The sequence below is a fragment of the Canis lupus genome, chromosome 26 (assembly GCF_048164855.1).
Source record: "Canis lupus baileyi chromosome 26, mCanLup2.hap1, whole genome shotgun sequence".
NCBI lineage: Eukaryota > Metazoa > Chordata > Mammalia > Carnivora > Canidae > Canis > Canis lupus.
In genome coordinates, this window is record NC_132863.1 from 4,816,439 (window position 1) to 5,733,866 (window position 917,428).

General features: G+C 41.7%; 7 protein-coding genes, 4 long non-coding RNA genes and 2 pseudogenes across 43 annotated transcripts; 5 read left to right on the forward strand and 8 right to left on the reverse strand.

Annotated features, from left to right (window-relative positions):
• Window positions 1-1,134: 1,134 nt before the first annotated feature.
• On the forward strand, window positions 1,135-328,153 carry RALGAPA2 (Ral GTPase activating protein catalytic subunit alpha 2). Of its 10 annotated transcripts, XR_012018150.1 has the most exons (43): window positions 11,785-11,953; window positions 35,509-35,619; window positions 41,111-41,163; window positions 68,856-68,982; window positions 73,886-73,943; window positions 84,138-84,181; window positions 86,756-86,933; window positions 87,767-87,882; window positions 91,096-91,234; window positions 92,961-93,160; window positions 99,595-99,822; window positions 110,036-110,203; window positions 110,973-111,110; window positions 112,812-112,960; window positions 117,201-117,312; window positions 123,207-123,444; window positions 126,069-126,233; window positions 129,392-129,532; window positions 140,085-140,219; window positions 141,694-141,791; window positions 146,553-146,643; window positions 148,018-148,194; window positions 161,608-161,801; window positions 162,610-162,708; window positions 162,942-163,097; window positions 187,587-187,715; window positions 191,968-192,096; window positions 192,973-193,031; window positions 198,954-199,062; window positions 205,399-205,509; window positions 207,188-207,256; window positions 207,540-207,677; window positions 209,714-209,897; window positions 214,866-215,637; window positions 216,462-216,533; window positions 221,381-221,504; window positions 223,641-223,796; window positions 229,457-229,615; window positions 244,832-244,959; window positions 305,858-305,979; window positions 309,626-309,749; window positions 321,702-321,741; window positions 324,831-328,153. XR_012018150.1 is itself a non-coding variant. In XM_072799834.1 (41 exons), the coding sequence occupies exons 1-40, from the start codon at window positions 11,848-11,850 to the stop codon at window positions 321,704-321,706; spliced, it is 5,760 nt and encodes a 1,919-aa protein (XP_072655935.1). In that variant the 5' UTR covers window positions 11,724-11,847; the 3' UTR covers window positions 321,707-321,741; window positions 324,831-328,153. The 10 variants fall into 10 exon arrangements, 2 of the variants coding, with proteins under 2 accessions (XP_072655936.1, XP_072655935.1); XR_012018147.1 differs by lacking the exons at window positions 11,785-11,953; window positions 68,856-68,982 and adding an exon at window positions 1,135-1,394; XR_012018146.1 differs by lacking the exon at window positions 68,856-68,982 and having other exon boundaries at window positions 11,723-11,953.
• On the reverse strand, window positions 176,269-181,788 carry LOC140617996 (uncharacterized). The gene is made up of 2 exons (XR_012018159.1): window positions 181,708-181,788; window positions 176,269-178,704 (listed from the first exon to the last, which is right to left on the reverse strand). It is a non-coding gene; the product is annotated as an uncharacterized lncRNA (long non-coding RNA).
• A 15,619-nt stretch (window positions 328,154-343,772) lies between the features above and the next one.
• Window positions 343,773-346,499, reverse strand: INSM1 (INSM transcriptional repressor 1). The gene has a single exon (XM_072799749.1). The coding sequence runs from the start codon at window positions 346,497-346,499 to the stop codon at window positions 344,865-344,867; it is 1,635 nt and encodes a 544-aa protein (XP_072655850.1). The 3' UTR covers window positions 343,773-344,864.
• Window positions 346,500-348,202: 1,703 nt separating this feature from the next.
• On the forward strand, window positions 348,203-378,066 carry LOC140617995 (uncharacterized). 2 transcript variants are annotated; one of them, XR_012018157.1, is made up of 4 exons: window positions 348,203-349,356; window positions 364,455-364,549; window positions 374,049-374,184; window positions 375,959-378,066. It is a non-coding gene; the product is annotated as an uncharacterized lncRNA (long non-coding RNA). The 2 variants fall into 2 exon arrangements; XR_012018158.1 differs by lacking the exon at window positions 374,049-374,184.
• CFAP61 (cilia and flagella associated protein 61) lies at window positions 353,954-629,803 on the reverse strand. 9 transcript variants are annotated; one of them, XM_072799837.1, is made up of 29 exons: window positions 629,650-629,803; window positions 622,578-622,728; window positions 613,133-613,301; window positions 610,836-610,912; window positions 609,929-609,996; window positions 609,575-609,701; window positions 594,418-594,550; window positions 575,563-575,722; window positions 551,612-551,703; window positions 545,205-545,279; window positions 541,306-541,484; window positions 539,473-539,512; window positions 536,457-536,596; window positions 514,645-514,771; window positions 508,180-508,257; window positions 502,672-502,878; window positions 499,469-499,603; window positions 468,612-468,739; window positions 464,109-464,198; window positions 461,944-462,063; window positions 453,425-453,523; window positions 447,709-447,877; window positions 438,324-438,498; window positions 425,631-425,923; window positions 416,921-417,248; window positions 415,419-415,510; window positions 407,904-408,109; window positions 362,470-362,560; window positions 353,954-354,405 (listed from the first exon to the last, which is right to left on the reverse strand). In XM_072799837.1, the coding sequence occupies exons 2-29, from the start codon at window positions 622,718-622,720 to the stop codon at window positions 354,205-354,207; spliced, it is 3,942 nt and encodes a 1,313-aa protein (XP_072655938.1). In that variant the 5' UTR covers window positions 622,721-622,728; window positions 629,650-629,803; the 3' UTR covers window positions 353,954-354,204. The 9 variants fall into 9 exon arrangements, 8 of the variants coding, with proteins under 8 accessions (XP_072655938.1, XP_072655940.1, XP_072655937.1 ...); XM_072799839.1 differs by having other exon boundaries at window positions 613,133-613,283; window positions 629,581-629,734; XM_072799836.1 differs by having other exon boundaries at window positions 629,581-629,734.
• Window positions 378,404-387,866, forward strand: LOC140617994 (uncharacterized). The gene is made up of 3 exons (XR_012018156.1): window positions 378,404-378,813; window positions 384,010-384,219; window positions 384,927-387,866. It is a non-coding gene; the product is annotated as an uncharacterized lncRNA (long non-coding RNA).
• Window positions 425,999-430,201, reverse strand: LOC140618840 (ubiquitin-conjugating enzyme E2 R2 pseudogene; annotated as a pseudogene).
• On the forward strand, window positions 621,994-622,482 carry LOC140617992 (small ribosomal subunit protein uS17-like; annotated as a pseudogene).
• Window positions 629,804-629,861: 58 nt separating the features above from the next.
• CRNKL1 (crooked neck pre-mRNA splicing factor 1) lies at window positions 629,862-645,841 on the forward strand. Its single transcript, XM_072799845.1, has 14 exons — window positions 629,862-629,927; window positions 631,525-631,677; window positions 633,188-633,279; window positions 634,055-634,213; window positions 635,072-635,238; window positions 637,068-637,246; window positions 638,356-638,526; window positions 639,479-639,670; window positions 640,376-640,435; window positions 641,156-641,236; window positions 642,296-642,535; window positions 643,735-643,836; window positions 644,279-644,527; window positions 645,618-645,841. Exons 1-14 carry the CDS (start codon window positions 629,877-629,879, stop codon window positions 645,783-645,785), a joined length of 2,064 nt encoding a protein of 687 aa, XP_072655946.1. The 5' UTR covers window positions 629,862-629,876; the 3' UTR covers window positions 645,786-645,841.
• LOC140617993 (uncharacterized) lies at window positions 635,048-639,145 on the reverse strand. The gene is made up of 3 exons (XR_012018155.1): window positions 639,090-639,145; window positions 638,293-638,814; window positions 635,048-635,335 (listed from the first exon to the last, which is right to left on the reverse strand). It is a non-coding gene; the product is annotated as an uncharacterized lncRNA (long non-coding RNA).
• A 2,326-nt stretch (window positions 645,842-648,167) lies between the features above and the next one.
• NAA20 (N-alpha-acetyltransferase 20, NatB catalytic subunit) lies at window positions 648,168-663,098 on the reverse strand. Of its 4 annotated transcripts, XM_072799846.1 has the most exons (7): window positions 662,942-663,088; window positions 658,422-658,446; window positions 657,994-658,083; window positions 655,613-655,679; window positions 654,637-654,772; window positions 649,144-649,289; window positions 648,168-648,689 (listed from the first exon to the last, which is right to left on the reverse strand). In XM_072799846.1, exons 1-7 carry the CDS (start codon window positions 662,992-662,994, stop codon window positions 648,604-648,606), a joined length of 603 nt encoding a protein of 200 aa, XP_072655947.1. In that variant the 5' UTR covers window positions 662,995-663,088; the 3' UTR covers window positions 648,168-648,603. The 4 variants fall into 4 exon arrangements, with proteins under 4 accessions (XP_072655947.1, XP_072655950.1, XP_072655949.1 ...); XM_072799849.1 differs by lacking the exon at window positions 649,144-649,289 and having other exon boundaries at window positions 662,942-663,098; XM_072799848.1 differs by lacking the exon at window positions 657,994-658,083 and having other exon boundaries at window positions 655,613-655,703; window positions 662,942-663,085.
• A 103-nt stretch (window positions 663,099-663,201) lies between these two features.
• LOC140617991 (proline-rich protein 3-like) lies at window positions 663,202-666,372 on the reverse strand. Its single transcript, XM_072799851.1, has one exon. It carries the CDS (start codon window positions 666,228-666,230, stop codon window positions 665,526-665,528), a length of 705 nt encoding a protein of 234 aa, XP_072655952.1. The 5' UTR covers window positions 666,231-666,372; the 3' UTR covers window positions 663,202-665,525.
• Window positions 666,373-680,398: 14,026 nt separating this feature from the next.
• Window positions 680,399-898,941, reverse strand: RIN2 (Ras and Rab interactor 2). 12 transcript variants are annotated; one of them, XM_072799854.1, is made up of 15 exons: window positions 898,853-898,907; window positions 871,251-871,333; window positions 851,660-851,785; window positions 803,079-803,164; window positions 787,192-787,289; window positions 745,270-745,370; window positions 723,269-723,461; window positions 719,989-720,100; window positions 716,526-716,598; window positions 710,654-710,745; window positions 706,239-707,411; window positions 693,025-693,330; window positions 691,069-691,200; window positions 685,495-685,658; window positions 680,399-682,228 (listed from the first exon to the last, which is right to left on the reverse strand). In XM_072799854.1, the coding sequence occupies exons 4-15, from the start codon at window positions 803,149-803,151 to the stop codon at window positions 681,905-681,907; spliced, it is 2,841 nt and encodes a 946-aa protein (XP_072655955.1). In that variant the 5' UTR covers window positions 803,152-803,164; window positions 851,660-851,785; window positions 871,251-871,333; window positions 898,853-898,907; the 3' UTR covers window positions 680,399-681,904. The 12 variants fall into 12 exon arrangements, with proteins under 12 accessions (XP_072655955.1, XP_072655954.1, XP_072655958.1 ...); XM_072799853.1 differs by lacking the exon at window positions 871,251-871,333 and having other exon boundaries at window positions 898,853-898,935; XM_072799857.1 differs by lacking the exons at window positions 803,079-803,164; window positions 871,251-871,333 and having other exon boundaries at window positions 898,853-898,941.
• Window positions 898,942-917,428: the final 18,487 nt, after the last annotated feature.

The window sequence follows — 917,428 nt, forward strand, 5'->3', positions numbered from 1 at the left end:
AATTGAGAATTGGCAGTTCTCGAATGATACGTCCCACCTTCCAGCAGTCTTCTTCTTGATAATCATGAGACTTAAGACGGGTGCTCTGTCCCCCCACCCCCACCTTGGGATTCCTAGATAAACATTGGCAATATCTTACTATCTATTTGCCTTTTATTTTTTTAAAAGATTTTATTTATTTATTCATGAGGGACACAGAGAGAGGCAGAGACACAGGCAGAGGGAGAAGCAGGCTCCCTCGAGGGAGCCTCATGTGGGACTCGATCCCAGGACCCCGGGATCATGACCTGAGCCAAAGGCAGATGCTCGACCACTCAGCCACCCAGGTGCCTCCTATTTTGCCTTTTAATCAATCATCCACATTCTTTTTACTTTGTAGTAGGGGAAGTGTAATATAACTGAGTTTATCACACTGTTCTCATTTCAGCAATTCTTTCCTAAGAATACACCTGGGTCTTGTAGCAGAGACTTGGAAAATCCACTAGTATCACCAACAGCTCGTTTATTCCCTAACCCTCAGGACAGCCTTCTTCCCCAGACTCCAAAGTCCAGTGGTTTCTATATGCCTTCAAAAAGGCAGGGGTTCTTGAAGGGTGGTCACCAAAGGATAGTTATGTGAATAACCAGGCAGAAAGATAAATCCTTTAAAGTTTGTAGATAGTAAGATGGAGTCACTTATGTCAAGCCATAATTTATGTCAGGCAGTGATGCCAGCAACCAAGGGCATTGCAGCTAAGACCAGATATTGTCAAAACCAGCAACAGCTGGCATCACCCAGAACTGATAACCAGAAGAGCCAGAGGACATCTCCAAAGGCCCAAGACTCATTAAATCCCTTTAGAAAGGGAAGATTTTTACAGCAAACTGACTATCTAGACACTGACCCTTTCATATCTATGACATCACAAAGGCAGCTGCTGCCAAATACTCTGCCCAATTGATCTCGGAATGTAACAGAGATCCTCTACTGCCAAAACATAATAGGCAGCACATGCCAAGAGCTGACCCAGACCAGACGGAGGACTTATTTCAGCTGCATGCTCACAGGCTGACTTTGCATTTGGTTTGTCCCTGTTCTATCTTGTTTGTTGTGTGACTTGTCTTATGCTTTGCTTTTTGTAACATGTAAGAAGCTAAGTTAACATAGGTGATGAAATGTCATCGAGTTTGGAATATTGAACCTACTTTATAATTATGTTAATCTTGCTTTATGACTGAATGAAGCTGACATTGGGGAAAGACACAGCTTGTGTGTGTGCCTTCATAGCACGCTCACAACAATGTCACAAAGGGACTGAGGATCATGAGGAGCAGCAGTCTCTCCTCATTGAAGAGGCAAGTTTCCTGTGCTTCAAGTCCCCACAGGCTAATAATGCTGCCTAATCAGACAGAAGGTACTGATAGCTCCTTCAAAAAAATTCCCTTTTCCACTGTCATGGTTGATTTTTACAAAATAACTTCCATGGTAGATTCATTAATGGTCATATTAGAGGCTTAAAACTGCTTGTGCAATTGGGTTGGGTTTGCTCGTTTCTGCCCTTTGTCATCACCAGAAGGACATGCCCAGGCTAGTCCACTGGTTTCAGGAGAAGGATGAGAAAAATATGGACCATGGTGGAGTTGCCTCAGTCATTCCATCAAAGGCCACACTAGGTCAGCTAATAGCTTCTGAACACTGAGATAAGTGATCTCAGCCAAGAGCAGCCAAGCCCAACCCAGACTGGGCGAACCCCACAGACCCAAGAGATGAATAAATGTGTACTGGTGTACAGCACTGAAGTTCTGTGGTTAGTTGCCATGTAACACCTTGGTGGTATAGATAATTGATCTGCCCTCTTCCTGACTTTTCTTGAGACTCCATCTATGTTCTTGCCTGCTCACCAGCTGCAAGTAACTACTTACAAGTTCAGTACATATTTAAGTGCTTCCTGTAATAATGAATCGAAAAGTTAATTTCTCAAGTCAATTTCTGGTGACCTGCCTATCTCAGGCTTGCTTGGTGCTTTTCCTATGGATATTCAGTTACCTAGTCTGTAAATACTTCCCAGTGTCCTTTATGGAGACAAACCAAGTTTTCTTTCCTTGTTGCCAGCACCCAAACTCTTGGAGCTACTTCTTCTGTCTGCCTCTACTTCTGGAAGACCCATTCTCCCTCCCTTCCTGTCACCTACATTTCTAATCCTTGGTGAGAAAAGCAATCCCTGTCAGGCCAGTCACCTTCTGGGGGCAAAAATCTCTTTATCATTTAGATATCAGGCTTATTTTGAGTCATAGGGATGAGCTACAGAGAATTTTAGAACCAGAAGGATGTCAGAGATAAGCCACTGGATGCAGTATGTATGGCTTTGTCTAGCTGAGGAGATAAGTTTTCAAGATTTGTTAGTTCCAGATCCTTGGGGCTACCAGCACACACTTCTCTCTTTTAGCTACTTATTGCTATGTAACAAATTATCTCCAAACTTATGGCTCATTACAACCTTTCTGTTTATCTGTTCACAATCCTATAATTTGGGTAAGGCTTGGCTGAGACAGTTCATCTCTGCTCTACATGGCTGGTAGGTTTGACTGGGGCCGAAGGGTACACTTGCAAGATGGTGCCACTCCCATGGCTGAGGAGTTGGTGTTAACTGTTGGCTCAAAGCTCAGCTGACGCTGTTAGCCAGAGGCCTCAGTTCCTTTCTATGTGGTCTCTCCACATGGCTAGATTAGACATCTCACAGGGTGGCAGTCTCCGAATAGTCAAACCTCTTACATGGTGACTGGCTTCTTCCAGTGTGCAAAAATGAAAGCTGCCAGGCCTTCTTAAGGCTTACAATGGAAACTGGCACCCTGTCATTTCCTCTATGTCCTATTGGTTAGGGAAGATTATAGGGATGCCTGGGTGGCTCAGTGGTTGAATGTCTGTCTTTGGCTCAGGGTGTAGTTCTGGATTCCCAGATCGAGTCCCACATCAGGTTCCTTGCATGGAGCCTGCTTCTCCTCCGTCTGCCTGTGTCTCTGCCTCTCTTTCTGTGTCTCTCATGAATAAATATATAAAATCTTTTTTTAAAAAAAGATCATAGAATCAGCTCAGATTCTAGGGGAAAAGAAAAATACAAGGGCATACAAACACTAAGAGTATGGTTCATTGAGAATAACCATTGTAAAAGATTAGCCCACCCTCCTACTCGTTTTTACTAAAGAATGAGCTTCCACTGACCTTTCTAGCCAGCAAATAATGTGGTTAAGGTGAGCATTGGCCTAGAAATCAAGAGACCTGAACTTCTTACATAGCTTGACTATTAATTAACTAGAGATTTGGAGAAGTCGCCTATCTTTGAAGTTTGTCCAGATAAATGTTAAAGGAACCTCTGGTTCTAAAGGCAGAGTATAAAGTCTTGGTAGGTTTCAGTTCCAGCAAGTCTTTATATTCTCCTTCATAAGTCTTTCCCATTCTTTTTGAACTGGTCTATCTTGATCTGCAGTTGCAGGAGACCAACTAAGTCATTTATTTACTTCCTATGCTTTGTTGATCTAAATTATTCTGATTTGTCCTTTTGACCTGCTTCCTGTGAGCTGGATGACCTTGGGCCAGCCACACAACTTCTCTTAGTTTAGACAAAATGAGGATAAAACCCCCAGCTTCATGGGCTGTGTGGCGAGGATTGAATGGGAGAAAGTGCACAAAATTGCTTTGCAAAATAGTACTCAGATGAGATGGCATTGTCCAGTCATCCTAGTGCCACAAGCACCATCATGTCAGATTTAGGTAAGTGTTTCCATCCCTAGTTCTGGTGACAACCAATCACTAGCCAACTTTGGTTCTTATTTCTCCTTTTTCTGATGAGGGAATACATCTGCCAGGCACATTTTACTCTCAAAATGTTCTATGATTCCAGGATTTCCTTGCTGATAACACTTGACAGTTAGGTGAAATTATTTAGCCTACATTTACAGTAGGCAATATCACAACCAGAGCTGAGGTGGAGTGGGGCAGAATTATACAAAGGCAAATTAAATGAGGGGCTTCTCTTAATACTTTCTGAAAGTTAAAAATAAACACAGCTTCATATTTATTTTGTAAGGGTCATCTTCAGTTAGTTTACCCAACCAGATAGTGAGCATCTCAGGAACAAGGGTCATGTCTTTTTTTTTTTTTTTTTAAATCTCTATCTATTCAGTGACTAAAATAAATGACCAGCAGAAAGAAACTCAGCAAATGCTTTTTGAATAGTTGAATGACACAGAAAGTCCTCAGATAATGAAGAGGCTCCAAAAAAAGAGGCTTATTATTTTGATTTTAAAAGTGAACATTTAAGTAATGGAGAAAAATCTCAATTCACATCTTTTGGATAGATTGTTTAAACCAAACCTTTCACACTGTGGGGTGTTACTTTTGTTGTTTTATGACTGTTAGAATGAAATTATGAATTCGATGTGCTATAATCTGATTTATGACTTTCGCTTTTGAAAGGACCCATAAACTATTCATGGGTTTGGTCTAACAGGAACCCGATGAAGTAAAATATGCCCTGGGACTACTGCTGAGTCACACCTGATGTACTTGACCAAGAAGGACATTAAAATGTGATAAAAGTGTGGCCCATGGAGAGGTACTTCAATTCAGAAAAAAGAAGGAAAATAAAAGGATAGAAAGGGAGATACTTAGTAATGTTTCCTGTGACATTTAAATTCTTTGGTGTTGGCTAAACAGAAACAACAATATGGTTCAATTCCTTCCAATTATTCAGTATGATGATTTTAATAATTGTATAATTTGCACATATCCTATGTCTAAGTGACATCAGGGGTTTCCCAGATAAAATTTGGGGAAGAAAACTGTCAGATGTAATTCTTCCTTTAAGATTTACTGAAAGCAGTAAACCGTGTCTTCCAATCATCTTACTGAAGTACTAGATCTTAATTATAAATCAGCTAAGTGGGGCAGCCTGGGTGGCTCAGTGATTTAGCGCCACCTTCGGTCCAGGGTGTGATCCTGGAGACCCGGGATCGAGTCCTACGTTGGGCTCCCTGCATGGAGTCGGCTTCTCCCTCTGCCTCTCTCTGTCTCTCTCCCCCTCCGTGTGTGTGTGTGTCTGTGTGTGTGTGTGTGTGTCTGAATAAATAAACAAATCTTAAAAAAAAATAAATCAGTTAAATGGATGGTCATTTTCATATTCCAGGACACCTGTTAATTTATGTCAAGTGAATCAGAAATGATGATGATTTGCTTTGTTACTGTTTTTGTTATTGTTTACTATTTATTGTTGTTATTTTAGCTACTCAGCATCCAACATCCCTTCCTCCAATAATATACTTCACTGTTTTGGGGGGGTATGTCCTATTCTGTATAGTCTTGGTAGGAGGTAGGTACCTCCTACTTTACAAAAAGGGCTAGCACCTCAGATTTCCTGATTCAGGGCAGCCAGGTGGGTGGACACATGAGGTAGGCATCCATCTAAGGCTTGGCCAATTGGATGTTCTTGGGACTTTGAACTTGGAGATGTTCAGGATGGTGGGAGGTCCTTCATTGTCAAGGAAGCCTTGGCATACTGACCCATGTGCTCGGCTCTATGACTTGTCTGGGCCTCCCAGACTGTTGGGGCCAGGCGGGAAGGGAAACTCCTCAAGATGGCGGATATGCCAAAATGGCTGAGGTTCCTGTCACCACCTCCACTTGGGACGCCAATGGACCAATGACCTGCTGACAGCTTGAGCAGACCCTTACACCTCTCCTTTGGACTTCCCCAACCGAACCCAACGCCCTTCAAACCCCAGAGGAGGAAGTCACCTTTGACTGGTCGAATTGCAATCCTTCCTTTGCATAGTGAGGGTCACTCTGGTTGGATTGCAATCCTTCCTTTGCATATGAGCCAACCAATAGGAAACCGTTCTGCCTTACAACGTTATGTAAACCCCCGGCCACCTTGTCTTGGCGCGACTGACTTCCTCGACTCACTCTCTTTCCCCGGGGAGTCGTGGAACCTCGCCCGAGGGTGCCTGCAATAAAATCTGTTCTTGGACCCTCGCTTGCCTTGGCGGTCTCATTTCCATCTAGTTACTAAAAAAACTTAACACAGACCTCCCTTGGTATCTATTTTTCTAGTTATTTTCCAAGTCCAACCTTCCATTGATTTGAGAGCCTGGCATTCTTTAAATGAATCATAATTACCTAAATAGCCAGTCAATTTCTATTGCTTAAACTGAGAATGCTGTCTGAAAAACCAAGTAAAATCAGTCTCAATTTAGGACATACATTTACATGTAGACTAGTAAAATAATTTGTATTCTTGCTTTGTGGTTGATAAGAATTGTTGTTCTCTAAGAATTATTTTGAAATTGATTTTTTTCTAGAAAATTACAGGAATTTATAAGTAAAACTGTGTGATGGATTTCCTCCATTTTGAACGAGCAGTTTTTGTTGAAATTCTATAATCTACATGCATTTTTAGAAAATCTAGCACCTTGTCCTAAATTAGGGAGTAAATCTTATCTAATATTAAACCTAATGGCATTTTGTGTATTGGAGGAAGAGGTGAGGTAATGAGCACATTTTCACAGGCTTCTCACCCATGAAATTTTATACCTCTCTAGCATTTGTGCATCATCCTTCTATTCAAGTTGATTTACTATTTAGATAGTTTCCATGATTCTTGATTTTTTCCAACATTATTCAAAGATACATTTTTTTTAATTTATAAAAGTTCTTATGATACTTACTTGTGGGCTTATATTTTTCTAATGTTGACATGTTTCCACAATTTACCACTGCAATGTTAATACTGTTGTGATGATAAAAAAAAAAAATATCCAAAGCAGATGACATTGTGGTTTAAACACACAACTGTGAAAACATCTGCTTGACTAAATTTAGAAACATGATGATGTTTTTTCCCTTTAAGGCATTGCTTTGTTATCAAGCGTCCATCAGACATATCAAAACAGCTAGTACTTTTTCAAAAACTTTTTCATGTCTGTCCTGAAGTGAAATTCTCATATAAAATGATTTATAGTCAAGTTTAAAGTTAAATATTAAATCTCCTCATTTGACAGATATTTTGAAAGAAACTATTAAGAGATATTTCTGGAGAAGAAAAAATATATTTTCAGTTTCTACAGTAATATATCATCTGGAAAACGAGGACATTGGGTTTCTTGTATCTCAAGCATTGAGTTTGGCATTTCATTCTTATGAAGGGCCACCCCTTATTTCTTAGGAATTTTAGATAGGTGTAGGTTTTCAGGGTCACAACATGCACATTGAATGAATAAGTCAATATTTCAGGGTAAAAGCCAATATAAGGAAAATTTGAATTTATTAGATTGTAGCTTTTTTTTTTTTTTTAAGAAAATAAGAATGCAAAACTCCAATGATCAAAATAGACTGTCATGGGGGGGGGGGGGGTTGGTCACAAGGGGTTGGCTCTCTGTGGCAACAGAATCTAAATGAAGTTCCGCAGTATGTCTGACATACTAAAAGATCTTACTCCTGAGTACAGGCACAATGAGCTTATCTGATAGGAAAATCTGCAGCTAAAAGTTGAATTTTTCCATATACTAAAATTAATATAATATTCATGACAACTAGGATTAATGTGCGGGCACAAGATATTTTAGTCAATCTGAAAAAAACCAAACCCAAATCCTTCCAAATTGAAAAACTCTGATAAGTGAAAACTAGAAAGTAAAATATATTAACATTTAGGTTATCTGGAAACTAAGAGCTGGCAGGTCTAAGCATATAGAATGATTCCATCTATGGAAGTTAAAAAGACAAATTGTTTCTGATAGCAATGACTGAATTTGGGGGAAAATTGAGGTCAAAATTGGGGGAGAAGATCTACTAGGCATTTCCTTTGTGTCTGCAGCAACACCAATTTAGGAGGCAATGAAGGGGATCACAGTGTGTGTGTGTGTGGGGGGGGGGACAAATATGTTTTCATAAACCATGAATAAGCTGTTTAAAGAAGACAGAGAAGTCTATTTATATTTTAGAAATATTTCTGAGGAAAGAAGGGTAGACTTTTAAAATTTGGATATATAACACATCAGTTAAATTGAAAACATTGCACTAAACAACATTTCCTAATAATCCTGACTGAGAAATTAATGAAGAAATGAATGAATGAGTTTATTTATTTAACAAATATTGACTGAATACTGACACCAGCCCTATGCTGGGCATAGGTCCAACAATGATGAATTATAGAACTGTTTGATAAGTGTTTAACATCAATGATGGTAGGAATTGCAGTTTTCACATGGTCCTTGAAAGATCAATTTTCAGCAAAATAGAAAAGGATGGGAAGTGCAAAACCAGTCATCACAATTTAGCTATATCTATTGTTCAGTAAATATGTGTTAGTTTGAATTTATGTAAATAGTTTACAAAAACAAAATTAAAATCTAAAATTCTATTACAGATAACATCAGGAATTGGCAAGTGTTTCTCTTTATTCTTTGGGAATAAAGAGCTCTTGGTCTCTCATTTCCATCACTCTGTCATGGTTACTTGGGCTCTGTCTTCCTGAACACCTGAATTCAATTTACTGTTATCAGGAAAACATGATGCTTTTCTGGTAAGTGATGTATGGAGGAAATTACAAAGCTCTACAGCCCTTCACTCTTCCCTGTTAGATTCTTGAAACACATGCCCAGTTCAGATCAGGTTCCGCATTTGTTACTGAGAAAGGGTCTTAGCCACCTGAGGGCTCTTACATTCTTTTCTTTTTTACGAAAAGTCCGCCTGGGGGCTCCTGGCTGGCTCAGTCAGTTAGGTGTGTGTCTTCAGCTCCAGTCCTGATCCCGGTGTCCCTGTTTGGAGCCCGCAGGCTCAGCAGGGAGTCTTCTCCTCCTCCTCCTTCTGCCCTTCCCAGTCCCCTGCCCCTCCCCTCCCCCTGCTCCTGCGTGCGCGCTCTCACTCTCTCTCTCTTTCAAATAAATAAACTCTTAAAAAAAAAAATAAGTGTGCCCCAGGGGATCCCTGGGTGGCTCAGTGGTTTAGCGCCTGCCTTTGGCCCAGGGCGTGATCCTGGAGTCCTGGTATCGAGTCCCGCGTCGGGCTCCGGGTGCATGGAGCATGGAGCTTCTTCCTCCTCCTGTGTCTCTGCCTCTCTCTCTCTCTCTATCATAAATAAATAAATCTTAAAAAAGAAAAAAAGTCTGCCCCAAGCAATGTCTTCTACCTGAAACACTCACCTAGGACATGGAAAAAATTCTTTTGAATATCATTATGGATTCCTGAATTTTATGTATTCAAAGTGTTATAATTAATATCATTCATTCTGATCTTGCTAGACAGTCACAGTGGGTTCTCTCCAGCATCTGGTGGCATTCATTTTCTACGACTGCTGCAACAAACTACCACAAACTAGGTGGCTTAAACTAACAGAAATTTATTTTCTCATAGTTCTTAAGTTCAGAAGTTTTAAACTTTATTATGTTTATCTATCATTTATTAATTATCTTCATTTATTGGTGAAAGTGGGACATTAATTCAACAGCATGTAAGTGTCTGAAAAATGCTTGGCACTCTGAACCTCCAGAAATAAAGAATTAATTACAAAGATGGTAAAGTCCTCAAGGAGTTCACAGTTCTGTAGGAATGATTTTTTGAAAGCAACAGAAAATGACAAGTATTTTTCTTTTATTTTTGTTTCATGTGGAATATTAAACATGGGTTTATAGGCATCGAAGTAATGATTTATATTTCTTGCTTTTTTAGAGAAATCCTGGAGTTCTACATTTTCATCAGTAAGCAAAGGTTAGGTATAATGGATGAGATGCATTCAAAGCATGAATGCCTGTTTTTGGTGTTACCAACTTTTCACAGTGTCACATGTTTACTTTATGTTGTCCCTTACCTCTTCATTTATTTAGTTGTTCTGTCCCTCAACTAGATTGAAAGCCTTGGAGGACAGGAGACTACATCTTATACATCTTTTTATCTCCAAGGTTTAGATTCATGCCTTGCACATAGGTCAGTAAATGTTTGATGACAATGACAGGTTGCTGTATGATAGACAATTTGAATTCCCTAAGACAGGTGCATCCTATTTTTTCAATTAAAGGTGTCTTCTTCTAAGGGAACAGGGCAGTGAATACTGTGACATACTATGCATAACCAGGTACAGGCTAAGTACTGTGATGATAGCACCCAAAATGGCTTAAAGGAAAAGGTTATTTCTCTCTTGCAATAGTCTTGGAGGGTTTGTGGCCCTTTTCAAGGGGTCATCTGGGGACCCAGGCTGGCATCATCTTGAGTAGGGCTTCCTATGCTAGATTCATCTAGATCTGAGATTCACCCATGTTACTGGGTTTATCAGTAGTCCATTCCTTTTTATAGCTAAATAATATTTCTTTGCATGAAGATGTCCTAGTGCTATCAAGGCTATTTTGACAACTCTAAAAATAGAGAGGCTCTAACAACTAGAAGATATGTTTTTGCATGCCTGGATGAGATAAATAGGACTATTTTAGCTTTTATTCCATTTTATTTAACAAACTTTTACTGAGTGCTTCTAGAGGTCAAATATTATGCCAGTTATGAGAATACAAAGCTATGTAAATCTCTGGCTTTCACCCCAAGTTACAGGTTTCCCTTGGAGGAGAAAAAGTTGTGTTGTTCCAATTGGAGAGGAAGCACATGATTTTAAAAAGCCAGCATAAGCACTTTCTCAAATATTGTCAAAATTTGGAGCATGGAAGGATCCAGATGCCAGTAAATTATCGTATAGATCTATTGTAAGAAACCTCCAGGCCATCTTCCAAAGAGTTTTGCTCGAGGTTACAGGCACCTAACCTTAAAAAGCATACCAACTTGAGAGTCAGGTCCCTCAGGTTCCATTTCTGGTTCTGCTCCTGGATTGCTATGTGGCTTTGCACAATACAGAGAACGTGCACTTCCTACAAAGAAAGAAACAAGATCCTGAGGAGCCCTCTGAGTAAGAGAACCTCATAACCCAAGTGAAGTTGGATCTCAGGGACCAAGGGGATTGGCTGGACTCCTTACCCAGAGTCTAGGGATGCCCTTCCTGCTGCCAAAGCCATTAATTTTAGTGTGAAGGTCCATTAATTTTAGTGGAGGTCCGATTTTAGCATGGTCAAAGGGAATTCAATTTCCTCCCTGGTGTGAGTTCAGAAGTCAAAACGAAAAATGGTTTGCACTTTAGGAGCCTTGAAACTTTTCTTACTGAGATGTTCTTGTGGTTCACATTGCACTAGAAGTAACTGGGTTGGTAATATACACCAAGGAGTGAAGGTTTGCGAGCTCAGGGCCTCTTGGGGAAGTAGGCGGATGGATGCTGTCCAGCAGCTTGGGGGACCCTCCGAAGTTGTCACGGCACCCGCCCCCCACTGGAGAACTACATTTCCCTGGAGGCCTTGCGGCCCACAGCCCGGTGAGGAAAAACGTGCTCAGACCCAGCCTATTGACTCTCATCGTGCCTAAGACGCGCCAGCCTGATTGGAGGGCTGTGTCGCAGTGCATCTTGGGACTTGTAGTACAGCGTGTTTATGGGTCAAGCTTCTCTGCGATTCGCGGCGGCGCTGCGGCGCTCCGGGCGCGCCCCCGAGAGGCGGGTCCAAACCGTGTGCGCGTGCGCCGCGCCCGCAGGGCTGGCCGGCACCTCCCGCGGGGCGGGGCCGCCGGTTCCGCGTCTACACCGCTTTCCTGCCCCGCCCTTCGCCGAGGCCGGCCCGCCCCTCCTTCCCGGAGCCACAGCTGAAGCGGCGGCGGCGGCGGCGGCGGCGGCCCGGCGGGGGGCGGCGGGGGCTCGCGCGACACGCGCCGAACCAGCCCGTATGCGGTGACTCGCGCGGCGCAGGCGCCTCCTGTGCTGCCGGCGGGCCCGGGTTTCCCGCGGCGGGATGTTCTCCCGAAGGAGCCACGGGGATGTGAAGAAGTCCGCGCAGAAGGTGCTGGACCCCAAGAAGGACGTGCTGACGCGCCTGAAGCACCTGCGGGCGCTGCTGGGTGAGGCGCGCCGCGGGGCGCGGGGCTGGGCTCGCGGGTGGTTCGCGGGGCGCGGGGCGCGGGGGGCGGGGGGCGGGGGCGGCGGCGGCGGCGGCGAGGACCTTCCTCCCCGGGGCCCAGCATTGTTCCCGCGGGCAGGTGTAGGCTGTCGCCGGGTTCGCGCGGGGCCACCCGAGGCCGGCGGCGCCGTGACCCCTGCCCAGCCCCTCCCCTCCGGGCGCCCTGCGCACACGCACAGCGGCCGCCTCCTCGCTCGTTTTGTGATTTCGGGGTTTGACGCCCCGGGTAGACTGAGTCTCCAGGTGTGCCCAGCATCTCCTGAATTGTCATCTCTTAAGCGGGCCCCCGCCCCTTACATTTTATTTTTACTTTTGGGTCGGAGTCTTCAAATAGACTGGGACTCGAAGTGCTCGCAAGATAAATTTGAGTTAGCTGTTCCCTCTCCCCATGCTCCTCCTTTTATTTTCATTTTTTATTTAGGGTCTGGCTGCTTGTGTTTCTTTGTGTGCTGGGGTGAAGAGGGCTCCTGCGGTGTGCTGGCAAGGAGGGGTGGCTCTCCTGGGGTCAAAGAGGCTGCCCGCGTGACGGCGATAGCCCTTCGCCTTCTCCCATTGTTAGGGACTGCTGGGGGGAGGTTCCGTGGAGCCTCGGGGCCTGCCGTTGACCTGTGATGAAGCTCATCCTGTGGCTGCGAAGTGTCCACAGGGCTTCCTGTCACCCGCTGCATGTGATCTCTAGCTGCTTTGCTAGGCTGTTTTGTTTTCTGTTTTCTTACCTACCTAGTCTGAAGTTTTGTTTAGGACCAAACACCTGTGCAGTCTCTAGTGGTTTTTTTTTGGGGGGGGAGGGGGGGCTAAGAAAAGGACACCTTGTTTCTTCTATATATATTTTTATTCTTAAAGTGAGCAGGAATCACATAGTCTTAATGTGTCTGTTCACTTGAGGAAATACGAAAAAAAGAATTCATTTTATACGAGAGAACTTTAAATGAAAATCTTGTTCGTGAGATTAAAAGTTGCTAATTATTTCTATTTATACTCTGTGAAGTACCTCTGAGGAAACACACATACACACCTACTCATCTACACACCTACCTGGTTCCCCAAGCAAATTTAGGGTCTCAGATTCCTTGAGATTTATACTGTTGTTCACTTTGGAATGAAATGTAAATTAATTACTTATTGCTACAGGGATTAGTTTTCAAGAGTTTTGGAAGTGAAGGGTAGTTGTCCTTGGTAAATTGAACTGTCTGCTACCTGTAGTAAAATCTCATGCACACACAGGTTGCATTGTGCAGAGTTCTTAGTAGTGACTGATTAACACCTACTGCAGGAACATTTTTGATAAAGGAGAGTTGAACAGTATTTTAAAGCATTTGAGACTCTGGGACTTTCTGTGGTAGAGAATTTGAACTTTTGTTCTGTCCAAGTCTGCAGGATTAAATTGGCTACATTTTGTAAAGGCAAAATCATTAAACCTAGATCAGTTTGGTTTCTTAGAGATGCACAGTACATTGTTACCATTCTGAGAAAGTAGTTTTCAAGGCTGTGTGTGGTTTCACTTTAGGGTGCATTGTCTTATATTGAGGAACTTTTTTTTTTTTTTTTCATGTCATTGAGCTCATTATGATCTCAGTTTTGTAGCTTAGATTCTTTGATATTAAGTTGTGGGGTTTTTTTGTGGACACATATGTTTGTGGAATGACCCAGGGTCCTTTATTGCTGTAATTTTTATCCATAGGGACTAGGTTTTTGTAAATGTGTCTGAAGAATTCTATTCATAATGCCTAACAAAGTTTCGCTAACCACGAAAGACTTTAAAAGAAAAACAGTACATTAATGTATCAGTTCCTAGCACATCATGTACCTTATTTGTTTGCTACTTAAGAAAAAGCCTACTTAGAAAAAAAGGCCTCTTGATCTGATAGGAATTAGCCAAGATCAAGAAAACTATTTGAAGGAAATGAATGGATATTATTGTATTTTTATTTGCATATTTATGTAATATTCTAGCTTTTCACATATTTTGTCCTCAAGCGATAATAAAGATGTTCTTTTTTTTTTTTTTTTTTTTTTTACATACAAAGATGATACCATTGACCTAGATTTGCTGCCTGTGGCTGCATCACTCTGGCTGGTTAATAGCCTGTCTTTGAACCTCAGTTTCTTTATTTTGTCAAAGGAGTATGGTAATGACTACCTTGTAAAGGTTATTGCGAGTATAACGTATAAACTACTTCAGCTTGTGGCAGGCATGTAACAGTTTCCTCTCCTATTACTTGCCTCCCATCCTTAATAGGATAGGTCAAGTATTTTGATAGGTAGTTTCCCACTCCTCCCCCCCCCCCTTTTTTTTTTAGATTTTATTTATTTATTCATGAGACACACACACACAGAGAGAGAGAGAGAGAGAGAGAGAGGCAGAGACACAGGCAGAGGGAGAAGCAGGCTCCATGCAGGGAACCTGATGTGGGACTCGATCCTGGGTCTCTGGAATCACGCCCTGGGCAAAGGCAGGCACTAAACCACTGAGCCACCCAGGGATTCCCCCCCCACACACACACACCCTTTATACCTGTTAATTTGTTCTCTCTTTATAAAAATTAGTCCGTATTTAAGACAACTGGCTGAGAAACACACAGTGAACCATGGAAAGTAGAGTATTTCAGGATCCCTGGGTGGCTTAGCGGTTTGGTGCCTGCCTTTGGCCTGGGGTGTGATCCTGGGGTCCCAGGATCAAGTCCCACGTTGGGCTCCCTGCATGGAGCCTGCTTCTCCCTCTGCCTATGTCTCTGCCTCTCTCTCTCTCTCTATGTCTCTCATGAATAAATAAATAAAATCTTAAAAAAAAAAAAAAGTAGAGTATTTCTCATTCATGGTAATGGCTCCAGTTAGAACTTGCTTAGTTACTTTCATCCTGCTTTGTATTGTAGATTGGCTTGATATTATTAACTTCATTTTTTTTTTTTAAGATTTTGTTTATTCATGAGAGATAGAAGGAGGCAGAGACATAGAGGGGGAAGCAGACTCCCCACAGGGAGCATGATGTGGGACTTTATCCTAGGACCCTGGGATCACAACTGGAGCCAAAGGTAGATGCTCAACCACTGAGCCACTCAAGTGCCCCAACTTTATTTTACAAAGTGGGAGACTGAGTCCCAGGCAGACATTACAAGGGCCAAGCCATGGACTAAATGGTCTGTATGTATTATGTTACTTACAGGTAGAGCAAAGATCTTTCAGGTCCCCTGACTTCCAGTTCTCCCTGCGTTGTTGAAATCATCAATGGGAGAGTAAATGAGTAAACAAAACAAAATAGAAATCCACCCAAAATCTGTGTATTGCTGTCTTGTTCTAGCAAAGATTCCATGTTTTTTTTTTTTTTTTTAGATTCCATGTTTAATTAAAAATTAAGTGCTTACTATGAGTCCCTAAATAGAAATGGTATTGATGTAGCAGGAAGAATTAATGTAATAGTAAGCATATAGTATGGTATGTAATTAGATAGTGGCTTATATTGTGGACTTCTTTATAGGATTTCAAAGGGTCAAAAAAGATCATTAAGCATGGTACAAACAGAAGAGCATCTTGAAGGAAGTTTTACTCATTCTGGTCCCTGAAGGATGGTTAGACTAGCTCTGTCCAGTAGAAATATAATCTGAGTTACAAGTTTAATGTAACTTAAAATTTTCTAGTAGTCACATTTAAAAAAGTAAAAAGAAACAGCTGACATTAATTTTAATAATGCATTTTATTTAATCCTGCAGATCTAATGTAAATTATACCAACAGGTAATCAATATAAAATAATAATATTTTTTACATTCTGTTTTTCATACCAAGTCTTTGAAATCCAGTGTGTATTGTATACTTCTAACACATCTCATTTCAAACTGCGTTTTAAGAGCTCGGTAGCCTCATGTGGCTAGTGGCTGCATACTGGACAGAGCAAGGTTAGGACAGGGGGAGGGCAGCTCTGAGCAAGGGGAGATGGGAGCTGATAGTGGAAATACACATAGCAATGATATAGAAAGGTGAGGAACACTAATCTGCATCTTCCTCCTGTCCAATGAGGGAGTCACGGGGTGATGTTAGTCATGAGGTGGAGTGCTAGAACTCTTGCCCTGTGGGTGTTCACAGTGTCAGATGTGTGACCAGAGTGCTGTGTAGGCCAGATGTAGGGGCAGGAGAATGAGTTGGACTGGGAGATCTTGGTGAGGGTAGAAGAGTGGTGGCCTGAGTGGCAGAAGCTGAGGCACTTTGGGGGTCAGATCAGAAAAGGTCTTGTTTGTCTGAATTGGAAGCTCATATCTTACCTTGCATGTGAGAGGGCCTGTTGGAAGAACTCTTAGTAGGTCAAATGATAAGATTTGAGAGCTGCCTCTCTGTCTGCAGAGCCAGGAAAATAGATTGAGGGGAGTGACACAGCTGACAGCAAAGGAACAGACAAATGACAAGAGTCTGAAATAAGATGCTCCATAAATGGAGAGGAGGGGTGGGATTTCAAAGGACAAATGCAGCAGGAACTAGTGATTGTCTCGGTGAAGTAATGAAACTGAGGTTCGCAGAAGCCAGACGAGGAGTGATCAATCTGAAGGAGAAGAGATCTGGGATAAGAGGCCATAGTCAAGTCAAATCATGTGACATCAGGGTTTGGGCCAAATATTTGGACCCAGAGTGGAGAGAACAGTCTCTCACAAATGCTCTGTATATACTGAGTCAAGTGGAACATTTTGGTATATTTCTTTTTAAGCATCTGTTACTTTAGGTAGGGACAAGTTCACTTACAATTTTAAATGTTGCCATTTAAACTCATTTTATTATTAGCATTTTCCTACCTTTTTTTTCCCCTCTCATTTTTATTAACTATAAACAGTTGTTGAAACTGTGTACTGTAAGTTAGCTTGCCATTTCCTGAATGGTTAAATTGTTTCCTTCCTTTCTCTCTTTCTTCTTTCTCTGATATAATACTGCTCTAAACATCTTGGGAAGCAGCTTTTTCTATATTTTGTGTTATTTCCTTAGAACAGATTCCACTGAAGTCAAACTGCTGAATTTGAACATGTTTATGACTTGATTCACTGTGCTCTTTCCTAAGTGTTGCTCCCAATGAGCCTGCTAGCAGCAAGAATTTCCACTCTAGTCTGGCTAGCAATAAACATATTTGTGTAATTTGATAATTGGAGGTAGGCATTTTTGAGGATGGAGGTGTCAGGGATAGGGCCAGAGGAGTTGGGAGGAGATCCTGGCCAATGATAGGGGAAGATGAGTTTGGTGTTAGGGGTGTTGAGTTTGAGAAAAGGGCAAGATTCAAGTGGGAGTGTCTAAGAGATTGTTGGACATGGGGTCTGGAGATTAATAAGAGGATAGAAAGCTATGGTATGGTTGTTTATTGGCATCTGGTTCCATCAGATCTCCCCACAACCTCTGATGCAGATAGTGTTCCTACCCTCAGCTTATATATAGATGAAGAAACTGAGGCTTAGTGAGCTTAAGCTCACAAGTAGTTAACTACTTGTCTGTCAGCACCCAGTTGATAAGTGGCAGAGCTGGGACTCCCGATTATAAAGCCCATGTTTTGCCTCTACTAGTTATCTGACTCAAAAGTATATTTATATATCAGAAAATATATTTACACACCACAGTGAATGTTAACATATAAACAAAAGCCCAGGGATTTTTGCATGTCTCCCAAAATGTTGCTGGGACTTGTGCTGCTCTCTTCCTGGTCTGTTTTACTAGATTCTTCTAGGGAGACTTGAGACAATATTTGATTGCAGCATGGCAGAAGATAAAAAGACTTCTTTTGTGTTCATTGGCCTCTCTCTGCCCTTGGTGGGCTTAGCAGGTGGTAAAATATTTGGATGGGCATTAGTGCCAACCAGAGCAAAGCCTGAGCTGTAATTTCAGGCTCTTCAGGTAGTCTTATATGTTCTTTATTTTTTAACCTGGTTTGAAGCAAAGTCATTTTGCCATAATGCTCCCTTTGCCAATTTTTCATCAGTTACTAACATTTTATATCTGTAACCTCTGGAATGTAAGATGAGCTTTGGACTCAAGTACGTGTAACACAAATACACCAATCCCTGCCTCTAGGGCTCAGGGATGTCTGGACTTCTGAGGCAAGAAGGGTGGACCTAGGATAAAAGTCCAGTCGAGCTCAGATGTTTTGTTTGGGACAACTGGAAAAGGCTAGCTTCCTCCTTTTATTCTGGGAAGAGAGAGAATTGATAGATCCAGAATAGTTTGATGTAAACTTTTGTAATTTGTACTTTTATTTTGTTTGTAAGTGCTTTACTTGCAACAGGGAATAAATACTTTTACTAGCTATTTAGAGTACTGATTTTTCCAGAGATAAAACTGTAGAGAATTGTTTATTTAAAAAAATTCACTTTCAAAATAGCAAATTGATTCAATTTAAATTTAAAAAATTTTTTAAAGGAGAGATATGTTATTGTACTATAAAATTAGGAATAATATATAAATGTGATAAACGACTATCCTGTCTTTGCGTTTTAAAAAATTTCAGTTCCACAGACATTTTTTTCAAGAGTGTATGGGTGAGTGCATATGTGTGTACGTCTGTGTGTGTGTGTGTGTGTGTGTGTGTGTATGTCTATCTGCTCAGGAGGGCTGTGGATTCAGATATTCTTAAGGCAGAAGCCCAGGACTTGTAGTTTAATAGGAGAGGTAGACACATAAATAACTGCATTTCCCATCTCAGTGGAGGGGATGAAACTGTAGAGGTGGCCACACATGGTGCAGAGGCCCAGCAGAGAGGCCTCTGGGAGAGGTCTCCAGTGCTTCATGAAGGGGGAGAAGGTCTGAGGTGGGTTTGGAATAACGAACACAGGATTTCCCAGGTGCACAAGTTGGGGATGATGGGACTGCAGAGAGAAACTTGCGTGAAGGTAATGGTGTGGACACCATGGAGTTAAATGTACAGTAGCCTTTATCCTGTGGTATAGGTAGATGTTTGGAATCAGAAAGACGTAAGTAGAGAATAGGAGCCAAATTCTATGTGTCACCTTGGTGAGTGGCTCAGATGCCCTGAGATTTAAAACACGGGTGCTGGGAGAGTAAGAGCTCCCATCCTTTTGGATTGCAAACCCTAAGGGTATAGCATGGGCTGCCAGTGTTTATCTTTCCCCAGCATGGAGGGAACCTGCCTCAAATTGAATTCATAATCAGGAGGGAATAGGACAGAGAGATGGAAGGTGAGCTGAAAGGGTCAGCCATGTCTGTGCCATCTCCACTCCTGAGCTTCTCGCTTAAGGTGCTGGTAACACCCTGTTTTTGCTTTAGCTAGCTTAAGTTATATTTCTGAGTCTTGAAATGGAAAGAGTACAGATTAATATGTCAGGAAGAGAGGGGGAAATCCCAGATCAGGGATGGGTGGGTAGGTGCACATGTGTAGATACTTTTTATATTTAAAAGCTGAGCAAATTTGAGTGTGTATATATATATGTATATGAAGGAAGTAATATATATGAAGGAACTAATACAAGAGCAAAACTGAAGGAGAGGGAATAAAAATGGAGAAAGGTGTGGTCTGCAGTCAGATCAAGAGTGTGGGGCAGGAGATCAGATGGCTTGACAAGAGGGACACCGCTTCTTGTAAGGCCACTTGGAGGAAGTAGGAATGGGGTGCTAAATGTGGAGGGAGCTCTAACACCATGGCTTCTGTTTTCCTGGCAAAGGTAAGAGGTAGGTAGAGCTGCTGAGCCAGTTTTCTTGCTGGTGTAGTGATAGGAACTGAGGATGTCTTGTTCCCTCTCCTGTGCCATGCATCCCTTTAAAATAAGAGAAATATTGTAATCTGTAAGATTTGTTGTTGTTATTGTTCTTTTGGGGAGCGATCTTATTAATGCAATTAACTTATATATTCAGTGCTTGGCCAGAAGGGGGGGTAATGTACATATGTAAAACAAGGACAGTTTAGGTAGTGCAGATATTATCTGGCCTTCCACTTGGTGACCATGTGTCCCAGATTGGCAGCAGATGGGACCAGGGAAATGCTGTGTTCTCAGTGGTCTTCTTTTTTTCTTCACACCTCTGGCTGTGGAACCATTTGACCTACTGGGTGTGGTTCTAGTGGTTAGGGGTAATTTTGCTCATCTCCATTTTTGCCTTTAATATGGCTTAACCTCAGATAAGATGTAACTTGACTGTACTGATTGCTCATATGCATGTGGCACCTTACACTTTTGCAAAATGTTTTCTCATATTCTCATTGGTTCAATGTGCTGCCTTATGCTACCAGTTCAGAAAGGACTTCACCTTCTAGATTCTTAAACCTTGTTTTTGAGTTAGTTCTGAATCCCCATTTCAAATCTTTAAGTGTGATTTTTACAAAAGAGATATTTCATCACCATTTTTATATCTTTTGTATTGTTTTGTTTATTTATTTATTTACTTTTAAAGATTTTATTTATTCACGAGACACACACACACACACACACACACAGAGGCAGAGACACAGGCAGAGGGAGAAGCAGGCTCCATGCAGGGAGCCCGACGTGGGACTCTATCCCAGGTCTCCAGGATCACACCCTGGGCCAAAGGTGCCACTAAACCACTGAGCCACCCCGCTGCCCCTTTTGTATTGTTTTAGAAACTGAAACCACATCTGAAAGATATTTTATTTTATTGGTTTTTTAAATTTTTTTTTGAAAGGTATTTTAAAAGTAGTTGTGATTTTTAACTGCAAATATGTAATTTTGCTATCACAACTGTGGTTTAGCTGATAAAGATAAGGAGCCCTTTGATATTTTCTTGTGCTTGATTTTAAGTGATGACACATATTCACTGAACTTCAACTGTGGTTTCAGGGACACATAGGTACTAGTGACATTGCTTGTGTCCCCCTGTGGGAGCCCCAAGAATGTGGCACTCAGATCTCTGTTGTGAGGGTCATGACTGACTGGTGGCTCCAGCTGCTGCCCTCATGTTCACCACCACTTCTTAGCCAAAGCTGAGCTTCTCTTGGACTACTTGGAGTTACTGAGTAAGCAGGAGTGCTATTGTGGTCCACTCATGCAAGATCCCGATGGCCCTGAAGAATGATTTTTTGCTTGAGGACTCCCCATGGGTATGGTAAGGACCTTTTCACCACCGAGTTGGAGTCTGAGACTCTTCCTCCCCAACCCTCCTTCCTTCCCCCTTTCCTTCACAGGGGTCAGATGTGCAATGTGGTTGAAGCCAACTCTCCCTGCCTTCTCAGGTCTCTCCCCTTTCCCCTTTACAGACAGTTGCACTGATAAATCTCCTGTATGTGAAATTCTGTCTTGGTGTCTACTTCTCAGGAAGCCCAAACTGACACACCACCCTTTTCCCCAGAAGGTGTAGCCATTCCTACCATCCAAAACCCTTCCAGGAGACAGCATGAGCACACTATGTCCTCCACGTAAACTTTCTTTGTCCCTTTGCCCTAAAATGATCGTTCCTCAGAATTCCCATAGCAGTTTGAACTTCTCATTTGACATTTATGGCCTTTGGCTTTGTGTCTGGTGAATCTCCCCTATTAAATGATAAATACGTTGAGAACATGAAGAGCTTCTTGTTCATCCTGATTCCTTTTGGTAATGTATTTCCATATTTGTAACCATAATAATTAGCATTGAATCAGCACTTTTCATGTGCCAAACTGCCAGAAATACTTTTACATGCATTAACTTATGTAATCCTCCCAAGTGGGATATTGTAATATTATTATCCTCATTGTACAGATGAGACAGAGAGGTTAAGAGTCTTGTCCAAGGGGATCCCTGGGTGGCACAGCGGTTTGGCGCCTGCCTTTGGCCCAGGGCGTGATCCTGGAGACCCAGGATCGAATCCCACATCGGGCTCCCGGTGCATGGAGCCTGCTTCTCCCTCTGCCTGTGTCTCTGCCTCTATCTCTCTGTATCTGTCATAAATAAATAAAATATTAAAAAAAAAAAAGAGTCTTGTCCAAGGTTACACAGCTGGTAAGGGACAGTCAGGATTTGAACCCAGGTAGCTGGCTCCAGAGCTCCCTTGTTCATTTAACAGTTATTTTTTATCCACACACGACACATGCCAGGTGCTATATACAGCATTGGGGATGCCAGAGCTTGCAATCCAAGTCTAGAATAAATAAGTATTAAAAAAAGCAAACAGACCTCAAAATGTGATTTCCAAATAGATGGATATAAGTCTGTGGGGGCGTAGCAGCCACCTGATGTTTTGAAAAATTTCTGAAAGCCTTTCGGCCCCAGAGATTGTTTTCACAAACCACATGTTCCCATGATTAAAGTAATGATTCAAGACTGTGAATTAAGGTCTCCTGAAAGAGCCCCCCAACCTTCTCCTTTGTGTATGTGCACTCATTATCAGACCCACCCCTCTCATCCCAAGGTGAACAGCTGTAAAAGGGGACTGTGCATGGACAAAAGGATTGAGAAGAGATTGGGAAAAGAGGTTTGGGGAGAGGGCAGCAGGACCAGAGGGCTGTTGGTAAGGATAGGCTTAAGTGAAGCTTAGGCAAGTATCCTAGATATTCTTTCATGGAAATAAAGTTGCAGAGACTTTATTGTAAAAATTTAAATACACAAAAACCAAAACAGTCACTGTCCCCAAAAAGGACCGATTATAACTAGCAAAAATTCTTTCAATGAAATCTTTGATAGTATTTTCAAGACTGCTTGGAGAAGGGGAACAGATGACATATATTGCTTCTTTACAACTTTTTAGAGGGATTAACATGTTTTATTTCTGGTCTTATTTCTGCCACAGATAATGTAGACCACTATTTTCCATGGATTTTATATATAATAAGATAAGGATGTCTTTGAGTTAATTAGGCTTGAGGTAGTAGAGCTTATGCTGAACTCCAGAGTAGAAGTAAAATATCACCTTGTCTTTCTGTGTGTGTGTGTGTGTGTGTGTGTGTGTGTGTGTGTGTATATCATATTGCAGCTGTTTATTTTGGAAAGAAAGGTTCCATTCCTCTCTTCCTGCTCCTCAAACAAATATGTACACAAACAGACACATCATTTTAACTGAAGTAAAAAGTAAATAATTAACTGGAAAGGTATTTGAAACTTAGAGGAGAGGATATAGTTATATCCTCAGTACATAGAGAGCTCCTACATTTTAAGGTGAAAAAGTATAACAGAAGTTTAAAATATATATATATGTGTAACACAAATGAAAAAATGACAAGAACCAATGTTTTAAATGTCACTTTTAAGTTGTCTAGGATATATAAACTTACAAATAAAAATGTATTTACTTATTATATTAGCAAAGTTGCTGTTGTGTGTTTTTCCCTTAATGATTCTTCCTGGTTATCTGTGTTTGCTTTTGAATATACCTTTGATAGGATTATAATTTCATATGATCTCTCTGGAAAGTAATTTATTGGTATCTGGTCTTAAAAATGTATGTATCATTTGACTTGATTCCCTTTTCTAGGAAATGGTGATAGGTATAGTTAAAGACTATTAAGAAATGCATTGCAGCATTGTTCTCACATTTAAAATTTTATTTGTTGAAATTCACATAATTTAAAACTAATCATTTTAAAGTGAACAGTTCAGTGGCATATAGTACATTTATAGTGCTGTGCAGTCACCACACCTCTATCTAGTTCCAGAACATTTTCATCACTCCAACAGAAAATCTAGTACCCATTGAGCCATCACTTATTCTCTCTTCCCTCCAGCCCCTGGCAACCACCTGTGTGTGTGTTTAACCAGCTGGGAGATTTTTTTTTTCTTTTTAAAATCATTCTTTTCCACCAGAGTGATAGTAGAATTGACCCTTGAATGATGGGTTTGAACTGTGGAGGTCCACTTATATGTATTTATTTACTTATTTTTGATAAAAACAGTACAGCACTGTAAATGTATTTTATCTTCCTTATGATTTTCTTTTTAAAAATTTTTTTTTAAATTTTTATTTATTTATGATAGTCACACAGAGAGAGAGAGAGGTAGAGACATAGGCAGAGGGAGAAGCAGGCTCCATGCACCGGGAGCCCGATGTGGGATTCGATCCCGGGTCTCCAGGATCGTGCCCTGGGCCAAAGGCAGGCGCCAAACCGCTGCGCCACCCAGGGATCCCCCCTTATGATTTTCTTAATTGCATTTTCTTTTTTCTAACTTGATTGTATTCTTACAATAAAGCAAGTTAGAAAAAAGAAAATGCAAAGTACGTTTTGTTTATGTTATTGGTAAGGCTTCTGGTCAACAATAGGCCGTTACTAGTTAAGTTTTTGGGGAGTCAGAAGATACAGGGAATAACACCCCCAATCCCTGCTTGTTCACAAGGTCAGCTGTATATGTTGAGCATATTTATACTAGTCAGGACTCTTGGTTACAAGTGGCAGAAACTCAAACTAACTTAAAAGGGGGATTTAATGATACACATAACTACTCTAGGGGAACATTTGGCTTTAGGTGTGTATGATTGCTGACAGAAATATAAGTGGAGTCCAGAGACACTCACCCATTCTCATGTCCACTTTCTTTTTGACCTCCCTCTTGTGAAAAATATTCCTTTCCACTCTTGGTTCTGTGTTTGTTTTCTGTGCTTCTTCCTCATCCTCAGGCTGACTCTGCCTGGTGCAGGAGAGATGGTCCCTGAAAGCTAGTGACCCTTGAGAAGAGTATGGTCTCCCTAGGACCCTGGGTCCTGAGAATACTCTGATTAGCTTTACGTAGGTCTTGTGCCCTTTTTTTTTTTTTTTTATGTGCCCATTCTTGTAAGAGATGGGGTACTCTGATTGGCCAGCCTGGATATCATTTGCCCTGTTCCTAGAAACTGAATCTCATTTTGGCTCATATATTTCTGAGAAAGTAGTTCTGGAAAGGTGTTCTGATACATTGCCACACAAAACAGTACTGCTTATATCTCGGCTCATGCCCATGTATGTCCCAAGGGTATTGACTTTTGTGTTGATAATCCTAGGTCATGGAGAAAGCTTTACATGACATTTTGTAAGTTTTACTTAAGACTGTGGGAGTTATATTTGAAGATTTATCTAAGTTGAGGGAAGTAAAGATTTTCCTTTTAATAAATGGCTTTACCACTCTTTGAGTTCTGTCTTAGACAATATACATTGTTTCTAAGTCATTCCACAGGGAGACACTGAGGGCTTGCTGTGTATCAAATGAAGCTCTGATTTCATGAGATTTGGATTCCTTTAGGGCAGATGGACAATAAATAACAAGTAAATGTAGAATATAATTTCAGGTAATGATTATAGTAATATGAGGCTTGATGGGGGTGTGTTTATGCTGGTCTAGGCAGCAGGATCAGGGAAGATCTCTCTGAGGGGGTTTAGAGTCAAGATCTGAGTTAAGCAGGCAACAGCTTGGTGATTACTTACGGGAGTCGTGTTCTCAACAGAGGGAAGTGCAAAGGCTCTGAGTCATAAACAGGCTTGAGAATCTAATGGAAGTCAGTAGAGGTGGAGGAGTTGTGGGCAAGAGAGGAAAGGGTAGGACCAGTGGGCCTTGTAGGTCTCAGTGAGGACTTCAGATTTTTCTCTAAGTAAGGTGACATGGGGAGTGACCCGAGCTGACCTTTAGGACCTTTGTGAGGAAAGCTTTCTTTTCTTTTGGCTTACTTTCTAGAAAGTCTGATCCTTTGCCCCAATACTGAGCAGTGGCTGGAGGCAGAAAGGGGAAGAGGTGAGAGAAAGGAGTGGTGCTAGAGAAGTGAGTAGCTGTGGAAGCCATGGCAGGTGCAGGTTTTGAGGAAGGTGGGAACATGTGGCCTGTGTCTGTCCTTATTGCATCAGTGAGTAGTTTTGAGAAGACAGGCAGGTAACACTGCAGCCCAGGGGACAGGAGAGCTAGACTGCAGTGGGGTCATGTGATGGGGTGCACACAGCAGCTCAGGCATGTAACAGGATGGAGGTGGGCTTGCTAGGTTACCCCAAATTCCAGTAAGAGGCAAGAAGCAGATACATTAGAGTATGCCCCTGGGGTACCTGGGTGGCTCAGTAGGTTAAGTGTCCAACTCTTGATTTCGGATCAGGTCATGATCTCAGGGTCCTGAGATAGAGCCCCAATTTGGGCTCTGTGCTGAGCATGGAGGCTGCTTAAGATTCTCTCTCTCTTTCTTTCTCTTTCTTTCTCTTTCTGTCTCTCTCCGTCTCTCTCTGTCTCGGCCTCTTAATATTAAAAAAGTACCCTTGATGTTGACAAAAAATGGAGATAAATCTACCAGCTGCTGAAAAAGAATGACCACAGGAAAATGTTCATTAGTCAGTGTAATATTAATTTATCTATATCAATGATTGCGAAGAGAAACCAATGGTTGGTTCTGTTTCAGGAACCTGTTAAATTAGAGCCCCATTTGTACTTTATATCATGTTTTTTAGTGGAAAGGCCTGGGGGAGTCTTATCTCTGGCTCAGTGTTAATTGATGAGATGTGCTTTTTATGAACTGATGTTGCTAGTTGAGTGTGCACTGATGGAGAATCTGTTCTAGCAGTTGCTTGTCAGTGCCAGCTTTACACAGAATGAAGAAATGTGACTTAATATATGCTAAGGCTACAAGGTAAATGAATCTTATCATGATTGGAAATGTCATCACTTTTTCCATTCCAGGGTGTCACACATGTGCTTGTCCCTACTCAGTGTAAGTTATTGAGTGGCTGGACAGAGATAATTTCTTCTTGTCTGGCTTTTTATTTTTCTGCATTTCTTGGTAAGTGACAATTAGAGAAACACCATTTTCCCTAAAGATAGCAAAGTCCCCTGTAACGAGGTCATTACAGGGCATCATGTGCAACATATGTGCTATATAGTATAAGTTTAATTATAGCATTGGACAGGAAATTTAAGTTATTTGCTGTTTTTAGGGCCTTTTGGTCTTGGTAAAGATAGTGTTTAATATATTGTATGGGTCTTGAATGTACTTCAAAGTTGGAGAGTAAGACAAGTTTAGAGAACATTATAGTCTGGTGTCATGTCTGCAGAGTTGTTCCTTTCTTTTTTATGGTAAATAGTCAGGCTTTGAAAAATACCTGAAAAAGATCTCTTTCCAAAACACTGTGGCAACTTCTTTTTTCCAAAATGAAAAATAGGTTTATAGTTTTTTGTTTTTTCCTTCCTCTAGTTTCCCTTCCTGCCTTACCTCCCCTCTCTGGTAATTGCAAGTCTGATTTCTTTTTCTATGAGTTCGGCTTTTTTTTTCCTTTTTTTTGATTTCATGTACAGGTGAGATCACTGAGTACATATTTATCTTTCTCTAATTTACTTCACTTAGCATAAGGCCTTTAAGGTCCATACATGTTGTTGTGCATAGTTCTTTTGGTTATGAAATTTAATGTACTCATTATAAACATTTGAATGGTAGAAATCAAAAAATAAAAAATAATTTAAGTGTAAGAAAGCTCTTCAAATTCTGCAGTCCCCTAATGAGCATCATTAGAATTTTGGTAAGAATGTTTTCTATGCTTGCTCTTGCTTACATGTATCCTCTTCTCTCTGTTTTTTTGTCTCTCACCCAATCTCTGTCTGTCTCTCTGCGTTATGGAACATGCATAAACATAGTTTTACATGAATAGTCCTTATGCATGGTCTAACCCTAGATTTTTTTTTAAAGATTTTATTTATTCATGAGAGACACACAGAGAGAGGGAGAGACACAGGCAGAGGGAGAAGCAGGCTCCCTGTGGGGGAGTCTGATGCGGGACTCGACCCCAGGATCACGACCTGAGCCAAAGGCAGATGCTCAACCACTGAGCCACCAGGTGCCCCTAACCCTAGATTTTTGACTTAACACTCCTTGGACATTTTTCCACACGAGTAAGTAAAGGCTTGTATAATACTTCAGTGGCCACCTTAGGTTCTATTGGGTCCATATAACAAATTATCTTGCCACCCATTCCTCAGATAGTTTCTGGTCTTCTCATGCTGCCATCACATTGAAGCCTGGGAGTGACAAGATGGCTGCCCGGTGACCAGAGGCCTTTGGTTTCTTGTGTGAGGGATACAGCAGACTAGTGTTCACGGCTGCTGAGAGGGTGAGGGACATTGTGATGGATTTCCGGAGGTAAAGAGAGGCCCTTGGGAAAGGCCATTTCAGCTTTTCCTGTGGTAACTTCATAGGAAGACCACCTTTTTAACCTGTGGAGGAGGAAGTCCTTTCACTTGCAGGCTAACTTTGGTGTCCTAAATAAACTAACTTCTGGCTCCAGTTTTAGGTTTAGTAACTCTTTTGTGACTTCTACCAGATCTGTGTGCTTAAAAAAAAGTACCGTGTTTCCAGGGGCACCTGGGGGGCTTGGTCAGCTAAGCATCAGACTTCAGCTCATGTCATGATCCCAGGGTCCTGGGATCAAGTCCCATGTCAGGCTCCTCTCTCAGCAGGGAGTCTTTTTCCCCTCTCCCTCTCCTGTCCCTCTGCCAACTCATCCTCTCTTTGTTTTTCAAATGAATCAATAAAATCTTTTTTAAAAAAGTCATGTTTCCCGCTATGCTTCTCTGTACCTCCTCTGTCGCACCTGTTAATACTGGATTTAGGGGAGCAGTGTGAGAGCCTGACTGCCTGGCTTTGAGTCAGGCAGTGACCTAATCTCTCTGACCTTCCACTGGCCATGAGGACAGTACCTGTTTCCTATGGCTACTAGAGGCTTAATTAAGTTAATATATTCAAAACTCTCTTGTAAGCTGTTGCTATAATTATTAATAATAATTATTTGATGTAAGTAAGATGGCTCTCTGCCTTCATCACCGCTTCTCTGCCTCCCTAGTTGTTGGCAATGGGGGTGGGTAGAGGTTACCAGCTAGCTACTATTTTATCTGTTTTATTTCTATCTCTGACTCCCTGGTGAGTGGTTTTGACTGTAATATAGGCTAGCCTCAATTCAGATCAAGAAAAGTAGCCATTTTGCATGGACTTAAAAAGTCCGATGAAACTTGAGTCTAGTATATTAAAATGTATGTAAAGCACATTTGATTTAAACATTGTATTTCATTGGTGTATATGCATGTTTTGCTATACTGGTACTTCATATTGGTTAAAAACAAAGTCTTAGAATCCTGTATTTGAGAAATGTATGTCAAAATGTTTAAATAAAGTAGCTCTGCTTTTTAAAACTTTAGCATTAAGTAATTGGAGTACATCTTTATACAGAATTACTCACATGTGGACTGTCAGTCCTGGGTAACTAAGTGTTAATATCTTCCTGACTTATAAGAATTTTACTTTCTACATCTAGTTTACCTTATAGGTATAGAGAAATGAAAATAATACATTTTAGTAGGATGGATATCTTCTACAACCTCTTCAGTCGTACTACTAATTGTTTCCTGTTCAGCTGTCAGATTTCATTTTGGTATTTACAAGGATGTTTTGGATGCAGGTAACAGAAAATACAAATATAAATATAAATAATAAGGAACTTTTTTTCCTCCTATAAAAGCAGCCCCAGGGCAGGTCAATCCAGAATCAGCTAATTCATTCAGCAGTTCTGTGATGTTGACAGTCCAGACTCTTTCTGCTTCCTTGCCTTGTCATCCCTAGTGTCCTCAGTGTGGCTGGCTTGTTCTTAAGGTGGCAAAAGGCCTGCAGCCGTTACAAGCATTGCACTCAGAACAACATCTAGAGGCAGGAAAAAAGGAAATACTTCTTTGTGTTTCTTTAAAACCAATTAACCTTTCCCAGACATCTCCATCAGAATTCTTCTCACTTCTTATTGACCAGTGTTGGGTCATAGACTTGAGCCTAAACATATCACTGGCAAGGGGCGTTTTGGCACTGTAATTGGCTCAGCAGCATCAAGTCTTACCTCCTGGGGCTGGGGATAGGTCAGCCTCATGAAGGACATGACTGTGGGGGAGGATGAGCCCTGAACAAGTAGGGGCTCTGTTTGGAAGAGGAAAAGGTCTGTCTGTGGGAGCGGATGAGGTGGGAGGCTGGAGGGAAACCAATAGTGTTTCTCTAGGCCACTCTTGCTTTTTAGTTTAAATGCTGTGGAGAGCATCTGTGAAAGTAAATCATCAGTCATGGTGAAATTTTGAATACCTGTGTGTAGTTTTAGGGAAGAATGGAAGAATTTAAAATTTTGCACTATAACTGGTATATACAACATGGCTGTAACAAAACTATCAACAAAGTTAAAGATGAGTTGGTCCACTTTCTGCAAATAGGAATGTAGTTTAGGCCCCAGTATGCTTCCAGAATCATTATACGTGGGTTCTAGGGGCCTTTTTCTTCTCTTGGGTCAGGCTGGTGGTGCTTGGGCATAGAGGCACATGTGTATCTGCTCTTGGCCCTGAAGAGGACTGAAAATTGGATTAACAGTGTGGATGAGGCTCACTTCAATGGTGGGGCAAAAGCCTAATTGGCTTGGATACTAGGTTAGATGGGTGGATTTAAACTGTTTAATTTTTTATTATATATCACAAGTTACATATTTATGAAACTTATTTCACATGTATTCAATATTTAAAACAATTTAAATCCTTTTTTATGTGTAGCACATGGCCTATGCACGCATAAATACATTCAATTGATTCAAAGTCAAAACTGAGACTGGGGTTCTCTTGAGTGAATATGGAAAGGGAAAAGGGAGGGCATTAGTCCCTGTGGCTTCTGGACTTTACTCAGGCAGTCTTCTCCAGAGGTTTTCACCCTCAGCCTTGCTGTTGCCTTTCAGCTAGATGGGGAGAAATGATTGCCTCTGGTTGGCAAACCAGAGGTTTTAGCTGGACAGAGGAGTGGGGGAGTGTAGCTTTTGGTGTGGCTTATAGATTATTTTTGAAATAAAATGGGCAAATACTAGAAACAGTTTATTGGCTCTTGGTTGGTGGTGAAGGAGAGTGAGAAATTAAAGATTTCTTTGAAAATTAAGGAATAACCCCAAGTTCCATAAAGCTATCTACTGGTTGCTTCTCTGTGGTTAGTTTGAATGTACTTCTCTGGGCTTTGTGATTATGTCAGGCAGTGTGCTGATGTCTGTTGCCAAACACACAGAAAATCCTCACCTCAAAGGCCTGGGCTCTGTAGTTCAGTATTTGTCCTCCCTTTCTTTACTGGCCACTGATAGTGCTGTGAAGGGGACTGGCATGAGCTCCTTCAATGGGGAAATCGGCAATTCCCATTTTCATGAAATGAGGGGCTTGAGTAGCATACCCCTCGTTTCTCATCTGTTTACTTATCTTCCTGTTCATTTTTTTATCTGGCTCTTCTTTACATCCCCAAGGTGATGATGATTTTTATATATTCCTGACCTGATTTCCGGTTTTGATTTATTCCTCCTTGTCTCTGAGGCCTTTGTGTGGTTCAGATTTGAGTTGGGACACCAGATAGGAATTCTGCCCAGATCTCTGACTGTGTCACCTTGGGCAGGTCACATAAGATCTAGAACCTGTGGTTTCTTTATTTTGATCATACCTGCCCATCTACCTTACAGGGTTATGGGTGAGGGTCAAATAAAAGAAATTCTTGAAAGTATCTTTAAAGCATAAATGTATAGCATTTTTAATATTCTCAACCTCCCCAAGTGGCTTTGTCTACTTCCTGCTTTGATGCTCTGCATAAGCTATGGTCATGGTGCCTTTTGTGTTACTTGTTTGTTTACCACTGAACCCTTGAAGACCCTGTGTCTTATTTTCTTTGAATTTGCTAGCACTTAGCTCAAGGCTAGTTGGCATGGGAACTTGCTCAGTAATGTTTGAATGAATGGGTAAAGAATGTCTATCTAGGGGCACCTGGGTGGCTCAGTGGTTGAGCGTTTGCCTTTGGCTCAGGTCATGATCCTGGGATCCTAGGATTGAGTCTGCATCTGGCTCCCTGCAGGGAGCCTGCTTCTCCCTCTGCCTATGTCTCTGCCTCTCTCTCTCTGTGTCTCTTAGGAATAAATTAAAAAAATCTTAAAAGAAAATGTCTATCTAAAGGATGTTTCTGGTCATAGTTACTTTGTTTTTGTTGTTCATTGTTTTTTCTGAACAAACCTTACTCCTTATCTCCATGCTTCTTGAAGTTAGCCTTGTTAAAAATCAGGCTATTTTCTTGTGTTCCCTTTTGCAGGATGTTAAATTCCAGGATCTGTGGTCTTCTCCAAGATTTGGGCTTACTTTATAAATATTCATCTGATGAATCTTGCTTTTAAAAAATAAGACAAATCAGTCCTTTCAGCTATTGAATTAGAGATATAAAATATGTAATATTTATTGTTTGTTTATTCATTTAACAAATATTCCTGAGTACCTTTAGGGTACCAAGCTCAGTTCCTGGGGCTAAGAATAGAACAGTGAACAAATCAGATGAGATTCCTGCCCTTATGCTGCTTCCATTCTAGTGGAGTGTCAGTCAGTGAAGAAGGAAATTAATAAATGAGATAATTTCAACTAATCTTAAGTGCTCTAGAAGGAATCATGTGAAGAGGACTCCTAGACCAGTGAGGAGAGTCCTCATGTTATAAATAAAACTGATTATGTTACCTATGTTATGCTCTTAGTTTTCAGGTTACCTGAAAAGTATCTAATGGTCTTGATGGTGAGTATTTGGAGCTCTGTCCCATCCATGCCTCATCCACAAGAAAGACAGAAAATGGTTGAGGAGGAAGGTGGCTATTACCTGGACTTCTGGTTTCACGAGAGCACCTCAGTCTGTATGAGTGCTTCTCAACCTTGACTAGAACCCTCTTTGTTCAGGTTGCTCTATTTAAGTATCTCTGATAGACCAAGGGGGGCCCAGGGAAGATGAGGGAGTCATCAATCATCCAATAACCTCACAGTGCCATCTTGCTGTGTCAGTACACTCACACCCTCAATGCCAGGGAAATTGCTTGCTTGCTTATGGCATTCTATGTCCAAGACCTGTTTACTGGTGAGCAGTCAGGCATCCATCCATTGCAGAGCCTATGAAGGAAGAAGGCAGAGTGATCAGATGACATATGAAGAGTGACACAGTGGCACTTTTAGATTTCTTTGAAGATGTAATGTGTGATCCCAGTTCTGAAGGATGAGAGGGAATGAGCTATATGGGGCTCTGGGGTTGGGGGCACCATACTAGAGGTAGCCCAAATGGAGAACACGTTTGAGAAATCTGGGGGATAGAAAGAAGCCCAGTGGCTGAAGTGTAGGGTGTGAAGGACAGAGTGCTATGAAATGAAGTTGGCATCGAATGGAGGAAATTCTGCAGGGCCTTGTAGGCCATGGTCAGGAGTTTGGATTTTAAGTACTACTGGAGGCCACTGGGAGGTTTTGAGTGAAGGAGTGACCTGGTTTGATATACAGTGTTGAGTTTTTCTGCTGACTGCATGGTGGAGGATGGACCGTGGAGGGGAGTAATGGAAACAGGAGCCCAGGCAGAGGGCATGGTTGCAGCCTGGGTGAGGATTCATGGTGACATATAGTAGGCAGGGCCATGGAGGACATGAAGGACCCAGGGCTGGAGCATGTTGCAGGTGGAACTGACACCTCGGAGATGGGCTGTGAAGGAGTGAGAAGAACCCAGGATGATGAGTAGCTGGGTGGGTGGCAGGGCCTAAGGCAAGAACAGAATTTGAGGAGAGAACAATACTTTCTTTGGACATGTTTGATTTGAGGAGCCTTGTAGACCCTCACGTGGAGAAATCCAGCTGGCGGTAGGTTTGTGGAGTGAAATCTGGAGTTTTTAGTAGGGGGTGAAATCTCTTTCTCGATAGTACGCAGGATTTGAAAGTGGGCTAGGCCATTTCTTTCCTATAGGCATATGATCTAATTAATGGTTTACATATGGTGGCCATTATCCTGTCATTGTTATATATATTAACACATATATACATATATATATACACACACACGTGTGTATATATATATGTTTTAGGACATTTCTTTTGTTCAACTCATTCAAGAAAATATTGAGCTAGATAAATACTGTGCTAGATGCAGGAGACATAATGATGCATGGGATGGACTAGAGGTTCTGTAGGGTTTGTATTATCTCTAACAGAGAAGACAGATCATTCCTTCAGAATTAAGTCAAGAATTCTCTCGAGAGGGATTCCATCAGGAATTAAGTAAAGCAATAGATATGTTTTTTGACCAGGGAGAACCAGCTGGTGGGGCACTAGCAGAGTCATTGACCTAGTCTTGGGGTAGGCTGGGGATGTTTCAGCTACCAGTAAGTGCGAACAGGAGTTAGCAGGTGAAGTATGTTTCAGGGGGAACAGTTAGTTGGGGGTGGACCAGTAGTTTGTGTTGGAGTGAAAATGAACAGAATCTTTTCTTGGAACCACACGTTCTGTGGAAGGCACTCAAGGATTCCTTGGCAGGATTATGTAGCTCATAAGAATGATAATACTAGTTTCACTGGTAAATTTGTTAGTTTAGTAACTAGTTTAGGAACTTCTAGGGCTTTGTGGTATTATTTGGGGGCAGAACAGAGTGTGAAATTGGCTGCTGATATGACTTTACAAACACATTATGTGCATCATTTCAAAGAATCAGGTCAGATTTTTCTTTTTTTTTTCCCATGAAAAGCCCCTATGGAGGAGGGAAAGGAGAAAAACAACTCCTTTGATTCACCAGCATTAGTGTCACGTTTATAGAACTTAAATATAGTAATGGATGTGTTCACATATAGACATAGTATTAGGACCCCAAAAGCAATTGGATCTACTTTATCATAGAGTGAATAGCAGTACATTTGTTTCTTGAGTAATCCTTGCAGAATTTAAAGAAGCTGTTTTTAATTTTCCTGAGATGTCTAGTGTATTCTTCTCAAGAGCTAACACCTTGGTCAGGCACAAACAACCTGTTTGTGTAAATGGTACAAATAACCTGTTTGCTAAGGAAAATGTACAAAGGCATGTTGATAGTGGATAAGTACTCTGACCAGAGTTGTGAGTGATAATTGGGTCCCTGGAAGAAGAGGCTCTGTTGCTGCTGGGCTCCAGCAGGTGGCTGAGCTAAGTTCCATGCATAACCTTTCTAGCCACAGTTCTTGGTTGAGCAGTCCTGGTCCAACAGGGAGAAACACTGCTCAGGGCAACTCTAGAAACACATGGTAGGCCTCTCTGTGTTCAAAGAGAGTGGAACAGCTCACCTAGGAGCTGGAGGGAAGGCTTTGACCAGTGGCCCAGGTGGAAGAGGGTGGGTGTGCTGGGGAGCGCCAGCCAGTTCTGTTGAGCTGGTCTCAGGTCAGCTGGGAGGGAGGAAAAACTGAGCCATGTAGGAATCCAGCAGCAAAATTGTTTTTTCAGATGTACAGACCCATTCCTCTTTATGGCCTATGTCAAAAGTCACCTCCTCTGTGAACCTCTATTCCCCACTCCCAACAGGAAGGCATCTTGTTCTTCCCAACCTGTACTTACCCCTGGACTTCTAGCTGTTCTGTGAGTGCTGTGCCCCTGTGGCTCTGATGCCCTGGAATCAGTCCCCTGCAGGGATCTGCCTGTGGGGGAGAGGCCCCAGGACAACTAAGATCTCTTAGTGGAGAACAAATGGTTGGGGATACTATTTTCATTGTTTGGTTTTATCTCATAGGGGGATAAAACTAGTTCTTACTTTCCTTTACTTCTGAAAAGGTTTGTGAATTCTGATAATTGTATAAGATTATTGTTATAATGGTAACTTTTTCTTTTCAGATAATGTGGATGCAAGTGATCTTAAGCAGTTTTTTGAGACCAACTATTCTCAGATATATTTTATCTTCTATGAAAATTTTATAACACTGGAAAATAGTTTGAAATTAAAAGGTAAGCACTTCTACAAAAGGAACTTTTTTATATGTAAATTTTTTTTTTTTAACATTCAGAAAGCTTTAAAGGTTGTATGTGTCATGAGCCCCAAGTTATATGCTATTAAGCTTTCTTTCTTGCCAGACTAATCTTAGCAAAGCTGGGAGATTGCAGTGGTTAGCATCTTTGTTTCCCTGGAACTTTCTCTTTACAGTGTTAATTGAACCACAAATGGCTACAGAGAAAATGGAAGAAGAAACCCAAAGGAGGCATGAGTTCCATAGGAATAGTTTACTTGAAAAGAAAGACATAAAAATAATATTTGCACACTATAAAAAAAATTCAAACTCCACCGAAGGGCTTGAAATGAAAATTGAACCTTATGTTTTGCTCAGACCCCCAATCCTACTCTGAACACAACCACTATTAAAAGTTTCATGTATTTTTTTCTGTATGTGTTATTAATGTATATTACACACACATATACTTATATAAAATATTCTTTGAAAAATCAAACCAATAAGGTCACACTGCACAATCTGCTCTGTATTTAGGTGACTGGATAGTGTAGCCTGGGGAGCCAGACTGGGTTTGGATCCTGCCCTCTCCTTCCAGCTGTTTCTCCTTGGGCGAATTACTTCACCTCTCTCTGACTCAGCTTCCTCCTGTCAGCATCAAACAGGTTAACATATATCCTAGGATTTCAGGCAGAGTATGGCACGTAGTATGTGCTTGGTAAATATTAGCTGCCATCATCACCTTCTTATTTACATGTAATCTATTTTGGAAATCCTTACATGTTAACACACTTATTTTTACCTCAGTTTTATTTATTTATTACAAAATATTTTTTACTTGAGTATAGTTGACACACAATATTACATTAGTTTCAGATGTACAAGTTTGTTTTTTTTTAAAGATTTTATTTATTTATTAGATACACAGAAGGGAAGAGAGAGAGAGAGAGAGAGAGAGAGAGAGAGAGATAGGCAGAGGGAGAAGCAGGCTCCACACAGGGAGCCCGATGTGGGACTTGATCCCGGGTCTCCAGGATCATGCCCTGGGCTGAAGGTGGCACTAAACCGCTAAGCCACTGGGGCTGCCCCAGATCTACAAGTTTGTATATTAAGTTATGCTCACTACAAATCTGGCTGCCATCTGTCACCATACAGTGCTATTATAGTACCACCGACTGTATTCAATATGCTGTGCCTTTCATCCCCATGACCTACTCATTCCATAACTGGAAACCTGCACCTCCCACTCCCCTTCACCCATTTTTTACATCCCTTTAACCTCTTCCTTCTTACAACCATCAATTTGTTCTCTGTATTTATAGGTTTGATTTTGCTTTTTGTTTGCTTGCTTTTTCATTTCTTTTTTTTTAGATTCTATATATGAGTGAAATCATATGATATTTGTCTTTCTCTGTCTGACTTACCTCACTTAGCATAATAACTTCTAGGTGCATCCATGTTCTTGCAAATAGCAAGATCTCATCATTTTTTTATGGCTAAGTAATATACCGTTCTATGTATATACCATTTCATCTTCTATTGATGGGCACTTGGGCTGCTTCCATATCTTGGCTATTGTCAGTAATGCTGCAGTAGGCATAGGGGTGCATTTGTGCTTTCAGAATGTTGAGTCTGGTTTGTAAACTGCCACAACAGCGATGGGAACCCTTGAGAGAAGCCAAGTTTAGAAGGTAGGATGATGAGTGCAGTTTTGGACAGTCTGGGTTAGGTGCCTGTGGGACACCCAGGTATAGGTTCTGGCTGGGCAGTAAAAATATAAGGATGGGAGCTTGGGAAAAGAGAGGTGCAATCATGCTATTGACAAGGGACTAGTTCTTTGTAGAAAGAGTGACAGTTAAGGATTTGGTGTAATGCCTTCATTTATTTGACAGATAAAGAGGAAAGATAGGGGAGTAGTGTGGAGCTGGGAAGGGGGTTTGGTGCCAGGAAGGCATTTTGTCACAGAAGTCCAGAGAAGAGAGAATTTCAAGGAATGAAATGTCAGCAATGTTTGATGATGCAAAAAATTGCGGAGCAGCAGGATTAGGAAGTGGTTGTGTATTGAGGAAGTTGTCACTGAGTACTGAAAGAAAAGTCTAGGTGAGTAGTGGGATCTTAAGCCAGCCAGAGAGATGGAGTGACTGGGGACTGGGGGTGAGACAGTGGAGGCTACACACAAGAATACCCTTTTGGACAGTTTGATGTTGAAGACAGAAGATTGTAGCTGAAGGCGTAAGCTTGGTCAAGGGAGGGTTCTAAAGGCTACATTTGCCTGTCTGCAGGCTAACTAAAGGGGTATTACTGATGGTGCAAGATGGTGGGGGAAGTGAGTTGAGATGGGGTCAGGTATACAGAAGAGGATACAGAGAGGAGTTATTGACTGCTTCTGCAGAACCTGAGGCAGATGTCAGGCTCCGAGGGGAAGGAATGTGGTGGTCTAGGACACATACCAGATGGTTCAGAGTCTTATAGCATCCTCATCTAGCATAGGTGCTAGATGTATTCATCAAATCAAATATGGGCATGTGCCCAAAGATGCCAACAAGGATTTTTATTTTTGTTTTTTGTTTTTCAGTGAATTGCTTGTTTTTTTTTTCCTTTTTGAATTATAGGTTGATGTAAATCTTGAGCCTAATTTTTTTCCAAATTGATATTTCTTTTTTTTTTTTAAAGATTTTATTTAGTTATTCATGAGACAGAGAGAGAGAGAGAGAGAGGTAGAGACACAGGCAGAGGGAGGAGGAGGCTCCATGCAGGGAGCCCCACGTGGTACTCAATTCCATGTCTGCAGAATCACACCCTGGACTGAAGGTGGCACGAAACTGCTAATCCACTGGGGCTGCCCAAAATTGATATTTCAGATATGAAACAATTTGATTTTTATCCTGTTTTCTAATTTTGCCCCACTTAACTTCTTATCACAGGTATGTGGAGGGAGAAGGTGTGATGTAATGGGTAATCAGAATAGAAAAGAAAGATACTAAAATCCCTTGTCTTAAAAAAAAAAGCCCTATAACCAAGGAACCCCTTTTAAAGGCTTCTCCACCCCTCCTCCCCACTTTTGCTCTCTCTGTCCTTTTAGAAAAATATAATTGTTCAAGAGTGTATCAGTTAGTTTGTGCTGCATAACAAATTGTATTACAAACCATCCCAAAACGGAGTGCCTTAATACAACAACCAATCATTTAGCATACAATTTTCTGGGTTATTGGGAAGTTCTAGTTTAGGCTTGTGCATGCCTCTCACATCAGCTGGTGGAAGATGGCTTCATTTACATGTCTTGTGGTGGGCAAGCTATTGACTGGGACACTCTATGTGTGCAGGCTATTTTGAACTCCTTTACATGCTGGCTGTAGGGTTCCAAGCTCAGCAAGTGCATAAGGCTTTTCAAACTTGTGCTTGCCTCACATTTGCTAATGTCACACTGGCTAGAGCAAGTTACATACATCTCAGATGCAAATAGAGAAATAGACATCTCTTGATAGGAGAGGGAAAACTCTGCATTCTTGCAGTCTACTACAAAGAATCATAATGAAGAACTAATAAAAATTGGGTGAGATTTCAAAGTTTCTTTCTTTTAACACAACCTGTGTTTCGATTGGAGTACCAGGAAGAAAGTGTACCAAAACAACAGATTAAAGGGACATGTTTGCTATGAATAATGAAATCATCTTGTGATAACTTCAACTTTCTGTCATTTAGGCCAAAACCTGAGTTTATTGACTCTACCTTCAAAATACATCCAGAATGGTCTCTTCCCACTGCCTGTGCTGGTAATGCTGGTGCTCCCATTATCCTCACCTGCATTTGTAGTAGCCTCAGATATGGTCTTCCCCTTTCCACACTTGTGCCCCCTCCTTCTGCCTCTGCCAGAGTTTCTTCAGAAGAGCAGCTGGAGTGATGCTTTAAACATATGTCACATCATGACTCAGCACTCTAAACCCCCAAATAGCTTCTCAATTCTGGAAGTCATTACAATGGCCTTAGACCCCACCTACCTGCCTGCCTTTAAGCTACCCACTTTCTAACTCCACCTGTGGCAATTCTCCCCCTTCTCTCTAGGCACAAGGGCCTTCTCATTGTTTCCTGATCATGATAGACTTGCTCAGCCATAAGGACTTCTCACTTTCCAGTTCCTCTGTCTGGAACAAATTTCTCCCAAATGTCCATATCGCTTGTTTCCTTACCCCCAAATGTCCATGTGTCTTCCTTCCCTTCCTTCTTTCAAATATTGACTCAGATGGCATCTTATCAGCAAGGGGGTCCCTGACTTCCCTGGTTAAAATTGAATTCCATCCCTTTGACATTCCCCCTTGGCTGGCTGGCTGGCTTCCTTCCTTCCTTCCTTCCTTCCTTCCTTCCTTCCTTCCTCTTCCTTTTTTTTTTTTTTTAAGGGTTATTTATTTATTTATGATAGACATAGACAGAGAGAGAGAGAGAGAGAGGCAGAGACACAGGAGGAGGGAGAAGCAGACTCCATGCCAGGAGCCCGATGCGGGACTTGATCCCGGGACTCCAGGATCGGGACTCCAGGATCGCGCCCCGGGCCAAAGGCAGGCGCTAAACTGCTGAGCCACCCAGGGATCCCCCTGTCTTGGTTTTTTCATTTACTGAATGCCTCCTCTTGCCAGAATATAAACTTCCTCAGCAAGGATTGTTGTGTTTTGTATCACTCCTGTATCCTCAGGGCCTGAAAGAATCCCTTGACCCAGAGACATTCTTTAGTACTTGTTCAATGAATGGGTGCTATCTTATCTTACTTGCTAGAGCTGTGGGGATTTTGTTAGAGCAGGAGTCCACAATTTAGAGCTGGCTGCTTGTTTTTATAAATAATTTGTTGGACACATAACATTTAAATGTTACCGACGGCTACTTTCGCAACATTATGACAGAGTTGAGTGGTTGTAAGAGGGGCCTGTAAAGCCTAAAATATTCACTGTCTGGCCCTTGACAGAAAAAGTTTGCTGCTTCCCAAGTTGCATGCTGAATGACAAGCACTTAGCACAGAGTCTACTGCATAGAGACCACACAATAAATGTAACTAGCTGCTATATAGTTTTCTAGTTTCTGTTATTGTAACTATCAAAAGGACAGTGTGAGTTGCCTAAAGACATGTATGGCTTTCATAGTTCTGTGCCTCTTCACATCAAAAAAACTACAACTTTTTCTTTGCTTCTTCTATGCGTTCCATCATAATTTGAGCTCATAAGTAAACTGAGAAACGAATAAATTGCCTTCCACGGATTGACAGTGACTTGGAAAATGTGGAAGCCGTGATTAAACAGCTAGTGAGGAGCAGTCCTGCTAGATGCGGACTCAGGCTGTGTGGCTTGGGTGTCTGTCTACATTCCTGACATGGGTTCAATGCTATCTCCTGGTATTTTTTTGAATAAATGAGTGTATGTTGAAGCTTAAATGTTTTTAAGATAATTTTTAATATTCTAAAATTTACACATTGCTGTGATAACACATTTTTTTTTCCTATATTCCAGGGAATAATAAATCACAAAGAGAGGAGCTGGACTCTATCCTCTTTCTTTTTGAAGTAAGTTTTTGTTAAATTTGTTTAACTTTTAAATTTTTGTTGAAAATGTGGTATTTTAGATCTTTAATTTCATTTGAAGATAAAAAATGATGAACATGTATTTTCTTCCTTCCACTTTAATAAATAGTACTGCAAAGAATAATCTTGTGATTTTTTTTTTATTTGCAAACATGTAGGAGAATTTTTCCTGTATGGTTACCTAGATGTGAAATTATTAGATGGAAATGTATCCACATTTAAAATACCGATATTGCCAAACTGTTCTGAAAAAGTCATATAAACTTATATGGAAACTTAAATGCAAGTAGTGTGTAAGTTGCCCTAACCAACACTGATGATTTTATGTATGTATATATATAAGTACATATACATATGCAAACTGACATGTTAAAAACTCAGTGTTTTTAATATATATTTTCCTGACTACTAGTGAGATTGCATGGACTTTTTTGGGTTTGTGGAATAAAACAGAAGTGAAGACCTCCCATCCAGTACTTGACTCATGGCTGGCACTCAGTGACTATGGTTCCCCTTTCTCTCCTTTAAGGGCTGTCCTACTTCCCCAGAGTAAGAGACTGATTCACTGTATATTTTATGGTGGTTTTTGTGTTTCCTATGGTAACCCTCCTGTGAATGAAATCTGTACAGAGGAGCTGTCTTTTTAACAGGAGCTTTGATTAAGCCTGTCACATAAATAGGTTCTCTAATGACCATCATTTGTTTGAACTATCCATTAATTTAAATGATTTATGTAGCACTTGATAAACTTACTAAAGAATCTATAACATATATGCAAGTTTTAAAGCATGGTGCTGAAGTCCATTCTCTTAACACCCTCTCCATCCCTCATTTTAAGAACTAGAAAGTACTTGGGTACTTATCCTTGTTCATGGTTCTTTTTCTCCTCTGGAGGCAGTCACTCCTCTGCATTATGCCATTACCCTTCTTTTTAAAAAATGGTTTTACCACAAGTATTTGTATTCCTAAACAATGCATTGTGCAGTTTTGTTTGGTTTTGAGTATAATAAAAATGGTCTCACATGGTACATAATTATCTGTGGCTTGCTGTTTACATTTATTTATTTATTTATTTATTTATTTATTTATTTATTTATTTATTTAAGATTTTATTTATTTATTCATGAGAAACACAGAGAGAGAGAGAGAGAGAGAGAGGCAGAAACACAGGGAGAGGGATAAGCAGGTTCCATGCAGGGAGCCCAACGTGGGACTCGATCCCGGGTCTCCAGGATCATACCCTGGGCTGAAGGCAGCACTAAACCGCTGAGCCACCCGGGCTGCCCACTGTTTACATTTAACATTATTTTTGAGATTTATCCATGATTTTGAATTTAGCTTAAGTTCTTTCATTCCATTCTTACTGCTGGAGCAAGTGAATATGTATGATTTATTTAATTGCAGCATTTTGTCTACTAATTTTTCTTTTTTCCTTGGTGGACAGATTGTGAATTATAACAGGCTCACCAATTAGTCTGTTTTCTTGTCTCACAGTTCTGGCCTGGCCCCCCAGTACATAGGCAAATAGACGTGGTAAAGATGGTCATCCCGCTTCTGATTTAAAGAGTTCTGCTAATGTTTCATCATTTGAGGCTCCCTCAGGCTCCCGATGTTTTCTTTCTTTTTTTTTTAAAAAGATTTATTTATTTATTTATGACAGACATAGAGAGAAAGAGAGAGGCAGAGACACAGAAGGAGGGAGAAGCAGGCTCCATTCTGGGAACCTGACGTGGGACTCGATCCTGGGACTCCAGAATCGCGCCCTGGGCCAAAGGCAGGCGCTAAACCGCTGAGCCACCCAGGGATTCCCTCCCGATGTTTTCTTTTTTTTTTTTTAATTTTTTATTGGTGTTCAATTTACTAACATACAGAATAACCCCCAGTGCCCGTCACCCATTCACTCCCACCCCCCGCCCTCCTCCCCTTCCACCACCCCTAGTTCGTTTCCCAGAGTTAGCAGTCTTTACGTTCTGTCCCCCTTTCTGATATTTCCCACACATTTCTTCTCCCTTCCCTTACATTCCCTTTCACTATTATTTATATTCCCAAATGAATGAGAACATATAATGTTTGTCCTTCTCCGACTGACTTACTTCACTCAGCATAATACCCTCCAGTTCCATCCACGTCGAAGCAAATGGTGGGATTTGTCATTTCTAATAGCTGAGTAATATTCCATTGTATACATAAACCACATCTTCTTTATCCATTCATCTTTCGTTGGACACCGAGGCTCCTTCCACAGTTTGGCTATCGTGGCCATTGCTGCTATAAACATCGGGGTGCAGGTGTCCCGGCGTTTCATTGCATTTGTATCTGTGGGGTAAATCCCCAACAGTGCAATTGCTGGGTCGTAGGGCAGGTCTATTTTTAACTCTTTGAGGAAACTCCACACAGTTTTCCAGAGTGGCTGCACCAGTTCACATTCCCACCAACAGTGTAAGAGGGTTCCCTTTTCTCCGCATCCCCTCCAACATTTGTTGTTTCCTGCCTTGTTAATTTGCCCCATTCTCACCGGTGTGAGGTGGTATCTCATTGTGGTTTTGATTTGTATTTCCCTGATGGCAAGTGATGCAGAGCATTTTCTCATATGCATGTTGGCCATGTCTATGTCTTCCTCTGCGAGATTTCTCTTCATGTCTTTTGCCCATTTCATGATTGGATTGTTTGTTTCTTTGGTGTTGAGTTTAATAAGTTCTTTATAGATCTTGGAAACTAGCCCTTTATCTGATATGTCATTTGCAAATATCTTCTCCCATTCTGTAGGTGGTCTTTTAGTTTTGTTGACTGTATCCTTTGCTGTGCAAAAGCTTCTTATCTTGATGAAGTCCCAATAGTTCATTTTTGCTTTTGTTTCTTTTGCCTTCGTGGATGTATCTTGCAAGAAGTTACTGTGGCCGAGTTCAAAAAGGGTGTTGCCTGTGTTCTTCTCTAGGATTTTGATGGAATCTTGTCTCACATTTAGATCTTTCATCCATTTTGAGTTTATCTTTGTGTATGGTGCAAGAGAGTGGTCTAGTTTCATTCTTCTGCATGTGGATGTCCAATTTTCCCAGCACCATTTATTGAAGAGACTGTCTTTCTTCCAATGGATAGTCTTTCCTCCTTTATCGAATATTAGTTGACCATAAAGTTCAGGGTCCACTTCTGGGTTCTCTATTCTGTTCCACTGATCTATGTGTCTGTTTTTGTGCCAGTACCACACTGTCTTGATGACCACAGCTTTGTAGTACAACCTGAAATCTGGCATTGTGATGCCCCCAGCTATGGTTTTCTTTTTTAAAATTCCCCTGGCTATTCGGGGTCTTTTCTGATTCCACACAAATCTTAAAATAATTTGTTCTAACTCTCTGAAGAAAGTCCATGGTATTTTGATAGGGATTGCATTAAACGTGTATATTGCCCTGGGTAACATTGACATTTTCACAATATTAATTCTGCCAATACATGAGCATGGAATATTTTTCCATCTCTTTGTGTCTTCCTCAATTTCTTTCAGAAGTGTTCTATAGTTTTGAGGGTATAGATCCTTTACATCTTTGGTGAGGTTTATTCCTAGGTATCTTATGCTTTTGGGTGCAATTGTAAATGGGATTGACTCCTTAATTTCTCTTTCTTCAGTCTCATTGTTAGTGTATAGAAATGCCACTGACTTCTGGGCATTGATTTTGTATCCTGCCACGCTACCGAATTGCTGTATGAGTTCTAGCAATCTTGGGGTGGAGACTTTTGGGTTTTCTATGTAGAGTATCATGTCATCGGCGAAGAGGGAGAGTTTGACTTCTTCTTTGCCAATTTGAATGCCTTTAATGTCTTTTTGTTGTCTGATTGCTGAGGCTAGGACTTCCAGTACTATGTTGAATAGCAGTGGTGAGAGTGGACATCCCTGTCTTGTTCCTGATTTTAGGGGAAAGGCTCCCAGTGCTTCCCCATTGAGAATGATATTTGCTGTGGGCTTTTCATAGATGGCTTTTAAGATGTCGAGGAATGTTCCCTCTATCCCTACACTCTGAAGAGTTTTGATCAGGAATGGATGCTGTATTTTGTCAAATGCTTTCTCTGCATCTAATGAGAGGATCATATGGTTCTTGGTTTTTCTCTTGCTGATATGATGAATCACATTGATTGTTTTACGGGTGTTGAACCAGCCTTGTGTCCCAGGGATAAATCCTACTTGGTCATGGTGAATAATTTTCTTAATGTATTGTTGGATCCTATTGGCCAGTAACTTGTTGAGAATTTTTGCATCCATGTTCATCAGGGATATTGGTCTGTAATTCTCCTTTTTGGTGGGGTCTTTGTCTGGTTTTGGAATTAAGGTGATGCTGGCCTCATAGAACGAATTTGGAAGTACTCCATCTCTTTCTATCTTTCCAAACAGCTTTAGGAGAATAGGTATGGTTTCTTCTTTAAACGTTTGATAAAATTCCCCTGGGAAGCCATCTGGCCCTGGACTCTTGTGTCTTGGGAGGTTTTTGATGACTGCTTCAATTTCCTCCCTGGTTATTGGCCTGTTCAGATTTTCTATTTCTTCCTGTTCCAGTTTTGGTAGTTTGTGGCTTTCCAGGAATGCGTCCATTTCTTCTAGATTGCCTAATTTATTGGCGTATAGCTGTTCATAATATGTTTTTAAAATCGTTTGTATTTCCTTGGTGTTGGTAGTGATCTCTCCTTTCTCATTCATGATTTTATTAATTTGAGTCTTCTCTCTCTTCTTTTTAATAAGGCTGGCTAATGGTTTATCTATCTTATTAATTCTTTCAAAGAACCAACTCCTGGTTCTGTTGATCTGTTCCACAGTTCTTCTGGTCTCGATTTCGTTGAGTTCTGCTCGAATCTTTATTAACTCCCTTCTTCTCTTGGGTGTAGGATCTATTTGCTGTTTTTTCTCTAGCTCCTTTATGTGTAAGGTTAGCTTTTGTATTTGAGCTCTTTCCAGTTTTTGAATGGATGCTTGTATTGCGATGTATTTCCCCCTTAGGACTGCTTTTGCTGCATCCCAAAGATTTTGAAGGGTTGTATCTTCATTCTCATTAGTTTCCATGAATCTTTTTAATTCTTCCTTAATTTCCTGTTGACCCTTTCATCTTTTAGCAGGATGGTCCTTAACCTCCGCGTGTTTGAGGTCCTTCCAAACTTCTTGTTGTGATTTAGTTCTAATTTCAAGGCATTATGGTCTGAGAATATGCAGGGGACAATCCCAATCTTTTGGTATCGGTTCAGACCCGATTTGTGACCCAATATGTGGTCTGTTCTGGAGAAAGTTCCATGTGCACTTGAGAAGAATGTGTATTCAGTTGAGTTTGGATGTAAAGTTCTGTAGATATCTGTGAAATCCATCTGGTCCAGTGTATCATTTAAAGCTCTCGTTTCTTTGGAGATGTGCTTAGAAGACCTATCGAGTATAGAAAGAGCTAGATTGAAGTCACCAAGTATAAGTGTATTATTATCTAAGTATTTCTTCACTTTGGTTAATAATTGATTTATATATTTGGCAGCTCCCACATTCGGGGCATATATATTGAGGATTGTTAAGTCCTCTTGTTGAATAGATCCTTTAAGTATGATATAGCGTCCCTCTTCATCTCTCACTACAGTCTTTGGGGTAAATTTTAGTTTATCTGATATAAGGATGGCTACCCCTGCTTTCTTTTGAGGACCATTCGAATGGTAAATGGTTCTCCAACCTTTTATTTTCAGGCTGTAGGTGTCCTTCTGTCTAAAATGAGTCTCTTGTAGACAGCAAATAGATGGGTCCTGCTTTTTTATCCAGTCTGAAACCCTGCGCCTTTTGATGGGGTCATTAAGCCCGTTCACATTCAGAGTTACTATTGAGAGATATGAGTTTAGTGTCATCATGATATCTATTCAGTCCTTGTTTTTGTGGAATGTTCCACTGAACTTCTTCTTAAAGGGGAATTTTAAGAGTCCCCCTTAAAATATCTTGCAGAGCTGGTTTGGAGGTCACATATTCTTTTAGTTGCTGCCTGTCTTGGAAGCTCTTTATCTCTCCTTCCATTTTGAATGAGAGCCTTGCTGGATAAAGTATTCTTGGTTGCATGTTCTTCTCATTTAGGACCCTGAATATATCCTGCCAGCCCTTTCTGGCCTGCCAGGTCTCTGTGGAGAGGTCTGCTGTTACCCTAATACTCCTCCCCATAAAAGTCAGGGATTTCTTGTCTCTTGCTGCTTTAAGGATCTTCTCCTTATCTTTGGAATTTGCCAGCTTCACTATTAAATGTCGAGGTGTTGAACGGTTTTTATTGATTTTAGGGGGGGATCTCTCTATTTCCTGGATCTGAATGCCTGTTTCCCTTCCCAGATTAGGAAAGTTTTCAGCTAGAATTTGTTCAAATACATATTCTGGCCCTCTGTCCCTTTCGGCACCCTCGGGAACACCAATTAAACGTAGGTTTTTCTTCCTCAGGCTGTCGTTTATTTCCCTTAATCTATCTTCATGGTCTTTTAATTGTTTGTCTCTTTTTTCCTCAGTTTCCCTCTTTGCTATCAACTTGTCTTCTAGGTCACTCACTCGTTCTTCCACCTCGTTAACCCTCGTCGTTAGGACTTCTAGTTTGGATTGCATCTCATTCAATTGATTTTTAATTTCTGCCTGATTAGCTCTAAATTCTGCAGTCATGAAGTCTCTTGAGTCCTTTATGCTTTTTTCTAGAGCCACCAGTAGCTGTATAATAGTGCTTCTGAATTGGCTTTCTGACATTGAATTGTAATCCAGATTTTGTAACTCTGTGGGAGAGAGGACTGTTTCTGATTCTTTCTTTTGAGGTGAGGTTTTCCTTCTAGTCATTTTGCTCAGTGCAGAGTGGCCAAAAGCAAGTTGTATTGGGAAAAGGAGAAAAAGAGAGGAGAGAAAGAAGGAAAGAAAAGAGAAAGAGAAAAAAAAGGAAGAAAAAAAACGAAAAAAAAAGAAGAAAAAGAGAAAAAGAAAGAAAGGAGAAAAAAGGGGGGTGGGGGAAGGAAACAAATCAAAAAGCAAAACAAAACAAAACAGAACAAAAAAAGAAAAGAAAAAAAAAAGAACCACGGGGGAGTATCTTCTGATTCTGTGTACTTTAAGTCCCTTGGCTTCCTCTGGAAGTTGTCAGTCAGTCTAGCTGGTCTTCTGGGGGAGGGGCCTGTTGTGCTGATTTTCAGGTGTTAGGAGTTGGGGGAGCTGCTGTGCCCCTGCCTGGTGCAGGGCTCGGTGGGGGTTGTTTACCCCGTGAGGCCGCAGGAGGAACAGCCCTAATGGCGGGGCCAGCTCTGGAAACCTGGATTCAGCCCCCGCAGGAACTCCGGAGCTCTCCGTCTGCAGGGCCTGGAGGCTCCGGGCGGGGCCGCTGACCTGCTCAGCTGGGGGCAGGAGCGTCCTCGCTGTCCTGGGCCCTCCCGGCCTCTGCCTGTCCCGGGGGAGGCCGGATCCTGGGCTGTGTCCCGGCGCCCTGTGCTCCGGAGCCTGCGCTGATGGATTCGCGCTCCCGGGCCGCGCACCCCCTCCGCGGAGCCTCTTCCTCTGCCCGAGCCCCTCCGAGCTGCTCCTGGAACCGCGCAGCCCCCTCCGCACGGAGCCTCTTCCTCTGCCCGAGCCCCCCGAGCTGCTCCGGGTCCCGCCGGGTCCCGCCGTGCGCGCTGCAGCCCTTAGGGAGCTCGGCGCACTCTCCTGGGCGCGCAGTTGCTGTTACTGTCCCCGGGAGCCCGAGGGCATCCTCGCCCTCCCGGGTCCTGCTCCACCTCCCTGGAGCCCCTTTACCCCGGGAAGGTCGGTGCAGCTCCTGCGTCTCCGGGACGGGGCTCTCCTGTCCTGGGGACACTAGCCCCGGCCTCAGCCCGGCTCCTCGCGGGGCCCCTCCCCCTCGGAGGCCTTTGTTTCTTTATTTCTTTTTCCCCGTCTTCCTACCTTGATAGATGCGCGAACTCTTCTCACTGTTGCATTCCAGGTGTTCTCTCTTTAATTCTCAGGCCGAATTCATAGATTTTCAGGATAATTTGAAGGTTTTCTAGGTAATTTGGTGGAGACAGGTGATTTGGGGACCCTGCTCTTCCGCCATCTTGCCCCTCCCCCCGATGTTTTCTTAATGAAGTTTTCTGTTTATCAGATTAGGTGCGCTTCTATTTCTAGTTTGGTAAGATTTATAAAAAGTCATAGATGGATTTTAAAGTTTCCAAATATATATATATGTTTTCTGCATTAGCTGAGATAACTAAGTGATGATTCTTCATGAATATAAATGTGGTGAATTGCAGTTCTGAATTTTAGAGTCTCATACTTTGCATTTTGGATCTATGTTCACAGCTGAGGTTGGCCTAAATTTCCTTTCCTTGTTTTCTGAATTTTCTGAAACTGATGTTTTTTGGTTTTATTTTTAATGGGAAGATTTTAATGACTTGTTCAATTTCTTTAGTCATTTTAGGATTATTCAGGTTTTCTTTTTTTCTTGATTCAGGTTTCGTAAAGTATATATTTTTCTAAGAATTTGAGGTATCTAAGAATTTCTTTTTTTTAATTTTTAATTTTTTATTATTTTTTATTTTATTTTTTAATTTTTATTTTTTAATAATAAATTTATTTTTTAATGGTGTTCAATTTACCAACATACAGAATAACACCCAGTGCTCATCCCGTCAAGTGCCCCCCTCAGTGCCCGTCACCCATTCACCCCCACCCACTGCCCTCCTCCCCTTCCATCACCCCTAGTTCATTTCCCAGAGTTAGGAGTCTTTGTTCTGTCTCCCTTTCTGATATTTCCCACACATTTCTTCTCCCTTCCCTTCTATTCCCTTTCACTATTATTTATATTCCCCAATGAATGAGAACATATAATGTTTGTCCTTCTCCGATTGACTTACTTCACTCAGCATAATACCCTCCAGTTCCATCCACATTGAAGCAAATGGTGGGTATTTGTCGTTTCTAATAGCTGAGTAATATTCCATTGTATACATAGACCACGTCTTCTTTATACATTCATCTTTTGATGGACACTGAGGCTCTTTCCACAGTTTGGCTATTGTGGACATTGCTGCTATAAACATTGGGGTGCAGGTGTCCCGGTGTTTCATTGCATCTGTATCTTTGGGGTAAATCCCCAACGGTGCAATTGCTGGGTCGTAGGGCAGGTCTATTTTGAACTCTTTGAGGAACCTCCACACAGTTTTCCAGAGTGGCTGCACCAGTTCACATTCCCACCAACAGTGTAAGAGGGTTCCCATTTCTCCGCATCCTCTCCAACATTTGTGGTTTCCTGCCTTGTTAATTTTCCCCATTCTCACTGGTGTGAGGTGGGATCTCATTGTGGTTTTGATTTGTATTTCCCTGATGGCAAGTGATGCAGAGCATTTTCTCATGTGCGTGTTGGCCATGTCCATGTCTTCCTCTGTGAGATTTCTCTTTATGTCTTTTGCCCATTTCATGATTGGATTGTTTGTTTCTTTGGTGTTGAGTTTAATAAATTCTTTATAGATCTTGGAAACTAGCCCTTTATCTGAGACGTCATTTGCAAATATCTTCTCCCATTCCATAGGTTGTCTTTTAGTTTTGCTGACTGTATCCTTTGCTGTGCAAAAGCTTCTTATCTTGATGAAGTTCCAATAGTTCATTTTTGCTTTTGTTTCTTTTGCCTTCGTGGATGTATCTTGCAAGAAGTTAATGTGGCTGAGTTCAAAAAGAGTGTTGCCTGTGTTCTCCTCTAGGATTTTGATGGAATCTTGTCTCACATTTAGAACTTTCATCCATTTTGAGTTTATCTTTGTGTATGGTGCAAGAGAGTGGTCTAGTTTCATTCTTCTGCATGTGGATGTCCAATTTTCCCAGCACCTTTTATTGAAGTGACTGTCTTTCTTCCAGTGGATAGTCTTTCCTCCTTTATCGAATATTAGTTGACCATAAAGTTGAGGGTCCACTTCTGGGTTCTCTATTCTGTTCCATTGATCTATGTGTCTGTTTTTGTGCCAGTACCACACTGTCTTGAGGACCACAGCTTTGTAGTACAACCTGAAATCTGGTATTGTGATGCCCCTAGATATGGTTTTCTTTTTTAAAATTCCCCTGGCTATTTGAGGTCTTTTCTGATTCCACACAAATCTTAAAATAATTTGTTCTAACTCTCTGAAGAAAGTCCATGGTATTTTGATAGGGATTGCATTAAACGTGTAAATTGCCCTGGGTAGCATTGACATTTTCACGATATTAATTCTGCCAATCCATGAGCATGGAATATTTTTCCATCTCTTTGTGTCTTCCTCAATTTCTTTCAGAAACGTTCTATAGTTTTTAGGGTATAGATCCTTTGCCTCTTTGGTTAGGTTTATTCCTAGGTATCTTATGCTTTTGGGTGCAATTGTAAATGGGATTGACTCCTTAATTTCTCTTTCCTCAGTGTCATTGTTAGTGTATAGAAATGCCACTGACTTCTGGTCATTGATTTTGTATCCTGCCACTCTGCCAAATTGCTGTATGAGTTCTAGCAATCTTGGGGTGGAGGCTTTTGGGTTTTCTATGTAGAGTATCATGTCATCGGCGAAGAGGGAGTATCTAAGAATTTCTGATCACCAGAGTTTTAAAATTTATTGGCATGACCCTTATTTTGAGGGTCATAATTTTTTCAGTTCTATTTGCTCCAGATTAAGCTTCATTGTCTTCAGTTGTTATGTATGTTAGACAAAGCATTACAGTAGTGGCAGTAGAAGTGTCTGTAGATACCATTTTACTAGCTTCTAGTTGCCATTGCAGCAGCTTTAAACTCTGCTCTCCATCTGATTGTTCCTTTAAATGCCTTTTCTCTCTGGCTTCTCTTAAAATCTTTTTTCCTAGTCTTTGGTGTTCTTCAGCTTCACTACAAAATGTCTAGTTGAAGATTTCTTGTCTTGCTTGGTGTCTGTGGGTTTCCTGTATTTCTAGACTCAGATCCTTTATCATTTCTGTAAAATGCTCAGCTGCTATCTTCTCAAATGTTGACTCTTTTCTGTCCTGGTATACTTTCTAGGATTCTTATCTAAACCTCCATCTATTCTCCACGTCTTTCAAGATTGCTTTCACCCTCTTCCCCCCCGGCACCCCCCCCCCCGCACCCCCCCCCTCGCCCCGCTGCCTTGTGCTGCATTCTAGGGAATGTTTTCACTTCTTCCAAGCAGTGTTTTGCCTCTCAGTGATTTTTGTTTCATGTTTTAACTTCCTTAAGTTCGGTGTTCATATTTGGCCTGTTGTTTTTGATAGGTGCTTGATCCTTCATTTTTAGATCTCTTTTGTTTTCTTAAACATTTGACACCTACTATTTCATATTCTGTATCTGATAATTCCAATATCTAAAGTCTTCGGTTGTCTAAATCTGCTGTCTCTCATAGTGGCTTCTTCTTTTGCATACTTTGTGATGGGATTTTGAGTTCAGGCTTAATTGAACATAGATTGAATCAGTTTCAGTCCTGTGTTTTTCTAGAGGGTTTGTCTTTCTTTTGCCAGGAGGCTGGGAGTGTTCTTGGTTGGGACCACGTTGGATTCATTTGAGGGTCCTGATTTATTAATGGAATCTCAGGTTCAGTTCCTTAAACTTACTGTGTGGTGGGAACTGGGGTCTGGAGGGCACAGACATCTAAAGATCCTGCAGTGAAATTGGCGTTAGTTCTCTGGCAGAGTTTTTTTTTTTTCACAATCCTGAATTGTTTCTCTTGAGCTTGTTGCTTACAAATCAGGGTTTGGCTTACTTTGTTCCTGCCACCTTCTTTCTTCTTACTTCCTTTTCCTACCATTTTTTCAGTCCTTTGTTAGTTTCCCAGTGTCATCTAAAGCCCAGAAATGTTTTGAGAATTACCCTTACTGTCACTAATTGCAAGTCTCATTGTCCTGCTGCAGGAAAGCCCATCAGAGACTGTAGTCCTCTCCCTCCCACAGAGGAGGTTTTAATACTCTCTTATGTCCAGAAATTCTAGATTAGGAAGGGTGTTATTACAGTTACATTACCATCTACAGAGGATTAGTTGCCTATATAATACAACAAATATATATTATTCAGAGCTTCATAAAACTTTCATTTTGCATAGTAAATATGAATGAATAATGAACCAGCATTACTTTTGTTTATGCTTATGTTCTCTTTCTGTCTCTGGCTTTAGAAGGTAGGTATTAATTTGTATGGTTCATTCTGAAAATTAAGTAACTTCATTGTTATTTCTACAAGTTAGAGCCATATAAAGAGATGGTTTATGAGGATTCAGAGGTAAATACTTATCAAGGTGTAAATAATTGGGGAAGGCTTCCTTTACAAGAGGTAGAATTATTGAGACATGTTAAATCACAGAGGGCTTATCATGTAAAGATAGCCTATGAATAAAAAATAGATTGGAAGAAAGCAGAGAAATGAGAGAGTTTGGAAGGTCTGGAAGGAGAGCGTGTAGGGAGACCTTCAGCCTATCTCTGTAAGTCAGGGGCAATCTGGAAGGGAACCTCTGTAAAAGGAAGCAGTAGTGTTTAGATGTAACGTTGTAGTGCTCTGATGAAGCAAGTGGTGTGCAATCAAGGCTGCCAGTCCAGTTGAAGTTGCAGTTTCAGGCAGTGGACAGACCTTTCCATCTGCCTTTATCTCCAGTGGGAGCCCTTATACTCCTTGAAGTTGACCTCTAGACACCTTTGCCTATGGCTGCAAATCTGTGCATCACTTAGAGTTTCAGTGGTTGCTGGTTCATGGGGATGTTTGTCTTTTTTTTTTTTTTTAGCTGAGATTCACTTGTTAATTTTACTTTTTTAAAAAACGTATTTCATCTGTCATTGCTGTGTGTTTCAAATGGCAGTGGGTGGATGATGGTGTGGAACCTCCTAAAATTAATTTACATTGCCATCTTGACCACAATATAAGTGTTTTAAATGGCCATCTTGTGTCATCCTTTCCTTCTGAAGTAGATTCTGTCTTCCTAGTTTTTATTGATGGAAGAGTGAGGTCTTTGTTGTTGTAGGTGACTTGCCCAAGATTGCACATCTATCAAATGGTTGATAGAAATTTAACCTCTTGTCTAATTGCAGAACCCATTTTCTTAACTCAGTGCCATGCCACCTACCATGTAGAAGTCTCAATATTCTGCTTTTGAAGCTGTATTCTACAGGCCATGTATGCCAATATGTATCTATTCTTGGATAGTTCATTCATTTATTACACACATTTACTGGGTGCCAGCTCTGTGTTTCAGGCACATTTCTAGGTGCTAGAGATATGGCAGTGCACAGGTTACACAGAACCCCATGCCCTCATTCAGCATATGTAACATTTCATGCTAACTGAAGTTACCACTGGTAACAATGAACTTATTCCAGAGCTCCAGGAATAACTCTCAGTCACAGAAAATTCTAAGTGTCCCTTTGTAGAAGTGATACTGTAGTGGCAGCCCTTGAGGTAGCTACTTGCATAGGGGAGAAGGAGGGCTGATGTAGAAATGTAAGGCATCTGGTGAATGGACTTCAAGGTCAAATAATTCACTTAACTCTGAGAACCGTCTGGATTCAGTAGTTGAGAAGTTGTTTTAGTGGTACATAGGATTTGTTTTAATCAGTTATGGTAAGATAGGCACAGTAGGCATGTCATGCAAGCAGGGCTATGGAGAAAAGCACCAGAGAGCACACAGAACTGAGAGTGGGATGTTTATTGTGATTTTTGAGGGAAGTAATGGGCAAGGCAAGGTAAGCAAGCTAAGCAGATTTAGGATTGGATAGTTTGAATAATTTTGGCAGGCTCTAGGCTGTAGAGGTGGCCCCTAGTTGTCTTGTACCTAGTCCCCAGGTGATTTGAGCAGGAGGATAGTGTCCCACGTATCAGAGTTTATCAAAGGAGGTGGTTGCCGGACTGAATTTTGGATTGGTTGATTTGCCTGTTAAAGGCATGTTGGGAGGTGCTGACTGTGTGTATGACTTAGCTAACCCTGGAAGGGATAGTCCCTCTGAGGTCAGCAAAGGCCTAGATGTCAGAGCATCAAAAATATAGACAATAAGAGCATATTAACAACAACAGAGATATTGTTTTGAGCTGTCTTCCATGTGATATGCCATTTCCTTTTAGTACAGAAATGCAGTAGTTTGGAGTTACTCATATATGGTTGAGAAAATTCTAGGATTTGATAGCAAGGCATTTCCTTCCCCTCCCCCCTTATTAAAATATGCATTGACAGAAGAGGTTTAATTTTCGAAGCTTACACATGTTGGCCTCTGAATGCTACTCATTTATATATTTTTCAAATATCACAGAGTTAGAAATCACAGATATACAGGACACTTGACTTCTAGATTCCTTAGTTTTAGATTTATCCAATATTACCCCACTAGATTAAATAAGCCCTGTTTTTTCCTTCCTAGAGACCTGAATAGGTTCTTTATAACCTGTAAAATGTGGCCCAAGCTGGGCTAACACTCTGAGTCACTCTGAGGTCCCCATATATTTTTCTTTCACGTGTTGTTGGGGATATTGTTCTGTGGAAGTGCTCTCTCACACACATACTGCTTTGCTTATTGCCCCTTTACCTCTTTTTGCATAGTTTTACATCTGCCTCTTGGTTTATGCAATTCTCTTTTCAGGGATTGCCCTTTGCTCTACTTGTCATCTGGCCCATACTTTCAGGCTCTGTTCAGATTCACTGATTCTTTTGGCAACTCCAGCTAGACGTGCCCACTTTTTTCTGTGAACTTGTATAATAGACTCCTGCTAGTTACCATTTCATTGTAGCTGGATGTTCTTAGTTTTCCCTGAAGGTGGCTGTGTCTTAGCTTCTTAGTAAGACTGTAAAGTTCCTGAGGCCAGCAACCATTAGGTATAATCCTTTGTAGCCCTTGCAGTGATTTGCACCTGTTTATATTTATTGTTGGATTAAAGGCTCTTAAATTCTCTTCCCCCATGGAGTTATTTGTTATTTTTATGTTAAAACATCTTTCTTTCTCACCTAAACCTCTCTGGATAAAAGAAATAGGAAGAAAGTAGCTTTAGATCAGACACTGATACTGCCAAGCTGTGTGGCCTTGAGGTTGGTACTGGCCCTTTCTTTTTTCCTTTTAATTTGTTTTTATTGAAATTTGATTTGCTAACATATAGTATTGCCCTTTCTTTACTTTGGCTTCCTTGTCTGTAATGTGGAGGAGTGGGACTGGATAGCCTTGAGGTTTCTTCCAGCTCTAACAATCCACAACACTACAAATCAGGAAATTCACAGGCAAGTCTTTTAGCATGAAATTTAATTTCACGCTTCCACTTAGTTTTAAATATTAAGTCGACTTAACTCTGACTAGCCTTTGCAGATCTTAACATCTCAGTTGCTTTTTCTCTAGGGCAACTCTGTTCAATAGAACTCTCTGAAATGATGGGAATGTTCTTTATCGATGCTATCCAATTAGGTAACCATTAGCCAAGTGGACTGTTCAGTGCTTGAAATGTAGCTGCTGTGACCAACTGAAGTTTTAATTTTAAGTAATTTCATTTGATTTAAAATTTAAAATTAAATAGCCTCATATGCCTAGTGGCCCCTGATTAGACAGAGAAGCTCAATAGTCTATCAACAGAGCTTTGTTGCCTCATTAGAAAGGCTTATTTTGCCTTGTTAAACACTTGGTGAAATCCTCAACACGTTGCACATTTGTGTCCTTGTAGGACAGGGGACTTAAGGTTTAGGTTTTTACTGAGATGGTTTCCTTGGGCTTCTCAAGCACTGTGACCAAAGTGCCCTTGGCTAGGTGGAATGTGCCTTTTCCTCCAGTTGGAGAAGCTTGGCTCCAGAGTGGCCGTACACAAACACAAACTTGAAAAGCCACACACAGATTCATTCTACTCTTTTCATCCTTGTTTTAGGATGAAAATAATACTTTAAATAATGGCCAAATTAAGTAGTACTTCATCTCCCCGTCACAGCTGCCACCTTCCCTGCACCCACACTCCTCACCCCAAGATAAAGAAAACACAGTGTCATCTCAGGATGTTGTATGCTGTTTCTGCTTCTCCCTTGCTTCAGTGGGAGGACATCCAGGTTGAAGAGGCATGGGCACTGGGGACAAACTGTAGCAGGGGAGCTACCCAGAGAGTGCCGATGAACTGTGGGCTTGCTTCTTCAGGGGCAGAGAAAGGGGAATAATATACTATGGTCACTGGTGTTTGTTTTTCCTTTACTATTAAAGATGAAGTTTGGTTGTTTGAAATTTACTATAGGCCTCTTGTCTTACCATCTCCCTTCCCTCTCTCTGGTGTGGAAGTAACGCTGGATTGGAGACAGGACTCATGCACATGGAGTCTTGCTGGAAGTAGTTAGTTTGGGAGTCACAGTTGACTGGCAGTGAAACCAGGGCTATAGTGGAAGTTGTCTTACTTTAATGGAATTCAGCACTGGGTCTCTTGTTCTTTATTGCTCCAAGTGAGATTATAAATAGATTGAGTCTCTAATTCTTTTCCTCAGAATAGGGGGAAAGGATTTTTGCTATCTTCTCTGATAATAATACCTCTACTGGATCTAGTGCAGTGCCCAGAGTCGTGCAAAAGAAGGTGAAACGAATGGCTCCTTTTCACTCTCTGTAGGATTGCTTTGTATTTGCTATTAATAATTTGAGTTTTGATTTTATTTCCAATATAGATGGAAATTATTTATAACTTCACACTTAATAGCATCATCCTACCTCAGATATTGAAAATGGAGGTAAATTTCCTGAAGAAAAACTAGAATTATGAATATCATAGGATTAAAAAAAAATGCTGAGGTGTTTGTTTCCATTTCTCCTTGCCCCTCCCCCCACCTCATTTTCCTTCCCCTGCTTTCTTTCTCCTTCTTTTGGTGGAACTGCGTATCTTTTGTAACTCTGCAGATGAAAATGAATCCAAAGCTCCCACAGAGGTTCAGTGGAAAAGCTTGGGCTGAATTATAGACAAATCCACATATTCAGGACAGGTATCCTGCAGTATTAAGTCACAATCCTTTTGTTTTCTTTATACAATGGCTAACGCCTTTTCTTACAAGCAAATACCACATAGCAAGGCAGCAGAATTGTAGTTTTGCAATTAACTAGTTTCCACAGCCCCTGCTCTCCTTTGCTTTATTTGTCATTATTTATTTTAGACTGTCCAGTGTGCAAAAATACTTCCACACTACTCCCTCCTTCTCATGCTGAGGTGAAGGACTTCCTTCCACAAACCTCTCATGTTGTTATTGCTTTTTATTCTTTTTCCCACAAGGACCACTTTACTGTTTTTGAGTGGAGGAGGGACAAGTACAAATAAAATGAACAAGAAAAACAGATTCTTCTTAAATCCTTGGAATTTAAGTTCTTATTGAGGATTTCAAATGGTTGGGTGCTTATCCATGGATTTTTTTTTTTTTTTTTTTTTTAAGAATGCTGCCAACTTTGAATGCAGCTCCTGGGTCACTGCAATAATTCTAAATGACTGATTACAATTGGAAAACAACAACAACAAAACAAACCTAGTGTTAGTTCACATTTCCTGGAGAACATTTTAAAAAGAACTGAGCCAGTAGAGACACCCATCTCCAACCCTCAAAGCTGTCCTGAATTCTAGCTGACAAGCATAGTCAGTACCACTGGTTACCTTGACCAGAATGTTAGGTCACTTTTTATGACATCAGGGGTATATTTTAATGTGTTTTATATATTTTAAATGATAATAGAGGTATGTATGTAAGTGTTCTGGCTTCATAACGTTAGTCATACTTGTTTTTATTAATGTTGAGCCCATGGTTGGGAACAGCTCCAGATGATGGCAGTGTTGTTATGGCACAGTGTGATCTGCTCCATGACAATCCTTAAGGCCCCTCTACAGGCACACAGTAGAGGCCCGTATGGCCCGCCATGCCCCTTCTCATTTGTCTCACGGGTTGCCAGTGGTGGTGAGTTAGCTCAGAAATCACTCCTCCGTTCTGTGCCCTATAATGGATACTGGGGGGATAATAAAACATAGGGCCCAGGCCTTTTGTTTCTATAGCCTGTGGTTATACTGGTGTCCGCTTTGAATCATGAAATGTTTATGATCTCTGCAGATGGGAAAGTGGAAACAAAATATAAACATCCAGTCTTTTCTGAGGATTCTTTGAATGCATTGCTTGTGGTTAAAATTTGATTACCTTATTATAGCATGTTAATAATTTGAATTAGACTACAAGTGTCTAAGTTGAAAATTTTCAATGGATGTTTTAACTTTTAAATTTAATATTTAAGACTACAGTTTTCCTTATGCCTTGAAACTTATAGGTAAGAAAGTTGGGATTGACCCAACAGGATATATTGAATTACCCAATTCACCTTGGGGGAAAGGAAACTGGAGACATGTTTGTGGAAGTCTGAAATTACATTCTGGTGATTATCTGTTGCAGCCCAGATGCCCTGAGCTTCCTGGCATGCCCGCCCCTCTCTCATGTAGTGTGCTACTTGACTCATTGGTAATTGATACCCTAGGGAACAGGGCCCCTGGAAGGCAGCACTAACAGATGATTCCAAGAATCCTTTTAAGGGCACATGGTAGAAATGGCATCAGGGCAAAATATATAGAAAATTCACAATAGCATGTTGTGTTTATTGTTAGAATAGCAGAAGATATGTAAGGAGCTTTTCCTCTCCCTTTAAATTGGTTTGAAATTAGTGTGTTAACACAGTTTGGATGAGTTGTTTTTTTTTTTTTTTAAATAAATTTAGGAGAGACTTGTACAAACATATGGTATAAATTTTCTATGGCTTATTTTGTTTGGATGTGTAGTGTGGTGTCTGGTACAGAGTGACATCTAGTGTTTGATGTGCTTGTGACACTGGCCTGGTTGGAAGGAGACTCTGGCTTATAAAGTCTGCGTGCAGTGCACCAACTGTTCTTGCAGACTTTGGGCATTTGCTGAGTGAACTTGGCGGAGTGGCCAGTCCTGAGCCAATTGCGTTGAGGCAAACGTTTAAATCCTCTAAGATTCCAGGATGGCAGAAACTATAAGGTGGCATCTAACTGACACTTTGTTAATTTCTACTCATTACTTACCTGGAAACTCTCTGGAAGTGATTTTTTTTGTTTTGTTTTGTGAAAAAAAATGGCACAGAAAAGATAACTAACTGGTTGTGCTGGTCCCAAAATTGAAGAGACCTGAAAAATACAGTTTTTAGCCAGAAAATAGAAGCTTGTATGAAATGAAGAAAAGTATAGCATGTTTGCTTGTGCCTGAGATTTACCATGTAAGATCCTTGTATGAAAAGAAGACCTCTCTTGAATCTGTTTTGATGAGTATTTTACTCAGAATGAAACCATATATCATGTGTAGAATTACATGTTACTAATTTGGAGATTTGTGAAGATCTCTGGATAGCTACTACTTAAAAGTAGAGTCTAGTGCAATTTGATTTTCTTTAAAAAGATACTAGACCTTTGCATGATCTCAAGCAAAGCAAAAAAACAACCGACCAAGTGCCTACATTTCTGTGTTTTGGAATATTGCATTTTTAGTATGATGAAAATAGTTTCCGATCTGTATCTATCAATTTTGATCAATATTGATAGTACTTTTATCCACTCCATGGTCTGTATGTCTTATGCTGGTGCTCTTGAATACCCTCTTTTCCCACTACTTCAGCCTTTGTGCAGAGCATCACTCTTCCTCCTACTTGAGTATCCTGCTAACTAACTAGTCTTTTGATCTGTGATCTTCTGCCCCCTTCTGTCTCCCTCACCTACTTGGAATTCTTGTGAAATGTAATTCTGATTCCCGTGGCCTTTAAGATGAAGACTGAACCCCCACCAAGATGTTCAAAGGCCCTCGATCTGGCGTCTGCCTGCCTCTCCATCTCTTGTCACGCACCTTACTTTTGCTCCTACTGGTCACAAAGCAGCAGGGTTTTTTTGTTTTTGTTTTTTTTTTTTTTTCCTAAAATGCCCCCTACTGCCTGGGTTACTCCAGTGTACCCTTGAGGATTCAGTTCAAAGGTGATCTCCCTTTGGAAGTGTGCCTTGTCTGTGCTCACTTCCTTGCACATGTACTGACAGCCCTGATATTCTTGTCTTTTCCCCTCAGGACTATCACTTAGAGCAGGAACAGTATCCTATGTCATTTTATCTCTGATCCCTTACATGGTATCTGGCACAAAAGGGACACTTAACAATACTTATTAATGAGTCTAATAAATGGTTGATTTAGAGAAAATTTTGTTTTAATTACCTATACTACTACAAATTCAGATCTCCATCTAATAGCTTAGTGATTTGCAGTACTTGGAGATGCTTTTGTTGTGAAATTTTCTTTTCTTTTTTATTTATTTCTTCCTTAAAAATCACCTTTTATTAACTTTTTGAGTTGAAAACTTATTTTTGTTTATTTCATTCTGGTATTATAGAAAATTAAACTCTACAGATTTGCCTCTTTCTCAGCTTTGACCAGTTTTTGTTCTATATAGCATTCACATTGTTGATGATCTTTTGTCTGTAATTACAGTCTTTTTTTTTTTTTTTAAACCTGAGTGTTGCTCACAAGAATGTTTTAAAATCCCTCAAGTGCTTGGAAATTTTTTTAGTTTAAACTCTCAAAGGTGGATGTGCAATACATGGAGTTTGCTTGTGACTTGTGCAACTCCTACTTTGAGGGTTTATTCACATGGCTTAGAAAAATAAATTTTGGTTAATTTGGTAAATTTTCATGAATGTTTCTGTCTGTGAAGTGAAATTTTATCTCTCTACATATATATATTTAACCACTCTCTTCACTATATTCAAAGATGTTGTATTACACTATATGGCCTGTTTTATCTGTCGAAGATAGAATACATTAAAATCTCCTAAATGTATTTCTCCTCAGTTACTGCATGTGTTCTATTTTTATGTACTTTTTTCATACTGTGTTATTGGTTATTGGTTGCCCAAAGGATTGTATTAGTATATTGTGAATTACATTTTTAATCTATTTGAAGTGATTCCTGTTGTCCTCCTTAAAGCCTTTTCACTTGATAGTGATACTACTTTGCTGTGTGTTTGTGCTCATGCACGCCTGATATGTTATTTTCTGTACTTCATTGTTAACCTTTCTGATTTTGAAAGCCAGTTCTGGCTAACTTGGTCTTTGGTAAAGGAATTTAATCTATTTGTATTTATGATTTTTGTATGTGATAATCAACATTTTTGGGGTATTTTCCTCTTTTGTTTTCTGGGGGAGGTCACTTTCACTTTATGGAATATACTTTATGATTTGGAAAATTTACTTTCTATTTTCTATCATTCCAATAATTATATTTAAATTAGCAAAATACTATTCAAAACTTTTTTCTTCTAATTACTTATATGAAAAAAAAGCGGTACTTGATGATAGCTCTATGCTTTTACTTTAACCCTGTGTATCTTTTGTACTTCTCGCTTCTCAGCTGTTTTAAATATTTTGTGTACAGATTGTTTTATTATAGTATTTTTAGAGGGGCATATGGGTGACTCAGTGGTTGAGCATCTGCCTTTGGCTCAGGTCATGATCCTGGGGCCCTGGGATCAAGTCCCACATCGGGCTCCCTGCAGGGAACCTGCTTCTCCCTCTGCCTATGTCTCTGCCTCTTTCTGTGCTCTCTGTGTGTCTCTCACGAATAAATAAATAAAATCTTTTAAAAAAATAAATAAAAATAGTATTTTTAGAATGTTATTTTTCTTAGGTTAATCATTTTGAAGATTTACTCTAGTTTTCATAACCACCTTAACTCCTATTATATAAATCTAGTTCACTGTCACAGTGTTTATACCCCTTACCTTTGTTTTTGGATTGTTTGATTATTCTCTGTATTTGCTGGAATATGAATTTGCTTAGTATGTCAAGAAAGGGAGATATGTGGCAGGTATACTTCCAGCTATAGAATATCTTTCTTTTAGCTTCAGACATATATAGCTGATTATATACTTTCTGAATAATAATCTTTTTTTCCTCAAAATTCTGAATTTTGTTTTCTTTTTAAAATAGTTATAGTTTACTCTAGCTATCCTTATCATGTGCTGGATTCTTATGTAAGTACCTGGTCTGCTTTGGGACTTCTGTATTGGTGGTATTCTGGTGCCCATTGGCTTGGCTTACAGTTAACATTGACTACTGTTTTCTGAAGCTTAATGTTGCAGAGGAAAAAAACTGAGATTAGTCTGATTTTTGTTCTTTCATACATATTCTGTTTTTGTAGGTTTCTTTTTTTTTTTAAAGATTTTATTTATTCATGAGAGACAGAGAGAGAGAGAGAGAGAGAGAGAGAGAGAGGGGGGCAGAGACACAGGCAGAGGGAGAAGCAGGTTTCATGCAGGAAGCCTGATGTGGGACTCGATCCTGGGTCTCTAGGATCATGCCCTGGGCTGAAGGTGGCACTAAACCAGTGAGCTACCCAGGCTGCCCGTTTTTGTAGGTTTCTGTAGGATTTTTAGTTATACTGAATTTACAACTTTAAACGTACTGTATCTTGGTATTTATCTCTGTTCAACCTGTTTAGTTCTAGGGAGGCCTTGTGATGCACAGCGTTACACTTGGGGGACCCTGTGGTAAACTGTAGATTCATTTTTTCTGTGTTTGCATCTCCATGTAATATTTTCTCATTTCAGCATGTTGCTTATTTGTGCATCATCATTTTCTTTATTTTCCAAGATTTTAAAAAAGATTCAGTGTCCTGGATCTTTTAAGAACGTGACTCAAATTCTAAAAAAATTTACCCTATTTCAGCAGATCTCTTGTTCAAAAGAAGGAATCTCCATTTCTCTCTAGGAGAGTCTCCTCCTTTACTACATATTCTGGCTATGTTCTACTTTCATGGGAGGGGCACCAACTCACCCTAATGACTGATGCCTAGCAATTTCATCTGTGCTTTAAGCAGTAATTTCTCTAAGTTTTGGTTATAGATTGGATCCTTTACCCTTTCTGGATTTTAATTGCTTAATGAGGTTTTCACCATTTTAATATTGGTTATTTTCTAAAATATAAGAGGGAGAAATTAAATATGCCTCCATTTTTATTACATTCCATATATCCTTTAAGTGTCTTTGTCCTGTATTTTAGTCTCTCTTTTGAAATATTTTCATTCATTTTTACCTTAGCTGAGAAAAGTATTGCCTCTCAAGTAATGATGTAATCAAGCATTAAGGTTTACTGTAATGTTTAGAAGCACAATTGCATGCTCAGTTATCTTTATCAAATGCCTATTTGCCAGTTTCTGGGTTTCTACCATGTTAGAGTATTACCTTCCTTAAACTGGAGAATTTCCTTGTGTCTGCCTGTACATGTGAACTAAAATCAGAATTCCCATTGTCTTCTGCTTTTTCATTTTTCACTCATTCGTCTCTTTGTGTATGCAGTGCTTATTAAGAAACATGATGAGCCAGGCACTGTTCTGGGTTGGGGATACAAGAGGGTCCCTTCTCTCAAGGAATCTAGCACCTAGCAATGGGGTAGGCCCTGTGTTCATCTAGCCGAGAGGCATGCTGGTGAGGGGTTAGGTGAGATGTATGGTTGAAGTGGGCCCTTCTGAAGAGGTAATGGTTCAGTTTGGTCTTAAAGACTGAAAAGAATATAATGAGATGGAGCTGTACTTTCCTTGCCCTGTAACAATGTGGCTAGCAATTAGATAGATAATGCACTGTTCTGCAAGAAATTGCCATATAAGAAAAAAAGCACTACCGTTTTGGCTAAAAATATAGCCATCTTATATTTAACATTATGCAGTTCTTATTTTTAACTCATTTCTCTTAAATTTTAGGTTATCAAACAAGTGTTGACACCCAGAGTTTAATACAGATATTTTGTTCACACTGGAAGATCAAGTCATTGTTAGTAAGAGATGTGTGTGTGGCTAGACCCATGATGGCTAAAGAACAAATTACCCTCCATGTAGGTCTATCCTGAAGCATCAGCACTGCCAGCCTCCACCTCCCATGAGTCTGTCTGAAACCAGACTGTCCTGGTGGCCTGGTGTCGTCTTGACCTAAGTGCCCAGTTGTCAGAAGTTTTCTGACCATTTATAACTCAAAAGATCAAGTAACTAAGACTTAATGTCCTTTTAAAACAAACTCCCTATTTTTTCCCCAGTCAGTACTTCCTTTACCTTGAACCCTTAGGTCATGTGGCTAGTTTCAGGGAGAGTTGCACCCTGTGCTCCCTATTTCTGGACACAACAAGTTTAGTTGGTCATTGTTTTGGTAGATTACCTTACATGAGTTAGGATATAATCTTGTCCTCATTCTTCATCGTCCTACCTTTCTAAGTGGAATCAAAATCAGTGTGAATCTACTGGGATATGTTGCAATCATCTGGTAATAATTTGGGGAAAAAATGTTTCCCACACAAATTAAACAAAGATCAGCAGTTTTAAAGTACACTATAGCATCTTGTATAAACTCCAGCTTACATTTCACATTATTCCTGGTCATGCAGTAGGTTCTGAAGCAAAAAGAACTATGGATAATCAGTTAAAAGAATGACAGATTCCCTGATGTGCCGATCAGTAGTAATACCTAATTTTGATTTCAAGTGTGCTATAATGGATTACCATATAGATGCAGCTGAGCACTGAGCATTAAACAGAGCCATGTGTTTTTCAGAAAAGTAATATTTATTCACACTGTGTGGCTTTCTTGAAATTTTTTTATTTTACTCTCTAGTGAAACTACAAACAAGATATCAATAGCTTATGTAGCATTCACAGTATTGTAACTTAGAATATCGGCTACAGTAGAAATGCCATAATGTATTTGTCTCAGTAAAGGTAGGCTTCATCTGGGACTATCTGTGGGACAGGCTTAGCATTTGGACACAGATTGGCATGTGGGGCTTTATTTTTATTGACTTCAGAGACTTTAATGCATAAAAAATGGTCCTTGGAATATTTGGGTACAAAAAAGAAGCATCAGTGTGTGGGTGGTGTTTCCACCTTTGAGTTATGTAAGATTCTGTCCATTTGGGAATGTTTTTAGTAGCTCAGACTTTGGGCATTTTGTTTCATATCCAAACCTTAGAGTTTATTTTCGAGTGTCTTTAAAGTACATCCACTTTATAAATCTGAAAACTTTTATCCAGAAGTGGTGATGATAATAGGCCTGACCTCAGAACAAGTTGCAGACTACTAGTGGTGAATGGCAATATCCAGGCATCTAGACACACATCATCTTGCTGTGTTTTTTAGGTTTCTTTATATTAAAAAGACATTTTTCTCTATTACTCATTAAGAAAAGAAACCCAAATCAAGGAGACAGATAAGCATTTTGGAAAGTTGAAAAGGATGATTCAGAGCCAAATTGGTTTCCTGACTAAAGTAAAGGTCTGAAGAACAGTGGGCATGCCAAGCATTCATCTAGTCCAGTAGATCTATTACTCTGTGGAGTAATTCTCTTAGCATCTTCTATATGATGTTTTAAAATTAAGTAGTAGGATGGGTTCAGAAGATGATGCTGGAATGCAGCTGGGGTGCCCCATGCCCTTGGTGCAGAATACATGAGAAAGTAGGACACTGAGTCACTGCTGTACCATTCACTCAGGAAGAGTGAAAAAGAAGGCAGAAAGAGAACTGGAAGAACTCAACAGGCTTAAGCTTCAGTAACATGAGGCAGCAGCCCGTTGACAAGAAACAATGCCAGCAGAGATGGTATCCCTGAGGTAGGGTGCACTGCTCTTAGTACTTCAGCCTCTTGATGTGATGAACATATTCTAATTAATAATTGGAAGATTATTGTGGTAGATAGAGAGAGTGCTGCTTACATTGCCCTTCAAGAAAGAATTTGCTACCCAGCTGCAAAGAGCAGGGTTAGGGCAGCCTGAGGCTATAAATGCCTTCAGCTCTCCAGCCGTAGTCCCCTCTCCTCACCTCTTCTCATCGCTAGCCAGCAACAAGGACCTAGCTATTTTCAGGAATGTCTGACGCCTGTAATGCGCCCTCTTTGCTCTGGAGCTTCTGCTAGGCTGGCAAAGACTTTCAGCTCTGCATGGTGGTCTGAGGCTCCCTGTCCTCTCCTACTTCCTTATTTCTCTTCCACAGATGTTAGTTTTTAGTAAACCAGGGTACTCCTAACTCCACCACAGTGTCCATCCCCAGAGAACCCAGCCTACAACGAGTGTTTTTCAATTTGTTATCAAACATACCGAATTAGCCTCTGCAATAAATTTTTTGTGAAGGAACAGTATGAGTTAGAACCATAAAACTTAGATGTAAGTGGAGGCCATTTTTCTCTCTTCAGTCTGTAGACATCCTAGCCCATCCCCAGGTCATGCTTTTTCTGGGTTCTAGAGTTGTTCATTTGGTTGGCAGCAGCTTTTTCTGGGCTCTAGAGTTGTTCATTTGGCTTACAGCAGCCAGCTGAGACCCTGGTCCTTATTCTCAAGTCCACAGTCAGATTTTCTCAGACAAACCTCTTTGCTTGTGATGTTTTCCCATAATCTGTGGACAGCTCTCTGGGTCTTAGACTCTTTTCTGTGTTCTTGTCTACAGCTCATGGGCATATTTATGTTTATATTCTTCCAGCAGGATAGTGCTTGCATGGGTTCATATTAAAATATTCCATAGGGAACTGACTTATTTTTACATCTTCTGATTCTCTTTTAGTATAATAGATCTTAAAAAATAACCTCGTTTTTACCCTTCCTTCCTTTTGTGTATTATTCATCCAAAACACACGTTGGTATATATTGCAAGGTAAAGACTTACTTTGATTTTTTCCCCCCTAAGGACCCATTTACTTGCCTCTGAACAATTTATAGATTGATTGATCCTGCCTGGTGTTTGATGTCTGGCTGACAAAGGTTATGGGTTCTTCCAGCAACAGATAATGTCGAGTTCACTTAATTTAATACTGAAGTCACTATTAGGTGGCATCATTTTTCTTATATTTTCCAGCATCTTTAACTTTTTCTAACTGGTTATACATAAATAGTTACAAGTATTTTTAATCTTTTTTTTAAAGGTTTTATTTATTCATGAGAGACAGAGAGAGAGAGAGAGAGAGTCAGAGACACAGGCAGAGGGAGAAGCAGGCTCCATGCAGGAAGCCTGATGTGGGACTCGATCCTGGGACTCCAGGATCACACCCTGGGCCAAAGGCAGGTGCTAAACTGCTGAGCCACCCAGGGATCCCCTATTTTTAATCTTTAAAACAAATAAATGTTCAGACACTTGGCACATCCAGAATTCTTCTTTGACCTGTATCCACTTGTCTCCAGTGTCTGCTCTTCCTTCTTCATCTTTATTGCCTTTGTAGAAAGAACTTCCATGCACCAGTGTCTCTAAGGTTTCATTTCATCTCATTTTAAGGTCTCTCAGAGGGATCTTATATACACATATCTTCAGCTGCTACCTATATCCTGTTAACCATCCAAATCCTTCTTCTGCCCTGCAGACCCATATATCTAATTGCTTAGAATATCTCTTCTAAGAAGTCCTTTGACACTTCCAGTTCCAGGATATCCAGAACCAAACTTGGCATGCTTCAGCTCTGGGATTCATTCTGGATTTGATATCTTAGATAAGAGTATTACCATCGACTGAGCCATTGGGGAGTCATTCTTAAGTCCTCCATTCACCACAACTGCTCTGTCTGACCATCATCTTGACAGTTTTACCTCTTAAATATCTCTATTATATGCTTACCCTCTTTATTTTGCTGACCTTGTTCAGGCTACTTCAATCCTCCTGTGAAAAGCTACCAATATCTCTTCATTGATTTCTCTGCCTCTCTTCTCAGCCATCTTAAATTCTCTTCCAGCTGGAACCTGTTCAGTGACTGCACAGTGCTCCATGAGGTCATGGAGGGACTGCCTCTCCAGTCCCTTCTCCCCTCCTCACCTACCTGCCAGCCAAGTGGGCCTTCTTGCTGCTGCCGTTACTTTCAGGTATCAACCTGTCTTTGCCTCTTGGCCTTCACACATGCTGTTGTTTCTGTTCCTGTTCTCTACTAGACTAATATAATTAATCCTATAAGCCTCCACTCAAGTGTCCTTTTCCCCGGAAAGAGAGAACCATTCCTTGAAGTTTCTACTGAGATGAGGTGCTTTCCCCCTCACCTCCATAGCTCCCTCAGACAAACTTCTGTCAGACCTTTTTTTTCTTCTCCTGAATGATACTTTATTTCTTGCCCACTAATCACATCATGCTTAGAAGAACAAGTATTTTATGAATATTTATTTTATTTCTACATTTCAAGCGCCAAGCTTGGTATCAAGTGTGTAAATATTTTTCACTAAATGAGGTTTGATAATGAATGTGTCCATTTTGTGTATAAGTGTGTTTGAGCATATGTCAGCATTAAAACATAGTAAAACAAGATGTAAGAAACTCTTTAGTGTATTGTGCTCATGAGATACCAAGCAAACATGTTCTAGAGGAAGTCAGAAGTGGAAAGGTAGGTGAGAACTCCTGTTAGTGATTGTCTGCATGAGATCAGCCACATACTGCTTTTAACCTATATAATCAGAAATAGTTTTCAATGTAGTTTGTATAGCATTTTCATCTGTATAGTTGGGTGGTGTGAAGAATTTATAAGAACTACTGTAACTAAATGCATTTATATTTTCTTACCTATGTCAGATCTTAAAAAATTAGTTCTTTTAAATTATACAGCTTTTATATTTTTGTTTGGGTTTTCTTTACTAAGTTCAGGGTTTAAAAAAATGCCCACACATTTTAATGTATTTTAATGTAAATATTGTCGTTAAGTCAATGACCTGTAAGGAAAGATGAGGTATATTTTATGCTAATGTGAACAAAAGACCATAGTAAAGATTAGGATACTTGTAAAACTCAAAACAGTTTTACAAGTAAAAAGCATGCATAATTCTTCAACTGAGTGTTTATTTAAGTACATGCTATGTGCCAGCCGTGCTCTAGGTACTGGGGATACTTCAGAGAAAAGACAGAAGTGTTCTTGTTCTCCTGGGCTTTACACCTTTGGGGAGGGATTACTGCCTTCAAATGAGTGAACTTGAAGATAACTTCAGCTAGCCGTGAGGGCTTAGAGATGACAGAACAGGCAGTAGAGAAAGCATCAGAGCAGTGGTGAGGTGGTGCCCAGGAAGGCCTCTGTGGGGAGGCGGCACCAGCAGTGAGAGCTGGATGGTGAAGTGGCACCGTCATACAAGACTGTGGGTGGATTCTGCCAATCCATTAGCATGGACTATTTTTCCATCTCTTTGTGTCTTCCTCAATTTCTTTCAGAAGTGTTCTATAGTTTTTAGGGTATAGATCCTTTACCTCTTTGGTTAGGTTTATTCCTAGGTATCTTATGCTTTTGGGTGCAATTGTAAATGGGATTGACTCCTTAATTTCTCATTCTTCAGTCTCATTTTTAGTGTATAGAAATGCCACTGACTTCTGGGCATTGATTTCGTATCCTGCCACACTGCCAAATTGCTGTATGAGTTCTAGCAATCTTGGGGTGGAGTCTTTTGGGTTTTCTATGTAGAGTATCATGTCATCGGTGAAGGGGGAGAGTTTGACTTCTTCTTTGCCAATTTGAATGCCTTTAATTTCTTTTTGTTGTCTGATTGCTGAGGCTAGGACTTCTAGTACTATGTTGAATAGCAGTGGTGAGAGTGGACATCCCTGTCTTGTTCCTGATCTTTAGGGAAAGGCTCCCAGTGTTTCCCTATTGAGAATGATATTTGCTGTGGGCTTTTCATAGATGGCTTTTAAGATGTTGAGGAATGTTCCCTCTATCCCTACACTCTGAAGAGTTGGATTGGCAGAATTAATATTGTGAAAATGTCAATGTTACCCAGGGCAATTTACACGTTTAATGCAATCCCTATCAAAATACCATGGACTTTCTTCAGAGAGTTAGAACAAATTATTTTAAGATTTCTGTGGAATCAGAAAAGACCTCAAATAGCCAGGGGACTTTTAAAAAAGAAAACCATAGCTGGGGGCATCACAATGCCAGATTTCAGGCTGTACTACAAAGCTGTGGTCATCAAGACAGTGTGGTACTGGCACAAGAACAGACACATAGATCAATGGAACAGAATAGAGAACCCAGAAGTGGTTTATGGTCAACTAATATTCGATAAAGGAAGAAAGACTATCCACTGGAAGAAAGACAGTCGCTTCAATAAAAGGTGCTGGGAAAATTGGACATCCACATGCAGAAGAATGAAACTAGACCACTCTCTTGCACCATACACAAAGATAAACTCAAAATGGATGAAAGATCTAAATGTGAGACAAGATTCCATCAAAATCCTAGAGGAGAACACAGGCAACACCCTTTTTTAACTCAGCCACATTAACTTCTTGCAAGATACATCCACGATGGCAAAAGAAACAAAAGCAAAAATGAACTATTGGGACTTCATCAAGATAAGAAGCTTTTGCACAGCAAAGGATACAGTCAACAAAACTAAAAGACAACCTACAGAATGGGAGAAGATATTTGCAAATGACGTATCAGATAAAGTGCTAATTTCCAAGATCTATAAAGAACTGGGATCCCTGGGTGGTGCAGCGGTTTAGCGCCTGCCTTTGGCCCAGGGCGCGATCCTGGAGACCCGGGATCGAATCCCACGTCGGGCTTCTGGTGCATGGAGCCTGCTTCTCCCTCTGCCTGTGTCTCTGCCTCTCTCTCTCTCTCTCTCTCTCTCTCTCTGTGACTATCATAAATAAAATAAAAAAATTAAAAAAAGAACTTATTAAACTCAACACCAAAGAAACAAACAATCCAATCATGAAATGGGCAAAAGACATGAAGAGAAATCTCACAGAGGAAGACATGGACATGGCCAACACGCACATGAGAAAATGCTCTGCATCACTTGCCATCAGGGAAATACAAATCAAAACCACAATGAGATCCCACCTCACACCAGTGAGAATGGGGAAAATTAATAAGGCAGGAAACCACAAATGTTGGAGAGGATGTGGAGAAAGGGGAACCCTCCTGCACTGTTGGTGGGAATGTGAACTGGTGCAGCCACTCTGGAAAACTGTGTGGAGGTTCCTCAAAGAGTTAAAAATAGACCTGCCCTACGACCCAGCAATTGCACTGCTGGGGATTTACCCCAAAGATACAGATGCAATGAAACGCCGGGACACCTGCGCCCCGATGTTTATAGCAGCAATGTCCACAATAGCCTAACTGTGGAAGGAGCCTTGGTGTCCATCGAAAGATGAATGGATAAAGAAGATGTGGTCTATGTATACAATGGAATATTCCTCAGCCATTAGAAACGACAAATACCCACCATTTGCTTCAACGTGGATGGAACTGGAGGGTATTATGCTGAGTGAAATAAGTCAGTCGGAGAAGGACAAACATTATATGGTCTCATTCATTTGGGAAATATAAATAATAGAGAAAGGGAATATAAGGGAAGGGAGAAGAAATGTGTGGGAAATATCAGAAAGGGAGACAGAACATAAAGACTCCTAACTGCGAAACGAACTAGGGGTGGTGGAAGGGGAGGAGGGCGGGGGATGGGGGTGAATGGGTGACAGACACTGAGGGGGGCACTTGACGGGATGAGTGCTGGGTGTTATTCTGTATGTTGGCAAATTGAACACCAATAAAAAATACATTTATTATTAAAAAAAAAAAGTCTGTGGGTGGAAAAACATCTAGACCCTTCAAGGAGTATGTGCCATTTAAAGTCACCCACATTTGACGAAGTTTACCTGTTGAGCCTTTTCTCAGTAGACGTTCTTACATGTTCATTATTATCAAATGAGAGCAAATGAAGTAATATATATGTTAACTGACCCAGTTGGGAGGTTAAGACAAGAAAATTCAGTGAAATAAAACAAAACCTCAGGCTGGCTCAGATGGAGGAGGCAGTTTATTAGCTACCTGGAAATATACTTATTCAGGGGCTCTGGATATAAATTTTTTACCTTCATCTTTCAAAATATTAGAATACTAGCCTAGATAAACCTAGGATGAGGATTTTTCATGGTAAAAGAGTGATGTGTTATCCAATACCAAGAAATATATTTTGATACTTTTTGGATTTCCGTATTTCTTAAAACGGTGGCTGCAGATAAAGTACAAAGAATCTTATGACCCAAGAGTAATGTGCCAAAACTTAGTTTAGAATGGGGAAAGAAAAGAAAAAGGTCATTAGGTTTTTTTTCTTTAAAGCTGCTTTAATAGCCAAATACTCTTGTATATCATAAATTCATTATTGTGTCTTTCACTGTGTGTGGGGAGAAGGGGGTGAATTCCTAACTGGGATCCTAAACTTATTTTTAGTTGTTAATTTCAAGAAATTCTTGGCAGTAATTTCATTTTATTATTTCACTGTATGTTCATGGTCTTATCCTCTTTGTTGTTCATCTTTTCCTCCTAACTCTGGCCTTTGTCCAGAGACTAATAATGATGATATTGGAGAGGGTAAGTGGAAGGTGGAAAAGCAGAAACCTGGGGAATCTGGCATTTGAGAAATTACTCTTTTAATATGAACTTAAGCAATGGCTATGATTTAATTAACGATAAAATGATCAGTTTAGGTTTTTTTTCTCCTCCTTTTTCTTGTTTTCCTTTAGGTGGAATTAAACTTAGGACAGTGATCCCTTTAAGGCACTCAGGGAAGGAAGGTTGCTTGGGGCAAGTAAAAGGCTGTCCCATGGGCTACAGGGTCAAGTGTGCTACTTATGTTATTACAAATAGTTTCTTTTCTTTTCTGAAATATATATATATACACACACACACACATATATGTATATATACACACACATATATAGTATTATTATGAAATGTGTAGATAATTTTCTCTTTATATCTTATCAATTTTTAAATTTGTTTTATAGAAAATACTGCAATTTCTACCTGAACGAATTTTCTTTCGATGGCATTACCAGAGTATAGGTAAGAACAATTTAAAGATTTCTAAAGTGATACAGATTTTTTCCAACTGAATTTTCAGTAAGGTTTAATATAATTAGCACCATTGAGGAATGGTAACAAGGATATGCTAGGTAAAAGTAAGACAAGTCCAACCTGGACTTTGGAGGAAAATATAATATCTATCCTTGCTGTACAAGTACTACTTACAGAGATTGGTTCATAGACCAGCAGCATCAGCTTCACCAGAGAGCTTATTAGAAGATGCAGAATGTGAGGCCCCAACCAGAACTACCAAATCACAGTCTGCATTTTTAACAAGGACTCCAGGGGATTCCTGTGCACAAAAATTGAGAAACACTTGATCTGGAGTATTTTTCTTAAGTAACTTCATTTTTTCTTACAAAAATATCTTGTTCTTCAAGACTTTATCACTGATTCAGTTATTCTGTTTGAGTGCATTAGGGTGTGGCAGCAGGAGGGAACTTGAGGCATAGTGAAGTTACCATGGCTGCCCTTTCTGTGCCACTCTTGACATTGAACAATGTTTCCTCTCAATTTATTTTTTTATTTTTATTTATTTATTTTATAGATTTTATTTATTTATTAGAGAGTGAGAGAGAGAGCGCACTCACAGAGGGAGAAGGTGAGGGAGAAGCAGACTTCCCACTGACCAGGAAGCCCCATGTGGGGCTCAATCCCAGAACTCTGAGATCATGACCTGAGCTTATAGCAGCAGATGCTTAACTGACTGAGCCATCCAGGTGCCCCTCCTCTCAATTTACTATTCATGGCACAACCAATGTAATTTGTGGTATCAACTGTGAATCCTTTCTGTTTAAAGCGTGTCTGATTTGGTCCTTCCACCTTAGATAACTGACAGTTCTCCCATTTTTCCTTCTTGCCAAATGATCATATTTGAGGAGAGCATAACTTCATAATGGAATTTTAACTCTCTGATCATTCATTCATTCAAATACTTATTGAGGGAGACACAAAGTTCTGGAGCAGAAACAAAGAATAACTCACCATTCTTGTATAAGCTGATTGCTGGGCTGGGGGATAGCTGAGAAAAATATAATTACACTATGAAAAGTGTAACAGTAGCAACAAATAAAAGCTGAATAATTCTATTGACAGGGCTTGACAAGATATCAAGACAGATAATCTCTACCTGAGCCTTGAAATACCAGTGTAGAAAGGGTTTTCTAGATGGGAGATCAGTATGTGAAAGACCTGGGACCTGAAAGAACATGACATATTTGATGGATATTTCAAAATTTAGAATCCCAAATTTAATTTAGTATTGTTTATATGAAAAATATAACTGAACCTTCTATAAACTGAACTTTAAGTAAGTATGTGTAATAAGTACATACATCTGCTGAACTGAATGATTAAATCATTACTTAAAGGTAGATGACCATGGGGTCTTTAAATCTTTCAAACACATAAAGAAGGTTTTCCTTTAAATTATAGAGTTAATGATAGCATTTCTGTTAATTGATACTTCGACCTTGTTAATTAACTTCTGTTAATTGATAGCATTTCTGTTAATTGATACTTCGACCATGTATTTAGAGTAAAAATTTAAAAATCAAATGATAAGTATAATCCGAAGAGGAATCGTAGGGATTTGTAATGCTTTATGGTATAGCAGAAATGGATGAAAATGATAAATAATTGCGTGTGGTATTTTTTATTTATGCTAGATATAATCCATTTTGTTTATGCCATATGTATGAAAACGATACTCCTTTTCTACAGAGAGTACTTTAAGATGTCTGAAGATTGGCACCCTCAGCTTGAATAAACTTACTAGAACTGGGCATAGAAATTTATTTGCCGTTTGTATTATGAAATTTGTGCATCTAGTGGGTGTATGGTATTACCTTAATTCTGGCTACTGTTACCACATGGATTGGTTAAGATTGCAGGTACAAGTAACTTTTTACCAAGTTTAATAGTGTCTGACCAAGAACAGTGACTCTTGGATTGGGGTTGCAGAGTACTAGTCCCCTGAGCCAGCATAAGAGCAGGTGCTGTTTATCTAGTGTGTAAAATAAGCTACTTTATCTAGTATATAGAATAAACTGACTCTATAACACAGAATGATTCATGTTTCATTTTGCTCCAGTATGAGCATTTGCATATAAAATCATCCTTATTATTGATGCTTATATACTTAATACTTGAATCAAACAGGCTGTTTTCAGATAAATGTATTTTTTCATGATATATCAAACTGGGTGGAAGTTGGTGGTTAGACAGATACACATCCCTTTATGATGATCTTCAGGCTAAATGTACTTTGGAATCAGAGTTTTTCAGATTTTATTTTTTATTTTATTTTATTTTTTAAAAGATTTTATTTATTTATGAGAGAGAGAGAGGCAGAGACACAGGCAGAGGGAGAAGCAGGCTCCATGCAGGGAGCCCAACGTGGGACTCAATCCCGGGTCTCCAGAATCACAGCCTGAGCTGAAGGCGGCACTAAACCGCTGAGCCACCCGGGCTGCCCTTTCAGATTTTAGAATGGCACTGTGGTGTGTTGATGTTCAGCAAACATTAATACAGTGTTGATGTCCATATATAACACCCAGGAGACTGGACAGTACCCTGTAACCAAGAGAATTCTTATATAAGAATTATATAAGAGATATATCTATGTATTATCTCTTAGGCTAAGATATGAATATTCATCATCAGTAGAATAACTAAATCCAACAGTCTCAGGTTAGTCGGGGCCTGCCACCACGTGAGTTCAGATTCAGATCAGGTCCTGTCCACTAGTAAATTAAGCACAATAAGCTTTAGTTTTCATAGCTTTTTGGATTTGGAAATTGCCAGTAGTGGATTATGGATTTGTAACTCTACACGTTTTCTTAACAGACCTCATTCTTAACAGACCTCATTATTCTCAGTTTATTGGATTTGTTAAAATGGTTACCATTTGTCACTCAAGGTCTTGACCAAGTTAGTTACAAAAACTAAGAAACTATAAGGAAACACCAGATTTAAAGGGAAAAGAATGTGCCTTAAATATTTCCATAGCATCAGTGTTGTCTTGATTTCTGCAAAACCCCTTGAGGCTAGGACAAGAAGCTTATCAATAGTTGGTGCCAGGCATTCTAGGTATCTAATATTCCTTATTTTAGCTGTTTTATAACCTGTATATATATTTCGTATCTAAAATGAAGAATACTACTGTATAAACTTCTTTTTTTTTTTTTTTTGTATAAACTTCTTAATAAAATGTTACTGTGGCTAGTAGTGGCCAAAGTACTGGGTCCGAGCCTTGAAGCTGGATTTACACAGCACTGATTGGGTATGCTTCCTGCCCCACACTACAAATAATGTCCCTCAGTGTATACAAACCTAAAATAAGAGCAACTCCTATATTCTGCAAGTCTTAAAAAAGTTCTCAACCATCTCTAGATGCCAGGTTTTATACAGAGAAAGAAGAAATTAATTTGAAATATCAACTGCCACAGTGTTTGAAGTCTGTATATTATCTGCCATCTTGTTTTGTCAGTAGCAAAGAGAGAGGTTCGGTTTCTCTCAAAGCTGGTTTTGGAGGGAGTTAATACTCTGTAAGTTTCTCTTTGCTTAAGGATTTTATGGCTGGTTCCTTGCTATATATAAGCCATTGAATGAGGAAGCCTATATGAACTCTACGTTTTGTAATGTGAAATGAACACCATCCAGTATTCCAGGCACCTAAAGATACTGCTTCAAGCAAGGGTTAGAGAGTAAAAAGATTAGGGAAGTGGCAACAAAATACTCACCAACTCACCAACTGTGATATATGCCAACCTGCTACTCAAATGTAAATTCCCATTATTAATTACAAATGGGAAGATTTTTCCTAAAGTCAGTTTTAGACCAATAAATCATGGTAGACAAGGGTGGCCACTTGAAGCTTTATTTCTGTAATGAGAGCTGACAGGATGCGAGGAGATGACAAAGAATGGCACATCAGTAAAGCAAGGATATTTGCTGCAGGGGCAGGCTGTGGCCCTCTTCCATGTGCCCATGCATTATCAGTACAGAACTCAAGTTATCTGTGTTCACTTTAAGAGGGTTTACTGCTCATGAGCTTCTAGAGAGCAGATTTCCTGTTCCATTCAGTGTATAGGGCTGTGCCTATATGCAATAAATGTTTGTTGAGTGAGTGGAAGGTTTTATTTTGTACTAGAGATGTTTTATATCAAAAGTGTTCAAAATAAATAGCCCTTGGGCTTAAAGGAGTGGGCTCAAGTGGTGGAAAATTCACACAGTACCATTAATTAATTATTAATCTAGTCATTATTAATCTAGTTTGCTCAACCAGCTTCTTACACATGATATAAGAAACAATGCCTTATTAAACTACAGATTGGTTTATGACTTTTTAAGAGTATTCCTTGCTTTATGCCTTGGGCTACCCTGTGTCCTGGCAGTGCTTGGGATGTGAACACAACCTCCAAGCAGCCTTATTTCTCAAAGTTTCTACAGCTCATTGAGCTCTAACTACTCCTTGGGACCCCGAGCCTGATAGCCTTCCCTGGGTCCCTCATAGTCAGGACACCACAGCTTTCTCTTCCCAAGGAAACAAGGTCTCCTGTGCACCTTACAGTAGGAGTCCCTCAGAGGTGCATTGCAGCCAGGCTAAGCTATAGGGACCCTGCATGCCTTCGTGTCCACCAGGGGATGGCTGAGCCTAATTCCCCTTTGGCCCATTTTGTGTCTTCCCAGGCTCCTCTCTGGGGTGCTTTCATCATCATTGCCCTGCATTTCTAGCCCTCCTTCCCACTTTGTACTCAGCCCTCTAGAAATCCTCTTATAGGTTAAGCCACAGCCCTAGAGCCTCAGCCTCTTGGTGTCACCTCCTTGGCTATCTGAAACCTGGCTTTTCTCTCAGGTTTCTTTGTCTCTCTCAAGGCTGTGGGAGTGAGATCATGGTCTTTCTTTTCTCCAAGGCTCATCCAAACCTCCTCCACACCCCCTCTGTGGAAACCTCTCCCTTGACTATGCCTTGTCCCTCCTTGTTGCCACCATGTCTTCTGATCTCCAGCTTACCTCCCCCCTCCCCGGCTTTTTTTTTTTTTTAATTTTTATTTATTTATGATAGTCACACACAGAGAGAGAGAGAGAGGCAGAGACATAGGCAGAGGGAGAAGCAGGCTCCATGCACCGGGAGCCCGACGTGGGATTCAATCCCGGGTCTCCAGGATCGCGCCCTGGGCCAAAGGCAGGTGCTAAACCACTGCGCCACCCAGGGATTCCCCCCCCCCCCGCTTTTTTTTAAAGCTATCTCCCAATTCTTTCCCTTCATGCCAAGTTACCCATTACCTCCTCGATCCCTCACCCTCTGTGGCTTCCTGACTCTGTACACTTGTCATCATGCAGACCTGAATCTGAGCACACCTCTGTCTTCCTGATCTTTCTTTCACTTAGTCACTTCAGGCCATATGCTCTGTTTCTTCTTTTTACAAAAGCAGCTCTTTGGGGGGATTATAATTGACATAGTTTCGATATAGGTAGTATACCTGTGAAATCATTACTACAATCAAGATAATGAACATAGCCATCATCCCCAAAGGTTTCCTCGTGCCCTTCTCCCACCCCTTTACCCAGTCCCCAGGTAACTGCTCATCTGCTTTTTGGTCATTATCGATTAATTTGATTTTCTAGAATCTTAAAGAAGTAGAATCATGCAGTGTGTACTCTTTGTTTGGCTTCTTTCGCTCAATACAATTATTTTGAGATTCTTCTGTGTTGATGCATATATTAATAGTTTATTTCTGAGTAGTATGATATTCCATTGTATAGATATATCATAGTTTGTGTATCCAATCACTTATTGATGGGCATTTGGGCTGTTTTTGGATTTGGATATAGTATCTGGATATAAATGAAGCTTCTTTAAACAAGCCTTTATGTGCACATGTGCTTTCCTGTCTCTTGAGAATGGAATGGCTAAATAATATAAAGTTATATGTTTAACTGCCAGACTACTTCCCATAGTGGTTGACATTCTTACCAGCAGTATGAGAGTTGTAGTCACTTTACATTCTCATTGACACTTAGTATGATCAGTCCTTTTATTTTAATGGTAGTGATATCTTATTGTGGTTTTAATTTGCATTTCTCTAATGACTAATGATCTCAAGCATCTTTCATGTGCTATTTGCCATCTGTATGTCTTTGGCAGTGTATATGTTTGAATCGATTGACCATTTTTTTTTGATTGAGTTGTCTTCTTAACATTGAATTTTAAAAGTTCTGTACATATTCCAGATTTAAGTGCCTTATCAGATATGTGACTTGGGAATATTTTCTCCCCATCTCTGACTTGTCTTTTTATTCCCTTAGTTATGTCCTTCAAAGAGTAAAAGTTTTTAATTTTGATGAAGTCCAGTTTATCAATTTTTCTCTTATGGATTGTTCTTTTGGTGTCCTAAGGAATCTTTGCCTAACCCAAGATCACAAAGATCTTCTATGTTTTCTTCTATAAATTCTGTAATTAATATGTTTCACATTTAGGTCCCTGATTCCTTTTGAGATTAATTTCAAATTCCTCCAGGAACTCCTTCTCCTGTGTTCTTATTGTAGACACTGTAGTGCCAGAAAGTTCTGTGTTCCTGCTCCACTGGCAGTTTTCAGTGCATCTTGCACATCAGCACCCCAAAGGGTATTTCTCTGTGTTCTTGTACCTTCCCTGGTGTGGTATCCTGCCTTTGCTTATTAATTGGTTTGACGCATGATATACAGAGACAGTTTTTAAAAAATTAAAACTAAGTAAGAATCCATTTTATAATAGATTAGAATTATCTTTGTGAACTAGTGGCTTTGAAAAGATATCTACAAGATTGTTATTTTGTCAGGAGAAATGGTCAAGCATTGCAGTTCTCACAATTGAAAAGGAGATAAGCAAAGAAGATTTTGAAAATCTTGCTGAATTTGTTCCATTAAAGCCAGGAAAGTGAAATTATAATATATTCTGTGTTATGAAACAAAATATTTAAACTAATGATGAGCTTTATACTTTTTGATTGTTCAGTATTGAGCTTTTTGTTTTTTGCAATAGTTTTTCAGTGCTTAAGTGTTCTGGAAAAAAATTAACCATTAAAAATACACAAAAGCATATCTAGAGTGGTATACATTTTTCCTTTTACCATAGGCTCCAGTACGCCTCAGCTGAACACTGGTACTTACTGACCAGTAATGTTCATCATGGATTTTTTGCATTAATTGCAATAATTGATTTTTAGAAATTATTGTATTAAAATATTATTTATTTTGATTACTCAGTTTTTGGTGCCCCCTTAAGTCTTGTCTAGACTCCTCCCTCCTTACCCTTCTCATCCTAAATCCAGCCTTCCTTAAAAGCAGTAAGACTCACATTCAAAGAATATTTGTATTCTAAGAATAACTTGTATTATAAAATACAAGTTAGCGAATAGAAGTTAGAAGTTCATAGAATCAGTCCAACTAATAGATTTTATTTACTCATTTATTCATCTTCTCCTCACATGAATCAATACAGTAGCAACCAGTAGGGTTGAAGAGGCACCTAAAAGAGATAAAGATGAGTATAATCATAGTGTGGGTGGTATTTAAAAGTCCAAGTAGGTATGATACATAGAAACTTTTTGAAATTAAAATGAAGAGGATTTCATTATGGTAGTTACAGTAGCAATATCTTTGTGAACTTAGGACCTTAAGAAATACCTAAAGTGGCCAGGCAATGCTCTCATGTATTTATTACCTATTTTCATATTGAAATACTATGCTATGTGCCCCTACTGTACAAATCTTCTTTATAATGTTGTTCATATTTAAAAAGAGTGACTTAATAGGCACCTCGGTGGAGTGGCTCAGTGAGTTAAGTGGGTCAGACTCTTGATCTTAGCTCAGGTCTTGATTTTAGGGTTGTGAGGTCAAGCCCCAAGTTTGGGCATGGAGCCTCTTTAAAATAAAATAAAGAATGAATTTAAAAAATTAAAAGAGTGCCTTAGAGAATAATTGATGCCTTATATTATAGGGAAAATATGCTTTTCATGTACCAGACACTGTTCTAAGCATTTGTATATATTAACTCATTTAAACTTTATCAATAATCCACTATGGTAGGCACTGTTAGTATCCCATTTAACAGATGAGAAAACTCAGGCATGGTGAGATTAAGTAACTGACTCAGGTTAAACAGTAAGTGCAGAGCCTAGATTTGAATCCTAGCAAGTCTGACTTCTGGCTTGCATCCGCCAAGCTGTACTGCTTCACATGTACAAGAGTTTCTGAATACAACAAGATGGGATAAATCAAATATATATGTACTAGTTTTCTATTGCTGTTCTCACAAGTTGCCAGGTTAATTTTAAAAAAATGTCAAGGGCTATTGGCAGAAATGGGTGAGACATTCTGTATGTCTTTTTGTAAAGGCTATCCTTTCTGTAAGTGTTTTTCTTCTCTCTGTGTAGAAATGAGTGGATATAGGCAGCTATGGGTAGATCAGATGTTAAAAGTAAAACTGTGGACCCATTCAAAGAAGAGAAAGGGCTGATAAGCCCCAGTGGTCACACGCAATGACCGGGAGAAAGTGTTTCCAAGAATGTGTTGCAAGATAAAGGATTTCCCAGATGTCTGGGAAGAGAGCTGTGTCTGCAGACTTGATCTCAAATTTCTTGGGAAGTGGAGTGTCTATTGACCCTGCCAACCACATGAGGTCCTCATGGGCAAATTAAGCCAATATTAAACTGAAGCACACCAGGGGTACCTGGGTGACTCCAGTGGTTGAGTGTCTGCCTTTGGCTCAGGTCGTGATCCTGGGGTCCTGGAATTGAGTCCTGCATCGGGCTTCCCACAGGGAACCTGCTTCTTCCTCTGCCTATGTCTCTGCCTTTCTGTGTCTTTCATGAATAAATAAAAAAATATTTTTTAAAAAATAAAAAAATAAAAGTAAACGGAGGCACACCAGACTTTGTCTAAGAATGGATAAACATGGAAGCAAGAGACAGGCCCCAGATTAAGGGGAGGTATGGGATAAAACACTCCCATGGGAACAGACGCTTGAACCGTGGCTGTGAGAGAGCTTAGCCCAGTATAGACTGATGATAGACTAAAAATTACTGGATATGGTTTGGTGACAGAAGTAGAGGGAAGAGGGTACTTTGACTTCCCTTACTTATTCACAATCTGTTGGTGATTTAATGCTGTAATGTAGTCATTTCCACTAAGCCCCAGTGTTGAGTGTTATAAATAGCACAGCAGTTAAAAAAATTGTATGCATTTAACTAACACACATCTATATCCACATAAATATGACCTGTGGAAATTTGTTGAGACTAGCCCTATTTCTTGGTGGAACATCTCTTTGAAATACAGTGGTAGAGTAAATGTTATTTGATGTCCAGGTTTTAATTATTGCATAAAACTTCGAATCAGATCTATATAATTTTTTTTCCCAGAAAAATTTGGGAGGAAAGGTTCTGTTGCCTAACTTCCAATATATTTTTATTTTTAAAGATTACTTCCTTCTTTGAGGTTAAGATCCCATTTAGAGCCTACATCTGATATTTAGGTGGGGTTGCCAAGCCATCTCCATACTAAGATATGAACACATTTATAGAATGTAGGTAATATATTTCCATCCTCATAAGAGAAACTTTTCTAATTGAAGTGGGCTGCAGCACCAAAGTTTTTGCAGTTGACTGGTGTAGTTCTGAGTAAACTTTGATTCCTTCTCCTTGACAATGACCAAAGTTTCTGCTAGAGGACTTCTTGATGGACTGAACCCCTAAATGTGATTGTCACTGAAAAGAAAGAAACACACTGTCTAGAATATTTGCAAAATATTCTTATAAAAATGTTTTGTGAGTAGTAGTTTTATTTTTACCTTTAGAAATTAGAAAAAATGATGTATATTATACATGATAAGATATTTACACATAATCCACTGTGGGCATATATGTTACTTTAATATCAGTTATTTTGACTCTTTTAAGAGTTTTGAAGAAGTTCATTCATATTTAAAGTACTTTCATCTTAAAGATATCTCTCCTGTGACATTGCTTTGTTTCTGAAGGTCAGTTTTATTTTTTAAAAATTGTATCTTTTGTCATCAGCAAATATTTCCTTTCCAACTAATCTTTTAAAATATACATTTTGAGGTTTTCTTGTGTGTGGGTGTAAATTTATATACTTTATTTCTAACTCAGTGTTTTAAACTTCCAGGCTCAACTTTAAAGAAGCTTCTACACACTGGAAATTCTATTAAGGTATTTATTTTAGGTGAATATGCAATGGCATCTTGCATTGTTCTTAAATTTATTAATGCCATAAAGTGACAAAATTAGGCTATTTTGGGGAAAAAATTTTAAAAACCACTCAACTTTTTATTTTTTATTTTTATTTTATTTATTTATTTTTTTAACTTTTTATTTTTAATTGAAAATTATATGGCGGGACGCCTGGGTGGCTCAGTGCTTGAGTGGCTGCCTTTGGCTCAAGGTGTGATCCTGGGATCTGGGATCAAGTCCTGCATCGGGCTCCGTACAGGGAGCCTGCTTTTCCCTCAGCCTATGTCTCTGCCTCTCTATGTGTGTCTCTCATGAATAAATAAAATCTTAAAAAAAATTATATGGCAAATATTGTTAGAATTTTTGTTCTTACATCATAACTTACTGTGATACACATTTTAGATACTATTCAGAGAAAGACCTTGCGATTCAGAGTTTGGAATTCAGAATTCTAATTTTGATTCTGCTGTGTAGTCAGGGAACCATTGCCAAGGCACTAACTGCTCTAGTTTTATCATCAGGAAAGGGAAGGGGTTGAACCAGTTCCTCTCCAAGCTTCAGAGTTAATGTGCTGAATTCTGTTCACCTCAGTAATCTTGTTAAAATTATAGTTGCATCTGAATTATTTTTGCTGGTTTTGAGAACCATTGTCGGGGGAAGAGCAGCAGAGCCTTACTCTTAATATTTTACTTATTTGTTTGCCGCAGATTGATCTTGTACTTCAGGTTACCTTTGGCTTATTTAAAAATGAACATACCTTTTATGATGATATATAACATTTGATGCTAGGTAAGATGACCCTAAAACATAAATAGCAAGAGAAGCCAGCCTGGAATATGTATTTTATGGAAGGTAATTCACTTGTAGCTAATCAAGTTATGTATGTGCTTTTAATAAGTTCCCCATATATTTTTTATTTTATAACAGTCTAAACACTCTTAGCCACTTAAATTTGCTGTTAAGTATCTCTTACATATTGAAAAAGGGAGGTGAGTTATTCATAGCTTCACAATAGATTCCATATTTTATCCTTCCTATTTTAATATTAATAATCTTACAGTTAAAACTTACCAGGTTGTGACCTCAGGTTTATTACTGGCCTTGTATATATATATTATTAACTTAAAGATAGTTAACATAAAAAGTTGGAGACATGATATAATTTTATAGAAACTTTCCTCCTGTTAAATTTAATATAATTTGGTTAGATATACATAGAGCCATGTCATTTTTTTTGTCTATTGTGTATTCAGCAGTGCCACCACTTATTTTGCCTGCTTGGGGAGAGGAGGACGGGTGTGAGTGGTCATGAAGGTTTGTGCACAGCAGTGGTGTGTCCATGGGCATGTCTGAGAGTGTGTCCTGGAATCCACTGTTGATAGAGTAGAACTATCTCCAGACAGGGTATATCTGTCTTGGTGTGTTTGGCTTCTTTGGGGAGTCAGCTAAGCTTGCTCTTTCCCTTCCTTCCCCTCCCTTCCCCTCCCTTCCCCTCCTTTCCCCTCCTTTCCCCTTCCTTATCCTTCTTTTCCCTCCTTCTCTCCCCCTCCTCCTCTACCTCCAACCCCCTCCTCTCCCTTCTTTTCTCCTCTTCCTTTCCCTTCCCTTCCCTTCTTTTGGCTTTTCTGCAGAGCCTCATGTTTGGCTTAAACCCTTAAGCTTAAGGAATCTGCACCACCTTGGTGTAGTTGAGAGATCAGGCAGTCTCTCAGTTACCTACATTTGGAGCTCACTGTATCTTTCAGCTTCATATGAGAGGTTTTTCATCTCTTTTCCTTAATTTTATTGGTGTTATCTTTCCAGCCATTTAGGAAGGTAGAAACAATTGCATACCTGTGTTTATGAATTCTAGGAATGGGATGGAGCTGAAAGTACGTGTAGAAGAGGACAAAGGGCCCGTCTGCCTGTATTGATGTATCCCACCAAGTAGTGCTGGTGGTTCAGAGCACAGGGAAGCTGTTGGAGAGAGCCGAGTAGGGACATAAGGCAGGGAAGCTGGAGAGCTACCCTGTCCCATTCAGCCAGGTCTTCAAAGTCTGATTTAGTTCTAAGATTTTTCAGGAACATTACATTCATTATACATGTGCATATTGTAGAGACATGACAAAAACTCTATTCAAAGCACAGTGTAAATCTGGAGAAAGATGATCTTTGTATTATTTTTGTGGATAATTGACTATTAATGTTATGGGTACTGTTGTAACTCATTTAACCCTGTACCAGTACCTTGTGGTACATTTTGTTATCATCCCTATTTTACAGAGGGGGAGACTAATGCATAGAGAAATTAAGTGGTTCTCCACTGGCCATAGCTAAGCCAGCAAGTAGTAGAACTTGCATTCTAATCCAGTCACTGAGGCTCCAGCCCCCAGCTCTTAACCTTTGTGCTTATTGCAGCATGCCTGCTTATTTGTCACTAAAGGAACCTGGTGTAGTAATTTAACAGTACCTTTAACTTCTAGTTTTACTTTCTCAGAACCGATTCTGCATTGCAGTACATCTCTGTGTAAACATGTCAGTGTTTAATTTTGTTGCCTTTAATTTTATTTTTAGATAAGATGTGAAGGAATCAGGCTGTTTCTTCTGTGGCTTCAAGCACTTCAGACAAACTGTGCAGAAGAGCAGGTGCTAATTTTTGCTTGCCTTGTGCCTGGTTTCCCAGCGATCATGTCATCCCGAGGTCCCTGTACGCTGGAGACACTCATCAATCCTAGCCCTAGTGTAGCGGATGGTGAGTAACATTAGCAGACCTTACAGGTTGAAATGATTCTTGAAGTTACATTGAGGAATTCCTTTGTTTGTCATTACCTTGAATAGAAATCTTTATTTCATAGATGGGTTTGTTTGGAGGAGGAATTACTACCTGTTCATATTCACAGTGAAGTCTTACAGACATTAGAATTGAAGTTATCAGAGCCTGTCTTATATGAAATGGTGACAGGAGAAATTTACTGAAGTAGTGGAAACAGGAATGGAAGGGAGCGGACAGATGTTGGCAATAGCAGGAAATAGAGACACATGGTGCGTCTGGAGTGTTTTAATGGCTCTTAATGACATTTAAATCTGCCATCCAGAACTACTGTTCATTGTCCTCATCATGATTGTTTCATGAGTGGACATTGGTCTGCTCACCCATGCTCTTTTTTGCCAGCTGTGTATTTTCATGCAGCATTCATGGAGGGACAGTAGTGGCCTCCTGGGAGTATTAATGGCAGCCAGTTATATCCTGTGAGTTTTCAAGAAACTTGCCGGTTAGGGCCATTGATTTATTAATGCATATCACTTTATTGCTCAGTGGCAGTCACTTGATCTTAGGCTGACCAAAGCAGAATTTGAAAGAGAAAAGAATGGTTCAGAGAGAGAGGTGGCTTCATGGACATTTACACAGTATTTCTAAACCCTTGATGCACACTGACCTGGAGTATAGTGTGAGCCAGTTCCAGTGGAGGGATAGATGTATTCTAATAGAGGCCATTAAAAAAAAAAAAAAAAAAAAAAAAAAAAAAAAAAAAAAAACCCCTTTTAACTGTGGTGAAAGAGCTCTTCTTGTTTTCCATTCTGCAGCAAAGATATATCCAGAAGAAATCACTCCACTACTGCCAGCCATATCAGGGGAAAAGATTGCTGAGGACCAAACATGCTTTTTTCTTCAAATACTGTTGAAGTATATGGTTATTCAGGTAAGAGCAAAATCGTGGATAGCTCAGTAAAGATCTTACTCTCAGTGGGAAAGAGAAAACATGGCTTCTTTTCTTCCTGCTCATCCATATTTTCTATCTTTGCTTTTTCTTTGAGGAGATGATACACCACTAGAAATAGATATGTGCCAGATGATATCAGTAAAGACCTGGCATACGTACTGTTTTGTTTGAGTGCGTATGTAAAGGAAAAAACTCAGTTCTCCATCTACTTTCATATTATTACCACATTCACACGGAACACTTCACTTCTGACACTAGTGGTTCCCGAGTGTATGGGTTTTTCCTGCCACCAGGTGACTCTGCAACACCAGCAGGGTGTCCTGTAGTTTAACTCAGCTTTGACACTGTCTGCCTGGAGATGGCATCAGATTCCACAGGTTAAGGGCTCAGTCCCATGAGACTGTTTCATCACATTCAGGTACCCATCACAAGTAGGAGGGCCCCAGGTTACCCATAGCTTCTGTACAACTTGGCTACAAATCAGAGGTTCCCACAACTCCTCCTCAGGTTCAACTGATTTGCTAGAGTGGCTCACAGAACACTGGGAAACGTTTGTTTTCATTTACCAGGTTATTAAAGGATATGATAAAGGATATAGATGGACAGACTAATGAAGAGACATAAAGGGCACAGTCTGGGAGGGCCCAAGCCCCTGAGTTGGGGTTCATCACCTTCCTGGCACACAGATATGTTTACTCACCTGGAAGCTCCCTGAAACCCCTGCTACTGGGATTTTTATGTAAGGCTGCCTCACATAGACATATACCGTCTCCAGCCCCTCTACCCTCTCTAGAGGAATGGAGGAGTTGGGGTGGAGGTGCTGAAAATTCCAAGTTCTAATCATGGCGTGGTCTTTCTGGTGACCAGCTTTTAGGAGTCCTCTGGGAGCCCACCCAGAGTTGTTTTATTAGAACAAAAGATGTTCCCAGTGCCCTTATCACTTAGGAAATTACAAGGGTTTTAGGGGCTCTATGCAAGGAAATGGGAGCAGAGACCATATGTATTTTCTGTTATCTCATAGTATATTAACCTATTTTTGCCTCTTTGCTCCTTCCTGACCCCTGGTTTCTGTGCTAGCAAGGCAGGATGGAGGAGGAGGTAGGCTCAGAGCTGTGCGGGCAGATGAGGAACAGGCAGAGCAGGCAGGAAGATGTGGACAGAAGCATACGGAGGTATCTCTTTGTGCTGTCAGCACAGGCCACCTTGATGTCACATGTCCTTCTCTCTGATGTTTACTAACTGAACACAGAGTTAATATCATTAGTTATGATTTCAGTAGGTGATCCCTGTCTCCTAGTCTACATTTCTGATATGGTTCAGAGAAAAAAAAAAAAACCACACCACTGAATTCTTTTCTCTCATGAACACTTTTCTTGTCCCTAGTCCTGAGTTCTTCCTGGGAACTCTCTGTCCAGTTTCTGTGTCCTCCTCAACCAAGTTTGTTGACATTCTAATCTCTGCTCGGTCCACTTCCTCATCCAACACTCACTGTTGCCTGCCTCTGCCCTGTTACTGCTAAGATGGAGGCCCAAGGCCATGAAGGAGGTTGAGTGGTCAAGTGCAGAGAAAGGACACTTTAGTTTTTGCCTTACTTAATCTTTCAAATGATCCAACAGTGACTATACTTTCTTCGTGATAGTCTCTCCCCCCATAGTGTTTTCTTCCTTCTCTCCTCCTCCCTTTCTCTTACCAGTTTTCTTTAGGGGACTGTTTTGTTTCTCTCTGCTGTTCTTCAAGATTCAGTACTTACCTCCCTTTCTGACTACTCTGTCCTATTGGGCGATCTTGTCTGCTCTCCTCTCCCATTTCCTTTAGCCTATACTAGAAACATAAGGACTCCAGAATCCTGAGAGCAGACTGTGGTATTGTGTTGTCTTCTGGAAGCTGCACGTTGTGGCCCTGTTGGGGCCACCTGCATCTCTAACTCCATCTGCTCAGAAGTGGTAGGGCATTCCATCTGTCCCTGGAGATCAGCATGAAATATTGAGAACTTTGATGTGTTGGGGCACTTCAGTCTCATTCTAGATGTGTCAGTAATGAGCCGTGCAACTTCAGATGTCACATAATTCTCAGAATCCCACTGGAGGAAGGATGCTGGTGATATAGGGTAGGGATTTTTATGGAGACCGTGAAACCCCTGAATCATGTGCAGAATTGTTTGTGCATGCTCATCCCCCTCTCCTTCCCTCCCTTCTCTCTACTGAGTCCTCAGAGCAAGTTTCTCCCTTAGCTCACCCCTGAGAACTTCTGACAGGTTACTGACACGGAGCCCCTCTGCCCCTAGGGCAGCCAAAGCCCCTCATCCCTTGAACTCAGATGCTGCACAGATGTTTCGATTTTCTAAGTGGGCTGTGTCATGAAGGAAGTTGGAAAGCTTTGCTTCAGAGTGCTGTGTTTTAACAAGTATCAAGAACCGGTGACAGGTGTAGCTGGACTGGTAGATCTGCTTATCTTAGCTCTTGGGTTGCTTTTTTTTTTTTTTTTTTTTAATTTTTATTTATTTATTTATGATAGTCACAGAGAGAGAGAGAGAGGCAGAGACATAGGCAGAGGGAGAAGCAGGCTCCATGCACCGGGAGCCCGACGTGGGATTCGATCCCGGGTCTCCAGGATCACGCCCTGGGCCAAAGGCAGGCGCCAAACCACTGCGCCACCCAGGGATCCCTTGGGTTGCTTTTAATAAGGACAGTACACTTTCCAAGTTTCTGTACCTTTGCCTTCTGATGATACTGATTTTTCATGTAGGTAACATTAGATGAAATCCTTGTAAGGGATTATTTCCTTAATTCCTGATTATTATAAATGGCCCTTTTCCAGTTTTTTTTTTTTTAAAGTACTACATTACATCTGACTTAATGTTTTAAGGGCAGAAGGAATGTTAAATCATTATAGAGAACATGTGGAAAAAACTATAGGAATGATGAGTAGAGCAAGGTTAGAAACATACCATTGGGTGACTTTTTAAAAGTAGTAAAAACGTCTTTAACATGGTTACCATTGTGTTTTGAAGTATTCATTTTTCTCATCATTTGATTTTTAAGACATGATTTCATTATGTGATTGTTAACTTGGTCAAGTTTTTTTTTTTTTAATTTAGGGTAGGAATTTTTATAAGATAACAGCATTTCAGTTTAGTGTACATTAAGTTGAAATGTAAATGTACATATGTTCTTTCCCACATATTATCCAAAGGCTGCAAGCTTGGAGTGGAAGAATAAGGAGAATCAAGATACTGGTTTTAAATTTCTTTTTACATTGTTTCGAAAGTATTATCTTCCTCATTTATTTCCATCATTTACTAAGTTAACAAACATCTACAAACCCATACTTGGTAAGTACTGATTGCACAATGTCTAGAGGATGTCCACAGGGAAGCTGTCCAGTCTCTTTCAAAGTGACCTTTGATTATTTTTAAGTAAAATAGTCATTTTATTCCTAAATTTAATGGTAACATTATTGTAGGAGGTTTAAGGTTTCCTAATAAATTATTTCCTAATAGATGACTTTACCTATTTGTACAGACTAAGGGGTACCTCAACTTATAGCGATAAAGGGGAACTGTGGCTTCTGTAATCAGAAAAAATTTGACATGTGTCATGATTTTTTGGTGTAGTAATATTTAAAATCTTTTAATGTTAAAATAAAACTTGCATTTCCTCTTATGAATGGTAGGGTGTGATGACTCCAGACCTTGCTCAGTGGCGAGGCAGGCCAGCCTAGGTCATATAGCTGCCCACAGTAGGCCCTTTCTTTTATACTGGATCTTTCATTCAACAGATGCTGATGTTTGGGCAACTGGGCAACCTATGGACAGTAAGCCTCAGAAAGGAAGGAAACATAATGGAATTTCTAATTTAGCTGCTAAAGTTTTTCTTGTATGATAAATGAAGGCTCACAGACAGAAGCACCCCTTAGATTGGTGGCAGAGGAGTGGGGGTGGCGAAGGCAAATTTTCCTCTCCTTATTATTTTAAAGTAGTGAAATTAGTTAAAATGAATAATCAGGAACAATTTTGGAGGGGAAGAGGTCACAACAGACATTAATCCATCTGGGGAATGTGGACTAATTCAATTGTCTTTGGGATTTATACACATACACACGCACACGCACACACGTGCATGTTTGGATAAAGGGGAAACAGCAGAAGCTTGGTGCATTTTGAAAGATGTAGAAATACTAACCTTTAGAGGTACTGGGATAGATATGTATTTTGTTAGCTATATATATGTAGATATTTTTTTCAGAATTTGTTTCTGATTTTATAGTCTATATTCACTGTGAAAAACACAATATACTTTAATATGCTGAAATTAAAAGTTATTTGTTGAGAACTTGTCTGCCTCATGTAAGTACCTCCAGGTATGTAAAAAGTAAGAGAGGTGAACATGCAGCAAGTAGTATCTCAAATCCAATACTGTGTAATTTTTTTGGTATTGATTATGGAATTTAAAGAATGAGAAAGGGACTTCTTATTAATTCTTTGAAAATGGTGGTATCTGATACCTCAAAGATGAATTCTTTCAGACATAAAGTAGATTATACTGATTCTATTCTTTGGATTCATCTAAAGGGAAGAGGATATAAAACTAAAGTCCCATGGATTTGATTAGTGAAGTATTGGATGTTAAAATACCTAAAATGATTAAAATAATAAAATAGCTTAAATGATGAAAAATGTCCAAAGATGCTTTTAGATTTGTTTCAGCCATAAAATAAGATTAATTTAATTATAATGTATGTGAAAAGATTTTTATTATGATCTCATATCATTTCTCAAATTTGTTAAAAAGAGTTATTATCTGAGTACTTCCATAGCTGTATGTCATAGTTACAACAAATAAACAGTAACAGTAGTCACTGTCCCATATTGGTCAGATTGCGAGGCAGAATCAGAAAGAAGCACGTCTACCAAAAGGTGTCATTTTAAATAATTTCTGGCTCTTTAATTTTGCTATTCAGACACCAATTATATATCTGCTTAGTTAGAAACTGAACCAGTTGTGCCATTTGTGGGGGTTACACTCACTATCCTAATCATATGTTCTCTTTTCTTCCAGACATCCCCCATTTGAGACCAAAGCCAGTGTATATTACTACAACTCGAGACAGTGAAAACATTTACAGTACAAAAATTCCATACATGGCAGCTCGTGTTGTTTTTATTAAATGGATTGTAACTTTCTTTTTGGAAAAAAAGTATCTAACTACAACACAAAACACTAAAAATGGAGTTGATGTACTACCCAAAATTATACAGGTATGTCATTCATCTTCTTATCTTTTACTTAGGTAAAAGTTCACTAACACATACCAAAGTAATTTTTAGGGTTTTTGGTTCTTAAAGGATGTTAGTTATAGGAATTGGTTTTATTGGTGGGCTCTGTCTGTATTGCTGAAGTATCAGAGAGAGCTCTGAGGTAGCACTTGCAGTGCTCTGTTGACATTGCCATGACAAGGCAATCTTGGGGGCTAAGGAGACATTCTGAGAAGATGGCTGTTGTGCACACACTCCTGGCTTCCTCTCATTTTCCCCCTTTTGCTCAAGTACCAGTGACCTCGGAGCATAAGACCAGGGACCTGTGTTGCCGTTACCAATCCCCAGCACTAAGAAGGCCCTCAGGAGACATGCAGGTGGGCCATGGGAAGGGCCTGTGAGACTGCTAAGTCCCCTCTTGGGATCTCAGGGGAAGGAGTAGAAGAGCATCTCAGGATTTTGGGGTGCCATGATGGGATCCCGAGAAAAGAAGGTTGTCTCTCTCTGAGGTCTTCAGTAAAGACCTCTTTCTGTGTGGGGCCCATGGTGTATCTTCCCTCTCTTGTGGGCCTTGGTCACAGACAAATGGAGCTTTCCCAACAGGCTGAGTTGCTTAGGGAGTTTGCACGCATAGAGCAGGAGCACTTGGGGAAGTTTGAGAGCAAGTGCTTCATGGCAAGGACATGGTTTTATGCAGAAAATGTGGTCCACTCACAGCAGGTTTGCTGATGGCCTGGAGTTCCTAGAGCATGACTAGGCCTGAGCTCAAGAGTACACACACCGGGGATCCCTGGGTGGCGCAGTGGTTTAGCGCCTGCCTTTGGCCAAGGGCGCGATCCTGGAGACCCGGGACCGAATCCCACGTCAGGCTCCTGGTGCATGGAGCCTGCTTCTCCCTCTGCCTGTGTCTCTGCCTCTCTCTCTCTCTCTCTTTGTGTGTGTGACTATCATAAATAATTAAAAAAAAACATTTAAAAAAAAAAGAGTACACACACTGGAGTGACAATTAGCCTGTTGATGGAGGAGCACCAAGCAGGTCCAGAGCACGTGGCCTCATTGATAAGAACTAACTAAAGAAACTTATTTTCAAAGAAATCTGAGGGGGATACAATTGTAGTAAGAGCAACAAAAGACTTACTGAAGGTTTTAAAAGAAAGCTTTGGGGTGCCTGGGTGGCTCAGTCGGTTAAGCGTCTGCCTTTGGCTCAGGTCATGATCCCAGGGCCCTGAGATTGAGCCCTGCATTGGGCTTCCTGCTCAGCAGGGAGCTTGTTTCTCCCTCTGTCTGCCACTCCCCCTGCTTGTGCTTGATCAAGGGTGTTCTTTCTTTCTGTCAAATAAATTTTAAAAATCTTTAAAAAAAAGAAAGCCTTAAAAAACCTTAAGTTCATTAGTTTAAGATTTTAATAGGTAAAATGGAGATGGTAAGAACAAAATTGATTTTCCAAAGGAATATCCCACAACACTGAGAAAAAATTCAAAGCACTAGAAATCGGAAATGAATAAATAAGCGCAGAGGTCAGGTCCAGATCCACCTTCCAAGTATCATGAGGGCAAAAGGAGAAAAAATCAGATGTGAAATTAAACATGCAAAATTTACTTTCTTTCAGCAAAAAAAGTCATGCCTTAGACTAAAAAGGCCTTCAAGTCCCAGGAAGAATTAGCTAAACAGACAAAAAACCTGAACAGACATAAACCTATTTGACTTTCAGGGATTAAGAAGAAATTATCAAAGTTCCAGACAGAAACTACAAGTTCCCTCTAGAAAATGGGACAGAGTAGCATTGAATATCAAATCTAATCTATAACCCTGAGAGCTAAAAGAATTGTTGATGGGTCTTTCTCTCTCTTTTTCAGAACCTTGCTTCATGCTACATATGGAAGCAGATGTCAGATTGATTTAACTTCTAAATTGATTTAAGGCCTAGATATAAAAACAAAATGATAAAGAATTTAGGAAATAATCTAGGGGAAGGTATAAGTTTGGGAAGTGGTAGGGATAAGACCCACAAGCCATAGAAGAAATGAGATTCCACTTCATTTTAAAATTTTGAAAAGATTTTTACGTAAAAAGATCGAGTAAAGCCACACGCAGGCAACAGACTGTGAAAAGCATCTATAACATCAAAGCTGTTAAAGGAGTTCATGCTTCTGGTATGTAGAGAGGGCCTACAAATTGATAAGACAAACAGTCCAATTGAAAAACAGACAAAAGGAGATGAAAGACAAGTTCACAGAAAGGGAAATAAAAATGACCCTGGATTTCACTATGAGCCAGGGAACACTGTTGATTCTGGGCCATATTGAGAGACCTTTATTCACCCATCAGATAAACAAAAACTAAAAATCATCAGGTAGACACAAATTTGTATGAAATCACATATAAGAAACTCAGTCACACTCTTTGATAAGTTTTACATTGTATCTTGTGTGAATGTTAAGACATTCAAAACAGTCTATTTAGAGGCTATGACTTCTTCCTACCTGGTTTCAAAATTTCAGAAAACTGTCACTATATTTATTGAAAGTAAGTTTCTCATTCTTGAAAAATACATTTGGATGATGAGAAGTGGTGAGAATAGCAAACTAACCACTGATTCAAGATTCTAGTTTTTTTCCTTAGTTGGTTATTCACGCTCATGAGTCCTCTACTTTTATTATCTGATTTTCTTAGTGTTATAAAAGTCTGACCTCCTGAATCAGTTCTGATGGTTGTATCATCCTAACAGAAAAAAACTCTGTAACTCAAACTGTCTTAAAGATAAAAAAAGAAGTATTTTAATCTCATAAAGAAGGAGCTCATGGCAGGGCTGGCAGCGCATATGGTTTATTCACACTCTCTCCATGATTTGCTACAGTTTTCCCTACTCTGCCCTTTCCCTCTGGCAAGTTTGTTTTTGGCTTCCCTGCCAAATATAACATGGCTGCCAACAGCTGGGGCACTGCCTTCCTTGTTCATGTTCAGAGACAACCCAGAGATACAAAGCCCTTCCCTTTTGTCTGGGACAATCTAGGTTACCTTCTGGAACAGTAATAAGGCACTGACTGACTTACAGCTGGCTATGACCCAGGAGGCACATAACTGGCTTCCAAGAAACAGAACACTTTGTTGGTACTGTGGATAGGGCCAGCTTCCTGTGAATCACCTGGGCTGCAGGGGAGGAGGTACAGGGAGCATTGGGGTTCCATTGGGGTGGGGGAATGGATGCTGGGCAGACAGCTGTCCAGGCCCAGGGCTACCACCCTGCAGATGGCCTTGCCTAAAAATGGTTGCTGCCATTGTTTAGACTCTCAGTATGCCTCACAGTGAGTTGTTATAGTAGTTTTATAGTGCCACTGTAGCAAATCACAAACTTTCAGTGGCTTGAAACAACAGAAGTTTATTATCTTGTAGTTCTGGAAGTCAGAAGTCCAAAATCAGTGTCAGTGTGATAAAATCAAGGTGTTGGCAGGTCTGTGTTCCTTTTGGAGGCTCTAGAGGAGAATCCATTCCCTGGCTTGTGGCTCTTCATCACGTCACCTTTCCTCCCTGTTTCCATCTACACATTGCCTTCTATGTCTGGTCCTCCTTTCTCCTTATGGATCCTTGTCATTACACTGGGACCACCCAGATAATCCAGGATTATCTTTCCCTCTCACACCTTAATTTAATCACACCTGCTAAATCCCATTTGCCAAGTAAGGTAAGATACTCAGAGGTTTTGGGGATTAAGGCATGGACATCTTTGGGGTGGGGGTCGTCGTTATTCAGCTGACCAGTTGCCTCCTGTGCTCCCTTCCATGCCTTATGGCTGTGTTTCCCACCTCATCTCACATGTGTCTGCTGCATTCCTCTCTTCATCTTCATTGTGCATGAGAAAAAGCAATTTAAACAATTGAATATTACATTTTGGAGACTGAGTTGCAGGAATAAAAGCACATATAATTTCATTTGTCTCCTGAAAGTTTTTTTTAAAAAAGATTTTATTTATTTATTCATAAAAGACAGAGAGAGAAAGGCAGAGACATAGGCAGAGCAGGCTCCAGGCAGCGAGCCTGTTGTGGGACTTGATCCTGAGACGGTGGGATTACACCCTGAGCCAGGGGCAGGTGCTCAACCGCTAAGCCACCCAGGCATCCCTGTCTCCTGAAAGTTTTTATTTGGAATCTCAAATTTAATATAATTTTGCCTATTTAAAGTGAATATTATAAGTCAATTGATTCGAAAATCTCTTTTCAAAGGATTTATTACTCTTGTAAAAGCCCTTCAAAACAATATTTTAAGTGCTATTTCCAAATAGAGTTTACACTTTTGCCAATATTATTTTAAAGATCATGTTTGAGGATTTTTTGGTGTGTTTTTTTCCAAAGTGAATTTGCCTCTGGATCTAAAACTAATTAATACCTTTAACAGTATTTTTCACCAGGGAGGAGAGGAATTAATATATCTTCTAGGCTAAAGTTTCTTACTACTTGGAGAATCTGGTATAACAGATATTCATGGGAGAACGAAAATACAGTTGCTCTTACATCCCATATACTGTGTTGACAACAGCATCAACCTGAGCAAAACTGTTCTTGGTGTATCATTTCAGCTGAAAATGTTTTCGTGAAGTATTATTTAGTCCTTAGTAGTTCATTTTTGTATGAAATAAAAGTACCTCAACCCACTTTAGAGAAACAGAGTGGTGATTTTAAAATTTCAACAGTGACCTTTTTTTTTTTTTTTTACCAGTTCTATAAACATTAATTGACATTAAAACCCATAAACATACCTCTTTACTTAACATTGTTTTAGCTACCTAATTGCTATGTTACCCAATTAGTTATCTAATGACTTCAAAACTTGGTGGCCTAAAACAACCCTTTTGTCATATTACACATTATACTCTTTGGATCAGAAATTTGGGCAAGATCTGGTTGGGCAGTTCTTGTGCTTCATAACGGCATTACCTGAGGTCAGGGGGTGGTGTTCTTTAGTTCAAGGCTAGTTGGTCTAGAGGGCTCTGGATGACTTTATTCAGATTCCTGTTACTTTGATGGGTGCTGCTGGGCCTCCCCTTCCATGCAGTCTCTGTAGCAGGGTTATTGGACTTCTTCCTTGGCTTCTCAGAGCTCCAATAGCAAAGGTTCCCAGAGATGGGAAGTAGTAACTGTCAGCCTCTTGGAGCTGGGCCTGGAGGTGGCACAGGTCTCTTCCACTGTATTCCGTGTGGGTCAAAGGGAAGAGGAGGGTCATAGAATTTGTGATCATTTTTGATTTGCTTAGTATGTACATGGTTTTTTTTTTTTCCTTTTTGGCTTGTGGGGAAGATGGGAGTTACTGATAAAAAAAAGTCATAGGTTATTGAGCCACAAGAGACATTAGACTTAATCTAACCTCTATGCTTTACATATTAAAATATATATATATCAGTAAAAATGAGTAAAATTTTATTTTTCTGTGGAAGATAGTTGATGCATCAAAAGGATGAAATAATTTCTATAGGACAACTCATCTCAAAATATGACAGTGCCTTTGATAAGCCACACAGACTTAATAGCTAAGGCATGAAGAGAAAAATTATTATAAATATAATCTTCCATTACTTTTCCCTAGAGATTGCTATTTGGGTATCTGCTTTCAAACTGTCCTTGGTAGTTATGAAATTACTATTTTGCACCTCTCATATCTTACCATTTTTTGTAAAAAATATTCACAGTGGGTAGAATTTTAATGGTATTTGGATTATACTTTTTTGACACTTAAATAATAGTGGCATTTGCAAAAACGAAGCAAAATTATACATGTATTATATTTGGAGGAAACCTTTAATTCTATGGGTAGATAGATGAGAGCAGAAATCCATATTAAAATTTGTGAGTCATCACATGAATTATTTTATTTCTTTGTGCTCTTAAAGTCTTCTAAATATTTAAAATTTGGTAAATATTTCAGTTAAGTTTGAGATTCTGAATATAAAATTCAGATCAAGATTCTTCTCACAAAATACCCTCTAAAGATCAAGACACTCTTTCATCAGGTGTCACTAAGTCTTGTGAATCAAATGATGCTTTCCAATATTGTGGCCACAAAAATTGCACTGAACTTTCAAATCTCTGTGACCATAGAGTAAGTGCTGAATTTAGAGCCCAAAGGTGATCATAGTATAAATTCATTAACACAATTTGTTCTATGATTTTGCAAATGTAAGTTAAAGTTTCTAGGTTGATAAAATTTCACAGCCTCCCTTCATGCAATAATTTAGTATTTTCCTGTTAAAGTAACTGAGCTGGTGAATTGGAAAACTGGTAAGTACAGGTTCTGGAGCCCCTTGTGCTTCAAGCAGGGCTGGTGTCTAGCTGGCCTTGAAGTTGATAGTAATCAGAGTTCTTTTACATAAAGCAAGCTTTCAGTTTCACTAGGCATTCTTGAGTGTCGAAGAGGCTCACTCAGAGGTGGTCATGACTTTCTTCCAGACTGTTGGTGGTGGTGTGGGTCAAGAGAGGGCGCCGGAGCTGGATGGTTGCGGGCCTGCAGAGCAGGACAAAAACCATTCCAACAGCAGCACCTTATCTGACCGAAGACTCAGCAACTCCAGCCTTTGTAGCATTGAGGAAGAGCACCGCACTGTGTATGAAATGGTACAGCGGATTCTCTTGTCAACGCGAGGTTATGTCAACTTTGTGAACGAAGTCTTTCGCCAGGTTAGTTTGTTTGTGTAAGTTCATGCAACTGAAGAGAACTTTGTTCTTGTTCTTTTGCTCATAGTCCTGCAAGAAATACTATTGATGAATTGGGCTACATTACAGGACTGAATTATCCCTCTAATCATGCTTTTATGTGGAGTGTTGCAATTTTTTTTCTTTTATGATTTTTAAAAATTTGGTTTTTGTAAAATTCCTACACATGGAGAAGAAATTTGTTACATGAGCAGATCATCCCACAAATACTGTCATGTTTCCATAAGAAACTTGAAACCCAGGAGTAGGTGGGAAGAAAGCCCTTAGAAAGCACTTGCTGAATACTTATCAACAGATGAATATTGCAAAGAGGAGCCCCAGACTAGTGGTGTTCCAAGGGCCTTATGCAGCTCTCTGGAGGTTTCTGCAAATGATTGTACTTTCCCTGCAAACACACATGGCATGCAAGTGAGATAGAAGTATTTATGACATAAGATTCAGCCATCAGAAAGGATGACTGCCTACTATTTACATTGATGGGCTGGAACTGGAGGGTATTATGCTGAGTGAAATAAGTCAATAGGAGAAAGACAATTACCATATGGTTTCACTTATACGTGGAATATAAGAAATAGTGAAAGGGACCATAAGGGAAAGGAAGGAAACTGAGTGGGGAAAAATTTGAGGAAGACAAACCATGAGAGACTCCTAACTCTGGGAAACAAAGCATTACAGAAGGGGAGGTGGGTGGGGGGATGGGGCAACTGGGTGAACGGGCACTAAGGAGGGTACTTGATGAGATGAGCACTGGGTGTTATACTATATGTTGGCAGTAATATATTGTATATTTACTGTATGTAAATATTTTTTAAAAAAGAAAGCAAGGGCTTAGGCCAAGATGCTGATATAGCAACCAATGATGGACACTGTGGTGGTGTAAAGAGAGGGGAGTGCAAACAAAGTAGGTGCAAGTGAGGAAGAAGACTGCAGAGATCAGAGGCCGGGCAATGATTAGAAGCTCTGAGTGACACCTGGGGCTGGCTCTGCCCCCCAGGGGACATTGGGCATTGTCTGAAGACATTTTTGGTTGTCACACCTGGGGAGAGGGCAGTGGTACTAACATCTAGTAGGTAGGAGCCTGATTATCCTATAGGCATAGGACAGAGCCTCTACTACCCCAAGACAAAGAACATCAGGCCCCAAATGTCAGTAGTACTGCTGTGAAGAAACTCTGATCGGGGAAGCAGAACTCAAAGTGCAGTGGAGAGAATAGTAGCTCTGTGGTGTGGGGTGGAGCCACTGGCCATCTGCATCTTGGTACCTGTGCCCTGGGAAGCAGAGCCTGGCTCCTTTGTGAGCATGTGCCTATTTGGGGGAAATAGCTTAGTCCACACGTGAGCACAGAGGTTGAGGCCCTTGACTAGCAGAAACCCGTGGTCTGAGAGGAGACAACAAGGAGTCCTGTACACAAATGAATGGTGTGTGTGCAAGACTTCTAGATGGTGATTAACTCTCTCATTTCTGAGACTTTCATTAAAGAAAAATCAACCAAGAATCAGAGTCCCAGCATAATCCATAGCAAACTGGAGGTTTTACCATATTTTAATGAGTAAAAGTGTGTTTGGCTTAAAATAATTAGTTTAAGCTTCAATGAAAATTCTCCTTATTTTTCTGGTTCTGTGTCTTAGCACTGCTTTAGTTCTTCTCAATCTCTGTGTCTTCTCTGTCTCATTAAAAAGAAAACATATTTATTTGAGAGAGAGAGCTGGAGAGGGAGAGAGAAAGGGAGAAGCAGACTCCCCACTGAGCAGGAGGCCTGATGCCAACATCATGGGACTCTATCCCAGGACCCTGGGATCATGACCTGAGGCAAAAGCAGGTGCTTAGCCAAATGAGCTACCGAGGCACCCCTCTGTCTCATTTCTTGGCCCCTTTTTTTTGTTTAACCCCAAATTCCAAGGGTTGACCAATATTCTGGACTTGAGCCTTTTCTGTAACTCCACACTTGCCTCCTTAGGGATATCAACTGCTTGTGCAGAGCCAGGAGTCACTGTGGCATAAGACTCCCACTCAAGCCTTTTGTACAGACCTTGCTTCCATACTTGCCTTTTAAAATGCCCACTTGATCTTATCTCACATTATAGTGGTAACCTAAGGGTAATGAGGCCAAAGTTTAGCTTATTTTCTTCTCTAACATCAGCTTCTTCTCCTGACTTGACCACTTCTTTAATGATACTCATGTTCTTATGTGCATATTAATTTTAGCCCTCCTGTGCTCCTCATCTCCTGTTCCTCCTATGAGCGGTCACTGAGCAAGTCATGTGGGGGTATTCTTACTCCCATTCCTTCCTTTTCCTTTGACCATGGTTAGCAGCATGCTCCCTGGAGCCCCACATCTGTGTCATCTCTTTATGAACTATACTGTATATGTCATGCTGCCAAACATTCGTTTATCAAGAGTCCATGATTTAAAAATCTACCCTATTCTCTCCATTAATGTTGCCCTATTGTGTTCCTGTTGTACACATGGAAGGTACTTGGTACTATTTAATTTGAGTTGAAATCATCAAGGTCTTAGGTCTTAGAGGGCATATAATAGAGAGTAGAGGCCATATATACTTAATAGAGTAAAGGACCAGATAATATTTCAGGCCTTGATCACGTGGGCTCTGTTGCAGTTACTCAGCTCTGCCTTCATAATGAGAAAGCAGCCATGGACAGTATGTAACAAAGAAACATGGCTGTGTTCCTAAAGAACTTTATTTTTGAAAATCACCTGGCAGGCTGGATTTGGATGATATGCCATAGTTTTCAGACCCTGATCTGTAGCAGTGTTTTATTTTTTTAATTTTTAAAGATGTTATTTATTTATTCATGAAGACACACACACACAGAGGCAGAGACGCAGGGAGCCTGGTATAGGACTCAATCCCGGGACTCCAGGACCATGCCCTGGGCAGAAGGCAGGCGCTAAACCACTGAGCCACCCAGGGATCCCCTGTAGTAGTGTTTTAAATTCTTTATGCCAGTGCCTACTACAAGACTAGATATGACTGACAAAGCTTATGAATTTTGCACAAGAGATACATGCTAGATTGATGTGGTTTTACCTTTATTGTGTAAATTGTTAATTTATCATACTAACAGTTCTGTCTGTATCCATTATTGCATTGCACACTTGCCAAGAGCATGCTCTATATTCTGCATTCCATTTAGTCCCAAATCCAATCTAAATTCTGTTCTGAAGTAGCTTGGGTCATGTAGGTAACTGCAGACTACTTATGATTGAACTTCTTAGACATCTTTGCACTGTGAAGCCAAAAAACATTTTACTTAAATTTTATATTTATTTTTCATCAAATCTAATTTGAAAGCATATATGTAATATTTAAAATATGAATGTTGGGTATGTTTTTTTGGGGGGGTATGTTAAAATACTAAGTAGAGATGCTTGAAGGGGCATGGATTTTAACATTGCGTTCTATTGCCCTCTTGTGGTCAATGAGGAATTTTTATTTTCTGGATGGCAAAAACGTAATTTCTAGTGATTTCTTTTTTGATTTTAAAGTATTCAGAGACTATTTATTATTTAGGCCTAAAGGCAATTAAAGTTTAAAATGTACATTGCATAAGTGCATATTCTCAGTGAAGAGGTAAGATGTGTGTGTATGCACCAGAGAGCGGTGTGTGATGGCAGAAGATGAGATGTCCATGTGTGTGATGTGGGAGTGAATGCTGATGAGGGGCCCCAGGGGCAGAGAGGCTCATGACAGGGGCTGACCGTGCAAGTCTCCTTGGACTGGTTGGCCCAGTCAGTTGCAGGCAGTGGAAATAACTGAGGGGATATGAGGTTCATTGGCACTCAGGGCAGCCTCAGCTTACTGCTGCCATCAGCACGCAGATTAGCAGTGAGTGCTAGAGGCTTCAGGTGGGGCAGTTTTGGTCTCGGGGTTGCCTTGCCCTGTTGGAAACTTGGCTTCTTACCAGTGTTTTTCCAACTACTTGTTGTAGGTCATGAAATCAACTTATCAAAAGCCAGTATTTTAAAAAAATAATTGAATAGAATAAAATAGAATAGACCAAAACATTTCAGAGTGCACTGTATGTTGTAAGGATTAGCATTTCTTTGTGAAACTTCTAAAACATTTATTTATGTATAATCTGTATACAGATGCATATATGCTTCTGTAAAATGTCTTACTTAGGTTATGAGTCTGAAACATTCAAAATACTGCTCTGAGCATTAGTTGTTGATTAGGTTGTTTTCTTTGTTGTTGGTTTTGTTTTAAAGAATAATGTTATATATATATTTTTAAAGTACTCATTAGGTAAACACAGTCTCAAGCAAATCACTCAAAATACTACTGTTACACAACCACTATCAATGTTAGGAGAATCTCATTCCAGGTATTTCTATGTATGTATATTTGGTGCTGGCCTGGCTAGCTAGATGAGCAGATAAGAGACTGGCAGAGTGGAGGTGGGTAAGGCAGGATATAAACAGGGAGCGGCCTGGCAGACAGTAGGGCTTACAGATGAGCTGATAGACAAAAACAAACTGGCAGGCAGGCATGGAACATCAGACAGGTGGGTGTAAACAGGCCAGCTGGCAGAGGTGGAAGTGAGTAGGGAGGTGTAGATGGACAGGTATGTAGGTGCAGACAGATAGGCAGACAGAGAATTTGGCCTACAGTTATAGGCGGACAGGCAGCCAGCCAGCCATGGATGGGTAGATGTAAAACCAGACAGGTTGACTGAGGTGAAGGCAGTGGCAAGGGGCGGGTATATGGAAGTGCTAGGGTAAGGATGAGGGACTGACAGTGGATTCTTTAATTCTTAAGATTCTTTACTGCATTTTTTTTCTTTAGTGCATTTTTAATGAAGAGCTCTGAATTTTATTTTATTTGAATTTAACAGAAGAAAAGAAAATAAAGTGAAACAGAATTCTCAAAATTCAAATAAACATTCCTTTATCACAGGAAATATTAACATCTAAAAGTTTTATCTATAATGAGAAGATTATAATCACATTAAGGTGATGGAAACACTTTTTAGCCCCATGGTATAATTTTAGATAGCACTTACTAATTTCTTAACAAATCTGAAGAAATTATCAGCCTTCTAAGCCTCCTCTCCCCATCCACTTATTTTATTCTATAGTAAATTTATAGCCTAAATTTACCATTATTTGCAGTCAGTTTTGAAATCCTAATGTGCAGAGTTGTTTAGTATTGGTTCTGAATGTAGAGAGATGCTTTCCTCACTGTCCTCAGTCCTAACATGCTTGCTTTAATGGACTTCTTGGATGGCCTTATTTTATCATTGAGTGGGTGTTTTCAAGTAGGTGTCCCTGAGTTCCTTTATGATGAGGAATATTTTCCTTTTGCCTTTCCACATGAACAGCAGTTTAGCTGGATATAATAATTTCAAGTCATTCTTTTTATCAATTAGGAATTTGCAAGTTAAAACTTCTAGAGCTTTCAGTATGGATACCTTCAACATGTTTAAAGTAATAAAAGACAAGCTTGAAAATGTTTCCAGGAAACCGGAAATTATAACACATGACTAAGCAGATGTAAACAATAAAAAAAAATAGAACTTCTAGAAATGAAAAAAATTTAATAATTGAAATAGTAAAGGAAAACCTCAGTGGTAACTTTAATAGCAGATTAGGTACAGCAGAGGACAGAATAAATGGGATGACAGATCTGAAGAAATTATCCTGAGGGTCCCTCAGAGAGACAAAGATGAAAAATATGAGAGATTGAGACATGGAGAGTAAATACAGTGAGAAGGTAGGAAGCATGTGTTCTATTCTCTATCATTATTTTTTGTCTGTTGTTCTGGAAGTTACTGAGACTATTCTGCTATGACTATGGATTGGTCTATTCTCTTTTTAAAGTCCATCAGTATTTGATATGTACACATACATAAACATAATATATATAAAAATATATATTTTATAATTTTTAGTTTCAGTACAGATTCACAAATGTTCTATGTCCTTTGAATTGAATCTTTTATCAGTTAGAATTTTTCCTCTTTATCTTTAGTATGGTGTTTTTTTCTTTTTGTTTGTTTGTTTGTTTTTTTTTTTTGCCTCAGTCTTCCCTATTCTTTTTTTTTTTTTTTTTAGTCTTCCCTATTCTTAATATAGCTCTACCAGTTTTCTTTTGGTTAGTGTTTGCATGGGATATATCACTTTCTAACTTTTTACTTTTAATCTTCCCATATCCATATGTTTTGGATGTTCTCTTATAAATGGCATACGGTCTTTTTAAGTCTTTAAAATCAAACCTTAAATTTTCTGTCTTTTGATTGGAGAATTATTCTCTTTACATTTGGCATAACAAGTACTGTAATTGTGTTTAAGTTTACTATCTTTCTAGTTATCTTGAATTCTCTCAAGCTGACTATTTTTAGCATCCCATTTTTCTCCTCTAGTTTAGTATTTTACACTCATCTGTCATATTTTAATTGTTAACATCCCTAACTTAAAATCTAGCATTAATTTCAACCTTCACCCTGTAAGTATGCACTCTAGTTCCATTTATTCCTTCTCCGTTCATATGCCCCTGCTATGTACAGATTTTCCTCAACTCATGATGCAGTTAACGTCCTGATAAACCCATCATAGGTTGAAAATATCATAAGTCAAAAATGCATTTAATACACCTACCAAACATAATGGCTTAACCTCACCTACCTTGAACATGCTCAGAACACTTACTTTTTAGCCTTCATTGGGCAAAGTCATCTGACATAAAGCCTGGCTTATAATAAAGTCTTAAATATCTCATGTAACTTATTGAATACCATAGTGGAAGTGAAAAACAGAGTGGTTATATGGGTATAAAATGGTTGTAAGTCTATCAGTTGTTTATCCTTGTGATCCCAGGGCTGACCGGGAGCTGTAGCCACTGCCACTGCCCCTCAACATGAGTGTCCTACTCTCATATTCCTAGCTCAGGGAAAGATCAAAATTCAAAATTGAAAGTACAGTTTCTACTGAATATGCATTACTTTCGTAATGTCGTAAGGTTAAAAAATTCTAAGTTGGACCATTAATATAGCTCTCCTAGTTGAGGACCGTCTATATTTAAAATCCATAGTATGAATATATGTATAATATGTATTATTTATATATATACATATATCATCTCTTTCAGAACTATTATTTTATCAAGTTTTATTCTTAGTATTCATATATATTCATATATACATTTTATTAATTTAGATTTATCCAAAAAATTACCCTTTTATTGTATTTTATTTCTTCCTGAATCTCTAATCCAGGATTATTTTCTTTCTGCCTAAAGAACAACTTTTAGTATTTCCCCTAGATCAGATCACCTGGTAAAAGATTTTCTCGTGGTTTTTCTTTTTTTATCTGAAAATTTCTCTATTTTGCTTTCGTTTTTCAAGTGCATTTGTCTGGATACTGAATTCTACATGGGCAGCTGTTTTCTCTCTGCACATTGAATATTTGTTCCATTGTTTCTTTGAGAAGTCATGTGAGGTCATTTCCTTTGGAGGAAATGTCTCTTTTTTCCTTTGGAAGCTTTTAAGATTTTCTGATTGTTCTTGGTTTTTAGCAGTTTTACTGTAATGTACTCTGTATTTACCCTGCTTGTGTTTGTGATTCTTGAACCTGTGGATTGATATCTTTTACCAATTTTGGCAAAATTCTCAGCTATTCTTTCCCCAAATACTATTTCTGCCCCCTTTTGCTAATCTTCTTTCCTTGTGCATCTGCAGCCATGCATAGAATAAGCTTTTCATTTTGTTCTATATCTTGCCTTCCCTTCTGAATTAACCATCCTTTCATCTCACTGTGCTTCAGTCTGGGTGTTTCCTTTTGATTTTTCATCCAGTTTTCAGCCATGTCCTTTCTGTTGTCAACCCATAAACACTGATTTTTAATTTTGGTTATTTTTCAATTCCATTTACATTTCTTTTTGAAATTTTCTTTATCCTGATCTATGTGTTTAAAGTATTGTCTGGTTTTTACTGTGATTTTGTTAATATTGACTCTTCTCATATTTCTGATTTTTATTTTTTTATTTCTGATTTTTAAATTAATATGCTACATATTAATCAGACAGTTCATACAAATAATTTGTGTTTTACTATTATTTTCCTACAGAGAAAAATTGTTTGCTTCCTGGGAGGAGGGTAACATGATATACCTTCATTTTGGATTTGGGTTACCTCATTGTCTATATTTGTCAAAACTCATCATGAGATGAGTCCACTTAAGATTTGTGCATTTCATTATTTATAAATTTTATGTTAAGTACCATAAAAAATTTTGAACTCTAGTCAGTGATATGCATTAGGTATGAAATAATTAGGTGTGAAATGTACTGATGTCTGCATCAAATTTCTTTGAAATGCATCAAAAATAAAATGGATTGAAACAAGGCTAAATAGGGGTGGATTGACAGATATATGGTAAAGCAAATCTAGCAAATGCTAATGGTAGAATCTAGGGGGTGGTATGTGAATATGCACTATAAAAGTATTTCTACTTTTTTGTATGTGTGAGAGTATTTGTAATAAAATTTGGAATAAAATCAGAGTGGGACACCACTGTACTTTGTCATACCCTTCTTGTCTTTGTTGATCTTCTTTGAGATACAAGTCAGAATATTTGTTACATTGATACATTGCAGTCTTGCTAGAACACAGACTCCTCTATTGTGGAATTCGATGTGACATGACCACCATCAATGGAAATTTGTATATTGTGTGAACCCTTGTTTTTTTTTTTTTTTTTTTTTTTTAAGATTTTATTTATTTATTCATGAGAGACACAGAGAGAAAGAGAGGCAGAGACACAGGCAGAGGGAGAAGCAGGCTCCATGCAGGGAGCTCGACATGGGACTCGATCCCGGGTCTCCAGGATCATACCTCAGGCTGCAGGCCGTGCTAAGCCCCTGAGCCACCGGGGCCACCCTGAACCCTTGTTATACTGAAATCTGCCTGTAATTGGATGCTGTGGTATGAACATTAAGGACAGTATTAAATCTCTGAACCTTGAGATCAAGACCTAGAATCATCACTTAACTAACTTTGGAACCTTGAAAAAGATCTCAAGTGTGCTAAGCCTCATCTTAATTCCTCATCTGTGGAATGACAGCATTTGCTATAGTATTGAGTTCCTCTCCTTTGTATTTACCCCTCAGACAGAAATATTCCTTAGAGCTGATACTCAAAAAGCAAATACATTTCTCCCTTACCTTTTTGTTTATATTTTTGGAATCTTATTAAATCAAAATTCTTACGTGCATGTGTGTAAAGACCTTCTTTAATGTTAAAAAGTTTATGAGGTGCCTTTGTGGCTCAGTTGGTTAAGGCTTGGGCTCTTGGTTTGGGCTCAAGTTGTGATCTCAGTATTGTTACATTGAGCCCCATATCAGGCTCTGTGCTCAGCGCTGAAGTCTACTTCTCCCTCTCCTTCGATCTCTGCCCCTTCCCCTGCTGTGCACATATTCTCTCTCTCTCTCTCTCTCTCTCTCTCTCTCTCTCCAATAAATTTTAAAAACCTTTAAAACAAAAGTTCATGTAAATATGTACAATGCTACAGCTGGCCAGGGGCTCTCTTTATTGTTGGTGTCTGTACTCACTTGTGTGCTGGTGAATGTTGGCTCTCCGAAAAGGAAGGTAAGGTGGAAGGGAGGGAGGGAAAAAAGAAGGAAGGAAGAGAAAAACAAAGGGAAAAATAAAACAAAGATAAAAAAGGCTCCAATTGGTAGCATTGCCAACTTCTGCGGTAAATCCTCCCTCTGTCACCTGCATGACATCCCTGAACATGGAGTTAGGAAGAGGCAGGACAGCTGGCTGCAGCTGGCTGCAGTAGTGTGTCTGTTGTCTTATGATCACTTTCTAATTCATTGAATTCATTCATGATCACGTCTAATTCATTCCTAGTTGTAAAACTATTATTGCTTATATAGCCAATTAAAGTATCTGTATAGGTACAGATACGGCTATTTTTGTGAAAAAAAAATCATTCAGAATGAAGAAGTTATTTTTAAATTGCATGACATTTCCTGGCCCAACTGAAAATGCCTTTTTTCCTCAGACAATTTGGTGTGCACAAAACCTGTCTGGCCCTGTATGTTTCAAAGGAAAGTCTGCAATTGGTGATGGTGATTGGAAATGTCTGTTATATGTCTGTTATAGTGACGTGAACAGGTGTGGAGTTCAAGGGAGCCTTCTCTTTTTATTTTAGGCATTTTTGTTGCCTTCCTGTGACATAGCTGTAACAAGGAAGGTAGTTCAAGTGTATAGAAAGTGGATCCTCCAGGACAAACCTGTGTTCATGGAAGAACCAGATAAAAAAGAAATTGAACAAGAAGATGCTGAAAAATTAGGATTTTCAGAAACTGACAACAAAGAGGTAGTGTGTTATCAATTGTTGTTTCTGTACACATATTTTAGCAAAGTATACAGTCAGTCAAGGGTGCCAATCAGTGGGACATGGGCAGGTGGGTCTCTTTTATCATGTGATGCTCTCAAGTTGCTGAGTTCTGTGAGGACCTGCTTCAGTGAAGCTGTTTCTGGGCTCTATTCAAGATCATTGGTTACCTCCTAAACCTCAGGGTAGGTACATATGTGCATTGCAGCTTCATTATTCACTGTTGCAGAAGAGTTGTTTTATAAACCATCGTATTTTACACGGCTCTGTATGAGACTGAAAATGTCACTATCTTAGGATTGACATGTTTAAGTAAATAGCATTTGAGAAACTAAATTTAGCATGTTTTGGCAGTCTATTCTTATGTAGTGGCCTATTCTAGAGCAGTTAGGATGTTACACACTTGCAAGGTCTACACCAATAACAAGTGCTATCTCCATTAATAAAGCCTCACTGCAGAGTGGGCAGTATCCTCAGAGTGAGTGCTGTTGGAATGGAACTTTCAGTCCTGGTGAGGTAAAGCTCACATTTTAAAGGTCTGTGTTACAGACTCATTCAGTCATTGGACCTTTGTTTATTCAGCACATACTAAACACTAGGCACTATTTTAGGTGCTGGAGATGGTGAACAAAATTGAAAAAAGACCCCCCCTCCTAAAACCTATATTCTTATGAATTTTGGTGAGTGTAAGGAATTATCTATGTAAACATGTACTTCCCCCCCTCCATTAACTGATTTTTATATTCTAAAGACTTCATCTGAAAGTTCTCGTCATAAGCGATCTTCCAGTTGGGGACGAACATACTCCTTCACGAGTGCAGTGAGCAGAGGATGTGTGACAGAAGAGGAAAATAAGAACGTGAAAGCTGGAGCCCAGGCTATGCTGCAGGTAGTGGCCAGCCAGAGACACAAAGACCTCCAATTGGAGTCAATTTGAACATTTTCTTTATTGTGATCATGTCATATAAAATACATTGATATTTTGATCTGTCAGTTCTCATTCTGAGTTTTCTTCCTGACTGCTCACCTTCAATTTATAAAGATTTTTTTTTTTCTAGTCAAAGGGGACCTATGAGATGGTTGCAGTTTTCTGAGAGGGATTATTATGCATCGAATGTGAAATTACTGAGATCCAAATCTTGAAAAGTATCTTCTGAACACATATGGGCATTTAGTCACCTGGACTCTAATTTGCAAGACAGGCATGATGATTATATGATCTTATAGGGAATATTCTTAAAAACTGCCTGTTTATGAATAATGATTACAAATGCTCTAATTTTAAAATATTTATCTGAGTGGGCATATAAAATAGAACCAGTGCCATTTGGGAACATTGGAAAGAACTTTTGGCTGATCACTTAATCTTCCCAGACCTCAGGATTTTATCTCAAAAATGGGGATTGGGAAATTGATAACCTATTGGTTCCCATCTAGGTTGAAGGTTATTAGGATTGTAAGTGCCTAAAACAGAGTGCCTCTTTCCCCTGCTCCCTGGCGCCCCACCCTCCACCTCATATCCACTTTTCTAGCCTCCCACACAGAAGCCAGTCCTGGATGGCTTGCCTGTTGCCCAGTTTTCAGTGACGTCATCGGTCTCTCGATAAGATTCTTTGTCATGGTATCCTTTTTGCATTCAGGTTCATTAGCAGTTTAATACTCTGTAACTATTGAGTTTTCTTGTTCAGTGAAAATCAGCAAATAATCTGAAATTAAAATCAAGATGATTTTACTTGACTAGTTTCAAAGAACTTTGGTGCCTGTTATTAGTAAAATCTATACCCTCACCAGAGAAGTGCATGCAGGAGTCCCTGCCCTGTGTCCCACTTGGAGCACAAGGACAGAACAGACTAGATTCGGGCTTCTCAGTTTTCTACTGAAATGCCCCTGCCAGTAGAGGACAGTGAACTTGTATCCTAAAGGTCTGAGGTAGAGTATAGAGCAGTCAGCTGACTATCAAAATTTTTAAAAATCTGTTTTTATCCCAAAAATTCACTTAGGTTTATATTCTATTGCATAATATAGTTCTCCTATTAAAAGTATATGCTCATGGAAGCTGTGCAGTGTTGATCATGTGGCATTGCCTGTTTCCAGGCTCCCTAGGAATCTACACCCCTGTTGGGTGTCAGTGGTGCTTTCTGTCAGCAAACTTCATATGCTGGGAGATTCAACAATAATCAGATGTTTTTTTCCATTCAGTGTAGACCACTGCTCTTCTTCTTCTCCCCTGTCCCCCACCCCAAAATTTCTCACCCAGAAGCAGTGAGCCTTTCACTGCTTTCCCCCTTTTCCTTTGAAGAATGTCAAAAAGAAATCTTCAAAAGCTTTCTGATTCATAAATTTTCTGAAGTTGCAATGTTAACATGTATCAATTTTTTTTCTAAGAAAGCTCTTTCAGGTATCTCAGGTAATTCTAAGAGAATCAATTAAAAAAAATCTTGAGTATGTGTTGGTACCACTTGCCTTACTTGAAATAACTCAAAGGTGATCCCTCAGTAGAAGGAAATTAATACCATTATCTTTAAGAAAAATTTGTTCAGATTTATATGTTTAATTTAAATTTTCTAATGTAAAATGTGTTGTTTTCAAGGTATTTTTGACAAACGCAGCAAACGTCTTTTTGCTGGAACCATGTCCTGAAGTTCCCATGCTCTTGAAAGAACAAGTCGATGCTTGTAAAGCTGTTTTGATTATTTTTAGGCGCATGATAATGGAGCTTACAATGAATAAAAAGACATGGTAAGTTTATTTCAAATTAATACTGTAAAACAGATGTTTCTGTTTTTCAACATAATAATTAAAATGTTAAAGCCTCCACTTACTGATGGCTTTATAAAGTTAACAATAAGATGATAATCAATCTTTTGTAACAGTTTCTGTGAATTCTGAAGAAGGTAAGTATCCAGTACTTTGATGGTTTATTTTTATTATAGGCTTTAAAAATGTTACTGAATTAAAAGTAGTCATATTACTTAATAGTAGATTTTTCCATTTTAAACTGTCATCAGACTGCTTTGTGGAAAAGTAATAAAAGTGGTGTTTTATAATATCGTTCTTCATAAGCCCAGGAGAAGTTGTTAATTGCTCTGAAATGCTGTTAACTGATTTTTATTGCTTCAAATTTGAAGTTTTAAATTCACTTTGGAAAAACAATTATTTTTTAAATGACATTGTCAGAATGGCTAAATAAATAGTACCGTCAAACATATAGTGGCGTCATGAAAATGTGCTTATGAGAAATGTTTTCTTTTTTATCCTTTGTTTTTGTTTGGTGTCTGTGTCTAGAATATCCCTGAAAGTAAACAGTGCAGTAGGTTTTTCCCATGCCCTGTCCCATAAGGAAGGCATCACTCCAGTTTAGGAGGTGTTTTTCAGACATTCTCAGTAACAGAGACCTCAGAGCCGCTCTGTACTCCTCTTTCTTCATGTCCCCCAGTTGTGGTTGTAAAATGCCTCTCCAGCCTGTCCTTTGCGTGTTTCTCCCAGCTGGCACGGCCTGTGAGCGGCCTGGCTGGGCTCAGCCCTGCTGTCAGGATGTGATTTTTGGCCTCTGTGCTCAGTGCACAGGGCTGCTGCAGACCAGCACTGGTGGCCCCTTCTCTCATGGAAATCCTCGGTGGGGCCCCGTTACCAAGCCTGGGTTCTGGATGTTTTTTCTGGATATCTTTGAGTCAGCACTGGGGGTGCTTTGGAAAGCTCTGTGTGTGCATCTGAAAGCGTGCAAATGAGATAGGACTGAGCTGGCCAGAGCCTCTGGGGCTGTGGAGTCCAGCCTGTTTCTTTCTCAGTTGAGGGGAGTGTGGGCCTCAAGAAATCCTGTCAGACAGCAGGTTCACTGGTACAGAAACCACAGGAATCAAATAATTATTTGAAGGTGTAAACTCTAGAGTCATCTTTTGCAGACTTTTAAACATAGGACTTCTTGCCAAGAAGCAGTTAAAGCTGGAAATATTACTGTGATGAACAATATGATTTAAACAGAGTTAAATGCTGTATCAGAACATTGAAAGTAATGAGAAATGCTGGTATGCTTACAACAGAAGCATCTGCTTCTTGATAGTATAGTTACAGTAATAGCATTTTTGATGTTTTTTTTTCTTTGAAAACTATGAATTCAGTTCACTTTTGTATCAGTAGTATTTTGATAGTTTTGATAATTTTTTGGTGAAAATCCTAAGACAAAATTAAGCAATTCGTCTCTGTTCTTTTACAATTCAGAAATTTCCAGGTAAAAGTATTAAAAAACCCACCCCAGTTTATAGAAATATTTGAAAATACCAAAAAATAGTAGCACATAGAAAGGGATGTAACCTGTTTCCCCAGCAGATTATTGTATGCATTTTTGTGCCAGGCAATCCCTGAATTCTCTTCCTCCCTTCTTTCATGCAGTACATGACTACTGAGCTCTTGCTGTGAGGATATAGGGTGAACTAGACAGACTGAGGAACAGAATGAACATAGAAGCAGTTTAAGTGAAGCTGGGGAAGAGTACAGAGTGGTGGCTTGAGGAAATATCGAGGTGTCCAGGAAGACCTTTGTCTTCCCTGGAGGGGTTGAATAGCACCCTGAGGGCAGGGAGGGAGGGGCCAGGGGGACATCTGAGCATAGAGCTTCTCATAGAAGGAACAGCAAGTAGCGGGGCTCCTGGGTGGCTTAGTGGTTGAACATCTGCCTTTGGCTCAGGACATGGTCCCAGAGTCCTGGGATCGAGTCCCACATCGAGCTCCCTTCAAGAAGCTTGCTTCTCCCTCTGCCTATGTCTCTGTCTCTCTCTGTATCTCTCATGAATAAATAAATAAAATCTTAAAAAAAAAAAAAAAGCAAGTAGCAAGTGTGATGTGTTCTAGGCCAGTTAGAGAAGGAGAGGGAGACTGGGAGGGGATGGAACTGGGGCCAACCAGAGCCAGCTTGTGTGGGGCCTTCCTCGCAGGCTGCAGGACGGACACCAGCTACTCTTCTGTGTGTGCACAGGAGTGTGACACAATCCAGTTTACGTTTCCAGAAGATTTCTCTGGCTTCCTCTGGAGGAGAGACGGTGCTGGGTGTGAGGGTTGGTGCACAAAATCCATAGCAATAGATGATGGCAACTTAGATTAAGACTGTAGCCAGGAAAGTGCTAAGAAGCAGTCCTGGAATAGTGAGCGGCAGCATTGTGTGAATGGTTACTGCCTGTGTGAAAAGAAGGGGACAAAGTCTGTAATAAAGAGTGCAGGAAATCCTGTTCCTTAGTGCAGGGATAGCACATATGCATAATTTCCTGTGTTCCTGTGGAAGTTTTATACTCTTGGAGCAGTTGTTCTTTGAGGAGAAGGGACCAAAAATCAATGTTTCACAAAATAAAAAGAAAGAAGCTGGAGTCAACACCTTTGGGAAAGATTTTTCCAAACTGGAGACGATTTTTTCAAATTCATTTTCTTCCAGAAGACTATGTGGCGATTTCATGGCTTGCTAAGCTTTCATAGGTTCAGAGATTAAATTAACCCTGTGTCTTTGTCGTTATTGCTTTGGTCAGGTTTGCATTTTTTTAGAAAGATTTATTTACCTATTTATTTGAGAGAACGTGTATGAGGGGTGGGAGGGGTGGAGGGAGGGGGAGAGAGAGAGAGAGAGAGAGAGAGAGAAAATCTCAAGCAGACTCCCTGCTGAGTGTGGAGCCTGATGCAGGGCACAATCCCACAACCCTGTGATCATGACCTGAGCCGAAACCAAGAGTCAGACGCTCAACCAGCTGAGCTACCCAGATGCCCCCAAGTTTGCGTTTTTTGATAGCAGTTCCCATGACTGAGGTTTTATGTGAAAATTATTACGTCTCTTGTTTTCATCATGTTCATAAGATGGGTATGTAACCATTCATGTGGAAAGGACTGTCCTTTGTTGTTTGAAGCACATGTAAATATGAGCAGGCAGTGCTGATGCCAAGGCCTAGATAAAGGTCTGGGTACCCTGAATGGGTGAGAGACATGCTGTCCCCAGCTCTGCACCATTTCTTCCCTCATTTTCCTCTAAGCTGTCTGCTCCATTCTTGTGTGCCTACATCTCCCATGACTTGACAGCTTTTCTTATTCCATGCTTCCAGAGCCCATCGACAGTGTACAGCACAAGCAAACAACTAGAACAAAGTTCCAAATGTATGCTAACAGATAACACTGGGAGGAAAATCAAATGGGGTCAGCTATAAATAGGGTAGGAAACCCTATTTGTAGACATCATTGTACCATGAGAAGCTTAACGAGATTCAATGTCATGTTAAGAGAAAATACTGTTTCAATATGTGGAAGTACGAGAAAAGTGTGAAGGAACTATGATTTTGGAGATCTCATGATCTGACCTGGACTGAATTACTTTGTCCAGTCCCCAGTCTTATCATTAACGAGCATGTAGGCCAAGGAGAAAGTTGCAAAGATGAATGAACAGTTAGTGTACAAGGCCTCGAAGGGGAAGTTACAGGGGGTGTTTTCCCTCAAAACAAACAGACCTCTCTTACATACAAAAGATATGTGTTCTTGGTTTGCATAGAATTCAAGAAAGGGAAAGATAAGCAAACACTCTGATGTGAAGAATGTAACTTAGCTGTGAGAAATAAAATTGCCCCTTCAGCTGTGCTGAAGAACTTACTACTATTAACATAATTAGCGGTGTTAATGTGTCTTCAGTGCCCTTGTGCAGATCAAGCATCTTCCAGGCACCAAACTTTGTGCCTCAGGATGACCAACAGTGACCTTTCCAAACCCCCTACCTGTTTTATCCTGTTTATTGATGTGAGTTTAAGTCACATGTTTTTTGAACTTCGGTGACATAAGGTAGTTTATTTTGATAAAATATGGCATTCATTATGTAATTGGCATTCAGATTATTAATACTTTTGAGTAATACATGATTATCATTGTTGCTGAATTCATAAGAGAATTTCTTGTATCTATAAATTAAAGTGAGTCGGAGACGTGATTAATAACGTGAGCTTTTATTTTGGGTGGCCCAGGGAACAGATGTTGCAAATACTACTCAGGATAACAGAAGCTGTCATGCAGAAGCCAAAGGATAAACAAATAAAGGATTTGTTTGCTCAGAGCTTGGCAGGGTTACTGTTTAGGGTAAGTCTATTTTATTAAAACACTGCAAATGCAAAAAATGAACCATATTTTATAGTAAAATAATTTTAATCATTGAGAATTTTAAGAGTAAAATTAAACTATAGATTTCTTGAAATTTCATTTAAAATTTCCTTTTTAGCTTTGTCTTAAAGGTTGTAATCTATTCTTTACTATTAGTGGTTAGTTATACTCTGGTTTCTCTTCAGATCAAATAAATCTTTCACTTTTTACTATTAGTGCTTGGCTTCTTTTAGGCCTTCCCACCTGTCTGCCATTTACTTCCTCGAGGTTGGTAGAAGTTAGGAAGACAATAAAAACTGATGTCCTTGGTGGAGGGCCAGGTGGATTTGAGGAAGTAAAAGGAAATGGAAACACAGGGATGGGGATAAGGTCACGGAGCGATTCAGGCTGGAAATAAAAGTGTAAGAGTCATTAGTATATTGGACTATGTGTTTGAAGCCACAGGACTGGATGGGATCACCATGGAGAGATTTTGTGTCCTAAAGAGGAGAAGGCCATTTCCATGGTTGGTGGAGGAGAGGAACCATCCAAAGATGGTGAGAAAGGTTGGCCAGGGAACTGGGGGGGGAAACTAGAGGAGCATGTGTCTGCACACTGGAGATAAGGATTGGGCAAGAGGAGAATGGCTGGTTGACACTGGCTTTGACAAGATGTTGATGGTTGAGAATATTCTAGGTGAATGAGGCTCCCTTGGAGTGGATGGAAGAGAAAATGAGAGCTGGGCAGTAGAAATAGCAAGTATAGTTAAGGCTTTATGGAGTGGGAGAGAGGAGGGGAAGGGGAGATAGTTGAGTGGGCAGCATGCATGGAAGCCAGAGTTTAGGTGAGTGGTTTTAAAGTCTGTTCGCTTGCAGTGAGAAGGGTCCAGTAAGGACAGCCTGGGGGAGAGAAAGGAGAACTACAGAAGTAAAGTCCTAGATAAGGTAAGTGGGACTGGGCTGGCCTCAGGTAGAAGCAGAGAGCCAAGGAGATGGCTGTTTCTCTTACATCTCACAGAGTGAGAAGGGTCAAGAACCCAAGTAGTCTGGCATCATCCCGAGGGGAAGAGAACAGGAGGCAGATGATGAACTAACTGCATAGGAAGTAGAAGTTTTAAAGGGTCCTGAGTGCAGTAGCCTCTTGCAGCATTGCTCTGGAAAGCACTAGCATTTATGGGATACACAGAATTAATAAAGCATTTCTGAAAGAGAGCAGTGTGAAAGGACTCTGGAAAAGTGTAACATTCTTTTTTTTTTTTTTTTTTTTTAGTGTAACATTCTATACAAATAGAGGCATAGTACAATAGATGGGCTGGCTTTGAGTAATTTGGTGGAAGATAGTATGGTGAATATGAGCTAGAAGTGACAGTTATAGGGAGGAGAAGTCAACTTCCCCCCTTCAGTTGACTTGAAGGTAGTTTTGGAGGATATATACTAAGAGCATATCTAGAATATAGGTAGAAAATGGAGGGTGACGCAAAGAGAAACTAGTTCTCTAAATAAGGTTGTATATTCCCACTGTAACACAAGAGAACCCAACTGTTCATATTAATTTTTAATAATTTAACATGATCAAATGATCTTGGCTTGAAAAATATATGAGAGGCTGCAGAAATAATTGGTATGTACTCACTTGCCTCCTGAGTAGTATTGAATCACTCTTAACTCTGATTGCCTTGCCTAGTTATTAGGTAAAGGAAGTAGTCTACACATCATTTTGTGTGTGTCCAGCCTTTCCTCAAGGGTGGTACTGACCACTTGCTTTGCTTCCCTCCTGGAGTATAGACACTCTGCTCACTTAGCTCTGACTCTCCTGGAAAGTTTCATGATCACCTTCTCATTTCTTCTATCCCTGCTGGGACTGGGGCTGCCAAGTGACATGGACTAAAGACAGGCTCTGGCTACTGGGTGCCTGGGCCTCATTCATCACCAGTTGTCTGGCCTTGCATCTATGGGTTGTGATGGAATTAGAGCAAGAACTTGTCACCAAATTAAGCAAGAATCTATTGTGGAGTTGTTATTTTTTGGTTTATTTGGTTAGTTTTGGTTTGGGAGAAAAATACCCTTATTAATGGAGAATCTTGTCAGATTTGAAAAATTAGTTTTAAGTCTATGAGTATTAATTATTTTGATGTCATCTTTCTTTTGGAATGGTTAGATGGATCAAAAATAATCTTTAAATTAAGAAGCAACCATAAAATAGTGGAGAGAGGATGACCTTTTTGGAAGTAGACAGATTCTGAGTTTTGATGCAGAATCCTCTGGTACATCCTGGCTGTGCAGCCTTGAGCAAGTCACTTCACCTTTCTAAGTCTCTTCCTAATCTATCACGATCAGGAGAGAAGTCCTTCTGACCTTTCAGAGTTGTCATAAGAATCAGAGCAGGTTCATCTGGGATTTATAATCATATGTTGAACTCCCCAAGCCCTTTTGTGAGATCCAAGAAAAGAGAAAGAATGTGAAAGGTCTGGATAGCTCTGCCAGGAAATCAAGTGGGCATCATCTGAATTTCATATAAAATTAAATGTGCCATTTAAATTATTATCTGTTCATGTAGAATGTCTACAATTGCCAGATGCTTGATTTTTAAAATTTTTGAATAAAGAATCTATTAAAGGGGACAGGAAGTTCTGAGCTGCCATTATCCTTTTATCTTTTTAAAAAATATCCTCTAGTATTTAGTTTCTTCTCTCAGTAGATAACTTGAATTGGCAAATCTTCAAATGATAGTTGGATTTTATTTAAATATCTGCCAGATGATGCTCTTTGCCATAAGCGATGTTTAAATCTGTTATCAGTGCTAAATAGGATCTTATGCTTGAAGCTCTGACAGTATATTAGGAAACCTGGACTATGGGTCCCTCTACTCGCAGTACTTAGAATTATATAGTCCCCTAGGTGTGGTGAAGAGAGGTAGCAAGTGGTTGATTAGGAAACATATGAAAAGAAAAGGAGTGCTTTCAGAACAGATATATTTGTTTATACAACTTATTTGCCAGGATATATTTGATAAAACATAAGTTTCAGTGCTGCAGGAACTTTGGAGATGCTCTTATTCAGCTTTTTGCTTTTAACCAAAAAATGACTCCAGAAAAGCCAAGTAAATAGCCCAGCTCATACATCAAATTAGTGACAGAACCCAAGGTCTGGAGCTCTCTCTTTCCCTCTTCCTAGATGAGAGGAGAAACCTCCTCTCATTTACTGAGAGAGCAGCCTGCCTTCATGGGCAAAAATGTATCACCCATCTGCCCCACACTAATTGTCAACAGTTTTACTCTAGGTTCAAGTGTTGTTAGCTGTGACTTATGGATGATGATAATGATTCGTCAGCTCTGTGTATGTTTGTGAGATTTGCTAAGATGAATTTAATAAGCTGCAAGAAGTCTGTTCTGTCCTTGTTTTATAATTAGTAAAGTGACACCAGTGCAAGATTCTCAGGACAGGGCATCTTCTACCACACAAAAACTCTGCTTTTAACCTGAGGCTAGTGCTGTAACCAGAAGTTAGGCTGACCGCTGGCAGCATTGCCGGTCTCTCCTTTCTCCTCTTAATCTGCTAAGATTCTCTTTTTGATCTACTCTTTATTTTATTGTGCCTATGTACTTTATGGTAATGCCTTTAAACTCATTTTGAAAACAGGAATGTAAAGTAGAATAAACAGGAGGTGGCATTTTAGTCATAATAAATATATATAAGGTCTTAGTAATAAGAAATGATAAAATCATTTTAGCTTTTTCTTTTGCATTGTTCTTTCGCATTAATCCATCTTAGAATTGTATTTTAAGTATGAATGTTTAAAACCTTGTTTTCAATATATTTAATGATTTTAGCTCAACTTTCACATTTTTACCCTCTCAAAAAGTGTGGTAAATGTGAATTGAAACATAGAAAACAGATATATTGCATAAGGGTCACTTTAAATATGATTTCTCAGTGGTCAGAATAGACCTATTTACAGACTGTTTTCTATTTCTCAAAGTTTTCCTATGTGTATGCTAAAGAAAAATTTCTCTTGTAATTAAAAAGCCAATTTGCCCCTATTCCATGCATAGGACAGCTCCCATCGACTGTGGGAGTCTATTTGCATCTAGGGTGGGTAGAAATATTTGCAGGTTGGCACTTTAAAGAGAACATTTAGTTCTGACAACAGATCAGGGAAGTTATATAGACTTTGGTTAACTCTGCCCTGTAGTAAGATTAGGAAAGCCCTTGGGGCTCACCTGAGATGGACTTGGCACTTCTTTCAAGGCAGATATATTTTTATTTGAATTTTAAAGGATGTGAAGTATTTTGGCAGAGGTAAGGAACTAGGCAGTTTCAAAAGTAAGGAAATACATAGAATATATGCATAATTGTCTGGTAGGGTTGCCCATGTGGCTACTCATAGTGCCATGGACCATAAGGCTAGAGGAAGGACATAGAGAAGTGAATGGACTCCTATGGAAAGTGCTCTGATAGGGAGATGGAGACAGTTGTGGGAATGGAGGTTACTTACTGGAAGCTGGGTGGGGTGGCAGTTAGGGATGCCTTGGAGGAAATAATGTCCACATTGTGACCTGAAGAATGGGAGTTAAAGAGGCAAAAAAGAAAGGGAAGCGAGGAATGAAGACTGCATGCAAAGTCCAGGAGCAGGAGAGACCAGGTCGAGAGACTGAAAGAATCTCAGTGGAAGAATTGAATTCTTTTTACTATTATGCTATGTAAACAAGTGCTTGCAGAACATGCAAGTAGAGCTGTCTAGCATGCAGATAGACAAGGTCAGGAAACTAAAGAGGTCTGGGCTGAACATGAGATTCAAAAGTCAACCATATATAGATGTTAACTGGAGCCATGAGAGTGGAGACCAGAACCCTGGCAGAGGTGGAGTGGCATAGGAAGGTAGAAAGCTAGAGCACTTGGCTGACTGGGAGATGAGGAGGTGCACACACAGTGAGCGTGGAACATTCTTTCAAGAAATTTGGCTTTAAAAGTTCTAGTTGGGGGCAGGTGGGGCAGATCTGGGCTCAAGGGAACTTTTTGGTTTGTTTTTAAGATGAGGTAGACTTGGAGCATGTTTAAATACCGATGGAGAGGAGCTGCAGAAGTAGAATAGACTGAAGGAAAAGGAGAGGCAGGGTTAATGGAAACAAAGGTCAAGGAGGAGGCTCAGAGCAGAGGTGAGAAACAAGCATAGAAGAGTGGGAGCCCCTCTCTACTTACAGCCTGCAAATGAAAGAGAAGCTGGGCAAACACCTGTGCCTTGTGAGTAAAAGTTGAGGGCATTCTTGTTTAATGGGTTCTGTTTTCTCTCAAGTCTGCAGTGAGTTCATCTGCTAAAAAACAGGGAGGATTTGGTGGGGCTGGAGTTTTACATATTGAAAAGGAGGCTAGAAGCAGCTATTGTAGAGAAAGAGAGCAAGAAATAGAATAGTTGGGATCCCTGGGTGGCTCAGCGGTTTAGCATCTGCCTTTGGCCCAGGGCGTGATCCTGGAGACCCAGGATGGAGTCCCACATCAGGCTCCCTGCATGGAGTCTGCTTCTCCCTCTGCCTGTATCTCTGCCTCTCTCTCTCTTTCTTTCTCTCTATCTCTCTCATGAATAAATAAATAAAATATTTTTAAAAAAAGAAATAGAATAGTTCTAAGAGCTTTGTCTTCGCCCCAGTTATGTCCAGGACTAGCCACAGGCACTAGAGGGATTTTTGAATCAGTAGCTTTGTTCATAATCATGACTGATTTCTCAGTAGCTCAGATTCTAGTGACAGTTGATCAAATGAATTGTGAGAAATAAAAAAAACAAGATCAAGTACTTTTTAAAGTTCATTTTAATGATAGTAATTTAAAATATTTTGTTGAAAGACCATTCTTCTTCCAAATGAGGGCAATTCAATTCTCTTGTTGGTTGGTTGGTTTTAGACACTTATGGTGGCATGGATCCGAGCAAACCTCTGTGTGTACATTTCTCGAGAGCTCTGGGATGACTTCCTTAGGGTGCTGTCCTCCCTCACGGAATGGGAAGAACTCATAAATGAGTGGGCCAACATCATGGACTCCTTGACAGCAGTGCTTGCGAGAACTGTTTACGGAGTTGAGATGACAAACCTACCTCTGGACAAATTAAGTGAACAGAAGGAAAAGAAGCAGCGAGGCAAAGGTACTTCTCTCTTGCAAGATAACACCAGATATCTGAGACTGAGGAGGAGTGTGTGTTTATACACATAGGCAATTATTGCATGGAATTTCATGGTAAAAAGAACCAGCCATACAGGTGGTATCTTTTTAATAGTGGCATTGAATTGTGTTTCATAGCACTCTGTCCTCTTAAAGAGAATGACGAATTTATGAAGAGGCTGTGGATGAAGAAGGAAGATGAAGGAGAGTAGCAGTAGTAGCAACAACAACAACAACAATAATAACATCTTATGCTTGAATATATTCTCTTTCTTTACCCTCATGGTAACTTCTGAGGTGGATACTACCATCCCAGTATCACAGACTGAGAAACTGAAGTATAGAGTCCATGGTGATGGACTCATTCGAGGTACATAGCTAAGAAGTGGGAAAGCCAGAAATAAAAGGTAGGCAAGTTCCAATTCAAGACAGCATCCTAGAAAAACGTATTCACTGCCTGCCTAGGAAAGGTGGAAACATTCTGAATGTTTCAAATGGGAGTCATTTTGGCTTTTTTGTGTTTCTGGGTAAAAATTGTTTTGAGACCGAGAGATCAAGGTGGAAAATGTCATTGGTGGTTTCTATTGGGGACAACAATTTGTCTTCAGTACTATTAAGGCTGTGACATAGTCCTTGGATTAATTCACTTGTACTCTTATCTATTATGTAAAGATTTTGAGGCAGTTCATAGAAGTTCCTGCAATACAATAGATAAAATGCATAAGAACACTGGGGCAAAATTAAAGGGGGTGGAATTGCGGGAGAGGTTATAATGCCAGAATGAATGCCGGAGAGCCTCATATATTTGCTGGGGAGGTGGGAGGTGGGGCAAGATTAGATTTGACTCTGATCTTCACAGAGCAGAGGATCACAAATTGCAAAAGGTGAAAATAATCCACAGTTTAGGTGGTACGTAGCTTTTCCTGGTCCTAAGACCTGAGAGGAATTTTTCCTCCAAAGATTCATAAAGTGAGGACGCCTGGGTGGCTCAGCGGTTGAGCGTCTGCCTTTGGCCCAGGGCATGATCCTGGAGACCCTGGATCGAGTCCCACATTGGGCTCCCTGCATGGAGCCTGCTTCTCCCTCCTCTGCCTCTCTCTCTCTCTGTGTCTCTCATGAATAAATAAATAAAATATTTAAAAAAAAAGATTCATAAAGTGTATGTTGCTTGCTGTGGTAGACTATAGCCCCAACAATAGCCTTATTATAGATTGTATCAGTTTTCCCTTTCCCTGTATGACAGATCACTCTAAAACATAGTGGCTTCAAGTAATAGCCAGTTGTTTAGATCATGATTTAATGAGTTGGCAATTTGGATTGGACTCAGTTGGGCAGTTCTTCTGCTGGATTCACTTCTGTGTTTGCAGTCAGTTAGGCTGTGAAATAATCAGTTAGGCAGCTCTGGCAGTGGAAGATGGAGGGGAGGACGTGGCTGTGTACCTTTCATCTCCCAGCAGGCTAGCTCAGGCTTTTTGTGTAAGGGGTTCTAGGAGCAGTAATAGGGCAAACCTAGATTTTCAAGTGCGTTTCAAATCTCTGCTTGCTTAGTTTTGCTACCAGAGTAAGTCATGTGATGAAGCCCAGGGTCATTGTGGGAGAGGACAACAGAGGATGTGAATGTGGGGAGATGTGAACCACTTATGATTACTTAACCATACAGACATGTGATTGACGTGACTGATTCTTATAGTATCTTTGTTGCAGTCTGTGAGAGGTTGTTTTTATTTATAGGGAGGTAAAAAATTTGAGAAACACTATTTACGGAACGATAACAGAATGGATTTAATTATTTAATGATTATGGCAGATATTTCTGATTTATCTATTATATTGAAAGGAATATAAAAAGTGATTTAATTATTTGTTATGGAAATACCTGTCCTCTACACACTGGACTTGGTGGAAACAAAATACACTCTCAGGAACCTGGGTGTGAAAATGAACCATAGATAATAGCCGCTGGCCACATCATACCTGTGCAGAAGTCTCTGCCTCATTCTCTTTTCCCGTGTATTTATTTTGGATCCTTAACTACTCACTTGAAATATTTGACCAGAGCTATATAAGAAGAAAGCAGAGAAGTTGTACCTATTTTTTTTTAATTTTTATTTATTTATGATAGTCACAGAGAGAGAGAGAGAGAGAGAGGCAGAGACACAGGCAGAGGGAGAAGCAGGCTCCATGCACCCGGAGCCCGATGTGGGATTCGATCCCGGGTCTCCAGGATCGTGCCCTGGGCCAAAGGCAGGCGCCAAACCGCTGCGCCACCCAGGGATCCCCCAGTTGTACCTAATTTTAAAAAAAGATTTCATTTGTTTATTCATGAGAGAGATAGAGAGAGGCAGACACAGGTAGAGGGAGAAGCAGGCTCCCTGTGGGGAACCCAATGTGGGACTCGATCCCAGGACCCCAGGATCATGACCTGAGCCAAAGGCAAACACTCAGCCACTGAGCCACCCAGATGCCCCAGTCGTACCTAATTTTGCAACAAGAAAATCTGCTAATTACATATAGTTGTATTTATGAAATTTGCTGAGCAACACAGGCTGTGTAATGAAAGATAACAAATCCAGCTTTTAGATTATTTTTCTTGTCTTATCCTTATCAGGCTGTGTTCTGGATTCTCAGAAAGGAACCACTGTGGGGAGGTCCTTTTCTCTCAGCTGGCGGAGCCACCCAGATGTGACTGAGCCGATGCGATCTAGGAGTGCCACCACATCTGGGGCACCAGGAGTTGAGAAAGCAAGAAATATCGTTCGCCAAAAAGCAACCGGTAAATGTTTACTTAAATATTTCTCTAAGGTCTAGTTGCTATCTAAAATGGATTTATAGGAATAAAATATTTAAAAAATTTTAAAATTCCACTCCCCTTCCCTCCAGTGAATTTGAGGTTATAATTACATTTAAAATAAATTTATCTGAGCTTCCCATAGTTTTTCACTTCAGTAATATCATGCTGTTATAATCAATATTCAGCATGTTGACTACAGAAAGTCACAATATCTTCTGGTCATAAACCAGAGTCATTTACACTCAACATAGTTTACAGTGCTCAGTAAAGGCTTCATACAGATGGCTTAGAATCCTGTTGGAGTTCTTATGAAAATATACTGTAACCCTATCTAATGTTGTCTGCCATAGCATTTGTTGGTAATAATCACTTTATTTACATTCACCTCCCATTCACCTCTTCTGCTTTCCTTCATCCTCTCCCCTGAGGAGAGACTCAGTTACTGATAATAGGCACCTTTAGGGAAGGCTTACTCAGTGATTTCTATTCTCATTCCAACTCTTTAAAAACCCCTTTCTTCCACCATTGGATCAGAGCAGAAGTTTGTGACAAAGTGGCATCCTGCCTGAGCTGCCCAGACTCTCTGATACCCCTTACAACCTTTGAATTGTAATGATAATAAAAGTGATCATTCAAAACACTGTATAGAACTTTCCTTTCACGTTTAATGAGCAGTAAACTGGGGTGCCTGGGTAGCTCAGTTGGTTGAGCATCTGCCTTTGGCTTGGGGTCTTGGTCCCAGGACCCTGGGATTGGGCCCCACCTTGGGCTCCCCACTTGGCAGGAAGCCTGATTCTCCCTCTGCCTCTGCCTGCCATCCCCCTGCTCGTGCTTTCTCTCTGTCAAATAAATAAATAAAAATCTAAAAAATAATAATGACAGCAAACCATTATATACTGTATGCTCCTTATTCCCTACTTGGCCAAAACACAGCCTTAGAAGAGATTGCATTTTAGTTATTCAACAGGTGTTTTAGAACAACAATATGGTAGTGGCACCCATAGTGCTCTCAGTAAGCCTTGATGTCTTTATGCCAGTGAGCTTCTGTGCTTAAGTGTTCTCAGGTGTCTGAAAAGCCATTGTATTGCATCATTAAGAACTTCTACAAAATTGTTTTAAAGGTGTCTTAGACTATGTCACTTAAAAGTCATAAATCTGGCCTTGTAGGATTAATTAAATTAAAAACACTTGGAACCATAACCTTTAAAAGATAACAAGAGCTATTGAGTTGGATGGATCTATCTAAGGTAATACTTCATGTATTTTGCACATACATAGTTCCTTTTTTTTCATAGTTCCTTTTTTTAAAAAAAGATTTTATTTCTTAGTAACCTCCATACCCATCATGGGGCTCAAACCCACAACCCCAAGATCAAGAATTGCATGCTCCACTCTGTAGTGTATTTCCTATTTTATTTTACATTTTTGTCTTTTTAGTTGCCTGTGAAAACAAGTCTCTGAAGATTTTACTATATCATGCTGTTTTATAAAATTAATTTATATAGACTATTAGTTTTACTCATTTCTCTTATTTTTACATTGTGTAATAATTCACCTTTCCATCTTTTAGAAAGGTTCAGAATACTTTGATGGTAGATTTTCATTTGTGTGAAGGCCACCTCTTAATGAGAGAACAGTAGCTCAGAAAGTTAGTTTTTGCCACTTTTAGCATTAAAGTATTTATTATGGAAGACCCATTGAAAGTGACTTTTTTTCCTAATCCCAGTATAAGAGTAATTTAAGATTATTATAATTTGCCTCACAGATTACATTTAGATTGAGAAAATTTCAGTGATGGTGGCAAGATGGAAATAATAAGATAAGCAGTTGCAGAGTAGGGAAATGATAATTTAACAGAATGAACTAGTTTGCAACTTAAAAAAAACTGATGAGAGTCTTCCAAAGAATTATAAAGGAAAACTCTGATTGTGAATGATGCTTAAATTTTAAATGTCTAAAATGAGTGATTAAAGCAAGTCAATTTCTACACACAAAAAAAATTTTTAAGTTTTATTATTTCTAAAATATTTAGTGATCAGTTTTGAAAAAATGCAATCATTTGATTTATAAAAGGAAAGCTCTTTCAAACACCTCTGACATTGAGAGATGAACACCTCTTTTAAGAAATTTGAAGTAAGTCAGTTTGACATTGACACAGAAGTCATTTTCCCTTAAATATTATCTTAGTCATTTGTGAAGTGTATTGTAATCACATTACAGATAGACCTTTAGACGTGGGAATTAGAACTGGGAATTTTGACAGCTAGAGAACGGGGCCAGAAGAGGCATAATAAAGAAGTAAAAGGTTTGTTTTGCCCTTTGCAAATGTGTCATTCTCGTTTGTATTTGTATTTCATTAATGCAAAATAAAATTATGTAAGAACAAACAAGTAAACTTTTATATTTTAAGGTGTAAAACTGATCTTACTGATGGTAGTTACATATATATGAGGTGTATTCTCTTCCTGCATTTATCCTTTTTCTCAAATGTTCATTTCATTAGCAGTCTTTTGAAAACTTAAGAACATCATAAAGTTCATACTAAGAAATTATAGATTCAATAAGCATGAAATGTATTATAAAAGGATGGGTTTCATGGAGATTTTTGCCTTTTTTTTCCTCAATATCAAATCTTTTAATGTTATCTTGACTTTAATGTTTTCCTGAGGTTTTAGGATATTTAATTTACCAAGTGATTTGCTTGAATACAGTCACCTCTCAGCAAACCAATTTTTGAATTATTTATTATTTATAGAACAATTTTAATCTTAGGCTAGATTTTTCACTCCCTCCCTATGGTCTTTTCATATGTGTGTCCTTTAGGAAGGGAAAATTGATTGTAGTGTCTGCCCAAATAAACAACCCAAATGTAAGGAAAAAAGGAAGGCTAAACATGTAAAGCATTCTAAAATAAGATTGATTATTTGTGAATTGTCCATTCTCCCATGGCATCAGAATGGTTGAAGGTAAGCTGTATTTAGAGACTACAGCTAAATACTCTGCTTTGTACTGATTTCTTTAAAGTATAAAATGACCTCCTTTAAATATTGAAAGGAAGCCCAGAAAAATGGTAATTAAAAAAAAAAGTGAAAGATCCTGATGTGCTTCTGACATAACTGTTACTTTATCTCTCTTGGAAGCTAAGCGAAGCCAGTCTATCAGCAACTGTGTCCACCTTTCTGAGGCTTTGCCTGCCACTAAAAGCGTCCCGCTCCTCCTTCACACCGTGAGCGCTCTCTTACCTGGTCTGTCTTACTCCTCTTGTTCTCACAGGCTGTCAGGTACTGTAATGCTATCTCTTGTCCATCAATGTCAATGTCCCTGGGCTTCTCCTGCTTGCCTCTGGGCCTTGCTTCCTTTGTCAATACCCTCCCCCCACCCCAACCATGCATGCATGCCTGGCCATTGCAGTTTGCGTTTATTTTCAATGAATATTAATAACTGTTTTTATGTAGTTAGATGTTTAGTAGCAATTAGACAGCCAAGAAAAACCTCTTCACACCACTGGTCTTTGCTTTCACAATTACAAAGGATATAGGATTTTGTGGCCCGTAGTTTTTAACAGTGATGTCAGCAGAACAAAGTTTTGAGAATATCAGCGTCAGAATGCTTGCTGTGCCTCCCCAAAATGAATATCAGGAAAAATCATGTAGATAAGAACTCCTTTGAATTAATAAATTATAATCCTGTATAAAGTAAAAATGTTTATGGAGATTCAAAACAACTATTAAGATTTGAGTTAAAAAAATGATGCTAAAAAGTGCTAATTTTCAAAGCAAGGAAACATTGGTCTTCTGCTCCAGCCAATTAAAACTGAGTTTAGCCACATGTGGTTTGCACATAGTGTATTTTCTGGATTATTAAGACATTATGGCACCAAAAGTAGTGTTATTTGGCACAAAGGGCCCTACGTTACAATGAATAGTTAAGCCCAAGTCTAGTTACTTTTCAGTGATTCTATAATGAATTGAATCTTCACGCTAAAGAGGGACATGTTTTCATATTCTTTCTATTTTCAGAAAGATGGTATTGTAGATTAGTAGTTATTTAGTATTATAGATAGTCTGCTGTGGCTTTCTGTAGCACTAAATCATATACTATGGTGTAGCAAAGTAGAATCAAATCTTAATTTCCCTGATGAATACGTAAGATATCATATTATTTAGTTAACAGAATATGAAGGAAGAAGTTCATTTTATTGAGACTAAGGATTATGTTTCTTAGAAAATACTTTTCTCTAGTAAATACCGAAGGTGAAATACAGTAAGAATGGTAAGATGGTCACCAGTTATTTAAATTACTCATGAGCATTAACTACTTGATAGTTTGGTTTTAAAAAAAAAAAAGTGCTACTGCCTAGAGGTGATTAATAAAGTATTGAAAATAGTTTGCTTTCTCTTTGGGTGATATATACCCAAAAGGAATTCTTTTCATGGTGAAAAGTTTTTGTTTTTGACAGTCCATTTTAACCCCATATTGTTCCCTTTCTTTTTTCTTTTTTTTATTGTTCTCTTTCATAAAGGTTTCTACTAGTTTGTCCAGAATATTTTCTCACAAGAAGCCTATTTCTGTTTGTAATCTCATTTGGAAACTTTTTTCTCATTCACTGTTACATTTTAGTTAACTCAGATTCTTGATTCCCATTTATACATACACAGTTCCAACAGAAGTTAAATATGATTTGGAACAGTGGTTCACAACTAGGGATGATTGTGCCCCCCAGGGAACATTTGGCAGTGTCTAGGACATCTTTGGTTGTCACAGATGGGGCAGTGCCACTGGCATCTAGTTAGTGGATGCTGCTAAACAACCTCTAGTGGCTGCACAGGACAGCTCCATCATGAAGAACTATCTGACCCAAAGTATTAATAGTGCTGAGGTTGGGAGACTTGATTTAGAGTGAAATGAAGCAGGAAATGCTGAGCCAGTATTTTCCTGCCTTTGCCATCCTTATTCCTGGTTTTAAAGCACAAAGGATAAAAGGGACTTAACAATGTAGTGACCTTGAGAACAATCTGCTATTCCATTTGTTCTTTACTATTAAGGTGATGGCATTTTCCTTTGGGACTGTCCTGCCAAGAGCAGTGCATATCAGTCCTGTCTTAGATTGCACATTCTCACTGGTTGGCATACTGGAACATGGAATTTGTGTTCTAATTTAAATCCTTGTGTGTTGGCATATCTTGCTTACCTGTTGCTAAGTGTAGATACTTATAATGTTGACTTTCTGGCCACAAGTTCTTTACTAGAAAAATGATTGCTCATTTGTTTTCATTTGTTAACATTTCTTGTTTTGTTTCTAGTCTATATGACTATACAACATGCCAAAATTGCTTTAATAATATAAGAAATAGAGAATTACTTACCTTCAGCCATTATTGTATTTATTCTGTTCCCGTAAAGACACTTGCTTTGTGGCATCAGAATTTTGGGAAAGTAATAACCACCTGTATTCCATTTATATGAATAGCTATATAAACAAACATGTGAGAGATAGAACTGACAGTTTCAGTGACTTTCCTACTTCTCCTTTGTGGGAATAATTCTTTCCAGCTGTTTTATTGCTTTTATGTTGGGATATTTATCAATCTGTAGTGCTTATAGGTTATGCAGACTATAGATTTTGTTTTAGGGCCATTGTGATAGTAGTAATTAGAGAATCAGTGATCTTCCCTCATTCTGAAAGCATCTCATTGGTACCTAAGTGAAAGCCTTATTTAGCTGCTTCTGCCTCTGGTTCTCAGGCTTTTAGGTATTACTGTCAGGGTTTGAACAGGTTCATCTTTAGACCTCATGAGAAACTTCGGATGTTGAGTTGGCTTCCATGTCTTCTGCTTTTTATAGGGTCAAGTCAGTATTGTGTACAATGCTTTAAAAGGAAATTACACTATTAATTTTGCCTTTGCAACCCTGTATAAGGGATAAATGGAATCCAGAATTTTGGTAATTGAAGAATGAGTCTCACTTCATTTAATAAGATTAAGGAAGCCTTAGATTAAAGAGTAGTTAAAGTACTTTGAAAAGTAGTCAAACGTGTGGATTACATGGAAGTTTCTAAAGACTTTGCACACTTAATTTAATCATGTGAATTTTTCTCTCAGTGGGGGAAAAAAGTGAAGTAATTCTACTTTGGTATTTTCCTGGTGTTTTGAATTGACTTTGGAAAGCAATGATTTAGTGGTCGTGTGGTATAACTTATAGTATCAAGAAGCTAGAAGGTTAGTGCTTTTAAACTTTGGGTTATTAGGTTAGCAATATTTGAGAGAAAGTGAATGATTTGATGAGTCTGAGAATTTGCTCTTTGAAGTAATTCAAGCAAATTGTGTGATACTCAAGAGAGAATTGATTAGACCTACCAGAATCTATAATGTAATTTTTATATAACTTAGATTGTTCATTTCTGTATGATTATAAGATAATCCTGTATCTTGATATTTGCATATCAGTGTTAAAATGTTTTAATTTGTTATAAAAAAGCAACTGCTCCAGTTGACACTGAAATGGGAGCAGCTTTAACAAGCAGCTCTTTCTTTTAAAAAAAAGTTTTCTATTGGAGTTCAATTTGCCAACATTTAGCATAACACCCAGTGCTCAACCTGCCAAGTGCCCCCCTTAGTGCCCATCACCCAGTCACCCCAACCCCCCCACCCACCTCCCTTTCCACTACCCCTTGTTCATTTCCCACAGTTAGGTGTCACTCATGTTTTGTCACCCTCGCTGATATTTTCACTCATTTTCTCTCCTTTCCCTTTATTCCCCTTCTCTAATTTTTATTTTCCCCAAATGAATGAGACCATATAATGTTTGTCCCTTTCCGATTGACTTATTTCACTCAGCATAATACCCTCCAGTTCCATCCACGTTGAAGCAAATGGTGAGTATTTGTCATTTCTAATGGCTGAGGAATATTCCATTGTATACATCTACCACATCTTCTTTATCCATTCATCTTTCGATGGACACCGAGGCTCCTTCCACAGCTTAGCTATTGTGGGCATTGCTGCTTTAAACATTGGGGTGCAGGTGTCCCGGCGTTTCACTGCATCTGTATCTTTGGGGTAAATCCCCAGCAGTGCAATTGCTGGGTCGTAGGGCAGATCTATTTTTAACTCTTTGAGGAACCTCCACACAATTTTCCAGAGTGGCTGCACCAGTTCACATTCCCACCAACAGTGCAGGAGGGTTCCCCTTTCTCCACATCCTCTCCAACATTTGTAGTTTCCTGTCTTGTTAATTTTCCCCATTCTCACTGGTGTGAGGTGGTATCTCATTGTGGTTTTGATTTGTATTTCCCTGATGGCAAGTGATGAGGAGCATCTTCTCATGTGCTTGTTGGCATGTCTGTGTCTTCCTCTGTGAAATTTCTGTTCATGTCTTTTGCCCATTTCATGAATGGATTGTTTCTTTGCTGTTGAGTTTAATAAGTTCTTTATAGATCTTGGATACTAGCCCTTTATCTGATATGTCATTTGCAAATATCTTCTCCCATTCTATAGGCTGTCTTTTAGTTTTGTTGACTATTTCTTTTGCTGTGCAGAAGCTTTTTATCTTGATGAAGTCCTAATAATTCATTTTTGCTTCTGTTTCCCTTGCCTTCATGGATGTATCTTGCAAGAAGTAGCATGGCCATGGCCAAGTTCAAAAAAGGTGTTGCCTGTGTTCTCCTCTAGGATTTTGATGAATTCTTGTGTCACATTTAGATCTTTCATCCATTTTGAGTTTATCTTTGTGTATGGTGTAAGAGAATGGTCTAGTTTCATTCTTCTGTACGTGGCTGTCCAATTTTCCCAGCACCATTTATTGAAGAGACTTTTTTCCAGTGGATAGTCTTTCCTACTTTGTCGAATATTAGTTGACCACAGAGTTGAGGGCCCATTTCTGGATTCTCTATTCTGTTCCATTGATCTATGTGTCTTTTTTTGTGCCAGTACCACACTGTCTTGATGATCACAGCTTTGTAGTATAATCTGAAATCTGGCATTTTCATGCCCCCAGCTATGGTTTTCTTTTTTAATATTCCCCTGGCTATATGGGGGTCTTTTCTGATTCCACACAAATCTTAAGATGATTTGTTCCAACTCTCTGAAGAAAGTCCATGGTATTTTGATAGAGACTGCATTAAATGTGTAAATTGCCCTGGGTGACATTGACATTTTCACAATATAAATTCTTCCAATCCATGAGCATGGAATATTTTTCCATCTCTTTGTGTCTTCCCCAATTTCTTTCAGAAGTATTCTGTAGTTTTTAGGGTATAGATCCTTTACCTCTTTGGTTAGGTTTATTCCTAGGTATCTTATGCTTTATCCAGCAAGGCTCTCATTCAGAATAGAAGGAGAGATAAAGAGCTTCTAAGATGGGCAGAAACTGAGAGAATATGTGACCACCAAACCAGCTCTGCAAGAAATATTAAGGGGGACTCTGTAAAATAAAGAGGAAGTCCAAGGAAATAATCCACAAAAACAGGGACCGAATAGGTATCATGATGACACGAAATTCATACTTTCAATAGTAACTTTGAATGTGAATGAGCTTAATGATCCCATCAAAAGCTGCAGGGTTTCAGACTGGATAAAAAAACAAGACCCATCTATTTGCTGTCTACAAGAGACTCATTTTAGATGTAAGGACACCTACAGCCTGAAAATAAAAGTTTGGAGAACCATTTACCGTTCAAATGGTCCTTGAAAGAAAGCAGGGGTAGCCAACCTCATATCAGATAAATTAAAGTTTATCCCAAAGACTATAGTAAGAGATGAAGAGGGACACTATATCATACTTAAAGGATCTATCCAGCAAGAGGACCTAATAATCATGAATATTTATGCCCTGAATGTGGGAGCTGCCAAGTATATCAATCAATTAATAACTGAAGTTAAGACATACTTAGATAATAATACACTAATACTTGGAGACTTGAATACGGTGCTTTCTACAATTGATAGATCTTCTAAACACAGCATCTCCAAAGAAACAGGAACATTAAATGATACACTGGACCAGATGGATTTCACAGTTATTAACAGAACTTTACATCCAAACGCAACTGAATACACACATTCTTCTCCAGTGCACATGGAACTTTCTCCAGAATAGACCACATACTAGGTCACAGATCAGGTCTTACCCAATACCAAAAGATTGGGATTGTCCCCTGCATATTTTCAGACCATAATGCTTTGAAACTAGAACTAAACCAAGAAGAAGTTTGGAAGGATTTCAAACACGTGGAGGTTAAAGACCATCCTGCTAAAAGATGAAAGGGTCAACCAGGAAATTAGAGAAGAATTAAAAGGATTAATGGAAACTAATAAGAATGAAGATACAACTGTTCAAAATCTTTGAGATACAGCAAAAGCAGTCCTGAGGGGGAAATACATTGCAGTACAAGCATCCATCCAAAACCTGAAAAGAACTCAAATACAAAAGCTAACCTTGCACCTAAAGGAGCTGGAGAAGGAACAGCAAATGAAACTCACCCAGCAGAAGAAGACAGTTTAATAAAGATTCGAGCAGAACTCAACGAAATAGAGACCAGAAGAACTGTGGAACAGATCAACAAAACCAGGAGTTGGTTCTTTGAAAGAATCAATAAGATAGATAAACCATTAGCCAGCCTTATTAAAAAGAAGAGAGAAAAGACTCAAATTAATAAAATCATTAATGAGAAAGGAGAGATCACCACCAATACCAAGGAAATACAAACAATTTTAAAAACTTATTATGAGCAGCTATACGCCAATAAATTAGGCAATCTAGAAGAAATGGACGCATTTCTGGAAAACCACAAACTACCAAAACTGGAACAGGAAGAAATAGAAAACCTGAACAGGCCAATAAGCAGGGAGGAAATTGAAGCAGTCATCAAAAACCTTCCAAGACACAGAAGTCCAGGGCCAGATGGCTTCCCAGGGGAATTCTATCAAACGGTTAAAGAAGAAACCATACCTATCCTACTAAAGCTGTTCGGAAAGATAGAAAGAGAGTACTTCCAGACTCGTTCTATGAGGCCAGTGTCATCTTAATTCCAAAACCAGACAAAGACCTCACCAAAAAGGAGAATTACAGACCAATATCCCTGATGAACATGGATGCAAAAATTCTCAACAAGATACTTATCAACAGGATCCAACACTACATTAAGAAGATTATTCACCATGACCAACTGGGATTTATCTCTGGGATGCAACGCTGGTTCAACACTCATAAAGCAATCACTGTGATTGATCATATCAACAAAAGAAAAAACAAGAACCATATGATCCTCTCAATAGATGCAGAGAAAGCATTTGACAAAATACAGCATCCATTCCATTTCGATCCAAGATTGAAACTCTTCAGAGTGTAGGGATAGAGGGAACATTCCTAAGCATCTTAAAAGCCATCTATGAAAAGCCCACAGCAAATACCATTCCCAATGGGGAAACACTGGGAGCCTTTCCCCTAAGAACAGGAACAAGACAGGGATGTCCACTCTCACCACTGTTATTTAACATACTACTAGAAGTCCTAGTCTCAGCAATCAGGCAACAAAAAGAAATAAAAGGCATTCAAAAAAAAAAAAAAAAAGGCATTCAAATTGGCAAAGAAGAAGTCAAATTCTCCCTCTTCGCAGATGACATGATACTGTACATAGAAAACCCAAAAGCCTCCACCCCAAGATTGCTAGAACTCATACAGCAATTCGACAGTGTGGCAGGATACAAAATCAATGCCCGGAAATCAGTGGTATTTCTATGCACTAACAATGAGACTGAAGAAGAGAAATTAAGGAGTCAATCCCATTTACAAGCAGCTCTTTCTTAACAAAGAAGAAGCCAGCAGAGGGAGCCCAAGAACTGTTTAAAATAGAAAAAAAAAGTATCAAAATATTTTTTGCATTCATTTGTTAATTATGCAAGACATATATTGATATACACTTAAAGTGTGAGTGTGCCAAAAAATGAACATTTGCACATCAGGTTGGGTTTTAATTGTGAAATAAGGAGAATTTATTTTTCCACACTCTATCACTTAATAGTCAACTATAGGGATAGCACAGGGCACCAGTAGCACACCAGCCCTGACAGCATGTTTGACATTGTGATTCTCCTCTTCCTTTCTACCCTCATCACAGATGCTCCCATCCTTACCACTTCCGGTGATTTCTGCAGTCTTGGACTTTCTCCATCTGAGAAGTCCCTACCAACAGTTTTACAAAAACAAAGCCTTACAGCTGCATTAGGCCAGTCTTTTGGGAAGGCATACCAGCTGGTGATGGCAGGCTCTTCATCTGTCTGTTGTGTTGAGGACCAGTGGGGACTCTTGAATTTGGAAGCTATGGTGCTGTGACTGTTCTGTATCCCACCAGATGGCAATGTTCTTTATCTTTAAAAAGATGCTGCCAGTGTTGGCCTTCCTCTTATTTGTTTCTGCTCCTAGCCCAGAAACCACCATCTACCAGTTTTTGGCATCAAGTTTAAGTGAATAAAACCCACTCTTCCCACTGTCCATAAAAACTGGCATTTTCCAATTATTTTTTAGAGAATTAGGAAACTCTTGGGCTCCCTCTACTGATATTAGATTAACAAGTAGGTTCATTAACAAATATAAACAGTACCCAGAAGGTTTCAGTGTCTTGCATAATTAGAATAAACAATGATTGAAGACAACCGGAAGGGACTGGTCCCACAGTATCCTCTGGCTTCTGTTGCCTAATGCTGAAGAGCCTAGAAGCAGACCTGTGAAAAGAGCCTAGTCTGTTCATGGGGATTTGTGGGGAGATCACAGATAAGTACATCTTGTGTCTCTGTGGGACAATGAACAGTTCTGGCTCATCAAGAGAAGAGAAGGGCAAAGACAAGCTGGAAAAGATGCACTTTAATGGGTCTGTGTATTCTTACTACTTTGGCCTTTGTTTGCTTGTGCCTCAAATTCAGCTTCCTACCATCAGTGTCTACATTTAGACTGTGGCCCAGTACTCTGAATTATAAGTGAAGCATCACACAAATTTCATAGTTTTGAAGTCTCATAACTTATATAAGTGTACTTTAAAATTGGAATTTCTAGCAGCAATGTCCACAATAGCCAAACTGTGGAAGGAGCCTCGGTGTCCATCGAAAGATGAATGGATAAAGAAGACGTGGTTTATGTATACAATGGAATATTACTCAGCCATTAGAAATGACAAATACCCACCATTTGCTTCAATGTGGATGGAACTGGAGGGTATTATGCTGAGTGAAATGAGTCAATCGGAGGACAAACATTATATGTTCTCATTCATTTGGGGAATATAAATAATAGTGAAAGGGAATATAAGGGAAGGGAGAAGAAATGTGTGGGAAATATCAGAAAGGGAGACAGAACATAAAGACTCCTAACTTTGGGAAACGAACTAGGGGTGGTGGAAGAGGAGGAGGGCGGGGGGTGGGGGTGAATGGGTGACGGGCACTGAGGGGGGCACTTGACGGGATGAGCACTGGGTGTTATTCTATATGTTGGCAAATTGAACACCAATAAAAAATAAATTTATTATTATTTTTAAAAATTGGAATTTTTATTTGGATAGTAAAAATAAAGCAGCAACCATTTTTTGAAGTCCAGTGTATTACATTTAGAATCTTCCTACATACAGCTTCTTGATTAGGAAGAGCCAGCACTTTGGCTTGTCTTCAGAGTAAAGAGTTACACTGAGGATGGCACATGGGCAGCGAGCTTCATTTCAGGTGAGGGAGTGGGTAACACTGCTAGGTAAGATAATACAAGCTGAATTTTGATCCATCTTATTTTAGAAGGAGTAAAGCTTCAGCTAATTAAAATTTTTGGAAAATATGTTACAGCTCTATAGATGTAAAGTTTCATGACTCTGTGCATGAGTGCTGAGGGATGCAGTGGCAGGTTTATATACAGGCAAGTCCTTTAGGAGGGGTGTCCAGGTAGCTCGGGAGGCAAGGAGGCAGGCAGGAACAGTTCTATTAGCATGGAGGAGTGAGCAGCCAAAAGGAGATAGTAACAGGTGCAGGTGGGCTAGGATTGCTTGAGACTAAAGTGAGTGAGAGCTCCTGTGGGGGGTCACATCTATGGGGTGAGGTCAGATGGAGTGGTTTATTTGCTGAAGAACACAGGCTTGACTGTACAGTGACAAAAAACCTTGGCAGGAGACAATTGGTGCAGGCAGATCTTTATTTCAGAGGGACTCTCTGGAGCCACATAGTAACGAACTCATTCTCTAGGAGAATATAGTTTGTAATAATGCTAGCTATTACTCCCCAATGGTCAGTACTCATCTATGGTTTTCTATTTTGTGACATTTATGTATTGGTTCTCTAAAAATACCAGTGGATCATTTTTGTACTTAGTGATTAATTCAACATTGCATTTGATGGCATAAGTTATTAAGTAATTAAAGTATTTTATTTAGTTGTGCATTTATCTGTTAAAAAGAGTAATAGAATTGAAATTCCCATTTCCTTTTATGTTCCTAGAGAGGGGTATGTGTGTGACTTTCTACTCTCAAATTTACCTATTCCATGTATCTCCTGGTTCTCTCGTTCCTTGGCATTACTGTCCGTTAAATTCCAGGTGACTTTTACAGGTCTCAACCATTTCTGCAGCTTTTTTTTCTTCACTTTGAAAAATAAAATGCTTTGCAGAACTTAAAATGTATTCTTGGAGTGGAATATTACTGTTAATAAGTATAGAAACTGTATGTTATAAATGCAGAATATAATATATAATTTTTGTGGGGAAAAAAAGTATCTAAAACTACATTTTTAGAATCTGTTCAAGTGGTGAAATTATTTTTAAAAATCTTGAAATACACCTCTGCATGTTTTGTGTTTGTGCCCACAGAAGTGGAAGAATGTCAGCAGTCAGAAAATGCACCTGCAGCTGAATCTGGCTGCCTGGTGGTGGAGCAGCAGCACATCACTCGGAGCAGCAGCACACCTGATGTCACTGAGCCACTGCACTCAGATTCTTCTCAGGGTACGAAGTAGCTGCAGTTACTAATACAGGACTGCATATCCTGGCTGAGAAGGAGCTGCATGCCATATTGCTTTCTACATTAATCCTAATCCTACTTAATTTATTGTAAGGGAACTTTCTTTTTAAGTTGATTGCAAGGATGTGACTTCTGGCAAGGAAATAGTGTCACTGTTTATTTGAATACATTTATCTAAATTACATATAGTTAGGTGCACCTCTTTAAGAATAGCCTGTTTGAGGACTGGAGAGAAGTCCAGAGGAGCTGGAACAGCGGGGAAGCAGAGAAGGCTGCAGTATAGAGTCAGGGAGGGCAGCAGAATGAGGCAGGAGGCAGGGGAGGGGTATATGGGAAAGGGCTGGGCTGTGTGAGGAGAACGCTAAAGGTTGGCCGTGAGCATGGAGGGCTAGCTGGAATTGTGAAAAAGTTTACTAGCAGCTTGTGGATGGTCTGAGGTTGAAACAATAACTTGTGATAGCATGCATCTACATGATTTCTCTGACACCTCTCAGCAACAACAGAGCATGGAAAGCCAAGAGGCAGATGACTAAACGTAAACAGTGAACAATGTGGTTTTCAGGGAAAGTGCATGTTTCAGTCGTGTCTGGTGCCAATGAGCATGCTTATCATTTAGTTCTAGTTTCATCAGTTAAGTGAGAAATAAACCAACTTCCTTATCAACAAGTTATAGCCTCATTGAAAGAGTAGGGAAGTGTTCCCTCTTAGAAATCTTCTTGAAATAAGAAAATACAATAAGAAATAACTTGAGATATGTATTACCTGAAAGATTTCCTATTCTCTGAAAGGTTCTGTGTAAGACTGTTGTTATTTTTCTTCCCCTTAAATATTTGGTAGAACCCATCAGTTGCCTGGAGTCTTAGGAAGATTTTAAAGTACCATTCAAATTAATAAGTCATTTTAAGACTATTAAGATTTTTCTTTTCCTTTTTGGATTCAGATTAAATTGTGTGTGTGTGTTTTTTTAGGAGTTTGTTCCATTCGAGTATTTTTTTTTAAAATTTATTGGCCCTTATTTGAATGTTTACAGGCTTTGTGGTGATATTCCCATTTTTATCACTGATTCTGGTTATTTGTGCTTTCTTTCATCAGTCCTTACTCTTGAGTAATACTGAGCCAGATTACTGCTCTATTTTCCTGTCAGCTCACCTGGCCTTGTGGCTTTCCTCTGAGATCCCTTTCTGAAGGCCCCTAAGGAGAGGTCTTGTTGCCCTCCCCTGTGCTAACATAATGTGCTATGCTACAGTGAGTAGCATTCAATTCACTCTCTTAAAAGCTCTCTGTGGGTCAAAGATTCTATAGAGTAGATTTAATCCGTAGGCTACCAGTTTGCCAGATCCATAACTCCTGTTTTTACGGATTGTAGGATATCTAAATTTGATTAGTTCTATGTAAAAATATTTTTTCAATTTTATCATCTGAAATTTTATTTTGTAAATTTCCCTCCCAAATCTTTAGGCCCAAAGGTAGAAAACTTACAGACTTTGAGTTCTTCAGAGTCCAGGCCTATTCAAGAAAATAAAGGACATGCGAAGAAAGAACATGAAGGAATAACAGTAAGATATTTTTAAACTGTATCACTTTGTTATTAAAAATAAGCATATAAATTATTGGCGAAATAAATGTATTAGTGGCAGCGATACTGCCTTTTAAAACATTTCTCCATTTAGATGGGTTATTGGCAATTGGTTATTGGTTATTGAAATCTCTTAAAGGCTTTCCTGCTTTCTGTGTAAAATTACAGTCACATTATAAAAGTAGAAAAAAGTTAGCATTAAAGTGGAATTTACCTTCTGGTCTGTATATGGTACTCTATATTTTTAAGCATGCATCCTTGCTTGTCATACATATATTCACATTCCCTGTTCCTAATACTGCTTTAGGTAGTATGCTCTACCTGACACAAGTTGCTAGATAAATGAATTTTTGCAAAGATCAGTTATAATTTCTTTTTTTAGAAAAATGCAAAATAGCATTTATCATTTTTTTAGATCAAATATGAAGTATAAAGATGAAAATTAAAAAATAACCCATATCTCATACATGCAGGTAACTCCTGTTTAGTCATTTAAAAAAATGTAGTATATATAATAAAAACTCAAACATTATTGAAAGGTGCAAAATAAACAGAAACCCTCTCCCTAGCCCTCCCTCCCCAGAAGATAACCATTGTGAAGTTTTTCTGTATTTTTTAAAAGGGCATATACCAGTTTATGTATGTATATTCTGTATATATGTGTAGGTATAGTTCAACAATATATACATATATTCCATACATATATGTATATTTCAACAATCAGATAAGCACCTACATGCCCACCACCCAGTTTAAGAACTAGACATTTTCCAGTGCTGTTGCTTTGGTCTGTAAGTTCTTTCCTTGTCCCTTCAGAAAGCAGCATTATGTTGACTTTGTGTTTATCACATCCTTGCTTTGCTCTGTAGTTTTGCTCTATATATATGTATTTCCAAACAATATTCCTTTTGTTTTCCTTATTTTTAAACTTTATTAAAGTGATAATACTGCTTTGTTCACTTAGTTACGTATTTATAAGATTTATCAACAATGGCATATAGCCTGTTTTCTCTGCTGTATGACAACCCACGATGAATATGCCACAATTTATTTTTTCATACTCATGTTAATGGATATTTAGAGTGTTTCAACTTTTTTAATGAAAAATATAACTATGTATATTCTTGTATATGTTTCAAGATCTACATGTTTGAGATTTTCATTACGGTGATTATCTAGGAGTGGAATTAATGAGATCTAAAGTAGAAGAATGTTTTTTACAAGAGAATGTGTGTTTTCTGAAGGGATTGCACCACTTATAATTCTGCCAGCAATGTGTTAAGAGTTCCCATTCATCCACATTCTTACCAACACTTGCTATTGTCAGATTTAAAAATTTTTGAGTCAGGTGGGTGAAAATGGGATCTCGTTTTATTTTGCATTTCTTCAATTACTAATAAAGTTTAAAATCTTTCCACATGTTGATTGACCATGTGTGTTTCTTGTTATGTCTTTGCCATGCCATTTCCTATTGATTTTTTTTTGTCTTTTCCTCTTTTATTTGTACTAATTCGTCATGTAGTCTGAAGACTGATCCTACTTTGGTTGCATTTCTGGCAAATACCTTCTTCCAACGTGTGGCTTATATTTTTACTCTTTTAAAGATGTCTGCTGATGAACAGAAGTTCTTAATTTTGGTATTTTTGTTCAACATTTTTATGGTTAGGTTTTATGAAAATCTTAAAATGCCAACTCTATAAGCATAAAAATATTTATAAGTGTTTCAGTTTTGCTGTACATATTTAGGTCTTTCATCCATCTGGAATTGATTCTTGCTTATGGAGTGAAGTAGGATCTAATTTTATTTTTTCCCACATGGATAACCCCATTTATCTAATTCATTTCTCCTTCATTGATTTTTCAGATGACACCTTTCTCTCTTATATACTTATCTTGACTCACTGGTTCCTTTGTCTCTCTGGACAATAAGTACAACATCTTAATTAATAGTTGCCCTACTTCTTTCTCCCTTCTTCCCACCTTCTATTGGAAGCTATTCTACTGTCTTGTCTTCCATTGCTGTTATTGAGAGTTCTTCTGTCCATTCTGTCCATTCTCTCCAGTTGTTGTTCTTTGCTGTTCTTTGTCCTCGTCCATCAGTCTTCTTGCATTATATTTAGGTGCATTTTCTTTTGACTTATACATTTGTCATTTTTGTATATGCTGTATGCCGTATACCATGCATCTGTGAATGCTTCTTCCTCCAGTGTTTCTGGAAAATTCTTGGTCATCATTTCTTCAAATACTACCTTTTTTGTTCTGTCAGTTCTTTTTTTCTGGAATTTGGGTAGAAATGCATTTAGACTTTCTCATTTTGTCTTCCATGTTTTTGTCACCTTTCATATTTTCCTCTCTTCTTGGCCGCCTTCTACATTCTGGGTAATTAATCAGATATGTTTTTGTTCAGTAGTTCTCTCTTTACTCTCTTATATAGAGTTGGCTGTTTAATACTTCCACTGAGTTTTATTAGTTCAATAATTTATAACTCTTGCTTCTAAAAGTTCAGGTTAATTCTTTTCAGGCATTTCTTATAATTTCTAATAATTTCTTGTTGCTTGCTCACTTTTGTGATTCCCATCTTTTATTCCTTTAAAATAATCACAAATTAGAATTCTAAATTCTTTTTCAGATTATCTGAAATCCTTGGGTGTGGCAATAGGGTCCAAATCTGGTATTTGTTGTTTTTGAGACTCTTATAACATGATGATTTATTTCCTTGGATGTTTGGTGATCTTTGATTGTGAGTTCCTAGCTGATGGGTCTTCATCTACAGAAAACCTGGATGTATGAGGTGATGGAGTTTCACCAGGACAACACGTACATTTGTTTCTTCCAGGAACCAAGAAGTGCTACTTTAGTCCTGGACTTTCAGTGTTTTTGCTCGTGGCAGTGGTAATACTAGATTTACCCTTATGACAGCCCTATTTCACTGCTCTGGTTTTTGCTTAGTTTGTGAGGGGAGTGTGGATCACTGGGAGGTTTATTCTACTTCCTGTGAGCTTGAAATTCTTATGTTAAATCTAGTTCTATAGCTGGAAGAAATTCAGTCTTGTATAGTCAGAAGCAGAAGTGCCCACATTCTGCTTTTTAGTTAAGGAAAGATCCTGGGCATGTTTCTATTATCACATTAAGTATATATATCATCCTTCTTTAAGGCTGGGTAATATTTTTTCATGTGCTATTAGTCTTCTGAATATTTCATATATGACCTACTTTTGTGTTTTAGCTTCATAATTATTCTTTTAATTATACATCTCAGCCCTTCCTTTTCATTCCTTTGCTTGTTTAGTATTCTTCCTTTTAGTTGACTCCTTGAACCCCAGGTTTTCTATACACTTTGCACTGGAGGACCTTAAATTTACATCTTCATTCCTGACTTTCTCCTCTATCTTGCTAGTCCTGGATTTTTGTTACCTGCTTACAGTACCTTTGCTTTGAGCATTTAGCTCAAAGATGAAAATTAAAATATCAGAAATCTTCTAAAGTTTCTTTGTTCTTATGCTTTCTTCTTTGCTTCTTTCCTTCCTCCCACCCTTCTTTCCTTCCTTTTCTCCTTCCTTCCTTTGTTATCATCGTTCTCATGGTCCCCTAGATTCATATCCTTTTGTGATTTAATTTTCCTTCACTCTCATATATAGCTCTCATATAAGCTCTTGTCTGTCCTTCTGCAGCATTCTCTTATTTGTCTCTTCTTCTCCTTTTCTACCATCTAAAGCTATATCCTTTCATTCCTTAATCACTACAATTCCATTGCAGTTTTCTTCTTAATTTTAATCTATCCCACAGATGACGACTAGACTTACCTTTCTAGTTATATTTTAATCACGGTAAACTATTGTCTGGGACACACAGTTGTTCATTTTGTCAATATTGGGTTGAAATTGTAGCCTGATGTTGAAGGCCCCCTGGCAGCTACCTCTTTTAGAAGGTGGTCTGCATTTTCTTCTTAACATTTTCCTTCTTCACCTGACTGCCTTGCATGGCCTGCTATATAATCAGCTTCTTTTCCTGCACATAGAACTTGCTGATTACCACTCAGTGCTTCCTGCCTTGAATCCCCTCCTGCCTTCTCTCTACCACTTCATGTCTGTTGCCTTCTTGAACAGCTCTCCTGTAACTGTGAGCCAATTAAGGTAACACTTTATTCTGCATACCTTTTAGAGAGCATATTTTGCTTATGTACACTGTAATCATTTTGTGTAATGTGTGTTTTGTCTCCAAGCAAGTTATACATTTTAGAGTATACAGATTGCCTCCAAATGTTTTAGTTCTCCGATGTTTTAGTGTGGAGTTGCCCCAGAAGGTCTGCTGCACATTTAACAAGGAGGCACAAAGTGACCTTTAGATGTCTGGGTAGAGTTTACGCCTTCCTTGCCGGCACCATTCCTGGGTAACCTAGCCTTCTGCAGAATTGGTTTCACTATGTATGTGTGCTGAAGGAGAGGTACAAATAAAACTTTAAATTACTTCCATAGAAATTGGCATCTCTTCTCAGTAGATCAACTTAATTGGATGCCACTTGACAAAGGAGAAGCCAAAAGTTTCAGACCTTGAGTAATTTATAATTCAATTACAATAATTTGTGAACACATATCCTTCAAATGGAAAACATCATTCAATTTTTTTGTTGCTATTATTATTGTTTGTTTCTTTTTCTTTAGAAATGGAGACTAGAAACTTAACAGTCTTATAAAAATCAGAACTTTCCTGTAACAAATGCATTATTTCTTTTTGTCTAAAGATCTTAGTTCGAAGAAGCAGCAGTCCTGCTGAATTGGATTTAAAAGATGATTTGCAGCAGACACAAGGAAAATGTAGGGAAAGACAGAAGAGTAAGTTCCAGGAAATGCGGTTTGTGTTTGTCTAACTTGAGTCAATCTATTTTATTCTCTTCTACTTTCTGACTTGTATGATATCCTCTGAAGAGACATGGTTGTGAAATGGGACATTTTTATTCCTGGAATCCCAGGATTGATGGATGGTTAGTTCACAGGTATAGTAAAACAGATCAGTCCATTCTGTGTGTCATAGAGGCCTGTCCTTCCACCCTGGGCCTTTCTCCAGCTGAGAGGCACAACCAAGGTCAATGGAAGGGTGAGCAAACAGACCCAGAAGGAAGAATGATCTTCCCAGAAAGTTCATACAGACTTGGAGCAAAATGCCTCAGAAAGACATTGAAGTCAATGGTATAAGTATTTAAAAAATGAAATTTGGTTCAAATCCTTAGACGTATTATATACCATAAACTATAGCCCTAATAATCTGCTTCTCTGAAGCCAGCTTCCTGGCTGCCCCCTTCTCAGAAGCACAGTAAACATCTCCTCCAGATCTAGGGTGGTTTTGGTGGAGGCAGAGGAGCTCTTCTTAGGCTTCACCTTCAGATTCTTTTGGCTTGGAGTTCTGCGGCAGATGAAGTTAGGGACCTAGCAGGTTGGTTACTGGGGCAACTGGCAGTTCTTGGCACGTGAATAGAGGACAGCAGATTAGAAGCAACAAGGCTGAGGGACTGTCAGCAGCAAATAAAAAGAGCAGACAGAAGAGTGAGCAGACAGGGGGCAACTTTGCACTGTTGGGAAGTAGAAAACTTGGAGGAGCAGACTGTCTAGGTTTGGTTTGTGTCAGACTAAATAGCTTTATAAGGCTTAATCGCCTTTGAAAGCATCATTGTATTATGACAAATTAGAACTTTTTAGTGTTTAAAGGGGAGAATTTCTTTTGGAGAAAATCTTTTGCAGTTGGACACCTCATCCCCCAGTGAGCCTGATAATTCACTCTGAATTTGGGTTTAAACATTGAACCACAAGGTAAAAAGCATCCTTAGGCTCTTGTAGGATAAATTTGCATTTGTGGTGAAAGACATTCCCACACCTTCCTCCACCCATGCCCATTTCATAGTGGAGTAAGTTGCAGTAGAAAGCTGAAGGACTTGATGTCATCTTTTGGGCATATGGGGTAGCTGAATTGAAAACTCCCTTGAAAAGAATGTCCCTTGGTGAGATGTAAGGGAGCTCCTAATGACGATTAATGGCCTGCACCTGGGAGCTTTATTTTGTTGACCAAGATTCCCACAGAGTCTGCTTTTGAGCCACTATCCCCTAAACTATTCCTGCTGTGTCAACTGTTCAGTCACTTGCATGTTGGTAATGGGGAGCATTCTGATTTCCAGCTATTTGTTATCTCATACTTCAGTTCTTCCATTGTACCAGGTGAAAGTATCAGCAGTGACACAGCTCTGGGCTATAGCAATGAGGCAGAGCTGTCCATGAGCCCATGGTCAACCTGTGAGGAAGACCCAGAACTGAACACTCCCACAGATGTTGTGACTGACTCCGATGCCCGCCATTGGTTACAACTGAGTCCCACCGATGCTTCCAACTTAACAGGTAACTGCATCTTTGAAAAAGAGGCATCAGTGTTACCAGTTGGGAATCCCAGAGTTAACCTGGCTGCAAGAATTCTAGGAATCCTTTGACACAATGATAATGTGGATGCTACCTCCAATGAAATTGATGTGGCAGTCCCAACCACCTGTTCATAATCAGTCATGAATTCTCAGACTCCTGTGTGGAGAAAATCCTAAAACAGTGGTCAGACATGGGAGGAAGCAAGCCATCCCAATGACCACTGACCACCATGGGAGGGAGTGATGATACTCATGCCAAGCCTCTGCCATCCCTGACCAAATTTGCTTGACTCTGGAAACAGAGAAAAATAATTTATCCAACCCACATGTATCACAAATCACAAAGAGTTTGAATATCTTATTGATTAATATTTTCTTTAATTTTTACAATAAAATGACACATACAAGGTAAATTGTGACCTACATGTAAATGATGGGGTGTAGTAATAAAATAATCACCAGTAAGCCTGCTACCCAACTTAAGAAATAGATGGATCCCACACAAGTGAAGTTCTCTCTAGGCCCTTTCCAATCCCTTTTATTCTCTCGTCCTCCTGTCACCATAGTCCCAATTTGTTCAATAACAATTTTCTTGATTTCTTTATAGTATTATTTCTTTATAATTTAGATTTTAGACTTCCAAAAAATGATATATTCTGTGTTTTTTGCTACTTTCCCCCTCTGAGTATTACATTCTTAGAATTCATGATAGGGATTCCATTAAACGTGTAAATTGCCCTGGGTAACATTGACATTTTCACAATATTAATTCTTCCAATCCATGAGCATGGAATATTTTTTCCATCTCTTTGTGTCTTCCTCAATTTCTTTCAGAAGTGTTCTGTAGTTTTTAGGGTATAGATCCTTTACCTCTTTGGTTAGATTTATTCCTAAGTGTCTTATGCTTTTGGGTGCAATTGTAAATGGGATTGACTCCTTAATTTCTCTTTCTTCAGTCTCACTGTTAGTGTAGAGAAATGCCACTGATTTCTGGGCATTGATTTTGTATCCTGCCACACTGCCAAATTGCTGTATGAGTTCTAGCAATCTTGGTGGGGGGTGGGGGGAGTCTTTTGGGTTTTCTATGTAGAGTACCATGTCATTGGTGAAGAGGGAGAGTTTGACTTCTTCTTTGCCAATTTGAATGTCTTTTTGTTGTCTGATTTTAATGTCTTTTTGTTGTCTGATTGCTGAGGCTAGGACTTCTAGTACTATGTTGAATAGCAGTGGTGAGAGTGGACATCCCTGTCTTGTTCCTGATCTTAGGGGAAAGGCTCCCAGTGTTTCCCCATTGAGAATGATATTTGCTGTGGGCTTTTCATATATGGCTTTTAAGATGCTGAGGAGTGTTCCCTCTATCCCTACACTCTGAAGAGTTTCGATCAGGAATGGATGCTGTATTTTGACAAATGCTTTTTCTGCATCTATTGAGAGGATCATACGGTTCTTGTTTTTTCTCTTGCTAATATGATGAATCACATTGATTGTTTTACGAGTGTTGAACCAGCCTTGCATCCCGGGGATGAATCCTACTTGGTCATGATGAATAATCTTCTTAATGTATTGTTGGATCCTGTTGATAAGTATCTTGTTGAGAATTTTTGCATCCATGTTCATCAGGGATATTGGTCTATAATTCTCCTTTTTGGTGGGGTCATTGTCTGGTTGTGGAATTAAGGTGATGCTGGCCTCATGGAACGAGTTTGGAAGTACTCCATCTCTTTCTATCTTTCTGAACAGCTTTAGTAGAAATAAGTCAATCGGAGAAGGACAAACATTATATGGACTCATTCATTTGGGGAATATAAAAAAAATAGTGAAAGGGAATAAAGGGGAAAGGAGAAAAAATGAGTGGGAAATATCAGAAAGGGAGACAGAACATGAGAGACTCCTAACTCTGGGAAATGAACTAGGGGTAGTAGAAGGGGAGGTGGGCAGGGGATGGGGGTGACTGGGTGATAGGCACTGAGGTGGGCACTTGATGGAATGAGCACTGGGTGTTATTCTATATGTTGGCAAATTGAACACCACTAAAAAATAAATTTATAAAAAAAAAGATAACTGAATAGATTACAAAGGCAAACTTTCTGGAGCTGCATCCAGGCTTTGCCAATGAATTTTGGGGTGGCCTTGGGCAAGTTAATCTCTCTATAATTTCTTTTTTGTAAAATGTGGGTAATAATAGTCCCTATTATAGGGCTGTTGGAGGAATAAATATGTAAACACGTAAGTCAGGTGACCAGTACAGTGCATGTGGAAGCATTGTGCAATTTTAGCTGTACACCTGCACGCACACACACACGCACACAAGTCCTTCCTGGCCTACCATATTCATGCTTATGTGCAGATCCCTTTTAAGAAAACAACAGCAAACTAGAAAGCACAAATTGCTAAAAATCATTTTAAAATTGTAAATAAAGGCTAAAATTTTGGCTTAGTTTTTTTTTCTTTTAACCAAGCAAAGTTTGGTTTTCATTAATATGAAATAATATTTAACCAATCTCTAATATTCTTGGAAATTGCTGATGGAGTAATATCAAAATTTAATAAAATGTACATAGAAAACTGGTGTAGATAAGACTAAGAAGTATGATCTTAATGTGTCTTTAATGTGTATTTTAATTTAGAATAAATTCATGAACAAAGAAAAACAAACCATTTAACTGTAAGTGAATAATGCATTGCCTTATGATACTGTAGTGCTGTCAAAAGACAGTGGACATCTTTGGCCTACGTTTTCAAAGCTGCCAATGGTAGAAGCCTTTCAGAGTCAGTGAGAAAATGATTGGCAAAATCATGTGCTTAGTTTTATAAATTGTTGGGTAGCAATTGGTGCTTCTCAAACTTTATTCTTTTAAAAATTATTTTAAATTCTTTACATATAATGATACATAGATATATATAATAACTTTAAATAATACTATGAATTTATAAGAGATATAACCATTTACAAAGACTTAAGGTATCTTCTCTGATTCTGTTTGGCAAGCAGGCCAAGTCTTATAAATGCTATTTTAGAAATGAGGAAACTGAGACCCAGAGAAATCATATTATCTAGCCAGAAAGTAATTGCCAGAGTTGGAACTGGCTTCCAAAGTGTTTTGACTCCAGTGCAGTGCTATGTCTACTCCTTTCTACTACATTGCTGTTCAAATTACTACTGCAAACCCCTTTAAAATTATTTGAGAATTATTTATACATTTATGGAATAAATGGCTTCTTTGGATCCAGTATACAGATTATCTAAGGGAAATCATCATTATAGTACTGTCAAGGGCAATCATGACTTTTCAATAAGTTGAATTTACTTAAGAACTAGCTTTAATTATTTTTATTGAAAAGAAAGAAAATTGGGTGCCTACTTCTTTTGTCTGTCCTTTGGAAAGATTAGTTTAGATCCCATTTCAGAGTATGCGTGGGACAGGTCAATTTAATAAACTTGTGTGAGGTAATCTTATATGATGCACTCTATGTTGTGATTAACTCCTCCAAATACTTAGTTCTTCTTTGAAATACTAATATAGAGAATCAGTACACTCAGTTCAATAGTTCATCTTGTAATCTGTGAAAAGGACAAACTGTAATATGATAAGGTTTAAGGATTATCACTGTTCTGAATTTAACTTTCTGTTCTTAAGAGAACGATTTCTTCATAAATATACAGAATAAAACTCATGTTAGCCTGATCTTTAGGACATGCAAAGAGAATGATCAAACAATTTGAGTGTATCTTTTTTTTCTCATTGAATAAGCAAGCCTACCAATTAGGATAATAAACTGCTTCTAAATTCTTGAATTCCTTCATCACTGGCAAACTAATAGTTTTGTATTTGTTTTCTCATTTACATTATTATGTGTTTGCTGAAAATAACAGCTAACTTTATTTTTCTTCTTTAAAAATAAGAATTTGTTTTAATCAAATATGGTAAGACATAAAGACATAGAAATAATTGCTATGAGGGTAAAATTTTATACTCACAGGTCCCTGGAAATAGGGCCATGGTGATCCATGCTGGGGCAAGAGGGAACACGTGGAGAAGCACAAGGAGTTGGGGGAGAGAGAGAAGAAAACATAGGCAACAGCCTTTATTGTCATTTCAAGGCAAGGCCGATGAAGCACATTTAAGATTAGCTAGTTTGAATAAATTCAACTGACTTTGGAGCATTGACCAGCTGCCTGGTACCTGCCCTGGAGTGGTTAGGCCTTGATGTGTAACAGCTGGATAAAGGAGATATTTGGGACATATGAGTGTTGGATTGGTGGGTTTGCATATAAAAGACACATGAACTGTTTGCTATCTCTAGGAGTTAGCTAATCCTCGGAGGAGTGGTCTCTTCCTGGTCAGGAAAACCCTAGATGGCAGAGCATCAAGAATACAGAAAATAATAAAACATAGCTAATACATAATTTTTTTTCTCTTAAGGTAATGATTTTAGAGGGGGGGTATTTATGACTTTATAGTGGGAAGCAGTATTGCTGTTGACCTCATCTCTTATTTAGTATATAAATTTACAATCTAGAAATACTGATATTGATGCTATAGGAAATAAAAAGATGAGTAAGTCATAGCCATGACTGACTTAGGAGCTTACCAAGAAGATAGAAGACATTTATCCTGATAGCCACAAACAGTGTGATAACTAGAGTTTCTTTTCTTTTCTTTTTTTTTTTAAAGATCTTATTTATTTATTCTTAAGAGACACACAGAGAGGCAGAGACATAGGCAAAGGGAGAAGCAGGCTCCATGCAGGGAGCCCGACATGGGACTCAATCCCGGGACTCCAGGATCATACCCTGGGCTGAAGGCGGTGCTAAACCGCTGAGCCACCTGGGCTGCCCGATTCTAGAGTTTCTTAAAGTTTTAATCACAAGGATAGACAGTATGACTAATGGAATGGAATATATAGAAAATATATATTGAATCCACACAGGCATGGAATTGTGATATATGAAAGACTTGGCATTCCAGATCTGACAAAGAATATATTGTTCAACAGATGCCTATGGACAGGTATTTAGCCATATGGAGAAAAATGAAATAGAATCTCTACATCACACCATGCTCACAGATGGATAAAATACTGAAATGCGAAATGATTTAAAAACTTCTGGAAGAAAACACTTCCTAAAAATGTAGCTAGGACCTTGAGTTAGGGAAGATTTTCTTAAACAAGATGGAGAAAAAAAAGCTTTCAATCAATAAGAAATATTGATTGAAATAATCAATAAGAAATATTGATTGAAATTAATATCAGGGATCCCTGGGTGGCGCAGTGGTTTAGCGCCTGCCTTTGGCCCAGGGCGCGATCCTGGAGACCTGGGATCGAATCCCACGTTGGGCTCCCAGTGCATGGGGCCTGCTTCTCCCTGTGCCTATGTCTCTGCCTCTCTCTCTCTCTCTCTCTCTCTCTCTGTGACTATCATAAATAAATAAAAATTTTAAAAAATTAATATCAATCATTAATTCAATTTTAGCATATTTTAAATTTTTTTCATTATCAGAAAAACTAAGAATTCTAAGGGTTTGCAGAATTCCAAAGGGTACAAGCCAGCTTTGATGCTCTTTCCTTTCCAGGTTCCTGTCAGGTCAGTGATACATTTTAAGATAAGGTTCAATAAGATATTGTATCAAACATCTTAGTTTATTTGGAGGAGACTTATTGGTATTCCCTCACTGGAATATGAGCTTTAGGAGAGGGATGTTGTCGGTTGTGGTCACAGCAGATTCTTGGCTCCTAGGATGGTGCATAGCAGGAGAGAATATTCAATAAATACTTAAATCAATAATTGAATAAGCATTAAGCTGCAGGCTACTGTTTTATTTAGTTAAAAATAGCAATTAAATTTTAACCTTTTTTAAAGAATGAAAAATATATAAGGTTCAGTTTCAAAATCTCTTTCATTTAGAGTATTCATCACAGTCCTGCCTCCAAATAGCTGTGTATGTGAATTTACATTCACTGTTAACCTGCCACCAAAACTGTTCTTGGCAGGAACAAGGTGTCCTCTGCCATTGTGCACATTTTCAGCATTTTCACTAGGCTTTAACCTACCTGGAAGACATGAAATATTTTTTAACAGTAATAGACTACTATGGGCTTGGTTGCTCACCTTCTAAAATCTTTAAAATGAATAGTGTATGTTTGGAAAGCAGATGAGGAAGAAAAGGAGTCAGGCTGTAATGGTGGTCAGTAGAAGGCCAACCAGCTACTTCTCCACTTTTGATATCAAAATCCAGGCCTGATTTTTCTGGTCCCAGAATGAAGGTGTTTCAGTCGAGCCTTTGGGTTTGTGCCTTTCATTTAGTTTTCAGACTGGAATGGTAACTCATTTCCAAAGTGCTAGCTATGTTTCTTCTTCTACGAAGTCTACATAAAATTGCAGCCATGTGAAATCTCCATTTGGTCTCTAAGGACCTTGTTTTACCAATTACCAAGACATTTCATGCTAAAATCCTTTGCATATTTGCAAAGTTCTATACTTTAGATTTCTCTGCTAAAATCATGTATGTTTGGAGAAGATGATATGATTTTATTTGTTTGTGAGACTTCCCACCTTAATAAATTTTTAAAAAAATTTTTAATAAAAAATTTAAAATGTCTGTAGCATTTAAAAATAATGAAACAGAAAGATACTAGGCTAGCATGCTAGCTTCCTCATAAAAAAAGAAAATAAACTAAATACTTGGTATTTTTAGGGTGAACACAAAATTTTCTGAAATCTCTCAAATCCCCATATTTAATTAAGTGCTGCTTCACTGAGGAACCATCTACATGTAAAATGTCAGCATCTGTTCTGTTACTTATGCCATGAGTGGAATAATTTTGGGCAAAAACATGTCAATTCATTTAAAAATTTTTCACAGTAATATTGGGCAGGCAGTCATTTCAAATACTTCTAAAGGACTCAACATATTTTGGTAATGTGGTGAAGGATGTTTCCTAGGATTTTATCATTGGGGTATAGATTTTTCTAAGAGAAAAGCAGTATTAAGAAAGACTTTTCTGGGATGCCTGGGTGGCTCAGAGGTTTGGCACCTGCCTTTGGCTGAGGGTGTGATCCTGGAGTCCCGGGATTGAGTCCCACATCAGGCTCCCTGCATGGAGCCTGCTTCTCTCTCTGCCTGTGTCTCTGCCTCTCTCTCTTTCTGTGTCTCTCATGAATAAATAAATAAAATCTAAAAACAAAACAAACAAAAAAACTCCAGACATTTCTACATGGGATATTTTCATAACTAAGACTCTATTAGTTGGCAGGTAGCAGGGATATATAGGTGGTGAGGTATGTGACCTACAGTTACTTGGAGTTGTTAGTCAGCCTGAGTTTCAGTGTGATTGGAATGCTGGGAGCTGATCTCTCTGGATGGCTGAATTTGGGTGGTGGTAGGGAATTAAACAAACCTATGAATCATCTAATCCCCTTACTTTTTTTTTTAACCCCTCAGAGGATTAAAGACATCAGAACATTGTTTATGAGAAAAATAAATACCATATTATGCTATTTGTTCAGTTGGGGGCTTATATTGATTTATAAGCATTCATTAAAGCTTCAGCATAACTTCTCAGACTGACAGATGCACTTATTATATTGATTAAACATTAGGAGAAGCTGTCTCTCTTCTGAGGCTTTACAAAAGTCATGAACCTAGAAGGCCCATAACTAGGCTTTTGCTGTCTCTACCTCCTGTCTTTCAGGCACAGTATGTAGGATTTTCAGCTTGGATTATATCTGCACATTGTAATGTGTCTCCTCAACTAATTATATGATACCACTGTGGGAAATACAGATGTGTTTTCCTCTAAGAACGAACAGTGCTGCTGTGTTTTGGAAGGCCTTTCCATAACACTATGCACCATCCTTATTAAATCCTTTGTTCAGTGTTTTGGGATCTTTCCATAAATAATATAATAAGCTATCAGCAGCTGCTGTGGGTGCAGTGTTGGAAGCATACAGAACTGTTTCTGAATCTGCCCTGGCTCCTTTTCAGGTTCACTCCTTGCTCCTTGTTGGCTCTTGTCATTTCTCTACTTGAGTTCCTCACATCCATAGATTGTGCTTCAATTTCTTTGATTAGGCTTTAAAAACACCAACAACTTATATACTCAAAATGTTGATGATAATTGATAATGGTGGTGATAAGTGCCTGAAAATTAGTCTGTCTTCATTTGTGTGGAGTGAGGAACAGAACTTTGGGAATGTTGTAAGACAATAGAGGAAGAAGATTAGTGGTGGAGATTTGACACAACTCTTAAACTCCTTCCAAAGATTCAAAAGAGAAGCAAAGCAGGGTGCCTAGCTGGCTCATTTGGAAGAGCATGCTGACTCTTGATCTAAGGTCCAGTCATGAGTTTGAACCCCACATTGGGTGTAGAGATTGCTTAAATAAATCAATCAACTTAAAAAGAGAGAAACAAAGCAAAAGTGACTTAAACAGGAAGCTGAAAGTAAGATGTTAGAAATAAAATTTAAAAAGTCAGCAACTACAATAAATACAAACCATGTAAACTTGCAGTTAAAGTCAGAAGCTCTTAAATTAGATTGAAGAAATAAAACCTGGGATGACTGGGTAGTTCAGTGGTTGAGTGTCTGCCTTTGGCTCAGGGCATGATCCTGGGATCTGGGATCGAGTTCCACATCAGGCTCCATGTGGGGAGCCTATTTCTCCCTCTGCCTGTGTCTCTGCCTTTCTCTCACTCTGTGTCTCTCATGAATAAATAAATAAATAATAAATAAATAATAAATTCATGAATAAATAAATCAAAAATAAATAATTTCATAAATAAATATTTTAAAAAAGAAATAAAACCTAGCCATATGATGTTTACAGGAGGTAACCCTAATACATAATGTATAGGAAGATCCTAAGTAAATAAATAAATACATGGGTAGCTAGGAAGAAAGACAGACTGCTGAGCTAACTATATGTGTCAGTCATGTAAACTTTAAAGCAGAAATGACTTATTAGTGAGAGCAATAATTCTGAATTTATATGAACTTCATAGCCTTCAGATGCATGAAGCAAAATTTGACAGAATAACAAGGAACTACTGATAAAACCGTATCATAGTAGAAAATTTTTAATGAGTTTTCATTAATTGATGAGTTAAGCAGAAAAAATATTGGAATAGAGAAGACACACATGATACAATTAATCCTAATTGAATGGATATATATAAAAAAAAAATGAATGGATATATATATAAAAACTTTGAAATTAAATTAAAAATATGTGATTTTTAAAAGCACGTGGAACATTTACAGAAATTAACCAATTAGATCATTAAGTCTTAACATGTCTATGCTTTGAAAACTTAACACCACATGCTTTGAAACTATACCACATCCTGTGAATATGATAAAATGAATTAAGGACAAAAAGATAAAAGAAAAATACATAAGAAATTAAAAACTACACTTCAAATAAATTAAACCCAAAAAGAAATTAAATTGTGAATTAGAAAATATTTCAAACAAATCTACAGTGAAGGCTACATACCAAAATCTCTAGTTTGTAGCTGAAGGCTTATATGGAGAAAAATATATGGCCTTAGGTGCGTATATGAAAAGAGAAAATTATTGATCTGTGTGTCCTATTCAAAAAATTAGGAAAAGAATGGCAGAGTAATGATATATAGAAGTTAATTAAAAAAGGAACTAATAGGGCAGCCCGGGTGGCTCAGCGGTTTAGCGCCACCTTCAGCCTAGGGTGTGATCCTGGAGACCCGGGATCAAGTCGGGTTCCCTACATGGAGCTTGCTTCTCCTTCTGCCTGCTTCTCCCTCTGCCTGTGTCTCTGGCGCTCTCTCTCTCTCTCTCTTTGTCTCTCATGAATAAATAAATAAAATCTTTTAAAAAAACACTTTTTAAAAGCATCAATAAGACAAGATTAATCAAGGAAAAAATAATGAGAGTAAAAAGGGAACAGAACTATAAAAACAATATAAGTGTTTTAAAATAATACAGTAGGTTAATTTGAATAGATTTATAAAAATAAAAGACAATTCCCTGTTTTACTGAAGCTTCAAATAAAAGAAAAACTATCATTTTCTATTCCAGAGATTAGAAAGGAAGCCCTCTAAATTCTGTTACTTACCTTGTGATACCTTGACAATAAAACCAGACAGGGTCAGTATTGAAAAAGGAAAAAGAGTCCATCTCACTTAAAAGCATATCAGCAAAAGTCCTAAATAAAGTATTAGCAAACGAAGTCCAAGAATATTGGGAAAAAAAATCATAAATACATCAGAACTAAGAGAAGTTCACTTCAAAGATGCAAAAGCAAATAATAGTGCAAAAAAAAAAAAAAAGAGAGAGAGAGAGCCTATTAGGAGAAAGACTGCAGATAAATCCCAATTGAAGAACATTCTACAAAAATACCTGATCAGTTCTCCTCAAAACAATTAAGGTCATCAAAAACAAGGACACAGCCAAGAGGAGATGAAGGAGACATGACAATTAAATGTGATGTGGTATCCTGGATGGAATCTTGGGACAGGAAAAAAGACATTGAGTTAAAAACTAAAGAGATCTGAATAAAGTATGGACTTTATATAAACAATGCCTCAATATTGGCTTATTAATTATAGCAGATGTACCATACTTGCATAAGGTGTTAGCAAATAGGGGATGTTAAATTAGACATTTGTCTAATATTAAGTTAGACACAAATCCACAAGGTCAAGGATACCAGAAAAAAAAGACAATAGTGACCAACATGACCAAGGCATTGGCAGACCTGAGAACTCCAAATCCTGTGTCAGCACTAGGGAAAGCCAAGAAGCAACCTGAATACAATAAAAATAAAAAAATAAAAAATAGGTTCCCTAAAAGTGTTAGAAAATTGTCTGTAAGAGGTAGCTATAGAAGTAGGAGGTAATGGTGGGGCTAAAAGCAGGAAGACTGTAAGTCCTTTTTTTTTTTTTTTTTTTTTTTGTAAGTCCTTTTAAGAGATGTTAGAACTTAATTCCAGAAAAAAGAGCAAATAAATTAGAAGATTTCGGGCCTGGAATCACCAATACTCAGCTAAGTTGTAGAGATGCTATCTTGAAAACAAAGGAACTAAAGAGGGATCCCTGGGTGGCGCAGCGGTTTAGCGCCTGCCTTTGGCCCAGGGCGTGCGCCTGCCTTTGGCCCAGGGCGTGATCCTGGAGACCCGGGATCGAATCCCACGTCGGGCTCCCGGTGCATGGAGCCTGCTTCTCCCTCTGCCTGTGTCTCTGCCTCTCTCTCTCTCTCTCTCTCTCTCTCACTATGTGCCTATCATAAATAAAAAATAAAAAAAAATTAAAAAAAAAAAAACAAAGGAACTAAAGAGTTTGCTTATTCTGAGCAATAGCGTGTCTTTTTCCTAGAATTTGAGTTCTAGAGAAAAAAAAAACCCAAACCCTAAAGATATGTATGTCTGAAGTTCTCTGAGAACATGGTAAGATTCAGTAAAGATCATACCTGTGCATTATACTTCCATTCAGCTCCTTCATATTTCTTAAATATGAACAGATAGCCAGGATCCCCAGGCATTTGAAGAGGATGTCTAATATGAAGCATATGAGACATATATAAGAATATGGGGTGAAGTAAGGTGGAGCAGATCTTAAAAGGAGTCTGAAAAAAAAAAAGTCTTTCACCCATTTCTCCACCAAAGGGATTAAGAGTGCACTTAATCTTGATGAGTACTGAATAATGTATAGAATTGTTGAATTGTTATATTGCACACCTGAAACTAATGTAACACTAAAATTTTTTAAATTTATAGTAAGCAAAAAAAGAATATTCTGGGTAAGAAAATTTTAAAAAGCTATTAATATCTTTAGAGAAATAAGAGTATATTGCATCCATGAAACAAAGATCAGAAGTATAAAAATGAACAGAAAACAAGAAAGAGCTTTTGAATATTAAAAATACAACAGTAGAAATAAAATCAAGTCAGTGGAAGTCAATATAACACCTGAGTATTGTGGTTGAAAGCGCCAATGACAATGAATTGGCAAATACAGTAGCTAGGGCACATGATGAGGATTCTGAACACTAGGTACAAGAAGAAGATCCTAAAATTTTGCAGGCTTAATAATTTTTCATGAAATAATTTCAATCACTAGAATGCTGTTGACTTTAAAATCACGAATGAAATGATAAGAAATTGGAGCAAAGCTTTTCCATCACAGAATTCTATACCAAACCAAACTGTGGACTACCAAGTCAGGGATCAGACACTTGAAGATATGTAGGGACAGGCCCCTCTTTCAGGCACCCTTAGAGGATATGGTTCGCTAACAGGAAGAAATATCAAAGAAATACTGTCATTTTGTGATTCCAGTCTTTAAAAAGAGAACTAAAAACATACATTCATACAAAAACCTGCACACATATGTTTATTATAGCCTTATTTGTAATCACTAAAACCAGGAAACATGGCCTTCAACATGTCCTTCAACAGGTGAATGGATAAACAAAGTAGGATACATCCATAAACTGGAATATTCATCTGCAATAAGAAGAAACCACCACATGGTGAATCTCCAACGCATTCAGCTCTGTGACAGCACTGAGACTAAAGATACATACTGTAGGATTCCATTTATATGATATTCTGGGAAGGGTGAACCTATGGGGATAGAGAACAACAGTGATTGCAAGGGGCAAAGAATAGGGGGAGGAAACTCACCATAAAAGGGCCTTTTTGAAGTGCTTATTCCTTGTATCAATTTTCATGGCAGTTTGTGGTAACAGTTACATGTTTGTATACACTTCTTAAAACTCTTTGAGTGTAAGAAAGATAAAATTTATCATGAGTAAATTATACCCCAATAAACCTGAGTTAATACCAGCCACTACAAATGTCACCCCAGCCATGAGGCCTTTCCTGGCTACTATTTTTCATAGCCCTCTTCCCCACTCATCTTGCTCAAGGTTCTCTCCTTCCCCTCCCCTGCCTTATAAAACCTTTCACAGGAGCTCCAGAAACTGTTTTATCATCTCTAGGTTGTTGTCCTTTTAGTTCAAAGAATCAAAGTCATTTGATCTTTCTTCAGTGATTCAGCTTTTCTGTCCTTTCAAATTGTCAGCCATTGCACACTTTTCATCATAATTATTTTACTCTGAATACTTACCTTGTCAAGCATCGGTAATTTGCATTAAAGAGAAAAGGCTGGGGATGCCTGGCTGGCTCAGTGGTTGAGCATCTGCCTTTGGCTCAGGTCGTGATCCTGGGGTCCTGGAATGGAATCCACATGGGGCTCCCTGCAGGGAGCCTGCTTCTCCCTCTGCCTCTGTCTCTGACTCTCTCTGTGTATCTCTCATGAATAAATAAATAAAATCTTTAAAAAAAAAAACATAGGAGAAAAAGTTGTAATGATGAAATCAAGATTGTGTTTACAGACATGTTTCTCTCCACAGATAGCAGTGAGTGCCTTGCAGATGACTGTAGTATAATTGCTGGAGGGAACCTCACTGGTTGGCACCCCGACTCTGCTGCTGTGTTATGGCGAAGAGTCTTGGGAATCCTCGGGGATGTGAATAATATCCAGTCACCCAAGATTCATGCCAAAGTATTTGGCTATCTCTATGAACTCTGGTACAAACTAGCAAAGGTACGTCCTGCTGTGTTACCTTTTATTCTGATGGAGGGGGGGGAGGGATTGATTTATCATTTAACATAAAAACTGTTGCAATTAACATGTTCTGAACACAGATTAGGTGTGTAGAGAAAGTATGTTTCATTGTCAAAAAATAAATATAAATAACATAGGTTGGTCATTTTATAAATGCACAAGAGTAATTTTGTTTGAGGCATATGTAGAATATTACTATAGGACACTAAAGGATAGGGTACTGAATAGTTTTATTTTCTTTATAAAAGTAATACTGGCTTTATTGTACAAAATTTGAAAAATATAAGAAAAAGTTAACATCATCATCCTACATAGATAACCAGTATAAATAATACAGTTTTATTTATGTGGGTAAACATATTTTACAAAAGTAGAATCTTAGAATACATATAATTTTCATTCTGGTTTTTGCTTACAATGTACGCTTTCCCTAGGCTATTAAGTTTTTTGTTTTTAATTTTGTTTTTCAAAAATTATTTATATTTATACAGTATAATTTGCTAAACCATTCCTTGCCATGTAAAGTTCAGGACCTCCCCAGGCAGATACTCAAGGGAAAACAATGCCCTAGTTTGGTATTAAATCTAAAACCATGTACAGTAAAGTCATAGAATTCAAAATGATGGTAGACCTCACAATAAAAGAAAAAATTGTAAATGTTATAGGTTTTCACTCAACATGTAGAAATTTAATGAGAAGCAGCTATTTGGCCACAGAACACAATATTGAAATATTGTTGGGATAAGCTAAGCATGGCCTTCCTAAAATTCTCCTCCTTGTGATTTAGATACGGGATAATCTGGCAATAAGCCTAGATAACCAGTCCTCTCCCTCTCCACCGGTCCTGATCCCACCACTCAGAATGTTTGCATCATGGCTATTTAAGGCAAGTGGATATGTGTTTATTCCTTCATTGCAATTTCCTCTTCCTTACTGAAATCGAGTTTAAAAAATGTAATTGCCCAAGACTGCACATTTTGAAGACAAGCTGAATCTTACTAAAGCCACTATAACCCTCACTCTATAAACAACTCTTATGGAATACTGAGAAGTAAATGAAATGTCGAAATGGTCCGCATCTGGAGTTAATTAAATCTTTAAACTTCATCTACTTGACAGGCAACAACGTTGCCAAATGAATATAAGGAAGGCAAGCTACAAGCCTACAGACTGATATGTGCCATGATGACCAGACGCCAGGACGTTCTACCAAACTCGGACTTCCTGGTGCATTTTTACCTTGTGATGCACCTGGGATTAACCAGCGAGGATCAGGTATTCTGTGACTCTCATATCATGGTATGGTATCCCAGAAGGTGGAAAGTGCATATCACTTTTTGCAGGTTAAATTGGGGTTCATGAAAATACATCAAACACATTAAAATTTTCAGTAGTTTCATCTCTTCTACATACAACAACCACATTGATCTTTCAAAAATGTAAATAGGATTTCATCACATGCCTACTTCTCTCTGCTGACCTTGCCTTGTGCCAACCAAATTTGAATTTATTCTGTGGCTTACATAGGGCTATATGATCAAACTTCAGCCTATCTTATCAAATTGAAAAATACTGTTTTAACCACTTTTTGTTGGAGTTCTGCTGTAGATATTATTTGAAGAAAATTATTCTGGTCATTTAAAAATGTTTGAAAACTGTTATTTTAGTAGTTAAGATGTTTTTGTACAAGACTTCACTTATAAATTAGGGGTCCTCATCTTAATTTCTTCCAAAGGAATATGATTGGTGGTTAAGTTGAAACAGAAAGGTTAAAGGAGCTGCTAGTGACAGCCCATCCCTGTAGATCCTGGATGTGGCCTGTCCCTGGTTTTCCTCCCTTGGGAAGACTCCTGCCAGTGGGCAGAGGACAAGGAGGGGAACAGGAACTCTGGGTACTGATTTGTTGTATAAATGTCAAGCAGGCAAGTGATAGGATTGGTTTGTACTTTACAGAGATTATTTTGGACTCAGTTTGGAGGATGGATTTGAAAATGTGGCAGTGGTAGCGTAGAGTGGGAGATTGAGCCTGGAGACAGATTAATTAGGAAGTGGTTAAGTGAATATAGAACTTAAAAATGATCAGAATTAAGATGGGAGCATTGGGAATAGGAAGAAGAAATAGGAAAGATTCAAGAAATTTAAAAAAAAAAGAAATTTCAAAACATTTCATGTTATTACTAGGTCTTCTTGACCATTTAGAGGTATGAAGAATGTTTCAGAATTTACCCTTGAAATTATACGTACTTATCAGTGACCTTGAGTCATTCAAAAACTAAGAAGTAGTTGTCCTTTCTATATTTGTTTTATTCTTTGAATGTATAATACAGACACACCTTTTTGATACCTCAGGGTACATGTAAGAGGTTAGCCAGTTATTCTCTGTTGCATCAGAATGTGCTTCTTGAAGCTACTTGACCCTTCAACCCTATTTAAAACTCTTGCAGGGGCACCTGGATGGCTCAGCTGGTAAGAGTCTGCCTTTGGCTCAGGTCATGATCCTGGGGTCCTGGGATCTAGTTCCACATCAGGCTCCCCATGGGGAACCAGCTTCTCCCTCTGCCTTTGTCTCTGCCTCTCTGTGTGTGTGTCTCAGGAATAAAAAGATAAAATCTCTAAAAAAAGAAAAAAACTCTTGCAGTACATCCCGTGATACACACTTGGAGCTTTCATCATTGAGCTTTTATCTGAACTAATAACCATACTGTCCTACTGAGTAGTCTTTGTCATATTTGCTCCAATGCTAGCAGTGCATAGAGGACATCTCTATATAACAGGTGGACTTGGACCAGTCTCATTTATTTCCTAAATAAATACAGAAATAGAGATGTGAAAGTAGAAATGTTTGTACTACATTCTCAGGTATTTGTAGCCATCATTACAGGGGAAAGCATCTTTCACAGAATGATGCAACTGAGGGTGTATCGAAGATTCAGGGATATAAATAGGGAAGGGACATTATCACAGATAATGAAATCCCTCAGTGATAGAGGAGACAAAGGGTTAGTTAATATTAAACACTATACTTTATAAAGAGATATTTTGCATGGAAAAAATTTACTTGGAAATAATAAACAATTGTAGACTTTTCTAATTTAATAAAAACAAATTAGAAGTTAGCAGCAAAAAGCATTCCTAGAATGAGTTTTCTAGAAAGTCACATAAATGGATGAGGCTTTAAAATCACCTTTCTATTTTAAAGGCTGTTGGAGTGGAGATGAAACAAAAAAAGGTGAAATAAGAGTTTAAGAACCCAAAACCTAGTCTCAAAAAATACGATTTTACAGGGTAGAAAAAGGAGTTTTCAGATTTTATACTTAAAATCATTTTCACTTTAAAAATCATTTTAATATATGTCATGTTTTTGGTAAGTTTGATCGTTTGTAGTTTGTTGTAAAATAGGTAAATCTTAATTGTTGGCCCATTGCTAGCAGTGATCCCAATATCCAGAACCCCAAGACAAAACAGGAATATTATAAATCTCTGTATTTTAATCAGCCTGTTTTCTAGCCTTTAGACGCTTGAATTTTTATGCATGGTTAATAGAATTGGCAGTTTTGCTGTAACCTTAACAATTGCTGGTATATATTTTAGAAGTCCTGACTGTCTGCCAAACAGAATTACTCTAAATAAACTTTATTTCTTTTCCAGAAGAATATTACATAGAAAACTTCCTAATGAAAGAAAGTTTTCTCATTTAAGTAAGAAATGTCTCTGATAATTAATTTAGCTTTTGGTCCACATGCCTAAATGGATCATGGTGGTTGTTCCAGAACTTTTATGTTCTTCTGGAAACAGATATTATATTAACCATAAAAAGACAAAGCACTTACTATAGAGAATACAGTTAAATTCAATTTTTTAATTGGTGAACTGTGCACCTGTGATTAGTACCATCTCAGAGCTTGTTTCCTTCTTGTGAGAGCTCTCAAAGAGTCACTAGTCTGCCACTAAAAGCCTTTGTTACTGCAGATGGAACTTTATAAAAAATTTCCATATTTCTTAGTAAGATAAGTAATAGCAAATAATTTAAAATGGTATAACATTTATTAGTTTTGTCTTACAAATACAATCCAGGGTTAAGTTCCTCCTTTCACCTGTAGGTGGCACACTTGTCTGCACAACTCTCACCTTGTGGCTCAACGGCCACTGTGGGCCTTAAAAACTGCCACAAGGCCCAGGGTCCTGTGAGCATGATGGTGTGGCATAGTCATTTTACACATGCTTTCCTAAATATGAGAATATCAAAATTATGTCAGTAGTGACTAATAAAGTGTTGAATCGGAAATAAGTTCTAAGATGTTAAAAGTTTTTTTTCCAGACATGAGGGTGCTTATAGTAATTGAAGACATTTTTAAAATTTTATTAAAAAAACCTATTGGTAAAATAGATGTCTCACAGACTGTTTTGTGATATGATCAGATAAAGCCATGGTTTCATTTAATATGGTAGCCAATTCATTATGTAAACAAATGTAGTCCTTTCTGTATTTAAAAAAATAATAATAATACATAGACTGAACAGCCAAAATGTAGCACTTCCCAAACCAACCTTTTTGTTTGGGTCAGGTTTAGCTATTCTAACAACTTAATAATTAAATAGCTAAAACAGTGACCTTATCAATTAGTATTTTCTCAAGTACATGTGCAGTTTGAGTTTATGGTTTATTAGTATGATTGAGAAAACGCTTTGAAAAAGCTGTAAACTTTCTTCCAGTCTGAATTTTTAAAAAAATCTATCCTGTTATTGGTTTAGAAAATAAGTAGGATCAAAATACCTCTACAGTATGGGGGAGAAATGAAACAATAAAATGAGGGGAAGTAAGAGTTTGAATACCCAAAACATAATTTTAAAAAAATACGATTTTACAGTGTATAAAGAGAGTTTTCAAATTTTATACTTCAAATCATTTTCATTTTAAAATCATTTTAACATATATCATGTTTGATTAAGTTTGATCTTTTGTAGTTCATTGTAAAATAGGTAAATCTTAATTGTTGGCCTGTTGCTAGCAGTGAACCCAATATCTAGAATCCTAAGACAAAACAGGGGTATCATAAATCTCTGTTTCAGAATAACTCTACATTTTGAATACAGTTTGGGGTGACTCGTGGGACTAATTGCCCAGGCTGCCTATGAAGAATCTTCCAGTTGCATTCCATCCGCCCAGTGTCTGGTGGGCTGGCAGGAGTCTTTGATTCCCCAGCACCCATAGTACCAGATTCTGTGCTGGCACCTGTGTGACATTGTCCTACCAGTTGTCTACAATTCAGTTAGATTAGTATCATGACCCATTGTATAGTAACAAAGGTTCAGAAAATATTGAGAAGTTTTGCCCAGGGTCACACGTTAAAAGGCTGTTAGAATTCATAGGCAAGCCTTGGCTTATTCCACAGGGTATGTATTCCTCCTTAATTCACAGCTAACAGGCCAGTCAGTCAGTCCTTGATTGTTTCTCCTTCCATCTTGCTTGACCTGGGCTTGGGCCTTGGTCCCCCTCCTCAGACCTTTTTTTTTTTTTAATTTTTATTTATTTATGATAGTCACACACACAGAGAGAGAGAGAGAGGCAGAGACATAGGCAGAGGGAGAAGCAGGCTCCATGCACCGGGAGCCCGACGTGAGATTCGATCCCAGATCTCCAGGATCGCGCCCTGGGCCAAAGGCAGGCGCCGAACCGCTGGGCCACCCAGGGATCCCCTCAGACTTGTCTTGATTGAAGCACCCCCGCCCTCCTCCAGCCCCATACAGCCTTCCACAGCTGCCTTCCCAGTTCCTCACCAGCTTTCAGCTGCCCTTCAAAAGCTGTTCCTGGTTGTTCTTAGTTCCTAATGCTTAAGCAGCTTTTTCACCTCGGTCTTCCCAAAATATTTGGACTTGAAAAGCACCATGATTTGGGTTTATTAAAAACAGTTCCTATTAATTTCATCATCATTTAAAACACATGGAAAAATCAATATGTGAGAAATGGAAAAGGACAGTTGAGGAAAGGAATTTTATTTTCATGTTCCTAAGAACCTATATCAAAGACTAGAACGTTTTATTTGCTTAAAATAAGTAAGCTATTTTTTAATAATGACTTACAGATTTAATGTCTTAATGCAGTTACACATTAAAGTCAAATTCTCAAAAAAAATATAAAGTCAAGTTCTCTTTTAAGTGAAAAGCTTACATTAATGTAAAATTATTGTTACATATTTGCATATAGAAATTTTGGGAGATGTAGGTCTTTGTCATTTTCATCTATAATTTTGTAATATGCCAGAAAAGCATGAGGCCTCTCTCAGGTAGAGAAATATGTATTGTTCAGCCTGGAGGTAACCATCAAGTGACAAATTTGAATCATAACAATATGAAGTCATGATTGAATGTAATATGGTGTGATATGGTGTAATAGTTAAGAGTGTAGGCTTCAAGACAGCCTGTCTGAGCTCCAGGCTTGGCTATTCCTCTTATTAGCCAAGTCATTTGACCTCAGTATGCCTTGCTCCCCTTACATGTAAAATGTAGGAAACTGTGGTGCTTACTTCCAAGGGTTGTTTGGAGACTTTGAGAAGATAAAATATGTAACGCACTGAACTCAGAGCCTGGACACAACAGCCCCTTAGTAAGCGTGAGCCCTTGTAATATTAGACTGAAGAGTATGAGGGAAAGGACAGCCGTTATTGAGTAACTGAGTGTATCTTATTTTCTGATATCTTAGGATGGTTAATGTTTTCCTTTCCCCATATATTTTCTTACTTTTGAAAATAATGGTTTGACTGAAAGATAAGAGTTGGGCATTGTGGAATTTCAGCACGGGTGGAGGAGTAACCACTCTCTATGCTGTGGGGCAAACCTAAGTAAAATGTTTATTTAACCCTCTTGTGATTCAAAAATATTTTTGTGTATCCCCCACCACTGGCTGTGCCTTCTCTATGATGCGAGCTAAAAAGATAAACTATACATGTCCCAAGTTCCTTGTAGCTGAGTCCACATCCACCCAGGTTTCCAGCAGAGGCACATACATGGCAGAGCTGGAAAGTGCACATAGGAAGTGGTAGGCAGCAGCTGTCGGGAGGTTCTGCTCAGGAACCTGCATCATGGTGATAAGGGCAGGCAGCAGCATGTCTGCTACAACCACTGTGGCACACAGCTAGACAAGATGCTTGCCACCTTGTTCCTGGCTGTGGAGGGTTCATGCTTGGTTCCCCGATACTTCTAGAAACTCTATAAACCATCTAATGCCCCGATATAAATCCCTTTCGTCTTCATCTCAGCAAAGTAGATTCTGTTGCTTGCAAGTAAGAACCTGGCTCAGACAGTAGTGGCTACTCTGCAAGGTACCAACCTGGGCGCTGATGATACATGATCAACATAGTTCATATTTCGTCACTAAAAGCACTTGTAGTGTTTCTTTTTTCCCCCTTTAGCCACTTGTTTTATTGCCAAGAATGTTTAACATGTTTTAGGAACCTTTTGCTTTCATTTAATTTCATATTATAGTGAGCCTTTTGCCATACCAATGTTAAAGAAAACATAAATTTTAAACATTATATATAGAGTAATGTTCTTAGAAGTCAAAATACCTCCTGATTTTCTTAACGGATGTTACAACCTCCTCTCATGAGGTATATGATGGAATAATATAATAATAAACAGTCGTTTGTAAAAAGATCCCAAGAGGCCTCTCAGTGAGCATAAGACTCCGCAGTGAGCTATGAAAGCAAGGTGCAGGGGTGATATTTGTAAATTGGCCATACCTGACTCTTTTAATAACCCCAGACAGCCTGTATCATGCAGTGATATGTAATAATTGCATCACCTTTTCGCAGACAAAGAATTGTTCTTTGCTGAAAATTTAGACTTATAACTAGAACCATGTGTTAGATACACATAAATTTATAAATATATTTAAGGCTAAACATAAATGAGTACTCAGTTTAAGGAAAAGTACAGTTAAGATGGCAAATTAGGAAACTTTTTAATCTCATATCCAAGGAAGTAATTCTAATATATCTCTAAAGTGCTTATTCTGTACAGCAAGTGATTGTTATCAAGGTTTAAATTCATGGGATTTTGATGTAGTACTACCAGGATAAAGTGCATATTTATAAATTTAAAGGTCTAACTGATGGTTAGAGGATTAAATAATAGCCTCGATGTGTATCAGTGGAGGAACTCTAGAAGGCCAGCTTAAGAGCATCATTTAAAACAGTTTTTTAAAACTATAGGGTTGTACAATGAGTAAAAACAGGACTAATCCTGGGCCTTATTCCTGAGGTTTTTAAGAATGAGGAAATGTATCTTCCAAGACATCAGGATATAAGATGGCTTCAAAGTATATTCAACATTTGGCTTTTATGGATGGCAGGCCACATATTAGGAGATGAGAGACCTGGGAGTGAGACTCACCATTGTCACCCACTGGCCATGGGGCCCTTCCTTGAGCAATGAGTGAGTTGGACCAGAGAACCTCTACAGCCCTCCCCTACTGAGCCTTCTTGGATCCTCTGATCCATTTTTAGACATTTTATTATTAGGGTCACATTGTTCTTTCCTAATATAGCAAAAGGTTCAATAATCTTTTCATGTTGAATATTTTCCCTCACCATTGTAACAACCTAGTCAGGTTCTGAGGGCATATATGGCATTAAGATAACACATGAGTATCTGTGGTACCCATCAGATTGTGCAAAGAACCAAGCAAGTGGTACACATGTTACTGGAATTGAACTGATTTGAATACCCTTCTAGCTAAGTTAATTTGAAAGCCGCTCACAGAGGAAGTAGAGTCAATTTGAGCAGAACTACCAAGGAAGGATGGGACTTAAATAGTAGGACAAGAAACAGGGAGGAATTTCACATGTCAGAGATACAGACCTTCTCAGGCCTAGGAAGAGTGACCAGAATGGTTTGTATTAGTGCCAAATGTGTGCCTGGAAATAATGTGCGGACATGAATCTAGACAGCACTGTAGGGAACCTTGATTCAGCATCATTTTCATCTCATGTCTAATGGGGAGCCATTGAACGTTTTGGAGCACAACATTCAGCATTGCCAAAAAGCATTTTAAGACACTTAAACCATAGTTATGTGGGATGGATTATAATCAGGAAGGAATGAGGGCAACAAGCACAGAGAGGGAATTGTTGTAAGAGCCCAGAGGCAAGCTAATGAGGGCCTAACAAGGATTAAAACACAGATGGAGTTTGTATGTATAAATGTATAATGTATAAATTCATTTATTTATATGTGCATATTTCTGTGCATGTGCATATATAGGTTTTATGTATTTTGTGCATTTCTTTGTGTATGAGAAATATTTTGGTAGATTGGATATAGTGGTGAGTGGTGAGTACCCTGAGAAGATAGAGCCTGTTTGCACTATTCCCACTGTCTCTCAAAGTAAAGGTCAACTCAGAAAGCACAATGATGAATTGAGAAAAGGTGGGCGGCAAGGTAGACTGGGACCTGTCTCTTCATCGTGGTCACTGTAGCACAGAGGCGGGCAAAGCAGATGTATAGAGGATACACTGAGGGCTGTCCCTAAAGAATTCTTACCTGGAAAGATTTCCAAGCACATTTCCTCTCCACTTAAGAGAACACATTGTCTAACCCTGTTGGAATTTGAACAGTTGACCTCCAAACTGTAAATTTATTTAGAATTTCTAAAGATCTCTATTATCTTATTTCTTTGTTAGCCGGTTTTGTTACTATTCATTTTTTAAAGTACTTTGACACTTAAAAAAAAGCCTCCCTTATTTTTCTAAAAATATTATTTATGAGTTTGAATTTACTTTTTTAAAAAATTAATGGAATTTTGTTGAATATAAGGGTTTACTACAGCAATACATAAAATAAAACTTTCAAGTTTGGCTTAGTTCTGATGGAAGAATAATATTTACAAAGATAGGTGATATATGTGAATCCTCTCCTAACATGTATTGATAAATTAATAGTAATTCTTATTTTATCACATTCAGGGTGACGCAATGTAGACTCTATCACATAGTTAGTGTTCTACCACTAGGTAGCATCCAGTGGTTTCTGAGTGTTTCCCATAAGGTTTCATGAGAATGTACAAACCACAGATTGGTCAAGTTTTACCAAAAAATTTTTTATTATGACTTTGCTTACCTTTCAGTGACCATGGAGACTTTAGACAGATGACTACACCAAAATAACAACCTGGAGGGTTTTTTTTGTTTGTTTGTTTGTTTGTTTGTTGTTGTTTTTTTGCAGCTGTGAAAGCAATAATTATTTTCATTAAGCTATAAACTGAACCCACTTACCCCTCATACACCTAAATAAGGAAAATAGAAACATGTAGAAGGTAACAGATGGTAGAGGCTTCAGTTAGGAGATTTAACATGTGTGCAGTGAACTTGTTTCACAGATTTAGAAAGGTAAGATGATAGCAGGGGAGGCTGACCTGGAGAGGGAAAGGTTTACCTGAGGCCAGAAACTTGAATTTTGTTTGATTTCCTTTTTGGAGTTAAAGGCATAAAGGCTTTCTTTCAAATGACATTATCAGTGAAGAATATGAATTATGAATTTATTTTTTTAAGATTTTATTTATTCATGAGAGACACAGAGAGGCAGAGACACAGGCAGAGGGAGAAGCAGGCTCCCTGTGAGAAGCCCAATGTGGGACTTGATCCCAAGACCCCAGGGTCATGACCCAAACCAAAGGCAGACGCTCAACCACTGAGCCACCCAGGTGCCCTGAATTTAAATATGAACATAGCCATACGTGTTTAATAAGCATATGCTACATGAAATAAAGCATAAGAATGCAATATAATAGCAACTCAATATATGTGGAAAATTGAAAGATTTTGTCTTTACTAAACTCTTACCATATGGTAAAGTGTATAAGCTGATCTACATCTTTCAGTAGAAAAAAATGTTCTTTTGTGCCAAGTCTCTTTGGAAGAAAACCCTACAGTGGCCTCTAACAAGGCCCAAGTAACCAGAATCTTCCTTATAGAATCCCTGGAGTGCATCCTGTCTTTTCCCAGACAGAATAGGCACTCAATAAATATGTCAATTGATCAAAACTAGCAGGAAAAAAAAAAAAAAGGTCAGCCTCCTCAAACCCATGTGGCATCATGGGGAAGAATAGATGACCAAGTAACTTAGCCAAACCATTCTGCTTGAGGCTTTGGCTCCAATGATCAATTTCAGAGCTGACATGAACTTTTGTCTTTCTATAGAGGTGATCTAGCCATCATTTGTTACCCTAGAACACTGATTCCCAGGCTGGCAGGGGTGTTTGGTGCCCCCTCCCCTCTGGGGACCCTGGGCAATGGCTGGAGATACTTTGGTTGTCACAAGAGGGGAGAGGGTGTGCTGGCATCTAGTGGGTAGAGGCCAGGAATGTTGTTATACATCCTGCAATGTATAGGACCACAGCAAAGATTTTACAGTCCAGTGTCAGTAGTGCTGTGGTTGAGGAACCCTGCCCTAGAATAGTACCTGGGCAGATGACACCAGACTAAATGACAAAACCCAGCAATCAAAACAAGTATGAAAGACTAGTTCTCTGAACCTAATCAAGGAAATTAAACCCTACAAAAATTTAGCTAGGGAGATGAAAGAGAGGCAAATTTTTAGGTTGAACATAATGAAAATTGCCAGTAGTGGACTGTTCTTAAAAGGGGGAGGGGGTTCAATTTCATATGGCCCAATTTATTTTTAAAAAGGAGAAGCAATTTAAGAACTCAAGCATGGAGTGATCACACTAATTCAGAGTTAACATGACAAATAGCTGAGGTGCATGTTGTCAGAAGCCAAATCTGTGGACAGAGCCTAAGGCACTGCAAGTGTGAGGGGAAGTGAAGAGGGGCTCAGGGTGGCTGTGCTCCGCCTGCACACTGCATGCATGCTGCCGAGTGGCTGAGAGGAAGAAGGATGGCAAGGGAACAGCTTGCATGGTGAGGAGTTGGCACACAGGCACAGATCATTGCTTCCTTCAAATGTCTGGAGTCCTGCCTGTGAGCAGAGACAGATCAGGCTGTCTTACCTCCAGAGTGGGGACTGATGGTAGACTCCAGCTCACCATCACAGGCACTTTCTAGCCAGTTGTTCTGTTCAGACATGGCCAGTGATTGATTGGGGGGTTTGTAAGCCTCTCAAGCTCTATCGTGTGTGTCTATGGCCGCTGGTCTGGCTGCCTCCTGGCAGCCTAGGCAAAAAGGCCATCCACTCCAGACTTTGAGCCCTGGCTTTGTGCTGAAGTTGCTGTTTGCTTGAGTCAGCAATTTTTGAAGCCACATAACCTCCCCTGGCCTGAGCTACTTGTTCTGTGAAATGGGGTTGTACTGGCTCTCTTTAGGGCCCTGGGAAAATGAGCAGTAGGCCTTCAGTAGGTACTAGTAGGGTCACTGCAGAAGGGATTCCCCTGTTGTTTGGAAAATCACTTTTTGACATGCAAGAAGAGCTTCTTTTCCCATTTAGAATTCTATGAAGATTTTAAGAAAATTCACATTTTTCTTCAGGTAGAGAAGAACTGAGAGACAGAGGTGACTTCTAGAAGCATTGCAAATTCTTTTACTTGAGGAGGGGTGTGCCTTAACTCCTGTGTGGAAAGGATTGATTTTTGAATATAAGAGATTTTAAATCATGACTGTGGTTTATAACCCATAAAGGATAGATTTGGATACAAGGAAATAACATCAAGAAAAGCATTCTAAATTGCAAGTTTTGTTTCTGTGAGAGAATGCTCTCCTTGTGGGGAATAATCTCTTTTTGTCTTTGATTCCTTTTTAATACATAACAATAAGTGGGAGTGTGGTAATTGCAGACTGTTCAGCTATTAATGCTATTTACTGGAACACATTTTAGAGAGAACATTGTTTTTTGAAGAAACAATAAACAACGGTTTTTCTTTTGTTCTTCCTTGGAAAAATATTCTTTGGTAGGTATTTGTGGGCTAGAGAAATTTTAGAAGAGAACCTTTTAGTAGTAAGACATTAAAATAAAATACCTACCTTACCCCTCCTCCCCTGACCGGAGTCTTGCCATGAATGTGTGCAGCATGGTCCTTCTTTCAAGATCAGGGCCTCTCTGCTTCCCTCCTGGGTTCTCATGAGTGCTGGGCTATGCCTCTCCAGGAGCTCTCTGCTCTTGGCCTGCCCTCACTCAAGGCTATGCAGAGCTGTCCTCTACGCCTGAGGGGTCTTTGCTGGAAGGTAGGGGCCATGCTTTATTCCACATCATTCCCCTTACAGCAATGACATGGTACCTGCAACCGAGTTAGCACTCAAGAACTTTGTCAACTTACTGTGGAATGTTTTTGTAGGGGATTATCAGAATGATGTGGCTTTCATTTTGGACTCTTTTTTAATGAGTGGATTTTTAAAGCAAAAGTACTTTCATTTATTTATTTATTTAGGAGAGAGTGTGAGCAGGGGAGGGGCAGAGGGAGAGGGAAAAAGAGACTCTTAAGCAGGTTCCATGTCCAGTCCAGCATGTAGCTTGACACAGGGCTTGATCTCACAACCTTGACATCATGAGTTGAGCTGAAATGAAGGGTTGGATGCTTAACTGATTGAGCCACCCAGGAACCCCTAATGAGCGGATTTGAAATCAGATCTGTTTCGAGTCTTCTTTTTCAGGTGACCCTAGAAAAATTCATATTTTAATAAGATTGTAATTAAAAATCCTGCTGTAACTTAATATAAACAATGATGTATGAGGCTTTGGAATTTACAAAATACTTTCCAGTCAGTCTCTGTCACCTTTTGTAAGAGCACTATGGAGTATGTTGCATTTTCTTTCCCATCTTACAGATGAAGAAATTGTTGCTCAGGAGACCATGTACCTACCAAGGTCAGAGAGCAAAGTAATGGTATCTTTTAGGAGTCTTATATCCAAATCCTTTCTCTTCCTTCTTCCTCCTCCTCTCTGACATCTGCCTGAAAGCAACTTTGTGTAAAGAAAGTGCTTTTTAAGCCCCATAGGTGAATTTTATTGTATGTAGATCAGAAACCAAAATGTTAAACAGATATTCCTAGAATTTGAAGCAGCAAGCCACTTGTTGACCTGTCAGAGCTCATTTAATTATTCTAGATGATCTAATTCCTTACCTTTACCTCTTTCGTCCTCCTGTGGTGGGATTCACATCCACTCAGTTCTCCATCACAGAAACAGGCAGGCTAGGGAATGCCTCAGACTTGCCAAAACTGTCACTTTCTTAGTGGTTCTAGCCTGAGGTTTCCTCAGAAGTGGGTTGACAGAGCTAGCTCCCTTTGGAATTGTCTCTTTGATTTAAGCTGTTCTTGGGAGCTCATTGTCCAGACACATATTACATTACAAAAAGAAGAACATGTAAGTCTTTTGCCCAAAATGAAACTAAAAATGTTGCCTGTTGGAACTGCTCTCCATATCATTCTAGATGGCCATCTAATGTTGGTAAGATGCGTTTGTAGAGTCTTAGAATCAAATGACCAGCACATAGCCCCTCTTTCTCTTCTTCTTCTTCTTTTTTTTTTTTTTTTTTTTTTTTACATAACATAAAATATGGAAAAATATGGAGCTTTGATTTTGCTCCCACATGCCAGTGGAGTAATTTTACTTACAAGGAAACAAAATAGAGAGCATGCATTTTATGTTATCCTAGAATGAAAAGAAAATATAATAATCATATTCCAAAGTATATTTCTTTTCCAGAAGACAGGCGAGGCTGCAACAGAAAGAGACTTTCCTCTTACCCTTTTCCTGGTTATGGCCTAGCAAAGAGTCTGAAGAACTCCATGCCACCAAGCAGCACACTTTCATCCATACCTGACAACCAGGCTTCTTGATTTCAGCAAAGGAGAAAGAAACACTTTTAAGTGCACCAGACACTTGTCTTTAACAGCATCCTAAGCTCTAAGTCTTTTAGCAGCATTAAATGAACACAGAATCCACAATGATGTGGGTTTTCTAGTATTCCTTTTGAGGGAAAAGTAGGAATCCTGGTTTCTTGTTGGAATTCTGGGAGATTTCTTGGTGTTTTTCCATAGAATTGTTCTAACTACCACCCCTAGGCATACAGTGCCTGTGCTTCATGCACATGCCCAAGTGTACACATATGTACACACACAACTTTAATTTTCATCTAGCAGTTTCCTAAGAATATTTTGGCAGGAGGCTCATTTCTATTTAGAAGATAGCCTTTTATGATCTAATGCCCTCATTTGTTAATATTCCTGTGAGACTGATATGTGTATATTTTGGAAGCACATTTTTAAGCCAGAGCATTTATTGACTTCACTTGAAAGTATAGCTCTATTTTTTTTTTTGAAAGTATAGCTCTAAATAGTGTTATTTGCATTTATAAATGATTATTCGGCAGAGTGAATGGGATGAAAGAATAAATTGTATTCAGACTTAAGTAACATCCTTAGAATAATGCTCTGGCTCTACATATGAGGCCTGTTACTCACAAATGTCAAATGGTGCTTCACTGACCCTGGATTAACATTTTCTCTTCCTAAGGAAGGGGAACATGCTTGGGTTTTGTGTCCAGACCTTTGGACAATTTCTGGCCTTCATTGATCTCCCACTCCATGTGTGTCAGTGAAAACACTGAATGATGCTCTCTTAGATCTTTCTTCTCTAGGTTTTCAAGATTCCAAGGGGATACACTAAATATCCTTGTTACCCAAATTCAGTACAGAGACATTTTCCCTACTTAATTTCTGTACTTTTTCTAAAGTAATACAGGTGTGCGGTCAGACCCTAACTTGGATTCCACCCCGAGAGTGACATGAGTGTTCTGCTTGGTGACATTGGCAATATTGACTGAACCTCACTGCACCTTGCAGCCATGGCATTAGGCAGCACCTGAGTGTATTAAACCTATGGTTTCATCCAAGAATTTCTTACTAATATTCTCAGGAAAATATATTTCTAGGTGATGCGTTCCTGAAACAGGATGAACAGTATGCTGCCTGTGGCTGTAGGACCTATATTAATTCTAGGAGGGCATGTTGCTATCATTGCGGTAATTCCTACATTAATGGTATTACTTGCATGATTATGCTCCATAAGTGCATTTCTAATCTGTAATCTGTGAAGGCAGTGACTCTTTGCCTTTGCTTCTGTGCCAGAACATCGTGAAAGCTATGGAAGAGTGGGGAGGAAGAGCTAGTGGAGAGACTTGAGCTGGCTGCCTCAGAATATCCTGAATATCCTCCTGTCTCACCTCATCCATCCCGCTCCTAGGCCCTTATAAATGCTTGGGGTGTATACAAATGCCTTTCTGCGTCTACTTGTCCCCCAGCATTGTCTACTAGCTTTGGTCCTATTTCAGAGTGCTGCACCTATCTCCAGCACTCTAAGCGTCCTTTGTGCACGCAGGAGTCTGCTGCAGCCTTGACACTTTCACTGTCATCACTCACCAGCAGCAACTTATTGAAGGCCTCATTTGCTGAAGTCCCATTGTCAGGAGTTAATAACTGCTCTGAGCATCTGCATCAACCTCATTAAACCAGCCTGTTGTACAAACTGTAATGTTGTAGATTGAAGGCTATCAGGGTCACAACTAACACAGTCATTACATAGTCAGGCCATGGTGTCTTCAAGGCATGATTGCTGCAGCTGCTAAGTCAAATCTCTTTACGACCCTCCAACAGTTTTTTTCATCTTACGGAATCATAAATGTGCTGGAATTTCCTGATGGGTTTGCCATCTCTGTGGTAGTCTCCCCTAGTGAGCTGTGAAATGCCCATTATAAGAAACACACATAAGGGACACCTGGGTGGCTCAGCGGTTTAGCACCTACCTTGGGCTCAGGGCGTGATCCTGGAGTTCTGGGATCGAGTCCCACATCGGGCTCCTTGCATGGAGCCTGCTTCTCCCTCTGCCTGTGTCTCTGCCTCTGTGTGTGTCTCTCATGAATAAATAAATATGTAATCTTTTAAAAAAAAAAAAAGAAACACACGTGACTGCAGCTCCTCCTGATCCATGGCCTGCAAGCAGGGTATTGTTGGTCAGAGTAAAAGGGGCTCTAATTTCGTTCATGTTGCTGAGGATTTAGAGGTGAGAGAATAACTCAATTCATATGACAGAGGGTAAGTTCTTTCTCAGAGCATCTGATCTCCGAATACCCTGAGCATCCTTATGCTAATTTGCTAAGCTCCAAAAATATTTTGAGAACAGGTTGAATGCCATGTCATAGGCTCTGGCTTTTTCCCCACCCCAGAAACAACAGGCCTTTCCATTTTAAACCTCCACATTCTCTCTAAGATGAAGAAACATGTTCACTCTCACAGCTTTATATTCAGTTGTGTCCTGGAGATTACAGCCAGGGCAGTTAGGTAAGAAAATGAGATAAACGGCATCCAAACTGGAAAGCAAGAAGGAAAGTTCTCTATAGTCACAGATAATATAATCTTGTATAGAAAACCCTAAGGAATTCCCACAATCACAAAAAAACTCCTGTTAGAATGAAAACATGAATTCGGCAAAGTTGCAGGATACCAAATCTATATACAAAATTAACTGTGTTTCTGTATACCACAATGGACAATATGAAAATAAAATTAAGACAGTTTAATTTACAGTAGTATCAGAGTGAACAAAATGTTTTAGTAATAAATTTAACTTAGGAAATGAAAGATATACTAAAAACTATAAAACATTGCTGTAAGAAATTAAAGAAGACTAAAATAAATGGGAAAATGTCCCATATCCCTGAATTGGAATACTTAATATTGTTAAGATAACAATATTCCCCAAACTGATTTGTAAATTCAATAGGATCCTTATGAAAATTCCAGTGGCCTTTCTTCCAGAAATGGAAAAGCTTATCCTAAAATTTTTAGGCAATTACAAGAAATCTCAAATAGCTAAGACAATCTTGAAAAAGAACAAAGCTAGAGGACTGACAGTTGCTTTTCAAAATTCACTACAAAGCTACTGTAATCAAAATGGTGTTGGTGCTAGTAAAAACTTGGATATATAGATGAATGGAATAGAATTGAGAGTCCAGAAATAAACTCCTATATCTCTGGTCAACAGATTTCTGACAAGGGGGCCAAGATGGTTAAGTGCGAGAATAATCTCTTCAACAAGCGGTACTCAGGCAACTGAATATCCTTGTGCAAAAGTATGCAGTTGGATTCCTCCCTCACACCATTAACACAAAAGACACTAACACAAAATGGATCAAATATATTAATGTAAAATGGACCAAAGACCTAAATATATGAACTAAAACTATAAAACTCTTAGAAGAAATTATTAGATTTGCCATCAAAGCACAAGCAACAAAAGAAAAAAATGCTAAAAGTACACTTCATGAAAATTAAAAATTTTTCTACACCAGAGGACACTATCAAACAAGTAAAAGACAACCCACAAAATAGTAGAATATATTTGCAAATCCTGTATCTGAGAAGAGTCTAGTGCCCAGAATACATGAAGTATTATAACTCAGTAGCCAAAAGACAATAGATGAAAGATTTAGACATTTCTCCAAAGAAGATATAATGACCATCAAGCATGGGAAAAGATGTTCAGCACCATTAGTCACCAGGGAAATAAAAAAAACAAAGCTATAGAGAGATACCACTTAACACTCACTAGAATGGCTATCATACTTTTTAAAACATACAAAAAATAAGTGTTGTCAAAGAAGTGGAGGAATTAGAACCCTTCATATGTTACTGGTAAGAATGTGAAGTGGTAAAGCTGCCACGGAAAACAGTTTGTTACTTCCTCCAAAGTTAAAACATAGAATCACCATATGAACCAGCAATTCCATTCCTAGGTATATACCCAGAAGTATTGACAGTAAGTATTCAAATGAAAATTGGTGCACAGATTTTCATAGTAGCACTATTCACAATCACCAAAAGTGAAAACAACCCAAATGTCCATCAGCAGATGAAAGGATAAACAAAATGTAGTGTATCAGCACAGTGGAATATTACTGAGCCATAAAAAGGAATAAAGTATTGCTACATGCTGCAACATGGATGAACTGTGAAAAACCTGCCAGGTGAGAGCCAGGTAAAAAAAATACCACATAGTGTATGAGTCTATATTCTGGAAAGCCCAGGGCAGGCATATCCACAGAGACAGAAAAGTAGGTGAGTGGCTGACTGGTGGGCAGAAATGGAGAATGACTGCTAATGGGTAGAGGGTTTTCGTTTTGGAGAGATGAAGGTAGTTTTAAATTAGTGGTGATAGTGCACAATTTTATGAATCTACTGAAAACGACTGAGTTGTACGCTTTAAAATGTTTTTTACTTGAGAGAGAAAGAGAAAAAGAAAGGAAGAAAGAAAGAAAAAAGAAAGAAGGAAACAGAGGACATGAGCAGAGGGAGAAGCAGGCTCCCGATATGGGACTTGAGCAGGGAGCCCAATATGGGACTTGATACCAGGATCCCGGAATCATGACCTGAGCCAAAGGCAGATGCTTAACCAACTAAGCCACCCAGGAGCCCCTGAGTTGTACCCTTTAAAGGGTGAATTTTATTACATGTAAATTATATCTCAATAAAGCTCTCCCTGGTGGTCTAGTGGTTAGTATTTAGCACTCTCAATAACACTCTTACAGATAAGAAAGAGAAGCAATCAAGACAACCTGGTCACATACCAACTTCAATATAAAATAAAATTCATATAATGTTTCTTAAAATCAATTAATCAACCAGTCAGTCCCCCATTTTTCCTGAAGCAGTCAGACAGTCTCTCCACTTGAAAGCTAGCAGAATATTTCCTCACAGATGCAGGATTAACTACAAGCAATCATAAAAGCATTCAAGGCTCTCTTCAGGGCTGAGGGTTGCAGTGACTTTCTCTGCCACCTGCCTGATGTTCGGTCACTCCTGAAATCCTGATTCCATGCAAATGGCCATAGCAGTTCCTGTGGCCATCAGAAGTTCATTTTAGGTTTCTCACTCCCTTTTACCTTTGCATCCTGCTGTCAGGGAAGCTCAGTGTCTTCTCCACAGCATATTTCATGATGAGAAGTACTAGGGGACTTTGTTTTTCTAGCTACAGAACCCAATTACTCTGACCCAATTACTCTGTCCTGTCATATTTCTTCTGGCCTTGGTAACATAGTTACACCCAGAGAGGTCACATTTGTCCAGCATTTACAAAAATCTCTGCTTTTTCTCCAAACAGATCATAACCATATTTGGCCCTTTTAATGGATAACATGTAGCATATTCTTTGACTCAGATCTTGAAAGGAATTTTTAGCTTTCTTCTGCTGTGTTTTTATTTTCAGTGACTTTTCCAGAAGCACAGTGCTCATGACATGATCTGCTGAGATTCTTTTAAAGGCCAGAATAATAATAACCACTTTATTTTTATACGTAAAAAGTCCTATCTGAACCAATGTAGAGAATGAAGAGGCCAGGTTGCAGCTATGGTATGTAAAGGGTGTCTTTTGCACAGAGCTGAAGGCACAGAGACCTACTAGCTGAAGAAAGGGGCCAAGGCCTTGGGACTTTGAGGGATCTGTTCTTCCAGTAACTAAAATTTTTTTTGTCACTCGGCATTTCTGAGCTGGCTAATAGATAATTGATACTTCAAATATGTCCTCAAGGTACTGCAGGTTTGTAGCTGCCTTTTTAATTGTCAAAGTTTAAATTATATCCAGGGTTAGTGTTAAAAGTATCCTTTTGCATTCAAATATTTTGATAATTAGAAATTCTATTTGGGTGTGAAATGAGTTGAACCTTTTCATTAACCAGATTAATGAGATAACTAGATCTGAACATTATGCCTGTTACCAAACAAAAGAGCTCCCTCTAGATTTTTCTAGATAAAAGGCAGGTATCTTTGAAAAATAGTGAAATTATTCATTATGTAGCATTTTATTTTTCTTAAAGTAAAAAATTAAGAAGGAGATTAGTGATTTTTTTCTATACATGAATTTTATTTCTTAACAATTCTCTTTGGCCTCCTGGAAGGTCTGTGTGACTTTAGGTGGAATAACCGGATCTGTTTGCTCCTGAGGAGCAGGCACGAGTCCGCTGAGGAAAGGCAGGGAGACAGATGGTCGGCTATTGTGTTACAACCATCATCTGCTGGGCCGTGAGCAAATATTAAGTGAATAATATATATGTAATTGGTGTGAAAGTACAGTTGCAACATTTCTAATTCCATTTGAATGATGGCTACTTCTTGAACATTTGTGTTTCATAGAATACTATATTGAAATGTTTTTGTTTACAGGGTTAATCCATTTTAAACTGCTTTAAAGTGAACATTTTCCCCCATTTTTGACACCACTGTGCAATATTTTGAATTGAAATGGCCTGTAATGGCCCTTTTTTTATTTTCCATAACAACACGAGCACTAAATTATAGCTGTGCAATTATGTAGACAATGGAAATGCTTCCAGAATGAATCCTTCCTTTTAAATTTTCATTTTGTGTAATTGTTGGAAGGTTTGGAGCCATAATAAACAAAATTATTTTACACATTTATCGTTCTAAAGGTCAATTATAAGAGAACTAAAGAAACAACACTATGCAAAATGAATAAACCAATTTCTATTGCCATCACCATATGTTTTTCTTATCACTTATGGTTTTTCCAGTTACTGTGTACATAGCATTCAATTAAAGCGATTCATTTACCAGGCTGAATGTGGTTTGTGTTTATAGAACGGTGCTTTGGAGGAGAGGAAACAACACGCCTCTATTTGAATTACCTGATTTTTTGTAAGATCAGTGATAAGAGGCAGATGTTCTCGCCAGTTACTTTCTCATAAGCCGGAATCTTTTGATAAGCTGCAAACTCACAATTATCATCTTACAATCCACTTTCGCACTCAATGTGTACAATGCATGTGGACCTTTAACCAAAAACAGGAGAGAATACTACTTTGGTGGTCTGTTTGCTATATTGCAGTATATTGCAGAATGAAGTTTATTTCCTTTGAGCAAAAACGTGTAAAAGAGTTTTGTCTGTGCTTCATACTGGTCAATTTTCAAGAATAAACTTGATTCCTGTTTTAGAGTCCATTTTTCATTGGACTTCTTGTTTTACTTAATTGTTTTTAGCCTGTTTAGAGTGTGGGAAAAGAAACTAATTTTTGCTACCAGATTCACTTGTTTTGGGTAAATTCTGTAACTCCTATAAATTCTAGAATGAAAGCTAGAAAATCTAAAAATATCATTTTCCTATTTTTATTTTATTATTTGCCGTGGAAATTCTATATACATTATAGCTAATTGCTAGAATGCTTTGCTAAGAATGTTATTTGAGAGTATTAATTTCTAGAGTTTTTTAATATCTGAATTAATGTAATCTGAGAGGCTTATTTATGCCACCTTTGAATCTTTTGCTCTTTCTGAATATCAACACTGAATTCTACGAAGTAAATCCACAAAGTAAATTCTAGAAAGTAAAATCCTTCAGAGTCCTTACCTTTTTGGGGAAAAAAAATTGTTACTGTATTTATTTGATGGCCCTTTTCAGTTTAGAAGGACATGTGTTCACATATATACTTCAGATATGAAGATATATGTGTCCATCTTTCATGGAAGAGAAGCATGAAGCATGAAGCCCTAAGCATGACATGATCAGCCCATAGTCAAATACACTAGGCCTTGAACCCAAGCCACAAGGCTCCAGTCCTAGATCTCTTTTCATCAAGCAGGGTTTGTGTGCAGGAGCATTTCCCACTTGTGGTCACAAAAATGGAGGTTTCACTAAATAGCATCCAGTCACCCAGTAAGAACGACAGCCTTTTTCTTCACCTTCACTGGTCCTTGAGACTCTTAGGTAGGCCAGCTGGAGCAGGGACAGAGCTTTTACACCACGCTGAGGATCAAGCTCCCCTTTATGACAAGGGGAGCCTCTGTCAGTGCTATTTAACAGAAATTTGGTAGCCTTGCTTTACCATAATTGTATTAGAAATACATAAAAAAAATAAAGCTTATTTTTTATTTGTGATGTAGGATACTAGTTTTCCAGAATAATCTTATTTAAGTTAAAAAAAAAGTGAGTTGCTTTCAAAAACAGACAAATAATGCTCACTTTGGACATGGATATGGCAAAAGGCACAACGTCGTACATGAATAATTAACATTTGGGAAGCAGCTTCCTGTCTTCTCTACATATGAAGCCCAGGAAAGTGTGTGGAAATTTTCACAGTTTCCAGATTTTTATTTTTCCAGAGATTCCAGCCATAGCTGTGATTTTACTGTATGGAAGGGAAGGTGAAAGAAAGATTCTACTAGAAATGAGTAGAGCCTTTGGTGGATGTGCCTTTATTGGGAACATGCAGCTGCTCTTTTGAGCACCACACAGTTATTCCTAATTTTAACATGTTACCACAAAGATAGAATCTTTGGGTTGTTCCATTTCAGTGTGGATAAGCAAAATAAGCAGGCATATGGCCATAATTTGGCTGACTGGCCATATAGTTCCCTCTTTGACTCCCACATTACCCCTACCCCAGTGCTGACTGTAACTGGCGACAACTACCCAGGCCCTGCTTCTCCTCAGGGCTCTGTCTTACGTGGGTGGCAGGGTTGGGTAGGCTAGCCATCTGTTACTTTGCCCTCTCTTTCCAATCTTCTTGCCCATAGAAACAGGTTCCGTTGAAGTGACTGGCCCAGATCCAGGGGGTGTGGAACTTTATCTCAGCTCCATGCATTTCTGCTGTCTTTAGCATCAATGGGAACTTAGTAATTTTTTGTGAATGCCCCATTTACAGAGCATTACCTTTATGCAGATAAATCTTGTGAAGCAAAATGGATTTCATGTACAAATTCGAGCCCTAGATTCTTAAAGAATTCAGTTCATAATTCCCACAAATTTGTCCCAGAAAAGCATTTTTTAAAAGTTAAACTCTAAATTCCAGTGGTGAAATTGGCTTATTTAAGTTATATGCCAAATATTTTTAAAAATCCACAGAGTTCAAAGCTCAGTTCCTCATCTCAACAGATGGAATTAGCACAAACATAACAAAGTTAACATCATGGTTGTTTGCATTATTAATCTTCAGATGCATGGCATTCTGCTACCTTGCTGGCCAGGTTTGCATGAATCCTTTCACTGCAGCATATGTCAACAGAAATGTGTTTCCATCTGCTGCCGGGTAGCTTGATGCCTGATATTCCGAGACAAGGCCCAGCACAATGCGTACCTCTGTGAGTAATTACAGGTGTGTGGTGAGGAGCCCAGGGCATTAATCAGAGGTTTAATTATGAAAAAGGTGGATCTTTTGTTCCACTCTTGGAACATGAGTTTACTACACACTTTCTAAACTACAGCATCCATCTGCTGAGCCCCTTAGAATGTTTGCCTTGGCTGATATGGACCCTAAAGTGTATCAAAGGACGTGATTAAAGTCAGGTTAAACATTAACCTGGGAGAAGTGTGGGTCAGGTTTTTCCCTTCCTTCCTTCCTTCCTTCCTTCCTTCCTTCCTTCCTTCCTTCCTTCCTCCCTCCCTCCCTCCCTCCCTCCCTCCCTCCCTCCCTCCCTCCCTTCCTTCCTTCCTCTGTCTGTTTATCTATTTTTGGTATAGGACAAATTCTGAAATGCTAAAACTTTAAATTAGTACTTGCTAAACTATTTACCATATCTGAGCTCTAAAAGAGTAAGCATTGTACAGTCATTTTAAGGATATAAACAACACAATTTGTAGAAACTAAATGAATCCACTATGTAAGGGAAAAAATAAATCTTGGGAAAAAATGTATTGAGAACACATAAAAATTCTCTTTCAAGATTACATGTTGTGAAATGAGGTTATTTTTGTTACAAAGGACTTAACATATTAGAATTTGGCATGTTGCTACTACTTTGCTCTAACTTAAGCAAATTAAATCAGGATTATTTTAAAGAGTTTCTTAAATAGCCACACTGAAATCTGAGAAAAGAAACTAGATTTTTTTTTTTTTGCATTATGCCTCTTGCTTGTTTTTTGAGACTAACTATAGGTTAAATAACTACAAGACATATAAAGTCTAGTACGTCAGTAGGTTTGATTAATGTGCATGGTCTAGAACTGCATAAAGAAGTTTGTGGTTTTCTGACTAATCCCCCATGTACACACACATTTGCACAGATGGTTACAGAGATGTGTCCTGGCCGTGGGTAGTAGGAATGCTGCCCAGTAGTGGAGTCCTGCTTTGCCACAGGCTGGAATGTGGTGGCTGCCTCACAACAGAGCTGGTGGGCAGGGGCTAGCCTCCCACCCACCAAGGACAAACAGGCCATTCCAGTCACAAGAACACCAGGTGTCTGGGCAGTTGATGGTATTCACACTGCACACCATGTAAAAGGCAACTGCTGTATTTGCACTTTTGCATCATGATCACACTTGTACCCAGAGCCATCCCAACTGCCTGAGCTTAGAATATTACTGCTCTCCATTCATTCCCATTGATTAACACAGAATTATCCAAAAAGTGAAAATTTCCATCTCTTAGCCTACTTGTGACTTTTTCACGTAACAATGTGCTTTAACTTTTGAAAGTTGAAGACTACTAGAAATGATAAATGTTTGCAGGTTTTATTTGTATACCTACCTCAGCACTCCTATAGGTTGTCCAAAGAGCTCACCTTTAGGTAAAAGAAGGAGTGTCTAGTCCCAACGCCATGATTTAGATTTGGGGCATGTCATCTTACAACTTAGTGTCCATTCTTTTATCTGTAAAATGGGTACAATAGCCCTTGAACTAACTCATCTCCCAGTTTGCCTTTTACTGAAAAATTTCTGTGACCTGTGTTCCCTCAGATTATCATACAGTGGCCATATGTATACTTGCTTTGTTATTGAAAATTACAGTTGTGTTTTTTTATCTTCCTTTTTAAGGATATCTTAAACACCATTATAAGGCACTGTCCACCCCGCTTCTTCTCCTTGGGTTTGCCTGGCTTCTCAATGCTGGTAGGGGACTTCATCACAGCTGCTGCCAGGGTCCTCAGTACAGACACGCCAGCGGTGAGTATGACAATGCTCAGCATCCAAACTCCCAGGAGGCTTCGCAATCACTAACAAGGTTCAGATTTCTCCACTCTTAACAGGTGTTGACTCATTAGTGCAATGTGAAACTGGGCTCTCGGGTAGATGCCCTGGCAGCTGATGTGTGAAATTGTAGGATAAGATGACACACTGGTATTGGGAAGGCGTTTCATCAAAAGGCCAGAGTGTGAAAAATCATATCCTCACTAATATTTCAGCACATTTACACAGTCACAAGCAGGACTTGTCTTAGAGTCTATTAGCATTTTCCAGTAAATGGTGGCACAGAGAGATGTCTGCAGTAAAGAGAGAAATTTATCCCTTATTTTATCAATAATTTTTAAAATAATTATCTTGCTTATTATAAGTCTAATAGAAAATATATTTTTAAAATGTTAGAAATATTAGAACACTTAAATTTTAAGCAGATAATAAATAGATATTTTTAATGTATAATAAAACTGGCAAAATTCTTGTACTAAAAAATTAGAATCAAATAGACTAAGTGAACATTCAGGGCTGCAAAAAGAAATTATTTGCAATTTCCACATTTACCTCCACTATTAGGGCAATGTGTTAATGCCTTTTGAGAGAATACTCTTATACATTTAAATTTAAAGGGCCTCTCAAAAAAAAACAAAAAAAATAAAAATAAAAAATAAAGGGCCTCTCATTTTTGTGCTCTATACAACTGTTATCTGTTCAGACTCAATTGTTTTTCTTTGCAAATGGCATAAGTGAAATAAGCTTTACTGTTTGCCAGGGACTTGTATTGAAATCAATATGAGTATCTAGGTATGCAAATTTTATTTGACATGTTTTTACTTTTTCACTCTACTTATTTCTCCTGTTCAGGGTAAATTCAAATCCAAACCTGGATTTTAAATTAAGTTGTTTTTTAATACTGTATATAGCTGGCATTTCACGCTGGTATTTTTATGTGCTAACTTCTTCTTATAAAGTAAAAAGCAAAAGGAAGGGAAAAGAGGAGAGACAGGGAAGGATGAAAGAAGAAAAGAAAGATAGAAAAAAAGAAAAATGTTGAGTTTATTCAACTTTTTTGGTAAAGAATATGACAAATTTTTATTCTTCTTTATTTCTGAAGAAAATTGTAGGATAATCATTCTCAAAGAACCTTCACATTTATTTTTAAGCATTTAGATCAACATTGAAGAAACTCACAGGATATAGTGTTAATATCTGTGCGTGAGTTTCTAGCAGCCACGATAGAATCACATGCAGACCCCAGAGGGACAGCAATAGAATAGTTCTGTGGTGAGAAGTGGAGGGGAAAACATGTACTAGAAAGATCTTCAAAAAAAAAAAAAAAAAAAAGAAAAATCTAGAAAGATCTTCATGGGAGAAATGATGCTAAAGCAGAGACCTGAAATATCATCAGTGAGTGTTCATCAGATAAATGGGGACAGCAGGAGGCACCCCTTATCCTGAGATACTTATTGAGCACCCACTGGGGTAGAGAAGTAGTGAAAACCATCTAGCCCCTGTCTTTGTTGGGGTTATAAACATGAAATGACTATATTACGTGTCAGAAAATGATGTATGCAAAGAAAAAAAACAAAGCAGGGGTGCTGGGGACCATGGTGGAATGACATAATGTCTTCAAGTCACTTTAAAGTATTGAAAGTGGAAACTTCTTAGTGAATTTTAAATATTGAAATGAAAAAAAAAAAAAAGAAAAGAAAAGGATACAGATGAGCCAAGAGTGGTAAAATCTTGAATCTTGGTATTGGGTATATAGTTGTAACACTCTCCTTTTATGTTTAAAGATCTTCTTAACTTAAAAATAAAGGAAAAGAAAAGGCAGCCAATGAGGGGACAGACTGATGGAGGTGTGGGGTAGTATCACAGAGAAGGACAGAACTCAGGTCAGATGGAGCTCATCAATGTGAGATGCCTCTCTACCCCTGAGGGGGTATGACATACAAACCTGGACTTCAGGAGGGAAGTCTGGTCTAGAGAGAAATGTCAGGGAGTCCAGCATACACGAAGCACTGAAATCATAGATCTGGAATATCCTTTGCGAGTAAGTACAGATCTGAAGGAGAAGGGGGCACAGGACTACACTCGGCATCACAGTTTGGATCCAGAGGAAATGAGGCATTCTGGCGCAGAGGCTGTCAGATCGCTGTAGGAACCAAGAAAGGTGTTCCAATTGGTGAAGTGTTTCCAGGCCCAAGGGAACTAGTACCTGCATCCAGGGGCCAGGTGAGGAAAGGCTTGGGTGGTGACCACAGAACTTTGTGTGGTACAGATCACATAACAAGCTGTACTCACTGACCAACTTTGGCAAGTCTTAGCATTTTCAGTTTGCTCTAGTGGTTTCAAATTTTTGTATTTAAAGAAAAAAATGAGATAAACCATTAATGATATAGCAACTTCATCCCTGATGCTATAGAGCTGCCCATCACTTTGGCCTGCACTTGGCTTCAGTAAGCATCTGATACTCTGATCTCCCTGAAAGCATCATCACCTCACACTCCTGCTCCGTACTGATAGCGCCACTGCTGGTGGAATGAGGTGGGCACTGTGCTATGTGGCTTGGGAGTCACTACCTGGGAGCTGCAGTGCTTTTCTCAGTCTCTGCCTACAGGAGCCCCCAGTTCCTGCAGCACATGCCCACATGGCCTCTGGGCTCTGTGCTCCTGGGCCTTTTACAGGTCCATGGGTGCCCCAGGTCTTCTGCCCTCTCCATTCCCACTGCCCACACAGGCCTCCTGCCCCTCACCTCACTGCCTCACTCTGCTGGCCTGGTTGGCTCCTCTGGCACCATGTGACTTTTAGCAGCAGGTTGTCTTAGTGTCTCTAACTGTCCTGAGCAGAGCCAATCATTACTTCATTTTGGTTCCCAGAGAGTATCTCTCTGCGTGTTTTACATTGTCTTTGGACCCATGTGCTGATGAGAACCAAGAGAGGTAAAAAATGTTCTGGGCTCCCACAATATCCCCAGTATATGGTTCTCATAGCCACATCACTGTGTTGTGTATCAGTGCTATTTGCCTTTTCTCCCACACCCCACATGCCACACTGCCATCTCTGCTTTACTTTCCTACCCTCAGATGCTTAACAAAATAGGCCCAGTGGGACTCTGGAGTTAGGTGGCCTCAGTGCAAATCAGGGTCTGTCACTTGAAAAGCCATTTAATTTCTCGGAGCCTCAGTTTTCACACTTGTAATGTGGAAATGATAATAGTATCTATTTCATTGGATTGTTGAGGGTATTCTTTTTTTTTTTAAAGATTTTATTTATTTATTCATGAGGGACACACAGAGAGAGGAAGAGACACAGGCAGAGAAAGAGGCAGGCTCCATGCAGGTAGCCCGATGCGGCACTGGATCCTGGGACTCCAGGATCACACCCTGGGCTGAAGGTTGGCGCTTAACCACTGAGCCACCCAGGCGTCCCTGTTGAGGGTATTCTAAGAGCGCTTATAAAGCATTTAGAACAGTGCCTACCACTATAAGTGTTAGCTGCTACTGTTACAATTATCAGATAATAGTAGAGAGACAGAAGGTAGATGGATGAATGGCATACCTTTGTTATCCTGGTGCCTGCCCCATTCTTGGCTAATCATAGCTGCCAGTAAGTGTTAGCTGGATTGAAATCTAGAAAAAAGTGTCTCCTTTAATATATACCTAATTCCAATAATGAACAAACAAGTAATTTTGTATCTCACTAGATATCAGACACTATGTGTTATTTTGCAAAGTAGTTCTTGATGAGACAGGAAATTTGGTAGGTGGTGTCTGCTCTCTTTCTCTGCTTTCTGAAATTGAGCCCAACCCCTCTTCCTTATGAATTTTTGTTAACTGTCTTAATAATATTAAGTTGATATCACTTACCTTGCTTTGTCAAGAACATTGACTAAAAAATAAATAAAAATAAAAGGTAAAAATCATGATTGAGTCATTTGCTCTTCTGACTCTGAATGTATCTGCAGACCAGTTTTCACAATGCGTTTTATATGAGTATAGTGATATTTTCCATTCCTTGGAACTTTTTTCATTTAGGCAAACCTCTCTTACTTAAATATTCACCTGGAGGAAAATAACCCGGCATAGTGTAATACCTCTTATCTAGGATAAAATAATTGTAAAGATTTTCTCCCAAAATCATGAAACAAAGCATGTTGCTTATGTAAAGTTTATGACTTAGAAAAAGAAAAAAATGAGTGTTTTCCCTTTTTTTTGTATGTGTGTGCGTGTGTGTGCAGACACCTCATTCAGAAGCTCTCACCATTCTCGGTTCTCTTGTCTGCTTTCCAAATACCTACCGGGACATCCCTTTACTACAGTCTGTGCCGGAAGTTAAGGAAGTTATCACAGGAACCGAAGATGTCAAGGTACCTCATGCATTTGAATGAATCTCAAGTTTAGTATTTTACAATTCTAGCTCTGTGGTTATCTCTTCCATTATCATACATTGATCTACTTATCTCTGAAAATTCTGCTTTATTGTTTAAATCTTTCAGTAGTTGTTGTTGTTTTCTGGAAGGCTGTTTTAGGGGGATATTAAATGTATTAGATTCAGAGCATATTGCAGTTAGAACTGATATGTTCCTTGGGTGTATTTTATTAGATCTGCTTATCATGCCTATGGATTGTAATTATGTAATGAATCATCGTTTGTAGTAAATTTAGGTCTAATTGTGCTGCATTAGTGCATCAAATGAGTTTATAAGAAATAATTGAAGTAAGCCAAATATTCAGTCCCATTGTTAGCCTGATTAAATACTACTAATAGTTTGAAATGTCAAGTTATTAATTCCTTAGAGAATAAAAGTAAAGTATTTTTTCTCTCCTTAACTGACTTTGGGGCAAACAAAAATGCTTTTCAAATCTCAGAATCAATCTATCTATTTACTTATGGTACATAATTAAAATATATTATTTAACGTACAATATATAATCTAATTGAAGTAAAAAAAAAAACTGAGCTTTTCCTATCTGAAGTCTCAATTGCTTTGCTAGGTTTTTATTGCATGGCCAGAAGCCCTCTTCTCCAGGCTGGTTTACTTGCCCAGGAGGCCCTGGCTAAGACCCTCACCAGGCTGCTCCCCTGAGCCCTGTGTTTCCTTCCTCTCAGGTTCTCCCTGATGGGAGCCTTTCCAGAGCATCCTGGTCCATCAGTAACTCCTGACTGCCTGGAACACAGTCAGAACATGTGGGAAACCAACTACTAAACAAAGTTTTTATTTAACTTAATTTTGTGTTTTTAGCATTACCTCATAAATATTTTACTGAAGAATGCCACAGAGGAACCAAATGAATGTGCAAGGTAAATGTTGACTAAAAGGTAAACTATTTTAGGATTTTAAGATACATACAAATTTATGTGTAAACAGTTAATGTTTAAAAAAAAACACTTCCACATTACTCATACACACATAAAAGGTATAGTAAGAATTATGTCAAGAAAATGCTTTATTTAATTTCTTTAAAGTGTGCCTTTATTAAGTGAAAACAGTAAGGTGCAGAAGATCATAGCATGCTACATTTTGTAGAATTAAAAAATAAGATTACAAATATATACATATATCCTCTGTTATTTTTTAATGAAGAAGAAAATGGAAGGATAAACTGAAAACTTATAAAAATGGTATAATGTATAGGGTAGTAATTCTCAACCAGAGGTGATTTTGTACCCAGGGAGACATTTAGCAATGCCTGGAAATATTTTGGTTGCTTCTGCCAGGTGTCTGAGGTTGCTAGCAGTCTGTTACCAATATAGAGGTTTTCTGGGCCACCTACATAATAAATAGTTGCAACCGCCCTTTTAGCCCAAGCTGGGAGCAGTGGGCTAAAGCAGTGGAGGGGAACATCAGTTTCTCATCCTCTGCCTCTAACCTCAAGGTTTCCAGAAGCCCAGCTCAGCCTACTGCCGCCTCCAAGGACTCAGCTCCTGCCCTGCTCTCTCTCTAGCAGCCTACCAACCATCATTGCTTTGTTAGCTCTTTTGATGATTTTAAGGCTTTCTGGATTGGAGTGGGGTGGATTCTTTGTTTTTTGTTTTGTTTTGTATTTTGACTAATTTCTTCAGTGGTCTTTGGTGGATAACTTAGTCTATATTTTCTAGTTTCCTGTTACCAGCAGCTATAAATTCATTATCAATTTGTTCATATTAGGGTACCTTGAATTTTGGTAATAAACTCTTGAATTTTGGAATAAACTCTAATTGCATTATACAGTACCGGATCTGACTTGACTAACATTCTGTTCAGGAAAGTTGCATTTATATTTATGGCCTGTAATTTTCCTTCCCCATCCTGTCCTTGTCAGGCTTGATTCCAGAGTTAGATATTCTCACAGAATGAGTGAAGTATTGTTTCATTCTCTGTAGTTAGCAAGAATTGTTGTAAAATTAGAGTTTGTACTCCTGTGTATTTAGACCTTGATGGTAAACTATTCAGGCCTGGTCATTTATTTATGAGAAGGTTAACCATTGACTTTCTTCCATGATTTTAGGAATAATAAGGTTTCTTTTTTTTTCTTTTTTTTTTACAGCTTAGATAAACTAGTCTAGAACTCTGTCCATTCCATCTAAGTTTTGAAATATGCTGGTATACATGATGCCTCCATTATCCTCTTGCTGTCTAGTATCTCTTTCATCCTGTAGCTATATACACTTTTTAATCCCTGACCTTATTATATATTCTCTGATTTTTCTCAAGAGTCTTGCTAAAGATTTGTCACTTTAGTTAGTCTTTTTAAAGAACATACTTTTGTTTTTGTTCAGCCTCTTTATTCTAATTTGTTTTTATTCTCTACTTTCTGCTCTTTTTTCTTTCTTCCTTCTACTGTCATTACATTCTGTCATTTCTTCTCTTTTTTTATCAGTATATTAATTCTGATATCTTAATATAATAGTATCCTAATTCAGCATATTAACTCAACCTTTCTTCATTACAAATGTCAGCATTTAAATTTGTTTATTTCTAGGTGCTCTGTTGTCTGAGTTCTGTATGTTTTGATATGTAATATTTTTCCACTACAGATTTCTTTCAGTTTCCATTATGATTCACTGAGTCATGATTTATTTAGAAATATATTAATTCCTAAGTATATAGTTATTTTTACTTATCTTTTTGTTACTGATGTCTTAAAGGCATCACAGATCAAATATGTTATCTGCCAAATGACAGTCTTTGAAATTATTGAGATTTGCTCCATGGTCCAATATATAGTCACATTTTGCAAATTCCCTGTGTAGGCTTGAAAAACATGTATAGGGTAGCCCCGGTGGCTCAGCGGTTTAGCGCTGCCTTCAGCCCAAGGTGTGATCCTGGAGACCTGGGATCGAGTTCCGCGTCGGGCTCCCTGCAGTGGAGCCTGTTTCTCCCTCTGCCTGTGTCTCTGCCTCTCTCTCTCTCTCTCTCTCTCTCTCTCTCTCTATCTCTCTCTCTGTCTCTCATGAATAAATAAATAAAAGTCTTTAAAAAAATGTATATACCATTGCTTCAGTTGTTGGGTGTACTGCTCTAGATATGTGCATTCAATTAATATTTTAATCGTGTGTTTCAAATATTTTACATCCTTTCTAATTTTTTTTCACCATATTAATCATTTACTGTGGAAGATGTATTAAAGTCTCCCACTATTATGGTGCATCTATTTTACCTTGTATTATCTGTCAGTCTTTGTTTTACATATTTTGAAGCTATATTAATAGCTGCATAGAAGTATAGAATTATCAAATCTCTATAGAGAATCATATCTCTTTTAATTTATGTACTGACCCTGTTTATTTCTAAGGATGATTTTTTTTCTCTTAAAGACCTCTTGTCTCATATCGATTCAGATATTTTAAAATAATATTTTCTATCCTTTTAAATTTAACCTTTCTATATTCTTCTCTTTAAATGCCTTTGCAAAGGGGTACCTGGGTGGCTCAGTGGTTGAGCATCTGCCTTTGGCTCAGGTCATGATCTTGGGGTCCTGGGATCAAGATCCACATTGGGGCTCCCTCTGCCTATGTCTCTGCCTCTGTGTGTCTCTCATGAATAAATAAGTAAAAAATCCTTAAAAATAAAAAGAATGCCTTAGCAAAAATTGCAATTCTTTATTTTATATATTTATCATGTCTGATCTTGATCTTTTAACTGAATCTTTAGTTCATTTACATTTACTGCAATTACTGACACATTTGGATGTGTTTCTTTTATCTGCCTTCATACTTTGTTATTGGTCCTTCTCAGTATTCTCTCATTTTGTCCCTTTTCTTGCCTTCATTTTCCCCCTCTCCTTTTCTTCCTTCATTTCTTTCAGATGATTTTCCCCCACATTCCATTTATTGTCTCTCTTGTTGTAGAAATCATAGACTCCATTTTTTTAGACATTACCTTAGGAATTTTAATATGCATACTTGTCTTCCTAATTCTGGAATTAGTCTGTCTTTCCTCTCTTCCTGAACAATGCAATTTCCTTAGAATATATTCTTCTGATTTTATTCCTATATCACTGCAGCTGCTCCTGTTCTGTCTCCCTCCTCCACCTAATGTCTGAATGTTAGACTGACTCAAGATTTAGGGCTGGTCCTCTTCTCCCTCTATGACTCTCCTAGATTCTCTTATTCATTGTAACCAGGCTTTAAATACCATTGAATTGTTGATACTGATGATACTGAATTTATTTGACTGGCCTCTTCTGTGAACCATTATATATATTCAGGCTTATGTATTAAGCTGTCTACTTGACATCTCAACTTGGATGTCTTAACACATGCAAAATTAACACAACCACTACTGAACCGTTTAGTCTCCTGGCTGTCCCTCCAACTCCATCTCAGTAAAGGGCACCATCTTCTACCCAGATTTTCGATCCAGAAACTTGGGAAAAATCCTTCAATTGTCCTTTTCATTTACCTATGACATTCAGACCTTTAACATGTCTTGGCAGTACCTTTCCCCCCATTATTTCTTTACCGTAGGAAGCCAAATTTCTCTGTAGTGAAAAATCGAATAGAAATGTGTATGATGGGACACCTGAGTGGCTCAGTGATTGAGCATCTACCTTTGGCTCAGGGCAAGGTCCCAGAGTCCTGGGATAGAGTCCTTCATCAGGCTGCCCACAGGGAGCCTGCTTCTCCCTCTGCCTATGTCTCTTCCTCTCTGTGTCTCCCATGAATAAATAAATAAGATCTTAAAAAAAAAAGAAATGTGTATGATATGTTCAGTCTTAATTAGCTGTGTATGAAACATGGAGTTAGTGAAATTTAGATCATGCAAGTGGATGTAAGGAGAAATATGATCAAGATTTCAAATAAATGGAGGCTAATTACAAGAGAAGATAGTTATAGTCATGAGTGATAATAATGTAGAAAAGTTAAGAAAAAAATACTAAGTTTCTGTTACATAAACCAGAATGGTGTGAGATGGCAAAGTAGCAAATGGTCTCCAGAGAGTGTGTTGGCATTTAAAGGAGAGTGAAGGTGGTACTGTCATTAGCTTAAAAGAAAAGTCTTGAGAAATAGAACTCTTTTGGGATCACAAAAGACATATTTGGAATACAGAGAACTTAACTCTGACAGAAACTGAAAGGCATAAGGAATAATTGAGAGTGTTAGAATAGTAAAGATGCTAAATGGGGAATGTAAATGATAAATTTCAAAGAGAAAATGGCATTGAAGAGCTGCTTATAAACTAGTGTGGCTGAAAAACTCAAGGCAGATGAGAGTAGTTCACATTATGAAACCATTTTATGGATCAAAAATGTTCTCCAGTGTGCAAAGCTAATAGTTACGGGGTAATGGAGATGTTCCTAAGAAATGAGAGATCTTTACTCTTAATGAATTATATTTAGCAGATAGGTTAATGGGTTGTAAAAAAAAATGTGTATTTATATACACACATACATGCAAGCTTGCAAAAGAAGAGAGGCTCTTAAAGTGGTAAAAATATGACTTAGCGTTTAATTCCATGTTGGATAGATTTTAGTGGGTTGAAAATCAGAGTCTGAGTTAAGCTGGGGGAAAATAAAGAGGCTGTTCTGTGTCATACAGAACATGTGACAAACAGGTACAAACTAAGAATATAAAGTGCTTTTGTAGACTGAGAATAAATGTTGGAATCAGGCAAGAGGTGACTGCTCAGTTGAGAGTTTGAACCGTGTCAAGCTCCTGTATCATACTGATGTCAGAGAATCAAAAAAGACCACGTATACTTGTAAACTGGGCCACGTGCTTTCCCTGAGTGCACTTTGGTAGGTGGCATAGTTTCCCAAGTGCTTTTAATAAACCTGTTGTGAAGCACTTATCCTATCCTAATTTAAAGAGGCAAGAATCCAGTGAAACATGGTGGTTTTAAAGCCTCAAAATATATTAATTTTAATTGCTGAATTATATTCAATGCAAAGAACTTTCATTGTGGAGAGCGGAGCAGTACGTTTAGTTTATTAGCTCTGGATATGACGTCTTCGTACAAAGAACAACATATACATATTATGGATAACATCTGGTTCTGAGTATAGGCTTGAAAACCCTCTTTTGTTCTGAAAGTGAACAGGTTTGGGAGCAAGTATTTTAATTTTATATGTGGGCATTCAGAAAAAATTAACAGGAATATGACTTTTTGATCATTGAGAAAGGTAGTAGAATATATCAATTTCACAGAGAATTACCTCTTAAAATTGATTTATAACTGAAAAAGGTAATTTTTAAAGGACTGTGCAACTTGAAGAAGGCTTTGTCTTAACATATTGCTTAAAAGCAATAGCAGGGCAGCTGATTCTGACAGTTGTATTCAGGTATTCTTTATAATGAAATATGTAGTAGATGTGCATTTTACTGTAAGGAAAACAATTAAAAACTCGGTTTCCAATCATTTTCTAAGATTCATGTTTTTGATTCTTCCTCAAAACTATCTTGAAGCAATACAATGTAATTAAAAATGTCAACAAAAATAATTGATATGTGCTCTGTGACTACTAACAGGAAATAGATCATTTATTTCATTAAATATTTAATTACTAACCAATATCAATATTTCTATGTGTCCTGAAAACTGGACTATTGAGGGCTTCCTTTTTTTTTTTTTTTTTTTCCTATTGAGGGCTTCTTATCTTTTTTCTCAGGAAGACACTCTGTTAACATGTCTGTAGTTTTGGCCATTTTGTAAAAAAGATTTAAAATACTTTGTCACTAGAAAATACCAAGAAAATATATTAAATTTTTTGAGTTTCCTTTCTTTTACTTCTTTTTCTAAAGATGCATTGCTATTTGCTCCCTCGGAGTCTGGATATGCGAAGAACTTGCACAGTGTACAAGCCATCCTCAGCTGAAAGAGGCTATCAACGTGATAGGTGTCACTTTGAAGGTATTACCAATTTGTGATATGTATTTGACAATAAGCTGTATCCCAGATATTCAACCCATTCTAGTTTGAATTAGCCCCATCGTTATTTTCCCCTACATGAGCGATTTTTAATCAAAAATTGTTTTTCTAAGAGCCATGTTGAACATTCTGTCAGGCTCCCAAGGGAGGCCACCAACAGCTGCTTCCCCATTGGTGGCTGCATCTTGGCCGACCATAGCCTGAGCATTTCTGGACCAAGCACCCTACAGCCATATGCGGTTCCTCTGATAGCTGGGCACTTTCTGTGGCAAGCAACACAACTGTCATCTGCTGGTAATAGTGACAAGAAAGTGGGATTTCATGTCCTGGCCTCCTCAGTAGGACCAGGAGAGACCTGATAGCTCCTAGTTAACAGCCCTAAATGCTCACTATCTGACTGGACCTTGTTACTTTTAGGATGGCTTTCTTCCTTTGCTTTCTTAAAGAAAAGAAGAGCTGCCATTCACTGGACAGTCATGCTGGGCCAGATTCATGATAAAGTTTCTATAATCTTCACAACAGCAGCTCTGCAAGGTAGATGGTACAGTTCCTATGTCACATCAGAGGAAAGCAAGGCCCAGAGAAATCAGGCCATGAGCCCACCGCCATGCAGGTATAAGTAATAGAATATGCACCAAGAACAGATCCGTGTAACATGAGAAACAAAACCTTTATACATACTGCCACTTCCTAGACCAGAGCTCAAATCCTGCCAGGTCCTTTTCTGGCTCCTGCTTAGAAATGGTGCTAATAATTAGCAGTGCTGTCATTATATCCCCTAATCCCTGCCAGGCACTGTGCTGGGGGTTTGTGGAAGTTCTTAGGTGTGAAGCAATTTCCCATTTTACAGTAGAGGAACTGAAGTGCAGGAGAGCTAAGGACCCTCTCATTCCAGGCTCTAGAGTCTGGCTGAGCCAAAGTTCAAACTTCGAACTGTTCACCCGATACCGGCATCCAGGCTCAGGCCTGCGCCTCTCTGCTGCCTGTCATGTGCTGCTGACCCCAGGACAGTCCTCACCAGGCTATTGACAAGCCCCTGTGCCACTCTTTGTGCTTCAGCCCACAAGATAAGCAGTCAGGGCCATCCGCAGCCCGTGGCTTGGCATCCAGCCCTCTGGTCGCGCCTCTGCCTGCCTTTGCAGCCTGATTTCACAGCAACCCTCCTCACCCACTCCCCTTCCTCATCAAGCTTGATGCCCTCTGACCGCCTGCCTCTGTTGCCCTGTCCTGTCGTTCTGTCCTCCACAACACCCGGAGGTGCCAGTTATATCATGAAAGTTAGAAAAGCACTTGCTGCTGATCCCTGTGGCGAGGAAGAGCAAATTGATTGAATCAAGATACTTAGGAGCAGGGCACTGACCTTTATTGTTGCTTTTAATCCTTAAAACTACCATATGAAATGAAGGGTTATTGCCATCTTCGCTTCACAGATGTGGAAAATAAGCTGATGGGGATGTAAAGAGTTGGCCAGAGTCAAACCCAAGATACCCTGGCTTGTCTGGCCTTTTGCACAATTGCAAAAGCTATAGGAAGATAGTCATATATAACTATTAAAGTGGGAAAAAAAAGTTGGATATCAATTATATATGCAGAGTGTAATTTTTTTAATATCCTATTTTCTCAATTCTAAGATCTATTTTTCAAGTCTTAGTTTTTTCTTAAATCTATTAATATATATTGAACGTGGTGTGTCTTTCCCACCTCTACCCCTTTCCTGGAAAAACTGTTAAGAATTCAGTGGTGTCTAAGAATGAAGGAGATATGTAGATATGTCTCTATAGCTATCCTTCTACCTATATGGCACTGTGTAGTATAGAAAGGAGATGGAAATTGATAACAAGAGTAGAAGGATATGAGGGCTTACATTTTCTCATTGTAGTTCTCCACATTTTCAAACATTTCTTTAGTTTTTCTCTAAATATAAGGAAAACCATAAGGCACCAGAAGAATGCATGAAGCCCATAGTCCATGGGGGCCTCCCAGCACAGGGCAGGACTGCCCCATTGAAGCCTGCACCCCTGTAGATACTCTTGCTTGCCCCATGTTGGAAACAAAGAAGGTCGATGAAATCACTCCAGCTTGAATTGCTAAGAAATCAGAGAGCTAAGATGAGCCAAATCAGCCTCCCTTTCCCCATTAGGAATAGCAGAGGGAAACTCATGGATGGGACAGCTCCCTGCCTGCCTCTCTCTGAGGCCTGTGTTCCTGTGCCAGTTGGTACTGTTACTGAAGGAGGTGACCTAGCAGGGAAGGCATGGCCACTAAGAACAATTCTAAGGGGATCCCTGGGTGGCGCAGCGGTTTAGTGCCTGCCTTTGGCCCAGGGCGCGATCCTGGAGACCCGGGATCGAGTCCCACGTCGGGCTCCCTGCATTGAGCCTGCTTCTCCCTCTGCCTGTGTCTCTGCCTCTCTCTCTCTGTGTGTGACTATCATTAATAAATAAATAAATAAATAAACAAACAAACAAACAAACAATTCTAAGGAGAGGGGCCTCGAGGCTCAGCTAGGAGGATGCCCAGCCCCAGCAGCACAGGGAGCCTGAGCCCTGGAAGGGCTTCCTGCCTTGTGGATTCCACATGGCTCTGGGCACCACTCTGCTGTGACCCTGCCTTCAGGAACACTTGTCAAGATTGACCTGAGTGTTCCCTCGGATGTGGGAAGGACATGGTCATAGAAGGCTGAAATGCTCCCCAGAGGGTATGAATGAAAACCAGCCTACAGCCTCAGCAATAAATGAGAGCAGTGCACTACACAGGCACCTGGAGAATTCCACCTAGCTAGTTGTATCTGGTGGGCAACAGGGGTGGCAGGGGAGCAGGGGAGTATTCTAAGTCTGAACTGTAGTTACAGACTTAGGTGTCCCATCCAGGATGTGGGCCAAAGGCATTAGAGTGCCAGCTTCAGCTCTGGCTCAGGTGAGCTGCCAACCCTGCCTTCCAGGCAGCCCAGCCTGAGCCCCCACCCTCAGCAACACCTGCTGCTCCTTTTCTTACCCCATCTTAGGAGACATCATGGACAGTCTCCCCTTCCTCACCCCACCACCATCTTTAACAATAGAGTTCTGCTGCCCTAGGGCCATCCCTCACTGGGGCTGACTCCCTCTGCCAATAACTGAGCTTCCTGGTGCTCTGCAACCCCATGGTTCTAGTCTGGCCCCCACAGATCTGTCCTCCATACTGCCACCAGAGGAATTTATCTGCACGAGGCCTGACCAAGTCACCACAGAGTTAGAGCATGGCATTCAGGGACATACACCAACAGGTCCCTGCCTGTTCCCAGGACTGTGTCAGTCTTTCAGAGTAGGGACTGTGTCTGCCCTGTTCATCTTGTGCCCTGTGGTTGTGGTTGTTGTTTGCTGTTGTTTTGGGGTTTGGGTTTGTTTGTTTTTTTGCCTTTTTCCCCTTTTATTTTTATTTTTATTTTTTTTTGGCTTACACAACATGGGAATGTATTAGTTCATATAGCTGGAAAATACATGGGTATGGAAGAATTTGAGGTTGGTTGATCCAGGAGATTAATAGTGTCAACACTGATCTAATTGGCTCTTCTGCTCCATAGTCCACAGTGCCTTCATCTTAGGGTGGGATGTCTGCAGGGTTGGAGGATGTCTGCCAGTAGGAGTCAGGGTCCTCTGTGTCCTTGCTTATGTTCAGCAGGACTTCCATCACAGCGTTCTGGTAAAGGGTACTAAGACACATTAGCCATGGCTTCTCGCTCATCCATGTACCAAAGACTGAGGCTGGGAATAAAATCTTCTGATTGCTTTCAGCCAGTTCAGGCACACTCCTGGAGCTGGGAGAGAGGACTTGCACAGGAGAGGGAAGGCACCTAGAAAAAAAAATCTACTATTAGTTAAGGAGAGAGAGGGGAATTGATACTGGCCAAGCAACTACATATGTACACTATAGAGAGCATCCAGGAGCAATCCCACTCTTCTAAGTGGGAAGAGGTGGTATATGAGTGGAGAAATTAATAATGAGAAGGAGCTAGGCAGTGTCTGGGGAAGGGGCACTCCAGGCAGAAGGAGCACCAAGTACAAAGGCCCTGAGGTAGAAATGAGTTGGTATATATTCAAAGATCAAGATGTTGGTGTATTGGAGTCCAGTGCAGTGTCAGGGCAGTATGGTGGCTGGTGCCTTGGTACTTGTCAGTTTAGCCAAATCCGGACATTTCCCAGAATTTTTTCCCCTGTATGTTTGTTTGTTTGTTTTTTGAGAGGATGAGGTTGATTACATTTTTTTTTTTTTTTGAGTATAGCTGACACAGTGTGATGTTAGTTTCAGGTGTACAACAGTGATGAAACAACCTATACCTTCTGCCATCCCTACCACAAGTATAGCTACCATCTGTCACCATCAGTGCTGACATGTGGTCATTACTCCATGAGTATGTGCTGAGTGAGTACATGAGTGATTTATTCCCCCCGCATCCCCCACAGCATTCAGGTGTGATTAATCCCACCCCACTTGCATCCCCTCCAGCCCAGCCTTGCCTGCCACAGTGCCCTGCTGCCTGCTGCCTGGAAAGAGACACTGTCCTTCTGCATTCTTCCAGACTAAGCTCAACTCTCCCTCCCACCACAATGTGGCCTTTCTGCTGTCTGCCCCACCCTCACACTTCACCCCTCTCTCCCTAGAGGCTTGTTGTCTGCTCTATCATAGCTCTCATTTTCTCCTAGTCCTCTTGTGTGCTTCTAGCTTCTAGATTTAATAGCCATGCCAGCCTTCTGGCTCTACCTCATGACTTGACCACTGTGATGCAGCAGAAACACATCCAGTACCTACTTGTGTTCTTAACTCCTTCAGTTCCATCTTCACCTCAAACTCACCATGTGTCACTCCTCAGAGGGCTATGCAACGCATTAGAAATATAATGGTGAACAAGATGTGGAAAAATTAAACACACGAAAGAATAGGCAGACAAGTACAAAAGATCAGCTTGATAGCTGTTAATGCCATAAGGAAACTATAAGAGGGAAAAAGGATGAAGCTGAAGAGCTGGCGGAGGTGGGCTGCCACTCCTCTGGATGGGCATGGGGGCCTCATTGAGGAGACATTTTAGTGCCATGGTCTGAAAGATGTGGCAGTGTCAGCTACATGCAGACCTGGGGAATGAATGTCCCAGGTAAAAAAGGGAGCAAGTACAGAGGCCCTGGGGCAGAAGCAAGCCAGAGTGCTTGAGGGATTGAAAGGAGCCATTGAGCATAAGGTCATCTGAAGCCTAGAGGCCCCCTCTGAAGAGTGCCTTGAGCACAGATATTCATGCCTCGCGTGTACTTTGCACCTATCAGGAAGGGACAGTCAGGAAGTGTTTATTCTATAGAATTCAAATTAATCCCCTTTGCCTCACCTTCTTTCTTGTTCTGTGCGTTTACTTTGAGATGCTAAATGTTGACTTTTCTGTGTCTCTGTGGTGCTGAGGTCAATTGGTATCTGTTTCATGTGACTTGGAGCTTCTGGTATGGAAATAACTAAGCTTCATATCAAGAGGTTTCCCTAAACAGGGACCCAAAATCAGTGACAAGCCTTTCTTCTCTAGATAATGAGGTATGGATAGCAGTGTAGCCCCAGGCTCTGGCCAGGGAGAGAGGCACAGGGTGTCTTCAACTATTTCATCCACCCCAGCCAGTGGACCTTGTAGGTACCATCCCTCCTCATTAACATGCCATCTAACAAGAAATGGGAGCATCCAGTGTGACCTTGGACACACACCAGACTCTGAAAACATATTCAAAGTAATTGAATACACCATAACATATGAATTATGTTCTCATAGTCCCCAAAGTTTCACATTTCTTAGTACATTACACATGTGGGTTCAGTTTAATTTTATAATATAGAAAATCACTTGATTAGTCTCCATTTATCCAAGTGTAAGATGAAGATCACATCTACCTGGCAGAGCTGTTAATGAAGATTTATCAATGCGAAAATGAGGAAAATTTTTGTAAAGGTCCAGCGCATAGGGAATACTTAGTAATGTACTACATTTTAATTTCTTCTAATTGTCAAAATTATGATTTATGTGATCTGCATGAGGCATTTGAAATCACTGTTTTAATTTTCATATAACTGAATGACAGCTACTTGTTTCTCTAGAATGTTAATACAACTAGTCTGGCTGGACAAGAGGCAGTTACAGGATGGTGATCATCTACAAACTACCTGGTACCAGGACACATTTTTCAAACAATTAATGCCAAACAAGGAAATGTATCCCTAAACATTGCTGGAAAGAAATACCTATTCTTTTCTTCCTAGGACAAGAATACATGTTAAGTTCAGTCCTTTAGTTGGGGGTTTTGTTTCCTTTTATAGTTTTCTAACAAAATCGTGGCTCAGGTGGCCTGTGATGTTCTTCAGTTGCTGGTTTCCTACTGGGAAAAGCTTCTGATGTTTGAAACCTCTCTGCCTCGGAAAATTGCTGAAGTAAGTCTTTTCCTGTAATGCTAAAACATAAGCATTTCCCTCTTATATTCGGTATTCGGTATTTAATTACAGATACTCAAATGATTGTTCAAGAACCGTCTGTTACGTTGCTATATGAGTCATTCATTTTAAGACTAAATCACACTGGCTCTTCTCAGCTGTGATTTCAGGCACTACGTAAAGAAGCCACCAGTGTTCCAGGGTACAGTCTTACACTTGGGAAGTTTGAAAGGCAGACATGACCACAACAAAGAGACCTTTTGTAGATTGAGCTTCATTCATTTAGAGTAATTTGGATGGTGCTAACAAGGAGAAGGCAGCTGGTTATGATGCCCTCTGAGCAGGGCGGGGGGCGGGGGGACCTTTTGTAGGAAACAGGAGTCTCTCCCAGACTGAAGCCCCGGATCACGCTTTTTGCCATTGCGTGACTACCCAGCTGGAATGAGATTACTACTGGAATACCCTCTGGGGGTGGTAATTGGTAGGAGACAGGGACAGAAGGAGCGGGAAGAATCGTCCCAGTGATAATATCCTGGAGGTCGGTTACATCTGAGGATGCTTGTTGTGCACAGGCATGTACCCTCCTCACCTCTGTAGGTGCCTGCATATAAGGCCCATCCATTCCTGTCAGTTTTTAAAGCTACACTTTTTAAAGCATGTCCTGTTCTTCATATATCCAGTGGTAACTCGTCAAGGAAATTTGATTTGTCTCTGTGTGCTGTTACAGGGAGAGAATAAGTGATTCTGATTTATTTTCTCTCAGGCCTAGACAGACTTCACCAGTGAGATCACTTTGTTCTCTCAGAGACCTTAGGTGACCTAGAGTGGAGCAGAGCCCTGGACACAGGAATATGTGATGCTGCAAGTTGTAAAGTTGTATTGTAGGGCAACTGTGTTTAGTTGGCCCTTGAACAACACAGGTTTGAATTGCAGAAGTCCATTTATATGTGGGTTGTTTTGGATAAATATAGTAGAGGACTGTAAATATATTTTATGATTTTCTTGACATTTTTGTTTCTCTAGCTTGCTTAATTCTAAAAACACAGCATAAAATACATATAACATACAAAATATGTGTTGATCCACTGTTTATGTTACTGACGAGGCTTCCAGCCACTAGTAGGCTATTAGTAGTTAAATTTGGCAGGAGTCAAAAGTTATACATGGATTTTTTTATTTTTTTTACTGTGCAGGTTCAGGGAGTTCAGCACCCCTAATCCCCAAATTGTTCAAAGGTCACTTAAAGTTTATCATCGAAAGAGGAATGCCTTTGAGAATACAAGAGATGCTTTTATACCAGGACAACAGATGGAGACCTAGATGGTTTATAAGAAAATCAAATGGAAACATTTTCATAGTTCTTTTTGAAAATATTTTTTTACTTTCATAGTATAAAGTGTGGATGATGAAGGGAATTGAGTGACCACACAGAGAGAAATGTCCCTTCATCAGGGGCTCCCAGTTTCAGCACCAGCAGAGTGGAATGGAGACTAGGCATGGCTCTATCACTTTTTCCGATTTTCAGGATCACAGGCAACTCAGCTTTTTATCACCTTCCCCTAGTGAGTTGACACTAAGCTGGGTTTAGTGCACGGCTATCTTGGGACTCTTATCATATGGTTTCCCAAACTATTGCTATGCTCTATTTCATTATGGATTTGATTTATCTTTTATACAGATCCTTGTGGCCACAATTGCTTTTCTTTTACCAAGTGCAGAGTACTCCTCGGTGGAAACAGATAAGAAGGTAGGTGGCACATCTGCTAAGTTTTTTCCAGAGTTTGTTTTATTTTTTAACATAAGGCAAAATGATAAATAATGTCATACGTAGAGATATCCTTTATGATATTCTTCTGTATTGGTCCTAATGGTCTTCCCTGTGAAAATTATATTTATTCATTTATTTCTTTTGCATTTTTGTACCTACCAAATAATTATTATTGTGCAGAGACAGTTCTGTTGTTTGCTATTACATGTAGTGAAGTTTGAAATTCTGCAATGTGCGGTACTGGGCCTGTTTCCTCTTCCAGTTTATTGTGTCCTTGCTACTCTGCCTTTTGGATTGGTGCATGGCATTGCCAGTGAACACCCTTCTCCACCCAGTGTCCACGGTGGCCCTGGAGGAGCAGCATGCATCCAGAGCTCCTTTGCTGGATTATATCTATAGGGTGAGTCTCCATTTGAGCTTCAAGGACATAGAGTATAGACTTAAGCATCACAGAATTGCCAAAATATGTTCTACATGTTTATTTATTTAACTATACCCTTTTGAAAAGCATATATGGGGGCTCAATCATTTTAAAAGAAATGAATAATTTAAGGAGTGAAAACAGAGCAGGTATTATTGTAGAGATACAATGGTTACCAAATAAAAGCCTACAATTTCACATGACTGCCATCTTTAAACAACTGTAGTTTGACCATCACCACCCCCCTCAGTTTTCATGTGATATGGTCTATCTGTACTTAATTTTAAAAAGAACTGTTTATATTATAGGAATATTTATAAGCCTTAGTTTGACAAAATCTGTTCATCAAAGGAAGAAAAAAGTATAAAGGTCTCAGTAATCTCTTTGCTTCAAAAGATCTTAAGAAATAAATTAAGGAAATATATCACATTACAATATTAGTGTCATCATTTTTATAGTATTTAAAATATTAGAATATCATCTCCTACTGATGCCTAGGTGTGATATTTGCTCTGGACCCTTTGTATTATCCCTTCCATATTGGCTTTATAGTCCCTCCTATGAAAGCCTTACTTATGAATTTAGCACTGTGTATCCATTGAATAATTACTAGAGACAGTCTTGTTTATTTTTTTTTAGTAACACACCTTTACTAATAACCTTTAAAAAATATTGCAACTCATTAATTTATTACTGTGTTGCCTTATTTTAAAATGTGTTAAATACAAGAAAAGATAATATGGTTGAAATTCAACTATAAAGTATTATTGTATTTTTAAATGGTTTCTTTAGTGATCAAAATTTTAATAACTCTGTTAGGATTAATTAGATACTCCTGTCATCTTTGTGGCTTATAAACCTATGTGAGCCCTGGCTCAGCCAAGTAAAGTAGCCACAGTCACTTAAATTTATCTCTTTTCTAGTATTTCTTTTCTTAATAGATTTCTCTTAAAATTGTTTTAGCAATAAAAAAGTTACCTCCTAGTTAACACAATTCACAAATTTATTGAATAACATTATTGTATTTTTATTTTATTTATTTATTTATTTATTTATTTATTTATTTATTTATTTATTTTTATTCATGAGAGACAGAGAGAGAGAGAGAGGCAGAGACACAGGCAGAGGAAGAAGCAGGCTCCATGCAGGGATCCCAATGTGGGACTCGATCCCGGGTCTCCAGGATCATGCCTGGGCCAAAGGCAGGCACTAAACCGCTGAGCCATCCAGGGATCCCCCATTATTGTATTTTTAAAAGAAGCTTTGTATTAAAGTATAATATGCATCCAGAAAACAGCATCAATCATAAGTGAGAGGTTGATGAATTTTTACAAAGTGAACACACCTGTGAAACCAGATCCCAGCTGCAGAAACTGAATGTTCTTGGTATCCCAGAAGCCCCCATCATGCCTCCCTACTAGTCACTATCTCCATTCACATACGTGGGGTAACCACCAATCTGTCTAACAGTATAGATCGTTTTTGTACTTCGTATAGCTGGAATTACACAGTGTATGCTTCTGTGTCTGACGTCCTTCATTCAACATTATTTCTGAAGGAGTCATTCATACTATTGTGAATAGCTGTAGATTTTTCACTCATTGCTATTTAGTATTACACAGTGAAAATAAGCCCATGATTTATATATCTATTCTATTGTTGATAGAAATTTGGGCGGTAGAGTTTGGGACCATAAAAAGAAGTTCTATGAATATTCTGATGGACCACAGCAGGACTTAGGTGTGTACAACCACCCAGAAGGGTGGCAAAATAAACACTTTTTAACCTTCACTTTCCTTTTGTCTTGAGCATATATTTATTGGCATTGATGTAGAAGGAGCAAAATAAATTTGCAGATAGCAAGATGTTTTAGAATGGAAGGGATTCTATGTCTTTTTAAGTATTACCAAGCCTATCAAGTATTACCTACCTTCTAAATGCTGTTGTAGTTTGGCAGATTGTCAGGGAACAGGTTAGTTGCATCCCTGGAACACATTCCCTTCTGTTTTTCACAGGTCCTGCACTGCTGTGTTTGTGGCTCAAGCACATACACCCAACAGAGTCACTATACACTGACCCTAGCCGACCTGTCATCCCCAGATTATGACCCCTTCTTACCACTGGCGAATGTGAAGAATTCAGAACCAGTCCAATATCATGCATCAGCAGATTTGGGCAACCTGCTCACAGTTGAAGAAGGTAAGATTCTTCAGAATATTAATTCTCATGGGTGAGAATAGGAAAGATTATAGCCTTTGGTCCATGCTTGCTGTGTTATTTTTAAAAATCTAGTTGTTTCTGGTTTCTAGACTCCTTTGTGATAGCAAATTCTGCCTTCCTAGTTTTTCTTTTTCTGTTTCTTCACCTTCTCTCTCTTTTCTCATCTTAGTTGAATTTTGTATTTAGGACTTATATGTCTCAGACCTATGAGACCCACAGAAAAAAAGCTCATTTTATATCTCAGGAATTTTACATGCAACTGGAGAGACAGAATTAATGTAGGTGTACTGTTTGTGGAACAGTAGCACCTAGGAGCTTCCCCTGGGGAAGGGCCTAAGTCAGACGATAGAAGGATGGGCAGACTTTGAAAGGATCTAGTCAAGGGTTACAGGCTAAGAGAGCATCGTAAAGAGAGAGGTGGGGATTTACATCCCTCAGTTTGAGGGTCATTCTGCTAATGGCATAGGTACCATTTTAGAATGTGCATATTGTCAGGATTAGGGACTACTATATGTCTTCCTCAACCACCCTTCTTCCTGAAATTATAAGAGCCTATCTCTGGGCCTTGAAATGTGAATCCAAAGGTAGGTATATCATCTGTATATGTGAAATGATGGCATAGAACCAAACACACATACACACACAGTGTATATAAAACTAGTAAACTCTGAATATTGATGAATCATATCAATGTTAAAATTTCCTGATTGTGATACTGTACTGTACTATGCTATGTAAGGTAGTACCAAGGAAGTGAAGGATATTTGCAAACTCTGTGTTATTTCTTATTAGTGCATGTGAATCTTCAGTTGTCTCTAAGTTAAAAGTAAAAAAAAAAAAAAAAAATGTGGGTGTGGAGTGTTAGATCCATAAAAATGTTACGGACTCTGCAAGTTAAAACCTAGGCACAAGGATGGAAACTTGGGGGTAAAGACCCTTTAAGAAAAAGGAATGAGGGAATGTCACCAGGAAAGAAAAGTCATGGAAAAAAACAAGAAAGAATCCATGCTGAGAAGTCAAGGTAAGAAAGGGGAAAAGGAACCATGGAAGGTCCTTGGTGGTGCTAGGTGCTTCAAAAACATCAGAGAGGGTGGGGCCAAAGCAGGAGCTGTTTTATTTCCCAACTAAGCATTTGGTGGCGAGTTTTGCTGAGTACTTTAGGTATGGGTCGTTAGTCTATAGCTAGATAGGCTGAGCATGTGATTTGGGGATCACTTTTTGGAACCCTGAGACCTTCTTCTTGTAGGGCCTTGGTGGACAAAGGAAGGATAGTAGCCAGGTGAGGGCACAGAGTCCAGGGTGATGCTTGCAAGACTGCAGAGTCTGGAGTATGGTTTAGGCCCAGAGGAAGGGGACAGGTGAGGTGATGATGAAGAGGACAGAAGTGGGGCACGAGTCAGGGGAAAAGGCTCTGGAATTGGCCAGTCCTGATTTTATAGGTTGAGCATCTGAGGTGAAGGGATTTTCCCAAGGGTACATAAATCAGAAGTAATAAAGGTGAAATTTGAATTGAAGATGTAATAACCTAGTTTCAGGAATATCATAGTATTTACTCTGAGATTTTTTCCACTGAGTAGACTATAGATTTAACTTTTAGTTGTGCTGGTGGACAGTACATGGCACACTTTCATACTGTCCTCCCAATTGACCTCCATTTGCTTAATCATTTAGTTGTCTTTCTGGACTTCCACTCTTTTAGATTGCAATATTTTCTTGATTCCCCCCCCCACCATGGTTATAAATTCAAACCATATCTTATCAAAATGACCCTTGATCAATTTCTTTTGTTGGTTCCTACCACCCAGTTTATGTCTTTGAAGGAAAGTAACTTACTTTTTCTGAAAGCCATTAATTTAGACTCATTGCACATGGCTATCCCTAAAATAAGTTCACCATACATTATGACTTGTCACCTGAAAATAGCAGAAAATTGAAAGGTTAGTGCAAAATGAAAAACCTAAAAATGCACATTTAAATTTTGGTACCACCTTGCTTTTGATGTACAACAGTCTTTGGCTATATTCTCCAGAAAACCTCAGGACCTTATGCAGGAACTATGTCCTAACATAGTTCTGTAGTACTAAAAATAACTTTGAACTTTGGTGGCAAAGGAGTTTTAAAATTCACTAACATTCTAATAAAAAAGCAAAGCAGTAAAAATACACTGGCATGCACAGACACTCTTGGTGAGTGGGTACACCCTTAAGAGTGAGAGGAAAATTAAAGATGATAGCTGAAGTCTTTTTTTTTTTTTCTCATTTAGTGTCATCATTCATCACCAAACTATTTTTTTCTCACGTTTCTGGGAAACAATATTATATTTTTATCTAATATTTTCAAGTGACTCTTTCATACGGTATTGCCTACTATTTGATATAAATACTTTCTTTCAAATAGTTACAGGGAATAGACACATTCAGTTACCTACAGCTGAGGTGGCTGCTGGCCCAGCTCAAGGAATAGCCACTGATTGTATGTACAGGTGCTCAGATTTCTCATTATTAATGCCTAATTGCTTTAAAAAGAAGGAAAGAGGATCATCTGGGTAGCTCAGTTGGTTAAGCGGCTGCCTTCAGCTTGGGTCATGATCCCAGGGTCCTAAGATGGAGCCCTACAGCCAGCTTCCTGCTCAGCAAGGAGCCTGCTTCTCCTTCCCCCTCTGTTGCTCCCTCTGCTTGTGTGTGCTCTTTGGTGCTCTCTGTCAAATAAATAAAATCTTAAAAAAAATAATAATAAGGAAAGAGGGGAGTTTTAAAAACTAAAGATTGAAAGACTAAAATTACAAAGACAAACTAAAATTACTGCTTTTCTATTTTAACGCTAAATTTAGCAAAATAGGATAAATATTTGGATTATATTTTTTCATAGTTTGTAGAAGTTATGAGATTGTTTTCTCATCAATGGAGTCTAGATTTTCTCTTTATTTTTTAAGGGAACCACAGGCAATTGATGCTGCTGAAGGCTGCCAGGGAAAAACAATTTTGACTTCACAAATATTCCCTTTCCTTATTCTTAATACCAAAGATATTTAGAATTTTTACTGGCTGTGTTCCGGTCTCTGACTTGATTAGTGTGACTCCAGTTAATTTCCCATTGTAGAATTCAAACACATTCATTAAAATACAAATCTTTATGTATCTCAAATTGAAAGCACAACCTACATAGGTAAAAGCAGAGGAAAGTTGGTTTTCTAGTAGTAATTGTGTGCTTTGGGCTTCACCAAATCGGACCTTTGTCATTAGTTCATAGCCTGCTCCATCATGTCATCACCCCACTGGGTCTTACACTATATTCCTCTGAACCCCCAGCTGGCCATGCTTTTGTTGTTTGGGGCATTAACATTTCTGACAGAGTGTATATTCGTATGGAATGATAAGCATGAATAAAAAGCATCTGTAACTTTTGAAAAAGTTAATATGGACACAAAAGCAAAGGCATTCATAACTGTGATTTCAGGGGAATTAGTTGAGGTATTTAAATTTCTCAGCTGTATGGAAATCATACGCTCTTGTATGAGGGTCAGAAAGGAGAATTTAATGTCAGAGATGGATGTACATGACCTCTGCCTATGAAAACTGAAGTATTCATGTGAAATTTTATTTTACATTATTGAATACAGCAATTTCTTATTCACAGAATAGTAAGAATTAAGAAGAAATTCAAGAAAAGTCAGGACAATCTGTTCATCAGTCATCACACCGAATTTTTTACATTCTAGGATTTGATAGTTTCTTGCTAGGTTTATACATTGTGGTATAATTGATGTTGTATAGGTAAATCCATTGAATTGTTAATGTCTGAGAGGGAAGGTGTTTAGCTCAGAAAGCATAATTTATAGTTATTTGTATTTAAATATCAGATTTTTCTGTTGTGAATTTAGAAATCAAGTATTTCCTAAATCTTTAAGCCCAAAGTGTAAATCTTACTGTATTTAAATATCTAGTGATATTTTTTATTGAAATTTAAAACTTTCGTTTTCACTTGTACTTGGATTAATACATAGTTCTTTTCTAACTTTGGCAGATTACAATTTCCCTGACCATGCTGAAGCTTAAGTGGTTGTTTCATTATATGCTTACAGATTATTTCTCTGCTTCTCCCTTATACCTCCAGCATTTCACCGAGCCCACCTTTACATGCTAGTGTCCGTCTTTCTACATATTTGAAGCCTTAAAAAAAATTTTTTTTTAAGATTTTATGTATTCATAAAGACACACAGAGAAAGGCAGAGACATAGGCAGAGGGAGAAGCAGGCTCCTCCCTGCAGGGAGCCTGATGTGGGACTTGATTCTGGACCCTGGGATCAGGCCCTGAGTCAAAGGCAGACACTTAACCACTGAGCCACCCAGGTGCCCCTGAAGCCTTAAAAATTGTGTAAGTCAGTTGCCCTTGGGCATTTTATCATCAACTGCAAATTCAGTTAAAGCCTATTTCCATGAGTTAATTAATATATCAGATTCTGTTAAATATTTAAAATTCCCAAACAACAAAACATACATTCTTGCAAAGATCTTGAAGCCAACTGCTTTGAATCCATCTACCAAGGCTTGATTGATTCCTATAGCAGAATCTGCCTTTACCCTGGTGAGGGGAGTGTAGGGTAACCCCTGGGGCCTGGACCCCCAGCCCACCACCATTCCCACCAGATCCTCTCCAGCTACAGGTTTCCAACTCCCAGAACTTCCTTAACCACCAGCCCTTCCGGGACAGGAAACTTTCTCTTGTTTACTGCTGTATCTCCAGGTTTTAAGTATCCCTTTCAGAATGAGATCTTTGTGAAAGTTGGTTCTTTTAGTAATCTATTTAAATTGTACTTTTATTCAGGTAGAATTAGTGTCAAAAAACAGATGGAAAAAGTGCCCAGACTAAAACAAATCCAACATTCCAAGTACAGATTTTAACCTTCCTTCTCCACTGTCTGGTCTGTTGCCTTACCCTGGCTCCCAGAGCGGAAGAGGAGGAGCTTGGAGCTGATCCCTCTGACCGCCCGCATGGTGATGGCCCACCTGGTGAATCACCTGGGCCACTTCCCGCTGCGTGGGGGCCCTGCCGTGCTGCACAGCCTAGTCAGTGAAAACCACGACAACGTACATGCGGAGGCTCCCGAGCTGTCCTCCGAGGTGTTCCGGAGCCCAAACCTACAGCTCTTTGTGCTTAACGACAGCACCCTCATCTCCTACCTTCAGACACCCTCCGAAGGGCCTGCGGGGGGCTCCCCAGGGGGCACCCTGTCAGACGTCCGAGTAATTGTGCGGGATATCTCAGGGAAGTACTCTTGGGATGGGAGGGTTTTGTATGGACCTTTGGAGGGCTGCTTAGCACCCAGCAGCACAAATCCAGCGTTTCTGATTTCGGGCTGGCAACCTCAAGCTTTGGGAGCTCAGAAAGATTTTTCTCAAACTGAGGAGGGAGATGATGTCCTTGACAAATTACTTGAAAACATTGGCCACACGAGTCCGGAATGCCTTTTACCATCACAGTTAAATCTAAATGAGCCCTCCCCACCCCCTCGGGGAATGAACCGTGACCAGGAGAAGGAAATCATCGAGGTCATTTTGCGCCAGAAGGCCCAAGAAGATGACTATATCCAGAGGTGTAACTCTGACTTGGCCATGAAAGTCTCCAGCCAGGAGCAGCCCTCCCCAGTGGAGCCACCAGGACCCTTTTATTTCTGCAGGTTGTTGCTTGATGACTTGGGGATGAATTCTTGGGACAGAAGGTAACAATCCTCTCTAGACTTTCACCTATTTTATCATTATTTTGGGGTGCTTGTTCTTGCTCTCAATTTGAAGTTTGGGAAGCAGAGAATACAAATGGAGATCTTTCTTTCTGCATTTACAGCTTATTTTGTGCTGCTAAGTTAAAGCTATAGGTGGAACTAATTGTGCCGTACTAAGGCAGAGATTGAATTTCAGACATCTCTTGTATATTTTAAAGGATATCAGACATTTTCTGTGTGCATGTGTGTTTTAATTACTGTTCTGTCCATTATTGCTTCTGTCATCACAAAAGATGCGGATAGACTACAAAGATGAATAAGCCACCATCTCATGTTAGATCTGGTGAAGGAGGTAGACTTGGCACAACTCTGATGAAAGATAGCATGACACAGGAGTCCAAGAGGAACAGTTAAACTGATACAAAATGTGGGATGGTGAGGAAACCTCTGTGGAAGGGTGGATTTGAGCTGGACCCTGACTGTGGAGTGGAGTTGCTAAGGACAGAAGTAGGGAAAAGGGATTCTCCTTTTGAGCTGATAGTGAAAACAGGCACAGGCTCATGTACATCAGTGACACACTCATTCACCTCAGAGCCATCAGTGCCAATGGATAGTCATGGGATGCTGTGGAATTTTGGTGCCTTTGAATGTCTTAAGGAGAATGGAGTTCATATTGTGGGCTCAGATCACAAATATTTCATGAATGAGGAGGGTTATGGATGGGTACATGGATGGATGAATCAGTAAGTTTGTTAATTGATTGATTGGAAAGGGCACTATTGGTCTGTGGTTATTCAGCTTTTCTTCCATCTCTTTTTTTATAGAAAGAATTTCCATCTTTTGAAGAAAAATTCAAAACTATTGAGAGAGCTAAAAAATCTGGACTCACGTCAGTGGTATGTGAAAGTATATTAGATCACTTCCTTCCTGTCTGTCATTGTGTGTTCTTGGATGACAGAGCTGCGGGAATGAGTCCACTTACAGAGTCACCCAAAGGTCATTCTGTAACTAGAATCTGGTGAGATCTGCACATGCCATACTTTTAGTATTTCTATCCTTGAAGATAACCATACATGCTTGCTATGCTAATAGAAGAGGTAATTGCCTCCACCTAATCTGTGTCTGTGGTTGAGGACCTTTTCATTTGGCAGCCAGTGGACATTCATTCTCATTTAATTTCTGCAGCCACCTCTTTCTCTAGGGAGGATTAGAGGCTTACCTAGCTCAAACAGCCTACCTGTGTTCACACGTAATCATGTTGTTCAAACCAAGTGAGTTTGACTTCATAGCCCGTGCTGTGTGCCCGTGCACTGGCTGTAGTCCCTGCTCTGCAACATTGGCAAGCTTAAAACCAGTGCGTTTCAGTTAGTAACTCCCTGGTAGTGAGCCTTATTCTCAAAGCTGGTAAAATCTCAGCTCTGCCCCTTTTCTGTACAGTCTTAGAAGCAATTCTAAAGATAAACTCATGACCAGTTTTTGATGTGGGGAAATGTGTGCTTCCAACACCATCTCAGGCAACAGTAAGTGTAGTGCTTGGTACAAAACAGGTGCTTAAAAGTCATGAATCAACTGCTTCTTTAATCTTAGTTTTTAAAAAGCTCATTTTCTAAAAAATAGCTTTTTGTCCTCCTTTAATTCTCTGCAGGAATATCATTAGATAGCTCATTACAGATGAAAAACCTGAAGCCATTATTCTTCACATCGCCCTTCACCATATTCAGTTTCCCAATTGTTATTATGCTGCTTTGTCTCTAGAGGAATAGAGACCAAATTCACTGTGGAGACTCTGCGAGGGGTTTCTTGTGAAGGACTCAGGGGTTTACTTCTCTCTCCCTCTTGTCCTCCAGTATTAAACAAGCAGTCACTTGGGTTCCAAACTTGGCTTTTCAAGCTTATGCTGAATTATTCCATGCTTCTTAGAATTAAGTGAATACATTGGTGTCTTGTAATTGTGGCCAATTTGTTGAGTGTTAATGCACTTTAGTTGCATGAGGTACAATTGAATGAGCTCCCTGGGGTGCTGTTGCTGTAAAATATGGCTTTGGAGAGCTGATCAGCCAATCTTCTGTCCCTTGATTAACCTTCGCTTAAAACCCCAACTCCTGGATATAGCATCTTCTTAATATCTTAAAAAAAATATCAAGGGATCCCTGGGTGGCACAGCGGTTTGGCGCCTGCCTTTGGCCCAGGGTGCGATCCTGGAGACCTGGGATCGAATCCCACATCGGGCTCCCGGTGCATGGAGCCTGCTTCTCCCTCTGCCTGTGTCTCTGCCTCTCTCTCTCTCTCTCTCTCTCTCTCTCTCTCTCTCTCGGTGACTATCATAAATAAATAAAAATTTAAAAAAAAATAAAAAATATATCAACTTACTTTATTATAAAGGTTGTTTTTGAGGTTCTTTTTGGGGAAAAAATGGAAATGGGTTGGGGACTCTAGGTATTGGACTGTCCCATGTATTGGTCACTGAACAGGTAGGAACATACTTTGTCCTCAACTTTTAGTTACAGTGGCTCTATTTATTTCTGATACCACTTTATCTCCCTGCTGTTAAGGTATAGTTCCTGCCTACCATGTTTTTAGGAAAAGTAGAGACTGTCTTGCAACTCTCATCTCTATACTGTGAAGATAGGGAAGATGTAAAAAGTATGATGAACATACATGCAAATCACAGTGGGCTCCTTTAAATATTAATACCTCTTGTCACCACATGGTAAGGTGAAAGTTAAAATCATGTTTTTTCTTTGTTTGGCTTTTTAATGTGACAGCACAAGGAAACTGAGCTATTCTAGTCTATTCCTTATAAGAAAGAAAAATGCATTCTAATGAGGAAGAGGAAATTGTTGATTTTATGCGCATGTGTTCCTGAGTTACCTGCTCCTTCATGCATTGGTGGTGCAGCTTATGGATATGAAGTGCTGTTGCTAATTATCATCTCAAAAGCCTGGCTCTAATAAGACCAGACACAGCGTCTGATCTTAGCAGGCTCTCTGTGGTGCTAACATTTTGGAGGATGTGAAATTTGATGAATGTTTACAGCTAAAGGTCACCTTTCCTCACACCTACATTAGTCAGGCAGTCACTGGGGCTTAGCTCTTATGCTCCCATGTTGAGTTAATGAGGACTCAAGGACCTGTGAGCAGCTAAAATATAAAAAGCTTGGACTTTGAGGAGAGTCAACAAAAATGTTTCAGATAGACCTGAGATGGTCTTGATATATTTATGAATGTGTGTAAAATAGAGAATAATCACATGCCGAGGACTTTTGAATATGCAGAAAGAGCTGCAGAAAGAAATTGAGTGACTATACTTTTCTTCCTTTTGTTGAAAGAGACAGTCTTTCAGGTCATAGGTTGCAGACACTGTCATCATCCTAGCCTCCAAATTAGAGGCTCTTAGAATAAACTATTCAGATTCTAGACTGCCAGTGTTTCCTGCCTGTCAGTCATTTATTCAGGGAATAAATGGTGTGGCAGTTTCAGGGCTCCATGCTGCATGAGGACAGGCTTTCTGAAAGTCTGAGAGCACAAGATCTCTACTCTAGAGCATCAGTCCCTGGAACCCATCACCACAAAACTTCCCTCTTCTCCCAGCAAACTGTTCCCCTTAAGAGAGGTACCCTCAACTGTGTGCTTATACCATACCAGTCAGGGCATTCAGGATGTCCACCTTCTCTAGAAGCAGCAGAATAGTACTTATCAAAACCCTTAAAAATGAGCAATGATTAACATTCTTTTCCTATGAATGTATTCTAAGGACATATCAAAGATAAAGCACACTGAATTTAAAACTGGAAGCAACTTAAATGTGTGATGATGAGGATTTGGAATAAGGTGTATTCATATACTAGAATGTTACACAACTATTAATAGCTTTGTCATACAAGTATATGACATAAAAATGATCCCACTCAAAAATGGTTTAAATGGTGACTTTTGTGTGATGCATTTTTACACAATAAAAATACACAATAAAAAAGTGTTCACAAATATTTTAAGTAAAAATGATCAATTGTAAAACAGGATATAGTAGCTTCTCACGATGGTATTTGAAAACGCATCCAAAAATGATAACAGTTGCAATTTCAACATAAAAGCAAGGAATGTAAGTTAATTTTTTATTCTTCTCTTTCTATATTTTCTAATTTTCCTCTTAAGTGCATTTCTCTTACGTAATCTATAGGGGGAATGAATAGGCTACGTAGGTAAATAGAAGGAGAGTACTCTCCTCCTTGATTAATTTTTATTACCTTTTTAGTTGAATTTCATTTCATTCTGCTTATTAAATAGAAACATAACTCCTGCAGAAGGAAATATTTACAAATATGTTAAAATAGAGCACCCCCGGTTTAGCGCACCTTCAGCCCAGGGCGTGATCCTGGAGATCCAGGATCGAGTCCCACATCAGGCTCCTTGCATGGAGTCTGCTTCTCCCTCTGCCTGTGTCTCTGCTTCTCTCTGTGTGTGTGTGTGTCTCTGATGAATAAATAAAATATTTAAAGAAAAAAAACACACAAAAAAAACAAATATGTTAAAATATGGAATCCATATTCCACCAGTAGATGTCTAATCAGATTATACTGTTGAGATGTTGAACAATTAAGACAATAGTAACATTTCTGTATTGTTTGAGCACTTGATTGTTTTTCCTATGAGGTTTTTCATAATGCAATGCAAAAATAATAATAAAGATGGAACTGCTATGAAGGTGGTAATCCGAAATTTTAGAAAATAGAGACCAGAGTAAAAACTCTTGGGTGATGGGGCCATGGAATGAGTAGTTCTTAATGGAAGCTCTGAATTAGCACAGTGTCTCCATCTCTAAACAATCACCAAACTTCTGGGTAAAAGTCTAGTGATTTTGACACTTTACACTGTAGGGTATAATTTTTAGAAATTGGTCATTAAAATATTTATATAATAGCATTGGGTCTCTGGTTAACAGAGATTTAACTGAGCAGCTGCTATATGTCAAGTACCTTTTGCCTTTTACAAAAGGCCAAAAGGCAGGACTCCTTTCCTCAAATTACACATCACAGTTACTTGATTTAATAGCAAAATGCCCAAAATCCATCATGGAGGAAGTGGGTGAAGTGTTTATATGGCCTAAGAGGTTTCCCTGGACATCTGTCCACCCTACTAAGTTACCTCAGATTAGTTGGAGCACAGAGTGGGTAGATTTCTCCACAAAGAAAGTACCTATGTGTGTTCTGCTGGGAAGAAGCTTCTGTTTCTTATAAAGTGTTGGCACATTCTACGGTTCTAGTCAGGGAGCTATCCAATATCCTTATCTCAAAGTGCGTTAAGTAAAATATAGGCAGTCACATAGATCTAGTCTCAGTTGTTATCTGTGTGAAGTGCTTTCACATACTTTTTTGCACCAAAAATGGAGAGTGTGTTCTAACATGCTGTTAAATATAGCACATGTCTGAAAGAGTGATCTCAAGAACCAGACTGCCCTGCTTCAATTTCTGGTCTCCTGCTTGCTATGGGTGCTTTTTGTTTAATTTTCCGTTCCTTATTTCAACCACCTCTATGAGGGAGGTGATGATAATTACTTGTCTCTTTAGAGTATTTGCAGGGAGTAAATAAGACTGTGAGTCAAACCTCCTCGGAACAGTGACCGACCCTTACCTAGTAAATTCTCCATAAATGTAAGCTCTGTATCAGGAGTCATGCTAGTGGTTGTAGTGAAATAAAATTTTAAATATTAGACTTCTAACTTCTTTAAATTTAAAAATTTATAGCCGTGAAACGCACAAAATTGCAGTGTTTTACATTGCTGAAGGTCAAGAAGACAAGTGTTCAATCCTTTCCAATGATAGAGGAAGCCAAGCATATGAAGACTTTGTTGCCGGACTTGGATGGGAGGTAATTAATTTCATTTAGGAGCTGTTTATTGACCAGCACTATTTAAGGATATATATGTAAACTGGACATCAATTATATAAGCTTTCACACTCAAATCTAGTATAGATAACATCCTGGAGTTAGTGAATGTATTAAGTTTGACATCTTCTATTAGTTGTTTTTCAGTACTTCATACATAAACTTTTGTTTCCTATAACTTTCCCTTTAGTATTATTTCATTTGCTTTTTATCTGTACCAAATAATCAGATTGGCTTATTCAGCCATAGACAGTTTGTGGTATGAGAAGATAAATATGGGCAGAGAGGCATTGGCTTTGGCTATCATATGGAGATTAGAAAATAAATCAGTGACATGGTGAGTGAAAACATGAAAAAAGAGCTGGATGAAGTCACAAATTGTCGTGAAAATAGAACAGAGTAGCCATGATGGTTTAGCAGCCAACCTGTTTCCCTAAGGGAGACCCCAGAGTGACTGATATTGAAAGAGTGTGCTTTTTCTCTACTAAATGATACTTTGACAGGTGGACATATACATTTATACACACACGTGCACACACGCACACCCATCTGTCTCTAAGAACATAAACCTAAAGGAAAATATATTTTCAGAATCTAAAAGAACTCAGAGTAGTTATAATGGAAATCAGCATATCTGAAGTCATTTTCTTACTTTTCCTTACTTTTGTTTTGGTTTCCTGGTTATCTGTGCTGTGGGAAACTCTCTGGGGGCATAAATAAGACTTCTCTCTGATAGTTAAATGTTAAGCAAGGAAACTAATATGGAGATAGGGACAGGAGAAGCCTATATCAAGGTCAAGACCATGTGCTTGGGATCCCTGGGTGGTGCAGCGGTTTAGCACCTGCCTTTGGCCCAGGGCACGATCCTGGAGACCCCGGATCGAATCCCACGTCGGGCTCCCGGTGCATGGAGCCTGCTTCTCCCTCTTCCTATGTCTCTGCCTCTCTCTCTCTCTCTGTGACTATCATAAATAAATTTAAAAAAAATCAAATATTTTAATAAAAAGAAAAGACCATGTACTTTATAAAATGTCAAGTAAATTATAGTCTAAAAGAGTTCCTGTACTCCAATAAATTATCCTTATTACTAATAAAGTGACTTATTATTTGCTGTAGAATATATTTAATCATTTAACTAATATTCTTTTTAAGCCACACATTCCTAACTAGAGTTTTAAGAAAAGACTCGAACATTAATTTAGTGTATATATTGATTGTATTTGGCACAAAAGAGATTCTTCACCATGCTACAACAGGTGCTTTTACTGAAAAAAAAATGAAAAATTAAATTAAAAAAAAAGGGTCCTTGGCACTAACAAGTGAGCATTCACACCATAGCTTGAAAAAGAGTAATTCCAACTTATATTAGTGGTGTAAATCAGAACAACTCCTTTGAATGATAGTTAGCAATGACCGTTAAATTTTAAACCATCGGGATCCCTGGGTGGCGCAGCGGTTTGGCGCCTGCCTTTGGCCCAGGGCGCGATCCTGGAGACCCAGGATCGAATCCCACATCGGGCTCCCAGTGCATGGAGCCTGCTTCTCCCTCTGCCTGTGTCTCTGCCTCTCTCTCTCTCTCTCTCTCTCTCTCTGTGACTATCATAAATAATAAATAAAAAATAAGTAAGTAAGTAAATAAATAAATAAATAAATAAATAAATTTTAAACCATCTGTACCCTTTAATACAACATCCTACCAAAACATTCCTTTGAATGCTCCTTATGGTTTGACCACATAGCAGTGTTTGGGAAAGCAGATAATCCCATAAATCTGTTAGTAGGGAAACTCTGTATGTGTGTACATAAATACACATAAATACACACATGTAAACATATAAACACATATATACATACATATAGGATGGAAAAAAACTGGAAAATAAGCAGTACATTTGTGATGGTGGTTTTCTTAAGTTGATAAGATTTTGGAGCACTTTCATGTTAATGTTTCTTTGATGTTTCAATTTTATCTAACTTAGTATTACATTTGTTTGTTATCAGAAAGCTATAAAGCTATAAAATGAAAATAGATTTTCTTAAAAAACAGACATTCCTGCTTGGTGAATGAGGACAATTCAGGCTTGACCCTCACTCGTTCCTCTTTGTTGCCTGCATCAGGTGGATCTCTCAACCCACTGCGGGTTCATGGGTGGACTTCAGCGCAACGGCAGCACAGGGCAGACTGCCCCTTACTATGCTACCTCGACTGTGGAAGTGATTTTCCATGTTTCAACTCGGATGCCATCAGACTCAGATGATTCACTCACCAAAAAGGTAAGCAGCCTCTCTGAGGACCATCCTAAGCTGCCATTGTTTGTAGGTGGGGCTCTCATAGTCCAGACCAAAGGCCTTGGCATAACATGCACCAAGACTGATTTCCTCTGGATGCAACTTCAGTGTAGTTCTTCTCAAGCTACAGTTGTAGTTAATCTGAAATATCTAGCTTGGCACAAACTAGACAAAGAAGGAAATGAAAAAGCAATCAGATCATTTAAGCCTTAAATCCTGAGATTAAGATTTAGGAAAAGGAAGGGTCTTCATAGTTATTAATTTTGGATCTTCCCTCACCTGACTGTTAACTGACAGAAAATAACATTGTTGACCTCTCAGTTGGCAAAGGTCGTAACATGCAAGGACCATGTACTGACAGAGAGCTGAGAAAGCAGGCATCTCTCAGGCTTGCTGGGGGCAGTTGGGCAATATCTATGAGAATGACAGGTGCAGGTGAGCTCCTGCCTAGGGGTCCCACATTTGGTACTAACCTTGTTTCTCTTCCAACTTGGGCCCTGGAGGCAATTTTCTCTAGAATCCAGAGGAAACCTCCTTCACCTCTGAGGACCTCCCCAGGGGAACATGGCCTTTAACCTCTAGCCTACAGGATGTTCACCTCAGGTGATCCTCTGTTAGAGGTGATGAGCACCTTAACAGAAGAAGAATTTTAGTCTGGGAAGGAAGCCTAGAAATCTGACTCCAGATGAAAGGAACAACTGCAACTAGCTTGGTGGTGGGTAGGCTGGAATCCCTACCTCACACCCACTCTCTTTCTATAAGGATGCAAGACAAGTGCAGACAGCACCTGAATGGGTGGGAAAATAGCTCATTTAGGAGCTAAGGCTGCCATTGAAGGATCCAGTATGGTGGTTATAGCCAAAGTCTGGAGACAGGCAGAACCTGGGCTCAACTGTATATCCAGTTACTGGCCCATGCCTCAACTTCCCCATCTACTAAATGAAATTAAAAATAGCCTATGTCCCAGGGTTGTTGTGAAGTAAATGGATAATGCCCGTGAAACTGCTTAGCATGGTGCCTGGTGTAAGATCGCTAATGTCAGCCCTTGTCATTGCCCACGGTCTAATTGAATCTTTTCTTACCTGCCCTATGAGAGGGTGACTGGTACTGGCCAGTAGACCCTGCTCTTACCACCTCATCTCTTTTCTCTGCAGTTTTGCTTTATCATCACTGCAGCCCCAGATGTCTAGACCACCTATATTGTAGGCAGTGGTGTCCATAAGATCTCAGAACTTGGGTCATGGCACAATCACAGACAGCTTTCACAGTGACTAAGTGTCTGGGTTGTGCAAAGCATGATGGCCATAGAGGAGCTGCCTCCATGTCTTAGATTTTGGTGGCCACCCTGGTGGCAACATTCTTACTGAAGGGGACCCTGCTCTCTTTCAGATTACCAAGACCTTAGGGAAGGCTTTGACATCCTCTTTATTTGTAGTACATCATAAATTGCTGCTAATCCACAAATGTGTTGCCATATTGTATGATTTTTTTTATGACCAAGAACTATTTTGTTAATAGGTTTATTTAAAATATTTTTTAAAAATTATTTCCTAGGTAGGATTCTTTTATTTTTTTCTCTTTCTCTTCTTTTTTTTCTTTTTTGAGAAAAGACATCATGTTTTCTTGTTAAAACGCCTTGCTATAAATAATGTTGCAAGGCTTCGCTTGGTTGAAAGATTCCCTACTGTAATAATCAAAATTCAGCTGATACCTTTTGAAGCTCTGAGATTTAGCATCATTAGTGACAAACTCTCTTTATCAGGATGTCTCACAGCCAGACTAAAAATCAGTCACAGTAACAGCAGCCCACAGTTCCTTGTCTTATTCTAACTAAATTGTCCCTAACAGCTTAAAAATGAGCTGCAAAATTCTAAAGTGATTCATGCTCTCTTCTGCCCCTGTCATGGGGGTACTTTTTCAATTCTGCAATCCGGTTGCAACCCCATACTGAACTCTTGATCCTTCACTGCAGAAATTTGTTAGCTCTAGCTAGATTAGATTTTTCACAGCTAATCTAACTGCTGTAGGGGTTTGCAGAGTGGGGACAGAGCTGTGCTATTGGATTTGTCCAATTCATTTGACTCCAGGACTATAATTGCACTTATGTCTTACAAGGCTTTTATAGCCTCAGGCTGGCCAGCCGCATAAAAAACAAATTGGCAGTGATACAGTACAAGTGAAAAGGGATGAAAGGCCCACATTATCAGTCTCCAGGCAGCACTGTTCTGGCAGGAAGTTTCTTGGTTAATTTACAAATAAAACTTAGATTTTAGGATGGGCACACTGTCAGCTGAACAATGGGGATGTCAGGCCTGACTGTTACTTAGTAAAAGTAGCAGCCGGGCCCACTGAGGAGCAGGAATTCTTCAATCAAACAGACGACTCCTTCTGGAGCCAGCTGGCGATGTAATGCAATTAGTCGAGAAAGGAGGTCAGCCTATTAGGTGTGTACCATGACCAGTGTCACCAGTGCATGCCGCCTGGCAGCAGCAGGCAGAATGGCCCGGGCGGAGGAACTTTAAAACTCTGTCAGGATGAGAAGTGGCAGGACATGGGGTTGATTTCTTAAGACTGAAGAACCAAGCATTTGTTCCGAGCCTGTTAGGCATCCGCACATTCTGGAGCCTGTTGTGCAACTGAAGCAATTGCTGGCATGAATGACAGCTCCATCCCAGGACGAGATTCATCAGTCTCTCCCACATTATACATGAGTCATACCAGCTTGACTTGTGCGCACACAACAAACTCACTGGTGGATTTCAATTTGGGAACCTCTATTCAGAATTCTCCAGAACTTACAAAATGACATCTTTGTAATGAAATCCCCTTTTAAACTGAGCAACACAGTGAAGTTTCCAGAGTATTCCTTCATGTTCTGACATGGTGGACATCTTGGCTGAGTTAGCTTTACTTGTTTCACTGGCTTGGGTTCTTGTCTGAGGTAGAAGAGGGCATGTTTCTGCTCTTTGCTCCAGATCTACCAGTCAGTGGGTCCCGTGGCCTTAGCTCTTAGTTTTGAGAGTTAGCTAATTAAACTGTGACTTGTCCAGAGATCTGGAGCACATGACATTGAAAGCAGCTTTGAGATGATGAATATTATATCATCACCACACAGAAATAGCTTTTCCTTAATTACAGAAATGCCACACTGGGGGGATGGGTCTGTCAGTGGGATACTGTTCTCCCTTGCTGCGGTTCTGAGAACACAGTCCAAACAGAATTAGAAGAAACTTATTTGGATTATATAATTGAGGAACCTAATTGAGAAAAGAGAGAGTGACTGCAAAATTTCAGTAATCACTGTATTACTTCAGAGCTAATGCCTTAAGCAACTTACACTTCTAGATTGAAAGGAGCCTCACAGGTTTTAAGGTGCTAGCATTAGGTGGGCTACCACATTTGTAGGGTGTTTAGTAGGTGTATTGTTCCCATTGCGACTTTTGTGCTGGCTTATCAAAGAGCACAACAAAACCACCTGGAAGTTTGCCCCTCTTTACAGGATGACAGTATCCCCACTGTCACAATTATCTTCTGTTGGCCTAAATTCCCCCCCAAAAGTTTAAATTTGATATAATTCCTGTTTCCCTTGAAAACCTGCCTTCATTGTGTTGCTGATAATGCTGACTACCATGTTTTTACTCCAAAACGATTGAATTTTAGGAGTGTGTTGAGAGAGCCTGGCATGTTTTATTAAAAAAGAAAAGAGAAAAGAAAGAGAGGTGGAAATAGAGAAATATAGAGACATTCATGCAGTATTGCTGTAAGAACTTGGTGTCTTTCCTTTAACTATTTATGGATAGTAGTGGCTTCTTGGCTATACCTTTTCCCTGCTACCCTTTTAGCCTTTTTATGTGACAGAGAAAAAAGAAGAAAAGAGATATACTGGGTAATTTTACATTGAGAATGTTGTAGACACCATTAAATTGTTCTGGATCATATGACTTGTGCTCAACACACAGAGTTGCCTTTATCCCAGAGCCCAAGTTCAGACATGGGTGAATTGTGTGCCTCCTACTGTAGGGGTTACCTGCAACTGCACATGCACTTCACTATAGTACAAGGGTACCAATATAAGCCATTTAAAAAAATAGACTTACACAGTCATTCCCAGAAGCATGAAAGAGTGAAGAATAGGAAAGCATTGCAGCAAACCAAATTCCTTTGTAACCTTGTAAATGGAAAGGAGGCCATGTTGGGGTCCCCTCAGATTTTTCTTTTGTGGTCAAATAGTCTGTAAAGAAAATTTTATTTATGCTAACATGTTTTAAATACATGATATTCAAAAAATCCTTTTTTTTGTATTTTAATATAAAACCACATTACCTTTGGTACAACATATTTTATTAACAGTGCATCTGAATTTAGTCATTTTTAGGGCTCATCTATTAAATAAGATGAGAAGTAAGAAATTATTTTTCATGGTGGCATTCTTCTCAAGCATGGGAGAGAACCAGACCTCAGATTTTCAGTAGGTGTTAAAGGGCCTTCTCCAGTCAGCTTTTATGGTTGTAGGACTTCAATTTTGGCCAACATTTTAATGTTTGTAACCTACTTTCTTTTAGCCACACTTTCAGGCTTACCAGACAATTTCATGTGTGGATTTCTATAGCTCAGGATGTTCAGTTGGTATGCAGGACCTTCAGCAAGAGTGTTCTTGCATCTGAAAAGCTCAGACCGGGAGGAAGTCTCAAAGAGTCTCTTCCTTGGAGGCATGCTAAGCCCTCCGCAGACCCGCTGAGGTCTCTGACTTGTTTTTGGACTTTATGGCCTCTTTATCAATAAAATGACCAAAACAATGGGCTACCCTATTTGAGCTGTGACAGTACAGTTGGCTTTTGGGGATGACTTAGATGGCCATGAGCAGGAGAAATGGCACAGAGTTAGAAGTCCCAGCCCAGATCTCCATACCCACTCTGCTACTCACTGATTTCACACCTTGGTCAGGTGGTGCCTTTGTCTTCCTGAGACCCATCTCCTCCCTGTCAGATAACACAAAGATGATGTCATCTGCCTAAGAGTTAGTGGAAAGATTAAAGGAAACGATCCATGTGAATATCCTTTATATTTAGTAAGGCACTCTCTGAATGCTAATCAAGTGTTCTTATTAAATTTATGTAATATTATTTCTTAGACAAAGGTAATTTAATACACACTTTTTCTTAAAGCTTTGTCACAAATCTAGTGTTTATACATTTGGTAAGTAACATTTGGTCTCATATTCATATTTTTTTCTTAATAACCATTGAATTAAAGAGTCTTATGAAGCCCTATTGTAATATGGAATAAAAGGCTAATGTCACTCGTTAATTGTTTGGAGACATGCTCAGCAATATAAAGCAAAAGGCTTTAATACAAGAGTAAAATTTAATTTAAAAAAATTCTTGAAAAGGTCTTGACCCCTTCCCGCCATAATGTACCTGCCATGTTTATATGCATCATCTCAGTGCCCGTGTATTTCATAGAAAGTGAGCAGTGTTTTCATGTGCTTGTGTCTTTTAAATCCTCATAGAAGACAGTGGTATCATACCTTTTTCTAGTAGTGAAATATTTTTGCCTCTGAGTATTATAATTCAATTTGTAAGCCACGACCCCTCATAAACTGCTGTTATCACTCTGATTAATAAAGAGCCAATTGGCCATTGCAGCTCCGTCACTTGGGGAACGACGAGGTCCACATCGTCTGGTCTGAACACTCCAGGGATTACCGCAGGGGCATTATCCCGACCGCCTTTGGAGACGTTTCAATCATTATTTACCCAGTGAAGAATCACATGTTCTTTATCGCAATCACAAAGAAACCTGAGGTACGTTTTCACCTGTTAGGTACACCCTGACATATAGCATTTGCCATATGATTAACTGTTTTTGAAAAACGATGTTATAAATATGTTAAAGGGGACTTTTTTCCAACTGGTGCATGTCTCACATGTATCTGAATTACACCTGCTATATGGAAATTCAGTATGAATTGGGATTTTCAGAGTATCTTTCCTCAAGAGTACAGAATTCTGTATTTGTATTACAAGACTCTTTGGAAATTATAGTGTGAAGACATTAATGGTATTATAAATGTTTTGAATTTAAATTTAATTTTTTAAAATGGTAATTTCAAATTTGGAACACATGGATTAATAATAATAAGAGTTGAATGAACCCTGTGTCACATCTAGCATTTTGTGGATGGCTGTGGGTATAGAATTTGACCTTGCGTGACAGACAGGCAGTGCTCACTGAGCCTCCGACTGCCGCTAATAGGGGTCAATCCTGAAGGATTGCGGGCATGGCCGTGAAGAAGGCTAGGCCTCTGCAGCACAGCCTGCCCATGTGGTGATTTTTAACAATTGAAGCACCTTGCCACAGAATCAGTGCAGCCACATCAGTTGGTATTGATCATGGAAATGGCTGGAACAATCCAGTGGTTCTGTGCCATGTACTACATTGGCTATGGCTACGGTTTTGATCCTTGCCATGTCTTTAGTGGTATTTCAGCAGTGCTTTATATAGTGACTTGTTTTTGTGTTGGAATTATTAATAGGAGGGTTTGTTTCTAAGTTTTTAATTAAATGTGTAGCATAGTTAAGTCACTCCTCAAGAAAATGACTTTGTGCTCTGGGTTGATATTAAGTGTAATTTTCATTTTCATTCCAAATTACTCTCTCAAAGGAGCTAAAAGTTACTATTCTAAATACTCTCTATTTTTGAGCTTTAAAATAATAATAATAATAATAATAGATAACCGAGATTTCCTGGGATTTATAACAAAATCTAAAGTGTTAAAGTCCTGCAGATTAAATGAGCTAAAAAGTGAAAGGCACTTTCAGCCAACAGTGGCTGGCTCAGAATAAAAGCCATTTAAGTGGTAATTGTTGTGTTGTTATATTACTCTTACTAGTACCTTTTTGGTTACAGTCACTACCATGCAAATAGAATAAATAATGAGCCATTTCTCAGACTAGGCATAGCGTGGGTCACCTCCTGAATTGAGAAAAGCCCCACTCTGGCTGGTGAGAAGCCTGACATAAAGGGAACCCTCTTTTCTTTTTAGGGAGTGGAGTGATGAAGCCACAAGTTCTTTATACTAAATATTTGCGTTATCTTTGATTCATGTCTTTGTGCATGTGTAAAGTTTTCACCCGTGTAAGAAAATGGCTTTGAGTGTTAATAACATTTGTGTTTGTCCAGGAAGAACACTAATTTTAAGAATTAAGCTGAAAATGTTGATGTTAGACAACCAACAGATTTAGTGCCCTATAGCTTCCAAATCTGCAAAATGTGGTTCTTTAATATTTAGTATGGATTAACTGGCTTTATTAGTTCATTTTCAACATGGCCCTCTAAAATGTCACTTACCATCCTAAAAATGTCACCTTTATTTTTTGTAATGAGTAAAGAACATGAAAGGTATTTTAGTTCACAGTGTGAAAAGTGACACTTCTAACTTTCTTAAAAAATGATTTTTTAAAAGATATTACACTTTTAACGCATTAAACAAGTATTAACATACCTTTTCAAAATTTCTTTAGAAAATGTATGTAAGTTTTATAAATTTGGTCATAAATTTTGATAGATGAATTGAGCAAATCGCTGTCTTAATATTTCAATTCAAAAAGCCTAAAGGGAAGAAGAGAATAATGGCCAACTGGAAATTTAGTGTTATCCCCACATTTAAAGTACAAACCATTACAATGTAATAAAATTAATCCAGACATTTCCAGGGCAAGTGTGGCTGACCTTTTGTTCACCAACCACTGACCCCAGGGTGAATGCAAGAGGCTTGTGGAGGGAAAGTCTGTTTGTTTGGCTTCAGTCCCTGGTATTTAAATTGCATTCCCTAATCAAATGAAAAGGCTGTCCTCTCTATCAGGTTACAGAATCCATGGCAACATTTGGCCTTTTATATCCATAATGTTAGCCTTTTTGTTTGCATCTAAGTAGAGACACCTGGAGCAATGTTAACATTAACCGATTTAGCATTAATAGCTTCATTATATAAGAATTTCTGATCAGATAGCTGTTACTTTTGTTATATTGCTTCAGCTTGTATTGTTGTCATTTTTTATCTCCCTGCTTGGCAACCAGGCAATGATTTGCAAATTTTTTTTGTCTTGATTAATTAAGCAATATAATTATCAGTAACCGTGATGCAGTCTTTGCTCAACAAAGCTTCTGAGAGAAAACAATGGTAAGTCTGTTAGTATGAATGCATTCCACGCGTCCCAGATGCATGAGGATATTATGGACAATGAGGGGAAAGGCCGCCTGTGAGCGAGGACAAAGGGTGCCACGCAGACTCGACACACTGCACATACCGCCAGGGACATGCTGCGGGCTCCCTGGGACACAGACGCCTCGTTAGATTACAGCTAGTCAGCAGAGATTAATTCTCAGCCATTTGGTCCAATAATTTACCCATTCCCCAGTCTTTTAACTAGTGCTCCTCACTGTGGAAGTAAAGGCTTTGCACTCAAAAGGTTTATTTAACCTTGCCTACTTTTAGGGATCTCCACTAAAATCATTATTTTTGCTTAGAAACTGTAGTGACACAGCTGCTTGAAGCTGGGGAATATTCTTTTGGAGGAGGAGAGGATTATGCACAAGTTTTGTGAATTATAGGTAGAGTCAAAAGCATTCTTTTAGCACCTGTATATTTCATCTGAATATAGTATGACTCTGGTCTAAGTACATTTATTTTACTGGTCTCTGGGCAGCCATACTTCTCTGAGAATAATTTTAATCCTTTTTTAGGAGGGGGGGGGGAAACCTCATCAGTACACAAAAGTCCTGCTCATTGGATAGAGTCATGCATATTCAAATTGTACTTTCATTCACTCCGCCTCATTAATAGCGTATGTAATAATGTAGGGCTATTTGTAATACAAGCTCCCAGGCAGCATTGCTTCCAAGTCCTTTGAAATTTAACATATTTCGCTTTCTCATTCCATACACCTCCCTTAAATATACAAATCATGTGCCTGGCAGAGTCCGCCTCCTCTTAATAATACACAGCATTTGCGAAATGGTATGTTGAAGAAATGTGGGTTTGCTGTGTGAGCACAGAAAACCCTCACGTCTGAGAGCATCTGCTCACTTCTTGAGGTTTTTATTGACCTTTGTATAAAATAAATATTAGTGTGTTCAGTGACATGATTTCATTGTGAAATTATTTTCAAAAGTAAGTTCGTCCCTGTAAATATTGACAGCCTTTGGTCATGGAAAAGAAATGTGCTATTGTCAGATTGCTAGGGATTTTTTATTTCTACTTTTATTACTAAGTCAGTAGTCAGGGAAGACTTGCATATAGAGTAGAACATGAGTGCTTGAAACGGTTTGTTTAAATGCCCAGTTCTGTAGAAAAGGGGTTCATAAAGCTTCCATATTGCCATGTTGCTTTTCTTTTTTCAGCAACTAAAAACAATCTGGGGGATTAGAATATTTGCTTTTATGAATTTGTGAAGGTAGGCTTTAGTGTTTCTGTCGTGTTTACCTGCAGGCACATTAGTGACCGACCGTCCAGCAGGGCAGATATGCTGAAGCAGCCTTGACTGGGTGCAGTAAAGACAAGAGAAGCTAAGAGTCCTCCTTGTCACCTCCACCAGAATGTCAGTTTTATAAGTGAAAGACATGTTAATATCCTCCAGACTCTCCTTACTTGGCCGTGGTAGATATGGGCTTGGGAGAAAAAATGGATGATTCAGTCATTTCTGAGAAGTGCAGGCAGGAAAGAATGCTAGGATAGAAGGCAGGACACCACTGTGCTGCCACAGTGGGTATGGGTGTCTCTTAATTTCTTTGGACTTTTATTTCCTCAGGTGTAGCATTCGGGTTGGGGCCTAAGTCCTCTGCTGTCCTTTTCAGGAATTCTAAGTGCCCCTTTAAGACAATGGCCTGTTTGACTCTCCTGTTCCTAGATGCCCCTCCTTTCCTCCCTAAGCCACCCCAACTCACCAGGCTGCTGTCAAGGTGGTATTTGTCTCCCTTGCAGCCTCAGCAACTACTGCAAGTGTGTCAGTGTGTGAGTGTGTGTGTATGTGTGTGTGTGTGTGTGCCCACTAGCCCAGGAGCTTCACCTGGAGCCAGTGCCCAGAAATGCTGGTTAAGGCTGATGTACCAGAAATCACAAAAGCATTTGCCCATGTAAGGCAAAGAGTAGCCAGTATTGGCAGCTGTGTTTGAAAGGAAATCTTCTACTAGTGTGGCTTCATTATATGTGGAGTATGTTTGACCTCAGTGTGGTTATGGAAATTTCTTTTTATTTCATATATGTTATTTTCTTACCTATTTATCTCGACCCCAACCAAATAACCTTTTTCAGATTAAGGCATATCCTTTAAAATATTCTGGGAAATTCTCAGGGAAAGTAAATTGTTAACTTTTGAATATGTGAAGAATCATTTATTCTAAAAGATAATCAAAAATACTGAATAACCAGAATTTACTAAAAGGCATTATTTTTTTTTAAGATTTTATTTTTTTAAGTAATCTCTACACCCTACATGGAGCTTGAACCTAAAACCCTGAGATCAGTCATCACATGCTTTACTGACTGGCCAGCCAGGTACCCAAAAAATATGTTATCAAAAATGTATTGCCGAGATATATTGTTTTGGGAATTTATTATTATTGTTATTGGAGGTTTTTTTTAGTAAAGGAATGACATTAAGAACTTTGTGAAAGGCAACTGTCATCTGCAGATGTTATATCAAAAACAAATTTCTTCTCTAATTCATTGCCACTCCTAATTAAAGGAATTCCCTGGATACAAGGGATTTATATTATTTCTTTTGTCCAGTTTTTGAAAGACTGAGTCACCTACAAGCAGTTGCCAAAGAATAATAAAGAACATTTATTTATAAGATAAGCTCCAATACAGATGGAAAAAAAAATCTATAGCCTATTATTAACTCCAAGCTCCCGTTTTATCCTTTACAACAATTTGGCTTTTGAGAATTCTTTCTCCATTGATTTGCCTCAAAAGTTGACATTGTTTTCCTTTTTTTTCAGTTGGCCTTTGATATATAGATCATTCTCTCTTTTTCGCCTTATCCTCCCTCCCTTGGCAGTCAGAGCCAGCCTGTGTAAATGTACACTGAGTGGCAAATGGTAGAGCTCGCTTTGTGTTAGAAATCAGGACCGTTCTCATCCTCTACCTCTGAGCTGCCTCAGTAGGAAGGGCCTTCTGGCCAAGAGACAGGGTGTGTTCTCCTGATTGTTCCATCAGGGTGTCAGAAGCACACAGAATTCCTCTGTGAGAAGGAAACAAGGCCCACTGTCCACCACTGAGAATTTCTCCTGAAAGGTATACTTTGTGTTACTTGAAATCCATTAGGTTGTTGTTTGTTGTTGTGGAGGTTTTGTTGTCTGATTTTCTTCATGTGTACTTAGAAGTAGCTCATCTCACTGATTATGGACTGCTTTTAGGGTAAGTCATAGGAAGAAATGCACTTACTATTTTAAGATAGGAAGAAGGGGTTATTCTTTCTTATTTGTTGGTTGTCATTGTTGCCTAGATTAGGCAACTCTGAATAACTTTAGACTATGAATAGCTCCTTGATATTCCTCTCTACCCCGACGCCAGGAGTACTGTCATAAGGGGGAGATGCTCATTATTTTTCATAATTAGTAAAAGTAACAGTTTCATCCTTCTTTGCTCCTTGTCTAACTATTCCTCTGTGTTCTAGGTGCTAATCTCAAAATAGGTTTAGTCAGTCTTTGCAGGTTTTATGTTTCTCTGTTTTAACTGTGGAACCTTTTTTCAAACACATCAAACGAATTAAAAGGTGTAGCACCAGAAGCCTGCTCAGGGCCCTAGGACCACACTGTTAACCCTTTCATCCTGGCCTTTCAGGCATCTCCATGAAGCGAAAAGACAGACCATCATGACAGGTTTTATTCTAGAAATGTGCAGGGGGACAACAGATTTGGTTAGTGTCCTGTGGTCAGAGCCTTGGGAGCCAGAGGCCTTCTCTCAGTCATTCAAGCAATGCATCTATTGAGGCTGCTTCATGCCAGATATTGTGGCAAAGACCTGTGGTCTCATACTCCTGGTTTTTACTAAGGGAGTTTTACTAAGGGAGACAGCCAACTAGTAAGTAAATAAATGGTTGAACTAGAGACTTTCAGATAGGAGCTTTGGTGTTATAAAGAAAATAAAACAGAGTGATAGGATGGACAAGAATGAAGCTGCTTTAATTCAGGTAAGGGGAATCCTTGTTTCCAGTACAGCATGTAGGGAGCTTAGAAGTCATCACCACCATCCTAATGACATGAAAAGCTGAACAAACTGAGAATCAGCAGCTCTTCTTTGAGCCATCAGAGACTTAAAGTTAAAAAGAAAATTGCCACCCCCCAAACAGAAGAGACAGACGGATAACAGAATCATAACTTGCCATAGTAGAAGCCCAGGAACAGAAACCCCTGGGAACCAATAACAAGGTAGGAAAATGTCAACAGTAGTTGATCAATTGCTGGAGGCTCCCTGTACACAAATCTGAGAGTTAGAGTCAAGAGGGGCCTGGTCTTTGGGAGACCCCCACACACACATACTTTTGTGTGTTTTCCCTCAAGGAGCCCTACCACTTTCTCACAAGCAGGATGGGGCAGGAGGAACCCTCGTGCTTCAGCAGAGGGTGGGGAAAGAAGCCATTTTGAGATAAACCTGGAGCATTCTGTTCTTAACCAGCCCTATCCTCAAGAGGAAGTGTTTTACCAGAGCTGTTACCTAGTGGAAGAGGAAGCACCCAACTTAAGCTCCCTCTAGCTTTGCTGTTCTCACCTAAAGGGAAAGTGGGAGGACACAGAAAAACAAAACTAAGAAGCACTTATGAAGGTCACAGCCTAGAGATCCAGGCTCACTGAAACACTGAGACCTGATCATAGATCAGATCATAGGTCTGTGGAATTTCTCTCCCATGCCATATCACTATATCAAAAGGACTTTTGTAAAGTAACAACTGAAAGAACTACATATCTAAGACCTTATTTAAGAGAGACAACAAGGTAGACAAAAACATGGGAATCAGAAAATAAGCACAGCCTAACTCCAAGAGAGACACACATAAAGCCTCACACTAAAGGCCTATTGACTTCAGTTCCTTTTATGTGGTATATTATGTTCAGCTTTCAACAAAAAACTACAAGGCATACTAAAGGTAAAAACAAACAAACAAACAAACAAAAAACAACCAGCTTGAAGAGACAGAACAAACATCAGAATCAGACCCAGATTTGGCAGAGATTTTGAAATTATCTTATTATATTATCAGGAATTTAAAATAACTATGATTAACATGTTAAGGGTTACAATAGAAAGAGTGTGGACAGCATGCAAGAAGAGATGACTAGTGTAGCAGAGAGATGCAAACTCCCAAGAAAGAATTAAAAGGATGGGACGCCTGGGTGGCTTGGCAGTTGAGCGTCTGCCTTCCACTCAGGGTGTGATCCTGGATCCGAGGATTGAGTCCCACATCGGGCTTCCTGCATGGAACCTACTCCCTCTGCCTATGTTTCTACCTCTCTCTCTGTGTCTCTCATGAATAAATGAATAAAATATTTTTTTAAAAAAAGAATTAAAAGGAAATGCTAGAAATAAAAAACACTAGAAATTTCAAACAGAAATGAAGCATACCTTTGATGAACTCATCAATCAGCTGGACAACTGGGGAAAGGAACTATGAGCTTGAAGATAAATCAGTAGAAACCTGATTTCTGTGATTTCTGAAGAGAAGTCAACGGTAATACCTATGAAATGCAAATGGAAAAAAGGATGAAAAACATGAACAAAACATTTAAGACCTATGGGACAGTTGTAAAAGGTATAATACACACCTAATGGCAATACTAAGAGGAAAAGAAAGGAATAAAAGAAATACTTGAAATTATAATTATGTTATGTATTTTTAATATGTAATTTTAATATACATGAGAATTTCTCAAATTAATGACAGATACCAAACTATAACTCCAGGAAGCATAGAAAATACCAAGTAGGATAAATTCTAAAATATCTATACCTAGATATATTACATTCAAACTATGTGTTATAAACTGAATGTTGGTGCCCCTGTCCCCAGAATTTATTTTTTGAAACATAACCCCAGTATGATGGTATTTGGAGATAGGGCCTTTGGGAGATGATTAGGTCATCAGGGTAAAGCCCTCAGAAATTAGTTATAAAAGAGAGCCCAGAGCACTCCCTTGACCACTTCCTCCAAGTGAGGGCACAGAAACAGCCATCTAGAACCAGGTAGCAAGCTCTCACAAGGTATCAGGTTTCCTGACATCTTAATCTTGGACTTCCCAGCCTCCAGAACTGTTAGAAATAAATTTCTGTTGTTATAAGCTACCCAATGTATGATACATTGTTATAGCAGCCCAAACAGATTAAGACACTACCAAAAATCAAAAACAAAGGGAAAAACCTTGAAAGAAACCAGAGTTTTATAGTAACTATAGAGGAGCAAGGATAGGTATTACCGTTGACTTCTCTTCAGAAATCATAGAAGCAAGAAGCAATTTGATTAAAGTGGTAAGAGAGAGAAACCAACATAGAATTCTGTATCCTTCAAAAGTGAAGGAAAAAAATATTTTTTCAGACAAATAAAACTTAGGAAATTTGTGGCCAGTAGAGCTGCCTTGCAAGAAATGTTAAAATAAATTCATCAAAAAGAAGGAAAATGATATAGATCAGAAACACAAATCTACTTTTAAAAGGAAAAGTTTTAGAGAAGAAATAAGGTAAATGGAATCTTTAATTTTTCTTATTCCTAATTGATCTAACAGATAACAGTTTGTTCCAAATAATAATAGCAACCATGTATTCAATGATTGGATAAATAATGAATGACAGCATGTTATGAGGATGGAATTAAAGAATTGACAATACCCTATTGTAAGGTACTTGTACTACCTGTGGAGTGGAATAGTGCTGTTTGAAAGAGGACTTGGATTAGTTACAAATGTATATGTCAAACTCAAGAACAGTCATTAAAAAAAGTAAAAAAATAAATTAAAAAATTAAAAGTTATGAATATGCTAAGAAAAGAGAAAAACTGGAATTATATAAATGCTCAATTAAAATTAGAAGGCACGGGGTGCCTGGGTGGCACAGTAAGTTAAGTTTCCCACTCTTGGTTTCAGCTCAGATCATGATCTTGTGTTTTGAGATTGCACTCCATGTCAGGCAGGAGGGAACCTGCTTAAGATTCTCTCTTTCTCTCCCTCCGTCCGCCTTCCTCACTTATGCATGCGCTCTCTCACACAAAAAAAAAGAAAATCAGAGAAAGCAGGAAAAGAATAGGAAGGGACAAGAGGAACAAGTGAAATCTACTAACAGACCTGATGGATCGTAATCTAACTATATCAGTCATTACATTACATGTCAACAGTCTAAATACACCAATTAAAAGAAAAAAGACTGTCAGTGGATTAAAAAATAAAAACAACCAACTGTATGTTGTCTGTGAGAAACCTACTTTATTTTTTTAAAGATATTATTTATTTATTCATGAGAGACACAGAAAAAGGCAGAGACACAGAGAGAGAACCAGGCTCCTCGAGGCAGCCCAATGTGGGACTCTATCCCAGGACCCCAGGTATGCCCTGAGCGGAAGGCAGCTAGCTGCTTAACCACTGAGCCACCCACACATCCTGAGAAACCAATACTTTAAATTATAAAAGCACAGATTAAAAGTAGAGGGATGGAGAAAGATATCCCACACTAACACAGATAAGTAGAAAGCTGGACTAACTGTATTAATACCAGACAAAGCTGACTTCAGAGCAAGGAAAATTACCAGGGATGAAGGGGGGTATTAGTGGGTACAGAAAGCTCTGGGGGGGGGGGTGATACTTACACGCCCCAGGAGGTGACCCGAAAGGAGCAGGAGACGAAGCCCCCAAAAAGCATCACACAAAGAGGACAGCAAGAGCAAAGTCCTTACAGAAAGCATGAGCTTACTAAGAATGAGGAAGGATACTTAATGCAGGCAGGGGAGGGGAAGAGGAAGGGGGAAAGGGGGCTAAGAGGAAGGCTGAGGTTGCTGAGAGCGTCCATGGCCCCAGGTGAGGACTCTGATCTTGATAAGCTTAGAAAGGCAGACAGTCTGACAACATTTTTCTCTGTAAAATAAAGATAAAGTGTCAGCCTCATGGAATTGTGGAAATTACATACTGGCCTGTGAGCGCTGAGCTCAGAACCTTGGCCCAGCATAGGGAGTTTATAGCAGTAGCCACAGCCGTTGGGCTCATCATCAAAAATCAAATATTCCTGGACTCCTTTACCCCTGTTCTATGAGTCTTTTGTTATTCTGTCTTAACGTAACCACTCTTTTAAAAAGATTTTATTTATTTATTCATGAGAGACACAGAAAGAGAGAAGCAGAGACACAGGCAGAAGGAGAAGCAGGCTCCACACAGGGAGCCGGATGTGGGACTCGATCCTGGGTCTCCAGGATCAGGCCCTGGGCCAAAGGCGGCGCTAAACCGCTGAGCCACCCAGGCTGCCCAAAATAACCTCTTTATTTCAAAATAGATCAATTAATTATGTATACTACTTTCATTCCAGTTACTAAGAATTACAGACTGTAAAGGCGTCACAGGAGAATCCCTTATAGGCCCAGTTACTTAATCCATTAACCTACTTTAAAAGACAGTCATGGAGATGCCATGATTGTTTCCTAAAGGGACTTTCTCTCTCTTTGGAAATTCTTTTCTGTGTCTACCCCAGGCTCTGCAAAATAGAGTTTAAGTCTATTCGCACTTATCTATCTTTCAAGAAACTAAGCCCGAGTCCAGTGAGCTGTTTTCCATCTGGCCCCCCTTCGGAGAGCATCGCCCTGCTAGTGACCTTGTGGCATTGTACATTACCAGAGAACACTGCCATGCCTTCCCCTTTCCACATCTGTGCATCAGTAAGGTCAAAACAGATGATCTTGAAGGGCTCTTCTACCTCTGCCATCTAGGATTCCAGGACCTGCTACAGTTTCCCTCTCCAGAAGTTCTCAATCCCACAGTATGAATTTACGAACTGAAAGAGTATATTTGGGCCCATAAAATTATGCTTGAGATGTCAAAATGAGTGACAGATAAATCAGTTCAAGAATTGCATTGAAGAACAATAAATTTCCCACTGGAAAAAAAAATAGCAATTATATTATTTGCCAGAAAGACTGAAGAGTCCATAACTGAAAATTTTATTAAAATTTTTATAAGGATAAAATATGTTAAATTCTAAGCACTCTCATGTGCTCTGTGGCTCCATAGATCTTATACGGATCAATTCTTGATGGAGAATTCCTTACTGAAGGCGATTCTGGCTTTGGAGTAACTAGAGTCAAGCTTCTCCGGAGGATTGTCCTTGGCCAGCTCTGGTCAGCTAGGTCCCCACGACTGTTCTTTAGTCTTTTCATTTATCTCTAAATGATAATGATTTTATCATTATTTCCCTAGATTTCCCTAGATACCTGTTGGAGAGCTTTCCAGTCCTCCCAAGTGTGCAGTCCAGCCTCATCTCCTGTGTTACTCCCTTTAGTGGCCCTGTCTCTGACTTCCCACTGTGATATAGGAAGTCCCTCAGCATTTGTGTGCAGCCCTTTGCCCTGTTCCAGCCACAGTCTTTCTCTTTATTCACCTGTGATGCATCTAACACATCTAACTAATGCTTGGCTAGATTAGTAGCTCATGGAATACACTTTGGGGACACCGCCTTAGCAAAGAGAGCCAGTGCCACCTCACTGTTTTGTTCTTGTTTTATACCACTCGCCTGGAGTGCTCCTCTCTTCCCACAGGTTTCCCACAGTCATGACCACCTCCAACACAAAGACTTCTGTGGCTGCTCTCAGCTAGAAGAAGATTCTCCACAGCTCCAGAACATTATATCTGTACCCAAACTAAAGCTTTTTTTCTTTTCATTTTTTCTTTTTTGCCTTCTTGAATACATATTTTAATCCCCCTGCACACTGTTTATGCCTAAGAGTTCTGACATATTTACCTCTGTATTCCTCTCTCGCCCTTACTGAGGTGTGGATCAAAGCAGGCAAATACATAACGATTAAACAGATAAAATCTAAAATCTCTTCCCTTTTTACCTAGAAAGATTCTATGTATTCTTCAGAATTTTCAAGCAAAATTTTAGAGTCCTTTAATTATCTATTTTTCCCCAAAATTATCTTCTGATATTTAGAGAATGTATCCATACAATATAAAGATTAAAATATGTGGAAATAAACATTCTCAGAAACATACCTTATACTTCTCTTAAAGTTTTTACCCTTGATCTCAATATTGTATGGTTTTTCTACCTTGTCTCTCATTAGGACACTACTATTTGCAACCCACCTTAGGGATGTATATTGCATCTGAATATTTTAGCCACTCTGCGAGGGAAGTAGGGCATATCACACCTCTCTTGGGCTCCAAATACATCCTTGAATGTAAGTGTAGTAAGTTACCACAGGACTTGGTTTCTTAGCAGCCAAACCAAGTCCAGAATTTGAATCCCAATAGTCTCAGCCTCTTTAGGAGTAGAAAAGTGTTTATTTTCACACTCGTATGTGGATGCTTATTATTGAAAGGCTGTTTGCATTTGTGTGGCTCTGTGCATACGTATTGTGTACACTTTACAGGCATACATATGGAGTCCAGCAGAAACTTGAACACTGGATCTCTGCATTGTCACCCACTTTTTGCATGATAAAGGTAGTGCTAAAAAACAGGGTGCAGAAATCCTAGCCATATCTCTGTTATGAACATGTGCCCCAGTTTTTATTTTTTATTTTATTTTTTTAAAGATTTTTATTTATTTATTCATGAGAGACACACACAGAGAGAGGCAGAGACACAGGCAGAGGGAGAAGCAGGCTCCCTGCAGGGAGCGGAACTTGATCCCATGACTCTAGGATCACAACCTGACCCAAAGGCAGATGCTCAACCACTGAGCCACCCAGGTGCCCTAGTTTGTAGATTTCTTATGTCAGTTGTTCCTCATGTCCACTCTTTTGGGCAGAGATAGTCTTCTTTTTACCATTGTATCCCTAGCCCCTCTCCCATTTCCAACCATGTGGAAAAGATAAAAAAGATAAAAAGATATTCCACAAATAGATGGCCTTTGACACAAGCAAAAAGACCCATGCTGGAGACCTGCATTTATTAAATTATTTAAATTATTTAAAATAACAATCAGTTTCAACCATTCAGGCATTATTTGCATTCCAACCTTGTGCCAAGTACCTGGAGGTTTCTCTCCATCATCTCCTCCTCAGTTTTCTTTGCTAATTCCTCCTCACGTCTCCAACCTGTAAATATTGGAGGGCCACAGGATTAGTCCTCGGACCTCTTTCCTTCTCATCTGATCATCCAATCTCATGGCTGAAACATCATCTATAAATAACTCTTATGAATTTCCAACTGGAAGTCCCTTGACTTCTTGCCTGGTATATCTGCTGCCACCCCCATACATCACTATAAATATCTAATAGGCATCTCAAACTTAGCAAGTTTAAAATTAAACTAGTGACCTTCCCTTTTGATCTTCTCCATTTTAGGAAAAGGTGGCTCCAGTCTTCCAGTTGTCCGGCATAAACCATGGCATTGCCCTTGATGCCTCTTTTTCTCTCCACTTCAATAGTAATCCTCAGCAAATCCTGTTTACCTTCAAACTATATCCAGAAACCTACCACTTCTCACCACTTTGGTCATCATTCTGATCCAAGCCATCATCATCTCTTGCCTTGATCATTCACTAGTTCCCTGTTTTCCATAATGCTTACTTTTTTGCAATTTTCCCAACACAACAGCCTGAACATACCTTTAAAATATAGGTGAGATCAGCTCTCCTACTTCCCTAAACCCTCCAGAAGGCTTTTATCTTGTTCAGAGCAGAAATCTAGAACCCTTTACAGCCTGTCTTAGGACAGGCCTAACTTTATTGCATTCTGCTCTCTTTCTTGCTCACTCAGCTCCATCCTCTGTGGCTTAGTTGCTGTTTCTTAACCATAGCAGTCCCACTCCCACCACAGGGCTGGCTATTTGGTGTTCCTCGGCCTAGAATGCTCTTCCATCAGATGTCCTCATATAACATGAGGTTCATTCCCTCACTTCTGTCAGGCTTATACTGAAATAACCATCTTCTCCTTAAAGCCCTCCCTGGCCATATGATCTAAAATTGGAGGACATCTCCCTTTAAAAAGAGTCCTATTACTCTTCCTTGCTTTATTTTCCGCCTTAGCGCTTTTAGTACCATATATATATATAATGTATTTATACTGTTCATTCTCTTAAGCCTCCAGTAAATTGTAAGCTCAGTGAAATAAGAAATTTTATTATTCACTGCTGTGTCCTCAGTGAATAGAACAATGTCTGTCACATAATAGAGAGAAATAGAGAAATAGAGAGAGAGAAAAGACATGCACTAGAACTTCATGGGTTGCCCAGGTATAAAAGTGGGTCCAGTGAAGGAAAGCCATGCCTCTAATAAGGAAGTAGATAGAAATGAGGATAACACAATTATCTTGGAAGCAGAGGGAAGAAGGTTCAAGAAGAACGAGGACTCTAAGTAGGACCTTGTAGCTGCTAACAGTGATAGTCATCATCTCCTTTAAGAGTCAGTACACATCAGGGTCCATGCAGAAACACTACCAATTCCAAACTGGTTTCAGAAAGTTGCAAGACTAGGAGGTGTACAATGAGACATGGCTGTGTATTGTGCATAATCCACATGATGCAGGCACTTAGAAAGAATAATGCTATTTCTGTAAATGACAACACAAGGAAAAAAAATAATAACCCAGTGAGAATTTGTCATGAGCAGTTTTGTTGATGAGTTCATAATGGAGGAGTATTGTAGAGCAGACCTGTGTTGCTTGATTTGAAAGCCCTCCATCATATCATGCTAAGGTTAGCATCTCTTCTGTGGGTGATGGTCTGCATGGTCATGACAGGTCTGAGACATCAACCAGCTATTCTCATGTCTAGTTTGATTTTTACTGGTTTTGAAAAGTAAGTGTTTTTCTGTTTTGAATCAACAGGTTCCGTTTTTTGGGCCTCTGTTTGACGGAGCCATAGTGAGTGGGAAGCTCCTGCCAAGCCTTATATGTGCCACGTGCATCAATGCCAGCAGGGCCGTGAAGTGCCTCATCCCACTCTACCAGAGCTTGTATCTTTTTGTTTTGAGTATGTACCTATTAACTATCCCCAAATCCTGATTCTCAGCAGTTTGCCATGAGAGGTAAGTATTCACTGGGTTGAAGAGGGAATAGAGAACGTTTTTCAGTATGTGTTGAAAATAACATTGTGTGATCTTCAAACCATCTATTAATTTATATTAAGTATAATAATACTGTGCTTCACCGAACCCCAGAAGAGTTTATGTTCATAATGTAGTCATGTAAGTCTGTGCCAAGAAGCTGTGACCATTAAGAGCGGTTCATCCTTTCCCGGTGCTTTGCCTGAGGTTGGGTTCCCTTCTGCCCATCCCTGTGAGTTGCAGTCTATTGTGTGTGGAAGGTGAGATGCTGAGGAAAATGTAGTGGGGTCACCCAGGGTACCTACCCGAAGCCAACAACAAATGAAATGAATCTAATCAATCAAAGAATGTGATGAGTGCCACTGGAAGTATGAATGGCCTTCTAGGAGGTCAGAGGAGAGGGCAATTGCATCTGGCTGGGGGACAGGGAAAGACATCCTCAGTGAAGTTGCTTTGGAACTCATCAGTGAGAATGGCTAAAAGTCCTTTTGTAATGTTTCCCAAATCTTCACCAACCCTTGATCTTCTCTCTAAAACCAGAAGAAATTTCACTTTTGTAATTTTTTTTTCTCAGAAAAAAAAAAATCAGTCAGCACACTTTATAAGTCTAGGCATAATGTCTGATTATAAGAAAAAGAAATTAAGGTGACATCATAAAATTGCTACAAAATGCATCTGACCTCCTAGTAAAACTTAAAATTTCTCTGTTTCTAACTGGTATTGATAATGAGTATAAACATGTTGTGTTTGACCTCTGTCTATACTTCTCCCACTCCAACCATAAGTGATATGTTGCTGAAGGGGTGGGGGTGAGAGTGGGTGAGAAATACCATGTGTGAATAGATACAGTTCATGAAAAATACCATTCATTAAAATCCTGGTCACTGTATTGACTGATATTCTGTCTTTAGATTTAAAAAAAAAAATACATATGCCATGTGGCAACTTGGAATTATCATAGAAATTAGTAGTAGAAAAGAGCTATTAGGTCCCATCTGGTCCCTCCCCGGGGGCCAGGGCAACATTATTCCCTTCTGCGTGCTCCCTCGCACTTTGTCCAGGCTGGTGGTGTGTGTTTGGAAGATGGCATTCTCTGAAGTGATATCCACAGCACTCTAGACTTAATCTTAGAGCTGGTGTCAATTCAGCCTTCAGCATGGGGGTTTTTATTTCACAAACAGCTTGAAAGAGGTTTTTGGCAGAAATGAGAAAGACCTATTCAGCGATTGGCTTGTCAGTTTGCATGTCAACTAGGATGAGCTGGACACTCATCAGTCAAGTATGTTGGACCAAGGCAGGGAAAAATCATTTGCAAACAAGAAAACTCTGCATCCTATAAGTCCATTGTGATTTTTGGCACGTCACCTTCCCCACTTATCAAATTTCTCATTACAAAGAACATGCTTTGTTATTTTGTTCAACACTGCCTTCTCAAATAAGAATGAATATAGCATCAGAATAATCAGGTTTAGGGAAAACAATATTGTTACAAGTTCAAAGAATAAGATTCAGTGTCACTTGAAAAACTTTTCGATGAATCACATTAGACTAATGTGGATGCCAGCCAGGGCTACTGATGCTAATGTGGGTTAGTAAATGCTATATTGTCCAGTGTCTCAGAAGATAACCACGTTGACATCTCAGAGTACAACTTGGTATAGAAATCAAGAAAGGGAAAGTAACAAAACCTATTATGTTGATCATTATAAAAATTTAAGTATTTTTCTTTTATATCCTGAGAAGATTCAGTTCATGCTGTTGAAATAAGTTATTTAAAACAAGAAATGAGAGGGATCCCTGGGTGGCTCAGTGGTTTAGCGCTGCCTTCAGCCCGGGGTGTGATCCTGGAGGCCCTGGATTGAGTCCCGCGTCGGGCTCCCTTCATTTAGCCTGCTCCTCCCTCTGCCTGTGTCTCTGCCTCTCTCTCTCTGTGTCTCTCATGAATAAATAAATAAAATCTTTTTAAAAAATTAAAAATGAATAAAATAAAATAAATGAAATTCTATATATAATTTTTATAAAGATGTAATCAATAGGGAAAGCTTTGTAATCACTTAACTACTCTATTGTTTAATTTCTGCCTACGCAAAGTGCTAATATAGGCCAGAAACCAAACGTATAATAAGAAACGTTGAGAAAAGTAGAAAAAAAGAAAAAAGGGTTTTTTTTCTGTACTTCTGCTTTTTAAAACATTACTAAATTACTAATTATTATACTTTTTAAATAATTATAGATGTCCGCCTAGGCTATTAATATTTAACTGCTCCCTTAACATTTTGTTAAAAGATCATGGTCCTCACATGCTTGGGCAAAAGTCTAAACTGGATTGTATAGCAGCTGATGTCTGGAATTTGCTGCTTTGTAGAGATAAGTCTTAGATTTGAATTTTGAAAAACACTGAATAACCTAACACATCCTAATCACAGATGTCTCCTTGCATTCTCATTTAGCAAACAAACAGTGTGGACTCGAAAACTGCTGAGCCCAGCAGCAGGAGCTTGCAATACACAGGGAGCAAGGTATAGGGTTTTTACCCCACACATCACAGAGAAGACACGAATGTGGTATAAAGCAACTCAATAGAGGATTGGTGAAACAGGACCAGGGAAAAATCTCTCTGCAGAGAAATCATGTAGGCTGAGGTTGGAGGGATGAGAGGGAAGCTGTCCCCAGGAAGGAGGGATGGCATTCCAGACAGGACACCATAGAAAGCCCAGGAGTCCGAGTGTTTTTGAGTGGTAAACTTGGGATTTTTAGCATTTAATGCATGGTCAGGCCCATCAGAGTACAGAGTACGTGTGATAGACACAAAACCAAGCTTCTAGGAAGCTGAGCTTTCCCAACCTTGTCACTTCATGGTCCACCTTGAAAGTTCTAATCTTAGCACAGAGTCGAGGCTGCCTGATTTCAGGGGCAACCATCTCAAGCCTCTGTAAGTTCCCCCAAGGACTGAGAAAATTAGTACTACTTTGGACATATCTAAAACCAGGGCTTGGGACCAAGAGGTCCTGGAAGAGAATGCAAATGTAGGGCCCCTCATTCAAAAAGCAAGGAAAGTGTCTTTATTTTTTCTTAAGATTTTATTTATTTATTCATGAGAGACACACAGAGAGAGGCAGAGACACAGGCAGAGGGAGAAGCAGGCTCCATGCAGGAAGCCCAATGTGGGACTCAATCCTGGGACCCCAGGATCACGCCCTGAGCCAAAGGCAGACGCTCAACCACTGAGCCACCCAGGTGTTTTGGAAAGTGTTTTTAAACATGCTACAATATAAAGTTTTTTCCGTTCTTTTTCTGCTTTTTCTCTCGACTTGTCATGGTGTATTTATTTGCTATCTAATGTCACTTTAAGTCAAGAAATATTAAAAATTTAGATTATTAGCATTAATTTTATCAGTTTTTATATTGTTTAATATACTAATGCTAAAGCATTTAACTTTATGGAATGCCTATGGAATTACCACAATGACATAGCTCATATTTTTGTGACTTGTACAGGGATATGTTCTGTTCTTAACAGTGAAAAGACTGCACAAAACTAACTTACCTATTTTTCTCTCATTCTTCATACGTACATACTATACCAACACTTCTTTCAGTTCATGGATGAGTAAGGAAGGGCTGATAGGAAAAGGAACTATGAGTCCCTCTGTTTTTCCTTTTCCTTCTCTGACATCATTTTCAGAGTAAATTATTGGCTAACACAGAGAAGTAACACAACTAAGGATATATATGATTTCTTGGTTATTGTTCTTAGAACAACACTGCTTTTTGTGCTCAAAGTAAGTTCTGGTTCAGGTGGAAAGTATGCCTCTCAGAATAGTCTGCTTTCCCACTTATTCAGTCTTGTGGTAACACTCCCCTGTGCTCCCTCTGAGTCTCTCTTACCTTCCAGGCACTATGGCTCCACCATAGTCCTGCTCCTGGGGCACTGCTAAGGTTTATGTGCAAGGAACCAGCAGAGCACATGTTGTGTGCATTTCCTTTGCCCACATGCATGCTCCATTCTCTCATCAGTCTTCAAGTGCAAAACACAAGATCAAAGATAAAATTATTAAGAACATCAAGAGAGCAACAGCAGAGTATTAAACCAAGCAGGGCCCATTGTAAGCACTGTGCAGCTGCTCAGGTCACATGCCCATGAAGCCCTCTCAGGAACCCATCCCAATCACCACCACTACCCACCCCCTGCCCCAGTAGGAGCTAGGGAATTCTCTTCCTGGGTATTTATTAGATTTTATTTCCTTCCTAAAGCCTGACAGTATATCCCCTGGCAACTTTTATTGGCATATGAACCAAGACCCGATAAGGAATATAGCAGCTTACATGTATGGCCCTAGAAGACACCAAATTTCTGAGAAAACATTGCTATTTCCGGTTGCCCTAAGATATTAGGTATAGTAGTGGGTGCTGACGAAGAATGGGAAATTTCTTTGTCAACACCAGCCATTGTATATGGGCAACTGTGTGTCCCCATTTTGTTTCTAATATTAAGGTTACAGCTGTTAAGTAGAACATCACCAAACTGTTCATTGCTTCCAAATGTCACTCAGGTATCAGAATGACTATTGTATGAACAAAGGACATGTTGTTTACTTCAGACTTTCTTTCAATCCTTTAGAGAGAAAGTACTAGTTTTGTTTTGTTTTTTGTTTTTCTTTTGTATTGACCACAGATAGCCAAGCATTGAGCTTGATGACAAATGAAGAAAAGAGCCAGTGGAGTTAGTTTGCATTTCTTGTGCCCTGCCCACCTAATGATTGACACTTCAGTGCCCTAAAATAGTGTCAGTTGTGATTCAGTGTTATACAGTATTTAACTAGAAGTAGAGATGTGAGCAGTAAACACATCAAGTTTGTTCAGTAATGTTTAAGAAAATACAACATTTCTTATGAAACAGAAAGGTGGGCATATTGTTAGAATGGATTTGCCTCTAGGGATCTTTTTGAGCAGTAAATCTAGCTTAGAATTAATATCAAAGGAGTTCTTGTTTGGGGTACCCTTGGCTAAATGATCAAACAGTTGGAACTGTGTGGTGAAGACTCACATGAGACTGAAGAATATACCATTGTCGTACATGATCAAAAAGTGAACACAGTAGGGATGTGTTTGGAAAGCACCCTCAGTAACAGTTCAGTCCAGCCCCTTTGTCCTTCCTGGGTTTTCTGGTAACTTCCTCAGCAGGCTAAATCTAATATGTCAAGTGGAGCCCTTGTCCCGTGGCCACTGCTTTTCTGAGTGACAAGGGCCAACTCACCTGCCATCTGCTTTTTCTATCCCTCATGGGCAATCAGGGGGCCTATTCCCATGCCTAGAGTGTTGTAAATGGGAAGTTTGCCACATGTTATGTTTACGGTTCCCAAGCCAACTAAAAATTCCAAAATCAAACCATGCTCGGCTGGTGGAAGTTCCCCAGATCGTCAGAGCCAGGGCTCTCTCATTCTCCTCCTCAGCTAACTTGTTTCAGGGAAAAGGTTGCCACATAACATGCAGCACTCCCATTAGGAGGAGCTCGCTCTGAATCAAACAGATGGTGGCTTTTTAAAATAAACGTCCACTTCAATAGAACAATAGCCACAATGGCATTCACCATCTCTCCTCTCTGGAACTATCAGCATTTGATGGAGAGAACTGGGCTGCCTAAGGAAAAGTAATTTTGTACCTCTTAAGTGAAATTTAGTTTCATTTTCAATTAATGGATATAGTGGATAATACTATGGATTCTCTCTTAGACTTATGACTTCCTAATATCATTGCTAAGTTTTGGTCTCAATTTATATACCTTCAAAAGTGGCCTCTCTTCCCTAAAGGTATAACAACCCCATTTCTAACTTCTCCAGTAGGATCTTGGTTCTTATTCCTGGGATGATCTTTAATTTCCTCCGTTTGTCTCTATATGCTTAAGAAAAGTGTATGAAAATGAGTCAGACAGTACTATGTAGTATATTTTGCCATGCAGAACCAGTTTGCATTTGTCAACATTCACTGCCGCCTTGCTAGGCACTTAGCCCCTGGAAGTAGAAATATGAATAAGATATTCCAAGTGGTGGACAGTGTTTGCTTAGCGACCAAGCTCTAAAAATGCACATGACATTTGAGAACTGCAAAAGCTTCCATACAGCAGAGCAGAAGTATACACATGCACACATGGTGAAGATGGAAGTGACAGGAGCATCCAGGGGGCAGTGGGAGGAGTTCTGAGAGAAGGTGAAGGCCTGATCTAAGGCAATGGCAGGGGAATGGATTGGATCCCTACATAAACCAGGTAGATTAATTCAGCGTGGGACCTGCTGGATCTGCTGCGCTATGCAAGGAAATGAGAAGATGGTCAGGAACAGACCTCTCCAGGGCATCATGTTTGAGAAGTAGCTTGGGAGGAGGAAGTAGAGAGGAAGGCAGAGTAAAGGGAGAAAATAGTGTCACAGAAAAGGAGGAGCAGAAAAATGAAGGGTTACTTTAGCAGTGGTCACAGGACATACTCTTCTGAGAAGTCTTGTCCGTAGCTGATTGTAGCAGTTTCATGTCTTCACCCAGAGCATTGGGTATGATAGGACCCAGGACTGAATTATTTAAAGGAAAGGCAAACACATCAGATAATAGCAGCACCAAAAAGAAAGAAGACACTCCTGGGTGGGATGGAAGTGCTTGAGAATGGGAAGTGCATGGAGGGACAGACCTTAGGGCAGCCACCAGAATGAAGCCCTGCTCCATTTGGGAAGGCGCACACAGTGCTTTCCCAGTCCACGCTTCTAAACAGGTGCAGAGGCAAAATGTCATTGTGACAGGGATTGGTGCCACTCAGTGTCAGCTCCACCCCGCATTCTACTAAAGGCAACAAGCATTTGATCAGTTTTTGACAGACAAACAATATCCTTTTCTCAGAAGACAGAGGAAGCAAATGAGGGGAACTATTATTTTGGATCTGTTCCTTAGCAATTTGAAAGGTTTGGATTTGTGACTGTGAATGTTGCAGAGGTAATAACTTTGTGCTAGCATTCATGTAAGAATGGGAGGAAAACGAGTAGACTTGTACCTTGACACTTGGGAAGTATGTTTCAAAAAGTAGAGTTCAGATCAAGAAATGGCATATTCCCATGGGTGGGTTGAAACTATAAAAGGGAATAAGAAATGAGAGATTTTTTTATTATAAAATTACAACTGTCTCTCAGAGAGAAGGAAAGACATGGAAGTGCAGCCAGTGTTGCTTGCCCAGGGTGGGGTCCGATGAGTGCACATTCAACACGGGTGCATCAAGACTGAAAGAGAGCTCCATGCCACCCTGACAGAAGGCTGTCACATTAACCTTTACTCCACTTGTCCTCCATATTCTTCATATAGGAAGGGACAGAAAACTGTGTGAAAGAGTTTGAATTAAAACTCAAATCATTGAGAACATTATAAGAAGAGGGGGGGAAGAAAGGAAAAAAGAACCAGCCCCTGAAATTAAGGTCTAGCCTTTAAGGCCATTATATGTCTAGTTGTAGAACAGATTTCCAACAGTGGTCTCAGATCCAGAAGAACTACCCCCTGCCCCAAAATCAAGTAAAATAAAGGATGCACCCAGAACTGAAAACAGGAAAATGTTTTCCTTGTTTTCAAATAGGATTATAAGGATGGATTTAGAATGTTGCATGGACCTCTTATAAAATTGTTATGCTAGATTATTAAATAGCTGTGAGCTTTCAGAAAATAATGACTGTACAAAGAAGAAAATATCCCAAACACATTAATTGTGTTTGATAAGATAACTATCTTCAGAGATTAGAGAAAGCTCAGAGATTAGAGAAAGCTTTTAAATTAGAATCTTAATTTTGGTAAACCGCAAGATAAAATATCACAGTCATCTGGCAAATAGGAGAGAGAAATAGGGACCCAGGGGAGTTGGGTGACTTCACTCTAGCCAGACGTACAATGCATTAATTCATGGACCACCAGTCCATTGGGCCTTTGTGTCTCTGGTACTGCATGTGCACCACAGCTTTGCTCAACCCTTCTACCACACAACAATGTTTTTATCAGCAACTTTCACAAAGGTCTAGAACATGTTTACCATTGGTCAGAAAGCTAAGAGGGTTAACTTAGTTGACATGAGGCAAAATCAAAAACTAGGATTACATCAACAGATGAGACTTTTAGGCGCAAACCCAACAAGGTGAGATTTAGCAGGGTAGACCCATGTGCCTGGGTTTACATGATCAGTGGTGTGTGGACAGGATGGGGATGATGGGATGTGACAGCAGGCCCTGGGAAACATCTGAGGATTTTGGTTAAGCATAGATTTGGGGTGAGAGACCAGAGGTGATGCAGGGACCTATCTGTTCTCTTAGACTACAGCCTGAGGCCCCTGAGGGCCGGGTCACAGAAGCGAAACAAAGGCATCAAGCCTCTGCTCCTGAAGCCTCAGGCCACACTGTGAAAGGGGCTCTGCTCAGGGCCCACACTGTAAGGAGAGACCTTGACCAACCCAGAACATGCCCAGATTAATAGTGACCGCTATACCTAGAGGTCTCAGGGAGCCATTAAAACCAAGAAGAAGTTGTTTCAGAAGCCTGGGGTTTTTTTTAAAGAAGGCAATAGAACTGGGACCAAAAAACAGAGGCAACCAAGGAGCAGTTTTTAGCTCAAAGTCAAGCCAATGTTCAAAAACCAGAGCTGACAAACCAGCTGCCTGCAGGCTGAATCTAGCCCCCAGATGGGTTTTGTTTGAAGTGCAGTTGGCCTCCAGTGTTACTTATAAAGATTGAGTGTGTCAGCCTCTTTGAAAAATCAGAAGATTTTGCATTTTCAGAAATCTAGGTTTCTGACTTCTCTCCAAGAATCAGAGCTTCTGACCCCACTGGGCCCCCTTTCTTGCTGGCAGCAGTCAGCTTCCTAACAGTCTGTGTGCTCTCCTGTCACCACAGCTCGCCCAGTCCATGTGCCTCCAGCGCTGAGGCCTGGTACTCAGCACCACCATCACAGCACCCACCCTACCTGAGCTGGCCTCCCTCTGCAGGTTAGTGAGATGGTTAGTGAGCCAAGCAGGTTAACACAATGCAGTCTTTGGTGAGGAGTCCGTGACACCCTGGTTATTTTTATCATCTCACCAGCTTGGAGTTTTAAACCTGTGTTCTCAAAATTGGAACCACTCACCTGTGGACTTAGGTCTGGGAAGTACTTCCTTTCTCCCATCTACAGGTATTAAAGGCTAGAGACTGTCTTCCCTCCATGATATGTGGCAGGCCCTCTCCGTGTGAAGGTGTGGCTCCCTGGGTTTGGGGCTGCCCTCCTCCGTTGGTGCCTGATGGAGCCTGGGAAGAGCACATGGTATGGGCAAAGTCTTCAAGGAGTGGGAGCAAGAAACCATTCTGTACTCCTTTGCTGTAAAGTGACTTCTTGCTATGAGACAAAAGACCATCCCCTCCAGAAAAGTTAGTGTAAATCTCACAATCTGTGCAGAAACCAGGCTGGTGGCTGCTGCTTAGGGAAATAGCAGCAACCCAGCTTTCTGCTCTGCCCCTCTCCTGTCCATGGCTCTGGGGTCACAATATCTCAGAGCCAGTTCTTCACAGGCCGGTGCTCCTTCCCACAGTGGGACCTTTGGGAACAGTGAGCTCTGCTGACCCCAGACACTCCCATTGGGTCTCTCCTGTGACACAGATTGCTCACCCTCCCACAGCCATCGAGCCCTGTGAGACTCTCGTAGCCAGACGGGGCCTCCCTCTATCCTCTTCTGTCTCCTGATTATACTACGAGCTGCTCCACAGGGGCCTTGTCTCCATTTGGTTGATACCCTGGTCTCGTGTACCTCGTAGTAAATTATGAATATGAGTATGTATAAAGAGAGAGAGGAAGGGACAGAGATTGATTTGGTTAAAAAAAAATTTTTTTTGGTAAACAGAGACAAAAGCAAATCGTATTTATAAAACTGAATTTTTTCAAAATTGAAAACCTCATTTATCCAAGAAATAATGGTTTTACAAATAGAGTACATATTTACATATGTATATATTGATATAGTCTCAAAATCCTTTTTATTCCACTTCATACCTGGATCCCCAACACTCAGAACAGCACCTGGCACATAGTGGGTACTCAGTAGTTTTTGAGTGAACTATACTGGCAAAAATACGTACATGATAGTATTCAAGAAAAACGAGGTGTTAGAATTTTTACTGAAAAATTATATTCCATGTGTATTTTTCTTTATACTGAATGATAGTGTTTTGTGCATATTACTTTTATATTCTATTGCATTCTAAATAATAATCCATTCATCACCACCCCAAAAAGTTACCGAACCACATTCGTGTAGAAATTCTGACAATGAGAATGGTGATTTTATATTTGGTCTTGAAATTAATTAAATCTTACTGACAGGCATGAAAAGTAAAGGCTATTCAGTTATCCCATTTTCCTAAAGTGATAAATTTGTTTATTTAGTTAGTTTTTGAGAGACAGATTGAATTCAAATAGTGTTAAAGTCAGAAAACTTACAGACAAGAAGGAAGTGAGAAGGAAACAATGTTGCCAGGAAAGCCATGCCTTCCCAGGAGAGGCGTGCCCCTCCAGTCTCAGGAAAAAAGAAGTGTCTGGATAGGCCTTAAATAACGTTTGGTGCCAGAGTCTGTTTCTAAATCCTAGGGTTGTACTTGTAGGTTTTTTTTTTTTTTAATTCTTAATTGTATGTAAATTTTATACACGTAAATAAAACGCCTGCAATGCCTAAGGGAAGCTCTCCACATGTCTGAGACATGGAGCAGGCTGGGCCTTGGCTGCACATGCAAATACTGACAGCTGAAGTCACTTGTTGGAAAGTCCACAAACTCTGGTTACAGCTGCATTTGTCAGTAGCTTTAAGGGAAGTGTAATCAGCCAGAGAGATCAATTTGCATCTCAATTAGAAAAGAGTCGGGAGGAAGCACTAGGGTCTGGTGCTGGAAGGTTGTGGAAGAAATCTCACCCAGCACAAAAGCCTCCCTCGCTCAGTCCTCCAGCTGAGTGGAGGACAATATCTGAGGTTTGGTTTCCATAGGGACCAGAAGCCTGCTGGGCCCCAGAAGAATCTCGGGTTTGCACCGTAATCATTTGGTCATGATGACACAAATTCCACTGTTGTTCCCAAATACATTTTGCTATTAGAAAGCTGTTAGAAAAGTGGAAATGGTCATCATGTCAAAAGCATGTGAGAGGGTATTTGCTGACCCTACTTACTTTTTTTCATAGTGCTGCTCCAGTTTCTAGGCATTTAACATTTGTTAATGTCTGACTATTCAAAGAGCAAAAGGTCATCTCATAAATGACAATATTTCTTTAGCATTCAGATGGTTACTTTGGGAATGGCACAGCTTCAAAGGGAGCCCATTATTCCTGATTCTCCCATACTCTTCAGTAGTAGGCAAACAAGATTATGGATTTAAATCCACAGGCAAGGAAGAGACATGGAATCTTTTGGCCGTGGAGCACAGAAAAAATTCTGGAAATTACAGCCCTTTTTATAATTCTGTGGAAACTAAAAGAGGTATCCCTAACCTGAACTTTAAAGAGCACATCACAGTATCAATTTAAATTTTTTCCTTCAAATGTTATCTAGTGGTTATTTTCACAGCCTTCGATATTACACCAAACAGGTCCTTTGTTTTCAGAGAAGTTCATCATATTTTCAGAATTTTGTACTTGAATCTAGTAAGAGCTGAGATTGTCTGAATCATTTATCTATGCCAGGTTACTCTGCCATAACCAGGAAGGGGTCACCCTTGGCATTTTTAGAGGAAGACTTTTATTTCTAGTTTATTTTATTCTCTCTCAAATAGTTATTAATTCATTGGCTCCAGCTTCAAAGTGAGAAAACAAAGAAGAGTGAGAAAAAACTGAATCCTAGATTACAAACTGTTGAATGAAACTGAATTCTTTTTTTTTTTTTTTTAAATCAGGATTTTAAATTAATCTTCCCACTTTGGAAAGGGGAAAGAAACAAGTTTCCTAAGGACAATCTCTTCCAGTGCCCACAGACTGAAATAACACATACCAGCGAGACATCAGAACCTCTTAATCCAACATTAATCAAATTTCAGTTTACTAATTATCAGTCCCATTTTGAAAGGAGCATAATGCCATAAACAGCATCCACAGAACATTTAGTAGACTCTGGGATTATAAGCAATATATTTGAAAGTGAGACTTTCTGTTATTCAAATCTCCAAAAAGGATAATACATGCCTTATTATAATAAGAGATTGTGCAAAGCCAAAGAAGGACAAAGCAGGCAAGTCCAAATGGTGATCCCTTCTGTGCCCGTCTGCCTTAGTGTATGCAGTAAGCTCCCCGCAGGTTTCTGAGCTACAGTAATTTGCAACACACTCAAGTAAATTTTTTAATCAAAGTAGAATACTTTTTTGGTAACCCGTGGGTGAGTACAACCCAAATGCCATCATTATTTAGCCTTAAAGGGGTGTTTTTTTCTAGTTTGCTACTGTGGAATTTTACCAAACTCTAAAATTGGTACTTTGAATGTTGTGCTTTAAATATGTTTCTCGGGTCCTGTGCTTTGAAAGCATTTGACTTTATTCTCTGAGACTTGATAGAGACCACTGGGGCCCGGGTAGGGGAAGGATGGGAGTTCAGAGGATCAGTGCTAATGCCCACCCCTTTTCTCCTCCTCTTCCCCTCCCACCCCTGTGATCAGGTGTCCAGTGTGCAAGCCACTAGAGAGTAAAGATTCATTTTAATGTTTACGTTGTATTTTGCACATGCCTTTAACATAGCCAACTTGAGAAGTACACAGCTGCTTTAGTTTCCAACAGTGGCATGTTTCCAAAATGCCAGTATCTTAAACAGACACTCCTAGGACACTGCTCGTTATTACTTACAGACCCACCTCCAATATTATGTATATCCACATCATCTTGTCACATTCATCAGAATCACAAAAATGAAACAATACAGTACTTAGAGGCTTATGATGTTTATCTTCAGCTGATTTCTTCTAACACTTCAGTCTTACTAATTTGGTCCTAGGACATACAAGAGTACAAAATTTGTGTCCTTCTGCTGTGCCCACTCACTTAGACTCTCTAGTACAAAGCTTCGGTCTTAATCCATGAATGATCAGTGAAGGGGCTGCCTTATAAAAACTCAGTGTCTGCTTGTCATGGGACAAGCCAGCCTGAAGATGCCAAGCCCCTTTGGTTTTCCCTTCATTTGCCTATGAAGTGGGATGTAAGTATATCAGTGCATCCTGGCTTTGAGGCAGATGTGTGCCTGGAAGTGCAAAGTCTCATACCTCCACAAAGGGTAGGCAGGCTCGCTAGCTGATGGGATTCTGAATTTATAAGCAGAGTTCCAGAATTCCCTCAGGGCCTACTTTTCAAAGGCAAATTAGTATGTTTGCAACTTGATCCCTGGGCAACTTTTGACAGTTGTTCTAAGAATAATAAAACAGATGGACAGAATAGATTTTGGGGTCTCCATCCAAACTGCCATCCTCAGTGGAATTTAAAGAAGGCGTGGAATTGATGGGGGAGCTGCTGCTACTTATCATTATGTTCTGCTTTTAACATCCCAGAACCATAACGTTCTCCCAGAAGATGAAATTGTCTTCACATTATATTTTCCTGGTGAGAGTTCAGTTTCACTGTGATAAACAAATAGGATATGTGTTTTCTTCATATATTCAGAATTAAATGAATTAAAATTAAATGAATTGAACTTAAATTTATACTACCAAGAAACCAATTTTAATATGAATATGAGAAGAAATGTAAATTAGTTTTAACTTTAAGTGGTATTTTCATAGGATTTTTGACTCCTTTGAATAAAGGAGAGCCTCTTTAGAATGTCTTAGAAATAGTTTCTACTCATTAATTTGGGGAAACAGAATTTAGGCATAACAGGATAAACATTCTCTGCATATAATAATATATATGCGCATCAGAGGTCTGTGTCAGAAACCAGCATTAAGTTATCTGAATGAAGATTATCTCTGTGCTTACGCACTATAATTTTGTCAAGCAAATGTCTGTAGAATTTCAGACTTCTCTAAGTGTTGGTTTTAGCTCACATCAGATCAGGATGAGACCTTCTTACCTTTTAATATATTGGCTTCCTCTGAGATAAATTTTCATAATCTTTTCATTGCTCCTTTTCTCCTTTCTCTGGATTCATTAGCCGCAGGTATCACATGTTAGGCCATAAAGATTAGATAAGGGAGCAGATCAGCTGTGCTTTTTGAGTTCTGGAGCTGCCCCAGTGCCATGCCCTGGCCCCCCTGATTTACTCAGGGGTTTGTCATATTGACCAGTCATTTAACTAAACTTCTACCAATGATAAAGGATATCAGACTTCCCTCTTTTATTTATGTTTTTTTAGAAGCCACATGAAAGCAGCTTAAACCCTTTTTCTAGAATTTACATGAGGCAGTTACCAGTGACACAGTAGCAGTGGACACTCCTGGTCAAGCTTCCATCTCACTGAGAAGCATCCAAGGACATTCTTTTCCCTCTTCAACAGCAATTTTTCTATAAGTGCCAGATAAACTGTAAGGTGTGTACTTCAGTTGTAGTGCTGAGATTAGCAGGTGATGCATGGTCGCTGGCCTCAGACAGACCTTAACTGATTTCAATTTTATTTTAAACAATAACTGATTCTTTGGCTTTGAACAAGTATCTTTACCTCTGGCAGTTTCCTTATCTGTAATATGAGGACCATAATCTCTCACAAATAGATTATTATTAGGATTTCTGGAATGAATATATATATATATATACACATATATATATAAAAAAAATTAATAGCTCACACAACAAAACAGAAGTGCAGCTGCTCCTTACCTCTCCATCACTCCCCCTCTGGTCCAGGCACCCCCTTCCTGAGCCAGTGTGGCAGTCTCCCTGCTTCTTCCAGCTCTACCTGGAATACTCCAGCAGCCAGAGCTTTCTTCCTGAAAGAGAAATCAGACCATGTGGGGCACTTCGGTGGCTCACTTGGTTGGGCATCTGCCTTCAGCTCAGGTCATGATCCCAGGGTCCTGGGACCAAGCCCTGCATAGGGCCTGCTGCTCGGTGAGGAACCTGCTCTCTCTCCCCATCCCCTACTCATGCTCTGTCTAAATGAATGAATGAATGATCAATCTTTAAAAAAGAAGGAAAGAGGGACGTGTGGGTAGCTCAGCGGTTGAGTGTCTGCCTTCGACTCAGGGCATGATCCTGGGGTCCCCGGATTGAGTCCCACATATGGCTCCCTACGTGGAGCCTGCTTCTCCCTCTGCCTGTGTTTCTGCCTCTCCCTCTCTGTTTCTCATGAATAAATAAATAAAGTATTTAAAGAAAAAAAAAAGAAAAATCAGAACATGCCAGAGCTTCACCCACAGAAAAACCCAGAATCCGTACAAGGATCCACAAACAGGTGCCAGCCTCAAGGAACTGCTTGCTGTGTGAGGAATTCCTCCTCTTCCCCCTAACATCTGCACAGCTCAGCCCTTCCCTTCCCTTAGGTCTTTGCTCAGCAGTCACTCATCAGGAAGTTTTCTGTTAGCAAGCTCTCCTGGAGGTCTCACTCATGTTCTCCTTAGCACTTACCATTTACTTAATGTCTCTTCCCCTCACTCGTATGTAAAAGGCACAAGAGCAGGATCTTTGTTTTGTTCCCTGCTGTCTCCTCCACCCCAGAGCCCAGGATGAGACCATGCAGGAGAAGTGCATCCACATTGCATGAGCAAACTGATAGCACATCTCTTGGTTTGAAAGGGAGGGCCGGCACCCTGCACCTTCTCTGTATCCAGAAGCAGCTGCGCCTCGTTCCCAGCACAGGAGGACAAGTCAGATCCCGGCCTGCTGCACACACCTGTTAACTCAGGGTGTTCGTTGTTCCTTGTTCCTCCCTCAGCCAGCATTGGTGGTGTGACTGTGGCAAGTCCTGTCCTGTGCAGAGATGAGCAGCCTTGCCCTTGAGGCTTCCCAGCCAGTATGGCCATAGTAACTGTGACAGAGGGTGGAACCTGACCCTTGCTGTAGGAGACACATGCAGTTAGTGCCCAGTGGGCATTTGTGGAGTCACAGAAATACAGAAGAAAAAATCAGAAGGTCATGGGAGAAGTTTATTTCTGGTTGCACCTTCAGATTGTTCACATATTTTTGTGTATCTCTTCATGTGTATGCCGTCTATACCTCAAGGCCAGAAATTGCACAGTTTTGTTCATGTTGTTTGTTTTACAGAAGGATAGCCATAAGCTAATTAGAATTGATTACATAAATGCCCGTAGACTATTTCAAGGTGCTGAGGCAGGTTTTCAGTGTGTGAGGTTCATTGTGAGCAGCCTTTCATTGTCAACACATGCATCTTACCACTCAGTCCATCCCAGCAGCAAGGGTGGAGGTCAACCCGAATAGTCCTAACTGGGTGGCTGGGGACACCCACCTCGAACCTACTTCCTACCCCCATCACCTCCAGCCTTTTTCTTACTATATACCCCATCAAAAGACAAAAAAAGAAACTTTTAAACATGCCATTCAAACATACATGTATTTATTTTAAAGTATACATAGGTTCTACTATCCCATTATTTTATGACGTTATAAAGTGTACTCAATGAAAATTTGAGAGGATGTACTAAAGATTAAATAAACAATTTGAAATATTTCATATTTAATAGTATAAAATTATTTTGCTTTTATTAAGATATAGTGTTTTAGTGAGAGCAATGGGATTAAATGTAATTTTTATAACTGATTTCATAATAGTTCTGTGATTTAGTGATTTTAAGGAGTCCTTCCAAACTCAGTTTATTTTAATACTTGGTTTTAGAGCTGAAAACAAAACCTTGCAAAGTTACATAGGCCTACGGGGGCAGAGGATCTTGGCCTACTGACACTCATGCTCATTCTTAGCCACCAGTTCTTTGAAGGTTCTTATTGGCATTTGGCAGGAGATTTCCATCTTCCGTGAGTTGTTGATTATATTTTTTTCAACAGAGATTGAAAATGTAGTAAGTTCTTCATTGGGAAAGTTAGAAACAGCTTACAAAATTGTGAAGGTTTGGTGGTATAGATAGGAGAGCTTTCTGGAAACATAGGCCATCTTCAACAGTAAACCAGGCTGCAGGCAGCATTTTCCAGCATTTCTTTGCAAGATCTTCTCTCCATGACATGTTTCCTTTATAAGCAATGACTCTCTCGATGTCCAAATGTCACTTTGAGGGAATGGTAATGTCATTTTTCATAGGATGATGGCTAAGGGTATACTGTTGACCAACCATAGCCTCCTGACTTTGTCTCCTGCTTCTGGCCCTGTTTCTGCTCAGGAGTACAGTCAGAACAGCAGCCAGAGCCAACCTGCTAAAACATGGGTCAGACCACATTGCTGCCCTGCCCACAACCTCCAGGGGCCCCCACCCCACTCAGAGTCAAGGCCAGAGTCCTGCAGTAAAGGCCCAAATGCTCTGTGTCCTCCGCCTGAAACACTGTTCCCCAGATGTCCACCAGGCTCCTTTCATCTCCTCTCCGGTGCCCTCAGCCTCCCTGGGGCACAATGGCCCCACGCCTGTACACACCTGCCCACTGCCTCCTGCAGCACACCTGCATCTTTTATTTTCTCCACAAGCCCTTATTGTCCACTAAGTTACTATATAATTCACTTACTCATTGTACTCCTGTTGTGCCCCCTGCATAAGGGCAGGGATTTCTGTCTGTTTTGTTCCCTGATGACTCCAAGGATGATAGTTGAAATATTTAACTTTGGGCACCACCAGGGCAGCAGCAGACACTGGCCAGGATGCTGCCCATGCTGGTGTTTTCCAGGTGAATACCAACCCTGAATGCACCCTCAGCACCTGCCGCAGAGTAAACATTTGTTCAATAAATACTTCTTAAATGAATGAATAAATTCAGCTTCTGTCATCACAGAAGGAGTCACCAAATTTAGAACATTTGTCTTTCTATGAAAAAAAAAAAAGATGAGTAATTCATCTTTATGTTGAAGAGCTTTTATAAGAACTCTCCTGTGAGATAAAGAGCAAATGTTTGTGTGGTACGAAACATTTTCATGGTCATGACCTGCTTCAGTACAATGTATTTGAAAGATGATCCCATTTATAGGATAATAAAACTCAGAACTTCAGTATGAAGGGTCATGTAAACCACGATACATCACAGAGTGGTAAGAGTGACTGAGGGAGCCCCCACCCCACCCCTGTCTCACTTAGGACTGACCCTGATCTGGGAGAGTCTGATAGATGACCGAGCAAGAACAAGAAGGGTGCCAGGCACCAAGCCTCAGTAAAGCCGAATTTTCTTCTTAATTTTAGATATAAAAAATACATAGGTATAGATACTCAAACATTGTCTTCTCATTTCCCAATTTGGAGATTTATAGGATAAAGTCTAAAACGACTTGTGCTGAGTTTTGTTTTGGTGGGGGGAGGGTTGTTTGTTTTTGTTTTTTGTTTTTTGTTTTTTTTAATTTTTATTTATTTATTTATGATAGTCACACACAGAGAGAGAGAGGCAGAGACACAGGCAGAGGGAGAAGCAGGCTCCATGCACCGGGAGCCCGACGTGGGATTCGATCCCGGGTCTCCAGGATCGCGCCCTGGGCCAAAGGCAGGCGCCAAACCGCTGCGCCACCCAGGGATCCCGGTTGTTTGTTTTTTTAGTTAATTTTCTTTAGAGAGCATAAGCATGCATGAGTCAGGGGAGGGGTTGAGGCAGAGAATCCCAAGCAGATTCCCTGCTGAGGGCAGACCCCCACTCAGGGCTCCATCCCGTGACCCAGGAGATCATGACCGGAGCCAAAACCAAGAGTCTGACACTCAACCAACTAACCACCCAAGCACCCCATATGCAGAGGTTTTTAAAGGAGAGGTGGTAGAGAGAGGACCTCCCATGGTACTGTGGGCTCAGCTGGGTGGTTCTCACCCAGGTCTCTCATATGTGTGGCACCTGCATGGGCATAGCTGGAGCAGCTGCAAGCTCCTGGACATCTCTTACTCCTCGGCAGCCTCTGCACTTGGCTAGCTTGGGTATTTTCACAGCAAAGTAACCCACAGCAATTGCACTTCATACATGGCTACTCTGGGCTCCAAGAGACCCAGGTGGAAGACACTAGGTTTCACAGTTTAACATCGGAAGTCCCAGAACTGTTGGCCAAGGCAGGTCCCAAGGCCAGCCCAGATTTGAGGGAGGAGAATCCACCTGCTGAGGGGAGCAGCAGCGACCTAGCTGTGCCGGGAAGGGAGGAGGCTGGTGGACCTCTCTCTGTCTTTCATAGTGGGTGTGGTGCTGACCACAACAGGGCAGGGCTCACTCTGATGCACTTGCCCTCTCTGCTGGATAGTGAGCTCCTTGAAGGCAAAGACTCACCTTACTTGCCTTTCAGTCCCCTACATCCAACATAGTAAGAACTCAGTAAGGGTTACTAGAATTAAAATCTGAAATGCAAACATTTTAAGGAATTTTTAATTAAGGGAAAATAGACTCTAGCATCATTTATTTAATTACACCATAAGATGTCTTTATGCCTGCATGAGAGAAACGACTTATAATGGATACCAAAAAGAGAGAACTGACTTAAATAATGACTTCTTAGACCTAAGAATTTAATCACAAAAGCAGTAAAGTTGAGTTCACTGTGCTTCCTGGTCCACAGAAACACACATTTAAAGGGTACATTTTGTTCTTAGCTTAATTTCTTTGGGTTCCTTATTTTCATTTTAATCTGCCCTCATTAATTATTTAATTTTACGTTGCCTTCAAGAATCACAACTGTGATGTACCTCATAATTTTACTTGACTCTCTAGATGAGTTTATGTTTTGTGCTGTGGAAGTTTGTCTCCATGAAAATCTTTTGAGAATCATTTATATAATTGAAACTTCCTTAAATAGAATGTCAGCTTGGGCCGTTTTTTTTTTTTTTTTTTTTAATATTCAAGCAATAAGTGGGGAAGAGCGGTCAACTTGTAGTGGGCAAAAGGTTTTTGTCTTTTATAATAAGAGCTGTCCTTCTGGCTTTAGTGAACCTCTCAAACACTAGAGGGACATTCTTGAAGCTGCATACACATTGCTTTGACAGTTTTTTGACGTGGCCTCTGGCAGTTCTCTGTGGCAGTGATCCGTCTGTCTTGGAAGAGTGCACCAGTGCTGATCCTAGGCTTCTGTTGCCATTATTTTTTTTTTAAAGCCTGAGATTTATGTGGCATCTTTGGCTTCTCTGAGAGGTATTGTGACTGGCTAACATGAGAGGAGGTGGCTTTGAGACTCCGGCATTTGGCCTGGTTCCCCCATCCCTCTGTGCCCGATGCACATCACAGTAACTCTCCTAGGTGGTGTGAAGGAGTGCTGACCTTCATTTGGAAGCGCAGCCCCCCTGCTGGAACCAATCAATACTAAAGCTGTCTGTCTCTGCCGCTTACCTTCCCTTTGCACAGCAAGACCCTTCTGCAGGGAGCGATCGATAGCTCTAATCTCTGGCAGCCTGCAGCAAGTCATGCAAGGCAGAGCGCTTAGGTGACATTACACGGGACTGTAGAGGCGGCAGCTTTATGACTCAGATTCATAGCACCCTTGCTAGGGGCACATTCCATCTGTAATGTGTGTGTCTTATCATCTCTTGCATGGATCACCATTCCTCTGAAACTTGATTCAGGGAAATAGACTGCTTGGGACATGTGTGTGTCAATTTCAGGCATATACGTCACTCACTTTTCAAACTACCAGCTTTGTTTTGTGCTGCTCCTGATCATAACTGTATACTGGGCAGTTTCATCTACTCTTGAGCCTTGTGCTGTAAGTATTTCTATTCCGAATATTTTTAACCATTACAGATTTTTTTTTTAAATCTTTGAAATCCTAGTGACTAAAGATCATTCTTATTCTAGCAACTACTTCCCCACAAAAAAAATCGGTGGAAGAAACTAAACATTGTGTGTCACTCTCCTCTTTGAATGGCTTTGACCATGTGAGAGACTCAGGGTTAAAGACCTGGCCCTTCAGGACCACTGAGGCCTGGAGTGCCTCTGCCTGAGGGTCTGCTGCATACTGCTTCTGTGCATCACCTGTAAGCAGGGTGGGAATCAGGAAAAGCCCCTTCCAGTTCTTCACCTTGCTTTCCCTTTTTTTTTTTTTTTCCACCTTGCTTTCCAATCCTTATTTAACATGTCTAGTAATCCTGATTTTGTCTGTGGAATTTTGGATGCAACAGAAAATTGAGAGCTGATTATAAAGAAAGCAAATATAGAGGAGACAACAAATTCAAGTCAGGGTCAGGACTGACCATTGTGCAAGCCCACCCTACCAGGAGCAGACAGCCAGGGAAACAGAGCCAGGGGTCTGCTGCATGTGAGAATCCCAGCAGCTGCTCGCCAGAGAACTTAAGATTTCCTCCAGAAACGGAGTTTTCCAAATTAAAATATGCTTGAATTCATCATGAATTCCACTGTATTTTACACAAAGTTCCTCAGGAGGTTTATCGTGGTACTTCTTTAAATTCAAGCTTTTCTCCCCTGGCATATGGTCTTTATGTCAGTCTTTGTCTTTTAAGCTCTGAGGCAGTGATTTCACTGCTCTGCACTCTGTAGGCAATGGCACACTTTCTATTTTTCAGAAAGTACCAATGTCACCTTCGGGTTGACATCCCCCAAGTTGAGCTTAGCTTGCAGGAAGACTTCAAGGAGACAGTTCTCCACTGTATTTACACACACCCAACCCCAGGAATAGAGATGGAAAGTGCATTCGCAGCTGGAGATGATCTTTCAGTAAAGCGTCTTTTCTTAGAGCTTTCAAGAAAATCTTGACAAAAAGTGATCAGCAGTTTCTGATCATCTCATTCACACTCCCAGACACCAGTTCTGAAAATGACAAATCTAATAGCCATTTTTTCAATAGTTTATTCACTCAACCAAATATCCATTGGGCATTTCCTGTATGCCGGGAACCATGCTGTTGCCGAGGGCGCACAAATGGAGGGGGCACGGTCCCCATCCTCAAAGGGCCCTTTGTTGAGTATGGAAAACATAAGGAAAAGAGAGGTCTATACAGTTTTGTAATGGCTGTGATGGAGAGCTCAGCCCAGGGCTAGAAAGAAGATACTCAACCCTGAGCAGGGGCCTTCCGCCTGGCATTTGGAGAGTCCGTAGGAGCTACAGGGACTTGGTCAAAGCAAGGAGTGTTCAGAGAAGTGAGCTCCCTTCAGCAGAACAAAACCCTCAGTAAACCTGGAACCTTCAAGGATCTCTGGTCTAGGGGCCCCAGCTGTGACTGCAGGTATCACACCTGGCATTCAAAGACCTCTGTACTCACTTCCCTCATCCCCACTGTCTGATCATACTGTATCTGCCAGTTGTCCTCCCTACCCCCACCTAGCGGGCCCTTCACTTTTAAGGAAATGTGCTGTATCTTATGTAGTGAGAGAAGCAAGGCTAGGAGGTTAAGGAACTTGCCCATTGCCTCGGTTTCAGGAAGAGTAATGGAGCTCAACTCTCTGGTCACCTGGAGAGCCAGTGGTTAGCTTAGCTTCAACAGCATTTGCTCTGTCCCAGGCCTGTGAGCCTCACACATGTTGTCACTCATCTGATCCTTACTGCAACACTGTGAGGAAGATACAGTTATTATCCTATTTCACTATGTGATGCAAATATAGTACAGTGTCTTATGTAACTTATTCTGTATTTTATTATATTTGAAAAATATAGTTGAGGGTACAGAGGCCCAGAAAGGTTAAATAACTTGCCTGAGGCCACACAGTCATGTTAGGGGTGAGCCAGGACCCAAATCCAATAGCAGCTGCTCCGGGTGAGCTATTACTCCACTGCCCCCAATTCCCTGCAATATGTAAAGATGCCTTTTGAAATTGTACATAAATTTCAATGCAACTTTTAAAGCATGGTAAATCTGTTGGGTGGATTTTAAAGTTGTGACTTACAACTGGTTTTGATAAACCAAATACCAGTATTGTGTTTTAATGAGACTAAAGGCATGAGCGAGCAGATTCTACTCTTGAGGCTGTTGTGGGGACATGCAGACGTTGCAGTCCTCCCTCTGAAGGCCGTCATTGTCGCCAGGCTCATTAGCATCCGCGCTCGGCTTGGCCGTTGCTGCTTGCTAGCTTACCAGCTGTTCCTGCTGCTCCGTACAATGTCGGATGTGTTCAGCTCACTGGGTTCCTGTCCTCGCCGCCGGGAGGAGACAGCCCTTCCACTGGGGATACCCACGTGGCTGCCTGTCAGCGGTGGCACCGAATAAAGTAATAGGCCTTCGCATGGCATATGGTGTCTGGATTCGTACAAGATGCAAAACTCTTCTGCTGCTAATGCATGATGACTCATAGCATTGCTAATTTTTCAAACAAAAGCTGACTTCCACACCCATACTTTTAACCCCTCCAGCTAAAAAGTCTTTAGTTGCAAGGCTCTAGAAAGGTGGCTTCTGGATCATTATATAAAATGTGTTACACTTATTGAAAGCATATGAAATGGCTTGCTTTACTTTGGGTTGAAGTTATTTTAAATTTCTGGATCATTTTTTTTCCTTCAGAGAAGGGGAATTTTTAAGTTTATGCTGCATCTCTTTCTCACAATGGGTGAGTTAAACGGTAGCTTTCTCTTTTAAAAGTTCCATAGAAACTACTGCCTGATCATATATCAACTCAATTTTAGAGCATTTCAAGCTCCTCACGTTAGAATATTTTAAAGCTATAAAAGAACGATGATTCTTTTGTGGAATATTAGATATTGCATAGTCTCTCCTAGTGTACTAAATGCATGGCTCATTTAAATAAATCTACCCAAACAAATCTAGACTATAAATTTACATTAGAATGAACATTTTCAAATTACGAAGTAAATGCATGGGGATCCTCTAAAAAAATGTTCCTACTAACTTATTTAGGATCAGTTGTGCTAATAGATGTCTAAATTCAATCTGAGATTTAGACAGTTATCTGCATTTGTACAATCAGGCTTCCCTTTGAATTTGTGATCAAAATATTGGTTCTTTTATAAATAATCCTTTATTGAACATTTTATTTAAGCATTTCAGAGTCAAGAATTGCCAACAAAATGATTAGACAGTTTCTAATTATGGACCTAATCACTAAGTGTTTTGTAGTCAGTCTGGCACATGAGAGCTTTTGCAATCAGAATTTGGTGAATACATAAATTTTTAAAGGAACTTCAACCTAGGAGGATAATACAGTTTTTTTTAACAGATTACTTTGTGTACCCTGGAAAGATTTATTTGGGGGAGGAGACTGGAGACTCATATCTTCAATATTGATATTTCATTTTAAATACATTTTCAAATCCAGAATTTTTGCTTCCTTATCAACAGATATGAATTCAAATGTACATTTTATCTCTTATAGAGGGTATTCTGTTTTCAGATAATGAAACAAAATATGTAAAATTCCTAAATGTGCCTCACTTAAAGATCCTCATGTTTGAAGCTCTTTTTTCCAGCGTGTTGCCCTTTGCCACTGGAAGTCAGCTAGTATACGTTCCGTGAGCCTAAAAATCCATTAGACACTTTTAATATTCACCATAACAGGTAAATTAAAATTAAACAGATACTGAAGTTTTAAAAATACTTTACTTGGGGAGCCCAGTGGCTCAGCGGTATGGAGCCGGCTTCTCCCTCTGCCTGTGTCTCTGCCCCTCTCTCTCTCTCTGTCTCTCTCTCTCATGAATAAATAAATAAAATCTTTATAAATAAATAAACAAATAAACTTTACTTGAATTTACCAAGTAAAGGATTTCCAGTGCTGCCACTGCCATGAGTTTGAGAACTGTGTGTGTTAGTAGTGTTCTATTCCCACTCCTTGTTATGAAATGTAGGTGAAAAGCAGTGGAATATCTGAATAGTTGCCTGAGGATAGAAGTGAGGAGACCACTGAGACTGAACTCTCCATCAGTAGTCAGTGTCTGCACATGACCCATAAAATGCTCTCTCATTAGCTGATAGACTGGAGGCCACACTCGGCACCCACAGGGCAGTTAGGGACAGCGGTGTGTAACATGCAGAGAAGCACAGGCCAAAGACACACAAAAGAGGAGGGCCATTGGTCCATTATTCCCACTCTTGGTGACAGCTCTGCAGTATATCACAGATGGAGAGAGTGAAGCTTGAAGAAACGGGGCTTGGCCACGGCCTCACAGCCTGGGCAGGGCCAGGATGAAGCCCCAGCCAACCACTGATTCTCATGGGTCCACACTTTTGACCTGGCCATCAAAATGACAGTTTTGAGAAAGTGAAGTGATTCCACTCCATTTTAGCCTAACTTGTGGTTATTCTTACCAAGAGAATCTTAGCCCCTTCAACCTCGATTTTATGAAATAAAGATGAAAACAAAACTATTGTAAATTGCAATGGAAAGGATGCCATTTTGAAACCACACGTCCATCACTTATACCTAAATACATGTGGCTTCCAAATTAAACAGCAATGAAAATAGTATAAATATTCTCAATGTCGTCATAGCTCACAACAAAGTCTTACTCAAAACAAGGACTTGACTGGTGTGACTCCTTGTGCTTTTGCCTTAATGAATATTTGAAAACACAGTTCCATCATGGTGATTTTTCTGTTCTTGCAAGCAAGATGCTGATTTGTATATGTTGAATCTATTTATATTCTACCTCTTTCAAAACTGGATTTGAAGAAACTTACGGTAAAGGACATGTGTACTGAGAAAATCAAACCCAATGAAATACAGATCAGGCAAACAACACGGGGCATCCCAGTGGGGGCCACAGGACAGAAGCAGAGGATCCCCTTTAGTATCAACCTCTGAGCTACTAATACATAGCTACCCTGTGTTCTCTGGATACCCTTGTTCCAAAGTTCTCAATTACTGTTAATGAGATTATATTATGTCTAAACTGGAAAAATAACAGATCATTCTAAAATATATTCTTCATTTCAAAATTTTAAGTTTTAGACAACAACAAATATTGATAGCAAATTTTTAATATCAAAATAACTTTCTCTTCTGAGTCTAAAAAATTTCTTTTGAGTGGGTATACAAGTCCATGTGCAGCAAAGGCTAATTAGGAGCTCCCCTTAAAAAAAAAAATTAAGGGTTTGACATAGCTGGAAAAGTAAAAAATTAATTAGTGATAAGAGAAAAAAATATCATTAAAAAATCATCTTAATGCCCAGGTCTTCTGGATAGCTGCTTCTGCTAAGCCTTTTAGTTTAAAAAGCCCAAGTACCTGACATTTTGCATCTCTGTTTTTCTGTAAAGATAAAAGGAATCTTGAGAGTCTCATTCTCAATAATACACTTAATATGTGACAAAAAGGTTTCTGTCTCATTCATTTCCATGGCCAGGCATTTTCATATTATTGCCCTGCTGTCATTTCATGCTTAACCCTTTTAGACTCATTCCACTTTCCTCGGCTCCTGGAATGGTCCTGAGATTGAATGACCTCAGAGGTGTTTTTGTGTATTGGATACTTCCACTCCTGTTGGTCTTCTTGTTACCATGTTGCAGGACTTGTTGCCCTGATAATCCAGCTCTCCTTACAGGCTTGTTTACTTGTGATCACTATGTAATCATTCATTTTATAGAGCCTCATTAAGGACTGCAAACCTCTGTCCCAATTTAGCGTCATTCGAGCGTAGGTAGCATCCATCTGCTCCACCCGCACTGTTTAATTAATGAACTTCGTAATGTGTTCTTTGCCTGTGAAAAGCGCTCCGTCTTCTCAGGTTGTTGAATGGGACTTGCATTCCAGGTTTTTCCTTGTTGAGATTCTAGAAAGCCCGCCCTGGTAGGTGCTAATTATGGACTCAACAAACTTCTGTTAAGTCTTAACTTGAAAGCAAATTTACTTTTTCCTTCATTATATATTCATAAACCCAAAGTCAGATCACTTCTTAAGTAAATGAATATTTCATTTTTATAATTTCTTTCTCTTCGGTGAGAGTAAAGATTCAAATTTTTTAAAAAGCTACATTTCCTTTCAATGCAGTGAAAATATACCTGTTAATTTGAGCTTTTCCCTTCTGAAGTTAAAGTTCTAAAAATGCTTGAATGTCAAAGATAAAATGTTATTACTGTTTTCCAGTATCTCCTTTATGGAATTGCCTAAGAAATTTTATAGCATAGATTTTATTAAAAGTAACAGAATAACAATTGAATTTGTTTCTTCTGGGAAAATAACACTCAAGAAAAATATTTTTTAAACTTCCATTATCTGATTTTTTTTTCATTATCTGATTTTTAGTGTTGTAAATTCTGTCTGAACTTAGAGGTGATTTGTAATAACAAATCTATTCAGAGGGCTGATAAATTTGATATTTTATGATACCTGGTGTAAATCTAGCCAAAAAATCTATTACAAACTAAGATCAGCTGTTTAATTCCAGTTTTCAAAAATACCTGTGGTTCATGTGTCCTTTCTTAAAGACTATTTTTTTAAAGATTTTATTTATTTATTTGAGAGAGGAAGAAAGAGAGCACATGAGAAGGGGCAGAAGGAGAGGGAGAAGCTGACTCCCTGCCAAGCAGGGAAGCCCAATGTAGGGCTTGATCCCAAGACTCCAGGATCATGATCTGAGCCTAAGGCAGACACTTAAACCACAAACCACTGAGCCACCCAGGCGTCCCTCTTAAAAACTATTTAATATTGAAGTTAAAATCCACTCTGCCATGTCGGGTGCTCCCAAATTGCAGAATATCTTTCTACACTAACACAGGATAGTCTCCCACATTCAGCTTTTATTTCTTCATCACAATATTAACTCTTATTCCTATAATGGTAAAATATGTCTGAATATTGCTTCCTTCAGAGACTGTTTCTACCTACCCCATCAGAATTAGTGTAAAGTATTGGGTGTGTTTGTGTTCCCATTTAACGATGATAAAGTTGATAAATTTGAAAATCAGTGTTATAGTTATTCCAAACTAAGTACCCCATGCACGGTAAGCATAAAAACAAACGGGATTAAGAGAAGAATAATTGTGGCAAAAGACAGCTAGAATGCTGCCATAGGGTGCCCACATGTGAATGTATGGGATTGAGACCTTTAGAAGACCACCACCCTTTTCTCTCCCTCCCCAAACCTTTGTTGAGCAGAATGTAGTCTGTAGACAAGGTCGGGGTACCCTTCTTGGAGAAACCATTGGTAAGAGCCAGGGATCCTCTGTTTCTGTTGATGAGGCCTGAATGAGAACTGTCCCACCTGATCCTGTCTAGGGGTACTCTGAAAACAGCTTGATGATGATGAAAAATAAGACACAATTATGGGATGAGCTCCCCCATTCCTTGCTTTAAATTGGCTTGAATTAAATGAAATTACTAATATTTGACTATTTGGGGCTCAATCAAAAAGGCATTTTCATGTAGTTAAACATAATTTTTTGGATCCTCAAAATGTGTATTACATATGAACATGAACTCCATTAACAGTGCAGAGAAATCTGCATGCGTGGCGGTGGGTGGGGTGGGCTGTGAGGAGGGTTTAACTGCCAAACAGGACATCTGCCAGAGCCCAGGGCTGCGTCTGGGAGGCTGCTCGTTCCATGGAAGCCCCAAGTGTCGACATTGCTGTATCTTGAACCATTTTGGTCTCTCTCTGAGACCATCATTTTCCTTTAGCCTTGTATTTGCATAGCTGGTTTCTCTGGGCATTGTGCCCAACAAGTGTTATTTTATTATTGTTATTATATGCAGTGTCTCCAACCCTGTTTTGTGATAAGGGCTTTAAAAATCAATTCCAGAAAAAGGTTTATAACCCGCCACCATATGTGGTTTAATGTAAAATTAGTTTAGAATTGTTTTTCATTTCTGTAAATGGTTCTCAGTTGTTTTTAAGTGAAACCCTCAAAATGGAGAAATTGAAAGGAAACAAAAATCTCAGATTTTGCTGTTTTGTAGCTCTCCATTTTTACCTGTGTTCCCCTCCTAACTAGAGACCTAACAGTCAGAGGAGTTCACAGGTTTGATTTCTATTATGAACTTGTTGTTAAATAAGAATGTAAAATTTTTACTGACCATAGCTCTTGTTGAAAGGAGGGGAAAAGTCCTTCAACAGAAGAAATACTTTTGGCTCTAAGAAGAAAATGGACTTCACTCGTAAATCCAGTCATTAAAAATCTTTTTTTTTTTTTTTTCAAAACATACATTGCTCAGGGCCAGTAGGCTCCATTAGTTTCAACTGTGTCATGATTTCAGCTATAAATTCAGCCTACAAATTCAGACCTTCTTAGAGTGTCTTTCAAAGCCATTGCTAGATTTTGCCAGTTTTTCTTTTCAAGAGTATACTGCTTATAGGCTAGTTCTAAGAATGGTACAGGCATTGAACAAACTAATAAAAGCTATTCATAACTAAAATCCCACTGAAGAGTGAATCTTAAACACCTGTTTGATAGTTCAAGTGATGGGAGTGTTTCAGTGCTGTGCCGGGGAGGCTCCTTTGAAAGGTTATTCTCATGTATCGGCTGTCACAGCCCTGGTGGAGAAGAGGGGTTGGTGGTTGGTCTTTTTGCTTTGGGTTTATTTTTGAAACAAGCTTTTTCAGAAGCAGCCCCTTCTGGGAGATGTGGACTAGTCAAGGCCACAAGCTGAGCCAGAGCCAGGATTAGGTTAAAGTCCCCCCTTCCAATTCTAGTAGCAAATGTCATGCAGTGGCCCTCCTACCCAGAGCGAACCTCTGACCGATGTTTGTCCTGTCATCTGCCCTTCCACCATCCTGACTTCAGTCCTTTGAATATAACGGACTTCTCTGTCTTCGTGAACCTCCTCTTAAAACTCAGACACTCCTGGGATAACCAGACATTATGTTAGAGCCTTTCAAATTGGGAAGCCAGGCGGTGAGCCAGTTATAGTTGGGTCCCATGAGAAGCTTAACACATCTTTGTAGGATCAGCAGCAGTACTTGGTGTTTAATCACTGACAACATTTTTTATTAACATAAATACACGCCAGGAATTTGAGTTGTTTTTAAGATATGAAATTGAACATATTTCTTGCTTGCCAGTCCCTCAGGCCCAACTTCCATACCCCTGAAGGTGCCCCCCTCCCATTCTGTGCCCCTGTGCAGGGAGGGGAGGCCTCCAGGGGAAATACTTGTGCTGCATGGGCATCAGCCCTGGTTCTCAACCCTAGCATCACATGGGGAACTGCAGGATAGCCCAGGACCCGCTCCATAGATTCTGGTGACTTGATTTGCAGCGGGGCTTAATCAATGCTGATTAACCACCAGAATATTCTCACATGTGGCCCAGAATGAGCAGTGCTGCCATAAGGCATTAGCAGGATAATGGTGGGAGATGGGGTCAGGAACCTCCATGGTTTCTTTCCAAGCCGAGAGTGGCAGGTAGTGGCAAACATCTATCTAGGGCTTAGCTTGTGCTGGGCACCCTACTAAGCGGTGTGTAGGATCACTGTTTTCACCCTTTACCCATGTGGAGGCTGAGGCTCAAAGAAGTGGAGTGACTTCCTCATGAGTGCACAACTGGATGGGTAGTGATGATGGGGTTGGATTGGAGCACCAGCAGTCTGACCACAGAGCCCAGACTCCACCCACAAGAATGTCGTGTGAGATGAGGAACAGCAGGAGGGGACTCTGGGATGCTGGCTGGAAACTATGAATGACAATCAGCACCAACTTCACAATTAGGGCACCTGTTAGGGGACACCGAAGGCAGAAGGAGAGGAAAGTGGAGATGGGGAAGCATCTGAAGACACCATTTCATAGTTCTTCCCCCCCCCCCCAAATAACTCAGGGTCGGAAGAGTCACTGCCTGGATTGTCTCCATTCCAAGGAATCTGTTCACCAGAGAACTATCTCCCCCATTTCTACCCCAAAATGTGCTGCTTCTGCATCCTTTCTGATCCAGGAAATGAATGTGACCCCCTTCAAATTACATCCGTGTGCCACTGTGTTTTTATAAATCCTGTGATATTACCTACCATCTTACCTTTCTGGACCTATGTGAATTGATCAAAGGGTTAAAAGTATAAAAACTATGCAGCTTTAGAGAAAGCTTAGATATTAATGCTATTCTTTAATCTATAATAATGAATGGTTTTAGTCAGAATGCTTTATTTTTTTAATTTTTTTTTCCTTTAGTCAAAATGCTTTAAATGCAGCTATTGTAAAATCTCTGCCCTGTATCAGTGGTTAAGTATCATGGCCCATTGATATAGCTTTAAAAAGTTCAAAGGCTATACTAGCATATCTTTGTCTCCTTGTCTTTTAACTGTAAAGAAAGAGATGTCCTTGTTATCAAGCCTCAGCATTTATGTGAAAAATGAAATTGGGTTCAGTTTGTGCATAGATTTTGAGAGAGATTAAAGTGGACATCACACAATTTTTCTCCATAAAAGACTGCCTTTGATGTGCTTTCTGTCTATTCATACAGAAGCGTCAGCCATTGTTTTTGAGCTGCAAAAGAGTGTCTGCTTGTCACCAGCACATTCTAATACCTTTGTGCTGGAGCCTTGTTCAAGGTGGATCTTATAATTCAGAGATAATGTTACTAGAACCGTACATTGTGACCAGACACCAGCCTGCCTCAGAAAGATAAATGCCAAGGCAAAGCCAAAGCGTTTATCAAAAATGATCAGGAAGCAAAACTAAAACATTTATTCTGAATGTCCGATTGTAATCTGTGCTCTTGATATTTCATCAGCAATATAACGGAAGGTTATTCTTTGGTGCTTGCGTTATTCTGGCACTGGGTTCTAATTTGCTTTTGCTTGGGAGGTTTGACTGCAAAGGAAATCAATGAAGTGGTTACATTACAGGGCAGTGAGTGCCTGCGTGCATGCCTCCAGCTTGAATCAGGCTAGAATGACAGAGGACGGAGTGGAGGCGCCTCAGCTAACTGGAAGTTGATGACGTTCTAATAAAATGTCTACTAGCCAGTCATCCTTATGTGAGCTCTGGGGGTATACGTGTAACGCAACAAACACTGCTTCATGTGCACTTAATTGTAACTAGGGAAGGGGGTTGTTGCCCCATTCTCCATAAGAGGAAAATGAGGCTCAGAAAGAAGTTCAGGGACTTGCCCTAGCATCTCAGCCAGTAAGTGGAGAGGTATTCACACCCAGGCCAGTGCTCTCCCCCTAAGCACTGTGTTTTCTGGTGCCTTCCACCTCCGACTGTGCTGTCACTAATTGCTACAGATATTCACACACAGTACTTGGAATATGCATACGAACTAAAATGTACACCTTTCTGCCTAAATTATTGTGATACTCTTCCTCGTCTCTTAAAAAAAAAAAAGTAGGTAGGGTTTTCCCCCGACCTTAAATGAAAGTGAAATTCAATAGAATTTTTTCTTTGCTTGGCTTATGTTCTTTTGGTACCTAATATGTACTTCAGGAGAATCTAACTTTTTTTGTTGTTGTTTCTGTTAATGCTTCCTCTGAATTAAAAAACAAACAAAAATCCTATTTAAATCCTATCCTATTTATCTCTCAAACAGCTAAGGCTAAATTCCTAGGAAAATATTATCTAAATGACTAATCTTTCTATGCCTTTGTTTTCCTTATATTTCTTCCACTTCAAGCTCTTAAAACACATTCAAACTGTGTAGCCGTGTATTCAAAGCTGCCGGCCAGGGTATCTAACCATCAGAAACCTTAAGCACCCCCCCAGAACAGCAAAGGGCTCCTCCAGGGGGAAAGCAAAGGAAGAAGAGGGCAGGGAGGCACCAGTTTGCTGCTCTTCTGCCCACCCGCCTCATGAGGCCTGCAGGAAGCAGCTCCGGTGGGTGGAAGGGCGGCACCCTAGCTGCCCATCTAACTCCACGATTGTGTGTGCAGTTCCACCCAGACTCACCTCCACCTGAGCCTCGGCCCCAGTTCCCGTACCTACAGCTCAGCGACCGTTCTCCCTCCCCACTCTTGTTTCCATCTCTTCCATTTTCTGTTACAAAAATGGTGATATGAAAGATTTTTTTAAAGCATATTATGTAAATTCATGCCAATATATTTGAAAGTCCTCCTGTGAAAGAAAGTTGGAATATGGATTCTGAGTTAAAATGAGACTTAACTCTTCTGGCCAGTTTTCAATTCACTTCTGCTTTTGTTTGTTTTTTTATTTGCGAGTAAGCATTAACCCATAGTAAAATGAAGGCAAAGCCACACTGTTCCATTCCGAAGAAACATTTGGCCACTAAATGAAAGAAGAGCCAGGATCCATGTATAAATTATTCAGAAATTTGGTAAATAAACGTGCAAACTTCTCGCTGGGGCTATCGCGACTGCATTATGCAGTCCAATAAAGAGAATTTAATTTAATGGATTTTCAGCAACATTGTTCAGTGATCAACAAAAGGCATACTGTCCTTTATGAAGAACTGATTTTCCCGGGGCATTCTGAAGAAAGTGGGTCCTCGTTAACCCTAGAATGGCTAGCTAATGTAATTGAAGCGTGACCACCTGGCAGCGAGGTTGCCCGTCAGCTGCCAAGGAAGGCCCGGCCGGGAGGACCAGGTGCTCCGCTCGCGCCGTCTGATTGTTACAGTGGAATAAACAGCGTGATTGCACAGTATGGCCAGGGGCGAGAATCCAAGACCGCTGCCAGCCAGAGAGCCTGCTTTCTTCCCTGGTCTTTGACGAGGCGGTCCAAGAGTGCTTCTATTCAGAGCAGGTAACGCTGACAAAGCTCTGATGCTGTCTGCTGCAATTAGGAGGGGAAAAAAATCAGACTGGCCTGAGAATGAAGTGAGCCTCAAGTACCTGTTTCTGCATCACATGAAGCCTCAGCGTTTTTAATACAGGCTGTGAAATTTCGGCATCAACGTAAAGGAAATCCGAGCAAAAGCACCTAAATCAGAGTAACCATTGTTGGTTAAAGCATGTTGGCTTTGTGGCTGCTCATTTAGAAGCATCACACCAACTTGTCCCCAAACGATAAACTTTATTTAGGCCTGAATTCCATAGAAACCCAAATTTTGAGGTTCTTTGGTTATATTTATTAAAATGCTGGGCCAGGCCTTTCCTCTTTCTGTCTTCCTTTATGAAGCCCTACAAGCATCGATCTTTAACTCACTGAAGTAGTCCTCACTCAATTCTGTTGTTTGTTCCAGTTAATTTTTTTTTATAAGGCACTGCTCCCCATGTGGAGATATAAAAGAAAATTAGCATTATTTGAATTAAAAAAAATTTAATTAGGAAATAGGCATTATGACCTTTCTAAGGGGTTTTGAATGTGAAATGGTTCATTAAGTTCATGTTAATAGAAAAGTAAAGAGCTCTTCCCCCCAAGCAGCAAGGGAAAAAAAAAATCGCTCTCTCTTAAACACATTGATTTATTTCATTTACTGAGCACAGGAACCATGAAATGTTTCATCCCCAGCAGCACATTAAATATGTGCAGAAGTAAAATTACAGCCGAACAGCACCTTGTACTTTGTCCTCGTGGTGTGTACATTTCAATAGGCTGGGAGGAAAAAAACAAACTGTAGAAAGATCCTTTTATGAAATTAAATTACCTGTTTTGTGTTGCTCTGAAGCTGTGCGTGTGGCTGTTGATTCGGAGGGGCTGTAACTGTTGCCTGGAGCTTTTCTATTGGTGAATCCCACCCCTGCCCCCAGGGCAGTAGCTATCATTAGAAAACCCAAAATGAAAGAAACAGTTCTAGCAGGGGACTGGGTCTGATTCATGGTAACTAATTGTAAAGAGTTACTAGGATTGCTTAGAAGAACAGGTGTTAGGGACACCCAGGTGGCTCAGTCAGTTAAGTGTCTGCCTTCGGCTCAGGTCATGATCTCAGGGTCCTGGGATTGAGCCTGCATTGAGCTCCCTGCTCAGCCGGGAGCCTGCTTCTCCCTCTCCATCTACCACTTTCCCCACTTGCGTTCCCTTTCTCTCCCTCACTCAAAGAAAGAAATAAAATCTTTAAAAAAGAAAAAAGGACACGTGTTAGGTCTTGGGTGTTTCTCATTATATTTATTATCAAATGGCAGTCAAGCCAGTTAGCTGTAAAATGGGAGAGCCACCTGAGCCAAGTCAGGCCATTATTCCAAGCCTCAGCTTCCACATCTGTGAAAGGGGATAACAAATACAATGGTACGTGAAAAGCTATTAGTGCAGCAGCAGAGTTTGTTTCATATGTGTAATCCCTTTCCTCCTTCCCACATATTGTGTCTTTTCCAATGGAAAATGACCCAGATCATGTCCCTTTTTCCTAAATGATTTTTTTTCAGGCTCCATTTTACATAAGTATTCTGCAAGAACAAAGTAAATATATTTAAATTTAGTTGTTGGACAAGAAGCATGTGTGTGTGTGTGCCACTCTAGCTTGGAAGTCCATTTTGTTTTGCTCAAACTGCAGAGACTTACTGGCAGCCCCTCTTAACACTGGCTCAGGATTCTAGAACTAGAAACCAGATCTGAATCCTGTTCCCAGTTGGACCTCAGCAATATCCCTTCTCTCTGGCTGGTTCCACATCTGTAAGATAAGCTGATGCTGGCCATGGATAGGGAGGTTGGGCAGATGCAACTGAACCATACTGTTAGTGGTTCCCAGGGGTGTCGCCCTTATACTCCTTCTGAGGACTTAATTTTGAGCACATACCCTAGAACTTAATGACTGGCTGTCCTACCAGCAGGTTCCTTCAAACTCCTTTGTGCAGTGGACGTCCTGCCCTTCTCAAAATGTTTATAAATGTAGAAAAGGCTTAGGATTACAAAGTAATTCAGGTATAGTGAAATGCTTTCCAAATCAAGCCCATTAGTGGTATATGGCCATTGTTATGCATGCATTAAATATTAAGCTCTAGCAGTGGGCATTGTAACTACTGTAATTTTGAAGCAATGATGAGTGAAACCAATATTTTGAGACATTGGCAGCACCATAATGTGATATGAAAACATCTGTAATTTCCATTGGTGACAGAGTCACAGGTAGTACCACTATAGTTCATTGTCCATATTTATAATGGAAAGAATTGCTTAATTTCACTTAGAGGAGTGAAAATAAGGATGTATTTTATACCATAGAAGTCCAAGGTCTCCTTGAATCCTGATCATCACCTGAAAGAGACCACTGGGGTCTGTCCATAGACATAGATTAAGAAACCCTCCTTCAAGGATTCACAGGGACCATGGAGGCAGACTCCTCATCCTATCCTCATCTGAGTGCTCTGAACCAGGGTAAAAAGCCAGCATCAATCACTGCCATGTTCCGCCAGCCGGCCAGCCAGCCAGCCACACAAGGAGTTGGTACTAACGCTTATAAGCAGGAGGCCTGGGATGAAACCCTGACCAAAACACCACAATGCCTGCCCTTCTGGAGCTTTCATTCAAGTAGGCAGTGGCACACAGCAAGAAGGACAAATCATGAAGATGCAGAGCCCAATAAGATATGAGGAGTATGGAGGAAAGAGAAGGGACTGGATTGGGGTGGCTCACAAGGAGGCGAGGGGGTTTCTGGGAAGAACATTCCAGGCAGAGGACACAGGTCAGATGTGATTGATGGCAGGGGCCCAGTAGGGTGGGATCTCACCAAATGCCATAAGGACTTTGCTTTTCTGTGAGATGGGAGCCATTAGAGGGACACCGTCCCATCATTACCCCCACTGCTGGGTGCAGAGAGGCTGGCAAAGCAGAGAGGGGACTGCAGCTGCAATCCAAGGACAAAGGCCCTGGGTTGGCCAGGGGTGGCATGTAGTGGTGACAAGTGGTCAGGTTCTAGACACATTTGAATTTGCTACCAGATGGGATATAGCGTGTGGGAGGGAGTGGAGTCGTGGGTATTCTAAGTCACCAGGTCTTTGAGACATTCAAAGCAGTTGGTGCTCACTAGTCTGACTTAATTTCCTTATTTGTAGAAGGTAAGCATCTATTTCATAACAATAACCAGCAGTTAGCTAATGTAACATTGTACATGTTATATATTACACATACATTAACAGCTGGTTTCTGTAATATACCCACTTTACAGAGGTGACCAGGGCCTCAGGGAGGGTAAGGACCTTGCCAAGGTCCTGCAGAGAGCATTCAGAATCCTGAGCCTCCAATGAGCTGTCCAGGACGTCTCCAACCGATGGCAACCCTGCCTGGCTCCTTGCTCACGCACAAATTCACAGGCTGCGTCTGGCATGGCCGTCATGACATGGGAAGGAACTGCTCCCACCCTTCCAGTGGTCCGGGGCACAGACTCACCTCCTTCCCTGGACCCAACAACCCTAACAAGGCCAGGGCTTTTTATTCCTTCTGCTCGGATGACTCTCCCACCTCCAGTTTTATGGTGACAGACTCAACAGGATCAATCAGTTGCAATCTTTGCAAGCCATACTGGTGTTTGCCTCCCTGGGGAGGATAGGCCATGCCCTCAGCTGCCGTGCAGCAGTTTCTGTACCTCTGTGCGCTGGGCAGGGATGTTTTGCCCCATTGCTCATTTTTTGTTGCAACACTTGAGTACACCTTCTCTGTCAGCCACCAGTTCATTCTGCCTTCATGTTAGGAACTGTGTCAGAAGAGGGAATAGGTAAATATCACCTCTGAGCTAGGAAAGATCTATCTTAATAAGTCATTTGACATAGTAGGGGTGGTATTTACGAACTGATGGAGGCCTCTTTAGAAAGAGATGAAGGTCTGGAATTGGTTCGGTAGGACATGGAAGCACTGGGGATTTTAGTAGTCCTGAGGCTCCATCATGGGGCAGTTTCAAGGATTCGGAAAGCACTGCATGCTGGGGGCCATCCAACTCCCTGGTGAGCCAGTGGCCTGTACCCACAATGGGGCTGTGGCCCAGGCCTACTCAGGGATTTTATGTGGCCTGTGTGCTTTCCAGAGTAATCAGTGACCACATGAAATTTCCACTTTTGTAGGCCAAAAATCTTGCAGCCATTTTGTATGATTTGACCTAATACATTAAGTCACCCTATTTTCAGACTTCAGGAGCTACAATACAGTTTTTGGGGGGATTGTTCACTTACACAGAATTTGAAGCAAGAAATCTCCAAAAGCTCCTACTAATCGTGCCCACAGACTTCATCTTGATTCTGGTCCGTGTGAGTTCAATCCAGAGCAGTCCCTGGAAAGGGACTACAATGTAGCCCCTGCCCATAGAGAGCTCTGCACACCTGTTCTAGCATTGGGGTCCCCTGTTCCCCTGAGCAAGACACCCCTGGTCTCACCACAGAGGACTCTGGCAGCCTCTCAACAGCTCCACCACCGGCCCATTTCCTTCTGTGCTAAAAATGGTACCATTCCACATCTCCTGCAGAGTTCCCCCTCCTCTCTGCCTTGGCAAAGGAGAGTGTGCTCAGCCCTCTGCCTCAACAGCCTTTAGAGCAGGGTGACCTCAGTTCCCTAGTCTTCTCCCTCAGATATCATTTAGTGAGCTTACATTTGATTAAAAGTTTATTCTTTACCATCTTTTCCCTTTTGCTCAGCATTAGGTCCTTGGTGTATATTTCTCTCCCTAAAAGATGGAGCCAGTGAAAGCAGGGGCTGTTGTCCACCCCTATTGTCATCCCTCCCAGCGGTGCCTGCTCAGGGATGACTGAACATGTGACACTTGCAGGTTGTACGTCTGCCTCTCCATCATGGAATTCAGTTTCATATTTTTGCACATTTCATCTCCCACTGCACCACTTCACAGGACTGTCTCCTTCAGCTTGGGGCTGAGCTGAGTGTCGGCAGCCTCCAACAGCAGTAAGAGCATCTGTCATTAAGGCACAGCACCCTGGCGTCAGCCTTCTTGCAAAGAAATGGGGCTGCAGTGTCCACTGCTCCCAGGTATTAGGTGCATCCCCTTGCACCTCAAGTGTTGGGACAGATAGAATTCTGGAAGTGTAACTGATGCCACCTGCAGAGCCATCTCTCTGTAATGTTTTTTTCTAATTTCTGGGCACAGGGTAAAAATAGCAGAAGAGTAACTTGTGGAATTATTTCTTGTGAGTTCACGTTGAATGGCTCTCTGTAGAAGGAATGTAAATATAGTACTCTAGCCTCATAAGATGGTATGAGATAAAAGATGACACGCTGCTTTAAAACAAGTGCACCCCATCTAGGAAATGGCCTTCCCCAGCTTTGTCTTCACTTCAGAGCGTCTAGCCTAAAACATCTCTGTGTCTTGTGTTAGGATGTCTGCAACTTGCTCTCAGTGATTTCGGGTACAACTGAAACAGCCCCGCAGAACTCAGAGGGGCTGAAAGCATCTCCACTTATGTGTACATGCTTTTACTCTTACCCATCTACTCTGGCTTTGAACCTTTTCATTTAAAAGCCAGGACCTGTTGCTGACTGTCCAACAGGAGAGTGAATCCTCAGGAGAGGCCTGTGCAGGGATGTAAGTGACTTTTGTCTGGGGGAGGCTAGCCACCTTATTAAAATTTGCCTTCCTTGTTGCTTTCATTTTGCATATAGCCACTTTATTTCTCACTGCCTGATCTCAATTACTAAAGCTTGGGTCTTCGGGAGTTTTTTCCAGACACCCTTCTCTCCACCTAGCACATCACCATTCTTTCCCTTCTCTTTCTTCTTCCCACAGCAGACACTCTCCAGCTGAAAGCTATGTCTGAGAAGCTGTTATTAAAACGGAGTACATTTTTTTGCTCAAAAACATAAAACTTTTATGTACATTTTTATTAGAGGTACTTTACTATAGAAAATGCACGTTATGGAATATTATATTTCTTATTTAATCTATTATCTATTCTGAAGTTTCAGAATTTTATCAGTGTTGACTGCATTTCTAAACTGTTTTTGCACTTACCCATTACACTTTGAAACAGAAATCCCTGTCCAATTTTGTTATGAACATTGTCTTTGTTCTCAAGCAAATATCCAGACCATGTAACTTCTCGGGTGACCTCGTCTCTGTAGCCCTTTGGGTGCATGATGCCAACTAGATTTAAGTGAGAACACATTAATTATAAAATTGATTAGTAAGAGCTTGCTTTAAATGGGCTGAGTGGGTTTGTTCATGAATATTTACAGTTGCCAGACCTCATCTAAGAAATATTTTAACCTTGTAAGGTAAGTCAAACCATGGGTGGTGCAACTTGTACAGAAATGTACAGATTGTTAAAATTGAATTTGCATTTATTGCTTACATCAAAGGGCTTATTCCTGATTTCACAGACTAACAGCCGCTGGAGGTGGTCTCCCATGTGCGCCTGGCTTCTCCCAGCCCCCCAGTTGGGTTTAAATATCTCTTCTAGTTCCTTCCACCTCTTTCAAATTATTCTGTGGGAAGAATGCAGTCTTACACTCCCTTACTTGTGTGCTTGTTCTCTCTTTCTCCCTCTCTCTCCCCCTCCCTCCCTCCCCTTCCCTCTGGCTCAGGACACATTATTAGGTTATACCATGAAGTTGCCAATGTTCGCCTAATCTTTAACTTCTCAGAACCTTGCTTCCTTCACCTTTGAAGTGAAAATAGCCAACATCTTCAGAGAATTTCCTGAGAATTTTTCCAAATAATTTCGGCACATGATTGACACAGAATAGGAGTAATAATTATGTTTGTGAATGGACAGATGGGTGGACGGACAGATGAATGGATGGATGGATAGGAATGTCTGTCTTCTTGGCATGAAGTGAAAATGGCCAAATGGGTTGTCACTAAATGTGAATGGTGTTTTCTTAAACTACAGGCTCTTTAGCACTAGCCGATGTTGGAGGCACAGCAGCGAGCCAGATGTGGGTCTCCAGAGAGCTGGAGCAGAGGTCCTGGCCATGCCCTACTGGAAAGGCCCTGGCAGAGAGCAGCTACTTTTCATATGGCAACTCCAAAAATGGGCAGTTTGAGGAATTTGTGCACTTTACAATGATAATGATCCTCCCTATCAGAAGCAGGAGGCCAGCTAACAACAACAAAACACAAAACACGCAGGGATGAGGCTATTTGGCGAGACATCAGAGGTTATTCTTTCAAAATAAGACATTCTAAGTAAGTAAAGAATTCTTTGGTTTCCCATATACGTGCAATGTGGTGGAGTCGATTTTCAAATGGTGAACTAGTCTGCTATTTCATTTCCTTTAACTCATTAACTCTACATAACTGTTTTCTAAGAAAATGCAGTGGCCTTTATTTTCAATTCTCTTCTAGTGAAGGGAATTTTATAGCATTACTAAGTGATAAAAAGTCCAAGTAGATGTGTTTAATTTGTCCTTCAAGAAGTCCAAAGGTAAAAGCTCTTTAGGTGGCTTATTGCTCACCTTTAATAATAAGATTAGCACTGTCACAAAACTCATGGGGAAAACTTTTGACCTTCCCCCAGTTTTTGTCTAATGGTATCTCCTGGCTTGTGACACTAGGCAGCTAATTATAATCACCTACATTTTTGGACCATCCCTATAGAAAATGACCCAGGCATCTTACTCTGTAGTGGTCAGATCATCTAGGGGGAAAAATGGCTTGCTCTCTTGGTGACTTCTGACAGTGACAAGTGATCCTGACCCTTTTGCAACAATGGCTGCTTCTTCCAAGCCCTTAGAATTCCGCTTAGCAAGTGCTTTTTCAAAAAGATATATGATTTTAGTGAGCTACATGTAATTTGTTATTAGTTAAAAGTTAATCCTTTTATCTCTTATTAAATCTGTATGAGCGACATTAGTAGCTACTTTACATTAAAGGTAGACTCCACTTGAACTGCACATGGAGGGAAGACCCAGGACACAGTCCTATATCAGGAACTGCTGCCCCACCCAGAGGTGCACATGTGCTTTCTATGTGACATTATGACCTGGCAACACCTCACTTTGAGTATCTCAGAAACAAAGATGCTTAAAATTGTTTTGCATATTTCTATCCCCTATCTCAAGAGTATTTTTAGAGTAATCTATTGCCAGTTTGCAGAATAGTCTTGCAAATTCAGTAAAACGTTTAAAAACTATAAAATGTGTTGTATGATTAAATTTGTTTTCTCTGTACCATCCGTTAAACCTGTCTGCTCTTTGGTTTGTTTTTTTTGTTGTTTGTTTGTTTTTAAGATTTATTTATTTTAGAAAGAGAAAGAGAGCTCAAGCAGGGGGAGAGGCAGAGGGAGCGAGAGAGAAGTAGACTTCCCACTGAGCTCAGATCTTGACTCTGGGCTACATCCTCCAACCCTGAGAGTATGACCTAAGGCAAAATCAAGAATGAGATGGTTAACCAACTGAGCCATCCAGGCGCCCCAAACATTTTATTTTTTTAAGTAGGCTCCACTGCCAATGTGGGGCTTAAACTCACAGCCCTGAGATCAAGAGTCAGATGCTCTACCAACTGAGCCTGCCAGGTACCCCTCAAGGCCTGTGTGCTCTTTGAATGCCCTCTACCTGTCTGGTTTCCTCTCCGAGGCCCTGCTATTTTTCTCACCCAGAGGCATCCTCAGGGCTGTGTCAGGGGCTTTCTTTGTCAGGCTCCTGTGCTGTGTCATCTCTCCTTCCCCTCAGCCAGACCCACCTTGTCGCAGCCTGTCGCAGTCAGGCTTCCCTCTTCAGGGGCCACCACACCTTCTGCTGCTCACATCTAGACTTCTCCCAGTCCTATTCCTAAGGAGCCCTGTTATCCATAGTTCTATAGATGGTCTTCTCTGCCCCGGCACTCCCCACCCCCTCCTCCATCATTCTTTGCCTGCATATACACACTCCACCCAAGTCTTGGAGCTGTGCTGCAGGAAGAAGCCACCCAACAGAGTATCCCAATCACCTCAAAGGGCCCAGCCAGGTCCCAATTCTCAGTCCCTGGAGCATTTATATGCACTACCTAGAAGCCCTGGGAAGCGTATCCTGTAGTCAGTCATGCCGCACCAGTGGTAAACTGGGGAACAGGCAGAGACCATGAGTTTGATGTCTTACAGTCTCCATGAACTTAAAAAAATAATTACTCCTGATTGAGGACATGTAGACTTTTTTTTTTTTTTAACACCCTCTCATTCATGCACTCTCCTTCACCCTTAGGGGCCAAGTCAAACACATACTGGGACAGGGGATCCCCGGGGCATGCATATGTGATGTCCCATGAAAGTAGTGGGACCCCATCTCTATGATCAGCATGTGAGTATGGAGAAGTCTGGAGGGTAAGAGCAGTAGAGAAATACCAAGGGAATTTCTAAAATGACGTTTCTAAGAAGTCAGGGGCCAGAATAGTCAGAATCATCAATTCACAAGTAAATCGCCCATTTAATTGATGAGATTCAGAATCCACTGTAGGCAGCACTCAAGTTTCCATCATCTAAAATGATGATTATCATAGTCCCTGGTCCTCCTGTTTCAGTTTTTAGTTGAGAAGAACATTTCCCCTGAAATGTTTCTCCATTGTTGGGGGAAGCAATTTTAGGCCATGGGACAAGGAGATGCCTTAACACTCATCAAGGCCCACCACTCTGGGCCAGATGTCTGGCCACTGTACAGGGTGCTGACCAGTCCTCAGCCCCAGTGCCATCCTTCCTTCCATCCTCTGCTCTGTGATGCCTAGCCTCCCCACCCCACAGTTATCCCTTACCAACAACTACTAATAGGGATACTGCTGCAGTCATGAGCAACATTCTACCTGGCCCCGGGGCTCAGCACCCATATGGCAACATGGCCTTACAGTTAAGCCCTGAACCCCTCTCTCAGATGAGGAACTGGGGTTCTGCAAGGCCAGCTACTTGCCTAGGGCCAAATGGGTCCCTTAAGGGTCAGCTTAGACCATGCTCTCTGCCACAAGTACATGGAATATCAGACTTGTGTCTCTCATCCCTCTTGCTCAAAGTCATTGCAAAGATGAGTGTAGCCCCTATAGTGGTTTTTAATGACACTAAATAGCACATAATTTAAAAATAAGGATTTGCCAGACCTTTATTGCCCAAGAAAGATAACAGTTGAAGAATAACAATCCCGTCTTCTTGCCTCTCAGTGTTTTGATTGTGACGCAAAAGCCGAATGGGCCTTGCAATGAAAAACTGCATTGTTCTCCAGTGTTGAAACTTCAAAATACATATATGATGATGCTAAATTATTTTTTCATTGAAAATGTCCATTCAAAATAATTAATAAAGCTAAACTTTAGAATGATATACCGACTGTCTTAAAGATGTGATGAGGAATAATCAAAGTAAGATTAATTTTGCATTAAATGGACTCATTTAAATTTCCCAATCCCTTCCTGATGCATAAATGAAACAATTGAATTAATACAGCTTATTACTCTGAATTCTGGCTTTTTACATCAATAATACAGATAATAATTCAGGTTGGTAGTCACCATTTATGTTAGTTTAGCTATAAAAATTGCCAATTTATTATGTGCTACTCTTGGTTCTGGAGGAAGAGAGAAGGATCTAATTTCTCTAATTTCACCCTCCCTGTCAGCAAGTAATAGTATTTGTGAATTGACTTTGCATGACTACTGCAGACTCTTAACTAAAATAATATTCAAATTAAACTAAAACAGCATAAGAGAGTAGAAGGGGCCAGCATTTGAAACAAATCGGCCTGGGCTTGAGTTTAAGCCCTGCTGAGTACTCGCTGGGTAGTCTCAGAAGGATCATTTCTGCTCCCTGTCTCTGCTTCAGCATCTATGGTTTGAGATTTCCAAGAGGACCCTGTGGGTTCGTAGCTACAAAAGGGCAGAGCGGTATGCCAGCAATGGGCAGGTTATTGTTTATTTCACAAGGATTGCCTTTTATTCTAAGTGTGGTATTGCCCTACTAGAACTCAGGCTAATTATAATGTAAACTCAGAGCAATAATGTGTTTTAGAATCCTCCCAAAATACTATAACACTGTGATGGTTGAGTATTATATATTCTAGAACTCAAGACTTACAAGAGAATTATGAAGCAAGAAAGTTTTTGGGTTTTTTTGTTTTGTTTTTTACATCCGAAGGAAGAAAAGTGGATTTATCATAGTAAGATTTAAATAAATATTAGCTGGCTGGCTGGATGGATGGGTGAATGACAGGCACAATAATCACAAGTAATAAGGAACTGAGGGAAGAGGAACCTGGGCTTTCTGGTAGAGTCTATTTCATTGGGATCCTATCTGTCTTCCTGATCTGGGAACATCTGATACAATTCTACTTCACATTTGAATTGTGAAGAACATCTCCAGCTCTCTTTAAATAAAATACAAAGTGGTTCCAAAGGACATTTTCCTAATCTGGGCCATGTCTCATGCCATTAATAATATAAAACTGGTGATTTAATGGAGCTGCTTTTGATCTCTCAAGAAAAGACACACCTAATTCAATTTGGTTATTTTTCCAAGAGTAAGTATCTTAATTTGCAAAAGAATGATTTGATTATAACTTTAAGTAATACTGTAGTTATATTTTTTGTCATGAAGATGATAGTGACTTTATGAGACCCAAATATGGAAAGTCCTAGAGAATTGTATGAGTTGGGAATTTGATCTTCAACAGCATTCATAACTGTTCCTGTTTGTAATGTGACAAATATATTTTAGTCAGAATGAACAGGATTTCTGCTAGGGAATTTTGCATATAAAATATAAAAGCAGGCAGTTTTCATTTAAAGTGCAAAGTGGAATAATATAATGACATCTAAAATCAAGATACAGACTCCTATCATTTTTTATCTGTATGTTTTTTTTTAATTTTTATTTATTTATGATAGTCAGAGAGAGGCAGAGACACAGGCAGAGGGAGAAGCAGGCTCCATGAACCGGGAGCCCGATGTGGGATTTGATCCCGGGTCTTCAGGATCGCGCCCTGGGCCAAAGGCAGGCGCCAAACCGCAGCGCCACCCAGGGATCCCTGTATGTTTTCTTTTTAAAGCATGAGCTATTATGAGAGAATTTCTAATTCTGATCTTTGTTCCCAGTGGATCAGTCTTGTTTATTTCCTTTTGCATTACTCTGAAAAATGGAAAATTCTAGATATTAGAAAGTACCTACTGAAATGTAGTATAGGTATTGAATCTGTTATCCAAATGTCAGACTCAAATGGGATTGAATATCCACTCTGCACCTGATGACATATATTGTCCAAGTACAAAAGAAAACACACAGACAAAAATCTTTCTTCCCACAGTTTACCCTGAGCCAGATTCAGCCATAGCTCGTGGAGAAAATTGCTTTCCTGTAACTGACAATTTGTGGGGTCATTGGTATGACACTGTCAGGTGCCAGGTAAAAGCCATGGAGGACACCACCACAGGTGAATAGGAACGTCACCAGAAGCACAGAGAATGCAGTGGTCACCCCATACTGTCCACCATCAGATACAGGGTGCCAGGCACTGGGGTATGAGGACGCCAGCCTATGGGCAAGCCTGCCAAAGGTGGGAGGTAGTTTTAATGAAGGAACGAGTGACAGAAGCAAGTGCAAGGGTGGCCTGACCTGGGGCCCTTGCAACAGAAGTCCCATGCTGCAGACAAGGAATTGCACACTAATAGGGGTTAGTGAAAAAGTCCCTCTGTCCCTGCCTGAACCCACAGGAATTTCTCTAACATGTTATGCCTGGAAATACTTACTTGATATCCAAGTGTTGAGATTTATTTAATTGGCAGTAGGAAACATCTTTGGAAATGCAACAAGTTTTCTTTCTCCTAAGGTGTTGGAGAATAGTCTCTGAACTGGGGGATATAGGAAAAGGGTTTCCGTTTCTTCCCTTAGGTTTCCATAAAAACATGGAATGTTCTTGGGCCTGGATCTGGGCCTTCTGTTAGTTGTGGCTACGCTGGACTTTTCTCCTCAGAGAATTCTGACCTCAAGAGGCAGAGCCACGACTGAGAGTGGGGGCTCCAAAGTCAGGCTGCTGGGGCTTGAGTCCAGGCCCTGGCATTTACCATCCGAGGGGCCTGGAGTTTGGCTCTCTGCACTTTAGTCTCCTTCCCTAAGGAAAAGAGTAATAGAAAAAAACATACAGGTAGTTGCCAGGAAGAGATGTTTTAACAGCCTATAAGACCCCTCGCACAGTGCATGGCCTATGGAAAGCACATGATCATTTTAGTTGGCATCACTCTCTAAATATCAACCTATAGTTGTTGCCACATCAGCAGAGGTGCCTTGGGGCTGGGGCTAACTTATACTCAGGATGCAGTTTGATTATTGGCCATAAACAGAAACACCTCACCCAGAGGGCTGTCACGAACAGGGACTTTTCACGTCGGAGTACTTTTGTAAAAGGGCATCGTGTACATTATGTGTTGCCAACTGTCTGTCTCCGAGACCATGTGGCCACCATGCCTAAACCTCATGTTGGACTTTTCTCTGAGATCTCTGCCACTTTCCTTATGGGCAGTTTCTGTTTCTCCCCAAGAACTAGGAGTGGCACAATCACCACCATGCAGGGTCCTGGGCCCAATGGAAAAGGTTGTTTCTCCACGCTGCTTTCATCAACACCCATGCAAAGACATCTGTTGGTGTCAAGCAACTAGACCTTCATCCAGACCAACAATTTTTAACACAAAATCAGTCATTCCATCAACCCCTGGGAATTTCTGTGACCAACCTTGAAAGCAAAACATAAAAATTTCCCACTACATTATTCAGCTTTTATATATTTTTCTGGCTTCTTAAACCTAACACTGACCCAGTTGCTGAAACAGTTGTAAAAGGAGTAGAAGGTGCTTTTTGCCTTCCAGCTGCACAAAACCCCTTCCACAGTCACAATATTAATGAAATTAGTTTTTCTCTGTACTCATCTGACCGCTTGAAGTTTAGACAGAGCCCATACCTGTCACCAGGCCTGGTTGTGCCTATGGTTGGAGCCATTCTACCGTACGCTGCATCCATGTATGCCCCCACCTAGTGCCGCTCAGTGTGACAGCTCGGCTCTTGTGTCCACTTGGTGTAGCTTCTGCCTAAGTGAACCATTTGCATTGTACACTGTCTTCAATTGCCAGAAACCAGTCACTTTAGTAGCAAGTGGCAAACATAGTTTTGCTACTTCTGATCATGGAAGAGCTTTGTAGTATTAGAATTTCCCCAAATTTCCAGTTAGGTTTGGATAATTGTGGCAGTCTTTTTTTGCTCCAACTGATAAGTCTGTGGGTATATTGAGTTTCGAGTGTCAGTCAGCAGTGATGGTTATCACTCAGGTGTGCTGTGATGCCCTATTTTACCCAGTAAAACAGAGTCTGCGTAGGCCAGAGGAGGCCCCTTGGCACCCTTCACATGAGCTGATCTTTAGTTTCTAGGTCGCTTACCTTTGGTAACCCCCTAACTTTTCTTGGAGTTTCTCCTTGTCATCTGATAATTGGTGCTAAGATGAATATCTTCCTGGAAAACTCAGATGCCATTAAGCCACTATAATTATTTTTTTAATAATTATTTTTATAGCAATATAGAAGTATTCTTTTGTTTTCAGATATATTTGTGTTTTTTAAATGCTAAAAAGAAAAAAACAAATATAGCTCAAACTTATAAACATCATAAAATGGAATATTTCATCCAAGTTGTTTACAGAAATGAAAAATCAAGAAAGTCTGTATAAAGCTTGGTACAAATACTTTGGGTGAGAAAATTTAATTCTGTCATGCCTGAGCCCTGTCCTAGTTCATTTGGGCCCAGTGGGTTGTTGATGGGCAACCACAGAGAATATTTCAAGAGAAAGATAACCAGAATATTTGCCGAAGAAGATTTTTTTCTATCCTTATTGACTTTATTCTTTTCTTGTCTGTCATATATCATCATGAGTCTGGTTTTTTTTTTAAGATTTTATTTATTTATTCATGAGAGACACGAGAGAGAGAGAGAGAGAGAGAGAGAGAGAGAGAGGCAGAGACACAGGCAGAGAGAGAAGCAGGCTCCCTGCAGGGAACCCGATGTGGGACCTGATCCCAGGACCCCAGGATCACACTCTGAGCTGAAGGCAGATGCTCAACCACTGAGCCACCCAGGCGTCCCCTGTTTTATTTTTAGAATCAGCCTAGGAATAAACTAATCTGTTAGGGCACATGGAATGTGCTTTCGCATCCAAAGCAAGAGTGCTTGAAGCATAAATATTGGATGATTCAGTTCAAATCACATTGCACTAAATAATAACCTTTAATGTATTCATAATAGCTTTCCTTTTACAGTCAGTGATGATAAAGTTAGAGCTTAAAAATCCATATTTACTGCTATTTCAATTGTCTGCCCTTTCTATACCTTGCAACAAAGAAGATTCCAGACTTTAAGAGCCGCTTCTGCATTTCTAATTGTTTTACATTTAGTTGTGACTTTTACATGGATGTTGAGTGCCAGCAGAATGTCAGAGGTAGCCATTTCTCCAGCTAAGGCCAACAGTACATTTTTAGCCGTTCACATGTCATATATTTAGGGTGAATGGAAATCTGTGAAAGAGAGTTCAGGTGACATTGACTCCCTTCCTCCCAGAAACCATGCTATTAGCATAAGCATGGCAGAGCCCTTGGGCTTCTCTGTTGTTTGTATTGATTCATCACTTCTTGGGTCGTTTTCATCAGCAAAGCAGTCTTCAGAATCCTTGCTCGCTCACTTGACAGCTTGTTCTCCAGATGTTAAGTAGGCCAAACGGCTGATTTTCTCGTCACTGATGTCTTTACCACCATGAGACTTGGAGTGGCAGTATCGTAGGGTCCTTTCTCTCTTGGTAATTTACCAAAGGTGGGGTGTACTCACAGCACCAGAGGAGATGGAAATGGGTGTGCTCCTTCACAAATCAGTCCCCTGAACAGAGCTGATTTGAATAGAGATCAAATCCATTGCACCCTTGAAGCATTTCAGATCCTGAGAGGGAGACCATCCGTTCAATGCACCGGAAAGATGTGGGAATATGGGAGCAGAACTCCAAAAGTCTGTAATCTAATAGCCTGAAGCAAACCTGTTTCTGTCCCATTTCCACTTACTCTTGTCATTTCCTCAGAATTATTCTTAAACCTGGTTACATGGGTATTTTCTTCTGTCTTAACAGAAGTGGACTGTTTTCCTCTCCAGGAGTGTATCATTAGTGTTTGAAACCTAATCTAATATCTTATACCTCCATGTGTTTAATTTCCTTTTTCCCGAACATCCATTTTATTTGGTTACATTGTTCAGTAAAGTCATCCTCTTCATCCCTTACCAGGCTGTGACATTTACTTTGAATGATTCATTTATTTGGGGTCTTACACAGTCTTAGAATTTAAATTTGCATTATACTGAAAGACAAACAGAATCCCTGTAAAAAATGATGTATGGCTCAAGGCTGTAACTGGCATCTGTTTCTGTCTTGATGATTATGGAATTTCATCCATTTATTTAGGACTATGAAATGCCAAGCCAGCCCACCTATGGAATATTCCTCTGGGTGGCAGATACCAGGGACGATAAGGATAGAGAAGTGCATTGGAGCAGAGACTCCTCCTTCCAGAAATGCCCTCCCAGGGTTCTGTGACATGGCTCCCTCCTCCATCTTCCTTCCCTGTGAATATACTCCCACCACCACCACCACCATCACTAGGAAGTTGGCTGGAAGGAGTTCCCAGCACTGCATGCTCCCCTTTTCTCCTTCAAAACTGTCTCCAAACCTGTGACTCATCACTCCTTATCTGCAGCCCAAGCCTCTCTGCTGGGACACAGTTGTCACCTGCCCAGTATTTCTCCCCTGGCATGCCTTTGGGCCGTTCAGACTCCTCTGATCATCTGAGCCCACCAGTTGTGAGCAACCCTACAATCTAATGCCTCCTCTCCCTTCCTTCCACCCCTGCTTTCTTGAGGCCCATATCACATCTCTCTCCCTGACTAGTTTCTCTTCCTCCAATCTCTGTCCCTTCTGGGCCCTTCCACACATGCCCTCCCTCACCATTATCTCTCAAGTAGCAGACATAGCTTGCTATTCATCTGTTTAAAAACCCCCAGTGATTCCCAGATGCTAGAGACTGTCATTCCTCCTGCCATGACAGGCCTTTTGCTGTCTGACCTAGACCACTCTCCATCCACAGGGATTCACACACAATCTGGGTCCATGCAATCCATGGGATACTTACCAGCTCACAGGTGATGGGTGTCTGTCTTCCCAGATAGGTCATGAATGCTGTAGTCTTTCTCATCTTGCTCCCCTCAAACTCCTGGAACAATCCCTGGCACATGATCTGCTCCCTTTCAGGTGTCTTTCATGAATAAATGATCCAGGAATAGTCCCTGGGGTACTTTGTTCTCTGCCAGGTCACTGTCCATCTATTCCAGAGTGTGGTCAGTGAGGACCTTTTTATTCAAAGACCCTCCCCACAATATGTATTGTGTGCTATATACCAATAGGCATTTGGGGGGACAGTTTTCCATTGAGATATAATTCACATGCCATAAAACTCACCCTTTTAAATTGTGTGATACAGTGTTTTTTAGTATATTCACCAGATTGTACAACCACTAGCTTCATCCAATTCCAGAATGTTCATATAACTCCCAGAAGAAACCCTGTATCCACTGATAGTCACTCGTCATTCCCCTTCTCCCCACACCCCCTGGCAATCACTTAATTTCTTTTCTGACTCTGTGGATTTTCTTATTCTGGACATTTATATAAATGGAGTCACACAATATGTGGCCTTTTGTATCTGCTGCCTTCCACTTAGCAGTGTTTTCAAGGGTCATCCATGTTGTAGCACATTCAATATCTCATTCCTTTTTATGGCTGAATAATATTCCATTGTGTGGAAACACCATATTTTGTTTATTCATCAGTTTATGGACATTTGAGTTGTTTTCACCTTTTGCCTGTTATGAATAATGCTGCTGTGATCATTTGTAGACAGATTTCTGTGTGAACATACATTTTCAGTTCTCTTGGGTATATACCTCAATGTAGATTTGCTGGATCATGTGTTTAACTCTTGAGGAACTACCAAACTATTTTCCTCAGCAGCTCCACCATTTTACATTTCCATGAGCAGGTATGAGAATTCCAGTTCCTCCCCATCTTTGCCAATACTTTCTGTTGTTCATTCTTTAAAATATATTTTTTTTTATTTATTCAGGAGAGATACAGAGAACAAGGCAGAGACATAGGCAGAGGGAAAAGCAGACTTCTTGCAGGGAGCCCGATGTGGGACTTGATCCCAGGACCCCAGGATCACACCCTGAGCTGAAGGCAGATGCTCAGCCACTGAGCCACCCAGGCTTCCCTCTGTTGTTCATTCTTGTGATCATAACCATCTTGGTGGGTTTTAATTTCTATTTCCTTAATAGCTAATGATGTTGAGCATCTTTTTATATGTTTGTTGGTCAAGTATCTATCTTCTTTGGAGAAATGTCTATTCAAATCATTTAATTGAGTTCTCATTTTATTATTGAATTACAAGAGTTTTATATATATATATATATATATATATATATATATATATATATATATATATATATATATATTCTGGATACAAGATCCTTATCAGATAAATTATTTGTAGATATTTACCACAGAACGACTTGTAAGTTGTCTCTTCACTTTTTTTTTTTCCAGTCCCCTCACTCTCTTGATAAATTTTCATATTTTTTCCCTTGGTTCCTTGTACTTTTGGTGTCATATCTGAGGCTAGTGAGCACTTAAAAGCTTTATTGTTTGATCACTGTTCAGAACACTGCCCAAGAAATGTAAATGTGTGATCATCATCCTCTGCATCTCCTGTTCTAAACCCTGGTAGTGGGACCAACAGAGAAAATCAGCTCATTAGTTTCCTGTCTTTAAATTATTCTTATTTGTCCCTTCTCTGAGCTCAGACATTCTCCAACTGTTAATGCATCTTTTTGCTAGGTTTAAAGTGTATCTATAGATATATATTAAGCATTTGATTCAAGGTAGCATTCCTCAATCCATAGCTGTCTTAAATCTCCTTTTTACCAGATTTCTATGAGCACAGCATCTGTCCTCATGTGAGGAATGTGCCTACTATCTTGTCTGCAACAGTTCTCTCTTTTTCCTGGGAGGGCTGCTTACAGCTCTGCCTGTGCTCCATTTCCTCTTCCCTCCAAGTCAGGCACATTACCCAACCAGACCCCTTCTCTGTCAAGACCATTCTCAGAGGTTATGGTCATTTCAAATCTGCAAGTAGTCCTCTTACCATTTCCACTTGCTCAAAATATATATGTCCTGGAAATAGGCAAAGAACAAGTATAAAGAATTGAGACATTTGTATAGCCCATAGATTGATCATGTAGACCAAGTCAACACTGATCTCTTCAAACTTGAGGGCACTCTAGACTCTCCTTAGTGATGGCAGATCTTCTCAGAGTGCTCTGGAAGCCTAAGTGAAGCCATATTGCCTCCTTGCCTCAAACAATTCTGTGACCCAGCTCCAGCCAGTCTTTTAACCACACCTCCTGCCCCCTCTTCCTACCCTGATGTTCCAGTCTCACTTCCTGAACCTCCTCAGGGCTCCTTCCAGCTAATGCCTCCCTGCACCTGAAATGCTCTTACCACTGCCTGCCCCCACCCTCTCTTGGTTAACCCCTTTCTGGCCACCTCTTCAGAGACTTACTGCCCTATTGGTTCCTGCTTTCTTACCTGGCACTGATGTAAGAACAATTCCCCTTATTCTGTGCTCTTGTCCCTGCTAAAATGTGGGCCTGACAAGAATAGGGGCAGAATCTGTCTCATTTCCCAGTTGTGTGCCCATTGCCAAGCACTGGTAGGCACTCAGCACATATTTTCTGAATGGATGAATGTTTGAGTGAAAACAGACTTGCTTTCTGAAAATGGCATTCACTTGAGGTCAAGTGTATTGAGTAGAGTAAGATGCGGTACAGAAACCGTGCACACAGGCCCATATATATATATATATATATCATGTTGATTATTCTTTAGTTCAGCCCATTTTGTCATTCTTAATGTACGAAAATTCCAGCAAGAGTATCTTTTTAGAAAAACCAATTTTTTTTGGAGCAATATGCTCTTTCTCATGAATGGCATTTGTATCCAAAGTTTTCCACAACTTTCTGAAAATTTTGAGCTCTCATTTTTTGGTCTGTTTCTGGAACTAAGGCCTTAAAAATAGCACTACCTCCTTTCTGCCTTTTCTGTGTCTGAATCAGACAGACCTGTCTGTCATTGTTATCTCTAACCAACTTTCACCTTTCATATCTGCCTTTGGCTTAAAGAAGCTTATTCTGTCATTGATTAGGTGAGGAAAGATCCCTTTGATTAGTACTATATTTGATTCTCACCAGATGGCTTATTTTCATTATGAAATATTTTATACATACTAGAAAACATCTAACATTTACATAAGTTCTTTTTTTTTTTAAGATTTTTAATTTATTTATTCATGAGAGACACACAGAGAGAGAGGCAGAGACACAGGCAGAGGGAGAAGCAGGCTGCATGCAGGAAGCCCGACACGGGACTCAATCTGGGGTCTCCAGGACCATGCTCTGAGCCGAAAGCAGTGCTAAACCTTTGAACCACCCGGGCTGCCCAGATTTACATAAGTTCTAAAGAACAATAGAACATGCCTCCATACTGGCCCCCCATGTGTACCGACCAATATATTTGTGACTTTTCCACACTACCACCTCCTCCATCCCAAAGATAATCTGGGTTATAGTTTCATTGCAGATGTGTGTATTCTAAAGCAATATGTTTCACTTTGCTTATTTTTTAAAAATGTATGTAGTTAGAATTGTGCTGTACATGATCTTCAGTGAATTCCTTTTTTCATTAACATTGTTTTAAGTCTCATCCATACTAATAACACATATCTACAGTTTATCACTAATGTGTAGTGTTCTACTATGTGATGACATCTATCAGTAGAAGTCTCTTTTGACGTTCCTGCTGTCTAAGAATACTATAACCACTCTTACATGTGGAATTGCTGCCTTTTCCTGGACAATGTTAAATTGCCTTCCCAAGAAGTTAGGCCAATTATCTCCTACCTGTAGGCTCTGCAAGTTCCTCTGCCCCACATCCTCTCTGACATTTGGCATTATTATATTTTTTTTGTTTTGCCAGTCTGGTATGTATGAAATGGTATCTCATTTTGTCTCTAAACACCTTAACAGCCATTCATAGTTTATGTTCTGGAATGTTTTTTGCCCATTTTTCTAATAGATTATTTGGTTCCTTTATTGATTTTTAGGAGTTCTTTATATATTCTGTGCACTTGCCCTTTGTCATTTATGTGTTGCAGAAGACTTCTCTCACCTGATGCCTTGTAGTTTCACTTTCTTTATGATATTCTAGTAGACAGTAGTTCTTAATTTGGATATGCCCAGATGTAACAGTCAACCCCCTTATGGTTCATGTTTTTTGTTTTGTGTTTAATAAAGTATTTCATATCCCAAGATTAAAGATTTTGCCCCATACTTCTAGAAGTTCTATATCACTTTTCTTTTATCTATGCAGAATTTTACTTCAAATTGAAAACTCTCTACTTTTTCCTTATAAACTGCTTTTGCTTGGGATATACCTAGCAGTGTCACAGCCCATAATAGTGGGCACAAATCCTAGGCAATCCTTTATCCATTCAATAAATATTGTGTAAAGCACATATAAGCTAGGTAGCAAGTAATGTAAGGATGACCCTGACTCATACTCAAGAAGTATAGTGGGCTATGTGCTGGTTCCTGAAAAGATAATGTCTAATCCCAGAACCTGTGAATGTTAACTTATTTCAATAAGTGTCTTGAGATGAGATCATTCTGAACTATTCAGATGGGCCCTAAATCCAATGGGAAGTGTCCTGGTAAGAGACCCACAGAGAAGAGGAGGAGGCAATGAGCCAAAGAGATGGGGATAAGAGTGATGCAGTCACCTAGAGCCTCTGCAGGGAGTAAGGCCCTGCTGACACCTTGATTTTGAACTTCTGGCCTCCCAGAACTGTGAGAGAATAAACTTCTATTGTTTTAATCCCCCCAGCTTGTGGTGGCTTTCAACAGCCACAGGAAGCTAATACAAGGATGTTTAGGATGAGACAGTCCTACGTGGTACTATAACCAGAGGTTCTCTTTTCTCCCCTGTCGTGGACCAAGTAATGGTGGCAAAATTTGCAAGTGCCACAGCTTATCAGAGGGGCCTGGGGTTGGCCAAAGCCTCCCAGGCAGTGCCGAATCTTGGCTGCCCTCCCTTTGTAGACCACCACCGTGTAAAGTAGTCTTCAGAGTCACAAGAGTGGTCAGCTCTGGACAGGCTTGTGTCAGCGATAAGGGGCTGCATGAGTTAAGAAAGAAGACCAGGGATAGGTATGGAAACCACTGCAGAATATACACACAGACCTCGGGAGGCAACCTCATCCAAGGCTACTTTGTCAGGCTGGGTCTGATATCCATTCCTCGGAAGTTTAGAGAAGGTCCCAGCAAGGAGGGTTTCAAGGGTTGTAAAAAGATACAACTTGCAATAGAGACTCTTTCAGACAATTCCCTTTTTTCTTTAAAAACAAAAAAACAGAAGGAGTTATTCCAAGAGAAGAAATTGAAAGCCCTAGACAGCAGTCAACAAACACGTAGCCTCAATAAGTAAAAAATTAAAATGAAGTAATTGTTATTTTTCTCAATTTATAAAGTCAGAATGGTCTATGGGTGTCAGCTTAAACCTATGGACTCAGGTTGAGTTTCATACCCACATATATTTAAGGGGGTTGATTTATCCTCACCACTAGTTTAGCTCCCAACCTTGCACAAAACCCTGAACTTAATCCCATGTACTCTAGGATCAAGATACATTAACGGAAAGCAGTAAAGGTTGGAAGACTTGGGTTCTACTCCCAGTTGCACCATCAAGTAACTATGACTCTGGAAAATCACTTGAACCCTTTCTGCTTCCACTTCCTGATCAGTAATATGGGGCCATGGCACTCCCCCAGCTCACAGGGATCTAGCAGAAAGGGTTCTTGCTTGTCCTAAAGCCTGACACAAAGGTTCCCCCTACTTTATCCTACTTTCTGGAAGACAAACCCAGAAGCCCACGTCAAGGGAGGAAGAGGAGCAGACAATCCTCATCAATTCTCTTGTGAGCTGAAACCTGGGTCAAGGCTTCATGATGTGATTCCATCTGATCCTCTGGGCAGCCCCCAAAGCAGATGTCAGCATCTCTGCTCTACACATGAGGCAACCGAGACTGGGGGCATTAGAGCAGCTTGCCCTGGGTCCCTGAGCCAGTGGGGGAGAGGACTGGAATTCACACATAGGCCTGTCTGCCTCCTAAGGCAAGCTCCTTCCTGTCAGGCTGCTGCTGTCACTTCTAAACGTAAAAACAAATAATCATCAGAATAAAGTTGGGGAATTGGGTTTGGATTCTTGGGCTTTTATGACCCAGCTGAATGTGTCTTGAGGGTCTCAGAAAGTTATCTTGGAAGTTTTTGATAACCTGTAAGCAGCGAAGACATGCAGCCTCTTTATTCAAGTAGAGGAACGTTGGTAATTCATAAACTTCTTCCATGAAAACATAGACACAGTGAGCCATTGAAGAAGCTCAAAATATCTAAAATCCAAGATGGATGTTCTCTGAATTGAGTAGTCAAGAGGTAATTTTTCTCTTTAAAAATTACTTTGTGTGTATGTTTTTAAGATTTTATTTATTTATTTGACAGAGAGAGAGCACAAGCCCAGGGAGTGGCAGGCAGAGGGAGAGAGGGAAGCAGGTTCCCCGCAAAGCAAAGAGCCCGATGCAGGACGCGATCCCAGGATCCCAGGATCATGACCTGAGCAGAAGGCGGATACTTAACCAGCTGAGCCACCAGGCACTCCTGTGTGTGGTTTTGAATGAGATAGTACTTCAGAACAGAATTTAAGTTTTATATTTGTGAGTGGAATTTTTAAGAGAACAATAAGGCAATGGCCAGTGTTAAAACAAGTATTGGATTTGTGAACAGGACCCTCTTTAGGTACCTGCTTTCAGCCAGAGGTGCTGACCATCCACTGCCTGGCATCATTACAGCATTCAGTTCATATCTTAATATGCCTTACACATGAGAAGGACCTTATGGTGTCTAAGTTAATAAATGCTTCTTTTTAATAGAAAGTAACCAACACTGAAGCCCTGGAGATGTTACATAAGAAAATGTCAGGTGATACTGCTCCTAATTACCCTTGCTAATAATTCTAATAAATTCTGTTAAATCCCAGAGCTACGTTTTTTAAAGCTACTAAAAGAAATGATTTTTGGCACCCTGAGCTCCTTGGCTGTTCTCAACGCTGCCAGGATTGGGGTGGTGTTTGTTTTCTTTATGTCATGGTGTTTACATGCCCTGGCGTGGGCCTCTAGTGAAAATGCTTTGGTGATCTCCTGGTCTCCCCACAGTCCCTAATGGATGTTTGTCTAAATGACAACACCCAGTTTAGCGCTGTTAACGCTCCGGTGACAGTATAGGACCAGTCTGGGGGTTGGGGAATATGTGCCACGTGTGATAGTGGGGAGGGGGGGGACGTGAATGTGAAATTGGGCATCTTCCATGAGGTAAACACTTTCTCCTCTAATATCCAGTTCTGGAAGCATCTTTTTGTGCTGTCTCCCATAGTGGCTTCTTTTAGGAGCCAGACCATAAATATTCATTGAGCCAGAGAATCTCAAAACTTGATTATCACTACCCTGTAACTCTAGGGCTGGACTTGCTCTTAGGAGCCCAGATTTCTTGAACTTGACAAGGACAAGCTTACGAATTGGCTATCTGGGATGAGGATGACAGGCTGCTGTCTGAGGTCAACTTACGTGCTATTATGCATAGCATCTCTTTGTAGGGCTGCCTGTGAGCTTGATTAACATAGCAGCCACTCTTCCAGATATGTGGCTTCCAGAGCATATTTAGCAAAATGCATCCGCACTTCTATTTTGTTCACCATTGTCCCAAGCACTGTATGTGGATGTGTTGGACGCAGTGGGGCCTTTCAGGAAACAGCAGGACCATTCTAGACAGAGCATGACAGGTCTTTAGAGGGCTGCGCCTGCTCTAACCCAGGCCCTCAAGCAGACTGCGGTCTGAAAGGGGTAGCCATGAATTGTGCGTTGACAGCGGGCCACGGCTGTCCTAAGGCTCAGGTGGTTGTCAGCCATAAGTTTAGCTCAGCTCTTTGAGTAATTTGTCACGCCTCGCTCGGCCCCTGCTGGGCCAGCACGTGCCAGCTTAGTGTCAGAGTGCCTGTTCGCCAGACGGCCACTCAGGCCTAACGTCCTGCTGTTCCCTGGACCCGTGGTTTGCTGGGGCCGCGCATGGAAGGCCGAGCCGCGCGACAGCCAAGTGCTGTGCAGAATAAGCGTGTTCATAATGAGACGTGAATGGCATTAGTGGATCCCTCTAGAATTGGGCCAGAGAGGACGCCTCTCACTGTGGAAGTTTGGCAGCCTGTTCCTTCATCAGGGTGAGTCACTGGGAGTTCAGCCTGCACTCGAGAAGCTGGTTCAAGCTCCCACTGCCCAGGCCTTAGGCTGTGGTGACCATCTATACAACACATTATGAATCCATCAGAGGGCCACTTTTGACATCTTCAAACTCATTTTGTTTTTTTTTTAAATTGCAGAGAGCAAGCCTAAAGAGAAATTCTGGAATAGAGCTGCCCAGTATCCCTTTCCAAGACAAAGGGCATGTTCTACATCCGTGCAATCCAGCACAGTAACCCCAGCCTCATGTGGCTGCTGGGTGCTTGAAATAAGCTAGTGGGACAGAGGAATGAAATTTCTGTTTTTTCATTGTAATTAATTTAAATTTAAATTTAGATAGCCACATGCGGCTCATGGCTGCTGCATTGGACAGCACAGCCTCAGGATGCCTCTGGTCTCGTGGTATAAAAAATCTGAGTATAATGAAAGGAGGAGGAAGAGGAAGGACCTTCCCTGGGAAATTCATGCATACTTTGATAAAGGAAAATAGAAAAATATTTCGATCACATGCATACTCCTGAAAGCTAATTAGAAAAGCATCATTTTCACCAACTTTTATTTATGAGGTTGGCCATTTTGGAAAGATAGTTTTAAAATATAGTGAGAAATGCTCAAATTACTTTTGCTCTTCCAGAGCAGCAAATAATGAACTGATTGATGATGATCCACGTTCCCTGTGTTCCTGGGGAATTAGCATGATTTTCAAAATGACTAAAACACGTCTTTTAACTTTTGCATTGATAACTAGGAAGGGGAAAATGAGACATCATGCAGACTTCCCCAAGTGTTAATTCATAAAGTCATACATGCAGTGCTTCCATCCGCTGTCGAATTGTTCTGACGTTATCCTGTTATTGGAAGTGCATGATTCACCTTCTGAGGAAACAGAAGCCATACACAAAAGGGGAAGATTTGCTTTCTGCCCTGTGAAAGGCTGCCACACACAGGGGTCCTATTAAGACAGCTGGAAAGTTGCTTCAGCGTGTTACGCTTGTAAGTTTTATTGGTGACTGGTTTTTGATTACACATTTGAATGCGTGTGTTCCAGACTGCAGTTTTAATTAAAAGGCAATAGTCTTTTCTTTTTTAAATTGCACTGTGCACTCTCCGCTAGAGTCTCTCACTTATTAGCTCCTGTTTTCTCATGCTCTAGCCTATCCTGGCTTGAGACTCTAGTACCCCTTCACAGCATACCTTTCTGCCTTCCCTCTTCCCAGGGACATGCGTCTTTTTTTTTTTTTTTTTTTTTTAAGTGTACCAGCAATTCTTGCTTCAAGTGTCAGTTAATTCTATAGGAGAGAGAAAAGAACATTCTATCCACTAACCTGGGAAGGGAAGATCCAGCACTGTCCCACAGCTGTCAGTGGAAAGAGATGTGTCCACAGTCATTGCCTCTGTTTTTGTTTGGATCAACCTTAACAATCTTTTGCTGGGACTCTGTAACTATTGATGTACATAATCTTTCAGGAATACTGGTGTTGGATGTAACTGAAGTCTAAGAGAATCTTAGGTCTCAATATCAGAATCTTCCTGTTAATTATGATTCATATTTAATTTCCTGGCAGGATGTTAACAGACTTTGTAGGGTACTTTTCTCCCCACTCATAAAAGTTATAGAAGTGTATTCAAACCAAAGTGAACTGTGTCATTGTTATGCATGTCATTCCACATGTGCACTTGCTTCCTTGACTGGTGACCGCAGCTATGAAGAGCGGGCTCTGTACCTTGAAGCAATAATTCAGAACCACCGAGAAATCATGACGTTTGAGGATTTCGCCGCCCAAGTCTTTTCTCCCTCGCCCAGCCCCTCCCTCAGCGGAATGGGTGAGTGTCTGCATTAGTCTGCCCTCCCGCGCTTAGGACGCACTCGAGCAGCAGATGTACACCTGTTTTTCACAGATAAATGCTTGCAAATTTAAGAAGAGCATTCTCCCTCTGAATCAACTAATGAATATCAAAAGAAATGATGACATTCATTTTAATTTGTTTTGTATCCGAGCTGTTCACTCAGTGCTTTTCTTCAGCTATCCTGTTAACCCCCGAATCTAGCAAGGTTAATGAACTTTTTCTCAGTAATGTGCTCTGGTTCATTCAGGAGTGTGGGTTTCTTGCTGAGCTGGGAATATGTTGTTTAAAAGCGATGCCCGAATCAGTGCTTACTTATCAAAAAAGTGTTCCTCACAGTCGAAGCCGTTGCTACTAATGCTAAATGGGGATTATGCTGCCGAGATACTCGGGTCAGGGATTAATGCAGGAGAAATGGAAGGACAGTGTCCCCTGGTCCGTCATTACAGCAGAATGGCATGCACGCTTTCTCTCTGGAGTGGTCTGTGTCACACGCACAAGCTGCCGACCAGAGCAGCACCTGGCATGGAACCTGTTTAGCAACTGGCTTTCAGTCATTTTCATTTATTACGCCAATGGAAAATTTCAAAAATTTCCATGAATGTCCCTGTTTTTTGGTTTTAGTCTTTTTATATTTCTGATTTTTTTAAAAAAATGGTTACTACCACTTAAACTGATTATATGATTACTGTGGGGTTTTTTTTCCCAAAGAATAGAATTACTTGTGAATTTCTTCATGTAATTACAGATTAATTGCCTTTCAGAAAGTAAATGGGATATTTAGTCAATGCATGTTGAAATTCTCAATGAGGGGCTTCCTTCTTCTTCCACCAGTGTAGACACAACTGTTAGCTTGCTTAATAGATTTCTAACCTGTGTCAGTTGTCTCTGAACACCGCCTTACTTCTCCAATTCTGACTGGTTAACAAATATCTTACACCCAAAGTAAAAAAAATTAAATTCAGTGAAATAAATCACTTACAAATAAAATCAACCATGCATCATTGTTTAACACCACTGGCTTCAATCCTTGCCTCTCCGAGCTTTGTTGGGAGATAAGAGAGAGAGGCTCGCACTTGCACAGGGAGCCAGGAGCAGCAGGCAGAAGGCCTGAGAGATAAGCGAGCTGGCTGAGGTGCCGGGAGCCCATGTGATTTACATAATCACGCCTCTGCTTCCTGGTGAGGCGTCAAGAAACACAGGGATGGCCTCTATTGATCTTTGTTGAACTGGAATACTAAACAACATGAGAAAGCTTATAACTTAAAGCTTTGATTAATGTTTCTTACATTAAAAAAAAGAACAGCTGTGAATTGAATTCTTTTATACACTCTGCCAACATTCTATCTAAAACCAAAAAAAAAAAAAAAAAATCGGTTGCAAGGGAAATGAAGATTTCACACCACTCTGGCTAGAGGTTTAAAATCATTTCTAGTGTGTAGGTGAAAGAATATGAAGGATCTGTAGCAAAGCTAATTTTTTAAAGATCTCATTCAGTTCTTTCTCATCTTCATGAGGTACTGGGACTTAATTTTTCTATGCAGGGTTTTGTGGGGTTTTCTTTAACTCTTGAGAAAGCTTTCGATTTCTTAAAATTAGAAGAAACTAATAACTAGATATTGACATTCCTTAGCTGTTATGCTCCTAAGGCTCCAGATTAAGATGTTCCTGAAACAAATATTGATGAACTTTGTTTTCTATGCATACTTTAGCATCTATATAAATTAATTTGATCTTTTCCAAAGATTTACTTAAATCAATTCAAATGAGGTAGTGTGTAGGTAACTTCTTAAGGGAGTCTCCAGAAGTGATTACGGTTTTCCAGGACCTGCTATTTGGAGGCAGTTGCTAACAGGCTTCTGTAAGAGCACCACATTTGCCAAAGTAACTTAGCAGTCACTGACAGCTCATGAGTGGGCGCTGGAACCCATACAAAGGGAACGTGAAACCAAAGATGAGCTATCAAGACAAATGCTGGTTCTTCCTCGTTATTAGCATCCGTATGACATTTCATAATGTTCAGGGCTTAGGACATTTGGTGTTGAGTGATAAAATTTTTGGTACACATATCACGCCAATCCATGAGTGTGATTTTAAGTCTGGGCACCATGTTCTCTATCACCACTTTGCCTGTATGCCCACAACTGAGATTAGGAAGGAACTAGATGTGACCTGAAATTTGGGGGCAGTGCAGTGGGGGCGGGGCATCTCCAGACCATACATAGACACGTTTCAGAAGCACATCTCCCCTCCTTCGCAGGCCAGTTTTGCTTGTGAGGAATCTCTGTCCCAGCTTGTCACCACATTTACAGATGAAAACAGTTTTCATTTATTCAGTGTTTTCAATTTTCTTGGGACAAGGACAGTCAGACCCAGATGAGCCAGCATACTGAAACTAAGAAACAGAGGTGGACTCTGCTCTTCCGAGCAGCAAGCCAACTGGAAAAATTGACCCTGAGCAGCTTAAGCCCCCACAGTGCACTCAGGACCCAATCAGACCCTCTCTGCCAGCAGTGCCATCAAAGCGGGTCCTTGGGCTCCTGCTCCCATGCATATGCACAATCTGAGGAATTAGGGGCTCCCCAGTTTTCTTTGTATCCTCTCTGCAAGGGGCTTTGTCGTTAATGCAGAGGGAGAATAACCTGAACCCTGTATTCCTTGCACACTGTATTTGTAGCTGCAAGCCACCCTCATTGCTAGAGGGAAGGCCTATAATATAAGCCTTGGAATCCTACACGTAAAAAAGAAATTTGTTCAGTGAGAGGGGCTTATGCCCAAAGATGCTTCTCCTCAGACTCCCCCTGTCCCAGTGCTGTTGATGTCACCCAAGGAATCCATAGAGGGGCACATTGGCCAAGTACATGTGTTTCTCTTCATGTTTCACTGTCAGCCACTGATGCAGATGGAGCATCTGCAGTGCGTAGGCTCATAGATGGGTACTCAGCTTTTTAAAAGAGATTTAAATATATATCTCTATATATTTTCCCAATCAGAAAATGTTATTTTAAAATGCCACCTACCTCATACCTATTCTATCCACTGCTTGTATTAGTAATACCCAGTGTATAATAGCTGTTTGAACTGCCTGCCTCTTTCTTAGCACTGTAATTGGTGTTCCTTTTCATCCCTTCCCTTTTGGCCAGCAACTTCTGAAAGGTAGCCAGTGTGAAAGTATTAGCTGTAGTTACACACACACGTGTGTGTAACATATGTGTGTTAACATATATATACACATATATACATATATATGTTTATGCATGTATATAAATGCATTTAACACACACATACACGTACACATGTTGGGGTGAGGGACTCAGTTTGCGTTTTCCTGCATGTTTCCAAGGAAGGGAGGCCAGCAGAGAGGACTTCAAAGGGTTAACTAGAGTGGGCACCCTCGACTGCTGGGCGGGACTGATGTAATCGCTGCAGCTCACAGCCAAGTGCATCTGTTCACCATGAGGTCATTCTTCTGCATGCTAATGATTTGGAAAATCAAGTCTAATCTTTGACATTATCAGAAAGGATATAAATAGTATAAATCTTTATTTTTGGGAAGCTGATCTTATAAACAAGAGGAGAAAAAGAGAAACTTTAGCTTGGACCTGAGATTTTTTTTTATCCCCAGAACTGCTTTAAAGGTTGTGTCTGGACCCTAAAACCTTGGAGGAATCCACTTGTGTCTGCTGATAAATGAATCCCCAAATCACTATTACAGTCACAGCTAGCAATTTGGTAGTAGAGGACTACAGGTATGTCCAATTTAATATCTAATTTAAAGAATTTCCAAGTGCCTTAGTCAGGACCTCATAAAGATTGATTTTTTTCAAAGAATATCCCAAATCAAATTAAATGAGTTATCAGTATATGCAAATCAACTGTGTTTGCTGAACATGCCAACACTCTTTTGGGTTCCTTTCTACTTTAATATTGCTGTAGGGAGCCAGCAGAGGGAGCACAAATCTTTATTTGTGAGTCCTATACAAACATTTGATTTCTCCAAGATATGGTCAGAAATACTTCCTCTTTCATAATAGGCTAGATTGTAAAGTTCAGGATTTTTAAAAAGTGGGAGGAAATTCCTCACTAGGCTCCACCAGATTCTGCCACTTTTAATGTAGGTCATATTTGGAGCTTAACCCATATTAGTCTGAGTTGGTCTGAGGTTGCTGCTGCCACCACGACTCTTGCACAAAACTGTAAGCTTTCATCAGTCACGTGCACAATGTGCACGGGTGTCCTCTTGGAAAGGATTATTATGCTCACCTACCCGATAGTAAAAGACTTTTGTTATTTTCTCCTACAACAAAATCGAATTAAGTTCATAGAAACTATCAGAAGACTTGCCTGGTGTCACTGGGTCATTCTTGTGACCCTCTTAGACTGTAGGTGTATTGATCCCAAAGTGAATCTGGCAAGTAGATGCCACACAGACTGCTTGTGTAACTCAGCAACCTTTGGCTAGAGGAGTAAAGCTACACCCAACTTCCACTTGCCGGACCCCAAACCACGCACACTGCTTACATGTGCCGGGATGTGGTAGGCTTGCCCTTCTGCACGCAGATCCCAGGGTGGCCAGTTTGCTGGTGGTCGGCAATCAGGTAATCCCTAGAAACTGCACCAGACAGACAGACTACGGTCCCCCAAAAGATGACATATTTTCCCCATTCACTGAGAGTGGTCATGTTACAGATTCATTTAGTCTCTTTCTTTGTCTCTCTCAGTCCCTCCATTCCTTCCTCCTTCCCTTCCTCCCTCCACATTAAAGTGCTCTTCATAAGGTTTTGATTGATAGCCCTTCTTATATATTCACCGTCCCCATAAATTTGCTGAAACCAGCAAAGAACATTGTAAGATGTTAGAGGAAACTTCAGGAGATATCAAGCTGATCCCTTTCACATTCATTTTGAGTTGGCTGAAGAGCCATAAAGGGACAACCAAAGGCCATGGGCAAGTTGGCAGTGGGGCCTTCACCCCTTGTTCCACGTTCTCTTTTCTTCCCAAAGTGGAGTCAGGTGGTAGTGACATCATCTAAGACTCAGATAATTACCACCATCCCCTACTTGGTAAGCTGTCACCAAAATTGGTGGTTAGTTACACTGGTCACAGAGTTCCTAACCAGCCACTTATAAGAGTTTTTCAATGTACAACACCCAATGTCACCTCTTTGAGAGGAGAGAAGCAATACTATATCAGTGTTTTTCAAACAAGGTAGAGACACAGCCAGAGGGAGAAGCAGGCTCCATGCAGGGAGCCCGACGTGGGACTCGATCCCGGGTGTCCAGGATCACACCCTGGGCTGAAGGTGGCGTTAAACCACTGAGCCACCCGGGCTGCCCCAAAAAGTCTTCTTAAGAGAAGAATGAAGTTTGGGAAAGTGATAGTGCTGAAAATATAAATCGCAGAAACTCAGATTACTGAACTATTAGTATATGATGCTGTGGTTATTGGTTAGTCAAGTGACCATTTATACCAGCACACTCGTGTCACTGTGCCAGTCTCTGGGGCAGCCTCATAGTTGTGGCTACAAAACCCTTCCAGGAGTTCTCTCATTCCCCCTTCTAACCAACCAAATGGAACAGATGAGGGAACTAAAGCCCAGAATTACTCTGATTTCATGTAATGAACAAACGTGCATCAGAGGCTTCCACGTACCCTGGCTAGGTCAGTCCCCAAGGGTTCAGGCAAGCCACCCCAAGACCTAGAGGAGCTTCTGATATTCTGGGGGTGCTAGGAACACAGCCAGGACCCAAGCCCAGAGTCCATGCACCCACACACTACTGCCAAACCCTGGAATAAAGGCAGATGGCAGGAGCCATAGCGAACTTTTGACCCTTCATACACCATTGCCAGCATTTGCAAATCTTCCTCCCTCAGTATTTAATATAGACCAGGCTTGCCTTCTTTTGCTCTTCTTCCTCACATATCTCAAATCCCACTGTCTTCCTATCCTTTTTGCTCAATGCTGGCCAGAACCTTCCACCTGGCACTAGCCTCCCCAGCTGCTTTGGGGGCTCCTTGCAGGGAGGATGGGTTCCCCTGAGAAGGTTGGGTTCTGCAGCCAGATAGCCAGTGTCTTCTGTGTTCCAGCATGTGGCCTCAGCCAAGTTACCTTTCACTCTGTGGCTCAGCCTGATTCTGTAAAATAGGTCTTATAAGAACTTTCCTTAAAAGATATTTGTAAGGATTTGGCAAGTTAGTATGTGTAAAGAGATGAGCACAGTGCCTGGCACATAGGGACCCCTCAGCCAGTGTTTGCTGGGCTGTCACACTCACTCACTGTGTCTGCCCATATTTTTCTACACTCCGTCCTCTGTAACCCTCTACCTCTTCCAGCCTGTCTTCGTCTTAGAACGTGTACCTGCCTATTCTTCCTTTCTTGTCCTGGAATATACCACTTGCCTGCCAATTGGCCTGTCTCCTAGAAGGGGATCATGGCTACTACTGAGCCACCCAGGTGCCCTGGTATTGTGGGTTTTATTTTATTTTATTTTATTTTTTTAAAGATTTTGTTTATTTATTCATGATAGACACAGAGACAGAAGCAGGCTCCATGCAGGGAGCCCGATGTGGGACTCGATCCCGGGACTCCAGGATCATGCCTGGACTGAAGGCAGGCGCGAAACCGCTGAGCCACCCAGGGATTCCCGTATTGTGGGTTTTAAAGAGAATTCTTCATTGCCCTGTTTAGTACCAGATTTTTCTTCACACTTATTCATCTCTTTTTTCCTCTTAAAATTCTTTTATTCTCTGTGTCCACTCTGGGAGGAGGAAGAAATATGAGACAGCATTTGTTCCAATAGGAAATGATGGTACTACCTGTCCCACATTGCCATCTCTGAATTGGCCCCACCTTCCCTCACCCCTAAGACTGTGCTAATAAGCACCTTAAGGCAACACAAAGGCTCTGGAAGCTTCATTTTCAATATCTTCCCCTGCCCTTCTGGAGCTTGCAGTCTTGTTGGGGAAGAGCAGGTATTCATGAACCACTAAAACATGGCTACTTATTTGTAAGCCCACATTAGTTATCTCCAAACCATTACCCTATATTAAAAAGACACAGTTCAAAGGAAGAAAGAAAGATGCAGTGAGCCAATGGTTTGGGTCAGTTGGATTGAGATTTCCCTGAGCTGTGCTATCCACCTTGTGAGCCTGGAAGAGAACGGAAACTTACCTAATATGTATTAGATACACTCTAAGTCTCCTGCCAGTCAGTTTTTAACTTTGCCACATTGGCTAAGAATTAAGATGTCTGAGAACTGGAAGGCCATGGACAAGAAGCATGAAATGAGGGACAGTCCACGTAGGAAGAGCACAGAGGAAGAAATGACTCCTTTCGGAGCCTGTGTGGGGACCCTCCTGCTCCTGGAGCTGGTGCACAGGTTAGGGGCGCTCACAGATTCCCAGAAAAAGAAGGGACCCAAGATTGTTCCTCCTAAAGTATTGACATCACATTTAAATTGTTCCTTTGGAAGAACTTGAAGATGCTGCCTTTTCTGTGAAATGCCACCTTCAGTTTACTTCTGATTTCTCAGTCCTGACAGGGTTTTAAATGCAAGTGGCATCTTCCTCCATGCCTAACTGCTAATTACAGTTCCCATGACACTTTTACAGTTGCCAAGAGATAGCCGGCAGGTACCAAGAATTTTTCTGAAACAATTTTTGGAAATGATTCTTAATTAAAGCTTATTTCAAATAACCTTGAGGATTTTTTTTTTCAGAAGAACCCGGAACTTCCAGAGCTTCCGACCCCCTATGTTATGTTTCTTGTGAACCATAGCTATGACCCTCATGTTCTCCTGATTCTAGCAGGTAGAACAGGTGCAAACCACAGCCAGGAGTGTGGGTTCCTGGAAAACTCCATGGTTTTGCTTGAATTTCTAATTAGCAACAACCAAACCAAAGCACAGGCCAAATGGAAGCTCTCTTATTAGCATTTAAGTCTGCTGGTGGAAAAAAGACAGAATATTTTATACTGTCCTTTTCCAGAAGGATGTATGATGGTAACCAGGAAGTAAACCTCTACATAGCATAATAAACAGAAAAGCGGGTTGCTTTTCTTCAATTAACCTTCAAAGGCCTTCAAAAGGCCAGTGTGGGGAAAAAAAATCCCTAAAACATGGGAAACATGCCAGGCAACATTGGTAAAATAAAATAAAATAAAATAAAATAAATAAAATGAAATGAAATGAAATATAAAATAAAATAAAATTTTAAAATAAAAAAATAAAATAAAATAATAAAATATAAAATAAAATAAAATATATTTACAGCATTGATGTGGCCAAAATTAATTTCTCAGCACTTAAGAAACCTCACAGCATCTCTGTAAAGAGTGCAAAGAGAGAAAGAAAAGGCAAAACTATTATTTGACCACTTCAGGAACACAAGACAATAAAATCTCAGATGCAAAGAGGACACATACACCTGCCTGTGTCCCCACGTCAGGCCCCCCAGCCTCTCCCCTCTCCCCTCCCCCCCACTCCAGTGCTCAGCCGTTACCTGTGGCAGGGTCCCTCGGCCTACACAGTCACCCAGCCTGTCTCTTCTCTCAAGCAGGGTCATCCAGTCTTGAGATTTCCGCTGCTGGTCTTCCAGGACTCACATGGCAGGGTCCTGTTCCCCTACCCTGATATCATGCAAAACCACAGAGTGCAGTTTCTCTTGCCGTTACTGCCGAGATATGTCCGGGCAGACCCTGCAGCTGGTTCGCGTCCCAGAGTCCATGTGTGGTAGTTAGGGAAACCCTGCGCTCTAGCTCTGTCCCCAGGGATCCAAGAAGCAGCTAGAGAAACAGCCTGACTCCAGTTAACAGCAGAGCCCTGTGTAATATCTGGGCATGCAGCTTTCTGAGTCCAGGCTCTTCTGACCAGGGATGTTGGCCAGCCCAGCAACGTGAGGGCAAGAGCCCCAGAGGAAATGGATAACCACAGAGAAGAAAGGAAAAAGCCATAAAGGGAACTCTGTAGGCCACTAGGCTGACTCTGCTCTTTACTGCAATTACCCAAAGCTGGTGACTTGCTAGAATCCATATTTAGATATTAAAACTCAGTCCATCTCAAGTCCTGCAAGGATACACACACCTTTGGTACAGCCGAAGAAGATGGAAACTGTGGCTTCTGTCCTTGGATCATCACATGAGCCCCACAAGGGTTGGGCTTTCATTTCATAAACATTTACTGTGCACTAATAGGGAAGGTGCAGAAATGGGCAAAACAGCAGCCCTACCCTCCTTGAGACTTATCTTTGAGATGGATGAGAAAGATGCTGGACTCCTGTCAGGAGCTGGGGGATGCCAAAAAGAAAAAGACGCAGGGAAGGAGGACCAGGAGTGTTACTGAGAAGCAACACTATAGTGAGGTGCCCTTTAAAATGGGTGTTGGGGGGATGCCTGGGTGGCTCAGCAGTTTAGCGCCTGCCTTCAGCTCAGGGTGTGATTCTGGAGTCCCAGGATTGAGTCCCACATCGGGCTCCCTGCATGGAGCCTGCTTCTCCCTCTGCCTGTGTCTCTGCCTCTCTCTGTGTCTCTCATGAATAAATAAATAAAATCTTAAAAAATAAAATAAAATGGGTGTTGGGGGAGCACCTGAGTGGCTCAGTCAATTAAGCATCTGCCTTCAGCTCAGGCCATGATCCCAGGGTCCTGGATGGAGCCCTGCATCAGGCTCCCAACTCAGCGGGGAGTCTGCTTCTCCCTCTGCCTCTGCCTCTGCCCCTCCCTGCACTCAGGCACATGCGTGCTTGTGCTCACTCTCAAATAAGTAAAATCTTTGAAAATTAAAATGGGGGATGAGGAAGGCCTCACTGAGAAGGTGACATTTGAAGAGAGGCTTGAAGGAGGTTAAAGGAGTGAGCTATTTAGAATCTGGGGGGAAAGCACTTCAGGCAGAGGGAACAACCGGTGCAAAAGCCCTGAGGCTGGTGCTTTTCTGGCACATTTGAGGAACAGTGGGAGGCACAGCATGGTTAAGGTAGAGGGAGTGAGGAGGACGAGGGAAATCAGAACAGCCTCACAGGCCTGGGGAAAGACCGTGGCTGTTCCTCTAGCGAGCTGGGCAGCTCCTGGAGGGTGTTCGTCAGTGGGGTCACATGATGAGACTCTTAGTTAAAAAGATCACTGTGTCTCGTGGGGAGGATATTCTAGGGGAAAGGCAGGAGAGAGACTAGATAATATTTTGTTCTCCATCTCTTCCCATCCCCTGCTACACAGCAGGCAGGGAATACATGTTGACTAATGAATGAGCGTTGTGATGACCCAAGAGAAGTTCCACCTGAACGTTCCCCATGTCCAGGGACTAGAGGGGCCTCCAGTGCCACAGAATGCAGCCCCTAATTGGGACTGTACCAGTTAGGCGAGCGTGGGGACACCCCGTCCTTGTAAGGGAAGGTTTGCATGGTGGGAGAAAGGAAGTGAAAGCAGGTGGGGCAGAAATCTGACCTGCAGCCACATGTCCTCCCCACCCCCCAGACTCCCCCCGCCAGACTCCCACCAGGGTCGCACAGGCAGGCACCCGTGGGCTAGCATGAAGAATCATGGTAGATGACCATCCCTAGTACACAGAACACTGTTTGAAGAGGCATGAAAGGACTCATGATCACAAGAGCTAGGATACAAGAGTAAGGTTCCTTGGCATTGTTTTGCCCGGAGGAAAAGTCTCTAGAGCAATCCATGAGTAGTAAAGCTTTTACCTATGTGTAGAAATCATGTTCCTGCACCCTCCCCACAGCCAGCCTTCCACAAAGCAAGATTCATCTCTTTGGCAGTTTGGGAACTGAGGAGGGTTGGTTTTCTCATTATCAGTTGAGACCAGGGCTCAGGTGCTTAGCCAGATGAGACTCACTGCCCATCCGGAGAGGCCCCCTGGTTCTCGGTGCCTGCTTGTGGCAGGGGGAGCCCTTCTTTTGTGGCAAAGGCAAAATGCTCCTCCCCAAAGGTGGAAAGGACTACTCTATGGGACTTATGACCTCTATAGTTTGTACAGTAGCAAATGCGCATCCACTTAGACACAGATCACCGAGAAATGTAACTGAAAGTTAACCAAAGTGTTGCCTACCTTGGAAGGCAAGTGAAGCACCACAGAAAGAATTCACTCATAGAAAACATCTTAATTATGGAATAAAACTGCTTCCTTCATGTCTTCAGACAACAGGACAGTGAAACAACCAGACAGTTCTATTGCTTCTCTGATGCTTCCTCAGACATATATCTTGAGCTCACTGTCTCCTCACAAGCCACCACAGACATAACTGCCACCTTTTCTTGAGCAGTTGATTAGAGAATGTAGTCCTGAGTGGCACACAAAATCCTAGTGTGTCCTGTGGAGAAGTACACTGTAATCTCACCTGGCCACCCAAAGCCACTCCTGGGTGCTTATAGGACAAATGAACTCGAGTTAGGTTAAACCCAAGAGAACCTCAAAGGAAAGAGTAGTGTGTGGCCCAAAAGGCAGCCCCATTTTCTTCACTCTGAGGATGGCTGGAAGTTTGTGGTGTGACATGGGGAGAGTTGCTGCTGGCATCTGCTAACTTCCTAAGTGCCCCTGTCCCTCTGCTCCCTGGGTGCCCACAGGGGATTTGATTTTCCCCAGAACTTGTAGCCACTTCTGTCATGTCCCTTTTGGAAAGGAAGTAACAGCAGTGCTGCCCAGTCCACCTTCTATCCTTTTTTGCCATTTTTTCCAAACAGCATTAATGAGATATAATTCTCATATCATATAGTTCATCCATTTAAGGTATATAATTTGACGTTTTTCATATTCACAGGCATTTGCTAGGCAGATGTACAACCATCATCAGTCTCATTTGAGAACTTTTTAATTCATCCTAAAACAAAGAAACAAAAACAAACCCATAAACACACAAGCAGTCAATTCCCACTCCCCACTCCCCACTCCCCCCACTTCCAGCCCCTGGCAACCATTAGTCTACTCTCCATCTATGTGGATCTACCTATTCTGGACATTTCATATAAGTGAGATCACACAGTATGTGGTCTTTGGTGACTGGCTTCTTTTGCTCTGCATGTCCTCAGGTTCATCCATGTCGTAGCTGATATCTCCAGATCTTCCAGTGTAAGGGGAGACACAACCGTATTCTGGTTGTCTGTTCATCAGTTGATGAACATTCAGGCTATTCTTACTCTTGGCTATTAGAAATATTGCTGCTATAAACATGTCTGTACTGTTTTTGCTGTTTTTTGAGATGTGAATTCAGTCCAGTACCACGAACAGCCCTGTCATGGCTAAGGGGTAACTGAGATCCTAGTGTTTGAGTTCTGTGAGTGAGATAGAAGGATGGTCTACAGACCTCTGTCTCCATGAGGGCCTGACCAGAAAAATTGAAACCAAGATATTAATCTTAAATGTATAACTTGATTCAGTTTCACCATAGAGCCATATAAATACATTATAGTTGCGGAAGGGAAAGAGAAGAATGCCAGAAAACTTCATGAGCCTTCCACCTGCTTGCTTAGCCCCCCACACAGGTGCATATGCACGTGCAGGCCCACAGTACATGCACTCTCTCTGCCTGACTGCCTTTCGGTCCAGCTGTCCCAGCTTTCTGATTCAGAACCAAAGCTGATGGGCAAACCAACGACCAGAAAGAGGAAGCCCAGAGCCAGGGCCAGGGCCAGGACACAGCCACTGCTGCTGAGTTGGAAATACTGGAAGCCATCCTTGGGCCATTTGGAAATGTTAATTAAGCTGGCTAATTCCCACTGGTCTTGAGTTGCCAGTGTTGAGTTGAGCATGTAGGCTTACCCCATCCCCGGCTGCACCTGTTCCCTTCCTCAGAGTCATTCCAAGGGGGCTGAATAGCTCAGACAGCGTTCTGATCTCCCGCTCTGTCCGCCTTCCTGCTGGGAGGATACTTAGTGCTCGCCTAAAGCTGGAACTGCAGTCCACTGTTTCTCTCTCTCAGCCATGCCAGCTCTCAAAATCATTCCCTTCCCTAATTATCTTGGACCAGTTAATCATTTTCCACACTGACTGTTCAGTAACAAGGACCCAGGGAGAAGCAGCCACTTTTCCTGTCTGACCCTGCCCAGTGTTATCCCAGGTGGCAGCCTTTCCTCAGAGATAAGAAGCTCCATTCAAACCCTTGCTCTTCTGCTCTCCCAGTGAGTCCTGCCAGAGCACACATGCCACAAAAAGACCTACTAGTTCTTGAACAGCCTCCACTAGGCAGACCTGTGTGGAACACAGTAGATATCCCATCAAGACTGTTGTTTCCAGGGTTTTGGTAAATTCTTGCTGACATCCGGAGCATTCAAGAAGCTGCACGAGACCCAAGAAGTAGGATGTCGTTTTCTAAACATGACTTCTGGATCCTCCGGGCTTCGGCTCTGTGTCTGAGCCACTGAGTGGCTGTGGCTCGGCCCCTTGGTGTCGGCCTGATACTGGAGGATTCTCACCAGAGGGGTCCCACTCTGCTGCTCTTAGACGTGAGCGGGGCTTATTCCCGCGTCCCAGCACCACTAACATGGAAGAAAAACTTTGAGTTTAATGGAAAGAAAGAAAAATTTTGAATTTAATGCACACATTAAACCCTACAACCCAATGTGGCTTGACCTCTTTTTCACTATCACCCACCCTGGAAGTCCCTAAGACATTTCACTTTCCTAATTTGTCATCTCCCGAAACACTCCAGAAATACTGTGTATCTGTTTATTTACCATACCTATATCTGGGCTTTCTATGTATAAAAAATATTTTTGTCTCCCAAGGGGTGATATCACTCTGATATCAGAATGCATGTTGTAACTCCTCTACCAAAGCGCCCCACAGGCAGGCGCTTCATCTGCTTTATTCACATCTGTAACCAAGAGCCTGGAACAGAACCTGGCACATCTCAGGTGCCCAGTTGATGAAAAGATGAAATAATTATGCTGTGTCTCTCCCCCACACCACTAAGCATCATGTGCCTCCTGTTCTCTCCCCCTGCCCCCATCTCCAAGCACCATGGTGCCTTCCAGCACTGCCCAGGCTAGTTGGTACCTCACCCCCAGGGATGTATCAGGAAGCTGACAGCCTACTCCTCTGTTCCAAGTGTGGGCCCCCACCCTTTGGTAGCACTGCCTGTGTGTCAAGGGCAAGTGACATTTGTGCCCCACGGAATAATTAAGGAAGCCCCCAACTGTCTCTGTCTTTGCATCTCCTTAACTCACCCATGGACTGGCAGTTACTGAGACGTTCTATTTGGTCCACCACACCACACCAGGCTGCATCTGGGGATGCACTAGGGAGAAGAGCAAACCAGTCCTCATCAGCAATTACAAACAAGTCCTCCATTGTTAGCTGCGCCATCTGCTTTCTTGGTACGTCCAGCATAACCAGGGCTGACGGGGCTGCAGGGAGGAGGCCAAGGAGCCCCTTCATGAAGAGGCCCTTTGCTCACACTGGAGAGGGTAGGTAGTATGGTGCCCTGAAAATCCAGGCCTCCCCAACTCAAGGAAGACAGACCCCCAGAGAGACGTTGTACGTCTGCCATCTTCTATAAGAGGAAATGGGACGCCACAGCCCAGGGCATTGGGAGAAAACAAGAAATCTAGACCATCGTATTATCCGGGATCCATGAAAAACATTCTAGTCTGTTACCAACAGTCAACACAGTCACAAGCACTTCCTGTGGTGTAGAGCAGTATTGACGTACGGACATGGAGCAGGTAACAGTGGTTGAAAATCAAGGAAGACTGATTATCCGCAGTTACTTATCCTGAATTCCTAATACCAAATAATTCTGCAGAGGGGTGAATTTTCAGTAGATTGTAGAAGTGCACATTTCTTCCGAAGAGCCCAACTAAAGAACATGTCAGAGGGTCAGCAGACAGTCCAGGCTGACAACTGTGGCCGTGCAGACAACGGTCCGTGTCATTGATGAATGTCCTTTGTCCGGATGTGATGGTCTAGTGACACTGAGTCCAGGAGTGCGGCAGGGGTTGGCATGAGGAGCTACGCCTAATGCAGAATGAGGCTGGGAATTTGCCAAGGGGAACCCACCTAGGAGATAGGCTGTCCCTGGAGGGGCGAGGGGTCGAGAAAACCTGTCACAAAGTACGGACAACTCAGAGCCTCTCCCGAGGTCAGCATGACTGCTGAGGTCCTTCTGCTCTGTGAGCGAGGGTGAGCCTGCAGTCCGATTTCACCACGACAGGGTTTGCTTCTGGGCCGCCGTCTACACAGCGTGCTACGTGCTCCTTCCCTGGGGACTGTCACATCACAGGTGACACTAGTACTGAATTAACATGCTGTGTACAACTCAGAAATCTACAAAACGAAGAGGCACATAAACTTGCACGCTTAGAGCCTGTCCAGTATTTTTTTCAGGTCATCCATTGAATTCCAAATAGACCAAATCAGCAAATATGGGAGAACAGGAAGAGGGTGTGGTAGTCAGAGCCGCCCGTGCCTATAGAGCTCCCAACAGCATCTGCACAGCACATCCTAGGAACGCTGCCGTCCCTCTCATTTCACGTGTATAAATGTGATGGCGGCTAGAATTCTCTCCTGCCAAGTAGAATTTTATTAGTATTTTTTTTCCAAGTAGAATTTTAAGTGAATTTTCGGTTCGTAGTGATCTGCAAAGCCCTGACAACACCCAGGCAGCCCAGGGATAAATGTATTGTTAGCACTGTGTTCATTATCAGGTTCAGCTGTGGGTGTGCTGGGCTTGTAGTCATTTGATTTTATGCTCTTTCCTTTCAGATTAAAATATGAGAAGTCCTCATTGCAATGTTGGAGCAAGGTAAGACTGATGTTTTGGATTTGCCCAGCCACCCTGCTCTTGGGGAGCTGGATGTAAATTCCCTAACCAGCCTCCATCCATGGTTAACGCCGTGCTGCAGTGTCCCCTCGAGTTCCTGCTGCCTCCCACCTTCTCTCCCGAGGGACCCTGCCCACACTCCTGCCCCTGCATGTCTGTGCTGCCCGGGGAAACCCAGCATCGCCTTTCTTCTGCCCGTGCACTCCGGGTGGAATCTGACACCAACACCTGCCATCCCGGAAAATGTCTTTGTCGCCCGCCCTTTTGTGTGCAGGGCCATGGGGCGCCAGTGGACCCAGGGCCGCCCCCTTTTTTGTTGCCCAAGCCAGGAGGAGCAGGATCTTGAGATGGGCCGATAAGATGTGGCACGTGCTGGGCCGGCCTTTGACCGCTCGCCTTAATGGGGGCCTCCAAGGCCTCAGTTCAGGGAGGGCAGGTTTTCTGGGGGGCCGCTGAATGGAACAGCTGGGGTAGGAAGAGCAGACAAAAGCTGGGGGAGTGCAGAGGGTAAAGAACCCAGGGATGGGCTACAGTTTAGGACTCAGAGGGCAGGTGTGACCTCCGTGGGCCTCTCCTTTCTGCCCTGGCTCTGGGGTCCAGGCCTGTCCCTATGCCACCTTGTGGCCCAGTGTGGCCCAGGCCGCACTGACCCGTGGGCTCACAGGTGGAAGGGAGACCAGATGGCGATGATGTTAACAATAATAATACTGCAGGACACTAGTAAGCTGTCATTTATTAAGCATGTCACCAAGAGGAACATGTGGTGCAGAGCCAGTCAGTTTCCAGTCTCAGGAAACATGCAGGTGGAATGGTAGTATATAGACTTTTGGGTTCATCCCAAACATCACCCTCCTCCACCTGAAGGGCAGACGAGCAGCCACTGCCACAGCAAGCCGCCCCTCCAGCCCAGCTGCCCTTTCTTCTCCCTTGGCCACAGCTTTGGCCCCGTCCCAGAATGGTTCCAAACCGGTTCCACTTGCCAGGGTCCCCCAGAGGTACCATGCCCCATCAGCCCGGGTGCTCATGTTGGGGGAAGTAGGGCGAGGCTGTACAGTCCTCTCCAGAGCAGGGGGCCTCCTGTAGGAGTCTTGGTCTGTGGGGACCCCGTATCCATGTGTCCCCTCCTGCTACAGAGTGGGAAGTGGGGCTTGAAGTGGGAAGACCGGCTTCCAGCAGGAGGAAAAGGCTGAATGAGTGGAGTGACTGCCGACAGCTTGCCAGTGGAATGATCTTCGTGGCCCGCCGGTCCATGCCCCAGCTGCCACCTCCCCATCCATCACAGTGCAGCGGGCACAGCAGGAGCCATCCCAGGCTGGGGATGTGCCGCAGGAAGTGGGGGACTGGAGGAACACAGAGGATGCTGCTGTGCAGGCTCCAGCCAAGGGGGGGGCCTTCCCTGTGCCCCCAGCAGTTGAGGTGGCTGCTTCGAGGTGCATGGGGCCACTTGGCTGCAGAGTTTTGTGCAGCTCCCCAGAGTCCACCACCTGCCTGCCTTCCCACTGTCCTCCCTCCAGCTGCCTGCCATCCTGCCCTGCTGCTGGAATGCAGTGTGCACCCCTCCTCTCCCTCCTTGCCTTCCCTGGCTGGGGGGGTTCAGTGTTTCCTTTCTAATCTAGAATTACTCTTTCACTTATGTTCTGTCTTTGAACATCATTTTATCTCTTTCATTTGCCTGCTTTTTATTTTTTTCCTTCCTCTCTCCCAATCGATCTGATCACAATACTGAGTGGAGTGGTTCCTAGTGAGTAATGTGAAGTCTTAGACAATTTGAAGTGTAGGTATTTCAAAACAGAGTATTATCCAGGATTGAATTAGGCTTGTTCACCCCCACATCCAGCTCTGAGGGGGCAGAGGGTGGGTGACCTTTTGCCAATGCCGTCTCTGCCATGGAGAATGGTCTAGCTGTGCTGCCTTCGTCAAAAGCAGCCAGTTTTTAAAGATAAGACTAGCAGGAGAGAGCCTGGGACATTTCCTGTCTGGCCAGCCTATGGGGACCAGCAGGGCAAAGACGGTAGGGCTCCAGCAGCAGGTACCTGAGGGTGCTGAGACTGGGGACACGCTGGGGCAGGCTGTCTTCTCAGGTCCAAGCATGTTTGTGAGTATTGATTTCAGAGGTTCTTCCTAGAAACAATAAGGTAAGGTCAGAAAATGAGAAAAGATGTTGTCTGTGAGTAAGATGACTTACATAAATTAATTTCAAATGCCAATAATAATAAAAATGTCAAAAGCCTTGGAAGTGAAGTATGCTGGAAGGAAGATAGAAACCCTGTTTCTGAGGTTTGTTCAGAACCTGGAAGCTTGGGGTATAACACAGCCAGCTGAAAAATAGCTTATGGGGGAGGAGGGGTGATGAAACAAGCCTCTCCCTCGCAGCCTGGTCCCAGGGGAGAGTAGACTGTAGCAGCAACAGGGGCTGGGTATTGCAACAGGCATTCCTGGGTTCCTCTGAGCACCTCGCAGCAGCCCTGGGGAGGGGAGAAGTGCAGACGTGCACACTTTGGCTTTACTCCCTTTCCGTCCAGTGCTAAATAGCGCTCTGCTCATCTGCACTCATTCAGGCAAGCAATTTAGTTCTGACCCCTTTCTCAGATCCTTGGGGGAAATAATCGAGTTGTAACTCATCAGGTGAAATATCAATATGTAAATACGTGTAAATAATAACACCGACAGGGATCCCCAAAGCTGTCCATCAAGTTTTATTTGCTGCTTCCTTGACTCTGAGCCATGCTGTTGCTTCATTCCCTTTACTTGCTCCTCTCCCCTTTACTGCAATCAGATGTCTTTTCTCTTTATTCTTTTACTTGCGGATTGGATGGTAAGGCCAAGTGAATTTTGAAAAGATTCATAGTTTTATGCTGCAGGAAGGTCCAGAGCAAAGACCTGGAGGAAAGGCATTCACATGTTGATTCATTCAGCAAACCTCTCTGCACTGTGACAAGGGGAGGTCATCAAAGCCTTTCTGGGGATGTGGTTCCCATCTCCTGCATGCCACAAGTCCTTCTCGGATCTGTCCAAGAAGACCGATGTGTCCCCTCGTGCCGTGACTCGGCCTTTCTCTGCTTCCTCTGCAGGGCCTTGGCTGCCAGCCTGAGTGGCTACCTCACAGCGCCTCTTGGAAGGAGGAGATGAATGAGACTCCCCTCTGTTCCCACCCTCAACCCCCAAACACAGAGACTCCGGGAACATCCCTGCTCTGCTAGTGCCCTCAACATAGCTTCCCAGTAACGGATTTCTGAAGTTAAAGGTGAACTCCACCAGAATGTCTTGGGTTGGACTTTCTCTCCAGGCCACGTCATCTGACCCTAGAATCTCACACAACTTGGGCTTCCAAAGAGGAAGAGGGGAAAGTCACCAACAACCAGTGACAAACCCACTCTCATGTTGATGAGAGTGTTGATGTGGCTGCTTCAGGCAGGGATGGCAGAAGAAGATTCTGGGCTTTTGGGAGGGGATGGAGGGCAGCTGGTTTCTGTACCCCGCGTTGTTTATAAACCTAAGCAAGATTCACAGAAGAACCGACAAAAACAGTTGTTAAACTGAGGAATTTTCTCTGCATTGATTTCTTTAGTTCTTATGTTAGGATTTATGGTTTACTCAAAAATTTCATCATCATGGAAATTGGCTTTCCCTAGAGTTGTTTGCCCAGGAGAAGTTTTATCTGAGTTGCTGAGTGTTTTCCACCTGGTGCCTGATGCCCACTAACTGGGGAGAGGTTTTCCTGGCCATCCTGGAAGCCCTAGATGCCTCTGGAAACAGGGTCCTGTCCCCGTGAAAGTCAGGAAGCTTCCAGGGCCCAGCTTAGCACAGCGCCATGTCAACACGGGAGGTGCACACCAGCACAGGCCCTAGGCTGGGACAGGCACCCCCGTGGTGTCCATCTGCCTCCAGAAGCTTCTCCCTGCTCAGGGAGGGCCACGGCACAAATGGGGGATTTCTAATTATTTGGCTCCAAAGAAGATATGTTGAGCCTGTTTAAAAAAAAAAAGAAGAAGAAGAAGATATGAAAAGCCCTACCTTCCATCTGTGCTTGCCCAGCATCCTTGCTGTGGCTCTGAGGGTGTCAGCAACAGAAAAATCATTTAGGAAGACCTGTTTGGCCCTCTGTGTCTCACCTCAGCCTGCAGCCTGTCTCTGGAGTAAGCCCGTATTTCAGAGCATGGGGCAACCGCTAAGGACCCCAGAAACATCAGTCCATGCAAGGGTGCCTGCCCTCTACTGTCTGCCTCTCTGCTCTGTGCCCACTTGTGTGTTACCCCCAGGGGCTTTGGTCACCTCTGGTGAGTCTCCTGAGCCCCCTCAGCGCATCAGAGTGGCTGTTTTCACTGACCAGCCAGTTCTTTCCATCATCCATTGGGTTGGTTTGGCTGGTACCTAACACTTGCAGGAGAAATGAACAGATCCAGGAAGGAGCCAGGCCTGCTTCTGGGAACAAGTGAAGAAGGACTGAGAAATTCCTATTGCAAGGATACACCTAAGTTAGAATTTGTTTCTCAGCTTTATAGAGGACTGCAGGTAGGGCCAGAGGCCCAGGCTCACAGGCAGAGCAGCTTGGGAGCCACCCAAACCTCAGAGAAACAGAAGTAAGCCTTAGTCGCTTTGGGCTGTTCTGTAAAGGGGCCCAGTTGGTTTGCTCACTGGGGGCTTAATGGCACTAATGGGTGACTGAATGTCACAGCATGTTCTGTTGTGTCAGCAAATGCTGCAATTCTCATCTTCCCCACCCCTACCCCACCCGCCCATCCCCACCTTTTTAATAATTTGGACTTTCTGGTCAGCACGGTTTGCCTCCTATCGCTCATACTCCAGGCTGGTGTTCAAGCTGCTTCACGGCATATTTACAAAGTGCCCAGACCTCATTCCTGTGGGGAGGGCATCACAGGTGCCTGGGCCCCAGAGTCCCAGGTAGGCTCTGACAGCAGATAGCTTCAGAATATTTCATTTCCAGGCTCTAGAAATCCCTGATGCAGAATTCTTGGATTTAGATGAAGTGTCAAGACTTAGAAGTTGTACTGAACTCCCCTGGACTTAATTGTTGTGCTCCAGGATTCCATTTTATCTCCCAGACCCAGTCCTTCTAACCTGCAAGTGGGAAGTTCAGTTGTAGGCAGCAAATACCTAGACCCTCCTGTAACCCTACAGATTTTAACATCTCTAGGACCCCAGACTCCAGCCAGTGGTTTGGGTGCTGGAGCTGCTTCAAGTCCACTGTCAGCAGTAGCATTGGTTTGGAATAGGGGAGCAGGGAATCTAGCAACCAGGTTTGCTTACAATCACATGGACCTGAATCGTTCTTGTTATTTGGGGTGGAAAATTGAAATGATCAAGTTCTTTTTTTTCCACTTAGAAAAGCAAATATTGTGCTTTTGCAATAAATGCCTTTCCAGCAAAATTATGGAGGGTCACTTATCCAGTGGGGACCCATCTGAGTCACAGTGCTGACTTGTCATATTAGTAGGTCAGCCATCTGGACTCAAAAGTGGCCCTGATCAGCCCCCAAAATGGGTAGGACTCGCCAGCTCCCAGGCAGGGCCAGGCCAGCATCCCCACTTCTCTGCACACCCATTTCCATCCAAAGCAAAGTTGATGTTCCATAATTTCACTGAGAAGGTTTTTGTACTTTTAAAAAAACAAAATGATGACTTTTTTAAAATAGTAGAATCTGAAGTAGACAGTAGTGAGGAAATTTAGCTTGGATCAGTGACTGTCGCAGTGTCTTCAAGCAGTCAAGGCTGCAGCCACTAAGAGCCACAGGGAGGAAGGAGATTTAAGCCTTGCCTTCACAAGAGGGGCTGACCAAACCCTCATCCTTACAAACAAGAGACCATGCAGATCCACAGACTGTGCAAATCACGTCTTCCTGACCTTCCTCCGGTGTGGCCACCTGCACTTCACTTCCTGTTGTGTTTGTATCATCTGGAGGCTTAAGGGATCCTTTAAAACTTCCTGTGACGTCTTATATGTAACCGTGTCATGACTATATCTACTGAGGGGAAATGTCCACACACAGAGGGAAGTGCAACATGAAACAACCACTGTTCTAGCTGCCCTCCGTATCTGTGTATGACATGCACAGTAAGTGAATGTTTTCTTATGGCTTCAGGTCTACAACATTTAGTACATGTAAATAAGGAAAAAGAATTGATACCTATGGTATATTAAGTTATAGTATGTCATATTTTTTTTTTGCTCTTATTTAATTTGCCTAATGCCTCACATCTGGGTTTAGGCCTCAGTGGGGTAAACCCCTCCATACAACCTACTTCTGCAGGTGTGTGTGCCACACCCGGAAAAGCACACAGCTACACTGCTGACTGCCGCTCGACTCTCCAGTTTACCCTCTTTTTCTCTTTCATTCTGATTTACTGTGATGACTTAATAAAGTAGAAAAACAGCACTTATGTTTCCTTTGTTTTCATGATAGTTTCTGGGAAAATAAAGTTTACCCTGGCATCTAACAAAAGATAGCTTGCTTTTTTATCAGAGTTGCTCAAAAGCATTTTTTTTAACCAAAGCCTAATTATGTATGCAAAATGGTAGCCAGTATGAATCCCGGGAAGTTTACAAATGTGTTGTTTATGTGAAACTGACCCCTCAGTGAAGCAGGAGTCCCTGGCCCTGATGAGCATGAGGCTGACTTGGAGGGTTTGTCTTCATGTATAAGTGGTACATAAAATGTAACACCCCCTTTGGCGTGGCCGAGGCTCCAACCATCCCCTTCCGACAGCCTGGCCAGGTGGTCTCAGAACCAGTGTCCTGAGCTACTCCCATGCTCTGGGCACCAGGGAACTTTGAATATATTGGACAGTTGAGCTGCCTACAGATCACCCATTGCTCCAGTTAGCAAATAGTTGTTGAGTACTTATTACTTAGAAGACCTATCAGTGACCTCAGAAAGGGTCCAGGAGCCAAGAAGAGCCTGAATTGATGTGGCTTTTTTAAGCTTTGGGCTGGAAGCAAGTGCTTTTACCATTTGGTTCCTCATAGAATGCAGCTTGATGCATTTTTAAAGCTTTGTTTCCTAGAAGCAGTGGTTCCCAGCCTTGTCATGTGTCACAATCATTCAGGAAGCTTTGTAGGTGCTTCCATCCCCCACCTAGATTCTGATCCACCACATGTGGATAGAACCTCAGCATCTAATTTTTAAAGTCTCCCATGGCCCCTTGAGGATCCCAACCTGCAGATAGATTTGGATTGAGACACTTGAACCAAACCCACTGTGATGCTTTGGGCAGCCCTTACTCCCCATCCCACACATGTGCCCTGGAGTGCAGGGAACTAGAGCTAAGATGCCCTTAGGAACTGCTTCGTGTAGTGTCCTGTCCTTTCTAATGATTCCGCTTTGGAGATGGCCCCAGGTTAATTTATGGATTCTTTTCAGATCTGGAAATAGTTATTTAAATTTCACAGGGTGTTGTTAAGTCTCATAAAGTAGTTTATTGTCTTATTTATAACAAAAATATAGGGAGGGGTTGGGGAGGGTGTTCCAGTCATCATGCTTCCAGTCATTTTCAAAAAATTCTCGTCAAATCGTAAGCCAAATCATGCAAGACCTTCAGAATTCCAAAAAGAATCAAACTTTCTATGGTTCCAAAAGGAACGTTGCTACAAGTAATGCTCTCCAACCTGTCTTGCCTTTAGCCAGGTGCCAGAGTGTAAAGAAAAAATATCCTTAAGGTACACCCTGGCCATAGGAAAATGCTCTGTTACTGGAAAAATGCCAGAGTTTTTTACGTTTGCTGCAGTACAGAGCACCTCTCAGCAGTAAGACTCAGACATTAATATTTGTTCACATTTGAGCTAGTGTTATTGTCCTCTGTGTGTGTGTGTGTGTGTGTGTGTGTGTGTGTGTGTGTGTATACTAAATTGAGGCCCCTTTGACTTATTAACCAGTTTATGTCAAGGGGAACTATTATCCTTTGTTCTTCCTTCTGTAAATAGAAATGGTTTTAATTGCATTTCATTTTTTAAATCAAAAAGATAAGGTTGTGGAGATAGAACACACCATCAACTTTATCCCTGTGCAGCTGGTCTGCCCAGGACTATTGGCCCAAAGATGATGCCCTGGGGTTCTCACAGCTGAGAGTGGAGCTCCAGACAGGAGCTAGGTTTCCTGGATCACACCTCTGATCAGCAGCAATCACAGTTCTTCATTAGTGTGTCGACTGTTAGTAGTTTCCATGATTCTTCTGGCCACTGTGAAAGTTTCACTGAGGCCAAGTCAGAGGCCCCCTGACCTTTCTCTCACTTGGAGCAGGCACAACAGAGACGAAGGGTTCCCAGCACTGGGGAGTTGTTTTACTGGGATACTCTTCCAAAGAGCAAAGAAGATGATGCTCTTACTGACCTTTCTCTATTACTCTGGAAACCTCTGGATAATACATCTCTGGAAAGAAAAATGGCTCATATCTTCAGATCTGAAAAACGGACTATGGCGAAAGAACAGATCATACGTGGTGGTACGTGCCACACTCCAGAGGTTCTCCCTGCACTCTGTACACACAGATCCACAGAGCGATTGCCGTAGTTGGGCCACAATATTTTGTTCGTGTTTCCTGAGACAAGTTTTATGTTTCAGGAGTTTAAGTAGAGACACAACAGTGTCCTGTGCCCCAAAGACTGCCCCTGAGTGAAACAAAAGGAGACTTGCTCCTGAAACTGAGGTCAGAGTCTCTGCCCACTGCCTACAGCAGCTTAAACCACCTCTTCACCCCCAAACAACGTAACAAACCCAGCTGACAGCCCCAAGAACCAGGGGCATTTTAAACAAGAGTAACATTCTCTCCCAAATATGCTTTTAAATGTGCCCCTAAAAGCAGACGACAGCAACCAAAACAGCAAGAACTCTGAAATGATTTTTGGGGTACTTTCTTTATTGGGATACTCTTTCTGGGTAATAGAAAAGAATTTTCTAGAATTGGAGATTGCTTCTTTTTTATTGTTGTCATTTGAAATTAAAGGTACGATGAATACTCAAGTCTTTACTATCCTAAATTAAATTGGATAAGATGAAGGAGGTGAGATTTTATAACAAGCTCTCATGTTAAGAAATATGTGTCTGAAAAAAAAAGAAAAAAAAAAAAAAGAAATATGTGTCTGGAAGATTCTGCCCCTTACAGAACAAAGAGAAATCAGGGAGGCCCAGTCAGCATCCTCCCTTTTGTCCCATGTCTGGCAAGAAAAACACTAACTAGACTTTTTTTTTTTTTACATTCACACCAAGATATTCCTGCCTCAGATATTAGAGGACATTGTGTCTGTAATCAAAAATTCTATTTAAAACATTATTTTGGGAAAGAAAGAATAAATGAGTAAATTCTCTCTGGGACAAGGGTTCCCTTCCCCCAGGTGTCCACGTGTAATTTTTAATCTCCCACTTGTATGTACCACCTGTCCCTCCAGCAAAATGTTTGTTGAGTTTGACAGAGAATATTTTACATAAAGAGGTCACATTTGTCAGCCTCCACCTTGACGTGGGGTCCTGGGGGTCTGAAAATTGGAGTGTGCCTCTCACCGAGGGTGTGAAGTGGGAAGGGGCTTGCTATTATAGCTCCTGAAAGGATCTTTTTGACTTCAGAAAATAGCCTGGTGAAGAAAAGCTTTTTTTTCCCATGAATACTCAGGGACTGCATTATGCTCCTGAGACGGTGGAGGTGAGTACTTTTGATCAATATTCCCTGAGAAATGGCCGCTGGGCTAAGTGCAGGCAGAGGGCCTCAATAACAGATCTCCCTCCCGCCAAGTCTGCAGAGCATTTGCTGCAAATCTGCCGTGAACGGTCTGAACCAGCCAGGGCGGCACATTAATGGCATCATCTTCTCCTCCCTTTAAAACATGTCACCCCATTTTGTCTTCCATGTTGATGGCTGATTATGAGCACTAGAAACAGCTATTTCTATGGCCTACCTTCAGGGAAATCTTGGCACCTTCATTCTAAGGCACCAGGAAAAGTGGCCCCCTGGAACTGTTTCATCCTGAAGAAGAGGGCAGAATGCCAGTGAGAAAACACAGGTCAGGAAGATTTATTCACTAATCACCACTGAGATGTTAATAGAACAGCCAAAGTATAGATTTGTACTTTACACCATGTATTCTGTATTTTTCCTTCTAAAACTGATGATCTATCCTCATTCTAACCCCCTCCATCCAATGGATAAGCAGATTCTGTCCAGGTGAATGTAAACACAAAGATACAGGGCTTTCTTTTTTGCAGAAGTAGCATCATACACTACACATCATTATAACTTCTTTTTTAAACTTTGCAATGTGTTATGGGCACCTGTTCTCCTAATTTATCCTTTTTAATAGCTGCATATTGTTCCTCAGAATAGATGGACCTTTGCTAACCCATCTGTGGGCATTCAGGTGGTTTCCAATGTTTGTTTAGAACAAATGTCCCCATAGCAAACACCATCATACCTATAGCCTGACATACCACTGCTTTTAATTCTAAAAGATACATTCCCAAAACTGAAATTACTGAGTCAGAAGTTTGTGTCATTTTAGCCTTGAGAGGCTCTATGATCATTTTAGAATTCTGTAAAGCCAATTTTGGAGTTGCATTTAAAAAAACGAAGCTAGGATTCACATCTTACCATGTTTGGGAATTCATTAAATTACCCATCAGCTTAAGAAAAGAAAAATATTTGTTAAGAGGGGCACCCAGATGGAAGGTAGAATTTCAGCCACACTAAGATGAGGCATTTGCTGGTGGGAGACAGTGAGGCTGCCTCCTCAGCTGGCCCAACCCACGTGTTCCATGTGTTTCCATGATAGCATTCAGAAGAATTCCCTGATTTTGAAGACATTTCTTAAAAATAAAATAAAATAAAATAAAATAAATGCATCAAAATACACTCTAAGTTCACCTTTCATTGTAGATGGAGAGGAACAAAGGCTCAGGAGGCAGGAGGGGTGGCTTCAAATCCCAGCCACACACTTGCAGTGTGGCCTGGAGCCCTGAGTGCTAACCATCCTGACTCTGGCCTGTGGATTAGGGTCAAAATACTGACTGTGGTGGCCAGCCTCAAAGGTGGCCCTTCTGACCAAGACCCCCTGGCATCCACAGCCTTGTGCAGTCCCAGCCACTCTGACTCAGGGATGATCTATGGGGGCAGGAAGTTACAGCTGAACTGATGGGGTGTGTCTCCTGATAGTAGGCCACAAAGGTAATGCAGCTCCCACCCCGGCCTTTTGAATTGCTTGCTCTGGAAAAAGTCAGGCACTGGGCAGTGAGGACACTCAAGCAGTGCTGTGGAGCTGACAGCCGTGGGAGGGAGCCGTTCTGGACATGCATCCTCCAGCCCCAGTCAAGCCTTTGTTGGACTGCAGGTCCAGCTAACAGGTCACCAGCCCCTCAGGAGGGAGCCCAAGCCAGAGCCACCAGCCGGCTGCTTCAGAATTCCTAACCCACAGAAAGCAAGTAATTTGGTAAATGACTACTGCCATTGTAAGCCACCCAGTTTGGGGGTGATTTGCCACTACATGGTTGTGATGATTGACCCAATGGCCATCTGAAGATGAAGTGAGGACAACATTGCAAGAGGCACACACAGCCACAGCACGTTCTAATGGCACTTTCAGTGGAGCAGTGATGAAGATGAGTGTAGACCCTAGTCCTTTGGACCCTGACCACGTCACTTTATAGAAAGAGTCGCAGAGGCCTGCGACCCGGTCTCCTCACACCTTAGATGAAGAGCCTTATGATGTAGGTCTTCCCATCCAAATTACTGCATTAGAAGACTTTCCACACAGGGTTGATATGAAGACCAAATAGAGAAATACTCTGAAAACCAGACAGCTATTGTTACATAACAAATCACCCCAAAATTTGGTGATTTAAAACAGGGACAGAGCACATACCACGGTGAGCACTGAGTAATGCAAAGAATTGATGAATCACTATAGTGTACACCTGACACTAATATCGCACCTTATGTTAACTACATTCTCTCCCCTGCTCTCCCCTGGGCTCTCACACACACGTTCTGAGGTGGTGGAGGGGGCAGGCGTCACCTCGGAGGCACGGAGGCTCACCTGCTTCACCTGGAGTCAGTCCTGGCCAGCCCCGGACATCATGCCTCAGGCCGTCGGCACAGCACCTGCACGGAGCCTCTGCACGCAGCTTGGGCTTCCCCACAGCATGGAGACAAGATCCCCAAGAAAGAACCAGGCAGAGACCACATGGCCTTTGCTAACCTGGTCTCGGAAGTCACACTGTGTCCCTTCCACTGCATTTTGTGTGAGGAGCAGTCACAAAGCTCATTCAGTTTCAAGGGAGGGACACAGACTCCTTCTCTCAATGGAAGGCACGTCAGAGTTTTCAAACCTGTGCCGTGTGGCATTGACATTATATGAAATTTAGAATCCGTATTCTCTCACGTCCTGTGGATGGATGTGATAGACACCAAGGAACTCACAATAATGAGTTCTCATGAGCGCTCAGCCTGAATATCTCAGTCCCAACAACAACCTCACGTGGTACTTAACTGTAGATGGCTAAATGCACTTTAGCCCACTGAAGTAGATAAAGAACTTATTAAATGCTCTTGGCTACCTCCCAGACCATCCAGAAGGGCCGCATAAAAGGCTTTGGGGCTGAAAGAATCAGGAACAATGCCCAGATCACCCTGCTGGACAAGTCCAACTGCAGCTCACACCATGGCGCTGAGAGGCAAACGCCCCACCATGCCCCTCACCCGTGCTGACTGCGCCCGGCACACCTCTGTCCCGTCTCTTATCCACATCGCACAGGAACATCTCATCAGAGGTTGAACACCTCTGCCCCAGGCTGTGAGGGTGACCTCACTGGAGGACACAGATCATTTCTCTTTTCTTCCAGAAAAAAAGAAAAGAAAAGCCTAGCTGCAAAGGAGGCTGGAAAAAGTAATTTCTGGGTCCTGCCTTGGGGAGCCAGGACTCATGGGATGGGAGATCATCTGAACATAGGAAGAGTGTTCAAAAAGTACAGGGTTTGCAGAAAGCGTAATAAGTGTCCAGTACAGGTAGGCACTATTCTTTCCTTGTTTTATCAATGAGAAAACAGGCAAAGAGAGATTAACTGGCCCAAGGCCATGTAGCTCTTAAATGGTAGAAATAAGATGATGAAAGCAGGCATCTGTGCTCTAAGCCCCTGGCACCTGCCAGCCCCAGCATGCTGGAGAAGAAACAAGGTCCCACTGCAGGTGAGCTTATGAAATCCCACCCTGGTGGGAGGATAAAAGGAGTGAGTGCCTACTAGTCTTATCAGGATCCATTACTTGGAAACTACATTTTTAATTGAGGCACAAAATTAGATTTTTTTAACTGAAAAGTTTTCTTCAAAGTGACTCAAGTGTGAGTCTCAGATTTGGGGTTTGGGACTGGCCCCTCTTTGCCTCAGCCTCGGCGTCCCTCTGCCTGCACTTGGTTGAAGCTGAGCAGGGAGTGCTTAACAATGTATGCTTAGGGATTTTTCCTTCCCTCACTCTTGCTGGTTGCCATGGTTCTGGGACGGCCTGTTAACTTGCTGGCTGGTGTAGAGATGTGATTTCCACACCCAAGTGCTTTCAGAACTGAAGTGGAAGGTAGAGAATGGTTAGAAGGCACATGGGTGTGCTAGCCCCAAGTGATGTCTTCACTGTGCTACTTCCTAAAATGAATTCAACCGACTCTCCCTCTTACAGTTCTCATCTTCAGTCTATTAAAGCAAAGCAAAAGTGGTTTGGAATCTGTGCATTTGGTCCTACAGACATGTGTGTGGGGGGCCTTAGGTACAATCATGGAGTGCTAAGTCACCTGGTTTCCCATGAGTACTGGTTATTTCTGTTTGCAGGTTGGGTTATGCAGAAATAAGACATTTCTCCAATGTACAAGAAAGGGATAACTTGAAATGATGACCTAGGTGCCTCCTCTCACGGAGGTGGAAACTCCAGGCTATTTCTTTGGAGTTAAACTGCCAAAACACGGGCACCTCTGGTAGCTCAGCGGCTTAGTGCCCAGGGTATGATCCTGGAGACTCCGGATCGAGTCCCACGTCAGGCTCCCTGCATGGAGCCTGCTTCTCCCTCTGCCTGTGTCTCTGCCCCTCTCTCTCTCTGTCTCTCATGAATAAATAAATAAAATTTTTTTAAAAATTGCCAAAACACAGACTCGGCATTTCCATGCTTTAGAGATTAGAACCCTATGTGTTCTTAGGCCACCAGGTCATGCTACATTCTTTGGTATCCCCAGGAAGATGGAGTCAAGACTCTTGTATTTCACTATCCATTTGAATTCTCTACACTGATGCATTCATCCCCTTCGAGGTTTATTTATCTCTGAGCCAGTTTCATTCTTGCTCTCAACTAAATATCCCCACTTACTGGTCATGTTACCTTACTTAGGGCCTTCCATTTCTCTGTGACATGGGAGTAATCAGTACAACCTCATAGAGTAGTTGTGAGAAATCAATGAGTAATTCATATTAAGGCATTAGAGCAGGTGAGTAAGAAGGGCTCAAAGAATTTTAGCTGTTATTACTGTTATAAATCCACCATTGATTGGGGGTTAGTGGCTTCCAGTTAGGACTTCAAGCCATCAACTCTTCCTGGACCAGACTTACTGCCAGTGACCAGCAACTGGGAACACTCCATACGACCAACACCCCACACTCTCTACCGCACAGATTAAACATCAACATGTGCACAGATCCACTGGGGATCTTATGAAAATGCACCTTATGATTTGGAGGGCTGGGAGTGGGGCCTGCAATTCTTCACTTCTAATTAGCTCTCAGGTGCACCGATGCTATAGCCTCTGAGTCTCCAGGCTCTGAAAAATACAAAGACTGTTCTGCACTGTTGCTGCCACAGTTGATACACCTGTGGGGCCGGGTCAGAAAACTGCTTTAGAAAACATTTCAAGTAGAAGTTGGGAACTGCTCATCAGAGCTGACTTCCTGCTATTGGACATTGATCTAAATCCCCAAATGCTCAAATATTTGCAAAATTAAATGAGGTCAGCAGTTGTCATGAAGGTGCTTACTATTTTTTAATTGCTATTATTTTAGAACAAATCAATGCTGAATTAAAGTTATCTTCTGGCTTTAACTCAAATTGTTAAACCAATGACTATCCAAATCCTTGAAATGGTAGGTTGAACCATACAAACTATTGATATTAAACTTCTTATTTTTACCAATAAAAACGTAAAATTTACCATTATTCCATCTAACAGTTGCCACTTCACTCGACAAATTCAGCCATTACTGCAGTGAGGAAAAAAACCATTCACACCAGAGGACACTGTTCCTCCTCCATTTAGATTTTTGTGGATAACAGATGAGAAGTTGTATGTATGGCCTGAGAGTCACTACCGTTGATGTGACAAACATGAACAGCATTACAAAAACTATCTTGAAGGCAGCATCCTACTTAATAACTTTCTCATTTAAACATTTGGGGTTCTAAAAGTGGTGCCTAGAGGCATCGGGCTGACTTAGTTGGTGAAGCACGGGACTCTTGATCTTGGAGTTCCAAAGCATGGAACTCTTGATCTTGGGGTTCTTGATCTTGATCGAGCTCCACGATGTGTGTAGAGATTACTCAAAACTAAAGTCTTTGAAAAAATGAAAGTAGTGCCTGAAGCAATGATACCTATAAAAATAGGCAGTGACCCCCTCAATGTTGCAATCTTTTGTTTTTTAAGATTTTTTTTATTTGAGAGACAGAGAGAGAGAGTGAGAGAGAGAGAGAGACCAGGAGCAGGGGGGGAAGGGCAGAGGGAGAAGCAGACTCCCTGTGGAGCAGGGAGCCTGATACAGGGCTTGATCCCAGGACCCGAAGACCATGACCTGAGCCGAAGGCAGACACTTAACTGACTGAGCCCCCAGGTGCCCTTTGCAATCTTTAAGACTATGTGTGCTAAGTGGTTGGATTTGTGGCAATCAAGGCACACCAAGGCAACCCCAAATCTCACAAGGACCACGTTTCCATCTCATCAAGGGCAGGCATGTAGGAGATCTGTATACATTACTGTACAACCCTATTGTCTAGTCTGGGAGTGAGCAAACTTTATCTAGTTTGTATTAGTAAGTATTTTAGGTTTTGGTCACCATTGAGTCTTTATCGAGATGCCAAGACTCTGCCACTGAGATATGAACACAGCCATAGACAATAGTAAGCGCATGGGTGTGACCACGTTCCAATAAAACTTTATTTACGAAAACAGGCTGCGGCCAGATTCTGTCAGCAGACCCCTGGGTTGGCCTCTTCTGTTATAATGGTAGAAATGGTGAAGTACCACAATAGAGGCAATAATTCTGGAATCTCAGTACAACCTTAGAAGGTCTAAGATCTCAGTCACTACAATAAACATGTCAAGGCAGCTATAATATGTGTTTAATTTGTTTTACATTCTCTTTAAGCTGAATTAACAAATTTTGAAAATTAAAAAGGGGAAATCATGATATTTCTATGTGGTTAATAAGGTAAAAAGCTTTCTGATACAAATCTGAAATCTTCAGTAAGCAAATGTTTCTCTGCACATGATTTAAAACTGTAATTGGTGTTTGATGAATTATCAAGATACTCATTTGAAATCCCTCAAGAAGATATCAGGCATAGTAATGCTGCTCAGAAGAAGCAATAAAGATCTTTTATTAAAGAGATGAGCGAAAAAGAGTGTGTTCCTTTGGGGTGTAATATATTTGATGAGATCTAACATGATTCTGTTTGGATCTGGACACCCAGGGATTGCAATTTGGTCCATCGTCTTGTGTCCATGACATTCATCTTTATGTACATTATTCCTATCGGTTTCTGCCCATCCTCTGATAATAACCTCTTTGTGGCTGCATCCTGGAATGATCAAGGTTCATTCTACATAAGACAGTAGAACACATAGCAGGAGAAAAGAACTGGAGTCCACTGGTGTGACAAGCTTTGAAACGGCAATATTGGACACGTGGGGCTCAGCCCAGGTTCCCCATCCTTTTCTGTTCTTTGTGCTTGGAAGAAATCGTAGCCTAATTTTTGTTCCCCTCCTGTAAAAAGAGCCTTCTCTGAAACCCTTCCATGCACTAACACCTCCTCTGCTTCCTATCAGATCTGACAAACAATGGCCTCTTGGCTCAGTCCATCCCTCCTGTTACCGTCAGGTGTGACACCTGGCTGTGGTGTCTGAGAAGGGGCATTGCATCAGGGCAATGTTGTCCTGCACAACGGAGATGAAGCAGATGTTGCATTCAAATAAAAGGGCCTTTTTTGAGGAGTGAAAAAGGAGAATAATGGATTCAGGTTGAAGTTTCTGCCGTCATTGTTTCCTGCTGCGTGATGCTTAGTCTACTGGCTCAAATCAAGTGGAAGGAACAGTGAACACTTGGGTTGTGGGGAGGGAAGCAGCATGGCAAACTAGGGACACAAACCATGTGGACAAGCTTCCTATATATGCTGGGAACGCTGCACGGTGTGAACCTGACATGCTCGAAACATGAGCTCCCGATCGTCATGCCTTTGACTGTGCTCTGACTGGTAGTAAATATTCTACAGGTTCCATTTCAATCCAGGAGATGATGTCCTGAGGATGGCCAATTGCAGTAGGGCAGGCTCATGCCATGAGCTAGGGAAAAAACAGCAGTGTGGATGCTTTGTGTGGAAATGCCACCAAGAAATCCACACAGCATAGAAATCTTCAAATAAGACAAATAGAAGCACGTTTACCCTGCAACCCATTTACTCGCCATACATACTGCCAGAGGGATCATCACATCTTGAACATTTCACTTTCCAGATGCAACAGACTGAGCCCACAATAAAAGTATGTGGTACACAAATGATGACAGCTGGGGCTTAGGAGATGAAGGGATGTGTGTTTGGGTTAGTGAAAATATGTTAACTGACTTCAAGTCATATGCTCAAATATGTTCTATGATTCTGAGAAGTATATTGGGCCTTAATGACAAGAAGAAGAAGAAGAAGGAGGAGGAGGAGGAGGAGGAGGAGGAGGAGGAGGAGGAGGAGGAAGAGGAAGAGAAGAAGAAGAAATGGTTGTAGATGGTAAATTTGTGAACCAAGTTGTTTATCTCACTCGCTGTAAAAAAATCAATTCTCTCTGCCACGAAGATCCGTCAGAGGTGCCTTGCTGGTGACACTTCTCACTGGTCACTTCCAGATCTAATCTGGCATGTAGTACTTTCCTCCTGCAGTTCCTCATAAGGAATGTCCAGAGAAATAGGATTCATTTGCCTGCAGAAAATCCTTTTGGGGAGAAATTGCCCTGGTGACCCCCAAACCTGTGGCTGGTTATTTTGCCTATCTTGTGATGTTGATGGAGCGGTTGAAAATTATTTATGTTTCCTTAGCAACCTCAGAAGGAAGCAAGAGTTCCCTAATTTTCCTGGTGAAAAGGAGATCTTCCTATTTATGGAAATCACTGGCCGGGCAGGCAGGTGCTGTCTTCTTCCACCCCTTCTTCCCGTGGACGACATACCTGGCCTCAGTCGCCTGACCAATGTTCCAGGGGGCAGGAGGAAGCTCCAGGACCTTGAGCAATCCCTCAGAGGATGGCCTTCCGACTCTGGGTGTTTGGGAGTAGTTCCCTTCCCTAGGGCATTGGGTGGGGGTAATCGCAGGCCCCCTCACCAGATCTCACATCTCAACCTTTCTTTGTGCAGCTGATACACATGCCTGGTAGGCATGGTCCCCGTGCTGAACCCAGGAGTGAGGAGTGGCCCAGACTTTCCCTGTGAGTATCGGTTGCTTGATGCTGCAGATCGGTAATAAAGAAGCAATAGGATTCTTTCAATATATAAGGTGTATAGAACTCAAAGATGCATTTGAAGGTTTTCTCAGCAGGGTGGGATCTTCGGGGAATGGGTATCAAGTTATATCGCCAAAACATTAATTAAATGTTTCCCTGATGTAGGGTTAGAATCCTAAGTGTCTTTAAAAAACGGCCACACTGCACTCCGTGCGCTGGTACGTCTTTGGCAATCAGGGGGACAGAGCCCCGGTGTGCTGTGCAGTTCGCTCTCCCCCACTGGTGTTCTTTGCCCCCGTGGCGGGGGGCGGCGGGGGAGGCTTCCTGCAACTCAGTTTCCCTCTTGACCTTCTCCAAACCTCACAGCTTGTACCTTCGACCACAGAACGATCCAGGCCTCTCTAGCTTAACCTGCTGCCATGAGAACCCTGCTGGCTGACACATCTCTGTATGTATATGTCATTCTGACTGACCCCACATACTAGGGGTGGGTTAGAAATTTTGTCCACAAGACCAAAATGTCCCTTCCTCGAGAAGATAGCACGTCTTGCTCAAAGCCTGCCTGCCACAGACCAGAGATTCATCACTGGTCCTAAACACCAAAGCACATGCTCTGCGTGAGGATGGCTCCCCCGCGACTAAGGATGCCTGCTCCCTTTGGGGTCTTTGCTGCCTTTCGTCTCACAGCCTCCTCGAAGGTCTCCTGGGCCTCGCGGAGCCCCAGTGTCTCTGGCTGAAGGATGAGGAGGCAGAGGCCGGCATTGAGCGAGGGACCAGGACAGCCGAGGACTTGCTTGAGGCGCATTTCAGACCCTTTCTCTTTTTGCAAAAGACGCTTGGTGGCTGAAGAGTGCTGCCGTAGCCTGCTCCCAAGGCCTGAGGAGGACTCTTGGCGGGCCTGCTGGGCGGCGGGGAAGCAGGTCCGGGGGCGGGACGGGGTGGCAGGTAGCAGGGGCAGAGGCTCCACTCGAGAGCCTGCAGCAGAGCGACGGGGGCAAACGGGAAGCGGTGGCCCCTCTCGGTCGGCGGCGCCTGGCACAGGGCGCCCCACATCCCCGCAGGGGCCAGCGGCCTGCCAGGCTCTGGGCTCAGTTCGAGCCCCTGGCTGGTCATCGGGCAGCTGTGGAGCCTCTGGCCTGGCCTCCAGTGCTCACAAGCCACCCCGGCATACCCGTGCGACCTGGGGCTCCCCGCCTGAACCAGCGGTGGGCCCTGGGACCCTCTGAAGGCAGGGGGAGCGCCCAGTCAAAGGTGCTATGCAGGAGCACTGGACCTCCACAGTGGAGGCCTCTGGGGAGGCGGCCCAGGCCTGGAGGTTCAGTCGGGGGAGGGGAGGGCCTGCTCTGACCCTGAGGGCTGGAGGAGCCCTGACTTCTCCAGGCCTCCAGGGAATCGCAAATCAAGAGGACACACTCAACTCTGGGGCAGGGGGCAAAGCTGCAGGCTCACCTCAGAACTGGGGAGCCCGGAGCAGACTTTTGCTTGGATTATACCACCTTCACGTGGGAATAGAAAAAGTGTGCAGACCACTGGCAAAGAGAAAATCCTCTCCTTTATTGGGCCCCCTCTTTGAGCTCCTCGCTCTGTGTCTCATCCCTTTCCCCAGCCCCCCCTTCTGGGCCTCAGTCCTCTGCTGGGGAACAGTGGAGGTGTGTGGCCGTCCCCAGGGGCCCCAAGGAAGGTTGTCCAAGCTTGGAGCAACCTCAGATCCACAGGATATCCACAGCATCTTTTGCATATTGATAAAGAAGGTGAGCACATTTCCACTTGGGTGTTCCAGAACAGAAGCCCCTGTGAACTTACTACCCAGGGAACGATGAAAAAGAGAGATCAGTGGACCAAACACAGATGACAAGAGACCATTCCTGTAGATGAGCCTCTATTTGTCATGTGTGGCCAACCATCAGGTCTTCCAGGAAAATTTGTTGGCAGAGAACATACCCTGACCTTCAGTATGAGGAACCTTTTAATGGACAATGTGACACAGAGGGGACATTTAAAAACTCTAGTGTTGGTGTCGCTCAGAGAGGACAGCCAACAGCCCGCAAATTTGAGTTTTGTTTCCTTCGAAGTTCCCAGGATGTTATACTCATTTGTCCTCCTACTTTCATACTGTGCAGACACTGAGATTCTGTCCTCCTGTATTTTCCCCAACTGACCATGTACATACCCAGTCATCACAATAAAGGGGAACAGGCGTCTGTCCCAGAAGCAACTCACCTGCAGTGGCTTCTCCTTCGTTGTCATTCCGAGACTGTCACAAGGCCCTCACAGGGAGGAATATTCAGTGCTCCTGACAGCTGAGTCCTTTTACTAAACCCTCTCTCGAAGGAGACTTGAGGCTCAGAAATCTGAAAAATGACCTCTTCCAATCCTTCCTTCCAAGTTTCTCAGGGACCCTCCTTCCCTCCCTCATCCTATCTAAACCCTTGAGACAGGCAGCCCTTTCCCAGACAGATTTCTGAAATCGTTTTGGTGGGCACAGCTTCAATTTAGTGGGGGGCTCAGGAAAAAAGTAGCAAAACACACCACAAAAGGAAATACACACTTGGGACATTGAGCACGGCTCCATGATGGACTGTTTCAAAGGGAGGAAAACAACTCGAAATATTAACTGGTGAGTATCAGAGCTGTTCTTGAAAGAGCAGAGTGACACATAACAGAAAACAACGTAATGAACGGTTATTAAATTTAATACCCCAAACAGATGGTGTTCCATTTTTTTCCCTCAAAAGCAGACTGCTCACCTGATTGAAAAATAATTTTAAGCCCTTGTCCCAAACCCAGTTGTTTAACTCCTGTTGTATCCACATGTGATCCGGTTTATTTCCCTTACTTTGGAAATCTGACCATGAAATCATTTCTACTTTTTCCTAGTTGATACTTGAGGACCCCCGACCACCTACCTTATTTATTTGAGGAATTGCAGTTACACTGAGCCCCAAATTGTCCAGAAATGAAGGGACCGCTAAGTTAAAGCAGTGTCTCTACATGCTCTGGTCAAAAGGAGAGATGCTTGTGGGCACTTAGGTAGATCTCCCCGAAAAAGACTCCACAGATTTTATTCTAAACCCATCTTCCCCTGCATTTCTGAGGGTGCCTGACACACCTTCAGCTCCAGTTGGCTATTTTTTGAGGCGACACCCTTGAACCACCAGAAGGGCAGAACCCAGAGGTTCAGGCTCAGCTCTAAAACCCATGATCCTGGTGAAGGTGGTGGGATTTTTTTTTTTAAATAAAAGTCAGACATTTAAGAAACCATTTTAAATCCTTACTGAAGCAAAATAAATCCATCTTACTTTGACTTTGAAAATACTTTTATTTGAATAGTAAATAGTTATACAGTTGAAACAGTTCTATTGAAGCTTTCTATAAATAGCTAACAATTAAGAAAATAATGTATGTAGAAAAGAGATTGCATTTAAAAGTAAGAGCTGTCGGTTGTACAAGGGCCTCAGGGGCCCTTCAAGCAGAATAAAATGGTAGGTTGTCTGTAATTTGCTCAGATAGGTATAAAAGTTAAAACTTTTAACAGATTCCTTTAGAAAAAGGCTGTCTTCTAAAATGCACAGTGAAATGTCAAGAGTGGCGGGGGGGGGGGAGCGTACAAAAAAAAAGATCTGCAATCAAATAATATCATAATCTTCATAATTAATATAAATAAATAAAGAATAAATAACAATTACTCATAAATCAACATATACATTTAGAACTCATATAATCCTACCTCAACAAAGATGATCAAACCAAAGTCTTATATGACATATTGAGGCAGTTTCTACAGCATTTTCTGAAAATTCCCTTCCCTCCCCCCAAAAACAATCCCAAACAGACAACAGTTCAAGGCATTTGTGGCTATGCTAAAGAAAACTCTTTTTTAAGCAATTTGATTTGTTCACATACAAAAAGGTAAAGCCAGACTCCAGCAGTTCACAAGCCATAATAAAGCTAATCGTGTGGGAAGTTCAATTTACAGCCTGTGAAATATAAAGGCATTTATTCCTCAAGATTCACCCAAAACAACCCGTACGCTACATACATAGAGAGCAGAGAGTGGTAGGCGAGAGCACACCGCATTTCTAGACCATGGACACAGCGAACACTAGCAAGCACGGCTCTCGGCTCCGGGGGGAAGCTTCCGAGCACGACACAAACGCGTACAGCTTTTCTCTCTTGTACAGAACGAGATCGGCTCCTGTTGCGCCAAGGAGGGAAAGGGGACACAACGCAAAACGGGCGGGGGGTCCAGGAGGAGTCACAACGAGAGGATCTCGGGGTGAAGCGGAGACAACACCCTCGCCGGGGGGTCGGGGCGCGCGGGGCGCTCTCTCCTCGTGGGTCTCCGAGAGAAGGCACAGTTCGGGGGCGGGGGGCGGGGTGGAGGGCGCGCTCTAGCAGGCCGGACGCACGGGCACCTGCAGGAGGATCACCTGTCTGTTCTCCGACGGGTGGCACTTGTTGATGTGTCGCGTGAGACCGGGCGAGCTGTAGAAGGTGGCCGGGCAGTACTTGCAGGGGAACACCTGGGCGGCGTGCAGCAGGCGCAGGTGGCGCTCCTGGGCGCCCTTGCTGGGGAACGTCTCCCCGCACACCGGGCACAGGTGGCACTCGGCGGGCGCACTCAGGCCCAGCACGCCGGCCGCCTCGCCGTCGCCCGCCGCCTCCTGGGGTGCCTTCTCCTCGGGCCCCGGGTACAAGGCCAGCAGGTCCTCGGCCGGAGGCGCGGGCGGCGCGCCCTTGGCCTGCAGCGCCTGGTGATGCGCCAGCAGGTGCTTGCGCAGATAGGCCTGGCGGCGGAACTTCTTGGCGCAGTGGTGGCACTCGTAGAGCCCGTCCTCGGAGCCCGACTCGGACACGCCGCCGGGGCTCGGCGTGTCGCGGTCGCTGCCGCCGCCGCCGCCGCCTGTCGCGTCCCGCGCCTCGGCCCTGGCGGCGGTGTCAGGCTCGGACGCGCGGGCGGCGGCGGGCGCAGGCCGCGGCTTGTGCCAGCGGCGGTGCGAGGCCAGGTTGGCCGGGCAGCTGAAGACCTTGGCGCACTCGGGGCAGCGGTACTCCACGCGCACGATGCGCGAGCACTTGTGCTGCGCCAGCGCGAACGGGTCGGCGTACTCCTCCTTGCAGAGCTGGCAGATGAACTCGCCCAGCGGCCGCGCGGCGCCCCCCGCCCGGCCCCGCGGCGCCTCCACCGGGCCCTCCTTGATCTTGAGCCCGAGCACAGGCGACGTGGTCACCTCGTCCTCGAAGTGCAGCTTGCGGATGGCCTTGGGCTTCTTGGCGCCCGGGGCCTTGGCCACCTTGGCGGGCGGCTCGGCGGCGGCGGCGGCGGCGGGGGGCGCGGGCCGCTTGCCCGGGGGCCGCAGGGAAGCGGCGGGGGGCAGCGGCGGGCCGGGCCCGGGGCCGCGGGCCGCTTCGGCGCCCGCGGAGAACGCGGTGCCCATCTTGAGCTCGGCGGGCGCGAAGAGCAGCGGGTCGCCGCCGCAGGTGCCGCCGCCGCAGGTGCCGCCGCCGCCCGGGCCGTTCGCGCCGCCGCCAACGCCGCCGCCTCCGAGCAGGGCGGCGGGCGTGGGGAAGGACTCGGCCGAGACCGGCGACCCGAGGTTGAAGCTGCGCTCGAAGTACTTGTGCTTCTCGTGCTCGCGGCTCACGGGCCGCGTGGGGCTGTAGAGCGGCGCCGGGTGCGCGGCCTCGGGGTTGCCGAAGTGCGCGGCCCGCGGGCCCGGCGGGGGCGGGGGCGGGGGCGGGGGCGGGGGCGGCGGGCCCGGCGCGCAGGCGAGCGCGGCAGCGAGCACCGCATGGGCGCGCTCGGCGGGCGGCGGCGGCGGCGGCGGCGGCGGAGGCGGCGGCAGCGGGCCCGGCCCCGGCCCCGGCCCCGGCCCCGGCCCCGGGCTCGGCGCGGGGGGCTCGGCGCGGGCGCCCCCGCAGCCCGGCGACAGCAGCGGCGCGCGGTCGCCGTCCTCGCCGCCGCGGACCCGGTAGGACACGGGCGTGGACTTCTTGCTGCGCTTCACCAGGAAGCCGCGGGGCATGTTGGCGCGGCGCGAGGGCGAGGCGCTGGCTCGGTCCCCCCTCGGCGCTCGGCCCCGGCGGCCCTCAGTGGCCCCGGCCCATGGCCCGGGCGCGGCGGCTGCGGGACTCGCGTGGCGGTGGCGGTGGCGGTGGCGCTGGCGCTGGCGCGGCTCGGCCCGGCTCTGCGCCCTGCACGCGCGTCCCAGTCCCCGGGCCCGGGCGCCGCTCCCTTTTAACGGGGGGAGGGGGCCATTGTTCTCGCCTCCCGCTTCCCCCGGAGCCAATCAGCGCGCCCGCAGCTCCTGCGCCCGGCCGGTGGGAGGGCGACGGGGCGGCGGCGAGGGGGCCGGGACTCGGGGGTCGCCCGGTAGGTGCGGCAGATGTACCTGAGGGCGCGGGGCCCCCGCGCGCGCCCCGCCGCCCCGCCCCGCCCCGCCCGGCGCCGCCGCCCCGCCCGGCGCGGCCCCGGCCCCGGCCCCGGCACACGCCCGGCCCCGCCTCCCTTCACGGTCTGCTGCTCCTCTATGCCGAGGCGCACGTGCCTGGGCTTTGTGTCTCTCCTCCGGGGGGCGCGGAGCCGCCAAATGGGCCCGTCCGTCAGCACGACAATGCACGCCCCCTCCCGCGCGGGGATTACCCGCGGGTCGCGAGCAAAATAGCAACAAAGGAGAAGAATGGCCCCAAATATGTCAGGAGGGTCCAGCCCTCGAGCCGGCGCGGAGGGGGAGGTTGTGCGCGCCGACCGGGCGGGGGCCGCGGGGGCAGCAGCCGGCGCGGGGCGGTCCGAGCGCGGCTCGGCGGGGCGGGGGCGGGGGGGGTCGGGGAGGCGCAGGGACTCCTCCTGGCGTCTGGGAAGTCATCGAAAACCGAAAATAGCGGCCGAGCGCAGGCGGCCGGCAGCCCGGGCCGGTGGGCCGCGGGACCCCGGGGTCCCAAACTTGGGTGGAGGATCGGCTTCCCGGCCGCCGCCCAGGGCGAGGCCCGTGGTGGCGGACGCGGTGCGCCGCGCAGTCCGGGAGGTTCTGTCTGGAGACGGTCGGCCCCGCGCCTGAATCGCCGGCGGACGCGGCGCCGGGGCGGGGCGCGGGGCAGGTTGGGCCGGGCCCCGACAGGAACTTGAATTTCTGAACTTTTTTTTTTTTAAGTTCTCCGAGGCTCGAGAATGGGCGACCGTAGCGGAGCCCGGCCGAGGCCGCGGTGGGCGTCCGCGGGGCGCGCGGCCGGGCTGCTTCGGGAGCCGCTGGCCGCAGGCCGGAGCGCTCGGCCGGCCGCGTGCGCCGCACCGAAGTCGGTCTCCGCTCGCCCTGCGCCGCCTCATGCATTTTCATTCGGAGCCGGGCTCGTTGTCTGCCGGCTGACCTCAGGCGCCGAATCAAGGGCCCCAATCAAGGCGCAGCGGAATAAAGGGGCCGCCGGTCTGGCGCACCCCCTCTCCCGGAGCCGTGCCCCCTTCACCTTTGTGAAGGAAATTAACCTCCCGCTATTGAGCGCCGGTCGCGGCCAATCTGGACGCAAAAGAGACGCGTGCTGCCGGCCGGGGGAGGCGGGGGCAATCTGTCCTCGGAGGCGGGCGGCGGCCTCCCCCTGGCCACCAGGAAAGGACGACAGCGCAGATCCGCGCACCCACAACCCCTGCCCACCCCCACCCCCGGCCGCCCCGTAGGACCCGGATCCGGCCCTAGCCCGCGTCCCTCCCCAGCCCAGCCCTGGGAAACACAAAAGGCAGAATGTCCGGGGGACCGGGGCGGAACCCCAAGAGTGCGTGGTGGGCCTGATCGCCCATCACTAGGGAACTAATAGTAAAGCTGCAGAAAATGTCATTATGTGGGGAGGAAAATGTCACTTTATTGAGAGAAAAGGAAACGGACATTTTCCTGGAAAGCTTGTGCTGGGTTTGCTTATGCTTAATGCCACTGAAGGTATTTAATTCTTTTTGTGTTTTCCATCCGAAAATATCCTGGCGGAGAAATTAAGCAGTTTTTTTTTTTTTTTTTTTAAGAATCTGTATGAGTAATAAGTTGTAATGAGGACATTTGTTAGGCTTAGTTAATCAAAGGGTTAATCAAGCTGGTTAATCGAAAGGAAAGCTGGTGATTTTATGCTTGTGATCTTTTTAAACTCAGACTAAAAGAAGAATACATATAATGGAATATATTTTGAAAGCTCTCACCCTCGTTTTAAAAATTCTAACTGTGGTGAATGCTAGTCCTCAAAAAAGTCAGAAATTCTAAAATGAGCTTATCTAAAATTCATAAATAGGTTTCAATCTAAAAGTAACTGATGTTATTTCCTTGCTCCTTTGAGCACTGATTAACACTGCTGATGAAATTAGAAGTAGTAGACAGATTCCGGGACAGCTTTGGCCAATTTTATTTTCTAATCACGAAACCCATCTGGATTGTGGAATAATAGGGCGGGGGCTCAGCCCGCCGTCCCCAACTGACTAAGGGGTATTTGGTCTTGCCTGTGTAACACTGCTTTCATTGAACAGATAACAGGGAGTTAGTCACCTTGTGAATCCTTTAAAAATAACAACACTCATAATTGTAAAGGAGGGGGTGTAGGGAAGCAAAAAAAACAAAAAACAAAAAACAAAAAACACACCCAAAGCAAAATCCTGCCTGAATGCAGTGAATTCAAACCGGTTCTGAATTAAGCCTAGAGAATCTATTGAACACTATTGAGATACTGAGATTCAGTGGATCTTTTGCTTAATTTGTGGTTTTTAGTCTTGCCAGCGAAGAGGAAATCTGACTTCAAGACGAGTGCGGTCAACATAAATGGAAACTTGAAAGGTGCCAGTGTCAGAAACTAATTTGAGGTCTCAGGACTGGGCAAGAATTAGGCTGAGGGCGCGCGCACACCAGCGACCTGCAAGTAAGTACAGCCTTGCACCTGGTCCTAAGTTTCCGTTGTCTTCTGAGTGATCTCATTTCTCAAAATCTGCGCGCCTGCAGGGATGGGGACTTGGGGTGGAAACATTTGTCTTCTGGGAAGGGCAAAGCACCAGCTCGTTGCGCCGGGGCGGCCGGCCTTGACGCGCTGCGATCCCGAGTGGGAGCCGCTTGGAGCCGGGTGGGGGAAACTACGCGCCCTCCTTTGCCGGCCTCCAGAGGAGCTTCGCGGGAGTCGGCGAGCACAGGGATGCCAGGCGCGAGAGCCAAGTGCCCTTCCCAGGCCGCGGGCGACTCCTCCCCTTCTGCGGGGTCGGTCCAGGCCGCGCTTCGCAGACCTTCGGCAGCCTCTCTGCTTCTCGTCGTTGCCGACCCCGACCGGCTGCGGGTTCTTCCTTGGACGGCTGCAGGGCTGGAGGCCGCGGGCGCTCCGATTTTTTTTTTTTTTTCTTTTGGTACTAGTGTCCCAGGTAGCCGTCGGGGAGCGCGCCGGGGCTCACTGGGAACCCGGCTCGGAGTCTAGCTCCGAGGAGTTTCTCGAAAGCGCAAACATAAAATAGGTGTCCAAGCGGGGACTTTGGGCCTAGGAATTGCCCCTGGGGTGTCGAGTTGTCCAGGCGGCCCTTGGGCCCCTGAGAGGCGAAGACGCGCGGGTCCGCAGTCCCGCTGCGCGGCGCGCTTAGTGACCCCCGGAGGGCCGAGAGGGGTGCGCGGCGCTCCCGGTCCCCGCTCTGCCGGGCACCCAGCTGCCGGGCTCACAGAAGCCCCCACCCCGGGCCCCCCGCGCCCACCCGGCCTGGGCCGCGCCGCAGCCGCGCCCGCCCGCCAGTCCCGGAGGGGCCCGCGCCCCAGTGCGCGGGGCGAGCGCGGGGCCCGAGCCTGGGAGAGGCTTTGTGTTCGCAGGAATGAGGGGTTGTTGTGAGTCCGTCCCAGGGGCACGCGAGAGACACGCGCAGCCCGCCCGCCCGCTGCCCCGCCCGGCCCGGTGCGGCCTCCAGGCACCTTCCGGGCCCCCGCCCGCGGGCCGTCGCCTTTGTTCGGCACATTAGCATAAAGCTGCCTTGGATCTCTCGTTTAAATAATTCCACACAAAAGGAGAGCGCATGAAAGAGAGCGAACAAGGGGGAATCCGCGAGGCTGCGCCTTCCGCGGGGCGCGGGGAGGGACCGCGCTCGAGTGTGTGCCTCCCTCGGAGTTTGGAGCGCCCCCGGCAATCTGCTGCGCACCCATTATTCGGCCGGGGGCGGGGGCGGGGGCGGGGGCCGGGGCGGGGCCGGGGCCGGGGGGTGGCGGGCCGCCTCTTTTATCCTCGCGGCTGTGCCGTCGGGGCCGCGGCGCGCGCCGTGAAGTGCCCTCGGGGCTGTTTGTTTCCGCCTCGGGTGGGTCCCCGGGACGGGAGGGGCCGGAGGCTGCCGGGCCCCGCGGCGGGAAGGCGCTGTCGGCCGGGGCCGGCGGAGGCCACGCCGGGAAACACTGAACAGCCGGAGGCGGAGACTCGTGCCCGAGAGCGCTGGGCTGGCCCCGAGCGCACCCGGATGACCTGGGACGTGGGGCGAACGGGGGACTGCGGGCGCCGGGGCAGCCCTCCCCGCGCCCCGCGCCCCGCGCCGCCGTCGCAGCAGACACTGGCCGGGAGGGCCGCGGGGCCTCGGTCCCCCTCCTGCCCCCGCCCGCCCCAGGGGGTCCCGCGGTGGCTGGGCCGGGGGGGGGGGGGAGAGGGGTGCATACAGCATCTGGGCCTCGGCGCCCCCTTTCCCGTAGCTGCTTTGGGGTCTGGGTGTGAGTGTGCGTTGGCCGTGCCCCCTGACCCTCTCCCACCCCATCTCTGGCCTCCCTCCTCCGTCCCACCCCGTCCCTTCCGTCCTCCCCTCCCCCCCCTTGTCTCTTCCCTACCCTCCCTCCAGTCTCTCACACCCCGACTCACCACACACACACGCACACGCACACACTCACACACCCCCGGCTGGCTCCCACCTTCAACTCCCTTCTTTCTCTCCGCCTCTCCCCCACGCAGCTCTTCCCCCTCCTCCCGCCTGTCTCTCCCTCCTCTCCCTCCGGTCGGCCCGGCCGCGCCTCCCCTGGCTCTCCTCTCCCCCTCTCTTCTCCCTCCCTTCTCCCCCCTCCCTCCGCCTCCCCCCCCCCGCCCCCCCTCTGGCTCTCCCCCCTCCCCGCAGGCCAACGTGTGTTATTTTATTTGTCTAGAGAGAGCCTATTTGTTCAGTGATGTGTGGCCTCCTGGCCGCCGGCCTTAATGGGGAATGCGGAGGCTCGGGCCTGCGAGCATTAGCATACAGCTGCCCGCCCGCGGCTCCGCAGCCCAGCCCCGCCGTCCCCTCGTCTCAGCCGGAGAACAATCGGCAGCTCCTCAGCCGCTCTCCCAGCTCCCGGCCTGCGCTCCTCACCCGGTGCCGGCGCGCTGTCTCGCTCCCCCTCTCACACTCTCTTCCAAGGGTAAATATTGACTGGCTGGCTTCACGCTTCTCCTCGGCGCAGCGCTCCCTGTCCTCCACCAGCTCATCGTTTATTTTCCCTTGGCCTTCCTGCCGCGTTTGGGTCTAATGCGAGGAGCCAGTTCCGAAAGGGGGTGGGTGTACTCATCACAAACCCACCTCCCAGCCGCGGAGGCCTGTGATTTGCGGGACTAAAACTTGGGGAAGTTAACTTGGGTGTTTTCTGTCACTGTGCTTTGTTCAAAACTACGGAATTCCAAGATAAGCCCTAGAGCCCAAGAGGTCCCCTGCTCAACTGCAAATGCTGACATACGTATGCAGGGACTTCACGCATTCACCTGTCCACGGCATCCGTGTGGGGGCACGCACAGAGAAGTCCCAATATCGCTCCCTCGCCGCCACCCTTTCTTTTGCCAGGCTCTATCATTGCCGAAGAGTCAGGATCTTTATTCTCTCCAAGCCCTAGACGTGGTCAATTTCAAGGCCAAATCGATGACTCTGGGGTTCTTCGCTCACTCTGGCAAAAGTAGTCCCGCGGTGGTAACGCGCTGAAGGCCGCGCATATGGGCTGAAGTTGATGCCTAGACTGAGGAAATTACTCACTTTGTGAATATGGGCCGATGGTGAGAATGACCTCATCAGACATTTTGGAGACCCATTGTGGACATTTTCAAATCCAAGCCTACTTTTTAAAAAGCAAAGAAAAACTATCACACATAGGATAGTTAAGTTTTAAGGTTGGCATTGCCATGTGGGGTCACATGTATGTGACTCAAAAGCTTTTAATGGTAATACTTGGTCGAAGAAATCCTAACTGTTGATCATTGAAATTGTTCTGTTAATCTCCACCCAAGGGTTCCAGGGCCTGTCACAGAAAACTCACTCCATTTGCTGATGAATTTGACCCAGGACCTCCCCCGGGGGAGGGGGCGCGGTGGGAGAGGGGGGACAGATCCTCAAGCTGCCTTATTGGCTAGCCCCTGAAATAGGGTTCTGTGTGTAGTTGGTTTGCAGTTTCAGGAGCCAACCAACCAGTAGGGATTGTTCTCCATTCCAGTTTCACAGCTTGTAGCCTATGGCCAAAGCTGGGCCTCCCTTTAAATGACCCATGCATCTGGGTAAAACATATGCGTGAAGGAATTAGCAGACTTCATTGCTTGCCTTTGATTGAAGCAGAAAAATCAGAATCCAGTTTTCTGGAACAGTGTTCTTTTTGAGACATATCAGTTTGATAATGGGTGTATAATTCTGCATCACCAACTCTGAGTTTTCCTCCTAACGGCCGTGTGACCCTTGTAATGTGCCAACTTTTGCTAGATGTTAACATAAATACGAAAAAAAGGAAAAAACTGGAATTCCATCCATAAAAACAATTTTAAGTCCTGCTGACCAAAAATTCAGTCATGAACGGGGTCACGCTATCTATTAAAAGAGATCCAAATAAACGAAAACTACTGTTCCTGCATTCATGTTTTCTAGTGGGCACTAACATTGCTTTATTTATAAGAAAGAGGGTTTTGGAGCCACATTACAGGTGACATGTGCCAGAGGCTCTGCAGAGCAGAGCAACAGTGCTAAGGGTCAAAGGAAATGAACTAAACTGATTCCCCACTACTATTTTCTGATCTAAAACCTGCGTGTGGGCCTGTGTGATCTTTGAGTTTTCGCTCTCCTAACCCACAAGGTTAAAATACAGAAATTATGACAGCAGCTGTGTCGTTTTCAAAGTTCCCATAAACTCCTAGGCAATGAGTTCTTACTATGTTGAATTACGAGGGCTAATTTCCTATCATCTGTTTCACCAGTTTTCCATACTAGGCAGAGTCTGTCTTTCTTCCTTCCTTCCTTCCTTCCTTTCTTTCTTTCTTCTTTCTTTCCTTCCTTCTTTCCTCCTTTCCTTTCCTTTCCTTTTTCCTTTCCTTTTTCCTTTCCTTTCCTTTCCTTTCCTTTCCTTTCCTTTCCTTTCCTTTCCTTTCCTTTCCTTTCCTTTCCTTTCCTTTCCTTTCCTTCTTTTTTTTTTTTTTTTCTTTCATCACCCAGGAGTATTACTGGGTAAGCAGGTGAGGAACTACCACAATTGGCGGCAGGGCATTTCAGGAAATCACTATCACACCCAACGAAAAAAACGAGTTTCACGTAGTACATCCCACTTTATTGCGGATCATTCTGCCCTGTAATAGGCCTGGTGCTCAGAAGCGGCTCCCTGCCCCAGGATAGAGACCCACGGCCGTGCGCCGCCTACTGGAGCGATAGAAAACTTCAGGCGGAAAAGCAGCCACAGAACCCTGCGGGGGCTCCCGGGTGGCGCCGGGCCTCAGAAGGGTTTCCTCACCCCCAGGAGCTCCGGGAGTGAAGACGGTAAAGGGAGACCCGGGCCACAGCTAGATGATGCCTGGCCACGCGTACATGGGCAGGTGGTAGTGATTATAGTGCAGGTAGTCCAGAATGCTCTTCTCCACCAGCGACTTGTAGATGGTTTCCTGGAAGACTCTTTTGAGATATTTCCTGGGTTTCTCCTTCAGGCTGATTTCCTCATCTTCTATCTGCCGGGCTAACTGTTCTATGGAAGGAAAGTCTTCCTCCTGGAAAATGCAGGAAGAGGCCACATCAAAGAAATTACTTGGACAAGAAGAGGACAGTTTCACTAAAATTTGAAAAAGAGTGCTCGTCTTCCCAAGGATGGTCATTTTCCCCCCTAGTTTTTAAAATTTTTCATTTGTAAAAAAGATTTTATCTTTCATGGGAGACATAGAGGGAGAGAGGCAGAAACACAGGCAGAGGGAGAAGCAGGTTCCCTGCAGGGATCCCGACGTGAGACTCGATCCCAGGACCCCTGGGATCATGATCTGAGCCGAAGGCAGATGCTCAACCACTGAGCCACCCAGATGCCCCTAAATTTTTCAATTTTTAAAAAGATTTATTTATTTATTCATGAGAAACAGAGAGAGAGGTAGAGACGCAGGCAGAGGGAGAAGCAGGCTCCATGCAGGGAGCCCGTCGTGGGACTTGATCCTAGGTCTCCAGGATCATGCCCTGGGCTGAAGGTGGCACTAAACCACTGAGCTACCCAGGGTGCCCAATTTCTCATTTTTTAATTGTGGCAAAATAAACATAAGATTTACTGCTATAACCTTTTTTTTTAAATATAAAGGATAATTTATTTACGTAGTAACCCAGGATACACATATAAGAAAGTCATCCAATTATGAAGAAAACAGAATTGCACCATGTATTTTGTCAATTGCTATAGAAAAGAAAAATAGAGAATCTTTTGCCCTTAAAGCCTGAAATCTTTGAGTGACAAGAGTTTATTTTTTAATTTTGTTTTTTCTATTTTTAAATTTAAATTCAATTAATGATCATATAGTGTATTATTCATTTCAGAGGTAGAGTTTAGTGATTCATCAGTCTTCTAGAACACCCAGTACTCATCACACCATGCGCTTTAACAATTTTTTAAAGTGTACAATTCACTAATGTTGAGGGCATTCACATTGTACAACCATTGTCAGCTCCTGGCCGTTCCCATTCTACTTTCTGTCCATGGATTTACTACTCTGGGGACTTCATATAAGTGCGATCAAATGGCAAATATTGTCTTCTTGTTACTGGCCTACTTCACTTGGCATAGTGTTCTCAAGGTTCAGCAATTTTAGATTCTTTTCCTTTTTTTTTTTAAAGATTTTATTTATTCATGAGCAACACACACACACACACACACACAGAGTGAGAGAGAGGCAGAGGGACACAGGCAGAGGGAGAGACACAGGCAGAGGGACACAGAGAGACACAGGCAGAGGGAGAAGCGGGCTCCATGCAGGAAGCCTGACATGGGGCTCCATCCCGGGTCTCCAGGATCAGGCCCTGCGCTGAAGATGGGGCTAAACTGCTGAGCCACCCGGGCTGCCCCAGTTTTACGTTCTTAATACAGGTAAAAATGATCTGCAGGTCACACGCGTTTTAAAAATAAGAAGCGATTAAACATTTTTACATGAAAACTTCTAGATGTTTCATGTGGCTACAGCCCTGTTAGGTTCTTAGTAAAGTCAAATTTTATTGACATCTTTAAAGATAAGGCTCAGAGAGAATAAAGTTAAAGTTGAGAATCACACAGTGTGTATCTGTAATATAGTAGTGGTTTTTCCAACATTTTATTATAAAAATATTCAAACATCGAGGCAAGTTGAATTTTACACTAAGCACCAGTGCATACACCACTGGGTTCTATGGGCAACCTTTTATCCTATTTGCTTCATATACATCTGCCCATTGATAGGAGGTTATTATACAATGCACTTCACCAAGATTTGAGCTGTGTGCATTCTGAACACCGCAGTAACTCCAAATAACCCTAACAGAAGAGTCACGGGGACTTTGATGGTATATTCATTATTGAATGTCCAATAATTTTTATTTTGAACAGGAAAAAAGTAGGTAACTTGCAGAGTTCTAATGGATCATTTATTTATTAATAGTTAAGAATTTTATAGATAGGAATATAGGTTCAAACGATATGGAAGTATAACAGAATTAGCATTGGGTTATTTAACTGAGACACTACCAGGTGTTGGAGATGACACACACATCGCTTAGAAAAACAGTAGTGGGGCTCAGAAGACTTCAGCTTTAAATCAGCTCAACAAAACAATGACAGGGAAAAATGCATCTGATGCCCAGGACTTAATAATAGAGGTGCTGAAACATTTGAGTGTTGTCCGCATGTCCCCAAGCATATATCCCATAATATTCCCCAGTTTTTCAGAGAATTGTATCAAGCAAAAACAACTTCACAATAATTGTAGACAATTTGGGACTCATGTTGGTGCTGTTCTGACAATGGGGTAAATACTGTAAAAATCACAAAATGGAGCTTTTAAGTTTATCTAAGACAAATACTGCTCTAGATTATAAACAGATTTTTGTGCATCTGTCTCATAGTGTGTCTTCTCTGTGTGACCATCACCCCCCCATGTGAACATCTCTCCTCTTCGGTATGACCATCTCTTGCCAACTCACTTACTTCCTTTTTCTTTTTACTATAGCCATCCTAGTGGGTATGAAGTGGTATCTCATTATAGCTCTGATTTGCATTTCCCTAATGATTAATGATATAAATCTTTCCATGTCAATGGTTTTACTTCTGGATTACCAGTTTTATTCCATTGACCTATTTATCTGTCCTTACACAAGTACTATGCTGTCCTTGTCACTGCTGATTTATAGTATGTTTTCAAGTTGCAAAGTATGAAGTCCTTCAACTTTTTTTTATTCCCAAGATTGTTCTGGCTATTTGGAGTCTCTTGAATTTCCTATGAATTTTTCCACTTCTGCAAAAGATGCTATTGGGATTTGAGAGCATTGCATTAAATGTGTACATTGCTTTGGGGAGTGCTGCCATTTTTAACTATATTAAGTCTCCAAACCATGAACACACATGTCTTTCCATTTATTTAGTTCTGCTTTAATTTCTTTCAGAAATATTTTGAGGTTTTCAGTGTACAAATCTTACACCTCCTGTTTAAATTATTCCCAAGTATCTTATTCTTTTTGATGCTATTATACATAGAATTGTTTTCTTAATTCCACTCTTGAATTTTTCCTTGCTAATATAGACAACTGATGATTATGTGTTGTATCCTGTAGCGTCACTGAATTCATTTATTAGCTCTAACATTTTGTGGATTCTTTCAGATTTTCTACATATAAGATTATGGCATCTCAGAATATAGTTTTGCTTCTTCCTTTCCAACATGGATGCCTTTTGTTTCTTTTTCCTGCCTAATTGCTCTGGCTAGAACTTCCAGTACAATGTTGAATGTTAAGTGGTGAAGGCGGGCATCCTTGTCTTGTTCCAGATCTCACATCAAAAGCTTTCAGTCTTTCACTGAGTGTGATATTAGCTGTAGGCTTTTCATAAATATCCTTTATCAGGTTGGGGCAGTTCCCTTTTATTCCTAGGATTTTTAGTGTGTGTGTGTGTGTGTGTGTGTGTGTGTGTGTGTTACCATTAATAATGTTTGATTTAGTCAAATATGTTTCCTGTATCAATGGAGATAACAGCATTTTTTTCTCCCTTCATTCTATTAATGTGGTATATTACACTGGTTTATTTTTATATGGTAAACCACTCTTAAATTCCTGGGGTAAATCTCACTTGACCATGGTGTAAAATTCTTTTGATATACTGCTGGATTTAGTTGGCCAATATTCTGTTGAGTATTTTTGTGTCTAAATTCATAAGGGATATTGGTCTAGTTCTCTTCTCTTTTGATGTCTTTGGCTTTGGTATCATGGTAACACTGGCCTCAAAGAATGGGCTGGAAAGTGCTCCTTTCCCTTCTATTTCTTTGAGAAGTTAGAGAAGGATTACTGTTAATTCTTCTTTAAATGTTTGATAGAATTTGCCAGCAAAGCCATCTGGTCTTGAGCTTTTCTTTGTTATGAGGTTTTTGATTGCTAAGTCAATACCTTTACTTTTCAGGGTTTTTTTTTTTTTTTAATTTCTTCTTGCATCAGTTTTGTAGTTTGTGTATTCCTAGAGATTTGTCCATTTCATCCAGGTTATCTAGTTGGGTGGCATACAGTCATTCACAATATTCTCTTATAATCTTTTCGTTACTTCTGTAAGATCAGTGGAAATGTTCCCACTTTCATTTCTTCTTTCTTTTTCTTTAAGAGAGGGAGAGAGAAGGGGGAAAGGCAGAGGGAGAGGGATAGGAGAGTCTTAAGCAGGCTCCACGCCTGATGCAGAGCCCAACTAGGGGCTTGATCTCAAGACCTGAACTGAAATCAAGAGTCATACACTTAACGGAGTGAGCCACCCAGGCAACCCTCCGACTTTCATTTCTGATTTTAGCAATTAGAGTCTTTATCCTTAGTCTAGCTAAAGGTTTGTTAATTTTGTTGATCTTTTCAAAGAATTATCTTTTGGTTTCACCAATTTTCTCTGCTGGTTTTCTACTCCCTATTTCATTTATCTCTACTCAAATTTTTATAATTTCCTTCCTTCTGCTAGTATCATATTTAGTATAATTTCCTTAGGGTATAAAATCAGGTTAGTGATTTGAGATACTTCCTTTTTATAACTGTAGGCATGTACAGCTATGAATTTCCCTCTGAAAACTGCTTAAGCTGTATCCCATTACTTTTGGTATGTTGTAGTTTTGTTTTCATTTGTTTCTAGTATTTCTAATATATATCATTTGATTTCTTCTTTAAAATCAAAGAAGTTGCTTAAGAGTCTGTGTTTAACGTCTACAGTTTTGTGAATTTTTTCCTTCTGCATTTGATTTCTAGTTTTATTCCATTGCAGATGGAGAATATACTTTGTATGATTTAAATCTTTTAAAAATTTATTGACACTTGTTTTGTGGCCCAACATATGGCCTCTCTTGGAGAATGTTTCATGTACGCTTAAGAACAAGGTGCATTCTGCTGTTGTTGAGTAGAGTGTTTTGTGTGTATCTGTTAGGTGTATTTGGTTTATAGCATTAAGTCCCCTATTTCTTTACTGATTTTCTATCTGGTTGTTCTATCCATTATTGAAGGTGAGATACTGAATTCCCCAGCTTTTTAGAACTACTCTTCCTTTAGTTCTATCATCTTTTGATATATATGTATAGTTCTGTTGTTAGGTGCATATATGTTTATTTATATTTTTAAAGACTTCATTTTATTTTAAAGATTTTATTTATTTATTCATGAGAGACACAGAGAGAGAGGCAGAGACATAGGCAAAGGGAGAACCCACAGGGAGCCTGATGCAGGACTTGATCCCAGGACCCCGGGATCATGACCTGAGCCAAAGGCAGACAGACACTCAAGCACTGAGCCACCCAGGTGCCCCTGCATATATGTTTATAATTACTATCCTTTTGAAGAATAATCTTGACTATACAAAATTACACTTTGGTCTGTGACTCTTTGGCTTAAGCCAAAGCTAAATGAAATGCTAGTAGATTTATAACCTGTTCTCTTTACTTCCACAAAAGGACTTGTGAGGTATTACAATGAGCTTGTTTTAAAATAAATGATACATAGATTTGAGATGACTCAAAATAACAGTCAAAGGTAATAGTCTTTTTTCCCTTTCTCTTCATGTGGAGGGAGAGCTATAGGATATCATAGTTAATGGGACTGGACTGCTGTACTTTCCTATAGACAAGCTAGAAAGTGAAATGACATGGGTTATATCATCTCAATTTCTGAGAAAAAGAATTACCATTATTCTTTAGTGAAAGCTATCTTCATTTTCCTATTGCCAGACTCTTAAATGAACTCCTGCATATCTACCTATATGAGTACTGCTTCCACCACAGCAGGTCTCCACCAGTGTTACTTGAGGGAGTGGGGGTGGACAGCACTTACTGGGAGCTGTTCTTCTGTGCTGTTTACCTGTACACATTCCCTCCTTCAGTCCTCCCACTGCTCTCTGAGATGGAAACAGGTAGCCCATGGCTCCACAAGGATCTGAGTTGCAGGCAGACACCACTGCATGCACCACCTCTTCTTCTGGCCTTTCCTTCTTGACAAATGTAGTTGCAGAAAGCAGAGCAAGACTCCAGTGGAGGCTTTTCTTCCAGAAATTTCACTTTCTGGAAATCTAAAAAGCTACAAGAATGGTGGGGGAGCCACTACACTAAGGAGTGTGTCTTCCACAAATGTTCATGGTCACTTCTGGTCTACTGAAAGGGCCTGTTGTCCACCTGACTTCATACTTAACAAACTGACCCAGAGAAAATGTCTGGGTTTGTTTTTTTTTTTAAAGATTTTATTTATTTATTCATGAGAGACACAGAGAGAAGCAGAGACCAAGGCAGAGGGAGAAGCAAGCTCCTTGTGGGAAGCTTGATGTGGGACTCGATCCCAGGACCCTAGGATCATGACTTGAGCCAAAGGCAGATGCTCAACCACTGAGCCACCCAGGTGTCCCCAAATGTTTGTTATGGATAAAAGGTTGAGGCTATCTTGGTGAGGGCCATGAAAAGTGACTATTGTTGGGTTTGGTAGTTTACTTGGAAGAGTGAGGAAAGCTTCCCCTTTAAGCTTGATGCTAAACCCCCTTGGTTCTGTGCAAATATTAACTGAGGAGCTCAATTCTGGAGTTTTGAAGGGTTTAGGCAGAGAGTTTTGATGAGATAACTGGAAAACTAATGAGTCTTTACTACGGTGTAGTCAATCATAAGCTGCAGAACACAGTCTGAGAGGAAGAGAGGGACCTAAGGAATAGAGTGAAATTCAGCAGCACCAGGCTTACAACTCAGGTTCATAATTCAACCTGAGCTGACTCCCTTACAGATTTAGCATAAAGTGCAGGGACCCATTAGATCTGTCGCATTTATTCAAATTTTAGTGACTTAAGCAGTGGATGACCTTTGTATGGTCACAGTATCCTCTGCCTCCCTCATGTACATTTACCTGCCTGCTTCCTATCTGTGTGGATCCTAAAGACAACTGAGTTTGGCTCATATTTTAAACCTATTTCCCCCCAATCTGAATCTGCTTTGGATTCATATAACTATTTACATTTCCCATCTTGGACTCCAGGCATAAAACCAAAAAGGAGACGGACAATGTAGGGAAGATACTAAATCACACAGTTTAGTCCATGTGGCTCAGGGCCTATGCGCCTGGCTTTGGAATGAGAGACCCTTGAGTTTAAAGCTTTCTGATCATAGACTGTGTAACCAATGGCAGGTCCTTTAAAATCTCTCAGCTCTTTAGCCTTCTTGTTGGTAAAGTCAAAACTATGATTGTAGTGTGTCCTGGAGGGTTCCTGTTCTGGTTGAGCCAAGTGGTGCATGCAGTAGGGACTTGGCACATGATCTGCAGCTGTGCTGCCCTATGGTGGCCTACACCATGGGAACCTTTGACAGGTCTGGGTGCTCTCAAGTGGAAGTGGTAAGAGTCACAGGACTTGCCCATTTAGACAGTAAAACATGGTGACACTAAGCTGTGCCCCAGCCCTTGTCTGACTGGGGCAAGGGAGAATCTAGGATGGATATCTGACCACTTTTTGAGCATAGATGTTAACTTTCCACAACTCTGATAAAGACTCTAGTGTTGAAAAAAGGAATTTAATTTAAAATTCACAAATATTTCACTATTTACATTGCAGAGTCACATTTCCTCTTGAACATGGGAGACTTTGGGAAATGTAGCCTAACTTCCAATTAGTCTCACTTTGAGAAAGAAATTTTGGTTATTAAAGAGGTGTTTTTGGATACTTATTGTCTTCCCTTTACATTTTTATAAAACATACACACACACACACACACACACACACACACACACTTAGTGAATGGCTGGCAAGTATGGGCAGAAACTAAAGGAATGCAATGTTCATTCTTGAAAACAAGTAGATAAAACTCAGATCCAGTTTCCAGTCAAGTCTGCCTGTTACCTGATAATGAAAATACAGTTATGTGTAACAAGGAAAAAGAAACCTGCCTCTCATAAAAGGATTTAAATAATCCACTTTTCCTGAAATATTGTCTATGTTCGTATAGTTCATAGCTTGTTTATAGGCAGTATAGTTGGTTTTAAAAGTAGAACCAAAAGGGGGAATGAAAAGTCGAAATGATCAACAACTAAAAACTGCTTGTGATTTGCAAGGGATAACTCACATATCTATTAATCACTCTTACCTCCTTGGAGGTCAAGATCTGGCGTAACTCTTTCCTGAGATCAATAAAACGATCGTGAAAGAGGGCCATGCACCATGGCTCCATGAAGTAGCTAGGGAGGAAAGAAAAGATTCAGTTAGCTGGAAACCCTCTCATTACCACTAATAAAGTATTTACCTGCTTTTTTGCCTTTATAAATTACAGCTCTGGCCCCTTTGCAATCGTTTGCTCATAAAATGCCTCGTGGAACAGCCTGGTCAATCAATTTTTTAAATGGATGTTCCTGATGTAAGGCCAGGTTCCATAATTACATTTAAAGTGGTTTAATTCAGAGCTGAGGCAAGACCCAGTGAAGAATCCTGATTTTATCAGAATTTAAAAGCCTGAAGACTTGTAAAGAACGGTGTCTCCATTATCTGCCCTCATTTGAGAAAAACAGATTGCAGGATTAACTGAACTGCTGCATAAACAAATTACATTTGGGTAGACAATAACACAAATGTTGTTCATCATTAAGGTTTCTGGATTAATAATGACCAGAAAAACAGGCCACCTCAGTGTTGCAACATGGTCTCCATACAATTGCACTGATGCTTAATTGAATCTCTTTTTAGGAGAGCAGCTCTTTTGGTGTTTATATTGGCTAACTTTTCACTGAAAACTGTTTGAATAAATGCTTTCTTACATGGAGAACAATATGGTCATCCTGTATTTACAGATGATCACTGGAAAATCTGATGCATTCTAGGAGAACCAAGAGCATTTATTGGTATTTTAACTCATATTTTATTTTAATGCCAAATGTCTTGGAACCAGAAACATCACTTCTTCAGTGCTGGAGACCCGCTGATCATGTGGGTTTCGCTCTTCTCCGGATGTGAGTTTGTCGTTCCTATTACTGCTAATGGATGCCATGTGTGTGCACAGGGGAAGAAAAACTGGTGCCCACGTGCAGACAAGCACCTTCTGTTTTCCCAAACGTAATTCTTAGGGAAGGAGGTGATGAGTCCCAGGGACCACTGAGGCCTTAAAGGACAAGTGTAATGACAAGATTCTGTGCTACAATCAGCACGGCATTCAGTGTATCAGTTATTACCTATCACCTATTTGCTAGACCAGAATATGACCGAATTTCATGCTTAGTTACCTCCTTTGTTGTTATTCATTCAACTCTTAATTCCACTAATATTTACTGAACATCCATTATGTGCTCAGCACTGTTCCGGGTCTGGGGGTGGAAAACACTAGGAATCAAAACAGACAAGCATCCCTGCCACTGTGAAACTGATACTCAAACGATAAATAAGTAAACATACGGTGCGTTGGGTAATGAGAACTGCTTTTGAGAAAACACAAGTCAGGCAAAGATGGGGGCCACCAAAGGAAGGCTCAAGCAGGGGAGGGAGCGAGAGAGCCACATGGAGATCTGGGGAAGTGCCCTTCAGAGAGAGGGAACAGCAGATGTAAACACCTGGAGGCAGGAATACCTGCACAGAGCACCTGGGGATGCGGAGTGGAGATAAGAGCAGAAGTGGGACAGGGCGACCTCAGGAAGGTGATGGGTGGGACAGATGCTCCTAGAAGCAGGAGTCCAGTCAGGACTGTTGTGTACAGTAGTCCTCCCCCCCCCCCCCCCCCCGCACCTCCTGTATCCTAGATTTCGCTTTCCATGGTTTCAGTGGTTTCAGTTACCCCACAGTCAGTTGTGGTCTGGAAGCAGGTGATCTTCCTCCTGACATATGGTCAGAAGGCCAGTAGTAGCCTCACACTATGTCACAGTGCCCACGTCATTCATCTTGCGTCATCTCATCCTGTGGGCATCTCATATCATCACAAGAAGAAGGATGAGTATAGTATGATATTTTGACAGAAACCACATGCACATAACTTTTATTAAGTATATGGCTATAATTGTTCTATTTTCTTATTAGTCATTGTTGTTAATCTTTTACTCTGCCTAACTTACAAATTTTTTTTTCTAACTTACAAATTAAACTTTATTGTAGGTATGTCTGCATAGGAAAACACAGTATATATAAAGGCTCGGTACTACCCGTGGTTTGCAGCATCTACTTGGGGTCTTGGAAGATATTTCCCTCAGGTAATGTGGGGGGGGGGGGCTACTGTAGTCACTCCATGGCCATCTAGTACAGCACTTGCAAGCAACAGGCATCTTATAGATCTTCATGAATGAAAGAACGTACATTGCACTTGTGTATACTGCCTGACCCTGATTGGTCTTTCCTTCAAATAGAATAAATTTCTGCTAAATAAATAGGTGACAAAACTCTACAAAGTGTCCCAAGATGCACAGCATTATGAAAAAGAGAGCCTCATTGGGAATAGTGGGAAGGCCATATGTGAAACCAGGATTTCAGGATGGTCTCACTGAGCCCCTCCCCCAGCAAACAAAGCTGAGGCTATCAGAAGGGCACCTGTGCTAGAGGAAATCTGCTCGCCTCTGGAATTATTCAAGGCCACCTAATCCTTAGTGAAAGGAGCTGAGTTGATGGGCATTCTGTATGGGGTTCTGGGCCCCTACAACCCTGGCCAACATCCAACAGCCATCTAATTCCTGGAGCAAAGACACCAGTGGCCATCTTGGCAGGGATGGGCACAGTGGGGCGATGTTTTGACACATCTCCTCAAAGCATAGCTTCATGGACAAAAACATCAATTATACCCTCTATCTAGACTATATGTTTATTTATTTAGTTATTTATTTATTGTTTTCTAGGCTATATGTTTATTTATTTATTTATTTATTTATTTATTTATTTTTGTCTAATTAGAGAACATGGGGTGGGGGCGGAAGGGGCAGAGGGAGAGGGAGAAAATCTCAGGCAGACTCCTCACTGAGCGTGGATCCTGACACAGGGCTTGATTCAAGGACCCTGAGATCACAACGTGAACTGAAACCAAGAGTGGGAGGCTTTACCAACTGAGCCACTCAGGCGCTCACCAATGGGCCCTTTTAAATTTGTGGGTACTTTTGGTCAGTTGCTGAGCTCTTTGCTGTGTGTTTCCATAGCACCATCAGGGGTTCCCAACCTCTTGGTTTCAGGGATCTACAGCCACATCCTTCTAGGTGCCACATCTTCTATCTTTCTGCCTTCCTCACCCCAGCACGGCCCTGCTCTCACAACCCAGGCACGGTTCAGGCAGTCTTAACTACCTGTCCTCCTCCTCATCTGCTTTACAGAGGGAATTTTGGGGAACCCCATTCCCTGAGGTCACAACCTGCCCACCCCCAGCTCTGGCCCACTATTGAATGCCTCGATTCCCTTTGCCTCTGTCCACAAAGCCAAACACTGATGGCTGGAGAAGCAAGTGACCCTTAATGTTCTGAGAATACAGTTGCTAAGCCCTTCTGCACAGTGCCTGCCGGCAAACAGGAGGAAAGGTGAGGATTAGGGTGGAGGAGCATAAAGAATGGATGTTTTTACAAATTTCTTCTTTTGCTGCCTTTGCAACTCTCCATGCATCTCATGCCAGTGTCCAGCAGAAAGGGCACCTGGCTATTTGATGCCCTCTCTTCTCATCACAGTACACTGAACAGCTTGCAGACCAGTGATGTGGGAGACCTGAAATCTTATTTCTCTCACACTTCCTAGCACTGTCTCCTATGGGAACACATTTTGGGACCCTCATCCAGAAGGTGACAATATCTGTAGCAAACCATTTGTTACCTATACTCCTGGAATTCGTCTGTGGCAGCCATTTTTACTCATAAAAGAGAAAAGTTTGTAGAATTCAATTCAGATGTTTCTTGTCTCTCAAGAAAGAACTCCCAGGTTCCATTAAAGCGAAGTGTATAATGAAAAGAGATACCTTAGAAGCTAAACCAAGAAGTTGACTTCCAAAGGCTCCTTGTCAATTTTAGTGCAGCCTCAGTGGCAGCCCCTATAGGGGTGACCGACACCGGCATCATGAAATGCTAACCCTCCCAGAGGAGGGGCGAGCTGGTGCACTGCCCAGAGGAGCGTGTGGGTGCCTACCCTGTCTGGAGAGCGGCTTCTGCACAATATCAGATTGCTCGGAGCCTGCCACCCAGATTGCCTCTTTAGAGGCATAAAGTGACACCCTTAGCCAAGGGTAAAACAACAACTTCAGACTCAGGTCAGTCTCTGAACAGGAGTCCCCACTGGAAGGTCATACATTGCAATTGCACCTCTCACCAGGTGGCATATAGAACTGAATGGGATTTCAGAAGAAGATGACTAGCACATAATCTGCAGTTTCCAAGACGCTCTCCGTCTGCTCTGTTTAAATTAGGATTCAGGTCAGGCTCTTGAGTCGGGGTGGATATAATTAGCCACAACTCCATTGTCAGATGAAGTAGCTGCTATTTTGTAGGGCAGGCATTAGATATAAGGTGCTTTAGATAGTGGTGAAAAGGAATGGGTCCTTTTGACTAAGAGGAAAAAACATACTAAAAAATCTACCCAGAGAAGAATCTCATTTGCAAGGTTCTTCCCCAGTTCTTACAGAACCTGCTTATTTTGGTAGTGATTTTTAAGGGCTCACCAGATGACCTCAGAGTGGCCACTATGATGAGGACACCCATTCTTTGTTCACGCTCCGGGCTGTAGTCCTTGGTCATTTACCACCCATAGCCCTACGTAGCTCTGTCCCTGTCAGTAATTCACTTCCACCCTCCCCCCAGACCTTGTTTGCTTCTGGCAAATTAACTTTTTTTTTTTTAATTAAAGAAGATTTTATTTTTAGAGCAGATTTAAATGTACAGAAAAAATCAGAGCAGAAATAGAGTTCCCGTACACTTGCTCCCACCGCTCTGTTTCTCCTGTTAACGCCTTGCATTATTGGTAAGGCACATTTGTTACAGCTGATGAACCAATATCAATACATTATTCTTAACTAAGGTCCACATTTTACACTGGGGTTCATTTGTCATGTTGCACATTCTGTGGGTTTGACAACTGCATCATGTCACACGTCCTCCACTGCAGCATCATACAGAACAGTTTCATTGCCCTAAGAATCCCCTGTGCTCCGCTTTGTCCCTCCTTCCCTCTGAACTGTGTGCAAATTAACACTTTAGGAAATTGACATAGAAAAAAAAAAAAGGAAACTGACAGAGAAAATAGGGCTGTGTAACAATTTTATAAAAAATTTTCCAGTATTTCCTTCAGAAGTAGAGTAATAGTCTCCCATCACAGAACACGATGCCCTCAAACTTGCCAGTCACCCCTCACACAGATGGCTGTGTGGCTTGAGGCTTTGGTTTTTTAAAGTGTTGGATGTGGGCATCAGTTTAGGATGAAAACCATTCGGATTTCTATTTTCTATAAATTGCAGGGAGCTAGACCTTTTAGGGGACATTTTTAAGGGAGGCATTATAATCTACTTGTTAAAAATCCATATGCTCTGTGACCAAACCAAACCAAAGCAAGCACACGTGGAATGCTGGAGTGAGGTTTGCTCCCCGAGAATTTCCAAACCCAATCTGTCGTGGTCGAAGGTTGCTGGGAATCTTAATTCGCAAACCCTAATCCGACAAGGCCAATCGTGGCTGAGAGCAGCCCAATGGCAGGAGGTCTCTTACTCACTGTGGGCTCTGGGTCCTCACAGCATCAGGCACAGCCTGGTCCCTAGGAGACTGAAGGAGCAGGTGGGAGCAGAGGTCCAACTCCAGCCGTCCTCCCTCCTCTCGACGGAGAGCTTCTGCACCAGCTCATAGCTCCCAGTTTGAGTAAGAGGGGGTTTAGAGAGGCATGGATCCCCATGGGCATCCTTTAAGTCACCCTAGACACATGGCAGGCTTCATTATTCAAATTAGAAAAGCTATGGATTTAACCAAACTCATTTTGTAATTGGTAAGAACACAGAGTCAAACAAAGGTGATCTCTGTTTGCTTGAGGATGTTGGAAGGAAGTTTTGCTTTATGAGAAGAGTTAGGTCTAGTTTTCTCCCCACAAACTGAATGGCTCCTGTGCCTTCGCTCCTTTCCTTCTCCAGAGAAAGGAAAGGAGCATCTGGAATCCTTGCCAAGGCTGTGGTCACATCGCCACTGACTGCCCCAAGTGCTATGGATACTCAGTATTAGGGATAAGCTTTCAGGAAACATGTATTTCCATGAATACTGAAATTTTTTGAGAGAGAGAGTGAGACAGTGAGAGTGAGTGGGGGGGGGGGGGAAGGGACAGAGAGAGAGAATCTCAAGCAGGTTCCATGCCCAGCTCAGAGCCTGATGTGGGCCTCCATCCTATGAGCCTGAGATCATGACCTCAGCCAAAATCAAGAGTCAGCTGCTTAACCGACTGAGCCATCCAGAAGCCCCTGAATATTGGATTTTTACAAACAAGAAAATACTAACTTCTTTCCCAATTTATGTTCAAAAAAGGAAGACTAACTAGAGCCACGTTAACTAGGTAACATTCATAGCTGGTTGCCTAGAAATCTTCAGGAGCAAATGTCAGGCAAGAACACAGCAACAAGGTGACTTGTCAGTGGCTGTGTGGATCTGGGTGTGAACATCACACAAATCATTTCTACACAGCCGTGAGAAAAAGTTTACACAAATTATCCAGGGCCCCAACAGAAGACGCTATTGTCTCTTTTCATCTTGCCAATGGCTGGCCCTAAGTCCTTTGTGGGGACTTAAATTCTCCATCACTTTTGCAAATGATACTCTTTTCTCAGAATCCCTGGGAAATGTCGACTTGTGGAACTCTATTAGCCATTCCTGGTCGATATGGCTCAATCATTAAGCAATTGATCAGACTTGTCCAGAGTTCATCCTCATCTGGTCAATCAGCCAATTTTATCGACAAAATCACATAAGCTAGGTGGGGATCTGATAACTAGCTTAGCCCATTGGCCACACTGAAGGCTGAGAAAAGCAACTCCGCCAACACGCTGGAGGAAGTCCCATTCACTGGCCTTAGGAGAAAGTGCCGTGTGTCTAAGGGAAAAGAATACAGTGGGCAAAGGATGTCGGTCTTTCAAGTCCTGGACCTTAACTGCAAGGCAAGGCCTCCCTGGAGGGCGGGGAGGAGAGGAGAGAGGCCGAAGAGCTAGGCTGCACTCCCTGCCCGCTGAGGGTCACCTGGAAATGGCTCAGCTACGCAAGAGTTAGAGGAAAGGAGGCAGGTGGGCAGAGAAGAAATGCATACCTTTCTCCGAGATCTTTCTTCTTTTTAAATGAAAATCATTGTAATTTTATCCTGGGCTGATAATAGTTTTTGCTTTTACACTTGTTATGGGGGCGCCTGGGTGGCTCAGTCGGTTGAGCATCTGCCTTCGGCTTATGGTCCCAGGGTCCAGGAATCAAGCCCCGCGCGGGGCTCCCTGCTCAGTGTGGGGGGGCCTGCTTCTCCCTTTGCTCCTCCCCCTGCTTGTTCTCCTTCTTTCTCTCTCTCAAATAAATAAAATCTGTAGACTGGTTAAGAGGATCCCCAGCTACCACTCACACCTGCACAGAGGTCTGCTCCCCTAAGGGTTGCCTTTTCTCCCAGAAGAGGGGAACCATACAGGGTGGGGCAGTGGGGGGCTGTAGGCTTTCCTGGGGAGTGAAGTTCTCACTTCAAAAAAGTCCCTTCTTTGACTGACAGCATCTTAGGTTCAAGGGGGGAGGACAGACACCTCCCACAGTACCTGCTTGTAGGTCACGCCCACAGCGAGTCTCAGCCTGTGGTATCCATGGGCTAGAGCATGGCTGGTGGGACGTGTCTCTTCCATTTACAGTCCAAGAATGCAAAAAGTGACAGATGTCAGGGTATGTCATCGAGGATGTGCCCAGACACCTTCGGGGCTAGGATGACCTACAGATGTGGCTGCTTGGGACTGAGCAAGATTTGGAAATTTGATCTGGGGCATTTCCTTAAAAGAAATAATATTTGGCAATGCTGGGTCCTCGTAGTCACGTGGTAGCCATGAGCTCACTCGATGCCACCCATGGCTTGTCACTGTCATTAGCAGCCTGGCCGGTGTCATTCACCTGTGGGCTACAGAAGGCATGCAGCTGTGCAAAGCCTAGCAAAGGGGTCTGGGTGAGATGGAGGCAGGTCTGCAAACAGGTTTTTGGAAGCCACTCGCCCTGTGTCTCCTTCTCCATCCTGGTACGGGTGCTAAGAACACATGCTATGCCCTAGCTTCCTTTCTTCTTCCATCCTCCTGCCCATCGACATCCATCCATCCATCCATCCATCCCTCTACCCACCCACCCAGCCAGCCATGCACCCATCCGTCCATCCTAGCAGGTCCAAGGAGGCCTTTCAAAACCCTGTTTCCTTATTTCTAGCACCTGTTTTGCTCTGGTTCTCTGTTCTCTGCTGACTCAACCACTCCTCACAGAATACACATTTCTTCCCCACTGTGCTCCCACGAGGACTTTTCTCTCCTTTCTTTTCTCTGACCTCGGTGTCTTTCAGGGCTCCTGACCTCCAAGGCTATAAAATGGGAAGGAAGGGGTCATTCTTGGCCATTAATCAATCATAGCCAGACACTTTTTGGGCACTGAGGAAACCACTGTGCAAGTGTGGTCCCCTCCCCAGAAGCACACCCTGCAGGAGAGGGAATAGTGTTGGGGAAACTGAGGCATGTGCAGGCCACAGAGGGGCACATTGTGGGAGGGCAAGGCTGGAGGGGGCTTCAGCAGGAGTGAGGTTGCCCAGTTTGCTTGTCCTCAGGTCTTTGTCACTGCATCTCTAGGTTCACCTTTCTTTGGCTACTGTTCACCAAGCTTCAATCACTTGGGAACCCATAAATTTTCCAGGGTAATTTTGAAATTACCCATTACTTCAAAAATTTTCCTTAGATTGATTAGTCTTTTAAAAAAAACCCAGAAATAATTACTTCTCCCTTGTCCTAAGCCATGATATCTGCCAAATCACAGATTTGATGTGCTTGTATACTTTTTCTAATTCTTATTATAATTATTCCATAATTAGTAAGGAATATGGTCTACTGCCTAAGGTCACACACCTGGCAGGTGCTTATTACACTCTTGGGCAAGTCCTTTTTCATGACAGCTTGATGGTGAAGTGTGTTGTGTTCATCCAGGGACAGTAACCCACAGACACTGTGCTAAATCGTTTCTGTGCGTTATCTCACTTCATCCTAATTCCAATCCTCTAAAGTGGGACTTGTCAGCCCATTGTCCAGATGAAGAAATGGATTCAGAAAGGCCACACAGCTTGCCCATGGTCATACAGGGATGAGCTGGGTCTTAACCATAATTCTGCTTGATCTCAAAGTTCATGCTCTGAACAACCGCACAACCCAGTCTCATTTCCCTATGCTCATTCCTGAGCCTTTCTAGCAACTTTCTGAATCACCCCCATTTCCTCAGTATCTCCTGCATTATCTAAGATTAAGTTTGATTACAGTTGTAAAAATTGTTTAAGTATTTTTTTCCCACACAAAAAAAGGCTAGGTGGAGTGTCCAGGATGGGTAGGGTCATTCCACAGACTTCAGAGCATAGTACTATCCAGAGGGCATTGGGCCTCATGGGGCAAAATGGCTACTGAGCTCCAGTTATCACATACATGTTCTTAGATGGATAAAGAGAAAAAGAGGGCCCTTCCCCTCTCTTTTAGGGACGGTTCCTAGAAATCTCATATAGCACTTCTATTTATGTCTTACTGGTCAAAGTTTGGTCATATGGCTTCCTGGGCTACAGGGGAGGCTGGGAATCATTGTCCTTTAAGTATAATGTATCATGCTATAAATCAGGATCCTGTTTCTGAAGAGGAATAAGAGAATGGAGGCTCTGTCTTCTAAAATAGCCCAAAGACCCTGTAGCATCTATGTTGAACAAAATTCTTTTCATACAGTTACATTCATGAAAATTGGAAGAATGTGTTTTGTTAATGTTCCTGGGACCAGAATGTATCTATCACTCTAGATTCAATCCAGTCCCCAAATTAAACAATCTGGAAAAAATCCCACACAAAACGTTTTCCGTATGTGACTGTCACCTCCAAGCCCATGGGAGAGCCCTGCTGCCCTGCACGTCCCCAGCTAGCCCATGGAGGCTGAAAGACAGAGAACAGGCAATGATTTGTGTTTGTGCTGGAAGATTGTATTGTCATTTTATTCTGCCCATGGAAGAAAGTGGATTCATGCATTTCAATACAATTTTTAAAAATAATAATAGGAACAAATAAGTATTTCCAGTTAACCCTAGGTTTGCTCAGAAATTAAATTACACATTTCTGGGGCAGCGGAGTTTACTCAGGGATGCCACGTATTACAGGGGCAGCCAGAAACAAATAAACAAGCCCTGAAGTCTGAAATGGAAGTCTGATTATGAATATTTCCCGCCCAAGTTGAGTTTGCTAGAAGCTCTATGTGGTCAATTTCCTGCTTTGAGGCATTTCTGGAAAGGTAAGATTGATGATTTTGAAAGCAAAACCAACTAGTCATTTGACAACCAGTCATAATTGTCACTTGCTAAAGATCGGTGATGATCTTGCTGTCACAGTCCGGAACTGGCCCCAACCAATAATGGGGGTTTACTGCTCTAAGGAAAAATGGTTTACGACGCACTAGCCCTAGAACCAAGACTCTAATCTTGGGCAGAAGGGGCTTGGGAACTGCCTCCATCTTACTGCTCTAGGCTCAGGGATGCACGGGGTGCCGGTCGCCGAGCTACCCGGAGGCACCCTAGAGCCAGATGCCAGCTCCGCCTAAAGCCTGGTGTCTATGGTCCGGGAAGCCTTTGTCGGGCTGTGGGGGGTCGGGGGGCTGGGGGGACTCGGAGGCTGCCATTGGCTGCAGGCCTCTAGCACGGCCTGGACTCACTTGTCCGTGAGTTGGACACATGCAGAACTGCCTCCAGAGGGAGATCCTGATCAGCCCACGGGCCCTGGCACCCCCACACTGACTTGGGGAGGCCATGCTCTCTCTCAGGCACAAATCTTCCAAGGCTTTATTCACAGTGTCTTAAAGGACACTGATTCTTGGAGCACATTTATCCTGAGTAAGTAAGTGTCAGCACCCAGGTGGGGCTGAGGACAGAGCACAGACTTCCTGCCTCCCTGGCCCCTAGGGTCCTGGTTTTCAGAAATAACTATTCATACGGGATCATCTGAAAGGTCTGTCTGCTGTCCATTTGTTTCTCTGAATCCTGGATACTTAGACCAGGAGAAGCTGCTTCACCTGAGAAAACAGAATACATCTATCTTATGACCCTCACAAATCCAACCACTGATGCTACTTCCTTCTCTACTTTGACCTTGATGGAACTCAAAGACAAGGCTGTGAATTTTCTAGATAAAGACCTGTGCTCAAATACCCAGCCTCTGCATGCAGCTCAGCCTCTCACACGGCTGTCCTGCCCTTCATTTCCCATTTACCCAAGCCTTTCTCTTTGGATCCCAGCCGTACCGCTTGTTGCTAATGCACTCTCGAGCTAGTTAGCTTTGACTTCTCCCAGCTTCAGCCTTCATAGCTGTAAAATGGGGAGAACAGTGGTCCTTACCTCAAAGATTTACTATCAGGACATAATGAGACAGTCCAGGAATAAGGTTGCCTTTATGACCGGCACAGGTCTTGTGTTGCTTTGATGGTGATGATGATGTTTGTTCTTATGTCTTTTTTTTTTTTAATTATTTTATTTATTTATTCATGAAAGACACACAGAGAGAGGCAGAGACATAGGCCGAGGGAGAAGCAGGCTCCCTGCGGGGACCCCGATGCAGGACTCAATCCCAGGACTCCAGGATCACGCCCTGAGCCGGAAACAGATGCTCAGCCACTGAGCCACCCAGGTGCCCCATCCTTGATTATATTTTATAGTGTACATTTGTGTAAACTACCTCCGATCTTTTGTGGTATGAATTAGAGGTGAAATAATTAAGATAAGCACTTTGTTGTTTAATTGGAAGACAGTCTTTCTTTGGCACAACTCTGCAATTTTTTGTCCATGGGGATTGCTTTTCTACATTCAAGGGTGTCTGCATAAACTATTTTAGCCACAGTTTTATGGCAGCTATTAATTTTAGCTGCACGAAAGTTAAGAGAGACTTCATAACCAGCCTCCATCATGTTTTGCCACACACCAAAGAGCTATGTAGGAATCCATAAAAATAACATAAAAATGGTTAAACTGAGGCCTCGATGTATTTTTTTGTCTGCATTGATGAAGGTTAAATAAAAAGAGGAAAGACAGAGTGCCTTGGTTTTGCTGGTTTATTTTGAAGAGCGAGGCAGTTAAGGCAAAACAGTCATCCCAGTGGTTCCTGGGCCGTCTCAGGAGGGCGATGAGGAAAACTGGCCACAGTTAAGGTGCACGCCTCTGGAGGCCCAGCTGGGCCATGTTTTCTTCTGACCTGACTTCTTGCTGACCTGCCAGAGCAAACCTGTCTTCTTGTAGAAAGAGTATATTTTTATAGACTGAAGAATTGACCTTCTATTTAAGTTTACCAGTGGAAGCCCAGCGGCCCTGTCACTGCAGGGGGTAAGTGGGTCTGGTGGCCCTTGGCCCGGTGTCAGAGCACGGGGATGAGTCTCTGCTACCTAGCTCTACATATCTGCCTTTTTTTTTTTTTTTTTTTTTTTCATATCTGCCTTTTTATTTCCATCTGTGGCATTTCCTTGCACATTGCTGGTTTATTAGGGGCTGCATTAATTGAATTTGTACAATAAATCTAGTGCCCTGGGAGTCATCCAGCTATTTACATTGATTTGTTACATAAATTCAGGCCGAAGAGTCTGAGGCAAGGTTAGCATTTAATTCTGCAGCAAAGGGAAAGCTCTTAGGGCTCAGCTTCCCTTCCTGAGTCGTCCCTTCTTGTTATTCTGTGTCTCTCTTCATAGAAAGCACAACCATTTCCCTTTAATTAGGCTGCAGTGAGCACAGCCTAGCATTAGGCCACTCAGCCACTCAGCCACTCAGCCACGCTTACGGCCATGGCCATTTCCTCTCTATGTTCTGTAGGAAAAGAAAAAAAAAAGTGTTTATATGCACGTATAAACCCCCACAAGTCCGAGGGTGGGGGGGAAACAAAGGAACCAGGTGGAATTACCTTTTGTGAGACCGAGGCCACAGGAACTAGCCAACACCAGAGAAGCAAGATATTTTGCTGCCTCATTATTCCTTTGGTTAAACTAATTGCCCTTTAAATTTTAAAAGGGTGCTTAGTAGAAATATCACTCACTGGTACAGGGTATATAGCATGTTTAATACAGGTTTATAGTAATTCAATAATTAACACATGTTTAGAATAATTCCCTTTCAGGGGCACCTGGGTGGCTCACTCGGTTAAGCGTCTGCCTTCAGCTCAGATCACGATCTGGGGTCCTGGGATCCAGCCCTGCATGGGAGCTGCCTGCACAGCGGGGAGCCTGCTTCTCCCTCTCTCCCACTTGTGTGCTCTCTCTCTTTCTCTCCCTCAAATAAATAAAAAATCCTTAAAAAAGAAAGGCTTTCATAACAGGCTTTTCTAATTAACGTGTTTATTTTTTTTAACTGAGGCTTTTACTAAATATAACGACAAGCCACAAACTGTTCCTTCACTTTCTTTGTCACTCTTATATTTGCAGGTCTGCAGTTTCCAGAAATCAAGTATTAAAATTCGACAAAGCAGTGGATGCTTGGCCGGCTCTGTCGGTGGAGTACGTGACCCTTGATCTCAGGATCATGAGTTCAAGCCCCACACTGGGCGTGGAACCTACATTAAAAACAAAACAACTAACACATTCCTGGTTCTTACTTCTCTCACACACAGTAATGAAGGCAACGGATTATAACCCATGAGATGGTACTAGAATCCCTAAGTCCCCACTGATATGGACAAGTGGATAAACAAATGGAGGAGTAGGGACAGCTCTTCCTTACAGTCAAAAGCTAACTAGTAAGTGTAGAATGAATGAAGGAGTTGCAAAAATCTCCCCGTGGCTCCCTAGTAACAGCTGTTTCTGGCAAGAATTGTGTATGGATGCAAAAACTAGTGGAGAAAAGGATTGAAAAATGGAATCTTTACATAGTTCAAAAATATCACTAATTGATTACAAAACAAAAAACACCACATTTCCAGCAGAGAAACCTGCAGCATCCACCCCAGCCAGGCGGCCCTGGCCAACAGTACAGTGTTGGGGTGAGTCCATACCGTGTGCCTCCTGAAAGGATGCCCTGGGGGCAGCCCGGGTGGCTCAGCGGTTTAGCGCCGCCTTCGGCCCAGGGTGTGATCCCTGAGACCCCGGATTGAGTCCCACGTCAGGCTTCCCGCATGGAGCCTGCTTCTCTCTGCCTGTGTCTCTGCCTCTCTGTGTGTGTCTCTCATGTATAAATAAGTGAAATATTAAAAAAAAAAAAAAAAAAAAAGGATACCCTGGGAGGAACATAACAGCACTCCTGCGGTTCTGCCAAGAAGGCCTCACCTGACAGGAATAACGAGGCAACATCAGAGAAACCCAAACTGGTAGACGTTCTACAAAATACCTGGCCTGTGTTTTTCACAGGGGAAGGCTCACGAAGGCAAAAGGCTCAGGCACTGTCCCAGATTGGAAACGATTCAGCAGACACAACAACTAACTGTCGTGTAGGATCGTGGAGCAGTAGGAAGAGAGCAGCGGGACAACTGGCAAGCTCCGAATGGCTGAAGAGTCCATTATCTCTCATGCACGTCATCTTTAAGTGTTGACAACTGCATTCTGTCATAGTCTTAGGAAGGGCGTACTGAAGGATTTAGAGGACATCGTGTCTCTGCAGGTTACTTTCAAACATTAGGAAAAGACTCATGTCTTCCCATCTGTGTGTGTGTGCGCGTGTGTGTGTGAAAACAGAGAGTCGGAGAGAAAGAATGATAAAGCAAGGATAGTAAAATGTTAACATTTAGGGAATCCAGGTGAAGAGTATGCAGCTTTTTACTTGTTCTATTTGTGCCAACTTTTTGGAAGTTGAAATTATTTTGATATAAAAATTTCAGGGGCCCCTGGGTGGTTCAGTGGGTTAAGCATCTGCTCAGGTCATGATCCCGGGGTCCCTGCTCAGAAAGGAGCCTGCTTGTCCCTCTCCCTCTCTCTCTCTCTCTCTCTCTCTCTCTCTCATTCAAATAAATAAATCTCTAAAAAAATTTAAATATAAACCACGAATTGTTTTAGCCTCTTTGTGGTGTCACTCTTAGTAAAGAAATGGTCAAGGAGTTAAGTTTCCAGATCTGAGCCCACAGGAGTTCCATGGCCGAACCATACTTCCAAGGGCATTGTACGCCATGCACTGAGCCCAGGGACAGGGGAGTACAAAGAAATGGCCAGTCCATTTAGTCGCTGGTGGAAAGACTTTTCACTCTGAGAGGGAACACTGTCTTCACTACATCATGAAATACCAGAGCTTCCCACCCCCTCTTTTTTTTTGAACTGTAAGGGATATGAGATTACAGTTCTTGGAGGCTTTCCCGTTTTGTAGGTAAAGAAAGCAGAGGTCCAGAGCAGCAACTGCCAAGACCCAGGCTGTCCAGCCCAGGGGCGACCAGCCACCAGCCACACGGGACTATGAGCGCTTGCAGTGTGGCAGGTCTGAACCGAGACGGGATACAAGTATAAAACATATACTGGATTTTTAAGACTTAGTATAAAGAAAAAAGAACATAAAATATTTCAGTATTTTTGTATTAAATGTTGAAAAGACAACAGTTTGGATATACTGAGCTAAATAAAAATATACCATTAAATTAATTTCTTTTTTCTTTATGATTTTAATGTGACTACTATAAAAGATAAAACTACATATGTGGCTCACTGTATTTCTACTGGACAGCACTGGTCTACAGTTAAAAAAAATAAAAGCAAGGATTTGCTAAATGCCTACCATGAGAAATAGTCCAAATGCAAAGACAAATATGCCATGAGCCTTACATCCAGAGGTTCTCCAACAAGAAGAGGCAACAGACATGTGAAAAATAATTGTAATAGTGGGCGACAAGTGTCATAAGAGCATGGACAAGCTCTGTTGATAACCCACAGGGAGCTGATTACAGAAGCAGGAAAGGGATTGGTGCTCGCGGAGGGTACTGGAGGCAGAGCGCAGGGGAACGGAGAGGCAGGAGGCTGCACAGGGATTCTGGGCCCACAAGGGTCTGAGGCTCTAGCGTCCGGTCGGTCGCCCTGTGGGAGAAGGTAGTTGGGTTCTAGCACTCGCCTGGGAGTCTTAGACTTCCACTGCTTAGATGATACAGAGCCATGGAAAGGTTCTATTTTATTTCTTAAGATTTTATTTATTCATTCATGAGAGACAGAGAGAGAGAGGCAGAGACCCAGGCAGAGGGGGAAGCGGGCTCCTCGTGGGGAGCCCCATCGGGGACTTGATCTCAGGACCCCGGGATCACGCCCCGAGCCGGAGGCAGATGCTCAGCCACTGAGCCACGCAGGCGCCCGAAGGAAAGGTCTTAAACGAGCAGGTGTGTAGTCATGTACGTTTGAGATCTGCCGCGGAATAGGATAAGGCCAGAGGCCAGGGGGCCTGCAAAGCGCCGCCGAAACGGTTAGAGGCGACGGCTGAGGGAGCCGCGTGGGGGTGCACGGGAGGGAAGGCCGGGGGCGGGGGAAGGCGCGGCCGATCCTTTGCTCCCGGAGGGCGAGGCCGACGCGCCGTCCCGGTGGGCAGCCCGGGCTGACGGGCCTGGGGGGCGGGGGGGGGGCGGAGCGGCCCCACAGACCCCGACCGGGGCGCGGTGTTTCCTGGGGGCCGCGGGGGCAGGGGCAGGGGCAGGGGCAGGGGCAGGGGCGAGGCGGGCAGCACCGTCGGTCGCGCGGGGCCCGGGGACTCGGGCAGGGGGCGGCGAGCGGAGCTCCGGGGCCTGGGTAAGGGGAGCTGGCGGCTGCCGCCGGGCCAGGCCCCACGGGGGGCGGGGTGAAGGGCCGGCCCGTGGCCGAGTCTGGGGACCGCTCGGCCCGCGCAGGAGGCCGAGGCCGAGGCCGGGAGAGGGGCCGGGAGAGGGGCCGGGAGAGGGGCCGGGGAGCCGCAGCCCGCGGCCGCAGCCACTCGGGGACTTGGCCGGGAGGCGCGTGTTCACTCTCCTGGGCTCCGGGCGCTCCCCGACGCCCTCGGCCGCGCCCCTTCCCTCCTGGCACCTGCCGTCGCCGGCCTCTTCCGCGCCAGGAGCCGCGGGGACAGGACAAGCCTCACACAAGGCCCGGCCTGGGCCTGCCCCTGCCCGGCCCTGCGAGCCCCGGCAGCGCCAACTCCGCGCCCAGAGGACTCCTCTTCCCTCAGCCTCCGAGGCCCTGCTGCTCGCGCTCTCAGCCCAGAACTTTGCCTCCGGCAGGCACCGCCTCGTCTTCTCGCCCCCAAGTGCCCCGACCTGCCCACTCTCTCCCGTGCTTGTGCCTCTGCCTCTGCAGGTGTTAGAACAGCTGTCCGGGCTCCGCCACTGTCCCGCCTTCACCTGCATCACTGAGACACTCGTCGTCTCTCCTCCTGGCCCCGGCCACGTATACCCCAGGTCTCGGTTCGAGCACAGCTTGCCAAAACTTGGCCCTATTCACTGCACTTCCAGTTCCTCGGGTCACATCCTATCTCTCGAGCTATTTCCAGCCCCCCCACGTCCTTGGAAGTGGCTCTGGTGAGAGCCAGCTCCGGTGACCAATTCCCTGTCCCCAACTTAGCTCCACAGTGGACTCGGACACAGCTAGGCACTACTTCTCCCTGGAAGCTTCTGGGAAATCCCACATCATGTTCTACTTCTTGAGCCACATTTCCTGCTGGATGTTGAAATGTTGGGACACTCTCGTCTCTCACCTCTACTCTGAAGTCACTGTCTCCTGAGGCACTCATGAGAGGGCCGGGAAGACAGGAGGCCGGCCAAGAGAGCAGGAAGTGCAGGGGAGGGGCTGGTGAGAAGGAGTCTCAAGGAAGGAAGTGGGGCTTCAGCCTGGGCCCAGGGGACTTCTGGAGTGTGAAACTACACCACCGAGGTGGCTGGACCTCGGGCCAGGGGACCTCTCTTAGCCCATATTTGTCATTAGCTGTGGTCTCGAGAACGGACAGTGTCCCTTTCAGGGCAAGGTGGCTCCTCGCTCCCCATATGGGAGCTGGGAGTTACAGACCAGCATTCACATACCCGGGGATGCAGGCAATGGACTGGTGGAAGGGGTGAGGTGGGCCATCCACAGTGCCCAGCTCTGAGGTGGAGCATGAGTTCTGGTTGGCCACGTTAAGTTTGAGGGTCGAGTCAGCAGTTGGATATGTTGCTTGGAGCAAGTCTTGTGCACTCTGCTGCTTAAAATACATCTCAAATATGACCACATCACCCTGTATCCATCTGGTCCAAAGCACCGATTCTCACCTGGGATAGAGGCAGGAGCCTCCTCATAACTACTACGGTCCATTCTCCACAGAGGCTGCAGTGAACTTTTAAAACACGAGCTGGCATGTTACTGCTCTTCACACACGGAAACAAGCATCAAAAGCCCAAACCTCCACCTCCCAAGACTACACGATGCAGCTCCTCTGACCCTCATTTACTCTTCCACAGCCACACTGGCTTCTTTTTGTCCCTCAGATACACCAAAAACTTCTCCCACTGCAGGACCTTTGCACCTGCTGGTCCCTCCGGCTGGCCTGCTCTCCCTCCAGATCTTCTGTGCCTGCCTGTATCTCAGCAGCACTCAACTCAGATACTCACTCCTCACAGTGTCTCCCCACCCACCTCAACTCCTGCCACGTTTTCTTATTTGTTTTATTTATTGCTCTTTGATATGGTCTTGTTTTCATATTTATTTACTTGTTTGTGGTCGGCTGTCTTCCTCTAGATTATAAAATCCAGAAGGGCCAGACTTTTTTAGTCCTCTTCACAACTATACCTGCAGAACATAGTACACAGCAGGTGGCTGATAAATATTTCCTAAATGAATGGATGAGTAAATAAAAATCACAGACCAAAAACTGTACTGTACCAGGTCATGCAGAGACCATTAGAATCTTAATTGGGAGAAGCTTCAGTTAAAATGAGTAAAATGAGATGAGAATTGTCCACTCCTGCAGCCAAAGACCGAGACAGACAGACAGACAGACAGACACAGTAGGTCAGTGTCAGCCACACACATTCACTGACGTCCAGAACTGTGGGCCAAGCCCCACACCAGGTGCCCGGGATCCCCAGGTGAAGATGTGTTCCTGTCCGGAGGGGCTCAGGGACCAGGAAAACCCAGTAGTAATTTGCCCCAGTGCAAACGCAGTGAGCTCAGTGGGCGCAGGAATATGGTCCCCTCATGGCTGCTGGAAACACACTCAGTTGTTTTGTTACATGGGTTCTACCCACATACACAAACTGGCTTTGATTGTTTAGCAGATTTAACCCAGGGGGTTCATTTAAAATATCAAGTGGGGGATCCCTGGGTGGCTCAGCAGTTTAGTGCCTGCCTTCTTCGGCCCAGGGTGTGATCCTGGAGTCCCGGATCGAGTCCCACATTGGGCTCCCGGCATGGAGCCTGCCTCTCCCTCTGCCTGTGTCTCTGTCTCTCTCTCTCTGTGTTTCTTATATATATATATATATATATATATATATATATATATATATATATATATCAAGTGATTCTTTAAAGTCCAGGTTTTACAACAGACTTGCTTACTTTACAAAGCGCAAAAGCAATGAAACCAGTCTGGTCTGCCTGTGTCTGCTTCAGCATAACTGTGGAGACAGACAGTGTCTGAGGACAAGGCGGGATGACCACCAAAAGATCAAACACTCACCCAGGCCAGATCAGACCTGACATTGTCATGAATGAGTGCCCAGCAATTCCAATCACACATAGATCTGCTCTGCCAGGAAGCAAGACTGGTAAGAAGTCCTGTGGATAAATACCACTATGCACCTATTAGAATAGCTAAAACCCCAACACTGCCAACACCCAATGCTGGCAGGGATGTGGAGCAAGAGGAATTTCCTTCACTGCTGGTGAGAATGCAAAATGGTCACAGCCACTTTGGAAGACAGTTTGGCAGATTTCTAACAAAACTAAACACATGCTTACCATACAATCCCAAATTGAACCCTTTTGTTTATATCCAAATGAGTTGAAAACTTTATGATCACACAAAAACCTGCACCCAAATGTCTATAGCTTTATTTGTAATTGCCAAAACTTGGAAGCAACCGTGACGTCCTTGATAGGTGAATGGATAAACAAACTGTGGAATATTATTCTGTGATACAAAATTGAGCTGCTAAGCCACAAAAAGACATGGAAGATCCTTCAATGCTTACTGCTAAGGGAGAGAAGCCCATCTGAAAAGGCTGCATGCTGTACGGATCCGAGTATACAATATCTGGAAAGGCTACTATGGATGCAGTAAAAAGATCAGTGGTTGCCAAGGGTTTGGGAGTAGGAAGGAAGGGACGGATAAGTAGGCAAAGTACAAGAGACCATTAGGGCAGGGACACAGTAATGATGGATGCATTTCATTACACATTTGTCAAGAACCATAGAACGTACAACACAAAGAATAAACTAATATAAACTATGGACTTTATAATAATCTAGCAGTATTGGTTCATCAGCTGTAAGAAAAAAACCACACTAATTAAAATGTAACCACAAGGTGCCTGGGTGGCTCAATGGGCTAGGTGTCTGCTGTCGGCTCAGGTCATGATCTCGGGGGTCCTGGGATCAAGCCCTGCATGGGGCTCCCTGCTCTGTGGGGTGTCTGCTTCTCCCTCTCTCTCTGCTCCTCCTCTCCACTTGTGCTCTCTCTCTGTCTTAAATAAATAAAATCTTAAAAAAATAAAAATGCAAACAGAAAACTGTGTTAGGTGGGAAGGGTGTATGGAAACTCTCTATACTTCATGATCAATTTTTATGTCAACTTAGAACTTTTCTGAAAAAAGTAGCTTATTACCTTAAAAATGATATACTGGAAAAATTTTTCAATATATAAAATAAGCATTATTAGCCTTATGTTGTTATAAACACTCATAAGTTTAAAAAAGGCAACCAGTAGGAAAATGGGTAAAGGATGGGAACAAATAATTTAACACTGAAGAAATTAAACGTGTTTTTTCTATTTCTTCTTCCAGCAGGTTGGCAAAATTAAAACATGGAATATAGCCACTGTTGAGGAGGAAGGGGAGAAACAAGCCCTGTCATAACTGTTTATGGGAATATAAATTGAAATTACCCTTCTTGAGGATAATTTAAGCTAAGGTTTTGATCAAAATTTATTTATGTATATACTTCTTCTTGATCAAAACTTAAATGTGCATACCCATTGATCTAGAAATTCCACTGATGGTGCACACAAAGTAATGAACATGTGACTCATAGTAACATGGAAAAAATGGAAAACAAACTGAATGCTTATTAATAGGAAAATAGTTAAGTCAACTGGGATTTAGCCGTTCTATGAAATATAAAGACACCATTAAGAACAATGGGATTGATGCGTCCTGATGCAGGAAGATCTTCAATGCGTGTTATCAAGTGAAAGAAGAAAATTATGTGCAGTCAGCATGAGAAACACACATTTACACATCTGGAATGCACTCAGTGCCAGGAACAAGAGTGGGATTGGGAGAAGGGGAACACTCACTTGGGTGGTGGTAGAATTTTTTTTAACTGCCATTTGAAATTTTCTGTTTCTACTACTTAATTTTAAGGTCTGTGAAAGAGGGAAGCCTGGCTTTCTTGTTGGTGGCTGTACCCAGACGGCACACTGGTGTTCAATAAATGCACGGTGAATGGAAAAGAGTTAAGGACACTGAAAAGCCTATGATGGAAACCATCAGGGCCATGAAAAAGCTGTATCACTAAGGATGTCCACTGCAGTATCAATCATCAAAACAAAAAGTCAGAAGCACCCTGATCTAGTAAGACACGGTGGTGTGGTACACCCTCTTCATTCACTAGACATAATGCCATTGAAATAATACCTCAAGAAACAGAAAAGTGTTCAGAATAACCTAACAAACCAAAATAGCAAGCTATAAACTAGCATGTTAAAATATTGTTAGCATATATAAATATTTACGTGATCAGAGATGAAATGTTGGAAGGACATACACCAAAAAATGTATGTGGTCGTATCTGGGTGATTGTTTATGAATGATTTTGATTTCCTTTTATCCCTACCCTCTTTGACTTATGCAATGATCATACATTATTTTTGTAAATAGAAAAAGAAAAGTTTTGTAAAAAGTCATTTCTAGAAATACAACTCTGCTGTTTACATTTTTGAAAAGTTTCTTTCTGAATGCCTCTAGGAGCAGCCCTTGACTTACAGACGTTGGTTCTGTGTATTTGACTATAACAACATACAGCTTATCTGTTCTTATCTTAGCCATTGATACCCTAAAACTCCTTTCTGTGTGCTGAATTGACATTTTTAAATACTGAGGAACATTTTGAGCACGTCCTCTCTGGAAAGGGAATTACCCTTATAAGATATTAGTCTATTATTTGGCTTTTGTACATTTGAATTCCATTCCTGTTTTCAGAAATTGTGTTTGAAAGTAGGGCACTGCCTGTATTTCTTATCCTCTTTTAGTGACTAATATACTTTGTTACCCTTATTTAGAGAGCAGCAGATGTCTGAAGAACTTCTGGTAGTTCCTCTCATGCTTATGATGATATGGGATCCATTTATTCGTTGGAGCCTTCTTCAAGCAACAGATGTTCCTCTGGTCTTCTATCTCTGAGCTCCAAAGAAAGGTGTGGACAATCTGGAAAGTCTACCGGTTCAAACCAGAATCCTTTCCTAGCTGAGGTTTTGGCGTTGAGAAGATGGGTGGCAAATAGTTAGCTGGCATTGGGGTTGGGCTTCTGGGGAGGAGGCTTTGTCTAGGATGGTGATCGCAGGGTTGTAGCTGCGTAATCACATCATTAACAGCCATCCGATATTATTGAAAACAAAGTCATTATTATGATACTTTAACAGTCTCAAGCCTGAAACCACTCTTAGTCTAATTCAATAAATAAGCTACTTGAGTATAGAAAGTCACAAGGAAGAACAGATTTTGTGTCATATTAGCAAATTTGATTTTCATTAATGCAAGATGAATATCTTCTATGAAACACTTTCATATCATATTAATGACATGATAGCAAACAGCATTCATGAGTTGCTAGGCAACACGAGGACCCTCTAATGATCTCCTCTGTACTTGAGAGGCCACAAAGGGAAGATGCCAGAGCTCTGAGGATATTTCCCATTTCTTGGCAACTATTTCTTCTGGAAGACCACTGTGGGGCTGGGAGAGAAGGGAATTTATGGTGCCATTTACCATGGCAAATACACCTCTTCACTCTTCCCTCTTTTTCATTGCCTCAATGTGTGGGAGAGCAGGAACTGAGAACCAGGCTCAAATACAAGAGGTCAAGAGTTCTCAATCCATATACCTTCCCTCTGCTTAGGGAGGCAATGGGCTTCTGTGACACCAGGACAAGAAATGTAGTGAACTCCCTAAGGGTTGTTTGTCAAGCCATCGTTTGTTGTGATCTGCTCCACTCTTTGTTGTCTCTACTTCCCTGGGGGTAGGTCTCCAGCAGTGAGATCATTATTTCATGCAGCAGGGACAGTCATCTGATGCAGGCATTGGATATTGACATGCAACAATCACCCCCAAATTTAGTGGCATGGAGCAAAAGCCATTTTATTATGCTCACAATGGCTTGGCTCAGCTCTGTGACTGTAGGGGCTTTGGATGGGAAGATAAATGCCCAGGGGCCACTCAGATGGCTGGGGCTGGAATCATCCAAAGGCTTCCTTACTCACATGTCTGGCACCTGGGCTGGGAAGACTTAAAGGCTTGGCTCAGCTGAAATTCTTGCTGGAGTGTCTGCATGATCTTTCCACATAGCATGGGCTTCCTCACAGCATGGCAGCCTCAGGATGGTTGAAATTTTTATATGACAGGTCAGGATCTTCCAGAAAATAAGCCAGAGACTGTGTGGCCTTCTATAACTCAGCCTCGAAAGTCATATGACCTCACTTTTGCCATACTCCATTGATTAGGGCCATCACAAGCTTGCTCAGACTCAAGGGGAGGGGACATAGACCCTACATTCTCTATGGGAGGAATGCTGAATCATCTGCAGTCTTAGTTTGAAACTGGCACACCAAGCCATGCCAGCCAATCACTCTCTATGAAATCTGCAGTCGGGATAGAGTTGCATCTGGTTAGTCTCTGTAGGTTTGGGATTTGGAACAGGTAAGCATGGGAGGTGAAGGGCAAGCCAAGAAGGCCAGTCCACAGAGAGGAAGAAGCCACCACTGCTTGGTTACTAGCTGCCTTGTCCTTCCTGCCTCTGGTTCCTTGTCAAGGCCTAGCCATAGGTCTGCCCTTTGTTCCTATGAGATACAATCATGAATCCTTTTTTTTTTTTTCTAAAGATTTTATTTATTTATTCGAGAGAGAGAGAGAAAGAGAGAGAGACACACCCTGGGCGGAAGGTGGTGATAACCGCTGAGCCACTGGGGCTGCCCAGTATCTGTGATTATATTAACAATGCAAATATTAATCACATTTCTTTTTTTGTAACTTTTTGCTTTTCTTGGAAATAATAACTGCACTGTTTTTTTTCTTCTTACTTTCAATGTATCTAGCACATTTTTCCCCCCCAAATATTCTGGAAGTTCTTTAAAATGCCCCCTTGGGATGCCTGGGGGGCTTGGTGGTTGAGCATCTGTCTGCCTTTGGCTCAGGTCCTGATCCCGAGGTCCTGGGATTGAGTCCCGCATCGGGCTCCCTGCATGGAGCCTGCTTCTCCCTCTGCCTGTGTCTCTGCCTCTCTCTGTGTGTCTCTCATTAATAAATGAATAAAATCTTTTAAAATAAAATAAAACGCCCCCCCTTATCTTCCACATAAACCTATCAAATGATCAAAATAAATGATTTTTTTCCCCAGGATCATTCCTTCGTTGCTCCTGCTTGGGTAGGCTGGTAGTCCCCTGGGATCCACTGGGACTTCCTACTGTTCTCCAGTGTTTGAGCCCTTGCTTTACTCCTTTTTTGTTTATCACTTTGGTTGCTTTTTAAAAAATAATGCTTTATTATGCATAACTTTAAGATATGTTTTTGAAAAATTCAAAAGAATGTTTTCTTAAAAATTTAAATATGGTCAAGGACATTATACTAAGCAAAGTAAGTCAGAGCAAGAAAGGCTAATACCAGTTGGTCTCTCTTATATGTGGAATCTCAAAACAAAACAAAACAAAACAAGACAAGTCATTAAGCTCATAGACACAGAGAACATATTAATGATTGCCAGAGGGCAAGCAGTGAGAGAAATGAGTGAACTGTTTCTGTTTTTAGTTTAAATAAATTGTTTTAAAAAAAGAAAAAGAAAATGCTTACATTAAAAGGATAGTATACAAAAAAATAAAAAATAAAAAGAATAGCATGCTGAGCTCCTGTTACCCATCGCCCAGTTCCAACAGTTACCAACCCATGGCCAATCTTATGTCACCTTTAGCTCCATATACTCTTCTTCCCCTTGGGTTATTTGAAAGCATATCCTTGTTATTTCAATATGTATTTCTAAAAGATAAGGATTCTGTTAAAAATATATATATACATATAAATATATATAACACTGTCTTCACATGTAAAAAATTAATAATTCCTTAACACCATCAAATATACAGTGTTCAGATTTTTAATAAAGCCAGAAGTGGCATCATTTCTTTTTTATAGCTTGTTTGAACCAGGATCAAAATAAGTTGTTATATTTTTAAAATCTGTTTTAATCCATAGGCTCCCCCTCCAATTTGGTTTCATTTCTCACAATTTACTTATCAAAGGGCTTAGGCTGTTTCCCACACACTGAATTTTGTGGACTGTAGCTCTGCAGTATTATTTAACATGTTCCTCTGTCTCCTCTATTTCCCACAGCCTGGTTGTGGATCTAAGGTCCCAGTCAGATTCGGTTCAATTTTTTTTCAAGGTGGCGCTTCCCCACCATGAAGCACATGGTATCTGGTTGTCTCTCTGTGTCAACATCTCTGCCCTTTAACCCACCAGGAGTTGCAAAACAGTGATGCTCTAATCACCCCACCCCTCCTTCATTTATGAGCAGCCATAGTTCTATCCCTTTGGCACTTCCTTGATGGGTGGCCACAGAAATGCTGCTTGAAATGATTTCTTTTCAGAAGTTTGAAGACCTTGACCCATTGTCTTTTAGGTTCTGAGGCTGCTATTGAAAAACCTGATGTCATTTTGATCCTAGTTCCTTTTTAACATATCTAGTGACACGTTTTACTCACTGGATTTGAGGAGCTTCTCATTACCCCTGGTGTTCTTGAATTTCATGCTAGAATGCCTTTGGGCTATTGGTCATTTATTGGGGATTTTTTGACCTGGTGATGTCTTTCAGTTCTGGGGATTTTTTTCTATTGTGCCTTTAAAAGATTCCTACACTCTGTTTTCTCTGCTCTCTCTTTTTGGAATTCTCACTAGTCAGATAGAGGGCCTTGTTTTCTTTTTCATGACATTTCCTTGCCCATTTACCAATACCTCTGCTCCTGGCTGCCACCATTCTGGGCAAAGGGCAGGAGAAGCAGACCAGGGACTCTACCGGTCAGTACTGCGGCTCTCATCCTATTTCCCCTCCTTTTAGCCCCACATCTCACACTTTCCCTCTGTTGGATCTGGTGTCCCCACATCTGGAGTCTGTCCAGGTCATGTTTTCCAGGGAAAAACCTATGGGGAGGAGAGAGGGAGGAGCAGTTGCTTGGCTGTTGCAGGAAGGGGAGAAGACTGGGGGAAGGGGCATATTATTTGCTTTAAATCTGCTCTGTTTTTAGTCCCCTGCCTCATCTCAGACTCTGTCATTATTTGTATCTCCCAGGGTTCCCTCCGTAGGCACTTCAATTGCAGCTTCCTCTGCTCTGCTCCAGCAAGCTTTGCAAAATCCATTGTCATCTCTCATCCACCATATCTCCTCTCCAGTTTTATTTCTCCTTATGGGTAGATTTATACATTTCTTTGCTTGTTTTGTTCTCATCTTAGGGGGGCTTCAGGAGGGAGAGGTGGTAAGCTTGTAGGTTCAGTCCACCATATTTAACCAGAAGCCCCTAAATTATTTTTCAATACATTCTTAACAGGAAGCCTTTTCACTAAACTTCGATCTAAATTTAACTTAGTGGAATCCTCATTCTGAGACAAATTTATTGGTCACTGTCTCCGGATCAGCCTGAGTACTTTGTTCCCATGGATTTGGGAGCTTTTGGCATAATAATAATTTTTAAAAACTTTGTTTGTGATTTTCATCATTTTTGTTATTCTAGTGTGCTTCCTGTCCTCTCAAGGAAACAGAGCCTCAGGCAAGGATTGTGTTAATGTTTTAGTTGGGAGGTAGAATTCAAAAGCAGCCAGAGAAAAAAGAAGGGGCATTGATGTGGGGAAAGATGGGGAGCTGTGCAGGATTATGCATTATGTGCTAGCCACTGTTTCAGGCTAGGGGCACCCACTGAGCCCTGCAGGATGTCTCTGGACAGACTATCTGGAGAAACCTGGTCCTGGGATAGTCCACTGGAGACAGAGAAAGGGGATTTATCTTCTCTGGCTCCCTCCTCTCCACAGAGAATTAGGCCCCTGCACTTTAGACCTGGCATCATGCAGCCTCTTTGACAGTTGCTTGGGAAACCAGAGCCCATGGCTTGTGGCATAGGGATTTATCCAAGTCCACAAGTGGGAGGAGGAGCTGGAATTCTCAGGGGCACTGGTGAGCTGGGAGAGCCTAAGGTCGTATGGCTGAGGCTGAGACATGGCCAGGCTAATGGTCTGAATGGATGGGCTCATTGCAGGAGCCAGAGCTCTCTGAGTTCTTCGCCTGGAATGTTTCAAAGTGGCCCCTACTCTCTAAATACCAAGCTACGAGGTGCATGCGGCTGAGGCTTGTCACGACTTTCACCCTAGGGGGATGCCAGTCTGAGAGAAGGAAGCCAACATACAGGGACAGGAAGCCAAATTCTGATGGGGTTTCACATCCTGGCTCTGGGATGCCCTGGCTCTGGTGCCACCAGCCCCTTGCTTCCTACAGTTCTGCAGAACATCCTAGCCTCTTCTGGGACTTCACAGAGTCTGAGCTGGGCTTCTGTCACCTGCGGACAGAGGCTCCCAACTAATGGTTATAACCAGGAAGAATATCAACAAAGCCTTTTTAAAAAACCTTTTATCCGGGGATCCCTGGGTGGTGCAGCGGTTTGGTGCCTGCCTTTGGCACAGGGCGTGATCCTGGAGACCCGGGATCAAGTCCCACATCGGGCTCCCGGTGCATGGAGCCTGCTTCTCCCTCTGCCTGTGTCTCTGCCTCTCTCTCTCTCTCTCTCTGTGACTATCATAAATTAATTAATTAAAATAAAAAACCCTTTTATCCAATAATGACTTGAAATTAATTAATTTTTTAACTCTGATATTAAAAATGCTTTCCCACTTCAAATATCTTCCTACTTAGAGTGCTAGGGGCTGACGTGTTGCCATAAAGGCCCAGGTTAGCCCTTTGGCCCAGGGCATAACTGGAGAAATCAGGGTGGAGTTATATTAGTTTATATATTAAATCCTTGCCAGGACCCCAGGAGCCTTGGGCCCTGAATCTGGAAAGATCCACTTGCAAATCTGTCCAGAGAGCAATAATTGACCCAATGAACACCCTCCAAGGGTGCACTTTAGAGAGTTCAATTCAGGGGCCTGGCAAGCCCAGCAGCTCTCTAGTAGAGGGTCTGTGTTAATATCTTGAATGAATCCTAGCTTTGTTCAATTATCATGTGCAGGAAGCCTACAGCTTGCAGGCGCCGCTTGTCAGCTGGAGCTGCTAGTGGCTGGGAACTAATCATTAAGCCTGCCACAGAGCAGCGAAGCCACCTCCCAGCAGCCTTGCGGCCTCCAGCGTGGTATATATTTTCCTATTTCACTTGGATTTGCTCCTAATGATTGAACTATAGATTATTAATGCTGCGAGCCTCTGGGATCCCAGCGTGACTGTGCTGGGCTCTATTCTGTGCTTGGAGCCTGCAGCACGTAGCCTGGCCTGGCAGACAGTGCTTGGGCAGCTGTCACAGCCGCTGGGGCCAAGGCAGTGCCGTGGGATCCAAACAGTGGCTCCTATTAGCAGCGGTGCGGACATCATCAGTGGCACTTGGTGCTCTCTTCTCCCCAAATTACCAGATAGAGGGAATAATAAGTCACAAAACACAGCTCAGAGTTTGCTGGGTGGGTGACAGAGAGTGTCTGTGGAGTGAAGGACGAGGGGCTGGGGCCATGCTGGGGCTTTGCCATCTGTCTCTCTGCAGCATTGTCCTGAGTGGGCACCGGAAACCGCTGGGTGGCACATGCACAGCCAGGTCTGGGAGTGCACAGGGCCTGTGGCAGCATGACTCCAGGACTGGGGGCCTCCTGGAGAAGCACAGCCTGTGACCACATGGGGAGTAGTTCCTCCAGGTCAGGCTCTGAGCCACAGAGTTCCTGTACTTCACTTCATGTGGCCTTCACAGCAACCCGAGAAGCAGTTCTGAGCCCCCTTTCACAGGTAAGGGAAACGGAGCTCAGAGGAATGCTTTGGCCTGGCAGGCAAGGTCTGAAGCCCCTGGGTGTCTTTGCATGTGAGGACCACCCAGTGAGAACCAGGACAGTCCCTTTATGCCCCAGTAAGGAACCTGAGGCTGGTGTGAGGGCAAGAGCAGGGGCAGAGCCGAGGGCTAGCTGACATGGAGGTCATTCTCAGGTGGCTGAACAAGAGTACCCCAAGGAGAACGTGGCCAGCAGCTGTTGGAAGCAGAAAAATCTTCCACCTGAGTGGATGGCAGTCCAGTGAACTGCAAGGAGACAAAAAGCACCAAACCAGGAGTCTGGTTTAGGGGGTCTTAAAGAACAGAAATTTACTTCTCACAGTTCTGGAGGCTGGAAGTCAAGATCAGGGTGCCATGGTTTCCAGATTTCGACAGTTGTCAGTTTCTGGCAATACTTCTTGTGGTTTGCAGATGGCTGTCTTCTCACTGTGTCCTCACATGAAGGAGAGATCGATCTCTCTTTTCCTCTTCTTATAAGGACACATTTAATCATAATGACCTCCTAAAGACCTTATTTCCAGATAGTCACACTGAGGATTACGGCTTCAACATATGAATTCTGGGGAACACAATGCAGTCCAGAGTACTGGGGTCATAATGAAGTTATCAGCAGGGAGAGTAAACCAATGGAGAAGTTAAACAGGCTAGGAATAGAGAATGACTCAGAGATGGTGGCTGGGGATGGATATGGTGGTCCATGTAATATGAGGAGGGGGGCATTATGCCATGTATTATGTTGGAGATGTTATAAATAAGTAATAAATGTGTTCTGGAATGTGAAAAAAAAATTTTTCAGGGACACCAGGGTGGCTCAGTGGTTGAGTGTCTGCCTTCTGCTCAGGGCGTGATCCCAGGATCCTGGATCGAGTCCCACATCGGGCTCCTTGTGGGATGCCTACTTCTCCCTCTGCCTGTGTCTCTACCTCTCTCTCTCTCCCTCTCTCTTTCTCTTTCTCTCCCTCTCTCTCTCTCTCTCATGAATAAATAAATCTTTGAAAAACATTTTTTTTTCAGTACTTTAAAGATGTTGCTCCACTGACTTGCTTGCATTGTCTCTGATGAGGAATCTGTCGTCATTCTTATTAGTAGTTCTGTTTTCTCTTTTTGCTTAAGACTTTCTCTTCAACATTAGTTTTGAGCAAATTTAACTATGACATGCCTTCATGTAATGTTTTTCATGCTTGATATTCATTGAGTTTCTTAGATTTGAAAAATTTGAAAAAAATTGGTCATTATTTCTTCAGGCCATTTGAAGTTGTCCTATAGCTCACTAACACTCTGCTCATTGTTTTTTTTTTTTTTTTAAGATTTTATTTTTTTATTCATGAGAGATACAGAGAGGGAGGCAGAGACATAGAGGGAGAAGCAAGCTCCTCACAGGAAGTCTGGTTCAGGACTCAGGTCCAGGATCACTCCCTGAGCCAAAGGGAGACGCTCAACCACTGTGCCACCTAGGTGTCCCTCTGCTCATTGTTTTAAATTCCCATTTTCTCTTCGCCCATCATTTTGGGTAGTTTCTACTGTTATGTATTCAAGTTCACTAATCTTTTCTTCAGCAGGGTCTAATCTTCATTAATCCCATCCAAGGTAGTTTTTCATCTCAGACATTATAGTTTTCATCTCTAGAAGTTTGATTTGGGTCATACAGATACCGACTACAACTCTACTTAACTTTTTGAATGTGTGGAATATAATTATAGTAACTTTGCTTGTCTGCTAATTCTGACATCTGGGTCAGTTCTGTTGAGTTTCAATCAGTTCATTTTTCTCTTCATGATGGGTTGTATTTTCCTGCTTCTTTGGATGCCTGTTGGTTTTTTCTCACTACTGAGGGGAGACCATAGTGTGTACTCCACCCACTGCTCCATGAATCTGGGGCTTCTTCAAGGTGGCTGGTGGGAATAGGCACCATCCCCAGCCCTATGTGAGTACCAGGCACTGTGACCTTTAATCCTTTTGAGTGATCTGGGGTAGTTTCCTCACCTGCAAACATTGATGAGTACTCAACTAGATTCTCCAGGGGGACCTTCTGCAGATTTCCATAGTTGTCTCTCTGTAGCTCTCTCCTCCCCAGTACCCAGTACTGAGGACTCTAGCAACCTTGGCCCCACCTACCACCCCCCAGGCTCACAGGTCCATTCCTCAATGCAGGGAGTCCACTGGGTCCATCCCTTTGCTTTGGTCTCAAAACTTTTTCAAGGCAGCAAGCTGGATCATATGATGGTGTATCTGGTTTATTTCCAGTTTCTCAGAGTTCACTGTCCTTCTTTGCTTTATATCCAGTATCCTTTATTTAATGCTTTTTAAAAACATTTTATGCAGTTTTTAGTTGTTCCAAGTGAGAGGGTAAATCTCCCCCGCCCCCCAATAATTTCTTTCTTTCTTGTCTTTTTCTACCTTGTTTTGTTTGAGTATAAAGAATTTTTCTAAAAAATGGAATGCTGCAACATCTGCTCCTAGGATTTTGGATAAGGGTTTGTCAACCTGTATATAATTAGGGCAAAGTTCATCCTTACTGATAATAGATGTAAACCCAAATTATAAGTGGTCTTCTTGATGATAGTTTTGCATTTGGGGGGACTAATTTCTGGTAAGTTTGATTAGCTAGTTATTGGAGGTAATGCAGACTCGCTCAGCTAGCCACATCTCAGACCCTTTGTAGCATGACTTACCCAAAATATCACATGTAGGAAAATGAAAGACTACATTTCCCAGAGAGTGGCAATGCGGGTTCTATGTGGAACTGAGTCTACAATCTGAATTCTACACAGGACCAAGCTTCCTCCAACACCTTCATGGAAGACTTGGAAGGTGGATGTCAACTCCACTGAGGTGAGACACTGCTTCCACTATTTTCCTTGCCTTTCTGGCAAGCCTGGTCATGGTACTGTCTGACACTGGCTGTAGCAGAATTGTAATAATCAGCAAGAGGCAGGACTTAGGGTACCTGTTTACTGGTGTGGATTGTGGCAGAGAGGCATGATCACAGAGCTGGACCTCACTGTGGCAGAGGTTGGCCAGATATGTAAAGCCATTTTCTTTTCTTTTTTTTTTTTTAAAGATTTTATTTATTTATGAGAGATACACAGAAAGAAGCAAAGACATAGGCAGAGGGAGAAGCAGACTCCTTGCAGGGAGCCCGATATGGGATTCAATCCCGGACCCTGGGATCATGCCCTGAACTGAAGGCAGACGCTCAACTGCTGAGCCACCCAGGAGTCCCCGTAAAGGCATTTTCTAAAATTTTCCTGGAAGTCAGATCAATGCCTTCAGCCCATTCAAGGAATTTTTATAAACTACCCATAACTAACAGTACCTCACTATCTCACTTCGTTTGACTGAACCAGAGAGGATTCTGTTGTCTGTAACTGAACTCTGATAGATTAATCTTTATGCATCCTCCTAATGAGCCTGGTAAAAAGCCTATCTGAGGAGTAAGAGATATTAAATCTGCCATTTCCTGGTTTGCTCATGCATGTTTTACCAGGATTTTCAACCTATGGTTTCTTTGGAGGAGTCCTTTAAATGATCTTGCCCATGTTGCTGAGATTAGTTTAGTTAAAACCATAGAGTATCTATAAATCCACAGAATCAGATACACAAAAGCTTTAGTACATTCTGAAGTGCATTTACTAATGCACCTTACTAGGTTGATCCCTCTGTGCTGTGACATCTCCCTGCAACCCTAGATATGTTCAGTCCTTGTAGGACACACATCTTTCATCTGACCCAAGAATGTGCTGTATCTATGCTTCAAATATGAATAAAGTTTGGTTCCTCTCAATTAAAAAAAATACAAATAAAGGTTCTAATATTTTCTTCCTGCACACATGAATTATCCTGGGCATCTCCTGCAGTATTTTGTCAGAGAAAAAACATTATTCTCATGTTCCAAGCAGGTGCTTTCTCTAAGGATGTCACTGCACAAGGGAAAACATATTCCTCTCGTCTCTATATAAAGGAAAAGCAATTGAGAGTAAAGGGGCTGTAGTTCCAGTGTTATTGATGCTGGTAGCTTGGTTGAGACCAATGGCAAGCCCTGTCACTCTGGGCTTCTCATTTATGAGGCAAGTGTGCTGGTCTGCAAGTAAGGTCTTTCCTAGGACCTAGGTTCCAAGAGAGGCAAGTCATACCATCCATAAACTTGTTGCTGGTCTTTGTTCTAGGAGCAAACAGCAGTGATCCTTCAGCTCTTCTCATCTTAAATAGCTTAATCATTTGAAATATGCTCTAAGTAGTGAGATTAGAATGGGTTTTGTATTCTAGTTAGCTTTTAAAATATTTTTCTAAAATTTCTATAATAAATATGTATTGTTTTTGTAATGGAAAATACTAAAAGGCAAACAAATATGTACAAAATAATCTTCAAAAAGAAACATAAAAAGATCCAGTCTTAGGAGGAAAGGAATGAGAATGTTTCATGCATGATAACTCCATGCCAGCCAGTTGGCTTCAAAGCATCTTTTTGCAATTGTTAGTTTTCCATAAAAAATTCAGGCAGACAGGCCAGTTTCTTCTCATGGTTCAGCAGAGTTAAAAAAACATGATTTCTGAAATGTATGTATTTTAACAATTCCAATAACAATAGGGCAACTCAGTTGCTTCCTGGATCTTGGTAAAGAGGTATTTATACTAAATCAATTTAGTAGCCTTATAGGTAACTATTGGCTCATCAGTTATTATTTTAGACTCATAAATAATAACCTCAACCCACATGCTGCCAGATGAGGAGGAATAAAATCTATAAAGAACTTTAACTCCTGCAGCAAATTTTTGAAAAGTGATATTACAAAGATGCTCAGAGGGATAGAATTCAGTTCTGAACATACCAGTCTGGTTCCTGAACCCCAAACTCAGAGGTGCAATCTGACAGCAGGATGGGATGTTAGTCATTGAGGCTGCCAAGCATAACTGGTGAGGAAGTGGCAGCTGGTTGGGGTTTGGCCAGCTGGGCTGTACACAAGCATAAATGGGTAGGAAGTACATATGGTGCCCCTTGCCTTGCCTTGCCTATACTATGACCAAATACACCAGAAAGCTTGTCTGCTCCACATGCTACCCTTCTACCATGCTAGCCTCTCTCCTCAGCTGTTCACCTTTGGCACATGATCTGGGGAGAATTTTCTTTCCATTTGACCCTACAAAAGTACGTATAGACAGAAATCACTTCCTCCTTCTACCCACTGGCCTTCACTGAACACCCATCTATTAGTACCATATTTGCACGTCAAGGGCTCACAACCAAGTGGGGCTGGTGATTAGCATTTTAGGAAAGGATTTCTGTAGACTGGCCCAACACCACCGACTACAAACTCCATGAGTGTGACTAGTCTATAGCAGCACTGTCCAAGAGAACTTTTCACAATGATGGAAATCATCTATTGTGTGATGTGCAGTGTAGCCACTAGCCACATGGAGCTGCTGAGCTCGTGAAATGTGGCAAGTGTGACTGCAATACTGAGCTTTTAATTTTATTTAACCTTTCTATTTATAAGAATCTAAATTGTCACATCTGACAATTGGCTATCATTTTGGACAGTGCACCTCTAAGGTATTTGTAACTCTTCACAATGTGTGAAACAATATTCCAAAGCTATTTTTAAAACTGTATGGTATTAGATTCTAGACCTCCTTGATAACTCAAATAGTTCAGTTTCAACTTTAGATGATATTCCAAACCTACTTGGTTGCTTTTGGTGCCAGTGGTTTGAAATGAAATGTGTTTAAGCATTGCTTATGTAGAAACATTTGATCCATTCCTCTGCTATAAAGTACCCTGGGAGGTACACTATTGAGCCTAGTCTTCATACATTACTAATTGAATTACTAATTGAAAGCACTTGATTCACACTTATTAAATTCTTGGTAACAACCTCTCCCTGAGTAGATATTTTCCTCAGAGTATGGCTCAAAAAAAAAAAAAGAAATGAAATCTCACTGGTACCTCCAGATACATAATTTTAAAAAATGAAATATAGCAAGTGCATATATTACTGCAATTTTATTATTTTTTTATTGCTGCAATTTGAAAACATTTGTTAACTTGAATTTTTAAAAGAAGCACTAAATTTTCCCAAATTTATGTTAATTTTGAAGGGAGAAGAAATGTTGCATAAAAGCCTGAAAATGTCTTCCTTTCCACTAACGCTAATATGAACTTGTAGCAAATGTAAACACTTGAGCTAAAGTAATTGCAACATTTTGTACTTTTAAATACTTTCACTCATCATCTACCTTTACCTTGTGATGTGGTAAAGTTTATCATAAATTACATCTTCACCTCATCAATGAGGAAATTGATGCTCAGTGTGGTAAGGTGGCTTGTCCAAATTCACAAAACTAATAAGTAACAATGCAGGAACTGAACCCTCTGTTTTAGCTTAGTGTCCTTTGCACTCTAAGGAAAGAGAAGTAATAATTCACTTTTAAACACTTTTGAACTAAAATTTTTTAGAATATATATGCCAAAAGTACACGGGTACAGCATGACAAAGATGGTGGCCAGCAAAGCAGATATGGAGATGGAGACTACGGATAACTTGCAGGTGGCTGCAGTGGTCTTGCCAAAAGATATTTCCTTGTTTTTATAAAGCTTGGTGAAAAGTTTGAATTTTTAAATAATATTGTAGATGTGACCCAACAGACATGTATGTGAGTTATGTCTTACACTTTACATGATTTATTCATGTACAGCTCACACGCAGCACAGCCTTTTGGGATGGACAGTCATCCTTACACTGAAATTGTTTCCCTGGTTATTAACATGCGATTTAAACATACACACATTTCCTTTCAGATAATGAAAACACTGGTTTTCTTTTGTAGTATAGAGACTATCAGATTCCTCTGTTTTATGAGGTAATAATGCCCACTTGTAAGGGGTAATACAAGGACTATGGGAGTTCACCTTGGATAAGGTGGGTAGAGAGAGCTGGTGAAGAGTGATCCATTAATACATGTGAGCCCCCACACTTCATCTCCCATGTTATATTGATGTTAATGGGTACTGAGTTTGCTGGCTTTAAATTCTGATTAATAAAAGCCTTTACCATTAAAAAAAATCTTGGCTGTAAGATGGGGTACTCATTTCTCTTCCATTCATTCATAAGCACTATCTTCAAAGCAAAGATTCTTACTAACATGAATAAGACTGAGCCATCTGAAATAAGAATTTATACCTTCCTATAAAAAAACAAGAGCTTTTCCCCTAAGGTCAGGAACAAGACGAAGATGTCCACTCCCACCACTTTTATTCAATATAGTACTGCAAGTCCTAGCCACAGCAATCAGACAAGAAAAAAAAGAATAAAAGGCATCCAAATTGGTAAGGAAGAAGTAAAATTTTCACTATGTGTATATGATGTGATACTATATAGAGAAAACCTTAAAGACGCCACTAAAAAACTACTAGAACTGATAAATGAATTCAGTAAAGTCACAGGATACAAAATTAACATACAGAAATCAGTTGTTTTTCTATACACCAATAATGAAGTACCAACAAAAAAATTAAGAAAACAATCCCATTTACAGTTGCACCCAACATAACAAAATACCTAGGAATAAACTTAACCAAGGAGGTGAAAGGCTCGTGCTCTGAAAACTATAAACTACTGATGAAATAACTTGAAGATGACACAAACAAATGGAAAGATACTCCATGCTCATGAACTGGGGCAACCAATATTGTTAAAATATGTGCACATATTACCCAAAGCATTCTACAGATTCAATGTAATCCTTATCAAAAACACTAACATTTTTTGAAGAACTAGAATAATCCTAAAATCTTATGGAACCACAAAATATCCCAGATAGCCAAAGCAGTCTTGAGAAAGAGGGAAAAAATGAAGGTATCACAATCCCAGAATTCAAGATATAATACAAAGCTGTAGTAATCAAAAATAGTATGTCACTAGCACAGAAATAGACACATAGATCAATAGAACAGAACAGATAGCCTTTTATATCCATTATTTTATGATCAAATAATCTCTGACAAAGCAGGAAAGAATATCCAATGGGAAAAAGACAGTCTTTTCAACAAATGGTGTGGGAAAACTGGACAGCTACATGAAAAAGAATGAAACCGGACCACTTTCTTACACCAACCACAAAAATAAACTCAGAAAGGATTAAAGACTTAAATATGAGACCTGAAAACATAAACTTCCTAGAAGAAAACATAAGTAGTAATCTATCTGACATCAGCCACAGAAGCGTTTTTCTAGCTATGTCTCCTTCGCCAAAGGAAACAAAAGCAAAATGAAACTACCGGGACTACCGCAACATAAAAAGGTTTTGCACAGTGAATGAAACCGCCGACAAGGGACATCTGAGTGACTCAGTGGTTGAGCGTCTGCCTTCGGCTCAGGGCGTGTGATCCTGGCATCCGGGATCGAGTCCCACATCGGGCTCCCTACAAGGAGCCTACTTCTCCCTCTGCCTGTGTCTCTGCCTCTCTCTCTCTGTCTCTCATGAATAAATAAATAAATCTTAAAAATAAAACTGCCAACAAAATAAAAAGGCAACCTACTGAACGGGGGGAGATATATGCAAATGATATTTCTGATAAGGGATTAGTATCCAAAAATATATTTAAAGAACTTACAACTTAACACCAAAATATAATTTTATTAAAAATGGGCAGAGGACATGAAAAGACATTGGTCAATAGACACATGAAAAGATGCTTAACATCACTCATCACCTGGGTAATGAAAAGCAAAACCACAATGAGATATCACCTCACACCTGTCAAAATGGCTACAATCAAAAAGTCAAGAAATAACAAGTGTTGGCAAGAATGTGGAGAAAAAGGAACCCTCATGCAGTGTTGGTGGGAATGCAAGCTGGTGTGGCCACTGTGGAAAACAGTATGGAGGTTCCTCAAGAAATTAAAAATAGAATTATCATATGATCCACCAATTACACTATTTTGTTTTACCTAAAGAAAATGAAAACACTAATTTGAAAAGACATACACATCCCTACATTTATTGGAGCATTATTTACAATAGCCAAATATAGAAGCAACCCAAGTATCCATCTACAGAAGAATGGATAAAGATGTGGCATATATATTAAATGGAAGTCATGGGGATGTAATGTACAGCACAGAGAATATGGTTATTATAATAACTTTGTATAGTGACAGATGCCAACTAGACAAGGAGTGGGAGTGGGAGTGATCTCATAATGTATAAAAATATCCAATCACTATTATGTACGCCTGAAACTAAGAGGATACTGTATGTCAGTTATACTGATAAAAAAAAGATCCATACTTTATGCAAAGCTCTATAGTGTTCATTACTTTTAACATTCATTCCTGACTATGTGAATGGGTGTGTTTATTTTTTTCACATTATAATTTTTAGCATGGATATCTGAAGGGATGTGTACTGGCTATAATTCTAGGATGGTTCAAACCAATCTTGTCCTTCATCCCAGGAAGGGTTAATTCTACCCAAATTCACAGTGGGAAGGAGGGAAGTGACATATACTAGGAAAAAATCCTTAGTCTTTTAATCAGAGCAATATTACGGATGAAAATGAACATATATTGTGTCACATGGAGTTCGGTCTCCACGATGGTCTATACTTCCAGATCTAAGACTGACCATCGCAGTAATGAGGAATGTTCAAGAATGTGGGTTCAGCTTCAAGGCCATGTGATCATAAGAGAAACAGCACTGGGCAGGAAGATGCCCGTTAGAGCAAGTGAAACAGTGAATGACCAGCGAGGAGCCCCGGATGGAGTGTGTGAGCATGCCCATTCAAAATCACCTTTAAGAGGGTGGAGAAAAAGATTGTAATTAAATGACCAGGGAGCAAAATGAAGAGAAGAGACTTTGATTTCTCTTCTCTTCATTGAAGAAAAAGGATTTCTATTTATAAGGCTATCAAATGGAGTGGGCAGCACCTGAAATGAAACAGACAGGAATACTTTAGTCTACAGAAAGGCAGGTGGATGACTCCAGAAGTGGCCAACGGGGAAGAGAATGATTATCTGGCAATTTTTAGGTATGTAGAAAAAAAAACTGACATGCTGGAGTGGGCAGTCATAGTTCATGGAATTTGGATAAGAATGGGGAAAAGGGCACGTAGAATTTAGAGTGTGATTTTTCTACTGGACACAGTGCACGGCCACTGACTACAGAAGAACAGAAAAATATTTAAGTCATGATTAAATGACTCCAGTTGGAGTCTAATAAGTGCATTGGGAGACAATGTGCATTGGCAGAGTCCTGCTTAATGGCTCAGGAGACAGAGACAGCACATGGCAGTCCTGGCTTCCTAAGGGAGTAACTTCTGGGGCGTCACAGTTCAAAAGGTAATGGAGGCCTTTTAAAGGGCTTGCTCAAATCCCATTTAGAATATTGTGCACAGCAGCACTTACCCACTAAAAATAGGCCATTCGAGTGTTTGAGGAAGTGTTGAGGGTGGCGGTGCTCGCAGGAGGCGAGGGCCACGTGAGGGCAGTCTTTGAGAGCTGAGCATGTGAAGATGTGAAAAGAGGTGATTCAATCAAGGTTTCCGAGCATCTGATGGGCTCACACAAAGAAGCCAGGGCAAGACCTATTCACACTGCCCCGGGGCGGGGGGCGGGGGGGGGCGGGATAAAGGATGCTACAGACTGTTAATTAATACTAAGGAGGGGAGGGACTCTGTAGGCAAGACCTTGTTTTTGCAGGGCCATCCATAAGTGGGGTAGATGAAGATGACGCAGAGTTAAGAAAGAGGAGTAGGCAAGGGATGTGCCTTGTTAAAGCCCTGCAGCAGAGGCTTCTCGGGGAAACAGCCTCGCCCCCGCCTCTCCCCTCAAACCCAAGTTCCCACTCTGTGACTTCTCACCACCCTCACAGAAGCTCCTTCTGCACCCCTGCCCCATGTCTCCAGGGGGGAACAGTATCAGCAGGTGCAGGGGCTGCTCATTGGAAACACTGTCACTGTCCTGGGATCCAGCAGGCAGGGGTCTGCAAGGTTTGCGAGAGGCATCTGTGTGCTTGCACAGGAGACGCTGCCAGATGCAGCTTCTCTAGTCACACATTTGGGGTTTTTTGTTTGTTTTTGTTTTTAAACACTTTATTTATTTATTCATGAGACACAGACAGAGGCAGAGACACAGGCAGAGGGAGAAGCAGGCTCCATGCAGGGAGCCCGATGTGGGACTCGATCCCGGGACTCCAGGATCTCGCCCTGGGCCGAAGGCAGGCGCCAAACCCCTGAGCCACCCAGGGACCCCCTAGTCACACATTTGTTAAGTGACTTTAACTGCTGACTGGTTCAGGAAGGAGCACATGATAAAGATGGGCTCCATTCTTTTTCCAAAATGGTAAATCAGTCAGTTGATGAATTTATTGCTCTCTGTCTTGCACACACACACTCACATACACACAGAGTCTCTGGTGGTGGATTTGTTCTCTTCATCATTAATGATTTCTACTGGCACTCCAAGATGAAAACAAAGAATAAAATCGCAGCCAGCCTGGGTCCCAGATCCTCAGTGACACTGCCGTCCTGTGGCAGCTGTCCCACTACAGATCGAGTGGCTGACTGCTCAGCCACCACCTCGTGTTTCCAAATGGCTCCAAGCAAGCCCCTCCACAGGCAGCCAGAGCCACTGCTCAGGAGGCCTCGCCTGCTACAGCACCTGCCCCCGTAGTTGCCACCGTTCCCGCTGGCACTGTCAGTACCTGCTCTGTCCTGGCCCTTGATGGGGCAAGAACAGATTGAGGGACATGGAGAGAAGGGGTTCTGGGGGGTTCTTTGGACCCGAGGAGGAACCTGATCTTGACATCACGTCCAGCTTGCAGAAGACGGAGCGGCTGGTTGATGGTCAGCCCGCCCCCAGCTTGCAGGATGGTGGCTCTAGATGTGGTGGATCGAAACTGGCCTGGGTTCGAACAAGAATATTGCCAGTGCTGCCAAGGTCAGGGAAATAATCGGGAATCAGACTGCGGCCAAAATAAGCGAAACCATTTGCCCTTCCTGCTTGCAAAGAACCTTGCCAGACTGTCTGACAACAGACAGGGCAGGCAGTGGTTGGCCAAGAATTAGCACTGAGGCCTGGCAGCATTTCATGGCACTTGAAAGGAACGTGGCCACAGCTGCATATACACACCAACACGCATGTGGGAGTGACTGACGAGGCATGGCAATGGCCTCAGCACATCACTTAACCATGACCAGTGACCTCTGATGATCAGCCACCATCTTCCTGCCCGCCTTGCTTCTTTCTTACAGATGTCAATTCGCACGTCCTGATATGGCACGTCCTAGTGTTGCCTCATTTTGCCATCCCAAATATTCACTCTTAGCAAATCAAATTAACTTTTAAAATTATTACTACCATCAGTTAACAGCTGCGCCCTGACTAGTGGTCCCAAGCTTACAGAGTCTGTCTCTTTCAATACCACCTTCTTCTCAGGGAAAAACAAATCAGCTAGGGCTTCTGAAATTGGTCAAATGCAAAAACATTTTCTTTTCAGAGGAGACTTTTGACATATTCCTCCTCCCTGAGTAAAAATTTTCTTCAAATTTAACTGATTGCTTTTTAATTCAATATTTTGGATAAGGTTAAAGTAACAATAAAATCCTATTTACAAGCTAAGGAAAAAATGCATTCATTTTTTAAATACTTGTATTTTTCTTTATTTTAAATAAATATTGGAGTCAAAAGTACAAAGATTTGAGAAGGGAAAGCCTATGATTAAGAAATGTGATACTTTACCAAATTTGGTATTATATCAAAATATAGTTTATAATTGGGGGCATATAGGAAAATATCCTCATATATAAAAGGTTTCAGAAATTAAGTACTCTTTCTGGTAAACAATAAACATTCATGCATGATAAAAAATACCTAGCAAGTTAGCAGTAACAAAAAGCAACTTTCTTAACTTGATAAAGGGCATCGACAAAAATATGTATGGCAAATGTCATATAACTAATATTGAACACATTCTCTTTAAGATTAAGAATGAGGCAAGGGTGCCATCTCTCACTACTTCTGTCCCACCTTTCACTGCAAAGCTTAGCCAGTGTAGCAAATAAGAAAAAGAAATAAAAGTTACAAAGATTAGAAAAGAGGAAACAAACTGTCATTATTTGCAGATGATATAATTTTCATGTGTGGAAAATCTAAAACAATATTTAGGGAAATTATTTGAGTAAGTGAGGGAGTTTGGCAAATTTGCAGAATGCAAACCCATACAAAAAGTGTATTTCTATGCACTATTACGGCAGAAACCAATAAGCAAATGATTATTTATAAGAGCAACACAAATATAAAACACTTTGGATTATAGCAAACAAAAATTTGGGAAGCCATCATTGGAGAAAATTTTAAAATTCTATTGGAAGATATTAAAGAGACCTAAATAGACTAAGACCTATGTTATGTTACAGCATAACATATGGGCTTAATATCAAAGATGTCAATTCTCACTGAACTAAGTTTTATTGCATTTCTTATCAAATCCAGTGGGGTTTTTCATGGAGCTTCACAAGTATACTATAAAACTATTGGAAGAGCAAAGGGACAGAAATACCCAAGACACCCTGAAGAAGATTAATAGAATAAATATAAAATTAAGAATTTAATTTTAGTTCTGTTAATTGACACCATAAAGTGAAAAGGCTCAAAATGTTAAAAATAACTAACATGAGTGTGTATCCAGAGTGCATAAATAATGCCTGTGAATGAGTAAGAAGACAATCCATAAGAAAAGTGGACAAATGTCATAAACAGGCATTTCCCCAAAGCTATCATGAGCAGCCCATGAACAAATGAAAAGACACTGAGTTGTGTTACTGAACAGAGCATGGAAACTAAAACCACGGGAGGATACCTTTTCACACCATAAGAAGGACCACATGTTAAAATCCAGCAGTGCCTCAGATGGACAGGGCTGTGGAGGCATCTTCATGTACTGCTGGGGGGAGTTTAAGTTCTCAGCACCACCAGGTACAGGTAAGAGAAGTTCTCATATGTGACATGTGCCCACAATATCCATAGCATTGTTTGTGATGGCATCGAGCTGGGAACAATTTAAACATCAATCAATCAAACATGAATGAGCTGGGACCATAGTATAAGAGAATATTATACAGCAGGATAAACAAATGGACTCCAGCTCCATACATCACGTGGATGGGCCTCACAAATGGTGCTAAACAGAGTGTTGACTTTCTCTTTCTTTCTTTTTTTTTTTTTTTTTTTAAGATTTTATTTATTTGAGAGAGAATATGAGCAGGGCCAGGGGCACAGAGACAGGGACAAGCAGACTCTCCAATGAACAGAGAGACCACCTTGGGCTCAATCCCAGAACCCCGGGATCATGACATAAGCCAAAGGCAGATGCTTAACCAATTGAGCCACCCAGGTGCCCCAAGTGTTTACTTCTTCTAGTCAGCCACAGAATTGATTCAAAAGTAAGCAAAACAAATGAATTTATTATTTAGGAAATCATATGTATGTGGTACACCTTTAGATTTAGAACAAGGATTGACTTGGCACTTACTCTGGTACAAAGTTTTTTGGGGACACAGCTACATCTGTTTGCTTATGTATTATCTGTGGCTTCTTTCACACTGCAACATAGAATTGAATTCCTGTGATAAGATTGTATGGCCCATAGAGCTGAAAATATTTACTATTTGGCCTTTATAGAGAAAGTTTGCTGATCCCTGCTTTACAGGAAAGAAAAGAGTGATTAACCAATCCTCGTGATAGTCGTTACCTCCAAGGACGTACTGTGAATGTGATGAGAGAGAGCTTCAAACATCCTGAAATAAGGAATTTTCTTTAAAAAAAAACAAGTGTCCCCCCCACCCCAGAATTCTTTCTTATGAATTTCTGTGAGGGACACAGAATTCTAGTACTACTATCCCTTAAAGTGTACATACATGGTTTATATATTGTTTGTATGATGCCTTCTACAATGTAAACATATTTCTTAAAGATTTATTTATTTATTTATTTATTTATTTATTTATTTATTTATTTATTTATTTGAGAGAAAGCATGGAGGGGTGAAGAAGGAGGGGAGGGGGGGATCAGACTCCCCATTGAGCAAGGAGCCTGACGTGGGGCTCAATCCCAGGACCCTGAGATCATGACCTGAGTGGAAGGCAGATGCTTAACCAACTGACCCACCCAGGCACCCCAATTTAAGAGGTAAGAGAGAGGTAAGAGAAATTGCTCCTGATCTTAGAAGTCACCACCATGGATACTGAGGATCCTGGAATTCTATGACTTATGTCCTACATCTGTATCTGATACTGACTCTGTCATCATCTTGTTTTGTGCAGAGAAGGAAGTTCTCCTAATCTTTCCAAGCAACAGGCTGTGTTCAGGAGTAGCTTTCTACTCTAAAATTCTAGCCCTCCCAGAGGTATAGGATGAAAAAGTGTCTTAGCATTTGAAAAGACAGAGGCAAGATCCCCCAGTCTAACCACCCTGCTGTGCAGAATTCCCGTAACAATATCCCATACAAATGGCCTCACCCCTATGCTTGTGCACATACTGCGAGGAAGGCTGGGGTCACAAGTAGCCTGTCTGTGGCTGTGGAATTCCCACCAAGACCAAGTGCTCCCATATCCTGCTCCCAAACCCACCTCTTCAATTTCTGACTATTTTTAGAAGCCCATGTTGAAAGTGACTTGAATATCATCTCATCTGGGCTTGTTAGTGATGTAGAGGCTGCACTTGGATGCATTTGGGGTCCAGGCCTGTGTGTGGCCATGGGGACAATATTGGGACACACCAAGAGCCCATGCACTTCTCCATGTGACCCTCCACTCTCAGGCCAATGCTAGTGGTCAGATACTCTTCATTATCTTAGAATAAATTTTCTGCCACTCTAGCTTCTCCCACGGGTCCCCGTGTTGCTTTCTGTGCATCGCAAAAACACATCTCTCATTCACAAGATATTACAAATGCTTGCATTTCCTTTTAGTAAAGTGTAATGTTCAACTTGCCTGTAGAGATCTGGGATCAGCTTGTCCTCATACCGAGCACATAGGTTGTTGAGAAGTTGCTCGTGCTGGCCAAACAAGCGGATGTAGTTGGAGGCAGGGAAAGGCTCTTTAGAAAGGCACGTGATGGTTTCCACCATTTTATACTTGTTAATATGTATTCGGAAGTAAGTCCCATTTTTTGCATTCCCTGTTACTATTTCTGAACCCTGGTAGGGGGGGAATGGGGAGGAGAATCAGAAAAACAACATTAGAAACATTTCTGGAGTTTGGGAACTTTATCCTAGCAAAATAGTTTTAATATATAACAGGTTATACCTTATCACACATCACAAATAACAGTAATAAATATTGACTAAACTCAGCAGAAGCTAACCCAGTTTCAGAAACCACATACTGGACTTAATGACTAAATGTTCCTCAGGATATTTTAAACTGTGATTGCGTTGTTCTGCGTTTCTAAATAAGTTGCCTGGTTACAACCAATTCTGTGCTATTCAATACCTCACACAGCTAGTGCAAGGAACTGGGTTTATTCTCTTCTGTGAGGTGTGTTAAGACTGTTAATTTTTAAAATTTTTTCACAGCACTGTTTTGAGAAAAACTTCCTAGTCAACGGTGATTGGAAAGAATTTCAGGTTTTTAAAAAAGTTTATGTAAGCAAAAGGAATAAGTAAAAGGTGAATCCCTGCCAGCTGGATGCAGAGAGATCAGCTGTTTGGTCAGGTCTGTTCCCAGGAAGAAGGTTCAAGTTCATGGGAAGGAAGTACACATGCATGTGCTGCAGGCTTCTTGTTAGCTTGTACGTTGTCAGAGGTGTTGATGGATGGCTTTGTGTCCCCTAGAAGCTGGCTAACACTGCAGCATGAACCCAAAGGATAAATCCCATGTCACATCCACTTTTTCTATTTCAGCCCTTAATGGCTACCGACCTACCAATTGGAGACATGCTCCCCACCAGCTCAGGCAATCAAATCGAGAACCCTCAGTGGAAAAACATGGGTTCTATTGGTGATGGCTGAAAGTGCACTTTGCCCCTAGACTCTGAACTTAGCACACAGTTATATTCAATAAAGGTTTCCTGAGTGCATATAGATTTAAGCTTTTGCTCTGCACTTGAATGTGGCATTTTAGAAATCCAAGGCAAGTTGGACTACACTGATCCCAAACATTTACTTAGTCCTGGACATCCCCTGGGGATTTTGTCTAAACAAGGACACAAGGTTTAAGGTTTAACTGAATTTTTAAATAAACTGAAACACCTTATGGGTGTTTGGGCAACACGTGGCAAAGGCTTGGGGAGGAATCTGCCGATGGAAAGGGCACATGGTGAGATGTATAGGAGGGATATCAGGTAAACCTTGGGCCAACCCCACATGTGTGTGTGAAACTAGTTATCTAGGGGTCAGGGAGAGAGCAGGTGTGGCTTAGGAAGGGGGTTTGGAGGTGGCACCTTGAGGGAGGTGCAAGTCATCCAACACTTACACAGATGGATGGATGCAGACGGGAAATCTACCTCCACAGCTGCGTGGAAAGCATCAACCAACAGAACAATGGTACATCCACACAATGGGATCAACACATCCAATAGAAATCATTGGTAAACTATATTTCACAACAGGAAAATACATTTACAGCACATTTGATACTATAGTAGTATAAATTTATGCTTTATAACTTACACAGCATCATTCTATTTTTATAAACATACATAGTATCATTCTATTTGTTTTTCTATCAACACTTTAACAAAACTGTTCATATGGTCAATTTCTGTGGTCTATAGGCTGGATCACTTTTAGTGTTTCCCTTTCTGCTCATTTGATCATCTATTGTTCCTATTTTTTAAAATGACTATCACTTCTAACATGATAAAAAGTTAGTTTAAAATATAGTGGCTGTGTTGTGGCACAGAATCAGACTCCTGATGAACAAACAGGAGTGAAAGAGAAATGAAACAAAGTAGAAGCAGCAAGGGAGAAGGAGGGAAGGAGGGATGGAGGGAATGAGAGAAGGACGGAAGGAGAGATGGTGGGAGGGAGGAGTCTGGTGCAGAAGAGTGGGGCTTGTCTGGACTCAAGAATTGAGTCTGGAAAGGCCAGGACTGAGTCACTAGCTGCAGGTGGCCTGCTCTCCTTGCCCAATCTTCCCTTCACCTTTGCTCCTGTCGCAAGAATTTCTCTAGTCTTAGATAGCCCCACAGACTTTCTTCCATCAGGTGTGTTTCCTCGTCTTGACTTCTCAGAGTGAGCAACAAACACCTCCCAGAGTGAGGCATGTGACATCACAGGCATGTCTGACATGCCAGACATTTACCTGGCAGCCCATCGTAGCAAAGGCTATTTTTGAATTAAATACACATGGCACTGTGAGAGTGAAGAATGTGCCTGCCAAGTGTGTTTCTAAGATTAAATACAAGACTTTAAAGACCATTCGAGTTTGGCACCAGCAGCTTTAGGCTCAGCTGCCCCCCCACCCTCCCAATGGGTGGCGGGCAGCCTTTCTCAGGAGGGATGCCTCAGTGCAAAGTCGAGTAAGTCTCTGAGATGGGGCCGCTCCCGCGCCCTTGTGGTTGGGCAGCTGGGGGGCGGGGCATCCAGAAGAGGGGGTACTGGCAACAGCTCCAGCATAGATTTAGTGCCAGGTTTCCCCAGGGCTCGCTGGAGGGCATAGTCCACAATCCCACAAGGTCTTGGCTCTTCCACCTTCTCTTTAAAATTTCTTTAAACTTGGAGATTAAGGCAGGGAATCCAGGCATCAAGGGGCACAGCTTGTGATCCACACATGTGACAGACTTTGACTTTGCAAAGTGTTTCACTTCTGCTCACAAGAACTCTGTGCTTAGGGGGACTGATTTGGCCAAGGCTGAGCACCTCAATTCTTGGGCCACAGTAACTTAGTTGGTTGTTTTTTTTTGTTTTTTTTTTTTAAAGATTTTCTTTATTTATTCATGAGAAACACAGAGAGAGAGAGAGAGGCAAAGACACAGGCAGAGGGAGAAGCAGGCTCCCTGTGGGGAATCTGATGTGGGATCCAATCCCAGGACCCCGGGATCACACCCTGAGCCGAAGGCAGATGCTCAACCACTGAGCCACCCAGGCATCCTGGTTGGTGGTGTCTTGACACCTATTTGTAGAGCCTGGCTAGGTTGCTGGTTAAGAGTCTGAGCGGGACATGCACTCCAGGGTCAGCCTGTCCCAGAAGGGTGATATAGTCAGCATCGATTCCAATGATTTGTCCTCATGGTATCTGTTGGGGTGGGGGTGGTCTTCTTTATAATTTAAATACTGAATTACAATCTTTGGGCTGCCTCTATGTTTTTGCACATTATAGCTATGAGGGCTTTAAGATTGCAGAAAGTGGCCATGCTGTAGTGGAAAAAATGACCACGCTGTGGTAAGATAGCTGATCTCAACTATGAAATAATTTTGTCCATTTTAATGTGATTTGGCATTGTGTTAGCATAACCAGGGGGCCGTTCTGGAAATGTGGAATGCATCGAAATATTTTGCATTGACATTAAAGACAAGCCATCTACAGATGGGCTTCTCAGACACAAATTACTCTTGTACGGCCAGGCAGACTCATCTGAATTTCTTAGGTCATTCCTAGTCACAGTTACTGATAGACTCAGAAAATCCAATGAAGAGCAGAACTCTCTCTGCCTATCCTCACAGAAAATCACTCCATTAAATGATAACTTAGGCAGCTTCTAGCCCTGCCACCGCGTAAGGGGTTTTGAGGTAATGATGATGATTTCATACACTTTCCAACTCTTTGGGATGTGTCTAGTTGCTTCCTTTATTTTAAGTATATTAGTAAATTGTTAGGAAATGTGGATTTTTTTTCTTTTTTGAAATGTGGATCTTGAATTTAAGATTTTGGTGGAGTAACTGGTTCTGGTGTAGTATTTTTCCTTCTTCCTTCTTCCCTGAATACAATTATCCTTTCGAGTTCCTTTATGATTTTGACAAAGGTTGGAAAATGGCTCTGGAATTCATGCCAAATGGAAGACACAGGAGTAATCAGACTTGGTGTGCAAGAAATCAAGTCCCCAGCTCTCATGATGAACACACAATTTTAAATTTGATGGTATCCAAGGCAGAATTTGTTGTGACAAATTTCTTTATTCTGTGGTGTATAAGCCAACAAAGCATGTGGACTGGAATCTGTAAATTAGTTTATTATGTAGGGGTCTCCTTTCTTCTTTTTGTCAGGTTACCTCTCAGAAAGCTCATGAATTACTAAAGTATCTTCTTACTTAAATATTCTAATTAGTGAGTGCTATAGAAGTCTGGTAAAATTCATCTGCACTACATTTATTATAAGAATAGCAGTTCAGTTTCTCTAGTGAAATATTATTCAATGGGCTCCATTCTCAATCAATTGGTTATATTTAGGTGACTGTCTGACCATTTTGGCAACAATTTTACTTAAATTAATTCCAACCCCAAAAGATTGCCATGGAACCATCCTACATTTTTTTTTATTGGAGAATAAAATGGATAAAAATCTGTTTAAATCTGTACTAATTAAAAAGGAGGCCCACCTGGCAAAATGGTTAATTAAAGTCAGGGGTCCTGTTCAAATACTGTCATAGCACCAGCCAAAGAATCTATTTAAGTTGCATTCTTATTAAAACTAATTATCTAAAAAAAAAGCCCCTTTTAAGGGGGTCTTTATTCAAAACCTTCTCTGACTTTATTCAGAGGGAGGGCCCATGGTTCATAAATAAATGACACTGCATGTAGGAAACCACAGTGTTCTTGAAGAATCTGGTTCTGTCTGAAACCAAGTCTAATATTTTGTCCCCATCCCACATACTCATCTGCAATTTGACCTTGACACTCTTCTCATTGAGAGATGAGCTCTATGTCCTCTCTCCTTGAATCCCGGTGGGCTGTGACTATTCCAACAGATGAAGTGGGGGAGTGACACTGTGTGACCATTGAGGATAAGTCATAAAAGGTCCTGCAGCTTCCAGCTTGTTAATGAAGACACATGCCCTTGGAGCCCTGAGTCATCATATAAGAAGTCTGACTACTCTGAGGCTGCTGTGCTGTGAGAAAACCCAGGTGACCAGGACAGCCTGGGTGTGATGCTTCGGTCAGCACTCCCTGTGATTGAGTCATCCCAGCCCAGGTGAGTTCAAGCCTTCTGATCCACCCACTGAGTCACAACGAATCTTATAGTCTCCTCAGCTGAGGCTCCAGGCACCAAAGGGCAGAGACAAGCCATTCCCACTGTGTCCTGTCCAAATTCCTAACCCACCGAATCTGTGAGCAGAATCAAATGGCTATTTCATGTTGCTCAGTTTTGTTACATAGCAACAGATACCATAAACACTATTCTCTATGATCTTTTATTTGTAAGAAAAATCTGGAATCAGACCATGTATAAAGGATATACCTCAAAGACTCTGGGAGAAGCCCAAAGGAAATAAGGTTTTTTTCTTAAGATTTTATTTATTTATTCATGAGAGACACACAGAGAGAGGCAGAGACATAGGCAGAGGAAGAAGCAGGCTCCCTGAGGGGCGCCCAATGTGGAACTCGATCCTAGGACCCCAGGATCACGACCTGAGCCAAAGGCAGATGCTCAACCACTGAGCCACACAAGTTCCTCTGGAAATAAGTTTTAAATACATCTATCCTACCCTGCAAGAACTTGGTTTCATTATTTATCTGGAATTATAATTAACAACAACATCCACCACTGACTGGTTACCTCTTTTTTTCCTTAAAGGCACTATTACTTTATATGTGATCCCTAATAATACCAGAAATACAGAGAAGTTGGTAATTTGTTCAAAGACCATGGGAAGTACATGGAAGAGCTGGGATTCTGCTTTCCAGAAGGGAGAAAGGTGAGAGGCAAATAGCCTATGCCATTTTGAGTCTGCCTCCCTTAAAGGAATGTTCCAATGTTCCAAGCTTCTACTTACATCTCATTGGCCAAAACCCACCATATGGCCAACCCTATTCTCATGGAAATCTGGGAAATACGTTTATTTTACATTGGGAAGCCTATTAACCCTCAAAAATACTCAGGATAAGAAAACAGGCAACTTCTAGTGTTTGCCTCAGAGACAAAAAAAAGCAAACATGACACATCAAACATCAGGTTGGGACCGTCTGCCAGAGGATCTAATCTGAGCAGGTTGCTGACTGACCAACTGCACTGTGTCCCTTCTACTTTCGTTGAACCCAGGGGGTGTCCCACCCCACAGCTTTTGCTTTTCCTGGATGGCCCTTCTGGGGTAATTCAGGCAGGACAGGAGAACAATGTGTTCTGGATGGACATCCCAGACTCTAAACAATGTATTTGTATACTGCCATATACTGCTCTATTGGAGCATCACAGATTACCTCAAAACTTAGCAACTTATTGTCCTTTAACAGGTGGTTGGATAAATAATTTGCATTCCATCCAAGCAATGGAATTATTTAGCACTAAAAAGAAATTCCCTATCAAGCTATGAGAAGACATGGTGGAAACCAGTGCACATCTCTCAGTGAAAGCAGCAATCTGAAACCATGCTGTATGATTCCAACTATATGACATTCTAGAAAAGAAAAAACAATGGAGACCATGAAAAGATCAGTGGTTGCTGAGGGTCGTGGGGAGGGACGGATGAATGGGCAGAGCACATAGGAGCTTTAGAGCCATGAAACTACTCTGTATGACACTATAATGGTGGATACATACCATTCATTATACATTTGCCCAAACCCACAGAATGTTTAACACCAAGAGAGAACTCTAAACTGTGGACTTCGGGTGACAATGAGGTGTCATTGTAGGTTCATCCATTGTAACAAATATGCCACTCTGGTGGGGGTGTCGATCACAGAAGAGGTTATGTGTAAATGGGGATGGGGGTACATGGGAAAATGTCAGTACTTTCCCCTCAATTTTGCTGTGAAGCTAAACCTGCTCTAAAAAAATATTCTATTAAAAACACTTAATGGCTTAAAACAACAATAAACTATTACCTCGATGCTTGGGAGTCAGAAGTTAGGAGCAGCTTAGTTGTGGGACTCTGGCTCAAAGTCTCTCATAAGTTTGTAGTCAAGATGTCTGCTGGGGCCACATCATCTGAAGCCTTGACTGGGGTTGGAGGATTTACATCCAAGGTGGCTCCCTCACATGACTGGCAAATTGCTAATGGCTGGTACAGGGCAGCCTGGCTGACCTTACAACATGGCAGCAAATGATCCAGGAGGGTACAAGTTAGAGTTGTAATATCTTCCATGATTTAGCTTTGGAAGTCACACACAGTCATTTCCACAATATCCTGTTGGCTACATAGGTCAGCCCTACTCTGTTTGGGTGGGGACCACATAAAGGCATGAATACCAAGGGGCAAGAATCACGGGGCCATCTTGGGAGCTGGCTACCACGTGGCTTTTCTGATGAACAGTACATTATACTAAAGACTCTGAATAAAGAATTTCATCCCCCTGTAAAGAAAGTGTTATATTTGAAAGTAAAATGAAATTTAGGAATAATACTTACAAAACTAGGCTGGGCCATTTGTACCTCTAAGGGAGTTGGAATGGCAGGTTTGGCAATATGCAGATAGTGGTAAGAACCAGGAAGAATGCCTCCTACAGGAAATGGAAAGTTTTCCACATTTTAATTTACTTGTTAATGAAGTGGTAATGGAGTTGATATATTTGTATATAGCACATAAGACATAGACAAAGAGATGCTTACCATGGTGTATGCTACTCAAACTATCCCAAGTACAAGTATTAGCAAGAAACTTTGTGAGATTGATTTTATTAAACAAAATCAATGTAAATGTGCCATTGTACCCCATAATATAGCCAGCAATGCTCCAGAAGATGTGCCAAGCTAATCTTGTGTGTCCTATGATTTCCCATAATCCCTGGCATTCTAATCTATGCCTGTCAAAGCCAGACCAAGACCTATAGAGGCTTTAAATGTTGCAGTGAAATAAATAAATAAATAAATAAATAAATAAATAAATAAATAAATAAATAAATAAATGTTGCAGTGATAATCCCATTCCCTGTCACTCTTTCATTATGTAACCAAAACATTAAAGTGGGTATTATTAAGGAAAATCAACAAAGTTCTTATTCAATACTTTAGACAATTATCATTATGAAATTCTTACTATTTCAAGCTTATCCCATAGAATGAGCTTGATATAGCTCTGCTCTTTGACTCCCATTCCTTCTCTTCTTTTCCCATGGTCATTACCTTTCCTAAGTTCTCAACCCAAAATGAGAAGCAGAGCAGGATTTATCAGAGTCCATTTAGTTAGGTAGGAAATTACAAGGACTGGAATGTAGGACTTGTGACTCCTTAGTTCATGCTCTGTTTACTGGATTAGGGTCCATGGATACCTTAAAGGGTCCATGATGGCTTTAAAGATTGGTCCATCAACCTCCTGGAAATGAACTTACAATTTTGTAAATATGTGCATTTTTGTGATAGAAAATCCACAACATTCAAAGACACTACTTTCAAAGATATCTCTCATCTGCCAAACACAAAAAAAATCCTATATTACTCGTACAGTGATCTCCTTATATTCACAACCATTACAGCTGTGAATGGTTTAGTTTATCCATCTAGATAAGAAGCCAAGGCCTAGGACATTTGGAAGGGTCTCCTTATCTCCAAGTTTATAGTGAGAACAAAAGTTTAGCATGGTGTCGGGCATTGTCTCACTAACCAGTTGTGAGTGACCTTTGGGTAAGTTACTGATTATTCCTAGTCTCTCTTCATGTACCTGTAAAATGGGGACCACAGTTATGATGTGATCCATAATACATGCTCAAAATACAAAGGACCATGATAAAATGCCAGGTCCATAATAAATCCTTAAAAATGAGACTGAGCCCTCCTCTGTCTCTGTGCAAACCCACTGAGAGACAGAGAAGCCTCCTTACCAAGCCTAAGAGAAACATGGGGGGTTGCTCTGAGCGCTGATCCAGATCCAATGAGTGGCTTCATCAAAGGAAAGAAGGTGACCTAATACACACCTTGGATCTTGGCTCCCTTGTACATGGGGATGAGTCGGTCAAGATCAGCTGGTGGTTCAGTCACAGGCTCAAGGGTTGGATCAAAGAGACTGAGCATAGCTGCTGCCAGCTGGAAGCCAATTTCTTTGGAGCTGAAGCTGCTATGAGTCCATTCATTTGAGTAATATTTATTGGAGAATTTGGTGAGGGAACCAGCAGCTCTGATGGCTACGTCGTTGGTGTGGAAGTTGGTATCAATCACAAGTCGGCTATCATAGACAAGACATGCATCATTGAGTGCTTTAAATGTTTCATAATCCACATTCTTCTCACAGAAGCTGAAGAACATCTACAAAGCAAACATTCATGTTATTACTCAGTTATCACACTTCATTTTACATTCTCAAGAGTATGAATAGTCTCCAGAGCACCTTATTACTGGGGGCATACAAAAAACCAAAACAAAAAAATAACAATGCTTAATCTACTAAAATGTCATAATGATGGTAGTGGTAGTGGTGGTGGTGGTGGTGTGTGTGTGTGAAAAGAGCGAGAGAGACAGAGGGAGAGAGTCTGTCTTTGGTATGAAGAACAAATTAAGATATCTAGTATCACCTTTTTTTGTAATCACTCAATTTGGATATCCACTGGAGAGAAGAATGCCAAGTGATGGAGTATCTCTCAGAAAAGTAATTTTTTTTCCCTGTAAGGAGATTTACATCCATAGAGACATTGCTTTCCCTTCATTTGCCTACACTTTAAATAGTTCTATCTCAGCCTCTATTTTCTTCTTCCTGTGTCCAACACTTAGGTCTCTCCAGGTTCCTTCTTGGAGTCACCACAACCAGTCTTGAGTCATCAGATTGCCTTGTTTCTGCTCCCCATTTAAAAAAAAAAGATTTTATGTATTTATTTGAGAGTGGGAGAGACTGAGAGAGAGAGCACGAGCAGGGCAGAGGGAAAGGGACAAGCAGACTCCCAGCTGAGCAAGGAGCCCAACAGGGTCTCAATCCCAGGATTCTGGATCATGACCTAGGCTGAAGGCATTTGCTTGACCAACTGAGTCACCCAGGCACCCCTTGTTCCTGCCCTTTTAAATCCAGAAATCCTATCCCTGAAGGATACCTCAGTAAGGAGGAGAGTCCCATCAGCCTCAGTATCTCCCAGCTCTGGGCTCCTACCTTGTGCCTTCCTGCTCTGGCATGGAAATTAGTCATTCAGTAAATATCCCAGCTGGAGCATCTGGTGGGCACCCAGGAGGCTCTACCACTGGGCAGAAGGAAGCAAGGTGCTGATGTGAGTTCAAAATACCAACTCAAGAGTTCTGCTTCTGGTATAATGGTATAATCCTCTCAGACTAATCCTTTCACTGATAAAACCATAAACTCTGGTCGAAGTATAAAAACAATTATCTGAGAATTCCAAAGAGCATTTAAAAGGAGATAAATGGTGGAGGACAGTAGAAATTTGGAACAATAACCAGAATGAAGGTAATTTCTCTTATTTTGGTGGAAAGAGAATAGATTGTAGTCAGTTTATTCACTAGCAGAAGAATAAAGATGGTAGAGGAAAGAGTCAGTGAACTTGAAGTTAACATCAATAGAGATTATTCAATGTGAAAAACAGAGAGAGAAGAAACAAAGAGAGTGAAGCAAATGAATAGGGCCTTACAGACTCATGAGAGAAAAAGAAAAAGTTTAACAGATATATAACTAGAGTCCCAGGAAGAGAAGAGAGAAGAATGAGGCAAAAAAATAATGGCCAAGATTTTGTCAAAATGTAGTGAAAGTTAAGTGTATGGATTCAGAAGTTGAGTGAAGAACTTTGAATAAGATAAATTCAAGAAAAACTATGCTTTAAGACAAAATAAATATGGAACTCACAGCATAAACTGAAAACTGAACATTAAGAGAAAATCTTGAAAGCACCCAGGGGAACATGACACATTAAATATAGGGAAACAATGGCTTGAATGATGACAGATTTTTTAAAAATCAGAACTCAAAAATGTCAGAAGACCATGGAAAAAAAAATCTTCAAAGTGCTGAAAGGAAAAAAAACCAACCTGTCAGGCCATGGTTTTATATCCAGTAGAAATATCCTTTAAGAACAAAGGTAAAATAAAGTTATTTTCAGGTAGAGGAAAATTAGAGAACCACTGCCAGCAGACCTGCAACTGTATGTGCTATAGAAAGTTGTTCAGGTTGGGGCAGCCCAGAGGGCTCAGCAGCTTAGCGCCACCTTCAGCCAGGGTGTGATCCTGGAGACCCAGGATGGAGTCCCACGTCAAGATCCCTGCATGGAGCCTGCTTCTCCCTCTGCCTGTGTCTCTGCCTCTCTCTCTCTCTCTCTCTCTCTCTCTCTCTCTATCTCTCATGAATAAATAAATAAAATCTTTTTTTTAAAAAGAAAGTTGATCAGGGTGAAAGGAAATTATATCAGATGGAAATCTGGATCTTCAGAAATGAAGGCAGAACAATAAAATAGGAAAATATGTGGGTAAATACAGAAGTATATTTTTCTTCTTAAGTTCTTTAAAGTATTTATGACTATTTAAAACAAAAGTTATACTTTTGTTGGTTTTTCAATGTGTATAGATACATGACAAATATAACAGAAAAGGATGTCCAGAAAGTGGGGAGAAGGGAGCTATACGGTTGCAAGGTTTTTATATTTTATGTGAAATGATACAACATCAACACTAACTAGAATGTAAAAGATTACTGATGTATATTATAATCCATAGGAAACTGCTAAAAAAGAAAATAAGATATACACCAAAACCCAATTGAAATGGAATACTAAAAAATAATTCTAACTTTTAAAAAGCAGGCAAAGGGGACTAGAAAACAAAAAACAGAGGACACAAACAGTAAACCAATAACAAAATGGTAGACCTAAAGCTAGCCATATAAATAATTACATTAAACACTTGTGGCCTAAGCAATTAAAATGCAGAAAGAATAAAAGAGCATGTGGTAGGTAGATTTCTAAGCTTGTCTCCAAGATTCCCACCCCTCCCTTTGAGTATGAGCATGAAATGGGACTGTGATGGGAGGTCACACCCTGATAGAACTATGGCATAGCTGACTTTAAGATATTCTCTGTGGTTCTGACCTATTCAGGTAAGCCCTTAACGACAGTAGATTTTTCCCAAAGAAGATTTGAAGTGTGAGGGGAATTTGACACGAAAAACACTCTGTTCTGGCTTGACAAAAAAAGCCATGTGGCAAGGAATGTGGATGGTCTCTCGGAACAGAGAGTGAACCTTGTCTGAACAGCAAGGAAACAGGGACCTTGGGTCCTCAGCTGCAATAAATTAAATTCAACCACAGAGTCAAGCTTCTGCAGCCTGACCAACACTATGATTTTAGCCTTGAGGGTCCTTGGGCAGAGAAGCCAGTCACATCATGACTTCCAACTTGTAGAACTATGAGCTAACAAATGGATGCTGTTATAGTTTGCTAAGTTTGTCATAACTTGTTATGCAGCAATAAAAATACTAACAAAATCTACTTTATGATACCTATAAGAGACACTGAATATACAGACACAGAAAGTAAATAGATGGAAAAAATAAACCATGCAAACAGTAAACATAAGAAGGATATCAGATAAAGTGAACCTTAAAATAAGGGATATTATCAGAGATAAAGGGGCATGTTTCATAACAATAAAAAGGACAATTAATGAGGCAGACATAACAATTACAAATGTTCATGTTTTTAATAACAGAGCCTCAAAAAGATAAAGCAAAAAGTAACAGAATTAAAGGGAGAAATAGAAAATCCCACAATAATAGTAAGAGATTTTAATGTCTCTCTCGGCAATTGATAGAACGAGACCAAAAACTATCAGTAAAGACAAAGAAGATTCAAACATCAATCAGCCACACTGAACGAATTGTAACTTACACGTGGAATCACTGTATAACTACACCTGAAACACCTGAAACTAATGTAACACTGTGTGCCTGCTATACTTCAATTTAAAAAATTGCTATGTACCCTACGTTCAACAATGGCAAACTACATATTCTTTATATGTTTATGCTTGGATATAAAACAAGTCTCAACAAATCTTAAAGGATTAAAATCATAAAGAATATATCTCTGACCACAATGATATTAAATGAGAAAGCAATAAAAATATGACATCTAAGAACACCACACTTCTAGATTATCCAAGGGTCAAAAAAGAAATGATAGGGAGATTAGAAAATATTTTTGAGCTAAATGATAATGAATGTTCAACATATTAAAACTTATATGATACAGGCAACACAAAAGAAATTAGCTTTAAATGTGTATATATATAAATAATGGCTTAAGGTTATACATTAAGGAACTAATAAAGGGCAAAGGAAATCCAGAGCAAGCAGAAGAAAATAATTGAGACAAAAGAAAATTAATAGATTTGAAAGCTGGTTCTTTGAAAAGGGTTAATAAAGTCAGCAAACATCTAGCTAGACAGAAAACTTTAGACAGTTCTGGGTCTCACTCCTCTCTCATCAGTTTGGCAGGGAAAGAGAGATTGAAAGCAATTCTCCAATACCAGAAATGAAATACAGGCTATGCTACAGATTTTAGACCTTACATAGATAATACGAGAGCATATGAACAACTTAATGCCAACATTTAACCACTTTAAATGAAATGGACGAATTTCTTGAAAAATACAATAACCAAAATTGACATATGAAGAAGCAGAAAATCTGAGTAGCCTTAGAGCTAATGAGGAAATTGAATTCATCAGAAATCTTCCCATAACATGAACTCCAGTCCCAGATGGTTTCATTGGTTAATTCTGTCAAACATTTGAGGAAAAAATAATAACAATCTTTCACAAACTTTTTCAGAAAACAGAGGAGGGGGAAACATTGCCTAAATTATTTTATGAGGCCAGAATTGCCCAAATACTGAAAACTTATAAGGATATTACACAAACCAGGAAACTACAGATCAAGAACCCTCATGAATATAGTTGTAAAACAGTTTCAAAAGTTCTTTAAACATTAGCAAATCAAATCAACAATATATAGAAGGATAATAAATCGTGAATGACCAGGGTTTATTCCAGAAATGTAAGGTTTGCTGAACAATTTGAAATTCAATCCATGTAATTCATCTTGTCAATAGTATTAAGGAGAAAAGAATATGATCTTTTTTAATAGACAAGAAAAAATATTTGACAAAATTCAATTGCTATTCATGATAAATTTTCTGAGCAAACTAAGAATGAAAGGTTAATTCCTCAGTCAGATAAAAGGCACTAAAGAAAACTATACCGGTAACCTCATATAAAGGGGTGAAGGCCTAAAGTTATCATCTGAGATATGGAAAAAGGAAAGAATGTCCATTTCCTGCACTTCCAGTCAACATTTCACTGGAGTTCTAGCCAGCAGAATAAGCAAGTAAATTAAATAAAAGATCTAAACATGGGAAACAAGTAAAACAGTTCCTACTTGCCACTGGTATATTTAATTGGATCTAGAAAGCAATTATTGGAACTAAAAAGTGAATTTAGCAATGACTCAGGATACAATGTTTATATACAAAATCAACTGCATTTTGTATACTAGTCGCGATCAGTTGGAAAACAAAATTTACAAACCCATTTATAATAGCTCAGATACTGCACAAAGGAAGATAGACTAATGGCCAATAAGCACATGAAAAGATGCTCAATATCATTAATCATCAGGAAATCACAAATTAAAAACACAATGATACATCATGTCATGCCCACTAGAATTACTAAAATGAGAAAGACTGATAATACCAAGTCCTTGAAAGAATAGAGCAACTGAAACTCTCATCCATTGCTGGTAGAAATATGAAATGACACTGCTACTTTAGAAAGCAGCATGGCAGCTTCTTGAAAAGGTAAACATTCACTGACCATATGACCTAGCCATTCTTTGGATGTACAGCTACAAGAAGTGAAAGTGTGCCGACACAAAGATGCATTCGAGAATGTACATAGCAACTGAATGGATAAACCAAATGTGATACAGCTATACAATGGAATACTACTCACCAATGAAAAGGAATGAACCAGTGACAAATGGAATAATATGGATGAATCTCAATGCCATTGCACTGACCAGATATAAACTAGTATATAATGTATGATGCCAGTTATAAAAACGTTAGCTTAAGCAGGTACATATGCTTGTGACACCACTTTTAGTTTGCCTGTCCTGCTACAATAAAGTACCACACAGCTGCTGGGTGGCTCAAAACAACAGAAATTTATTCTCTCACAGTTCTGGAGATATCTAAAGTCATGATGTTGCCATGACCATGCTCCCTCTTGAAGCTCTAGGGAAGACTCCTTCCTTGTTTCATCCTAGTGTCTGGTGGTCACCAGCAATCCTTGCTGCTCCATGACTCATAGCTGATGCCATTTCATCATATGGCCTCTTTCCCCAAGTGTCTCTTCTGAATCAAACCTTTCTTTCCATGAATAAGCACCCATCATTACATTTAGGGCTCTCCCCAATCCAGTATGACCTTCTCTTCAGTTGATAAGATCTAACATGATCCTATTTCCAAATGAGGTCACATTCATAGGTACTGGGGATTAGGACCATATCTTTGGGGTAGGCATAATTCAACCCACAACACTGTGACCACAGTCAAGATAATGAATGTATTCACCCCCACCAAAAGTTTCCTAATTCCCTGACAGAGATGCTCCTCAAAGCAGAGGGGAAAAATCCCCTGACTTCTTCCTTCTTCCTGTATCTAATCTCCTGCCAGTATCTATTGTTGGCCAAACACCAGAGAGGGTCAGTGAGCAGCCAGGGCTACCACATGGCCATTCCTTGTGGAGAAGAACACAGTTGGGGAAGCAGGAGACTTAATTGCTTTAGGATGAAGTTTCAACAGGAAGGTGTGTTAGATCCAAGGCAGTTGAGAGTATTTGCAAAATGTCTTTGCCATGATTTCAATTTTGATCTAAACAGGGAAATAAAGGCCAGAGGGGGCTCTAGAAAACCTGCATTCAACTGGTTACTAGGGGGAGGTTTTCTCATACCTCTGCTTCCTACTTAGCGTATGTGTTTAGCTCCAGAAGTTCTCCAGGATAAGCTTGGCACACCTTCCAGGATCATCATTTTGGGGAGAAAATTTGGGTGAAGACATTTTGATTCTTCTTAAATAGGTACTGTGACATGTCACTTCTACATTAAAATAAGATGAACTGTTTCTGTTTTTTTCACTGATATGTCCCTCATACTTAGGACAGAGCCTAAGACCTAGCAGATAGTCAATGAATATTTGTTAAATGAATGAATAAACGCATATATGAAGGAGCAGAATGCAAAATTTCCATAGATTATCAAGATAAATTGAAGGATTCCAGAGAAGACTCTTTGGTGGTGGTGGTTCTGCTTTGATCTCCTGTCTAGACTGTGGGGTGGGGGTGAGGGGAATGAGGATCACTATCATTTACCTGTGGGGGCACTTGAGTCAGAAGACCTGACTTAGGTAAGGGATTGCTATGAGCCCCCACTGACCTCCCCAAACCAGTGTGCCCACTAAATGCTGCTAGCATTCTTTACCACACCAATAGCATATGCTTTTGACCTATATACGCAGCTCCATACTCACACCAAACTCAGACTCCCCTCTTCTCTGCTAGATTGACTGGCCCCATCCCTCTCTCATCCACTGCTGGCTTCTGCTCATCTCCTGAACTGGCAAATCTGAGGGCACAGGTTGTAAGTCAAGCTATTATATAACCGGAGAAAAAAGTTCTTTTCTCCAAAGATATATATATATATATATATATATGTATATATATATATATATATATAGAGAGAGAGAGAGAGAGAGAGATAACACATAGATAGATAGATAGATAGATAGATAGATAGATAGATAGATAGATGATAGATAGGAGAGAGAGGGAAAGTGAGAGAAAGAGAGGTCTTCCAAGTCTCTATTCCATGGGGGAGGAACCCCTATTGCTGTTTCCAGAGTCTTAGAAAGTTAGCAGCAGCACAGACTTTGGGGCTCTTCTGAACTGGGTTGAGAGCCCAGAATACCACTGATTTGGAGTTAGAGCATTCTCATCTGTAAAATGGGGATGCTCTCCTTTACAGAGCTGTTGTTACAGGTGACCCTGTACTGCGAGCATGCAGCGTGGTGCCTGCAGCATGGCGAGGACTCTGTCAACGTTAGTGCTCATCAAACCTTTGACACTCCTTCCAGGGACAGGCAGGGTCTACTTCTCTTCCCCTTGGATATAGGCAGGTGAAACAGTCTCTCTCTCACTCTTCCTCTCTTTCCCCCTCACTCTTAGAACCGGGTCACCCTGCCAAGATGAAGTGTTCTGGACAAAATCTCAGCTGCAGCTGATCTAGCATCAAAAGCCAGACATGGGGATGAAGATGACTCCAGCTCCACCCACAGTCTGACTTCAGCCCCATAAGGGACCTCAAGTGAGAACTGCCCGGCTGGCCCCCCTCAAAACCCTAGGACCAGAGATAAAATAATGAATAAATAAATCATTCATGTTTTAGGCTGCTAAGTTTGGGGTGGCTTGTCCCTCAGCAATAGGTCCTCTGAACTGGTAGAAAACAAGAGCCAAAACCTGTAGCTAGAAATCCCCCTGCCGCCATCTCTCAGACCCGAAGTCCCCGGGGAGGTGAGCAGGGCAGGTGAGCAGGGAGCAGGTGATTGCTCTCCACAAGTGGGAGTGAAGCTCCTGGGGACTGACTTACGCAGCAGGTGAGTCTGAAAGGCTTGGTGGGCGTGGTGAAGCAAGCGCTCTGAATGGGGTCCGGGTACCTGCCGTCGTTCCACTGAGCCAGGAGCGCGTCTCGGTGGATGGTCACCCCCACGGCTCTGAGCGCATCCTCCACCGCGCTTTCCACTGAGTAGTTGTTGATGCAGGTGACGGTGGAAGTGGGCGGGGGCTGTACCAGGTGGATGTAGGAGCCCCTCACACCGACGTTTAAGAGTGTCTCCACTGTGGTGTAAGTGTCAATTGTATTCCCATAGACAATTATATTCCCTGGAACAGGGGGTAAATGCTGAGATACACGGTTGAAAAAACAAACAAACAAACAAAACCCAACAACCTTCTTAGTCAAATGCTAATAATGCCAAATTGTTCCCTATAACCTCCTCCTCCTTTCAGCTGCTGGAAGCCAGCAGTGTTACCTAGCAACGATGACCAAAAGATAATTTAGTAAAGAATTGGCACAAAACATCCCACAAAGTAAGTCAAGTACTTTTAATACAGAAATAGGACATTCATCTACTGGCCTGTAATTTGAAAGTTGAAATTATGCTCAATGCAACCATCTGGAATAAAACATTTTATCTTGTTTCGGTTCCCTAGTCATTACACTTAAGGAAAAAAAAATTACTAAAGTTTGCAGTATCTGCAAATTTTTCCTAAGCGATGAAAAAGGACACTGGTTTAAAAAAAAAAAAAAACACACCAACAAACCCACATAGTCATGGCTGTGATGGTACAGATATTTTAAGTATTTAAGTGTTGAACTGGGTTGATTTCAAAGAACTCCTTCCCTTTTTGAGAACTAAAGACTAGAACATTCTACCTTTCAAAGGATAATTTTATGAAGATTCATAATCTGATTTTTAGAAGTAAGGTGTCAAGACTAGGCAAAAGGGACTGCAGGGTATTCTTTCAGTCATAAGAATGAAATCGCAACATAATCTTGAAAAATTTCCCTGTGTAAGAGCATTTAGATGGTAACAATCTAAACTACATATTTATATTTTTAAAAATACTACAGAGGTAATTACATATGTTATTCCACTAATTTCATCAGTTTTAAGATCAAACTATCAAATGAGTGAAATGTATTACATGCTATGTATATGCTATTTTGAATTGGCATTTTTACCTTTTTACAAAGGAACTGCTGTAGACTCACTTGTCCGGCAACATGTAACAATTTTACGACAAAATGATTCATTGAAAATCTTTTTTTCCTCATTTATGAAATCGTATTAAGATAAATTTTACAAGGCAAAATAAATGGTAAGTGTATTTATTCAATTTGGTTGGATAAAAGATGCAAAAATCTATTTCCATCCAAAACTGAAAGAATGTAATGGCTTGTCTTACTTGCTTAGAGAAAAGAAGGAACTAGGATAACTTTCAGATTGCTTCTTTGAGGGTAACAGCATCTAGAAAGTTCTCCCATACTGCCTGTTGCTCAAACACGGAATGACAAGAAGGCATAGAAGCCAGGGAGTGGGGTCCTTTCTTCCTGTCTTCACTTAGATCCTCTAATTTTGTGGCTATGATTCCTTCTATTCAGATGCTCTAATGCAACATTCCTCGGTGGGCTGCATTTTCCTTGGCTGAAAGAGCCAACATTTTGCTTAAATTATTGAGGCTTCCACCTGCTGTGAAACATGAATATTAGCTGTCTGGCACAACAAAGAATCAGCCTGCCAGGAAAGCCAAAACTTGAACCTGAAACTGTCAAAGGTTCGAGGTCTTCTGCCCTTTTAAAATAAGCATGTCAAAACAACATTCATTTTCAGAGAAACAAATTTGAGTGTTTAGGCCTCCACACAACTCAGATTTGAATATTTTTTCAGTCTCTTTATGTTAGGTTTTAGTAACTATACTGTGAGATGGGCTTTTTTCATTATAGGCTCAGGGGACCCAGGGCCATGCAATGTTGCTGGATACTGTCTAGCAAGGATTGCCCACAGATTGTAAGCAGCTGAAGAAGACAATGTTTTTCACTTGCACATCTGCAGGCTGGCTGACGTCAGCCCAACCAGCTCCACATTGTGGTTGGTATCAGGTTTGCACCATGTATCTTGCATCCTCCTTGGACCAAGAGATACCTGAGGCACGTTCTATTTATGGAAAGGTGCAGGAGGACAGGAGGGCAAGAGCAACGTCTCACTTTTCAAGCCTCTCCTTGCAGGGGGTCCACTAACATTCCACTGAGCAAAGCAAGTCACACGGCCATCCACACGATCAAAGGAGTGAGGTGCATACTCTGCCCACTGTAGGAGGGGAAAGGGTGTGGATATTTGCCAAACAATAGTCCAAACTATTACAGTCATACTGGTCATAGTAAATAAATGCTTATGTAATGCCATCTAAAAGTTTTCATTGAAACGTGTTTTATAAAATTACTTACATATATTCCTCTCAATACCCACAGAATATAGTAGAGTCTCATTTTAATATAATTTTGTACAACATAAATAAAAATACATCACAGGTCAAACCACATCCCTTCACAAATATAACAAAACCCCATGTGACAGAGTCAGCTTTGCCAGTTCCATCTCTTGCCTTTCAAATGCTTGCACTTTTGGGGTACCTGGCTGACTCAGTCAGCAGAGTACACAAATCTTGTTCTCAGGGTTGTGGGTTCGAGCATCACATTAGGTGTAGAGATTACTTTAAAAAGTAAAATCTTTAAATATTTGCACTCTCAGGGGGATTATTCTTTCCAAGATATTTGTGCAATTGTGAGATCTTTCTATATCATTTTTCACTCTACTTTGTAAAGAATTTTTAGAGTCCACTCATGTTTATCTTGTGACTCCTACACACCAGGCACAAAGCCAGGCACTTTGCTACACCATCTATTATTGCATTATTACTTTCATCATCATCAGTAATAATAGCATAAGGTATAGAGTTGTGAATCTCTATGTTGTAACCCTGAAACTAATGTAACATTTTGTGTATCAATTGTACTCAAACAAGAAAAACAATAACATTTAGAGCTGTTACCAATAACACTGGCTTCACTCAAATGCCTGGCAAATAATTTTTTTTCTATGTAAAGTATGAATATTTATTTCAGGCTTTAGATCCCAATCGATTTCAAAAAACAAAATCTGATCTTTTCTCCTTAGAGTAGCTGAGGCCCCCTGTGTTAGGATGATTTCCTGGAGGCTGAAGGGGCTCTGTGCCCTTAGAGAACACATTTTATCAGGCTTATAGCACAAAGTCCCTGACGCCCACTGTATCCCAGCCTTAAGAAGGGAAAGGAAATAAAATTCACCACCATGGGGCTGATTGAATGCACACACACTAATGTAAATGAGCAGCTAAACCTTGGCAAATTTTTTTAAAAATGTTTGTTTTGTGGGGGTTTTATATATATTTTTTCCATTTTCTTTTGCTACTCAGCATATGCAGCATTTGTGAACTCATTGGAAAATGAGTTCCCAGCTTTAAACACATTAAATGTCTCGATGAAAGACTATTTAATTCTTCAAGAATCTAAAAACAGACCAAACGTGTTTTGCTGTGAACACTCTGTAGAGACGAAGTGAGGCAAGAGTTTGGGTTTAAAGAAGGAAAAAAAAAAATCAATATAGTGATGGAAGGATAAAGAATGCAAGAATTCAGACATTCTGTGGAGGATTACTTTCTCTCTATTAAGAGGTCCATAAAAAGAAGCAAACTGAGATCCATAAGGAGAGTCAGGAGGAGCCATGTTTGTTTTTCCCACCCCCAGTGATAGGTTTTTTGCTGAGGGGCCACCGCTAGGTCCCCACTTGCTCCCCTCCCTTTGGCCTGAGTCGGCAGGGCAGTATGGGGCACTGAAGGACTCCTCATTCCCAGAATCATCATCATCATAGCAGTCGGCATCTTCCTCCTCATCTTCATCATCGATGTCACCCTCGTACAAGTTGTCATAAAGCAAATCTGAGCTGTTGTCATTGGAAGGCACTTTAGTTTTGATGCAGTATTCCACCAGGCTAGTGGGGACCTTCACTCCATCTTTTTCTGCTTCGGCTTTAGTGGCTGAAACCTGTTTCCTAATGATTTCAGCATATTCTCTGTCTTTTCCTTTACTGTCCCTCCATTTCCTGAACATAACCAAAGCATCCACATTGGCTGGGGAGAAGGTGTTGGGCTCATTGAGCAATGAGATTACATTTAACAGAATAGTCCTGACATTCTGAGTAGGATTCCACCTTTCAGAGGGCAGTTCTCCACTCTGTGGGTCATCTACAGGTGGATGAAGAATCGAAATGCATACATCTCCATTCTCATAAATGTTGGGGTGCCACATTTGGTCAAGAATCTGAAGGTAGGTGGTGAATATGGGTAGTCAATAGGAAATTTAATGTGTGCCTTGAAGTAGCCGCCTTCGTAGAGGGTGTTGGGGGGTCTGAAGATGGCAACCTCCCAGTTGTAGAGGTAGGACTCATCCACCAGGGTGATCCGGCAGCCCTCCACCGGCTCCTCCTGCAGGGATTTCAGCTCGAGAATCAGGGCCTTCTGCGAGCTGGTCATCTGCTGCTGGGCCATCGTAGCGGCACGGGGCTGGAGCCCCAGTCCTCTTGCACCGGCCCGGCCGGACGAGGCCCCTCCCCTGAGCTCGCCCTCCGCCGGGCCGCACCGGGCCCCTGTCTTCACACACCACGCGGGCCGGACCAGGCCCCAGACGGCCCGTGGGCCGGCCTGGGTCCTCCTCACACATGACGCGGGCCAGGCCTTTTTCCTCACACTCGGCAAATAATTTTTTGATAAGCTAACAGCAAAAAGATAACCATGGAAATCATTCATAGGCTAAGCAAAGTCTTATATTTTGGGGCCTCCCCCAGAATAAAACTAGTAGACAAAGATTTTGATTTTTAATTTATTTCAGGACAAAACAACCTAGACACAAAAATATGGTTACTTATATTTGTCAAAATAATTTTCTAGCACAGATGGGATAGAACAAGTACTTTCGAAGCCCTTGGGTCAAGACCTTACTACAGCCTGTGGTTGTGCCTTGATCTAAGCAGACATTCCAGCCTCCAGCCAGGTGAAGCCCCAGGACGCCCATGGTAGTCTTGTCTCTACCTTTCTTCCCTGCCTTCATCACATCCCTGTCTACATGCCTAAGATTATCTGTGAGATGACTTCAAGTTTGCCCTGCCTGCCATGTTATCCCTGGAACCTTGCATAGTACCTAGCCTACTATGGGTGTAATAAAATGTTTCCTGACTGCACACATAGATGAATGTTTGAGGTTTTATCATACAGTTGACCGTAAGTTAATTGGGCTTTAATTTTTGCGGCCAGATTTTCCTACTACATATTTCTACTTGGTATTCACTATAATGTTGGCGCTACTTCATCCAACCATAAGATAAGCTGTATACCTGAGATTTTTAAGACAGAAGCATGTTCCCCTTCACAATGTTAGATTTGGTTATTAGGTTTCCAATTAAGGCCCACAAAATCCTACCTAATCCTAAATGTAACCAAAATTGCGTGTGCCTACCACACAATGGCATGAAGTAATACTTCTGCCATATTGGTACGCGCTTAAACCCAAGGAAATGAGAATGATTTATGAGAAAGTTAACCCTTGTATAACTATCATGTTGTGACAGTTGGGTCAATTTTTAGCTGAATCAAAGAAAGAAGATGGGGAAAAAGGAAATGTAGAGAGAAAACAGAGGGGGCAGAGAGACAGAAGAACAGAGAAAGCCTTGGAGATACAGATTTCTTCAACCACTGGGTAGGTGAGAAGAGAGTTTAAAAGTAGGTGAAACAAAGTGGTTTCCAGGCTGAGGGGAGAGGATGGGTGAACTCAGCCATGAATAGTAACAGAAGAAAGGGCTTTGCCTCAGGGAGATATTGGGTCTGACAGCTTTATCATAGCCAGAATGTATGAGATAAGATGCGGTAGATGGGGTTCTGTGGGTGCTGAACACCCTGACAACTGAACAGACAGGGTGAGCCAGCCCCCGGTTATGTGGGACCCCTGATACATATTCATGTATGGCATGCTTTTAACGCCAGACAACTTTAGTTAGCCAAAGATTTACTTTAATCGACATATTTCCATGATGTAGGTTCTTTATGACTCATGGAGTCTCTGCAAATGGTTATAAGGAGGGTAACACATTGCAGGGCCCTCCTTCACATAACTGGGATATCATATATATTCTTTTGACTTTTCTACACATAGATGATGCAAATAGAGTGGGAAAGCTGGGGACTTCCCCTGCTTATCAGTTTTATGCTAGAAAATCTCGGCACTGTCTTCTCCAAAGCTCAGTTAATCTAAGGATAAGAAATGACCTGTTTTTGCACTTGATCGGATAGGTGACAGAGGTACCACAGTGGGCTACCCTGCTTTGAAATGGCAAACGGTAACTGATGATTAGAGCAGTCTGGGTGAATTTTCAATAAAGGGTAATAGAATACAATCAGAGCAGTTTTTATGGTAGGCCAATCTTGGTTGCTCCTTTTAGGGAATAAATTATGCATTACTAAGATTACAGATCTGAAATGGGAAGCAGATCACAAGGAAGGCATCATTACAGAGAGGACCATATGAAAGCTCCAGAAATGAAGGTTGGCAAGGGGAGCACTCACTCATTCCCTCATGGCTAACCTGCAGCAACCCTCCTGGTGAAATGTGCAAGGCAGCTGCCAACAGGAGAGAGGGGTTTCAGTGTTGACAGCCCAACTGGGGAGAAGGGGGGGCAGTGAGGTCTCAAATCACCCTCTGCAAGCTGTCAATTCTCCATCTCAGATCAAAAAAGCACTAAGATTTGTCATTTAAAATGTTGGCAGAAATGGAAAGGTGATCTTCTTGCTTTTTGATACGTGCTCTTTGAAGATATAAATGAAAACACTAGCAACTTTGATTGTGACCACCAAAGTAAGGCAAAGACCCTCTAACATTTCAACTATCATAATGGACCCAGATTTAGGAGGTTCTTCAATTTATCTTAATCAGAGGGGAAATGAGGCCAGTTCCATCATCCCAGTTCCTGGAGGAGATAAATAAGTTTCAGAGGCTACAAAATTTACTAATATTTATTTATTTTTTAAAAGATTTATTTATTCATTTGAGAGACTGTGCAGAGCAGGGAGGAGCAGAGAGAGAAGGAGAGAATCTCAAGCAGACTCCCCGCTGAGATCTGAGCCTAGTGTGGGGCTTGATGTGGGGCTCAATCTCACGATGATGAGATCATGACCTGAGCTGAAATCAAGAGTTGGACACTTAACCAACTGAGCCAGCCAAGCACCCCCAAAATTTACTATTATTTGAAAGTACCAGGACACCTGGGTGGCTCAGCGGTTTAGCACCTGCCTTTGGCCCAGGGTGTGATCCTGGAGTCCTGAGATCAAGTCCCACATCAGGCTCCCTACATGGAGCCTGCTTCTCCCTCTGCCTATCTCTCTGTGTCTCTCATGAATAAATAAATAAAAGATTTAAAAATAAATAAAAGTACCATGGCTTTAGAGAAATGAAATGCTTAAGGTGACCTCCCTGTTAAGTTCAAAAAACAAAATATGGTTTCAAATTTTTTAGATATGGATTTGCTCTAAGAGTGATGGAACAACCTTTAAATAATTTTTTAGTAGATGCTAAAAAAGTATTTTATTCTTTTGAATTGAGTGCTTTAATTTTAACCCCCTAGAAAGTATGTATTTCACTATCATGCTCAATACTCTAAAGATGAAGGATTCTCCAGGATGAAAACCATCTAGTGAAATGAAGAAAAGGAAGGGATTTCTGGATTTGGTAGTCCGGCCATGAAATCACACCTCAATGTATGATGCAGTCTGTAGAAGAAATCAATCCAAAATTTATGCACATTGATATTAATATGAATTTTTCTTCCTAGTTAGTATATGTTTAAGGCCAGATAAAACAAAAACTATATGCTATATTTTATAATTTATGTATTTTAATTATGTCTATGTATATTTATATATTCCATTGGATTTTAATGAAGAATTATATTTCCTTTTTTCCACTTCAAAAGAGACATAGAGTAATTATCTATGACCTCATTCATCCTCAGAACAGGCCCAAGAGATATGTTTTACTATGCTCTCCAGAAAACTAAGGACAGATTGGCTAAGGATCTAGCTCCAGGTCACACAGCAAGTAGGTGGTTCAGCAGAACTCAGACCTGCCGAGTCTGGTTTCAGAGTGCTAATACAACTACACTATATTTGCAAATGGACATGTAACATATTTCTAATTGGCATTTAATCTATATAATTAACTTTAGCAAATAACTAGATAATGAAAGAATTTAAAATAGATATCATAGAATATTAGTAAATTATGAAATAAACATTCATGTAAAAAACATATAATGTCTATAAATAGATGAGAGAATGTTTTTATTTTTTATTAGTCAAAGCATAAGATTTCCATGACCCAAGCCTGACCTGTCTCATTTTGCTCTGCCAAATAAAAAGGGAAGATCATATTCAATATAACATAACAAAGCCTTTGCTCGGTGATTCATGCATTGGAATTTTAATGTTATACTTTTCCTAACAAACATGCTTTTAATAAGGCAGTAAACTGTATTTAGCTAAAGATGAAAATAATTGATCCATTTTGGGCCATTAAGGGCGTTTTATTTATTTATTTTTTTTACTTTACTTTCATCTTACTTTTCATTTTCATGGAAAGTACAGAGGTAATAGCAGATGAATTTCAATTAGTTTCAATTAATGCCATAAACTGTTGTAATGTATTAGGTTGCTGGGTTCCATCTGAAACCCCTGGCGGAAACCTGCAGGTTTTGTTTGCAGTTGAAAGCAGCATTTGAGCTGGTGATGTCACCTATTCTCAACAACACTGGAGCAGTTCTAATAGTTTAGGATAATTTACATCTATAAACCTATCCAACTCTAGAGCCCAGAAAACAATTTCCTTCAGACTGGGCTAATTCCATCACAGATCAACCATTTCTCCTTTGGAAGTGGAGGCAGGCAGGATAAAGCAACCTATGGATGGGGGGTGCTGCGGGCAGTGGGGATGCTGTATCTGTAGTTTCAATGGGTAGAAATTCCAGAGCTGACCTCTCCTACTTACCATCCATTGCTTCTGCTACCCAGCATTCACCTGTCTTTCTAGAACAATCCCTTTACCATCCTCAACAAACAAGCCCCACCCCTCATGTCCTGGTACTTCAACCAAGTCAAGCCTGGTGTGTCCCAGGATCCGATGTGGGATTCCAGGATGGACATGTGACCCAGTCACAGCCACTGAGACACAGGAGATTTTTTTTCTCCGACTTTTGTAGGAAGGGTCCTGTTGTCAGCCCTCTCTCGCCAGCCCCACCCTGAACTATTGAGAAAGGAGGAGATGAGCACCCAGGGAGCAAAAGCCAACTATCATGAAAGATGTCCACATTCTTCCCTGTGTCATTACAGTGACAAGAAGAGGAAGCAAGAGCTGGCAGGCGGAGCGATGGCAGTGTGTACAAGAGTGCAGTCCTGCTGGTTCTTCATGAAGTGCCAGGATTCTAGTTTCTAGCTTCAGGTCCCATCATCCCATAACTGATCTGAATATGAGCTAGAAGTGGCGGCAGCAGCCCTCACCTGCATGCACGGCCCACCCACCTTCAGCGGGCTACACAGTCTTCTCCCACCTGTTCCTTCTGGATGGCTTTCTCTCTACCCGATGGGTGCCACAGACAGGAGGTTCACCTTCCTCAAGTGCTGTCATGTGCACTGGTTATCCCCCTTCACTAGCTCCCTAACCTCTAAAAAAGTAATCAGTTAAACCAGCTGGGCCCTGCTGTCCTCCACCTGCTGCCCTCTAAGGGTCTGTCCGGGACAATTCCCACTCCCCCAGCTTGTCTCTCTGTTTAGTTACCCTGCTGTTCTTTAAGGCTGAACTCAGTCCTCTTTCTCCAAACTGCTGTTCTAGGGCTCTCGTGAAGGACCCTGTGTCTCACTACAGCTGGGTCGATCCCTGGTATACGCGGATCTCCCATTTTTTGTGTAGACTGTGTCCTAGACTGTGCTATTATCAGGGGCTGAGACTACACTCTGGGTAACCCTCAGTGCAGGGCAACAACTTCGTGGCACCTAGCAGTAGTAACGATAATGCAGATGGCAGCCTGTATTACTGAACTCTTACTATGTGTGGCACACTGTCCTGAGTTGGGCATGAAATATAGTCCTCACAGCAACCCATATGAGGAAGATATGATCTGGAATGGGACTAATTAAATTCAAGTTTGATAGGACTCTAATTGTGGAAAAGCTACAAAGAGAAAGAGCTTCCTTCAAGCAGGAGGTTAACATTTTTCTTCCTAACTTTTCTTATATGAAAAGTCATTGGAAAAGAAGCACCACACAGAGTTGAATTAATGTGGCAGGGTTGAGTTTCTCAAATGTCTCCCAGAGCCTGGGCCCAGCATTTGAGAGTTAGGAGCACCTTCTTGAGAGATGCCCTGGGAATGTCATTAGCACTGAACTTGGGGAAAATAGCCTACATAGAAGACAAGAAACTAATTTCTATATACTTCTTATCTTGGTTGTTCAATAGACAAAACAGGCACTCAGAGGGGTTTTATGCAGTGGTTGATGAAAGACATTCTTAAATCTTGCAAAAGCATTTATTTCCCTTTAAGTGGGCCTCTGAGTAACACCATCCCTGACAACTAGTCAAGTGATCAGAATAGCACAGATGCTCTTCCCCCATCTAACAACCAAGAGCATGAAAGAATAGGCATCTGAAGGAGAGCACAGTGCTTGTTGTTTGGAGATTTTTAAATTCTCTGCCATAAACGTTCAACCTAAAGAACCTGCACTGCCACTTTCAAGGGGCTTTTTTTGGCCAAAATACTCTTTATCCCTAATGTCAAAAATAGGCAACTGTTCAAAGTTAAAACACTGCGGGATTGGTGATAGTCCTAAAACACACTGCATATTTTGTGTTGAACCATGGACTTTTGAGCTCTCAGGGAGTTTAAGTTACAATTTGAGGCCCAGACTTGATGAAATGGTAATGATTTGTCATAAATCCTATGCATAAAAGCAGGTTCTGCAAACTATGGTTCATCATCTATTTTTGTAAAGTCTTACTGGAACACAGCCTTGCCCATTTATTTATGTATTGTCTTTCTTGCTGCAATGGCAGAAATGAGTGGGTGGATAGAGGCCACAGGGCCTGCAAAGTCCAATATATTTGCTATCTGAAGTTTACTGTAAAAGTTTGCAGATCCCCAAATTAAGAATTCCTTAAGTCTATGTGGATCATAGGGCAGTGATTTAAAAAAACGACTAAAATATTGAAACCGGTTTAAACACATACAGATGCAAAACCGAAAACAATACCAAGTTGTGAGGCAAATGTGAGAAGACTTTGAGAAGTTTTAAATCTGAGTCCAGTGTATATCTATGTATCTCACCTCTGCCCAAAGGTTCCAGACCCACTTGGTTTTATGGGTTATTTCTGTCTACCTTTTAGGTTACACTACGTATTTCAGACCCTAGAAAAATGCAGATAGCTTCCAAAAAAACACTTGGTGAGACTAGCATACCCTTTACTGGACATGTAAAGCTTATAAGAGAAAATGTAGGCCAATCTGACTTACATTTAGATCAAATAGCCTATAAAATATTAGCAAATCCAGTAATGTACTGAATCCAGTAATGTACTGTGTCACTCGAGACCCATTTTTTCAATTTCTAATGGAGTAAGTGTAGTAACATAACAATAAGTTAATTAATCCCTAAATCTTCCACCAAAAATCAGGAGAAATTATATTCAATTTGAATATATTAATTATATTAACTAGTATCATTAAATTGTATTTAAATAATTACATTAAAATTAATACATTTAATTTTACATATTGATCCCCAGATGATAAGTACTTAATGTTTTTTCACATCCGTGGATCACCTGGAACTACAGGCTGTCATGGGTAGTTGTATAAGCCAACCCAGTCACCCAACCTCCCTGGGGTCAGTGATTTAGGTTAAAACAAAGGGGCTGCACTTTGTCATCTTCAAAACTTGACTTCCAGATTTCAATTAAGGACAAATAGGTAGCCAGGCCCTATTTTGGTTGTTATACTAGTCAAACAATTTCAATTTAATCCAAGCAATAGAGAAGAAGATGCTTGAGAAAACACTTTTGAGTGGCAGAGGCATTTGTTCAAACCTTTTACTGTCTCATTTCGATTCACAAAGTGGCATACAACTCGAATATGTGTGTTTTGTGCACAAAACCCCAAGAAAGAGAACAATGGATCGGGAAGGGAAGAAAAGAGCCCTTCCAATGCAGACCTTTCTTTTTCTTCCTAGGTCTTTTCGGCTTCACAAAAGGAGACATATTTTCCATATAATTGCTAAACATGTTTGCTTATTAAATTATTCTTTAATTAGTTAATGATTTTAGCCATGCTTTGCTCTTCGGATATTCATTTTGTGTAATAAAATAATTATAGATAATTAAACTATCTCAAGCCTTTTTCTTTTCCCCAGCAAACATGCGGGGTATCCAAAAATGACAACAAGTTGTAAATTAATCTGGAAAACAAAGCATGACAGATGAATGATTCGGTTGGAATTAATTAGGCACTAATTATATACTGGAACTAGATGAAGAATGAGACTCATTATAAAAATAAAAAGCGATTCTGCAAAGATGCACAGTTACCAACATCCTTACCTTCTGTGATGATGGAGTTGCTCCTTATCCAACTCAGGGCCTTACAGCAATCTTCTTCATCATTGAGAGTGAAATGATTGCGAGGAACTTTATCGGTGTATCGCTGCTTCCCACTGTTTGGAATCTCTCTGTTTGTCGGGTGTTGATTAATATCAGCCCCTGTAGGGCATGGGACCTGAGGTATGTTACAGAGACGTGCTTATTTCAGTGGTAGTAAGTGAGGCACTGACACAGCAATAAATACATGAGTTAATTTAATTAAATAACCATAGCAATGTCTAGCATAGGTATGCCTTTTTCTGTCCTCAGATACAATCAGGTTTTACTTGAAAAAGAAAAAGCAAGAACCAGGTGGAATGACCACTCAGAGACAATTCTCAGAAGGCATTGCTCTGGTTATCTAATGCCACATAACAAATTATTCCAAAATCCAGTGGTGCAAGACCACCATTTACTAGGCTCATATGTTCTGTAGGTCAGTAATTCAGACAAGGGCAAGGTGGAGGTGTCAGCTGAGAAGACTCATAGGCTGCAGGTGACTTGATGGCTGGGGGCTGGATTCATCTGGAGATAAACCATCTCACTCCTTTATTTCCCTCTAGAAAACATGCCAGGTATTAAAAAATGATAGCAAGTTGCCACTATAGGTTCAGCAACTAATGCTAACCTCGGACTGGGATCTTGGCTGGAGTGCTGGCACAAACATCACATGTGCCTCTCCATGGGGCTTGGGCTTCATCACAACATGGTGTCTGGGTTCTGAGGGCAAGTGTTCTGAGAGAACCAGTACAAAGAGCTCCATGTTTTTTTCTAACCTAGTCTTGGAAATGGAGGAGTGTCCCTTCTACCATGTCCTGTTCATGTAAGTCATCATAAAAGCCTGGCCAGGATCAGGGGGAGGGACCCTAGAATCCATCTCTTCAGCCAGAAGTGGCAAGGGCCACGGAAGCACACATGGAACAGGATTTGGAATAGCCATTTTGGTCAAAAAGTCTGCACAGAGGCAATTATATCAGGGGTTGAAATCCAAGTGCCTAGAGGGGATAGGCAGAAAAGAAAATGAAAGAAGTGGACTACTATTTAGGCATGACAAGTATAGAATTATTTTTCACTTTGTCAGAGAAATATTCTCCCTCTCTTCTTCCCTCCCTCTCTCTCCTCTCTGTCTCTGTCTCAACACAACCCTCTGAGGAAAACTTCTGTTCTTTCCCTTTTGACACAGACACGAGTGGAGGCAGACACTTGCTCGTGTATAGGAAAAGCAACAGTAAAAACATAAAGGCTGATGCTTGTCTTTAGTGTTGAAGGTACTCTAGCAAACTCGAAGGCCCAGGCCCTGGCCAGCATTTGGCCACAACTCAACTCTATACACTTGGTGCCACGGTAGAGTATGGGTTCAGTGTGGCCAGATCTGATTTCTCAGGAGATGCCAGATACTTTTTTTTAATGTGGACTCGATTTTTTCATCATTTTGGTTCAAATTAGAATCAAATGCCATCGTGAAAGCCAAGTAAAATAGCACAGTGGCATTAGTTTGCCCTATGGGCCAGCAACTCACTGCTCTGATTTTTATTTGGTGACCAGGAGAGATTAAATGGAAGAGAAGGGGCCTGTACCTGGAGCGAGACTTAAAGGCAATCAAGGGCTCTGTGAGAAGACCTGCACCAGCTGCCTTGCATACTCGTGTCGTAAGGCCCACTGGCTGTGAGTCAGGGATCATTTTACAGAGATGATGGGCAAAAATTTCACTTGCAATAGAAACTTCTGTGGGTATAGAGGAGATTCTTTCTCCCTTGACAAGTGCAGAAAATGCCTTTTATATGGGGTAGATGTGAATGCTGGCTGGTGCTTGAAGAAACCAGGCTTCACTAAATCTCAGATAACATTTAGGAAACTTTTTGGTTATGTCCTTCCTTAATAAGCCTTGTAGATTATTGTGATGCATTTTATTCATTTTCAAATAGGATTAAATAGCTTAAAAAATCAATTTTTAAAGCTACATGTCCTTTCTCTTAAAGAGCCTGCAGTAAAATTACATTTAGTAAAAAGGAACAACTCAGGAATTAGTGGTCATTTACTGCAATTACAATTGTGGAGGTGAAATTTTCTTATTAGCAATATTATTTGTTTATTAGCAAAAACACAATAAATTTTGGCATTTTCATATTCATAAGTATTATAAAGCAGTCCACATAAGGCTCCAGAAAATGATTTCATATGCATAATATTGAATGCTGTAGCTTTGGAGGTTCAAAACCCCATCAGAACTCCAGTGAGCACTGTAGTATAAAAGAAAATGAAATTTAGGTAATAGTACACCCATCTAGCAGGTCATGCTTTAATGAATCAGGAAAGTCCTTGGTAGAAAATGGCAGCACTGAAGAACAAATTGAGAGCTACTCAATTTATAAAACTTTCAATGAGTTATCATTCCTAATGGTAAACGTTTTCATGAAAAAACAAGGAAGGGGGAGGGGCAAAGAATAAGGTCCAAAATGACAATCAGCTTACCTACTGCCATCCTAAAATGTAATTGCATTCTGATAACCCATATGATTCTCATGTGTACCTAGAATGCAGAAGTGTTTTTGCACACTTCTAAGTTAAAGAATTCTAGAAATTAAAGGAAAATTAATGGGATAATGTAGTTTTCATATTCACACAATGGCATTTTCACACACTAAGCAAAACTAGGCAAAACTGAAACTAGGATTTTAAATCCCAAGGCCAATTACTTTGTCCACACAGAACTGAGAACTCAGTAAATTAAAAAAAACCTATGGAAAAAAATCATATTATTTCATCAAAGTAAGGGAGTGAATAAAATTTAATAGGAAAGCATGGGTGCATTTCACATACTAGAGTGTTCTGCTGTTAACTAAACTGCTGCTAATGACTGGCCAGTAGTGGGCGACTTGTCGACCATCCCATCAGATGTTTGGAATTGAACAGCCCAGCAGCCCTCACTGATGAGAGCCCTTCAGCCCCCCATTCCCTTAGCAAGTTAATAACTTATGGTGGCAGGGCCTGCTGGTGGCCCCCTCAATATACATCTTTCTTTCTTTTTTCTTTCTTTCTCTCCCTCCCTCCCTCCCTTCTTTCTTTAGTAACAGGCTCCTGAAAATACACCTAGCTGGAAAACTACATTTCCAAACTAGTGACCTAACAGGTATCAAGAAATTTATTAGCAGGTGTCCTTGGGTGGGGCAATTGGAAAAGTCATTCTGTTCTTGTCCTTCCTCCCCCCTACCTCTTGCAAATGGAATGGCTGGAGCCACAGCAGTCACCACAAGATGCTGAGAATGGAAGCCATTTAGTAAGGATGGAAGAACAAAAGATAGAAGGGTCTGAGTTCCTGATGCCATCAGGGAGCCACCCTACCGCACCTGAATTGCTTTTCTCCAAATATTTTTAATGAGAAAGAAAGAAAGAAAGAAAGAAAGAAAGAAAGAAAGAAAGAAAGAAAGAAAGAAAGAAAGAAAGAAAGGTAGGTCTGTGTTGTAAAGACTTTAAAAGCCACCAAGTATAATTCCCAAATCACAACTGTGAGTGAAGGAGGGTGGGAGGAGAAAAGGAGAGGAAGAGACAGAGAAAGAGAAAGAGAAGAGAGAGACAGGGACAATAGTAAAGAACTCAGTTTAGAGCCCTCATTTAAGTCCCAGTCTGTCATTTTGTCGTCATCTGACCCTAGACAAATCACTTCAGCTTCACTGCACCCTTGGCTCCCTCATCCATTAAATGGGGATGCAAGCAGCATGGACCTTACCTTGGAGACTTCCTGCAAGAACTATGTGAGTTAACACATGTGGCAGTCCCTCAACCTCTGTCAGGTGTTCCTACTGCCTTAGAAGGGCCCTGCCATGGCGTGCTCGCTGTCTTGAAGGCAGGACATTCCCCCTTGGAGGAGACCCTGACTCTTAGGAAGTTGTTTTGTAGGATGAATAAGCACTGTATTCCAATTATGTCTGGTGGTCCATCTTCAATCGGCTTCCCAGGGCCTTGATGTACCAGTCTGATCTGTTTTCTGCATGCACACACCCTTCAAGTATTTGAGGAGTGCCATCCTGAATCCTCACCCCTGTGGCTAAACATCTGGGGTGACTGAGAGTCTCTGGATGTGCTTTAGCTTGATTTTTCCCATCTTAAATGTGACTCCAAGAAACAAATACTCCAGGGCACCTCTGTTTTTGTGATATGTTCTTTGACATGATCATGTTCAACATGGAACGAGCTCCTCACCTCTGTATTGCTGTCACGAATTGTACCCTTTGTTGACATTAGTATTTTTCTTTCTCTAATTAATTCTGCTTTGTTGGATATAATATTGTTGTTTGCATTGATACCTTTTGCTGGTGCACTTTTCACTATCATTTCATTTTGAAACCTTGGGTGTAATTTCATTTGGTATTTCTCTTATACTTTGAATTTGGTACAAACACAGAGCCTTGCTGTAACAAGCACTAAAACCATGGCATTCCCCATTGTAACTGTTATGTTTTCTAATGCCACTCTGGTTTATACTGTTTAAAGCACTGTGGCTATTTCTTTGTTTTCTTCCCTGGGGTCACACGAATGTCCTGTCTTATCTCTTTTGGGGTTCATAAGGTGAATTTACTCATGCTGTTCAAAAGCATTGTTAATCTTATTCTTTCTACATATAAGAAAATTAAATTATTACCTTTGGGTTCCTCTACTTCAGACAATTCTTATTTCTCCCTGGCCACCTCTCTCCCTATTTTCAAACAACTTAGTCTTAATTAGATTAGTCTTAATTAGATTTAGATTGGTGTTCATTATTACTCACTTTGCATTTATTCTCAGACTTACCAACAGACTTACAAACTTTTAAATTATTATCTTTTAATTTAATAATTAAATTAAATAAGTGACCAATGCTTGTCACTTATCTCTTAAATTACCATGAAGTCCTACATTTTCCTTTCTGCCTCATTTATTTGGAGTACACATTACAGAACACAGACAGAAGACCATTCTTCTGAGGCTTTACACACAAAATAACAGCTTTTTGCTGTCTTCAAATAGACTTTGGTGGGCATATAGTTATTGAATCACCACATTCTCTTCAAAATTCTGTGGCTAGTTTCATGTTCTTATGCTATTTCTTCCTGGAAAGGTAATGTTGAGGTGCCTGTCTTCTTTTTGTTCTTTTTGTGGGGGAAGGTCGGTAGTCTGTTATTTTTTCTCCTGAAATTTGTTCATTTGTTTTTCCCTACCATTCCCACAGAACCAAAATTTCATCAGAATATAACTAGCTGAGAAAATTTTTCTTGATTTTGCCTGGAATGTGCCCAAGTGGACAATACGGTGTTTAGGCAAGGAAATTTTTCTCCTAGCATATCTTTATTGTCTCTATTCCATTTGCCATGGTGTCTTCTTTGAGAAAACCAATGATCAATATACATTGTCTCCATGTTGATCACACCTTCTCATCTCTTCTGCCAAATGTATCCTTTGCCCTTTGCCCTCTGCCTCTGCTCTCCAGGGGAGCTTGGTGGTTTGTCTTCAGCATTTAATATTAGTCAGCAAGTTGATAGGGATTTAATTTCAACCCTTTCTTTCCCATCTTCCTTTCCATATAATAATTCTGTGGCCTTCTCAGCTCAGCTTCTGCTCTTCAGATGGCTTTAGCCCCCATTTCGGAGCCTAGGTGATCAAATTGTACGGAGGAGGATGAACCATGCCTACAGTGTGTGTGTGTGCTCGTGTGTGAATCATGCATTTTGGAATATTGAGAAGAGTATGCTCTTTCTCTGATTTTTTCAGATGTTGTTCCCTTTCTCTTATTTCACATTATTCTTTTGTTCAAGGAGCCTCTTGCTACCCAATAAACTCACACCAAAACAGTGGCTTAAGCAAACACCATTTTATTACTTTTCATGATTTTGTGGGCCAGAAATGTGGGTAGAGTTTGGCTGGGCAATTCCTTCATTCCATCTGTTAACAACAGAAGTCACTTGGTGATATTCAGCTGGTGGAGGGTCCAAGGTGGCTTCACCCATGTGGTGGGTGCTTTGTCAGTGATGGCTTGGATGGCTGGGCTCAGCTGGAGAACCCATGCATGGTATGTCCAATGTGATGATCACAGGGTAGGCAGCTGGACTTCTTACATGGCCTTTCAGGGCTCTAGGAGCCACTGTTGCCACAAACAAGGAGATCCTGCATGGCCCTTGACTTGCCTCAGAAGTCACACCACATCATTTCCCTTGTACTCATCAATCAAGACAGTCACAAGCCTGCCCAGATTCAAGGGGAACAAATGCAGACCCCATCTCTTGGGATGTTATTTTTCCCCTTTAATCATCCCAAACACAGTGAGGTCTCTTCATGATAGTGCTGCTCTAGGACATTGGGGGTACCTCTCAGCTCTTACATCACAAGAGCCAAAGTGGCATATGCAGTTCTCTTTTTAGCTGTTTGTAGCAGCTCTCACCTGGGCCTGCGCCATTCTGGATGCCCTGCTTTTTTTACCCCACCAAGGACATAATTAGCCTCTGTGGAGACCACATCATATTGCTGACCCACATCAAGGTCAACATAACTAACATTCCCAACTCACTCTCTTGCCTGGTGGGATACTCTCGCCCCACCTGCTGGCTTTTAGGGAGCATCAGCCCTTTAAGAGTCCTCGAGAGTTAACAAATTTTTATTCTTCCTTTTGCTGAGAGGACTCAAAACCTGGGACGGGGAGGCATCTGTCTGTCTCTCCATGGCTCCCCACAAGCTGTGGAGACCTCAGTTGTAAGCTATTTCAGAGCTTGTGCATGAGCACTGGCATGTGCCCACCAAAAAAAACCCCACCCAATCAGTAGGCATGGTGGGAAGGGGGGTTAGCGGGTACCGAATATGAGCTAGACAAAGCTTCATCTTCCAAAATGGAAAGGTCATAGATACTATCAGGAGTTGACAGGTCAAAAATAAAACTTCTTTAAATACATTACTTGCAGTTCTTGGGTTAACTCCTAAAGGAACTAACAACAGAAATCCCTCCAAGTGGTTGCCCCTAGAGAGAGGGCTTGGAGGAAGACACAAGCCCCGCAGCACAGTGTAATCTTTTATTTTGTGCATGGGTTGTCTGATTAAAAACTTAAATGATATGTATTTGGATATCAAAAATATTGCTTAATATTTTAGAATGATTCATGCCATTTAAGGTTCTATTTAGAGGTTAAAGTTTGTGATGATATTTTATAACAGGTTGTCTTCTTGCTTTGGATTTAAGCTTTATTTTCATCATTAAACATTTTTTATTTAAATCACAAAATTGGGACAGAACCATGGGAGAGTTGAAGAGAAGGAAATAGGAAAATGAATAAGAACTGGAAGCCCTGCCTAATGAATTCAGCAGCTTTTTTTTGTATCACTCTATGTACCTTTAATTTGTATGGTCCTTCTGGAAAAATTAAATTGGAACTCCTTTTATCACTTCTTCATTTCATTTTTCCCGTTGTAAAAAGGGCAAGAGCTTAACGTGCCACAAACTAAAGCTGCAGGGGCAGCTGGACACACATGGGCAGATGCCCGAGGCTCTGGACAGCTGGCTGGGTCTTCCACTCACATTTTCCAAAGTCCACGGTCCCAGGCTGCAGCTGGAATTCAATGGGGCAGGTGGGGAGGGGGGCAATTCAGTGGGGCAGGTGGGCGGGGGGCAAACTTAGGGGATGCACAGTGTTTTCTTTCATTTTAATGCTTTTTTTTTCATTTTAATGTTTAAAAAGAGGAATACTTAACTATCCAAAGAAGATATTCCTCCAGTTTGTGTTTATCCTTTAACCAGAAAAATAAATCCTTTTCTACACTGTGAAAACTGTATTTCTTTAGTAGCAACACTAGAGGCGGTGGCAATAGTAGGAGGAGGAGGAAGAGGTGGAGGAGAACCAGAAGCGATCACTCGGAGGCTGGGCCATACTCAATGTGGCCCGCTCAGTAGCAGTGCTGGCCCCACATGGAAGCTTGTTAAAGCCACAGTATATGAGCCGCCTCCATCCCTTGCTCAGAACCTGCTTTTAATGAGATGCACAGGGGCTGTGTGCACACGTTAAGGCTTGAGAAGTGCTACTCTAAGGTATGGATGAGAGATTCTAGGTCGAGTAAATTCATGTCCTGGTTCTTAGCCTTAACTTAGAATCATCTGGGAGTTTTTAAAAATGCTGATCACTGGGCTCCATCCCAGAGTAATTAAAACAGGGCCTCTGGCAGGTGGGACCTAGGCATGGGTGTATCTCAAGTGTCAATGTGTAGCCAAGGCTCAGAACATTAAGTAAGTGATGCTGGGAGTTGCTAAGCTGTCTGCCCCCACCGCTACCACCTGCTGCCTCCTCCTGGCTGGGCTCTGTAAGGAAAACCTGCCCACATTTCCCCTTGTTAAATCCATGACCATTCACAAAATGGCCTAAGACAGTACCAGAGAAAACATGGCAGTGCCTGGGGTAGGGGTGGATTACTCCATGCTTGTCAGAAACAAACCCCTATAGGAAGGCCTATCCAGGCTCCTGGAAAAACATGTAATTAAAAGACCCTATTTTTGAGTTACAGAATAAATCTCTTTAAAAAAAAAAAAGATTTTATTTATTTATTTGAGGGAGAGAGAACATGCAAGAGAGTACAAGGGGGAAGCAGGCTGCCACCAAGCAGGGAGCCCATGCGGGGCTTGGTCCCAGGACCCCAGGATCATGACCCGAGCTGAAGGCAGGTGCTTCACTGACTGAGCCACTCAGGTGTCCCAGTATATCTCCTTTAATTAAAGAAATGCCCTATTTTTGTGAACCACATGAAATACTAATGTGTGTTGCAAAGTACAAATATTAAAATTCGCTTCCCTAAGACATTGGACAGCTTCTGTTGTTTCCACAATGCTTTCCTCAAATGTGGTTTTAGAATTTAATACAAATGGAAAGCATGGTCACTGGGTAATCAATCAGTCACATTTCCTAGTTTTATAACTGAGAGACAAAATAAAATAAGGGTTGACAGAAGGTGCACATGTTTGAAATACTTTTGCATGAGCCCGTCACCACCGCCAAATGTTAGCCTCTTGAGGCATAAATTAATTTACCACAAATGCGTGCCGGGTTGTGTCTGGATTCTGCTCTGCTGAGCAGTAAGTGTTAGACTTTTGGACAACAGCTTAAAGAATGACATTTCTCCAACTTGCTGTGATTTTTACCCTTGAGCAGAATGTTTTTCTTGGAATGGATTTCCAGGAAAGGTTTTGGACATAATTCTGGTCATGTGTGCAGGCCTTGTGGGTGCTTTTATGAATAGAGTGGCAGCTGTCCCGGTGGGAAGGCTTGCTCTCACCCCCTATAACATGTGCCCCAGTAAACACATTAACTATTAATCACTGAGATCTTGTGTGTGGCCTCACCTGGTACTGCTGCCCGGTGCAGAGGATGAGGTGATCGTAGAGCACAATTTCCTCTTTGGAGACCACCACGTGCTTGGCTGCTCGGTCTATGGCAGTCATTCTACCAACCACCACATTGACCCAGGAGCACAGTGACATCGAGGCATAATCTTTATCATTAAAACAGTGGCTGCAGAGAGAAAAGCTCCATCAGTGACATTTGAGCAGCTGACAGTGGGCATTAATTAGACATCTGGTGAGCTAGTGCAAGTCCCCTAGTGGGCCAAGTCTGTGCTCTTGCTGTGAGTTTACCAGGACCTCGGCTAGATTCTGGGGTATTTTTTGTTATGAGACACGTAGTCACAGATTGACATCGTCCCATTAAAGCTAAATCGCTGCACCTGGCATAGGCCGGTCTACACAGGGAGGGCACATGCTCGCAATGCATCTGTGTCTCTGAAATCATTAATATATATACTCTTTCTTCTGCTTTTATTTCATGGTGGGGCCATGCTTACTTTAACTGCCGAATTGTCATGTGAACCACAGACTCAAATGGAATAAGGAAGAAGAAAGTGACATTGCTGAGGGTTCCCAAAGGCAGGGGTCAAGGTCCTGAATATTGAGAACCCTTCATATTTGCTAGTGTTCTTTCAAAAAATGACTCATTCTTAGAATTAGCATATGGATTCAGGCCAAAACACCTATACATTTTTAGAGAAGATGTCAATTAGGGAATTACGTTTGCAGCGAGGGTAGTCCCTAGAGACTTTTGGGATTCACTCTGTGGGGCAAAGGTGATTTATGTCCAACTGGTATTTCTGCAAACAGTGCATCCAGGGCGCTCAGGTTTTCTTCTCTGGGTTCCACTTGAGTTTGAGCTTTCTAATGTGAGAAAAGTGGGGTTTTGGTGGCTTTGGGTTTGGAGAGTTTTATGAGGGTGGTTTCTAGAATTTTCTGAAAGGTCTGATCTCATGTACATGACCCTTTTTGATCCTGTTCTGAAGACCCAGAGTATAGAGTGGCAGAACAATATGTGCTTATTTTTTTTTAATTTATTTATTTGGGAGAGAAAGTGAGAGAGGGAGGGGCAGAGAGAGAGGGAGAGAGAGACTCTAAAGCAGACTTCACTCTGAGCATGGAGCCTAACATGGGGCTCAATCTCAGGACCCTGAGATCATGACCTGAATTAGATGCTTAGCTGACTGAACCACCTGGGCACCTCAACACTTAAATCTAAATTTAAATCTAGGCTTTGCTATGCCATGGTCTGTGTCCCTGATTTGTCACCAATGAGACTGCAACCTGGGGACTGCATGCCCTTTAAATACTTCAGTTTCTTGACCTCTCAACATGAGGTAACTGCCCTCCTCACATGCCTTGATCATTGTACATCGTACATCGATTCATCGTACAACATGAAAATGTAAAGATGCTGTTTTGTCAAGTGGGATGCATATGTGAAGGGTATTATCCTAAATAATATTAATGATGCATAATCCTGTTTATGCTCCTTGGAGGCAAACAGGAATATGAAGTGGTAATGGGAGGACATTTTTTCTTTTTGATCCACACGAGCCTGCTCTCACCACACAAAAAGAATTCTTGTAATGGATGCACATTAGACCCCGTTATAAGGGCCTGTAAACGGGGCTCTGGGCTTTATATCTCTTCACGAAACAACACTTAAAAACAAGAAAATTTATTTTTTATAAGAAAAGAAAATCAGGGACTGGCCTGTCACCAGAATATAATAGCAGGATGAAATTCTCTTTCGAAAAACCATTTTGGTAGCTCGACAGGAAAACAGGAAACTTTGCCGATTTCACACATTCATGAGAGGCCCACAAAGGACTGTCCTTATTTGCTACATGGTCTCTTCATAATAGGAATGGTACTGTCAGTCATCCAAGGTGAGGCAAAATTAAATATAGTTAGTGTACAGGGATTAGTCTTATGAAGGTTTGCTCAAAGATAAAAGTTCTCAGGGGAAATTTGGGGAAGGCTAAGACAGTTTTATTTTTAATGACAGCAGGACAGTAATGCTGACAATGTCAGAATGCATATTGCAGAGTTAAAACCTGAAGCTCCATCCAGTGGAACTGGCACTAGGAACAGTGGTTTTCTAGGAACCTTCAGAAGCACTATTTCTCTTGTTACCAAGTGCATTACGTCTGTTACTATATTTGAATGACATCTGTCAGTTTAAAGTATCACCGTGTAAGTGGTCACTGTCCATTCTGGGTCTTCTTTAATTTACCCATCAGGTAGGTGAAATTAGACACTGGAGGGACGCCTGGGTGGCTCAATGGTTGAGCATCTGCCTTCGGCTCAGGGCGTGATCTTGGGGTCCTGGAATTGAGTTCCACATCGGGCTCCCTACAAAGAGCCTGCTTCTCCCTCTGCCTGTGTCTCTGCCTCTCTCTGTGTTTTCATGAATAAATAAATAAAATCTTTTAAAATTTTTTTAAAAAGAAATTAGACATTGGAGACTGTTGATGATATTTTTCCAGAATTATTTCTTAAGCAGAGTTAATGAGCATTGGGATTCTAACATGGCAGGGGCTATCTCATGGCTTGATGACAAGAGAAATATCCCCACTTAAGTTCTCTGGAAGAGAGACAAAGAACCAAAGAAGGAACATCAATAAAACTTCATGCTTCTCAAGTGAGCTTGACCCTGACTCAAAAATAATGTGAAAGTTTGTCTTCATAGAACATTCTGGAGACAGGTAATAAGGAGGAGAAAAAAGCAGAAATGCAGGACAGGGAAATTTCTGGAAGGGAACTTATAAAGAGTGGCCAGCCTGCCCCCACACCCAAAGGTAAGAAGATTTAGGCCAAGACTCTAGGTGCAAAATGACAAGTAAACTCCACGGTAGCGATTACAAGCAGGGTAGAGACATGCACTTCATGAAACTAGAACCCTTCAGAACTGGAAAGAACCTTAGAGGTTTTCATAAAGGATTTATTGTGACACTCCAAAGAAGGAGCATCACAACTAACATTCGTTATTCAGGGTTGAATGTCCAATTAGTCGATTTCTCCTGCTTCCTGTTTCTCCTCTGCTCCCACTGCCTTCCTTTCTGCTGTATCCCGGCATGTCATTAGCACCTCTATAAGATGCTGGACTCAGGTTGGTGGGGGAGCAAGGGGAAGATAAAAAATGCTTGTTCAAAAATTAGTAACAACAATAATCAAAACACTGGTTAAGGCAAAGTTCAAAATTTGTATTTAGAATGAGGAATTTATATTGTTAAATTTATGGATGTCAATGCATTAGTTATTTTTAAACTCCATGACCAGAGATAATTTCCTTGATGGAATAGGAGGACCATTTGAAAGGCAACATCCTGTTTACATTTCATTTTGTGGTTTTTAAGAATTATGATAACACACGGTCACCCACCCAGAGGCATCTGGCTGTGTTATTCAGTCCTTGTCTATGTTCTGATTGAGAGGACTTTTGCAGGTACTTTTGGATGCAACTTTCATCTGTTTGACATTATTTATCGAGCACCTGCTATGTGTCACGCACTGCCCCAGATGCTGGGGACATGCTGATGAACAAGACAAAAACAAACAACCCTGCCCTTAAAGAGTTTACAGTATGCAGAATATAAAGAATAAACATAATTTTAAAGGGCAAATTTTGTAATATTTAGAAAAATTTCTGTAGCAAGAAAAAAAAAACAGATCAGAGGAAGGAGAACTGGAGTGTGTGGGAGTGTGGAAAGTCAACATTTAAGCAAAGACTCCAAGGGGGAGACCTGCCCGCTGTGTTTCAGGAACATCATGGAGGCTATGATGGCTAGAGTGGAGAGAACCAGGGTAACAATGGTAAAAGACAAAGTCAAAGAAGTAAGTAGACAGGGATGGATTTTAGGTTGGAGCATTCTAGAAGCTCCTGTGAGGATGGAAATGTTCTGTTGCTGTGCTGTCTGATATGGCAGCTCCTGGACAAATGTAGCTGTCTGAGCACTTGAAATATGGCTAACCTAATTGAGGAGCCAAATTTTTAATTTCATTTAACTTTACTGAGGTTAAATTAAAATAGCTCCATGTAACTAGTAGCCGCCATACTGGACAGTGCAGTTCGAGGCCGTTCAGTAATTGACATGATCTGATTTACATTACGTGGCATTGCTCTGGCTATTGTATTGAGAATGTGAGGGGCAAGGACTGAAGTAGGGCCACCAGGTGACTCTCAACCTAGCCACACACAGATCCCATGCAAATTCACACCAGCAGAAAGTCATTTGCTAGCTGTTCTCTCCAGTAGCATACCTAGCATGGGGACTGACAGAAACCTTTGTCAAGCTGACTAGATTGTTCTCATGAGATGTTCATCAATAAGACCAACATTTCCTGGGAATCCTGTAATTTGGAAGACAGGCAATGATGGAAGGAGACATGCACGTGTTGATCCTTTACCCTTTGTCAGAACTTGCTGGTACAGCAATATTAACCATAAATAAATAAATAAATAAATACTCCAGCAAGGTTGCCTTATCATACACTTTCCACAGTCAAAAAATCCAAAGCTCAGAGAAATGCAGTCCCCTTTGGATTAGGGGCATCCACCTGAATCCGCATCCATCTGGCTCAAAACCCATAACTTTTTAACTGTCCTGATGATGTCCTTCAAGACAAATAAAAGTTCATAGTCTGATAAAAGTATTAGGTCAACGTGAGCTGACGAAGGTTCTGCTGGCAAGGAAGCTGCCATTTTTCTCACTGTTTGAAGATCTCTTCATCCTGGATTCTAAAATGAACACCCTAAGAGGGAACAATTTCCTTCTCCCCCGTTGGAAAAATTGGGACATTGTTTCTAGAGGCAGGGAGCCTAATATGCCCATGCTTTGCTACAGGAAATGAAAATTAATGCAAGCTGTGTGATAATGAAATGGCATTTTCTAGAACAAATGTTGACAAATAGTGATTCTACTGGGATGCAAACAATGAAGCTTGCCCAGACCAGCAAGAAGGTCATAGCATGATCAGCCCCACATGACAAAGGGCGGTGGGGGGGGGGGGTAGGGGTGTGAAACCCACACCCCAGTGAAGTGCCCATCTTTATCTCCCAACTCTGAACCTTCAGGAAGTCACCAAGCTTCCCTGCACTGTAATGTAACTCAGAAGCCAAGTGCAGGAGGTAGCTGTGTCAGTAGGCTCCATCCCAGTTGTTTGGAAGAAGGCAGACATGAGCCCATGAATAAAAAATGACAGCCCAACTCTCCATTCCCTCATTAGCAGGTTTGTGCTCGTATGTTCTAAGTGAGTTTGAACTACAGGAGAAAAGCCTGCCACCCTTCTTTTTCCAGTCTGAAATGTGCTACAGCTGACCCTTGAATAACACAGGTGTGAACTGCACCCACTTACACATGGATTTTTTTTTTCTCCATAAATACAGTACAGTATTATTATTATTATTATTTCTCTTCCTTGTGATTTTCTTAACTTTTTTTCTCTAACTTACTTTAAGAATACAGTATATATTACATGTAACATACAAAATAATATTAATCGATTGTTTATGTTATCGGTAAGGCTTCTGGTCAACAGGATATTACTGACTAAGACTTTGGGAGTGAAAAGTTACATGCAGATTTTGGACTGCATGGGGGTCAGCGCCCCTATAACTCCTGTATTTTTCAAGAGTCAACTGTATTTAGCATAAAATGCACACAAATGAGGACATTTAGGCCCCAGAATGAAAAAGCAATGGAATTCTTACTCGCTCGCTAAAAACTTCCTTTGTTCTGTGCCCAGAAGGTTTTTTCCAGGGAATCCATGGGTTGAAATCAGGGTGAGATTACTAAACTTCAGGTGAGGGCTAAGGAGAGAGAAGAGAATACATGAAAAGGGAGGTAAAACTCAACTTAGTGAAAGTTCATTATAATTCCATTTAACCTTATTTCACGTGTCATCCAATTGTTGAACTTTTCTTTTCAGCAACATTTTTTGCACAAACCTTCCAACCGAACCGACCACTTCAGGGAAAGAAGGAGGATGGCCCTGGAGCAGCTAACTGCAGAAACTTTCAGAAGCTACAACAGACTGTTATGCCAGGCACTATTTCATTTTTTTAAAAAGTTGCTTCTCAGAGTAAAACACAATACAACCCAACAGCAGGAGAAAGGAGAAAAACTGAATGTAAATTAATGCAGAGTTTGAATTTCAGACTACTCCTAAGAAGCTGCTTGGGATCACAACCACTAAGGCTAACACTTTCTGAGTGCTTACCATCAAGTGCTTCGTGCGTCCCTCATTGGGTCCTTGAAGCAGCAGTACCACTAGGTCAGTAAAAATATCCCTATTTATTATGTGGAACTGAGGCAAAGTGATCTGCCCAAGACTATACAGCGGGGGAGTCTGGAGGCAGGGCATGAACCAGGCTATCTGGCTCCAGTGTCCACTCACCTAACCTCTGTCTCTATGGCCTTGTAGACACCAAACTGTTGACAAGGATCCAAAAATCATCTAATCCCCATCAGTCAACATTAATTTTATTATTTTCATACATATCTGATACATATGTGTGTATATATATGTATGTATATATTATATGGTGCACTTGCACTTACTATAAAAATATATATTATTTTCAAATATATCTAATCTCTCTCTCTCTCTCTCTCTCTCTCTCTATATATATATATATATATATATATATATATATATATATATATATATAAATTACTCAAATCAGAGTATCACCTAGGAGAAAATTCTAGAAGGTTCCTTTTAGAAGCAAAACTGCTTTATATTTGCATCAGACTTTCCAGGGCCCAAAGCATGTTCATAGGCATTATCATAGAGATTAATCTTCAAAGCAGTTTGTGCCAGGGTCAGGGGGCAGGTTGCTATTATGTGCATTTCATACAGAGGAAAATCAACGAAACACCAGTAAGTTGTTCATGGTCCCAGAGCTCATGGGCAGCAGGACCAGAAGTGAGAACCACATGTCTTCCAACCTCCAGCAGTGTCCTCTGAGTCCTGTGAGTGATGTTAGGTGGCACACCCGGAGCACAAAAGCAGAGGCTGCTGGAAAACTGGTGTGCTCAAGACTTGCTCCGTGTTTCCCCTTACATATTAAAATACTACTGCTGCAAATTTTCCCTCCAGCTAAAGTCAGCAAAATTTTATGGGTGAGTTGATCTTTTCATAGGATGGTGAGAAAGATATTTCTCTCTAAAATCTCTTCTTAGTTCACACCTCCCCTTAAACCAACCAGATGCCACAAAAGAAACCTTTACCAGGTTCGAGAACACCTGCCCTGCTTTTCCATGAGGAAATTGGAAATTTTCCAAATGTGGAAATGCTATCAATTTACTGACAATCTGATAAGTAGCACTAAAAGCAGGAGACTTTTGGTAACAGCACGGGCCAGCAATGTAATACTCAACTGCACCTGACATTTAAAAATAGCTAAATATTATGAAAGGTTGTGCTCTAAAGTCTCGAAGGATGCATGTCATTTAAGAATGAATATTCTTTTTGATACTAAGAAAACCAACCACATCTTATCCTCTAATAATCAGAATAAAATTTTTTGGATGTGTTCAAATAACATAAAGGTCACAATTAACCCCAGCTACTTAGGGCTGCTGGTCTGCAAATGCACACTGATGACAGGTCGTTAATCTAGTTCCATTTAACGGAAAATGCAAATAATAATACATGCTTATACTCACATGAAGTTAAAATTTATTTTGGCTTTGGTGCCTGTGTGATGGAAATGTGGTTTATGTTGTACTAATAATACCATTATATACTGGCTGTTTTTATAGCTCTATGTGAACAGGCGGCTTAGTAATTATCCAGCTATATCTTTTACTACAAAAACAATCCCTTTGGCACTGAATAATTTGAATGATCTAACAACATGGATCAAATGACTTCTAAATTGCCAAATTGCCACACTGTAATGTCCTGAATTATGCAATTGTGCAATTAAAGACTTCAAAAGATTTTGAGTACAGTACATTTTCTGGATTTTTATCTATAAGGGGACCAGCTTCCCATTTCTTTTCTTCAGCCTTAGCCAAATTCCTTTTGCATTCTTCACTTTGTCTGCTCTGGCCCTTTATCCAGTCTTCAAGGCCATGAATTTAAATTTTCTTTTTTTTTTTTACTTTAAATTTTCTTGTTCTCCCTCTGATCTCCTTTCCTCATTCTCAAGTGAGTACGTCTCCCACATCAAAAAGAAGACAGAGACTAGCCACCAGGCATCCCCACCCCGTTTCCCTTCTTGTTACCTCCAGTAATATCTACAAGAGTGTTCTTCCATTCCCTCTAATTCAGAAGACAGGTTCTCCGATGTAAATGGAGGAAACGGGGACAGCCGGAGCCATGAAGGAGACCCTGGCTAAAAGCTGCAGCCATAGAACCTATGGTCTGGGACAACATTCTCCTAAGGTTCTCTTCTATGGTTGCTTTTTGTACCAGTTCTTCCTCCTTTGCCCATCTTTCCCTGTTCACAAGCTCCCTAGTCTTTGTGCCAGTAACCTGGGCCATGCTCTCTACTGCCATGACTTCCTCTCGCATATTTGCACCATAACTTCCCTCTGAACTTGACACCCAATTTCCAAATGCCTACAGGTCCTAACAGGTCTGCTTCACAGGCATCCCAAACTCCTTATGTGTCTACACAAAGGTCTTTGGAGCCCTATTCCATTGCTGCTTTATCTCCATGAAAGGCATGACCAACTAACCACGTCTCTAGTTAGAAATCTGAGAGCCAAGTTCAGACTGCTACCCTCTTTCTCACTTCCCACATTTGGTCACCATGTCATCACTTTTACCTGGTCCACATGTCTTGAATGTGCCACACCGACATTCCCAGGACACGTAGCCTTAGCTCACCTTCTTGCCTACCAAAATAGTCGCAGGTGAGTTTCTCTGGCACAAGTCTCTCTCTCTTCTGCCCATCTTCCACATAGTCATTGGAAACCTCTTTTCAAATTAAATCAAATCTCAATTATCCCTGGTTTTAAGTTTCCCTGTTTGCTCACCATTTTGATAGCAGCAAAGCAGAGTGGCTAAGACCATGGGCCCAAGAGTCAGATTGCCTCAGTTGGACCCCAGGCTGCAGGACTTTCTAGCTTCTTGACCTTGGGAAAGTGGCAACTTACTTAACCTCTCTGCAGCTCAGTTTCCTAGTCTGTAAAATGGTAATAAAAGAACCTAATGCCTTACAGGGGTGCTGTGAGGATTACATGATAGTATCTGTAAAAATGTTTAGAATATCGCCTGCTACATCTAACATTTGCAATAAATTACAATTTTAATTAAAATAATTTAGAACATCAAATCCAAATTCATGAGCATAGTATGTAAGGCCTTCATACCAGGGCCTAACCTTACCTCATTAACCATCTTGCTAACCAGCCAAAATTCCCTTTCATGACTCTTTCATGCCTTTATATGAATGTGTCCATGTTTTCCTCCAACCTTGTATTTTTTTAGTTCATTTTTAATCTGATTCAGAAATATCCAAATATTTAGTTTCTTAAGTTTATAACTATCTAAGAATATTGTTCCAAAATAATAAAGTTTGTAATGTACAATTTTAGTAGGTTTGGCTCTTCCGAAGATGAAATATGAAGACCAAATGTTTAAGGCTTTTAATGCGATGACCAATGAATATTTTAAAAGTTCCTGCAAATAGAACAGTGAGTCACAGGGTACGTCTTGGATTTGGGTACGACGTCAACAAAATGGCAGGAACAGCAGGACCACAGAAAAAAACACGGTTCTCAGATCTAATGGTGTTAGCTTCATGTACATAAACAATATCTAACATTATTGTGAACCCTCTGCTCCAAAATCAAAGGTCATGGTGTCGTGGAAAAAAAGAAAAAAGTTCAAGTTAAGTGCTCAAGCCAATGAAACATTAAACAAGTGCACCTGCATTTTTGCAGCAGATAATTCCAGTGGGGATTTTATGTTGCTGTGGATACAAGGGGAAGAACAGCTCAAAGATACTTGTAAAGCAGGGAGGGATTAGAGTATCTAGGGAAATAAGTAAAAGGTATTGCGTTTCATTCCATGCTTCAGGAGGACAGCTACAAAATTAGGTCTAAACATCCTTATCCTTCAAATAAAGAGGGTCACATTGCCAATTTATTGTGAACATGATAAAAGAAACATAAAACTTTTCATGTTGCTTACCCTTCTGGGCAATAATAGAAAGCTGTCAGCCTGCCAAGTGAATGTTTATTATTTTTATTTGTAATTTTTTTCTTGGCATTTTTTTTCTTTTGGCATAGCAAGGGCAACCAAAGCCAATGATTTAATTAACTGCTTTCATTAATGCTTTTATTTGAATAAATAATGTAGAGAGAAAATATCCCACATCAATCTAAATGTTACCATTTAATTTACTAAAATCTTTGTTTTCTGAATTGTTCAAAACAATGACAAAAATATTTGCCAAATTACAGTAAATCCTAGCTCAAGACAGGTATTTAACCTAACTGCTTATTTAAGTGGTCAAAGAATGACTCCAATCTACTTAGTCTTAATGATATCACCAATGTCACAAAATTAATGATGAAATGCTATAGATGGAACTTAAAAGTTGGGAGTTATGTGAACTTCCAATACCGAGAGAAAAGTATATGGCAGAACAAGTCAAAATATTTATGGTAAGTTTTTAAGAAAATCTACCAGTTTTTCCCTGAAAAATGTTTTAACTTTCTTCAGCAACGTCATTTTGTTTAGATCACAAAAGAGATTTTTTTTGACAATGCCCCTGGCTACTTCATTTTTGTTGTGTTGGTAAAAACCCAGCTGCATCCATGGCCACACCTAGCAGTCTGTAATGGCACACTCGGACCTCCAGGGGGAGACCAAAGAAAGAGAGACCCAAAGAGGGTGGGGTCAAGGATTCTGAGCACTGCTAAAAGTGAGTAGAGTGTTCATAGGGTGAGGAAGAAGTTTAAAGTTATCTCCCTAACGCTTTTTCTCTCTTCTCTTAGGTGCCATCTTTCATGGCTCCCCTGTTCATGGAAGCCCCAGTAGGAACCAGCATGGGGCCCAGAGAAAAGGCCCAAGGAGCAAGTCTTATACCTGCCTGAGTCCAGGCTTGTGTCCTAGGACAACGGATCTAGAATCAACATTGAACCCAGCAATAAGGTCTGGGTGCCTGCCTGGAGTAACATAGGTGCTCTGGAGATTCTCCAGGGACCCATAAGGGGAAATGGGTGGTCCCAGGGTAAGGGACTAGGGAGAGGGTCTAGGGACTAGAGGATCTCAGATCCTCTAGCTTGTGTATCTCTGCATAAAAGTAAACCATAAATCCTTACTGAAAAAATGAAAATGAATGTAATATTTGAAATGGTCATTGAATGAATAAGAATAAAATTTGGAAGTCCGGGCAGAACAAATGAAATTGAATTTTGCTTTATAATTTATGGGAAATGATTATATATATGAAGTAAAAATGTTCTACATTTATACTTTGAATATATTTTTTATATACATGGGGCACATACAAGATGTAATCCCAAGACAGAAGTCAGAAAAGAGCAGCTGGAAAGCCTCTGTACACAAGAGATGGTGAAATATAAGATGCTGATCAATCACTTCCCTAAGACTGGAATGAAGCATTGTGGGGATTCAAAAGTGAGTGAGATCACTTCTGGAAGTGTGGGGGTGGGGATGAGGATGGGTTTTATGTTTGGGGCAAATGCTGGTGATTACATACACCATATGGGCAGGTTTCCTCATGCTTGTCAGATATATCCTCTTGGACCTTTATTCTTGATGGTAATAGTTTATGCATGAAGTGTATGAAATGCTTTCTACTAGGTCCAATTTAGCATGTAAATACAATGATATGGGCTAATGACTTCAGCTATGTCATTTTTAATAATAAGTTAATGATTATGCCTGGTAAGCTCTGAAGTAATGATATGACCTAGAAGTTTAGGATTTGTTGAGAATTAGAACATGTGGTTTGGAAAACAAGCTCATAAAAGCTCAAAAAAATTACAAAGGGCAATTACAAGGGGAAGTAGGTTTCCTTATAGATAAGACTGCCAATTTTGAGGAAACGTCTACAAAAATGGTTACAATACCCAGGTGCATGTCTGAATTATGTGGGGAGTCTTAAAAATACATATTCCTGGGACCCATGCCATCCTGGATATTATAGCCACAGCAATAAGGGCCCAGAAAACCCTCTTTATAAGTACCACCTCCAACTCCACCCCTACCTCCGTGCCCACTAGTTGAGTCTGGAATTTTCATAATCTGTTGCTTATAGAAAAAGTTACTCAACATTAACCTCATGTCTAGGAACCTGATCACAACACTTTTCTCCATCACAAGTTCTCAAAGCACAAGGAAATTCAAGGCAGCTTTTTTTTTTTTTTTTTTTAAACCCAAGTGCCTTACTATGCTGGTATATTGGGAAGATTCTGGTTATCCTTTTGAAAGAAATCATCTTCAGGGAACTCCAGTTAGAGAATAACATGGTCTCCAGAGGCCACGTGCCCAGTAGCTGGCCTTGCCTGATCTAGGTCTCACACAGCGGCTCCAAGTGCTCCAGTTCTCCAAAGGGGATGGCTATGGCTACCTAGCACCTCTACACAAGGACCATTCCCAGATTTCCAGGCTTCTCCTCCAGATTTCTACCTAACATCAAATGGTGTAAGAGAAGTACCAGTATGACACCTCCTTAATCCCTCAGAGTGCTTGTAGCTACTTCTATTTGCTTGTACTGGGTCCACAGAATTCAACTGAGGGTTGATATAGGGAAGCAAAAAAGTGACTAGTGGATTCAGAGCTGAGGCAGGGTCAGGGGAGTCTGACTTAGAATGTATGGTGTCCTTTGTCTTTGGGGAGTGAGGCTGAATATGAGAAAGGTGGGGACAGTAGGATGGAGATAGATAGTATCAACTAGTGCCATGGCAGTCCAAGTAACTCCCTGGAGGACTTGGTTAAACAGAGATCTCTAGGCCTCACTCTTCAGGTTTCTGATACAGTAGGTCTGGGGTGGGACCTGAGAATTTCTATTTTTAACAAGTTCCCAAATGATGTCCATGCTGGTGGTCCATTTTGAGAACCTGTGTTCTAGGCGGAGAAAAATGAGAGGCTCCCAGGAGTTTTTGGGTGCTTAAGAAAAGTGGGTAGAGTTTAATATAAGTTTCAATGAAGGAAATACATGATCCCATTAAATATCTAAGACATATGAGTAAAGACTGAAATTTTTGTCTCAGCCTTTTTTTTTTTAATGTAGTACAACTCCTAGATTTGGGGTGGAGGGTGCACTCAGGGACCCCCAAGACTTACATGATAAACTTAAGGTCAGTGGCAAAATAGAGGACCCAAAATAGATCCAGATTAAGGTTTGCAAAGCATCCAAGTATCACGAAAGGGCCTAAGAAACATCCATTGGCAGCCCATAAAGCAGTGAAAGTTAGTGGGAGCCAGAGATGTAGTCCCTGTGACCATGAGTCTTGGGTGCCTTAGGGATTTATCTATCCTAGAGTCTAGGTAGACAGCTAAATGAGCTGGGCACAACTCCAGTTTTCTTCATAGTTAAGCAGCTTTGCAAAGTAGTGACAATACAGTGTTGGTCGGTTTTTTTGGCCTTCCTGATGTTAAACCACCAATGGTGGTGGCCATTTTAACTGAACTTCAAGAGGAGGTCTTTGCCAGACTGGGAACTCTTGCAAGGAGCAGACACATACGCAGGCAGGAAACCCCTGTGATCCTTCCCTAATCCTCAGAGAAGAAAGCATCTTCCATATTAAGGCTCTACCTCCCCAGTCTCTTTCCTCCTATGAGAGACAATGTGAGGCAGCCATAGGGGAACTCGATATGCAGATTTAATTAGTGGGGTGATGTCAGTCTAATATGTTTTCAGGACGAGGCTTTTCCACATGCTTTGTATGTATTACCTCATTTAACCCTCGTGCCAGTGAGGTGGAGAGATTCTGGGTTCTCTCCCCATCGTACAGGAGAGGATAGTAAGGTTCACAGATGTTGGAGGATTTTCCTGGGCCCCATCAGTCATGACAGAACACTGACTCTCTCCACCACACCCTAACTTAGTGGTTCTTGGACCCATTACCCCCACCTCCGAGGGTTGTGAAAACACAGATCCCTACCCCCGTCACCCACCCATTTCTGATTCAATTCTCACAGGGTGGTACCTGAGTATCCACATCTCCAGCAGGTGCCCAGTGATGCAGATGCACTGTTCCACAGACCACAATTTGAAAACTATTGCTCTAACTTTACCTCTGTCCCAAAGTAAAAAGAAAGTATTTGTCAAGATGGTTCCCCCCCAAGGCTGTCTTTTTTTCCAGCAAAGGTTTCTGGTAAAGCTGAACTGGGTCCTCTTCAGAGATACAAGAATGCCTGGGAAAAGAGGTGGCCATGAAATCCTCTCACCACAGCCTTTTCATCTAGCCTCACTTTTTCTCTGCCTCCATATCTGCCCACATGCTTTGCTAAAAAACAATGGAATATTAAGAAAGAACAAACTGAAGAGCCTAACCCACATCACCTGCAAAAGGCTCTCCCACCCCAAAGCCTTCCTGCTCCTCTCTGCCTGGGGGCATTCTCTGACCAGGGGAGATGGAGGGACAGGCTGGATAAACAGCCAAGGGTGACCATGCCACCAGAAGGATGGTAACTGGTGAGTAAATACAGCACCTCTCTTGGGTGAAGAGGGGCCACTCTCTCGTGCCCCTTTCAGGGCCTAGAATGGGGTTAAGTCTCAGTTGCCCACAGCAAGCTCCTGACCAATGCTTTTTGTTTTTGTTTTTTTGTTTTTACTTCTCTTTCCCACCCCACACCCTGCGGTCTCGGGGAATTTCCTGGGATCACTCCCAAATAAACTGCTTGCACCCAAGTTCTTCGTTTTCAGCTTTTGAAGGAAGGCAACCCACGACAGGTGCCGACATCATCATTTGAAAATGATCTGATAGCAGAGGGTGTAGAGTGGGTGAGTCTGTTACTCAGTTTGCATATGTGGTTTGTACTTTGATCGTGAAGAACGCATTCCCTACTTATCCCCAAAGAATCACACATACAAAAAACCCACACAAAAAATGACAGTAAACTTGTCCCAAGAAAGGTCTAATTTTGCTCAAAGAATCTTGCTTTTCTTTTGTTCTGGGATCTCTAAAGTGGGTAGTAGGAGAGAAGTTATCCTGAGATGAGCAGGAATGGGTCATTTCAGTAAATGAAGATTTTTTTCATTTAACATTAGTCACACTTAAATCTTGGAATCAGATTAGGAAACACAATTGTGATCAGCAACATCAGGGCGTCTCAGTCATTATTTTCTGGTGGCAGAATGCCAGGTCCTTCTGCCTGGGAAGGCTGGACCTCTGAGCCTGACACAGAGCTGTCCCCCCTCGCCACCCCCACCGCCCACCCCCGCCAGCAGACAGGCCTCTGTGTGTCCCCCCCCACACAGGCCCACTGTGAGGCCAACATAACAATAGGCAAGAGCGACCTGCCCGCGTTAAGCTCTGCCTGCTGCCCAGGCAAAGCAGAGGCAGCACCTTGTGCACCACAGGCCTGGCCACCACACGGCTTGTGCCCTGGTATCAAAAGGACAGTTGAGGAGAGCACATGTCCCTCCATTCGTGGGGCTGAGACCAACAGGAGGGAACAATGACGATCCCCAACCTGTTCACTGGGGTTTAGCTCTGAGATCAGCAAGTAAGCACTAACTATTTAATTAGTCACCTAATTAGTGACGGGCCACACTGAAGGTTTCAGATGTCCTCAGACAAATGGAGAGATAAAAAGTCTAATTAAGCTGCCAGCACTGGGCTGGAGGCTGCCAGACCCACAGCTGCGCCGGATATGTGGCCCCATCACAGGACTTCTAGTCATCCGGCCACCCTGGCGGGTTGACGAATGTGCCCTCCTCGGTCTGAGCTATTCTCAGGCCCCCAAACACACCTAACCAGATGAGGGGTTAATGTTTAGGTAGCAAACCAGAGATTTTATCCCTTGGTGAGACTATTTGGTTGGTATTGTTGAGAAAACTCTCCGCCTGCCTGAGGTGGGAGTGGAAGAAAAGGTGAACCCTGGCCTTGGCGCTTGCCTGTGCTTTTTGTGAATCCAAGTCTGTGTTTCTCTGGGCACGCAAAGGGTCATCAGGATGCCACCCAGGGCTGCTTTCAATCACCGTCACCCCAGGATGCCACCGCAGGCCCCTCAAGAGATTCCTTACCTCAAAATTTAATTAGGAAGGATTTTAAAATAATGGATTAAAAGGCACTGCTCCATAATTAGGAGTAAATAACACAATGCACAGAAGCAGAGAGACACACAAGCTGCAAGAGAATAAACCCGTAACTGTTTTAGATCAGTAAGTCAATGCCCAAGAGGAAGCAAAGAAGCTGTCCTGTATAGTTCTTGGGGCTCAGGGAGGAGGGAATCACCTGGGACACTGTGCGGGGCAGGGCCTGAGGTTCTGCATTGTTGGCGAGCTCCTCGGTGCTGGGGGTACTGCTGGGGCTTCACAGCCCATACTGGGAGGAAAAAGGATGCAAAACACTAAGATGAGTTCACAGATTTGGCTTCTGCTCTTCTTTTCTTTTCTTTTCTTTTCTTTTCTTTTCTTTTCTTTTCTTTTCTTTTCTTTTTTTTAGAGAGAGCATTGTGAGTAGGGGAGGGGCAAAGGGAGAGGAGAGAGAAGATCATAAGCAGGCTCCACACCCAGCACAGAGCCCAAAGCATGGCTCGATTTCATGACCCTGAGATCATGACCTGAGCAGAAATCTGCCCCTTCTCTTGGCATAGCATTTCTCTATTTCTCTTTAAAAAATGATTTTGGAGTACTTTAGTGGAAAGCCTGAAGTATTCAAAGCATGACATTTGGGGAGTTCAGCAGAGCTGGAGTTGGTCGGTGGAGTGGCTGGTGAAAATATGACTTCCCAAAGTTTTGTGGGAAAGGGCCTCCTGCTTTCTGAAAAGAGCTTTCAGATTTCATTGCAAAGCTGTTCTTTGAGAGACAGTATTTCCTTGACAGATGATCAATGCTCACCTCCAGTTCTGGCTATGGATCCCAGAAGAGGAAGTTCCCTCTAGGCCTCAGATGCAATTGGTGGAGTTCCTAGGGTGACAGTACCTTGAGGCTGGCAGGATCATGGGGTCCCTGCCATGACCCTCTCAGCACAGTAAGAGGGACAGGTCACAGTACGGGTTGGCAGCAGAGGGGGACTGATGGCTGATGCCAGGTTCTTTCTGCTTTTTCCCACGATTGGAATTATAGACAAGTCTTACCACTAGAAGTACTGAGAAGGATAATGTATATGAAATATTTATATTGTCCAAGACAAGAACTTTCAGTCCCACAGAACTGGGTGAGCTGAATGAACCCAACCTATCAATCATGAGAACCATAATTTAAAAATAGCTCAGGTCCATGATGTAAATGTCTTGGGATGCTGAAGAACCTAGATGACACACAAAAATATTTATTGGGTTAATGTGATGTCTTAAGGGCTGTTTTCCCCTCCGATTCACTGCCCTCTGCACCATAGGATGAGCAAGGGTTTCCTCCTCTTCACACCCTACCCCAAGAAAGCTCCCCTGGCCCTGACCCCACACCTGCTATTAGTTCCCTGCTCCGCTTCTGGTAATCACCATGGGGGCCCATGCCCTGGCAGGAAAGGTAATGGGGAAAGGCTAGGAGACACATGTGGCCAGAGCCCCTACGGCCATAGGGTGGAGGTATAAGGCCTGAACACATTCCCTCCTCTGCTCTTCTCAGAGTTTCTTGGACACAGCACTCTCTAAAGACAAATGTTCATGGCCTGGGTGGTGGGGGACAGATTATGAGCCTCACCCTGACCCTGCATTACCCTGCACCTCCATCAGCCAGTCAGCAGCCTTAGGAGGGTTGATGGAGATTGCAAGACGCTCTGAGAGCAGGCCTGCTGCTCTTTTGGCCAGCACTGGAGGACCAAATAGGACTGGGAGGACAGGAGCACCCCAAGGGATGCTGGTATGTGTCCCTAGGAAAACAGCTGTCATACGTCACTGGGAACTACAGGGCCCAGGAGACCTTGCCCTAGGAAGGAGAAGATGCAGGGTGACCCACAGGTCTGACAACCAAAGACAGGAAGGTGTGTCTTTGCAGATGCAACTGGATGAGTAACAGCTAAGGACCAGATAGAATGTTGTACTAAAAGAAAAAAAAATCTAAACATCACCCTCACTTCCCCCCAACATGTGGAGCTTTGTCCTATTGTATTAGTTGATGACTTAGGGCAAATTCCTTCAGCGATCCCAGCAGCACCTTAGCACTTGAGGAAAGGACATGACAAGGGAAGAGAATTTATACAAGGACTGCTTTTGGTGTCCTTTGAAGAGGACAAATGCTTTGTAATTTTTTTGCATGTATATAATATGAAGATAAAGAGTTGTCTGTTCTATCACCAGATGACAGGATTATGAGATTTTCTGGAAAAAAGAGGTTGCTGTACTGGGTCTCAAATGGGCTTTCCATGAACTACAGTGCCCCAGCTGAGTCGATAGTGCAGTGCAGAAACATCAGGAGGGCAATTTCTCTAAATCTTGCCTCCAAAATGTGGTTTTAATCCTCGCTGGGGACCAATGATTGGGGATCATTTCCATTTCATTTTGGGTCAAATCATTTATAATATCTAGTTCAAATGGCAGTCAAGCTGGTAAAGTAAAATATGCAGTAGGTTACTATGGTGATTGCTAATTTAAAATAATTAGGGAAAATAATGAGAAAAACTATTTCCTCTGTGAAAGGTTCAAGATCCGTAAACTGATACTGGTTTATTTTTAGTGTCTGTAATCTCTATAATGATGACAGAGACCTAGGAGTGCTTTGAAATGCTTTAAAAAGGTCTGATTGAGGAATTTAATCAACTAAGAACTTATATCTACATTTATACTTGTGTTTATTAAATCTAAGTTGATTCCACAAAAAGAAAATTCTAAGTATATATCTTAATATAATGATTTACAAAAGACATAATGACTATGTAGGTACCTACATACTGAATGAAGATTTCAGACCTGTTTCTTTTTCTTTTTTTTTTTTCAGACCTGTTTCTAACAACTTCTTGACTACTCTTATTTCACAAGGCCATACCAATAATTCATCATTCAGACATGACTTGCTGTTTGGAGTCTTAGAGAAGAGACCCCTGAGAAAGAGGAGAGGCCTCTAACTGTAGTGTGGTGTATACTTGAAAATGGATATTCCTGTATGCTTCTCATTATTTCTTCTTTGTGGTCAAAGATTGCTATAGACTGACCATAATATTTAAAGTATGTGAGCTTTGTTGCTAATTTCAGTAATGACATGAAACTTATTTCTGATTAACAAGGGGTATGTTCTAGATAATTGAACAAATTGGCTGGAAAGTGAAAAAAAATCTATCTGGTTAATGTGATGTCAAATTAGCAAAGTAACCCTTCAGGATTAGCTTGTCTCCTTATCAACCAGGGACAAACACCTGTTAGGGGTCATTTCCTCCATCCCTTTCCTTGTCTAACCCCTCACAAGGCCTCATGGCTTGGGATGGTAACTTTGCAGGCTTCTAGAGGAGTTGGTGCAGGGAGGGATGCTTTTTCCTGCTTTTTCCCATCTTCCACTTATCTCTTTACATCTAAAATTTTGAACAGGAGCTAAAATTTCTCATATGATCCTTAGAAAAAGATTTAGGAAAAAGTGGACTCTTGATTCAGGAGTCTGTGGGTCTCTAAAGCCAGGGTCTTCTAAGACGTCCCTGAGACTTAAAAAATAATAACAATAAACAAGGAAACCAAGCCTGAAAGAAGTGAGGTGACATATCTAGGGTTCAGCATGAGGTGGCGGTGATACCAAGCCATGAACCTAAGTTCTTGAACAATAACTCTTCCTTGTCAGAGAGGGGCTGAATTCAGTGAGCAGATGGAGAGCTGCACAGGGGAAGCTGAGAACCCTCGGGAATCCCCTATCAGGAAAATGGGCTCTGAAAGGAAACCTGTTTAGTGCTGTGAGGGTAACAGAGCAGCGCTGAAGATGCACAGATCTTAGTCTTCCCAGTGGGGTTTCCCTCTGTTCTCTGGCACCCAAAATGCAGGAGTTGGAAGAAAGGTCCTGGCCCCTCTGCCATTTCTGAAAGCCTATTTGTGATATGAAATGTCAAAAGTGGTTCCCAACCCTGCCTGATTATATGGAGCATCTGCTAAAATACAGATTCTCAGAGCTGTCCGCAGAGTTTTTGATTCTGTATGTCTGGTGCTAGGGCTGGGAACCTACATCTTTAACAAATGCTCTAGGGGATTCTTCTGATTCAGCTAATAAGGAAAACACTAAATAGATTGGGGTTGGCAAATTTCTGGAAAGGCTCAGAGTGTACATATTTTAGGCACTACAGGCTAAATAGCCTCTGTCACACCCTCTCGAATCTGCCATTTTATCAAGAAAACAGAGGCAACATAGAAATAAATGACTGTAACTGTGTTCCAATAAAGCTTTATTTACAAATGCAGGTAGAAAGCCACATTTGACCCAGAGTCTAGAGTTTGCAAACCCTTGGTCTAGAATATTTCACTGATTCATTAATCCACCTAGACAAGGTGTGTGGGGTAACAAAAAAAGCTCAGGTCTTTTCTTTCAAAAAGCCATCTCATTAAAATCTTAAAAAAAAAGGTGGGGGGGACACCTGGGTGGCTCAGCGGTTGAGCATCTGCTTTCAGCTCAGGGCATGATCCCAGAGTCCCGGGATCAAGTCCCACACTGGGCTCTTTGCGTGGAGCCTGCTTCTCCCTCTGCCTGTGTCTCTGCCTCTCTCTCTCTGTCATAAATGAATAAATAAAATCTTAAAAAAAATTTTTTTAGAAAGCCATCTCAGGTGTAAATGAGCGAGAAGGGCCCCTTTAAAAACAAAGAAATAAATAAAGTAGAACAAACTCACCAAAATACCAATGTCTCTAGGAAGGAAATTCCAACACTGGATGCACCAACCACAACAATCTTGGCATTGACAGTTATTTTAGGTTCCAATGTCAGTTTTCTGTTTGTATGGTTCAAGGCATAACTTAACTGGAAGAAAAGACACAAAGAGAAAGAGACTTGAGGGAAATGTAACTGAGTCTAGGCTCCCAGACTGAATTAAGTAGAGTTATTTAACCAGGACATTATCCCAGGAAATCAGACTGAACAGTGCCCATGTACAGCCATGGTGACATTAATGGAAAGGCATTTTTAAGACATTAGTGTAAAAATATGAGAATATACCTAATACTTGGTCTGGTTCACACCAAAACTCTTGGTTTACATCATTTTTGCCTTATTGCTGATAGATGTTTCCTATAGAACTGAAGGACTCCATGATTAGAAACAATAAGATAAAAATCATCCCACAAGAAGACGACAAGTTGCTCCTTGAGATCTGGAGTTTCATGAAAGGTTCTTCTGTCCAAGATTACCTTGAAAACTTGAACAATTAGATTGCAATTGTTGGGTAATTTAAGGCAAGTATTAACTCTTTCCATTCTGCATCCCTCACACTACTTAACATAGTGCCTTGTGCATAGGTGTTCAGTAATATTCACAGAAAAACCAACCTTAGTTGAATGACAAAAACATATTGGATGAAAAGGGTTACTTAACCTTGCACATGATCTGAGGTCAGGGAGGACTCTTAAAAGTAGAGAAAGTAACTGGTGATCATTTTAATGTCCATGGTTGAAAAACTTGCCTGAGTTGATTTGTTTGATTCACTTCCCTTCAGAGGATTCAGTGGAAGCAGTAAATGTACAAGGTCTTACAAAGCAATGGTGGGGTATTCTTGAAAGAATGTTAGATTGTGTCAGAAGACCATGGTTCTGTCTTTAATTCATTGATTCAACACACACTTTTATTTGTTGCTTACTCTGTGTCTGCAAGAACTGCAGCTGACTTCTCAGAAACAACGGAGGCCAGAAGGCAGTAAAATGATATCCACACCAATGTACCCTACTCTGTTAAATTCTCATTACATTAGCATTAATTCATTCCACAGGTCAGAGATCTTCAAATTCCAATAGACCAAATGTATTTTCCATTTTTCTTAAAACCTGAGTTACAAGGAGTTTGGGAATCCAGTGGGCTAATGGCAAAGTCCTATGTAAAGCACCTTCTGGTGCTTGAAGTAGCATGAGTATGGCCACATGCTTTACCATTTACAAGGGAACATGTGAAATTTAGAGGATTTATCCGCTAAATTTATCCTCTTCTCTCTAGCTCTATCTAGCCTAGCAATATGGAAGTAGAAACAGTCTTGACCCAAATAATGTAATGTCTGGGGATTTTAGTTTCTCCATAATTAATGCTACTGATGCCTCTCAGCATGTTCCCACCTTTAATGAGGCACACCGTGGATTTTGGAAGAGATTGAGCTTACCTCCATCTTTAAGAGGGGAATCTGAGTGACATAAACCAAGTTGAATAATCCCATCTTCCTTGCTCAACAACTGGCCCAGGATAGACACATGACCTGTGTTGGCCTAATCAGAGTGAAGCCCAGGACTTTTTTTTTCCCCAAATTTTTATTTAAATTCTAGTTGACATACAGAGCAATGTTTGTGTCTGGAAGAGAATTTGGCGATTCTCACTTACATGTAACACCCAGTGATCATCACAACAAGTGCCCTCCTTAATACCCGTCACTCATCTAGCCCATCCCCCACCTACCCCCTTCCATCACCCCTCAGTTTGTTCTCTAACTTTAAGAGTCTCTTATGGCTTGTTTCTTCCTCTCTTCCACCCCCCTCCCATATGTTCATCTGTTTTGTTTCTTAAATTCCACATATGGCTGAAATCATACAGTATGTTTCCCTGATTGACTTATTTCTCTTAGCATAATATATTCTAGTCTCATCCATGTCATGGTAAATGGCAAGATTTCATTCTTTTTGATGGCTGAGTGATATTCCATATATATGGAATATATATACACATACACCATATCCTCTTTATCCATTCATCAGTCAATGGACATTTGGGCCCTTTCCAGAATTTGGCTATTGTTGATAATGCTGCTATGATACTGGGGTGTAGGTACCCCTTCAAATTTGTATTTTTGTTTCCTTTGGTTAATACCTAGTAGGGAAATTCCTGGATCACAGGGTAGTTCTATTTTTAACTTTTTGAGGGATCTCCATACTCTTTTCCAGAGTAAGCCCAGAACTCTTATATGATGGTTGAAAAAGAGAAATCTCTTGCCTTCTAGTTAATATTAGGATATAGATGAAAAGCCTGAAATGTACAGTAACCATAAGACCAAGAAGGAAACCATCCGGGTTGAAGCCTCAAGAGAATCACCAAAAAGTGGAATAGGAATTCCTTTCAAAGGCTATCTAGAGCCCATGTTACCTTTGGAGACTTCAGTTATATGAACAATAAATACCAGTTAACTATTGCCACAATGGTGCTGTATAACAAACTGCCACAAAAGGCATTGGCTTAAAACAGCTGTCATTTGTTCTCAGTCATGCATCTCTGGGCCAACTGGAAGCACATTGTTGAAGGCTGGATTCAGCTGGGTTTGGCTCCAGCTTGGCCTCACATGTCTTTTACCTTTATTTTGATGAAAGATAGCTGGTGAATGTTCTTATGGCAATGGTAGAAATGCAAAAAGTAAGGATACGCAATACTTCTTCAGCCTGGCCAAAGCAAATCATGTGGCTGAGCCCACCACCCACAACATGGGCAAGTAGACTTGCCTATAATGGGAGGAACCTCAAAGGCACCCAGCAAGGGCACAGTCCAAGGAAAGAGGAATAGCTGGGGAGAATGACACAGTCCACCCCACTTCCTTGGTTGTTTAGGATAGTTTATTTCTTTTATATCCAACTGAAAATTCCCTAACCTAACACATTTTCTAAATGACAATAATGAATCTATCATTTTGGGTTTAAAAATATCTGTTCTTCCAATAAATGTTACTCCAATCTGCTCTATAAGAATTTCCCGAGACGTGCCAATGAGGAATTTTTTGAGAAAGATAGTTAATTCTGGTATATGTCAGTGCCACCATGTACCGTATTCTGATTAATTTCCAAGAGAAGCTGGGTGGCAGCCGATTCACTAGCCAGTCTTGGGTCTGGTGGTTTACAGCAAGGAAGATTAGAAACATAGATGTTAGTATGATGGCATCTGATCACAGGTCTAATTAACAGACTTAAAATGCCAGCATCTTAACAGAGGTCAGAACTCCAAGATTCCTTCCATAGGAGATATGTTCAGACATTTCCCTTTGCTATCCGGAAATACACGCAAACACTGAAGCATAGGCAGTAATGAAATTCCCTGGTAAAGAATTATACCACATTTATGAAACAGCTCCTGTATCAATGATACAAAGGCAGCTGGGGAACAGAACAGAATGGCTTTTGTTTCCCACACAATAGCTTTAACACCAACAGCTGCCAGGCCTCAGAAATCACCTTTCTAACTGCTGAATACACAAAGTGGCCTCGGGGTGTCAAGAGTTAGCCTTCAGTACCAATGATGGTGGGTGTCTCAGCAGAATAATTAGGCATCACAATGATTTTCAGTAAACCAATTTTATGTCCAGGCTTTAATTAAAAACATATTCCTCATCAGGTATGATGAAGTGACCTGAAAAAAACATATTTTTCTTTTGTTAGGATAGATGGTTTTTAAATACCTTGAAAAAAATTCTTCCCAGCCTGGAAATGTCTTTTAGTGACAATTTCAAGTGAAGACTGCTTCTGCTGCTTTATAAAGGGTTTATTTTGCTCATACGCAGGAGTACAAGTCATTTTTGAAGGAAAGCAGAACATTTCCTTCAAGTTCCTTCAAACTACAGGTTTTTGTGCTTGCTTCAGCAGCACATATACAAACTACAGGTTTTCATGGAGAAATAAACCAAAAAACCAAAAAACCAAAAACAAAAAACCCACCAGATACAGAAGATCCTCTGAGTCAAGTTTGCTTTTCCTTTTCTTGGTCTGAATATCTACCAAAAATGTCCCCCACTAGTTTTTTGTTTATTTCCTTATTAGCGAAGTAAAAATAAAGCTTTATCTACTGACTCATTTTACAGATAAATTAAACGTGCCTTGTGATAGGAAGTTATTTCAAAGATAATAGAGATGAAATTATGTTAAGCTATTTAACTACATACCAAACAAGTGACAATATGGGGGAGAAAACAGATTCTTACCCCCATGTCTTGTGAAGATACTTATAATTCTTATTTTTCTAATGACACTAAGTTAATGTTTTTAGACAAATGATACTTTTATTTTTTTAGGATTTATTTATTTAAGAGAGAGAGAGAGAGAGAGAGAGAGCACTGGGGAAGGGGCAGAGGGAGAGGGAAAATCCTGAAGCAGATTCCTTGCTGAACATGGAGCCAGACACGGGGCTTGATCTCAAGACCCTGAGATCACGACCAGAGCTGAAATCAAGAGTCAGATGTTTAACCGACTGAGCCACCCAGGTGCTCCAGACCAAGGGGTAATTTTAAATGTAGAGATCAACATGCATCCCAGAGAGAAGGAATAAAACACATATCATGGTATGTAAAGGCTGAAAGAAGTGGTCCTTGAAACTGACGATGAGTCTAGTAAAGAGTTTAAAATGGAAAGATCATTCAGTCAATCCTATACTGGAGAGGAAAGAATGATATTATGTGATATCCATGTTAGAAAATTCTAGAGCTGGGGAATTTGAAGTGGGGGAGGGAAATAACAACAAAGGTCAGGCTGAGAGGGATAGGAGTTGAGATGAGAAAACAGGAAATAGAAATGAGCACAAGATTAAGTCATAATCTATTTATCTGTAATTTCCTGTGAGCTTCTGAAACAGACTTGTAAGTGAATGAGCCATTAGAGGAGGTTTCGGTTGCTTTTATTAATTTAGTTGGTTTGTTCACTGCCCTCCACTTAGACTGCTTGCTTCCTGAGGTCAGGAACGACATCTTTGCTTTTTGAGACATTTGTTTCATTTGGGTTTTGTTTTGCGTATTTAATCTGAATAATTTCTGCTATATATTTGGAGGTAAAACAAACGGCAAAAGAATGGATATATTTTTTTTCATGAGCCCTTCTTAAAGAATGTTGACATAATTCCACCGATTCAAATTATTTTAGCTGGTTCTTTGCCAGTTGCTTAAATGAGCAAACAAATGACTTAGATATAATTAGAACTGCTTGTGATTAAATCTGATTTTTTTGGTAAAAATGATGTTGATGTACACAGTCAGTGGAAGTGATGCCCGATTCACATACATTTACCAAGAAACCTTAAATACATCGTTTTGAGTTTTATGCATATTTACTTTTTGTGTGTACCAAAAATTGGTCAAAATGTAATTTTATGTGATATGCATGGATCTTAGTTCTGTGATTCGACATCTGGTTTGGTTTCTCTTAGGTACTTAGAATGAGTTAGAATGAGTACAAAAGCATTCCTGAAACTCAATTTCAGTAATAAGCCCCAAATCAGAAGTTCCTAAAATTACAAATAGGCCAATAAACTAGGAAGCAGTCAAAATAAATATAAATGATCCTACATAATAAATGCAAGGTTCATACTAAAATGGAACATGACAATATCCATGGTGAATTTTTTCTAATGATACCATTTCATTGGGAGATTACCTTCAACCTCCAGGATCATTAGACTGAGCACCATTAGCCCAGTGGCAAGGTTCGGGCTTGTTTTCTTAATTCTGCTACTGGTTGAAATTCTGAGCCTCTCTTCCTTAAATATCAGTTTCCTCAGGTGTAAAATGGAAGTAAATTACACAAACCTCTGCCTTCCTCAGCAGGCAAACATGGGAACTATTCATTAAACAACATCTACAAATACTTTGAGCTTTTCAGGCAAAGATGTTACACAAGGTAAAATTGCACATCCTCTCTCCCATCTGCAATATGAAAGGCAAATCTTCGAAAAACACATTTTAAAAGGGCAAAACAATGAGCTCAATTTTCAGCTCCACACCCATGTATATATATTTTTTCTTACAGAAAGCTTCCAGAGACTTCAAAGGGAGCTCTGTTCATGCAAGAAAATGGAAGATGGAGAGATTCAAAGCCATTAGGAATAGAATTTCTGAAATTCTTAATAAGTCCACTTTTGCTTTATAAATGTAATTTTTTCTTATGCTTCTCCATTCTCTTTTCTTTTTGAAAAGCCCTCCATTTCTCAATTGGATGGAAACAAATGACAGATTGATATCAGTGTCAGTTTCTGAGTTCCAGGTTCACAAGTTGAGCTCTTTGGGGCAAAGTATTGCAATATTTACCAAATAAAGAAGGGGTAGAGAGGTACAGACATGTAAAAAAGAACTAAAAAGTTAGAAATCACTTCCACAGATACAAAATATGATCTCGAAAAGCCTCTCTGCTAAAAATCATTAAAAGGGTTCAAGGGTATGTTATAAACACCAATGTTGCCAATGTTGCTGTCCTGGCAGAGCAAGAGAAGGCTGTGAAGAAGATGCCATGACTTTGAACCTTGCCTTATGAAGGATTCTCTTAACTTTCCCAATACTTTTCGTAGCCCCAGCACTCCAGAAAAATGCTGACTCTTCTGCCTATGGTATCTGCTGAGAGCAATGATGACCCAACGACACTTTCTGGCTTGCATTCTTAACACAAGAAAGAGCATACCCAAAATCATGCTATGTGAGCAAAGTGGGCTGTGGTTAGGGCAGGATCTGCTCCAGGTACACTCTAGACACTCCTGAAATATTCAGGAGGTAAATGAAGCACTACTTTTTTTTTTTTTTTTTTTGAAGCACTACTTTTACCTCTGCAAACTTATTAGTAATATACTACCCATGAAGAACTGTTGTTTAAAGAATTATATGCCTTTAATTCCTCTACATTTTACCCATTATCCTGGGCAAACGGTGGGAGTATAATAGATTTTTGTGGCATATTCCCACATAGATTGAATCCTAGCTGAAGAAAGAGGATTCCTGTATCAATTAGGGTTGGGTTTTACTGCATACAACAGAAAACCTAGCTTAAACAGAAAACCATAGCTTAAACAGGACTGAAGATAATTTCCCTTTTATACAAAGGAAATCTGTAAATATGTATAGTTCAGGGTTATTGAGGCAGGTGCATGAACTTATCAAAGACCCAGACTTCTACACCTAACTCCCCATCCTAGTACATGGCTTCCATCCTCACAGATGGCCCAGGATGGCTGCTGGAGATCAGACATCATATCCTCATTCCAGGCAGCAGAAAGGAGAAAGAGAAAAGGAGCCTTCCTCCTTGCTAAGTCACTCCCTTTAAGCAGCCTTCCCAGAATTTCCATGCCAACTATTTCTACCTCCATCTCAGTGCCAAAACTGGTTATGCCAGATGCAAGGGAGGCTGGGAAATATCTTAGTTGGGTCCAATGCTGCCTTGAATAAAATCGAAGTTCTATTATTAAGGCTAAAGGGAGGAATGGATACTGGAAGCAACCAGTGGTCTTTGCCATAGTTCCTGAAGCCACTATAATTCACTGAGTAAATTTCTTCAACTTGTATTTTTCTTATATTTCTCTTATCAACTCCTTCTGTACCAATCTTTCATATACCCTTATTCCTCATCTGGATATTATCACTATTTTGCAAACATTATTAAAAGGAAAGTTATTGCCACCCTCTGACACTCATTTGTGACCATTCTTATACATTTATATTAGAAAAAAAAAACATGTTTTGGAAGTAGTTGAGTGACTTTACTGGATTTCATCAATTCTAGGATGCACATATTTCTCACATGTTGGCATTCTTGAAATCAACCTTGCAGTCAATGTCATATTAACCACTGCAGTCAGCCATGCAGCAGCAGTGACATAATTCCTTCCTGAGCAAGGATGGCTTGGTCATGGCTATTCCTTGGCGCCACTTCTGGAGAGTCCTCTGCATTATGTGTACAACATGTGTTGAGTTTAACTGCTACTGACAATGTTTTCAAAAAGATTAGAACATGATTTGGCATTAAAATGAATACTTATTGTGTTTCCATAAAGGCCCAGAAACTGAGCAGCAGGGTGCGAATTTGATATCAGTGAAGCAAATATTAGTCATTGGAGGAATGGCTGTAATTCTGTATTTTCTTGCAATGCAACAATCAAGTGCTTTATAGGAGCAAATTAAGGATGGCAGATACCCACAAGTAGATACCCATGTTACATTTTGTTACTGAGACACATGCAAAAGTTTTATTCCCATCACATAGAAAACAGTGCAATTGAAGGGAATGTAAATTGCCTCTCTTCTCTGAATAGTTGAAAGAAATTTCAAAGCAATAAGACTTATATGACTGATTCATATTCTGTTCAGGACTCCCATTAAAACACTATGTCACAGCTTAATTTGCCACTTTTTTTCTTCCTGGTACATAAAATAAAGGTACACCTTATAAATGATGGTGTCTTAGATTTGATAAAGTTGATTAACTCACTTGTTTTTAATTAATTAAGTAACTTCCTTGAACAAGCAGCTCATAAAATCATTAAAAGTATGATTGCTTTGATGCCTACATGAGCATTTGCAAGGGAGGTCCATTGCTGGCTTTACAGAGACCTATCACTGATCCCCAATGTCAGACATGCTGGCACGTATACCAAGATAACCTCAAATGGCTCCTTGTCCCTCCCTTCCTTCTGTGAGCCAAGTGTTTAGAAATGTCCTGGGAGGGCAGCCCGGGTGGCTCAGCGGCTTAGCACCTGCCTTCAGCCCAGGGCCTGATCCTGGAGACCCGGGATCGAGTCCTGCATTGGGCTCCCTGTGTGGGGCCTGCTTCTCCCTCTGCCTGTGTCTCTGCCTCTCTCTCTGTGTCTCTAATGAATAAATATTTAAAAAAATCTTAAAAATAAAATAAAAGCAGTTGAAAGGATATCAAGAAAGAAAGAAAGAAAGAAAGAAAGAAAGAGAGAGAGAGAGAGAGAGAAAGAAAGAAAGAAAGAAAGAAAGAAAGAAAGAAAGAAAGAAAGAAAGAAAGAAAGAAAGAAAAAAGAAAAGAAAGAAATGTCCTGGGAACCTCTGCATCACACTAATTGAATCTTGTTTGACTCTGCTACTTGGCACTCCAGGTATCATCTTCATTACAGTGTCACCAACAAACTGAAGAAATGACTTCTCTAGTGTGAATACAAAGGGAAAGGCAAGAATGAAGCAAATCCATGGCAGGGAAATGGTTTGCAGGATCAATGACCTGACTCTGTATTGTTCTCAAAGCACAAAATACTAATACATTACATATGTATCTCATGAAAAACTTAATTGCTGCTTAATCATTCTCAATTCCTATATCCCCATGAAAGACCCACTTGTGATCAAATAAAATGAGGTATGGCCTCAAAGGTTTTGCACACAGTCAAATTCAGAAGTGATGGAAGGCACTCTTCTATAAGTTATGCCCTTCTGAAATGATGGCATTCTCTTACAGGTATCTGAAGATAAAAATGGTCCTCTGGGTGTGAAATGAAAATGCATGCATGTATGTGTTTACAATATAGAATTTAACTCTGAATGTATTAATAATTATGTAAGGACTCAGAAGCATATGAAATAACTTGTGATAAATTTACCTTCTTGAGACTTTTGTTAAATTAAAAAAAAAAGAAGTTGTTTTGTTGGTTATTTTCCCTTTTGAAAAAAGTAAGAGTGAGGTTTATGGAGAATGTATGGGATATCATCTGTCTGACTACTACTTACTTAAAGAAATACACCTCCTTCTCTTTCCATCCCACATCATAAAGGGTGGGACAAGTGGTGCAGGGTGGGATGCCCAAACAGTTGATATTTAGCCACAGGCTTGAAAATATTTTCCATTTAATATCCTGGAAGTAGACTGGAATCTGTCCTTATACCTATAGAAGCAATTTACAAATACATAGCAGAGAGCTACAATGTCACTCTGTCACATCCCCAGAGAAACAACTGGAAAAAGTGTTTATATGAAATCAATATTCTAGCAACAAAGCCAGTGTAACTTGGTGGAGAAGGCAGTGGATATGTGGAATGATTTTGAAGGCATTAGGATAAACCCATTCAGTATCCTGATGTCTGAAATTTTGCCATCAAAATTTTAACATAGAACTTAATGCAACAATGTCAACTCAACAAATACATATTGAGCATCTACTGCTTGCCAAACACTGGTCTATGTGTTGAGGTAAGAATGAGGCATGATTCCCATCTTTAAATCTCATTAAGTCAGATGACAAATCTATAAACAAATAAAACACAGTATATAAAATGCAGTGATAAGGGTAGTGTGTTAGGAAGCTATTGCTGTATAACAAACCAATCCAAAATTTAGCAATACCGAAAGAACATTCCTTACTCCATGATACCGTGGGTTGGCAGTATAGGGTGTGCAGAGCTAGGCAATTCTGGACTCAGCTGGGAAGCTGTGGAATCACAGCTTTGGGTGTTTGGGTGTCCTAGGATGGCAAGGAAGTCTTTCAGGAGAAAGTGCCAGCTGATTTGGATTTAGAAGGACAAGGGAGAGAACAACTTTCTGGATGAGAAGGGAAAAGCTAGAACAAGAGTCTGGAAGGGTGACACCTCTCACTGAAACACAGATCAGTATTCATAAATGCATTTTTCAGATGCTGTCCTGCCTGGCAATCCAGGGGGTAGTGGAGCAGGGGTCAAGAGAGAAGCCTAGGAGAGAAAGCCCACCACCAGCTGTGTTACTATGTTCGAGCTGCCATCTCCCACCTCTGGGCACAGAATAAGATGAGAACTTCCCATCCTCCTAGGGGATAGGTTGATAGCTCAGGTCGCATATGTGGCTATTTGCACTGCTGGTTTAGACCTCTGGTTCCTTTGTTGGGAAAATGACAACCATGGAAGAAAAGAAGTCATTTTCCTGAGCACCTCTGTCCAAGCGGGTGCTGTTCCACAGATACAGTTTTTAAACCTTGCTGTCTCCCTACCATTTTTTTATTTTCAACCCTGGTGATTTTCAACATGTTTTCATGACTCAGGAAGCAAGCTAAAATGCCTGACTCTTTTTCATTTGGAAGGTGTGCCTTCAAGCACACTTTCAGTCTTTCAATTAGGCTCATTATTCCTTTTGACATTCAATTATATCTCTGAGTTAGTCTGAAGAAATTAAGTATATCTCTTTCATCTCAATGCAAACAATTGTTTGTATTCTTTTTCATACAACTGCACACCAAAAGCTGCTCTCATGGCTTTTTTGGTGAGGGCAATGCACAAGGATTGTTTTGAGAGAAGACGCCTTTCTGAAAATTCCTATGGAGAATGCAAAGGTTAAATGCAAAGTTCAAAAGCATTTGGTCAGAATCAATGGGACAGCCTCTTGGTTCAAGAGGAAGGAAGAAAACAAATCCAGCTTCTTTTGAAATTGAAAAGAAGGGAGCTAAGCAGAAACCTCCACCTGAAGAAGCAGCCAAGAAGAGGCTGACAAACAAAAAATGGGAGTAGCCACTGCCCAGTTAGAGATACCTTTTAATAAAACACGGGAGGGTAATTTCAGTCATTCAGATACATCAGAGCAGAGAAAGCAGAGATCTTGGTCCCACTGCTAATTCTGGTGAAATGATGAGCCCATTGAATGGAAGAAATTAGCGCAGAAAATTTCCACTTCCCTTCTCATTCTTTGAATCAATTCCTCATGATTTTGACAACACTTTTTAGAACCCCTAATTTCATGCTCTCAACAGAAACTTTTCCTAAATAAGCATTTAATATCTGAAATTAAAACACACACACACACACACACACACACACACACACAGCAGTAACAATCCTGCCATAATTAATTAGTACAAAAGGGCTTGCCATGCCTGGAAGGGGAGCTGGCTTGCCACTTATGTGCCACCTATGGGATGGCAGGTGTGACTTTCAGGGTGCTTGAAGATGCCACACACACACAAAATCAAGCAGAAGTCCTCTGGAGAATATTCCCCTTTGCTTTACTCTGTTCTATTTTCAAACACAATATGATTTTCAAAAAAAGAAATCCCCTAAAATCCCTCTCTGTGGGATGGAAGGGAATAGGCAAGCATATTGCCCTGCCTTTACACCTGTGCACCACTGACATCATGTTTCAATGCAAAGACAGGCCCGCACTTTTAATTTCTCACATGCACGTCAGTGGTAAACAGTCCCAGCATTCGTGTTAATGACACCATCTGGCGCCTCCCATAACTGTGTAGCATTCGGCTTCCAAACAAGATGTAATGGCAGCAACACATGAAACCCACTGACATTTACAGTAAGGAAATTTATTATCAGTCATCGGTTTGGTATAAATGTGTTTGCATGACTGCTAGGGCTATAAAATCATCACCTTTGCCAGGCAAGTGAAGGTGCAATAAATAATGGATTTTAAGCCATGCATGTACTACCAAATCATTAAACATTTATCACACAGGCACAATAGCATCTTCAGCAACAGTTACCACTTGAAAAATTAATGCCACTTTTGAGGGTTAAATGAAAACCATTTAGTCTAAGCTTTAATGATTTTTAATACGGTTTGGTATAAAATACAATGATTTTTTTTCCATTTTTTAGCTGAATATGATATATATGTAAATAGCTCTTTTACAATAATTTTCTCCTGAGGAAACACCCCCCCATGCTCTTTTGTTAAAAAAAAAAAGGCTCAAAAATATAAGCTGAAATGTTTCTTAAAAAAAAAAAAATCATTGTTAAAACCTTTTCAAAACTAGGAATGACACATAAAAGGTTCTTTAGGAATCAGATGGCATTCTTCCCTAAAATCCTTAATGGATTAGTCAGTATGGTTGCAATTAAATCATTTTAACTTTGAATTAAGGAAATAAGTAAATATTAAGTGAAAACTCATCAAATCCCTTGAGTAATCTAGCCACATTTGTCCCCATTACTTACTCCTTTAAAATACTTTCCCTATGGGGTGCCTAGTGATTTTCCTTTATATATTTATTTGTTCATTAGGTATGCATGGCTTAAAAAAATCCACAGAAGTAATAATTCAAAATACAAATAGACCGAGGGATGGTTATTTGCTTTATGGAGATTTTATCAAAGAAAACTGTTCAAAGAACAAAGAGGAACCTAAGTGGGAACTAGTTATTTCTTTTCTTCCTGATCATGGAACAGCGGAGGCGGGAAGTCAGTGGCTGCTCCTACACAAGCCTCCTGTGCAGAGGTCAACCAGCAAACCAGGCCGGGCCTGAGACAATGTGCCCAAGAGGCTCTGTCACGGGATGCAACAAGGAGGACAGACTGTTAAAACACCACCATCTCTACGCGTAAAATGATCACCTAGCAAGAGGAAACAGAGTCAGCTTTATGTCTGGTGAGCGGCACTGTTTTTAAAAACATAGTTTTAGGCAGAAGTCAAGAAAGGACTGAATTAGAGCTTTCTAGCTCAGCCTGTGAGTGAGGCTTAACTCCTTGGTGAGAGCTATGCTGCAGTGTCATGGGCCTGCAGCACTGGGATTTCCCTCTGCCTACCATGCACAAACCCAGAACACGGAGTGGGGAGACAGCCCTGGAAGGAAGGGCAAGACTGTCTGCACAGCAGGCCAGGAGGCCTGTTCCTGATCCTGAATCAGTGAAAGAAGTATGGAGATTTCAAGGTCTTCATTTCCAGCAATGATTGCCACCTAAGTGGGTCAGAGGATTGAACTGAAATCCAAGCTTTGGTCAGTATAAGAGCTTCCTTGGTTGTTGGGGAGAACTGTAGGGAGCATCCATTGTCTGGAGAACAGGAGTAGAGATCCCTGTAATGCACCTCCACAAATACACACAGTGCACCTTCCACTGGTCCCAAGTCATAGAGGGAGAGCATCAGGGCCCAGCCTATGTAGAGGGAGGAGCAAGTGGCCACTTGCCCTGCATTATTTCATCCATTACACAAAGGAACTACTTGCTTGACTAACTAGCGGGATTGGGCAGACTTTAACCCAATCCACTGGGATTGTTGTACTATCATGAAATAACACATCCTGCTTGAGCCTTGACATTAAAAGTATCAAGTAGGGGAATTCTTCTAAAGCGGTTTCTCTATCCAATATCCTATGTGAGGGCCACACATTGTCCTGGTCCTTCCATCTGTCACTAATTAATTTAAATATTTCCTAGAGTTCTAGCTGTCACATTATGCGTTCTGGAAATGACTATCAGGGCTCTCCCAGCAGTAGGAAATCAACAATAACACCAAGAAGGCCTTGCTCATTTCTTTCAAAGTTATGTTAGCTCCCATATACTTTATTAATCACTCTGCCTCCTTGGGGGCTGGGCAGAGCGTGCATTCGAGAGCACATCGTGGCAAAAACAGCTCTCCTGAGGGTGTGATACAAGCCGACAGCCTGAATGCAACTGTGAAATGAAAAAACAGTTAACAATGAAGGAAGAGAAACAAAAAGCAATTCAACAGATGCATGTCATTTTTACTCTTCAGTGTGGATCGGTTTTTCTTGTTAATTATATCACCTATTCTTTCCTTATATTGATAATTACATAATTACATGAAACAGATGGGTGACAGAATGCACCCAGATGGCGAGAACGTAAACAGGCTTACAAATTGCTTATTCTTGAGCATATTATAAAGAATTATTTGATAATACATAGATTTCTATACTCTACACATCTGTTAAGTAGAGCCTTCAAAATAGCAGTTACTTTGTCATTTTTTTTTTTTCTTAAACAGATACAATACCCTCTCTAGGAATTCCTAGGAGGCCAACTGCCATCTAGGTAAAATATTGAACCTTTTCCAAACATTTAGATACCTGAAATTCTAAACTCTTATCTGAGTTGGGTTTTTTCCCCCTTAATTAAAAATAGAAATCACTGTTTCAAGGGGAGTTATAATTCCACATAGCTCTGGTTCTGCTTTGAGCAAGCTATGGAAGGTTAAACAGGTTTAAGTACAAAATTTGAAACATTTTAACTGCATCTGTTGGGCTTCTTGCAGTGCAATTCATTTAAAATAACTGTGAAATTAAAGGCAAAGCATTGGTGCTGTGTCATTGGGTGTCCCCACAAGAGGGTGGGGGCATTCTCACAGGGGGCCAAGAAGCAGACACCAGGGCCAGCCTAGGTGTCTGACAGGTATGAAGAAGAGAAATGAGCTCCTTCCTCCAGGACCCCCATCCCCACCCCTCTGTTCCATTGGGTTAGGTCACTGCTTAAAAATGACCCTTACCAGACATGTCTTCTCTACCTCACCCCTCATCCTCCACCCCATCCCAGGCTTTCTTCTTGCCACTACCTGGCACAGGGCATCCCTGTCTGTCTGTCCATTGTATGTCTCTCTCACCGGAACATAGGCACCTGGATGCCAGGAAATTGTCCACTTGAGTGTTGTAGCCCCAGGGCCAAGAGCAGGACCCACCACGTGGTCAGCACACAGGAAATACTGATATGACATTCAAATGACATAAATTAAGTCTCTATCTCCAAGCCTCCTAAACCAGAGATGCAGAACAGGTGCCGGACCTGTGTTTAGGCAGAGGAGTCTGACCAGGCAGGGCAGGGGTGACTCCAGGAATGATACGTGCAAACCACAGTGTGTATCAGAGTCTGGACAAGTGATGCGCTGAGGTAGGGAAGCAGGCTCAGGAAGAACAAACCCACTTGGCTCTGGGGGAAGAGCCGGGGTAGAGGGGACAGGGGTGAGGAACAAGACTCCAGAATTAGGCGGTGGTTTATCCACTATGCTCTGGGAGCAGATTCTGTATGGTAGATGCGCCTGGGATTCCAGCACTTCTCTAGGATGTTTAGATGTTGACTATGTGTACCACATACGTGTGTGTGTGTGTGTGCACACGGGTGATAGAGAGAGTGAAAGAGACAGAAAATACAAGAGAGAGTGAGAGTGAGAGACAGAGATTGGTTCATAAGAAGCATTTGAGAAGATGGTCTTGAAACCTAACTATGAGCTCAATAAAAAGAGCTCCTACACCATAGGTGCCTGTGGGGATTAAATGAGCTCATTCTTATAAAGAATGTGGAACAACAACAACAAAAGAATGGGGAATAGTGCCTTTCACATACAACACTTACAAACGTCAACTCTTCTTAGCATTTCTCCTGACTTTGCTTGGCTTTTCTTACTTTTCGCTTATTTTTTTTTATTTGCAGAGAAATATAATGAGACCAATTGAACAGTTTTATTGAATTATTTAATGTTTTGCTATGTTTTATTTTGCAAAGGATGATATTCAGAACTTTTAAAAAAAATTCCCTCTAACAGTAGCAGAACTATTTTTGTTTGTATGTATTCCTTCCTGTTTTTTTCATACACGTTCATATTTCTACTTTTTTTTTTTTAAAGATTTTATTTATTTATTCATGAGACACACAGAGAGAGGCAGAGACAGGTAGAGGGAGAAGCAGGCTCCCTGTAGGGAGCCCGATGAGGAACTCGATCCCAGGACCCCAGGATTATGACCTGAACCAAAAGCAGACACTCAACTGCTGAGCCACCCAGGTGCCTTTATTTCCACTTTTAAAGAATATTTTATATATTTTCTTGAGAGAGTGAAAGAGACTGAGACAGTGAGATATCACACATGAAAGAGAGCACACAGAGGGAAAGGGAGAAGCAGAGTCCCTCCTGAGCAGAGAGCTTGATTTGGGGCTGGATCCCAGGACTCTGAGGTCATGACTTATGCTGAAAGCAGACACTTAACCAACTGAGCCACCCAGGCACCCCTGCATGCATATTTCTATATAGTTGCAATAAATCCCTAATTAAATAACAAAATTAAAAAGATGCATTAGGGCCTGGAGATTCTTTCGGAATTTGGACTGGTGGGCTGTATCCCCCATCTGCTTTCCCATAGGGTAGGTTACTAGAAGGCAAGCATGCTGGGAAAAAGAAGCTAAGCCACTTGTGTCTTGTCTCACTTCATGCTCAAGAGAACCTGGATCTCAGCCTGGCTGCCCTGACAGGGGCCATGGGTTCTTGAGCCCTAGGCAGAATTCTCCAGAGCAAACAGCCTTTCCACAGCAAAACACACAGGGAAAGGGGAAGTGGTAGGAACATCCCCATGAAGAAAAAGTAAAGTGCCTGCACCTGACAAGAAAAAAGGGATGACAAACCAAGGTCATGGGCAGGGCACTGGGCATAGAGTTGAACCTAGCCACTCAAACTACTTCAGAGTCTGGCATTTGCTCCTGCCTTTGGGGTGAGTCGGATCACCCAAGCGTTTATCTATCTATCTCCCTTTTGATGACATGAAGAGAGGAGTGAGCTGTTAGAAGTCATATGGCCCAGGGGACCACTAGCCGGGGTCCTATCAACACAGAGTGACCCCAGACCCCATGTGTGGGAAGGGAGGCTGTCAAGCAAACTAATTAAAATAGTTGCCAATTATATATAATTCCATGGGACACTATCAGATATCATTTGTGACCTACTCAACAAATTAAAACTGATGACAGAAAATGTCTGGGAGTGCCTGGGTGGCTCAGTCAGTTAAGCATCCAACTCTTGATCTCAGCTCAAGTTTTGATCTTAGGGTTGTGAGTTCAAGCTCCATGTTAGGCTCCATGCTGTGCATGGAAGCTATTTGAAAGAGAGAGAGAGGAAGGAAGGAAGGAAGGAAGGAAGGAAGGGAGGGAGGGAGGGAGGGAGGGAGGAAGGGAGGGAGGGAGGGAGGGAGGGAGGGAGGGAGGAAGGAAGGAAGGAAGGAAGGAAGGAAGGAAGGAAGGAAGGGAGGGAGGGAGGGAGGAAAGAAAGAAAGAAAATGCCTGGTTTAGTTTTTAAAATCAGCAATTATCTCTGGTTTCACTGGAGCACCAAACTGAGGGTCAGTGAATGTAGTGGTGAAAATGGGGATGGTTTTAGCCAGTGGAGCTTCACCACAGCGATCAGAGAGTGCTGCCTGAGACCCGCTCCCTGGCAGCATGGCTCCCTGGAGTTAAACACATAAACTACCATAAAAAAAACTCAGTTATAACAACTACCATGGTGATAATTTCAATGTGCTGAATTATATTACAAAAACAGAACAAACAAAAGCTGGGACATGATTGAAGATTGTGAGAAGTAGGAGCAATGGTATAGTATGTAATTTATGTTTATTACCAGGAGTTTCAACCGCCTGAGAGGCTCAGGCCTGCCTGCACTGTAGTTGAGTCATGTTTGAGATCTCAAACAAGTAGCAATAAAAAAAACCTTTATGGCTCCCAAGCTACTTCCATACCTGTTTATTCTACCCTTTTTTTTCTTCTTGCTTATTAAGTTGGTTACCATGGATATTGTGACATCAGTAATCTTGACTCAGCTTAATGGTCTTGAGGCAACATACAGGATAAAGGTTTTTATTTTCCCTTAAAGAGGTTCGACCCCAGAGAACAGAGCCATGTGAGGACTGAGGCTTCAAGCTGCTCCTGCAACCAGGGCAACGTGCAGGGAGCAAGCACAGCGGGCTCCCTGGGCCAATGCAGCATGGGCCAGCAACCTGGGGCAGCCCGGAGCGGGGAAGGAAGATAGCCCAAGGCCCACTTACTCCTTTGCCTCTGATACCTAAATGCCATTTTGCCTTCCAAGTTGAGTGTGTAAATAAGGACAATTCAACTTAGACGGCTTTATAGAAATTAATTGTTGAAAACTTTTAACCCACCCAAGCTCAATGTGAATGTAAAACCTCTCTAGGTTCCTGGTTGGTTTGTCTGTTTCCCTAGTCTTTCATGTCTTTCAAGAAAGGATATCCTACTTTTAAAAACTAGAATTTATTCATTTTTAAAATAAATTTATTTCTTGTCATCATAGTAAGTTCCAATCCCCCTCCCCCTCTCCCTTAACCCAGTCCCCTCTGGGAACCATCAGTTTGTTCTCTACAGTTAAGAGTCTGGTTCTTGGTTTGTCTCTCTCTCTTTTTTCTTTTTCTTTTTTTTTTTTAAGGATTTAATTAATTAATTTATTTATTTATTTGAGAGCTAGCAAGAGAGAGAGCACAAGCAGGGAGGGGAGAGGGAGAAGCAGACTCCCCGCAAGCAGAGAGCCCAACATGAGTCTCCATCACAGGACCCCGAGATCATGACCTGAGCTGAAGGCAGATGCTTAACCAACTGAGTCACCCAGGCACCCAAAGATGTTGTATCTCATTAATAAATTATAGTTTAAAAAGGAAAAAAAAGGGCTCCTGGGTGGCTCAGTTGGTTGTGTCTGCCTTCGGCTCAAGTCATGATCCCAGGGTTCTGGGATTGAGCCCTACATCGGATCCCTGATCAGTGAGGAGTCTGCTTCTCTCCCAGTCTCCTTCTGTGCTCTCTCTCTCTCTCTCAAATAAATAAAATATTTGAAAAAAAAATAAGATATGACATCTAAAGCTTTCATGAAAAGACCTAAAAGTCAGATGTATAATATTTTAGAATATGTGCATCCACTGACATAAAATCACTTCATAATGAATGGAATTGTGTTTTTATAATTCCTCCTAGGGCCTGAGGGAATGGGCCAACCCTACAGAGGCCTTCTTGGTCATTATGAGGGGTGGACTATTTAATTTTAACAGATGCATTTCATTCCTGCCAAGTCCCTGTTGACTCATGACCTCTCCTGATCCTTCAGGCAGCAGCCAGGGACATTGGCCATTGGGTTGACATGCCATAGGAGAGTAAGTAGGCCAGTTCTCTACTTTTTCATTTCTTTTTTATTTTTTTATTTTTTCATTTTTTCATTTCAAAACTGATGGCAGATTGAGAGGGCTTTGAGTGTCAAAAAAGCCTGACTTTTGAGTATCAGAAGTCCGAGTTGATGCCTCAAATGACAGATTTCAAAAGAACACATGGTGACAGCAAAGTCTGTTGTCCCAAAACTAGAAGGAGGAGGAAAGTTGGAGGAAAAACCAGACAAGTATAGTACAGGCCTCTCCTTCCCTCTGGTTAAAGCCATAAAAGTGGAAGAAAATAAAAGGATCCTCCCAGAGCTTATGGAGAATAGAGGAGCAGAGGTATCTGTGCCTCACAGAGATGCCCCTGCCACCTGTTCTGAGAAGGGTGGAGATGGCTGAGGGTGGTGCCAGGTCAAGAAAAAAAGATGAGGCAGGTCATGAGCTTCTCAAAGCCCAGAAGGGTGCAGGAGGAAGAGAGGCAGAGAGGGAAGCAGAGAGAGTGAAGGGAAGAAAGAGAGGGGTGTAGGGAAGAGGGATATATATTGAGAAAGAGAGAAAGAGGACACTCCAGCCAACACCATGCCTGCCTCAAAGAGTTCTCAAGGCCATGAAGAGGGAATGTTCCACTGCAAGTAATAAGTGCCAGCTAGGCACCTGGATGTGAAAAGGGACGGACTGAGGACAAGCTGAAGTTCTGAAACCTTATGGATACCTGTGAGGACAGGCACAACCCAAGCACCAGACAATGGCCCCCACAACCCCTCCATGCCATCCATGATGCCATGAAACTTCATAGGTTCCTGAGAACTGTGATGTCTTCCCCACTCAAAATAATAAGAGGGAAAATTCCTGAATAGATGCCATTTACACTTTAAATGGTGAAATTTACTTGGAATTGGAGATTGCTTCTCCCATCAGGTGGAGTTGAGACTCCAAGCAGAGATTCAGTTGAGCCAGAAGAAAATGAGAAAATGGAAGATGGCCGTTTTATAGACCTCATTATCCGACTTGAAACATTTATATCTGACAATAAAAAAGAGGGTTTCCAGCATGTTGATGATTTACATAGATAAAGCAAACACAATGCAAAAGAGAAATCATCTTTTTAAAGTGAGGAATCATAACTTTCATTTTCAAATTCTAAAACTTGATTTTTTTAAAATTAAAGAAATAGTTTTACCTTTGACCTCCCAAAAACAATTCCTAGGAATTTACTGAAAGGAAATAATGATGAATGTGCTCAAAAATAAGGATGGACATGATAGCATTGTTCATAATGTTGCAATTTGGGAAAAAACTGAAATGACCAACATTAGGGAATTGTCTACAAACAACAGTGGTGAGTGAATCTTGGGATCTGGCATGAGGATCACGCAATCCCAAAGCCTGAGCCTAGCAGCTTCTGGCCTCGGGTAAGTTATGTCACACAAGATATCACAAGCATGAAGACAATGGATGCTGCATTCCAAAGAAGCTCCTCTTATACAAAATGTCAAAGCAGGTGGGCAAGTACTGGTTAAATGACTTTTAAACCCCTCATTCACAATGAAAATATAAAAGGGTAAGAAGAACAGATAAAAGAGAAGATTCTTTTGGAGCTTGCCTCAATGAGAAACATTGATATGCTCTACCCTGAAGAGGAGACAGAGGGATGGCCTCGTCTTTCACTTTATATCTCAAGACAAGGGTTTGGGGTCCCTCAGAGATCCTCATGTGAGTTTCCACACTTAGTGGCCACAGTGGACTGGTATGTACTTTCTGCCCTACGGATCTGAAGGACACAATGGGCAGGCCAGCTGCTGCTGGGTGATGAAGGAAAGGTGGCCTGCAGTGGCAATCTGTTGACAGGTATGAACTTTTACTGTAGGTTCTTCCTATAGAGCCACCTTAAAGGAAAATTAAGATTCAGATCGCAGAGCTAGAGGGTGCACTGCCTGCAGTATGGGATGCAGGTGGGAGGCCCCTATTTACAGAATCTCTGAAGAAATCAAGTACCCGCAATGAGAAGAGGAGTCCAGTCCACAAAGCAGGAGCTAAACAATGACAGTAGCAGTCAAGTACAGATGTGCCTGTTCACCCAATGAGAAGAGGGGTCCAGTCCACAAAGCGGGAGCTATTCAATTGCAGTAGCAGTCAAGTACAGATGTGCCTGTTCCCCCAGCTGTTCCTCCCTGCCCTGGCCCCAGTTCCAAAAGAACCAGGAATATAGCTAAATAACAGGAAACTAACAAGCTTAAAAAAACAAACCCCTGAACTATATATAATGAGCTAAACAGATGTTAAATAAGTAGGGGGCATGATCAGTTAGAGAGAGGAGAACCTTTCTACCTTCCTTCCCCAGCTACGGGCCTCAGCAGCAGAAAGGGGAACTCTAATATTTGGATGAAAATTGAGTTTTGATTGTTACAGGAAATGAAACTGGATGGACATTTTGTGGAATGAAGATGAGGTTTTGTGATTTGGAGCAACCCACACAACTTTTGTTACCGAAAATTGACCATAAACGTCACAGGCCTTGCCCATTTTCCACCTGGGTATGGAGGAAAACCCACCATGGGGAGCATATTTACAGAGTGACGGAAGACAGAAATCAAGTGGCTTCATCATTATTCCCACAAGTCCTGCTGGGCTTAATGCCCTGTTATGTAACCAAACCTCTCCTAACCTGTTTCCTTCACTGCAAAATGGAGACAATGACACCCCAATTTCTGTGAGAACGGCGTGAGCCAATCCATGCAGGTGTGTGACACAGAGCCTGGCACAGAAAGTACTCATGGACCGTTAAGGGTTGCTCGTCACATAGCAAGCACAACCACTGAAAGGACACTTTGGAATACTTAGTAATGTGCAAAGACATTCATAATATATTTAGTGAAAGTGTGTTTCAAAGAAATACCAGATTTAATCACACTTTTTTCATATAAAATAATCTAAAAGTAAAAACAAAATATTAAAAAAGATAATCTGGAGATAGATAATTGCAGTTTTTTACAGATTTTCTTTCTATTGATTTTTCCTAAAGCTTCAACCATAAAAATTTATTGCTTTTGTAAGGACACTTTTTTTTTAGTCAAGAGGAAAAGATGTCAGTTCCTAAGTCAGCATCTGCAGCTCTAATTGTCCCCTTTGTCAATTTATATCCCTAGCTACTTTAAAATACACAAAGCAAAGCCTCCTGTTGATGCTGCCACGCCTTTCCTCCCTGAAGGCAGATTGTGAAGAAGCCACTTAGCTGTGAAGGCCAGTTCCTGCCCCAGGGAGTGCAGGTCCACCCAGGAGCTTTGGCTGGCCATGGCCCTCCAGAGCGCTGCAGCAAGCAGCTGATGTACCCTGAGGTGCTTCTGGACCTCCATGGAATTCATTACTCTGGCTCTGCAGGGAACGGATTGCATTTTTTTTCTTCCTACTAGGTTGTGGTAAGAACCCGATCAGCATCCAGGAAAGCCTCAGGATCTTCTTTTGCTATTGAGAGCTGTTTTAAAAGCAGTAACACTAGTAAAAGTGGACTCAAACAAAGGACATGTTGGTGGCTTAAAAATCAGAAGTCCTCCATTTCACTCTCGTGGTTTGGATGGACACTTTTCCCCCCTGCTGCTGGAGCTCTTCTAAATGTGCAAGCAGGCTAACGGGAGACTGATGAGTCAGAGAGGGTAAGGCAAGGAAGGTAAGATCAGGAGAAATCAGATTTTAGAAAAATTTCTGCTTTCAAAATAACTAAAGTTATTAGTATGGGTGTACATTACCAAGCATGATGCTCTCCAGAAGTGGTGGGAAAGGCCCACCTCTGGACTGAAAGAGTAATTAGGTACATTGTCCACCCATGGCCTTGAGTTGACCATCACTTCACCACTTATTAGCAGGAATGTTGGGTCTAACCCAAGAATGAGAGAGTGCAAAAAAGTGCTGTCACTTGTATAAACAGTTTGAAAGTTCCTCAAAATGTTGAACGTAGAGTTACCATATGAACATAAAGTTACCAGCAATTCCACTCCTAGGAATATACACCCAAGAGAAATAAAAACATATAGCCACATATAAACCTGTGCAAGAATGTTCATTTCAACATGGTGGAAACAACTCAAATGTCCACTGACTGATGAATGTATAAATAAAATGTAATATATATAATTGTATATATATACTATATATACTACATATAAAAATGTAGTATATATATTAATAATATATAATATAATAATATTATATATATAATAGAGTATTATTCAGCAATAAAAAGGAAACAAGTACGGATACACACAATAAAATGGATGAACCTTATAAACATGCTAAGTGAATGCAGACAGTCCCAAAATGCCACATTGTATAATTCTACTTACACAAAATTTCCAGAATAGGTAAATTCATTGAAACAGAAAGTAAGTTAGTAGTTGCCTAGGGGAAGGAGTGGATAGGGAGTGACTTTTCTGGGGTGACAAAAAACTTCTGAAATTAGATGGTGATGGTTACCCAGCTGTGTAATATACTAAAAACCAATCAATTGTACAATTTAAACTGGTGAATTGTATGGTATATGACTTAGGTCTCAATAAAGCTGTTAAAGAGAAAGAGAAAAAAAAAAGAGAAAGAGAGGTAGGGAGAGAGGGAGGGAAGGAGATATTGATTTTCCTACAATATCTATTCTAGAAAATGAGGATAAGATGTAGGATTGATTTTTGATGATGCTGAGTCTGTTAAGAAGTAACTTTACTTTTCACAGTTTCTTAGCTTATCACACCCTGAAGAACTCATTTGAGTTCACTTAATTGAGCACTTTCTTTCTTTTTATTTATTTATTTTTTTAAGATTTTATTTATTTATTCATGAGAGACAGAGAGAGAGAGAGGCAGAGACACAGGCAGAGGGAGAAGCAGGCCCATGCAGGGAGCCTGACGTGGGACTTGATCTGGGATCTCCAGGACCAGGCCCTGGGCTGAAGGCAGCACTAAACCGCTGAGCCACCTGGGCTGCCCCACTTGAGCACTTTCTAAGAACACTGTGAAGTCACATGTAGCATGGAACTGAATATGGAGAAATTTGTAACAACATAACCTATGAATGGGATCCTAATTTTTTCCCTCCTTTCCCAACAGCTGCCACTATAATTTCAAATGTGTTGCAACAATAAGCTGGAGAGAGAAGTGCTGACAGCCTGATCAGCTGGTGTCTATAAATTGACCCCGGCACACCAACTTGGCCCTGTGCATCTGCTCCTTCCCAACAGAGCTCAGTTGGGGTCAGGCCGGCCTGGAATCAGACTCAAGAATGAAGGACTTAGCCAGGAGGAAAATCCAAACCTCTCCAGGGAAAAGCCAATTATCTGTGGGTCACCTTTTGATTAGGTAGCTGGTGCCAAAGATCTGGGAAATCCCAAAAGCTCTGTGGTTTGGCTTTCCTACAATGAGTTGTGGTAGCAGCACTTCTACTTTTTAGGTCAGAGTATATATATGCCATATATATATGGTTGAAGGCAGGTGCTCTGGTATCCAATTGCCTGGATCTGAAACTCTGTCAATGAACTAGTCTTTGGACAAGTCATTTACCCTCCTCCGCAAGCCTGTTTTCTTTAGGTACATGGAAGAGGGAAGTAGAAGTTACTATTTACAAGTGCTGATGTGAGCATGAAATGGGATGATTCACGGGTGGCCTTTAGTAAGAGTTCAATACTGTCAGTAGAAGTAGTTGCTGTTGTTATTATTTTGTAACCTTTCTAAGAGGAAAGAATTATGAGAATAATGAGAACAAGTCAGGCTGATGTAGATGTATATACTGTATATTATACTAAACTAGATAATGTTCAGAGAATTGGAATGAAATGACCATGGAACTTGCACTGTTCAAAGAAAAAAAGAACTCATGAAGGAATCTATGAGAATTACTTTAAAATGTCAGAGTACAGGGTTCACCATAAATAGCAAACACACCTCCTATAGGTAGCACCAACAGCTGAAGAAACGGCTTGAAAAAAGCACACTTTACTCCTGGGAAGTGATTTAAAGTGCGTTAATTTCATTTCAAGATACTATCACCATGGTCACCTTAAGATGATCAGTGCATATACGATGTTGAAAAACACATATATGTGTTTTTAGCAGCCTCTACTGAGGAGATGCTAACAGGCTGATTTTAAAACACACCCACGCACCCTGACCACAAGTACAACCAAGGAAGTCTAACCCACAGACAGCAAAAGTTTCCAAGTTTGAAGAAGGGGTTGGGGAACAATTAGGCTGGGGAAAATCTAGCAGGTGCTGGGAGAATAATGCAATTTCCTAGGGGAGCAGATGTACAAATGAAACAGTATCCAGTAACAGTCCATCAGATGGTAATTATAGCTGGACCGGGGAAGAACAGCCAAGATGAAAAGGGACAATTCAAAGAGTAACTGAATGCCAGTGAGTGACATCTTCCTGAGAGATCACATACCAGGAAAAAGCAGGCCAGCACTTAGTTTGGAGAAGGGGGGGTTAAATAAACCGTCATTTTCCTTTGTAGAAGGACAAAAGGAAAATGGAAGCCTCAAAGAATTCATTAGTCAAGATTTAAAAAGATCATTGCTAATAAACCACCACAAAAAATAACAACAGGTACTGATTGCCCTGAAAGTAGGATTCCTGTATCATCTGAAAGATGATGGCTTGCTTCGGTCCCAAAAATTTTGTGAAAAAAGAAAAGAGAAAAGAAAAGAAAAGAAAAGAAAAGAAAAGAAAAGAAAAGAAAAGAAAAGAAAAGAAAGGAAAAGAAAGGAAAAGAAAGGAAAAGAAAGGAAAAGAAAGGAAAAGAAAAGAAAAGAAAAGAAAAGAAAAGAAAAGAAAAGAAAAGAAAAGAAAAGAAAAGAAAAGAAAGAAAAGAAAAGAAAAGAAAGAACTAATTCACACTATAAACCAGGAGGAAGAACTAAAGACACTGGAGTGGATGATAGGGAGCATCTATGATACTGAAGCAAGGGTAGGAGCTGTTTCAGTTCCAAGCAGATTTTCTGGTATTTCATACCACAAATAAGACTCATTTGCAATCATGGTCTTAGAAAGGAAACGGTGCCTTGGAACACATTCCCTACCAAGTGATTGTGCAGACCCCAATGTGGCTACTCCTCCCGAGTCTGCCTCTCGATACATGGGCCAGTGTGGCCTTCTCCTGTCCCTAGTTTAACTGGCCCAACCAGTCCCGCATTAATACTGACACTAGCCTGTAAGCTCCCAGAAGGCAGGGGTCATAGTTATCTTTGAATCCCTATATAGGAGCAGGAAAGGAAAGAAAACAGAGCCACTCCAAAGTACACATGGCTCAAATTGCTTCACAGTCTTTAATTAATATGGACATTCAATTAATTCAGCTGAATTTTGAGTGTTTCCCTGATCACAGTTTTCATGCATGTGGGCCATATGCTGATTCATCTAATAAAAATTCTCATCACAATAGTTCTCACAATGTGAGGCCAAGATGGCCAATTCAAGCTGAGAAATGAGTCCTCGAAGCCTGTCTTGGAAGAAAAAAGCCTTCTCTTTTATCCATGAATTGGCCCTGGTTGACTTGGTCATGGTTATGGTCTTGGTCAGGAAAAAGCCTTCTCTCTTATCCATGAATCAGCCCTGGTTGACTGTGGAGATATGATGAATCTTTGGAGATATTATGACGAATCTTAAAATATTACTTCTGTAATGTGTGATGAAAATCACTTATGTGTTTTCCCAACATGAAGCATGCTGTCAATTAATAATAACAGTAGTGAAGATACTATGGCAAGGACACCTATCATCCAAACCAGGCAGAAACTACCAGAGCCTTGAGGTGGGGTGGGGGCATATTTCCCTGCCATCCAGTGATGAATTTCAATCACTGCTGGCTTGTGCCAGATTCAAATTGGCAACCCACTGAGATGAAACACTCTCTATCCCATTACTCATGCCTGGAGTGATCTGTTCCCTTGAAGACTGGCTTCCTAGGAGAGAGCAAAGGAATGGATGGTCACTCTGAAATGGCTTAAGTAGGATAAAAGGTATGAAAGGCAAGTGCCCAGCCCGAGAAATGTGCGGACATGGTGAGGGAGCCATATAGCCACCATGTGCTAGGGATGATATCAAACTTAAAGGGAAAACAAAAGGAGTTCATTTAGTAATGACAGTCACTCAATTTCACAAAGTTCAATGGCTGCAACACTATTGCTCTGCTAAGAAAACAATGTTCTTAGGACTGTATAGAAATTCCTCCTAAAAAATTTTTATTTGGCTCTCCTTGTCTCAGATAATTGGCCTAAAATGTTAAATCCACCTAAAATGTTGAAAAGAAAAAACTAATTTAAAATAATATAGCAATTTAACTTTTGAATATCCAGGCCCAACCCATGTGGATTATAGTCTTGATAGTCCTGTGATCAGACTTCTAAGATTTCTAAATTTTTTTTACTAAATCTTGTTTGCTAAATCTACATCCTTACTGAAATCTTCTCAAGGAGGAATACAATAAATGGCAGCAGAAGAAACACTTCTACTGAACACAAAATTCACTGATACAATAAACAATGCAGCACAACACAGCAGGTACCGAGCATCAGTCCCACCCAGCTGGTAAGTGGCTATCTTCTTGCACCAGTGATTTAAACAATACATCTTCTGCTGTGCCTTGAATTGAGCCAGGGCTTTTTTTTTTGGGGGGGGGGGGGTGGGACACAGCACACCAAGGTCATCACAGAAAGGGTTACTAAATGTAAGTAATGATTTCAACTCACAACCTGGAAAGTCAATGATAAGATGGTTTTGCATGAAACAAAATGTCTTCTCTGGCTTTCTCCCTACCTGGAGCTCTAGGCTCTGAAGACTCCTGGGGGTTGGGGTGAGGGAGAAGGTCCTGGTGTTCAGGAAAACACTGCTCTTCATAACCAGGTGACAGCTCTAGATTCCTCCCCTTCCTTGGACTGGCTTAAGGTGCCAGACCCATGTGAGGGATTCTCCTCACCCAGTAATATGGTCTATCCATCCTTGAAAGAGGCTCAGCAGTGTCTGCATAAGGGCAGCATCTCTTATCCTTACCCTGATCTGTCATAGAAGCTGCATCCTTGTGTAGGGTGCACCTTCTCCTGGTATCAGCATGACTCTATATGAGCTATGTTTCATTGAGCAATAGAAGAAGTCACCCTCTCTGACCTCAAGGCACTCTTTTTGTGCCAAACCTATGAGTCTTGGCTTTCATTCCAAAGGAGTCAAATCCCAGGATCTGTACACAAAAACAGATCATCTGGTGGCCATCTCAAAGGTCCTCCAGATGGGCTCGGGCACTCTTACCTTTAGCATGGACAGAGCGTGAGCTGCAATGTTGTGGGTCCTGCTACCTAGATCATACCTCTGATCCTGGATGAAATATTTGTATCTGAAAATTGCTTCAAAATGATAAGAAGGGAGGAGAAGTGGGTGGAGGTGCAGAAGATCCAAAATTGGCCAAGAATTACAACTGGAAAGTTTTGAAGCTCAGTGCCAAGTATCTGGAAGTTTCAGTGCTGCTCAACATGTGGTCTAAGACAGGTGCCCGTCTGCAAATTGTCATTGGCCTTCATAGAGACTGAGAAGAAGCATTCAGCAGCCTTTTTTTTTTTTTAATTTTTTTATTTATTTATGATAGTCACAGAGAGAGAGAGAGAGAGAGAGAGAGAGAGAGGCAGAGACACAGGCAGAGGGAGAAGCAGGCTCCATGCACCGGGAGCCTGATGTGGGATTCGATCCCGGGTCTCCAGGATCGCGCCCTGGGCCAAAGGCAGGCGCCAAACCGCTACGCCACCCAGGGATCCCCATTCAGCAGCTTTTATAACAATTGGACAGAGTAATTCTGTGTCTGTTAAGTCTAAAAACAAAATAATTGAACTTGAATTTTGTCTCTCTTTGTTTTAAAACTCGTTTTTAAGGAATTCACCTGTTATAAAACTATTAGTCTATGATGGATTGTACATTTATAAAAAAGAAGATAAGGTCCTTCAGCACAGACAGTATGAGAAGCCCTGTTTTATCCGGTTCTCTCTCTACTTTGTTGGTACATGCTTGACATTTTCCACAATAAAGAGGATGGGAAAGGACTGCTATTGATTTTTAGTTACTCAAATATAAATTTAGAACTTATCAGGAAAGAAATATAAATGCATTGTCTGTTTTACAAATGTAAAGATGAATCTGAATTTAAGCAGCCTTGGTTACTGCAAGCAGGTGTCACCAGGCCCCACGTAGGGCAGCCATATGCAGAGTGGGACCTGGGGCAGTAGGGTGATACTTCCTGCAGCACTGAGGGTTGGGGTGAGGGAGAAGGTCCTGGTGTTCAGGACTTCTGAACTTCTGAGTTCAGACTGCTTCTTCTCAGTCTCTATGAAGGCCCACGCTGTTTCTTTGAGCACCATATCTAGTAACTCCTTGGCTACCTTTTAGAGCTTAAACCTTCCAATTTTCCTCTTCCCTCTCTCACAATGGACAAATGTCAGCACACTGAGGAAATTTTTTTCTGCCTTATTTAAACAGGAGTGTATACAAATACTATAAGCCTACATATGTCAGTCAACTTGACAAAAAAATGTTTCTTCCAGTTAATACATTGAACACGGCCCTGTGTGCACACACATGTATATTTCCATTGAAAGTGCAATCCAGGTTCTATTTTGGTTTCTTCTGTTCTAGTAGTAAAAGCATCACAGGGTGGTTCATTTTAAGGTTAAGCCCCGTGCCACCACCAGGGCAGCTAATATAATCCTGTTAATCATCCTGACTCCCCACAGAGGAGTTAAAAGAAACTCAGCTTAGGACCCAAACATGTCAAAGACAGCCAGCTCTACTTTCTCTGTCTGCCTGACTTGTGAATGACCACTTTTGCCTGGCGGACAAAACATCAGTGGAAAGGGGAAAGCTGCCTTTGAGGAAGAAGAAAGAAGCAGAAATATGCAGAGAGTTTGACTCCAAGCCACTTATGCTGAGATGAAGCTGAGCCCATAAAGTGTCCCTGTGGTGTCTGTCATCCAGGGATCAAGAGGCCACTCCTGTTTCAGGTTTCGGTGAAATAACCACCTAAGGGAAAGGGCAGCAGGGGTGCCTCACAGGGCACCCCGTCAGGGCGTGAGCTCCAGGCTCCCTGTAATTAAGCAGCAGCCTGCTCCCGAGAAGAGAGTGCTGCCACCCCATCTGCCACGCCCGCGCGCTGGCACGGCGCCTCCCTGCCTGCTGCCGCCCGGCTACCCACCGGATCCTTGGAGACCGCCTTTGATGGAGCGTTGATGCCAAGCTTTTCCAGAGGATAGACAATCTGTCGTCGAGGCCGCACGGGAACCAAGTAATGAAGGGCGGATGTCAGGGAGTGGGCAGAGGAGCTCTGGAACTGAAAGACAGCAATCTCTGTTTTAGGGGAGAGAATGTCAGAGCAGCGCAGCACAGATGCCTGTGTGCGGCTTTACAAATACAAAAGTCTGAACTCGGCCAAATCGGAGAGGGGGGAAAAATCAGCAAATAAACAAACATACTCTTCGAGCAGAGGAATGAATTGTAGATAATGCCTGACACTAATGAAGATAATTACGAGAGTAATTACATTACTATCTCTGTGGGAATGACAGATAAACAAGTGGTTTGGTTTATGGGATTTTTCAATACAAGTATTTTCCCCAGGAGGATATTCTTCTCCATAGTGATCATGAATCAGCTTGATTTGACCCCATTAAGCTGTGTTATCTGCGTCCTGTTAACCTTTGCGTGTTTGGCACAAGCTGCTTTAAGAAAGCATGGAGATAAAAATGTCATTTGTGGGGAGGCTGAGCACGGAAGTGGAAATCCTCCTGTTTGTGAAAGTCACAGCTACTTCGACTGGACCTTTGTTGATAAAATAAGTGCTTTAAAACAAAAAGATGAAACCGGAATGTGGGATGGGGGTAGGGAAACTGGATCATATTATTTTGATTTATATTAACGCTAAATTATGTGCCGGATTTATGCTTACCGTAACAGACTACAATAAATCATATTTTAGGAGAATGTGTTAAATATTCATTTTACCCCATTTTTAAAACTTGGCAGAGAAAACTGAACATGGTGATTTTTATTCCTTTCACATTTATGCAATCTGAGGGGGTTCTAGTGAAACTAACTCAGGGTATTTCAACCATTTAAACCTTAAAAGTAACACCAAAGTCTGTAATGATATATTTATGGAATTCAAACTGGAAAATGAAGCAAGTAAAATTCAACTAAAACTAGGTGTAGTTTAATAAATAAGATGGTTTACAGTTGATTCTTCTGCTCTTTGAAACCAACCACCTCCCTGCCCCCCAACCCCACCACCCCACTACACACACACACACACACACACACACACACACACACCTGGGCCCAGGCATTTTTAAGAGTTTCCAAAAGGGATTTCTAAAATCTTTCACCATGGAACTTGACACCCTCACTTTACACACTGAAAAATAGAACCCAGGAATTCCTAACTAGAGTTCTGCTTTTATGCCTGGAGGATCTCTCAGTAAATGTCCTAGCAGGAGTGGATAAGGAAAATCATCTTCATGATGTGAGCCCCATGTTCACTTTTACTATAGTCAAGTAAAAGTAAATAGTCAAGTCAAGTAAATCTGCTATTTATAGCAGATTTTGGAAATTCTTACCTAAATTATCTGTTTCTACTTCCCACACTGGTTTAAAGGTGTATGTGTGAATCTCTTGAAAGTGCAGAGTGAGAGGAAAAATCTATCTCCAAATGTGTTTCTATATCCTATGTGAAACAGTGCATAGTTTATTCTAGACTCTATATGATTGAGGTTAGTATATGAACATTCAATGAAATGTCAAAGATACTATTTTTTACTACAGATGCAAAAGGACTTTCTGGACCAATTGGGCACATACATGCAGGCAATGTCATGAATAAAAAGTAAGAATTTAATATCACATCCTGAAGGTCACCACATTGGTGACTGGTCAAATGCAAAGTAAAAAGAAAATGTGCGGGACCAGGATTTTCCAGCAAAACCATTACTTTTCCATCTCCTTAAGTTCAAATGTAGGACATTCACATGGCTATCGCATGCATTTTGAAAGGAAAAAATCGTTAGTAGAGCATATTCTACATCTCACTGAAAATCTTTTCCATGTTTTTTTCTTCTTCCTCATTCCCTCTGTACTTCCCCAAAAGGCTTTTGTTAAATAAGAAACATTGGCAAAATTACTGGTTGTGGGAATGTACTGATAGACTTTAGACTATTTCTAAATTTAGTAAATAAGATTATGTTTAAGATCTGCTTAGTTCATTTACGGTAAGACAGAAGTGTGACAACATCTTGGACTCTGGGCAGAGCATGAGAAAGATTTTGGCCATGAATGGGATGTGATGGGACAACTTCTAGCTGGCCGAGTGATTGAATCTCATCACCTCTGAAGTCCACATGGAGCAGAGGACCAGTTGTCAGTGTCATGGATCGACTTGCCAGAAATAATACCTTGAGAAGTCAGCTTGAAGAGATCCTTGCCTGTGGCACAATCAAGACGCTGTGTGTGTGTGTGTGTGTGTGTGTGTGTACACATTGATGTGTGCATGCACACATGTATGTGACTCTTCTAGACACTGGACTGGGATGCAGATTTGAACAAGACAGAAGAACACTTCTGCTTTTGTGGTAAAAGATATAGTTTAGCTAGTGAAAAGTGTTCTGAAGACTAAGAAGAATAAATGAAATAATGAAAAAATGAGATATAATAATGAGAAATAAATGAGATAAATGAAATGAAATAATGAAATAAATGAAATGAAAGCAAGAGGAAGCAGATGAAGAGCTTGCTGTGTGTACGTGCAAGTATATATCATGGCTACTACACCTTAGAGTGTTTACTACAGAAGGATTACTCTACATAAGTATAACAGTCTTAGGCAGAGCTATAGAGGTATTTATGACATAAAGGCTACATCGTGTTCATACATCTCTACTTTTTATCCATCACTTTCATGGCAGTGGTTATAGTGCTTATTTGCAAAGTTGTGACAACACACCAACCTTATAGGATTGAACTGATTTGTTCTATGAGTTCAAATGAAAATGTTCTTTGTTTGGAGAACACAACAGGACCATTTTGGCACTTCACTAATGCACATAAGAAATCATTTGACTTTCATGTCCCTTAGGGCATTTTTGCAGACTTTTCAGTCTCTGTTTTGTCAATAGGAAAAAGCCATCAAATTGTTCTACTAATTATAATGGTTGTAAATGTTTCAGAGAGTCAGTCTTCTGGACTTTCACTACAGTGTCATAAATAAAAGGGCTGATACGGCCCTTTAAAATTCAGAGCCATGTTATAATCCAAATCCATTCGGCAAGGAAGCAATAAAATACAGTACACAACACAAAAGAGGTCACAAGTATGGATATGCTGGAAAAATGAATCACGACATTCTCTTACCTTGCCTTCCCTGAGCTGCGGATAAACAGGGTAGTAGAGACAAGACTTATAGCCTAAACGGAGGATCTCCTTTAGAAAAAACTTGGTGTAGTGCCGGAAAATAGGGTTCAGAGCAAAATGATACAGGTGCCCATGTTCTTCGCGCTGGTGGTGACTAAAGTAGATGAAATCCTCAATGTTGTAATGGGACCGGATGTACTCTATGTCCTAAAAAAGAGGAGGGTAAGGACATCTAAGAATGTTTTAAACAAGTGGCCAGCATTTTGTGATAAAAATCTTTTAAATATTAGCTTAGGTACAAGAGTAATAAATGTGCTTTTCTCTCCTGCAATTTACTACCTCATTTTCATTGTTCAACTTTTTAAAACCCAAACTTACACTTCCTGAAAGTTCTGATGGCTTGGCTCTGAAGGATGACCACACAGCTTTGGAGTTTGTTCCTTATAGCCATGGTTGCTAAAAACACCGAGAGCCTGGAGTCTCTGCTAGTGGCCAGGTGACTATTCTCTATTCACCCATTAGGGTGGGCAGTGCCATCTCACAGGTAATACACTTTGACTGGCACGAGTGGCTGGGCTGGCGTACAATAAAACCACAAGGCTGGGCCTCGTCCATAGGCATTCCTTAAACTTTTTATGTTTCACAAGTATTCTATTGTTACATTGTGGAAAGTGATTTAAAGAACTGGTGTTTACTTATAAAAGAAAATATCAGGCATTCCATTCCTGCTTCTGTGGGGCCAGTTCTACCCACCACTCCTTGTCCCCCACACTGGGGCAGGGAAGCAGAGGCTCATCCACGATAACTGGGCACTTGAGTCAGTTCGTCCTGCTTTACTGCCCAGTAGTGCATGGGGTGGGGGTGCCATCCAGAGTGACTCTGACTTTCTCTCAAAAGAATAGCAGTAAACACACCTGATATGCAGGAAAAATCAAACTATCACACATTGCAAAGCACCTACTTATATTTCTTCTTATTTTCCATGGTAGAATTGTCCTAAAGGCACACTTTCAAAAAGAGGAATTAGAGAATGCAAGGAATCTGATTTGCTCTGTGATCAGCAAAGCTGGTACTAGAAAATTCAAGAAACTGAAGTTTACATCCAAGCCCATCATGGTCTTTTGTCTTTACAGCCTCTGCCACATAGCTCAGAGGAAAGCGGGCTCACAGAAACCAGGCCCATTGGTGGTACCTGAGGGCAATTCAGGCAATGCCTGACCTTTCCATCTGCACTGACCCTATTGATTGCCTTAACACTCTAAGACTTTTCTTTAATTACCAAGAAGGCATCCTTCATTATAAAATAAAATGAGTAAAAAATGTAGGATGAAAACCATTGAAAAACAAAAAGCAAAGAGCCTACAGAGGTTATTAGCTCAAAACAGCATATGGGCCATGTGCACCTAATTTTCCTCCCACCCCAAATCCCTTAAAATAAAAACAAAAAAATTATTTTTAAATAATGAGATGGTATGATGGGGAAAACAAAAGTAAAGTAGTCTTTGGAAACCTGGTGGCTCAGTCAGTTAAGCATCTGCCTTTAGCTCAGGTCATGATCTTGGGGGTCCGGGGATCAAGTCCCACATCAAGCTCCTGCTCAGAGGGGAACCTGCTTCTCCCTCTCCTCCCTCTGCCCCTTCTCCCATCCATGCTTTCTCTCAAATAAATAAATAAAAATTTTTTTTTTTTTTAAAGTAAGTTAGTCTTACCTTGGAAGGAAACATGTCAAAGTTCTCTAACACTAGCTTACACCTTCTTACCTTGGGCCACTTAAAGGCCACTGCTTACCACCTGCCAGGACCACCTACATTCAAAGCTTCAAGAGGAAACCAGACAACTGATGCCCCTTCCCAATTCTACAGAGGGATGGGCAGCCCTTCCAATGACTGAGGGATGGAATGGAGAAGCAAGAAGCACAACTGTCAAGGATACACATGCCAGCCAACCATACTGATACTATCATCTTTCATTCATGACTTTCGAGAAAACTGACAAATGCAAAAGATCAGAATAGAGAAACTACAGCTTACTTGAGGGGGAAAAGAGGTCAGTTAGGAAAGAAAAGAGAGCTTTTTTAGAAAAAAATTCTACTTGGTGTTCTCAGAGATACCAAGAAGGATATTGCATATAACATAACAAATAAGCTGCTATAAAAAAGGAGTAAGAAAAGAACAAGGAAGAGACTTGGAAGTTAAATATATGAACCCTGAAATGAAAATTCAGATAGAGGGGCACGTGCGTGGCTCAGTCCAACTATTGGTTTCTGTTCAAGTCATGATCTCAGGGTCATGAGATCAAGCCCTGATGTTGGGCTCCAAGCTAAGTATGGAGTCTGCTTGAGATTCTTTCTCCTTCTTTTTCCCTCCCCTTCTGCTCCTCCTTGTGTTCTCTCTCTCTCTCTCTCATAAATAAATAAAATCTTTAAAAAAGAAAATTCCAATAGAAGGCCTGTATAATAGAATGGACATGGCTGAAGATTGAATTAGGGATCCAGAAGACAAAATCAAGGGAGTCTCCTAGAATGAAGAAGTACAAGAGATGAAGAAGGGAGAAGAAAGTTAAGAGACAATGAAGGAGCAATTCCAAAGGTCCAACATCCATCTTAAAAGGAATTTAGGAAGAGGGGAATGAAAAAATTAAAAGGGAAAGAATAATGAAATCATAGAAGAAAGATATTCCCAAGACTCAGGAGAGGCATAAATTACTCTTTGGTAAAATTTCAGAATTTCAGGGATAGAAAAGAAACAAACTAATTCTCAAGACAGAAAACAAGCAAAATTTATTTATGTCAGATCACATTTTTTTCAGTGACACTGGAAGACCATGAGAGTAAAAATGTCAATAATCTTTTAAGAAGTAGTTGGAATAAGAATTCTACATACAGCCTAATGAGTATTCAAGGGTGAGAACAAAATGAAAACTTCTTGTGTATGTATGTATGCACCTACTACTATTTCTTTAAAAATTACTCAAAGATGTACTGAGCCAAAAAAGTAATAAATCCAAGAACAAAGAGAGTATAGGATGCATTAATGGAATAAAGCCATATGGTCATTTCAATAAATACCAAAAGCACATTTGATAAAATTCAACACTCGTTCAGAATAAAAACTTTTAGCAAACTTTTAGAAATAGAATTTCCTTAACTTGATAAAGGATATACCCCCAGAAACTGCAGCAAATATTATATACTAAATGGAGAAAAATATAGAATCATTTCCACTAAAATCAAGAAAACCACAATAGTACCCATTATAAACACTACTATTCACCAGTATTCTAAACATACAATAAAACTGGAAAAAGAAATAAAATATAAATATTTTTAAAAAGAGATGTGGCAGATTCTATTTTCCAAAGATGGCCATGAGAGTAATCTGCATTCCACACACTATTTGGTAGACAGACCTTGCGACACCCACATCAAGAGGTAGAGTCCATTTCTCCATCCCTGGAATCTGAGCATGTTCTGTAACTGCTGTGGCCAATAGAATATGGTAGAAATGATGCCGTGCCAGAAAAGAGAATCAACTGAAAATTCTCAGAGCTAATAAGAGACTTCCGAAAGGTGGTTGTATATAAGATCACAATACAAAAATTAGCATTTTTCTCACACACCAAAATAAATATTTAGAAAGTACAATGAAAAAAGTGTCTATTCACAATACTCAGAAAGATATAAAACAAGTAGAAATAAATCATAAATGTCCAGGACTGTATTAGTCAGGGTTTCAGCAAGAAACAGATGGCATGTTCATATTAGGATAATTGGAGGTGAGTTTAACAAAGAGACTATTTACAAGGAGGGGCAGGGCATAGGGAAATCAGTAAGGATAGTGTAACAGCAACTGCAAGCTATCACCACTCTAGGTGGATGGCATGGGAGGTACTTGTTACTAGAATCCAAAATGAGAGAGTCCTCGAGAAGAGGCCACCTTGAAAAGGTCAGGGAACTGAATGGAGACACCAGCCAGCTCATGGCATCCCAACCTCACTCTCCTCCCTTCTTCTCTCAGGGTTCCCCATTGGCCACACCCAATTAGAGGTGGAGGGGTAAAGGCAACCATGATGCTGCCCACCAGGTCAGGCTCCCTGGAACAGAGCAGGGCAGAGGGTAAACCTATAGAGGCAAACAAAATACCTAGCACAAGAAACCTATATGCTAAAAGCCATTAAACTTTGCTGAAGAACTCAAAAGAATTCACCACCACTACCACGATTACAGGAAGCCATGTTCCTAGAAAGTCTAAGTATTTTAATTATCTATTCTGCCTAAATTATTCTAAAAAAAAAAAAACCCACGAAGGTACAAATAAGTTCATAGTAAGTGTTATAAGGCTTATTTGGAAACGGAAAGATCTAATTAAAAGCAAGATAATTTATATATATATAAATGACAAGCAAGAGAAGACTCCCTTACCAGATATCAAAGCACATGATAATACCACAGGTTATCAACAAATAAACCCATGGAACAGAACAGAGAGTTTGTTTGTTTGTTTATTTATTTATTTATTTATTTATTTATTTATTTTTATTATTTTTTTTCAGAGTTTAAAAATAGACACAGGCACATGGAAATTTAATCATGTAAAGGCGGCATTTTAAATTATCAGGAAAAGAATGAACTATTCAGCAATAAATATTCAGGAAGAACTGGCTGTACAGTAGGAAAAAAATAAAATTACTTGTCCAATTGACTGCGCGCATGCGCACACAAACACACACACACACACACACACTGCATGTAATTAAGTGCAAGGAAGAAAGTAGGAAGGAACTGATGCCTAACTATCGATAGTAGTAATCCTTTGGTAACAGCAGTGAGACTTTTTTTAGTGGTCCTGATGGAAGGTTATTTGAATTTTTAAAATGTGAATGTTTTCATGTATTCTCGATAATATTTTAAACTGAAAAAGAAATGGGAAATTGAAAGTCAATCAATTGGGATGAAGGAGATGATGATTTATAACCTCCCCCCAAAAATTCATAGCCTTAAAAAAAGGTATTCATAATAAATACACAAAAATGAAACGTGCTAATTCATGATCTAAAAAGGCAGAATCCAGGGCACCTGGGTGGTTCAGTGGTTGAGCATCTGCCTTCAGCTCAGGTCATGATCCTGGGGTCCTGGGACTGAGTTCCTCATCAGGCTCCCCACAGGGAGTCTGCTTCTCCCTCTGCCTCTCTCTCTCTGTGTCTCTCATGAATAAATACATAAAATCTTAGAAAAAAATAAAAATGAAAAGGCACAATCCGGGGATCCCTGGGTGGCGCAGTGGTTTGGCGCCTGCCTTTGGCCCAGGGCGCGATCCTGGAGACCCGGGATCGAATCCCACGTCGGGCTCCCGGTGCATGGAGCCTGCTTCTCGCTCTGCCTGTGTCTCTGCCTCATTCTCTCTCTCTCTCTGTGACTATCACAAATAAATAAAAAAAAATTTTAAAAAATTAAAAAAAAAAAAAAGAAAAGGCACAATCCAGAAAATCAATGTCTATTTCATAATTTACCATTTCATCTCTGATCACTGCAATGCCGACTATTTGTTCTGCAACTTCAGCTACAAATGCTTTCATGGATGTTCCATCCTGAAAAGATAAGCATGTATTTTAGGGCCCTTAAAATATAATTATCAAGGTTTCTGTAAGCAACCAGTAGTGGACCTTAAGCATGGTCACCTAATGACAATGAGAGTCAGAGCCAACATCCATCAGTACTTACCTTTGGACCATGTACTAAGTTAAATGTCTTCCCTGTGTTCACTGAATCCTCATTCCTTCAAGGTAAATATTATCACTACCTCTATTTCACTTACAAGAAAATAAGGCTTGGGGGGCTGAGTAACCTGCCAATATTTCCAGCTAGTAAGGGATGAATCTGTGATTCAAATCATGGTCCCTTTGACTTGGAATCTGTTTTCTTTAGCTCTACATCAGCAGCTCTCAAAAACTGTGATCTCAGGAACCCTATTCCCTGAGGACTCCAAAAAGTGTGGTGTATGTGTGTAATATCTATCACTAGTTTCTGTATTAGAAATTAAAACTGAGAAAATTTTTAATTTGTTTATTCACTTATGTTTAATTTACTAATTAAGACAAAATTTAAAATTTGACAAAAATATTTAGAGAGGAGAGTAGCATTGTTTTATATTTTTGCAAATCTCTTTAATGTCTGGCTTAATGGAAGACAGCTGGATGCTCATATCTGCTTCTGCATTCAATCTGTTGCAATATGTTATTTTGGATGAAATATATGAAAAAATCTGTCTTCACAAAGATACAGAGTTGGAAAACAGAAAAGTATTTAAATAATCTTTTCAGAAAATTATGGATAGTCTTCTCTGATGCTCCACCAAAACTCAACAAGTGGTACTGTTTTGAAGATAGCTCCAACATGGAATCTGAAACCTTATCAATAAACTTTGCATGCATTGTTACATTAAAACTCATTAGTCTATTCTGAAGTTTGAATGAATCTTTTACCTATGTGTGATTTTGTAACATCATGTTTTATCTCACCAAACTTACACAGATGTTCCACATGTTGACCTATGACAAAATATCAAAGCATCACATTTGATAATATCACTATCAACCTCATTAGAAATTTTTAAAAAGTTTTTGCAAGCTGTCAAGCTCATGATGAAAGTTACTGATCTCCCAAAATTCTAATTTTTTATTGAAAGCTTGCATTTTATCAGAAGGAACAAATGTCAGTTGTTTTCTTGGAGTGACAGCCTCACTTGATTCATTTTTAGGAAAATGTCTGCCAACTATTCAAGACCGAAGCACCATATTTTGCCTGCCAGTTGTTCTTTTAAGTAAAAAATGGTGTTCCATGAGAACAGTGGCTGGTTCAGCATGAAAAACAAACAATCACAGAAATGCTTTTTCTTGAAACAACCAACATACTTTAGTCTACAGCAGAGCGGCTTTATGTGCACTTCTCATTTTGCCACAACAGAATACTGAAAATACAAGTAAATAAGGATTGAAATGTAATAACGTTATAGTTTTTACTGTTTTAAGTGAAACTGGCTTTTCCTTTCCTTTTTTTGTGGAAATTTATATTGAGATAGCTGTATAATACAGAGAAATACCTTTTTTAATTAATTAATTAATTTTTTTTATTGGAGTTCAATTTGCCAACATATAGCATATCACCCAGTGCTCATCTGGTCAAGTGCCCCCACTCAGTGCCTGTCACCCAGTCACCCCAACTCCCCGCCCACCTCCCCTTCCACTACCCCTTGTTCATTTCCCAGAGTTAGGTGTCTCTCATGTTCTGTCACCCTCACTGATATTTCCCACTCATTTTCTCTCCTTTCCCCTTTATTCCCTTTCACTATTTTTTTATATTCCCCAAATGAATGAGACCATATAATGTTTGTCCTTCTCCGATTGACTTACTTCACTCAGCATAATACCCTCCAGTTCTATCCACATTGAAGCAAATGGTGGGTATTTGCCATTTCTAATGGCTGAGTAATATTTCATTGTATACATATACCACAGCTTCTTTTTCTTTTAAAAGATTTTATTTATTTATTCATGAGAGACACAAGGGTGGGGGGGGCTGTGCAGAGAGAGAGAGGCAGAGACACAGGCAGAGGGAGAAGCAGGCTCCATGTAGGGAGCCTGACGTGGGACTCGATCCCAGGTCTCCAGGATCAGACCCTGGGCCAAAGGCAGGCACTAAACCGATGAGCCACCTGGGCTGCCCCACCATAGCTTCTTTATCCATTCAACTTTCAATGGACACCGAGGCTCCTTCCAGTGTTTGGCTATTGCGGACATTGCTGCTATAAACATTGGGGTGCAGGTGTTCTGGCGTCTCACTGCATCTGTATCTTTGGGGTAAATCCCCAGCAGTGCAATTGCTGGGTCGTAGAGCAGATCTATTTTTAACTCTATGAGGAACCTCCACACAGTTTTCCAGAGTGGCTGCACCAGTTCACATTCCCACCAACAGTGTATGAGGGTTCCTCTTTTCTCCGCATCCTCTCCAACATTTGTTGTTTCCTGTCTTATTAATTTTCCCCATTCTCACTGGTGTGAGGTGGTATCTCAATGTGGTTTTGATTTGTATTTCCCTGATGGCAAGTGACGCAGAGCATTTTCTCATGTGCTTGTTGGCCATGTCTATGTCTTCCTGTGTGAAATTTCTGTTCATTCTTTCAGTTTCTCCCTATCTTGGAAGCTCTTTATTCTGAATGGGAGCCTTGCTGGATAGAGTATTCTTGGCTGCATGTTCTTCTCATTTAGGACCCTTTCTGGCCGCCAGGTCTCTGTGGAGAGGTCTGCTGTTAACCTAATACTTCTCCCCATAAAGGTTAGGGATCTCTTGTCTCTTGCTGCTTTAAGGATCTTCTCTTTATCTTTGGAATTTGCAAGTTTCACTATTAAATGTCAGGTGTTGAACATTTTTATTTGATTGGGGGGGGTGGGGATCTCTCTATCTCCTGGATCTGAATGCCTGTTTCCCTCCCCAAGTTAGGGAAGTTCTCAACTATGATTTTTTCTAATACACTTTCTGGTCCTCTGTCCCTTTCGGCACCCTCTGGAACCCCAATTAAACGTAGATTTTTCTTTCTGAGGCTGCCATTTATTTCCTTAACCTTTCCTCATGATCTTTTGTTTTTCTCTTTTGTCCTCAGCCTCCTTCCTTGCCATCAACTTGTCTTCTATGTCACTCACTGTTTCTTCTACCTCATTAACCCTTGTCATTAGGCCCTCCAGTTTGGATTGCATCTCATTTAATTGACTTTTAATTTTGGCCTGATTAGATCTAAATTCTGCTGTCAGGAAGTCTCTTGGTTCCTTTATGCTTTTTTCTAGAGCCACCAGTAGCTTTATAATTGTGCTTCTGAATTGGCTTTCTGACATCAAATTGTAATCCAAATTTTGTAACTCTGTGGGAGAGTACTGTTTTTGATCCTCTCTTTTGTGGTGAGTTCTTCTTTCTAGTCATTTTGCTCAGTGCAGAGTGGCTAAAAACAAGTTGTACTGGAAAAAGGAAGGAAAAAAAAGAGGGAAAAAAACCCCAAAGAACAAAAAACAAAAACAAACCAAGGAGGGGTATCCTCTGGTTCTATATAGTGTAAATCCCTCGACTTCCCCTGGAGCATTCCAGCGCTGCCTGGTCAAAACTTGCTCATCCCCCCATCCTTCCAGCTGGTCTTCTGGGGGAGGGGCCTGCTGTGCTGATTCTCAGGTGTGTGCAACTGGGGAAGCTGCCCCCCCCCCTCACCAGGTGCACATCTCAGTGGAGCTGTTTACCCCTTGAGGCCTCTGTTCCCTGGCAGTCCCGCTCCATCCCAGGCACAGGGCGACACCAGGAGGAACGACAACACTGGCAGTGGTCAGGTCTCCAGCCCTGGAGTCAGCTCCCGCACTAACTACCACAGTCTCCCAGTCCGCACTGGCCTGGATGCCTGGATGCCTGGATGCTTCCACAGCTCGGGGATCCTGGTGGCAGGAGTCCTCTGCCTGCCCCGGGGCAGCGCAGGATCTTGGGCTGTGTCCCTGGCGCCCTGGGATCCAGGGCCTGTGCCGCTGGACTCACGCTCCTGGGGCCGCGCAGTCCCGTCCACCTGGAGCCGCCGCCTGAGCTTCTCCCGAGGCCCTGCCGGGGGTGCATTCCAGCCCTTTAGGGAGCTCGGCCTGTGGTGTGTGGCTCGTTCTCTCCCGGGGCACACTTCCTCTATTAGTGACCCCGGGAACCTGGAGGTTCCACTGCCGCTCCTGGGATGCTGTTGGAGTTCCCTGCGAGCACCTTTCCATCCGGGAAGATTTTTAAAGTTCCTGCTTCTCCGAGACTGGGCTTTCCTGTCCTGGGAGGGGGGGGGGGCCACCTCCCCCACTGGATTCTTTTTTTATTTATTTTTTTTCCGTTTCCCTACCTTGTTAGTGCAAACTCTTCTGTGTAGCATTCCAGCTGTTCTCTCTTTAAATCTCAGGCCAAATTCATAGGTTTTCAGGATGATTTGAAAGTTATCTAGGTAAGTTGGTGGGGACAGGTGACTTGGGGACCCTGCTGTCCCATCGTCTTGCCTTGCCCCCAGAAAAATTCCTTATACATGTTGCCCAGTATCCTGTCATGGTAATGTTCTGCAAAACTCTAGTATAATATAAACAGGGACTGCACATTGATGGGATTGTGTGTATGTGCATCAGGTTCTACACAATTTTAAGCTCTTTATAGGTTCATGTATCCACCACCACTGTCAAGATACTAATAGTTCCAACACAAAGATCCCTTGGGTTGCCTTACAATAACCACATCCATCAACTCTCTGCTCTACTCTCATCCTTAACTTCTGGCAACAAATAATCTCTTCTTCATTTCTAAAATTGTGTACTTCAAAAATGTCAAATAACCCCACCACCACCACCACCAAGCCCCCAACTCAGCAGAATTCCCTGCAGATAAATCCAAATTGATGTATGAATCAACAATTTGATCCTTTGTATTGTTAAGTATTATCCATGGCATGGATGTGCCACAGTCTGCCTATTCACCTGTTAAAGGCCATCTGGGCTGATTCTGACTGCTTATGAACATTCATGTACAAGTCTTCATTTCTCTGGGATAAATGCTCAGGAATGCAATTACTAGGTCACATGATTGTTGCATTTCAGTTTTTTTAAGAAATCACCAAAATGTCTTCCAGAGTAATGGTATCATTTAACATTGCCACTGGCAACATATAAATGATCTTATTTCCCCATGTCCTCCCCAGCATTTAGTGGTGCTGCTCTTTTTGTTTTAACAAAAAGAGTGCAGTGCTATCTTCACTAGGCTCTCTTGTCCTATTGTTATTATAAGTGAATGGCAATGAAGAAACTGATGAAATCTGGCATCCACTGCCCTGACCCACACTGAGGCTCTCAAGGTTCTGCCCACCATTGTGTTTGCACCATCAGCCTGAGTATCAATATAGTGGAAATGGAAACTTTGTTTCTTATTCTTGTTCTTATTATGGAAATAGATTTTAGTTCATGGACCTCCCCTGAAAATTTATGTCTCAGAGACCCCTAACCACATTTTGAGAACTAATGCTACATGATACTGTATTGATAGGTCAGTATGGGAAGGAGCAAAAAAATAGGAAAACCAGAAGATCAAGACAAACCAAAACAAAAAGCACATGCTGGAGAGAAGTTTTATTTTAATGTGATACCTTGATAAAATACCAAATATTTCCCTGTGTTTAGGTGGTGTCTCCCTTTTGATGACTTTAAAATTTAACTACAGTGCTTATTCAAAAGAGCCAATAAATGGAAATTCCCCCAAATGACAGTAGAAAGAAAAAATAAATTGTGGTATCTTCATGCAATGAAATACTTTACAGCATAATATGGGTGAATCTCACATAGTGTTGAGCAAAAAAAAAAAAAAAAAAAAAAAAGCCTGATATCAGAAAACATACTATGTGATCCTTTTAAACAAAGTTCAAAAACAGGTATGACTAATTTATGATCTTAGAAATCAAAGGTGGTATTAACCTGGGGAGAATGTAACTGAATGGGAGCATGAGGGGGACTTCAGCTAGGCTGGGGTTAGTCTGTTATTTGAAACAGGTGCTCATTAATCACATGGTGTATTCAAATAGGGAAATCTATCAGCTGTTTATTGATTATATTTCAATAAAACTTTTTTCAAGATAAAATTTCTGAAAAAAGTAACTAAGCATTTCTGAAACGACATACACTGTTCCATGTCTGGTTAAGTTAACTGCCATGGTCCTTAAAAAAGCACTATTAACGTAAGGACCACTGCCAGCTTGCCTTCTGCCAGGACAAAAGTATAGTAGAGTTACTCATCTTAAAAAGAGAACCCAACACTTGTCATATAGGTGTTTGACCGCCCACCCATTCCCTGAGGATGTAAGCAGCTCAAAAAAAAAAATCACCATCCAGGAGGGTCAAATGCGGTCCACTGCCCTAAGCCATCTGATGATAGCAAGTACTTACAGGGTCTCTGCGAGCCTCATTGTACTGCTTTAAATCCGCCAATATACTTTTATTCAGCATGAGGGTGCTAACAAGGTTTTCAACACCAGGAGTATCCAACAAAGTGGCTAATCTTATGTTAATAGACCTGGATGAGGAGAGAGACTTTTTTTAGGTTAAAGTACTAAAGTTTGTATTCCTCCCTGCTCCCTCAACCAAATGAAGACAAAATTATAAAATACCACATATACATAAAATAATATCCAGTAAGGTATGTTTATATAATACTAGGGTTTGATTAACTATAGAAGTAACTGATATCATTCTAGAAAATTTGTAAAACATATGCAAAACAGTACAAACAAGGTAAAAATCACTGATACTTTCATTAACCAGAGACAATATAAAGTTAAAGTTATAGTCTAAGTGCATTTAATTTGAAATGTGCAGAAAGATGGGGCAATCTAAAATGGAGACATAGAAAGATCCTGAACTGGGATCCCTGGGTGGCGCAGCGGTTTGGCGCCTGCCTTTGGCCCAGGGCACGATCCTAGAGACCCGGGATCGAATCCCACGTCGGGCTCCCGGTGCATGGAGCCTGCTTCTCCCTCTGCCTATGTCTCTGCCTCTCTCTCTCTCTCTCTCTCTGTGTGACTCTCATAAATAAATAAAAATTAAAAAAAAAAAAACAGAAAGATCCTGAACTCATCTCTTCCCATGGACACAGGAAATCTACAGCTACATGTGGAATAATTCCCTCTGAAAAAGACCTCAAAACCAGCTGAATGGCTCCTTCATAACAAGCAATAAAGGACCGCCTAAAAATGGTTGGAGAGACAGAGACGCAGTCTTGCCAAAAACCTCCCCCACCCATTGCCTGGCACAGTGACCCACAATTGGGAGAGATCTCACAATATGGAGCTTCTCCTTGAGGAGGGAAGAGTTTGTGCCCCACATCAGATACTTCAACCATTGGGACCTGCACCAAAGAGATGAGCCCCTAAAACGCCTATGTTTGAAAACCATTGGGGCACATACCTGCAGAAACCTGAAGGGCTGAAGAGACCTAAAGATATTGTTCTTGAAGTGCTCGCCTGCATACTCACTCACATTTGGGGCCCAGTGTACAAGCAGCAGTTTGAAAAGTACTTACATTATGTAAAGGAGATTCATTTATAATCCTAAAGCATCTACTGGAGGGGGAAGGAGCCTGTTGGAACTCTCTCGAGGAACAGAGGCCCTGGAAGGTGTCATTTTTATGCTCCCACTTTACTTTGCTAGTGCCAGGAGGCACACACAGTCCCTGTGCTATTCCACTACCCCACTACAACCAATAGGAACATGTGGCCCTATGCTCTCCTGCTGCCCACTAAGGACAGCAGGCACACCCAGCCCTGCACTTTTTTGCTGCCTTGCTAAAATTCTCAGGCATGGGCAGCCCACACAGAGGTCTCTCTTGATCACCTGGCTCTGGTATCCAGGAAGGCTTGTGCTCTTGGGTCCAATGGAACTGTAACCATCACAGAGACAGTTCTTGGCAGGCTATCACCCCCAGGGCACTGGCACTGACAGTGGACTTAAACACACACACACTGGTTTTTCTGTGAAAAAGGCCTAGGTACTTGTCATGGAGCTCCAGCCTGAGGGGTAGGCCTCAGGTTTGCCACACATATAGCAGCTAGAGAGTATTCTCAAAGAGAGGAGGCCAGGGGATGCTATCTTTGTGCTCTCCCTTAACCTTGCTGCAGCTTGCCAGTAACTCCCAGAAAAGAACTTATACCCTCATCTGAAGCCCCAAATTTTATAAATGTCACTCAAGAGACACCTCCAGATTATCTGGAGGCCAGTAGGACTGATGATTGATTGAAGTCCCACAGAACTATATATATTTGCATACTTCGAAAGCTGCTACTTGAGGGTCTGGCTTCCAATCAGCCTGAAAGTTGTCACTGAATAAATTCTCCGTTTGGAACACTGACAGCCTTGGCACACCTTCAACAACTAGGACATATCAAGAATAAATCAGGCTGCTTAGACAACCACACAGGGTCAAGAGACAATCAAAAAGCTAGGGCAAGGTTTAACAATAGGTTCCTCCTCTACACAAAGTCACTCCTTCAAGACTGGGAGGGGTAGCTATTTTGCCTAATACATAGAAGCAAACACAGAAAGAGTTAAGCAAAATACGTAAACATGAATATGTTTCAAATGAAAGAACAAGACAAAACCTCAGAAAAAACTCTGAATGAAATGAAGATAAGTAACTTGCCTGATTAAGAGCTCAAAGTAATGGTGAAAAATGTTCACCTAACTTGGAAGAAGTATGAATAACCACAGTGAGAACTTCAACAAAGAGACAGATAACATAGAAAGTACCAAACAGAAGTCACAGAACTGAAGAATAACTGAACTGAAAAATATGCTAGAGTGGTTCACCAGCAGACTAGATGAAGCAGAAGAAAGAATCAGTGATCCAGAAGACAGGGCAGTGAAACTCACCCACACAGAGCAATGAAGATAAAAAGAAATGTAAAAACTGAAGATAACTTAAGGGACCCATAATATAACAGCAAGCAGAATAACTTTCACTCTATAGAAGTCCCAGAAGAAGAGAAAGGGAACAGGGCAAAAAATTTATTTGAAGAAACAATGGCTGAGAACTTTCCTAACCTGGGGAAGGAAACAGACATCCAGATCCAGGAAGCGTGGGATATTCCAAATAAGATGAACTCAAAAAAGTCCACACTAGGGTACTTGGGTAGCTCAGTCGGGTAAGCATCTGCTTTTGGCTCAGGGTCCTGGGATCAAGCCCCACATTGGGCTCCCTGCTCAGTTGGGAGTCTGCTTCTCCCTTTGCTCCTCCTCCCACTCACGGTCTTTCTCTCTCAAATAAATAAATAAATATATTTTTAAAAATCCACACTAATATACACTATAATTAGAATGCCAAAAGTTAAAGATAAAGAGGGAATCTTAAAAGCAGTAGGAGAAAAACAACTTGCTACATACACCCTAAACCAGCAGACTTCAGCAGAATCTTTATAGGCCAGAAGGGAGTGGCAGGATACATGCAAAGTGCTAAAAGGATCCCTGGGTGGCGCAGCGGTTTGGCGCCTGCCTTTGGCCCAGGGTGTGATCCTGGAGACCCGGGATCGAATCCCACGTCGGGCTTCCGGTGCATGGAGCCTGCTTCTCCCTCTGCCTGTGTCTCTGCCTCTCTCTCTCTGTGTGACTATCATGAATAAATAAATAAAATCTTTAAAAAAAAAAATAAAAGGAACATACTTCCAACCAAGAAGACTCTGCCCAGAAGGCTATCACTCAGAATTGAGAGATGAAAAGTTTCCCCAACAAGCAAAAGCTAAAGGAGTTCATCACTACTAAACTGGCCTTACAAGAAATATAAGAAAGTGTACTAATTAGTAACAAGAAAACATATGAAAGTAAAAATGATAAAGGTAGATATATAACAAAGGTAGTAGATTAATCACTTACACAGCTAGTATGAAGGTTAAAAAACAAAAGTAGTAAAAATAACTATAACTTCAATGATTAGTTAAGGGATACACAAAACAAGAAGATGTAAAATGTGATATCAAAAACACAAAGCATGGGCAGCCTGGGTGGCTCAGCGGTTTAGGGCCTGATCCTGGAGACCCGGGATCAAGTCCCATGTCAGGCTCCCTGCATGGATTCTGTTTCTCCTCTGCCTGTGTTTCTGCCCCCCTCTGTGTGTGTGTGTGTGTGTGTGTGTGTGTGTGTGTGTGTGATAAATAAATAAATAAAATCTTTAATAGAATGTGTTCAAACTTAGATGCAATGAACTTAAAATAGACTATTTTATATTATATATATGTATATTATAAACATGTATATATAACTAGTGCCCATTATTTTCAGTTTAAAGGAGTCCCTTTATATCTTGTCTATAAAAGACTTCGGAAGTAAGGACATACACAGACTGAAAGTGAAGGGATGGAAAATGATGTCCCATGCAGATAGAAACCAAAAAAAAGCTGGGGTTATACCAGGCAAAGCTACAGCTATATTAGACAAAACAGGCTTTAAAGCAAAGACTATAATAAAAGACAAAGAAGTGCATTAAATAACAATAAAGGCATCAATCTAACAAGAGTATATATAGCATTTGTAAATATTTATGCACCTGACATAGAAGCACCTAAATGGGAGAAATTTATAGCAATACATTAATAGGAGGGGACTTTAGTACCCCACTACATTAGTGGATAGATCATCCAGACAGAAAACTAAAAAGGAAACATCAGCATTAAATGACTTATTAGACCAGATGGACTTAATATAAAGATATACAAAACATTCGATCCAAAAGCAGGGGAATAGACATTCTTCTCAACTGCACATGGAACATTCTCCAGAATAGTTTAAATGTTAGGCCACATAATAAATTAATAAATTTAAAGAAATTTAAGAAGATTGAAATCATATCAAACATCTTTCTAACTACAATGGTATTAAACAAGAAAGTTATTACAAGAAGAAAACTGGAAAAATCCTAATACATGGAGATTAAATAAAATAACATGCTGCTGCATAACCAATGAATCAACAAATAAATCAAAGGACAAACCAAAAAATATCTTGAAACAAATGAAAATGGAAATATAACATACTTATATATATAGAATGCAGCAAAAGCAGTTCTTAAAGGAAATTCATAGTGATACAAGCCTAACTCAAGAAACAAGAAAAATCTCATTTAAACAATCTAATTTACACCTAAAGGAGCTAGAAGAAGAACAAAAGAAGCCAAAAGTTAATAGAAGAAAGGAAATAACAAAGATCAGAGCAGAAATAAATGAAATAGAGACTAAAAAAGACAATAGAAAACATCAGTGAAACTATGAGCTGGTTCTTTGAAGAGATAAACAAAACTGAAAAACATTTAGCTAGACTCACCAGGAAAAAAACAGAGGGCTCAAATAAGTAAAATCATAAATGAAAGGGGAGAAGTTACAACTGATACTGCAGAGATGCAAAGAATCACGAGACTACTATGAATAATTACATGCCAACAAATTGGACAACCTAGAAGAAATGGATAAATTACCAGAAACATACACTCTTCCAAGACCAAATAATGAAGAAATAGAAAATCTGAACAGACCGATTACTAGTAAGGAAACTGAATCACTAATTTAAAAAAAAACCTCTAAACAAACAAAAGCTGTCTGGTGGACCAGACAGCTTCACTGGTGAATTCTATCAAACATTCAAAGAAGATTTAATACCAATCCTTGCAAAGTGAAGGAAACAATCAACAAAACTAAAAGGCAGCCTACAGAATGGGAGGAGATATTTGCAAATGACATATCTGATTAAAGGGTTAGTATCCAAAATCTATAAGGAACTTCTCTTCAGGCTCCCCAGGGGGAGCCTGCTTTGCCCTCTGCATGTGTCTCTGCCTCTCTCTGTATGTCTCTCATGAATAAATAAATAAATAATATTTTTTAAAAGGCCACATATTATATAATTCCATTTATAGGAAATGTCCAGAATAGGCAGAAACAGTAGATTTGCTGCCACCAGAGTCTTGTGGTGAAGGAAAGGATGGGGTGACTACTAATAGGTACAGGGTATCCTTTGGGGTGATGAAAATGTTTTGGAACCAGAGAGGAACTCAATAAATATCTAATGAATTATGCAGCCTGCATGCAGATGGCCAGAGAGTTTCCCACATGCTTCTGTCTATGATCCGTGCTACAACAGTTACCAAAAGTGTTATGGAACCAGGGGGGTGAACAGGCACGTGACATTTTCTCCATGTCTCTATTATGCTATCCTTTGCTTTCTGGGATGTGGCATCCTCTCTTTGGCAAGGCTCAGAGGTAGGGCGACCTCATGATCCACTCTGAAAGACCAAGGCTCGTCCTCACCCACAGCAGTTCGCAATAACAGTCAATGGAATATCACAGTGTTTTACTGCCAAGTATTAGAAAAAAAAACAAACATAATTTCTCCAGTTTGTCCATGAAAATATGTTGTTGATTAGAGGGCACAACCATTTTGTGTTGCATTGTGAAACTTTCATCTCTACTATTTATTTTGCCAAAGGGGAGCACCTCATGGTCTTCATGTGTTTCCAGATTTTCACGGGGAGGAATGGGCAATATGTTTGTGCACTACTCTAAAGCTATGCTGTCTGATATGGGAACCTCAAGCCCCATGTGCTACTAGGCAGTTGAAAGGTGGCATCTCTGAATCGAGGCATGCTGTATGTGTAAAATACCCACTGAATTCTAAAGACTTGGTACAAAAAAAAAGAATGTAAAGTATCTTACTGATACTTTTTATAGCAATAACATGTTGAAACAATATTTTGGATATAGGGGCTAAATAATATTACAATTAATTTTACCCAGTTTAAAATTTTTTAATTAATAGAGCTATCAGAATATTTAAAATTACATACGTGGTTCACCCTGTATTTCTCTTCGGCAAGGCTGCTCTCTGTTCCCTAGTGTTTGACTCTGAGAGCAATTTTTCCATTGTTTCTTGCTTAGCTCAAAAAGTCAAATGTAGGTTTACTCTGCAGGTGACTTTTCACCCAGGGCTTTGAGGCAAATGGCCAGTGTGTATATGATTGCTCATACATCAGGTGTGAGGGATGGCAACTTGTTTGTTTTGCCTTTATCTGGAATGAGAGGATGGGGACCTATGGCCAGCAGACAGGAAATACAAATGTGGCAATAGTTACACGGTACTTGCTTTTATACTGCAATTGACAGAAGCACCCAGAAAAAGTAAAAAAATGAATATGCATAAGATCAAGATGTATTCCTAAAAAATCAATTATTAAAGTGGCTTTATTGAGAATGGTTCATGGTTAGTCACAAATACTGATTAAACACCTGCTGCATGTGTGGTGTATTCTGGGTATTGGGAATCCACTGGGGAACAAGACAGGCCACAATTCCAGCCCTTGTGGAGTTGACCTGTTGATTCTAGAACCATCTTCCAAGAAATAATTCTGAAATTTTTTCAAGTTTTAAATGATGTATGAGTTTAGAAATGGACCAGGAATAGGCAGCCCAGGTGGCTCAGTGGTTTAGCGCTGCCTTCAGCCTAGGGAGTGATCCTGGAGACCCAGGATCGAGTCCCACATGAGGCTACCTGCATGGAGCCTGCTTCTCCCTCTGCCTGTGTCTCTGCCTCTCCCTCCCTCCCTCTCTCTCCCTCCCTCTCTCTCTCTCTGTCTCTGTCTCTCATGAATAAAACAATAAAATCTTAAAAAAAAAAAAAAAAGAAATGGACCAGGAGTTATGGAGAACTCACACCGTTGTGTCTCAGTTATAGAAAACTGCGGGATCCCTGGGTGGCGCAGCGGTTTAGCGCCTGCCTTTGGCCCAGGGCGTGATCCTGGAGACCCGGGATCGAATTCCACGTTGGGCTCCCGGTGCATGGAGCCTGCTTCTCCCTCTGCCTGTGTCTCTGCCTCTCTCTCTCTCAATCTCTCTCTCTCTGTGTGTGACTATCATAAGTAAATAAAAATTTTTAAAAAATTAAAAACAAACTGTCGAAAAATAAAACAACTTCAAAACAAAGGTGTAAGGATGTTTAGTGTTTTATTCTCAACACGTGTGATCCTTAATTAAAATGAAATCATCAGGGCAGCCCCAGTGGCACAGCGGTTTAGCGCCGTCTGCAGCCCAGGGTGTGATCCTGGAGACCCAGGATGGAGTCCCACATCGGGCTCTCTGCATGGAGCTTGCTTCTCCCTCTGCCTGTGTGTGTCTGCGCCTCTCTCTGTGTCTCTATGAATAAATAAATAAATAAAATCTTAAAAAAAAATGAAATCATCATAAAATATATATGGATGTCATACATACACACACTGTAAAGGGAGATTGTATTTATGGCTGAATTAGCAAGCAGCTATCTTTATTTCTTAAAATATTTTCAGATAAATCTAAAGATAAAGAAAATTCATTGAAGGTTTATAAAATGATATCAAGCCCTTCCATGGAATGAACTTTTAATGGGCTCAATGGATATCCAAAAAGACACAGTTTATTTTGGCATTTACCAGTCCAAATTAGGCCCAGCAGGGCTGCAAAAGATGGTGGGTCCACTGGAGGTATCTAAATGTAGGCCTATTTTCACCTCTTCACAAGTCTCGAACAAAGAGTTTCTGATCTTCATTTTTTCATGATCACCTTTATGCTAGGCTCTTCCTACTGTCTCATGGTATATAACTGGGAAGGGGAATGCCTACCTCCCTCTACCTGTTCTGCATGTCATCTTGCCCAACTTTTCTAGAAGTGAACTTATATTCAATAACCAGGACAGTTTAACCATTCTTTTGCCAAAGTTTAGGCATGGTTGGTTCTAAAGCCACTTTGAATCAGAGAGACAGATCAGCTTGGACTCTCCTTACCTATTCTTATGGTTTCCTCCATCAAGTTTCCTGGGGGTCCTATGTGGGGCTATCATGTTTCTTAACCCTTCCCCATAGGCCTTCAAGTTCCCAAATCACCTCTCTCTTACACTTTCTGTCTAATGTACTCAAATGCCCAAACCCATGATCCCCCAGGAAATGTCACTTCTCCATGAAGAAATGGTGAAGCCCCTGCCCACTGGTTCCTTCTTGGGGCTTGAAAGTTTGGCAGCCCTGGACCTGCTTGCCAATGAGTTTTTCTTCCTGTCCCATTTTTATACACTCTGACCTCAAAGGTCAGAATTTACAGTGCTGAGACTGTACACATAACAAAATAGAAAATCATATATAAAAGTAGAGGAAAAGGGATTTAACAGTTAATTTTTTAAGCCTTAATTGAATGAATGGTTTTAGACACCTACATGGATATGTGTGCATGGATAGAGCCTTGGAGGATATAGGACAACTTTTTGATGCCAGCAAATGAAACCAAAATGATAGAAAGAAGAAAAAGCTGAGTCTGTCCCAATTCCAAAGGAGTGATCTATGTTAACAGAAACATAAAACAACTTGACAGTCACCCATATTTCAGTTTCAACCAGCCAACCAACAAAGTAAAACAATAACAACAAAATAAAATGTTCTTTTAGGTTCTATTCAAGGAGGCTGATTTAAAAAGCACCAGGTCCATTATCACTAACACACTCTCAATGACCCATGGGCCCAAAATAGGTATAATAGTGACACACTAGAAGAAATGACAACCAGGCACAAGTGAGTCACTGACAGAGAAGCAAATAAAAGAAAAACACTGAGGGGACGAGTCATTTAAAAGCCAGCTACCTAGAGGCATTTGCATTTATGAACAAAGTTGACAACTCGTAGTATGATTTAACTTAGTACGTGTTTATTCTTAGAAAACAATTTCTGGGTGGCTCAGGTCATGATCTCAGGGTCCTGGGATGGAGCCCTGCATCGGGCTCCCTACCGAGTGGGGAGTCTGGTTGTCCCTCTCCCTCTGCTCCTCCCTCCTGCTTGTGCTTGAGCTTGATTGCTTTCTCTCTCTCACTCTCATTCTCGCTCTCTGTCTCAGATAAATAAAATCTTAAAAAGGAAAAGAATTCCCAGTACAATAAGTTTGAAACATATTCCCCCAAATTAAAAATGGCAAACTTCAGAGAAACATGATTTGGAAGGGCAGGAAGATGGAATGGGTGGCGAGTTCATCCAAATGTGTCCTCCACTCACAAATAAACAAGTGGAAGAAAAAGCCTGTATGAAGGCTAAGTTTAGGCAAGCATGAGCAAAAGGAAAAATAATCATTTATCCCATATTCTAACCTTACATTAAGTTTGGAAACTTTCTAGAAATCACTATATGAAGTAAAAAGAGGTAAAAAGTATTTAGTGTATATACATTTATAAGGAAAGTTAACATAAACATATTTACTTTAGAAGTTGGAAGTGAAATGACAGGGAACCTTGGCATGGAATCTGTTGACAGGAGAGGTAAGTATCACTAACAACTGAATGACTGATTTGTTCCAGGGCTCACCAGCATGGCCAGAGGGCAGGTGAGAGACACAAATATAATTTCCCAAGGGAAGAAGAATGAGATTGGGTGGGAGACCAGAACATGAGGTCATGAAATTTAAAGTAACCAAACTTAAGAGCAAGAACAATCCATCCCAAATGTCAAGAGAAGTGAAGCAAAAAATGGAAGAACACAACATATTCTAAAACCAAGGTATAAAAAGAGTAGGTGTCAAGGACCTGTGTGACTCCCCCCTCACCTCCTTCCCCAGGGGACTTCCCTCCATACCCTAAAGCCCAGCACATCATCTTTTCCTCATCTGCTTTATTCTGAGCATTTGCCCTCATCACTTACACACTATGTATTTTATCTCTTCCCTTTGTGTCTTTCTCCTCTAACTAGAATGCAGGCCCCATGAGGGCAAGGACTTCTGTCTGTTGGAGATGCTTCTGCTTGCCCAGCACCTGGAATGAGGGCTGGCACACACCATGCAGTCAACATGATGTACTGGATGAATGAAGGAGGCATGCTGGGGCCTCTGGGAAAGAAAGCACTGGCCTTCAGCCAGCTCCCTCCCTCTCTGCAGTGGTGCAGAGATGTCAGCCCAGAACAGCCGCAGCCATCCTGCCAATGGGACAGCAGCCAGCTGCAGGCTGAAGCTGACACCAGGAAAAGCAGAGTGGAAAAGGGAAAGAAACCCAAAACCCGAAGATTCAAACCCTGAAGTCCGGCCTGTCTCCAGACCTCCCAGTTATACGAGCCTATAAATGCCCTATGCTTGAAGCCATTTTGAGTTGGGTTTTCTTTAATTTCTGACTGGAAGCATTCTCACTGATTATCTACATTTTGAAATCTGAAAACATGGTTTTAGGAAAACTCAGGTTAAGGCAGGGTGTGTATGAAAGAACAAGATTGGGTGGGAAGAGATACGAGAAGTCATCTTCACTTGGTATAAGTAGATAAAATCCCACGCCTGCCATGGTTCATATATTCCCATAAGATCTGGCCCAAGGGTCTATGACAAATATGAAATAAGGCCTTCATGTCCCAACACAACCAGAAATTACCAGATAACAAAGGGTTTAACGTAGCTGTGGCTTACATGGTTCCAGAAAACCTGTATTTGGAGAAGAAGAAGAATCATTATCCTTTCCCACCAAATGATATACATGGCCCCTCCACGTCCTACCACTTCATTTTTGCTGACAGAAAGAAATCTGAAGATTTTTACTTTTACAAAGAGATCCATAATCATACTAATGTTGGTCTTTTCAGAAAGTGAAGTGGCAGCAACGTGAGCTTTCAGAAAGCTGGGAATACTCTTCGCTCTCTGTAGGCCATTTCAGTATAGATGTTTGATGGGAACAATTTCCTTTGGGATAGTAGGGAAAGCTGTATTCATAAAAAACGGAAGTGCTTCCAGCACTTCTCAAACTTCAATGTACATAAAAATCAAGTGGACCATTTGATAACAACACAGATTCCCAGGCAAACACAGTCAGGAGGCCTGGGGCAGGGCTGCGATTCTGCATTTTAGCAAGTTCTCCATGGATGTAGAGGCTGCTGATCCACGGACCGTGCGTGAAGTAGAACTGAACAGCATATGAAATAAGAGTTCCCCTTAAGTAAATTGAGGTAAATCTGACATGGAAAGCAATGTGTTGTGGGGCTAGCAGGGGGGTGGAGGGTGCAAGATGACATGTCTGTGCCAGCCTTGTGGAGCTGCCAGCCACCCCTGGATGGTCTTCTCGACAACAGGGACAAACAAACCCTTGTTAAATCCTTACATACTAAAAGCCCAATGAGCCTGTCACAGATAAGAAGGACATGTGTCACAGAGCTTCACCGCACAGGCCTAGGCCTACAGGGACATCGGTGCTGCCCCCAGACCCCTCCTGTACTCCTGGCTGAGGTGCAGGCATCAGTGCACAGAAGTGACAATAAAAACATCCTGGAATTTTTAGAGAATATTCTGGGAAAGAAGGGGCAGAAAAGGGAAGCCCTGGAAAGGCAGCATCACCTTAGGAAAACTGATGCCAGGGGTTATTTAGAGATGACAGCTGGATTTTGGGGAGGTCACTCCCATACTCACATTTCTGAACCGCATTTTTTAAGATATGAAATTCCTCCAAACTCATACTTTAAAACCAATCATGTTTTAAAAATACAAATATCTCCTAGGGGTAAGAGTGTGAGTTTGTCTTTCCTTCATATTTTGTAGAAACATCTTCAGGCAGGCTTCCTCCTTCTCATCCAATCAAGCTTAGCTGCCTGAAGGGCTTGCAGGGGTTTTTATACATTCACTTGTTGAAGGATATCCTTGTTGCTTTCAGTTTTTTTGTGTTTTTTAAAGCAAGCTCTAGGCCCAGCATAGGGCTTGAACTCACAATCCTAAGCTCAAGAGTCACATGCTCTACTGACCAAGTCAGCTAAGTGCCCTGAGTACAGGGGTTTTTAAAACGAGCAGAGGAATGGGGTGCCTGGGTGGCTCAGTCCATTAAGTGTCTGACTCTTGATTTCAGCTTAGGTCTTGATCTCAGGGCTGTGAGACTGAGCCCTACAGCAGGCTCCACACTCAGCATGGAGAATACTTAAGATTCTCTCTCTCCCTCTGCCCCTCCCCACCCCCGACTTGCATGCCCACACATGCTTATATGTGCACACGTGCTCTTGCTCTCTCTAAAAATAAAAATAATAATAACAATTAAAAAATTTTAAAGCATAGGAAAGAAGGAAGCTTTTGAGATCATATTCCCTGTAGGAGCTTAGCAATCCTGACAGGCAAAACTACCAGGTTTAACATTAAATGTGTGATCTCTCTAAAAAAAGCTCTTTGTGCTTATAATTTAGTTAAAATATAGAATTTTTAAAAGATTTTTAAATTTATTCATGAGAGACACAGAAAGAGAGGCAGAAACATAGAGGTAGAAGTAGGCTCCCTGTGGGGATCCCAATGCAAGACTTGATCCCAGGACCCCAGGATCATGACCTGAGCCAAAGGCAGATGCTCAAACACTGAGCCACCCAGGTGTCCCTAAAATAAATAATTAAAGAAAAAATCTAAATGGCTAAAATCAATAACACAAGAAACAACAGGTGTTAGCAAGGATGTGGAGAAAGGGAAACCCCCTTACACTGCTGGTGGGAATACTAGCTGGTGCAGCTACTGTGGAAAACAGTATGACGTTTCCTCAAAAAAGTAAAAATAGGGCAGCCCCGGTGGCGCAGCGGTTTAGCACCACCTGCAGCCCGGGGTGTGATCCTGGAGACCTGGGATCGAGTCCCATGTCAGGCTCCTTGCATGGAGCCTGCTTCTCCCGCTGCCCCCCCCCCCCCCCCGTCACTCACGAATAAATAAATAAAATCTTTTTAAAAATAAAAATAAAATAAAACTGCCTTACAATCCAGTAATTATACTACTGGGCATTTACCCAAAAGATATAAAAACACTAATTCAAAGGGATACATGCACCCCAATGTTTACTGCAGCATTATTTGCAATAGCCAAACTATGGAAGCAGTCCAAGTGTCCATCGATTGATGAATGAATAAAGATGTAGTATACAATGGAGTATTATATAGCCATAAAAAGAATGAAATCTTGAATGTATAACAACATGGATGGAGCTAGAGCAAAACAGTCAGAGAAAGACAAATACCATATGATTTCACTTACGTGGAATCTAGGAAACAAAACAAATGAGCAAAGAAAAAAAGAGAGAGACAGAAACAAACCAAGAAACAGACTCTTAACTATAGAGAACAAACATATGGTTGCCAGAGGGGAGGCAGAAGGAGGGGTGAAATAGGTGATGGAGATTAAGGAAGGTACTTGTCATGATGAGCAACAATTCCAGGTGTATGGAATTGTTGAATCATTATATTGTACACCGGAAACTAATATGAGGCTATATGTTAACTATTTGGAATTAAAATTAAAATGAAAAAATAAAAATAAAAGGTTTAAGCTTTCTCTAGAAAACCATGGTCTGGTGCCATGTCCACAAAAGGAACATGGTGATGGTGACAAACATGTGGGCTTTGAGGGATGTCTGTCCCCACACAACCAGGAACACATTCTATGTGGAAAGGGATATGGGAACAAGAGGAATAGCACAAAGGAGCTACATGCATGGACAAGCTGAGAAGCAGTGTAGAGTGGCAGCTGGTTGGCTACAAAATTCACAGAGGAACAGAGGAAGGTTATTGATGAGGGTTCAGATGGGAACAGTGACAAAAGATCATGATTTTCTAAGAATACAAAAACTACCTTGGCATGTGAGACTTCAATTTTCCAGAAAGGAACCCAGGTGTACATGACTAGCTCCAACTTCATATGTGAGAGATTTAAAAAAATGAAGCTGACACTGCAAATGGGTACAAAGTAGAAGGAGAAACAAGGGCTTTGCTGTAACCACAGCTAATTTCCAGGCAAGTGTTGAAAGTCTCATTAAATTAAATTAAATTTTTAATAAAAGCAAAATAAGTCATAGCAGAAGAGAGAGAAAAAAGAATATGAATTAAGTAATGAAGCCACTGAGAACAAGGCCATGACTACAGCCAGACCCATAACCCATTCATGACCCTGAGTCATCTGATTTTCCTCCATCTCCAGTGTGTATTTATTCAGAGAGAATCCCAAGTCATAAGGAAATGTCACCAACACACTCTATTTAAGAATGTAGACAACATAAAGTACATTTTAATGAAAGTTCTACATGAGTCATAATAAAAATTTAAATATCAGTATACATAAAAATAACTAGATTTTCTATTATAGAAGTAATGCATGCCCATGATTTTTCAAAAATCAAACAGAAATGAACAACTCAATTTAAAAATACATAAAAGATCTGTACAGATGTTACCAAAGTAGACCTACAAATGGCAAATAGCATATGAAAAGATGCTCAATACCATACATCATTATGCAATTACAAATGAAAACAACAAGTTACCACTACACACCTATTAGAAAGGTGGAAATTCAAAACATTGACAGTACCAAAGCTGGTGAATTTGTGGGGCAACAGGAACTCTCATTCATGCCTCGTGGAAAGCAGAATGGTATGGCCACTTTGGAAGATAGTGTGGTAGTTTACACAAAACTAAACATTCTTACCATATCACTCAAACTTGTGCTCCTTGGTATATACTCAAATCAGCTGAAAACTTACAACCACACAAAGACCTGCACACAAATGTTTATAGAAGCTTTATTCATAATTGCTCAAACTTAAAAGTAACTAAGATGTTCTTCAGTATGTGGATGAATTAATAAACTATGCTACACCTAGACAATGGAATATAATTTAGCACTATAAAAGAAATTAACTATCAAGATATGGATAAACCTTAAAATGTATATTACTAAGTGAAAAAGGCCAATTTGCAAAGGCTACATACTTTATGATTCCAACCATAGGACACTCTGGAAAAGGCAAAACTGGAGACAAAACTTTTTACTAGAAACAGGAAATAGATCAGTGGTTGCCAGAGGTTGTAGGGAAAGAGAGAGGGATGAAAGAGGTAGAGCCAGAAGATTTTTAGAAACTACTCTGTAGGATACTAAAATAGTGGATACAGTCTTTATGTATTTGGCAAAACCCACAGAGTGTACAACAGAAAGACTAAAACCCCAATGTAAACTGACTTTGGGTGGTAATGATATAGGTTCATCAATGGTAATTAATGGCCTAACTCTGGTGCGGGATGTAAACTGATGGAGAGTCTAGGGAGAGAGAGAGAAGAGGTATGTAGGAACTCTCTGTACTTTCTGCTCAGTGTTGCCCTAAGCCTAAAATGGCTGAAAAAAAGGCTATTAATGAAAGAAAAATCAAGCAGCACCAATAAATATAAAGCAAAAAGTAAGTCACCAGCATACCCAACCTCCTGGTTCTGCTCCTCAGGTTAATGAAGTCTTATGTACATGAGATTAGTAAGATTAATTAAGTCCCGTATACATTTCTAGAGCTTCTATATATGTGTGAGATAAAAATTAGACATGATGGGTTCATAGCATTCTTCCCCCACCTTTTTATTTTTATTTTTTTTAAAGATTTTATTTATTTATTTATTCATGATAGACATATAGAGAGAGGCAGAGACACAGGCAAAGGGAGAAGCAGGCTCCATGCCAGGAGCCCGATGTGGGACTTGATCCCGGGACTCCAGGATCACGCCCTGGGCCAAAGGCAGGCGCTAAACCGCTGAGCCACCCAGGGATCTCCCCCCCCCCGACCTTTTTAATAATGGAACCAACTCTGGGCACACATCCAGCCTGTCAGAGACAGACCCTCAGTCTCCCTTGCATCTAGATAGGGCCATGCAACCAACTTCCTGACCATAGACTGTGCACAGAAGTGATGTAAGTTCCATGAAAGAGAAGCATTTCTTCATTTTTCTTCCTATCTTTCTCCATGGGCTGAAAATATGGCTATGTTGTTCTGAGCCAGCTCAAAGCATTCTCATGGAGCAGGAAAAGAGCCTGCTCCATCTAGAAATTTTGTGTGCCATGCCATGGACCCCTTTGATAGTCTGGTGATGCTACACCCCTGTTCAGACTAATGTTTTTAAATATGTAAAATAAAAGATAATGAATTATATTGAAATAAAGTTAACAAAATGTTTGAAAATGTGTGTTTTAGTAACATCTATGCCTCCAAATTAATGCATTACATAACAAGGTCTAGTTAGAATAAACCCAGAGAAATTTCAAAGCAGGATGTGCATACATATTTTGAGATACCTGGAACAACTGTAACATGATATGAAAATATCCATGATTTCTATGGTTACAAAGTCATGGTTTCACAAACACCCCAGAGGCTTGTTGCTTCCATTCACAATGGAAGCATGCACTACAGTTCAATTTGAGGTTAGTAAAATAAAGATGAAGTTTTTCTATCCATCCAGATTCACAGACCCCTTGACTCATTATGCAGATGTTAGGTAAACACGCTTAGTCTACCAAATGAAGAAGCAGTAAGAGAAGGAACCTGGGTGCCCTGTGTAATTTCATGGGGTAAAGGCTGCTGCTCTGCTCACGTCTGCACTACCCTGTGAGAGAGGTAGAGTTTCTGTCTGGCTCAAGCCACTGTGTTTTGGGGTTTCTCTGTTGCTTTGCCTGAAAACATAGTAAAGAGAGCAATAGAGAGCAATATGTGAAGTGGTGATGAGTTGAATTTGGAAGCTAACTGTCTTAGGTTTTTTTTTTTTTTTTTTTTTGAAACAGAAAGAGTGAGCCTGTGAGAGCAGGGTGGAGAGAGGCAAGGGGAGAGGGAGAGAGAGAATCTCAAGCAGATGCACTGTTGTGTGCAGAGCCCAATGTGGGGTTCAATCTCACAACCCAGGGAGATCATGACCTGGGCTGAATCATGAGTTGGACATTTAACTCACTGAGCCACCCAGATGCCCCTAACTGCCTTAGTTTTAATTTGAGCTCTGCCACTTGCTGTTGAGTATTCTTTGGGCTAATTACTTAACCTCTCTAAGTCTGTTTCCTAACCTGTAAGATACGGATGATAATAATGGTACCTAGCTAATAATGTCACTGCACATATTGATACACAGAAAGTGATTAAGAAAGTGACCAAAATACTACAAACCTTCCATACATGTAAGCTATCAGTACTATAACTATTATAGTGTTTACTGTTTGTAGTGTATACTGTTTGACTCCTGGCTTCTCTCACCATCCTAGACATCATTCCATATAGGATATATAAGTTTATTTCTATTTCTTTAAAATCTGCATAGTAATGTGCTGAATAAATATGCCAAAATTCATCTAGCCAGTCTCCAAATACACAGTGATCATTTAGGATGTTTCTCAAAGTTTCACTTAAAAGGCTATTATATGAATTATAGAAAAAGCTCTCTGAAACTACTCCACCAATCCCTTTGTCCTAAGATTTTGCAGCAAGTTTACTGAGATCTTATTTACATTCTATAAAAATGCACTTTTTTATTTTATTATTTTATTTTATTTTATTTTATTTTATTTTATTTTATTTTATTTTATTTTATTTTATTTTTTTAAGATTCTATTTATTTATTCAAGAGAGACACACAGAGAAAGGCAAAGACAGGACCTGTCCCCTGCAGGGAGCCTGATGCAGGACTTGATCCCAGGACCCCGGGATCATGACCTGAGCCAAAGGCAGACACTCAACCACTGAGCCACCCAGATGCCCCCAAATGCACCCATTTTAAATGCACAGTTTGATGAGCTCTATAATACCTTGTAAGAATAAGACTTCATGTATAAGACCTTACCTTGAAAAAGGTAAATTATAGAAAACGCAAACCTGCCCTACGACCCAGCAATTGCACTGCTGGGGATTTACCCCAAAGATACAGATGCAATGAAACGCCGGGACACCTGCACCCCGATGTTTCTAGCAGCGATGTCCACAATAGCCTAACTGTGGAAGGAGCCTCGGTGTCCAACGAAAGATGAATGGATAAAGAAGATGTGGTTTATGTATACAATGGAATATTACTCAGTCATTAGAAACGACAAATACCCACCATTTGCTTCAACGTGGATGGAACTGGAGGGTATTATGCTGAGTGAAGTAAGTCAATCGGAGAAGGACAAACATATGTTCTCATTCATTTGGGAAATATAAATAATAGTGAAAGGAAATAGAAGGGAAGGGAGAAGAAATGGGTAGGAAATATCAGAAAGGGAGACAGAACATGAAGACTCCTAACTCTGGGAAACGAACTAGGGGTGGTGGAAGGGGAGGAGGGCGGGGGGTGGGGGTAAATGGGTGACGGGCACTGAGAGGGGCACTTGATGGGATGAGCACTAGGTGTTATTCTGTATGTTGGAAAATTGAACACCAATAAAAAATAAATTTATTATTTAAAAAAATTCTTGAAAACAAACAAAAAAAAGAAAATGCAAAGCATTGATATTATTTCTATCACACTAATACTGTTCATTTTCTTTGATAGAGATGATCCTGTCCTGAAAGAGCTATGGAGAGCAACTCAACTGTCCTTTTCTTCAGCAATATCCCCAGATTTGTGTCTGACAATGCATCCCTCCTACTCCTGAGCTCCGGGAATAGACCTAAATGATACCAGCCAGCAGCTTCTGGCCCAGTGATGGGTCAGCACAGGACATAATCTGAGCCGACTGATGACAGGCAAACAGACTTTTGTGTTGGGGCTTCTGAACAAAAGTATACCCATCACTCCTTCCCCAAGGGACTTGAAGTGATAAAAGGTCTAAGGCTACCTCACCCATCCTACAACCACAGAGGAACCACTGGTCTGAAAAGGGTCAGCCTGGAAGAGACAGATCAAACAGGGCTAACTAAACCCTCCAGGAAACTAGCATCACCATGGATTCTTCACTGGACTCTGTGTAGTAATAAATTCTCCAGTTACTTAAGCAAATTGGATGGGTTTCTACTACTTGCCAGCAAAAGAATCCTAGGCAGTACTCAAGCTAGGTATAGAATTCCAAATTTTAGGCAACGTAAAGAAGGGAATTAAAAATCATCCCTGATGCTCCTACTACCACCAAGGGTCAATTATTGGCCACTTCTAGTGTTCTAGGCCTCCTTCCCTGGGAGGCAGCCAGGCAGCTCACACAGAGCTCTACATGCTGGGATTTCTTGGGGTGAGCTCTTAGGACCTTCCATCCCTGTAAGGAGTGACAGAAACAGGACAGGACACAGGGAGAGGTCAGACTGCAAGCAGTAGGGTTACAACAAACACTAGCTGATCCCATTGGGAGTTCTGGCCCTGGGAAGACCCTTCAGAATTACCCCTCCTTGAGGCAGGGAGCTAGTGACATTTTATACTGCATGTCCTCCCTCTCCTCCTGCCCAAGACTAGTCCCTAGATGCAGGCTGCCCTTGAGAGGGGCAGGTGTTGGGCAAAACCCTGCTCTTCAGTCCAGGGCAATCTCTTTTCAAGGGGGACTCAGCTTCAAGCTGCTGATGCTCACACATTGCACAGTTAGAAAATGAATTCTTTAGTCTGGAACAAGAGGGGTCTGGGTGGCACAGAATAGTATCACACTTGCACATTTCCTTTTACGCTATTTTATTCATGTGTTTTCTTTCTGTAGAAATTTAAATCATAGGGACCCCTGGGTGGCTCAGTGATTGAGTGTCGCCTTCGGCTCAGGGAGTGATCTTGGGATCCTAGGGATCCCCACATCAGACTCACTGCAGAAAGCCAGTTTCTCCCTCTGCCTATGTCTCTGCCTTGCTCTGTGTCTCTCATGAATAAATAAAACCTTAAAAAAATTTAAGTCATATATTTTTTTAATTTTTTATTTATTTATTTATGATAGTCACACAGAGAGAGAGAGAGAGAGAGAGGCAGAGACATAGGCAGAGGGAGAAGCAGGCTCCATGCACCGGGAGCCCGACATGGGATTCAATCCCGGGTCTCCAGGATCGCGCCCTGGGCCAAAGGCAGGCGCTAAACCACTGCGCCACCCAGGGATCCCTTTAAGTCATATTTAAATGCTGCTTTATATTTTGGTATGAGCCTAGCATTACAATTCTGAGAATTTTCCAATCATTAAATATTCTGTAAGTGAGGGCAGCCTGGGTGGCTCAGTGGTTTAGCGCCGCCTTCAGCCCAGGGCCTGATCCTGGAGACCCGGGATCGAGGCTCCCTGCATGGAGCCTGCTTCTCCCTCTGCCTGTGTCTCTGCCTCTCTGTCTCTCTCTCTCTCTCTGTCTCTCTCATGAATAAATAAAATCTCTTAAAAAAATAAAATAAATATTCTGTAAGTGAATTGCAGAGTTATAATTCCTTCATATAGTTACCATAAAGTATTTAAACATTCTCTTACTATTGGACATTTATAGTATTTCCAATATCTTTAATTCTCATGTATAAATTTTTGTTTGTATCTTTGCAACCAGTTTTTAAGATATATTTCTAAGAGTGAAATTAAAGGGTTGAAGGATATGAACCACTGGCAACATTCTGGCCAAACTGCCCTTTGGAACTTCATGTCAATTACAGTCCAATGACTGCTACATTTGTCTCATTAGAATTGAATGTTTCTCTATTTTATATCTTGCCAATTGATCGAAAATGATGTCTCATTCTTGTTTTGGCTTCCTTTCCCCCAATGAATGATAAATTTTAAGAGCTTTTTTTTTTCTTAACTTCCTTTTTTTTTTTTTTAAGATTTTATTTATTTATTCACGAGAGACAGAGAGAGAGAGAGAGAGAGGCAGAGACACAGGCAGAGGAAGAAGCAGGCTCCATGCAGGGAGCCTGACGTGGGACTCGATCCCCAGTCTCCAGGATCACGCCCTGGGCTGAAGGCGGCACTAAACCACTGAGCCACCAGGGCCACACAATTTTAAGAGCTTTAAATATCCATTGTTTTTTGTTTGTTTTTCTTCATATGTAAACAGTGTGGCCATTTTTTGGGGGGGGGTCAGTTTTTCTATTTTGGTATCAAATGGTCTTTTATTGACAAAAAATATCTGACTGGACAAGCAACTTCTCAATATGACTCTTTCCCTAAATGTATTGGTTAAACTCACTCGATCAAGCCCTCCACCAATAAAATTTTTTTTTTTTTTTTTTTTTTTTTAAGATTTATTTATTTATTCATGAGAGAGAGAGAGAGAGGCAGAGACACAGGCAGGAGGAGGGAGAAGCAGGCTCCATGCACCGGGAGCCCGACGCGGGACTCGATCCTGGGTCTCCAGGATCGCGCCCTGGGCCGAAGGCAGGCGCCGAACCGCTGCGCCACCCAGGGATCCCCTCAATAAAAAAAAATTTTTAAAATAAATCTTTCAGTTAAAATGGTAGCAAGCTCCTTGTTCCATTCTCTCTCTCTTTTTTTAATTTCATGGATTTTCTTTTGGCCAAATGTATGTCCACTTACTTGAGCAATCCAGCCCGATGGAAGACATAGAGATCCTGCTCCAGAGTACAGTTGTTGAAGGGCACAATCTTCACGAAGTTCTGGATGAGGGCAAACTCAGGGGTGAGGTGTGGCAGAGAAATGATGCAGAAGTTCTTGTCCTAACATGATTGGCGACCAGGGCACACCGGAAAATAGGGAGTAAAATGTGTAAAGGACAGGGTATTCAAGTTCAACTTTCTGATAATTTGGAAAGTGATCATATGAAATTCAAGTGGATGAGGAATTATAAGCATATGGAGAAAATCTCTGCAAGTCTGACTGAAACCTAAATAAATGAGTATTGTAAACAATGGGACCCATTCGGCATAGCTCTTTTGTGGAAGTCATTTTTGAAAGTAAAGTCCTTTGTGCTGGCAAATTTGCTTGCACCCTGAAGGAAATGAGGCAGCACTGTGTCATAGTCAAGGCTCTAGGCTTGCTAAGTGACAGAGCACCAGCCTTGGTCCCCTCTTCTGGGATGAGAGGCTTGTGCTCCAGGCCTTTCTTCTCTAAAATCCTGTATTATATGTGAATGGACATCCATATTTTATCATGACATGATCTCATTTAGGTGAACAGATCTAAGGATGTGTTTAACCTGGGAAGTGTGCTTAGTTAGTAGGCAAAGGAGGATCCAAATGTCCTCAGAATTGCCACTTACCCCTGGGATCTGCATTGCCCAAAGTGGGAACCAGCAGCCACATCTGGATACTGGGCATTTAAGAATGTGGCCTGGTGTGACTGGGGAACTGAGTTTTTTATTTTACTTCATTTTAATTAATTTAAAATTTAAATTAAAAACTGATACTCAATTCAGTTATTGGAAAAGTTCTATGTATGTTGGAATAACTTGAGTATATGAATCTACTTATTCAACTGTAAATTTTACGAAATCTAAACACATATCATATATTTTTGATGAAAATGTAGCATTTATATTGAAATGTGCTACAGGTGTAATATACATTTTAGATTTCAAACACTGGGAAAAGGAATGTTAAATATCTCGATAACTTTTCATACTGATTACATGTTAAAATGATTAAATTTGGGCCATATTCAGTTAAATAAAATGTATTATTAAAATTGATTTCATCTCTGTGAAATCACTTTTTTAAACTTTTTTTTTTTTAATGTGGCTGCTAGAATATTTAGAATTACTTATGTGGCTTAAATTTGTTGTCTATGGAACAGTGCTGTCCTAGATGTTGTGTTCCAAACTTTGCACTTGACCCCCTGCCAGGTGCCTGCAGGAACCGCCTGCTCCTCCCAGAGCTAATTTGTCCCTTTGGGATCTCGCCTCCTCCTGAACCCTGTGAAGGCATCACTTGTGCTAATCCACAACCCTGGGGACATTTGGGCAAACCAAAGAAGTGAATCATTGTTTGACCTTATCTTCCTTCTTTCTAGCAAAATAACACAGCTCCTTTTGGGGAACTTGAAAGTCACGTTGTTGAAAATATTCAAGTTGAAAACAAGGAATCTGTACCAAGTCTCAGTGGTACCTCAATTGTCTTCCTTCCCCACTTTTCTTCTCTCCAGTAAAGTGATAAGAAATTGATTAGAATCTCCATCCCTTTACAACAATGAAACAAAAATAGAGGAAGAGGACAGGAATGGAGGATGTTGTTTGCACTGGTCTGTTTGCCTGGGGCAAACCAAACATATTGTAGTAGGTTGAATGCCGCCTACACATCAGGGATTGTGTTGGGCAATGGCAACCAGATAATCAGCCACAAATTCCTACTTTCCTACTATCAAAAAAGCAATACAATGGTTTGGTTTCCTCTGGGAGGAGGAGACCAAAATGAATTGCTTTGACTCAGATTTGAAGGATTTAAGGATGAATAATAAAGATATTTTGTTCCTCTCTCCTTAGATCCTGAAATAAAATAGAATTCAACTGTAAAAGTATGTCTTTTACCTTTTCAAAGCCAGCACTGTTTTTGTCATGCTGAAGATCTGCCTTTACATGGACTTCAAAATAGGAATGAATTTAAATGTAGGGAAATTACTTTGGTGCATCTCTGAGGGAACTGGCTTTGTAAATCCTACCTTAGGGTAATCTACATTGCTTTATGAGCTTAAAAATGCCTTAAAATTAATCCCAAAAAATTACAATGGAGAACATTATTTCAAGTCTTCATTATTTTAACAAAATGAGGAAATACAACCTATGATCACATAGGCTTCAGGAAACATAATTAGACCATATTTGTTTTTTGCCTCAGTAGAAAGAGGATCAGGAAAAATAAGACGATAGATATTTTGCTTGAATTAACCAACTGAAGAAGTCTAGTCACTGACTTAGGCGAGGCATGGAAAAAAGTCTTTATAAAAATCCATGTGTTCCTCAGTTGTCTTCCTTCCCCACTTTTCTTCCCTCCAGGAAAGTGATAAGAAATTGATTAGAATCTCCATCCCTTTACAACAATGAAACAAAAATAGAGGAAGAGGACAGGAATGGAGGATGTTGTTTGCACTGGTCTGTTTGCCTGGGGCCCATTCACCAAACATATTGTAGTAGGTTGAGTGCCTCCTACACATCAGGGATTGTGTTGGGCAATGCCAACCAGAAAGTCAGCCACAAATTCCTACTTTCCTACTATCAGAAAAGCAATATAATGGTTTCAGAATTCTTTGAGCCAATGTAAGCTATAAAGTCAGATAGCAGTCTAATCCACTTTTGTGTCATTTCTGACATTTTCATGTACTACCAGCATTCTATTAGTGATTTGATTCTACTAAAAAAACTGTTAAGGCTATCCTTAAAAGAAATTATACATTGAAAGGGAACTATTAAAACAGCAATGACAATATTTTTAAGAGTTCACAGTATGTCACTCAACCTTATTTTTCAGAACACAGAAGCAATTAAAACCTCAACATTCATAACAATATACATGTTTGGAGAGTGAATATGGCATTTTACTTTTCTGTAACTTTTTTAGCTCACAAAACCAATTATGTTACTCAAAATTCAGCATGTACTTACAGGAAAAAGACTGAAGACAAAATTCATAAAGTCCAGTGACCTGTAAACAAGACAGTAAGCATTGTCACTGACGTGCAAGCAAAAAGGGCATCAATCTATATTTAAGGAGATTGATGGTTTTCTTCCTGTCAGGTAGTGACAGCCAACCACTAGTTGGAATTTATGTTTAGCTGAACATTAATCAAGTAGCAGAAAGTCATAAGCTTCATATTTCAGTAATGAAGTATTTTTCTATAACTAAAGACATTATTATAGCAATTAATAATTTGTATATTCAAAGAGCAAGATACTCATTATGACACATTGTGACACTCCCTTTTGTTAGAGCTTTTTGGGGAGATATGGGTATATTATAAGCAGCTCTGATCTTTTTATCTTTTTCATGCATGAGATCTTCTGGCCAGCTGTGGATGTATAGTCACAGGCAAACCATAACGGATCATCGAATTTCTGTCTGAAAATTCAAAAGTCATACTCTAAGCACAATCATATCTGAATGCACAGGGAAAAATAAATACACACAAGAAATCTAGGAGGGCTTATAGGCTTTTTAGATGTCTGTAATATAAGTAAAATAAAGATTTCCCTTTTCAACTTCCAGGATTTCCAAAGAAATTGAAAACTTAAGAGGAGAAGAGTACAAATAAAACATAATTCTAAGTGAGATTGGAAGACTGGGAATATGTTTAAATACATTTTCTAAGAAAGAAATGTCCGGGAGCACTCTTGGTCATCTAAAATATACTCCAGAACCCTGGTCTATCAAAATGGGGCAGTTTTATCCTTTTCCAGATTATCTTGTGAATAAAATGGTGGAGTAGGTGGGAATTCTAAAGGAGATGCGAATCTAGGCATCGAGGTCAAAGGTCCACTTCCAGACTATAGATGGGAGTATGCACTGAACACACGGAGATAGGAAATGGGGAGATTGAGTGGTCTGGTGGGCACCCAGGCTTTGTCTGGCTCCATGCCTCCTTCTTCTAGCAGTTGCCACAGATTGTTGTTCAGTCCCACTAACCCCCTCTCAGATTACTTTTGGGTAAGGTTTCAGCCCCAAATCTGGAGGGGAGCATGAGACAAAGGACTAAGCTATCACCATGGCCTGGCCTGGCCCCATCTATCAGCTCAGGAATGAGCACACAGTCTTATCAGGTCTGATGGAGCTTTAGCTAGAAAGCCAGCCTCAAACCATAAAGAAGTCCTCACTAGCTTCTGGTACACAGCCCGAGCTCACTATCTATTTTTTCGGCCCTCATAAAGTATACTCCTCTGAGAATGGGGCCAGCAGCAAGGAACCAGAGGTTAGGAGGTAGAGAGAGAAACCTGGAACTTGATGGGATTATCTTGAATCAAGCCACATTGAAAATCAATCCCATCAGTGCACTTATCCTTTGTTCTATGAAGTGATTATTCCGTTTTTTAAAAGCCATTTCAGTTGGATCATCTGATACCTGCAACTAAAAGACTCCAGACAAGCAACCACTTAACTCCACATCCTCCCCCCAAAATGCAAACTTTAGAGAATGGAGAGCAGCATGTGGTTACAAAAGTGATGATTTCCCAAATCCCCAACTGTTACACAGGTGAGTCAAAATATGGGCAGTCCGGTTCTGCAGCCCTTGCCCAAATTATATTATTCTGAGACCCTCTGGGACTGGGTCTCAGAAATCTCTACTTTAAAGAAAAAAACAAACAAACAAACAAACAAACAAACCCAGGAGATTAAAATGCAAGGCCTGGTTTGGAAACCATGGGCTCCCCAAGATTAAAATGTTAGGCTGCCACTGCTGTAAGAAAAGTCTTCCTGCCATGGTACCTGGGATCAGTACTTGCCTTGCTTCATATTTCTCCTCGATACAAAAGAGCTGAATACAAAAAGCAGCTGAGGCTCCCTTATAGGTGGGGCGGAAGTAGCTGGTCTCCTTGGGCAGCAACATGGATGCCAAGCTCGAATAGCTGCCATCGCAGTCTGTGTCGCCCACAGTGGACTGCTGGCTGAATTTTTCTATGTCCTAGAGCAAGGAGACAGGAGGATCCAAGTGAAAATCCTATTCATCTTCTGCAATTTAATGGGCTAGTGGTTGTATCATCTCTACATTATATGGTCTCCCTAGGACAGATGTTATAGTCTCACCTGAAACAAATAATCCTGAGCCAGGCCTTTTAATGAAATATTCAAAATTTATAAAGGGATTGAAAGAAGTCCTCACATGAAGGTCAGAAAACAAATGGTTTTGTTGGTCTTTCATATAGGATCCATATTTCAACTGCAACACTCCGTACAAGTTAGAGTATGGTTGTATTATGCACATAGCAATTCCATAGGCAGAACACCTCTGTCTCCCAGTGTTTTCACTGTGATTTTGGGCTATAAAAATTTTTGGATCTTGGAACTATTTGGGCAGTTGGTGATGAGGTGGAGCCCAGGGAGGTCCAATTGGCGAGACCTTTTAGGGGCATCTGAGAAGGTGTTCTAGCTCAGTACAGGAAAAGGATTCATTCTGAGATCCTTTTCTTTTATTATTTTTTTTAAGATTTTATTTATTTATTCACGAGAGACAGAGACACAAGCAGAGGGAGAAGCAGGCTCCATGCAGGGAGCCTGATGTGGGACTCGATCTAGGACATAGAAAAATTCAGCCAGAGTCTTCAGGATAAGGCCCCGGGCTGAAGGTGGCGCTAAACCGCTGAGCCACCCTGGCCGCTCATCTCAGAGTTCTTTTAATCCAAACATTAAATCCAAACATTTAATCAAACACTAAAATACTATCAGCACTAAAACCTTAAAAAGAAAATCTGGAGTCCCCTGTCCCTCCAATTCCTCTTCCCATGGGCTAGCCCTTTCAACTTTCTCATTTCTTTGGTATTTACTCTCACGTTTCTGAATATGTGCTATAGCTCTTGGAGACTGTGATAGGCACAACAGTGGCCCCTCAAATGTACATGGCCCAGTCCCCAGAACCTGTGAATTTTACAGAGCAACAGGGACTTTGCAGAGGTCATTAAGTGAAGACTGTAAGAGAAGGAGATTATCTTGGATTATCTAGGCAGGCTCAATATAATCAGAAGGGTCCTTGTAAAAAAGAGGCAGGAAGGTCAAGGACTGGAAGATACTATGTTACCAGCTTTGAAGATGGAGGAGGTATCACATGCCAAGGAATACAAGTGGCTTCCAGAAGCTGGCAGAGGCAAAGGGATGGATTCTCCCTTTGAGCCTCCAGAATGAACAGAGTCCTACCTGCACCTGGATCTTAGCATCGGTGCAGCTAGGGGTTTCTCACCCCCAGAGCTGTATAATGATAAATTCCTGTTGTTTTAGCCACTAGTTTTATGGTAATTTGTTACCATAGTGATAAAAAAAATTAATACAAAGACCTGGCTTCTGGCATTTGGAGAACATGGTGGGAGGAGAGGATAGGGGTTTCTCCATTTGAAACGGAGAGTTCCACTTACTTTTGTGTATTCTGCTTTCCCTTTTACACAGCCTCACACAGTGCAGGCTGAACCTGAATGTGGAGCTGCTTCTGTTCCATTGATAAAGAGAACAACCATCTGGTTATTTCACTTGAGAGCAGTAGAGGAGCCAGGTGCTTTCTGCAGGGACTCTAGTGTCCCCAACACTACATAGCAGACTGTCAGATCCCTCATTTCAGCCCCATCCTCACCCTGCCTTCCGGAAGCCCCAGGCTCTAGGCCTTTTGTGGACACAGGGAGAGAGGGCACTGCTTTCTGCTAGTCCCTTCCCTCACAGTACTACTGGACTTTCTCCTTTCTCCACTGTGCTAAGCCAGTGTAAACTCTTCCATCGATTTTCTTCATTCTCAACATTTTGAAAGGGCTCACTTTCTAATATCTCCTCTCCTAGTCTTGTTTTCTTTGTGGATTTGTGCCCTTCTTATTGCTTTATTGTCATTTCCATGATTTTTTTTCCATAAAGGAGAGGAGATAAACATAGGACATCAAATCCACCTTGTTGACCCACATGCCCTCTGGGGTTCCAGTATGTCTAATGAAGCAGGGACCATCCTGTCCCCTCCTCCACATCCACATTCTGCTTTGGGGCCCTATAGGAATAGCTAGCTACCTATTAGAAATAGAGCCTGGCTTGCCCTCTGCTCCATGCCTTTCTCTCCTCCCTGGAGCCTGACGTGGTAGTGCCCTGGTGTGGGTGTTCTCAGAGGCAAACTCTGAGCTAAGTTCATTTGGGGAGAGATGCCAGGAAATTCTGCAAGGTGAGTGGGAAAGGGAGGCAAGGAAGGAAAGACGCTAATGCAGAGTGTCCCACTCAGTCCCAAAGATCCCTGGGACACTCTGAAGAATACATTTCAGAGCCGTCCCACCTAAGAGGCAAAGAAACTAGGGTAGTGATTCTCCAACTCCCTTCAGTCATTTTCTGATGGCTGGTCTCCAAATATTCTGACCTGCCTACAGGCACAGCATCAGAGAAAACCCAGGCACCTGAAGTCATCGACCTTAGGAGCTGAGCAATGAACAGTGCCAGAATGATATGGGTGGGGCTCCAAGGCATATGCTAAAGTGAGATTCAGAAAATGGACCCATGCCTGCCCGATGCACTCTCTTCCTAGCTGCACATCCTGCTCCTGATTGTATGATCTCTCCTGTCCTCCACACACTTTGCCCAGGAGGGCAGATCCTGCTTCAAGGGTGAAGTCTGCCTCCAGCCAGGTGTGTACACTGAATTCAGTAGGGGAAATAGGAAATCCACTTGTTACAGGTCCATGCTTTGTTCTCCAGTTCAGCTTTAGCCAAAATAAAGTGGCACCTTTATCCTTAGCTGACTTTTGTGAAGACTTCCTAATTGTTCAGAATCTGGAGAAGGAAAAGGTACCAAAATCTGGCCCTCTCCCAGAATTCTGATGTCTGGGATTAGTGTTCAGTTAATGTGTCCCAGGACCTCTATGGAGATGACTCAGCCTCCTGTTCCTTCAAGGGCTCTCCAGACTTCTCAGGTTGAATCCCAAATCTGTAAGAGGTGCTGGGGAATCCACTAAAAGCTCAGAACTGTGCTCACCACTGGGAAATGAGAGTCTGATCATGTGAATCTCCCACTTTAAATTTTCAAAGCCTTCCTCTGCTCCTTAGGAAAAAATCAAAATCCCAAGCAGGGTCCACAGAACCCTGCCAAACTACCTGAATCCTTAGGTTTCTAGCAGGAAACAGAGGGTGCATTCTAATAGAGCAGACAAAGGAGGTTTGACAAAGGACCACACGTAAAAGTGGGAGAAGGTTAAAGAAGGGAAACCAATAAAGGAAGATGCTACCACCCCTGAATCTGTAACAGGAGGGAGCAGTTACTGGAACCTGACATTCACATATGAATGAATAATACATACAGGTGTACAGGAGAGCATATATGTGTGCCAATGACACACACAGTTAGAGGAGACTCTTACAGATCTCTTGCCCCTACAAAGTGTTTTCTTGCTGGACAATGGGAAGTGGAGGAAAAACTATTTACTGAAGTCGCTGCAAAGAATTCCTGTAGAAAATATAACCTCTAGGACCAAGCTGTACAAGGGATACAGAATAAAGGATTTCTCAGTGGAGGAAGATTTCATTGAGGGAGGCTTTGTGGAGTAGGTGCTAAAGAAGGCAGCAGTTGTAAACTAAGAGAAAGAGGCAGGGGAGGCCTGGAGGAGGACCAAGCACACCAACATTCAGCATACAGTAGAGAACCTCTTGGGGCCAACCGGGCAGCACATAAGCCCTACCTCCATTTCACTACTGTTTCCGCTTTGGACTGCTGAGAAAAGATCGTCAACTGGGGCTTCATCTGTAATTCTCCCCTGCAAATGACAAAGGCAAGACATTTAATCAACATCTGCAGTGATTTAGATCCTGGTTCTGTGGCTTAATGACTTGGGAAAGTCATGGAGTCCCAGTGGCCTCATCTGTAAAAAGGACTAAGAGCAGCAAGGTTGTTATGAGGATAAAATAAGAACAGATAAAATATGTTTCAGAGAAACATATAGCTAATCTTTTTTAGCTTGTTAATATGGTAACAATTCCTCATTCTCTGTAAATGTCAGTTATTCCTTTATTATTCTTATTCTTCTGTGTAACTTAAAGCTGCACTAAGTTTTTTCCAACTGCTTTATTGCAGTATAATTGACAGTAAACTGCATATATTCCAAGTATACTTTTCGAAAACTTTTAACCTAGGTATGCACCCATGAAAATATCACCATCATAAAAATAATGAACACATACATCACTCCCCAAAGCTTCTGTGTTTCTTGGTGCCTCTCTCTCTTCACCCTATACCACTCGATCAACCACACACAAATGATTATTGGCTTTTTGTCACTATAGATTATAGGCTGAGTCTATTTCTGGATCTTCTATTCTGTTCCATTAATCTATCTGTTGCCCTTGGCATCATTATCACAGGGGCTTAACGACAACTATACAGTAAACCTTGAAATCAGTAGTATTAGTCCAACAACTGTTCTGTTCCAAAGTTGTTTTGGCTATTCTAGGTCCTTTCCATATGAATTTGGAATCAATTTTTTCAATTTCCAGTCAAAATTCCCTGAAATTTTGACTGGAAATGCATTGGTCAGTTTGGGAAGAACTGACCCATTGACAATATCAAATGTTCAAAACCAGGAACAGGAGGTATCTCTCCATTTATTTAGATCTCATTTCATTTCTCTCAGAAATGTTTTGTGGTTTTCAGTGTACAAGTATTGAAAATCTTTTGTCAGATTTATCTCTTAGTATTTTGTATATTTGTACTATTGAAAATGGTATTTATTTCCAGTTGTGATTGTTAATTGTTATTACACAGAAATAAAATTGAACTTCACATATTAATTTTGTATATATTAGCAACTTGCTAAATTATTTATTAGTTCTAGTAGCTGTTTTGTAGATTCTAGATAAGTATGTTATCTGCAAATAAAGGACAGTTTTAATTCTTCCTTTCCAATTTGGATGCCTTTTATTTCTGTTATCTTTTTCCACAGGCTTGAACTTCTAGGATAATTTTAAATAGAAGAGGTGAGAGCAGACATTCTTGCATTGTTCCTGACCATGGTGGAAAAGCTTTCAGTCTTCTACCATTAAGTATGATGTTAGCTATTGGGTATTCACAAATGGCCTCTATCAAATTGAAGAAGTTCCTTCTGATTCCTAATTTTCTGAGAGTTTTAACAAGGAGTGAATGTTGAATTTTCAAATGCCTTCCTTGCATTTTTCAGAGAAACATATAGCTAATCTTTTTTAGCTTGTTAATATGGTGAATTATATCCCTTGACTTTTTTTTTTTTTTTTTTTTTAAGTAGGTTCCATGCCCAGCTTGGAGCCCAATGAGAGGCTTAAACTCATGACCCTGAGATCAAGATCTGAGCTGAGATCAAGAGTTATCACACTTAGCTGACTGAGCCACCCAGGCATGCTTGATTGATTTTTTTATGTTAAACCAATCTTGCATTCCCAGAATAAACCCTACTTGGTCATGATGTACTATTCTTTTTATATATTGATTCCAATTACTAAATTTTTTATTAGGACTTTTCCATTAATGTTCATAAGAGCTATTAACCTGGAGTTTTAGCTTCTTGTAATCTCTTTTATTGTGAGAAGACATACTTTAGATGACTTAAATCCTTTTAAATTCATTGAGATTTATTTTGTGGTCCAGAATATGGTCTACCTTGGTAAATGTTCTGTGTGCACAGGACAAGAATATGTATTCTGTCATTTTGTGGGTAGAGTGTTAAGTGTCAACTAGGTCAAAGTTGTGATAATATTCTTAGAAATCTATATTCCTACTGATATCCTACTTTTTCCATTATTAAGAGAGGGATATTGAAATCTCCAAATACAGTCATTTATTCATTTGTTTGTATTTGCAGTTCTATCCGTTTTTGCTTCCTGTGTTTTGAAATTCTATTAGACACATAAATATTTAGGATTGTTATGTTCTCATGATCTTTGTTATTTCTGGTAATATTCCCTCTTCTGAAATCTGCTTTGAATGCAATGAAGAAAGCTACTCCAGCTTTCTTTTGATTAGTGTTAACATGCTGTATCTTTTTGTATCCTTCAAATTTGAACCTATTGTATCTTTGCATTTAAAGGGCATATTTGGGATCTCTGGGTGGCTCAGTTGGTTAAGTGTCTGAATTCAGTAAGTGCATTCTTATGGTCTAAATATAACTGAGTCTTGTTTTTCATCCAACCTATTTTGGCCTTACATAATCTTTGATTGGGATATTCAACGTATATTACATTTAATGTGATTCTCAATATGGTTAGATTTAAGTCTGACACCCTATTTGTTTTATATTTGTCCCTCTGCTCTTTATTTTTTTTCCATATTTTTGCCTTCTTTTGGACTAGTGTATATATTTTTAAAAAGATTTATTTTAATAATCTCTACACCCAACACCAGGCCTGAACTCACAACCCCAAGATCAAGAGTCACATGCTTTACCAACTGAGCCAACCAGGTGCCCTACTTGTATATTTTTATGATTCAACTTTCTCTCTTCTGTAGGCTTATTAAGTATAACTCTCTGAATTTGATTTGTAACTTCAATATTTTTTACAGTTTATGATATACATCTTTAACTTACCACATCTGTCTTTTAGGTAATATTACACCACTTCAGGTATAGTAGAAGAGCCTTCAAGTAGTATATTTATATTTCTCCCCTCCTGGTTTTTATACTATTCTTGCCATTCATTTCATTTTTACATTTGCTACAAGCCCTGCACTATGTTGTTTTTATTTTACTTAAACAATGAATTACCTTTTAAAGGGATATAATTAGAGCACAATTTACACATTTACCCATCATTACCATTTCCAGTGTTCCTCATTCCTCTGTGTAGATCCTGAGTTTCATCTGGTATCATTTCTCTTCTGCCTGAAGGACTTCAACTTTTTTTTTTTTTTTTTAAGATTTTGTTTATTTATTCATGAGGGACAGAGAGAGCGAGAGAGAGCGAGAGAGAGGCAGAGATGTAGACAGAGGGAGAAGCAGGCTCCATGCAGGGAGCCCAACATGGGACTTGATCCCAGGATTCCAGGATCACACCCTGGGCAGAAGGCAGGCACTAAACTGCCAAGCCACCCAGGGATCCCCAACTTCAACATTTCTTGTAGTATGCATCTACTGGCAATGAATTTACCTACCTTTTGTATGTAGATGAAAATTTTACTCATTTTTGAAAGACACTCACTGGGTATAAAATTCTAGGTTGACAGTTTATTTTATGCCAGTTATTTAAAGATGGGACTGCACTGTGCCTGTGCCAACAAGAAATCTGCTACAACCATTATCCTTGTTCCTCTGTTCCCAGGTTGCCTTTTCCCTTCTGGCTGCTTTTAAGATTTTCTCTTTATCAATGGTTTTCCACTATTTGATTATGATGGGCTTTGGTACAGGTGTCTTTGTGTTTCTTGTGCTTGCTATTTATTGAGCTTGTGTCTGTGGGTTTACTGTTTTCATTAAATCTAGAATTTGTTTAATCATCATTTCTTCAAATATTTTTTCCATTCCAACCTCTCCCTCTTCTTCATGTACTCCACACATATTAGCTACTTGACATTATCCCACAGCTCACTGATACAATGATCATGTTTTTAATTTTTAATTTAATTTTTTAATTCTCATTTCAAGTTTACTAACCCTTTTTTTCTTCCATGTTTAATCTATGGTTGATCCCTCTGTGTATTTTTTCATCTCATGAATTGTAGTTTTTATGTCTAGAGATTTTATTTGGGGTGTTTTTATATCTTCCATGTCTTTCTTTGAACTTTGGGCTTACATAGTTATAATAACTGTTGTTAATGTTTTTGCCCACTAGTTCTAACATCTGCTTCAGATCTAGGTTGGTTTCAATTGGTTATCTCCACTTTACACATCATACAATCTCAGTTTTTTGAGTGCCTGTAATATCTTCTTGGATTCCAAACATTGTCATTTAACCTAGCTGGGTGCTAGTTAATTTTGTACTCCTACACACATTATTGAACTCTATTCTGGGACTCAGTCACTGGAGCAGTTTGATCCTTTTGGTTCTTGCACTAAAGATACGTTAGACATTACTGGTGCCATGTTCTCTCTAGAGTTAATTATTCCCCACTATTGATGCAAGGCTCTTCTGTGCTCTTCCAGTGCTTTGTGAGTCATAAGATTCTCCAGTCTGGCTTATGGAAGCAGGCATTAGCTCCAGCTTTGGATGAGTACTGGGCACTATGAACTCAAATCCTTTTGGGAAGTTCTTTCCTCAGCCTGATCTTCACTATTTCCTCGAGATCCCTAACATCCCTCTCTGTGCAGTTCTCTCCTCTCTAGTACTCTGTCCTGCAAACTTTATCAGCCTTAGTCTCCATGGACTTCCAGACCTGCCTCCTCAACTTAGAGAGTCCACAGGGTTCCCACTGAGCTCTCCTGCCCTGTGCTGTGGCCTGAAACTTTCTTAAGGCTGGAGGCCAGGAGAATCAGAGGAGTTACCTGGCTTGTTTCCCTATCTCTTGGGCATATATTTCTTTGGTAACCTGATAAGCAGTGTCTTAAAAATTGTTCTCTCATATATTTTGGCCACTTTTTGTTTTTTTAGGCAGGAGAATACATCTAGTCTCTGTTACTCCATCTTTGCCAAAAGCAGAAGCCCTTAGCACTAAGTATTTCTTGTTTATTAATTCTATTCATCAGCTTCATCTACCTTAACCTAATCCATGTCATACAACCTTCTTTAAAAAGTCCCCTCCTCTGGGATATTTCCCCTCCTCCTTTCCAAATACTGAATTAGGGCTTTCCTCTTCTCTATCAAGTCACTATCTCTTGAAGACTGGAGTTGTGTTTTGGTCTCGAGTGCCCTCAGACACAAAAGAATGCTTAGCCATTGTGTGTGCCCAACTTCCACGGAGAGAATAAATCAGCACTTGAAATATCATAGCCAACCAGTTACAGGTTGGGTCCTCTTGGGGCATAAGAATGCATTTTCTATAGGGACAATGTGAAAATCTGGGAGAACAATCTGGAAATCAGGTGGCCTAGTGCTAAGACAAAGGTCCTCCCTCCATCCTCCTTTTCCCAAGATTTCATTTGCATGAGTGGATGGCAAAGAGGAACTCTGTTTTGTCCAATGTTGAAAACAAAGGGGTAAAAAGATAGAGGCTGGAGTCCAGAAGTGAAGGCACCACCTGCCCCCCCAACCTAGGCTCAAGGGAGGGGTTCTGAACCTAGTTGGATGGAAAAGTCAGACAGACCAGAGGCTGAAGGAATGGTGTAGGAAAACATCTTGTGTTTCTGGCCACACACAGTGCTGATGTAGGACCAGGCCAACATTAGCCTAGAAGTGAGCATATTTTCCTGCCCCACGCCCTAGGTGAGGCCTTGTTCCAGAAGACACAAGAGACATACTCTGAGGTCCTGCAGGAATCTGTAAGGACCCAGAACCCAGTATATTTGGGCATTTATGTTACCATGAACCCAACAGTGGTCAGAAGTCGGCAGAGCTGGAGCAATGAGCTGGATCTGCTAGCTTGTCCACCAAATCCTAAGTAATCTATTATATGACTGTGGCCTACTTTGGTGTGGGTTTCCCCTTTCTTCAGGTTAGGGCAGCAGCAGCTCATGTGGAACTCTGGTAGCAGGAGGGTGTAGGTGGGGGGGGGGCTTCTGATGAGGACAGGCAAAGACAAGTGGGGCCAGCAATTCTCCAAGAAGCTATGGAAGGCATTTCTATAGCTTCCAAAGCCCGATCAGGCAGGAAGAAAAACAGGGCCTCATGCGAGTGTGTAAGTCTCATTGGTATGTCTGAATTTTCTACCTGGCTTTAAATGAGCAGCTTTATTTCCCTTGACCTCCTAAAATCAGGGAATGGGTTTTAAGGAAGGAAGAGAAGGGATGAAACTCCATTCTGACCTGTATTCTTGAAGCTGGTGGGGAGGCTCTGATTTGTCTATTACACCTACACACACCTGAGTTTTCTCCCGGCCTGCTGTCCCCTAGTCTTAGTGCTAGTGAGGCCTTCTCCACATCAGGCATCAGAACTCAGTGATTAACCAGCACCAGGCATGCCTCTGACTGCACAACACAAGTAGAGCCCCCTCCCCCGCCCCCCCAGGGCCCAGGCAGGGGTAAATGAAGTCTGTTACCTGAATGATTTCCATGGCCTCTGGAGAGAGAGGTTCCTGTGGCTCCTCAACTGTTTTCAGGGAACTGGGGTTGCTACTACTGAGCTCAGCATCTTTGAGGAAAGAATGGCATAAAGACAGAGAACAGATGATAAATATCTTCAGGACACAGGACACTGGAGACACCATGGTAATTAACGTGTTTCTCACCTGCAGCACATCTGAAAGAAATGCAGTGCAGAGAGTGGTTCCATGAGGTGGGAAGCAGAGGGTCTTCACATCCTACCTCAATTCTGACTTCTTGTGCCCATATGCATGTGATGGAGATAAAATGATACCCACCCCGAGAAAGCTGTGGGGGAAAAATGCTGCCAGCAATGGGCTAGAACCTGGTCTGGCCTTCAGGGAGCCCTCACCCTCTAAGGCTCCTGAGCCAGTGCTCCTTTCATAGGAGCCCCCTTTAAAGTTTACCAACAACTGATTAGCAACTTTCTGGGCTGTAGGCTTTGAAATGATTTAAAGACCAAACAGGGGAAAGACCACAATTAACTATTTGTACTTCTCTACTTTCTAAGCAATAAGAACTGCAGCTAAGCATTACTGTTTAAGTATATTCTGGAAAGTCAGTATCAGGGTAAGTGTTTGTGTTTTTAACTTTCACTAAAAATTACAGTAAAAAACCCCTTTCTCCTTTTGTCTACAAAGCTCTTTTCCCCCTCTGCCTTCTGAATTCTTGTCTTTCTTCCAGCTCGTCTTTCTTCTGGGTCTTCTTATTTCTCTTCCTGTCTCTCTGCTCCCTCTTTCTCCTTCTATTTTGTCATTCTCTCTTCACTTCCCCTTTCCCTCTCCTTCCTCTCTCCCACCTCTTCCTTCTGGCTCACCTTGTGTCTGCTCTGGTGGAGGATTCTAAGCTATGACATTTATTCACAGCCACCCTAGGATGCTGCCCCTCTGCACTGCCAGCAGAAGCCTGACCCTCCATCTTCTTGTTTCTAATGAACGTTCATATCAGATGCTGTGGATAGACCAGACGTAGGCTATCCTACGTCTCCTACGTATCCTCTTGGCTCCTTCATTTCTCACTATGCTCTTCTAGTGCCAGCCACAGCAATGGCTCCTGCAGATACCGCTTAATCCCAAATCCCCAGATTACCCATGCCCTGTACCTGTCTTCTGGCAAAGACATAGCTCAGTGAAACAGAAAGAAATTCTAAGAGAAAAACTGGATGGCCAGGGAAGTATAAAGGGCATAAATAAAGAGGTATATAATGTTGAAAGTACAATGAGAGAGAATTACATCCTAGGGTAATGGGTAGTTCTTTTGGCATGGGGAGAAAATGTCTGGAAACAGGAGCACAGGACATAGAATCCCTCTTCTGAAGAAACATGCTTTGAGGCATGGATCACATCTTAGTTCCTGAGTATTTCCTGCTCCTTGCAAAACTTTTCATAAAGTCTATATGGGGTTTTAGGCATTCTCATGATGACAAGAGCCATGTGCTTTTTATGTTAATTTACTTTGTTGACATAATGTGTATTCAGTAAAAATGCATGAACTTCAACATTTATCTATTCCCATGTACCAACCACCCAAATAAATAGCTAAAGCATTCCCAGCAACCAGAAGTTTCCCTCATTACCATGTCTAGCCAATATATCACTTAAAGGTAGATGCTCTTCTGTCTTCTGCCATCATTGATCTGTTTTGCTCAGCAGTAAACTTCTTGAATTAAAAAAAATATAGATATAAAATATATAGATAGGTAGATATAGATATAAATATCTCCCTATTCTTAAGTTCAATTTTATTTTTTAAAAGAGCTATTTTCCTATTTTGTTTTAAATCTGAAGGACTACCCAAAAGAAGAAACTAAAAGAAAAATACTAGACCTTCATTGTACATATATTTATTTTATATACTAGGACAAAATTACTAAAAAAGTAAGTAAGAGACCTTAAAGAATGGATTAGATTTGAAATGAACTGATAATGCTGGTGACTTCACTATTTGACAGTCTAATGTTCATGAGACAATTACCAATTACAACAGCTAATTGTCTTGGTTAAACTGTCGTGGGGTTATTGCAGTTTATTAGTAAGCAGCTGCCACACTCATCCCCAGAGGTGGCTGCATTTCAGAACTAGGCAAAGTGATGCTGTATCTCTCTTTCTTGTGTCTCTGGGGTTTTGTGAGGTTTAATTAGTTAATGTTCATAATGTGTCCTGAGATCCTCAAACGTGAGGTGCTTATACCAGGGAGAAGTCAAGGCACTGGCATTATATAACACACAACTGAAAACATGACTGAGGCTACACATTTAATTGTTATTTTATTACTAACACCACTTATGTAGCTTAGAAGTTACAAACTAGTGGGAGTAGAGGCACTATTTGCTAAGACTTTCCCTGTTCTTGAAACTGATTTATTTATTTTTAAAGATTTTATTTATTTATTCATGAGATACACAGAGAGAGACAGAGAGGCAGAGAAACAGGCAGAGGGAGAAGCAGGTTCCATGCAGGGAGCCTGATGTGGGAGTCGATCCCTGGTCTCCAGGATCACGCCCTGGGCTGAAGGCAGGGCTAACCTGCTGAGCCACCTGGGCTGCCCTTGAGACTGCTTTATATGGGTGGGTTTACCTCAAAGTTAATAATGTTATAGAGTTTCAGGTATCCCCCCTAATAAGGGCCCTCCCAAGACATAGCACCTACTATTGCATTCATAATTTTACATTTGTTTTTTTAAAGAGGGTTCTCAAATTGTATAGACTTTAGGTCCCACAAGACCTGGGCTGCCCTACTCTTTATCTGATAGTGATAATACACAGGGAAAGATAACTAATACATTTTGATGGTTTTAGGAATTAATAATAGTAAACAATCAGGTATTTAACATTTATTTTAAATACAGATCAAAACTCCCAACGGGACTTTTTTTGTGAAGTGAAATATGGAAGAATGGTTTTTTGAAATAGTCAACAACAGAAATTTAAGAAATAAGAACAAAGAAATAGTCAACAACAGAATTTTAAGAAATAAGAACAAAGAGTGGGCCAAATTTCCTAATGAATATTAAGACATGTTATAAAGCCATAGTTACAAGAACCATGGATTATTTAAGTAGAAATAGAACAGAACAGAATCCAGAAAAAAGCCATACATTTATAAAATTGCTGATATTTGTTAAAAGTGGCATTTTGAATTGTAAAGAAAGAATAAACTATACAAATAAATAAATAGTGCTGGCTCATCATATGGGAAAAATTAATTTAGGCCCCTACTTCATATACTGCATAAGAATCACCTGTAAATATGCTAATAACCTAAAGATTTTTTTTAATGTTGAAATTACAGGAGAATATTATCTTGGGGGTGGAGAAATTCTTCCTTAAAAATCCTTCTGCAGGGATCCCTGGGTGGCGCAGCGGTTTGGCGCCTGCCTTTGGCCTGGGGCATGATCCTGGAGACCCAGGATGGAATCCCATGTCGGGTTCCCGGTGCATGGAGCCTGCTTCTCCCTCTGCCTGTGTCTCTGCCTCTCTCTCTCTGTGTGTGTGACTATCATAAATAAATAAAAAAAATTTTTTTTAAAAATCCTTCTGCAAAAGGGGAGAAGTCATAAAAGCAAAATATTATTTATTTATTTGTGTGTGTGTGCCAGGCATTTTTTACGTTTTTATTTTAATTCTAGTTAGTTAACATACCTATTTGACCACATCAGAATCTAAAAGGTCAGTCAAAAGTATCCTAAGAAGAAATTTTTTTAAATTAGAGACATGGAGAAAATATTTGCCACACATAAAATGGACTAACAATTTAATTACAGAAAGGAGAAACAACCCATTAGGCAAAGGCAATGAATATCCAGGGAATATAAATGACCTTAATAAACATACAAAAGTGTTTATCCTCAATAATATTCAGAGAAATAAAATCAAAACAATATCTCCTTTCATACTTAACATATTGTCTAAAGTTTAAAATGCTGACACTCTTATATGAGAGAACTATGAAAGGGTCTGGAGGAAGACCACTGGTTTGGTCATATTTAGTGGCAATGTGAGTATTTCCAAGCCCAGCAAGAACAACTCCAGGAATAGAGCCTGGGGAAATTCTGGCAAGGGGTCCAAGGAGACATGCACTATAATGTTTACTGCAGCACTTTTCACAATAACAAAATAACAGAAACAAGTTTAATGTCCATCTAAGGACAAATGTGACACATTCCATGTTGTAGAATACTGCCCAGAAGGTAAAAGGAGTATCCTAGAACAACATGTACCAACACTGCCAGATCTCAAAGAGTTGAGTGAAGAAGTAAATTTCAAACATCACATATTCCTAAAGACACTATTTATATTTAAAAAAAAAAAACTGCTACAAAATGGTAGGGTTTTTTTTCTATGAATAAATGGACTTCTTAGAAAAGTATAAAAAGTTGGTCTGGGTAGACATATACTAAAATTATTACAATGGCTATTTCTGGGGAGAGAGAAGAACCAGGCTTGGATGTGGTTCAACGGGAACTCAACTTTTAAGTGCATTATCTTAATATTTTTAGGAGGATGGTTTCCTATGTTACTAATACTATCAAGATTTTTTAAAATTTCCAGTTATAAAAGTAAGTTTCTTCTTATTAAAATATTTTATTTATTTATTCATGAAAGACAAAGAGAGAGAGAGAGGCAGAGACACAGGCAGAGGGAGAACCAGGCTCCATGCAGGAAGCCCGACATGGGACTCCATCACTGGACTCCAGGACCACACCCTGAGCTAAAGGCAGACACTCAACCACCGAGCCACCCAGGCATTCCTAAAAGTAAATTTCTATCTCCAAAATATTACAAAGCAGTCATTTTTGTTTACTATTGCAATATTATGGATCATTTTTTAAAAGCTGCCAAATGAACTTAAGTCCTTCCATTTCAAGAAGGGAAAAGGTTAGAGATTCAAGTTAAATCATTCATCCAAAACTTCAATGGAGAACAATGAGTTGCATTGTTCATTTACTCAAAAGTAAATGAATAAAATGTAGCCCCTCTTATTCTAAAGGCTCACAAATGTCAAAATCAGTATCTCTGAGCAGAAATCAAGGTGTTGGCAGGGATACACTCCATCCAGAGGCTCTAGGGGAAAGGCTGTTTCTGTGTACTCCAGCTTATAGTGACTGCCAGCATTCCTTGCCATGTGGCCACATCACTTCACTCTGTCTCTGGGGTCACAGCCTCCTCCTGTTATCTCCCCTGTCTCTCTCTTATAAGGAAACTTGTGATGGCACTTACTAGGAAGATTAAACTCAACTCTGCCAAATCAGAAATCACAGCATTTCCATCATATAATTCACTCATTCTTATTATTCCCATCTTGCCAAATGGTTCCACTATCCATCTAATTTCTGCAGTCATTTTTTATTTTTTTCCCTTTTCCATATCCCACCTTCTCCATATGAACTAAAATATCAAATTCCTTTAATTCCCCAAAATACCTCTCAGGCTCATCCATAATCATTGTTCTGATTCAGTCCCTCCTCATCTCTTTCCTGGACACTCTAGTAGAAAGTCTTCCTTTGAACTAGAACTTGAACATGGATCCCTTTCTAATTAAGGATTGCCAATGGAACATCATCAGGTATGCTGTGAATAGATTAATCTAAACTTTTGCAAGGCATGTGAGCCTTGATCGCATCACCTCAATATCCTGTTCTGCTTCATCTCCTGTCAATGCCTCACTTCATGTTCTAGCAACCCTGAATTTGTACTTTACCCTAATAAGTGATGGTTCCTAATACCTCCTTATTTTGTACATTTTGTTCCCTCTGCTAGGAAAATCTTTCTGCTTATTTACCTAGAGAGCCTCAATTAGTTTTTGAAGTTCTGACTCAAAAGCTTTTTTCCCTGTGAATTCTAAGCTGATGTTCTCAAGACGACTTAGGTATAATTCCGCTGTGGTTCCACCACAATTTTCTAGCACTTCTCTCATTGCAAACTAATTTGTCCTGCTTATTTATCCTGCCATTAGTCAGTACTAGACTCACCAGTGTTAGACTAGGCTCCCAAAATCTAGTATATGGGAGGTACTCAATATTTACTGAATGGCTGAATGAACAGCAAGAAGTTGATGATAAAGTCCACAACAATACAAAGGAAAACACTAGGCAGCTGCATAAAAGGAGGATAAAGGGCTTTTTTCTTATTTTTCAAGGAAGCTCTACCCATCTGGACTGCAATGCAGACTCTAAGCCACACAGTATTATCAATTTGAGTTTCATGCCCTGGTAATTCCCATAACACTGTTTTGAAGTGAGACTACAGGTTTTAGCCTCCTCCAGGCTAAACTGAAGTTTGTGTCTCTAATAGGACTAGGGAAAGAAGACCATGACAAAAATCATCAGCATTATTCTTTTGTGTGAATAAGGATTGAAATAATGATGTTGATTTTTCACCCTCCCTATATTTAGTCCCTTCACTAAAGGAACTTCACTAAAGAGAATCGTCTCCCTCCAATTCTGGGCTCAGCCATATGACCTGCCTTAGGTAAGTAATATATATTAGTTCAAAGCCTAGACCTCAAGATGCCTTGTCTGTTTCTATTTGGTCTCCTGCACCTTTGTGGTCACCATAAAAACATGCCCAATCTAGCCTGCTAAAAGGATGAGAGGCACACACAGCAGAGCCAATGCCAGCCCAAATCAGCCAATAGGCAACCAACCCCAAGACATGTGAAAAGACCCAGCTAAGATCAGAAGAACTGCCTAACTAACCCCAGCTGTATCATCAAAACATGCTTATTGTGGTATGCCACTGTGGTTTTGTAGCTGTTTGTTGGCAGCATTATTGTGGTAATGGATTATTGATGCAATCACAAAAGTTAACAGAGAGAATCAACCAAATCCTGAGGCTGGCTCTTTGAAAATACTAATTAAATTGACACTGGTAAGATTAAAAAAAGGAGAAGACACAAATAAATGATGCCAGTAGTGAAACATATAAACATAAGAGACATATATAAGGTAAGATAGTAGCTATAAACCCATAAAAACATTAAATATATATGGACTAAATACTATAATTAAAAGACAGCAGTTGGCACTCTAGATCAAAAACAACAATTAAACTCTATGCTGTTTATAAGAGACACAACTAAATATAAGGAAATAGAAAGAATGAAAATAAAAGAATGGAAAAAGATATAGTATGCAATTTGAATCAAAGAAAGTAGGTATGTCCATATTAATCAGAGAAAGTAGACTGTAAGGCAAAAAAAGATCACTAAAGATGAAGAGGACACTTCATAACTGATTTTCTTTAAAGTTCAAAGAAGATATCATGATTTTAAATTATATACCTAACAACACAGATTCAAAATATATAATGAAAAATGATAGGCTATGAGTAGAAATCAGTACATTCACAATCAAAGCAGGAGATTTTAACATACCTCTCATTAATTGATCAAACAAGTGATGAAGTCAATAAGGATAAAATATTGAACAACATTATTATCAAATGTAACTGATTTATATAGAACGTTGCCCCTAACAACTATAGGATATACACTCTTTTCATAGACTCGAGGAACATTTTTAAAAATTGACCATATGTTCAGCAAAGTTTAAAGAATTAAAATCACACAGGGGAAAAAAAATCACACAGGGTAGGTTCTCTGACTTCAATGCAAGTGAGCTAACACACAATAATAAAAAGATAATTAGAACATCCCAAATTGATAAAGAAAATGTCATACACACACACACACACACACACACACACACACACAATGGAATATTATTCAACCTTGAAAAAGAAGGAAATCCTGCAATATGTAACAATATGAATAAATCTTGAATACATTATCCTAAGTGAAATAAGCCAGTCACAGAAGGACAAATACTACATGAATGCACTTATATGAGGTTTATACAATAGTCATTCATAGAAGCATAGAATAGAATGTTAGTAGCTAGGGGCTAGGAGAGGAGGTAAAGAGGAGCTGCTATCTCACAGTTATAAAGTTTCAGTTATGCAAAATGAATACGTGCTAGAGATCTGCTAAACAATACTGTACCTGTAGTTAATAAAACTGTATCGTACATTTAAAAAATTTAAGAAGATAGTTCTCATGTTAAGTATTCTAACCACAATAAAATTAAATAGAAAGATAAAAGATAGTCCCATATGTTTTTTTTTTTTAATTTTTATTTATTTATGATAGTCACAAAGAGAGAGAGAGAGAGAGGCAGAGACACAGGCAGAGGGAGAAGCAGGCTCCATGCACCGAGAGCCCAATGTGGGATTCGATCCCGGTCTCCAGGATCGCGCCCTGGGCCAAAGGCAGGCGCTAAACCCCTGCGCCACCCAGGGATCCCAGTCCCATATGTTTGAGAATAAATAATTATTTTAAAAACTTAGGGCCAAAAAATAAATAAATAAAAATTAAAAAATGAAAATGAAAACTTAGGGCCAGAGAGTAAAATAAAGTGAAATATCAAAAATACTGATAATGAATACATTGTATAACTTGTGAGTTTCAGCTAAATTCAGAGAAGAATATCTGTAATTTGAACAGTCATATAAGAAAAGAAAAAAAAAAAAAAAACCCTGAAAATCAATGAGTTAAGGATCATCTTAAAGCATTGGAAAACAAACATCAAAATAAGCCCAAAAATAAAAAGGAGGAAATAAAGAACAGAAATAAAATATGTAACAAACACAAAATAGAGAGGACCAAATAAACTAATAATTGGTTCTCTGAAAAGACTAAGAAGATTGACAAATTACTAGCAAGACTGAGACAGGAGAATACACATAATCAAGGTCAGGAATTTTGAAAAAGACAGTGTCACTACAGAGCTGATGAACATTAAAAGTGTAATAGGAGGGATGCCTGGGTGGCTCAGCATGTCTACCTTTGGCTCAGGGCATGGTCCCAGGGTCCAGGATCGAGTCTCACATTGGGCTCCTTGCAGGGAGCCTGCTTCTCCCTCTGCCTGTGTCTCTGCCTCTCTCTGTGTCTCTCATGAATAAATAAACAAAATCTTTTTTTAAAAAGTGTAATAGGAAAAAATGAAGAATGGCTTCAACTTTATCCTAAGGAATTTTAAAATGTAAAGGAAATGTACAAGTCCTTATAAAAAATTACAAACTACCAAACAAAGAAGATAGTTCTACAACAATGTAAAAAATTGAAACTGCAATCAAAAGCCTCCCCCACAAAAAGCCCACCAGGTTTAGACAGCTTCCCTGGAAAATTCTACAAAACATTTAAAGAATAAGCATCTCTAGCCTTGCCTAAACTTCCAAAAGTGGAAGGATGCTCCTCAAATTGTTTTATGAAGCCAACAGAACCTCATCTCCAAAGTGTTGCAAGGATGTTTCAAGAACTGAAAATTGCAGATTACCCCCACTCATGGAACATAGCTGTAAAAGTCCTCAACAAAACATCAGCAAAGAATCCAGCACTGCATAAAAAGAATAATGTATCAGGACATCTGGGTGGCTTAGCGGTTGACACCTGCCTTTGGCTCAGGGCATGATCCTGGAGTCCCGGGATCCAGTCCCACATAGGACTTCCTGCATGGAGCCTGCTTCTTTCTCCCTCGGCCTGTCTCTGTCTCTCTCTCTCTCTCTCTTTCTCTCTCTCTCTCTGTGTCTCTCATGAATAAATAAATAAAATCTTTTAAAAAAAAGAATAGTATATCTATTGCTAACAAAATAGTTAATGTACAAAAATTAATCAATGTAAGTCACTTCATTAACAGAATGACAAATAATCCTAAGATCAACTCACCAAATATAGAAAAGCATTTTATAGAATTCAATAAAAAAAAAACATTTTTTTTTTAAGAAAACATTCTTGATAAATTTCTTAGCAAACCACAAATACAGAAACTTTCTTAATCCCTTAACAGGTATTCACAAAATCATCCTTAATGGTAATATATTCAGGACTTTCCATTTCATATTAAGAACAATAAAAGGATGCCTGCTAACATTATTTCTATTCAAGGTATTAACCAGTACATGAAAAAGAAGTAAAAATAAAAACGATTGTAATATACAAAACAAAAACTTACATTATACTGAGAAAATCCAAAAAAATCTGCAGATAAATTCATAGAATTAATAAATCAGCATACAAAGGTTGTTGGATATTAAAGTCAATATCCAAAACAAACTGCATTTCTATATGACAGCAATAAACAATTTGAAAACAAAAATTTTTAAACATAGATTTCTAAAAGTGTGACAATATTCAATACCTAGGAATGGATCTAACAACAGATGTGAAAAGCATATATTGCAAAAAGTATAAAACATTATTGAAAAGAAATTAAGGACAGAAATAATTTGAGGAATATACCACATTTATAGATTAGATATTTTACTACATTGTAAAGATGTCAATCCTCCTCCACACTGATCTATAGGTTCAAAGTAATCCCATTCAAGATCTCAAATTATTATTTTTCAGGGCACCTGGGTGGCTCAGTGGGTTAAGTGTCTTGCCTTCCACTCAGGACTTATCCCAGCGTCCTGGGATGGAGCCCCCACTGGGCTCAGTGGGCAGCCTGCTTCTCCCTCTGCCTGCCACACCTCCTGCTTGTGCACTCTATCTCTAGCTCTTTCTGTGTCAAATAAATTTTTTTTAATCTTTAAAATTATTATTTTTGAGTTCTCAAGTTTATGTGGGAAATCAGATAAACTGGTTTTTAAATTTTTTTAAGATTTTTATTTTTTGAGTAATCCCTACACCCAACATGGGGCTCAAACAACCCCAAAATTAAGAGCCTCACACCCCACTGACTGAGCCAGCACAGTGCCCCATAGATAAACTGGTTTTAAAATGTTTTAAGGTGAATTTGTTTGTTATAACTATGTTACCTCCTATAGTTACTTCTGAATTCTTTATGGTTACTTTGTTTAAATAGGTTGTTAAGTATTTTTTTTTTTTTTAAGATTTTATTTATTTGAGAGAGAGAGAGAAATAGCAAGAGAGAGCATGAAGGAGGGATAGGGAGAGGGAGAAGCAGGGATCCCAACTCAGGAGCCCAACTCAGGGCTTGATCCCCAGGATCATGATCTGAGCTGAACACAGATGTTTAACCAATAGAGTCACCCAGGTGGCCCAGTAGTTATTTTTTTCACAGCAACTTGTAATTCTATAAAATTAGGTGTGCACACCTTTTAAGATATTTGACAACTTTTGGTATTTTGCCTTCCCAAAATCAAATCCTAAGTAAAATCTTGATCCTTAACTGACTTCCCAGAAGGCTCCCTGGAAAATCTCAAGGGATTTGTTCTTTTCCTTTTAAAACGAGAAATATCAAAAATCAATTAGATACATTGAATAGCATAAAAAGCACTGTCAAATAAGAAGAGATTTTTAACTCTCCCTAGGTTATATTTGTGTGGGTAAATGTTATTAATATAAAGATTTCTAGAAATTTGTCAATGTCCTCACTGTCCATGTGTCCTGGTACTGCTTTGCCTCATATTAGACACAATAATAATATAATGCTATCAACATTCCAATTATTATTTTCAAATGTAGCATGCCACAGGGACAACAAAATTTCCTTGCCAATTGTGTTAATTTCATAATGAACTCTCATAAGATCTTTAGCCACAACCAGTTACGTCTTCAACATCTGCTGATTGTTGTTGGTTGTCTTTATCTTTCCTGAAAGCTCTTACAATCAGCTACAAGCCACAGGGACAATGCCAGGTACTCTAGGGTGTAGGCTTCTGGTAGCACTGACCAACATTGAAAGCATACCACTGGACTGCAGAAGGAGTTACAGATCTCTAGTGGGCAAGCTGATGGGTTCATGAAACTACTAATCCAAGATCAAGGAGAACCAAAATTAATTACATGGTACAAAATTAACTGATTAAGGATATTACACCATTTGTTTAAAATATTGCTCCTGGATTTAAGGAACAATTCTCTTTTTACTCTTAAGGTATTTTTAACTTACAACAATTCAGATTATACTTTTGAAAACACTTTTTCTTCCCTGATTAATCCCTCCAGAATTTGGAAACTCTTATTGAGTATTCTAATTTTCATGACAATATAGTTACTTTCACAGGTTCAATAAGAATCTGTTCTCTTTGTAAACAGGACATAACTGGAAACATTAGTTTATATGACCAAGGCTTTGATTGTAACATCATATTTAAGAATGACATGTATAGAATCAAATACAACTAGATAGTCTTAAGGTAATAAGGTTGATTTTTTAAAATAAAGATTTATTTATTTATTCATGAGAGACACAGAGAGAGAGGCAGAGACATAGGCAGAGGGAGAAGCAGGCTCCCCACAGGGAGCCCGATGTGGGACTTGATCTAGAATCCCGGGATCAGGCTCTGAGCCAAAGGCAGGCACCAAACCACTGAGCCACTAGGTATCCCAGTAAGGTTGATTTTATGGACCTAATGTTTATAAAGCCCTCTTAGGTATCTGGCACTGGCTGACGAGGTTCTCAGCATTACAGATGAGTAAGGAAGGATATTCTGGGGACTTGGAGAAGAAAGGAACTTTCCCAAATCTATAGATACTACAAATGAAATCTGGTGGTGAGTTCTTAGCTTAGCTTGGCATTCTAGCCTCAAGAAACATTTAAAGGTGTAGGGTACCTGGGTGGCTCAGTCGGTTAAGTATCTACCTTCAGCTCAGGTCATGATCTTGGAGCCCCACATCAGGCTTCTTGCTCAGGTGCAGTCTGCTGCTCCCTCTCCCTCTGCTCCTTCCCCTACTCATGCTCTTTCTCTCTCTCTCTCTCACAAATAAATAAATAAATAAATAAATTCTAAAAAGAAACATTTAAAGGTCTAATTTAAACTTTCTTATAAAATTCCAACCAAGTAGGCTCCCTGGTCCTCCCAAGTCAATAGCACATTTTCTTCTGCAATGCCAGCAGCACTCCTAAGACACAATGCTGAAGGTCAGAGAAAACAGATTTCTCAGCCATTGAGTGCCTAATCACCAATGATCCTGCTTCTTAAAAAAATATTTATTTATTCATTTCAGAGAGGAAGCATGAGTGGAAGGAGCAAAGGGAGAGGGAGAGAGAATCTAAAGCAGATGCTGACCTGAGTGCGGAGCCCAACACAGGGCTTGATTTCAAGACCCTGAGATCATGACATGAGCCAGAACAAATCATCAGCCACTTGGTGGACTGCACCACTGAGGCACTCCACCAGAGCTTCTTTTACCTCTGGCAAAGTGGATATTGTCACCATCAATGACCTCCTTCATTGACCTAAACTACACAGTCTACATGTTCCAGTATGACTCCATTCATGCATGGCAAGTTCAATGGCACAATCCATTAGCATTAAAAAACAATACAACCTTCTATATTTTCCCATTGAAACCCTAACCCTTCCCCCCATTATTAAACTGATATACATATCTTTAATTCTGGCTACTTGGTGAGCTATTCACCACTACAGAGCATTTCTGCACACACAATAAACTTTTTTTCCTATTAACCCATCTATTGTCAGTGATTTTGCAGGTCCCTGACCACTCAAACTTGAGTTGCTAGAGGAAAAGAGTTTCTTCTCAACAAATGCTTTCTATATCAAACAAGAAAAAAAGAATCAAACAACTAGAATAGGAACACCAAAATAAATTCAAAGAAATTAGGAGAAAGGAGATCATAGGAATGAAAACCAATATTAATTAATTCAAAAAGAAAGCCACAGATTTTATAGATAAATCTAAGAGCTAGCTCTTTGAAAAGATCAATCAAACAAAAGAATCTATTTTTTTTTTTTTTAAAGAGAAGGTTAAAAAGCAAAGAGGAGAAGGAAGATCTATAAACAGCTACAGTAGAGAAGAAATTGTAGGTCAAGCTCCAGACTGGGCATGGGGAAGCCAGGTCCATGTAGATCTCAATTGTCCTAGTTCGAGGTAACAGTGGTGACCGTCAGTGTGATGTCTATTTTGGCTACAAGGAGAGTCAGGAACCACTTCCCTGCAATGGGCCAGGCACCAGCCAGGATTAGAGGTACAGACAGATCCTATACAGACAGACTGACTCACTGGGGCAGCCAGAGCATTATCTACCCAAGGAGACATCTGTGGCAGCAGCAAGGGCCCATGCTAGGATGCTGGGCAGAGCAAATCTGAAATTTCACAAGGGGATTAAAATAGCATCAGTGAAGCTGCTAATTCCAAATGAGAATCAGGGCAGAATCAATATAGAGATCAGGAATGGAGAAATTATTATAGATTTCTGCACTGGCTGGAGTAAGCTAAAACAATTTTAATTTTTTACCTATAAGAGTCACTTTAATCAAGTAATCAAAGCAAACACATACCATCAGTAATGGGACAGACTGAGATAGGGTGCAATGAGAACCCAGTCCCTTTTATGATAGCCCTCCAGGTGGGCACAACTTGAATCTCATCAGGAGGAGACATCAGACAAACACAGATTCAAGTAAAATCTACAGAGGCAGGGGCCTATCATCTTAAAAAGTGTTTAGGGCATCATATTCAAGGAAAGTCAGAGGAACTGTTCCAAAATGAAAGATAACAGAGTAACTAAACGCAGTTTTTCATTCTAGACTGGATCTTTCTGCTATGAAGAATGACATTATTGGGACAAACAGAGGACCTTGAATAAGGTTTGTGGACTGTGGATTAGTTGGGAGTAACATATTCAAGTTAATTATTCAATATTGATGGATATTTGGGGTTTGTAAAGAGACTGTCCCTCTATAGGAAACTCATACTGAAGTATTCACAAGTGGCTCAGTAGGATGTCAGCATCTTATTTTCAGATGGTTCAGGAAGAAAAAAAGTACCTGCAACTTTTATGTAAATTTAAGATTGTTTTCACATTTATTATTATTTTTTAAGGATTTTATTTATTTATTCATGAGAGACAGAGAGAGAGAGAGAGAGAGGCAGAGACACAAGCAGGCTCCAGGCAGGGAGTCCGACGTGGGATTCGATTCCGGGTCTCCAGGATCCCTGGGCTGAAGGCGGCACTAAACCACAGAGCCACCGGGCTACATTAAAAAAAAAAAAAAAAAAAAAAAGAGGGAGGAAATAAAAGCATTGCCCTCCTGTTACTTCTGTGACTCAGTTTATTTTGTCATTTTAATTCATTCCCTCTCAGTGTTCTTCATGGCATGTATTTCTTACAAGTATAATAAGTATTTCAGACTTCAATTTGTTTTGCATTGATTTTTTTTTTCACATGAGATTATATCATAACCATTTCTCTTCACTCTTGTAACCTTTTAAAAGGCTGCTGCACAGCTGTCCTGTGGATATCCACAAGTTTAGCTACCCCTCTCCTGTGGGAGATTTGGGGATTCACAAACTTCTTTGCTTATTTATTTGGATATTTCTGATTGTTAATTTTTAGTATTATTATTAAGCTTAGTGAATAGTCTTGAATGTGTATCTCTATGCAGATTTAGGATTATTTCCTCAGATTTGCTAAAATTGAATTCAACAAAGAGAAACCATTTCCACACCATATTCCAGTGTATTCTATCAGCCAACCTTCATATCCGTCAGAAATTCAGAGTACTAGTTACCAAGCTCCTTGCCCAGGACAATGTATCTTAATTACAATACATATTTATAACTTAGTATGCAAAAAGGGGGAGGAAAAGATCTTGGGGTTTTATGTGCATTTCAGTTATAGGGAAGTTGAATATTTTCTCACACTTATGATAAATAATACTTTTTGCATCATTAGCTTTGTGACCTCTTTTCTCTAAAATATTTCAAGATAGTGAAACCAGCACTCAATAAAAAAAAAAAAGTCTTTTTTTCACATGGAATTAGACATATCTATAAAGAGAAACAGAAAATCAAGTAAATATGTTACCTATAACTTAATAATTATAATAATTACATAGAATATAGAATATTATATATATATATATACATATATAATTTTCTAGGCCCAAGATGGAGTTGTTCCTGCCTGGGATGCTCCCTCAGTAAACTGAAATATACATAATCTTCTTGTCCCTCTAAGTTCCACTTGACCAGAAAGGCACAGTCAATCCCCAAAAGCCAAACCAACTTTGGGTCTTCTCACTCCAAACAAGGCCAACTGTGTAGCCCCAGATCATCAGATATATTTTATTTTTCTTTTCATTGTTCTTTACTCTTTATTCAATAAAAGCTTCTACTCTATTTTACAGTTCTCTGAAAGGAGAAGATCCACTTCATGAAGTGTTAAATGAAGTCTGCCTTCTTTAATCATTTTTAATAGTATGTATACGTACATGTATATGTGAATATACATATGTACATACATATATATACATATGTATATACATATATACACATATATACACTGGATGTGTGTGTATATGTGTATATATACATATATGTATATATTTGGGGTTTGTAAAGGAGACTGTCCCACTATAGGAAACTCATACTGAAGTATTCACAAGTGGCTCAGTAGGATGTCAGCATCTTATTTTCAGATGGTTCAGGAAGAAAAAAAGTACTTGTAAGTTTTATGTAAATTTAAGATTGTTTTCACATTTATTATTATTTTTTAAAGATTTTATTTATTTATTCATGACAGACATATGTATATATAGAGACATATGTATATATATACACATTTGTATTCTAATAATTTTTAAAAACTCTTACATGAAATGATGCTTTTTTAAAAAAAATCTGATCTTCTAAAGTTGATTCAAAAGAAATAGAAAATCAGAATATATTAATAACTTTGAAGTGGAACGTTGTCAAAGATAACCCTGAAGTCAGAGCCAGCTTCCAAGATGATTGTCCCAGGTCTTCCACTAAGCTAGCTATGTATTCCTAGAAGACTGAAAACACCAAAAGACAGAGCAATATGCAGTGGAGAAAAGGCTTGCAGCCCAGTAGAAAAAAAAAGGGCTTCATGCTGGGCTTAGAATTAATATATTTTCCTTTGTTTGTTATTTACAAAGACTGTGATTTTTAGTAATTGCTTCCTTAGTTGCTTTCTCAGATTAAATTTGGTCCATGATACTTTAAGAGTTGTCAAAAAACCCTGTGTAAACAGACACAGAACTCACAGTGACCCCAGGGCAATGGGTGCAGCCCAACCGGCAGCCAATTTAATCAAGTGGGAATTCAGAGTATTCACTGCAAGCAATTGATTTTCAAGAGAAAAGTCAGCATGATCAAACAGCCTGTTGGGATGAAAATCCCCTGAATCACCCCATCACCGTGTTTTCTACCAACTAACTCCTGACTCCATATAGAGTAATAGCCAAATTACTATAATTATCCTGCAACACAAGTGGCATATCAACATTATTTTAAATGTGGATTTTTTGCATAATCTTTCATTATTATCATTCATCCTCCCATTTGGAAATGGCAAACAACAACAAACTGTGATCTACCCCCAAAAGAAGAAAGGTCACCAAAGAGAACAAATAAAAGGGCTATTTACATGTGAATATACTAAGAGAGATGTGTTTTACAGTCAAATACACTCTTGAAATTCATTAAATGCCTTCTTTCCTGCATTATAAATATGGGCAAAACAGACATCACCTACTGAGAAAATAATCCCAGCACATAATGATCATAACCAACATAAATAAAGCCACTTTTCTTTCAAAGACCTCAGGCCCTATATAAAAATGTGTGTGTATTTCTACAATCGTGAAATTCTGGCTGGTAGCAAGCATGCCAACCAGTCATAACACATGTCCTTCCTGGTGGTGAACAGGAGAGTATGAATGGTCCCCAGTCATCTTGCTCTCTGCAAAATAATTCGTTGCCATCATTCGTTGCTGCTATTAAGAGCATTCGAAAGGATGCAGAAACCAGTACTTAAGATGGAAAATCACCAACAGGTTTTGTTAAATACAGCTGACCGTTGGAAAGGGGTTTGAACTGCACAGGTCCAGGTACACATGGATTTATATATATAATATATATATACACACACAGTGCAGTGCTATAAACATATTTTCCTTACAATTTTAATAACTCTTTTCTCTAGTTTACTTTATTGTAAGAGTCTAGTATATAATACATACAACATACAAAACGTGTTAATTGACTGTTTATTATTGGGAAGGCTTCTGGTCAACAGTAGGCTATCAGTAGCTAAGTTTCCCCAGTTGGGGGAGGGCGCACAAGGCCCCTCAACACCATGTTGTTCAAAGACCAACTGTAATGAAAAGGCTCACCAAGACTTTTGAGGCAGTGTCCCTAACAACAATACTGATTTCGAGTCTGCATCATCTTCTTCCTGGCATGTTAGCAGTTCAAAGGCTCCACCTTGAGAACCCCTGTAAGAGTTTACGCAGTCAGCCTTGGAGATAATCACATGAGCTGGGCATAGGTCTGGCATTATATACTTGTTTTATCAACATCTCTAGCAAAGCATCAGAACTCACATGGTTAATTCTAGAAAACCAAAGTTGGCAAGAGTGGCTAAAGCTTTGAAAGAACACAATTTTGTTACCTTCATATACCAAAAACAACTTTGGTGGAAAAAAAAAAAAGACAATATTCAGATTGTGATAAATATGAGCTGGTGTATCAGGCTTTGTATGAGCATCAAGCAGAGCAGACTTCATTGCCACTATGTGCATAATTGCTGTAGCCTTGTAGTCTTGGCCACAAGGCTCCAGGGGACTGTTAACACAGGACCCTAAGTGTTATGGCTGGACTGTGTCACAACATTCATATCTTGAAGTCTTCATCCCCAGCACTTCAAAATGTGACTGTGTTTGGAGATAGTGTCCTTAAAAAGAGAACTAAAGTAAAATGGGTCATATGGGCAGACCCTAATCCAGTATTACTGGAGTCCTTAAAAATCCTTAAAAGAAGATTTGGACACAAACAGGCGAGAAAAGAAGACCACATAGACACACAGAAAGAGGACATAGCATCATCTATAAGCCAACAAGAGAGGCCTCAGAGAAAAACTAACCTTGCCTACACCTTGATCTTGGAGTTTTAGCCTCCAGAACTGTGAGAAAATTAATTTCTATTGTTTAAGCCCCCCATCTGAGGCACATTGTTAGGGCAGCCCCAGCAAACTAACATAGAGTCCCAGTGGGTCACTAAATAATTATAGAATGTACTGGGTGTTAAAATAGTGTTCTGAAATATACAATGCAAATATTTTGGCAGAAATACTGCTATGCTACAAACACAAGTGTTTCATCCATATTTGGAATCCATGTTAAAAGAAAAATACAGTAAAATAGAAGGCAACCCAGGCATATAAAATGGAAACCTTAGGAAGGGCAGCTAAAAAGGTTATTTAACACAAAATAAGATTTGATCCAGCCACTGTTTCTTAGTTTTGGCACTGGAAACTGGTTTCAAATGTTCTTCTACCTACAGAGAGAATCCGAGGTAAGAAGCAAATGTAAGTTCAAAGAAAAGAAATTTAAATAAGACATAAATGTTTCCTGACAAAAAGTATTTTTTTTTTAATTTAAAAGGCAACATTGCTATGTTCTATATGGACATGTTATGAAAATCATATTTGGAAGGGCTGATTAAGTATGTACTAAGCAACACTCGTCCTGAGTGGTTTGGTTACTATATTGGTTATTATACTGGCTACACTGACTATTCTTTTGAAAGCCCACAAACTGGTCGTATAAAACTAGGTTTCTCCCTGCCAAGTACACATTAGTTCCACAGAGATTCTGTACAGTGGGCCCTGGGTGCATAATAAGATTCACAGATATGAACCTGAGGCTCCTGCTTCCCAGGTCATACCAACCTACATGACAAACAAAGGTTGCTTTTTGCTTTTTTTGTTTGTTTGTTTAACCAGTAAACGGGGCAATGCCAATACAGCTATGGAAATGCTGGCTGTGCCCTATTTTGTCTTATGCATCACCAAGAAATTTGCCAGCTCAGTTCTAATTCCAAATTCTTTACTGCAATGATGCAGTGAATGAAAGATATAGAGTGATTTTCAAATGCTAGGCAGGGCCAGTGGTGGGGCCAACTGGAAAAACAACAACAACAACAACAACAACAACAACACTGTTTTGAGCCATTTTATTGTTACCAGAAGAAAATACACATAAGCTATCAGGCATATGCCATATCCTAATGTGTGTTTGCTAAGTTTTCACAGAATCTTAGCATCTTAGGGAATTTTAAATTTCATTTAGTATAATGTCCCACACAAGAAGAAAACCTTTTCTTAAGCACCTATGACTACTATTTCTTTATGAATTCTTCCAATATTGGGAGAACCTGCTACTTTCAAGATTTTAAGATTTTATTTATTTATTCATGAGAGACATAGAGAGAGAGGCAGAGACACAGGCAGAGGGAGAAGCAGGATCCATGCAGGGAGCTTGATGCTCCTGGACTCGATCCCAGGACCCCAGGATCATGACCTGAGCCAAAGGCAATGCTCAACCACTGAGCCAGCCGGGTGCCCCAGAACCTCTTACTTCTAAACTAGGCTTTCCACTATTCAAATAAATAAATAAATAAATAAATAAATAAATAAATAAATAACTTTTATTGGAGTTTCTTTATGTTGGGACAAAAAATTTGCATCTGTAGACTTTGTTCCTATTGGTCCCAGTTTAGTCCCAAGGTTTAGCAAATAAAAACCAAAATTTACACGTGTACAGTAGGTTATGTACACAAAATGAGTAGCTAGAAAATGTTAACATATACAAATTACTCAAGTAAAATGAAAATTGAATGTGCACAGTTAAACTTTTTAGATCCAATGAAAACTTGTGATATGGCTGAAATAATGAATAGCTAGCAGGCTGATTATAATGTGGATAAGCAGCTAAAGAGGGAAGGTCACTATATTAGCTTAAGAATGTTGAGCCTTGACATTAATCTGCTCAGAAGGGTTGAGGTTGGTGTGATATTGCAAGTTTCACAGCTAGTGGGGAAAGTGTAGACCCTAGTCAAGAACTTGAGAACAAGTGACTTATTTGGGATGTGATTCCAGGAAGCATCAGTAAGGTGTTGGGGAATAGAGAAAGGGAAGAAAGGGCAGCTAGTAAGCATGTGTCATTACACAGATTACCATTGTGGATAGCTGGAACTGAATCCCAGAGAGGAACTTTGGGAAACAGTACAAAACTAATGTCTCAGACTTATCCCACCTGAGAAGTGAGGGAGCTGGGATATTAAACCTGGACTCTTGGCAGTCACGTAAAAATAAGTGTTTTCATAGCTGATGGGAAAAGACTAGATAGGCAGGGTCCTGGTGTGGGTTTCCTCAGAAGCAGACCTTGAGGCAAGGACTCCAGTACAACAGTTTATTTGGGAATTGATTGAGAAAGAGGCATAGGGGGCCAGGGACATGAGACAGGGAAGCAGAGGCTGCTCCTGGAGTGCTAATTTCCTGGCACTTCTGGCCTGTCTCTTGTGCAAGTGGCCTTCCACAGTTCTGGCAAATAACACAGACATAAAGGTGGAGATTCCAGTATACGGAAATCGTTCAGAGTGTGTGTGTGCGCACACACACACACACACACACAAAAGCCTGAGGGAAATGGGTGGGCCACTGAGAACTCACTGAAGTAGTAACTCATTACAACTTGTTGAAGAAAGCTGATCATGTATCCAGTGCAGCAGACACATCACTGGAGTTTAAAGTCAAAGACATTCAAGATAAAAAGTCACCTTGCCAAGCAGAAAGGGCTGGGGCTGAGTCCTGGATCCGTCCACTCCTGATGAGCTTGAGAACCTTGCATGAGCTTGGACAGGTATAAAAAGGAAATAATGACACCTGTCCTAGTCTCCTATATCAAATCATGATGATAAAATGAGATAAAATATACGACAATCCTTTGAAAAGTAAAAAATACTAAACAAAATAAAAGGTACAAGGCAAAATGATGCATGCTCATTTGAAACAAGAATTTTAGTTCATATTTTAGAGAAATTATATTTCTTTTAACTTGAGACTTTCATCAGAAAAACAATGAATGGTAGATCAGAGCACATTTAGAATTTTCTCTGGAGTCTCATTCTTTGTTGTTGAAGGAAGATGGTAGCAAAATGTGTTGATGACTCTTTTCTTAGATATAATAAGCTGTTGATGATTTGTGAATCCATCCCTGAGTTATTTGGAAGCTTATAATAGTGCTCCCTGATGACAATTTAATAATCATCTTTGTATGAGTGAGCATAAAGCTGGATTTTCAAAAATAAACAAGGCACAGAAGGTAACAAGAGAAGTTTTCCTATTTCCTTTACTTCCCATTTTATCCTAGATAAGTAATTTTAAGTAAAAATATTAAAAGTAGTAGAAAGAAGTAGGACTTCCTTCAGCTCCCATATCTCCTTGAGCTTCAAAGTATATTTAAAGTCAGGTTTCAGTCTAAATTTTGGATTTTTTTCTCCCCATAATGTTTCTAAGATAGGAATCTTCTATTCACTCTGTGTATGGAACATCAGTCGCCTCATGGTGACTCCCAGAGAACATACTCAGAAACACATGGGAAAGGACTTTATCTTCTCAATTTGTTTTTTAGAACAGTAACAGTCAGAGGCAGAAACAAAAAAAAATTTTTGAGGACTTACACTGAGCTGAGCACATCATGTAGATTCTAATATTTAGTCTTCCCAACAACTTTTTGGGTTCAATACTACTTTTATCTCCATTTGATGGTGGAGAAAATCAAGCCATAAAACCTATTTAATGCTGCCTTTGACAAGAATTTATACACTTGAAAGTGACAAAGATAACTTATGGTTCAGGACTGCATCATACTGAAAATTTCTGTAGAACACTCCAGTATCTCTTCACTGAGACGCATAGGCAAGCCAGCTTTCACTATTAAAAAATAATGGCCTCAAACCTTTCTTTTGGGAAGTGTTGTTGTCAGTACAAAAAGGAAACACTTCTCCATCTGTGGCTCTGTAAGTTCTTTTAATGAGTGCAAACATTCAGATAAGCTCTGTACATTCTTGCACGTGGTTTCCCATTGAGGAGATAAGATCAGACAGACAGACACCTGCCATTGCTTACACTTGACAAGTCCTTTGCCACCACCCAGTGTGTTCCTCTTCCTATTTTTGAACAATCTTGATATCATCTTTCAGACATGAGAAAGCAGAGCAATTCAAAATGTCCTGATTTTAAACTTAGAAGGCTCAAATAGATCAAAGACCAAGTGCAAAGAAATAACCATCACTAACAATGATGGTCAACATTTACTAAGCATAAATCTGCTTAAGATACAGACAGAGTAAAGCCCTTGACAAGAGTAATATCAGTGAAACTTTACAATTCCCTTATATGGGAGGTATTATTACTTCTATTTTATAAAGGAAGAAACCCAGGTTTAGAAGAGTGAATTAACATACCTTGCATCTGTTCGATTTAAGAATGGAAACACTTTACCTGCAAAGATACCTAGGGATGGAGCAAGACCTCATCAAAATACCAAAGTCTGAGATTACCTAATTTCACTTCATGAAGAACTTGATACAGACAATATTTAAAAATCAATTTTATCATTTCATATGACTAGAAATAACTTAAGCAGGTTAAAAAGGACTACTTGCAATAGACTTGTACTATATACTAATTTGTCAAAGACACAAACACAAATGTACTAATTGGTGGGATTAAAACCTGACAGCATTCAGAACTTCTCAAGTCACTGACTTGAAAAAAAAACACATTATATTTTGATGTGTGTGTGTGTGTGTGTAAAATGCTGAAATACTATCAATTCTTTCACAGTGAACATTCTGAAGGCAGGTATTCTGAATTTAGGGAAATTTAAGCTGCAGGGCCACTATGTCTGTCTACATCTGTGCACTTTTGGCCATTTGTGCTCCCACATATGTGCACCAGATATAAGTAACCATGGAAACTATACCTTAAAGGGAATTGGAGAAGGAGATATAAAATAAACCATCTAGTTCCATCACTCATCAAAAGGCACAGTGGTATAGAAGGTCTGGATTTCATTCTTGACATGTTCCTGTGATAGCCACGGTACCTTGACTTCCTTCAATGCCTTGCTCTTCTGGTGGTTGCAGAACATCATCAGGGTGTGGGATGCAGAGTCCATGGAAGGGCCCCAAGTCAAAACACTCATGCAGGAGCTGCATGTTCACTCTTGAGCACACACTCATGAACCCGACAGCTACACCTTCCACCTGAAACATCCAAAACATCTCGTTACTCTATCAGAACACAAATGAATTCTCATCATGAAACTTCTAGGAACCCGTAGCTTTGAAATAGTTAAGGGAGGGTATGATAGCTTCCTTTAGAATCTCTACTATCCAGCACAATGCATGGCACACACAACATACTCAAAACAATGTCCAATGAATGACCACTGTGAACAATCCTAGAAGTGGATGCATAATTTAGGGAAGTTGCTAGAGTTCTTGAGGGAAAGAACATGTGCCCTCTTTGCCCAGACTTGGTTCTTTTCCTTTCTATGGTCCCACTACAAGCCCAGCCTTCCTATGCAGTTTCTTCCCTCTACCATGCACAGTCTCAGTAACATCAGCCATCATTCCATCCAATTGACCCTTGATTCAGAGATGTTTGTTCATGGTCACCTATTCTTTCAGACTGGAACTTTGATCTTCTTGAATTCATTCATTATTTGATTGGATGGTTACATGGGGAAGAAATGTGAGCAAAGAGGTTTGGTGGGGATATTTGAGCAAAGTAAACTCACAACGCTGGTTCACCATGTGGGTCTGACTTACAAATATGTCACTTCCTAGCATCCAAATGGATACTCGGTTCTGAACCTCTTACAATGGTCTCATGATTTTAGGCCTCTGATGAGGAATACACAGGTGGGAACAGTGTGATATACTAAGAAATACATATTTGGTCTTCATTCCTAGTTCCTGGCACAAAGCCCCTAAGACACTTGTAATTTCCTGAGAGAAGCTTCTTTGTTTTTCCTAAAAAAATCCTTTGAGTAATACCCATGTGTATGCTAATGAGGTGACTCCCAGATAATGGCAGCTGATTGTCAGGGAAACATGTGATTGATTAGTGTTAGAACTTAGGCTCCCACCCTCTGACCTCTGGAGAGGAGAGAGGGGCTTGAGATTGAGTTCAGTCACCACTGGCCAATGACGTAATCTATCATTAATGGAATCATCATAAAAACCCCTAACCAGTGGGAATCAGGAGCTTTGGGTTGGTGAACACATGGAGGTCCTGGGAGAAGACCTGCCCAGAGAGGACGTGGAAGCTTAGAGTACCTTGCTGTGTGCATCCCCCCTTGCACATAGCTGGTACTGAGTTGTATTCTTTATAATAAACCAGCAATAGTAAGCAAAGTGTTTCCCTGAGTTCTATGAGCCATGTTAGCAAATTATCCACCCTAAGGAGGGGGCTGTGGGAACTCCTGATCCATAGCCAGTAAGTTAGTACAGGTGACAGCCTGGGACTTATAACTGGCACCTAAAGTGGGGGCAGTCCTGTGGGCCTGAGCCCTTACCCTGTGAGGTCCACACTAACTCCAGGGAGCATCAGAACTGAATCGCAGGACACCCAGTTGGTATCCAGGGAGCTGAAAGATTGGTTGGTGTAAGCAAAACCCTACACATTTAGTGGCAGTAGTGTTAGAAATTAAGAAAACAAGTTACCTTCTAATGAATAATTAGCCGATCTACACTTATTATTGGTAGTAATACAAATCAATGAAATTTAACTCTAGCATAGTCTGCACTGATAGATATCTGTGACTGAAATTCTTTATGATGCCCCGTCATTAATCCTGTATGTTATTCTTCCCTGCAAGAAAAGCATTTAAAATTTTGAAAGAGGGATTCCTGGGTGGCGCAGTGGTTTAGCGCCTGCCTTTGGCCCAGGGCGCGATCCTGGAGACCCGGGATCGAATCCCATATCGGGCTCCTGGTGCATGGAGCCTGCTTCTCCCTCTGCCTGTGTCTCTGCCTCTCTCTCTCTCTCTGTGTGACTATCATAAATAAATTTTAAAAATTTGAAAAAAAAATAAATAAATAAATAAAATTTTGAAAGAGGGGCACCTGGGTGGCTCAGTGGTTGAGCGTCTGCCTTTGGCTCAGGTTGTGATGCTAGGGTTCTGGGATCGAGTCCCACATCAGGCTCCCCATGAGGAGCCTGCTGCTCCCTCTGCTTATGTCTCTGCCTTTCTCCCTGTGTCTCTCATGAATGAATAAATAAAATCTTTTAAAAAATTAAAAATAAAAAAATAAAATTTTGAAAGAGAGCAAGAAAGAATGCATAGTTCTTCAGTTAACTAATCTGTGGTAATTATTAGTTTATATATAATTAAAACCTATATATATATATATACATATAACATATATCATCTATACCTATATACAGGTCATATATATGTCAAATCACTACATTGTAAACCTTAAACTTATATAATGTTATACAATTATATTTCACTAAAATTAGAAAAGAGCGAAAACTAAATTGTACGTAAAGAACTCTTCCTGTTAATCATAACATGCGTTTTAAGCAAATTCTGGTTGATTTGACTGACAACTCTTGTTGAAAGCCACCATTACTAGGTCCTACCCCTCAAGTGTTCAGACAGTATTTCTTGAGACAACCATTCTGTGCAGGAAGCAGAACTCATTGTAGGCATTCCCTAGTTCCAAGAATGTAGCATCATTCCATAAATGCCAGTCAGAGAAAATGGTTAATATTTTAATCTACCAAAGCATAAAATTAAGCTACAACAATGCTCAGTCTCTTACATGACACACAGAAAAGTTAGGCATTAAAATATTTGTTCTCAAATGTATCTTCTAGTTGGAAATCAATTGTTGTCAAACATGTGTTTGAAAAATAAATGTGAGACTCCCTTTGTTTTCTCCCTAATGCTAAAATACAAGACAAATTCTTAAAAAATAATTTTTCCATGCATATTCTTTTCTTTATGGCCCCTCACCTCTACCCCATAATGATACTAGCAATACAAGGCTGGATTGACACAGCTGTTTTTGTAAAGCTATCAACACTTTAATAAAAGTCCAAAATAAACATTTTAATTTTTTTCCCAAATAACAAGTGATTGTCTTGTTTGCCCTCCTGAACAAAGGCTGCGTAGCCACAGTTGTCTGGCTTCTCTGCAATTTTAGGCTCAAGACTCAGCAGACACTGATTAACCAATCCATCTACCATATGTGCAGAAAGAGACGGCCAGCCTCATTCTCGGCAGGGAAAATTGGCATCCATCTTGGTTCACATGGAGATGTCCTTCTAATCTACAGCCACGCTGGCGCAACGAAACTTCGATGGCCTGAAATACCTTTTGCTGGCTTCACAGTGAGCTGCATGTGCATGATAAGAATGTATTATTTATAAGACCACTGTTAGTAATGAGCTATTACACTAATGGCTCGTTGTGTTTGGAATTTGATTTCAAATGGCATGGATCACACATTCTGATGAAAATGAGAAAAAACATGTTTTGCCATTAGGAACAAAGATGTAACGTTCTCCAATTCTACAACCTGTTATATTCCCATCATTCATCCTGGGTTGTGACAATTCACAAAAGTTCACAATTATGAACTGCAATAGAGCAAGGACATATTGTGGACATGTTTGCTTTTTCCTTTGAGTTTCTTTCAAATAACTATTCTTTTTTTTTTCTTCAAATAACTATTCTGATTTGAGAAACACACTCTGAAATATGAATATGTGGGAGTATTCAAATGCATCTTTGTGTGTATGTTTTCTGGAAAAAGAGATTCAGTAAACTTTCTTTACTTGAACAATGAAAAGGGCTTGATTGTTGGCTACTATCTATCCTCCAAGGGACAGAGATAACTTTCCACTACTAAGGTGTCTTCAATTATCTTATAGTAAGAGAGCAAAATTGAAAGTTCTATTTATTGTTCTTGTTTTTCCTGTGAGAATATATGTTAGAATACAGAAAGCTCTGATTGCTAGAAATCCCTACGTGCAATGGCCTTGTCTTCACACGTAGGTCCATTTACAGACATGTGTGCACTATATCATTTATGCTTCCTTCTAAAAAGTCACTCATCCCTTTTGGGTGACAGTACTCCACAATGAGGGTGCCCTTACTGTGACCAGTGCCAGCTTTGATCCCCTCTGCCTCATGCCAACAGCAGGGCTGAGCTGGCAGGCTCTGCCCACCTGCAGGTCAGTGTGCCTCCTGGGACCACTGCTGCCCATGCTGTGGATGATGCCAGAGCAGACGCTCTGCCCATCTGTCTCTAGGAGCCGCCCTTGGCCTCCAACTGCCCTTCCCTAAAATCTCAGTTTGGAGTAAACACCAGATGTCAAGGTAAGCCAGGATAAAGTTATGAAAAGCAACTTGCAGCAAAATAATGACTCAAAACTCCTCCAAAGTAGCTATCAAGCCAAAGAAAATCTGCACAGTTAAAAACTTTACTAGTCAAGAGTTTCCTACATGGCACGGGTATAGTTTCCAGGCATTCTATGTGCATGGTCTGTAACTATCATGGGCCAGTGTGGGAAGAGACAGATTTGCTGTACCGTTCCATTATCTCTGGTCAACTGCAGTCACCCATAAGCATGGCATGCTGCATGTAAGTGCTTAATCAGCAACTAGGGTGGGGAAAGCCCTGATTTAGCTTTAGCCAATCTCTGGGGTGTAAATATTCCCATTGTGGCCAATTTTAAGCTACCAATGCAATGTTACCAAACAGGGGAGTTGGAAAGGGATGCCCTGTAGCCACTATTATATATTATTTCTACTAGAGAGACTACAGGCATAATCTCAAGAGCAAAGAATAATAATAAAATAATTAGGAAGTGATGAGTTTTGAGTATTAACTTTGTTTTCCAGCGTGACTTATTACACTTCAAGTTTATATAATTTAATTTTTAATAATGGGTGTTTAACAACCAGCTTGCAAAGTTCCTGAAGATTTAACATTTGGTTCCTGTGAGGCAGAATGAACTAGTTCCCTCATGCCACTGGCTACAAGGCCAGCCAAAGAAAGTCCAGGTGGTTGGGAGAAGGGTCCAGGAGGCAGGTTTTAGGGGAGTGACAGCACTGATCTTGAACTCAAAAAGGCTTACACCAGATAGTACTCAGTAGAGACTAGAGATGTGATCCCAAGACCTGGATTGGCTTCGCCCTATTAAAGGAGCCCTTCTATTCAAAGACTGAAGTCCATGGTCACTTCTCCAGAATGTGAAGCAACTGATGGCCTGAGGTAACACAGCCTCTCAGAAACTGGGCTGGACTCCATTCACCTCTTTAGAGACCTCATAGGATCCTTGCATGGTTGAGACCGCAATTTTCATCCTCCAACTTTCCTCTAATGTTATATGCACTGAAAATTTGTGACATGTGACTAGATAGGAAAGGAACATTGAGGCAGTCACTGCAGCTGCTCCTCATAAGTACTAACACAAGTGATTTGGGTTGAAACTAGAATCTTAAAATCAAAGGATTAAAAGCCTTCTCCAGAGACACATCAGCATCATGGTGGCATAAAAATGTCCATCATTTTTCCCCCAAACTCAACAGCAAATACTGGCATCCAATCATGAACACAGGGGCCTTTGAGGGAGCTGTGGGATCCAGCACTAGAAGCCAAGGAACCTGGAAGAGTCTTGCCCACTGTGTATGAGGAAATAGGCAAACATACCTTGGTCTTGACTATGAACCCTGCAGAGGACTATGAACTGGCTCCAGCCTATCTTGGCCATGATCTAGAAGCCCTTGGAGAATTTGACTTAGATAATCATTTACAGATAAGAGAGCTTTTGTGAAAACTACAGTTTCCAGAGAAGTTCCAGGACTCCATTGGAGCAAAAAACTATGAGTTTGGATACACTGAAATGAATAAGAGGAACAGTTTGGCTTTATCCATTTCACCCATCCCCAGTGAGGCACAGCTTAGGGGCAAAAAAGATCTTCCTTGGCCCATAATTTATCCAATGGGGAAGGTCATTATATCAAGCTGGGTATGAGTGAGCACTCAGCTTCCTCAGCTGTGTCGCTGCTTCCAAAGAGACTCATTTCTATTTTGCCTCATCCAGAGACTGAATTGGAGCTCCACGACTTATGTCCTAGCAGAAAGAAGCTAAGGAGAGCAGCAAATATTGCCCTCTTGGAGGGCAATGAAGGAACCTGGTTCTTAATTGCACTGTGGATTGCATCAAGAAGCCCAACCTGCTGGGAATATCTTGCCCAAAAACCTCCTAACTGGCCCACAAGCACTCCCAGCAACCTGTGTGCCTTACCCACACATCATCCCACCTGGTGGCCAGCTCCTGTACACACTCCCAACAGCACCATGAGTAGACTTTAGCAGATGGTTAGAGAGGACTGCAGAAAATCCATCTGTGGCCAGAGAGAAACTATAAACTTGAGCTGCTATCTTTGGGAAAATAAAAGAGGATGTCAGCACTCTACCTGGTGCTTTGTAAGATCCAGAGAATGCATACAAGCTTAAGAACTCTGTCAAAAGAGGGAAGAAGAAGGGTGAAGCAGATATATCCATAGAAGGTCTGAGAACTTCTCAGGATCTCTAGCAAGGCTGACAGAAGGATGTCTGTTCTGAAGAAAGTAAAGACTGGAGGAGATAATTGCTACTTCAAATGAGAAGACAATAATGCAAAACTCCAAGAAACATGAGAAAATCCAGAAAATGTCATCCACCAAAAGATCGTAAGAATTTTCCTGTAACCAAACCCAAAGAAATGGAGATCTCTAACTTACCAGATAGAGAATTTAAAATAGCAAGGGCACCTGGGTAGCTCAGTCAGTAAAGTGTCTGCCTCTTGACTTCGGCTCAGGTCATAATTTTAGGGTGGTGAGATTGAGCCCTGCTTTGGGCTCTGTGCTAGGTGTGGGGCCTGCTTGGGATTCTCACTCTGCCCCTCCCCCACCACTCAAATTTTCTCTCTCTCTCTCTCTCTCTCTCTCAAAACATAAAAATAAAAATAAAAAAGCAGAGAAAAGAAAGGTAAAGGAAGGAAAAGAAAAGACCCAATTATAATGCTGCCTAAGAGAGACTCACTTTAGCTTTAAGGAAACACATAGGCTCAAAGTGAAGAGAAGGGAAAAGTGGAAACCAAAAAGACTCTAAGTCAAAAACAGAAACAAAAGACAATGAAGGTCATTATATCAATGATAAAGGGGTCAATTTATCAAGAAGAGATAGCAATCATGAATATGTATAAGCTTAATACTGGACCACCTAAGTATACCAAGAAAATACTAAAAGATAGGAAGGTAGGCATAGAGTACAATCACAGTAGGGGACTTCAATATCCCTACTTCAGCAATAGATAGAAGACCCAATACAGAAGATCTACAAGGAAATGTTTGACTTGAATATTACTTTAGACCAATGGACCTAACAGACATGGACAGAACATGCCATCTAACACAGGAAACTATACATTCTTCTCCAGCATACATAGAACATTCTAGTAGTAGTAGTAGTAGTAGTAGTAGTAGTAGATCATGTAGTAGGCTACAAAACAAGTCTTAGCAAATTTAAGAAGACTGAAATCATGCCAAGTATCTTTTCTGACTACATGCTATAAAATTAAAAATCAATAACAGTAAGGAACTGGACAGTTCACAAATATGTGGAAATTAAAAAAAAATTTCCTGAACAACCCTGGAGGTGTTCCAAAGAAGAAATCAAAAAGCAAATAAAAAAATATCTTCAAAGAAACAGCAATGGAAAGACAAAATACCAAAACCTATGGGATGCTGAAAAAGTAGTTCTATAAAACTGATGAACATATGGGAGGGGAGAAAAAGGAGAGAAGGAGAGAGGGAAACAAACCATAAGAAACTCTTAATGATAGAGAACAAACGGAGGGTTGATAGAGGGAGGTGGGTGGGGGAGGGGCTAGATGGATGATGGGGATTAAAGAGGGCACTTGTGATGAGCACTGGGCATTGTATGTAAGGGATGAATCACTGAATTCTATTGCAATGTGTGTTAACTAAAATTTAAATAAAAAATTTTAAAAAAGAAAAAGCAGTTCTAGGAGGAGGAAAATTTCTAGCAAGAAACTCCTGTTTCAAGAAAAAAAGATCTTGGGGCTCCCTGGGTGGCTCAGCAGTTTAGCACCTGCCTTCAGCCCAAGGCGTAATCCTGGAGTCCCGGGATCGATTCCTGCACCGGGCTCCCTACATGGAGCCTGCTTCTCCCCCCTGCCTGTGTCTCTGCCTCTCTCTCTGTGTCTCTCATGAATAAATAAATAAAATCTTAAAAAAAAAGAAAAAAGATCTTAAACAACTAAATTTGCACTTTAAGGAACCTGGTAAAGGAGATCAAATTAAGCCCAAAGTTAGCAGAAGGTGGAAAATACGAAGATCAGAGCAGAAATAAGTGAACTAGAAAAACAGTAGAAAAGCAATGAAACTAAGAGTTGATTTTTGAAAAGACAAACAAAATTGACAAACCTTAAGCTAGACTAAGAAAAAAGAGACAAAAGACTCAAAAGCAGAAATGAAAGAGGAGATATTACAACTGGTAACACAGAAATACAAAGTATCATAAGAGGCTACTGTGAACAATTATATGGCAACAAACTGAACAACCTAGAATAAATGGATAAATTCCTAGAAACATATAACTTACCTAGTCTGAAAAATGAAGAAATAGAGAATATTAACAGTTGAATCAGCAATCAAAAACCTCCTGCCAAAGAAAAGCCCCAGAACAGATGGTTTCACTGGTAAATTCTACCAAATATTTAATGAAGAATTGACACCAATCCTTCTCAAACTCTTCCAAAAATTGAAGAGGAAGGAATACTCCCAAATGTATTTTATGAGGCCAGCATTACTCTGATAGCAAAGCCAGATAAGGACATTACAAGAAAACTGCAGACCAATATCTGTGATGAATATGGATGCAAAATTCTCAACAAAATATTACCAAACTGGATTCAACAGCACGATAAAAGGATCATATACCATGATCAAGCAGGATTTATCCTTGTGATGCAAGGATGGTTCAATATACAGAAATCAATACAAGTGATATACCACATTAATAGAAAAATAAAAACCATATGATCATGTCAATAGATGCAGAGAAAGCATTTGATGAAATATTACATCTCTTCATGGTAAGAATGCTCAATAAATAGGTCCAGTAGAAAAAAAATATTTCAATTAAATAAAGGCCATTTATAACAAGCCCATAGCTAGCATCATACTCAACAGTGAATGACTGAAAGCTATTCTTCTAAGATCAGGAACAGAACAAGTGTGCCCACTCACCACTCCTATTCAACGAAGGACTGCAAGTCCTAGCCAGAGAAATCAGGCAAAAAAAAAAAAAAAAAAAAAGGAATAAAAAGGCATCCAAATCAGAAAGGAAGTAGTAAAACTGTCTTTGTTTGAAAATGATATGTTATCTTACATATAGAAAATCCTGGGGCACCTGGGTGGCTCAGTCAGTTAAGTGAGCTCAGGTCATGATCTCGGGCCCTAGGATAGAGCCCCACATTGGGCTCCCTGCTCAGTGGGGAGCCTGCTTCTCTCTCTCTCTCTCCCCTCCCCCCTGCTCATGCTATCCCTCTCTGTCTCCTTCAAATGAATAAATAAAACATCTTAAAAAAAAAAAAAAGAAAATCCTAAAGACTCCACCAAAAAACTGTTAGAACTGATTAATGAATTTTGCAAAGTTGCATGATACCAAACCAATGGAAATCAGTTGCAGGATGCCTGGGTGGCTCAGCAGCTGAGCATCTGCCTTCGTCTCGGTGTGATCCTGGTATCCAGGATCGGGTCCCACACAAAGCTCCCTGTGGGGAGCCTGCTTCTCCCTCTGCCTAGGTCTCTGCCTCTCTCTCTCTCTCTGTCTGTCATGAATAAATAAATACATCTTTAAAAAAAGAAAGAAAAATATCAGTTGCATTTTTCTCTTTTTCTTTCTTTCTTTCTTTCTTTCTTTCTTTCTTTCTTTCTCTCTCCTTCCTTCCTTCCTTCCTTCCTTCCTTTTTCTTTCTTTTCTTTCTTTCTTTCTTTCTTTCTTTCTTTCTTTCTTTCTTTCTTTCTTTCTTTCTTTCTTTCTTTCTTTCTTTCTTTCTTTCTTTCGACACAGAGAGAGAGAGAGCACAAGCAGGGGGAGTGGCAGGTAGAAGAAGGAGAAGCAGACTCCTCAGGAACATGACCTGAGCTGAAGGCAGAGGCCTAACCAACTGAGCCACCCAGGTACCCACCCCCCAGTTGCATTTCTATACACTAACAATGAAATACTTGAAAAAGAAATAAAGAAAACAATCATATTCACAATTGTATCAAAACAATTGGATTAGAAGAATTAACATTGTTAAAATGTTCATACACCCAAAACCATCTCTAGATTCAATACAATCCCTAACAAAATTCCAATGGCATTTCTCACAGAAATAGAACAAACCATCCTAAAATTTCTATGAAACCACAAAGACAGCAAATAGCCAAAGCAATCCTGAGAAAGAACAAAACTGAAGGGACATCTGGGTGGCTCAGTAAGTTAAGTAACCGACCCTTGGTTTTGGCTCAGGTTTTGAGTTCTAGGTCATGAGATCCCAGCCCCAAGTTGGACTCTGTGCTCAGCAGGGTGTCTGCTGAGTTTCTCTCTCTCTCTCACTTTGCTCCTCCCCCTGCTTACTCTCTCTCTCTCTCTCTCTTTCAAAAAGGAGTGCCTAGGTGGCCCAGTCAGTTAAGCATCTGACTTTTGGTCTTGACTCAGGTCGTGATCTCTTCCAGGAGTTATACAACAATTTTTTTGATACGACATCAAAACCACAAACAACAAAAGCAAAAATTAATAAGATAGATGACACAAGGGGCATCTGGATGGCTCAGTCAGTTAAGCATCTGACTTCAGCCCAGGTCATGATTCCAGAGTCCTAGGATCCAGCCCCATGTCAGGCTCCCTGCTGAGCAGGGAGTCTGCCTCTCTCTCTGCCCCTCCCCCTGCTCCTTCTCTCACTATCTCTCAAATAAATAAATAAAATCTTAAAAAAGAAAGAAGAAAGATAACACCAACCCAAAAGCTTCTGCACAGCAAAAGGAACAATCAACACAATGAAAAGGCAACCTACAGAAATGGGAGAAAGTATCTGTAGACCATGTATCAAAATATTAGACAGGAGGTTAATATCCAAAATGCAAATGCATAAAGAACTCATACAACTCAACAGGGAAAAAAGCTCCAATTTAAAAATGGGCAGATGTGGTCATCAAGATAGTGTGGTACTGGCACAAAAACAGACACATAGATCAGTGGAACAGAATAGAGAATCCAGAAGTGGACCCTGAACTTTATGGTCAACTAATATTCGATAAAGGAGGAAAGACTATCCATTGGAAGAAAGACAGTCTCTTCAATAAATGGTGCTGGGAAAATTGGACATCACATGCAGAAGAATGAAACTAGACCACTCCCTTTCACCATACACAAAGATAAACTCAAAATGGATGAAAGATCTAAATGTGAGACAAGATTCCATCAAAATCCTAGAGAAGAACACAGGCAACACCCTTTTTGAACTCGGCCATAGTAACTTCTTGCAAGATACATCCACGAAGGCAAAAGAAACAAAAGCAAAAATGAACTATTGGGACTTCATCAAGATAAGAAGCTTCTGCACAGCACAGGATACAGTCAACAAAACTAAAAGACAACCTACAGAATGGGAGAAGATATTTGCAAATGACGTATCAGATATAAAGGGCTAGTTTCCAAGATCTATAAAGAACTTATTAAACTCAACACCAAAGAAACAAACAATCCAATCATGAAATGGGCAAAAGACATGAACAGAAATATCACAGAGGAAGACATGGACATGGCCAACATACATATGAGAAAATGCTCTGCATCACTTGCCATCAGGGAAATACAAATCAAAACCACAATGAGATACCACCTCACACCAGTGAGAATGGGGAAAATTAACAAGGCAGGAAACAACAAATGTTGGAGAGGATGCGGAGAAAGGGGAACCCTCTTGCACTGTTGGTGGGAATGTGAACTGGTGCAGCCACTCTGGAAAACTGTGTGGAGGTTCCTCAAACAGTTAAAAATAGACCTGCCCTACGACCCAGCAATTGCACTGTTGGGGATTTACCCCAAAGATACAAATGCAATGAAACGCCGGGACACCTGCACCCCGATGTTTATAGCAGCAATGGCCACGACAGCCAAACTGTGGAAGGAGACTCGGTGTCCAACAAAAGATGAATGGATAAAGAAGATGTGGTTTATGTATACAATGGAATATTACTCAGCTGTTAGAAATGACAAATACCCACCATTTGCTTCAACGTGGATGGAACTGGAGGGTATTATGCTGAGTGAAGTAAGTCAGTCGGAGAAGGACAAACATTGTATGTTCTCATTCATTTGGGGAATATAAATAATAGTGAAAGGGAATATAAGGGAAGGGAGAAGAAATGTGTGGGAAATATCAGAAAGGGAGACAGAACGTAAAGACTGCTCTGGGAAACGCAGTAGGGGTGGTAGAAGGGGAGGAGGGCGGGGGGTGGGAGTGAATGGGTGACGGCACTGGGGGTTATTCTGTATGTTAGTAAATTGAACACCAATAAAAAATAAATGAAAAAAAAATAAAAATGGGCAGAGAACCTGAATAGAGACATTTTTTCCAAAGAATACATACAAATTATCAACAGGTACATGGAAAGATGCTCACCTTCACTAATCATCGGGAGATAAAAATCAAAACCACAATGAAAAATTTCCTTACATCTATTAGAAGAGCTATCAGCAAAAAGATGAGAGATAACAAGCATTGGCAAGAACATGGAATAAAAGTACATGTTCAACTGGTAGAGCATGCAACTCTTGACCTCAGGGGGTTTTGAGTTCAAGCTCTATGTTGGGTACAGAGATTACTTAAAGAAAAATCTTCAAAAAAAAAAAAAAAAGTAACTCTCTTGTGCTGTTTGTAGGAATATAAATTGCTGTAGCCAGTATAGAAAACAGTATGAAGGTTTCTCAAAAAATTAAAAACAGGAGTGCCATATGACCTAGCAACCCTACTTTAGGTTGTATAGCCAAAGGAAACAAAAACAGGATCTTGAATAGATATCTGCACTCCTGTGTTATTGCAGCATTATTCACAATAGCCAACATATGAAAATAACCTAAGTATCCTTCAACAGATGAATGAATTTAAAAATGTGGGAGATAGGCCTACAATAGAATATTATTCACCCATGGAAAAGAAAGAAATCCTGCCATTTACAACAACACAGATGGACCATGATGGCATTATGCTAAGCAAAATAAATAAGAGAAAGGCAAATATTGTATCATTAATTTGTGGAATCTAAAAAAAGAACACATAGTAACAGTAAAATTGTGGTTACCAGGGGTTGGGAGGTGAATGAAATAGGGGATGTCAGTCAAGGACACAAAACTTTCAGTTGTAAGGTGATTAGTTCTGGGGATCTAATACAGCAGGTGATTATAATTAACAATACCGTATTTTTTTTTTTTTAACAATACCGTATTATATACTTGAAAGTTGCTAAAAGAATGGACCCTAAGCCTCTCACCACAAAAAAGTACTGGTAATTATGTGACATGATGGAGGTGTTAGCTAATGTTATGGTGCAATCATTTTACAATATAGAAGTGTATCGGGAACCCTGGGTGGCGCAGCGGTTTAGCGCCTGCCTTTGGCCCAGGGTGCGATCCTGGAGACCCGGGGTCGAGTCCCACGTTGGGCTCCCGGTGCATGGAGCCTGCTTCTCCCTCTGCCTATGTCTCTGCCTCTCTCTCTCTCTGTGTGACTATCATAAATAAATAAAAATTTAAAAAAAAAAAAAAAAAAAAAAAAGAAGTGTATCAAATCGGGAACCCTGGGTGGCGCAGCGGTTTAGCGCCTGCCTTTGGCCCAGGGCACGATCCTGGAGATCCGGGATCGAATCCCACGTCGGGCTCCCGGTGCATGGAGCCTGCTTCTCCCTCTGCCTGTGTCTCTGCCTCTCTCTCTCTCTCTCTCTCTCTCTGTGTGACTATCATAAATAAATAAAAAAAAATTAAAAAAAAAGAAGTGTATCAAATCAACACTATGTATACCTTAATAATCTGTCAATTATATCTCAATAAAGCTGGAATATAAAAAAAAAAGCATTCTCTAAAAAAGAGGCCTGACGGATCTGGGTTTGTCCTTTTGTTCACTAAAAGACCTGACTGGTGTCTGCATGAATCGTTACTTTTCAGTCATTTGTCTCATTGTGTAAAAACATAGTTTTTAAAATGGTGCTGTTGGGCCCAAATAAACTCTGACTCTTCCTTTTTTCATTAGCCTTAAGCTATAGGCTGAATGAAAATATATGAAAGTCCTTAGAGGAAAATGCAAAAACCCATGAAAAAATAAAAATAAAAACCCTTTCAGTGGAGAAGAAACAAACATTATGGACCAGTGCCTCAGAATCTAATTTTTAGGGCCAATTTTCACCTTAAGAAACTAATGCCTTAAAAAAAAAAAAAAAAAAAAAAAAAGAAACTAATGCCTTTATCTCTCTAAGGTCATCCTGTACTTCACCAGATGTTTTCATTTTCCATCATGTAGATAAGAGTTTCAGCACCTGCAGTGCACATTGGAACCATATGAGGAGCATTTTAAAAATACTGATTGTGTCTGACCTCAAAAGACTGATCTGCTTGGTCTAAGTATATCCAAGCATCAGAATTTTTAACTGGGATATAACTTACCTACCATAGAAATAAACCTTTAAAGAGTATACAATTCAGTAGCTTTTAGTATATTTACAAAGGTGTATACTTTCAACCACTAATTCCAAAACATTTTCATCCCCTGCCCCACCCCTACAAAAAATCCCATACCCTTTATTAGTTATTCCCTATCCATCTCTTTCTCCAGCCACTAATCTATTTTCCGTCTCTATGGACTTGCTTATCATAGGCTTTCATATAAATGGAATCATACGGGGATCCCTGGGTGGCTCAGGGGTTTAGCACCTGCCTTCGGCCCAGGGCATGATCCTGGAGTCCCAGGATCGAGTTCCATGTCGGGCTCCCTGCATGGAGCTTGCTTCTCCCTCTGCCTGTGTCTCTGCCTCTTGCTCTCTCTCTCTCTCTCTGTATCTCTCATGAATAAATAAATAAAATCTATTTTTAAAAAAGTAAATGGAATCACACAATACATGGTCTTTGAGGTCTGGCTGCTTTCACCTGGCATAATGTTTTCAAGGTTCATACACATTGTAGCATGTATCTTCATTCCGCTTTATGTCCTAAAAATATTCCATTGGATAGCTACACCACCTTTTGTTGATTAATCATTCATCAGCGGATGGGACATTTGGGTTATTTCCACTATTTGGCTACTACAAATAACACTCCTATGAATGTTCACGTACATGTTTTTGTGTGGACATGCATTTTCAATTCTAGGAGTGGAACTGTTGGATTAAATGGTAATTCTACGTAACTTTTTGAGAAAATGCCAGATTGTTTTGTAAAGTAGTTATTCTATATTATAATCCCACCAGCAATGTATGAGGGTTCCACTTTCTCCACATCCTCACCAACACTTGTTATTTGTCCCTCTCTTTTATTATAAACATCCTAGCAAATGTGAGGTGGTTTTGGTTTTGTGGTTTTTTGTTTGTATTTCCCTAATGACTAACAGTGTTGAGTGTCATTTCATGAGCTTATTGGCCATTTGTATATATCTTTTTTGGAGAAATGTCTATTCAAATCCTTTATCCACATAGATAATTAGATAATTTCTCTCTTTATTGCTATATGAGTCCATTATATATTCTGGATACAAGTTTGTTGGCATGGGGATAGTCTAAAAGCCTCCCAGGTTGTTCTTATATAAAGTGAGCTTGAGAACCACTGATATAAATAAAAACAAGTCTCAAACAGATCATGGTATCAGAATGAAAGAACTTTTGGTTTCAAGTTTTCCAAGAAAAGTAATATTCTTTAAATAGCTCTTTAGTTTTGTCAGAGAAATCAGTGTATGAAGAATCCCTGAATGATCATCCTAGAAGTAAAACCTTTGAATGCTTTTTAATAAACTGGCACAAAGCAAAGGTCAAATAACCACTTGAAAAAAAACTAATTTGTGGTCATCTGTGTCTGAACCTTGGGATTGTATGAATGAAGTATTCAGGTATAGGGCTGGGAACCCAAGGGTTCTATTCATATGCCAAAGACAACACAAAAATTCATTCACAATAAGATTATCTTGTCAAAACAATCTTCAATCCAAGCTTGCATAAACTTCTTTTAAAGGCCTTTACAAAAATTGCCCTCTATATTTCTCATGTGATGCAAAGAGAGTATCTTAGCTCACATGTGAATTGCTTTCTTTTCTTGATTCCTAAAACTATCAACAAAAGGCTGACCTTGTAAGATCCCTGTACACAAATCAACAACAAGCCATTTGGAGGGGAGCTTCAGGTCTTTAAAAGAGTACTCAAATATGGTCCCTGAACCAGTAGCATCAGTATCATCCAGGAACTAGTGAAAAATGCACATTCTCAGGCCCATCACAGACCTACAAGATCATGTTGAGGGTGGGTCCCAGTAATCCGTTTTCTTATCACCCCAAGAAGTCATTTCAAAGCATGCTTGAGTTTGAGTACTTACTACTTAAAAATATTTTCCTCACATTTCTCATACACACATAAAGCAGATGCACTGGCCATGGCCTTATCCTTCCTATGGCTGGACAGTCACCACATATTCCCTAATTACCCTGAGACCCTAAGAGTCTCCATGTTTTCTTCAGTCAGACAATGCTCCATACCACTGAGCAGATGCTGTGAATATCCCTATTTCGGCATTTTCAACTCTTAAGAATGCCCAAAGCCTCAGACAGAGTGGTGTGAGACAGACTGCCATCATGCTATTTTTCAGGAAGGCCTATTCCAGCAGGCTCAAACCAATATAAAGGCCTAGAGATACCTCAACACACTTGCATTTAGCTATGAGAATGGGGATTGAATCCTTATTATCAAACTTGTGGGGACAAATGTAGAGAAGGAAGCCACAGCTAGCTAATAAAATTCTGTAAGGAAGGAGCATCCCTCTGTGAATGCCTCCACGGAATGAGAGACAATCTCAAGAGTTGCAGAGTTGCTCATAGTGGCCACCCAGGGAGCTGGGTCAGCCTGCCTGCTGCTTTGAGCTGAGACACACTAAAGTTAGCTAGCTTGCCAGTTCTCTTCTGTGTCTCTTCCCCCTACTTCCTGTGGGTGTAGGTCCCCCCACAGGGTTTACAGCTGGCAAACCAGAGAGGGTGGGTTCCATCTTTATTTATTCCCATCTCTGCCTCCCATCTCACTAAAACCTTCTAGGACAGGGATCCCTGGGTGGCGCAGCGGTTTGGCACCTGCCTTTGGCCCAGGGCGCGATCCTGGAGACCCAGGATCGAATCCCATGTCGGGCTCCCGGTGCATGGAGCCTGCTTCTCCCTCTGCCTGTGTCTCTGCCTCTCTCTCTCTCTGTGACTATCATAAAAAAAAAAAACAAAAAACCTTCTAGGACAGATGATGTGGAATTAGGATATTAGTGGAGCATGTTCTGAATCAGTGGTCACAAATGCTCACAAGGGCCAGTTTGGTATAAAGTGGGGAAGATGGCTGGAGGAGGGGCATGAGCCCCCAGGGCACAGTGGGAACGGTGATGGGCTCGAGGGCACCTGCACTGTCTACAATGGCAGCTGCTCCAAAGCTCCAACTCGCTAGGGCCCAACAGCAGGCCTTCTGATTTTTCTAAAGAAGCTAGAAATTGTTATATACACTTTCCTAATTTTTAAATGCTAGCCACAAATACAACAAAATTTAATCATCTATAACATAAATCAAATCATGAGAAAACAATGGACAAATCCAAATTGAGAAGTGCTGCATAAAATAACTGACCTGTGCTCTTCAAAACTGTCATTGTCATGAAAAACAAAGACAGACTGGGGAGTAGTTTGGGGTTACATGAGACTGAAGACATATGACACCAAGTGCAACAGATGATGTGGATTTATTCTGCTGTAAAGGACTGTCAATATAATCTGAATAAGGTCTGTATAATAGGATTGTCAGAATCATACCTGCTCACCCTGATCATTGTAGTGCAGTTACATTCTTGTTTTTAGGAAATACACACCAAGTATTTAACAGTAAAGGGGCATTATATCCACAATTTATTCTTAAATGGTTCAGAAAAAATATATGAATAAACAGTTCTAAAATAGTACATATATGTATAATATTTATATTATGGCATAAATATATTTAGGTTACAATACAACAAAAAACCTAAATATATATGTTTATATCTAAAAATAGATAAATATAAAGAAAAAGCAAGCAAAGAGAATGATAAAGCAAATGTGGTAGAATGTTATCATTTAGGGAATATCAGTGCTTAAAAGTTTTCTGTAAGTGTGAACTTTTGTTAAAACAAAAAGTTAAAAAATATTATTTTCCAAGTCAAACAAAATCCAAGTGCCAGCAGGATGCTGGCCTGTGACCTCCAGCCTCTGGGATCTTGGGGTCTCAGAAATCTCCCCCAGACATCCTCAAGAATCTCTCCTTTTCACCCTAACTTCCATCCCTACCTTCAGGGGCAGGGCAAAGAGTCTACAGCAGCCTGATATCTGGATGTACTTTGCAAAATCCTAAAAACCTAAGGCCAGGTCATACTGGGAAGAAGGGTGATGTCATTGCTCAGAAGTGGACCTGGCACACCACTTGCAGGGGCCTTAGGAAGCAGGGAGGGGATGGCAGCTCTGGCAGGGCTGGGCAAAAACCAGGAGCAACATCACTTATTTCTTTCATTTCTCTCACTGAGTGTATCCGACAACTCCATGCATTTATTTGCCCAGATTAATCACTAACCTCACATACAACAGCATGATTCTCTTTGTCTTGGGCCTCTATTAGTTCAGCCAGGAAGTACTCGCCATAAGTTTCCTTCAGAAGTGTGTCATGACGCATAAATATTGGCATGAGATCATCATGATCTTCGACCCTGTTTAATGCAAAGGCTTAATTAAGTTCAGTGCTTGTTCCTTCAGTGGAGCACCTACTATGTGCCAGAGCCTATTCTAAATGCCAGGAACACAGCAACATGCTCATGACATGAACTTGCATTCTGGTAAGAGAAACAGAATGGAAATACAACAAATACATCACTTCAAACATTTCAAATAGTGGTAAGTGCTCTGGGATGGAGAGGGTCAAGTGGTGAGGGAAGACCTCTCCAAAGATGGACATCTGAGCTGAGACCTGAATGAACAGAAGGGGAGAGAGCTATGTAGAGAGACCTGGGTTGGGGGGTGGGGATTCCAGGCAGAGGGAACACATTCAGTATATTTGGTATGGAACTTAGGGCAGCATTTGTCATGAGACAAAGGACAAAAAGCTGAGGACAGTATTTTCCAATTGGGTTCCAAGGAATGCTACTTCTATAACATTGTCCTCAGCATCCCCTTCTTCCCTCCCAAAAGAATTCTACCATCTAAAGACAATGTCCTGGTATAGGTGCCTTCTGGAGTGCCACAGTTATGTATTAAAGACTGAAAAGTAGTAACATAAAGAATATTTAACCTTGTTTATGCATTTACCCAACGCTGGCCCATGGTACTCTTTATTCCTATCAAGGTGGACAGGGAACAGAAGCCATGGTGCTCGCCAGCCCTTCTGACTCAGAGAAAGTTCCAGCAGTTACCTTGGCAGGGTTCTAGGGTTAATTCCTTTATATTCTAGTTGTCCTTTTAAACTGAGGAGGTTCCCTTCATTCCTGTGTCTCTGCCTCCCTTGTTTGTTCTCTCTGTGGTCCCTCTATTGTTTGTTGTGCTATTCAGAAGCTGTTCATTCAGTCTTCTGTTCTTCAGGAGGAATTGCTCTAAAATAGTAACTGATTTGGTGTGTCCATGGCAGAGGTGACTTCAGGGTCTTCTTTTGTCGCCATCTTGGACCAGAAGTCTACCTTTTATTCCTAAGACATTGCTACATTTCCCATAAAGGGGGAAATGCTGGTTTAAAAATAATGAAGCTCTACTCACCAACTTGGAGACATTCACCTCAGATTTCCATTGTCAGGATTCTGTACAGTGACCTTGACAAACAGTGTGGGAAGAGAGGGAGAACCAGGAACCAGGTTTATGGTAGCACAGTGATGCTGGTCCTTGAACTCCATTTTGCTTCCAGTGTTCAACATTCTTTTCTTCTTTTTAATACACTCTTGGTTATATTTAGTACTCTATTTTGCCTGTCCAGGATGTTCTTATACTTAATTCCTGGTACTTTTCTTATTAAAATGTTCTACTACTTTTGTTTTTCTGTAATATTTCTGATTTGGCTACTAATTTTTATCTTTTCTTCTACCTACTTCATTACTATGCCATTTTAATCATCCTATTTGATCTTCTAATATGTTCTCTTTGACATTAATAGTAGGTTCATTTGAGTGTTCATATGTATATAAAGCTCAGGGCTTTGCCCAGATAATCTCTGTTGCTATACTTCTCATAGCAACCCCAGGAGGTAGGCATTGCCATCTTCACTCTGTAGATGGAGGAGAGCAAGGTTCATGGAGATGATGAAATCCTTTGCCTGAGATGACAGAAATAGTTGGCAGCAGAGCCATGTTATAAACTCAGGTCAGCTTAGACCCTAACGTCCCACATTATACTAAGCCCACAATGCACTTCAAAAATTTACTTCCGAAAATTACTTAGACCTTCCTTTTGAAAATGGGGAGCAAGAAGCATGAACACAAGCAAAACAACTGAGAGGAGACTGGCTCAATAGCCAGAGGTCAACAACATGAGCTGATTCACCCAGCTCTGCCACAACTCCTGGATCAGATTCCCCTAAACCTATCACATTCTACCCTCCACATCTAAATACTTTAAATTGGACAACTCCATGCAATTTGGATGAAACTCTCTACCCTGTTTCCAAGATGAAACCTTTACTTCTAGTGACAAAGCCTCATCTGTTGGAATGATTGTTGATTTTTCATCAGTAATAAGTGTCTTGGTGGAAGAAACACATATTTGAAAAACTAGGCCTCTGCTATATGAAACCTCAGAGGTAAAGAGAAAGCTAGCCAGCCAACCATGGTATAGGAAAGAAAAAAACAAAAAAACAAAGAAAAGATGACAACCAGGGGGGCTTAAACATAACTCCTCAAGTTGAACCTTATTCTTAACCTCTTGTCCCTCTGGAAGGGAGAGACAGTAGATGGTGCTTATCGAAGTAACCAGGATATTTGCTTTTTATACTATCAACCTGGCATTGATGTCATCACCAACCAACAGTCTCATTCTACATGCCAGGGCATCAGAGGGATTCTCGAGTGGGGAGTCCAAAACATGGAGCCAGAACTGAATAATGTATAAAATTGTTGAATCATTATATTATACACCTGAAACTAATATAACACTGTGTGTTCATTATACCGGAATTATTAAAATAATGATGAACTAAATAAATATACTTCAAACACAGGGCCAGAAACAAATATATCAAATACAACAAATATATTGACAATACAAATGTCCTTAGGATGGATGGGACTGCACTCTGACACCATAGCCATTTTACAAGCTATTTCAGTGCCACACAAATTTTTTAAAGTAGTCTTTGACTACTTGCCCATCTATTTTTGTGTATACACAGTCACTTTGAGAGCTACCAGTAGCCATCTGTGGCTGGGAATACTAAAGTTCCACAATAAATGCATTGAAGGCTGGTAGTGCTCTTTTGAAAAGATTGGAGGATAAATGATACAGTGTAGTGGTCAAAGCCTGGGCTGGATGCCAGAATGCCAAAGTCTGGATTTAATAATTGTGACCTTGGACAAATCACTTAACCTCTTTGTGCCATAGTTTTCTCATCTGTCATAAAGACAGTAAATTAAATGTTGAGATAATAATGTGTGACATGGTACTGTTATTAATATTCCTAACACTTAGGTAGGAATGGTAAATAAGAACAGCTGAAGAACATTTATAATCAATACATGGAATGGAACAGGTTATCACTACAGATGCTTGAATGAATCATTGCGCTAGTTGTCCACTGGCCACTATAGGTATAAACTTTCCCATTCTGTCCACTATTGCTAATTGGCTTAAAACTCTGCTTTCTGGGACGCCTGGGTGGCTCAGTGGTTGAGCGTCTGCCTTTGGCCCAGGGCATGATCCTGGAGACCCTAGATCGAGTCCCACGTTGGGCTCCCTGCATGGAGCCTGCTTCTCCCTCTGCCTCTCTCTCTCTCTCTCTGTGTGTCTCTCATGAATAAATAAATAAAATCTTTAAAAAAAAAAAAAAGCAAAAAAAACCTCTGCTTTCTTCACCTCACTCCCTTACTCAAAACTTTTGCTAGCCCCCACTGTTTCTGGGATGAGCCTAGAGCCCTTAGCCTCATTTTTAAGGCCTCTTTCCATCATTATCACCAACAATAACACAAGTTGATCTACTCATTGTCTGTAGAAGGGGTCCTTACCATCTTCCCTCCTTCTGCCTCTGTCTCTAACCCAGCACTGTGACTCCCTCATTTATTCCAAATTCCTGCATCCTTCAAGGTTCACTTCCCCCGACACACACCCTCCAGTGGCTCATCTTCCCAGACTCCTTTCCCAGAAACCATAATGACGGGGTCAAAACTGGATATCTATTGCCCACCTTTGTGTTAATGTTGACACAGGGCATGTTCCCAACCAAGGTATATGCTCTTTGGGGACACAGACAGAGTTCTGTGCTTCTCTGTAAACAAAGGTTAACCAGAACACTCTGAGCCCTTTCCTAGGCTAGACTTCAACCTTGACTTATAAAGACTTGAACAAATACCCACATAGTTTCTCTGAGCTCAAGACCACATACTTAAGATGACCCCAGCCCCTCTTGAAGTGCCTTCCTGAGAAAGCAAGGCTGCCAAAAGCATTTCTTAATTATTTTAGCCAACACCTGAGAGTAGTGCCCCTGTCTCCCAGGCTCTGTGGGAGGGCAGGAGCCTAATTTCAATGAGCTCCGGCCAGCAACTCAGATGGGTTTCACAAGAAACTTCCCCTACTTCCCACTTCTCATAAGTTTTCACTTCCCTGACTCTACAGTGGCTCTCCCCGCCCTCTCCCAATCCCTTCATTTTCTCTTTAAAAGGTCTAGTCACCTCTGTACAAACCAAAGTTGACTCCAGTTCACACTGCCTGCTTTTCCCCACTTGTAATAGTTATTACTGATTAAAATTGGTCCTTACTACCTTAACCAGAGTCTGGTTTTGTTGACCTTTGATATCTGCATCTCCTGTAGGCCCTAGCACAGGAGCAACAGTGACAGCCAACATGGTCAGGGCCCTTACCACATTCCCAGGACATATGGGTATCCCACAGGCACTGACAATGCTGAGGGGTGCCACTGCTAAGCCCATTTTCCAGGTGAGGGGCATGTGGCCTGAGGGGGAACCCACCTGGGGAGAGAGCCCACAGCCCTGTACTGACTGAGAAACCTGCCCAGGTATTTCAATGCTAAGCCTTAGTTTCTCATCTACTTAACAGGCAGGGACAAGGGTAGCAGGAAAGGTACAATGTACTGAGATAAAGCACTCTCTGCAGGCAGTAAGACCTCAGCAGCATTTGCTGTGGGGAGACTTCACATTCCCCTGTCACATCCACACCACCTGGCAATGCCCCAGCGACTGGCTCCCGCAAGCACTCAGGACCTCTGCTCCAAGAGCCTAGAACACCCCATTGCATTCCAGAACCCACTTCCCCACTTGCCAAAAGGGTGCTGCTCATGGAAGGGGTTTTTCTCCATAAAAAGAGTACTGAATACTTGTTTGAAAGAAAGAAGATTCTAAAAGAGAAAAGCCAAAAAATCCATTTTCAAACATTCTGCCAAAAACAAAACTCTACATTGATATATTTTTTTTTAATTTATTTATGATAGTCACACACAGAGAGAGAGAGAGAGGCAGAGACACAGGCAGAGGGAGAAGCAGGCTCCATGCACCGGGAGCCTGACGTGGGATTTGATCCTGGGTCTCCAGGATCACGCCCTGGGCCAAAGGCAGGCGCCAAACCGCTGCGCCACCCAGGGATCCCTACATTGATATTATTAGAGATCATTGTAAGTAATGGGAAGATAATTCAACATCCTAGTCCTTTTAAGTGAATCAAGACACCTCTCATATAGAAAACTCTAAAATCAACTGTGTTCCATGGGATTTTATCTACATGGGATGGAAACAAAAATAACACTGCATGGATATAAAAATCAGAAACAAAGGCTCAGATAAACCCAAGGCCATATGTCTGATCATGAGCCCTCTTTGGCCCTTAACAAAGTTATCCATAATCATCTCTCAATACTAATTCTTCTGGAAAAAACAATAAGAAAATATCCAAATTGTGGCATTGTAAAGAGTTCCTCCCTTCAGCTTTTCCCCAAAATGGATAAAGTGGAACTTGTTCTGCCAAATGCATTCCTTGGGGTAATCGATAATTTATGATCTTGCATCAGCCCCAGTGCTAATGATAAAAGTATGACATCAGCCTTGCAGAGTCTCAAATGGCATGTGACAAAGTCCAGCTATACAGAAACAAAACACCTCAGCTCCTAAAAACAATTCATCCAGTAAAATGTTCAAATTTGAGCATTTTGAGGTAATGAGCACTGCCTGCCTCTGGGATAGGAGAGCGGTGACTCAGTGTGAATTTGTCCAGTACAGTATAGCCACGTGTCCAGCACGTGACCCACAGTATTTCAGGGGTTATGCCTATGTAAGGTTATAATTCATCAACACAAAGTACAATGGGAATGATACTGTTTTTTTTCTATTCAAAAAATGGCTTGGAGGAGGCAACAATGTGCTTGCTAATGTGAATGGATACAGAATATTTTATTTTAACTTGTTTGGAGGAAACAAAAGGTCCATCCTGTAAAGACTGATTGCTCAGGTACCTAAATGTCCATCAAACTCTGAAAAATGTACCAGATGAAAATGGGAGTAGAATCCAAAGTATAAGAAAATCAAGAGCCTCTCAAGGACACATCATTTGGGGTATGGGTGTCCTCTAAGCCCAGGGGAAGGCAAGGTGGAGGAGGACAGGAACCTGAGGGCTCTCCCTGGCTTCCTGGTAGGACAAACACTCATCATTTCCACTATATCAGTTAGCTGGGCTTTCCAGGAACATCATGATATCTGTAACCCACAGAACTTTCCCAGCTGACTGGCACAGTCTCTGGGTGATAGGGAGACCCTCGGGTTGCTTCAGAGCTTCAGCATCCTGATCACTCTTCTGTATAATTACAATCCTAGAGGAAAATCTGTAGGCTAGCTTCCCTTGAGGATAGAAGATGCGTATTATCTCCTTGCCAGCACAGAAAGCACTGCAAACTCACAGGTGGAACGTTCACACTTAAGGACTGGCAGGACATATCACTTCTCGGCCTTTTGGCTAAGATCAAGTGAAGGACAGGCAGGACAGTGGCAGGGGCGAGCCACTTTTGCCTTCATAATATTGGCACAGCCTCTCCTCTCCTGTCTGACGGGATTTTCCACCTCCAGAGAGGATTTGCATTTCATTAGCTAGACTTAAATATGTACTATTGAAAAAGTGATGCTGATGTTACTTTAAATGCCATAAATTCTGTATTTCTTCACGCCCTGAGAGTATATGTATGTGCCTGTGCTTCAAGGAATCAGTGAATGAAGGAAAAAAAAACTCACAAAAGAATCTAATTGAGTGGTCATCCTACAGAAAGCAAGGTATTTGAGCTAAGCCAAACTTTTACCACTGTTTTACCATTTCCACTTGAGGTAGGAGAACCTAAAGTCAGTCTTTTTCTTCAGATGCTTACAACAAAGCACCTTTTTTCTTTCCAAGATCTCTTGAGACCTCTAGTGGCCTTCTGTAAGAAAATCAAATCCATCATTTCTCAACCACATGATGCGTTTTAGAACTTTAGATGGATTTTGGAACCATTTAGTTTCTAACTCCTTGGAAAATGTCATAATTTTTTTAAATGATGGAGGATTTTAAACCCTAAATGACTTCAAAGCACGTTCAAGGCCAATAAGAGGCCCTGCCATTTACACCACCAGGATCTGATCCAGACGTCTATCTTGGCACACCATCACTCCAGCTGGATTGTTAACCAGATTTTACTGGTTGGGTTACTTACCAGGACTCAGGAAGAGCAACAGTGAAGCCCCTAATCGTGCTATTCCTCCTTTCTGAATGCTTTAGAATTCTCATAACTTAAGCATCAGAACATTCATTTATATGAAATTGCTCAGAAGTCCAACTTAAGTAAATTCCAAAAAAGGATGAGGCTATCAAATGCTTAATAAAAACAATTGCTTTTAGAGGTAAAAAGTTAGTATCTAAAAACCATAAACCTCATGTTTTAAAGCCCGCAACTGTCTTTCACCTATTTTACATAGCAGTAATACTGACACAATTTGGTTCACATTTATCAGCAAAAATCAGTATTTTAGTTATTTTACACTGACAGTACATAGTCCTTATCTGGCAAGTCTTCGCCCACTCCCATGAAGGACTTGAAAAAGGTAGGTACCCCTCAGAAAGACTATTCTAATAGTTTCTTAGTCTGAGAACATCTCAAATCCACCAGAGTATGAACCAAGCCCACGATAGATTATAAAGGTGTGTCCAGAAGCAGCTATGCTTTATTTCAAATATTACAAAAAATACAGAACAATAACTTCAATAATTAGTGTCTAAGTGGATGGGCAGATTCCAGCACAATTTTCCACATGGGCGAATCAAAGAACTGGGACTGGGGATTACAGTGTTAATTCCCTGGTTCTGAACAATGTTGCTAGGTAAACAGGAGAAGGATAATTACATCCCCAAACCCTTCTCCAGTATAGTGTTTGAAGAACTGTGTTCTTCACTGTTAATTATCAGTTCAAGTAACTATTGATGAGACAGATGTCAAAAAATCAATGTGGGGGAAATAAGAGAAAAGCAGCAGCCTAAGAGGATCCACCACCATGATCATCTGACCTTCTGAAAAATCTTTTTTCCTGCATCCTTAAGGAAGAGAGATGATCTACCTAAGTGCATTTTCCAGATGTCTGAAATTCTACACCTGCTAGTGTCAAAACTCAAATGTGAATATTTTGGACAGAGGGCCTCTTAAAATGAGTCTTACCTCTTTACCTTCTAACAAGCAAAACCACCAATCATTATAATGTCACCATTCCCTCATGAATTCACTACTGGATGCTGACTGTCTTTAGTACCCACTGTCATCTCTTTGCCATTAGGACTATATGCCTCTTGTGATTTGCTACTTGCAGATTTTCTGTAGGCTGGGCAAGAAGGACATTCCACCATCAGGGGCTGAATGAGCAAGACCTCAGCATCAGGAATCAGGATGGTTTAGTTCAGGCTGGGACAGACCTGTCCCCTTGAAGGCTGTAGTCCATGACTCTAAAGTTTTCAAGGACAAAAGGAGGAAAGGAAGGAAGGGCTGGGATGCAAAGGAAGAAGGAGAGAAACTAACTCAAAACTACCAGTTGCCACATGCTTACTAGGAGCCAGCACTAGGCTGGGCGCAATCTACATCTATTCTTGAGCCACCTACACCCTGAATGACAGGTGAGGCATCAGTGAGTAGATTAGCAAAGATGTCACCTTACTAAAAAGTAAAAGACATAGGTGATTTTTAGATATGCTGCCTCTGTACATGTCAATTTCAGTATATTAGATTTATATACAATTTTCTATTATAATAATAGGTTTTATAGAAATATCTATATTCTATATTCTATTCTGTAATTTATACATTCCTTTTTTTTTTAGATTTTATTTATTTATTCATGAGAGACACAGAGAGAGAGAGAGGCAGAGACACAGGCAGAGGGAGAAGCAGGCTCCATCCATACAGGGAGCCCGATGTGGGACTCGATCCCGGGACTCCAGGATCACACCTTGAACAAAAGGCAGGCGCTTAACCGCTGAGCCATCCAGGCATCCCTGTATTATACATTCTAATTAATTCTACAGTATTATCTATTACAATAGTAGATAATAATATAATATCACCTTGCCAAATATGTATGCTGAAAGTATTTGAGCTTTAAAATTCCTCAAGAAAATGACAATTGCCAAGGTCCATATTTGGTATACTGCCTATACACTTTAAGAAAATATGGAGCTTCTGTGTTGGTGAACATAGGGAGATTTGAGGAGAGTGGCCCACCTGGAGAAGGTATGGAAGCTCTGTTCCCTTTCCCCACACCTTGCCTTGTGTACCTCCCCCATCTGACTGTTCCTGACTTACATCCTCTTATAATAGACTAATGACCTAGTAATAAAAAAAGAAAAAAGTCAAGAAAATACTTTCAGAAATGTCCCTCCCTCACATGCTGTTCCTCTCTACCCCTCTAATTGTCTACTTTGTACATACACATTTAATCAGCCATCCAGATAATTTTTAAATTTGAAATTATTTTAAATTCAATCATTTTATTTCAAACAAAACCTGTAAAATGGCACTCAAACCCACAAATATTGAGATAAATGCAATTAAATAACAAGATATTGGCTTGACCTAACGGACTAGAAACAGTTTTAACAACTGAAAACATCTAGCATTGGTGAAGGTGTAAGGACACTAGACTCCATTGGTTAGAATACAAATTGTTATGAATATTTTGGTTGAATAATCTAATAGCATCTATTTTTAAATCTTAGTATTTAGTACACTCATACCCAGAAATTCCACTTCTGGTACCTATACTTCAAGAAAAACAAAACAAAACACATGAGTACCTGAACATATATGTGCAAGTCTGTTTCCTACAGTACTACTTGTTATATAAAAAAAATGAGGACAAATTTTCATAAATAAGGAATATTAAATGGATACTAGAGCTACATGTTGAAATATTCATCCATTAAAATGAATAAAACTGATCTGGAAAGATGATGAACTGTTATATTAAATGAAAAATTAACAGAACCCATGATCATTTCTATATATAAACAGAGAAAAGATACACACATACTTGCACATGTGTGTATAGTTACATACTCACATAGAAGAATGCAATGAGTAGTTTTACTTTAAAAATTGTTCTAATTTGAAAATATAATTCATTTTAGTAAGTGAACCCATTCCCCAAACTAATTAGCAAATGGCAGAATAAAATGAGAGATTTTTAAATGAAATGAAGCAAAAGTTCAGCAATTAGACTACTTACAAGATCCTAAGCCATTAATTTATGTAAATTTCTGCTAACATAATAAAAAAAAGTCCTTCCTACTTGTGAATGCTTTTACAATGAAACTTCTCTAAAGAATGTAAGTTCCAGGGATCCCTGGGTGGCCCAGTGGTTTAGCGCCCACTTTTGGCCCAGGTCGTGATCCTGGAGTCCCGGGATTGAGTCCCATGTCAGGCTCCCTGCATGGAGCCTGCTTCTCCCTCTGTATGTGTTTCTGCCTCTCTCTCTTTGTGTCTCTCATGAATGAATAAATAAAAATCTTTTTTTTTTTTTTAAATTGAACACTTAAAAAAAAAAAAAGAATGTAATTTCCTGAAGGGTAGGAGGACCTATTTTCCTGTGCTGATACTAACAAGAGAAACTTCATAAATCAGGAAGGAGAAATTGAAAGGTATGAGAGAATCAATTAAAAAGATTCTTTAAAAAATATTTCACTCACAGAATTCCTTTATGCATTTGGCTTGTATTCACATTTATATCATGACCAAAAGGGCTTTATAAAGAGAATTATAATGTATTTAGCTATGAATTTAAAAAAGTAAGAAAAACAGATTTCTACGAGGAATTTTCTTCTCTCTTATCCTAAATTAGGTAGATAATTTGTATCAATTTATTTTACTTCTTGGCAATCTTTTTTTAGACATGTGGTCTCTGGATCTCAGAATGCAAGGTAAATGTTCTATGTAGAAAGTAAAAATGAAATCACTTTACATTGCTTGCATAATGTTCAACAGCAGCCTCCTTCTCTTTGTTTCTCTTCATCACCAAACTTCCCTAAAGAGCAATGGATATCCCCTTGCTTTCACACCCTTACCTCTCATTTATTCAGCTCACTGCAATGGGATTCCCCAAACCGAACTCTGCTCTTCAAGGAGGGACAAAACCAGACCCAAACCAAGGGGCTGAAGGTAGGGCACTAGTAACTAAGTGGCCACTGTTGGCACAGAGAAGCCAAACGCATGAGATTGAGAGAAAGATGAAGCCCAGGTCCTGGGAAGACAGAGTTCAGAGAAAAAGAAGAGAAGAAGAGCAGAATGGGGCAGGGTTAAGGTTGGATATGCTAGTGCCAAGGCAGGGAGCCACCCTTCTTCTTACCTAAAGTTCATACAACTTTACTTTAATGGATACAGAATTCTCCAATATAATTTTTTTCTTTTTTAAAAAAATAGTTTTTCTTTTAAAAAAATTCTTTTTTAAATTTATTCATGAGACACAGAGAGAGAGGCAGAGACATAGGCAGAGGGAGAAGCAGGATCCTCACAGGAACCCGATGTGGGACTCAGTCCCCAGATCGGGATCATGCCCTGAGCTAAAAGCAGACACTCAACCAAGGCATCCAGGTGTCCCCATAATGTTTTTTCTTTTTAAGATTTATTTATTTATTTATTTATTTATTTATTTATTTATTTATTTATCATAGACATAGAGAGAGAGAGAGAGGCAGAGACACAGGAGGAGGGAGAAGCAGGCTCCATGCCAGGAGCCTGATTCGGGACTTGATCCCGGGACTCCAGAATCGTGCCCTGGGCCAAAGGCAGGTGCTAAACCGCTGAGGCACCCAGGGATCCCCAATTTTTTTTTCTTAAATGAGTTTGGCAGATTGTGTTTCTCAAGGAATTGGCCCATTTCATCTAAATTGTTGAAATTACAGAGCTGTTGTAGAGCCCTTATCCTTTTACACCTGTCAGATCTGTGGTGACATCACCGCTTTCATTTCTGATATCACTCATCTGCCTTTTTCCTTGGTCAGTTTCGCTAGAAGTTCATCAATTTTATTCAACTCATCTGTATCTTTAAATTTCTAAATCCAAAGACCTCTTATTTGTACTCAAATTATTTGATTTCCCTGCATTATTTGTCACCTTAAGAGTCAGACTTCTATAAGATTCCTTGCCGTCTCTTCTACTTTTCTTCCTTATTATTGTTAATAGCTCATCTTCACCTTTCAAAATTCTGCCCCAGGCCTCTGCGTTTTCACTTTAAAATCTCCTTTTCAACTAGACAATCTCCTTCATTTTCATGACCTCCTCACTCATGAGAGGACCTGTATTTCCACCTCCCACCTGTCCATCTAATGCTATTATTTCCACTCCCAGCTAATGAACCCACCATCCCCCATATTTGAAAATCTGAGTCACCATTAATACGTTCTTTTTTTTTTTAATTTATTTATTTATGATAGTCATACAGAGAGAGAGAGAGAGAGGCACAGACATAGGCAGAGGGAGAAGCAGGCTCCATGCATCGGGAGCCCGATGTGGGATTCGATCCCGGGTCTCCAGGATCGCACCCTGGGCCAAAGGCAGGCGCTAAACCGCTGCGCCACCCAGGGATCCCCCATTAATACGTTCTTATCCTTCAACTTCTCCATCCAGCTGGCAACCAAACTGCACTTTCCCTATCAAACATTTCTTTGCATCCTTGCACTGGTCCCAACTGGATTCCTGACTTGTCACTGCCTGAATTCCAGCTAGGATCATTTCTTGGCCAGACTGTTCTGTATTCCTCCGTTATAAGCACTAACCATATGAAATTAGTTATCTTTCACACACAGCCCATATCATGCCTCTTCATCAGAGCTCCCTGCTGGCTCAGGATTAAGCCTTCTCACTATAATTCTTCCTTTGCTATCCAGTGGCCTGCTCTTCCTTCCCACACCTTGAACAGTAACGACACCTGCCTACTGCCTGGTAATAGACATTCCAGGTGCTTTCCTGCCTCCACCTTTGCCCAGTCTGTCCCCCTGGTTAAACTCTGGCTCTTCGTTTCTAACTGGATTCAGAGGCTACCTTCTCTGTGAAGCCTAATTTTAAATTATTTTTTTTAAGTTGAGGTATAGTAACATATAGTAAAATGCACAGGTATTAAGTTGGGTGAGTTTGGGCAACTGCATTACCCTCAATCAATACACAGAGCACTGCCATTGCCCCAGAATTCCATTGTGTTCCTCCCAGTCTCACTCTTCCCTCAACCAGAGGCAACTATTCATCTGTTCTCTATCTCTACAGATCAGCCATTTGCACATCACACAAGAGGAGTCAATAGTCTACGGTCTTTGTTTCTCTGTCAGCCTTCTTTCACTCAGCATGAAGTGATTGATTGGCCCTACTGTGTCTACAAGAAGCTCATCATGTTTCATTGCTGAGAGGTATCCACTGCATAGACGCACCAGTTTGTAAATATAAAAAACATTTACTTGTTGATGGATATTTAGATTTGGGGGTGGAAGAAGGCACAGAGATTTTGTATGAAGCTATATTCATCCTTCTCTGTCCTTTGTTTTCCTAAGCCATCCAGCATTATAGTTTATTGTAGCTGGGTGTGTCTTCCCTATTTAACTTAATCTTAATCATTTCATTTCCTTGGGCATTTACATGTAAGTGAAAGTATGTTAAGTACTTAGTACGTCCATTAGCTCATCCAATCATTGCAATGATTCCATGCAGCAGACAATACCGTGACACCCACTGACAGGGAGAAAAATGAGGCCTGAACAGGTCAAGTTCCTTTTTTAAATTAACCCATCTGGTGAGTAGTCAAATTAAGATCAGTATCTAAATCTGATGCTGTCACAGTAAATTCTTAACAATTATGCCATAATACTACATGCCTGGCACTTTTTAAAAACTTAAATTTAATTAATTAATTAATTAATTAATCTATTTATTATTTTAAAAGATTTTATTTGTTTATTTGACAGAGAGAGAACACAAGCAGGGAGAGCTGCAGGCAGAGGAAGAGGGAGAAGCAGGTTCCCCAAAGAGGAGGGAACCCGATGGGGGACTCGATCTCAGGACCCTGGGATCATGACCTGAGCCAAAGGCAGACCCTTAACTAACTGAGTCATCCAGGCACCCTAATTTTAATGCTTTCTAAAGAAATCCAGCATTCAGGGCAACAGTTTACCCAAGACACAGCTTATTCTCCACTGATAAGACTAAGCAACCACCCTTGTGAAATGATTTCATATGCACTTTTATTTCAAAAAGCTCTTTTATTTTGCTCACAATTTTGTGAGTCAGAAGTCTGGGAGGACTGAGTTGGTCAGTCCTCACTTGGGGTCTCTCCTGGGGCTGCATTTACATGTCAGCTGGGCTCCAGATATTGGGGGGACTCTCCTTGGCTGGACGTCCACAATGGCTCATTCACATAGCTGGCAGTCGATGCTGTAAGTGGGAGCCATGCTAGGGCTCGACCTCAGGGCCAACATGTGGCCTCTCCAGCACAATGGTCTCCCAAGATCACCTTTAGGACAGCTTGCAGGATGGAAGATGGTGTTGCCGCCATTTTTGGAAAATAGAATCTGCCACAGCCATTTCCTTAAGGCTGCTGAACTTTGGGGCATGTCACTGGGCCCACTGATGGTAAAGACCTTCAACTTCCAAAACTTCTCTTTGGGGTCAATAGGCTCCTGACTCACTGACTGTCGGAAAATAGGTGGGCTTTATTGGGAAAACTAAATAGGCAGATTCATTTTTAAGTTTATTTGAAAGTTATTTCACCCAGTGTGGGGCCAAGGATTGTGTGTGTTCAGAAATGTGTAAGTAGTAAATGCACAACTTTGCTGGCCACACAGCACCAAATGAGTCTCATTAGATATTTAGTCCTGTAAATTATGTCAGTAAGGGAAACTGTAAACATCTCCAAATGAAGTAATATTTATAGGTATTATAAAACAATTTAATCCAAGCTATAATCACCCACAATAAGAACTGGTAATTTGCAACTCTTTGTAAAGTAACTGTCCAGGTAAAACTTAGAAAGGAAAAGGCACAGCTCTAGCTTTACCTGGCATTGCGGATGTGCAGCTGAGGGTAATGGCGATGCCTGTGACATATATGCACAGCAAAGTCCTCATCATACATCAGACTTGGAATGTTTCCCACTTGCTCAAACACAGTTATGAGAGTTGAGCCTAAATCACAGAGACAAAGAAATGGGGTCTCATTTTACCAAGGAATAACTTTAGGACTTCAGAACAAAATGTAGCTTCCATTCTAAATTGTATTTTAATTGTTCTGATCAAACAGGCACATGATGTATTTAGGACCTGGAAGTCATTCTTATTCCCATTCCCCAAGCACCATTTTAAACATGAATTTCCTACATTGGCAGCTGGGGAGGTAGTTGCATAGACCTTACCTAAGCTCATGTAGGATGGCACTATGAGAAATATGAAGTACAGTTCTGGCACTGCCTTATACACGGTCCTGGCAAGGGGAAGAGACAGTGGGACAGGTGTTAATAACAAAGAAATCCCATTAGCTGGCCCTGTTTGAGAAAAATGCCTTCACTAAAAACATCAGATATTCATAAATCCACATAAGCTCCTTTGCTCCTTGCCTGCAAAGGCAAGAACATCTTCAAGGCAATTTCTTTTCCTTCTCTACTCCTTAAATTCCAAACGGACTCTTTTCTGTCTGTTCCATGGAGGTACAGAGAATAAACAGTGCCATATTCATGTGGCACACCATATTTCTACTGACATTAACCTTTGACCTGGCATCTGGATGGTCTGGTGTGACATTACAAAGTGACTTGAAAGCTGAGGCCACCACCCCCAAATGTCTGTGCAGGCTGTCAGACATCACCCAGTAGCCTGCCTGATCATATTTCGACACACCATATTGTTCAGGATGCTTCTGCAGTCTGTCAGGTTAATAGACATTTCTAAAGGTAAGATTGAGGAAAACTATTTTTAGAAACATCCAAACCTATGACGCTTTACTCTTCCGCCCCAAATGCATTTTTTTTAAATGACTGCACTACCTATTTGCCTCAAATGATGGTAGTTAAAGATGTGTGTTGAAGGGAGTGCTCAAAGAAATAGATTTTCTTTCAGAAATATTACTGCTGTTCAACATAGATGCTCTAATACAGCCATAGGTTACAAGCAAATTAAACATTTCAAAGAATTTCACGTCTTTTGAAAGGACATAGTCCTTTTGCACATAGTCTCTTTCGTGTCATTTTGGCATTAATGCATTTTGTCTATGGGACTGCCGGCCAGCCCCCTGATGTCACCATCTGCAAGACCCCAGCCACTCACCGAATAATCTCTCTGCAGCAGCCAACAGAATACTCATCCACGGCCACAAAGAGGTGCATGAACAATGTGTTCAGAGGCTGCACAAGGAAAGAAAACAAGATTGAAGGCTGAGTCAGCATTTCGGCTGTTATCAGAGCAGGATGGGAGGTGGGAGAAGGATTTGGGGGTGGCCACAGGCTCAGAGCTGCCCATTTTTTGGGGGTGATATTCTATGTCTAAAGTGATGAGACACTCAGGCAGCTTTCAAGCAATCTCACTGACTCCATTCGCTGCCTTCTGTCCTCCTAGCCTAGAATAATTCAAGGAAACAGGCACTGTAAATGAATCCAATGCATCCAGCCCTTCTTTCTGCCCTTGCGAATGGGGCTCTGGGCAGGGAAGTGCCTGCAGGGGAGTGAAATCGATTATTAACTCAGTAGTCTTGTCCTCGGGGGTGTCTATGCCAAGTGAAAGACAATCACCCATTCCCCAGGGCTCTTGAGTCAGCAGCTGCTGCTCTATTCAAGTGACACAAGAAAAAGATTCTCTTATGAATTTGAAGGATGGAAGGCAGATGCCATGTTATGAATCCAATGGCTTGTTTTGTTCAACATTCCCAGAGTCAGAATCAAATATTACTCTTGGGATCCAGAAAACCTGAAAGCTGGAAACTCAGAGTAGCAAGATGCAGACGTGACTTTAGGTTAAATCTTCCCAGTTTTTAAAGAGATTTGTGGGCAGGCCCGGTGGCTCAGCGGTTTAGTGCTGCCTTCAGTCCAGGGTGGGATCCTGGAGACCTGGGATCGAGTCCCACGTCGGGCTCCCTGCATGGAGCCTGCTTCTCCCTCTGCCTGTGTCTCTGCCTCTCTCTCTCTCTCTCTCCCTCTCTCTGTCTCTCATGAATAAATAAATAAATCTTTTTTAAAAATGCTGGATAACATGTTGGGGTGCACATGGGCCTGTATGTGTGTGCACATACATGTGTACATGGCAGGGGTGAACTTCCTCATTCACACAATTGGCATTCCCTAGGGTTCTGGAGACACAGTCTTGAATTCCACTGATAGACAAGCATGCTACCCACAGACCTGGCTTCTAGCTCTCTACAGAACTGGGGCGCTCTCTAAAGAACTGGGGCCATATGCGGGCCTGGCTCTGGCAGGCTGAGGGCAGAGAAAGCTCAGATTTGACACCAGATACCAAGTCCAGCTGCCAACAGGTTGTAATGTGGTCACATCTAGAAGACATCAAATGAGCCAGACTCCAAGAGTACACCTTGAAAATTACAGAGACAAGAATCTGATAATAGACAAAAATCTATTATCATTGTTACAGGGGCAAAGGTGTAAAGTCTGGTGCCCTCCCAGCATATCAAAGACTTCAGACACTGAGCCTAAATGTCCACTGACTGATGGAAGGATAGAATATATATACATATACATATATACTATGTACATACACACACAATGAAATATTACTCAAAAAATGAGATTTTGCCATTTGTGACAACATAAAAGGACCTAGAAGGTATTACACTAAGTGAAATAAGTCAGGTAGAGAAAGACAAATACCAAATGATTTCACTTAAGTGTGGAATCTAAAACACAAAAAAATAAAAAATAAAAAAAATAAAACACAAACGAACAAATGAAAAAAAAAAACAGAAACATATCCATAAATACAGAGAACATATGGTGATGGCTAGTATGTTCACCAGCCATACTAGCTGGTGAGGGGGGTAGATGGGCAAAAGGGGTACAGGGGAGTGGGAGGTGCAGGCTTCCAGTTACAGAATGAGTGAGTAAGTTACAGGGATGAACGTTTCAGCATAGGTAATATAGTCAATGGTATTGCATTGTAAAGTGACAGGTGCTAGCTACACTTGACATGAGCATAGCATAACACACAGAGCTGTCCAATCGCTCTGTTGTACACCTGAAACTAATGTAAAATTGCATGTCAAGTATATTTCAATGTAAAAAAAATTTTAAAAAGACTTTGGACAGTGGGGGCACAGTGTGAAGAACTGGGAAGCACACATCTGACCCTCGCTCCCTCCTAGATCTGCAAAGGTGTGACCTATGTCTTGCCACCAGCTGACTCATCTATTATCTTCTCTTGTGCATCCCCTCCAGCCTCTTGCTCTTGGATTCACCTTTCCTCTCCAACAGCTAACTTTGTTTCTAACTGTCACGATGTCACTTTCTGTTTTGAGTTTTGAACTGCTCCGCCTCAAAACTGATAAGACATATGTGCAAACGTAGGACTTCCTTTCAAAATTAAGGCTGTTCTAATAAGAATTGTGTGTAATTGCTTACTGTGCACGGGATTTCACTGTCAAGTTCCTGGAACACGGATAACCAGTTGTCCTGATTGGAGACATTCCAGTTGGGATAGTCCACAAAGGTAGCCTGGGCCATGATCTCCTCTTTGTCATTGCAGAGGGTAACAGCAAGGTTTGCCTTTTCCCTGTGGAAATGATTAAAACTGCACACATGACAAAGATTACCAAAAGGTAGATGAGGTGATGTTACTTTTATCCCCTCCTTTGGTTATTGCAGCCTAGTTACTGAAACTTACCGTTGCATAATGAAACCTCTAGAAGAGGGGAAAAATGTGGCAGCAACTTTGAGAGCACATCTTTCAGGACATCTGGGGCTACCAATTAAATTTTTATTGAAAATTACATTTCATTAGAAAGACGTTGTATTTACATGAAGTGTCCAATACCCTTCCCTTGGAGATTGGCTATAATTTTCCCTATACTTTGCACCTTGTCAATTCCACTGTGTTGGCTTAAACATGTAAAGTTAGAGTGGCCAACTGTTCCTGTTTACCTGATTCTGAGAAGGTCCCCAGGACATGGAGCCATTGGGAATACAAGTCCTGAGCAAATTGGGATGAGTTGGTCAGCTATGCAAAGCAGAAAAGCCGAAAATTTAGCCTCACCTCTGTCAGCTATCCTAACCAATTTCTGCAAACCTTGAGCCCATGCCTCCTGGGTTGATGGATTCTTATGGGATATGAGTATCTATCAGCTGATCCACCTGCAGGATGAAGACCCTCAGGGGTCTGGCTTAAGCTAAGGCAACCCAGCAAGCTAAAAGAGACAAGGGTAGAGAAGCAGGTTTTCCAATTCTTATTCTGGTGGTTGTCCCAAAGGGATATCTTTTTTTTTTTTTTTTCTTTTTCCAAAGGCAACTTTCAAATGCTACCCTGTCATGCTGTCTGGGGTGATAGCAAGAACTCTGACTCAGAGAGAGTCTATAGTTTACTGCATGGAGAACCATTTATATATAAATTGAGATGCAGTTTTCATTTTTTCAGCTGGGTAAGATCTACTGGTATCTTAATTTGGAGGAAAAAAAAGACTTAAATATCCTTTCAAAAAACAAAGTTTATTCCTTAGTAAGGGGACAAAGATAGCATGTAACTGAGGAGGAGAAAAGGTAATGGAAAGCACAGAGAGAAAGTTCTAGATGCTCTCCAGTTATATTTTCATCATTAAAGTAACAATTGTGACTGCAATCAAAACCAGAAAGTAATCACAAGAAGAGAAAAACTAATTAGAAAAGTCATCCTCCGTACCACTTCCATAGGTAACCAGTGTTGATATTTTGGTGTCTAACTCACCAGATTTTGAGAGTAATTATACAATGAAATGTACTTTGTAAGTTTTTCAACATGGCATCACATAACCCATACGTTGTAGTCTGCTTTTTTTCCCCACTTGACAGCATACCACCTTACTAGAGCCGTTCACCAAAAAGCAGTCTCTCATACACGGGCACTTCCTGTGCTTCATTTTTTTCTTCAAATTAGTTCACTTTTGGCTTAGATAAGACCATTTCCATAGGAACTTCTAACATCATAAATGGAAAAGCAGTATACCTTGTTCTGAAGATAACCATAAAAAAATCAATTTAGAACAAAACTTGTTCTTGTGTGTATCTAGACAAATCACCTTGGGTACCAACAGAAGTATAGACACTTTGGGGAAACATCATGCTAGGGATGTCAATCTCAGCACCTACAGCCACTGTCTCCTCTCACAGGAGATCCACTCTTCAGCCATAGAGGACTTCCTCTGGGTGCACCTACCCCAAGGTCCCTGCCCTAGTGCTGGCTATCACGGAAAGAAAATAGTGGACTGCCCTCAGGTCCCAAGAATACACTATCCACATAGGGGGCTAATTAGCAAAAGGATGCAGCCCCACAACCTCTCCAGTCTGCTTCACCAAAGCCCTGCCCCTCTTAACACTCCTGGAGTGGTTCCCTCCTGCTCCTGGTCCTCTGGACTCCTCTGCCCCAGGCTCCCACAGCCATGACTTACTGCTTCACAGATAGCCCTCACTCTAATTCAGATGAGAAAATGCCCAGAGCACAGGACCCGGCGATGATGGTAGTGATGGAGGAGGAGGAAACGGGCAAGAGCTGGGCCAAGGCAGCTACCATCCCCTCAGGGAAACAAGGGAAATGTGTTCCTGAAATCCCAATTTGAACTTGAAACACATTTATCCATGGGAAAACAGGGTGGTGGTTGGGTTCCATAGTACAATTAGCACAGTACTATACCACACAGACATTATAGATTAAATAGGCTTTTGTGGGTTGGCCTGGGAAGCCAGCCATGAGTAACATCGTTTCAATGGGAAAATGCACTTCAATTTCCAAATGGCTGAGTGCAAGAAAGTAACTTTTATAGCATTATCCTTTTGTATGTATAATTTCCACTTCTTATTACCTCTTAACATGAGTCCTCTTTGGGACAGATAAAAATCATTGTAGGGGAAAAGAAGAGAGAGAAGGAAAAAGGTAATGGGAGAGGCTTGTTTTTAAAAGCTGGGTTTAGAATTATTCTTTGGAATAAGTCAAATAAAAAAATACACACACACCCAAAATACAAAATTCACACAAAATATTCACACAAAATACATTAAAAGTATTCACACAAAATACATTAAAGCTCAAGGATATTATCCAGCAAGCAAAATCACAGTTCTTTTCATTAAAGTAATGTCTCATTTGTTCACTTGGTTTAGCGAATTTTCCTTTAGCCAAAACTCCTTTTATTGAACTGAACTTGACGGAAATCTTGGTGAAACAGTATCCACATTTTTTGCTTTATTAAGCAGCACAAATGACACAGATCTGGGTGTTCCCAGAGCCTGTCATGGTTTCCTTCCCCCTCCAGCCCTTTGCACTGTGACATGTGCACTCGATGTGGCCAATTCTTTTGGCTCTTTCCCCACTCATCTGCTATGCCCAATCTGCTCATTTTCTCCCCTACCATTTAGCAGGGTTTTCAGGTGAGGTCAGTTGTATTCATTCCTACATCTGTGACTGAGCCAGCAGGTAATTTAATGAAACTCAATAAAACTAGGAAAGAAACCATCAAATTTAGAAATGCTTGTAAAATGGGTCTCTAAGCCTTGGGGTTGGCCTGCCAAGGGAATGGGAGTTACCTGAATTGAAAAACGAAAGGCGGGATCCCTGGGTGGTGCAGCGGTTTAGCGCCTGCCTTTGGCCCAGGGCACGATCCTGGAGACCCGGGATCGAGTCCCACATCAGGCTCCCGGTGCATGGAGCCTGCTTCTCCCTCTGCGTGTGTCTCTGCCCCTCTCTCTCTCTCTCTGTGTGTGACTATCATAAATTTAAAAAAAAAAAAAAAAGAAAGAAAGAAAAATGAAAGGCTGCATGGGCTGAGTACCAACTATCTGGGGAGCTCCAGGACACTGATGAAAATGTAAATTTACTTTTTACTTCTGAAGATATGCTGGCTTCTAAAGTAGGTCACAACCTTTTTAGTTATTAGGATCCCATTTCAACATTAATTTTTAAAAAAAGCCTTTCACTACTCTACTCCCACATGGCATAAGCTATGCTTTTCATATCTGTCAATTCAGAAAACACATAAACACATTAGACATGTGGATTTGAGCTACGCTGACAGCCACTCCAAGACCCAGCAGCAGTGTGAAGCTCATCTTCAGAAACAACTGGCTGTCAAGAACTTTCAGGTAATTAGTATGTGGCTGTGTATAGGATTTGGAAACACAACTCTGTGGAAGGTTTTTGAAAAAACATCTGTAGAAAGGCCCCAGTTGTAAGTCCACCTCCATCCCACATGCTATGGTCTGAATACCCCCTAAAAGGATGGGCCATTGGCAACTGATCACATGGATCACTGGTGATCACATGGACAGGACAATCACATACCCTCCTGCTCAGGCCAGCTATGATCCACTTTCACCCCAGGAGGGGCAAGTTAGACGTGCACATTTGCTACTGAGCTGGGGGCTTATAGTTTATTTACATGCAGAAATTTATTAATGTAGTAAATTACAGTATACAGTGGCCCCCTGCCACTTGCTTTTCCTTCTCAGAGGCAATCATGCCTCCCTTTGTGCCATGTTCTGCAGATTGTTGTTTTAACGATATATATGTAAGAAAATTCCATTGTACTGATAAAGCAGTGCTTCATCCTGTTCTATGACTGCCTAGCTGATAAGAAAGGAAGGGAGGGAGAATAGAAAAGCTTGCCTCTATCTGACCCTAGTCCTTGCTCCCTTAAAGGCAGAACCAGAGGAAAGGAGGAGAATAGCTATGAGCACCTCCTAGGAGCTAAGCATGGCCCTGTATTTAACAACTATTCTCACTGTCCCACTCATCCTGTAAATTAGGTACAATCGTCCATCTCACAGAGGAGGATGCTAAGGCTTAGGGAGGTTTTGCAAAATCACATGGCTAGTGGTGAATTTATTCATTAATGCAACAAACATTTACTGAATACATACCAAGTGCCAATCTTTTTTCTAGGCCCCAGGGACACAGCAGGGAACAGGCAAAAATCCCTGCCATCATGGAGCTGATGTTCTAGTGAATAGAGACAGGCCAATTTTGAAAACAAAACAAAACACAACAACAACAAAAAACCTAACTAAAATGCACAGAATGTCAGATGGGGACAAGTGCTGTGAAGAAAAACATGGGGAAGAAGATGAAGCTTGCAGGTGTGTGCAGGTGCTCTTCCAAGAGAAGGTAGTGTTTGAGGTGTGATGGAAACTCCTCTGTAACTGTAAGCTGAGGCACACATTTGCCTGGGGTGTTCCAGGAAAAATTAAAGAACTCAGTGGAGCTCAAGGATGGTGAGATCAAAAAGGAAAAGGGTGGGCTCTACACCAGATCATGGCAAGCACATGGCAAACCAGTGGAGGGTTTTGAGCAGAGCACAACAGGATCCAGCTGGTGTGAACAGTGTCACTTTGGCTATTATGTTGAGAATAATTTGCTGGGGCAGTGGGGAAAGGGGGCGGGAGAGGGGTGATGAGCAAGGGTTGATGCCAAGGTGGAAGCAAAGACCAGAGAGGGGATGTTGAAATACTCGAGTGAGAATGCCGGTGCCTCACAACTCAGCTCAGCAGAAGTCAAGTGGAAAGCAGCAGCCAGGTTCTGGATTCTGAAGGTGGAGCTGACAACTCTGCTGGTATAGGAAGTAAGAGCAAGAGTCAAGGTGACACCAGGGTTTTGGGTCCAAGTAAGTGAAAGGCTGGAGTTGCTGGAGTTACTCAGATGGGGAAAGTATGGACAGAGTAGTTTGAAGGCAGGTGATTATGGTGCTGGGTGGGAAGCACCTACTAGGTAGCCAAGGGGTGACATCCATCAGGAAGCTAGAAATGAATTTGGAATCTAGGAGATTCCATCAACAATGTTAGCTGTTTTGTACATTTAAAGCATAAATTCACCAGAATCGTTTCTGGGGGGTTTTGGGGGGTTTTTGTTTTGTTTGAAAGACAGGAGGTTGGTCTTTACATTTATTCTATTGTCCACATGGCTAACAAATTGTCCCAGTACTATTTCCCCACTACTGTGGTCATCAAGTTTTCATAAATGTGTGGATCTCTTTCTGCGATCTCTAATTCCTTGTCCTGATTACTATATCTATGAGTCTTTAGTTGGGCAAATCTCCCCACCTTATTTTTCTTCTTTCAAATTGCTCTGGCCCTTTGCCCCCTTGTATAAATTCACACCCATATTATCAACTTCAATAATATTCCTATTAGGATATTGATTGGAGGAGAATTGACTTCTTTATGTTATTAACTATTCCTATCCAAAACATGGTATACCTCTTCATTTATTTAGGTCTTTTTTGATGTCGTTCAGTAAGATTTAATAATGTACCCCATAATAGGCTTGGATATGTGGTTCCTGGGAGGGAGGGGGGTTCCTTTGAGTACTGTCTTCCTCTTGAATAATACTTTTAAGAGTATTTTCATTCTAATTGCACACTTGCCAATTTATCTGTTTTGGTTCTGTATTTTACCTAACTTATTATTTATATCTTATATCTTACTATTTATATTTAGTATCTATATAAGTCATTATCATTACTTCTTTATGCAAGTTTGATTTTTTTCTTAGACCTACCAACTTATTTATGCATATATTTGTTCACTTTCTTGTATCTTGGCTCTTCAGATGAGATATTCTTCCTTCTGCCTAGAGTACATTCTGGGGAATTCCCTTTATTCAGGGTTTATTGATAAGCTCAGTTTTTGTTTGTCTGAAAATGCATTCATTTTTCCCTAGATATTAAAAACCTGTTTCCCGGGCAGCCCAGGTGGCTCAGTGGTTTAGCACCTACCTTTGGCCCAGGGCATGATCCTGGAGACCTGGGATCCAGTCCCATGTCGGGCTCCCTGCATGGAGCCTGCTTCTCCCTCTGCCTGTGTCTCTGCCTCTCTCTCTCTGTCTCTCATGAATAAATAAATAAAATCTTAAAAAAAAAATAACCACCTGTTTCCCTGGGTACACAATTTTAATGTGGTGCTATTTTCTAATATTGAAGACATTCTACTATCTCTGGCTACCATAGTAGCTACTGAGAAATCATTACTAGTTTAATCTTCAGCTGTTTGTAGGCAACTTGCCTTTTCCAATTATTTTTCAGATCCTCTCTTCAGCTTTGGCATTTTGCTTTCATTATGATGTGCTTAGCTGTGGATTTCTCTGTGCATTTATCCTGTTGGGGATTCACTGAGTTTTCTAGATCTAAGAATTGGTGTTGTCAACAATCCTGAAAGCTGTCAGCCATGATCTCTTCATATATTGCCTCTTATACTTCCCATTGTCTCCTTCTAGAAGTCTGATTAGACCCAACCGTAACTGTTAATTGTTCCATTATTTTTTTTGCCTCTGTCTTTTTGTGCTGAATTTTGGATAATTTATCGGTATTGGTCCCCCAGTTTGCTACTTCCGTCTTCAACTTTGTTATGATATTTAATTCATCCAATGAGCTTTTAATTATAGTTTCACTTCTAGATGGTTTGACTTTTTTTTCAAATATCACTATTCACTTTTATGGTCTTTTCAAATGTATCTTTTTACTGTAGACATAGTAAGCATAGTTATTTTATATTCTTTGACTGAGTTAAGATATGAAGTCTTTGAGAGTCTGATTCTGCTATATATTTTTTGTTACTGGTTTTCAGTGATGGTGCATGTTTCCTTGCGACTTTTGACTGTGAGTGCATATCACTTAGAACTCTGTGTGCATTATTTGAAGTTTGAGTTGAAGCTCCATCCTTCAGACCTGATTTGTGTTATTTCAGCCAGTTTCCAGGACACACTACTAATCTGAGACCACTTTTAATCAAATTCTCCACTTTGTTTGCTTTATTCAGTCGACTGGTAAACAAACATAGCTTTTGTCTGAAATTGCACTCATTATCTAGGAGGTTTTGAAGCTTTTTGGGATTACATAGATAATTAGTATGGACCTTAAATGAACACATGCTTACAAATTCTTAACGGCTTTGTCCACCTTCATTCCATGCTGAAGTTAAAAAAGGCTAGTTTCCTTACTGTCCCAGCTTCAGCAGTGGTTTTCTGGCTCATTCATCCTTATAATGAGCAACCCAGTTTTATACAAAAGGATCTAATACTTCCCTCCTTAGGTGGAGGGAGTATTTATCTTCTGTTCTTTGCAAAGCTGTCAAAACAGAAGCAGGAGGTCTCTAGAATGTAGCAAAAATCCTCAAGGAGAAGGTGGCATCGATTCCTGCTGTTTTCCTAAAGTTTCTGATTTCATTTGGATAATATTCTCTGTACAGTCCTTAACTTTTGTGTTCACGTGTGTGTATCGGCATGTTGTTTTCATCCAGAGGACATCACTAAGGTGTTTAATCCACCATAATGGCAAAAAATGGAATCATTTAATTGATATACACATTTTTAAAGAATTTTATACATGTTGCCCTGCTGCTCTCCCACAAAATTATGTCTATTTACATTACATTAATCAGTGTGATGAGCAGAAACCACAAATTCTAATGTCTTAGGCTGGCTTCTTAGTTTAAACATTTCAACTGGATTTAAATGTGAAGCTTTATGAAATCTAAAATAGTGAGCTATCTTTTTATCTTTTTCAACAAAAATAATAAGGAATAGATTATAGGATAGTTACAGTCTAGTGAACAACAACAACAAAAAAAAAACAGGAAAAATCTATGCATATTTTGAAGTTTAGAAGACCATTTTTTTTTTAAGATTTTATTTATTTATTCATGAGAGACACACACAGAGAGAGAGAGGCAGAGACACAGGGAGAGGGAGAAACAGGCTCCATGCAGGGAGCCCACTGTGGGACTCGATCCCGGGTCTCCAGGATCACGCCCTTGGCTGTAGGCGGTGCTAAACCACTGCGCCACCAGGGCTACCCTAGAAGACCATTTTAATAGCAATGGTTAAGAACAAATCTGGGCATTGTGGCTTACTAACTGCTTGACCTCCAGTTTCTCATCTGTAAAATGGACAAGATAGTGGCTATCTCAGAGTTGTAAATAAGACAATACTAGCAAAACATAGATAGAGCCTGACAGAAAAAGTATTCTCGAAACTAGCAGCAGATATTAACTTACTCCAAGTGACTCTACTAGTGGGTGGGGCAGTTGAGATTAAAACTCAAGTCTGCCTAAATCCAAAAATCCATGAGAAACCCTTTCAACTTGCAGGTTATTGTGAAACTTAAGAGATTGGTTGTTCTGGGACATCTCCTCAGCAGGATAGATTTTCTTGGGGCCCACTTCCTCACCATAAAGCCCTGTAAGACAAGGAGTGAGGTCCCTCCTTACATGTGATAAAATTCATAAACAGCCTTTTTTCAGTGGCCAGGAAGATGGCAGACATTCAGACCAAACATGCTTGTCAAAAGCAGCCAACCATCTTTCAGAATAAGAAGAGGGTCCTGCTTGGAGAAACTGGCAAGGAGAAGCTCCCACCATAGTACAAAAACATCAGTCTGGCTTCAAGATGCCCAAGGAGGCCACAGAGGGCACCTACATCGACAAGAGATGCCTCTTTACTGGTAATGTCTCCCTCTGAGGGTGGATACTGTCTGGTATCCACCTTGTAACCAAGATGAAGGTGCATAGAACCAGGTCAACTGCTGAGACTACCTCCACAACATTCAAAGGGACAACAGCTTTGAGAAATGCCACAAGAACATGTCTGTGCACATGTACCCTACTTCACATGAACGGGATGTCCAGATTGGCGACACTCACATAGGGCGAGTGCTGGCCCTTGAGTAAGTCTGTGTGTGTGCTTCCACGTGCTCAAAGTCATGAAGGCCACTGGCATCAAGATGCAATTCCAGAAGTTCTGAGACTAGACATCTCCCCATACCCCAAAAGAAAATAAAGTTATTTTCCCAGGGAAAAAATTGATAAACATTCTGGGCTTACTTAGCTACATACTTACAGAAGATAGATGATATTAAGCTTCCCAAACAGCTTCTGGGTAAATTTCCTAATGAGGTTTTTGATACAATAAATATCCTGTGATTCTGTTCTTCGGCAATGAACCACTTCTACTTTTCCTCTTGGAGAAGTGAGCACTGACATTTTTGATTCTGTCTCAAAAAGAGAGAAAAGAGTTCACCATTAATTTGAGATGACAAGCCAATCTAGTTACAGTACTTACTAAATCAGACATTAATTCAATTTCCGTATGGTCAGAGTGAACATGGTATTTGAATACTGGTGGGACACATTTTCTCTTGGGAGTTGGTGGGAGGACTGTCATCGCAAACCAGCCACATGTTTCTCTCCAGGAGAATGATGTTTCTGAGAACTGGCCCATCTAGAAATTTCTGCAACTACACTCTTTGTTCCTAACAAAGCTACTTTAATACTCTAACAATAGGACTGAAAAACACTGAAAGGAGTTATTTACGGATTCAGAATCCTCTTTATTTAATTGGCCACCATGGCATGTGGTCAAGAGTTACAGGGGAAATACTGGCAACTTCTGCCCATGTTCCAAATAGAGTTCCCCAAACTGGAGCCCTAAAAGCAATAGTCCTGAGAGATATTTTGAGACAGAAAAAAAAAAAAAAGTTCCATGGTCAATTAAGTGTAGGAAATGCTGTTTCTGATGGCCTTCCTGTGGGGCCACCATGCCCATTAGAGTCTTTGAGAAACTCCATAATAAAGTACCTCCTTTCTTTGTATAGCCCAGCCTTTCCCACAGCTTTTCTGAGGAGAATTTCTAGTGACACCAACAGTGGAGAATCTAATGTTTCAGAAAGACACTTTGGGGAATGCTGCTGACAGGAATAGCAGGCCACAAACTGATTTCAATCTCTCTTTTAATGTCTCAATATGTGTGTGTGTGTCTCTCTCTCTCTCTATTTCCCTCCTCCCTCTGTCTGTCCCTCCATTCCTTCTTTTTTTCCTAGGGAAAATCATTTTATTATGTATTAGCCAGTATGCTCAAAACAGGCATTACCATTCACCACTGTGCTGACCCTAGGAACAATATGGAGCATGGCCAGCACCCTGGAAGGCTGCTTCATGGCCCCCCCAGTTCAGTCAACCCTTCAGAGGTAATCACAATTCCCACTTCTACCACATAGATGATCTTTGCCAAGTTTTGAGTATCACATGAGTGGAATTATATAGCGTGTGTGGTTTTCTTTCAAAACACAATATTATATCATTTGGCTTTTTGTTGTTATTGTTGTTGTTTACATATGTACATCCTTACATAATTTTCAATGTGCCAAAGTACCAAAGAACTTGGGCACTGCAGGGGTCTGACACGGCATGAGACAAAGCCCCTCCTTCATCAGATGAGCAAAGTGAGGCCCATGAAGTGAAGTGACGTGCCTCAGGATACCCATATTTGGTCAGAAACCAAACCTTGGGCAGTTCTGGTCCAGCCCCCTGGCACTCCTCCCATTGAAGCAGCCTGCAGGCTGCCTCTGTGGGCAAGGGTCCCCTGCCCTCATAGTCCACTGCTGTTCATGAACTGTAGTCTGACTGCTCTTAGCCATCAACAGTTGGATGTTAAGGGTGCAAGGTGTAGGGTCAGGCAGGGGGACTTAGCAAGGTGGCAAGTGGCCATCAAGAATCCTTATCTAGTGGCCTTCTCCTTCGTGAATTCAAACCACCCTCAACTTTTGCAGGCCTCCATCAGCACCTGCAAAGCAAACGCAGCTCTTGCAGATGCCCTACGTTGTCCAAGGTCACAGAAACTGAAAGGAGGGGTTAGAAACTGCCAATTTTTCATTTACGATGGAAAAGTCAACAGCCAGATGGTCCAGATGTTTCTGCAGCCCAGTAAGTTAACAAACAAGTCATGTAGGCTAAATACAAGTCTGACTTCCTCTTCTTTGATAGAACAAGGTATGCTATGTGGCCACTGCCTCACAGCCTTGGTGTCAGGGTAACTGAGGTGAACCGGGGAGCATGTCTACTCTCAATTCTAGCCTCGTGTTGTCTTGTGAAAATGTGAGCTCAGAATGGCAGGTCTTCACCTTCTGCAAAGGAAGAAAACCTTAATATTTACAACAACATCCCCAAAATCAGAAATAGTGGATCAAAATTTTCTTCACAGTCTGAAGACGTAAACATTTCTTTAAGCTGGTTTAGCCTCCACACTTCCCATGGCAAAGCCATCCATAACACTCTCTCTTTACAGAATAACTGTAAGGAAAGCCCAGCTATCAGAAGGTGACACGGGGCCATGGCTATGGAATCAGAGTACCAGAGATGAGACCCAGTTCCTAACCCCGATTAGCTGTGTAACTTTGAGCAAGTTACTTTAACTCTCTGTGCCTCGGTTTCCTTATCTGTAAATCAGAGATAATACACATATTGTAAAAGGTTTTATAAATGAGTTGTTATATGCAAAACACTGAAAGCAGTGTTTGACATGTGCTCAGTAAATATTGGCCATATCATCATTAATATTATTACTATTGAGCAGGAATGTTCTCAGGATTCAAAATAGTAAACATCAAAAAGTCACTTGACGCTCCTGAGGTCTGGGGGACCTTCATCTAACTGCAGAGATGTCAAGCCAAGGAAACTAAGAGATGGCTAATGCTTAGGTGGCACCTTCATAGTTTCCTGGGCATCTCTATGTTGTAGACAACCATAGGACCAATCAATCCCCTTTGCAATACAGACTTTCTTTCTTTGATAAACAAATACACCTTTAAAAAGTGGCAGTCAAGTTTTGATGACCTGATAACATTTCCTTTCTAAGATGGCTTTACATAGCCCAGCTGCAATATAAGCTGATTTCATGTTCTAACGCTAATGTCAATCTTCCTTAACATTTAATTTTAAAAAGTATTTTTAAATACAGCAATGCATTCTTCATTATATCTTCTCAATGCATAATACTTTCTCAATGTGAAAAACATAAAACTTTATATATAAGGCTGAAGTTGTGACTTTTTATTGTGGCAAAATATACAAAACATAAAATTTGCTATTTTTATCATTTTGAGCATATGGTTCAGCGGCATTAAGTACATTTACATCACTGTGCAATCATCACTGATACCCATATCCAGGCCTTTTTCATCTAAAATTCTGGTGTGAAACTTTTTGGACCAACTGAAATCTCCTCTCCTTTGGGTTTGGCATGTATATAATTTCAGACAGTATCTTCTATGTTAGGGGAAACACAATACATGCTGGATGGGCACAATGACCCAGGAGGAAGATATTCCATACAGGGTTTCACCTGAAGGCTCCTTACTCCCAAATTGGAGAGGAGCAACAAGCAATAAAATGACAGTATTATTTCAAAGGAGGCAATCAGAACCTGGCTGACTACCATCTGAGCAATTAAGTATTCAGTAATATTTTCCATACTCTCTGTGGATGTGAAATTAGGTGCCTTCTACAAAGACATGGCATTAGTAGAGACAATAAATTTTCATATTTGCAAATATCTTTTACCTACTTTGGGTAGAAATGGGACATTAATAGGTCTATATTCTTGTCAAAACTAGCCATAAATATTGTCATTCCTGGTTTTGGTTTTAACTTAAAAGCAAAACTGGAAAGAGACTTCCTGTTTGTGAAACATGATGTTGTAAGCTAATGCTATAATTATATATAAATTTTCAATAAAATAAAACAAGAAAGCATAATTAGATAAATGAGCTTTGGGAAAAAAAAGGAAACAAGGAAAGGAGGAAGAGAAGAAGCAAAGGGAAATCTCCCACCCAGGTGGCAGTGACTTTGTGTACAGAGGCTCACTGGAATCATCAAATGTGATACAGGCCCTCAGGGCGAGAGTTTCCACCCTCCATGCCAAGAGCAGAAACCAAGAACTGAAACTAAAGCCATGCATACAACCTGGACCTCAGAGGGGTGGACTTCTTGATAAATGAGACTAAAAAAACTGAACCCACTAGCCCATGGAAGTGGTTAAGCAGCTTTCTCCACCGATAGCTCTGGGTAGAAAACAAAAGAAAACAAAACCACTTGTGAGGAGTCCAAATCCTAAGCCAAAGTAGCGTGTATCCCAACCCATGCTACTTGTGTAGTGTGGAAGTCCCCAGGAACTTCAGATAATAATCTGTGAAAGAGATGATGACATAACTATGTTTACAATTATTAGAAATGTAGAAAGAGAAAAGTCGTGAGAAATAATTATGAAAAAGAACAAAAACTTTAAAATGGAAAATATGGTTATTAAACTTTAACTGGATGGGTTAAAAACATTAGTCAAGATTGAAGAGAATAAACTAGAAGGCGGATATGAAGAAATTTTCTAGATAGAATCACAGAAATATATCGAAATCACAGAAAGAAAATATAGAAAGCAATGAAGACACAGGTAAGACAGAATAAAAAGAACATCTATGGGTATAGGAATTCCATCTACAACTTATAGGAATTCCAAAAATAAGTAAATAAAATGTTGTTTGATAATAATGGCTAATGATTTTTTGGAACTGAGGAAAGACCTCAATCCTCAGGGGCAGAAAAATAAAAATAAATAAAAATAAACCCTAAATATTTAGCAATGAAATTACAAAACACTAAAAACAGAAAACCTGAAAGCAACCAGGTAAAAGATAAACTGCCTATGAGAGAATAAAAATTAGACTAAGAGTGTATTTCTCATCAGCAACAGTAAGAGCCAGTGGCACCGGGGCTGGCAAACTTCCTCTGTAAAAGGCCACATGAGAAATCTTTTAGCTTCATGAGCCATATGTTCTTTGTGCAACTACTCAGCTCTGCTATTATAGCATCATAACCAGAAACAATATGAATACAAATGAGCATGACTATATTCCAGTAAAATTCTAGGATTGCCTAGGTGACTCCATTGGTTTAGCATCTGACTTCAGTACAGGCCCATGATCTCAAGGCTCCTGGGGTCGAGCCCCAAATTGGGCTCCAGACAGTGTGGAGTCTGCTTTTTCCTCTGCTCCTCCCCCAGCTCTCTCTCAGATAAAATCTTTTAAAAATATTCTACTCATGGACACTGAAATTTGACTTTTATATAATTTAGTGTGTCCTGAAATACTCTTTTGATGTTTTCAGTTGCTTAAAAATATCTTAAGAGAAATTCTTAGCTCATGGGCCCTACAAAAATAGTAAACAGGCTGAATTTGACCTATGGGCTACAGTTTCCCAATCACCAGAATAGGATCTTTAAGAAAGTAAAGATAAAAACAGTCTTTAACTTAGAATTCTTACCTAGCTAAACAATCACTAAGAGATGAAAGTAAAAAAGAAAAAAAAAAAGACAACCTACAACAAAGATAGAAAGAAAATATAACTCCAAGAACCTGGCTGAAAGAACCCGTAAAAGATGTGAATAAAATTAAAATCAGAAGGGAGTGAAATATAAGATAAAATGCTAGGGAGAGAAAAGCAAACAAGCAGGTTTATCTAAAAAAGCACACACAAAAAAGAGTAATAATGATTATAAATTTTGTTTAAAAAACAAAAAACTGGATCGAATTACCAAACAATAAAAACTTGTGAGATAGAAGGAGACAATCAGCAATAAAACATTCTAAGTGTGTTTCTGAAAGGAGGCTAGATTAAACTTAAATCAGTTAAGTATAGTTACAAGTTTAAGGGACATCACAAAAGGGAAACATTTTTTTTTTATTTTAATAGTTATTGGTTTATTTTGTTAGGCGACTTTATTTCAGTCATATAAAATCTCATTCAACTTATTTAAAATTTGAAAAGTGAGATAACTTACAAATATTTAAATAAGTACATAGGTAGAACAGAGCTATGGCAAATATTTTTATACTGGTTACAAATGACTTCAGTTAACGTTTTCTCAATAGCACTATTTACGGAGATAGATTTAAATACATAAAATACACACATATATTTATACTTATGAATATTTTTTCTGAATACCAAAAGAGCCTTGCAATTGTAAAAATTTCTTAACCAGTGAGCTATCACACCACGAAGACAGGGAGGAAGCCCAAATGCATATAACAAGTGAAAGAAACCACTCTAAAAAAGCTACATACCGATGCAAATGACACAACATTCTGAAAAAAAGCAGCCCTAAAAATTTTTTAAAATCAGTGGTTATAGGAGGCAAAAGGAGAAGGAGGAATAAATAGATGGAGCACAAAGGATTTTTAGGATGGAAAAACTATTCTTTACCATTCTATGATGGTAGATACAGGTCACTAAATTCCATAGAATGTGAACCCTAATGTTAACTTGTGAATAATGAGCTGTCAGTGTAGGTTCATCAATTACAAAAATGTACCACTCTCACGGGGAATATCGATTGTGGGGGCAAACGGGACGGCAGGTGTGAGAAACAGAAATTCTCTGTACCTTCATTCAACTTTTCTGTGAACTTAAAACTGCTATTTTAAAAAGTCTTTTTAAAAAAAATTCTCTTCACTATTTGCTTGCATAAAATTAGCTTTTTCTTTTGAAGATAGGTCAAGAATTACACCAGCTAACATTTACGGAGCACTTTACATAGATTTTCTCCTTAATGATGATAAAATAGATACTATTCTTTTTGTCTCACAGCTAAGCACCATGGGGCTAAGAGAATTGATGTAATTAAGGCACATTTACAAAAAATTAAGCATCTGTTTATCTGACCACAAGGATGGTTTATTTGCTAGTACTTTGATGATTTATTTTCATTTTTTTCTATTATTTGGCTTTAAGATGCCTTCAGTTACTTCACTTGTGCACAACTGTCCAGAAAAAAAAAAAAAAAAAAAAAGAGACCTCCAAGACTACAAAACCTAGAACGCAACGCGGCGCCAGGCCACCTAGGAACGCAGCAGCTCGCCCCTTGGCATGCTGGGAAAGGAAGTTTTCTGGCCTACCTCTCTGCCCCGACCCCAAGCCTCCGGATCGGAGCTTTGTTCCTTTTGCCCTTCCCCGGAGCCACGGTTCGACCGACCCACCCATCCTCGCAAGTCCTCCCAGTTCCGGAGACTGACCTGGGGATGCGCCCCTGGCGCCCCGGACTCCGTCCCCGCGCCCCTGTCGGGCGAGCCAGCACTACCCACCTCTCCCGCAACTCCGAGACACTGCTCTCCGAGGAGGACGCTCAGCCCGGTTACCACAGAAACGAAGTTGCCGGCGTCACGGCGCGTGCGTGAAGTCAAAGGTCATGCCAGCAACTTCCGCTTCCTGTTTTGGGATCTCGCTTGTTGTCGGAAATCCCTGGGATTCTGTCCAGCCCTCGGGGTCTATTTCTGGGGTCCAGGTTGAGTCGCGGTCTTGTGCTGCAGCCATGGCGGCCTCCACCGCTGCCGGGAAGCAGAGGATTCCCAAAGTGGCGAAGGTAGGAGACCGCGAAGGGCTTTGTGGGAGGAGGCCCCGGAGAGGGGCTTGCCCCAGCCTCCTCGGGGCCCGCGGCGGAAGACTGCCTAGAGCCATCCTACCCCGTGTGGATCGAGTGGAAGGGTTGGCAGGCGGTGGGGCGCAGGCTTTTGTCGCCCCGGAGACGCTCCCTTCCCACGCCGCGTTGGCGCGGCCTTCTTTCTAGGGCGTGTTTTTGCGGAGGGAGGAGTGGGGTCATTCGGCAGGATTTAGGCAGCGCGCTAGGCGCTGGGGAAGGAACTACGACCTAACGCGGGCAATGTGCCGTTTTCACAAATGACACGAGCCAATGTGAAATTGCCACCTTGCCGAATACGAGTGAGGCGGCGTAGGATATGCCGCGGAGTGATGGGGTTTGTATGAGGGGTATGCCGAGTCCGCTTTCCTGAGGAAGTGATGTTTAAGCCGACACCTGGTGGCTGACTAGGAGTTAGGCCCCCTGAGCCTGGAAAGAATGAGAGGGCATGGGTTGTGTAGTGGCATTAATTTAATTAAACAGTAAGTTTGGTATTATATGATAGTTCCATCGGTGACTGATACTCACTGAGTGCTTAATGTGTGACGGGCTTTACCCTGAACCTTTACGGACGCCCTCACTCCAGTCTGTCTCTCCAGCCCAGGTGGCTCTCTTGAGCTTGTCCTTTACATATCCGTTTAAGTCACATAGCACAGCATCTGTGACTGCATATGAGCTGTAGTCATTATTATCAAAGTCATTCCACACATGGCATTAAACAATATTTCTTATAATCCAATTCCATAAAATGTTACAGGGCACCAGTGGTCCAACAGATATACAGTGTGAGCCACATTATGTAATTTTAAGTTTTCCTGTAGCTACATTAAATAGTCAAAACAGGTGACATTAATTTTAACTGTATATTTTCTTTAATCCATTGTATCCAATATATTGCTAATTGAACATGTAATCAACATAGGAAATCTAATCAGGCAGTTTACTGGCTTATTTCACACTATGTCTTCAAAATCTAGTGTATATTTTACCCTTACAGTCCATCTCTATTTGGGCTCACTGCATTAGCTCATGACTACTATGTTGGACAGCACAGCTCTAAGACTTCAAGAAACTTATGGTCTGTCTAATGATGGGAATTTATTGAACTGTCTTTGATTTGAAATGCCATGAAAACAACCAAACACAGTTTGAGGCATTATCATCCACATGGGGCATAATTGAAAAGTTCTGTAAATAGAGAGTGTAACACTAGGAAAGATACAGCACACATCTTCATAAAACACCTCTAGTGAGAATTTACCTGAGCAGCCTCAAGGTTTATTATTATTCTAATCTAAAAGAGAACACTTGCTATTTTTGCTACCTTTTCTCTGAAGACTTACCTATGGCTTTGTAATAAATACCATGCATAAGAAAGAAAACTTTGTTTTCTGTTTAATTTCATAGAGAAATGAAAACCTGTCATATGAAGAGGGCATCTTGTAATAATACAAAGTTCCCATCCTAAAAAAATGTCTTTTTGCTTCCTAAACTTTGTGTGATGAGCATCTACTAAAAATGAGAATATCTTCTATCTTAAAAGGTGAAAAACAAAGCCCCAGCTGAGGTACAGATAACTGCTGAGCAACTCTTAAGAGAAGCTAAAGAAAGAGAACTTGAGCTTCTTCCTCCTCCACCTCAACAGAAGATCACAGATGAAGAAGAATTAAATGATTACAAACTAAGAAAAAGGAAGGTCAGTCAGGGTGATATTTTCAGTCTATTAATAACATTGTTATTACTTTATAGGTCAAAGTTTGCAGAATTCCTCATTGGTTAGAGAGGCTATAAGAATAGGTTAGTGTTTCTAGCCACATGAGTAATGTAACTCCTGGTTACCAAATAATTGCATTTTGCTGAACTTTACAAAATATGCCATGAATTGTCTTTTAAAGTATAAAGAGATTCAGTCCACCAGAGACATAATTTTTGGTGCAGAATCAAAGATGGAAGTTTAACAAGTGGAACATCTGACAGTTGGAAGGGGCTGGTCTTAACCAAGGTCACATTATGTACTCTCTCTGTACTACATTTTATGGTAAGAATTGAGACCTGGAAAAGAGCTGAGAGAGGACTTGGATTCTTCACCCTAGAATCCTCACTCTAGGGTAATTTTTTTTTTTTTTTTTCTTTAAAGATTTTATTGGGCAGCCTGGGTGGCTCAGCAGTTTAGCACTGCCTTCAGCCCAGGGCATGATCCTGGAGACCCAGGATTGAGTCCCGCATTGGGCTCCCTGCATGGAGCCTCCTTCTCCCTCTGTCTGTGCCTCTGCCTCCCTCTCTGTCTCTCCCTCTCTCTCTCTCTCTCTCATGAATAAATAAATAAAATCTTAAAAAAAAAAGATTTTATTTATTTGTTTGTTTCAAGAGACAAAGAGCGTGTAAGCAGGGGGAGGGGCAGAGGGAGAGAGAGAATCTTAAGCAGGCTCTAGGCTCAGTGTGGAAACCCACACAGGGCTTGTATTTATGACCCTGAAGTCATGACCTGAGCCAAATTCAAGAGTCTGCTGCTTAACCACCTGAGCCGCTCAGGCACCTGTAGGATAATTTTAAACCACTAAGCCTGTTTTATCTACTTATTAGTGATGTTCAAAGAGTGATGTATGAAATTCTGAGACATTACTGAGAGGACTAGTAGAAATAGTCAAGAACATTTCCATGCTAGGAAAAAGTATAAAGTATATATATTTTTTTCAGGTTTTTATTTAAAAAGGTATAAAGTATATTAAAGTGTCAGTTAGCTATTAGCAAGAAGAGAAAATACCAACAATTCTGCTAATAATTCTTTATATCTAAAATTTTTCTCTTCATGTGTAAGACTTTAAAGAAACACCTGAGGGGCAGCCCGGGTGGCTCAGCAGTTTAGCACCACCTTTGGCCCAGGGCGTGAGCCTGGAGACCTGGGATCAAGTCCCACATCGGGCTCCCTGCACGGAGCCTGCTTCTCCGTCTGCCTGTGTCTCTGCCTCTCTCTCTGTCTGTCTTTCATGAATAAATAAATAAAAATCTTTTAAAACAAAAGAAAAGAAACACCTGAGATTGTAACCTTCATTCACGAGTTTCTTATTTCTCAAGGGTTCCAGGATGTAATCTCTCCTAAATAACAACAAAATGAATAAACCTTTTAGAACAGGATTAATAGACAAAGGATGATGTCATTTTTATTTATTTTTCCCTTCAGTTTGACCCTTTTCCCCTTCCTCCAGACTTTTGAAGATAACATAAGAAAAAACAGGACTGTGATTAGTAACTGGATAAAATACGCACAATGGGAAGAGAGTCTAAAGGAGATTCAAAGGTAAAATTGCTGAATGTGTAATTTCCTATGTCAAGATATAAGTTAAGAGACAGAAAAGTAGGAAAAGTTAGAGCACAAGTGAAAGAGCACGCCTCCGCTAGTAATTTTCCAGGTTGTCCCATGGAACCCTTGGACTCCTTTGAGGAACCTCAGAGGCACTGTGGTAGGCGAGTCCTGGGAGGAGCAGCGAAGGAGATGCTAAAAATGGGTCTCACCTCCAGCACACCCTCTACAGTCAGAGAAGCACAGTTTCATCTGCTTTCTTTGTACTTGAATTTTTTTTTAAAATAAAAACTGTTCACTGGAAACCAGTGGCCAACAAGATAAAAATCATAACCTGGCCCTTCCTGTTGCCCAGCCTTTCTACATTCTCCCAGCATACCGACTGCCCCGGCTGTGCCCATGTACTTGCCACTCCCGGACACATCGTGTCTCCTTACCCTACACTCAGCTGTTCTCTCTGCCTGGAATGAGCACTCCTCCCTACACACGTTGACCTCTAGAGCTTTCCTCAACTCACTAATTCTGGAGTTACCTACTACTTAGCCATTTGCACCAAACATCATTGACTATATTGCAGTATAATTATGTGCATGTCTACCTTTCTTTAAGAGTTTGTAAGCTGCCTGAAAGCATGTCTTTTCACTTTTTTATGCCCAGAATGCGCTCATGGTGGATACCTGGTAAAATAGCAGGGCACTGGAGATGGTTTGAGATAGTTGCCACATGTGTTGTATGTACTACTTTTGATATTCTCCAAATCTGCCTTCTTAAGGGCTCGATCCATATACGAACGTGCTTTAGATGTAGACTACCGGAATATTACACTCTGGCTAAAATATGCAGAAATGGAAATGAAGAATCGCCAGGTCAACCATGCCCGAAATATCTGGGACCGAGCCATAACAACTCTTCCTCGCGTCAACCAGTTCTGGTAAGTTTTTGAACTACCAAAGCAGCTTTTTGTAGGCCAGAAAAATTCTACATTTTTGTGTATTTATTTTATTTTAATAATTGTAATCACATATATTTAATTGACATTCTACTTTTTCTTTAAACATACCATAAGTAGGGATCCCTGGGTGGCGCAGCGGTTTGGCGCCTGCTTTTGGCCCAGGGCGTGATCCTGGAGACCTGGGATCAAATCCCATGTCGGGCTCCCGATGCATGGAGCCTGCTTCTCCCTCTGCCTGTGTCTCTGCCTCTCTCTCTCTCTCTGTGTGTGACTATCATAAATAATAAATAAAAATTAAAAAAAAAATTAAACATACCATAAGTAGTTTTTAGTGTCCTATAGTATATTAAGTCATCACAACATGTAATAGCTATATAATCAAAACTAAAATTTGGGTTGTGATCTTTTGTACATAAGAAACTTTTGTTGGACTAAGCGATTTTTAAGAAAAATGTATCTTTATTCCCTGTGGTTCACACTTTCCAGGTCTATATTTGATAAGGAAACATGTTCGTTTTAACCTTTGGGGAAGATAAAGTCCTAAGTCTTCACATTTTACAAAGTGTCAAAGATTATTTTTTCCGGGCAGCCCCAGTGGCTCAGTGGTTTAGCACCACCTTCAGCCCAGGACCTGATCCTGGAGACCTGGGATCGAGTCCCATGTCGGGCTCCCTGCATGGAGCCTGCTTCTCCCTCTGCCTGTGTCTCTGCCTCTCTCTCTCTCTCTGTGTCTATCATGAATAAATAAATTTAAAAAATGATAAATAAATAAAAAGATCATTTTTTCCCCTAAGTCATTTTGACCAAGACAGATATTTTGGGATGATTTTATTAAAGGTACAAGTACACATACATGGAGGAGATGTTGGGAAACATTGCTGGCGCCCGGCAGGTGTTTGAGCGCTGGATGGAATGGCAGCCTGAGGAGCAAGCCTGGCATTCCTACATAAACTTTGAGCTGCGATACAAAGAGGTGGATCGGGCCCGCACCATTTATGAACGATATATCCTTTGAATGCGTTGGGAGTATTGTCCTGGTTATTGCCGCTTCCATGGAGGTATAGTCAGAGTCTGGACATACGGACAGTCATTAACATAAGCCTAGAAGCCAAAGATAGAGGTTTTATTTGCTTTATGAGCTATATATATTTTTTCTAGAGAATAGGGTGGTCAGAGTAAAAGTTTGTGGTCTAGGTAATTGAGCTTTTTCCAGTGAAACTTTGGGTTTGTTTATATTTTGGCATTCCTTGTGGAAAGTGACATAGCAAGGTTTTGGCTGCTGTAGCCAGTCCTGTTTTTCTAGGGCTTTATTTCTAGGTTTTTCTAGGGTGTTGATCATTAGCAGCACTACTGGAGTCCATTCAAAGGATAGAGACAGGAGGGCAGCATAGTGTAGCAAATTCCAGCTGCAATGCCATTTGCCATTTGGATGGGTGTGAGTCCTTTCTCTGGCACCTGTTAATGGAGCAGCCTCAGACAAGTCACTTAACACTTCTGAACCTCAATTTTGCCTTTATAAAATAAAACCAAATCTACCAAGATTAGGTGTTTTTAGGATTTAAGATTATAAATCTATATGAAGGGTCTGTGTGTGTATACACATTGCCCTTAGAAACAGTGATTTGGTATTTGCTATTTAAGTGACTTAATAGAACAAAGCTACCAGGAAAAACAACAATCAACTTTACTATGCAATTTTAAGGTCTCCATTACTTCTGCCCATTTTAATATGATTAATTTAACAGAAGCTTCTATAGTACTTGCTAATGTGCCAGGCATTGTTGTAAGCACTTTACAGATACCATCACTTAATCCCTAGGCAGTCCTGCAGTGCAGGAGCTAATCCAGTCTGCAGGATGGTAAATGCAGGCACGAGCGCAATAAGCAGCATGGCCAGGGTCTCTCAGGTAGTAATGGAAATGGGCTTTGAACCCAGCTGTTAACTTCGTTGCCATATTTGAACGTATTACTATGGAATTAATGATTTCCTTAAGCGAAGTAGATGAAAATCGATTTAATCTATTAAGATATAAAATAATTCAAAACTTTCTTTTGTATGTCAACCATATTTCAATAAGAAAAGAGAAAAACCTAAAAAATTCTTCTCTTTGCCAATACTTAGCAGTTTTGTTTTTGTGAGATTTTTTTCTTAGTCATTAATTGAAATATTAATGTTATTGAGCATGTAATAGAGTAGGTGCCATTTGTTGAGTGGACACATTCTTTTGGCCCCAAGCTGCAAGGGATTTTACACACATTTCCTCCTTTAAAGCCACTGAGTTGGGGCATCCTGGGTGGCTCAGTGGTTTAGTGCTGCCTTCAGCCCAGGGTGTGATCCTGGAGAACCAGGATCGAGTCCCATGTCGGGCTCCCTGCATGGAGCCTGCTTCTCCCTCTGCCTGTGTCTCTGCCCCCCCCCCCCTCTCTTTCTCTCATGAATAAATAAATAAGAAATCTTTAAAAATAAATAAATAATACCACTGAGTTGGGTTAGTATTATTTTTCTCTATTTACAGAGAACCGAGTCTTAGGCAAGTTAAATGAATTGTCTAGGATGGCATGGTTTATAACAGACCTCAGCTTTTTCATTTCTCAAAACTCCCATTTGTACCCACTACAGAAATACTGAATAAGCACTGGAGGAAGACAGATGAACCAGACACAACCCCCTGCCAGAGGTTACAGATTACCGGTTCTTCACCTTTGCAAATGTTTTATCAAACCCTATAGTTTGTATTGTTGGGGGTTTGGGTTTGGGTTTGGGTTTGTTTTTGTTTTTTTGTTTTTTTAAAGCCTTGTTGTCTTACATGGTATTTCCTTAATTCCCCTGAACTTGTTCTCGTGCACCCTGATGTTAAGAACTGGATCAAGTATGCTCGCTTTGAAGAAAAACATGGTTATTTTGCCCATGCACGGAAAGTGTATGAGAGAGCTGTTGAATTCTTTGGAGATGAACATATGGATGAACACCTTTATGTTGCCTTTGCCAAATTTGAAGAAAATCAGAAAGAAGTAAGTACACTTGAAGAGCTCAGTTATATTGCAGAACAGTTTAGGAAAGAATACTTGTGCACATGGAGTTCATTCCATTTTCTTATTCACTTATCCTTGGAAAAAATGTTTCCAGAATCTCTCAGAGAACAGCACACATGTGGCTTAGCTGCAGATTGGAAACTGAGCAATTTACACATTGTACTAAAGTGTCCTAATTGTATTGTCCTTTTTGAAAATTCAGCTTTCATATCTATGATGAGAATATTGTATGTAAACTGAAAGTTCATCATTTGCTCTCCTCATAAAAGGGCTTTACAGGTAATAAACCTGGAGAACAGAAACCTTTAGAACAGAGAACAGAATTTGAATGAAAACAGAGGTTTCCCCACAAATAAATCGGTTCTGATCTTCCATAATATATATGGAAATAATCCCTTAAAGTAACTCAGATACTACAGGATCGAGAGAGATGGGCTAAGGTCCAAATACAGGGTCAGGCCAGTGGGAATTATGAAGGGTTTGAAGCATAAGAGTGGTAGGATGTGATTTATATTCTAAGGAAGGCCTCTAGCTAATCCATGTAGACTGTATTGGGGAAAACGATGGTGAAAATGGAAGTAAAGGGACTTTTGAAGTGGTTGCGGAAGAAATGGAGATGGTTTGGGGGTGGGGGGGGTACAAAGAGCCATGTTGAAAAGGTAGAGGTGGCAGGGCTCTTTGAGGTAGTGCATGTGGGGAATGAGGACAGGAAAAGAGTCAAGGAGGACTCTTGGGGTTTGGGGCTCGAGCAAGTGCATGACTGTAGGTATTGCTTACAAAGACTGGGAAGACAGAGAGACCCAGGTTTGATGGTGAGAAAAAGGAGGTCAGTTTGGGACCTTTTTAGTCCTAGATGCACAGACGATACCCAACTGGCAGTGTTAGGTAGACAGTATTAGGCGTGGAGCTCAAAGAAGAATATTGGTGTGCCCCAACAAATACCTCAACAGGAGGGAGAAAAAAGTCTTTTTTAGGACATTTTGAAACCACACAATCTTACAGGTAATATATTATGTCATAATTACCTTCCAAGTTGTTGCTAGGGTGAGAATATTGTGTTGAGAAGTAATCCTCCTATCTGCTTTTAGTTTGAAAGGGTACGAGTGATCTACAAGTATGCCCTGGATAGAATTTCAAAGCAGGAGGCCCAAGAACTCTTTAAAAACTATACCATCTTTGAGAAGAAGTTCGGTGATAGGCGGGGTATTGAAGACATCATTGTGAGCAAACGAAGATTCCAGTATGAGGAAGAAGTGAAGGTGAGTGCTGATGCGGACGCTGACCCCTGTAGGTAACAAACATGCTGACCAATAGCAGCTACAGTGAAGGGAAGAATAGCAAGCAAGGACTCCCAGGGATCATGCTCTTGCTGATACGTCTGCAGTAATTGGCAGCCACTGCAACAGGAATCAGCAGGGCTCATAGAAAAGGCCAGCAAGCAGCGCTTGGGTTTGCTCTGCCACCAACATGTTGAAAGTCACTTTGCTGCTTGCTGATTGTGTACCGTAGAACTTGAGCAAATACTGGGAATCCATTTGAACTCATTTCTGAAAAAGATGGACGAGTCAGAGATTGAGCCAAATAGCCTTTGTGCACTACCTTTTAGCTTAACTGCTTGAACAAAAGATGTACTGTAGATATGGTTCTCTTCTCTATCTGTGATGTACTATTTTGTTTCAGATTCAAAGGCAATAGTGTTTCACTAATCTGCTGTGTATCTTAAAGCTTTTGCTAAGTCAAATTAATTAGGATATTGCCAAACAAAGGACTGGGTCCTGTGTTAAATGAGGTCAGTAAGATATATTCAAGATAAATGACTTACTGGAGAAGGCAGATTTCACATTTGTGGCCATGGTTCTGATTGCACTGTAATTTTAAATCTAGACATCATAATGATAAGCAGTCACATATATAAACAAATACATTCATAAAACTAGGCATCTGATTATTGAGTAACTATCTTGAGGGTGGTGGTTGTATATGAAAGCGGCCTTGCCGTGGGACACCTGGCAAATAATCTGTCCTCTATGTTCCTTTTTCTTTTCTATTTATAGGATCTCAGGAACAGTATTTTTAAATGAGCTAGTATGTGAAATCTAGAAAAACAGTTGCTAACATACAGTCAATCAAGGGTGTTCTTTTTCCTCACAGAATCCAGTGAGTGTAGCTCTTGGTTTGATTTTTATTCATTAAACTTAAACGGTCTTTTAGGCTAATCCACACAATTATGATGCATGGTTTGATTACTTGCGCTTGGTGGAAAGTGATGCAGAAGCAGAAACCGTTCGAGAAGTCTATGAAAGAGCCATCGCCAATGTGCCACCCATTCAAGAGAAGCGGCACTGGAAGCGTTACATCTATCTGTGGGTCAACTATGCACTCTATGAAGAATTGGAGGCCAAGGTAAAAAGTGGACTTCCGCATCAGCTATTGATGGCTGCGTCACCTCTGCGGGTATAAGTCTGCTGTTTTGGGTAGCGGTGGGTATGGACATGTGCGATCCCTGAAACAGGAATCTAGCTTTAGATTCTCGGCCATACAGTTACATACTCTCTCTGCAGCCTTGCAAACTCTTAAACCTGTCATTGGTCCAGGTGAGGTATTTTGTTGTATTTTGTGTTTCAGACCTGAGGCACAGGATTATCACTTAGAACTTCGGAAGGGAACAGTAAAGCAGCCTTTAGCTTATTTTGTGTCGTTTCCTGGGTTTCCTCCTCAGTAGGGATCACAGCTAGATCACACATCTTTGCTTTTAGTAAAGATCAAGGGGGGTTTTCAGAAATCGGCTGTGTTTAAATTAATTGGGAAAGATAAGCTTTCTGCTACTGATCTGAGGCTATAACTCATCTTTGTTTCTTTCTGCTCTCAGGCGAAAAGCTTCTCTACAGCGAAGCTCTCAGGGTTTGATGGCTATCTCATTGGTGATTCTTTAACTAAAGTTTGATGGCCCCTGGTGGTTCACACTTGATCATAAATGATGAAATCAGGGTTTGAGAATAGCATGCTGTGAAAACACTCCGTGTGGGGGTGTACATTTTTACTAGTACTAGCAAAACCAGCATCAGTAACAGACTTCAATATGTGGTGAAAATTTCGTTCCTAATACAGGATCCCGAGAGGACAAGACAGGTGTATCAAGCTTCTTTGGAATTAATTCCTCATAAAAAGGTATGTTTGCTGTAAGTGGTGTGTTCCAAACTGTCAAAATCCTGCTTCCATTACTTGTGAAATAATACTTAACTGTTTGAATAGTTTGCCAAGCAAAAACCTGTCAGAACAAAGTATGCCTTTCGCCTCTGAAAACACCTCACAGTCTAGTTGAGAGGGCAGCCTGTGTTAAATAACCAATGAATAATACAGAGAATAAGGTAGAATTTCAGAGGAGGATGGGTCATTGGAACAGGCTGGGTGGAAGGCGGAAGATGCACATCTGGAGAGCATGCAGCAGGTGCAGGAGACAACAAACAGGTGTCTGTTGCCATCCAATGGGACATGTGTGCGTGAGGGAGCACTGGGTGCACGAGTTCTGGAAATAGTTGGGACATTCTCTCTGTCCTGTTTCCCAGCATGAGAAGCCAGCAGAGACTTGACCAAGTTACTGTCTAGACTAGAGGTGGCTTGTTCCTCCCACTCACAAGCATACCCACAAAACAAAGCCAGTTCTCAGTAGGGGCTGCAGGGCCATGCAGTACAGTGAAGTCTTTGGATTACTCTTTCTAACTTTTGTGAAATAAACATCATCATATTCACTTAAAAACAAGAAAATGCATCTGTCTTGGCTCTGAATATTTAGGAAAATCTAATTACATGTGGCCTTTTATTAAATTTCTAACTTCAGTGTAATTGAAACAACGCTTTTAGATGTTTTTGTGTGCTTTTGTTTTCTAGTTCACGTTTGCCAAGATGTGGTTACTGTACGCACAATTTGAAATAAGACAGAAAAATTTACCGTTTGCCAGAAGAGCTTTGGTAAGTAAAGGAAGGTTCAGGGGGCTCCTGCGTGATCCAGTCAGTTGAACATCTAACTCTTGATTTTGGCTCAGGGCACGATCTCAGGATTGTGAGATCCAGCCCCACATTGGGGTCTATGCTCAGCATGGAATCTGCTTGGGATTCTCTCTTTCTGCCTCTCTCCCTGCATGTGTTCTCTCTCTCTCTCTCTCTCTCTCTCATTCTCTCTTTCTCTCTCTCTCACCCCCCCCCAGTAAATAAATAAATTCTTTAAAAAAAAAAAAAAAAAAAGAAGAAGAAGAAGGATCAAAATGCATTCCTGACTTCTTTGAGAAGGAAATTAAATCTTAGTGCTTATAAGTTGGACAGTTCCTACTAAGAATGCTACAGAAGTGTTCTGCCTTTATAACCTGAGGTGTGTCAGAAAATGCATGGCCTTTGAAGTTTGGGTGATAATGTTTAAATTACTCTGTTTTAACATTGGCAGCTTTATCTGTAGTTGCCAGTTACCAGATCTCTTCTCAGACTGGAAGATCTGATGTTACGTCACATTAGATCTTAAATCAGATCTTTAGTAGACTGATCTTGTGCAAAACCTGGGAGTATTACCTGTGCCATCCTCTTAACAACTATCCTGAAGTCTCTTAATAAGATCAAATACTCTTCAAATGCAGTTGTCCTTTTGTAGGCCACTCTTGCCCTGGCTGTGGGCAGCACAGCAGGTTTCATTATGTGATCACTACTTTACTTACAGGACGTTTTATCCATCTGACATCTGTATTTTCTTAGGTGCCCCTGAGAAACTAAGTAAAATCCAAAGTACTTGTGAGACAGTTCTGCAACCCCTGTCTTGCTGAACAGGCACCAGCGGGCATCAGCCCTCCTGATAGCTGGGTGAAGTGCAGGGTTTCCGTCAGCCTTTTGTTAAGAAGCAGCATGGGCAGTGTGATACCACAGAGGGAAAGAATAGCTTGCCATGTTTTTTCCCAGCAGAGAACAGCTGTTGGAATAGTTTGGTGATGTCTGTACACCGGTTGAACCCACATATCATAGTGTTTTGGCCGTTTTATTTTCCAGGGAACTTCCATAGGCAAATGTCCAAAGAACAAGTTATTTAAAGGTTACATAGAACTGGAGCTGCAGCTTCGAGAATTTGACAGATGCCGGAAGCTTTATGAAAAGTTCTTGGAATTTGGACCTGAGAACTGTACCTCTTGGATTAAATTTGCAGAATTAGAAACGATCCTTGGTGATATTGAGAGAGCCCGGGCAATCTACGAGTTAGCCATCAGTCAGCCACGCTTAGACATGCCGGAGGTGAGGATCTCAAGATGAATATGATTTAGTTTTAGATATTTCCCCAGTATTGCTTTAGATGACCACCTAGATGTGTGTGTATTTTAGAGTATAAAGATAAACTCACCTGTAGTCTTGTCAACTCAGATAGTGCTTAACTGTTGGAGGCAATAGAAGAAGGATGGGGGTGGAAGAAGCAGCCCTCTAGGAAGATACCAGAGCCCAGCAAAGCCCCAGGATGACACCAGGATGAGTTGGGGTATAACAGGGCTGGTGACTGGCTCTCTTCCTCCCTTCTTCAAATAGAAGGCTAAAACAAAAACAAACAGAAAGCTAACTAAAGGAGATGGGGCAGGGATGGCCAGGCAAGGAAATAGGCAGCAGACGGCTCTGACTGGAGAATAGGGCAGATGAAGGTTGAGACTGCACATCTCCAGATTGTCCTGGCACAGTTTTTCCCAGATCGGGCCAGCAAAAGAAGCTCTGTCTAAACCACCATATTGCTGAAATTAAATTGCCGAGGTCCTGACCTATCCTAGGAGCTAAAATCATCCCTTCCCTATTTAAACTTGAGCCACAAGGTGGCGCCAAACCACGGAGAGGCTGGATTTGAGAGCCACTGAACTCACCCAGCCTTTTTTGTTAGTCCTGCCCCAGTGTGAGTTCATTTTGTGGCTTGGGCTGCATAGGCCAGGGCTTTGTGTATTATTGGTTCCGTCGGCTGGCCTCCACTGCTAGGCGTCCAGGCCATGTTTTACTTCATCCTTTTTCTCTGACAAGCAGTACCCAGCAAGTAGGCTGGGTACTCAGACATGAAGGAATTTACAGTGGAGGTAAGAAGAATATATCCTGGCTAATCTAGGCATGTCTTCTGGCAATGTCAAGTTGTATGTGATAGGATCATGGCAGTGTCTAGGAGACTTGGCAGTCTCTGAGCTTTTCTTGGGAAGTCTAGCATTTGAAAAACTCTGAAAGAAAATCCAAAAATGAATCCTGAATCCAAAGCCTTTTATCTCATAATGTAGAATGGTAACCACATTTTGGCCAGCTTGTAAACACCACTGGTTTTATTGTGTCCAGATGCTGCCTGTTCCTTAACTGTTCATAGAAGTTCCTAGGTTCTAGGTGTTCTAGGTTGGAATGGTAGTTAAGCTCAGCTTTGGATAGGGACGTGTTGCTCTTTAAATGTCAAGGCTGATTTATTAAGTTTTCTTTTGTAGGTGCTTTGGAAATCATACATTGATTTTGAAATTGAGCAGGAAGAAACGGAGAGAACACGAAATCTTTACCGAAGATTGCTTCAGCGGACACAGCATGTCAAGGTACCCTGCACTCTGTAGATTATCTCTGATTTTGGTTGAATCAGCAGTCCTGAAGGAAATAACATATTTTTGTATTTTAAGTGTTTCAAGTTTGGTTTGTAATGATTTTCTTGCATTTAGAAAGAGCCTCTGAGTCTCAGAGGACTTTGTGATATAAAGCTTATAGCAGGTCAGTATTTATACTGCATGGGAATAACTTGAATATCATAGGATTGAGTAAAAAGTTAAACTCTTTTCAGGATTTTACGACTATTTCAAACACCTAATTGGTTAGAGAAGCAGACTGATTTCAACATTATTGAAGCATATAATCAATATGTTCTTTGGAATACTATAGATAAACATGTTAGTATGTTCAGATGTCATTAACTAGAATTAGCATTACTACATGACCATTTTCTGGGTGACATGTTAATTTGCTTCTGTAATAATTTTTCTAAAGGTATGGATCAGCTTTGCACAGTTTGAGCTATCATCAAGGAAAGAAGGAAGTTTGGCTAAATGCAGACAGATTTATGAAGAGGCTAACAAAACCATGAGGAACTGTGAAGAAAAGGAAGAGAGACTTATGTTGCTGGAATCATGGCGAAGCTTTGAAGATGAATTTGGAACAGTATCAGATAAAGAAAGAGTAGACAAACTCATGCCAGAGAAAGTCAAAAAGAGAAGAAAGGTCCAGGCTGATGATGGGGTAAGAACTGAGCCTCTGGTGCTGGTCATCTCATGTCAGATGAGCAGAAATGCATCTGACTTTGAAATTTGTACTTTTAAGTGTCATATATGAATCTGAACATGGGAGCAGATAGCCTGGAGTAGGAGATGGTTGCAGTCTGTCTACCGTGGAAACACAGAGCAGAGTATATAGATCACCCAGGGGTGGAGAATGGGAGACAGGTGGCAAAGGTTTCTGGGAGATGGTTGATTCTGGGAGCTATATGAAGCATGATGTTTCTGGAGCATTAAACAGGAGGTCAGAGTGAAGGGAAATGAAACTTAGCTTTTAGGTAGGATCCAAGCCACAGACTTTGTAAGCTATAGGAAGGCCCTTATGCACAAAATAACATGACCCAGTGGTTGGCATCTCCTGCAAGCATACCCAAGGGGCTCAGAGTTGAGGAGGACCTATCGGGGAGGCTATTGTAAGCAAAGCAAGTGATGGTGGAAGCTGGAGCTAGGGTAGTCTTTAGAAAGCCAAATAAGTGACCAATTGGAGGTGGGGCTGTAAGGGCAAGGAGTCAGAATAATAGTGCACAGATTTATGACTTTGGTTACTGAGTATTAAATAAGTCTTTAAAAACTTAAAATCTTAGAAAACTAGATGAAGGTGGACATGGAACATGGGATATCTTGGTTGATGAAAGAGGAGGAGCTGTGCTTTGTGTTTTAGGATCTTTTTCCACTGGTTTTTAGCTCTCAGTGAGCTCCACTTGTAGCAACCCCAACCCCAACAGCTACTGTTTGGGTTTTAATTCAATTAACATCTAGTATATAATTAGTTTCAGAGGTAGAATTTAGTGTTTCATCAGTCTTCTGTAATACCGAGTGCTCATCACATCCCCTGCCCTCCTTAATGTCCATCACCCAACAGCTACTTGTTTAGCCCAATCTTGCAAGCCAGCCCTGGTTCTTCTGAGATGGGCTTTGGTGTGGTTTCGTAAAATGAAAGTAAGTTAAATTTGAAGAACTCTGTGGGTTTCGCGGTGAAAATTCTGCACTTTAACTGCAGTGTATTTCAGTCACGTGTTAGCTTATCTTTTCATTGTTTTTTTTTTTTCCCATAGTCTGATGCAGGCTGGGAAGAGTACTATGATTACATCTTTCCAGAAGATGCTGCCAACCAGCCCAACCTCAAGCTCCTGGCCATGGCCAAACTTTGGAAGAAACAACAACAGGAAAAGGAGGCTGCCGAGCAAGACCCAGATAAGGACATTGATGAGACTGAATCCTGATTTTCTTGTTCATATTGATAAATGTTTTATTATTTTTATAAATTAATCATTTGGAACTCTTGTGACTCTTAAGTTTTTTTACACCTCACCAGTAACGAATTGATTGGAGTCTTTGATAGCTACTTTTTGAATTATTTTTAAAATGCTCTTGGGGTAAGTGAGGGGTTGGGGGATTGCAAGTAAATTTTTCTAACTGCTGGATTTATCTGAGTCTAAACATTTTTCTTGGTCCACATCACACATTAGGAAATCTAATTGAGGTAATGCTTTCAGCTATTTTAGATGGACCTACAGACTTTTGAAAGTGGTTTTCTAGCGATGTTCAAGTTACATTCTACAGTAACTTTTAAGGTGGTTTTATCATGCTTTTCTTCATAATGATATATAGAGCACACTCACCTGAGACCTCCAACTTTTCTGAATCTTCAGTCACACAGACTTGAGTTTCATTCCCAGCTCTGCCATTTAGTGATCTATAACTTAACCTTTTAGTTTCTTCACTTACAAAATGGCCTTCTGTCAGTTTGAAGATTACATTAGAAATGGAATAGACCTGGCACATTGTGAGGGCTCAATAAAATGTTCATTTCCAGCCACTTTCCTAAACATGTTCATCCTTGTAGAATTGAAATGTGCTTAATTTCTAAATATCTGTACCTTCTTAACAGTGGCCATTGGTACTATGTGCTTCTGAAAACGCTAGTTGGGAAATAATTTATAGTTACTGTGTTTCTGACAAGATCTTTTTGTTACCAAAAGGTTTAGTCAAATTTCAGTTATGGCTTAATCAGGTTCCCCGACTGGCTGAGCCCCATAATGGCTTAAGGAATAGTAAAACATGTGCTGTGAAAAAGAGTGTCACTTACTCTAGGAAGTTTGGGAAACCCTAGATTAAGGGTTGAGCTTTGTTAATCAAATCTCTTTACAGTTCAGCTTCTCAGAACCTTGGGTATGCTGCTGTGCATTATGAACCCTCAGTGGTGCTGCTGGCGTGTTTCCCATCCTTACTGGACGAGAGAATCACTGCTGCCTGGCACACCTATAGACATCCCCTAGCGTGCTACAGCAGAAAGTAGTAGCTACTGTATACAGGACACATTTAACTTACCCTTGGGTTTAGAACATGTGAAAAACACCAAAGATAGCCCAACTATAGTGCCAAAAACAAAACAAAACAAAACAAAAACCAAGTAGCAGAGAGATGAGAACATGTTTGTTGACACATTACTCATACCAAGCAAAGAATATTTGCTTAATTAATAACTGATCTGAGTATTTTCTTTAATCTGGCCTGATTTCTCAAGCCTGTTTAATTGCCCAAGCTATTTGTCATCTTCAAGAGTATTTTTTCACCTGGAAGGGCAACTGGCAAACTTGTTATTTGCAGATTTAACTGGGTAAACTTACTAAATTTACAAAAATGTTAAGGAATTTTAAAAAAAGCAATAAAATAAAAAAAGGAATAAAAAAAGCTAGTCAGTACATTCCTAAATTGTATCTTGAAAGTCAGCTAGTGTTTGAGGGCAGAGGCAACTAGGATGGCCAGGATCAAAGGCACATCTGTGTTCACCCTCAGTGCTTCAGGGTCTGGACCAGTGTCACCCCAGCTGCTGGGTGTCACATGGGTCCTAACTGTGGACTACTGAGGTCTTGTCTAGTTGGCCAGGAGGAGCATTTCTGATTTTAATACCCTTTGGCTAAGTGCAGAGTCCAAGGGTGAGATAAAAGCAGGTCAAAATGCTAATATAAGTGACTAATCAGTCTTCCTGCAATTCTGTCCCATTTATGTTGCATAAGAACAAAAACTAATGGTCACGTTCCCAATGTAACCTCTTAACACCACTTTCTGGCCAAGTGCCAGCATGAAATGCATGAAGGAAAAAGTTTACCTTCTCAGGGGAGAACATAAAAGATTTCTCTTAACCTCAACACCAGAGTAAGTCCTTTCAGGGGCAAAAGCTTTTTAATAATCATTTCTATGGGTTCTTCTTCAGCAACTTCTTTTACTCACTGGATATTTTCAGGTATGTATTACAAGTAAAACTATACATGAAAATACAAGCATAGCCCGTGACCTAGTTTTATGGCCTTTCTGTAGGAATTAGGTCCTTTTTCTCCTTTAAAGAAATCTCAGTATCTTTTTATATTTTGAAAAAAAAATTTTTAAGGAATAGTAAAACATAATTTTATTTTCAAAGATTTTATTCATGAGAGAGGCAGAGACACAGGCAGAGGCAGAAGCACAGGGAGCCCAATGCAGGACTCGACCCCAGGACCCTAGGATCATGACCTGAGCCAAAGGCAGATGCTCAACCACTGAGCCACCCAGATGCCCCAATCCTGATCCAATTTTATAAAGGACCAACATGCTTCCAGAACACATTCAGAGAGTCAACAGTGCATTTTATTATACATCTTAGATTTATACATTTCATATATGCTTTTAAAGCTTCAATTAACAGTTTGATACAAAATAAAAAATACATATGCAGCAGTGGTTCTCAGGCACAGAATTTAGGAGGAGACTGGAGCAAGTTTTTTTTCCCTAGCACATAGTGAATATTATGAACCAAAATAGTGGAATGTTTCCATCTGACCTAGCTGCCTTTTTGATTGAATTTTATTACAGTGAAAGGCTTTAGTAGGTATGATATTGCTAACTGGAAACAATGAGACTCAAGTTTATAACCTGTATTTTCTTGAAGTCTGTAAGACCTAAATAATTACTTTTCTCCTAATACAGCTCCAAGATCATCCAATGAAAATAATACTGTCCATAAAATATCTGGAGCATCAGCCTAAGAACCACTGCTCATGGTTATTCAATGTCTTCAGGCCTCACAGGATGAGGTAAAGGTATGATGGATTTCTTCTCAGTGTCTCTGGAAAGTGCTTTCCTCATATCTGTTAGGAAGCAAAATTTAATATAAGTACCCAACTACCAAAATGTCTTATATTAAAGTGTGTATGTGTGTATATATTTATATATATAGTTCCCATAAGAGGTTTGTCCCACCCCCACGTTTACCAGGTCCTCAGAGACATGTTTTTAGGAGAGACTCCCAGTCACAAGTACTCAGCTCTTCCTATCAATGTTCTTTTGACAAAATCTTAGTAAAATTAACATGCGTATAACATAAACAACTGATAGTAATTAACCATTGGTTAATGTAAGTTAATCCGTAATAGGTTCATAAAGACAAGTTAAAGGAGACTTAAATATTATAGCTCAAATTTAAAATATTAAGTCCAACAAATATGGTTCTTTTAAATGTATTAAAAGGACTACTTCAGTATGTAGAATGAATGTACACGTTTTGGCTTCTTTATGGGGATACTGCCATAGAAGGGAGCTCACCATAGGCATCTTCGTCGGGCTCCCCATTGCTGGCTGAGTAGTACTCTATGACTGTCCTGTATACGCTGTAGCCCAACCGCTTGTACATGTTCACTGCAACTTGGTTAGATACTCTTACAAAGAGATCAACAAAAAATCCACCCTTTCTTTAAAAAGAAAAGAAGGAAGAAAGAAAAGAAAGAAAGAAAGAAAGAAAGAGTTAGAATGTGAGAAACACTTGTTTTTAGTTGGCTTTGACTACAATTCAAAGAATGCTAGTAACAGGACTTTGCAGATGATTACCTCATACCAATTTTTATTACTGAGGATATATGACAGTACAAAGAGATGATTTTCTGTTGGCATACTAACAGTTTAAAACCTGTACTTTCTTAAAAGATAAGCTTTTTTAAAACCTTTAAAACCATAATTCTACCTCTTAAAAAATTTACTGAATATTTTATATCACAATAAATTACATGCTCATTTTAACAACTAGTGATACAATATTTTCACCCACATGGACAAATTAAAGGTTTTTGAACAGTAGCAAGCACCCATGTAGCCATGGCCCAAGTGTAACTACAGGACACTGGCTGCCTGACACTGGCAGCTCTGAAGCCCTCGGGTCTCTGGTCATTGACAGCCATCCCCCTTATCCAGAGGTCTCCAAGTCCTGACTCTATTGGCTCCTTGGTTTTTGTTGCAGGTTCATCAGCTAGTATAGTTTTTCCTATTTATGAACTTTCTGTAAGTGTTATACTTTGTATGTCCTGTGGTGATTTGCCTTTCTCAGTAATATGCAAGTCAGCCTGGATGTTAGATCTTGTTCACCTTCCCTTTGTTTAGCACTCCATTGTATGGATGGATATACAAGTTGTCCATGGTCCCACAGATAAACATTCCTGGTTTCTGTTATAAACTATGCTGCTATGAATATTTTTATTGTCTCATGGTATAATATCTAAGGTCTACAGCTGGGAGTGTGATCACTGGTTCATAGGGGTAACTTCAGGTTTTTTAGGCAATACCCATTTTCCAGTCAGCTTACCCTCCCAGAGGAGGGTAAGACTCCATTCCCAGAGTGCCAAGGCTTGGTACATCAGACTATTTTTTTTAAATCTCGTTAAGTATCTCAGAGTCATTTTAATTGACATTTCTCATGTCAATTAATGAGGTTAAATATATTTTTGTAGGCCATTTAGGTTTTTCTTTTTCAGTCCTTATTAGTCAGTCTTTCACACTTTTTTTTTTCCTCTCCCCATCTGTGGTTCTCTGTGTATTCTGGATCATTGACATTGTGTAAAGGACTGTTGTAAATCTATTCTCAATTTGTGGGCTGACTTAATACCATTTGATGAACAGTGTTACTTCAATGAATTTGCATACGAGCCTCTCCCTTACAGACTTAGTAGCTTAAGTTCTTTTCTACCCTGAGGTCCTGGATATACTCTGTTTTACCTTAAAAGAGCTTTTGAGTTTTGCTTTTCATATCTAGGTTTTTAATCTGGAACGGATTTGTGTACAAGGTAATAGTCTGGGTCATTTTTTCCCATGTGGCTATCCAGTTGTGCCACCATCTTTACTGAAAAGCATATCCATCCCTTCACTGCCTCTCTGCAGTTGCCTCCTCTGAGGTATGTCAAAATCCACGTATCCTTGCATCTGTTCCTCAGTTCTCTTCCACTGGTCTAGGCAAATACTCCAGCACTGATACAGAGCTTACTCATTACAGCTTGATATCTGGAGGGGCAAACCCGCCCACTTTGTTGTTGTTCAAACAATCTTACTTCCTTCCATTCCCCTGTAAGTTTCTTTTTTCTTTTTCCCTTCTGTAAGTTTCAGAATCAATTTAACAAGTCTCACAAAAAAGACTTGAGATTTTGATTACAATTACACTGGCTCCGTGGATCAAATACCAGTTTAGCTGTCCATGCCACTTAGGTAATTCTCTGTCTGCTAAGATAGGTCATCTTTTCTGTATCTCAGGAAAGACTTTAGAGAAGTCTTACACAGAGAAGTCAGATATTTCTCAAAGGGCTTAATGTATTTTGATGCCTTTGTAAACTGGCATCTTTTCCTAAATTTTACTGTTTGTATAGAAATGAAATTTAATTTATACTGACTATCCAACAACTGTTTAGCTTTTAAACATTTATTTGTAGCTTCTTGTGGTTTTGTTTGTACAATCTTATGTGTATAAAATAAGAGCTTTGTTTCTTCTCAGTCCTCATATCTTTGATTTTTCTTGCTGTAGTGTCTAGGATTTCCAGTAAATTACCAAAGAGGGGCTGAATGTAGGCATCCTTATCTCATCCCTTTCTTCAAAGAGAAAGCATTCAGTGCATCACTGCTAATATTTACTACAGGTTTTGGGTAGATAGGTTTTTTTTTTTTTTAGATTAAGGAAGTTCTCCCCTTTTATTTCCTACATTGCTAAAAGTTTTTAACCAATAGGATTTTATCAAAGCATTTTGCATACATACTGAGATAACATGTTCTCCTTTAATCTGTTAATATGGTGGAATACACTTAAAAGATTTTTCTTATGTTAAAACTTTTCTTCCCGTGATACACTAATCCATTTTGCTAAGATTTTAGATGCTAAGACTTTTGCATCTGTAGACTGATAGATCTTCTTCAGATTTTCATTCTCATATTGCTTGAGTTTTCTTATATGTTATTCTAGCCTTAAAAAATGTTGAAGAATTTTTTGTGTGTAAAAGTGAACTTATAGTCATTACTACTTAGAATAGTTGGTAAAATTGCTAGAGAATCCATAGCTTTCTAGAAAGATTTTTGCCAACTAATTGTAATCTGTTAAGGAAATGGGTCTGCTTGCAAATCTATTTTTATACAGCTCTCAAGCTAAGAACAGTTTTTAAAATGTTGAAGGGGTGTTTCATATACACACATACACATATACAAACACACACTAGAGACATGAGCTGGTCTCTAAAGCCTAAATATTTATCTGCCCCAGAAAAAGTACTCACCCTTATTCTTTGCCTTTAATCAGTTTGTCTAATTGTTCTATCAATTAGAAAGAAGTATGTTCAACTCTCCCATTAATAACAATTTGCTTTTTCTCGTATTATCAATTTTCGCATTTTTACTTTGAATTTATGTCACTGTGTACATAATATTTGTAATTATTACACCTTCTAATGGCACTGTATCTTCTTACCTATAAGCAATGACCCTTTTTTACTCTGATAATTACTGAACTATAATACGACTATGTTAAGCGTATCAACGGTCTTTTGGTTATAATTTGCATGATAATTTTAAGAATTTATTTCAATCTTTGTCTTTAATCTTCACATATACTTCATGCAAATGGAATACAGTTCTGACAGTCTTTGTCTTTATTTTACTGTTGTAGAACACTTTAACATGAAGTTTTCCCTCTTAATAAATTTTAAATGTGTACACTATTGTTTACTACAAATAAGTGTTGTACAACAGACTGATTTAAGAATAAATAGGCTTATTTATTCTGTTTAACTGAAACTTTATACCTGCTGGTTAGTAACTTATTTCCCCCTCTCCCCAGTTTCTGGCTACCACCATTCCACTCTTACATTTATCTGTTTTAGCTATCTTGTATAACTGGAATCACACATTATTTGTCTTTCTGTGAATGGCTTCACTTAGCAGAATGTCTTCAAGTCTTTGTCTTTTAACTGGAGTAATTAGTTCATTTTCATTTAGTGTTGTATTTACTGATTGTATTTGGATTCATAGCTAACATCTCATTTCAGGCTTGTTTTACCACTTTAATTTCCTTTTTCTCTCTTGGTTTTTAAATGTATACATGGTTAAAAATACATGTATGTATGTAGATAGGTATATATATGTACACATACACAAATCTTAGCAAAGGAAGATTTAGAAACTGAAAAGGAAGGCAGCTTAGAGGTTTTCTACTGTAAGATAATCTATAAATACATTAAATCGTATGTCTAGGGTGATAGCTAACTAGAACCCATTTTTTAACTCCCTGTCCACTATATAATAATGCCAAATACCTTTTTTCAACAAGATAATGCCATTAACAAATAAACTAAAACTTTTCAAAGACCAGAAGAGATTTCTTTTTCAGCTAATACAAGTTTCTCTCTTTCCTGAATAAGCTCAAGTTCATCTTGCCCCCAACTTGGCCCAGAGCATTTTCAGGCCATGGTTACTTCTTTAAAACTTACCTTTTTAAATCCATTAAGTGGAAAGCCTCAAGAGCCCTTCTCAGCAAATACTCCCTTTCCTATATACTTCTAGGCATTTAAGAGTAGAGAAAAAAAATAAGTGGCAGCTTGACAACTGATTAAACTTCTACACACATCTCTTAATCTCTTAGAATGGGAGCTGGCAGGAGTCTTTTAATTATATATATATATATATTTTTTTTAAGATTTTATTTATTTATTCATGAGAGAGACAGAGAGAGAGGCAGAGACACAGGCAGAGGGAGAAGCAGGCTCCATGCAGGGAGCCTGATGTGGGATTCAATCCCGGGACTCCAGGATCACACCCCAAGCCAAAAGCAGATGCTTAAGCCACCCAGGCATCCCTTAATTATATTACTTTTATCTCACGTTAATAATGAGGGTGTTTGACATACACAACAGGTCTTTTTTTTTTTTAAAGCCCTAATGCTGGTACTTCCCAAACTGTGCTCCAGAGTGCTCCAAGGTGGCCCAAACTCTTAGAGGTGCTATAGGATATTTCAAACGTTTGGGGAAAACACAAACCTTACATGTCAGACACTGGCAAAATACCAGTTTGATATAATTCACAAATGCAGCATTACATGGTGTTACATTCCTTTTGATGACAGAGTATCTTTTATGAAGCCAAGTTTTGGCAGGTCCCATGATTAAAACTCAATACCACAAGAAAGTTAATATGAAACAAGAATGCAGGTGGTTGTGTCCAATCTGTTTCCAAGGTTGAGGGGTCATGTAATGCCCAAAAAGGCACACACATCTCATTAGTAGGTAAGCACAGTTATTTAACAATGAAATAAAAATATTTTTTCTTTCAATGTGTTTATTTTTTTCCTAAACAGCTACTAGGTTGTTAGGTCACAAATACTAAACAGGTCATAACAGCTTAAATCTAAACTGAGGGATTTTTTTTTTTTTTTTTTTTTTTGCCTTAGGGACACTATGAAAAAAAAAAAAAATCACTGAGAAGCCAGGAGTGATGTTAACAGAAAATTTGGGAACATCTGCCACAGGGTCAAGAACACTAAAGGAAACCTTAAGGGCTAGTTTTTTATTGCACCTCTTACCCAACATATAAGCCCATGGCAGGTCACCCATTTTGCCTGAATATTCCTCAGTGACAAGATAGAGACAATACTACTACTGTGAATATGTGAATACTGTAGAAAATGAAATCCTGTAAACAATAAAGCACAATATTCAGCCTGAATAGGAAAAAAAATCTTAAAATTTTCACTATGAGAAATATCAAATAGTTAGGGTTCATACTTGAAAAGCAGTATCTCACCTTTCTGAAATCTCCTCTAATAACTCCATAAGTTTAGCAGCCAAACCAAGGCGTCGAAATTCTGGGGCGACAGAGAGAGCTGTGACGTGCCCATGCCATTCTTCCCGAGCTACTGAGCCTTCCGCTTTACCCATAACTGCCAACAAAAGATTACACTCAGTAATTAAACACATGGATTTATACATGAATACAGACTATTGGTTACATTTTTATTAGAGAGGAAACTAATGACAAAATTTTAATTTTTAAGTAACAGAGTCATCTACTTAGCAGTTATTAGTGCTCTTATTTGAATCTCACTTAGAGAAAGGTTTCTTTTAAAAAAAAGAATGAGGGGATCCCTGGGTGGTGCAGCGGTTTGGCGCCTGCCTTTGGCCCAGGGCGCGATCCTGGAGACCCGGGATCGAATCCCACATCGGGCTCCCGGTGCATGGAGCCTGCTTCTCCCTCTGCCTGTGTCTCTGCCTCTCTCTCTTTCTCTCTCGGTGACTATCATAAATAAATAAAAATTAAAAAAAAAATTAAAAAAAAAAGAATGATACACTAAAAACACAACTGATTTTTAACACAGAACCAGATTATGTATTTTTTAAATATCTGCATTTTATGTCGGTATGTATACACAAAACTGAGATAATCCACAGCTCAAATTTTCATTAAGTAATGCTACTAATCAGTGAAGATGCTACAATCCCTGCATTATGTACCAAATAAACCATGTAGAAAATGTAACATAAACACAGAATGAAAGATCCAAGAATCCAAAGACCATATCTGTCTACTTCACTGCTGTATCCCCTGGGGCCCTAGAGCACAATGCCTAAAACATAGCATCAGCAACCATTTAATGGTTAAAGGAAATAAAATTATAGGCATCATGATTGTATTTCCACTTCTGCAATCAACTTAATTGGTTGAAACCTATGTTAAAATCTCAACTGCCTACCCAAAAAAATTCTAGTGGTATTATACTTACTATAACCCATTAACTCTCCACCAGGTGCCTCCGCAACAATGAAGTACTCTGGCCAGTGGGCGAGGTACTGTAAGTAAAAAGGAATCCCATACTACAGTCTTGTTAAGGAGTATGGAAAGTAATGGATAGTAGAGTTCTTCATAAAAGGAGTATTGTGAAGAAAGTTTTCTTTAAAAAGTATATTGTTACTTTATCCCCAGCTCTTCATGTGTGTGATTTCTATATTTAGTCAGTACATTAAATATTTAGGTTAGCACTAATAATTTATAACAAAATTGCCTGAATATGTAACTTCAAAAATATAAGTGCAGACAACACCATCTAACAGAGCAGAGAACCAGGACTCTGAAGTTCTATCATCTCTATCCATACTGATCACACTGTATCTAAATCTCTGCACAACACTTATCACTTGTTTACTGGCGCTCTCCCTTTTGGATATGAATGTCATGTACTGTTCATTCTATCCCTGGTGCTTATCCCTGTGCTTCTATCCCTTGGCACAAAGTAGATGCTCAGTACATTTGTACATTGACCTGTAATTGCACTAGGAAATTAATGACTATCCTACTTTAGCTTCAGCCATGTGACTGTGAAAATAACTTTAGAAGTTAATTACTTCCAGAGTCAACAATTACTGAGTGTCTCCCCCGTGCTGATTCAAATTCTCCATATCTGGTACTACAAATAAAAGGTGACTTAAAGAGTGACAGCCTGAATAATCTGCCCGTTAGTAACTCCTCAACCCCAGTGTCCTTACTGCCATGTGCTCATTCCTCTATTCCTTCTGTAAGCCGGCTGATGCAAGTCCATGAGGGGCCACCACCAATCACAATTTTTTTTTAAAGCTGGAAAATCTGTTCACTAGTAAATTCTTCACACTCTCATCTGAAAGACAGCCACTATTTTGAGCACTCTTCCAACATAACCCTTAACATGGCAGGCCAGCCAGTCTTCTTGTCATTCAGCCACTGCACACACCATAACCACCTCTCCTCTGGCTCAGTAACCACGAAGACCTGGCAGGTTACTTTCAAACATGGCCCCACTTGGATTATGGGACTTTTCCTGTGAATTATAAGTGTAACTAGATACACACCATGTAAGTTGATTTGCATCCTAATTCTTTACCTTACTATCCAGTGCAAATTTTTCTCTCATTAAGAAATCTTTTCTTTAAACATGGAGGGCTCTTTAAAAGGTCATTTTTGAAATACAAAGGGAATACTTCAGTGTTTTGCTTTTTCACTCAGCTTTGTTTCTGATACATAGCCCTGTTGTTACCTCCACCTAAAGTTTATTTTTAATACCGTACAGTATACTCCATTGCGTGAATATGGGTTATTTTCAGTTTCTCAAAAATCTTTTAAAATTCCTCACGAATACAGTATAATTTAACATGTCCTTATTGTTGTGTATGAATGCTATTCCAAATTTTTGATAATTCTACAATAAATATTTTTATAATGATTAACTTGGGGGTTAACAAACATATCCTATCAAGAGACAGATAGTAAATATTCAAGGCTAGATGGATCTTATGCTCTCTGCTGCAACTACTCTAACTATGAAAGCCACGGACAAAGCTACAGACAATATGTAAATTATTCAGCATGGCTGTGCCTATTTACAAAATACAAAACTATTTACAAAAATAAAAATAGGAAAAAAATAAAAATAAAAAAAAATAAAAATAGGCAGCAGACCAAATTTGGCCCATGTACTTTAGTTTGCTGATCCCACATCTAACTGACTCTACTATTACTTTCAGTTTGTAGGAAATGCGGTTACTTACTATGTATTACACTGCCAAAGTGCCTTCTAGAAAGACTAGCAATTTATACTGTCACTAGCAATTTATGAGGATGCTTCTCTTACCCTTATCAGCATGAGTTTTATCATTTTTTTTAATCCTTAATAATCTGAAAGGTAAAGCATGGCATCTCATTTTGGTTTTAATCCACGTCTTTTGACTGGTGAGACTGAACTCTTAATTTCATTAGCTTCTTATATGCCCTCTTTTGTTAGATTATCAGTTAATATTACACTCCTACCTTGCAACGGACATGGAGTATAAGCTAGAAAGCCAACTTTGTTTTAAGCCACTGAGAATGTGGAGTTGTCTATTAGTGCAACAGAACCCAGAGCGTCCAACTTCACATATCTTTGTCCATTTTTCATTGGGGAACATGACAGATATGGCTAATTATTATCTCCAAATCCTTTCTTAACTTTAAGTAACAAGCCCTAATTTAAAGCTGGGCTCATTCCCAAACTTATAGCTAGGTGAGTGTGGCATGAAGCAGATGTTGGTCATTGGGATACAGAGGGCCTGTGTGGTACTTCCTAAAGGTACCCCTGAAGGGGAAGGTCATTCTTACCTTCCCCTCTGTTGATCCTCCTGCCAGGAACATGGACTTGATGCTCTTTGCTCTGGCAGCTATCTGGGACAGGAAAGCAGCCAAGGCCACCTTGGGAGTGATGAAGTGGTTAAAGTGCACAGCCAGGTCGCCGACGACTACATGAAACTACCACAGACTGCCCATCACCCCCTGGGCTCCAGTCAGCTGATGTTGCTGCATTCTGTTACACGGAGCCATACTTACTACCTATTGCAAGGTACATTTATGACGTCATTCTGTTACCACCTGGTCAGGCAGATGTAAGACAGCTCTTATCCCTAGTTTGTTTTTTTACATTGCTTTCAATGTTGCTTATGTTTCTTGGCCTGTAAGTTTTAAGTCTATTTTTTCCTTAGTTTTTCCATGTTCCTTACTCTTAGCCTTTAACTTTTTTTTTTAAAGGATACAGTTTCTGTAAGTGGATCCAAGTTACTAAAAGAAAGAAAAGAAATGTCAATAGTAAGCAGTGTTGACAAAACCAGTTTAAATAAGCCACTAAAACCAAAAATATGCACAAAGAAAACAAAACATGCTACATCCACAACTTTAAAACCAACTTTAGGGCTAAGGAAGATGGTGTCAGCTACCAAATGGCTAAACCGGGCCATCACAGCCACTAAAAAGATACTATACACTTTCATTTAACTCTTTCTTCCTTACAAATTACTTTATAGTTAAGTGGTTAGTGTGTCTGCATCAAAACCTTCCATTTTCTAGATGGCATCATTTAGAAATCATTAATGGAACTGGGGCCCAACCAGGCATCTAAATCACAGAAAGTAAAACTAGCTCCCTGCAGTGTCTGACAGCAGCTCTTCCCACCCATCTCTGGGCCTTCACCTGCTCAGTGTGGGCCCTCACCATTTGAGTACGTCTGCTCCATACACTTCTACATTCTCACCTCCTCTTCCCCACCACTCCATCCCTTAACTTCTGGAGGAAAACTCTTTGACCTGGCTCTGGGGCTGCTCAGCACCTGTCTCACCAGCATATCTGATCACAACACTCCTGAATCAGCAATTCTTAAAATGAACCTCTCTAGCCGTCTGCAGAGAGCTCTGCCCCTTACTTTCCTATTCAATTAATGGAACCACTATTTTGCCAGGATCAAAACCAGCCACCCTGCAAATCTTCCTCTTATATATGCAAATTCTTCTCTGGGATCCTTACCAAGGCACTTCTCTAGGCCAGTAGTTCTCCAACTTTTTGGTTCCAGAACCCCTTTACATTCAAAAATTATTGAGGACCCCAAAAAACTTGTTTATGTGTGTCATATCTACTGATATTTAATTTTAAATATACATTTTAAAATAATAAATGAAGGGATCCCTGGGTGGCGCAGCGGTTTGGCACCTGCCTTCGGCCCAGGGCATGATCCTGGAGACCCGGGATCAAATCCCATGTCGGGCTCCCTGCATGGAGCCTGCTTTTCCCTCTGCCTATGTCTCTGCCTCTCTCTCTCTCTCTCTCTGTGTGACTATCATAAATAAATTTTAAAAAATTTTTTTAAAAGAAATAAAATAATAAATCAATTGCATGTTAATATGAATAACTTAAAAAAAAAAACAAAAACAAAAAGTCACTCTACTTTCAAGAACACAATTTAACACCAAGAAAAGCATTGCTTTGGGGCACCTGGGTGGCTCAGTCTGTTAAGTGTCTGCCTTCAGGTCAGGTCACAATCCCAGGGTCCTGGGATCGAGCCCCGCGTCAGGCTCTCTGCTTCTTCTGGTGCCTCCTGCTCCACCGCCTGCTTGTGTGCACACGTGCCCAGGCCCCCTGCTCCCGCAATTCTCTTTCCTCCGGGGGTAGATGCGCAGACACACTTAGCCATCAGCAAGCCGCTCCTGACACGGCTCCCCACTCCCTCCACCTGAAATGCTCTCCCCACTCAGCTTCCAAGACCTACCATCAGCTTTTCCTCCCACCAGAGTGGGCCATTAAGTCTCCTTCAACACCGGATGCCCTGGGGCAGCACCCCGGAACTTCTTTTTTCCTATCCACACTCACTACACCACTGACATCACCTCTACCTCCTGGTTTTATTAATACCATCTGTATAGTGTGCCCCCCCCCCCCCCAATTGCGATCTTCAGCCCAGATACCTACCTGACTTCTCCACCTGGGTGTCTCAATGCACCTAGCAGAGAAGCCCAACTCCTAGGAGGGCCTCTCCAAGATCTAGCCACTGACTCTGCCTCATCTCCTCAACACTCCCACCCTCTCACTACTCCACCCACACTCGCTGCCGCCTCCCCTCACAAAGAGGTACCTGGTGCCCTTACTACCCTCTCTGCCTGCAAGTTCTCCCAATATCCACAGGACTCACCCCCTCCCTGCCCTCGGTCTTTCTTCCTAAACATCCTACCTAAAGCTGAATCCCTATTCCTATTTCCTTTTCCTGTGGGTTTTTTTTTTTTTTTAAGATTTTATATATTTATTCATGAGAGGCAGAGACACAGGCAGAGGGAGCAGCAGGCTCCCTGCAGGGAGCCTGATGCAGGACTTGATCCCAGGACCCCGGGATCATGCCCTGAGCTGAAGGCAGAGGCTCTACCACTGAGCCACCCAGGCATCCCTCCCTTCCCTGTTTTCATGTTTTTCTTTGTACTGAACACTAAGTTCTATATGTTGTACTTCCTTATCTTTTTTCCACTCTAAAATGTAAATTCCATAAAGAAAACATTTTTTGTTTTGTTCACTGCTGTGTCTCCAGCACTGAGCACAGTAGGCATGCAAATGTTTTTCCAAAAGTAAAATACATAATTATTTGGATCTATTGCATCTTCACTTCCTACTGCAATCACTTCTTATCCAGTGATTCCTAGAATTCTCTATGAAAGTACCCTAATCAAAGAGGAGTGGGAGGAAATGGGAAGGAAGAAGAGTTCCCAATGGCATATTCTGAAGAGGCCTTAAGAAGTTAGACAATTCTTTGAAATCTAAGGTTTTATTATATTCCTGCTTATTTTCTTCTACACTGTTCATTTTCATATAAGTGTTGAGCCTTCCTAGATCTTCAGCTAAAACAACGTTTTGCAGGTGCCTGGGTAGCTCACCACGGATGGTGTGAGCTTGCTCTCTAAAAAAAACAAAACTAAACTAAACTAAGGTTTTGCCCTGTCTACTCTTAAAGCTCCAAGGCACACTGTCCCTCCCCAGGCCTGCACCTCTCAAACCCAAACCTTTGTCAAGTCATCATCTCTGGGCTGCTACCAAGACATCCTAAATGGCTTACCTGTCTGGTAAAACTCCTGTAATCTTCTCACATTCACATAACTGTGAGGAGCTCGAGCTCCAGAGCCCTGGTCCTTAAACAGCTGAGAATATGCATTTCCAAAGTGTCCCCAGGTGGTCAGGGACCAGTCTTAAAGAACCAACACTTTTGTAGGGCCAATCTCCTTGGATTAGCTTCCATGCTTCATTCACTCCCACCATGGAGCTCAGACGCCTGGGGCAATTCTCTTGAGCTCTCATTACCTTAGTTTACTCATACAAAAAATGAGGATAATGAGAGCACCTACTTAGCCTGTGAGGATTAAATGTGCCAGTACCCAAGGGGGGTGGGGCACCACAAGTTACACTGCTTGGACTGAAAGAGGCCCATTAGAAAATTTAGAAAATTCTTCCCACTAGGCAAGTCTGAATCCTCCAACAACAGAGTAAAAGTCCAGCCCCACCAGTTCCCCGGATGGCTCAGTGAGAGAAACCCACGGCTCCCATCGCATTTGTCTGCCCACAATGCAACCTTTCACTTTCACCCCTGCTTCCTTCTCCAGAACTTCATCACTGTCAACATTTTATCCATCCTTCAAAGCTTATCCCGTCTGAAAGGGGATGAGAGCCATCTCCTCTCAAGTTCTTCCCGTCCTCCTAACTTGAGTCCTAACCACTTGATCCTCAGCTTTCACACACTGCCCCGCCGTCTTTAAAGTGGATCTTGGACTGGTGGGTGGACGGACCGACAGATGGATGGATGGATGGATGGATGGATATTTGATGGATGGACGGACCGATATGTGATGAAGTCAGCATAACAAAATGTTAACTGTGGGATCCAGGCGGTGTGTCTATACAGGTGTTATGGGTAAAATTCTGTCAACTTTTTTAAATGTTCAGAAACTTCCTTAATAAAATGTTTTCTTAAAAAAAAAAAAAAAAAAAAAAAAAACTGGTACCTGCAAATCGCAAGTCCTGCCCTAACTGGGAAGTGCGCACGCACTTAAGGGCAGGACTTAAGGGAAGTGCACGCGGCGGGCCTGCAGCAGCGCACGCCTCCACCCGCGGCCCGACGCGCGGCCTCAGCAACCAGGCAGAACCCTCCGCGCAGCAGCAGGAAGGGGGTGGGCGGGGCCGCGTCCCGGGCTTTGCGGCCGTGGGAACGAGCCATCCGCAGCTGGCGCTCAGCGAACGCTCGGATGCTGACCTCGCGGCGGCCGCCGACGCCCAGAAGCCGCGCGGCCCAGTCACCCGCCCGGACCCGGGCCGCAGGCGACAGAGCCAGGCCGGGCTCGGGCCGGCCCCGCCCCCGGCTCTGCCCCCCGGCTCGGCCCCCGGCTCGGTCCCCGGCTCGGCCCCCGGCTCTGCCCCCCGGCTCGGCTCCAGGCTCGGTCCCCGGCTCGGCCCCCCGCTCGGCCCCCCGGCTCGGTCCCCGGCTCGGCCCCCGGCTCGGTCCCCGGCTCCGCCCCGCCCCCCGGCGCGCCGCCGCGGCCGCCCCGCGCTGCCCCCGCCCGACGCGCACGCCGCGCCGCGGAAGGAAGCTGCAGCTAGGAGGGCCCGCCCCCCGCCGGGCTCGGGCCCCGCCGCCCCTCGGACGTGTCGGGGACGTGTCGGGGACGTGCCGGGGACGGCCGGCGGCGGCGGCTCGGCGGGCCCCGGCCCCGGGGCGGACGCGGCCACCAGCACTGGCCCTGGGGGCCGCACTCACATGTTGTTGAAGCGGAAGAGGTCATCGCACGTGAAGGCCCGGAGCGTGGTCATCGCGCCGCCGCCGCCCAAGTCGGCTCCCTGCGACCCCGCGCCCGTCCCGCCGGAAATGGTCCTGCGCGCGGTCGCCGCGGTGCGGGACGGAGAACTGCTTCCGGGACACGAGTTGCTCGGCAACCAGGGCAGAGGCATGGCGCCCTCTGACGGCGGTATCTGGAACTGAAGGGTCCTTCCTGTGAAGTCGCGGCGCGGGTGGGCGTGTGCTTACCCTTCAGAGCCTCAACACTCCGCGGGGGTGGCTGCAGGAAGCCCCTGGTGTGATCTCCTGGGAATCACAGCAGAAAGGCGGGGTTCGGGACCCTGGGCTGGTCTGCGGTGAATGTGGAAGCAAGTGGGCCAGGATGGGAGCACCCGATCCAGAGGGGCCTGTCGGGCGCTGCCAGCCCAGCAGGGGATCTCAGGTCTTGGTCCACCACGTTTGCAAACATGAAGACACAGGGGAGATGAATTGTGTCACAGTACATGTATATCAAAAATATTGTCATTTTACGTGTGACCGATTAAAAAATACTACTGGAGTTTTTTTTTTTTTTTAACTAAGTCTTTGAATCTGGTGTGCATTTTAACATTTGCAGCATATTTCAATCCGGGAGGTGATTTGTCATCAGAAATATTTCTTCTGTTTTTAGATTTCATCAAATGTCTACCTAACATGTACAGTCAAAAAGTAGGTTTGCGTACTCAAATGGTCCCAATCATACTGAGCTTTCAAATAACTGAGAGGAACCTCAGTCTTCAAATTTAAATGTAAATCAGTTAAAGTCAAATGAAGTAAAAAAAATTCCATTCTTCAGTGGCATTAGCCACCTTTCTAGCCCTCAATAGCCCCATGGGTAGCAGCTGCCACCGTATTGGACAGCACAGGTCCAGAGGCCAACCACTATCCTGCCTGCTTTTGGAGGTTCTTTGCCCTCACCCCTTTGCTAAGCAATTACTGAGGTGGTCTTGAGGGACACGTTGCAGAGGTCCTCTGCACGTAACTCCTCAGGAACAGATATGAATTCCAAAGCCCTCACATCTAACTGCCTTGGGATGCCAGTTGCTCCATGGGGATCTTCAGCAGCCCCCTGCCCAGAGCTGTGGGCCAGGCATGGAAGGAGGAGAGCAGATGGCTGAGGAAAGGCCCATCAGAAGGCTCTCAGGATCCAAGCTCAACTGCAGGCCTTGTTTCCAAAACCTCAACGATAGGTGCGTGTAAACACACAGGTCCCAGATCCTGGAGCATGCAAACTTGTCGTAGAAATGCGCTGGAGGGCAGAAGGTGACCTCATGAGCTCATCTACCGCCTGCCAGGTATTTACACAGGGAGATTTTTTGTTTGCTTGTTTCCACTGCATTTATTACCAATATAAAAAAATGTTAAAAAGAAAAAAAATTCATTCTCAGTTCTCCAACGGCTCTCATCCTTCCCTCTTGCCCACACAACTCCTGACCCATTTCCTTAGGGCCAGTGCAAAACCGAACCTGTTCACTGCTGTTTTCACAGAAAACAACCGGTGCCAGGGATGTAGGGGAGAAGGTTAGACGAGGGCGACAGTACCATCCAGGTTCCACCCAAGGGTAGGCCAGGTGAAGATTCACAGAACTCAGACGAAGGGGCTGGCGGCCTCACAATGACATACTCTAACTAAAGTGGGCTGGAGAGGAGATCGGATAGCCCGTAAGAGGCTTTAGAGGACATCTCATGGGCTTGTGTCAAACCCCGAAAAACTGACACTAGGAGAATGGGGAGACCAGGGAGGCAGTCTTGCAGAAAATTTCACAATTCTCCCATGTTGGGAGGTGTGGAAAGTCTAGAGGGCATCAAGAGCCTCACTCATTTTGGCAGAAAAACTTAACTCTAGTGTTGGGAAGTCACAATGATGCCACGGACCCTGAGGAAAGCTAGGTATGAGGGGATGCACAGTTTCACAAAGCACAGTGATCACAGACCAGAGCGGTGGGGATCATGCTACTGACGCAGGATCTACAAAATCCAAAAGCAGGGAGAGTGGCCTTTCAGGGAGTAACTCTGCACCAGTCATCGTACTTGACTCCAGGTCAACCTGGTGAGTTTCACAGAGCAACTGGCAACTTTGGGGGTAGGGTTTGTCACATAAAAAGGACTTAAAACAAGCAGCTAGAAGAAGGGAATGGTAGGAAACTGCTCCAGGGCTCTTAGGAATCGAGGGCAGTGCCGAGGGCTGGGTGGCCAGATAGATGCACAAGAACCAGCACCAAAGAGGTTTCCTGTTGAGCAGTCAATCGGCGAAGGGGAAGAGGATCCAGGAGGCAGTTGAAGAGAGCAAAGGTGGGGCCCTGAAGGCAAGTCTGTGGAGGCTGGGTCGGAAGAAAGCCCACACGCTGGGCACCAGTGATGACACAAAACTCTGGACCCCAAATGGGGGAGGTGGCAGATGGGGGTGGGTGTCACTGACTGAGGGTGGTGGGTGGAGCAGCCTCACAGTAGCCGTCACAGGGCCACGGGGAAATATATGGCCGCTAGGTCACAGGGCTCCTTCCAGCCTGGATGGGAAGGCACAGTCTCACAGAGGAGGTCCGTTGACGCCTGGGTGGTAGAAGGCACAGAGGTCCTCATATCGACGGTGGCCTTTTTTGGCAAAGTGTCGGCAGACGGGGAGGTTGGATTTGTCTTCCATAACTTGGGGGCCATCGTCGGGCGGGCAGGTATTTTTGATAAGAGACCAACGTTTGAGCCTTCGGGGATTCCTCTGCTCTTTGTGAAAGCCTCCTCTGGAAGGACCCCCATGGCCTGGTCCAGGAAAAGGAGGTTCAGTATTGGCCCCCCACCAGCCATGACCATATGGGCTGCACCTGGGGCCCAGGCCTCCCCAGATTGGGCCTCTGCCCCTGGGAGGAGGTGGGACGCTCAGCACTGGTGGGATCATTGGTCCCCTTGATCCTGGAGGACCTCTGTGAAGAGCTGACTTGGGGTCACCAGGCTTTCCATTGGCCATGGGGGGAGGGCCCAGAAGGCTGGGTGGTCCGATGGGACTCCCATCCTCCTCATCTCCAGTCTCCTCCCGCTCTGGCAGCAGGGGCTGTTGTGGCGGCGGCGGCGGCTGCTGATTCTGCTTCTTTCCCACAGGGAGATATTTTAGAGGCATTTTCCTGTCAGCAAAACCTAATGTGCCATTTAGAATGAATGTTAAAAGATAATTTTTAGAAAAGGTAAAATTGTGATTTTCATACAAATATAAAATGAGCACACGACAAAGATGGTCATTCATTAATTAGTGAAAGAGCCAGTTGGTTGTTAGGATTTAAAGTGCACAGCGCAGGGTTCCTGGGTGGCTCAGTCGGTTAAGCTCTTGGTTTTGGTTCAGGTCATGATCTTGGGGTCCTGGGATTGGGCTCTGAGTGCAGTGAGGAGTCTGCTTGAGGAGTCTCTCTCCCTCGTCCTTCCCCCCACTCGTGCACTGGAGCACTCTCTGATAGATAAATATTAAAAAAAAAAAAAAACTAAAGTGCACAAGGCAATCAGGAATGCTGAAATGAATGTACAAATAAATGTGATGCTGGTTAGCATCCACAGAGCGGTAATCTATTGCATCTTTGGACATGCACGATGCGTTTCTATTTCTGTGGACAAGAAACATTTTCTTTGGGATCTCTGGCTGGCTCAGCAGGTTAGCGTCGCCTTCAGCCCAGGGCGTGATCCCGCGTCGGGCTCCCTGCGTGGAGCCTGCTGCTCCCTCTGCCTGTGTCTCTGCCTCTGTGTGTGTGTGTGTCTCATGAATAAACAAAGTCTTTTTAAAGAAATTAAAGGTGAAGACTTTGTAAACATCATTACCCCATTGTTTTCTGGTGTTTAAACTTTCTGGAGGAAAAGAGTAGGCCAACGTGACTTTTGTTTTCCCTATTGTATGTGAGTTAGTTTACGCTGGAGTGTCATTCGTCATAACGCTTCCAGAAGTTAAGAGGTTCTTAGCGGTGCATACATTTTAAGCCTCCTGAAACTCTGGACTGCATCTCCTAGTGAATTTCAGCAAACACTGAAATTAAAAAAAAGAATCAAAGCTGGATCACTCCCACAGAGCCACTGAGAATGTGAAATAGTGCAGCCTCTCTGGAAAACAGTTTGGTGGTTTCTTTAAAACCTAAACATGCAACTACCATTTAACTCAGCAATTGTACTCCCAGGCATTTATCCCAGAGAAGTGAAAATTCATGTTCACATAAAAACCTGTATACAAATGTTTAAGCCAGAGTCAAAATTCTGTGTATGGTATGATTCCATTTACGTGACATTCTGAAAAAAGCAGAATTATAAGAACAGAAAACAGATCAGTGGTTGCCAGGGACTGGGGTCAGGGGAGCAGAAGGGAATCGTGGGAGTGTTTTCAGGGACTGATCATTAGTGTTTCTGTCAACATTCATAGAACATACACTAAAGAGAGTGAATTTTGCCATAAGATTTTTTACTATAAAAAATAAAATCAGCAGTTTGTACATTGTTTCCACCATCTCAATAAAAAGCATGAACTACACTGAATCCCATAAAGTCTCACCGTTTTTGGAGCTTCTGGGACATGCTGTTACTGATATTTATTTCAGTGCGTTCAACTTTATTTTTAACATGCAGGAAAAACACTGTCTCTGTGCTGGCTGCACATTTTCCCCACATTAAAGATGACTCATAGAACTTTTTATTTATCATTTTACATTGTGTAATTCCTTTTACTGCTTAGTTGGAAACAACTACAAGCTTTTATCACATTGTATCACAAAACAATGTGATAAAATGTTTTCCTGCTCATTGAGACAAAACACCCGTGCTCTTGCATAAATAGTATTGACCCAGGTGCACACCCACTGTGGGAGAATTACGCATCTAAGCAAGAAAATGGCTTGGCGTGTCATCTGTTGTGGCTCGTTTCTTTTCCTTCAGATCAAGAGGAAAGGACAAAGAGCATAGTGAAAGATGTAGCTTGAATCCTAGGCGATGCGCTTGACAATAAAACAGCGTTGGTGGGTGGTGGCCTTCAGATAACAATTTTAGTTTTTATAAAATAATAACTGAGCAGGATGGATGCACTGACTCTGATCATCAGTGTAATGATCTGTGTTCAGTTCTGCTAACCAGGTTTTCAAGTGTGCTCACCACTCATATTAAGAGCTGATTACAGGTTTCCGTTAAACAAGACAGAATGTATACATCTAGTCCCTACCAACACCTCACTAAAGTGAGAATCAAAAAAAAAATTGTTTTTCAAGGTATAAATCCATAAGAACAAGGAGAAAGAAGGAAGGAAGAGACAATAGCTAGTGAGAACTGGCAACAAAGCTGTGGATGCTGATGAACTCATTGAGCAGCTAGAACAAAGCCCAGAAGACAGCAACTGCGGGAGGAGAAGCCAAGAGGCCAGGCAGTTAACTCCTCGGGCAGAATCCAGGGAGGCTCAGGGACCTAGACAAGCCAAGCAGCAGAAAGGGAGAGGAGGAGACCCTTGGTCTCTGGAGAGGCACAAGAAGCTGTGTCCTTGAGTTCAGAGCACGAGCATGAAGAGTGAGGCTAAGACACCCTACCGACAACGGGGATTAAGCAAAACCCAGCTTCCTGAAGGATGAACCCCTGCGAACACTTTGCCTGCTTTGCTCCCAGAAGGCTGGCAGCTAGACTAAACCCTGCCCTGCCACCCCCAGAGGGATATTAGAGAATTTTTGGTAGGGAAACTGCCTGACCCAAGAGAAAACCCCCACAAATATTCACATTGTTTTCAGTCCTCTGGCAAAATGAGCAGAGTGCCACATAGTCTTCCAAGAGAAGGGACATCAGTTCACAAGCTCTGCCCAATATACACGATTTCCAACAAATTTTGTGGCGCTTTACATTTAGTTATGAATAGTTAAGTCACTGAGCATTTGAGTAGAGCCTCTAACCCAAAAGGCAGCGATCCAAACAACTAAGCAAAAATAGAACTAGATAAACAGAGGGGCACCTGAGTGTCTCTGTCAGTTAAGGGTCTGCCTTCAGCCCAGGTGATGATCTGGAGCCGTGATCTCTGGGTCCTGGGATCAAGCCCTGCTCAGCAGGGAGTCAGCTTCTCTCTCTCCCTCTCTGTCTCTTCCCCTCTGCTCTAGCTATGTCTCCTTATCTCTCAGGTAAATGAATAAAATCTTAAAAAAAAAAAAAAAAGAACCGGATAAACAGGAAAACAAACACTAAATTAGATCTTACTATAATATTCACAGAGAGGTAAGAAGATACTGTATCCATGGAAGGAAAGAACAAAATGTTATAAAAATTATATTCAGAGGTAAAAAAATTTTTTGGATATTGCAAATATGTTATTATATAGAAAAAAATCAATAATTCAAGCATTGCCCTGGAAGTATAAGAAACAAAGACAGAAAGTAGGGATTAAAGCTAAAAAAGGCAGCTCAATCTAGTAAATCCAATATTCAAATAATAGGAATTCCAGAAGAAAAATAAAATGGAGAGAAAGAAATAATAATTGTAACAGTATAAGAAATGTTCTCAGAATTTAAAAATATGGGTCTCGGGCCACCCTGGTGGTGCAGCGGTTTAGCGCTGCCTTCAGCCCAGGGTGGGATCCTGGAGACCCAGGATCGAGTCCCACGTCAGGCTTCCTGCATGGAGCCTGCTTCTCCCTCTGCCTGTGTCTCTGCCTCTCTCTCGCTCTCTCTAAATAAATAAATAAATAAATAAATAAATAAATAAATAAATCTTTAAAAAAATAAAAATAAAAATATGGGTCTCTAGAGTAAAAGAGACTATGGAGTCTCCAATAATAGTTGAGGGAAAAAAATCCACACCACTGACATTCCCAATAGTAGAGACAAAGAGAAGATTCTAAAAGCTTCTAAAAAGATTCTCGAAAATGGAAGCAAAGTAAATGACCAATAAGGAAGCAGTAGAAAGAGAAATCAAGGAATCAATCCCACTTACAATTGCACCCAAGACCATAAGATAACTAGGAATAAACCTAACCAAAGAGTTAAAAGATCTACACTCTGAAAACTATAAAACACGTCTGAAACAAATTGAAGACACAAAGAAATGGAAAAACATTCCATGCTCTAGAATTGGAAAGACAAAGCATCTACACACTCAGTGCAATCTCTATCAAAATGATACCAGCACTTTTCACAGAGCTGGAACAAACAATCCCCAAATTTGTATGGAACCAGAAAAGAACATGAATAGCCAAAGTAATGTTGAAAAAGCAAAGCAAAGCAGGATGCATTGTGATGCTTCAAGCTGTATTACACAGCTGTGATCATCAAGACAGTGTGGTACTGGCACAACAACAGACATATAGATCAGTGGAACAGAATAGGGAATCCAGAAATGGACCCTCAACTCTATGGTCAACTCATCTTTCACAAAGCAGGGAAGAATATCCAATGGGAAAAAAGAGTCCCTTCAACAAATGATGTTGGGAAAATTGGACAGCCACGTGCAGAAGAATGAAACTGGACCATTTCCTCACACTATACACAAAAATAAATTCAAAATGGATGAAAGACCTAAATGTGAGATAGGAATCCATCAAAATCCTAGAGGCGAACACAGGCAACAACCTCTGTGACCTCGGCTGCTGCAACTTCTTGCTAGACATGTCTCCAGAGGCAAGGGGAACAAAAACAAAAATGAACTATTGGGACTTCATCAGGATAAAAAACTTCTTTTTTTTTAAGAGAAAGAGAGAGCACACATACAAATTGGGGGTGAGGGAAGGAGGAGCAGAGAGAGAGAGAGAACCCCAAGCAGGCTCAATGCCCAGCATGAAGCCCAACAAGGGCTCAATTTCATGACCCTGAGATCATGACCAGAGCTGAAATCAAGAGATAGACACGCAGCCAACTGAGCCACTCTGATGCCCAAAGATAAAGTTTTTGCACAGTGAAGGAAACAATCAACAAAACTATAAGGCAACCGATGAAATGGAAGAAGATATTTGCAAATGACATATCGGATAAATGGTTAGTATCCAAAACCTATAAAGAACTTATCAAACTCAGCACCCAAAAAACAAATAATTCAGTTAAGAAATGGGCAGAAGACGTGAACAGTCATTTCTCCACTGGAGACATACAAATAGCTAATAGACACATAAAAAAAATGCTCAACATTATTTGGCATCAGGGAAATACAAATCAAAACCACAATGAGATATCACCTCATACCTGTCATAATGGTTAAAATGAACAACTCAGGAAACCGGAGATGTTGGTGAAGATGTGAAGAAAGGGGAACCTTTTTGCAGGGTTGGTGAGAATGCAAACTGGTGCAGCCACTCTGGAAAACGGTATGAAGATTCCTCAAAAAGTTAGAAATAAAACTACCTTATAACCCAGTAATTGCTCTAGCAGGTATTTATCCAAAGGATACAAAAATGCTGATTCAAAGGGGTAAATAGACTCTTATGTTTATAGCAGCAACAATAGTCAAATAAAGGAAAGACCCCAAATATCCATAGGCTGATGACTGATAAAGAAGATGTGGTGTACACACACACACACACACACACACACCACACACAGTAATATAACTCAGCAATCAAAAAGTGAAATCTTGCCATTTACAACAATATGGATGGAACTAGAGTGTATTATGATAAGCAAAATAAGTCATTCAGAGAAAGACAGATACATGATTTCACTCCTATGTGGAATTTAAAAAACAAAACATGAAAATCGGGGAAGGGAAGGAAAAATAAAATAAGATAAAAATAGAGAGGGAGGCAAACCATAAGACACTCTTTTTTTTTTTTTTTCATAAGACACTCTTAAATATAAAGAACAAACTGGGGGTTGCTGGAGGGGAGATGGGTGGGGATGGGCTACATGGATGATGAGCTTCAAGGAGGGCACTTGGGATGAGCACTGGGTGTTATATGTAAGTGATGAAGTACTAAATTCTACTCCTAAACCAATACTACACTATATGTTAACTAACTTGAATTTAATTTTTTTTAAAAAAGGAAGGGAGGTGTATTAGTTCAGGTTCGCTAATTAGCAAACCATATAAACTTGTGACTTAAAACAATTTGTGGGTTGGTTGGGTAATTTTGGTCTGAACTGGATGCATAGCCTAAGACTGCCCGACTCACATATCTTGTCTTCAGACTCTCACGAAATGAGTCTAGATTTGTTCACAAGGGTGATGAGAGGGTTCTCAGCGGCAAGACAGGGCCTGCCCAATGCACTTTTCAAACATTTACTTGTCTCATGTTTGCTATTGTCCTTTTGACTAAAGTAGGTCATATGGCTGGGTCCATAGTCAAGGTGGAGGGAGATTAGCTGATGTTATAGACAAAATGAGATATAATTCTTTGGTCATTTTTTTTAAATTTATTTTTTATTGGTGTTCAATTTACTAACATACAGAATAACCCCCAGTGCCCGTCACCCATTCACTCCCACCCCCCGCCCTCCTCCCCTTCCACCACCCCTAGTTCGTTTCCCAGAGTTAGGAGTCTTTGTTCTGTCTCCCTTTCTGATATTTCCCACACATTTCTTCTCCCTTCCCTTATATTCCCTTTCACTATTATTTATATTCCCCAAATGAATGAGAACATATAATGTTTGTCCTTCTCCGACTGACTTACTTCACTCAGCATAATACCCTCCAGTTCCATCCACGTTGAAGCAAATGGTGGGTATTTGTCATTTCTAATAGCTGAATAATATTCCATTGTATACATAAACCACATCTTCTTTATCCATTCATCTTTCGTTGGACACCGAGGCTCCTTCCACAGTTTGGCTATCGTGGCCATTGCTGCTATAAACATCGGGGTGCAGGTGTCCCGGCGTTTCATTGCATCTGTATCTTTGGGGTAAATCCCCAACAGTGCAATTGCTGGGTCGTAGGGCAGGTATATTTTTAACTGTTTGAGGAACCTCCACACAGTTTTCCAGAGTGGCTGCACCAGTTCACATTCCCACCAACAGTGTAAGAGGGTTCCCTTTTCTCCGCATCCTCTCCAACATTTGTTGTTTCCTGCCTTGTTAATTTTCCCCATTCTCACTGGTGTGAGGTGGTATCTCATTGTGGTTTTGATTTGTATTTCCCTGATGGCAAGTGATGCAGAGCATTTTCTCATGTGCGTGTTGGCCATGTCTATGTCTTCCTCTGTGAGATTTCTGTTCATGTCTTTTGCCCATTTCATGATTGGATTGTTTGTTTCTTTGGTGTTGAGTTTAAGAAGTTCTTTTTTTTTTAATTTTTTTTTCAATTTTTATTTATTTATGATAGTCACACACACAGAGAGAGAGAGAGAGAGAGAGGCAGAGACATAGGCAGAGGGAGAAGCAGGCTCCATGCACCGGGAGCCCGATGTGGGATTCGATCCCGGGTCTCCAGGATCGCGCCCTGGGCCAAAGGCAGGCGCCGAACCGCTGCGCCACCCAGGGATCCCAAGAAGTTCTTTATAGATCTTGGAAACTAGCCCTTTATCTGATATGTCATTTGCAAATATCTTCTCCCATTCTGTAGGTTCTTTTAGTTTTGTTGACTGTATCCTTTGCTGTGCAGAAGCTTCTTATCTTGATGAAGTCCCAATAGTTCATTTTTGCTTTTGTTTCTTTTGCCTTCGTGGATGTATCTTGCAAGAAGTTACTATGGCCGAGTTCAAAAAGGGTGTTGCCTGTGTTCTCCTCTAGGATTTTGATGGAATCTTGTCTCACATTCAGATCTTTCATCCATTTTGAGTTTATCTTTGTGTATGGTGCAAGAGAGTGGTCTAGTTTCATTCTTCTGCATGTGGATGTCCAATTTTCCCAGCACCATTTATTGAAGAGACTGTCTTTGGTCATTTTGACAACCATGTAAGGTACACACAACGTGTACCTTGACAGAAACAAGGATTAGAAATCAATGGTATCAGACTTGTCAACAGCATCTCTGAAAGCCAGAAGTCAAACGAAGGAAAATGATTTCTAATCTTCAAAATTCTGAGAGACAATTTCTAGTTGAATTGTAGAATTCTGCAGCCGGCCAAACCATCAAGCACTAGTAAGGATAAAAGAACTAGAAGGTATGTAAGGCCTCAAATATTTCACTTCCAATTCTTCTGGATGGTGTGCTTCAAGAAAACAACCACAACCACCACAACAAAAATGAGTGAAGAAAAAGACAAAAAAGGGATATGGGATATATAAGCTGTTTAACTCTGTAGAATGGAAAGGAAATTCTCAGGGTGACAGCTCTATTGAGTCCTGAAGACCAAACGGTTCATGTTACAACAAGAAGTCAGTTCTAGGAAGATATGTCCATGAAAGATAAAAATAAAACAGGAAATGATGGGCTATTCCAAATTCTTGGGTCATATTAAAAGGAATTTCTCAAAAAATAAAAAATAAAAGGAATTTCTCAGCTGTGGAATAGAAGTTAAGGATAAATTAATGGTAGGTACATCAAAGGTAAGCAAGACAGAGGGGGGGAAAAAGGAAATAACTCCAAGAAAAACAAAGATTTGTATAAAAAAGGAATACAGCTGCACTGTAAGTTAGTTCTACAATGTTTACATTGTCATAATAATAAAAAAAACATCAGTTTGTCCAAAGTGTTATGTTATTATTTGGGGAGGTTGGAGAAGAAAACATGCATGTGTATGTATATATGGTGAGGAGAGAACATGATATAAGAGATAAAATCCTCACCTGTTGTAATAGGAACTGAGTAATGTCTAACGTTGGAAAAGAAATCAGTAAACATCCATGTACATATGCTTTTAGGAATATGGAGATAAAGAATGGAAGACGCAGCTGGAGAAGTTGTTTAGGGGAGGAGGCATCAGAAACAGGCTGTGGGGAGCTTCTCTGTTACATACCAGGGGATATTTGACACTGTGCATTGTTTATTTTTTTAAAAAAACAAACCCTTCCTCCTTTCCCCCAGAAAAGACAGGGCAAAGTCATGTGAATGAACCAATGTCATGGAGAAAAGCACAGGAGGGCCCAGTATTGTTGGGAATGATTGCCCTGAGAAATGAAGATCAGAAGAATCTGAAGGATATGGAAGCCTCAAACATTTCACCTCCAATTCTCCTGGTCCTTTCCCTCTGCAATCACTGGCCGGTGAGGCCAAAGGAGTTCACTCTTCCAAAGACACTTTGAACAATTCGCTCCTTGGTCACCAAATATATTTAATTAAATATATCTTCCACGTTTTTCAAAATTGATGAGTAAAATGGCCCCCTAAGGAATACCATCCTTCCAGAGAATAAAAAAGCTCATCAACTTCCTACATCACGTGCAGACAATGTGACTAAATTCTCTGGACTACGTGATGCTGCCCTTGCACACACACACACTCACACACACACACACACACATGTGCGAACAGCTGGCCCAGACAGAAAGAGCCTTCCCAATTTTTGTTTGCTCCCACAAGGTCAGAGGTAAAAGAAGACAACATCCAACAAAACCAGCAAAACCAGTAAACTTGACTTCATCAACCCACCTCCTTTTCAGTCTTTCTCCAGACCCTTCTGGTCTCTTTCCTACAAAAGCAAGAACTTAATAAGTGACCTTGAGGTAAATACCTACTTCCCGACATCTGCCTTTTGAACCTTTTGTGATAATGCAGGTGATTTTAGTTTGCCCTTTTATAAAGTGAGCCCCACAGGGGCACCTGAGCGGGGCAGTTGGTTAAGTGTCCAACTTTTGGTTTTGGCTCAGGTCGTGATCTAAGGGTCATGAGACTGAGCCCCGCATCAGGCTCCCCGCGCAGTGTGGAGTGTGCTTGAGATTCCCTCTGCCCTCCCTCAACCCCTCTAAAATAAATAAACAAATCTTTAAAAATAAGAAAATAAAGTGGGCCTCACAGCCATTTTCTTCTTCCCTCCAGTGTGGTAACAGCAGCACACCTACATTTATATATATATTTCTTAAGATTTTATTTATTTGACACAGAGAAAGAGAGCACAAGCAGGAGAAGTAGCAGAGAGAGAGGGAGAAGCAGGCTCCCCGCTGAGCAAGGAGCCCGATGTGATGCAGGGCTAGATCCCAGGACACGGGGATCATGACCTGAGTGAAGGCAGACACTTAACCAACGGAGCTACCCAGGAACCTCCCCTACAATACAAATGTATTTGTTTAATTGTATTAGCTACACAAGTGTCACTGCCCCAGACATGCCTGGAACTAATGCAGATTTTGCTAAAATGCAGGTTCTGCTTCAGCAGGTCTGGGAGGGGCCCAATATACACGCCAGCTCCAAGGAGATGTGATGCTTGGCCCATGGACTATAATTTTGCAGCAAAATGTTAAACTATCTGTGTAATGAGATTTTGTAATTTGCCAAGTATTGTGCCGGTAAAAAACCAATATTTCCAGTGTCCTAGCTAGTTCACATATATCCACTTTTGATTGGCTGAAGAGTCTTTGTCAGTTTATTGTTCTTTGCAGGTTTTCATTCTTTCTGTTCAGAGTATATGCATGTCTCTTGACTGCAAAGGTGAAACCAAGTGAGGAAGAGAAAATCAACTGGAAGTGCAATCTGATAGGCAAGTCCATTTTCTCATGATTTGTAGAATGAGCAAGAGATGGGAAACATGATCAGCAGAGATCAAGAGGTTCACATCAAATACCTTATTCTTTTGGGTACAGCATAATGCTTTTAGGCATAATCCTGTTAAATGATATACATGCTTATATAAAGATCTAAATAAACAAGTGAATATAATAAATAAAATGTGGAGAAGCTGTCGAAATAATCACTGACTAGAGTTATGCTTCTACTTAAGTAATAATTCCTTCCTGGGAAGGGCTGCTGTAGACTCTGTGCAGGCAGAGATGGTTCCTCTCAGCATCTCACTCAGATTGGAAGCTGACAAGCCTCCCTTCCTCCCCTTCACCCTTCTTGGCAAGAAAAAAAAAAAAATTCCCTACTGGCTATGGGCCCTGTTGATACTCTGAACCAGAAGGGAATCCTGAGAAAACACTCCCAATCCTCGCACACATATGTGCACACATGCACACACAGGTGCCTGCATACGCACAGTGGCCACCACTACCCCCCTCATCAGCATCAACAGGTTCAAGGATGGCATCCACTCTATTTTTTTCCTCCCACGCTAGGCATCTCACCCCAATACATTTTGTTTAAACCTTTGAGACGGGCGTACTGCCTTTATTCTATTTCATAAGAAACTTGCCAACAGGTAATAACAGAAGCAGAGAAGTACAAAGAACAGCACTGAAAAATTTTAAAGAAATTGATCATTAATGATATGTAAAGATATTAGCAACTAATATTTAATATGCTTGTGGGTGCCAGGCAGTGTTCTGATGTGGCACAGATGAGTTCCTGCTGGCCGGTGGCACTCGGATGAGCCAGGATGCTGTTACGACCCCAGCCAGTAAGAAGTGCTTGTTTGACAGTGTGCATGTGTGTTTTGTAATGGATACGAGGTGGATGCTTTTTAAATTTTCTATACACACACGCTCATATTTTTTAGCTTTTTAAACTACTCCTAGTTAATATGCTAGAACTGCGCTACTCAACATGGGAGCCACTAGCCACGTGTGGCTTTTGAGCATTCAATAAGTGGCTGGTGTGAAATGAGCTGCGGAATGAGTGTCAAATGTACACCAGATGTCAAAGACGGTATAAAATATTAACTTAATATTTAAATTAATTGTTGACATTTGGGATGTCATGAGTTAAATCTACCATCTTTTTCAAACACATTATTCAGAGCATGGTAATATATTAGTCTTCATTTTACCTATTTCTTTTTCCTTTTTTTAATGTGGCTACTAGAAAATTTAAAGCGGCCCCTGTGATTTGCTTCCTATTTCCCTGGAGTCCTGGCCCACTAGAGGCGCCCATGCCCTGGGCTTCTGCCAGCTGGGGAAGAGGGAGCGCCTCCACCTGTTGGGTGAGGGCGGCCGTAGGAAAGGTCTCTCGCAGGTGTGTTTGTATCTTCAGGCCTGCGTCTTGATCTACACCGGTATGGGATCCCTCAGGCGTGGCTTCACCGTGGTCCCCAAGGAGGCCACCGAGGGGAGCGGGAGCGGCCTTCGCCCGCGGGAGGGGCCGCTTCCCCGCGGAGCCCGAGGGCCAGGGCGGTCACAGGGACAGAAGGGCTGGCACCGGCCGAGGGAAATGCTCCGATTCCTTCCTGCGATGCAGCTGCAGACGCCCGCCGCGTGCAGGCCTCGGACCCCAGGGCCCGCGCAGCCGGGAGCACCTTACAAGGCAGACCAGAGGCCGCCGCGCCCCCCAGTCCCCCCGCTGCCTGCCTTCAAGCCCAGGGGCAGGTTTCCCCGCTGCGTAGGGGTTCAGGGCAGTCTGCGAGGCTCCATCCAACCTGCGCCGGATCTCTCCCAAGGATCTTCAAACACTTCCCGGGTCCATCTTCCCGGCAGAGTCGGTGTTCACGTGGGAAGTCTGTGCCACCTGCCGCCCATCCTTTGATATTGGAGAAAAATAGATGTTTTCCCAATAGAAGCCTGTTCTCTGACAAATACTGAAGAGCCTCCTCCTCCCTCCGCCTCTCCCTTTTTCTTATTGTCTGCTCATGAATCTGCAACATAAGTTTTTCACATTTCCAGCGTGGTTGGGGTTAACTAAATAATCAACAACACTTTTGGTTTCAAACTCACCATTATGAACATGGTCTGAAAAATGGTGATTTTTAGGATTTCACTATTAGATACGGCCAGGTGATTCAAATACTGGGTCCCATGTACTGTGCCATTTCTCTCCCACTTTCAGGGAGTGACCCCGCAGTGCTGTTGGTAACCAGAATGCTCTCAGTTCTAGCCTCTTCCAGATGAAGAGAAGAGCTGCCCAGTGGAAGTGAAGTCACATTTATGAATGAACGCATTCACGGTTGGGTTTCCTGCCTTTTGTTTTCTTATGGATCTAAAGTTGTAACTTCCACATAATACTGAACTGCTTTATCAAGTTTCTATTTCTATTCTGTGTCCCTGAGGGGGGAATATTTGGCAGTGCCTACAACATAAATATATATATATATATATATATATATATATATATATATATATATATATATATGTATTTCCTTCTGGCTAGCATTCAACTTTTATAACATAATTTTAGATTTGGAAATACATTCTCTTCTCCCTCCACTCATCATGTATATTTTTACTCTCCTCTTATTCCTTCCAAATTTCACCAAAATCTGTTTCCTGGCAATTTGAGAAGTGAGAAATGTCTGCGTGGGGGGAAAAAAGTCAAGACACATGTGATGTTGTAATTTTAGCAGGGAAGCATTGCCCAATGACAAAACCAGGGGCTGTCTTGTGATGTTTTTTTCTGCTCACACGAATTTTTCCTATTTTGATCTCTCTCTCTCATCTCACTGAAGGCTGCCTCCCATTCAGATGTTGGGGTTTGCTTTAAATGGCTGTGCACTGATTCCTAAGGACAAGGAGAAGTGACCTAAATTTGGAGGGTAGGGAGTACAGCTATGTGGATTGAACTGTCCTCATTTTTAATTCATTGTAAATATAAAAAGCAGGCCGCTCATTTAACTGTTGTTCTGATCTTTAAGTATCCATCCTACTGATGGGTTAGAAAGTTTGTTCGCTCAACAAGGACTTATCAGGAACTCCTGGGTGGCTCAGTGGTTGAGCATCTGCCTTCGGCTCAGGGCATAATGTTGGGGTCCTGGGATCGAGTCCTGCATCAGACTTCCTGTGAGGAGCCTGCTTCTCCCTGTGTCTCTGCCTCTCTCTGTGTGTCTCTTGTCAATAAATAAATAATCTTTAAAAAACAAGGACTTGGGATCCCTGGGTGGCGCAGCGGTTTGGCGCCTGCCTTTGGCCCAGGGCGCGATCCTGGAGACCCGGGATCGAATCCCACATCGGGCTCCCGGCGCATGGAGCCTGCTTCTCCCTCTGCCTGTGTCTCTGCCTCTCTCTCTCTCTCTGTAACTATCATAAATAAATAAAAATTAAAAAAAAAATAAAAAAAAAAATAAAAAACAAGGACTTATCAAGCGCTTGTTATCTGCCAGGATGGCTCCAACACTAGGAATACGGTGGTAAAAAAGACTGCCTGTCCTGCTGGATTTTTGAAAGAGCACTCACTCACCTTTTGGACAGGACACTGCAGAGGTCACATAAGAATGGTAGGGGGTGGTCTGAAGGCCCTTCTGATTAACAGTGATTTTTCTCTAGGTCCGACTAAGCCACGGACTGTCTTAGATGACACTGGAAATCCTTTCAGATTGGAACACTATATTTTCCTTCTGCTCCTGGACTTTTGCCTCACATCAGTATATGGGCTCCTGAAGAAATGCAAACTTTTCCATTTCCTCTCTATGGATTATCTAACTGCAAACACTGGTGTGCATTTCACTTTTGCATGACATTGTGTGGTGCATGATTATACTCTACTTCTTGAAGACAAAAAAGCACAACTCACTATTTCAAAAGTCTTCACACATGATTATCATACAGTATTACAATGTATTATGTGCAAAATTCCATTTAAAAAATCATTTACAAAAGGAAGTACAACACACAGTGTGTGCTGAGGGTTCTAGATGTACAGCAAAAGCTAAAAAAGGTACAGGGTACAAAGCCAACCAAATTAGATGACTACGCATCTTTACACAGTACAATGACATGTTCTTGTGACTACCTGTGTCACATTGATACAGGACCCTCATACTTTGTACACTCCCAAACAGGTCTATAAGACATGAGGTTAACTTCACCATACATTCTTATAACACAGATGGGCTTTTTGGTGGCATTGCAAGCTCTTTTTGAAACAGCATCCTACTTAATTCAATGGAAGTCACATTATACATACATGGTTTCTGCCCCCAAATAATTTGATGCTGTTAGTTTTGATTTATATGGAAAAGGTGGGGAAAGTGTTCTCTTTATTATTTTTCCTCCTCGTGGGGTTTTCATTGGATAGGTTTTGCCAAATCTCACTGCATATTTACAGTATTTTCAGAGGAAGTGGATCCTTCCATTTCCTTTTACCACTTCCTTCCAGGAGTCTGAACCAGCAGACTACACCGCTTAGTCCTTTGTTAGAGTCTGTTTTTCTGTCACGACCTCTCTCTACATTCATTTCTCTCCTGATCCTCAGCATAACTTGGTTAAAACACAAAAGAACACAATACCACTGAGCATGAAAAAGGTAACAGTACATCAGATTTCCAAAGGCATTCTGTGGCCAGTGTCAGTAATACATTGCTTTAAGAAATCCAGCAGTCTTTCCCCACAAAGTTGCCAAAACATCCAGTTACAGAAGAGAGACATTTTAAAAATGCGATACTCTCAAATCCAGCAAGAGATTTTTTTGAATATTAAATGTTAAAATCACATGCATAATTATAGAATATTTTAAAGTTACAAAAATATTTTAAAAACCAGTTCCTGACAGTTTACCTGCAACTGCTATAAAAATTTCTATGAAATATATAAAACACAAAGGCTCTTTGTAAAAAAAAAAAAAAAAAAAGGAAGAAGGAGAAGAAAAAAGAAGAAAGCAAAGAAAGGAAAAGGAACGAAGGAAGGAAGGACAGAGTCATCCACAGAACTGAGACATACCTGATGCACTGCATCAGACAGTCTTGTCAAACGCCTGCCGTTGAATTATAAGAGAAGAGCTTGTACCTTAAATGTTTATTCAGGACATATACATACGTGTGAGCCAACTTAGAACCTGGCTGGGGTTAGGCACACAATCTTGGGACACTTAAACTATCAAATGCAATTCTCCCATCCCTGAAGGAGAATCCTACTGTCTCATGAACCTCAGCTACCTTGCCTGGACAATGCAGCTAAAGATGATGCCCTTGGCCAAGTGAGCCTGTGGATGGCTCAGTCACCGAACCGAGGAGGTGACTGCTTTTCAAGCACAAGCACGTGGAAGCCAGAAGGCAAGGTTCCTAACCTCCCCTTTTGGATGCACCGCCAGGGAGTCTCATCTCTTCTATGAGGTGGTAAGATCTTCTTCCCCGTTCTGGAAAATGACGCCGTAAGGATCATTCTTGATGCGCTTGTAGACAAAGTGGAAGATGTGGGGTTGTGGCCGGCTGTGCAACTCAGCCTTAATTTTTTGAGGGTAGGTGTCCTCTGCCAGCTGCTGCCACGTTTCATCAACAAAGAGAAAGAGGCTGTACTCCTCAGGGTCCCCCACCTTAAACTTCTCGGCACAGAGCTGGCACACGTCCTCAGTGGTCACGTAAGGTCTCACGAGGAGGGTCTTCCCTGTGCAGCCGCTGTTGACCTCCTGGAATGCAACTCGGAGGTAATTCTGCAGGTGGAAAGAGAGATGTTGGAGACCCATCAGAAGAGGAAGTGAGATGGAGCAATAGGCCAGCGTGATAATGCAAGGGAGAGGCCTAACTCGTGAGCTGCTGCAGGCCCTGGCCTGTCAGGACAGCCCCCGTCAGGACGTGAGGCCTCAGGTGTGATGAGGACAGAGGCCGACCTGATTTTGGACAATGGAGGCACAACTTCTATAGGCACTGGGTTGCTGTATTTGGATGCAGTGTGAATCCAAGGAGCAGGAAATCTGGCAGCCCTGCTCTGATCTTTTAGTGCCCCTCGGAGAGCCTGGTTAAGAAAGCTCTGGTTAAGGACGGGAACCAGATCCTGTGCCGGGTTTATTCCCAGCTTGAAAAGGAAACCAGCCAGCAGAAGAGTCCACACTGGAAGTCAACAGGATAACATTTTGAAAACACAAGGACACAAGAGCATGTGCTATACTCACTTTGGACTACTTTTAATGAAGCCTAAACAAAGGCCAAGACTATTACACAGGACCACAAGATAGAGCTGATATTTGAACATTTTTCACCTCCCCAAGTGGCAACCTCATGTGGTCCAGACGAATCCGAGGCTCCAAGGGGAGGGTGATGTGGAAAAAGTCAGCAAAGGAGAATGTTGGCTCTGCAACGAGGCTTTGTTGCAAGGGAAATAAAAGAGAATTCTTGCAGGCATGGGTCTGCCAACAGCACCGGGCACCGGCCACCTCGGCACACAGTAAACCTAGTGTGAGCTCACGCACACAGAGCCTGGTCAAGCTGCAAAGAACCCGACACTCATGCCAGGCTCTCTGGGATCTTTCTCGCTTTCCACTTTGTCAGGAATGAGGATGTTACCAGATAACATCGAGAATGCTTGGACAGAAAACAAAGGTTTCCCTCTCCCAAATCTGGCGCCCCAACTCAGGAGTGAAGGGAAGGTGCTCTCAGCCCAGAGTCCCACAGGATTACCTTGAGGGTTTACTGGCAGATGGAAGGAAAGGCCCCTGGGAAGGACGGTGAGCTCTGCACATGTTGGATAGCTCTGACAACCTTGGATCTGAACACCTGAATTTGTACACACATGTTCCATTTTCTCCCAGCCCACTGCCCCCAACATTTGTCTCACACGCTTGGTGTGCATTAACCCACAGACTCCTGAAGAGAACTTTGTAATGAAGTCTACACCATCCCCACTTACTCAGTGAAGAAACTGCGGCACAGAAAAGCTAAGTAACTTGCCTCGTTAGTGGGAAGGCCAGTGCTCTGGCGTTTTCACCATCATGCTGTGTGCCGTCTCTCCAGTGTGAGAAGACCATTGAGTGTGTCTGTGCCCCTGACTTAGGGGTTCCAAGTGGAGCTTTGCTTCTGAGTTTTCCCTTTTACAAACAAGGAGAGCACTGACAAGTCCTTTCTTGGGTTATATCAAGCTCCAGCTGTGGCCCACGACCCCGAAGAAGGGTTCAAGACACTTGGTCCTGAAGATCTGCGGAGCAAGCTATTTTCCAGGCATGACTATCTAAGAATGGCTTTACCTTCTCTGAAGAGCCTCTTGTAACTGCTCAACATCCCCAACAAGACCTGAATCTGCGCAAGTGGGCCTCCCTGTCGGGCTTCCCCTTCTGTCTGGTGTGTGAAAAAGGACTGCTATGAAGAGTACAGGTGTGCGGTCTCAGCTGGGTTGCTTAAGAAGGGTTTACTTGGCATTCTACCTATTGTGCCTCTGTTCTTTATTCTGACAGAGATCCAAGGAGTGGGTTAGGAAATAAAGGTTCTGCCCATTAAAAAAAAAAAAAAAAAAAGGTGTGCGTATCCCAGGTGGACAGAGGCCAGTGTCTCCCATTAGCAGCTCCAGATGGAGGAGGGGCTGGTGGCCAGCGGGGAAATGGAAACATGAGCTTTTCTCAAGTCCTCTGTTCTTCTCCTCAGAGGCTGTAGGACCTCAGAAATCCTCCTGACACCAGCCCATATCACAGTATCCCAAGAGCCTGCATGAGCTAAATCACTTGACACGTGAATAGCTCTTCAACAACCCTTTCAAGGGGATGAGGGAGGGAGGCAGCAGGCATTCTTTGCAGTTCTGTGCTTGGGGATGTATTTCTGAGAATAGTGCTATCTTGGAGAAAGACTTGCTAATCTTGCCTTTCCACATCAGCTGACTTTGAACCAGAGACACCTCTGAGTATTTTCAGAGCATCAAGAAGACAAAGAGGCAAAAAAGGAGAGTCCAGACACAGAGACTAATCTGCCCTGCTTGGAAATTCACCACGTGACACATAGCAACAAAACATAGCCAGGTTTTATAATTCGGTTAGAAACTTTGAAAGTACTATTCAAAGACATTTGTAAAATTATTCATAATGTCACTGACTATGAGCAAATCAAGAGTTGTATTGGGCAAGAAGTCTGCAGCCTTAATCTGCCTTTCCTCCCTGAGAAACCAGCATTTTGGCCACACTTCTAGCTCATGGCCATGGAAAACTCTGGATGGGGATCTAGGCGGGATTTGGCTCAGATGATTACTCTGAAACTCTGGTCCCAACTAACTGGTTGTAGAGCTGATGCTGCCAATCGGATTCTGATGTCTTCCATTCTGAGGGGGCGGATGGAGAAAAAGAATAGAGAACACATCTCTGCACCTCTCCCTCTTCTCAGGGACACCAGGTCAACTACGATGCCTAACACTCCCACTCCACTGGCCGAATCAAATAAAATACCCACCGCCTGAGCCAAGAGCTTCCTTCTTTTTAACTTCCTGTCTGCCCAGGTGTTCTGCATCCCTGCTGCACATTCTGAGAGAAATCTCCACTTAATCTGACTTTGTTTTCTTTCTTTTTTTTAAAATAAATTTTATTTATTCATGAGAGACAGAGAGAGAGAAAGAGAGAGAGAGAGAGAGGCAGAGACACAGGCAGAGGGAGAAGCAGGCTCCACGGAGAGAGCCTGACGTGGGACTCGATCCCGGGTCTCCAGGATCAGGCCCTGGGCTGAAAGCGGTGCTAAACCGCTGAGCCACCCAGGCCGCCCCCTGACTTTGTTTTCTTAATGGCAGCAAAACTTGCACCAAACCCCCATGTATTTTCTTTTCTAATTCAAAGAAAACAGAGAAGTGAAACAACAAGGTCAGAGGGTGGTTTAAAATATCCCTTTTCCGCCGGATGATCTAACAAAGGGGGGACCTCAGGCGCCCTGAGCCCCGTGCGCTGTGCTGTGTGTGCCTCCCTGGAGGACTGGGTGGCACTCGGGCCCCGAGGCGCCCCTGCCAGCTACTTACCTGAAAGTCGTCCACTGAGGGGATGGTTCGATTGGTGGTTCTCCGTTTGTGCCACTGCCTCAGGGTGTCCCTGGTCTCTGAGCTGAGCAGTCGAGCAGCCTGTTCTTCTTGGAAATTCTTTATCAGAGAAAGTGCCCCGTAGGCACTTGTCAAGTAATAACCTCCTGGAAAGGGCAGAAAGAATGAGTTTTCCAGGAGTTTATATGCTGGTGATGACAGGTGAGGACAGCAGAAGCAAGGTCATGCTTCCTATTGTCTTCATATGGGTTTCCTCCTGGGACCAGAAGTTCAAGTCCTTCCTACCTTCCTCCATCCATGCATCTCTTCATCCTATGCATGTACTGGGGACCCCCCCACCCCACCCCACCACCTGTGCCAGTGCTGGGGGGCGCTGTGGGGCCAGGCTGAGGGTGCCTGTTTTCATGGATGGAATTCCCATTCTACTGGGGCAAGACATACAAAATCTCTAGATTATTATTTTAAATTTATTTATTCATGAGAGACACAGAGAGAGAGAGGCAGAGACACAGGCAGAGGGAGAAACAGGCTCCACACGGGGAGTCCGATGAGGGACTTGATTCCGGGTCTCCAGGATCACACCCTGGGCTAAAGCCAGGCAGGCGCTAAACTGCTGAGCCACCCGGGCTGCCCTTATTTCAGTGCGACTGTGGAAGTGCTTTGTTGGGAAAGATCAGGGCATTAGGTCTGATGGAGGCAAGGAGACGCTGGAGCGTGGTGAGGTCAAGCACTCCAGGCCTGAATCATTTACTTAGGAACAGGAGTCCACACACATCTTGGCAATACTCACTTTCGGGTTTTCCTTTTCGGAATTCATATATTCTAAGTTTTAAGTAAACTCTACACTTTGAAAGAACTGCACAGGATACAAGTGTGTTCACAATAACATGGGTTTTTCAAACTTCTTCCTTTCTGATTCCCTTTTTAAAAAACCCTTTCTTGGGGGCTAATGTAACATGACATTTAGGAAAAAATAATTCACAAGTGACAGAAAGTGAGTGCATTTACGAATGATTTCTTATGTTTAGCGAGTATTAAAAGACTTGCAACACCATAAGATGCCTGTAAGTGGGTTCAGAACTTTGTCCTAAACTATAATTAGATGCCTTTGGTGGAACTTGTAAATGCCACGCTAGTGGACCACGAGGGGGCGCCCCCAATGTTTATTAAAAATTCCCTAATTGGGCTCAGCATATTTTATTATTATTATTTTTAAGATTTATTTATTTATTCATGAGAGACACACAGAGACATAGGCAGAAGGAGAAGCAGGCTCCGATGCAGGACTTGATCCCAGGGCCCTGGGATCACAACTTGAGTCAAAGGCAGATGCTCAACCATTGAACCACCCAGGGGCCCGGGCTCAGCATATTTTAACTTGAGAGACACTTTTGTCAAAATATCTACTGAATTTCTATTGTGAGCCCAAATTTGGTATAGAGCAGGGGGTAGGTCTGTAAGAAACAGAATCTGAGTCCCTGCTTTACAGAAGTTTATGAATTTATTAAAGAAAACCGGTATAGTGGGTTTACTCATGCAGGATTCGAAGTTAGTTGTGGTTAAATGAGTTTTGTTACTGGCCAAAGTATTTAGCTGCTAATGTAAAACTCTGAAGAATTTTCTCTCTGGTCAACAAATGAGAACATTTGAGGTGGTAGGCACCTGGGTGGCTCAGTGGTTGAGCGTCTGTCTTTGGCTCAGGACGTGATCCTGAGGTCCTGGGATCGAGTCCTGCATCGGACTTCCTGCAGGAAGCCTGCTTCTCCCTCTACCTCTGTCTCTGCCTCTCTCTCTCTATGTCTCTCATGAATAAATAAATAAAAATCTTAAAAAAATTTTTGAGGTGGCAACTGATCCACCATCTGAGAAATGAGCACAGCCCTCTGCAAACTGCATCGGACATGCAACTTAGAAAGGAACACACCTTTGTGGTTTTCAGGTCACTGACAGAGATATGAGGGAGTTATGATTTATCATAGCATCATCTAGCCCACTCTGGGCAATACAGGTCCCATGCATACAATGGGATACCTGCTCAGAGTCACCTGCATAGCCTAATGGCCCAACCATGGGGATGCAAGTTCCTTATGGAACCTCCCACACGTTAGTACAGAATTCTGTATTAATAGCTGATTTTTACTAAATATTTGCCCCATGAACAAATCAGCACATGGCTGAGTGTGAAATTCAATGGGCAGAATTTAAATGCTACAGAGAGGTTTTCCAGAGGTTTTCCAATCAACAGGGACGTCAGTGTTCAAGAAAGGCTGCGTGGAGGTATTAGTATTGGAACTGGGACTTGAAGGGACCAAGTGCAGTCAAGTTTGGGAGGGAGGGTGTTCCCTCTGGAAGTCAAATTTCAGACTCCATAGCTCTGATCTGTTCCGGGCATTAAGGAGAAAGCTTAAAATTCTGGAAGCCCAAAGTTGACCACACTTTGAAACATGTGGATGCAATTAGAGGAAGGGTTACATTTCAGCAAAACTCTAACCCTGCCACAAGAGCCGTGCACTGAAGAGGGATTTTATGACGCCTTTTCTGTAAATGAAACTAGCTGCTTAAACAGCAGAAAAGAGATGTGGGCTGCTGCCCCGAAAAGCAAAGAGGGCTTCGGGCAGGCCGCAGAGGACTGGGCTGGTAACGCACGTCTTCCTCCCGGCCTGGCCTACGCAGCTGCAGATCCCTGACGGTCGGGCCCGGTCTGTAACCGCCGCCAACCTGTCCGCCCGCCAGTTGTCCCGAGGCAAGAAGCCAAGGAGCGACACAGTGAAGTGGAGGCAGGCTCTAGTTGAAACGCAAGCTCACCGGCTGCCCCCTACGTTCCCTCTCTGGGTCCTTGTCTTTCTTTCATACGTGATTCCTGGAGGTGAGGACAGCCACCTGCCCATCTGTCACCAAAACGGTGCCCAGGGCAGTGCCTCACTCTGGGGGGTCGCTGGGAACGGTGGCAGGAAGTGGCTGTCTCCGTCCCTTTGGCGTCCTTTTTTTTTTTTTTAATATCTTTGCCATTTATTTTTAAAATCTTATTCAAAATATTAAATAATACAATTTCAGATATGAAAAATTACTGCAATAAAACAGTTCAGGTGTATTTCCATTGTGCTCCCTTCCTTATTAGGACAGTAAATTGTCCACCTGAAAGAAATGATGGATTGCCCTGCTTCTTCCATCTTTACACAAAGCACATGCCCACTGGCTCACCCGGGCTTTCTGAGTAGGTGTTTAACATATATCAGGGACTATGTTTTCTAAAAAATTGCAGTGACATTTGTAAGTCAACCATGGTTTAAATCACATATTTACAAACTGATCAACTCTTTATTATATAAAGACAGGCTAAAATGAAATACATTAAATAATTTCCAGTTGCTGTGAAAAACAAAACAGAAGAAAATAAAACAAGTACACGTAAGCAGGACGTAAGCATGTGTTTGCCCGAAACATACATTGTCAGCAACAGAATGGTCACTTTCTCAGTAAACTGACATGCCCGTTCCCCAAAGCTCCAGGAGTTTGATGTACTCATTTCTAGAATTAAGCATGATTAGGGCTCAAAACATGAGCCAACGCTCAGATGCATATGAAATAGTAATAAAAATACAATAGAAGAAAGGAGGGACGCCTGGGTGGCTCAGCAGTTGAGCGTCCTTGGGCTCACGGTGTGGTCCGGGGATGTGTGATATGGCCCCACATCGGGCTCCCTGCATGGGGCCTGCTTCTCCCTCTGCCTGTGTCTCTGCCTCTCTCTCTCTGTGTGTCTCTCATGAATAAATAAATAAAATCTTAAAAAAAAAAGAACAACAATAGAAGAACGTAAAGCAGGGCATGGAGACAAACTATGCTTCTATTAGTCGTTGGACAAAACCACAAGCTTTCCCCTCTCCTTTTAAATGCCAAGGCAAAGCAGGCCGGGAAGCTCCAGGCAGGATCTTGGTGGGTCATCATGGAATGTCTGGTTCCAGGGTGGTGAATATTACTGAGGGAGGGGTAGATGGGGGAGGGGGTAAAGGGATCAAAGAGGTTCATTGATATCTCTTCAGGCTGGAGGGAGAGGATGAAAAAATATTCATCACTAATCCTGAGTCAGCGCTATCCCTCAAGGGGTGGGAAGGGTATACGTCGTACCTCCGGGGTCTCCAGGGAGGACAGACCCTCTGAAAAAAAAAAAAAAGCCAAGCACTGAGGACTTAGGGGACTAAGGGACACATTCTAGGGGTGACAATATACTTCAGTCTCCCTCCAGGGAAAATACCAGTGTGATGCATTCCCTGTAGAAGCCTATCAGCACATGGATCTTTTTACTCAAGGCCAGGCTAAAACTCAGCAGAGAAAGGAAAAAAAAAAAAAAAAAAAGAAAGAAAAAAAAAAAAAGAAAGAAACCAGTTCTATGCACCACTTAGGGTCCATCTGGGCTCATGAAAATGGATTAACAGGATTCACAATGCAAAGACCCTGATTCGTTCTCCTTTAAAAGGACAGCTCACGTAAGAGCCCCAGTTATTTCTGCTTTTCAAGGCTGGGCAACACAATGGCGAACATCCCAATTATTTCCAGGATAAAATACCTAACCGATGTATAAGGAGAAGGAATTTCTGCTAAGACATGTCAGGGTCAGGCAGATACAAGGAGACTGAAATGACAAGGTAAGTTGAAAGCAAACTGCTCAGATTGTACTCCACTGCAGTTTTATTTTAACAGTGAGCAGATGCAATTATTTAAATAGAAAGAAAATCAATGCTGTTTTCATCTTGAAAACAACATTTTTTAAACAGATGAAAACAAAAGGCCAGCCTTCGTCCGTTTCACTGGTTGAACAGCAGAATGTTCATCTGGTAGTGAAAATATTCTCTAACAAAAGTTTATACCTCCCTTCTTAAGGAAACCATTTCTTTTTTAAAATACACATTTTTTCTATTGAATGGTATTTTTTATCGCAATTAACCATTCTAGGTAAAGTATATTTATGGGTGGGTTCTATTTTTGTGGTTTTCTGACTTTTCCATATTTTCTACAATGAATATGTATCGCTTTTATAACTAGAAAAAAAGCACATTCTTTTAAATCGAAAAAGAAATAAAAAATATGGTTAACCCTTATAATGTCAAAAAGGCACTCACATGACTGTTGAATGGGCATGGGGTTTTATCTTGGGGTGATGAAAATCTCTTATTTATTTGGGGTAAAAGAGAGGTGGTGGACAGCACAAAACTGTGAAGGTACTAAATGCCATTGAATCGTTCACTTTAAAATAGCCAATTTGATGCTATGTCAATTTCACTTCAAGAAAAAAAAGTGAGGGGCACCTGGGTGGCTCAGTTGGTTAAGCATCTGCCCTTGGCTCAGGTCATGATCCCAGGGTCCTGGGATGGAGCCCCACACCAGGTTTCCTGCTCAGTGGGGAGTCTGCTTCTCCTTCTCCCTCTCCCTCTGCCCCTGCCCCCACTCATGCTCTCTCTGAAATAAATAAAATCTTTGAGGAAAAAAAAGGAAAACAAGATGAAAACAAAACCAAAAAAAGGTACCCCAATTCCTCCCATGTCATCAAGTGATTGTTACCTTCTCCGTGTAAGAGTGATGGGTCTAAGAGCTCCATCATGTACTCAATTTCAGTGTCCAGTTCCAACATGTCACACTGAGCTATGACGTAGGTCAGGACTGGTAAAAAATCATCAGCTCCATACATCCTCCCTGGGATCAGAAGAAAGGGGAAGATGGGAATATTTTTACCAACACTTCTTTCTTTTATATCCCCCGCATACTGCTTTTATTAGATAGCTAGGAGTCATCTGGGGAAATGTGCTATTCATAAACAGAGGTGGGTGTTTCTGGAATCCTAAGCAGCCTGTGACCCTCTGGGCTGCTCATGTCAGAGACCGACCCAAACTACAATTTCAGAATGAAATGTCTATGAGTCAATGAATACATGAAAGATTTTCTCCATGCTTTCATGATATGCATCAGGTTATACAACAGAACAGAGTACTTGCAAAGAGTTTAACTTTCAGCAAGTAATATCATAAAGCATTTACTAAGTATCCACTTATTACCTTAGTCCTTTGTGAATTCTAATGTGTTCCCTACTGCTTTCTTTCTTTTTTTTTCTTTTTTTCCCTTCTGGTTTCTGTGGAAATTAATCATCAACATGCTCAGACCAGGAAAAAACTTTGCTCTGTGTTAATGTGAGCACACAGTTAATTTATTTAAATGTGCAAATTCAGTATATGTCGAATAGATTACATATGATTAATATATGACAAAAATTTTTTTGGCCTTATTGCTACTTTTCATTACATAAGTGAGTTTTTAGTTTGGGGTGACTGTGCCACCCCGCCCAGGGGAATTTGGCATTGTCTGGAGACATTTTTCACTGTCATGACTAGAGGGTGGGGTGCAAATGACATCCAGGATGCCAATAAACTCCAAACAGGAAGCAGCCCCCACAACAGAGAATTATCCATTTTAAATGTCATTAGTGCTAAGGTTGAAAAACTGTGCATCAGAAGAACATAATCCTATGCAGACACCATTTTAGAATTATGCCAATGCTTGTCTGAACTACAGAAAATATACTTCTTGTATGTGAAATATGTTTGCAAATTTCAGAGGTGATGTTCATACACTGTCATGACCAGCTCAAGAGCTCACATTTTAATGTCTTTGCCCAACAGCGTGCAAAGTGCACACACATTCCTGTCTACCCAAGTGGAGGTTAATCAGCCTGTGTATTCTGTTGCTTCTCCATGAGGAAAAGTTGATCAAAGGCTCACTGAAACCTACACGGGCCCCAATCACTAGCTACGGATCACAGTCACTCGTGGGTTTCATAAGAAGCAGAACTGAGGAAATACGAGGACTTACTTTTGAACCATGTGATTCTTTTGCGAATTCAATTACATTGCTTCAGCTTGTAGCAAAAATGGGAGAACCAATGACATAGTTGTAATGAAGCCACATCATTACTGAATGCTCTGTTTGACACATGCTGGACCTAGATCATCTACACAAACCATCACTGGCCAGAATGTAGTAATAACTGCTGATATTTCCATCATGCTTGGGGCTATGCCTGCATTGCCTCATCTAATCCCCATCTTATAAAGGACAGGGTCAGTTTCAACAACAGGTGTAGAAACTTCAGTTTAGAAGTAGATCAAGGTTGCCAAAGCCCCAGAGGTAATGAATTCATTCACAGAGGGAGGATATGAATTCAGTCTCCAGAGACTGAATCTGTATCTACTGCCCTGAACTAAATCTTTCATCAACTTGTATCATAAAAGAATCTTATTGCCTCAATTGCTTACTTTTCTTGGTGTTACCAACTTGTTACAAGTGACAGATTTGCCAGATACTAGTGTTAACACTTGTATTTTTGTGAGCTGCTTGGTGAAACCAAGAGATTGAAACAAAGAGAAATCCGGAATCGAAAAGCCTGATGTGTCACCAGCCATGTCACCAGCCACGTCCCTGGCCCCCGTAGGACGTGCAAGGAGCTTGGACTTTGGGTAATCTCACCTGAGTTGTTCTCCATGACAGTATAAATAAGCTTGCAGACCCTCAGCAGCAGCATGACTTTCTTTTCCGGTGAATACATCTTCTGCATGGTCATGAACTTGACTTTGATTTTCTCCACGTCCACAAAGTCAGGAGTTGGGGCGAAGACCCCCAGCTCCTGGGGGTTCCTCTGCCGCACAAGCTGCAGGTTCTCCTTGAGCTGTTTCCACGAGCCGTCGGCCATGTGGAAGTCCCTCAGCATGGCCTCCACGTGCCCCTTCAGGGGCTTTAAGATGCACTTGTGCATGGCTTTTTCCAGCACCACATCTGTCAAAGAAAATGCAGCTACTGTGACCCTTGTCTGAAGGAAGAAGAAACCCGAGGTCTGCTTTCTCAGAATAGACAGCTGCAATTCTGTACTGGCTACAGGGCAGACAGGTTATAACTTCACACCCGCCCAACCGGCAAAACCTAGCAGCCCCACGCTCCTCACACTCCAACACATTTTTCGGTAAAGCCAAGGAAAATGAGTCTTCCCTAATAAATTCTTACAGTTCCTTTTGCAGTCAATACAATGAAATAGATTTGTTTTAACTACTTTTATACCCCCTGGCCCATGCGCACAGGTGAATATTCTAAAAGGCATTCTTTTGACCCAGTCCCTCCACTGATCATCCAGTTGACAGGTAAGTAAATATCTTATTTTATTTTACTTTTTAAAAGATTTTGTTTATTCACAAGAGACAGAGAGAGAGAGAGAGTTAGAGGCAGAGACATAGGCAGAGGGAGAAGCAGGCTTCCTGTGGGGAGCCTGATGCAGGACTTGATCCCAGGACCCCAGGCTCACGGCCTGAGCTGAAGACAGATGCTTAACCACTGAGCCACGCAGGTGTCCCAAATATGTTAAAGGGAAGATTTGCTAATTGGGAAGAGTCAAGATTTCTTCAAATATTTCCAGAGAAGATAAATTCGCCTAAATACACATGTTATCTTAGATTGAAGTCTGGACCCAAAATTCTTTATTTTGTTTGCTATAAAGAGCATCAGTAGGACATTGGATGAGATTTGAATGAAGTCTGCAGTTAAGTACTAGTGTGAACACTTTATCTGTTAATTTGTAACAAGATGTCTCTGTTTTTGTTTAGAGCTAAAGGGACACAATGTCTGCAATAGTTAAAAAAAAAAGAAGGGTGTATGTGTGTGTGTGTGTGCCCAAGCCTGTGCAGGTGTATGTGTGTGTGTGTGTGTGTGTGTGTGTGTGTAAGCAAACAGAAAGGAGAAGAGTGAAACATGACAAAGGACTAACATTCAGGGAATCGGGGTAAAGGGTAGACACGATTGCAACTTTTCTGTATGTCTGAAATGATTTCAAAATAAAAATTTAAAAAATTTTGAAATGCGTTTCTGGTCAGAGTTTGGAAATACCTGTAGGTGTGGAAGGCATTATTTTTCCTTCTTTCTTTGAATGGTTGCCCAATGAAGTAGCTTTCTTGGCCGACAGTAATGTGACCATAAAATCTGGAGATCCAGACCCAAGAAGACTTAATAACAATCTCTCTGCTTTTTCAACATCAGCTTTCCAATCTCAAATGTTTGCATGTCCTCATCAGAGCTACCTGGGTAGCCAGACCTCATCTCTGAGACTTTAATGTGATTCCCTTTTAGAAGCCCATCGATCTACTTCCTTATAAACGTGGAAATAGTTGAATTATCTCTCTGGCCTTGGGAATTCCTGACCCTGGATCAGATCACATTGCATCCAAATTACCACCTATTATTAGAAGGTCGGGAACAAAGAGAAATCTAAGCCAGATGCACAAACACCAAAAATGATTTTCCCATAACCGAGAGTTAACACTCATGTCAAAGTTAATGCTGACAATGATTTGCTTCTCCAGCCCAATTTTGGTTTTTTCCTTCCCCTCCACCTCTATCCAGGAGAACGCTGCTTAAATTTAGAGCTTTCTATAACTACAGAAGTCAAGGTTGAAGAAAAAGAGGTTATGGAGGAAGAAGAAAAACAGAACAACATTTTCATTTGATATCTGGCATTGAAACGAACTACTTGGTCTACACGGTTCTGTTGTGTTAATAAACCTGTGTGATGTTTTAGCATTTTTGACTTTACCCTAAGTGATCATTACATTGAAAAGCCAGTAATAGCAATTGACACCTGAGCATTCAGCTGGGGTAGGCTCTATGTGCTTTACTTTATTAGCTCATCTAATTCTTACAACTCTTTTATTTTTGCACAATACTATTGTTTTACAACTGAGGAAGCAGAGATTTGGAGATATCTAATGGCTTGCTTGAGGCTGCCCAAGTATTTTAAACAATCACATTGCTTTCCAAAGTAAATCACCTCTTAATTCTCAAGTTCAGGTTGCTTTATAAACATTTGCCGGTTTTTACACTCTATCTCAAGGTTACACAAGCACCATTCATGTTAAGTGACCACTACCCTGTTAGAATGAGGTCACCAAAGGGGGGTGGGTAGAAGTCACGCTCATCATTAATTAGGACTGTACATGAACATGGATATAGCGGCATGATTCATGATAGCCCCAAACTGGAAACCATCCAAAGGCCCATCTCAATGGAATGGAGACAAGGATATCTTCGTAGAATGGAATTCAGACAATGGAAGATTTATTCCATGAAAAACAGCACACTGCTTCTCCAGATACAGCTGGATGAATCTCACAGATGGAACACTGTGTGAAAGAAGCCTGACATAAAGGAGTATCTCCTTTAGCATTTCATTTATATAAAATTCAAAAGCAGGCACAATTGAATCTATGATGACAGAAGTCAGGATGGCAGTAACCCCTAGGAATAAATGAGGCTGTGGGAGGACCCTTCTGGGGAGATGGAGATGTTCTGTATCTGGATCTGGGTGGGGGCTACATGTATGTGCTCATTCGTGAACATCTGCCAGGCTGAGCAGTTAAGATTTGCACATTTTATAAATGCAAGCTACAGTAATCATGTATAAAGCCGAAAACAACTGGAGATCAGCTTGAGGTTTTCACCTTGACCCCCAAGGGCAAATTTTAACTTCAAGGAGAGCCTGGTCACCTCAGAGCCAGAGCACTAACCTGAATCATCTACATAAGGTTCTGTGCTGCTCCTGGGGACCCTCATGCAACTCATCTTTGACACCAGGGAAGGGACACTGGTCTTTGTGCCACAGACTCCCACCCCCAGGAATGATGCTGTGGAAATCTTTTGATAGGACAGTTAAAACCTGCGATCCACTGCCAGATCCACTCTTAAAATTCAAAATAGAAAAAAAAAAAAAAAAGACCAGTGTTAGATGGTTTTTTTCTTTAAAGTATACTTTTTAAAGGTCATAATTTAGAAATAAGACTGGTCTCTTTACATTCTTTTCCAGGACTTTACTCCTTACTCCTGCCCTGTTAGCTGAATGACCAAAACTGGAAGCACATTTTCTGAAAATATTCATATAGATCCTATCAATTGTTTCCGACGGTAAAAAGCATGGCCAGAGGCGTCGCTGCTCCCTGCCTTGAGGAGACCCGGCGCTGTCATCTCCAGGAAGCCCTCCGGGCCGCCCGCCAGCGCTGTGAAGCCGTCCCTCCCCGGCTGGGAAGGGGAGACCGACGCTCTGTCTCTGTGGCTTCGCTCTGAGGATCAGCTGATCAGCGGATCGCAAGAGAAGGTCAGAGTTCCGACAGGGAACCGTCACAGGATCGGCTCATGCGTCAGTTTGGTGTGAGTTCTTTCTGCTTCCCCACTGCGGCCAGGCGGGAAGGTTAAGGTGAAGTGCCCAGAAGGCAGGCCTCACAAAGAACCGGGCGACAGGGGGCCTGGCAGCCAGCCGGGCTCTATCTTCCTAAGTGGCTTCGGCCAAGTCGCTTCACCTCTGTCATTGCCTCGAACTTCTGAACTGCCATCTGACTCACTGCCCAAAGGAAGGCGAGACAGAACCAGGACCCTTGATGATTGCCAGACCAAACCAGAATCATAATCGACATTCTCCAGGAGATTCTAACAGTACCCAGAATCTAAACGACCTAATGTTCAAATGTTAGTTGACAAAGATGAAAGAGGAGGTCCCATGGCCTCTTGGTTTGAGTTCTGACATTCTGGGTATTTATTTTTTCTAATAGGAAAGATAAATTGCAGCTCATGTTTGAGATTTCACATTGTGAAGTTGCACATGTGTAATTGCTACAATGTATCGGGCTCCGCCCCTGCAGTTCTGCAAGGGGATGGCACTGGTGGGCCCCCACTGTATGTTAGCCCTCGCTGTGCAGATGCACGCGCAGCTTAGAAGTCAAGATGCACACGCGGCTTAGAAGTCAAATGGCTCCCAGGGTGGGTGGTGGAGACGAACTGCAAGCCGGTGGCTGCTGCCAACAAGTCAGGTGGCACCATGGGCCTCCCTTGTACCAGCACAGTGAAACAAGTTCAGTATTTTCTTTTTGTGCTAACCCATCTTCCTTTGGGTGCTTAATTGGATTCAGGATTATTACTGACATTGCCGGTGTTCATTCAGCTTCCTAGCACTATTACATACTTTACACAGATTTAGGATTTAAACAACCCTTCAGCTGAAACGAGTACATAATCCCTATTTGTTTCAGCTTGGGTTCTCCAGAAGCCAACCTTGAGAAGAGGACTCAAGTGTGAGTGGTTCATTTGGGAGGTGATCCTGGGAAGCGCTGTTAGCACGTGAGGGGAGTGAGATGGGACACAGGCAGCCAATGCCACATGCTTTATTAAGCCAGTTAGTATTGGCGGCAGCCGGAGCTTACCCAGCTTACCCTGAGGGAGGTCCAAGACACAGTGTAGAAGCGTGCCTCAGGGCTGTCCCACCAGAGGGGAGGCAGCTGGGGTATTTATACACCTGCTCCCTTCAGGCTCCGTGGGAGTGAAGGGGGCATTAATCTCCCAGCTGTTTCACCTGCCTGGGACAAGAGTTCTGGTGGCGTGAGAAAGTGTCAGGCAAGATGTCTTAGGCCCTGGCAGTTGGCAATTGAATAGGTAAGTGGGTGTCAGGGAGGCAGGCACAACAGTGTCTAGTTCATGTTACATGTGAAGAAATGGAGGCACAGAGATGTTAGGACACATGACCAAACACACACAGCTCATCATCAGCAGAACTGGGACTGGGCAAACCCAACAGTCTCACCTGAGCATGTACTCTGAACCACCACACACTTCTGCCCTTCAGCCGAGAAATTTATCTGTTCTGTCTTAGTCAAGCTGGGATGTGACACCCAGGCAGCCACAAGAGAACTTTGCTAATCCTCTGTACACACTACTCCTAAAAAGTGGACCACCTGGTGTTCAAGTGGCTCTCAGGTTCCATGTGAAGAACAAATGAGCCCTTTTCTACTCTGTAGCCTTGAGGTAAGAAGATGACCTTTCCAAGCCTCAGCTTCCTCATCTATAAAATGGGATCACTTACAGCTCCCCAGTGGGATTGTTGGTGGGAAGGGTGAGATCCCACATGGTGAGCACTTCGTATGAATCTGTCGCCTTGTAAATGGCAAGAATCACTGGCTTCCTGTTATTTTTGAATGCAAGGTGTATATCTTGGGATTGGGATTCCAGGTTTTTTAATGATTCAGGTCTGTTTGGTTTTGTTTTCTTCTGTGTTAACTGTGGTTTACTCGGTTTGAAATGGGAACTGAAAGCACTGATGAATTAATTGAAAAGCTGCCTGGCTTTCTGTACATTGTTCTTTCTCTCATGCCCTCTTACTCTTCCTCAGCCCTTTACACCCCCAGAGACATACAAAGGCGGAAGATGTGCAGTCTGGCTCCCCTGCCCGCCCTGAGCTTGCCTGTTTTGTCACAGTCTCACTCTGTCCCCTGTCTAACAGCTTAGACTCACAGACGAGCTGAGCACCTTGGGCAGTGGTGTGTCTCTCAGAGGAAGTTAGAGTTGGAGAGCCCCCAGCCCCATTTCGGATGAGCAAGTGTGAGAGATGAAGGGTGGATTCGGTTCATTGCTGACAGTTTTTGATCTACTCATTGGGAAGGCCGGGTCACACTGCTGTGCTGCTGTGTCTGTCTACTCTATGCCCCTGGCCTCCTGGTTTGTTGCACTGGCCTGCAGGTGTTTATGGCTGGCATCTGATTCAATTGGTTGGTACCTGGGCTACAGAGATCTTTAAAGAGTTCAATCTTTACCTGGAGTGATTTTTCTAAAATGCTTTCTACCACCCTGAAGACTCAGCTTCTGGGGGTGCAGCCCTCCTTTGCCTTTCCTTCTTTGCTCCATATCCTCCTGAAGAAGCAGCCCACATTCTCACTGAAGGCAACAGTGTTGCAGCCCAGCTGTACCTCTGCACCTTTCCACATGCTCTTCCCTGCGGCTGGTGGGCTCCTTGCCTTTCCCAACATAGATTCCCCTGCAGCCTTGCCTGTCTGCCTCCTCCCTGCTCCCTGGGTTCTTGGTGTTCTCTGAGGCCTCTGCAGTGGCATAGAGCAAATTAGACCTCTCTGCTCTGAGCACCAGACTTGGGGGCAGTCACGTGAGCCAGCTGCAGTCCCCGGCTGGAGGCCTACAGGTAGCAGGTGCTCCGAAAGTGACTTTTGAGTTGAACTGAAAACCCTTCTGGAATGTCCCTACATGAAAATTGTGTTTCTTCTCCTTACCTCTGCAGAATACAGGAGGCGGGACTCTGGCAATGAAGCCATCCCCCAGCTGTGGGGCAGTCGGCTCCATCCCGGCACAGCTTCCTATCACCCTGCAGGGATGTCCTGTAACCTGAGTTTTACTCTAAGTTTTGTAAGTAATGCAAGCTTTGGCCCACAAATAACCAAGGGTGCTTTCTCATTTCAAGGAAAATCCCACCCAAAATAAAGATACCAAGCGCTGGGTATCAGTGGTGAGTGGTGACTCATTTACTTTTTTGTTCATTTTGGTGTGCTTCAAGAAAAGGAGTTATGGAAAGTATAGGTTATGTTCATGTCATTGTTCATGTATGGAATCTGTTGGCCTGATTTCAGGACCTTCTAGCAAAAGGACAGTAAAAACCAAAGCAGTGGAGGGGGCACCTGGGTGACTCAGGAGGTTAAGCGTCTGACTCCTGGTTTGGGCTCGGGTCATGATCTCGGGGTCCTGGGATCAAGCCCCACATCGGGCTTCATGCACAGCAGGGAGTCTGCTGGAGATTCTCTCTCCCTCTCCATCTTCCTCTACTCCTTGTCTCTCTCTCTCAAATAAATTAATATATTTTTAAAAACCTCAAAGCACTGGAGAAGCATCTAATCTTCCTTACAGAAAAATTTTAAATAATTTATGTAGCTCCTCTGGCCTCGGGGAGGTGAGGCTGAATTCTAGCCTCACCCCTCGGTTGTGGGCAGTGCTTAGTGTATTGCTCCTGCAGAACAGAGAATGGAGGGGGTGGAGGGAAGGGCCAGCATTTAAAGTTGTTAAATTCAGGGTAACAACATCAATGATAAGCCTCTGGAGAGCAGGTCCCCTCTGCTATGGTGACCTCCCCAGCACACTCTTCCTCCCTCCTCATAAACAGCCTCGAAAGGCAGTGGAGCTGCCCTGGGTGGTGTGAAAAGTGAAAAGCCTGCTACATGATTTGGTTCAGTCCCATTTGTACCCTGGCGTGACCTCGCTAAGCTTTTGTTTCCTCATCTCTAAAAATGAGGATAATGGGACCCCCCCCCCAAGGCATTAAGGGGATTTAAGGGGATTCAATGCATCAAGTTGCTCCATAAACCATCAAGAACCACACACCCGTGAGGGATTATGGGGGCTTTCACTTGCTTCTATTAAAAACACAGTATGCATTTAACACATACTCTTGAATCTGACAGAGGGAGCAGGCTATGACTTCTGGTTTCTAAAAGAAGCCTCCAAGTCTGGCCAGTAAGGGAGAGTCTCCAAAGTGGACACTGTCCCTAGAGGTCAGGTGAGGGGTGCTCCTGCCCTGGCCTATAGACAGACCGGGGGAGCAAGGCGAGCCTGGGGTGTCCCTGGATGGTGAGGGCTCCATCTATTGGTAAGACAGCCCATCGGGGCCATTCTGTTGGCGAGAGTGGAGTAGCAGAAGACGCGTCCAACTCTTAAAGGTTCTGATGCCTCCATTTCAATTAGCACAGCCTTTCAAGTGTCCCCTTGCTCACGCTCTCAACTGCTGTGAGATTCCTCTTTTGCCTGGTGATGTTTCCTGCCTGGGGTCGGGGCTGACCTCTCTCTTGAGATGGAAGATTCTCAGGATATACTCAGAAAACACTCTAGTGCAGACATCTCTATGAGCCTTATTTTATGATGCCATCTCAGTCCTCACCTCGTTAACAAGGGCTCTCTTACTCTGAATTTCTGAGCTACCCATTTCCTTGCACAGAGTATCATGGAGTCAGGGACTCCTAACACAGATCCTTAACTCCAAGGTGACCTTTCTTTTAGTTGACACAATTAACCCAATTTTTGATGCCCTAAAGTAAAAACTGTACAAGAAATGATGTCCCATAGGAAAAAAGAGGTGCTTCCTGGGGTCTTCTATTTAAATTAATTTTCAAAACTAATGTAGGCATTTTTATCTTGCAAGAGGACAATCTTTCTCCTTTCTGCCCTTTGCTAACTGTACCAGGACATTCCTTCCTTGCAGGTGTTATGGTCACATGGTCTAGATCAAAAGTCAGATTCAAGGTTCTAATCTCCACTTGGCACTAACATGCTGTTCTGGTCACATCTCTCAGAATGACCTTTAATCTAAGAAAGAGCAGATAATAATTCAAGGGCTTGAACCAAATGGTGAACTAAAAATGAAAAAGCAAGTCACACTCACTAGATATTGAAACTTGAGGCAGCTTTATGAAGCAAAGTAGCTGTAATTGTTTAACTCCTAGGGGATCACTTTAAAACCCCCTTCTCATTCATGTTACACTCTCTGCTGTCTAACCACTTTTCATTATTGTTTCGGTATAAAAAAAATCACATGAATATGAATTGAGCTTAAAGATACTTTTTCTTTAAATAATTAAAATGTTCTTCAGATGTGTTAGTATATAGCAATTAAAGCAGAACACTATTGGTTGCTTTTTGTTTTGTTTTGTTTTGTTTTTTGCTCTTGGCTTTTAGGAATACAAACACTTGGCTCTTTTTATTGTTGATAGTCCGTGGGGGACAGTTTGAATGAAATAGAAAATTTGGGATTACCAAGATTTTTGGAGTTGGAGAAATTTTGTTTTTCTTGAAACAAACTTGAAAACAGAGGGATTTCCCAAGATTAACATCAGATCAGAAATAAAGATTCTTTTGCTTGAATAAAATCAAAATACTAACCTCAAAAATGAAACCAATTCTACTGAGCAGAGATTTTATGATCAGAAATCTTGAACTAATCTGTCCTATTGGTTGAAAAGGACTGGAGCAAGTCTGGGATGATGTGTAAGCTTACCAGTGAGGAACTCATGATGAAATAATGAATAATGTCACACCTGGTCTCTACTTTATAGGGTGGGACACACCAGTAATGAGTATACCTCACTGTCGATGAAGTTACTGATCCTGAGACTTTTGAGTAGGACCTGAAAGTGTGTACAGTTTTGTGAAACCATCTGTTTGTCTTTTCATGTACCACTTTGTGGGGTGTGGGGGAAGGGGATGAGTGGAGAGCAGTCAAGAAGGGAAACAATATGTGGTCCTGGAATGAACAGGGAGCTGAGTTACCCGGGAACTCACCATGTCTCATCCCCACTGGCTTCATTCCCCAACCAGGAAAGTGAAGCTGATGTCAGTTAACTAATATTTATTCAATATAAATTGAATAAATGGCAGGGCTTTTGGGTGACAATGCTTTAAAAAGTAGTCTCAACAGAATGTAAATTCTCCATACTAGGACACAACCACTTAGAATGGTAGTTTTTTATTTCTGAGGTTGGCTATTTATCATTTTATACTCACCTAGAAAGTGCTGATCTAATGGGTTGTGACAAGAGTACATGGATGAAGTGGCAGTGAGTAGGAGCTGCTTGGTGTTTTCATTGGCTCTCCTCTAGATCACTGAAGAAGACAAATGAGCACCACCTCCATATACTAAATATATACACAATACATTCATAAGGTCGTTTTTCACATATGAACGACAGCTCTAATTCTACATGGGTTAAGCCAGTGAAATGCTTCCTCCATTTGCCATGATTTCAGGATGGACATTCTGTATATGCAGGCTTTAAATGTAAACTCTCACCTCCTTTTGCAGAGCTATTACCTTCAGAAGTTGTGGGAGAGGAGGACAGGACTAGACTGGCATTCTTGAAAGGCTGTAGGAGCATTAGCAGACACCTGTTCCAAACGAACTTGAGTCTTGGTATTCCGGAGATGGCATTCAAAGTGAATCCATTTGGAGTGAATACATTAAAAGTTAATTACTTCCTCCAGGAAGTAAGAAATGGTGGGCATGAGCAAACAACTGAGAAAAGATCTGGGTTGAATCCAAGCTCCCCTATGTATCAGCCGTGAAACCCTCTACAAGTCAGTTTTTATATCATGGCCTCTGTTCTTGAATTTTCAAAATATGAACAATATCTACATAAATGTAACCAACCTTGTGTCGGTTATGAGGCTCAAAGGAGTGACTATATGAACAAGTCTACAATAAACTAGCGAGCACTTCACTTATGAACAGGTAAAACAGCCAATTAGACTAAGTCCAGTTTTTTTGTCGGAGTCCTAATTGAGTGACTTACACATTGAAGGGGATCACCTTTCTGATCATTAGGGTCACCTCTTTCTCTCCATTTGGCCAAGTGTTGAGTTTCTCGGGTTGACCTCTGCTCTGGTTCACCTTCTTAATTTCCTTTTTTTTTTTTAAAAAAAGATTTTATTGGGCAGCCCTGGTGGCGCAGCGGTTTGGCGCCGCCTACAGCCTGGGGCGTGATCCTGGAGACCCGGGATTGAGTCCCACGTCAGGCTCCCTGCATGGAGCCTGCTTCTCCCTCTGCCTGTGTCTCTGCCTTTCTCTCTCTGTGTCTATGAATAAATAAATAAAAAACCTTAAAAAAAAACTCATTTAAAAAAAAATTTTATTTATTTATTTATGAGAGACACACAGAGAGAGAGGGAGGTAGAGACATAGGCAGATGGAAAAGCAGGCTCCATGCAGGGAGCCCGACGTGGGACTCGATCCCAGGTCTCCAGGATCAGGCCCTGGGCTGGAGGCGGCGCTAAACGGCTGAGCCAGCCAGGCTGCTCCACCTTCTTAATTTCAAAAGGCCAGCACACTCACCATACCTTCAACACAGAAAGATGCTTTCACTGGAGGCATGGAGGTGCCCGCTTTAATGCGGAAGTTTAAAAACCAAAACAAACAAGGCAATAAAAAAGGGAGGCAATGCCTAGTTGGCCACACCCACATCTCCATGCAAAAATTTAGTCTGAGCTGTCTCAACAAAGGGTGAGCCTCCTCTCCCACATGCTGCGCCTACTGGGTCCTCGCTGGTGAACCCCGGCTCCTATTAGAGGCTCCATATGTGTCAACGTCCCTCCTTGTCATTGCCCTTAGATTTTAAATTAAAAGCTGCATCCTTCCAAAGCAGCAAAGCGTATGTTTGTTTTTGGAGAAAACGAGGCCTTGAGCTCTGAGAGCAAGCACCGTATCTGAGCTTCCCTTCAAAAGAATCTGGCAGAAGAGCGTCCCGGGAACAGCACTCTGGCGCTTACTGTCGCAGGAAGGAAGGGAAGGCCCTTGCTGCCTCAGGAGCCTGGTCTCTGTGGGCTGGTTGGCGCTGTGGCCACATAGCTCGGTGCTGACATCAGCACCCGCCTGGCTCCCCCCACGGGCTCCCTCAAGGGAGCTTCTTCCACTGGTTCAGGGTCCCTGTCAATAAGGCATGTGAGCTGCTGTCCCCTGAGGGGCGGGCTCTGCTGGGACAGGGGACAGGATGGCCTCCGTGGCTACTCTGCTCCCCAGAAACCTTTGTCAGTTCCAAGCACAGACCAGGGCGCATTCCTTCCAGCCTCTCTCCTCAGCAACACCCAGCCCTCACCCCGCCCCGTCAACCAGGCTCAAACCGCGAGAAAACAAACAAGGCTTTGATTCCTTTGTGAGAAAATCAAAGAGCTGCTGAAACTTACTTAAAGGAGAAAGAGACAGAGAGAAAGAGAGAAAGGAAGGGAGAGAGGGACAGAGAGACCACTCTCTACCACCTACTGTTTACTACTTTCAACAAACAGACCCAATCAGAAAGAAATCTGGGTTTAGCTTTGTGAACTGCCTGGAAATATTGGGTAGCTCTTTTGGCTGTGGCTGCCCAGTGAATGAGGTCTCTGAAATGAACCTTTTAGAGTCAACCTTCTAAAATTAAAAAAAAAAAAAAAAAAAAAAAAAAAAAAAATTCCTTGCAACCCTCTTGTCCTGGAAAAAAAAGATGCCTTGCCAAATTCAAATATTCCTTGGCCAAAGTAACTATTAGCAATTCAGCCCTTCAATGAGGTTACAAAGAAAATATTTCCCCTTGATTTCAGAGAAAACACCTTTCACGTGACCACCAAATATGTTACTTATTTGAAAGATTACAAAATAAACTTGTCTTTTCCTTTTTTTCCCCCTTTTTTTCCTTACTCCCAAACCGTGTTGCTTCAGGAATTCTGCGCCATCAGAAGCCAGAAGGGCAGTTACCCTTTTGGTAGAAGGGTGACAGGGTGGTAGTCTCAGGGGGCTTCCAGATGTGGGTCTGTTGTGCTTACTGTGCTCTAACTTGTCACACAGTTGTGGTCACTATGGAAGCTCATCCAGCTGCACAGCTGTGATGCCTGCACTCTTCTGAACATATGCTATACCTCAGTGAAAAGCACACTTCCCAAACAAAGCAGAAGAAAGACCCTATCAGAAGACAGCACAGACACCTTTCTGTTTGCGTACACTGCCTGCCAGGGATGCACTTTCAGGAAACGCTCCCCCGCTGTGTCACACACCCAGCACCAAATCAGGTGGGGAATCGGACCCTCAGAAGGCAAATTCTATCCCAGAACAGAACCATCCTGCCAGTTCCCATCAGTGGCTCCCTCAAACACTTGCAAGCCTGGGTTGCAGCCGGAGAGGCAGGTGCGTAAGGTGAGGGCTGCTTTCAGGACCCCGGGTGCCACAGGGAACGGTGGAGGGCAGGGACAATGCTGTTGTTTAGAAGTCCAGAGAGGACTTCATCCAAGGGAACTCCAATAGGGTGTACTGTCCTACGAGGTTATTGGGGCTTTTTGTGTCTCAAGAGAACAAAAAAGGCAAAGTGGGGACTTACCAATTTGGTCTTCGGGGATCAGCGACTCGATGGGGGGGTCCAGCTCCGAGCTCTGAGACAAATAGTTCTTCACCTGCGTCATGAACTGCCGGATGGTCTGCAGCATGTCCGTGCTGGACACGTGGCACTCCTTGTTCTCCTGCAGAAAGCTCACATAGTCCTGCACCAGGCAGCCGAAGTACGTGCACTTGTCCCGAGACAGCTCGGCGATCCTGCGGACCATGCGCTTCTCGGGGGTCAGGAAAGAGCTGAACACCCCGCTCATCTTGCGCAGCTGCGACTTGACCAGCTTGGGCAGCACGAAGGAGCCGTTCCTCTTCTTCTTGGACTTGATCGGGGGGGCCAGGGTCTCCTGGTCGCTCTCCTCCTCGCAGTCCTCCAGGCTGCTGTTGGTGTCCGCCTCGTAGCCGAACAGGGGCATGCTGCGGTCGAACTCCAGCGAGTCGGAGGAGGAAGTGGAAAGGCTCATGTCGCTCAGCCTCTGGCCGCCTCCATGCCACGGGGGCCGTGATTCAGGGCCAGCGGCCCTTGTGCAATCCCCCGGGGCCTCGGCAGGCGGGGCCCTACCTGGCCGGCCAGCTGTGCCGGGCCCCGGCTCGGGCTCGGGCTCCTGGGGCGCCTGGGGCTCCTGGGGCTCAGGGCGCTCCTGGCCCGGGCGAGGCCGGCCTCCGGTCAAGGTCTTCGCGCTGCCTTCCGCGTCCAGAAAAAAAGCCTGCTTCTTCAGCCGGGGTGGAGGGATGGGGGCTGGTTTCGTTCCAAGCAGAGCTACGTTCCCATGTTTGTTATGGTTGACTGTTTCTGGCATGCTCGCCGGGGTTTCAGCCCTGGACAGCTGAGGGCTTGTGTGCAGACTATTAATAGCGGGTGGCGGGGGCCTGGGTGGGGGGGACCGCGGCCTCTCGGTGCCATTCGCGTTGGGAGTCCTTGTGCAGGGCCGCTTCGGGCCCCCACTGAGGTCCTGGCTGTGCACTTTCAAGAAAAGAGGATTAATAAAACACAGGGCTCCGTTGGTCTGGCTGCACTCCAGCTCCGAAGGCGTCCTGGTTTTTATAGAATGCACTCCATTTATAAGGCAAAGCTGACGCGAGGCAGGACAGACACCGTCTGAGGAGGGAGGCCTATGGGGAGGTGGAGGGTTTGGGGGTTTGTTGTCAGCTGGAGAGCTCCAAAAATCTGAAAGTCATTATCAGTGAACACAAGAATGTAAATACAGTACTCTCAGGGCCATTCCTTCACAAATTAAAAAAAGCACACTTGCATGACAACACATGTCTTTGGAGGGGGAGGCGCCACGCTTGGGTGTTGTCTTTGTGTGTGTGTGTGTGTGTGTGTTTCCTTTTTCTTTTTTTTTTTTTTTTCTTTGACTGCACTCCCTTACTGGAAAGGGTGGAAATGCTGCCAGGCCCAGCTGTGGGCTCACAGGAAGGTTCCAGGGGCTTTTCACCTTCAAAGCCCTGGAGAAAAGGCTTGGCCAACAGACAAAGCCAGCCCAGGCTTTGCACAGGTGAGGAAAGAAAGGACTAGAATCGTTACTGGAGAAGCCTGGAAAAGGCCATGCGGCTCCCCGACTCGCTGTACAAAATCTGAGCCTCCTTGCAAAGCAAACCATCCTTTCCAATCCACTTTTCCTGGAGATGCACTCCACAGAGGACCTGGCAAGTTCCCCCTTTAGTGGGCAGGACCAGCAGCTGGGCCTGGGGGATGTTACACAATCTGCTTAGGGTTTTACACATTCAGCATTAAAACCCCAAAAGGAGGAAAAATACACTGATGGAACCCATCAGCAGAAAAAAAGGACAGCCAACCTATGCAAACGCTAAGTGCAAGTTCAACCATTTATCTTAGTGGTTAGTTGCCCACACTCCCTAAATTCTAGGCCTCCTGACTTTGGCTACATGCACTCAACACTCTTTGGAGCAGTGCACATGGCTTACCGCAGCAATGCCCTATGTCACCTACATACGGGACTCGGGTTTCCACACAAATCGTGGGAGACAGTGATGGTGGTAAATGTCTCTGTTGTGATTTCCATTTGGAACAGCTCTATTCTCTTTCTCTACAGCTTTGCCTTGTTGTGTTTGCCTAAAATGTGTTTCTTTCCTATGGGCCCAGAATGGCTGACCATGGGGGACAGTGGGGAGACTAGCATTGGGAGACCTTGTCCTGTCCTCTCTGTGTTGTAAATATGCCTGATATTGTCATCATGTCAGCTGCTTCCTCTTGCCCTTCCTTTCCTTCTCTCTGGCTCTGTGCCATCCAACACCCAAGAGCCACTGAGTGCTTGAAATCCAGCGATTGTGTCAGAGGCGTTCGATTTTAAATTTCACTTCGTGTCAATCAATTAAATTTTAAAACAGATGTGCAATTTGATTACTGACTAACTTTTAAGTAGTTTTGGAACTAGGGTCGGTGAATGTAGTTTTCAACCGTAAATTTAGTGAAATCTTAAATACAGACCATGTGTTTCTGATGAAAATTTAATGCCTGTTGAGACAGGCCCTGTGAGGATAATTATGTACTGGATTCAAACACTTAGTATGACAAAAAAGAATGTAAAATATCTCATGAATGTTTTTATAGTATTGCTTTTATTGCATTAATACTTAAAAAATATGGCTTCTATGTTGAAATATTTCAGCCGTATTACATTCAATAAAATAAATCATAAAAATTAATTTCACTTGTCTTTTTAATTTTCTTTAGGGGGCTACTAGAAAATTTGAAATCACACATTGCCTCGCCTTATATGCATTTCTAACCCCCAGTGTATGTTTTGGTGGAATGGCTCCCACCACCTGTGGATCCTTCTTAGGCTTCTACTGCCACCACTACTAGACTTTATACGCTCAGTACATTTAGCTCCCATGTAAGTGTTTCTCCCATATGGACTATAGACCTGGGTGGTGGGGGAAGGGAGGGACGGGCACTATTAACCTCTGAGCCCTCGATGGGGAGCCTGCCCCATGGCAGATCCTCCAGAAACATTGGTCGGAAGGACAGATAAATGAAGTTCAGCATTATCAAAAGGGCTGCCTCTTCACAAAATGAATAATATGTACACTGACAATTACAAACTGAGTTTATATTAATTAGACCTCATTTGCTTTTGGTCCGTGGCCACCAGAACAAGGCATTTTTGCGTTTATCTTTGCAGGACACAAGCGCTGACCATGATACTCCGGTGCTTCAGCCCTGGCATAAAGTAGGCACTGCACGCTGACCACAGAACCAGGTGTTATGTGGATCGAGGTCACCTGGTGCAGGTCCTCAAGAGGCTATGATTATAGTCATTTAAATTCGGGAAACGTCTTAAGCTCTCTCCTAAGGCATCTGAAACTCCATTCATTGCAAGAGATGGCGTAACTTTTCAGAAGGGACATTTATCCTATCATGGTATTTTTACCAGGAATCGGTTTCCCAATCCCACTACCTAACTGCCTGTCAGACAGGCCTCAGACACATGTGGAAACTTTCTTGCAGCAATCTAAGTTTGAGAAGGGAGTCTGAATCTACCTCCAGGCTTCTCACAGGTCCTAGGAGGTCTTGTACTTGCATTTCAGAATCTCACATTTCCATTCAAATACTATGCCCTGATTGTTAATCTTTTGGAAGACTGAAGCCCTAAAAATCTTAAGAGAATTGCTCCTTCCAATTTCGAGGGAAAGCTTTTTTGTTTGTTTGCTTGCTTGTTTGTTTGTTTTCAAAAGTTAAACCCACACAAATTCCACATGGCAATGGGATAAGGAAGTGAAATTGGGTGAACTGTATGTCCTGATCCATTGTCAGTCACTGTCCAGAAACACAATATTGTGTTTAGAGGTGGTGACAAAGGGGCCGGAGGGGGTAGCGAGTGCCCAGTTGGCCAGAGCAAGGATGCATGGCAGGATAAAGGATGTGGCCCAGAACACCAGGACTGAAATTGAACAGCAAGAGAGGAAGTGAGGCAGATGTTCTGCTAGATGCCTGCACGGTCAAATTCCTTAGAGCACAGAAGTGCTGTCAATGCCCATGTGTTCTTCCAGAACAAAACTCGCACGTGAGGTGTACTGTGTGCTTTCCCTTTCTGCCAAGCACTGCTTTTCCCCAGTAAGACACCACAGGAAGGAAAGACACGACCCATGACAAAGTTTATGTTCCATTAGGACTTGGACTTTTAGGGTAGGTGGAGATGCTGGGGAGATGTGGGGGTTACCGGGGCAAACAAGGTGTTTTCCTCTGAGTGTCATCAATGTTTGGCTTAGAAAAAAGACTCTGGACAGGTGTGAATCAGGGAGCTCATGGGCCTGCAGGCCAAGCTTCCCAATGGAGATGGGGATGATTTTTCAATGGAACAATGTATCACCAGCCAGCCTGACACGGACTATGCCCCATAGATTCATTTCAAGAAAGACCTGGGCCGGGGGGCACCCACTTACTTAGTCCCAGCTGGGCTAGTTCTTCAAGCTGAGCCTCAGTCTTGGCTGTTGAAATGGCATAAGGCAACTTCAAGGTAAACGGCAGAACGTCCCTGATTTTTCAAAAAAGAGAATATTTGTAATTATGTGTCTTGTTTCTATCTCTGGTTTGCATTTCCACCCTAGGGATGTTTTAGCTTAAACTGAAATGTCCCAAGGAGACACTACATCATGCCTGACCGAATCTGTCTTTACTGGGGACAAGACCACAGGGTTACTATTCTTGCCTGTGGTAACACACTCGGGACAGCCTGAGAGACAGGCTGACTGGTTTTGGTGTCTGTAGTGAGAACCAGTTTCCCTCCTGGGTCGCTATACCGTATCTAAGCACTAATATCAGAATCTCCCTGTTGGTGGATATACATGTAAAACATTGTGTACTAATTTGCATGTTCTGAAAACTGGGCCCCAACTCACTGAGCAGGAATGTGTAATCCAAAACTAAGGTTTATGACCTCACTTCCTTACACGTGGCAGCTTCTCAACCATTATCTGTTGGTTTTACTTTGACATCTTCCAGCTAGAACCCATGCCCTGTTCTTTGTGTGCTAAAGGCAAAGCTTGCTCTTGTTTTCAGATAATGCTTCCCTATCTGTAACGTGCACACGAATCCCTGGGAGTCTTGTTTTACTGCACACTCTGATTCAGGAGGCTGGGTGAGGCTGGAAACTAGGCATTTCTGCCACACTCCCAGGCAATGTTCCTACTGCCACCCCTGCACCGTGCTCTGAGTAGGGAGGCAAATGGAAAGACTTTATGCAACGACCCTGCCCCCAAGCAGTATGGCACCGTGTGTAGACCAACAAACACACACACTCAACATCACAGACCAATAGGCCCAACAGGAAGGAGCTGAGCTGAGCTGGCACCAGGGTCTCTCCATGGCCAGGGCATAGTGTCACCACTACTAAATGCATGGACCATGATCTCCTGCTTTCTCCTAAAGGGCAAAAGCAGACCTAAAGAAATTCTGTTTATTTTCATATACAGGGGATAAGCATTGATGTTTCACACCCTAGGGCTCTCACAACACCTTGCCTCATACAGACAGGGAGAAAGCGTGTTTTGAATAAATGAATGAATGAATATGAAATAACAATGGTGACTTATCAAAAAAGAATTTTTTTTTTCAGTGATGGTATTGGTCTTACCAAAAAAGAACTCAGGGGTGCCTGGGTGGCTCAGTCGGTTAAGCGGTTGACTCTTGGTTTAGGCTCAGGTCATAATCTCAGGGTCCTTGGATCGAGTCCTGCATCAGGCTCTGCACTCAGCAGGGAGTCTGCTTGAGGATTCTCTCTCCCTCTCTCTCTGCCCCTCCCCCTGCTCATGCTCTCTCACTCTCTCAAATAAATAAGCAAATCCTTAAAATAGTTCATTCATTCACTCAACAAATGTTTATGGTCATCTATGATGTGCCAGACACTGTCCCAGGTGCTGAGAACAATCAGACAAAAGACCCTGCCTGCATGGAGTTTCACTCCAGTGGACACCAAATGACAATGAACAAACACACAATTTGTGGAATACATGAGAACGGGATGTGTACCACAGATTTTTAAAAATGTGCAAAAGGGGAATAACAAAGAGTATTCAAGAGTGAGACTTGGCCAGAGAAGGCCCCATGAGCCTGACTGAAGATCTAAAAGGGGCCAGGGAGTACACTGTGAAAGAAAGAACTTTCTAGGCAGAGGGAGCAGCAGGTGCAAAGGACCTGGGGTGGGAGAAGGTCTGGCAGGTATGAAGAACAGCAAGTAGGACATCATGGCTGAGGTGGAGTAAGTGAGGGACAATACCTGGAGCTTCCACCTGTATTTTGTCTACACAAGATGCTGTGAAAATTTCCATTGAAGAGAATGACTATCCCAAATAACTTGTTGTTTACAGTAAGATTAGGCAACATTCTAAATTGAATCAGATTAAATCTGGATGACTGGAGAATTTTGGAACCCCTGAAGCTATTGACAATGAATAACAAATTAGTAAGGTCAATGAAAAGAGCAAAACATGAATAAAATGTAATTTGTCACATAGGCTCTAATATACTGCTCACATAAATACTAGAAGTTGGCAGTCAAGAGGCTGTTCTTTCCTGAGGTGTCAAGCCTGGGTCACCCCCTGTTTCCAGGGACCCTTTCCTCTGGCTTCAGATGTTGTGAGCACCTCCTTCTTGGCCACTTGCATCTGTTCTGGATGAAGCAGGCAGAGCCTCAGGGAATGGCAGTGATTGTAATAGCTGCTGCCTGACCCGGGAGAGGCAATGACTCAGATTATAATCTTAAAGGAAGATTAATGGGAAGTAGAAGTTTGTAACGCCAAAGCATCACATAAATATATGTTTCTATGGCTGTACAAACTTAATTAAAATCTTCTTTCTTTAGACAATTTGGGGGAAAGCCACATATGACAAAACCAACCTATGTTTATTTTCAACTTTTACCTTGTCTAATGCAGTACCTAGAGCCTAAACATCACATGGCTAGTGTTGATTTTTCTTAATGGTACATATGACAGGAAACCACACCTGTATTTCACTAATGGGTGGTTTTAGGCTTTGATCTACTGGAAAATTAGATGTTATACATGAGTCCTCTTCCACTGTAGCAGCTACGGGTATAACATAGCATCTTTCTCTCTCTCTCTCTCTCTCTCTCTCTCTCTCCTCTCTCTCTCTCTCTCTCTCTCTCTCTCACACACACACACACACACACACACACACACACACATGCAATCACTTCCCTGTCATCTGTATCCTGTTAAAGAAAGGGGCCCTGGGGATCCCTGGGTGGCTCAGCGGTTTAGCACCTGCCTTTGGCCCAGGGCGCAATGCTGGAGTCCCGGGATCGAGTCCCACATCGGGCTCCCCGCATGGAGCCTGCTTCTCCCTCTGCCTGTGTCTCTGCCTCTCTCTCTCTCTCTCTCTCTCTCTATGTCTATCATAAATAAATAAATAAATCTTAAAAAAAAAAAAAAGAAGGGGCCCTGATTCTAGAACCTGTGTAACAGACAAAATAAAGCCAGGTTAGGTATAAATGTTTCACTCAAGAGTTTCAATACTCATATCATCTACTTTTTAAACTTTTCTCTGTATGTCAGGGAAGAACACTGACTTTATTGAGTACCTACTAAGGCACAAGCACTGTAACTCTTGTAGGACCCACACAGGCCCCTGGGAAGAAGCTTGATGTCCTCCATTCCATGGATGAGGAGCACAGGATATACGACAGATGGGGAGGTCCCCACACTCACTCACAGAGCTAACGTGGAAATAAGGGGGGGCCAGGAACCCAGGTGTATTGGAGCATGGAGGGGTACTGTATGATGGCAAAATGTGGGCTCTGGCAACAAGGTAGGCCTGGGTTGTTTTTTTTTTTAAGATGTTATTTATTTACTCATGAGAGACAGAGAGAGAGAGGCAGAGACACAGGCAGAGGGAGAAGCAGGCTCCATGTAGAGAGCCCAATGTGGGACTCGATCCTCAGACCCAGGATCATGTCCTGGGCAGAAGGCAGACGCTTAACCACTGAGCCACCCAGGCATCCCGACAGGCCTGGGTTTAAATCTATTATCTGCCACCTGCTAATTGAATGATTGCAGCCAAGTGTCTCACTCTCTGAGCCATGGTGTATTCATGATCCTAATTTCAGGGCTGCCATGAGGATCAGAAATAATGTATGTATAGTGCCTGGCATATATATAGAAAACCCCTGAAATGATAATTATACTTAACCACTGATAATTAAGAAATGTATTTTCCTTTAGCCGCCCTTTGCTAATCAAAGTATAATTGTAGGACCAGCAGCATTGGCTTAATTCCCTGGGAGACCGTTGGAAACTCAGACTTTCAGGCACTTCCTCAGACCCCCTGAATCAGAATCCGCATTCCAACAAGATTCCAGGTAATGCTAGCATGCATAAAAGTTTGCAAGGCAGTGCTCCCCACAACACTGATGATGCCGAACTGACAGGGAGCTACCTGGCATTGGTGGCCAAGGTTTGCACCTCATTTGTGTCCTCATCCCCTACTCTTCATGTACCTTCCTGATGTGTCAAACCACATGCTGACTGACTCATGAACTCCCTAGCTAGTGCACCTGTGCATATGCATTCTGGGGAGATCACTGGGGCTGACAACCCAACCACTTTCTCCATGTGAATATATTTATGTACCAATAACCAAGGACAACATTTCAAGAATATTGTGGTGAGACTGGGTCAAATCAAGTACTGATTACTAAGAACACTGATTTAGGTAAATGAGTAACCGAAAGCATTAGAGGAGAAGCAAAACATTAAGAACCTTTGGATTTTGGGAAAAACAAACAGGAAAATGAATCTCAGGTCTCTCAGATAACAAAATGTCAATGTGCAATGTGTCCATAAGCACCTTATATTGGTATCATGTTTTGTAGTTTAGAGAAGGCTTCTGTGTGCTTTATCTCCTTCAACCACCAAATATCCCCAGACAGCAGGTATGCCAGTCTATTATGAATACTGAGGGGAGAGATAGTATCTTCTGTGTGCTGATGCCAAATACTGTTTAATAAATGTAATGATCTTTCACAACAACAGGACAATCAACAAGCCAATGCTTAAGAGTAAGCATCGGCCAACGTCACCTCTGAACAACAGGTTAGTGTTGAAATTCACTTTACAAACTGGTTGGCCTCAAATCAGACCAGGTGTGGATCCCTAGGGACGGTGGGGGCCTCTGCCCTAGCCTCTTTTTCCCTTTGGGCAGCAGATATTCATCCTCACACAGGCCAAGGGCTCTTGCCCACGAGGTTCAACTCTAGATGAAGCCCCTTGGTTTCTTCCTCCAGGTAATCAGTGCTGGACGCCCCCACTGGAAGTGCTTCTCCACCTTCAGGCCACTGGCTTCACCAGACAGGTGACTTCTGGGGTGACAGCTCATTGCCTGCCCCTGGGAGGGCCTAACCCAACACGTACAATAAATGTATAACTCAGTCTTTGAGAACTAACTTGACCCTTAAATTAAAAAGAAGGAAAGGAAACCCAAATAAGCTTCACCGCTTCAGACTGGGATGGCTATGAGACAAGATCTTTGGAAACAACCCGGTAACGCATGCCTGTCTGGGCTCTATTGGCTCCAACAGGCACATAGAGAAGCCAAGGAGGCCAACTGAGCTCTGCGGCCCTACATGGAGGCAATGTCAGGTTCTGCAGATGAAGAGTATGGATTCTGAATCATCAAAAGAACACTCCATTTGAAAAACTATTATGGCTAGAAAGGGAAGAAAAGGGGGGAGCCTTCAACAAGTCACAGCCTCCCCACCGCTTCCTAACATAGTGATTTGGGGCTGAACTACTTGTAGCCTAACACAGTTGCTTTAGTTACAAAAAGGGCATGAGCACCGCAAGTGGGCCTGTATGACAGTGATGCAACACTTATGGGCTGGGATAAGGAGCCCACATTTCTAGCATGAACTCCATCCCTCAGAGAGTTTTCAGAAACATTACTGGTGATCTTTAAATGTTACAGGCTTACATCATGAGTCCCTTTCTGTGTGTGCATGTATGTGTCTATGCATGTTTGTTTCCCCTGCTTGATAGGTCTAGGTGAAAAGAGCCATGGGAACAGCTTGAGGACACAGGCATATTAATTTGGAGGGGCCAGGGTAATTATTTTGATCTGAAGCCTGGCAGAGGGGACTTGGTGACCATTTTATTCCAGTAGCCAATCCTTTCAGAGTCATCTCATAGGAGGCAGGCATCCCAGACCCCTCTGCCCTACGTCAATCAAGAAGCCCTGGGGCCGTTCATTTTGTATGCACCAAGGAGGTGCTTGAACTTGTAAGAGGTGAAGAGGTCTTACCTGCTGATGCAGTAAAAAGCAATGAGCCGGAATAAATCTGCAAAACTGATTCCCGAGCCTTCCAGGGAAAAGGCTGCAAAAGAGAGATTTCGGAAACCATCTGAGTGACCCAGAGCATTATTCTGGGAAAGGGAAGGCCCTCTGGTGTTGTCTGCTGTCTGCGCAGGACCATCTCTGTGCTCTCAAATCAACTACTGTTGTGGCTTATCAGAACCAGATGTGAGGAGGATGCGTGTCACTCAGAAAGCAGGCCAGTAAAGAGTCCGTGGCCTTGAAGTTCAGCTCCTGACTCATTGGGAGCACATGCTCTGGTGCTCGGTAAACAGATCAGCATGGGCTCAAATTGCACAACTATCTTTTTCTTAAAAAAATTCAAACACAAATTTGGGCAGGGGATGAGGGGCCAGTCAGGCTGGCATGAGAGGCCATGAACATACAACAGGGCTGGGGAAAAAGCCCTCACTGCCCTTGACCCTTCTTGGGTGGACCTACTGAGTCACATTCTTCTTTTACAAAACAGGCCACCTCTGGTTAAGACACGAGACAAAAGGAGTACAAATCTTGGAGGAAGACACAAAGTTCCAGGAAATTAGCTTTTGTTTAAGTTCAGTATGAAAGATTCTAAAACCCATTTACTTAGAGCGCCCCCACCCACCACTGCTGCCACCACCAAGTGCACAAGCTTCCCAGTGACCATGTTCTGGCAAGATGGGGAGCCATCTTGCACATCTTTCACGCGGCAGGACACTGAACAGTTTGACTTCAAATAATTATGAATTGCCAACCACTCCTCACATCACATCAGCCAAAATGCCACTCAGCCGCTTTTCCAAAAACATTTCAAATATCCTCTGCTTTGTGAAGATTTCCTCTGTTCTGCAATCAATTTTAAGTTGCTTGTTATTTGCTTAGGTTGTATTATTTTGTTTATTTAGTATCTCTGTAGCACCCCTAAACACACCTGTGCCTCTTCACATACACCATGACAGACCGACAGAAATAGAAACATACACGTGCACAATTAATGAATTAAGTAGGAGGAAACTGATGTAGGGTAGGTGAACCTCTCTGAGCCTTCTTTTTCTCATCTGTACAATGGACAAGAATAGGACTTTCCCCTCTCTCCCAGACGGTAGGAGTGGGAACTGAAATTTTAAAAAATGGAGTAACTGTATGTAAATGGATGAATGGCTGAATTCTGCTCCAGAAATCAATACTGATCTCTAAGTTAACTAAGTCAAATTTAAGTTAAAAAATTTTTAAAGTAAACAAACAAAGAAACATGAAGATCTTGGCAATAGGTATGCTGGCCGCTCCTGGGATATTGTTTCTTTTAGGTGTTACTGTCTCAGCTGGCAGACCAAAGGAAGAGATATGTGTGTATACTAACCTGTGTAAACACATAAATATTCCCTATATGTAACCTTCCTTATCCATACTAAGAGAGACATGAGTTCTCGCTCATGTCTCCAACACTAATCCTTACCACAAGGATCATTCTAGTTTCCTGCTCTTACTGCTCTGTAACCCCCACGTCCAAGGTAAGAAACACGGCTCCCACCACCTGCCATCATTTACTTAACTGGTAAACTCCAGTATACATGTGCAGTGGTTTCAGAATTGTTAACCTGTACCCCTGTGGGAAGCAACTTTTATAACTAGAGTACTCATGTGCAGTTCCTTTTGCCTTTAGTCTTTTTAGTCAAAAGGCACTTTTGATTGTCATAATACCATTTATGCCAGTAAAACCTGTTTATTATCTAATAAAATAAAATTTTAAAAATGGAATAATTCATGTGAAAGTAGTCTCTACAAATATGAGCCGGTCTCTGTCACTAAACCATATTATCCAGTCTGACAAAATATCTGTGTTTTTCTTGTAAGTTCTTCCTTTCTCAATTCAGCTCCATTCTCAGAGAAGCCAGAGCTCGGCCAAAAAGAGGCCATCATGGTGGGACCAAGACGTGATGACTAGTTACAGGTGAATGATTTGTTCAGACTAGTTTTTTCAATCACATTAAGTCCCCTGGCTAGGAGTAGGGAATTGATACAAGTCCTGACACAACAGGGAGGAAAAATCTTCAGCCAGGAGGAATCTAAGATAAACACCAAGAAAGCTTTAAAGTACAAATATTAACTGTACTTAATGTAGGGGGGCAGAGAGTGGGGGCTTCCAGGCTAATTTATCACGCTAAACTTTGGAAATTAGAAGAGATGTAAAAACCAGTTATATCTAGCACTTCGTGTTTAGCGACTTCCAAAAGCCACCTCAGCATTGCCTTCCCTCACTTAAAATTTGATCCATGGTCTTTAGAACAGAGGTTTTGCCATCTATCTTGTGATTACTTCCTAATGCAAATAAAACTGGTATAAGCCACTCGTGGAGGTTCTCCCGGGATCAGTGACCTTGTGAAGCCCAGAGGAAAAACATCACAAGGCCCAGATTCACAGCCAAATCTGAGGCTGACGACAAAGAGGTTGGCAGGTTTCACTTCTGTGGGGAACGTCTCCTCTAGGCTCCATGAAGGCAATTTGGCTCAGCGAGACTATGAACTCTGGGTTGAGTGTAATCCCTTATCTGCCCTTAAACTGACTTCAGTACCTTCTGTTACTTCAAATGCAGGGCTTGAGGCTTGCTCAGGTGGAAATCAGGAAGCAAGGGAAAATCCTGGTCTCAGTCTTGGTCTCAGAGAGTCAATGAGCTGCCAAACTCACCTCTCCTGGCCTTCACTTCTCAGCTTGCTAACCTGTGATTTCAATGAAGCCTTCCCCTTTGGGGCACAGATTGCCACGGATCCTTTCTTGGAGGCTCGCAGTACACCAGCACTGCGTGTTCCCTTTTATATTTAAAACATGGCCTCCCAAGTCTTTACATTTTCATGTGCAGAACAGAGAGAAGACCAATGCCACTACTCTCCCTTCAAAACTTCCACCAGTTGATTTTTTTCAGAGGGCTTCATTCTGCCTCCAGTTAGCTGTGTTTCATACAAGACTGAACAGCAATTGTCTGGAGGCAACACGTCCGCTCAAGGATTATTCACAAAGATGTCCAGGCACATGCTTTAGCATGACATCCCATAAAAAGGCACAGTTGTTGTGGCTTGTCCTGTGGTTAGTCATCAGCAGACCTAGGAACCAAATCCATGCTCTACTTAACTGGGAAGGGGGCAAGAAAGCCAACCTGCCATGTGCTGAGCAGTGGACTACACACTTTGCACACAGGCTTGTGTTCAATGAAACTGTTAACAGCTTCCTGATGTTGCGATCACCCTATTATACTGATAAGAAAACCAAGGCTCCTTGTATAGTCTAGCTGCCCAGTCACTGAATGAATAAATAACAGTGCCAGGACTCAGACTCATATCTGTCTGTCGCAAAGGGCAAGCTGCTTTCCACTTCCACTTGCTCAGGAGACCTGAGGTCCTCCCATCAACCAGGACTTCGCCATCAGGTGACCACTTACTGTATGTGCTTTCCTTTATGGCAAATTCCTTGAGTGGGGCTCCAAATTCACAGGGCAGACGAAGTGAGAGAACTTTCTTCTGCATTTTGGTGGATTTTCGAACGAGGAAGATCTAGCAGAGGGAGAAAAAACCTCAAGCTTAGGAAATATCTAGAAGAACATGGGCATATGGGCATATGGTTTCCTGCACACCCAACATCCATGGGAAGAATGTCCTTTATAACTAAACTGCAAGGCTCAACCTAGGACACTTTATTGCCAGTGAAAGGGACTATCAAGAACCAGCTGCCTTCTTTTGATAACTGGCTTCAAAAGAATCCTACTTCCCCTTTGACAGACTCTTCTCCATGAGACTAAGAGCTCCTTTAGTCTGCAGCAGCATTTTTGGTTTGTTGATTGTTTTATAGTTCATGTTACATGTCCTTTAGCCCTTGTCTCTTATGGGCATTATGGTTGATGAAACCCAGATTCTAAACATGGGTAACATGGCTGAACCACAGGAGGTGAATTGGGAGTTCACTGGTTAAGTTGGCTCATGGGTATATTTATGAGAGAAAATTAAATTTGTGGGGCGCCTGGATGGCTCAGTCAGTTGAGTGTCCAACTCTTCATTTCGGTTCAGGTCATGATCTTGGGGTCGTGGGATTGAGCCCTACATCAGGCTCCACGTTTAGTGGAGTCTGCTTCTCTTTGCCCCTCCCCACACACTAACTCTCTCTTTCAAATAAATAAATAGATCTTGAAAAAAAAAAGAAAGAAAGAAAATTTGTTTCCGAGTGAAAAAGCAGGTTTTTAAAATTAAAATCTGATTTGCTAGCTTCTCTTGGAATACAGGATGATATGGCAAGACCAGGTAGGGTAACTATTGCTGGAGATAAAAATGTCTGCCCCATCAGGGAGGTGGGGAGGTATGCTCTGAGGTTTACTGAAGCCAACGCTGGAACTGCAGGTTCATTTTTACCTGAGTCACCCCAATCTGTGATAATCTCCCTCCAGGTTCTAATACTGTCTTCAGACATGTGCTTTATTTATTTTTTTAAAAGATTTTATTTATTTATTAATGAGACACACACACACAGGGAGAGAGAGAGAGAGAGACAGAGACAGAGACAGTGACAGAGACGCAGGCAGAGGGAGAAGCAGGCTCCATGCAAGGAGCCCAACACGGGACTCGATCCCAGGTCTCCAGGATCTAGTCCTGGGCTGAAGGTGGCGCTAAACCACTGAGCCACCTGGGCTGCCCCAGACACGTGCTTTAAACCAACCCAACCCCCAGCACCAATCTTGGGCCACCAAATCTATCCTGCTGCCTATTTTTATAAATGAAGTTTTATTGAAACAAAGCCACGCTCATTCATTTACATATTGCGTGTGGTTGCAAGGCAGATTTGAGAGGTTGTGACAGATTATACGGCCCACAAAGCCAAAAATAGTTACACTTTGGCCTTTTATAGAAAGGTTGCTGATTCCTACCCTAGGACATAGATGAATTAAGGATGGTGGCACCCCAAGGACCCATGCCACCACGGCTGGACTTTCAAATCTTCCTTCCTCTCAGACCCGCTTTCCTTCCCTTCAGCATCTGGCTTCTGGTTCACTCTGGCCTCTCCTGCTCCATGCTGCTCCTGTCCTCAGCCTGCCCTCAGCCTGCCCTAACTCGTCAGGCAGGTCCCACCCAGGGATCAAGTAGATGGGCACACAGAACATTCTCCTGACTTGTGCCCCACAGGTCTCAGCAGGAATGGATGTGCCCGGCACTGGGAAGAAAGCCAGGAAGGAAGGGAATTGTTGCCTGGCAACACAGGGCAACCTCCCTCCTCAGAATTTCTGTGCAGAAATGCAGGAGCAGACAACTCAACTTCCAAGAAGAGGGGGCAGCACAGATGTGGGTCCTGATCATACAGATGCAGGCTGCAAGAAAGGACCGGGCATATGCTGGCCATGGAACTTTCCACAAGGATGATCAAATATTGCACCTCGTCACCCTGAGCATGATCCAACAGGAGTCTCAGTCCCCTCTATTTCTGTCAGATGAGAAACAAAGACTCACTTATAAGTCAAAAAGTGATAACAGAGAGGCTCTGGCTGATAAGAAACTCAAGTTTATTTTTGTGCCCAATTGCTACAACATTCTCAGCTAGCTAGGATGGAGGGAGGATCCCCCCCCCTTTTCCCCAAGCTTCTTCATCTATTTCTTAGTTTCTATCTCTTATCATGAGTTGTTATAACTTTATCTGTGGACTTATTGTATTTATTATTATTTTTTTTTTTGTATTTATTCTTTTTTGGGAAGTAGACGTGGTACACAGTACTGTTCGGTATAACTTTCTGTGACGGAAACTTGATATCCGCACCATCCTATATGGTAGCATCCAGACATCTGTGGCTAGTGCCACTGAGGAAATGAATTTTTAATTTAATTAATGTAAATTGATTAACTAATTAATTTTAAAGATGTTGTTTATTTATTCATGAGAGACACAGAGAGAGAGGCAGAGGGAGAAGAAGGCTCCATGTGAGGACCCTGATGCAGGACTCGATCCCAGGATCCTGGGATCAGGACCTGAGACAAAGGCAGATGCGTAACCATTGAGCCACCCAGGTGCCTCTAATTAATGTAATTTTAAATAGCCACATGGGGCAAGTGCCTACCACTTGAGCAGCACAGGATACACCAGTCACTGAGTGATATTTTTTGAGGAACCTCTACAGAGTTGTGGAGTAGTCTTGATTAAGAGATGGGTGTTGGGTAGGCAGTAGCTGAAGAAACAAAATTGGACTGTGAGCCCTGTGGGGAGCCACTGATGAAGCCCAAGAGAAATGGGATCACATCAGCAGCCAGAGAAGACAAGCCTATCGACACTGAACTTTTGAACTTTGGAAGTGCCTCTTTGAATGGCTGGACCCTGGCAGGGATCTCGGGCTCAGGATGCAAATAGCAAGGGCAACTGAAGACCCGGCAACCAGGGTCATCCTCAGTTCTGAGGCCCAAGACGTCAGTCCAGGGCCCTCCTCATTACTCAGATGCCTGTCATCCTGCCAAGTCCTGGACCTCCCTTGGTAACAGAGCCAATGAAGACAGAAAGACAAACCATGAAGGGCTCTTTTCCTTGGAGCTACCTCAGACATCCCACAATCCCCTTGCATTGCAACCCAGGTGCATACTGGAAGCCGTGATCCCTACAGCCTGAGAAGAACTTACTGGGACTCCAAGTCTTTTTCTTTAAGGAAGCAGCAGCCCTGCCTCTCTCAACCTGTTTCCCAGGATTCTGAGTCTTACCCCCGGAGGCTGGGACCGGAGGACTTGTGCTGCCTCCTCCTCACTCAGACTCAGCTGCAGCCATATAGGATGGGTGTGCAGAAGCCGGTCCAAGATGCTGAGCCTGCTGGAGAGGCTGTCATAGCCAGAGTCCCGCGGACAGGTCTTCATATCCTTTTCTTCGGAATAGCCATCATCCTTGTGTCTCACCATGCTAGGAGAAAGAGAATTGGCAGGGATCAAATGGCTGCAGTCCCATTTCCTTGACAAGGAAACCATCCTACAGTCTCTAGGCTAGGCCTGTCCTAGCACATCAGCCATCTTTCATCACCACCTCACTTGTCTTCCCCTCTAACCCAGAAGCTTTCTGAAGGTAGATGCCACATAAGCTCTCACTCCATGTCTATACTATTAAACAGAATACTCCACAGACCCAACAGACCTTCTATTTCTAACCCAGTTTTCAAAAAGTTCTAAATTGAATGCTGCTGAGTCTTTCTTCTGGCATAAATCATTTCACAATTTGAGTGCAGGACCCTAAATGCTGCATTCAATCTGGTAACACGAGGTTCTATGACCGAGAAGCATATATCATAAGCACAACCATGGCATGCACCAAAGCAAAACCAAAACATTCACACTCATTTATGCACCCTCATTTGTACCCAAGTGAACTGGATTTCATTTCTTTTCACACATCTTGGCATTTTTATTACTAATATTATTTGTAATAAAATCTCACAGTTGAATAATGCTGTGCTATTCGTAAGATCATACTAACATTAGTTCATAATTGCTATAAAGTGGAAACAGCCCAATTTCCATCACCTAATGAATGGATAAATAAAAAGGGGAATTTTATTCAGTCATAATAATCATTCATTCTTTTTATGAATGGAGTATTGATCCATGCTCCAAAATGGGATGAACTGTGAAGACTTCATGCTAAGTGGAAGCAGCTAGACACAGATATTGTATGACTACACTTTATACAAAATATGGAGACTAGACAAAAATAGAGAAACAGAAAGATTAGTGGTTGCTTGGGACTAGTGGTGGGGGCAGGATGGGTAGTGGTTGCTAATAGGCAGGGAGTTCCTTTCTGAGGTAAAGAAAGTGTTCTGGACCAAGATGTGCTGATGGTTGTACAACTCTGTGAATGTGCTGAAAACCATTGAATTGCACACTTTAAAGTATGATGTATGATTGAAATCTCAATTTAAAAATATATTGATTCCCATAGTTGCCTTTGGTGCCAACACTAATCCTATGCCTGAGTATTTAAATCCCATTTTATGAATGAGAAAACTGAGGCCTCAAGAAGGCATTGGGCTGTCCAGAATTATAAACACCCATGAAATGGCAGAGCTAAAAATTCAAGAGGTCTGGTGTCCCTCCAACTTTGCAGGTAACAAGAAAGATCACGAAAACAGGTGAGCACATATCTACGTAGTGTCTACTGTGTGCCAGGCCCTTTGCAAACATTTTCTCATTTCCTTTATAACAGCCCCCAAAGGCAGGTACCAGGAATCCAGTGTTTAAAAAAAGATGGGGTGGGGCTGCCCTGTTGACTCAGTGGTTTAGCACCGCCTTCAGACCAGGGCATGATCCTGGAGACCCGGGATCAAGTCCTACGTCGGGCTCCCTGCATGGAGCCTGCTTCTCCCTCTGCCTGCGTCTCTGCCTCTCTCTCTCTCTCTCTCTGTGTCTCTCTTGAATAAATAAATAAAATCTTTAAATTAAAAAAAAAAAAAGGTGGGGTGGGGTAGAGGGACAGGGAAACCCGGATTTCTTGAGTAACTTGCCCAAGGCAAGTATATGCCTCTGGTGAGAGTGAGCAGGTAGGCATTCCAACCCAAGAGTGCCTGGCTCTGGTGTCTCTCTTCCTCTACCATGTCCTGGCTGTCCTTGAACTCATCAACACCGGTCCTGGAGCGGCCAGTGGAAAATATCAAACCTGATCACTCACATTTGAAGAGTCAAGTTCACATTGGGGTTCAAATGGTCTTCAAACTTCTAAATCGAAAGAAACCCAAATGTGTGGCCTGAATGAAGTTTATTTTATTTTATTTTTTTATGATAGTCACAGAGAGAGAGAGAGAGGCAGAGACATAGGCAGAGGGAGAAGCAGGCTCCATGCACCGGGAGCCCGATGTGGGATTCGATCCCTGGTCTCCAGGATCGCGCCCTGGGCCAAAGGCCGGCGCTAAACCGCTGCGCCACCCAGGGATCCCTGAATGAAGTTTTTAACATTGCAAATGATGATGATAAAGTCAAATAGCCAAGAGTGGGAAAATGTTAAAAAAAAAAAAAGTGTACCTTTCTCATTTGGCCCACTCCACCCCTAAGAGCTGGAGTTGAATATAGAAGATCATCCTTGGGTGAGCAGGCTCAGTAACAATACCCACAAAGAGAGCGCATGGGCTGGGCAGAGACCCACAACCTAATGTCTTCCATGCATGTTCGACTTTCTTCAGCTCTGAAGAATCTCGTGCTTCCATTCAAGATTTACATTTTTGTTTCCCCTTTAAGTTTTCCTTTACATTTGCTACAACTTTCCAGATGGGAGAGTCTGGGCCAAAAAAAGAGCAGTTTCTCATTGTGCAGATGCCATTCCAGGGCCTCTAGGTATTTTGAAGTGAATCTTTGCAGCTATAAGAACATACTCTTCAAAATGAAGCTGGTGTTAGAATTCCTTTCATGTGAGGTAAATGAGGCAACTTTAGAGCAGTGATTCTCAACGCTGACTGCCAAGCAAAACTGCCTGGAGAACTTAAGCATGTTTTGATGGTTAGACTGCACCTGAGATCAAATAAATCAGACACTTTGGGATGGGGCACAGGCATCAGAATTTTAAAAATTTCCCCAGGCAATCTCAACTTGCAGCCAAGTTTACAACCGTTGCCTTGGATTAGCACTTGAGCCTGAGAGAGAAATCTCCTAGGGTTTGTTAAACTACAGATTCCTGGTCTCAGCTCCAGAGGATCTGATTCTGCAGTTCGGGTGGGGCTCTGCATTTCTAATGAGCTCCAGGACTTGCTGATGCCACAGTCTGAGGAGCATGAGGAACAAAATGTGTACTTGAACTCAGAACCAATTAAGTGCAGTGAGGTTTTTTTGGTGGGAGGCGGGGGTGGTAGTAACATACCACTGAGAATTCTCCAAACCTAAGTAAGCCTTTCATCCCTGCCATCTAAGGCTAGTGATATTTTACCAGGAGAAAATTCTAGAATCTCTAATACAGCAATCCTAACACTCATGTGTGCTGTGAGTAAATATGTTGCCATGTCTTCCTTCCTTAGAAGGGCACATCCTGTGCACCTCAGTTGTTCAAGAAGTAAAGAGTCTTTGTCCTGACAACCCATCTCAGCCTAAAAAGCCAGGACCCAGACAGGAAGACAGTGAATAAGCTTCATGGGGCATCATAAAGGAGCAACCATAGATTAGATCTTGTCTTTGCAAATGACCAAGCTAACACCTTTCTTTAACAGTCAGATATCTGAGGTTTATAATATATTATTATAAGATAGTTTGAAAGGAAGAATGAAATAAGGCAGTTTGGCCTTTATCAGAGACAAGACAACCTTTAGGAAAGAGCTAATGAGGGCAAGGAGTGTGAACTGCAGGCTTTTGGTGCCCTGCCCAGTTCCCCTTTACCAGACCAGACCAGTCCCTACCCCCCTACCCCCCCGCCACGGGTGTCATCTGCCCCCGGGCCCGGTCACATCTGGGAAGTTTGTCCTCCCCTGGGAGCAGCTGCACTGCTACTAATATACTGAACCAGGGCATAGAGGAACGGCCTGTGTGCCTGAAGGTGGGACAACTCTGGGGTGCTGTCCCTGAGGCAGAGCTCCCTGTGGGATCAGACCAAGGGGACACTGCAGCTGCCCTGTTAGCTTTGTTTTTGTTTGTTTGTTTGTTTTTTACAGATTTTATTATTTTATTTATTCATGACACAGAGAGAGAGAGAGGCAGAGACACAGGCAGAGGGAGAAGCAGGCTCCATGCAGGGAGCCTGATGTGGGACTCAATCCCCGGTCTCCAGAATCACACCCCAGTCTGAAGGTGGTGCCAAACCGCTGGGCCATCGGGGCTGCCCGCCCTGTTAGCTTTGCCTGCTTTCCTACTCATCCCTGACTGCACCACTCCCTCCCTCACAGGATGCTCCTGAGACCCATTTCAGTAAATCACTACATGAGGCTCAGCTTCTGGGGAATCAACCTAAAACAGAAACTGATGAGATGAATAGAAACCAGTGATTCTGAAAACAGATATCTGCATCCCGAATGGGGGGAGAAACAAGGAATGAGTGATCTGTAAACCAGACATCATTGTGATGTAATTCAGGAGATTCTAATGACGACAAGGTCAGGGTCAGCCAGCCCCAGCTGGCAGGTGAGACATACCTCCCCTTCTGAGCTTCGTCTTTCTAATCAGCAAGTGGTAAATAACACCTCCACCATGGTGTAGAACTGATACAAGCCAGATCCTGATGGGTGCTAACATCAGTAGGTGGAACAGAATATTCAGTCTCCAATTTTCAGCCTACAGATTACTTATTAGGAAGAGGAAATGTACCCTGATAATGGAGAAATCTGTGAGATACCATTTTTTTAAGATTTATTTATTTATTTATTCAGAGAGAGAGAGAGGCAGAGACACAGGCAGAGGGAAAAGCAGGCTCCATGCAGGGAACCCGATATGGGACTCGATCCCAGGTCTCCAGGATCATGCCCTGGGCCGAAGGCAGGCACTAAACCTCTGTGCCACCGGGGCTGCCCAAGATACCATTTTTAAAAAAAGATTTTACTTATTTATTTAGGAGAAAGCAAGCTAGAGACAGAGGGAGAGGTAGCCGACTCCCCGCAGAACAGGGAGCTTGACACCAGGGCTCAACCATGAGGACCCTGGGATCATGACCTGAGCTGAAGGCAGATGCTTAACTGACTGAGCCACCCAGGCGCCCCTGTGAGATACCATCTGAATCAAGTGATCAGCATTAACACCTCCAATAATCAGGCACCTGACATCAGGTGCCACTGATATGATGCTCTGAGAAGGTTATAATAACCTCGAGGTCATCCTCCTGCCTCCAAACATGCTTAACCTGAATCTACGCAAGAGAAAACAACCATACAAATCCAAATTCAGGGACTTCCTGCAAAACCACTGGCCTGAACTCTTCAAAATATCAATGTCACGAAATATTTTTAAAAGGCTGTGGGAAAAAAACATAAAATAAAGGCTGTGGGATTCTTATAAAAGGAGAATAAAGAGATCTGATAACTCTATTGAGTGCACAGAATTGATGACATATGGCATCAAAATAAAAAAAAAGCAATAAAGGACAATCAGACCTCTGAATAAGGGCATATAACATAATATTGTATTAATGTTTAATTTCCTGACTGTGATGATTTTATTTATATAGGAAAATGCTCTTGTTCTTAAGAGATGCAAACTGAAGAATTTAGGGTCAAAGTATGAAAATGTTGGAAAGTAAGTGTCAAATGGTCAGCCTCCCATTCCCCTCCAAAATAGGGGAGTGCAGGTAATATAGAGGTAAGGGAAATGTGGCAAAATTTCAATAATTGGTAAATTTAGGTGGACAGTACTATTCTCAGCTTTCCTATAACATTTGAAATTTCTCAAAACAATAGGTGGAGGAAAATGTCTACTATCTCCCTGGGTTTATGAGTATAAAATTCATTTATTTATACAACTAGTACTACTATTTCCAAGCATCTAGGCCTGCTTTCATGGAGAGATAAAGCTTTGGTATGGGTTCAGTAAGACCCACATCTACCTGTGAAAATACTGGGAAGACCACAGAATGCCCCATAAATGTAGGGTGCTTCTAGGGGGAGAGAACAAACTCTGGGCAACTCACATACTGTATCTGCCCTCATTCTAATGACCCAGGCCTCGTGGCTCTGAAGCAGCTTGGTGGATATTACACCCACTCTAGGGGACAGGGCTCTCCAGCTCCAGCTACATTCTGGTTGCACCCAATTTAAGGCTCTTTTGAGTATGGGATGAGAACAACCTTTCCACTTGGTTATATTCCCTTCATTCCTAGCACCAGCTGTTAGTAGCCTAGACAGGGGCAAGAACAAGTGACTACAGAAAGCATGTTCTAATGTAGGCTAGACAGAAAGATACTAGATCTACTTTTATTAAGTCACACAGAATCAAATTCACCTCAGAGAAACCAATAATCAGCAGAGTTTCCAAGTGATGCTCTTTCTTGTCCTAGTCCAGAACTCCCAAGGATCATGACCTATCATTGCACCTGCCAATGACCATGGTCCCAAACATCACATAGGAGAACTATACTTTCACGTTACAATCCAGTCTTTCTTCAAACAAATGACATTGAGAACAAAGCAATATATAAACTACATAAAACTTTGATGTAGGTTGTCTTTGTGGGGAAAAACACTGGTGCAGTAAATATAGCCAGCAACCTTCTGTACGTAAAGAATCTTAATTCAGCCATTGAAGAGCAGAAATGTAGCTTTAGGAGACTTGATATAAGGCATAATGCCAAATAATTACCAGCAACAATGTGCTACCTTCCTTTTATTTTTTTTTTTTAAGATTTTATTTGTTTAACAGAGAGAGAGAGAAGGAGGGAGAGGGAGACAGCCAGAGAGCACAAGCAAGGGGAATAGCAGAGGGAGAAGCAGGTTCCCTGCTGAGCAGGGAGCCAATGTGGGGCTCAATCCCTGGAACCTGAGATTATGACCTGAGCTGAAGGCAGGCGCTTAACCAACTGAGCCACCCAGGGGCCCCATGGTGGTACCTTCCATTTGACTAATGAGTCTCAGCAAAGGTGCAGTGCTCTGGATGGCTCTATGCTCAGCACATGGGGACAAAACAAGAAATACAAACAACAAAAAGTCAAGCCTTCCCTGTGCATGTTAAAAGCACACCTTCATTAAGCTGAACAATTATATATTTAATTTTTATTTACTTATTTAATTTAATATTATATATTTTAAAAAAAATTTAAGACTTTATTTATTTATTTATTTATTTATTTGAGAAAGAGCATGAGCAGGGGGAGGAGCAGAGGGAGAGGAGAAGTGGACTCCCCACTGAGCAGGGAGGCTGACGTGGGGCTCAATCATAGGACTCTGTGATCAAGACCTGAGTGCAGGGATGCTTGGGTGGCTCAGCGGTTGAGCATCTGCCTTCAGCCCAGGGCATGATCCTGGAGTCCCAGGATCGAGTCCCTATGGGGAGCCTGCTTCTCCCTCTGCCTGTGTCTCTGCCTCTCTCTTTGTGTCTCATGAATAAATAAATAAAATCTTTTAAAAAACCCCCAAAGATCTGAGTGCAAAGGCAGATGCTTAACTGACTGAGCCACTCAGGTGTCTCTGAACAATTATATTTTTTATTTTTTTTTATTTTATTTTTTTTTTTTCAATTATATTTTTTAAATGGACAATTTACATCAACATCTTTGATAAGATATTCTTGATTATTTTTTAAAGACAGTCACTGTTTCAATTAAATACTTAAAATGTACTCTGAATCTTTCTTTCCAAAGCAGACTGTTAGATCATAGTTCAACTAAAAAAGAGATGGATTTAGTTAATTAACAACTTCTAAAAACCTCTCATCAAATCAATGGTGAGTCCTCTGGAATTAAATAACACAGGCAGTGACTCTAAGCCAGGAATGTTCTCCTAAACCACTTCATGGCTCTCTGGTTCATGCAGAAGCATGTTGGCATATGTGAGTATGTGTGCCTCCCCACAAACATTATTCTGTCTGCCTGGGATTTGGTACTACCAAATGCAGTCTACCTTCATGGAAAAGCCACTCTTATATTTTATTGAGGTGTTATGTTTTGTTTCCACTTACAGAATGAATGGCCTTGTAAACTGGAACATCTGGAGTCATTTAGATGATGAGGTAAGCAGGATGGGTTGAAGGAAGGACTATCACGACCTTCTATAATACAGCTTCACGGGATCCCTGGGTGGCGCAGCGGTTTAGTGCCTGCCTTTGGCCCAGGGCGCGATCCTGGAGACCCGGGATCGGATCCCACGTCAGGCTCCCGGTGCATGGAGCCTGCTTCTCCCTCTGCCTGTGTCTCTGCCTCTCTCTCTCTCTGTGACTATCATAAATTAAAAAAATATATATATATATAATACAGCTTCACTTTTGACTTCTGTCTCCTTCTCTACTTCCTAGTTCCTGGCTCCAGGCTCCACCCCTGGTCTCCTATGTCAGGCTTTAGAAAGGTGTGTAAGGTGATTCTCTTTTGGAAGGGGAATCCTGTGCTTGCTTTCCCTGTTCCTTCCAGGCCAATCCTGGCAACGAACTTGGGGCTGAGGAACCCAAGGTCACCTCAGATTTGGATCCAAAGCAGTTAGTGGCAGCCTCCAGCCAGGTCTTACCTGGATTTCCAGCAAAATGCTCCCTGATAACTCAGCCCTGAGGGAGACTCAGTGTTCTTCCTGCAGCCTGAGTGCCAGGTCCCTGAAGGTCGCCAGTGGACCTTCCCAATCTTTAAGAAAACTAATAGTTTTTGCTTGTTTACATGGTAAGTGTCTAATTAAACTGTCCTAGAATGAGTCATGACAAATCAGTGAGGTTAATTATAATCAATAGGATGCTGACCCTATCAATAATACACAGCAAAACAAAAATAAACAACAAAAGCAGAGTCTTGGCTTCTGAGGTGCTTTTGTCCAGGACTTAATTTGGCTTAAGATTCATCACACCGTCTGTCTCTCTACCAAACAGCGCAGTCCTGCTACAAAGTGTAGAACTCAAAAACAAAGCAAAACCATGTTCGGTAAGAAAATTCTGATATTTTATAAATTCTCTATGGCTTATTAAAATTGGTAATATTTCCCAAAGAATATTGGATATACCAAGTCAGTACACGGAGGCACTGTTTTTATTTTAATGTCCAGGACTTACTTACATAGCTACTGGATTTAGTGTAGTTCCCAATGATGCAGAGATATTAAATTTACTTTTTTCCCCATTTTTTTTTATTGTGGAAAAATACACACAGCATAAAATTTACCATCTTAACCACTTTTAAAGGGAGAGTTCAGTGGAGTTATGTATATCCATACTGTTGTACAACCATCACTACCATCCAACTCCAGAACTCTCTTTCTCTTGCAAAACTGAAACCCAAGCTTTGTAAAAAAAAATACCCTCCCCCCACTTTGGGAGACCACCACTCTACTTTCTATCTCTATGATTTTGACTCCTCTAAGTATTTCATGTAAGTGGAATCATACACTTTTTGTCTTTTCATGACTGGTTTACTGAATACACTTTTAAAAATATATGTCAAAGGTGAGTCAATTCAAAGAAGAATGTTAGGTACGTTAATAATAGGGAAGATGGTGCAAGAATAAGAGAAAAAATGTGGCATGATGGGTGGAATTTGGGCTGAGACAATCTGGATTAAAAAATAATATTTAAAAAATAATAATATTTTGCCTATGTTAATGTTTACAAGGCTTGCTCTTGGACTCAAGGGGGAAGATGATCCCCTAAAAGTATCTATTTGCCACTGTTCAGCTCCCTTCTTCTCTGAGTGCAGGCTACTCTGAGTGCCCAATGGATACTGGCTCCAGCTTCCTTGTCAAAACCAAGGTCAGATCCTGTTCCCTCCCTATCTCCTGCAGCTGCAAGTCATCTTTTGGCACATTCAATTCCTTCACCCACTGTGTATACATATGCACCTCTGGGCCACTGACTCCATTTTACTCTGCATTACACTTAACTCCCTCACTAGCCTAGCTTCACCCCTAGGCAGGCATTGATCATATGCTTGCTGTATGCCTGATGGGGGACTGGTTCAGATCTCATCTGCAAACAACAGGTTTATTCCTTGTGAATGAGGAAGAGAAGCTCAGTGGGCAACGAGAAACATCATGGGCACTAGGTCTCTCCGTTAGCTTCTTTCTGGGTCCCCCATATATAACATCTGATCCAGGCCTTCCCTCAGCCAGGTCCAACAATAGAATCTGGCTGCCCAGCCCCAGTCTCAAAAGACAAAAGGTTCTTGTCTCTCTGTTTATCAGGAAATGGGTGGCAAAAATCACCACAGCTACCAAGATCCTCCTGGCCTTTGGCCATCTTATGGCCTGGGGCAAGAAAAGGAAGCAGCCCAAATCCTTCCAGAACAACAAATCTAAAGTTTTCTTTCCTCATGGCTCATGAATTTATTTCATGGACAGGCCCTCCAACCTCCCACCAGCTGGCAAGGGGTGGGCTTTGGATATAAAAGTCAATACTGAAAAAAAAAAAAAAGTCAATACTGAGTTTTAGCTGATGCCCACTGACACAGAGCATTAGTGATACATGCTTCACTTAAGGTTCCCCCAAACAGAATGCCTTATCCCAACACTGAGAATGAGATTTAATTTCAACAAAATGGGTTGACATGTACCAGCTGGTGGAGCACAGAGAAGATACGAGTAAAGAGTATTGGCAGTAAAGCTGCCTTTCTTAGAGGTATGGAAAAATCCAGAATGGTAACCCCACACGCACACCTATGGGGACTTTAACATTCAGTTCTCGGCAAAGTTCTCACTTACCTGGAGTCAGGATGCATCAACATGTGAATTTCCTGCATATGTGAATCAACATGAAGATGTTAGGTTTTGTAAGGCATGCATGGTTTAAGCTTGATGCTGGCCTCCCCTCAGCCTTCTAATCTCCAGTGGTTTGGTATGGTTTGGTAGAAACAGCACTTGTAGTCAGCTGGGATCAAAGCCTCAGCTGACTCTTCCTATCTGTGAGGCCTTGGCTTGTCAGTACATGTCACTCAGACTCAGTTTCCCCTGTCTCTAAAGATGAAGTCTTATTAGAAAAAGGAATCTGTTACTAAAACAAAGTCTAAAAAGAATGGACTCTAAGAGTCTAGAATGTCCTGGGATCTATGAGTAAAGATTCTGTTCAGCAGAGTTTCCAGGATGTCTCTTTCACTATCCCCTAATTTCCAGAAATTCAAAAAAAGAAAGAAAGGCAACCTTCTTGCAGATGGCCTGGGGTGGGTCCTTGTAGCTGGTGCATTCTTCATCCTCCATTAGGGTCTAGTCCCAACCTGGACTCTAGCGCTTGCAATCCTCAACTTTCAGATGTGGCAAAAGAAAGGGTGAAGTTTTTTCTCTTGATATTTCACTAATGGAGGCCCTCCTTCCTTATTCTGCCCATGTGAAGACTTCAGCCTAACAAAGCCTCTTCACATGAGATTGCTTCAGCGGGTCTCAAAGGCAAGAAAGGTGCAGCCTGGGTCATGGCACTGCCAAAGGCTCAGGCTTCCAGGAACAAGAGGCCAATGCAGGAATCATCTTGAGAATTAAGGACCAGACGAAATTGGGAACCCTGTGTCCACCACAACCTTGCTATTACAGTAGAAGTAGATCCTCATCTACATATCAAAGGAAAGCGAATATACCCCAGATATCAAGCAGTGGCCAACATGCCAGGCTTGGTGTGAGATGAATCAAGGGCTTCCCTGATCTTTGGGGGAGAGAAGTGAGGGGTCTGCCATCAATGGTTTCTGAAAATATACAAGTAGAAGAGGCCCCTTCTGTGGAGAGACAGAGAAAACAACTGCTCACACAAAAGAGATCCATCTGATAAGAATTGTTGGTACAAGGACCAGTTTCAATTTTTGTCACACACACACACACACATATATATACCCATAGAGCAAATGCAAAATTCCCAGAAAACCTGCCATTTCAAAAATACCTACTAGTTGATGTCCAGCGATATCCTACTTTCAATCATGAAAACATTTTGTTAGTATTTGTGAAGCTGAATTAAACCCCTACTCTGAAATATTTAAGTCTGGAGAGGAAGGGAGGCTCAAATTCATTCTGGCTACACATGGGGGCCCTGGCTAATTTCTTGCTTGATAGAAAAATTGCCAGGTGAGCTGAGGAAACTTTTACCCAACACTGGAGATGGGAAAAGTGAGGGGGAAGGCTTGGAGGAGAGGCTATCCCTATAAGGATCACTGCCTGTTTATCTGAGTCCCAGGGTTATTAGAGACTCTCTAGCTTACTCAAGGTCAAAACACTAGATAGAAACACTGATGGAATGGGGGTTCAGCTCTCTGACCCATATGGTCTCCTCTAGCATACAAGTTGATATTTTAATCTCTTGAGGCCTTTCTTTGTCCCTTAAAACTCTAAAAGAAAAGAGACTAATATGTTTTGGGTTGCAGGTTTTATTCCCACACTCAATGGGCTTCTGCTTTCCGAGAGAGGAGGTCTTAGCTTCCTCAAAAGGATTTCTAAGAACGTGTGTGAAGAACTTTCAGGGCCTTCAGTGATTTTTCAGCTCTCTTTACTGAGGACTAGGAGGAGTGAACAAGGCAGAAAATGGGAACAGAAATGCATGTCTGCCTCCAGGCAGGAGGAGGCACTGCGATTTTCATAGAGGAGAAAGATCTGGTGACTTTTATGGCTTATGAACTTCCTGTCATTCAGTCTCCAGCTATAGATGAAAAGGGCAGATAAGGAGCCAATGCTGGCAGGGACCTTCACTGGTTCCTGTAAAACTAAGAAATAGAAACAAAGAACATGTTGTCCTGGCTGCCTTTAAAGCTGAAAACAGGAGAAAGAGCCAGGCAGGCTCTAAGTCTTGGCCTGCTGACCTCTGACCCTGAGCAGTGGCCTGCACGAGGCTTCAGGGAAAGGCAGTCATTTCATGGATTTGCAATTCTTTGTGTTTAAGTGCTTTTGGTTATACTAGTTAACTAGTTAGTTGGACTAAATCTCAACTGCATCCTAACCAAGCACATATTTCGTGGCAGAATGCACTACCAATATAATAGTGAGGCAAGGTCTGTAAAAGGTAAAATGTATTTAACTCCAGAGTATGCCATCTTAAAATTGTGCACCCAAGGGTACTGTGGGCAGGGAAACTAGCGACTAAATTGGAAGGCGCTATCCCTCAACATTAATGGAATCAATTTCTAGGACATGCTGTGCATTTTCAGGACCATCAGAAACCTCCTGGTTAAATCTGTGAAAATCAAGCATGATCTGCCATTTAAGAGCACAGAAAAACATTGGAGGGATACTCGCAAAGGAAAAGAAATACGATAGGCAAACGATCAAAAGTGGTTCTTTCTCTGGGAGTGGGTTCATGGTAATCTTTTTCTTTTAGACATTACTCTTTTTCTACAACGTACATGTTCTACTTGGTCAGCAAAAAAAATAAATCTTGAATGTCCTTTTTGAAAACCTTCCCCAATGTAATAGATGTCACCAATCAAAACAGACTAAAGAGGTGTTTGGAGAATTTTTGATCTGGAGGCTTACCTGATTCTTTATTTAAGGTTAAAGTGGGGGGACTCATCTTTCCTAAAACCATCTCCTACCTGGAATAACCTGCTTCCTTCATCAAGTTTTCAGGATATCTAGTATACTCCACTATTATGTCCTCATTGCATTATATGATACTTGTTTATAATACTTTCTCCGACATCAGGCTACCTGCATGGAGCCTGCTTCTCCCTCTGCCTGTGTGTCTTTGCCTCTCTCTCTCTCTCTCTCTCTCTGTCTCTCATGAATAAGTAAATAAAATCTTAATAAAAAAATATATAAAAATAGCCTTAAAAAAAACCAATACTTTCTCCCTGCACTGTTCCACTGTGTTCCACTGTATTTTAACAAATAATACATATTTTCTTGAAGTTGAACTTAATTGTAGCTACACTGGTAAAAGTATAAGCAAAGAGTTGGTCAGTCTTCATGGAATTCCTTGAAACCATATTCCAAACACTCAGCAGTGGCTTCAAATCAAGAAACAGTTTAAGGGTTTTGCCGGGGGCGTGGGGGCGTGTTGGGGGATGAATCAAGATAGTCATAGCAGAATATCCTCAATGGGCATGATAGAAAAATTTAAGTAATCTCTATACCCAACATGGGGCTTTAGTTCATGACTCCAAGATCAGGAGTCACATGCTCTTTGACTGAGCCAGCCAGGTTTCCTTGGTTTCCCAAAGAAACCATAAATTTTGATAATACCAAACACCCTTTTCCAGGGACCTAAGATACTGCAAGATATATCCAACACTCTGTAGCCAGTGATTATCGTGAGCTTCCCATGGGAGCTCATAGGAAAGAGGAAAACCAACCTTTGTGACAGGTGTGACTGGCCCACTCTCAGATGCTGTGGGACTTGAGGATGGGCCCTCAGCTCTAAACCAATGGCCTGTGGTGCATGCAGCTTTCCAGATATGGCAAAAGAGGAAATATTTGTTTTGCTGGTTATCAGTACCCATGACACAGATGCTGTGAGAAGACAAAATGCAAATTGATTTTTGAATCTGATGACTTAACCTTGCTTCCCGATGACCACATGAATATACTCTCCAAAATCTTCAGAAGAAAGCAGGTATAGATTAATGAATAATGATCACTTTGTATCTGAGTGTATCTTTGTATCACTTTTCCTTTCAAAAGGAAAAGATGGAAAGAAATAATTTGAAGTGACATTAAATTCTATGTCTGAAGTCACTGTAGTTGAGACATATTTTAAAATACATATGTATTTTTTAAATATGGGAAATTGCATTGGATGCAGATGTATTCTGAGTTGCAGAGAAGAATTAAAACTCCAACTATAGCTCTACTAGATTTATACACATACATTTCTTAGTTATGATGCAGCTAATAGCCTTGGCCAAATTAATTCATGAGATGTTGAATATTTCCGCATGTAAGTACTGAACAAAGTACAGCATAAACCAAAAGAATCTAAGACATGGGGAGAATTTCATTAGTGTTTTTTTTTCTGCTACAAGTTTATGATCTAAGATTCATAAGCAGAAATACAAACAATAAAAGGTACATATGTACTTACACCGTTCTCATAATTTCTGGATTGTTTTATCTTTTCATCTTCTCCTCCCAAAAAATCCTTTCCATAACTTCATGCTTTCCATAAATATCATCCAAAGAAATGGCTATGAACATGCCCCACTACTTTAGCCTTGAACTTAAGCATGCAAGAATTATAAAATAATGCTCTGTTAAAACTAAAGAGTTCCCATTCCTGACTCCCACAGCACTGAGATCAGAACTTGAGTCACAACATACAGGTACTGTTACCGGTCTTCATCCATCATGTTTCCAGAAGCTCTAAATCCACCCACCCTTCCAAATAGCTAAAATGAAAAAGCAGCCAATACCAAGAGTAGACCAGCAGAACAGAGCATTTGGAGCTCTCATAGCTGATGGTGGAAGTGTGAATGAATGACTATAATAACTGGAAAATTCGTGGGCACCATTTACTGATGCTGAAAGTTTAACCATCGTACAACTCAACAACTGCACTCCTATATTCTTAATTGAGGGGTGTCACCAAAAAACATGTACAAGAATGTACATAGTAGCATTATTCAAAATAGCCCTAATGTGGAAATAATATCCAGTAATGGTAGACTGGAGAAACCAATTATGTTGGGTTCATACAATGAAATACTACACAAAACATCAAACGAAAGAAGTCAGAGTTAAAAGAACACATGCTATATGATTCCAGTGAAACGAAGTTCAAAAACAGGCAAAACTAATCTATGGCAATACTAGTCAGGAGAAGGGTTACCTTTGGGGTGCACAGCACCTGTGGGGTGCTGCTATGTGGTATGTTTACCACTGAAAATTCACCTAGCTGTATACTTATCTGTGTGCTTTTTCTAAATCATGTTTTAGTTTGGTGGAAAGTTCTTTTTTTATAAGGCAGCACTAAATGAGAATGAGTTTCTCCAGAGTTTCTTTGCTAGGGAGCAAGCTTAAGGCCATTGCCCATTTTTAAATTTCTATTTTTTTATGCACCAGCTGAGGTCCCCTATCTGCTTTACAGGGTAATGTCTTGTTTCTTCAAGAGGCTTCTGATACTTTAATACCTTTATAATCTCCAAAGGGCTGGCATCTTTCATTTGTCCATTCAAATATTTATTGAGTGTTTGCTACATACACTCCTGAAGTTCTGCTGCACTTCAGGAGACTTACTGGAGTAGAACACTGGGCATCTCTTCCCCAGACTGTAAGCCACTAATCTCCTTTTCTGACCTTCTGTTCTAACATCCAGTCAGCTGGAAAAAGTGAAGGGTTGTACTAGGGACCAGGAATCTGAGCTGTTTGCAGGTTTGGTAGCAATGCCATTGTGTAGCTGTTGGGAAGCTGAGAACTTCCTGGGGGACACAGACCCTTGCAGAAGAAGTCAGTGGTGGTGACCAACTGCTATACTATAGTATTGGGCAGCACTGGCCAAGGAATTTTTGAGTTCTATGCATCTGATTCGGGGCAGGGGAGGGGAGGCTGGGGATAGAGTTAGGGTTTTTTTTTTAATATTTTATTTATTTATTCATGAGAGACACAGAGAGAGAGTGAGGCAGAGACACAGGACGAGGGAGAAGCAGGCTCCATGCAGGGAGCCTGATGTGGGACTCGATCCCAGGACTCCAGGATCACGCCCTGGGCTGAAGGTGGGTGTTAAACCACTGGGCCATCCAGGGATCCCCTGGGGGTAGACTTTTAAGACCCTGTCTCATCCCCATGGGCCCACTCAGGCTGGCGTGTACTAGTGAGGTGGCAGTAGGAGTGAGGAAGGTAGGAGAGGAAGAGGCAAACAAAGGTAACCTCAGCCTTTGAAGACTTGATCCAACCAGGCCCCCAACATCCTGCAAAACCAGCCTGAGCCTCATCTTATGAAGTTGCTTTGTTTGATTCCTCTATTCTACCTGACAATGAAGGAAGCTTCAGAGATTTGTCTTAGCCTAGAGGTGATGGGTCCAGATGGCAATGAGGGTGGAGGACCGTCTACATCATGCCTACTGTGCCTGCCCCAACTAAAAGTGAACTGCAAAATCATGGGGGAGAGAGAGGAAAGCAAAAAGCTTTTTCCCCCTCACACTCTAGTCTTGAGGGGGAAATGAAGCAGAGAGAAGGAGGAAATCAATAGCCTTTAGAGAGAGCAGCAACAAGAAATCCTCGCTCTCTCTTCTGGCTTCCTAGCTTCTTTTTGGTAAAACACTAGCAGAGGGTATAGAGAAGATCTGATCAGATGCTCCTCTATTGGCAGATATTTACAACAGTTCATAACCCAGAAGTGACAGAGAAAGCATCACTGGCACAGGGCGGGAAGATGCCCTGGTCCCTCTTCTTTGCTAGGGAGCAAACTTAAGGCCCATTGCACATTTTCAAATTTCTATTTTTTTATGCACCAGCTGGGGTCCCCTATCTGCTTTACAGGGTAATGTCTTGTTTATGTTTCTGCAGGAGGCTTCTTCTTCTTCTTCTTCTTCTTCTTCTTCTTCTTCTTCTTCTTCTTCTTCTTCTTCTTCTTCTTCTTCTTCTTCTTCTTCTTCTTCTTTTTTTTCTTTTCAGGAGGCTTCTGATGCTTTAATACCTTTAGAATCTCCAAAGGGCTGGCATCTTTCATTTGTCCATTCAAATATTTATATGTATTGAGTGTATGCTACATGCCAGACACTATTCTAAGGCACTGAAAAAACAGCATTGAACAGAGACCAAACCCCTGCTCTCAATGAGCTTCCCTCCAAGTGCTGGAGGCAAAAAACGCACAATTTAAGCAAGTGAACATATATGTCAAATCTGCACAAGTTCTTTGAAGAAAAATGAAGTCAGCTAAAGTAACAGAAGAAATGATGGTCCAAAGGTGAATACTTTCTGGAGGAAGGGCATTCCAGGCAGAGGGAACAATAAGTGCAAAGGCCAGGGGGTAGGATCCTTCTGGCCAAGGAGCCAGTGGGGCTGGAGAGAGGGACAGAGAGGGGAGAGGTTGTGAGAAAAGAGGGCAAGGGGGGAGGTGGGGAGTCAGACCCTGGAGCATCTCAAAAGCCATAGTGATTTTTAAAAAAATTTTATTTGTTTATTCATGAGAGACACAGAGAGAGGCAAAGACACAGACAGAGGGAGAAGCAGGCTCCCCACGGGGAGCCCGATGTGGGACTTGATCCCAGGACCCTGGGATCATGAACCAAGCTGAAGGCAGATACTCAACCTGTGCCTGTCCCAACTGAAGCCACCCAGGCATCCCAGATGACTTTGGTTTTAAATAAAAAGTACCAAAGGGCTTTGAACAGAAGTGACATGACTTGGATTTAGGTGAAGAAAGTCAGATCCTTCTCTGTGCTGCTTAAATAACAGCCCAGGGAAGGCAGGATGGATGAAAGCAGAGGCACTGGGCAGGCATCTCCTGTAGTGGTGCTGCTGGGGGATCTTATAGGTAGAACTGCCAAGGTGTGGAGTTAAGAGATGGAGCATGGATATGAGAGACTGAGAGGCAAGAGCAATGGCTGTGAGGCCCAAGCACCTGCAGGCATGGTCACTGGGATGGGGAAGACCAGGGAGAAAGCAAGTTTGTGAAAGGAAACCAAGGGCTTAGTCTTGGTCTTTGTAAGCTTGAGATGCCAAAGGCTGCACTGAATGGATAGCTGGCTGCAAACACCTGGATTCAAAAGAGGACTAACCCAGGGATATAAATTGGGAATTGTCAATATACACAGGGTATAAAAGCCACAAGACTGGATGGGATTAACTAAGAAATTACTTTACAGATCTCTTTTTAGTCAACAGCATGCTGTATTTGTCCACTGTCAGCATTGTGCAAAGTCCTTTACAGCTATTAACTCAATCTGGGCAGCCCTGGTGGCTCAGGGGTTTAGTGCCGCCTTCAGCCTAGGGCCTGATCCTGGAGACCCGGGATTGAGTCCGACGTCCGGCTTCCTGCATAGAGCCTGCTTCTCCCTCTGCCTGTGTTTCTGCCTCTCTCTCTCTCTCTCTCTCTCTGTCTCTCATGAATAAATAAATGAAATCTTAAAAAAAAAACTCAATCTTTCTTGCCACCCTTAAGTCAGCCTCTATTATCATCATCCTCATTTCACCGATGTGCTCACTGAGGCGCAGAGACTTTTAAGCATCTCGTTCAAGGTTAGAGGGAGAGAGAAGCGGGGCTGGGGAGAAGCGGCTTGAGCTCTGGGTGTTATGGGGTTAGGAAGGGAGGGAGATGAGAAGGAACCAGCTGGAGACCACCAGCAACAGCGAGCGAGGAGAGAGGAAACCAGGGAGTATGGTGTCCCAAAGCCAAGCCAATCAAGTGTCCCTGGAAGGGGAGGTAGATCAACTGTGTGGGATGACGCTGATAGGTCAGGAGGTAAGAACTGACCTTTGGATAGAAAAGCGACATCTTTACTTTCACTAATCACGTTCTGAAGCTAACTTCCTCCCATTTTGAATGCAGACAACAAATCCCAGGAGTTCCTGTAGTTGTTGATGCTGTCACCAACAGAAACCCCAAACATTTCATTGTTGGTGAGGAAGTACTGTTTCTGGCCGTCTTTGCTTTCAGATAGATGACAGTAGTCCCTAGGCTTTGTTATTTAATGAGTTAATAAAGAAGTACCTATGCTGTGAAATCATGCATTTGGAGAATTCTATCATTCTACTGCAGAATTGTTTTCCCTGTGTCATCCTGCATATTTTACTTTATGCATTTAAAATATTATTCGGAGAAGGGGGTCCATGACACACGAAAATGTTAAAGATTATCTCAATATTAACCACAAAGGAGCAACCAAAAGCCAATGAAGGTAGAGGGATAACACTCCTGACGTAGGGCACCAGTGTGGCACTTAACCCAGTGTTCAACAAATGAAGAGACCACAGATACTTTGCGGTGACTGCGGCTGGGGTAGGTGAGGCTATTACTACAGCTCCCACTCATTGAGGAAGCCCCAAAGGAAGGTGATATCAGTGCATCTGTGCAGCCACCAGAACGTACCCAGCCAAGGTCCAGGAGGTAGGTGGTGGAACGCTTTTTCTCTCCACAGGGGTTTCACTTGATATGACTCTGCTCTCTCACTCTTCCCCTTTGGGCTGCTCTGTGCTAGGCTGACCTGCTGTTTCCTTGTGGCCAGAGTTCTGCTCTACTTTTATTTTGGAAACAATGGAAGGTCCCCTTTACCCTACCTCTCTGATCTCTGGACACCCTGACATCATCAGGCAAAAGAGACAAATTAGCAGCAAAGTCACGACTCCCTGTTTTGACAAAATCAGTGAGAGACCCTAGCACAGAAGCCACAGCCTCATTAATCATACAGCTCCTGCATCAGCAGAATGAGGGCCATACTGAAGCTTTATCTCATCTTTAGCTTTATCTCCTATCTTTAGTTAGGAGACTCAATGAGATGCCAGCTGTGACGCACTTAGAACAGTGGCTGACATGTGGTAAACACCGTACGCATTGTTCAATAAAGACAATCTTGTCTTTTCTCTTTCTTTCCCACTAAAAAAAAACAAGTAAAATGTGTCTGAAATTTCACAAATTCATTGTTAACCAACATAGCATTCAAGAATAAGTGACATTAATCTGAAAAACATAGCTATTATGGGATGCTTACAGTCATTCTTAAATTTGAAAAGAAAAAGAGATGGTAAAGACGAGATGGCAGCCCAACTCTCCCATCTACTGCAGTCAGACATCAAGATCGTGATGTGATGGACCTGACATACCATCACGTCTTCCAGCAAACCTAACATCACTGGGCCTTGCCACTGGTGTCTGTCATCTGCAGAGCTTGGGGACTACCTTGCAGTGTTGTGCTCCCTGGCTGCAGGAGAAATCAAGCCACTAAAGCTTTGTTCTTTGTCCCTTGTCACCAACCCCGACTCCCAGTGTAATTTTAGCTCAAGAATGCAAAGGGGAAAGGGAAATCCCCTGGCTAAAATTCCACTTCCAGGGAGTCTGGCATTATTTTGAATGCGAGGTGGAGAGTCTTTAAACAAAAATCACTGTGCATTTGTTTAGTTTGTGGAGAAAAAAAATTAGTCATCAAGGTCCAGGGAAATCAGAGAATGCCAGGATGTTGCTGCAAGGAGCGGGGGACCATCTGGTCTACCCCGTCATTTTGTAGAGAAGGGAAGGAAATGGAGGGCCTGCCACATTTCCACAGCGAAGGAGGAATAGGGTTCTTCCAGGGACACAGGAGAGTTAAAGCACCACCTTCTAGCTGCAAAGTGCCTCCTGGCAATTGCCTGCTCCCGCTGGCAGTCTAAGGCAAGGAACAAGTTGGGCTGGTTTGAAACTTGCCTGGGCAACCAGCGGCACCTGGTTCGCCTGCCATTGCTGGATTCCTGCATGTCTCATGACTTGCAAGCAAAAGCCACTCCGTGAATCTCACCCTCACAGGGCACAACGCTGCCTCGACCCATTTCCTGGGAAAGAGGGGAAAGCTAATAATGCATCTGGCCTCCAAAGCACCAGGGGTCTGTGTCACTTTCTAGTGATTATATTCTGTTGCCTTTTGCTAGCGAAGAATTGCAGCATTCAAGAGCTAAGATGAGGTTGGAGTGACCTCCTCCAACCTACCACCCCCACCCTGACCTCTGCACTCCCATTCTCCTGATAAAGGCCAGTCGCCTACAATTTACTCAGATCAAGTGTGATCGAAGCATAACACGTCATGCTTAGACAAGCATAGCATATTGCCCTCCCCCCTTTCTTAGTTATTTACAACCACATCCAACCTCCAACACACTAGGTCACATTTTAGGCTAATGGCTATGGTAAGCGCCAGGGATTTTTCTGACCTGAGAACGCAAAATGAGTCCATCCTCTTTAGGGCTCCCCTTTAAACCTTCTGGAGACTGACACGGGCTACACTGAATTCTATTTTGCACGCGGAGGATCCTGCTGCGTTATTGTTTCCATCACTGTGAGTAGGTGGATACAACAGATAGAACTTTAGGTTTCCGGGTTCTGGTGTCCGGAGGCATTGAGAGGGTGTAAAGTTCAAGTGCCTTCAAAGTGATTAAAATAAACAGACAACTGGTTCCTAGGCCACTCCCACCTCCTACAGAGTGCTTCATTGGGAGAGGACACCACGCTCCCAGGTCCCAAACTTCTAAGGAACCACTGAGATCACAGTCTTCGTAGCTGCTAGGGTCCACTTAGCCCCCATCTGACGCCCGGCACCTGATCGTCTCTGTCACCTGTGGGATTTGCTGGCTTCCAGTCCATTTTCCAGGCTGACATCTGTCTGCACCATCTCCTGTTTCAGTTCTCCGATCTCCGAGACGATTGTGTCAATGAGCTATTCAAAGACAAAAATAGTGTGACGTCAGGCAGTGAAAGAGGCGTGCCCAGAGCCTAGGGAGCTTCAGCCACTTCAATAGGAGCACAGAGAAGACCACCTTTTTTTTTAAACCCTGGCTGTGTGAATTTCCTCTACCCAGGGGAAAAAATAAAGAGGGTGGGAGCAGCTTTTTCTAAAAGAAAAAGAGGAAGAACTTAGGTTTCGGTACTGCCCTAAGAAAAAGGATATGACACCAAATTTGGTTTCTCAACATGAATACAAAGAGGAATAAACAAATCTGGGTAAAACCAGGCTTCCACATTCATTTTGTTAAAGTCAAAACTCAAGAGGAATTCCCTGAATTAAAATGTATATAATCACTGTCTGGCTACAGAAATAGGCCCATTTGTTTTTGTTTTTTAAAATATTTTATTTATTTATTTGAGAGAGAGAGAGAGCACATGTGAGCTGGGGGAGAGGGAGAAGCAGACTCCCTGCTGAGCAGGGAGCCCGGGGTGGGGCTTGGTCCCAAGACCCTGAAATCATGACATGAGCCAAAAGCTTAACTGACGGAGTCACCTGGGTGCTCCAGAAATAAGCATTTTAAAAATACATATATAGTTTGTAATAAATTTCCAGACATTAAGCTTACTACTCATCCTAGTCTTTGCTTTTTATTTATTTTGTTTAATAAAGAAGACTTTTAGGGGAAAGGGAAAAGAGAGGGCTGCATGGGGTGCAGAGTGAGTGAACCATAGGAGGAATGGAGAGGGAGATGTGTCCTCCTCTTGCAGAAGGCTCATGTGGGCTTGCATCCTTTAACCACATACCTGGGAAGAGATCACATCTGTCCCTGAAGGCTGGTTAAATTCTTGAGCCCACCTACTCACTACTCCTCAAACAGAATCCTTTCTGGTGCTAAGTAGGCACTCTATGTGTAGAGCAGCTATTCTCCAAGTATGTCGCTGCCCACTAATTTTTAAAAACATATAGCGATTTTTTTAACATAAATATTATTTATGTCATCATGTACCAGATTTATTATTGTTTTGAAATAAATATTTTCAAAATTTTCTCCATTTTAATTCCTGATACAGCAAGCATCTGTAGCTATAATCCATCATGAACACAAAGCTCTATGAGGTCCTCCATACTTTTTAATAGGATAAAGGAATCCTAGGACCATAAAGTTTGACAATCACTATTGTAGCTAAAGACAAGTGTTGTCTTGTCTCAAGCAGCTTTTATCCCACTCAGGCTCTGGCAGAAACTTCATTTGAGCTTACAGGCTGTTCTAAAATGTTGACCACATCTATTCGTTCATTAATTCAACAAACCTTTACGAGGACCCAATTCATGCTACAAGCACAGAGTAAAGTTAACAGTTTTCATACAGATGACATTCTGGTGGAGCAGAGACCACAGCCTTGAACACGGAGAAGTGCCAGGATAGAACAAGGAAAATAGAACAAGGTGATGCTGTACGAGGCAGCTCGGCTGTCACCACTCTAGGGTAGGTAGATTGGGATGGTGAGGGTGGATCTTTGAGGAAGTGATGGAGCCCTAAATGACAAGGGAGCCATGAAAAGATCAAGAGAAGACCCCTCCATATAAAGAAAGTCCCAGAGGCTGGGGGGGGGGGGGCACTGGCAGGAGAGGCAGGTGGGGACCAGAGGCTCATTGGCATTCTAGATCACAGTATCTATAAATTTGAGTTTTCTACACTAAGAACCATCAAAGGGCTTTAGGAGAGAAAGGCATTTTCTTTATCGTATGTTCCAAAAAGATCATTTTGACAACTGGCTAGAGGTGGTTTGTAAGGGCAAGAGGAGAAGCAGCAAGACCAGTTTGTAGGCAACTGTAGGGATCCAAGCAAGAGTGGTCCAGGTGGCTTGCACCAAGGTGGTAGCAGAAGAATTAGAAAGAAGAGGGGAAATCTGAGAACAATTTAACACAGAAATTTATAGAAGCTGATTGACTTAATGTAGAAGTGGTAGGAAGAGAGGAATCAAACTCAACTCCTACATTTTTTTACTTGATTATCAGATAGGTGGTGGCAGTGCCCTTGACTGACATAGGTAAGGGTTAGGTTTTAGGAAGAAATCAAGTTGGATATTGGGTCAGTTAAGTCTTGACTTTCTTATTGGCCATTAAATAAATTTGGTAAGTGGCTTTTAACATTCAGTATGGAGATATTTATACATGTGGAAGTCACTGGCATATGTGCTGGCATTCCAAAGCCCTGTGACAGGGAGAGATTATCTGAGGAGAAAGTGGAGATGGAGAAAAGGTCCCTGCAAATAGCTCTGCACGATCCCAAAGCTTGGACATCAGAAGAAGGGGGGCCGGCCAAGTCCTCCATGCTTAATGTGTCCCCAAAGTGTGCCTGGGATGCAAGCTGTAGGTGAACATTCTAGAAGCACTGGGGACGTGGAAGAGAAAATGACCAGGAGTTCCCTGTTATACATACCCCACTGGCAAAAATTTAAAAGTCTGACAATATTTGAGAATGTGGGGAAACAAGAATCCAAAATGCTGTTAGAAGAGTGTTATTTGTAGAGCACCCTCTGAAGAGCAATTTGGCAATGTCTTGTAGAGTCAATGACACACAGACCTCCTAGATATGTTCTCTAGAGAAATCTATGCACATGGGTGCAAGGAGACCTTTATAAGAATATTTGCTGCACCATTATTCATAAGGAAACCAAATTACAAGCACTTAGATGTCTATCAATAAAAGAATGAGTAAACTGAAGCATGAAATACTATATAGCAGTTAAAATTAATGTACCAGAGCTAGCAGTATAAACACATATATAAACTAAATGCTCAAAAACTTTTCATAGAAGAAAAAGCACTTGAAAAGGGTTACATCCAGTATATAAAGTTTAAATCTATCCCAAACTATATAATTCAATAGTGTTTATAAATACACACATAGACTACTCCAGTGTGTGATATACGGGCTATAATCTTAGTCCAGCATAGTGGCTACCTCTGGAGGAGAATGGATGAAGATGTTCATAGGTAAAGAGGTTCAACCACCTACATGTGAGATTTTCTTTCTTTTTTTTTTTTTTTTGAGATTTTCTTAAAATGGAATGGCAAAATGATAACATGTGACAGAGCTGATGATGTGTTTAGCACTCTGTGATTTTCTGTATGTTTATTTATAATCAAAATTATTGAGAAAATAAAAAGGGTGGATGTGTATGAAAATGGAAGGGGCTGGAAGGACCGAGAAGGTGGAAGTGAGTGGGACGAGTGAAGGTGTAGTCTGAGTATCTGTGCTGAAGTTCTTCATTCTGTGCTGGGTCACCCTCCCATTCTGGGCCATGGCTATGGTCCTGGGCAGGGGAGCCACACACAGGAGGGTCACCCACAGCCTCAGGCAAAACTAGGAGCAAGCGTTCCCATCCCCAGCAAGGAGACAGGTCTCTAGGCACCATCATCCCTTCATGGCCACCATATTTATTTGAACGTAAAAATAGCCTTCCCCAGGAGAAGCCTTCTCTGGCCAGCCTGCTGATTTTGCTGACACCTTCAGTAGCATCCCAAGACCTCCACATGCCATACTTGCTTCCTTCTGTGTACCTAACCAAACACAAAGAACCTAGCAGTTGTGTTTCTCATTTGGCAGCACAAGGATGGCAAATGATGAACAACACCATTTACCTGAAATATAGAAGGGAAGTTCAGTGATAGAAAGGTGGACGAGGACAGAGGGTGCACCTGGTTGCATGGCTATGAGAGCCTTCCCAACCGGGTGAGGATTTTGTCACCTACTCTCACCCTCTATTCGGCCCTAGCTCACCCATCTGATGGCACAGACTCTCTGAATGATGTCATTATACCCAGCAGGCCCCTCCACCAGCAAAAGTCATCCCTAAACATCTGTTCCTCCCTGAGGTCTGCCCTGGTGTGAATGATTGGATTTAAGATGTTCCCCACGTTGTTCCCAGATACATGTATGTTTGTTTTTAATACATATAGATATTTGATCTCATCTCTTATGCTCTTAATGCTGTTTATCTTTGAGGATAAACAGAGATAATCTGCCACCCACAGAGGGGGGCAGTTTTAAGCTAAGCTTTCCCATGTTAAAGACAACAGCAGCTTCAATGTTAAGTACTTTATCAAAGTTGGTGTTGCAATAGAAATTTCTCCAAATCTGCCTAGACCCCACCTCATCCCTGTGCCTGTCCAGAATTCCTGCAAGACAGGGGGCTGCTTAAGCACCTGCCAAGCAAGTACTGCTCTTCACAACCCTATTTTTCTGCCTAGGACATGTGTGGACACTTGGGAAGATAGCCACAGAGCCAACTGGCTCTTATTCTGTGCAATCAGAGTAAGACAGGACACCAGGTTCCAAGGCACCAAATTAGTGAGACAGTGGTTCTATCAAAAACACAGTATTTGTATCATTTCCAGAAAACTACAAGTCATGAGGAAGTCCCCAAATCATGACAGACACCGACAAGCACTAGGCATCACGGAGTCCACGCTGATAAAGCCAGGGCATTGTCTGTACTTCTTTATCTCCCACAGGGAAGCAGAGGTGGCATGCTCACATCCCCACACAGGCACAGAGAGGGCTGCTGTGTACACCAGGAGAGAGGAAGGCAAGCCAGGAGTTGGGTATCTGGATCTCTTCCCTCATTCTACTCAGAAACCTCTGTCCTTCCATCTCCCTCACAGATGAGCATTGGTACATAAGAAAGCACAGGAAGCCTGAATGGTTCATATGGGTGATTTTCATGCTAACTGGCATCCAGGCCAACTGGCAGGAGAAGGGATCAGGAAGGCCCAGGAAGGCCCAGGAAGGCCCAGGTTCTTTTCCTCTGTGATCTGAGATCACACCCAGGGCTCTGCCTGGGCAAGGCTGGGTCTGCAGTGTCCCGGGCGAGAGTGGGAGTCTACACTAATTTGTACCACTTTGTAATCATTCTGGTAATCTCCCCGTAGGAGGGAACCTCCTTTGAGGGGCCACACTGCAAGCAGCAGCTTTGTACAATTTCAAGGATGTCTAGTTGCAGCAAATGCCTGGTTATTTGGCAGCATGGACCAGTGGTGAGTGCAACAACTTTGGGCTGCCTTCAAATCCCATTCTGACACCCTGTTGGTTGGGTCCTGGACGTATCTGGGCACACACCTTAGATCCCTGATGCTAAAGGCTTATACTACTAGGGGGAAGCACTGTTTTGTTTTGTTTTTTAAAGATTTTATTTATTTACTCATGAGACACCCAGAGAGAGAGAGAGAGAGAGAGGCAGAGACACAGGCAGAGGGAGAAGCAGGCTTCAGGCTGGGACTCGATCCCAGGATTCACACACTCTGGGCCAAAGGCAGGCGCTAAAACGCTGAGCCACCCAGGCATCCCGGGGGAAGCACTGTTGGAGGGTTAAAAAGGATGGTGAGATGAAAACACACTGTGACAAGCACCTAAATGCTTCACAGTTCTTGTCCTATTTAAATTCTGTTTTATTAACTGTGAGCACTGCCATGAAGCAGAGTGATACTAGGAGATACTTCAAATAGACACAGGCATCTCCTAGCCTGGAAAGAGGCTATTTCATTACTGGGGCAGACCTGACCTACAAAAGGCCAGTGTTTGTGGAGTCTCTAATCTCAACATCTGCCCACTAGATGCCTCTTTTCCCTGACTGGGGACAGAAGTCTTGATGCCACCATTCCTGCTCGCACAGGAGGCTGGAGGGAGGGAAAGGGGAGGGACTCCAAATCTTGTGTTCTTTCTTTTAGGGTTAGATAAAGGAGAAAAATTCCCTTGAAGGCCAAGCTGAATTAAAAGGAGAAAGTGTTTACCGAGCAAGTTCTGATACAGCCTTCTTCAAATAGCAAGTCGAACTAGGAATGTTATCATGGTGTGAAAAGGGATGTGCTGCAGATATGGCAAAGACTTGAAACCTAGGGTATAGGAAAAGTCAAGTGTTTAGCTCTCAGCTATGGAATTTCTAGTCCTCCAGTGCATCAACTTGGCCTTGGGGTGTGATGAACCTTTACAGTCCCATCAACCCTGTGGGATTAGACCTACCTCCAGGTCATGAAAAACCACATTACCCAAATAATCCCTTTCCTGTCTGTTTCTGTTGAGGTGGGGGAGCATCATGGTCTGGTGGGCACATCCCATGTTGGGGCTCCTCTAAAGTAGTCTGTACACTAATGGGCTCCTTATTGACCTTCGAACCTTCAGATGATCTCTGCCCCCAGGAACTGTCGCCACAAAAACAAACAAACAAAATAATGAAGGCTCCTTCCTTCCACTTGCAGAAGACTGTCTAGAAAATGATGGTAGAGCATCTCAAAACCCTGTTATTTTTTTGCTTTCTAAATTTTGTGTGTCACATCCCCCAAGAGTGTTTGCATTTATATTTTTGAAATTTAGCTGTAATTGTAAACATAATATATGAATACATTCTCATTGAAAAACACAAATTGTAGTTAAAGCTAATCTCCCTTGACTATTACCCATAATCCTTTTCACCTACCCAGAGGTAACCACTATTAGCAGTTTTGTGTACTCCATTCTTGAATGGTATCATTCTGTGCTTTTTCTACCCAGTGGAATTGTACTGATGAATTGTCCTGTAGTTCCCTGATTTCACTCAGTGAAATGTGGGATTTATCCACATTGATATGTGAAGCCCTAGCTCATTCTTTTTTTTTTGCATTAAAAAATTTATTTATATTAAATTAATTAACATATAGTATATTATTAGTTTCAGAGGTTGGGTTCAGTGATTGATCAGTTGCATAATAACAGCCAGTGCTCATTACACGTGCCCTCCTTAATGTCCATCTCCCAGTTATCCCATCCCCCCACCCAACTCCTCTCCAGCAACTTTCAGTTTGTTTCCTAGAGTTTAGAGTCTCTTACAGTTTTTCTCCTTCTCTGATTTCATTGTTTTATTTTTTCCTCACTTCCCCTATACTCCTGTTTTGTTTCTTAAATTCCACATATAAGCGAAATCATATAATTATCTTTCTCTGATTTATTTTGCTTGACAAAATACCCTCTAGTTCCATCCATGTCATTGCAAATGACAAGATTTCATTTTTTTGATGGCCGAATAGTATTCCCATAGTTCAATTGCTCTGTTGTAGGGTAGCTCTATTTTCAACTTTTTGAGGAATCTCCCTACTGTTTTCCAGAATGGCTGCACCAGTTTGCATTCCTACCAACAGTGTAAGAGGGCTCCCCTTTCTCTGCATCCTCGCCAACATCTATTGTTTCCTGAGTTGTTCTTTTAGCCATTCTGCCTAGTTCATTCATTTTAAGTGAGAATGGTTTTCCACCTTAGGGGCATACCACATGGGGATATAATAAGGATATACCATGTAGCCATTCTATCTTGACATTTAGGTCATTTCCAGTGTTTTGCTGTCACAAGCAGACTGTGTTAAACATCTTTGTGTACTGTGTGGGGAACCTCACAGAAAACGCTGGGCTCCATTCATGTAAGAGGTTATGAGGTGGCGCCACATTGTTCTCCAGGTGGCTGTGCCAGACTATTCTGCTCCATTATCTTTGGAAGTGTTTCTTTCATTTATCAGTGTTTAATTTTATCAACTTTTAAGCTTGGCCAATCTGATGAGTATAAGTGGCTTCTTATTGTTTTAATGTGGTTTGCTCGGATTCTATTTTTGTTGTTCATTTGTAATTGTTCCTCATTTATCTGTTGCCCATCTTGGAGTTTCTTGGCTTTTCTCTTTATTTAAAAGATTTTCTTTCATACTTCTTTTTGTTTTTTAATCTCCTTAAGTTTTTAATGTTAGTAGAATCAAAATTTTTTCATTTTGGCTCTTGTTTACTGACTCTTGTCTAGGAAGACATTTCTTTTCTTTTTTTTTTTTTTTTAAGATTTATTCATTTATTTTAGAGAGAGAGTGAGTAAGCAGGGGAGGGGTAGAGGGAGAGGGAGAGAGAGAATCCCAAGCAGTTTTTACACTGAGTATGGAGCCTGATGTGGGTGGGGCTTAATCCCAGGTCACCGAGATCATGACCCAAGCTGAAATCAAGAGTTGGAAGTTGGGGATCCCTGGGTGGCTCAGCGGTTTGGTGCCTGCCTTTGGCCTAGGGCACGATCCTGGGGTCCCGGGATTGAGTCCCATGTCGGGCTCCTGGCATGGAGCCTGCTTCTCCTTCCTCCTGTGTCTCTGCCTCTCTCTCTCTCTCTCTCTCTCTCTCGGTCTATCATAAATAAATAAATCTTAAAAAAAAAAAAAAGAGTTGGAAGTTTAACTAACTAAGCCACTCAGGCGCCCCTAGGAAGACATTTCTTATCTTGAAGTTATAAATAATTTCCCCTCTTTTCTGCTGAGACGGACATGTAGTTTTGCCCATTTACATATAATATATTATTATAAGTAGGCTTTTTTATTTATCTGGAGCATAATTTTTTGTATGGTATGAAGTCAGGACAAGGAGGGGAGGGATAACTCTAATATGGCCCATGCTAGTTCTCCAAACCCCTAAACCTTGGACTCTGGGATGGCTATATCTGCCTCAAGGTGCCTTCTACAGGCTAAGGAATGTGCCAGAGGGCTGTCACCTTCAAACATGCCCAAAGGTTAGGGATGACCTGTGAGGCAGAAGACAGAATTCTGCCCTTGATTTCTTTATTCCAAATGGAGAGCAAATGAACTCAACAGCATTTTTGCAATAATTCATCTTAGCCTTGCTGATTCAAAACATCCCCTGATCATAGACAGAACCTTCCTATTTACTAAAAAACAACATTCACTATCTTTTTATTCCTCTATCTTTTTATTCTACTTTGGAGTTAAGAGAAAAAAATACCTCCACATACTTACATACAGAAAAAGGTGATAAGCAACACACCCCCATACTATCCTCTGAGTAAAGTGAAACAAATGGTTTGATGTTAATAACCTTTTGTTTTTAGCTCAAAGTAAAAAAAGAGCAGTGTTAAAAATAGAAATACGAGGCTCCAAATGGAGTCACTTGTGCAAAGCCCCATGTCGCAAACCAGGACTTAATGCCTAACCTAACTGCAGCTCCAAACTCTCCCAGGAGTGGTATTTTAAACCAGTCTGCAATTTCCTAATCAACAGTGGTAATGTAAACTGAAGGACAGACCCAAGCCCTTCCCCAAGAGGAAGGTGACCCAGCCTGAAACAAATCTTTCTTTTCTTTATCATGTCCTTGTCCCTACTCCCTTCTGCCTCTGCAGGTCTCCCATGTTGTACTGCTCCTTGGAGCTCCTTTCTACTTGCTGGTCAAGATGCTGGCCCATTCAGAAACTGTTGGCCAATTAGACTTTCAAGTTTACTCAGTTGAATTGTGCTTCCTAAATAGCAGTACTTACAGGAAACAAACACAAGTGAACAAATCTAATATTTAAAAGCAGAATTTGGCTAAATGACTGGCTTGGAATTCCTTTGACTCTGCAGCTTCAAGCAATGTGTCCTTGAATAAATCATTTGACTCTTTAAATTCCCTCATCTGTAAATTGAGGATATGTTGAGACCTGCCTCTTGAGGCAGTTTAAGAGTCCATGGAGGTGATGCAAGCAAAGTCCACAGCAGATGCACATTTATTTTTTTTATTTTTATTTTTTAATTTATTTATGATAGTTACACAGAAAGAGAGAGAGAGAGAGAGAGAGGGAGGCAGAGACACAGGCAGAGGGAGAAGCAGGCTCCATGCACCGGGAGCCCGATGTGGGATTCGATCCCAGGTCTCCAGGATCGTGCCCTGGGCCAAAGGCAGGCGCTAAACCACTGCGCCACCCAGGGATCCCCCCAGATACACATTATAAAAATGTTGTTGGTGGGGAGCAGGCTTACCAGGTTACACTGCTCACCATAACAAAAAATCAGAGGGTACTGGAAGTACAGAGTGGGATTAAGGTAGCAGGATGTGTTGGCTGATTGTATCTGTTGGGGAACACAGCTCCTTGTACAATGCTCATGAAAGAGATGTCCACATGCTATGCCCCTAGGGGCACTTCAATTCCATGGGGTTTCTTGGGGCCTAACAAGCATGAGTGTTCTTAAAGTGGATAGAAACAATTGAAATTAGGAGATTTCCAAGAAATTCAAGACCTGGTATCCTTTGTGTGCATTGGTATCTTCTGGGTATACTTCAAGATGTTGAAGGATCAGGTTTTCATAGCTTTTAGCCTCTCGGACCTTCTTAGATTTGAAAACCCCTACCAATATCAGGCAGCACTGTGGCCTCTCCTGAGACCAATGCTTCCACCAGAGGGGGAACCTTAATGCTTCTCAAGAGTGGGAGAAGGGAACCTGGCCTTACACAGCCAGCCCCAACGCCCTTGCCAAAGCATGGCTTTCAGATAGCCAGAACCTGCTCTGTCTGGCGCACAGAGACCAAAAAGGACCCAGAGTCAGTCCTTGACTAATGACAGATAGGTGCTGAGGTATAAATGCCCCAGCTACTTCTCCTCTGATGGAGACAATTGAGAGGTGAGACTTATACTGTCCCCAAGCTCCCTTTAAGATGGAGCCAAAGTTTTCTTTGAGGGACTTTGCTTGAAATGGACTCTTGTCTGACCTCTTTGCTGCCCCACTCCACTTTGAGTTTCTCTTGGGAGCATTTCCTGATAAGCCACTTTGATACAAATCTTTAGCTCTGCACCTATTTCTGAGGAATCAGACTTAAGATAGCCCCCAATCTTCACTCTTGGCCTCTTTCACCATTTGAAGTGGATATTCCTGCCTGTGGGTTATTTCTAGAGCCAGAGGCTCTCTCAGATGCTCCCACCTAGATGTTACTTCCAGAATAAGAACCACATCTTTTTGCTCTCTGTTGTATCTTTGGGGCTCAGGCCAGTCCCTGGCACACATGAGTTGTTGAATGAATGAGTGCTCTTCCCCCTCTGCCTTCCTCTTGATAACTTCCCTGTTCATTTTCCTCCTAGACCAGGGCTAAATCAGGACACGGAGTGGGTGGAGCTCTAGCCAGTCCATGAGAAGCTCAGCTGGACCTGGTGGGGAAGTGACTGACATGGTAATAGCCATTAAAAGGCACTGCCCAAGCTTTTTCAACCATTCACCATCAACAACCATCTATGTGGCTTCAATTTGGAATGCACTCTTTTCTGATCCACTGTTAAGTTCTCATGGAGCAGAAGCCATTGGCTTTAAAACATGATCCCTCTAATGACTAAGTTGTAAACTGCTTCTACTGGCATCTAAGAGAAGCCCAAATTGGCTCTACATCACCAGATATTCAACACCAAGTACACAGAGTCTGTGAGAGCCTGGGAGGACCGTGCTGGTATAGGTGCTGCTCATTCTGTGCAACTTCTAGAGGCTGAGCTCAGAGTTTTTTGAGTTTTGTTTTTCACCATATTTGAAATGATTCTGCAAACACTGATGTAACTTTAAATTTAGTGTATCTGTGGTGGAGGGAGGGAGGGAGTTTTTTAAAGAGACACAGTGTCGGTAGTTCAATATATGAAACATGGAAGCAACTTGTGTGGCCACATCTTGACCAGTCATTCTGCTGAGGTCCTAATTTACTTGGTCAGTTGACTGAGACCAGTATTGTGTTAAATTCTTCAAGGACTCAGAAGTTACAGATTATCACCATCCTACTGCTTGTGGTTTTGAGTTTTAACGTTAAGTAATAAGCTAAATGGCAGAAGGGCCACAAAGGACAGAGTTCTCAGAGTCAGCACTGATGTCTGCTACAGTCCTGGTTAGTTTCAGCATTTGTATTTTAAATCCGGTTTTGCATTTGATTCTTTATATTTTTACAAAATATTTATAGAGTATGTAGTAAGCATTAGGTTCTGCAAGGGGGAAGAAAAACAAAGACATAGTATGCTGTATCAAATTGAAGGTACTGTTAATTATAAGGCACACTCTTATTTTATATGTCATCAAGAAAAAAAAGAGCTGCCAATTATAATTATGACACACCACTGACTGTAGCATACACATGTTTTCAGAGATGATACATTTAGAAATCAGTGACTCTTGGAACTCAAATGTGCTGATCTATGTCTTCATGGAGCTCAAGTTGGAGAAGCCTGAGGTTTTTAGTGGCTTGTTTGGCTGTCTTATCAGTGACAAACCTGCTGTGTGGGGGATTAGCATCTTGGAGTTTACAAAATGGGGGCTGGTGAGATGACCAGCAGGCACTCAGGCCTTCTGGGCTCCTTCTGGCATCCTGTCCAGGTGATAGGGCTCTCATGAAAGGCATTCTACCTTGACCATGGCTGGAAGCCTGGCAAGAGCAGATTTCTGCATCTTGAACAGGTCCTTCTGCCCCCTGGTCGCTGAGAAACATAAAGGTCGAAGCCCATTGCCATGGAAATATGCACTAAAATCTGAATGTGGTGCCCTTTTGGCCTTCAAGCATTCAGAGGACCTCCAAGGCCAACAGAGCTTTGGGTGGATTTACCACTGAGATCAACCTTGTCCATCCATACATCAGTTCAGCCACAAAGGGTTTGTTCCTACAGTTAACAAAACTATGCAAAACTCAATATAAAAAAGTTCTCTTTCAAAGTCATAGTTAGGCATAGTTAAGAAACCTACCTAAGGATCACTTGGAACGTCATTTTGTTTCACTCTTTTCTTTTGATTAAAGCCCAAACTCTGGACAGTCAGATGCGGAACACGTGGAAGATTGTTAAGTTGCAAATGATATTTTTTTGGCAGAAAACATAAAAAAAGGTTTTAATTTTATTGCCCTGGACATCTTTAGCCATTTTTGTATTAGGCTGAGCCAAATGAAATTGCAATTGTTTGAAGGCCAAAAAACTGTTGAATATTAGCAGTATCAAGCTTACATCTAACCTTGCAAAGTTAGACACACAGAGCTGGCTAACAGTGGATGTAACAGCTGGTTCAACACGGGATTCTTTTGTCCAATGACTATTTATCAGTCTCTGCCATTTGGAATTAGCTTTAACATCCTGTTGATTTTTTCTTTAATGATTTAAATCAATCTTTGACACACAGTCACTAAGTATTTGTATGAGAATTACAGTTTTGACTTTTGGAAATTATCTCTGAAGTTGAGGGCCATTCTAAGACATTGGCCAATTGTGGATCCCAGGCTTTCTGTGTGCATGAGGGAGGAAGTGTTCCTTAACCTCTCTGGAATTCAGCTTCCTCAAGCATTAAATAGATGTAGTATATATATGCAGTGGAATATTACTCAATCGTTATAAAGAACAATATCTTGCCACTTACAATGATGTGGATGGACTAGAGCGTATACTGCTAAGTGAAAAAAGTCAGAGAAAGACAAATACCATCTGATTTTACTCATGTGTAATTTAAGGAACAAATGAGCAAAGGAGAAAAAAGAGAGAGAAAGAAGCAAACCAAGAAACAGACTCTTAACTATTGATAGAGAACAAACTGAGGGTTACTAGAGGGAAGGTGGGCAGGGGGATGGGCTAGATGGGTGATAGGGTTTAAGGAGTGACATATCATGATGAGCACTAGATGTCATATGGAAGTGTTGAATCACTAAATCCTACACCTGAAACTAATATTACACTGTATGTTAACTAGCTGGAATTTAAATAAAAACTAATGAAGAGATCAATGAATTTTTAATGCCTCTTCTGACTCAAATTCTTGTTGATCACCAGCCATCGTTCTGTGCATTTCAGGGTGCAGTGGCATGAATGTTGTCACATTCACTTCCCTTTTATCACCTCTAGCTTCCTACTGAGCTTCACTGGGCTTTCTACAAGCAGTGGAGGAGAAATAATGACTCACCCTTTCTGGAAGACAATCTGAATGTATACATCATCAATTTATGTATGAAAACTGTTGGATTCAGCATTTCTAATTCTAGGAATTGATTCAAAGAAATAATCAGACATATAGTAAAGGATGTTCGAGGCAGTATCATTCATAATAGTGAACAAGGACTAAATATCTAACAACAGTGGACTGGTTAAAGTGTGGTATAGCAATATATTAGAATACTGCATAGTTATTGAAATAGCGATTCTGTTGCTCTTAAATATAGAAAACAAACTGATGGTGGTCAGGGGGAGGTGGGTGGACAGGTGGGTGGGATAGGTGAAGAGGGTTAAGAGGTATAAACGTCCTGTTATAAAATAAAAAGGTACTGAAGATAAAAGCACAGCATAGGAAATATGGTCAATAATATTGTAATAATGTGATATAAGGGTAGATGATAACTACACTTATCGTGGTGAGCACTGAGTACTATATAGAATTGCTGAATTACCATGTTGTACATCTAAAACATAACATTATATGTCAACTCTATCTCAAAAATAAATTTTAAAATGGTGATTCTGTTATATATTTATTGATATGTATAATACATGTCAGTATATCAATATAGTGATAAATTATTAAGTGGAAGAAAAGATGCAAAACAGCATGTATTCTCTGAGCCCATTTATGTAATATATTTATCTATGGATTTGTGTAATATAACAGAGCAAGATTCCAGATGCCTTAGCACATAAACACAGGGCTCATTTCCAGATGGAGCAATTAGTGGTGGTAATCTTGTCTTCCTTCTTTATATTTTTCAGTTTTTCTGCAATAAGCATATTTTTCTTCCCTTAGGAAAAATAGCTATCTTCATTTCAGGAAAAATAGAAGTAAAAGAGTAATTCAATGGGTGGGATTCATATGTAGAGACTGGAGTTAACCGCACAGTAATTAGACAAATTTTCTTGAGAGCATGTGGGCCCTGTGATCTACTACTCTGCTGACAGGTACTTAGATTTGCCAAACCTAGAGCCAGTGATACATCAGCTGGTTGGTGTAGGCCTTAATAAAACAAAGGAAATAAGATATCCTGCCAATGGCCATGGCTGAGGTACAGAATTACATTCCTCATTTCCTGAGGCCAGGGCCTTACCAAGAAGAGTGGCACCACACCTACACAGTGTAGGTGGATTCAAACTTTTTTGATGAATCCTCTCAGCTGCCTGCCAGGGTTGACCTCAATATGGAATAGAAGGCCCTCCTCATTCCAAAACATCAGTTTATATATAGGGAAGTGTTCTCTCTCTCTCTCTCTCTCTTTTTTTTTTTTCTAGTTACAAAAAAAGGGAGTAAGCTCTGAGCTATAATTTCCGGTGCCCCACTGTTGCTATTCAACCCATTCCAAGTGCTTACCAAGGTCAAATGCCAAGAGAGTCCAGGGATATGTTCAAATTAGCACTTCCCCAAGAGTTTTTTGCCCAATGCCATCAGTGTAAGATGTGAGCAGGTGGGATTTCCAAATTGGATGCCTGGAAGCATCCAATGAAATCAGGTTAAACATTCACTTGAACAAAGTCATGGTGGGCTCCTAGGAACCTTTAAGATGCTGCTGTGCAGAGTGGGCCACCAGGAAAACAACGGGGCGTGCAGGATTCCACAGGCCTACTGCCCTACTACTCTTTGCTGATGACTATTTCAGTGAAGCAATGTTCTGCAGAAACTCTTAAAGAAATGCTGACTTATCAGGATGCTGACATGGCCTCTGGAGACAATAACTGCTGTATGCAGAATCTTGGTTTTAATTGCAATAAAAACAAAACCATGAAAAAGCCACTAGGAATGCATGGAGTAAAGATTCAAAGGGGAGAGAACTGAAGAGGAAGCATGAATTTGTGACTTGCAACATTAAAGTGAAAATTTTGAAATAGAACCTTAAAAACTTATTTTCTGTAAATTGAGTATGATAATGTACTCTGAGCACATATATTTAGTTTAGGGAAGGAAGAAGGTGGAGGGATTATGAAAAGGGAATTTGGACTTTTAGAAAATGTGAAGGCCGGTCATTTTGGTCTTGTGAAGATGATTAATAACTCTGAGGCAATGAATCACTGAGGCTTTGAAACTTGTTAAAATGCCAAAGTTCTGTTTGTTCCTCATCTGGAACTGGAGCTTTGATGCATAGGTCCGTGGAGGCAGCCTGGACTCAGGATTTCAGATAGGATATGCTAGCAGGTATGGTTAGTGCCCTGCCCATAACCCTGGGAGGCCACTGCTCCGGTAGCCTGTGATGGCTTTCCTCTGCAAATACCTAGAAGACTCTCCTCAAGGCCTGTGGATACTCTGGTCAGAGGAACTCAGAGCAGGGTGACATCTGGTTCATACATACCCCAGCCTCTTCCCCCTGGAGGGACTACACTGATACTACACAGTTTTCTAAGACCAAGCCCCAGAGGCTGCCTTCCCTTCTCTGTCACACTCTTCTACCTGAGTCCCTGTGATCACCTCCAAAATAGTCTACTGGTATTCACATACTGTCTCTGAATCTGCTACTGGAAAACCCAACCAATGCTTTTCTTTTTGCTATAAATTCACAGCACAACCTCTTAGGCTATTTCTTCCACGTTAGACATCCAGGTGCTTTCACCAGCCCTCAGGGCCTTTACCTCTCCCTAGTATTCCCACATAATGGGTATATGGGGGTGCAGATGATTTCAAGGCTGTTTTGGTTTAGTTTGTGTGACCAGATTTGGACACAGTGTTTCAATGCTAACCTGGTCTCATCTCCTCTAACACACACATACACACACACACACACACACACACACACACACGGATAAAGAGGTTTGCAACTCTCTTATCACCATTACAAATAAAACTAACAGAAAATATCCACCAGACCAGTATTTCTCAAAGTGGAACATGCACATGCATCACCTGGAGAGTTCATTAAAATGCAGGTTCTGACTCCTGGGTCTGGGGTAGGGCCTGGGATTCCACATTTCTAACAAACTCCTTGGCCTGATTGAAAGCCTATACAAGGAACAAGGTTCTAATGGGAGCCCAGAGGATAAAACCAGTGCTTTTGATGTCAGCATATTCGGCATCTTGTCCAACTGGCCACATAAGGGATGCCTAACATATACTGGTGAAATCAATTCTTGCAATTGTTATATTAATAATTCAGTCCACTAATTTAATTGAGCTGCCTAGCTACAGATAAAACAACAGCAGCTGTTCGGTGCAAATTTGCAAAGATAAATCTTCCTGATGGTGGGAAAGTACACATTGGGACACTGATGATGTCAACACACAGCATGGGTAGATAGGTAAATCAGAAAAGTGAGTCACTGTCCATGAACAGACACTTCTCCAAAGAAGACATACGAATAGCTAACAGACACTGAAAAAATGCTGAACATCACTAGGCCTCAGGGAAATACAAATCAAAACCACAATGAGATACCACCTCACACCGGTTAGAATGCCTAAAATTAACAACTCAGGAAACAACAAATAATGACGAAGATTCGGAGAAAGGGAACCCTCTTACACTGTTGGTGGGAATGCAAACTGTTGCAGCCACTCTGGAAAACTGTGTGGAGGTTCCTCAAAAAGTTGAAAATAGAGCTGCCCTATGATCCAGCAAATGCACCACTAGGTATTCATCCAAAGGATACAAACATAGTGATTCAAAGGGCACAGGCTCCCCAATACTTATAGCAGCCATGTCCACAACAGTCAAAGTATGGAAAGAGCCCAGATGTTCATCGATAGATGAATGGTTAAAGAAGATGTAGGACACACATACAATGGAATATTTCCCACCCATCAAAAAAATCTTACCAATGACATGGAGGGAATTAGAGGGTATTATACTAAGTGAAATAAGTCAGAAGAAGACAAATACCATAGGATCTCACTCACATGTGGAATCTAAGAAACGAAACAGATGAATAGAGGAGAAGGGAGGGAAAAATAAAACAAGATGAGAACAGAGAGGGAGGCAAACCATAAAAGACTCTTAACTCTAGGAAATAAACTGAAGGTTGCTGGAGTGGAGGTGGGTGGTGGGATGGGGTAACTAGGGGATGGGCATTAGGAAGGCACGTGATGGAATGAACACTGGGTGTTATATGCAGATGATGAACCACTAAATTCTACCCATGGAACTAATAGTACATTATATATTAACTAACTTGGATTTAAGTAAAGTAAAAATGTGAGTCACTGTCAACTCATTTACTGGAGACCTGCTCCTTTTAGGGTACTGGGCTAAATGGACAAGTAAAGACGTATAAGACATTTTCCTTGTCCCGGAAAAGGTTTACAATGTGATAGGGAAGGTAAGACAGAAATAAGGAACAGGAACACATGCCTGGTGAGTGGTCACAGACGTTAGTAATGCCAACAACTTGCATTTGCTCGACATAACCTACCTGACCCTTTGGATCACTAAATAGGTTGCACTGTTACTAAAGACCTTGGCTCCTCCTAGCTAGCAAACACAGGGAGCTGCATTTTGCAAGACAGACTTGGGTTTCACTTCAGCCCTAGCCTGGACCCTTCACATACACACACACACACACACACACACACACACACACACACCCCTTGTGGGTTGTGTGCCCCTAATTAGAAAAGTTTTAATATTCTGATTCAGGGCGAGAGAACTAAGAGCATGTTCTTTAAAAACAGAATCTGACCCATGTTTGTAGCAGCATTACTTGCAAGAGCTAAAAAGGGGGAAGTAACCGAAATGGACATCGATGGATGAATGCATAAACAAAATGTGGTATATACAGACAACGGAATGTGCTTGTTCCTTAAAAAGGAAAGAAACTCTGACACTTGTTACAACTGGAGGAAAATTGCACTGAACGAAATGACCCAGACACACAAAGACAAATAGTGTAGGATTCCACTCATATGAGATACCTGGAATAGTCAATGCATGGAGACAGAAGGCAGAATGGTGCTTACCAGCAGCTGGGAGGAGGGCTTAGTGTTTAATAGGGTCAGAGTTTCAGCTCCAGAAGATGAAAAAGTTCTGGATTTGAATGGTAGTCATATTGGCACAACAATGAGATTGCAGCACTGTGAGCTGTTCTATGTCACAAACTGTTCACTTGAAAATGGTTAAAATTGTATATTTTATGTTGTGTTTGTTTTGCCTCAGAATCTATGAAAGTCAGACAACTGGGTATCAGAGTTTTTGTAAATGTATGCTGTAGAAACCATCTTTGGAGGAAATGATCTATAGTAACCCAGCAGCATTCTTTAAACTCTGGGTTCCCCTAAGAAGGTAACGATCACCTAAAGCAATGCACAAGAGAGGCATGAAATGTAAAGCAGAGTAACCCTCTTGACAGTGTTTTCACTGATCCCATATAGATATGGACTAAGGGCTAACCGTGTGCAGGCACATTCAGGTGGTGCCTCTTGATGGGAGGGAGGCGCAAAAAGCAGCCCCCTCTGCCATGCCTCTTCCACATCTTGACATCTCCTGTTTCCTGATGACACCAGACACTCAGGAATGGACAAGAAAGGCTTGCTGTTCACACACATAGATTAGGAACTATCATCCTAGCAAAGAATCCTGGGATTCTTTCTCATGTTGGACAGGCCTTCTGGGGTCAGGTAGTGGAGTTAAGATGCCCAAGGGGAAAGACCTGGCCCACCCACAGAAGCATAGGCCTGGGGACACCTGGGTGGATCAGCAGTTGAGCATCTGCCTTTGGCCCAGAGTGTGATCCCTGGATCCGGGATGGAGTCCCACATCAGGCTCCTTGCAGGGAGCCTGCTTCTCCCTCAGCCTATGTCTCTGCCTCTGTCTCTCATTGTGTCTTTCATAAATAAATAAAAATCTTAAAAAAAAAAAAAAAAAAAAAAAGAAGCATCGGCCTGGAGCAGGAGAGCTGGGTGGAACCCCATGTGTCTCTCTTTTGTGTCTATGAGCAATGTCTGCAGCTCCTGTCCTGTTTGTAACAGTGCATTTTGGTTCAGATGAGAAAGTTGTCTATGGCCAGACTTTTGTTTAGGTCAGTTAATGGAAGGGATGGAGGAAGACTTCTGGAGTGAAGTCTGGAACACTAGAATCTGCTTTTAATGTTCAGCTTAATTTAATCACCAAAATACAAGTGGATACTCTGAAAAGGGAGCAGGGGGCCACAGACATCTGCAGGGTGAGGAAGTAAGAGCTGAAGAGAGAGCCCTGCAGGTCCTTTGATCAATGCCACTGCCAGCCCACGTCACCTGCCCCATGGCCATGGTTGGCTGCACATCCATGCACTGGGCTCACCTCCTGAGAATCGTCTATTCTGATGACCAAGGGATTGATGTTTTTGACATCATACATAAAGCGCCATTTAGAACCAGCACCAGGCAGGTTGACTTTGTGAGAATTCATCAAGCTGGATACTGATGTGAGCACTCTCTACATGTATGTCACACTGAAACAAAAAGTTAAACATATAATAATAAAGTGAATAAAATGATGTCATTTGAAGATTCAAGAATCATGACCCCTAAGTGCACATGTGAACCTGGGATGAATCCAGAATGAGAGGAAAAGAAATTCCATAAGGACATAACTGGGCAATCACCAAACATTGATAATGGACTGTAGGCTAGAGCAGTGTTGTAGCCATGTTTAATTGCTTGGTTTTGAACATTTACTGTGAATATGTAAGAGAATGTCCTTGCTCTTAGGAAATACACATGGAAGGGTTTAAATGGGTGTGATGTCTCCACTGAGTTCTCAAATGGGTCAGAAAATATATTACATATATGACCACATATAGAGAGGCAAAACTTATATATTTATGGAATAGTTACATATTTATACAATTGCTTGTGCATGTATATATGTAGAAAGAGAGAAAGAGAGGGTGCCTGGCTGGTTTAGTCGCTAGAGTATGCAACTCTTGATCTCAGGTTTGTGAGATCAAGCCCCACGTTGGGCAAGGAGCCGACTTAAAAAAGAAAAGAAAGAAAGAAAGAATAAAGAGAGAAAGAGAGTGATCAGGAAAATGGGACAAAATATAAACAACTAGGGAATCTGGAACTGGGAAAATGGGTATAGAGGAGTCCCTGGTATTATTCTTGTAACTTCTATGGATATTTGAAATTATATAGTACACACATATATATACATGAAATTATACATACATACATGAAAGTATATAATACAAGGAATTGCTCGTGCTACTCTTACAACTCTTCTGTAAATTATATCAATAACCTCCTTCTTCTACTCTACCTAGCCTGAAGGGGGAAAAATATTAAAACGATGCACACAAGAATGAAAACCCAGCTGCCAGGAACCACTTCCCTAATTCCTGCTAGCACATCTCCAAAGCTCACTATCACATTCTTATTGTTGGGAAATCTGTCCTTTGGAAAGCTCAGTAAGCTATGTTCCTTGTCCTCAAAAATCTATATCCCTTTGCCTTTGGAACACAAGCCAGAGGAAGTTAGCTGAGGCAGACTGAACCTCTTCCTGTCTAAGGCTGCTGAGCCTGGACACCTGGCTGAGCCACGGCCCCTGTGCATGCCAGCCACACCCAGCAGAGCCCCCAGTGGAGCCAACTGGGCAGTGGCCACCGGGCAGGCCTGCTGAGCTACCTGCTGAGCCCTGGAACCACACATGCCTGGTAAGAAGGCCAGCTTAGGATCCCCCCACTTGTAGGACCTATGGGGCCATCTGGGAAAGGGGCAGGGGTAACTTGGTGGGAGGATAGAAGGGAAATAGCATAAGGAAGCTGCCCAGCACGTTCGTGGGCATGAGAACCACAACCACAGTCAGCCCAGGCCAGCAGCGCGGAACACCTGGAAGCACACACATACTCATAAATGCTCATCTTTGGGGCCCCTGGCTGGCTCAGTCAATAGAGCATGGGCCTCTTGACCTCAGGGTTATGAATCTAAGCCCCACATTGATGTAGATATTATAAAGAAATAAATTAAAAAAAAAAAAAGAAATAAACTTAAAAAAAATGCTCATCTTTGATGGCCTCACCCAGCACTCGGGCTACCATGTTTCCAGAAAGGAAACAATTTAAATTTCATCAGAAATTTAACTCTTTCATCAGAGTTAACTTCTGTGTCTCTCGGGAAAAATAAAAATCTATTTTGAATTACAAATAAAGGGTGGTGGATCAAAATTTTTCAGTATTTGGGAAACTCTAAATGCATTTAATATGGTCTTGGGGGTAGGGCAGGAAAGGACTGTGGGGTAAGTGTCTGGGGTGGAGGAGACAGTGAAGGTAGCCCAGAGGAGATTATAGAATGGACTGCTCTGGTGACAGGTGTATTTGTTTTATGTCCCCTGGTAGATTCCTAGCAAAAACATGGCAGCAAGCACAGTGATCCCTGTGTGTATTTCTTTCTGTTGCCCACATCTCAAGTCTGGCTCCTTCGAATACAGTTGACCCTTGAATAACACAGGTTGGCACACTGACTCCCTTGCACAGTTGAAAATCCAAGTATAATTTTGGACTCCCCCAAAACTTAATTAATAGCCTGCTGTTCACTGGAAGCCTTAACATAGTCAATGAACATTTGGTATTATATACTGTATTCTTACAATACGGTGAAGTAGAGAAAAGAAAATGTAATTAGGAAAATCATAAGGAAGAGCAAGTACATTTACAGCACTATAATACACTTATTGAAAAAACTCCATGTATAAATGGATCTGCACATTTCAAACCCGAGCTGTTCACGGGTCAACTGCAGCAGGTACTCAACAAATGACTACAATCTCTCCAAGAGAAGGGAAGGTGGAACATTCATCTCTTCTGCCTGGGAGTAATTTCTGCCTTTTTGACTGGATTCTGAAAAGCTTTGTACTTAGTCATAAATGATGTCTTTGGGTTACTTGAGTTGTTCCTAAAACTCATTCACTTGCATGCTGGGAATGAGAAATTCATTCCACAGCGTTATTCTAGTTTCCAGTGGGTTATGTTTTCCCCCATTGCTTTGATGTCCAAAGTCTTTCTAGAGGTCCTACATACAGAACCTAACATAATCCTTGGATGACTCTTGTCAGGTCTTGAAAAGATAGCACTATGGATGTGATGGTGGAGAAGCTGAAGCTGTCCTAACTTTGGGGAAGTCTCAGCAAGTCCATTTCACACACCTCAGGAAAGGTAAAGAGATACACTTTGCTAGCTTTAGCCAATGTTGGCTACCACTTAAAGAGTGGCCTTCTCTGCAGCAGGTACTATACTATACATCATATCATCTAATCTTCACATAGTCCTGGTGCGACAGGCAGGGACTTTTAGTCCCATTTTGCAGAGGAAACTGAGGCTCTGAGAGTTTTCTCTTGGCAAGCAGCTGGTACTGGTAGCCAGGATTCTCAGATTTGCAAACCCATGACCTTTCCACAGTACCTCTCCCATTTTTTTTAAAGTTCTTATTTTAATCACTTGATGCTCATCATGAAAAGAGCACTGTTTAATCCCCATCAACTATTTAACTCATCCCCCCACTCTTCTCCCCTCTGGTAACCATCAGTTTGTTCTCTATAGTTAAGAGTCTCTTTTCTTTTTCTCTTTCTTTCTTTTCTATATAAGCTGTACACTGAGTGTGGTACTCAAACTGATGACTCCAAGATCAAGAGTGGCATGCTCTACTGACTGATCAGCCAGGTGCCCCAAGAGTCTGTTTCTCGGTTTGTCTCTTTCTCTTTTTTTTCCCACTTGCTCATCTGTTTTGTTTCTTAAGTTCCACGTATGAGTGAAATCATATTGTATTTGTCTTATTCTTTTTTGCAGCTGAATAGTATTCCATTGTATATATACCCCACATCTTCTTTATCCATTCATTGATCAATGGACACTTGGGCTGCTGTCATATTTTGACTATTGTAAGTAATGCTGCTACAAACATAGGGGTGCATGTATCCCTTTGGATTAGCATCTGTATTCTTTGTATAAATAGTAATGTTTAACTTTTTAAGGATCCTCCATACTGTTTTCCAGAGTGACTGCAGCAGTTTGCATTCCTACCAGCAGTGCAAGAGGGTTCTTTTTTCTCCACATTCTTGCCAACACCTGTTGTTTCTTGTGTTTTTGATTTTAGCCATTCTGGTGTGGCTACACATTCTGTGTAGCCAATGGTGTAAGGTTATTACCATTGTAATTTTGATTTGTATCGAGGGGATACCCATTTTTGATGTACTAAAAGTAAAACTGGGCTTCATTACATTGGAAAAGGTTGACATGTGCACCCCTGCTAAGCCTGTATTGGCTGTACCCAGGATGAACTTAGTAGCTTCCTCTCAGACCCTGCGGCTCTCCTAGAACCCATCTTCCTCCTCTAGGAGCTCAGCCTTCCTGACTTCTGTATCCTCTTTGACTCGTGGGCACTTCCTTCCCTCTGCAGATAAGTGGAGTCTGAGGCTGCTCTGAGTGTCCAGCTGAAGGCTTGACCGGAAGTCAGGGCTGATGGCTGATACGGAACTCTTCCTGGTGAGTGCCCAGGAAAACCCTCTGCTGCCTTATCTAGAGCTGTGAGGAAGCTCTGATGGTCAGTCCAATGTGTATGTCAGGTATCAGAGGTCCCTGGTGACCTCCAGACATACTCAGCTATGCTTTGTCCAACTTGTTCACATGGGTCTGTCCTACCTTTATGGTTAAAATGCTTCCAACGTTTAAACATAAAGTGTATTTCATGCAAAAATCAGGAGATCTACACAAAAACCCAAGTTTAAAAGTTCAAAGGCTTTTAGCTTCTTGAAAATTAGAAACACTGTGCTATCCTGGTGATGTCACCCTCTTGGTGTGGGACATCTACTCTTCAGTTTGCTGCAGTCTCCACTATTCCCTAGTGTTCCTAGTACTAACAGCCAAATTGTTGTTGCCATTTGTCAACTTTCGCCTGGGTTGGCTTTACTGGTTTACATAATCCACCTGGCCCCTGTATGTATCAGAGGTTGAAATCTCCGGTGTATTTATTCTAGCTGTTTCTGACAACCCATATAAGGCAGGCAGTGTGATTCAAAAAAGAGAATGGGCCCAGCCCTCAGAAACCAAGCTCTTATGGGCAGTGCATGCATCTGTTCATTTGTTAGTGAAGACATGGCTACCCATCCCCAAGATTGACTTTGAGAATTGGGTGGCAAAAATGCAATTATCTCCCAAGTCAGCGGTCAGCAGACTTTTTCTATAGAGAGCCAGAGAAAAAAATATTTTAGGACTCACAGGCAATAGTCTCCATAGGAACTCAGTTCTGCAGCTGTGAACAGAAGCAGCAGTAGACAATACATAGAGGGATAGGTGTGGCTGTGTCCCAATGATCAAAACAGGTGTTTGCTGGGTCACAGTTTGCTGACTTTGTCCCAATTGTCACCCTTCCTCTGCTGTTCCTCTCCAGTTCTCACCACATCTTTCAGGTACAGGGGTTATTTCAAAAGTATGGAGCAGGCCTAACAACAAATAAGTAAGAGTTTACAGTCTCTCTTCCTTTACCGCCTTCTAAAAGTGAGGTGTCAGCTCCAGCCTCCTGTTTGCTGTGCGGTTTCGAACTAAGGTACTGAAAAGGAGAAAATAAAGCTCAAGACTCCAGAGAGACCAAGACACTGTGCACAATAAAGATGAGAAGGTGGAGTTGAGGCAAAGAAAACCAGAGGGGATCAGGAGACTCAGGGATGAGTGTTGAAAGAGTGAGGAGGGAAGGGAACTCCTGGGTACATGGACAAGGTGCAGGGTACCACCAGCAAGCCAGCTGCAAGTGGACTGAGTGGGAGGTGGCTCGGGGTCCTTTGAGGGACCCCAGGCAAGATCTGGGCTGCACTTCTGTTTTCTTGGTTAATGGAATACAGACAGAGCACTAATCCCAAGTGAGCTTTCTTTTTTTCTTTTTTTAAAGATTTCACCCATTTATTCATGAGACATACACACACAAAGACAGAGAGAGAGAGAGAGAGAGAGAGAGATAGAGAGGCAGAGACACAGGCAGAGGGAGAAGCAGGCTCTATGTAGGGAGCCTGACATGGGACTCAATCCCGGGTCTCCAGGATCAGGCCCTGGGCTGAAGGCGGCGCTAAACCGCTGAGCCATCAGGGCTGCCCTTCCTCAAAACCCTTCATGGTGTCCAACTGCACTAACTGCCAACTCCTCGTCCAGCCAGCATGCCAGTCCTCCCCAAGCATCCGCACAGGCAGCCCTGCCTCTCCTCCCCATCCTTCAAGCTCAGGTTTCTCTGTTATGTTTCCCCCATCTCTGCAGACTCAGTACCCAGGACCAGCCCTGTCACTGTGGGTGCTGAATAAATGAATAATGCATATATAATACACACATATACACATTACACATTTTTCATGCATTCAGCATATTTATTGAACACCTACTATTAAAGAAAGGCCAGGCACCAAGCTAGTCCCACAGGATGCCAATTCAGGATAGTGGGTGCTAAATACACATGCACACTTTTTTTGCTTTCGTTTCCTTTAGTTTCAGAAGGCACACCCCAGAGATAGTCAGAGAGACCTCAGAAATGAGTTATTTCCTAATATACATGGAAGACCAGGATTTCTTGGCCTCAGCATGATGGAAATTTCGGGCCAGATAGTTCTTTATTGTTGGGGGCAGCCCGTGCATTGTAGGGAGCCAGCCAGTCCCACCTCCACCCATGGTGTAACAATAAAAAATACTTTCAGAGAACAAGTGGCTTAAACTGAACTGGCTGTCCTGGAGCAGACCTCAAGTGAGCTGCATCTTTGAGACATTAGCATCTGGGGACATTCTGAAACAACTACAGAATCTGGAAGTTGAATGCAAAAGTAAGCAATGCCTCTGGCTTGTTTCCAAGTGAACATTAATAATGCACACAGAATGTCAACACATGGATGTAACACGGCCACTAGCCACCAGGTCTGAAACAAGACAGAACACAGGATGCCCAAACCACAAAAATGACTAAATGGCCCCCTCTTCCGACACTGAGTGCTGGCTGCTTCACCGCAGCTACCTCTGGCTTCCTTCATTCCTCCTGCCTTCTAGATAAAAATTATTAAGCTACTCAATCAACCAAATTGTCCTAGCTTCCTGATAACACTCAAATCCTCATTCAGGGTTGCCAGATAAAATACAGAATACCCAGTCAAATTTCAATTTTAGATAAACAATGGATCATTTTTTTTTTAGTATAAGCATGTTCCCAGTATTGCATAAAATGCATTGCCTCTATATATGCTAAATCTGAAATTCAGATTCAGCTAAGTATCCTGGATTTTTCTTTCCACCTCTGCAACCCTTCGTTCCTTGGAATTAGCCAGCACAAACCCAAATCCTATAACAAACCCCTCCCAAGTCCCTCTTACTGAGACTTCCCTTCCTACCCCCATGCTTCTTCTGGTGTCTTCTCCCTGGCTGCAGCAAGTTACAAAACCCAATTCAGGTGAAGGATGTATTCAGGGTGGTCTCTGAGAAGAACGATGCTCACTGTACAAGGCAGGAAACTCTGAGAGGCGGCTCTCCGAAAGGGACAGCTGTGGGTGCGCAGCATTGAAAGCAGAGTCGGGTTCACATCTCAACGAATAAGCATCCACTACAGGGACCATGATCTGAAAAGTGGGGAGGGGGGAGGGGCCCATTTCTCATTTCACAGGGTCAGCACTTTAAAGCCCCAAGGGTGCTAGGTCCCATCTCTGAAATTCCTTCCCAGTTGAAGTGCCATCACCACGGAACCACTACAGAATCCACAAACTGCGTGACCCTAGGCAGGTATCATAACCTGTCCATGCCTCAGTTTCCTCATCTGTAGAATGGGCATACGATAGCGAGAGGATTAAGTAAGTGAATGGGTGTAAAGTGCCTAGAATAATGCCTGGAATGCCATCTCTGAAAAGAAACATAAAGTTTAAAAAGTCATTGAATAAAGAGGAAGGCTGGGCTGCACCCATGGAGTGGCATCAAAACAGTCGGCTCCCGGGGCGCCTGGGGTGGCTCAGTGGTTGAGCGTCTGCCTTTGGCTCAGGGCGTGATCCGGGGGTCCCAGGATCAAGTCCCGCATTGGGCTCCCTGCATGGAGCCTGCTTCTCTCTCTGCCAGTCTCTCTGTGTCTCTCATGAATAAATAAATAACAACAACAACAACAACAAAACCAGCTGACTTCCCTGAAATCCTGGGCCTTTAGTAAAAGTCATGTTGCTTCTGCTAGTTCTTCTCTTCCTCTGGCAAATGGCAGTGCATACCAACGACACAGTTTGAGTTCATTCTCCCCAGGCTTTCGCTGAGGAGGGAGGAGCCCACATCTGTGAATCTGAGCCCAGAGAAAGTTTGAGAACCTACAGGTAAATGGCCACAGCCAGTGTGGGGGGGCCTGATGGGGCGACTGTGTCTGTTACAGAGCTCTTCATGGCTGTGTCATCCTGCCTCTGTGGGTCTTCTTCACTAGTGTGTCTGTGTGCAGCTGCTTCAGAGGGAGCAAATATATGTGGAGGTGTCGTGGGGAAGCAGGCAAAAAAAGCCCAATGCCAGAACCTGTATCAGACAGTGGCAATGACACTAACACCTACCACGGGGGTGTGACTGTCATCATGAAAACACTATGTCTGCATTGATGGATGCTCACAGCCCAGCTGGGAAGGTGATACACTCCTTTTTCCAGACAGCAACATGAAATCAGCTCTAGAATGCAGACATTTCCATGCTTTTTGTACTGTCCTGTCTACTCATTCAAATATAGAGTATAGCAGCTCTCAAACTCAAATCCCTTGGCGGGCTTGTTAAAACACAGACGGCTGGACGCCACCCCCAGTGTCTGATTCACTAGGTCTGGGGTGGAATCCAACAATCTGCATTTCGAAGCAGTTTCCAGGCCCAGCTGATGCTGGAAGCCGGCACCACACCTTGAGAACGCTGCAGAAGTCAGACTGCCTTCTATCGAACTCTGGGCCATGCCAGCGCTGCCCGGCCAGGGGCCATATTTCAAGTACCAACTATTTCCTGATATGTATGTTATTAAAAAAGAAAACGACAGGTCCTAAATGGAGTCACTTATGTTAAGGGCCCCATATAATGGAGACTTGATTCCTCACCTGCCCCCTCGCCCCCTCGCCCCCACCCCCAGCCCCTGGCGGGACGTATCCCTCAGCCAGTCAACAGGCAAGTTTTTCCGGGCAGTACTGGGAAATTTACCGACAGACCCCTTGTGTTCCCCTAAGGAGGGCAAGCTGGGGGCAAGCTTGCCTAAAGCAACGGATTCTTTGCTAGTAACTTCTTCTTCGCACCCTCTACCTTGAAAAACCTTGGCTGCAGCTCCACGGGGCTCCTTTAGATGGGCCAGAGGGGGGCCACCTGTTTCATGAATCGTTCAATACAGCCAATTTGATCTTTTGGATTACCCAGCTGAATTTCTGTCGCTTCACAGATTCGCTGGCAGCGATGGGAGCCGGGGGGGGGAACCTCCTGTGGCGTCCGGGACAGTGACCAACACAGGTGGTCGCCCCGCGGCCTCCGCCCGCCCGAGGTCTGTCTCCAGGCTTCCCAGGCCGGTTAAGTCCCGCCCCTTGCTGAGAGCCTTTCGACCTGATTGGCTGCGCCGAGCCACGCCCCCACTTCCGGTCGCCCCGCCCGGGTCTTGCGACCGGAAGCCCCAGCCCTCGGCACCCTGAGAATGGGCGGCGGTCCCCGGCTGGACTTGAACTGAATGGTCCAGGGCCCGACTGGATCCGATTTGAGCTGAACTGGGTCCGGGAGAAGGCCTTGGGCGAATCACATATGGTCAAGTGAAATCCTTTAAGATCCGAAGAGCTAAGTATGCCGCCGTCCAGCACACCTGCTTATTTTATATCTAAGGGCTATAGCCCTACAGCTATAGGTACCCACAAAAACGGCACGATCTTCCTAAGCTTGTTTTGTGTCCTGGAGAACTGGTTAGGTGGCGTCAGGTTAGGAACCCCCAAATAAGGCTGGACAGAAATGGGAGTCGCACCGCATCTGAGGCTACAGTTGACTGCACAGAAATGTGGATTAAGCCTCATTTGCGGCCAGGGTCCTACCAAACTGCTGCCAGCCCTCAAGGGAGTGACAACCTAGAATTACGATGGCCAGAATGGGAAACATTCCAGGTAGACAAGATCGCTTAAGAGGTGCACTTAGAGCTCCAAAATTTCCAAAGTAGCTTCGTTGAAAGTTGATCAATTAAAAAGGCACAAGAGGTACTTGACACTATATGCAAAAGGCTGACCTAATATCCTCCTTTATTGGAATACTCATCCTAGTTATCCTCTGTCTGAATTGCTTCTATCGAATCATAAACAAAAGTCCACCAAGGCCATGACGTTATAATCACTCCCATATCTACCTTTGAAGGAGGGCCCTCGGAGAACTCCTCCCAAACTCAATGAGACTCAGAGCTTTCCTGATAACTGCTAGGTTTTCCCCTTCAGAGCCAAAGGAAAACTAAAACCAAAGCCAGGACAATAATACGTTCTAACATGGATTGATGGGTATGGCAGTCCTTAACATCCAAGCCACACCCCAGTTCTCTGAGGAATCAAAAGCAACTGTCCTCTTTCTGATCTTTACAAAACTAGAAATGCAGCTTTGGAGGCCATTCAAAGTTCACCTGTTCCTTTTACCAATTCCAAAACCTCCCCTCTATCTCAAAAGGTTTGTAAATTATTAGCCTCAGGAAACCAAGCTCCTTCTTGGGGGAACCTGCATTTGCTCCCTGACTTTGAAATGAAAACATTAAAAGATAAGCCTCAGTGAAGTAATTCTTATTGGAAGTGAAACAAAAGGGGGAAAGGTCATTTAAAATTTAGATGAGTGAAAAATCCTGTTTTCTCCACAAATATTGTTAGCCTTCTGATCAGGTAAACTTAGCTTATTCCCCTGACCAGAAAACAGTTTGGATCCAACTGTTTTTTTTTTTTTTTTTTTTAATAAGCTACTGAGTTTTTATGATCATACCCTTTTCAATTTAAAAACAATAGCCATAGGCCTCTATATGCTTGTGTGTGTCTATTGTACATATGTGATATTTTCTACCTCTGAATGGCATTAAAATTACTTTGCAAATGGCTCTATTTGACTTAAAAAGAAACACTTATAAATAAAGCATTTCTAAATCTCTGAAATATAATAGGAACTAATACTAATGTTTTTCAAGTTCATGTGGTCTACGATAATTTTCAGTAAATTAGACATACAGCTTTTAGCCTACCTAGGTTTCCTAATCAAATAAATTCATGTTATTTTTAAGAGTTGTCAGCAAAAAATAACTTGAAATAAAGACTTTGTCTAATCTTTTATAAAGCTTTTTGTGGGTAGTCTAAACATAATTGTGAAGAACAAGTAAACTGAATAGATGTAAATAAGATAAACTTTTAAAATAGTCCAGGAAAACAATTTGGACTGGATCCTGAATTCTTTTAGTTTCCTTGAAAATCTGGTTACAACTCTCCAGACTAATGTTTCCAATTTACTCCTACTGTTCTGATTTGGAATCAGTAAAAATAGAGACTGCCCTTGAATCTCCTTGGAAGGAATTAAACCAGGTCCTCCTCACTACTCAGATGGCAGCCAGACTTCAGGAACTTACACCTTGAATATACATCTCAAAGAAGGCTCCACCTGACATCTGGCCCTGCGCAGATGATGCAAACCTCCAAATCAAATTGACAAGGAAGAGAGGCAGCTGCCATGGAGGTAGACTGCTTCCTCCCAAGACATCAGATCAAGACTTCATATTTTAACTAAACATTCTTCACTTTCTTTCCTTTACTCTGACACTGGCCTGAAAGATAATGTCAGCATCTGTATCTCCCAGGACATTGCTAATGGGGTTAAGCTTTGCCTTTCAGATTGCTGGATTTGTCATCAAAAACTCCTATGTGCCCATTAGCAGTGCCACCTTAAGGGGAAAGATTTGCACCTGTAGGGTTTGTCTTTGTCTGTGATGGTTATCATTCCCCTTGGGCCTCCTGACCCAGAGCCCTTAAACCCTTGGAATTTCCTAAGTGATAGAAATGTTAGGAGTGTCTTGTTATTCACTGCAAAGCCCCTGAGTAGCTTCAGGATGAGCCAGGGGAACCAAACCCTGTGATTAGAGTATTGGAATGGGGAAAGAAGTGGGGCTGGGGATTGAGCTAATTGCTAATGGCCAGTGATTTAATTAACCATGCCTACGTAATGAGTCTCCATTAAAAACTCTAAATGCAAGGGTTTGGGGAGCTTCTGATTGGTGAGGCTGAGAGTGGTGCATCCCAAACTCCACACAGACATAAGGTTCTGCGCTCAGGACCCTGCCAGATCTTGCCCCATGTATCTCTTCATCACTAGTTGTCCATCGGTATCCTTTATAATACATTGGTAACAGGAAATAAAGTGTTTCCCTGAGTTCTGTGAGCCCATCTAGTAAAGAACAACCTGAAGAGGGGTTGGGGGAACCACTGATTTGTAGCCAAGTTGGACAGAAGTTTGGAGAATCTGGGAGCCCACTGCTTTTTTTTTTTTTTTTTTTTGGAGCCCACTGCTTTTGATTGGTGTTTGAAGTAGGGACAGTCTTGTGGGCCTGAGCCCTCAACCTGCGAGGTCTGTGCTTACCCGGAGTAGTTAATGTCACACTTGGATACCCAGCTGGTGTCCATAGAGAACTGGAGAATGGGCTGGTGTGGGAAAAGCCCATACATATGGTGTCAGAGTTTTGTGAACAGAGCATTTTCTTTTGACAGTAAAAGATATATTCTAAATAAAGGGCCCATGTGGAACCACTCAGTCCCCAGGTTCAGGGCAATGGTGTTTGGAGACTATCGAGAAGGTAGGATTATTTGTATCTCCACCTACTACTTCCTGACGCCCTTCCCTCTCCACTCTGGGTGATGGGTGCCCATGCTGCCTCATCCACCCACAGGGGGTCCCTAAGGTCCATCCTTTGCCTCAGAAATCCCAATTTGCTTTATTCGAACCCCCTTCTCCTCAGTGCACATGAACTCAAATTTCTTCTCTAGGCTGACTGCAGCTAGTGGTTCATAAAGTCCTAGTTTATACTAATGTGAATGACTAGTGAATCATCTGACATTCTTCCAGTTAAGTGCTACTTATTAACTCAACATGAGTCTCCAGTTGGAATTACAGGAAGGAAGGAGGGGTATTTTTGGCAAGCCATTCTCCTTTTTAGAAGATAAGATAAAGGAGAAAGAAGACTGTATCCCATGTTAGTTCCTCTCTTGATACCTTTAACATCTGGGACAGTGGACTGTCAGCACTCCATCAGCTACACATGAGAAGTTGCTCCTAAAAGTAGCAGGAGGAGTCTCTGCAACTTAAGGTCCTTACATACCTTGGTAATCATGGCTGACCCAAGACCCTGTCTTAAGGCCTGGAGAAACTTGCCGCTCCTTTCCCTGAATATCCCTCAGTCCATCCATGGTTGGTCCTGCCTCTCAGGGCTCAGCTAGAATTCATAGAGTCTGTCACTGTTGAATGTGAGGCCCACAAAAGAAAGAGCAGCTGTGGTATCCATCTCTCCTGCACAGCCCCAGGGCCTCCTGGGGAGTCAGCAGTGTTGGGAGACTGAACTTTCCACCTGGCTGATCCTTCTCCCAGCTAACTAAATAGGAGTTCAAACTGACAGCCCTCAGGCCAAAGTCTGTGCTTAGAAGCATTTTCTTCCATCCTCACTGTACTTTTTATTTTTTATGCATTTATTTTTAAAAAAGATTTTACTTATTCATGAGAGACAAAAAAGAGAGAGGCAGAGACACAAGCAGAGGGAGAAGCAGGCTCCCCATGGTATCATGCCCTGACCCAAAGGCAGATGATCAACCACTGAGCTACCCAAGCATTCCCTCACTGTACCTTTTAATTTGGGGTTCTCTCATATTAAAATCTGGATTTCTGGCCTCTCTTGAAAAATATCAGAGGACCTACACTCGTTCTTGTGGGTCAGCATCTGGTTGAAACTGAATAAGCAGCGTCCCCCTCCCGGCAGGGCCTGGTGTTCTCCAGTCAGTTGTTTTCCCACCAAAAAACTACCTGCCCAACACCACGTAGGCCCACTCATTTCACATCACTCCTGTCATTCTGTCTGGCCCTGAAGGTTTCTGACTTTGACTAAATTATTTTCCTACATTTTTGTCTCTAAAATAGCTGGAGAACTCTGCATCCTGGTATTTACACCTTCAGATGACATCTCCTTGAGTGAAGGCTGGACTACCCGACAGGCTTCCATTGAGCAGAACACAGCAGAAGTGATGGGGCAGCACTCCCAAGATTAGGTGATAGACTCTAGCCATCATCTCTTTTGTCTTCTCCTGTATCACTCGCCTTGGGGGAAGCCAGCACCCTCAGCCTGAGGCCAGCCCTGCAGAGAGGGATGGAGACCTGCCAGGTGGCTTGGAAGTAGGGTGCCCACTGTTCAAACAGTCTGATGAGAATGCAGCCTGTCCAACAACCTGACTGCAATCTCCTAGCAACCTAGCCCTGGAAGCACTCAGTTATACAAACTTAGATTCCTGACCTGCAGAAATGGTGAGATATAGATATTCGTTGCTTTAAGTCACTGAGGTTTGAGGCAATTAGTTACATAGCAACAGATAATGCAGCTTTCACATTCTGTTCTGAAGGTGATTTTCTGCTTACCATGGAAAGAAGCTAGAAAGACTATTATCCTGCGAAATTAGGCCCCATATATTTCACCTTAGTCTGGTGAATTTGGTGACAGACACACGTGCAAGGATTTTGTCAGCCTCTGGGAGGTGACTTTAGGTGTCAGAGCAGTATCCAAAACATCATCTTAAGGCTTTAACATTATGAAAAAGAGCTCAGAAATCAGTGCTATTAATACAGACACAATTCTTCAGTGAACAGGAAATTTTTCTTCTACAGTATTTAAATCAATCAACTCAGAACAAGCTTTCCCATAGTTCTACAACCTCACTGAAGAAATTCACTCTTCAAGGTACAAATCCTGGTTGAAAAAAGCTGAGGACAAGGGAAGAGGAAGGTTGTAGAAAGGTAGGAAATAGGCTGTTTCAGCAGAATAAGAAACACTATTTAAAACTTGAAAATAGGGGCACCTGGGTGGCTCAGTGGTTGAGCATCTGCCTTCGGCTCAGGGTGTGATCCTGGGGTCCCGGGATCGAGTCCCACATCAGGCTTCCTGCGTGCAGCCTGCTTCTCCCACTGCCCGTGTCTGCCATTGTCTGTGTCTCTTGTGAATAAATAAATAAAATCTTTTAAAAAAGCCCTTGAAAATAAGGCAAAAAGGTGGGTGACGCATATCTTTTTTTTTGATAAAGTGCTTAATGCTGTGAATTTTCCTCTGTTATCTGCTTTAAGTGAATGCCACTGATTCTGACAGGTAGTGTTCTGATTTTTTTTTTTTTTGGAAATTCTATAAATCCATTTTGTATTTCCCCTTTCACCCAAGAGTTTTTTATTAGAAAGTCTTAAAATTTCCAGGTGGAAATTTTGTTTTGGTTTTTGAGCATTATGCTTGGGTATTATTTAATAAAGTCATCTAAAGGTTATTTAATTATCTGGGGGTGTGTATCTGTGTTGATTTTGCTATGTGCTAATTAGGAAGGAATTGGGCACTGGGTGGTTACATGTCAGCCTGGGGATTTCTGTTCAGGAAAAAAAAAGATTAGAAGATTAAAATTAAATAATAATAAAAATTAAATAATAAAGATTAAAAATGGTTAGAGTTTTATTGCTTGTGGGACTTTAACCAGTTTTGATTTTACCCAGTAAATTTATTACAGAAAGACTTTTTAAGTCAACTACAGATATAACACTTGTCAACGTGTTCTTTGGACCCACTTTATAGTGTTTTCTTGCTTTAATGCATGGGGTGAATAAAGCTTTGACAGATGATCATTCCACATATGAGTCTTGTTTTAACCTTCTGAAAATTATACAATGACGTGATAGTCCTTCAAATCTACATCTCCCTCCTTGGCGTCTCCCTAATAACGGAAACTCAGAGTTACAAGTAAGCCTGGAGAAATATATGGTTGAGGGGGACCAGGGAAATTTATTTCATTCTGGATTAAAAAAAAAAAAAGTTCCTTAAAGCAAGTGAGAAAGTACTGCAGCCCCAAAGGCAATATTTAATATCAGAAATGAATGGCCAGAATGTGCTAGAAAAACTACCCTATTAAACCACGAAACCCATTGCTTTTTGAAAACACAAATGGGAACTGCTGTCCACAATACAGTAAGTTTGACATTCCTAGAAAGTCATGCCCCGAGGGACTGATCTGTTTCCTGGAGGGATCTGGAGCAGATGGTGAGAGATGCACGGAGTATCCCAAAAAAGCCAAATGCTTTTCCAAAGAGGGGTCACTGTCCCCACGACCTCTCCAGAAGGAATTTCCTGGTAAATCTCACTAGAACAGGCAGGAAGGGATCAGAGTGGATCTCCCAGGAGGGGGGGAGGGGCGCGCTACCTAGGGTGGGATGCTTCAAGGGAAAGCACAACAAATGGAGGACAACTCCAATTCCCTCCTTCCCATAGGTTAACCGGCTGCAGTTCAACCTCTCTGGGCCTCAGTTTACCCATCTGTAATAGGAAGCAGTTTAGACCAGATAACATGTAATTCTTCACCGGCCACACTTAGTGACTGAGCACTCAAAATGTGGCTAGTCTGAATCGAGAGGTGCTCAGTGTAAAATATATCCTGTGTTTCAAAGACATGGTACCAAAAAAAAAAAAAAAAAAAAAAAAGACTGTAAAATACCTGATTAATACTTTTATATTGATTACATATTTACATGATAATATTTTAGAGGTACTAAGTTAAATAAAATAGAGTGTTAAAATCATTTTCACTTTTTTTTTTTTAAATGTGGCTACTAGAACACTTAGAAAGACCCCCGTGGCTGACTTTGTATTTCTATGGGACAGCACTGCTCTAAGGCCTCTCCAGGTATAAGTGTCCAGGAAAATAAAAGAGACACCAAATACTGACGTCAGCTCTGCTATGCAATATTAGTATGAATAATTATCAATACGTCATCTACTCCGACCGAATCTCTAATCTCTGTTTTGTTTTTTTCTGCAGTGCTTAGTCCTTTCGTGATTACAGACTGTGGCATGGTGCCTCCCTGGACGCCTAGCACGTGAGGTGATGTCTATTCACTGCTCAGCGCACAGGCTAGGAGACAAGGGCGTGGCACTCATGCCTGTGGCTTGTGAGCGTTTACAGATCCACGGGAAGATATGTTTAATGAAATTACTGACTAAACTGTGATTTTGGCTCCATCCATTATTTTTCAAGCCCTTGCTCTCTCTGTCCGCTGCCACCCAACAGTGAATTGCTGTCTTGGGCTGTGCATGCAAAGAAATGACTCTCCACATGAAGAATAGTTTGGAAACTTGAATGCTGGAAATCATGGACACCCAAGCTCTGTGGTTGTGGCAGCTCTGGATGATTAAAAATCTGCCTGCAGGGCAGCCCTGGTGGCTCGGTGGTTTAGCGGCGCCTTCAGCCCAGGGCGTGATCCTGGAGACCTGGGATCGAGTCCCATGTCGGGCTCCCAGCATGCAGCCTGTTTCTCCCTCTGCCTGTGTCTCTCTCTCTCTCTCTCTGATGAATAAATAAATAACATCTTAAAAAAAAATCTGCCTGCAGATGGAATTTTTGAAAAGAGAATAGTTTTTCAAATGCTGAGGAGGGATGGATACTTAGGGAGTTGGAGTCAAGGTAATCGTCACCCCTGCTTTATCTGTTTTGTAGAGTCAGGTTTTAGCAATCAGATTTCTTCAGAGCTAGTCACACTCTATTCTCTATGGTGCCAGAGAGCTCTCTCTCTTCTATGGCTTCTCTGGACTGTCTGAAAAGACGAACATGATGCACCTGTTATCCAAACTATTCCAAATGACCAAAAGAACACCTCTCAAACTTAGCCTCTGTTGCTGAGCAGGGCCCACGCAGCCTCCAGTTGGTTTGCGAGCCCACGCTCAGGGCATCTCCCTACGAATGAGCACCTGGGAGGCACAAGACGGCAGGGTCTCTGTTGTCAAATGCATTTTCTTCCTGATCAGTTAACACAAACTGTTCCCCTGTCCCAGAGGCAAAGGGAGGCTGCGTAGCAATCACTGAGAAACAGAGAGCTCTACCAACTTGTGGTGCAGCGCAGGCTCACCCAGGCATTCCTGGAAGAAATCGGACTGTCGACGGCAATACACACTGGTCCTCTTCTGCAATTGTCCTCTGCTGTAGAGACTCCCTCTCAGGGTCAGGGACACAGTGTCAAAAGGACAGAGCAAATTGCTCATGGCAGAAGTCAAGTTATGAATGGAAGTTTACTTCCTGGTACTACAGCTAGGCCTCCTGCCACAATTTTATCTTCAGACAAAAAAAAAAAAGGGTAGATGCCAACTCAGACCATGTGAGTTCCTTTGGATAAAGTGCATTTATGTCAGCCTGGAAGGGTAGTTGGGAGCCCAGCAGGGAGAGGTGGAAAGAGAGGGGGAGGAGGAGGGATGGGCAAAGCCTGGAGTCTGGGCATTGGCAGATTTGGACCACAGGAACAGACTCAAGATGCCACAGGGGCAGGACTGGTGGCAGAAGAAGGGGGAAGCATAGCTGGAAGATCTCGAATGTCAATGTGGATGAATGGAATGGTTTGGAAACAAACAAATAAATATGTTTGGTGGTACTGCAGATAGATTACAAGCATCATCTGTGTGATTCCGCATGAACCGTAACCACCAGACATTGTCAACCACCCTACAATGCTCAATCTTTGGTAGCCAACCAAATAATCATAATATTAAGCATGTTATGAGTCATAAGAGAAAATAATGCTTTATATGAGAAGCAAATGGGGCTCTGGAATATGTAACCCAATGTGATGTTCCAGAGAAATCTTTTCTGAGAAAATGGCCTTTGGTTTGAAAGCTGAGGTTGACTCCACGGGGAGGTGGGGTAGACTTAAATTTTGGAATGACTCTCTTATGCTATTGCCATGCTGATCTTCACATTTACTAGAGATGTCCTATGAACAGATAGGACACTTTCATGAAGTGTGAGCATACTTGGTTACATTCTTGAGTCACAGCTGAATTTCACATGCATATTATCCATTTCTTGTTGATTAGGGCTCATTTAATTCTGTGTAAAGTGCAGATAATTGGAAAACAACCACCAGACCTCTTTTTCATCATTATCTTCCCCTATCTAATTTGTGTTCTTAAACCAGAGTTGCTAACCACTGGTGGCAAGCTTTGATTTGTGGTTTCCTGTCTATCGTGGCTCACGGAAATGACTCAGATAAGTTGCAAGACACAAGGGTGCCTTACCTCACCTTCTGAGATAATATGGAGTCAACTTCATCTCTCAAATCAAAGGACACTTCTTCAGGGAAGATTTACCTGGAATATTCTCAGAGGTACATATTCTTTTGCTTCTCACATGAAGCATTGCTGTCTCTTTTGATATTATTATGTGTTTAGCATTGTGATTATTTGATCAAGGCATTTATTTTTCATTTACCAGACTGAAAGCTCCATGGAGTCAGGGATGACTTCTGATTGAAATTTCCCTAGTGACTAGTACAGAGCCTGGCTGATCTCAGGTGCTTGATAAATGTGAATCGAAATGAAGCATGAAAAGTGAAAGAAGAGCCAGTGGGTGCCAGAAGGTGTTGAGCAACAAACCATCCCAGCAAACTGATCTCTATGTTAGCATTTTTAAGATGAACCTCCAAAGAGTCAGCATTAAATGTCCAAAGGGCAGCTGACTTCATCCTTACTGATAACTACATGCCTAAATTATGAAATCATCAATAATAACTAACAATATTTATTTACTTAATATTATAATAACTAATAATAATAGTATTCTATCATTAATGATAGAAGAGCCATAGTAAAGAATAACAACGTCTAGAAAGAAAAGAAGTACAAAGTAACTACACCATTTACTTGGAATATGTAACTTAAGCAAACTAAACAATTTAAGCACTGGGGGAAAAAAAAAAAAAAAAGGAGAAAGACAACACCAAATCCAGTAGAACAAGCCATGTTGCCAGCCATTTCCTCAAGGGCATTTGACTCAAGGAAGATGAAACAGGACTTGTTCTCAAGGGAGTCAGGCAGGCCTCTCACCTCTTGCCTGATTGATTCTTTCACAGGACATAGCCCAGAAATATAAGTTAACTGTTACCTGCTGTCCAATGCGGGGAAAAAAAAGAATTAAAGTTTCCCCCAGAACTGCAGGACACACTGGCTACCATGGACTTAACAGGTAATATTGAGTCCAATGTGGACCCTCTCTCAGGAATTTTCAAAGGCGATTTTGATCATACTCAATTTTCTCCTTTGGTTTTGACTATAAAATCCAACTGCTATGTAAGATTTCAGGCCCACCGTACTTCCTGAGCAAAGGGTGGTAGTTACACAGCCAATAGTTATGCTGATGTAGACAGTGCTTTAGGTTAAGGGATGGGCTTGTCCCTTCTACCAGGATGAAATAAGTATCTCCACATATGGGATTCAGGAACTGGAGATGAATCAGGAGCCTGGTGGTTTTAATAGCTGGTCTACAGGGGACCTGAAGAGCTTCTCGTCTGGCTCAAATGGGTGGATGATGTACAGGTTTGATTCACACTTGAGTAAATGGATCAAGAATGGAGACTGATAAGTCCACATCACATAACTATGAGGATGAAGAATTGAGACCATCTGTGTTAACATAACTATTTCTTCCAGGGTATTCTTGCTCAGGATATTAAGGCTTTAAACTAATAAATCACTTTGCTGTTTGCTGCAGGAAATTCCTACAAAACAATTTGTCCTGGCAAACACTATGCTTACCTGGGAAAAGCCTGCTTATCAAACAATAGTTAACTCACCAAGACTCTATTCAAGACCAGTTTCTTGCTGCATCCAGCAATCCTGAACCATGATGTCACATACTCTGCTGAAATCTAATCATTTCTCTCTTCAAAAATGCAGCTCAAAGGGTTAGCATCCAGACCCATACACCCTATAAAGATGCCTCCTGTGCTCCCACTTGCACCCCAGTGGGACTGTATTGTGGTAATGTCTGTCATTACTGTAGTCAGCTTATTGAATTTAGCTTTACTATATCAACAGGCTCTTCTGATGGGTTTTTTTTTTAGTCCAAAATTGATGCAATAAATCAGGTTTAGTCTTTTGCAAATGAGAAGCATATAAATGCAAGTTAATACAAACTTACAACTCATCAGGATGGAATAATCAGTAAACATTGTCAGTTTTCCTCATTAACTAAAAGGCTTCTATATCATTCCTCCTTTGAGGAAAAAGGTCTGGTGTTTGAACACCTGCCTATGACAGATGTCAAATGTACCTTTTACCTCCATTTTGTAGTCATTTACATGATTCTGTGTTTACCAAATTTTGTACAATGAGTATGCATTACTTTAAGGGTGAAAGGATACAAAGTAAAAGCCATAAAGAGGAAATGAATGCCCAAGTGCAAATTTGAAATGACCAGGGAGTCTTAATTTGCAACATACACACAGAGTACATCAAACACCCACTGAGAATCTTCTCTCACTCACTAAGCTAGCAAGGTGCTTTTAACCCATTAACATCAATATGCAAATTGGAAAGTGGTACAGTTTTAATCATGCTGCTTTTGGTTCTCTCTTGCCTGATCACAAGAGGCCCCTTGGTATTTGATAAAATACACCAGCTAATAACGTTCAATCAGTCTAGGGTGAGACCCAGGAATCTGTTTTACTGTTGTTAATTTGTAATGAGGACTTAAGTGACTCATACAATCAAGCAGAGTGTAAAACACACTTGCCTATAGCACCAATTCACTGGACTGCAAATTCGGCTTCTATCATAAAACCATCCAGCAGCAAAAGAACAGCTGAGCAGTTGACAAAGATCGCCTTGATTGTTTTACACAGGGTGGCATCTCGCAGCTCTTGGGTCCTGGGCCTATCTTGGAAGCACTAAGTCACAAAACCTCCAACCTACTGTAAACTATAAAACCCCATAACAGCTCGCAGCTGGGCTCAGGCAAGCTCCCACCGCTGCCCCTCCCCCCCAGAGCTGGCTCAGAGCAGGCTTCCCTCCACTCCACAGCTCCCCATGCAGCCCTGCAAAGTGAGTGAGTCTGCCCATTAGCAATCCCCCAATCAAGGCTTCCTTTTACCTTAAAGAAACTTCCACGCTTGTCCAGACCGCGGGCGCCCATGGTCCAAGCTGACATCTCCCCCAGCGACACTCTGGGACTCCTGAAGGTAGAGACTCCTGAAGGTAGAGACATTATTAATGGTTAGTCCAGCCTGTAGGAAATTCCTTTCTAAGCCACAGAACACTCACAACAACGGTCCTGCCAAGATCTTTTTCCGTCAACAACACAGTGCCATTTATTTCCCACCAAAGCCCTTCCATCCCCTTTCAGGCTGATTTCCTGCCCCAGACAGCACAGTCCCTAGCCTGCGCCCCACCTCGCTGCCCCACCTCCCGCTCCTCAGCTGACGCACAAGGTCTCTGGCACTGCGGAAAGTATAATGATTGCTTTGTGTGTTTGCTTGACCTCACGCTCGAGTCCTAAAGGGACCGATATTAGATGTCACCGTAATCTGCTCTGAAGCTTATGGACTTAATGTGGCTCAACACAGAGGGAAGGCAGAAGAATGAGGCCCTGCATGTCCCAGGAAATCCTGCTGGAATGGGATGAGGTCATCATCAGCTCTGCTAGCCCTCTCCCCCAGGCAAGGTCAACACAAGGGCACTGGGAAGAAATCCCTTTATTTTCTCCTTAGAAATCAGAGATGGGGATGAAATCCTGTTGTCCCCATTGACAGAGATGAGTCTGCGTAAGGAAGAGCCCGGAAACAGCTCCATGATAACCCAAGGTGGGGGGCAGGGCACTTTGGAATGCACAGAAAAATGTAAAGGCATGATATGATTCTGAATCATAACTGTGGCCATTTCAGCTTGGAATTTCCCTCACTTGAGCATCAAACCCCAATAATCCTCCCTCTTGGCTACAAAGCCTTCAGTGTCCACGTCTAAGTAAAATACATACACACCCAGGCAGCTGGCCGCATCCCAGGCAGTGTGCATCGAGAACCTAGGTAGCATTCCTGAACCTTCCTTACCCAGGGAGACTGGGCCAGGAACAAAACTGTTTGCCCACTCACGATCTCTTCCGCTCACCACAACATGCCCACAATAAAGCTCGTCCTGATTATGACCAACACGGTGTAAGGACAGTAAAGTGAAAACACGTCACACCACATCAAGGAATATTAAAAGGGGTTCAACTGCGGGGGTGGGGGTGGGGAGGCACCAAAGCCACGGTCACTGCTGCCAGTTTGCTAAAGCTGTCTCATTATGCGCTAGGAGACAGGGAGCCAGCAGCTCCAAGGGACTTGTCAACAAGTGTTAAAGTGTAATTACTTAGCAGAGAACTACATGTGCATTAGCGAGCAATGCTCTTTGGAAAGAGGCTCATTTTGGCCCTAAAATTGGCCTCTGTGTTCCCATCCACCGCGGGCTCCACTGATCTGTGGAATCCCATCTAGGGAGATAATAATGCAGTGCACACCCATCCCTCTTTCCTGAACCTTCACCTATATTAGTGAAGGTTCAGTCACTTTAAAGGTTTGGAGGTGCCTTCCCTGTGTTTCTCTCCACTTGCTATCCCTCTGGGATGAAGGCCAACACTCTAAAGCCTCCTGAGAAGACTGGTGAGCTTTCCTTTGCAATTCTGCTGACCTCAGAGCATTAGGTTCTCGGACTCAGCAGCTGAAAGCAGCCCCAGCTCCCAGGCCTTTGAAGTTCATCGCATATTAGCAAAATCCACAGATTGGAGCGACTCCAGAAGGAAAACATAGTGCTGTGTTCAGAACCAAGAGGGGAATAGGAGCCACACTGTAACCTTGGGGAGCAAATGATTAACTTTCCATGTGGAAGCACACACATCAACAAAGGACGCCTCTCAAAACCAAGCCTCATATGTAATTCTTTTCCTTTCAGGCATTTTCTCGGCAAAGGATTTGACATCATACAGCAGGGGAGGAGCTGCCTGGCCAGAACCAAGATTTCATTCCTCATCCAGGCCTAAGTCTCTTTGTTCTGTTCCGAAGATTTCCACAAACCCCTTCTGATGAGCCATGACAGGCAGGGAATTTTGCCTATAGAGACGGAGCAGCTTGGATTCCAGAAGTTTACCAGTTTAATTAGCTTGCCTGAAAATTGCGTGCCTGCGCTTCAACCTCCGATGGTCCTCGGTGGAACATCCAGTTTGGATTCTGTGCATGCGAAGCAGATAGACCCATCACATTTCTTCAAGAAAATGCAGGCTGCCTCCCTCCTTCTTCAAAGGGCTGCTCTAGGAGGGAGGTGACAGCAGGCAACAAGAGCAGGTGGCCAAGCGCAACAGTGGGTCCTTCCCGTTAAATAAAATCTAAGCAGACAGTGCTTTCCTGATTGTTCTCATTGAAAAAAATAAAAAAACCTCTCAAGGACCCCAAAGAAGTTCTGGTGTAAGGTCCTTCCTGTTGTAGCAACAGTTTCCTTCCTAAACCATAACCTCTAATGTGTTAACTTAAAATGGACAGAAATTGAAGCTAACTTAAAGGGATAACTTCTTTCTATTCATGGTTCCACACCCCTTTCTGCCCCGAGGTATTACACCAGCAATTTAGTCCTAAAACCATCCCAGTAACAGGCTAGACAGAGAAACCAAAGGGGGGCGGGGGGGAGGGCAGTAGTTTTAAGAGGTTGTAAAATTCCTCCAGATTTATATGTTGGGAGCTTGCTCCTTTCCTGGTAAAGTGGATTCTTGAAAAATGAGCCCATTGTGTCCATCCAGTGGATCTTTCCAGATGCTAGCTTTAGCTAGCAAAAAACAAAACAAAACAAAACAAAACTTCCCAAAAACAACAAAAAAGTAAGTGTGGGGGGGAAGCCCTAATGGGACACTGTAAACATTTGGGAGCTGCCAAGCCTTTTCAATAACACCACCGAAGGAATGTAAACGAAGCGAGTGGCTCCAGAAAGCTAAAGGACAAAGGCAGGAAGTGAATATCCCTCCCAGAAAACACCAGCCTCCACCACTTGGGAGTAAACCTAGCTGTGGCTTTTCGTGTGGCCCCAGGAGCCACTGCTGATGTGAAGGTCTGTCCTGAATTTTCAGCATAAAGGACTCACTGAGCAACCTGGCCACGCCTGGTCCGGCTGTGGAGCCCATTCTACCGAGAGCCTCCGAGGACAGCCACTGAGGCCCCGCCGCCCAGACCCTGGCTGCAGGCTGGCCACAGGGAGACAGACGGACACCTAGTGGCTAGCTTCCAGGTCACTGATCAGCGGGGCTGGGCTGAGACCCTGGCACTCTTGCAGCTTTTGCGCTACTGGGCCACAGGCCAGATCTTGCCAAGACAGGAGGGACCGTGGTGTAGCCACCTTCCTCCCATGCTCTCCTCTCCCCCCTCCATTTATTTAGTCAAACCACCCTTCCTCCTTATTGGCCTCAGGTCACAAGTGCAGACTCACAGGAGAAGCAGAAGGACACTTGCACTGGCATCCACTACTCACAATTAGAAGAGGCTTCACCTATTCAAGGCATGGGTTTGCAGCGCCGAGCCACTCTGACAGGTGGCCGCAAAAGCCTTCTAACCACTACCTTTCTTCTTCTCCTTCCTAGCAGCTGCATGAGACGAGGCAAAGTGGACTTCAGCTCTTGGTAAACAGATCTCGTTATTATAATTATTTTACAGCCAAACTGACTGAAGAAGGATAAAGTGACTCACCCCTGGGGATCCGTCAAGTCAAGGCCAATCCTGAGAAGTGCACATCACCTTTCTGCCCAGTTCCTTTAAGTGGCTCTGATGACGGCAGGTCTGCCTTGTGAATGCTTTTCGTCGTTACTAAGAGGTAGAAGCCAGTGGGGCGGCTCTGTGTCTGGATCCAGGGAAGGTCTCTGAATATTTCCATAATTATCTTTGTATTACCACGGATTTTACAAGCTGGACAGAAAAACTCTATTCCAGGCTCTGGGTTGACCAATCAAATTACGTGAATTTTTTTCAACCTATGTGAATTTTTAAAAAATGTTTTTCCTTTAAGCATTTTTTCCCTTGTATCACTGTCCAGCACTGATTTTCCCTCAGTTGACAGTCAAACTTTTTTATTAAACAGTTTTAAGATTATGATATTTTTTCATTGAAAAGGGAAACTAGTTTGTGAGAAGAAATCAAAAGCAAAATACTATACTCCCCATCCTCTTACTAATCACTGTATTTTTATTCTTTCATTTTTTAAAAAGATTTATTTATTTATTTGAGAGAGAGAGAGAGAGAGAGCACACAAGCACGGGGGGTGGAAGGGGGCAGAGGGAGAGGGGGACAGAGAAATCTCAAAGCAGATTCCCCTCTCAGCACGGAGCCCAATGCAGAGCTCAATCTCAGGACCCTGAGATCATGACCTGAGCCAAAATCAAGGGTTGGATGCTTAACTGACTGAGTCACCCAGGTACCCCTAATAACTGTGTTTTTAAATAAAATGGGGGGCAATGTTCAATACCTCAATTTTCCCAAAAGTAGCCAAGCATCATAAAATAATTTTCTTCCTTCCTTCCTTCCTTCCTTCCTTCCTTCGTTCCTTCCTTCCTTCCTTCCTTCGTTCCTTCCTTCTTCCTTCCTTCCTTCCTTCCTTCCTTCCTTCCTTCCTTCCTTCTTTCCTTTCTTTCTTTCTTTCTTTTTTTTTTTTTAAAGCAAGGTGCATTTCTGTCACTTGTAAGACCAGCCTGACAATGAGACTAATTTCACTGAAGGTCAAGCCCTTCCATCCTTGGAAAACTGGTGCCTCACAGAGCCTCTCGCAATATCCACACTGCATTAGTTTTGCTGGTGCTCACATGGTCAAGGTGTGGACACTTGCACCAATGGCAATGCATGCCACCTTGGGCAATAGGTGGGCAGCTGAACTGCCAAGAAATTCCTGCCTTTCTTGGATGGGAAACTGCCTCTCTCACCTCCTACCCAAGGCCCTCATTTGACCCCCTGGACCATTCAAGAATTAGCTTCCTGGCTCCCCCTCTTCCATATCCCTGTAGACATCCCTATTACTCCAATGAGTGGCTGCTTCTCTTGAGCATAGCTCAGCTATTGAATTGAGTCTACACTGCAGATTTAATGGACTGAGTAATACACTTAAAAAAATAAGTTTGAATTAGCTGTCTCTAGAGACCCTGAGTCAACAACTCATGTCCAATAATTTATTAGAAGTGTCTTCAAGAAACACTAGGTGGGGAGGGGAAGTGACATGGGGGAAGAAGAGCAGCAAATACAAAGTGCATGACCAAGCATGTAGCCACTGGGCAACTGGACTTCAACTCTTCTGGGGAACACTGGAAACCCGTATAGACCATGCCTCAGAGTAGTCTCAACTGAGGGACAAGGGAGCTGAGGAGATGACCAAATGTGCCCAGTCACTGGTTGAAAGCTGCTCCTAGGAGGTCTTAATTCACCAGCATTTCCACCATGCCTCTAGTGTGGATAAAATGGGCTCTAGTGGCCAAAGAGAGCCCTTAGGCAAAGTTGGCAGTTGGAAATCAGGCCGGCATGCATGGAAATGGTAAGTACCCAAGGGATATGGGAAGAGCTTGACAGTGGCTGCTACAACTGGCAACTTTTAAAAAATCAGGACATTTTGCATAAAATGTAGATATGTAGCTTCTCTGGTCACACTGAGCTGTCATTCAGCATGGCCACAACTGGCTGACTCTGAGTGTTCTCTTTAGATGGGACAGAAGCTCTTTTAGTTCACACTGCCTCTACTCCCCTCATTCAGATGCCCTGCCCCACCCAGCCACACCCCTTGTAGAGCACCTGCATTGCCCATGTTGTACCTGATAAGCAGTGTGAGTGATTCTGTTCACCCCATCCCCTCAGATGATTGGACTGGCAATGTTACAACTGTCCCCGGCTACTATTTCATTGGCTGTTCTCGGATGAAGTAGAATCTTCTGTTGAAGATTTTGAGCTGAGAGTCACAGGGCAGGTGCTTATGCTTGAAAGTTGGATTTGCATCCATATGCCTACTTGATTTATGGAGAGCATATATCCTGAGTGAGCAGATACGCAGGGCTACTGGTTCACAGTGGGCCAGGAAGGGAGAATGCACATGTGCAACTGAGAATCTTGACCTAAGGCCATTGGCCTTATAATTCCCACCAGGCCTGGCAGTGCCGAGGTTCAACACATCTTAAATCTTGACAATAAATGCTCCCTTTTCTTGAGTACTTTGAGTGGATTTATATTCCTTTTCATCAAATATACTGGACCAGAATAGCTTCAGAAAGATAACCATGAGTTTTCAGATGAAATGTTTTCATCATCTTATCAAATATTTTTATTTATTTATTTATTTATTTATTTATTTATTTATTTATTTAAAAAGATTTTATTTGTTTATTATGAGACACACACACACACACAGAGAGAGAGAGAGAGAGAGAGAGAGAGAGAGAGAGAGAGAGGCAGAGACAGGCAGAGGGAGAAGCAGGCTCCATGCAGGGAGCCCGATATGGGACTCGATCCCAGGACTCCAGGATCACACCCTGAGCCGGAAGGCAGACGCTTAACTGCTGAGCCATCCAGGCATCCCATTATCAAATATTTCATCCAAAGATCTTGGAATAAAGTAAGGCACACACTGAAGAAAAAGTCCTATCAAATCAGAGAAGAACTTGCTGGTGTCACCTCTGGTGGGGACATTTTAGGTAAACACAGGACAAGGAAGCCTTTGAACCTTCAAAGGGAAGATGCTTCAATTTGGGGGTGAAAACAAACAAAAGGCACATTTCTACTTTTTATATCAACACTCCAAGGCTGAATGGAGGCTTTGTCATGTGTTTACCTCTCTCTTTTATTTTATTTATTTATGTATTTATGCATGTATGTATTTATCTATTTATAGAGAGGGAAGAGGGGCAGAGGGAAAGAGAGAATTTTAAGCAAGCTCCATGCCCAGGGCAGAGCTGGATGTGGGGGCTCAAATTCATGACCCCAAGATCATGACCTAAGCCAAATCAAGAATCGGAGGACGCTTAACCGATTGAGACCCCAGGGGCCCCTACCTCTCTCTTTCCAAAAATTTAAGTTCCTGAGTTGAATGAAATGGAATTGATTCAGCTTCTCTAATCATGAAATAGTTGTGGATTGTCGTAAAGATGTTTTTACCCTGTTATTTTAATCTGGTCTTTGTGTCTTCAAGGACATTTTAACTCAATGCTTAACAAGCACAAATATTTCCACCGGAATTGGAATGACCAATATTGACCATTTCCATGGAGAAAATATTTTCTGGAGCACACTCCATTAAGCCGTCTTAAGTCCTTGGTCAGTTTTTTACACATTTTAACTACACATTTTACAGTTAAAATGTTTAAAGCTTTCTTCAATTCTTTTTTTTAATTAATTAATTAATTATTAATTATGATAGGCACACAGTGAGAGAGAGAGAGAGAGAGGCAGAGACACAGGCAGAGGGAGAAGCAGGCTCCATGCACCAGGAGCCTGACGTGGGATTCGATCCCGGATCTCCAGGATCGCGCCCTGGGCCAAAGGCAGGCGCTAAACCGCTGCGCCACCCAGGGATCCCGCTTTCTTCAATTCTTTTTAATTTTGTACCTTTCTTCTTTTCTGATCTAAGAATTTAAAGCTACAAATATTCTGTTTCATTCCAAAGATTTATAGTCTTAGATTTTATGCATTGATCTATGATCCACCTCAAATTAATTTTTGTGTATGGTGGGAGGTAGGGGGTTGGGAGTCTTTACTTTTCCACATGGTTATCCATTTAATTTTGATTTTAAGGAAAATGGTTTTTAGGGATGAATTCTGCTCTTTGTAAACTTTATTTTTTTTTAATTTTTATTTATTTATGATAGTCACACACACACACACACACAGAGTGAGAGAGAGAGAGAGAGACGCAGAGACATAGGCAGAGGGAGAAGCAGGCTCCATGCACCGGGAGCCCGACGTGGGATTCGATCCCGGGTCTCCAGGATCACGCCCTGGGCCAAAGGCAGGCGCTAAACCGCTGTACCACCCAGGGATCCCTGTAAACTTTACATTAAAGATGTGATTGAGCAAAAAGAATTTTGTCTTCATGAAACTCTACTGCTTAACATTCCTGCCCCATAAGGTGGCAGTAATTATTTTCATAATTTTTATCAAGTTCCAATTTCCCTGGGTTAAAGTTTGAATACACATTTTGCAAGATTATTCAATGAGTCCGCACATTTTTATAAAATAACAAATATGACTTGCATAGTTTAAACTCTTGTAAGGTTTTCTCCTACCAGTGTAATTTTGCCCAGACCAAGGTTTATTTCACTTCCCCAAATTCCAAACAAATGAATTCATAAGTCAGGTTTGGATCTATAACAAATGATGTTCAGTGCCGCTTCACCTACTTCATTATGAATTGGTTACAGTACTGGATACTTTGTATTTCTTAGATAATCAGTGAGAAAAGTGGAAGCAATTCTCCTTTGAACTTGTGGAATACTCTGTTGCTCAGCAATAGACTACTGTAATTCCAATCTCAATGTTCTTTATTCTTCTATTTTGTTTTGTTTACTAAAGAACATACACACAATCTCAATGGTTACATAAAAATGTCTTTAAGAAAGCAAGGCTCATGTTAAGTATTCTTGCCACAATAAAATAAAATAGTCCTAGATTAAAATGTCACGACAACCACCACTGAAGGACAAAAAGAAGGACATCATCCCTATAGATTAAACTAGCCCCCGGGGCACATAATGCCTAGAATTTCCTGTCCTGAGTTGCTTCTCTTTCCTTCATTTGGATCCTGTACATATTGATGTCTTTCCAAACTTTCCATTTCACTGTGAGGACACCTACCTGCCCCTTTAATCAGGGGATGTGCTGGAAAATGCTTAACAATTGATTTTTGGGGGGATTAAAAGCCCCCAGCTTTAGCATTAGCCTATTTTGTGGGGTAAATACTCTCATCACGGCCAATCTCAAGTCACCACCGAACATCAACAAACTTGCAAAGTTCATGAAAATCAGACAATCAGCTCTACTGAGCAGGGAGACGTGACTCCTTGGCCCATTCTAAACCCCGTGGTCTCTGAAGAGGTTGCTTTCATTTGATTCTTCATACACTGAGGTAATAAAAGAGAGCAAAGTAAGAAACTAGATCTCTAGACTGAAATGAAACTACAATACTCATTCCTAGTAAGACATGAGACATGTCTGGCTTTCATCTCAACCAAGGTGAGTGATCCCATCAGGAAAACCTGACGGAAGCTGTATGTTTAGGCTGTTATTTTAGACTTAACAGGCTCTGTTTCTTTACACGTTGGAGAAGAGGAGAAGAAAAGATCTTCCCTCAGCCAACCAGACATTGGGGATCCCAACTGCTTTATTCAGTATAGTATCTCTAATACATGACACAGTGACTGGCATGTATATGCTCAGTTTTTTGGACAAGTAAGTGCATGAGATTTTACAGAGAAGCCATCAACGCTGAAAAGAAGGGTTTATAAGAAATGGCTTCATCAAGAGCATAAATGATAAGATGAACTGTAACGCCAAGAATGACAAGATAAGCTCAAACACCTGTTATGTGCTGTCAACCCACGTAACACACTGAAATAAATCCTTCTTCATGCTACTTTGGAACACAAGGATGTTGGTTTAGGCCACCCATATGTTCTCTCTGTTGTTGGATTTTTCCACCAGAGTCTATGATATGGAGGCCTTTCCTTTCTATCACACACAGACCCACTTTGTTCTCTGCAATTTGCTATCCAATCATGTTTCTCAACTTTTTCATTTTTTGCACAGATCAGGATTCTAGAGTGGATAGTGGAGGCACTGAGCTATTGATTGTGTCTGGGCTCTAATTCCTCCTAATGGGATGCTAGGTGGGCATGAATATTGTGGGGCCTGCCTGGGTTAAGAAGACAAATGGAGGGTCATAGGCTCGCAGGCTCACATACTATATGTCTGAATCTTTAAAAATTATAAATCAAGACTACAAACTGTTAAATAAAATGCATTCTATCCTCCTGTCAAGACAAATATCCTTTATAAGGACTTGGAAGGTCAGGCTTCAATTTGAAATTTTCAGACTCTTCAGTGTTCTGTACTGATTGTGGGGACATGGGGCAAACCTGAACCTACCCCAGAAGGCTACCCTTCTCTTCTGACAGCTCTGTGGACAACCCAGCTTTCCTGTCTATGCTGAATTCCCTGTCCAAACTTCCAACCTGTGCAGGTTGTGCCACAAGGCTTGGAGCATGCAGGCAGGGATTCCAGAGTGCTGTGCATCTAGAGCAAGAAGGGAAGGGAGATGTAGGCTCCAGGCTGGCATAACCCTTGATGCCACAGGGAGTGATGAAGCTGGAGTGAAACAAAATGCATAGCTCAGGACAGAGGCCCCTCTTGCCCAGGTCTTGGGCATGTTGGATCATGTTAGGACCAATGAGAGAATAGACACAGTCCACTACTGGTTTGATCTTTTTGCCCACGCTCACCTGACCTTGGTTTGCAAAAGTGTAAGATTCAGTGCTAAGTGGCCCTACTTACACCCTGGTGGCACTTGGGAAGAGAGACAGGCTTGTATTCAATAGCCCTAAGGCTTCCTAATTCCTCTCTAGCTCTTAATTTCAGTTTAAGAGGTTACACTCCCTCCTTAAAAGCATTCTGGCTGTTATACTCCTTCCTCCACCTTCTCTCTCCCTTTGGCTAATTCTAAAATACTATAGCCCCTCACTATGGGTCTACCACCTCAGGGTCCTCCACCAATCCTGTCTCAGTTCTAACCAGCTGCCTTTCCCCTGCCAGCATCGTCATCTTGGAGGTCCAAACGTACCCAGTAGGTACTGAAAAATACTTCAGCCTTGTGTCTGAGATCAATCCTCCAAATGCACACTTGTTTTGGGCTGTGTATATTTGGGGATATATTATGACCTTCTACAATCAGTTTCTCCTGACTCTGGGTTATTGCAGATGATAGGAAACTGGATAACATGCCTGAGAATCCCCCCAAAGCTGATTATCTTGGCAAAATAAGACCTCCATCTCTGGCTATAATAGGTCTCCAGCAAAAACGAAGAGTGGAGGTTAATGCTTTTATCTCCCTGAAGACCTTACCCTCTTGCTCTTCTTTAGATGGCTGAAAGCCTTTGTGTGAAAGCCAGGAGAAAGAGTTCATGTCTGCTTCAGTACTGAGCCAAGCTATCTCCCTCTCTGTCTCCACTGGCCTCACCCAAGTGGTGGGGTCCAGACATAACATAGCTAATGCCCATGACTCTGGGGACAGTGGCCCAGCTGGCACATGGCACTCTGATTTATAAAGGGTTTTTACCCATATATCCCCATTTCCTGCCTGTTATGACATCTCATGTTACATGGCACTTCTATGTACAAATGTGAGGCTCCCCTCTGGCTGGAAGCTTCTATTTTAACCAAGGCCTTCTCCAGGAACCAACTGCTTTCTTTGCTCAGTTAGGGCCTGAGTGTTTCCTTCTCCTTCCTGCTCCCTGTTTCTAATTATTTTCTATCCCTTTTGCTACTTCATGAAGGTGTACAAAGAGAGAAAAAAGAAGTCAAATCATTCAGCTGGCAGACTTGTGCACTATTTCTAGATTGCAACTATGTATTTTGTCTGGTTCCAATTTAGAAAAAAAGCAAAGCTAACAAAACCCAGTCTTTGCTGAGTCCTCTTCCTGCTTTCTGAACTCAGAAATACCTGTCTGCAAAAAAGTCCAAGAAGCAGCACTCCTTTTGGCTTCTTCTCCTGAAATGCAGCTCTGAATGTTGAGTGCTGACTTTCCACTTAACATTCCGTTCCTCTGAAGTCCCCACACCCTTATGTTAACGAGGGCACCAGGCGTGAAACCTTGCTTGACTCCGCACATCAATCACTGTGCAGTTCTGCAGAGTCTTCTTGCTGAGATGGCTGTCATCTTCATTCCCATTCTCCACAACCACTCAGACCTTGGGCCACGGCAGCCTCAATGATTTCTGCAGCTCTGTGCAGCCCCACTGTCTGCATCTGCTCCATTCCGTGCCACAGGAACATTCTATACCAAAGGGACCGTCCTTTTCCAGCATCCTGCTGCCCTGCTCACAAGCCAATTTTTAGAATCGAAAATCCATATTCCCTGGTTAGGTATTCAGGGTCCCTTTTTGATCTGTTTCCAGCCCAATTTTCTAATCTCAGCAGTGACATGTATGTAGATTGGCACTGCTCCCTCCAGAACAGAGATCTGAATGATCCCACATGAGTGGAGAGAGAGAACGTTCCTGACTAGCACTGGCCTATCCTGGCGGAGCATTTTCCCAGGGAACATTTGCAGGTGATCACTCCTGGTCACACTGTCCAACCTTGAGTTGAAAATGGACTAAATTGGCAATCCTGGGAGGATAAGATTATGAAGCCACCATGCATGATGCAACAGTGACTTGCCCCACCTTGTCCCAGCTCCCTCATCTCTCAGGTGGGAGAGTTCTGATGTGTAGACTCTACACTCTTTCCCAGGGGTATCTCTTGAGATTGGGCCTCAGGTGCCCCAGTGGGGCTGGCTTGGTAACAAACTATTTAGTGGCTAACTATCTTTTCTTCTCACTTCCAAACTTGCCAACAGCATCCCTTCCAAATCCCAAGAAACTATTTGCACTTGAATCCTTATCCTTGTCTGTTTCTGGGGGCAGCCATGCCAAGACAATCATGGACAATCATGGATGGATGTGAACATACACACACCATAGACATGGACACAACACATGTGCATGCACACACCACACATAATAGCACCAACACATGTGCACGTGCGCTTGCACACACACACACACACACACACACACACACATACACATTTGCTTAATAACACGCTTTAATGACTGCTTCCTTCCCCATCTCTCCTGTGTCTACTGGCATTCCCCGAGATCACCTCCCAGGAAATGGTCTATACTGGAATTCTTGTTTTAGAGTCTGGTTCCCAAAAAAAAAAAAAAAAAAAATAGAGTCTGGTTCCCTAGTTGTCTTAGCAATCCCGCTCAGCTGGTACTGAATTTACAATTAATGGAAACATTTTTGCCAATATAAAATCCAGAAAAAACCCCACATATATTGAATAAAGTTTGGGTGTCCCTATAAATAACCGCTACCCTTTGTGAGTATAACTAATATTATCCAGTTAAGACTAATGAAAAAACTGAAAGACTTATTTTCAAATTGTTGCAAATTTCCCACAATTAAAAGACTTGTTACAGAGGATGTGATTTTTATCGATACAAATTTTTTTTTCCAAAATAAAGTCAAAGACTTTGATTCATCCTCTTGAGATGCTTATGCACTTTGGTCCAGCTCTGCTCCCACCTGACCACAATTAAAGCTTTTAAGAAACTCCTATTCTTCTCATCATAATCCCTTGCTTGTTTCACCAAGGTCATCAGCAATTTTTATTTATTTATTTATTTTTTTAATTTATTTTTATTTATTTATTTTTTTAAGGTCATCAACAATTAATCCCACAATATAAATAGGCCCTTGAATCAGTGAGGAGCTTTTATGTTGTAAGTAACAGAAAATACAATTCAAATTGGCTTAAAAATAAACAGTAATGTCTCCTTACAGACTACTCGTTAGCTACATAAGAAATGATAGTAACTATATAGAGAAGAAACTACATAAGATGCTCAACCAGGTGATCAGAGTTAAAATCCCTACTGAGGGTGGACAGATGCTACATTCTTCCTGATGTGATGCGCCAAGAATATAACCTCAGTTATAGGGCATTCCAACAGGAGGTGTGAAACCTGAATCCAATCACAAAGAAACAGCATATACACCCCAAATGAGGGACATTAAATAAAAACCCAGATTCTACACAAACATCAATGTCATGAAAGACAAAGAAAGAAAGGCTGAAAAGTCATTCCAGATTAAAAAGATGCAAACCTCTGAAAAACACATGACCCTTGACTGGAGAAATAAATATGCTATAGAGGATGTTATTGGGAACATCTAAAAATTAGTATCTATAGTTCCGATCAATGACTAAACCTCAGTCTTGGATGATCGGACTGGGGGAATGAAGAGAACACCCCTGTTATTAAAAACAGCCTATGGAAGTAGTAAGTAGTAATAGGATGGGAGGACTACAACCTGCTCTCGACTGGTACAGCCAAAGGGGTGAAAAGGTACAGATCGGTGAATTTGCATAAATGTTAAACAGGGGTTGTCTGAACTCTTCTTACAACTTTTTTAGTGAAGTTTGGCATCATTTCAAAATAAAAACTTAAAACTCTTTAAGCAGTACAAGGGATATACTGATGTCTAGGCTGCACGAAGCATGGGCCAATCCAATGGTTCCATGATTTCCACAGGGCCCTGTTTCCCTGGCTTGTCTCTATGTCTTGGTTCTGCCTTCCTGTGCTCAGGGCTGTGTGTGCTCTGTGTGCCCCGTGGTAGTGAAAAGAGAGCAGCAGCTCCTGCCTTCACACCCCCACGTCTACATATCCAGAGACAGCTCAGGTCCCTCAGAAGGGTGAGTGAGGGTCTTCTTTCCCAGAAACCCTTGCCTCATGTTTGAGAAACCCTGCTTGCTCTGAAACACAAAATCTAATTGAGATGAGATGCCAACCCTGACATTTAGGACACGAAGTCCAAGCTCTTTAATGCAGTGTATACTGCAGGCTCTTCCCCAACCTGATTCAAACTTTTATTCCTGTTTTATTCCCCCACAAACCATGAGGCCACCCTCACCTGCCATAGCTTTGGATCTCTGCAAGTCTCCTTGTTTGTTTGTTTTTTTATTTTTTTAAAGATTGTATTTATTTATTCAAGAGGGATACACAGAGAGAGGGAGAGACAGAAGCAGAGGGAGAAGTAGGCTCCCTGCCGGGAGCCCAATGCAGAGCTCGATTCCAGGACCCTTGGATCACAACCTGAGCAAAAGACAGATGCTCAACTACTGAGCCACCCAGGTGTCCCAAGTCTCTCTGTTTAAAATGCCCCCATTCACCACTGTGTAAATGCTCCTTGCCTCTCAAGACTCAACCCAAGGATCGCCTTGCCTCCTCTGTGTAACCCTCCTTGGCCCGCATCCTAAGGCCTTCCCTTCTCTGGGTACCATAGCCCCTCGAACAGCCTCCCATGACATTATAATTCCATGTTTCTATTTTATAACCCACAGGCCCTGCATGTTCTCTAACGTTCAGAGTTAGGGAATATGGTCATGCCTATAAAACACAGACGAGATTCTAACATCTGCCCTGCCCACACCATCATACCCCCTTGGCCCAGTGAAATTGTGTGCGATGAATTCCTGTGCAAATCTGTGCGAGAACTTAAAACAGCTCTGAACACTATAAAATTCATTAAAATAAATGTTATTTAATAAAATACATCATAATTAGTTAAAGTATCATACTCTCTTATTTAAGCCACATGGACCAATTGAGAAACTCATGATTTAGCTGATACGTGGAAAGTGCCTATGTTCTAATTTCCTGTTTTTCTGTGAAAGGCCACACTGTCCCAGGCTGGGTCATCCACAGTTTGTGGCCTGGCACTTCAGTAGCCCTGGCTCAGAGAAGAGACCATCTTTCTTTTGCACGGGAAAGTAGGGAAACCTCAGAAAAGCCACACTGTACAAATATGACATCACTAGACTGGGGATCAACCGCACTCAGCCACCATTCTGGAGGCCCAGCTTGGTGTAGACTCCTGTTGTGGAACTTCCTTCAGCTCTTTGAGCACCAGGGTGCCACAAGCCAGACATGCAGACACTGACGGCTTTTGCAGCACCCGCAATGGCAGGCTGCTGATGCTGCCCCTTCCCTGGGCCACAAAAATGCAGCACAGCTTAGAAAGCAGGTTGGCTCACCCCGCTGACTAACATTTGCAGAGCAAGTGTGGAGCTATGGTCCAGGAAAGCCTAAATAAGCACTGGACTCCTCACTCATTTTAGTAAAAAATCTCCCACTGAAAAACCTGGAGGGCACCCCTTAGACGGCCAGCAGAGTTACCTACCATGTGGGCCTCCTGATAGCAGGCACTGGAGAGGGCACAGCATTCCTTTTGTAGCATTCTCAGCAAAGCACATGAACTGAATCCACCTGCAAGGAACATCAGATGCTCCAGACGGAAGGTCTTTACAAAAACAACAGGCTCCTGAACTCTTACAAAATGTCAAGGTCTTAAAAGACCTGGAAAGGATCCGGTCCAGATTGGAAAGCTCTAAAGAGAAATGATAACTAAATGCAATGCACGATCCTGGACTGGATCCTGAGTCTAAAAAGTAAAAGATAAAATCGCTATAAAATGGCATTATTGAGATAATTGGGGAAACTGGAATATGAACCATAGATTAGATAAAAGTATTACATTATTGTTAAATGCCCTCGGTTTGACAACTATATGGTGCTGACATAAGAATCTGTCCTGGTTTAACAACAACAACAACAACAACAAAAAACCAAAAAACCAAAAAACAAAACAAAACAAAAACAAAACAAAACAAAAAAAGAATCTGTCCTGGTTCTTTTTTTTTTTTTCCTTTTTTTTTTCTGTCCTGGTTCTTAAGAAGTAAACAAAGAAGTATTAAGTAGTCCTGAGATGTGAGGCGTGTGACTTCCTCTCAAATCATTTAGAAATAGGTGGTGTGTGTGTGTGTGTGTGTGTATGCGTGTGTGTAGGGGAGAGACAGATAATGATAAAGTAAATGGTAATATGTTAACAATTTACTAATCTGGATAAATAAATGGCATACTTGTTTTTTTGTCCTCTTTGCAACATTTATTTAGTATGAAATTGTTTCAGGACACCCGGGTCGCTCAGCTGGTTAAGTGTTTGACTCTTGATTTTGGCTCAGGTATGATCTCAGGATCATAGGATCAAGCCCTGCATCGGACTCCATGTTTAGCGCAGAGTCTGCCTGAAGTTCTCTCCCTCTCCCTCCACTCCTGGCACGTTAGTGCCCTGGCTCAGTGCACTGGCGTGCGTGTACGCTCTCTCACTCTCTCCAAAATAAATAAGTAAATCTTTATGAAAAGTGTGAAATTGCTTGAAAACTTAAAAATACAAATACAGTCTCATTATACAAAATAAAATAAAACAAGGTTCTCAGTGACAATTTAACGTTTTGACCATTAAAGCTTCCCCATGCAACACTGGAAAATGTGTAATTAAACAGAGAAGGCAAGAGAAAGCTTTATTCTACCACTTGGACATAAGTTTAGCCCAGTAGCGAATTTGACAGTGTTTTTCAGAAGTTTTAAATTTGATATAAAATGTATTTGTGGGGGCATGTCTTGTGAATTTGTTACACAATATTTAAGATATACAACAAAGTTTGGGGTGCCTGGGTGATATAGTTGGTTAAGCATCTGACTCTTGGATTTAGCTCAGGTTGTGATCTCAGGGCCATGAGATCAAGCCCTGCGCTGGGCTCCATACTCAGCACAGATTTCTCTCTCCCTCTCCCTCTGCCCCTCACCCCTGCATTCTCTTTCTCTCTGTCTCTCAAATAAATATATAAATCTTTTTTAAAAAAGATATACAATGAAGATTAAAGATAGTATCACACACCTCGGTACTCACAACCATTGCAAACTCTTCACCATCATATCCTCTTTTCTATCTCAGGAGGTTACAAAAATTCTATACTTGATGTTCACGAGTCCCACATATTTCTTTATGTTTGCTACATGTGTATGCATGCATGTTCTTTCATTATATTTTTAAAAATATAACTTTGAAAAAGAAATTTGAATTAAAGTTTGCATGACCTGTGAAGCATCCCCAAGGAATATTATTAGCATTCTAGAGATTATAGTTTCAGGACCATCAGATGAGCTGATCTTCTAGGCTCTTCAGAGACATTTACTTAGTGACCATAATTCTACATCCTTGGAAAGTAATTTGAATACCACGCCCACAATCCATGAAATGTATGTCATAGTACACACTCAAAGATGTACTGGGACTAGAAAATACTGACTCACAACAGTGACTGTATACATTTCTTCTCAAATCTGCCTTCAATGACATCACATTGGTAAATGGAGATTCCCCATGGCTGGAGCATTTATACCATGGAAATAGGCAGATGCCTAGGCATAGAAAGGTGTTGTAAACACAGGAAACCACTGAATGCACCCAGCTCCCAGGCGCCTTTGATGTGAAAGGGACGAGTTAATTCAAGTTTTTCAGGTAGCCCTTCAGGTACTCAAAAGAAAAATAGAAGAATTGAAGTTTGTTAAGATTTTGTTGGACATAGAGACTGGTATAGAAAATGTCAAGGTGAATCTGGATGATAATTTAAGAAAAACTGCCCAAAACATCCAGATATAATCATGCAGATATAATTCACAAGTGACATCTGTCCAGTAGAGAACAACTCCAGAGATTATGGTTTGACTGCCCTGTACAACGGTAACTAATTTTGTACCTAAGATAGATGAGCATATTTCAGCCGACTTGCTTTGAATGAAATCATTTATACATATTCACCTTTTATATCCTACCTTGAACTAGCCTGACCATGCTGCTGATGCCTTCCCAATAAGTGAAATAAATCCTTAAGCCAGGTTCATTATATGTCTGCAGGAAAGCTATATTTTTAAAACTCTTTTAATAATCATACTTTGGCAAAAAAGACATGAGTTGGAATGAAGGAATTCAGTCTTTTTTTTCTTCTTGCCAAATTCAGTGCTGCCAGCAAAGAGGAGAAGCTTTGGAGAAGTCAGAAGGAAAGATTCAAAGCACACCATGTTGGATAAACCAGTCCTCTTGTTCCTCAGAGCCAAGCCTTATGGTTCTCGAAATGTAACCAAGTCTGGTTGTAATAAGAACCAGGACAATCTTAACCACAAACAGATGGATATTTTGCCAAAAGGGTGGTGCCTCCCTGGGCAAACATAACTAAACAACTTTATGTGAGTTCAACTGTTAACTCCCTGCTCCAGAAAAGAGGACATGAACCCTGCAAACTAAACAGTGCCACCCAGTATGATCCACAGCCAGAGTAACATCAGTAGTAACTTTTTTGCCTGTTAGAACCAGCAGAGTTCTTGTCCTTGTCATTTCTCCCCTCCTGGGAGCTCTTTCTGACATTTTTTCCTAATGATCCTCCTATTCAATTTTCATGTTACAAATATACTGTATATTTATTTCTATGTCATAGTTAATCTGTGATTTATACATAGAAAGACTAACATTTGTTGTCTTTCCCTGTCTACCCCCAAAACAATCTTTGGCTCCTTGGGGCCATTAGAACCCCCACTGAGAAGTTGCACAGGTTATAAACTGACCATTATCAACTGGGCTCTGACAGTCTCATGATGGCCACATGGAGCTTCTCCCTGCAGCATGGAGAAGGTTGCTTTCCCACCAGGGGCATCTTTGCTTTCTATTGCTGAACAACTAGATAATGGCAGAAACAACAGTTCTGAGCGATTTAGGTGCTAGGCACTGAGCCAAGCTTTTACATACTGTCTGTATCATAGTTCTTATAAACAAGAAGAATTTATTGCTCACAGTTCTGGAGGCTGGACGTGCTAGATCAGGCTGCCAGCATGGTTGGGTGAGGGCCCTCTCCTGGTTGCAGACTTCTTGTTGTATTCTCTCACATAAAAGAAGGGGTTAGGGAGCTCTCACATAAAAGAAGGGGTTAGGTTAGAGCACTAATCCCATTTATGAGGGTCTACTCTCATGACCTCAGCAATTCCAAAGGCCCCACTTCCTAATATCATCACCGTGGGCATCAGGATTTCAACATGATTTTTGAGAGGACATATTCTAAGCATAGCATACTTCTGTAGCTGGGTTCCCCCAGAAGAAACCCTGAGGAAAGAATCCCAGAGCAAGCAATTTCTAGGGCAGAGAATCCCAGGAAATACTGGTTGGTGAAAGGGGAGTGAGACACAGAAGGAGAGGATGGTTTTCAAGCCAATTTCACTGGAGTTTAATTTCATAGAGAAACTCTGGCAAACAGCATCAATAACAAGCCTTAGAGTGATCCCATCTGAAAGGGTGAGGGAACTGGGGTATTCATACACCAATACTCCTCAGTGATTGATTGAGTGCTTCTCCTGCTCTCTTTGGACAGAGAGATGCAAATGCTAGGAGCCAGAAGTCAGGTTGGTATGAGCTGAACAGATAAGGCCCAATGTATCAGACTGGGCACACAGACTCATATAATTCTGACAACATCCAGAAGAGACTGGCATACTAAAAAGGTTTAAATGAGGTGTAAATATGTGAAATAATGTTCTCAAAGGCAACAGGAAGTAAGTGGTAGAGCTAAGTGAGGACCCCAGAGGCTACACGCTTAAACCATGCTGCATTTTATATTATCCTTCCTCTTGCACATCCTTGCTGCTCTTCTTGATGTTTCCATTCAAATAGATTCAACAAATTGGTAAGACTCATCTGAGATAGTGCTCCTTTTATATGAATTCATAAGTAAGCAAGGAAGGGAAGGATTTTGAGAAATATAATGAGCTGGATTTTAGAATTTTTGGGTTTGGATTACCAGGAGAACTTCTAGGAAGAAAGATCTGGAAACAGGTACATCAATGGATCTGGTTTTTAAGGAGGGGGGGGTACATGCTGGAGAAACAAGTGTGGGATTTGTCAGCACAGACATGTGCTATGGACTGAATTTTGTCCCTGAAAACTTGTATATTGAAACCCTAAATCCCACATCTCAGAATGTGACTGTATTTGGAGACAGAGCCTCTAAAGAGGCAAAATGAATTAAAATAAAGCTGTCAGGTTGGACCCTAATCCATCTGACCTTATAAGAAGGTTCTTTTTTTTTTTTAAGATTTTATTTATTCACGATAGACATAGAGAGGCAGAGACACAGGCAGAGGAAGAAGCAGGTTCCATGCAGGGAGCCTGACGTGGGACTCGATCCCGGACTTCAGGATCGCGCCCTGGGCCAAAGGCAGGCGCGCTAAACCGCTGAGCCACCCAGGGATCTCCCAGAAGGTTCTTATAAAAAGAGATTAGGTCATATAGGGAGAGACACCAGTGATGCACTCACACAGAGGAAAGACCATGTGAAGAGGCAGCAAGGGGACAGCCATATGCAAAAACCCAGGAGAGGGCTTCAGAAGAATCCAGTCCTGCTAGCACCTTGAACCTGGACTTCCAGCCTCCAGAGCTGTGGAAAGATTAATTATATTGTTTAACTCACCTATGTCTATGGTATCTTGCCACTGCAGCCCTAGCAGATTTATACAACATGATGGCTGTCATCATATAATAGGGTGATCTACCTGGGAACCAAGGGAAAGTTTTATTTCAAAATATCGTGACTGTTCCATTGACCCAGTGCTCCAAAGTGGGCAAGAACGACAAACGACTGACAGCTATCCATTGGGTGGTGCATAGGGAAGAAATAGGAGGAAAATGGGAAAATCAGCATTTTATACATACTGCCTTACTTGATCCTCTTGCCATTCTTAGGATAGAAATATCATGTTGCCTAGTGTCCTACAATTAGCACGTAGTAGAGCCACTATTAGAGGCAGATATGTTTGACTCCCAAGAGTCCTCTCTTTCTACTACACCATGCTCATCTACCGTGTCTTGAGGATGGACAGCCAAGGACATCTCTGCAGCCTCATTCAGTTCACCTTCTTAGATGTTAAGTGGCTACTCCCATCTTGATCCTGCCAATTACTATCACTTAGGAAACTCAGCTCCATTTCTGTTATCCTGACATTCTAAGGATAAAACTCTTGGAATACGCTGGCAGGGAGATATGTTCTCACCGCACAGCTATTCTTCCTTCCCAGGAAAGATTCACAGAACCATGGCCTTCAGAGCTCATCTCCTGAGCTGTGGGGTCTCAACTCAGCTGCTGCTACTGATCTCAAGCCCACTTTGTGACATAAATTTCTGTCCCCCACAGAGTCTACAGCTGCCCCATCTTCTTCCCACCATGTCCTGTGCTTCCTGCCAACTTCCACTTGGCACTCGTCCCTCTCTGCCTGGGAAGTTCTGTCCAGGACCTGCCAGGGTCTCATTATGACAAGTAAACCCAAACATTTACCCAGGACTGTAGGAAAACAGATGAGATTATGGAATTATTGACATTGATCTTTTTTAGGAGAACTTATATGTATATTTTAAGATTTTATTTATTTATTCATGAGAGACACACAGAGAGAGGCAGAGACACAGGCAGAGGGAGAAGCAGGCTCCCTATGGGGAGCCCAATGTGGAACTCGATCCCAGGACTCCAGGATCACACCCTAAGCCAAAGGCAGATGCTTAACCACTGAGCTACCCAGGCATCCTAGGAAAACTTATAAAAACTGGGAGAAGAGTGAGAGGATTTGGGATGGACAAATGTTATTCTAAGTGGAGGTTTTATTTCCTGAATATGGTCAAGAAAGGATTATTAAGATAATGGGTTTTGAGCACTTAGAAGAAAAATTATGGCCACTAGACATTAATATCATGTCGCTAAAACATGAAATTTGTCAACTTTTTTGTTTCTAGGCAATAAATCAGAAACTGTGAACATTGAAGAGTTTAATGTTACGAAGGAGTCTGACAAGACTCTCAGAATACTCTAAGAGATACAACATGGGCTGGACAGCAACACAGCAAATTATCTGCTCACCCAACCACAAAGCCTCTAGAATTCATCTTTCTTCAGACCAAAAACCTGTGTTGGGCCTCTTTCTGCTTCAATCTATTCTGCAATCTATTCTGCTTCAATCTATTCTGCTGTTTTCACCTTCCTAACTTAACCTCTGGCACATTTCCTGCTTCACTCAGATTTAACCTGACCTGATTTCTATTCTCAAGAAAATACATTGACTTTGGCATCAGCTGAACTGGCATGGGAAATGGGTTATTAGACCAGGGAAGTAAGGAGTAGGCAAAGATTTCTTAACCAGGACATAAAAAGCAAAAATTATCTTAAAAACAGCAACAACATTTTAAAAGGATATAATCATGCAAAAAAAGATAAATTTGACTTTATTAAAATTAGAAACTTTAACAAAACACATCTTTAAAAAGTGAATGGAAAGTCATAGGATGGGAAAAGATATTCTAAGTACATACATCTAACATGGAACTTATGGTCAGAATATGTTTTTTTTTAAAAAGTTGAAAACCAGTAAGAAAAAGATAAAAGATATTTTTTTAAAGGAGCAAAAGACATGAATGGGCCCTTCACTAAAGAAAACATACAAATATACTCTAAAATATATTACAAGGTGTTTGATATTGTTATTCATCAGGAAAATCTTAATTAAAACCATAATGGATATACCCATGTAACCAGTTGAACAGATAACATTTAAAAGACTGCCGCATCAAGTGTTGTCAAGGATGCGGGGCACCTGGAACTCTCATACACTGCCGGTGGGAGTGAAATTTGGTCCAACTACTTTAGAAAACTCTAATGTCTACTGATATCTATGCCTGCAGGGTCATAAGGAATGCTACTTCGGATAAATGAATGCATGTGTCTGCAAAAAGACATATATATATATATATATATATATATATATATATATATATACACACACACACACACACACAAAAAAAAAATATTCATGGCATCTTAATCCCATAGTAGCTCAAACCTGAAACAACTTAAATATCCATTAATAGGGAAATGGACAAATAAATTGTGGTATATTCATATATCATGCATAAGTACCCAGGAATTAAATGGAACAGATTATTGATATATATATTATAACATGGGTGAATCTCAAAAACATGTTGAGCAAGACGGGCCCATCACAGAAGTGTGTGTATTTTATGCCACAGAGTAGCTAAAATGAATCTATCATGACAAATATCTGAATAATGGCTGTTCTTATTTGGGTGCGCTATTGACAAACTACCTTGGGTGATACAGATACTCTACACCTTGATCTGAGTGGTAGCTACAGTTGTAGTATGCTACAGAACTCTGTCTGCATAAAGTTTACTGAGCTTTACATCTAAGATTTTACTTTTACTGCATGAAAATTATGCCTCAATAAAATAATTTTTAAAAAACGAGGATGGATAGTGCTAAAGTACCCCAGTATATGTAAAGGCTTTAAAAAGCCAAAGAGTGGTTTCTCTTCCTGTTTCTTCATTATTAGCCACCCTGCGGGTCTGGAGTTATTCCATTCATGGTTCTAGTTCCATTTTTGATGAACAATCAGCAGTACGCTCTAGTGGAAAAATATCAAATTTGACAGCATCTAAATCACCATTGATGGTTAAGACCACCATTATATTACATACCATTTAGTAGGACAAACATTGCCAATTAAACCATGACACAATGCTTTCTAATCCTTTTGAATTTATCTTATTCTTATTGAACGAGCCTTTAAAAGCTAGAAGCCTTATTTAGACACACAGTGCTATTATATATCATTTTCTGCATACCTTAAAAGGAAGGCATAAACAAATAGGTTAATATAATACTAAAACTCTTTCATATCCAGAGCCTAATCTTTGAAGAGCATTTTTGTGCAGAATCTCTTAAGAGTGTTCCATTATTGTCTCTTGGATTTTCTCTCCGGTTTCTGACATCAAATGTGCGAGTCTAATGCTGACATTTTCTTTATCGTGTGTAAGGGCCAATGGAAGATTTTCAGACAAGCTAGACTCTTATTTCTTCCTCAAGTGGTTCTTAAGTGCTTTGTTGACTGAAATGTTGAGGCTATCAGTATCCAGTGAGGCCCCCAAGGATAACAAACAAGTTTGTATGCACACAGGAAATGACGGAGTTTGTATGCACACACTTCATGACCACATGGCCAACAAATATTCTAAATGCTCATTGTAATTTCAGAGTTATTAATGAAAATGTAAAGCACCTGTCCTAAGCAATGATCAGTACTTGGGTGGCTGTGAAGTCTTGGAAAATGCCTTAATTCTCCTTATGTTTATCAGCTGGTAGTCGCTGTGGAATAATTTCATTATCATTTCTAAAGCTATGGTTGAGTCAGTTACTTTGTACCTAAGAAAGATTGTAGGTTATTAATGATCACAGAAGAGGTTAGAAAAGAGCAGGGCAAAAAAGTAAGTTGGCACCATCTTCACCTAAAGGGGGGCAATCCTCCCAATTACCCCTTTGGCAGGAATCTTCCTATAGTGGAGATGGAGGTCTCCATTGGAGACCAGGCCCCAATCAATGCCCCTTGCTCTGTCTCCACGTTCATAAGCAAAACTGGAATGATTATTTGATGCTCTAGGTAGCTTTCCTATCAGAAAAGAATATACTAAATGGATGACAGGAGTTACTAGTCCACAACATATTTAAGTTTCTCATCACAAATGATTAAATTGGCATTCTCACATAATTACAAGCTGTGTGAGTTCCATTAGTGGAATCCATCCTGAGCAGTGATCAAAACCTACATGTGCTGGGGGTGCTTGGTTGGCTCAGTTGGTGGGGTATGCGATTCTTGATCTTCAGGGTCACAAGTATGAGCCCCATGATGGGTGGAGAGACTGCTTAAAAATAAAATCTTAAAAAAAACAAAAACAAAAAACCCTACATGTTGGAAAAGAATTGATTTTTTCCCAAAATTCTTTACCCCTCTCTCTACCCACACTTTGCCACATGACTTTGCAGTTCCCTTCAGCAGAGGCAAAGGCAGAGTATATTTATTTCCCTGCGCCCTTGCTGATGGGCTTGTTTGTGTAACCTGCCTTGGTCAATAGAATAAATGATGTGAGCACTGGCTTTGAAAGCTCGTGTGCAGTTGGATTTGTATCCCAGTGCCTCTGCTGTAGCTGTAAGAACACATCCCAGAGAGCCCAGGAAGATGAGTGATGCATGTAGGGTCTGACCCAATGTATGGCTTGAAGACAAGCCCCGCTGAGTGCAGCCCAGATCATCTGAGCTCCAGCCCACCTGCAGACAGGAGAGCAAGAAAGAAATCCCGGTGGTTGTTCGCCTCTCATTGGATGGTGCTCTGCTGGCAGCATTATTGAGACAAGAACTCACTAACCCACTGTCCCAGCAGTCACTACAGTGCCCACCAACTACATGCAGTCACCCCTTTCTGGAACTCTCGGGAGCCCAAGGTTCTTTGTCCCTCTGGATCTCTGGCACCTGAGCTGGCCTCTCCAGTGGCTAGAAACTTGCCCCAATCTTCTCCCTTAAACCTGGCTCCAACATCCCTGTTTCTAGAACTACTGAAACTGAAAATCCTTCCTCCTTCTGGGGCTGGACCCTGTGTGGCCCGTATCATCTCCATGCCATCCCAGTCCCTTCCTCACTTTCATCTCATCTGCCACGGACTCACACTTTGCCCTCCTTGCTTCACTGTCGTCTCTCACTGTTCTAGTTCCCAGCAGGCCTGGAGTGCAGAGTCAGACTGTGGTGCAGACAAAATCCCTTTGGCCAGCCACTCCGAACCCCAGTGTGTACCCTCTGAGAGCTTCCTGTAACTGGACATACTGTGCCAGGTGCACATGGTGGGTGATAAAATGTGCATGGCAATCCCGCTGAATTCAAGGTTCCCAGGCCTCTGTTACTAGGAGCCTGAGCTGTTCTCTGCAGCTCCACTTATTCATGGGGCTGCTACAAACAGAAAGGTGACCATCACGCCCAACTGGTTTGGGAGAACTCTAGATCACATTTCCCCTACAGTGATCTGCAATGTTGGCTTTTGTCCTCCCGCCAAGCATCCAGCCAGAGTCCACACCGATGAGGGGAGTCCACAGCATATCTCCTTACAAATGGTCCCCTGAAGGAGAAACAATTGGCCTCGTTGAGCCAGGCCTGATGTGCTGAGACGGTGAACAAACCCACCCTCTCATTTTCCAGGGTCCTCACTAGAGGACGCTTTGGGCAAAAAGAAGGATGTACAGGTGGCAGAGAAGCTGATTGTACAAAATTAACCGACTGTCAATGGCCTTTTTCCCCAAGGCACATTTTCGTAGGCCATCCAGGCTAAAAGCTTCTCAGGCATGAGGCTATGCACATGGCATGGACTTTTTCAGACTGCTCTGAAATCTACTTTAAGGAGTACAGTCACTGGTACAAAACCAAAAATAAAGGTAGGAAGAGGTTCAGGAAGAAAGAACTTGTTTCTTTCCAGTAAATCACAAGGAACAGAGAGGGGAAGTTTTGATCTTTAAAACTCTAATTTCTAGCCTGGTATATTAAGCTGCACATTTTCCAGAGGCTGCTGTTTTGAGGCATTAAGAGACTTGTATTTTCATATAAAACACACAAAACCCTTGCTTTTTTTCTGTGCTGTGCCATTATCTGACTCTTGGCAGACTTAAAATTCTTCCTTTTAAAACTATTTCCTTTCGGAGGTCAGCTGAAGGCCCAGTTCAAGCACCACATTGATAACACTGAACACAGGACCACTCTTAAAAGCCAGCCATTACGGGTCCCAGTAGAAAAACACTCTGTGGTGCCAGGCTTCTGAGACATCATGCCTCAAATGTGGCTTTGTGTCAACGCAGCTGTATCCACAGGCGAAAAGTTAAAAGATTTATTTAAAAATGTTTCCACTTCTGGAAGCCCTCTCTCTGCAACTTTGAGGCCGCACAGGAGCAAAGAGCTCGGGGGGGGGGGGGGGGGCGGTGTGGGGGGTGTGGTAGAAAGATCTTTTCTCAGCTACGGAACCTGGGTGTGTGTTGAGTTCCTGTGCCCACACCTCGGCACCCCCTGTCTTCTCGGCTCTCTCCTTAGATCTGAGCAGGCTCGCACAAGTGCTTGATCACTGGTTAGCAGCGAGGTCCAGAAGGAAATATCATACTTTGCTGACTGTCTATATTTACATGACAAAAAAGTTATGTCCCCTTACATCTCCCCAAATGGCCAGGGGCTTGACTTTTGCCCCTGTACAATTCTCTTGAAGGTAGGATCGCCTTGCAGAATGAATGTACAGTAGGACAGAGTTACAGATACTTGGGGGGAAAGCCAGATTATGTGGGGCAACTAAATGGTTGACTACCAGGGGAGAATGGGCAAAAATGATGTCACTTTTAAAGTGGGAGGAGGATTGTCAGTGATTGACAAGAGCAGATATATCTCTCTGGCTCTTAAGTCAGCTTTTTATAAAAATACACAAACGACACATAAACAGCCTGATGAACTTTCAAAAAGCTGGCAAACCCACTTAACCAGCATCCAGACCAACCAACATCAAGCCACCGGACCATAAGAAGCGACCCCATCTCCTCCTTCCCATTTATCTTCTCATTAAGCAGGAGGCAGCAAATCTGCCTCCACCTGTTTTTGTAAATTAAGGATTATTGCAACACAGCCACACCTATTCATTTACATATTGTCTATCGCTGATTCTGCACTAGAATGGCAGAGTGAGTGGTTACAACAAAGACTTTATGACCTGATAAACCTAAAATATTTACTACCTGGACCTTTGCAGAAAACGTTGGCAGACCGCTGTTCTAAGGCACCACTCCAGTAGAATATAATAGTAGAATATAATAATTTTCTAGTAGCCAGATTAAAAAACAAAAATAAATGGGTAAAATTAATTTTAATATTTCATTTCCCTAACATATCTAAAATATTATCATTTTATTTTATTTTACTATTTTTTTTTATATTATAATTTTAACATGTAATCTATATAAAGAATGAGATGTGTTCTCTTTTTTTCCATACTGGTTCCCAATCTGGTATTTTACACTTAAAACAAACATCTCATTTTGTGCAAGCCACATTCCAAGTGCTCAACAATCCCATGTGGCCAGGAACGACCACGTGGGACAGCATAGTTCTAGAACACCCTCTGGCTCTCCGAAGCTGAAGCCCCAACACCTCCAACCCCTTGCTGATCCCAGCTGCCAGCCTGGGCTCCTCTCCCTCAAATGCATGGGCATTTTTTGGCATAAGCTTCCCTGTTCTTTAACATGTGAAATAAAAATCACATTCAGAAATCTTGCAACTTGTGCTTGTAACTTCTCCCTAGGACAAAGAAGATAGAAGAATTAACTGCCTGAACTCACAGCTTCATGAGAAAGAGCAGAATGAGTTGGTGGGGAGGGACTATCAGAACCCTTTGGACTTTTGTGAGTGGGGAAGATGATGCTAACACACAAGCTAAAACAAACTGCAAACAATGCTTTAGATGAAGGACAGAAGAAAAAAAGAGGACTTGATGAGCATCCCTTAAGAATATCTTGGGCAATTCAGCAATGTCATTTTTCTATTTAGCAATAAAAGAAGGTTGGCTGCAGGGCTGAATACTAATTCTGGGCTGCCCAGTGATACAAAAACAAAGAAACAAAAGAAAAACTGAATTGTTGCCAATGTTGAAAAATGAAGACATGACACTTAACAAATCTGAATTTCTGGCATCTTTTGAAAAATTACAAGGGCTGGCAACACAGGTTCTACATTCCCATGTGACAAACAGCCTGCTGGATGGAACAGCAGATGTCTCCTCCCCCAGAGAAGGAATGGGGGTCCCCAGTTGGCCAGTCTCTACCATTCTCAGTTATCATACACCAGTCATGTACCTTTTTACATGCCTACCCGGCCTTTGAGCTTGTGCATCCTGCAGTAGACAGACATAACTTTGAGACACAGACATAACTTTGGAATTATGACAGGCTGATGTTGAGAGCAACAGTTCCAAGCGATTGGCAGTAGAGAAAAACTTAGCAGAAGAACGATTACATTTCAGATTATATTCTAGTGGTTTCAGTTCAATCTTGAGGGGCTTTGATCCTTAGCTTCTATCTTGGCAGAATCATTGACCCCAGATTCAGAGGCAAGTGATGTTTTTTATCCTTTAAATATCTGAGATGATGAAGTGTTTAGTGGGTAGCTCCCAAGAGCAGAGGATTGCAATTACGAACTGTTTCCAGTCTTACCAGCCAAACTGGAAAAATACTCCATCAACATCATTTCTGGAGTTATTCTCTCTTAAATTATTGTGGCACTGGAGTTTGACATACTTGAGGGTTTAAATACGATTGACAATCAAAAGACTAAGTTTATTCTCTTGGCATCCCCATTTAAGCTATTTGTACCCTGCATCTTGTTAATTTATCTGAATCCTGTTGTACACAGTGTTACAAATGAGCTATGACATTTCATTGCAATGTTATATGGAACTAAAAAATGTAGTTTTTAGAAAGTCAACACCTTTTATTTGAAAACATCTTGAAGACTGAAAGGGATTTTGTCAGAGTAATTTTCTACTTCTAACAAGACTTGTTCTTCTCAAAGAAAACTCAAAGAAAGTGTTTCTCTTCTATAATGCTGCTTGCCTTTTTATTTTTGAACATGCTGGGGTGTGGCTGGATGAGATTCCCAGATCGACTGTAAGAGGAGCTGTCTTTGACCAAATGTACAATGGAGAAGCCCTGTTCATCTAGAGGATGTGTCTGATGAGTTGTATCATCTAGAAATGATTTGCCTCCCTCCTGTGGGCCTCAGTTTCCATATATTTAAGGTGTGACAATGGCTTGGTGAATTCCAACATTTTTATTTGCAGCACATCTCTTTTTTCAAGTGAAATTCTAGATGGAAATTCACCAGATACAAGTCAAGCTGTGTTGGCTGAAGGGGTTGGGTGTGAGATGCTCGGCTGAGACACCCCCCCAGTCTACTCACAGGCAGCCCCAACTGGTCTCAACACAATTGGCCGAGTGAGACACTTTTATTCCTTTTCCAGGTTAGAAAGTTTCTGAAGCAATCATTAAAATTGCCTAGGGTACCCTGGTAGACCTTCTAGAACTACACAGACTGTGCTCACTCTCCTTGCAAAAATTCTACATACACCTCTACTAAGTGCCTCCAGCCCTGGACAGTGCTGTGTTCTATTCTCCCTGACTCCTTTCTGCTTTTCTGAACCTCACTCAGTCAACTGCCTTCTCCAGGCCTGCCTCCCTTCAGAAGGCTTTCTGAAACACTGTGCCATCCTGCTTCTCCTGGGTTCCCTTCTTCATGCCAGCACTTACATCACAGGAACACCCTTGACAGGACCCTGCCTTGGAAGAGGGACAGAGGAGGTACTGACAAACACCAGCTAAGCTCCATGTGCTCCCATTCTTCTAAGAGCCCTGCTTTCCACATGAGGTGCAGAGTCTCCCCCTGATTTTCCACAGCAGGAAGCTCCCAAAAGTTTTGATCTTTGTAAAGGAAATCTTCATCACATGCTAAGCCCCTTCACAATGAGGGCATGCCAAATACCTAAGATAAATATGAACACTTACTAGTACAGAAAAAAAAACTCTACCTTCTGGTTTAAATTATCATTTCATTTTTATTTTTGTATGTCAGCAAAACCCTTGAGGCTACATCTGTGAGCCCCAACTCCAGGTGAAGGTACATACAGTCGAGTCACTTCAACAGAACTGAAAGAACAAAAGCCCATTCATGTTCAAGGTGGCAATGCCAAAAAAACCCTAATAATGTTCTTTAGGAAAAGTCCTTGCCTGCTATGTTTGGAAGCTTGAATAGGGCCATATGACCAAATGCCCATGAAGAACAGACCTCTTAGGGAATGGGAGGAGCTAGAGAAGAAGGAAGTGTTCCAAAAGTCTCATGTCAGAGATGATGAGAACTCTCTTGAATCTGACTTATGTGCCAACTCTCAACAACAAAAAATACCTTTAAAATTAAAAAAAAATTTAAGTTTTTATTTTTTTAAGATTTTATTTATTCATGAGAGACACACAGAGAGAGGCAGAGACACAGGCAGAGGAGAAGTAGGCTCCCTTCAGGGGACTTGGTCCCAGGGCTCCGAGATCATGACCTGAGCCAAAGGTGTCTGCTCAACCACTGAGCCACCCAGGTGTTCCTCAACAACAAAAAAAATACCCTAACCACATTTTAAGATTTTAAATTTGTGAGTTCCTAGAAAACAAAAAGATATGTGTTGATGGATTGCTTTGGATGTACCCAAGCACAGTGAAGGGCCCCGATGGGACCTTGAGAAATCTACAGGGAAAAAGCACTGTTGGGCCACAGGGAATGCAACTGTACGGATCTGAGTCTTGACCATCCTTGATGGAGATGCTCTCCTAGCAATTCAAGGTGTGACCAGGCATGTAAAAGCATTTTCATTTTCATAAGTATTTTGGGGTTGGACTAAGGGGCATGGCAACTTAGCCTTGAAAGGAATCTATGAATGAGCTGTGTCAACAATTTCAAAACATTCCTGGAAACTGTGGGGAAGGGCTTTCTATGGAAAGGGAATGATGATGTGTGTTTGTACATTAAAAACACAAGAAAACAGGGCAGCCCGGTGGCTCAGGGGTTTAACGCTACCTTTGGCCCAGGGTGTGATTCTGGAGACCCAGGATCGAGTCCTAGGTCGGGCTCCCTGCATGGAGCCTGCTTCTCCCTCTGCCTGAGTCTATGCCTCTGTCTCTGTGTCTCTCATGAATAAGTAAATAAATAATCTAAAAAAACAACAACAAGAAAACAAGAGCAGCTCTTTGTTTCAAATTGTGTCTCCCCAGACACTGCCAGCTCCATGTCACATAGAGGAAACTCAGACCCCTTATGAGGGACAGAGAAACAGCCAACTCCAAACTCCTGCCCAGGTAAGCACTGATAAGCCTGACTGCTTTCTTGCCAAGGCATAGCACCAGAGGAAGAGCCATGGGGACAAAAGCCATGAGATCTGGACTCAGCCAGTTCCATCAGTGACATATTGTATGACCTTGGACCAAGCATGTTGTCTGAGTTTCGGCACCTTTGCTTATGAAATTTGAAGTTGAAATTGACAGTCTTGAAATATTAGTTTGTGGCATGGTTTTGCTACCTTGATTAAGAAATAATACATGTTCATTATAAAAATACATGATTCATTCAGAGGATTCATTCATTCAGAGGATGAGTGGCAAAGAGGAGGGTCCTGCTGATACCCTCATACCAGGAGAAATGGGAAGGGTAGGAGGGATGGGGGTACTGAGACATGAGAAGAAAGGCCTAGAAGAGAAGCCAGAACAGAGCTTCTTCTAGTCCAACAATTCCTTATGGCACAGCAGACCAGAGGAAGAGCATTAGGCCAGGAGCCAGGAGCCATGCCCAGCAACATTGCTGAACTGGTTTTGTGACTCTGGGCAGGTGACTGAAACTTCCTGAATTTTTATTTCCTCATCTGTAACACACAGACAATAGTTCCTATTTCAAAGCAGGATTGGGACAGTAGTAGGGATCTAGCTCATGAAAGCTGTGGGCAAGCTTTAAAGCATGTACAGGGTCAGTTATCTTTACAGTCACAAGAAAGGAGGCCCCTTCCCATATTTGCCTTTATTGTATTCCTTCACAAGTTTCCTCACAACCAGAAGGACTGTGCACAGCAACTTTCCTCACCTGTTGCCTTGTTCCTCCCATGAAAATCATGTGGTAGTGAGACATTGGTTAAAGCAGACAAGGGCAGAAAAGAACAAATGTCAGGTGCATCAGTGAGGTGATGAGTATAGGCACAAGTACAGAATTAGAATTGGGCCCATCCCGCTGGGAAAACAATCTCACCCAACAGTTCCTGCTGGAATCCTGCTCTTAATAAACAGGATTGTCTGCTCATGTTCAGATTAAAAAAATGATGGTGGAAGTCTCACAGGCCCACCAAGCTGACCAGCTTCTGTTGTCAGGTCACTGGATAGCGCTACAGGGACTAGAGGAGAAGGCTTGTGGGAGATTCCCAGGATCCAGTTTATGGAATGGGTGGGGGTGGCACCCGCAGCATCAGCCCTGAACCCAGAGCTACATCACACATTGGAAAAACAGATGCTGGAATATAGGTGTGTCAAGACCTGCTGGGTTATTCATTCTCCCAGGCCACAAACAGTGTCAAACTGCCTGCAACAGACTTATCCAGGCCATCAGTTTACATTTTTCCATGTTTAGGAGTATGATTTCCTCTGAAAGGGGAAAGAGACCTGAATGGAAACAGCCAGCTTCAGGCCCCAGGATGATGCCCAGTGGGAAAGGAGTGACTACAACCACAGTCCTCCCTGAAGTGCTGTGAAATTCCCCTGCCCTTCAGAGCATCCACTGCCTCAAAGACTCCCTACTCCATCTTCATCTTTTCCTAGCACTAAATTGCCTATTGGATGCATTCCCCCCCACCAGCACTTACTTATTCATTTAACATTTTTCCAAAACAGAAATACTTTTTATCTTATACACAATCATTGCAAAAAAATTTTTTTTTCAAAATAGATGGACATAGAGACATTTCTCATCCTGTTTCCACCCATGCTTCTACTTTTCCTACCCCCTCACTATTTATAGTTTGGAATATATTTTTCCAAAATTATTTTTTCCCTTAATTTTGGGGTTGGTGTGACATATATGCACAGATCTTAATTGGACAGCTTTATAAATCTGTATACATGTCTACACCTGCACACCAAGATTAAAAAACCATCTGCCTTCCAGAAACCTCTATCTTGCCCTATTCCAGATAACACCACCAAAGAGAACCACTATTCTGACTTCCATTCTCATATTTTAGTTTTGCCTGTCTGAATTTCATATATATGCAACCATATGGTATGTATTCTTTGTTGCCCAACTTATTTTTCTTCCGTTCTTTCTCTCTTTCTTTCTTTTTTCCCTCTTTTTTTCTCTCCCGCCCTCCTTTTTTCTTTCTTAAATATATTTAAAGAAGTAGACATTACCCTTTCTAGTAATTTATACCTCTTTGCAGGATCCTTAATGTATAATTAATTCTCTCTCTCTGTTTCCCCCTCCCCAGTAGATTTTCAAGTTCTTCAGGACTCAGGGCTCCTCCAGGCATCTAAAGTTTGAGAGTATCCCTAGACTCTTGTTCCTTCTTTATGAAAGGTGAAGAAACGAAAACTGAAATGAGAAAGTAGCCAACTCTGCTACTTCCTATCTGTTGACCTGGATATATGATCTCATCAGGAACCAAGCAGGTCAGAAGGCAGTGGGATAAAATATTCAAAATTTCCAAAAGAAAAGCACCGTCATCCAAGAATTCTATACCTAGTAAAACTGTCTTCCAAGAGTTAAGGAGAAGTTAAAGTACTTACAGATAGACAAAAACTGAAAGAATTCATTGCTACCAGAACTGCCCTACAAAACAATACTAAGGGGAATCCTTCAGGCTGAAAGGAAAGGACAGCAGACAGTATTTGAGTCCACATAAAGAAATAAAGGGCACCATTAAAGGTAATTATACAGAAAAATGTAAAGGAGTGTACAAATGTATTTTTTGTTTGAATTTGTTTCTCCTATCTGATTTAAAAAGTTGATTGCATAAGACTGTTACTGTAAAACTTTGTTGATGGGCTTATAGCATATAAAGATGTAATATATATGACAAAATTAGTACAAAGGAGAGACCATTTTTATATATTGTGAAAATTAATGTGGTATTAATCCAAACTAGACTATTACAAGTTAACATAGTCATTTTAATCCCCAGGACAAACACTAAGAACATAACTAAAAAAGAGAAACAAGAGAATTAAATAGGTACACTAGAAAATATTGATTTAACATAAAAGAAGGCAATAATGGAGGAAGAGGGACACAGAAACGCTTGAGACATGTAGAAAGCAAATGGCAAAATGGCAGATATAAATCCAATCTTACCAGTAATTACATTAATTGTAAATGGACTAAACACTCAATAAAATAGAGATAGGCAGAAGAAATGTACAAATCCAACTACAGCAGACCTTGAACAGTACAGGTTTGAACTGTGCTGGTCCACTGATACACAGATTATTTTGGGGTGGGGGATAAATACACTACAGTTCCATGAATGTATTTTCCTTATGATTTTCTTAATAATATTTTCTTTTCTCTAGCTTAGTTTATTGTAAAAATACAGTACTCAATACATATAATATACAAACTGTGTTAATTGTTTATCATTAAGGCCAATAATAATTAGCAGTTAAATTTTTGGAGAGTCAAAAGTTATGAGTAGATTTTTGACTAGGTGAGGGTCAGCCCCTCTTAACCCACACATTGCTTAAAGGTCAACTAAGTATGTTCTCTGTAATGGCTAATTTTGTATGTAACTTGACTGGTCAAAGAGGTGCTCAGATAGCTGGCAAAACATTATTTCTGGATGTGTGTATGTCGATATTTCCAGAAAAGATTAGCATGTGAACCAGAAGACCGAGTAAAGAAGATCACCTTCACCAATATGGATGAGTATCATCTAATCCACTGAGGGCTTGAATAGAACCAAAAAGTGGAGGAAGAACAAATATGCTCTTTCAGTTTTAAGTCAAGACACTCATCTTCTTCTACCCTTAGACACTGGTACTCCTGATTCTTGGGCCTCCAGACTCAGACTGGATTTAAACAGCTGCCCTGGGCTGCTCAGGTGGGTCAGCTGTTTAGCACCACCTTCAGCCCAGAGCCTGATCCTGGAGACCCAGGATCGAGTCCCACATCAGGCTCCCTGCATGGAGCCTGCTTATCCCTCTGCCTGTGTCTCTGCCTCTCTCTCTCTCTCTGTGTCTCTCATTAATAAATAAATAAAATCTTTAAAAAAAAGTTGCCCCTACCCCCCAGTTCTACGGCTTTTGGACTTGAACTTACATCATTGGCTCCCCTGTTCTCAGGCCTCAGACTCAAGACTAAATTGCACGACCAGTTTTCCTGGTTTTTGACCTTCCAGACTGCAGACTGTGACTTCTCAGCTTCTAAAATCACACTAGCCAATTCCTAAAATAAATATCCTTTTGTATCCATAGCTGTGTCTATGTCTGTCTGTCTGTCTGTCTGTCTATCTACCTACCTACCTATCTATCTATCCCTTATTGGTTCTATTTTTCTATCATCTATCTATCTATCTATCTATCTATCTATCTATCTATCATCTATCTATCCATCTATCCCTTATTGGTTCTATTTCTCTCTGAAGAACCCTGACTAATATGATCTCCATGAAATACACTTTATTTTTTATTTATTTTTAATTTTTTAAATTTATTTATGATAGTCACAGAGAGAGAGAGAGAGAGAGAGAGAGAGAGAGGCAAAGACATAGGCAGAGGGAGAAGCAGGCTCCATGCACCGGGAGCCCGATGTGGGATTCGATCCCGGGTCTCCAGGATCACGCCCTGGGCCAAAGGCAGGCACTAAACCGCTGCGCCACCCAGGGATCCCGAAATATACTTTAAATTCAAAGACACAAATAGTTTGAAAGTAAAAAAAAGGGGGGGGGGAATTAAACCATGCAAATAGTGCCCAAAAGAAAGCTGGCGGAGCTATACTATTATCATACAAAGTGGAATTTAAGACAAAAATTGTTGCCAGCTAGAAACAAAGAAGCACGTTTTATAAAAATAATATGGTCAATCTATGTATGGCCAGTCTATAGTATGTCAAGAAGACATACAATATAAATATGCACCTAACTACAGAGCCCCAAAATAAATGTAGCAAAAACTGACAATTGAAGGGAGAAACAGAAATTCAACAATAACAGTTTGCATATTTCAATACTCACTTTTAATAATGAGTAGAAGAATTGGGAGATAAATAAAGAAATATATGACTTGAACAACACTATGAACCAAGCAGATCAAATGGACATCTGTAGAACACTCCATCCAATAGCAGCGAAATACTCATTTTTAAGTGCACACTGAACATTCTCTGAGACAGATCATATTCTAGTCCATAAAAAGTAGCCTCAACAATTCAAAAAGATTAAAATCATACCAAGTATATTTTCTGATTACAATAGATAAATTAAAAATCAATTGCAGAAGGAGAATTGGGAAATTCCGAATATTAAATTGACAATTTAATTAAACAATTAAACAATATGCTCAAATAACCAATGGATCAAAGAAGAAATCATAAAGCAAATTAGAAAATACTTTGAGAGGAATGAAAAAAACCCCACAATGTATTAAAAGGTATGGAGTTCAGTTCAGGCAGTACTTAGCAAGATATTTATAGCTATAAAATGGTTATATTAAAAAGGATAGAAGATTTCAAATCCAAAACCTAACTTTTCACCTTAAGAATTTTTTTTAGGATTTTATTTATTTATTCGCGGGAAACACACAGAGAGAGGCAGAGACACAGGCAGAGGGAGAAGCAGGCTCCCTGCGGGGAACCCGATGTGGTACTCCATCCCACTGGGATCGCAACCTGAGCCAAAGGTAGACACCCAGCCACTGAGCCACCCAGGCACCCAAGAATTTTTTTTAAGTAGCAAACTAAACCTAAAACAAATGGAAGCAAGGAAATAAAGATTAAAATAGAAATAAATGAATTAGAGAATAGAAAAAATGAGAAAAATAAACAAAAAGTTGTTTCCTTAAGAACATAAGCAAAATCAACAAATCTTTAGTTATGCTGAACTAGAAAAAAGAAAAAAGTGTCAAATTATTACCATCAAGGATGAAAGAGGAGACATCACCATTTACTTTACAGAAATAAAAAGAATTTTGGGGCAGCCCTGGTGGCTCAGCAGTTTAGCTCCACCTTTAGCCTAGGGCCTGATCCTGGAGACCCGGGATCGAGTCCCATGTTGGGCTCCCTGCATGGAGCCTGCTTCTTCTTCTGCCTGTGTCTCTGCCTCTGTGTGTGTGTGTGTGTGTGTGTGTGTGTGTGTCTCATGAATAAATGAATAAAATCTTTAAAAAAATAAATAAAAAGAATTTCAAGAGAATGCTATGAGCAATAATATAACAACAAATTAGATAACCTAGATGGAAGGATAAACTCCTAGGAAGACACAAACTACTGAAACTGACTCAAGGAGAAATGGAAAATCTGAATAGACCTATAACAAATAAAGAGATTGGATTAGTAATTAAAAAAAAGAAAAACAAAAACCACCCACAACGAAAAGCCTAGGACTCGAGGACTTCCCTGATGAATCCTACCAAATGCTTAAAAAGAATTAACACCAATACTTTACAAACTCTTCCAAAAAAAAGAGAAACATTGTCTAATTCACTCCAGGAAGCTGCATTTTGTGATATCAATAACAAAGTTATCACAAGAAAACTACAAATCAATATCCTTTATAAATATAGCTGTAAAAATCCTCAACAAAATAACAGCAAACCAAATCCAGCAACATATAAAAAAGTTTAAACACCATGACTAAAGGAGATTCATCTCCAGAATGCAAGTTTAGTTCAACATACAAAAATCAATCAATAGGGATCCCTGGGTGGCGCAGTGGTTTAGCGCCTGCCTTTGGCCCAGAGCGCAATCCTGGAGACCTGGGATCGAATCCCACATCGGGCTCCCGGTGCATGGAGCCTGCTTCTCCCTCTGCCTGTGTCTCTGCCTCCCTTTCTCTCTCTCTCTCTCTCTCTCTCTCTCTGTGTGTGACTATCATAAATAAATAAAAAAAAACTTTAAAAAAAATCAATCAATGTACAAGTATTGACAAGGATGTGGAGATAGGGGCACCCTTGTGCACTTTTGATGGGAATGTAAATTCATGCAGTCACTATGAAAAACACTATGGATGTTCCTTAAAGAACATTAGAAAATAGAACTACCACATTATCCAGCAATCCAACCTCTAGATATATATCCAAAGGAAATGAAAACAGAATATTAAAGAGATATCTCTACTCCCAAGTTCATTGCAGAATTATTCACAATAGCCAAAGTGTAGAAACAACCTAAGTTCCCTCAGTGGGTGAATGAATAAAGAAGATGGTTTATTTATACAATGTAATACTAGTCACGAAAACAGGAAATCCTGCAACAACAACATGGATGGACCTTGAGGGCATTACACTAAGATAAATTAATAAGATGACAAATATTACATATCACTTATATGCAGTATCTTAAAAAGAAAAGTTAAACCCATAGAAACAAAAGTGGTTGACAAGGGCTGGGGGTTGGAAGAAATTAGAGAAAAGTAGGTAAGAGAGTATAAACTTTAAGCTATAAGATGAATAAGGTCTGAGGGTCCAATGTACAACATAACTATAGTTGATAACATTGTATTGTATAACTGAAATTTTCTAAGAGAGCAGAACTTAAATGTTCCCACCCCAAAAAAGAAAAAAGATAAATATGTAAGGTGATAGACTTGCTAATGAACTAAATGGGAGGAATCCTTTCAGAATGTGTACATATATCAAATCATTGTGATGTGCACTTTAAATATCTTAGCTTTACTTGTCAATTATAGCCCAATATAGCTTAAAAAAAATCAATGTAATATATAGGGCAGCCTCGGTGGCGCAGTGGTTTAGGGCCGCCTGCAACCAGGGGGGTGATCCTGGAGACCTCAGATCGAGTCCCACATCGGGCTCCCTGCATGGAGCCTGCTTCTCCCTCTGCCTCTCCGCCCCCACCCCCGTCTCTATGAATAAATAAGTAAAATCTTTAAAAAATCAATGTAATATATAAATAAATGACAAAAATAGAAATCATCTCAATAGATGCAGAAAAAGCAACTGATAAAATCAAATCCATGATAAAAAACACTGAACAAATGAGGTAACAAATGAAGAATAGAAGGGGATTCCTTGGGCAGCCCGGATGGCTCATTGTATTTCATACAATGAAATATTATTTAGCTATAAAAAAGAATGAAGTACTAATATATGCTACAACATAGATGAACCTTCAAAAAAACAGTATGCTAAGCAAAATAAGACAGATAAAAAAGCCACATATTATATGATTCCATGTATAGAAAATGTCCAGAATAGGTAAATCCACAGGGAAAAACAGTAGATTAATGGTTGCCAGCTGTTGGGAGAAAAGAGAAATGGGGAATGACTGCTAATGGTTATGGAATTTCTTTCTGGATTGATGGAAATGTTCTGTAATTAGATAGTGGTCATGGTTGCCAAACTTTGTGTACATACTGAAAACCACTAAATTGTATGCTGTGAAAGGGCAAATTTTATGTCATGTGGATCATACCTCAATTTTTTGAAAGTTAAAAAAAAAAGTAATGGTCTTAGTTACTTCATATTAAAACACCAAAATAGCCTCCCAATGAAAAAAGATGTGATTTTATTTTCAAGCTAACATCTCTGAGGATTTTTGGCAAACCAAAACAAAACAAAACTTGATTTTTTTTTTTTGTAAAGTTACTGCTTCAGCCTGCTGAATAAAGTCTTTGTTTTTCTTCTCCCCTCCACTCTATATATGTTCCAGAAATTATAGAATTAAATATATAAATAATAAAACCAGATGAAAATACGGACATTTACCTCTCTCTTCTCTGAATAGGGGATATCATTGTCAGCATATACTCCCTTCCAGGGGGAATAAAAAGAATTAAAAAGGAAAAGATTGATAAACCTAATTATATTAAAAATTAAGTATCCGTACATCAACACACGTCATAAATACAATCAAAAGGCAAAGTAACGGATGGTTTGACAGTTGCTAGGAATGTGAAGAAGATAATATAATTAACTTCTAATTAATTCAGATAAATCAATAAAAAATTCTAAAATCCCAATGGTGAAATCTGCACAAGTTATGAACAGAAAAAAAAAAAGCCACAGGATAGAAAAGATATGCAGTTAATCTGAAACTGTTGAAATTTCCCAGTATAAACATGCAAACTGGGCTGACAATGAAAAGCTGTTTCTTACTTATGAAATCAGCCAACATTAGGAAAGAGATAATGCTAAAATTTGTTGATTTTTCAGTGCTTTTATTTTCCCCTGAGGCATTTTAATTTTCTTTGAACAGTTCCTCATGGTTTTTTAGTTAAATTCATTCTCAAGTATTTCCTTGTTTGTGACTATTACATGTAAAGGCTTTGGACTCAGTCAGAAGCCCCAGCTGGTTAAAAACCCAACTCTGTAATTTATCATTTGTGCACATGGGTTTGTGTGTGTGCTTGTGTGTGCACACACATGCTTTATGTTTAGTATTAGTTTAACCTCTCTGAGGCTCAGTTACCATATCTGTAAAATGGGACAAATAAAGCTTCACGGGAAATATCTGCAGGATAAGCAATAAATATTAGTAATAATAGTGAGGCAGCCATGACGGTGCCCAATATCTTCCAATTCCTCTAAAATGAGTATCTATGGCTTGCACCTCAAGTAGAGAGCAAAATACTAAAGCAGAGTCACAGTAGGGAGGACCCAGCTATTTTAGCAGGTATGTGATGCAGGTGGAGATAATACCTACTCACAAGGTGGGGTGGTGTGTGGATTAAACTGGTTGAGTTATGCAATGCACCACGCCTGCACTATTAATACGAGTTGTCAATATTATTATTATTATTATTATTAATTATAGACCCTAGATGCTGCCTGCCCAACTCAGAACATTTAAGATCTGCCCCAGAGTATCATTCTTTTTAGAAATAAGTTATCAGAGACACAGGTCAGAATTCCAGCAAAATGGAGATGATAATAATACCACTCATAGGACAGCATTCTGTTAGTCTGGGTCCTTGGAGATGCAGACACCAAGACAGGATCAATTGTGTGAAGATTTTATGAAGGGAAATGCCTGTGGAAGAGATGGAAAGGGAGCCTGGGGAAGTTGGGAGAGCCATGAAAATGGGGGAGCATCCTTGATCACCATGCAGTCTGAGAAGGCCACCAGAGTCATGGAGGCAGTGATGGCAGTCAGAGGAGTTCTGTGTCTCTTAGGAATGGACCTGCCTTAATATTCCTGCAGGGATATTTTCCCTAGCTGGGAAATTCAGGGATAGATTACCAAGTGCAGAAGTTGACTCCTTGGTCAATCTCACCCCCATTAGTTGGAAGTCTGTAAGGCACCTTCTCATGACCACACGAATGTAGGATGAAATGTATGAAGACATGTAAAGATCTTGGAACATGGCCAGGCATGAGGCAAGCACAGTGTAAGTGGCTGCTATTATTATTGTTATTATTAATTGCCTGAAATATTTTCTCTATAGTAGAACTAATAAATGCAATTTAAAAATCTATGTCAAGGGTGATGTGATATGAACTATTAATACCTAATGTTTTGTATATTTTATCTACTGTAAAAAAAAAAACCCTGTAGAATAAAGCTCTTATATTTCTTTATCCTTCCTGGAACATCTGCATAGACATGTTCATAGAACACACTCAGTAAATGCTGAATAAATGATGGATCCAGTTATCAGGGAAATTACACTGGTAGGATCTTCAGTACTACATGGGCTTAACCTTATCTTGGAAATAAATTCATAAAAAGTTCCCAAGTCTGCCCTTCTTAGGAAGACCATACCTAGTTGTTTTTCCAATATTTTATAATAAAAACTTCAAACAGAGCAAAATAGAAGGATTTTTTTTCAGTGAACACCTATATACATACCACTGCAATTCTACCATTAACATTTTACAGTGCTTGTTTTATCACATATTTATCCATCTATCCATCTTTCTATCAATCCATCTGATTTTTGGTATATTTCAGAGAAAACTATAGACACCTGTACTTGTTCCTCAATATTTCATTATGTATATCATTAACTAGAGTCAAACATCTTCCAGTTTTTTTCTTTTGATATAAAATTTACCCTGAGTTTTTTTTTAAGATTTATTTATTTATGATAGAGAGAGAAAGAGAGAGAGAGAGAGAGAGGCAGAGACACAGGAGGAGGGAGAAGCAGGCTCCATGCCAGGAGCCCGACGTGGGACTCGATCCCGGGACTCCAGGATTGCGCCCTGGGCCAAAGGCAGGCGCTAAACCACTGAGCCACCCAGGGATCCCCTACACTGAGTTTTTAAATGAATGAAACCACCTCTGAGTGCGAGGATGTTATCTTGTTGAGAGTAGTTGGCACCTGCATATTTCAGGGGGTTTTATTTTATTTTATTTTATTTTATTTTAAATTTTTTTAAATTTATTTATGATAGTCACAGAGAGAGAGAGAGAGAGAGAGAGAGAGAGAGAGAGAGAGGCAGAGACACAGGCAGAGGGAGAAGCAGGCTCCATGCACCGGGAGCCCAACGTGGGATTCGATCCCGGGTCTCCAGGATCATGCCCTGGGCCAAAGGCAGGCGCCAAACTGCTGCGCCACCCAGGGATCCCTATTTTATTTTATTTATTTTATTTTATTTTAAAGATTTTATTTATTTATTCATGAGAAATGCACAAAGAGAGAGGCAGAGACATGGGCAGAGGGAGAAGCAGGATCCCTGCACGAGCCCAATGCAGGACTCCATCCCTGAGCCGAAGGCAGATGCTCAACCACTGAGCTATCCAGGCATCCCAAAATGACATTTTTAAATGAAAATTTCATCTCTTATGGTCTGAATATTTGTGTCCCTCCAAATTCATATATTGGAAACCTAATGCCCAAGGTGATGATACTAGGTGGGAAGTGATCAGATCATGAGTGGAGCCCTCATAAATGGATTAGCATCCTTATAAAAGAGGCTTCACAGAGCTCCTTCATGCTCCCACCATGTGAAGATACAACAGAAGTCTCCCACCCAGAAGAAGGCCTAACCTGAACATACTGGCGCCTGATCTCAGACTTGCAGCCTCCAGAACCATGAGAAAGGAATTTCTGTTATTTATAACTGTGGTGTTTTATTAGAGCAGCCTAAACAGACATCTTATACACTTTCCCTTTAAAACATTAGTGCAGGGGGCTCCGTCAGTTATGCAGCAAACTCTTGGTTTCAGCTCAGGTAATGATCTCAGGGCTGTGTGACTGAGCCCTGCATTGGGCTCCACACTTAGCGTGGAGTCTCCTTGAGTCTTTCTCCCTCTGACCCTCCCCACACTTGCTCTCTTTCTCTTTCTCTCTCTCTCTCAAATAATCTTTAAAAATAAGTAAAATAAAAAAAAATTAGTGCCTTCCTAAACTGGACACTTGTCATTTGTGTATGCCTCAAATCTCTTGACCAGGTTCCCCACCCTTTGATAATGTCTTACACGGTAAGTCTTTTTCTAACATAGAATGTGAAAATAAAGCAAAACCCTCATTTCCTGGCCTCCTTGCTGCTGGGATGCAGTCATGTGATTTAGGTTGCACCAAGCAGAATGGCTCATGCAAAGCTCTGCTAGGAACCGAGGGATGCAGGCACAGAGGCAGTGTCAGTGTCAGTGTCAGAGCTAGTGTGGCCCTGAGAGTAACTGGGGATCTTTTGATTTACCAGCTGACCATTGTGTCACTCTGTGAGTCACTTGGGAAGCTCAGCCTGAAGCCCACTTCTTGACCCTTTTATGATTCTGAGAACTCTGTTCCTCAATATCCCTTCCTACACAAGCCAGCCACAAGCGATTCAGTTGTATGCCTCAAAATATCCTGACCATTCCTATCACCCACAACAGTGCACTTGGAACTTTCTAAGCCACAACACACTTTCATCATATATGATATTCTGTAGAAGCCTGGTACATGAAGTAGATTCTAAATGAAGTTGTCCTAATATAGTTTGATCTTCTTGTCCCTCCCCATTCTAGAACTCTACGATTACGGGGAATTTGCCTATAGGAGAAATTGCAAATTCTTTAGCAAGGTTATTCTAGAGGGTCCTTCACACGCTGGACCCAACATATTTTCTTCTGTTTCATCTTTCATGACTGACGCCTCCTGTTCTATAATCCTACCTGATGAATCCCAATTTTCTCCATAACTGTTCATTTACACTTCCTCTTCTGAGCATGTTGGTCATGACTGCCAGGAAAACATTCATGGACTCTTTAAGACCCAGATCAGGGGATCCCTGGGTGGCTCAGTGGTTTGGCGCCTGCCTTCGGCCCAGGGTGTGATCCTGGAGTCCTGGGATCGAGTCCCACGTCGGGCTCCCTGCATGGAGCCTGCTTCTCCCTCTGCCTGTGTCTCTGCCTCTCTCTCTCTCTCTGTGTCTCTCATGAATAAATAAATAAAATCTTAAAAAAAAGACCCAGATCAATTATAACCTTTATGAAGCCCTCACCAATACTTCTTTTCATCCTGTGACTGGTCATTTCTGTAGTCCTTACCATTTATGGGCCTGCCATTTTCAGATGCAAGTATTTGCCAGTGATGACTCCAGGTAACCTGTAATTTTGCTGAGGCACATATCTGAGTCACTAGTACACGAATTGCCCTGGTTTTTCCCTTCCTTCCACCCATAATATCCATCAAGACTTTACATTGTTCAAACCTGGCAGGAAGCCAGTTAACAAAGGGGGCCTGAGAAAACAGGGCCAGCTGGGCTAGTCCAGGTGCAACATAGGGCAGAGTCAGGGAAAAGCAAACCCAGATCTAGGGCGAGAGGAGGATATGATCAGCTCAAGAGAACCTCATAGGAGTCAGTGAGACCACAAGGAATGAGACTCTGAATTAGAATATGACAAAGGTAGGGTATACTTTGTCATGTGTTGTTTGTAAGAAATGGATTCTGTTTCTTTTGTTTTGGAGACTCAGTAAGCTGTCTCTGTAAGTCAAGAACAAATCTATACATCCATCCATGCATGAGTTTTCATGTTGGGAAATAATGGAGATGAATGAAAAACAGTGCTATTGTAATAGCAGGACACCACAACCCCAGTCAAATGCAGGAAATGAGTAATTCACTCCTGCTATAGAAATCAGGAAGAAAGATTGAAGACCAAACTGATGGGAAATTCAACTGTGCACCCACATTCTTATAGCATCGTTGTGATAAAAAACTGTACACAACACACTCCTGACCTAACGCACCGACAAACTCTACCCTCGGGAGGTTGGGCAAGCAGTAGGAAAGGGGTGCTGTTCTCGTCTTACTTCCAATCACAAGGAGGAAGTGCTGGGAGAAGTAGCAGTCACGAGCACCAAGAGAGAGAATTCGCACATCATCCTTACGTTCAATTCAGCTCAGAAGGAGAAACCTAGTCTGCTGGGAATTTTGTAGTTATGAGCACAGACTTCAAAAACTAAAGGTGAGTTGGAGTTTATAAAACATGTCTTCCTTCACATCAAGTAGGGTGGGAAGTTCTTGGCAATGGGGTTCTGATACCACAAACACAAGTAAGCACATAACTAGAGGAAGAAGAATCATGACAAGCTGGTGTATTTGCGCAGACAGCTCTGCAATGAGCTCATACCAGAAAGGACAAAATATAGGTACAGGTTCCAGAGTCATAACTGAATCCCATCTACTGAGGCAGATCTATAAGTATAATGTCAAGAAGGAGTATCTTGTAAATAAAACACAGCTAAATAAAATCATAAAGGAACTTTTCAAAGGTTTGGGACAAGATAATGTTGATTGGCAGCAGAATAAAAGAGAAGCAAACCTACTCAATTTTGTGTCGACTGGAGTATTTAATGCCTGTAATATGAACAAATAAGGAATGAGGTAAGACTGTAAGAGTGGGATGAAGAAGCCAGCGTTAATATGCAGGACTGAATCCTCAAGTATCTGGATAGTCCATAAGCATTTCCATTTCCCAAACTGGTGGGATCACATGCCAGGCTACAGTAAAAACAAAATGCATGTGAGATTATTTGTGGTTATCTTCAAGCATTCATAGGAAACTGAAGAGGTGCTGGGTCAAGGCTGGTGGCTAATATTGACCTCCGGTTTCACAAACAGAGAAGGCAGTGGACTTTTGCAGCTATGCAGCTGTTTGATGTAAGATGGAGGGCCATCTTACTCATGACTATGGTTGGGATTATTGGCACAAAGTTCTCATCCTCAGTGTCAGCTTGGGTTTCCAAAGGCAAATTGTGACAGCTTAGCCATACTTGTTATGTTTTTGGCAGAACCATTAGACTAGGAAATTACTAAGAACCTGTTACCCATGGAGCTGAATTTCATTAAAGGAACCAACAAATAATGACACCTTTCAAGCAAGATGGAAAATTATGCCTAAGAGGATGACAGTACAATAGTGAAATTCCACACACAGAGAGCCCTACTTGATGGGTTGCAACCACACTGGAGCAGATCCCTGGATGCCTGTCCTGCTCAGGATGTTTATTAATAAGTTGAACCAGGATAAGGGTTGAGTGAAGGTTAAGCTGACAAATGGGTTACAGTACAGAGAAATGTCAGATCTTCTAAGTCCATGTTTCCTGAACATCAGTCGTTTATGTACCACCCTAACAATTTCCATTACTGTGTGCCAGATGGGCTTAAGGAATTTCTTTTTTTTTTTAATTTTTATTTATTTATGATAGTCACACACACAGAGAGAGAGAGGCAGAGACATAGGCAGAGGGAGAAGCAGGCTCCATGCACCAGGAGCCCGATGTGGGATTCGATCCCGGGTCTCCAGGATCGCGCCCTTGGGCCAAAGGCAGGCGCCAAACCGCTGCGCCACCCAGGGATCCCAAGGAATTTCTTTAAATTGGCTAAGCTTTTAAAAATTTAAATTTATATAAAAAGTAGCTATGTATTTGATGTGATAATTATGTTGCAAAGTATAGATTAAAAGGAACGATGAAATAAAAGTATAGAAAATGCTCACCTGAGTACCACCTAAAAAATTTCTGGGCTACCTCTAGGGGCATTTGTAACATGCTTCAGAAAAATGGGACCAGGTGACATGATTGGGATACAAAATATAATTTAAGTGGCTGAGATAACATCCTCACAAAATGAAATTTAGCAGAAATAAGTACGAAATCCTTTGAGTAAGAGTACAAAACACATGGCTGCAGCACATAGTGAGGGAGGGTGTAGTTTACCAAGAACACATGTGGAAGGGAATGTGGATCAAAGTTGAATGTTGGCACCATGACTGATGGCAGCATCGCCTGAATCACTGATGCCTATCCTATGTGGGCTCATTGAAAGTGGTTTCTCCATTGAAGGAAGTCCTGCTCTGAGTCCTCAGCTATCAGTGTATAAACATGACAGCTCAATTCATGGGGCTCAGTTTTGGGGGACACCAACAGTGGTACTCTGCCTCGCCAGACTGAGGCAAAGAGAAAAGCCAGGAAGTGAGAAAAGAACAGAAACCTGGCAACAATAGAATTAGCTGAATGGCCTGGTAATGTTCAGAATAAAAGAAGAATGGGAAAGAGAGTAGGGTCAGGCAGGAGAGCACTCTTAAAACGAGGTTCAACCTGCTGGGCTCAGTCTAAGGAAGATCTAAGATCACTGTCTGCCTACGAATGGGATGGACACCTTGGGAAGCAGAGAGCCCCTGTTTGCTGGGGAGGCCACGCATAGGCTGTTCAGGAATTTGGAGGGGCTGTTGAAGAAGTGTTGGTGCTAGATTAGATTCCCCAGAAGCAGCACTTGAAATGGGGATTCAAGTGCACATGGCTTATTGGCAGTGTCTTGTCAGGGAGTGAGGAAAAGGGAGTAGGGAAAGACAAAGGATCAAACAAGTCTGTGTTCACAGGTCAAGTCTAGCCCTAGTCTGACTCTGTCTTTTACTGGCCAGTCAGTGACTTGGGCTGCCCTCTGATGTCTTGAGTTCATTTTTTTAAAAAACTACTAAGGACGATTTTTCTTCTCAACTCCTATTGTGTCTCTGACAGCCAGCACTTGCAAAAAAACACAAAAAATAACAAAACCAAAAACCCAAGAAACAACTCTCTTCCTGAGATTCTAAGAGGCTCCTATAACTTTTATAAAGTCCAACTCATGCAGGGGTAGATCCAAGTGTCAGGTTTATTCTATTTTGGAAGCCCCGTTTATAAGAAAGAATTCAAAATTACTAATGCAAAATGCCTGCAGGCCCCTGGAAGGGCTCTGGCACCAAAAGAGCCTTGAAGGATACTTGACTATAACTAGATATACCATAAATCTATGTCTTCCTGCATTACTTTTTGCCACATCCATGGAATACTGCTCTATTATTTATTCACTTTTAAAAAATCAACTTATTTAAAGACAAATAAATCTAACCCATCCTAAGCAATAATCATGGTGATATCACAATTTGATGTGCTAGTTAACATATTTTAAATACCTGTCCTGAAGCATTACTCATCTGCAAAGCTCTCAGGAAGCTCAGACTTCTGGGCCACCTAGAATAAAATACACTTGGGTCCACCTTAAAGGATGGAACACAGAATAGAATGGACTTTGTGGGCCTGAAGATCCTGGAGACCAAGTTCCTACATATTGTGAAAATATCCTCCACAAACGTGAGAGAGGAATGAGCCAACTCTAATCCTGCTTTTCACCTTTCTAGGTGTTGCTTTCCCAACCTAGGCCCTGAGGATGGGTGTATCTTGGCCCACAAGTCATTCAACCATTCTTCTATTTAAGCACCACGATTGGGTACCTACAATAAGTAGTCAGGCAGTCAATGTGAAATAACAGGCCCATTAAAATACTTCCCTCTGCACTGAGACACTCACAAGACCGTTGCTAAAATTGAGATTTGTGACCCTTGCAACAGGAATGGAAGAAGTGTAAGTTCCTCTGAGGGAGACCAGAAGAGCTTTATAAGGAAGGCAACCTCTGAGTTGAGCCTGGAAGGATGAGTAGGCTCTGGAAGGGGTTCCAGAGAAATGCAGAAGAAATGCACAGAAAAGCACAAGAAGTGCCATATAAAGTGAGGGGCATTGTGCTTTGGAGAAACCACAGATCCAGTGTTGTTCACTATTGCTAAGAGCCCCCACATATTCTGTGGAAGGGGAACTGAGGCTGGACAGAAGAGCGTCTTGTAGGCCATGCAAACACACTTAGGTTTGACCCTGTGGGTGATGACAAGGCACCACTGAATACTTCTTAATAGTAGAGTGACAACGTGAGAGCCAACCAGGTGAGGGTAGTCTATGTGTGAGATGAATATAAAGGGTGGAGCATAGATGCATGTGAGATCTATTTAGGGGGCATAGGATTTAATACATGCAGGTAGTAGGAAGAAGAAAAAGTGTCTAAGACAACATTCAGGTTTCAGCTCTAAGAAACTGGTGGAGTGGTACAATTCGCCAAAATATGGTACCTAGAAAAATAGCCAGTGTAGTGGGAGGACCAAAAGAGCTTGACTTTGGGCCACCTCAATTTGAGGAGTGGGTCCTCAAAGCAGAGATGACCAAGAGAGAGTTAGAGAGATGAGTCTGCAGCTCAGACACAGGCAGGCAGTGGAGACAGAGACCTGTGGGGGGTATGCAGCAAGGCCAGTGGATGCCATGGATGAAATATGAGGTAGAAAGCCAGAGAGTTCCTCCAAACGAGCACCATCAGTTCTGCCTACAGCAATATTCTGGAAGCAGCTCACTGCGTGTCCAGTTTGTCCCCTAAATTAAGCTCCACTAAAATGTCTAAAAGATGAAACAAATAAAAGGCTGGAGAGAACAAACATTATTTGACTCACATGGAAACAAACTCTTCCTTACTGTAAGAGCCAGAAGTGACAAGATCATTAAAACAGAACACTGCAGCGGGAATGGAAACTGAAACAAAAAGCTTTATGAAAATCAGATTATCGGAGTTGCCCTGACTCAATTGGTTGTTGGTGGAGAGGACCGGTCAGGCACCCAGGACCTCCAGCTGCAGTCCTGTCATCCATGGGAATCACCACTTGAGACCATTCACTTTCTTTCTAGTTCTAAGCCAATCAAAGCACCTTTGGAAAAAGGAGTGTATTTTCCTTGGCCTACAAATCCCCAAACAGCAGGGAGTATTCCAGTTTCCTACCAGACACTAGCTCCTGGGGTGGAGCGATGTCCTGGCACTGTGGTTTACACAGGAAACCGAGCTCGGAATCCAATTAGGACAAACAATCTAAGGCCCGGGCCTCCCCTTGTGGTGGCCTGGGTTTCTGGGCCTCTAAAGTTTTCTGGGCAGTGTTCAGGCTAGCTAGTTAGCAATAAATATGGCCTTCTGGACCTATCAGAAGTCGCAACATCTCAGAGTGCTGTTAGCACCAGGAGGAAGCTAAGGGATCACTGAATGTGTGGATGGCAGATAGCCGACTTAGTCTCTCCCTGGCATCATGGACACTGATAATCAGTTGTGGTCACATATCCTGATGGAGTACCTCAGAACCCTTCCTAAGGGGCATCCGGGTGACTCAGTTGGTTAAGCGTCTCCTTTGGCTTATGTCATGATCTTGGCATCCTGGGATTGAGCCCCAGGTCTGGCTTCCTGCTCAGCGGGGAGTATGCTTTTCTCCCTCCCTCTGATCTTCCTCCTGCTTGGTGCTCACTCTCTATCTTGCTTTCTTTCTCAAATAAATAAATAAATCTTTAAAAAAAAGAAAACCATTTTCAATATAGTACCCAAAGCCCTCAGGTAAAGTTGGCCCCAAATGAATTCTGTCAATGAAGAAAATGAGGCTCAAAGGCTAAATGACCTACCCAGGTTCTCACTGCTGGCCAACATCAGAGCTGGGGTGCAATGTGGCTCTCCAGAACTATCTTTGACAGTAGGCCAACACTTAGATTTTATTCCAAATGGGAAGGTGACTATGTTCTGTATGCCCCCCAGAGCTTCCAAATGATCAATAGGACAGGCAAGAGTGGGATATCCAGACAAGAGCTCTGTGGTCTCAGTAGATAGAACTTGCAATATTTTTTTTTTACAGCAAAGGTTAAAGATTTATATTTCTCTGCATTCATCTGATATATGGTCAGGATTTTTTTTATCATGTGACCCAGTTCTGATTACAGGTCACCTATGTCTAACCCTTGTGTGGGTGCACTATTTTCTGTTGCACTTCCACTTCTAATTCTCCATGCTAATGGACTCATAGGAAGCCTAAGGCCTACCAAGGCAAAAGTAGTTTCCCAATGCCACCCAGGGCTGAACCCAGAAATGGACTTTCTGACACTGTGTTCAACCTATCTACCTGGTTAACCAGTTGTCCCTGCTCTTCAACCGTTCTAGTTCCTTACATTTAAAGAGGCTTTGCTCTGGTTAAGACAATTAAAGTTCTTCCAACTGCAGAGATAGCAGCCCTAGTGCTCTTAGGTCAGGTGGTATCAAGTGGAGATAAAATCACAATGGTATCCTGCTGATAGGTAGCCACAAACTGTCAATCAGCAATGATAAATGCAAGTCGAAACCTAAAAACAATAATTGCTATGATTAAGGTCTGACTTTAGGAGTGTCTTCACAGGCCTGACCAACGAAGAAAAATCCTTTGGTTGAAACTTTCTAAAGTTAGACCCAAGTGGGTTAGATAAAAATATGTTTGACATAAATGAATCTATTCCAACTTTTTCAAAACTGCATTAATATATTAAGACTCAATCCATCCAAAAAACACTATATACAGGTGCTATGGGCAAGGGGCCATGACCAACTCTTATATTTGGTCCCTGAGGCCAGAAGTATGCCTGAAAAGCTTCTTAAACAAATGAGACATTTGTCTTCTATAATATCCAACGTGTCTGTCCATAAAATTGTAAAGATGAACCCAGGAGTGCATACAAACCCCTGAACTAATGCCCTATTACTTCCCCAAAGGAAGATGCTATAGCGACTTTCATCTTTCTCTAAAAGACATAGTTGTTGGAGCAGATGCCGTCCAGGGGCACGCAAGGTGCCTTGCTTGGTGGTGACTAATCAGTTTCCCAGAGGACTCTGTGGAGCCAGTGAGCTCCGGAGGAAATAGATGGCCATGAATCACAGTGGTCAGGAGTGGAAAATATAATATGATTCACATTAACTAAAAGAAAAGGTTTAGGGAGAAAAAAAACCAACAAAAATTAAAACCACACACACACACTCACACATCAGCAAATATCACACTGAGCATGTCAGTGTAACTTCTGCTTTTTCAAAATCCAAAGAAGGAAAAAGAGGGCAGATTTTCAAAACAAGGCCTAATAAATCTACTTATGGCAAAATGGAACTAGCATAATGCATAAAGTAGTTACATAAAAAGAAATGAATTATTTTTAGTGAACTTGATATTTGTTACGAGAAAAAAGGAACTAATATATTATTCTTCATTCAATCTCAAATAGTCCTTTAGACACCTTCTTCAATTTTTGTTAAATATTATCAAGCTTTAAGATGTTAGCTTTTCTTAAAGTACACTTTATCTTTGTAGATAAAATTCTTGCCTCATTACTATAAGCATTCTCTGTAGCAGCATTATTTGATTTTTCAGTAAGGAGTTACCTAGGAATACAAAATAAGGGAGTGAAGGTTGGGGTCCCTAAGAACCTAATCAATAAGCAAGTAAACAGAGAAACAAAAAACAAGCCTCTAAGCTATTTGGATCAATCACTTTGAAACAATGGAAATTACTAGAAACTATGAGAAGAGCCATAGAGTTTAGACTTAGAAGTATAAGCCAATGAATAATCTGTGTAGGCATAAATTTTGAGTTTCTTTGTCAGTGCTTAAGTAGATAAATATGAATCTGAATTAGTTAGTTACAAGAAAACATGATCAAGTATACAAAACATAAAATGAAGTTCATATTTGGATAGGATTTAATTTATTCTGGCACCAGAGATGGCCAAATGGATTTTGAAATTGGTATGGACCAGAAATCAAATGATTTGATAGTGTAGGGCAGGAAGGTTTTGGGTGGGTGTCTTGGGTGGGGGCGTTGTGTGACCATACTATTATCGCCAGTGGTTGTTATGATCTAAGTGTGATGTTACGAACTAAAATGTCAGCCCTTTGGGAAGTGGCAGCAACCAATGAAAAGGCAGAGTCCAGGCATGTGGAACTCTGACATGAGAGAACGCAGAGAGGAAGGAAGGAGGAACCAACAGTGTGATCACCGCCCCCCACCCCCACATACCAAACATGCTGGCATCTGTTCCATGGAGCTGGGCCTCCAACAAACAGCCTGGTTCAAGCCTTCGTAACTTTTATTTCCAGATATCAAAATTCCTAATGTATGCAGAAACCACACCCCCAGATAATAAAGACTATGTGTTATTTTCCAGTTGACTGTTCTCAATACTTTTGTTTTTTTTTAAATATATATTTATTTATTATTTATGATAGACAGAGAGAGAGGCAGAGACACAGGAGAGGGAGAAGCAGGCTCCATGCCAGGAGTCCGACGCGGAACTCGATCCCGGGACTCCAGGATCGCGCCCTGGGCCAAAGGCAGGCGCCAAACCACTGAGCCACCCAGGGATCCCCTCAATACTTTTGGTATAAAACTAGGATACAAGTGATCTGATTAACCATGTAGACATTCAAATCTCATATTTTTCTGCAATTTTAGAATAACCTTTTTATTACAAAAGCAATACAAGTTTGTTATAGGAAAGTTCGAAAATAAATTCTAAAATACATAAATTTAAATGATTAGCTCTATTAATCCTTTGTAGTACATCCTTCCAGAATTTTTATGAACCGATCTGTCTCCACATCCTGATTGCATTTCATTTCATTTTGTAATGTTTATTATAACCTGACATACGTTGTGTATTTACTTGCTTATGTATTATCTAATTCTCCCACTAGGGTGGGAAACTCTGGTGGAAGCACTTTGTCATGATGGCTTATTACTAACCCCCTCTAGCCACACAAAGTGTCTGATGCATAGTAGGATTTCCTAAAGATTCAATGAATGAATGAAAGAATGGAGAGTTGGTACACAGTAAATATTTGAAAAACTGAAACTTGTACTCCAGGAAGTACAAGTCAACATGCTGAAAGTCAAGGAGATGGCAGGTGGACTGGAATATTTTTCTGTTGCATCTCATTGTTCTTTACATCATCTGCTATTAGGTAACTGGCCCATATATTTTTAAAATATTTTATTTATTCATTCATGAGAGGCAGAGAGAGAGAGAGAGAGAGATTGAGAGAGAGGGAGAGTGAGAGAGAGAGAGGCAGAGACACAGGCAGAGGGAGAAGCAGGCTCCATGCAGGGAGCCTGACAGGACTCGATCCCAGGTCTCCAGGATCATGCCCTGGGCTGAAGGCGGCGGTAACTGGCCCATTAATTTCTGTTTGAACTCAATACATTTGGCTATGGAATGTATTTAGTTCACTTTTGTCATGTGAGAAATTGTAGAAGTGGTGGATTTGGTGGGAAGTGAAAGAGAGGCAACTCCATGGATACACTGGCTGTGAGCAATCAGGGTCAGCGTGGAGAGAGTGTGGGAGCACTGCTGGGGAACGCACAAGTTCCCACATCCGTGTGGGGACTAGCTCTGCTCTTTCCTCTGCTCCCAGGGTCTGGCTCTACACTGGCAGGAGGACATATCACAAGTGTCTCTTACCCATACATGGAGGGAAAAGGGTGAGGAAGCTGAGTAACTTCTGTAGGGACAAAAGAAAGAAAGATAATAATAAGCTTGCTCATGTTTCTCCTTTATCTAACATCTGGACATTTGTAAACCACCAATTTCCCATTTATAGAAAAAAAGTAGTCAAGGAAGTATGTCTTGATTTAATAAAGATCCATTGTGTTTTTACCAGACAATGACTTTCTGGCAGAAGCTTGAAAATTTGATCTCTCCCTTCCCTTTAATTTTTTTTCCTGAGGATGAAACACCATGGAACAATTCCTGAGTATACCATTCTGATGGGGCATAGGAACACTGATGCGGGTATAGGATTTTTCTTTTTTTAACTTTCTATTTGGAAATAATATTGACCTTACAGCAAAATTTACAACAGTCCAGAACCCTTTTTAATCAATAAGAAGAGAAACAAAAATGAGAGAATATTTGAGTAGACAGTTCCCCAAAGAAGATAGACGAATGGAAAATAAGCACATGAAAAGACGGTTGACATCATTAGTCACTAGGAAAGGCTAAACCCAAAATAAGATGCTACTACACTTCTATCAGAATGACTAATATCAGAGAGATTGACAATACCAGTTGTTGGTGAGGATATGGAGAAACTGGCCCCCCATGCAGTGCTGGTAGGAATGCAACTAAATGGTACAGTCTCTTTGGAAACCAGTCTGGTGTTCCTTAAAAAACTATACATGTACTTACCACATGTTCCAGAAATTTTGCTGGTTAAGGACCTACCCAAGATAAATTAAAATATATGTCCACATAAAGACTACATATGGGGACACCTGGTGGCTCAGCAATTGAGTGTCTGCCCTCAGCTCAGGGTGTGATCCTGGAGTCCTGGGATCGAATCCCGCATCGGGCTCCTTGCAAGGAGCCTGCTTCTCCCTCTGCCTGTGTCTCTGCCTCTCTCTCTGTGTCTCTCATGAATAAATAAATAAAATCTTTTAAAAAAACGACTACATGTGGATGTTCCTAAGGAGCATTGTTCAGAATAATAAAACTAAACACAAACCAAATATATATCAGCTGTAGAATGGATAAACAAAAAGTGATATATCTGTACAATGAAATGCTATTCCACAGTAAAAAGGAAACAAACTATTGACATATACTATGATGTGAATAATTTTAGTAACATTATGCTGAGTGAAAGTCAGACATAAAAGTCTACATATTGTATGATTCCATTTACATGGAATTTCTAGAAAACTATATATTTACCCAAACACACTTACATATTTAAAATGGGTGAGTTTTATGACATGTAAATTATAAACCAATAAAAGTGTTTGCATGAAAAACCCAGCGTATTCTTTTTTTTAAGATTTTATTTATTTATTCGTGATAGACATAGAGAGAGAGAGAGAGGTAGAGACACAAGGCAGAGAGAGAAGCAGGCTCCATGCAGGGAGCCTGACGTGGGACTCAATCCCGGGACTCCAGGATCGCGCCCTGGGCCAAAGGCAGGCACTAAACCGCTGAGCCACCCAGGGATTCCCCAACGCAGCATATTCTACATATTGTTCCACACTGTGCTTTTTTTCCTGCTCAAAACTATAACTTGAAAAGAGTTTCCTATCAGCTCATTAGCTCTCCGTCTTTTGTTAGTGGTTGTATAATGTTTCATTATATGGCTGTGCCAAAATGTAAATAAATAGCCATGCAAAAGAATATTCACCTTTCCTCATTCAGCCCAAAGGCCTTCGAGGTATTTAGCTTCTGCTGTGCTTGGTTTCAAAAGCTACAAATCCCCTTCTTCCTTTTCCGAAAATCTGTGAAGTGCCCTGTAGCAGATGCTGACAGTGCCTCACCCGTAGCCCCTCAGCACCTACTATCCTCCTACAAGTCTAGAGTTTCCACAGCAAGTATCAGTGGCACTCTTGCTGAAGATTCTGACAGTAGTGTACCTGACTCACCACTGGGTAGACCAGAAGACCAGGGAGTTACTACCCTCTGAAATGGTCCTCACCAACAGAAGTGGATAGAATACTCCAGTGACCTCACAACTTGGTGAAACAACTCTGAGTTGAGGTAGAATCATCTCTCAGAGCAAACCCGCAGGACAGAGCCCCTCCTTGCCCACAGTGGGAATCTGCCCATTAACACAACTGCTTTCTCTTCCCTGTCTCATTTACCCACTGCCCCCACCATCCTTCCCACTAAGAAATGACAGTTAGTAATTGGCTCCCATAGCTGGTACCCTCTGCTCCACCCTTGTGCATTTATAAAGACAGAAACAAACCACTAAGTTCACAGGCATTTTGATTTAGTATTAATGAGGCACATGATTTCACTAATGGATTAATCCGAACGCTCTAAAGGGACAAATAAGGTGCCATGGCTAATACATTAGCATTAAGGCCTGCGTTCACTTGCTTGCCCAGTATGTGGACACAGTATAAATAACTTATGAGTGTTTGCAAAGACGTTTAATCATTCAGGGCTTAGGTTTTTTCCTGCAGACCTTCTTCACAGGGCCAAGAACACAACAGTCAAGCCACCCTGAGCATATGGTTTATGACTTATAACTCACAGAAAGCATAACACGGCAAGTCTTTTCCATGCTAACTTGGAAAAAGTCCTGTATATTTATGGCTGCAAATTCCAACCAACATAAAAGCTCTGCCTCTTCTCCTTCCAGCCAAATTGTAGTCATGCCAGATGAGAGAGCCAAGGTACTGAGAAAAGCAGAGAAATGAGATTCTTACAGGATTCCAGCCTTCTCCTAAAATGTAGGAAAATACACACATCAATATAACTGACAACTTAATCATTCCACTTGCTCCTCTTATTTCATTCTGAGCTTGAGCAACTGGTAGGGGCAGATGCTAGGTCTCACCATTTGAGGCAGCTGGCCAGGTGGTACAAATTGTAACTGGGACAGAAGAGCTCAAGGACTCCAAACACTTTGTGAGTCCGGGATGAGCAGTCACAGTACAGATAAGGCAACAATCCCCAGCTGAGGTCTGAGACTGCCAAAGAGGCTTCTGGAACCTTAGGGTGCACAGCTTTTAATAACCATGTTATCGCCCATTAGTAACAAATTATAATATCGTTACAGATTTGGGATTTTGCCCAAAGTGATAACTAAAACTGGCACTGGTAAAACTTTTAAATTTCACATTGTATTTGTACAGTTTAGAGGCAGGCAAAGGAAGCACAGTAGAGTGCCTTATTGATTCTCAGCCAAGGCGAGTAGTAGAAACTTTCCCAGTAAAGGCAGGATATACCTTTCTGCCTCTTAACTTGAGTTTGGACATATGACTTCCTTTACTCAATAAGATAATACAGAAGTCTCCGTTAAGAGGCCTCTTGGGTTTCCACTTGCACTTGCACCCCTGTGCCTGTCTAGTCATGAGAAGAGTCTTCTTCAGGAAGCACCTGCCCACAAGCATAACTTAGATGCACTCCGGTAGAACAGGTTTGAACCTATATCTCAGCCAAGAGAAGTCAGGCCTAGCTGGACCTATGCCAGAAGCGAGTCAACCAGCTAAGCTCAACCCAGATAAGCTAAACCCCAGCCAACCTTTAGTTGCATGAGCTAAGTATTATTAATTAATATTATCAATTTTCCACTGAGTTTGGGGGTGGTATGCTGCAAGTGACAGCTGAGGCAGAGAACAAAGGGGGAAGTATGGGAAGCCAAGGGGAATAACGCACAATAGCTTTTCCCGGTTTCCTTCCCTGGACAAATGGGTGGCAACATGCAGGATACAAGGATGAAGTCCAAAATTACTTTAAAAAGATCCCCATGATTTCTCCAAGAATCCCTCAGCTTCTGTTCCCTTGGCAGATAATTCCAAGATGTATCCATCCTATACCATCTGTCACAGAACCCTTTTGGGATTGAGCCTCAGCTACTCACTGTCACCTGTTCATGGTCACATCCTGATGGCCTCCCACCCTTCCCAATCCCACCCGCTCCTTCACTGTGTGTCCAAGCATCATTGCACACAAATTCTTGACTGAAGCTAAGATATGGCTCATTTTGACAAGTAAAAACTAATCATCGAGCCCTCGAATGTTCCAGGCACTGTGACACATCGACGACTTCACCACTCTCCATTTTCTCATCTGTAAAATGGGGACAAAGACAGTGCCTCTCTACCTCTCAGGGATGTGTGAGGAAAGAACAGGTCATGTACCTAGAACAGGACCTGACTCATAGTAAGCCTTAAAGAAATGCTACTCTTTCCAACAAGACTCACTCATCCTTGTTAGTATCAGGCTTCTAAGCTGCTTCCGCATGTTGGAAAGAACCAGCAGGATGGAGGAAAATACGAGAAAGAAAAAACAATGACGAGAAAAGAGGGAAATTCTTCACAAAACCACTTTAAAATTCTTAGCCAGTGGATGGCAGCACGAGCTTTTAAACAGTGAGCCAGGAGAGCAAGAGGGAAAACAGGCATTCTCCACCGATTATATTTCATTTGTGAGATTCTGTAGCCTGGAGGGAGGAGAAGCCTGAGAACTGGAGAACATACAAGTGGGTCCAGTGGAAGATACGAGTCAGCTCCTCCGTGTGCCGGCCAGCGCATGAGACGTATTTGCAGAGGAGCTGTTTCAGATGGGCTCCACGCCGGCCTGACGATTTTGGCCTGGTGAGCAGAAGCAGGCTTGCTCTGGACCCTACCAGAGCACCCTCTGGGTACCACAAAATAGAGCACTCAAACCGCACCTCTAGGGCCTTGGAACTCAGCCAGGAGACGGAGACGGATCAGCCAGTTGGGCTCGAAAATGCTTCCCCAAGGGGAAGGTGGGGATCTTCCCAAAGGTAGCTGCTTACTTGCTGCTTGCCAAATTCTCCACTAGTGATGTCATCCCACCAGCCCTACCCCTCTATAGCATGCTCCTCAGTCTGAGATCTAGACAGAGGCCAGGGGAAGGGAAGGGGGTACGCCCCATGTGCTCTGATCACATCTCTGTTGGGGCTGCCATTTCTGTCAAACCCGCAGGCCATGTTGGCATCGCAGGGTTTGGGGGTTCAGCCAAGTGCACCATGGAAGCCATCACACAGCCTGGCTTTGAACCCCATCTTGTCACTGTCCAAGTGCGATCAAGGACAAGTTACTTAACCACATAGCACTCAGTTTTCCCATCTGTAAAGTGAAAATAAAAATGATCCCATCCTTATGGAGCTGTTGTGACGATGAAATGCGACAGTGAACTCGATAGTAGTTTCATGAGGCCAAGTGTTCATAAACTGAAGCCCTCCTGAAATTCCATGGGAACAAAGAGATTCAGGAGACTGGATCATTTGACCCTTCCCCCTCCCTCTCTGCTGGCTCCCTCTAGGGAGACACGAGAGAGCCACACCTTCATCACCTGCCACCCCCCAGTTGCTAATGGGAGGGCAGGGAACAGCGAAAGCAAAGAGCCTTTCCTACCAACTTGGCCCCTGCACTCTGACACGCACCTCCCTCTCAATCCCCCTTTTACAGGGCTGGGCGAGAGGGAACAGAGAAATAAATGGCCTGTGTCCATCTCAGCTTCTTCCTGCTGTCCTCTCTTCTCAGCCCACTGCCATTTTTCTCATAAGTTGTCAGTCAATGCACGTGGTTTCCTCTCAACCATTCTCTATTGTAATGTTGTTAATTCCCTCGGCACAATACTGGCACTCACGTGATGTTGTGGGTTGCAAAGATGACCACAGTTCTCCACCCTTCCTATATGCCTGCCCTTTGTAAGACAGCTTTGCAGTTCCTCCCATCAAGGGCTGGAGTCTATTCCTCTTCTCCTGAATCTGGATTGGCATATGACCTGCTTTGGCCAACAGAACCTGGCAGATGTGACCCTGTGTCCTTCTAAGCCCTGGCCTCAAGAAGCCAGGTGTATTAGTTCTCTTGGATCCTTAATATATGGTGGGGAAGGGGGGAGGCAATGAGATACACGCAGAACAGAGGTGAGTTATCCCAGGTGAGGCCACTGTCCTACCTGGCAGCTGATGGAAGATGCATGTGTCAGCCCAGCTGAGCCAGCCAGACCAGCAGAGCCCGATCCAAACTGTCACCCTGTAGAACCCTAAACTAACTCAATGTTTTCATTTTAAGCTAATACGTTTTGGCACGGGGTGGTGGTGGTGGTGGGTTTTTTTAAGGCAGCAAAAGCTAACTGATGAATTGGGCCATAAAAATATGATTAAAGACTTAAACTTGCCTCATATTCTGCATGCATTTATTGATCCTTCATAATAATAAAAAATCCTCATATTCTGGTCCTGCTGCCACCTCCATTATTATTGGAGCTCTACATCTACTAAATGTAGGGTAAAACAGTGGACATTCTGGGCAAGGTAGAGATCAGAGCTATTCACAGTTCATGAGCAGCTGCAATGACATGCACATAACTAAATACAAGATGAAAGACACAAGTACAAGTGCCACCATTCCTATGTATAAAGGCTGCCCAGAGTGAAAGCAGAAGCCACATGTCATATTTCAACATTTGCACCCAAATCAGTTCCCCAGTGTTGCACTTCTGAAAATATTTTCCATTTGGATAAACAACGCAGTGAAATAGTGTCTCAGAGCCCTGCCAGTTCCTGCTATTGTTAATTGACTGTTGCATTTCATTGAAGTTATTTTTTTTATAGAAGTCAAACATGAAGATGTTTTACCTAACAGGAAAGACAATGGAAGTGAAAAGGAAACCTCTGACCTCAAAACACAAATCTTTCACAGCAAGATAAGATATCGGTATTTATATCTGGAATTTTGTACTTCCTTACCCTACTGTCATCATCGTCAAGGAAATTCATATATTTTTTAAAGATTTTATTTATTTATTCATGAGAGACAGAGAGAGAGAGAGAGAGTGGCAGAGACACAGGCAGAGGGAGAAGCAGGCTCCCCACAGGGAGCCCAATGTGGGACTCGATCCCAGGACCCAGGAATCACTACCTGAGCCAAAGGCAGACACTTAACTGCTGAGCCACCCATGCATCCCAAGATAATTCATATTTGATGCTCTGTGATATTTATTTCCCATGCCTTTATTCATGGTCTACTGGGAGTCAGAATCTGTGCTAGTAAACATGAGGCAAGGAGTAAACAGGAGATAGGCCAATCCTTGGCCTCATGCAGCCAGAAGTCAAACAAAAAATAGCAATGTTGGTGACATAGAAGTATCTGGTCATACAAATGACTTGACTTTACACGATATGGAAAAGTATCTCATGTGATACGAGCAGATCCCATGGAATGAATCTAAGCTCATGGAAAGAAGGTAGCTGACTTTCTGAAAGATCGTCCTTAGGTCTAAGTCAGGACTGGCAGCATTTATCTGAGATTCAAATTAAGGAAACAGAGTCACAACAAGATCATGTAAAGCTACTTCTCTTGTTTTACGGTCTTGTCCTCTTATGCCAATTTTTTCTCTGAAAGCAGCTGTGTCAAAGGCCCCAGCTCTTGATCAGAAGGAATAGACAGCTGGGCAGTGGAGGATCTCACAAGCTTGGGTAGAGTAGACCTGGATTCAAACCCAGCTCAGTGTGTGGCTCTGGGTGAGTCACATAATCAAAATGGGGCCCTATTTCCTTACTTGTAAATGAGTGTAATGCCACCTACCTTAAATGGTATTGTAGTGAGTGTGAGACAGTGCAAAATGATGACAATGTTAATGCTACTCATGAATCTGCTATAGAGGCAGGGCTGAACAGGAACAGTTAGTTCATTATGGACAACTTGTCTCTGTTCTACTTGGCATCCCTGGGGGCAGCTCCAAGGCTGGGAACTAGAGCCACCCAAAGTCTCAGTCACATATCAGCATGGCCTTAGGTGGGGCTGGTGGCTGGAACCCCTCCACATTGCCTTTCTGTGGGAATGGCCAACAGTGGCTGGTATCAAAGACAAGGGTGCCTAAAGAATGAGAGAACCTGGTACAAGCCATGTTATCTTTGATGATCTGGCTTTGAAGTCACTCTGTGTCACTTCTGCTACCTTCTCTGTCATTGAGTTCTACCAAGACTCCAGGAGAGGGAAAGTAGACTTCCCTGTCTGAGGGAGCATGGCAAGGTCCTAAGCAATATTGTTGTAGCCATTTTGGGAAAATAATATCTGCCAGTGATGTATACTGACATCCCTCTGGTTCTAATTCCCTGTCATATGGAGACACCTACAATCCTATAAAAAAAAGAAAGAGAGAGGGAGAGAGTAAAAAGTAGGGTTAGGAAGAAATGTATGAGAAAGGGAGAGAGCAGAGAGAGTAAGGCTTTCATGTTGGGATGAGGTCTCACCATCTCAATGTCCCCTCAGTAAGCAACCAGCTTCTCTGTGCAACTTGGTGGCCCCATTTCTAAGATGGAGACAATAGCCATGCCTGCTTAATGGTGGTGGTGTGGAAATTCAATGAATTAATCCATTAAAGTGCTTAAAGCCTCACCTGGCACGTAGTCAGTCCATGCCCCATAGATGGGAGCAGCTATAGTTTATGTTCTCCATAACCATCCAGGTTTATGTGGCCAATGCAGCATACTGAATCCCTCAGTTACCTGGGATCAGGTAAGCAGCTGCCCCTGTCAGAGAAGTCACACCCACACCAACATAACCAAGCTGGAGCACACAATCTCTATGACAGCACAGTGGAACCTGGAAATCAGGAAAAATCGCTGGGTCTTATAATCTTGATGTTACATACCCTTCACACCAGCATGTCCCTGCCTTCCTCTTTGTCTTCAGTTCAGCCCTGGCCTCCCAGAGTCCCAAAGGGCTTGCACATTTTCTCTTTTCCAGTAGTTCAGAAGTCTGGATCTCTTGTTTCCATCTACAACACACAGAATCAGCTGTTTAGAGTTTTGGAAGCAATTTAATAATGTTGTGAACAACCGCATAGAGGACTCATCTTGTCAAGTTCTGGAAGGATGCTGCAATGACAGCTGGGAGAACATTGAATGGCCTTCCCTTCCTTTTCTGGCCTTCATTCCCACCTCTGGGCCAGGTACCTAAAGAGGGCCTTTCTCTACCAGGATGTTCTCTAAATCCCCATGCCAATGCTCAGATTTCTAAAACTCCAAAATACTCTTTCACTTAAAAAAAAATGGAGCTGATTAACAGCCAAGCTGTATTCTCTTTCAGTTAAGTGTCAGTTTTTTTCATTATCCACTTGCATCATATCAGCTTCTACAAATTTACAGAGTCATGCCATCTTCCCGTCTAGGACTTTGGAGATGGGACCAACCTGAATATGAAATTCCAAATTATCCCCCTATTTCATTTTTTTTTATCAATGCTCTAACATTTCAGAAATTACCTAAGCACACAAATGCAGTCAAATTGCTCACAAACAAATAGAAACAAGACACAAATATTAGGTCAAAGCTCAAGGGCTTTTGGCCATCATAACTGGAGCCCACATCCTTGGCAGAGGTGGACACTGTTATAATTTGGGATTATATCTTTCCAGATCACTTCTGTGCATTCAAAGATTTAATCTCTCTCTCTCTTTCCCAACCCACCCAGATATACCCGTGTTTTTTTTTCCAAATAAATATTCACCGTGAGCCATCCTGTACCTTGCTTATTCCATGCTCAAGATTTCCTATCAAACTCCCTACATCAGTATAAGAAGAATAAAGCTGGAGATATCACAATTCCAGATTTCAAGTTATACTACAAAGCTGCAGTAATTCAAACAGCATGGTTCTGGAACAAAAGCACAAAGATCAATGGAACAGGATAGAAGTCCCAAAAACAAATCCACATATGGTCAATTAATCTTTGACCAAGGAGGCAAGAATATACAATGGGAGAAGACAGTCACTTCTACAAATGGTACTGGGAAAACAGGACAGCTACATGCAAAAGAATGAAACTGGATCACTTTCTTAGTACATCATACACAAAGAATAAATTCAAAATGGATTAAAGATCTAAATGTGAGACCTGAAAACTTAAAAATCCAGAAGAGAGCAGGGGCAGTAATTTCTCTGACATCAGCCCTAGCAACCTTTTCCTAGATGTCCCTTGAGGCAAGGGAAGCAAAAGCAAAAATGAACTACTGGGACTTCATCAAGATAAAAAGCTTCTGTACAATAAAGGAAACAATCAATAAAACTAAAAGGCAACCTACAGAATAGGAGAAGATATTTGCAAATGACATATCTGATAAAGGCTCAGTACCCAAAATATATAAATAACATAAAACTCAACAACCAAAAAAAAAAAATCCAACTAAAAAATGGGCAGAAGACATGAACAGACATTTCTTCGAAGACATACGGAAAGCCAACAAGACACTCATCATCATGGAAATGCAAATCACAATTACAATGCGGTATAACCTCACACCTGTCAGAATGGCTAAAATTAACAACACAAGAAACAAGTATTGGAGAGGATGTGGAGAAAAAGGAACCCTCGTGCAGTGTCGGTGGGAAGGCAAAGTGGTGCAGCAACAGTGGAAAACAGTATGGAGGTGCCTCAGAAAGTTAAAAATGTAGCTACCCTCTGACCTGGGAATTGAACCAGGTATTTACCCAAAAAATACAAAAACAGTAACTCAAAAGGAGTTTATGTTTATAAACTATGTTTATAGCAGCATTATTTACAAGAGCCAAACTATTGAAGCAGCCCAGATGTCCATCAATAGACGAGTGGATAAAGATATGGTGTGTGTTTGTGTTTGTGTGTGTGTATAATGAATATATATATGTGTACATATACATATAGAATTGTTGGATCACTCTACTGTACATCTGAAACTAGTGTAACACTTGTGTGTTAACTACTGGAATTAAAATTAAAAAATAAAATTATAAAAAAATAAGATTAAAAAGTAAAAAGAAAACGAATTATCTTTACGTGCAGTTTGTTGTGTGGAGAGGCTTGCAGTAATGGGAAGTACCCAGAAATGGATCACCTGGGGAAACAGCAGTCACCGGTCCCAAATCATGCTGACTCCAGACCATTCACTCACAGAGTGGAATGGCAAGTGGAATGCTCACACAATTCAAATTATCCCAGTCTCTTTGCCACTGTCTGCATTCTCCCTCCACATTTCTCTAGTGGAACTACTGGCCCCTGGGTGGTGCAGTCGGTTATGCATCTGACTCTTGGTTTTGGTACAGGTCATGACATGGGTTGTGGGATCAAGCTCCACACTGGGCTCAATGGAGTCTGCAGGAGATTCTCTCCCTCTGCTCCTCCCCCCAACTAGCATGTACTCTTTGTCTCTGTCTCTTTCCAACAAATAAATAAATAAACCTTAAAAAAAAAAACAACAAGGCTGGAGGTGCCCAACATTCCATTTCACAATCTCTTAGGGAGTCATGACCCACAGTTTGAAAAACACTGCCTTAGATGACCTAGGATAGCTAACTAATAAACACTATCCTCAGAATATATAGATATTTCAAAAATTCCCAAAGAGGATGTGTGAACTCCTGAGAATAAATCCATACTTACAGATGCCCATTTTGAAAATCTTTATAATCCAAATCTTTCATTCAACAAAACAGGAAAGGCCAACCTCATATATATTTCCCTCTAGTATGCACATATGCCTGTGTATTCATCCATTTGAAAAACTTTTAAATGATTACATTGTAGACCTCCAAACTTACCACTCTTCAAACTTAATGACTTGTTTCATCATGTGTAGCTCAGGGGTGCTGGTCTTAATTTTTTCTTTGCTCATGCACCATCCTGCATCATACAATATGGAGCCTTAGGTAGGAATCTGCATTAATACTGTTGATTGAGTTCTAGCATTCTGGCCAAATTTCCAATTTTGATTTAACAAAATAATGTACTAGGGAGGTTGACAAACACATCTGGCCATTGGAAGAAGGAGATTTGCTGTCACTATGGTGTCTCAGTTACCATGCTTGGAACATTAGCCCATGGTTTTAGGTATCTGGTGCTCTCACCACCTGGGCAAAATAGAATTAAATGTTGCAGCCAATATTCAATTTTCACTAATGTTGCTGCAGTAGCATCCCTAAGTGCTTAGACAAAGCGTTTTGAACCTCTGGGGGAAAACATCTGCCAAGCAAAATGCTATTAGCCAACTTCCAAAGGGCCTTTGACTTAGAAAAATAAAGTAACTCACCAAACCTAAGAAGTATAGATATTGAACTGAGCTAATGGTGGACATATAGGATATATAAAATCTTACATACGGAAACATAAAACACCAGCCATATAGAAATCATCTGTGTATCAGAAAAGTATAACTGAACACTTCTCATTGGTGGGGGTGAAGTAACTGGAAAGGCCTGGGAAGCTGTCCCTCCCACCCTTGCTGTGTTGGTTGTACAGAGGCATTCCCTCAGCAAAGGGCTTCTGTTCTCACTTGGTCATTGAACTTTAATATGGTGGTGTTCCTAAAACAAATGCAAATTCATTTCAAACTTACATTGGTTGCCAAGCCGACCAGATTTTCTCTTAGGGAAGACTAAAGTGTTTTTCACCTTGACAACTTTAAATTGTCTTAAGTTTTAATTTCATTGCTCTGTGGAAAAAGCTAAATTTATGGGAGAGTATCTTGATCACCACTATTCATTAAACAAATATTGGTTAAGCATCTATTTGGTGTGATTGCACACACCTGATATTCATTGGAAGCTCTAAAGCCTTTATGAAATATTTAAAAACTGAAATCCTCAAGGTAAAAGCAGATTGAAGAAAACAGGCTGCCAAACAATATTACCAAAGTGTTAAAACATTATTCTATAATCCTAATGAACTGGGAAACATGGAGTTACACAAAGTAAAACAGGTTTTTTTTGTTGTTGTTGTTGCAAGATTTCAAGAGCCTCTATGTGAATATAATCTGGAAGGGTTAACTTCTGTTTTGGTATCTCCCAAAATTCTTTAACCAAAGAGCTTTTATTACTGAATATCTCAGGATTAGGTCAGCTGTGAAAGATGGTGACCTGGAGCGTGTTTTCTCCCTCTCTTTTCTATTTCCTTAAATTAACTGTATTGGAGAAAGGCCGTGCCATCTCTCTTTTTAGGGAGGAGGACAGAGAGAAAGACTGCAAAGATAACTGTGTTACTATTATCAGAGTAAGACCTCGTATGTCCAGGCTGTACAACACAGCACCCACTAGGCCTGCATGGCTATTGATCGCCTATAATGTGGGGAGTCTGAATTCAGATGTGTTTAAGTAGAAAATACACACCAAGTTTTGAAGACTTAGTAAAAAAAAAGGAAAACACTTCATTAAAAAATGCTTACATTGCTCACATGTTGAAACTGACACATTAAAGAAAATATGTTGGGATCCCTGGGTGGCGCAGCGGTTTGGTGCCTGCCTTTGGCCCAGGGTGTGATCCTGGAGACCCAGGATCGAGTCCCACGTCGGGCTCCCGGTGCATGGAGCCTGCATCTCCTTCTGCCTATGTCTCTGCCTCTCTCTCTCTCTCTGTGTGACTATCATAAATAAATAAAAATTAAAAAAAAATTTAAAGAAAATATGTTATTAAAATTAATTTCACCTATTTTTAAAAACATTTTAAAATATAACTACTACAAAATTGTATTTTATTTTTAAAGACTTTATTTATTCATGAGAGACAGAGAGAGAGAGAGAGAGAGAGAGAGAGAGAGGCAGAGAGAGAAACAGGCTCCATGCAGGGAGCCCGATGCAGGACTCGATCCCGGGACTCCAGGATCACGCACTGGGCCGAAGGCAGATGCTTAACCGCTGAGCCACCCAGGGATCCCCTACTACAAAATTTTAAATGACAAGTTTGGTTCACATGATAGTTCTTTTCTTCTTTTCTTTTCTTTCTTTTTTTTTTTTTTTTACATTTTTTAAGATTCAAATTCAATTTGCCAACATACACTATAACACCCAGTGCTCATCCCATTGAGTGCCCTCCTCAGAGCCCCTCATGCAGCTACCCCAACCCTCCACCCACCTCCCCTTCCACAACCCTTTGTTTGATTCCCAGTTAGGAGTCTCTTGTGGTTTTTCTCCCTAATTTTTCCCACTCAGTTCCCCTCCTCTCCCTTAAATACCTTTCACTATTTTTTTTTTAATTTTTAAAATTTTTAAAATTTATTTTTTATTTTTTATTTTTTTTATTGGAGTTCAACTTGCCAACATATAGCATAACACCCAGTGCTCATCCCGCCAAGTGCCCCCCTCAGTGCCCATCACCCAGTTGCCCCAACCCCCTGCCCACCTCCCCTAACACTACCCCTTGTTCATTTCCCAGAGTTAGGTGTCTCTCATGTTTTGTCACCCTCACTGATATTTTCATTCATTTTCTCTCCTTTCCTTTTATCCTTCCACTAATTTTTATATTCCCCAAATGAATGAGACCATATAATGTTTATCCTTTTCCGATTGACTTATTTCACTCAGCATAATACCCTCCAGTTCCATCCAGGTTGAAGCAAATGGTGGGTATTCGTCGTTTCTAATGGCTGAGTAATATTCCATTGTATACATAGACCACATCTTCTTTATCCATTCATCTTTCGATGGACACCGAGGCTTCTTCCACAGTTTGGCTGTTGTGGACATCGCTGCTAGAAACATCGGGGTGCAGGTGTCCTGGATTTTCACTGCATCTGTATCTTTGGAGTAAATCCCCAATAATTCAATTGCTGGGTCATAGGGTAGTTCTATTTTTAACTTCTTGAGAAACCTCCACACTATTTTCCAGAGTGGCTGCACCAGTTCACATTCCCACCAACAGTGCAAGAGGTTTTCCTTTCTCCACATCCTCTCCAACATTTGTTGTTTCCTGTCTTGTTAATTTTCCCCATTCTCACTGGTGTGAGGTGGTATCTCATTGTGGTTTTGATCTGTATTTCCCTGATGGCAAGTGATGCGGAGCATTTTCTCATGTGCTTGTTGGCCATGTGTAGGTTTTCTTTGGGGAAATTTCTGTTCATGTCTTCTGCCCATTTCAGATTGGATTTTTTGTTTCTTGGATGTTGAGTTTGATAAGTTTTTTCTAGATCTTGGATACTAGCCCTTTATCTGATATGTCATTTGCAAATATCTTCTCCCATTCTGTAGGTTGTCTTTTAGTTTTGTTGTTTCCTTTGCTGTGCAGAAGCTTTTTATCTTAAGTCTCAATAGTTCACTTTTGCTTCTGTTTTCCGTGCCTTCATAGATTTATCTTGCAAGAAGTTACTGTGGCCAAGTTCCATAATATTTCTTTTTAAAAAGATTTTATTGGGTGCCTGGGTGGTTCAGAGATTGAGGGTCTGCCTTTGCTCAGGTCGTGATCCCAGGGTCCTGAGATCGAGTCCCAAGTTGGGCTCCCTTTGGGGAGCCTGCTTCTCCCTCTGCCTATGTCTTTGTCGCTCTCTTTCGGTCTCTCATGAATAAATAAATAAAATCCTTAAAAAAAAGATTTTTATCTATTTGAGATAGAGAGAGCATGAGCACAGGTGGAGGCAGAGAGGGAGGGAGAGGTAGACTCCCCGCTGAGCAGGGAGCCCAACTCAGGGCTCTATCCCAGGACTCTGAGATCATGATCTGAGCTGAAGGCAGATGCTTAACAAAATGAGCCAACCAGGTGCCCCATCACATTATATTTCTACTGGACAGCATTTCCTTATGGAATAGCCCTCAAAACCTTACTGGTCACTAACACCACATGGATATCCCCTATCCCTTGTCTGGTGCACTTTACACACAGAGACACACACAGACACAGTGGCTGCTCAACCCCAAACACCTTACTGTCTACAGCTATCTTGCTACAATCCTGTCCATCCAATAAGAGCCTCTCAAACTATAGCAGGCAATTGCTGGCATTTATTACTAATTTATTACAGGCAAAGCACTATGTTAAGTACATTTCATGTGACTCCCTTAAACCATCACAGCAGCTTTATGAAGTGGGCAGCATTTAATTCTCATTTTATAGCTGGAAGAGGTGCTCATGGTCAGTACCATCAGCTGGTCAGTGGCAAAGCCCAGATTCATCTTTGCCTCATTAATCACCATTGCCCCATCTGCTGTTCCTTGCCATCACGCTCCAAGTCTGCTCAGAGTTCCTGAACACATGTATCCCTCCCTTCCTGGAGTCCTCACTGCACTTCCTTCATACATCTTACTTTATATGCCTTTTTCACTGCATGGATTACTGCACTGTATTATCATTATCACGATTTTGTGTGATCCGCATGATTCTCTCTGAAGACCAAGATGAATTTGGCTCATTTAAATCTTCATGGAAAATAACACTTTGAGACATCAGGCCGTATTTGATTAGTGCGTAGCATATTCTATGTTTAAACATATTATATACTCCTCTCATGCCTTTGACAAATGTAAATCTTGTTGCTGAAATAAGAATTGGCTAAATTGATGTGGATGGCTATTCCTGACAGGTGGAATCTAAAAGCAAAGCAAAAGAGAGCACCCAGAAGTCCAGTTTCCTCTCTGGTAGAGGAAATCTCTGAAGACCCTCCCAGCCCAGTTCCTCTACCTACAATGAGTAGTCTCTCTCTCTCTTTCTCTCTTTCAGCTCATACTGTTAAGTTGACTCTGTCCTATGTTCTGGCCTTGACCCTAAAGGGGATCTTGTCTCCCTGACCTACCCTAACCATGCAACAGTGTCCGAGAAAAACTGATAGGGGAGAGAGGGAAGGAATTAAAATAGGAATTATGGGGTGATTCTCAAACATCCACATTTCCAGAAAGTTTAGAAGACTCCATCCCTTACCCATTTCTTGTCTGAAAAGGGCACAATATAATAAAAGTAGACTAAAGGCCCTGGTTGTACTGAAAAGTCATTCCAAATGCTGATATTTGCACAAGAATAGTAAATTTCCCAATAGAACATCTCTTGGTGATGGTTCTAGGAATATCAACAATTGGAGAAATATTTTTTGATAACAGTTTTTGGTAAATATTAGAGTACATGTGAAAAACCAGGATTCGATCTGATATATTTTTATGACCTTCCCAAAGTCTTCTGTGCAATGGAGAACATTCAAATTACTTCAGATCATTTCAAAATGGACACGCTGGCTAATTTTCCTTATCCAGTGATCTCGATTTTTCCCCCAGAGGCCAGGTGCCGTGACTACATGAAGTTTTCCTCACTTCTGTGTACTCACATGCATGTGTGAGGCATATCTTCTTTTCAGGTCCATCATTTTCTTTCCCTTCTGGAATGTCTTCTTTCAAAGGACAAGCTAAGAATTTTGTTGACCTCCAACAATCTAAAACCTTGACTTTTGTTTAAGTACATTTGATTAAATTAAGGAAGATCCACAAATTATTTTGAATAATATTCTTATAAATACGTTTACTATTTTAGAGACCTTTTCTCATCTTCAAAAATGACTAGTATTTCAGGACTCCTGGGTGGCCCAGTGGCTTAGCATCTGCCTTCGGCTCAGGGTGTGATCCTGAGGTCTTGGGATTGAGTCCCACATCGGGCTCCCTGCAGGAAGCCTGCTTTTCCCTCTGCCTATGTCTCTGCCTCTCCCTGTGTCTTTTATGAATAAATAAATAAAAATTTTTAATTTTATTTTTTAAAAGATTTTATTTTTATTATTAAAAGATTTTATTCATGAGACACACAGATATAGAGGCAGACACAGGCAGGAGAAACAGGCCCACTGTAGGGAGCCTGTTGTGGGACTTGAACCCAGAACTCTGGGATCACGTCCTGAGCTGGAGGGAGACACTCAACCACTGAGCCACCCATGCGTCCCAATAAAATCTTTTTTTTTTTTTTAAAGAAATGACTAATATTTCTAGGAACACATATACATCCATGGTAATTTTCAACTATTTTTATTTCTATTCTGCCGATTAATCAAAGGGGCAAGGAACCCATGTATTTATTCAATTTAACACACATTTGCTGAATTTTGTTCCAGGTCTAAGATGGACACTGTAAGGACACAAAGAGGGATCTGTTTTTAGATGTAGGCATCTGAAGGGGAGGTAAAGATGGGTGCAGATTCAACTGGGGGAGCATAAGGAAAAGCACTTAGTTTAGACAAAACCACTTGGCTAAAAGCGGATGTATGGAGGCAAAGGCATGAGAATCCGGGCTGGCCCCAGGGGAACAAGGTTAGGAGGAAAAGGTAAGTCAGGCCAAGGTATGAACTCAGGGGAGGGCTTCCTTGCATGAGGTAAACCTGCTGGAGCCCCTGAAATCTCTGTCTCGGTGGATGCTGGAGGTAGAAGGACAACTTAGGGCAGATAACCAAGAACTGAGTTAGGGAACTATAAACTTCAACTTGGAAAGAAGGCACCAGACACAAGAGCTCTTATGCTAAATACAAGGAAGCATCGTCCATTACAGACACCCAGAGGATAAGGAAGTCAGGAGAAGGGGCTAGTGTGGGCAGGTACATGATTATTATATTTTTAGATAAGGTGAGTCCAAGCAGAGAAGTTCAATACCAGTTGAAAAATGAATAGGAACAAACCCATAATCTGCATCAGGATAAGCAGTCCCCTCTCCCAATCCACATATGCAAACAGAGAATGTAAGGAAGAATAGAAAATGTAAGAAAGTATTGACAGCTGCCCTCAGGGTTAGTAAAGCTAAGCTTAGGTCTGATCGCCTGTGTGGGAAGAAAGCAACCTGACCCACTGGCCTTAATAAGATAGAGGAATCACTGCTCTGAGTAGGTGTACTATTGTTCATTTTTGCAAAACGTGAGTATTAGGTTCTCAAGTCTGAAGTTTCTCCAGGTTGAGAAATCCAACAGGCAGTTGGAGCACCAACACAGATAAATGGATAACAATATATCCAGAAAAGAGCGTCTACAATGAAGGGGATGATGGTCTAGAGAAGTCAGATCACCCTGAACTCTTCTATTTAATTCTGAGTGCCATACTTAGATGATAAAATTGGGGTCTGACCAGAAGAGGAGAGAAATAAAAAGTGTGACCATGGTTTGGGGAAAAGTTTGAAGGACCTTTGAATGTTTGACTTGAAGAAAAGGAAAAGCAGGGAAGACTCCTTGTATCTTGTCAAAGAGGATTCAGACTTGACTAGTAACAGGAAAGAGCTAGATGTAAGAACCAAGGGACAGATACGAGGGAAAGGCACAGTCCAAGTCAAGGTAAGGGCTCCCTGGACAGCACTTTGGCATTGAGGTGATTGCCTCATCATCAAGGAAACTGAAGCACAGGCTGGACAACAACCGAAGGGGATACCATTGAGGGGACTGAGGCATATGGCGGTGAGTGCTATTATAGATGTCCCCATCAGTTCTATGACCCATGGGAGGAGGTAGACTGGAGCAAAAGATATATGGGTGAGTGTCCCCTACAGAGAGCAAACAGGTGAGGCCACAAGTAAGATGACCAAGACACATATTGTAGCAAAAAACAAAACAAAACAAAAAACCAAAAAACAAACAAACAAAAAACCCCAAGGGAATTGTGGAAAGAATTTTGTGCAAAATGAGGGAAAAGAAGATGATGGAGCTTGAAAGACCATAAAAGAACAGGAAGAAAATTCAGACTGTCACATAACAAAAGACAAGGAAGAGGAAATGTTATTGAGGTGTAGCTTATTACAGTAAAGTACACAATTGTTAAGGGTATAGCTTGATGATTTTCACAGCGTTCCAGAAGGTTCTCTCAAGCCTTCCCTATTCAGTACCTTCAAAGGATAATCACTGTTTTGACTTGTGGCATAGATTAGATTAGCCTGTTTTGAACTTTATATAAATGGAACCATGCAATAGGTACTTCTGTGATTTCTTTAAGTCAATATTATGTCTGCAAGATTCATCCATGTTGTTATGTGTCAGTAGTTCGTTCCTTCCCATCATTATGTAGATAACGGAAGTTTGGCTATCATAAATAAATACATGTGGACACAACACTCATTTCTGTTGTTTAGCCTTCACAGTATAATCTCTGTGGCATAGATGTGTATTCAGCTTAGTCAACATAGCCAAACATTGTTTCAAAATCTTGTACCAATATATATTCTCTCCATCAATATAAGAGAGTTAAAATGCTGTCCCATCATTTACTTTTGCCAAAAGCAATAGGTAAAGCTCTGCAACTACAAAAGATAATTACCTGAAAATAATTCAATTGTTTCTGAGTGGAAGGGTTAACTTATATGCAAAATCTAGAAAAGTCCACAATTCTTCTCAAAAGAGATATGTTCTGGTCTATCAACTGTCTCTTTAAAAATTATCCAAAACAAACTATGGCAGAGTATTAGGTATAGAAAGAGTCCTTATTCTTTGAGGCATCGTTCATAATTGTTGTTTCTTATATCAGAGTAAATCACCACAAGACTTAGTGACTTAAAACAACAATCATTTTATTATCTTTATGGTTTCTGAGGGTCTAGAATTGAGGAAGGGCTTCGTTGGGCAGTTCTGGCCAAGAGTTCTGAATGTGGTTGCTGCCAGATGTTAGCTGGAGCTGGAACAAAGGGCAGTGGGGTGGGGGAGGCACAGCTGGCAGAGTCGGAGACTGGCCTATAGTCAACTAGCTTCCTAAAGGTTCAGACCGTGTGGTCTCTTCCCATGAGCTAGTTTAAGCTTCCTCACAGTATGGTGGCCTTGGATGGTCTAACTGCTTAAATGGCAGCTCAGGGCTCCAGCTGTTCCAAGAAACAAGGTGGAAACTGCGCTACCCCTTCCAAATGATCCAAAGACTAATACAGTATCATTCCTGCCACATTCTGTTGTTACAAGGAGACACAAATGTACCCAGATCCATGGGGAAGGGATTAGTCTTTCCTCTAGATGGGGAGCTGCCTAAGAGAACATGTGGGTTGGGCAATGATGTAGCCCCCTTTGGAAAAATACAATCTGTCCCACAGTCTAAAGTTAGTCATGCACTGCAAATATCACATATGAGGGAACCCGTGCCATTCTCATTTTTCAGATCTGTAAACCAAGAGAAAGCATTGCTAAGCTGTTTCTGGTTACACAGAGGAGGAGGAGGAAACCATCACATTTGTTTAAACATGCAACCCAAAGATCACATAGTATGTAGAAATTACTTTGTGAACTGCAAAATATGGCATATTTATTGTTTCACTGCAATTTGGAAACATCTCTGAAAAGTCTGCTCTCTCTGAAAATCTGACGTTTTACCAAGATAGATGAAGCTGTCCTTCAAAACATTTATCTACTTAACAAGTACCACCATGGGGTTCCATGGTGTAATGGTTAGCACTCTGGACTCTGAATCCAGCTGAGTTCAAGTCTCAGTGGAACCTACTCAGTGTTTGGGATGCCTGGGTGGCTCAGTTGGTTGGGCACCTGCCTTCAGCTCCGGTGGTGAGCCTGGTTTCCTGGGATCAAGCTCCGCATTGGGCTCCCTGCTCAGCAGGGAGCCTGCTTCTCACTCTCCCACTCCCTCTGCTGATACTCTCTCTGTCAAATAAATAAACAAAAATCTTAAAAACAAACAAACAAACAAACACCACTTGAATTGCCCTAGGAAAGATTTTGGGTATTTCCTACACTTATATTTAATGGAGAACTTGGAAAGTTAAAACTATCAACAAGATTGGTCTGACAAAATGTTTCCCATTGGATGGGAGTACAGTTGCCAGCAAGGAAGACTTACTTTGGCCTGGAGCTCAGGAGAGAAAGAACCATGGACGGAAAAGGGAAACTCTCAGGTGCCAGGTTATTGGTCAGCCTGCTGTCCAATTAGCATCTGCAAACCGAAATCCTTCATCTCCTCTCCCAAGTTCAGCCAACTCTCATTTCACATCTTACAGGTTTCTGTTCATTTTAGTTCTGATTTTTTAAATTTTTGATTTGGAATATATATATATATATATATATCACAAAGCTGTGTATGTAGGTACATATATACACAGATGTATGATATATATGTATATGTGCGTACATGCATATACACACATATGAATATATGTGTGAAAAATACTGTTTTCTTCTGCTTTGGGTGTGTGTGTGTGTGTGTGTGTGTGTGTGTGTATGTTTAGAGGGGGTGACAACATTCATCCTCTGAAAGGCTTAGTTCTGAAACTTTCTTCTAACTGCGGCTTTGCTTGCATGTTGTGTGCTGTTTTCTGCTCCTCCGACAATATTGTCTTTTCTGGACCAGCAAGGGGTTCATGCAGTCAGGACAGGGCTTGGGCGGCTACCTAGGTTTCTTGATTCAACCTCGCCCTCTGCTGTTAACTTAGTGATGTGCAGCTTCCTCATGGAACGGCGCTGCTTTTGGGAGAGGGTCTCTTCTGCATTTGTGATTCATTGATCTCTGCGGGGCTCTTAATTTTATCGCTTTCATTTTTCTCTCTCCACATTGCCCAGTCTCCAAGCGGTAAGTGCCCTTCCGAGGCCACCACTTCTGTCTTGAAGCCTCATCATTCCCAGGTTTATCACCACGGGTCCCACTGGCGTTCAAATACTTCCAATGGGGATGGGACTTGACTTTCTAGGAGTGATGTTGCCTGGGTTGCATCACCCCAAGCTCCTCAATTCCTGTCCTTTTCTCCACTTGTTCTCCACTGTTTATGCAGTGGTCCTGACAGGGGTGGGCTCCAGAGCCACCCGGCTGGACCTGGGTGTTTCTCTCACTCTACAGGTAACTTCAAGTGTGTAAAATGATGTCTCCTAGTAATACTGAGGACATGTGTAAAAAGATGCTTTTATTTGCTCTGTTTGTTGATTTGGGTGATTTGGGGGAGAAGATATACAAATATTTGGATGTAGGCAATCATCATTATTCTACTACAACTTGGGAGTTCTGTGTGTTTAAATAATAATGCTATTTACTGCATTAAAAATATATCCATTTTACCCAGACCTGTTTACTTTTCACAATGCAGGAATGTCTCAGAGCAACAGTATATATAACTTTTTAACCAAGTAACTCTGTAATAACGAACAAGCATTCACACACAAAACACCAGATGCTTAAAATACTTTCTGACGACCTAATGGACACCCAAAGCTGATTCTTATTCTTATGTATCGTCAGCCATCACCAAAACAGCCAACCTGCTCCAACTATACCAGCAAAGGGTAGAGCCCTTGACAGCGTCTGCCATCCAGAGGGAAACTGTAGGTAGTAGAAGTCATTGGAAAAGAAGCTCTCATGTTTCAAGTTGCCCTGAGATTTTCAAGTCTGAAATTCAGCTCTAGCAGAGCTCTCCTGCTCCAGGTGCCACCTTTACTCAGAGACATACGGCTTTCCACTCCCAGCTGCCATGGTAGACTTTAGACCCTACCTGTGCCAGGAGCGCAGCTAGCCTCAAGTGCTGGGAATTGCTCCCCCCCCACCCCCCATCAGGCCTCATCCATAACTTCTGGGAGCCGGCTAGGAATACCCAGCCCCCTTATCCCCCACCTAATGGGCAGGACAACTGACTCACAGTTTATGCTCTGGCAAGAGTAAGCCCTTATCCACGGGGCTGATTTGATTGATGATGCACCCTGGATCGGCTGCCTCCCTCCCAGCCCACCTCCCTACGCCCCTGCCGATGCTTCCCAGGGCTGCCCCTCCCCCAAATAAACTACTTACATTTATATCTTTGCTCAGGGCCTGCTCCTGGGGGAACCCAGCCTGAGACCGCCCCCTCTCAGAGCCTCCACATGGACAGTTCAGAGCCAGGAAGGCAGCCTGGTTCTCTGATCCTGGTCACTGATCCAAGCAGGGTGAGAAGGGGAGGAGTCTTGGATGTAAGGGTCCAGGGATGCACATATGAAGGTCCTAATGGGGCACGGCCTGGAGGACTCTCTGTCTCCAGGACCACTGGGATGAGTTTATAAAGGGACAGTGGTGAGGTGGCCCCTCCGTATTCCGTGGCCAAGGCCTGTGTACATAGTAACTTCTCTGTAAATATTTGTGGAATGAATGGACAAGGAGGAATTCATTTTGAGAAAACCACATTAATATAAACCCTGCTAAACATGGAAGGCCTAACTCCCACTCTAATATAATAGACATACTTATTGTCTTAGGATGTGATAACGAAATAAGGCAGAATGGGCTGAATTCTACAGAATTCCCCCCACTGCCACCGTGGGGGGGTCTAGAAAACTGCACACTGGCCACTGGTAGCCTCTTTGTCGTGAATTCTTGGTGAGGTTGCACACAGGAGGAGAGGTCATATGTGAAGAAGTGGAAATGACCTTAGGGCATCTTATCATTCCCTCACTTTGTCATAAAGCTGGCTGGCACACTAGGCCACACAAGGGCGCACAAGGGCTGGGGGGTGCCGTCCCAGGGCCCGGGCATGCAGCGGGGCTTACGAAATACTCTTCCAGTGGCCATGAGATAAGGACAGTCGTGTGCCAGCTGGGCACCACCGGAACGGTTAAGACAAGGACAGCTGACCTGCGTCATGTTTTAGAAGAAGCCATGCAAAGTTCATGCCTCATACAAACCAAGGGAACCATTTAGACTGCAGGAGAAAAAGATGAATATTTATAAGCAGGATCACTGCTTTTTGGGATTCTTGGAGAGATCAGTGAATCAAATCAACAGCTATTTTTACACTTTTTAAATTTACAATAATCACCATTTTAAGATACATATTTCGTGTCTGGCATCGGATTAGGTGCCAGGCCCACAGCAAGGAACAGGCAAGCTCCATCTGGCCCCTTCCCTCAAGATGTTTAGTGAGAAAGACAAGCCAATCTAGTGTGATTAATCCATAGGATATTTTATAAATAATTCTCCTGTAGATATCTACTTTGTCTTATTTGGGCCTGTGGGTTCTGGTCACATGCAGAGCCTAGAAAAGAAGGGCTAACCAGGCTCCCTAAGAGGAGCCTGCTCCTCCCTCTGCCTATGTCTCTGCCTCTTTCTCTGTGTCTCTCATGAATAAATAAATAAAATCTTTTTTTTTTTTTTTTTTTTTTTTAAAGAATGGCTAACCATTTAGGCATTAAAACCTCAAAGAACTAAACAGATTTTTTACAGGGCTTTATTTAAAATGTGTTGCATCACTCTACCTTAGAAACCAATCTATAGGGATCCCTGGGTGGCGCAGCAGTTTAGCACCTGCCTTTGGCCCAGGGCGCGATCCTGGAGACCCGGGATCGAATCCCACGTCGGGCTCCCGGTGCATGGAGCCTGCTTCTCCCTCTGCCTGTGTCTCTGCCTCTCTCTCTGTGTGTGTGACTATCATAAATAAATGAAAATTAAAAAAAAAAAAAAAAAGAAACCAATCTATCAGGAACAATGTAATCTTTCTTTGATTAGCTGAGTCATCAATAATGTTTGTTGAGTACATGTTAGCTCTAAGTAGCATCGTAAGTGCAAGCACAGGGTTAAGGAAGATTGGCTGCAGATGAGTACTTGGAAATACTTTTCCTGGGGAAGAAACCAAACAGCACATCATCTTCCTCTGTAGTCACGTCCTCTAAGCCTCCTAAAAGCATGGTGAAGGGTAGATGCTTCTACCCCTCATAGATGTAAGGTGTCCAGAGTGCTGCAACATGGCTCTGTTTAGACAGATCCCCAAAGTCAGGATGCCATTTCCTCCAACCTCTAGAAAGTCACCTAATCAAAGTCATGATCAGTCTTGGCTCTTGGCAATGATATAATAAGCAAGTTCTACATCACTACTTACAACACGGTAGCCCCTGTGGTAGAAGCCACTAAGCCTCCCCATGTGCCTTTTATTTTGAGGCTCTTGTATTTCGGGAGAGCCTATGTGACTGGGTTCTGTCCAGCTTCATATGGGTGGACAGCAGTATATGCCACCTCCCCCCGACACATGATATTTAAAACCCTCCCATGCCGTCTCCAGCCCCCTCTCCTCTGCTATGACCCTGTAAACTGTGTCTTCCAGCTGACATTCTACAAGGTGGGAACAGGCTTTTTACCTGAGTCACCACCTGGGGAAGAGCCATCCCAGCCACACTGGCTAGACCACTCGCTTTTGTGTTAAGTTCCTGAAAGTTGGAGGTTTATTGTTTAGTCTCTCCTAACAAATGCAACTATCTAACCAACCTGCCACCACTCTTCCATCTCTCTAGCAGGAGAAGACATGAAGTCAAATGAATAAAAGCCCTGCCTTCCCCTTCAGGACCTCTATTATTGTCCTTACTTCATGGGCAAATCATGAGAACATGTCAATCAAAGTGAGATATTACACATGCATAACTCTTTGGATACTCTCCTTCCTGGCAGAGGCTGTTCTTATTCCCATTTCACATATGAAGAAACTGAGGCTCAGAAAGGTTCATTAATTTGCCTAGATAACCACAGCTAGGAAGCAAGTGTAGGTACAACTGCTCTAGAACATAGACTTAAATCACCACCTCTCGCTCTGGTCTTTGGTTTCAGCACCATCTCCTGGAGCACTGCACATCTCACCTAACAGCGCACTGATGCATGGTGGCCTCATGGTGACACCCCTCATTCATTCACACTGGGTCTGCTCTGCTGTAAGAGAGAGTAGGTGCAGAGTGCAGAGTGTGGCAGGGCACGTGACACCCCAGAAGAGAATGAAGCACCATCTCCCCCTGTGAGTGTACTCTCAGGGAGGCACTATTTCTTCAAAACCACAAATTTCATGACCATTACAAGAAACGGCCTCTGCCAACAGCCCTAGGTTATGACTGTGACCGTTTTATTTTATTTTATTTTATTTTATTTTATTTTATTTTTTTTAATTTTTTTTATTTATTTATGATAGTCACACACACACAGAGAGAGAGAGAGGCAGAGACACAGGCAGAGGGAGAAGCAGGCTCCATGCACCGGGAGCCCGACGTGGGATTCGATCCCGGGTCTCCAGGATCGCGCCCTGGGCCAAAGGCAGGCGCTAAACCGCTGCGCCACCCAGGGATCCCAGTGACCGTTTTATTTTAATGCTTCCTTTTATTTTATTTATTTTTTAATTCTTTGCATTTTTTTATTGGAGTTCAATTTGCCAACATATAGCATAACACCCAGTGTTCATCCCGTCAAGTGCCCCCCTCAGTGCCCATCACCCAGTCACTCCAACCCCCCACTCACCTCTCCTTCCACTACCCCTTGTTCATTTCCCAGAGTTAGGTATCTGCTTTTCTTTGAACAGAATTCTAGGCATACAAAGCTTTCAAGTGACCTAGCCGCCTGCACAGTGAATGACATTTCTCAAGGAACATCTCCCTCATTAACAATTCATGGTCTGAATCACATTACATTAGGGCCCAAGGATTCAATCCATGAGCTTTGATGTTCTGTATTTTCGTTTTTATATTTTCCTAAATTGTTCAAACTGTACACAAGTGAATATTACCTTCATAATCAGAAATAGAAGGTATTATGCAGTAATGATACTATTACTAACACAGAAGCCACATTGCCTCTTTAGGACAAACACTCTGACTTCCAGAATTGAGCTGGTTTTGCTGTGCTTTGGCAGACTTCAGTTTTGCTGTATTCTTTCCCTAGGCGCACAAGATATGCTGGTACCAATAAAAAACCAAATCAGTTGCATTAACTTGAGTGCTGTCAGCAGTAGCTGTTGATATGTGTTTTGTTTTGTTTTTTTTAAGATTTATTTATTAATTTCAGAGAGCGACAGAGACAGAGCATGAGTGGAGGGAGGGGCAGAGGGGGAGAGAGAGGGGAAGCAGGCCATGCAGAACATAGAGTCCCCCACACCGGGCTCGATCCCAGGACCCTGAGATCATGACCTGGGCAGAACCCAAGAGAGTTGCCCTGTTCAGCTACAGTTTGACAGGGGTGGCCCCAATGGCTTTCATCATAGGAGGCAACATGGGTCCTGGAATGTGGAATTACATTTCTTATGCAAATCCTGGCTTTCCAGTCTTTTAGTCCTGGGATCCTGAATAAGTTAATCACACCAGTCTGGTTCAGTTCTACTGACCCATGAACTGTGGGCCAGGCTCTGCTTAGAAACAAGTCTGAAAAAACAAACTGCAAGCTTCCTTGAACACTGCTCCTTAACATCTGATCTTGCTGTTTTCTTTTTCCAAATCTATCCCAATCCCTTACAATACATGAACCCTTAGGTTTGCCCCTGTAATACTCCGTGCACGGTAACACTCAGCAAAGATTAACTACTGTTACTGTTGTTGTTGTTGTTATTGTTATTTCTTTCTGGGCTTTGAGTGCCTGACACACAAGAGCTGGCATTTGTTAAGGATTTCAGTGAGAAATAAGCCAGGAATCAGATCCTCTTCAATCCTCACTGCTGTGCCCTCCTGGGCATGACACTCTTCTCTGGTTGCAGAATTGCAAAGAACATCACCAGATCTCCTTTTCCAGCCTTGTGGCGATGTGAGTGGATGGATCCTCCAAAATATTCCCATTAGCGCCCTCATTGGACCAGCTGTGCAGCATGATTTCCTCTTTTAAGGTACTTACCATTTTCTTTTGGCTGTTTCTACTTTCTGACTTTGTAACTTTCCCTCAATCCTAGATCCAGATTCTCCACTGGTGGTCTTTGGCTGTGAAGAGGGAGAAGGGAAACCCCTGAGGTCATAGAAAAGTCGGGAAGCCTGGGACCCAATCCCTGACTCTAACAGGCAATGTCTGTGGCTTCTCTAGGCTTCAGGTTCCCTCGCACCCCAAGGGATCCTCTGAATTCCCAGCTCTTTGGGATGTTCTTCGCCAGATTTCCACAGCACACATATTCCATTGGTTGGTGTGGCCCAAGCACTGGCCACTGGGCCTGTGAATTTCCTGGGGCTTGGGTCCTCCTTGCCCAGCTAAGCATCAGGGATGTGGATTCAGCATGTTTCGGATGTGTCCTGGAAAAGCTGGGCTTTCCAAACTGCTACTCCTGGTGGCAAATCCTGGCTGTGGCACCACTTACTAACTTTGTGACTTAACTTCTCGGAGCCTTTGTTTGCCTATCTATAAAATGGAGATCATGGCTCTTAGTTCACAAAACTATGTCGGGGCCCCAAATGGAATAAAGTAGATAAAGTTCCCAACACAGTGGGAACTATTATTTTCAATAACAGCTTTTGTATTTTATTCTCATTAGAAGAGCTCTATTCAACTTAGACATTTAAAAAAAATCATAGATCACTTTTGGGCATAAAAAGAAACACAGAGAAAGAAACTGACCAGCCAAATTAATTGCTTAAGGTCTTTAAGACTTCCTTCCATTCAGAGTCCAACTTTTCTGGATCATTCTACTCAGAATGGTTTATGGCCAGGTTTTATTCATCTAACACCATCCCCTATGACATCAATAGCAAAAAGAGCATAAATGATGCTGTTTTTTTAAACTTAAATTTTTACTTGTTTAATTTGAAAAAAAAAAAAAAAAGAAAACCATTAGTTTGAAAGTAGAGCAGCTAACACACTAGGAGCAACAAACTAAAATAATCCAAATGTCTAACGATAACTTAGTTATAAAAGTATAATTTGCAACATCACATATCTCAGAAAAATATAAACACATGAAATAGTTTTCCTTCCAGATCAGATTGTTTTCTCCTCAGAAAGAAAATAAAAAGGCAACTAATGATTTCAGATTAAAATCAAACATAACTGTTATTCACCCCAGCAACAGCTAAATAAAGGACCCACACAGCACAGCAGCCCCAAAATGTTAAGTGTGCAAGTTATAAGAGCTCGGACATATAATTTAACTATTCTAGGACTCAGTTTCCCCTTCTGTAAAGTTAGGTGGTAGGATTGAGTTTTAGGGCGTATCTGTTTTTGAAAATTCTCTGTCTACATAAATGCTCATGTAACTTGAATTCACCATTTTGTTTGGTCACTGAATGCTGCCCCTTTTTTGTAACACCTGGCAGTGAAGCACACTGGTGTAGAAAGTTTATAGATTTCTAAATGCTTAGGGGCAATACCCTTAGCATTTCTAAAGTTAATCACTTCTGTATCAGGAAACTTTATTTTTCTTTCCCAATAAACGAAAATATATTCAGGTAGGTTCCAAACAGAAACATAATTTTGTTTTCCATTGTAAACACAGCTTCTTTTTCACTTTAAAGATTTATTTATTTATTCATGAGAGACACACAGAGAAAGGCAGAGACACAGGCAGAGGGAGAAGCAGGCTCCATGCAGGGAGCCCAATGTGGGACTCGATCCTGGATCCTGGGATCACACCCTGAGCCGAAAGCAGAGGTTCAACTGCTGGGCCACCCAGGTGTCCCTAAATACAGCTTTTGTAGCATTATTTGCCTTTCTAAGAATTTCATTACATTTGGAGGAAAATCACACCTTGTAGGGCTAGATTGTAGCCCGTTAATTGTAATCATAGGTCTCAAGCCTCCCAACACCCAATTTTGTTATTTGTTTCTAAAAAAGTAAAATTTTACTTTAAAAAGAAAAAGCAAAGTAAAAGCCCAAGGAAGCCACAGAGTAAGGTTCTACTCCACCTGAATTCATGTGGAATGAAAACTGCACCAAAGAAAATGAACGATTTCACTAACAGGAAATCCTCCTTATAGTAAAGAAGGTCAGTTTTTAGCTGGAAACGAATACAAAGTTAGAGAATATTGGGGAATGTTTCTGCTGTGAGTGAAGAAGGCTCCAGTTTACTTGAGGGTTTGGTTTTAAATAGTCATTTCCTGGAATCTCCAGGTTATGTGGGGTTAGATCCAATAAACAATTTATAAAACCCTTAAGACTTCCTAATTTCGAAACTTACATCAAAACTACAGTAATCAAAACAGTGTAGTACTGGCATAAGGACAAACATATAGACCAAAAAAAAAAAAAAAAAAACAATAAAAACCAACAAATAAGCCTATGCATAAACGGCAAAGTGATTTTCAACAAGAGTGCCAGGACTATTCAATGAGCAAAGGACAATCTTTTAAAAAAATCGTGTCCAGAAAACTAGATATCCACATGCAAAGAATGAGGTTGGTCCTTACCTTACATGGCATACAAAAACTAACTCAAAATGGATTAAAGACCCAAGTATAAGAGCTAAGATCATAAAATTCTTCGAAGAAAATACAAATTGGAACTGGCAATGAGTTCTTAGGTATAACACTGAAAGCACAGGCAACAAAAGAAGAAAAAATTTAATTGGACTACATCAAAATTAAAAACATCTATACCTCAAAGAACACAAACCATAGAGTGAAAAGGCAACTCAGAGAATGGGAGGAAATATTTGCAAATCACATAGCTGATAAGGGATTAGTATCCAAAATATAGAGAGAATTCCTACAACTCAGTAATAACAAAAACAATCAACTGGATTAAAAAATGGACAAAGAACTTGAATAAATATTTCTCCAAAGAAGGTATACAAATAGCCAACACACAGATGAAAAGAGGCTCAACATCACTAATCTTTAAGGAAATGGTAACAAAACCATAATGAGACATCACGTCACACCCATTAGGATGACTCCTATCAAAAGAGAAAAATAATGAATGTTAGCGAGGATGTGTAGAAACTGGAATCCTTTGTGAACTGTTGTTAGAAATGTAAAATGATGCAAGCTATTGTGGAAAACAGCAGAATAATTCCCCAAAAGACTAAAAAAGCAGAATCACCATATGTTCCAGTAATTCCACTTCTTGTCCAATCTCTTTGAGATTATCTGAACACTCATGTTCACAGCAGCCTTATTTACAACAGCCAATAGGTGAAAGCAAGCCAAATGCCCATCAACAGATGAGTAGATAAGTAAAATGTGGTATGTATACATATACACAATGGAATATTATCCAGCCTTAAAAAGGAAGGGTATTTTAACACATACTACAACATGGTTGAATCTTGAGGACATTATGCTAAGTGAAATAAGCCAGTCACGACAAGACAAACGCTCTATGATACTGCTTAGGTGAGGTACATAAAATAGTCTAATACACGGAGACAGAAAGGAGGATGGTGGTCGCCAGGAGGTGGGGTGAGGAGGTAAAGAGTTAGTGTTTAAGGAGTAGAGAGTTTCAGTTTCAGAAGGTGAAGAGAGTTCTGTGGACAGACAGTGGTGATGGTTGCAAAGCAATATGAATGTTCTTAATGACACTGAACCATACACTTAAAAATGGTTAAGATGGTAAATTTTGTTATATTTTGTCACTATTAAAAATAATAGCTCAGTCAGTTAAGTGTACAACACTTGATCTCAGCTCAGGTCTTGATCTCAGGATCATGAGTTTGAGCCCAATACTAGGCTCCATGCTGGGCGTGGAGCCTACTTAAATAGTAATAATAATAATAAGAAGAAGAAGAAGAAGAAGAAGAAGAAGAACTATAGTCTTTTATTTGAAATTATTTGTTAATAAAAGATGAGAATTTGGCGGGAGGAGGAGTTAAGATGGCAGAGAAGTAGGGGACCCTAGGTTTCTCTGGTCCCTGGATTACAGGGAGATAGTTGGCAAATCATTCTGAACACATGAGTAATCAATCGGAGATCTGAGAAAACATATGCTGCAACTCTACCCACAGAAAAGTAACCACCAGGGGATGCCCAGATGGCTCAGCAGTTTAGCGTTGCCTTTGGCCCAGGGCGTGATCCTGGAGACCCGGGATCGAGTCCCAGGTCGGGCTCCCTGCATGGAGCCTGCTCCTCCCTCTGCCTGTGTCTCTGCCTCTCTCTCTCTCTCTCTGTGTCTCTCATGAATAAATAAATAAAATCTTTTAAAAAAATTAAAGTAACCACCATTTCGAAGGTAGGAGGTATGGAGACTTGAATCTGGGGAGATATTTCTAAGGATACGGCAGAGAGGGGAGAGTGGGCTTAAGGAGGCTGCCACTAAGTATTATAAGCAGCAGAGTCTGCTACAGTGGGGGACGTGCCTGGCTTAAAGGCACTCAGGTGGCAAAGCAGAGCAGAGTCCCAGGTGGGACAAGTGGCCTCAGGACGCCTGGGATCACACACAAAAAGTGGGGGTGCCTGAGTGTGGCAGAGTGGCCAAGCTCTGGAGCGGGAAGCTGGCTGAGAAGAGCGAGTCTAGGCGTGGGCTCTGTGCCTGGTGCTGCCGCCAGCAGCGAAGCAACCACTGCCCCTCGCACACCGCTCTCCGGCCGGTGCGGCACAAGGTAGAAGCCTGGGAAGTTCCTCGCGCTCCGGGGAGGGATGGCGTGGCTCGGTCGCACGGCTCCGCAGTTTGGAGTTTGCAAGCTCAGCAGCGTGCCTGAGGTAAAACCGCTCAAGCACAGGCTGGGTGAACGCACAGTGCCGGTGGAGACTGGGGACACGGAGCGTCTGACTGCTCTTCCTCCGTGAGGGCTCACTGAAGAGTGGGGGCTGGGGAGCAGGTGCTCCCATATCCATCCCGCCTGTCGGCGGAAGCCCGCAGGGAACAAAACGGCATCACCTAGTGGAGTCAGAGCTGCATACACCAAACCCTGCCTCCCTGTAGCGGGAGGCGTATCTCCACCGCAGCTAGTCCCCCCGAGAATAAGCGAGAATAAGCGAGAAACAGTTGCCTTCCCCAGAGGACCGGCAAAAACCAACTCAGTCACACCAAGTTTATTGATCTCAGAGAGCTGCAAAGCTTAGGCTCTCGGGGAAAACGGTACATAGCATTCTTTGTCTTTCTTTTCTATTCTTCAGTCTTTTTTTTTTAAGATTTTATTTATTTATTCATAAGAGACACATACAGAGAGAGGCAGAGACACAGGCAGAGGGAGAAGCAGGCTCCAGGCAGGGAGCCCGACGTGGGACTCGATCCTCGGTCTCCAGGATCGTGCCCTGTGCTGAAGGAAGATGCTAAATTGCTGAGCCACCTGGGCTACCCTCTTAAGTCTTTCAGTATTATTTTTTGAGTTATTTTCTTACTTTTTAAATTATTTTTTAATTTTAATTTTTATGTATATCATACATATTTTTTATTTTTTGTTTCATTTCCTTTTATTTTATTTTATGTTCATACACACACACATTTTTCTTTCTTATTTTGGGTTCTAGTTTCTTTTTAATAAGCAGATCAAAACACATTCAGAATCTAGTGTTTTGGGGATTTCTGGGTGGCTCAGCAGCTTAGCACCTGTCTTCAGCCCAGGGTGTGATCCTGGAGTCCCAAGATCAAGTCCCACGTCAGGCTCCCTGCATGGAGCCTGCTTCTCCCTCTGCCTGTGTCTCTACCTCTCTCTCTCTCTCTCTCTGTCTCTGTCTCTCATGAATAAATAAATAAAATCTTAAAAAAAAAAAAGAATCTAGTGTTTTGTTGTGTTGGCCTTTTTCTGTGGTTGTTCTTGTTTTATCTTTCTTCTTTTCTTTCCTAGACAAAATGATGAGATGATGATATTCACCCCAAAATAACTAAAAGGAGGTAGTACTCACTGCCAGGGATTTACTCAGTATGGATACAAGTAAGATGTCTGAACTAGAATTTAAAACGATTATAAAGATACTAGCTAGGCTTGAAAAAAGCAAAAAGACACTAAAGATCCATTACTACAGAGATAAAGGAACTAAAATCTAGTCAGGCCAAAATTAAAAGTACTATTACCAAGATGCAGTCTCAAGTGGAGGCCATAAAAATGAGGATGAATGAAGCAGAAGAGCAAATCAGTGAGATAGAAGATAAAATGATGGAAAATAAGGAAGCTGAAAAGAAGAGGGAAAGAAACCTATTAGATGACAAAGGTAGACTGAGGCAACTCAGTGATTCCATTAATATATGTATTATAGAAGTTCCAGAAGATAAGGAGAAGGAGAAAGGGGCAGAAGGCTTATTTGAATAAATTATAGCTGAGAACTTTCCTAATCTGTGGAAAGAAGCAGGCACTCAAGTCCAGGAGGCACAGAGAATTGGCCTCAAAATCAACAAAAATAGATCAACACCTTGATACATTATAGCGAAGCTTGCACAATACAAAGATAAAGAGAAAAATCCTGAAAGCAGCTCGGAACAAGAGGTCCTTAACCTATAAGGGTAGATGCATAAGACTGGCAGTAGACCTGTCCACAGAGAGCTGGCAGGCCAGAAAGGACCAGCACAGTATATTCAATGAGCTAAATGGCAAAAATATGCAGCAAAGAAGACTTTATCCAACAAGGCTGTCATTCAGAATAGAAGGAGAGATCAAGAGTTTCCAGGATAAACAAAAACTAAAGGAATTTGTGAGCATTAAACCAGCCCTGCAAGAAATATTAAAGGGGATCCTTTGAGCAGAGAGAGAGCCCAAAAGGAACAGAGATGAGAAAGGAACATAGACAATCTACAGGAACAGTGACTTTACAGGTAATACCATGGCACTAAATTCATATATTTCAATAATCACTCTAAATGTAAAGGGACTAAATGCTCCAATAAAAAAAACACAGACAGGGTATCAGAATGGATAAAAAAAAAAGACCCATCAATATGCTGCTTATAAGAGACTCATTTTATACCTGAAGACACCTCCACATTGAAAGTGAAGGGGTGGAGAACCATTTCTCATGCTAATGGACATTAGAAAAAAGCTGGAGTAGCCACTCTTATATCACACAAACTAGATTTTATTTTTATTTTTTTAAAAAGATTTTATTTATTTATTTATTTATTTATTTATTTATTTATTTATTTATTTATGAGAGACACACAGAGAAAGGCAGAGACATAGGCAGAGGGAGAAGCAGGCTCCTTGAGAGGAGCCCAATGCAGGACTTGATCCCAGGACCCTGGGATCACACCCTGAACCAAAGGCAGATGCTCAACCGCTGAGCCACCCAGGCATTCCGAAAAACTAGATTTTAAACCAAAGACTATACTGAGAAAGGAAGAAGGACACTATATCATAGTAATGGAGGTCTATCCAACAATATTTAACAACTGTAAATATTTATGTCCCTAACATGGAGTAGTGAAATAATATAAACAAAATAATAACAAAATTAAAGAAACCCATTGATAATAATTCAATAATAGTGCAGGCCATTAACACTCCACTCACAGCAATAGACAGATAATCTCAGCAAAAGATCAACAAGGAAATGAGGGCTCTGAATGTCACACTGGATCAGATGGACTTCACAGATATATTCAGAGCATTTCATCCTAAAGCAGCAGAATACACATTCTTTTCAAGTGCACATGGAACATTCTCCAGAGTAGATCACATGCATACTAGGTGACAAAATCAGGTCTCAACTAGTACAAAAAGACTGAGATCATACCATGCATATTTTCAAACCACGATGCTATGAAACTTGAAGTCAACCACAGGAAGTAATTTGGAAGGACCACAAATATGGAGATTAAAGAACACCCTACCAAAGAATGTATGTGTCAACCAGGAAATTAAAGAAGAATTTAAAAAATACACGGAAGCAAATGAAAATGAAAACATGACAGTTCAAAACCTTTGGGATGCAGCAAAGGCAGTCCTAAGAGGGAAATATATAGCAATACAGGCCTTCCTTAAGAAGCAAAAAAAGTCTCAAATATAAAACCCAACTCTACATGTAAAGGAGGTGGAAAAAGAACAGCAAATAAAGCCTAAGTCCAGCAAGAGAAAGGAAATCATAAAGATTAGAGCAGAAATCAATGATATATACAAATCAAAAGAACAAATCAACATAATTAGAGATGGTTCTTTGAAGGAATTAATAAGACTGATAAACACCCTAACTAGACTTATCAAAGAGAAAAGAGAAAGGACCCAAATAAATAAAATCACGAATGAAAAAAAGGAGAGATCACAACCAACACTGCAGAGATACAAACAATTATAAGAGAATATTACTAGCAATTATATGCCAACAAATTAGGCAATCTGGAAGAGATGGGTAAATTCCTAGAAACATATAAACTACCAAAACCAAAACAGGAAGAAATAGAAAACAATAACAGACTAATAACCAGCAAAGAAATTGAATCAGTAATCAAAAATCTCCCAACAAACAAGAGTCCAGGGCCAGGCGGCTTCCCAGGGAAATCCTACCATTTAAAGAATTCATGCCTATTCTTCTGAAACTGTTTTAAAAAATAGAAATGGAAGGAAAACTTCCAAATTCATTCTATGGGGCCAGTATTACCTTGATCCCAAAATCAGACAAAGACACCACTAAAAAGGAGACTTATCCCAGATGAACATGGATACAAAAATTCTTAAGATATTATTAGTTAATAGAGCCCAAGTACATTAAAAGGATTATTCACCACAACTAAGTGGGATTTATTCATGGGCTGCAGGTGTGGTTCAACATCTGCGAATCAATCATTAATAAAGAAAGGACAAGAACCAAATGATCCTCTCAATACATGCAGTAAAAGTATTTGACAAAATACAGCTTCCTTTCTTATAAAAACCCTCCACCATGTAGGGATAGAGGAAACACCTTAACATCATAAAAGCCATATACAAAAGACCCACAGCAAATATCATCCTCAGGAACACGATAGGGATATCCACTCTCACCACTGTTGGTCAATATGGTCCTGGACATCCTAGCTTCAGTAACCCGACAACAACAACAAAAACAACAACAAAATAAAAGGCATCCAAATCAGCAAAGAAGTCAAACTTTCACTCTTCGCAGATGACATGACCCTATATTCTGCCAAAAAATTGCTAGAACTAATACAGAAATTCAGCAAAGTCACAGGATATAAAAATCAATGCACAGAAATCAGTTGCATTTCTATACACTAATAAAGAGACAGAGGAAAGAGAAATCAAGGAATTGATCCCATTTACAACTGCACCAAAACCCATAAGATACCTAGGAATAAACCTAACCAAAGAGGTAAAGGATCTGTACTCTTGAAAACCATAGAACACTTATGAAAGAAATTGAAGAAGACACACAAAAAATGGAAAATCATTCCATGCTCATGGATTGGAAGAAAAATATTATTAAAATGTTTATGCTACCCAGACCAATCTACACATTCAATGCTAACTCTTATCAAAATACTATCACCATTTTTCATAGAGCAGGAACAAACAATCCCAAAATTTGTATGGAACAGGAAAGACCCCAAATAGCCAAATGAAAGTTGAAAAAGAAAACCAAAGGTGGAAGTTTCACAATTCCAGACTTGAAGCTGTATTACACAGCTGTGATTATCAAGACAGTGTGGTACTGGCACAAAAACAGACACATAGATCAATGGAACAGAATAGAGAACCCAGAAATGTATCCTCAACTCTATGGTCAACTCACCTTTGATAAAGCAGGAAAGAATATCCACTGGAAAAAAGTGTCTCTTCAAGAAATGGTGTTGAGAAAATTAGACAGCCACAGACAGAAGAATGAAACTGGACCACTTTCTTACACCATACACAAATAAACTCAAAATGGATGAAAGACCTAAATGTCAGACAGGAATCCATCAAAATCCTAGAGGAGAACACAGGCAGCAACCTCTTTCACCTCAGCCACAGCAACTTCTTGCTATACATGTCTCCAAAGGCAAAGGAAACAAAAGCAAAAATGAGCTATTGGTATTTCATTACGATAAAAAGGTTTTGCAAAGAAAAATAGTCAACAAAACTAAAAGGCAACCTGTGGAATGGAGAAGATCTCTGCAAGTGACACATCAGATAAAGGGCTGGTATCCAAGATCTATAAATAACCTATCAAACTCAACACACACACACACACAAAAAAAAAAAAAAAAAAAATCAAGTCAAGAAATGGGCAGAAGACATGACCAGTCATTTCTCTAAAGAAGACATACAAATGGCCAACAGACACATGAAATGTCACTCAGCATCAAGAAAATACAATGAGATACCACCTCACACCAGCCAGAATGGCCAAAATTAAAACTTAGGAAACAACAGATGTTGGCGAGGATGCAGAGAAAGGGGAACCCTCTTACACTGTTAGTGGGTATGCAAACTGGTGCAGCCACTCTGGAAAAATGGTACGAAGGTTCTCAAAAAGTTAAAAACAGAACTACCCTACAACCCAGCAACTGCATTACCAGGTATTGATTCAAAGGATACAAAAATTGGGATTCAAAGGGGCAAATGTACCCCAATGTTTACAGTAGCAATATCCACAATATCCAAAATATGGAAAGAGCCAAGATTGTCCATCAACAGATGAATGGATAAAGATGTGAGATATATATGTATATATGTATTTATAGATATATAGGTATAGATTCCTATAGATATAGATGTATATATATAGATATAAATGTATATATATAATATATATGTATATGTATATATACAGATGTATATGTATATATACATCTATATACATATACATATGTATATGTATATGTATATAGATATAGATAGATATAGGAATATTACTAAGCCACTAAAATAATGAAATCTTGCCATTTGCAATGATGTGGATGGAACTAGAGGGTATTATGCTAAGTGAAATCAGTCAGAGAAAGACAAATACCATATGATTTCACTTATATGTGGAATTTAAGAAACAAAACAGATGAATATAGGAGAAGGGAAGGAAAAATAAAATAATATGAAAACAGAGAGGGAGGCAAATCATAAGAGACTCTAACTATAGGGAACAAACTAGGTTGCTTACTGGGTGATGAGCTTTAAGGAGGGCACGTGATGTAATGGGTGTTACATGCAATTGAGAAATCACTAAATTCTACCCCTGAAACTGATAATACAGTTTATGTTAACTAAATTGAATTTAAATAAATAAATAAGAAAAACAGGTGAGAATTTGGTGTCCACCAGCAATAGAGCCTTACAAATAAAAGATGGGGCGTGGGGAGTGTTCCCTCCCTGACCTTCCCCTTCACACTTCTACCTCCTTCCCAAACCCCTTTTCCCTTATCACCAATTAACCTCAAAGACATTACTGGTAGACTTTAGGGCACAGAAAGGAATGAGGCTTGAGAATGCTAGGTAAAGTCTTGAATGAACTATAAACATCACAGAAATACATGTTAGCATTAGTGTTTCTATTTCAGAGGGAAACTGTAAAACCGGATCCCGGGCATCACTCTACAGCCAAGGCAGGAGCAGAGCTGCAGGCTGGGATGGAAAGCTCCTGCATGCCAAGCCCCACACCCACCTAAACAATGGTGGGTCACATGATGACTGCTGACCTGCCTAACAAAGTACCCCAGACCGAGTGGCTTAAAACAACAGGTATTACTTGCCTCCTGGTTCTGGAGGCCAGAAGTCTGAAAGCCAGGGGTCAACTCCCTCTGAAGGAGGCAGAGAGGTAACTGTTCCTTCCTTCCCTTTCCCAGCTTCTGGTAGCCTCAGGCCCTCCCTAGGCCTATAGACCTAAGCGTTCCTGGCCTCTGCCATCATCCTCTCAGGACCTTCTCCCCCTGTGTCTCCAGATCACTTTCCCTCCCTGCAGTCACCTATCCAGGTGTCCCCTTTATATAAGCACACTAGTCATTGGAGGAGGGACCGCCTCGTGACTTCATCTTGACTGACTCTGCAAAGACCCTATTTCCTAATATAGGCACATTCTGGGTACTGGCAATTAGGACTCCTGTGGATCTTTCCAGTGGGGCTTGGAGTGGGGGGAACACAATTCAACCCATAACACATGTAGAGACTGATCACGTATCTGGGAATGGTGACCAAGGCACACAATCAGGAGAGGCATTCTCGGTAGTAAATCATTGACTGCGTGACTTAAGTGCCTGGTAGGAGGAAATGCCTCTCTGCTGCCCTATTCAGCCAGGGCAGGGAGCCCTTAGCACCCTCTCAGGAGTGGGTGAATGCCAAGCATGGTCGTTGATGGCTTAAAGAAGGGGCAGAGTGGGTGGTCCTTGACCATTGATTTGGAGATGTGCTGTCCATTCTACCTCCGTGGCTAGTTTCAGTGATCTCCTGATGGCACTGTTGGGTGCCAGAGCCTCTTGAGAAGCAGGTGCTAGATGAGCCACTGCTTCACCTCCTGCTGACTTAGGGTGTGCCAGAGACCAGATGACTGAGTTTGGGAGATGAGTAACAGAACCTCAGAATTCCTAATAATACAAGGGACTGTGATCACAGTCCCTGTTAAAAATAACGTCATGGGGTGTGTAAAAATAAAATAATAAAATGCATTATACAATATTATATGATTGATATTTCATTATGTACATAGAATTCAAAAGGGATAGATTTAGGGTGCTTTTTTTAAAAAAAAAGATTTTATTTATTTATTCATGAGAGACACATAGAGAGAGGCAGAGACATAGGCAGAGGGAGAAGCAGGCTCCATGTAAGGAGCCCGATGTGGGACTCGATCTTGGGATTCCAGGATCACGCCCTGAGCTGAAGGCAGATGCTCAACCACTGAGTCACCCAGGTGCCCCTAAATTTAGTTTTATATGAAACTCATGGTCATGCCCTTGCTTTCTGCTGACCAGCACCAGCCTCCATAGGGGTTCTTCTGTTCTAACCCTTGGGTTCTGTCTGTAGAATAACTACCCTCATTCACAGGCAGGATTTGGAGGCTTTTGCAGGTTCCCCTCTTTTTTTTCTCACAGAGAACTGGTCAAGGCAAAGCTCATGCTCCTGGATTCAGCTAAAACAGTGTATCTATAACCCAACTCAAGTGTCACTTCTCCCTTCCTGACCCCAGCCACCAAGCAGAGTTCATTGAAGCAGGAAAGGGAGCTTGGGGATTGCTCGAGAGGATAGAGCCATAGAGCAGCACAAGGCACTCAACCAACCCTGACCTATGTTTCCAGAGGAAGTCAGATAAGAATGTGGACTGGGCACATTGTATTTTTCTTGGAGCTGCAAATGATAAAAGCAATATTTTTGCAACCAGAGAGAGAAGTGGGGAAAAGATCACGAGCCAGAGATTGCAGAAGATGGGAGAGGAATATTTAGTCAGGAAAAGCTATGATTTTTCCTTGTCTTCTGCCCCTGTTTCACATGAAGGAATTGAAAATGCCTACAGAAAATAATTTTATTATTTTATTTTTATACACCCCATGACGTTATTTTTAACACCTGGCTTTCAGACTTCTGGTCTCCAGAATCAGGAGGTACGAAATTTCTGTTGTTCTAAGCCACTCAGTCTGGGGTACTTGTTAGGGCAGCCCTAGGACTAGGAAACACCTTCATCTTTCTTCATGGAGATATCTGTAGAGATATTACAGGGTAGTTGCTAAGAGCTTAGGACCTGGTTTGAATTGTAGCTCTTTCATTCTGTTCTTTGTGACCACGGATAAGTTACCTAATCTCTCTGTACCTCAGTTTCTACAATATGAAAAATGAGGGATATTAAAACTATTTCATGGATACCAAGGGGATGATACATGAGGTGATCACCTCACAGGCAGACTGGTTAAGATTCTGAAATGAGGTCAGCATGTGTGAGGTGAGCACAGAGGCTGCCACATGCTGGGCACTCCCATACCCCCAGCTGATGTCATTCATCTGTTCCTGACAGGGAACTCCTGTCAGGGGAAGCTTATGTCTCATGCAACCTGGGCTCTGCAGAGCACCTGGGCCAGCTTTGGGGTGCATGACCCATGTAGCCACACAGGCTCTGTGTTCAGAAAGGCTCCACTCTTGGTTTAATGCTCTGCTGATACCACCTTGAAATTATTAATTACTTTTAAGCAAGGGGCTCCCATTTCCATTTGCATTGAGCCCACAAGTAATGTGGCTGGTCCTGCCTTGCTCCACCAGCCAGGTGTGAGGGTTGAAAACCTGTCTACAAGCAGCATTTGCAGGAGCAATTTCTCCTCAGAAGTTAAGTGACTCTCAGGAGTCTGGCCCTTTGCTAGCTTCAGAGCACTGCTGTCCCCCAGAGCCATCCCTCAGACGTGGGTTACACTTAAATTTCCAAATTTATCTTAAACTTAATTTGAATATGACATGTACTTTTAAAAAAATCTCCCTTGCAGAAATTGTTCCTGGGGTTTGGGGCAAAGGATGAGGAGGGAGGATTCAGGGGCACCAGGGTGGCTCAGTGGTTGAGCGTCTGCCTTCGGCTCAGGGCGTGATCCCGGGATCCTGGGATTGAGTCCCACATCTGGCTTCCCGCAAGGAGAAGCAGGGCGTGATCCCGGGATCCTGGGATTGAGTCCCACATCTGGCTTCCCGCAAGAATAAATAAATAAAATCTTAAAAAAAAAAAAAAAGAGGGAGGAGTTTCGTAGCCTGTTTCCCTCCTGATTCTTGGGGGTGAGCCATGAGACCTTGCGCTATGGAACTGAGTGTGAAATGTGTCCTGCTTCAACTGGTGAAGGCTTCCTCAGAACAAGGCACATTCTTATTTTTAGCATAAAAAGATATTTTGGCCTCTGTAGCTACACTGCCCAAGACATCAGGCATCTTTTTGACTTAAATGTGGCATCACAAGTATTTATGAACAAATATGCCAGTGCTATTCTAGGTGTTGAGGAGGACAAAACAGACAACATCTTGACTTTCCTAATCTGTATTGTGCGAGAATAAATGCTTGATGAAAAATAAGGCAGGGCATGGGGATGGAATGGGTCAGGAGGGTGGGATGGAGGTTTGCTATTTATTATGAGGTCAGGGCCACCTTTTCTCAGGACATTTGGGGGAGACCAGAAGGAAATGAGGGGCGGGTCATGTGGGAATGTGGAAGGGGTACATCCCAAGCCAAGGAAGAGCTAGTGTGCAGGCACAAGGGGTGCAGGCCTACTTACTCAAGTGAGGACGCTGGTGTGGCTGGACTTGTGGGTGGCGGATGGGCAATTATGGTCAGGAGAGCCCACAGCACAGGGGGGCTGGCAGGTGGCAAAGGACCTTGCAGATTTTGCTCTGAATGAGATGGAAATGAGAGGGACATGAAAGGTTCTAACTTATGTTTTTAAAATATGACTGTCCTGGAGACCATACACACACATGAGGCAGCGGGGCAGGATGAGGTCACCTAGCACGGGTATCAGTAGGGAGGAGAAGAGACCCAGGACCAAGCCCCCAAGGCACTCTGATATGTAGGGATCAATGAAATAAGAAGCTGGCAAAGAAGGCTGAGATGTCCCCCAGTGAAGTAGGAGAAGCAAGAGAGAGTGTGGTCTTCACAGCCGAGTGTTAGTAAGAAGGAAGTTCAGGTACTGTGTCAGATGCTGCTGGAAAAGCAAAGGAGATGGAGACCAAAAACTGGCCACTGGATTTGCCAATATGGAAGCTGTGGGGGACCCTGATGAGATCAGTTCAGCGGGCAACATCTTCATGGTAGTGAACATGGGAAAGAATGGAAGGCTCTGTTATAAAGCCAAGTTGAGGAGGCAGGTGCTGGCGGTGGAAGTGGGGTCAAGGTAGCGTCTCTAAAGATGGGCAATATTGCAGGATGATTGTGCCTGGATGGAAATGACCCAGAGGGGGTTGGTGGAGACCTGATGATCCAGGACAGACAGGAGGACAACTGCTGGAGTCATGTCCTTGAGGATGCAAGAGAAGTTGGAATCTGCTGTACCAGTGGAGGGGTGGACCCCCTCTTGGAGCACAGATGTTAATGCTCTGTGGCAGTCGGGCAGCATGTGGACGCAGGTGCAGGTGTGGTGGTCGTTTTAAGCCAGGAGTGAGGGAGGTTCTTCTGATTAATTCTAGTTTCTTGGTGAAATAAGAAGGTCATCAACTGAGGGTTTGGGAGGTCTGAGAAGAGAAGAATCTGAATAAAATAATAATCCAAGGCATATTTTTTCAAAACCTATTAGTGGGTTGTGAAATCGATTTAGAAGGTTGCCATTGGGACATTTTAAGAAAACGAAACAGGACAGATCAGAGGGAATGGGAAATATCATAGTAAGCTTTCATTCCCCAAACTTCATATCACTCTTATATACACATGGATGTGATAAAAAAAAAAAAAAAAAAAAAAAGTTTGTCGAAGACTGATCTGAGCAGGAGAGTGGATAGGCTCAGAAAAATGGAGCATTCACATCCCCCTGCCTGGTGCGGGCACCGACTAGGGAAGGTGCGTCTCAGCCAGGGTTGGGTTTAGGCAGGGGAGTCTTCTGAGACAGAGGGAAAGACAATGAAAGTATATGCAGAGGAAGGATTCTAATCCCCGACCATGGATTCCACGCTGGGAAGGAGACAGATGCGAACAGATGCAGATAAGGGGCAGTGACCAGGATGCAGGGCCAATGGATTGCAGAGCATGTTTGTGGCTGAGCCAAAGCAACTCTGCAAGGAAAACAAGATTTCCTAATTCCTCCTCAAGACTGAGGGCAAGGCAAACTGTGTTCCCTCACCAACGTTCATTGGCAGAGATTTTCTTTTGAATAGTTTTATCAGAAAATGTTTTATTGGTCAGAAGATGCTCTCCTTGCTTCTGTGCTGGGCTTTTTATATGGTGTATTAAAATGTTTGAAAGCAAATGGTATCATATTCTGGTCAGTTTTCCAGCATCCACCAAAAGGAAATGTCCCTCAAAGGCAGATTTGTTAAATTAAATAATACTAAATCATACTGTTATAAAGTATCTTCAGTTCAATCAGCCTTCAACAGCTATTTTGCTATATTTATTGATTTGTACCACTATTTCTAGAATGGTGTTTATCTTATAAAAGCATCATAAGCCCTGAGAAGTATGAAGTCTTGGTTCTTACACCACCAGGCTCCTTTCCTCTCTGGCAGAATCGAGTACAGCTTTCCGTGAAGCCTTTCACAGCTTTGCTGTATCATCATTCATGGGATGAGATAAAGAATCCCTCCATATTAAAGACCAGCTAAGGGGGCAGCCCGGGTGGCGCAGCGGTTTAGCGCCGCCTTCAGCCCAGCGCGTGACCCTGGAGACCCGGGATCCAGTCCCACGTCGGGCTCCCTGCACAGAGCCTGCTTCTCCCTCTGCCGCTCGCGCTCTCTCTCTCTCTCTGTTTCTCATGAATAAATAAATAAAATCTTAAAAAAAAAAAAAAAAGACCAGCTAAGGTCCACAAGTTTACATGGACTCATGGTAAAATAGTAGCTAAAATGTTACACCGTCGTGCTATTCATTTTCTTTCATTCTTACAGCTGATCATTTTCTCCTCTTGCAATTGCGATTTTAATGGTTTCTTGATTCTTACACTAAATGAAAAGTGCCTTAGAAAAAAAATAAAAGAGATTAATTTTTACCTTATATCGATCATCCAAATCACACCCTATCATGATCTCTTGAGATCCTGAACCATAATGTTTAATGTCTCCTCAGATTCCACAGGGTCCTGCCATATTATTCTGACTTCTCTGTCTCAACCACCATTCCAGGTGCCGCATACTCAGAAGAGCAGGTGCATGGAGTTCTTACTGGTGGGACATCACCGGTAGGATCTACATGTTACATTGCAAACCCCTGGCAATAGTGCACTTTCCCTCTGAGGCTGCCTGTGACTGGCTAGTTTTTTTTTTTTTAATTTTTATTTATTTATGATAGTCACACACACACAGAGAGAGAGAGAGAGGCAGAGACACAGGCAGAGGGAAAAGCAGGCTTCATGCACCGAGAGCCCGACGTGGGATTCGATCCTGGGTCTCCAGGATCACGCCCTGGGCCTCCAGGATCACGCCCTGGGCCAAAGGCAGGCGCTAAACCGCTGCGTCACCCAGGGATCCTTGATTGGCTAGTTTGAAACAAATCACATATCCCACCATCTTACGCTTCCAACTGGCGGGGTCGTGCACCCACCAGAATAGGAGAGGATGATGGTGGTCATGGGGCAGAAAGGATGGAGGTGAGAGGCGCATATGCCTTCAGATGCTTACGTGTATTTATAGGGTAAGAATGTGACATGCGACTGGCCTGGACAGTGAGGGTATAGGTTGCCCTTTCCTGATGTAAGAAATTCTCTGTCAGATGTAAATGTTCTCTGGCTTCCTAGATGCACAGTTCTCAATGTCCTCCATCCTACACTTCATTAGTCTTCAAGGAACTGGGAGCCAATGATCGTAGACACAGTGAGCTAACTATGTCCAAAAAGGACATTTACAGTTACAGGCATCCTGTGATTACACCAAATATTTCCAATATGCTCTGAGGACATATAGTCCGCAGTAAAACTGTGGGAAGTAAGCACAGCCAGGAAGCATCTAAGATGGTTTCTGGTGGGCCAGTGTGCCCACTCATGGGCCACAGAGGGATAAGCCTCATGGCAGAGGGTTAGGAAGGAACTCTTGCTCCTCCTAACATCACAAGAAATGAAGAGGGGGCTAATTTTTCCCAACTGTGTGCCCTCCCCTGTCTGTGAGGTTAAGAACAAGCATCCCAGAGTGTAGTAGATGCTGCCAGTGGTCTGCCTGTGTGCCCTCAGGCCCCTCCACCATTTTCCCTCCCGAGAGCAGCACTCACTTCTGTGGGAGGATGGCTTCAGGCTGATGGAACCTGCTCTGACTGCATATAAAGAGGGCTGAAGGGTCAGGGCAGCCCTTGGCCAAAGACTGACCGGCACAGGGGTGGAATCACTCCAGTCTCCTGGCCTCTGATCTAGCCACTCTATGGGCCCCACATAGTCTCCAGAACTTTCCCATGAAGATCTCCCCTTATTTCCTATTAGACCAAGGAATCTGAGATTCACCTTACATTAGAGCATAATTCCCTGCAGAGCCAGAGCAAGGCTTACAAGACTGTAAGGACTCAGACTCTCTTCATCTCTTCAGTCTGATTCTTCAGGACATGACACTATCCTAAACTGTCCTCCACAGGTCCCACACATACAGCTCTCACCTTCCTCCCTGGGCTGAGGCCACAAGAGGATCAAGACCACACCTTCCCTTCCCTCTCTCCACACTCTCCAGAGCCCAAGCAGGAACGTTAACAACCTAAGTGGAGCTAAATGATCAAGAGAGCTCTTTCTCCAAATGCACCTCCCTCCTCTTGATTCTTATTCTCTGCACCTGACACTCCTCTGCCTGAAACCTATTGGTTACTAGCATCGCCAAATAACCCACCTGTCAGGGCTGATCCCCTCCACTGTGAATCCTTTTCTGATGCCCAGGACAGGATTAAGGTGTGCCTTCTGTATGCAACCACAACAACCTTGAATAGAAAAAGGTCACTGTGTCCTCTCCTAGCCCCCACTCTTTGATGACCCCACCCCTTGTAGGTACCAGAGTCCTGTGAAAATTCAGTGTAAGAGAAAGAGACTGCTCAAGCCAACATTACAATGTAGGTTGCCTGTATTATTTACAATGTCTTACGGCCCAAGGTCACCCTGTACACTGTTTAAGGAAAGCCATTAGATGAAAATATTAGGCATAATTGGGGTATGAGATGTGCCCAGAAGAAGACTGTGTGTAATATCACGTATGTGTTAAGTCTGTGTCAGGACAGGAAACCCAGAATCCAGAGACAATGGGTGGTGGGGCAAGGACAGATGGCCAGGAGATGGCTCCCACTCTGGGGGAGGAACAAGGAGCTGTCAGGTCTGACTGTAACTTTTTACATCAAACTTTGTCATACCGAGGGGTTAAAAACTTTGAGGAAATCACCCTACATGAAGACATTCATCAGCCTTGGAGGGCCCTTCTTTTTTTTTTTATTTTATTTATGATAGGCACACAGTGAGAGAGAGAGGGGCAGAGACACAGGCAGAGGGAGAAGCAGGCTCCATGCACCGGGAGCCCGACGTGGGATTCGATCCCGGGTCTCCAGGATCACGCCCTGGGCCAAAGGCAGGCGCTAAACCACTGCGCCACCCAGGGATCCCGGAGGGCCCTTCTTATATGCTCATCTCACTGGTCCCTTCCTTCCTCTCTCCCTTCTGCTCCTTTGCTCAGAAGCCACAAAATAGCCACAAAATGGAGTCTCCTTCCTTCAGGGTGCTGGTCCAGAGGAGCCTCTGAAATATACCCCTCACCCCGTGTCTATTTAATAAAAACCTAATAAAAAGGAAAATACCTTCTTGGGGTGCCTGGGTGGCTCAGTCAGTTAAGTTCTGCCTTTGGCCCAGTTCCTGATCCCAGGATCCTGGGATGGAATCCCGCATCAGGCTCCCTACTCTGCAGGGAGTCTGCTTCTCCCTCTGCCCCCTCTCTTTCACAAGTGCACACTCCAGCTGTCTCAAATAAATAAAATCTTAAAAAAACAAACAAACAAACCCAAACCTACCTTCTTTAAAAAGACAGAGCCTCTGTATTTGTTCTCATTCAGGCCCCTAAGCTGCCAAAGGAAAAACAATCGCAAAGGAAAATAACAAAGCACTTTAATTAGGAGTTTTCAGGGTCAAATTTGGCACAAGTCTGTCTCCCTAGGCAAGCACTGACTACTCTATCCTGTCCTTGCTAGCATCCCTAAGCATCCCTGCTAGGCTGGAGGGCCCTGGAGGCAGGAATTATAAAAGGAGGCAGGAATTAAAAAAGGACGCATGCACTGGTCAGATCTCAGATCCCAAAGGGACCATGGAGTCTCAGAAGTCAACCAGGATCCCACACTCGCCAACAGTGCTGAAACCAGAAGCCTGTGTAGCCTGAATATGCACAGTCAATACCTACAGGTTGCGTTCAGTTTGTGATTTACTAGAAGAGGAGCAAAAATGATCAAGTCTTCCCAAATCAGTGTCCAGGCTTAGTATAATTCCAGACAAACCCCATAGAATAAAATTTGACTGGAAGAATGGTGAACACTGCTAAGAGAATTTGGACAAAAAGAGAAAGAAAGATAAAGGTGTGGTAAGTGGAGGAGGACTTGCCTGCCAAACGGCACGATTACAGAGCCGGGGAAGACGTGGAGGTGGATCTATTCACCAAATGCTTGGTAAACTACTGGGGAAAAGAGTTCAGTTGATTCTTGCCAAATGATTACAGAGATCTGTAAAATGGACACTATCAAAGTCAGAAGGAAATGGTTAGTTGTTTGAGGATGCACAAAGATTTCTTGGGTACAAAAGCCATTAAAGAAATCCAAAGGCGAAGTACAAGCATTTGACTCTACAAAATGCTGAATTTTTTGTAGGATAAAAAGTCATGAACACTCTGTAGTTAGACAAGAAAAGTCCGGATAGTGAGATGAGGGGTGCTGTTTAGGTGCCACCTCACCCTAGCACCATATGTTGAAGTAACAAAACATAGACTTGTCTTCCAAAACACAGCAGCTGGTTTCACCCCTGCTGCGAGGTGTGACACCTTGGCTCATTTCCGAGGACTCAAAGGTTCATGGGCAATCCCACCTATGAAGGTGCCCTTTGCTTACCACACAGGAGAAATTACCTGTCTCCATTCATTTTTAAGTATTCTTGTAATCAAATCAGAGTTAAATGCAAAGGGATGTTAGCTATTTGGGGGAAAAAACTGGCTATTTTATCAATAAAGAAAAAAACGTCTTGGGATGCCTGGGTGGCTTGGTCAGTGAAGCATCTGCCTTCAGTTCAGGTCATGATCTTGGGGTCCTGGGATGAAGCCCTGTGTTGGGCTCCTTGTTCAGTGGAGTGGCTGCTCAAGGATTCTCTCCCTCTCGCCCTGTCCATCCCCATACTCCCGCGCTCTCTCTCTCTCAAATAAATAAATAAAATATTTTTAAAAAAAGAAAAAGAAAAAAAAAGTCTTATAAAGCAAATAAAGTTCATTCAGCTTCCTATTTAAAGTAGCTAAGTGGATTTTGGTACTTTATATTTCTGAGAAAGGAATTTTCTATACTTTGTGTGAAATGATATATTTTCACATCATATATGTGAAAACCAAAGTATCCATTTAGTTCATTTATTATGTTAACCTATTATGTTAACCTATTATGTTAACCTACAGTTAATTCATTAAAAATCATAGGATACAAATATTTCCACCAAGTTTGATTTATGAATTACTCAACTTTTGAGAATTTCAAGGGAGTGCAGGATCACAGGTTAATACCTCCATTTACTATCACTTGACTACATGCATAATCAAATAAAAATGAGAAATAAGCTCACAGCAATAATCAGAACATCGCCTGCATTTGTTTTTCATTTGGATACTAATGAAGCTCAGCAACATCATCTGAATCACTCTTAACAGATGCTTCCTAAATACAAATCAATGCAGCTTTCTAACCTTTCCCACAAGTTTTGGGGGTATTTAAAGTTACTGGGGGGGGGGGGGGTCCTTACCACCAAAGATTCTTGACCAGAATAAGACATGTCCCGCAGGATGGAATATCAATAGCCTCATCCCCACAACCCCTTTGCCATATCCAGCTTTATTTTCTGAGAGTCTTCTTTAAAATGACTCTGTTTAGGCTTTCATCAAACCATTAACAAGTTCAAAAACTGTTTCCACCACAAAAAGCAATGCATTCAGTCAACATAATAATGTTTCTGAGTCAGTTTGCTAGTGACTATATTAACTTGTGTGGTTCTATTCACAATCTCAGCTGACACTCCACACTTCTCAAGAATGATATTAAAAATACTTAATGACATGGGTCAGCCTGGGTCTTGATCAATCACAATAGATGCTGGCCACAAACTCAGAGGTTGAAAGTTCTGGACTATCTGGCTCATTGGTGCAGGTTCTTTCTCTTCCTCCTCATCCCTGACTTCACAAACTCCATCCCGGCTCCTGGAGGTGGGCTTCCTGGTTCTGCTTTGATCCCCTTCTGCTTGGCCTGTGGTCTCTTCATGGGTAAATTCATCAGCTCCTTTGTTTCAGTCCCCACTGTGCCCTAATGACTTTGTCTCCAGCTGCTAATTGAAAATTTCTATCTGGATAACATACAGGACTTTTGTAGGGGTCAAGGGCAGGCCACCCCAAGATGTGCCACCAGGCATGAAACCAGCAGACCTGGGAAAAGCTCTTTACTTCCCCCTCAATTGCCTGCAGGTACGAGGAAGAAAGTTATTACCAGAGAGGCCTCTGTACCTAAGAAACTTACCTGCATAATAGGACAATCTCAGACTCCTATCCCTCTTCTTAGCCTCATGTTGCCTAAACTATCTTAGGAATCTCATGTCTGTGTGGATTCCCCATACATATGTAATTAAATTTGATTTTCTCCTGTTAATGTGGTTCACAAGAACCCATCTACTGGACTCTTAGTCCAACTGGAAGGACCCTGAAAGGCAGAGGAAATTCTTCCACTGCAACACTTTTAAATTCAAAATATTACAAAAAAAAAAAAAAAATCACACTCGGTATTCCCTCCTACTTTCTCCCTCCGCCCCACATCCCCACATGCAGAAGTATGTAAATGCACGCGCACACACACATGCACCCCCCCCCCCCACACACACACACTTGATAGGTCCATTTTTCTCAAAACACCCCTTTCCTTGACTTCTGTGATACCACCCTAATCAAGAGGTCCTAGAGACTACCTCCTTCTCATGCTCTGGAAACATCTGTGAAACAAATCTTGAGATAAATTCATTCAGCCCTGGAGACCTTTGAATGTCTGCTTGTGGCTGTGCCCTCTCTGATGGTGGTGTCACCTTTCCGAGGGCTCCTCTGCTAGTCCTGCTAGCCCACCACTCTCCCTTGAAACCCTGAAATACGAACTCTAGCTTCCCCTGTTCACCTCCTCCCTTCAGCGCAAAAAAAAAAAAAAAAAAAAAAAAAAAAAAAAAAGGCCTGAATAGCCAGGGTTACCCAACTGTGAAAAGTGAGGAAGAGCTGGTTGCTGGCAAACTCTTTCTTAAAATCATCAGATTTCAAACAATGGGTATTTGTGGGCTGGCGGCTGCCATCAGCAGTCCTTTGTTCCATATCCAGCAGCTACCTTTCCAGAGTAAATGTAGACCTCCTACAGAATCCACCACACTGCTCCCAGGGAGAGAGGAAATGAGACAACTGAAAACCCTGGGTGCACCTTCCTGCTCAATGGAGGTGATCAAGCAAGATATGTCTCAGCTCCAGACGCCCTATGTAGCCATTCCACATACCCAGCAGCACTGAAGGCACACTCAGGGAAAGCTGGTTTACATCTGCCAGCTTCTAAGCAGAATGAAGACAAGTTCCCTACAGCCTGTTTGCATTGTTTATGCGACTCCTTCGGTTCCCTCAGATCTGACCAAACCCTGGAAAACTGACTCCTGTTAATCAGGCACGAAGCAGCTGCCAACCAACACTTTACAAGAGGGAGGAGGGGATTATTGTGCCTTTTTAATGTCCAGAATATTGATGTTTTGCTATCCGAAGCACTGATGCTCCTTGGAAATTGCTTAGATGTCAGAAGGTGAACTAAAAAAGCATTTGGGGTGAACTAAACATTTCCCAAAGTACATTCCTTGGAACACTGGATCCTAAAGATGCTTCATGAGGAAGAGTGTTCTGTGGCCAAATGAAATTGGCCAACAGTCCATATTATGACATTATCCTAAAGAGTCCCAGTGCACAATATAATAAAGGCACTAAAAAGTCCTGCAGAGGAAACCCTGCTCAACATTAACATTTTTCTAATGCATTCTATCACTGTAACTCTTGAGTAATTCTTTTTTCTTTTTCTTTCTTTCTTTTTTTTTTTTTGGAGGGGGAGGGGTGGAGAGACCACATGAGCAGGGAGGGGCAGAGGGAGAGGGAGAGAAAGGATCTTGAGCAGGCTCCACACCCAATGCAGAGCCCCATTTAGGGCTCAATCTCATGACCCTGAGATCACGACCTCACCTGAAATCAAGAGTCAGATGCTTAACCAACTGAGCCACCCAGGTGGCTATGTATGTATATATCTATCATCTATCTATCGTAATTCTTTAGTAAAGTTACACCCTAAAACAAAACTTGGTTAAACTCTGCTCTAGACAGACACTGTCTGGGGTGTACTTCGGAGCACAACCACCTCTAGCAAGTCAGCTGTGGTTCACTGAGATGCCTACTGGGCCTGGAGTCCTGGTCCCAGCTCTGGTGCTTTGACCTCTCCAGGCCTCTGTTTTCCCACCTAACAAACGGAATTAATAGTACTATGGTGTAAAACAACTGAGGTGTTATCTATAAAAGCATTCTGCAAGTGCTATAAAAATATGATGATCTGCAAAGGATGGACTTCTTCCTATGCATTTAACCAAGGACTACTTTTGTTCATTCTTTTCAACACCCACTCCCACCCAGGTGTTGGAGGCTAGGCAACAGGAGACTAGGATCTGGCTTTTGACCCTGTTCACAGCGGGCAAGTGGGGTCCCCTGCATACTACTCATAAGTGATACACAAGGAATTGTGGTGGCACTGAAGGAGTGTCTTCTTATCAGGGAAAGGAGGGAAGTCAGGAAAACCTTCCCTGCTGAAACCATTAGAATCTTGAAGATTCATTAGGAGCACAGGCTATATACAGAGAGGGGGACATAACACCAAGATGCCATAAGGTGGGGAATATGTGAAGAATGGGCCCCATTAAGGCTGACCTCCCCATGCTGCATGCCCTCACACAGAGAGAAATAAGTCATCTGTCTCCTCCACGTCAAGGAAGAGGATTCAGCCCAGTAAAGAGGTTGATTCTGGAGAACTGAACTCCTCTTTGAAGTGGGTAGTGGCCCTTGACTTTGGAGAAGGGGAGGAGAGGCCTTAAGTGGGGATAGAAGGGCTGCTGGGAAGCTCTCTCTCACAAAAAAGCACATACCAGAGCTCTAGAGAGAGTGAAGCTCCTCCCATCTCTCTGTGCACAGGGGTCAAGTGTGGGTTCCTTTAGGTCTCCTTCTCTACTTAGCTAACCTGGCTGCACAATGCCGCCAGACAAAGGAGGTCTCAGTGGCAGGGAGCCCTTCTCTCATGTCCCCAGCCTCCAACTGCTGAGGGCAGTCCCTGTAAACCACCAGGCTTCTCCAGTCCCAAATGCAAGGGCCCCTTACTGTTCCTGGCTCTACCCAGCCCCCCCACCCCACCCCTGATGCCCTCTATGGAGACACCTCAGGACCCCAGCACAGGGAATGCAAAGATGTTCTAGAAACATATGGGAACCTGAGGCCAAAAGGAAAACGTGTACTTGTTTGTAACACCTATCAAAATATTCTCCCATATTTGAACTAGGTAAAAAGTTAATAAAAGCTGTACAGTCAAAAAAAAAAAAAGACCATTTACAAAGCCAGTATTGCCTAATCTGCTGCAGGCCATTGTCAAACCTCCTGAACCCCCAGGTGGGGACCAGGCAAACCAAGGATGATTGGAAACCACAGTCGCCCTTGCACAATAATGCAGGGGCATAACAAAAGCTGCCTTTATTTAAAATGCCGGTATTTTGTTGATTGTGGATTTTTTTACATTGAACTTTATTTTTTAAATACTGCCTAAAAATACTATGTTATTACTGAGTACTGCCAAGTGTTTATTTTTGCTCAATATTCACGAAGTCCTGTTGGTGGAAGAGGGCTCTGAGGTTTCCTTATTGATGACAGCACGTTCCTAAGAAACCCCAACGTTCGGGAAACCATCAGGCCTGCAAGAAAGCGCGACTCCACAGTGCCCCCGGGTCGGCGGCAGCCTCCTTTGCGGAATTAGGACAACCCAAAGGATTTGAGATCTCTGCGAAGAAAGGCGCCCCTTAGGGCCGGGGCTGGGTCTCGCCCTGTCTTTCCTGGCAGCAAATCAGAGGCTTTAAAGCAGGATTCTGCAAATCCTGCCGTCCCCGGCCCGTGGAGGGGCGCCCAGCGCGGGCGGGTGGACACCACGCCGGGGGGAGCCGGGGCCAAGCGTGGAGATGGAGCCCAGAAGGGGGCGGGGAGGCCTGGGGGTGGGAAAGTGGCCCCGGCCCTTCCCGGCAGGAACCCCGGGCTCCTCCTCCTCCTGCGCAGCCGCCGATCCCGCGACAGCCCCGAGCCCGCAGGTCGGACTCGCCGCCCCTCCCGCTGGGGTCTTCCGCCCCGGGAGGAGGAAGCCGCGGCCCCGGCCGGGGAGGTGCACGGACGAGGCGCCCGGGCCGGGGCTGCGACCTCCGCTCCCGCCGGCGCTCCCGGGCGCGGGGCGCACTCGCCACCCACAGGCGACCCCGCAGGCCGAGCTCGACCAGGGTCCCCGCCCACTGCTCCCGCCGCGCCCACACCCGCACCTGGAGCCCCGGCGCCCGCGGCGCCCGCGCCCCCCGCGCCCCCCGCGCCCCCCGCGCCCCCCGCCGAGGTCGGCTGAGGATGCTCCAGACCCCGCCGGGACCCGCGGTCGCCTCGCCGCAGCGGAAGGTCACCTGCCCTGTCCAGGCGGCCCCCGCCCGTGCCCAGCTCCCCGAGGACGCCCGCTCGCTCTCTGCCCCCGGCTCCCCTCCGAAGCGGGTGGCCCCGCGCCGGATCTCCGCGCCCCGGAGCCTCCCGGGGTGGGGTCTCGGCGGCCGCCGCCCCTTACCTCGCGCAGGCCCTCCCCGCAGGTCTCGGAGGCGGGGGCGCGCGGTGGCCCGACCGGCTCGGGGCTGGGTTTCCCCGCGGGGCGGGGCGGGAGGAGGGGGAGGGGGAGGGGAGGGGGGAGCCGGGGCGGGGCGGGGCGGGGCGGGGCGGGGGAGGGCTCGCCGGGCTTTGTGTCTGCCTCCCGCCTCCCCTGCTCCGCGCCGGCCGCCCCCGCCAGCCCCCGGCGCCCTGGGAGGAGGCTGCGGGGGAGGCGAGGGGCGCGGAGGGCGCCTGCGCAGCCCCCGGTCCCGCCGCCCCTGCGCCCCCCGGGACGTGCCCCCGAGGCGCCTGCGAGTGCCCCCGGGCCGAGTCCGGGCCGAGAGAGTGGGTCGCGCCCAGAGCGGCTCGGCCGCAGCGGCTCCCGACGAGCCTCGGCGCCGCCGCCCGCTTTCCCGCGCTCCCGGGGGGACCCGGGCTCTGTCCTCCGAGGGTCTCCTCCGGCTCCCCCCGCCGCGCTCGGCCGAGCGGGCCGGGAAGCCCCCGGGGGGACCCCGCCTGGGCTCCGGCCCTTTGTCCCCGGCCCCGAAGCGCTCCCGGCGGCGGCGCGTTTGCTGCATCCCCGCCGGGAAGCCGCTGGCCGGGGCGGCTCGTGCGTGTGCAGGGCAGCCCAGCCCCGCCGGGACCCCCGGAGCCCGCGCAGCCGGGAGCCGGAGCGGCTCAGCCCAGTCTCAGCCACCCTTAGGAGCGAGGTGATGAGGGAGCGGAGGGTCGGCCGGACAAGGCACGAGCTGACATCGCCCCCCCCCCCCGGGCGGGGTACCCCGGGCGCCCCTGGCTGCCCTAGAACTAAGGGAAGGGAAAAACAAGTGGTTAGCTGATAAAGACCCCAGTCCCACAGGAACCAGTTCACCAATGCCAGAGAGAATACGAGGAAAAAGCATTCTTACCCATAGCCCAACTTTCAGATCTTCAAAACTCAATTTCCTTGGAGCCCTCACATCACCCTCCCCTCCATAGTGATGTAGAAAACAGAGAGGCAGAAGGGAAAGTAAACAAAATTAAATTTCTTTATGACCTGAAGCCCATGGACAGGGACCTGAGATAGGAAGAGTAGAACACCCCTCCCGGAAACTCGCAACCGTCTTCCTGTTAGTGCCTTACTAGAAGGAAAAACAACGTTAGCTTGACAATGGCCAGGCTCCAGCATCCTGAGAGTCTTCTTTAGCATTTTTGGACACACACCCCCTTAGTCCTCACCCCCTCCAGCCTCTAAGTATATAATCAGCCACCCCTCAAAACCCCAGGACAGCAGCTTTTTCTGCCCACCAGTCCTGTCCCCATGCTTTAATAAAATCACCTTTTTGCACCAAAAATGTCTCAAGAATTCTTTCTTGGCCTTGGCTCCAGACTCACCAACATTCCAAAACTAGATCCTAGGGACAGCGACAGGGACTGCCTGGGAGTTGTGGGTTGGTGCTCTGCCAGGAAGCAGCAGTCATTTTTTCTTGGGAGTCAGGCCTGTCCTGGGTGAGCTGCTGCATTTTCTCACTCCCCTGCCAAGGAGTGCAACTGTGAGGAGACATTGCTAATGGTGTTAGAGTTATTGAAGTAGCCAGAGACACAAAAAGAGCCTCAGACACCTGTTTGGGATAGTAGCAGAAAAAGGCCCGTTGCCAGAGAGGAGGATTGCATTGGTGTTGGTTCTTGTGATTCCTGCCTTGTATAATCCCAAGATTTATCCTTTATAACCAGCTCAGCTCCCAGGAGATCATAATCCACTGTACTTCTCTTCATGTTCCAAGTCACCCATTCAATAATTAATTGAGCACCTGATATGTGCCAGGCACTGCTCTTCTGTTTGGGATACCTTGGGGAACAAATCAGGCCTCCCTGCCCTACTAGAGCTGACATCCTGGGAAGTAGGAGCTAGGGACAGGGTAAATTGTGAGCATCAGCAAATAGTTACCTAGAATGTTGGAAGAGGTCAGCTATAGGGGAAAAAAAGGAAAAGGAAAATAAGCGGGCTGAGGAGTGCTGGTGTCTGGTGCAGAGGGTAGACTGAAATATGTGGGGAGGTCACAGTTGGCCTGGCTGAGAAGATGGGATCTGAGCAAGAATCTGGATGAGGTGAGGTAGGAATACCTGAGAAGAACATTAAGGTCAAGGGCTCTGAGGGGGTAGGTAGAAGCTCATGAGGGCCTGAGCAGGAGGTGGCATGATCTGATCTATATTGCTGAAAGATTAGTTTGATGCCATATGGGGAGCCAGTTGTGTGGGCAAAGTTAAAACAAGTTAGGAGCTATTGAAATAATCCTGGCTGGAGAGGAAGGTTGCACAGAGCAGGGGCATAGCAGTGCACAGAGTGAGAATTAGTTGGATCCTTGTTGATTTTGAAGGTTAGAACAACAGGAGAAATTCCTAAGAGGTTGAATATATTGGTAAACGAGAGAGGTGGAATGAGGCCCACCTGGCTCCCTGTCCTTCCCTCTTCTGTCCCTTCTGCCCCTAGAGGATTCCATTTTATATACAAAGCTCCCGGAGTAAATGTCAAAGGTATATGGCCTCTGCTCCTTTCCTTCCGTCCCTTCCCCTTTCTCTCTTTTCCCTCACCCTCTTGAAAATCTCCTTCCTCTTGTGGCCCCATGGATGGCCCTACAGGCTCAATCTGTTTTAAAACTTGGAGCTTACTTGGCTCTGTCCTCCCTCGAGAAAACCTCTTTTACTGTAGAGATGGATTTGGAGATTATTCACCTGAAACTATCTACTGGGGGCGCTTAGGTGGCTCAGTTGGTTAAGCGTCCAACTCTTGATCTTGGCTCGGGTCATGATCTCAACATCATGGGATTGAGCCCCACATCCGTTTCCTTGCTGGGTGTGGAACCTGCTTAAAATTTTCTCTTCCTCTCCCTCTCTCCACCGCCATATGCACGTGCTCGCTCTCTCTCTCAAACAAAACAAAGCAAAACAAAAGCCTATCTATTGAGTAAGCCACTATATTTCAAGCACTATTGTAGGCAGTGGGGCTAGAACAATAAACCAAACAGACAAAATGCTATCCTCTCATGAACTCACATTCTATCTAATGCAGAGACAGAGGCAATAAAGCAGACAAGGACAACATGTAGCAAGGTTGATGATACCTGCCATGGAGAAGAATTAGCCCTAGAAGAGAAATAGGGTGGTGGGAGGCTACAATTTAAAACAGGTAGTCATGGGGATCCCTGGGTGGCTCAGCGGTTTAGCACCTGCCTTTGGCCCAGAGTGTGATCCTGGGGTCCCGGGATCGAGTCTCATGTCGAGCTCCCTGCATGGAGCCTGCTTTTCCCTCTACCTGTGTCTCTGCCTCTCTCTCTCTCTCTCTCTCTCTCGATCTCCCCCTCTCTCTGTCTCTAATAAATGAATAAAATCTTAAAAAAAAAAAAAAAACAGGTAGTCAGAAAAAACTCCAAGAAAAAAAACAACAACAACATTAAAATAACAGACTTTAGGGGCTCCTGGGTGGCTCAGTTGGTTAAGCAACTGCCTTGAGTTCAGGTCATGATCTGGGGGTGCTGGAATCGAGCCACCATGTTAGGCTCCCTGCTCAGTGGGGGGGCTGTTTCTCCCTCTCCCTTTGACCCTCCACTCCACACCTTCTTGCACGCATGCACGCATTCACACACACTCTCTCTCAAATACATAAATACACTCTTTAAAAATAAATAAACTTTTGACCCTCTCATGGACTTATCTCGCATTTGGCAGGTTTGACTTCCTAGCCCAGGTTCTTGGGGACTGAAATGACCCCTCTAGTTAGCTGCAGAGATCACAAGTGCTCTAGGGGCACTTTGGTCAGTTGGGACCCACTAGCCAAGAAAATGTCACTTGTAATGAAGGTATTTCTCCTCTAAAGTAAACCCAGCAGCACTGGTTCTGAAAGCATTGCCCAGAGCTGGAAACTCAGCAATTACTCTTCTCTGTTGTAGAAGTAGAGGTGTCTTTTGCACAGAAAATGACTTGAAAAGAGCACTTCTATATCCCAGGGTCTGAGCCTTAGAACAATCATCCTTATAATGATGGCAAGTCTTTATTCATGGGTCTGCACTGGTACAGGGTGACATTAGCTTGGTCCATCCCCAACGCCACCCTGGGAAATAAGTAGAGAGTGTCCGCACCCCTGGCTGGCTCAGTTGGTAGAGGGTTCAACTCTTGATCTTGGATTGTTAACTCGAGCCCCGTGTTGGCTATAGAGATGACTTAAAAATAAAATCTTTAAAAAGAAAAAAAAGAGAGTGTCCATTGGATAGTTAACCAATTCCTAGTGTTAGGAATTATCTATTAGTTAGATGGTAGTTATAAATTCCCTTTCCAAAGATGCAGTTCATGTAGAGGGAGGTGGTTCTTCACAGAAAGAGGTACATGACAGGCCTCAGAATTTAAAATGGTGTATTACTTTGTTAATCAAAAAAGCACTAATTTTATATATAAAATTGGATATACAGAGATTTAGAAGTATAAGTGTAAAGGTGAACTTACATATAATTATCCGATGTTGTAATTTTTCCTCTGACCTTATTATTTAGGCCGTTTAAAAATGTCTGAGTGTTAAGGTTTTTCTTCTTTAAATTTTTGTCATTAATTTCCAGATTTATTGCATTGTGGATAAAGGATGTTGCTTATATAATTTCTGCTCTTTGAGATTAATAAAGGTTTTCTTTGTGATCTAGTATATAATCCATCTTGAAAAATAGTTCTGTATTTATCAGAAAGGAAGGCATATTAAACACCGCATAACCTAGTTCTACAATTAGTATAGAGCAGGTGTTCAAAAACTGTTTATTAGTGAACCTGAACGCCAATTAATTAAATGTCATTTCATCCTTTAATTTATTCTAATTCATGGTGTCACTTATTTTTACTTTTTTATTTGCCAGTCTCCTAATTTATATCCTGCTTCCTCCCCTCCTCCCCTTTTGGAATATAATGGACTTAGGACGGATGTGTAAGATCTCCCATTTTGGGGCTCCTAGGTGGCTCAGTCAGTTAAGTATCTGACTCTTGACTTTGGCTCAGGTCATGATCTCAGGGTCACAGGATAGAGCCCTGCATTGGGCTCTGCGCTCAGTGTGGAGTTTGTTTTAGATCCTCCCTCTCCTTTTCTCTCTAAAATAACTAAATACAATCAGGATGCCTGGGTGGCTCAGGGGTTGAGCATCTGCCTTTGGCTCAGGGTGTGATCCAAGGGTCCTGGGATCAAGTCCCACATGGGGCTCCCCACAGGGAGGCTGCTTCTCCCTCTGCCTATGTCTCTGCCTCTCTCTGTGTGTCTCTCATGAATAAATAAATACAATCTTTAAAAATAAATACAATCTAAAAAAATCTTCCATTTCAATTGGAGTTCTGATATTTTTCTTAAAATTTACAACCTATTTACATTTACAATACAACCTGTATGATCTATTACGACTTACAATTATTTGTATTCTGGCATTTTCGCACTATCATCCAGTACCTAAATACTCCTGTTACTGTACTTTCACCCTGGATTGTGTAGTTTATTATAAACCTCCTTTCAATGTGTTTGCTTCGATTGATTCAGAAATTCCTATCATGAGTCATGCTTTCTTTGTGTGTGCATTCAACCAAGGCATTTTTGTCTATCCTCTATTGTAAAACTTTCTGCATCATTTTGCTGTAGATGAGTCCTTTTGGAGCAATGTATACCATAGCAATGTATACCACGAATTTTATTTTTTAAACCCACCTGGTAAAATTGCTTTAATTTCTGTCACCATGTTTGATGCTTTGGGGGTTTTATAAACCCCTGCACCGTGTGAAAACCCCTGCACCCTGCGCCTTCTCCTCTTCTCCCCTCTATTTTTAAAGCACTGATTTGCTCAGCCTACTGTATAAGCACTTAGGCCTCACCACTGGGGGGTGTAGAGGGGGCGCTTCGTTTTCCTGGGTAGGCTCCTATGCAAATGTAAATTAAAATGTGTATGCTTCTGTCTCATGTCGACGACTTCATACTCGGGCCCTGCCAGAGATTCTAAGAGGATAGAGGAAACGTTTGCCTCCCCTGCACTATGAGGGTAGGGCGCACTGGGCGTGTTCTGTGACATACCCCTCCCGCCTTGTATCTGGATAATAATGTCACCCTTTAGTTGTTCCTCCATTGCCCCCAACCCAGGCCAAGCCATCAACTGCAGGAAGGCAGTAAGCCTGGAATCTGGCATCCACTCCTGCCCCCTACTGGTTATTTTATGCACAGCAGGAAGAATGCTGTATTTAGAAGGGAAAGGGATCCTGTCTCTCTCCTGATCACCCCTCCAGCTACTCCACTATTCTTAGAAGAAATTTAAAATCTTTCTCATGGTTCGCAGGGTCCCCATACTGTAGCTCGGGGTTCTCTTTAACTCCCTCTTGTGCAGCAACTTCTGGCCTTCTTTTGGTTCCTTGAACACACGGAGCCTCATCCAGCCCCAGAGACTCTGCCCTAGCTGTTTTCTCTCTGGTCCTTCGCACATCTGCACTTCTAGCACAGGACACATTTTTGGAGACTTTATTTTTATTTTATTTTATTTTATTTTATTTTATTTTATTTTATTTTATTTTATTTATTCATGAGAGACACAGACTGAGAGAGAGAGAGAGAGAGAGACAGAGACACAGGCAGAGGGAGAAGCAGGCTCCATGCAGGGAGCCCGATGTGGGACTTGATCCCAGGACTCCAGGATCACACCCTGGACCGAAGGCAGGTGCTAAACGGCTGAGCCACCCAGGGATCCCCCCTTTGGAGACTTTAAATGCCTGAAAATGTTTTTATTTCGTCCTCACAGTTCAGGCATAGTCTGGCCAATTATAAAGTTCTAGGTTCAGAGTTGTATTTATGAACACTTCACAAAATAGAATTCCATTGTCTTCTTGAGCTTAAGACTGCTGTTGAGTAGTCTGAGGTCAACTTTATTCTTGCTCCATGGCAAGCAAGAAGCAAGGAAGCAAAGGTGATCTGCTTTGGTAATCTGGAAGCTTAAAAATAATAGTGTTGCCTTTAATGCTTTTAATTCCACCATAATAGGGTCCAAGAATCTTTCTTCTTCTACAGTATTCTTGGTATCCATTAAATCTGCAGACTATCATCTTTTTTTAATTCTAGGGAATTTAAGGACATTATTTCAAGTCTTTCCTCCTCTCCTTCTGGATCTCCTGCCACCTGGATCTGCATGTTTACTTTTGTCTTCTGTTACTTTTAATTTTCCCATCTTCCTTAGCTGCCTTCTTGGAGAGGTCTTGGATCACATCCTCCCGCACAGTGCATCCTGGACTTTGTCTGTTCTTTATTCCACCTCTTTATTCCACCACTATCATTTTCCATATTAAAATAGTCTTTCATATCTAATATTCCCACTTGTGTGATCACTGATTCTTGTTTCATATGGCCAATTTCTTCCCCTATGTTCTCAATATGTTTATTATGCCTATTTACATTTTTTGGCATCACCATTTCTGTAATTCTTTCTCATGGTTCGCAGAGTCTTCATACTCTAGCCTGGGGTTCTCTCCATCTTGTGTGCTCAACTTCTGGCCTTCCTTCAGGTAGTAAATGTTGTTACATTTTGTCCTTTTGCAGCTGCCATACTCCTCAGACAAAAAATATTTTGGCCTGAGCATCCATGGTATTCTGAGAGTACTGGCTATTCTAACTGGTCTGTGTATTGGGAAGGGCCAAAGGTTAGCTCCAGGCTTTATCGCTTCTTGTGAGCTCAAGGATATATGTACTGGTTTTCTGTTTCCACATAACAAATGACCACAAATGTGGTAGCTTAACACAGCACCCGTTTATCATCTCACAGTTTCCTTGGGTCAAGACTCTGGTACAGTTTGGCTGGGTTCTCTGCTCTGGGGTCTCACAAGGCTTCGATCCAGGGATTGGCTGGGGCTGTGGCTTCAGCTGAGACCTCCGAACTTTTATCCGGGTTTGCTTCTTAAGCTTCCGTGATTGTTGGCAGGATGCACTTCCTCGCAGCTGTGTGCCTGAAGCTCTCAGTTCTGGGGAAATAAATTAAGCCCAACCAAGTGAGACAAGGCAAAGGCTATCTATTCAGAACTTGCTAGAGCAAGGCAGTTGGTCACCATTATTTGTGTTTGGTGAAGACTCAAAGGAAGGCAGAGAAGTTGCAAAGATTTGTATTGGGGGAAAAAGGGAAGTCTTCAGGTCAGGTGTGGCCTGATTGCAGGCTGTTGGCCTGGAGAACTGGAGGTGTCCAGCTAGCAGACAGCGTCCTGCGTGACTGGTTAGGGGCGCATGTTTGGCTTTTCTGGTTGGTCTCAAGTTGGAAACAAGAACAAAATTAGGAAGCTGTCAGTTATAAATCAAGTTCTGGTCACTTGGGACCATCATTACAGGGACTATTGTGTGGCTTCCTGGACCAATTGCTAGAGATCGTAGTCTGACTTCTTACAAGTCTGCTTTATAAACAGTGACTGGCTTCCTGGGCCGGGTACTGTAGATGATGGGTTGGTTTCCTGGGTTGGTTGCTGCAGGCTGGGGTCAGAGTTCTATTTGTACACTCAGTCTGGCCATTGTCCATTGGTATATTCACTCTTTCAGCTCCTGGAGACTCTCTGTGGCTCCATGGCACATGGCCTTCTCCACCTTCAGTTCACATGCCACTTTGTGTCTTCAGGGTCAGCAGGCAGTATCTCTAGCATGCTCTGTAAGATGGAGATACACACACACACACACACACACACACACACACACACATATAATCACAGGAATGACAAGCTTTCATATTCTGTTGGCTAGAAGAAAATCACAGGTCCTGCCCAAACGGACTAGGAGAAGATTACAGGACATAACTCCAGGGGTAAAGATCATGGGCATTTTCATCATGCATAGGAGTCTTCCCATCAATGTAGGAAAGGATGGGCCCCATGAGCAGCTCCCTAGGCCCTGAAAAACAGTTGCTGGTCATTCCCATTTACTGCCTTCCACCAGACAACATCCCCACCAGGTTTCACCTTTAAAGCAGTAGGAGGAGCAATACTGGGAGAAAGCCATTTCCCCTTTACTATGCTCCATGGCCCCTGAGTCTAGGGGAAAGGGGTACCCTAGGGCCATTGGTCCCTGTGTCCCTCTTTCCATTGACTCCTCACCTTAGCAGGCTTTTGTGCTGCCCTGTCCATCTCTAGTATCTGCATCCAGACTCTTGTGGCTGATTTCTATGGGGGAAGGGGTTTCCACTGCTTCCTCTCTGTGCATCCACTACCTCTGGCTCCTGCCATGGGGTCCCTTACCTAATTCACTCTCACTATTAATGCTGTATTACATGCCAGGCAGTGGGTCTCCACCTAGGCAGTACATTGCAATCACCTGGAGAGTTTTATACCATTCAAACACCCAGGTCCCACCTCCTACCTATAAAATTAGGATCTCTAGAGTAGGACCTGGCATGAGCAGGGTCCTAAAATCTTTTTTAAAGATTTTATTTATCTATTAATGAGACACACACACACACACACACACACACACACACAGAGGGAGAGGCAGAGACATGGACAGAAGGAGAAGCAGGCTCCATGCAGGGAGCCCGATGTGGGACTCAATTCTGAGACTCCAGGATTATGCCCTGGGCCAAAGGCAGGCACTAAACAGCTGAGCCACCCAGGGATCCCCCATGAGCAGCTTATAGCTACCAGGTGATTCTGATATGCAGCCAAAGCTCTCGAAGAGTCACTGTTCTAAAGGTAGCAGCTTTTAAATCAGTTCTTAGCCTTGTTGCACGCTAGAACCACTGAGAAGCTCTTTAAATTTTTTTTTTAATTTATTTGAGGGGAACACATGAACAGGGCAGTTGAGGGGGCAAAGGGAGAAGGAGAAAGAAAATCTCAAACAGCCTCCCTGCTGAGCACAGAGCTGGACATGGGGCTCAACCTCAGGACCCTGGGACCATGACCTGAGCTGAAATCAAGGGTTGGACATTCAACTGACTGAGCCACCCAAGCACCCCATGGAATCATTGGGAAGCTTTTAAAAAAACACTGATGTCCAAGCCCCTACCTCCAGAGATTTTGATATAATTAATGTGGAGTGTGGCCCAACACATAGCCGAGGATGAGGGCCACTGATTCTACAACCAGGTATCAAGGTGATTACAGAGAATGGTGCTTGGTCCTCTTTTCCCAGTAAGGAAAGGGGTAGGTGCCCAGTTTTAGTGTAATTAGTAAAAAATGGTAGCCAGAGAATAAAGATCTGTATTGCCTTTGCTCCAAAAGTTGAAAATAACCAAGAATGTGAATTCAAAGATAGATCAGATTCCTTGCTTTTAGGAAAGTTTTCCAAATGAACAGTTGAAATTTCCCTTTGCTACCACATTTTGCATGTGTTTTGATTTTATAAGCAGTATGAAGAGACCATTCTTCAAATCCTCCGTCTGGTAAGTCAGTTTGACTGTAAAGCAGTTCCCAAATGTACAGTGATCTCACTGTAGACTGGGGTTGCCAAAGGAGACAGCCCAGGGAAATTGAAATGTGAGCTGGAGCCTGAGCAGAGATTCAGCTAGGCTGGAAGTAGAGGGAAGGATGCAAGGCCAAAGGTGTGGAGCAGGGGAACTGTGTGTGTATGGTCTGTGCAACAATGGAAAACAGCTCAGCAGATACAGGGCAAGAGGAGTTGCAGAGAGGACAAGGCTTCTCTGACCACCTCCAGGATAGAACTTTTTCCTCCATCATCTTTATCAGATACATTTTTACTTTTGCTTGTACATCCTGCTCTATGATCATAATTCAGTTTTCTAGACCTTGTTTACTGTTTGATTCTAAAGACTGAACAACAACCAACCACATTAACCTTATCATAACTGAGGTTCATTCTACAGCTTCGTAATGGGCTAAGATTTATTTTCCTTCTCTAAAGAATCAAACAGAATGTCACATTCCTGTGACATTTAAAGGAAGATGTCTCTAGCATCAAAGTAAAATGAATTTTCTTCTTGCATCCCTTCAATTCTTCAAAATTATGATCGTGCTGTATATTTCAGCTGACTTCATATTTGAGCTTTATTTTCTTAAATGGTTCTTTGAGAACCTCCCAAAGTTCCTGATTTCTCATCCTACCCTCCCTCCCTCTGTGCCTTCCTCCTTTCATCCTTTCCTTCTTTCCATTTTTATTTTTTTATGTTCATGTTGTCAACAAAGCACATTTACTCTCACACAGGTTTTCTGAAATGTCCAGATTTTCAGTTAGGCTAACTGCTGCAGGGAATCCACTTTCTGAAACCATGCTTCCGGGGACTTCTGTATTTCTGCTCTAATCTGAATTGTTTCTTTTCTAGATCTACTGGGAACTATTGTTCCAAGGCTCTTTCTTTGCGCTTCTGGGGTAGATCCACTATTTTCTAGATTTAGGCCTTCATTGTTTGCCCCCATTTTATCTCAGGAAGGGCTCTGGAAAGCTAACTTTCAGAATCTGTGTATGTCTGAAGACTTATTTTGCTCTGGTGCTTAATTGATATTTTGATTAACAGTGACACTCTGGGCTCAAAATACTTTTCCCTCTTCATTTGAAGGCATTTATTGCTTCATTGTGCTTTACCATCTGGTGTTGTTGACAAGAGACCTATCTAATGGACGTTGTTAGTCTGAATCTCCTTCATAAAATTGTTCTGATTTTCTCTTCCTCTGGAAAGTTTTCTTTATCTTCCAAGTTGCAAAATTCATGGGAATATGTCTAGGGCTGGATCTTTCATTCATTGCTTTTGTTTTATCCAACAGTATCCTCTTTTTTAAAATTAAAAAAAAACCTTTTTATCCTCTTTTTTTTTTTGAAAGATTTTATTTATTTGAGAGAGAGAGAGAGAGAGAATGAGAAAGAGCATGAGTGAGTGGAGAGGCAGATGGAGATGGAGAAGCAGACTTCCCCACTGAGCAGGGAGCCTGATGTGGGGCTTGATCCCAAGACCTTGGGATCAAGACCTGAATCAAAGTCAGGAGTTGGTAACTTAACCAACTGAGCCACCCAGGTGGGTGCCTCTTCACCTGCATCCTCTCATCTGCTTTTGTCTTGGGTAAATTTATCATTGGCTCAAATTTTCTGATGAAATTCATACAGATCTCTTTGTTATGATGGATTTAATTCCAATTTCCATGCCTTTACTTGCATTTTAGGGGGGTGTGGGGAGGGGAGGGAAGTAAATGTATATGATTAGTCTACCACATGGAACTCTACTTTCAGAGATGTTGTTTGGATATTAAAGGAAAGGGGGACCCGAGAAGATGGGACTTGGGGGTCCTTGACTCACACTGGGGAAACTAGCTCTCATTGGGGCCAGTGGTGGTTTGAAGAAGTAACATCAGGTGTCTCCCATGTGTTCTGCTCTTAAGTAAGCTATGACATCACTTCTCTAGTAAATAGAAATTATTGGGAATATTCCAATATCTTTTGTATTGTTTCAATTAGCCCACGTTTATTCAGAATATCAAGTGAAGGATGGACATAATAAGGTGGCTTAATGTAGGAACTCTTTTTTTTTTTCTTAAATTGAAGTATAGTTCACACAATGTTCCATTAGTTTCAGGTGTACAACGTAGTGATTGGACAGCTCTGTATGTTGGACCATGCTCACCACAAGTGTAGCCACCATCTGTCACCATGTAATGTTATTACAATGCCACTGACTGTATTCCCTATGCTGTGCCTTCCATCCCTGTGACTTATGCTTCCGTAACTAGAAGGCTATACCTCTCATTCCTTGTTACCCATTTTGCCCATCAACTCACCTCCTGCTCTATTAACTATCAGTTTGTTTTCTGTCTTTATGGGTATGTTTCTGCTTTTGTTTGTTTAGTTGCTGTATGAATTTTAAGTGTCCAGTAGTTCTGGAATGTGCCTGGTGCTGGTCAGTGGACACATCTTACATTTCTTATATTCTAGTGCGCTTTGTCCTTGGCACATAAGATGCACCAGGAACCTGAAGATGATGCTACTTATGCGAATGAAGAATCAACCCAGGATGCTTCTGATCAGGTACCATGTAAGGTAAGCCTTCTGAAGGAAAGGTGTAAATGCTCTGCTTCCTGGTAAGTCCAGGTTATGATTGGGAGGAATCATAGATCCCTGCATCTTCTTTCAAAGTTGGAGGATTTCAGGGTCCTCCCTCATTCGACATGATACGAAAGCAGAATAAATATCCATGAGGAGACAGCGATTCGTGGACCTGAGACAGATCCATGGAATTATCACACCTGCCAGCTGGCAGCAGGGACCTGCATGGACCAATGAAGAAAAGTAGAGAAAAAGAGCATGTCTCAGCAGGTGCCAGAGTGAATAAACATGGCACACTTGGGCCAACTGCCTCCTGGAATATACCCTCAAGGCTGCTGTGGGGGCAGTGATGGCAGAGCCTGGGATTGACTACTATGTGGTTTCCCCCACTGGTCTCCTCTGAGGGCAGATCTGGCATGCTTGTGTCTCAGAGAATCATATCTGCTGGGCTCTTCTTTTGCTGGTCTTCAAAACCATGGCTAATGAAGGCAAATGACTGCTGAGGACAGTGGTTCTCTCAAGCTAGAAGACCCCTTGGGTGGACATTTGGTGCACATAGGAATGAGAAGTGGCCATTGCACACTCCAGTGTGCTAATAGCCTGTGTCCTTATTAGCCTTCCAGATGTCTGAAGGCTGGGGCTGCGATCATCCCATTCATCCTGAGATTGTCTGCTACTGTCCCACCCTGGCCCCAGGCTCAGCCTCTACCCCTTGGAGGTGGTATTTCACAGGGAGAACACTCCTCCATCTTCTGTCCACTCTCTGGCATGGGCCTTCAGCCCACTCACATAAGAGCAAATGGTAGTAGAAGCTGTAGAAATCTTGGTCTCTCATGCATACCGCACCCCCATTAGACAGCATTTCCCACCTCTACCCCCCGCACTCAGTGTCTAAGCCTCATCTCATAAACCAACGGCCAACCACTACCTCTGGCAGAATCATGGATGGATCTGTTCCTATCTTTGGGACTTCAGGGAGTGTTAATGTGTGTAGGTGATGGGCAGTGGCCCTGTGGCCTTGACATCTCCAGGTGTCACCTGGAATGGATGTCCCATAGAAATATTGTTTCAGAGGTGGCAAAACTGGGGAGTCCTATTTGTCCTGTTTATACCATGGCCCCACCTGGAAAAGGACCCAGAGAACAGAAACAGTGTTGTGCAATTTTCCAATACTTATAACTTTCCCTAACTAGTTAAGATCCAATCAAAGAGACCTAGTGTGCTTATAAGCTTGGTATTATTTTTATGTTGCTATCTGAATCATCATGGAATTGGTTTCCTAGGACCACCGTAACAAATGACCACAAACTGGGTGTCTTGAAACAACAGATATTTATTCTCCCCCAGCTCTGGAGACTGGAAGTCTCAAACCAATCTGGGTTGGTTCCTTCTTGGGGGCTCAAGGGAGAATCTGTTTCATGCCAATGTCTCAGCTTCCTGATGGTTGGAAGTCCTTGGCATTTCTTGGCTGGTAGCAGTATAACCCCGCTTCTGGCTCTGTGGTCACATAGCATCTTCCCTGGGCATCTGTGTCTAAATTTCCCTCTTAGGGGATCCCTGGGTGGCTCAGCGGTTTAGCGCCTGCCTTTGGCCCAGGGTGCGATCCTGGAGTCCTGGGATCGAGTCCCATGTCGGGCTCCCGGCATGGAGCCTGCTTCTCCCTCCTCCGGTGTCTGCCTCTCTCTCTCTCTCTCTCTCTCTCTCTCTCTCTGTCTATCATAAATAAATAAATAAATCTTTAAATAAAAAAAATAAATTTCCCTCTTATAAAGATTAAGGCCCACGTGAATCTAGTATGGTCTCATCTTAACTTGTTTATATCTGTGAAGACTCTCTCCAAATAAGGTCACATTCACAGGTAGCAGAGGAGAGGACTTGAACAGATTTTTGGGGGCAGGAGACAACTGAATCCATGATTATCAAACTAAATTAAGAAATAATTCAAATAGTAACATATGGCGAGTCTCGTTATTCTTTAAACAACAGTGTTGAGAAACTTCCCTAGGTTTACAAATACTTTTTCAAATACTGAAAAACAGGCTTATGAATACTTAGATTCTCAAAAAGTGGAAAAATATTTTCTCCCACTTCTAAGCTCCTAATTAGAGTATCCAAGTAGAGAAAGAGTGACAAACACAATACTGTTTGTCTACATTTGTCTACAATACATGGCAAAGACAAATATAGAGAAATATTCACAGAAGCATGAAAAAAATCAGTTTATCTCTTTTAAAAAGATAACCAAAGATTTTCTCTTATGTCATCTTACTTTAGGGTGAAAAATTATTTGAGGGGAATGTAGTGTTTGAGAATGAACTTTTACCTTCATAATTCATTAGTTTCTTTCTTTCCTTAAACTGTAGAGTCCTCCCTAAATAGAAATGAATGCTAAATCACATAAGTGTTTCAATTTTACACTGTTTCATGCATGTATTACACTCAGAGAGAAAAGAACTTTTAATTCAACTCAAATATTCCTGCCTCATTTCTCACCTGCTTATGGGAGAGAACATGCTCAGTTGAACGTCTCCTGTTATGCTTTCTTGCTGCCTTGGATGAAATGTGGGTATCATGTAACAGGCACAAAGGCATGTTTGCAAGCAAGAGGAACCCAGCTATTGCATGAAGTTCCTTTGAATTAATATCTTGTACCATGTGTGGGAGGATAGCTACAAAGGGGACATTTTAGGGAAGGAAAAGGCCATGCTTTTAATGAAAAGGCTAGGAAACTAGAGGAATCTCAGGCCTGTTACCTGGATCACTTGTGAACATGCATGTATAGTGAGTGATTCAGTTGAAACCAGTTGGAGTTCCATGACATTACCCAGCACTTGGAAAAAAGGCCAAGAGAGGGTTGGCATGAGGGTTCAGGCCAGTCTGTCCTTTTGGTGTCATACTGAGACATTGTTCAACAAGTCCATTCAGGGATTATGGAGCAACATTGAGGAATGTGCCTCTGTTTGACTCACTATTATTGATTAAGCTCGGAACATTAACTTGTGGGTCTTATTTGAGGAGAGGCAAATAGTTTCTAGGTCTGGTGGCCCTGGTGCTCATTAACTGGTCTTATACGGAGCACTTATCACTTTTCTCTTCAGGATCTTTGTGTATACCTCCAAGTCCCCACACCCTCCCACACTCTTGAGACCAGCTTTACCCTCTTACTAGTCTCCTTTTAGTGAGTTTATATATCTTCAACCTATATTTATTCCCTTATTTTATCTTTGCTGAAGAGTAATTTTGAAAAGCTTTTTTTGAATAGAGACTTTGACACATATTTGGACTTTTTATCTGTATCCTTATTTTGGCGGCAGAACATAAGAAGTTATTTGTCAAAGTCCCAGTGGTGTGTTTTCTGGTACCAGGACTTTGTAGGTCCTGGGGGAGGAAGCCACGGATCAAGTCTTCTCAACTGCTTTGCTCTTGTATGGGAGTAGAATCATATAAAATGCCAGAATAAAACACCTCATTTGTTTTCATCTTGTGCTTATTTGCAAATGAAATTCTGTAATGATAGTCTTAAGAAACAGCTTTTGGGGGGCGCCTGGGTGGTATAGTTGGTTAAGCATCCCACTCTTGGTTTCGGGTCACATCTTGATTTCAGGGTTGTGAGATCAAGCTTCTCCCTCTGCCCTTCCCCATGCTTGTGCTTGGGCTCTCTCTCTCTCTTAAATAAATAAATAAATAAATAAACAAACAAATAAATAAATCTTTAAAAAAAATAGCTTTTGTATAAGGAGGGGAGGGAAACGATGAATGTTAATTTTAAATAGTTGAATCTGGGACGCCTGGGTGATTCAGTGGTTGAGTGTCTGCCTTCAGCTCACGGCCTGATGCCAGGGTCCGGGGATCCAGTCCTGCATCGGGATCCCTGCAGGGAGCCTGCTTCTGCCTCTGCTGGTGTCTCTGCCTCTCTCTCTATGTCTCTCATGGATAAATAAATAAAATATTTTTAAAAAATAGTTGAATCTGATTTCTAGTTCAGACTTGGGATGGTCTGAACAGCTGTGGAAGAGGCATTTAAAACCAATTCCCAGCTATTTAATTTTATATTTGGATTGGGGGTGCTAAGTGAGGAAATGAGTATGGGGACAGGAGGTCCCAAGGCAAGGAATATTCAACCCTAAGTAAAGTTTGGGGGCTGTTGGTGTTAAATATCCAGATTTTGGCATGCAGTACTGTGATTAAATTACTCTCATGAGCTATGAAAAGACCAATATTTATTCTCGCTCACAGCGAGATGACTACACAACACTACCAACACAACAGATGACTGTTGGTGCTCCCCTGGGTGAAGTAATCATCCCAGCCTCCCGTGCCCTGTGGGCTGAGTCATTTGCTACTCCACTTCCTGGCTGTGCTGGCTCCTAGCTTCGAACCTTACCACTATCCAGCTGGGGCCCAATTTTCGTTTCAAAAATTACAGCCTAAATGTCCTCCCGGTGGGACCTGTCCCCATGCTTATTACAAAAAATTACTGTTACATAAACCACTCTCCTCCTGGTTCTATTTTCTGCCCCCTTTTGCTACATGCATTGACTTTGTTGGTTGAGTTTTTTTGGTTGTTGTTTTTAATAGCCTTAAAGGAGGTTCTCTCATCTTGCAAGCGAAGCAAAATCTTGTGGGACTTCAGAAGGCAAAAGGTAGAATCGGTTCCAAGTTTTATTGTAGATGCGAGACAGTCCTGCTTAGTCAATCAGTATAATGTGGGAATTTCCAATATTAGCAAGACATCTGGCAGCATATCCACTGTGAATCCACATCTAAAGAGTGCGGTGAATTTCAAGATGAGGTGAGATACATCCCGGATTAAATCTTGGCCTTTCAATTCTCTATAGTTTTTCCTTTACCCCAAATTTACTGGAACTAAAATATAACCCTTTGTCCTCCAAATTCATCAATCCACTCCCAATTTCAGATGAGTTCTCCATAATCTGTGCCTATCCTCAATTGGCAATTCTTTTTTTTTTTTTTTAAAGTACATTCTTGCCTAGCATGAGCCAACACTGGCCTTGAACTTATGACACTAAGATTGAGATCTGAGCCAAGATCAGTTAAACAACTGAGCCAGTCAGGTTGCCCCCACCTCAATTGGCAATTCTTATAATATACGCTGCTACCAGTGACAATCTTGAGTGACAATGTAGAGGGCATCTGTGCAAATGGTTTTGTGTCTTCTGGAGGTCAGAGCAGATATCCACATGCAGAGCTTCATCAAACTTACACTTGTCAATGTTTGTACAAGTCATGTACATGGACCTGTTTTATTTATTTAAAAAAGATTTTATCTATTTATTCATGAAAGACACAGAGAGAGAGGCAGAGATCTAGTCAGAGGGAAAAGCAGGCTCCCCACAGAGAGGCCGATGCAGGATTCCATCCCAGGACCCTGAGATCATGACGGGAGCCAAAGGCAGATGCTTAACCAACTGAACCACCCAGGTGTCCCACCTGGGGGCCTGTTTAAATGCAAGTTCTGATTCAGAAGGTCTGGGTGGGGCCTGAGATCCTGCATTTGTAACAAGCCCCCAGGTGATGCTGCTCCTGCTGGCTCAGCAACCAGGCTTTGAGAAC

What these genes read in the sequence shown, in the direction of transcription:
- CRNKL1 (XM_072799845.1), top strand. Translation starts at nt 629,877, where the DNA reads ATGGCGGCCTCCACCGCTGCCGGGAAGCAGAGGATTCCCAAAGTGGCG. An exon ending in CCGCACCATTTATGAACGAT is followed by an intron (nt 635,239 to 637,067) that starts ATATCCTTTGAA and finishes ATTCCCCTGAAC; the next exon opens with TTGTTCTCGTGCACCCTGAT. An exon ending in AGGTCCAGGCTGATGATGGG is followed by an intron (nt 644,528 to 645,617) that starts GTAAGAACTGAG and finishes TTTTTCCCATAG; the next exon opens with TCTGATGCAGGCTGGGAAGA.
- LOC140617991 (XM_072799851.1), bottom strand. Translation starts at nt 666,230, where the DNA reads ATGAATGACCATCTTTGTCGTGTGCTCATTTTATATTTGTATGAAAAT.
- CFAP61 (XM_072799837.1), bottom strand. Translation starts at nt 622,720, where the DNA reads ATGTCAGTGCTCACTTCTCCAAGAGGAAAAGTAGAAGTGGTTCATTGC. An exon ending in CGCAGCTCAGGGAAGGCAAG is followed by an intron (nt 499,604 to 502,671) that starts GTAAGAGAATGT and finishes GCTGTCTTTCAG; the next exon opens with TTCCAGAGCTCCTCTGCCCA. An exon ending in CAAGGGAGCCAAGATCCAAG is followed by an intron (nt 415,511 to 416,920) that starts GTGTGTATTAGG and finishes CATTTCCTGTAG; the next exon opens with GAGGCATTCTTCCTGGTTCT.
- RIN2 (XM_072799853.1), bottom strand. Translation starts at nt 803,151, where the DNA reads ATGTGCTTTGCTGAGAATGCTACAAAAGGAATGCTGTGCCCTCTCCAG. An exon ending in GCTATCAGGAGGCCCACATG is followed by an intron (nt 787,290 to 803,078) that starts GTAGGTAACTCT and finishes CTCTACCTTCAG; the next exon opens with GAGTCTCTACCTTCAGGAGT. An exon ending in ACTAGCCCAGCTGGGACTAA is followed by an intron (nt 707,412 to 710,653) that starts GTAAGTGGGTGC and finishes AATGACTTTCAG; the next exon opens with ATTTTTGGAGCTCTCCAGCT.
- RALGAPA2 (XM_072799834.1), top strand. Translation starts at nt 11,848, where the DNA reads ATGTTCTCCCGAAGGAGCCACGGGGATGTGAAGAAGTCCGCGCAGAAG. An exon ending in GCACCTGCGGGCGCTGCTGG is followed by an intron (nt 11,954 to 35,508) that starts GTGAGGCGCGCC and finishes TTTTCTTTTCAG; the next exon opens with ATAATGTGGATGCAAGTGAT. An exon ending in GCACTCAGATTCTTCTCAGG is followed by an intron (nt 140,220 to 141,693) that starts GTACGAAGTAGC and finishes CCAAATCTTTAG; the next exon opens with GCCCAAAGGTAGAAAACTTA.
- NAA20 (XM_072799846.1), bottom strand. Translation starts at nt 662,994, where the DNA reads ATGACCACGCTCCGGGCCTTCACGTGCGATGACCTCTTCCGCTTCAAC. An exon ending in GAGGATCAACAGAGGGGAAG is followed by an intron (nt 655,680 to 657,993) that starts GTAAGAATGACC and finishes TTTTACTTACAG; the next exon opens with TACCTCGCCCACTGGCCAGA. An exon ending in TGGAGAGTTAATGGGTTATA is followed by an intron (nt 654,773 to 655,612) that starts GTAAGTATAATA and finishes TTTTGTTGGCAG; the next exon opens with TTATGGGTAAAGCGGAAGGC.
- INSM1 (XM_072799749.1), bottom strand. Translation starts at nt 346,499, where the DNA reads ATGCCCCGCGGCTTCCTGGTGAAGCGCAGCAAGAAGTCCACGCCCGTG.